The sequence below is a fragment of the Felis catus genome, chromosome A2 (genome assembly GCF_018350175.1).
Source record: "Felis catus isolate Fca126 chromosome A2, F.catus_Fca126_mat1.0, whole genome shotgun sequence".
NCBI lineage: Eukaryota > Metazoa > Chordata > Mammalia > Carnivora > Felidae > Felis > Felis catus.
Window position 1 is genome coordinate 101,703,223 of NC_058369.1, and position 1,153,433 is coordinate 102,856,655.

Below are 1,153,433 nucleotides of genomic sequence, written 5' to 3' on the forward strand. Positions count from 1 at the left end.
TAGTTAAATGATAAAAGTCAACTTATATATCAGCTTAGGGAATGTGCCCCTGGCCTCATAGTTGGGAATAGACATTGCTGTGGAAATGAAAGCTGAAAAACTGGTGGTCCTCATCACGGTTTTCTATCATTGTAGGAAGAATTATATACTCGCTCTTTTGATATTTACTATTTAGAAATAAAATATCCCCCATTTCAGTTGCTTCTCTTGAATTTATTTTAGAAACAAAGCATAGGGGAAAAGCTTCTTGACACTGGTCTCAGCAAGGATTTTCTGGATACAATGCCCAAAGCACAAACAATGAAAGCAAAAACAAACAAGTGGAACTACATTAAACTAAAAAGCCTTCTGCACAGACAGCAAAGGAAATGGTCAAAGGACCTACATAGACACTTTCTCCAAAGAAGATATTCAGATAGTCAACAGGTACATGAAAAGATTCTTCACAGCATTCATCATCTGGGAAATGCAAATCAAAAGTACAATGAGATGTCACCTCACACTTGTTAGAATTTCTTTTCCAGAAAATACAAGAGATAACAAGTGCCAGTCAGGATGTGGAGAAAAGGTACCTCTTGGGCACTCCTGGTAAAAATGTAAATTGGTACAGCCATCCTGGAAAACAAGATGGAGATTCCTCCCACAATTAGAGGTAGAACTGCCATATAATGTAGCAATCCCACATGTGGGTATATATCCAAAGAAAATGAGTATCTCAAAGAGGTATTTGTAATCCCCATGTTCATTGTAGCATTATTTACAATAGTCAAGACATGGAAACATATATAAATAAATATAAAATATACATAATGCAATAGTATTCAGTCATAGAAAAGAAAAAAATCCTGCTATTTGTGATTACATGGATGAAACTTGAGGGCATTATGCTAAGCAAAATAAGTCAGATGGAGAAAGACAAACACCATATGATGTCACTTATATGCGGAACCTAAAAAACCCCAAACTCATCAGAGAACATATGGGAGGTTATCAGGGGTAGACCATGGGCAGTGAGGGAAATGAGTGAAGGTGGTCAAAAGATACAGATTTCCAATTATAAAATAAATAAATTCTGGAGATATAATGTACAACAAGGTGACTGTTAATACTATATTGTATATTTGAAAGTTGCTAAAAGAATACATTTTAAAAGTTCTCACCACACACACACACACACACACACACACACACACACATGTAACTATGTGAGGTAATAGATGTGTTAGCTAGCCTTACTTTGTTAATCATTTTACACTTTAGACCTATATAGTGCACAATCATTACATTAAACTAACACAATCTCATTTCATTATATCTCAATATAATCTCATGTCATTATATCTCAATAAAACTAGGGAAAAAGAAACAGCAAAATTTTTATTACTTACATGAAATGTTCCTTTCTATTTAAATACATTTTTTTTTCAGTTCCTTTATACAGGCCTCTTGAGAATAACTGTTCCTAACAGTGAGACAGAACTACCTACAAATCAGCAGATGTCATTCCCTAACTGTCCTCAACTGTGCTTCTCTGTCAATTTCACTTGGTTATTTTTTTTTCTGCAAATTTCAACTGCCTGTTTCTCCATCACCAATTTCACTGTCCATTTCCAACCTCTGATGAGCCTCCAAGATACACTAGGGCTAATATTTTTCACTTTGCCTGTATAAGGACCAGAATACAAGATATGCTTTCTGTTTGAATGCCAGATCTAATGCAAATATCTGTATGGTTTATAGTAGCCATATGGAATGTTTTTCTACTCTGTGGCTATGTCTTTTCAGCAGATATACCTATGATTATAGGTATGTTTTCTAATAAAAGCCACAGTTCTGGTTCATGGGACAAACACTGGTTAAAATTTGCTACTCTTTCAACGATACTGAGAAAATAATGATTGTCTACCATGTACCAAGCACTACTGTGAAGATTCAGCAGTTATAAAACACAAAGTCTTGCTTTCATGGCTCTTATATTCTAGGCAGACAGAACAAAAAATAATTATATAATAAGTTGGATTGTGATAAGTTTTCTGAAAAAAAAAAAAGGACAGAATAGGTAATGCCTAGGGGGTGCTTGCAATTTTAACAAGGGTTTTCAGAACACTGGAACCACTGTGAAAGTGGTGACATCTGAGTAAACAGCTGGTGGAAATGAGGGAGAAAGCCATGTGAATATCTGGGGCAAGAACTTTTCAGGCAGAGGGAACACCTAGTGCAAAGGTGCACATAGGCTGTCACAAGCGGTAAGGAGTATTACTGTAAGCATCTGCCAGGGACTAAAATTCAGGCAAGGCTTTTTTTGTTGTTGTTGTTGTTGCTATAAGGAATCCACCTACAAGAGAGTTTAATCAGCTTAAGATGAGCATCAGTGCAGATCTGTTTAGTGTTCTCTCTCAGCCATGACCTCATTGCTAATACTGACAGTCTGGACTGCCTCTTAGATTTGGATGAACCTTGGATGTGCAGCCTGGCAAACTTGGATGAAACCAGAAAAGAGAGGTTTTGGTAGCTCCATAGGCCTGTTGGTTCTTTACCTCATTTTTCTCTCCACATGGGGCTGCATATTAATCACATGTAGCCAGTGATTCCCAGTTTTAATTTAATCTAAAATACATCCATTACCATATATGATCTAAGAAGTAAATATAATAGAATTCTGCCTCAAGTGAGCTAATGGTGGACAGCCAATACATAAGGCTACGAACAAAGGTGGAAATGCCACCAAACTGTTTGTTCAATGTCTTTACTTCTAGTCAGGGCAACATAGTAAAGAGGTCATTACTAATGTTAAGTCTTAAATTAATTTCCAGAGATTGTCACGCTTACATTCAACAAATAGAAATAATCGCACTGGTCCTTTCTCTCCCATAACTAGCAAAGTAGTATAACAGTGCTCTGCTAGTCAAGCAATCTGCCCCTCCTTCTAAGGGTTTTCCAATTTACGGAGAATATTTTCCTAAAGCTTCTGTTATGCCCTGGGAGCCCACTCTCATCCTTGATAAGAATAAACATTATTAGGAACTCAACAAATGGAGATTTGAAAGCAAGGTTTAGTTTATTTTAGCCTACCTTTGATTTGTCTGGAGACTGAATTCCTCACACATGAAGATCAGTACTTATTTCACAAGAGTAAAGTTTTAAGAGAGGACCAAGATTTCTTTAGCAAAGAGAAGCTGGTTGAACATCCAAATAGGTAATAATGACTTACAAATAACTGAAAACAGGATTTTAAGATGATAGCTGTCTGCTTTATTTAGATTTGCTTTAGATGTCTGATGTAATTGGCTATGGTAAATTTGAAGACACAGAAAACCTTTAAAATATGGCTACGTATGTGGTTTTAGATCCAAATCAAGTATTGATCATTATGACTGTGGCTAGGTCTAAATTTAGAATTATTGTAATCTAATGTGTTGAGGTTGTTCCATACTTATATTTAGGAGTGGCCAGAGAGGACATTTCTATAATGAAACTATGCTGTAATCAAATCAACAACTTAGAAATTTACTGGCCTTTTAACTTCACATATTTAATCTGTTAAAGTTTTTGTTCTTGATATTCTGAAAAAGTCACTGGAAAGAAGCTACTTATTCTTTTTCCTCATAAAAGAATGCAATTTCCTAATCAATGAAGAGTCTAGATGGAAAAACTAAAACAATAGATCAATTACACCAAATTTGCAAGAGTAAGGTTTTTACTTTATTTAAATTAAAATAGGTCATTCTGGAAAGAAAAAAAATACACAATGGGCTGCCTTCACTTGTAAAATTTCTTTTGAACTAATGAGAACTTATCTCACATAAGAGATTTGTGGACTGTTGTAAATACTCTACCAATCATGTATTCCACAGCTTTAAGCTGTGATGTGCTAGAACAGAGGGCTTACTCACAGACTCATGTTAGTTTACCTAGGTCAGGCTCTTTGCTCCCAACTTACTAGCTGAGTAATCTCAGGTAAGACATTTAACTTTTTTGTGACTTAGCTGAGTACATAGTGGGAATAATAGTTTCTACCTTTTGCATTTTTGGAGGGCTAAATGAGTTAACACATAAAACATTCTTATACCAGTGGTTGGCACATGATGAATGCTCATTAAATGTTAGCTAGTTACTAGAATTATTCTAGTGTATGATAAAGTGAGGAACTACCACCAATCTTAATGGGAAGTACTGGATGCAATTCTTGTATTTTTATTGGGTTTCATTTACTTTACAGAAACTAGTAGGCTTTTTGGTCTTAGAGTACAAGGAAGCAGAGAGGGATGGCTCCTCTAAGCGAAACTAACCCCTGAATAGAGTGCCTGAAATCACAGGAAGCTTGTCACAATGTGGGCAGACACCAAGAGCAGACCAATCTAATAACCCACTTCTCTCTCTCTTTTTTTTTATCTCGTGGAAATTAATGGAGTATCTGATGTAGACCATTAAATTAATTGTTCCTGTATAAGGTTTAAAACCTTGGTTTACCATAGGGTAAACTTAGGCTTTTGTTGGTCATCCAAATTCTCTGTATCTCTTCAGTTTCACTGCAGAATTAAAACCAAATTTACCACAGTGGATTGTTACAGCGAGTCTGGCATTTATTTCTCCCAAGAGGCCATCTGCTTCTGGGGAAGGGCAACAGGGTGCCCTCCATTAATATATCTAACTGATGGTGTAATGATGCACAATTCCTGGTTAACCCTTGCAATTCACAGTTATTGTCTTGGAACATAAGATGGTATTCTCTTTTCACTGCGTAACTACAAATGTTAGGATAGACTTTTATAAAAGTATTGGTCTACTCTTGAATCCTTCTAGACTTTGCTTTTGATGCCCTTAAGTTCTTTTAACTAGTCTACTAGCCACAAAAGCTCCGATTACTAAAGTTAGAGGGGAAGGGATATTCTTCTGGTTCCAACTTCTAAAACGTCCCGCCAGAACAGGTGTACTTGCAAAGTAAAATTAGCCTTAAGGGTCCTCTGTCTCAGGTTGTACAACTGGCCCAGGAGGGTGGTGCCCTCGCGCCCTGTTTACCGGCGTGTGTGTGTGTATCTGTGGGTGTCGCGGCACGCGCAAGGACACACACGGACCCACTTTCTTAGGTCAGCCCAGTCAAACCCTCCGTCTTATCCCAAGGGCTGTCAACTCTCACGCCTCTTTCTGCGCCCTCAGCCAGCCCCCCCGCCTTCACTCTTCCACTCCCTCACGCCCCGCCTCCAAAGTAGGACGTCCCACTCTAACTGGCAAGTGCTCCTCTCACTCCTACTCTGCAACCAATCACTCGAGTTCTGGTGGAGAGCGGCAGAGCCAATGGAAATGCTCGTTGCGGCAGCTGCCGGGTCCAAGCGCCGGTAGGCGGTGCCGGGGGCGGGGTGCGGGTGGGGAATCAGTTGCCATTTGGAGTGAGGAGCAGGCGGAGGCGGCGGCGGCGTTTGCGGTGGCGCGGAATCCGCGGAGAGCCAGACACCTCGAGGCCCTTTCCTCCTGCCCAGATCCCCAGAAACAGGGGTCCGGGCCCTCCCTGCAGTTGCCAGGCGATCCCGCGCGTGCAGCCCTGCGAGGCAGCGAGCGGCCCCCGAGGCTGCGTGATCCGGACTGTTGCCCCTCTCCCCTGTCAGCGCGATGCCCGGGGCGGCGGCGGCTCTGGGCTCCTCGCGGCCCCGGCCGTGACCGCCACACCGAGCCCGGCCCGGCGGTTGGGGCCGTTGGGCGTTTGTTTTCGCAGCTTTCCCCTCCCCCCTCGCCGAGGCCGCGGGGGTGCGCGTTGGGAAGGGGGAGCCAAGAGACTCCTCCTCCTCCCCGATACCCCCGCCCCTCCCCCTTACACACTCGCACGCACTATCGCGCCGGCTCCCACACGCTCGCGCGCCGCCCGCTCCGCGCCTCGGTGTCGGCCGGCGTCGTCCCGGGCCCGCGGAGCCACCATGTCCACTGCCTCCTCCTCCAGTTCCTCTCAGACCCCTCATCCCCCGCCGCAGAGGATGCGGCGCAGCGCCGCGGGCTCCCCGCCCGCCGCCCCCTCCGCCGGTAGCGGGAACGGAGCGGGCGGCGGCAGCGTGGGTTGCGCCCCGGCTGCGGGAGCCGGCCGGCTGCTGCAGCCCATCCGCGCCACGGTGCCCTACCAGCTCCTGCGGGGCAGCCAGCACAGTCCCACGCGCCCACCCGCCGCCGCCGCCGCCAACTCGCTGGGTAACCTCCCGGGGCCCGGCGCGGCCCGCGGCCCCAGTCCGCCCAGCCCGACGCTGCAGCCGGCCGCGGCCCCGACCGAGCCGACGCCGCGGGCCAAGGGCCGCCCGAGACGGTCCCCCGAGAACCACCGGAGGAGCAACTCACCTGAGAGACGGAGCCCCGGCTCGCCCGTGTGCAGAGGTAGCGAGCCCAACCCTTACGTCCTCCCGGGCTGCGTCTTCCCCGACGGTTCCCTCCGTGGAAACTTCAGCCTCTCCGGGCTTCTCTTTGCTAGTGCATTATCGAAGGTGTGAAAGTGGCTTTGGGAATCTCACCTCCCTGCGGTCGCTGCGGGGCTTGGAGGAGCGAACTGCAAAACAACTTTTATTTGACCCACATGCCGCCCCTCAGATTTTATCTTCCATCACTCGCCTGCATCGAAAGGTTTTTCAGTTTAAGAGCTGATTAGCTCACTCATGTGTTTGCTGTTGGTAGCGGGGAAGGAGGAGCTGGGCGAAACACTTAAAAATACACGCACACAAACTCTGGCAGCCGATAAGGTGGTGGTTGTAATGTACAAGCTCTTTGTGCTTTACTACAAAGTTCCTAACGTGTCTGTGATTACTGGCATATATATATTTTTTCTTTTTTGGAAGGGTGGTGGCATTAGTTATGATGTAAGGATTATCTGTTGGATGTGTAGAGGAGACAGTTTTGGGTATGCAATTGAAGTGTATAGTGTTTTTTCCTTTTTTTTTTTTTTCCCATCTCCCTTTTTTCTCTACTTAATATAGTCATATGCATCAGAGCAGTACTTCACTGGAAATAGTCAATGCCCAACTCAAGATTTTCATGGTAATTTTCTAAAGACCTGTTTGTGGAGTGTGCTCACTTTTTCCTTCCATTTTTAAGTACACTTAACAGTTCAGTTGAGCTGTTAAAGCATCTCAAGTTTCTTTTTTGTTAGGTGTCAAAGGTAGTGGTGAGCTAGTGGATGCTCTAGGCTTCCCTTAATGTTTTCTGTTTTGGTTTGGTTTTGTTGATGTCTGGGGACACAGTGCATGATCTAGTTGAGTCCTGGGGGAGAAAAGGAAGATTAGCCAAAACAGGGACTTAAAGCTCATAAGGGAGAGTGGAGTAGCTAATATAATTAGATACCAGGCTAGAGCTACAGATGCTGCTCCTGCTGCAGTATTGTGGAGACAACTGATCATACCGAGTGGAAAACTCTCTGCGTGGAAGGGAACACTGTGGAGCTCGTTCGGTTATGTGGTATGTGGAATTTTTTTTTTAATGGAGTTTTTTTTTTTTTTTAAATGAATGTCTTAGACTTGGAGAAAGTGATTATGTTGTGATAGATTGCAGTTTTAGTGGTGTTGTTTTTTGTTTTTTGTTTTTTTTTTTTTTTACATTTCTGGCCGGTAATTAGCATGTTGCTAAGGCACTTGTTTTCAGACCACTTGATGGTATGGCAGAGTAGGATGTAGTGCAGTGGTATGTGTACATGAGCACCAAGAAATATCTCCTGTAATCTGTATGCACCAGGAGGAATTTGCTCCCCCACTCCTCCCCCAGGTCAAGCCAGCTGCTGCAGAAACTGACATCCTCCAGCAAATCCTGAATGAATGAATGAAAACAACGTGATCGCCCTAATAATGACCACAACTGAACACACATCTTTGGCTGTATTTTATAGAAAAGGCCACCATTTTCTAACAGATTAATGCCATATGCAGCTCCCTTACACATTTTCTGGAGCTATATGAAATGAGTGGTAAAAGAACGAATAGAAGGAAGCAGTTAGAGAAATTTTTGAGTGATTTAGCTTCAACAGTGCATAGATTGAGTTTTGGGATTTTCTTTTAGGGGCTAATGTAACAGCCATAAAATAACCATTTCAGACTGATTGTGTACAGAGGGTTTTGTGGGCAGAGTAAGAGTAGTTGCTGTAACAATATAATGGCTATGTAGTGCCTCCTCCCCTTTTGTTGATAAACACTAACATCTTACAACACATCATAGTACAACTTGTTTTTCTGCATCTTTCAAAAGTCTTAATTGCTTAAGAATTACATGGTCCCTAATAAAGTAGTTTTAATGAAATTTGTGATCAGGCTTAAACTCTCCTCTTTGTTGTAGTGTGGTACATCCGAGTTTAATTCAGTTTTAATGTAATAATGATGAAAACACTTTTCTGAGTCTGTTGTGCAGCAGACAGATTTGCATCACCAGAGAGCTTATATTGGGAAGAGAAGAGGCTTTTCTGCTGTTTTTAACACCAGGTGGTTTTGTCAGCTCCTTAGATTTAAGGGATTTTGAATGCAGGCTCTTCAGCCCTCAGTTCCCTGATTATATTACCTTTATGTTACTTCACATCCTGCCTTACCCCTCTCTACCCAAATTAAAACTGTGCAACTAATCTATTCTGTTTAGTTAGCCGTTTAAAATCCATACTATGAACAGTTGAACAATTTTTCAAACAGTATCTACTCAGTTTCTTTTGAATTCTGCGAGGTTCTGACTTCAGTGGATTTTAGCCTCTACAGGTCAAGGCTCCTGCTGCCGCCGCCGCTGCTGCTGCTGCTGCTGCTGCTGCTGCAGACACTGACATCACTATACTGCATGAATGAAAAACAACAACGTGCTCCATTTCTTGCTCTCCACCTCCTTCCTTTTTTGCACACTCCTCTGTGTGTGTGTGTGTGTGTGTGTGTGTGTGTATTTACGATGGTGTTATGCTGCATATGAAACTACATTTAAAAATGTTAAATTAAGTAGATGGTGGCTCAAGGGATATGTATTTAGTACAGAGGCATATTGTTTACAGAAAGCTTCAAGTGCTATGAGCATTTGGACTGGAGGTGACATAACTGAGCATTCGTTTTTTTTTATTGTTTTTTTTTTTTCCTGGACTGGTGGTGATGGAAGAAAATACAGAAGCTTCAAATAGTTTTCTTTGTAATTGTTTTACCAAGAAGAAATTACGAAACAACATAATTTCTAAACATGTCAGATCATTATTATTTCCCTCTTAAACATTCTTAATATGCATATTTAGGGTTAGGCTATAATAATAAAGAAATGATACTCAGGCTATTTCATAAAGCTGAGGAAAAGCTGAATTCTGTAATTGGTACAATCAGTTTTAATATATTAATTTATGAAATTAAGCGAGATGGCAATTTTCTTTATTTTTGTAGCACAGTTTTAGATAATTTGAAACGGTATCATAAGATACGTAAGTCTTTTAATAACCTTGCTCTATATAGAGGATATGGACTTTTACAAATTAAAACTATCTCGTTTATACATGTGAATCATATTTTTGTATTTTTTAAATTTCTATTGTATTTTTAAACCTTCAAGGTTTGTTATTTATATTCATTTCTCTACTTCTGCCATTTAGCAAAATGTCACCCTCCCCCTTGTTTGGTTCTGAAGGGTCTTGAAGTGGTGAATGACAAGCTGCTGAATGCATCCTCAGGCTCCCTGTGATGTGTTTGTAATAGATGTAAAATCATAAAGTATTATGCAAATAGTTATTTTTTTGTAATGGTAATACATAAAGTCTACCTTTGAGATAAATAGAACAACTCAAATGGGAATATAGCAGGATGTTAGTGTTAAAGTTAATCATCTGTAAGCTAAAATCATGAGTAATAACCAAAAGAAAATAAAGTTGCTTCTTTGTGAAACCTCAGAGCAAAACCTGTGGATTTAGAAACACAACAAATACTCACAATTTTACTGTGCAAGATAAGATAGTAAGTAGCAATTGCAAATCCTTTTGTGTGTGTGTGTGTGTGTGTGTGTGTTTTAAGATTGAGCACTAGGATGAATTATAAATTCTAAAAGATATAAAAGGAGTTGCATTAGAGAACTCTGAATGGAGAATACTGCTTATTTTTAAGTGTACTATATCTAGTTAAAAAAGCATGGAAGAGCTTGTAATTTATATGGCTCCTGTTATGGAGAATAGCATGCATTGATCCCTGATTTAACAGAACATTTATTTAGGCCTACTATGCTAACAGATTACAAACTCCAGAGTGAAATTTGATTAGAATTTTTTATGGTTATCTTGAGAGCTTTATTGTTTTATGCTAAGTTGTGATTACATTTTAAAAGAAAATACAAAGCCAGTTAGCATGTAATATTGAATGACTTCATACAATGTGTGTATGTCTTTGTGTTTTAATCAAATTAATTTGCTTTCAGTGTTTCAGTCTTTTCATTAAATTTTCCTTTTTGAGTCTTTTTTTTACACTATGCTCAGTTTGTGGAATGAAACATTTTAATTACTTTTTTCCCCTTTTTAGAGATGCTCAGACATTCTCTTTGTATAAAGTTACTTCTCAGGCTGATATTCTTAGAAATCAGGCCCTCCTCATGGCCCTCTCTTTTAAAATGAGTTTTCTTAGAGTGCTTAGAGGAACTTGTTTCAAAGTTTTCCTATACTTGAGTAAAAATAGTTAAGTGTCTTTGTTTTGTTTTTTCTAAAATGACAGGCTTCAAATACTGATTTTTGGGAAAGGTTTTAGGCCTTTGAGAACTTACACTAAGGATCGGCAGCATTAATGATTTAGTTTTTGCCATCGCTTATGGTGCATGAGATTTGCAGGTCAGGGAGTGAATAGCAAAATAGATAAGTGAATTTATGGAAGTTAGTTGTTCTTAAACTACTGTGTTATGTTCAAAGATGATATTCCTCTCCCTTAACTTACTCTTAGCATATTGAATATCATACACCTAAGTTTTATAAAAGTATCTTGGTCAGTTTAACTATGTGTGTAGCTTTGTGTGTGTATACTGAGTGTATATACACACTCATTTTATATCTTTAGTGTATACTGAGCTGAAAATTATTTCATTATTTACAGTACTTTTTATAGAAGGATATGTCATTCACTGCAGGATACATTTCTTCAAGGATTTAATGCAAATTAGGAGTTAGGCATTGGTAAATGGTGAAAGGTAATGGCATCCTTGTGGTTTTGATTGGTGATAATGCAGACTAAATGTGAATAAGAAAACAAATAATTGGGCTCTAAGGCAATGAATAACAATGGAAATAAATGGCAATGTTCAATAAATGACTCATAAGAGAAGATTTTTTTAAGTCTGAAATTTAAACAAGTTTCTAAAAACCTGTTTGATCAAAACTTTCGCATGTAGCTAATATTCTGCCAAGTAGTACATACTAACGACCATGATAGTCTTAATTTTAGTTCATTCTTTTTTCCAGAGCTTGAGATTCCTGAACACCACCACCACCAAGATAGGCTTTTCCACAGCACCTGTGCCAGGCACTGTTGTCTTTTGCCTTAATATATAATTTTGTTATTAAATGATACATTTCTGATGCTGTTTCTGTCCTTTATACTTTGTATTTTAACAAGAGGTTGAATTTGAGACTGATAGTCTCTTAATAGAATTTGCCAAAAGTGGAGGAAAGAGAGAACAGTACTCATTTATTAGTATGGAAAGCCTAAGGAACTGATGGAAGAGCCAGAAGTTACTTCCCTTTCTTTCTCTCTATCCCTTATTTGGACCCCATAAACTGACCATGATCCAGCCCATCACCCAGCTAATTCTAAAAGAATAAGATTTGTGTTTATTCTGCAAAACAAATTGTAATAGGTTAGCAGTAATTCTGAAAAAAGTAAGGACTTTGCTTACATTATGAACAATTACAGAGAAAAATACTGTTTTAGTATTTAAATGTAGTAGGAACAACCATGACAGATACCTTTAAGCAGTGTTGTTTACTTCAAAAGAATGCTATTGAGGCAAATAACAGGAGGAGATAGGTTTAGGAATACCTCAGTAACTTCCCCTATATTATGCTGTGCCTCTAGCTGTAGGTAGAAAGGAGAAAAGTATTTTAGTGCTTATTATATACTATGCAGTGTATATGTTCATTTATCAAGAAAGTGGATTCGAAGTGCAAATCATCTGATTCCAGATACAGTGTTTATTCCACAAAACTATCTTGTTGCTCCTAACTCAAAAAGACTCTGATGTTGGTGATCACCCGTGATTTCTGAGCTAATAGAATTGCTAAAGAATAGGGTTTCTGTTTTTTCAACAGCACTGTTACACTGTGCCAGGATATGCTTTGACATTTTCAGAATATTTAAACATGTAGGATACAGGATGGTGAATGTAACCAGAATAGAATATACATGAATTGGTCATATTTCTTCATTTGTTCTTACAGAACAATGTAAGTGTATGAGAGAGAGAGAGAGAGAGAGAGAGAGCGAGCGAGCGAGCGCGCGTGCGCAAGTGAGAGAGAAATCCTTGCCGAGGACTCAAGGATATGAACTTGATTGTGTCTGGCCCTCTTCTCCTCTAGAATCTGTGCTGTCCTTGAATCATAGTGGGAGGTACTTTTCTCAATGAATATTAAAAATTAATTACACATGGTGGTAAAGTAATGAATGCTTCAGGAATCAGTAAGCAGAGACTGGTCTCGATTGTCTCAGCAACTGGTGCTAGGTTAATTCAGTCCTCCCAAGAGCTAACAAGTTATCACTGCTATTTGTGTGTTTGCACTGTGGATGTTTGTAACTTAATGAAGTGCCACCATGGTGCACCTTAATGATGGCTCACCAAAAATAAGGATGAGTTAGAGAAACTAGTGAAACCTATTATTGTGTGGCAAGGTCAGTGTCCAAAATTTTCTTCCAAGCCATGAGAATTAAATATCTGAATATTTCATAAGCTGATACAGCTTGCTGCCTAGTGTCACTAAAGATCAAATACCTACCACCTACTGACAGTAATAACTCCTTATTTATCCAGTTAACCACAAAGAACTTTTGTGAGTAGTCCCCATCGTTAATTTTAACTTTCACGTTACTAAAAAAATTAAATATTTGATGAAGCATTTTCTAAAGACATTTTACAATTGTTTCCTTAAGCAGAACAAAGAAGACATAAGTGAGCTCTTTGTGGCTTATTTATCTTTATTGATACTTATGTACCTAACAAAGTGATTCCTACAAGTAGCATTAATATAAGATTGAGCATTGACTGACAACTAGAGTTGCCCTATAACTGATTCTATAAATTTGCTTTTGGGATTGTCTTTTTTCTGATGAAGGTGGAATGAAGCAATGTGTGGTTACATTATTCCTTGCTAGAATAACCTAGTTCTTTTCTCCAGCATTATCACATTTAAAGGTCAAATTATTTTCCAAATGGTACCATAAAGGAGTTTTAGAAACAAAAAGGTGTACTGGAAAGTAATTGGAGTTAAGAGACTTGGGTTGTATTTCCAGTTTTAACATTTGACTTATAGCAAGTCACTAATTCTTGGCGTCTTAGTTTCTCTATCTTTAAAATGAGAAGTGGGATTTTTAGAGTTTTGGTTAGAGAAAAAAATTCTGAGAGGAAAAGTAAGTTTATTAAACTAGATAATTCCTTTTTTTAATATTTCCCCCTAGCTTTGTTGAGGTATAATTGACAAATAAAAATTGTATATATTTGAGGTGTACAGTGTGATGATTTGATATATGTATACACTGTGAAATGATTACCACAGTCAAGCTAGTTAAAACATCCATTGCTTCACATAGTTACTGCCTTTGTTTGGTGTGTGATAAGAACATTTAAGATCTACTCCTAGCAAATTTCAAATATACGGTACAGTATTATTAACTAGAGTCACCATGCTCTACATTATTCATCATCATTCTCCCAGAACTTGGTCATCTTACAGTTAAAAGTTTGTACCCTTTGACCTATATCTACCCATTTCTCTCACCTGCAAGCCCTTGGAAACTACCACTGTACTCTCTGCTTCTATAAATGTGACTTTTTTAGTTTCTCGATGTAAGTGAGATCATACAGTATTTGTTTTTCTGTGTCTGGCTTATTTAGTACAGTGTTCTCCAAGTTCATCTATGTTGTCAATGGCAGGATTTCCATCTTTTTTATTTTTTTTTAAGGCTGTATAATATTCGTGATTGTGTGTGAGTCAGTGAGTGAGTCATACTTTTTTTTTATCCATTCCTCTGTCATTGGACATTTATGTTATTTCTATATCTTGGCTATTGTGAGTAATGGAATGAACGTGGGAGGGCAGATAGCTGTTTAAGATACTGATTTCATTTCTTTGGATGTATATACCTAGAAGTGGGATTGCTGGATTGTATGATAGTTCTATTTTTAATTTGCTGAGGAACCTCTGTACTGTTTCCTATTCTCACCAATTTCCATTCCCATTAATAGTATGTGTTACCTTCTCTTCACATCTTTGCCAGTGCTTTTTATCTGTTGTCTTTTGATAATAGCCATTTGAGCAGGTGTGAGGTCGTATCTCATTATGGTTTTAATTTGCGTTTCCCTGATGATTAGTTATGTTGAGCACTTTTTCATGTACCTGTTGGTCATTTTTATGTCTGTGGAAAAATGTTCAACTCATTTGCCCATTTTTTAATTGGGTTGATTTCTTTTTGCTATTGTATGACTTCTTTATATATTTTAGATAGTAACCCTTTGTCAAATGGGTAATTTACGGGTATTGTCTCCCATCCCATAGCTTGTCTTTTAATTTGTTGATTGTTTTCTTTGCTGTACAGAAGCTTTTTAATTAGATATAGTACCACTTGTTTTTGTTGCTTGTGATTTTGATGTCATATCCAAAATGTCAGTTGCCAAGACCAATATCAAGGAGATTTTCCATTATATTTTCTCCTAGGAGTTTTATAGCTTTGGACCTTATTTTTAAGTCTTTAATCCATTTGAGTTAATTTTGTATATGGTGTAAGAAGGTGGTCCAGTTTTATCCTTCCTCATGTGGATATCCATTTTTCCAACACCATTTATTGAAGAGCTTATCCTTTTACCATTGTGTGTACTTGGCACCCTTGTGAAAGATTAGTTGACCATGTATCTGTGAGCTTATTTTTGGGCTCTCTGTTCTGTTCCTTTGGTCTGTGTGTCTATCTTTATGCTAGTACCATATTTTCATTATGATAGTATAGACTAGATAATTCTTAATATGATCATTTATTGAGCCTTTATGTCAGCCACTAGCCTTCACTGGAACCTAGTGTAGAGTACTTTTATAACCTCTCTTCACAGATGAGTAAATGACATCTTGAGAAGTTGAGTAATTTGCCCACCGTCAGACAGCATACACATAGGGCCAGAGAGCCCATATAACTCTCTATTAAGCCCCGACTTCAGGTTAGCTGAGACTTGCTTTTGGAACCCAGTTCATTATGGGACAGGAAAGCATGCACAATGGGTTATCCCATTGCTTACACTTAAGTCATAGAAAGGTCAAAAATAGCATTGGAGGGTTGGGTGAAGAGAAAGCTAAATGGGACTGGACTCTAGGGTCCACAGAACTTAGAATAGTTGCAAGTATTCCCAATGATTCAGGCCTCAGGTATGCATATAAGGATATCCTAGCATTTCAAAACTTCATGCCATCAGTAAGCCTTTCCTTTGGTCCTTAAAGGTTCTACCACTTTGTTAAAGAAGAATTTAATTTTTTAAAACTGCTTTTCGTGTGAAATCTCAAAGTCGGGATAGAATAAGGTCTTTTGTATTTTCTTATTTGACAGTTTAAACTTTACATTTCTAATAAAGCATCATAAGGCTCCATTCATCTCTAACATGATTCTTGACTCTTGCGATCCTTTGATATTTTAGCAGCATTCGAAAGAGCACCTTTTTATATATCACTGTCATGGCATAGCAACAAGGTACACTCTCTTCTCAACTTAGAAAAGTTTGGGCTCTTTCACTTTTTCTAGGTTTGCTGGTGTGATGTAGAAAAGATATTCTGAGCTTCATTTTAATAATTTCTTCCATGGTGTTTTGGCATTTTTTTCAATGTCAGTTGTGCTTACTGTAAGCTCTCTTTAATAGTCAGTGTGGAACATGAGCCCTTTCATAAGTAACATTAGAAAGGGTATTGTTAGGATATTTAAAGTGTTGTGTAGGGGCGCCTGGGTGGCTCAGTCAAGTTCAGTGCTGGACTTTGCCTCAGGTTGTGATCTCATGGTTCCTAAGAGCCCCACATTGGGCTCTGTGCTGACAGCTCGGAGCCTGAAGCCTGTTTCAGAATCTGTGTCCCCCTCTCTCTTTGCCTTGCCCCTCTCTCTCTCTTTCTCTGTCTCTCTCTCTCTCTCTCTCAAAAATTAATAAACATTCCCCCCAAAATTTTAAAAAACGTGTTGTATAGAGTCTGATGGATGAAGTTTCTCATGACATTTCTTCTGTAATTAAATTTTCGAGTTAAATACATCAATTTATGAGTTGAGTTAGTGAAGTAATATTTCTTTATTAGAAGATAATAAAAACCGGGAGGGCTCAATTACTCAGGGTTACATCAGGTCTAGCTATAAAAAACTGCTATTCTCATGTACACCTGTGAAGTGATGATCTTTTCCATGAAGGTACAAAAATATCATAGTAAAATATAGGTTTGTTTATATCTGAGCTGGTAGTCTATAAACAAAATAGGTTTACATTATCTTTGAGAGTTCTGTGACAATGTCATTGTCTTTTTTCTAAAGTATTTTTGGAGGAAATCTGATCTGTAGCTGTGAAAAGAAGAACAACTGTAAGTTAGGTTATTTAATGTAAGTGTCTAGCATCTACTAAACAGAGGTTAGCAAATATTGCTAAATACACATCCATTAGTATTGTAAAAGTAAGGAGTTGGACTGTGCTCAAAGGTTTTTTGAAAAAAACTACAATATTCTGCAATATTTTGATCAGATAGCTTAAAAAACATATTAAAATCTTATTCTTTACATGCCAGAGTGACCCATATTTAAAAACAAAACAAGACAAAACCTTGGTCACTTGAATTTGCTTACTTTTTGGCTTTTTGGTTAACATGGCCAAAGATTAGTATAGCTGTGATGTAATTTCTGTTGTAACTGTTCATTCATTCAAGAAATGTTTGTTTTAGTTATTGACTAGTTGTTGGCAATATGGTGGTGAGTAAAATGAATAGATTCTCTCGTTCTTTTGCACAATAGATATTTGTTGAATCCCTCCTATATCTGAGGAACTTAGTTTGACCCTTACAGAATACATAGTCTAGGTGCAGTTGATGCTCTCACGAGATTCATACTTCTTATCAAAGTCCATTTATTTAAAATCTGGCAAGAATTTGACCCACTGTTTTCTCTGAGCTTTGGGCATCACATAAGAATTATCATGTTCCTTTGCTTGCTTACCTAAGTTAAGGTGAGCTTTTTGGTATTTGTTGAACACCAAATATTCTAGTTACGTGTTTTTCTTTCATTAGATGAAGCCTAGGAGAGCTTCATTCAGTGGCTTCCATAATATATCTAGGTCGAAGTTCTTTTCCTGCCTGACCTAGGATGATGTTATTGACACTTTCTGTGCACACACACAGATACCCTCTTGGTATTCTGAACTTTATTACTGGATGTGGCTTCTCATGTAAAAATGTAGTAGTATGTAGTAATAATGTGTAGTGATACCTGGACGTGGTGTCACATGAGACTGTTGTGATGAGTGCAACTTGGTTTTGGCTAAATATTTGCTATTATGAAGCTAAAATAGTATAGAAAATAAGCTTTTCATATGTTGCATTACCATTACTTGATATCTTTGTTGAATACACAATGACATTTATTTCTACTATACTCACAATGTAGTTTTCAATTTTTACCTATTCATAGTTTTTACCTTAAAGGATTATTAAGATTAAAGTCTTTAGTATTACTAGTTGGTTTATGTTCATCTTTAAGACAATTGTCCTGTTCTACTTTGTACTAAGCCATGTGATCAAAAAATAACATCTTTATACAGATAGTCCCATTTAATGGAGTAAGTATTACACTCAATCTCATGGTAAAATAGAGGTTAGATGAAGTGCATATTCTGGGTTGGGTTTTTTTTTTTTATGTTGCCTATGGGACACTGAAGAAACAGTTATAATCTTGGAATATAACCATGTAATAAACCATGTAAAATTGCATATGGGAGTTCTAGGAAATAGGAAGGCATAGGAAAAATAATGAAATAAATTATTGTTAATAATTGCTGTGTCATTTAAAAATATTATTCTGTTCTTGAATTAAGTGCCTCAAAATGTAAAAGAAAGTAAATAGTATGGTAGCCGAATATTTGGTTAGATTCACTGTATTATTCCCATTGTTAATATAGCAATTCTCAAGGCTTTATTTTTTTTTTTAATTTTTTTTAACGTTTATTTTATTTTTGAGACAGAGAGAGACAGAGCATGAACGGGGGAGGGGCAGAGAGAGAGGGAGACACAGAATCAAAGCAGGCTCCAGGCTCTGAGCCATCAGCCCAGAGCCCGACGCGGGGCTCGAACTCATGGACCATGAGATCATGACCTGAGCTGAAGTCGGACGCTTAACCCACTGAGCCACCCAGGCGCCCCAGAATTCTCAAGGCTTTAACAGTTTATATATGATTTTTCATCTGTCTTAACTCACCTTAATGTTTCTGTAATTTTGGTGGATGCTCGTGCTTCACCAAATAGCACCTTGTCCTTTATAGTGTTCCAGCATCCACCATGGTGTCTGGTGCCTAGAAGGCCCTGCAGCAAACACTTGTTAAATCTTTACATAGGACTTATAAGAGATTGTTTTAGCTATATAAGTAGTTGGGTTCAAATCACTGAACAGTGATTATTACTATGACATGCAGTCTTATAAATATCCGACAAAGATGAAAATTAATAGATTACACTTGTGTTGCCATTTTCTAAAATGCCGAAATGTTTAGGTAACTGATGGTTTTTATCTTCATTTAGGACCTATCATTCAGTGGTAGTATATCAGGTTGGAAAAGCACTGATTTATTAAATCTTGATAATAAATTGGAGCTGGGTGCTCTTGCTGGTAGAAATCGGTGGGACAGGGATGAGTGATGTCAGGACAGTCCATATTTTCGAAGATGCAAGATACACTTCTACGAAGTGAGTTTCTAAGTTACATTTAGAGTTCTTTTAAGTGAATTTTGGCCTATTTAGTCTCCATGGAATCAGCTTTTAAAGCTGTTAGAGAAATTTAAGTCATCATGTCCCAAATTTGATGGGCTTTTTCAATTAAAATTCCAAATGTTTTTATAGTTTTTTCATAAAGATCATGGTTATCCTAAGTTCCAAGTAAGGAGAATGTCAATTACATATGAATTTGTGCTTCATTGTAATGTAAAAAAAATTTTTTTGTAATGTAAACAATTTTGAACTGTAGAGCAGATTTGGGGGTGGTTATTTGCTTTAGAGAATGTCTAGCTTATGTGCAAGTAAAATTATTCAACTTACCAAAGTGTTATTTACACAAACTTTTTAGGAAGTCAGTTACACAAGGTTGAGGTTCATCTGAGGTTGTAAAAACATATTACTGAATAGTGTAATTTCTCATTGCTGCATAAAATGTTCTACTGACATTTAGCAGAATTAACTAATATCCTAAGAAGTTGTCATAATTGAGCATGAATACATATTTTCCATTCCTTTTCTAGTCTGAATTTAAAGATTCTAAGAAATTTGGTATTCAACTAACCCTTAAAAGGGAAGGAACTCATATGTACTAATGATTTTATTTCTCACATTTCTCTGTGGAAAGATATGCTTTTTATTTTTTATTTCAGGAATAGAATTTAGTGATTCTTCACTTACATATAACACCCAATGCTTATCCCAATAAGTGTCCTCCATAATGCCCTTTGACCATTTAGCCCATTCCCCCACACAACACCCCTCCAGTAACCCTCAGTTTGTTCTCCGCATTTAAGAGTCTCTCAGGGTTTGTCTACCTCTCTCTTTTTATCTTATTTTCATTTCCCTTGCCCTATGTTTATCTGTTTTGTTTCTTAAATTCCACATGTAAGTGAAGTCATATGATATTTGTCTTTCTCTGACTCACTTATTTCGCTTAGCATAATACATTCTAGTTCTGTCCACATTGTCACAAATGGCAAGATTTCATTCTTTTTTGATCACCAAGTAATATTCCATTGTGTGTATATGTGTGTGTGTATATATATACATATACACACACATATACATATGCATACACATGCCACATACACAGACACACACATATACATACACATACATATATATACACAAGACATCTTCTTTATGCATTCATCAGTCAATGGATATTTGGGCTCTTTCCATACTCAGGCTATTGTCAATAGCACTGCTATAAACATTGGGGTGCATGTGCCGCTTTGAAACAGCACTTCTGTATCCTTTGGATAAATATCTAGTAGGGCAATTGCTGGGTCGTAGGGTAGTTCAATTTTTAATTTTTTGAGAGACCTCCGTACTGTTTTCCAGAGTGGCTGCACCAGTTTGCATTCCCACCAGCAGTGCAAAAGGGTTCCTCTTTGTCTATCCTTGCTAACATCTGTCATTGCCTGAGTTGTTAATTTTAGCCATTCTGGCAGGTGTGAGGTGGTATCTCATTGTGGTTTTGATTTGTATTTCCCTGATGATGAGTGATGTTGAGCACTTATTCATGTGTCTGTTAGCCATCTCTGGATGTCTTCTTTGGAAAAGTGTCTATTCATGTCTTTTGACTCACTTCTTCACTGGATTATTTGTGGTTTTTTTCTTGAGTGTTGATTTTAATAAATTGAAAGATATGCTTTTAAATTAGATAAGTATTACAAAGCTTTTTCTGAAATATTTTGTCCTTATAAAAGGAAGTTACTGGTTCAGTTGTAATTTCCTAGCAAACTGTTTCCAACCAGCTTCATGGAGGAAATATTTCTTCCTGCATGGAAAACTTTAACAAAACCTTCTACCATTATTAATGTCAGGAGGACAATAAGTAAGCAATAAGTAAGCACAATTAGACTAGAAATATGATTAGTGCTGTGGATTATGATTTTATTTATAATTGTGTATTACTACAGGATGATTTTAGCTTAAAGTTTTCTTTATCTACTTAAGGACTAGGAAATTAATTGGCCAACTAATATGTTCATTCGTAAGGTCTATACCATGTGGATGTGGTGGTATGGGTATGTAAAAGAGAGAAGACTCTAGAGTTCACATCCTTTTCTCAGCAACTACTGGGTAATCATTAGTTCCTGACACTTTCTCCATACAGAGATTCATGGTCATCTTTTCATAATACTTCAAGTAATTTCAATATACTGGGTGGTAGTGACACAGAAACTGTGCTTAGCTCACATAAGATGAAATCAGCAGATATCTAACCACATCGTTCTTTGTGATTATGGGGAAGCTTACTGTTTATTATATTACAATCCTTCCTGGAGGCATGACTTGAATGCTGACCTCTTTGACTAAACTGTTTACTTCAGAATTATTTGGTATATAATTAGTTTGTTGGGTTGGTTTGGAGATATAAATTGATGTCTAAATATAAATTTCCTTTTCTAAATCATCTAACACAATTTAGAATGTCAACTCAGTTGTATGCATTTTAATTTTATTAACAAATGTATGATAATTTTTTTCTGCTGGAGTTGGCTTTGTGACTTTTGAGTAGAAGATTATGTTGGTATTTAAATTCAAAGTTTTATGAGGGACTGAAAGGTGTAATTGCATTTCTGCAGACAGGAGAGGGTATTCTTGGTGGTACCTGTGTACAGCAAATTAAAAGACATTCTCCTTACATTCTGTAAGTTGACATACCAAATATTTTAAATATCACTGTAACTATCTGTGGATGTTTTGCTTATGCTCTTTACCTTGAAGTTAACAGCTTCAAAAAAGTGGCCTATTTTTCTGTGTACTGAGACAAAAAAACAATAATTTATTAATAAATTATAAATGAATTTGATTTAATTCCAGATTTGGGTAATGTACTCTAATTATCAATGTGTAATAAGATGCGATTAGGAGTATAATTATCAAGGGTAAAGAGTATCAAATGATTTAGTTCTGTACCAACTTAGAGACTTGGTACAGAATGGAGTTGAATGGTTTCTTTTATTTGCTTACTGGCACTATGGAACACAACCTTAAGACTTTCAGACCTAGGGCATCATTGGGTTGAATTCTAACTTCCTGTAGGCATAATCATTGACTTCTTCCTCCCTCATTTCTCCCATCCTGCTCATCACTGTATCTTGTCCCATCTCCTCTGAATTGTGTCCTGAATCTGGTGGCTTCTTTGCATTCTTTATCCTTTCCATTTCTTAATTGTTGCTCATACAGTTGTGGTTTCCCCCTGCTAAAGTGTCCCATCTATAATTTAGCCATCATACTACTATAAGCACATTCTTTCTTTAAAAAAAAAAAAATCCTGTCCTTAGCTTGACATAAAGGACTTACCTCGGCACCCTCGGCACCCTCTGGTACCTCGTGTTCTTTGCAAACTGAACTCACTTTTTCATTGAAAATGCTGTTATCCTCACATAGCTCCATACTTTGAATACATGTTCCTTGTAAGGTAAGATAGATGACCTTAAATTAGTTTAAGTTAGATTATCCTGTCTGTGGTAACAATTTATGATAATAATTAGTGAGATTCTAAAATGTGATCTCAGCTATCTACAAGGATAATTGTAGATGCTAGTGTTACCAACTTTACTGCATCTCAGAGCATAAAGAAAGGTGGTCCACCAGCTGTTACTACTAGAACTACTTCGAAAATTCACCTTGGAAGGCCTACTCTCCACATCTGATTCAACACATTGGCAAGTGGGGTTCATCATTACCAGTACTTCTGTCAATATGCAAGAGATACTGTGTCAACTTTGTGTGATCTTGGTGGAATGTTTATTTATATAATTTGCTATGTATTCTCACTAATGATTCCATAACTACTCTTTGATTACAATTTATAAAGATCATATTCAAAAGAAGTTCAGGGATGTTTTCAGCAATGGTTGTTTCAGTGACTAAAAATAAGTACATGGTCTCCCAGCATGCTTGGCAGGCCAAGAAGTTTAGTGTATTTGTTAAACATGTTTTTTGAATATACACTGTATGAAGAGTTTTGTATTGAATGAACCTATTTTAATGACCTGTTTGTGAAATATCTGAGCATAGAAATTACAATCTTGTATATAAATGTGGAAAATAGGATGACAGTAGGACCTGAATTCGAGTTACTTTTGTCACTGTCTTGTACTTTATTCACAATGATTTTAGATGAGCCTCACGTACAGAATATTAAAAATATGGAGCTGTCCTATTTGAGGCTCTTCTAAAAAGTCTTCAGTAAAGAGGTCTGGGATAAATACCAGGTGATTTCTAGTTTTTTAATATTTATTTCATAAAGACTAGGAGAGGATGGGCAAATGATATCCACAAGTTCAACAAATGTTTCTTGAGTAGTTGTGCTAGGTGTTAGAGAAATGGGGGGAAAAAAAAAGAGTGAGAGACCAAAACCTTTGGGTGGGAAGGAGTCAACCTCTGGTAGATCAGTCCTATGCTGCAAAAGTAAAATAGCTAAAAGATAGGAAAGAGAGAAAGATAAGTGAGGGATTTGACATCTGCATGAAAAATAAGTTAACTGCATTATTCATAATTTTTAAACTTATATTGTTCAGTACTTGTTCGATCTTAAAACTACATAGGAAGAATTTAAAAAATTCTAACCAGAAGTAAAGAGGGAAAGAATGGAGAGAAAGGGGAAATGTAAATCCAGTTCACCCAGCCTTTTTGTGGTGTGGTTTGGTTTTCCCCCAAATTGAGATGAGTCTTTCCAGTATATCTAGAGATGTTGTTAGTGTTTTTATTCTAAATGCCTCAGCTATTCTAGGTATTGTTAAGTGATTCAACCTGTATCCAAAACTGTAGCCTGATATTGGTTCACATAGTTGTTGGGCACTCAGGTTGAACATTGTTCTTTCATCGTTTAAGGAGGGGAAAATTAATTCAGATCTAATATAAACTCTGGAACTTTGTGACTTTATTCCATTTATAGGTCCTGGTCAGTGCCATTTTGACTGAAGTACAGTTCAATCAATAGACTATTTTTGACTAAGATTATAATGGGCAGTTCTATGGCTATTTTAGAGGAATAAAATATGCTATTTTAAAATATTTTATGACACTTTTCCTGTGCACTTAGTCATGCCACTAGTAGTTTTATTTTATTTTTTCTTAAGTTGCTCTCAGTCCTTGGCAGCATTTCCTGGCAACCTTTAATGCACAATATTTGTAGAATTGTTGAGGTGGAAGGTGTTCTGTGTATGCAAACACAGAACTGGCTTTTACCATGTTCTTTTTTACTCCATAGCCTCTACAAAGGTGTCATTTGTATAAGGCATTTTCCTTCAGGATGTTTCCTGCAGCTTTTGGCCATTTCCAGCTTTAATGAAGCATCCAATTTTGGATAAACTACTGCTTCACAACTACGTATTTGATTCTTTGGTGTCAATATTTAGGAAAGTAAATGCTAGAATAAACATCTGTGTTTCCCTATTTCTGAAGTCTTCATTCTGTTGAGCCTATTGGTTCTGGGTTTATAGAGAAGTGTAGTTAGTTGTGTATTTCTTAGTCCATTGCTGGATCTGGGGACACAATCGGGGAAAATACAGCTTGCAGACTAAATTTAATTTATTAGATTCTTTTTATTAAGCAGGTCAGTGGTATCCAAATATATTCCAGTAGAGATTAACCATTTTTTGTTTCCCTGCCATCAATAAATTTGCTTGATTGGCAGTCATATTTTGTTGCAATTAAGCAGTCAACTCTCTTTCTAGGCCTTTACTCCTAATTTCTGCATTTAACCATAGAGTTACCTACTTATTCTATTATTATGCTATTATGAGCTAACCTATAGTTATTATTACCTAAACAAAGTATTTATAGCTAAACTTAAGTGCTTAACTCTTAACTTTGTTTATAGATTGTATGTACAAGTATCTTTGGATTTTGAATTCTTACAAATTTTCAGTGTAGATAGCATGAGAAGAAATATTTACTGATCTAGGAAACTGTGGTGCTCTCTGTGCCCTATCAGTTCATTCTTCATTCACATAAGGGGTAAGAATGCTGATAATTTTTTTTTTCAGATTCTTTTTCAGAATCAGAGGAGCTACAGTTCCTACAGATTCCTACAGAATCAGAGGAGTCATACAGATTTCTAAAGATCTCATTTTATGTGATATGATCAGTGCTTTTTTAGTAGTGAATAAGAGCTTGATCCTATAATGTTAGTGGTCATAATCAATGCTTTCTTGGCCTTTAAAATTATTTTAAGACTTTTTGTTTTTTATTGGCATACCCCAGTAGATGGTGGAATGGTATGCAAAGAGCCTGGTTATTTGTGTCCCTTCTAGATTTAGCCCCTTGCAAGGAGAAAGTCCTCTTCTCCACATGACTCTCTTCGAATCCCTCTGTCCGTTGCCCTGCCATTTCTCATGGTAAACTCCACCTTTTCCCATAAAAGGAACTCCTATCCTTTGATCCCTTCCTGGTTCTTGCTGCAGGCTTCCATAAGATGCACTTTGAAACTTTCCTCTGTGATTGCCAGCTCTGGTGGGGGGGGGGGGGGGGGGCAGTGGGCAGAAATTCTGTTAATGTGGTGACTATGGATGCTCCATTCCAGCTATTTTCTCCTCTGGACTAGGCAGGAGTTCATCTTTTTACTAAGTTAAGTAGGAAGAAAGTGTACTCTCTAAGGCTAGCATTAATTTTTCTGAGTCAACACAATCAAAATACTAGAGAAATACCAAAAATTTTTAAATGTATTTATCTGGTTCTAGAGGGAATTTAATAACTCACATTTGGTTTGCAGCTATTCTGTAAATTTATAGTCTAAGATTCAAATGTGCTAAGAGAATGACGATGTGAATTTCAGATCTTTTTCTGGCCATTATTTCATGTAGTGATACAAGACTTGCCTTAGCAATATTGGGCAATCTGCTGCTCCTTTGTCCTTTCAAAGTTACTAACTGAATTCCTTGCACCTCCTAGCAGTTTTTATGTTAATTCCTTTGCCAGCTGTTCATTGTATGAAGCTTAGTCTCTGGTAGATTCTTCAGGAGAAACTCATGGGAATGATACTCCTTGAGTTCTCCATACTTTATGTAACAAGAATTCAGCTATAGTTTTTATCTGTGCCTTTAAAGGTCACTTTAGCTTTAATAAAATGTGTTTGATGTAGGCTGTTCTGGACAATTTTCTCTGGATATATGTATGTACTTTAAATATATAGTTTCAAGTTACCTTTCGTTTTAGAGTTTTTTAGTATTTTTTGTTTTGTTGTTTTGGTCTCCTTCAAAGATTCCTGTTAAACATATGTTGGACCTCATCTTGCTTATGGTACATATTAATCATTTTCTCTTGATATCTTTTGATCTCTTCCTTTTTTTAAAAATTATAAAATGTGTTTTATGTTTCATGTAATTTCTGTTAAGGCATTGCCCATTGTATTTTTTGTAATTTAGTCTTCATTCCTGAAATAAGTTTTTCTTATGTTTCTAAGTCTTACCTGAGTTTGGTCACTTTTCTTTTCATATCTTCCTTGCCCTCAAACACATCACTTATGAATTTTTCTAATCCTGAGGTTTTTCATTGCTTCTATCATTTAAAAAAGACTTTTAGCTTGTTTTGAGCTATTAGGTTGCAATTTTCATCCTACGTGGTCATGTGTTTCTCTCTTGCTTTCATTATCGTAGGTCATTATTTATTGTTTGTGCCCTATTTTCCCTCATAGTGTAATTGTGTGGGTTTGGGGTGCCTGAGTGGTTCAGTCAGTTAAGTGTCCGACTCTGAGTGTTTCGGCTCAGGTCGTGATCTCACAGTTTCATGGGTTCTAGTCCCTCATCGGGCTCTGTGCTGACAGTGTGGAGCCTGTTTGAGATTCTCTCTCTCTGCCCCTCCCCCACTCATGCTCTCTCTGTCTCTTTCAAAAATAACTTAAAAAATAATTATGTGGGATTTATTTGCTCTTCTCTTGCTCACATTTTAGGTGAAATGAATTCTACTGTGTTTTTAGAAGGGGGACATCATTCAGGTAGAGTTTTTCTAGCTTAAGAACTCTAGTATTCTCACTTCTTTTGTTTTTATAAAATGACTTAAAACCTCTTGCTTTTGTTATCATTCTTCTTGACTACCTTCCCAACTTACCTGAACTTTCTGTTTGCTTGTATTGTCCCTGCTGTGTTCAGTTTTTATTGGACTCCCAGTAATTTCTCTTCATTGTTGAACTCTGTATTGGAAGCAGTTTTGTTAAGTTTGAGACTAGCCATTTAGTTCCACTACTTCAGTTTTTATTCACTTGGTGTCCTCTTGCACTCCCGTAGAACCCCTTCCAATTTTGGCTACTGTTCTCAGATTTGTCCTTTCCATTTACCCAATAGTGATTGGTTTTCTTTTGTTCTCAGGATTGTCAGAAGCCCGCATACTTTCCTTCTGCTGCCTCTCAGACAGATGTTCAAAACATGATGGTCTTAATTTCTGAATCTTTGTCCCTATTCACTTAGATTTGAAGTTTTTGTGGGGCGGTTTTGTGACATTGTTATGTTGCAGGTGCTTTCCCTCAGGTCTTTGGTTTGACTAGTTTCTTTGCTCTCTTGTCACAGGGAGTTGTAAAATCTTTTCCTACTTTTGCAGTTTTTGATAAAAGATTTCTTTTTTTTTTTTTTTAAAGTTTCTTTATTTTGAGAGACAGAACACCAGTGGGGGTGGGACAGAGAGAGAATCCCAAACAGGCTCCACACTGTGAGTGTGGAGCCAGACGCAGGGCTCAAACTCAAGAACTGTGAGATCTAACCTGAGCTGAAACCAAGAGTCAGATACTAAACCGATTGAGCCACCCAGGTGCCCCTTGACAAAACTTTTATATGAAGAACTGTCTTGAATATTGACTTATTGCTCTACTTAATAGACACAAAATGCTACATATATTAGAAACCTGCCATAGTGCTAAAATAAAAAATAAGAGGTTAGTATTATGAAGTGAAACTGTACTCTGGAGGGTAACAGAGAGGGCATGTGTGTGTGTGAAAGGGGGGGGGGGAGCGGGAGAGAGAATTACTATATGTATGGACATATATTCCAAACAAAAACAGCTGAAAAAAATAGTAGTATCCTTTTCTAGATGGGTGAATTTTTTTCTATTTTTTCCTCATTAAAAGGTAAATTTTGAGGAAAAATGCTATATATCACAATTTAGGTGAAGTTGTTTCCTACTTTAAAAATCAGTGAGTTCATCAGTAAAACTGGTTGTCACACTGTAGTCAAGATACGACCCATTCTGTAGCCTTTTTGTTTTTCTTTTTTTTTTTTTCCACATTATAAAATTTATTTTACTTTTTCTCTTTTTTTCCCCAAGTTTTTATTTAAATTCCAGGTAAACAATGTCGTATTAATTTCAGGTGTATAATTTACTGATTCATCACTTACAACACTCAGTGCTCATCCAAAAAAAAAAAAAGGGGGCGGGGGGAGAGACAGAGAGACAGAGACAGAGACATATAGACAGATGGACAAACCAGGAAACAGACCCTTAACTACAGAGAACAAAACTAAGGGTTTCTGGAGGGGGTGTGGGTGAAAGGGTGGGTTAAGCGGGTGATAGGTATTAAAGAGGGCACTTGTTTGTTTTTCTTTTTAAATTGGGATATAATAGTGAATCTACCTCATTTGGTTAAAAATTTTCCAAGTTCTACCAATGCTTTAACTGGAAGTTAGCTCTTTAAAACAAAATATTGTGGAATATTCTGTCTCCTGATTAGAGAATACTTGCTTTCTTTTCAATTACAGTATTACTTTCATCTTTGACCATCTTATTTTGGTTCTTTTATAGTTGCTAATACTTGGTGATTATTTCTTTAATGTCTCAGCCCATTAGTCATAATGGATTTAGATGTTTGGAATCTCTGTGAATTGAATTCATTGGAAGTTCATAAAGCTTATGAACCTTCTACTAATTATGACTTCACCAAGGTTCTTTAAAGGACTATTATTTTGCTACCAGAAAAAAAAATGCATAAAAATTTTTTTAGCATCTTCTCTACCACATATGTAATTTCTTTGTAGATGTATTCCAAATGTCAAGAGCCCCATCTTACTTTGTTGCGTGTTCTTCCACTGCATGTCACCGGGCTTTATGGCTATCTTAGTGAAATTTTCTTTAAAACAAAAGATACAAAAAGATCTTCTCTTGGGCTTTCTTTGAAAACAAGCTTGAAGGCTTTCCTTATCTTAGGTGCCATTTCACACAAATTTGAGTGAGCTGTAACCCATAAGATCATTCCTAAATGGCTGCATGACTACATTTTTTTAAATTGTTTTCTTGACAAATCTCAGGTTACAGGCTGTGTCAGGCTTAGTTTGGTTAGAAGCATGTTTGTTTCTCTTGTCAACTTCTTGATTGGTTCCTTTCCAGATTTCTGCAGGGCTGCCATATGGTCATTTCTGCATGTTTTCTAGATTGCCTCTGTGGCAGGATTCCAGGTATGCTTGATTAGTGTTTCAGAATCTACTCACACTAAGAGGGCTTCAATTTTTGCCCTTTAGTTTGATTTCAGCTAGCATGTTCAGATCTAGTGTCCTTCCTGTCTCTTATCTGAAATTCATTTTATTTTGATGATTTTGTTTTATATGGCCTATGTGTTTTTGTGTTCTTAGATGTCAAGGAAGAAAGACCTATAAAGGCCATTAGTAAAGTGCCTGGACTATGTTGACTTTGGAAAACCGAATCTAGTAATAATTCTACTAGGTGACCAATATTAACGTACTTTAGATTGGCTAGAAAAGTATACCAGTCTCCCTTTACATTTGTTAATTCTTGTTCATACACTTGCAAAAAAACTTTGGCAACTTATTTTGGAAATCATTCTTTATACTTGTCATGTAAGGAGACTCTTAATGTTGCTGGTGATGTTAAAGAAAAAATTATGAGACTTGTTAAAGAAAGGTAAGACAAACTTTATTCAGGGAGACTGTCGTAATATGTGTAGGGACCACTGCAATGGAGTTTTGGAGTGAGGAAGAGAGATTGGGCTCAAACTCTGAATACAGCAAAGAATAGTGGGGATTTCTAGCCAAGGAGCAGGGTGAGTGTTAGTGGATGGAAAATTACTAAGAAGGAAACACTGGGATAAGGGAGGATTCTGGCTAAACAGACATCACAGGGTTATTGTCGAAGGCAGTCTAGGGTGATCAGATATCACATGGGGGTGGTGGAGGATGAGGAACTTGATCAGATATCAAGAGTGATCAAATATTGAGGGTAGGGATTCTTGCTAAAATTGGACAGTGCAGAGACAAACATGGAAGCCCAAAAGTTAGGGCCTAGTTGAGAAGAGTTCAGAGGAGCCTGACTAAAGTTTGGCCAAGGAGAAAATCTTTGTCAGTGATAATAATTTAAAACTACGGCTCTCGAGGAAGAGCTCTCACTACAGAAATACTGAAGTAAATCCCTGATAACAAATAGGCCTTTAGCAAAATTATTTTTAACCTGAGTGAGCCAGTAGGGTGAATATTTCCAACCTGTATTTATTTATAGTGGTTCTTGACCTCCACTAGATTAGGAATTGTATCATTTCAAGTTGAAGTTGAAGAAAGGTAATTTAATGTCTTCAATCTTGGCTTAGTGAACTTGTTTTGATTTTCAATGATGAAGATTGAAATTATAATATGAATGAATTAAGTTAGACGTCATGAAAAGCTCATTGATTTTCTGTAAAGATAAAGGTTGTTTAATAAACTCAGGCTTAAATGCTGTAGTCAAATTAATTATTAAAATTTAAATTTCACTTTACCTATATATTTGATTTAATTTTGCTCTGGCACTTTCATTTTATAAGGGAACCTACTTAATCTATTTTTTTCAGACTTCCTCATGTGTTTGAGGAAGTAAATTTTTTTGTACTTCACTTTTATTTGCATGCACAATACCCTGTTTGGACAGGAAGATCTCTGTCCAAAGGAAGCTATATTGAACTTTGTTATCTCATCTTTCTTGTGTGCCTAAGCATTCTGCCTAGAGTTTTCTGTATTAAAGTGTGAAGTTTCCTATGTCATGGCTGGCCTCAAATTAGAAAGTAACCTTTTAAAGGAGATGATGAGTATTAAATTTATTAAATTCTAGAAGTTTAGCTGCTAGGAGCAGATTTCAAAGAGTTGGTTGACTTTGCAGCAGGATATTTCCTTAGGTATATGTAGTCAAACTTTCAGTGCCTTTAAATGAGAGTAAATTATTGTCATAGCAGGTTTTTATTTTTGAGTATCTACAGTTCCAAAGGATCTGGTCCCAGTCCTTCAGACACAGGTTCTTAAGCTTTTAATAGCATTAAGAGTCACCTGGGATGTTTACTAAAAATTCAGATTTCTTGATCCCTCTCCTCTACCAAAGAGTCTCACATGGTTGATAAGAAAACAGGCACACAAGTGAGCATATTTAACAAAAGTCTTAGACTTTGAGAAACACTGCTTTAGGACCTCAGTGTTTTCCAAACCTTATGAAGCATCTGAACCAGTCTGGTTTGGCTTAAAAATGTGTTGATACCTGGTTCCCCTGTATAATTTCTTAATTTGAATCTCTTGGAGTCTGGCCTGGTAACTTGCATTTTTAACAAGCTGCCTGGTGATCCTTGTAAGAAAGCCACACAGGATCCCATCCTTGAGTTCCATTGCTTAGTCCACCATTGAATTGCCTGAGAGCCTTGTGTCTTTCTGTTCTAGGATTGCCTAAGATCTCATTTCTAAGTGAAATACTAGAAAGCTGTTTCTTTTACTTCTCAGACATGCCCAGGTGTTAACACTGTAGTGGCAAAAAAACATTCTCAATTTTTTTTTTTTTTTTGAAAGCATTCTTTAACATTGTTCTAATCAGTACTAGGTAATTTAAGGCATACAGACACACACCAACACATTGTGGGACTTAATGGCTGTTTTCATTTCTAATGTTAGCAAAGTTAAATGATAAACATGATTATTTTTACTACAACTGTGGTAGGATAAAATGTTTTTACATACTTCAGGAGCTTAAATTCAAGACAAAATATTATATATGTTTGTTTTGGTACCATTGGCTCACATTGTAATGTGACATTTTGAAAACTAGTTACGAGTTCTGTGATAGAAAGAACTGGAAAAGTGGTATTAGTACTTAGTTGTCTTAAGCATTTTGCTCAATTGAATGGCTGGAAGATGCTTTACAATGGTAATCAGTGATGGATTTTGAATAAAGAAGCAGTTCATTCTGGTGGCGTTATAATGGCTAAGTTTCATGGAATTTTAGGCATTACACAATAGTTGAAGGAGTAATAGCTCTTTTTCAAGAAGTTTTAAATAAATTGTTAAATGCTTTCTTTAAGTTTGGATGTGCTTCATGTAATCACGAAGTGTAGATGGAAAGCTTTGGCTAATAATCATTAATTGAGAGCTAAACACAGAGAACTGACAATTTTTACTTGCTTTTGTAGTAGGGTGAACATAGTATGAAATAGGTTGGAGTGTGTTAATGGTCCAAGAAAAAATATGAGCACTTTTTTATTTGTGTTGGTTTGCATTCTGTATGGCTACATTATGGCACTCAAAAATACTGTATCATCTTTGTCACCTGGTAAGGTTAGTTTGGAAGATGTGGTTGGTGGCTTGTTTCATATTATTCTGGAGCTAAGTTTCCAATATTCAGTAACTTTTTTTTTCTTTTTTAGCTTGCAGAAGTTGTATTTAACTTTATTTTTCACTGCCACTGAAATAAACATTGTTGGGAACAAATTAATTAATTTAACATCATACTACATTGCTCTGGCAGTTAGATATCAGGCATGTTTTAACTATTTTGAACAGTGCTAGTTTGCTATTCAAATTCAGGGTTATCTAATACGTAGCTTCATGCATATAAGCCTATTTTATTATTATTACTCTAAAGTTGAATTTCCAGTTGGTTGTTAGAGAGCAAGAAGTATTTTGTATAGTTCTCAGTAGGTACTCAGGAGACCCAGGCCTACCAACTGCTGTTGCCATGTGGCTTCCTGTTCAAGGAGGTGAAGAGGGGCAGGAAAGAACAACTTTTAGATGAATGTAATGAGGACGACTTGTTATAGACTGTTGCTGTCAACAGTCATTTTCTGATTCTAATAGAATGATAGTACTGGAAATAGGTGTAATTTTTTTTTTTCTAACCATCGTATTTTTTTGCTGAAGTTAGTTGTGTTTTACCCTCAACTATTTAAGTAAGGGTATTAGCAGCAGGACTGGTGAAGTAGCATGGCAAAGACTCTTACTCCTCCTTTTGTGTAGTTGGAGAGCAGCATTCTTGATATCTGCTGCCTAATTTTTTTTTTTTTTTTGCTTTCTTTCCCTTCCTCTCCTTTGGTGTGCTTTTGCCATACATATACTGCTTTATATTATAGTTTAATTCTATGTATCATGTCTACCCCTAACCAGGATATAAACTCCTTGAAGAGAATCTGAAACTTGTTTTTCAATTTCCCTTGGTACATGTAACAGTGCTTTCCATATGGCAGACATTTAGCAAGTTTTATTTAGTAATAATGATTACCTGGTTTCACCACTTATGAAGGTACTGTTCTCCTGATGACTGTTTTCCTTAAGTAATGATACTAAGTATTTATTTAATTGATTTTCTTTCATACCTTACATAAATATAATTGAATATTTATTTTAGCAATTCTATTAAGTTAAACTCTTGTAAATTAATTCAAAGACTGACTCTACTAATGTATGTTTCTAGCTCATAGGGTGTCCTCTTGATCTACTTGAATTGAGGTAATTTTGTAATAATTAGAGAAATAATTGTGATCACTCAATTCAAAACTACATATTCTAATCACAGCTGTAACCATGACATAGACAATTTATTGTATTGAATATGTAAGTAATGCAAAGCCAGTGTTGATTTTCCATATTTCACTGGATTGTAAAACCTGAGTTGATAGGAGATAACACCATAAATAAAAACTGGTGAGCATCGAGGCTTAGATGTTGAGGCAGTTAAAAACTAATTCATTTCCAGGGCACTTGGGTGGCTCAGTCAGTTAAGCATCCAGCTCTTGATTTTGGCTCAGGTCATCATCTCATGGTTTGTGGGATCGAGCCCCATGTTGGGCTCTGGGCTGACTGTGCAGAACCTGCTTGGGATTCTCTCTCTCCCACTCCCTCCCTCTCCCTCCCTCTCCCTCCCTCTCCCTCCCTCTCCCTCCCTCTCCCTCCCTCTCCCTCCCTCTCCCTCCCTCTCCCTCCCTCTCCTTCCCTCTCCCTCCCTCTCTGTGTGCTTGTGTGAGCTTTCTCTCTCTCTGTCCTCTCTCAGATAAATTTGAAAATTTATATATATATATATATATATATACACACACACACACATATATATATACGTATATATATATACACGTATATATATATATACGTATATATATATATGTATATATATATATATATATATATAAAATAAACTAATTGCCATGATAATTTGGATAATGGTAACAAGTCATCTTGTTGAAATAGAATTACATTGGGGCGCCTGGGTGGCTCAGTCGGTTGAGCAGCCAACTTCGGCTCAGGTCATGATCTCACGGTCCGTGAGTTCGAGCCCCGCGTCAGGCTCTATGCTGACAGCTCAGAGCCTGGAGCCTGTTTCAGATTCTGTGTCTCCCTCTCTCTCTGACCCTCCCCCGTTCATGCTCTGTCTCTCTCTGTCTCAAAAATAAATAAACGTTAAAAAAAAATTTAAAAAAAAGAAATAGAATTACATTGTTTTTGACAAACCTTTTGTTAAGTCTAGGTCTTTAGTGATATTTGATAGATTCAGTTATTATGGCTAATCATATCCTGGAAGAGTACTGTCCTTGCCAATTTTCAAACCTAATCTGATTTTTACACTTGAAATAATTTGGAAATTAACTCCCTATCTTTTAAATTTTCCTGGTTGTGAGCACTAGTGAGAATCTTTATTTTAAAGAGTGTTCAGGAGTACCTGGGTGGCTCAGTCATTTGAGCACCCAACTCTTGATTTTGGCTCAGGTCATGATCTCACGGTTTGTGAGATCTCTGTGCTGACAGCACAGAGCCTACTTGGGATCCTCTGTCTTCCTCTCTCTCTTTCCCTCCACGCCCCCCCCCCCATAAATAAACAAACATAAAAAAATAAAGAATATGTTTGAAATAGGACCTATCAAGAATATATGCCTCATATACTTTAGTTTTTTTTTAAATGATGATTGGTAGAATGAATTTTGTAACAAGATATAGACACTGCGTTGTCCTAACTTGTTTTCTCTTTTTAAGGCAGATCTTTTTGTTTGTTTTGGTGGTGGTAATGTCTGGTACTTGTCTATACATTCTGAACATCATTAAGCAGTAGGATAATCTTGTAAAATTAGAGCTAAGTGGCCAATCTGTACATTGAGACTAGCACCCAGTTTCAGGTCCATTAAAGTAATAAGGCCGTCTTTTGAGATACAGGAAAACATCATAACTTCTGTTTTTTTCCACATGTGTATTTTTATTTTTCTTCCATATCATGTGTTTGTTTTATCAGTTTTATAATGCTTAACGTATTAGTAATACAGTACATATCTCATTTATAAATGAATAACTACAGATGTTGTTCCATGCTTACCTATAAGAGTATTTAGTCAAAGTAGCTTGAAGACCACAGTTCTGACAAAGTCACTAATCCTAGAGAATGGACATTACGTGGAGAACATGTGATCTTTTGAGAGTGATAGGCAAAGGTCCAGTGATAAAATATATAGCAAGAGTTATTTGATATAGATTGAAATATATAGATCAAGAAGCTCATTTATATTGCTTCTTCATTATAAAATATAAAAATGGTCCCTATGGTTTATTTTCCAAGTTAGGAGGAGTTTTAATAGTTGTAAGTAGCGTATGTATGACATTTTAATAGTTCGGAGCAGTGTAAGTTTAGGCATAAGTTTTCCACATGTAGTGGTTCTTCATTTTCTGGCTACAGCTAACCTTTATGCAGGACTTTTTGTATTTAGTGGTGGACTGCTATAAATGTTGGTTCTTTTTTAAGACAATCTTTTTTGTCTCTTGTGTCTTCCTGGTGGAGGGAATATAAAGTAACTTTTAAAATTTTTAAACAAATTGTTATAAATTAGATTATGAGAGACATATTTTCTCCTTTTCCCAAAGTTGTTAAAATTTGTGGGTATTGCTTTTATAGCCAGAAAAAAAATACTTAAAGGAATTAATATAAATAACTTCTACTAGTACCAAAAACAGTCTACATAGGTATTAGTTGTGATGGGGGAGGAGGTAAGAGAGAAGAAAAAAAAAACAAAACAGTGAAACAGGACAAGTAGCAAGAAAGCATTACAAATAGGAAGAAGAAAGTTACATGACAAGTTAAATTTACTATAGCAATAATGTAAATGGGATAAAATTATCTTCTACAAGAAGGCTTACTGCAAAGCTTTTTTTCCCAAAAAGCTTAGTTATATACTGAGTATAGGACACATGCGTAGACAGAATGATTGAAAGAAATTGAAAATTCAAGAGTAGGGATATCAGGCAAATTGTAATAGAGAGCAAAAGGGGTCACAATGTTAATGTTTAATTTGACAGAGTTTAAAACGTGATATATGGAACAGATCATAATGGTGAAGTATGTAAGCCATAGTACTGATATCATGGATCTGTATGTGTCAGGTTACACAGAACTAAAATGTAAATGATAAAAAATGGCAATAAAGAGAATTATTAGATCTCAAAAGAAGTTTAGAAATCTTAGAGTTCTTTAAATTTGTGACAGATCCAGATGATAATTATATTATTCCTATATTCTGTATTTTTATTTCAATTGAGGTACAAGACTAATAAAGATCTATATTCTGAAAACAGAAAATATATCTTCTTCATGACTCATGAGATATTTATAAAAATTGGCCATGTTTTTGGTCACAAAGAAAATTTCAGATAATTCCAAAGAGTAGATAGAAATAGTAGGTATCCTAGATTCTCTGCCCATGGTGAAATGAAATTAGAGCTAAGTAATAAAGATGAGGAGGAAATTTGGTAATTTTCTTATCTTTTGTAACACTCTCGGGTTAAAGAAAAAAATCAAAACTGCAGTTTTAAGATATGTAAATAATATGATAACACCAAAGTATACAGTGTTTTGTTTTCTGATAAAAAAAACAAAGCAACAAAAAAACCCTGTATAGTCTGGCTTCAGGAAGATAGTGGAAGGACAGTATTCAAAACAAATGTTCCTTAATTGTTGTTAATGTGCAAGGCATTTTAGTTCCATGTGAGCTGTAACCCTGGATGAGACTCTGAGCTTTGGAGCTTGTAATTGGATGGATTTTATTATAGAAAGCACGTCGGTGGTAAATTATTGGGGATGTGTATATGGAAAGACTATAATTTCTTTGTTAAGAAACTGTAGAGTTCATTATGATCATTTTAATTTTGAAAAGCAGTACTTACAGTACCCAAATGGAAGGAAGTAGGTTGTTAGAGTAGATTGACTAAACTGTGTAGAATGTCTGGAGATCTTGCTTCCTTTTTACCTCTGGCTCCTGTTGGCAGTTCTCTTTCATTGGACAATTCTGTTTTATCCCTCTGGGCCAGATTCTTCATACATAAATGAGGAAATTGAATTACAATATGAGGTTCTTTATACATGTTATTTTTGTGTAGCTATGAATAAGTTGATTTAAGTAGTATTGAGCATTGATTCCTTTTCAGTCTGTAGAGACTAAACTTAAGTCCTGGTGGGGGAGAAAGACAAACTTACAGTTCCATGCAAGCAGAGGGGGTCACATATATCTGAAACCAAGGGTAGAGATGGAGAAAGAAAAGCCTTGGGGAAGGTTTCACAGAGTTGGTGTGACACCTGAGCTGCTCTTGGAGATAAGAGTTTGTCAGGGGAACACAAAAGGAGAGGGTTGTCTGCTCAGGAAGTAGTAGAATGTATAGGGGCAGAGAAGGGAGTGTTGTACATTTGGGAAACTGCAGTTAGTTCATTTGGCACTTTGTAGTTAGCATGGATTTATAGTGGAGTAGCAAGACATTAAGCACTGAGGTATATGGGAACCAAATTGTAAAAAATACAGGCTTTAAGATGGTAATTAACCATGGAAGTGTTTGTTTGTTTGTTTGTTTTAGTGGTGTTGGGATGTAGCCCAATTGAGATAGATGCAGAGATAGGAGTGAAGAAACTGGCAGTCCAGGGGAGACATGATAGAGTCTTAATTAAAGTAATGGCAGTGAAGATGATGGGTAGATTTTAGAATAGGTCTCTGAATGGGTGAACAAGCATCTGACAGCCCTGGAAATATATGCAAGATTTAATATGTGAATGTATTTTCCTTTGGAGAGGGTCTGCAAACTTCATCAGGTCATATATGAAAGAGCTGTTAGGGTAAATATGTATCATAAGGAAACTTGGCAGGGTGACATTCTACAGACTATGAAGTTTAAATTTTACATAATTTATCAGTGACTAATCTAATTTTTTTTCACTTTTTATAGTGGACAGGCCAAAAGCTCAGCAAGTTCGAACCTCTAGTACAATAAGGCGAACCTCTTCTTTGGATACGATAACAGGACCTTATCTCACAGGACAGTGGCCACGGGATCCTCATGTTCATTACCCTTCATGCATGAAAGATAAAGCTACTCAGGTAAAATGAGCAAATCAAAATCAGTTTTATTACCCTGCAGTTCTGTTTTGATCACAATAAAGAAAATGTAATTTCATCAAATTTTTCCAAATTTGAAATATATTCAACCAAAGAAGGAAGCCATTTCTTTTAATAAGCTTTAGACTAATGGTTTATTGTCATTTCGGTTTTAAAAGTTTTAAAATTATTTAAAATTTAATAAAGAGCACATCAGTTTATATTACATGGTTTTTGAGACTTAGAGTTTTAAGAATTGCTTAACAGAAATTAACATAACTAGTAAGTATATTAGAAAATATAAATAATTTTTGAAGGAAAGTTTACACAATTTTTGGAAGTAATTTATAAAGTACTGGCACATGGCTAAGGAAATTCATGTTATAGGATTTTAATTTTTTTTTAATGTTTGCTTATTTTTGAGAGAGAGATGGAGCATGAGCAGGGGAGGGGAAAAGAGAGAGAGGGAGACACAGAATCCAAAGCAGGCTCCAAGCTGTGAGCTGTCAGCGCAGAGCCTGACACGGGCCTCGAACCCACAAATTAGGAAATCATGACCTGAGCTGAAATCTGATGCTCGACCAACTGAGCCACCCAGGTGTCCCTGTTTGTTTGTTTAAAACCGAAGACTAGAAACCTTGATATCTAAATAGAACGTTTACTGTTTGTCACACTTTTTCTGCTTATGGAAGGTTCCCCAAACTTTTGATTTGAGAAGCTTTTCCTTCCAAGTCAGGGAAAAATATGAAAACATCTTACTTTATGATTTCTGAGTTCTTGACCATTTCTTCATAATAGTCGTCAATCAGCATTTTGAAGAATATTAAAAGTTTAAGAGACGGTCGCTGGCCTTAAACAACTTACAGCATAGTTAGGAAGATAAGATGTAAATTCATGAAAATCAGTAATAGAAGATAGTATATAATTAGATGTTTGATGAATGGAGCATTTAAATGTTAGAGGATTCAAAGGAATGAGAAGATTTGAAGCTTTCTAGGTTAGGGAAATGGAAGTATTTGAGTTTCATGTCTGAAGAAAAAGGGAGGAAATTTGGACATGATCTGTGAGAATCTTCTCAGTGCTTATAATTTTCTCAGAGAAGCTTGAAACCATGAAATTAGCTTCTTTATTATCCATCTTATCAGTTTTGTCTTCGCAATATTTTATGCTATCCATAGTCTTTTGCTTTCCATTCTTTGCTTTATGAGGAAAAGGATCAGTTTGATGTGGTAGACAATGGGCTTCTCAAGTAGAAATAACTAGCAGAACTCAGAGATGTGGGTCTGGACACTTAGAATTGGACACAGATAATTCAAGACCATCTTTTTGGAAGAGTAGGGTTCACAAGTGTGATAAAGTGTAGACATGGTATATAAAGAAGGAAGATCAAGAGACCAAGGACTTCATCTTTGGAAAAGCACACAGGGAAAGAGAAAAATGCACACTAATATATTTACCTGGAAGCAACAAGAAGAGGAGGGGATTAACATTTACTGACTGTAGATCATGTGCTGCATTTCTTACATCCCGAGTTTCGTTTAGTTCTCACAAGAACAATGTAAGGTGACACAGATGGGGAAGCAGAGACTCTGAGAAGCTAAGGGACTTACTCAGGATCATAAAGGTAGGAAGTGTTGGAGCCAGGCGTCAAATATAGATTAATTTGTCAATCATTCTGAGCTTCAGTTTTATGGTGCTGTTAGAATAAAATGGAATAGTGTGCTTGTGTGTTTCACCTAGTGGAATAACTGGCATGGTATTTAAAGATGGCAGCTTTTCTTTTTAGGTTTTAAAAAATCCTACTTTTTATTGAGTATATGCTTTATGCAGACGGTATCCGGAAACAGAGGAGCCAGGTAAAGAGCAAAAGCTAAGAGAAGAATTGCAGTAGTCTAGCCTTAGGAGCCAAAGGGAAAGATGTTCTAAGGAAGAATTGTTAACACCATCAGGTGCCAAAGAGAGAGGTCATGGAGAATAAGGACTAAAGTTAAGGATTAGGGGCACATTATCTTGGAGAGTTTAGTATTGAAGTTACAGAGGAGGAAACTCCGGTATTCCAGAATTAAGAAGAAAACTAGATGGAGATAGAAAAGAGGGCTCTGGGTATGCTTCTTAAGCTTGTCTGTTTCTTTATCTGTGTGACAAGGTTAGTGAAACCTAACTCATGATAATGTTATGTAACTATACATGACAATATATGAAAGTGAATGTCAATACCCATGGTAGGTTATTAGTAGTGGATACAGATAGGCCCATTTGCAACATTTGCATGCTTTGGAGCAAATATAAATGAAGACCCACATACCATATGTGTATAACAAACTGATATATAAGATATATTTTGTCCTTCCACTTTGGCAAATAAACCTTCACATGGACCTTGAACGTCAAGTTGGAACTAAGAAATCCTGGATTCTTCAGACCTACATGCCAGGATGTGTCTGCATGCTCTGATCCCACCCCGTCTTCTGAGCCTAAACTTGTATCTCTTCCTACCCTACACACCATTCTATTCTCTGAGAGGGGGCTTCACACATATGTTTAAATGCCCCAGTTCTCACATCCATGCTTTGTTCGTACTCCTTCAGGAAGTGAGACCCAAGGAATAGGTTCTTTCACAACTTAGAAGCCAGGCTGCTCTGTTTAGGCAAGGAGTTCCTGGGTCTAGGTTACCCAGAGCTTAGTCCGTGGTAGAGGTGTGGGCTCATGGTGTGTATGTCCTTTTGGACCCATGATCTCTTCACCTTTGGGGAGGGGTGTGGGTAGAAGAGGGCCAGAGTAGTTCCTCCTAAAACTCGAGGTCCAGGACAGAGGTCTTACTGGGTCTCTATGTAGGTCATTTATTTGAGAAACAACATTGAAAGGAAGGTAAAACATAGGCCTCACTTTACAGATGAGATACTGAGGCATGGGGAAGTTAAGTAATTTGTACTTGGTTATATAGCTAATAAAAATAAAGAAATTTGAACTCAGATTTGGCTGATTCCAAAGCTTTTGCTTTTTCTTCAGTTCTCCACTGTTTCTCATAGTAACCCCTGAAGCATATAGACTTAACCCAGTGTTTACTTTAGAAGCGTAAGAAATGGTCTTGCCCCCAAGCCTCTGTTGGTTTAATTGAAGGTACAAGAGATGAACATGTGAGATGTTTTTTGTTTTTATTTTTTTATTGTCACATCCATTCTTTCTGGATTAACTCTTGAACTCTGAGCAATGCAAATAGAAGATTTTGTTTATTTAGGGTAAGTTAGTGGAGAGAAGGTGGTACAGTCGCTTGCTACAGATATTGCTATCTAGGCTGTCTGGTTTTGGTGGAGGGTGTCTCTAGGATTTTTTTCTTTCACATTTCCATATTTCAACTACCTTAATTATTGAGGGTTAGGAATAAAATTCTCAATATTTAATATACTTACACATTGGGCCTTTTCAAAAGTGTAGCATAGTGTTGTGAAAATCAGTGTGGACTTTGGAGATGCATCATGTGTTCAAATTAAGGCCCAGTATGAGAGAACCTTGTGGGATGATGGAAGATTTGTATATCTTGATAGAGGTTTTGGTTATATGAGTGAATGCATTTTTCAGAACTTACACAAATATACATTTGTGTGTTTTACTATAGAACTTTAAAAATATAGAGCCTAAACAAATATTGAACTCTAATCAGATGTTCAGGAGTGAAATGTACTGCTGTCTGCAGCTTACTTTGAAATGAATCAAAAATAATATCAGTTGATGGATAGGTAGATATATGAAGCAAATATAGCAAAATGTTACATAGAGAATCTAAATGTTGGCTTTTTTATTGCTCATGAGGGAGTTATTTTCAGTAAACTTTAAGGTTGAGTATTTTAAAATGTTGGGAGAATAATCATGGCCACTGAATTAACCGTTGTGTGGTCCAAACTTCAGTTTCCTCTATAAATTGAAATAGCAGACCAAATTTGCAGAATCACATATTTACACTGAGGACTGAAAGAGACCACTTCACATATTTAAGGCTAATGAGGAAATGGATCATTGCCAGCTTATTAGAATAGTCTGTGTAGCTTAATAGAAATAAAAACTAAAAACCTTTTGTGGAATTTAATATTACTTTAATATATCAGCCTTGCAGATACAACCCTTTTTTAAACAAAAATTTATTACCAACTCCCAAAATTGAACCTACAGTTAAAGTTACAGTAATCAGTAGTATATTCTCATTTTTTACCATGTTATCTAAAGCTTCATCTCAGACAGATTTACAATTCTGAGTGTGAGCATGTTTTTAAATGAGAAAGTAGTACATACACTTTCCATAAAGGGTTCAAACAATAAAAACAGTATAGAGCAATAATAAAGCATGTTTCTTCTGAGTTCCCAACTATGGTAGCAAATATACACATTCTCTTCACAAATATACACATTTTCTCTCCATGGCACATTGTAGGATTTTACTTCTCTGCCCACTTAACGTTAAGTTTGGCCATGAAACTTATTATAGGAAGAGGCTGGAAGAGACCTGGCGTACTAAAACCAGACAAGGCCACCACAAAAAAAGAAAATTATAAGCTCGTATCCCTGATTAATTTAGATGCAAAACACCTCAACAAAATATTAACAAACCTAATTCAATAGTACATTAAAAGGATCATACACCATGATCAGTGGGATTTATTCCAGGAAGCAAGGTTGGTTCAACATTTGCAAAATTGTTCAGTGTGATACATCACATTAACAAAATGAAGGATAAAAATGATATGATCATCTCAATAGATGCAGAAAAAGCATTGGTCAGAATTCAGCGTTCATCTGTGAAAAAAATTTCAACTAAGCGAGTATAGAGAGAATGTATCTCTACATAATAAAGGCCATGTGTGACAAGCCCATAACTAAAATCATACTCAATGGTGAAAAACTGAAAGCTTTTTCTCTAACATCAGGAACAAGATAAAGATGCCCACTCACCACTTTTATTCAACATATATTGGACATCTCAGCCACAGCAGTAAGGCAGTAAGAAAGAAAATAGAGAAATAAAAAAGAAATCAAAGGCTTCCACATTGGAGAGGAAGAAGTAAAACTGTCACTATTTGCAGATGACATGATGCTCTATACAGAAGACACTGAAAACTTGGTCAGAAGGCTGATAGAACTAATGAATTCATTATGAAGTTGCATGATACAAGATCAACATACAGAAATCTGTTGTGTTTCCTTACGCTAATGTATCAGAAAGAGATACTAAGAAAGTCCCATTTAAAATTGCATTTAAGGGGCGCCTGGGTGGCGCAGTCGGTTAAGCGTCCGACTTCAGCCAGGTCACGATCTCGTGGTCCGTGAGTTCCAGCCCTGCGTCGGGCTCTGGGCTGATGGCTCAGAGCCTGGAGCCTGTGTCTGATTCTGTGTCTCCCTCTCTCTCTGCCCCTCCCCCGTTCATGCTCTGTCTCTCTCTGTCCCAAAAATTAAAAAAAAAAACAAAAACAAAAACAAAAAAAACGTTGAAAAAAAAATAAAATTGCATTTAAAATGGCGTCTGGGTGGCTCAGTCGGTTAAGTGTCCAACTTCCGCTCAGGTCATGATCTTGGGGTCCGTGAGTGTGAGCCCCATGTTGGGCTCTGTGCTGACAGCTCAGAGCCTGGAGCGTGCTTCAGATTCTGTGTCTCTCTCTCTCTGCCCCTCCCCAGCTTACACTGTGTGTGTGTGTGTGTGTGTGTGTGTGTGAAAAAGAAACATTAAAATTGCATCAAAAAGAATAAAATACCTAGGAAATAATTTAACCAAGGAGGTAAAAAACTGGCACATGAAAACTATATAAGACATTGACTAAAGAAACTGAAGAAGATACAAACAAATAGAAATATATTCCATGCTCATGTATTGGAAGAATTAATATTGTTAAAATGTTCATGCTACCCCAAGTAATCTACAGATTCAGTATAATCCCTGTCAAAATTCCAATGACATTTTTTACAGAAACAAAACAAATAATCCTAAAATTTGTATTGAGCCACAAAAGACCCTGAATAGCCAAAGCATCTTGATAACAAGAAAGCTTGAGACATCATACTCTGATTTAAAACTATATTACAAAGCTATAGTAATCGAAACAGTATGGTATTGGTGTAAAAACAAACACATAGGTCAATGGAACAGAATAGAGAGCCAAGAAATAAACCCATGCATATATGGTCAATTAGTTTATCACAAAGGAGCAAGGAATATACAGTTGAGAAGGGACAAGTCTTTTCAATAAATGATGCTGGGAAAACAGGACCGCTATCATACACCATACACAAAATTTAATTCAAAATGGATCAGCGACTTGAATGTAAGACCTGAAACCATAAAAATTCTAGAAGAAAACCTAGGTGGTAAGCTCCTTTATGTGGGTCTTGGTGATGATTTTTTGTATTTGACATGAAAAGCAAAGGCAACAAAATAAAAAGTAAATAAGTAGGGCTACATCAGACTAAAAAACTTCTGCACAGCAAAGGAAACAATAAAATGAAAAGGACTCCTACTAAACAGGAGAAAATATTTGCAAATTATATCCAGAATATCAAAGAAGTGCTATAGCTCAATAGCAAAAGAACAAACAATCCAATTAAAAAATGGACAGAAGATCTGAATCCACATGTTTCCAGAGAAGATATTTAGATGGCCAGAAGGAAAATGAAAACATGCTCAGCATCACTAATGATCAGGGAAATGTAATCAAAACCACGGTGAGATAGCACCTCATATTTATACAAATAACTGTTATCAAAAAACCAGAGTTAGCCAGGATGGGGAAAAAAGTAAATAATTGTGCATTGCTGGTGAGAAAGTAGATTGTTGCAGCCACCATGGAAGACGGTATGGAGTTTCTTCAAAAAATTAAAAATAGAACTACCACATGATCCAGTAATTCCACTTCTGGGTATTTATCCAAAGAAGACAAAAACTCTAACCCCAAAAGATACTTGTACCCCCATGTTCATTAGAGCATTATTTACATAACTGAGGTATGAAAGCAGCCTAAGTGTTCACCAACAGATGAGTACATAAAGAAGTTATGGTATGTGTATGCAATGGAATATTATTCAGCCATAAAAAATCCAGCCATTTACAGCAACATAAATGGACCTTGAAGACATTTTTTTATTTTTTTTATTTTTATTATTTTTTTTTAACGTTTATTTATTTTTGAGACAGAGAGAGACAGAGCATGAACAGGGGAGGGTCAGAGAGAGAGGGAGACACAGAATCCGAAACAGGCTCCAGGCTCTGAGCTGTTAGCACAGAGTCCGACACGGGGCTCGAACTCACGGACCGTGAGATCATGACCTGAGCCGAAGTCGGACGCCCAACCGACCGAGCCACCCAGGCGCCCCAAAGAAGACATTTTACTTCAGTGAAATAAATCAAAGACAAATATGATCAAATAAGATCTCACTTACATGTGGAATCTTAAGAAAAATAAGCTCATAGGTGCAAAGAATAGATTGATGGTTGCTGGGAGTTAGGGGGTGGGCTAAATGGGTGAAGGGAGTCAAAAGGTACAAACTTCTAATTATAAAATAAATAATTTGTCTAGGGATGTAATGTACAGCATGGCAACTGTAGCTAATCTTGTATCGCGTATTTCAAATTTGCCAAGAGGGGTGTCTGGGTGGCTCAGTCAAACATCTGACTTTGGCTCTGGTCATGATCTCACGGTTTGTGAGTTCTAGCCTTGGACTGGGCTCTGTACTGACAGCTCAGAGCCTGGAACCTGCTTTGGAACCTGTGCCCCATCTCCTTTGCCCCTCCCCTGCGTGTGCATTTAGTCTCTCTCAAAAATGAATAAACATTAAAAAAAAGTTTCCAAGAAAGAAAATTTTAAAAGTTCTCATTACAAGAAAAAATTTCCATAGTTATGAGTGGTAACAATGTTATCTAGACTTATTGTGGTGATCATTTCACAGTGTATACAAGTACTGAGTTATTAGGTTGTACACCTTAAGCTAATATAATACTATATGTCACATCTCAATAAACTTAAAAACAGAGCTGGTGCTTTTCACTCTGACAAGAGCAGCATCAAGCATAGTTATTTTACTAATTGTTTTTCTTCTTAAATCAGAAGTGATTTTTCAGATGTGAAATACCATTTCATCATTGAAATGAATATGTTGTTTTGACTCAACCTATAATATAGTGAATTTCTTTAATAGATTACTTAATAATTGGTCATGATTACATTTCTGGAATAAATGCTATGTATGGAATTCTCTTTTAAAAATAATTGGCAAATAAAGCATTTGTTAATATTGTTTCAAAATTCAGAAATGGGGTCTGAAATGTTTTTCTTTTTCATAATGTAATCCTTAGTGTTATACTTGCTTAATGAAAAGATTTTGTAAGATTTCCTTCCTTTGTGCTTTGGAACAAGGGTGCAAATATCATCCCAATTACCTGTTACTTGGGTCTGAAAAAATTTTACCTATGAAGCTAACTAGACTAGTATGTTTTTAGATGCTAACTCTTTTAGTAAAATCTTAATTTTTTTCCAGTGGTTCTTGGTTTTAGTTTCTATTTCTTTTGTTTGGTATTTTCATTTGAATATAATCCATTTCATCCCACTTTTCAAGTGTATTTGCATAGTTGCACAAAATATTCTTGTATAATTCTTTTAATTTCTTGTAAATCTGTAGTTTTCTTTTCTCACTTATAATACTGCATATCTGTGTTTTGAGTGATTAAATTTATTAGGTTATATAGCACAAAAAAGATGTTATGGTGTTGAATTTATTTTCCTGTTTTTCTTTTTTCTAGTTCATTGCCCTCTGACTTTACTCGATCATTGCACTTTTTTCTGCCTTCCTGGAGTGTATTTTTTTCCCTAGATTCTAGAGATAAATGCTTAATTTTTGTATTTGTGGTATTATTTCTTATTCAGTAATACAAGTGATTTTTATGTCAAGATTTATCCTCTGAGCTCAGCTTTGGTTAGTATATAATGTTTCCATTATTTATATTTTGCGAGATAACTATGTAGTTTCAGTTTTGATATCCTGTTTAGTATATGAGAGCTTTTTGTTTTGTTTTTAATTTCTAAATGGTTAAAGTTGCTTTTCCTAGTAAAAATATAATTTCTAGTTTTATTACATTTAGAGTATAGAATTATACGTCTTTGAAAACCTGGGTGAAATTTTCTTTGTGGCCTAATGTTAAGATCGTGTTTGTTTCTTTTAATGCTCTGTGAGTATTTGAAAATGAAGTATAGTCTTTACTTTTAGATACAGAATTCATTACATATTCAGTGTTGTTATATTATTCAGCTTCCATATAGCCCCTTTGATTTATGTCTGTTTGTTCCATCATAAGCTGGCAGTTACTGAATTAAAATTTCTGTCAATGTATGTTTCCAGTGGTTATTGCTTATATATCTTAAGAATATAGATGTATAAAGATTTATGTCCATTGTATCTTCCTTCTGGTTAGTATTGATTATTATTATGGGATACTCTGTCTTGATTAATATTTTTCCTCTGAATTTAGTCTTTTTATGATATACATTAATATTGAAAACTCTGTTTTATTTTTGTTTTCCATTGGTCAGGAGCTCTGGTTCTGGAATCAAGACTGGTTTTGAATCTTCACTCTAGCATTAGCCAACTTTCTAATTCTGGGCAAATTACTTTACCTCTGTGTCTGGGTTTTCTCATTTGTTAATGGAATAGTATACTTCATAGGATTATCATAAGGGTTAAATTGAGTTAATGCATTTGAAATGCTAAGAATAGTGACCAATACATTAAGTGTCAATAAATACTTGCTATTATTATTTACATTAACTAGCAGAGAGGGAGAAAGGTGAATGTTTGGATAGTTGCCCTGGTACTGTGGATTCACTGCTGGAAAGGGAAACTTCAAAAGGAAATTTCTTCCTCTTTTCTTTCACCTCTTTCCCATGGTTTTTATTTCTTTGTTTTTGTCTTTTGTCTTTCTGTTCTGGCAAATCTTGCTTATTGCTGGAAATGATTAGCTTTGTGCTATTTACTTATTTATCTATCCATTCATTTATTTTGGAGTCATCCATCCCATCACTTGTTCCCTATTAGGGAAAAATGGTGTGGTGAGCTTGGCAGTTTTTAAAAATTTGATGGGTAATTGAGGTGAAAATAGCTTTTCTGTATGTAAATCTTTCCACTTTGACTACTTATCTACCCCCCCCCCCAATTCTTTTTCCCTCCAAATTTAGTATCGGAGGCAACTTTAAAATTGTTCTTACTTACTTTTTACATTCTTTGAGGGGTAGTACGTGGGATGGTTAAATCTTAAGTGAAATTCTGCATACTCTGCTTTTATATTTTTCAGATGATGTTTTTCTTTGGCATTTTATTGTTTAAAATTAATTTTCAGGGGCACCTGGGTGGCTGAGTCATTTAAGCTGTCAACTCTTGATATCAGCTCAGGTCATGATCTCATGGTTCATCGGTCTATGTTGAGCTTCTCACTGACAGCGTGGAGCCTGCTTGGGATTCTTCCATGTGCTGTCTTTCTCTGTCAAAAATAAGTAAACATTAAAATAATAAAATTAATTTTAAAATTTGGAGGATGAAACGTTTGAACATGCCGGGAAGTATGTAAAATAGCATTTTTATTTATTTTTCTTAATTTCATTAAGTTTGAGTGTATGGTTTATGATCCTACCTCTATGCCAGCATCTTTCTCTAGATATTTATTTATTTTTAAGAAACTGTTCAGGAATAAGTACTTAGCATTTGGCTTTAGCTACATTTGATAAAGTCAACAATTCTGAACTCAAATATATAAATTTTTTGCTATTTAAATGACATTTTAAAAAATCGATCCTTTTCCTCCCTTTGTGAACAGAGCTTGACTGAGGAGGACTTTAATCAAAGGAGTGGATATTATACCTCAAATAGTAATAGATCTGAAAGAGAACTTTCAGTTTTATACTCTGATCAAAAACTCATTTCCTGACCAAAAGTCATGCTTACTAACAGCTGTTTGGGTTTCCTGTGCCCTTATTAAGCAAGTTTGTTTAAGAAGCAGCAGTTGATGGAACAATTTTGGAGAGTGAGAGGCTTTTCTGGAAATGGAAACAAGTCTGAAGACTTGGCCATCTTGGCCTCTTACATTGCATTCCAGGGACATTGTTTCTTTTATTGAGCCGGTCCCTAACTGGCTGTTGAGTAAATGTATAAAGATTCCTTCCTGTTGAGGATCACCTTTACTTTCTCTTTCAGCTATTAGCAAATTCAGAGAGAGATCATATAATCCTGGAGTTCAACAGTCTACACGAAAGTAGTCATGTTCCTAATTTAGGGAGTAATATTTTTGGTTGTCAAAGGAATATACTCAGCTGTACTGATGAAAAAGTTAAACCCGTGGCTAAGATATTTAATATTTTATTCATAAAGTTCAAATACCATCACTAAAATTACCAGAAACTCAAAATTGTACTTACTAATTTTTAATAAGTAATATATTCATTTGATTCAAAAGTAAAAGAATTTAGTAAAGAGCCTTCCCCATACCCCTGTCCCATTACCAGAAACATTTAACAGGTAGCAAAATACCTGCTTTCCTTAGTCTTTTCCTCCATGCCTTTACTCCTAATTTAGCTCTAGGTAAAATTGTGAAGTAGTTTGTATTTATTTGGAACAGCCCTCTTCTCTCATCTTGGCTTTTTTTGTCTGTACATTGGTTCTCATCCTTTTATATCTTTTAACCCATCAATTTTCTGTTAAAAATGCTGTAACAGTAATGAATAATTACCATTTACTTGGACATCTGTTAGTTATATTAAGCTTTAAGAATTTAAGAATTAAATCATAGTTAAGTGCATAGTATGAGAAAGTAATATGCCTGTCCACTTATTAATAACTACTTTGTATAAATGAATTATTGGAATAAGATATATGACATTGATAGGAAACATGAGTATATACCAAGTGAAAACAGTTCCCATTGCTGTTGGAATTCTCATAGCTTTGGGGGGATAACTATTTTTGGAAGATAACTGTTGCAATGAGGATTACATAAAATAATCCATGTTAAGCTTGCTAGCACAGCATCCAGGATATGGTGGGTATTTGTAAATGTTAGTTGCCTTTGGTTTAGAATCTATAATATTTTACTATCATCAGGCTTAAATACAATGATACTGAATTTAGTGGACAGAGAAAGTCACTAACATCAACAATTGATTATGCGATTATGGGCATTAAGTCTGAGTTGGTAGGAAATGGAGTAGAAATTATACAGATAACTCCACAGCATGGTAGGGGCCTGAAACTCAGTAAATAATTCCTGGTAATTCAGTCCTAAGTAGCTGTCGTTGCCTACTGTGCAGTCTTACAAGTAAGAAATGGCACTTCACATCTGTGGGTCCAAGTATGGGAGAGGGGAGTTATATTGTTGAGGAAACTCCTCCATTCCTCATCACTTAGGTGTCTTATGCTACCAGTGAGCACTGTTAGTTTTTTAATGACTTTGGAATCGTGTGGAAATATTTTTGGAAGATATCTCCTCATCACCTATATTGCTGATTTTCTCTCAGGTATGAGAGATTTTTTAAAATGCTATCAAGAAACAACAAAGGTAATTTATCTCTTGGATAATTCAGAGGCAGTTATATTCCGGTGTGATTGTTAAAAAGGGTTTGGAAATACTCTTTTTAAAAAAGTAAATTGCTTTCACTTTTTTACATTTGGAATTAATTTTTTGAAACCCAGCAACCAAGGTAAATTGTAACTTAAAAGATGGTAATACCATAGAATACATTCTAATAATGTCTAAAAACTGAAAATTAGATCTCCTCATTTGATTTTAAATCTATTCCAATAGTATGATAGAACTTGTCAGAAAGGGTATTATTAAGTGTACATTCCAAGTAATAAATTGAATATTGTTCATACTTTTAATTCCTCACATAACTATCTCAAGCTGGTTATATGTCAGTAGCCTATTAGTAACTGTTTCTCTAAAAAGCCAGAGAATAGTACATCTTTTTAAGTTTTTATTTTATTTATTTTGAGAGAGAGAGAAAGCAGGTGCGCATGGGTTGGGGAGGGGCAGCGAGGGGAGAGAGAGAATCCCAAGCAGGCTCCGTTCTTCCTACTGAACCTGCCATGGAGCGCAGTCTCATGACTGTGGGATCATAACCTGAGCTGAAATCAAGAGTAGGATGCTTAACTGACAGAGCTACCCAGGTGCCCCGAGAATAACATTTTTCATGTATACTTTATTTTACATTGCATCTTTAATTTTTGTGTTACATGTTCTCCACGTGACTTAAGAAACCTAACTGATGGGTTATTAATGTGCAGTGCCTCCTGGCCTCTTCTATTGTATTACTTGACTAGTGCCTCTATGTGACTTGAAACTTGTCAAGAAAAGCATGACAGAAAATACCAGTTATTTTCAAGAAGGTGCAAACAATCCTTGAGACTTTCAGGTTCAGCAGTACATGGCTTTTTTTAATTGAAAAATGATTGATTTATAATTGCCTCATTTACCTAAAAATTTTTAGTAACAGTTTTATTGAGATATAACTTATATACCGTATGGTTCATATATTTAAAAGTGTACAGTTCAGTGGTTCTTCATATATTGAGGGTTGTGCAACCGTTGCTGTAATCAAGTTTACAATATTTTCAGCACTCCAAAAGGAAAGCGCTGTACTCGTTAACAGTTACTGTTTGTCCCCAGTCCTCTTTCTCTCAGTGGTAGGCACCTATGAATCTACTCTCTGCCTCTGTAGATTTGTATGTTCTGAACAGTTCAAATAAATGGACTCATGCAATTTGTGGCCTTTTGTGTCTGGCTGTTACCTAGTATGGTATTTGTAAGGTTCATTGATCTTGTAACATGTATCAGTACTTCATTCTTTTTTATTGCTAACTAATATTCTAGGGTATAGACTCGAATTTATTTATACATTCATGAGTTGATGTACTGCTGTGACAATTTGTGCGCAAGATTTTGTGTGGACACATACTTTGATTTCTCTGAGAGTTGCTGGATCATATGGTAGCTCTGTGTTTAACTTTATCAGGAGAACATTTTTAGATACTTTTGCCTTCACATAATTAAAGTGTACCATGAAAGGCATACCTGAACTGAATTATAACTTCCTATCAGTATTCTCATCAATAACTTCCCACTAGTATTTCTCAGTGTTTGACATTTCAATTACCTTCAGTTTTCAGTTACTCTGAACATTTAAATGTTCCTGCTTTTCTAAAATCTCCAACTCCAGGGGCACCTGGGTGGCTTAGTAGTTGAAGTGTCTGACTCTTGATTTTGGCTCAGGTCATGATCTCACTGTTCTTGAGTTTGAGCCCCACACCAGGCTCTGTGCTGACCGTGTGTCTCCCCTCGCTTTCTGCCCCTACTCTGCTTGTGCTTTCTCTCTCAAAATAAATAAACTTAAAAAAGAAATTTAAAATCACCAACTCCATTTCCATAGCCGGTAGTTGGTGATCTATATGTAGTCCGGAGTCTGGGTCCCTTATAGTCTGGAGAAAACCCTAACCCTCCTAGTCAAAAGAAACCTGAAAAATATTTTATGTAATATATACTAACATTCTTTTTTTTTATGAAGTTATTTTTTTTTAATGTTTTTATTTATTTTTGACAGAGAGACAGAGCCTGAACAGGGGAGGGGCAGAGAGAGAGGGAGACACAGAATCTGAAGCAGACTCCAGGCTCTGAGCTGTCAGCCCAGAGCCTGATGTGGGGCTCGAACCCACAGACTGCGAGATCATGACCTGAGCTGAAGTCGGACGCTCAACCGACTGAGCCACCCAGGCGCCCCTACTAACATTCTAACTTAATGTAATGTGTAGTCTGTCTCCCAAAATAGATTTGACATTTGTGTCTGAAGTTAGGAGGGCTTCCTTAGTGTAGGTGTGTGCACACTTACCAGTCATATAGCAGAGCTGTCTTAGTATTATTTTTTTAAAAATCCTGTTGTAAATTTTGAAAATAGTCATCATTGTAGAAAATTTAGAAAATACCAAAAAACCACTTAATTAGTTGCCTGTATGCCTAACATCCAGACATAATAGCCATTTCTTAACATTTTGATATGTATCTTTCTATATTTTTATTATTTACATTTAAAAAATAAGTAAAAATAAAGGCTTTTAAAAATAGAATTCACATAGGTAGTATTTTGTAACCTTTTTAATAAGTCATAGCATTTTCCCATTCCATTCAGTGTTCCTAAACATGATTTTAAGTCTTTTTTTCCCCTGATTTTTATTCTCATTCAGCTGAAAAAAATTATGGATTTACAATAGCATAATCTAGAATCCTCACTACTATTTATAGTTTGAAATATCTCTTTCTAGCGCTTTTCTGTTTGTGTGTATTTGCTTACTGAAGTGGGATTGTCATCCATGTGCAGTGGTTTTCACATTGTGAGAATATACCACAATTTTTCATTTCCCTACTAATAGACATTTAATTTATTTCCATTGCATCTCTGGGGGTACATCTCAGGTTAATTCTTAGAAATAGAATTACTGTGAATATTGTTAAGGTTGTCGGCACACTTATGATTGCTTTTTCTCAAATTAGCATTTCTTACAGAGTATGGCAGATTATTTCATTTTATCATGTGTAGCACACCTGCAATAATTAATTTCTGTGGTATTTCCTGTTTTCAGAAATTGCAATTGGCTAACACTCTTCCCTCCCCCTCACCGTAACCTTAAGAAATATAGCTTCTTAACTCTTCTGAATAAGTTCCCTGTTTACTAATCTGGAAAATCACAAACCATTACTTCACAGATTTTTATTCAATTGTGTGTTGGGCACACTGCGGCCTAATTAGATATAGATTTTGTACACTTTGCTTAAATACGCTGGCACGTTAATCCTTTGCTAGGGACTATTGCTTAATGTTCCTCAGTAAAGAAAAATTTCTCCCTTTCAATATTACTTTCTACATGGCTCCAAATGATATTTACATTAGTGTATGGTAATTTCCAAAGATGTAATTATATGCAAATTGATATTATACTTGTTAATGGATATTAGCCTACAAGGAAAATGAGTGGATATATGGTCAGCAGGCACCTTGAGTGCAAAATCTATTTTTCATTTTTATTTCCTTAGTCTAATAGTGGTTTTCAAACTTGAGTTTGCATCAGAATCATCTGGAGAGCTTGTTAAAACGTAGATTGCTGAACTGTATCTAAGAATTCCAGATTTAGTAATTCTGGGATTGACCCTGAGAATCTGCATCTCTAATATTATCCCAGATGAGGCAGGTGCTGCTTGTCCACAGACCACGCTTTGAAACTGGTCTAACCTGATGAACACATAACTTGCTATATGGTTGAAGTGTGATAAAAAAAAAAAAATTTGAGCATGTAACTGCTGCAATCACTGAGTTCCTAAAGCTTTTTCAGCGGAATTCTTTCTTTTCTATGGTATTTGTTAGCAAGTGAAACAACTATATATATTTGTGTCTAGTTATGAAACTGTTTATACCTGTATACTATTATCAGAAGAACAAAGGGATAACAATAGTAGAATCATAATCTTTTTTCTGCTCATTTTAATTTTTATTTTATCGTTTTAAAGGCATTTTTTTTAGTCTTTATTTATTTTGTGAGAGAGAGAATGAGAAAGGCATGTGCACTCAAGAGTCAGGGGCACCCAGGTGGCTCAATCGGTTAAGCATCCCACTCTTGATCTCAGCTCAGGTCATGATCTCATGGTTCATGAGTTTGAGCTCCATGTTGGGCTCTGCCCTGGCAGCATGGAGCCTCTTGGGATTCTGTCTCTCCCTCTCTCTGCCCCTTTTTCTGCTCATGTGTGCTCGCTCGCTCTCTCTCTCTCTCTCTCTCTCTCAATAAATACATAAATAAATAATCAAGAGTTAGACACTTAACCAACTGAGCCACCCGGGCACCCCTGTGCTCCTTTTTAATGCTTCATAACTCTTTATTTCAGCTCAGGTCATGATCCCAGGATTGTGGGATTGAGCCCTGCCTTGGGCTCTGTGTTGAGCCTGGAGCCTTGTTAAGATATTCTCTCTTTCTTCCCCTCCTGGCTCCTTCTCCTTCTCCCCCCCCCCAGCCCCCCACTCATGCTCGCTCGCTCTCTCTGTCCAAAAATAAAAATAAATCTTAAAAAAAAATTTTTTTAATAAAAGCTTTTTAGAAGCTTAAACATTTTTTTATTAGTGGTTATATTTATAAATAATGAAGGGTTTGTAAATTGTCTTTTAAAACATTTTATAACTTAAAATCGATCTGTAATCACAACAATGACTAATGTAATTGATTCATGTAATTCCATTTCATGTCTTGCCATCTTGATCTGTACTTTAATACTAAGGATCATCTCTTTAAGTGTTGTAAAATAGTTAACAGTCAGTAATCATATTTCCAATATTGATTATAAACTACATTAAATTCCAAGACTGAAGATTTAACTGTATAAAACATAGATTTTTAACTTTTGCATAAGAGGTGCCTGTCTGGCTTAGTTGGTGGAACATGAAACTCTTGATATTGGGGTCATGAGTTCAAGCCCCACACTGGGTGAAGAGCTTACTTTAAAAAAAAAAAGTTTTACTTAAGTTTTAAATAAGATCATGAGAATTTTATCAAGTACTTAGGTTTTTTGGTTTTTTTGGGGGGGGGTTTGGTTTTGTGGGTTGTTGTGGAAGTAGCTTTGGGCTCTTGCATATTGAAAAAAGTACTTTCTTGCTAGGAGCTAATTTGCCCTTGCTAGTTTGTGAATAAAGCCTATTATAAAATTCTCCAGTGTTCACATCTATAAGGGACCATTACCCAGAATATACAAAGAACTTTTAAAGCTCAACAACAAGAAAACAACAACCTGATTAAAAAATGGGCCAGAGACCTTAATAGATACTTCACCAAGAAAGATGGCAAACAAGCATATGAAAAGATGGCTTCACATCATTTGTCATCAGAGAAATGCAAATTAAAACACGCCTATTAGAATGGCCAAAATCCAGGACACTGATAATACCAGATGCTGGCCGGGATGCAGAGCAATGGGAACTTCCATTCATTGCTGGTGGGAATGTGATACACTACAGCTGCTTTGGAAGACAGTTCGGCAGTTTCTTACAAAACTGAATGTAGCTTTTTTACACCGTCCAGCATTTGTGCTCCTTGGTATTTACCCAAAGGAGTTGCAAACTTTTGTCCATACAAAAACCTGGACACAGATAACATCTATGCAGCTTTATTCATAATTCCCAAAACTTGGAAGCAGCCAAGGCGTCCTTCCATAGGTGAATGAGTAAGTGTGGTGCATCCAGACAACTGTATTACTGAGCACTAAGAAGAAATGTGCCATAAAGCTGTGAAAAGACATGGACGAACCTTAAACATACATTACTGAGCGAAAGAAGCCACTCTGAAAATGTGACCCTACCATACGATCCCAACGATACGACATTCTGGAAAAGGCCAAAAAGGAGAAAGTAAAAAGATCAGTGGTTGCCAGGGTTTAGGGGATAAGGAGAGGAATGAAGAGGTAGAACACAGAGGATTTTTAGGACAGTGAAAATACCCAGCATGATAGTATAATGGTGTCATACGTGTCACACATTTGTCCACATCCATACAATGTACACTGCCAAGAGTGAACTCAAATGTAAACTGTGGACTCTGGGTGATAATGATGGATCGATGTAGGTTAATCAGTTGTGACAAATGTACCACTCTGGTGGGGGATGGCTGTGCGTGTGTGGGGCATGAGGGGTATATGGGAAATCTTTGCAACTTTCTCTCAGTTTTGCTGTGAACCTAAAAATGCTCTTAAACGAGTGTGCAGTCCCATGCATTAGAACTGTTTTCTGTATAATTCACTCATAGAAGAAGAGGTCCTCACACAGGAAACCAAGAGGTAGGTGGATGGACCTGAGGGTTAGAGAGGAAGCTTCATGGGCTGGATTTTGGATAATTCTAAGAGGAAGCTTCATGGGCTGGATTTTGGCATTTTTTTTAGCCAGTAGTCTTAGAGATAGGCTTTAGTTCTGCATTGTTCAAGTATACAAAAGGTTTACTTTCTCTTCCTTGGTAGTGTAAGTGGAGGCAACTAGAAAGGAAGAATCCCCTAAAGTGGCTGGCTGAAGAGCAAGCAATTAAATACAGTCCACATTATTGAGGGGATTATATTCCTTTCCAAGTGTTAATAAGTCTACTTGTAAAATAAGTGTTCTGGGATCATATAAGTAAAAGAAAGAAAGTAAAGCAGGTTTTTAAGAAGTGTGTATTTGAGTTTTTGAAATGCTAATTGTATTGTACATGAGGTATGGGGAAGTGTGAAATACAGTATTTCCCAAATTAATTTGGCCATAGAACAGTTTTATCTTTATTCTTATCAGCATCCAATAGCGATGTTATAAGTAGCACAGTTCATAAAATTCTACTCTAGATTAATGGACAATCTAGTTGGAAGGAATTTCTTGCTGATATGAAAGGAAAGAATTTTTGCTGCTTTGTATTGTTGGTTATTGAATTTAAATAGTAAAGCATTTCTCAAATGCTCAGATTTAATAAATTAGATACAAATTAGTTCATCTTTTGTGACTTCACAAGCATGAACTTTACATAGATTTAATAAACCAAGTAGCCATCTTTTGGTTTTGCTTTGACTACAGTAACTTGTTAAAAATCTGCAATTAAATGTATAAAACACTGCTCCCAGTAGAACTTTCTGCAGCAATGGAAATGTTCCACATCTGTGCTGTCTTGTATAGCAGCCAGTAGCCACTAGCCACATGTGGTTACTGAGCATTTGAAATGCGCTAGTGTGACTAAGGAACTGAATTTTCAGTTTTATTTCATTTTCATTAATTTAAATTGTTGCATGTGGCTAGTAGCTGTCTTATTGGACAATGTGGCCTATAGAATATATTTACAGACTCGAACATTTTCTATTTATTTAAAATTGATGTGATTAAAATGAAATTACTTTCTGGGGAGTATTTTTTGGAAAAGTTGGTACTATGATGAATGTATTTAAACAATTTATATGCATGTAATTCTGCAGCCACATGTCAGAGTACTCTTCTAATAGTTTTGCACTCTTAAAAACCTACATGTTTTACTAGCTGGATTTCAGGAATATAAATACTCCTTTGTAGTTAGTTTTTATTTCTTTTGTATAACTAACACTGCATTCTGAAATAATCATATAGGTTTTCACATTCAGTTTTAAGAAAAGAATGATAGTATGAAGAAAGAAGATCTTTTGTGAGATAAGAGACCTCAGATGTAGCTCCATTTGCCACTGGTGTGCCTGGCAGTAGTAAGGCAATTGCAAAAGTTTTGTGGCTATTGATTTAACTCCCAGTTGGAGATACCCATACAGTTTATGTAATAAATGTCCTTTGAAAAAATTGGAGTTGTACCAAATGAAAATAATTCCTGTTAGAAATGTAATTATTAAATAATTATGGAACATACCAGAAATTTGACTCCTTTTCTGTGAAGTACTTTTGAGTTTTAAGCATTGTGATCCTTAGTCATTTGAGTTTTGACAAGACTAATGCTTACACTTGGTAGAAAAGTAAAAGTATTGAGCATATAAATTCTCAAAATGAAGGTTTGATGAAAATAAACTGTTTTACTCTCAGTTATCACTGAACAGCTTCACTTTGGTACTTGAACTGGTTGGTTAAGCAGCTTGTTTGTGTTTTTATTCACCTACCATTTAATTAATTGTTGGTTTCATTTTGGAGCATTATTACTCTTAAGAGGTAATTACTTAAAAAGTTGTTCACAAGCATTTTGAATTGTATAGAGTAGAACTGAGGCCTTTTTCATAAGAAGTTATATAGCATCAACCTCAACATAAGGATTGATTTTTTTTCAGTCTATAATAAACAATAATTTTTAAATCTATATGTGTTGATTGTGCTAATCGTTATCCTTTGTCTAGCTGTAGTGCTTTTTACTTTCCCTGGTTTGCATTCCACTAAGAGTCTTCTCATATCTTAAGGATGATATTTTAATATTTTGACTTTTTTATACAACTACTAAATGGTCTCACTATTTGGCATTTAGCGTTTTGTGTTACGTTTGGGTATAGTGTCTGCTACTGGTTGAATTATTGAAAATGAGGTTTAAGGTAAAAACTCTTTTCTGACATGTAGCTCAAGTTTTTTTTTTTTAATGTATTGTTTCAGATCATAGTAAGTTCATTCAGATTTAATGTTTTTCTTTGTTATTTTAATAATTTTATATTTTTATTTAAAGATGCTTGATGTTTTTCAAAAGAGGATACTATTGCTAATACTGTCTTTCCTGAGTGTAGGAAGAATAGTACAATCTGCTCTTTAGCTAGATATTTGACTTGTAGGTCATCTGTAATCCCACTGCTTCTGAGCTAGTTCTGTTAATCTCATTTCCATCTCTTTTACTTAGGACAAATGACATTTTATATTTAGTTTGGCTATTCTCTTTAAAAGCTCAAAGATGTGTATCTTCATAATTCTCTTTGATTTGATAACTTTTAAGTTATTAATGTTGTAAAAAAAACAAATGTTTTGAATGACACTACTCAGAGACGTCGTAGATTGGTAATGTCTAATTCAGAATATGACAGAATGTTTTAAACATTTCACGGGTCATGAAAAATCTTAGCACTTAAGGGATTTTAGTATTTAGTATAACTTAACTGGTATGTGCTAAGATTTTGAAATATGTTTGAAATGCTGTGAGATTAAGAAGTAGAGACAAAACTCCTTATTTTATTATTTGTATTATCATTTTTTTTTTATTAAAGACACCTAGTTGTTGGGCAGAAGAGGGTGCCGAAAAGAGGTCACATCAGCGTTCTGCATCATGGGGGAGTGCTGATCAACTAAAGGAGGTAAGTTATTTGTTTTCAGTCTATAACCTGTTTTAATCCTAGCAAATTATGTTTCCTGAATATAATGATACCTCTGTTATTTGTCCTAACCTTACCCCCTTCAGAGTTTGAATGGTTGCCTTCTAGGTTTGGGTGAACAAATCTGAGTTTACCTTATTTGTGCCCTTCCTGTCCTTTATAAATATTTGTAATGCACCCACTCAGCTTGTACCTTTTCAGAGTGAAGTCTGGTTTTATGTAACAATCTCTATATCTTTTTTCTTTTAGTTATCTTCTGTTCCCACTTCAGCCTTCTTGATTTTAAGAAGTTATAGCAACCAGAATTCTAGATCATTGCTTTGTACAATGGTAGAATAGTATATTCTGCTTCTCATAGGTTTTTTGTAATATCCAACATATTGTAGGCCTTTGAGAACCAAGAGTGCAGTGGAATACATGTCTTTTAGGAATAGTTTTTATAACTCATTCCTTTATTATCAAAACATAAATTATAATCATCTTGATGTATATTTTGGATGGTTTTTCATGATAGTGTTATCTTTTATCCATCTAAATTCTTAAATAATTGTTTTTATAAAATTACAAAAACTTAGGGTTGAAAGGTCTTCTAGTTCATCTCCTAAATAAACACTCCTTAAAAATGTGGTCATCTAGTCTGTTAGGATCATTCTCAGTGAGAGAAGCTCATCGCTTTGCAAAAGAGCAAAATGAGTCCATTTGTTTTAGCTTAAGTTGTTAAATAGTTTATTTTGCATAATGAACTCAAAATTATACCCCTAAGTTTGACTCTGCCTGATGTATCAATACTGAGTAAGTCTACTTTAAATATTTGAAAGGCTAGCATCATGTCATTTTTTTTTTCAGAGTAAACATTGACATTACTCTCACTATTTTTCATGTGTCATAGTTTCTATACCTCTTAATGTTACTTTCATCTATTGTGGGTTATCACTATCGCACAAATACTATGGTGTCTAGACTGAATAGATCTAGTCTGTTAACATGATTTTGCCTGTGACTATATTACATTTTTAGTAGCTTCTGTATTATAGTCCTGTAGGGAAATCCTTAACTTTTCTATATACCCTGTACACAGCACACATGCACAAAATGAGTTTTTCCCAGCAGGAACAAAAAAGAAGGGAAGCTGAGTCTAATATGTCTGGTCTAAAATAGCTACATATCTGTGCATAGAATATGAATAACAAAAAAGTGAACTTGCATTTTGATCTCAGAGATAAATACAATCTCAAAATTATAGCCAAGAGACCCCCAAGTGGCTCAGTCGTTAAGCATCCGACTCTGGCTAAGGTCATGAACTCACCGTTCAGGAGTTTGAGCCCTGTGCCAGGCTCTGTGCTGACAGCTCAGAGTCTGGAGCCTACTTTGGATTCTATGTCTCCCTCTTTCTCTGCCTTCCCCCGCTTGCTCTCTGTCTCTCTCTCAAAGATAGATAAACAATTAAAAAAATTTTTCAAAGTTTTAGCCAAGATTTGGTATAGTAAAATTTTGGACTGCAGCAGCACATGATATATATGTATATACACACTATTAAAAAAGGAATATCTGAGATGACTGAATGAGAGATTTGATCACTCTCTCCACAAAGCAAACATAAAGCTGGACAAAGCTGTCAAAACAACTAATTCAGTGCTCTAGAAATCAACTAAACAAATTGAGAAACTTCATGAAAATCACTGAACTCAGTGACAGACTTGTGGTGTTATCTGTGCTACTCCTCATCCTCTCTTCCTCATGCCCAGCTTTGTTGGTATGGCATTTCAACCAGGATGGGGCAAGCCTTGAAGATTGGAAGTTTTGTAGCCCCAGCTGGAGAAAGGGCACTCTCTCACAGTGTTGTAGGTTAAAATAGTAAACTTAGTTGCAGACAAACAGGGAAGACCAATGCCTTAGCTAGTCTAAGGCTTTGCTAGTCTAGTCCAATTTGTGGCAAATTAAAGACTCATGAAATAGCAGGATTTTATAGAGAGTTCTAGGAGACAAGATAGTCATGGGGGATTGATAAGTTCACACATCCCAGGTTGACCGGAGGCTGTAGATATGCACAGCAGAATATGAAGTGGGCCTAAGCCACCTATGCATCATTGGTCTTTGGAGCCTAGGAATATGTGAAGAGGAGAGTCAAATGGGCCTAGTGGTAGTAAAACCTGTGGCCATCTTGTGAAAGGCTCAGACTTTGAATGCACTCCCATTCCACACACAAATCTCATCCTTGGAATGGAAGCCTTATTAGATTGAGATAATTAAATAAAATCTCTAATCAGTCTTTAGCCAAACACCAAGGTGAACACTGGAGACCAGCTTGAAAAGGTCTTAAAAAGCCAGCCTTAAAAATAAAAACGGGATGGGGCACCTTTGTGGCTCTGTTGGTTAAGTGTCCAACTTCACCTCCTGTCATGATCTCATGGTCTGTGAGTTTGAGTCCCACATCAGGCTCTGTGCTGACAGCTCAGAGCCTGGAGCCTGCTTCGAATTCTGTGTCTCCCTCTCTCTCTGCTCCTCCCCTGCTCACACTCTATCTCTCCCTCTGTGTCTCAAAAATAAACATTAAAAATTTTTTTTAAAAAATGGGGTTGGAGAGAATGGAGTAGAGACCTCAGTGGCCACACAATGAAGGGGAAACAGACTTTTAGTTCATCAAGATGCTAAAACACAAACAGATAAGACAACAACAACCCTCAAGGAAAATCAGAAGCTAGAGTTGCTGCAATGTATCATTTAAAATATCCAATATTCAACAAAAAGTTTAGAGATCTGCAAAGAAACAAGGAAGCATGACTCATACTTAAGAAAATCACTAGAAATTGTATATAAGTGTCTCCATATGTTGGATTTAGCAGAGAAAAACATTAAAGCAGTGATTATAAGTATGTTCAAAAAAACCCAGAGAAAACCGTATTTAAAGTATTATAGGGGAAGTAGGGTGACAGTGACTCAATGAATAAAGAATTTACTAAAAAGGTAATTATTATAAAAGAGAAACAAAAGCTCTAGAGTTAAAAAGTATAGTAACTAAAAGCAAAAGTTCACTAGATGAAGTCAGTAGCAGATTTTAGATGGCAAAAAAAAAAAAAAAATCAGTGAATTTGCATATATCAGTAGAATTTATATACCCTGAAGAATAGAGAGAGATTGAAGAAAAGTCCACAGAGCCTCAGAGGTTTGTGAGAAAACATTAAGTAGATACACATACACGTAATGGGGGACCCAGGAGAGAAGAAAGAGAGAGGACTTAAAAATGTATGAAGAAATAATGGCAGAAAACTTTCCAGATTTAATGAAAAGCAGTCTATAGATTCAAGAATCTCCATAAACCCCAAGTTGGAAAACATAAAGAGAACCCACACAGACATACTTAAACTGTTAAAAGCTAAAGGAAAAAAGAAAATCTTGAAAGCTAGATGAAAAAAATGAATCATTACACATAGGGAACTAATAATACATTTAATTGCTGACTTTTCCATCCATCTGAAGCAGTAGGGACCATAAAGCCTGACATATTGAAAATGTCGAAAGTAAAAAAATGATCAACCAAGTATTCTGTATCCAGAAAACCTAGTTTTCTACAATAAAGGTGAATTATTCTCAGGTAAACAAAGATTGAGAGAATTTTCTGCTAAGTAGACCATCTTGTGAGAAATACTAAAGGAAATTCTTCAGGCTGAAAAGAAATCACTCCAGATGTTAATTCATATCTGTGCAAAGAACTCAAGAGTCTTGAGTATGGTAATGTGTGGGTAAATATAAAAGAGTCTGTAGATATATTTTTCTCATTTTTTCACATTTGAAACACGTAAAATCATATAAAGCAATAAGTCTACTGTGTCAGATAAGCTTTCTTATCATAAGGCCTGCTGAGCACCAGAGGCACTGCTGTGTAGGGGTGGGGTGCCTGCATGGGCACTCAGGTTAGTGGCTGCGCAGCCCAGGGCTGGAGAACTTGTCACCCCCACTGTCACCAGGGAGATGCTGCGAGCCCATGCCCATCTGCCAGCCCGCCTTGGAGCTTCTCCTTTCTTGGCCCCCACCTCCCCTCCCCCACCTCCCTCTGTGGCTGCTAGGTGCGCTCCCCCTACCAAGCTGTCTCTTTTCTCTTTCTCTACCTACCACCCCCTGCCCCAACCCCACTGCTTCTGCAGCCAATGGGAGGGACTGGGACTGGGACTTCCTGAGGTCCCAGGGATGGGACTGGGGCTGGGGCCCATTGGCTGCAACCAGCCCAGGCCTCTGAGAGAGGAAGGGGCTCTGGCTCTGTCCCAGTATTGGCCTGGGGGAGGGGATCACCACCTGGGTAGGGAGGGGGCTATCTAGAGAAAGGTCCAGGCTGTGGGGGTAACATCTACACAGAGGGGATGAGCTCTTGGTATCTTTCTTTTTCCACATCCTGTGGGCTTCTTGCCTGGCTTCATTTGTCCCCATTTCCTAGCAAACTTTACTCCCTACTGCCTAGTTTCGTTTGGTCCCCACAGCCTGTGTTCTTTAGGGCTCTGTCACCTGGTTTCCCTAGACCTTGCTGCCTGATTTATTTTTGTTCCCACTGTCTACTTTCCTGAAGTCCCTGTCACCTGGGCTTGTGTTTATGACCTACATATGTGAAATATACATATGGCAAAGTATAAAAGAGGGGAAAAAAATGGGCATGTGCTGGAGTATACTTTCTGTTTTACTGGAATTATTTTTTTTGAAGTAGTGTGATAAATTAAGATGCATATTATAATCCCTAGAACAGTTGCTAAGAAAATAACTCTGAAAAAATAAAAAGTAAAAAATATAGAGGAATTAAAATGCTACACTAAAAGTATTTATCACAAAAGAAAGCAGTAAGGGAGAAACAGAGGAATAAAAAAAAAAGGTGTGACACAAGTAGAAAATAATTAACAAAATGGCAAAAGTAAATCTAATCATATAATTACATTAAATATGAATGGACTGAACATTCTCCTCAAAAGGCAGAGATTGTCAAACTGGATAAAAACACAATAGCCAGCTATATGCTATTTGTAAGAAGCATGTTTTATGATAAGAAAGCTTATCTGACACAGTGGACTTTAAAATAAGAAGTATTATTGAAGACAGATAAAGGAATTTCATAATGGTAAAAAGGTCAATAGATCAGGAAGATATAGTAATCATAAATTGTGTCTACATCTAACAGTGGCTTACAAATGCCTGAAGTGAAACAGTGAAAGGAGAAATAAAGTGTCTACAATAATAATTGGGGATTCCAACACCCCATTCTTAATACTTGATAGAACAACTAAGTAGACACAAAATAAGAGGGTAAAAGATTCTGGCATTACCAATCAACTTGACCTAAATGACATATATGGAAGACTCCACCCAGTGATTGTATTCGTTTCAAACATATTTGAAATATTCTCTAGGTTAGACAATATGCTTGGCCATAAAACAAGTCTCATTGAGTGCAAAAGATGAAATCATGTAACAGAAATCTTTGAAAGCCTCCAAATATTTGTCAGTTAAAAGCATTTTAAAATATTTTAAAATGTTTAATGAATGAAAACAGAAAGACACCTTAGACTTTATATGTGCAGATAAAGCAGTGCTTCAGGGAAAATTTATACCTTTTAATGCGTATCTAGGAAAAAGGAAGTTCCTAAATCAGTGCCTAAGCTTCTAAGCTTAAGAAACTAGTAGAGGGGCGCCTGGGTGGCGGAGTCGGTTAAGCGTCCGACTTCAGCCAGGTCACGATCTCGCGGTCTGTGAGTTCGAGCCCCGCGTCAGGCTCTGGGCTGATGGCTCGGAGCCTGGAGCCTGTTTCCGATTCTGTGTCTCCCTCTCTCTCTGCCCCTCGCCCGTTCATGCTCTGTCTCTCTCTGTCCCCCAAAAAATAAAAAAACGTTGAAAAAAAATTAAAAAAAAAAAAAAGAAACTAGTAGAAAAAGAGCAACGCAGACCAAAAGCAAGCAGAGGAAGGAAGGGAGGAGTTAATAAAGAATATAGCAGAAACCAACAGAACATAAAATATTAGAGAAAAATTAGTGAAACTAGAAGTTTATTCTTTGAAAAGAAGAACCAAGTAGACAAACCTTTAGCTAGACCAGAAAAAGAAGATAATGATTAGCAAAGTCAGCAGTGAAAGAGGTGAAATTACTACCAACTTCACACAACTTGAAAGTATTATAAAGGAATATTATGAATGAATTATATGTCATCAGTGTGGAAACTAAAGTAAAATGGATGAACTCTTAGATACAAGTTACTAGAAAGAGACAAATTGCAAAGACTGATTTAAGACTAGAAAACATGAATACACTTCTAAAAAAGTAAAGAAATGGAATGAGGATTAAAAATCTTCCCACAAAGAAAATCCCAAGATCAGATTTGATGAATTCTATCAAATATTTGAAGAAATAATGTTAATTCTTCACAAACTCTTTCAGAAAATAGAGAAGACAACACCCCCCAGTTTATTTTGTCAGGCCAATTTAACTGACTTCAAAGCCAGGCCAAAGACATCTCAAGAAAATAAAATGGCAGATCAGTATCTCTCTTGAACATAGATGCAAAAATCCTTAAAATATTAGCAAATCAAATTCAGCCACATATGAGGCGGATTATATACCATGAGCAAAGGGAATTTGTCCCAGAAATTCAAAGATGGTTTAAGATCCAAAATTCAATTAATGTAATACACTACATTAATAAAATAAAGAATAAAACCATATAATCATCTCAGTAGAGTTAGAGAAAGCATTTACTAAACTGTCAACACCCATTCACAAAAAAAATAATCTCAACAAGACAGGGAAAAAAAAATAATAAATAAAGGGCTTTTGTTAAAAAAAAAAAAAAAAAAAAAAAAAACGAAAAAAACCCTATAGATCATATTCACGTATTTTCTCTTTAAAGCAGTCTCCAGGGGCACCTGGGTGGCTCAGCCGGTTGAGCGTCAGACTTCAGCTCTGGTCATGATCTCTCAGTTCATGAGTTCGAGCCCCGTGTCGGGCTCTGTGCTGACAGCTCAGAGTCTGGAGCCTGCTTTGGATTCTGTGTCTCCCTCTCTCTCTCTGCCCCTTCCTGCTCATGCTCTGTCTCTCTCTGTCTCTCAAAAATGAATAAACATTTAAAAAAAAAAAACATTTTAAAGCAGTCTCCACACCCAACATGGGACTTGAACTCATAACACTGATATCGAGAGTTGCGTGCTCTACTGACTGAGCCAGCCAGGCACTCTATCATATTCATATGCATTCATTTTAGTGGTGAAAAGCCAGAATGTTTTCTTCTAAGATCAGGAGGAAGGCAGTGTCATTCACTGTCTCCTTGTCAACCACTTTTATTCGGTATTGCATAGGAGGTTCTAGACACTGCAGTCAGGCAAGAAAAATAAAGACATCCAGATTGTAAAGGAAGTGGTAAAACTGCCTTTATTCACAGATAAAATGTAAAAACTATATTTAGGAACTCCTAGGAAATATACAAATACAGTACTAGAAGTAGTAAACATGTTCAGCAAGGAAGGTTGCAGGATATAAGATCAACATATAGAAATCAGTTCTATGTCTAGATACTATATAAGAACAGTCCAAAAAATAATAAAACAATTTGTTGCAGTTGTATTAAAAAGATGAAAATATTTAGGAATAAATTTAACAAAAGCAGTGCAAAATTTGTACACTAAAAACAACAAAACATTGCTGGACAAAATTAAAGCTTTAAATAAATAGACTTACTTTGTTCAGTGGATTGATTGGAAGACTTAATATTAAGGTGATAATTCTTCCCAAATTGAATCAATGTAATCCCTATTAAAATTCCATGTTTTTTATTTTTGGTAGAAATTGACAGACTAATCCTAAGATACATGTAGATATGCAAAGGACCTGGAATGGCCAAAATATTTTTGAAAACAGGAAATTTGGAATATTAACATTACACAATTTCAGTACTTCTTATAAACTCACATTGATGAAGTTAGCAAAAAGAAAGACACATAGATAAATGGATAAACTTTTGAATCCAGAAATAAACCTTTATGAACTTCATTAAATTGAATATTTACACTTCAAAGGACACCACTAAGAGATTGAAAAGCCAAGTTTCAGACTGGAAGAAATATTAGCAAATCATATATCTGACAAAGCTTATATCCAGAATATATAAAGAACTCTTACAAATCAATAATAGGAAGACAACCCAAATTATCAATGGATAAGACAGTTGAATAGAAGTGTTTCACCAAAGATAAAAGGGTGAATGACAAATGAAAAAGTGTTCAGCATCTTCAGTCATTAGGCAAATGCAAATTTAAACCATAAAATCCACCTATGTAGTCAATACAATTATTATAATTTGAAATCTTTTTTAATTCTTTTTTTTAAGTTTATTTATTTTGAGAGAGCAGGAGAGTGAGTGCACATAATGGGAGAGGCAGAGAGAGAGAATCCCAAGCAGGCTTAGCACTTAGTGCAGAGCCTGACTCTGGGCTCAAACTCCTATAACTGTGAGATCATAACCTGAGCTGAAACCAGTAGTTGAACACTTAACCAACTGAGCCACCCAGGCACCCTACAGTGATTATAATTTAAAAGACAGGCAAGACCAAGTATTGGCAAGGATAAAGAGAATCTGGAACCCTCAAATGTTCTTGGGAACATAAAATGGGACAGTCACTTTGGAAAACAGTTTGTCAGTTTCTTTTAAAGTTAATCAGAAACTTAGCATATAACCCAGCAATTCAGTTCCTAGGAATCTGTAAGAAAAGTGAGAACACACGTCTAGATTGAGACATGTACACAAAATGTTTATAGCAGAGTTATTCGTAACAACTAAAAACTAGAAAATGTCCACATATCCATCAGTTGGTAAGTAGATAGACAAAATGTGGTTTTTCATGCAATAACTTACTATTCAGCAATAAAAAAGGAATAATGTACTGACTATTGATACATACTACAATGTGAATGAACGTCAAAAATATTTTACTAAGTCAAGTCAGCAAATTTTTTCTGTAAAAGGCCGGATAGTAAATACTTTGGGGTTTGTGGGCCATATAATCTTTGTTGCAACTAATCACCTCTCCTCTTGTAGTGTGAAAGCAGCCATGGACAATATAGAATGAACCTGGTTATGTTCCAATGAGTTTTGTTTACAAAAATACATGGCAGACGAGATTTGGCCTACAGATTATGGCTTCCCAATCCCTGCTAAGTGAAAGAGGCGAGATGATTAAGACTACATATTATATGGTTCCATTTATGATTGAAATGCCAGAAAAGGCATATTTAAAGAAGAGGGAGAAAGTCCTTTTGTGGTTGCATGTGGCTGAGAGTGGGGCTGGAGGAGTGGTGATTGGCTACAAATAAGACTCAAGGCACAATTGGGGGGTGATGAAAAAGTTACAAAACTGCATTGTGATTATTTTTGTACAGCTCTACATCGTGATTGAAACTTACTGAGTTTTACCCTTACAGTGAATAAAGTTAAGACAATGTAAATTATACCTCAGTAGAGATGAAAAAAACAAAAAGGAATAGATACAAAAGGCTGGTGGGTTTTCCATGGTGTATCAGGAAGATATTAAGTGCTATACGGTATATAACTGAGGCTAGCAAATGATAAGAATACGTTGGTAAAGACAAAAAGTGAAAATAAGAATAGTTATAATATGTGACAGAATTTGAATTTGAGAAAATTTTGAAAAGCCAAAACTATTATTGAAAGTAGTATTTTTTAAAGTTACATGCTACTAAAATTATGTTTTTAAAAAATAGCTTTTGACCTGCTTTCTTGAATTAGGATCAAAGTCAAATGTAGCACACATCCTTTCTTCCTGAGTCACATCATAGTCTCCCCCTCACACAATTTGCAACAGGATTGCAGATTAAAATGTCAGTGAAAGCACCTGTATAATCTGCCTCCTCTTTGCTTTAAATTTATGAGAATGCAATGTGAAAAACTTTCAGAGAAATAAGTAACTGTATTCTAGTTATATTTGAGACAAAGAAAACCCCTGCAGACTATGAATAGACAGGAAACCCTTAGTAATGAGTGGATGTTGATGCTGTCTGGCTCTCAGAAACCTGGGTCATGTGGGCCAGAGCTTAAAAAGTGGGTGTTTAAGCCAAATTTAAGAGAGTATAGATTGCTAGACATTTTAAGAATGCCAAATGTGTCTTGCAAATGGTAGGAGATTGGAACTGGGCTGTCTGCATAAACCAGGGAGGTGGGACCATGTTTCTAGGCCATAAAAGTAGACCTGAAATAACTCCACCTGACACTGTTGGTGTTTTCCTGTGGGCCAAAGAGGCAGCTATGCAAAAATGGAAATAGTAACCATATGTTCTGTGTGGATGTGGCATCTGGAATAGAGCTCTACCCATGTGGAACCAAAGCCCCAATCTTTCTAATTTAAGACCTACTCTGGAGCTATGCAACTCCAGGGGGATAGTCTGAGCAAGCATGAAACAACATGGCAGGAAAGAGCTCACAATGAATAAAACTTCCACGTAAGGTGTGGTTGCAAACAAGTATTTTCGGACATGTAAGGAAATCTGTTGCCATAAGGGACAGCAGACATACTTAATAGGATGATTGACATCCGAAGAAAGAGAATACATTCTCAAAAAAAGCACTTAAAAGTGAGAATGTTTAAGAATTTCAAATGAAATGGTAACTTACAATAAGAAAAGGAGTAAACAAGAACAAGCAGAATGGTAAAGGATCAATTGCAAATTCTGTAAATAACAAAAGTTGGTGAAATTAAAAATAAAAAACTCTTTGGTGGATTAAATTGACATAACAGAAGAGAGAATTAATGAATCAAAACTCTCAACTGAAAATTGCCAGTCTGGTAGAGCAGATATAGAACAAAAAGATAAAGAGATTGAAAACATGAAAGAGAAGTTAAGAAACATGGGAAATAGACTGAGTTAGGAGTTCAGGAAGTAAGAATATCCTGTAAGCATCAGGGAAGAGAAATTCTTTAAAGATTGAAAGTCTGCTATATTTGGACAGCAATTGAAAAAGCCCACCAGTTCCAAGGAGGTTAACCAGGACAAAAAAAAAAAATTTCCACCTTTAGGTATAGTATAATCGAATTGTAGATTAAGGACACACACACACACATAGACACACACACACATTCTTGCAATTAGGAAAGAAAAGCCCATTACCTACAATAGAAAGGGTAATCAGTTTCAATACATCTATCAGAAATTACAACTGATACAAGTATACAGTAATGTATTATGTTCATGTTAAGGGAATGAATCCAAGTGAGGCATTTCTTTCATGAAAAGACGACTTTTCCTCCTTTGAGTTATGTTTGCTGGAGGGTTGTCAACCCAACCTTTATTTAGATTTTACAAACTAAGCAAGTGTACAAATGTACTTTTCCCCTTGTTAGAAATGTGGTTTCCTGCTTATAAAACACAGTTTAAAAATTAATTTATAAAGCATAACTAGAATTCAAGAAATCTGTTAACTAAATGATAAGGATATAATTAGCATTGCTTTTTACAATACTTCATTTATATACATTTAGTAGAGTAAAAGAGAAGAGAGGTAAATCTTTAAGATATGTTTCACCATACATCCTCAGTGTTTAGTGGCAATGCATTTGTTGATGGAATAACATCATAGGAATAAGATTGTATGCCCAATAGTGTGTAAGGGATATAGAAATCCAAAAGAAATAATTACACATTAGAAAACCAACTAAGACTTTTTTTTTTAAATTTTTTTTTTCAACGTTTATTTATTTTTGGGACAGAGAGAGACAGAGCGTGAACGGGGGAGGGGCAGAGAGAGAGGGAGTCACAGAATCGGAAACAGGCTCCAGGCTCTGAGCCATCAGCCCAGAGCCTGACGCGGGGCTCGAACTCACGGACCGCGAGATCGTGACCTGGCTGAAGTCGAACACTTAACCGACTGCGCCACCCAGGCGCCCCAAGACTTTTAAGGGCTAATCAAAAAAAGACTTTATGTTAATTCCCACTCTCCTTATTGAGTGAGAGAAGTTCATCTGCTCGTGGTGCAAAACTGGAATCTGATCACTGTTACAGTCCTGTGGTCCCTTTGAATGAGCATGCTTTCTAACTTACTAAAATAGTCAAAGCTTCCGGCTGCTTTTATGGTTCTAGCTACTTTCTCCTAGCTCCTCTGGAATTGGAGCTTGGGAGAGAGGGAAAGGTAAGGGGAATAAGATGTCTTTACATTTCTTGGGCTTGACAGATTCTTAAAACTTTGTTTTGTAGAGTAATTTCATGGGGTCCCTTGTTGGTATACATCTCTTATCTACTGTTCTGCATTTGTGGGCTTGTGAATCTTTTACTGTGTTCTTAGCCTCTAGAATCGTAGAAATAACATTCACTGTCTCAGCTGCTGACTCGGTTCACCTTTCTAAGTAGGTGGGCCCCCTCTTAAAACCAAAGACAACTCTGCACGATGACTCTTGGCACTCAGATTTTCCTAAGTGGTTCCTGGTAAACTCTCATACGTTTTTTTTTTGGCGGGGGGGGGGGGGGGGGTTGGGTGGGTAGTTCTGGTTAGTGTTTAGGAGTTTAGGCTGATTCTAATGCAACAGTAAATCACTATCATCCTAGCCCAACATTTTCAGTATTTAGAATAAGAGTCAGATATCAATGTCCATTGTGCCCTCTTATCTGTGGGGAACATAAATTGATCTTTCCAAGTTGTTCCATTAAAATTTCTTTCTCTTTATTTGAGGCAAAGGAGGAAGTATTCCCTCTCAGGTCTTGGATTTTGTTTTTTTCCTACTTAGAGTGTAATAAATTAGCCTTTTACTATTTTGGGGATGCTGGCAGAAGGCATGAGATGCCTGGATTAGAGACAGTGGCCTTTGTTATTCCCAGCACAGAAAGTATCAAGACCATCAAGTTTACCGTATTTCCCCTGAACACTAAGTCCCATGTGATGGGGAGAACCCAAATGTATTCCTACACATACAGTAGATCACATTACAGGGGAGGAACACAGAGTTTGGGGAATCCACTATTTTTATAGTAAGCAGTTAGCAAATCTGCCCTTTATCCCAATACCAAATGGTGACATTCCAAGAAAGAAATAATACTGTTGTATTGTTGTTTTGATTTTAATTTTACTATTTGTGAATTTGATAAATTGAAACATATAGGATAGGGCATGTAGGTGGCTCAGTTGGTTAAGCATCTGAGTCTTAATCTCAGCTCAGGTTTTGAACTCTGGGTCCTTGAGTTCAAACCCTGTGGGGCTCTGTGCTGGGTGTGGAGCCACTTAAAAATAATAATAATAATAATAATAATAATAATAATAATAATAATAAATTAAAAAAATAAATAAAAAAAAAGGTGGGTTTGCTGTTCTTAAGTTCTTTAGTAGAGATAAGGAAAAAGAATGGGTTGCTTCCTGATCTCACCAATAAGCTTTTCTCATTAGTCAGATAGTTTTTCTTAGATGGAGCCATCTGAAGCAGTAAATGAAATGATTAGGGATATTTCTCACATCTGTTCAAACATGATAAATAGATATTATTGATGTGGTCTTCCTTTTTTTAAAAGTTTTTTTAATGTTTATTTTTGAGAAAAAGAGAGAAAGAGAGACAGAGTGTGAGTGGGGGCGGGACAGAGAGAGAGGGAGGCACAGAATCCAAAGCAGATTCCAGGCTCCGAGCTGTCAGCACAGAGCCTGACACTGGGCTCGAAATCACCAACCATGAGATCATAACCTGAGCCGAAGTCAGACGCTTAACTGACTGAGCCACCCTTTAAGTAAGGAAAATAAAAGTTTCTTTATATGCCTTCTGCCCTAACATTTTCTTAATTTTTGGTATTAGTTTTTTTTATCATATACTAGGGGGAAATAATTGCAATAATATTTTCTCTGGACCTAAAAGATAATAGTCTGAAGAATTTTGATTATCCCTTTGAACTCAAAGGAATTATGTGATAAACTTTTAAAAAATAAAAATATTGATCTAATAAAGTCTGTCTAAATCCATAGAAAATTGAATTATAAGGATGTTTTGTAATCTTTTCATTACTTAAAATTGACTCTAATAGGAAGAATTTTTAAGGTCATACAAACTGTCAAAAAAAAAAATAGAACACTGATCAGTAGGTTAGTATGTTAGTAGCTTCTTCAAATTTTTGTCCATCTTTACTTCAGTCTCATATCTTGCAATATCTTCAACATTAAGAAAGGAAGTTACTTTACAAAGCAGTTGAGGTTATAAACCAATACATAGTGACTGGTAGTTACTTACGGTTGAACATTAACATAGAATTACTTTCAGCCACGTTGGTAGGTAATAGAGGTTATAAATTAAAGGCTAAAGGACTGGGTCTGCCATTTACTAGCTGTATTACATGGGGAAAGGTATTTTATTTTTTTTAATGTTCATTTATTTATTTTTGAGAGAGACAGAGACAGAGAATACCAATGCAAGGGGCTCAATCCCATGTAGAGTGAGATGGTCACCTGAGCTGAAATCAAGAGTTGGATGGTTAACCAACTCAGCCACCCCAGGCGCTCTGGTACTTTATTTTTGAGAATGTGTCCTCATCTATAAAATAGATATAATAAATTTATGGGATCCAAGTGGGTTTGTGAACTAAATGTTTTTTTAAATGTTAGTCTGGTATTGCTATTAACATGCCTCTGTTAACAAATATGCCTTAGTGGTAGCTGTAAATATAATTCTGTATTACAGATTATTAGCATAAAAGTCCCAAAGCTAGCTGTATCTCTGGGGATCAATCTGAGTGTGGGAGTATCTCTGTTCCTGGGTTAATGGGTTTGTGTGAGTCTGAATGTGGGCAAGCATGTCTGTCTGTGGGCATGCAAGGCTTGATGTACGTGCAGGTGACATCTCCCTATGCTTGTGGACGTGTTTGCATATATGTGAGTTCTTTATGTATGTATGTGTGTGCATGCATATGCCTGTGTTCATTTCATGGGGCTGAATGAATAGCAATTAGCTCATTAGGGTTTGCCTCTTGGCAATTAAAAACATAGGAAAATAACTGTAATTATTCATATTTATGGAAAGGTTAAAAGAAATTCCAAATTTTTATTTTTGTGTTAGATTAGATACTGTTGCATGTTTAATTCCTTTGAACACTGACAAAGGAGTAATATGTAAAATTTGTTTTTAGACTGTAGAACCTTTGTTTTGAGACACTTGATGTTTGTAAACAACTTAAGTTTGTCACATACTCCTTTTTTTTTTTTTCATATAAAAGGTAATGACAGCTTGAAGTTCTTAACTTTCCACATTATATTTTCAGAAAAATCTGCTGGGTTAATATCTTTAGTAATTGTTTTTGTGTTTTCTCTTGGTGTAGCTGTTGTTAATTTTTTGTAAGATTCTCTTGTCTTCCTGTAAGTTATTAACTTGTGTCTTTAGGCAGTGTAGAATAGTGGTTAAAGAGAAGACTCTGGAATTCTACTTCCTAAGTTCAAGTATTTCTTTCACCCCTTAAATGTGTGACTTTTAGCAAGCTTTTTAACCTTCTGCTTCAGTTTCCTTACCTATAATATGGGACAGTGATAGTACCTATTTTGTATGCTTTTATTAAAAAAATGAATGACATAATTTATATAAAAGCAAGCAGCAGAGCACCTTTTTCCTGGTTTTATACTTTTCTTCTCATTTTTTTCCCTACTCTTCCCAAAGCCCTCAGATCCTGCTTCCTTTCCTACTGGTTAAGATTTCTCATTTCCCTGCCCTATGGTAGAGTAGAATTCATCATGAGAAATATTTCTCTCCCTTTCAGTATCTGAGGTGAAGGTACTCAACAAGTCTCCTGAGGCTGAGTTTTGTTTTATTTTGTTTTTAAATGTTAACAATAGTAGGGGAAACTAACCAGACAAAAACAGCAAATGAGTAGGTAGGGATGACGTTAATTAGGTTTCCAGAAATTTACAATAAAATGTATTCTTCTCAGATTTTAAGTAAGGCCGTTCTCTGATTTGTCTTCATCTAGTTTCACAAAAGTCATTTTTTTTTGTATTTATGCTAATTCTTCTCTCTACACTTATTTCTTTAAAAAAAATTTTTGTTTAATGTTTATTCACTTTTGAAAGACAGAGAAAGGCACAGCATTAGTGGGGGAGGGGCAGAGAGAGAGAGGGGGACAACAGAATCCGAAGCAGGATCCAGGCTCCGAGCTGTCAGCACAGAGCCCGATGCGGGGCTTGAACCCATGAAGCATGAGATCATGACCTGAGCCGAAGCCGGACACTCAACCGACTGAGCTACCCGAGCACCCCTACACTTATAATTTCTTCTTTGTGACTCAGGGTCATTATTCCCTAGCTTTTTTAAACTTTGGAGCTCATATGCTTGAAACCCCTTTTATGTTTAAAGAGACTCCTCTCTCCTCAAATTTTTTTCTTTCAGCTTTATTGAGTTATAATTGACACATGATATTGTGTAGGTTTAACGTATGCAGTGTACTGATTTGATATATGGATATATTGCAAAATGATTACCACCATACGCTTAGTTAACCCATCCATCACCTCACATAATTATAGTTCTTTCGTGAACTATAGTTCACGTGAACTAACGTTCGTAGTGAGAACTTTTAAGGTCTGTTCCCCTAGCAACTTTGAGATTTCAGTACAGTATTGTTAACTGTAGTCACCAATGCTATACACTACATCCCAGAACTTACTTACCTTGTAACTGGAAGTTTGTACCCTTTGACTTACCTTCACCCATTTTCTGTACCCCACCCTGTATTTGGTAACCACCAGTCTGCTCTTTGTATGATTTTTTTTAAGATTCTACATATAAGTGAGATGAAAAAGTATTTTTCTTTGGCTGATTTATTTTGCTTAGCATAATACCCTCAAGGCCCATTCTTAATTTCTTTCATAAGGCCACAGCATAGCTAATGAATATTTAGAAACACAAAATCAGATATATCTATAGTTTAGTTCAAATCTAGTCAGTAAGGGGAGTCTAGTCAGTAAGGGTCAGCTGGTTAAGCGTCTGACTTCTTGATTTCAACTCAGGTCATGATCTTACAGTTGTGAAATCCAGCCCCATGTTGGGATCTGACCGGGCATGGAGCCTGTTTAAGATTCTCTCTCTCCCTCTCTCTGTGCCCTTTTCCACTGTGTGTGTGTGTGTGCGTGCTCTCTCTCTTAAAAAAAAAAAGGGGCGCCTGGGTGGCGCAGTCGGTTAAGCGTCCGACTTCAGCCAGGTCACGATCTCACGGTCCGTGAGTTCGAGCCCCGCGTCGGGCTCTGGGCTGATGGCTCAGAGCCTGGAGCCTGCTTCCGATTCTGTGTCTCCCTCTCTCTCTGCCCCTCCCCTGTTCACGCTCTGTCTCTCTCTGTCCCAAAAATAAATACAAACGTTGAAAAAAAAAATTAAAAAAAAAAATCCAGTCAGTACAATTTACTGCCCTTTTTGTAAATGAAGGTTGGTAGGCATTTCATCACAGTGACTGGGGTGGGCGAGTTCATCAAAGTGAGGACCAGGAGCTTCCGTGCAATTGATGGAATGTAGGCCTTGAGAGGCTGTCTTGGGCAGAGCTTCAGAGCTATGGATGAGGTGGGATGTATGTGTGTTTGTGTGTAGGGAGAGGGGATTGCACTTTCCTTCTGCCCCTTCCTCATGGACACAACTTTGTGTCTACTCTTTGCTGGTTCTAATGTGTACTCTCTACTGGCTACAAATGGCCATGGGCTCTTGAGCATCAAAGGAAAAGGAGAGGGAAATTCTAAGCCCGACTATGGAATGTGAGAGTGTTTATAGTTGTGACACAGGTCTGCCCCTCTACTGAATGTAGCTGTAAACAACACAGGAACCGCCTTACTCTGAAGCGAAGGAGGACTTAACGGCATCTTGCTTTCATTTTACATAGGTCTTGACTAAAATTTGTAATCTGAGTATACATATTTAGGAAGATGAGCTCCCTTTTACCCTAATCTCTACGGAATTGTAAACAAGAGCATAGCTATATAATATCCTGAGATGAACACTATTGTGTGAAAGCTGTAAGGTTACACAGTTTAACTGGGTGTTCCAGGCAAAGTAAGATAGGTACCCATGATGGATGCTCTTTGTTTTCAGGGGTTTGTTAAGGCTGTTGAGAACAAAATTTTTTCTGGCTTATGTTGATATCTCAAGGCCTTTAAAATAGAGTGATTTAGGACTGATCAATTTTCAGATTGCTTTTGTTTGTTTATTTTTAAAGATTATTTTAAAAATGAAAAAGTACAAATTGCCTTGATTAATCTCTAGGCATTATGGGCTCTTCTATACAAGCTCTTGCTGGTTTTGAAACAGCACTGAAACATCATTAATATTCAAAAAACACTTAATTTTCTACCTCTTTCCTAATTAAGTGACTTGTACAATTTGAAATCCTTTTTATTTTTATCATAGAAAATAATCTTTTCTGATTTATAATGATTACCTACTAATTTTGATTCGTTTTCTTGTGAAAATTAATGTTCTCTAGAAGAAAATCATGTCATTTCAACAGAGAGCAGGGAACTCAAACGTTAACATAGACCATCTTGCTTGTATATCTTTGCAAGATCGTTGTGTGAGAGGTCTACAAGCTACAGAGAGCTTTAAAAACTGAAGGAATTTGGGGCGCCTGGGTGGATCGGTCGGTTAAGCATCCGACTTTGGCTCAGGTCATGATCTCACGGTCTGTGAGTTCGAGCCTCGCGTCGGGCTCTGTGCTGACAGCTCAGAGCCTGGAGCCTGTTTCAGATTCTGTGTCTCCCTCTCTCTCTGTCCCTCCCCTGTTCATGCTCTGTCTCTCTCTGTCTCAAAAATAAATAAACGTTAAAAAAATAAAAAAAAAAACTAAAGGAATTTAAGGATATGAATATAAAAGAAAGGATATAAACTACTCCTTTGTCTAGGTGCTTTATTTGCTTCCATGCTATTTCTCTTCTATTTGCCATAGGTAAAAATAAGTTTTTCTGGCAACCTATATATACTTTTCCCTTTGAGTGGTATAGGCTTTAATAGCAACTGTCTGTTTTGCTTTTTATTGCCATGGTTATTCAAGGAAAGCATTTAGCTAATATTAAAATACATTGTATTTTTGCTTTATGTCCTTGAGGAAATCAATATATTCTGCAGACTTTACTTTTGTATTTACACTTTGCTTAAGTAGGTAACATAAAACTGGGCTTGCTTCTAGGTGTTTAAGGAATAACTGTTAGTTGATTGATGTCATCTTTTCTACAAAGAAAATAATACCAGTATTATAACTTCCCCCAAATTGCTAATTATTCCCTTTAAAATGCTTAGGAATATTTTATTCCTGGTCTGGCATATTTGAAGCAGATTATATGTCATCTAAAATATATTAGGTATTTTGGGGTGCCTGGGTGGCGCAGTCGGTTAAGCGTCCGACTTCAGCCAGGTCACGATCTCGCGGTCCGTGAGTTCGAGCCCCGCGTCAGGCTCTGGGCTGATGGCTCGGAGCCTGGAGCCTGTTTCCGATGCTGTGTCTCCCTCTCTCTCTGCCCCTCCCCCGTTCATGCTCTGTTTCTCTCTGTCCCAAAAATAAATAAAAAACGTTGAAAAAAAATTAAAAAAAAATATTAGGTATTTTGAGTTCTGTCCAGGTTGTTGTTTAATATAAATTGTTTTCTGTTTGAAATTTACCTCCTGGTAATACTTAATGTCTCAGTTTTTGAGATTATGTTTAATTTCGAGGAAATTTATTCTGCCACAGTAAATTCTAAGGACAATGTTTTGCAGTGCTAGGCTGGCATGATAGAATCTGCTGTTAAATATTGGCATGATGAGCTGCATGCAGTTAGAGATGGGTCTGGTGGCTGCATTTTTGTAACTTCAAATACTCTGGAACAAGGGCTCCTAAATGCTGACACATAGAAACTATACAGAACCACAAAAATTGATCTGGGACAGGCACAGGAATGAATCTGTGTTGGTCAGGATTTTGTGAGTTTGGGTTTTTTTGGTTTTTTGGTTTTTAGTTTCCCAGATGATTCCAAGGAACTTTGTGTGGGGCCATCGCTGCAAACCAGAAATGGGCACAGGTTTCAATCCTGCAGAACCTTATCACATGCCAGGCACTGCACCGTTTGATTGCAAACGTGGTCTTATCTTTTAAAAATCATTTTACTATTTTTTTCATATTGATAAATGTACTCTTTAATTTCCATCCCCTATTTTCCCCATCCCTACCTCCTCTCTGGTAACCATCGGTTTTTGTTCTTTATAGTAAGAGTCTATGTCTTGGTTTGTGTCTCTCTTTTTTCCATTACTTGTTTTGTTTATTAAATTCCACATGAGTGAGATTATATGGTATTTGTCTTTCTTTGACCTATTCCGCTCAGCCTTATACACTCTAACTCCATTCATTTTGTTGCAAATGGCCAGATTTCATTCTTTTTTTATGGTTGAATAATATTCAAGTGTGTGTGTGTGTGTGTGTGTACCACATCTTTATCCATTCATCTACCAACACTTGGGCTGCTTCCATAGTTTTGCTGCTATGAAAGTAGGGATGCATGTATCCCTTTGACTTAGTGTTTTTATATTTTTTTTTGGGGTAAATACCAGTAGTTTAATGAATTCCAAGCCATATGGTAATAATGACTTTTCTCTTAAGCCTGGGAATGTTACCATTCCACTTAGGAGAATACAGTCTAAGTTACATTTGTTTTTTAAAAGTTTTCTGACTGTAGCCAGTGTCCACCAACAAATGAATGGATAAAGAACATGTAGTATGAGAGAGAGAGAGAGAGAGAGAGAGAGAGAGAGAGAGTGTGTGTGTGTGTGTGTGTGTGTGTGTGTGTGTGTGTGTGTGTGCATCTCCACTGTAATATTATTCAGCATGAGAGAGAAAGATATCCTGCCATTTGTAACATCCTGGATCAACCTTGAAGGCATTATGCTAAGTGAAATAAGTGAGGCAGACAAAGACAAATATTATGTGATAAAGACTTGTATGCGGGTTCTGTAAAGATTGAACTCACAGAAACAGTAGAATGGTAGTTACCAGGAACTGAAGGGTAGAGGAAATTGGGGTTGGTCAAAAGGTACAGACTTCCAGTTATAAGATGAATAAGTTCTGGGGATCTAATGTGTAGCATTTTGATTATACTTAATAATATTGTATTTATATTTAAAAGCTGTTAAGAGAGTAAATCTCAACTGTTCTCACCCAAAAAAAGATGTAGTAATTTTGTGATAGGATAGACATGTTAACTGATGCTACGGTGGCATCATTTTGCAATATATAAATGTATCAAATTAACATGTTTTGTACCTTAAACTTAGACAACATCATATGTCAATTATATCTCAATTGAGCTGGAAAATTAAAGTTGAGTGACTAAAGAGTAATGTATAGTAAGATATTCAGTACTAGGAAGTTACTAATACTAAATGCTTGGATTTTCCTCACCAGGAAAAGATTGAAAATTTTAAAGTGTTTTAAACCAGGAGTGTTTTGTTTATGTAAGATGGAAACTTAGAAACTAATGTGGTCTCCATGTTAATATATGGGCTTTGACTTTAATTAGCATGTGAAACACTAGTTTTTTGCCTTATAAAAAGTGTTTAAAGAGGTAGATACTTGGTGTACAAAGATACTTGGTGTAAAATCTGAAATAATCTGGAAAAATTTAGTCTGCATGTTTACCAAAACACTATTTCAATTGAGCAAGTGAAGCATTCGTAGCATACATTTTATTGAAGTGTAGTTAACATGTTAGTTTCCGTTGTACAACATAGTGATTCAACATTTTTATACATTATGAAATGATTACCACGAAAAGTCTAGTTACTTTCTATCACCAAACATAATGATTTCAATATTAGTGACTGTATTCCCCGTGATGTACTTTATATCCCTGTGACTGACTTATTGTATAACTGGAAGCTTGTACCTCTTATTTTCAATAGTTTTAATCTTAAAAATGTAGAAGAATAAATCTTTGCAGCGAAATATTATCTCTTCTTGAAACCTTTGAGGAAAAAATTACCAGCATCCAAAAATTAAAATAAGAAGTACTTAAAAATTGGTATTCACTGTTGTTCTCATCTTATTTCTCCCCCCTCCCCAAAGCAGATTGCCAAACTGAGGCAGCAGCTACAACGTAGTAAACAGAGCAGTCGGCACAGTAAAGAGAAAGAGCGTCAGTCACCTCTTCCTGGCAACCATGTAACCATCAATCACACTCAGGTAGGCTAATTTCTTGTCCAGATTTGAAGAATTCCTTTGAAAGGGTTCATTATAAAGGGAGAATCCATTATTGTTGGGTTGCAGAATTAAAAATCTAAATCCCTGGCTCTACTAAATTGTTACTGCTTGTTAAATTGTTGCAAGAAGTTTTATTTTTCCTCCATATATGTAATTTTCTTTTAATAATAGATGTAACAGAGTGTAGTCATCTCCAGAATGATTGATGCTGGCCTGGCTAAATCCTAGCTCATTTACTTGTTAAGCAACTATGGGCATTATCTCATTTAATCTTCCTAATGGTACCTTAAGCCATCTATATCTCTTTATATCTATTTACACCTATTTTACATTAGAAGAAATTGAGGATTGGGGTTTTGTTGTGGTTCTCCTGCCTCCCTAGGAACATGTACTTCCCATGGAATATAGTTTGGGAGATGCTTTTCTAGACCAAATTCACCTAAAATATTGATATAAATTTTAGGGGCACCTGGGTGGCTCAGTTGGTTGAGCGTCCAACTTTGGCTCAGGTCATGATCTCATGGTTCAGTTTGTGAGTTCAAGCCCTGTGTCGGGCTCTGTGCTAACAGCTCAGAGCCTGGAACCTGCTTCTATTCTGTGTCTCCCTCTCTCTTTCCCTGCCCAGCCCCCCGCCCCCCGCCCCTTGCACTCTGTGTCTCTCTGTCTCTCTTCCTTCTCAAAAAGAAATAAATATTAAAAAAATATTGATGTAAATTTTAGTAAATCAAATGTAGAAGTATAGAAGAAGAAACCCAAGTAGTGAATCAAAACAAATCTAATCAGAGTTGTTTCACAAACATAAGGATGATTTCACATTAAGAAATGTATTAGTTTAGTTCATTGCATATGAAGATCACAGTAGATGCTGAATAACACCTGATAAAAACTCAGTTATCTATACGTGGTAAAAACCGGCTTTACTAAAAATATGACATTTCCTAATGTGACTAAAATGCAAATGTGGTGAGATCCTAACAGTAAAATATTAGAAACATTTGTTAAAATAAAAATCAAGTCGTAGATGCCCACAGTTATTGATATTATTTGCTAGTAGTTTAGAGGCTCTAGACAGAGCAGTAAGAAAAAAAATAGTTATTGTTATCTGTATGTAATATAATCTATTTAGAAAATGAAAGTCAATGAACTAAACCATTAAAACTGACAGAATAGCCTATACCAAGTGTTGGTGAGGATTTGGATCAACTAGAACAGACACACATTGCTGATGGGAAGACCGAATGGTACCACCACTGTGAAAAACAGTTTGGCATTTTCTTAAAAAGTTACACACTGACCATAGAGCCCCCAAATTTCACTCGTTGATATCTAGCCACAAAAAATAAAAATGTATGTCCACACTAAGACTCGTACATCAGTGTTCATGGAGGCATTATTTATAATAGTCAAAAAATGGAAACAAATATCCATCAACTGATGAATAGATAAAACAACATTTTGTAACACCCATGCAATACTTTTCAGCAGGAAAAAGGAAGGAACTCCTGATACTTACAAAAACATGGTTGATTCTCAAAAATACCATGTTAAGTGAATGAAGTCAGAAGCAAAAGGCTACATAGTGTATGATTCATTATATTAAATTCTTGAAAAGGCAAAATTATAGAGACAAAGTACAATTTTTTCTTCTTAATCTGGTAGAAATAGTGTGTTATTCTTTACTCTGTTTATTTTAAGCACTTTTTCTGTAAGAGCCCAATAGATTTATAGAAGACCTATTGACTTGCTGACAACAAAAAAGACTTTGGCACATGTTCCTAATTTACATTGAATTTTTGGCATCGTGGTTATGTGTAAAAATAATTATCTGCTATACATACTGAAATACTTGTAGGTGAAGTATGAAGTCTGGAATGTGCTTTCAAATAATCTAAGAACAGAAGAAAAATAGATGTTTAGATGAAACAAGATTGGCAGATGTTGGTAATTTTGAAGCTGGATGATGAGTACTGAAGTTCATTGTGGTATAGTGTTTAATTATGTTTATGATTATAATTTTTCACAACAAAAAGAAACTGATAATGAGAAGATAAGATAAAATATAAGCCTATAAAAATCAGTAGTTTTATACTAATGAAGGCAAACCACTGTACCCTCTACTTACAGTGCCTCTAACACCAAACGTGTGGGAGGTTTTCCCACACCAACCAACTTGCCAATTCCAAACACTAACTAAGTATCCTGCAATTCAGTTATAACTAATTATTCGGAGTTGGCACAGACCCCACAATTTAAGGGCTCTGTCCCGTAAGACTACCCACCCCTGTTAAGATGTCAGTCACAGGTCCCAAGTTGTCATCTGTACTTCTGACCATCTGACTATAAAGAAGGAATTCCTAACCACCCTTCTTCAGGTTCAGTAATTTGCTATAACACGTCACAGAACTCAGGGAAACACTTAGGTCTACCACTTTATTATAAGAGATATAATAAAGGATGCAGATGAACAGTTAGATGAAGAGGTAGGTGCACAGGGCTTATGGATATGTATTCACCAATTTAGAAGTTCTCTAAAACCAAAGTTTGGAGATTTTTATGAAGGCTTTATCACATAGGCATTATCCATTATTAACTCACTCTTCAGCCCCTCTGCCATCTCCAGAGGATGTGTCGGGCTGAAAGTTCCAAGCTTGTGATCATGGCTTCATCTTCCTGTTGACTAGCCCTCATCCTGAACCTATCCAGGAGCCTGTCAAGAGTCACCTCATTAGGGGCACCTGGGTGGCTCATTCGGTTAAGCATCTGACTCTTGATTTCAGCTCCAGTCATGATCTCAGTTCATGGGATAGAGCCCCTTGTCGGGCTGTGCACTGACAGCATGAAACCTACTCAGGATTCTCTCTCTATCCCCCTCTCTTTCCCTCCCCTGCTTGCACTCTGTCTCTCTCTCTCTCTCCCCCTCTCTCTAAATAAATAAACTTTTAAAAAAGTTAAAAGAAAAAAAAAAGTCCCCTCATTAGAAGACTCTTCTATCACCCAGGAAATTCCAAGGAATTTAGGAACCTCTGTGTCAGGTTCCATGGTCAGAAACCAAATATTAGAACAAAAGATGCTGCTAGCATATCTATCAGTCAGGAAATTATAAGAGTTGTAGGAAATGTGTGTCAAGAACCAGGGAAGATTCCAAATACATGTTTCTTGTTATGTTACAATTAGCAATGACATGTTAGTATATACAAAAATATATATAAAATGCCAAGAATTAGACTTAAGAGAAATATGCAAACTGTAAGACTTTATTGAGAATATGAGGTAGAAAACCAAGACCTTAATGGGAAATCTCAACACATTCATGCATGAGAAGGGAAGACTCATTATTTTTCAAATAGCCATTTACCTGAAATTAATTGAATTCCAGAAAATTGAAATTTTCAAATTGAATTCCAGTGGAAATTTAAAAGTAATGGTTTTGTTTCTTGAAAAGTTGTCTTCAAAAGTCACATGGAAAATTAATGCCAATTAATAGAAAAGAAAATTTGAAAAGACTTTTCCTATAAGATACCAACATGTACTATAAATATCAGCAATTAAAGTGTAACTTTGTATAGGGATTATCAGTTAAGAAAATCAAATCAAATATAGAAATCATAAGGAAATCAAATATAGAATCATAAAGAAATCTTGGCAGTTTGATTACTGTGTGGCAAAAAAAAAAAAAAAAAATACCGCCTCACACCATACACAAAAATAAATCATGATAGGTTAAATATTTAAAATGAAAAACCATAAAAGTACTGAAAGAAAGGTATTTGATCTAAAGTAAACAGCAAATGTATGACAAAGAATTACAACTTTCATATGAAAAAAAAAACAAAAACGTGTGTATCATAACAAAGGGCATTAGCAGGCAGCCGCTCACAGATGGCAGAAACACAGCCCTGAGTAGAGGAAATAATTGTTCATGTGTTAATCAATGATTAGCAGTCTACCTCAATATGAATCCTATGTATCAACTTTAATCATTCAGAGTAAGAGAGAGATCATGTATCATTTTTACTTTTGCCTTGTTCATCTTTATTTTCCTCATTTCCAATCTGGTATTAGTTCCTTGAGCATCAAAAAGCTCATCTTACTCTTAACTATAGAGAACACACTGTGATGGTCACCAGAGGGGAAGTGGTGGGGGGATGGGTAAAGGGGATTAACAGTACACTTATTATGATGAGCACCAAGAAATATATAGAATTGTTGAAGCACAATATTGTACACCTGAAAGTAATATAACACTATGTTAACTCTACTGGATTAAAAAAAAAAAAGTCTTTAAGGTACCTTCTATGACAGCTGTGAGAGGTGGTTAATTTTTGAGAACTCCTCCAAAGGACTTTTGAAAAACAACCTTAAGGATATCAATTGTGTTACTGAACTTAGCATGATACGTTGTTGCCACATTACTTAATAATCCAGAAGGTTTTCTCAAATGGTTGACAAATGGAAATGAAAAATACTGGAAGGTAATTTTAACAGTGAGGGAAATAAATCTTTTAAACACAGAGGTGTCTGGTAAAGCCACATGATACATTTAACTGACATGATTTCAACTGTTTTTTTAATAAAAACAACAAAAGGGAAAAAATTAAACTGTGCAGAAGGTTCTGTCTGCCATCCTACCAAAAAAATGTATGCATTATACTATTAAAACTTGACACTTACATAAAGGGTTATTTTGGCTCTGGACCTTCCTTACTTTAGAACCTACATTTCTGTGGGTGTATCTGGATATATAGTGTATTTGTAATATTGAAAAATCTCTGTTCATTGAGTTTTCCATTTTCAGATTTACCATGCTCTTGAATTCTTGATTTCTTGATTTTTGTTTTTTTTTTGACCACAAATAATTTGACCCCACCTTGTCTTATATTTTGTAGGCTACTGGATCAAGATCAGTCCCTATGCCACTGTCAAATATATCAGTGCCAAAATCATCAGTTTCACGTGTGCCCTGCAATGTAGAAGGAATAAGTCCTGAATTAGAAAAGGTATTCATTAAAGAAAATAATGGAAAGGAGGAAGTGTCCAAGGTAAGGTTACATGGCATGTTCGAATCTTTTTTCTTCTTTAGCATTCAGAACTGTCTCAGTAGTCCTTTTTTTTTTTTTTTTTTTTGGTAACAGCTTGATTAGCTATAATTCACATACCATACAATTTACCAGTGTAATGTGTGCAGCTCAGTGGGTTTTTTTTTTTTTTTTAAGCATATTCACAGTTGTGCAACCATCACCACAGTCAATTTTACAGCCTTTTCATCACCCTGGGAAGAAACTCTATGTCCCTCAGTAACCATCCCTCATTTCCTTGCAGTGTCCCCAGCGGTAGGCAACCACTAATCTACTTTATCTGTCTGCAGATTTGCCTGTTCTAGACATTTCTTGTAAATGGAATCATACAACACGTGGCCTTTTGTAGCTGTTTTTTTCCATTCAGCATAATGTTTTTAAGGTTCACCCAAGTGGTAACATTTATCTGTATTTCATTCCTTTTTATTGCCAAATACCCAATTGTATGAATTTTATTCAGCTAGTCATCAGTTGATGAACATTGTCTTGTTTCTACTTTTTAGCTATTATGAATAATGTTGCTATGAAATTCATGTATGAGATTTCATGTGAACATGTTTTCATTTCTCTTGGGCATATACCTAGTTGTGAAATTGCTGGTATGGTAGCTCTTTGTTTAACCTTTTGAGAAACTGCCAGACTGTTTTGCCAAAGTGGCTGCACTTTTACATTCTGCACTACACGATTTACTTGTATGGAGGTTCCAATTTCTCCATCTTTACCTATACCTGTAATTCTGTCTTTTTTTATTACACCCTTCCTAGTAGATGTGAAATGGTATCTCATGGTGTTGCTGTGCATTTTCTGAATCTAATGATATTAAAGATATTAAGCGTCTTTTCGTGTGCTGTTGGCCATTTGTGTGTCTTCTTTGGAAAATTGTCTGTTTAGAACATTTATAATCATAAAACTGGATTATTTTGCCTTTTTTCTATTGAATTATAGAAATTCTTTATAAAGTTTTTTTTTTTTTATTTTCTAGATACAATTTCTTATTAGATGTAGGACTTGAAAATACCCATCCTTTGGTTGTCTCTTCACTTTTTATTTTCTTGATGATGTCCTTTAAAGGACATTTTCAATTTTGATAAAGTTTGATTGTTTTTCTTTTGTTTACTTGGTGTCATATTTGTATACTTGGTGTCATACTTAAGAAACCATTACCTAAATATAAGGCCACAATAATACTTGTGTTTTCTTCTAGGAGTTTTTTAATTTTAGGTTTCTCTTGTGGTTAGGTCTTTGAACCATTTTAAATTCACCAAAAATGCTTTATAAATTACCTCTGTCCCAGAAAAGTAATCTGGGCACTACTGCATGTGAACGTATATTTGGCCACATTACAAATACATACTCAACAAAAGAAAGCATAGAATAACCTTTGACTTAATTATCTCTGTGATTTTTTTTGAACCAAAATAATGATTTAATTTATGTCAAATGTGTATCTGGTTCCTTTAAATAATGTGCAGGTTTTAAAAGTTAATTAATTTCAAAAGTCACAGAGTCCAATCTTACATTTGTAAAATTAAAACGTAAAACTTTCTTTCAATTCTCAGTATTGCTTATTAGCAGATACGAGCATTATGCATAATTTCTTGTGATCCTTCTTGACGTGTGTATGTGTGTGAACGTAGTGAATCATTGTATGAATGCACCATAATTTAGAAGTTCCATGTTGATGGACATTTACATTATTTTCAGTTTTTGTCATCTCAAGCAGTGCTTTAGGAAACATTGTGTACTCCTGCAGACAATTTCTAGCAGTGAAATTGCTGGGTCAAAACATTTGTATGTTTAAATTTTGATGACTATTGCTAAAATTGTCCTCCCGAAAGGTTGTGCAATTTTTTTCTTCCTAGATGTTTTATTTAAATTTTTAATTTATATTTATCATGCTATAAAGACATTTTTGGAAATTATGTCATCTCTTAGCACATCATCATTAAAATGTTTCCTTTATACGTTAAGTAACCTTTAAAAGCATTAATGTAAGGAAGTGAAATTGGTTTAATTCTTTGAAGATGAAAGAATCAGTCACATATTTGCTGATCCTTAAGAACATCAAAACAAACTGTACTAGAATATAAAACTTAATAACATAATCTCAAGAAAACAAAAACACTAATTCAAAAAGATGGGTGCATGCCTTTGCTTTCTGCAGCATTATTTAGAATAGCCTGGATATGGAAGCAACCTAAGTGTCCATTGACAGATGAAGAAGGTGTGGTGTCCGTGTGTGTGTTTAATATATATATAATTAATCTATAAAATATATGAAAGTACATATGAATATAAATAAAACACGCACAATGGAATGTTACTCAGCCATAAAAAAGAATGAGATCTTGCCATTTGTGACGATGTGAATGGACCTAGAGAGTATTATGCTATGTGAAATAACTCAGAGAAAGACAAATACCATATAATTTCACCTGTCTAAAAACAAAACAAATGAACACACAGGCCCATAAATACAAACTGGTGGTTGCCAGCGGGGAGAGGGTGGGAGGATGAGCAAAAAAGGGGAAGGGGAGTGGGAGGTATATGCTTCCAGTTACAGAATAAATAAATCACAGGGATGAAAGGTACAATGGTTATAGTAATAGCATTGTGTGGTGATGGGGTAAGCTACATTAGTGGTGAGCATCGCATAATGTATGGACGTGTCCATTCACTGTGTTGTACAGCTGAAACTAATGTGCATTGTATGTCAGCTATACTTAAACAGGTAAAATTTTTATACAGTTCTGCTTTTAAATAAGTTACATTCTAATTTCACAGTAGCCATTTCAGAATTACTCTAGGGTAACCTACACACTTACAGCTACAATACTAATTTTTAGAATTTTTTCGATTGATGATTAAGTGTGCCTCAAAGTTTTAATAAACAAAATGTTACCATTAGTGAGCCTGCCAATAACTAAAGAAAACTGTCCTGTTAACTATATCAGTCTTCTAAGCTTTTATATTTTCCCATTGTTATTTTGTGTAAACAGTAAATTTTTAAAATCTGTTTTGTTCTTATAATTCTTGTACTCTCTCATAACAAAACAAAGTTGGTGAAGGAGATTGGTATATATTACCCAGTTATAGATTAAGGAATGGGAATACAGAAAGACTGTGTTTATCAAATAGGACATGAATGAAAGATAACTCAAATTCTTAATTTTTTTAATTATAGATTTATGCATCATATTTTTTTACTGCTTACCAATACTGACACTTTTATTAAAGTAACATTTTCCTTGACAGATATCTAAATTTTAAGAAATAATTCTGTCATGAAGCCCTCAAATATAATTTTGAAAATGACCTTTCCTTATGGGTTACCCCGAGAACTTCACACATCTTATATTGCAATACAGTCTTGTCCAAAAACACCTGCGTCAATGGTTTATTCTTTGTTCATTCTAACATTTAGTGTAGAATTGTAATTAAAATCTAAATTTATTTAAATGAAAGAAAAAATTTTAAAGTAACATTTTCTTAGGGTTTGACCAACGAAGTTAATATTCCTTTGGGAATATTTCTTTCTTTAATTGGAAAGTTTTACTTTCTTATTTGTTTACAAAATGAACTAATATTTACATAATTGAATATTCTCTTTATAGTAGGGTAGTCATTATCAGGATGCTATAGTTTTGGTTTAACAGCATTGTATAGATAAATGAAGTTTTTATTTCAGTAGTTAATGGTTTCAGCCTTGACTTAACTTGGTTGTTCGTTATAGAAAAATTGACACGTTTTGAATCTTGTCTAATTTTATCGTACTCCATTATCCCTCTGACAGTGTTTCTAAAAACTCTGAAATGACAAAGCTCAGAGTAAAAGCAGTACATGGTAAAAATAAGTTGTAAATACACTAAGTGTGTATTTGTTCTTTTTCTTAGCATTGCAGTCTTGCCTCTATAATAACAAAATACTTTAAGTGATTAATGCATAGAATTTTACTTGTTGAGTTTACTTCATTAGCACACAGATTAGGAAAATGGAGTAAGATTTCCTTTACAGCAGAAGCAGAGTATGGGGTGCCTGGGTGGCCCAGTCCGTTAAGCCTCCGACTTGGGCTCGGGTCATGATCTCACGGTTCGTGAGTTCGAGCCCCGCGTCGGGCTCTGTGCTGACAGCTCAGAGCCTGGAGCCTGCCTCAGATTCTGTCTCCCTTTCTCTCTGCCCCTCCCTCACTCATGCTCTCGCTCGCTCTCGCTCTTGCTCTCGCTCTCGAAAAAAAAAAAAGAGTAGAGAGCCCACTGTGACAGAGGCTCCCATGCCATTTAATTAGTGTGACATCAGAAGCACTAAGTTATAGGTTCTTTATTTGTAAAGACTCTGGAATAATGAACTCTAAGGTCTTTTCAGGTCTAAAACGTGTGTTTTTGTGATTTTAGTTTCATTTCTATTTAGTTTCATTTCTATTTCATTTCTATTCTTGTTTTTGCCACTCAAAACAATGCATTGGAACCAAGCAAACTTATGAATAGTGCTAGTTAGAGGGATACCAAAACAGTAGAATTGTTTTGAGTTATGTTAACATCCTTTGTTTAATAGTAATAGAATAAATCACTTTATGAGAAATTTGGGATAATTTGTAAAGGAAATGGAAAACAGTTCTGTTCCTGATCTCTAAAAAGTTGAAATTAAGAATGGACCAATAGAAATATCTACCCCTGTGAATATGAGATTTTACTTTTCTTACTAGCAAGTCAGAGTAATTTCTTGCACAGTTTGATAACGTCATTTGACAAATGTTTGTTGGTTGTCTGCTATGTGCCAGACACCGTTGTGGGCACTAGGGATACCATGTTTAAACAAAGCCCCTACCCTTGAGGAGGATTCTGGGAAGTGCTAACCTACGAATACATACAGAGGGCTATGGAATTTGTAAAGCAATTTATCCTTAGTATTTGAGACCGAACTCCATCAGGATTTGAAATAAATTTTTCATTCGGTCAAGGCAATGTGCAGAAATCAACCTCAGATACAAGACTGGTATCTTACTCTCTGAAGAAGCAATTATGGTGAGCTAGCAGTGGAATGTGAAAACAAGGACAGCGCCGTGTGCTTCTGCACGAATCAAGGGTGTGCGCTGTCGCTCACGCGTGTGACGGTGGTTTCTCTTCTAGCCTTTGGAGATCCCAGACGGCCGAAGGGCCCCGCTCCCCGCTCACTACCGGAGCAGCAGCACCCGCAGCATCGACACGCAGACCCCCTCCGTGCAGGAGCGCAGCAGTAGCTGCAGCAGCCATTCTCCGTGTGTGTCTCCCTTCTGTCCCCCAGAATCCCAGGATGGGAGCCCTTGCTCCACAGAAGATTTACTCTATGATCGTGATAAAGGTGAGAAAGAAATCACCCACTTAGAGGGTTTGTCGTAGGGCCTTGCTCATTCTACTTTCTTTGTCTTAGACCATTACATCACTTTTTGTTTTCTTTTGTGGGATGGGGGGATTGTAAAGGATTGGCTGATCTAGGTTTGTTCATTGGTTTCCCGTACCCCCTTCTCTGTGACTCGCACAAACATCTTCCATAAATGTGTCAGAGAAGCACAGCGCATGGTTCTGACAGTTAACGAAACCTGTAAGCTCTAAGATGGAGTGCGCACAGCTTTACATCATGTAACACGCAGGTCTTTTCTTGGTGTTGTCCAGAGCTATTGATGGTTATGGTAGAGTTTATGTTTCTCATGCCTACAGTTCGATTTTTGTAATCAGATTGACTCAGGAGGAAGTCATTCTAGATATTCTTTTGGAAGGATGGGTGTATTTTGAGCCAAGTAGATAAAGTTAAGTAAGTACCTACAGGATATCAGGGGTTGTCGTGGTATATAGATGAATTACTAACGAACACTGGTAAGAGGGCAGAACCTCTGGGATTTCTTGTTACTTGTCAGGGCTCAGCTGTTTCCCCATGTCTCCTGTACTTGTGTCAGGCACTTGGCCACCACTGACTCTTGCCTTGTGGTTTCTGGCCCCCTCAGACCTAGACACAGAAGGCAAGAAAGATTGCCCAGGCTCCACCTTCCTAGTTACTTTCAAAGAAACACTGAACTTATTTTATGACACATGTATTGCTTCTCACCGTAGAGAAATACACCATAGGTGGCAAAATTTTTAAAACCTAAAAAGGCAGAGTTTACAGTATCCTATAGGATTTTTGTGGTCCTTGCCCTGATTTGATTGCTAGTCCCCTTAATTTGTTTTATTTTGAGGTATTCTTACATTTAAATGGCCAGATTTGAAGTGCTCAGCCCAGTGAATTTTTACATATGTATGTGCTCACGAAACTACTACCTAGATCAAGATACAGAACATTTTTTAGCATCCCAGAAGGCTCCCTCAGGCCCCCTTCCCCTCTCCATCTGGAGGTAACCACTGTTGTGACTTCCATCGCCATAATTTAGTTTTTCTGTGTTAACGTATTTTACAGAAATGGAATGGTACATGTGTATTCATTCTCGTGTCTGGCTTCTTTCACTCATCATTATGCCTGACTCTCTGCTGAGATGTTAAGTAGAAGTTACTTTGGACTTTGTCTTCTGCTTTTATTTCTGTGGGTGGATCTCAGCATTTCTCCACTTTCTTTTCACCCTTCCATTTTTGAAAAGCCTTGTGAACTCCCTTCCTCCATTAAAGGTGTATTGAAGACAGTACTTTAGGCATCTCTTTGCTTCAAGTGGGAAGTCTCCCATTTCGTAGAATGTCAGACTAGGAAACTTATTTCACTGAGGCATCCTACTGGAGCAAACACCTTTAGTCACATCCTCACAATATTTACTATGGATGTTTCACAGTACAACAAAGAAGAAAACACCTTGCTTTTGGTGGGAGGATTTGTTTTGAAGGTAACTGGAAATTTTAAAGAATAGTAATTTGTTTGAGGCTACCCAGGTGGTAAATGGATAAAAGGGTCGGTCCGATTGATTCCAAAACCTGTATTCTGTGTTCTTTCAGTAGAAAGGATAAGTGTGGTTCAGGTTGACTACTGTTGCTGTTTATTAGCACCTATAGTTGGGTTAAAATGAAAAGTAAAAACAGCAGTAATAATAAAGCTAGGAAATTAATTCTAGAGTTCTGTTTTCTTCTAAGTTTAATATTGTGGATAATTGAGAGACACTGAACCGAAAAGGAAATATATTAGGAAGATGATAAGTGAGTTCCATTTTGGTTAACTGTTTGTGAGATTGCCTTTTAGGGCCTCTAAATGACAGGATGCAATGAGGCAGATAAATATATGGTTTCTGCAGTTCAGAAGAGGTACTCACTTAGATCCTCAGTTTAAAATATGCACTGTTTTTACATATAACATAGAACATATGTAAGTTTAAGGTACACAGTGTAATGATTTGATACATGTGTATGTTTGCAAAATGTTTACCACATAAGGTTAGTTAACGTATCCTTGACCTCACATAACTACTTTTTTGTTGTTGTTGTTATGGTGAGAACATTAAAGTTTTACTCTCATAGCAACTTTGAAGTATACAGTACAGTATAATTAACTGTAATCACCATGCTGTACCTTAGATCCCCAGAACTTATTCATCTTATAACTGAAAGTTTGTCATCTTTGCATGTCTTCCTCCCCTAGCAACCACTGTCCTACTCTCTGTTTCTGTAAGTTTGATGTTTTTAAGATTCTACATATAAGTGAGATTGTACACTATTTTTCTCTGACTTATTTCACTTACCATAATGCCCTTAAGGTCCATTCATGCTGTTGCAAATGGTAAGATTTCCTTTTTCATGGCTGAATAACATTTCCTGTGTGTATGTGTGTGTGTGCGTGCATTTTCTTTATCCATTTATGGCCACTTAGGTTATTTTCATGTTTGGGCTATTACAAATAATGCTACAGTGAACATGGGAATGCAGGTGTCTCTTCAAGATACTATAATAGTCTGAATTCTGACCATTTCTTAGATAAGTTAGTCCTTTTTTCTAAGACTTTTCCTTTTTTTTTTTTTGGTATATTTTCTTCTATGTATTTTTATTCTAACACAAATGTTTTTTTGTTTTGTTTTGTTTTTTGTGTTCCTCTTGGTGGCTTTGTTTGTTTGTTTGTTTTAAAGTAAAATGAGAACACTGGTCCGGATCATCTCTAAGGCCAACAATTTTTTTCCTAATAATTAAAAAAATATTTCTTAGTAAAACAGGGTAATAATACATACCTCTTATCATTATTTGGGTTATTAAGATATTATAGTAAAGTGCTTAGCACAACCATTGGTCCATAGTAAACAATAAATTGTGCTGGGTATGGCTAATAGTGACTTTAAAAAAAAAAATCTCTGTAGAAATCATGGAATCATTTTAGACATTTTTTGTTTTCTACAAGACTATTTCAGCTTGGGAATTAAGATATAGTTTATCAACATATTACCATAATTAGCTTTGAGCACTACTTTGTGATTAAGATCAAGCTGATGTTAGTGTTCCCTGAAAAAATTAGGTGACCTTCTATTATAATGCGAACTTTCTAGTTCTCAAATCAACTCCCCTCTTTGTGAAGAAAAAATTAAAATAACGTCTGTCTCTTTTATATATGCATGTATATACATATACACACACACGCATGTATTTCAGAATTGAGGATGGGGGTTTATGTATTCAACTGAGTTTATACTTCTAGTTTAAGAAACATTTATTGAACATGGATGTATGTCAGATGCTCCGCTAGGGAGTAGAGAAATAGAGTTGAATAGGATGTGATAATCTGTTTTTAAGAAACTTATAGTGTAATATGGGATAATAGTAATGTAAACAAATAATACACTAGTATACAAGAACATTCAGAATACTGAAGATACAAAAGAGGGAGTTGTTAGTTTTACAGTTTCTGATGTCAATTAAACTATAGAGTAGTCTCTGACTCATTACTTCTTTGTGTACAGTCCAAATTTTGTTTTTTAAGATACTGATTCCATCTTATGCATTTTCTGCAATAAAGCATAAATTAGTCTTTGATTTCCAGTAAAGAAAAAAAATGGAAGCTATAGATATTGAATAGGTTTGTATTATTAACTATGAAAACAGAATTGGTGCTGTAATTTTGTAGTCAACTAGAATATATTGGGAGTACCTACATATTCTGCACTTACTGTAGAGAATTCGTTCTGTGATAGAATAGTTAGTTCAGACATTGTTAGGCACCTGGAAAGGCATACTCAAGAAAGGAGAGGGAGAGCCATTGTGAATACATGGGCTCATGAGAGATGTGCTGGTGAGCTGATTATTTTTCTAAGACTCATCTGTGGCATACTTATCCTTTTCCTGATTTTGCTAACATTGTTTCTTCCTATTCCTAACATATGTTCTTTTCTATGAGCCATGTATCATTTGAGACCTATAAAATAATTTTAGTGGATTATTAGTATATTGGGTTTTTCTTTGGCTATTTCGACTGCAGTGCCATGACAAAAACACTCTGACTATTGAGAAAGGTCCAGCCATTAAGAAACTATTTTCAGGTTTGAGGTGGGGTTTTTTGTTTGTTTTTTTCTTTTTTTTGCTAGGTTTTTCCAGTGACCTGAAGACTGAACGCAGCCTGGTCACATGTCTAAAGTTGTCAGGCTAATTAGCCTAATAACCGCCATGGTTCCTACTGTGTGGAGAATGTCTCATCTTGACATCCTCAGAACATACCCGAAGAGTTAGGCTAAGTTCTTTCACATTATCATGCCCAAAATGCAAGGGAGATAAATAGTGATTTATATAATACAGATGGCAGCATCAAAACACGCTGTTAGCAGCTCTGCCTGCATTCTTTGCTGTTAGCCAAACCGGTGCTGGGCAAGCCACAGAATCGAGACTTCAGTCTGCCACTTACAGTTGATCTTTGGCACAATTCGCGTAGGCAGTTGTTATAAAATTCTGCAATTTTGCAAGATATTGTGGAAACATTGATTATTCTAATCATAAAGTCAACTGAACCATTCTCCTCGGGCCAAGTACGGAGAGTTCAATTCCAAGAGTACACAAATTGGCTACTTGGAACTTAAACTGTACTTTCCCACAAGAACAACGTATGTTATGTGGATGGAGTTTCCCAAGGCCAATGCATAGAAGCCTATTTACCTCTTACTGTGATTAACTCATAAATATTAATAATCCTGAACTTTGGGGGTTAGGACTGAGAAGGCCTTGGTTGTAGGAGAGAAAAAAATAAAGTATTATCTTGTCTTTTCCAGGTTCAGAGCTGACACTAGTCAGACTTTTGAAAGAGACTCTTTTTGACATCATGTTATTCCTTCCTACACACATTTTAATTCTATTTGCGTTTATGTCTAGGGCTGTATTGCTTAACCTTCTTCAACCTTTGCCCTTAACATACTTAAATGCTCTATCTTCTAGAGAGCTTAATCAGCTGAGATTTTGTGGTACATTTCTTTTCATGTTTTATATTGTTAAAATAAATAGGTTGGATATACGGCTTTTAGCGACTGCATCTTAAAATCACTGCTTCTGATCCTGAGTCTGTTTCTCTATCAAAAGATTATCTCCACATAGTTCTAGGATCCCTTGTTACCCTAGAAGAACCTCTTTTGGCAAAATGACCAGGAGTATAGAGCTACAACACAAGAATTATTCCATAGGCTAACACTGACCTGTTCTAGAATCCTGTCCCTAATGTCATCTTCCCTGTTTCTCTTTTTCAAGGTAACATGTAAAATCTTATATATTCCCATTGACAGCACATAAGAAGCATCTAGTAAATGCCTTTTTCCCCTCTTTAGGAAAATGTTCACAATCATACTGATGGCAGATGCTGTGCTAGCCCTCTGTGGATGAGTTACTATTTATAGTTGAAAACTAAGTAATAAGTATACATCTCCATTCTAGCAGTTACAACCCAGAGTCTAGAATAGAAGCAAACCAAAATTTATTAACAAATGTGCATGTATGTTTCACTTAATCTCCTGTTATCTATTTACCAGAATATAAGCTCCAGCAGGAGCAGATAACTTTATTTTACTCATTGCTTTATCCTCAGCATAGAGTAGTGGTTATCAGAGAGTAGTGCTTCTCTACTGAAGAAGTGGAGACTTCTTCAGGTGTTCCTTTAAGGCCTGTCTTTATGGTATGTCCATTTTTTAAGGATATATTTTTTAGCTGTGTTGAACATCAGTATCTTTTTTTTAGGCTGTTAAATTATATGTATGAGGCCTTTGAATGTTCGGGAAGAGTGTGATAATGTTCCCCTCCCCGATCACCACCAAAAAAAAAAGACAGTACAGAGAACTAAACAACTAAGATTATGCTAATTTAGTGATAAGGCCTTTGGTGGGGAAGAAACCATGAAGTCCAAATTCCCTTTTGAAATTCAGGGAAAGGAAGTAACTGCTAAAATCCATATCATCTTCCATTCTGATCATGACTGGGCAGAAAGTAGGGTATCAACTAGGCCTGTTGATACCCCCAAAAGGGGATCTGTTAAATTTTTTCTCCCTGTTATCTTCTGTGTTCCTCTAGGAAAAATACCAACACATAGAGGCCATTGCTTACACTGGGTCTCTTGTGACACTAACAAAAGTCAGGCCCAATAAAGCTTTCAGATTTTAATTAGAATTCAGATTACCTGAGCTTTCAGACTTTAATTAGAAGCATGGGATGTTAGATTGGAAGGAACTTGATCATCATCTTGTCTCCTCCTCCTGTCTCCAGCAAGGACACTACAGTTGAGACAGATCAAAACCTAGCAAGACAGGGAGCCTAACGGTAATGAGCTCTGACTCTGGTGCAGCCTGGTTGAATCCCAGCTCTGCCACTTAGTAATTATGTGTCCTTGGGCAAGCTACTCAACCTCTCTTGTATCTCAATTTCTTAATCTATTAATTACAGATAATGATGGTACCTGCCTCCTAGGATTGTTAATAGTGATTAAATGTGCTCAGGTGATTTTACCTTTGTCATCTCCTATAATGTTACCACAATCCTGTGAGTAGGGAGGAACATTATTATTTTAAGAAAGGGGAAGCTGAGGCTTAGAAAATAAAGTAACTTTCCTAAATTCTTTGTAGTCCAGATGACAACAAAGATCTTCTTTACAAACCTCATACTACTACTTGCTGCCTCTTTTGCAGGAGGAATAGCCTTATATGGGCAATCAGCTGTGAAAGGGCCTGGTGTGTGGAGAACAGTAAGAAACTGTGTGGCTAGAGCACAGAGGTGAATGGTGGCGAGCAGAAGCAGTGAGAGTAGAGAGGTAGAAAGGCCGGCATTTCATAAGGGGCCTTGTAGGCCTTGCTCAGAGAAATGAAGGACCAGGTAAAGATCTTTGTCAGCTAAAGGACACGACCAGATTTATCTTTAAGGGCTACAGCACAGGTGGAAGTACAGAAGTGGAGAGAGAGCAGGAGGACCAGATAAGGTAATTTTTGGCAGTCTAGTCCCGTGGTCTCCAAATTTGATTTCTCACATGTCCTTTGCAGCAATTTTTGATCTATACCATTAATATAAGTTCATATATTTCTAAGTTATGTATGTACTTAATTCGATCCACAAACTAAATATGTATTAGTAAAGCATACTTTCTTATTTTTAAGGGTAAAAAGTGTGTGTAAATGTTCTAAAAATCTTGCATGTCAGCACATTGTTTTATGCCTCTCAGTTGGGAAACCACAGGGGCAGGGGAGAGAGATTGAGGGGGTGCAGAGATGTTGGAGGAGAGGGACTAAAGAGGAGTCTGCAGCATCTGGTGGCTGGTAGATGGACGAGGTCAGGGAGGATAAAGGCCAAGTTCTATCAGAGTTCTAATTTGGGAGATGGAGAAGGTAGATTATTACCATTAGTAATTAGGCAGTGAGTATCAAAGAAGGAACAAGCTTTAAGGTGGAAACAGTGATAAGTTTAAGATTCCATGTTGGTTAGTGCCTAAAGACACTATAATACCATTTTTCTTTAGCAAGAATTGGGGGTAGAAAGTAAATACCAAGATTTCCCTAATACGTTAAGACAGCATTTGTAGCATTTTTCTTTGCCACCTTCTATTTTGCACATAGTTAAGTGCTCAGCAAATATTTAAGTGAGCATTTAAAATTACGGTGAAACTTTGGGGTGCCTGGGTGGCTCAGTTGGTTAAGCATCTGATTTCAGCTCAGGGCATGATCTCACAGTTAGTGAGTTCGAGCCCCATGTCAGGCTCTGTGCTGACAGCTCGGAGCCTGGAGCCTGCTTCAGATTCTGCCCTCTGTCTCTCTCTCTCTGCCCTCCCCTGTTCATGTGCTCGCTTTCTCTCAAAGATAAGTAAACATTAAATTTTTTTTTTAATTACAGTGAAACTTTTATTAGAAGTGTTTATTTTTCCTCATTAGGATACTTCAGGAGTAGTTTAATATGAATAGTGTGTTTTAAAATGTTTTCTGAAAACTGATGTCCCTGGAAATATTTCTATTTAAAAAGCTCAAGAATATAAAATCTAAGATGGGGAACACCTGGGTGGCTCAGTCAGTTAAGCATCCAACTCTTGATCTCAGCTCAGGTCTTGATTGCCAGGTCAGGAGTTTAAGCCCCGTGTTGGACTCTGAGCTGGGTGTGAAGTCTACTTTAAGAAAATAAACAAAAAAGATTGTATCAGAATGATTTTCCTGAGATCCTTAATTACATTACTTTTCAAGATATAAAATATTCTCTGTAAACTGAAATTTTTCTGTGTGACCATTGTGATGTATATGTATAAGAGGCTGGATTTTAGTCTATAAACTGGTTTGAAGACTGTCTTCAGTAAAGTGATTTGCTTTCATTTTGAACTGCAAGGTCAGATAGTCAAATTCAGAGTGACTAGTTAGCATATCAATGACTCCAAGTCACATTAGGAGATAATAATAAAGTGTGCCATTCTGCATATCAAGATTATGTTTGTGGAAGAAGAATTGTACTTGTTGTGAGTACACAAAAATAAAGGAACAGCTATGATTGTTTACTTAATTTTTAAATTGATATCAATTCAATGAATACTTAGGGAATGATGTGATTAGAACACTTGCCCACATATGACAAATATTTGATTAATGGACCAAACATTTGGAATGTAAGTTAAGCCCATTATTCAAAACACAATCTTAATTTGAAATAAAGTTCAAAAATATAAGTAGCGAAGGTTCTGATGGTCATTATTCCTCCTTACCCTTTGTTGAATGCCAGCCTGAGGAAGATCTTAGCTGTGGTTGATGACTTGTTTTATTAAAATTCTGTAACCTTCTCATAAAAGGTTGACTTTGAAGTTTTAGGGGAACCTTACAGACTGTTTGTAAAAGCCAAAATTTCTCCTTACTTGTCTCCAGTTTGGTCTTGGAGTTAACTGAACTCCTTTTCAATACAATCAGTAATCACAAACAACTGGTTCCAAATTGTTTGTTGCCAAGAAAGGCTATATAGTTTTGTGTTTCTCCCAGTTTCATTAGGCCATCAAACCACACTACAGCTGATAATTTCATTTCCTGAAGCAAAAGAAGTAATTTTAATGCTAGAGTAGTAATTGTTTAGGTCCTATTTAGTCAATCATATTTCTAACCTAACTCATCATTGGCTTTTAATTACACTCCTCATATGTCATTGAATATAGTTTTGGTTGAACTCTACCCTCACTTACCCAGCCTCTTACCTCCGCTGTGAAGACAGAATTACATTCTACTGGTTAGGTCTTTGTAGAGGAATCTGTAGAATCTATGCTTTAGCCATTGATTTTAATTTCAGGATGATAGATTATATGCTAAAGGATGACTTTATGAACTGGCAGGGTTTATGCTAGGCAGTCTAAACTGGGGAATCTGGTACTCCAAATATCACCCTACCTTGCTCCCAGACACAAAAATCTCTTCTTTTTAAGTACCTGAATAGAAGTAGAATGTGCAGATCTATTACAAATTATTTTCTGTTCCCCTCTTCTGCCAAGAGAAAGTAAAATAGGCACTTAATTTCTGAATGGTTCACCTTCTTACATTTGCGAACAGGGAAGGGTGTGTTCTTTCTGCTATTATGGTCATATTCAGACCATATGATTCAGGCACTGTCCTAATTCTTTTCGCACACATTTTTCATAGCTATCCTATCAGTAATTAGTCCCATTTTGCAGATCAAAAAAGGGATCAAATTTTTCCTAGGTCATGGTGTTAGGCCTGATAGAAGTCAGGCAGCCTGACTCCAGACCAGTGCTTTGACCTTTTCATGATTGGGTCTCAAATTTGGCTCTGCTGTAAAAATATTTGGGGGCTTTCCAAAAAAAAAAAAAAAAGAAAGAAAGAAAGAAAGCAATGAGGCAGCACGTGCTGGGGAAGAGCCCCAGACTAACTAAATCAGAATATCTTAGGGATGAGGTCTGGACAGTGGTATTTATTGATATTTTTGAAACATCTGATGAGTCTAATGTGAAACCAAAGTTAAAGACTACTTACTGTGCTATTACATTACTTGTTTTAGTACTAATTTCTCTTGATAGTGATCTGATAGTAAGAGATAAAGCACAACTAAAGACTTAAGACTAATAAGAACCATGGCAAAGATTTTACATACCTACCCACAGAATGTCTTAACTGTATAATATCATTTTTTATACTGGAATTGTGGGCCATACTTAATATACCAGAAATAATGAAGGCCATATATAAGGAGAGATTCAGAAAACTCTTAAACAATAAAAGTACATGTAGTTGTTTTTTTTTTTTTTTAACATTTATTTATTTTTGAGACAGAGAGAGACAGAGCATGAGCAGGGGAGGGTCAGAGAGAGGGAAACACAGAATCCGAAACAGGCTCCAGGCTGTGAGCTGTCAGCACACAGCCTGATGCGGGGCTCGAACTCATGGACCGCGAGATCATGACCTGAGCCGAAGTCGGATGCCTAACCGACCGAGCCACCCAGGCGCCCCAAAGTACATGTAGTTTTAAAAATATTGTTTTTGTATGTAAAAGCCAATTTTCTCCTTCTCCCCAAATATTAAAAATATTCGACAACCTACTTATATTTTAATGGTAAATATGGTACACATGTATAAGTTTTCCCAAACCAGTAAATGTTTCCATACTACTAATTTCCAGAGTTGGGTGATTCTTTATAAAGATAGATGAGACTGTTAAAATACAGACAAATATGTAAATGATCATATTTTTACATTTAGTTTTATTAATTGACATTGGCTATAAGAATATAAAGTTACACTTAATGAGAACTACAGGTCTAGTTATTTTTTACTGAGGGATGACAGAATGTGAAAATTTATCATGCTTGTGAACAAAAGTGATTGAATTAAGATTACCATGAAACTGTCATCTTGAATCTCCTGAGCAAGTGTGTTTACCTCACATTTGTAATGTTCTGTTACTGAAATGTGTTTATTAAATTTGGCACAGAGTTCTAAACGAATCAGCTAGACCCCAAGTCTGGAATGGGTAGAATAGGTTGTTCATGTGGGTTGGTTTTAAATCATGCCATTTTGTGAAGCAAAAAAATACTTGTTAGAACCATTAAGAAAGTCACAGAATTTTCGAGTTAGGAGTGATAATTTCTTTAGTTATATAGAAACTCAGAAAGGCAGTTGTGTTTAAGGTTTCACAACTAGTGACAGAACTGAGACCTCAGACCACGGGTCTCCATTTCCTGTTCCTCTTTGCTGTCTACCAGATCATATACTCACCTGAGGGGAAAAAAAAACAAAACTCCAGATTGAACAAATCTGTTAATAGTTTCAATTTTGGGGAGTGCCTGAGTGGTTCAGTCAGTTAAGCGTCCAACTTTAGCTCAGGTCCTGATCTCACAGCTTGTGAGTTTGAGCCCCACGTCAGGCTCTGTGCTGATAGCTTGAAGCCTGGAGCCTGCTTGGGATTCTGTGTCTCCCTCTGTCTCTGCCCCTCCCCCCAGCCCCTCCCCCCCACTCACTCTGTCTCTCTCTGTGTCTCAAAAATGCATAAACATTAGAAAAAATTTTTTTCTAAATAGTTTTAATTCTCCTTTCAAGCTTTATTTTTCCAGACCACCAAAAATTCAAATAAATGTTATATATATAGTTCAACAGCAACAACAAAAAAACCTCAACTTTTTAATTGAAAAGGCAAGGAGATATAATAGTACCAAATACGATCTATTCTAGGATAGCAATATATTTATTTATTTTTTGTTTAACATTAACCACCCCTTCTCCCCTAAACTAGAACAAGAATGTTTAAGTGGGGCACCTGGGTGGCTCAGTCAGTTAAGTGTCCCACTCTTGGTTTCGGCTCAGGTCATGAACTCACACTTCGTAAGTTCAAGCTCTGTGTAAGGCTCTGTGCTGCCAGTGCAGAGCCTGCTTGGGATTCTCTCTCTCTCTGTCCCTCCCTCCCTCTCTCTCTCTCTCAAAATAAATGAATAAACTTTAAAAAAACTATTTTAAAAAAAGAATGTTTAAGTAGGTAAAACTAAAACTATAAGCTTCTGAAATTTAAAAAAAATTAGGAATAAAACTATTTAATTTATTGTAAATTGTTAATAGGAAGATAATCAGTTTTATACATTGTCCAGCTCCTGTCTAGCTTTCAATTCTGGGAATGTCCCTTGAAGTCATTAATAAAGTCATGAGAGAAATCAAGCAGCAGACCTGGTGACGTAGTAAGCAGTAGAGCCCAAAAGACTGTAGCAGTGGCCGAGGTGACTTTTCTTACATGCTGATGGGGTGAGTCCTTGACTGCTGACATGGCCACACTCCCGCTGACAGCAAGAAAAAGTCTTCTCACAACCATTAGAGCCCAGGGTTTCAGGCCATTTGTGCCCTCCTTGGAGAATACCATCACCAGCAAGAACCTCCACGGAGACATCACATACCATCTCCACAGGGCTGCTTGCTGCCTGGATCATAAAGCAGGGTCAGGCTGTGTTTTTGTATTACACCAAGCTCAAGGTCTCGTTCTCACCACGTTTTGATTGTAGACCAATCTTTCTGGTCTTGCCCAGCTCAAGTAGAGGGCAGCAAACTCAGACTCTAGCCAGGTTAATGAGGTTTTGCATTCACCTAAGAAAGAAAATTATATCCTTCCTCCTGCCTTCCATTTGTTTAAATACTATAAGATGAGTATCTACTCTGAGAAAATCTTTAAATCTGAATGACATGTGAAGAAACGGAACTTAATTCTAAGACCTAATTCCTTCCAACAGACAGTGTGTAATCTGCAGGAACATATGTAACAGTAGTGATGGAGAAGGGGTGGTTTTCTAAGGTTTCCCAATTGTGTGGCCTTTTTATTTTGTAGGCAATGATTTCCCAGCCCAAGATACAGCCATATGCAAATATAAGCACACATCTCCATTCCCAAGACTAATCTAGGTGCTCTTTGACTCACTTACCAAATACAACTAAGTGTGCCTCAAGAGTCTACTAAGCATGTATTGTAGTTCATTAATAATGATGAAAACATCCCTGTTACTCAGATTCTGAATGTGGTGCTGTGTTCTGTAGCCTAATCCAAAGCAACTTATCAAAATTGTGACAACCTTAATTATGACACCAAAGCCATCTTTCAAAATATACATGAAAATAATACATCTCAATAGATCATGTGCTTCATATTTTAGCAGTGAGAATTGGTTTGCATTAAGTCAGAATTTGTTTAAATGGGACTATTGTATTTATACAGGTACATTACTGACTTTACAACTTGGCATCTTACAAAGATAATGACACATTTTGGTGGATTTGATTTTCCAAAATCCTTTGCCAGGTAGGAAAGGGAGAAATTACATATAGGTTTTATGACTTTTCATGAATAGACCATTTCTTTTTTTGGTCAAAAATATGAAGAAAACATATTAGGTAGAGATGCTTTTAGATTCCTCATGCTTCTAATAGCAAAAATACAAACTGCTGGAAAAACTATTTTAAGTAGACATTTTCAAGGCAAATTTCTGAGTAAATTCCATTTCTCATGATGGGCTGAGGGAAAAAGATATTATGTGTTACAAACCTGTTTTCCCCCTGTATACGTCTGTTCATGGTGTAATGAAAGTAAAAGTAATATTTCTGCTAAGAAACTTTGTAATGAAGATTACTCCACATGCTAAAATTTTTAATTAAACCGGTTGGACAGTGAGAAAACCTAGAGAACCCTGTGTTATAACCTCTTATATTTCTTTTGCATGATTTATATATATTGCCCCATTCATCTACATTTTGAAATACTGCTGTAATTGTTTTCAAGATGATAGCGCTGCTTTATTCAAAATGCAGTTTCTGGACCGAGATATCCTCCTTTTATTTTCTGTGGTATGGCAGATAACTGTTGCATCGCATCTTTTATTTCTAAGAAACGTACTACACAAGGGTGTCAGTAATAGCTCTGCAAAAAAGGAAGCTCTGTGGTGGAAGCAGAGGGGCCATAGTGGATAAACTGTGCAAAAGGCTGCTTGTTTGGAAATCAAATTTAATTTAAAAGAGCTTTCAATCACTAGTTAATATAACTGCTTTAAATTTACAGACAGTGGGAGTAGCTCACCGTTACCCAAGTACGCTTCATCTCCCAAACCAAACAACAGCTACATGTTCAAACGGGAGCCCCCAGAGGGATGTGAGCGAGTGAAGGTCTTTGAGGAAATGGCGTAAGTAATGTCTTTTCTATCAGCTGGGATCTGCAAAGCTGTAAAGCTTTTTTTACTGAGACCAGTTGATTACAGATGAATCAACTACTCCATCCAGCTGATAACGTGTCTCAAAACCAAATTATAAAAAGAAAATTGAATAAGCAGAAGGGATCTTAGTGTAGCATTGGAGTCTGTATGCTGGAAATACATAAACTTAATACAGAAACTTGGAAATTCATCCTTACTACCTAAAATATCTATTTTTGATCACTAAGAATTTTCCTCTCAAAACCTCTGTTGATTTAGATGGCTAACAAGGAGTTTAGCGGCAAATATCCATGTGTGGCTGGCCTTAACGATAGTGATGCCCCAAACCAGAAGGAAACTAACATGTCTCCCTGTAGACGCTATCTAGCATGTGTATTCATTTAATGGAGACAGATTTTTTTTTCTTTTTGAATTTTCAGTACGCATTAAATTAGAAATTAAAGAAGAGGTTCATGCTGTGAATAGTTGGCAGAGTAGCTCAAAAAAAAAAAAAAAAAAAAAGACTCTGTGGCTCTTAGACTCACTCATCCCTTTGTCCCAGTGCAAGTGCCTGGAGAAGGCTGCTGTACTCTTGCAACCTGGAAGGGGACAGAGACTGGTCTTGCAGGAGTTGATGGCTAAGTTCTGGGAGTAGGAGGGGAGGAAAGGCTTCAGGACCCTGCTCCGCTGGGCTGTGACCGGCTCTTTGAGAAATTTTCTGGTCTGTTGGTAGATGTATAGCAATGCAGAAAAAGGAGGAAATGCTTTAAACCAAATATAGGATTAGGTCATCCCTCTCCCATTGCACTTTTTCTTAACAGAAAAGGTCGTTCTAACCTTGCATAATCTTCAGCTATAACATAGGAGGTTTTCCATCTTCCTAAATGATTGAAAGCAAACTAATGATCTTAGAAAAAATTTGCCCAGTCCTTTTGAAGATCCTTTGGTGTCAAAATTCACTCAGTGCTGTGCACATCCGTAGTCTGCCAGCTGACTTGTGCTATGGAAGATGTTTACCCCTCTGTGTACACTTAACTCATTCCCTGCCATTCGCATTGTAGCTGTTGTAGAGAACTCCAGCTAAGTGAGAAAGTTTGGAAGTTGTTGGTGATTATAAATGTCATTTTGTCTTACGGTTTTAGGTCTCGTCAGCCTATCTCAGCCCCTCTCTTTTCATGTCCTGACAAAAACAAGGTTAATTTCATCCCAACCGGATCAGCTTTCTGTCCTGTAAAACTTCTAGGCCCTCTCTTACCTGCCTCCGACCTGATGCTCAAGAACTCTCCTAACTCTGGCCAGAGCTCGGCTCTGGCCACTCTGACCGTCGAGCAGCTCTCCTCCCGGGTTTCCTTTACATCCCTTACTGACGACACCAGCTCCGTGGGCGCCACGGAGGCCTCCGTCCAACAGCCGTCCCAGCAGCAGCTCCTGCAGGAACTGCAGGGTGAGGAACACATCTCTGCTCAGAACTATGTGATCATCTAAAGTGAAGGGGGAGCTGGCCTCTACCCTACCTTCATGGATTAGGAACTAGACCTCAGACATCTTATCTGCATGGAGTGACAAACTTTTTGAACACCACCACCACCAACAGAATACTTATCAGCATCATAAAGTATCTCTTGACACTGATCTTGGCAGGGACGGAACTCCTATTCAGCAGTTTTTGTGGAAAGCAGTAATGCTTGCAAAATGTGTGTGTCATTCAGCATTTTAAGTGGAGACTATGCATTTCATAGTATGTTTGACAGAGTAGTAGTGTGTCCTGTGTTTTGTTCCAAATTCTTCAGTATAAATAAGCTCTATATCAAAAAGTTGCCTGTCTAAATAGAAAAATGTCTTGCTGTGTTTTGTCCTATGGAAAATACTGTACTTCAGGATTATGTTTACAATTGATCCAGGTGTTTGTTTCTAACTTCTGTAATACATACAATGCAAAAAAATAAATAAATAAATGGCCACAACAGTTGCACAGTGCCCACCCTATGGCCTAGCTTCAGGTACTTCAGTTGAAGTCTAAACTCAGGTAACTTGGAATGTATATCATATTGGGATATTAAATATTTCACAGCTAAAAAGCTAAAGAGGGAACATCACTCTTTTGCCTTTCCTTATTTTCTGCATTTCCCTTTCCTCATTACATTCCACATTCTTAGAATAAGAAGTGCATTCAACCCTAGGAGAACAATAATCCTGGACATGGGTGAACATGAGGAGAACCAGCAAATCTGTGGTGTCTGACATCACTTTTGTCATGCGGTTACAAGTAACACAACTGTTGAATCCACTGTTTCAACGTGTGTAGATGTGGCTTTTTTTTTTTTTAAACAAGTTCAGGTGTTGCTCAGTTAATGACTGTTCTAATGTTGCAAATAAAGCGTCTGATACCAGGCTGTATGTAAACATTCCAATTGTGTGTAATGGGATTTAAAAACAAGAAAGTCTAGGTTTGATTTCCAAACAAGTGAACTTTCCCAGGGGATGGTGGAGATTTCTTGTTTATGTTGCCCATCAGGGTCATGAAATGTCATTGTTTTAGCTAAAGGCATATTAGTGTTCAGTTTCACTTTTGGAAATGCTTTAATTTGCAGGTTGAAAACTGACACGCTTTTGGTTAATTGTTTTCCTCAAGCACTTGAGGTGTGCGAGTCGCATTTGTGTGGAGAGAGAGTATGCGGGTCTCAGATGCTGTGCACATTAGGAAGCAGGTTCTTTGGTGACTTACATGGCGGTCGCTCACAGCTGCCTCATTGCGTCTCTCCTCACAATATCATGGATAGTTCTGGTAGTATTTTGGATGTGCAAAGTAAAGCCTATACCCAAGTAAGCAGTCTTGAACTCACAGACTTGACCCGAATTCTCAACAGTGTGAAGAGAGCCCTAGATACTCTTGAGTGGTCAGTGGAAGAGCCCAGCTCTCAGACTTTGTTTTCTGCGGCACAAAGAGAGTATCCTAAAGCAGAGGGAGGTTTTTGTATTTTTATTCCATTGCTTCAGTTCAGTAAAACACAGAGTTGTTTCATCTGTACCTACTACAGTATATGGCACAGTTTTCTTAACAGTTAGGGGAATAGGTGCCTACAGTTATAGGAACGTTTCAGTTCCTTTCAGTCATTCCTCGGGATTTCTTTGTTTTATTTCCTAAGGAGGGTGAAGAAAGAAGAAGTGATAAAGAAGAAAGCAACACCATTGATTTTTTTTTTTTTTAGAAATGGTATATATATATATGTATATGTTTGTGTGTGTATGTATTTTGTGTATTATTTTTTCATGATTCCAATTATCTTCTTTCCACCAAAGTTTGCAGTAATATTCTCTCCTGAAGGTGCATTCTGGCTCCTTTAAATTAGTCAGTGTTATATTGTAGGAGACTGTCATGGAAAAGGACTCAGTTTACTTTTGCCATTTTCACAGGGGAACCTTTTAAAACAATCTCTTCAGCAGCAGACACCTTTAACCCTAATAATCTCAGGCCTTGATGAAAATACTATATTTTGTAGATTATGGTTAAAGGGAGAAAATTATTCTGTAAGATAAATATGAGCTCCATTAACTTCTGATATCTGGTTTAGCATTACATAATGTATTGATCTTATGCTCTGCTTTTGTCCAAATAAGATGCAATAGTATCAATATCAATTTCTGAAAGATGGACTGAATGCTTTTTTGGTGATGAAATCTGATGTACGATATTTATAGTGACATGTGCTTTTATTTTCTCATGAGAAACTAAATATTAATTGTGTTGTACATTTGTTCTTAGCATATATTAAAGTTCCGAACCAAATGTGTTAAAGCTTATGCTTTGCCATGTAAATTTCCCAGAAGTTGTTGAGCTCAAATGTATCCTACATCCAGCTGTAGAAATTTGTCAGAAATTGTTTAAATTTTGTACATAGTTGTACTGTTTAATTCTAGCCACTGCGCTGAACAGTATTCGAGTTACCATACAATATGGCTTTACACAAGGAAATGTGTGGCTTTTGTTTTGTATTTTTTCAGTATAGAAGTTCCTGTGTCTTATTTAAATAAAGTTATTAGTAAAACCAGAATAGTTCACCTATGTTTTTTGGAAAGATTTGTTCGTAAGCACCTTGCCCAACAGAGATACACTTAGGTCAGGGTGATGGCAGTATCTGGTGCTCACTGAATTCCTGACCTGTATCTCTGGTGCTGGAGGGACTCTGACCGGATCAGATTTCCACAGCCTGGTTTCCTCTTGACATGTCATTTACACGCTTTCCATCACACAGTAAGAAGCTGGATGTCTAAAGTTCCAAGTCTTTGTACTGCTCCCAACTGTGTGAGCACCTCAAATAGAGAAAACACTGCCCTTACATTTTTATTCTATACCTAAGAATTTTTTATGGAAGTAATTCTTTTTATTGTTTTTTATTTTTTTAATGTTTATTTATTTTGAGAGATAACAAGTGGGGGAAGGGCAGAGAGAGAGGGAGACAAAGAATCTGAAGCAGGTTCCAGGCTCTGAGCTGGCAGCACAGAGCCCGATGCGGGGCTTGAACTCACAGACCACGAGATCGTGACCTGAGCTGAAGTTGGACAGTTAACCAACTGAGCCACCCGGGTACCCCAAAGTCATTTTTTTTAAGTCCACTGACATCACCTCAAAGGAAGTTGTGTGTTTCTTACAAAGAAAACTGCAGCAAAAAATTTTAAATTGTTTACTCTTTTTATTTAGGTTTAGATTTGGGATAAGAGGGAGAAAACCTTAACAGAACAAAGGAGTTGTTGATGTTATGCCCAGTTATCCAGATAGGGTCATGATAGGCCTCATGGTGGCCTGAGAGCAAAACAGACTACTTTGAGAAATAATTTGCCAGCAGTCTTCTTCATTTCCGAAGCATATCTCCTCAAAGAGGTTGGTAAGATTTTACCTTTAAATTTAGCTTAAAAATGTGTAATTAGCTATGTTTTGGGCTGAAGAAAAAGTAAAATATAACTTTTCAATGGTGATGTTTATCAACAGTTTTCTTGAAGATGATACATAACTTGGGCAGGAAACGATCTATCCGAGGTTAAAAGTCCCACTGCAGGTGACTGTGAAGGAGAAAGTGGAATTCTCAGCTCCGTCTCTGCTTGACTTGATCATATAAGCTTAATATAAACAGCCCTGAGAAACAGGTCAGTATTGCAAATTAAAAAAAAAAACAAAACAAAACCCAAACCTAAGGAACAAGGAGAGAGGGGAATTAGGTCTAGATCGAAGTTTTAGCCTTACGCTAGCTAAAAATAATCACTTGAAGTTTATTCATGAATATTTCAAAATAAATGTTTGCTCCCACCCCTTCCATCTCTGAAGTTCCATTATCCCTACATGTTCCCAGCAGCTCCTACCTTCTACCCCCACTTGAAACTCACAAGTCTTTTTTCCCCTCTCTACATACCTTTGGTAAACTCAGGGCTTTTTGGAACTCAGGAGCTTTGTATGGGTTCCTTAATTCACACCTGGAGTCACAACCTAGCATTATAGTTCCAGTTGTCTTGGGGGCATCTCCTCTCAGACTTATTGTCTTATCTCAGCTTCACAGATTGAATGGAATGAAGATGTCTTGTCCCGTGTTGTACTAAATCAGAATACATCCCAATTCTTCCTTTTTCCCTGAAGACAACTGCAGTTCTGTGTTCTGAAGTTTTCTCCACGTACCTCTCTCACATTTGCCTCTCTGTCTTCCTATTTATCTCCCTAAATTTCAAGCTGCAGATCAGACCATATGTCTTGTGGATGAATTTCTTTTGAAATGGGATTCTGATGGCAGGGAAGCAAGATCATTTAGTATGCTAGATTTCCAGTAACCCCTATAGCTGTAGACCAGGGGTCGGCCAGCTAGTGCCTATAGCCAGATGTGCTGCAGGCCTATTTTTGTGAATAAAATTTACGGAACAAAGCCACACTCATTTGTTTATGTATTGCCTATGGCTATTTTGCAGGACAGTGGCAGAGTTAAGTAGTTGCAAGGGAGACAGTCTGGCCCACAATGTCTAAGATAATATTTTACTGTCTGGTCCTTTACAGAAAAAAATGTACCAACCTTTGACATAGGCCAGAGAGCAAACTGGGTTTGGGTAACTTGTATCATACACGTGGTTGTTTTAAAAATACGTCCATAAATCTTTTGATACTCCTCTTTGAGAGGTAGAGCTTCATTTTCCTCCCCTTGAAGTTTGGGCTGGACTTGCTTAGAAATGGAATCCAGCAGTGATGGGCTGTCACTTCTGAGATTAGGCTGTAAAAGGACAGGCTTCTGTTTTGGGTGTGCACTCTCCTGGATCACTTGCTATGGGAGAAGCTCTATTGTGAGGAGACCGAGGCAGTCTTTGCTGAGAGAGACCCACATGGCAAGTAGCTATGGCTGGCAGCTAACGCTGAGGCTCCCCAGCCCACAGCCATGTGGGTGAGCTTGGAAGCAGATCCTTCAGCCCCAGTGGAGCCTTGCGATCACTGCAGCCCCAGCCAACAGCTTGTCTGCTGCCTCATTAGAGACCTTGAACCGGACCTGCTAAATCCTAGGTTCCTCACACTCAGAAACCGTGTGGGACAAGCTGTTTGTTGTTCTAAGGTGCTGAGTTTAGGGGTAATTTGTCACATAGGATTATACAGCTAATACAATAAAGAGCTGCCCTGCTGCCTCTCCCCCGCCCCCCAACACGTACCCATTACTGCCAGCAAGATCACCCAGGGTCTTGTGCTGCCCCCACCCCGGGTCCAGAAAATGAGGCTTGCCTTTTTGGAATGAACACTTCTTGAAGAAAGCTCTGTGGGACTAGGTCGAACACAAAGCTTTCTCATACAGAATTTTGTTACCTGAACCACCCACAAGGTAAGTCTATAGTATGTGCCTAAAAGTTATCTTGTCCAGTATTAAACCATCTTACCTACGACAACTAATTGGGGGGAGAAATTAGACTCTCGCAGAAAAGTGTTTGCTGTGGAAAATGATGCAAAAAGAGGCGGGATAGGTGATCAGTTTTCAAAGCTGGAAAAAAAAAATCTCAAGAAAATGAGAAATATTTCTACCTCAAATGTCTTAGTTTCTATCCTTAACAGGAGGCTGGTGACCCATTGGTTCTAAAACGGCCTATTCCATTTCACAGGCATTTGTGTCTTTCAAAAAAAGAGGAAATTTTTTTCAAAGGTTCCAGATCAGTTTGGTGATGGCCCCTCCCATTTAAAACAGCCATTTTCTTAACACTAAGAATTTGAATAATTAGATCACTTTTCCTACAAAAGATTTTCTGATAACAAGGAATGGGTCCCCTTTCACACTATAAATTCTACTCAATTCTTGGCATCAGCTTTAAGCATGACTTTGATGACATTCCTTTAGCCAGAATTGGGTAAGGTCCCGTAGGCAATGGATGTTATTTCAAACCACTGTCTGGAAGCAAGCGGGATAAAAGGTGGATGTAGGGCTCCATAAGGACCTGCCAAATGGGGAGAAGGGTTCATGCAGAAAGGGCAAACCATTTCTCAGGTTTTCTATTCCACTTTGTAAAGGAAAAGGGTTATACTCCAGGGACAGAAGTTAACAAAGGACACCGCTCATGTGCTGCAGTAAACAGCCTACCATTTTTCATATGGACTGAAATCAAGGCAAACAAGGTAATCTTAACTCACTCTCAATCTGACTGTTTGATTATAGTCAAAAACCTGGTGTGGTCTCTCCTGCTTCCCTTTCCTGTGACCACCCTGGGAGCTATTGTATGGAGAACCCTGACCCTTTCTCCTGATAGCTCCTCTAAGTCCATGACCATTGCAGCAGGTCCTGCTGGAAGACAGTCAAGGGGTAGGAAGGACAGAAGATGGTTACACCTGGGAAATGGGGCCTGTGGGGAAGTGGGGGAGAGTGCTGAGGCGAGCTTTCACAGCATTCATAGGTCCTTTTGAAATATCTGATTTTTTTTTTCTGACAATGATTATGCATTCCTTTTGTAATGTTTCATAAAAGAAGTCAAGGAAGCAACTTAATCTTCTTTCTGCAATTGTTGGCATTCCTCTTCCTTCTGCTCATGCCACCTTCTCACCAACCATCCATCATCCAGTATGTGGCAGAAAGCAGATATGACTGAACTGACTGCTTTTCATATTCCCCAACAGAAAGACAAGGTGAAAGTCAAAGAGAAGTGATCAACATGAAAATAAATGTTTAACCTCACAAGTAATCAAAGCGTGCAAATTAAAACAACAATTGGTTGCCTTCAAATGGTTGCTTTCAAAGATGAAAAAGAAGGGTGATATTCGGTGCTAAGGGGGTGGTGGGGATATGGTCACTCTCATATCTGGTCTTAGAAGAGTAAGTTCGTATACCTTTTTGAGCAAGAACCTGGCAGCAGTTACACCAAGTGGCAAAAAGCAGGTCACAAACCAGAGTGATCTCTTGGTTTTGTAAAAATACATATATATATATATATATATGTTAAAAAAAAGACATGAAGAATGTACAAAAATTAATAGTGGTTATGCTTGGGTTGTGGATATTTGTCTTTAACATTTGCATTTATGTTTTTCTAAGTTTTCTTAGAAACGTTATAATTTGAGAGAAAATGCATGTTAATTTCCAGTTATCAAGGGAGGGGGAAAATGTAGGGAGGAAAGAAGGATATGGCAGGAAAAGATTTAGTTTTAGCGGAAACGAGCAGACCTCTTAAAATCAAGGTGGCTTGAGAAGAGGCTTGGTAGAGCAAACTCTGGTTCAGTGGAATTATCCAAATGCACGTACAGTTTCATGCCCTTTTCACTTTCCCATTTAAAAAAAAAAAGGTCCCAACACCATCATACTCAGGTACATAAGATTAAATTATTTAAGCCTAGAATGGCATTTAGGGAAGTCTGGAGTTGTGGTTCAGAGGACAGAGCATTCCTTGGAGTGTGGCCCATACTAAGAGCCCTATACTCAGTTGAGATGGATTTATGAAGTGGGCACCAGAAAGCCCAGAAATCTGTCCTGTCATTTACACTTCTTGAAAATTGAAGCCTCACTTAGAAAATTGAAAAGGACCTTCTGCCCCACGCAAACTATAGAAACCTGAAAGTGGTAAAGAGACTATTCTTGAATGTGATTCCCATTTCTCAGTACACTCTTTATTGAGGTATATTTAATCTAGTTTTACAGAGCTTGACTGAAGTGGGTGCATGTGATGGAAGTGTGACCAGAACTTGGATTAGAGAAGACTGGGGATCAAAGCCCTGGACAAGCTGCAGTGGATGCCTTGGCTTGAGGATCACCAGCGCAGAATTTGACTCCTGTTCGTCTTTGAATTTGTAGCTGGCATAATCCAGTGGGGCAGGAAGCAACTTGGGGATTCAGACATTTGCTTATTTCTCCTTCTTGGTAAGTGTCTCCCCCATTCACCAAACTGAGCCTCAGCCCTTTGCCATTTGTCATTTCTGTCAGCTGGCAGGCCACACCTGGTAGAACCATGTCCCTCCCGCATGTCAGAAGACAGAGGCAGTGTGGCATAAGGGACTATGGTCCAGGTCTGGCCATTAGACAAGAATGCGTGACAACCCTGTGAATCTGGGAGTCTTTCTTTGTAAAATAGCGATAATGATTATTCTTCTGCTTTTGCCATAACAAAAGAACCTAGGCTGAAGGGCCTAAATGATAGAAATGTGTTTCTCACAGTTCCTGGAGGCTCAAAGTCCTAGATCAAGGTCTAGCAATATTTGGGTTTCTAGGAAGGACTTTTCTGGTTTGGAGACAGCCGCTTTGTCATGGCCTTTGACATGGTTTTTCCTCTGTCTCTTCTTCTGACACTATCCTATCGGATGAGGCCGCATGCACCCTTAGGACCTCATTTTACCTTAATTACCTCCCAAAGCCCTACATGCCCCAAATCACTGGGTCATATACCTTAAAAGGATAAATGTTATGGTATATGAATTGTAATGCAAAAAATAAACTCAACATGCCAAAAAATCCTACTCTGTAGGATAATTAAGAGGGTGAAAGGGACCTGTGTGCACATAGCACAGTGCCTGGCATAGAGCACCCCATGGATAAAATAGTCCATGTAGGGTCAGAAAATGCGAAGGTTGTAAAGCCATAAACCTGGTTCCACAAGCCTCGAATCCTGTCTCCAACATCCTCAAGGATGTTCACTGCATGGCTCTACTTCTTCCTCTGCTGTTCACAATCTGCCGTCTGCATCTTTCCTCGCCTTCGGGAGGTGGGTCAGGCAGGCACCCACCACCCTGGCTACCATGTAAGCAGCCCGCGTGTATGCCTCTGACCTTGTTCTCCCACAGACCTCCATGTCTCTCCTGTTCCCTGTGCTGCCGTGTGCCCAGCTCTCCCCGCCTGCCCACATCCAGAAGGCAAGGCCAGAAGGACACGACACTTCAGGCTTCAGCCTGGGCCCACTCCCATCTTTTCCAGGTGCTTTGTCTTTAACCACAGGCCTGGTTTATAGGGCAGAAAAACCAGCCTGTTTGGCTACGGGCTTCCCTCACCACAGGCTGGCCACTGAAGCCCAGGATGAAGAAGCAAGGCTTTCCCTGGGGCTGGTTGTGAGGGCAGGTAACAGATGGGTAGCAGAATGCAGGTAGCAAGAGCTCGGGGCAGTGTGCTGTCCGGATTTGTTCTCTCCCTGCTAGCTTCTTCCTTTCCAGCTGGAGTCAAAGTTGCAGCTCACCCGGGATGGCAGCTCCTATTGGCAGGATAAAAATACCCCTCAGTTTGACTGCTGAGGCCCATGCATGGCCAACTCAGCCATTAAGGGCAAGGAGAGAGGAAAGAGTACGGAATGCTGGTGACTTCCCTGCAGGGAAAGGTGGCCGTTGGAGTCTCCCGCCCACTTACACGTGGATGATGCAGGCTTCTAGTGCTCAGAGGAAGTTCCAGTCACACCGGTGCCCTCTCCATCAGCATGAAACCTCTTATTAGCATGTTTCTGACTTTTATTGTGCATCGACCCCTTTGAGAATTTATGGAAGCTCTGGACCATTTCCTCAGGAAAAGAAATCCACAGAGGTGCATTTTCACACACACAAAACTACACAGCTCAGAGGATGTACAGAACTCTTGAAGCTAAGAGGTCCATAAATCCCTGGGCCAGAATAGAGTTTATAATAGGGATGAAAGAGTTTATAACAGCCATCAGAATAGCAATGAACTGTAGGGAGATAATGGAAGCAAGGCTGTTGACATGTCAAGTGCTGTGTCCTGAGAATGCCTTCTGTTTGTGCGGGGGACAGGGGGCCAGCAGACGATGCTCTAAATGTGGTACAGACCCTTGGGGCATCACAGGTCAGGTCCAGAAATACCAGCAAGGAGACACCTCAGACCAAAATCAATAAAAGAGCTCCCTGGGAAGTGGCTGAAAAAGGAAGCTCCAGAGAAGCCCGGCCTCTACTGATGAGGCATTTCTAAAATCAATTGCCTCCTCCTTGGGTGGCAGAAGGGTCAGGATACAGGCCCCTGTCGGGGTTGAGGGGTTTCCTGAGCACTTTTGACCAGCTCTCTGTTAGGGCAAATTATAAAAACGTTGCTCGCCCTGCTGTGAAGGCCCGTAGTTCCACCACTGAGATTGTTGCTGGGGGTATGTCCCAGAAGTGGGAAAAGGGCGTCTCACTGCACCCGGACAGACTCCTGAAGTGCTACAGGAGTGTCCGGCAATGGGAGTAGAGAGGAAAAGGAAGAGATGGATCAAGAGCCTGTGGAGCCTCAGAATTCAACTGAAGTCAGTCGTGTCTTCCAGGGAAGCACTGGTTCAGTGAGTATGGTCAGATGCTTGTGAACTCTACATCTTGGCATGTTGAGAACAGTGGGGCCCTCAGTCCGTTTCCTACTAGTTAATTATCAGAAGCCAGGACATAGGTATTATATTAAGGCCTTAAGTTCTATTTTCAGTACAAAGAGGTGCAATTGATTAAAGTCCAGATGAGTATCAGCAGCATCAGAGCAGGGATGCTCACAGCTGGCTAAGCAACCTGGACTGCTGCAGGGGTCTGGCTTCTAGCAGCAACCCCCTCCTCACTGCGTCCTCATCTGTACTTTGTCCCCGCGGCCACCACTCGGTTCCTCAGTACTCAGGAGGCTCCCATCACTTTATAAGTAACTGTGTATTGGTCCTGTTAATTTCAGTATCTATACTTTTGTAATAGACAAATCATTTCGTATCATCCCTAGTTCAGAATCAAAGGAGGGAGAAGCCCATAAACTCTGCTCCTCTCTGGATGAAAAGTTATTCTGCCAGGCCTACCACATGGGTTTCCTGAGCTAGTCAGTTGCAACCAGGTGGTCCTGGGGCTTACAGTGTGACTTACTAGCTAAGACCATGTCCCTCCTCGCAGAATGGGAGCCGGGACTGCTTGGCAGGGGGATATGAGTGTGACTGACAGTTTGAAGATTGCTCTCTTGTCAGTACATTCACGTGGGACTGTTCTCATGTCTCATAAGGCAGAACTGCCAATAGTACAAGACCTTAGTCTACCAAAAAGAAAACAAAATCCACACACACACACACACACACACACACACACACAGACACACACACACAAAACCCTCTTTAATACACATATATTGTTTTTTTTTTCTTTTGAACAAATTAGATTGTATTGTCCAGTTTCCAAAGTCACCTTTAAAGACCAAGAGCCTTTTTAAGGCAGAAGTAGTAGTGCTCATGAAATATTCTGTCCATACTGTGCCATCTCCTAGGCCCTTGCAGTGAGGTACGTGGCTATTTCTAGCCACTGGGTTTTGGAAGGAAGAGAAGTGTGTTTTTCTTTGGATGAAGTGTAGCATAGCCAGTGTGTGACAATGCTCCATTTCTACCTTTCCTCGCTATAGTGACCAAGAGGCTCACACACTGCATGTGATCAGCTGTATGCTGGTGACGCTTCATCAGCATAAGTCCCTGGGGGTTTGTGGAGCAGAGCTCCACTGACCCACATTAGAAACAGAGCATGAGTGAGGAAGGAAGAAAACTTCCTGGTTATAAGCCACTGAGATTTCTTGGTGATTGTTGCCAAAGCATAGCCTGGCCTGTCCTGACTTACTCACAGACAGATCTGGGAGACATCACAGGAGGACACCACTGTGAATAGAGTTGATCTTCTGTGGACCTTCCAGCTGATCAGACTTCCAACTCTGCAAACCTAATGAGTCTCTCTGCTTCCCTGGTTATTTTAGGGGCTCTCCTACCACATGGAAAGTACAGCATCCCTTTGTGCAAGATCCAGATTCCAATTTCTTCTTTCTCTTCTTGAACAATCATACTTATTGAGGCTTAATTTACATATGTAAAATTCATCCTGTTTAGTGTAGGGTTCCGTGGGATTCGGGTAAGTGCATATGGTAGTGTAGCCACCAATACAATTTGTAGGAGAGCTCCAACCAGTATCCACCCCCACCCACCTCCAATTTCCTTGTGCCTCTTTGGAGTCCAGCCCTCCCCCAACCACAGCCCTTGGCAACTACTGATCTAAGGCCCATCCTTTTAGGTTTGTGTTTTCCAAAATGGCATACAAATGGAACCACACAGTATGTAGCCTTTAAAGCAGAAAACCTTTTTATTTTGGAGTACTTACAGATTGACAGAAAAGTTGCAAAGATAGTACAAAGTTCCTCACCCAGCTTCTGCTAATGTTAACATCTTACATAGCTGGAGTATTTTGACATAGTAGTCAAAATTAGGAAATTAACATTAGCACAATACTATCAACGAAACTATAGACTTTTTTTGGATTTCATCCACTTTCCCACTAATAGTCTTTTTCTGTTCCATGATCCCAAATGGCATTTGGTCATCATGTCTCCTTAATTTCCTCCCATCTGTGGTGGTTTCTTGGTCTTGTTTTTCATGACCTTGACACTTGTGAGCTACACTGGTCAGGCATTTTGTAGAATGTCACTCAATTTGAGTTTGTTTGATATTTTTCTTATGACTAGACCAGGTTATGAGTTTTGGAAAGAATACTACAGAGATGAAGTTCCCTGTCCATTGCATCATATCAGGGGTACATGATAGCAACATGAATCATCCTGTTGTATGGGTCAAGAGTTGCCTCCTGTTCACAGCTAAATAATATCTCACTGGATGCATGTACCACAGTTCTTCATTCTCCAGGAGAAGGATATTTAAGTTCCTAGTTTTTGAAGATTATGAGTAAAGCTGCTACTAACATTCACATAGAGGTTTTTGTGTGAACATGTATCTTTTCTTCTCTAGGGTGAATTCCTAAGCGTGGCATCGCCAGGTTGTATGGTAGGTAAGTGTGTATTTTTTTTTTTAACGTTTTTTTTTGTTTGTTTGTTTTGGTTTTTTTTTTGTTTTTTTTTGTTTTTTTGGGACAGAGAGAGACAGAGCATGAACGGGGGAGGGGCAGAGAGAGAGGGAGACACAGAATCGGAAACAGGCTCCAGGCTCTGAGCCATCAGCCCAGAGCCCGACGCGGGGCTCGAACTCACGGACTGTGAGATCGTGACCTGGCTGAAGTCGGACGCTTAACCGACTGCGCCACCCAGGCGCCCCGGTTAAGTGTGTATTTAACCTGATGTTAAACTACCAAACTTTTCCAAAGTGGTCCCACTCTGCTTTCCCCTCAACAGTGCGTAAGAGTTCTAGTTGCTCCGCATCCCAATTTCTTGGGATGGTGGTCAGTGCTCTAGGTAATGGTTCATTTAAAAAATACCATTAAGTTTGACAAGTTTTGCAGCATGTCCTTTCTGACTGGCAGGAGAACCCACTTCATTTCTCCTGGTCTCCGCACAGAATTCTATCCAAGTTTATGGAAAAATCAGGGGCAACTTATTCATTAGACTTTCTAGTCCCTTCCTACCTAACACCTTCCTCCATTCCTGTGATACTTAGGAGCAAATTAGTAAGTGATGGGAACAGAAGATGGGGCTTGGAGAGTCTCATGGAAGGTCATGGGGAGAGAGCAGCTTCCCACTCCTACTTCAGCATCCTATACCAAGCGAGTGAACTTCCGTGACATAGTGGCTACCCTGTGTGCTGCAGTGTGCAAGTGCAGGGCTACATTTTGGGGGCATCAACTCAGTCCTTGTAATGACTCCACGAGGCAGGTGACGCTACTACAGAAGATGATGAAACAAATGCAGAGGGTTTGTAGTTACAGCTGGTGAAGCCTCAACTTGGGAGGCTTGGCCACAGATTTCTCCAGCTTCAGAACCCAAACTCTTTTTTTTTTTTTTCAATGTTTATTTATTTTTGGGACAGAGAGAGACAGAGCATGAACGGGGGAGGGGCAGAGAGAGAGGGAGACACAGAATCGGAAACAGGCTCCAGGCTCTGAGCCATCAGCCCAGAGCCCGACGCGGGGCTCGAACTCACGGACCGCGAGATCGTGACCTGGCTGAAGTCGGACGCTTAACCGACTGCGCCACCCAGGCACCCCAAGAACCCAAACTCTTAACATCTGCCCTACACTACTGTCTGGAAGTGCATCTCCCAAAGATGTCAAATAATTGGCCAAAAAAAGGGGGGGAGAGACAGAAAGAGTTGGGAGGAGAGAAAAGATAGGGGTTCTTAAAGGAATTCTGTGTCTTTGAATTCCTTTCTTCAGCTCTAAGTTTCTAGCAAGCACCTTGAAGAAAAAGAAGCATTGGCCCAGCAGTTAGACAATGTGGGTTCTAATCCCGGTTTCTCACTAAATTATAGTTTTTCTTGTATGTCCCTTGGTTTTCTCATCTGGATATCAGCAGGTTGGATGCAGAGAGCTCTGTGGTCCCTTCTGACTTCCTGGAAGTCAGCTATAGGAGAGCCACACATAGGCATCCTCACTGGGCTGCCTAGAACACCAAGCCTTCTAGTCCCAGGGCTGGCAGTGGCCTCAAAACGGACTTCTGGAAAACATTCCAGTTCTTTCAGCCACCTTGCTCCATACCCCCTGTGTCCTCAAGGTCATTCCGATGGAATCTGGAGTGGATCACCACCGCATTTTCCTGCCCAGGATCTATTCCCTATTCCTCTGGTATTAGCAGCACAGCCTTCCCTTGAGGAACCATCCTTTCTCCATCCCCAGTCCTTAAGAGTCAGGCTCCAGGGACAGGCACATGAGAAGCTGGGGATATAGCCTATTTCCCATCCCCACCCACCTTGATCCCAGTGGCTGACTGGAGACTGGGCATAGGATCCAAAGCAGGCTCAATTCCAAGACTTTGGCTGGAGATACTGGTGGCCATGTTTCCTCCTTATGAGAAGTCTGTTAGGATGAAGCAACACAGAGAGAATCAAAGCTGGGAGCTAAAGACAGGGGAATTGCCGAGAACACTACCTGACCTCTAGATCCAGCTGTGCCTGAAGCATGTGCCTGGACCTTTCAGTTACCTGAGCAAATAAATCCACCCTCATTTTTTTTTGTTGTTTAAATAAGTCTGAGATGAATTAGATTAGGGTTCAGTAATTATGTGGGGTTTTTTGGAGATTTCTGCTTTTCTCATCCATATATGCCCCTTTCTAGGAGTTCCAGAATCTTTGTTTTTTGTTTTGTTTTTTTAATTTGAGGAGGAGAAGGAGGAAGAGGAGGAGGAGAGTAGTAGTAAGTAGTCGTCGTCTTGTCTTCGTCAATTCCAAAAGCCCCATGAAAGACATGGTCAAATGCAGTGTTGGGAAACACACAGCACTGTTGCCACCACCCCTGACCCATACTTATCACAAACATCACTCATTTATCAGAATTCTTCTCAGTGCAGAATTCTTGGCAGCCAATGCCAATCACTGGAGTTGGCTCCAAGATGAAGTCTGTTTTCCAACAAAGCTGAAGAGACCTGCATCACTGCACTGTGTGTGGTGCCAATCAGAGGACTAGAGATGGTCTGAGTCAAAGGATTAACTGCCATGGCCTGTCTGGAGGACACCAGTTGATCACAAAGACAGATGCACTTTGACATACTGGCAAAATCAATAGTGCCAATTGTTAGCCACTGCCAGGGTCGGCCCCTGAGGAGGGGTCTCTCTCGGCAGTGGTAGCTGAGAAAGAGAAGCATGGAGCTCAGCTGGCGGGCTCCTGGAGGCGAAGCATGGGCAGAAAGCATCTTGACCCAAATGGCCAGGCAGCCTCACATGGCCCCTCGGGGGCCTCAGCCCTGGCCCCACACCCAATGGAAACACCTGCCACAGCATGATGGTGAGCCCGTCTACATGCCCACTGGCAACTCACGCCTCCTGGGGATGCCAACTTTGAGCAGACCACGTTTTCTTGGGCATAAGCCTCCAACAAAAAGTTCTAAGTTGGTGCCTTTCTAATTCTGAAGCTGACGGATGCTTTTCTCACTCTCACACAGCTCAAAATCAACCTGACATTTCTAAAATTACATTTTGAAGGCAAGGAATCTATAAAGTGCACCAAAGCCCATGCCAGCTGGGAGAAAAAGAAAAGAGGAAAGAGAAATGTTTCTGGCTCCCTCCCTTACATTTGAACATTCTTTATATATTGGCTGGGGCAGCTCGAGAAGGGAAGGGGCACTTGCAGACCACCTAAAGCTGCAGGAAAGTTTTCAAGGAGCAGGTGCTTTCTGAATTTCCCTGAGGGTTCCAGCGCAATTGTGGTTCAGACTGGCCTGGAGACAAGGAATGAAAATGAGGGAGAAGTGAGACAGGGCGTGAAGGGGGTGGGGCACCTTTGTCTTCTTCACGCCAGAGACAGTCCTTCCACAGGCGGCTGGCGAGGGGCCTCGAGGTGGGCCCCCAAGGAAGCCCCCTGGCTGGGCGGCACACAGGCCGCTTAAAAGAGAATAAGCCAGCAGCTGCTTCTCCTTAAACTAGAGAGGTGGCCGAGGGGGCTTTGTGCGAGCCAGGATCAAAACACGCCTATCAAGAGGGATCAAGGGCCTGGCCAAGTGGATTGCAGATGGGAATGGGAATTGAATCTTTTTTTTTTTTTTTTTTTTTTTTTTTTTTTTTTTTTTTTTTTTTTAACAAAAATGTAAAGAAAATTCAGAGAGAAAATGCCTCCATGTGCAATTCTGTCCTTTCACTTGTAGCAAAGCCTGTTCAACTACCACAATCATCCTCTGCCCTTCACCCACAGATCAACTTTAAAATGCAACTAAAATGATCCATTCAACTGAGAAGAACCCCACACCCCTTCACCCCCACCCAGTACCCAGCAAGCTAGTTCCCTGAGCCTCCAGGCTGGATGGAGCAAGTCTACCCTCCTGCTTCTCTGCTTCGTCTCCTTACTGCGGTTGCTGTGGGGCTCTCACGGCTGCGAACACACGTGACCCAGGAGGAAACGAGTCCTTAATCTACGTTCCACACAGGGCAGCTCCACTCAGGAATCCTTAATCCCGTGCTCACAAGGTGACTCCAGGGTGCTTATTACTAGGGAGACACAGAAGATTTGGGGAAACTGGAACCCCCTTCTCTGGGGTTGCAACACCTTGGGCCAGAGGGAGATGCCTACGAATAGGCCTCAGGGGCCAGGCAGAGCACCAAGGGTGTGCTTATCATGAAATGGGGGAAGGGCAGGCAGGAGATGAGGGGTGGTTCCTCCTAGGAAAACTGTGGGCTATGCTTGAAGGAAGTGCGATCTGAGGGGTGGGTAGGGGTGTGATGGCAGCCAGGGGTAAGGGGACAGGGGCATCCCACGGGGAGTGTGCAGCAAATGCACAGGCCCAGCATGGAGAGGGAGGGCTTCTGGTGCAGCAAGCTTTTCTGTGTATGTGTGGGATGAGGTGGGGAGGCTGTGTGGAGTGGAGAGGGGAGGGCCTAGGGCTGTATCCCTGTATCCTCAAAGACCATACATGCCAGGCTGAAAAGTCACCAAATGAGATTCTTACAAATGAGACTCTGTGGACAGTTTATGCCGGCCAAGACATGAGCAGAGCTGCTCCAGCCACAGAATACGCTGAGTCCCAGCCCCCTTTCGCCTTCAGGTCTCTTCTTGAGCAGTGGAGGAGGAGGAGGAGGAGGATGCCTTCCAGTCCCCCAGGGCCATCTTGCAGAGGACAGTGGCTACTGCTGGACCAGGTCCTTCCCTGAGGGCACACTGCAGAGCCAAGAAGCCGCATTCCTGTGTTGGGGGAAGTGGCCAAAGGAGACCCTTCCAAAGCCGGAGACTGAGGCTACAAGAATGCAGCAGAGGCCAGCTGGGCAGAGAGGACCAATTCCAGGATAATCATCAACGCTACTCCTCTCAGGGCCGCTGGCTCACTGACAGGGGTGTGTGGCCTCTCAGCATACCACAGGTGACACAGGGAGGGGAGGAGAGGTGCCAGCCCTGGGGACTCAACACCCGTGAAGTGTCTGAACCACTTACATGCCCACATGCAGAACTTGTTCCTATCTCTCCCCAAGCCAACAAAAGTCCATGCCTTCCTCTCCTGCACTGTATGTGGGATGCATGGGATCTCGTCAGTAGTTTCATGCAGGTGGGGCTCGTCTTTGTTCTCCTCATCTGTCCCTCTCCAGCCTCAACGTCCATGGTACCTCCCCACTGAGTCCCCACAACAGACTCTCTTAACGTGCTTTTGCATGTCAAATATCTCTGCCATTTAATTAAAAAAAAAAAACAAAAAACAAAAACAGTTAATATCACAAAGGACTCCAGAAATACATGCTTTTGAATTCCAGCCACAGAGAAGACAAGAGGAGACACTGGCATCTGCAGATATGGCTGCTTTCCATAAGAAAGGTTCGTGCAGTGAGACCAGCCCAGCTCCTCAGCCCATGTGAGAACACATACCCCACCACACAAGGGCTGAGGGACAGTGTCTTTGGTTGGCTGGGGCTTCATCCAGAGCTCATTGGAAGGTGGCGTGGCAAGAAGGGGAAGTCTTCCTGCAGCCCCCTTACGAGGGCGACAAAGGCAGGGAGTACATGAGGAGGCATTTAAGCTTTGCTAGCCTCCCGCCGCCTCTTAGGCTACAGGACTCGTTACTGCATCCTCATACAGAATAGGTTGATGATTTGAACTTGGATCTCACAGTAGCCCAGTGACACATCAGCAGCCATAATGCAGACGTCAGCAGGAGAGCGGCCAGCCGGAAAATTGCTCCTAGACAATCGTGTATTGTTAGATCCACATAGAGAATACATTCAGACCCTTTATACCAAATAAGAGTAAATAATTATACCAATATAAACAGGGCCTCTGACCCTTTCATTTTATTAAAATGGCACGTAAATATGAAAACAGCATACTGATCACTTCATACGTCTGCGTGTCCCCAGGTGTGTGGCCGAGGAGTGGCACGAGGGCTCCCTCCGAGAGGCTGCAGAATCATGCATTGAGCAATTCATGTTCTTTATCGGTTTTCCCAACAGCATCAGGATTTGACAGTGGGTCGAGGTCAGCAAAGAGGCTGAACCAGGCAGTCAGGTCCGAGGAGGCAGCCTTGGCAGGTTCTGGGGAGAGAACAGGCAACATGAATACACGTACCTTCCAAAGGCCCACCTCTGCCATGCTGCATACAGGTGGGTCCAGGCTCGTCTGGAAAAGGGAGGATACTACTCAGTCAGACGAATCCTATTACACTCTGTCTCTAAAACTAGCTAGGGGATTCCACATCTCCCTGTTGGCTATCGGAGAAACATTTCTAAACCATGGCCTGAAGCTCAGTGAAGAACAAGCCCAGTGTTAATCCACACCTGCACCCCCATCCCAGCGGATGGCACGGCCCAACAAGTTGCCTAAAACCTCAGATGGTGCTGCTTCAACGCAAGTAGGAAATATCACTGTGATTTCAGAAATCGAATGAATGGCTGAGGAATGGCTGTGATTTCAGAAATCAAATGAATGGCATGGTGCCTTCCAGTGTCCACTGGAGGAATCTTTTCGAATCTGCTGGGTCAAGGGAAGTATGATGGTCACTCTTTTCAGGCTTTAGGGCATCAGGCTGAGAGGAGGGTTTCTCCTTTCTCAGGGTCACTGCCCTCATCCACCATCTCCTGTTAGAGGGAGGAGGCCTTTGACATGCCTCCCTTCCTCCCCCCTCACACCCCTCCCACTTCACCATCTATGGATGCTCCCGTCAGCTGTTCTTTAACTGAACCACCCGCCCTAACTTCCCGAATGCCACAATTACAGAGCCAAATTATTTTCCAGATGAGGAGAGTATTTTCAAAAGAGTGCCTCATGCAAGTGATTTCTACACAAGTTGGGGCCTCTTTATATAAATCATTCCACATGAGGATCGAAGTTCATTGGCTTGGACGACCCAGGCTTTTTTCCCCTTCCCCAACAGGTGGGAGTATCAAAAGCACGAAGAAAACGTCTGACAGGTTATCCTTCTAGCTGAGAGCAACAAGGAATGTGCTTGCCATCTGGCTGAAAGAGTCTCGGAAAATACTGGTGGGACAGGCTGCTACAAGGTTATGCCAGAGGAACAGGACAGTGGTTGTGGGCTTATCCTACAGCAACAAGGGCTTTGGTCTTTTCACGAAAATGGCACTGAAATGTTAAGATAAGGTGCCAATCATGGTATAGTTCTGATTCCTGTCTTTTGTTTTTCCCCATAATCTCTCATAGGTATATTACTTTATCATGAGATAATCAACACATCCGTTACAGAGATAAAATGACTACAAGCAATGCTCACTGGCAAGAGGCAAGTTATTGTGTAACATTAATCGATCTCCATGTACAATCAACCTGCAGAACACTTGGCTTAGTTTGATACGATGAACTGAGACCCAAGAGATCTCAATATAGGTTGGTTGGGGAGTGGAGTGGGGAATAATTTTTAAAAAGGGAGTAACCAACTCAACGTTTAGTCATGTAGGAGTCCACACAGCAAACTGTATGGGGCAAGACTGATTTAAAGAGGATTAGCCATCTCGATTCTTGATAGGGAATATCAAGATCTCTTAAAGAGATCTCCAGCAAAAATACACTACGTCACTACATCCACTTCCTCTTTTCCTCCTAACCTCCCAAAGGTGTAGGGCGGCCTCAGAGGGTAGCTGTGGCCTTGCTAGGAGGAGTCAGGTGACTGTACTTTGGTGCAGCCCTCACCTTCCCTAGACCTCTACTGCCAGAGTTTGGGAAACCAGGGGCAACTGTTTGCACAATACCTACAAGAACATCCTGGGAATGCTTCTGGATGATAAAGACACTCCCTGCAACTTCCTGTGGTTAACACGGAAAGTGGGTGATGACCAAAGGAAGAGAGAGACAGCTGCAAATACAGAGATCTTCAGTCAAGCACAGGTTCTCTTTGGGGACCTGTCTCAGAAAAGAACAGTCCCACGAGCTTGAAAGGCCCTCCTCTGACAGCTAAGTAAACCTGGCTCTTTGTTAGGTGGAGGCAATGGTAGTTTCAGTAAAAGACAGCAAACTTCACTGGCCTTTCCTACCTTGCTGGAACCATTCAACCTTGGGCAGCACACAATCACATGGGGAGAGGTTATTTGGTTCCTCCTCCTTTGGTTTAATAAGGGGAATTATTAGTTGGGACACTGGGCCAGAATAAAAGAACATAATTCCTAGGATCATGCAAAACTCTCCACCCTTGTAGCCCATGCTTTGTACCCTAGGTGCTCAAATAGAAATTAGTAAAGAAAAGACAGAAAATAGTGTTAGGCTAGTTGAATGGAAGGCAATTGTCATTTCCAGGGAATAAAACACTATATTACCTTTCATTGCAGGGCTGTTGTCATTTGGACTGCTTGCCTGTGGTGCTGGCCATGGAGTAGGAGGAGGATTGACATTGTTCTCTGACCAGCCTAATATTCAAAACCAGAGGTTGTTAGGTCGAGGGAAGAACAGGCACACTGCCCTACCAGGCACTGGGCACACACACGGTCTCACCCATAGTGGCCTCCAAAGAAAGGGAAAAGGGTGATAAGACCCTTCTGCCATGTTCTTCATACCTGGGGTATATTTTATGGGACAGTAGGTATGTGTGTGTGTGTGTGTGTGTGTATATATATATATATATATATATATATATATATATATATATATAATCATACCTAATTCATAAGTATGGAAAATTAGGGAAAAAATTGGATTTTGAAAAAAAAATTGTGAAATTGTTAACGTTGAAACATTTTTTTTTTTTTTTAGCTCTATGCCCATTTTTCTTCTCAAGTAACATCATTTCATGGTCACACCAAAGATTATCCGTAGCATTCCAAGGAAATCAAGTGCCTTGTTTTTCTGTCATAAATGGAGAAAGCTTAAAAACAAAGTGAACAATAGTAAATATAGTGATATAACTAATAAACTGTGGGTCTTCTCCACTTCATTATGATCCAGCTGATTTATTTTGTATCCAGCTAATCTGAGAAGTTTAGTTAATACAGATAAATAAATGGTAGTCTAGTCCAAGTTTATGAAGGGAAAGAAAGCCCCCTCCCCCAACTTGCTGCCATGTCCTTACAATGGCACTTGGCTTGTGTAACCCAACATTCTGTAATGCCCCCTGTGCTCTTCCTGCTTCTAATGTGAACTTAACATCCGGCAGTCCTGCCTGGGGAGAGGCACGCCTAGTTTCCCTAGATGTTTTGGCATGGCTTACATTTAATTTAGAACTTTACCATATACTCCTTGGCACATCTGCTTTAATTCTTGGTATGTTTAAGTCCTGTCTTCTTAGTGAGAGAAGAAATTCCTTCTTCAATGTGCTCCAAAATACCTAATGCAGCATAGGAAGGTGTTTGTGGACTAAGTCCATTCTTGATTCTCACCATGAAACACAGACCATCAGATGATGTATCACTGTCGGGTCCATCATTGTTAAAATTGTATCCTTTTACTGGGATGCTCTGCTTACAGTGTTTTCTCTGGAAAAGGTTTTGTCTCCTATAAGGCCCTCATGAGACAACATGTTTGGATGGCACAGTTCAGCTGGGGCAGTGAAACCAATTTCTGGAGCAAGAAAAGTCAATGAGCATATGGCACAAAAATGATAGCATTTAATGCTGCTCATTTCCCCTGCCACTAGTCTGAGATGTGTAATAGGAGATGTCATTAGCAACTCTTACTCCGTTTATTAGTTTGCATTTTTGTGTCACCTCCTAGAGTTGTGAGCCTCTTGGAGATAGGACCATGTATTAATCATCTTTACATCCTGTACTGTGCTGCCTGGCACACAATGGCTGTTGAATTAGGATAAACTATTAGAGGATAGTCTTAAGCCATAAGAAGTACACTTAGGAAGCATTATTTTAAGATACAGCAAAGCAATGCTTGGCATAGTAGATGCTATAATACTCACTGGCTGAATTATTTCATTTTAGGCAAGTGGCATACAGACTTCTCCGAGAAGACTAACCAATGACAAATGAAACAGGAGGCCTTTGACCTATTTATTGGTTCTAAAACAATGCAAACATATAGAGGGTTTTTAAAAGTATTATTATTCATTGGAAAGGTACTTGAATATGTAGTTAACATAATTCATAAGCCATCAAAAGCACCAGATTTTGAGGGAGCTTTCTAGGATAATGGAAATGTTCTAACACTGGACTATAGTGTTAATTGCACAATATAAATTTACCAGAAATCCTTGAACCATTCTTTTACAATGGCTGGTTTTTATGGTATGTAAATTACAGTTCAAAAAAAGCAGTTTTAAAAAATGACCAGTATTCAGTGTAATCCAGGAGTAACACAACCTCCCTAGTTCCTAGATAACTGGCCCATGAGCATTCCTTTTAAACGCAAATCACATAAAACAGTGGCACATGTGGAAAGTTAAAATCATGATTCCATAAGTATACCAAATAAAGCTGAAAGAGGTAGAATGTAACTGGGTGACTTTTACCCTTTTCCCCTACAATCCTCTCCCCGACACCAAATGTACTCAAGACTCACCTGTGCTCAGCAGAGCCCACGGACCCTTCCCAGCACCCCCAGCAAGCCTGGCCTTAACCTCTTAGAGTAGTGGTTCTCAAAGTGTGGTGCCCACACCAGCAGCATGGGTATCACCTGTAAGCTGACTAGAAATGCAAGTTCCCAGGGCCAACCCTGACCCAGTGAATCAGAATCCCTAGGGGTAGAGCCCAGGAAACTGTTTTAACAACTCCCCAGTGATTCTAAGTGCAAGTTTGGGAAGCACTGTTATAGGCGGTCTCCAAGGAGGCTGCACAAGGGTCACTGTCTCCATCAGGATCAGGTCATCTTGGTTGAGGCCAGAGCCAGACAAAGGCAGAGGCTCTCCTAGGAAACAAAGGGGTCTGTCTCAGAACCCTATTTCCTCAGGTCCTGCAGCTTTAAGCTCTTCAGTTCTGTCAAGCTCTCTGAGTTCAAGGAGATCCACACATTCAGAGAGAACCTGAACCGACCCAGAGCAAAGCCAAATCAGAGGTACAGAAGTCAACCCTCCCTGGTCTCTATATGCTATTCGATACAGTGGGAACTCAATGAGATAATTTTTCGCATTTCAAAAATATGCACAAAAGTCATTTTTTTTAAATGGCTACAGAGAACACTCGAAAAGCGAGGCAGGTTGGAAGCATTGTATTTTTTAGAGTATAAAATGGAACACATTCCTAAAGGAGGCAGAAATAAATCTACATGTCAAAACCGAGCTCCCCTCACTTTATGTAATGGGCATGTTCCCGAAAAGTTATAAATAAATAAAATGTCTGTATATCAAATCATATTTTAGAAGTACCAGAAATATAAATCATTTTTCAAGCCTATTGGATTATAATGGCATATTCCTTTATAAAGACAATACATGTCTGTTAATTGGATTCATTTGTAACTGTGGGTTTTGGAATATTGCTCACCTAAACACTCATGATCATACAGGCAACATCTAGAATCTATGGATTTGGGGGCTTCTCTGGAGCAGAGGAAACGAAGGACGATGAGTCTGATGACATCCCCTCATTGGAGTCTAAGATGATGGGGACAACATACCTCAGAGTTTTCACAAAGACACAGGCTGTCCCTATTCTCTTGTCCCACAGTGTGGAGCAGAAGCAACAGCCAGTCTGCCAAGTCATATTGTTCCCTCAGAACAGCTATTAAGCAGAAGTCTAACGCACTTATGTGCATGAGGGGGAGAAAATAGTATGGCTGGGACACTGGCTAAAACAGAAAGAAAAGAAAATATAAACTCAGCTGCAATGTCACCCTCACTCATATCACTTTGGGAATTATTTAGGGGAGGGGTGCAATGAGGGTAATTATGGATGGAATGCCAAGCCAGATTTCAAATGTCTTGGCTTCTGTCAGGAAAAAAAAAAATGCTATTTAAAGAGAACTTCGTGTAGCTAATATTCCTGTAATTGCCATCAACTCTTCTCTAGTTGGTGTTAGCTGGCTGAGGCGTTTTTAACATGAAGGTGTGGCTAGAAAGATGTCTCCCCATCTCAGAGTAATTGTGTCAGGAGAGGGTGGTGAAGGGTGGGGGCCGCAGAGCAAGAGCTGAGAGCTCTGTGAGCAAAATGATTATCCTAGCTCACAGTTCCTTTGATATGTCAACTGTGCTACCCATTTGCAGGAAACACATATAAAATTTTATTGGAGCAATCCTGCCCCCTTTACTTACATAAGGGAAAATATAAATCAGCCAGAAATAACACTGGCCAGCTAGAGCAGCAAGTGAAGCCAAAATAACACCATCCAGAGGAGCACTTTACCATGAATGTAATTTCACTAGCTGGGAGAGCAAAAGCCCAGGCTGGGTTGATGATCATAGTGTGGGGGGCTCTGGGGTGGGGTTGGCAGGGAAAGGGAAAGTGGGAACACCACAGCCATGGTGGCCAAGCACCACCCAGCCATCCATATTTCCCGTACTGAGCCCCAGTTTCCATCTCTGCAAAGGGTGGGTAAAAATTCCTGCCTCATAGGTGGTTGTTGTTGAATAAGATAGGATCTTGTAGGTGAAACGAGAGAGTAGAGAGGCTAGAGAGCAGGCCATCAATAAATCTAAGCTGAATCTGAATTTTAGTCCAGCTCAGCAAGCACGAGGAACAACCCCTGAGATTAGCTGAGGGTTGTTTTCTTTTAATCTAGTGATTCAATGTCTGCTGCTCTCTCCCTCCCTTCTTGTCATCCCTCCATCCACCCAGTCTTTTTTGAACATCTACTGTATTCCAGGCACTCAGCCATGTTCTGGAAATATGATGGTGAGCAACACAAACATGGGCCCTGCCCATGACAACCAAAAGCAAGAGACAGAAAATTAGACCAATCTTAAAATGACGTGAGAGAATGGGAATGAGTGAGTATACCGGGTGCAAAGGGAATGGAGGCAGAAACATCTAACCTGGACTGCTGGGAGGAAGAGGAAGTCATGGAAGGCTCTGTGTATGAAATGACATTGAAGCTGAGAACCAGAAGGATGAGAACTTAACCGGGGAAAGCAAGCATCATGGGTGTGTAGGTGGGTGACGTGCTCTAAGGAGGAGCGAGAATGCGTACCAGAGCCCAGTGGTGGGTAGAGCCAGGCTCACTCAAGTTCGATATGGCTGGAGTCCAGCTTACTGACATAATACATGTTTCTCCAGCAAAACAATGTTGTTAAGTCATGCTAAGTAAAGGTGTGGGAAGTGTAGGCAGCAGTGGGACTGGGGTCAGGTCCTAAAGGACCGTGTAAGCCAACCTGAGGAGTTGAGAAATTATATAAATGATGGATATAAAACTCCAACAACTTGGCAAGTCACAAGACCTGTGTGGGAATCCCTGATTTCCTCATATACTAAATGGGGGTGGAATAGGTGGTCATCAAGGCCCCTTCCATGGATTAAAGGAGGCACTTAAATTCTGCACATATCCAAGACCTACAGATGCTCCTCAACAAGCTGCTTCTTTGATGGAACAAAAATTCCACTGGCTCGTGTTGAAAGTACCCACACTGCATTAAACTCTAACTGCACGCCACAGTCTTCTCCTTCATATCCTTTGAGCCCCAGAAATACGTTATCTGGAACCAGGCTAAGCCAGGAATGGCAAGAGGCGAGCTCAGTTTGAGGAAAGGTGAATTTGAGATAATGCAAAGCTTGGCATTACATTAGCCTTAAATAGAAACCCACCCAGATGGCAACAGCACCTAGGCATGGTATAAAACAAAAGACTATCCAGAAGGAACACAGGGCTGTACATTTGTGAGAATGTGGAACAAAACTCCTAACTTTGGTTTGCAGAATCCTAAATCACAAGATGTCCTGGTGCATTTATTTTTGAGCAGATGGTAGTCTTTTCAGTATCAGTGTCTATTTCTAAATTAAATTTGGGATATTGGTGGAGAATGGAGAAGAATGTCAAATGAGGCTTATCAGCCTCACCTCATCTCTACCTTGGGCAACCCCCTCTGGCTAGCTCTCTTTCTATTCACTTTAAGAGGCCTTAGGAAGGCACTATTTTCTCCTCCCTGTATGACACAGGAAATTCCAGCCCCTATTATGCTGGTAACTTCAGAAACTCTTAGAAATCCTACATAAAATTAACTCCTCTTTCAAATGTTCAGCCCAACTTAATCCTAAATGTAAGTTGCTTTGTTTGGCTCTCCCAGAGCTTGAAGTTGAAGTGGGGAGCAGAGGAAAATGCAATTGTTATCTTACTAAATCCCCCTTCCTTTCTGCTCCCCAGAGCACAGGGGAATGGATGAGGAAAGAGGACAAAGAAAGGAGGGAAGGAGGCAGAGGAAGATGGGGAGATAAGGAGGGGAGAAGACAGAAGGTGAAGGAAAAGGGAGGAGAGGAGAGTGGGAGGGAAATGCAGCCTGTGGAAGAGCAGAGTTTGCTGCCCCCCAAGCCTGGAGCATTCCCGAAGTTCTCATGACACTCTGACCCTGAGGATGCAGCCCCACTTGGACCTCACAGAGAACCAGGACAGCGGTGGTTGAGACTGAGCAGGAATGCGCTTCAGGGAAGATGTGGGTGGCTGCTAGCACAGGCGAAGATTCTATAGACAATCTCGATTTCAAATATTCTATTCTGGAACATCATCTGATTTTTGTGGTTGACAGGGACCCTGCCTCCCCACATGCACATTCCTCCTTCATGGCAACCACCTGTCCTTGGTCTGTGTGTGTGTCCAGGAAACCCAGGGCCAGGCTAATCATATTATAAGTCCTGCTCCTCTGGAAGCATCCACGGAGAGGCCTGAAGGAACCCACTGAGGAGTCACATTTGCCATCAAAGACTTGGTACAGAGAGGCAGCCAGAAGGGAAAGGTGAAAGGCACAGACTCTGGAGGCAGATGGCTCAGGCTCACTATCTCTCTCCTATCAGATGTATGATCTCAGGCAAATTACGTAGCTGCTCTGTTCCTCAGTTTCCTGGGCTCTATGATGGAGATGATGATAGTACCTGACTAGGAAGGGTGTGGTGAGGATTAGGTTACGTCAACTCTCTACCACTGCTTCTTTCACTAAGCCAACATGCCAATGGGCCTTTGTACTCCATGTTGTGTTTGACTTTTCAGTTGTTTATTTAATTTGGGTTTTGAGATGATCTGGATAATCAGGGGAAGCAGTTCCAATACGAGGTGTCAGAAGTTTAACAGTTACTTAGATGCTTTTGCAATTCATGTATATAGATGCATTTTCTAGACGATGGACGTAATAAAAAAAATCTACAGCCAATATTCATCTTTTCCTCTTTTTTAGGGTGAAAGTCCTCATAAAAGCATAGACTGTGGTTGTAACTGGATTACATGATCAATCATCAAAGCAGGGGGGCTGTTCTTTATTTGTACCACATCTGTTTTGAAGGTTCCTTGAATTCAGGCAGCACCAGTGGTGGAATTCTGGGAGTACCTGCTGGGAGTCCACAGGTGTGAGAGAGGCTGAATGAGCTTCCTCTTTCAAACACTTAGGTTCCACTTTTTTTTTTTTTCTGTCATTTTAAGTTCCGTAGACATTCAATTGATGGCTGTTGGCATGCAAAGGGCAACAGGATAACTCAGAGGTTACAAAACAACTTCTTTAACATTGGTCTTCATAGAACACCAGCAGAGAAAAGGAAACTTTTAGGAGCCAGGATGATCCCTTTAAATGGTAAATCAGATCCTACCCATTGTTGGTCCAAGATGCTGTGATGATTCCCAATTTCACTTGGGCTAAAAAAAAAAAAGGCCCAGGTTGTTCCAAAGGCTAGGACGCCCTGTGTGGCCTAGCTTCTGCCTCCCTGCCTCACTCAGACCACAGTGCTCTTCCTGCAGACCCTTGGGCATGCCAGGGGTGTCCTCCCTTGGGCAATGGCACATGGGTTCCCTCTGTTTGCATCTCCACATGGCCGATTGTCTCATCTCCTGCAAATCTGCTCAGATCTCATCTTAATAAGAATCCTATTTAGTTCTACAGCCTGACCTACCCTGCTCTCCACCTAACAGTCTCTATCCCCTGGTTCTAGCTTTCCTTTTCCTCATCATACCAATCACTTTCTAACCCACTATGTGATTTTTCTTTATTATGTTTATTGTTCATTACCTCTTCTTCATTAGAATGTTAGTTCCAGGAAGGCAGAAGCCTTGTCTGTTATGTTTTCAGATGAATCCCCAGTGCCTGGCACCCAGAAGGACCCAACCAATCTCTGTTGAATGAGAAACTTGCTAAGAAGCTAGTAGGGTGGCAACATCAAGTTAGATTTTGCTTGCTTGAGAAATAATGGCCTGCCTTGGTAGTAGTACCTCTCTACCAGTATAAGAAGACCTCTTTGCAAAATGAGCTTGCATTTTTCACTGTCAGAACACCTCCCTCCTTTTTTTTAATTTAATTTTTTGAGAGAAACAGAGACAGTGTGAGTGGGGGAATGGCAGAGAGAGGGAGAGAGACGCTCCCAAGCAGGCTCCACGCTGCCAGGGCAGAGTCCAACACGGGGCTCGATCCCACAAAACTGTGAGATCATGACCCGAGACAAAACCAAGAGTCAGACACTCAAATGACTGAGCCACGCAGGTGCCCCAGAACACCTCCCTTCTTAGACCCAAGTGTGCTTTTGTGCTGTTTCCTTGGACTTGGGACAAGGCTAAAGTGCCAAGTCCATGGCCACTGCTCTGGTCGTAGCTCTCAGGCATAGTTCCAGGGCTGTGGCCCCTGAGCTGAGATCTTCTCACCCTGCCTGCTCAGGAAAAAGGCATGGAGCTCTGACTTCTCAGCTGTCAGTGGGGGCCACTCACAAGTGAATGACACTCAGCCACCCCAGCTTAGTGAGAGCACTGCCACCACCATTCCTCTGGGCATCAGGGGCCCTAGTGTCTCCACAGCTGGGGGCCCGAATCGGGTTCATCCTGCAGCACAGCTGGAGAGTCTCCAGCAGCCCCAAGATCTGAGAGGTAGATCCTGGCTCTGGGCTTCCAGCTCTCCCACAGCTTGTTGGCACCTCCCCCGCAGGTGGGTGGGGGTGAAACTCAAGTCACTGGTGCTCATCTGGGGCTCCAGCGAAAGAGATGGCGAAACCCAGAGGTGAAACTCAGGGTGTAGTATTTTTGGATTCCATGTATCTCTCCTATCTCTAACTCTGTTACTGAAAAAAAAAAAAAAATGACATGGCTACAAAATGAGACTCCCAGAAGAAGATAAAAGGAATCATGTATTTCATTTAAAAAAAAAAAAAAAAAAAAAAAAAAGAGGGAACACCTTTTTTTTGGTCTTGCCCACCAACTCTTGCTGTGTCCATGATCTCATCTCCAAAGACCTGAGGTTTTTTTTTAATAGCTCATAATTACTTAATCATTCCAGTTCTGCTGTTTGTTCTCAGCTTTAAGTGCCAGATAAACACTTATTAAGGAGATAGCCTAAATTCATGGAAAAACCAAAACAACTTGAGAACTTCTTAATAGTGATTCCTGTCTTACAATTAAAGCGACATGAAAGGAGGAAAACGGTGTCGAAATACTAGAAAATAGTCTCCTTCCCAAGGTCTGTTTAGAAACTCAAACTTTAAAATTTCAATTTCAATCTGAATTTAATTTTGCCCTCTAAATCAATGTGCTCCTCATGCTGGCAGTGTGCTGCCCTGCACCCTGACCAACGGTGCCAGCCACAGATGATCAGTGTGGAAACTGTATTTCGTCTGTGGCCAACGCACATGGGGCTGCTGAGCCCCATGGTTTAGGCAGAACAGGAGCAGCTGAACTGACAGCATCCTCAGCGTTGCAGTGAGCCAGGATGGAAAGAGAGCAAGAAGCAAGATAAAATTCAACGTGCAAAGAGTTAAGAAGCCCAGTGTGGTGTTACTGGGCACCTAGAAAGATGACATGTCTATAGAAATGTGGAGAACTGGCAGGCAGAATTGGCCAAAGCCAATAGGGTCACAACCGGGAAGATTCTCTAAGGTATGCCCTGCAAAAATCTAAAATGAGAGCAAGACTGTAAGATTGAGAGCCACCTCTCTAACCTGTCATTAAAAGGAAACATGAACATGACAAGAAAATTATGAAAAGCAAGAAAATTATGAGAAGCAATCTATCTTAAAGCTGGGATAGGACTCTGAGATTTCAACCAAAAAGACACTGGATATAAAATAAAACTCAGAAAACATGAAAAAAAGACAAGGAAGGTAGAAAGAGGCTTGTGGATTAAAAATAAAGAACGAGCACACAACAACAAACCCTGTTTCAATCCCCGTGGTACGTACCTTGGAGTGAGGCCTGTAAGTCTTTCATGTTTTGGTCTAAAAGCTGTGAAGGAAGGAATCCTGAGCCTGCCTGGGGTCTGGGGTCTGGCTCTCCGGCGGCCACAGTGGGCACTGGCTCCTTCGGCCGGCCGTCTCCAAACACGGCAGCCCACTCTTTGCTGAACTCACCCTCGTCCAGGGAGGAAGCACTGAAGATCTCACTCAACAGAAGCAGGTCATCTTTGTCAGCACCCTCGGGTTCTAGGGTCCCCGCCACTGGGCCCAGGCAAGCTGATCAAAGTAACAGAGCACAAAACACATCACCACCCAGGGCCCAAGCTTTTGGGAGCAAATACAGGGGGTGGCTGGGGTGGAGCACACTGGGTGATGGCTACATTTAAGAAAAAGTTTATCAAACCATAAGTGATTCTCAACATAGTCTCTCTTAAATTCCAGAATTCAATTTCTAGTCCCACTGTCATTCATACCCCTTCCTCCAAAGCAAGTCCAGTTTCTGGGCATCAGTAGGATTTCCATTAAAAACTCTAGGGTTTTGTTCTTTTCTTAATATAAAAGCAAATTTACTACCAAAACATTTCTCAGACAGGAAACAAAGCCAGGATTGAAGGCATGTGGGAGGTTTTCATTCCTTGTTTGTATAGCTTCCCAAATCTTTTCACACAACAAGCCCTAAAGCCACAGCCACCACACCCTGCAGGAGTCTGCCCTGTCATCCACAATGGGGAGAGGACACTTGCCACGCCTTGGGCAGGAACAGAGGATGTCAGGAAGTCCAACAATGACCAAGGAAGGCCTCTTGCTTCCTTTCTCCTTTGCTGCAACTAATGCAACCCACCTCGAGGCTTTGCCAGAGCAGAGGAAAGGTGGGTCTGGTTTGCCTGAGGGCAGCAGTGAAAGAATGACAGGAAAACGGCAAATTATGGAACCACCTAGAGAAGGCCAGAGACACAGTCCCTGGAGGGTTGGAATGAGAACCAGACCAGAGGGCAAGCCCCCAGGCCATTCTTTACTTGCTGTGTGACTACAGCAAGACCCTTAGCTCTTCTGGGTCTCTTTTTTTTTTTCACCTGTAAAATGATAATATTAATAATGCCCACCTCAAAGCATTATCAGGAAGATGAAAGGAAATACACCTTCAAATCTCATTGCTTGTCCACAAGGGAGACTTTAAAGAAGAGATTCATTCTCATAATATGAACACTGACAAAACACTTAACAGGGAATACAAATAGAACGGGGGCATCACTAGCCAGAAATCCTACAAGACCTTTCACTGGGTTTTCTACACATTTTGAACACCAAAGACTGATGGTCTTACTAACTGTGGCTTTGCTGTGGTACCTAGTTGCCACATGGGAACTGCAAACGTAAGTCACGAAGAGAAGGAATAATCGTGATTTGTATTTTCTGAGCTATACTGCAATTCTGATACTGTCATATTAAGTGAGATTAACAGGTTTTCCTCAAATATCTGAGACAATTAGCAAGTGAAGGCTTTTAAAAAAAATACATAAAGCTTATCTGTCAGCTTAACTGGATCTACTTTCAACCACACTTTATATAAAGGTGTTCTGACTGAGAGGACTTCTGATGTGCTAAGCAGACTGGCTATAAATCCAGGAAGGGAGGAGTCCAGTCACTCTCTTATCACTGTGGTTTAAAAATAGTAGCAAAATATGGCTTTAATTGGACAACTGTCTAAGTATTCTTATTGTTTGTGTTATCACAGAAATTTGCACTGGACGTAGCTTGTAGGTGGGTGGTGAGAAGACAAGGGAAATGGCATTTTAGTAAATAGACTTGCGAGACAGTTCTTTAGAAGGAGGGTGGGCAGCCAGGACCCACCTTGACCTGTGCATGGTGGAAAGGCAGGTTGGGTAGGGTAGGACAGCCCATATTTGTGAATGCAGGCAGAAAGCATGGCTGTGTCCATTAACATACACCTCGCTAGGCATCCTCCCTCCTTTCGGCTCTCAATCTCGCTTGATGTCAACTCTTTTTACATATATTAACTTCACAAATCTCCATACATTCTACTTTCATTTGGGACTGGAATATCCAAACCTTTTCTCCTGGTTTACTTTCTGGCCTGACTGAAACCAGCTGATTGCGGAACCAAACCTGTTTTACTGGAACCAATTCAAATCAAAGAGTAGACTCTAGAGGAAGGGATGACTTTAGATAAGCACGGGAAGTTATGCGTATTCTTCCTGAAGTCTCTTTACAGCCCTCTGCTAAGTCAAACCCTGACTACTCTTTGATTTGAATTAACATCATCAATTTATTTGAATTGACATTTGATTTGACATCATCAAGATGTCAACCCAGGGAAGATCATGACTAACATTAGCAACAATAAATAATAAATGTTAAGCCTTCCAAAAAATAACCAGAAACTGGGGAAGCTTCATCTTTAACTATTTAGGTTGTGTGTGACAGTTTTGAGTGGACTTCTGTGGGTTTTGTTAACTTGGCATCCCTTCCCTCTTCCTCTTCAGTTTTCCCTTTCTGGAAACACCTTCTCCACCAGATCCTGGTGAATACTACATAAAGTGCCTCACCACCCCGCATCTAGACTGGCCAGAGTCCTTCATTTCTCAGGCCATGGAGACTGGCTCAGGGATGAGCACATGCCAGAGGCTTCGCTGAGTTTGGTATATGGAAGGGGGAAGGAGGAGCGTGTCTTTTTCAGACTCCAGGTTCTAAAGATACACTTTTGAGGCTCCCAGGAATGAGAGAGCCTGACACAGAACAACACAGTATCAAGAGTTGGAAACAGAATATTGACAACACTGTCTAAGCTCTGCATCCAGCCTCATTTGAGGCCAGTCCACCACTGTATGTCCTCAGTTACATGGACCAATACCCAATATGTTCTTTTCTTTTTAATTTTAAAGTTAAACTACTTAGAGAAGGGTTTCTATTACTTCCAACCAAAAGATTCCTCACCAATATTGTATCCTGTCAAATTCAACTTCACTGACAATAATGAGAAAAGGACCCATGGCAAGGATGATACTGTCTAGAGCTATTTCTTAACAGAAATTTACTTGGAGATCTACCACTGAATTTGGGCTATTAGTGTCCTGGTTATTTAACAGTTAAAGTGGGCTGCACAGTGGACATTTCTCTAAGAGAACTTATTACTTCACTAAAAGCAATGAAACTGGCACTGACTTGAACCAGAAAACAGGGAAACCCAATTACTGCCCTGATAATTAAGATGCTTGAAATTACTATACATAACTCATAAGAAAAACTTAATTACAAGTAGAAAAGGACAGGCTTAGGTCTGTAACCAGACAAGTCAAGACTTGAAAAATAACACTAGCTCTTAAGAATCAAGCTATCATTTTCCTTGGAAATAATTCAGCTCAACTGTGAGAAAATGGGGACACACACAGAGAGATGACAAGCGCTTTGAGAGAAACCCTGGTAAGGGCTGTACAGGCAGAGTCAGGGCTTCCACCCAGGTAGCTGAGCAAGTATCATGCCTGGGTCATGGCACCCATCCTGCTTTTGTCTTCAAGGGTGAACCAAAGTTCTGGAGCTCTCAAGTGCCAACCCCCAGATACAGATACCATTCCAAGTCCCCGTCATGCTCTTGTAGGCTCCCGAGTCTCCATGTTCACTCTCACATCCAATAACCCAACCCCAGATGTTACTACAAAAATAGAAGCCAATAGACACAATGAACTCTAGTTCTCACCTCTAGGCCTTCAGCTCTATAATCCTTTATGAATTCCCTCCTTTTTTTTTTAAACGTTTATTTTTGAGAGAGAGAGAGAGAGAAAGAGAGAGAGGCAGAGAGAAAGAGAGAGACACAGAATCCCAAGCAGGCTCTTGGCTCTGAGCTGTCAGCACAGAGCCTGACATGGGGCTCAAACTCATGAATGGTGAAATCATGACCTGAGCTGAAGTGAATGCTTAACTGACTGAGCCACCCAGACGCCCCTCCCTCTTCCTTTTTTTTTTTTTTTTAACGTTTATTTATTTTTGGGACAGAGAGAGACAGAGCATGAACGGGGGAGGGGCAGAGAGAGTGGGAGACACAGAATCGGAAACAGGCTCTAGGCTCTGAGCCATCAGCCCAGAGCCCGACGCGGGGCTCGAACCCACGGACCACGAGATCGTGACCTGGCTGAAGTCGGACGCTTAACGACTGCACCACGCAGGCGCCCCTCCCTCTTCCTTTTTAACATCAGCCCTAGGTACACTCTCCCCTCCTGCTGGGAGCCTGCTCTGCCCCCACTGGGATTCAGCTCCAGCATCTCTATTCTTTCTCCCTCCAAGGCTTCCTCTCCTAACCTCAGAAGACGTGTGCACATCCCAGCAACAGCCAATCTTGCGACTGCTGTCTCCTTGGGCACCCCGTCCCATCCCCAATGTTGCTGCTCTGGTTTCTTCTCCCTTCTACAGCCACACACTGTACTTTGTCACTGCTCTTATTTCCGCTACCTGTAGTCAAGTTCCTGCCCCTGCTCCAAACAGCAGTGGCCCTCCTGAAGGTTACCAGTGAGATCTTCATGGCCGATTCAAATCCGTTTCTCTGGGCTCACCCTCTGTGGGACTTTGTCCTGTTGTACAAACCGGAAATGCTGTCATCTCCTGGGTCTCCATGAAGTGGCTCTCTCAGATGTCCTATCTCCTCAACAATACTATCCCTGCTGCCTCTTCCTATTCTGGTTGCCCTACAGTTTCTTCCTGAGCCATATCTGCCTTCCCTACATTATCTACAGAACATCTTAAGAGAGCTTCCTCTGTATGTCAGAGGAAGGAACTATTCTCATGGTTTCAATCTCACCTGGGAAGACTTTCAAATCTCCATCTACAATTCCAAGTTTTCTTGAACTCTGATGACAAACTCCTGACTCAAGGGTCCCTTGGGGTTTACTACTGGCAAGCCTGCTGACACTCCATAAAAGGCACCCTCCTCGCTGTATACCTTTGTTCAGTGCAGCTGTGAGAGTTTCATTTTCTTATTTTAAAACCTTCAATGGCTCCCTCTGACTCCCGAAGAAAGGAACACTCCTTACGGTGGTATTCAGGACCTCTGCGGTCCAGCTCTAAGGCAGCCCTTCCAGCAACTCATGAGGCCTTCAGAGAAACCTATGCTTTGGCAAAACTCCCTCACATTTGCCATTCCTCAAACATGCTTTCCTGCCTTCCTGTCTGGAAACCTGTTTTCTCCCAGTGAGATGCCTAGAGAGAAGAATCATACTGAACTGAAAGGAACCTTGGAGATTATCCCCATTTAACTCACTTTACAGATGAGGAAAAAGATACCCAGGTCAGATGACCTGCTCAAGGTCATATAATTTATTAGTTACAGATTATCTGTGTGGGGACCCCTGGCTCACAGATCAAGATGTTTTCTCAGTGCAGCACACCGCTTTTCCCTCAGAGCCTGTTAATGATGTCATATATAAATGAATATTCAAGCTTTTGTAAAGTGTTGAGGGTTTCTAAGGTCAGATGGCTCCACCAGCAGCCAGGCAAAGCTCTTGGCTGTAAGCAGCATGGCAGAATGGCAGACCCACGCAGCATGTTTGCCTTGTACTGGCCAGGGGTTCAAAAATAAAATTCCTAGGCCCCTGGGAAAATATTCCCTAGGAAAACTGATTCTGAGCCAATGAGCTCTAACCGATCCTGACCTAGCGAGTTTTCAGAGTGAAAACTGACATACAGAGGAAGCTCTCTTAAGTTCAGATAGAGGGTGGGTGACAGAAAGTAGATGTGGGACACTGGTGACAGCCCACTCAGGTTATATTTTTGAAATCATACTGAGTTTCATGACCTCAGCATGAATTAGGAACCCAGGAGATGGAAATGGAGCTACATAGACCAAAATTGAGAGCACAGCAAAACAAAGAGATAAATGTCACAACAGTTACCTTCATCTGTGTGTGAAACAGGAAGACTCTGCTTCTCTGTTTTTCTCCCTGGTCCCCACTCTCAGCATTATGACTAATGTAAAGGCCGCACATTTGCAATACATATGAAAAACCCCAGCAACCAACACAATCCTCACATCACCTGACAGAGAGTAAGGCGGGGGGAAGTGGGGTGGGAAACCACCGTACAAAAAGTCTAACGAGAAAAGTATTCGTCCTTATAAAAGGCTCCGGTAACAAATTGTACTTGTTTGGAATCCAAGAATACTACTTCTAAAAACTCCCTTGTGGTGAAAAAAGACACAGCTAATAATAATAATAACAGATGGGGAAAAATCCATCTCTACCCACTCTCTGGAATACACACACACCCCAAACAAAAACAAAAACAAAAACCCCAATCGTGCTAGACCCTGAGTAAGCACTCAAAAAAAGACTTCTTGATGATCCCCAGTCCTGGTCCTCCATTTTAACATTAGATCTTAACAAGCAAGTAATCTTACTGAAAAACCTGACACCCGGGGCAGGAGGAAATCTATACAGAACACTACTGACTACAGGGTGATCAAGTGAGAACAGGAGAGTGTTTGGTTTTAAAAATGCACCATTATTTTATGAAAGGACCAATGTCAGCTGTTCATCCTAGGATGCTGAGGGAGACAGGGAGAAGAAAAAGTTTATGAAAAAAGATAACAAGCTTAGTCTTTGCCACACTGCGTGTGAGGAAGCAATCAGGTTCCTAGTCAGCTCTATACAGAGAACAAAAGAGATAGTCCTGAACATCTGGGGAGAAACCAGGCATGGGGCCATAAGCCTGTATTATTGTTACAGGCCAAAGGTCTGCACCCGGACTAAAGGGAGCTACTGAATAAGCTTCTTTGTCGTTCTGATGGTTGGCCAGAATTTAGAGTCACAAGTCTGAAAGTAGTAACCAAGGAAATGGCAGAAGACAAACGTTTTAGTTGCAATGTGTACAATTATAATTTTTTAAAATTTCAGTTAGTCTTGTCCTAGAGAAGGGTCTTTTGGATAAATCCAAGTAATGAGATTTAGGTGGGCTAAATTCATCTAGCTATATAGCTAGCTTTATAGCTTCACTTCCTGTTCAGTTATCTGATAGTTCTTTTTCTCAGCCAACTTTGAGGAATACAAACACTCCTACATGTTACAACTAACTCATGAATTGAGGCTGGGATTGTCACATGTGCTCACAAGGTGATTTCAGAGCCACTTTAAAGTTATTGCAAAATGTCACTCAGTTTTTTTTTCACTTAAAAATTTGTATAAACTGGCCAAGTATTGGTTTGCTATTTACATTATCTATTTAGTTGGAGAAAACACATTTCATTATGACACTGAATCGGAGTGATTTTTTGGGGCAACGGCTCCTGGAGAACTGTCTCCTTGTTGTTCTCATAAGTGGTCTGCTTTTTGATAACACTGTACCATGGCGTGGCCATTACTTGTCTAACAGAATTACCACTGGGAGTGAACTGGCCCCCAAGCAGCAGGGTGCTAGAGCTTATAGCCCCCAAGTCCTATAAAGGCAGCCATCCCTGGATTAAGCTCTTTTTATTTCTTGATTGCTTAATGTCTTGCATATTATTATCAGTGTTTTAATTCAGGATCTGGGCCTTCTGGCGGTTTTCTGAAGGGCACACATTTTGAAGTCAACTAATTATCGTGTGTTCTTTTCTTCATTCACCACAAGTTCTGTGCACTGACAGAGTATTTCTAGACTTGTGGTCATGTTAATCTTTAAGCTGATGCTGCCCTAGGGGTTGCCAATGCAGAAGAGTCAGATAGTGACAGAGCATGGCTCACGCCTCGTGAAGGGCTTTATGGCCTGGCAGTGATAAAGGGGAAGGAGAGATTATGTGACATTGCATTTAACTGAGACAATCTGTAAATCAACTTTTCTGCCTGAAAACAAATACACATTTTGGGAAAGAATACAGTCACCTCCCTATCATTAGAATTAAGTGAGTGCTCAGAAAAAGGGTATGAGCTGCTATTCTATGAAACAAAGACTGTTAACTGTAAACCAATGAGTTATAAAAGTTGTTTTAAATAAGGGGAAATATAACAATCTTATTCCAGTGTATCTGTGACAGGCTCTGGATGAAGCTTATGAAAGTAAGCATCTATCTCAGGTAGTAGCATTTCTGATTTAATTCTGTGAAGAAATACATGGGTACTGGGTTAATTTTTGTTTTGCCATTACTACCAAGTTGAAAAAGTCAAAATCCAAAAGCAAGAACCCTGTTTTGTAAGAAGGGGGGAAACACAAGAATATGGACTTCTACCTGCTTGTGTGTATGTAAAGAAATAGGGATGAGAATATGGAATAGAGAGGAGTGGCAAGCAGAAATGGGAGTCAGAATTTTCCACTGTCTACATTTTCACTGTCATTATCACGTACCGATGCGAATATACATATTCAAAACTTATGCTTATTAAAACAGTGAAATTAAATAGATAATAAAAGAGCAAATTACATGAACAAGAGGTTGGCAACAGGAGAAATACCAGTCTTCCTTTCAAAACAAGTTGAAAGGTACAGCTAATTATAAATAACTTGTGAAATGTTAAGATTTGGTAAAACTACATGGTGGGTACCTATTGTGTGTTAGATTATTGTCTTTATCTCACCTTTGCAAGCCTGCAATATTTCTCCCTCCAAAAAAGTTTGTGAGAAAAGCCCTTTATTTCATAAAAGTAATCTATCCTTATGCCAAGTGGGAAATGTTTTTATGAAAACGGAGGCCAGGTAATGGCAGTCTGCTTTAATTATTTGCTTTGTACTCTCATAACCCGAGGTGATTTCAATATTTACAAATAAGTATGATTCTGACAAAAAAACATGTGGACATTGATGAAATATTGCAAAGTGTGCTGCCTGGAATGAGAAATTGGTAAAGAAAGCAGGTTTCTTCCAAGTTTATAATCCTAAGCCCTGGAAACTTAATGTAAGAGTTCTACTTACTGCCTTTCCATTTTTGAAAAAGCTTTAATCAATGCCTTCTGTTCCCCAGACTTCCTCTCACACTTCAGGAATTAAACCCAAATCAGGCTCAAACTGAGTAGAGGAAATTGTCGGCCCTAGTTAAATGGGGTCCATAGGATCACCTTGCCCCATTTCCAGTCCTAGGAGAAACTTGTTCCATCAGGGTGGACTATGGACCAGCAGTCCAGGACAAAGGGTGCTCTAGAGTTTGTCTCAGAATCTCAGTGGAATTTTGGACTTGTGATAAATCATCAGAAGCAAACCCTTGATGGGATGGAAAACAAAGGCTATACTAGGCTGAACAGTCAATTTCCTGGGGTCATTTAAGACTATGCTTATCTCAATCAAATCCATGCTTTTGGATTCTCTTTTTGGGAGTTATTTAGTAAATTATTTTAGGTGGTGAACTTGGGTGGGTGACCTAGCCAGGCAAGCTCTTCCTCTGCATTTAACTAAGGTTCCATAGGGGCGCCTGGGTGGCTCAGTCGGTTAAGCGTCCGACTTCAGCTCAGGTCACGATCTCGCGGTCCGGGAGTTCAAGCCCCGCGTCGGGCTCTGGGCTGATGGCTCGGAGCCTGGAGCCTGCTTCCAATTCTGTGTCTCCCTCTCTCTCTGCCCCTCCCCCATTCATGCTCTGTCTCTCTCTGTCTCAAAAATAAATAAACGTTAAAAAACAAAAAACAAAAAACAAAACTAAGGTTCAGTGGAGATGCAGCACAGTATACCACCGGGACAATGTTTCTAATGCCACTGTCTCAACTGCTTACCATCTGAAGAGTGTTCCTGTGTCAGAGGTCATGAGAGACCCTGTATATACATGATCTCCAATTCTGACAACAGCCCAGGAAGACTGCTGCTATTGGTTCCATTTTACAAATGGAGCAACTGAGGCTGAAAGAGTTAAAGTGTGAAGCAAATTACCTAAGGCCATACAGATAGTTTATGGCACAACCAGTACTCAAATCTAGGTCTGGTTCTGAAAGCCATGTTTTTTCTACTATAGCATACAACCTGTGACATAACTTTTAGCTTTAGTAGTCTGAGAATTATGTAACTAAGCTAAAGATGTCAAATCCCACATGTACTAATTTGTACTTGGGCACATTTAAAGTCATTTATAAAGACAAATGACAGTTACTTAAAAATAATTTGCTTGGGAATGCAAAGCTATCAAAAAAATAAACATTACATTTTCCTGCATGTAAAAACAGTATTAAAAAATTAAATTATAACCCCAAAGAAATATATAAATCTTACCACCTTCCTCGGGTTTCATGCCTAATAGTTCATCTGTAGGTCCATTAAAGGAAACAAAGAAAACAAAATTATGAGTCAGTTTCGTTTTGTAAGGAGTTTGTCAAATTTATTAAAATTGAGTCATTTTCCTTAATCTAGATTACCTGAGCATGCATTATGTGTAGAGCTTTTGTCTAAGGCAGTTAAAATGCTTTTTCCATCTTCAGCTGTAAACAGAACACATGCACTTGGTTATCACGAATTCAGAATGGTGTGTGGGTTTGTATACTATTTCAGTGTAAGGTAAACACACAGCTCATCACATAGAAGCAGGGGTCCTCTGATTACATTTTCTCAAGCTGTTGGCTCTCCATGAATTCTGAGCTGACAGCCTTGAATCTTTGCTTTGTTTGGTGGAAAACTATATGACACTGACTTCACACTTCTTTCATGGACAAATGCATGACTTAAGTAATTGACTACTGATGGTGCTGTGAACGTTAGGCATTTGGGTCTGGCTAAAATAAAAGGGCACATTACTGAGTGAAAGAAGTCAGTCTGTAACATAATTCCATACATACAACATAATTACAACTGTAGAGAATTCTGGAAAAGGCAAAACTATGAAAAGAGTAAAAAGATAAGCGTTTGTGGTGAGGATGTGGAGAAGCGGAAACCCTGTTGCACTGTTGGTGGGAATGTAAACTTGTGCAGCCACTCTGGAAAACAGTGTGGAGGTTCCTCAAAAAATTAAAAATAGACCTACCCTATGACCCAGCAAGAGCACTGCTAGGAATTTACCCAAGGGATACAGGAGTGCTGATGCATAGGGGCACTTGCATCCCACTGTTTATAGTGGCACTTTCAACAATAGCCAAATTAAGGAAAGAGCCTAAATATCCACCAACTGACGAATGGAGAAAGAAGATGTGGTTTATATATACAATGGAATACTACTTGGCAATGAGAAAGAATGAAATCTGGCCCTTTGTAGCAATGTGGATGGAACTGGAGAGTATTATGCTAAGTGAAATAAGTCAGGCAGAGAAAGACGGATACCATATGTTTTCACCTATGTGGATCCTATGTGGATCCTATATGTGTGTGTGTGTGTGTGTGTGTGTGTGAGTGTGTGTGTGTGTGTGTGTGTGTGTGTGTGTTTATATAAAAGATAAGTGTTTGGGGGAGGGGAGAGATGAACAAGGTGCAGACACAGGGGAGATTTAGGATAGTGAAACTATTCTGTATGATACTCTAATGGTGAACATATGTCATTACACATTTGTCCACACCCATAAAATGTATAACACCAAGAGTAAACCCTAATGTAAACTATGATTGATAATGATGTGTCAGTGTTGGTTCATTGATTATAACAAATGTACTGCCCTGGTGATATTGGGATATTGATAATGCATGTGTGTGGGAACAGGGGATATATGGAAATTTTGTACCTGCTTTCCAATTTTCTGTAAACTAAAAACTGCTCTAAATAATAAAGTGTGTGTGTGTGTGTGTGTGTCTGTGTATGTGTGTGTATGTGTGTGTGTGTACAACACAACATCCTTAAAACTTAGTTTGCTCATGTGTACATTAGACTTTTTGCAGGTCACAAAATAAAGACAGGTGACACTTCATTATGGTGGATTTTTCTATTTGTACACATAAAACAAGGTGATCAGCATTTGCAATCTCAAAATATTACACAAATACCACAAGTGAACACACTACACAAAGAGAAAATTTGATCCTCTATATTATCATATATTGCATAAACATATGATTTATATTGATATGTAACTTGAATACAAATATAATGAACTGGAGTTTACATTTTTCCTCAAAACTAAAATGTTTCTATTTGCTTACCTAGATTCCCACAACATAATTCATGCTGTTGGCTCCCAAGGGATACTGAGGCTGGAGGTCTGGATCAATATAGTCAGAGACCTCTTAGGTGGCCAACAACATCAGGCTGGCCTGCTTCTCTGTCTTCTGCCATCTGCTCCCACCCTCATGCTCTAGAACATTGTCCCTCTGACCTTCTCCTGGTCCTTCCTGGCTCATAGTCTTTGCCCAGGCTGCTTGTTTTACTCTGACAGCTTTTGCAACTAGCTGTGTGATCCCCTCAAATAGGTGAGTTCTCTCTCACACACAGCAAGAATCCTTGCCATTCTTACCAAAGTTGGAGCTATCCAATTACTTGTGCAATTGTTAGATTATCACCTGCTTCCCCTTTTGACCATGAGCCCCATCTTGGGAAGAGTCTGGATCTGTCTGTGTACTACTGTGTGCCCAGAGCCTAGTGCCATGCCTGCCTGCCACACAGACAGCGCCCAATAAATATCTGTTGAAAACATGAATGAGTATGTGAGTAAGTGAAGGTGTGAACACATGAAAGGATGACATGAAGCTGAGTTAGAAAGGCAGAAAGGTGAGAGGGTTTTGTTTTGTTTTGTTTTCTGCTGAAAGGCAGGTGTGAGAAAAGCCAATGAACCAGTAACGTGGGAGGAGAATAAATAAAGCAGGTGAAGCAAAAGGTTGGAAAAGAAGGAGGAAAGACAGAAGGAAGGTCAAGGGTAAAGGAAAGGCAGAGAAAGAAAGTTTCAGGGTCTACTTGCCCCTCCTATCTCCCGGAAGGGCTGCTAGAACGAAGGGTGGAGTGAGCAGAGGTGGATATGCCTCCCAAGAGGGCCAGGCTGAACACAGGGTTAGGGTAAGTTCAGTTCTCTCCATATCACCTGTAAAGCTTTCCCCTGCATCTCAGAGGATTCGAGTACGAGTGAAAAGCTCAGCGTTATATCACCTTAGTCCCATCACATTTTACTGGACCCTCCACTCCTTTATGAGAAGAACCAGTGAAAATTGGCAGTAATGGCAGGAGACAGGAATAGCTGACAAACCTTTCACAGCACATTGCATCATCTACCAACGCTCTGATCACTTTTCCAACTATCTGAGGATATACCCGAGGGAGCTGGGGTTACTCATGACAGAACAGACCCAGGAATCACCTGGAAAAACCATGTCTGAGCTCTCCCCATCTGTTCCCAACAAAGACCAACCCACCCCACAACACAATGAAAACCAACTCACCCAATCTGATCATGTAATCTTATTAAAACTATCTTTACAGCCCAAATGGCAGTTAGAATGAGTAATGGCAATAGCAGAAATGTTATCATCTGTGTCAGAGAAATAGCTGCTAATTCTCAATTTTGGATGCTCCTCTGACAGGCTTTTGCTGAAGTGCCTAATGATGCTATTTTCTGGTTCACAATATAAAACCTTTCTCAATAATGCTATATGGTCGGCATCACTGATATTTGAAAGTTTAAAACTGAAATGATAAAAAGCAAATTAAAATGCAATTTTCTCAATTGGAAAAGAAGAAAGGAAGAGTCTGCCAAAAAAGGAAATGAACTGGTTGCTGAGCAGTACTATTTCAGAAACAATTCTAAATAAAAATCAAAACTTACTCTTAAAACTAGAGGATTCCTTGCGTTGGTTTTCATCCTCTAATGAAATTAACCTTAAAATTAAAAAAGAAAGAGTTTAGCAATCTAGTCCTGAAAATTTTATATTTATGATACAGCCAGTTTTTCTGTACAATATTACTACACTTATACAGATATGTGCATGCGCACATGAAAGGTGAATGTATAGTCATTTATATGCTATTCATTTTTTTAAGAAGAAATAAATTTGCTGGATTTTTCCTGTCCTAAGACTGGTTCATAGCATCTGAATAGCTGAATCTGGTTTCATCATAAGTCATATGTCCTGTAAATATCTAGGTGGGTAGTTGGTAGGTACAGCTAAGATATTTCACATTTATCGCTTTTAAAAAATAGTTAAAAAACTTATGGCCAACCAGCGGTTTCTTCTGACTCCTGGTGTTACAGGAGAGGATACCTCAGGAGGTTAGCTTAAATTATCTAAGGCTGAAAGCAAGATCATTCTCCAGAAGACTGTCACTACTCAACTCTTACTGTACATGGAGAAGATCAAAGCTGAGATGTATCACCAACTTGAGATTCAGCTGGTGCTTCTGAACCTCCCTTTAAAGCACATTTACTTCTATTATAGTTACTGGATTATACTTTTTGGCTTTTAAAAATGAAGTACTAAAATAATGGAGAAATCTGAAGTTAACAAAAACTAATCAAGACAATCATGGGTAGTTCCTTTCTGAGTAAAGGCTAATGCTTCATTTTGATCGTGGTAACATATATGGTGAAAAAAAGGTAACCAGAACACATGCCAGGCCTTGCCTCTTACTACACCACAGGCTGTGGGCAGTCTCTTAACTGCTTTTGAGCCTTGCTTCCACCATTTACACAACAGGGAAATGCCGGCATTGATAACACCAAGGGTTGGCATGAGAATGGGTAGAGATAACATAAATAAAGCACCTGGCATTGTGATTCGTACATAGTAGGTATTCACTAAAGGGTATTTAGCATTACTATTATTACCAGGAATAGGTTAAACTGCTCCCTACAATAGTCAATTGTACTAGATTCAGATCATATTCTACAGTGAAAAGTTGTCTTTGCTCTATACCATAGGAATTTTCTAGTTTTTGCTTTAAAATTAAAAAGGCTAATATTGGCAGCAAATACCTCTGTGTGACAAAAATATATACTTAAAAGTTTATTTAGAAACACAGTAAAAACATGAGCGAGTTTTATCACACAATTATCATCTAAATTTTTTGTGTGTAGCAAAAGAATCACAAATAGAGGTAAGATAATCTACTTCTCTTTCCTAGGTCAGCCAGTTTAGGATTTACCCTGTCCTTGCGTGCTCTGGCACCTGAATAGGAAAGGACACAGATTCACACTGAAACCTCCTTGCTGAGTGAGATTAGGACACATCATGCTCCAGGTAAGTGGAAAAGTTTGTCTCAGTATGTAAACTAACCAGAGGTGTCTTCTTTGCAAAGTGGCAAGAACTGAAGATGCAGCACTCACTTCCTGCACTCAAAGCTGCTCTCTGCTTCACAGAGGAAAAAAGCAGAAGTTCTGAACCTTAGAAAACAAAATGTCAGAACCCGGTGCTTCTGTAGGGTAACACTTTAGTACTAGATGTCTTATGAGACAATTTCATAGGTTATTTCCTTCTATGAGAGAAAAGCCAGGGGATTTCCTATCTGGGACAGGATTTTGTAAATGATGGTAACAAAAGGACCAGATTGGGTCCAGAAGCCTGAGAGAGCAGGAAGCTGAGGCTGAGGCTGAGGCCCCCAGAGAGCCAGAGAGCACTGGAAATGTGTGCCTTTGCTTGTCCCAGTCAAATCCTCACAAGTGTGCTCCTTCTAAGACCCCAAAAGTGAGTCTCTTATTGGGAAGAGTCCTGGTCTAGTGGGAATATGTGCAGGACAAGTTTGGCCTTCATTCTAATACATCAACTCAGAGAAAGAAGGAAGTAAAGCAATTGCCCTGTGTTTGAGACCCCAGCAGACTTGGCCAGCGAGGACTGTACTGCCCTTGCCTGTGGGAAGAAAGATTCTGCCAAGAGAAGTAGCCATAACTTACTGACTCGGCTCCTCCACCGTGGCCTCTGAACTTTCCTGCTGGGTGACCTTCTTCCTTTCTTCTTTCTCAATCAGCTTTTTCATAGGGTCTTGTAAGCTCTTGAACACGATAATGAAAAGGAAAAAAAGGAGAGAGAGAGAGAGAGAGAGAGAGAGAGAGGAAGAGAGAGAGAGAGAGAGAGAGAGAGAGAGAGAGAGAGAGAGAGAGAGAGATCAATAAAAAACTCAACAACCTCTGGTCCAGAAAGCAAACCTTGAATTCAAGGTTTGGGGGGTTACCCTGAACCTACCCAGTAGACAGACATGAAATTTTATATGTTCTCAAACCCATCCACAAAATACTAGCCTATAATGGAGAGTTGTTTCGCCACTAGATTTATGCTTTCCCTTTCACGATAAGTTATTCAAAAGAAGGCCTTTTGGCTATTGCTAACTTTATTTTCCATCTTTAACATGCAGCAAAGATAAACATTCTGTTCTGCTAGCAGCCCACACACTGACAGAGTAGAAGCTTTTCTCCCCCAAAGATGAGAAAATTTCATTTTATTTTTAATTTTGTTTGCAATTTTGTGATCTAAAAACAGCTTTTAAAAATAAGAGAAAACAAAACCTTTTTTTAAGAAAAAAAATTAGCAGCTTAACATATTCCAACAAGTTTACTCCCACAAGTGGACAGAGCAAGTGCATCCAAATCTTTGTAGATAATAAGATGGGTGGGGATCTTCTGATGGCACACTATTTCTTGGAGTTATTGTTCTCAAGTCTCATTAAATGTATAAGGAAACACTTTCAAAAAAATCCAGTGTCTAGAAACTGTACACCAGAAAAAGCAAAACACTCCCATAACAACTGAATAATGAGTTATACAAAAAGATCTCTACTTGTGGCCCTAATTAAACCACAAACCTATAAATACACATGAAACATCTCAAGATACTTACTTATCCTGCTTATATTCTTAGAACTTTTAAAACCTGTCCTTTGGGGCTTCCTGTCTCCTCCTCTTTCCCCTTCCCACCTTTCTCTTCTGTAGTGTGACCCACACACAGAAGGCGGCAAGCATGTTTCCTACACCAGCTCTGATGGATTCATGGTCTCTGACTGCAGGCTGGATGGAGCTGGTGTGGAGACAGTCTCTGCGAAGCCCAGCTGTGATGGATGGTGGTGCCTGCTGTGGGCGCCAGGTGAACACGGGTGTTCCACTCCTAATTGCCAGCACTCTCACTCCCTATATGGAAAATTTTCCCTAAAATACCTAGGCAGTCAGATTACTGTTTTTCTCAAGTACCCACAGTAGTTCCCCACTTGTTTCCACTTCTAGTCTAAACCTCTCTGCCTGATTTTAAAGATCTTCTAAAATGTGATTTTATCTTACTCTCCCACATTGCTTCCCAGTGGCTCCCAAATGGGAGCTCTCCATTCACCTAGGTCTTTCTCATCGCCTCGTATGTACTAACTGCTCCCTTCCTATCTTTGTTCATTCTGTTGCTTTACCCAAAAAAATCTCTCTCTACCTCTTTGTCTACCCTCAAGAGTCCTATAAGTTTTTGCAAAGCCCAGATCAATTACTGCCTTTTCTGTAAAACTTCATTCACTAAGCAAGTCAAATTCAAGAAAGTCCTTCCATCTTCAAGGTGCATTTATAGTCTTATTCATACTTGATTATATCTATTCTGTATTATGTTTTCTCTTAAAAAATATTTTTTTAAGTTAGAAAAATAATAGAACCACATGTAGAATGCTTGGAGAATTAAAAAAAGACAAGTTACTCATAATTCCATTCTCCTCCCCAAAATAGTTAATATTTTCATATATTTCCTTTCTGGTTTTTCATACTCATACTACTTTTATAATCAGAATCATGTACAGATGTATTCTTAAGCAATATAATATGTGTAGGTATTTCATAATGAGAAACATTCTTCATTAGAGAATATAAAAAAGATTTTATATATCCTAAACATTCAATATTAAATTATATATAAATATACATTCATTCACCATTTTTCTAACACAGGGCCAAGGTTTTCTAATTGAATATATGTCCTATGCTTAGAGTTCTGAAACATCTTCTTGCATAAAGGACATCCTTAAGGCATTACCATCATTTTTTTTTTTTTAACATTTATTTACTTTTGAGACAGAGAGAGACAGAGCATGAACGGGGAAGGGTCAGAGAGAGAGGGAGACACAGAATCCGAAACAGGCTCCAGGCTCTGAGCTGTCAGCACAGAGCCCGACGCGGGGCTTGAACTCACGGATACTTAACCGACTGAGCCACCCAGGCGCCCCAACCATCATTTTTAATGACTATTTCTGGACATTTAGATTAGTATACTCAGTCAACAAATAGTTTCAGAGTATTTACCATGACCAGGTGCTGTTTTGGGTGCAGGGGATACACTGGTGAAGAAGACAGAGAGAATTAATCAGTTAGTGATGAGTCTAGGCAGGGAATTAAAAAGGGGGATAAAAAGTGATTGGATCACTACCTCAGTTAGTAAGAATGTTCTCTTGTGGAAGTGACATTTTAGCTGAGAGTCAAATGACATGAAGGAGCCATCCTTGCATAACTCAAGAAGGAGAGGCTTGAACACAAAGGCCTAAGGTAGTAATAGCTTGGCTTGTTGGAGAAACAAAAAGAATCCACTGGGATTGTAATGTAGTGGGCAAGAGGACAGGTCTTATGAGATCAAGATAAAGAGGTCAGCAGCGGTCACACAGGGAGAACATTCCTTTACCCACATTCATCAATATTTAACACTATGCCCCATTAGTTTCATCATATTCTTTTGCCCTCTATGTTTCTCCAATGTATGACAACTAAATGGAATCCATGATTATCAGTTGGAGGGGGAAATGCTATAAGGGACATTGTTGGAACAAATGAGGTAATTGGAATATGGACTATAGTGTAGGTCTTCTTCTTTTTTTAATCACATACCCCAAAGCATCTGGGAAAAGCTAGGCACATGTGTGCATGTGTGTGTATATTTCAGAAATGTACAACCACAAGGAGGAGTTCAACGGATGTCAAAGACTTACTCTTTTCAATAGATCTGCCAATCACAGCACTTTATTCACACACACACACACACACACACACACACACACACACACACCCTTCCAGCAGTTTTATTCCCCAAAGAGTAGTCCAATCCTGGTCAACATGAAGCCAGGAGTATTTTCAGCTAAGCTTCTGATGGCCCCAAAATGCACTTTTCAATTCTGTGAGGCTTGTCCAGGCCTCCTGGTTTGCTCAATTATCTTCTCATTGCATTTCCTTTTTCTCAATCAGCACTAGGCAGGGCCAGGACTTGTCTGCTCTCAGCCAGCTGCGTCTAGCTGCCACAGCGCTTGCCTAAGCCCCTGAGATGCCCTTGACAGCTCCATGGTTATCATCCTTTCTGTCTCTAGACCGACCTCCCCTCATAACCACACTTGGGCAGTTCTAAGACAATCCCTTTGTAATGTAAACCACTCCTTCCTTCTTTTCAACTCCTTCCCTGTTGGGCCATTAGCAGGGACTCAATTGTTGGCTCCCTGTCACCACAATCACAGTTAAGTCACTATTGTGCTTCACCAACAGAATGGCTACAGTTCCAATTGCTACTTTATTATTAATAATTCCTGTTACAATTGCTCATCTCTTCCTGCTATTACCATTGTCCCTATAAGGATTTGGCTGTTGCCACTCAAGAGAGGTGCTAAATATGTACTTGTTGTTTGATAAATTCATGTACATAAGGTTAAGCTGAAAAAAATTAGAGCTCTTAAAGCCTCAGGGGAATAATTAGAAAAAGGTTTATGAAACCACAAGCAAAATTAATACCAAGCACCTGGGTTTATTTATTAAATATTAGCATTTTGAGCTAAGGGGAATCTTGTGTGGGGAATCTATTGGCTTTATTGAGATATAATTCATGTACCATAGAATTTACCCACCTAGAGTGTATACTTCAATGGTTTTCAGTATAGACAAAGAGTTGTGCAACCATCACCACAGTCAATTTTAGGACGTCTTCAAGGGGCATCTTTTGAAGCAAGAGAGTTTTAGATTAAACTGAGCTAAACACTCCTATACAGCAAGGAAAAAAACCACAACAGGTATGGAACTTGTTTCTTACAAAGATGGTAAACAATGAAGACAATCAGGAAACTCAGAGAAACTCTGAAACAACATGGAGGACAAATCACGTCCCCTTCCTCTCTCAACATTACTTCCTGGGTGTGACTGTCAGATATAGGATATTCTACTTGGAGAACCACTGCTTTCACCAAAGTTTGATGAAAAGGTCCAAGTGGGGGCTGGGGTGGAGGGGATTCTTTATGGTATTTTAAAGTCTGCAACTCAGCTGAAAACACTTAACCTTGTAGCATCTGTAAAAGTCAGAGGTGACAGCATTTTCTGTGTGACATGAACACCTGCTCAGCCAAGAGGCCTTGGCTGACTGTAGAGACAAGGCAGCCATCAGATGGAACTATTTTGAATCAGCGGCTGATGGAAGCCACATTCAAATCCATATCCAGAAATGAAACGTCAAAGCATTCTGTTTTTAAACCCCAAACCCACTAGGTTCTTCATTAAAATTGTTCATGAAGATCACTTTGTATTAGCAGCAAAACAGCATCATACAAGACTGAAAGGTTTCGTACAGAAGAAAAAATGTTTTTATACTAGTAACCTTTCTCTGTTTAAAAGGCTGCACTGACATGCTAATAGTTTCCATCAATGCTTAAATGGTTTCAGGAAGCACACACACACAATATATAAGATCAGCGTGACAGAGGAAATGCACAGACCGAGCTTGCAAAAGTGTCTTAGAAAGGAAACAGCTTAATATAATAATGGGAGTTACTACTTCCTGTATTAGGAAAATAAAAGCAACAGCAACATTCATCTGAATGAAAGCAAAACTACTCAGCAAAACAAATTTCACAGACAAAAGGCTAGCAGCCAACCTTAATATAATGACCTAAGTTTAAGTTTAGCCTTGACAACTGAGTAACATTTTCTCTAATCTTTAATTATGACATTTAATTTTCTTAGGCTACTTCCCATTAATTATACTGTATGCATATGAAGGTGCCAAATAATTGTCTATAAAAGGAAATAAAAGTGCTGAAAATAGGGAGGCATGGTTAAAAGATGGTGAACTCGGTTGTGTGTATGTTTGTGTTTATATAATTGGTACCACATGAGGAATAAAAAGCAGAGGCATGATGATGTGTACAGCCATACAATTCATGGATTTTAGCACATGTGGCCCCCCACTCATGCAGTTATAAATCTATAAAGATACTATGTAAGGAGCACTATTAATCTAGGATCAGAAGGTACTCTTGAATTGTAGTGTAGAATAAAAAGTAAAGTTAGAGAAAAACAAACATAATCATAAATAAGATATATAAACTTGTTCTTTAAACTTTTTTTTTAAAGAGAGTCTCTCTCTCTCCCTCTCTCTAAAGAGAGTGGGGAAGAAGGGCTGAGGAAAAGAGAGAGAGAAAAACTCCTAAGCAGGCTCCACACTCAGTGCAGAGCTCCGCATGAGGCCTGATCCCATGATCCTGGGATCATTACCTGAGCCAAAATCAAGAGTTGGAAACTCAACCAACTAAGCCACCCAGGTGCCCCTCTTATCAATAGTTTTTAAAGGTTTGAAAGGAATTAGATGTCTTAAAGGTTCATCTTATGTTAGGTATTGCAGTCCATGTTTTACACATCTCACAAAACCCAGATAAACACACTGTATTCCCGGCTTCCTGATACGGAAATGGAGACTCATACTTAAGACCATTCAACCATTAACAGGTAGGAACAATATTTGAATCCAGGTCTTCACAATTCTACAACTAGTCAAGAAATGGTACCAAATAGCCAAGTCAAGAACATTTGCTGAACTTCTTCATATGTAGCACCAAGTAGATCAAGAACACTTCCTTCCAAACTCTAAAGCAAGTGTCCTAAATTCCTAGGTATCTGAGGGATTGACTGATATAGATGATGTTTTTCACCTACGTGCAAACATTTCAAAGGGCTACTTTAAAAAAATTTTTTAATGTTTATTTATTTTTGAGAGACAGAGCACGAGTTGGGGAGGGGCAGAGAGGGAGACACAGAATCCCAAGCAGGCTCCAGGCTCTGAGCTGTTGGCACAGAGCCCAATGGAGGGCTTGAACTCATGAGCTGTGAGATGGAGACCTGAGCTGAAGACAGACTCTTAACTGACTGAGCCACCCAGGCACCCCTCAAAGTGTTACTTTTAACAGAAAGTTTACAACTATAGTTTTTAAAGGTGGCACTTGTGCTTCCTCTTGCCCTCCTGCCTCAGGGCCCGAAGTACCACCTGGAAGAAATGACTTACAGCAGAGTGGGAAAAGCATGAGCATCCCTGTTTCCACAGCTACTGCATATGGAGCATGTAGCCTTGGGCAGATGACTAGACCTTTCTGAACTCATTTGAAACACGGGGAAAAAAACAAGTAGACCCAACTACTCAAGGTTATTTTGAGGATTAACTAAAATATATGCCCTTTCTATATGTCAGTGCCGAACTTAACTGTATTATTAATTATGACACCCAACCTGGGCACATTAGAGTCACGCATAGCATGACAAATTCTCTGAGATGCTACTTCACCTCACATTTAGCAGAGTTCCTGGCATTAAGTAACTCCCCACACGATGATAATAGTTTTCCTTTCCCCTCGAAGAAAAGTAATGGAATGAGACGAAGCAGGGGATGGAGAGGAACCTGTTAGGAGGAGAGCCTGAGCTACCAGCTGCCTGGAGGAACAAACGCCAGTCATCACAAGGGATGGATGAACTGATGATCAGCCACCTGTCGGTTTGTCCACCTCAAACTTCAGTGGTGCGATGGTCAGCCCCCTAACCCCTCTTCTCCCATGGACTTGGATGCTTCTCAGTTTTGCAATGATCTGGCCTGGAGCAGCTTGGGGGAAAAATCACTCTGCTAAAGGCTGTGTAAAGTAATGACACCGAGAGAAAACTTGAAAGTCTACAAGGATATTCTGGATGCTCGCCATGAATAATTGCCATGTTGGGACTGGCAACTAAAATAGCATTGCAGAGATATTTACCCAATTTTCATAAAAACTATTATGGCTTTATTTTCAAAGCAAGTAACTACAGAGCCGTGTGGCTTGTCGGTAAATGTTCAAGTGATTAACTGAGAAATGTGGAGGTGGGTGGAAGAAGGCTGTTAGGCATACGAATTTGAGAAAAACAAAATTTAGAGAAGGATGTTTTTTGAATTGTGAAAGCTAAAAACATTTTAGTCTCCAGAATGATGTTCCATATAACAGTGCTAAGTCCTAGACCCCAGGAGAGAAAAGAGGGAACATTGGCACATCTGTTTCAATGGTTATTTTTGAACATGCCCAGAGTTAGGTTTTCAAATTCGGGTTTCCTTAAAATCCTGGCACAGGGCAAAAGCCAGTTGCAAAGCCAAATTGCATTTTTTCAGAATTAGCCTTGTTGCAGGGTGGGAAACCTCCCTGCCTTCCTTGCTTGTAGGCCTGCCCTGCCCTCTTGTATCCCTTTGGGAGTTCTATAAGCCCAGACCAGGGCCTGCAGGCCTGAAGCACAGGTTTGGGAATGGAACTGCCAGAGCCATCTGTGGGAGTCAGGGAGGGTTATCTTGGGTGAGGTCTGTGAGACCTATCCCACGGCCCTTCACAGCCTCGCCTTCGAAACTCACTGCAAAACTAATCATCTAGGGTGCAAACAGTAAGAAAGGAACTTAAGCTAGGCTATAGAGCCTGGCAAGCTCAACAAACCCCTGTGTATCGATACTGCCAATGGCTGTCTTCTGGATCCATGAGAGAATTCATGGCTGCCCCACCATGGCTGGCACCCTCACCGCCCACCAGCAGCACCCCAAAACAGCCAGAAAGTGACAGAGCCCAAGTTAAAGTCAGGTCTGGCTGGCACAGGGCCTGTGATCTTACATAATCATGCATCCAGAGTAAAAAATCTGGCCTTCCTGCCAAAAGCACTAGAATGGGGGACATGATAGGAATATGTTTAGTACTGGCCATTTTCATTAAATACAGGCACTCTGATCTCTTTTAAAATACAAATGCAGAAGGTCATGCCTTCCCCTCAACCAGCTCCCAATGGTGTGTCTACTTCAAAGGGTCTCCAGTGCTCACTTCTCTGTAAAAACATCTGACTCAACCCACATGATAGTGAGGGAAGAAGAGACCACTGAGTTTTAGAGTTTCCAGGAAAAAGCCACGTGACTCCTGAGGGGTTTTGTTTGTTTGTTTGTTTTTGTTTTTTGCTTTTGTTTTGTTTTTGTTTTGTTTTCTCTGAAGATCTATGCGGCAATGTGTAAGTAAAGGACATCCTGGAAGAATAAAGTAAACATGACAATTTCTGAGGGGTGGTAATTTAAGACTGGTCACTGTTTTCCGATAGAGAGCATTTCATTTACCTTAAAAAAATGCTTTAAACTCATAGTCTAAATTAGTTTCTCTAAAAAAGTGACAGTGCTTTTGAGATGTGGCTAGAAATATTCCATTCCTATCTCCACGACTTGATAATTTCTACCATGTGAAAGACATTCTTAGATGATTTGGAATCAGTATACAATTAACATATTAGGGGCACCTGGGTGGCTCAGTTGGTTACACTTTAGACTCTCGATTTTGACTCAGGTCATGATCTCTCGGTTCCTGAGATACAGCCCCGTGTCAGGCTTGGAGCTGGGTATGGAGCCTGCTTGAGATTCTCTCTTTCCCTCCGCCCTTCCCCAATGCACACACTTTCTCTCTCTAAAAAAATTAACATATTAATAACCCATACAAAATACCTATGTGTAGTAGCATTTCAATGAAACAGTAAGTATGTATTGTTTAAAAATACAAGATTAGTGCATTGCTTCTTTTACTGGAAACCACTTAAAAGATGTTCTCTCCACTTTAAATTTGAGCCTTGTTGCAATTAGATTAAAAAAATTTGTAACATAAAAAAATTTTTTGTAACATTAAATTTCAATGCTAACTCCTCCATAAAGTTAAAATGTTGCAAAAATCTATTAATTATAAAATGAATGATGAAGGATTATGTCAATAAAAGTAGAATTAATGGAACCGTATGAGGCCTGAATAAAAAAGCAATAGTTGACACATAAAACATTACCACAAAATATTCACGAAATGTCAAAATAGTCACTGGGATATGAGGTGGAGATTCAATTCAGTTTTATAATAAAATTATATTGGGAAAGAAATATACATATTTTCTAGAGAAAGCTTCATTAGAAATAAACTTCTGGGCCATGAGTTATATCCCTGTAATTCTGCAGCAAAAGACTCTTCCCTCCAAACAGGATGCATCGAGTGTTTAACACATTAATTATCATCCTTCATCAAGCATAAAACTAACAGTCAGGAAATACAGCTGCAGTGGCACAATTACCAACACTCAGAATACACCCTGCAGCAAAGAAAACAAATGGGTTGCTTTTCATTAACAGAGCTTGGCAAACCTCTCCAAAGACAATGTTTTCCTTCCAGCCAGAGTCCCAAAAGGCATTTCAGGGGCTATTTGCTTAGGTAAATCCAGAGAACAAATAAAACATGAAAATATTTATTTAAATTCCAAAATAATCCATTATCAATATAGTGTCATTCAGAAGAAAATTACATACATTGAAAATGACTTAATCAAATCAAAATTACTTATTCATTTAGCTATTTATTTTTATAATTTTTTAAATGTTTATTTATTTTGAGAAAGAGAGAAAGAGAGTGCATGACAAGCAGGGGAGGGACAGGGAGAATGAGAAGGAGAGAGAGAAAGAATCCCAAGCAGGCTCTGCACTGGCAGAGCCCAACACAGGGCTTGAACTTAGGAACTGTCAGATCATGACCTGAGCCAAAATCAAGAGTCAGATGCTTAACCAACTGAGCCACCAGGTGTCCACCCTTTTTAGTAATTTTTTATAATTTTTATTTTTTTTTTTGAGAGAGAGAGAGAGACAGCATGAACGGGAGGGGTAGAGATAGAGGGAGAGAAAGAAAGAATCTATTTTTTTTTATTTGAGAGAGAGAGAGAAAGAGAGAGAGAGAGAGAGAGAGAGAGAGAGAGAGAGAGAGAGAGCAAGCACAGGCAGAGGAGAAGGGCAGAGGAGAAGAGAGAGAGAACCTAAGCAGGCTGCACGCTGAGTGCTGAGCTCAATCCCAGGACCCTGGGATCATGACCTGAGCCTAAATCAAGAGTCAGATACTCAACTTACTGAGCACTCAGGTGCCCCCCCCCCGCAAATCTTTTAAATACAAGGCATGTTTTTAAAAATATATATGAGTGCAAGAGGGTTGGTAAGTCGTGTAATATCTTAATGCTTGATGGCAATACATACGCTATTAGTGGTTTTCATTTTCCTGTTCTGTGACATACAATATGACAGGTAACATGCCTCTGTGTATGCAATAATGAGCTGTGTGATAACAGGATTCTATTACATAGGTTTGAGTCCATATAAATAAAATAATTAGCAACTAGCTTGGGATTCTAATATAACATCTCTGAAAAGCCTAGATGAATAGCATTCTAGAAAAGTAGTAAGAGCCCAGTTTATTTGGTTGATTGCTGGACACTTAACATTCTTAATATTACTATAATTAGATTATACCTTAACAGATACATTATTTCTACTGAGTTTATATTATAATTAAACCATAAACTGCTACTTAAACCATAATTTAAGGATGACTCTAGGGATGTAAAAGGCAATGGATAGTCATGTGCCCAAAATATTTGTAATTATGTCCTGAACCACCGCCATCAAACTTCCGCTAAATTCCCTGCCCAGAAATCCTCTAATATAATCAGCTTGATCCTCTCTGCAGGATAAATATCACGGCAACAATTAAAGAGTCATCTTCTCCTCAGCACAGGAGGCCAGAAAGGAATCCTCCATGTTTGTGGCATCAGTTTCATATTGTACTTTATATGCAATTAACTCAAACCTGAACTTCTTTTAAATCGCATTTGGGATAGGCATCATTCCATCTTCCACCTAGCTGAGTTGTGCACAACTGTCTTACAAAGACAAACTTATTATGAAATAAAATCTGATGCACATACATACCCTAAAGCCTGAAAGTCTCTCTGCCTTACTAAAGAAGAAACTGTAGGATTCTGTTCAGGCCTCTATAAGAAATGTGAAGAGTGTGAGTTGTAATGATTTTAATCGATCTGGCTCAGTCAAGACAGCGGCTTTGTAAGGTGCTGAACGTGGTAGTAAATGGTGGGGCAGGAATGCAGCAATGGTAACATCGCCAACGTGCTAAGAAAGGCTTCGGGTTCATTGGATGCACAACATTTAGCTAGACAAAGGAGGTTATGGGAGGAATGAAATGTCCCTCCCCTCAAGGGCTTAGAGTCCACCTGACAGAATAAAAATGGGCACATTCTGAATCCGGTTACCATGCAGCATGTCACCAAGTACCAATAAATGAACCCAGCTGACAGGAGTATTGTGAAGAAACTTCATTGGCCAGGTGTCCTGTCTGGAGTCAGGCCAGGTGCCTCTCAAGGTGAGTGGACTGTCTTGGGTTCCTCTTGGGAACCTTCATTTAAAGGGCCATGGTCTTAAAGGTTTCTGTCTTAATACATTTTAGATGCAGTGACATTATAAACATTTCAGAATCAAAGGTATTTTAAAGCAAAAAAAAAAAAAAAGCTTTTTAATGTTTTCTTAAGCAAGATGATAAGTCATTTACAAATTGCCTGAAAAATTAACAGGAAGGTAATTTCAAGGTGAACTTTAACTAGTTCTTTCCTGGTCCTTTCCTTTCAAAGATATGACCTGGCAACAAAGAATCTGGTGTTTTCTCCTTCTTAAAATCCTCTTGGAACCCAAATCACTTCCTTCTTGACGTGCATTCTCTCTCATCAACCAAAATGATCCCACACTCAGCTGTAATACTGAGAATCAGACATTTTGCATATATCCCTTTTGAGTTGAGAAATCACTGAGTTTAATGTTGCTTTTTTGAATGAAAAATATTCCTGTAAGTCTTATGGGAAAATTTAATTCTGTACTGAATGGTACTCACAGAATAAAATGACATTTGTCAGAAGTAAGAGAGGAAAGAAAAATAATTTGCAAGGGAACATCTTTGAATAATTAAAAAGTAATGGAGTATACTAGACCTGTACAATCTTTCCTTTAACAGCACCAAACAAGTCATTTAAAGCAGTCCCCACAATTCATCTCCCAGTAACATGTACCCCAAGGTTCAAGCTGTGTTTTTGTACTGTTGTGACTTATTGATGCAGTAAAGGACTATACTACAGGGCACAGTTATCTCTTGGACATTGGGAGTCTGTTGGAATAATGATGATTGCTGCCAATGGTCAGACACTGTCTGTGATGTAAACATTACTTTTGCTAAGTTTTTCTAACAGCCTCTCTTAGCTTTCATACCTTTAACGTAGTGAATTCATATGGTTGGTAACCTTTGAAGCTCTCATGGATGGCTGCCATAGTGTGAGAAGTTTTCTCCCAAAAATGAAGCAGAGTGGTCTGTAAGGAAAGACAGTACAGCTATTAACGTTCTGAATGCGCAGTTTTAGCCATAGAGGCCCCAGAGAAGTGTGCCCATCTCTGGCTTTCAAGACCCTCCAAAATATGATTCCAACTCATCTCTGCAGCCTTGTTTCCATTATGCCCCTCTTTAAATCTTGTATTTCAGCCAAACTAAATGCTTCCCAGTACCCCCAAATACCGCTGCCATGACTAATGGTGCTCCACTATTTGGGACATTAGCCTCTCCATTCTCTGTACTTGTCCCATGTGATCTATCCTCCAAAACCCAGGGCTAATTGTTAACAATCTACTTTTGTGATCCTTCCACTGATTCAATTTGTCCCTCTTCAAACCCTCATTGGATCTTGTTGAACTTATTTCACTTAGCACTTCCTGTTCTCTCCTTGAAGTACAAAAAATATCGTCACACTATACGTACTATCTTTGATTTCCTTTTGAAACTTCAAGTTCCTTGAGGACAGGGAATTTGATCTTATTAATTTTTATATTCCCTACAACACCTAGAGTTTGGCCTCCCACACTCAGCTGGTGTCTAATACCACTGTTGTTGGATACAAGTACTATGCTGAAGGAACTCAGAAGCTAGGAGGAGACAAAAATAAGTCCATTAAATTATGACAACCTGATGAGTCAGTGACCGTGCCAGGAGAACTCTAGGCAACAACACGGAGTGACATAGGAGGAGGTACATTACACACAGTGGAATATGGAAAGGTACAAACGGGCAGAAAGGCACTCAGGCGGTAGGAACCATCTACGTAAAATCAGGGAAGTGGGAAATGGCGTATGTACAGGAAACAGCTAATATTTATTTTGATTACACTGTAGTCCACTAGAAGGGACAGGTGTGGAAAGTAAATTATGAGCAAGACATTTAGAACTTCATAATGCCCGAAGCATACTTTTAGCTCAGACACCATTTTTCTGTCCCCTAAGCCTCAAAGCATTCTTGGTTCATTGTAACTAACATCACTTCATTACCTGGTATGTTGCTAGCATATGAGACAACAGATTGCATCTGCTTGCTCCAAGAAGATCCACTTTTTGACACACATCCATCTTCAATTTGTCAAAGCTTTTTTTGGCAAGGCGTACTTGTGTTTGTACCTAGAAAGTAAAAGGGAACCTTTGAGCCACTCAGACTCTTAAGTAGTTAAACTTTGCCAGTGAGGAAAGCCAAGAGTGGGCTTATCTCTTTCACGTAAGAAAACACCTTTGGAAGTTCCAAGCAGGCGAGAAGATCCTACAGCATCCATTCTTTACCTGCAAAGGATCTCAACAACAGCACTGCATATGATGATTTTACAGCAGATTTACCATCCTAGTTATATTTTTCTCAGTCAAAATTTAAACTCCTCTCCTCTCAAAGCATTCACAAAGTGACTGTGGTGGAGAGACGTCTGGAAACATGCAGAGGGGTAAGGGGACAACCTTTGCCACATTACCATTTTCCTATAGGTCTTTGAAGCTCACTTCCCCAAATATTTTTCACTCACCTTCCCTAATGTTAACATCTTACATAACACAGTACATTTGTTAAAAATAGGAAATCAACATGGACACGATCCTACTAAACAATAGATGTTATTCAGATCTAACTAGCTTTTCCATCAATGTCCTTTTTTTTTTTTTTTTTTTGTTCCAAGATCCAACCTAGGATACCACATAAGGGGATTGTAACATAATCTAAAAAAATGATAAACTTTCAAGTTTTTATTACTGAGTATGTATGTAAGCAATTTTCCCTCTGTCCCTGAGCCATATGGTATTTCAAAATGGGAATGAGGTCAGGGAAAGATTTGGAAATGTTTATTCTACACATAATTTGATAATAAAATAGAAGGTTTAAAAATAATACAGCTACTTTACGAATGGTGAGGTCAAAATTTCTCCTTCCTCCAACCTGAAGGAGGAAGGTTATATTTTAACCAGGGAAAGCTTGCCAAATATCACTTTATCTCAGGTAATTCATGCAGTTGTAGACACCAGATAGGTAACTGCATTATGGGAGTAATGCTGACTCATTAGTGATAGTTCTTCCATCACAGGATACCAGGAAGCAAGGATGATGTCTGACATGATCACCATTACATGATTGGTACCTGGTGACCTGGACCAAAGCAGGTGCTGAATACATATTTGGTGACTGAGTGAAGAAATTTTCTAGGCTATTTAAAAGGTAAAGTACTTAAGTTATTATTTTAAAGTATAACCTTTAAGGTTGTTATTTTAGAAATGATTTTATTTTTTTAACAAAAATAACCATAAAGATTATTTGATATAAAACATTAATTTTTACCACTGATAATTCTACTTATAATCATAGTTTATAAGATTATAGGGCATTATATAATAATAGCAACAATCAATACAATTGTTACCATTTGTAACAATTTGACCATTGAGGCAATTTAACAATAGCTACAATTCACAATTAATACAATTCACTCACCACATGCCAGCTATTCTCTCTTAGCCTCTGTTATTACCCTTTCTGACTGCTAAGGATTAAGAGGATTCATCTGGGGAAGTAACTAATGAGCAAGGCTGCCGTTCTAGATTAGCCTGCCTGACTCCAAAGCCATGCTATTCTGCCTCTCAAGCAACTTACACTAGTCACTGGAAAATCAAGAAGCTCAAAATTTGACTCTAGGAAAAACCCTAGTTTTCCCTGTAGATTATATGGAATTGGAAAACAATGAGGCAATACATTTAACAACATATTGACAGAATTAATACCCTATGTGAATAGGGTCTTCTGTCCTATATAGCTGTATAAAACTTTCCCTAAGAATTCCTCTGTATTTTTGGACTATAGGGCTGGAAAACCAGAGAACAGAAGAAGCCAGCTAGCTCCTCTCAAAGTGACCACACCATGAGCTTAAACAAATCCTGCAGCTCAGTCATTCCCCACTGTAGAGTGGAGAAACTCTAGGCAAAGGTACTTGGGAGCACTGACTATAAAATAAAGTTAGAATTAGTTCAAAGTAGTGATTTCCTGCCTTCCTTTGAGAGGAATAAGGAGACTGCAAAAGCAACACCCAAGTTCTACAGGGAAGGTATGAGAAAGTATGAAGAGGAAGATGTTTCACAGTAGCTGAAGTGCTCACTGCAAGCCCCCCACTGGTTCACCAGCTGCTCTGGCAGGCAAGCCCTCCTCAACTGGGATCCTGGGAGGCATCTGTCTTCACCCTTTTCTTCTGACAGGGAAGGAGATTAATATGGGTATGAGCTTTCACATCTGCATTCATTCCACACATATTTGGTGAGTACCCATTATGTGTCAGGACCAGTGCTAGGCACTGGGGCATCTGTAAAGGAGGAAGATTCATGGCAATGAGTGAATAAATACTTACAAATGAATGCACTTAGGCATAAGGACCCTCTAGTTTTTTTAGAGAAGACAAATTAACAATTATATTATAATACAATGGGGGGCGCCTGGGGGGCTCAGTCGGTTAAGTGTCCGACTTCGGCTCAGGTCATGATCTCACTGTCCGTGAGTTCGAGCCCCGTGTCGGGCTCTGTGCTGACAGCTCAGAGCCTGGAGCCTGCTTCAGATTCTGTGTCTTCCTCTCTCTCTGACCCTCCCCCATTCATGCTCTGTCTCTCTCTGTCTCAAAAATAAATAAACATTAAAAAAATTAAAAAAAAATAATACAATGGGAAAAGTCAAAGGTAGAAGAAGAGTACAACACAGAGGTAGTACAGATAAGGGAATGATTAATGCTGAGGGTGGCGGGGAGCAGGAGAGTAGGTTGATGTCAAAAAGCCATATTGGGGGTGCCTTGGTGGCTCAGTCAGTTAAGTGTTCAATTCTTGGCTTCAGCTCTGGTCATAATCTCATGAGTTTTGAGCCCCACATCGTACTTTACACTGACAGTGCAGAACCTGCTTGAAATTCTATCTCCCTCTCTCTCTGCCCCCCACCCCTGCCTCTCTCTCTCAAAATAAATAAACTTAAAAAAAAAAAAAAGAAAAACAGAAGCCCCAAATACTGGTCTCCCGGTATCCCCATCCTTTGCCTTTTAACAACAAAGTCATAGTGGGCTGCTCCCACTCTGACTTGGGGCTTGGCACGTGACTTGCTTTGCCCAGTGAGATGTTAACAAATGTGATGAAACTGGAAGCTTGGAAAAAAAAGTGCTGGCATGTTTCCACCTTTTTGCTTCTCTGAGATGGCCTTGAGAATATACCCAGGCCAACCTGAGAGCATGCCTAGGCTAGCCAGCTGGAGGGATGTGAGAGCCTTGTGCATGCAAGAGACACAGGGGGACAGTCCAGTTGTCCCAGCAGATAAGCCTTTGGCTAGCTAACCTGCAGACGGGAGAGGGAGGTCAGCCATGATCAGCAGAAGCCCTCCCTACCCCACAGCTAACCAGACTCAGGAGTGAGATTAGCAGAGACCAGAACTGCCCTAATCCACAGATTTGTGAACAATAAGAAAAGCTTATTGTCTTAAGACACTGAATGATAGCATTGCTTATTTCACTGCATTATTGTGGCCACAGATAACTGACATAAATGATAAGCAGGCAGACAATAAAGGCTTCTGAGATAGGGGGAGATATCTGACGTTGGTCTTAAAGCATACATAGGAGTAAACAGTAAATACAAGGTATCCACAAGACTGGCCTGCTAATGGAGAGGTTCTACATCTTCTAATGAAATTCAAATTAATTTTTTGTGAGGCTGTGGATTTTGCTTTTTCCTTCATGTAGATATTTTTTTTAACCTAAGAGAAAACTTCAGCTGCTTATAACACAAAGCTCATGAATTAATATGCTCTGAAATGTTCCCTAATTTATTTTGTTTAAATTTTGTAAAGTAATTTTAGAAACCTAGAAGAAGACTTCAACACTTGACCCAGTGAGTTCTGAAAGGCCATATGCTTTGTGTGTCAACAATGATTATTAAAATACTTAATGCACTGCTGAGTTTCCAAATGTTGAGTCCTTTCCCTGCCAAACAAGGAGGATGTTACCCTGTTGGGCATTCTGAATATGGTAAAGTTCATTTAATATTTTGTGCTCCATGCCTACTCTCTAAAACACATTTCCAGTCTGCTGCAGCCCGAGGACAAAGCACTGAGGACACACTCCAAGCAGAGGCCACTATCAAGAGTCTAATTTCATATGCCTCCAGACGCACTTAAGTGAAAAATGTTTTGATTATTATTCCTTTCAATCCCAGATAAATTATATTCAATTACATAAACATCTTGAGGAGCTCGGGTGGTTTTCAAGGTTTTTAAAAAAATAGATCTTCAGTCATATAAATGTACCCTTTGTTTATTTCTTAACTTTATTGCTATTGCCCCACCTTTCTCCTCTTATTCTCTAAGCTCTAGGAAATGATCATGCATATTAAACTCCCTTCCGTGTGAGTCCTGCCCTCCCCAGGCTGCAGAGATTCAATTTACCAGAGAAAGGAGCAATGTCTTGGAGTGCCAAAACTACAGGGCACTTCTCTGCACTTATTTCTCCTAACCTGAAATTCTACCTCTTAGCCCCAACTTGAACTACATATGGTGAAGCCAAAGCTATTCATCCTCTTATTTCAATCCAACTTCCCCATCCAGTGGGAAAGGTCTTAATATTACTCCATGACCAAATAATTTGAGAGCGGTTTTTAAATTTTTTCTAAGTGTTTTCTTTCCTTTAAAAACAAATAGAGTAAAACTATAATCCTACTCTTTTACATTTTCTTCCAGGAAAGGGCCCTGCCTGCCACCATCCATGCATTCACTCATTCAGCAAATATTCACTCAGTATCTTCTATATGCTGGTAGCAGTGAGTAAAACACAGGGATCTCTGCCCTCATGGAGCTGACAGTCCAGGGGGCATTTTCACATCAGTGAGGGCATAACATCAAAGCGAATGAGGTGCTCAGAAAGAAAGCCACACTGATCCACAAGAACGATTTACCAAGGAAACTGACCAAGAGAATATTCTCCAAGAAAGTGGTGCTCAAATTCTATTCAGAATGACTGAACATGATTAACCGTGCAAGAAAAGAATACTCCAGCAGAGAGAGAAGCATGTGCAAAGGCCCTGGGGTGGGGGTAGGGGGCAATAAGGCAGGTCCAGAAGGGCAGTGTAGCTGGGTTGCTAAGGCAAGTAGAGGGGTGGTAATGAGATGAAGCACAAGAGGTTGGTTGGGGCACATCCCAGAGCAGAGGCCTTGGAGGCATATGCTTAGGATTTTAATTTTTATCCTAGAAGCCATGTAAAAACATTAGAGGTCTTTACGCATGGGAGAGATAGAATTTTATTTTCAGTTTGAAAAGTCCATCAGTTATAATGTGGGGATGCACTGGAGGAAGGGAAGAGTAGATGAGAATGGATTTAGAGTCAAGGGGGGAGATGACGGCAGCTTTAGACTTGGGTGGGAATACTGATATGGGAAAAAAATGCTCTGACTCCAGAGATATTTAGGAGGTAAAACATACAGGACCTAGTGAAGTATTAGATGTTGGGGTGTGGAGGATGACTCCTACGTATCTAACCACCCCAAAACCAGTATCATTGTCTAACTTGTCTTTCCACCATATGTTTCTACTCACATCAGCTTCTCATGGACACCTCACACCACATCAAAATTCTTGGTTTCTTTCCCAACCAGCTCTCAACACCCCGCCCTCATTAAACTGATTTGTTCATCCTATTTTCCTCTGAGGTAGTAATCTTATATCCAGGGGAAAATATCAAGATCACAGAATATGCCAACTATTTCTTTTGGCTTTTAGTACGATGCCACAAGAAAAGTCTAGCCCATCTGAAGTCACTGGAGAACAAAAGACACATATTTAGCTTCATTAAAAGAAGATATTTTTTTCTGGTCAATGAACCAAGACCTCTTGAGGGGCAGATAATCAAACACCTTCCTGAATCACTTTACTGTATCATTGGTTGCATCATATATTTATCCACTGGTGGCAAGAGCAATTCTGACATTGTATTATGCATGGATGTATGTGTAAGTGACTGTGTGCACCATGCATGTGTGTGGGCAGCCAACTGCAGACCCAGGAGCCATCTATTTTTTGGTCTTCGCTCAACAAAATCCTCAACCCATTTTGAAGTATCTTCCTTCTCTTTAATCATGTGGTTTAAATGAGTATATCCTTTTATGGGGCGTCTTTCCACTCCCACTGACTGGCCTGGGGATGGCCATCTTAACCCAAGTTGAGTCAATCATAAGACATTATGGTTGGCTGATTCAGGAAAAGGCATCTGATTCAAACTGTATGAATCAGAACCCTTTTTAAAGGATATTTGCACTTGGAACCAGAATTTCATATCAGTGGAATAATACAATGTAGTCTAGTCTTTTTGTGGCTGGATTCTTTCACTCAACATAATTCCTTTGAGATCAATGTTGTTGCATATATTAGCAATTTGTTCTTTCTTATTTCTGAGTACTGTTCAATTATATGGATATGATGTAATTTGTATATCATTTGGGTTTGGCTATTTTGAATAAAAGTGTTATAAACATTTAAGCACAAGTCTGTGTATGGACATGTTTTTCATTTCTCTTGGGCAAATATCTAGGAGTAGGAAGGCTGACTCTTTTAGTAACTATGTGCTTAATTTTATAAAAAATTGCCAAACTGTTTTCCAAAATAACTATATCATTTTGCATTCCAGCCAACAATGAATCCAAGTTCGATTTGCTCCATATCCTCATTAACACTTGGTATTTTCAATCTTTTAAGTTCTAGCCATTCTAATGGATGTGTAGTCATAGTCATTATGATTTTAATTTGCATTTCTCTAATGACTAAAGATGTTGAAATTCTTTTAATTTCTTATTTGCCAATCACATATCTTTCATAATGTGCTTATTCTATTCAAATCTTTTGCCTATTTTAAAAAATTAGGTTTATCTGAGTTATGAGTTCCTCATATGCTCTAAATATAAATCCATTATCAGACCTAAGCTTGAAAACATTTTCTTCAAATGTTTAACTTGCTTTTCATTTTTTTTGTCTTCTCAGGTTTTTAAAAAATTTTGTTTTATTGAAATATAGTGGATATACCATATCCTATTCATGTATATTTCACACTGATCTAATATTTTTATACATTACAAAATGATCCTCACAATAACCCTTTCATTTGCTTAATAGTGCTATTTGAAGAGAAAAGGGTTTTAATTTTGATTATATCTAATTTACCAGGTGGTTGTTGTTGTTGTTTTTAACAGTTTCTGTTTTTTGTGTCTTACCAAATCATTCCCTAACCCAGCATCACAAAGATACTTTTCCTGTGCTTTTTCTTCTGGAAATTATATATTTTTAGCTGTTACATTTAGATATGTAATCAATTTCAAGTTAATTTCTTTCTTGGTTTAAATTTTTTTTTTCATTTATTTTGAGAGAGAGAGAGAGAAGGTGGGGGGAGGGCAGAGAGGCTCCATGCTGTTAGTGTGGAGCCTGATAAAGGGCTTGAACCCATGAACCATGAGATCATGACCTGAGCTGAAATCAAGAGTTGGCCACTCAACTGACTGAGCCACCCAAGTGCCCCTTATGAAGTTAATATCCAGAGATGGTGTGAGGTAGGGGTGTTGATTCTTTGTTTTCCCCAGAAGTGGCTATCCAGTTGTTCCAGCACCATTTGTTGAAAAATTATCCAATTGTCCATGATTTTGCCTGCACATTTTGGCAAAAATCAATAAGCCATTATATGTGTGGATCCATTTCTGAATTTTCCATTGTATTATTTTTATCTATGTGTCTATCCTTGTACCAATACCACACTGTGTTGATTACCATAGCTTTATAATGAGACTTCCAGTTAGTTAGTATAAATTCTATGATCTTTTTTCTTTTTGTTTTGGTTATTCCAAGTTCTTCATATTTCTATATATATCTTAGGGATAGTTTCTCAATTTATTCAAAAAACCCTTCATGATATTGATAGGATTGCACTGTAGCTACAGATTTACTTGGAATTGACATCTTAATACCTTCAGACTGAGAAACATGGCATATCTTTCCATTTACTGGGTCTTTTAAAATTCTCCTAGTATTTTGCTGATGTTAGTGCACAGGTATTACACATTTTATTAAATTTATTACAAAGTAGTTCATATTTTTTGATTCTATAAAAATATAAATTTCAAGTTCAAATTTCTCATTACTAGAAATATAGTTAATTTTTTAACTTGATATTGTATCCTATGACCTTGTTAAATTCAATTATTAGTTTTAATTTTTTTAATGTTTATTTTTGAGAGAGAGAGAGAGAGAGAGACAGAGATAGAGGGAGAGAGACAGACAGAGCATAAGCAGAGGAGAGGCAGAGAGAGAGGAAGACACAGAATCTGAAGCAGGCTCTAGGCTCTGAGCTGTCAGTACAGAGCCTGACACAGGGCTTGAACTCACGAACTGTGAGATCATGACCTGAGCTGAATGAAGTCGGATTCTTAACCAACTGAGCCACCCAGGCACCCCTCAATTATTAGTTTTAAAAGCTTTTTTTTTTTTTAAGATTCTTTAGGATTTCCTCTCTAGGTAGGTAGGTAGGTAGGTAGATAGATAGATAGATAGATAGATAGGGCTATGGATCTGTGTACATATATCATGTTGTCCAGGATTATAGATAGCTTTCCTTCTTCCTTTCCAATTTGTATGTCTTTATTTACTTTTTTTTTGCCTTATTATACTAGTTATGATAATGCTGAATAGAAGCTGGTTTGAGCAAACATACTTGCCTTGCTCCTAATTGTAGGAGGGGAAGTGTTTAGTCTTTCAAAATTAAGTATGATATTAGCTGGTACCTTTTTCATATAGTCCCATTATCAGATAGGAAACATTCTATTCCTAGTTTGCTGAAAATTTTTATCAGAAATGGATATTGGATTTTATCAAATGCTTTTTCTGGTGCCACTGAGATGATCATATAGCTTGTTTTTGGTCTTTTCACACAGCAAATTACATTTACTGATTTTAAGTTGACTTCTGTTCCTCAGATTACCATACATAGTCAAGATTATATTAATTCCGGATAAAAGTTCTTGTTCTGAAGTCTATTTTATCCAAATTAATACAGCCAATTCAGATTTCTTCTGATTAGGATTTGTAGGTGATATTAATTTATCCTTTTACTCTTAACCTATCTATATCCTTACTTTTAAAGTGGGCCCTGAGACTAGTCCTAGTTTAGTCTTTTTTTTAAAAGCCAATCTCTAACTCATTTTTATTCATTTTATCTATGGAGAATGATATGAGACTTACAAAATATTATCAGTAAGATGAAATGGCATTAGTCTGATGTTAAAGTGAATCCATTCTACTTCAGAATAATCCCAAATTTTTTCTAAGTCTTTAAAACCATTTATATTGTAACCAATTCTAAATTTGATTAAGAATCAGAGTGTAATTTACACTACTGAATTTTTGAATTTTTAACATTGCCTTTTACAATAGGACACATAATTTATGGCATCTCTGATTTCTCAAAACTTACAAGCATTATTTCTGTGCTTGGCTACATTAATTCATAATCCATAAAACTGTATTTAAATCATCTAATACATAATTAGCCACTCTTATAGACTGAACTTCAAGTTTTCCTTAAGAGTGACTTTCTATCCTTTCCAGTTTTAGTACCATTTCCCTTAATGTCAATGAAAGTACAAGAGATGTTTAGTAGTTCTGCTTTCTCTGCTTTCATTCTTAAGATCAAATTAACCAAAAATATATTTTCTAGTTCTATCCACAGTAAAAGCATAAAAATAATGGCTAGCTCAGAAGCAAAGCATCCCTAGCACCCAGATCATGGTCTCTAACTACCACGTTTCTCTTACAATAACCAGGGATCCTTGTCAAAATGGCTGATATTGGGCTAGGGCAGACAATACAGAAGATGATCTGGGAACATTTTGTTGCACAAGAGAACAAGTTAGACCGCTACCATGATCATGTCAAAAGGACCCAAGAGTCAACCTGAAGAGGCTCTCACTAACTAAAGATAAGACAATTTGAATATAAATGAAGTAATATTGACAACAATGCAAACATATCAAATATATTCAATAGGAGTTCATAATGATATTTAAAAACCAGAAATGAACAAATAAACTGAAAACCAAAAGGCTTCATGGGTCACCTGTAAAAAATGCCAAGTGAGCCAACTCAATATTTTGATGAAGAACCAAACATTTATCCTGCCTTTCCTATCCAACCATGCTGTAACAGGATGACCTGAGAGTTACTCATTGTTGAACCACTCAAATTTATTAACAAAGAAGGAATATGTAGTATATTAAATCATCTGTTCCCAAGAGTGGGGCTAGCTCCTCATGTGAACACACACTCACAACAGTATTGTCGTTACTAGAATGTGTCATAAACCCGAAAGCATTCCAAATTTTAGGTCTCCTGTCACCATCCTTACTTCTTGAATCTCTTCTTTCCTCCCAAGATGTACTTTTTAAAGTTTATTTATTTATTTTGAGAGACAGTGTGAGCAGGGGAGTGGCAGATAGACAAAGAATTCCAAGCAGGCTCTATGCTTCTCTCTCCCTCCCTCCCTCTCTCTCTCTCTCTCTCTCTCTCTCTCTCTCCCCCCCCCCCCCACACACACACACACACACACACAACTGTAGTTTGGGATTTTCCCTCAAGACAGGAAACAAACACTTCCACACTTCCCAACATGATTCTAACACCATACTTCACAGAATTACCTCTAAATACCAGGAGAAAATGGGGCACCTGGGTGGGTCAGTCAGTTAAGTGTCTCACATTGGCTCAGGTCATGATCCCACAGTTCGTGAGTTCAAGCCCCGCATTGGGCTCTGTGCTGACAGCTCAGAGCCTGGAGCTTGCTTTGGATTCTTTGTGTCCCTCTAGCTCTGCCCCTTCCCCACTCATGCTCTGTCTCTCTGTCTCTCAAAACTAAAAAATAAATAAATACATACATACATACATACCAGGAGAAAAATACTGAAAAATGAGAGAGAGAGGGATAGAGAGAGAGAGAGAGAGAGAGAGAGAGAGAGAGATGTTTTAGAACAAGTCCAGAGAAAGAGGCATGCTCCACTAATACAAGGAAGTAGAGACACAAGGTGGTTAAACATGGCATTGGAGAAAGCACTCCCACAGTCTGGAAGACAAAAGGAAGGGATCAAATCCTGGGCTTGCCAAGCTCAGCACCACAGCTAATGAAAGCAGGTAGGGCAGGAGTGAGAGGCTGGAAAAAATGTGCAGGGTGTGGTGGCAAACTGTGGAGGGGGATGGAATGGGTCATCCAAGCTAACTCTCAGCCTAACTCAAGGAGGGAGGGAAGTAGGTTCATTTGAGAGAGGGAAGATTGCAGTCAAACAAAGAAACAAAGAAGAAAAAGGAGAGGAAAAAGAGAAAAGAATCTATACATGTTTAACGGTATGCCTATGATAGTTACCTACCAGTCTTTTGTCAAAAACAAGGAAGATGTACGTCATTTTACTTCATTTCCTCCTAAACATACATTTTGAACTTTAACAATTCAGCAATAATAAATACATAGTGGTAATTTTGAGGTTTTTCAGCTATGTTACTGCTGAATTTATAGACTGAATTGAATCTTTCAGCTAACATTCCCTTTAGATGAATGAAAACTGTTTATTCAAGACAAGAGTTCTGGATCCATCTGTGTAATCAGGACAAGGCACACACAGTGCTGACATAATCTCAATTCATGTATACAAATATGGCATGTGACCCTCATTCAGATGTTAATTTTCAGATACTAATGGAAATAACTCCAAATTTCTCCCCTGTTCTGCTTGCTCTTCAGAAGTTCAGGCATATAACATGTTCTGATCATCAATGCAAAAGTCAACCAGAAGAGGGGAACACACCAAAGAAAGTGTCAGGGTAATTTCCTAGGAATGTATAAAGTATTGTGGTGGATGAATACTTTAATCAAATAATGATCTTAATGATGATTCAGGGGAAGTGGGGGTCCATACCACAGCCCACTGTCTTTTGAGTATCCAGGTAAGAGAGTTTTAACTTTCCTTTATTATACCTAACTATGTGTTCCAAACTGGGTAAGGAGAAGGAAGAAAAAGTGAACACTCATGGAGGACAGTGTTCTACAAGTGTTTCATACGACAGTTCTTCAAGATAGGCAAAATTATCCTTATTTTTATAGAAGAGAAAATGGAGGTATAAAATGATTTGCCTAAAACGAAACAGCAGGTAAGTAGAATGGTCAGCACCTGGTCTGAGTTGGAGGTTGTCTCCTCTTGGGTGACATACAGACTCTGCACCCACACTCTGCAGCCTACCTCTGACCCCTCCCACAACACCTCCCAGGCACCATATGCTCCAGGCAAACTAAGCTTCTATTCTCCAGCTACACCGTGCCAAACCTACTTCCACACTTCTGCACAATTCTTCTGCCTAGAAAGCCCTCCCCTTGAGGTCCACATGGTAACTCTCACTCAGCTTTTTAAGTTTCTACTCAAAGGTTTTCTTTCTCTGAGAACATTTTCCTGTAAGGCTTCTCATCAGAGTTAGCAGTTTTTCCTCTCTGTAGTCAGTCACTTTGTAAATACCCTTATGGCACAGAACTGTGCTAAGTGTGACGTGCTCCCATGTATGCCCAGCTACCCTCTGGACTATAAACTTCACAAGGGTGAAAGCTACACACTATTTAATTTCAGGAGGCTAAGGCTATGTGTCTCCAGGCAGCAGGTATGCAAAACACTGAATGGAGAGAGGATACCAGAATGAGTGAACAAATCAGTCCCTGCTTTCCCATTCTATAATAGTGCTCTTCAAGAGAGCACAGCATGCTCTCTGTTTGCTGAATTACTCTTAGTTTTCCAAGACACTATCTTTCTTCCTCACCAGTACCACCACCATTTACTGAGTAGGTGAAATAACATACAGGTACATACCCTTATTGGATTTTCGCAACACTCCTATACCATAGTTTCGTTTCTGTTTCACAGAGAACGAAACTGGGTTTCAGAACCACTAGGTAACTTGACCAAGCCAACCTGATTACCAGGGGAAGGGCAGGATGTGAAAATCTATGTTCATTCCACCAAATCACGTTGCTTTCCCATTGAAGCAAATCTCAAACCTGCGAGAGCAGCTGGACATTACCCAAAATGGAGGTGTCAGCACTTCATTTACCACTCTTTCTCTTTATTACCTGTCTACTCGTTACATAAAAATGCTCTAATATGTTAAAAGTTTGTGATTCTGGCTTCCTGTTTTAAAATTCAAACCATTGCTCACTATGCAAGTATCTACTGACGTAGGCTCAAAGAGCAAAAGGTCGTCTGTTTTCAAGCCCTTGGTTGATACACAGTTAAAATTATTCACAACCATGTAGTTTACAATATGCAGATACATTCCAGATTAATTTAGCCAGCTATCACACTGTCCCAACATTCTTAATGTTTGCTCAGCTGGTGAATTTTTTTTTTTCCGCTTTCTGTTTTTAACTTAAGAAAGCAATGCTGTCATCAGAAAATGTAACCAACTGGTTTCGCTTCCTCTTTCAGGTCATTAGTGGAAGTATTAACTTGGGTCACAAGACTGAGCCCAGGGCACCCGCTTTATCAATTTCTCTCTTATCTGAGAAGCACACATTTCAGGAGATAGTAAAAGGCTACAATACTAGCCTTTTTTTTCCATTGGTATTTCTTATACTTTATTGTAGTTTTAAAAATATTTCACCATTCCTTTTCTTTTTCTTTCTTTTTTTTTTTAACATTTATTCTTGTTTATGTACCATGTGAAAGGTTGGGGAATATACCGTGTCTCTTGGCTGCCCAAGCTAAACTTGTTTGTACTTTATATTACAATGTATTTTTACGATGCTTACTGATGGTCATTCAGCATGTAATCATACTCATAAACACAAATCAACTGATAAATTAACAGTGAACTGACTGGCTGAAAATTACCTTGCTTGTAGCACTGTGTTTATTTACTCCACAGTGGGTCCTGAATAGACTGAATGGGGGAAACGAAACGTTCAGGCCTCTCCCTTTACGGATCCATTTTGCTACCCTTGATTTCCAAAGTGTGGTGGATCTGGATGTTCAAGAATATCTAAAAAGACTGAAGCATGACCATGCCTTCACTGGCTCCTCAGACAGTGAGGCTGAATCCGGACTCTGTAACTTGCACATACTCCCCTCATGATCTGGCCTTGGACCACTTCACTTTCATCTTTTGCCTCTTGGTCTCTGTCTCTCTCATTCTTTTCTCCCAGTGCAATCTCCCAAATCATAAAGGGGTTGCACCCTCTTCCTTTTCATATGTTATTCCCCTTGATGTCAATTTTTTTCCCCTTCGTTGTTCCTTCAAAACTCTTAGCTTGTGCTATTTCTTCCAGGAAGCACACTTAAGTCCCCAAGTCTGAATGCAGACGTTCCTCTTTTACACCACTCTGTTACACACTTCTATGATCTCACGCTTATCACACTGCATAGTCACTGTTACTTTAATTGACTGTCTTCCATTATTTTCCAGGGAGCTTGTGGTAGGGGCCCTATCTTATTTCATCATCCCAGTACTGACAGTAAGAGCTAAAAACCCTAGTCAAGGAGCGCCTGGGTGGCGCAGTCGGTTAAGCGTCCGACTTCAGCCAGGTCACGATCTCGCAGTCTGGGAGTTCGAGCCCCGCGTCAGGCTCTGGGCTGATGGCTCAGAGCCTGGAGCCTGTTTCCGATTCTGTGTCTCCCTCTCTCTCTGCCCCTCCCCTGTTCATGCTCTGTCTCTCTCTGTCCCAAAAATAAAAAATAAAATAAATAAAATAAAAAAATAAATAAAAAAATAAAAAATAAAAACCCTAGTCAAAAGTTTTTAACCTGGTGCCTAGTAATACATACCATCACTTTGGATCCATGGCTTCTATTTTCACAGTCTACTTTTATAGATGGACATTCTGTCACTTGTTGTGATCTTTTTTTTAGAAGACAACACTGCCACAGTAATTGTATGCCAAGAAAGAAGCTGTTCCAACTCCTTTGATTTCCCATTAGTCTGAATCTTTAAAACATTTTCTGTGTACAGATTCAACATATTTCTGTAGCATTTCTGTGCTCCTTCCTGCTGGAAATTAAGTCATTCCAATTTGCTCTGTATCAGCTGTTCTGGAAAATGTGGGTTTTATGTTCTTTGTACACACCCAATCCGTTAACATTTTGTGTCAGTGATTTTTCCCTTTGTCATTATAGGCCTGAGAACATTTTAGATTTTCAGTATGATGACCAAGTAAGTGCTTTGGTGACTGAGGCTGCTAGCTGCCTACCAAAATCCATATACTCTTCTATATTTTCCAGACTCCCCTGAAGATAGGTGTGGCCATGAGACAAAGTTCTTTCCAATGGAATATGAGTAGAAGTAACACACCATTCCAGACTCGGCCCATAAAGCCTTTCTACACATGTTCCTGCATGCTCTGTTTCCTTTCAGGATAACTGAGATGTCTACATCTAGGGAACGCTGGGAAGCATGCTTTAAAAATTACAAAGCTGTTGTCAGCCTGGGCCCTGAATAACTTCTTGGAAGAGAGCCATTTCATCCACCTGGACACCTGCCCAGGACTATCTGGTGAGCAAAAGCAGCAAAACAAAATTTTGGTTGGTTTAAGCCATGGAATTATGTACCATAGCCTAGCCTAGTCTATGTAATATAGGGAATAAGAAGAGTTAAATGACAAGATGCTAGACATAAGGTCGGAAATACGTTTAAAGTCTAACACTTCCAGAGACAACTGTCACTTATCCAAAGATTTGCTAATTCCATTACTATTGTGATCACCAACAAGAATGTCATTAATAATATAAGACGATTACTAAAGTGTTCAAAAATTCATTTTAACGCTACTGAATTTTTGTGCTCACTTTGGTGGCACATATACACTAATACTACTGAATTTTTAAAGAAATGTTGTACAGCAACAGTGGAGAAGATAAGTATGGTGGGGTAAACTTGAAAAGAGTGAAAGTGCTGGAAAATTCTTTGGTGTTTCCTTTTATCATTAAAACTGAGAAGTCCTAGATGACTCTTTGGTGAACTTCTCAGGCTCTTAGCCCAAGTTCCTCAAACTAAATCCTAAATGCTAATTATACTTTTTCTTGAAAGGGAAATAGTAATTTTTTATATTTTTTAAATAATTTTTTAAGTTTATTTATTTTTGAGAGAGAGACAGAGAGAGAGAGAGCACACATGCTTGAGTGGGGGAGGAAGAGAGAGAGAGGATAGAGAAAGAATCCCATGCTCAGCATGGAGCCTAATGCAGGGCTCAACCCCACAAACTGTGAGATCATGACCTGAGCTGAAATCAAGAGTTAGACACTTAACTTAATGAGTAACCCAGGCACACCATTTTTAATATTTCTGTATAGAAGAGGTCTCTTGATATTTAGGGCTGGAGGATATATGCTTAAAATGTTGAGGAAATTAGATAGTTGAAGATGTAAGCAAAAAAGATACCACCAGTAAAACAGTCCTTTTCTTTTAAAAGTGCTTCTAAATAATTATACCACTAAAACTCATTTTAGTCCGTGATTTCTTTAATGTATGCTCAATGACTCTATTCCTCCCTTTCTCTTCTCAGACTATTTTTTAACTGTTTTATTGAGGTATAGCTTATATTACTCTTTACTGTTTTATTGAGGTATAGCTTATATTACAGCACCTTAAAGCATACCTCCATATGCTTTAAAATATGTTTTCACTTCATACATAGCCACCACCTGGATCAATATACAGAATATTTTCAGCACTCCAGTAGACTCTATTGTGTTCCACTCCATTATTATCTCCTCAAAAATAGAACCATTATTTTATATATTCTGACCTCTCTCACAATTGATTCATTTTGTCTGATTTTGAAATCATATCAGTGAAATCATATACTAAATACTCTGTGATGCATCGTCTCTTTCACTCAACATCATGCTCATGAGATTCATTCATATTATTGCACTGCAGTAGTAGTTATTTTTCATTTCTGTATAGTATCCTACTGAATTAATTTATCCATGCTATTGTTCATGGACATCTGGTTTCTTTTCATTTAGGGGCTATTAAAAATACTACTACTATGAACATTTTTGTACACGTTCACAGGGACACTTATTTTCCTTGGATATATGCCTAGAAGTATATATTTTTAACAGATAATACTAAACAGTTTTCCAAAGTAGTTCTTTTAGTTTACACTCCCACAATCATTGTACAATAATTCTAGTGGCTCCATGTCTCATGAACATTTGTGATTGTCAGTCTTACTTAATTTTAACCATTTGGTACCTTTCATTATTATTCTCTTATGGCTAATAATGTTAAGTACTTTTGCATATCTATATTAGCAATGTTGAGATCTTTTATCAAGTGTCTGTTCATATATTTTCCCCATTTCTTAATTAGGTGGTCAGTATTTTTCTTTTGTAGAACTTTAGATATTCTGAATACAAGTTGCCTTTTGAATATGTATTGCAAATATCTTCTTCCACTCTGTAGATCTTATCTTTCCTCAGTGTTCTTTTAATGAACAGACTTTCTTAATTTTGATAAGGTGCAATTTATTATTTTCTTTTGTAGTTAGTGCTTTCTGTTTAAGAGCTCTTTGCCTGTTCCAAGGTCATTCAGATATTCACCTATGTTTTTTGTTCTTAAAGACTTATTGTTTTACCTTCGGACTTTAACACTATGATTTATCTCTCATTAATTTTTGTGTATGATATGCAATAAAGGTCAAGTTAATTGTTTTCCATATGGATATCCAATTGACCCAGCATCACTTATTAAAAAGATTATGATTTCCTCCAATGAATGACAGTAATGCTTTTGACATAAATCAGAGAACTCTCTGTGTGTGTTTGTTTGCAGACCATCTAGTCTGTTCCACTGTTCTACAGGATTATTCATTAGTTAATGCCACACTCTCTTAATTACTGTAGCTTTACAGTAAGTCTTAATATCTACAGTAAGTCTAAATATCTAGGAATTTAAGTCCTCCAGATTTGTTCTTAAGATCACCTGGGCTATTCTATGTCCTTTGTATTACTACATATAAGTTTATTATCACCCTGTGAATTTCCTGTTGGGATTGAGATCAGTGTTTCATTTAACCTATAGATCAGTTTAGAGAGTACTGACAGAGTCTTCTAATCCATGAACATGGTATATCCCTCCCTAAGTCTACTTTAATTTTTTTTTTCAGCAATGTTTTATAGTTTTGGTATAGCTGTCCTGCATGCCTTTGGTTAGATGTCTTCTTAGGTATCTGTCGTTCTCAGTTTTTGTTTTTATTTATTTATTTTTAAAGTTTATTTATTTATTTTGAGAGAGAAAGAGAGAGGACAGGGGTAGAGAGAGAGGGGGAGAGAGAATCCCAAGCAGGCTCTACACCATCAGTGCAGAGCCCAATGCGGGGCTCGAGTCCATGAACCACGAGATCATGACCTGAGCTAAAGTCAGACACTTAACCAACTGAACCACCCAGGCACCCCTCATTTTCAGCTTTAAATGTGGCTAAGAAAATAAGCCAGTGCTTAATTTTAAAATGTGAGGCATTACTAGTATTCATACTGTCTTGCTTAAAAGACAAAAGCAACACAACCCAAATGCAAAATAAAGATATAATATAGATATAATGAAAACTATCTAGAAGATTATCTGAATGGTAAAGTCTTCTGCTTTCTAAGAGTTGAACATATCTGAGCATATATTATTATTGGAACAATGTTCTTTGAACCTACTTCTCTATTATGTAATTTAAGGAACCACTAGCTATTTTCACAGTTTATGATAGAAAAATGTAATGCTCCAGTCAAATTCCTTTCATTTCTTTGTATCATTCTCTCCCTCACCCCTTTCTGGGCTTTTACACATTCTACAACTGTGCCAAAAAAAACTCTTGTCCTCTTCCCCCTTCCCTTTCACCAGGCTGCACTCACAGTCTTCAGCTTAAAAACATAGTATCTCTGAACAGCCTATCCTGACCCATAGGACAGAATTAGGCATTTCCACTATGTGTCCCAACAAAATGCTTTAGACTTCCTATCCTAGCACTGGACTTTTGATGGCTTGAAGTGATGTCAGGGACAATGATGGAATTATTCACAATTTTATCTCCAGAGCCTTGTACAGTACCTGGCATATATTAATTATATAAATATTTGATGGACTTACTATGAAATTTGAGCAGAGCAGAAGAAAAGAATCTTCTCTTTTTCTCTGTAAAAAACAGAGTATTCAGACACCAACACTTGGCTATCCCAAAGTGAAATAAGTTAAAAGGATACCCATTATCTCTGGAATCCTGGTAGTTGTCTTCTGGATGCTGTATTTCTTCCTAATTTTTATTGTTTATAAGACATAACATAATAAAAATGAATTAAAAGATTATCTTGAATGAAGACTGTTCTTCCCAAATAGCCAGCATATCTACTCTTCAGGATTTATCCTCTATTTCCCTTCTGTGTAACATAGTTCTTTTGGAAAGGAAACCCACTGTCACCCCATGGTTGGCAATGTAAATGAGAATCTCCACATAAGGAAATTAGATGCCTGGATGGCATATCCCTAAATTTTCTGCCTCAATCACTAGTGCCTTCAGGGCACAACTTCCCACTAATAACACTGGATGTGCAGGGACTTGTAATGACATTTTTCTAATTTTCTACTGCACAATGGAGATCAGACTAGACCCTCTAACCACATCTTTCCTTAAGACTTGAGAATAACAAAGGGGAAACAGATAAGAGAAGGAAGCTACAACTAACAGATTGAGTTAGTTTGCTTTTTCAGCTCTTGACTGAAGATTGAGTTTGCTTTTTCAGCTCTCGGTCTCCTACAGGTATGGAGGTGGGGGGAGATCAGCTCAGAAACCATCAAGCTGAGATTGACACCAAAATTTCCCTGCATTTCTAAAAATCTTTATCCAAGAAAGTGAAGGCTGTATCTTGACTGTTAAAACATCATTCTGAACACCTTATTTCTCAAATCTTTGTTCCTCTAAAGGCTATTTTTACCCTCATGTTATCTGTGGTTCCGGCCTATAGCTTGAAGGGTGCAGCCATATCAGAAGCCGATCCAATCCAATAAGACATAGGCACATACTGATGGTATGTATGTTGGGGGTGCGGTTTGTAGAGGGTAGTAGTTTTGGTACAATTTCATGTACTCAGTCAACAAGCAGTTAATTAACACCTATATCAGTGTGGTGGAGTGGAAAAGGCATCCAATCCAGGGCTAAAAGGCCTGAGTTCTATGCACGGATCAGAAACCTCCTAGCTTTGTGATACTGATCAAGTTATTTAACTTTTCTGAGTTTCTACCATCACATCTGTAAAATAAGCATGAGATAAACAAGAAAGAGAATGTGTATCAGAAGCTTTCTTTCAAACTATGATGCTTAATTAAGGCTATTATTTGGAGTTACTGGCAAGGTCCTGTGGTTAGCAAAATGATGCCTTCACGTAAGGGTGGTTGTGGGGGTAAAATGAATAGAAACATTTTTCTTTCTTTTATTTCCTTCTTTCTCTTCTCTTTCTTTTTTCTTCCCTCTTTCTTTTCTTTTCCTTCCTTCATTCTTAATTTTTAAAAGTTTATTTATTTTGAGAGACAGAGAGAGTGCAAGCAGGGGAGGGGCAGAGAGAGAAAGAGAGAGAATCCTAAGCAATGCAGGGCTCGAACCCACAAAATCATGATTCCATGACCTGAGCCGAAATCAAGAGTCAGACACTCAACTGACTAAGCCACCCAGGCACTTCATAAACAGTTTTAAATGATGCATAAGTCATGACCCCCACTCAAGGAAATTTCAAACGGTCAGGACGATGAGATGTGAGAAAACAAAGTAGTATTTGGAAAACATGCTAAGAAACAAATGTAGGCCAGGATTTATATAAATTTATTTTTCTATATATGGCATATTATCACTAACAGAGAAAATTACTTCTCAGTTTCTATTAAAATGTTAACTTTACTGATTAAATAAACAGAGCTGGTTAATTTGCTAGTGTCAAATTCTACATGCAAAATCAATGGGCTTTTAACTTCCACAAGCAAAGTCATAATCATTGTGCATTCTGAATTGGTAAACGCAGTGCCCAATCATAAGGGACTGTGGCTCAAGAACATTTTGAAGTGCTTAAGTATTCCTATGGATAAAGCACGTCTCATCCCATTTCTGTAATATGGGGTCTTCATTATAGGCCTACATCATGACCTCGTGCCATTTCCAGGCCCCACAAGACCTAGAGAAAGGGTAAGTATACTGCCTTCCACTCCAGCTCTACCTTTTATCAATAAGATGCAACATGCTCACCACCAAAAGGGTTTTCCACTGTACTTTGAAATAAGAGCTAAATTCATATCATGGTTTGTTTTGTTAAGAGGTAAAACAGAGTAGGGGTGCCTGGATGGCTCAGTTGCTTAAGCATCCAACTCTTGATTTCAGCTCAGGTCATGAGCTCACAGTCCTGAGATCAAGCCCTGCATCAGGCTCTGTGCTTAGCATGGAGCCTGCTTAAGATTCTCTCTCTCTCTGTCTCTCTCTCTCTCTCCCTCCCTCCCTCCTACCCTCCCTCTCCCCCCCACCTCACGGTCCCTCCCCCTGCTTGTGCTATTTCTGTCTCTCAAAAAAATAACAATATATTGTAATATATCAATATAAAGCTCAGTCGGTTGGGCGTCAGACTTTTGATTTCGGCTCAGGTCATGATCTCACAGTTCATGGGATCGAGCCCTATGTCAGGCTTTGCACTGACAGCATGGAGCCTGCTTGGGATTCTCTCTCTCCCTCTCTTTCTCACCCCTACCCCAAGGGGCAGATTCCTTCAGAATATGTTTTGGTTTGGAGAAATAATTCATACATACCTAATAATCTATTGTGGGTTAAAAACCTAGTGCGTGTTAAACACATACCCAGGAGTACAGAGAAGATAAAGTTACCTCAGAGGGAGAGGGGAAAAATCTATAAGCAATCTTTAACGTTATTTAGAAGTAATCTTTTCTTTTTTTTTTTAAATAGGCTTCATGCCCAGCATGGAGCCCAATGCCAGGCTTGAACTCATGATGTTGAGATCAAGACCTGAGGTGAGATCAAGAGTCAGAAGCTTAACTGACTGAGCCACCCAGCTGCCCCTAGAACTAATCATCTTTAAGATACAAAAGAAAATGTAAAAGAAAAGATAAATGAAAAAGAGTTCCATCCTTCTTTGGTTTAAAAACAATAGAATAAAGTCAGCTCAAATTCAAACTTAAACAATACTATGAGATAGTTAAAATGGTATTTAAAATAAAACTCAATTTGGGGCTCCTGGGTGGCTCAGTCTGTTAAGCATCTGACTTTAGCCCGGGTCATGATCTCACAGTTTGTGGGTTTGTGCCCCGCATCAGGCTCTGGGCTGACAGCTCAGAGCCTGGAGCCTGCTTCAGATTCTGTGTGTGTGTGTGTGTGTGTGTGTGTGTCTGTCTGTCTCTCTCAAAAATGAATAAACATTAAAATTTTTTAAAAATAAGATAAAATCAAACTCAATTTTAACCCTGATTTTTTAAGAATTATAACTGAACATATGAATGTGCCTAATGTGTACAGTGCAGAGCCGGCTTATGGAACTTTAAATCAAATGATCAGTTGTCCATTTACTCACTGGTGAATGACTGTGCTTATGTTGTGGTTCTCAAAATGGGCTTCCGGGGCCAGCAACATCCGTATCACTTGGGAGCTTGTTAAAAATGTAATTCTCAGGACCCTCCCCACACCTACTAGGTCAGAAAGTAGGATGCAGCCCAGCACAAGTGTTTATAAGCCCCCAGGTGACTGAATTGCATGGTAAGGTCTGAGAATCAGCTTCCTATAGTGAAAAGGTTAAGAGCATCCTTTTTGAAGTCAGAGAAATTTGGGTTCAAATATTTGCACTCAGATGTACTATCTCTGTGACCTGAAGCAAGTCATTTAATCCAACCCTTAGTTTCCAAATTAGAAACACATACAGTATATGTTTCAGGGAAATTGTTAGGATTAAATAAGGAAATATATTCAGATATGATCTATAGTGTCTACATCATACACACAGTGCTTAGTGCATAGTAAGCACTCAGTAACTGATGTGGGTTATTTTTTCAGGCATGAAAGACCCTGTGTTCCATGCTGCAGGAAACACTGTTCATCAGACATGGTTTTTTTCTTTAAGGACCTCAGTCTGGAGGAGGAGCTACACTAGCATGTAAATAATCATGATACAAAGTAGAAAGTATTACATGGCAAGAGAGTGGTGTATAAAATGCCCTGGGAAATGGAAAGGGTGGAGGAAGCAACATATGAATTGTTTTTTAAAAAACAGGAAGGGTGGGGTGCCTGGGTGGCTCAGTCCGTTAAGCGTCTGACTTCAGCTCAAGTCATGATCTCGCAGCTTGTGAGTTCAAGCCCCATATTGGGCTCTGTGCTGGCAGCTCAGGGCCTGGAGCCTACTTCGGATTCTGTGTCTACCCCTCTCTCTGCCCCGTTCCTGCTCATACTCTGCATCTCTCTGTCTCTCAATAGTAAATAAATGTTAAAAAAAGTGGGTTTTTTTGTGTTTTTTTTTTGTTTTTTTAAGAGAGGAAAGGAAGGGCATTCCAGATGAAAGGAACAGGGCAGGGAATCATGGGACTCATGGGATACATAGTTTGACCAAAGGGATAACAGAAGGGGGACCATATAATTTATTGTTCACACAGGGGCACTTTGCAAGTGAAAGGGGCATCATTAAAGTTAAGTCAGGACAACAGATTGAAATGGGACCACGCATATGGTTACCCTGGAGAACAGGCTGCTGGGAATGAGTACTGGAAAAAGGGACAGGGTAGGATGTATTTGTGCAGCACAGCATCCCTCACAAAAGACTGAGGGCTCTGCTTTTTAAGTCATAGGAGCGACTGAGCAGAGAAGTGACCTCAATTGGGGTAGTAGGTACTTAGGAAGATAAATTTGGCAATGCCAAATGAAGAGGAGGGAATGGATGACAGGGAGATTTCCAGAAATGGTGAGATTTTGAAACCAAATAAACATCTCAGACAAGGAGGAAGAAGTTGAACCTGAAGTTAGTATGTCGAGCCTATATCAACAAAAACAAGGAGGTCAGGAGAAGGGGCAGGTCAGGGAGAAAGTATCATGACTTCACTTTCAGGCACAGATGTGGTCAGTCCGATGGGCTCTGTTACATCTGACATGTGACTGGGTTCCAAAGTGCCACTGAGAGGAGAAATATGACTACCAGTTAGAACTGTCTGACTGTACTCAGTTAGAACTGAGTTCTTACTTCACTAATGTTCTCTCCATCTCTCAAAAGACAAGCCATTCAATACCTTGATATAGCATCCAGGCTCTTTATTTTGTTTCATTTATTTTTATTTAACATTATTTATACATCATTTATTTTTATTTTAACATTAAAATTGGGCAACAACGAATGTTTCTGATGTGCTTAACAAGGATCAGACTCTGTTCTAAGAACTTTACAAATATTACAGATTTAATCCTTATCAGAATCTTATAATGTTAATGTGATTAATATTATCATTCCCAGTGTTCAGATGAAGACAGCAAGACACAGGGAAGTCAGGAGACCTGCCCAGAATGATACTACTATAAAGTGCTGGAGCCCTAAACTGAACCAATGAGCATCGAGCTACAGAGACTGCATTTCTCACCCTGGCACCGGGCAGTTCCTGACACTACAGACATCTTAAGGAACCTAATGGGATTGGGATTGGAAACTATTATCTAAAACTTTCCTGAGGTGCTTTGTTATTTATATGAAAAACAAAAACATTTTGAGGCATTATTTTCAGTTATTGTTATGAAACTGCTTTCACAGACATGAAATACTTAATTTTTGTAGATGTTTTTGAGGAATAGGTATTCACATATAAAAGATTATAAAAAAAAACACTGCCACAGTTTCACGACACATAATGCCATATTTATCTGGTTTAAGTCTCATCATTTCTATTCAGAAATCTCTCATCTATTCCCTCCTTTCCATTCTTGTAGCAGGCTACACAGAAATCCCCCAAAACTACTCTTTCATAGTCATTTCCTTGCTTGGGAACCTTCACAATGACATAATTTCATGTCAGATACCAAGTCACAGAGTCAAGACTCAGACTTAAACCACTATGTTATACCACCTTCCAAATAACATAACCTTCCAGAACCACCTTTATTGTTTCTATTTTTAAAACATATTCTTAAAATATTTTTTATTTATTTTTGAGACAGAGAGAGAGACAGCGAGAGAGAGAGAGAACAAGTGGCGGGAGGGGCAGAGAGAGAAGGAGACAGAATCCCAAGCAGGCCCTGTGCTGACCCCCCATGTGGGGCTCGAACTCATGAACTGTAAGATCATGACCTGAGCCAAAAACAACAGTCACATGCTTAACTAACTAAGCCACTCAGGTGCCCTTTTTGTTTCTTTTTTTTTTTCTTTAATGTTTTTATTTATTTTTCAAGGAGACAGAGAGAGAGAGAGAGAGAGAGAGAGAGAGAGAGCGCGCATGAGCAGGGGAAGAGCAGAGAGAGAGGGAGACACAGAATTGAAGCAGGCTCCAGGCTCTACACTGTCAGCAGAGCCCGATGCAGGGCTCGAACCCACAAAGTGCGAGATCATGATCTTAGCCAAAGCCCGACGCTCAACCGACTGAACCACCCAGGCGCCCCTTGTTTCTATTTTTTTTTAATTTTTTTAACGTTTTTATTTATTTTTGAGACAGAGAGAGACAGAGCATGAACGGGGGAGGGGCAGAGAGAGAGGGAGACACAGAATCAAAGCAGGCTCCAGGCTCTGAGCCATCAGCCTAGAGCCCGACGCGGGGCTCAAACTCACGGACTGGGAGACCGTGACCTGAGCTGAAGTCGGACGCTTAACCAACTGAGCCACCCAGGCGCTCCAGCCTTGTTTCTATTTTTAATAGTAAGTGTGGTAGTCTGGCAGAAATTTTTGGTAAAGGTTCAGGAATTACAAATATAGGTGAGCAGTAGTTGACTGGATCTTTAAAACAATTTTGGGGGTGAAGAATTTTTTTCATTCTGGGAATACTAGTTGTCGGCAGTCTAGGAGGGGTCAGGGCAGGCAAAGCCCCAAGAATAGGAAGGGAGAGTGTTTTAAGTCATGGATCACCAAGGCAGGGAAGAAGGCAGCATTCAGGGCAACACTGAAGGGAATCAAGCCTATGGTTTTGGCAGGAGAATTCACTATGTTCCATTTCCCAGTGATGCAAGAAGAGGGCAAGATGCCCCCAGAGAGGCCAAGGGACAAAGCTGAAGTGTTAGAACAGCAGATGCAGAAGCCATGCTTCCTAGTGGAAAAAAAAAAAAACACACAACAACCCTGATAATCAAGATGAGGGGAGAATTAAAACAAACCAAGGCAGGAGTGAACCGGGGAAGCATCCTCTCTTTGAAGAAGTTTTCATCTGATTTGGACACCACCCTCTTGAACTCTGGACAATACCCAGTGCTTCTCTCAATCAGTACTTGCTTATATTATAAGCATTTGCTTAGATATTTTTCTCCACCAGTAACCACTGAGCCCCCGGAGAACTGAAATCTGTATTATTGGTCTATATCTCCAACACTTACTCCAGAGCCTTACACAAAGCAGTTGCCTGTGTATACAAATGAATGAATGAAATGAAGAATGAGTAAAATGCCTCTGAATGAATGAAGTGAAGGAGAGCTTTGATTAACTGGAGTTATTATACTAGGAGGAGGCTTATAACTCATTTAGGCCAATCCTATTGTTTTACAGATGATGGGAGATGCAGAGAGGTTAAAGGCCCCATCTAGGGTGTAGTCCTAGAGCTGGACTAGGAACCCAGGACACACGGGTCATCCTTTCTCCTCCTCACCCTGCTAAGAGCATGAAGACAGCTCCCACAGTCATTCTAATGTTTGTTGGCTGGTTGTTGGGAATGCAGAATACATTTTCCCATGGAGACAGGTTTTTTCTTCCTTTTTTTTTTTTTTTTTTTTTAAATGGTGGTTCGGTTCCCAGGCCAGGCCACAAAAGCCTATTTACCCCATAGCTGAGCTCAACTATAAAACCAGCGGTAGCTCTGAGGCCTCACTGAACCCCTAGCTCAGAGCCTGCAGTCTGGGGGGCAGGTGGGCAGCTGGCTCTGCAGGAGGGAGGGCAGAGCTCCCTTGAGCAGACCAGGAGCATGGGGCGGGGGCTGGGCAGGGGGGCTGGGCAGGGGGCCCGGGCAGCAGCTGCAGGAGGCTAGGCAGCTTCTGAATGCCTTGGTGGTTCTTAAGTGGATTGTTTGTAAGTTGGGAACTGTCTGTACTTAGAAAGGCGGATTTCAAGAGGTAGGGGATCCTATTTCACTTGAAGGCCCACGGTAATGAGGGTTCTTTATTCGTAATGAAGTAGCCACTAATTGGAGGGACGGGCTCAGGAGGCCTGTTGGAATTTTGTACTCCTGGACCAGAACGGAGTAATATTATGCAGTAGCCTGGCAACCCCTTACTTTTGCATAAAATTCATATAAAAATCTACCATGAAGTGCCTGTCTGAAATTCACTGTGTTTATTATTAATAATGATAATAACAGAGTGGCTTATCCACAGCACTAAGCTGAGAAAGTGAATGAATTCTCAGTTTCATCAATTTTTTTTTCCTTAGCCAGACTAGGAACATTTGGAAAATCTTTACTCTCAGAGTGGGCTAAAAGCTTCAATATTTACCCCGAGGAGACATGGCTCCAGTTTATAAGGGCTCATCCAAGAGATGATCTCTTTCCTTCCTCCACCTCCTCAGAGGCAGAAATATTCCATAAACTCATAAATGTTGTAAAACCAAATGTACAAAAAAAAAAAAACCCAAATGTAAAAAAACAAAACAAAACGTGTTAATGGAAATGAAAAAAAATTACAGTAGGTGAATCAATTATAATAAGGTAATACAGTTAGCCTTTCTGGACTTAATGAAATGTGGCCAACTACGGTGGAATGTTCTGGTGCCCCCTGGAGGATTCTAAAACCTAACAGAACAGGTTATTTAGTAACTTTATTCAGATGTCAGAAAATCCTACAGAGGCACTGTGTTTCTTCTTCCAAGCTTAAATCAACTTAACCTGATTCAATCACATATAGAGGAAAAGAGCAAGAACTAAATCTAACATTTAAAATGTTTTACCCAGCCTAAGTTTATTGTTAGAATGCAAGTGGTTGGATCACCAACAGAATCTATTTTTAGTTTGCAAAGTTTACAAACCCAGCAGGGCAAAGTTCACAGTTACATGTGCAATCTCTCAATTTTTCTGGGCTGAGTGTTCAGCGAACAAGGAAGTTTGCTTCTGTGAACCTTGCTTTGTCTTGCACAGACGTTCTGGAAAGTTAAACATTTAGCTTCTAAATTTTACTGCCCTGGTATTCCTCAGGGACATGACTCCAATATGATGATGGCTGAATGGTCATCAGAGTTGTTTATTCCATAGTCACAGAGCAGTTAGCAGATGTGAGGAACTATTGTCTGACTCCAGTAAGCTCCAATAATAATAAGCTCCAATAATCTAACAGGATTATAGCTTTCCATCTGCCTACCCCCAACCCCCCATTTATATGAGAATAACTGTAATCACTATCTTAGCACATAACATGACTGATACCATCCTAGCCTCAGATCACTACATCTGAAAGAGACCAGGTTTCACTAAATTTACAAAGACTCGTGTTATCACAGTACTGTAACTATTACCAATACTTATAAAGTAGTATACTAAAGTTTAAACCATAAAGTCATCAAATAGAACTTCACTGTGAGAATTCTTTGTATTCTGGGATACCTTTCACCCAGATTCCCAAAATTTCAACTTTTACTACTTTTGTCATTTTCTGAATACACACAAACACGTATTTTTTTCTTTACCTTTTTTTTAACAATTTTTTTTAACGTTTATTTATTTTTGAGACAGAGAGAGACAGAGCATGAACGGGGGAGGGTCAGAGAGAGAGGGAGACACAGAATCTGAAACAGGCTCTAGGCTCTGAGCAGTCAGCACAGAGCCCGATGCGGGGCTCGAACTCACGGATGGCGAGATCATGACCTGAGCCGAAGTTGGACGCCCAACTGACTGAGCCACCCAGGCGCCCCTTTTCTTCATCTTTTTAAGAGTAAGTTGTGGATATAATGCTCCTTTATTCTTAAATATTTCAATGTGTATTCCCCAAAAACAAGAAATCCTCTTCTATAAACAGTATACTTATAGGAAATTAATATTGAAATAATACCTAATTTACAAAATCTTATTGAGATGTTATTGATTTTGTTCCAATAACATCTTTTAGAGCAAAAGAAATTCTAAAAGCATGCATTGCATTTAGTTGTTGTGATTTTTCAGTCTCCTTTAATCTGGACGGTTCCCGGGTCTTTGTACAGGGCTGGTATTTTATAGAATGCCCACATTTTGGATTATCCTAAGTGTCCTCCTCATGGGTAGGTTAATGTTAAATGCCTCTGGCAGCATATGGAAAAAGTGATTCTGGCTTTTTCTCTATGCAACAATATTAGGAAGCACATGTTACTGATTAGTCCCATTAGCAGCAATGGTAACTTTCATCTTTTGGTTAAGGTGTTTGCTAGGTTTCTCCACTTAGTTACTATTTTACCCATTGTAAATAAAAAGTAGCTTGTAAGGATATGTTTGAGACAATGTAAATATCCTATTTCTTCTCAAACTTTCATCCAATTAGTTATAGCGTTCTGGATGATTCTTGCCTGAATCATTTAATATTTTTAGAAATGCTTGTGCAAGGTGATTTTCAAATTCCACTGTCCAAGTACACTTGAGTGTACTTCCTAATAAAGCTTTCCCTTCTCCCTTATTTATTTGTTTACTTTGTTTGTATCAGGGTACCTCACAGCCTCCTTACTTTATTTGGTAGTATTAAATTTAATTTCATTATTTATTTAAATTAGTAACGTCCTTTAATAATTACATTATCCCAGATTTCACCAATGAGAGCCCCATCAAGCAGGTTCCTGTGTTATTCTGACATGTCTTTATCATTCTTTAAGCACTTTCTTACTTTTTGGCATAACAAAGCGTTCAAATTCTTTCCCTACCCCAATCTTGAATTCAAGCATTTCTCCATGGAGCCCTAGCTCCTTTTAGTGGAGAATGGGATATACAGAAACAAAGATCTTGGCTCTATGTAAGCTCGTTTCTATGAAATTACTTCAAGACCGTCTTAGAGGACAGTGCTGGGAAACGCTTATAAATACACACAAATATTTGCATATGCATTCACACACCACACACACACACACACACACACACACACGCACATCTATGCCCATTTACATACATATGTATGTACAACTATATATGTGTGTGTGTGCATCTATGTATGTGTATAGTAGAACCCATGATTTCACACCTATATCTCCAATTCCATCCAATAGTGCAGGGTTCATTTTATTATTTTCCTTTTACCATAATTGTAGCTTCCTTCTCCCAAAGTTTGAAATCTGACTCCCAATAACCACAACATATTTGACTAGGAAGGAAGATGGCGGCATAGGAGGATGCTGAACTCAACGCATCCTGCTGACCACTTAGATTCCCCCCACATCTGCCTAAGTAACCCAGTAAACTTCCAGAATACTAGCAGAATGGACTCTCCAGAGCCAAGTATAGACGAGAGGCCCACAGAAGAGGGGCCCGTCCTGAAGCAGACCACCAAAGGCAAAGTGAGCTGAGTCTGCCCCTCCCGCCCCTGTGCACCTTGCAGATCCACCCCAGCTAATACGCCAGATCCCATCGAAGCAGCACCACAAGCCTGGCAGTGTGCAAGTAGCCCAGACAGGGGCCACACCACTCCACAGTGAGTCCTGCCCCTGGGAGAGGGGAAGATAAGGTACACACCAGTCTGACTGTGGCCCCAGCGTTGGGCTAGAGACAGACATCGGGTCTGACTGTGGCCCCGCCCATCAACGCAAGTTACTCCAGACAGCACAGGGGAAGAGCCTGCAGTTCTGTGCCACTCCAGGGACTATCCAAGATGACAAAATGGAAGAATTCTCCTCAAAAGAAACTCCAGGAAGTAGCGACAGCTAATGAACTGATCAAAAATGATTTAAGCAACGTAACAGAAAATGAATTTAAAATAATAGTCATAAAATTAATTGCTTGGCTTGAAAAAAGTATAGAGGACAGCAGAGAATCTATTACTACAGAGATCAAGGGACTAAGAAACAGTCAGGAAGAGCTAAAAAATGCTATAAATGAACTGCAAAATAAGATGGAGGCGACCACAGCTCAGATTGAAGAGGCAGAGGAGAGAATAGGTGAATTAGAAGATAAAATTACGGAAAAAAAGGAAGCTGAGAAAAAGAGAGATAAAAAAATCCAGGAGTATGAGGGGAGAATTAGAGAACTAAGTGACACAATTAAACATAATAATATACGCACAATTGGGATTCCAGAGGAGGAAGAGAGAGGGAAAGGTGCTGAAGGTGTACTTGAAGAAATAATAGCTGAGAACTTCCCTGATCTGGGGAAGGAAAAAGGCATTGAAATCCAAGAGGCACAGAGAACTCCCTTCAGACATAACTTGAATTGATCTTCTGCACGATATATCATAGTGCAACTGGCAAAATACAAGGATAAAGAGAAAATTCTGAAAGCAGCTAGGGATAAACATGCTCTAAGATAAAGGATGTATCTACTGAAACTTGGCAGGCCAGAAAGGAATGGCAGGAAATCTTCAATGTGATGAACAGAAAAAATATGCAGCCGAGAATCCTCTATTCAGCAAGTCTGTCATTTAGAATAGAAGGAGAGATAAAGGTCTTCCCAAACAAACAAAACCTGAAGGAATTCGTCACCACTAAACCAGCCCTACAAGAGATCCTAAGGGGGATTCTGTGAGACAAAGTACCAGAGACATCGCTACAAGCATGAAACCTACAGACATCACAATGACTCTAAACCCATATCTTTCTATAATAACACTGAATGTAAATGGACTAAATGCTCCAACCAAAAGACATAGGGTATGAGAATGAATAAAAAAAACAAGACCCATCTATTTGCTGTCTACAAGAGACTCATTTTAGACCTGAGGACACCTTCAGATTGACAGTGAGGGGATGGAGAACTATCTTTCATGCTACTGGAAGTCAAAAGAAAGCTGGAGTAGCCATACTTATATCAGACAAACTAGACTTTAAATTAAAGGCTGTAACAAGAGATGAAGAAGGGCATTCTATAATAATTACAGGGTCTATCCATCAGGAAGAGCTAACAATTATAAATGTTTATGCGCCGAATATAGCAGTCCTCAAATATATAAAACAATTAATCACAAACATAAGCAACCTTATTGATAAGAATGTGGTCATTGCAGGGGACTTTAATACTCCACTTACAACATTGGATAGATCATCTAGACACAGGATCAATAAAGAAACAAGGGCCCTGAATGATACATTGGATCAGATGGACTTGACAGATATATTTAGAACTCTGCATCCCAAAGCAACAGAATATACTTTCTTTTCAAGTGCACATGGAACCTTCTCCAAGATAGATCACATACTGGGTCACAAAACAGCCCTTCATGAGTATAAAAGAATTGAGATCATACCATGCATACTTGCAGACCACAATGCTATGAAGCTTGAAATCAACCACAGGAAAAAGTCTGGAAAACCTCCAAAAGCATGGAGGTTAAAGAACACCATACTAAAGAATGAATGGGTCAACCAGGCAATTAGAGAAGAAATTAAGAAATATATGGAAACAAATGAAAACGAAAATACAAGAATCCAAACGCTTTGGGATGCAGCAAAGGCAGTCCTGAGAGGAAAATATATTGCAATTCAGGCCTATCTCAAGAAACAAGAAAAATCCCAAATACAAAATCTAACAGCACACCTAAAGAAACTAGAAGCAGAACAGCAAAGATACCCCAAACCCAGCAGAAGAAGAGAAATAATAAAGATCAGAGTAGAAATAAACAATATAGAATCTAAAAACACTATAGAGCATATCAATGAAAACAAGAGTTGGTTTTTTGAAAAAATAAACAAAATTGACAAACCTCTAGCCAGGCTTCTCAAAAAGAAAAGGGAGATGACCCAAATAGATAAAATCATGAATGAAAATGCAATTATTACAACCAATTCCTCAGAAATACAAGCAATTATCAGGGAATACTATGAAAAATTATATGCCAACAAACTGGACAACCTGGAAGAAATGGACAAATTCCTAAACACCCACACACTTCCAAAACTCAAACAGGAGGAAATAGAAAGCTTGAACAGACCCATAACCAGTGAAGAAATTGAATCAGTTATCAAAAATCTCCCAACAAATAAGAGTCCAGGACCAGATGGCTTCCCAGGGGAATTCTACCAAACATTTAAAGCAGAAATAATACCTATCCTTCTCAAGTTATTCCAAAAAATAGAGAAGGAAAACTTCCAGACTCATTCTATGAAACCAGCATTACTTTGATTCCTAAACCAGACAGAGATCCAGTAAAAAAAGAGAACTACAGGCCAATATTCCTGATGAATATGGAGGCAAAAATTCTCAATAAGATACTAGCAAATCGAATTCAACTACGTATAAAAAGTATTATTCACCATGATCAAGTGGGATTCATTCCTGGGCTACAGGGCTGGTTCAACATTTGCAAATCAATCAATGTGATACATCAAATTAATAAAAGAAAAGATAAGAACCATATGATCCTGTCAATTGATGCAGAAAAAGCATTTGACAAAATTCAGCATCCTTTCTTAATAAAAACCCTTGAGAAAGTCGGGATAGAAGGAACATACTTAAACATTATAAAAGTAATTTATGTAAGGCCAAAGCTAATATCATCCTCAATGGGGAAAAACTGAGAGCTTTCTCCCTGAGATCAGGAACACGACAGGGATGTCCACTCTCACCACTGTTGTTTAACATAGTGTTGGAAATTCTAGCATCAGCAATCAGACAACAAAAGGAAATCAAAGTCATCAAAATTGGCAAAGATGAAGTCAAGCTTTCACTGTTTGCAGATGACATTATATTATACATGGAAAATCCGACAGACTCCACCAAAAGTCTGCTAGAACTGATAGATGAATTCAGCAAAGTCGCAGGATACAAAATCAATGTACAGAAATCAGTTGCATTCTTATACACTAATAATGAAGCAACAGAAAGACAAATAAAGAAACTGATCCCATTCACAATTGCACCAAGAAGCATAAAATACCTGGGAATAAACCTAACCAAAGATGTAAAAGATCTGTAGGCTGAAAACTATAGAAAGCTTATGAAGGAAATTGAAGAAGATATAAAAAAATGGAAAACATTCTGTGCTCATGGATTGGAAGAATAAATATTGTTAAAATGTCAATACTACCCAAAGCTATCTACACATTCAATGCAATTCCAATCAAAGTTGCATCAGCATTCTCCTTGAAGCTAGAACAAGCAATCCTAAAATTTGTATGGAACCACAAAAGGCCCCAAATAGCCAAAGTAATTTTGAAGAAGACCAAAGCAGGAGGCATCACAATCCCAGACTTTAGCCTCTACTACAAAGCTGTAATCATCAAGACAGCATGGTTTGGCACAAAAACAGACACATAGACCAATGGAATAGAATAGAAACCCCAGAACTAGACCCACAAAAGTATGGCCAACTCATCTCTGACAAAGCAGGAAAGAATATCCAATGGAAGAAAGACAGTCTCTTTAACAAGTGGTGCTGGGAGAACAGGACAGCAACATGCAGAAGGATGAAACTAGACCACTTTCTTACACCATTCACAAAAATAAACTCAAAATGGATAAAGGACCTGAATGTGAGACAGGAAACCATCAAAACCCTAGAGGAGAAAGCAGGAAAAGACCTCTCTGACCTCAGCCATAGCAATCTCTTACTCGACACATCCCCAAAGGCAAGGGAATTAAAAGCAAAAATGAACTATTGGGGCCTCATGAAGATAAAAAGCTTCTGCACAGCAAAGGAAACAATCAAGAAAACTAAAAGGCAACCAACGGAATGGGAAAAGATATTTGCAAATGACATATCGGACATAGGGCTAGTATCCAAAACCTATAAAGAGCTCGCCAAACTCCACACCCGAAAAACAAATAATCCAGTGAAGAAATGGGCAGAAAACATGAATAGACACTTCTCTAAAGAAGACATCCAGATGGCCAGCAGGCACATGAAAAGATGCTCAACGTCGCTCCTCATCAGGGAAATACAAATCAAAACCACACTCAGATATCACCTCACACCAGAGTGGCCAAAATGAACAAATCAGGAGACTATAGATGCTGGAGAGGATGTGGAGAAATGGGAACCCTCTTACACTGTTGGTGGGAATGCAAACTGGTGCAGCCACTCTGGAAAACAGTGTGGAGTTTCCTCAAAAAATTAAAAATAGACCTACCCTATGACCCAGCAATAGCACTGCTAGGAATTTACGCAAGGGATACAGGAGTGCTGATGCATAGGGGCACTTGTGCCCCAATGTTTATAGCAGCACTTTCAACAATAGCCAAATTAAGGGAAGAGCCTAAATGTCCATCAACTGACGAATGGATAAAGAAATTGTGGTTTATATACACAATGGAATACTATGTGGCAATGAGAAAAAATGAAATATGGCCTTTTGTAGCAACGTGGATGGAACTGGAGAGTGTGATGCTTAGTGAAATAAGCCATACAGAGAAAGACAGATACCATATGGTTTCACTCTTATGTGGATCCTGAGAAACTTAACAGAAACCCATGGAGGAGGGGAAGGAAAAAAAAAAAAAAAAAAGAGGTTAGAGTGGGAGAGAGCCAAAGCATAAGAGACTGTTAAAAACTGAGAACAAACTGAGGGTTGATGGGGGATGGGAGGGAGGGGGGGAGTGGGTGATGGGTATTGAGGAGGGCACCTTTTGGGATGAGCACTGGGTGTTGTATGGAAACCAATTTGACAATAAATTTCATATTAAAAAATTTTTTTGTAAATAAAAATTTGTTAAAAAAATAACCATATTTGTTAAATCCTAGAATATACAAAAAAAAAAGTTTCAGAACTGCTAACACTCATGCTTCTACAAAAAGGAAAATAAACTACCAAGAGTGCAGTGTTTGTTCAGTTATTTACTTATTTATTTATTTAGCTTGAGAGCATACAGTCACAATACTGCATTCAAAAGCTTCTTGAGTTCACTTCCTAACCTCCTCACTCCCTGTCTTCCTCAGTAGGTTTCTAGTACTTTTTTGAAACATAATTTGTTTCATTTGTTTGTTTGTATCCAACTTGAGAATCCCTAACCATCTGGGTCTTATTTAATTTACTTTGCTATTTATTCATTCATTTAAAAAAATATGTGAAATAACATAACTCCATAAGGTAGGTCTGTATGAACTGATATGGTGAGAAGTGCCATTTCCTCCCCCATTCCCTCTCCTTTTCACCCCATTTCCACCCAGAGATATCCTGTAGGTAACTGATCTTACTAGTCTTTTTTTTTTTTTAATTCCTGTGCTGTTTTTTCCTCAAATGATGGGGTAAATGTACATTTTCTCATTTCTCCCTCTTTGTTACACAGAAGGTAACATCCTCTTTGCACTTGGCCTTTCTTGTTAATTGTATATATATCCAGGAAACCATATCACAGAGGTCTCCTCATTCTCTTTCACAGCCACATACTACTCCATTGGGTACTACGGGGTAATTTAGTCAACAACTTCCTCTGAATGGGAATGTTTCCAATATTTTGCAATTATAAACCATGCAGTGCTCCACTAGATCATCTTATGTGTATGTATTTGTATATATATGGAAAGATATCTTCAAGGTAATTCCAGAAGTGGGATTGCTAGGTCAAAAGGTAAACACGTGGGTAATTTTGTTAGACGTGACTAACTTCCCCTCCACTGGAGCAGTACCACTTGCATCCCTACCAGCTATCTGTGAGAGTTCTGGCGTCCTCACAGCCTTGTCTAGGGAGTGGATGTTACACTTTTAAAATCTGCTAGTGAAACAGGTGAAAAGTGTATCTTAAAGTGGTTTTAATTTACAATTCTTTCATCATGAGTGAGGTTAAATACTTTTTTGTACGTTAAAGGCCATTTTTATACCTTTTTGTAAATGATCTGTGCATGTCTTTTCCCATAGTTCTATGATTTTTTTTTCTTACCTTATTCTGTTAATTTGAAAAAGTTCTTCATGGGCACCAGGGTGGCTCAGTCGGTTAAGCATCCGACTTCTGCTCAGGTCATGATCTCATGGTTTGTGAGTTCAACCCCTGCATTGGGTTCTGTTTTGAGAGCTCAGAGCCTGGAGCCTGCTTCAGATTCTGTGTCTCCTCTCTCTGTCCCTCACCCGCTCACACTCTGTCTTTCATCCTCTCTCTCAAAAATAAAACATTAAAAAAGGTTTAAAAAAGTAAAATAAAATAAAGTTCTTCATATATGAGGGACATTATCCCTTTATCTGCAACATATGTTGCAAACATTTTCTGTTTTTCAGTTATCACTGGACTTTGTTTATGCTGTTTTTCTGTATAGAAGTTTTCATTTTTATTTAATCAAATTTATCAATCATTTCTTTGATTGCATCTGGATTTTGAGACATAATTTGAAATTCTTTGTGTATACCCAAGTTAAAGAGAAACTTGCATAGTTTCATTTTTACATTTAGATCCCTAATTTATTTGAAGTTTATTCTTGTGCATGGTGTGAGATATGGAACTAATTTTATCTTTGCCAAATGGCTACTCAGTTGTCTCAGTATCATTTGTTAAGAAGTTCATTTTCGCACCAGTGATTTGAGATACTATCTTTATCATAATGCTAAAGTCCCATATGTACTTGGGTTTATTTTATTCTTATTTTCTATTTTATTCCACTGGTCTGTCTGCCCATTCATGTGCCAGCACCATACTTTTTAAAAAGAAACTTTAGTAAACATGTCTGGTAGGCTAGTTCCCCTTTGAAGCATTTCTTTTTTAGTATTTTCCTAGCTATTCTTATATGTTTATTTTTCCCATATGAAATTTACTATCAGCTTAGTATTTCCATTGGGTTGTTTTACATTATAAATTAACTTGTGGTTAACTGACATCTTTATTATGTAAGTATTCTTATCCAAAAGTAAAGGGTAGCCTCTGTTTGGTCAAGTCTACTTTTATGTCTTTCAGAGATGTTTTACAGTTCTCCTTATAAAAATTTTACATATTTCATGTTAAATTTATTCTTAGGTATTTTACCTTCTTTTTAAAAGGTTTTTTTTCTTTGTACATTCTTTTGTAGCCTTCTGCTACTTTATTCATTATTTTGATTTTGCCATTGAGTCTTCAGAACTTTCTAAGTCCATGATGATATTCTCTGCATATAAAGATAGTTTCACTTCTCCGCTTTTATGCCTCTCATTGGTTTCTCTTGTCTACTTGCATTGGCTAATACCTCTAGTACAATGTTAAATGGTAGTGAGATAGTGGGAAATCTTGCTTTGCTTCCAATCTTAATAGAAGAAATATTACTAGTGTTTCCCCACTAAGCTGGCTTTAAGACTAAGGCATATTTATATTTGATCACATATCTATTCAGAAAATATTAATCAATTCCTTTTCTTTAAATAACTGTCAGAAATGAATGCTGAAAAAAAAAGAAATGAATGTTCAATATGTAAAAGGTTTTTGGAATCTATGAAGATAATCATATGATTTTCTTCCTCAGATTAATATGGTATATTAAATTCCTGGATTTCCTCACCTAAAACCATTTCTTGCATTCCTGGAATAAATCCAATCTGGTCATAGTGTATTATTTTCTTCATGTAGGATCACGATCTATTCTCTAATATTCTACTTAGAAAATCTGCATTAATATTCATAAGTGATACTGGTCTATAACTTTTTGTACTGTTTTCATCAGGTTTAGGTACGGATATATAGTTGCCTAATAAAAAAAATTCAGGAATTTTCCTCCATTCATAATTCTGGTGAATAACTTCTGTAGCACTGGGACTTATTTGGTCTTGGACGGTGTGGCAGGATTTCCCTGCAAAACATTATGGGTCTGGTGCTTTTCTTATGAGGTAGTTCATTGATAACTTTCTCTATTTCTTCTAAAGAATTTTTCTGTATAAGCTTTCCAAATGGGATGAATTTTGATAAACTATTTCCCTATGAAATTATCTATTTCATTTAGGTTTTCAAATTTGCAAAGAACTACATTTAGGTTCTTATGATATTTCCAAATTCTTCTGATTCAATAGTTATTTCCCTTTGTTATTTTTTTTTTTGAATTTATTTATTTTTGAGGGAGAGACAGAGACAGAGCATAAGCGGGGTAGGAGCAGAGAGATAGAGGGAGACACAGAATCCCAAGTAGGCTTCAGGCTCTGAGCTTTCAGCACAGAGCCCAATGCAGCATTCAAACCCACAAACCATAAGATCACGACTGAGCTGAAGTCAGATACTTAACGAACTGAGCCACCCAGACACCCTTCCCCCTTTGTTATTTCTTGTTTGTGTACTTTCTCCCTTTTCCCCTTGAGTTAGCTAATGGTGTATTTAAATAATTTATTCATTAGATTTACTATTTCTTCTGTTTTATGCCTCAATTTATATGTTATTTTTATCATTTCTTTCCTTTTGCTTTATTCTGGTTTATTTCTTATTCTTTTTCTAGATTTTTAAGTTGAGACTTTAATTCATTTATTGTCATCTTTAATTTTTATTAAGTGTTTAAGGCTTTCAATATTCCTTTGATCATTGCTTTATACATACCCCAGATTCTGGTGTGTGGCATTTTTCATTATGATTTTCAGAAATTCTCTAATTTCAATTTACGTAGGATCTTTTTTTAGTCAATCTTTCAGATGCACTTAAGAAGAAGGTATATTTCTTATTATCTGGCTATAAAGATGATATATACCCTTATTGATTATGCTATCTAGATTGTCTAGATCTTCAATATCTTTTTTTTTTTTTTTTGGTCTATTTGTCTTATACTGAGAGTGGTACATTAAATTCTTCTATTAGGAGGTGTTTCTTCTGGTGTCTCCCCTGCATCTCTTGTACTTTTTGCTTTATAAAAGTTGCTGTGTTATAATTTAGTACATAGATATTCATAAATATTATCCCTTCATTGTAAATTGTGGCTTTTAGCACTAAAAGGTATTTTTTTATTTAATGCTTTTAAAATCCTATATCTCTGATATCAATATTGCTACATCTGATTTTTGTTATTTCTATTTGGTTGTTATATCTTTGCTTATTCCTTTTTTGTTTGTTTTTTAGCCTTTCTTAATTTTATTTTGGATACAGCCTATTTGGTTGAATCTTGCTTAGTGAGTTCAGCTGAAAATTTCTCTTTTTAATAAGTGAGTTAAGCCCATCAACATTTATGGGCTTAAGACTGACATGAAAAGGCTGACATGTTTGGGTCTCAATTCTGTCATATTTTGGCTTATAATCAATAGGAGAATTACATTTTATTTTATGTTTTATTTTTCTATTGTGTATTAGTTCTTTAACTTGATTTGATTTTTTAGCTTAGTGAAAGTACTCTATATTATACTCTAATGGTGTATCTATGATATTATACTTTTGTTAAAACCTATATAATCAATAACACAAAGAGTGAATCCTAATTTACTACAGACTTTGCTTGACAACGCATTCATGCTGACTCATTAATTATGTACCACACTGATATGGTATATTGATCGTGAGAAAGACTATGTGTGTGGTAGAGGGAGGAGGTATGTGGGAATTCTCTGTACTTTTGGGTTAATTTTACTATGAACCTATATCATGGGCATTAAAAAAATGTACCTGTGGGGTGAATAAAACAGAGATGATAAAGATGAAAGAAGAATGATACAAACTATGTTTCAGATTCTTTAAAAAATTATGTCTACCATTTTCCAACCACAGTAAAAAAGAAGGAAGAGGAAGAGGAGGAGTAAAAGGAGGAAGAGGAAGAGGGGAAAAAATGGAGTCTTCCTATTCAGACTGAGCATGAACCAACCTTATGGAGATTTATAACTTTAGATAAGCTGTCAGTTCACCAGCTGACTAACTGGCATTTGCACTGAAAAGCTGGAAAGCTGTGTCCACCTGGGGGGTGGTGGCAAGTAAATTCCAATCCAGTCTTTTGCTATACTAGGCTCTGGAAAACATTCCTTTATAGTCTACTAAAGTATTTCAATATGGTTTTAAGTTGTGCTGAACAATGGATTATCAATTGTGTTCTCCACCAGGTGTTGGCAAAGAGTAAACTCAAATAATAAAGGCATCTGCACCACTGTCCAGGCTTCTTGAGCACAGCTGGTCCCTACCTTACCAGCCCAGAAACAAGAAGCTGTAGTCTTTAAGGAACTGATATGTGGAGTGCAGCTCACAATGCTGCCTCTCTCATTTCTTTCCCTTTTGGCTTTTAGTTAATAAAATCAATTAAGATTATACTAGAAAGAAAGCATCACTTTGTCTCATGCTGGGGGAGAAGCCCCTTAGTTTAACACATACGTTATTAAACATTTTGTGGAAAATGTTATGAAAGAAAACTAATTGTTCTTGCCCCTACTTGATAAAATTTCATCTTAGACAATATACTAATGAGTCAATTAAAGCCAGCTTTTCAATAATGCCACACTTCCTTTTAGAACTTTTCCTTTTTGGTTGCTTGTTTGAAATGCAAACTCAACAAATATATTTACAATCCTCCCCCTTCCCCCACTGACCTTCCGCAATAGAGTACTGTTCCCTGTTATATTCGTAAAGTTATTCTGAATTAATACATCAATATTTTCATATCAAATTTTATATTACCATGAATCTCTTTGGAGCTACTAATCCATATGTGTGAACAGGCAATTATGGTGCAATACAGTGATAACAATAAATGCAAATTCAACAAATATACATAGCAACAAATCAAGAGCCTGAAGGCACATTAGCTGACATAAACTACCTCTATCTTTGAGGCATGGATGCACCTTGAAGAATGAATAGTTAGAAAGTAAAGAGATTTCTGTAAAAATCATGCTAATTAATTTCAATAACACTACACTTCAAATTTATAAAACATTTGTGGATCAGGGTTTTTTTTTCCTTCTTAAACTACCAAATTGCCTATAGTCTATTTAAGGGACTGTTGGGGAACACACTGTTTTTTGGGAATTAAGCTAAAAACCAGCCTGTTTAGGGTTCATAGGTCTCGGGCTATGAGCACAAAAGGTAGGCAAAATTCAAAACAATGACCAAAAGGAACCACAGAATTTAAGAATAGAAGCAGAGGTGGATTTATATGAAACCAAGAAAGCTTGAGTTTCAGGGCCCCTTCTAAGACCTTGTACCTGATTTCGTATTTTTTTTTCCTAGAGAGAGATCCAAACATGTAAGCCTAGGCTTATAAAACTTGGATCTGCCCTGAATGGAAGTACAGTCCTTAGAAATCACTAAGATGGACTGTCTGATTTTTTTACAGATGAAGAAACTGAGGCCCTGAAAGGAAAACATGCTGAGGTCAAAGTGTGGATGTTTATCATTAATTAAAAGTCAGCTTTCCCTTGTATTCCCTGTAGGAAAGACGGCATTGTGCTACTTGGTTACCCTGCAATTACTGTCCTTGCCAGGCCCACAGGCTTCTTCAGAGGGGATCTGCCCCACCCACAGCCTCTGCTGAAGGAGAAACCCTAGCTTATTCCCTGAGGAGTGGCTTTGTGGTTTACCCTGTGACCCTGTCCCTCACCCCCACCTCCATTCCATCAACACAACTGATTAGACCTGGGGTTGTCATCTGACCCAAGGGAGTCATTCCATCTGGGTCAATGACCTGTGAGGTCATCTGGTATAAAGAGCTCTGCTCAAACATAAAAGACATTGATGAACTAGCCCAATCAAATTCTTTATCCTGGAAATTTGAACTGGGGAATATGGAAAGAAATAATTAGCAGTGGAGAACTAAATAAGACCCAGACTCAGACAGTGGCTAGGAATCCATGAGTTCTGTCTGATGACAGAGAGAGGAGATCAGCCAATTTTCAAATCCCGAGGTGCCCTCCAGTTCTAGAGCCTTTGAGGTCTAGTTGCATTGTTCTCCCCGAAAGGCCTGGCATGGTACCTCCAACATCTGCCTTATTTCCAAGTTCCTCCTCATTCCTATCCCCACTGACTACCACTCCTCAGATAGCATCCCATCCTTGTGTAAAGTGCCATATCAGCAAAAACTCAATTCCATGTTTTTGAAAGCCTTTATAGCAAAAAAAGAAAGGGAAACAACATTGAAAGTGATGTCTGATTTCATCTTTGAGGAGAAACTGCTTCTTTGTTTTCAGGAAAAGCACTTTAATAGGTCTTAGACTATACAGAAGCAAAGCCAAGAACATTGTGGAAAGGAGGCACACGTGAGGGAAAAGGCAGAGCCAAACAGCCCTGCATTATAAAATACATGCTAATCTTCCTAGCAGGTGAATTGCCTCTTCAAGGCTGTCTTCCTTTAGACAATAACACTTTAATCTTCTCTGTGAACCTCACCGTGGAGCAAGATGGGCCACTGGCAATCCTAGGTGAGAGACCCTCTGGGTATGAAGGAGTCATCCTCCAGAAGTAGACTGTGAAAGTACTTGGGTGATGAAACACTGATACATTACGAGTCACACATCTGTATTATAATTCTCTTCCATTACAGGATGACAAAGGGATGGCTTGCAGAAAGTGGTCTGGCAGACTGGAGGCTGAGAGCTGACTGAAGATACAAGTAACAGTCACAGTAGAATTGAGGAACACAGCATTCTTGAAAGATTCTTAAGAATGACTGAGCAGGGACTCCTGAGAATGTCCTCTATCTCTAGAAAAAGTAGGAAATGGGCTTGGAACATAATTATTTGATTGTTAAAGTGAAGCATAACCATTGTATTCTAGAAATGTATGGGACACCTGGGTTTCATGGATTTCCAAGAACCTCACAATGCAGTAAGTAATTATAATCATCACCTACTGTTACCTGGAGAGTTTTAGCTATGAATAAATGCATGTATATATAAGGGATTCTAAATACATTTGCTGTAAGCATCTTTGCTGTAGACATCTTTGCCACAAACATTTTTTGCTGCAATCTTGTTCACTGCATAGCTAATTGGTCATAAGCCATTTGTCATGAAAGATAAAAAAATAACCATTCGGCAGTTTGATTTTATTTCTCCATTGATGCAGTATTCCCATTTTTATATTATATAAATCTTAGTCCTCACAATGGTCTGTACAGTAGAGCAGAGTTTTGAACCCACATTTCCCATAAACTTTGGAATATCTATCACTGGATATTTGACAAGATGCCAAGAACAGCAGAGTAAAAGGCTTTCACAATGCAATACAAAGCTCAATTACATATACACATCCTAGTATTTGGAAACTGATACTTCTGCAAAGAAAGGAAGAAATTTTAGCAAAAAAAAAAAAAGTGAGATGCTAAATGAGGAGGCAAATCAACAAGCACAAAAAAGAAGGAAGTATAATACTATGAACACTATGAATGACTTTGAAGACAAGTGCTCAGGGACAATCCACAAGATAAAATCAGACATTTGTGCAGGGTTGCCATACATCTACAGCAAATATTCTGAATGTGTTCAAATATGGTGTTTCATGATGAAATCTTTTTAATTTTGTTATTCATTTTTCATGTTTCATTATGTCCTTTTTACTAATGTATATAAAGATTATTGCTTGTGGCAAAGATACCTATAACAAAGATGCTTATAGCAAAAATACCTAGGAACCCTTTCTATATACATTTTCATTATGTCCCTCTTTTATTTTTCATGATTTATCTTTTATGACAAAACTGCCTTGTGACCAGTTAGTTACGTAGTGAAAATACTTGTGGGGGTGCCTGGGTGGCTCAGTCAGTTGAGCTCAGTCAGTTGAGCATCTGACTTCAGCTCAGGACAGGACCTCGCAGATCGTGGGTTCAAGCCCTCTCTCTCTGTCCCTCCCCTACTTGTGCTTGGTCTCTTTCTCTCTCTCAAAAAAAAATAAACAATAAAAAAATTTTTTTATTGTTTATTTTTTTTAATGTTTATTTATCTTTGAGAGGGAGACAGAGACAGAGACAGAGACAGCATGAGCCTGGGAGGGGCAGAGAGAGAGGGAGACACAGAATCCGAAGCAGGCTCCAGGCTCTGAGCTGTCAGCACAGAGCCCGACACTGGGCTCAAAGCCATGAACCAGGAGGTCATGACTTGAGCTGAAGTCAGACGCTTAACCAACTGAGCCACCCAGGTGCCCCCCCCCCAAAAAAAATTTTTTAATAAAAAAAAAAGAAAATATTTGTTACAAAAATGCTTGTAGCAAAGATGATGTCTATGGCAAAGATGCCTTTAGCAAACATACCAGACATATATAACAATTAAGTACATGCATCAATGTTTTTTATTATTGTTTTAAACAAGATCAGACACTGATTCAAAAAGAACTAAATAATTAAGAAAGTTGGCTAATTTCAATGGGTCTACGAAGTTCTTTCCAGTTTCCTGGTCATTCTCAGCATGTTGCCCCTAACATTAACTGGTACACTTCGTGGTCCCAAGAAGGCTGAGGCACTTCCAAGGGTCACATCCAGACATGGTAATATACAGATAAATACAGAAGTGATCTTTTTCTGAGTATCCTTCTTAGGAGCAAGGACACTTTTCCCATAAGGCTTGCAGCAACCTAATCAACTTCCTCTCACCTTTCACAAGCCAGAATTGGGTTACCTATATATATTCTAAAACTAGTTACAGAGGATGGAATTTTCAAGACCATCTAAGACAGCCTCCAATGTGTTCTCCAACTTGTACACAGATCAGAATCACCTGGAGGATCTTATTAAAATACAGGTTGCTGAACCCCACTGCCCAGATTTCTGATTCAATAGGTGTAAGGTAGGTTTCAAGAATCTGCATTTCTAACAAGTTCCTAGGTCATGCTAACGCAGTTGGTTGGGGAGCACACCTGGAGAACTACTATCTTAGAGTAAGTAGGGGTAGTTAGGCAATTCACCAAAAATGTCTGCTGTAAGATATAGCTTTATCAGAAGAGTACTGCATATATTCCGGAATAACATTTCTATGAATCTTCTTTTTGAAAATTAAAGTTTCTGTAAGTTGTGCATGTGACAAACAATACTGATTGTGGTGTACCACAAGCCAAAATATGGAAGTAGAATACAAGCTAATGGCCTAGGGCAGAAAATGTGGTTTGAGTAAATGTCACCCATTGTCACAAACATCCACCCATCCTGCCCTACACACTGTGCTACTCCACACCCCTTCTCTTGCATACTTCTACTGTTTCAAGGATGTGGCAGTATCAACTAACTACCTGCTGAAGTGGTGTTGACCTCAGGCCATCTCTTGGCAGAGGAGACAATATGAGTGTAAGAAACAGCTCATTGTTTGGAGGAAACTAAGCCAAGCAGCTTGATGCTTTTGCAGCATAAAATATGGGGCTGGAAGTGGTGTAAGGCAAGGCCCTCGATTTGGACAAGAACAAAACCACAGAGGGCTTTGTGGGATGCTGAGGAGCTTGAACTCAGTCCTGTGGCCTCAGCAGCCACTGAACAGAGAGGTGATGTGGTTAGATTTTGGTTTCATTTAGATCACACTGGTTGTGTGGAAGGCAGACTTGAAGCAGGGAGGCATAGTGGAGACTGGTAGTCCAGACCGGTATCAGTCACAAGATCTGAAGGAGAGCTGAGACAGTAGGCTTACAGAAGACACAGATCTGGGAAATATTTAGAAGATCAAAATCTACAAATCTGGTGATCTGTTAGATACAGAAGGTACAAGAAAGTACGGTACCCAGATATTTCTTAGACTTTAAGCCTCCGTGAGAATAAAGAAGTGAATTATTATGGGCGTGGTGGTAAAGGGTGGTGATACAGGGGCACAGGGAGATGAAATCATTCTTTGATGTCCTGTGTTTAAAGTGCTGGTCCCTCTCTACATGAGAGTTGGGCATATTTGGGTGGGTTTGAGGGAGAGGACTATACTAGAGATAAATATTTTGGAATCAACTGTAGTTAAATCAGGAGCATGAACAGATCACTCAGGAAAAGCATGAAAGTTAAGAAGACTATTTAGCTAAGGATGTGACCCTGGGAAAGTCCAACATTCACATGGCCTGCAAAGGAACAGGTGGCAATGAAAGACAGCAAAGTTCTGAGGAAGACTAGGGTATAGAATATCAGAGTCAAGGTCACAGAGCTTGAAGCAGGAAGGAGTGGTTAACATTGTAAAACGGTAGAGAGGAAGTTCTTTAAAGTCTGAAAAACATTTGACAGGATTTGGATTTTGGGAAGGCACAAACATTCCAGGAGAGTATCTGGGCTGAATTATAAGAATAGGTAAGTGGAGATTTTTTTTTTTTTTTTAAACAGTTTTGATGAGAAGGGCATGGAAAGAAAGCAGGGAGTACTCTTTGAAGTAGGGGGCATGGTCATGGGCTCAAGGTGAGGGTGAAGGATTCAGTTGAGGCGGGTTATGAAGGTTTGGGATAGGCAGGAGAGGTAACTATCCTTTAGATGTTCTCAGAGAATTGACCCTGTCTGTACCTGAGGTTCTTTTGTTTTCTAGAGCTTTTGCAATCACCGATTCAGTGGCACATAATGTGAGTGCCAATGGATGTCAGGAAGATACCTTTGAAAAATGTTTAAAGGAGCTCATAGGTATATGCGGCCGAGTGTATTTTGCACAAATGGCGACAGCAATATTTTCAGTCCTAAATGGGAGAGACTTTGTAACTAACTGCCTTAATGAACAGAATGAGGAAATGATGCTATATGACTCCAAGACAGGAGGCAATGCAGCTTCCAACTTGCTCTTGATGTGGGGTTGCTACCACGCTGTCAGGAAGCCCCAACTGCCCACATGTCTAGTGGTTGATGCTGGCTGCTGGCTAGGTTCCAAGGGCAAGCATCCCGAGAAAAAGAGCCAGTTTGAAGCTGTATTGTCCTTTGCCTTGGAAGTCACAAGGGGTCATTTCTGTGCCCTGTCTGAATTCCTGACCCACAGAACCTGTGAACATGATAAATGGCTGTTTCATTCTACTAAGTTTTGGAGTAATTTACTCAGCCATAGTAACTGAAATAGCATCCAAATATCCATTCAAGTGAGCAGGAATATTAGGGAGAAACAAGATATTCCTGTATCCCAGACATAGTCCAATATGGAGGTTATTGTTCTGATCCCTCTCGAATTCAAGATAATAATTTCACATACTTCCTAAATTTGAGCTTAAATGTACCCTAAATGTCTATGCCTAAGCCATTACTTTATCTCTAAAATGCGATAAAGGGTTTTGTTTTGTTTGTTTTTGCTATTTCTGTATTCATAGTAATTAGTATTTTATCACATCTAAATAGCTTTCCAGTGTGCTAGCCTACTTTCAAAAATAATTTATTGAGTCTCTATACTACCTTTTCCTATCCATGGGCATTAACTTAGACATACCCACACAGAGGGTTTATTTTTAAAGCAAGCCTTACCTCTGTAAAAAATAACAGAGCTGAAACATTTTTCAGATCATTAAAGAGAAAAAATAATTAAAATCCTCTCAGTAATTTCCAAGAAATAGCCAAGCAACATCTGAGAAAACACATGTACATAAAACTGTATTTTACAACACTGACCATGATTTCTATTTAATTTCTATTTTCATATTCTGGAGCTCAAATGCAGAAAATTGAGATAATCATGTTTTTTAGTCTTAGGGACATTATTTCTTTTCTAGTTTAGACTGAGTACATTAAAATTAAAGGAAAAAAATACAAGATACTTTTTTTGCACTACTGAGTAAATACTGAGAAATCTTATCAGCATACTTTCTCCTCCCTTACACCAACCTTGACTTCACCAGAAACTCCCTACCTCCAAAATCGCCAATTAAATTTCATACTCTTTGATTACAGCTTCCTATCCTTGGGACTCACTTTCTCAGAAATCCCCAGTATAATAGCCTAGGTTTCATTCTCACTGATAGTTCAGATCCACTAACCTCCTTCCTCATTTTCCTCCTCATCTAGCTTGTACTCTGTGGGCACCATCTCTTTGGCTGATATCATCAGCATTTCTCATGTCCACTCTCATTTCTCATGTCACATTTCTCATGTGACATTTCTCATGTCACAACTGCCTGGAAAACTCCATCAATGGATGGATCTAATCACCCACCTTCTCATGTCTGTGCCTGCAGTAACTTGTATGCTGCTGAAGAAAAGTCACCCATGGCGCAGAGTGGTATTATCCTATAAGTGTGTGAGTGCCAATACAAGTATCCCAAATGGTGCCTGTGTGGGACTTAAAATACATCCCTTCCTCAAGACACTTCACTTCTCTGTCAGGAAGCTGGGGTGATAGCTCAGTTTTTTAAGAACAAGATACTTTACTGCCCTCTGCCAGTAACCTGTCATAATATATATACAAACCTATGCTTATGATGTGAATAGCGCCCCTCTTGGGCATGACAACTTTGTACAATGCACAACCTACAGAGCTATACATGATGGCCCTGATGACTACTTTCAACTAGGCATTCAAGAGACTGAATGTTTCTTTAGTCAAATACGTCATGCTTGTCCTATCTTCTCAAACCCAACTCTTCTTTTTTCCCTTTATTCTCAGGGGATGTATATTTCTGATACTTCAAGGAGAAAACTGGAGCCATGATATGGGAACTTCCTAATTTTCCTACAATCAGATCCACTGTCTTCCCACCATTTCTTTCCCCTCTCTCCCCCTCTCTTTCTCTCTCCTCTTTCTACCAAAGACCACTCTCATTGTGTGGGCTCTGTATTCTAATCCTTCTAGTCTTCTAGGTGAGGACCCACCAGCACTACAATGGCCCTTTCTCTTCATTATCTTTAACTCGGTATTCCATCTCCCTCCCATTACTCATCTGTAGTCGGACAAGCTTTAGTGTCTCCTATCAGGAAAAATCAGGCTCAAGCTTCTTCCACACTCTACTTCTCATCCAATCTTCTCAAAAAGAGATTTCTCCATGTCATATCTCCCTTTTCCTCATATCCATACATGAACACTTACTCAATAATCCTATAAAATGGATTTGGCTGATGCTATATCTGGAAACCTTTTATTCATATTGATACTTAATGTAACAGTGGGGAAATTTAGAGTTGACAGATTCTTCCTTTGAAACACTTTCTTTTTTTTTTCTTTTTGGTTGCCATGATACCAAATAATCTTGCTTTTTCTTTATTTCATTGGTGTCTCCCACACTTAACCCTTAAATGCTGAAATTCTAGTCCTTTTTCTCTTCGTATTCTAAACCCTCTCCTAGGGGATCTCATCATTTCTCATGCATTATCAGTCTCAGATACCAACAATTCCTAAATGTATCTCACCTAGTCCTCTTTGTGGAGCTCCAAAATGAAATACACAACCTCTCTTGAGAGTCTCTCACACTCAACTCCTACATAATGTACTCAAAGAATAAATTACTGTTCTTATGCCCGAACTTGCCTTTCATCCTGTCTTCCTTGGTTCAGTAAAGGCTACCTCTTTCCACTATGCTAGATATGTAGGGCCCATCTTTGACTCTTCTTCTCTCTCCATAGGTAAGCCTTCACCAACTTCTGTCCATGCTAACACCAAAGCAGATCTTAAATGCCCCAACTTTTCCTCACATTGATTATTGCTGCCCTTGTCCAAACCACCGTCATTAGTCACCTTAACGCTACATTAATATTTTCCTTCAATCCGTGTTTGCCCTCCACTCCCTTCCTCACCCATTTCTTAGTACACTTTCAAAAATACAGCAGAGTAACCATTTAAAAACACAAATCTGTTATTTTTCACTCCCTCCCCTCATTTTTAAATAGCTTTTCAGTGTACTTAAACTTAAATTCTGAGACTATTACCTATTCTACAAAGTCCACCATGTCCTGCCTCCTGCCCTTCACTGACTATCCTCCCACAACCTAGATCTCTTTCCTCCCAGCCCCTTTTCACCTCAGGACTTTCCTGCATGCTGTTATTTTCACACAGAGCTCACCCTTGAAACTTCTGGCTGTCACCACTGCATCCCTCAAGCTCCAAACTAAAATCAGGAACCCTACACAGAGAAGCCTGCTCTCCCTTTCCTATCTTAATGAGGTCCCAGTTATACTCCCATAGCAAACTATAATTTTCTCTCACAGATAATGTCACAATTTTTAGTTATGTCTTCCTCAGTATGAAATATTTATTGTGTGTCTATCTCCCTATTGCTTACGTGAGGGCAGAGATTGTGGCTTTTTTGCTCAGCACTGTAACCCTGGTGCTGTGCACATTGTAGTGGTTCAAAACTTTTGTTAAATGAGTGAATGCTAACACCTAATGGCACCTGTAAATTGAAGTACTGCTCTTCTTCTTCCCTTATTGCAATGAGTCAAGTAACCATATTAACGGGAGCCTGTTAAGAATAAGGTAGCCAGCTTGTCCAGTTTATATAAAATAGCACGTGGTAATGGGATAGTCAGATACCCAGGAAATGCCCTGAATGTTACATGTTCGTATTTACACATTTATATCTATCACTTACATTAATCTATGATTTCTTTTCTTTAAATTGCTGTCTCCTTTTAAGCTGTGTGCCCTCAAGGTTGCCTAGCACCACGTGTGCTCAATGGGAGGAAACTCACACATGCTTGGAGAATGAGTTACATCAAGTTGAGGATGGAAACTTCCAAAGCACCAGAAGCAAGCACAGAGAAACCCCAGGATTGTTTTCGAACAATGAAGAAAATGCAGAAAACTGGCCAAATGCCGTGGGATACAGAGGTGCTGACTGGTGGGGAGAGCTGCTGAATTCAAGTATCCACTACTGATGTAGCTCACCGCTTCCAACTGTGGTTTAATCATGTAAAGACAGGCAGGAAAAATGCTGGAAGCAGATACATTGCTGGTTATGAACATGCCTGTGTGTTCTCATACTCCTGTGCTTGCACGCTCTCACTCTCGCTCTCTCTCTCTCATACACACACTTCTCCAAAACCTGGTAGTGCCTCTAGGAGGCAGTCACCATAATGCTGTTTTTCCTTGTTCTTGACCCCCCAAAATAAACAGCCTGGGGCACCTGGGTGGCTCAGTCGGTTAAGCATCTGACTTCAACTCAGGTCATGATCTCACGGTTTGTGAGTTCGAGCCCCGTGTTGGGCTCTGTGCTGACAGCTCAAAGCCTGGAGCCTGCTTCAGATTCTGTGTGTCCCTCTCTCTCTCTGCCACTCCACTGCTTGTGTTCTCTCTCTCTCTCTCTCTCTCTCTCTCTCAAAACTAAATAAACATCAAAAAAAATTTTTAATAAAAAATAAACAGATCCTTAGTATCTATGAGTAACTTCAAGCTTATTTCCTACTATTTCCCAGGCAGAAAGCTTGGCTGGTGAAGTCAGTCTCATGACCAGCTCTCTACCAAGTCATGCTCTGGCTGAAAGGAGCACTAGACCTGGAGTCCACCAGGCAAGAGTCTCTGTGCCAGTTCTAGCAGGCTCTCCAGCACAACCACGCGTAAATCAAACTCTGGGAGCCTCTACCTTCCTCCTTATGACGTCTCTCTCGTGGCACATGAGATATGACTTATAAAATGAAAGGTGAAAAAAACGGAACACTCTGAGTGTGAGTAGTTATTATTAGAGATTGTTCCCTCCTATGGCTTATGAATTTTAATTTGGATATAAATATATTCAGTTTAGAATAAAGTGGTAAGTTCACCCAATTTAGATGGGACTTCATGTACCCTTACGCAGTTCTGAAGGGACAGGAATCTAAGGAATGCCATACAGGGACCATAGTACTCATCTGAATGCCAAGCAACCCAGCAGATTTTCTCTTACAAGTGTATGTCTTATCTCCCCACCTAAACTGTAAAACTGAGGAGGGGATGATTTTATATCTCTGTTCTATTTTCCATAGCATCCAATACAACAGGCACATTCAATAGTTGCTCACTGAAGCAATGGAAGGAAGATCAAAGAATGAAACGTAAGCCTAGAGTTTCTGTTGACAGTAGATTATCTTTGAAGTGAGTGCTCTTTTTGCAAATGTAACTTTTTGCTCCTCAATCAAAGCAAAATGGTAAAAATCCACAAATATTGCCACAGAGAAGGCAAACATCTAGGAACTCACATGTCTTTTTAAAAATCTGATTTTTTTTCTTGATCAACATTCCCATCAATTTTTTAGCTACTGTTCATCACAGAAGGGTCAGTCTGCTTCTCTGGGGGCCTCTTTCTAGGAGACTCAGGGGAACCAGAATCCTGACCAGTGTTTCAAGGAAAAACTCTGCCTTTACAGAAGGCACAACATTAGATGTTAAAGGATAAGGCAGACCTTGCTGACTCGTTTCAAAGGAAGATAATGAGGAACAGCAAGGTTGTAAAGTGCTTTTGAAAAAAAAGAATTATTCTCCCAGTGACAAGGGATTCTCAATTAATGCACAAACAGGCATATAAAAATGCTTGAGAGAACAAATGAAAAAGGAACGATATTTTTTACTGAAGCAGTGGGAGAAAATAAATAAATAAAGAGTACCGAAGGGAGTCACAAAGCAGATCTCATTTAAGGTCCTTGTATTGGGCTTCTATCTGGAGGAAGCATGCACATTTCATTACTAAGATAGAAACAACATAGGTAAGGTTGATAGCGTACTTAACCTCTTTGGTTTAGATGCAGAAGGCTTTTCAGACTTCTTTACGAGACGTAACTGTCATGTGGACGGATGTACACTTCTATCTGAAGAGGACCCAACAAGATCACCTATTGGCTCCTGCATCTAAAACATCCAAATTAGTCTACCTCTTACTGCTTTAAAATCTACAGAAAAAGGAAGATGTTTTTCAGTTCCCTTAGGATTCTTCCCACATTAACAGTTATTCCTTCAGGATCTCTACTGCCAAGTAGTGCTGCAACCTGGTCTGTTTACAGAACTTCCAGTTTAACTGCAAGGAAGTGTGGGCCAGCACTGGATGGACAACATGGGCAAGGTCACAGAGAACATGGAGAAGGGGGAGGTTAACAGAGAAGCAGAAGAGATCCTTGAGCAGAGATTCAGCGTGACAAGACCATCAAGACCACTAGAGAAGGTGTTATTTAGTATAAGAGTCTGGGTGAGGGGTTTGGGGGGAGGGAGAGGAATGTGAAAGGGGCAAGCAAAAGAGCAGAAGTGACATCTGCTAGGAGGTCTTTCATTAAAGCCCCAGGCGATGGAAATCCAAGACTAGGGTGTTTTCAACAAGAAGCAAGAGGAGGAGACCAAGGCAAGGAGCATTCTGAAGGACGTCTCAGTGGGCTGTATATGATGGCTGACTGGATAACAAGAGTGACGGTAAGGAATGTGTCAGGTTTTGAGTCTTGAATCTAGAAGACTGGTAGGGCCATCAACAAAGCCAAGTAAGTTGTAAAAATAAGAGGCTTATGTGAGGAGGAGACAGGACATGGAGAGAAGGCAATGTCATGTCAAGTGGATTGTGGCCTGTGAGGAGACCCACAGTCTTAGATTTCTTAGGGTGTCCTGTTATCATAAGTGAGAAATCAGGCCTAAAGGGAGAGGTCCAGCAATCAATACCTAGAACATGGAGTGGCATCTGTGATACCGGATTAGCTCACTTAAAGAATTGTGAGGACAGTGAAAAGAGGTTAGAGGATCTGATGAAGATTTTGAGGGACACTCTGCTAGTCAGCTTGAGAAAGAAAAGGCACCTGTTATTGAAATGGAAGGAAGGAGAAAGGAAATTTTCTGGAAGAAACAGAACAGCGAATAGCTGAGAAATCATTTCCTCCCTATTTTGGGACTATGGTATAGCTCACTATACTGGTGTTGTCATTTATGTGTCTGCCTCTCTTCCAGCATGGTAGTAAACACTAAAGGCAGAATGTGGTCTACCTCACTGCCTGCTTAGGAGTTTGCAAGGAGACTGCCTCTCAAGCCTGTCTTTGCTCCAAATAGGACAGGCTGCATCCAAGTAAAGCAGTGCAGCTGATGAGGCAGGGTGGAATTTCGCTCCCCTGGATATCCCTGGGCTCTTGGGGTGTGGAGAGGAAGAAATCTAGAAGATCTCACATGACCTTTAGAAGGAAAAGGAAGGTGACTGAGGGCGCAGGTTGGTGAGCTTACCAGGGAGTGGCCCTAGGTTGGAGGCCAAATTGGAGCCTAAGGTAATCTGAGTTACCATTAGGGTGATTCATCAAGGGAAGGTGGCTGAAGCTCCTAGAAGATTGCCAAAGAAGAGAAAGAGATGGCTTATCCCAGCCACAGGCTTCAGGGACAGAACATGCAAGTATAGACTGGCTATCCTGCAGCAAAGACAAGAAAGGAGCCTGGGGATTAAGGGTGGCTTCAAGGACACCATCTTCTCTGCCCACCTCCAGGACATAGCCCAATGTCCTCCAGGGAGAAGAAGTAGGATGGAATTCTGAAAGATCATCCAAAAAGAGACTACTTAAACTAGTGCTAGCAGGAAGACAAATTTTTAATAAACTCAGCATTTAAACTGAAACGAGAGAGAATATTTAACTTCCTTTAACTGAACAAGTCTAGAAGTCCCCACCATGCATGGGCAGAAAGAAAACACTTCCAATCTAGAAAATAAGGCGGTGTGCATGTAGATGTGACCTGAGAAAATTTATAATCCCTTGCTCCCCAGCCCAGCCACATTCTGTGTGGCAATGAGAAAGTTATTTAACCTCTTTAAGCTTCAAAATCCTTGTCTGTCAAGAGGGAATCATGATAATGAGCCTATTTATGCAAAATGCTGGCACATGATAAATCTTTAATAATGTATTTACAAATTTTGTTATTTCTACTATTACATTCAACTTCAAAGTTTCATTTGTCCTATTCAAGAATGGCTGAACATTTGTCAAGAAATGCCAAGGTACTATATTCCTGACAGTCTTCCTTTATAATTTCACAGCCTCTCACGCATGGCCATAAATGTCATTCTACAACAAACGAGAATTACTGTTTTCATACCATCCCTGACTCGTTCTCAACATCTTGGTACTCGCTACAGAAAGTACCTCACAGCCAGGACATTATTTCTTATGAATAATGTTAGCCCTAACAAACCACAGAGTAAAACGATGGCAGTGTTACAGAACCTGGTGATGAAGCCTTCTCTGTCTTAGGATGATCTTGTCCCAAGAGGATGGACCAGTTCCAGGCATTAGATAAACCACATGAACCAGGAAGGATGTAGAGGGGGGAGATTTACTTGTGATGCTGCATTTTTTTAACATGCATATCAGGGCACTAACAGTGCCAGATTGCTCCTGGAAAGTTCCCTGTGTTGAACATGTATAAATGAATTCTCAGAATTGTTTGCCATGTGCCCACAAAGCAGCATGATCTTGAGGAATCAATTCTAGATATTAACTAACCTGAGGCTCCATTCTAGCTTTTTCAGTTTTCTGAGTCAGCCTGGAGAACACTGAGGGGAATTTAATGGAAATAGGAGAAAATATTTAATTAGCAAGATTAATACTAATTGTAGATGAGCAAAGTAAGCATATTTGAGTGTCTGTGGTATACAAATCTCCAGGCTCTAGGGTTTAAGAAAACATATATGGTGATTGCCAAAAAGCACAATAATGCTTAATATAGTAGAATCCCTGGGGGAATCAAGTGGTTTCATTTAACTGACTTTTCCATATAATTCAAGTTTCCTCTATTTTTTAAAAATACTTTAAAAATAAGAAATCTTCATCTATGAAACACTTGTCCTTTTGAATGTCTATCTTGTTGAAAGAGCAAAATCACCTTTTTTGATGGATCAGTCATCATTATGAGCATCAGCTATCCCACAGTGGTGCTCTGGGAAAATAAATGTCAAGATGTGGTCAAGGATTCCCCAGCAAGAGAATCACCTTGGGAGCTCACTGAAAATCAGAGCCCTGGGCCCCACCCTAGGCCTCCTGAATCAGAATCCTTAGGTGGGACTCAGGGTTCTCTGTGTCCAACTTGATTCTCAGAAGATTCTTATGCTCAACATGGGCCACAGAGGCCCTGACTCAGGGTCGGTTGTATGTGTGTCCTTCACTGGAAACATCGCATGGCCTGCTATCTACCTGTGCCTATTTGCTGTAGGGCCTTGGATACTTTCTTCTTAGGAGTCAAAATCTTTCCATACTGTACTGGTTTTAAACCTACAGGCTGATATGCACAGGAGCCTTGGAGAGAATGCTGGCCTTTGTGATGTCTACTCTCCATCCATGAGCCTTACAGCATTTGTTCAGACATTGGGCTCTGAGCTTAAAGTATATTGCTATGGATTCAGGCACCTGACCCCAAGGAACCCATGCTGAACACCAGTCATTTCCCTTCAAAAGTGCACTTAGAGAGCAAGGTACAACAGAAGTACTAAATGCTGAATACAGAAATGTGACTAGATTAGAAGACAAATTGACAGGTTGCCTTGGTGAGAAGAAAAACTCCAAATACTCTTTAAGAGTACTAGTATAATAAGTCTTTGGGGTCAGAAAAAAATGAGAACAGAGGATGCAGAATGTGCTGGAAGATGTGGCTGCTACTTTAATGCAAAACTGGTCTCCTCCCCCCCAAAAACATTTTCTCTCACTACACACAGGGATCCACTTATTGGATTAGCAAGAACTTGGGGCAGAAATGGTAGAAGGAGCATTAATTTTTTGGATTCAGAGGACCTGGGTCCAAATTCCAATTCATATAAGTAGCCAAAGGTAAGTCAGACTCTGCCTTTTCCGTCTTAGCTTAGAAACAGGACAATGAATTCATGCCCTCGCTGAACTGCTGCTGTCTAGCTTTAATGAAGTAATGAATATGAAACAGCTTTTTAAACTGAAGAGCATTTTACAAATATTTAATCAGAAATATTCCGCATTGTGTACATATTTAAGTGGCTGCTACATCTATCTGTATGGCAGAATGCTAAGAAAAACTCGAGGCTGGGAAAAAATTCAAATATGTTAATTATCTCATATAAATAAAGTGATCATATTGTTCAGTGTAGACTTAAATATCGGCTGTGCTTTTGTACTAGAAAAAAGATATCTTTAAAATGAGCAGTATTTTGACTTTTGCACAACTCATGTTTAACATTCTCTTAAAATACGTTGTTCTTAATCGAATAGGTGAAAAAGTTGATTAAGTCTTTTATTTTATTCTCAAAACACTCTTTCCTAGCATCAACTTCTTAATGTTTACTTTACTTACATGATGTATTAGCTGAAATTGTAGAATGGTGGAGGAAATGGGGACATGCCAGGCAGAGAAGAGAGGCAAGTAGGTCAATATGGAAAACAAGAGGTTTGCCCCAAACCCAAAATACACTACGGATAGGAAAGAGGGACGCTAACTTTGGAAACCATTGTCTGGCTCACATCACTACTTTTAGCTGTTGCTTTTTAAAGTGGAAAGATGTGCAAAAATTAAAAGAAAGAAAAAGAGAAAGAAAAAAGAGAAAGGCCAAACTAGTTCTTTCAGCAGAGAATTAAAATTAAAAGCAGACGGAGGCCCAGATAATAAGTACCAATAAAAGCTTTAGCTGACATAGCTTCAATTTACAAATCATTGGCTTTTCCTGGCAGGGCTTGGGGAAGGAGGGTGAGGAAGCATCGCCTACACAGTCTGGATGTGGAAGATATGGAAATCTTTAAAATTAAAGATGCTTTCAACTTTTTAAAACATTGATTTATGGTGACTATGATAAAATCTGTGAAACCTGAGTCTCCCATGCAGTCTGAAAGCCCTGGTGGCTACTAAGTCCCTATGCCTTCCCAGTCATATCTGATTTTGACATGTATACTTTGTTTGCGGGAGCCCAATCTACAATGTGTGTGCAAAAAGATGCGTGGTTTAGAACCTGCATGTATTTCAATTTCTTTTTAGAGCATTAGGAGCATTAAGAGGCCCTTGTAAGAGTATTAAAAATAAACTGGTAATAAATAAACACTGGGAAGCCAAAGGGAATAGAGATTGATTCATGACAACTGATATTACTTCTCTAGAAATTTTAATGACAAAAATCAGGGCTCACAGGCATGTAAGTATGCTTAGTTTCATCTGTAAAATGTGTAAGACTACCAATTAAAAGGAACTGATGAAATTGGTAGATTTAGAGAGAAGAATTGAGAGAGATACTTAGAGCCAGCAAGATGTATGAGCATATTAATCAGCATGCACGAGAATTAGATGTGGACAATGAACACAGAACATGTCATTCAAGCCAGCAGAAAACCTCCACGTTAAGAGATCCAATACCAGCCTATACAATGCTGCAGTGCAACTGCAAAGACCTAATGTGGGGTCCAAAACATGGAGGCTGTTCCCTCTAAAATAGTTGCCCTCTCCCCTTTTGATTCTGTTTTGGGAAAACATTTTTCCCTGCATTCTCACTGGTGCAATTCAGACAACTCCTTCCTTCCAGGACACAATTGAGAGGAGATGGGAAAAGTTATCTGCTTGCTTTCTCACCTTTTCCCTAAACCCTTCAGGATATGCGAAACTCTGCTTGTTCCAGTTCTCTTAGAACAGTGAAGGCTTTCAAAAGAAGCATTCTCTTCTTTCTTGATTTTGGTGGGTTTCCCTCAGGCATCTGCCTTTGATCCTTCTTTTCTTCAGTGACTTCACCACCTCACATGGCTCTCCTCCTGCTGATGGCTCTTGAAAATGACTTCATCTTCCAACTTCTTCATCTGGCTGCCCATGTGACATCACCTTTGGAACCTGGCTTCTCATCTGTTTTTGTCAACTTGGAGTTTCCTCTCATTTTATCTCTTTCCTTGTACCAAATCTTATCTGTTCTCACTCTTATCTGTTCTGCAACTCCAACCTCATTCTCAACCCTCTCCTCTCATCCCGCAATCTAGTCCTCTGCCAAAGAAGCAATCACTATTGCCAGGTTCTCGTGTATCCTTTCCCCCCTAATTTAAGATGAAAAAATTAAAGGGGAACAAGATCCTAAATGTAATAAATTTTACTCTGCTAGCTTCTTTTCAGTTTCCCTATTTGAGAAATTTATTTATTTCCTATACATTAATCTATGGGCTTTTCATATGGCTCTTCTTCCCTATATGTGGGTTATTTTCCAAGTGTCTTTGCCTGGACCTCTCTCAGAACATGAACTAATATCCATGAACTATGTTTGCTTATAAGAATGCAGAGTCCCACCTCTCAAGCCCAGAGGAGGGGAGGAACTATTTAAAGGAACAAAGCAGAAAAAAAAACAAAAACAAAAAACAAAACAAAAAACAAAAAACAAAAAACAATATTCTTCAATTTGTTTATATAATTAATCTGTCTTGAGAAGTATCCCCTATTCCAATGTCAGCAGTCACTAGAAGAACCACAGTAAGGAATCAACATCTAAATGACAATAGTTGTCTCAAGATCACAGCTGGGGAGTGAATTTAAATAGATGGATGGACAGATAGATGGGTAGTTGGATAGAAAGAGCCAATCAACTGTGAAGTGTTACCAAGCCCTAAAATCATATTTCATTTGATGGGAACAACAGAAGCCTGATTAATGCATGTGGGAATTGCATGTCAAAGTTATACCAATGGCCTTTCAAGGGCCTGCTTCTTCTTAGGGCTCCCTGAGTCCATGTGAAATTGGCCAGTGTAAGATTTTAGGGCTCCTGTATATGAATTTCATTCATCTTATGCAATGATTAAGTGTAGGATAATTGCTGAATACGCAACAGAAGTTTTTCAAATAGTTCTATTACACCTAGAATTGTCCTGAAAGTTTTATGCTAGAAGAGTTCAGCATACACACTTTAAAGCTGCTTTCTATTCAAAGTTTTACTTTCACCAAAAATTTCCGAAAGGAGGCAACATGAAGCCACCGTGAGAGAAGTAGCTCGTGGAGAACTGTGCATGCTTCAGCGAACAGAGCCACCATGAACCAGTCATAAATGGGGTGACATGTGGGCATCCATGGCTAATTTCCCTCTGAGATTAGTATTATGTCAGTTTTCTGGAGATCAAGGAATCATCAACTATCTTCTTACTATTTGCTTTTTTTTTAAATCTCAGAACTGTGAATCGAAATACCAGTTTTCTATTAACTCATTCTTTTGATAGTTCAAACAATAAAGTATAGATCAACTTAGGACTTGGATGCAAGAAGATTCTGAGTTTTCCTGAGGGACGGGAGAACCCATGAAACCACTAACAGCCTTTGACTCCATCATGTGGCGATTACTACTTGAATAAATCTTGTTAGAAATGCTTTGTTGGGGGTTTCTCAAAAATTAACCCAATCAATTTAAAGAGTGCTACTCAAAACCTTTCAATATCCCTTGATGGCAAACTAACACAGAACACAGATTTCTCCCAAAGTAATTGTGATGTAGAGCTTTCTTTCTGAAAGACTAACTCTCCATAGCCAATTAAAAAATCCAGTCTCATGTAGAAGTGACAATTTAGAAACCATCAAATCATGATTTTTTCTCCGTCACTGAAAAGTCTGGTTGTGAAGAGGAATATTTCTGAAGAAAATTCTTTTTAACTCAAATAAAAGCAACGTACAGTATTGTGAAGTTACTGGCATTCAGGAAGTAGTATATTGCCTCTGTTGGAAATTAAATAAAATCACATTCTATTTTGTGTACCTAAGTAAGCCACCATTTTGTAAAATAAGAATAATAGCATAGTGGGACAAATCTCTAAAGCATAAACATTTAAAACCAAAGTGCTTAGCTAACCCACCAGCTACCACTGTCTTTTTTTTACACTAAATTCCTTAAGATGGCAAGAATTGCAACCAATTTGCCAAGAGAGAATAAGAGGACTAGCTGGGAAAGATGAATTTGAGCTGTTAATCAAAAGGAAGAGGCTAATCTAGAGGGATAGACAGATATGGCAGACTCGGAGACTAGAGAGACAGTAACTAGTATATCATACTTCTTGAATACAGTGAATTTCCATTTAACCATAATCTAAAATGACACCTTCTTCAGGAGCTACCAAAAGTAGACAGAGGCAGATGGAACAGTCTGCGGTTGGGCTAGGGGGAGGGGAGGGAGAGTGTCATGGGCACTAGCCACGCCTCTGACCCTACAGCCAAAAGCACAACATGATGAAATACGGAAATAATGAATCCATCCAAGACATTCTAGCTGCTAACACACTGAGAAGCCCTTGTTATAAAATGGGCTCATTATACGGTAGCATTTTGATCTGGAACCTGATGGTTCTACTCAGTAAAATCTTATGTTTTGTATATTATCACCCATGAAATTCTAGAAACCAGGTTTGTATATGCCATCCAATACATATAAGTCTTAGGAAGAAAAGCCAGACAATTTGGCAAAAGGAAAACTATCTTGGACGGGATCAGTTCACACTTCGATAACACACTTTTGTCCAGTCTACTCTGAAACTTGAGAGTTAAGCAGGCTTTTCCTTCAAACAACTGGAGAAATGCCATATGCAAAGATTTGATACCTCTCTCAAGAGAGAAGTAGTCCTCTCCACTCCTCTGTGAAAAAATCTATTTCAAACCAAAACATTTGCTTTTATGCTATTCTATAGGTTTATTTTTAAACATATCAATATTTACTATTCTTACAGAAATTACAGAATATAAATTATGAATTAGTATTGTGTAGACAGTATTTTCTAGGATGATAAAATCAAACAACTCCTTGCTTGTATAACCTAAGTCTTATTTTTATTCAATGGAAGGATTAAATTTCATTCAGGAGTACAAATATTTATAAGATGTATATTATGTTCGTTTATTATGCATTTGCGGTTCAAAGGAGGGTCTTGAAGAGCTATTTGCACACCAATATCCATAAGTAGCACTATCTACGCTAGCCAAGTGATGGAAGCAACTTAAATGTGTCTGTCGACAAATGAATAAGTACAATGTGGTGGTATAAGCATACAGTGAAATACTACTCCTCAGAACTATTATTATTCCTTGAAAAGAGAAAAGATCCTGCCACATGCTACAACATGGATGAACCTTGAAGACAATATGCTAAAGGAAATAAGCTAGTTGCAAAAAGGCAAATACTGCATGATTCTACTTATATGAGGTATCTAAAGTAGTCAAATTCATAAAAACAGAAAGTAGAATGATAGTTACCAGGGGCTGGAATGATAGGAGGGGCAAATGAGGAGTGGTTGTTTAATAGGTACAGAGTTTCAGTTTTGCAAGATGAAAAAGTTTTGGAGATCTGCTGTACAGCAAAGTGAATATACTTAACACCACTGAACTGGACCCTTAAAAATGGTTAAGATGGCAAATTTTATGTTATGTGTTTTATCACAATTAGACATTTTTAAATTTTTAAAGCTTCTTAACTTCAGCATGCATTAGGGGTGTCTATAAATCAAGGGCCAGCCAACTCTTTTCTGTAAAAGGGGCAGAAGCTAAATATTTTTGGCTGTGCAGACCACAGTCTCTGTTGTAACTACTCATACCCCTATGGTATCATGCAAGCAGCCATAGACAATATATAAATGAATGGGCATGGTCATGTTACAATAAAATCTTCATTTACCAAAACAGGTGGCTGGCCCATGGGCCATATGTTTCTGACCCTTGCAAAAGTATTCTCTAAATAAAAATATAATTATACTCATTTTGTAAAAATTTAAGTCTCCTCTGCCCAAGATTTATCTTGTGAGTGAAATATTCTTTTCCAGAGTCTAAGATTAAAGCAACAGTGACAAGACCAAGCTGACTCAACAAGACTAATACTTACCCAGAGTTAAGAGGAAAACACTTCACTGACAAAGGACATGTTAGCTCTGTACCAGTGTCTGCACTTCTCTACAGATGAACTTAACAATTTCAGACCTTAACAACTTAGAGAATGAATTTGAAAAATATTACAGCTGGAAGAGAGCTTGGCGGTCATCTAGTACCTATTTCTCCTTTAGTGATTGAGAAAATTGCCATAGACTTACCAGGACCTATCCAAGCTGTCCCAGCTGGTGTAGGCAGGGCTGGAGACAGAGGGTAGAGCCATCCGAACTCTGAGGTCATGCTCCTTTGTCTCTATTTCCAATCAGGAGCCAAAGCCGGCCAGACACCGGGTTTGTAAGTTATGTTTCATGCCTGCTATTCCAAATGGTCTTGGCTTAACCCTGAAACTAATTTTTGTCATTTGCCAAGTTCGGGGGGGGAAATTAATAAAGACGCATAGAGCCCCAAAGGCCTCACCTCATGAAATTTAAAAATGAAAGCAAGGGTGTAATTATTTGTTCCCTTCCCAGTGGTACCATATGGAAATGGCATGTTTTTCCTATGGCATTCAGGTAGTATAAAGAAACCACCACCCAAGGGTAAGGTTTAGCAACTCGATTTGGTCTTCTTGGGGGCCACAAAAAACAGGGGCCCTAGTTAAACAACCAAAACAAACAACAAACACACACCAAAAACCAACAAAAGAAAATGGAGAGTTATGAAACAGATAGGTTAAAGAGTGTGTTAGCTTTACAAAAGGAACTTTCACCTCATCAAAGAGCTCAAGCCAGTGCATAGGATTGTAGCACTGGAAGAGACAGAATTGATAACGGGCCAAACACCCTTCCCTTTTATGTATGAATTAAAGCAAGTCCTGGAGTCAAGGCACTGCTTAAGCAGGCACGGTGGTGTTGGTCTATTGTGTGGACCCAAACCTGAAATTCTCCATGCTCACTCAACACAACTTATTGGGGGGTCTCAGTCCTGCCCTTAGCACTGAAATGAAGCAGAATACTCTTGTAAGCCAGAAAGCTGGAGGGCCCAGGCAAAAAGGAAAGGCTTTTTATCTCAGAATGAGGAGATGGCTGAGTGGTGATACTCCTGCATCTCTTGGCGTCTCCAGCTCCCGTGGGACCTGCCCTCAATTGCTAAAAGAGCCTGACCTCTGACAAAGACCAATGATTTCAGCAGTAATTAATGATACTGTCAAATTAATTAACCCAAGTCTTTGTCCACAGGAAAAAAAAAAACTCTCTAATGTCAATACTGCTGTTTACTAGTCCTTGACCAAGCTCTATAGATCCAAACCTTCAGTCAGGACACAGGAACACCATGGGCTGATGACCCCAGCGAGGTCCCACCTATTAAGCCATTTGTTAAGAAACCTTCTCACAGTAACATATCCTTTGATAATGGGACTTTAGTAAATTAACAGCTCTCCAAAATCTAACATGATTTTAAAAAGACACAAGCCCAAGAATGCCAGTGTGTATCATTCATATTTCCTACAATATGTTTTAGATACCCTTTTGAATTATGGTGATGAAACCCTAGACAAATGCTGTAGGATTTCATTAAGCCATTTAATAAATGGCTCTCATTAAAACGCTGGTTCCCTTGTCCTTGTCTATAAGGACTCTGACTCATAACAAATGCCCACATATACATTTCCATATTATCTCTTTAGAGGATTCAGAACTATTTTCTTACACCTAACATGGCTTTTATTCCATTTAGAATAATTACCCTCCATCCCATTTCTGACTTTCAAGAAAAACAAGACATTTAATTGACCACAGGAGGACTCTCTCAAGGGCATCAGGCTGCAAAAGCTCTTCTGTGAGCTCACAACTTAAGCTGATGTAATCTGCTACAAGAAGCTGACTTCTATTTTTAAATCATACCCTTTTACTCTGCCTTCAAAGGGCACATATATCACACGTTGTAACTGCTCATAAAATACTTTGTGGTGTAGTCTCCCGTCCATTTCCCTCCTGGGGTGAATCACACTGTCAGGAGGGGCTTCCTACTGCTCACAGTCATCCAGCCCTGCACATTTAAATTCATCCACCATTTCCTATTATTTGGTCTTTAGGAGAATAACTACATATGGCCACACTCTCCAGGTGTCTTGTTTATCACGGTAATTTTGACAAGGAACAGATGACTAGCAGGGTCCTTCTTGAGGGCTGGGATCAAGCTTTTCCACCTCTTTGTATTTCCATCCCCAAATATAGGCACTTAATAAATGCTTATTAGTGTTGCTGCTGAGAGATCTGTCATCAGGCCTATGTGCTTCAAAGGTTGCCAGAATGAAAACAGATTATTTGCTTTGTTTAATTTTAAGTTTTTCATTCATCGTTTTGGTCATGCTCATGGTGTGTTATTTAAAAGTTTCTTAGCACTTTGAAAATACTATGAGAAAAGCTTTGGTTGGAAGGGAAAGTACACTTGATCTTGCTATTTATTTATTTATACTTATTCTGCACATTTCTAAGAAGACAGAAGACTCTGTAATTAAAGTGCTGCTACTGTGGAGTATAGGAGAGGGCAGAACATATATTGCCCTGGTCTACGTGCATCTTGGTTCTGTGGCACCCCATGTCTCACCTAGATTTGTACAAGAGCCTCCCAAGCAGCTCTCCCAGCCTCAAGGCTTGGGTCCTTCCAACCCCTTCTCTATATTTTCTGGGTGAGCTAGTGAGAACAGAGGTGGTTATGCTTCTTTGGGAAGCCTCTCCTATGTGTTCCCATGATACCATGTGCTACCACAGACAATGGTTCATCATACTGCATCAAGTTTACTTGCTTGATCCCCAAGTGACTACATGTGACAGGAGGGCAGTGATCACGTCTACTTATTCACTACTATACCTTTCTGCATCTGGCCTACCATGCAGTGGGGCTTCCATATCATTTGCTGGATGAAAGAATAAATGAATGAATGCATACTAAAGATTGCAACTCAGGGGATCACATCTGTGAGGATGAATTAGAATTCTGTCTCCTCAGAAAGTGAGAACCCAAAGAACTGAATTTATTGAAAAATACCACTTTTCGTTCAGGATTCATCAGTTGAAATATGAAGGTGACAGCTGGCTCTGCAGAGACTGAAATTCTCCTTCCCACAGTGGCACCTAAGAAGCCACCCACAGCCAGACCCCTCTCCCAGAGGATATAGAAAAGTGTTTCAGTAGCATGTTTCTGAGAGATAAATGGAGACTGTTTAAAATGGAATCCCGCTGGGACAAAACACTAAAGCCTGCTCACAGTTAAATTTCATGTTATAAACTCCAAGCAAACAGCACATTCCACAATTTAAATCCATTCCAAAGAAAGCAGCAAGCCACAAAATAATGTTACTTCTTACCTACAAAACCATATGTCAATTCCAGGTGTGGGTGGTGGGAATCCCTATCGATCTGAGAAACAGAGTCTGGAACTTCAAGCTCAATGGCTGGAATCTGACCATCTGATACGAGTGCTAACTTGGGGGCCAGGTGCTGGCCAGTGAAAAGACAAATCTGGTCCCTGTCCTCATGGGCAGTCCTGCCTAATCAAATATCCACTTGAATACAGACTTCTTTAAAAAAAAAAATTCTTTCCCTAAATTCAAAGTACACCATGTTCAGCTATTAAATTAAATCCAGGGCACATGGGATTGTAGAGTAAGGCATTGCTTCAGCTACTTCTGCATGGCAAAAAAATTTTTTAAACCATATTTTCCAAAATCAACAGATTGATGACACTAAAGAGTGGGTAGTGTTTCAACATTCAACCCAAATGACGAAGAGCTTGGTTTTTATTTCATCCTAACACAGCTAGTAACCACCCTCCAAAACAAAACCAAATAAACACAATTCCACGTGAAATTCTGCCTTCCAGAGTAAGTGTATGTTTATTTTTATTACACGGCACAAAAAAGGCATTCAATAAATGTTTGTTGGATAAATAAATCACAGACAGGTATTACTATGAAAATGACTGTCAATTTCAGATACGTTCTTCAACTTTTTTTTTCCTCTTAAGGAAAAAAATTATGCCTATTTTCTAAGATTCTGACTTTCATTTCCTTGTCTGACCTTGGACTTGTTACTTAACCTAGGTATCACTTTCTTCATCTATAAAATTAAATTTGTATCTTGATTATTGTGAGGTTTAAAGGAAATAGTAAATATAAAATGTCTGGCACTATTGCCTCCACGTACGGTCTTGTTTGTTTGTTGTTTGAACTTCTCTACTCCATCCTCCTCCAACCCCCGAATAAAGTGTCAAAAACAAACCAAATTACTGGCCTGATTAGAAAGTCAGGAAATTTCTCACATAGGCTGGGCCTTGATTTTCTCATTTATAGAATGAGTGAGTTTTCCTAGTTCATGCTTTTTCAGTTCAGATTTTCCATGAATTCAGAAATCTGTCTTGCCAAGAATTTAGATGCTGCTACTACATTAAGGTTATCTATAATCAGAAAATAAACTCCGATTCCCTTCATAAAGAGGGATTCCAAATTGCAAACGAAAATAAAATTTGGCTTTTAAAAGAATCTGTATCAATCTAATACTAAGCCAAGAATTGGTGACCCTATTCTTAAGCAACAGAAGGTCCCTCCTTTCCCCCATCGCACAGACACACAGACAGACACACACACACACACACACACATCCACAACCTCCTACGCTCTAGCAGGGTTTCCCATTTACAACTCCACGATGTACCTAAAAAGAAACCTTGGGATTTTAAGCAACATCACTAATTACAAATGGATCATTTGAAATGAGTAAGATAATTGACACAATATTATGTCAAACCTAACACTTGCTTGATTTTTTTTTCTTTCACATCCTGAAATACATCCAAATCAACCAAACAAAGAACTACCAAGACTGTACACAACAAAAAGTCATTGCATATTCATAAATACTCAGTATATGACTGCCACCTAGTGGTAGGATCTGTCTTCGTATGGCCAAATCTCCAAACAGCTAAATTGACGCAAGAGAATTAAAAAAACAAGGGAATATTGTTCTTCTGCTACTCACCAGTTATTTCAGGGAAATTTAAGAGCATACCCACCTCCTCAGCAATCTATTTTCCTCAGACAAATTTCTGAAGTGGTCTATTGCAGATGCCACATTAGTTAATCCCACAACCAAACCCCACTGCTTCTCAACCACTTCACAAAACAAAGGAACATTATTATTCTATTAATTTTAATACTCATTAGCAATTAAAAAAGATTTCTCCAATAGCCTGCCCTCACTTCCCACTTTCATTTGATCTAATCTTGATTTTTAGTTATGCATGAGAAAGCATTTTGAAGTGACAACCTTACAAAAAGTGTACATTATATGAAAATCCGACTTCAATTAGAACTAGTTACTAAATCCCAGCAATTTCCAGCTGTCTCTTCTATCTTACCCTTAGAGAATTATATATCACATTAATTGGTATTCTGTCACATAAAAAGACACTGGTGATGATTAATTGCATCCTTGGTGCTTTTGAGTTATGTCTTCTTCACTAGAGTGATTCAAATCACACCTCATTACCTTTCAGCAGGTACCCCTCTTGGTAACCTTCATAAAATATCCTACCTTCCTGAACTTCTCCATTTGCTTGTAGAGGTCTGGATCAAGCTCCTGTGACACATCCTTCATCCATAATAATGCCCCTCTGTATTCAGTCCGGCACTGCTCCATGCGATTCACCGTCAGCCAAGTGTCTGAGATGGCCCGGTGCCGAAAAGTCTCCACTTCTTGGTGAAATCGACACAATGGATTTCGCAAGGCCAACCTAGACAAGAGGATAAAGCCATAATCTTGAAACTAAGCAGGCCATCAGTTTGCATCCTTGACAGTTTACCAATCTTAAACTCATGAGCCTAGAACAGTGCCTAGAATATAGACAATGCTGCAGAAATATTTGATGGATAATTGAAATGTATGAACTGATGAGTTCACCAGAAATGATTACCCATGTACTCATTCCTTAGATAACTGTTACTTGAATGTACCATTGGGAAGGGTTTCCAACAGTACTGTTGGGGGTGGTTTCATGTCTGGGCAAAGAATACCTGTCTGGAGTTGGAACCAATCCTGCGTTCATGGAGAAGGGTCAAGGCATAACCATTTCCCATTTCTATTCTTGGCATTCCCTGCTTCTGCTCCTCTGAAGCCTGGCTCTTTGAGAAGGGGTGGACTTGTATTTGACTAGGGTCTCCCTGGCTAGGTCATTGTTGGATTACTCTCCAAATGCTAGGAGTTCTGCTCCCACAGTCACAGAGAATAAAGCATGAACAGAAGAATTTTTAAATGGTCTAGGAAGGGAGAGAAGCACTGTGGATCTACTGTGTTAGGTACATTCAGATAGGTTATAGGATTGAGCCTTATAAAAGAAACAAAACTTAAGGATTCTACCATAAATGAATGTATACCATACAATGAAGTGGATAGAAAATAATTATTAGTTGTAACATATCATCATTTATTAAGTAAAAAAAAATGTTTGAGGCATATCAAACTTTGGATGCAATATTTTACAGGGGAGGGAAATACTGCTTCTCCCATCTTCCTACCCAAGATGAGTAACATTACATGAATTACACTCTTAAGATACAGTTGTCTGCATGAACTTGCAGGGCACAGGTTCAAAACATAAAAATAAGATGAAGAATTACATCTCAACTGAAATGCAAACTTATTTAGCAGAAGGGAACAGTGGTGTTAGTGAGCTGAAGTCAGCGCTTGGCATCTCCACCAGCTTCTGCAGTGCCTCACATGTGTAGAGCACAGGAAGATTACAGATGGGCCAATAAACTGTTTAAGAAAAAAACCCTTTATTATTTTCTCCAGTTTTCCTCTTTTCTGTAAAGCATTGTTTTTAAATAGTCAGCACTTCTCTAAAAGTAGTTTGCTCATATCATCCTACCAAAGTGTTGCAGGTGGTTTTCAAAGACATATTATGGTGCCATAAAGTAAGCTTGTCCTTTATCACCATTGGATTAAATTTAATACCCACCTTTCATCAAATTGAATGCACAGTTGTAGCAATGACTATCAAATAAGTCAGTAAAACAAATGCTGGTGTGAAGGTTTATAAAACTGGAGACTTCTATTTAAAGAGAGAAAGAGTCCTCAGCTGTCCGCCTAAGAATCCTGTTCATTTCTGGACTCCTTCTTCTCTTCCCTTGGACCTTGCCAATTTCCCTAAACTGGCTGAAAGAGTCTTATGAATAAAATATTCTCAATTTCTTTGACTGTTGTAAAGTTAGACAGAAACCTTTGAAGAGGTAATGACATGATGATAGATGTTAAGATCTTGAAGGAAAGAAAAAAGCATACAAAATCACTTCCATTTTTTTCTGTAACTTGCTTCACACAAGATTAGAAAGGTGAAAACCTGTTCATTTGTGGTACCAAGGACTGAGTCTAGACCAAGGAAAAACTCAATAACCAGAAATACCAAGCTTTAGTGGAAGACTGGTACACATTTTCATTGATGAAAACCTACACAAGGGGAATAATTAATAAACTGCCTAAATAAAGGTCTACTCCAAAGACATTTATCATTTAGCAGGAAAATGTGGAAGTGACCCAAGTAATAAACAGAAGGGCTCGGGTTAAGCGTATTGTGGAATGCCCTGGAACACTATGCTATAGTTGTTTTTTAAAATGTATACATGGAGAACAAAAGGTGTTATGGCTATTTGATCAAAAAATCAATTTGCTAAGTGATCAGCAAGCAGTACTCCAAAAAAACTGTCTGGTGTGACACTGTTTCTATTAAAAATATATCCCAGCATATTTCAAATTACATCCATTCGAGATCTGAAAATTCAACTTTGTCAGAGTTTTATGTCATCATCTCCTTTGTCCATATTTAGGAGGACTGGTGTGGATGTCATGTGCCCGGTCAGCAGCTGAGTGCTGTGAAACCAGGGCCACCTTGCAGGAGGTCACCTTCCAAATTTTAAAGTTGTCCAAGCTGCATTAAATTCTGGATATAGTGCAGTTTGCTAGTTTATAGTGGTGATACTTTTAAGTACTCTTTGCATTGTTTCTGTTGATTTCTTTTACTGTTTTTGTTTATATCCAAAGGTTAGATTATATAAACTTAAGGTACCACATGTGTATTCTGGGAGATAATTTGGTACACAACTCTGAAATGGTGTAACTGGATAGCCATGTTATAAAGTAATTATGTGATCAGTAATGGCAACTCTTACAGTGATTGTGTCCAGGGATTTGGCTTTGTTTCCCATAAGCTGATGTACAACTTGGCATACAGGTATGTATAAGAATTTTTCCCACTGAAATTAGTGATAAGTATATGTTTAACACATGAGAATTTACTCTTTGAAAGATTTATTGAGAACCAATTATCTTGGTAAGGCTGGGGAAAGTATATATGCATAGAAAATACCTATCAAAGCATTACATGTGGGTCATCTGTATTAGGAAATTTTTAATTGCTTTTTAATTTTCTCCTTTGGACTTGACTCTTTTAAATTTTTTCAGTAGTATTTTTACAAGGAAAAATGATTATAAACAAGATTGATTAAAAGGTACAACTGAAAATTATAAGCAAACACTTTTCTTGGAAAACAAGTGCAGAACTATTGGACATAGCTTCATTCAACTATGAAAGTTGGCACTGCCCACAAAGTCAGGGTCCAGATGTTATTAGGGAGAGCCAACGTGCCCAGGAGTAGGACCACGGGAAAGTGACACAGTTGGTCTCTTCCTTCCACCCCACCTTTTCCAGGTTTTCATTGAAACTTGTGTAACAGGCTGATGGCCTGCTCTTGGCCCACAGGGACCAAAAGAAGAAGAAATTAAGAGAAGAAATTTTTGGACAATTGGAGGAAGCAAAATGTTTGTAACCTGAAAATTTTTGGAAACTACCTACATGTCTTATGTAGGTATAATCTTGCCTAATATTAGTGACATGTTTAGGCTAATTAGTGACTGGAGGAAGAGGAATGGAGAAGGAGCGCCACTTTCCTCAGGCACTAAATGCAACTGCATGCAGGGGCTCCTGCTTATTCTACACCAACCATAAAATGAGTCATGAGAGTGTTAAAAAAATGTCACTTCTCTGCCACAATTTCCTCTCTACCAGAGCTTCTCAAACCTAAATGTGCATCAAAATCAACCGGGAAGATCTTGTTAAAATGCAGATTTGGGTTCAGCAGTTGTGAGATGGAGCCTAAATTCTGCATTTCTAACAAGCTTCTAGGGGATACTGCTGATGTTGCTGGTCCAGGGTCTGAGCAGAATGGGTCCGGGAATCATGACCACTACCTCTCCAAAGTTAATTGGCCTACAGAGAGCAGACAGGGAACATTTCCACCTGGTCTCATTAGGCTCCTGCTTTAATCAGAGGCTGGAAGGGGATCAGCCTGACTGCTATGGGCAATGCTGAAGGTCAAACATAACCCTAGGCAGCACTCAGAGTGATTGCCAAATGAAACGCTCCCTACAGACCAGAAGAAATATGAAAAAAACGAAAAAACTTAAAAATTAATAGGGAGTAAAAAAAATCATACATGTTATCTTAATCAGAGAGTTAAATACAGACTAATAACTGAGAACAGAGTAGCTCCTCAGTCGCAGGGGAGAGACTTCTAAAGAACAGGAGAGTCCCCTCCATGGCTGGGTAGACGCCAGATTCTCTGCTGACCCCCCAGTGGAGCCCCAGTGAAGGCCACACACCTTTGCTGGGAAGAAAAGCAGAGGGCCTTTCCCGTTGCTTGCATCATCTTTCCTGCTCTGGTTTTGTCTTGGAAGCCTTGGGATCGGAGAAATTTTCCCAGTTCGTTTTCTTCTTGAGACAAGACTGATGAAGAAAAGACCAAAAGGAGCCATGAACAATGAGCATTTTTATTACAGAGAGGAGAGACCCACCACAAGTTCCTCTCTCTTTTAGAGGGAAAGACGGGATGAAATTAAATCCACGTGGCAAGCTACAAGGTAAGCCCTCCCCCCACCACCATTTAACTTTCATGCTGTCCCTCCATTTGCAAAAGGAGAGATCAAATTCACTTGAGTACATCTGTCAGTGGGTTTGGTGCCCTGTAATCAGAACCAGAAAATGACCTCTGCACTGAAAAGCGAGCCGATAATGTGCCGCTTCGAGCTGAAATAAAGAAAGTTGGGTTTGTCAAGTATGACTGTGGGAATCTTTTGTGGCTGCCTATAATATAGGGCCGGTTTCCTCTGCTTACTCTCTCTCACTGGCTTTTTGATCTCTGCTTTCTGAGGTACATTCTACTTGATTGCAAAGCAATTCCATACCTTATTCATGACATGAGTTTTTGGTTGGAAGTGGGAGTGGGGATCAAGGGTGGGCAGGTAATCGGGTTGAAGTCTCAGTGGGGTTTTTAAATGCAGAGCTGGAACCATGAATTGGTCATGTCTAATCCTGGCCTTATTTTTAAAGACAACCTCAGATGACACTGCTGGTGAGACAGTTATTGGTACAGCTTTCTGCAGATTCATTTGACAGTAAACATAACATGTCACAGAATTCTATGTTATCTTTTGACATTGCACTTCTACTGTTAGCACTTTCCAAGGATTTAGTGAAATGGGCACAAAGCTGCAGACAGAAAAGTAATCAAAACATCAATATTTATAGCAGCAAAACACTTTCTTTCTCTACCCTGGGGACTGATTTATAAACTAGTGTGTATCCAAACAATGGAATAGTGGGCTGTTACACAGCCACTGGTGCCAAACCCACATTTACCAACAGCTGAGCAAAGAATGACACTGAGCTTCCTAAATGTTTTCTTTTCAAAATATAGCCCTTCTAGGGACTGACTTTGACCACTACTCTGATTTCACATTTACTTATTTATGCATTTACACATCATGTGTCTCTAAAAATGTTTTTTGAATGCTACTAGGATTCTTGTCCATTTTCATAAACAATCCAGAATTCCTTCAGAATGCACCCCATTCCTGACACAACCACTCCAATGAGAGCATTAGCCAGGAAACACAAATCCAAAGGTGAAGGTTACACTTGTTACTGCTTCCTTATTAATCTGTGACTGTAGTTCACATGAAACTTTCCAGAGGAAGACGTTTCTGGAATCCATTCTTCCTGAGAAATAAATGACTATCCTCCTTCCTCTCTGCCCCTCAAGAATCACATTGAGTCAAAGTCTGCTCAAAGACTACTTCCCTATGAAGTAGTTGATCCCTGTTTCTCTGTGACAGCAGCGCCCTCTTGGCTTCTGGTATTAGGTTGTTGGGGTCGGGCGTGTGTCTTCTATATCTTGACACTCTAACCTTCTCAGGACAGGGACCTCATCCAACTATGCACTCCCCAGGGTGAGCATAACGTCTTATACAGGGTACTATTAAGTGCTCGTAAAATTAAATTAACTATAATTTTTGCCTTATTATCCTCATATACTTTATTTCACTTTATTTTTCCTCACCACTTCCTATCCCACTTTGTTTCATTTTAAATGCTTAGCCATGATTCTATGTAGCTTAAAAAAAACCCTATAATTATAAGAAGTTTTGTTGTTTTATATTACCTTCTATTCCTTCTCTCTACTTACTGATACGGGACTCGATTCCACAACGAGTATGTCCCTACGGAGAGCAACTTCACATTTTTGTTCATAATAGCACGAGGCTACTGTCATTTTTTTTTTTTTTACCTTGAAGTCTCAAGTCACATATAAATGAACATATTTAGCTTAAGGCTAGGAAGAAACTATTCATGGCACCTACACAATTACACAGTTGGTGAAATGTACTCTTTCCTGAATAAACCTCAGCAGGTTGAAGCATTTGAAAAATTACTTTTTGTTATTTTATGCACTTGAGGACTAAATCTAGGGTGCGAAATGGTTTCAAGAGCTGGACTCTAATTAATTGGCAGTGTTGTTCAGAGGGAGGCAGAAAACGTTTGAGCCTCATCAGACTCCAGCTTGGATTACTTAGTGATGACTATTATTTTCCAAGAAGGGATGCCCATTTCTTAATTTTGATTTTAAAATTCAAATACTGAAATTAATTTAGGGAGCTTTAAAATTCAGGTGCAACACAGGTATCAGATAACTCGCCAGTTTCCACTTACAAGGTTTAACTTAACCAGGACTTAAGAATTCAGACACACACAAAAAAACCCTATTAATATTTAATTGCTGATTAGATTTTCAGATGTTTCCTAAAAAGGGAACTAAAACCAATTAGATTGGCAGCATTAATTCACTCAGCACAGATTTATGGATGATCTAATACATACTAGGCACTGTTCTTGCCACTGGGAATAGAGAGACAGACAAGACACACAAGGTCCCTGCTCTTATGGAGCTTTTGTTCATGTGGCAGGAGACAGAAAATAAAAAAAAATACGTACTCACAAATACAAAACCCAAAAAGAAAAATACCAGATAGAGCAGTAAGAAGAGGGGAGTAAGAGAAGCTGCTTTGGGCTAGGTGATCAGGAAAAGCCTCTCTGAGCAGGTGACCACTAAGCTGGGCTCTGAATGGCAAGAAGAACCCTGAATGGGCTCTTTTTTTTTTTTTTTTTAATCCAAGTTAGTTAACATATAGTGTAATTATGGTTTCAGGAGTAGAATTTAATGATTCATCACCTACATATTATACCCAGTGCTCATCCCAACAAGTGCCCTCCTTAGTACCCATTACCCATTTAGCCCATCCCCCCCAGCCAAGAAGGAGCCACTCTTAAGATAATTAGGGCAGGAACATTCCAGACATAGGAAATAGTGAGAGTAAAAGGCCTCAGGTAGCATGGTGGCTAAGGGCAAAAGTGGCTGGAGAGGTGAGCTGGGCCAGATCATGTAGGAATTCATAGACTATGGTATGGAAGTCTGGATCTTGATTCAATGTACATTTTTAAAGCTTTTTATTTTGCAAGAATTTTAGGCTTAGACTGTAAATAGAATAGAGTTCCTGTATACCCTTTTCAGCTTCTCCTAATATTAGTATCTTACATAATCATGGTACAATTTTCAAAACTAGGAAATTAACATTGGTAGAGTACTATCAACTAAACCACAACTTTATTTGAATTTTACTAGTTTTCCCATGAATGTCCTTTTTCTTCTAGGATCTAATCCAGGATCCGACCTTGAACTGAGTTATCGAGATTCCATCTCCTTCAATCTGTGACAGTTCCTCAGCCTTTCTTGTCTTTCATGACCTTCATGCCCTTTAAGAGTACTGGTTAGAGGGGCGCCTGGGTGGCGCAGTCGGTTGAGCGTCCGACTTCAGCCAGGTCATGATCTTGCAGTCCGTGAGTTCGAGCCCCGCGTCAGGCTCTGGGCTGATGGCTCAGAGCCTGGAGCCTGCTTCCGATTCTGTGTCTCCCTCTCTCTCTGCCCCTCCCCCGTTCATGCTCTGTCTCTCTCTATCCCCAAAAAAATAAACATTGAAAAAAAAAATTAAAAAAAAAATAAGAAAAAAAAAAGAGTACTGGTTAGATATTTTGTAGAATGTCTCTCAACATGGATTTGTCTTATTTCTCACAATTAGACTGGGGTTACAGATTTTGGGGAAGGAAACCACACAGGTGGAGTGGCCTTCTTAGTGCATGATACCAGGGCTACATGATACTAACAACACATTGTCACTACTGGTATCAATCTGGATCACTTGATTCAGGTGGTGTCTACTGGGTTTCTCCACTGTAAAATTATGATTTCTTTCTTTTGTAATTATTAAAAATCTTGGAAGGAAATACATGACACTGTGAAAATACCCAGTTTCTCCTCAAACTTTCACCCATTAATTGTGCCACCTTTCAGGGAACCTTGCCTGCCACAATTCTTACTGTGGTATTTGCCTAATGATGATTTTGTGGTTTCCTCATTCCTTCTGTATTTATTAACTGAAATTATTTTATAAGGAAGAGCTGTTTATTCTCCCCTGTTTGTCTATTTCCACACTGACTTAATGGATATTTACTTTACTTTACTTTATTGGTTATAATCCAGAACTACTGTTATTTATTTTGCTATTCAAATTGTCCCAGCTTAGACCATTGGGAGCTCTTTGACTGTGGTATAGACAATGGGCTGGAGAGGGCAAGGAGATCATTTAGGAAGCTGAAGCAAATCAAGTAGGACAGTGATAGACGGTGGTGGCATGAACTAAGATAGTGAGAGGATGGAGACTAAGATGGAGAGAGGAAGGAGACTGAATGCTATTCAGGCAACAAAATGAACCAGCATTTAAGACTAACTGGATGTGGGATAGAGAAACGGTGGGGGATGTATGTCCTGTGTCTTGATTTACTCAGAACTCAAGACTATGAAGCTATAGCCCAGAAGTCTTAACTTAGTAAACAGTAACATACAAAATTTATCAAATTCTGCCTCTAAGTCCTAGGATTTTGTACTTTCCCCCAAAGAGTCCTAATTAAAGACTAATGAAGGAAAATCATCAGTTGTTACTTTGTGATTATTGGAAAGAGGTCTAGCAGAAGTCAGAAACAGAAAACCTTCCCATGTTCTAGTCTCAGAAATATAGAAATTATACTATTAAATCATCTACGAATGGACATTTTAAAACTATTAACACATAACTTGATATTTAGCATTTCAGAGATAACTCTGAGTAATAACTTTAAGGCAGAATCCTATTTCCCAATAATCCAATATCCAACATAAAAAATGCTCATGAGGAAGCACTATTGTCAAAATATAGTCAAGGAATTACCTATATGTGCTTTCTCTCTCCATTTTAAGAGGAACAAACCTGGATATAAGAGAGCCAGGGCAATCAAATAAAAACAACACCAATTTTTTTTTAAAACCCAGACATAAAACTGAGAAAACTTTTTTATAATTAGGAAAATAAATGATATGTACTTACCCATGGGAGACCCAATATAAAGTTCTTGTTCTAGTTATTTGCATTGAATGATATACAACCTATGTAAAGAATTTCTGATAAAATTATTAGAGACCCTCCTTCCCACCAATTAAAGACCAAAGACAGCGCTCCTCAATAGTAATTTCCTTGTCTTACTTCCTAAACATATGAAATGATGTATTAAGGCAAAATATCCTATTTCTCACTGTTTATCTGATCAATATGTATACTTAGGGCATACTTACAACATATTCTCTTTTGATAGAGTACAATTGCTTTAGACAAGTCCAAACAGGTTCTCTGAATCGAGTGAAACAGCTATAATAAAAACACAAACAAAATGTTAAAAAAAAAACCAGACAGCAGTGAAATAAAAATTATTATACTGAACATAACTATAGTGTTTGATTTGCTCACTAAACATAAGATTGCAAGCCTAAGTATGCTTGGTGTTATGTGGTAAACTATGCAGGAACTGTGACCAGAGTCTTTAAAAATATGCTCATATTATTCTATATTTATTGGAATCCATCATCTTTGTGATCTTAATTAAGATCTCCAGAACAATAATTTCCTCCAGACTACTGAAATAATAGCTGAAAAACAGAAATCCTAAACGAAGGCACCAATTAGAGGACTCGGTAAACCAGAGACCCAATATTCATTCATAAGTTAATTTATTTCTTCTCCCACTTGATGTCTTTTTTTCAAATGTGGATCCCTCAATTAAGCATCATATTTAAAACACAACATTAGCTTATTTTGTGATCCTAATGTATTTTATGGCATGCTTAAACAACTCTATAAAAAGCCAACAAAAATCAACCAGCTGAATATTTAATTTAGAAGACATCTGGTAAAACGGAGTTTAGCTAGTAGCCCTGATCATTCATTTTCCCAATGATTTCATAAGATATACAGATAATTTGAAATCTAATGTAATGCCAAGGCCGTATCAGAGGAAGTTAATGGAAAAGCAGGTGGGTGATACTGAGAAGAATCTAATTAGATTTTAACCAACAGTGGTCCTGGTCTTTGCTTCAGAAACCCAAACAAGCTCAAGAGAAAATCAAACAGATACTTCACACTGTCTCTACCCTCTGTTTACCAACTCAGAGACCAGGGCTGGTATCAGTCGGAAAACCTAGCAAATATTCTGTCTCTGAAGAGCCACCTAAATGAGCCAGAGCAAAACTTTTCCCCCTCTCTTTGATCTTATTGGCCATGGTGATGTAATAGTTATGTGTTGGTATTATAAAGTACTTCACTGTTTGAGTTAAAACAGAGGATGTGTGTCATAATAAACATGACCAATTATCTAATAAAAAGAGATGCATGCATATATACTTAAAAGATTAAAAACCATTCCTGAAATGCTTAACATGATAAAACCTGGTCATGAAGAATATAAATTTTGCTATATCTTATTTCATTACACTGTATCCTCTATTTAGAAAAGAGCGAGAGGGAAAAGAAAAACCTTTACCATAAAAGAAAACAGAGAATCAGCAGTCTGAATCTCTTCCTTAACAAATGCTTGATATCAGGATTCTGGGTCACAAACCACCAACACATAGTAATTCCTGAATATAGGACCAAGAAGTTCAAAAAGTATGTTCTGGGGCGCCTGGGTGGCGCAGTCGGTTAAGCGTCCGACTTCAGCCAGGTCACGATCTCGCGGTCCGGGAGTTCGAGCCCCGCGTCGGGCTCTGGGCTGATGGCTCAGAGCCTGGAGCCTGTTTCCGATTCTGTGTCTCCCTCTCTCTCTGCCCCTCCCCCGCTCATGCTCTGTCTCTCTCTGTCCCAAAAATAAAAATAAACGTTGAAAAAAAAAATTTAAAAAAAAAACAAAAAGTATGTTCTGATGTCACTGTTCATTTTTTTTTAAAAACTGAGGTGTAAATTAAATGCAACTGGGGCACCTGGATGGCTCAGTCAGTTGAGTGTTTGACTCGATTTTGGCTCAGGTCACGGACCTCACAGTTCATGAGATGGGGCCCCATGTCAGGCTCTGTGCTGACAGCATGGAGCCTGCTTGGGGTTCTCTTTCTCCCTGTCTCTCTGCCCCTCCCCCAGTCATGCCCTTGCTTGCTCACTTCTTCCAAAATAAATAAACTTAAAAAAAATAAGTGCAATAAAATGCGCACCTCTGGAATGTCCACTTCTGCAGGCCTACAATCTTCTCACCACATCCAAACTAAGAAACCAAAGACCATCTACTATGTTGTGGCACTCACTAAAAGACCTGCCATCACAGGTTACTTTTGTCTGTTCTTAAGAGCTGTTTTTGAGAAAATATTTCATTAACAGCTAATTCTTGACACATATTTAAACTTAGTGCAACATTTCTATCTATATTAACTTCCCAACAGATTATAGTAGAATCTGACCATTATTATAACTTGGCAATAAACTTTTCTTATGCTGGCAGAATAAAAGTTCTTGTTTCTTTCTTTTTTTTTTTTTTAATTTTTTTTTTCAACGTTTATTTATTTTTGGGACAGAGAGAGGGAGACACAGAATCGGAAACAGGCTCCAGGCTCTGAGCCATCAGCCCAGAGCCCGACGCGGGGCTCGAACTCCCGGACCGCGAGATCGTGACCTGGCTGAAGTCGGACGCTTAACCGACTGCGCCCCCCAGGCGCCCCAAAGTTCTTGTTTCATAAACTAGTGTTCTGTGGATAACTTAGGGTAAGAACACATCAAAATGGTTTCCACATCATTTACATATGTTTTATTGATGGAATCCATGCTCTCTACAAACATCAATACTAGTTTGAACATTTTTGCAACACCTCTATTGTGTAACATTATTAGTCTCAGCTAAGTACTGTGGATGTTATGTGCCTCGGACAGCAGCTATTTTGATTTAAGTACAGTTGGTTCAGCAAAAATGCTGCCAGGGGCGAATAAGCATAAAAATAAAATTACCATATTGTGTTTAATGAACTAATAATTACATATTGAATTCCTTTTTGAATAATACTTGTATTTACTGGGTTAAAAAGAAAAATAATAAAGGTACAAGATGTGAAAAGCATATGCAATTTATAATCATTTCAATTATATGCAGAATACTAAAATCAGAACAGATGCCTCCTGGTTCTACTTTTCTCCACTGTTAGCAATCTCCATTAGAACATTCCCATCAAACCTAGCTTCAATTTGAACAATTCCAGAGACAGGGGAAAGGGCTGGGAACTGATATTTATTGCATTAACACGCATACTGATTCAGTTAGTATTTACTGAATGTGTATAGTGTGTCTGGCTGAGGATACTATGGTGAATAAGGCTGACACGGAATTTGATCTGTTAGTGGAAGTAAGGCAGACAAATGCATAAACATTTGGGATATTTTCATGAAAGATACATACTATGAACAGGGGCCCTGGGTCTGGTTCTCCCCTCAGAGGCACAGAATGAATTATCCTTCTCCCACATGACAGACCTTTCTATACAATCAAGAACTAATATAGGTCCCCTTAAGCCTCTCTGTTCCAGTATAACCTTTTGAAATCCTGGGCTTTTTACTCTAGTCCTGTTAAATGTGCAGTTCATTATCTTTAGCTTATATGCTTGTTTGTTTGTTTGTTGAGAGAGGGGGTGGGGGAGAGGGGCAAAGGGAAAGGAGGAGAGAGGGAGAGAGAGGATCTCAAGCAGAGCTTAAGCTCCCACTGTGTGTGGAGCCCAAAGCGGGGGTCAATCCCATGACCCTGGGATCATGACCCGAGCAGAAATCAAGAGTTGGATGTTCAACGAATTGAGACCCCAGGCACTCCCTAGCTTTGATGTTAAATTTACAGATCATTTTGAATTCTTATCAGGTCGTGTACTGTTCCTCACAGAAGTGATAAGTAGGCTTTTTAAATTTTAATCTAAACTATTAGCAGAATGTCTAACAAGATAGGGAGTTAGTGGGCCTTCTACTAGTTATATTAGTATTTGGGAATCAACCAGATAGGAATTCAACTTACTGTATTTTTAAGTAATCTAACTAAATATCTGCTTAGTTAATTCATTCAAGAATTTTATTAGACTCTACTAGGATCTTGTGCTATCATCTTTTCCCTTTTTTAGAATGTAAGTATTTGCCTGACCCTAGTGTAATACCATGTGCAGTGGGTTTCTGATTCCATTAACTTTTTTCAACAAGCATTTATTGAGAATTTACCACTTACCATGCAATCCAGCCACAAACTTGAAAAACAAATTAACTGAAGCATACTAGTGGTTACACAAGAATTTGTAGGTTTTTAAAAAATATGCTGGGATTAGGGTACCTGGGTGGCTCAGTTGGGTGAGCACCCGATTCTTGATTTTAGCTCAGGTCACGATTCCAGGGTCGTGGGATCGAGTCCTACGTTGGGCTCCGTGCTGAGTGTGGAGCCTACAGCCTACTTAAGATTCTTTCTCTTTCTCTCAAATAAAAAACTATATATATATTCTGGAATTGAATTTTCCTCATCCTAGATTTTCCTCAAGAACTAGTTTGCGATATGTTTTCAGATATAAAGCTCACCTAGGCTTGCCCAGGTGACCAGCTCACCTCTAGCTTGGCATCCAGGTCTGCATCAGAGGCAACAACATGCTCATCTTCTTTCTTCCCTGTGGCTTTAATAAAGGCTTGCTTCGTTTCCCAATACTTCTGCTGCATCTTATTTACTACAGACTTATCTTGAGTATATCGATCCTGTAAGTCCCAGGGATAACTGCTAAAAAAACATTTAAAGAGGTATCTTATTCATGACTTTCATAAATATTAAGCTATTTTAGTGTGAACAAATCTATCTAACCATTATATAATAACATTAACAAACATATAGATACTTTCTTATGTGGTTATTACACCAAAAAAGTCAACCAACTCTTACTGTGAAACCTTAAAAGTTAGTGAGGAAATCAAGTGGCTTTTGCAGGAAATTGAGAAGCTAAACCTTGAAGAGTTTAGCTACCAGCAGGTTGGACATACTCCTTTTCCAAGTGGAGAAAGTAAGGCCAAACTAGGCAGGGTGCCTGGTTCAAGCAGCCCAGGGAGTTATAGAGATAAGGCCAGACACCAATGTTCTCTCCACTCTAGCATTAGAGCCGACAGTGAAGTGATGGCAGAAAAGTACAGATAAGGGGTTGAAAAATAGCACATTTAAAATGGTTCCTAGAGGTACCTAAAACAGTCAAACTCATAGAATCAGAAAGGAAAACAGTGGTTACCAAGAGGCTGGATGGGGTGAGAGGGAAATAGGAAACCATTACTGAAGGGGTGCAAGGTTTCAATTATGCAAGATGAGTAAATTCTAGATGTCTTGCTGTACAAAATTGTACCTATACTTAACTGTATTGTACACTTAAAAAGTTGTTAAAAGGGCACATCTCATGTTAAGTAGTCTTATCACAGTCAAATGAAATTTAAAAAATAAAAAACAATTAAAAAATCTTTACCGATTTCTGATACTAAAAATTTAAATTTTTTTAAATGTTTACTTATCTTTGAGAAAGACAGAGAGAGAAAGAGAGAGAGAGAAGAGAAGGGGCAGAAAGAGTGAGAGAGACACAGAATCTGAAGCAGGCTCTGAGCTGTGAGCACAAAGCCCAACGTGGGGCTCAAACTCATGAGCCATGAGATCATGACCTGAGCCGAAGTGGGATGCTTAACTGACTGAGCCAACCAGGTGCCCCTGATATTAAAACTTAAAATTCTTAAACATAAATGTTTAAAATACAGATAGGAAAAAAAAAAACATTCTTTCAGGAAGGACACAGTATATGTAAAAAAGAAATTAGAAAAAGAATTGAGATGAAATCAAATTCTGTAAAAGACCAGAGCACCTCAAATATTGACAGAAATGTTGCCATAGTGTTCTATATCTCCCCATGTTGTCTACACCCTCCTCCTGTCTAGAGTTCCTAGTGCACAGGTCCACACAGGATCCCTTGTTTCTCCTCTCTGCAGACATGTACCTTTTTCCACTGCATGCTATCACTACTCCAAAGGTGCCAGACCTGAGTCCTAAAGCATAAGTTGCTTTACATTACTACATAAAAATACCTATACCTTGAAACTTGGTGATTTCTACTCTCCTTCCAGATGGCATTTACAATTTTCCACACACAAATTTATTCTTAAAAAGTCAAAAGGGGTTTCAGATAACTTCTTTACAAAGGTTATCATTAGAGGAGTAGGATTTGGGGGACCTTCATGGTTTCTGCCTTATTTAAAAGTTTCTTTTTATATGTATAGACTTGTTGAACCACTATGCTCTACACCTGAAACTAATTAACACTGTGTGTCAACTATACTTGAATTAAAAATTGTTTTACTATGAGCTCACATCAGAGAAAACAAGTGGAAAAGTATATAACTTTTATGTAAAAGAGAAAATCTATCTCTATAAATATGTGCTTTAAAAGATTGGAAGGGGGTACCGGGTGGCTCAGTCAGTTAAGCATCTGACTTTGGTTCAGGTAATGATCTCACAGTCTGTGACTTCGAGCCCTGCGTCAGGCTCTGTGCTGACAGCTTAGAGCCTGGAGCCTGCTTCAGATTCGGTGTCTCCCTCTCTCTCTGTTCCTCCCTGGCTCGCACTCTGTCTCTTTCTCTCTCTCAAAACTAAACATTAAAAAAAAAAAAAAACATTAAAAGACTGGAAGGATATACCCTCCAAAACTATTTTGGGGAAACAGAATTTTTAGGAGTGGGGAATAGGGTGGACTTCTTTGTATTGTACCTTTTATTTACTTACTTACTTATGTACTTATTTATTTATTGTGAAAGGTCACAGATTAAAAAAATTTTCCATTTTGAAAAAAAGACAAAGACAAAGGGACTTCAGAGATCTAATGAACACCCCTCACCTCTGTCATTTAACAAATGAGGTATCTTAGGTTTCAAAAGCTTACGAATTCTGCCCAAAGTCACACAGGATTAAAATCCAGGCCAGGGCTCATTTCAATGTTTTCTGCAGCCACTGCATTTCAGCAGCAAGCAATGCGGTGGCAGAGTTAGAAGGAAAAAGACTTTGGGGAAGTGCCCACTTCTTAGGGCTCTCCTGTCTCTCTTAGGTGCATGACTACCTACTTCCCTAGTCTGCTGCCAGGGTATGACAGCCAGTATGAGGGTCACAGGATGCAGCCACCCCTTTGTCTTAACGAAGCAAGATGGAACGATTAAGAAAACAGTCTGACAACTCTTGGTTACAAAGCTGGCAAATGGTGATACTCAGGGAAACTAAATCCCTTAGCCATTTATTAATTATCCTTTAAAACTTGTTACATTTTAAGACATGCAAAAATTCTTTTAAGGTTTGACATTTGATACTACAGAGGCCTTGGGCCTGATTACTTCTTTACTGAGACAGGAAGGATTAAAAAGTATATTCCTAAAAAATAATAATAAACTTAAAAAATTAAAAGTATATTTATAATTAACTGTACATTTGAAACATGAAAATACACATCACAATTTTTCATGCTACAAATTCAAGAGATAAAACATGACAAAGATCTACCTGCCTGGTCGGTCATGAGTTCAAAATGGTTCAGAAACACTGCTTGTAGCAGATCTGGAATTTCTAAGACGTTTAATATGCTGCTAAGATGTGTTATAGGCATGTAAATGACAGTGCTAACATTGCCATGATTACCACATTTGACTCAGCATCATCATCTTCTAACCATATTTACCTCCTAAGTGTTCATGAAGGTTGAAGTCATGACTATAAATTAATGAGTCTGGGTTTGTGTTCACTCATTATTTTATAGCTGCCCTATATCAAGTTTCCTGATAACACTAATAACCTATAAATAAAATAGTGCTAAAAAAAGTATCAACTTATTACATTTGAAAAACTGGTAGTAAGAAAAGCCATTAGATTCTCAAAAGAAAAGTTATATGTAAATTAATTTCTTAAGACAATATACATTACATAAGAACTTATATTTTTAGTTATTTGGTTTCCATATTTATTTAGAAAAGATATTTAAACTTGACTAAACTCCATATTGGATAACGGCTAACATTATTTACTGTTAATGTGACTCTTGATTTTTCTTTTTCTTTTTCTTTTTCTTTTTATACAGATTCCTTTCTATCTACCTATTTACTTATATTTTTTTAGTTTTGTTCTTTGAGAGAGAGTGAGCAGGGGAGAAGGGCAGAGGGAGAGAGAGAGAATCTTAAGTAGGCTCCATGCTCAGCGTGGAGCCTGATTTAGGGCTTGATCCCACAACTGTGGAATCCTGACCTGAGCCAAAATAAAGAGTCAGATGCTCAATCAACTGAGCCACCCAGGCGCCCCTAAATCATGATTTTTCTATGCAACACAGATTTACTGAGCATATACAATGTGCTTTCTTCTTTCATTAGTCTCTCCCAATTCAGAAAAGACAACAAATTACTTACCATTTGTGTCCTGACATGTTTTCTTCTTCTTCTTTTTTCTACTGTTGATGATTTGGGGAGAAGGGGCAGGGAAAAAGCATGAGAGGATAAGTTATATTATAACCTGAAATAAAACAAATGTTTAACAGTTAACACTATAATTGTATGTTAATCTGACACACATAAAATTTTCCAATCCTAAACCATTTATAATTGTATTTTAGGGGCCAAACACTATTACTCAGTAACATTGTACACTGGTGTTGAGAATAGTTTAACGCTGGAAGAAATATCCCAGATGAAGTATAAGCAGCAAAAAGGAAGATCGCATGAGAAAAGCAGGTTGCAAACGACTATATAAAATATGAGACCACAAAATACAAAATAACTGAAGTATACAAATATTATATAGTAAAGGTACAAAAAATGGCTAATGATAAACACTAAATTCCAGATGGCATTTAGTACTGCAGAAGTGGGTGGGGGATATTATTCAAGAGGGGTACATAGGAGCTTCAACTGTACTCATAGTGTTCTCTTTAAGACTGATGGTGAATAGATTGCATCTATGTGTCTCTTTATAGATTAGAAATATTTCATAAATGTGCTCACTTTGGCAGCATATACACCAAAATTGGGACAATAAAGAGAAGATTAGCACGAGAAACCCCAAACCAGGGAACCCCACCCACCCACCCATCTACCCAAGAGAATTGGAAGGCAGAAAATACAAAGGATCATGTGTTAACTGTAGAGTTTGGTGGGGAGAGTTGTGAGGGTCCAGACTCCTTGGTGCTTCTTAATCTGTTCTGGGTCACAGGAAAGAAGAAAAGTAGGTCCTTGGTGCTTAAGACTTGATCTTGTGGTTGGCTTTTGGCTATGCTGCTGCCTGACTCTGTCCCCTCCCTGGGACTGACCCTTAGCCTAAGTAGCCCTTGGTATGTGGGCTCTGGCATAGGGTCCTGAACTTGCCAGGGTTCCCCATCACAGGGAAGATGAAGGAAATTGGGGAATTAATCACAACCCCTCCAGTGTATGAGGGTATTGGCCTAGCCACAGGTAATTCTTTGCCTGATCTCTCTCCCATGCCCTGGGAAATAGCTCTCAATTTTTTATTTTTAATTTTCATTTGAAATAGAGTCCTTAGGTAGCCAGAAAAGAAAACAAAATATTTCATAATCAATGTTTCCAAAAAACGAGCCAACACATTGAAAACAAAACAACAACAACAACAACAACAACAACAACACACACACACACACACAAACCCACAAAAGGCTAACATTAGATACCAAGAAAGGGTAGAAAGGAGGAAAATGTGACTATTTTAGTTCTTACTGTCCTAACATTGTATTTTCATCTCATTAGTAAATATGGAAGTAACTCTAGTTTTTGTCCCCCACTTTCTTTGCCCTACTCAGGAAAATGGCCATCCTCAGGGGCAGAGCAAACCAACCCAACCCAACCACATTTGCCTACCAGTTTCTGGAAAGACTGGAGAGATTGTTACCTAAAGGAATGGCCTCTGTCCAGACACAGAATGCTGGCTGCCAGAGTGAATGCTTAGCACAGGAGTGCTTCTGGCTACTCCACAAAATCAACCCACCTGTTCTCCCTCTGCATCAGAAAGGGTCCTGGCAATCAATGTCCCTCAATGATTAATTTTTTTTAATGTTTTAAGGAAACTAAAATGAAAGTGTTAAAATTCCAGGACAGGAGAGAGGAAGGAAGACATTTTGCTGGAGTGTCTGGATGCCTCTGAAATGACAGCATCCAATAATCAGCATGTCTTTTCCTCCTGGAGGGCATCCAAGTTTTTGGACAAGATGCTTTGGGAATGACATTCATGATGAGTAAGCTTTGCCCTCTACTCAGTAAATCATGGAAAGGCCACTCACTTCTAGTCTTAACACCCACACAGCTCCCCTGCAAGTATGCATTTACTTTATTTAGCTTTAAGCTTCCAACAAAATTTCTCATGAAAAGGTACTGTTCAAGGAAACAAAATTATAGTCTTTCCTTGAGTCCAATTTCACCATGAATTATTAGGACAGTTGATACTTTTTCATTTTTAATTAACACTTAGTTATTTTTAATTGTGGTAAAAAACAAAATTTATCCTCTTAACAATTTTTTAATATGCATTACAGTATTGTTAATTATATGTATATTGTTATATAACAGATCTCCAGAACTTTTTCATCTTGCATGACTGAAACTCTATACCCATTGAACCATTCCTCATTTCCTCCACTGCCCCCCCAACACTGGCAAACACCATTCTTCCTGTTTCTATGAGTTTCACTATCTTAGACACATCATATAAGTGAAATCATGCAGTATGTCATTTTTGTGACTGGTTTATTTTACTTAGCATAAGGGTGTCAAGGTTCATCCATGTTGTAACCTATGACAGGTTTTCCTTCTTTTTAAAGGTGGAATAATATTCCATTGTATGTACAAAGCTTATTTCTTTACCCATCCATCCACTGATGGACATTTAGGTTGCTTCCAGATTTTGGCTATGAATAATACTGCAATGAACAAGGGTGTCCAAATATCCAGGTTTTTTATATATACATATCCAGAAATGGGACTGATAGATTGTATGGTAGTTCTTTTTTTTTTTTTTTAATGTTTTATTTTTGACAGAAAGCTTTTGCACACATGCACAAGAGAGGGGGAGGGGCAGAGAGACAGGGGGACAGAGGATCTGAGCAGGCTCTGTGCCAAAAGTAGACAGCCTGATGCAGGGCTCTGTGCTGAGAGCCGAGAGCCTGATGTGGGGCTCCAACTCACAAACCGCGTGATCATGACCTGAGGCGAAGTCAGACACTTAACTGACTGAGCCACCCAGGCACCCATCATATTGTAGTTCTATTTTTGATTTTTGAGGAAACTCCATACTTTTTTCCACAGTGACTGCACCATTGTAAAATCCTACCAACAGTACTCCAAGGTTTTCAGTTTCTCCATATCCTCCCCAACACCTGTTATTTACCTTTTCTTTCTTTTTCTTCCTTCCTTTCTTTCTTTTTCTTTCTTTCTTTCTTCCTTTCTCTTTCTTTCTTTCTTTCTTTCTTTCTTTCTTTCTTTCTTTCTTTCTTTCTTTCTTCTTTCTTTTCTTTCTTTTCTTTCTTTCTTCCTTTCTTTCTTGTGGTAGGAGTCACCCTAATGGATGTGGGGTGGTATCTCACTGTGATTTTGATTTACATTTCCCTGATCACTAGTGATGTCGAGCCTCTTTTCAATGCTTACTATCCATTTGCATATCTTCTTTAGACAAATGTCTATTCAAGTCCTTTGCCAGTTTTTCAATTGGACAATTATGTTATTGCATTGTAGGAGTCCTTTATATAGTCTTAATATTAACCCTTTACAGTTTGCAAATACTTTCTCCTTTTCGGTAGGTTGCCTTTTCACTGTTGATTGTTTCCTTTGCTAAAACGTTTTCATTTTCGATTATTAAAGTATTTAACAATTTAATTTCTTTGTCATGTAATAATAGATAATAAAAATCACTGAGCAAAAGGGATGCCTGGCTGGCTCAGTTGGTGGAGCATGCAACTTTTGATCTCCGGTTGTAACTTTGAACTCCATGTTGGGTGTGGAGATTACTTAAAAATAAAAACTTTAAAAAAAATCACTGAGCACACTGCCCCTTCTACTTGGACTTTTAAGCTATTTCTGGATCATGATGCCAGTGTTCCTCAAGGTACTGTTTATAGGCCACGTACACTGGAATCTTCTGGGGTGTTAACAGGCAGATTCCTAGGCCTCATTCCTTTACCTAATGATCCAAAATCTCTGGGCAGTCTGGGAATCTGCATTTGTAACAGGCTTTGCAAGTGATTATGAAGCACATTAAGTCTGAATACCATAGCTAAATGGCATACAGGAAAAACCCTTTCTGGAAATGGATCTTAACCTGCTGAATTATAATATAGTACTACAGCAAAGAAATCATGGGTGGGAAAATCAGATCAACTCTACGGGGCATATCTAAATGTCTCATGAGAAGGCAGCTGTAGTCAGGACTCCCATCTCCAGCCCCATACACCAGGGACAATTAACACACATTTTAAGATTTCCGCACAAAATTCACCTCATCTTGCCCTACCACTTTCTAAATTCACAGCGTCAAAATCACTACTTTAAAAAATCATTATAATTCTCATCCATTCCTTAATTTCAGTTCAACAGTTTGGTTTATCTAACATGCACCACACATCTAATTATATGCACCAGGCACTGTCCTAGCCTCAAGGAACCTACAGTCTAGATCAGCTCTGTCCAGTAGAAATACACTATAAGCTACATATGTAATTTTAAATGATTGAATAGCCATGTTAAAAAGTAAAAAGAAACAGGGGTGCCTGGATGGCTCAGTGGGTTAAGCGTCTGACTTCGGCTCAGGTCATGATCTCGCAGTTTGTGAGTTCAAGCCCCACGTCGGGCTCTGCGCTGACAGCTCAGAGCTTGGAGCCTGCTTCGGATTCTGTGTCTCTCTCTCTGCCCCTCCCCTGCTCATACTCTGTCTCTCAAATATAAAGAAACATTAAAAATAAAAAAAAAGTAAAAAGAAACAGTAAAAAAGTTTTAAATAATATATTTTATTCAACTCAATATATCTAAAATATTATTTCAACATATAATCAATAAGTAATTTACTGATATATTTTGCATCCATGTTTTTGTACCATCTGAAATCTGGTATGTATTTTATACTTACAGTACATCTCAATTGAGACTTGCCACATTAAGTGCTCAATAGCCACATGTGGTTATTAGTACAGTACTGGACAATGTAGGTTGAGCCATTAAGATAGACTTATAAACATAATGTCCAGATCCAGGAGACTCTTGAAATTTGCAAGGGACATATAAAAAGATCTTTGTGAACCCCCAAATTTGTAAAATCTGCTGTTAAAAAATCATTTTCCCTATTAAACACTATAAAGTCTAAAATAAGCTAATACTACAATTCATGATTCTGCAAAGGAGGCTGTATCTCCACTTCTGCCATGAGACACTTATGAAAGAAGTCCATAATGAATGGTATCATGTCTCAAGCATTTGAATGGCAGAGAGAATAGGGCACCTGGGTGGCTCAGTCAGTTGAGTGTCCGACTTCAGCTCAGGTCATGATCTCATGGTTCAGTTTATGAGTTTGAGCCCCACATTGGGCTCTGTGCTCAGAGCCTGGAGCCTGTTCTGGATTCTGTGTCTCCCTCTCTCTCTGTCCCTCCCCTGCTCGTGCTCTGTCTCTCTGTCTCTAAAAAATAAATAAACATTTTTTAAAAATGTTTTTTTAAATAAATGGCACAGAGAAGATTTCCCAAAGTTCTGCTTGTGGCCATACTGCTTTGGGAGATAAGCAAAGAAAAGGAAGCATCAAGCTGCTTATGGACTTTCCATGACATGAGTGCCATGAAAAGAAAAAGAAAAGCACAGACAGTGTTAAATTCACAGGATATGACCATATGAATGTTTGTGTTTCACTAAACTCTATCCTCAAGGAAGGACAAAGCAGATGAGTCAATAAGAATTAAGACTTTCTCAAAGAAGTAAGGACCCAAGAGTTAACAGATCAATAAAAAGCAAATTCCTGGGGTTCCTGGCTGGCTAAGTGGGTAGAGCATGTGATTCTTGATCTGGGGGTCATGGGTTCAAGCCCCCCATTGGCCTTTGAGCTTACTTAAAAAGACAGTAAGTTCCTAATTTTGATGTAACAACCCAGATGGTATGGGGATGGGTTAGTGAGGAGTGGCCTCTTTGTACTAAAGGGGAAAGTTGTCTGTTCAAAGGCGGAAGTGCTGCTGAGGTCAGCGCCTTCTCAGGTGACACAAAGCCTACCAACCTAACCCTCCTAGACTTAACCAGGCTGCACCTTGAAGTAGTTTACCTCATGCCAGGCAGTAAGACCACAGCTGTTCTCAGCCACACCCATGTGGCTGAGAGGCCATTCTGCCTTGTGGGGAGAAATGGGGGAACGGGGATGAGGGATACTTCATTCAGTGTTTGTACCGGAGCTCCAGGCAATGATTCTGCTTATTTTTCCTCTATGCTTTTCTTACATGCTTGCTGTGGTGTCTTCAGTTTTAGTCACCCGTGCATACAGGCTACAACTTGCGTTTTATTTCCTACAGCCATTGAAAAGCCATTTGGAACACAATAGATGGCCAATACCTAAGACAAAGTTTTTTCCAAATACTCCATGGTTCTCAGAATGCTAAAGCAAGCCTGTGTTAAACAAAGTTTGATGCATTGTTGCAAAGAAGAGGAGTTGGTTTGTCCTCAGATGCCTTAAACCCTTCTACTAGAGTCTCCTCCTTGGAAATCTAACATGGGGAAGTATTTTCATTCCACATAGGCTGGCTTCAGCCACAGTGAACATTTGTTCTGGCCCAGAATCCTTTTCTATGAGCTTATGGAGTTAGCTGATGGCACCTCCAATTACATATGAGTTATGCAAAGAATTTAAAACTCTTCAGCCAACACTTAACAGAGTAAAGGTAAGATAGTAGTTACATTTCACTGTATCAGTACTTTGAATCTGGAAAAATATTACAATAAGCTTTCTCTTGAATCACATTTTCTAAGTGTGTTGTGTATCTTGTGCAGTTTTAAGTCTCAAATTACCTTTCCAACTTTAGCAGATTTTTCTCTTCCATCAGTGAGTAGTTTTTCTTTTAGATGGAGCACTAGTTGAAACTGAGTCCAGAATTCCTTTTCCCTGTATCTGTACTGAGCATATGGTGGATTCTCTTGAATTGTAGATCTGAGTCACTGCCAAATTTGTCTTTTCCCAACTTATTCAAAATTCCTATTTTCCAACTAAAAATCATCACTGAGAGCTCCTCAGTACTGCTGTGCACACCAGCATTTAGCTTTCTTTGGGAAGTGGGCCATTTTTCCCCCATAAGAAACACACTTTTCAAGTGATGTGGGTGCAAAGTGGTACATTTGCATCCTAGAGTAAAATCACGCATTCCCAAACACCAGCTTCATGGCACCACACATCACTGAACAAGTGCAAATCTATTCACATCCCAACATTCCTGAAGCTAGGATATGTCCTACAATTGATACCTTGTCAACGGTCTGCCAGTCACTTTTTTTTTTCTTCACAGAACATAAAATGGTAAAAGGTCTCATGAGCAATGGTTTCTTACATTTGATGAAATAAAGAATAATTATTTATAATAAATCTTCAGTTCGGGGTACCTGAGTGGCTCAGTCGGTAAGTGTCTGACTTCGGCCCAGGTCATGATCTCGCAGTTTGTGAGTCTGAGCACCATGTCAGGCTCTGTGCTGGGAGCCTGGAGCCTGTTTCGGATTCTGTGTCTCCCTCTCTTTCTGTCCCTCTCCCCACTTATGCTCTGTCTCTCTCTCAAAAGTAAATAAACATTAAAATTAAACCTCAGTAAAAACACATCACTACATGCTACAGACTTTAGGGGCTATTTGTGTATAACCAAAAAGGAGAACCTGAAGTCAGGGAACGCCAGGTGTTACTGTGATGTAGAATGAGTGTCATGACAGAGGAAGTGTCCAGGGTTAGGTGAAAAAAAGGGAAGAGGAACCAGACCTGGCTTCTAAGGTGGCCTCTGGGCTGAGTTTCTAACAATCAGTAGAGGCTGGCCAGATGAAGGGTAAGAGTGGGGGCAGCAGGAGTGGGTGGTGGGTAGGTGGTGGTAATAATTCCAGACAGAGGGAAAACAATGACCAAATTCCTGCACAGCAGAACTGTGTGGTGTGTGCATGCAACCATAAGTAGTTGTGCATTCCTAAAACCTAAAGATGAGACATGGCTGAGGAGACATAGGGACCAATCTCTGAGGCCACCTTCTGTCCCTTTCAGCATCTAGATATATTCTATAGCCACTGGAGGGTAGACACTCACTGTGGTTTACTTCACATCGAGTGAGCACCTTCTATGTCCTGTCTTCACTAGAGAGATCATCCTTACTATCCATAACAAATGCTGGAAGCCTATGGAATGCCTCTTGAATTTAGCCTCCAACTACACAATCTGTAATTTTCTGCCAATTCCATCTTCCCATTATTTCAGAGATTATTTTCATCTAGAAATATTACCAGTTTTCAATATCTTGCTTTGTCTTTGGTTTATTTCTCTGGTGCAGTCTCAGAATTAATGCACGTCATATAATTTAGAGCCTAGAGGGAGTTGAGAAACAATCAAATGAAGCCCCTTTCTTGCACACCATATAGAATTGTCGAATCACTATGTTACACACCTGAAAATAGTAACGCTATATATCAATTACACTTCAATAATAAAAATTAAAACAAATGGAAAATCAAAGAATTAAAAACTAAATGAAATAACATGGGGACCTGTGATCCAGGGAGGTGACTAATGGGTCTGAGAAAACAAAGCCAAGGAGCTTCAGAGCCAAGGCTTCAATGAGGGCTCCTGATGGCTTGCCTAATGAAAACAATATAAATCTGTCAGAGGTTCTAGGGACTGAGTTAAAAAATAACTTAATGTTTGTACATTTCTGTTGCTCCAAGTCATTTTTCACCTTTTTTTTCCCTGGAGGATTATCTCTGGTCACTTTTTTTTATGTCAATGATTTTTATAATTTTCTACAAAGAGAAGGAAGTGTATGTTTTAAGTATAAATGCTAAAACAGTTTCAGTAAAAACAGAAAAATGATTCCTCCAGACGTAATTAACTATATTATTTTTAAAACACATACTGATTCAATCACACTCACACATAGTTGAAAGATTCCTACAGAGGGTGGGAAGTTGAAGTAGCCTTCCATGCTTTCAAAAGCTAAATATTAATTAAAGTAACATCATTTTGGGGCCTGGATGGCTCAGTTGGTAGAGCATGTGACTCTTGATCTGAGGGTTATGATTTCGAGCCCCATGCTGGGTGCAAAGTTTATTTAATAAAAAATATATATTAATAATGTGATGTGATTTTGAGTAGCATTTACAGGTGTTTTTCCTATCTCTCAGATATCACATAGCTTTTCCGTGCATATTTTGATAAAGTTATGATTACTTGAGCATTTTATGTAACTTTAAATGGGATTCTGTTTTTAGTTGAGTTTTGTGTCTCCTGCAAGTGATTTCTGACACTTCACAAATTTGCAAGTAAAAGTAAAACACAATCATGCTTCAATTTTGTGAGTCAGCAAACCTTATGAGAGGAAAATAGATTTCTTAACCTTATTTAAGGCAACTAAAAGATGAGTGAGTTTTTATTTAAGCCCTACACCTGCAAATCATTGTTAAAATCTGCATTTTCTGTTAGTGAACTGGAGTCTTAGGATGTTTTTAAATGATCATTTAATTCACATTGATATAGCTCAGATACTACATACAGGCATTAGTTAAGCTTAATGCTTCCCTAAACCTATTAAAACCACATTCCTAAAGTAAAATTTTTAATGTCAAAATATTTGTCTCCCAATACAAAATAAAAGCCACTAAACCCATGATCATGCTGCACATTTGTGCCTTCTTCAAGTCACTTCACCTATCTTACCTCACTTTGCTTGTCTGTGGAACAGTAGACCACGCTAGCTGACATGTCGGATGTCCTCAGTCACAAAAACTATAAAGCTGACTTTAATTAAGTTTAAAGACATTTATATCTAAGAGAAAGCTTCAAGATAATGAACACATCTTCCTTTTTAAAAATGAGCTAATTGAGGTTCTAAAAATGGGGAAGTTCTCAAGAAGGAAAGCTGGAATTGAAACACTAATCTCTTATTAGCAACCTGGTGCTCTCCTCAGCTTCTCCCTCTTTCCCAAGAGATATTTCTCAAAGGAAAATATCCAACACAGCATTTCATATTCTAAGAAACTAAAAAAAGAACAAGTCAAGATATTCTCTAAAAGACCATCATCCTCCCCATTAATGTTAGTTTAAAATGTTATGTTCCCACAAAACAAACTGCAAAACTCAAATAGCTCATTGGGGTGACTGGGTGATTCAGTCAGTTAAGCATCTAACTTAAGCTCAGGTCATGATCTCAAGGTTTGTGGGTTCAAGCCCTGTGTCAGGCTCTGCACTGACAGCTCAGAGCCTGGAGCCTGCTTCGGATTCTGTGTGTCTCTCTCTGCCCCTTCCCTGCTCTCTGTCTCTGTCTCTCTCAAAAATAATAAACATTAAAAAAAAATAAGAAAAAAAACCTCAAACAGCTCAGAAGGGGCATGAGTTAGATTTTGCTCATCTCTTATTTAAAGAACAGCTTGCAAAGGACAATCAATGGTGAATTTTCTGCTACAACAACAACAACAAAAAAAACATGGCAGAAATAACAAAGAAGCTGGCATTTGAAAACAACAAACCTTAAAGAAATCCACAAGAACAAATAATATAAAATGGATTAAAAGACTAGAGACAGGAAAAGAAAAACTAGGTTGTCTTTGCTAAAGAAAAGATTTTTGAAAACCCTTGCTTATAAACTGTACTCACCTTTGATTTTATTTAGGTTGGTTTACATAACTTTCAAAGGTCAATTCAAATTTAGCATACAGATTTTAATCTCTAGTACTTATGGTAGTTTTTTCTCTAAAACCTCAACTTCAAAAGGTGAAATAGGAAGGAACACCAGAGTCAGATAAAGTTCGCAATCACCTCCTACAAAGAAATACTGTATACTCTTCAACTGCCAGCACAGAATATTATTAAATGATAGTAATACATGTTTTCCTTAAATTATAGTTTAAAACTGCATTTTACAATTGGAAAACTCTTAACAATTAAAAAAAAAATTATAGAAGAATTATCTGAAATAAGTGTTATCTTTTAACATTGTGTTGTCCAAATACAGTAGCTGCTAGCCACATATGGATATTGACACTTGAAAGATGGCTAGTCTGAATATAGGTATGCTTTTAGTCTACACTGGATTTTGAAGACTTAGTATATCCCCCCAAACGGTAAAATGGCTCACTGATAAATCTACATTTTATTTATATTTAATATTTATATAAAGTATATATATTTTATATCAACACATTTGTATATATTCCTATTTTTGATAAAAGCTATATCAAAACATTATATGTAAATACCTACTTATACATTCTATTTTATATTTAATTATATTTTATATGTTATATGTGTATTTTTGTATTTTATGTTAAAATGATACTTTGAATATATTGGGTTAAATAAAATATATTTAGCCAAATTATGGAAAGAGCCTAAATGTCCATCAACTGATGAATGGATAAAGAAGTTGTGGTTTATATATACAATGGAATACTACTAGGCAATGAGAAAGAATGAAATGTGGTCTTTTGTAGCAACGTGGATGGAACTGGAGAGTGTCATGCTAAGTGAAATAAGTCATACAGAGAAAGACAGATACCATATGTTTTCACTCTTATGTGGATCCTGAGAAACTTAACAGAAGACTATGGGGGAGGGGAAGGGGAAAAAAAAGTTAGAGAGGGAGGGAGCCAAACCATAAGAGACTCTTAAAAACTGAGAATAAACTGAGGGTTGATGGGGGGTGGGAGGGAGGGGAAAGTGGGTGATGGGCATTGAGGAGGGCACCTGTTGGGATGAGCACTGGGTGTTGCATGGAAACCAATTTGACAATAAATTTCATATTAAAAAAATCAAAAAATAAATAAAATAAAATATATTACCTAATTTCACCTGTTCCCTTTTAGTTTTTTAAACGTGTCAACTAGTACTTTTTAAATTGCATATGTGGCTGCTATTATATTTTCGCATACATCCTTGGTCTAAGACATTGAGCAAATTAGCAAAGAGTTAGAAATTAATTTCATAATTCAAGTCACCAACATTCTGTACAGATACAAATACCTTTAAATAGTTCTTTCTCCCTAGAAGCTCTGATAATTATTGTCAGAAATGTCATTACAAAAATAAAATTTCATATATTTAAATATATATGTATATATACAAAGACTGTAGATGTATGTATACAGACACACGTTTATAGTCTTTTTAAATGACCTACATAATGAGTGCATCCACATTTTCATAATAAATTGCTTTAAAAAGGTCCAAATCTATGTATAAAATGTACTAAGAGTTTCAAATCAGATTCATGGAAATAAAAAGTAGATAAACTACTATAAGACCATCAAAAAAATTCAAAAATGAAAAGATAAAGTCTCTCTATGTGTATATATATACATATGCCACATAAATATATACCTACAAATATAAAGTGTATATACATATTTACAAATGAAATACATTATATGTAATTCATATACAAATATATAGAAATATATGAATGGTTAATAATATTACAGGCATGTTGGAAGTATGTGAATGTAGTGACCACAACTCTACGAAATTACACACAGGCATAATGTCAGCAACTGGGGTAATTAGGGAGACATGAATGTTTACAAAGCTCATTATTTAACATTAAATTTATAAGGTGAAGTACAGCATAGAGATGATCAAATAATTTCTTATGTTTTCACAGGATCACTGAAAGTTAGGAAGAATTTATAGATCATTTAGTATAATTTCCTGTTTTCGCAGGGGGAAAGAACTAAGGCTCAGGGCTGAACAAAATTTCCAAGGCACAGAGTAAACCTTTTTTGTTAGTCTTAAATTACCGAAATACGCACACACCAGCAAGTAGTTTAAAAATGTCTATGCTATGCACAGGTCCTGTAAACAAACTACCACAGCTCCTTTCTCTGGAAACGGCGTGTATTCAAGGACTTTTCTTAGTAAGGTTGCAGCTGCTAACTCATGTTTGGGTTTGGGCTGGCTTCAGAGCAAGGGATGAAGGCAGCCCAGGTAGGGGAGGGGGGAGAAGCAATGGGACCTTAAAATAAAAGTCAGGAGCAAAGAGAAGAAGACAGAAAACAAGTTCTGTATTTTCACATGTCACAACCAACAGAGCCCCCCTTGCCTACATTGCGTCATCTAGCTGATGGTGAGAACTAGTCAAAGATCTCTTTTCCAGATTCTCTCTAGTTTCTTAGGGAGGAAACTTACAGGATTAAATAGCAGAAACACCCAGAGTGAATAAGGCACAAAACTGTTTTTTGTTTTTGATGAGGATCAGAAAAGACAGGGCCATGAGCATATACCTGGTAGTGTAGGTGGAATAACCAGGAAGTAGTCAAAGGGGCACAGGTCCAAGTCAGGAGTGCAGAGAAAAGAGAAGCAGGAAGCAGAAAGGAGGGAGTGGTGTGGCACCAATGCAAAGTTTACCTACTTCACAATGATGCCTGTGCTGCCTATGTCAACAATAAGGAGGGAGCATTAGATACAAAGATACAAATCCTGGCCTTCAAGGAGCAGCAGGTGGAAGAAAACTCCCTAGAGTGATGACCAGTCTCCCTCCTCATTCACTGTAGGGAATCACAGCTCTTGGCATTGCGCTAGGCACCTCCTCTCATAGCCTCCACTCTTCTTGCACCACTGCTCATTTCTTTGGAACTATCCAGCATCATGACTATAACTACTGCCGTTTCCTTCTTTCTGTCTGGAAGGGACAGGTCTCACTCCCTCCGCCCTTTCTCACCTTGCTCAGATAGCTGAAGACAGAATTAGCTACTATTGTTGACTGGAGTGTTCCAGAAAGCAATGTGGAAGCTGAACATTGTGTATGACACAGCTTCACTCTGCAGCTTTCACAGTGCTTGCTGGAGTACTCTCTCTAGGAATTCCTCTTGGAGCCCTGATATGCCATGCTATGAGGCCATACAGAGACACTCCAGCAACAGTCAACAATTAGCCGTCTTTGCTGTACCTGCCCATCTATTATCCCTTCCCTTCAAGTTAATCAACCTCCCTTTCTGCCCTTAGCTCATATTCTTCAACCTCTTCCTCCAGTTACCAATCTTCCTTCTCTTCACTGAGTTCTTCTAAGCCCACATAGTCTGGTTCCCTTCCCTATCATGCTACAGAAAGTTTTTCACTAGGAACCCAATTTAAATGCTCATCTCACTTGACCTTTGGCTAAGCTCTCCTTCCTTGATTTCTCAGCAAACACTATGCACTTTTGAATCTTTTCTAATTTCTTTGTTAGCTCCTCTTTCTCTGTATCCACATCTCATAGATCAGTGATCTGGAAGGTTCCAACCTTGGTTGTCTTCTTTCGCACTTTACCTGCCTCTCTGGGTGATTTAATCCACTTCTGTGGCTTCAACCAATAGCTGTATATGTCGATGACATCAAAATTAAACACCTCTCCAGATGTCGCAGTAGGGAGATGGAAATATGGATCTGGTACTCTAGAGAGGTGTTTAAATTCCCATCTCTGTATTGGAATCTTCACCTGGATGTCCCACAGGCATTTCAGATTTAGCACATCTACAACTGAACTTATCTCTCTCCATGTGCATCTCCAAATTGTTCTTTTGGCCTGTGGTCCCTATGTTAATTACCGGCACAAAACCCACTAAATGGTCTAAGCTGGAAATGTGACTTCTCTCTCATCTTTTGCAGCCAGTCTCCAAGTTCTCTCCCATCTACCTCCTAAAAATCTATTTAAAAAAAAAGTTTGTTTGCTTGTTTAGAGAGTGAGCGAGCAGGGGAGGGGCAGAGAGAGAAGTCCAAGCAGGCTCTGCATTGACAGCAGGGCTCAACCTCATGAACCCTCATGAGATCATGACCTCAGCTGAAATCAAGAGTCAGAGCTTAACCGACTGAGCCACCCAGGTGCCCCCTTCCTAAAAAGCTATTAAATGCGTCTTCTCTTTTCTATGTTGACAGCCAGGACTTAGTCGAGGACTTCAGAGGCAACACTATACCTAAATCTGCCCACTCCAATCTTTTATACCCTGGTCTGAACTACTACTATAACATGCAGATCTAATCATGCTGCCTTCCCACTCCAAATGCTTTAATTGCTTTCTCTTGCCACTAGAGAAATTCCAAAATTCTTAGCAAAAAAACCCCAATGCAAAATTCAAAAATTTTACTACACTCCATACAGAACTATTCCTTCAGACCATTTCAGAATACTAGAGCTTTCCTGAATACACTATGCCTCTTGGAGGCTTTATGAAGGTTCCTTTCCCTCAAAATGTCTTCCCCTCCTTTGTCCAACTGGCAACTTACAGTGTACTTCAAGCCTGTCCTCAAATGTCACTACCTCAGTGAAGGCTTTCCTAACTGAACACCCACCCTTGCACCCCCAGGGCCATCCCACTCCTGTCCTCAATTATAGTCCTTAACTGCCCCATGCTGTTGGTACCCCACACTCCCACTTTCCTGCACTGAGCTCATTACGTCTGCATTTCGGGCACTCCAATGCAAGTCCCTTGAGGGCAGGGATCCTAACGGGTTCATCTTTACCTTCTTACACAAAGCACAGTACCTGAAACACAGTAGGCCTTCAGAAAATATGTGCTGAACAAAGGGCAACAATTATGTGCTACCATTCACAGAGTGCTTTACATGTGTGAAACACTTAACACCATTATTTCATGTGTGGACACAGCCACCATGGAGGGGATACCACCCCATTTTGCAAGTGAGAAAAAACACTTAGAAAGGTAAAATAATTTGCCCAAAGTCAATAACTGATAAACTTAGGTTTGCTTTTGACTCTAAGCTCCTGTTTTTAACCATTCCATTCAATTCCCAGATGAAAGAGACTAGATAATGGGCTCCATTTCTATAAAAACAATGTCTCTTGGTCGCAGACTTAGGTGCTGTGTTAGTCCTAAATCCATTACCATCATGGTTCGTGTGCACAAGAAAACCTTGATGATGGACTCCCAGTGGCTTTCAGGCTCCTCAACACTAAGAAGAGGGAGCACTGGGGCACCTCAGTGGCTCAGTTGGTTGAACGTCCAACTTTAGCTCAGGTCATGATCTCGCAGACTGTGAGTTTGAGCCCCACATCCGGCTCTGTGCTGACAACTCAGAGCCTGGAGCCTGCTTCAGATTCTGTGTCTCCCTCTCTCTCTGCCCCTGCCCCACTCATGCTTTGTCTTTCTTTCTCTCACAAATAAACAAACATTAAAAAAAATTTTTTTTAAAAAGAAGAGGAAGCACCATTTATTACAATTATCTCCTTGGTCTCTGGCTTAGGATGCACTTCTCTAGAAACACGCAGAGAAGGCTAGATTTCTCCTAAGTACCAACAGGTTTCAGACGTTGGTGTAACATTCATGCCCTATCCTGGGAACAGAGAAGTGGGTGTGAGAGATCATGATGGTGGCAAGTAATGGAATGGATTTTAATGGGTGTGCTGGAAGTAGCTGCAGGGCTCTGTAGTCCCTCCTTGTACAATACTCTCACCACTAGAACAACAGGACCTTTCCACTCCCAAATCTAGACTCTCAGGGTTGACAACATACCATTATGTACATGCTCAGTGATTCATCCCTGGACACACGTACTTCTTGTTTCTGACCCCACAGTACAGTACTGCATTCAGGTATCCTTTTCGGTCATCCTCTTTTAATTCTACTTGTTTTCTGTTAAATGCATTCTAAAATTGACTTCTTCAATTTTCTCTAATTCTAATGACATTTTACTCTCAGTTCTCTATTTTCTAATACCTCCACCACCTCTACAACTATCCAGCACACAACTGAAACCAGTCCTGTGCTTACCCTGATTAATTCATTTAATTCTGTCAACTCACAGATGATCAAAACTGCCCAAGGTCACTCAGCTAGTAAGGACACACACGTACACTGGGCTCCAGACATGAGGACTATTTGCCAGTATTCTCTTTGTAACCTGTTTACTGTGTTGGGAACTCTCTGTCTCTACTCTTAACCTTTTTCACCTGCCAAATTCCTATTGGTTTTTTAAGGTTTAACTCAGGGGTCACCTCCTCCATGGATTTCTCAGGTTTTCTATATTTGTGTGTTCTCTCACTCTCTATCATCCGGGTAAGATGCCTTGGCCATGGGCTTCATCCCCTCCCTGTTTACGGTTAAGTGTAATTAGCAGACTCTTCTATCCCCCTTATTAAGCTGTAAACTCCTTCAGAGCAGGGCAGGGTCTGGGTCTTGACTTGGGATTCCCAGTACTAGCACAGTGTGTAACATATGGCATACACATAACAAATGTTGAGTAGTGACCCCACTTCCCTGCTTTGGCCATCTGCACTAGCAAGAAAAGACTTCTCATCATGAGCAAAGCCATTTTCTCAGCTCTTTGTGAACTCACTGTCTCACTAGGTTTACACTGGGACAAGGAGTTGCTATTAGTTGAGGAACTACCACTTCTCAGACAATGAGCTGTATGTTTTGTGCATTATCCTGACAGGTCAACAGCATCCTCACTTTATGGATGAAACTCAAAATCAGTTATCCTATCCTGTATGACTGTCCATACAGTCATACAGAAGGAACGCTTTGTTTAAAAGCATTATAAAATGCTGTTATGTACAGCCCTGTCCTGGAGAAATTCATTAGTATTTGAAATTACTTACACACATACGTACACACACATCTACTGTATCAATTTAGATGTTGGAGTAGTGAAAACATGGTTAACTAGGGTTTATAGAGGTTCAAGACAGTTCTACCATATGCATTCTCTAGGTAAATCATGCCTGTAGTCTTCAGTCTCTATCAGATAAAGAGGGATTATAATACCTACTTAGTTCAAAGGGGTTGAATATAAAAAAAGATCGTTCGTTTGCCAAAATGCTTTGTTAAAACAATGGTTGGTGGGGCGCCTGGGTGGCGCAGTCGGTTAAGCGTCCAACTTCAGCCAGGTCACGATCTCGCGGTCAGTGAGTTCGAGCCCCACGTCGGGCTCTGGGCTGATGGCTCAGAGCCTGGAGCCTGTTTCCGATTCTGTGTCTCCCTCTCTCTCTGCCCCTCCCCCGTTCATGCTCTGTCTCTCTCTGTCCCAAAAATAAATAAACGTTGAAAAAAAAATAAAAATAAAACAATGGTTGGAGGCCCATTTTAGAGCAATACGCTGGATGAAGAGTTTAGAGCAGTGTTTCTCAGAGTGGTGGCATCAGAGCCACATGAAGTGTTAACAGCAGATGGGAGAAGCCAGGCGAGGAGTCCACATTTAACAAGTTCCCAAATGATCCTATCAGACACAAAAGTTTGATAAATACCAGGTTAGGACAATGCTTCTCAAGCTTTAATGTACACATGAATCACTTGGAGATCTTGTTAAAATGCAGATTTGAATTCAGGGAGCCTGGGGGGTGGGGGGAGGGCAGGTTGAGATACCGCATGTCTAACAAGCTCCCAGGGGAAGCCAATGTTACTGGTCTATGGATCACATTTGAGTGGCAGGGGGTTGGAAGATCTATTCCCACTGGAACAAATTAGCTTTGCTTTGTTCCTGGACCACAGATTGAATCTCCCAGCCTCGGGGAGTATTCTGGAAAGCCCAGGCCCTTAGTATTGCTACAACACACTTGAACTGTTCAAAACCAAATTGGAACGCATTCCCTATCTCAGGAGAAGAGCAGTAGCATCCTCTCCAGACACAGCACATAGGTTTAGCATGTAAAAGAATAAATCATTATTACTTGAGTCCTATTTACTGCATTCAGGTATCCTTTTCGGTCATCCTCTTTTAATTCTACTTGTTTTCTGTTAAATGCATTCTAAAATTGACTTCTTCAATTTTCTCTAATTCTAATGACATTTTACTCTCAGTTATCTATTTTCTAATACCTCCACCACCTCTACAACTATCCAGCACACAACTGAAACCAGTCCTGTGCTTACCCTGATTAATTCATTTAATTACTCTCAGGGTAAATGTATTATTTCTAATTCTGACTACAACCCTACAAGGTCGATATTCTTGCTCTGTAGATAAGGAAATGATGACATCTATAGAGAGCCTAAGTTACTTGCTCAAAGTCACATGGCTAGTTGGGGATTGCAGCTGGGCTTCCAATCCTGCTCTTTTGGGATTCAAAGCCTATGTGCCCTCTGCACAACCTCCATGATGCTAGCTAGGTACGATTGTGGTACAAAATGTGACAGCTTAGGGAAAAAATGGGAAAAAACATTTTCTCCTCTATCAGTCTTTGAGTTCAAGGCTCTGCCAAGGCAGATTCCAGAAGGGGGTGAGGATGGGGATAGGGTTAATTAATTAGTGATCTGTAATACCTTATGAACAATAACATGCAGATTGCATCTTTGTCCATGGTCCCCATAAATCTGATAATACAGATGGAATAAAAAGGACATCTGTGACCAGTGCACTAATCCTAAATGTTGCCACCTACCCTCAGGCTTCTAGCTGTGGAACTCAACCAATAACAAGGAAAAGTTCTTTCTGATCCTTATGGCCTATCGACTTTTTCACCTTCTCTTATATAAGGCTTCTGTAACCCTGAACTTCACACCAATTCAGGTTGACCCTACCATGTCACTTCATGGTTGCCACACTTCCCTGCCTCTGATAAAACTGCTTGCACCTGAAAAAAAAAGAGGACTGTTTAGTCAAATATATTGAAAGTGCAGCAATCTTGAAGATTTTCTTTTGAATAACACAATCTTCTGTATTTGTCATAAGGTTGACATGTAGAGAAATGCATAGCAATAAAGATGCTCAGAGAAATCAGATACTCAAGTGTACCAAATGGAGGAAAGACAGCTATAAATTAAACTCTCTAGGCATTTACCGTCCAGTGCCTTTACCATTTAATGACCCATGGGGGGAGGATCCACACTCAGTTTTTTAAACCCCAGGTTGTGTAACTGTCATTTTCCAAACACATATCTTTAATGACAGAACTGTTTACCTATATAATGCAAAATAATACAACTGAAAAGCCACATCTCCTGTAATTATATACACGGTAATCTAAAACCAGACAGTGATATTTGAACTATTAAGAATTATAAACTGATTTTGCCCCTATTGTATTCTCTACACATGACGTTTCAAAAATAAAGACCGAAACCTAAAAACAAACTGGTTTGAAACCCACTTTAAAGTATTTTTAGACTGGTGTGTGTGATTTAAATAGAAGCTAAGAAACTGAGTCTGGAACATTGATCTCGTTTATAAGCATTTCTTATTTCACTCCCAAACCCCAGGAACAGTCCAGATCTCAGAAAACGTAAACCAAAGGTCCACAGAAACCAATTTGAGATTTTTCTGGAGAGACTACTGAAATGTTTGGACAGGAACATGTTTGCAATGAGTCATAATTTATAAGATCTTAATGGCCAATGCCTTCGGTGCCTTTCTTCCTACATTCAGTATCATTCTCAAACCATCTGGTGGTACATTTTCCAGGCGCTAATGATTTTTATGAAGTTACCAGATCTAAGGTTGCTACCTAGCACCTTTTCTAGTGCTGATTTTGTAATGCTATCTAAACAGAAAATAACCTGATTCTCTTCCTAAATTGCAAATCTCTCTAACCAGGCAGTTAATGTCTTTCCCCAGCGAAAGGACACAGTACTTTTAAGACCCCCAAGAAGAAGCTGAGGGGACTTGGGGACATAACAACAACAAAAAAAAAAGTGGAAAAGGAAGGGAAGAGGGCCTCTGGGTACAGGCAGACATAATAACAGGATATGTTCGCTTCTAGAGGAAGCAGGAGCTGCAATAGCCCGAGGGCAGGAAAGGCGGAGCCAGTAGCAACCTAAGGAAACCGGGCGCGCGAGGGTTTGCACGGACCTGGCCCACTTAGGGACTCGTGGTCCAGTCGGGTCCAAGGCTGGTGAGCACCTCACCCGCTGGAGACCAAGCTCAGGCCTCCTGGCACTAGTGGTTATAAAGAGGCACCCATCTGCTCCCTGCCACCTCCGCCAAAGATGGGCAATGGGGCGAAGAGAAAAGCAAACACCAGGCGCCGCGGCAGGTGAACTTGTCAACAAGTCAGCCCCAGACGCAAGTCCCTGCCCAGAAGGGACCTCGGGATCCCGGGGCCGCAGCTGCTGGGAAGGCGAGGCACACGGCGTGGGTGGAGTGGGCTGGCGTGGGTGGGGGTGCCGCGGGCGCTGGGGCAGGAGATGCGGCCCGCGCCCGGAACGCTTCCCTCCCGCTCCCCCGGGATTGACGCACGCTCTCCTGGCGCGCGCATCCTCCAGACCTGCCCAGGCCCGAGGGAGGAGGCGGGGGAGGGGTAGGGGCTGTAGCGGTTCCCACACGCGGACCAGGGACTGGAAGAGGCGACCCGCCTGTCTGTCACCCGCCGCCCGCGGAGGGCACAGTTGGCGGCCCCAGGCTGGCGCCCCGACCTCCGCGGCTGCCGGGCGTCTCCCGCTGCAGCCTGCAGCCCGCCCGGCGCGCCCCCGCCCCGACCCCGGACGGCAGGTACCTCGGAGCCCCGGCCCCCGAGAGCCTCCTGGCCGCGGTCGGAGCGTCCCTCCAGCTCCCTCATCCGACGTCAGCGTCAGCAGAAGGCGAGGGAAGGGGCGGGGGGAGCGCAGGAACCGGCCCTTCCTGCGGCGGTCGCCGCCAGCCGGAATAGCAGCCGGCGGAGCCCGTGCGCGCCGCAGCGCAGCGCAGCGGCCGGGGGGAGCGGGCGGCCTCTCCTCCCAGCGAACGCCGGCGCCCTGGGCGCCGCCGCCTCGCCTCCCCTCCCTTCCTCTCTCCTCGGGAGACGCCCGGCAGGACGACCCCTCCCAGCAGGACCCTGGCATCCTGAGGAGCGAGGGGGCGAAGGCCTCACCTTTTGGGGGGCGGGTCCGGGATGAGGGGGGTGAACCTCCCTCTCTCTCTCCTCCCTGGGGACTTTCCTCGACCCCCATCTCCTGGGGTATCCCCCGCTCGGATCTACCGCTCTGGGTGACCCCACCCCTGCTCTCCCGCAGGTGTTCCACGTGTCCATAGCGTTTACGTCACAATGACCTGGCCGACAGGTGGGAGCCGCAGCGAACGTCCCAGGGTTCCCTCTGCGCTGTGCATGGTGCGTCCTACTCGCTTCCACGTAAGACTCGTGTGGCTTTAGAAAACAGGAGACTAAATGACTTCAATGCCAAGAAAAGTTATAGGGGCCTTTATCTGGAAATCAACTTTGAGCTTAAAGGAGAAAGGCTATGTGAAAAAAACAAAACTGTGTATATATATATATATATATATATATATATATATATATATTTATTTATTTATAGTAATTTCATCTTATCAAGAAAAAAAAAAAACAAGTTCTTGTCTTTAGAGTACCCTGCGTTGATCACACAAAGAGAAGGTGTTGCAATAGGTGCTTCCTAAAATTATGCTAAAAAGCAATCCCAATGTGTTATGTATGACTCAATCCCTGGTTATGTTATATATTTATAACTAAGTCCATAGAGTAGTCACTGGTTGAAACAATTTAACAATGGAATGGAAGATGGTTACTGACTAATGATGCACAGCTAATATGAACAGGCTACTATGTGTCAGGCATATGCTGTATACTTTACCTTTAATCCTTGCTGTAACCCGGTGCTGTAGGTGGAGTTATTATCCCTATGTACAGATGAAGACACTGCCCAGAGTGCCTTTAAGGCGTTCAGCTCATAGCATATTCAGCAGGGAGTTGAATCCAGGGTTTTCTGAACCATGCATAAGAGGTTTAGCTTAATCTTAGGATAGAAAGGTGCCTAACCAAGGTAGATAGAGAAAAAAGTATAGGTGATGTTAACATTTAAATAGAAAGTAAAACGGTACAGCTCCATAAATTTCTATAACCTTAAAAGTTGACATTATTCTTTGGATATATTCTTCAGGGATTTTGTTTGTCACAGACCGATTTGAGTTCGTTCTAGTATGTCACAAAATACAAAGCCGAGAAAACATCAAATCCTTAATAAATGTTTACAAATAAGTACTGAATTAATATGATCTACAAAATAGCAAATTGTTGAAAAGCTGAAATTCAAGAGGAACTTTGGAAGAGAAAAACATAGTTCCTATATATTTGGCTTTTATAAGAAGCACTCAAAGTAACCCATTAACAACACAGACCAAATTATTTTTGCTGTTTGTACAAAGGAAAAAAAACACAAAACCCTTTAAAATAAGAAACAAAGGCTTCTTTGTGAAGGCAAGACAATTAAGATGTTTTGTTTTAAAAAATTTAATTCTAAGAACCATTAATGTGTAAAAACATTATTTGGAATTTTAAAAAATATTATCTCTAACAGAATAAAGTGCTATTTCTAACATAGTAGGTGCTCCATGGATGTTGGGTGAATGTATCAGTTGTTTGAAACCCTGGGAAATAGATCACAAAATTTCCTGACTCCCTAATGTTCTCCTTTCCACCAGTGGTGATTTACTAGTTACATGAAAATGTATTAGAAACCCTATTTATCAAAGGCTGGCTTTGTGGAAGATACTTAAATTTGTTACAAGAAAGCCAGTAGAACACAGGTTGATAGTGTATTTGCAGTATCTTCTCAAAATGCAGATAATTGGAACACAAGCTTTGGAGGAAATGAGTACAAAAGCTGATTTATGTAACTAATTACTCAGGTTTCTTTTACTTCTCTAAAGGCCAAGGTGAAAACTTGGGCGGTGACTCAATGCAAGCGAAAAGTGGCTTTGAAGACAGTGTCTTAAGGTGAACAAATATGTTCTACAAGCAGTATCAGGTCAGCATGGCACTGAAATTCCTTGGGCTCCCAGAGAGTTTAAGGTAAATCTTTAAATGACTTTTTATCATTATTGTTGTCCTAACATTAGGATATTTCAGAAAGGAAATCATAAACTCATGCTCATTCTATATCACCACAATGAGGGTTTTTCCTTCTCATTAAAAAAAAAAAAATGCTCCATCTATAAACTTCCATTTGTTTCTGGATATCCAGTTGTTTCAGTCTTACAAAGTACCTGAAACAATTTCTAAAAAGAGAATGGCTATTGAATGATGGGATCTGAAATTAAGAAAAATTATACAGTAATACACATTTTGAAGAGTGTAACAGGATGACAAAAAGACTTTTCCACAGAATAAATAAATACGTATTCAATTTAATGATTTTTTGAGAGGTTCCAAGGTTCAAGATGTGCTAATAGAACCACATGAATTAGGAATTGTGTTAGGCTGTCATTAACAGAGACCCAGAGTAGGAGTGGATTGAATGAGGTAAAGGTTTATTTTTTCTCACATTAAGGAAATTGGAAAGTAGTCTGGAGTTGGTGTGGCCTCTGATGGATCATCAGAGTTTTGACCTCCTCTCCTTTTATTTCATCATTCAAAGCAAAGCAATATTGCCTGAAGGTAAAATCCAGGCAAGGATGTGGAGAAGTAGAAACCTTCATGTGTTGCTGGTGGGAATGTAAAATGTTGCAGTTGCTGTAGGAAACCATCTAGCAGTTCCTCAAATGATTAAGCATAGAGTTACCAGATGGCCCAGCAATTCTACTCCAAGGTGTATCTTTCCAAGAGAAATGAAGGCCTATGTCCACACAAAAACTTGCACACAAATGTCTATAGAAGCATTACTCAAAATAGTCAAAAGGTGGAAACAATCCAATTGTGCATCAGTGGATGAATGGGAAACGAAATGTATTATATCTGTATAATGGAATATGATTGGGCCATGAAAAGGAATGAAATACTGGTACATGCTGTAACTGGGATGAACCTTGAAAACACGCTAATTGAAGAAAGCCAGCCACAAAAGTCCATATATTATATGATTCCATTTTTGCAAAAGTCTAGGGTAGGGAAATCTACAGAGACAGGAAGTAGACTAACGATCATTTAGGGCATACACTTGTATAAGTGTATGTATGAATGTATGTATACAAACTGTTAATCTACATATAATACAGTATATTTGAGTGGACTGTTGATGTATATTTTTAGGTTGTATTTTTAATGTTCTGAGTGCCCCTTATGCTTTCAGCCAACATGAGCAAATAGGGCAGAATGCCTTTCTTCCTTTTGGGAACCATAATGCAAATGAGTGCCTTACCACTCATCTGGACAGATAATTATAGTTTCCTACTTCTCCTTTTATTTTCTGACTCATCTTTGACAGCATCATATATACTTATGGTACCTGTTTTAGAGTCAGATGCTAAGATAGAGCTTAAGCTACTGTTTTTATCAATAATAATAATAAGAGCTATACATATAAATCTGTTCAAAGCTCAAGTCATTAATAAGACAAAAATCACTTCTCCTGGAGTTGCTGGGAGATTAAAATTAGATAATCTGTAAGAATAAGTTTAGGAAAAACTGATGTTTTAAAAATTATTACTGGGGTGCCTGGGTGGCTCAGTTGGTTGAGCATCCAACTTCAGCTTGGGTCATGATCTTGCAGTTCATGAGTTCGAGCCCCACATCAAACTCTGTGCTGACAGCTTGGAGTCTGGAGTCTGCTTCGGATTGTGTCTCCCTCTCTCTCTCTGCCCTTCCCCCACTCGTGCGCACGCTCTCTCTCTTTAAAAAAATAAATAAACATTAAAAAAATTTATTATCAAACACTGTCTGATTTTATTGGTGATAGAAATTTAACTTAAACTAAATTTTATTGGCAAAAATGAAATCATTTATTCCCTGTATTGTGTAATACTTAAAGAGGAATTAGATGTACTCAACTAAGTATCTTGACCAATTTTGGTTTAATTTTTATCACCATTTGTGCTCTTTCATAGCAAAATAAAGCTTTTATACTCTCAGTAGAGCTAGTTATGTCTTCAAGCAAATTTGCATGCACATGTGAAAATAGAACAAATGTTTAATTAATAGCATTAACTTTTGTTAATTAAAATTAACTTCCTTTCCCTTCAAAATTAAGGCTTCGATGAAGAGAGGAGATTTATTTTACACCGAAGAGAAAGGTAATTATTTTCATTCCCATACCAGCTTAGATTTTTGGGTAAATAACACCCTGCCTCTTCACTCCCAGTATCACCCATTGGAACTTATGCAAGAATAATGCTGATGATAACATCAAATGGGACATCTTATCCACTATTTTGTCTGTCATGTATCTTCTGGTATAATTCTGCTTTTGACTAGGAACTATGTTGCAGTTGGGGCAAACCTCAGCCTAGGGTTCAGAGCTCTGCCTCTGGTCTCATACGTGAGACTATGTCCCCCAAGGCAGACATAGGGCTAATGACCCCTTAAAGGGTCACTGTCTGGTAAGGAATAGGATTTACCTGAAAGAATAGGATGGAACTTTCTAGGTCTTTGGTCTTCTCCTCGCCAGAGGGACAATTTAAAAGAATCACTAAGAACCCTGGTGCAGATAATAAAGGTAATTCAGGTGAAGCATGGACTAAACGTTTGGTTTAATCATGAGGTTAAGAGGCTCATTTAGGACTATAAACCATATTTCCTAACTCCCAATCAGATGCACTTTTCCTCTTCTAGTTTTAACTCTGTCACTAACTTACTTTAGCAGAGATTGTTAATCGTTTCCCAGTATTTTTTCTCCCCACACCCACAGTAATATAAATTTCAGCTTAGTATACATTGTTGCCCAGTTGTGGACTATATTTTCTAGCCTCCCTGGCTTCAAGGTATGGTCATGTGACGAGGCTTTAGCCAATAGAATATGACTGAAAGACACATATGTAACTTTTGGGTCATGCTGTTGAAAGAAACACACCCTCACCTTTATCTTGCCCCTTTCTCACTGGTTGGATCACCTTTGGCCATGAAGGTGAGGGCAATATATTGGTGATAGCAAGAAACTTGGATTCCTGACCACTTGATCTGCCACACTGCCCTGGTCCTCCTGCATGGGTTATTTTATGAGAAGGAAATAAAATCCAGTATTCTTTAAGCCACTATGTTTCTTCGATATTATTACAACCCAGCCTTTATCCTAATAAATTCGTCTACTCCATGATATTGGATTAGATCTTCATTTTCCATGAAGTTTATATTCTAAAACAATGTTTCTCAATCTGTGGGTCACAGGACCTCAATTTGAGGGCCTTTGGTGCTAATACAAAGGATGTTAATGTATTTGGTGTTAATACAAAGGGATATGGATCTTTAACCAGTAACATCTGCAGACAAAACACCTGCTTCAGAAATAAAAATTGTGATTTTTGAAATACCTATTACGTGATTATAAAACAAAAGTTTTTCAAAATTAGTGAATTTCTTGAAATGCAGGTAATGAATCTTTTAGCTTTGTTCATTTGAAAAAGTCTATCTCACCTTTGTTTTTGAAGTATTTTTTCACTGGTAAAGAATGCCAGTTGACATTTTTTTCTTCAGTACTTTAAAGATGTTGCTATGTTGTGTTCTAGCTTATATTGTTTCAGGCATGAAATCTGTCATCTTTATCTTTGGTCCTCTGTGTCTTATTTTTGGCCACTTTTTAACATTATTTTCCCTTATAAGTAGTTTTACAAAACTTGATTACGATGTCCTTGGTATTGTTTTTTTTCTTATAGTTTTCGGTTTGTTGAGCTTCTCAGTGCTGTGGGTTTCTTGTTTAATTCGAACTGTGAAAAACTTCAACCATACCCAGAATAACCAACACAATATTGAAGGAGAGAAACAAAGTCAAAGGACTGACACTACCTGACTTCAAGACTTACTGTGTAGCTACAGTAATCAAGGTAGTGTGATACTGGCAAAAGAATAGACAACTGGAACAATGGAGCAGAATAGAGAACCCAGAAGTAGAGACCTGCAAATATAGTCATCTAAACTTTGATAAAGAAATAAAGGCAATTCAATGGAGAAAAACATAGTCTTTTCAACAAATGCTGTTGGAACAACTGGACATCTACATGCCAAAAAATGCATCTAGACACAGACCTTATATCTTTCACAAACATTAACTCAAAGTGGATGAAAAACCCAAATGTAAAACACAAAACTATAAACTCTCTAGAAGATAATGTAGGAAAAAATTTAAACAACCTCAGGTATGGTGATGACTTCTTCAATAAAACACTAAAGGCACAATCCATAAAAGAAAAAAATGGGGTTGTATGGAAACCAACTTGACAATAAATTTCATATATTAAAAAATAAAAAAAATCTAAAAATGGGTAAATTGGACTTCATTAACCTCAAACACTTCTGCTAAATACACTGTCAAGAGAATGAGAAGACAAACCACACACTAGGAGAAAATATTTTCAGAGAACATCTGATAGGCGCACCTGTGTGCCTCAGTCGATTAGGCATCTGACTTTGGCTGAAGTCACGATCTCATGGTTCCTGAGTTTGAGCTCCACCTTGGGATCTGTGCTGACAGCTCTGAGCATGGACCCTGCTTTGGATTCTGTGTCTCCCTCTCTCTGTTCCCTTACCCCGCACAAGCTCTGTCTCTCAAAAGTAAATAAATTTAAAAAAAAATTAAACTATAAAGAACTTATCAAACTCACCACCCAAAACACAAATAATCCAGTGAAAAAATGGGCAAAAGACATGAATATACACTTTTCAAAAGAAGGTGTCCACATGGCTAACAGACACATGAAAAAATGCTCAGTATCACCATCATCAAGGAAATACAAATCAAAACCACAATGATATACCACCTCATACCAGTTGGAATGTCTAAAATTAACAACTCAAGCAACAACAGATGTTGGCGAGGATGTGGAGAAAGAGGATCTCTTTTGCATTGTTGGTGGGAATGCAAGGTGGTGCAGCCACTCTGGAAAACAGTATGGAGCTTCCTCAGAAAACTAAAAATAGAACTACCCTACAACCCAGCAATTGCACTACTAGGTATTTATCCAAAGAATACAGGTGTGCTGTTTCGAAGAGACACATGCACCTCAATGTTTATAGCAGTGCTATCAACAATAGCCAAAGTATGGAAAGAGCCCAAGTGTCCATTGACAGATGAATGGATAAAGAAGATATCCTATGTATATACAATGGAGTATTATTCGGCAGTCAAAAAGAATGAAATCTTGCCATTTGCAACAACGTGGATGGAACTAGAGGGTATTATGCTAAGTGAAATTAGAAAAAGACAAATATCATATGACTTCACTCATGTGGAATTTAAGATACAATATAGATGAACATAGGAGAAGGGAAGCAAAAATAATATAAAAATAGGGAGGGGGACAAAACACGAGACTCTCAAATATAGAGAAGAAACAGGGTTTCTGGAGGGGCTGTAAGTTGGAGGGTGGCTAAATGGTCAAGGGGCATTGAGGAAGACACTTGTTGGGATGAGCACTGGGTGTTATATGTAGGGTTTGAATCCCTGTATTCTACTCCTGAAATCACTATTGCACTACTAACTAACTAACTAGTGCACTATTGCACTATTGCACTACTAACTAACTAGTAACTAACTAACTAATAGTGCACTATTGCACTAGTAACTAACTAACTAACTAATAGTGCACTATTGCACTATTGCACTACTAACTAACTAATAGTGCACTATTGCACTAGTAACTAACTAACTAACTAATAGTGCACTATTGCACTATTGCACTAACTAACTAGTAACTAACTAACTACTACTAACTAACTAAGTAGTGCACTATTGCACTACTAACTAACTAACTAACTTGGATGTAAATTTTTGAAAAATTTAAAAAAAAATCTGATAACAGTCTTTTCCAAACTATACCAAAGAAATGTTAAAATTCAACAATAAGAAAATGAATAACTCAATAAATGGGCAAAAATTTTGAACAGATTCCTCACCAAAGATGATATACAGATGCCAAATAAGCATTTTAAAAAGATGCTGAATATCCTATGTAATTAAGAAATTGCAAATTTAAACAATGAGATATCACTGCACATCTATTAGAATGTCTAAAATCCAAAACATTGAAAACATCAAATATTGGAGTGGATGTGGAACAAAAGGAATTCTCGTTTATTGCTGGTGGGAATGCAAAATGGCACAGCCACTTTGGAAGACACTCTGGTAGTTTCTTACAAAACTAAACTTACTCTTACCATAGAGTCCTACAATTACTTTTCTTACAATTACTTTACCCAAATGATTTGAAAACATGTCCACACAAAAACCTGCACGTGAATGTTTATAGCAGCTTTATTCACAATTGCCCCAAATTGAGAGCAACTAAGATGTCCTTCAATAGATGACTGGATAAACAAACTGTAGTACATCCACACAGTAGAATATTAATCAGTGTTAAAAAAAAATTGCTATCAAGACATGAAAAGACATGAAGAAACCTTAAAAGCATATTGCTAAATGAAAAAACCAGTCCGTAAAGGCCACACTGTATGATTCCCGCTATATGACATTTTGGAAAAGGCAAAACTATGGGGACAGTAAAAAAAAAAAATCAGTTGCCAGGGACTTGGGTGGAAGGAGGGAGAGATAAATGTTTTTTCCTAATATCCAATATTTTGAGAGGCATTTGTCTGTTTTAGTTATTTTAGAGGGGGCTATAAATCTGGTCCCTATTATTCCATCGTGATCAGAAGCCCCTTTATTAATGATTTAATAGTAACCTTGCATTATGTATTTTCTTGACCAATATATATTATATATATTACTGATATTTTGTGGGGGATAATCTAGGAATTTTTTTTTATATTGAAGAACAGTCCTTACAAATGCTCCAACTGAAAGGGCAGGACAAGCAATTCATAAAAGAAGAAATTAAAATAGTAAAAATGAAAAATATACTCATTTGCAATAAATTTTTTTCAACTTAAAACATTTTCACCAATCATACTGGCAGACATGATAATGCTCAGGCTTGATAGGGGTATGGGAAGTGGACACTGACATACTCTCATAAACAGAGGATAGAAGCCAAAATTTTACGCACCTTAATGGGGGGCAGTTTGGCAATTTATACAATATATTAATTGTGCATATTTTGTGACACTGCATTTCCACTTTTAGGATATTTTCTCTGAAGAAATTATTAGTTGAGTGTACAAAAGTGAGCATATGAAGATGAGCATCACAACACTGTTTATAATGTTAAATTCTGAAAGCAGTAAATTGTCCATCTAAAGGAAGGATTAGTTAATTAATTATACATTTAGTACATTTACATATTGGAATGCTGACAGCTATTAAGAAGAATGAGGTCAAAGTATTTTTTTAATATGATTTATTTTCAAGTTGGTTAACATACAGAGTATACAGTGTGCTCTTGGTTTTGGGGGTAGATTCCCGTGATTCATTGCTCACATACAATACCCGGTGCTCATCCCAAGAAGTGCCCTCCTCAATGCCCATCACCCATTTTCCTCTCTCCCCCACACCCTCCATCAACCCTCAGTTCTCTGTATTTAAGAATCTCTTATGGTTTGCCTCCTTCCCTCTCTGTTTGAAACGATTTTTCCCCCTTCCCTTCCCCCATGGTCTTCTGTTAAGTTTCTCAAGATCCACATATGAGTGAAAACATATGAAATCTGTCTTTGGCTGACTTATTTCACTTAGCATAATACCCTCCAATTTCATCCATGTTGCTGCACATGGTAGGATTTCATTCTTTCTCATTACCAAGTAGTATTCCATTGTATATATAAACCACATTTTCTTTATCCATTCTTCAGTTGATGGATATTTAGGCTCTTTCCATAATTTGGCTGTGGTTGAAAGCACTGCTATAAACATTGGGGTGCATGTGCCCCTATGAATCAGCACTCCTGTATCCTTTAAATAAATTCCTAGTAGTGCTATTGATGGGTCATAGGGTAGTTCTATTTTTAATTTTTTGAGGAATCCCCACACTGTTTTCCAGAGCGGCTGCAGAGGTCAAGGTATTTTTAAATGAAAATAGCTGCTTGCACAACACCATGTGAAATATGATTCTATTTAAGTAAATATTTTATGTTAACTATATATTTACACTCACTAAAATGTTAACAGGCTGTCTCGAGGGAGTGATCTCTTTTTGGATGTAGTTGGAGGTGGGGGTTTTCACTTATACTCTTTAGTAATATTTGGCTTTTTTGAAGTGTACATATAGCATTTTACAATTTGCAAAATTAGGATGATTTAAATTTTGACACTAGAAAAAATGGTTCTCACATTTGAAAATATTTGGAAATACTGGTTTATCTAACACTGATTTGTATTCTAAAATTCCTTTTTGATTTAATATTTTATTCCAGTCTCTAGACTAACCTTGAGATTCTTCCAAGTGCTAGATAGAAGTCCATGCCTTCTTTCTCCTTGCTGCTGCCACATGACAAAGGTGAATTGTTTAGGTAAAGCTTGGTTGCTTCCTGGTTGGGGTGGGGGGGTGCATACACTGGCTCAAATTCTTCTTTTTTTTCCTCATATTTCAAGTGACTTTATTGCTGGGTGACAATCTTGGGCTGGTTATGGGAAACATGCATATAGGCATTTGGAGTTGGAAAGCTAGAAGTGGTTCTAGTAACTTCTCTGGGGGATCAGAGGTTGTTCAGATTTGAGTGGAAAGGGAGGATCATGAATTGACTTTACATTAAAGATCTTTTCCTCCAGAGCTCTTTCTCTTACTTATCTCTACAGGCTTAAAAACCTCAAAATTATTTTGAATTCCTTTCTAGTAGTTTGCTGCATGTCTTCAATTAGTCGTTAAATCCCTGTTCATTACAGGTTTATGATTCATAACAAGAAACTACAGTTTCTTTTCTAGTGTCTCTCAGCTGTTCTGTCCATTTTTCTCAGTTTTATCTCCATTGCCTTTCCAACTCTGGCTGTTTCTTATCTGGAAATTAAAAATTTCTTTCCATCCAGGATTGTATATTTAGACCAATACTAAGTCAGTTAAGATTGTTACAATATAAGTGTTTTAAGTACTTAATTTTGCATCTAACCTGAGAATTGGGTGTGTGTGCATGTGTGTGTGTGGATGTGGGTGTGTGATTGTGTGGGTTGGTGGGTTATGGTGGCTTGGGATGGGGAGGGTGGATGTGTAAGGTAAGAGAAGACAGAACCTATGCCTTAGAATTACACTTTTTAAGTATGACGTTAATTAAACTCTATTATCATAGTCTGGCTTCATTCCCAGCTACAAAATCTTCCAAAGGTTACATCAAAATCAAATGCCTGATGAAGCAATTCAACGCCTTTATCAGTCCTAATTTGCCTTGCTCACCTGCCAACATTGATTTCCGCTTGTCCTCTCTTGTTCATACCCCCTACATCAACGCTCCCACCCACCCCTGGATGCATTCACACAAGAATGACCACTGTCATCAGGTGCCAAGGCCAGACTTGCCCTGATGGTGTTCCTCAGCTCCCATTTGGGAGGGTCCAGTAACTCCTGGCACTCCTGTTTTCACTACTACCACTTCTACCACAACACTGTCTTGTAAGAGTTCTTATTAAATGCTTCCTAAAGCAATCTGAAATGAAAATTGTCTCAATTAGGAAAATAAAGACTATTGGACTGAAAACCCAGAGCCAGTTCAAGCAGTTTGCATTTTCGCACAAGAGACGTACACAGGCAGTCAGACCTTTGATGGCAAGGACTCTGCCTTCTTCATGTGTGTGTCCCTTAGCACATCTGCCAGCGTGCCTCAGATGTACAATCTTAGGTGTTCTGTGAAAATCTGTTGAATTCATGGATGATTTGTATACAAATGGACCCTTTGAAGGTGGAGTGGCCAGTTATTTCCCTTGGTTTCGTTTTGTTAAAGCCTCTCCATTAATTCTTAGCCATTTTTAATACCTAACTTTGACATTCAATACTAATATTTTATAATATTGATACTGTGTAATATTCTTTAATACAGTTTTTCCCACTCTTATTTTGTCCTACACATCACGTAAGCACTTGTACTATAAACTGTAAATATTTGTGTCCCCCCAAATTCATGAGTTGAAGCCTAATTCTTAATGTGATATTTCGAGGTGAAGCCTTTGAGAGCTGATTCAGAGTCCTTATAAAAAACATCCCAGAGAACTCCCTCTCTGTGTGAAGACACAGAAGACAGCTGTCTACAAACCAGAAGGCGGGCTCTCACCAGACACTGAACCTGCCAGGACCTTGACGTTGGACTCCTCCACCTCCAGAACTGTGAGAAATAGATTTCTGTTGTTTATAAGCCTCCCAGTCTATGGTATTCTGTTGTAGCAGCCCAAACAGACTAAGACAAACTTGGGAAATGTGCACATTCTTCAGGACCTTTCCAAATCTATGGCATCAGAAAATTCTGTGGAAGGTCCTAAGAATCTTGATGTTTAAACTCAACTTAGTGACTCTTATGGCCAGAGAAATTTGGAAACTGCCTTATTGAGAAATTCAATAGTCTTAGTTGAGGTTAAGTCTTAGCTGAGGTCTTTGATCTTTGATCTTTATGTCTTTATTGTCTTTGATCTTTATGCCAGATACAATTCCATGAGCATTAACTTGACATTAAAATGCCTAAACTCCAATCTTGTTAATTACCATCTGAGTGGTTTGGGGCTAGTACAGTGTTTTCCCAAATTCGTCTGCAAATTAGATTCACAGGGGCTCTTTTAAAAATGCCAAAATCTGGGTCATACCGAAGACAAATTAAATCTCATTCTCTCAGGCTGTGACACAGGCATTAGTATTTTTTGACTCATATATACTAGTAAATTAGTATTTATTTCCCAACATGCACACAAGTTTGGGAACCACTAGACTAATCAGTTACCCTCTCTAAGCCTCTATAGACAATAACTCTCATTCTAAAATGTTATTAGGAATTAATCTAATTAATGCATGTGAATATATCTTATAAATGACAAAACACTATATATACCCAATTCATTATATTTAAGGTTTCAAAGCATTTTTTTGGCTCCTAAGTATTTTGAATAAATGTTAACAAATTTGCAGATAAGAACTTTTATATTTTCTGTATACCACTTTTTTATGCTTGCGACTGTGATTGCCAGTTCAATAGTTTAGTGTGGTAGATTCACCTGGCAAAGGAAACCACCATTCAAAAAGCTGTCCTTAGAATTTAGGTACATTCCCATCAGGTGTCAGTAGTCTATCTGGGGTCCTGGTTTAAAGCAGTGGTTCTCAGCTCTCACTGCAAATCAGAATCTTTCTTGGGTTGGGTTTATCCCCAAAGATTTTGATTCAGTAGGTCTGAGTGGGACTCTAGCTTCTGTAGGTTTATCAAGATCAACACATCATTCTAATGACTTGTTGCTAACCATGGTGAATTTGTTATTTCTGTTTAGGCCTTCTGTTCTATCTACTAGATTTAGTCATAAATGTTCTACTTTTTTCAATGTTAGAAATATCTCTTCATCATGTAGAGCAGAAAACAATTTTAGAATAGCTTAAAAAACATTTGAATCCATATGGATATGATTTCTTATTACTACTACCATTCAGTCTTTATTATATAATCTTACAATTTTTATTTAAAATGTGTCCTGGCCTTGATATATAAGCAAACCTTCTGAATGTCTGTGATCACTAGTTGCCTTTTTAAAAAGTCAGAAAATGTATGGTTCCCCTGCTGGTCTGGAATCTGTCACTCTAGGGCAGTGGTTCTTAAATATCAGTGGGCATGTGAAACACTGAGGATCTCGTTAACAGTGTACACCCCGTCCAGACCTAGTGAATCAACCTTTCGGTTGAGTTCCAGGATTCTGAATTTTAAGTAATCTCCCTCTGTTATTGTGATGCACACTAAATTTTGAGAACTGTTGGCTCTATGGAATCAGAGGCTGGGGGGTGGGCTGGGTAGCTTTGGTATGGTAGAGAATACTAAGGGAGGCCTCATAGGATCCAGATGCAAAACTCTGTAAGGCATTTTTGTGTTCTCTTCTTGCCTTCCTGTGCGTCATCTTAGTACAAGTAGTGGTAAGTGACTATGTTGTTATTCAGTGACCCTAAGGAGAGTCACCAGGCATTGGTTGGTAGTGGTCCACAACCTCTGGAGTTCCCCAGGTGAAATTGGAAACTGATCCTCATGTACAGAGGACAAGGAGAGACTGAGGAGAGTAGCAGACTACTCCAGATTGGTAGGTGACAGTTTTAATAAGCAAGGGAACTTATATATGAGGCTTGTCTTGGGTGACAGCATGACAAGTAAACCTTCACACCCGCCTACCAGAATCTTGAGTGTATATAGAGGCCTTCACTGGATTCAGTCATATATACCACCCAGATAGGCTCAACACATTGCTCTCTCAGGGCCATATCCTTGAAATGGCTCCCACTATGGGAACAGTGGGCAAAACTTACATTCCAAAGATGGGAGGGGGTAAAGAGGCTGAGATTTCCTGGGTCCAGCTCCCAGGTCACCTGGTGGTCATGTCCTCTTGATTACTTCCTCTGATAGTTAATAAATTTGAAGTGGTAAGTCCTATCAATTTTTGTTGTCAATCCAAGCATGGAGCCTGCATCGAGGAGGATGCAGCAAATACTTAGGGTTTTGTATTGAGAAAATACTCCTTTTCCTTCTTTCTCTGTTTTCTTTTTTTTTTTTTTTTTTAAGGTGGGGGTGAATAGCCCCTGTTGGAAAGATAATGGGGTAGAGAGGAGGAGTGACACAGAAGAAAGTACAATTTTCTCCTTAGAGTGGCTGTAAGATGTTCTAGATGTTCTCCATTTTCCTTTCCTTCCTCAACTTGACTTTTTCCCATCTATAATCTTTCTTCCCTGGTTTGTTGGATTGTGGTCTGCTCTTGAAGAAACACCATCTAGAACAGACCTAGGCACCAAAAACAAAAACAAACCAAAAAACCACTATATCTGAAACCACCCAACTCATCTTTAAATTGCACTAATAGCATATTTGATAATTCACTTGGGTTATTTTTACTGTTTTGTATAATTGTATTTGACCCATATTTTGTTTCATGACTATGCTTTTATTTTTGTTTGCTTTCCTTTACAAGCATTTTGTACATCCTAAGACTTCATTTGCCTTTGATTTCAGATAAACTGTGTATTTTCTGCAAAGCAAGCAGTAAATGATTTTCTACTAAGATATGTTGGATTGGTATGAGCACATGATAAGGACGGATCATTGGATTTTCATATTTGATATTTTATGTCTAAAAGAAACTTGTGAATTGTTAATCAATTTTTATATTAAATCAGTATTTAATAAGCATTAGCCTCAGCAGAACTTGAAGCCAATAGAGTCTTAAGGCGACTTTTAAAAAAAGTTAGATTATAATAAAAGCAGGCAAATTGATTAGTCTTTTTCAAAACCTTTGCAGCTCTCTGTCCACTTCCCATCTACTTCCTGCTCCCATAAACAAGTTGTGCTCTTTATTGTGTTTTGAAAATCACTAACCACAATGGCTAGATCAGTGCTGCTTAAATAAGAGCTATGATCTTAGCTGTACCATCTCTACCTTTGTTTAAACAGTATTACTTCTCACATAATTTATGGCAGTTGCCCCCTTCTTCTGGAAGGAAACTACCCCTCTAATCCATTCACTAGCCTCAACCTAAGGTCCTCTTTCTAAGGTACAAATTTAATTATTTCTCTCTTTTGCTTAGATTTTTCTTTCGGCCCCTTGTGCAGTGGTTACCGGAACCTGTCGTTCTGTCCATTCAGAACTACTCCTTTATTCATCGAAATTAAGTGGGATTCTTAAATTTAATATTAGAGGACACAATTTTGTGCCATTTCTTCCTGGGGAGTGGAAGCTAAGAGAGAAGCTCAAGAGCTGTCAATGGTCATGTTTTCACCATGTGCAGGAATCCAGTCAATAGCAAGAAAGAATGAAGCCCAGGGGGGAGAAGAAGAGATTCCCCCAGGGGGGAATGAAGCCATGGGGAGAAGAAGAGATGAGAGATAGGGAGCAATCTGCTGGTGGTATTCAAAGCCGTGATTCAAATTGTCCCCAATCCTTGTCGTTCCAGAAGCTGATTGTCATTAATCCTGTCCTTCCAGAAGCTGGTTGTTCCAACCCTCCTTACATCACATGAAACACCCCTGTACCTTCCTATAAAGTCCCCACTTTTACCTAAGCCAGTTAGAAATAAGTTTCTGTCACTTGCAAACAAAGGATCTAGATGAGAATAGCCTATAAGGTCTTTCATGATATGGTCCCAAGCTTCTCAATTCCATCTTCACAAAACCCTCAGGAAGATACTCAGCTGCAAATAACAGAACACAGACAAACAGATTTAAATAATAAAGGCATTCCTTTCTCTCTCATACCTGGAAGTGTAGACAAAGACAGAGATAGTTCCAGAGATGGTTTATCAGTTTGACCAAATGATAATGCTTTAGTCAGCTCTGCAGTTCTTGGGGTCTTTTCCTTGATCAAGGAAGAAAGCAGCTCCAGACAGTCTTTAAGACCTATGTGAGCGTTCCAGACAAGGAAGAAGGTGGCAATCGCCTTCTCCTTGGGAGGGTCTGTTTTGAGCCTGGAAGGGAAGTTCAGCTGACTTCTCCTTGGATCTCCTTGGCCAAAACTGGGCCACACGCCCAACCCCAGACTCATGATTGTGAAGTGAAAATTACTTTGACCCCTTCCCTAACTGTCCTTACTTCAATGGGTCTGTGTCAATTATATGAGATTCAGTTAACAGAGAAAGGAAAATGGAACGATAGCATAGTCAAGGAAACATGTCTACCACACATATTTCCATTATCCTCCCCTGTCCTTCCCCTGCCACCATTGCTACCATTATCCCAATTTTAAGAGCCAGACTTATCAAACTGCCTTCAACCAAGCATACTGTGCTCTCTGTGGTTTCTTTGGCCTCTGTGGGCCTTTGCTCATAACCTTTGCTCTGCCCACAACAGATTCTCCATCCTTCATTTAATAGTTTCTTGGTTTTTGTGGGTCCTTCTCCCTTCAGGCCTCAGCTTAGATATCACTTCCTGTGGAAAGTCTTCGTTGACCCCCAGTTCCATAGCACCCTCCTGTTAGTCCTGTCATAGGATCTGTGGGATCATATGGTAATTTTCTATTTATATATTTTCTACTAGACCGTAAACTCTTTGATGGCTTATTGACTGGGTCTTATTTCTCTATGGTCTCACACAGAGCCTGCACATAGTAGATGATCACTAAATACTTGTAGAAGTAAAAGAACTGAAGCATTTTTTGAGGGCACTCAAAATCAACTTATGTTAAAATTGCTTTAAAAAACTCATAAGAACATAGGTGTTAATTTGTTTCTGATTTTTGTTAAAGGGAATAAACAAAAGAGTGATTTGTTTAGAAAAATTCCTGATAGACCTTTGCATTTAAAAAGTCATGGCTGTGATGGCTTTGAAAGAGCATAGCAAAGGATGATTTTTCACTTAGGGCAATATTCATTCTGTTTGTCTCACATAAGAGCTAAAGATTCAAAAGCTTTTAATCAAAAGCTGCTTGGGATGCTCTCTTTGCTCCCCCCTCACGTGTGTGTGTGTGTGTGTCTCAAAATAAATAAAAAATAATTTAAAAAAGAAATGTCTTCACCTCTAGGTCCTAGGTTGGGACCTAGGACCTAGGTCGGGACCTAGGTCCTAGGTCCCATTAAGAGCTTTTGATCGGTCCTTACATGATTTTTCTTTTTTTAATTTATTTTTTTTAATGTTTTTATTTATTTTTGAGACAGAGAGAGAGCGAGCATGAGTGAGCATGAGTGGGGGAGGGGCAGAGAGAGAGGGAGACATAGACTCTAAAGCAGGTTCCAGGCTCTGAGCTGTCAGCACAGAGCCCAACTCGGGTCTTGAGCCCACAAACTGCGAAATCATGACCCGAGCTGAAGTTGGACACTTAACCAACTAAGCCACCCAGGCACCCCTTACTTGGTTTTTCAAATGGGCAGATTTCTGCATATGGATTCATAACATAGAAACTAAATGTAGCTATGTGATAAACTTACTTCCTTACTTGAATTTTATAAGATGTTATTTTACTCGGCCACTTCTTGGTCCTATTTTATCATGAAAAAGCAATATGACATGACAAGGCGTTTTCTATCCTTTTTGTCAGTAGATGAAGTTTAAATAAGGAAGGAAAGAATTAAATGAAGAGAAAAATAATCACCACATTTGATTAATATAATAGAGCAGCACTTTGAAATCTTAGCATTTTTAAGTTAAACATTGAGTTTATAATTTGTATGAGGTAGTGAAACATTCATTTACAAATTTTAAAGAGAATTTTCCAGGCACAGTGAGTTGGGGCCTCTTTGAATTTTAGACATAGTATTGCCCTTTTGGGTGTCACCTTTTCCTGCGTGGCCACCCAAAAGCTGCCAGTTTGGAGAGGGACCCAAAGGGCAAGGGGGCTTTCCAATTAGCTCAGTCTGCAGTCAGTGCTGCTGGAAGAGTCTGTGGCCCTTCCTAAAGCTGCGTGGAGTCCATGACAAGCCCCAAAGGCCACCACAAAAGAGACCCTTTGTGTTTGGGAAAATGCAAAGGCCTCTTTAGCAGATGACCCTTCATTTTGAGAAATGACTCCTGGCTTGTGGCTAGACTCATGTAGAGACTGAATCATTCCACCATCTGGCATAACACAGCCATGGTACCTTGATGCCTGATACGACATGGTGCTGTCTCAGACACTTAGCCATAAAGCCAGCCATTCCCAGGAGTACTCCACATCAAGTGGATTGAGAAAGAAGAGAAACTTGTGAGGCTGAGCCTGAAGACACAGGTAAATTATATGAACAGGCAGTTGTACTCTTATGTTACTTTCTTCCTTAAGCCCATGGGGAGTTTCCTATGCCTAGTGGATCAGGGATAGAGTAACTTGAGCCTGCTGTACAGATGGTTTTGCATGATATGCTGGCACCAGACAGATGAGAGGAAGTGCTGCTGTTCTTCAGGGTGGCCAAGCACTACAATTGAGAAGCAAATGCTTACAAGAGTTAAATTTTTGAGCAGAAATTTTATTGTCCACTGTGCCTAGAAGGAAACATTTTAGTGTCTACTTTACCTGAAGTCAGGATCTATAGTAATTCTTGGGCTAATTATTTAGCTGAAAGGTAACTTCCAAAATCTGCAATATACAAAGCAACTGGAATCTAGCATTGAGACTGAGGCTAAAGACCCCCTGTTGTGCCAGACATTTACCCTTTCATTGCTGGATTATGGCGCGATCAGAGATGTCTCTGAGGGAAGGGCCAGAGTGACTTGGGCAATGATGGATATACTGAGTCAGGAATCTTCAGATGGTTGCAATATTTTAGAGCTGGTTAAGGCTGAATGAATACATACTAGGTCATTGTTAGTCCTGATCCGAGTATATGGTCAAGAACTTGGAAGAGTCAAGATGGGAGAACTGCTGGCAATGAGGCTTTAGGGAAGGGTGGATGGACCATTCAGAATGGGCCCAGAGCGAGAATATCTGTGTCTATGTGATGCTCACTAAAAGGCCATCATCGCAGAAGAGATTCTTAGTACCAGGAGAAAAAAATGATTCATTTTGTGGGAGTTAGTCGTCCTCCTCCTCAAGCCAATCTATTGGTTCATGGGCAAACTCAATATTTAACTTCATAACAAGACTGATCATATACTGTTAGTAACAATGACTAGCAATAAACTTCTAGGGGACCTGGTCTACTGCCCTGTGGCAGATAAATTCTTTTCAGTTAAAAAGGCCGCTTCATCATGGAAGAACAACAACTTATCATCACTGCAACAGTCTTTCTGGATTTGGATTTGCTTTCCCTGTTTATATGCCTTATAAGCATCATGGGATTCCATACATAGCTTTTAATTGATGAACTCATGCACTGCCAACAAGGCAATAAGCTACTAACTTCCTGGCCTTACTGTATAAATATCCTATCATCCTGATGAAGCTAGGCCTCACTGGAAGGACCTATTGGGAAGTTAACCATAACAGCATCTAAGTAGTAGTACCTTGTGATATTGGTATGCTGTTGTAGGATATAGAACATGAGTAGAACTAGTGACCAATAACATCTGATATTGTTTTCACAGCTGGAATGCAACCTAGGACCTAGAGGTGAAGACATTTCTTTTCTAAATTATTTTTTAAGTTTATTTATTTTGAGACACACACACACACACACATACACACACACACATACACACACACACACGTGAGGGAGGGGCAAAGAGAGCATCCCAAGCAGGCTCTGCACTGTCAGCACAGAGCCCGACACGGGGTTCGATCCCACAAACTGTGAGATCATGACCTGAGCTGAAATCAAGAGTCAGACACTTAAATGACTGAGCCACCCAGGGGCCCCGGGGTGAAGACTTTTCCAACAATTATACCTACTCTTTCACTTTCAGAAGTTTTGTTTTCTTTAACTCTTTTAGTCTAAGTATTTCAGTACTTAATGGAAGAATGTTTCATCCAAGGGTTAAAAAAATGTAGGTTTTCTTGAATTAGGAGCTGAGACTACCACCTGGGCATGTTGGATTCCTTGTGCAATTGGGGCAAAGATCCTTGGCAAGCTGTGGTGCTGGCTGAAAGCCAGGAGAATTTGGAACGAGCAGAGGAGGAATCTGTCTCATATGTCAGCAGCAGTCTTGTGAATGCCTGCAGAGTGGAAGACTGCAGCTTGCACCAATATTTCCTTGCTAAGTATGCTATTTATTCTCATGTTTCCTTCTAAAATGAGACTTATAATAATTATTTTTTTCTTTTATTTCCTCTTTCTTTCTTCCAGGGGTATATCATGCTATCCAGGAAATGGTTCAGTTTATCATGTAGTTCATGTAGAATGAAATGGGATTCTGACAGAATTGAAGAGGAATGGACATAACCCAGAGGTCCTGGACTTGAAGGCCAACACCTCCCTTCTGTGCACAGTGGCTGGAATTAGCTTTGGTTGTTCCCCATTGTAGTTGTGTGGGATTTAGTTGGATCATGTGTTATGAGTGGTTTTCTGGGATATAGAGAAAAAAGGGTGTGTGTGTGTGTGTGTGTGTGTGTGTGTGTGTGTGTGTGTGTGTGTGTTGAGCAGCCAGAAGGTGAATTATAGTACATCTCTTTGGGGTAGCTAGATGGTCCACTATGAGTTTCTCCTCTCTCACAGAGATTATTCTTTTGCACACAGACATAGGCCGTAGGAGATTAGGTCTGTGCTGATCCTGTCTACCTGGCCACCAGTACCTGTCTGGAGTTGTCCCCTATGTTCTACATCCCAATTATTAAAATTTGAAATGGTGAGACAGAGAGATGGGATGCCATGATCCAAAGCACGTTAGTGGCACATTCTGGAGAGAGATCTGTAAACTCCTTGAGGCCCTGGAACCTCCCTACTTCTTGTCCTTTTAAGACTTTGCCCTTTATGCTTTCCTTGGATTTGATGAAATGTTTTAGAATGCTTCCCATAATCTTCCCTTTTTGACTAAGTTAGAGTTGTTTTATGTTTGTTATAATCAGAGGACATTAGTTAACAAATACAGAAAGCAAGGGCAATCTATGTATACAGTGATCCTACATGGAGTTGCTCAATTTTAACTAAAAATCATCTAAGTATTTGTGAAAAAGAAAACTACAGGAAGAAAAGAAGACTTCTAAGCTAATCTCTTTCTTCATGGGTTTACACTACTCTCTCTCTTTCCTTATGTCTCTGGGAAAAAACTCAGTGTTAATTACTGGAAAATTATATTTATTTTTTTAAAACTAAACTTTGTATCTACAGAGGACATGGCATGGGGAAAGATGAAAACCAGCCATCTGGGATGACCAGTTCTTTACAGGAATCCTAGTGTAGTTAGTCTAGAGAGAGAATGAAGTCAAATGGAGAGGAAGTAAAGATACAGTAGTTCCCCCTTATCTGTGGTTTCCCTTAAGTGGTTTCAGTACCCAAGGTCAACCATGTGGCCCAGGAGGGCGATAATCCTCCTTCTGACATGTAGTCAGGAGGGCATTAGTACACCAACACTGTGTCATGATGCCTTCATCATTCACCTCACTTCATGTCCTTACACAGGCATTTTATCATCCAATGTGATCACAAGAAGGGTGAGTACAGTACCATAAGATATTTTGAGACAGACACCACATTCACATAACTTTTATTGCAGTATATTATTAAGATGGCTCTATTTTATCATTAGTTATTGTCATTAATCTCTTACTCTACCTAATTTATAAAAATTTTTTAACTATTTACTTTTGAGAGAGAGACAGAGCACAAGTGGGGAGGGGCAGAGAGAGAGGGAGGCACAGAATCTGAAGCAGCCTCCAGGCTCTGAGCTGTTAGCACAGAGCCCGACATGGGGGCTCGAACTCATGAAAGGTGAGATCATGACCTGAGCCAAAGTCAGATGCCACCCAGGTACCCCGTTTACCTAATTTATAAATTAAACTTTATCATAGGTATGTATGTATAGGAGAAAACGTAGTAGAGTCAGGGTTTGGTACTGTCCTCAGTGGCATGGGGGTCTTGGAATATATCCCCTGTGGATAAGGAAGGCTACTGTACATCGGCTTGGAGTAATGGCCAAACAAATGTAAACACAGCAGCTAGATGAAATCCTGCAGTGCTAACTTCCTCTTATTTGTACCATTTTACTAATCTCCCTGCCCCTGGGACAAAGATAGATGTTGTAGTCACTGCAGGCCGTAAAGAAACTTGCCAAATAAACACAATTATATATTGATGGGTGGAGATAGGTATATCGTTCAATAATGTCACCTCTTCCTGTTTATGTTCATACATTGGTCTTTTCAGCTTTCTCCTCATTGAAATCAAATACTCTCTGTTATATATTAATGCAGCATTTCTCAAACTTTAGCAACCCTGACAATTACCTAAGGGATGTTAGTTAAAATGAAGATCCTGAGTCTGCCTGTCAGGGGTTTGAAGTTATTAGGTTTAAGGTAGGATCCAGGAAGCTCTACTTTTTAAAAAAAAATTTTTTTTTCAACGTTTTTATTTATTTTTGGGACAGAGAGAGACAGAGCATAAACGGGGGAGGGGCAAAGAGCGAGGGAGACACAGAATCGGAAGCAGGCTCCAGGCTCTGAGCCATCAGCCCAGAGCCCGATGCGGGGCCAGGAAGCTCTACTTTTAATAAGAATCAGTTTAAAAAAATTTTTTTATGTTTATTTTTGAGACAGAGAGAGAGACAGAGAGAGACAGAGCACAAGTGGGGGAGGGGCAGAGAGAGGGGGACACAAGGAATCCGAAGCAGGCTTCAGGCTCTGTGCTGACAATTCAGCAAGACCCAAACTCACAAACCATGAGATCATGACCTGAGCCGATGTCGGATGCTTAACTGACTGAGCTACCCAGGTGCCCCAAGAACCAGGATTTTTAAATGCATTTGGTCATTGGTTGACGATAAAAATTATTTGTCAAACTAAGACACTTCTGAGTGAAGTGAGTTGCTACTAATAATTACTCTGGAAGGATAGGTGCAAACCAGCACTATCCCAGGCAGTCCTTGACACGGCCAGTCATTGATCACATTTGAGAAACACTGGTAAATGAAATTAAATTTCTGTCATAGCGATCCAAACATCACAATAAAACTGATTGTAGTATGAATGTCTTTGATATACACACATTATATACATGTATGTATATGTATATATATAATATGTATGTTATATGTAGCATATATGTTATATGTAGCATACTATATATGTCTTGTTTTTAGGCCTCAGGAAAAAAACAGATGGAAGTCCATTTATTTTTCAGATGGGGGATCGCCTGACTGCTGTATCCCAGAAATTTCATATAGCCTTTGGTAGGCTTGTTTGCCCAACGATTTTGAGATAGTTCAAGTACTTTTAAATTACAGAATTCTTTTTGTTTTCTCCTCCCCTTACTCTTCCATCTGTCCATCCTTTCCCTCTTTATCTTCCCTCCCTCACCCATTTATTTACTAGATATTCATTGAGCAATCCAGAAGAATGAGAAAGTCAGAGGCTGGAAGAACACAGCCATGGGCCTTCATTCCTCTTATTATAAAAAAAAAAAAAAAAATCCATATCCTCTAACAGAGCCCAGCTCCTGGAACTGGTATGATTTGTTACTGTTCTAGATCCATGTTTAGCCCAACATCATTAAAAATAAACCGAACAAATAAGAAACCATGTGTTTTATTTTAATGCTAGTTTACCAATTCAACGAGAAACACTTTAACCTTGAAAATTTAAAGGGCTAGTTACTTCAAAGTATTTTAAGTGATGTTACATTGTAAATAGAAAATTATGTCTCTTTCTTCTGGCATGATTGTCATTGTATTTAGAGTCACCATTGTAGGCAAAGATAAGGTTTCACTTTGTTCTTTTCCAGTTAATTTTGGGCTTCTATTGTAGGGAACATGTCAAGAAGTGTGTCAGAAGAGTAGGTACATGCTGAAGAGGAGGAAGGCATTAACTATCTCATATGAGTAATAAGAAATGGTATTTGCTGCAGAAGTAAACCAGCAAATTACACTCATGATGACATGGACAAGTTAATGTTCCTTTTAAAATCCCTGACCTTTTGAATTGTTCGCCTCATAGAAAATGATACCCCTCCCCAAATTTTAAAGTTAGAAGTTCTAGGGAGCTTGGAAGAGCTTTACAACATTTACTTCTCTCTTTTATCAGAAAGAAAAGGGATTTACATAGGCAGATAATATCATCATTCTTTGATCTTTGTTGATGCTGTATCATCTGATAGATGTTTTTAGAGTCTTGGAGCAACATGAAGCACATTGATGGAGAGATACATGCTTTTTAAACAAGTCATTTTTTTCTTTGACCTTTCATCTTTCATATACTAACTACTATAAACACAATTTAAAAATTATAAGTTGAAATTCTTTACTTAGATTTAGCTCTCCTTGAGGAATTCAACAAGAGGCAAATGTCAACTCTAAAAAAAACTTTTCTTAAGTGTAGGCTGTGTTATGGTGTGCATACTTTCTATAAAATAAATGCCACTTTCAGCTTCTGTTAACCCACATTATGCCAGGAAATTTCCTAATGGTTCTTGTAGACATTCTCTCTCTCTCTCTCTAAACCTATTACTGTGAAACTAGTTCCTTCCTGACTTATGTTTCTCTGCTATTGCATTACTAATATTTATTGTGTTAGAGTAATTTCTCTTTATAAATTAATTTTCCTTCTCTTCTTAATTTTTTCCATGCTGTTAATTTTTTTTTCAATTTATACTAGCATTTTTATTATGAATTCCTTTCCTTTAAAGATGCATTCATACTTAAATTAGGTTTATTTTGTTTGTAAAAATTAAAATTTCCTGCTTTCTCAAGATATTAAACCTGTAATTGTTCTTGGATTTTGATATTTCTATTTGAACCAATAATGGAGAATGAAAATATTCACACATTAGTCTAAATGATTTTCCTCCACATTTCTATCTTTCCAGCAGCTACTTGAACATTATTTATTTTACCATTTTTGGGATCTCTGAATAAAAAAACATGTTCTTCTATCTCCTGTATGTAAAGAAAGTTATTCTATAATTCTTCATATATGTACTTATATGTCCCACATTTGTGTTGTCTTCTCAATGTCCATTCATTCAGCCAGACATTTGTTTGTTTATTATTATTATTATTTTTATTTTTGAGAGAGAGAGAGCACGAGCAGGGGAGAGGGGCAGAGGAAGAGAGAGAGAGAGAACCCCAAACAGGCTCTGTGCTGATGAGTGTGGAGCCTGTCTTGGGGCTCGATTCCATGACTCTGGGATCATGACCTGAGCCAAAATCAAGAATCAGACACTTAACGGACAGAGCCACCCAGGCGCCCAGGGACACTTATTTAACATCTACCATGGGCCAGACATTGTGTTAGGTTATATGTATTTGAATTGTTTCTTTGCAATTGCAATGTTTTTTGTTTGTTTGGTTGGTTGGTTGGTTGGTTGGTTTTTTTTTTGGGGGGGGGATTTTATAGTTCTAATGCTGCATACAAAAAGTATGGTTAAAACAAATTCTCTTACTTTAATTTAAACCTAATATTCTTGTTTGGTTGATTGAAAGATAATGCATTTATAGATCTAAAAGATATGACTAATAAATAATTACAAAGTAGTTCTGATAATTCTAAAACTTCCCAATGAAATCATCTGTGTATAGTCTCTGTGCATGTGTAAAATTTTATTGACAGCTGCAAAAAAATTACAGAAAACTTGATGACTTTTATTGGCAATAATTTTATTTACAATGGCAAATTAAATACAGGTGAATATAAGCTGTAACTTAATATCATTAATTATGTACCAACTTGGTCAAATGATTAATTTCAGTTAACATAAAAGCAGCTAGATACATGAAAAATTCCTGGCAGTCACGTTAAAATTATTCTATTAGTTAAAAATTCACCTTTTGCAAACAAAGTTTTGTTTCTGAATCTTTATAGATTACTCTATGAGAAAAGAATCAGGAGAAATAGGAAATACGTTTAAAATGGACATTTTGCTCAGATGATTTAATTAATTGGAAGTCATTTCTATTAGCCAGCTCTGTTGAGGCAGGATCATTTGAGCAGAAGATACTGCATAAAGTAACTAAAAGCACTGGCATCTTGGAACAGCTGTGGAGAAATTCTTGACTTCAGCCTCTGCTGCATTCAGTATCCACATTTTGCCGGATTGAACCCAGGGTTGGCCAGCATTTTATGACTTGTGATATTGTGATTTATAATAAGAAATATTTATTTGGTCTTTGTCCCCATTTCTTGCACAGAGTTCCTAAAATGCTTCTAGTTTCCTAAATGATGAGAACAATAAAGGTGTCTTTTTTTATGTGAATGAGGTGACTTTTCAAAAGTACCTGAGATTGGGCACTGGTTGCCAGAAGAGCCAACTCTGTGATTAGATGGCTGGAACCTTCAGTCCCATCCCCCAACCTCCTGGGAGGGGAGAGGGGCTAGGCTTGGATCAATTGCCAAAGGCCAATGATTACATCAATCATATCTATGTAATGAAGAAGCCTCTATATAAATATCCAAAAACAGTAGGGTTGGGAGAACTTCTGGGCTGGTGAACACAGGAAGATTTGGGGCAAGCAGTGCCTCAGGAGAGAGCATGGAGACTCCGTGCCCTTTCCCCTTACCGTGTGCTGTGCATATCTGCCATCTGGTTGTTCCTGAGTCATATCCCTGTCAATAAGCCAGTGATCTAGTAAGCAAAATATTTCTCTGAGTTCTGTGAGCTGCTCCAGAAAATTAATTGAATCTAAGAAAGGGACGGTGGGAACCTCTGGTTTGTAGACACTGTGACTGGCATCCAAATTGGAGGGGCAGGGCAATCTTGTAGGACTGAGCCCTTAACCTGTGGGATCTGATGCTACTTCCAGGTAGTATCAGAATTAAGTTGTAGGACACCCAGTTGGTGTCCTCAGCATTTGCTTGGTGGTCAGAATTGGTCTTGGAACCAGATTAGACTCTTATTTTTAAAAGCCTGAGTTATAGGTACTCCTGAGAGGTTAGTTAGTATATGCAGGTGCAAGATAACTTCTCTCTAGTGACCTAAAGATGCACTGGTCTGATGAGACATGAACTAAATCTCACAGAGAAAAGTTGTCAATTACGGTAGATGCTAGACCTGATAGGTCAAATGAACTTGAGAATCGAAGTCTCCATTTAGCCTACTATAAGTTGGTGTTAGAGAAGTGTCTGCTTGCCTCAGTAGAGGAAGCCTACTGAGGTGGGAGGGGGGACTGGGGTGGGTCCTGGGTAAAAGAATGGAGCTGATTAGGAAGACAATAAGGTGAGTGCGCGCGCGCATGCGTGTGTGTGTGTGTGTGTGTGTGTGTGTGTGTGTGTGTGTGTGTGAGAGAGAGAGAGAGAGAGAGAGAGAGAGAGAGAGAGAGAGAAAGGGAGAGAGAATGAGACAGAGAAAGAATGAGGGAATGGGAGAATGTTTATAGCTTATCATAACTAACTTGGTTTTTGCCCTTCCTGAGGGCTTTTTCTTTAGCTTTTCTCCTTGTGAACCTCCCATTTCCCCCTTGTTTTATTTTTAGTGACAGTTCCATGAATTCAGGAGACCCTAACTAGATAGAACGTTGACCATTACCTCTGCCACTACATAAAAGGAAATTTAATCTCTGTCCTTTTTATATGCCAGCTTCAACCAACAGAGAAGGGGATCCCAGCATTTTTTCTCCATGAGGGGAGATACTTGGGATAGAGATTTTTTGGCTTCTAACCCCTTGCTTAGTTTTCTGTCCCAGAAGTTCAAATGGCTACTCTGATTGGTTAGGCTCTCATGTTGATTAAGCCATATTTTTACTGCTGGGCAGTGTCTCCATGTGGAAGGCCAAAGTCACGTTTGGTGTGTGTTGTTTTGCTCTCTCGTCTACTTTCTTAATCCATAGTCCAGCGTGGTAAGAGAGCCAGAGCCTTTTTCCCAGTGTGAGAAGTAGCCCAGCCATGTTCCCACTGCGTTTTCTTTCCTCAGAATGGCAGCCTGATATGCTAGCAAGGAACAAGACAGCTTGGCATCAGGCAAGGGGACAAGGTGTCCTTCCTTGTTAAACCTTGGTACTTCCTTTGCCCTTGTACTGAAGGGGGTTTCGTGCTGGTCTCTTCTCTCACTGCATTGTAATAACCCCCTCTGATAAGAGAAGTGAAATGGATAGCAGTTTAGTGTGGAAGAAAATTACTTAGGTCTTCTGGCCTAAGCTGTGTCCTCCAATCTAGTATTCTTTAGAGATGTATCCCAGGGTACTGGATACTTGTCAAGATTTATCAAGCTGTACTTTATTTCCTAATCTGCACATATATGTTTACTCTCTGGGTAGGAAATACCAAAGTAATGGGCAGATAAGTGGTACCTGGGCCTCACAGTTGGCTTTCATTTCATTATTTCAAGTAGAATTTAAATTTAAATGATACTCATAATTATTTTAGTCTTTTACATGCTGGATGTTTTGTTCTAATAATGTGAAAACCTATCATTAACTTTTACTGGGCCCTTTTTATAAAGTCTGTTTTATTAGTTTAATCTCTATTAGAGGGAAAACATAAAACACACACACACACACACACACACACACACACACACACACACACGGTCACAATTAATTCCAGAATCTTGGGGATATAGGAATGTCTACACCAAATTCTAGGTCAATTCAGTCTCCTTGATTAAGAAAATACTGACTGAATTCCCGCTCTGAGCCAGGCAGAATGCTGGGGATGCAAGGGGACTCACCTGAATCATAAGCAAGGATGGAAATTTATTTATGCTAGATTGAAAGTTTGTAGTGCTTTACGGAATAACCGAAAAACCCTGTTATCAGCTAAATAGGATAAAAGACAACTCTGAGCCTTGTATGAACACTTGATCGTCTGTTTCTGCATGCTTATTTCCTAAAACTCAAAGATGTGGCACAATCCAAAAGAAGCCTCAGGCTCTGCTACTGCATCCCACCTAAGGGTCTCCTGACTCTTCTGCTTGGTTGGATTTCTTGCCAATCACTATTCTGATAGTAATACCCATCTTCTCTCTGAGTCTGTAACTCTTGTCTAAAATAGGTTTATTTATCTTTGTGGTCACCAGTGTTCCTGGGACTTAAAATATTTTCTTTTTCAAAGGGTACCTCCTTTCTGATACTCAGTTTTCACTTGCATTTCCTACCTTTATTGTTAAAAGCATCTGTAAAGTTTACAGGTTATATCTTTTTGTTTTTAGTAGTTTTTTTTTTAAAGATAGTTTTTCCATCCTCAGAAGGTAGAGGTTATAAAGTCACTTGTAATTATGGCTAAATCAATTTCTAAACCAATACCTAAAATAGTGTTCTAGCTCCCTACGGGCTATTGGCATTGGTTTTCTTTGTTTGATCCATGTGTGGCTTTGGTTTGGTAAGAATTTGAAGTACATGTGCATGTAAAAGTACCTAATATAAGCAACTTATCCTTGAGGAGGATTAAACAAAATGCCCCATGTGAGGTCACCAGTGCTATGTTTAATGGTCTTGCTCGGGAAGAATCATGGCATCCATAGCTCAATATCATGGAGGTTCAGATGATAATTAGGAAAGGCCACTTCTCACCAACTGGAGTTTAAAAATGTTTTCAGGCGTCGCATTCTAAATTAGTCTATTATTGGAGCTTTTTTTCTAGAAAATAAAATGAGAAAATACTGAACATAAATATGACCTGATGTATATGCCTGTCATTTTCTACTCAAAATATGTTTTGTTATGAAGAGAACTGTATATAATAATTTTTATATGTCTAGTCCTCAGATACTTGATATTGATCCATTTCTATTGTCATTGTGAATGGATGAACTTTTTAAAACCTTTAAAAAAAATTTTTTTAAGTTTATTTATTTTGAGAGAGAGAGTGTGCATGAGAGTGGGGGAAGGTCAGAGAGAGAGAGAGACAGACAGAACCCCAAGCAGGCTCTGCACTGTCAGTGCAGAGTCTGACTCCGGGCTTGAACTCATGAACTGTAAGATCATGACCTGAGCTGAAATCAAGAGTCGGACACTTAACTGACTGAGCCACCCAGGCACCTCTAGAATTTTTTCTTAATGAGGCTTATTTCTAGTTGGATATATTGGGATTATATTAATGCTTGCTAAGTGCTCAATAGATTATTTGATGAATGTATGAATGAATGTACAAATGAACTTGAAAGTAGAAAAATAAAACTAATTCTGTGCTTTGTCTCCATGAATAATTTATAGAACTAGACAATTTGTATTAGTCTCAGAGGTTGAATCTAGTAAGGACAGGGATAAGGTTTAAGCACATCCAGAACAATACATGTAGGGTGAGGGTGAGGTCATGAGAAATGTCAGGGCATTATTGAGGACTTATTCTATACCCACACTATGCTACAAACTTCCACAGTTGTTATCCTCTCTAAATCACACAATAGCCTTATAGACGAGGCGTTACTTGCCTTATTTTATAAGGGAAGGTATTAGTGGCTCCACAAGTTAGGTAACTACCCAAAATTACATAGCCTACAAGTGGTAGAACCAAGATTTAAACTTTTAAAACCATAGCTAGTGATCTAATGAGGATGGCCATCTTATGAGGATGGGCTTGTCTGGATTTCAATGTTGTTCTGTTGAAACACAATGGAATCCCCACAGCTGTAAGGTGAGTTCAAGCATGAGAAAGAATAAAGAAATATTGCATAAAGATTTCGTTTGGCAGGGAACTATAGGGATTTAGAAATACAAAGTAGCCTAAAAGATATGAATTCCAGACCAATTCATTTCATTTACTCATTTATGATATATTTATTCATTCAGTAAATATTAATTTGGTATTCTTCAAGTACAATGAGCCCATACTACCCACACCTGACTTGTCTTGGGTGCCTCTCTGGTACCATGTTGCATTTTTTTTGGCTTTCCAAAGTGAACCTTCGTTTGCAGGTTTTATCCTTGAATCCATTCACTGACACTTAGATGATAATTTCCTTCTTGATTTGCAGCCAGGGGCATCCCAGTTAGTGAGAGAGACTGGTGTAAAGGGGTATGAGGAGCCAAAGGAGGTAATATTTCTCCATTTCTGCTGATAAGGCCACCCAAGCAAGTTTTCCTGAGGCTATGGTAATCTGGAAGTCTGTCTCTCACTTATTATCTGCAGAATCTAGAAGCTCTGTGGCCATATTGCTAAGATAAGCTAATGAGAGTATATTACTCAATAACAGATGCTGATCTGTCTAATCTTTCTTTGGTATTGGAAGGTGTCCTAGAACACCAGGTGTTAGAGGTAGGTTTTCTTGTCACTTGTGCAACCACTTGCATGTGCATTAAGTACATGAGGTAACAGGTGAAATACCTAAATCAGTTTAAAAGTCAACCAGTTAACTGTGAGTATAACAGAAATAGAATGAGCTTTGAAAATGCCGAAGTTCTATAACATATTTGTTGCTATTGGGAGTCCTTCATGATGACTTCAGTGGATGGTTACATCACAATTAGTAGATATTCAAATATCACAAAGACTTTCTTATGGGCAGCGGAGTGGCATAAGGCAGTGCTTCTGAAACTGTAATATGCGTATAAATCCCCTGAGGATCTCCTTAAAATACAGGTTCTGATTCAGCGGGTCTAGGGTGAAGCTTGAGATTCTGCATTTATAAAAAAACTCCCAGTGTTGCTGTTGCTGCTGCTGGTTCATGGACCACACTTTGTAGCATGGATGTAAACTTGAGAGTATTATCATCCTGCAATTCATGGGAATTTATGAAACATTCTATTTTAAAATATACACATGCATGTGTTGCAGGATTCATGGTATGTAATCAAATTATTTTTGTCTTTCTGCCCCTTTAAAATTCATTCAGTAATCACTGGTTCCCTTGGATGAAAATTTCTCCAGACCCTGTGACTTTTCTTCTCATGCTTAGGTCATAGATCATCCCACTGTCAATTAAGATCACGAACCAGGCTCAATTCAATAATTAGATTTGGGGGCCCAGGATATTAACCAAGCTCTGCCCTTAATTTAACAGGAAAATCTCCTTTGGCCCAGCCTGGGACTGTTTTCCCTGCAGTCTGCCCTGGAAAGAGGCTCTCATTAGACTTTCTCTATATAGCCATTTTGGGCCTTTTGGTTTAAAGCAGATTTTTTCCTCATGGAGTACTTTTGTGGCATCTTTCCAGGTGCTGGAGATCTCCTTCTTCTAGTGCCCCTGTTGCTGGCTGGCTGAGCTATTTGGAATTTGGTAGCCACTTGCTCCTCCTGCTTTGTATCCTGGGAATTTGTCCTCACCTCCAGCCTCTTGCTACTGGGCCAGACTCTAATCAGCTGCCTACCTCCGGTCCACACGAAACATGCTAGTGTCCTGTTGCCTGAAGAACTCTGGGAATGAGGTGGATCTGCCTCCAGAGCAGTTATCCAGGCATCCCTAGTCCTCTAGATCCCTTGAGTAGAAAGCAAATGGCAGGCCTGGGGTCCCCAAAGTACAGGGGTGCACCATTCAGGATGGCCAAGTGGACCTATCTGAATCCTTAATATAGAGTGGGGTGGTGGACTATTAATAAGGCAACAGCTCTTTTTAGAGTGTTCCCTTCACAGATATCCCTTCTCCTTTCTTTTCAATTCTTTCATATTCTCAAAGTAGGCCAGAGGGTTCAGAAGTCATGGAATAGATTCTCAGAAGAAATTTCCTTTGAAATTCTTTATATGGTAGTTTGGCCCTTCACTTTTAAGTGTCACTCTTGTTATTGTAACAGAATGTCAAGGACCTAAGTTTCTCAAGTGCTACATACCCTGAGGTGGGGGGGAGGATACATTTCCCCCATTTTGCAGGTGAAGATACTGAAGCACAGAGAGATTAAGTAAAAAATGCTGGTGTGAACATAAGAAGTTTTACTCCTGAGTTGGTAGTCTTAATTCCTCTGGTAGAATACTTTCAAATATTTGAAGGCAGTATAATGTTTTATCCAAAGGAGAAGGTTAAAAAGCAAGTGGTAATTCAGACCTGCAGAGTGAAATCTTTGGATAACATTTTTGGCTGTAGGTATTAATTATCATTGTCTTAAAAGACATGTATGTGGATTGCATTTCCTAAAGTGTGTTCCATGAATCCACGATTCCTTCAACCATTCAACATACTGCATCTTACACAGGACAGGGCATTCTGTCCCTTTTGAAGATTTACAGTCTATTACCATTATAAATTCTAGGAAATCCTATAGAAAAGTCTATTTAACCCCAAATTATTTGATACTAGGTTTTTTTAGTTTGCCTTTTTTTTTTTTTTTTTTTTTTTTTGGTAACACCAAAATTGTTTGGAAGCTCCAGAAAATTGGCTTTTGGGAATTTTGTAATGGATCCGTTGATTAATTAAGAGATGCATGAAGGTGCATCTACTGATTCCATGTTCTTCTTCCTTTGGTTGTAAAGAATGTTTAATCTGCAGTTATGTTTTGCAGTAATTTGAAAGATTTCCTCAAGCACATTTTAATTCCTATTTGCAACTAAGCCCCTTTATTAAATAACATTGAAAATAACAGTAAGAGTGTTAACATCCATTTGTGTAAAATGAAATTGGTACAGTGACTGTCAACCTTGTCTGCCTCATAACTACCTGGGAAGCTTTTAAATATCTGATGCTCAGATCACACCCCAGGCCAATTAAAGCAAGAATCTCTGGGAGTAGAACCCAAGTATCCATCCTTCCCACAGTCATATGATTTGACCTTCCCACAGTCATATGATAAATAATCTAGATACTTAGGTGTACTTCAACTAGCTCTCTGAAAGGAAGAGTAAATATTCTACTACCAACAGATATAGTCTGGTCAAAATAAAATGGTTAAAACGTAAGATTTTCTCTTTTTTAAAAAACTAAATGCATGCTATTTAACACTTCCACATTATGGCAATTACAAAGATATTCCTTATTGAGGTTTTGTAATTTATGATCTTTGATGTTAGCCCCCTCTTCATTTGGCTCTCATTTGTCAATTTTATATTTCCAAACTGCACTCTACTGAAAATAACGAAATTAGATCAATATAGTTATGTTAATGGATGTAATATGCAGCTCATTTGAAAGAGAATGGCAATACATATTTTCATAAGTTCTACATTACTCAACTCATTGACCAGAAATGTGTTAATGATATAATACTGGTATTTTGAATGTCTGAGAGTTCCGTTGATGGCACCTTAGAGATAAAAAACCTACTTAACGTGCATGAAACTAGAATGAATGACTGCACTGAATATATTTAAATTATCTTTAATGTCCTGTTTTTAACAGCACATTTTATTCAAACTCATTGACTATTATTCCTGGAACTTAAATAAATCAACTGTGCATTTTTGTTCATCTTGGCTCACACAATTTCATGTCATTTTGTTTGAATAGTGAGTTTAATTTTGTTTGCCAAATAAAAGAAAAACAAAATCATGGGGCTATAAAAAACACAATGCCAGAATCATGTGATTTAATAAGAACAAGCCAGGGGTAAATTCTTACTTGGTATTTTCTTCCTTCCAATCTCAGACACACACTTCATTGCTTTCCCCTTTGGCCTTTGCTCTTATCATGTATTGTTTCTTGTTTCAAGATTTACATTTGTAGTGGGAAAACCAATACTGATGGTTTCTATGTAGTGAGGAACTGCCAAGATATCTTTGCAGTATCTTTAGGAAACAGAAATCTATCCGATGTTTTCTCCCTGAGAAGGCAGTAGTCATGAGATGGAAGGAGGTAGGAATTTAAAAGAATTGCTTGTTGGAATATTTGAATGAGGGTGAGATACAGAAGGAGTCTTGTTGGACAGAAAATGGATTTGTATAAATGGCAGACTACTTGTCAATCTATAGAGAAGCCAAGGATTAGCAACAAAAGATATTAACACTTAAACTTTATATTAATCAAAAAATAGAGAAACTAAGGAATCCTGGATACACCCATACATTGAAAAAATCATTTGTAAATTTCAGAATATGAACTGCCTTCCTAGGGACTATTATCTAAATATCATCTGCCTAAAAAGAACACATTTTAATTGGACCTCAATTGGCAAGTTCTTCCCCACTCCTTTTCCCTTTGTGAAGACGTTTCAACAGGCAGTATGGGAGAGTGCAGTTTTAAAAGGGGAAACGGTGAGCAAACACTGTCACCTGAATCTTACCCCTGTGACACAGACAACTGTTTTCATATAATTCTTCCTAATTGTAGTTTACTAGTCTAAAGGGCATTACTGAGCTGGTTTCATTTATTTTTTCTATTTAATAAAAATACATGAAAGCACGAGAAAGGAAGTTTGAAGTTGCTAGAATGAGTTCTATTTTCTCCATAAATAGGTTGGAACTAACTGGAGCCTGTTTCAACAATTGTCAAGGTGAGATGCCATCTAATGTTGCAGAGATCCAAAACTATGAATTAGCCTAGAGCTAGATAGAGCACATTTGCTTAAACCAATGGTGACACCTGGTGGCTGGATATGCTAATGACTTTTTTAGATGCCTTCAAGTTTTCCCAGAGCTTGGTAAGGCTGGTTTTTTAAAATGGCTGCCTTTTCATTGAGATAATGGTCCAAGGGCCAAACGGAGGTCTTCTAGTTCAGATTTTGTCTCTCTACTTTATTTTTTATATTATGAGTTTTTTTTTTAAATTATGATTAAGGAGGTGAATAAACAACATATTTTTCAGTGAATGATAACTTGGTAATCTTTTAAATGCAGTACTATAAACAGAGCTCTTGTGTCTTACCCGCCCCCCGGGCATGGAGGATTATGCGGCTGTCATACAATTGTCTCCATTAGTGCAGGGTGTTAAAAAGCAAACTGAAGCGTATTAAAAATTTTAAGAGTTTATTTGTGCAAAAATCAATTTGAATCGTAAGATTTCAGCCAGGACAAACAGTAACGATTCCTGGCAGTATTGAACAACGCTGTGGATGCAAAAGGTGATCCCAAAGAGGGTACAAAAGATAATATCCTCTCAAGATCCAGAGTCTCTACAAAAGATAACCCAGGGGGGAAAAAACCCTCAGTTCCACTGAGATCTGGCAATAGTTAGTAGGACCCTAGAAGCAAGTGGAGTGCAACCTACATTTGTCAGCTGTATCTAGTTGCAAATGGGAGGCAACATTTCTGTTTGGCCATATTTTGGGGGGCCCCCAACCTGATGGCTGACAAACCAAGTTCTCATGACAGAAAATGAGGCAAATAAGGTAATAGCTGTTCTGAGGAAGGATTAACAACCAATGGGCACTTGAGAGCAAACTGACCAGTCACAATGCAAAGATTTTTTTTCCCCTGCCAATCTGAATTTGTAAAAGAATGATATGATGGGTGCCTGGGTGGCTCCATTGGTTAAGCTTCAGACCTCAGCTCAAGTCTCGATCTCCTGGTTCTTGGGTTTGAGCCCCACCGTTGGGCTCTGTGGTGGCAGCTCAGAGCCTGGAGCCTGCTTCACATTCTGTGTCTCCTCTCTCTCTGCCCCTCCCCTGCTGGCACTCTGTCTCTCTCTCAAAAATAAACATTAATAAAGATAAAGAAGGACATGAAATTTTACCTTCCTTTCTCGATCAGGCACCACAAATAGACATCTGGGAGAGCTGACTGGTAAGAATACTTACTCTTCTGCTGGCTTCTGCCAGTTTTCCAAGGATCCTGGCTGCAGGCTTTGGAGGGAGTGGGATGTCCTGGTCACCAGAACCTGTAGAGGAGGAAAAATAATTTTTCCTTTACCTTTTACAGTGAGTACCTGGCTGAGACACCTTTATCTCTATGGCACCTCAAGACTTATCTAGGTTTAAGGTTCTCCACTGGCCACTGAATTTGAAGATAATGGTTGGTAAGGTTATCCTGCTTGTTCAGCCTTAAAATTTTGTTCACCTGAGGCCTCATACTAGACTCAGTTCAGTTTAAGTTGGATCCAGCCTGACTTCAGACCTAATCCGGTTTCGAAGAGAGGCCCAGGCCGTGAATGCACCTGGTCCGGTTTCCAGGTGGGACCCAGGCCGTCCCCGGAGCCGGTCCGGTTTCCAGGTGGGACCCAGGCCGTCCCTGAACCCGGTCTGGTTCCCAGGTGGGACCAAGGTCGTCCCTGAACCCGGTCTGATTTCCAAGTGGGACCCAGGTCGTTCCTAGAGCTCATCCGGTTCCCAAGTGGGACCCAGGTCGTTCCTAGAGCTCATCCGGTTCCCAAGTGGGAGACAGGCTGTCCCTGAACCCGGTCTGGTTCGCAGGTGGGACCCAGGCCGTCCCCGGAGCCGGTCCGGTTTCCAAGTGGGACCCAGGCCGTCCCTGAACCCGGTCCGGTTTCCAAGTGGGACCCAGGCCGTCCCTGAACCAGGTCCGGTTTCCAAGTGGGACCCAGGCCGTTCCCGGAGCCGGTCCGGTTTCCAGGTGGGACCCAGGCCGTTCCCGGAGCCGGTCCGGTTTCCAGGTGGGACCCAGGCCGTTCCCGGAGCCGGTCCGGTTTCCAGGTGGGACCCAGGCCGTTCCCGGAGCCGGTCCGGTTTCCAGGTGGGACCCAGGCCGTCCCTGAACCCGGTCCGGTTTCCAAGTGGGACCCAGGCCGTACCTGGAGCCGGTCCGGTTTCCAGGTTGGACCCAGGCGGTCCCTGAACCAGGTCCGGTTTCCAAGTGGGACCCAGGCCGTTCCTAGAGCTCACCCGGTTCCCAAGTGGGACCCCGGCCGTACCCGGAGCCGGTCCGGTTTCCAAGTTTGATGCAGACTGGCTCCAGCTGGTTCTTGGACCTCCAAGTCTGAAGGCTCCTTACAGAAGCTGTCCTAGAGGGACTTACCGTGTCCTCCAGAGACAGCAAGAACGCTGCGCCTTCAAGGAGCTCAACAGGTACCTGTGTCCTGGGGCTCCTGGGGCTGTTGGGAGTGTCCTTCAGGTCCCTCTTCTGACCTGGAGCTGGTAAAAGATAAACTGAGGCGCGTTACAAATTTTAATAGTTTATTTGAGCAAAAATGGATTCAAATCAGACAGCTTCCAATCTAGCCGATAGAAGGGAGCTCCAAGGAGCTGCACAAACTGAAAGATTTTTATACGTGGAGGGCAAGGGAACCAGGAATTTATACCAAGCAGAAAGGCTTTGGCTCTGGCAGGATCGCTTTCCCCATGCTGATCAGGTAATTCCTGATTGACTGGTTTAAGAATGCATTCCTGGGAGAGCCTAAAGTGTAAGTAAGTGAAGTTTTGGTTTGATTCCTTCCGGACAGCTCTTAGTTTCTACACAGGAATGAGTGAGTGAGCAATGCTCAATATTCCTGCCTCCCCCTGCCCCCTACCCCCCTCACCCCCACCATTTAATAGCCACAGTTTATGATGTGTGGAATCTTGAAATTCCCCTAGTGCAGAGTGACCACCACCTCCAGCTTTGTCCTTCTCCATGCTATCTGGTTTATTCTGAATTCCCTCCTTTTCCAGTCTCGGTCGTAGTGGCCTGTTTTTTATTTCGTTTTGTTTTCATACATTTAACATTTACAGTGATCCTCTCTATTAATCTGTCTATTGCTGTTTTTTCCCCCATGATCTAAGATAAGAAACTTGAAACTCAGCACATTTGAAGAAATTTCTGTGAAGTGTGTGTCTTCACAACATGTCCAAATGGTCTTAAGTCTGGAAGGGTGAGACCCTCCCTACCCAATTCCTCCTCTTCAGCTCCTTTTTAACTCCTGTCTGTAGTTTTAGGATTGTTTGTGGACAAGAAAGTGGATCCAACAAGAGAGAATGTAGAGAGCTTCTCTTTCCTCTATACCCTTGTCCACTGTGGCTTATGAAACAGGAAGTAGAGTTATAGGCAGGTGTGTATTCAGTTTAGTTTCCCCCAGGAACACTGACAGCTGGTTCAAACAAAAATCTGAATTATTTATAAGAGACTGTAGCAAAATATTTACTTTAGGAACTCTTGCCATTTTAGGCCAGAATCATTTATAGTGTCTATTATTTAGAGCTGCAGTTGGCTTTACTATCATTTATTCATTCGTAAATTGAGTCAGTGAGCCTTTAATTCTGCAGATACTGTAGGAATGAACCAGATTAGGTTATATTCTTAAGCAGTTTATTTATTTATTTATTTTTTAAATTTTTTTTTTCAACGTTTATTTATTTTTGGGACAGAGAGAGACAGAGCATGAACGGGGGAAGGGCAGAGAGAGAGGGAGACACAGAATCAGAAACAGGCTCCAGGCTCTGAGCCATCAGCCCAGAGCCCGACGCGGAGCTCGAACTCACAGACCGCGAGATCGTGACCTGGCTGAAGTCGGACGCTTAACCGACTGCGCCACCCAGGTGCCCCCTTAAGCAATTTAGAAGTCAGAGTTAATTTGATAGACTTAACCATTGTACTTTTAAAATATTGCTTCCTCATTTGTGTTCCCCTATATAGTCTAGGAGAGGATGAATTCTGGAACACACAGCAGTGGCATAGAGGATGGCCTGTTACTGCTTCCCAAATTCTGGGGTATGCATGTGCCAGCACAGGTGCCTGTCACACAGTAGATGTTCTGTGTATAGTTATGTAATTGTTGTATAATTGTTAAACTGACTGCCTGAGTGAATATGATGATGCCATCGGCATGCTTGAAATCTTCTAAGGGCCTCATGTTGTGCAAACAATAAAGTCCCGTCTTTGACTCTGACCTTCAAGCCCTGCTTATCTTTCAAACCTCCCTCATGTAGCTCCATCTGCACTGGTGGATTTTTTTTTTTTTTTTTTTACAAAATTTTTTTTCAATGTTTTGTTTTTGAGAGAGAGAGAGAGACAGACCATGAGTGGGGGAAGGACAGAGAGAGAGGGAGACACAGAATCTGAAGCAGGCTGCAGGCTCTGAAGTCATGAACCATGAGATCATGACCTGAGTTGAAGTTGGACGCTTAACCAACTGAGCCACCCACGTGCCTCTGCACTGATGTTTTTAAAATCTCTCCTATATGAGAACTTTTGCACATATTTTCCCTCTGTCTGGAATACTCTTTTCTCTGTCCTTCTTTGGGTCCCAGTTCAAATGTCTTGTTCTCAGAAAGGCCTTCACTGACTTCCCTATTTGACTTTTTTAAAGTTTATTTATTTTGAGAGAGAGAGAGAGCATGCATGAGCTAGTGGGGGAGGGACAGAGAGAGGGAGAGAGAGGATCCCAAGCAGGCTTCATGCTGTCAGCGCAGAGCCCTACGAGCCCGAAGTGGGGCTCAAACCGTGAGATCATGACCTGAACTGAAATCAAGAGTCAGCTGCTTAACCTAGACTGAGCCACCCAGGTGCCCCCGACCTCCCTATTTAAGTAGGTTCCTCTACTATTCTCCATGTCAGAACCTTGTTTGTTGCTGGTGTCGCATTTACCTCAATTTTCAATAATTTAATATTTAGTATAGTTTAAAAATTTTATTTGCTTTTTTCCCCCAGACTGCTAGCTCAGGGCCTGCCTATTGTAGATACTACAGAGAGAGCAATACAGCTGTAGGGCAATGCATAAGTAACCATGAAGTGAGAGTACTGTGTGCCTTTTTCAAATGGTTGGAGTGAATATATGGGTAAAACCAATTTTTTTCTTTGCAGTATAGACCTCAGATTTTTCTCTAATCTTCTGGGGTTAAGTGTTCTGTAATCTTCTGAAGGGTTAACGAAATTTTTCTGAGTCTGTGGGTCACATATTTCTGGTTTCCTTTTTTTGTAGATAATCTCTCAGCTTTTATAGGCTTCACTTTGTAGAAGCAAACATACTGTTACTTTGTTGTGGCAACCTGGACGGACTAAGACACCGTGTTCTCATGTGCTGCACTGACATCTCCAGCCCCCAACATCTCTGGCCTAGACCATTCCTGCCCTCCTACATTTGCTCCTTCACATTGCAGCCAGAGTGAACTTTATAAATAAATCAGTTCTGTAGTCTGTCCTAGTTACTATCCTGGCCATGTTATGTACAGGCATGTGTGATGATATGTTCTGAAATCTCTCTGGGTTTCAGTTTACTATCCAAAAAATAAGGATAGTAAAGCATCTATCTTATAGGCTTGTTACAAATTTTTTTAAATGTTTATTTTTGAGAGAGAGAGAGAGAGACAGGATGTGAGTGGGGGAGGGCAGAGAGAGAGGGAGAGCCAGAATCCGAAGGAGGCTCCAGGTTCTTAGCTGTTAGCACAGAACCTGAAGCAGGGCTTGAACTCACAGACTGTGATATCATGACCTGAGCCAAAGTTGGACACATAACTGACTGCGCCACCCAGGCACCCCTCGGCTTGTTTAAATGATTAAGTGAGGGGCGCCTGGGTGGCGCAATCTGTTAGGTGTCCAACTCTTGATCTCCGCTCAGGTCATGATCTTGCCATTCATGAGTTCAAGCCCCACATCAGGCTCTGTGCTGATGATGTGGAACCTACTTGGGGTTCTGTCTCTCTTTTTCTCTGACCCTCCCCCGTTTGCACTCTCTCTCTCAAAATAAATAAACTTAAAAAAAATAAATGATTAAATGAGTGCATATTTGTGAAACACAGTAGTCTAAGTACATAGCACTATATCTGAAGTTTTAGGATATAAGAAAACTCCCACTGCTTCTCATTACACTTCAGTAAAATCCAGACTCTTTACCATGAATCTCTAAGGCTCTACATTATCTTGTTTCCTGCCTCCCTCTTCACACTGGCTGCTTATGACTTCTCCTTGCTCACTCTTCAGCCACATGGACCTTTCTTCTGCCTTCTGGTTTTAAAACCTGCTTTTACCGTAGCCTGGAATATTTTTCCTCCAGATCTGTGTTTACTTCTGTCCTTGCCAATTGAGATCTCTGTTAAAACATGGCCTCTTCTAAGAAACCTTTCCTGACCACCTTATCCTTCACACACCCCTAATTGTACTCTATTCCTGTATCGCTGTTGTTTTTTACTTAACAGTTGCCATAATTATGTTATAAATTGGTTTATTTACCTGTTTACTTCCTGTCCCCCAAACTCCTAAGATATCTCCATGATATCAAGCACTTTGTCTGGTTTACCTTTGTTTTCCCAGCATATAGAACAGTGCCTGGCACCTAGTAGGTGCTTCACCAATATTTGTCAGATAACTTGCCAAACAGTCTCATAAATGCACTTCTCCATATGGTAGAATTATTGCCATTTCATTATTCTTGGCTAATGCACGAAATCTATGGAATAAACTAATCTTCTTAAATTAACTATAAGCACTTAGCTGGGATTAAGCAAATTCTAAACTTACATGATTATAGTACGGGGAATTGCTTTGACCTCTCATAGTTGCATGTTTAAGGGATTTTTTTTTTGTATTTTCAATGCCCTGAGTTAATTAAATAGGTCTGTAGTGTAATTTTTTTCAGTTGATACCACTTTTATTAAACCATTATGTAAAAATGGTATCTCTGGTCTTCCCTGATAGATGCGATTTAAGTTCCTTGGGATAGTTGAAGAAGATAAAGAAGAAAGGAAATAAGACTGGGACTTAGAAATAAGACTTAGAGCCTAACACACTTTGAGGAATGTAACTTCTGATTCATGTCACATTTTATCAGTTTGGTAAGAATGGGGAATAGTGATAGCCCACTGCAGCATTGCATACAAAATTATAGAGGAATATGGAGGAGGGAGACATTCATTCTGACTGCATGGGTCTTTGGACATAATAGTGGTGAGATTAATTAGAATAAATGAGATAATCATGAGTCCTCCACCTCAAATTCTATAATGTGGCACTGACATAGCAATATTAGCATCATGTATGTACTTGAAGGGCTTTCTACAGTGAACTCTGTATTTTTGGAAAAATTCATTGCCTATAAATAATCATAATCTTTTAGAGTTTTGCTTTGGTTCTAGTTTCTTATTTCTATAGCTACACTTTGTGTTTTTTTAAATTTATTTATTTATTTATTTATTCATTCATTCATTCATTCATTCATTCATTCATGTATGTATGTATTTATTTAGAGAAAGAGTGTGGGCAGGGGAGGGGCAGAGAGAGAGAATGCCAGATAGGCTCCATGCTGTCAGCTCAGACCCCGACATGGGGCTCAATCCCACGAACTGCGAGATCATCACTTGAACCAAAATCAAGAGTCAGCCACGTAAACGACTGAGCCCCCCAGGTGGAATGAAACTCATCACTTGGTGGAAAATGAAAGGTAGAAATCTGATGGTTTGTTTTTAGGTAGTGTTACAATGTTCCTGCTTCAAACCCATTTCCTCAGATTGGTGTCATATTATCTTGCCATCAGAATGGCTGCATCAAAGCAGCTTTATCAATAGATCATACCCTCAAAATAAAGAGCAGGCACATTACCTCAATACAAGAGTAGTTGTTATACCATCTGCCCTTGCAAATATGCCTCCATGACATTCATGCCAATTAAATCAAGTGCATTAGAAGTCAGCAATGACTTAATTCCATGTCTGGCACATTAACAGCTGTGTGTTTATATATCAGTTATGAGAATAGGAGTACTAAACTATAGAAGCAATCTAGGTGGCACTTTCTAAACAACGTAGATCAATTTAAAGTGGATTCACTGTAGCAAGTTATGTATAGTGGAATAGTAACATCAAACCTGTAATTAATGTCCACAAAAGGAGCGGTACATGACAAGAGTAAAATATCTAGATTGAATTATTAAAATTCTTCAGATGAATCAATTCAGTTAACATTTATTTGAGTGCCTACTGTGTATTAGGCATTGGGGGTAGAGCAGTGAACAAAACAGACAACAAATTTCCCCACCTTTATGGAGCTCTCCTTTCTGCTAGAGGCTCAGTTAAAACACTGAGAGTTAAATTTGTCGTGTGTTAGAAAGTGATAAGTTCTAGGAAGAAACATAATGCAGGAAAGGAGATTTCACTTCTGTCAGCAAATTCTGATCGTTTTATTTGTAAAATATATTCGGAATCCAAGCACTTTTGCCACTTCCACCTGCTCAGGCCAACCCACTAAGATTATATCAAGGGCAGAATAATGCAGTAGCCTCCAGATTGATCACTCTGTTTTAACGTGGCCCTTCGCAGTTTATTGTTAATACAGCTTCCAGAATCATCCTGCTAAAAAGAAAACTTAGATAATTTATGTCCTCTAAACTCTCCAATGGTCACCCAAAGTAAATGGTCAAGTCTTTATAATGCTATCAAATCCCTGAATTATCTGGCCTTTGCTTTCTCTTTAGGTTCATCTCTTCTTAATCTTTCCTCTTCTCCAGCCCTCCTGGACTACATGCTGTTCCTTGAATACTGCATCTCCTGCTTTAGGGCGTGTGTTGTTGCTGTCTCTCTGCCTAGAAATCATTGTATTTATTCTTTTTCTTTGGACATCATGATTCTCAAGTCACCTCTGGTCCTTACAGGAAACAGTCCATTCAAATTGGGTAATTTGAAGAGAGTTTTGCGGATGTATGAGCAGGGTGTGGGAAAAGCACTGAGTGCAGTGCCATCGAGAACCAGGGGTGAGGTGAAGGGACTGAGTTATCAGGACATAGACATGGTGAGGCTATGTGAACAGGGCTGCCAAGGCCTTTGGTGGGAAGATGCAGCTAGCCTGGGGGGACCCCTCAGGGAGGGAGGTGGAGGAATAACTACCCTGACCTCACTGCTCGGCATTGGAACCCACTGGAAGCCAATGGATAAGGCAGCCTTGTTAGCTTTCTGGCAACACAGTAAGCAACAATATCCTTTTTCATCTCTCATACTAGGAAAGATGAAAAGATCAACAATATATAGTTTGTCAAACAAAACAAAGCAAAACATAACTTCTTCTGCAAAGAAGATTATAGGGGCTTCTCTGTGTGCGTTTGTGTTTGCACCCTCCACTCCCTCCACCTGTTGTGATTTTTTATGGAGGGCCACATGGTGATTAAAGATGCGTTTAGCATTTGGTAGTTTTGGATCAGCCTATTTAATTCAGACATTCTTTATCCTCTATTGTCCTCCCCTCTCAACAAGCCTATTAGGTGCCAAGAACTATGTTAGAAGTTGTTGGGAAGACAGGCTTGTTTTGGAAGAACTTACGATGTAGTTAGGGACATAGGGCAAACCCATGATAGTAAGCAAATCAAGATGATAGATGGTTATGCATGTGGTAGGATGGAGTTCCAAAGATGGCTGTTGTTGAGGACTTGGTGCAGTGGGGAGTTTCTTTGGAGGGGACAGTGTAGGGGAGCTGTACTGTGAAGTTCCGTGGGGGAGAAAGGAAAGCCTTCTAGGTGACCAGACCAAGCACAAATGTGATAATTGGAGTCCAGATATCTGGGGCACTGGCCAGAACAAATATTACCCAGTAAGCAAGATGGAACCAGAGATGATCTCAAATCTCGTTAAGGGAAAATGTTATAGAGCAGGTCACTGGGGAATGAGGTAGGTTTACTTTTTCATTTGTTGCCCTAACAAATCTGGAAGAAACATCATGGAAGAAATAAGAAAAATTCCTAATGTTGACTTTCTTGATTAACATAGAATCTTTAAAGGTGACCAAGTGAATCTAATAATTTTTGTTAGTTTTTCTAACTGCTGAAATGCAAAAAAGATGTGGACTTAGAATCGAAATAATGAGATTGGTGGATTTACATAAATTAATATGGTTATAGGAATTTAATTGATTCAAACACCTTCCTGAGACTGAATAGTTAATTAACTGATAGCTAAAATAAAAATAGAAATTCATAGTATCACTGCACTCAGGGATATGGAAACAATTGTGATGTATTACAAGGGTGGGATTTTTAAATAAGTCTTTACAGGGGTGCCTGGGTGGCTCAGTCAGTTAAGCGTCTGACTTCAGCTTAGGTCATGATCTCACACTTCATGAGTTCGAGCCCTGCATCAGGCTCTGTGCTGACAGCTCAGAGCCTGGAGCCTTGGGTTCTATGTCTCCCTCTCTCTCTGCCCCTCCCCTGCTCATGCTCTGTCTCTGTCTCAAAAAGAAGTAAAAACATTACAAAAAAAATTAAATAAGTCTTTACAAATAATTGTCTGTAAACAATTGCTTTGTAAACAATTCACCATTGACCAAATGCATCAATATAGTATGTTATTCATGTAAAGTAAGTTCTCTGCTTTTTTGTGTTTTGTGTTCTCAGGGTTTCTTTCTATAAAGAAATTTCAGTGCCCTTACTTTGTGCTTTCTTAAATTTCTTTTTGGCTGAATTCAAAATGCTTCTTTTTTTCCATCTGTGCATTAGTTGATTTATCAAGTCTACCAGCCTGTGTTTTGAAGAAAGAATGAAGTTTACAAACTGGGGGTTAACCCCATCACAATCTCCAATAAATGCAGAAGGTGGAAAGAAAAGAACCTTTGTTTAGAGCCTTCTATCTATCAAGTCCTTTTATATGTGTAAACTTACTGCTGTTTTTTATATGTGTGATCTTAACTGCTATTCATAGCAACCTAGATGGAGAGTTAATATATCATCTCCATTTTAAAATGTGAGGAAACTGAGGCTCATAGAGGATAATTGACTAATGTCAGACAGTTTTGAAGTGATAGGTCTGGGGTCTGGACCAGGGACCATCCAGTTCTTTATCTTTATTTTAATATAATCTTTATCTTTATTTTAATATAATCTTTAATATAATCTAACTTTGCTGAATTAATTCTTAGAAGCTCACAACACTTTTTTTTTTAAATGTTTCTTTATTTTGAGAGAGAGGGAGAGCAGGGGAGGGGCAGAGAGAGAGAGAGAGAGAGAGAGAGAGAGAGAGAAAACGCCAAGCAGGCTCTGCACTGTCAGTGCAGCTCCAACTTGCGGCTCCATCTCCAAAACTGTGATATCATGACCTGAGCCGAAATCAAGAGTTGGCTGCTTAACTGACAGAGGTACCCAGGTACTTCATACAACACTTTTTATTAGAATGCCACAAATACTTCATAGACAATGATGCCTCTTATCTCAAGGAATACTAAAGCCATGCAAAACTATGGAACTACATATATTTCCTACTCTCAGACTCAGAAAGGAATTAGGGCTAATGCCTAGGTTTTCTGAAATCATCTAGAAAGTGAGAAGGAAATGACAGAATACAATAAGGGGAAATTCACCTTCTTCCATTCTTTTTCTCAATTTCTTTTTCCTTTGAGAGCCTCAATTTTTTTTGGTTATGATTAATAAGCTTATCAGCTTCTGTGTATGTTACAAATTTTTGATATGGGAGGCGTGAAGCAGGCAAAGGAGAGTTTCAACTTTCCCTGGGAAGAGATTTATTCTTGTCAGCCAGTGAATCAAGTCTCTAAATCTTTTCATGTTTGAGTACTGAGTGCCTAGTCTGAGCTGACCATAGTGCAGAGGTTCTGGAAGATACTAGGGAAGATAAAGATATGGCCCCTGCCCTCAAGTTGTTTCATGCTAGGTAAGGCTTAAGACAATGCACATGAACATCCTCAAGTTTTTTGTATGTGTTTGGAAACATGGTATTATAAAAAACAAAAAGAAACAACGTCAAGTGTTACTAGAGAAGAAAGGGAAATAAATGGGATGGTATAGGATGGTGAGGTTTTTTCTCTGTTTTTCTTTTTGCTCTTTATAACTTTTTAAAAAATAGTGAAATATATCAAGTAAACCATAGGTAAAGCATAAGCATGTAGCTTAATGAATTACTATGAAACAATATTCACGTGAAAACTACCCAGATCAAGAAATATGTACAACATACCTCTTTCTTATCAAAGCCCTTTTCCTGCTCCAGAGGAGATCCTTACCGTGATCTTTGTAGTTAGCATCTCCTTGCTTAATTTTACTTTATAGTGTTATCTATGAAGAATGCATTACCAAATACTATGAAGGCTTATTTACTTCTTTTAACCCACTTTTGAGCTTTATATAAATGAAATCGTACAGTAAGTACTCTTATGTGTATGTTTTCTTTCAACAGTATGTTTCTGAGATTCAACTATGATGATGTGGACCATGGTTCATTAATTTTCATTGCTGTAAAATATTCCACAATCTTTTGTGCTGTTGATGGGCACTTTAAAAGATTTTGGAGTTATTATGAATAATGATGTTATAGAACATTCTTGTATGTGTATTTGAGCCCAGAGTGCACATTTTTGTTGTGTATGTATCTAGGGGTTTATCTCTAGGTCATAGGGTATTTGTATTATCAACTTTATTAACAGTGCTGTTATTTTCCAGTTGTACTAATTGATACTGTCATCAGCAATGTTTGGCAGTTTTCATTCATCAGCATCCTTATAAACACTTGACATTAAATTTAAAAAAAATTTAGCCATTCCATTGTCAAGTTAGTCGTATCATGTTGTGGATTCAATTTACATTTCCAAGGTTACATAATGAGGTAGCGGTGTTTTCCAATATTTAGTTTTATTCATTTGGATTTTCTCTTTTTGTACAGTGCTCTTTTAAGGCTTTTGTGCATTTTTAAGCAGGTTGTCTTTTTCTTATTGATTTATAAAAGTTTTTTTTTATATAATATGAATCTTATATTTGTTGATTATAGTTGCTACAATTAGTGTTTTCCCTCATCCCGTGGCTTGCCTTTCACTTACTTAAGGCATCTTTAGATGAACAGAGTTCGTAATTGAATACAATAGGATTTACTAAGATTTTTGGTTCTCTTTTTTCTTTTTCTTTAAATTCTTTTGTTATTTCTGTCCTTTGCATAATAACTTTCTATCCACAATCATAAGGATATTCTGCTATATTATTTTCTAAAAGCATTATTATTTTGCCTTTTACACTTAGGTCTATAACAGATTTGAAATCAATTTTTGTGTGGTGTGAGATGGGGTCCAATTGTATTTTTTTCCATATGTTGAATTGTCCAAACACTATTTAGGGAAAACATGGTCCCATTCTCACTGCTCTGCAGTAGTACTTTTGTCATAAAGTGTTTATTTATATATGAGGGTCTGTTTCTATTCTCTCTGTTCTATGTTGATTTGGGTATTCTTCCGTCAATGTAACGATCCCTTCATTACCTTAGCTTTATGTCAAGTGTTGATATCCAGCAGAACAAATCTTCCCACACCTTGTTCTTTCCTTTTTGGAATGTCTAGAATATAGATTATTCTTAGACTTTAGCTTTTCCATTTAAATCTTAGAATCAGCCTGTCAGAACACACACACACAGACACAGACACAGGCACACACACACATACACAGAAACTGTTGGTATTTTGATTGAGGTTGTGTTGAGCCTATAGATCATTTTGAAAATTAAATCTATACAACATTGATCCTTCTAAGCTATGAACATAGTAGATAATCTCTATTTCTTTAGGTCTTTCATTTTGTTCAGCAAAGTTTCATAGTTTCTTCCATAGAGATTTGCATATCTCTAGTTAGTTTTATTCCTTAGGTACTTGATATTTTTTGTTGCTTTTTCAATGATATTAAAATTTTTTTGTAATGTTTTATTTTATTTTTGAGAGAGAGAGAGACTGAGTACAAGTGGGGGAAGGGCAGAGAGAGAGGGAGACACAGAATCTGAAATAGGCTCCAGGCTCTGAGCTGTCAGCACAGAGCCCCATGCGGGGCTCGAACCCACAAACTGTGAGATTATGACCTGAGCCGAAGTCGGATACTTAACCAAGTGAGCCACCCAGGTGCCCCTACTTTTTCAATGATATTTAAAAAATTGTTTTAAATAAATATTTTTAGCAAACTATGACATCTAAACAGAAAAGTGCCCCAAACACAAGTAATGCAACTGAATGATCACAAAAATATACCCTGGTTACCATTACTTGGATCAAGAAACAGAACATTACCCATACCCCAAAAGCCATCCACATGCCCTTCCCAGTTAGATCTTCTCTCTTCCACAAACTTATCTGCTAATCTGATTTCTGACACCGTAGGTTAGTTTTGCACATTTTTGAATTTTATGTAAATAGAAGTATACAGTATACATACTTTTTTGCTTGGCTTTGCCTCAGCAATATATTTGTGATATTCATCCATGTTCTTGCATGTAGCAATAGTTTCTCTTTGCTTGTAGTTCAGACTTACCCTACCTAATAATGGTTCAGCTAACAACTCTTCATTACAAAATAGGCTCATGAAAATTTATTCCACTTTTTTTGAATAACTCCGTTTTATTCAGCATAATGACTTTTTCAACCCCTGGCGTACTAAATGAATATGCTCTGGGGAGTGGAGTGTTGTTTTAACATTATAATTTCAGGCAGATACATTCACCCAAATTTTCAAACAATTGTTCATACTCAAAAAATGTCACGTGGAACAGATTCTAATTGTGTGCTATATCTGCATGAACGCAAAATGTGTTATTTTTTTGGCACACCATGACTACTCACTCATACTGCTGTGTGAATGTTGTATTTCTACTTGCTTTCAAGAGATCTCATGTTTAGCCTTTATTTTCTTCTGTGCTTTATTGTGCTATTATTTTGTTTATAGGTGCAGTTTGAGTGTAAAATCCCATCCTCCCCCCTACAATTTAAAAAGTTGTAATAAAAAATGGTACAGAAAGAAGAAAAAAGAATGAATACAATAAACTTTATATCACATTACATTTTACATGCAGACAATTTGCTTTTAAATTATTGGTCATTGGGGCACCTGGATGGTTCAGTCAATTGAGCATCTCTTAATTTTGGCTCAGGTCATGATCCCAGGGTCATGAGATTGAGCCCTGTGTTGGGCTCTGTGTTGACAGAGCAGAGCCCACTTGGGATTCTCCCTCTCCCTCCCTCTCTCTGCCACTCTCCTGCTTGTGCTGGCTCTCTCTCAAAACAAGTAAACATTAAAAAAAAATTGAAAATATTGGCTATTACTTTTATAAATATGTTTTCTTTATTCATTTGATATATTTTCTATCTATAAATATTATTTGAATCTTTATGGTTGGAATAAAATGCATCAGTTTTTTAAAATTACAACTAATAAAAATATTTTTCTTTGAATGTTTTTGATTTAGTAGCTATGATAGTGTATTTATAATAATAAATGTGTATTTGGTCTTCTTCCATTGTTCTCGGCCTATAGCTCCTAAAGCCCTTGGAATTTCCTAAGTAATGGAAGCCATAAAGGTGTCTTTTGTTATGTTAATGAGGTGACTTTGGGACCTCTTCTAAGGATGGGCTGGTTGCCAGGAGAACCACCCAGGTGATTGGAGCCTTGGAACTTTCAGTTCATCCCTCTGACCTCTGGGGAGCAGGGAGGGGTTGATATGATGGCCAATAGCCAATTATTTAGTTGATCATGACTCTGTAATGAAGCCTCCATAAAAATCCCAAAGGACAGGGTGTGGAGAGCTTTAAGGCTGGTGAATATGTGGAGATTGGGGGAGAGAGGCTTGTCTGGAGAAGGCATGGACAACTCAGTACTCTTTCCCCATACCTTGTTCTGTGCATCTCTCTCATCTGGAATTCAGGATAGAATTCCATCCTGAATTTTATCCTTTTATAGCAAACTGGTAATCTGGTAAGTAAAAAGCTTCTTCTCTGAGTTCTGTGAGCCACTCTAGCACATTAATGGAACCCAAAGAGCAGGTCGTTGGAACCTCCAATCTATACCCAGTGTGGTGCAGAAACATTGTGGTAACCTGGACGTACAACTGGTGTCTGAAGGTGATGTGTGTGTGTGTGTGTGTGTGTGTGTGTGTGTGTGTGTGTGTGTGTATGTGTGTGTAGTCTTGTAGGACTGACCCTTAAACCTGTGGGATCTGATGCGATCTCCAGGTAGGTAGTGTCGCAATTGAGTTCAATTGTAGAACACCCAGCTGGTGTCTGAGAATGGCGAAACTCCCTTCCACACTTTGGAATTGGTGATCAGAGTCAATAGTGGCAGTGTTTTCAAGAAGGAATTAGAGGATTCAGCAAAGGATAGGTATACTTTATTGTATGATTATACCACAAGTTATTTACCCATTCTATTGTTGATAAGTATTTTTGGCTGTTTTTCTATTTCTGGTATTTAAGAACAATGCTTCTAGAAATATCCTATAAAAGATGTTTGGTGTACATATACTCATGTTTCTGTTGGGTACAAACTTAGGAGTCATTTTTCTCGGTCACATGTATATGTGCAACTTTAATAGATAATGCGGAAGAGTTTTCAAAACTGCTTGTGCCAACTTGCATTATACAACCAGTGTATGAGAATTACAGTTGCTCCAATCTTTGCAAACACTAGTTACCGTCAGTCTTTTAAATTTTATCCATTTCTGTAGAGTCATGATACTCCATTGTTGTTTTAACTTGCACTTCCCTGATTATTAAGAAGTTGAGCACCTTTTCATATGTCTGTTGGCCGTTTGGTATTCTGTTTTGTGATGTATTTGAGCCTTTTGCCATTTGTCTGGCATATATATTGACTTGTAGGCATTTCTTATGCATTCTAGATACTGGCCCTTTGTCTGTTATGATGTTGCAAGTATGTGCTCTTATCACATGACCTGTCTTTTCACTCTATTAGTGCATCTTTTGATAAACAGAAATGGTTAATTTTATTGAATTCCAGTGTATCAATCTTCACTTTATGTCTAGTGTTTTTTGTGTTGTTAAATAAATCTTTGCCTACTTCAAGGTCACAAAGTTGTTTTCTGTGTTGTCTTTGGGATGCTTGATTGTCTCACCTTTCATGGTTAGATCTACAATCCACCTGGAATTGATTTTTTTGTATGATGTGAAGTAAGGGTCAAGTTTCATTGTTTTCCATATGGATATCCAATTGACTCAGCATCATTTTTGAAAATATAACCCTTTCCCACTGCTCTACAGTGGCAGATTTGTGATAAATCAAGTGACCATATATGCATTTTTTTTTCTGGGCTCTTTACACCTCCATAGATCTATTTATTATTTTATCAGTAGCACACTGGCTTAATTTCAATAACTTTATAATAAGCCTTGATAATTGGTAGAGTGAATCCTCCAACTTTGTCTTCTTTATGCTTGTCTTGGTTGTTCTTTGTTGCATTTTATTTTTTATTTTTTTATTTTTTATTTTTTTGTTTTAATTTTTTTTTCAACGTTTTTATTTATTTTTGGGACAGAGAGAGACAGAGCATGAACGGGGTAGGGGCAGAGAGAGAGGGAGACACAGAATCGGAAACAGGCTCCAGGCTCTGAGCCATCAGCCCAGAGCCTGACGCCTGGCTCGAACTCACGGACCGCGAGATCGTGACCTGGCTGAAGTTGGACGCTTAACCGACTGCGCCACCCAGGCGCCCCCTTTGTTGCATTTTATAAAAACTTGAGTGTCAGGTTGTCAGCGCTCTCTCTCTCTCTCTCTCTCTCTCTCTCTCTCTCTCTCACACACACACACACACACACACACACACACACACACAGTTGGACTTTTGATTGAGATTGCACTGAAAATATAGTTTAATTTGAAGAGAATTAATATGGTACATCCTTTCATTTATTTGAACGTTTAATTTCTTTCAGTAGTATATTATCATTTTTTATAAAAATTTTGTATACATTTTATTAGATTTATTTCTAAATATTTGATCTGTAGATGCTGTTATACATGATATTGTTTCAAAAACTTCATTTTCCAGTTGTTTGATGCTGGCATAAGGAAATATAACTGATTTTGGTTTGATAGCCAGTGACCTTGCTAAATTCACTTTTTAATTCTAAGAAATTATTTGTAGATTCTTTTGAATTCTCTACATTCTCAGTCATATTGTCTGTGAATAATGACAGCTTTATTTCTTTGAAATTCCCCTTATTCCAAGGGTGTAGGTTTTTTACGGCTTAGAGCAGAGGGTGGTTTAACAACTTCCCTGACCTTGATGGGCCTTGAACTCTACTTTTGTCTCTCTAGCCCCTCTGTGGGGGCTGCTGTTCATTGTGCAGCTCAGCCTCTCAGCTACCCCTTCCAGTTAAAATGTTAACAGGCAGGAGCAGCCCACTTTCTCTGGGTTCTCTCCCTTTTGGCCTGGTTATTCGTCATGCTCTTGGTAGCTCTTTGATGCTTTTAAAAATCTGTTTTGAAAACATTTCATCCAGCATTTCCCAATTTGTCTTCAGGGGAAATATTGGTATTGATTACCATGTCTGCTATTATTAAAAGCAATGGTTCATTAGGTGTCTTTCTGAGCTAGCCTTGGGAAAGAAAGGGTGCTGAGCCTGAAAACTAAATTATGATGTTTGTTTAGGAGGAGACGGGTGAGTCATGGGTGCAAGGGGCTGACAGAGCCAGGTCAGAATGACCTGCTGGCTTTGGCTGTGCTCTGAGATTGCAGTGATCACGGACAAAGACAAAATTGTAGAACTCAGTGTACTGGGGAATGGACGGGTGTAAGGACTACTCCCAGGTGCACATGGAAAGTTCTTTCCTATCTGTGCCAAACACAGTGATTGGTGTTTACCCAGAGCTGCTGCTTTCTCAAGCATCCATTTTTATTTTCAATTCTTGGGACTATAATGGCATGTGGGAATCAGTTCAAGGAAGTAAATTGAGTTCTAAATTGATTAGTTCAGACAAGTAGGTGTGGTCATGGCAGAGAAAGCCTTTTACATGTTCAGGCACAAGAGATGCCATTTTTTGAGTAGGTTTATTTGTTGTAAAGCATTTTCGAAGTCAAATCCACAAATATTGGCATATAGAAATATATCTATTCTGTAGAAATTTACTTGAAATGGTATTTATTACACTGAATCTGAACTATAGTAATTCTAGGCTGGATTTTCCCTGTATAATATGTATTCCAGTGAGATTCCATCTGAAAACTGATATAAATCCTTGAGGTGAGGAGTCTGTCCTAGAAGAGGGCTGCACCTGGGTTGTACACTGTTATTGAGCTTTCCTGAAACGTTGTTTCTCCCTTTGCCATATACTTTTTGCCTGCTGGAATAATATACTATTTCATTAGGACACATTACCTCTTAGAAAAAATTCCATACACACACACACAAAAGATAAAATCTATCCTCCACTGGTTATAGAGCTGAAGGATCAGCAATCAATTTAAATTTTCACATAAAAATGGCTTAAGGCCTCAGGGAGTCTCTGGTTCCAACATTCATCCAGCTTTAGTTGATTCAGGGACACTGGAATGCCAGGAGTCAGCTTTTTCTATTTCTTTGTTCTTTAAGAGTCTGGGTCCTTATATGTTCTTCATTAGCTGTTATGAAAACATAGTTGTTTACTACATGAGCATTTCCCATAAGGTGGTGTTTTGCAATGTTATTTGAGGCAGAATTTTAAGAAAAATATTTTTAATAAAACTTACCTATTCTAAAGTAAGAAAGAGTCTGGCTTGGGTTACACTAATCCCACAGACAAAAATATCTGGATGAACTGCCACAGATAATATTTTTAAAGTGAGATCCAAGCTGGGGCACCTGGGTGGTTCAGTTGGTTAAGCATCAGACTTTGCCTCAGGTCATAATCTCAGTTTGTGAGTTCGGGCTGCATTGGGCTCTGTGCTGACATCTCAGAGCCTGGAGCCTGCTTCAGATTCTGTGTCTCCCTTTTTTCTCTGCCCCTCCCCTACTCTCGCTCTGTCTCTCTCTGTCTCAAAAATAAGTAAACATTAAAAAAAAAAGTGAGGTCCAATTTGAAGTCTGTCCATCCTTTTAGGACTCTTAACTAGAACCTACCCTTTGTACCTAAATATTGGAAAGGAATCATTAATCAATAGTTATCAATGCAATAAAAAATAGTACATCCAGAATACAGAAAAAATCCTTTCAGATCATAAGAGCAATTTTAATTAAACTGTCAGGTATAAGTTGCAGGTATACTGAGGCAGCAACAATTTAAAAAGCCACAAAGCACCCAGACACTTAACTTGTAAAAGTATCCCGTTCCATTCCCCCACAAAAATTACTGAAATGGACAAAACCCTGAATGAGGTTGATCTTGTGCACAGCACTGTTGACTGAGAGAGACCCCTCTGTTTTATGTGGTGGTGAATACACATAAATAACACTGGAGCACAGAAGAAAACAGAATGCACTTATAGTTCTAATTGGTTTCAAAGTGTTTAACATGTTGTGGGCTTGAAAAACAATGATTGTGCAGCCACATTTTATGCTCTTGGCTTGATATTTCAGTATAAGTTGAAAAATCCTGGATGTTTGTTTTGTTTGCTATTACTACTTGCAGAGAGTATTCCCAAATACGGGTTTTTGGCAAAGAAAACTGGACTGATGTTATCAGAAGGGAGAGAGACAAGATTGTCACATTAAAGTGACTTAAGTGGCAATCAAAACAATAAAAAGCACTGGCATAGAACCTTGAAAATCAAACTTTAGAGAAATGTGAATAAGGCACAAAGTAGTGGTGAAAAATCCTAAATTACAGTTTTTTTGGAATAACACTATGTGCAATGTCAACATATGACAAACATTACTGCTGTCCTACTTTGAGATACCTTGAGGCAGTACATTGGGATAGCATTCATTTTAATTGAAACCAAGTTTTTAAGGTTTATATCCCCTGTAATGTATGGAGACATACTTCTTCAACACATGATTAAATTAGCTCCATTTGAAAGGAAAGAAAAGGGAGGAAGACAAGGATTAGCTATTCAGGTACTAAGTAAGGAAAATAAGGAAACAACAGCTCCAAGACCCATATAAGTACTAATAGTTTTCAGGATTATAAACCATTACTTCAGACACTTAGACAACTAACTAGTATTTCCATTACTTCACACTGCCATCCAACTGTTTCTTGGCTAGTCCTGGGCAAAGTGAAATTTGGGCACCCAAATTCTTCCATCACCATGAAATTCCCACTTGCGTGAAGGATGCCTTACTACGTAAGATTAGAACAGGGGTGAGGAGGCTGGAGGGACTGTTCTCTGACAGTTCCTGGGGATAGATGACCAAGGCATAGTTTTTCAAAATTTCCATCTTGCGGAGGGTCGGGGGGAGCAAAATAATGTTAGCAATGATTGTAAACACATGATACTGGTCACTCACTACAAAAGAGATTTGTACAAAATTGAGATGTGAGATAGAGAAGGAGTAGGATAGAGGGTAGGGCCAGGGAAGGAATAGGGAGAGCCCAGAAAGTGCTGCCCTTGAGTTAAATACCTAAGGATGAGTGGGAGTTCAGCAGGCGAAGAGGTAAGAGAAGATGCTCTGAGAGGCAAGTACATCATGGACCTGGGAGTGTTTAATGGATCTGAGCCACATGTAAAGCACCAAGTGTGCTACCAAGTGGTGAGAGGACTGGAGAGAATGCAAACTGAGGATGACAGGCTCAGGATTCGCCTGTTGTCCTGTTAGTCCACAAGGGCACATGGAAGCCTTCTGAATAGGAGCATAAAATGTTTCCATTTGCTCTTCAAGAAGACCATTCAGTCTGCTTTGTTGTCAGCTGATTGGAGGAAGCAAGACTAGAGGAAGGAATGCTGATTTGGGAGGCGATTGCCAGAAACCAGGATTTAGACCAGACCGAGTTTTGGTATAAAAAGGTATGAAGATAACTCTGAGATTGTAGATGGGAGTTGTGGTAGTTTGGTTCACTCGGACAGGGAATGTAGGTTTGGGGAGGAAGGTAACTGAGTTTTGGACTTGCTGTATTTGTGGTAAATGACAGTGTAGAGGACAGGTAGGGGATGGCACGTGTTGACATTGACCTCAAAGGCAGAGGAATATTCATCCACGTAGGCCTACAGAGTACCTCTCTGGGAGGCATTCATCTCCTGTATTCAAGCCCTTTCCACTCTGTGGCCAGTACCAACCCTAGTACTGCACTGAATGTGGATTTTAAAAGAAAAATGTCCCTTGGAAGTTTAATGGGCTGCCAGTCACTCTTAACCTCATGGCAAATAATAATTAGCAATTAACTAAGCTGATCTTAGATTTGGAGGAAACGGGAAGAACTAGTTTGGGGATGTGGAGGAAATTGCAGTTAATGGGATAATGGCCACTGGGCATCTGGGGGTGCCTGATGCCACCCAAATTAGGAGGTTAGGGTGAAGAAGTGCCACCTTCCAGGAGAAGCAAGTCCCGATAGAGAGGTGGGAGAGCCCAGTTATAACACTTTGGAATTTTTCCCTACAGCGTCCTGTTTGTGCTACTGCTAACAGTCTCCATCAACTGGAGGACAGTTGAAGAAACCTGACATATACATCCTAAGTGCTTTTAATTTAATTTTTTTGATGTTTATTCATTTTTAAGAGAAAGAGAGAGAAAAAGAGAGAGATCAAGCGCATGAGCAGGGGAGGGAGGAGAGAGAGAGGGAGACACAGAATCCAAAGCAGGCTCCAGGCTCTGAGCTGTCAGCAGAGAGCCTGATGCAGGGCTCGAATTCACAGACTGTGAGATCATGACCTTGGCTGAAGTTGGACACTTAACCAACTGAGCCACCAGGCAAACCCTAATTTAAAGTAGATGTCATCATGTCTGTGAGACCACTTTACAGATGAAAAACCTCAGACTTAGAAAGTTGAATAGTTGATAAATGGCAGAGCCAGATCTCTGCTTACAAAGTCCATAATCTCTTTCTACTCTGTCCTATTGGATCCTGAGAGAAAGAGGAAAGAAAACAGGATGAGCATGGTGTTAAAGGGAAAAATGGGTAACATTATTCTAATGTGTTGGATGGATGTAGGTCCTCAGAGAAGATGTTCCCATGACTTCTTGTTGCAGTGCCTGTATTTAGGCCTTTCCCCAGATCTTTAGATCTCTAAGCAGGGCCCTGAAGATTGCCTTTGAAATAAGCCAGATCTGAAAATCATTATTTTACTTTCTCAAGACATCAGTTAATCACTGGTTACAAAAGCTTTCCATCCAGTGGCTTTGCTTCCCAAATTATCTAACATGGTGGGAACATATTGACAACACTCTGTTTTGAGAATATGTAGATGAGAGTTTTATAATTTTAAATGTGCTTAAATTTCATGATCTCATTTAGTTTTTAAATCAATCCTATGAGATAACTTTGTTTTCCTGGTGTCAGAGCTGAGGAAATGGAAGATCCGAGAGGTTAAGTGACTTACTCAGATTTGCACAGCTAGTAAGAGTTGATGTCATTACTAGAAAATGAGAGACTTTTTGGCTTATTAGCAATATTCTTTCCACAGTGCTACACAAATGTGAGTGTGTGTGTATAGATTTATACAGAAAGAGAGAGAAGGAGGGGGAAGGAGGAGGATGTATAATAGAGAAGAGGAATGCAAAGTAGGATTCAATAAAAATCTAGGGAACAGGGAACTGACCATTCTTTGCTTCATATGCATCATTTATGTCTTTCAGATATCCATCCTTCTGTTTTGTCTTTTTTCAAAGTTCTCTAGGCTCTTGAGAGATTTCAGTGAAGTGTCCCTTGATGTAGCCCCACAGGCTGTCACTGAAGGGTCTTGAGGTTGAGAAGTTAATGCCCAGAAGCCCACTGCAGTGCAGTCAAGCACAGTGCCAGAGTTACAGTGTCCTTGCTGGTAGTGAGCTGAGCTTGCTTGCTCCATTGTCTAAAACAGACCCAGGGTGTGGTGCTATTTGATGCAAATGACAGCGGCTTTAAATGGCATACCTCTAAGGGTGACTCTGGGCTGGGGATCCACTTTGGCACAAGCATCACTGATTAGATTTTGAGTTTTCCCTTTGAGGGCTACCGCTGTTCAGCATAGGATGCAGGCAGGCCTCAATACCCTTTGGATCACAATTCCTTCCACTCATCAGCTTTTGTGGGTAACAGTCAAAGTGTCTCAGTTTTCAAAGTGCAAGGCTGAATCATTACTGAGTAATGGAGCCACCAGACCTGTCCAAGGCTCTCCTATGGCACTTCTGCACTTCTCAGGAAATATTTGTGCCTGCTGCTTGACCATTATTGAGGAAAGATTAAGTGGTTGTTGTTCTGTCTTTGGAGAGGAGCAAAGATGGCACCCCGGCATACCTAGAAAGCTCATTTATACCTTTTTTTTTTGGTTGTTTGCCTGCCATTGCTGTTGAAGGCAAACTAATTAGTTCCATCCAGAATATCCATCTAAATCTGTACTAGCCAAGTCAAAATACCTTCAGAATACAGCTTTCATAGTACAGAGAGAACACGGATCTTAATGTCTCTTTCCCCTTGAATACCATAATTTAAAAACAAAAAGCTTTCAGTCACATATACAAAGCAAATTTTTCACAAAGTCTGTCAAAGTATTAAATGTATAAGTAATAGCAAAATAGCCAGAACTCTGCACTTGCAGCAGAGTCAGGGTCATTACTTTTGATGAATATTTTCCTTTTTAAGAGACAATGATAATATAAGTAAGTAGTCCAAAGAGGATATTTAAAATATATTCATATATTGCCTTTTGTTAAGATCTTTAACCCTGGAAAATCATGTCCATAATCATAGCTCATTATCTTAATTAGATCTGTCCTACGTTATCTCACAATTTATTCTCATTACTTCATAGGTGATCAGCCTTTTGAAAAGAATGTGAGCAGAATTTTCTGATTTTTATTGTTGATAGTGTCTGTCTTCTCTTTCAAACTCTATTTAGATCTTTGGGGTGTTATAATGGTGATGCTATATTTAATTAAAAATTACATTAGAAAGATATTAATATTCATTCTGATGAATGAACATGGGATTAACTCAAGAATTAAAATCTCTATAATGGCTAATGAGGTGAACTATGCTGTGCTGCCCATAAAAACAGAGATGAATCATCTAAATGACTGAAAATATGGTCTTTCTTCCTATTGTCATGCTTTGTGTACAAGCAACAGACCTCTTCAGTAACAAGTTACTTCAACATGTGCTTGTCTTTGAAAGTGTAGATGCCGCCTCATTTTCTTGACCTACTGCCCTACCCTTAAGCTCCAACACCTTAAAGGGGATCAAGATTACATTGCCAGAAAGCTATCTCTTTCCTCTTCCTCTATCCCTCACATTCAAGTTGGAAGCAAAAGAATTGGCTGTGTTTCTTTTTTTAAAGTTTTTTTTTTTTAATGTTTATTTATTTTTGAGAGAGAGACAGAGTGTAAGTGGGTTAGGAGCAGAAGGAGAGGGAGACACAGAATCAGAAACAGGCTCCAGGCTCTGAGCTGTCAGCACAGAGCCCGATGTGGGGCTTGAACTCAAGAACCATGAGATCATGACCTGAGCTGAAGTTGGACGCTTACGACAGGGCCACCCAGGCGCCCCAAGAATTAGCTGTGTTTCTAATGGCTTGTCAGTTCACTGGGGTTATAATCTCTTAAGATGGGAAGTAAGGACTGCACTTTGAATTTTCTGGTTTGTAGTATAAATCCTGGAGAAAAGCTACAGCTGAGGAAGGCAGAATTGTAGATGTTTACGCAAAATAGGAATGGAAAATTGCAAAATTAAGATTAGCAACTGCTTGTCAATAGCAGTTCTCTTAAGACCGTACACTGTTGAGGCAAATATAGATGTTGTTGGGCAAGTGCTGGGACTCTCTGGAGCAGGTTGGTTCTGTAGGGAGGGATAGTTATGTGACAGGGTAGGTAATGAGACTTATGGAATTTCACTGTGAGAGAGGTCTTAAGCACTATAGTCATGGGTTAGAAGGCAAATCTCAGCGCAGCAGGACAAGGTCTCAGTGAGGGATCACAGCTAAAAGACCAACAGTCTTCCTTGGCTACTGTTGAGGTTTTTCTAGATAATCATTTCATGGCATATGTGGTAGGTAAAAAAATGAACAAAACCAAAATTCTTTTGTGTCCTAAAGGTGTCCTTGGAAGAGAAGGTAGTACAGTGTCTTTGAAAGAACTCTGAGCTGAATCAAAAGTAAATTCTAGCCCTCCTTCGCCTATGAGAAATTAATCAAATTGCATAACCTCTCTGGACCTCACATTCCTTCTCTCAGATATTAGGAGGTTGGAGTAGACAATGATCACTGAGATCCTTCCAACTTTAGCTTTCTGGAAAGCTTATGGAGAGCATAGGACCAAGTTTCTCTCATAAAAACCATACCATGATAAAAACAGTAACACAGATGCAGTGGATTGATTGCAAAAATGGCCCCAGTCATTACCCTCTCAGAAGATGCCACCCTTGCAATTGATTTTGCAGATTTTCCCTAAGAAGTAGAATCTATATCTGCACCCCTTGAATATGACCTGGCCTTGTGATTTGCTTTGATTTGTAGAAGGGGTGGTACTGATGGTGTTCCAGGTCTATTTCTAAGCCTCAAGAATTTTTGTGTTCTTGGGGCACCTGGGTGGCTTAGTGGGTTAAGCATCTAACTTCGGCTCAGGTCATAATCTCATGGTCCGTGAGTTCCAGCCCTGCATCAGGCTCTGTGCTGTCAGCGCAGCTCCTGCTTCAGATCTTCTGTCTCTCCCTCTCTCTGCCCCTCCCCTGCTTGTGCACCTGCACGGTCTCTCAAAAATAAACATAAAAAAAAAAAGAAAAAAGTTTTGTGCTCTTTTGTGTGAGCACGTTCTCTCTCTGTCTCTGTCCCTCTCTGTCTCTGTCTCTCTCATTCTTTTGGACTCCTACCTCCATAATGAGGACAAGTCTGGTTTAATTCACTGGGGGGCTGTTAGAAACACGGAGGAAAGCTGAAGCATTCAGCCAAGGCCAACTAGTTTAGCATGTCTGCAGCTAACCTGTTAGTTGACCACAGACACATGAGTGAGCCTAGATGAGATAAACCAAGCCCAGCCCAGTTTACCAAAGCTGCTCAATCCATCTGGACTTGTGAGAAATAACAAATGCTTCTTATGCCAATAAGTTTTTGTATGTTTTTATACAATAAAAGCTGATACATGAGACTTCCCTAGCTGTACCCCCCACTCATTCACCCAAGAATTCAGTTCTTGGTAAAATCCTTTCATCTGAACCTATTTCTTGGGGTCCTTAGGCAATGTTTTATAAACGTTCACGAAAAGTCTGGTGATCAGCCAAATAGCATCCACAGGATCCCACCCATATTTCTGCTGGATACTGCTGTTCCATCTGGGTAGGTTGAAACTGTGCTGGCGGCAGCTTTTGCTTCTACCTTCTACTGCCTGGTGCTCTGGCTTTGAAAAGATGTGCTTCAAGGTGCCAAAGCTTTGTTGAGGGGAGAGTGGCAAAGTTGCAGAAATGCCTTTCTCCTCATTTTGTGTTATTCCCTATTACATGGTTTTCAAAGCTACATCAGTACACATACTGTCTTAAGTTTAAGTTAAATAAATTTCAGGTTTTATTTATAGCCCTCCGTCTACCTAGTGCTTAGAAACTGGGATAGGAAAGAAATGAGTAAAGATGCCATGTTATACCCAGAATGCTTCTCCCCTTCAAAACGAAGACTTTGCATAAGAGACTCTTAAAAACTGAGAACAAAGTGAGGGTTATGGGGGGAGGGAGGGAGGGGAGGGTGGGTGATGGGTATTGAGGAGGGCACCTTTTGGGATGAGCACTGGGTGTTGTATGGAAACTGATTTGACAATAAATTTCATATATTAAAAAAACAAAAACAAAAACAAAATGAACACTTTGTTGTTGGGGGAACTTTGTCATACCCAACTCTTCCCTACCTAAGGATGAGTTCTTTTCTGGGAGGCTCCTTTGAACTTCCCAGAAATACAATTCTGTAAGTTTGCCACAACATTATATGAGACATACCCAGATGTATTCAAATCCTGCCCAGGATGAAGCTGGGATATCCCACTGCAGTTGTTTTGGTATTTGCCTCCTGTATCCGGAGAGAGGAGCACTGGGAGCCAACAGGTAGTTAAGTGTAACTTACACATTGGCTGGTTCTCATTGCAGTGCATCTGTGTTTGCACATAATGTCTTAATATTTCCGGTTCACTTTAACCCAGACACAAAACCTTCTGAAACACATCCTTCTCTGTTAATTTACACCAGGAAAATTGGTCATCAGCATAGACCCCACTAAAAATGTTGTGGGAGAATGAGGATGGGGTTTCTATTTCATAATATGTTAGTTAATCTAATTTAGGCTATGCTGTGATAATAACCCCTGAATGCTAGTGACTCTACACAAATAATACAGATTTATCCTTCATGTATAATCTGATGCTCTCTTCATCCTTTTTTTCAAGATTATTGGGGTATAATCGACATATACCATTGTGTAACTTTAAGATATATAGTATGTCAGTTTGATAAACTTATATATTGGAAAATGATTACCATCATAGCCAACATCTTCACCATGTGATAAAATTACTGGTTATTTTTTATAGTGAAAACATTTAAGATTTACTATCTTAATGACTTTCAAATATAGAGAGAGTATTATTAACTATAATCACTATACTGCTTCTCTATGTATAGCTATACCATTTGGATCATATAACCTCTCCAAGGTCACCAGAGCAGTGATAGGGAAAGAACTAGAGACAATTTTGTTGAGAATTTACCTATTCCTTTTGCTCACCCTCCACTGGCATAATCTGGTTGCATGATCCCACTTAGATAGGTGGATGGGGGCTTGGAAATAGAGAAACACAGCAATAATAAGTAGGCACCCAAAATTTCTCCCCTCTCTGCCTATCTAGTCATCAAATTTCCAATTACTGCCATTTTCACGTACATAGGACATCTTAACCCAAAATCAGGGGAGACACCCCAAATTCCAGTCCAGTCACTACCTCAACCTCTATGGAATATATGGACTTCTGGGCCTTGTCCATGTGAAGCTCTTCTTGATTAGGTGACCTATGAAATGAAAAGAAAATCATATAAATTTCCCCCCTCTACTGGATATACATTGATGGAAATGGGCAGAATAACTATGGTAAACATTCTCCCTTGGAAAAGGGAAGATAAGGGACACATAGCAATGATGATGAAAATCCACTGGGAAGACATAATAAAGTCTTCTTTATCCTGAGGGTGGTGAGTATTCCTGAATTAGGCCTTAGTTCTGAGTCTTGGAGTTCTTTCATCCATTGTACTTCATGGCTGCAAGCTGTACTCTTTGAGATGTTCTTCTTTTTTATTATTCTCTTAAGCCACCTCTGAAATGGGTATTAGGGAACATGGCCTCCTTGAGAGCTGCACAATTTTCTCAGTGACCTTCTTTCTTATGGAACATGGGGACCCAAGAGTTGCAAGTCTCAAAATATCAATTTTTTTAAAATGCAGATTCGTGGTTTCTTTGGCAGTATAGTTCCCTCGCAAACATACTAGAATTCTGATGTACTTACTTCCAGTATGCTCTATGTGCTACTAATCACACCTAAAGTTCTTTTCTAGACAGAATTCTAAAAATCTGTGGTTTTAGTGCTTCCCACTTCTGTGAATTTCTCTGTCAATTGTACGGTAACTACCATGAAGATGTCTGAACTGGTGGGAAATTCACATACTTAATCGCATTTTTGTCCTGAGTCATTTCATCCAAGAGGAAAGTTTCACAGTGATTTTGTTGCCTAGTTTTCTGAGATCCCTAGTTTTATTGTTTGGGTTCTAGAAGTGGTCATTTTTTTCAATTTGCAAGTCTCATAATTCCTCAACTATTCCCAACTCTTTCCTTTGTTTGCAACCAGGCAGGGTTTTCCTGAGTATATTTTATCCTTGTCATCTTTTGTCAAATATAGCCAACATTTGCTTTTAACATTGTTACCCTAAATCAGTGGGCTCAGAAGCACATGGTGTACCTCTCAAATTACCACAGGAAATAATTTTACCAAATGCTTTCCCACTACATAAAATGGATTAGCATTTTCCTGCCTCTGACATTGGATTCCTTACTGTCCTCAGTCTAACTGCTAAGCCATTGCTACATATTTTAAGTTTCTTTGCTATGGCCTAGATATATCACTGGTACAACTTCTGAATTTGTTGCTTAGAATATGCTAGAAAATTCTAGAGTATGTCAGGCTAGAATATGCTGTGGAAACAAATATCCCCACACCAACCTAGTTGTTGGACACAGTGAAGTTTTATTTCTTCTTATCTCATGTCTTCAGGATCCTGTCTTATTTTGCTATAGACCATGGTTATAAGCTACCTTCACATCAGATAGGTATACATTGTGAGGAAAATGGGAAAAAAAGTTCAGGATGATATTTTAGCAAACTTGGATTACATGTCAGTAGTATTGTTTAGGTATATTTATTTGTGTATTCATTCAACATGATTAGGAAAGTTTACAGTGCTTAAATCATTGGTTTTCCTCCATTGTGAAGAGCAATGGATAAGAATAGGGAGAGGAAGATATTTTATCAGATTTACCAGATTGAAAATTGCAGAACGTTTGTGCTGGTGGACATATAAAATTAAATCTCCTTTAAGTTACAATGATATTCAGATTGTTTTGCAAGGATAACTAAATTGCCATTGCACTTTCTTCTGGTGGCTTACTGATGGAAAACAAACACAGATGTTGTTATTTGTTCTATAGGGCTTTTTGTTTTATAGCTTATTTGTTTTACAGTTTTTAGCAACCTTGAGAGGTAGGCATGGCTGGTATAACTATTCTCTTCATTTAATGATATGGGAACAGAGGCAACTGCCACAGGTCCTGGCACACTGAGGGTCTTAGGAAATGAAGTCTAGACTGGTTACTAAGTGACATAATCTAACCAAGTTCTCTAGCATTCCGTTAACGCTGCCTCAAAGCAGCTTCAGAATGGGGGCTTACATTTCTGCTATAAATATTTTCTTTAGAGTTTTGCTGATGAATTGAAGTTTCATAACAAAAAGAAAGCAGATGGCTTTTGGGAGGGGCTCCTACTTGCATTTTGAACTGTGTTTCTGTTTTGCTTGTTTATGCCGCGTGTGCACGAAGGTTGCCAGAGCCTTAATTTCAAACTGCATCATTTAATAAAATACAATAAGGAGAATTAAGAAGAAAGGCTGCAGGGGAACATCCTGCTTATTATCTCTGTAATGAGAGGACTATTTTTTTCTCCCATCAGTTGCCAGTGATGGGGGTTTTTGTTTCCATTCGTCCGGGCACAATTGTGATATTCAATGAGAGGAGTGCAAAGTGCCACTTTAAAGCCAAACATTCAATTCCTCCTAATTCACAAGGGAGAGAAGGATCAAGTTGTGCAGCTGGGAGGTGATGTTTCTTCCCAGCAGCTGTCATTGAAGAGACACGTGCAAACCATAGAAGTCATTTGTCATAAGAACTCATCCAGAATTTGCTATGCGCGTCTCTCTTGCTAACGTGACATGAAATAGTGAAGCTTTCAAAATCAAGTACGGCGACTTCGTTGTGTTGACACGGGCAAAATGAAATGGAGAGCCGAGGCAATTATGTGGATAAATCAGGCCAAAAATATCCAACCATTGAGAGAAAAAGTTCCTTTAGTTCAAATTATTGAGAGTGACTGTCCATGTTCATCAATTTATCAGGATAATGAATTTTATCCTATACTTTACTTTGTCATTACAGATATATCTTTAGTCTATGAATTTGAATGACTTTGTGATATTTTATTTCACTGGAAATTATAATAGGAGTTGAATGAGCAAGCGCTATGTTAAAAGATTGCTGCTGTAGCTATGATAATAGCCCAAGAGAATTTAAACTTTATTATTCAATAGCTAGCAGATATGGCTATTGGAATGGCAGTAGAGAGGGAGGTATGAAATCTGTTGAGAATCAAACACTTGTAACTAATCTGTCTCTTCCACTCAGCATCCCATTATCCTAAAATATCTTGGTCTGTAGCTCCTGGCTGCTTTTCTGGTCATTTGAAAACTGGTTAAATGAGCCTGAAAATTCCATCAGGATTCATATAAATAATAATGTATTATTACATTATACACACAAGTATATTCTTTTGTGTATTTTTAATATCCCTTATTTATACACAGAGATAAATACTTCAAATGCAGGAAGGATAAGCAAGGTCAGGTTTTATGTCTGCGCTTGTGTTGGCATTGAGGTTCCTACCTGGACGCTTCCAGCATACTCCACCTTTATCTATCCTTCCTGTTTTTTTCATGCTTCCAGAGCCACCAGAATCATGGTGAGTAGGCCCAGGGCCTTCAAGGGGGCAGAGGGAGAACTTCTGAGTGACCACGCTCCTGCCTCAGGTAGTCTAGCCCTGCCAGAATCTCTTACATATCAGGGACAATTCAACACTTAGAAGTTACGAATAGTGAACATATTTGCTGAAAAAATAACATACTGTATAAGCAAGAGATACCTAATATTGATGAACTTTTTATCTTTATCATAAAATAATAACAAAAGAAAGGACCCAGAAGAATGATACTATTGCTTGCAATCACAATCACATTGTAAAATTTTGTTTTGCAAAATGGAAAATGAGTGTACTCTCTGATTGAAAGAGAAAAATATTGTATAAAATTATCAGGAAAATAAGAATCACCTAGAATTCAATTATCCAGAAATAGCCATTGTTATTGACTGTTTGTGACCCCTCTGTGAAAGTTCAAAGGTTGAAGCCCTAGCTCCAGTGTGCTGGTATTTGGAGACAGGGCCTTTGGGAGAGAATAAAGGTAATAAAACTGTAATCCAATAGGACTGGAGCCCTTAGAAGAAGAGGAAGAGACACCAGACCTCTCTTCTCTCTCTCTCTCTCTCTGCCATGTGAAGACATAGGAAGAAGGAGGTTGTTAGAAAGTCAGGAGGAGCGTGCTCACCAGAAACAATTCTGGCACCTTCATCCAGCTCCAGAACTGTTGAGAAAATAAATTTTTGTTGTTTAAGCCATCTATTGTAATGTATTGTTATGGCAACCAAAATAGACTAATGCAGACTAATATTTTATATTCTTTTATACTTTAATATTCTTAGTCTAAAAAAATACATACACTTACACACATATACAAATACATACAGATATGGCACCACACACAGTGGTTTAGAGCAGCACTGTCCAATAGAAATAGATGACAAATCACATACATCAGTCAACGCATCCAACTTCAGCTCAGGTCACGATCTCATGGTTTGTGAGTTAGAGCCCCACATGGGGCTCTGTGCTGACAGTGCAGAGCCCACTTTGGATCCTCTGTCTCCCTCTGTCTACCCCTCCCCTGCTTTGTGTGTGTGTGTGTGTGTGTGTGTGTGTGTGCGTGCGTGTGTGTGTGTGTGCGTGCGTGCATGCGCGCACGTGCGCCCTCTCACACACTCTCTCAAAAAAAATTAAAAAAATTTTAGTGACTACATTGAAAATTCAAGAATATGATAAAAATTATTTTGCTGATATTTTTATTTAATCCAATAAATCCAGAATATTGTCATTTCAACATGTAATCAATTAAAAAATTACTTTTGAGATACCTTACCTTTATTTTATATTCTAAGTCCTTAAAATGTGGTGTATATTTTATACATATAGAACATTTGAATTTCTACTGGCTACTTTCAAGTGCTATGGCCACCTTATTGGACAGGGTAGGTTTAGATCAAGGGCTTTCAGTCCTGGGTTTGGATTGGGACTCAGTCTTTTTTGCCAAATGACCTTGAGCAATTTAAGTAACTCTGTCAGCCCTATGTTCCTTGTGTTTAAAATGGAAGTAATCAAAGTATCTATATCAAAGGGTTATCACGATGCCTAATTGATACAATATATAAAACACATACATTGTGTGGTGGATAGCACTTTATAAATTTTGGCAAAAAATATTTTTTTAGTAATATAATATGAATCCTTATTTTATAATAAATGCTGATTTGTATGTTTGAAACCATTTTCTCATAATATTTTTTCCATAAAGTCTAAATTTATAGACACATGCCAGAAAGTAAAATGCGTTACCATCAAAGATCATGTCAATTGCAGTGTAGTGTGTGTGTGTGTGTGTGTGTGTGTGTGTGTGTGTGTGTGTGTGTTTCCGTCCATGCTTCCGGAAAAGTACATAGGTGAGAACATGTTTCCACAAAAATGTTTCAGGGCTGAGATGTACCTTTATTGAACTGAATTCCAAGGTATAATGAGTTGCCTTATGTTGAGAGCTCAGACAAATATTTGTAATGGTGAATTAGGAAGCATCTTTTAATTACTTTATTGATAGGCATCATATTATCCCAACCACTGCCACATTAAATAATCATTTCATTTATTGACAGTCTCAGCAAAAAGGCTAGGGAAATCAATCCTGAACGTGAGTTATGGCATTTCTTTGAAGAGCAACCATTTCTGGTGTTTCTAAAATCTGTACCATGGTATCCTCTGTTTCTGAGTGGTAGGTTATTAATGAATTCTAGTTGCACCTTTTTCTGTGCTTGTTATAATTTTTGTCGGAAAGATAACAACAGTTTCTGGCACAATAACCTTTCCAACACTCTGTAACTTGATTTGCTGACAATTCTTATCCTCAGTTCTTATAACTAGAACAGAAGAGGTGAAGTGGAAGGGTCAATCAAGGGACAGCAAGTATCAAAAAAGTTTAAATAACTAAATCATTAAAATGCTGATATCTTCCCACATGACAAAGATATTAACAAGAAGAGGAAACAGTGGATAGTATGAAAGCATTTTTCATGAAATGAAGATAATGGGATTGGAGAAGAGGAAATTGTACCAATCTACTTGCATTCATTGGAGTCTAAATATTGACCTTTCATACATCTTCATGAGTCCTAGATCATGCTCTCATTCTCTGTCAAGAATGGCAAATCAATATGGCATTTTTGGTGAGGACCTGAACTAGCCTCAAAACTATGTCCTTTTAAAATTAGAACTGTTACACTAGTCATTTTTATTTATTTATATTTTTAAAGTGTATTTATTTATTTAGAGAGAGTGCACAAATGGGGGATGGGTGAGAGAGAGAGAGAGAGAGAGAGAGAGAGAGAGAGAGAGAGAGAATGAGAATTCCAAGCAGGCTCTATGCTGGTTGTGGAACCTGATGTGGGGCTCAATTTCATGACCATAAAAACATGACCTGAGCTGAAATCATGGGTCAGATGCTTAACTGACTGAGCCACCCAGGTGCCCACACTAGTCATTTTTAAATGTATCCAGTGGAAGCCATTACCAAAGTGATACAATATCCACCAGCATCCATTTGAAATTACTACAACAAAGTCTTCTTTAAGAGTCATTTTACATTGTTCTTTTTCTCACTTCCCCCACAGAATTTTGACCCAATGAAATATGTATATTTTTGAGAGTTTTTTTTTTTTATTTTTTTTAATTTTTTTTTCAACGTTTATTTATTTTTGGGACAGAGAGAGACAGAGCATGAACGGGGGAGGGGCAGAGAGAGAGGGAGACACAGAATCGGAAACAGGCTCCAGGCTCCGAGCCATCAGCCCAGAGCCTGACGCGGGGCTCGAACTCACGGACCGCGAGATCGTGACCTGGCTGAAGTCGGACGCTTAACCGACTGCGCCACCCAGGCGCCCCGAGAGTTTTTTAAAATTGATTATCCTGTTGTATTTCTATGCTACCAAAACATGTTTATAAGTGGGAATTATTTTCTTTGTAATGTTGTAAAGCTCTGTGGGTTAAAATGTTTTTCTCTATTATAACATTTTCGTTAACTAATAATTTGCAAAACCAAAGGAAACATACTAAATTTTTGGCACATTAGTATTGCAAAAACATAAAAGCTCATTTCTTTAACAATTCTTTTTTTTAATGTTTATTTGTTTTTGAGAGAGAGAGAGAGACAGAGAGAGAGACAGAGACAGAGCACAAGTGGGGGAGGGGCAGAGAGAGAGAGAGAGACAGAATCTAAAGCAGCCTCCAGGCTCTGAGCTGTCAGCACATAGCCTGACATGGGGCTTGAACTCACAAACCGTGAGATCATGACCTGAGCCAGAGTCAGACACTTTACCGACTGAGCCACCCAGGCACCCCAAAAGCTCATTTCTTAACAAGAAGAATTGTGATTCTGTGTGTATCTCATGGGAAGGGGAACTAAGGTATCTCAAGGAAGCAATATTTCACATTATCCCCTGAGACAATGTGCCATAAGGAGGTAAGGTATGAGTGGGAGGTGTGCTTTTCTTTTGTAAAATGGGAAAAGAGCAACTGCAAAAGGGGATTGGAGTGGGGGAGGGAAAGCTCAACAGATATAATTGCAGGTGTATTCTTCCTCAGGTCAATTTTAGGAAAGACTATACTGTTTGCTGAAGCTGAGGATAAGACTGGGAAATCGAGTTTCTTAAAATTTCTGTGCCCATTTTCTCCTTTGGAATAATCTTGAGCCCTCAGGGGTCAGCAGTGCCTCTTGGAAGACCTGGATTATAACTTTCCCATAATTCTCAGTAGAACATTGATGAATAGAAAAGGTATGAAAAAGAAAACCACTTGTCATGTTCTCTGTCATATTTTCAGTTCCAGGGCCATGTTTGACAAGGAGCAAACTCAGTGTGATATAGTGGAAGACCGTGGGTTTAGGAGGCTGGCTTGGATTTGTGGTTTTGTTACTTACTAGCAATCAAACCACCCGTTTTGTCATAAGTGAAATTGGGATAATCTTTAAATAGATGTTATAAATGTCTGTAAAGATTCAATGAAATAACATAGTTAAAGCACCTAAGTCATAAAACATCTAGTACGTGTTCAATAAACAACATTTAAAAAAATGTATATACATGTGCAGTGTTTACTTTTGGCAAAACTCTTCAGAGGAAGGGTGAGCTCAAAAATACCCCCAGATTGGTCTCAGGTACACTCATGAGGCAGCCAGATACAGGTAATCACCTGCTGCCTCAGGGATAATCTCAGTTGTCATTTTTTAAAATTATTTTATTTTTATTATTTATTTATCTATCTACCTATTTATTTATTTATTTTGAGACAAGAGGAAGCAGCAGCAGCCTACTGCTCTCTCAAAGAGTGCTCAGAGAATTGCTGGAATTTTCTCAGCCATCTTAGAGAACAGGATGATATATGCAAAAGCCACTCACAGAGAAGCCCTCTTATTCTAGACACTTAACAGCTGAATACAATGCCCAACAAACAGCTAGAAGGTTTCGTTTCACCAGAAAAGAGCTCCTGCTTTGAAATGTTTTCAAAGTTTCCATGACAAAATATTCTTCCACAGTCTCTGCATCACTGAGCTGCTTTGTATTTCTAGCACAGCTAAGCAATTAAAAGAAGATGAATAGATGTATTCCGGCATGTGTGATAACAAATGGCATACTTAAGGTGACAAGGTTTTCTGTGTTAACTGGCTTTGCAGTCACTTGCAAGTTTTTGAAAAATTTTCCTTTTTATCGAGAGTTTTTCCCTGCTTAATCTGAGTTTAAAGGCTATTTTTTCTCAAAGCAAATTGGAGGAGGGCTTTTCAAGTCCTCTTTGATGAGACAAAATATATGTACATATTCCCTCTGTGCAAAAGGAGCTGCTTTTTTTTTTTTTATGACAGCTCAAAATTGACTGAAGTTTTAAGCATCAAGCTGTTCACCATCACAAAAGATGCTCATCTTGGCTAGGAATGGTGACACGTCCGCAGGAAACGGAGTCGGTCCGTTTAAATTGCTTCTCTATGGCTCATGCTTTTAGTAAAGGTTAGTGCAAATGAGAGAGGCTCTCCGAGGATCTTGGACTGAGGATATTTTTGGATCTAGACCATTACCAGGGGCACGGATAAGAGAATTTAGATCCCATTTGGTTGCGAATTGATGGGAAGAAAAGCAGATGGCATTAAAGCCCTCTTAATTTAATCTTCAGGTCTCATCAAATCTCTTTCATTTTTGCTTGCCCTATTGGAAAACTCACCTATCCTTCAGTTAGGATCTCTCCAGTTATTTGAATTTATGTTTATTAAATCTGATAATTAGAATCACAGAGAGTGCTAACCTAGTTGTTTATGAACTGTCTTGTGGCTTCTGAAAACAGGTAATGTGGGGCAGCTGAGTGACTGAGTCGGTTAAGCATCTAACTCTTGATTTCAGCTCAGGTCATGATCTCCTGGTTTGTGAGTTCGAGCCCCATCTTGAGCTCTTGGCTGACCATGAAAGAGCTTGCTTGGAATTTTCTCTCTTTTTGCCTCTCCCCTGATCACACTCTCTCTCTCAAAATAAATAAATATACAAACAAACAAAAAGAAAACAGGTAATGTGATATAAGTTAATATAGGCTGACTTGGAGGAAAACAAACCTGAATTCAGGTTCTCACTCTAACACTTTTGGCTCTGTGACCCTGGGCAAGTTACTTGACCTTGTGTAGCTACCAGTTGCCAATGTAAAATAAGGCCCTGGAATCCATCACATTTCCAATGGATGATATGATGACCTGGTGGTTAAGAACCTGTCTTTCCCATCAAATGGACCTCTTCTACTTCATAACTGTGAAACCTTGAGAATTTTGTTTAATCTTTCGAGGTTTGTTTGTTTCCTTTCCTTACTTAAAAAATAATTCAAATGTTAAAATTATCATAACAACCTTGTAGGGTTGTTGTGGGGAATGAAAGTAAGATTGCATGTGAGTGGTAGAGAGTAGTTCATATGAGCTAAGAACTCTCTTTAAAAAAATTATGTACTGTTGTAGGGTCATTAACAAAGACTTGAATCATAGAACACTGGAATGAGACTCAGATGATCTAATCTAAATTCATTGTTTTATAGATGGAAGCAACAACAACAAAAACCAAGTGGAGATTAAGTGACCTACTCCAAATCTCACACCAATATCCCACACCTGACTCTATCTCCATAATATTAAGTGTGTGTTCAACAAATATACTGTTCACTTCTAGAATTTCCAAATATAGTATTTTACCCCTAAATCAGTGAGTTCACCAAAAATTTCTTCCTTGTGGGGGAAATAGAGATCTTTTTGATCACTGTATTCTTTTTTTCTACCTAAAATAGCAAATTTTTCATGATGAAACAAAGAAATGGACAAATAAGATAATGGGTTCAACCTTCAGCAGAAGAGTTAAGACATTTATCAAGACAGAGTCCTTTGTCTGGTGCGAATCCATCTGTGTCTTTGAGTAAATGAAAAAATTTCTACAGACCACTCATAAGAGTTGTGACAAAATTTTTACACTGGATGTTTAAATTTTGTATTCTCGTTCTCATCTTTTCCATGGAAGATGTTTCCAGACTTCTCCAACCACAGTTCCTTCAAGAATTATTTTTATTGTACTTTCACAGAAACATTTTGTCCCTTCATTCCATTTTAGACATTTCATTTCATTCGGCTGAAACTAACTAAGGTTCCTAGTGGAATAAAGGGAAAATGTGAATATTCAACCATAAAGCAAATGTGTATTTTATGACCTGCACTTTGTGAAGTTACCTTGCTGTGTGTTCTGGCTAACTGGTATCTTTAGACATAATGAATCTTACTGTCTGATAGACTGCTTGAAGAGGTTAGAACATTTCCCAGCTATTTAAAGCTCTAAATTGGGGACATTAAATGACAGAATGCCTTCCAGTGTTGTTATGGCCTGCATGGCAAACACGTGTTGGCATTTCGCAGTTTTGTGCATGGTGTCTTTTAAAGATATCCCTTTCACTCTCCCCCTCATGGCCCACTCTTTTCTTCTACAGTGGAAAAGAACTGTATGCAAATGCATAGAGAACAAATACTCTACAGGATTTATCTACAAAACATGTTGTGGCTGGAGCTGTAATGTTTACCCATATTCTCCAATCTTCATCTGAATAAATAAAGTGGTATCGTGGGATAGGCTGCTCTACAGATAACGAGTTTTAAACTCATTCATCCTGAGAAATTTCAACTGATATAGTTTGCCTATCAAATGGATTTAAAATTGTATTGTCACCGCACTGCTTTCCATGGTGATTGCTTCTGCTTTGTGGTTCCATGCCTCAATAGACGGTTTGATTGTATATATCTACTGCTTTGTTCATATGATTCTGTTTGTAATGGTCTGTAATGTACAACCCTGCTATCCAGTAATAAAGTTGAACATAACCTCTTCTGTGATTTTAACTAAGGAGTTTATCTGTTTGTAGTGCTATTTTCTGACCATAAATGAGGATATCCTTTTTGATGATGACTCTTTTTCTTTCTTTTCTTTTGTTCTTTATTTTCTCCTTCTCGTTTCTCTTCCTCCCCTTTCTCTCCCTTCCTTCCTCCTTCTTTCCTTCCTTTCATCTGTGTATTTTTCTTTCACAATTTGGGTTTGATGAATATTTTTTGCTGAGTTTTTGTGAAGAGAAGATAACTTATCAATGCATTTTTTCTTTGTTAATGGTTTCATTAACCTATCATTTATTATCTGAGTGCTGGATGCCTTGAATAGACAGTGGGGTAGATGAGGCAGCTTTCACTTGATGATCTGCCCCCCAACTGTCAGAGAATAGTCTTGGATCTCTGGTCAAAATCAAGGACTGTCATTTGCCTCATACTTTGCTGGTTTCAGGAAGGAATCCAGGATTATTTTCCCCTGGAAAGAGAATCAGCTATATTTCCTTCAAAATGCCTAGATTTTGCTCTTAGGTTCAATTATCTATAAAAAGAGCTTTTATAGCAAGGAGACTTCACCACAGAGAAATGATGTTAAGTCAAATGGAATATAAAGAAAACCATATTCCAAACTCTCTCTGATAAGTAATTTAATATTAACTGAAATCTGCAGTTGCAGAATATAAAAAAAAGAAATAAAAAATAACTCTGCTGCTTTCTCAAGGGAAAGATTACTAAGCCACATGGCTGAAGTTGGCCCCTGTGTCCTTTCCACAAAATCACCCTCTTAACCACTCTCTCTGACTAAAATCCTTAAAACATCAGTATAAGCATTACAATTTTACTGAATTTGATGCTGTCTCAAAATGACTAGGTGTAGAACATCATTGAATTTCAAACTGACCTTGGCATGTGGAAGAAATGGGCAGCTATAAACAGGTTCAACTGGTTTAGTCTAGATAGAGAAAGAAAGACATTGTGTACAGAAACCAGAGGGGCAGATCCACTGGTGGACAAACAGCAGAAAACAGGTCAGGATATACATGAGCCACTTCATTCCAGATTCTCCTTAAGTATTACCTCGTCATCAAAAACTTCTCTGAACACCGAATTAAATACAGAACACTTCATCACACTCCATCCCTCATTCAGCTTTATTTTTTATCACATATATGTTATATAAAAGGTATAGTATATGTTACATGTACTAAATATATGTTAAATGTATATTATAGGTAAATAAATAGGGCGCCTGGTGGCTCAGTAGGTTGAGCACCCGATTCTTGATTTTGGCTCATGTTATGTTCTCATGGTCATGGGATTGAGTCCCATGTTGGGCTCTGTGTGGAGCCTGCTTGAGATTCTGTTTTTCCCTTTGCCCCTCTCTCACATGCCTGCATGCACGCGCTCTCTCCCTGTCTCTCAAAAAAATAAATAAAATAGAATAAACTCCTTAAAAAATGTGATTATTATCTGAATTTCTGACTTAAATACAAGCTCAATGAAGGCAGTAACTTTGGTTCACTGCTATAGACTCAGCATCTAGAATAGTACCTGGTACTAAATAAATATTTGTTAAAATAAAAAATAGAAGATATAAATTGGTTATCTTACATTATAGCAGGAAGTCTTAATTAGGAGCACTGATTGCTAGTAATTATTCCAATCACTCAACAGTTTATAGGCTTTATATAAAAACCATGCTCTATTTGGTACATGATCATACTATATTAGAAACTTGTCACAGATCTTGAAAAGGTAGATGAAAAATAGATATAGTTCAGCCTTAGCAAGAATTTCCTATGGGGTCTATTACATTTGGAGAAGTCAAGGGAGGAAAATATTGTAGGAGTATGAGATTTAATAATACTTAATGTATGTAGGAATATCTAATATTTAGTCAACAAAAGTAGCTAATATTTCTTAGTGCCATTCAGTGTTTTAAGTACATTTATTAGCTCTCTTAATCCTTAAAACAATCCTTTGAGGTAGCTTTTGTCATTAGGCCCAGTCATATAATGAAGACTGTGGCTGGCCTTCTTCCTGGTTGTGGGGAGGGAGCCTCTAAATTTTTGGAATTTCCTCAGTTATAGGAGTGTCTTTGTTATTCAGGTAGGCTCTGATAGCTTATGATAACTAGATCACTCATGATAGGTTCCTATACAGTAGCAGGATGGGGGTTGACTGACAGAAAGACCAATATATGACTATAGAGTTGAGTCCTTGAGCCATGTAACATCAGCTCAGCCTCCTGGGAAGAGAGAGGGGCCTGGAGATTGAGTTTAGTCAGGTAGCCAATGATTCAACCAATCATGCCTACATAATGAAACCCTAAGGAAAATTCCATACATTAAAGCTTAAGTGAGCCGGGTGATGTGTCCTGAATCCATGGGGGAGAAGTTGTGGAAGTTTTGCATTTGGTATGCTCACAGATCATGTCCTGTGTGTCTTTTCACTGGTTTTGAGCGCTATTCTTTTGCTATGATACAACTGTAATAGTATAGCACTTTACTGAGTTCTATAAGTTGTGTTGGCAAATTATCAGACCTGATAATGGGAACTCCCAGATTTTTAGCCAGCTGGTCAGAAGTGGAGGTGGCCTGGGAACCCCTCGGCTTATTGCCAGTGTTTGAGGTGAGACTAGTCTTGTGAAGGCCTGAGCCCTTAACCTGTGAAGTTGTGCCTCACTCCTAAGTAGCTAGTGTCACAATTGCATTGTAGCCCCATTTTACAGATCAAGAAATGGAGGCATTCAGAGGCCAGATAGTTTGTCCAGAGTCTCCCAGCTAGTAAGTGGCAGCATCAGGAATTAAATCCAGGCTATCTACCTGCCAAAAATATCTATACTCTTAATCATTATGCTACTGTTTTTCTTAATCAAAGAGATATTTTCAGCTTTCAATAGATTTAGGATTGGAATAAATCAGTTAGAACTTATTACCCTGTCCATACTTTGATTTTAAACTTCAGGCATCCAGAACTGTGAGAGAATAAATTTCTGTTGTGTTAAGCCACCCCGTCTGTGGTAATTTGTTACAACAGCCCTAGAAAACTAATACAGTATTTCAAACTTTGTATAACCCAAACAGAACTTTTGATCTGTCCATACCCAGAACCTGCCTCCTCTTGGTCTTGCTTTCTTGGCAAGTGGCAACCACATCTATCTAGTTTCTGCAACCAAAATTGGAGGAGTCATTCTTGATTCTTCTTTTCCTCACTTCTACTTCTATCCCTCTAACAGACCAAACTGTTTCCTTTATCTTCAACACAGATTGACCTTTACCCACTTTTCTTCAGCTCCATTGCTACTACCCAGGTTAGACCCACCATCATCTCTGGCCTGGACTACTGTGGCACCTTTCTCACTGTTGTCCCTCCTTATATTCTTGCCCCATCACACTAAGAATAAAGTCCAGAGTTTTTACCTTGGCTTACAAAACCCTACCTGATCTGGCTGGTGCCTACCCACCTGAATTTATCTCCACTCACTTATACTCCCTGTGCTTTGGCCACACAGCTGTTATTTAAGTTTCTCAAATAGATCAACTCATTCTTACCCAAGGCCTTTGCACTAGTTGTTTCCTTTGCCTGATATGCACTCCTCTGCTCTTGTTGCAACAGGTTTCTCCTTGTAAATTAAATCTCAATTTTAGTATCACCTCCTCTAAGAGACCTTTTTCTGATCCCCTGTTTTAACTAGCCTTTCTGGTGTTTATTCTTGGTCACATTAGCCTATTGAAATTCTTTGCATTGCACCCACCATCATCTAACATTTTTCTTCTTTATTTGTCTATCTTCCATCACTAGAATATAAATCCTATGAGAATAGGGAGCTTGCTTGATTGGTTGACCACTGCTTTGCTAATGCCCTTGCCATATAAGGGGAACACAGTATGTATTTGTTAAATGAATAACTCGATTCTCCCCACTCCTTGTTATACCATGTAAAAAAGGTCATGACACAGATTTTCAGGCATAGAGCCTTGAAGTCTTGGGCAAAAGTAAGAGAGGGGTGGGCAGTCATCTAACATGCTCCCTTTTCCTTTGTGAGTTTTTTATACGTTTAAATTCTCTTACTGGGTTTCTAGATTTGTCCCTGCTGTTGACATATACCAAACTCCTAACTGGGATGATTATATGTCAAAGAAAAAAACCCCCACATATTTCTCAACAAAATTGTATGGAAGCTCTAAAGTTGTTTGTATTAGGGGATAATTGTACAAAATTAATGAGTAAATGTGCTGTTAAGTGGTACCTATAAGGTCTATTGAGGCAGTTCTAATTTAATCACTTTAAATTACTTACACACAGTGAAAATAATTTCTACACTTCACTGATAATTTTAGAAATTTTTATTGTCATTAGAAAACAGTGAAAAACAAATCAATAAATTTCTGAAAAAGAATTGCCTTTTAAGGAAACATTTATGTCTGTCTTCACTCTTCTTAAAATATGAATTTCAATTCAATATCTAACTTATGATTTCAGAAGTTGAATTTTAGGTTGATATAAAAACGCATGATAAATTCATGTATTATCTTAGCACACGTAATGTCCTGGCACAAAAATGTCCACTTTTGTGTGTTCTTAGCTCAGATAAACATTTCTAATTGAAAAAAAAATTAAAGAATATTTGAGACACATGAAAATCATATGAAATTCATATATCAGTGTCCATAAAACACAGCCATGCTCATTCATTTAAGTACTATTTATGGTGCTTTCCTATTACAGTGACAGCATTGAGTAGTTGTGACAGAGACTACCTAGCCCACAAAACTTAACTATTTATTATCTGGCTTTTTACAGAAAAAGTTTGCTGACCCCTGTCCTAACATATGAAAATATTTGAATAGTATTTTTTTTCACTCAGTTCATCTTAACCATCTAATTAGACAGCAGTATGCCAACTCAAGACAGTATTTTCTTGTACCTAGGAACTAATGGTGTTCAGTGTAAGGATAGCAACACAGACATAAAAAATGGATCTACCTGCATCAACCGTACTGTCATATATCTCTAGGCCCTATTAGTCAAAATGTTCTTCCCTCAATTATATGGGAGCAGGGGCTGTCTTTGCTAAGGCATCTATATTCAGGCATACCATTCAACCCAATGTGTGTTTAAAGTTTTTGGTGCTGTGACACAAATATGAATGGGGGAGCCCCTACTCTGTAGGAGCTCCTGATTAAGAAGAAGGTTATATTTTCATTCCCCATACAACTCAATCAGATACTTATTTTCACTATTTTAGAGGTAAGGCAACAGAAATTCAGAGAGATCAGATGATTTGTCTAACACCATGAAACACTGGGAATTTCTGTGTTTTTTCTGGATTTGGGTTAGTATAGTAGTGAAAGATAAAGATACACTTTTACAAATGGCATACTGCTGAGAAAGTGCATAGGAGAAAGGAAGAACTTAAAGTTGGTCCAGACTCAGCAGGGGAGATCTGTCAGGAAAGTCCATGCCCAGATGAATTCCCAGTCCATGTCATTTCTTTCAACATCTAACAGATTCCTGTATATGTTTCAGGTTTAACATGCATGAGGGTCAAGCATAAGGGACAGTGGGTGTGGTAGGGCATCAGACTGGAGTCTGTCTTTTAGCAAAAATATTTCAATGGATCATAGACACCATACCAACTTCCCCATTAGAAAAAAAAATCTCAAAATAGACTTGGTGGAGCCCTGTAAAGTGTAATAATACAAGGAAGAACAGCTTGGGTGCTGAGAGAAGCTCTGAAGTCTGACCTTTCTCAGATGTAGATGTGATGACCCACTTCCATTCCAGGTAGAGAATAAATTCAGATAAAGATTCATGCTGCCGTCCTGTGGAGCCCACATGTGGCCTTACAAATGAGCGTGCTGCCAGAGCTCAGAGCAGCCAGGTTCACACATGCACTGATAGTCACTCCTCTATCTCCAACTGGAAAGGCAAATCCAAAGAATACAGGTTTAGACTGAAGACTATGCCAGTGTTAAAAGAAATGGCTCCTCCCTCTGGCCTCAACTACATGTATGAAATTGTATATACCTAAAAAATTATGCATACACACTTTTTCTTTCTTTCCCTGAACAATTTGAGAGTTAGGTGTAGGCTTGCAGGATTCATGATACTTCCCCTTTCAGCCTATGTCTCCTAAGAAATGGACATTTTTTGGTATAACCCAATATTATTTTCATACTCAAGACATCTAACACTAACATAACACTATGATCTGATATACTGTCCATATTCTGAATTCCACAATTGTCCCAGTAATGTTTTCATTAATTCGTTTTTTCAAACCTGAAAGTCAGGAATTAGTCAAGGATCTTGCATTGCATTTACTTGTCATCCTTCTTTAGGGTCTTTCACGGACAGTTCCCTAGTGCTTTTTTTGGCATTTTTGAAGAGTTAAGATCAGTTACTTTGTAGATAATCCTTTAATTGGGATTTGTCTGACTGTTTTATTATGATCCAAGTGAATTTTTTTCTTTTGCAGGAATACTACTGACTTGATGTTGTACCATTCCCAGTACTTCTAGTTAGGAGACACATTAGCTCATTTTGTCCTTCACTGGTGATGTTAAGTTTGATCATTAATTAAGATAGAGTGCATCAGGTTTTCTTACTATCAAACATACCTTTTCCTCTTTGAAATTAGTAAGTTATTAGTAAAGTGAGACTTTCACAACTATGTGAATATCCTCTCCAGCAATCTTCCACCCTTGTTTTGGCATTTATTTCTGATTCTTAACGGAATCAGTTATTACTGTGGTGGCTTCCCAATGGTGATTTTCTAATTCTATTGACTCTTCTCAGACATTTATTAGTTAGAATTCTTTTGTAGATAAGAGCTTTTTCTTCTCCGTCCCACTTAAAAATATTATTTATTATTGTAACACACATACATGTAAGATATATTTTATATCTGTATAGACTGATGGATTTAAAAAGTCACTGTGTTATAAGTGGTCTCTGCCATTCTTCATTATGATAATTAAATTAGAACTAGTTTAATGTAGATCCACACTAACTTAGTCCTTCTCCTGAGAACCTGAGAGCGATGTGGCTTTGAATCTAACATGGACCAGAGCTCTCTTGAGAAATGTTAAGACTATAGCTATTAAGAGTTGAAAGCAATCTTAAGCATTACCTTTTCATGGACAGTAGGAATCGTCTATATCATGTCTTATATCCATCTGTGAAAAGTGTCCATACTATTTGTTTTCTCTGGCTATGTTTTTCCCAGTCAAGATGCCCTATTACATCTGATTCATTACACATCTTCTGCCATCTGGTGGTAGGTTACTGAGCCTATAAGAAGAGACCAGGCAGACACAGCCCTTTGATATTTGGAGACCAAAGCATGACCTGTAATCTCCAATATTGCCCACATGTCAATGGACAATGCCTAATTAGCAGGTCATTTCTTTGTTGGTAAGGATCTTTCATTTTAAATGCTTACAAATTTTTGGAGGAGAAAAAAAGATGAGAAATATTTACTGGTCTCTGTGTTGGGACCTGTCACAACTGCTATGTTAAACCACTAGAAGCTCTACACTATTATCCTTATTTTATATATCACAGAATAGAAAGGTAAATATTCTGTCAAGGACATGCAGCTTGTAAGTGGTAGAGCTAAAATATGAAACAAATTTAGCTGACTTTGAAGGCTGTGTTGTTTCCATTCACTACAATGACTCTAAAGTGTGCTTGTGTGTGTGTGTGTGTGTGTGTGTGTGTGTGTGAGAGAGAGAGAGAGAGAGAGAGAGAGAGCGCCAGCTATTTTTGTGTAAATCACTGTAGACCTCCCAAAATGTCAGACTGAAGTTAACTGGGTTATAAGCAATTAAGATATATTAGAACACCATATTGTATATACTTTTTTAGGTGAATGCTGTTCTGATATCAGATTTCCTCATTTCTACATAAATTTAAGGATTCAGTAGGGTCAAGTATTTAAGAGAGTCTGGATTTAGTAATCACAGACTTGACTTTGTTCAAGTTTGTTTCTGTCTCTTAAATGTGTGAATCTGGATATCAGTAGGTGTCCCTAAGATTTAGGTTTCTCATACATAAAATGGTAATGTATATATAATATTTGGTCTATGGAGTTATAAATATTAGGTTAAATAATATAGGCAAAGCGCTTAGTTCAGGGCCTGACAGAATTTGTGCTCAATAGCTGATGAGGATCACCATTGCTAATTATGAGAGGAGCGAGTGGGAATCCTTTTAGGGCCATAAATATTCCTCAGATTTGAAGATATTCCTGATGCATCTTCTTAGAGATGAAACAGTAAGTTATTCTTGCTTTCTATCCTTGACTCTACTTAACATTTAAATTAAAGTAGCGCTTAGCCAAATAATTCAGAGCCTTAGTACTTAACTTGTGACTTTTTTAAATCATTGAAGGATAAACTTTTTTTGGTGACATTTGTAAGGTAGATTTTGATATTTATATCAATGTTGTTGAGGCAAAGAAATGGAGTATCATCTTCAAATATTCTTAATGTGACTTTTTTTGTATATGTGCAGTTCTCCCTTGACTTATTGCAAATAGAAATACATGACATTTTAATTAACTTGATACATTCATTGTCTTGTTATAGTTCATCATTTTTTACTTTGCAATGGATTCACTTAAAGATATTTGTTGCTTATTATATGCCAAGCAAAAAGTTACTTAATAAGGTGTAGGGCATAAGAAAAAGTTAGTAAATATAAAAATATATTTATCAAGCATTATACCTGATATAGGATATAAAAATAAAGTACTGTCTTTTTCCTCAATGAGCTTAAAGTTTGGTTTGTCATCATAATTTAATGAAATTAGTATTAGTAAAAACATTTAGTGAGAGATGAGGAACTGAAGAGAAGTTGAAAAACTCACACAGAGAGTAAGAAGTACAATTGCAGTTTGGGTTAATCAAATATTTTTATAATATTGTTTTATTTCCTATATTGACTTTGGAACTCTATCTATCTATCTATCTATCTATCTATCTATCTATCTATCTATCTATCTTTTAATGTTTTATTTTTGAGAGAGAGAGAGAGAGAGAGCACAAGTGGGGGAGAGGCAGAGAAAGAGGGAGACACAGAATCCAAAGGAGGCTCCAGGCTCCGAGCCGTCAGCACAGAGCCTGACATGGGGCTTGAACTAATGAGCTGTGAGATCATGACCTGAGCTGAAGTTGGACGCTTAAACAACTGAGCCACCCAGGTTCTCCTATGTCTAGTTTTTAAAAAAAGCATTGATATGAATAAAAATAATGCATTCTTAACTTATTATAGTGTACTTCATATCATTAGTAGGCAACTTCACATATAATATAATAATCAGTTCCATTTCTCCCTTCTAGACTTTGGACTATTTTTGTCATATATTTTATTTATACATATGTTATAAATCTTGTAATATATTGCTATTGATTTTGTTTAAACAGTAAAATCTCTTTTAAATTGATCTAAAAAATAAGAAAATCATGTATTTATCCATGTAGCTACATTTTCTAGTAATCTACATTCCTTTGTATAGATCCATATTTCTGTATCATATCTTTTTTATTTGGCCTGAAGGACTTCCTTTGACATTTCTCATAGCGCATATCTTCTGGTGATAAATTCTTTCAGCTTTTGTATGACTCAAAAATACTTTATTCTGCCTTCATTTTTGGCAAAATTTTTTGCTAGATATAGAATTCTATGGGGTGCCTCATGGGCTCAGTCAGTTGAGCTTCTGACTTCGGTCATGATCTCATAGTTCTTGAGTTCGAGCCCCGCATCAGGCTCTGTGCTGATAGCTCAGAGCCTGGAACCTGCTTCGGATTCTTTATCTCCCTCTCTCTCCGCCTCTCCCCCACTGGCACTCTGTCTCTCTCTCTCTCTCCCTCTCTCTAAAATAAATAAACATAAATAAATAAGTAAGTAAGTAAGTAAGAATTCTAGGTTGGCAGATTGTTTTTTTCGTTCAGTGTTTTAGACATGTTGCTCCGTTGTTTTATTGCTTGCTTTGTTTGGGGTAAGAAATCTGCTCTCATCCTTATTGGTTTGTTTGTTTGTTTGTTTGTTTGTTTATAAATGTAACATGCTTTCTTTCTCCCCACCCCAATCTCCTGTCCCCAGGCTGCTCTTAAGATTTTCTCTTTATCACTAGTTTTGACCAATTTGATTAATGTATCTCAGTAGTTTAATTCCTGTTTCTTGTTCTTGGGGTTTGTTGAGCTTCTTAGATCTGTGAGTTTATGATTTTCATCAATTTAGAAAAATTATGGCCATCATTTCTTCAAGTATAATTTTGGGTCCCTCCCTTTCTTTCCTTTCCTTTAGGGACTTTAATTACATAAATGCTAGGCCACTTGAAGTTGGCCCACAGCTCACTGATTGATGTTGTTAATTTTTGTAAATTTTTTTTCTGAGTTTCATTTTGCATAATTTCTGTTGTTACTTCTCTAAAATTTTTTTTTTAATTTTTTTTTTCAACGTTTATTTATTTTTGGGACAGAGAGAGACAGAGCATGAACGGGGGAGGGGCAGAGAGAGAGGGAGACACAGAATCGGAAACAGGCTCCAGGCTCTGAGCCATCAGCCCAGAGCCTGACGCGGGGCTCAAACTCCCGGACCGTGAGATCGTGACCTGGCTGAAGTCGGACGCTTAACCGACTGTGCCACCCAGGCGCCCCTAAAAATTTTTTTTTAATGCTTATTTATTTTTGAGTGAGAGAGTGCAAGCAGGGGAGGGGCAGAGAGTGTGAGCAGGGGAGAGGCAGAGAGAGAGGGAGACACAGAATCTGAAGCAGGCTCCAAGCCTGACATGGGGCTCGAGCCTATGAACTGCGAGATCATGACCTGAGCTGAAGTCGGACACTTAACCCACTGAACCTCACAGGCGTCCCTGTGGTTACTTCTTCGTGTTTATTTTTTCTTCTTCTGAAATATCTAATATCTAATCTCTTCAATCCCATGAACTGCAAGATCATGACCTGAGCTGAAGTCAGATGCTTAACCGACTAACCAGGTATAGATTTCATTCATATCTAGTTTGATTGCCCGAGATTTCTGACTTTGGAGAATCTCCCTTTTTAAAAATATTTCTTATCTTTACTTAAAATTTTGAACATATGGAATATAGTCATAATAATTATTTTAGTGTCCTTTTCTGTTAATTCTAACATTGGTCTCAGTCTGGGTCAGTTTTAGTTGATTGATTTACCTCCTCTTTAAGGGTCATATATTCTGGCTTCTTTGTATTTATGGTAAATTTAGATTGGATGCCAGATACTGTGAATTTTATTTTGTTGGCTGCTGAATATTTTTATATTCATTTAAATATTCTTGTGCTATGTGCTAGGATGCAGTTAAGTTACTTGGAAACAGCTTGAACATTTTGGGTCTTGCTTTTTTAATTGTATTATGTGTGACCAGAGCATCATTTTGACCTCATGTCTAATGTAATATTTTTGAGTATTTTATCCAGTGTTCCATGAATGATGTGACTTTTCAATCTGGCTGGTGATAATGGGCACTGGTCCTTGTCCTGAGAGGCCACTGGGTATTATTCCTTTAATTCCCTGGTCCCCCAGAAAGTTTCCCCAAATGAATGTGCTGAATATCAGGGAGACTGTCTGGAGACTTTGAAGGTTCTCTTTGTGTTGTTCTTTCTGCAGACTCCATCTGCCTTGTTTTTCCTAGGCTCTAAGCTCTATCTCCTCAATTCAGAAAGTCTGATGGGCTCTGCCTGATTTCTCCCTCCCTGTTAGAGGCCTGGAAACTCTCAAGGCATGCAAATGAGACAATTTTGAATCTCACCTTATTTATTTCCTGTCTCTCAGGGATCACTGTCCTTTGTCGACTGATATCCAGTGTCTTCAAACCATTGTTTCATATATTTTATTTTCCCCGTTTTCTTTTTTTAAGTTGTTTTGTTATTCTATTTTAGTTGGAAGCTGAAGTCCCCTTTTTAGCATTTTTAAAGATACTGTCTCATTGTCCTGTGGCTACCAGTGTTTCTGATGAGAAGTCAGAGTCATCCCCATTATTGTTCTTGTATGTGTGATCAGTTTTCCCCTTTTGGTGGTCTTAAAATATTTCTTTATTTTTGGTCTTCAACTGTCTTACTATCATGTGCCCAGGTATGGTCTTCATTGTACTTGTACTGTTTTGGTTTGCTCAGCTGTTTGGATCTGTGCATTGATACTTTTCACCAAATTTGGGGAAATTTCAATGATTATTTCTTCAATCTCTTTCTCTCCTATTCTTGTGATACTCTAATTATATGCCTGTTAAACATCTTTCTACTGACCCACAGTACACTAAGGTACTGCTCCTTGTTTGTTTGTTTGCTTGTTTTTTTAAGGTGCTGTTCATTTTTTTTTTAATTTTTTTTTCAATGTTTTTATTTATTTCTGGGACAGAGAGAGACAGAGCATGAACGGGGGAGGGGCAGAGAGAGAGGGAGACACAGAATCGGAAACAGGCTCCAGGCTCTGAGCCATCAGCCCAGAGCCTGATGCGGGGCTCGAACTCCCGGACCGCAAGATCGTGACCTGGCTGAAGTCGGACGCTTAACCGACTGCGCCACCCAGGCGCCCCAAGGTGCTGTTCATTTTAAAAAATTAAGATTTATCTTTGTTCTTTAGTTTGGGTGATTTCTACTGACTTATCTTCAAGCTCACTGATCCCTTTGTTTCCAATGTCCAATTTTCTCCTAGGCTCATCCAGTGAGTTATGTATTTCATATATTTTATTTGTCAGCTCTTGAATTTCAATTCACTCTTTTTTATAGTTTTATTATCTCTAGTGATATTCTGTATTCACTCATTCTATTCATCATACCCTTTAACTCTTTGAGCATGTTTATAATAGCATGTTAAGAGTACTTCTATGATAATTTCAGCATCCACATCATTCTGACAGACTACTTTTAACTGAATTTTTTTTTTTTTCACTTCGGGTCATACTTTTTTTCCCTTATTTGTATTATAGCAGGTTTTTTTTAATGTTTATTTTTGAAAGAGTGTGAGAGCGTGAGGGAGGGAGGGGCAAACAGAGAGGGAGACACAGAATCCAAAGCAGGCTCTAGGCTCTGAGCTGTCAGCACAGAGCCCGACATGGGTTCAGTCCCATGAACTGCAAGATCATGACCTGAGCCGAAGTCAGATGCTTAACTGACTAAGACACCAAGTCACCCCCATTATAGTGGTTTTTAAAAATGTATACTGGATGTCGTGGGTGAAACATAATTTATGGATTATGCTATTTTCTTTACTGAATTTTGAGTTTTTCTGGATGACAGTTAATTCATAGTGATCCCTTAGATCTTGTAGAGAGGTGGTTCTCAACCAGGAGTAATTTCTCCCACCCTAGGAAACATTTGGCAATGTATGGAGATATTTTTGGTTGTCACAACTTGGAGATGATGATGGCATATGGTGAGTAGAGATCAGGAATGCTTCTGAACATTTTATAGTTCACAGATAAAGCACCCCACAGCAAAGAAAGATCTGATCCAATATTTCGATAGTCCTGAGGTTGAGAAACACTATTGTAGTTGTTTTAGACATTGTTAGAAAGGATATAGTACAGTTTTTTTCCCTGTTAGAGCATCTCCCTTATTCTAGGGCACAGTTCTTATTTCTAATGTGTGGCCTTTGTGGAATCTTCACTAAATGCCCAAGGTACTAAGTGAAGTCTCTCTGTTCCACTGTGACTGACTAGAACTCTAAATTCTCACAGCACTTTATAACCTCTTATATCTTCATTGAGGAATCACTTCAGCAACCGTTCTCTGGATGGACTCAATGAGTTTTACCCTGCTCAAGTGCAGCCTAGTGCTTGGCCAAAGTCATGAAGGGCGCCTCCATGCAGAGTTCTGGGGATCCAACTTTTTGCATCTTGCCCATCTCAAGTCTCTTTCTCTTTAAATTCTAGCCTTTTAAGCAACCCTAAATTCCAAAGTTTGTCTCCTCTGGCTAATGAGACCACCACTTTCTGTACTTCAGAAAGTACCCTAGATAGAAATATGGGGTCAATATGAAGCTCACCCTACATGTTTCTGTGACCCTTCTGTCAAGGATCATAGCCCTGTATAGTTCGTTGTCCAGTGCTTGAAAATAATTGCCTCATATACTCTGTACAGTTTTATAGTTGCAGTGAGAATATTTCCCATACCAGTCATTCAATCATGGCCAGAGTTAGATATTTCATACTGGAATTGAATGTCAACTCTAAATCTTAGGTTTCCTTATCATTCTTTGAGATGAACAAGATATTCTTTTAATCAGAAGTAATTCTTTGGTAATAGATGAAGATATAATTGTAGCTTCCTTCTCTAGAAAATACTAGAGAGGAACATTTCTGATCTACCTTCTTATTCCATTCTCCAAGGCCATTTAAATGCTGGCTAATGAGAACACACAAGCAATACCTTCTTTTTACTGATGATAATTATAGCTATCTTATATTGTGTGCTTTCTATTGCCAGGCACTGTGCCAGTAGATTTACATACATTTTATTTTATTTAATGTTCACAGCAGCCCTATTTCTTCTGTTTTACTTATAAGGGAACTGAGGTTCTGCGAGGTTAAGTAACTGGCTCAAGTTTGTAGAGCTAGTGAAGTGACAGAGCTGAAACAAAGGCTTAAGTTTGTCTGACTCTAAAGCCTTAAATGTATATCAGTCAGAGCAGGCTAAATGATGTTCCAAACAACCCCTAAGTCTCCGTGGCTAACCACAGTAACGGTTTGTGAAAGTGTTCTTCTCCTTCCCAACACATTCCAATATGGGTTTGTTGGAAATGTCTCCTCATGCCATCCTTCCTGCCTGTGGCCCCATCATTCCCTGGGGACTTGGTGTTCTCTGCTCCTCTACTTCCTCAGAAGACACAAAACAGAATGTAGAGGATCAAGCTGGAGGATTTTCAGGCTGGTAAGTGGTCATTTGTGATCACATGCAGTTGGGCAGAAGTCAGTTACAGAATCCGTCTCGAGGCCAGGAAATATAATCTGGCTATGTCCTCAGGAAAAAAAGAGACTGGGTTTTGGTGAAGAACCAGCCAGTCCTACCATACTATATTAACCCAGATTCTCCCCTAAGTTGCTAGCTGGGAAGCATTTATACACCTTGCTCTAAATGCAGTTTTTCTAATATGTGGAATTTAAGAAGCAAAACAAATGAATGCAGGGGGGAAAAAAAGAGAGGCAAACCAGGAAACAGACTCGTAACTGTAGAGAACAAACTGATGATTACTGGAGGAGAGGTGGGGGAGGGGACTGGGGATGGTGATGGAGATTAAGGAGGGTACTTGTGAGGAGCACTGGGTGTTGTATGTAAATGATGAATCACTAAATTCTGTACCTGAAACTAATATTGCAGTGTATGTTAACTAGCTGTAATTTAAATAAGGACTTAGGAAAAAAATAAAATACTTGTATCTTAAAAAAATAAATAAATGCCATTTTTCTAGGCTGGGGCTTGGTTTAGTATCACACATTATCATCCTTGAGGTTAGTGAAGTTAACACAAATCATGTCCTGAGACAAGTAGGATCTTCAGAAATCATGTATCATATTGTCCCTCAGAGGGGCAATCATAATTATCGATATCCCCAATTTTAAGGGATACATTTTTATTCTTTATTTTTAATACTTTAATCTATAGATGGTATCTACATTATTTTAGTTAGGGCACTACACTTGCTCTCCCATCATTCCATCCTGTCATATGCTGCTTCGACCTGGGCTACTGAGGAGTCAATGCCTTGTTTTCTTGGTCTTTCTTTCCTTGTCCATGTGTCAGGATTTCAGAATGGTATCTTCCAGTGAAAGCTGAGAGTCTGTAAACACAAAATGGGTGTCAGGAACTTTCTGTCGTGAAAGCAACATCAGTGCTAAATTAACAGCCAAAAAATAATCACCATTGCTTCTCAGCCTTTTGGCTAAGATCAAGTATAGTATTTGTTCTTACCAGTTTAATATCTGGTGTGTCCTCTGTCCTAGGACAATATATTAAGTGGATTTTTGGAGCAGGAAGATGGAACAGGAGCTGGCTCTGTACACACCATGCATCAACCTGGTATCATGATACTTCTAGGAAAGATGCACCCTGTGGGGTTAAAAACCATGAATTTGAGGAAGACACTTCCAGAAAGGACGTGTAGGGTCCTTTGGGAAATGGCAGCAACACAAGGGACACCAACAGTTAACTTAGAAGCAAATCGGCAAAGCCTTTGGTCAGGTTGCTTTGCTCAGTCCGCCTTTCTTTTGATTTGAGTACATCCAAACCATCTGTTTGTTTGGAGTATTTGAGCAAGTTCCCTGAATTTCATTCCAACTGCACCTGCCCTAAACCTGGACCTTCTTTGCCCTCCTGATGACAACACATCTAACATTTCCCTGTCTTTAATATCTTTCCTCCTCATTCATCCTGCAGAGGACTGCCATTATCTTTAGGTCTTATTCTTGCTCAGACACTTTTGGCACCAGTGGCACATTTCTTTCTTCAAATCACAGCTCTACCTTATATCTCTAACTTTGTGTCTGGGTTCTTCCCTCATTCACCCCCTGATCCAGTCAGACTGGTGACCTTTGTGTTCTAGAACTTGTTCCATACTGTTTCTCATCCATGCCCTTATAAATGGAGTTCCCAGTATCTGGGAACCTCTCATCTCTCCTCCTCGAAGTCCTAGCCAGTTTTCAGGGCCCAAGTGAAAATTGATCTCTTTTCTGAAGTCTGTACCCATGTTTCTGGTTAAATAAATCTCTCTCTTTCCTGTGTTTGTGTAGCGCTTTGTACTGCTCACAGTCTGCTTTGTGTCTCATCTTCTCTGTTGGGCCACAAGAGCCTAGGGAGCAGATGTTTTGTGAACCTTCCTTTCCACCTCCTGTAGTGCCCAGCATCACACCTCGCTCAGCAAAGATGCTTAGAAATGCTTATTGGACAAAATTAAAAGCAGACTGTGACATCAACTGTACAAAGACCTTTTTCTCAAATTAATCTGGAAACTAAAAATAGACTATCCTCAAAATGATTAGATAACATACTTGAGATAAACTACTTATGTACAACCTAAAAGTGCATTTAGATGGACTCTCTTTAAAAAAAAAAAACAAAAAAAAACAGAAACAATCCCTTCAAAAAGTTAATTTTCTAAATAGATCTATAGTATTTTTTTAATGTTTTTTTTTTTTGAGAGAGAAAGAGAGAGACAGAGCATGAGTGGGGGAGGGGCAGTGAGAGAGGGAGGCACAAAATCTGAAGGCTCCAGGTTCTGAGTTGTCAGCATAGAGCCCAACATGGGGCTCGAACTCACAAACTGCGAGATCATGACTTGAGCTGAAGTTGGACACTCAACCTACTGAGCCACCCGGGCGCCCCTATGGTATCTTTTAATGGTCTGCATTTCTCAAAGATAACATTAAATGCTCTAATCAGGTAGGGAGAAAGATTGGAATTATCCCCATAAGATGTATTCCGATTTCCAGTTTCCAAAAAGGCATCTGAAATGATGGGTATCGAGTGTGCCCGGGATGGCACTACTGCTGGTGACTTCTTTGGCAATGTCCTAGATACAGTTCTGCTCGTAGGTTGGCTCTGCCCAGGAGAAGCACAACTTTTGTTGGAAAGCACAACCGCTGGTGCAGCATCGAAACAAGTCATCTATACGAGAGAGATCCTTCAGAGAGGATGTGTATCTTCATCAAAATTCTAACTGCATTGAAACTGTCACTCAAGGAGTTAACATCTGTGAAGAATAAAAAATGCAATGGAGAGGTTTCAGGCAAAGCATGGGGAGCCTGATAAAATTATTAGTGAATTAAATTCAGACAGATGGCTTTAGAAAGAAATGAAGTACACAAACCTTATGTAGAGTATAATGACTCTCACTCTGACAGGGGCTTTGTCAACAGGGTAAGCACTTTTTTTTTTTAAACTGGATTTTCAAGCAGTTGAAAGTCAAATTCTTCTCCTTTTCTGAGGTGTTATTTAGTACTTAAACAACAAAAACAACAATGGTTTGTAAAGCCACCCGGATAGCCTCAGACTCTGAAGCTCCGGGAGGAGCTGCACAGCGTGATAGAAGGCAGAGGGTAGGCGTCACTACTGCTGCTGCTTCTTACTCTCCTCAGACTCCCTGCCCACATCAATAGGTCCTTGGCAGCTAAAATATTTCTACAGAACAGAGGCCAATCATTAGCTCTGCTTACAACAGCAGGATACCAAGGGAAGCTTCCAGCCATTAAACACACACATGCAGACGAAAGACACAAATACACTGATTTCTGCCTTTTAAAATTTCAGTTTTTACCATTGTCTTTGGTTGAATTAAAAAAAAAAATAGCTCTTAGAGCACCCCACTTAATACTATCATTTTACATTTAGACAAAAATGGTGCGAAAATAATATGTTATTTCTCTCTCAGAAATTCTTTTTCCTTATGGTTTTTATGTTATCTTCATGCATTTGGCCCCAGGAGCCCCCTCTTTCAGGTGACTGGCCCCAGCATATTCATGCTTGGACGCCAAAGGCCAGGCTGCTTCTTAGCAATGGACTTTGCCTTTGTTCCAGACCAGATGTTCTGTTTCTCCCTGGTAACAGTTTGCATTGTGGTACCTTATTATACGGTGCTCTCTGGAACTGGTGCCAGGGTAGCCTCCAAATCAGCCAAGAGCAGCGCTGAATCAATGAGACAGCTGGCGGCCTCCCGAGGGAGGGAACGTTTTTACCTTTTTGATTCATGCAGTCTCCGCTAGTTCAGATCCAGGATGCCATGAATGATTTTTCTTAGCGACAGGTGAGAACAAAAAAGCTTTGTAAACCTAATTCAATAGAAGCTGGAGACTCGGTGTGCTATTGATTAAAGGGAGAAGACGATGAAGAGGAAGCGTACACACAGTCCAGTTGCATTTTCCCCATAATCGACTTCTGTGCTCTGGCCTGTGTTGGAGCTGTCAGCTTTGCCGGGAGGAGAGGCTTGAAAATCAAGAGTATTGTGTCTGTTGACCTCGGGTTAGGATTTTAATCATGTCTCTAAGATTGCATATTATCTACAAAAACAAGAAGATTACTCCCTTTTTTTTTTCATTTTTCTAGCTATAAAATTCACTGATCTATTGCTAACTTTGCTAAAAATTTAAGGTGACTTTAATGGGCTTGTTGACATCATCCAGGCTTTAATGTTTGGGTTGTGTTTATTTATTAGGGCTATGGATTGGGGTAAATATCATCCACATTTACACCCAAGGATTACAACTCAGTGTGAGTTCTTGCCCTAGGTCCTACACATCAGCACACTTATTGAGTGAACAAGAACGCTAGTCCTACCCTACTGTGTCTCCCACTGCTCTGTAAAAGCAGGCCAGTTCTTGAGCCATTGTAATCAGAGGACCATTAGATGAGATGCCACAGTACCTGAGATCTCTAGTCCCAGTGTGGTGGAGAGGAGAAAATGAGACAGTAACAGAAGTCAGAGACCCTGTAGTACATCATCCCCATCAATCATGGCAGACGTGTTGGCAACATGATGGATGACACCCAAACACTGACCTTGGTGGGTCAGCCTTTGTCACATAAGTAACAGAATAAGTCAACACAGTGGGTCTACCTACCATCAAATAGGAGCGATAAGCTGTGACTACAGCAGAGGGAAAATGAACATTAGTGTCAAATGTTGTCTATATTTCTCTGCCAGAAGTAGCTGGTATCTTATTGTTCAGGCATTGAATTGGATGGGATATTTTAGGAAGGAGAAAAAAATGTTATCAAGGCATGCTTGTAGCATTATGAGTTTTCCTCTTAACTAAGCTATTAAATAAGACAGTAGTGAGTCTGTACAGTATACATTCTTATAGAGTGAAAACTATTATAACATAGATGACTTTAAACCTGAATATTGGCTCATATACATGCAGTTCAACACTTAATTGGTGACAGATGGTTTGGCTTGGGGATAGACATAATTTAGTCTGGGAATTCTGGTGACTTTCCCATGGTAGTCTTAGAATTTGTCTCTCTAACAATCTTCCAAAGTTTCACAGTTATAAATGACCTACCCCAAATCCCTTCTCTGAGTTTAAATATTCCTTGATTGGTCATAGAAAGTAAGGAGAAATTCTCAATAATGAGCAGCAGGACATGTGGAGGGCTTGACAGCTACTGAAGATAAAAGAATTGGTGAAGAGATTATGATACACTTGCTTTTCATAGGAGTGAGGTTGGAATAGATTGAAGCAAGACCTGCCCATTTATTTTCCAGATGGCTTTGTGCCATGTTGTAAGAAATTCAGTCAGCTTTATCATTGAGAACCACTTCCCTAACCTAGTGGAATCACTGAAAATCCTGTCTCATCTCTTTTGAAATCAATATTAAAAAATCAAGAGACCCAGATATCGAGTGCTTGTCTCCCCTTCAAAGTCAAAAACTCAGGTTGGTGTCCTGAGGCATCCAGTCAAGGGGAGCCAGTCAGGTGGTACATTCACTTTTAGGGTCAGAACTTGCATATTTCCAATCCAGTTAGTTCGAGTTGGCATGTACTTTTCTTGAAACATCTGTGTGCTTACCACTGTGCCAGCCATCAGTAAAGAGTTTTTTGTTTTTTTGTGTGTGTTTAGAGAGAGAGAGAGAGAGAGTAAGTGGGGGAGAGGCGCGGGGGGGGGGGGGGGGAGAGAGAGAGAGAGAGAGAGAGAGAGAATCTTAAGCAGACTTCACACTTAGCACGGAGCCTGATGTGGGGCTCAATCCCATGATCCTGAGATCATGACCTGAGCCACCCACATGCCCCTAAAAAGAGGCTATTTTAAGGCAAGCAAATAAAACATTATTTATCATAACAGGTCTTATAAGCTTTTGGAACTTTAAGAAGTCGGTAAAAACTGAAAATGCGTATGAAGTCAGGAAGGATTTAGGGAGAAAAGGGGCAATATTATATGCATACTAGCTTTATTAAGGAAAAGAAATCTCGGGGTGTTTCAGAGTCAACCTTCCTGCTTTTGAGATTGGTATCAGGGAGGATGAACATATCTTCTCATGGATGGCCTGATGATATAAGCTATTTGTCTGATCCAGAAAGCCATTTCTTATGTTCTCCAGCTCTTGCAATTGGAATAGACACAGAGCAGCCAAAACATGTGGATGGATTGTGTTTGGCTGTGTGGACTGTTGTCTAGAGAGAGAAGATAAGGCATAAGTGCTGATGGTATTCTGGATGTGTTTCTTTCCTTTCTGGGTGAAAGCCAAAGATGCTAGTAGGCTGAAAACTGAGTTGTCTTGGTAATCTTTCCTATTCTTCTTAACTGCAGGATTTACAAGACACTGCTCTTTGGGTCTAGGTATCATTTTGGGATCATATCATCATAATTCTATGAGTATGTGCTGGGAGGGCAAAGTTGCAGAGCAATTGCTCAGCTGTGCTGGGGAAGGAGGCACTTACCAGCACACATTTGAGCCCCACTTGTCAGAGTGAGTTTCACCCAGGCACAAGGGGAGCATTAACTTGGGCAGTGTACCTTTTAGGAGGCTTAATTTAGTTTTTTCTTCCCTTTAATTGTGTGATTTCAGTATTTTAGCCACAATCCCTAGGCTGTAAGAACCTTTAAACAGCTCTTTATTATGAAGCAGGACATGGGTTTTTGAAGAAGAATGAACAGGGAACTGCATAATTTATAGGAAAACTGCATGATAGACTTTTTCTTTACAAAGAACATTGGGGTTACATTGGCACTAGCCAAATACCTTTTTAATGAATAGTCAGTAATCAGCAGCAGCTACAGTAAATGCTTGATTTTTTTCCTTTTATGTGCTATGAGTCCATAAATTAAGCATCTGATTCTGATTGCTGTCATGAATACACACGCTTTTTGCCACCCACCCCCACTGCTCAGATCCCCTGCATCAGTTCATGCTCAGTTTAGAGCAGTGTGAAAATTGGAGGGCAAATCTCTTTTAATATGTTCAATTTTCATCCACTTTAAATACTGTGATGGAAAAAGGATGTTGACAATACACTCCACTTTCTTTTTTGGATCTAGATCACAGTTTGGGTTTTAAGACAGCAGTATTATGTTCTAGACTGTAAGAAAAAGAGTTTATACACTCTTTTATATATATATATTCAAGAGCCATTAAAATTAATTTAATTGCCAAGGTATCCTTTTTTTTTTAAAGCAGAGCTTTATCTGAATTGTAAGCTTTCCATTTGCTCATTCCTCTAAGATTTTGCACATGCTATTTTCATCACTTGGAATGTATCCTCCTTTTTTCTATTCTCTGCTTCTCAATATTTCTAAATTTAACAAAACCCCAAACAAATGCTTCAGGAAATTATTCTTTTCTAATGTCATCTGCAGCCAATCATCTTCACTTCCCTCTCAGTGGTTCCTTAGCTTCTGTGAAGTTAATGTGAACAGATGGTTATTAATTTATAACCATGATCCTGTCTGAAAGTTTAAGAATATTTTTTAAAAATCTAAACATTTTTTCTAATTTCAACAATGTCATCTGTGGTAGTTATGGCTCCAAGCCAAGCAACAAAGTCTATTTATCCCAAAGTATGGATTAAGTACAAATATTTAAAAAGCATCATCAGAAAATATTATTGTAATATTGACAATAAAATAAAATCTTAGAGCTTCCTGTGTCCCAGGTACTGTTTTAAGTCCCTTACAAGTGCTAATTCATTTACTTTTCACAAAATTCCTGCAAGGCAAGTACTATGATTTTGCTTATTTTACAGAGGTGGAAACTGAGGCACAAGAGTAACTTCTCAAGTTTGCAGAGCTAAGTGGTAGAGCTGAAATTCAAGTCCAGGAGTATTCAGAAGATAACTTTGGGGCCCTGTTAAGTGCTTTAGTTAGCAAGAAGAAAAACAACTTCATAAATGTGGGTTCTGATAGTTTCCTCAAAGGCCCACTAGATGGCAGTGTTGTCTGATACAGCTCTGTGACTAAAGGGGCTTAGCCAGGACCTAGGGTTTATAGGGGGAAGTGAATGTGAGAAATATGTGTGGAGTGTTTATTATTCAATTGCCATAACTTGGAGAATGCCTTATTAATGGTTGTCACTTGCTGTTATACTTAACTTTTTTTGAGTTTATGTTTTTTCTCTAGCTCAGTAAATTATAGTATTTTAAGGACAGAGAATATTGTTTCTTTCCACAGCTCCTGCAACTGAGTTTCTCATACTTGGAAAATGGCAGAAGTCTTTCCTACAGAGTGCAGAAGTAAACCTTGCCATGGGAGAAACAGCTTCCTGATCAAGATATTTCCTCAGCCAGGTAAGTTTCTTACTGCACCTCAGGTAGTGATTTGAACACCATATTCATGCAGTTAGTATTGTTGAATACATGTCATACGACATTTGGAACCTTGACTTTTGCATAAGTACAGTGATTTTGTAGTTTAAGGGTGAAAAGTATCCCTTGTGTCATTCCGTTAGCTGAAGAGAGTGACTTTTGCTGCTCTCTTTTGTATTTCACTGTGACTGCCTGAGGAGGGAGTGACAGGGAATATGGAGGAAGCCCAGGAGGAGACTTGGGTAGGATGTGAACACTGTGGAGAAGTGAGGTGTTTAGCTTTGCATTAGGTAAGCAGAATTTCAACAAGTCAGGATCAGCAAATTTGTGCGATGTTCTGGTAAGCCACTTCCCTTCTGCAGCCCACTCATTAATTTTCGGAAGCCTGACAGAATGGCTAAAAGGATGATCAATTTCAAGTGTCACTCCTGGCGTGTTTTTAGCCTTATGTAAAAGGAGTTCCTGACAAGTAACCCTGTTAGTGCCCTCAAAATGTCTCCTATTATTAAATATTGGGAATAAGCTGAAATAATGAAATGAGCTTTTTTTTTTTTTTTTTTTTTGTCACCAGTGTGGTTGGTCTAGGAGATGATGAGATTAGTGTCTATTACTGACTATTAGGTGGGCTTACCTAAGACTCAAACCAGCAAAACCTTGAGAGAAATGAACACATTTCAAGGAGAACTACTTTTCTTTAGTGGATTTGTTTGGAACAAATGGTTTATCTCTACTCATTTTGCAAGTGATTGCATAACATTGTTACCTAGCAGATAAAATCCTCCTTCTCTTCCTCCTCCTCCCTGAGAAATTTTATTCTAATATGTTGCTTTAATCCTGGGTAGGTAACTGGTGTTATCTGGGCCGCTGAGCTGCCCCTGAGAGAGTCGTGGGTGGCACTGTGGGTGTCTCTCTACCAGAGGGACACAGTGCCTTTCTCTCCTTGTGTTTGCTTCTCTCTTTATCCTCACTCACTCAGGTATTTTCTTTTTTCCCTTCTTTCCTGGATGTCACATTTGCTTCCTTTTCCTTTTGATAACACCTTCTATCCTTAAATCTTTAGGCCACGTCATAGATGATGTTGGACATTTTGATGCCTGTTGGCACTAAAGCATTTGCTGATGCTGGTCTTAATTCCTTTTATATCCTAATATTTGGTGAACTAATTTTATTTCCAATGTGCTTCGTGAAAAAAGGAGAGAAAGTTATTGCAGAACCCAGTTGCAGAATTTCTACTGCAAAGATGTAGAAAATTCTAAGAAAGATAAAGCCTTAAGGTGAGACAAACATTGCATGACCCTGTATGTGAACAGGTAGTGGCAAATGTGAGTGCCTGCTCACAGGAGCCAGGTACTTAAAGCAAGTAAATGACATAGACCTAGTAAGAATGGAAAAGAATGGAAGAACATGTAAGCCATTCAAGGGGGTGGGGGGCAGCTGCTGTTCAAGTCTGAAGCTTCTGCCCTTAACAATGTGCAATCTACATGACTTTAACTTGGGGTGATGCTAACTAATCTCTATATATCTGTATGTATGTGCGTGTGTGTGTGTGTGTGTGTGTGTGTGTGTGTGTGTGTGTATAGTTCTGGGGAAGAAAGAAAGAAAGAAAGATAGAGAGGGTGCCTGGGTGCTCAGTCAGTTGAGCATCCAGCTTTGGCTCAATTCATGGGACTTTGAGCCCTGCATCAGGCTTGCTGCTGTCAGCACAGAGCCTGCTTCGGATCCTCTGTCCCCCACTCTCTGCCCCTCCCTCATTCATGGTTTTTTTTTTCTCTCTCTATCTCTCTCAAAAATAAAAATAAACATTAAAAAACAGAAAGAAAGAAAGATAGGGAGAAGGAAAGAAAGAAAAAGAAAAAAAAACCTGTCTGCAGGCCTAGAATATCCCTAGGCAGCTTATTTGTGACTCCTGCTATAAATACTATGAATTCTAGAGATAGATTATTGTAATTTTGTTACACCTGGGAATCTTAATGTTACCACAGTGTTCTGACAGAAGTTTTAGCACAGTTTTCTGGATGAATGTTCACCCACTCAATTAAAACTCTGTAACTCATCAGAATGTGAAATTCTGAACTAAGACTGGAAACAGTAAACTGACTAGTTAAACAACATCACTTACTGTTAAAATACGAAGAGTTATTAATTTATAAAGCTAATTGGATTGGAATCCAGCTAAACTTAACCAGAGTTACATTCTAATTGCTCTTTTACTTTAGAAAATATCAAAGACCAGGAGATAATATTTTTATGGTGACAGTTCTTAACAATCCATGCAGGTCTTCAATAGAAGCCTTTATTAGAGGAGTGGTATTTGAAAGAATAAAGTGTAACAGGCCAACTTTATGGAGTTGACTCAGACTGCATTAGAAAAAAAAAAGAATTTATAAAGAATGTTAAAAAACACAGCCTTCATTCCATATGTACTAGTATCTAATACTCTCATAATGTATTTTTTAAAAATTTTGTTTTCTGGAATGTTGTCTGAAATACAGATTTTACAAACCGAGTTGTTTTCAATACTTTGAACCAGTTATGAATTGTTTCCTTTGTGTTAATAGAGCTGTCAGGCTGTTTGTACTCATGTTGCCTTTGATGTCTATCAAGAATGGACACCCAAAGAGAAGGCTGGGAGGCCTGTTTGACGCAGCCCTCCTGTAGATGCAAAGTGACTGACTTTCCCAAGTGGAAGAGCGTATACAGACAGTGTGACAGGAGTAGAGGATGCTCTGTCTTCTGGGGCAAACGACCACTGATATTTGAGCATTGCACTGTGAACAATTCTGTTCAGACATGTTTCTCAGATGTTTGCCTCAGATTGCAGGGGCTTTTCCTTTTGTAACCCAGGTTACAATAACCTTAGAGACCCCTATGAGTCCTTTCAGGTTTCCTGCTCGATGAGTTTCCTCTAGCTGTTACCCAGCCTTCTGAAACTGTGTGGCCTGCCAAGCTTCTTGGGAATCCTGACCACATCCACTGTACCTTACAGTCCTGTCAGGAAGTGTCAACTGCAGTTTAATCCCCAATACCGAGGACGGTCAAAATGCTAATCCCCACCCACTGTGGGCTCCCAGGAGCGGTGCTGAGTCCTTACACAGGACGCTGGAGGTCTGTACGTGTCAAGGTTTGTCTCCTGTCGCAGCTGCCTGAGGAATCCTGAACCCTGCCTTGTGGCCACAGCTGTGGGAAGTCAGGCCCCGCAGGGCATCCCCACTTGCCAGCTCAACACTGCTGCTTGCCTTGCACGCAGATGCCTCTCAGGGCAGGTGACTTTTACCTCCTTGGGCTCTGTCATTCATGCATTCCACCTGGTGACCTTTCCTTCATGTCTCTTTACTGGGTGCCCATTTACGGGTGCAAACAGTGTCTCATTACCAGCTCCCTCGCTTTGTCATTTGCCAGCTTTGTGTCAGGCTGCGGTCTGTCAGCAGCCTGACACTCTCAGTTCAAAACCAATACTCCTGCTCATTGTTGCCCACACATGTCTCCTCTCTCGCCTCTGTCTGCCATTGGACGGAGCCTCAATGCCATGCTCAAGGTGCCATTGTGTGGTACAAAGGAAGACAGGGTTAGGAGACACTCTGAACTCAATCACTTGTCAAAGATTATGTCTTTATGAGGCACTTTTAATTAGGCTTTGCTATTTGGTTTCTAGCTTTTCCCTACATCCCTCTCACCCTTCTTATCACTTATCCACATGCCCACCAGAGAGAACTGTAATAACAATGAAATGGGATTTTAACTTGAACAACTATAGGACTTGAAAGGTGAAGGTCAGGGCAATAGCAATGCAATGAGTAGGAAGAACAAACAATTACAATTCAGTTGCCACCCATATACCTCTGTGGGGAAGACGATAAACAATCATAAGGCTCCTTTAAGGTTTTGCACAAGACAAGAAATCATCTACTTTGTTTTATGTAAGGCACATGGTTTCTGAAGCTGCTTGGTCTTGTCATATGACTATACTTTCTTCTCTTCAAATGTTTCATTTCTCTCTCTCTTTTTTTTCTTACTGGATGTAGAAACCCTTTTCCTACCATAATGGCATTGAATTGAGTAGAACTGCATTTCGTTGACAGTACAAAAGAATATAATCTGGCTTGTTGTGTAAGCCAATACGTGTATGATGTGCCTACATTTCTACCTGGACTTCTGTTTCTGTGAGCAATGAGTGAACACACACACACACACACACACACACACACAGAGCTCCATAACAATCTCTTGTCATAGATGCCTAGATGGTAATGTTTTATGTAAATAAAGTCTCTAATTAATTTTTATGACCCATGCAGGCTTCTGCAATTCCTTTTCTCAACACCAATGTGTACAGAGTTAGCATAATATTAAAGTTCTTTTATCAATTTTTATTCTTTAATCTGCTATCCTATTTCTAATTGGTTAACAGCTTAAAAGTATATTTTTTTCTTTTGAAATATTTTTTCCCCTTAAGCTGGAAAATTTTGTAATTAGGTGGTGTGATAAAATCAGTAAAACAAAAAAAGACTCTCTCAAGATTTAACTTCCTGTGTGCTATCTTTGGACAGCGACTTTGCAAGGTGCCTGAGAATGCATGGCCTGAGAATTTGTTTGGACTGCACTTTTTTCAATAATTGAAGTAATAGTTCATGTGTGGATGCAGATTATAAAGTTCTGTAATAGTTCCCATTTGTTCATATTTTTATTCTTGCTGCCAACATCTGCTTTATTTTCTGAATGCATTTGTAAGTACTCTCTAGAAGCTATATGAGAAGTTAACCTTCTCTCTTCCAGAAGATGAGGAAATACTAACAGATGAGGCTTTAAGGCATCTTTTTGCATCTTCCCCTATTCCCCCAAAACTGTGAATTTTATCCTATTTTGGTTTCATGATCCACACAGAGTAAGGACATAATTTCATTCATATTACCTCAGTCAGGTATGTGCACCAACAGGCATGTACTTTTTACACTGAGAGGAATTCTCACTGTTCGTTGCAGAGAACTTCTTTTTAAAATTTACTGGTAGTAGGATTTTTATTATATTTTAGTCTGGAAACAGAAGCATTCATTCCTCTGGGGTCTTTTTCTGTGTGTGGAGCCAAAGAAAGTCTCTAGAAGTCAGGAGCTGTGTCTTCGCTTTGTGTTGTTATGGGTAAATTGTAGAGGTTTCTCGTTACAGATTGTGCACTTGGCATCCTCTTACAGGCGCAACAGACCTTTCCACTTAGTTACAGGATGTGTTTCTGAAGACAAATTAAATCTTTTCCACTGAGAGCAGAGAGATCTTTTCTTTTTCCTCAGCCAGAAAAGATCTGGTTAGCTTATGTTAATAACAGAATCCCCCATATTATGGCATAACTCTCCCTGCACACCGTCTGAAATGCTGCTCATGTGATTGGGTGTAATCAGGAAGTGGGTGGTATGATTAAATAGGCCTAATTTATGTTGGGGGTAGCTTGGAGCTAGAAGCTTCAGAAAATATGTATAAGAACTTCTCACATTTTGTTACTTTAATTAAACAGTTTAAAATGCACATTTCCCCAGAATTTGATATCCTACCCCACCCAATAATATTCTATGTTGTAAATACATTGAATTCTCATAATCAGAAATTCTTGATAAATTTTACACCAACTGCCGGGAGAATAGCGTAGTTAAAGAATCCAGAGGGTGAGGTTGAAACAAGGTCAAATTAGAGGCAAAGACCTGGTGTGATCATCTCTATACATGTCTTAGGTTGGGTGCCTCAGAAGCAGGTCCCCAAGATGAGGATTAGTGTATGAGTGATTTTCTAAAGAAATGCACCCTGGCCAAACACAGGGAGTGAAGGAACTAAGGGTGTGATTCTGTGCTGAGATCCAGAGGAGACTGGCTTTGGTCTATACCACATGGAAATATTTGAGGCAAGAAAACTGGGCTTCTCTAATCCTGTGCTCCACGAATCACTAGCTAAATATTCTGATGGTGAAGCAAGCTAGTAGCTTGAGGGCTGTATGCCACAGAAGAGTAACAAGTGTTATCCAATAGAGGTTAAGGCACACTGCAGCCAGAAGAGGCTACAGAAATAGCAAAGGGCAAGTAGGCAGAGCATAACACAACTACATACTATAATTCCTGTGGAAGCTGGTTTGAGCTCCAGAGTACCACCTGGGTGTTTCCTCAAAGGCCAGTTGTTTTCCCCTTAGTTAAGCCTACTAGGATACGAGACCATTAACAGGAAGCTTGGGTACTAAATAGGAGAGAGATTCTGGAGCCCACTTCAATCTACTTGCCAGGTCTGATTGTGCACATCTCTTCCTAACTCAGTGATGCACTGGTAACTTGCAGTCAACTATGGTGGCAGTGTTTCCATATGGATATTTGAAATCACCACATATTAGGGCTTAACTGGGGGCAGGTAGGGAGCAAAGCCAGTTGTAAAATGATTACCATCATACCACTCTGATGGCAAGCAAAAGTGTTAATAGAGAAAAGAAATTGTTAAAAGTGCACATTTATTCTATTAAATACACCAAATAACGTATACATTAAATAATATTAAATGATTTATATGAAAACATTTTGTAGTAATCAAGTGCTATACAAATGTAATTGTTGAAATTGCCTATTACAACATAAGAAACATACAACACTTCTCTCCAGAGCATCTAAAGTGGCAAAATACTGTAAAAATAATTGTGACAAGGTGATTCTTTAGTTGTTCTGATCTAATTGTTGCTGCTATCAGGCAAAAGCTATCCCAGAAGAGAGTTTACTTATCACTTTCTTCTTTTATTTCTTTTCCCAAGGTACCTAGTTAATTGCCTTATGACTCATGTCTTATACTTTGCTTCTCTCATAGGCAGATAGAAAATGTTTTATTGGGAGAGGTCACCACATAAATGCGTAATACTCTCTTTTCTGGTGGATATTGTGAGGAAAATAGACTAGTCCAATAGAAAGAAGCCACAACAAAAAACCCCAAGAATTTCCAGTCTGCCTGAACATTTTAGTATATGGGCTGCCGAAGCAAGCACTGCCTGAAGATTTTAAAGGAACACAGTGCTCTTCAAACTTTTTTTTTTAAAAAAAAATTTTTTTTCAACGTCTATTTATTTTTGGGACAGAGAGAGACAGAGCATGAACAGGGGAGGGGCAGAGAGAGAGGGAGACACAGAATCGGAAACAGGCTCCAGGCTCCGAGCCATCAGCCCAGAGCCTGACGCGGGGCTCGAACTCACGGACCACGAGATCGTGACCTGGCTGAAGTCGGACGCTTAACCGACTGCGCCACCCAGGCGCCCCCCTTCAAACTTTTAAAAAACTCAGAAAACTCAGAAACTTTTTTAAGTGCTGTGTCATGAAATCTTGTTTGCGGGGTGCAAGCGTCACTTCAGTTCATTTTGTAGCCACCAGCGTGCCATGGCTAGTACCCAGGCTCTGGGGAAGGCAGTGAAGAAAATTGCCCTGAAAAGATAGTCATACCCCTCTCCCATTCCAGAAAGGCATTGAGTCCTATTTGATAGCTGAGGTTTTGAAAGTTCAAGTATGGTAGGCAGAATCATATCCTACCTGCCAAAGGTTGTTTATATCCTAATTCTGAAACGTGGGAACATGTTATTTTACATAACAAAAGGGGCTTTGCAGATAAGATTAAATCAAGGATTTTGAGTTGGAGAGATTGTCCTGTACCATTTGGATTCATCTAATGTAATTACAGCCCTTATAAGACAAATTCAGGAGGGTCAGAGCCAGAGAAGGAGTGATAAGGAAGCAGAGGTCTGAGTGATTGGTGGGGTGATGAGCCAAGGATGTGGCCTGTAGAAGTGGGGGGGAGGGGGCGGGGAGACAAGGAAGGAAAATCTCCCCCAGGGCCTCCAGAATGAGCACAGCCTGGCCAACATCTGTTTTAGACTATTGCCCTTCAGAAGTGCAAGGTGATAAATTTGTGTTGTTTTAAGCACTAAGTTTGTGATACTTTTTACAGTGGCAATGGGAAACAAATACACCAAGGTTCTAGGCTCCAATATCTCCTCTGAAAGTACCCTTTAGTCCTCCTTTTTCAGAGTGCTGTTTAGTGATTCCCATGAGCTAAGCAGGGACAGTAATAAATGCAGCTCCAGAGAGGAATGCTACACATGACTTTTAATGAGCTCAAAAAACTTTTCTACATTGATTCATTTATCCCAACAGATTTTTTTTATTAGAAAGGATTTTATTCTAACTTAGCATACAAAAACATTAATAGTTTCTAATATATGAAGTCTTTTCAAATTTTATTATCTTCCTGCTAACCTGATTTTTACAAGATAAGCATTTTCTATTATAAATGAATTAGGTATTCATTATAGAAAATTGGAAATAGAAGGAAAAAGAAAAAGCATCCATTTTCCCATTATCAGAGAAAACCATTCAATGTTTTTTCTTCCAGTGTTTTATGCACACTTTTTATGTTTATTGTACTTATTTACGTAATAACATTTTGCATCCTGCTATTTTCACTTAATACTATATAAATATTCACTGTATGCTTGTGAACTTATTGTGACTATAATTTTTTTTTTTCTGTTCTCCAATTTGGATTGTTGAATAAACCCAAACCCAGTAAGGGTTCTTGGATACAAATATAAAAAAAAATATCAACTCTGGCAAATGGAAACAGAAAAGCATATTATATTGAAAGGGTAATTTGGGTGACTTATGGAACTAATGGGCAGACTGGAGAGTCAAGGGAGATGAGATGTAGCCAAGGTCACATTGCCTAGGACACTTAGGATCCTGGTCATTGGGCTCTCTCTTCTGACTGTGCCATCTTTAAGAAATTATTTTTTAAGTGTTTTTATTTACTTATTTTTAGAGAGATGGAGAGAGGGCTCAAGTAGGGGAGGGGCAGAGAGAGAGAGGGAGAGGGAGAGAGGGAGAGAGGGAGAGATGGGGAGAGAGAGAGAGAGAGAGAGAGAGAGAGAGAGAGAGAGAGAGAGAGAATACCAAGCAGGTTCGTAGCTGACAGCACAGAGCTTGAGGCAGGGCTTGATACCATGAACCTGTGCCGACATCATGAGTCAGATACTCAACTGACTGAGCCACCCAGGCACCCTTGACTGTGCAATCTTTAAATGTTGCCTCCAATACACAAAGAGGCCCAAGAAAACTGTCTGTGTGGTAGGAGGCTCCCTGCATAGCATAGAAACCTTGGAAAGAATATTCTGATATTACCCTCCTTAAATTATCAGGTTTTTATATTTTTAAGGGATTTAAATGCCACTTTGTGATATGTAGGTATCTACCCAAGGTTTCTAGGATAAATTCTGTCTTGGTTTACAGAACGTATTAAGATATCATCTCTATAAGGGACAGACATGGTATCTTGTGGAAGGATGTGATGTTCAAAAAAATTTTTGGTACCAAATTACAGCATGGAGCTAGCGATTTCCTAAGATTCTGAGGCAGGATGGTAAAAATATACTATGCACCTTGCCAGATTGTAGCAAACTGCTTCTGGACTTTTCTGGTTTTAGTGATACAGAGAGAGAAAAACATTTTTTAAAAATTGAAAGCCACATACTAGATACCCAAATCTGTATTTATTTGCTTCAGGAAGAACAACACAACTGGAAGAGCACTTTCACATAGTGCAATCAATTGATTAAGTGAGCATGTTGTCACTACCTTCAATTATTCCCTGAGACCCTAATGTCTTCTGTGTGTGCTAAACTGAAAGGTTAAATGGAATTTTCCATTTTTTGTTCCACAAATATGTATTCAGTGCCTAATGAGTGCCACATCTGTTCTACATCTTTGAGATATGTAGGTGAACAAAACAAAGGTTCCTGCCATCATGTAGCTTATATTCTAGTGGGAATCACCTCCTCTACCTTTTTCATGTTTGGAGGAAGACACTCATCCTGGAGATTTACCCAAGTAGCCCTCCCTGCTTTATGGTCCTCACTTTCTACACTTGTCCTCAACATGGGTGGTACCACCTTCAGGGACATTTTGAAAATTTGTGGACACACTTTTGACTGCTCCATGATTGATCAGTGCTACCAGATTCAGCAGATGAGGGCCGGGAATGTTAGTCACCCTGCACACAAGGCAGACCTCTGCAAGAGAGCATTGTCCTACCCCTGCACAAATTGCAAATGATACTCCAGATATTCTAATAGCCTAATTGTGTTGACGTGAACACAAGTTTTCAAAATCACATCAATGATGGCAATGCTGCTTCTGTGTCTTGAGTTGCCACATGACATACATATGTCACCCTTCATTGACAGATGTAACATTCACAGTGATTCTTTGTATGGGGCAAGTATCTGACTAATCTATTATGACTTCCAATGCAATCATGCATTAATTATAAATTAATTTCCTTTTATTTCTTCTTCATATTATAGGTAGGCCATTCTGGTTGTTATGTATGTATGTATGTATGTATGTATGTATGTATGTACGTGCGTGTGTGTGTAGATTGGTTATATTTATGAATTTCATTCCAGGGAAGTAAAGCAGGCTTTTAAAAATATTTTACAGGGACCCTGGGTGGTTCAGGCGGTTAAGTGTCTGACTTCGGCTCAGGTCATGATGTCACAGTTTGTGGGTTTGAGCCCCGCATCGGACTGTCTGCTGTCAGCACAGAGCCTGCTTTGGATCCTCTGTCCTCCTCTCTTTTTCCCCCTCCCCTGCTCATGCCCTTCCTCTTTTTCTGTCTCTCTCTGTCTAAAATAAATACACATTAAAATTTTTAAAAATGTTTCTCAAGTTTTATTGACTTGAGATTCACCACTTCACTAGCTCTACAAATCAAGGAGCCAGGAAGAGGAATCTGTGAGCTGATAAGTTGGCAATGGTATACCAGAATATAGGGAAATAACTCATGTTATTGTGTTATTTATTGTGTTATTATACCCATAATATTTTGGGGGTTCCACCAGGGCTATGTTGATATGCTCTTTGTTTGGAATTTATCAATATTTATCAGAAGACCCAATAAGCCCCTATCTAACAGGTGAACTCCAGTGGTACTCTGAATAGCCAAGATTCAAAGTGAACCTTAGCATGTGACCAAAAGTCCCCAGTGCCACAGGTTCTGTTTGAAGGCTAGGGGAAGTGTTCACAGAAAGTGCTTGTATTGAGTCCTCCTCAAGGACATCCCTCTTCCCCTCCAGTTAAGAAGCTCTTCATCCATGAGGTATTGAGATCGTTGATGCTTATAGCTCAGATTAGGCCTCTTTTCACCAGCCTGGAGTCTTAACCAGTTATACAAACTAGGTAGCACTTTGGTGATCTGCTGGTAAACTTTGGTGCCGTAGACTTCATGGTCAGTTGTTCTCTGTCAGAGAGAACAGCTGCAAGTCAGCCACTCCAGTTTTCACTCTGGCCCTCCTTTTTGTTTGTGGCAGCCACTCTTATCTTGTGTTAGGTGGTTCGGCAGTGCTTCTGAATCTCTGACATCTCAGGATCCTTCCATCCTCAGGGAGTTCAGGGGGTCTGTTTTGCTGCAGTGCCTCCCTCAGTATCCTGGTCTTAGTCAAGAGCCATTTAAAGTACTTTTCAGAGATATTAACACTCTCCTCACCAACGTATTTCTCACGGCCTTGATGAATGGTGTCAGAGCCACTTGACTGCTATAGAGGATGGGTGGTGGTAGATGAGTTGCATATGATAGTTCATCCCATCATTCGTATTTCATGAGCTCTTTGTATATAGTCCTGTTTATAAACCAAGTTTGTTTGTTTGTTTGTTTTCTGGCATCTCATTTAGTGTTGCCCTCTGTTATGTCTTAAGTTTCAGGAAAAGCCTCCCAACACCAATTAAAACAGCTTGTAACTGCTTGAATTCGTTTCTCAAATCTACAGTCTCTGGTGAATGTACTTGTGCTGAGTACACTTGTTTGAAAAACTTCAGAATTCTTTCTACACATATTCCCCAGATTTTTCTGACTTAAAATTGTACATTCCAGCAATCCTTTTGGTGTAGAAACCTTTCCTGCAAGTGTTTGACTTTGTAATTGTATTTCCAAAACATGCTGGGATCTGACACTAGTTATAAGACTAGTGGTAGGGAGAAGCAAGGGATAAAGAGAAATGGATTTTTTTCTTGCAAAACAACTTCTTTATATGAGGTTATTAGAGGGCCTTCTCATTCATCACACAAGAGTGGCAGTTGACTGTTCAAAGTACTTAGAGACCTCCAAATCTTCCCTCGTGTATGAGTCAGTTTAAGTTGCTATGACAAAATACCATACACTGAGTGGCTTAAACAACAGGAATTTATTTCTTACAGTTCTGGAGGCTGGAAATCTAAGACCAGAATGCTAGCTGATTTGGTTCCCAGGTGAAGGCTTTCTTCCTGGCTTGCAGACAGCTGCCTTCTTGCTGTTTCTTCACAATGGCAGAGAGACAGCAAGCCCTCTCGTCTCTCTTTCTGTAAGGGCACTAATTCCATTGTGAAGACACCATTCTCATGAACTCATCCAAAATTAATTACCCCCCCCCCCAAAGGCCCCATCTCCAAATACTATCACACTAGGGATCAGAACTTCAACATATGAGTTTTGGCAAGAAATGATTCAGTCTATAGCACCATATATCCTCAGTATAATTTTCAAAGTCCAGTTACTTTCCAATGAATGTTCTAGCTTTCACATGTGACACATGGTGAACATATGAATTTAAATGGATTTAAATTTAACATATGAGATGTGACTCAGGGGCACCTGGGTGCCTCAGTTGGTTAAGCATCCAACTCCTGATTTCAGCTCAGGTCGTGATCTCATGGTCAAACCCCACATTGGGCTCTGTGCTGGGTGTGCAGCCTACTTAAAAAAATAATGTGATTCAGTAATTCCCAGAATAAACATTCTCAATTATTATAGATTTCCAACTGTCCCCTAGTGTGACTTTGTGCCACACTTTCAATATTCAAAATTCCAGGTATGGGTATCTGACTGATTGAGCCTGTGTTGCAGGCACATGGCCCACTTGTCTTCCACAGGGGGAGGCTAGGCCTGGAAGTCTTTACCTCTTGGGATTTCCCCTAAATTGAAGGGATGTTCAGGTGCTAAATCGCAATTGTTTTCTATAAAGATGTTCAGATATTTTTCTTCAGTGTTCTGGCTATTTTAAATGACACTGATAAACAGCATAGTTTTCAGTTATTTCCTAGAGAGATTCTCCAAAGTAAAGTTGGGGGGGGGGTCAAAGATTTTATTTTAAAAATGTAGGATGTTTGATATATACTGTCAAATTGTTTTTTAAAATTTTGTACCAATTTGTTCTTACTCCAGCAGTGTTTGAGTGATCCTGTTTCACTGTGTTGTCTCTCCCACTGACCTCAGACATTTCCTTTTCTGTCAACAGTCCATTATTTTTTGCTTGACATCAACTTTTTGTCTTTTAAAGAAACTTAGCATTTCCCATGCCAAAAAAGAAAAAAAAGAGAATAATAAAAGAAAAACAGAAGAAAATAAAAACCCTCCTCAAGCCAAATAATACTCATGTAAATTTACTCTTGGCAGAGCTACTCACAGCATCAGACCAATTTTGATATTTCTAGATTTTCCAGATTGAGCCAAGGTACACCCTTGCCATCTCTTTATGTCTTTCTTGGTACCACTATTATTATTATTATTATTATTATTATTATTATTATTATTATTATTTTAGGATGATTAAAAGTTATGAAATATTCTTTCTTTTAGATTGTATGGGTTTTGTATCTGAGGAGATGCCTCTCATAGCCAATATTAGGAGCATCTGCTAAGTGCCTGCTGTATGTACAGTGTCATGGAAGACACAGCAATGGATGGAGATGCTAATTGGATTCAGTAACAGGATGGCTTTTCATTTCCAGATGTTTTTTTATAACCCTGTTTTCATCAAGGTCTTTGTTCATCCATGTATGGTGGGCTTGGCCATTTCCCTTAAGCCTGTGTCAAAGCCTTAAACTGTCAAAGCCCTTTATAAAATCCATTGGTGAAACTCTCCAGCCCTAGTACTCTCTCCCCTGTGGAGTCATTCTCTATTATGCTTCTGGTTGTTCCTTACACCTTTCTCTTCTCCAACACATCTCTGTTCATCAGCCCCACCCTTTTTAGGACAGCTCCTCAGTGTTTCCAAGAAAATGAATAAAGGTTCCTCCTTATGAAGCATATTTGATTATATATTTTTGTTGACCATTAACCTCTTCTTTGAAGAAATTAAACATACTTCCCACTGTGAGAGACTTTCACATACTATGTTCCTGACATACTACATCATTTTGCTTTAGCAGTGCCTCAGGGTCAGGCCTGCTTTCACTTTTCTGTCTCCTGACATGGATAGGACAGCCCTGCATGTGATCCCAGTGCTTCCTGGGGCCTCCTGCCCCAGGAGGACATGCTCATTGATGATGATTCTTGTATGCCCTTGGACAGAATTATCACTATAAAACAGTTGGTTAGCATAGGGTTTACTGTCTATAGTTCAATAGATCTCCAGTGGCTTTTCCACAAAGTGTGGCTCATGGATCACCTGAATCAGAAGTTCTGTAAAAGTGTAAATTCACTTGGCTCCTGTCAAAACTACTACTGAGTCAAAATCATTGAAGTGATGACAAAGTATTTGCATGTATGAACTGCCTTCCTTTTTCTCTTTTTAAAATTGAAGTGTCATTGATGTATATTATATTAATTTCCAGCATACAGCATAATGGTTCAATATCTGTGTATTTTGTGAAATGATCACTGCAGCAAGTCTAGTCAACAACCATCACCATACTTGCTTATAAATGGTTTTTTCTTGTAATGAAAACTTTTAAGATTTACCCTCTTAGCAACTTTCAAACATGCAATACAGTATTATTAACTATAGTTGCCATGCTATATATTACATCCTTATGACTTTTGATTCTCTTCATCCATTTTGCCCACACCTTCCCCCCATGCATCTGGCAACTACCAAGAAAGAAGTGTTGGTGAGGATGTGGAGAAAAAAGGAATGCTTGTGCACTGTTGGTGGGGAATGTAAATTGGTACAGCCACTTTGGAAAACAGTATGGAGGTTTCCCCCCAAAATTGAAAGAAGAATTACCATATGATCTAGTAATTCCACTTCTGGGAATGTATCTGAAGGAAATGGAATGAAATGAAAATGAAAACACTAACTTAAAAACATATCTTCACCCCATGTTCATTGAAGCATTGTTTATAACAGTCAAGAGATGGAAACAACCTAAGTGATCATCAGTGGATGATTGGATAAAGAAAATGTGGTCTATATAAATATGTCAGACAGAGAAAGATAAATACTGTTTGATACCATTTTTATCTTATTTTGGATTGAAAGTTTTTCTGAATATATAATTGAAAGCTGGAAATACTGTTTTGTCAGAATTGGAAGAAAATGCTTGATGGCAAGAATTTCCTGGGAGAACTCTTTCTTTCTAAACTTGAAACTGCAATTAGAGAGATAGAAAGTTTGAATCAGAATCCCTTGGTATGAAAGCAAATAATCTGTATTTTTAATAAGAATTTTGTATTTTTATTATGTTTCGTTTTGTCTTTAACCAAAACTACTTCACTCTGAATTTGACTTTTCTAGACTTATTTTCACACTTCCATTTCATGGAAAGGATAGTTGGTTTATTCTTTTAACCAATATTTTGTCACAGGGATACAACTTTGAATTATACACTGCTACAAAAAAGAGCCAAGGTTTCTGCTTTCCAGAAATGAACAAACACTCAAAGTGGGGAGGCAGACAAGTAAGCAATCAGTTCCACACAGCTTAAGGAGGGCTGTAGTAGAGGAGGGCGTCCAGGAGAGGTGGCAACTGAGCCTGGGGATTAGGTGGGGCTTCCTGCAAGTGCTAACAGCTGTGCAGGAAGGATTGAGGGCACAAGTGTGTCTGTGGTTTCTGCTCTGTGTGCACATGCGTGCGTCTTTTTGTGTTAGTCTGACTTTAACCATTTCCTTTCTACTATTTTCAGTTCTACTAGTTAAATCTCATTCATTTATGACATCCCTCTCCACCTTCTTTTATCCTCCCTGTTATGTGTGTATTCATTCATTCATATTTTATTATTTATTTATTTATCTAAAAAATTTTTAAATGTGATCCAGAAGTGTTTATTGCAGAAATTTGGCCTAGGTTCCAATTGGGTGGCCCCAGCTGAGGTTGGGCTTGGGGCCCCCTCATTTTTTTTTTAAACTAAACCATTCTTGAAGCACTAATCTTCCCATCTCCTTTGGCCTTGACCTGCCAGATTTGTTGTTTCAGCCCCTTATTCCTTCCGCCTCTATTTCCTCTTCTTCTCCCTTGTTCTTGTTAGACCTTGAACTAGTAAATGGATGTGTTCCTTAGGATCCCTATATTCCCACACCCTGTGCTGTGGACCCCATCAGTGACTGAAATGGCTTATTTCTGACATTGCACGAGGAGTTATGATTGACCCAAAACATATGAAATGACTTCTCTCTACTTTCTGCTGAGACTCAGGAGCAGGTGGTTTACCACAGCCCTCTCCTGCCACAGTCCTGCCTGACATCAAGTTCTCCCAAACTACATGCTGCCTCATTTGGATGAGTGAAGGCTGTGATATTGCCAGCCCTTCAGAAAGACTTTAAAGATGTTGTTCATAAAGTATCTCTGGATCAAGATTCTTGGAGCATCTAAGGTAACAGTAATTTGGGTTCATTTTTGTGTTGGTTGCTGCCTTCTTCAGAGTGTGCTTAGCCCAGTGACAAATTATGTACTGACTGGGCCTCTTCATCCCTTCTTTATCTTTTAGAAACTGTATACATCTCAATTTTCTTCTCATTTTCTTCCTTTAAGGTGGGCTTCAAGGTAGGGCAAAGGTAAGGTAGTGAAACGTTGAATATTTGGAAGGATTTGAGCTAAGGGAAGATTCAAATATGGGCAGGAAGGGGGCTTTAAGTGTGTGCTGTGAACCTGTATAAGACACGTCTTATGAACCACTTGCATCCTTGTAGCCATGTTTCAGTGACTGGTTCTATGCATCATTCAGGCAGCTTCTCACAGATGTCGTCTGTTAGCACCTTACCTCAGGTGCTAATATCTATCTTGCTCCCTGCCCCTGAGCTTTTCTAGTGCCAAACCTTGACCTCCATGCATGTGAATCCCGAAAGTGCATCTGTGGAGACATCCTTGACCGCTGGAAACAGAAGCCAGTGGATAAATTACATCTATCTCCCTTTTGTCTCCTGGATGAACAGTTATGACATTTCCTAAGGCTGCTCAGAAGGTTACAGCAAGATCAAGCATGAGTCACATATAGCAGTGACAAACTCTGTAATGCATCCTTGTATTATTCTTTCCTCTTTCTCTGTTTCACTCTCACTGCTGCTCCATGAATCATATTTCCTAAAGAAACTACCTGCGCTTAAGATTTTACATCAGTCTCTGCTTTCAGGGGAAGCTCAGACTGTGACATCAAGATTGGAGGGCAGAAATCCAGCCAACGCTGTTCACCAAAACCTATGCCCTGTTGCTTGGCTTCATCCTTCCAGAGGAAGGGGTAACCTTTTCCTTGTACAAAAATGTTATCTGCTTGTCAAGCCCTACATTAGGGTCTACGTCTTCCTAGAGGGGAGCTTTTCTAACTTGTCTGTTGAGAGGGAGGAGACTTTAAAAAATGTATACAGGCACCTTATAGGCTAGTATTGGCTCTCATTCCAAATCAGGTTATCAGATTAAATGACTGGCCAAGATTTAGTTCACACTAAAAATTAAAGAGTATTTTTCAGATGTTGGACAGGGGTGGATGGGGGGCAGAGGGAAGAAGGGAGACTGAGATGGATAATGGCTGAAAGAGATGGTGGTAGAGGAGGAGGAGGGTAGGATGGCTGATATACTAATGATGCACCTAGTTGACATACCTAGTCATGAGCATGGCTTCATTCTCAGGTCAATATTATGATCCCATATGGGCTGAGCTTTTTAATGGGTGTAAAAAATGTTTTGGAATGCTCTCACACACTGATTGACATTTTTATCCTTCCTTCTCTACCAAGGCTTCCCTACTGGGTCCTTAAACTGTACCCCAAATTTAGAGAGTACACAATTATGTGAATTATTTTTTGAGGAAAGTCTATAACATTAAAGAAATTCTCAAAAGGATCTAAGACCCAAGGCAGGTCAAAAACCAGAGTAGATAAGGGATCTGGCCTTCTCCCTCTGAGTCTCTGCAGTCCAGACATGTGTTCAATCTTATTCGGTATCTGCTTGTATCCCAGCATGCCCTGTGGCTCCTGGGGCTCTGACTGATGCACTCCCACCGACCAAACACCCTTCCAGCTCTCAAGGATACCACTTCACATTAGTAAAGTGCAGTACAGTGATTCTTCCCTTTCTACTGAATTGCTCTTAAAAGTTTTTGCTTGCATTCTCCTAAAAGAAATTTTGAAAAAGTGTTTACAACCTCACATCTAAAAATGGATATATAAAATTTTTTATCAAGTTTAAATAGCTGCAGAAGATGTGTATTCTGGCATATTGTATGTACTTTAAATATATTTGAACCAAAACTTTAGAGTTTCAAATTTAGCTCATTCAGTATATGCAAATGTCTGACACATAATATAATTAGCAAAGTCAATCCTTGCAGTTGAACTTATCAGCCAGATCAAAGTTATTTTTCTCCAAGAAAAAGTGTTAGACTTTAATTCTTCTTTTAATTCTTATTTGTTTATTTTGAGAGAGAGAAGGGATGGGGGGAGATAGACAATCCCAAGCAGACTATGCTCTGTCAGGGCAGAGCCCTACACGACGCTCAATCTCAGGAACCACGAGATCAAGACCTGAGCTGAAATCAAGAGTCGGATGCTTAACTGACTGAGCCACCCAGGCACCCCTAGACTTTAATTCTTGAAAAATTCACATCAATGTATTACCACATTCCTGTGATAATCTTCTTAGTTCTGAATTAAAATTCTTAGGTTTGTAGGCTTATAGTAGTAATCAAGGAAGTAAGTAGGCAGGAGAGAGAGAGATTGGCTACAGGTTAAAAAAAAAATAGCTCTGGTCATTATTCCTTCCTGCATACTCTTTGCTTTCCTCCCACTAGACTCACCCTCAGAGGCATTTGAGATGTGTCCTCTGGTGTGCTTTGTAGGTGGTTTTATACCCTAGGGCAGTTTACCACAGCTAAATGAAGTGTGGGGAAGAAGTGTTTTCTTTTGTCAAGTGGGAGAAGGGTTGTTGTGAAGGGAAGAAGAAAACCAGAAAATGGTTAGAAGGAGAAGCATTCTCAAGTATGTCAGACATCTTTTTTTTTAAAATAATTTTAGGTTTATAGAAGAGTGGCAAACATAGTCTAGAGAGGTTTCATGTACCCTTCACACAGCGTTAAGAATGCTGAACTCTTTCCAGCTCTGCCTGTAGCTCTAAAGTCCTGTCTCACTATGGTCTTCAGATCTGCTTTGCAGGGGAGAAGGCTAGAGGATCCGTAAGTGCTGCCAAGAAACTAGGGCATCTCTGTTCCCAACAGAGAATGTGTGGCTTGTGACCTGGCAACTGTTTTGGGGCCAAGTCAGACAAGAGATTCTCCTCCTCATAGAAAGCACATCTCAAAGTTAATAGCTTGGATCTATCCTAAACCAATAATTGATCTCTAGGCAGCTACTGTTATATACTACTGCTACCTTGAGAGCACATCACTACTGTGTGTAAGCCAGCCACCACCAAAAAGGAGGCAAAGGAAAGGAAGGATCAGTTCAGCCACTGGGTACATTGGGTAATACTAAATCGTTACCTATGCCACTTAGTCTTAGAGCAAACATGCCATCAAGGTTAATCTTTGTATAATTTCTCATCTTACTGTTACCTTTACTCTAATTCCTGGCTTTCTGTTTCTTAGAGTAAACTGTTTCTACAAGCTTGTAAGCATTATTATTTCTGATGAAAATAAAGGTGTTTCTTCCTCCAAAGCAAAAACAAAAAAATCCAGCTTCTGCTTATGTTAACATCTCACACAACTGTGGTGTATTTATCAAAACTGAGAAGTTAACATTGGTACAGACTTTACAGAGTGGTACACATTTCACCAGTTTTCTGGTATCTTCCTAAACTCTTCAGTCAGTGACTGTATTTTGATCTTTTCTTGTCTTTCATGGCTCAGATGCTTTTGAGGCATACTTGTCAGGTATTTTGTAAAATCTCTATCATTTTGGGTCTGTCTGATGCTTCCTCATGGTTACACAGGGGTCATGCATTTTTAGGAAGAACACCCTGGAGGTGAAGTGTTCTCATTGCATCATATCAGGGATACCTGATATCAGCATGATTTGTTACTGGTGATGTTAACCTTGATTGCTAGGATATGTACTGTATGCCAGTTTTCCACAGAAAAATTACTATTTTTCCCTTTCCATTTTCTATTTGACGGCGTCACTAAGTACGGCCCGCACTCAAGTGGAGAGAAATTAAGCTCCACCTCCTGGAGGGAGGAGTATCAAAGCATGTGGATACATGTTAAAACCACCACAGTAATTAATACATATTTTGGGAGAGATTCTTTGAGGCTATTCAGTGGTCCTGTTTCTTATTAAAGTTTGCCCACTAATTTTAGCATGCATCGGTGGGTCTTCTCCACGGCACTTATTACTGTGGCATTCTAATGGTGAGTTTCTAGTTCACTCATTCCTTCTTGGCTTCACTCCTATCCAAGTAACTATATAAGGAAAATTCATCCTTCTCCATTAATTTACTTATTTCATCATTTGTTTATATCACAACAAAATCATAGATATTTATTTTATTCTTTGGCTGATAAACCAATACTATTGTTATGTATTTTTTTTCTCAGTTTCTTCCAGTTAGCTGAGCAAATAACTTTGAAGAAAGATTTCCTTAAAGCTACCTATATCCACATATGCTCTGGAAATTCTTATGTGTTAAACATTATTATAAGGCTTAAAGATGTCACGTGTATAGTGCAGCCTAAATACCTGAGAAATAAGTTCTATAAGATGTTAAAGCAAAGACTACATGCTTACAACGTATGTTATATGTGATAGCTATCATGCTTTATTAGAAATAAGAACAATGGCAGATCACAGCTGTGAAGAAAAATGAAGCCCGCTAACTAAATGCTATGTGTTAACCCCATTCGCTTGTTCATAAGATTCCTGAAAGCTAATCGAGCTCAACTCTAATTAATTAAGTGGCATTTCACTTCTTGAATGCTTACTCTGAACTTTTCAGCCTGTGTTGTAGGGGCTTTAGGTAGGTATTAAAATCTCTGCATCTTTGCCTGGGATCTTAATGTTTCCTTTCTTCCAAATACATTGCATTAGCAATTTCCTGCTTCGCTGCTCTTCCCTATAAAACGAGCTGTAAGGTTTCGTGGTCTTACTGCAGAGTTGAGTAACAGTACTTCCATTCTTCTTTATGAAAATCAACCTTCTTTTTCTTGCCTGGTGTTTGCCTTAGCATGGTCACTCAGGCTTTGAAGATATGTAAATGGAAGCAGAGGAATTAAAAAAAACCACCCCATCAGCTGATGATAGCTCAGCTTCCCTGTAATTTCTCTTGACTCTGTGCTGACCACACACGCCCCTGATCTACACTGTGGGAAATGTCTGAGATGAGTAGCTGAGATTGAGTACACACATAAAGTAATTGAGGGAAAATTTTGGCTGTGCTTGGCTTTCACCCTGAATAATCTGGGCTTAATAAGGAAACTTTCAGCCTTGAAGGTGGGTACCGTTGCCACCTGTTTCTTGAAAGAAGACAGTGCTTAAACTTCTGAGAAAGGAGTAAGATAATTAATTTTTTACCCAGTGCAGAACACTGGCTAAACAGGGATCATCCTAACTAGATTTGGATTAATGTGTCCAGTAAGTGAACGCCTTGCCTAACACCACCAAATTTATGTGTGTACACCTATTTAAGTAATTTTCAACATTTTTGAGTACAAAGGAACATTTTTAATGTCCCCTCATCTCTAAAATCTGCATAATAGCAGTTGTATTTTTAGGATGTTCTGAGAAAACACTTGAAGACAAAAGCTATTATGAATTTAGCAACACTCTGAAATAAATTTGTATTTTTCACCACAATATATACATACAGTGGAAAAATAATCAACTGTGTTTCTATGATACATAGTATGTATTCAATATGTAAGTAACTCTTGGTTCACATATTGATTCTGGGACTCCCCACAATAAGCTTGGGGCCAGGATCAGAGCATGGTAGTCTGGCAACTGCAGATATTAAAGAAAGTTGATTTACAACTGATGAATGGATAAAGAAGTTGTGGTTTATATACGCAATGGAATACTACTTGGCAATGAGAAAGAATGAAATCTGGCCATTTGTAGCAACATGGATGGAACCTGAGAGTATTATGCTAAGTGAAATAAGTCAGGCAGAGAAAGACAGATACCATATGTTTTCACTCATATGTGGATCCTGAGAAACTTAACAGAAGACCAGGGGGGAGGGGAAGGGGGAAAAAAAGTTACAGAGAGGGAAGGAGGCAAACCATAAGAGACTCTTAAATACCGAGAACAAACTGAGGGTTGATGGGGCGTGGGGGAGAAGGGAAAGTGGGTGATGGGCATTGAGGAGGGCACCTGTTGGGATGAGCACGCGGTCTTGTATGAAAACCAATTTGACAATAAATTATATATATACATATATATATATATATATATATAATAAAAATGAAGTTGAATAAATGCTATGTCACTTTAAAAAAGTTGATTCATTTAACTGTTATTACCAAGAGTTCTTACTTAATTAAGGATGGTAAGCAAAACAAGATTAAGCCTTAAGGACGGAAGCATATTCTCTCAGAAGATTAATTGATAAAAACAATACTTTATAATATCAAGTGACACACACACTTTTTCAATGTTTAATCAGAATCCTACCAGGAAGCTTAACTCTTTTTGGAATCACTTGATACCTGGAAGTAGGGGGTTGAGTAAATTAAATTGTAGTTGGTCATGATAAGAACAAGGCTCATAATGGCCATTTGTAGAGTAGAGATTGCTCTGAAACAGTAATATTAAAATGTGGCAGTGAAGCCACTCTGATAATATTAGAATTAAATGAGTACAATTTCCTATGATAGTAATTTGGCAAAATTCATTGAAAACTTTAAATACCTTGGCACAGTAATTCTGTCTCTTGGAGATATGAAATGAATTTCAGCATTTTTTATGTTGTTAAGGAGTATAAAACAGTCTACACTTCCAACAACAGAGACATAGTTAAGCTGATAATCATCTTTTGACTGAATGGAACATTAAGCAGTCATTAAAATTATATTTACAAAGTATTCATTAGGTATAGAAATGTTATTTAAGAGGAAAATAGTATACCAAGCTGTACATATAATATGCCTGTGTAAATAAGTTTTCCCAGGTTTTTATAATAACCCTGAATGTCTTTTATAGTGAAAAATCAGCATGCCACAACTAAAGAACTAACATCAGTGTATTCCTATGACAAATGTACTGTAGCAATGTATCTTTGCTGCACCCTAGCAAGAGGTCAGAAAGTTCCTTTTTGAACCTTCCAATGTACGAATTGAGGAAGCTTGTTCTAGCTTTGGTCAGCTCTGAAGATTAGATTGTTCACTCTTCATTCTGATTTCATCCATTCAGTTAAGGCCCATGCTAGGGCATTAAGGTGCATCGGTGAAGAAAATGAATGTGGCCTCTTCTTTGCAGGGTCGACTGAAGAGTGCATCCCAGCAATAAGCGGACATCTATTTCCACGCAATGTTTACCCAGTGATCCTAGGTCTACCCGTTTTGGTGCCACAAAGTATGTAGAAAAATCTCTTGCTCAAAATAATTTTCAAATTTAAGAAAGCTATGACCATGCCTCCCCTGGGCTTCCTCCAGACAAAACACCCTCTTTCCCTTCAGTATTTCTTCAACTATATAGTTTTGGTTTCTCTTTAAATCCTGTTTGTCTTTCAGTTTTTCCATATTCTTCCTGGGGTATGGAATTCAGAATAATTTTAACAACTACTATTTACCTATTCTGCTCGTTGTGTGACATACTTTCATTAACTGTTTTGTAAAAAAAAAAAAAAAAAAAAAAACAACCCACAGTTGATATTATTACCTTATGTTACTAGTGAGAAACTGATACAATGGTCAAGGACATTAATTCATTCTGCAATTGTTTAAGGAACTACTTTGTATTAGGCCTTCCTCAAAGAGATGGAGCTAAAATAGTGAATAAGGCAGATTGCATCCTTGCCTAATGAAGTTTATTATTCTAGAGCAGAAGTTAACCAACTATCACCCATGAGCCAAACTCAGCACTTGTCACCTGTTTTTGTAAATAAAGTTCTATTGGAACACAGACACACCCATTTGTTTACATATCATCAACGGCTCCTTTCCCCTTAATAGTAGAGTTGAGAAGTTCTGACAGAGACCCAGATGGACCTCAAAACCAAAAATATTTACCATATGGCCCACAAAGCCAAAAATATTTACTATTTGGCCTTTTAAAAAAAGTTTACTCATCCATGTTCTAGAAATTCGAGGATGTGTGGAATGGTGGTTAGGCATTGAAGGAGATTAAAAAAAAGTAAAGCGTTCTTTTTTTAAAAAAAAGTGGTTTTTTTTTTTTTTTAACATTTATTCATTTTTGAGAGTGAGAGAGACTGAGTGTGAGCAGCGGAGGGTAGAGAGAGAGGGAGACACAGAATCTGAAGCAGGCTCCAGGCTCTGAGCTGTCAGCCCAGAGCCCAACACGGGGCTCAAACTCACAAACCCTGAGATCATGATCTGAGCTGAAGTTAGACGCTTGACCGACTGAGCCACCCAACTGCCCCCAGTAAAGAGTTCTTTGTCAGGTCGTGATGGATGCAGTGGAGAACAGTGAAGCCATAAAGGGAGAAAGGGTGTGCTGCAGTGAGATGTGTTGGTGTATGTGATGGAGACGGGGACTCTGTGAAGTGGTGACCTGGGAGTAGAGACCTGAAGGCATCTGGGGAGTACTGGGAACTGCAAAAACATTCTCAGGAGAGTGTCCCTAGGTTTGAGAAGAGAAACGAAGGGAGGAGAGTGGGAGGAGATGAGGTCTGAGAGAAGAGGGTCTGAGATAAAGTGGTGTGTGGTCTGCATGCCTTGGAGGCCATTTTACTTCTCCAGCTTTCCTGCTGCCTGATGTGAGAAGTCCTGAGAAGACTGGGGAGTGAGCTGATGGGTCCCCTGCAGTGATGCTCTGGTGGCTGCATTGAGGACAAACTGGGGAAGGGCAACAGCAGAAGCACTGAGTGGGCTTACTGCGGCAATGCAGGCCACAAGTAATGGTGGCTCAAACCAGTCACACAAGGAGTGAATGACAAAGCAGATACTGCAATCTCAGATCTTCCTCACTCCAGAGTCCAGGCCTGTCAAACATGGGTTTTAATCACAGAATCTGATACTTTAACTCTGGGTCATGCAAGGCAGCATATACCTGCAAAAGATCTAAATTCCCCATGAACTTTCTACATCGTGTCAGGAGGTTGGGTAACTCTAATAGATAAATCTGTAATAATAAGATAATTGCAGGGGCTGGTTGAATCCTGTGGGCAGTGCTCATTAGCTCTTTAAGTCAGAGCAGAGACACTCTTGATTAGCTAATTAAAACTGTGAAACACGCTTTCCAGGAAAAGGGGTCATATATGCAAGTACACAACATTTTACATATATTTTTTAGGGTGTTTACAACCTCTGACTCTAGGATTTAATGCTAAGAACCGATTCCTTTGGGTTTGTTTATGTCAGAGCACTGATGTGAAAGGTGAGAGTTTGAGCTTCAGCAATAAAGGAAGATGGCACTTCCCTGAGCAAGTGGGGAGATACTTAGGCACATGTGAACCTTAGGGCATCCCTTAAGTCACACAGAGCAAGTCACCTACAGGGCTATTTGAGCCTGGATGTATCTCCTACTGTATAGAAATAAAATGAGATGTTTATTAATTATTTTTCAAAACAGAAATTTAATTTTATAAGATATTGTTCAATTTCTTTGGTACAAAAGTAAAAACAAATGTCTGTTGAATTTTTTTTTTAATTGAGTACAAAGTGATGTTACAGCTTCTTCTGAGCATCAAATGCCTTTGTTACATTTCTACTCCCATTTGTATTTTGTAAATGAAGAAATTGAAGTTGTTTTATAGGAAATCTAGATTCTTCTCCATTCATGGACTTGGCTAGAAATGGGGAAAAAAAAAAAAAAAAGCCCATCAGGCCTAAATGATGAACTTTCTCCTTCCTCCTTTATTACCTGACTGGAGTTGCACATCAGTGTTTGGCTTTTCCATGAGCAGATCAAACTAGTTTATTACCCTGGTGTGTATCTGGATTAAAAAGATCCAGATTGTAATTCTATTTCCTTAGACAATGCTTTTTATCTGACCCAATCCTAGCATTTCTTATCTAGAAGCAAAGATGTTTTTTCTCATTGTTGGATTACTTTGATAAGGAGATTTGAGGAAGAGAAAACCAGAACAAGAGTAATAGAATATTTCCTTGAGGCACACATAGAGACTATCTCATGTCTATGCATGTTCAAGAACAAGGGGCTTTTTTTTTTTCTTAGTTGGTGCTATTCTGTGACATACCTAACATATTTGACACTTGGAGTAGATAATTTTTTAACACAAGCTTTTCTCTGCGTGACAACATTATTTGCAGTAATTACCATGGAATAAAATTAGAGACCTATGGCTTTCATCTATAAGGATGGTACATAAGGCTCTACATGTAAGTGGCCTTGTGTCCAGCCATTGGTTTGGAACGGTTTCTGGTTGCCTGATGTTGATTGTAATACAACAAGATTCTGCCTTAAGAATGTTGCCACATTTGCCTTGAGTAAATCTATCATATAAGGTAGTTTTGTCCGCACTAAAAAGAAGGGAACCAAGACTTTGTTAAACTTATAGAATAGACTGTATGGAAAGTTTTGTGTGTGCTAGCTATTGAATATTTCATACATGTCTATAAGTGTGGAATAATTTGATAAGACATGCTTTCATTATCATTTGGTAATGAGGTTTTGGGGGAGTAGGTGTCACCCACCTTAACCTTCTTTTGTGACCATTACTTCTAATAACAAGAACTGGAGAGTGTGCTCAACCAAGTCAGTTCACAAACATTGGGTATTCAATGGTCACCCTTTGTTTCCATGTTTCCTTGGCTGTTTCTGTAAACCCAGCACGTATATGTATAGGTCTTTCGCTCTAGAATACTCAACTGAATCAACTGTAAAGTATCTTCACTTTTATCAGAAAACAGGGTTAACCTTACAATTGTGTCAGTTTGCCAGGAAGCAATGGTTAATTAAGACTTTATCAATGGGATTGAACTACAAAGATAAAAAAAGACTTTGAGTTCAACAAAAATCAGAGCCTTCAGAAATTTATTAAGTATTAAGAGAAGATAATAGGAAATATATTGGCTTTAAGATTTCAAAATCAAGCTATGAAGTTCCTGTTCCTTTTATTTAGGATTTAGGTCTACTTTTGTAAGAAATTGTTAGTTTCGTTGAAGAGGTGAGCTGGACAACAGAAATGCATGGAAAACGCTAGGTGGCGCTGGAGGACTGTCATAATTGACCACAATTAGAGTCCTTTACAAATCACACCATTGTCAGAATCAAGAAGAGTGAAATTTTACATTAACAGTGATGCAAATGATCAGATTTCTTTCTCTTCTGACTATGGCTTCACTCACTAAAAACGTAAGTGCAATTTTGTCATGAGTGAAATAGAGTTTTTGCAGTGCTCACTGGGCAAGAACTTTCCAAAATAAATTACACTGGAAAAACAACATCCCTTTGTTTCGGTTGCTCCCATTTTCAAATTTTGTTTAGCCTCAAAGTAATGGTCTTTGTTTGGTTAACAGTCATAAACTCTTTGTAATCCACACGAAAATGACTTGATAGTCACCTCTCCAGTGACTGACAGTTTTCTTATTTTGTGCTTTTTTTTTTTTTTTAATTTAGAGGGTCACTGTAAATCTTGGAGCATAGCAGAGCACATGATGAAAGGTGAAGGCTGTTCCTTCACCCTCCATTTGCTCACGTTGTAAAAAAGAATGAAAAATGTCTGCTGCATAAGCTGATCTTTTTCATGTTTCATCTTCACTCTTCAACAGGAAAATCCACTTTATAATCATTCCACTGAGGGTTATTTTGTCCATTTTCATTGAAAGGTATCCACATTCTGGCAGTCAGTTAAGATTTGACAAAAGAGAAAAATAGTATGCAGGGTTAATTAACATTACATTTCTATTCTCTTTTTGAAAATGATAAAAGAAAGCATATACCTAGTTTTTCAATCAGCTTATTTGCCAGATTCCTCCACAATATCTGGAAAGGTTCTATCTCATTAATTCTAAAACCTTAAGACACAAGTTAAAAGTAGTGAACTTGAGATTTAAAATATAAAAATACATAATCTAAAGATAAATAGCATCTTAGTTAATTGAAAGATCATTTTTCATAAAATTAACATGTGTCTAATATAATTCATCTTTTCTTTTCTTTTCTTTTCTTTTTTTTTTAAGAGAAAGCGTGTGCTCAAGTAGTGGGGGAAGGGGCAGAGGCAGAGAAAGAATCTTCAGCAGGCTCCATGGACAGCACAGAGCCCAACTTGGGGTTTAGTCTCATGACCTCATGGTCATGATCATGACCTGAGCCAAAATCAAGAGTCTAAAGCTAAACCAAGTGAGCCACTCAGGTGCCCCTAGTTCATCTTACTTTGAATTATAGAAACTAAAATCCAAAATGTTTACATTGCATATTCACAATTTGCCATGAAAACAACTGAAAGGCATTTAGTGTTATATAAAATGAAAGAAGTAATAAGTAATATACAGTTAAATTTAACATCGCAATTTCATATTTATCAAAGATAATTTTAAATATTAAAGCACTTTGGTTTTATACACAAATCCTCCAGATATCTCAACATAACCTCAAATTTTGGGACAGATGATTTAGGTTGTAAGCTACAGCCTGAGGGCATCCTGGGTGGGTACTTGATGTGCTGAATGAACTACTGGACTCCCTTAACTAGTTGGTTCTTCTTTAAAACTTTTTTGTTTTTATTTTTTACTGTTTATTTATTTTTGAGAGAGAGAGATCACAAGCAGGGTATGGACAAAGAGAGAGGGAGACACAGAATCTGAAACAGGCTTCAGCACAGAGCCTGATGCAGGGCTACTACCCTCAAAACGAGATCATGACCTGTGCTGAAGCTAGATGCTTAACCGACTGAGCCATCCAGGTGCCCCACTAGTTGGTTCTTCTTATTGGAGAATATATTTCTTTTATACCATCATGTGTTGCCATATAACTTTGCTTTCTTAATTTTTTTTCTTAGAGCCCATGACCAAAAGTAAAGCAAATAGGATTGCCAGATTTTTGTTGTTAACTTTGAAAGATTCTATCATGTTGGGATACCTGTTACTAAATTGTTCATTCAGATCCCTCATGGTGCCCCAGTGACCATGAGGGTTAAGAAAGCTTTCGAAATTCACAACATTTTCCATACTGAGGAAGTAAACAGAACATCTTTTTAAAATATCTGAGGTATGGAGTTCATATAGGCTCAGAAAGCACTTGCTTAATAAACTATTCTTTGTTTTGTTTTCTCAAGATCAGAAATCTGAGAGGAAGGTCTTGTGGTAGAAAGAAGTCCAGTCCAAAGAGGAACTATATTCCCAGAGAATATTTGTATCTTGATTTTCAGAAACTCAAACTTGTAAACCATTACTGTTGGAGTTAGTGGTATTTGATGAGTCCTTGGAGATGTGAAGGAATCAAAATCAAAGAGAGTTGTTTAAGAATGATGCACTTTGTTTTGCTGATATTTTAAGTTAAATGATCAAGCCAATTGTGACACTAGTAGTTCATATGTTATTAAAGAGGAAAAGAAGAGAATTAAAGAACTACAATTTCACTGAAAAACAAATTCAGCAAAACCTCATCAATTCTGAGTGAAGAGATTGCAAAACAGCTTTGCATTGGGTTTTGAGTGGGTCTGTATTTTTATCCAGCAAACAACTTTGAAGGAAACAGGAAAGGGCTAGATTCTAGAGTCAGAGATTTAGATTCCAGCATTCTGGCATAAACTTGGACAGGTCAACCTCTTTAAGAATATTTTATCATAGTCTTATAAAAAGTATCCTACCCACATCCTATGGCTCTTGAGAGAATCAAAGATGATAATGTCTGATGAATGAAACAACTGTAGTATAAAGTCCTTTTCATCTATGCCTTCATCCCTTCATCATTTATTTATTCATTCTATCATATAATCATCTTTCATTAAATATCCTCATGTATGGTGATATTTTGTTTCTCATCTGATTTTTCATTGGTTCTAAAAGTGTTATTTGATGGATAGAATAAACAGAAAACTAAAAATGCTAAGCTTGGTCTAAGATAGTTTTTTTTTAAACATGGAGTGTATATAAAAGTACAGTTTTTGAATCTAATAGATCATGTAAGAGAGGCCATGATGTTGAGGTATATATGATAAGCCTAAAATCTAGAGTAACTACACATTAAAAAAAAGAGCACCAAAAGTTGAGATTAGGATTCTTCCTTGGTTAGTTTCTGAGAGGAGAAAAGCCCTTGGATTACATGAGGAATTTCCAGACAAGGATTACTACAATTAAAATGACAGGTAAAAATAATAAATGCCCTCTTTTCAGGAAATGGTCAATAAACTGTCTTAACTAAAGCAGAGAGATATATGAGAAAATACTAAAAGATACATTTTGGGTAGGACCATTTCTTGAAGATTCTTAAAGTTTAAAGTGAGAGTAGAAATTTGACATATAATTGAAATTATAATCAGGCAGAAGAGCTAGAAAAAGGGGCAGCGAATGGGTAAATATTAATCAATCATGTATTTTCAAATACTATAGGCACAGAATTGTATAAAAGCACTGACGGGGTTTTGCAGATGGAAAAGGAGATGTTGATTCTCTCTGTTAAGACCTTTCAAAGTAGTTAGGAATACAAATTAAACATAATAAGAAGTATCATTGAGGACAAAATATGATAAAATGCCAACATGAGTAAGCTGGTACTCATGGATGGTATAGAGACTCAGGTAGAAGGAAATTAAAAGAGATGAAAGAACATCCTGAAAGACGGGTCTGTACTGTGTACACACTCTTGCTTTGTACATTTCTTTCTTGAATCTGCTCTATTCAGCTTCCCCCATATCCGCCCACTGAAACTCCTCTTGTTAAGGTCACCAAAGACTTCCTTATTTCTAAATTCAGTTGGCATTTCCAGTCTTACCTGACTTAACAAAGTGTTTGATTGGGTTGCCTTCTCCTCCTTCTTGGCTCCCTCCTACAGTGGTGAGTACTTCTTCTCAGTCTGGTTTTCTGGCTCCACCCCACTCTTGACCTCTTAACAATGAAGTGCTTAAGGCCTCTTTTCTTCATCTACACTGATTCTCTTGACAATCCCATGTATTCATATATCTTTTATGTGCTGCTAATATCTAAGTAATATCCAATTTTATATTTTCATCCCAAACATTTCTTCTGAATTCCTGACTCCTAAGATTAATGTATTACATGGATATCTAGTATACATCTCAAGCTTAGCACATTAACATGTCTCAGACTCAGCTTTTGATTTCTCCTCTCCCTCTGCCTATCTTCTTCTTTCACAGTCTTCCTAATATTAATCTGGGTACTCAGGGCAAAAACCTTGGAGAGAGCAGTGTCTCTCACATTCTACATTGACTCTATCAGCAAGTTATGTCATCTCCCTTCAAAATACATCCAGAATTGGTTCACACCTCATCACTTCTATCACAATCCATGTCACCAAACCATCACTGCCTCTTGCTTGGATTATTCCACTAATTCCTAACTATTCTTTTCCCACTTCAGGCTGCTTTTGGTGTGGTAGCAGAATAATGCTGTTAAAAGGTGAGTCAGATATGTCACTCTTTTGCTCAGTGTAAGGGCATCCTGTAGGTGCTTAAGAAGCCAAGTCCTTCCAATGCCCTTCAGATGCTACTTGTCTTCTACCTCTGACCTTATCTCTTTGCTGTCTCTTCCTGCTCTCTTTCCCTCAGGCACACTGGCGTTCTTGTTGTTCCTAATACATGAGGTGTACTCCTGTCTCTGTTTTTTTCACTTGTCATTCCTTCTGCCTGGGTAGTTTTTACTCCAAATAGCCATATGGTTCATTCTGTTACCTCTTTCACTCCTTACTGAATTGTCATCTCCTCATGAGGCTTTGAGCTTAACTGCTACCACAAGTGGTTCAGATGTCATTCTGTGAGATAGGGTTTTTACATTCCAATCCACCACTTTCTAAGGTAAGGTTTCTCAAAGTGCATTCTTCTGACAGTGTTTATCAGAATCACCTGGATGGTTATTAAAATGCTTCCTTGTCAACATCAAAGCTTAGGCTAATAAATTGTAATAGAAAGTGGGGACCTGGTGATGTGCATTTTATTTTAGTAAACCGTCTAGGTGAAAACTAAGCAAACTAAGGTTTGGAAACTACTGTCTTAGGGTACCCTAGATAGATAGTAGCTCAAGGAATGCTTGGGGATGGGGCAGAGGAAGAAAGGTGGCATAGAAAAGGCTATAGGTATGGTTCCAGTATTCTACACCCTATTTCACCAGAGAAGCTTTATGTTTCATTTTGCTTGTCACGTTTCTGAGTGAGGGCTCTCTTGAAGAAATAGTTTCTTGGAAAAAAATATGCAAAAATAGCCCTGTTAATGGATGTGGAAAGATAAAAGAAGGGGTGTGTGTGCACAATGTGATAGGGCAAATACATTATTTATGAAATAATCTGGAGGTAGTATAAGGAATTGATCCATGTGGCAGGCAAATATTTATTGAGTATCTACTATGAGCTGGAAGTACACAGGTGAATAAGACATGGTGCACACCATTATGGTACTCACAGTAAAGAGGTTAGCTGGGGAAGACTACAGCCAGGGAAACCAACTGGAAAGTAGCTGGCCAGATATGCGATGATAGAGACATGGTCTACAGTGGCAAGCGGGCGGACAACATGGATACTCTGAAGGGTGACCTGACAAGGCGGTGTGCCCAACTGGTCTGTGAGATACGTACAAAACGATGAGAGCTAATTCTTTTCAGTGTGCAGAGAAAATGTGGGTGCCACTGATAAATTAGGTTAGCTGTGACTAGGGACATGTGTCTCTGTTGGGGGGGCGGGGGTGTTGGGAGTATCGGTGAGTTCATTCTTGAACATTGTGTGCCAGACATTTGAATGAAGATGCCCTCTGGTAGCTGAAGATATTGGAGTGCAGTTTAGGTCAAAGGGGAGGACTTGAAAGAGAATACTGACAGCCTGGGGAAAGTTGGTGGGAATAGCCAGCACCGGAAACAAGAAGGAACTGCCAAAGACAGGACAAAAACTCAGAAAGGATGGTTTTGTGGAAAATTGATGACATGAAAATTGAGAAAGGCCATTGATTCCAGTGCTATGTAGTCTACAGGTTACCTTAGGGTCCTATTAATGGAGGGAGGGAGACACAATTCAAGAGCATTTAGTGAGGTCTCAGAGATCATGAATGAAGAACCATTGGTGTCTATCCTGTCAGGAGATTAACTGTGACAGGAAAAAGTGCTAGACTTTTTCCTTGACCAAAGGTCTCCCAGTTCTACTTTCTGCCAAAAAGATTCATTCAGAAGCCCAGACCATAAGGCCTAGTGTCCTGTTTTTCTATGGGTTAACCCCATTTACCAGGTCCAGAATTGGTAGTATTATGATGATGGTGTTTATGTTCTTTTCTTGAACCCTCCTCTCTCCATCCCCTGCCCTCTTTCACCTGGTCTCAAAAACAGTGTGGATAAGGCCTCTGTCCACTCCATCCTCCTCTCCTGCCTCCTGGCCCCCGCTTGACTGCATACTTCACATCCATCAGTTATAAGATCCTTAGGGCTGCCAACACACAACTGTATGTCTCAACTTGGGGCCTCTGCACCTTCTTTCCTTTGTTTCTGATCAGAATAAATTTTGGGGTAAGATAGTAATAAGAGGTGAAACAACAGAAATGTGAGATAGGATTTGGGGTATACCTGTGCAGGATGAAGCTAGAATTTAGGGACATCTGGGGACTTTTTGGTACCAAGGCTCAGTTGGCTCTGGAAGTGAGGGCAGTTAATAAATCAGTCCCTGAGTAATGCATTCAGGCTAGGTTATTCATTCCGCCCCTGATTCTGAGAAGAGTCTCTGAGTGTGCTTTGGGTGAAGCATCTTACGTCTTCTGGCCTAAGCCTCCCACACTGGTCTTCCTTTTGCTCATTTTATTGCACTGAGCTTTGCCTCAAAACCTTCTCCAATTATGCACTGTTTGCGTACTTCACAGAGGAAGACTTGTTATTCCAGAATCTCTGGTATGCTTTCTTGCAAGAGGTGCACTAGGCTGTTTTCTGGGCACTGTATTTTCTAAGTGTGGCTCAACATTCAACTTAATCCAGTCTAAGGTAAGGCAAGGAGTACAAAACTGACATAGTCCAGTAGAAAAGACAAATGTATAAACAGCATGATGTAATTGATTTAGTAATATGTTTTAGTGCACAAATCTCTGAGAAAAGTTGGGAGGGTGGGAGGTGATCTCTGAGCAGAGGTTTATAGGAATATTAGGAGTTCATCTAGAGGTTGGGTTGAGAGGATTCAAAGCAAAGGAAAAAAGGTGCAGAGGCCCCAAGTTGAGACATACAGTTGTGTGTTGGCAGCTCTAAGGATCTTATAACTGATGGATGTGGAGTATGCAGTCAAAGGGGGGCCAGAAGGCAGGAGAGGAGGATAAAGGAGTGGACAGAGGCAAGCTCAAAGCAGTGTTCTGTGCCTCACTAAGGAACTTGACTTGCTTCTGTAAGCAGTGGGAAGCCCTGAAGAGATTTAAACAAGCGTGTGATATGCACACATTTTTGTTTTAGTTCTGTCATCTGGGTGGCACTGAGGAGGATATATGTATGGAGGTAGACGCTGAAAAGAGGGAGGTCAGTTAGAAGACCATTGTTGTAGACCAGATAACTGACAATATGAGCCTCAGTCAGTAGCAGAACAGAGAAGAGAGGAGATATAATTAGGTGAAAAGTTGAGAGGTATTAGTAATTTTACTTTTGATGTGTAGGAAAAAAAGAAGGCTTAAGGGAATCTGATACCTTTATTTTCCAGTATACTAATGGTGTCAACTAATTAGTCAACTTTGGCTGCAAAACAAATAACACCAATATTTTGATAGTTAAATAATAAACATTTATTGCTCACTTTTGGATTTGTGGGACTACAAGTCAGCTTTGGTGGCTGTAGTCCAGATCACAGGTCAGGTTCCAGTCTGTTCCATGTGGTTTTTCATTTTAGGACCCACACTGAAGGATTCAGTTTCTACCTGGTGTGTACTGTTTTCCTGTTGGCTAGAGGAACAAGTTGCAAACATATTATACCTCTTGGAGACTGATTAGGATTGAAAAGAATCCTAAAGAAGGATTTCCTAGGAAGGAAGGAAGGAAGGAAGGAAGGAAGGAAGGAAGGAAGGAAGGAAGGTAGGAAGGGAGAAGGAAAGAAAGAGAGAGAGGGAGAGAGATAAGAAAGAAAAGAAGGAAGGAAGGAAGGAAGGAAGGAAGGAAGGAAGGAAGGAAGGAAAGAAAGAAAGAAAGAAAGAAAGAAAGAAAGAAAGAAAGAAAGAAAGAAAGAAAGAAAGAAAGAAAGAAAGAAAGAGAAAGAAAGAAGTTTTGCATATATGGGGAGGAAGACTCTCCCATTCCACTGTGAGGTCACTTAGCAAAGGGCGTGGGCTTAATCCTATTACAAGTAGAGAACTCCAGAATCTGTCACACCAGCCAACAGAATATGTGTGTAATGTAATGGTATATAATGTATTCAGTTTTAGACATATTAATTCTAAGGGTCTCTGGGACATCTAAGTGGACGTACAGACAACCAGATAGGTGGGTCAATAAAAATACGAGAGCTAGATTTATGAACTAGTTGGTCATTATGAACTAGTAGTAAATAAACCCATGGAAATAGATAGGATTGCCTGGTCAAAGTGAAAACAGAAAGAGTTACTGATGGAGCCCTGAGGAGTGCCAGTGTTTAGTGTATGCAGATGAGCATGTAGATGATCTGAGAAGGAATGGTTAGAGGATTAGCTGAAAGATCTGAAGAGAGAATGGAGATACTGAACCCGAAATAGAGAAGAGAATTACAAAAGGAGGGAGAGAATGAATGGTCCAGGGACTCTCAGGTTTATTTTAAGAGATGGAAAACTGGAGTGTGAGGAAGTAGACCTTCTTATCTCACCTGACAAGTTTCCTTTCAAAACTAAATTGCAAATAGATGCTCACAGAATCACTAGGGAAACAGTGGGATAACATAAATAAAACCTAGGACATGGTTCCTGGCATGTGCCTAGCACTCCCTAAATGGGTAGTCATTATTATCCTATTGAAAGCTGTAGACCTTTGAGAAACTACCCCACCCCCAGTTTAAAACACAAAATTTGATGTTACACCATTTTGCTTTGAGTTTTATCAAAAGCATCTTATTATTAGAGCTAGAAGCAGCAGAAAAATGTAAGAGTATGTGATTTTTATGGCATCGCCCTTGAAGTTAATTATGGTGAAACTCTGGTGTAGCTGTTTTCATTAATTTGATGGTAAAAAGGGAAATTGAGGGGGTTGTTGCATCCCTGTTACATCTCCTTTTTAAAAACATGTCTAATCCAAGACATTCTTATCACAATAATATTTGGTTGGAGCAGCTTTGCTCCCTGCCTGTATAAGTCATATTGTTTTAAGTTCTGTTTTCATATTGCCCAATCACGATAAAAGCTGGAAAGACATGTGTTTCAAAATAGCCATGTACTTTAGATTATAGAAATGAAATATGCATTTGCAGACTTGTTTCAGTGTTCAGGTAACCACAGGGCTTGCAGGCTTTGTCCTCATAATTTCTTCCATCTCTGTGTGGTTCAGAGCCCCAGTGTTCTTTCTGGCTGAAAGCATATACTGTGTTTCACATTGTTAACAGAACATTGGTTATCAAGTTCTTTGTCTTTAATGATTTTGTTTTAGGGAACTGTCAATAATCCCTGGAGGGGCTACCATGAAGAATTTTTGTAACTAGATTATAATGCAAAGGTTTGCTTAGTCACAGTATTTTTAAAAATTTTAGTTATGATTTTTGGGCGATGACCCCAATCTTCCCATCTTTTATATTCAACTACCTTTTTAATGCTTACTTTCTTCAATTTCTCTTATTGTATTCATTCTCTTTTTAAAGTTTGTGAGTATAATTAAAACTACCCTACCTTTGAGAACCCTCTGTTCTCACCTAGCAGAATAAATGAAATATGGATACAAAGACTGAGCATATAAATTACCTCTAAAAAAGAAAATGCCTTCCACATAAAGCTTTTTGATTCTCTTTAATTTTTTTTTTTTTATTTCAGAGCTTGACGGTTATTTTTTCTCTCTAGTCCAGTGATCTTGTTATTAAAGCATTCTTGTAAAGGTAATTTAGCACACATGCCTCATAGTTATTAACCAAGTTCTACTACATTCAAATACCAAATCACTTTGTAAATGATACTTCTTTCCTTCCACTAGCAAAATAGCTTGGGGCGTGGAAGGGCTAGGGAGTTTCTTAGTTGTCCAGAGTGATATTTTAAAATTCTACCAAAGTTAGTACAAATGGTTTTTGGTTCTTTTAAACAAATAATGATAAGTCTAATAGAGATGCCATTTTGATTGCACATTGTTATAAATCAATGACATTAAAAACATGCAGAACAATTTATTTGAAAAAAATGATGTAATTAATACAATAACATCAACCCTTGACTTAGAAAAAAACATTATGAGAATGGGTACAGAAGAAATGCACAAAAAAGCTCTCACACAAACCCACTTGCCTAAAATCTTTGCAATGCACTGAAGAGAATATATTCTTTTAAATTGTTAATATTTTTGAAAATCATAATGCTGTATACAGTTGTTATTTGTGAAGTAGGTTTTTAAAACCAGAGATGACTTTACATTTCTTTAATCATACAAAAATAGAATAAACACATTTTACACATCATCTAATCCTACTTCTTTATTATATAGGAGAGGGTATTGAGGCCAGAGGAATCTTCAGGCATTTGCCCAAGGTCATCAACATGCAAATACCAGGTTATACTGAGGTCAAGGCAGAAGGATAATGCATGCTTTGTAAGTGTTTTGGCACTGTTAGGGGAAAAAATAGATACAATGCAGTTACTATGTACAAAGCGATATAATTTGGCCTGAAGCTTAAGCAAGACCACAGCTGGGTGCTTCATAACAACAGTTTTCTGGTTTTATTTGGATTTTGGGTAAATGATGATATTTATGCATTTTAAGACAGGTTCATTTTAGGACAGAGTTTTGTAGAACTCAAAGTTAATGTCTTTCTTTTCCCCAGCTGCAAGATAATTCAAACTTTCAACTCCTGCCCTTTCTTTCCCCCTCAGAAAAAAGAGCCATACAGGTAAACCAAACCAAATCAACCAAAACAACAAATTACAGTTAGTTAACAGAATAATCAGTGTATCTCAGGTGAATTCTAATTTTAATTTCTTCCGGTTTTCATTTTCAGGAAAAATTTTTTAATATCACTGCTTCTTTTCTGTTAGCTCATTTTAATTATTTTAAAAGATATATTTCTTGGAGAAGAATATATATTATTACTTTATACTATTCATTTCAGATTGAATCAAGTAGACTTGGGGAAAAGCAGAAGACAGAGGACTTGGTTTTACCATGGTTATCATTCATGCTGAGTTCATATGTGTATTAAATTGCCTCACACACAAAACTGAGAGTGATTTCTGAAAGGATTCTCAACATAAACTTTTCAGAGTAAAATCTGAAAAAATTGGCACAAATACTATACTCTTTAAGGATAATCACACTTTTGTTCTATCTAGGGCTGATTGTAGATGTATTCTAAGAGTGCATTTTAGAGTAAGGTAATTCTTTAAACAGAAGAATGTATGCAAATCATGTCCTTATCGTTTTTACTTCTTTTTAAAGCAAATGATTAGGAGAGAAGGAGGGTGAATGAGCCATCCTTGTCTCCTATTGCCTCCCCATCCCCCCAATATTATGTCATTAAAATTGGAGAGGTTTAGCAGAAACAAAAAATAAGGTTTACTTGGCTTAGTGTCCTTTTATAATTGAGTACTACAGGAAATGAAGATTCTAGCAAAGATACAAAAAATGACAATCCACTGCTGTTTCATATCTCAGGCCAAGTGTCTCATAGGATCCGGTAAGAGTTGAATGTCTGGGCAGAAGGTCTCAGGTCATTACCATAAAAAGCTCTTTGGCTCCCTCTGTCACAGAACAAAGTGTCAGACCAGTTCCCATTACTAGGTGCCTGTGGTGCTTTTCTTAAATAATCAGTCCCATTCAGACAGAGATTTTAAGGTCCTTGATCGTCTATTTCATAAGCAGTAATTTTGAAGGCTAAATGGCACTAGAGGCCGAATGTTTTTGAAGTAAGGTTTGAAAAAGAACTAGGTATATCCCAAAGCTGGCCTGATTCTTTATCGCTTTTCCCAAAGGTCATATTCCAAGTTCAGCTCTGACAGCACTGTACCTGGGCATCGAGGGAGAGGCAGACAACATTCACTCCAGTCCCACCTCCAGCTTGGGAACTTACGTACAAGTGGGGATGAATTTTAGGGTGGCCTCTTGAATCCTGGAGGGTGGAGACAGACAAAGCTTCAGCCTCAGATATGGGTGCCCTAAAGTTTATTTTTCTTCTTTAAACTTTTTAAGAACATGAACAACCAGGTAAATGAAGACAGCCAAGATAACATTGCAACTATGCTATATATAAATGTGCATTTTTTCCAAAGTGCATTTTCGGAGTCCCACTTAGAAAATGTGCTTCACTGCCTTACTCTGCATATGCCCCAATGAATTCCAAGAGGTCACGGCTGCAGAGTACAACTTTTGAGATTAGAAGAGTTTGCTCTTTAAATAGCTATTTTTAGCTGGAAAGGAAAGTGTAGGCCTCAAAGTGCCTGGCAGTATGTCCTCCAGTGGGGATCTAAATTGGAGGTATGATTCCAGAGGAAGGTCTCAATGGGGCTCTTTCTGCCTTTGCTGCAGAAAAGGGTGGTTCTGCTGATTGGCAGTGTTAGGGGCTGGGGGGTGGGGGTGGGGGTGGAGGTTAGCAGCTTCTCCAGGGGAACTCAACCTGTAGTCCTCCAGGACCTATTGTGTCTTGGCCCCCAACCAGCTGGAAAGGGTGGAACATGAGGTGTCCAATAGCCACTCTGGAGGAAAGGACTCCCCAAGACTCATTAAACAATCACGATTCTATTTTGATGCCATCAACTAGAGGTCCTGAGATAAATTTCAGCCCAACTCTTACAGATGGATGATTATGGAGCCTTCACTGTGCAGAGGGCATCATTCCAGGTCAAGCTCTGGTGAAGCAGGGCTGGGAGAGGTAACCAGGGAAGTGGGGGGAAGAAGAGTGCTTTTTGCCTTGCTCACACTTGTGGACCGAGTCTGGGCACCGTGAGGAGGTGCTGGCGGCCTGGCCAGCAGTAGAAGGGTCTGGTCCTGGGATTTCACCCAGAGTATGGGCGACGCTGGCCTGAGGGTTGCGCGCTGGAGAGAGTGAAGGGAAGAAGAAAAGGGCAAGGTTTGAGAGGAAATGGCGGGGTGAGGTAAAGACAGAGAAATACAGAGATGGAGAGAGTCAGAAATCTTGAAAGAGACAGAGAAAGGTAGAAAGATGCGGCCGAAGGACAGGCACAGAGCGCAAGAAAGGAGATAAAAAGACGATACCGAAAAGAGAGACAGCAAGGGAGAAAGGGAGAAAGGCAGCGAAAGTCAGAGAGAAGAGGCCGAGAGTGGGAGACGCTGGTTGGTAGGAGGTGTCAGGAACGAGGGAGGTGGCGAAGGCTCAAGGCATCCACCGGAGTCCCCCCTCCACACCACTCCTCCTCTCACTCGCCCAGCCCTCGGCGAGGAGTCGAACGCGCAAGGTCGCCCAGTCCTCTCAGCTGTCGCGCGCTGAATGGCTGGCGGTCCGCAGCGGCCCCGCATCGCGCCCCGCAGCCACAGGTCGGTGGCGCCCGGTGTCGGCGCCCGAGGCGGGCTGGGGGGCCCTGCACCCGCCTGCTCCTGTTCCTGCCCTACGCACCGCCCCACCACGCTCCCGGTTACTCCTCTGGCTGTCGCAGTTCTTCTCACGCCCCCCGGGGACTGGGCGCTGGGGCCACCAGAGACACCGTAGGAGCCACTTCTCCCTGCGAGTCCGGCCCTCCGAGAGCCTGGGAGCGGGATCTATTTACTCGGGGTATTAATTAGTCTCTGAGGAATCGTTGACCCACTCGCCAATGTAATTGCCAGTGTCGGGAAGGTAGGCGCCGCGAGCTGCGGACCTACGGAGAAAGAACGGCTTCGTCGGCGCCCCGAACCCCAGCGCGCTCCAGAGCGTCCCCCAGTGGCCGGGCAGGACCGTGCACGGGGCCTGCGACTCGGCTCTGGAGTGGTTCCTTGGCTTCCCAGTGTCGCGGTAGACGTGCAGCTACTCGGTGCGCCGGGAGCCTTCAGGTCTTGCCACCTCACCCCTCCCTCAGAAACTCGGACCGTTTGCGCCCGCCGTGTGGCTTTTTTCTTCCGAAAGACCAGTGTTCCTCTCTTGAGTTCAAGTCCAGTCTCCTCCCCTTAAGTCATTGCCACCATCCTTCGGCAGCTTGGGAAGGCAAGGAGCCCCGGGCTGCGTGTCCCAGAGCCTGCGCTGGCAGTCCTAGTCTGTCCGGCACATTCGCTTCTCCCTCCCTCTCTCGCTCCCTCCCTTTCTCTCTTCCTCTCTTTTCTCCTCTGCTTCCCCCTCCCTCTCTTGCCTCTTAAGTTTCCTGCACCGTGAATCAAACTGTGCCGAGCCTAGGCTCCCACGGAACCAAGCCTGAGCGCCACCCGGGCACTGAGACGCGGGCTCCGCCGAGGCTGAACGAGGCAGCGGGACCGGTCCGCGCCTGAGCATGGAGATGAAGCGCCAGGGAGGGCATGTCCGGGGCGCCGGAGACGCCAGGCCCGAGTAGCTCCTCCATGGAGCCTGCCCAGAGCGGTCCCTGCTCGCCGAATTCGCCCCCAGTCCTGTGCGGTACGTACACTTCGCCTCCACAGTCCCGGAGAGGGTATTTTGGGGCGGGATGGTGGGACAACAGAGAGGGGCGGCGGGCAGGCCACTGGTTGGGGGACAGAGTGCGCCTGGCGGGTGACCTCACAGACCGGGGCAGGCTCCCACTCTAGAAGTTAGCGATTGACTGTGCCCCTTGGCTCGAAATAAAAAAGTAGTGGCAAAGATGTGCTTGTATGCGCGTGTATCTCTCTTTGTGCAGGGGGCTCGAATGGGTAAACTGAGCCTGGCTTTACTGTATGCAAATTGCATTCCTTTTCCCCACCCCCACTCCACCGAACGGGTGAAGATACCCAGCACCTAATTCTGGTCAGCTCTACCTACCCCTTCCTCTTCCCGTGCCACCCCCCCCCCCCCCCCCCGCCCCAGTCTCTCTAGCTCGCTTTCTCTCTCTCTTTCTCTCTCCATCTCTCTGCTGGTGTGTACGTGTGTGAGCCCTGCCAGGGCTGGCGAAGAACCAGCCGCCGCCTTTAAGTCCGAGCCGCCTGGCCATCAAACACTAGGGCAGGTCTCGCTGCCAAAGACGTTTGGGCTCCGAACCAGCTTGCACGCGGCTCTGTGAGCCCCGCCACCTCCTGTCTTCACCGCCGGGGAACACGCACCCGAGGAGCGCAGGGCGCAAGGAGCCCTTCATCCTCCTACCCTCCTGCCCGCCTGCCTGCGGACCGCGCGCTCGCTGCTTTCAGGCGCTGGATTTACTTGCTTTTCAATTTTTCCTGCCCCTACCCACTTCGGGTGTTTGGTCCACCCCTCCCTTCCACGACCCCCTTTCCCCGCTTGGTTGCCAAGCCTAACCTTGCCCGCGTGGTCATGGGATGTCTAATTTCATTTGTATCTAGGCTGCTGAGAGCGCTCCTTGCTCTGTAAAGTGGATGTCAGGTGGATCTATGTTTTTGAAGGAACAAAGACTCAGCGAAAGCACCGCCGAGGAAGTTTGAGACGCGGGAGGATGCAGGCTGCGTGCTGGTACGTGCTTCTCCTCCTGCAGCCCACCGTCTACTTGGTAAGTCGCTGCGGATCCGGCGCCCCCGCAATCCCACCCTGGTCGCGAGGCCAGACACCCAGGGGCGCGCGGGAGGAGGGTGAGACTGCCAGTTCAGCGAGAGCAGCGTTCCTAGCGACCGTGTTGGAACAACTTTGGCAAGCTGGTGTCTGGATCCCTGCGGGATTTTCCAGGGTTCCCACCCTCATTTCTTGCTCCGGTCCTCCCTCTCCTGTGCGTGATTCCGAACATAGTATAGGGTGCCCTAGACCCCCAGAAACAGAGGAGATAGTGGGACGGGATGCTTTATGGGGAGACAGGACAGAGAGAAAGGGTGTAAGACATGGAACTCTCATTAGTTCATCCACAGAGTTTAAACGAAAGGAAATGGAGGTAGAGAGTGCGGAGCACGAATCTGCCCAGGTCTGTGACTTTGAAAGTGAATCCACCCACCTAGCCCCCCAGTTTGGAGATATGGCACGTAAAGAAGTACAGGTAACTTTGTTCGACTCGTAGGGTTCACACAGGACAAGTTAATCAGATAGGAGCACCACAAGCGATCAGATCAGAAAGAGTTAAGTCAGGGGTGCCCTGGCAAAACAAGTAGTGGCTCTCCTCCCTAGCTCTTCTTTCCACCAAATAACTGAACCCCAGTTCCAGCGCCGATCCCCTTACTAGGGAATGGCGAACCTTGTGGTCAGGAAGGGAATGCTAAACAGAGCCAGCCGCTGCCGTGTCTTTCTGGAATGGAGTTTCGGGGGTCCGGATTTTGCACACAGTTGGAACTGGGGTGGAGGTGAATTGGTAGAGGTGGGCACCGCGTGGAGCCAAGACGGAGGGAGCAGTTTCTCCTATCTGGCTACAGGGAGGGCCAGGGACACTCGCACCCTGCTGGTAAAGTTGTGCTCTGTGCACCGACTCCCCATAGCTTATTTCACAAGAGCACACAGAGGGCTTAGTGAGTTCTGACTAGGGGCGAGGAGCGCTGGGGCGGCCTGGGCTCTCCGACGGGGCTGGATAAACGGGATGGGGCGGAGGATGGGGGGTCGGTGTGGTCCCTCAGTCCCAAGGGTTTCAGAACCCACAAGCTTGGGAGCAAAAGTGTTGCTAACCTGAGAACATTTCCCAGCTGTTGCCCCGGTGCATGTGATTGAGGGGCTGCTAGTTGTGTGAACTCTGTGTATGTTAATGAGTGTGTATGTATACGCGTGTGTGAATATGTATGTGGGGCGTGTGCATTCCACGGGTTTCAGCTTCAATCCAAGAACCCTCAGTGTTGCCTGTCTTTGCATCTTTATCGCCTATCACAGCCGTGGACGCCAGAGGGCGCTGCGCGTCAGTGTCCTCGCCTACAGGACACCTTGGGGTAAACAGGTGAAAGCCAGGGCAGCCAATCCAAAAGAACAGCCTTTCTGACTCTGTCACCGAAGTCTGTGCTTTCCTAGACTGGAACGCAGACAGAATGCAAAAATTGTCCTTCCCATTTACCATCTTCAATCATTCTTGCCCCCACCTGTGTCCAGTCAACCCACTGACATTGAGAGCCCAGAGACCGAGGGCAGAAAGTTTGACCAGAGAAAATAGAGAAATTGTTTATTGAAAGAAGGGAGGGACGGCAAAATGAAAGCTACAGAGGAGGGATATTAACGATTCCCTTGACCATGGAAAACCTTCTGCCCCTTTCCTCTGCATACCTTTACGCATGACCTGAACCTCAGGACTGTTCTTATTGTCCTTGGACTGTGCTCACACACACGGCAAAGGCTCCCGACCGTGGTGCAGTTTATTGCTTGGAGCAAGTATTTCGATAGTCTGTGAAATAATCTATCAAAAGCAGAAGTGAAATCAATACATTGTGTTAAATTTTAAATGTGTTTGTTGGCAGTTAAACCGTTTTCCACTCATTACAACAACAGTGCTGGATTTATTCTAATGCGCTGCGTTCTCAACAACAAGCGCATTAATTCTCCTTTAATTGTAAACTGGGAGCATTTGAAAACCATTCAGTGTGCAAATTATGCTGATTCAATTACCGTTTAGTTACAGACTTCATTACCTGAATGCCTTTTGGCAATACTGAGAAAGGAGACAATTTTTCCAATCTCACTCAAAACAATACAAAATGTGAACAATAAAATAGAGAAGGTGATTTAGAAGTCCATCCTTTTCTTTCAGATCTAAAGTTGTTTTGTGTGTCGGGGATTAGAAACCACAAAAACAAAAGGCTGGTGGCTGTGACCCAAAGTAGTATTTCCAGGGATTGTAATCCTCTGGTTATTTGCCCACAGAATTCCAAGATGTTTTCCTGGAGGAGCAGAGAGCTGATTTTTACCATAGAAATAAGCTTAAAAGGGTGAATTGGACAGTCAGGACAGGTTGGTTCTAGGCAGTTAAGGAAGTGGAGAGCCTTGATTAAAGCTCTAGGGCAGTGGGACCAAGAAATGGTCAAAGCTTCTTTCTCCATCTGTTTTAAAACACCTCATACTGTAACTGAATTTATCATTTATTTGTAGTTGTACCTTAGAACATCCCAGGTCTTTGCCAGAAACTACAATAGATGCATGCAGTTTATCAGGAGCTGCTTGAAGTTACACTCCAAGAAGGCAGGGGTGGCAAAACCATTATTTTATTTTTTTTTCTCCTTGAGTTGCCATAGCCAAGAAGGAGTTTAATGAGTAATTTTATGTCTTTATGAGCTCACACCACAAGGTAAGTGACAGGGTGCTCTGTTTATGCGTTGCCTTCTAGCTGATAGCACAGTGCACCTTCCTTTCCCTTTTCAGCCCCTGGAATCCCAGTTATGTTTTCCAAGGAGTGATCACTACATTATGTCCAGGGAACAAGATTTGTTTAGGTATTTCTTACACAAAAATATTTGTGCTTCTGCTTATTGACAAATACCTTAAATATTCCCAAATTGTGGATTTTTTTTTTTTAATGAAAACCAGTTCTCTGTAGACAGCATTCAATGCTCTATTCTTAAGCCACAGTCTCCTGCCTGTATTTGGGTGAATGTTCTCAGAGTATGTTTCTTGGCCCAGAGTTCTTTGAATGCCTGTTCTAGGTTGAGGATTTTGAGTGTTTTTGTGTTTATTGTGAGATGAGTCTGTCCTATTTCAAACTGGAAGTGAATTTAGTACTGCAAAGGGAAGTTAATTAGAAATGTGTCTACAAAGTAACCTTCTGAAGCATATTAGCTGGCATATTAAAAAAATCACCACAGGGCTAACTCCAGCCATAAAAGCAGGGGAATTGGAAACCATTAAAAAAAATAAAGGCAAGGGAATTTTCTGTCCATTGAATTTTGTGTATTGTAGATTTATTTAAAAGTCTCAATTCAGCAGGAGAGGAACCTATGGCATAACAATACTTGTGTAAAAAAAAAAAAATCCTGCAATCTTTATTCTCCTGTCAGTTCTGGACTGATTCCCAGATGTTTTCGGTATGATAGAATGGGTAACAGGACGATAGCATTTTAACTGAATTGAAGCACACACTGGATAAACTAGGAAAATGTGGTTTCTGGTCTTGAAGAAAGGGAGTCCTAGATTGGGTCATTCTCAGTGGATCAAACTGAAGGATAGGCCAGGGCACTCAGGGAGAGCACCTCCCTGCAGAAAGCAGAGGTGTCTTGTTGGGGGCTCACCTATGGCAATTTTCAGAGTTGAGAACTGAGTCTAATGAGCAATCCCTGGGCATGTCAACAAAAATGTTATTCAGAAATTGAGTCCAGGGAATGTGACAAGGGGTTGAATGATGTTATTGTGGTCAGTCACACATCCACAGTTCTGTTCTCATGAGAAGAGGCTCTTCACTCTCCAATTTGGGCCCCACTAGTTCTGATAGGAATTAAAATCGCTAATAATCTGGTTGCTTTTTTAACCAATATGGGCATGAATTGAAAAATTCTTTCCAAACCTTGTCCTTAAAAAAGATTTTGAGTCAGTTATTCCCTCAAAATTAGAGTGTCCTTAAAATATGAGTTCCACACCAATTTTTAACAGAGACTAAAGAATGATTAATAAATCCATGGAATACTACCGCCACACTATTAGAAGCCAGACCGTTTGGGTGAACTTCACGCAGTGTGAAGATGGCTGTTAAGAACTGAGGAAGCTGAGGAAAAACAGCAGGAGAGAGACCACCAATCTCTGTCCTTTGGATTAGGTATAAGCACTTTACATCCTTGGAAAATTAAGCCACTGCCCACTGAAAATTTTACAATTTGGGTTTATTCCTAAAAAGAAAAGTGCATTAACTACCTAACAGTTATTCAGTGTTTTCTATTAAGCCCAGTTCTTGGAGACAGTACTAAAAGTTCCCCGCCCCTGCTGCATTTCCAGAGTTTTCTATCCTGGGTCAGCCTTCCTGATACAGGATTAAACCTAGATTTTTGAAGAAGACTATACCCCAGCAGCCTAACATGAGAACTCATCAGTCCCAAGACATATTCTAGGGCTCTGTGGGAGGAAAAGTTGTTACTATCCCAGGTATTTTCCTGAAATGTTCAACTATCCATTGACCAAGAAAGCTCCCTGGGTGGTAGGAAGCGCTTGGGTGGGTTGTCCTTCTGCCACACTTCAGGAGGATTATTGTGGTGTGGGGCCTTCTAGTAATAGCTTCTGGGGGAAACTGCCTTCAGTATCAGAAGGGGAGAACCAGAATTACTCCAACTTTCTCAGCTGTTTTCCCAGAAAGCCATTAAGTTCGTGGCTCCTCTTTGTGTGAAGTTGATTTCTGTTTGGCTTTGAATTGTTGACTGCTATTTCCTCCTTAATGAAAGTGTTGTCTGGGTGAAAAATGTATCTGGTGGCAGGGAAATTGGTTGATTTTTTTGAGACAGGTGCCCAATGTCCTACTTTTTTATATGAGGGAAAATTTTCTGCAGACTACAGAAATTGACAGCATTGTCCAGGTAATAACCACCGTGGACAATATTTTCAAAAGGACATTTGAGTGATGAAAGCATTTGGATATTGCTTTTTCAAATAAGCAATTTTCTGTCTTGGCCTTCTTTGATTTTATAGGGGGTGAGGGAGAAGGGACCACCGATTGGCAAAGGGACGCCTTCCTGATCTCTCCCAGTCCTGAATTATCGAGGCGGTCCTCAGCTTCTCTTGGAATTCCGGGGTCTGAAGAGCCTAGATGAGTTTGGCTCTGGCGGCGTTTGTTCAAAGAGTCAAAAGGGAATCTTGGGAATGAGAAATAACACTCTTGTTGCACCCTTGCGCCCAGAAAGAAAGCCGATAGAGGCTCTGAAAGTTTGCTTGCTTTCCAGTGGCAAGTTAGGGAGTGTGGATTCTTTCAGAGTTGTTTGTTTGTTTTTAAATAAGATGCCTAGCTTTGATTCGATTCTGTAAAGTTCCCTTAAAACAACCAAGTCCTGTAGGATCTTCAGATCTCATTCTAAGACCTTAACAGTCTTTAACTATTTTAATTAATAGAGGGAGGCGGACTAGTCAGACAGGCGAGGGGCTGTCGGGGTCGGCTGCGTACAGGAGCAGCGGGGTGGTAAGTTGGGTATACTCTCTCGCCTCCCCCCCCCCCCCCCCCCCCCCCCGCCGCCTACTCGCCACCATTCCTCAGGTCCCGACGCGTGTTTGCAGGAAGTTGCGGTCTTGATTTATCCGCTACTCAAGCTCCCGACCAGCTCTTTTTCTCTGTGTCAGCACTAACCCCTCCCGGAGCTTGGTAAACAAGACGCGCACATTTTTTCTGCTGTCGATTGGCATGTTGACGACTCTGCTTGAAGGAATGTGACAATAAAGTGGGAAACCAAAGCTTGGCAAGCACTTAATCAAGGATAAAAAGGTTCCGCTGTAAGGATGTCACTCAATTTATTGTGAAAGTCGAATGAATTACGTTTAATGAAAGTGCTCCCCAGATGAATATTACCCGCAATTTCCTGAGTTGGCTCTGTCAGCCCGAGATGAGGAAATGCCAACCCAGATCAGAAAAGAGCGCCCATCTCAATTACTATGCAAGCTTTCCAAGAGCGGCTTTTTATTGAGATGATATATATTGGCGGCTTCTTCGTGCCCCTCCGCGCGCCTAGGAGCACGTTTGCGCATTTTCCAACTTTGCAGTCTGCCCTCGAGGGTTGCTGGCTGTTTGTTTAAACTTCTAATGAGCGCGCCGCGTTTCTGCTGCTGGCTGAAAACCTAATTACCCCGTCTGTAAACAGCTTTTTCTGGCATATTTTGTTTACTACGGAGGCGAGGGCTGGCGGGGTGAGGTGGGGGTGGGAGGGAGAGAAATCTTTTTTCAGGTGCCCTTCGTTACAGAAAGTTCCTTTGGCGTTTAGTCGGGTGCTCGGGACGGTGGAAAGCAAGGTGGCGAGCGGGGGTTTGGGATAGTGAGCGCAGTGGGGACCCAGGAGCAGCATGAGTGCACTACTTGCCTCCCCGGCCGCCGCAAGTAGCGAAACGCCTTCTGACGCTCCAACTTCCTTTAAATTAATGAGGGTATTTTACTTGTTCAAGCCGGAAATACGATGGGGAGGGGGATACACAGGCCGCAGCCGGAGCGCATCACCTCATCTGCATGAAAATGGAGAACCGAGAGGCTTTTCTTGTACTGCTTCTTTCTCCTACAATAAGACAAATTGCTGCTGAGAAATACTGAGGGTTTCCTTAGAAACTGGCTCGTGGGGGCTCTGCGCGTCTCTGCTGAACCTGACTCCGGCCAGGCCTCGCCCATCACCCTCGTAAGCCTAATGGATCCTGACGGGAAGGATCCGAGGCAGTGGCGGCGAAGGCCGCCAAGGGAGGTTGGACTCCCTCTCCCCACCGGAGGGAAGGGGGGTCCTCCTGACACATCCCGCCCTAGGTGTCAGAACCCCTCCCCATCCATTGATTTTAAAGGCCATATCAAGTCGTCTTCTGCAGTTTAGGAGCCAGAAACTTTCTTCGACGTAGGCTTCATGCCCTAGAGTCGGAAAACACAGCCCTCTCACCAAAGCCGCAGTGTTCGGGCCCCGCGAAGTTTCCGGGCGGGAGTCGCCGCCGCCACAGCTACGCACGCTCTATTGTCTGCTTTTAGCCTCAGGTGACCTCGAGCAATCCCAGCTGGTTGGAGAAAACACAGGTGCAGCCTTCTCGCGTCTGGAATCCAAGCCTTCCCACCAAAGCGTTGCTTCAGGGGAACTTTTTGTCGACGCCGCCGAGCTTCGGCGCTTCTGGGGCAGCAGGCAGGACTGCAGCAGTTCTCCGGAGGGAGGTCGCGGGTACGAGATTGAATGGTTCGGTGGCCTGCGGCTGTGCCAGCCCGGCCTGCAGAGCGGCAGTTCAGAACCACGGACAGAGCCACAGGCTCCGCCCCGCCTGGTGTCCGCGGCTGAGCCCTCCTCCCCCGCGGCCGCGCGGGCTCGGCCCCTCTAGAAGTAGAGTTGGCGCTTTCCGCAGTCACTTCTCTACCGCCCAGTCGCGACTTTAACGACCTGCCTCCCCCTCCCAGGCGTTCGGGAGCAATGAGCTCGGATAGCTAGGTCCCGGTGTTTCCTGTGGTCAGATCGGCTCGTTTGCACCCCTTCCCCCCATAACATCGGTGGTTGCGGCGTCACGTGATTGCCACAGAGTTTAGGCTGAGGGGTAGTGAATCCTTGTGTCTCCCACTTTCTCCTCCCCTGTCCGCATTCCCTCACACAGTTCGTTAAATCTCCCCCTCCTCCCAAACAGGCATGAATCAAGTGATGTAAAGTTGTATCTTTAACAGCGTAAAAGCCCCATTTGACACACAAGGAAACAGGTTTGGAGGGGGAATCAACTTTCTCTTCAGAGTAAAACCACGTGTGTGTGTGTGTGTGTGTGTGGGGAGGGATGATTCATGCTCTCTCTCCCACCTGCAGGGAACACGGCTGGAGCCACCGAGACGCCCTCCAGGATCAGGCGCCTTTAAAAAGCGGCGCGGGCGCAGGGTGGGAAGTCCTAATTATTATGAATTTCTAAAGGAGCAGCAATTATTCACGGGGAGCAGGACAAACCAAGGCCCGGGCAAAGGAATCGATATATTTCCTATCGAAAGTGCCCGGCTCGCCTTTAATGCAGACGAATGGGGATGCAGCCTCATTATTTTCCGTGTGGTTAGGCTCCCCAGCGTGGGGCCTGATGCAGCGTGGAATCTATCATCATTAGAACAGGGATGGGGTGGGGGGAAATTTCTCCTTATTTACTTAACAAAACAAATAAAAAGCCCCTAACCCCCCCCGGAGAAACCCCCAAACCCTCCTACACCACGACTGTCCCTCTTCCCCTTTTCCTTCCTCCGCTCCCCTTCTCTGGCTGCTGTTGCACACCCTTCCTGGGCCTTTCTGAGCCCTCTAGAGCCCTCACTGCGGTCACTTAAAGTGTGCGCAGTTCCTCTTTGGCGGTGGTCACACGCTTGATTTGGTCCAGAAATCAGCCGGGAGTACCCAGAGTTGGCGCTAGGGGTTCTCTGTGTCAAAGGCGAAGGTTGGCTGGGAAGTTCTGTCCGTTTCTCTCGCCTTATTGGAAGAGTCAATCCTTTCAGGATACCCGATTCTGCAAATCCCCACAGTATTAAAGGAGCAGAGGTCTGGCAGGCAGTGCTCCATCAACCTGTGTGAGAAACCGGCTTGGGGAAAGGCAAACCTGCGAGAAGAGAGCCAATCTGGAGGTGAAGAGAGACCGGGAATTGAATAGGAATGGAAGTAAAGGTTCAGGCGCAACGTCTCCAGGGTATTCTTGAAGGCCTGGCTGAGATAGCCTTCCTCTTCCCAGCGCGAAGCTAGCGTTTTGCCTTCGGGGCCAGCTGGCTGCAGTTTTTAACCTTCCTTAACCCCACTGAAGTCACTGCAGTGTTCAGGGTCCTGCCTAGTGAATTGCACAGCGTTTTCCTGTTTCTCCCTGTTTGTGCAGCCCGCACTCCTGGGAAGTCTTTCTTACTCTTAGAAGTTGCCTGCCACCCCTGGTGGGCAGCCACTGGGATGAAAGTTGTATTCCTTGTTCCAGTGTCTTCATTGTTTCCTGCAATGTTGCTTTTACGGATCAATCCAGGGGTGTTGTGTGTATGTGTGTATTTTTGAGTGCTTGGCCTTCATCTACCTCACCCCTTCTTTATATCTGATCAGTCTAGCAGAGAAGAGAGGGTGTGGTATTTAGAAAACCTAACTCCTCCTCCTTAATTGCATTAAAATTATCATAATTATAATAATATCTGTAATAACGTTAATGAAAACAAAGTTGAAAATTGTGAAGTTCCAAGCACTAAAGTAGAAATCATACTCTTTACCCCTTGGATTTTCTTTTTCTCCAAGCCCAGCCTTTCATGGTATATTGTGATTACCTGAGTGTCTTTGTTCTGTGCTGTCAGAGACAGCCAGCTAACTCAATACCAGAACTGTATGATCTACTGACATCATTTCCTCCCACCATCTTCATTTTTAGAGGCTTTATAATTAAACTCTGTGAGATATATGTAACATGCATCCAGTGGAGAGCCTTTTTATTTATATTTATGTAGCATGCTGAGGAAGGAAAATTAAGGAAGTGCTTATATTGAAGTAATAAGCCCGCTTTGATATTAGCAGGAATGTCTTTTTAATTTACTTTTCTCAAGTCTGAAAGACTATCTCTGTAAGACCAGACCTCACAGTCATGTCTTTTTAAAGAGAGGTCCCAATAAAGTGAAAAGACATTTATTAGCTTGTACTAACTTAGTGGAACAAAAGGCCCGGCTAGCCGCTCAATCAAAATGTACACTGGGCTTAGCATGGCAAAGTTGCATTATGATGCAGGAAGCTGAGCAGAAAGAAACATCTGCAAAGCCCTGCATTTTTTCTGCCTCTTCCTGTACCTAACCCACCACAGTGCACACATTTATACATAGAGTAAGTAACGTGGCCTTCCAGAGCCAACACAAAGATATCACACTGCAAATCGGGAGGAATTTTAATAAAACCAAAAGTCACAGTCTAAAAGGAAGGAGGCACAGATTTCCTTCTGTAAAATAGATTATTACCAGAAAAAAATATGATAGAAAGGCTTGGAGAAAATTTCCTGATTTAGAAGAGTCTTTTTCATTTACAAGTTAAATGCACGCACGCGCGCGCACACACACACACACGCACGCACATACACACATGCATATAGAGGAAGATTAGATATACAGCTGTACATTTCCTTTTTGAAGGATTCCATGGGAAATTACAGTGGGGAATCCTTTTGTTTTCTAAGTTGCTGGCCTTGAAATTTCAACTTGAGTTTGACAGTAACATTTCCTTGATAGGAATCTGGTAACTGACACTATACTACTGTCCTGTTTATGTCAGTATTTTCAGCTACAGAATGAAAGCAATTTTGGTAAAGAAACTGCTGGCATGACAGCTAGAATTTTAGTTATGTATATATACGCCAACCTCTCCAACTGAACTTTAGAAAATGATTCTTCTCCTTGTAACCTTGTAGCTGAATGTTATTAGAGGCCCACAGGTATATAAAACAGCTTATATAAAATTAATGGACTGCTTTACATTCACAATCTCTTACTTGTGAAGCCCTTGTAAAATATCACTTCTACTTAAAATAGGAAGAATATAAAGTCAGGTTTTGTGTGCAATCAATAGTTGTAAATGGTTCAGTGAAATATTTGATTGTTTTGAGTGAGTTTGACAATATAATGGAAATTTATTGTCCTTCTTTGTGAACTGATGTGCTAATCATAAACCTGCCCCTTCTTTTATGTACTTGACCAGTTTTGAAACTGATTGTAAGACTCTGAGGCAACATCGAAGTACACAATCAAAATTTTAGGAAAGATTCATTTGTTTGATTTACCAGATTACAAGGAGATCCATGGGTTACTATAAAGAAAATTAAAAAAAAAAACCCTTCCAATATTGTTTTTATTATTTTGTTTAAAATGATCAACGATATACTTATTGGAGTTGTGGACTGTGAATATTAAATGTGAATTTTTGAAGAAGAAAATAAGTAGAGGTTTTAATTTAGCCTCAAACTCCTTATAAATGAGACTTTCTGAATATAATGACACTATTAAATCTCTTCAGCTACTTTCCATAAATGTGGGCAAAATTTAGAAAAATTGGTGGTTTTCATTCTTTTCTTCCCTTTAAACATACGTTAAAAACTATGGTTTTCTTTATTCTGTCACTTGGTTTATGGATCTCATTAGCCCCACTATGAATTTCTTTCTTCTCTTTTCTTTCTTTTTTTAACTGTGTTTTTTCATTTAGAGAATGAAGGTTTTTTTTTCTTATTTTGTCTGATTGGATTGAAAATTATAATGGCCAAAAACCACTTTCAAAACATTCTTTTCCCCCCTGTTTCATTCAAAGACTACCTAAAATAGTTAGACTCTTTTTTTTTTTGTCCCTTTTGTCCTTTTTGTAAAATTGGGCCCTTAATTATTGTGTTAACATCTCCTTTAAATAAGAAACAATGCCCTAAGTTACCAACTGGCTATATTCATTCTTGATGCTGTTCAGTGCTTGATAGAAAACTCTTAAAAACATGGACTGGATAACATGAGTTCTGTTACGCTTTCTGTTTGAGAAGTTTTCAGTGAAAATACTATAATTAATCCCAGGTTTGATTCTAAATCTCTTTGTAAAATGATGAGTTGTAATTTGTTTTTGGGGCAGCTGTGGTGTTGATAATAGGGCTGACTATATGATTTCTAAAATTGAAAATATAAAATACCTTTACTCACGTATCTTTTTCAGTTATTTGTATATAGTTTCTTGTACCAAGGCACCGTCATTTATTGTTTTCCAGAATTAAATGCAGAGAAAGATGCAAACCACTGCATATGAAAGGAAGTTATTCATGCATAGTCAGTGTAGTATTTCTCTGGTCTTGATGTGAAACTTAATTGCTATTGATGTGGAGATTTTGCAGAACATGGCAGAGTTTTTGCCTCTTTCACAAGAAATACATAATTGAATGATGAGTGCCTCATGTTAGATTTTCAACCTTATTTCTTTTGGTTTAATAAGACAGAGTTATGAACAGCTGCACCAAAGAGCCAGTCGTAATCTCTAGCCATTATCAAACTAATGCAGATCTGGCATTAGCACAGGTTTGCTGAACTATTGCTTTTGGATCTGCAGCTTTGCTCTCTGAAATGTGCTGGAGAGTGGAAACATGACAAGTGAATGGTTTGGCCCGAGATGTTTAATCCTGCCTTGCATTCTTGACTGAAGTCCTTTACAATTAGAATGGCTATAATTAATGTGTGGCTAGATATATATGCACCTCTCTCAGATTGATGTATACCCACACACCCCCTCCAGCCCCCTACAGTCTGCTTCTATTCTTTGATCAGCTGGTGAAGAAAACAAGAGGCTTTAAAGGCAAATGCACATGTGGAAAGATGGCCTGATATCCTACCAAGACTACTTCTACTGTTATTTCTACTAAATGGCTAATGTCATGGCCCCTGTGCAAGTGTCAACACTGAATTCATGGTAGAAATAGAAGAGTTATGATGAGGGGCACCTGGGTGACTCAGTCAGTTCAGCGGCCAGGTTCAGGTCATGATCTCATGGGTGGCGGGTTCTGGCCCTGCGTCAGGCTCTGTGCTGCCAGCTCAGAAGCCTAGAGCCTGATTCAGATTCTGTGTCTCCCTCTCTCTCTGCCCCTCCCTGACTCACTCTGTTCCTCTCTCTCTCAAAAATAAACATTTAAAAAAATGCTTAAAAAAAGAGTTATGATGAAAAAGTGGATGACTTGTTGGCTCCAATGTGGACCTGGCCACGGGAGGGAGAAAACAGGCCGTTTTTCAGTCATTTCAGGATCTCTCCCTCTCTCAGATCACTCGCTTCCCTTAAGGGAAGTAGCACTAAAAAAGACTTGTTAAGAGAAAGAAGCTGAAAGAGAATAGCAATGTGATTTCTTAGTTCTGTGACCTTGGGCAAACTTGTTTTTTAATTTTTCAAATTTACATCCAAGTTAGTTGGCATACAGTGCAACAATGATTTCAGGAGTAGATTCCTTAATGCCCCTTACCCATTTAGCCCATCCTCCCTCCCACAACCCCTCCAGCAACCCTCAGTTTGTTCTCCGTATTTAAGTCTCTTATGTTTTGTCCCCCTCCCTGTTTTTATATGATTTTGGCTTCCCTTCCCTTGTGTGCATCTGTTCTGTGTCTTAAGGTCCTCGTATGAGTGAAGTCACATGATGTTTATCTTTCTCTGACTGACTAATTTCACTTAGCATAATACCCTCTAGTTCCATCCACGTAGTTGCAAATGGGAAGATTTCATTCTTTTTGATTATCTTGGGCAAACTTTTTAACCTCTCAGAACCCAGTTTCCATATCTGTAAAATGGGGCTAACAATACTTCTTAAACCATACGGTTATTATTGAGGATTAACTGAGGTAATGCGCTATAAAGAGCTTTGACAGGTGCCTGGCACATAAAAGTGGTAAACTAGTAAAGAAAAAAGTGTTGATACTTTTTAGACAAGAAGGTTTCTGGACCAGGTTCCCCTGCTCCCAACACATTTACCCTTATCTGGGTAAATGCAAAGGCTGACTCTATCCTAGGACCATCTTTTCTTTCCCAGTGGTTTATTGCTGTACAGTTGCCCAGTGTTGCCCAGAGAGCCATATGAATTTAATGGGAATAGTAACCATTGTGTAAAGCCAGAAGAAAATGGCCATTTCCACAGCAACCAATCAAGTGTTTATTGAAATGAAGACACAAGTAATTGACAGGCCTACTGAACAGATTGCCTAGTTGAGTGAGAATTTTTGTGATGTTTTAATTTAGGTGGCAAATAGTGTGAACATTTCTTAAGATCTAATTTAAAATATTGATATTTGTGTGGTGCCAGTGTGGCTCAGTCAGTTAAGCATCTGACTTCAGCTCAGGTCATGATCTCACAGTCCGTGGGTTCAAGCCCCGCATGGAGCCTGTGCTGACAGCTCAGAGTCTGGAGCCTGCTTCAGATTCTGTGTCTCCCTCTCTCTCTGCCCCTCCCCCACTCATGCTGTCTCTGTCTTAAAAAATAAACATTAAAAAAATAAAATATTGATATTTGCGAGCAATTTTTGCTTTTAATTACTGCTAACAGTTGAAATTCTGTTAAAATTTGCATACAAAGTAATCAAAACATCTAGCCTCCTGGGTTTTGAAGTCCAAGGTCCTTTGGCCATGGTATGGGCTACTTTTCTCCACTAAAGTTCATTGTAGCTGACTTCCTAGATGTGGCAGCACCCTAAGCTCCCAGCAGTACTAGATGAAATAATTTAATAGGTGAAAGCCACAGCACCCCTCTCCTATATGGCTCAAAATATCTCCTGTCTGCCACCGTATACCTCCTTCCAAGGCATTGCCCTGATTACCCAAGAAGAGGTTCCTACATAGAACTTTTTTGTGTCTTGGATTTGACATGAGAATTGGGAAAGGTATGGGATGACTGCAGAGGATAAAGTGTTCTACATTCCTGTTTATACCCAGAGCCAAGCACTGTGCCAGGACTTTAGCAACTTTAGCATGGATTTTTTTTTTCATTTTCATTTTATTTTTCTCAGTCCTATGAGATGATAGGTACTATTAGTATCAGTATTGTTCATATGATTAGTGTTAATATATTACTAAGCCCATTGTAGTCATATCATTAATAATACACCATTTTATAGATGAGGAAATTAAGGCATTGAGAATGTATCTAGTGCAAGGTGGCAATAATCGATCCTAGGCAATATAAATCTTGAGTCAGTGCTTTTAATTCCTACACCATATTGTGTGTGTGTGTGTGTGTGTGTGTGTGTGTGTGTGTGTGTGTGTGTATGTGCATGTGTGCATGTATGCATGTATGCATGCATGGGTGCCTGTAATGGAGGGGGAGGAGAATGAGCCTCATTTTAAAAAGTTTTTGAAAGAAGTAACTGTTGCTTTCCACTTTAACGCAGAGTTCTTCTTTTCCACTGCTCTGGGTAGACCTTATTTGGGTAGCTGGAGTGCGCATAAAATTGCTGTGGTGTTACTGTAATGTTGTTTTCATCATTAGATGTAGTTATTCTGGAGAGGCTTCCCGACAAATGGGGGATACAAGGGTAACAAATGCAGGTTTGATATTAATGGCTGTGACTCAAGCTTATGCTGATGGCATGTGGGACACAATCTCTTTAGGAAGTCTACATCTATTGACCTGACTGATATAAAAAATGATCCCTGGGCCTCAGGGTAAGGTAATAAGTGAGACCAGGGCATAAAGCACAACCCTCACAGTCATCTGTGATGGAGTTTAAAATGATCCATAATATCTGTATCTTTCCTAGCAAATCATATACCTGTATTTTGAATTACTTGCCATATCTGGACAGAAGGAAGTGGGGAGAGAAGAACAGAGTTTATTTGTAACGGGATAACCACATGTAAGAGGCAAAAACTCCAGTTTCTCCTGTGGCATTCTCATGAGTCCCGTGTTCCGACAGCTTACCGGATATAAGACAGAGATGCAAATTCGTATTCTTTTAAAAGTAAAGTCTTTGCGTGATGATACAAACTAAGAAACTTTAAAATATCTGTTTAGTGTAATACCTTATTGTCAAAATAGTCCCAAACATTCAACTATTTTAGCTTAGGCATTCTTATCATAGTCTCGATATATGATTTAAAAAATAAAATAGAAAAATGCCCACCAAATATTCTATACACTTACTCGTGTTAGAATTAGGAATTTTTCTATTTCTGAAGAATAAAAGTAGACCCAACATACTCCTGCCCAAAGTGGCATTGGATGGTGGGGGGAGAATCTGGTTTCATTTCAGGCTTGTGCTACGTTTGACCTTGGGAGAGCTTAGTTATGCCTTGGGGCAAAAAATTAAATGTTCCATTTTGCAGCAGTATCATCTTTCACCTTTATGTGGATTTAAAAATGTAAATAAAATTGCTTTCTGTAAATGGTATACATGAAGGTCATATTCATATTCTCTGCAAGAATTCAAAATGCCATTTGACCCATCATTGGCTCAATAGATAATAATGTGTTCTATTAGTTTCTAGTAATCTACTTTTTAAGCATTTTATGACCCAATATTTTTATGCCTAGTTCCTAGTTTGTGAAATAAGAAATCAGAAATAAACCTTTTAGCACTTCATTGTAGGTTTATTTATAGAATGTATGCTTTCAACTTTGAACTTTTAAAAATGCCACATCTTCTCAGAATACATTTCCTTAGTATGAAAGTGGTCTGGCTGAGAGAAGAGTGTACTCTTAAAAAATTTTGAGGGCTCAAGCTATTCCAGTTATAATCTGAAAAGCAGAGGACAACGGATGGATTGAAAAACTAAAGTAACTGCTCTTCTCTTGGGGGGAGAGGGTGTTGGAATTCTTTTCATTGAAATTTGGATAATAAGACCCTAATAGATCCTTGTATTTAATTGTCATGATTTTGATCGTTAATGACTTTTGATTGCTTCTTCTGGAGGCACCTGTCAGCCGTCTCTGAAGCACAGATGGCTTCATCAGCAGCAGTAGGAGTTTCTTTTTCTTACTAACCCTGAGCTGAACAAATTTTTTTGGGGGAAGATGAACAGACCAATGTCATCCTAAGTTTTTCTGTGTTTGGGAAATTATTTTGTTTATTGAATAATGAATTGAGATCACTCTGTTTCAAAAGCTTCTAGTTGTGTTTTTAATTGTGAAGAGAATTAGTCCTTTTTCTAAGTAGGTATTTAATGAATATTCAGTGATCAAGGCCATAAGACTAAAATGATAATATACTTCTGTTTGCTTGAGACAGTCCTATTTTATGCTTGTTGTTGATATAAACAAAATTTTCTTTTACTTTCAAAAGTATCTTGGTATAGATGATAAATTATATGGTCATCTTACATGCAACTCAGTGTTCAAATGGCTAACTGAGAAAGGTTGGTTATAAGTCTTTATAAAAGTCTTATGATTATGCAAGATTGTTGAACAGGCAAGAATAGCATTTGTTCTCTTTCTCATGAAGTATTCACGTTCTTCATGAAAACTTGGGTAACTAGGCTCCATTACCATGATGTGCTGCCCCACCCCATACTCTTTTACTTAAAAATCTGGAAAAATTTTTAATTAAATATTGTGCATTAAACAGTCCTGAGAAAAGCTGGTAGAAAAATGATTAGCTGAGGTCCTGCAGGGTGGCATCAGCTTGGTGAAACTGCTTTAGTCCAAGGCCCAGAAACTAAACTTTGCCAGTGCTTTCAGAGTTAACAGTCGGAAATAGACTCACTGTAACCAGAACATTATTTTGATAATGCCCTTTTCCTGTGAGAATACCTAAAGCACATAAGCAGCTCTGGAGAGCCCAATTAGTAATCAAAACTTGATGTAGATCCATATATCGATGCATCCGTTTCTCTCTATATATCTAGAAAGCTTTGAGGTTATTTCATAAGAGGACATGGCAGGATCCAAAGTAGAGTGAAGATTCTCTTTCTGTCTTGTGCTTTCCTGTCTTTGAGAGTGGTGAGCGTGCATGATCTTGCTTGCTTCTCTGAATCCCTGTTTTCTATGCTAACAAACCCATTCAGTCCTTTTGATCCATTCTTTCTCTGAATATGTTACTATCACTGATGAAACTTCAAACAACAGTTCCTATTGGATATTCTTCCTATCCCACTTTTTGTTCATTCAGGGAATCTAATAGTTTTCTAATAGTTTTCTTCTTTAATATCATGGTTCTTTATGGGCTGGAACTTCGTTGACACTGTTGACCCTCTACCATCTTTTATATCTTCCCTTTTTTAGGGCTCTGCAAGGCCTTGAAACTAGGATATGTGAACATGTGATGTTGATTTAATAGGTTTTTATTTCATACCTTTACTGAGGAGTTATTAATGGTAGGTAGTTTAAGCAAATAGATGGGCACCTATGCGAAGCCATGTGTGATGTGTGATGGGAAGAGGGGAGAAGAAAGTATTTTCTATGCCTCTGTTTAAATGCTTGATCTGTTTTTACAGTAGGCATTCTGTAGACCTGTCTTGGTTTTTCCAAATTTCTTGGGATTGTAGAAGTTGGTACCTGGTAAAGCATTAAAAAGGTTGGTGGGGGGAAGGGGAGTGGAGTGAGGTGGCTATGGGGATTAATGCTAGAACCACCTCACAGATTCTCCTCTGTTTTGCAAATGCACTGGCAAAAATTAACTGGATCCCCCTTGGTAGGAAGTATCAATGTGGATTGCTCCTTTTGATAGCTCAGGAGGTGAGTGTGCTTCCTACTTTGCTTTTCTGGGACAAGTCTCATGAGGGATTTTTTCCCTAGAAATCTAATTTGCACAGGTCTCTGGCAAGGTCAGAGTTTAAAATTAATTTTTAAAAATTAGTTTCTACTTTTAATTATGGTAAAATATGCAGCACATAAAATTTACCACCTTAATCATTTTTTAAAAAGCTTATTTATTTTGAGAAAGAGAGAGACAGAGGGAGAGAGTGAGCAGGGTAGAGGCAGAGACAGAGAGGGAAAGAGAGAATCCCAAGTAGGCTCCACACTGTCAATGCAGAGTCCAACGTGGGGCTTGAATTCACGAACTGTGAGATCATGACGCGACCCAAAACCAAGAGTCAGATGCTCAACTGACTCTTAATCATTTTTAAGTGTACAGTTCAGTAGTAAGTACATTGACATTGTTGTGCAACCAATTTCCAGAACTGTTTTCATCTTGTAAAACTGGGACTCTGTACCCATTAAATGGCAACTTCCCCATTTCCTTTACCCTCCACCCCTAACAGCCATGATTCTACTTTTCGTCTCTACCAGTTTAACTATTCTAAGTACCTCGTATAAATGGATCATACAATATTTGCTCTTTTGTGACTGACTTATTTCTCTTAACATAATGTCCTTAAGCTTTATCCATGTTGTAGCACATGTTAGAATTTCCTCCCTTTTTAACTAAAAATATTCTTTAATGTAGTCATATTTATTGACCTTTTTATTTTCTGTTGATTTTGAGTCATAGAGAACTTCAGCTTATACCTCGTTAATATAGGAATTCATCCACATTTTCTTGTACACATGTGGTTTTATTTATTTTTTTTTACATTTAGAACCCTGATCCATTTGGAATTTATGTCTTGTATATGGTGTAAAGTATTAGTTTAATTTTATGTTTTCAATCGGTAACCAGACATCCTAGCATCATTTATTTAATGTCTCATGTTTGCTTCAGTGATTTCAGATGATGCTTTTATCATATACTAAATACCCTTACATCTGTTTCTATTCCATTGGTCTGTATGCATCAGAAACACTATGTTCATTAGGATGACTGTCTAGCTATTTAATATTTGTTGAAGCCAATCCCCTCTCATAGCTTTTTCCCAGCTTTATTGAGGTATAATTGATGGACAACATTGTGTAAGTTTAAAGTGCACAAGTGACTATTTGATACACATATATATTGGGAAGTGTTTACCATAATAAGGTTCGTTAACATATTTCTCACCTCACATAATTACCAATTTGTCATTTTTGTTGTGGTGAGAACATTAAAGCTCTGCTCTCATAGTAAATTTCAAGCGTATAACACAGCATTGTTAGCTATAGTCACCGTGCTGTATGTATAGTTCCCATGCTGTGCTTTAGATCCTCAGAACTTATTCATCTTATAACTGCAAGTTGGTACCCTTTGACCAACACACCCGCATTTCCTCCACCCTTCAGCCCCTGGCAACCATCATTCTATTCTCTGTTTCTGTAAGTTCGATGTTTTTATATTCCAAATATCAGTGAGATCATACAGTACTTGTGTTTCTCTGTCTGACTAATTTCACTTAGCATATGGCCCTCAATATCCATCTATGTTGTCACAAATGGCAGGATTTTCTTCTTTTTTATTATGGCTAAATAATACTTATGTTGTTTCCATGTCCTGGCTATTGTTAATAATGCTTCAGTGAACATGAGAGTGCAGATGTATATCTCTTTGAGATAGTGATTTTGTCTCCTTCGGATATATACCCATGACTGGGATTGCTGGATCATGTGAGAATTCTATTTTTAATTTTTTGAAGAACCTCCATACTATTTTCTATAGAGACTGTACTAATTTACATTCCCACCAATGGTGTACCAGTATTTCCCTCTTTTCTACAAACTCACCAGCATTTTCTTTCTTTCTTTTTTTAATTTTATTTTTTTATTTTTTAAAATTTACATCCAAATTAGTTAGCATATAGTGAAGCAATGATTTCAGGAGTAGATTCCTTAATGCCCCTTACCCATTTAGCCCATCCCCCCTCCCACAACCCCTCCAGCAACCCTCAGTTTGTCTCCATATTTATGAGTCCCTTCTGCTTTGTCCCCCTCCCTGTTTTTATATTATTTTTGTTTCCCTTCCCTTACGTTCATCTGTTTTGTCTCTTAAAGTCCTCATATGAGTGAAGTCATATGATTTTTGTCTTTCTCTGACTGACTAATTTCACTTAGCATAATACCCTCCAGTTCCATCCAAGTAGTTTCAAATGGCAAGATTTCATTCTTTTTTTGATTGCTGAGTAATACTCCATTGTATATATATACCACATCTCCTTTATCCATTCATCCATCGATGGACATTTGGGATCTTTCCATTCTTTTTGATAATAGCCATCTTAACAGGTGTGAGGTGATATATCTCACTGTGATTTTGATTTGCATTTCCCTTATGATTAGCTATTTTGAGCACCTTTTCATGTACTTGTTGACCATTTGTATGTCTTCTTTAGGAAAATGTCTATGCAAGTCTTCTGCCTATTTTTAAATCAGACTTTTTTTTTTTTTTGCTATTGAGTTGCAGGAGATCCTTACATATTTTAAATATTAACTTCTTATCATATTTATGATTTGCAAACTTTTATTCCCGTTCCATAGGTTGCATTTTCATTTTGTTGATTGTTTCTTTTGCTGTGCAGAAGCTTTTTAATTGAATGTGGTTCCATGAGTGGATTTTTGCTTTTGTTGCTTGTGCTTTTGGTGCCATATCCAAGAAAACCCCCACACAAAAAGCACAAAAACAAACAAACAAACAAACAAACCAAAACATTGGCAAGATCAATGTTGAGGAGCAAGGAAGGACTTAAGAGTTAATATCACATGCCAGGAACTTCACTCCAACCTGGAAACTAAAATGGACTAAAAGAAATCATCAGATTTCTTTTCAAAGATACTTTTTTCCCCCTATAGGATTAGGAGGAGAGAAAGGAAAAAAGAAAGGGAAAGAAAAATATTTAGTATTTGCAGTTATTCTCTATTTAGAAACTATCATCATAAAAATATTGCCCTCTCCAGTGAGCTAAATGGTTGACATGAGCTTCTGCCTTCTTAGTCACTCAACATCCGAAAATGATTCTAAATATTTTAATCAGTAAAAAAGAGACCAAAGGAGAAACACTCCAAATAAACAAACAAAAAACAAACTAGCAAGCAAATACCATGTGCAACCCCCAAAAAGTTTTATGGAAATGTCTCATTGATTTCCAAGATGGCTATGTATCCCACGTGGCATTTTGCAATGGAATTGTTTTTCTAAATATAGAAAATGGGCAAATATGCTCTTAAGCAAAATATTTGCTTTAAGAAAATTCAGCATTTTATTTATTAAACTTCCTTAGCTGAGGAATTTCTGAATTGTGTGTTCTAATTGCTCTGAAGACTATCACAATATTGGTACTAATAAATTCCAGATGTCCCTGACTTTTCTGATATGTGTCTTATACATAATTTTGAAACAAAAAGTTAGGGGACTGCCTTTGGGACTTGGCAGATTGCCAGTAAACAATAAGATATGACTGAAATAATAGATGATTTTCTATGTCTTAGGTATTTAAAATGTGAAGGAGATGATCAGTTTTAACTACCACAGGTAAGGGACAAAGCTTTTCTCCCCTGCATTGTATACCATGCTTCCCTTGTTACACAATACATCTTTTCCATACTTGGCTTCTAATGACTGGGGAAGTGATAGAATTAGGGCAAGAAGGATATAAAAGATCCCCTGATATGTTTTTGGTCACTAGCTCCTTTTTTTTTTTTTTTTTTTAATTAAGTAGGTTCCACACCCAATCAGGACTTAAACTCAACAACCCTGAGATCAAGAGTTGCATGCTCTACAGACTTAGCCAGACTGATGCCCCACTAGCTCCTCCTTTTGACTCCTACTGTATCTTACCTGTCTCTATTTAGGATATTCTCAAAATTAAGAATGAGTGCAAAAGTGTTCTTTAAAAAGAGAAACATGGTTCTAGAGACACATTGCCAGTTCACGGTGAAGGTAGAAATGTGTCAAATTTTGCAGTAATCAGTGTTCACTGGAGTCCCAACATTGAAATCAGAGTTTATTTACATCCACATGGGGCAATGTGACACTTTTTGTAAATCATGAATTTCTCTATTCTTGTTATGGTACATTGTGTTTCAGGCAGGAAATAGAGATATGAAGAGGTTGTATAGAAGTTTTTTTTTCTTTAGTAAATGCAAAAGACAAGGGCATTAAAATTTTTTTTTTTAATTTTTTTTCAACATTTTTATTTTTATTTTTGGGACAGAGAGAGACAGAGCATGAACGGGGGAGGGGCAGAGAGAGAGGGAGACACAGAATCGGAAACAGGCTCCAGGCTCCCAGCCATCAGCCCAGAGCCTGACGCGGGGCTCGAACTCACGGACCGCGAGATCGTGACCTGGCTGAAGTCGGACACTTAACCGACTGCGCCACCCAGGCGCCCCTTAAAAATTTTTTTAATGTTCATTTTTGAGAGAGAGAGAGAGAGAGAGAGAGAGAGAGAGAGAGAGAGAAGGCGCAAGTGGGGAAGGGGTAGAGAGAGAGGGAGACAAAGAATCCAAAGCAGACTCCAGGCTCTGAGCTGTCAGCACAGAGCCTGGCTCAGGGCTTGAACTCAAGAACTAGGGGGTCACGACCTGAGGTGAAGTCAGATGCTTAACCGACTGAGCCACCCAGATGCCCCAATAGGGCAATTTTTTAAAGAATAGAATCTAGAAATCTAACTTATGCTACTGGTGCTATCATTTGTGTTGCTACTTACTGTAGAGTGAATCATGGGCCAGAGGGGCTGGGTGTTTGTGCCACATTATTATCACCAGTAACCTTGTAATGGTATGTCTTGCCATTACTTTCCATAAGACCTCAAATGAATCAGTGAATTATTCCATGAACTATATATTGTTAGTTCTCCTATGTGTAAATTTCACAAAAGGAGACTAAAGTCGGGTTTGCAGAACTGTAGTATAGGGCTGAAAAGAAAATGAATTGGCTTAAAGATCAACTTGTGGCCACTTTAACAGACTAATCCTGAGACTTTAATCAGTTAGTGTAATATTCCATGCATGAGGAAAATTGATGTACTGTACATTGTGTCTTGGTGAATAATCTCTGGTCCTATTTTCCTTTGTGGTGCCATTGAAAAAAGAAATGAGTGGATCTTTTAATGGAAATCAGGGCTGTTACAGCTTTAATGGAAGGGTGAAAGGTAAAGCTTTATTTCCCAGCCAGCCATTTCAGCTCACAATGAGAACACACTTCCCTCTTTCTGTACACCATCTGCATGCACAGCCTTGTGGCCTGGGTTGCCATTTACTGTCCAGAGAGAATGGCACTTCCCAGAAAGGATCAGAATTTGAGCCTGGAATTTTAACATTCACAAGCCGTCTGTGAGCACAGGTTGGGAGGAAATTGGCTGATGCTTATCAGCGTCCACTTTTTGCCACTTCTTCCAAAAGTGTTTGGGCCAATATTTGATATCAGATGCTGTTGCAAGTCACTAACCTATAAAATATTAAGTGGCTTATTACAATGCACATTGATGTGCTTGTCATTTGGTCAAGCTAAATATGAGAGGCAGGTTTGTTTTTTTCCCCTTGTGCCCTAAGGACTTTTTTTTTTTCCCAATCATTTATTTGCTGACCCTGACAGAAAAGAATAATTCTTTTGTATCATTCTTGTGAAGTCATCAGGAACTTTTCTAGATGTAACCTCTGCTCTGAAATGGGAAGTTAGGGAAGCTAGGTGTTGGTAAGTTATTTTATAAGTGGTAAGGGTGAGGCACAGGATAGTTAATAAATGTCTTACCTGAGTATTATATGTTTGAGTTAGAACTCAAGTCTACTGACTTCCATTTTGCCAGCAAGAGAAAATGAGAGCTACAGGATTTTGTTATATACCCCTCCCTGTCTAGATAAGGGTAAAAGCTTAATATATTGGCTTAGGGGGATCTACCTAAAAGCACAATATTTGTAAGGGAGATAAAGAATTCTGGTTTATACTGGTGGTAGCTGATTATAGTTCATTGATTGCTGGGTTGGGAATAATAAATAAGGAATAAGTGTTGTGATTGTTTGCCATTATTTCTTGATTCCAAGGTTGCTGTAGTTTGAGCAATTTCAAGAAGTAATATGCCTATCTCTTTAGAATTCACAGAGGCTGTGGGACCTTGAGTCTGGTCCAAGTGGCTGTGTGTGCTCAGCATGTGACAAAAATGATGAATGGAGACGTAGGTTCAAGGAAACAGAGGTCTTATTGGAATGACATCTGCTTCTCTTCTAGGCCAGACATGTCATACCAGGGTTCAGTGAATCATGGTGGAAGAGGAATTCGACAGGCTTGAAAACATAACTTTTTTTCTGGTCTATTTGATTTTGAGCAGAAAATGAACAAAAACTAAAGTAATTGATTTTTCTATTTCCTATACTTTTTACATCCAAATTCATAAAGCTATATTAAATTAATTACAAAAGTAAATAAATTTTGGTTTTATCAGACTTTTAATTTAAACCATGGTTGCCCTTTTATATCTATTTGCTTATTAAAGTCCAGCTTGGGGAAAACAGTGCTTTGCTTTTGATTTGTATTTTCATTTTTTTTTAAAGTTTATTTATTTATTTTGAGAGAGACGGAGACAGCATGAATGGGGGAGGTGCAGAGAGAGAGAGAGAGAGAGAGAGAGAGAGAGAGAGACTCCCAAGCAGGCTCCACACTGCCAGCACAGAGCCAGATATGGGGCTCCAACTCATAAACCATGAGGTCATGACCTGGGCCAAAACCAAGAGTCAGATGCTTAACCAACTGAACCACCCAAGTGCCCCTTGATTTGTATTTTCAAATTGTTTCTTTGCCAATGATTTTTAACTCTCCATTCACACTACTCTCCCTACCACTATCTACATAGACTCCCCAAGTTTCAAATTAAGTTTTCAAAATGGTAACACATTATCTTGGGTAGACTTCCAAATACTACCTCACATCTAGAACAGAGAATCTCTTATTCCCATAATGATTAACTGGGTATTTATACTCAACAGGTGGACATTTAAAAACACTTCGTGGGAACAATGGGTTCTTTACATTTTAAAATGGCTTTTTTTTTTACTTTATTTAAAAATCTTTTTAAGTTTATTTTTTATTTTGAGAGAGAAAGAGATAGTGCAAGTGGGAGCAGGGCAGAGAGAGAGGGAGAGAGAGAATCCCAAACAGGCTCCACGCCATCAGCACAGAGCCCGATGTGGGGCTCAAGCTCACAAATGACCTGAGCCTAAATCAAGAGTCAGACGTTTAATTGACTGAGTCACCCAGGTACCCCTAAAATGGCTTTTAAGAGGTATTTTCAAACTTCTTAGTTATGGAAAAGACATTACTTCTTGACTTTTCCACTTAAGTTCTTATGGCATTAAAGAAATGCTCTGTGGTACAACCATTTTACAACAGTTGCCAACTAATGCAAATGAAATGAATCTCTACTTCTCTGGTGTAAGTAGTTTCATTTTCTCAGGCAGTTCCACAGCCTCTTTCTAAATGGGGGAAAGAAAGAACTACAGATGCAATGTGTGACTGGTGTATGCTGGATCAGAATTGGTGCATTCCAATGCAATTGGTGCATTCCAGTTGGTCCATTCCATCAGAATGGAAAAAATATTTGTCAAGCTACACAGCTAAGAATCATGGTACTTGTGACAGCCCTGGCCTGGAGGCCCACATTCTTAACATAGTTGAGAAACCAAGGGTCTCATCACACATCATATTTTTCATTGGTAGGATGCTTTTCATTGCCCTAATTTTCTTGGATTTAAAAAGAAAAAAAAAGAAAAAAACAGTTGAAAGCAGCCTCGAAAGGCAGGTAAGCCAATTTCATTCGTCCATTAGGTCTTGTAGCTACTGGCACTCTCCTCCATTGCTAATACTTAGATTTCCTCAGCATTCTCTTTGGGTTGAGCTCTTAGTGAGGATCCACAGAAAGTACTCACATATCTATCCTTTGCTTCTCAGTCCTCTGGCAAAGACTAGGTACAGGCTATTTTTCTCCCCTTTCTGTGTGTGTGTGTGTGTATCTTTTTTTGAAGACTACGGTAGGCATTTCTATCATCTTTGTTGCCATTTATCAAAATAATTTTAAAAAATTTAGAACTATAAAAAGTTTAGAAATTTTTATGCTTACTTGCTTAAGGTCAGACAGCCAGTCAAATGACAGAGCCAGGTTCCTGGAACAGTTCTTAATGATGTCATACTAAAGGCCCACTAATTGTTTGAGACCTCTTTCAGTTAAATTGATACATTTTTTTAAATTATGAAAATAAGTGCTGGTTCATAAAAATAATACAGTGGTCCTAACGAATTGATGTCTAAGGAGACTGCATATAGTTTGCTTTTTTTCTTTCATAGTTTGTAGGGCTATGCTGATGTAAAATGATGAACAAGGGTGTTCTGAGGAGACATTGGGGATCTTTTACTTTTAGGTTTATTGACTTAAGCACTGGAGAGAGAACCAGATGAATAATCAGAGACTTGTATACTAAGTATGACTCTCAGTCTTGGGCAAGACTTAGAATTCAGAACTAAAATGCACCTCGGAGTTAATTTACACTAGCCCCTTATCTTCCTGGTAAGGAAAATCAGCAGAAAGATGACATGACTAATTCAGGAGGAACAAAGAATAGGATTCTGGTCTTCTGACTTTAAATCCTTTAGTATTTTTCCTACAGTAAACTGCTGTCAAAGTCATTCAGCTTCTCCACATCTCCATTTTCTCATCTGTGAAATGATGATTGTGGTCTTTTGTTTATTAATAATAGCATTGTTGCAGAGAGTAACCTGTGATGAATGAGAAAGAGATACAGAGTAGTAGCTATATTAACAAATTAGTGGAGTAGGAATTATGAGTGAAACATTGTAAACATAGTAGGGTGAAATAATCTTGATGGAAAGGACCACACTGAATACAAGTGTGTTCAATTGAAAAGATGCTTTCTGACCTGGAAATGGAATTTTAGGGTAAGGTTAAGGGAGAACAAATGACCCCTTTCTTTTCTTAAACTAAATTTATGACTTGATTATTGTCTTGGGGGCATTCTTAGACATAAACTTAAAATTACGTAACACAGCTCCATATCATATAGTAGCTTTTTGATGATGATCTATTAATGATTTTTCTTTGATTTTTTTTGAAGTAGGAAGAAGTTAATTTAATGAGCATCTTGGGTTGTCTCTGCGGTCTAATAATTTAATGCTTATCTAAGAATTTTAGTATTTTGCAGGCAAAATAGTTAATGAGGACATAAAATTATTCATTTTTTACCTGAATTCTAGATGAAATGATATGAAAGAAGGATGATTAATTCATCATGTGGAGACTTTACTGGATTTTAGAAATTAAAGCCAAATACCCTTCATGAAAATTCTTGGAGATGTGACAAACCGATTTATATTCCATTAATTTAACTCTACTTAGGCAGAATCATGGACTTTTGTACTAAAACACAAAATTAATTAAATTGCCCAGTAGTATAATTACAGTTTCATCAACAGAGAAAACAACTTTGAGTGCCAGAGTTTTGAAATGTTAAACTGCATTTTCAGTTTAATTTGGGAAAATGTGTAATTGTGCACTGCCCTGTCATTTTCTTCCACCTAGCAATATTAATGCAGATGCATACATGACTTTCCTCTACTTATGACTTCAGCTTTAATTTCAGTTTGTTAAACTTGTCCATGGTGGGTCCTCAAGGCCGGAAGAAACTGTGAGATTGGGGAGACAAAAGCATCAAAATGGAGTGGAAAAGGTAAGGGAAATTTAAGGGGAAAAATGTAAGGATGGGTAGTAGATATAAAGCCCATTATGAAGTATGTGTATCTGTGAAGAGAATGACAGAAAGCAATATAGAGCTAGATAGGCAATAAATATTTGTTGCATGAATGAATTCATGAATGAATGATATAGGGCAGGAGACCCCTTAGAAATGAAAGCATCCATGAGCTATATAAAATATGGATGCTTAGCCAGACTGAACTATGCCATGATGACCCACAAAGTTTAATAAAATAACTGGCTTTCCTCAGGATTACAGTTCAGTTTGTGACATCTCCTGTTTTCATATTAGGTTCTCTGTTAGTTTTGTTTACATAAGTAAATAAAAAGCTTCCTTGCATGTAAAAAGAACTTAACAAATATTTTATTTACAAATATAAGAATGATATATATAATTTTGTAACCAGGAGAGTTTTTAACTGAATCTTTTATTAATTTTGTCTGAAACTTATCATTTACCAATTTTGTATCTCAGTTCTTCTTCATTTATTTTCCCTAATGGCCCCAGACTCCCCATTCCAAAGGAAGATGAAAGTCAAGAGGGGCCCTCTTTATATCTTTTCTTGTCCATCCAGTCATTGTTTTATACTAGATTCCATTAAGTATCAATTTTTAAAAATTAAGTGGCAGCGTGCATACAAATTTAGGTGTTTGAACCTTGATAGTAAAATTGAGTCCTCTTTGCGTGATCCTTTGCTTAGGAAGCAGATCTGAAGCAGGTCTCTTTCATTAGTAATAGAATGGGATCAATGGGAAGGTTATCAGTGGGAAGGCTAACTTTCAAACCTTGCATTGGCTTTGGACATGCCAAGCTCTGATCTCCCCAGATGAGTAGTAGGTTAGGGGAAATAATTCCACAAGGTTTTGAATGGTTTTTACTTCTTGCACTCAAGTTTTTTTGTCCCATTTTTGGCAAAATGTGAAGTGGAAAGTAAAACAGCAGGAGCCTTGGGCCAGACACACTTGAGTTTGAATTTCAGCATTCCTAATTATTGGCTGTCTACCTTTGGCAAAATTATAACAGCCAAAGCCTCTGTTGCCACATCTGTAAATAGGGCTGAAAATAGTAACTATCTCCCAGAACATTGTGAAGAATAAATGAAATAGTATCTATGAAAGTTATCTAGCACATAATAATAGGGCTTCATTACATTCCTTCGTCTTCTGTTTCCTTTCCTTTTGGCTCTTTGTGTCTGCAACTTTGCAACATTAGGTATTAAAAATGACTGGATTGCATTGTTGACAGAGTACTGGACTGAGAAAAATGTGGTAGCTGTTGTCTATTGAGAGCATTGGGAAAACACAAGGATCTGAGTGAGGGCCACTGGGAGAGGATGCCAGCATTTGGTTGCAGGGGAGGGTATTCGGAGAGCGGACCCTGCCCCCAGCATTTGCTAAGTGTTTAGCTTTGTTCTTCTCCATCTTCCCTCCCACATTACATGATCAGGAAGAGATACTAGTTTGCACAAATCCCTTTCTTGTTCTCCAGTTTTCTCCCTCTCTCTCAGTCTCTCTCACTTTGTTTAAAACCCTAGTTGAGCAGAGTAACTTTAGCCACTACCTGGTTCTATGGAAGAAGACAAGAAGAAGAGAAAAGGTAAGTGAAAAAATTAAGGAGCCTAGAAGACAAAGGAGGGCCTTGTAGAGACTCTGGACAGAAGCATTGATTTGAAGTAGATAGTATTATCTAGGTCACTGAACTTCCCTCAAATCCAAATGACTTTGTTGCATGCTAACTATCAGAATAACATATACACACACACTCACGCACACACACACACACACACACACACACATACGCACACACGCTTTCATATGCAAATGTACCAATATTTTAAATTCTTAGAAGTGGCGTTGTTGGAAAATTAAATCTATGATAGAGAAAACAAAGAAACAAACAAAAACTGTGATAGATATTTCCAAGTTGCCCTCCTAAAGCTTTGTCCCAAATTGTAGCTCCAACAATGTATACGTGAGCTATTTCTCTCATCCTCATCATGTTTTTTGATCATTAGCACTTTCAAAGAAGAAATATAGTAACATTTTTATTATTTTCACTTACTTAATTTTGACTAAGTTTGAGAAACTTTCATGTGCTTAAATGCATTTGTATTTCTTTTTCTATGAACTATTCATTCCAGGTTAGTCCCTCAAGCTTTCTAAACCTCAGTTCCCTCATCTGTAAGCCGAGGGGCTCTTAGGGCTGAGAATGTAAGGGCGTTTTGCACAGCACCTGACAGAAAATAGGCAATTAGTAAATGTTGATTTGTATTGTTGTTTTCTTATTACTACTCTATATCAGCACCTTTTCTTCTCTGTCATTTGTATCTTTCTTTAGAATTCCAGATTTCTATTTCTATTTCTATATTTATATATTTACATTATATTTACATTTCTCTTATTGTTTTAAACAGTATCTCCCAGGAATCTTTTCTCCTCTTCCTCCTTCTTCTTTTTGTTTTCTTAGTGGCTCTTTCCTACTCCTATATAATCAGGTTTGACAATTCTTGGAGCTTTTCACTCCTCCCATTTCCTCCTTTCCCATATCTAATCAGCTGCTAAATCTTATCAATTCCACCTCAATAATCAATCCATTTAGTCTCCTTCTTTCTTAGCCCTCCCTAGACATCTTCTTTATATCCATTGATAGAGCCTTTTCTTATAGTCCCTAACTGGGAACTTGCCTCTTCAATCCATCCTTCTTACTGTTTTGGTAGTTTTTCTTTCTAAAAACCAAATGATTAAGATAATAAATAATCTTAGGTAATGACACAGATATTTGCTGTTATAAAAGAGGGGGAAAAAGAAAAAGAAAATTCAGGAAGAATAAAAACAAATCCAAACAAACAATTAGAATCCAAAAAGGACAAAATAAAAGAAACAAAATAATGAGATATCACGTAATTCCAGAAACAAGGAATGCTCAGTAAATGTTTCTCACTTAAGCAAAACAAACAAAAATCAAAAAACAAAAACAAAAACAACAAAAAAACCCACCAAATTAGTTATTTTGTATCTTTTTCAAATTATTTGATAGTTGCCTAATGCCCACAGGCTAAAGTCCAAACTCCTCAGTCAGGTCTCCAGAGCACTTCTCAGTTTCAGTCTTCCAGACTTTTAGCCCACTATCCTAATCCTCTCCATGGCCCCAGAGGTTTCCTGATATTTAGCTCTTCAAATCCCTCTATTCCCTGAACATTCTCAAACCGTCCCCTCAACTCTTGTCACTTGCTTGTTGAATCCTCACCCATTTCTTTAGGGACAATTCAAATTCCTGTCCTTTAAAGTGGTATTCTTACATGTTTGTGGCCAGAACTGATCACATTATATGAAAACAGCACTTTGTACTTATGAGGCATTTTGAAGTAACACGACTTGTTTTAGAGCAGGAGTTAAGCTGATTTGGATTTGAATCCTTGTTCTGTTTGATTTGGAAAAATTACTGAGACTCAGTTTCCTCATTTATTAAGATCCAGGGTAACAAAAATTAAATGATGATTATCAAAGAGTTTAGTAGAGTGAGAGGCACACAGTAGACATGTAATGCGTGCAGTTTGTTTTTCTTATCCTTGAAGACTGTCTTCGACAGCTCACCTGGAAGTCTCCTGAGAATTCATACAGCAAGTATACTGCTCACTGGGCTGGCACCATTTATGGCCAAGGATTCATATGCACATGCTCTGGGGGGCCTTAAAGTTAGCCTAAGTAGTTTAGACTTTGGACTTTTGATGTTTTTTGAGTAAGGGAGGGATGCAATCAAAGTGTACTCTGGAAAATTAATCTGGCAGTGTGATGGGAGAGAAGGAGACATGGAGAGACCAATTAAGAAGAGGTGGATGTAAGGGTGGCTGGGTGGCTCAGTCAGTTTGAATGTCTGACTTTGTCTCAGGTCATGATCTCACAGTTTGTGAGTTCGAGCCCCACGTTGGACTGCGGACAGCTCAGGGCCTGGAGCCTGCTTCGGATTCTGTATCTCCCTCTCTTTCTCTGCCCCTCCCTGGCTCATGATCTGTCTCTCTCTCTAAAGTAAATAAAAGAAAAAAAAGAAAAAGAGGTGGATCTAGATACTAGAATTGAGGAGTCTGGGGAAAGGGAAGCAGGTATAACTAGGAATGATTTCACTTATAGCAGAAAGGACAAAAGTAAAATATATAGTAAAGAGTATCTCCCCAAAGTCTAAAAGAAAGAAGCCTGAGGAGGTCTTGGTTTAATGCAAAAGCATGAGTAAAATCCAATTAAAACTTCCAGGAGATTAAAATGGCAAACTTACAGAAATACTTGGTTTACCTCTAGAATTTCTGATATAACCCTTTTTCAGTGTGATCTTTATAAAGAATTTAGAATAAGGGAATTTCATACTCGCTCCTCTATGCTCAGGTGACTTTGGGGATTGTGCCTCCCAGAGTATTAAGTACCATGAAAGGCCTCTCACCCCTGAAAGGCTTCCTTTTAGGTCATGGTCTAGCTCAGTCTGGGTCGAGCTGGGAAGGCTTGTATGTAGGATGCCTGCAGTGCCCCTGACAAGTAGATAGATGAGCTCTCATTTCCCGTATCGTGCTATTAGATTCCAGAACCAATGTAGCGCAGGATACTGGGAAAGTATTGCAAAGCAGGGGGCATTGTCACAGTCCCTTTCCAGCTGTTGGCTGTTAGCAACAACATCCATTCTGCTGCTGACACCCTGCTCTCCCCAGCGGCACTTATGCTTAGGAATTATTTAAACCACTTAAAGACAGTAGAATATTTAAAAGTCAAAATGCCTGCTTTCTAATTATTCCCTAGACCTCACTTAGCACTAGCTGGCTTCGTGTCACACAATGTGACTCTCATGGGGACTTCAGCAGCCCCCTGAGCAGAAGTGGCTGCATTGGCATGCTATTAACAAAATGAGAGACTGCTCTGCCCACAGCCTTGAAGAGGAAGGCGAGAAGCCCCTCCCCCTTCCCCATTCCCTCCAGTCTCTAATCCAGTGGACAGGGCAATTTCAATGGACTGCTCTTAGGTGTTAAGAGGGAATCTTGAGGCTATTCCTTGATTTGCTTTAATTCACTCAGGTCATTTCTCATGAAATGATCTGTGAAAAATGGGAAGTAGTGAAAAGGGGATTTGGTACTGTTGGCTTCTCTTGACCCTCCCTGACTTTTTCGTTAACGTCTTGAAAACTGGTGAGAAAATACAAAAGAATTAATGAGTTATAGCAAATCAGGACTGGGACCATCATATTGTCAGGAAGTTTGTTGAATGGCTTTTGAATTTGCTTTGTTAAATCTTGAAAATGGCATTAAGCAGCTAATGGGGTTGGTATATTAAATACAGCCCTAGTCTGTACACAAAATGGACCCTAGCTAATCAGTGATTTGGTACATCAATTGATATGGGAAAGATGAGCTCTTTTTATTAGGTCAGCAGAACCAGTGATGTATGGAGGCACTAAAAATGAGGGAGAGATTAGGCTTCTCTTTGCAATTTTAATTATGAATTTTTATGAACAGAAAAATAAAATGTAGACATCTTTAACTGGGAGAATAAAGGTGTCTGCAACGTTTGCTGGAGTTCTGATCTATTCATGTTCCATTTTTCTTTAGTCTCACATCTAGATAAAGATTTGAAGGGACATTATAAATTTACATATTCTTAGTTTTTAATATATTATTAAGGGAAGGTGAGGTGTGAAAAATCCTTTTATCTGATTTCCTCTGATATTACTCATATTACCCATTTGAAAAAAAAGAAGAGAAAAAGAATTTTAGACCCAGAAAAAATGTAAGAGAGGCTGAGTCCTAGTCTTTTGTTCCCTAGTCCTGAAAATTCACTTCTCTCTCCATTTGTTTCTCCCAGTGATGTGCATGAGAGGTGGTGTAAGATAGTGGGGATGAGCCCAGCACCTGGAGTCATTAAGGCTGATGCAATTAATGGGCTCTGACACTTGCTAATTCTGTAACCTGGGACCTTTTCCTTAATTTTTCTAGATTGTAGTAGTTTCTACATCTATAAAATGGAGATAATAACTCCCCTATGGTGTTTTGAGGATGAATAATATAAATGAGAGAAATATAAAACACTTAGCACATTGACTGATATTTAATGTTGAGTGAATTTTTTTTACTATTTGGGTTTGAGTCCTGCAAAATCCTTCTATTGTAGAGTACGTTTTTCTATATAGAAGTCTGTGACTGCTTTGGGCCTTTTCTAGTGTGGCCAAGTTTAACTCAAATTTGGTTTAAAAGGTCAATGTATTTTATAGGACTATGAAAGGGTATTAATAGCTAAATACTGCTAAATGAGGAATCATAGAAGCATCAGGTGATGAGGCCTCTTCTTAGAATCTCTCTAAGGCCATATCATGCACATTTGCATATAGTTGGCATGTGATTTACACACGCTTCCTATCTGTTCTGAGATATTTTCAACTTAGACTTTTATTATGGCTCCCCTCAGGACACTAATTTACTGAGTTTCCCTAATCTTCTTGGAGAGTTTCTTATGTCTTACACTCTTTATGTTGTTAATTTTCAGAAATCATGAGCCTGAGACAGCAGATAAACTTAAATGAGGAGTGTAGAGTAGGGGGCTGGCATAAACCTTTGCCAGCATTTTAGCCTGGGCATGAAAATGTATTTTCAATCTAGTATCTTTAGATCTTGCTAGAGTATCTTGGAAGTTCACTGGTATCAGGTTGTTAATTAGGACTAGTTGGTTAATATGATGATCAGTAACAAGATAACAGTCATTCTCAATTTAGAACTTTTTGATTTAAAGTGAATAATCGTGAATAGACATTTTCTTGGAAGAAAGGAGTTACTGGATATTCTGCCTATTTTTTTTTCTAGAAATTTATTACCAAGCACTGCTATTTATTTTGAGGCCAATTCCAAGTTTTTTTGGACATCTCAGGCTATCAGTGTTATTGATTGCCCTCTGTAGGGATGCCTGTAATTTGTATGTAGTTAATTAATAAAGTTTATTGAGCATTTAGTTGGGAAGTAAATTGCACAAAATGAGAAAGAGAAAAGAAATTGTGATCTGTGCATACACTATTTAAATAAATCAGAAAAAATAAGTAAGGAAAGTGTTTTGGACCATGTTTTAATAAGCTTTCACCAGAATTTCTAAAACAGATGTATCAGATTCTAGGAAAAATGATAAACATAAATCCTTCCAGAGTGTAATATATAGGGTGTTGTATGAAATCAAATCTAGAGATTGGCTAGAACATGAAAAATAAAGAAAACTCAGACAAATGTCTTAGCAAATGGTTAAGAATAATCTTTTCTTCTATAGTTTCTTTTAAAATGGGTATGTAGATGACTTTAGAGAAGTTGAAGAGGATTTAAAATCAGTTCAAAAATTTAAAGCCTATTTGCATTTTATTTTTGAAAGCCTCTTTCCTGAAAATGAGTTTCCTTATAGTGACTCATAGACTCTCCATGATAATAGTCATTCAAACATAATTTTTATTTGTCAATACACTTTTGTTTTTATTAAAAAATTTAAAAAAATATATTTATCTTGAGAGAGAGTAGAGTGCAAGTGGGGGAGGGGCAGAGAAACAGGGAGAGAAAGAGTCCCAACCAGGCTCCACACTGTCAGCACAGAGCACTGGGCTCAATCTCACCAACTGCGAGATCATGACCCGAGCCAAAATCAAGAGTCAAACGCTAAACCGACTGAGCCACGCAGACACCCCTGTCAATACATTTTTATTGAGTACTTACCAGGTGCCAGACACGATGCCGGGTTGATTTAGTTCTAGCTTAGGAGCTCTTGGTTTTGGGAGAACAATCATGTAGGACATAATGATACAGAGGAACAAATATGTCTTTGTGCTCTCATCTGTTTGTTTTTTTTTTCTTTTTTTCTGAGTCCTGTTTCCTCCAGTAATGACTCCCTCTCCTCTTACTCTTTCATGAAACTACTGGTCTTTTTCTTCTTCAAAGTATGATCTCAGGAAACAATCAGAGTCAGATAATCTTACATCGTACATCTTAAATAAGTTACATCTTATCTTGAATAAGTTAACTATGAATAAGTAGAACAAGTTCACTGTGAAGGCTCCTAGAGATTTTTACACTTCAATATAATTGCAGATTGAAATGTACACTATGTTTGGGGCAAAATACACATCATTACTATTGTTAACTGTAGAAGTCTACCATATGTATAGCATTTACTATAGGTTAGACATTATGGTGAGAATTTTGTATACATTATCTGTAATACACATAAAATCTCCGTGAAATGTCATTATTATTACTCTAATTTTGCACAAGGAAGCTGAACTGTGTTGTTGGGCTTGCTCAAGTCCCTGTAGCCTGTGACTGGAAGACCTGTGGTTCCATCTGAGTTCTGACTGCTTCCAAAGCCCAAGTCCCTCGCACTCTACTACTTGGCCTCTGAATATATTTTAATGATAAAAATATTAGACAATGGGGATTGTGTGTCTTTTCTATATAGTTAAATTGCATGTGTTATAGAAATCCAACTCAGGTGCAGTCAAATTGTGTGAAAATCCTTTTGGGATGAGTTTAACTCAAGAATCTGGAGTTGGCCATAGCTCAACCTGCCAGGCTTACAGAAAAGACTCTATTTGTAATTTATGCTGTGCTTGCATTGCCAGATGGATCATGTAGAGAATTACATTGACCACTAAGATGGTTAAAATGTAGATTCCAGTTGTTTCATGTATGTGTAAGTGAAGTTAGTGCATATCATCTAAGAATGAGAGGTATTTAGGGGGTTGAAGTTTATGATATGTGGTTAACAGGCGAACATTCCTAAGAAATCCTGAATCTGGAAGTAATTTTCCTATAAAGGGAAACATTTCACTTTATTCAAGATGTATTGTTTTTAAAATTCTCAGAGAATGCATATGTTGTTTAAAGTTGAACCACTTTTGAAGTTTAGACCATTTAAGGCCAACTTCAGCTTTACTGGAAAAAATGCAGAGTAGGAATAGAGATAGATCTCAGGGAGGGAAACTTGGTGCCTGGCTAGGCCATCAGGGAAGGGGAAGACTATACTGAAGGTTGATGAGGGTGTGAGTACAAAATGAGCACCCCACCTTTAAGATTCTTGGTTAACAGGTGTTTCACAGTCTTGTTTTCACATGGATTTTTATAATGGCTCTTTATCAAGCTCTTTCAAATGTTGTGAAATAATCATAAAAAGCTGGTTGCAAGTCGCTACTTTTATACAATGTTTACAAGGCCAATGGCTGTGAGCTCTGCTCTTTCCCACCAGCTATGCCTCTGGGATAATGAAAAATGACTTTATTTATTTATTTATTTATTTATTTATTTATTTATTTATTTAGTTTTTAGAGACAGAGAGTGAGCAGAGAGTGAGAGGGGCAGAGGGAGGGAGAGAATCTTAAGCAGTTGCCATGCTCAGTGTGAATCCCAATGCAGGGTTCGATCCCATGACCCTGGGATCATGACCTGAGCCAAAATCAAGAGTTGGATACTCAACCAACTGAGTCGCCCTGAAAAATGACTTTTTAAATTAAAACTTTTAAAAAATATTTGTTTGTTTATTTATTTTTGAGAGAGAGAGAGAGAGAGAGAGAAGGGCATGATCAGGGGAGTGGCAAAGAGAGAGAGAGGGAGACAATCTGAGCAGGCTCCAGGCTCTGAGCTGTCAGCACAGAGCCGGATTCAGGGCTTGAACCTACAAACCACGAGATTATGACCTCAGCCAAAGTCGGATGCTTAACCATCTGAGCCACCCAGGAGCCCCCAAAATGGCTTTTTAAATAAAAAACATGGGACTGGCAGGATGGGCTAGACATGGGGATGGGGGTCTTACAAAATTCTGTGGTGTAGAAAGATAACTGGAGGTTAGGGCAAGGTTAGGAAAGGAAGTAACGACTTGAAACTTCTTGGGTCTCATTTTTAGACAGTCAGGCACTGGACAGATACAAAATGATGGCATTTGAATTTCCAAGGGATTTGTATCTGAAAATTAGAGCTACTTCAGTAAACCTGGTTTTATCCAAATTAGATTTGAAAAACTTATGTAGAACTGCCAAGTTTAGCATCTCAGAATTAAAGAGAATAAGCACTTAGCATAACATTGCCAGGTAGTAAATAAAAACTGAGAATAAACTGAGGGTTGATGGGGAGTGGGAGGGAGGGGAGGGTAGGGGGATGGGCATTGAGGAGGGCACCTATTGGGATGAGCACTGGGTGTTGTATGGAAGCCAATTTGACAATAAATTTCATATTAAAAATAAATAAATTCATAAAAAGAATAAGCAGTGGGACATGGTCATCTTTGAATTTCACCTTTTTAAAAAGTTTATTGATTTATTTTGAGGTGGGGAGGGACAGAGAGAGAGAGAGAGAATTCCAAGCAGGTTCTGCACTCTCAGTGTGGAGCTTGATGTGGGTCTTGAACTCACAAACTGAACTGTGAGATCATGATCTGAGCCCAAACCAAGAGCCCGATGTTTAACTGACTGAACCATGCAGGTACCCCTGAATTTCACTTTTTTTTCAATATATGAAATTTATTGTCAAATTGGTTTCCATACAACACCCAGTGCTCATCCCAAAAGGTGCCCTCCTCAATACCCATCACCCACCCCCCATCAACCCTCAGTTTGTTCTCAGTTTTTAAGAGTCTCTTATGTGAACTTCACTTTTTTAAGATGGATATCAGTTCAGTGAGGCAGCACGCTACAGTTAAGTTTGCATTTAAGGGAAATTATAAGTAGAATGAGCCCTCGCTCTGTGAGGAAGTATTGTGAGGAGTAAAACTGGGTCAGGCATATCATTAACTTTATGTTATGTTCTCATATTCTCATATATTCTCATATATGCTGGTCATATATGCTGGATATATTCTCATAAAGCTGGTCTTTTGTTTAGAAGAGGGATGGAAGGACAGAGGATGGAGAAGGATGACTATTAAAAGTCACAATATCCCAGTTTTGTTACTTAGGGTAGGAGCTGCTGAGTCAGGGATTGCTTTGGAAATAGATTGTAAATACAATTGAAGTGACTTCTCATAGGAACTCGTTTTCTTGCTTACTACTGAACAGATCTTGATTTACCATGGAACATTAGTAGGATGGATTTGTCCATGGCCTTCAACTAACTTTTTAAATTCTTCAGCTATCTATAGTCTTTTGTTCCCTGGAGAATACATCAAGACCTTTATGGGGGTTTTCTCTTCTCATGAAAATAAGTGCCCTATTTTTCTTTCATATTTTTCATTATTAACATATTTCACAGGTATTACTTTGTTAGAAGATACAGAATAGCAATTTAAAAAATTTATGTATTTTGAGAGAGAGAGAGAGAGAGAGAGAGAGAGAGAGAGAGAGAAAACATGAGCAGGGGAGGGGGAGGGAGGGAGGGAGGGAGGGAGGGAGAGAGAGAGAGAGAGAGAGAGAGAGAGAGAGAATGAATCTCAAGTAGGCTCTGCACCAGGCTCAATCCCATGAACTGTGAGATCATGACCTGAGCCAAAACCAAGAATCAGATGCGTAACTGACTGAGTCACCCAGGTGCCCTCAGAATAACATTTTTAATTCTTCTCATTCAAAATATCAGATCACAAAATGGTATGTAGAGTATAATGTCATGGTATATGGTGTTTACCATAATGTTAACACCAACATTTTTTTCCTGAGAGAAGGATTACAGGTAATTTTTATTCATTTATTTATTTTTTGCTAACCTATAGTGGGGCCAGAAAAACTGAAAATGTAAATAATTTTACCATGTTTACAGTGTCATCACAATAAGCCATTTATTACATATTCTGAACTCGGATCACTCCCTGATCATTTCATTTTATTTCTATAGGTGATGTGTCCTTTGTGCGGAGAAGAAAGAAAAATAAGTTATTAATATATATGTAGTCACATTGGAATTACACTGATTTGTAATAATTGTACTTTGACTTGTACAGAAGCTGTGCTTCTGTTTGACATTGTTCAAGTCATTTAAGCACTTGGGGACTGTTTCCTCATCTGTTTGTAATAAGGGACTGCACTAAATGATCTCTAAGGTCTTTCTAAAATTGTATACTTTTATGAGTGAACATTTTTCAAAGTAATTTCATATTCATGATTTCATTTGATTCCCAGACTGCCCAGTGAGGGAAATAAGATCAATGCTATTTTACAAATGAGGAACTGAGCCACAGAGGGGTTGGGCGCTTTGTCCAAAGTCACCCTGAACCAGTATCAGAGCCTATGTGAAGGCTGTGGCTGTCCTTCTCTGAGTCCATGTTTCTGTCCCTGGGCTGCCTGCCTCATTGCCACCAGTTCTTTCAGATGCTCTGGCTTCTGTAAATACTGCGGATGCCATTCTCCTGGGTGGGCCCCTACATGGTAGGAAAGAGACTCTGGCTGGGATACCACATTCCAAGAGTAACCCCATGACAGGAGATGGAAGAAATCACCAGGCTAAGTCAGAGGATTGCAAATAATCCCTCTCAGCCTAATAATGAGTGAAACTAGGTTGTGGAGGAAACCTGCTTATTAGCCACAATAGATTTCCTTTTCCCTAATGGAGGCAGAAAGCTTGAATACAAGGATCTGGACTAATTGATGGAAACTTGCTTGTATTAGCACCTTTTCCCAACTTTCCAACAGGCTTCCAGGAGTTTGGAAAAGCCATTACTGCTCTGATGCTCCAGTTTCTCTATAGTTTAACAACACAGCCAATATACCTCCTCACTGAGACATCACCTTGTTGTCTTTACATAAAAGAGTAGATTAATATTAGTGTTATGTGCTGCCCTCCAGTTAATTCCAGAAGCAGAGAATGTCTGGGGCCAAGAGCCACTTTTCCAGTTACGGTGTTTAGACATGGCATAACTGATGCTCCTTTCCACTCTTTCTTTCTATTACTGTACCTGGAGTTTTTGGGGGAACAAACTATTGGATAATTCTTCCATGTGGGAAGATGGTCACTGTCATGTGCCTAGAACTGTAAATGCTTTAGCAGTGCAGCTGCTCCCAACCAAGGCTTGAAAATCATTGACTGAAGCAGGCTGCATCACCTAAGTTAGTTGTTCCAATGCATTACACCCAAGATGTGTTATCCATCATATGTACAAGAAAGCCTTTTTCCCGCTGCTATTGATTTTTGCATGGTGCGTATTTGTCTGTACTCTTGACAGGATGACAGTTGGCTGACATTGCTAAGCTTGGGTGTCCTTTTATACCTCCTGTACTCTAAAACTGGCATGTGGGTGGGAAGATTCAGATTAAAGCCCTCTTAAATAATTGTTCTCTTATTGGCTTTTCCCCATATCACTTGTTATTGTATTGTACTGTCGGTTCCAACATCTTGTGTCCCTTCACCAAACTTTAGTCCTATTTTTTCAGGGTTCCTTCTCCTTATGCTGTGTTTTCTGTATAAATAAGGTTATATTCTCATGTGCTAGATTCTAAAGCCATTCTGAGGCAGTAGACAAGTGACTTGAGGTAGACACTAAAGTGCCACACTTCTCTAGGAGAGAAGACAAGTTGCCAAACCCCAGCAATGATAGACCTTCTATTTAGTTAACTTCTTAGTCCAATTTTAGTAGTCTAGATGAATCTACCCCAAAAGAACAGACATTTTCAGCTTGGGCAGAATGTCATTTCCCGTTTATAGGCTACTCAGATTTCATTTTCCACTTGAACTGCTTGCAGGTATCCTGAGCTCCCTTCAAATTACCCAGGGGCTTGATGAGTAGCTGGACTCACCAGTGAGTGGACAGCTCATTAGCCAATCTGTGAGGGCCTGCTGTGACTATTTTGAATCAAGAAGCCAGGTTTCTAATGGTGGATGGCCAATTAACAGCAAAATGTACCCTCATGAATTTTAACTGTTGCCTTGTCAGAAGGCTGAGTTTGATGTTCTTTTTCATGATGTTTATTTGCCTTATGATAATTTGGAACATGGGAGGACTTGAAATTGAGAATCAGGTGAGTGAAGACAGTTTTAGGGGTTGTGTTGATTGTTATGAAAATACTTTCAATTATTTTTTTCTTTCTCTTCAATTGGTACAAACAGTTTTGATCACAAGTTTTCATCAGATGGGTGTTGGAAAAAAGGATACAGAAAAAGAAGTAGTAGCATAGCTTTCTCATTTTTTTTTTTTTAATTCAGTAGGCTCTGTAGGGGAGCCTGGGTGGCTCAGTTGGTTAAGCATCCAACTCTTGATTTTGGCTCAGGCAGGTCATGATCTCATGGTTTGTGAATTTGAGCCCTGCATCAGGCTCTGTGCTGACAGCGTGGAGCCTGTTTGGGATTTTCTCTGCCTCCCTCTTTGCCCCTCCCTCCCTTTATCAAAATAAATAAATATACATTAAAAAAAATTAAAAAATTAGGTAAATTAAGTAGTGGGCTCCACACCCATGGGCTTGAACTCATGACCCTGAGATCAAGAGTCACATGTTCTGACTGAGCCAGTCAGGCTCCCCTTAGCTTTCTCATTTTTATTAATTATTATTATTATTTCATGTATTACACAAAATTAAACAATACAGAGAAGCCTAAAAAAGAAGAAAATCTCCCATAATCCCATCACACAAAATAACTCATGCTTACACTTTTTTCTACTTCCTCCTATCTTCTCACCCATCTCTATCTTACACACGGCTAATATATACACAAGTACCCTAACCTCTATGTTTAGACATATTGAAAAGAGTGAATAGATACTCTGTATACTATTTCATAACCTGCTATTGTAGTTGATGATTATATTGCAACCATCTCCCTGGTATCACTACATGTATTAGGAAATATGATTTCAATAGCTGCACAGTAGCATATAGCATTTTATTCAGCTCAGCCCTAATCATTCACCTTTTTCTTCTAGTTTACTTCATCCAAGCCCACACTTTTCCATTTTTCTTTTTTCTAACCTCACTTTTATGTACCTCTCTCCAGCTTTAGTACATTATCCACCTGAAACTGGCTTTTTACTCCCTCTTAGACGGAGTTCAAGATGAATGTGTTATGAAGTTGTGGCCACACTAGTTCTTCCATGAACCCTTTCCTGAGAATAAAGAATAAGAATAAAGGCAGAATAAAGGCAACTGAGGCCTGAGTATAAGGAGGGAAGCAGGTATGAGAGCAGGGATGTCCCTAGCAACATCCTGGAGCTGGACACCACCTCTACTGGTGGGTGGCCATCTTTGGTTGTTTTCTTGCCTTGTTTTCCTACAGTGTCCTACTCTCTTTGCTTTTGCTTCCGCCTTCCTTGACTCCTTCAGAAATCCTTAAACTTCAGGTGTTTAAACCTTTTATAGAGAACTCTAGGATGTGAAGCCTGATTTCCATACTGACTTGTCCCCCACAAACTCTATTTAAACTCTTCTGCTTCGTCTCATCAGAGGGAATCTCCGGGACTTTGTACTTCCTTGGATGTTTCCCTTGGATGTGAGTCTTTCTGTTCCATAACCAGAATATAAAGTTGTACCACTTACATTTGGTATGAAAGTAATGGGTCATTTGGGAATATTTGGGATTAGGTATAGGAGGGCTAATTTAGACATGATTTATAATTACATTGTAATTAATTAAACCCATGGATTGGAGAGCCTTTGTAAGAAATAGCAATAACTATACTGAAAAACCAACTAGACCAAAAAATAGCCCTCTATGAATCACATGAAGCTGGCGGCTTTCATATGCTTTCCTTTTCTGCTGCCCAGAGCATAGTAATCAGGAATGAATATAGGAGAAATTTTAGTGTTCAGTGTCTCTTCTTTGGTGGGAAGTTCTTCTTTTCTCTTTCAGTATCTTAACTCTAGTGTTTTTCAATATTTTTATTGTTTTACTTCTCCACCCCTTCTTTCCTTTCCTCTTTTCCCCCATTAAGTAAGATCTGATATCACATATACAATTGTAGATTAGGGATTGCTAAATAATTTGATTGAAGTAAGACTAGTCATGGTAAAATGGTATCTCAAACAAGCTTTTAGATTCTATGATCTTTATCTCCACTTGTTTCCATTCTAGCTAATACCCATGTCCCCCACCCCTGCCCAATCTTTCCAACTGTCACTCACCTTGCTAACAGGGAATATTTTTGTTTGTTTGTTCTTAGGGCAATGGAAGTGGGGGTGAGTCTGAAATGATACTAACATTATTCCCTTGATCCTGAAAGTAGTTTAAATTCTTCTGTGCGAGGTTTCTTAATTCTCTGTTTTAGAGATTTTGTATTCCCTTCTCCCATTATATATGTATTTAAAGGAAGTTCATCAGAGAAGTTCATAATTATGGTACCTGCTCTTAGTACCACTTTCAATGAGTGTGAGAAAGGCCCAATTATTTCTCCATCAGCTGATCACTCTCTTCCCTTAAGCACTTGGCCTACTTCTTTTTTTTTAATGTTATATGTATTATACATTGTATTCTTTTTTTCCTTCAACTCTGTGTTTGTTTCTTTTTTTTTTAATATGAAATTTATTGTCAAATTGGTTTCCATACAACACCCAGTGCTCATCCCAACAGGTGCCCTCCTCAATGTCCATCACCCACCCTCCCCTCCCTCCCACCCCCCATCAACCCTCAGTTTATTCTCAGTTTTTAAGAGTCTCTTATGGTTTGGCTCTCTACCTCTCTCACTTTTCAGTTTTATTTAAAGTTCAGTTGGTTAGCATATAGTGTAATAGAGTCTCAGGTCTAGAATTTAGTGACTCATCACTTACATTCAACACAAGGTGCTCATCACAAATGCCCTCTTTAATACCCACTACCTACTTAACTCATCCCCCTGCCCACATTCCTCCAGTAACCCTCAATTTATTCTCTGTAGATGAGAGTCTATTTACTGGTTTGCCTCTCTTTTCCCTGTGTTCATCTGTTTTGTTTCTTAAATTCCACATATGAGTGAAATATGTTATTTATCTTTCTCTGGCTGATTTCACTTAACACAATACATTCTAGCTCTATCCATGTCATTGCAAATTGCAGGATTTCATTTTTTATGGCCGAGTAATATTCCATTGTATATATATATACACTGCATCTTCTTTATCGATTCATTAGTTGATGGACGTTTGGGCTATTTCCATAATTTGGCTATTGGTGATAATGCTGCTATAAACATCATGGTGCAGTAAAAAAATCTTTTGCTATCCTTTTAGGCCTAGGTTTGTGTCTTCATGTCCCCAGCACAGATAGGCCCTCTGGCTCTCTCCCTACAGAACCATCTTACCCTAAATCATTTCTTATCTGAGATCATACTAAATTAATTTTCTTCCCTTTCTAACAGTATTCAAATGTTCACTTATTTTCTTTCCCCTCAAGACTTCCAAATTCATATTTGATATTATTAGTGTTATTATTGGTGATATTAACAATTATAGTATTATTTTAGTTACTTGTAAATGAATTTTTATGCTAAAGTTCCTCTGATTTGACATCCTTAAATGCAACTCTATGCATCTGGGTTTTTTTATACCTTAGCTATGAAGTGTGTCAACAAAAGACATGCTTTCTGTTAGTAAATGTATTAATGTGCTTTCCCTTAATAAAGATAATAAATCTATTGTTGCATTTAAAATCTCACAACAATGTAGAACAGTTCCCAGAGTTGATTTCTGGAGGAGGTTACAAATATCTTCCCTCCTTATGCTCACCCCACCTTTATTTCAAATTGATAATTGGCTGAGACTTTTACCTAAAGGAGGATATCCAAGTTCAAATATAGTCACATTTTTGTGAGACTTGGGCTTGTCTATATGTCAAACAATTCCCCAAAATGTATTGTGTCTGCATAGGTGGGAGAATGAGCTGATAAGGAGTTTCTTATTTTATTTTTCTTGGTTCTAAAATGGAGACAACAGTCTGAGATACAACTCTAAAGAGGCACTTTCCTGGTAGATGACCTGGGACAACAAACTCCCACAGTTCTTATAAGCAATAAAAAAATAGAAAGTTCTGGTCTTCCCAAAGATTGGTATATTTGTCCACCTTGTGTTTGCTTATCCTTTCTTGTTTTTTTATTAATTATGTTGCTGGAGTGCAAGTGACTGATGGCTTTAAGTTGTAACTTCAGCTGGATGAATGAATACATATTTCCTTGAGATGAAGATGACTGGGGAAATAGCAGTAACTCTCTTTCCTTCTTACCCTTTTGTGTAGATGCACATATTGATGTTCAATAGGACAGAGTGAACTATATAATTTAAGAAGGGGATATGCAAATGTATCTGATTTTATCACATCTCTAATGGGTCTCTTAATATAATTCTACATTTAATGGCATATTAGTGCTTGAGTTATACCAATGATTTTTTTTTAAGTTTAAGCTGTACAGCATGATGGCTTGATTTACATAGATTGTGGAATGATTACCATGATAGGTCTAGTTAATATCCTTCATCTCAAACAGATTAATAAAAAGAAAAAAAATTTTCTCCTTGTGATGAAAACTCTTAGGATCTACTCTCTTAATATCTTTCCTCTATATCATACAGCAAAATTAGCTATTGTCCTTATGTTGTATATGGCATCCTTAGTACTTATTTATCTTATAACTGGAAGCTTGTATCTCTTGATCACCTTCTCCCAATTTCCCATCCCCTTGTCCCCCACTTCTGGTAACTACAAATCTGATCTCTTTTTCTATGAGTTTGGTAGTGTTGTTGTTTTATTTTGTTTTTATTCTACATATAAGTCAGATCACATAGAATTTGTCCTTTTCTGACTTATTTCCTTTATCATCATGCCTTCAAGGTCCATCTATGTTGTTGCAAATGATAAGATTTCTTTGTTTTTTTCATGGCTGAATAATATTTCATTGTATATATACATGCCATCCTTCTTTATTTATTCATTCATCAGTGGACACTTAGGTTGTTTACATGTCTTGAGTATTGTAAATAATGCTGCTATGAACATAGGGATACAGGTATCTTTTTTGAGTTAGTGTTTTCATTTCCTTTGTATGTATTCCCAGAAATGAAATTTCTAGATCATGTGGTAATTCTATTTTTAATTTTTTGAGAAACCTCCATACTGTTTCCTATAGTGGCTGTATGAATTTACAATCCTACCAACAGTGCATGAAGCTTCTCTTTTCTCCATATCCACTCACTCCAGAATTTGTTATCTCTTGTTTTTTTTTCTTTTGGTGATGGCCATTCTACCAGATATGAGGTGATATCTCACTGTGGTTTTTATTTGCATTTTATTGGCGACTAGTAATCCTGAGCATCTTTTCATATACCTGTTGGCCATTCATGTATCTTCTTTGGAAAAAATGTCTATTCAGGTTCTTTGCCCATTTCTTAATTGTATTATTGGTTTTTTGGTATTGAGTTGTATGACCTCTCTATATATTTTAGATATTAACCTATACAGACCAATGATTTTTATTTATTTATTTATTTATTTTGAGAGAGAGAGAGAGAGAGAGAGAGAGAGAGAGAGAGAGAGAGAGAAAGAGAAAGAGAGCGAGCCAGAGAGGGGCAGAGAGAGGGAGAGAGAGAGAGAGAGAGAGAGACAGACAGACAGACAGAATCCCAAGCAGGCTCCACACTGTCAGTGAAAAGCCCCTTGCAGGAATCAGATTCATCAACTGTGAGATCATGACCTGAACTGAGATCAAAAGTTGGGCACTTGGGGCGCCTGGGTGGCGCAGTCGGTTGGGCGTCCGACTTCAGCCAGGTCACGATCTCGTGGTCTGTGAGTTCAAGCCCCACGTCAGGCTCTGGGCTGATGGCTTGGAGCCTGTTTCCGATTCTGTGTCTCCCTCTCTCTCTGCCCCTCCCCCGTTCATGCTCTGTCTCTCTCTGTCCCAAAAATAAATAAACGTTGAAAAAAAAAAAAGTTGGGCACTTAACTGACTGAGCCACCTGGGTGCCCCCCAATGATTCTTAATATGAGTCACCTCTTGCTGCAGGAGTGTTGGTGGGGAGGATAGCTGTGTCAAAATCATGTGGAGAACTGATTGATGTGCTACTGTAAGGAAACGTGTTTACTGAGCTGAAAAATCTTCACTGCCTAGTTAGGCTATTATCTATTGCTCTTCCATCCCTTATATATGTTATGGTAGAAGAAGGTTGAGGATCACAGAAGTAGATTTTCTTTGAGGACTTATTATAGTTACCTATTTGATTTTTCTGACCCCCCTCCCCCCACCATGAGGTTGTAAATCTATAGTGGCCTCGACCATGTCTTTTCCAATAATCATTCATTTTATTAATCATTAATTATCTTATTGTTAATTTGATCTATTGCACACATATAGGAGTTAACTCATTAGATGTTTGTTGAATGAATAAAATAATTAATGCATGATGATTGGGGAGACATAGCAGATGGAGATTTCTCTGGGGTTTGAGTTGGATTGTTTAGTTAGGCGTAGCTTGCAGGGCACTTGCAAAACTTTTCTTCTTCCATCTCCTCCAAAAGGTCACCAAAAAGATATAGTTAAAAAGAATTAAAGACTGTAATATATTATGTAAAAATAAGGTAAAGATTAAGAAAATTATTCAATACATGGATCAATCAAAGAAGAATAAAAAAATACTTAGAAATGAGGGAATGTGACTCAGGAAAGAATCAGAAATAAAAGAAAAATCAGTTCAAAAATAAAGACTAAATTAGAATAAACAAGAATGAATAACAGACACTTTCTTAAAAGAGATATAAGGTGAAAAGGAGGAAAATTTTAATGGCCAAGAAGAAATGAAGTAAAGAAGTTTTGAAAGAAAGAAGATCCATCACAAGTATAATAGGAATCCCTGAAGTAGTAAACCAAGAGAACAGACGAGAACAAATTCTAAAAACTTAATTCAAGAAAGTTTTCCTGAAATTCAAAAAAGATTTGAAACTACATATTGGAAGATGTATCTGAGAATATCAATCCAGAACAAATAATGCCAAGGTATAATCCAGTAAAATTTGGTGAATAAAATTATTTGAACATCTTGACAAAACAGAAAGTGAGTTATAAGGGAAATAAAACTAGATTATCATCACACTTTTCTTTTGACAGCAATGTTTTATGCCAGAAGAAAATGGAGTAACATATTTAAGAAATTCAAAGAAAGAAAAATGTGAGCCAAAGATTTTTATAACTTTCAAGTATAGGACCACAGACTGTGATTAACATACACTGACCCAAAGAATATTGTTCCCATCAGATTTTTCTGAGGAATATCCTAGAGAATGAACTTCAAACAAAGAAGATAACTAGAGAGACATTGCCATAATGACTTGTGATGAGTATTACAGATATAGTTACAAATAGAGCTAAGATTAAATGAGGTCTGGAAGGGAGCAAGTATTTATAAAATAGCAGTATGCTATAAAATGTAGTTAAAGGTTAACTATAAACATGGGAGCACAAACAAGAAAGCATATGCAAATAAACACCCCAAAACTGTTCTCATTAATTATATTGGTGGTGGTAGTATTTGTACTGTTATTCTGAGACACTTATACTTCTAATAAAAGAAAAAGTACATGAGTAATTATGTAATTTTCTAATTCTGTCATCCCATCTACACTCTCTTTGAGAATTGTAATTTTTCATGTGGAAGAAAGAGATATAGGTGTAGTCTGAGGGGCTTAATAAAAAACCCTATATTCTTGAATTGCAGATACCAATTTGAATTTATGAAACATCGCATATATATAAATATGTATAAGTATGTGTATCTATTTCCTTTCTCTCCCTACTAGAGAGGCCCAGAAAGAAAGAGCAATTTAGGGGCAAATGTACACCTAACATCCAGACTGTGGTGGATTTGAAATAACATTTCCCTTTAAAAGAAACGGGGACTTGGAGAAATGGCTAATTGTAGGTCTGGGACAAGAAATGTACAAGATTCATTTGGAACATCTTGTCATACCATATCAGAAACTACTGAGGTCATGTAAAAGAACTCAGGAACCAACTTTCAGAGCTTCCCATTGTGGGGGACCTGGGTGGCTCAGTTGGTTAAGTGTCCTTGATTGCAGCTCAGGTTATGATCTTGTGGTTCATGGGTTTGAGCCCCATATTGGACTTTGCACTGACAGCACACGGAGCCTGCCTGGAGTTCTCTCTCCTCTTTCTCTGCTCTTCCCGCTGCTCGCATGTGCACTTTCTCTCTCAAAAGAAATAAATAAACTTAAAATAAATTAGGGGCGCCTGTGTGTCTCAGTTGGTTGAGCATTGGACTTCGGCTCAGGTCATGATCTTGTAGTTTGTGGGTTTGAGGCCCTCATTGGGCTCTGTGCTGAAAGCTCAGAGCCTGGAGGCTGCTTTGGATTTTGTGTCACCTTCCCTCTCTGCTCCTCTCCATGCCTGAGCTCTGTCTCTGTCTCTTTCTCAAAAAAAAAAAAAAAAAAATTAAAAAAAAGAGCTTCTCATTGGGACAATTTAAGTTTCAAAAGAAATAATAATTCCAATAGAATGAAACCCTATAAATTATGCTTAAATTCACAAGTATATAATTGTATTTAAAAAAACCTAGCCACCTCCAGAAAATCCTAGAGAACCAATTTATTTTTTTGAAAATGGACAAGCAAAGGGAATGAATGAAACATTTATACTGCCTTTCCAATATGAAACACTGGGAAACCAAATAGTGAATGAGCATTTACTTATAAAATATTTTAACTAGTAAATGAAAAATACTGGATAAAAGTTCATTATCACCATTTTACAAACTCCAAATGAATTACTAGATTTATGTATTAAGGTTCAACAGCTGCGAACAGAAGAAGAGAGATCATCAGACATTAAATGCTTTTTGATGAAAGGCCACACTAATTAGAATCTTTGCAAAGTATTGGAACCCAGACCTAGTCAAGGTTCTCAATCCCGCTGCCAATTTTCAGGAAATACACAGGGCAGAGGAGCATGTTGAACTCTGTGTACCATCTCCATCAGCAGGGGCCAGGAGAAGCTCTGCAGGTCAAATGCTCAGATTCTTGAATAAATAAAATCTTTTTTTAAACATGTATTTATTTTTGATAGAAAGAGAGAGAGGCAAAGAGGGAGACAGAGGATCCATAGTGGTCTCCGTGCTGACAGCAGAGAGCCCGATGTGGGGCTTAAACCCATGAACCATAAGATCATGACGTGAGTTGAAGATCATGACCGACTGACCCACTCAGGGACCGCCCAGATCCTAGAATAAAGAAAGTGAAAGGCAAAGAAAAGAATAGTTGTGAAAACTGTGCATTAAAAGAGAGTTAAAAAATGTATCAGATTTAATAAAATGGGCAAGACTAAAATATGAGGTCTAGGAATGTGCACTTATGTGTTAAAATCATAAAGAAGTGATTACTATAAAAATTAGGATAGTTATAACTTTTGGGAAGAGTACAGTTTTGAGGTATGGATGGTGCACATGCATGGAGTTTCTTAGGTGGCTGTGAAAAGGTCTATATCTTGACTTAGGTGGTGGTTGCAGGATGTCTGCATTGTAATAGCTCATTAAACTATACATAAGTTTTGTATGGTTCTCTGTATTTTATTTTACAATTTGTTTTACAATTATTTTAAAAAAGGAAAATGAAATTGGATGGGATTTTTATTTCCTCTCCTAAGTAAATTCTGTGGTTCTTCCTCTGTTTATATATGTGATCTGAGATCTTATTAATGCCTAAAGTCCAGAAACTCTTAAAGTAGAGGACAAATCCATCTTTACATGAGAGTATGCCTAATGCTCTAGAGAATTGACATGGTTCAAAACAGACATAATTTCCTTTTGGAATCCAGCATTTTTCTGCATTTTATGTGCCTCCAGGGAAAACAACATGACTTAATGGGCTTGTTGTCATCAGTGAGAATTTCTAACACTGGGGTGCCAGGGAACTGGGCAATAAATCTCAGTGGACTAAACCACTGCCCTAAGTGGCTTACTTATGTCTTAACATTCCATGAATAGCTGCTAACAATAACTGCAAGCTGTACTTTCCAGAAGCTGGAGTTGATCTTTATTTAATCTATCCATCCATTGTGTGAATGTGGCCACCTGGGAATTGTAAGAAGAAAAATGAGTCACCAAGACTTGTACATTGTGGAAGGCAAACTCTCCGTCCCCCAAAAGCAGTTGTAAAAATTAAACCTTGTTTTCCTTAGTGATTCACTAAGTGTTTGCAATCATGGTCCACGCATTTAGTCATTGTCAAAATGGATGTTTCTAAAGGAATTATTTTTTCATTTCATGGTGAGATCCTTTTTATCTTCCAGACACTTCAATTACTGATAGAAACTGGACATGAGAGGCTCAAGTAGTGAGGTTTCATTTGTACATTGGTGCTTAGGGATGAGGGTCACACATATACTGTCTTCACTGTTGAAGGAGCCACAGCAGCCTCTTTCATGGACAGTGATGAAGATTTCTGAAACTCCATTCAGGGTCTGCCTTTTCAGTCAACATCTAAAAACATGAAAGAAATACCCTGCACTGATTACACCAGTCAACATTTTTTTCTCTTCCTTGCAGAACTCATGTTGAATCTTCATAGATAATGCCAGACTGACTGGAGAGGGCTCAAGGCAAAGATTTTTGCATTAGCTCCTGGAGCATATATCAGAGGCATTTGCAAAGGTGCAAAGCAATGGTGATCGTATGGGTATAGAAGCATCTTGGGACAGGAAAAAAAAACCCATAAAGACATTTGATTGTAATTGGGAAAGATTTTTTTTTTTAATTTGAGGGTTTGGGATTTTGGGGAATGAAATAAATACTGTCAAATGAAAAACAGAGGTCAGAGGTAAAATAGTTCATTTTCATTGCTTTTGGATTTGTTTGTAACTTAGAGACCTTTTATCTGGAGGAAGTTCTCATTGAGAGGAAGCAATGTATTTTGTAAGGTTGAAAGTAAAATACCCTCTACCACCATAAAAATGCTTTATCTTGGTTTAATAACTAGTTTTTGAAATGAATCCTGATGATTTCCATTTTAGGAGCCCTGTGAAGTTTTTGCATAGACCAGACTCTGTGCCTCAGAACAGGCTGAGCAGGACCCAGTACCCTCTTTGGGCAGCTTCATTTTGGCTTGGACCTAATGCACATGGAGTTCTGTTGACTTTTTGCGTAACTCCCTGTAAGACTGGCTTGGGAGGCCCTGAGCATCTGGCCAACGTAGCAGAATCCGTGGGCTGGGACTCTGCAGAAGCTTTGGCCCAACAGAGTGAAACTGCTGAACTTCAGCTTTTTCGCCAGTTTGCTTCACTTTAAAGAGCAGCCTCAGCTTGAACAGCTGGGGCTAAATTACAGGGGAGAGTGTTTCCGTGAGCTTCGCTGGCTTTCCCAAATGAGTGTGTGGAATCTGGCCCCTGTCAGCAGTGCCCAAACGCAGCCATCTGATTGTGCCTCAGTCAAATGAGGGTGGTTTCATTTCCCTTTTTTAAAGTCCATTTCCCACACAATCATACCTCCCCTAGTCAGGCCCACTTACTTCTGTTTTTAGCTGGGAACTGTTTAGGCAAGGAAAATATCTAGAAGCACTTATTTTTTCATATGGCTTTGGGGTCTATATGTCTCCTTCTGGGCTTTCCAAGCCTAACTTGGCAGGTAATGTGACTTAAAGGGAAAGCTAGCTTGCGACTTAAGATTTAGTGTTCTAGTGTCTTTCTTTCTTCTGATCTTTCGGCATTTTAAATAAAGGATGGTGATGATTTGACGTGCATGGCTCCATTTCTCCCTTCCTGTGCCAAAGGCTGATATTGATCATAATCATGGACTCCTTTTTGCTAAATCAGTACTCAACCTCAGAATACTTGTTAATATGTCCAATCAATGAGTTAGCCTATGTGTTGCATCCTTTTTCCTGTTCTTAGTAAGAAGTGCTTGAGTGAAAGTGGAGTTGCCCAAGAGACTGGTAAGCTGGCCTTGCCCCAGTACTGAAATGAATGGAGTCTTGGATAGAATGGTTAGAAGAACTATGTTCTTGTCTCAGCTCTTCTACTTAACAGTTAACTACAACTACATTTGATCTCTTTGGAAATTAGTTTTCCTCATCAGAATAAATGGACTATCCAATTTAAATACTTTGCAGGTTTGTTATAAATATGCAAGAATAAAGAAATGTATGTGGATGCCTTTGCAAACTGCCTACTGTGAAACACATATAAGCTGTTAGCAACGTAATATATTGAAAATATCTGCTTCTCTATTTCCTAGACTTATAGGAAGTATTAGGTGCTAGGTACTTTAAGTAAATACCTATAATTCCCAGTATGAATATTGCTGTGAAAGAATATGAAAGAAGCGGTAGATTGGGATTTAGCACGTTTGGGTTTTTGTTTATGACATCTTGGGTGTTTGAAATCTACATCCATATCTGCAAAATTAGAGTGTTGAATTAGATGAGTGGGTGTCAGGCATTGCTTTTAGTACCTGAAACCACATTTACTAATAAAATTGTATGAAACCCTGTTATATAATTGGGATATATAAGAGGAGCTGTGCTAAATTGTAAGGGAGTGGGATGTCTAGAGGCCTGCCTATTTGACCATTTCTGCAAGTGTCCCAGAGTTGTGGAACCCTGGGGTCCCCTGGAACACAGTTTGAAAACCATTAGCCCAGATATATATATTTTTAAGATCCATTCAGTCTTTAAGATTCTATGATTCTAACTGAGCAAAGAAGACTTATCTCTCAATACCTGGATTAATTTTTTTAATCATACATTAGAAATAATCAAAGTTTATACCCTTGTCTATGCAAGCAAGCATAGCCAATAATTAGAGTAAGTGACTCTCTCTCTCTCTCTCTCTCTCTCTCTCTCTCTCTCTCTCTCTCTCACTGTCTCTTTTTAACAAGTAGACTATAGAGGACATCAGAAATGTCTCTCACAGTCTATGGAGCTGTGTTGTCTATGGAGCTATCTGTTTCATTAAACCTTGAATCCTCCATACGCTCTCTTAAGGACCATAGAAATTTGTTTCGTGTCCTGTATGTGCTAGGCATGATGTTGTCTGGGGTACCTTTGTGCTGGGGTTAACAAAGGTCACTAACACACAGCTCTGCCTCACGGATCTCACATAATCACAGTTGTTTTCAAACTGTGCTCAGCAAATTACAAATTGGTACTTTATATCTTGGACCTTACATACCAGGATTTTATTAGGTTTTTAAGGGTTGGTAAAACAAAATAGTTTGATTTATGTACCTGAAATATTTGGTCTGCTTTATTGGCTGTAGCTTGTCTTCGCTTATACCATCAAATTGGATGATGGCAATGCCTGTGTCTCAGGGCTTAGTGATGGCAGCTGTCAAGAAATAGGTTTTGGATTTGTGTGTGAATTCTGCAAAGCATTTGAACCTTCTTTTTAACAAAGTGAGAAAAATGTAAGTTAGAGATTTTAAAAATATCTTTTAAAAAAAATTTAACAAAGCAATAATCGAAATGAAATTAGCCCTCCCCCTTTTAAACAATACACAACATAACCAGCTCATACGTTGCTTTAGGGTTATTTACCCTGAACTTCATTGAACTAAGCTTCATTAAAAATGAGAAAATCTTCGGGGTGCCTGCATGGCTCAGTCAGTTGAGCGTCTGACTTCAGCTCAGGTCATGATCTCACAGCTTGTGAGCTTGAGCCCCGCGTTGGGTTCTGTGCTGACTGCTCAGAGGCTGGAGCCTGCTTCAGATTCTGTCTCATTCTCTCTCTGCCCCTCCTCCACTTGTGCTCTGTCTCTCTCTGTCTCTCAAAAATAAATAAATGTAAAAAAAAAAAGAAAATCTTCAATAAACTATCACTTTGGAGAGCAGTGAAGTAAAATGGGCATATGTAAGTTTGTGTAATTTTTCTCTTTTCCCTCAATAAAAAAATTGGTCTTTTTTCATCCAGCAAAAATATTGTTCATTCTGTAATAGACTTTTTTAACCTAAAATTATATTCCAGATGTAATCAAATTCCAACAATGACCTTTAACCTCTGTCATTTCATGCTATACAGAGATCTAGAGACCATCACCTAAGCAATTTGCAAAATCTAAGCTTCTGACTGAAGGGAAGAAGACATGACCAATCCTCAAACTGAAGTCAAACTAGATTATAGCTTGTCAGCTCATCCTCCAGAGCATCCTGTTCATAGAGATCTCAGAAGTTTCTTTAGAAGAAACTTTGGATTTCTCATTACTTCCATGCCTTTGCTCCACTGAAGGATGACACAAAGAACTACCCTATTCTTCTCCAGGTACCATGAGATTCAATTCTCTTTCAGGACCTAGGTGGTGATAGAAGTGGGATAGGAGTAGAGGTGTAGTGTTTTGTTTGGAGTAGGGTCGAGGGGGAGGGCTTAAAAGACTTAACTTTCCATTTGGTAAACTTTTGTTCTGTGTTTTAAATATGTTAAAAAAGGGAAACCTCTTTTTCAACTTCAGGCTAATACATTTCATAGGATTCACCAGAGATAGTGTACAAGAGGCAATTAACTACAAATCATTTTTCTGAAGAGAACATTTTGGATTCAGGTATTGATTAGGATCCTCTGTGATAATGAGAGGAGTCCAGGGTTGATAAGCTCAAATCAATGTCATAAAAACAAGAACAGTAGCTGCCAGAACCATTTGATAGGTTAAACATTATTGGTGTTTATCTGGCATTGGCGTTGGTTGTAAAGATCAGTTTCAACCTACTTGGTTTTCCATTTCCAAGCTGACTTGCTAGGATAAAATACTTAGAAAAAGAGTTACTTCTTAGATTTTAAAAATACACTTATATTATGGTATTTAAGATGTCCCCATAAACATCACTACTTTCCCTACCTGAATTTGAACCAATTCAAAGGTGTCAGAAAAGATGAGTCCAAAATATCTCTATTTCTTTTTTTTTCAAAATATATGTATACAATTTTAATGGCTTCTTAAAATTGGAAAGATATATGGCATATTAATCAGTTTTTGTACTTGTATTATAAAGGGTACGTTTTTGTTAATTTTTTAAATAATTTATTATCACATTAGCTAACATACAGTGTATGCAGTGTAGTCTTGGCTTTGGGAGTAGATTCTTATGATTCATCACTTACATACAACACCCAGTGCTCATCCCAACAAGTGCCCTCCTCAATGCTCACCTCCCATTTTCCCCGCCCCCACCCCATTCCCCCATCCCCATCAACCCTCAGCTTGTTCTCTGTATTTAAGAGTCTCTTATGGTTTGCCTCCCTCTCTGTTTATAACTTGTTTTTCCTTCCCTTCCTCTATGGTCTTCTGTTAAGTTTCTCAAATTCCACATCTGAGTGAGAACATAGGATATCTGTCTTTTTCTGACTGACTTTGGAAAGTGTGGCTTTTATCTGCTTGCAAATGGATTTCCTCATTCTAAATTTTTTTTAATGTTTATTCATTTTTGAAAGACAGAGAGAGAGACAGAGCACACAAGCAAGGGTGGGGCATAGACAGAGGGGGACACAGAATCTGAAGCAGGCTCCAGGCTCTGAGCTGTCAGCACAGGAGAGAGCCTGAGGTGGGGCTCAAACTCACGAACCACTAGTTCATGACCTGAGCCGAAGTCAGATGCTTAACCAACTGAGCCACACAGGTGCCCCAGATTTCCTTATTCTAAAGGTAGAACTGGGGAGAATTGCCCTAAGCCACAGCAGCAGAATGGCATTGTGTGACTCCTAATGTAACACAAGGAAGACCAGAGCAGATGTGTGCTTCTTTAAGGAAGAGAAAGAGAGGAAGCAGAACCTAGGCTCTGAGCACCCCCTTTCACCTTCCAAACTCACCTATTGGATGAAGTTGCTCCTGCAGGAGTGGAGAACATCTGGCTTGTTCTGCTAGTGGAGTCTCTCACTTGGAAGAAATCATCTGGAAGGGAAGGGACATTTTCTTAAAGGATACATTCTTATAATAAGACTACTCTCCTACTGACTAGTTGTGTGAACTCAGAGAATTTGTTAATTTTTCTGAATCTTTGTTTCCTCATCTGTAAGACAGACACAATAGAGACGTACCTCTTTCATGTGATTGATTTAGATGATACAGGCATGCTAAACTTGATCTAGCCCCTGACTTCCTCTCCAGGCTCATCCTGTGCTGTTCCCCTTTTGTTCTCAATGTTTGGTTCCATAATCTTGCAGTTCCTGTACATGTCAGGCTCTTTGTTATCTCAGGAGTTTTGGTATACAATTATCTGTACCTGGACAGGCCTTCCCATTTTTCTTGATCTGATTAATTCCTACTTCAGCTTAAATATAATTTCTTTAGTTAAGCTTTTTTATATATAAAAATATAATTTTTTTAGTTAAGATTTTCCTGACCTCCTCATTATCTAAATTACCTGCCCTTTATTTTTTCTCTTTCATAGCCCTTATGATTTATAATTCATATTTGTTTATTTAGATGATTATTTATTTAATGTCTGTTTTCCCTGTGTGATTATTATGCAATAAGAACAGGACTGTGTTTATTTTGTTTGCCATTGTATACTGAGAGCCTTGCAGAGTACCTGACATATAATATTTTCTCAATAAATATTTGTTGAATGAATACATTAAGTGCCTAGCATGTAGTGTGTGTCCCATCGATACTAGTTTTCTTCTTTTTCTTTTCCAAATTATCATCTCACTGGCTAATAGGATGGTAGACACATCACTGGTTAGTTTCTCTTTTGTTCTTTCATTTTATAACCACCTCCATAAGTAGAGTAATACTTATGAATTAATACTGTATTTCTTAAATCACTGTGGAAGATTTGAGTTTCCTGAAATGTAAGTCTTTACAAAATTTTTAAAAATGTTTATATATGCTGAGATAGAGAGAGATAGAGCACAGGCATGGGGGGAGCCTAGAGAGGGAGAGAGAGAATCCCAAGCAGGTTTCACATTGTCAGCACAGAGCCCGACGCTTGAACCCATGAACCATGAGATCGTGACCAGAGAAGAAACCGCGAATCAGATGCTTAAGTGATTGAACCACCAGGTGCCCCTAAAATGTAAGTCTTTTCATTTAACTTTACTTACGACCTTGTCTTGAAATAAGTAATTTTACCTAAAATAGGAAGTCTTAGAGAATAACATTTTGGAATTCACTTAGGTAGGATAATTTCCCCATCTGGGGGGAGACGTGAGATCTTGAGATAGTGTGGGCCAGTGGAGAGAGCTCCTAGTTTAATATTAGAAGGTTTAGTTCTGAGTTCTTCTTCCAACACTTACTCATTTAAAATTTTCAAACCTTAATTTCCTCACCTGTAGCATACTGAGGGTCACTTGAAGTAATATATGTTAAAAAAAATACAGAGAGCTATTATAAGGCTTATAAAGTTCATCAGTTGTAGCATGGTGGGACGAGGTACTTATCAGGCCCTGCCACTGGACTATAAACCTGTTTAGGGAAATTTTTTTACCCATCATTTTATCTGGTACACTCCTTGTTCTTAATCTGCTTAATCTTAATAACAATGTCTAATTTATAGGATGTATGAAGATACTGCATAGAAAGCATTAGCTTATAGTAGGTATTTCTTCTTTTCCTTCCTTTCCACTGTACCATACTATGCTATCTTATAAATATAGTATTACATACTAAATATTTATGTACTACCATAATATGATCTATCAGTTTATAAATCATATATCAGTGGTTGGATGGGGAGGATTTCTTTGCATCTCAATAACTTTGCTGAATCCTATTTTGACTTGACATCTAGTTCAGGGTGATTTGGCCCTTAATTAAGCCAAATTTCACATTGATCCTCTGAATCTGCATCTTGGTTCCTCCCACCCTCAAGTCCTATTACATCATCATTGGTAAAGCCAGAAACGCACAACCCTGCCTTGAGAGGGAGGTTCCTTCTGGGTTGCCTAATGACCTAATCTTACTCTTTGGAACATCTTTCTCTACATAAGCTTCTGATTTGGACATTCAAATTTTATAATTCTTCAAACAGTATATCTAACTACTTTTCTGTTAATAAAAAGGGCTTTTATGAATGATACCTAGAGAAAAATTAACCAACTCGCTTTGGCAGTACTTCAGATTAAGTCTAAATGAAAAAAAAAATGGAGGGAAACTAAAAGAATCCATCAGCAGTACTTGGATTAGTACAGAAATTGTCCTCACATATGGCACGAGCTGTTTTCCCAACACATTTAACTCACCAGTTGCAACTTTGCAACCAAACTGTCTACTTAGTACTTCATAGAAAGAGCACTGTATTTCCTTCTCACTCAGCCTTGTGTGAGTGAGGGAATGTGGAAGTGATGATTCATTTGTGTGGTACAACACTTAACAACCAGGGAGGTCTTTGCTTCCTGTGAAGCAGATCAGTTCCAACATTCGTGGGAAAATTTTGAGTAGCACTATTTACTAGTATAAAAATCCGTGTTAAAAAATGCAAGAATTCCTGTTTTCTCTGTAAGATGTCAATAGTTTTATAATGGCAATAAATATTTAAGGGAGGAAGGAGGCACAGTGTTTAACTTATTCTAAAGCTTGACATCCCAAGCCATATAATTTAATCACAACAGCCCCACCCTCCTGTTCTTTAATATTTTACCAAATACATTTCATGAATAAATATTAGCCAAGTACTTCTGGAGTTTGTGATTAAATATTAACAGGGTTATTTTTACAAAATGCACAGGAACATTTCACAGGATTGTGTCTATGAATGTAAATAGGTGCACAGATATTTTGACAGAAGATTGTGGTTTCTTTTAGTGATACCTACTTTAGATATTACTTACTTAAAAAAATTTTTGGCTAATATACACCATTTGCCTTCTTCCTCATCAGGGTAGCTATGATTTGTAGTCATCTAAAAGTGTGATTTTTACCAGGGCAATGAATAATAAAAATTTTTTTGTAATTCATCGTAGTAAGTTTGAATGGGAATCTACTTGCTTTGGACATTTCCAGCCAGGCATAATTTATCCCCATCCTTGGCTGTGAAACAGTGTGGATCTTCTTAACTGAGTCCCTGACAGATGGCTTCAGTATTTTCAGGACTCCATTTCCAATCATTTTGCCCATATTGCAAAATTGGCCTTGAAACAGGGTAAAGAGTTGTTATGCTGCATTAACATCCCTTCAGAATTGCTTGCTGTGAAGGGCATGAAGAAATGAAGGAAATCAAGAGAGCAATGCTTGAAAAATATGCTTCTGGAAGTTAGAAGTATTAGTGACATATTGATGGCCCCAGATTACATCACAATCTCCATTTAATTTTGATTGTAAATCCCAAAGACACATTAAATGCAATAATAAAAACACAAATATTCAGTTAATGTGGTTCATAAGCCATTCTAATGGCATCCATAATGTAGCAAGCTAGAAAGAGCTCTAGTTTAGGCTGGCTTCCTGTCGTCTTAAATCCTGCTGATAGGTACCACCACTGACTATTAGATGAACAGAGATTCTCATAGTACCGTTAAAGCCTTGCCACCAGCTCATAATGGAAGCACTCAAATATCTACATTCATTTTCCAAGAAACATGAATTGATCACATTCAGCATGCCAAATTTTCATTTTCTTTTGCAGCTTCAGCTGACTGACTTCTTCATATAAAGTGCTGTTCTTTTCTTTTTGTCGCCTTTTAGTTTATGATCAAAATCAATGAGGACTGAAGCTTTCCACAGCCATCTATAAAATGCAATTACTGTATACAACACACAGTAAAACTCCTGTGGTGTATATGTTGAGACATAATTTATGCCACTTACCTCCAGAGAGGTATTGATCTTTTTCTGTGAATGTTTTACAAAAGGGTCTCTTGAGTGCAAGTGCAAGAAAATATGTGGCTATTGGGGCTGATCTATAATTTGATTAATAATGACCAATCTCTTGAACTTGACTCCTCACGACACTTTTATTGTGATCTGACCTTAGAGTTTTAAATTTTTTTTTCTTTTGCCATTCTTTTCAAAGGCATAGTTGCTCCTACACTTTGACTATGCTAATCTTATTACTTGCCTTATCCACGATGTAGCTCTCATCAAGTTTGGCAGCACTTGTAGGGGAATGAATTCTAAATTTGGAATTGGAATACTAAATTAGTTTGTCTTCTGACTCAGCCACTATGTGTACACCTTGGGCACACTGCTTACTTCCTGAATCTCAGTTTTATCCTATGTAAAATGGAACTAATAATTTACTTGGAGGACATTGCTTTCTGAGAATCCAATGAGATATTTAATTTGTCTATTCAACAAATATTTACCAATCAGGCATTTTGACAGGCTTTGGGAAACATGACAATGAATAAGACACTCATGATTCCTGCCTTCATGGAGTTTAATCAACTGGTATATAAATAAACTCCGTATTCTTGAATATGTCACACATATGGAATGTGGCATCATCATCATTATTGTTATATTGTTGTCGTTGTTATCATGCCTGAGAGTGGAAAGTAAAACAATGCTGATGTTGTTTCTGACAGTCGGTCCCATTGGTGGAGGGAACAGTTAGAGCTAATGACATGGAAATTGTTCTGAAACTGCACAATGAGACTTCTTAATGCTCCAAGGCTTAGCATTTACCAGTTCATCCCCTTAAGTTTGGCTGGAAGCTCTATTTATTGATTATTTCCCTTGTATCCAGAGTGTTCTAAGTGAAAGAGACAGAAAGAAAAAAGAAGGAAAGGCCTTTTATTTATACTCTTCTAAAATATAATCTATCAGAGCTAATGAGCTCGGGAAGTTAGTTTTCAAAAAATAAACTTTCCTATTTTATCCATGACCTCTCAGAATCTTATCTTGGGTCAACATGTGACCCACCATTGTCTTAACTGTCTTTGTGAGGCAGGGCAAATTTGTGATTAAGGGGTTGTGACTCTTTGAACTAGAAGGCTTTAGTCATGACTAGGGTTATATTGTGGGATTTTTTATGTCTTTAACTAATAGGGGGCAACAGTTAACTTACTTGGAGGGATACATCCCTTTGAGCCTTCTGTACCAGCCAAGGAAGAAAGTATGTTTCAAATTACTTGCAATTTTAACCCTATAACTCTGGCTATTTCAGCACTGCTCAATGAAAGGTAGGGTTCAAACCCGGTACTTTGCTGGTGTAAAAAATAGCTGGTTAGTAAATGATGAATGATCAGACTGCTTAGTGCTTTGACTTTGCTTACTGCTTGCTGTTCCAGGAACTTATATTCTGAAATATTTGTCTGTACCATGTGAAGAAAGAACATTTTGTCCTGATAGAATGAAGGAACAGTTCAGGCTAATTTACCTTGAGCAGAAACCTGGAGAGTAGTATAAACTTCATTGTTATATGACCACAATATATTTTCCCACCTTGACCTGGGGTAAGTGTCCACTTTTGGGATTAGAGGAAAATTAATTGCCTATTTTCTGCTCACTGATGTCAGCAACATAATAAAATGCTCATATATATGCAATCAGAAATATAATATGGTCAAGGAAACTTTCTAGGGAGGTCAAGGCCTACTTTTTGGCTTAGGAAAAAACTTCTGGAAGAAGCCACTTCTAGTTAGATGAGAGCTTTGTGTGTGTGTGTGTGTGTGTGTGTGTGTGTGTGTGTGTGTATGCAAGTGAGCTCTTGTTTTCTCTCTCTTTTAAAAAAATTTTTTTTAACATTTATTTATTTTTGAGACAGAGAGAGACAGAGCATGAACGGGGGAGGGTCAGAGACAGAAGGACACACAGAATCTGAAACAGGCTTCAGGCTCTGAGCTGTCAGCACAGAGCCCGACACGGGGCTCTAACTCATGGACCACGAGATCATGACCTGAGCTGAAGTCAGATGTTCAACCAACTGAGCCACCCAGGCGCCCCTCTCTCTCTTTTAAGATGAGAGAATTTTCTACAAGTCTGAAGCATCAGGGACAACATGGGGGTAGTTCTGGATGAGATCCATAGAATGGGACATTTTGTCCTAATTTTGTTTGCTTATATAAGGGTAAGAATACAAAAGTAAAGTGAAGGAAAACATAGGGAGCAGTTAGTTGATTTTTAAAACTATTTTTTCTATTAGGAAGGGCCATACTTCTATACCCTAGATTTTTTATTACTGTGTCCAATATCAGAGGCCACAGCTGAGAATCAGGTGCTTAGCAGGCTCACAAGAGGTACATGTTGGCACACTTTGTTTTCTAATTCCTTCTTGAATTCTAAAAATAAAATTTTTAGGCAGGTAAGTATAATTTCTTTAGGTAGATATTTATTTCTGCAAAGGAGAAGGGCCTAATATTTATTGAATACATAGAATGTGTTAAAATTGTGATAAGCACTTTTACATATATTATTCATATATTATTCTTCATGTCAAACTGTGAGGTAAGTAGTATTTTTTAGTTTTACTGCTGATATAGCTAGGATTTAAACTTATTCATTGTGCAACCTTATTTGACATCTGTAAGCCTCCCTTTCTTATTTGTTAAATGAAGCTAATAATACCTTTTCTATAGATGTTTAACAATAATGTGCATAGAATGAAGATCACTCAGAATAAGGATTTCAGAAAATTAATTCTTAAAATTTTTTTTACTATTATTACAAATATATTTCCTCACCAAATACCTTGACAATATAAGCAAAATGTAGTCAGTCATCTGAGTGGTATATTTTTGTCAAGTGACAACAAACTGGTTCAATCAAGTTGATAAAATTATCTCTACCTAAAATTACTGAGTTAACTGTTCTTGTTCTAGATATATGATTTCGTGGGTCAATCTACTTACGAGTTACAACTGCTGTAGGGATTCAGCCTTTATAGGCATGTGGTAATACTCTGTGGTGGTGAGAACACGATTGTTAGAGTGAGAAAGTCTTGTTCAAATCCCACAGCTAGCTAGCTATCTCTGTATACTATCTATCTATCTAGAGATTGATTTACAGATATTTATTTTAAGGAATTAGCTCACACGATTGTGGGGGCTTGCAAGTCTGGAGTTTGTAGGATAGGCTAACAGGCTGGAAACTCCTGTGAAAGTTAATGTTGCAGTCTTGAGTCCTGAAGCAGTCTCAAGACAGAATCTCTTCCTTTTCAGGAAACTAAAAAATGCATTCACAGCCACACTGAGATAGTTTTTTTTTTTTTTAAGTGGACATTTTAGTCTAGCCGAGTTGAAATGTAAACTTAACCAGTACACCTATGATTTAATGGATGAGAAATTTCAAAACTGGTTTCACATAGGTCAATTCATAGAAGAAGTGATCAAGAGCCAATTCCACACTTTTGTAACCTTTTCACATGCTGAAAATATAAAGGGCTAAGGGGAAGGAAGAGAAGGCAAGATTTGTGAAGAGATGTAATTTAAGAGAGGGACAATGCATCATGAATCTGTACCCCCGCCCTTACTCTAAGGAATGGGCATGTGTATTACTTCCTTTGTCTCAAGCTTTGTGAGGGAGATTTCCATGAGTCCCCTTGGAGATCCTGAAATGTGTTCCTTGCGGTTGGGAAAAGACCTAGAGGATGAAGGCATACACATACATGAGAATGGTAAAGAGGCTTGTGGCAGCAGCATAGAAGTGGCCACCATACCATTGGTGTATATTCCTGGAATTTGTTGGGGCAAGATATGTGGTAGTGTTTCTGTGAACCAAACAAAGGAGAGAGAACTAATGTCATAGGTCATGGTTCTATCCAATAGTGCCTTCCGAAGGGACAGAGACCCTGTGGCAGGAACTTAAAGGGTGAACATTAGATTTCTAGGGGCTGAGGGAGGAGTAGGTGGCAGCTAGTTAGAATAGAGATATAACACATGACTTGCAATGTTGACATTCTCAATTAACCCACTAAAGCACTCATGGGAGAGTCAATTTCAAACTGCCTGAGTGAGAGTGTGTGAAGGTCATTACAACAGAACCAGTTCATGTAAGGTCTTTCTTTATGTGTTATCTTTCTTTTTTCTACCTCTACAAGATCCTCTCCACCAACCACAGAGGAGCTGGTCTATGTGGGGAAGAGGAAGGAGAGAAATCAGAAGCCAGTCAGGTCCCTCTTTGCTACTCTGATGTCTATCAGCCTGAGAAAGCCTGAAGAGAAAGAAGGGAGGAGTCTTGACATGCAATTAAGTCAGAATTTTGATTAATAGCATAAAGTAGACATTCCACTTTCTGAATTGAGATTATGTTTATAATTATGTTTATAATTTAGAGTATTTGTAATTTAGGAGAACACAACTGTGAACGGGAATGCCTTGGGACCTACTCAAGTTTTCATCTGGGGCCAGTGGGGGAAAGAAGAGAATTGTGTCTTGAGTGTCTAACAAATGGTTCTCAAAGAGTGGTCCACAGACCTTTTAAATTAACGTTGTCTGAGAACGTGTTAGATATGCAACTCCTCCTCCTCCTGCCCTTGACCTACTGACTCATAAACTTTGGCAATCTCAAGCCTTTTTGGTGATTATTATGCATGCTAAACCTTGAAAACACTTGTCCTACAACAATGTCTGACAGTGGCACATACCACAGTCAGATAAATCTCTTTAATGATCATCACCTCTGGTAATAAATATAAAGAAGGTATGTAAATAAGAAAAGATTTAACCTGTTTCTTTATGGCACTAGTATTACAACTGACGTTTTCTCTTCTGTATGAGATAATCATTCTCTTATTATTTTGTAAGAATATATTGTATCAAATAAGCTAATATACTTGGAAAAGCTTTTTAAACCATGAAGCACTGTACATATGCAAGTTGTTATTATTACAAGTAACTTATTTACATGGACATCAACTTCAGTTTGAAAGTGGTATCCCTGGGGTTTGCTGAACATTTAACTTTCATTATCACACCTGTCAACCAGATCCTACCACTAACTAATAAGGTATCAAGCAGAAGACCCAAATCAGAAGGGAAAATTGGTCAAATCATGGCTGAATGCTTTAATTTTAGTGAGAAAAAATGCAGTTGATGGATTTTGTTAAGGCTGAAATTGGATATTTAGAGTAACTTAATGACATCTGGTCTATCAATCCCCCTGTTTCCTTTCCCTCACTTTCAAAAATGTTTCTATCCATCATATGGACACAGCCTTGGGTGAGGTTAATAACATTTGCAAACCAAAAGGAATTTAAGGATGAGATTGACTGTTTTTGAAATTCCCATTTGTGGAAAGTTGTTTCCATATTGAAAATTGTGTCTCATTTTCCTCTTTTTCAGTTCTACTGGGGAATTAGAGCACCATGGGATTTTGCATTTAAAAATACTGAAAACCGTGTGTTATGAACTTCAGTTTTGCCAGCGGTCAGGGATCACACTATTTTGAGGAGCTGTTATATGTAAAGTCCTAGGGGAGATGCCAAATGTGATATAGCTCCAAGTTGTTCTCAGAGGTTAGTTAGATAAAGGGTTGAGATTTTAGACTTAGGGAAAGGAAAAATGTGATGTCAGTCAATTTGGTATGAACAAATAGAGTCTAGGTTTGAGTTGGGTAGACAATGTATGGGCATAAGTGGCTTTATTGAGAATTTGGAAATTTTAGTTCTGGTTAGGTGGTATATATTTTGTTTAACATGAGAGTATAATGTTTGGCAGTTGGTACTCCAGCAACTTGGATTTAGGCAACAGGTTCTACATATTGTAAACCTCAGATCAGCAGGTTGAGATGAAGCAGTAATGCTAGTGGGAACCCCCACTACAGGTGACTGGGTGATTAATGGTGTTTGACAGGAAGTATCTTTGAGCTGTGCCAGTGGAGGATCCTTTTTCAGTTGTACATCAAGCAGGAAGAGACCATTCTTAAGAAAAGGGCTTAAAAACCCCTCCCATTACCACTACAAAAGAGAACAAGTTGAGCATAAGAATGCTCCTTCCAGCTGAGACAGCTCAGACGGAATGCTCGGGAGACCTCCAGCTGAGGCAGTCTTATACAGCCCTCCCCAGGTTCACAGAAAACATCCAGTGCTCCAAGACTGTACTTTAATCAAGTGCCCAGGCAAAGACAAAGACTTGGTAATAAGGGGCCTGATGCAAACAGCAGAGATCCCAGCTGAGCTATGCCAGCCCACAAGGGCCTGTCTGGGTTTAAAGATTAGCAAGAATGAGACTTGGATTCAGCTTTAAATTGCTTGCAGTTTGGTTAACTATTGAACTACTAAAACAAGCAGTGTAAAGATAAGGGTACAATGAGCTAGTGGGTATAGCACTTTCCCAGTGCCTCTCATGTTCTACACAGAGATAGATGCTCCCAAGTTCTGCAATCAGTACCTGTGTCCAGTGGGAAACTAGGTCAGAAGGGCAAAAACTGGGTTTGAGCAAGGCCCATCCATCCCTCAAAGGTCTATTTTAGGGGTCTTTCCTGTCAATGCCATAGTTGCACACTTCTGCATGTGGGCCTGTGCAGCTGACTAGCCATGGCTTCCCACATCACCATAGACTTTAGTGGGGGAGGGGAAGACTGGATGAGCAAAGAGACTCCTTCTGCAGCCACATTAGTTACAGGTGATCTCTAGTTCTCTTGTGAGGAAGAATTACAGGCAGGGAGCTCTCTCCATATTCTTTACACCTTGTTTTGTATGCAGTCTATGAACTGTAAAATAAAATGAATAATGTTTTTATAATAGAGTGTGGGTTCTAACATCCTGGATAAATCTTTTTTGTCATTTTCATGTATTTGTGAGTTAAAATATTGCATCTAGGCAATATTCTAGGCAATATTTTATGTGTAGATTTGCACTGGCAGAAACTTCCTGGCCATGAGGGTCAAGATTTTGGAACCCAATAGAGCAAAACAAGGCAAGACTTTTTGGAGTCTGGGTGTACACAGACTTAAAAAGATAGCAAAAAGGTTAGTTTTGGAGTAGAATGCACGTAAGCCATGGTCACTTTTGCATTTTAAATGTTTCCCTCCAACAGCATCAAATTCCCATGTGTTACACAACCACTGATGGTAAGAACATTGGATCAGGTATTTGAATTGCTTACGGTTTCTCTGGAAAACTGATGACCCATTGATTTGTGGAAATAATTCCTAAGTGGGAATTTTTAAAAGTTTGTTGAACTGGGAAGAGGCAGGATATGACAATAAGAGCACAGACTTTAGGATCAAATTGCCTGAGTTTGAATCCCAGTCAGGCATTTCCTAGCAGTGGGACCTTGGGCAGGTGTTGATCTCTCTGCTTCAGAGATGGTACCTGTTTTATTTGGCTGTTGTGAGGATTAAGTAAATTGCTGTTTTGAACATTTATCACAGTGCCTGCTATATAAGCATTTGCTGTTATTTCCAAACACAGGCTTCCTCTTTTGTGAAGGGCACAATATTGTCTAGACTGCTTATTTTACCTGCTGCTAGGATATAGAGTTTTTGAAAGGAAACTTTTTTCTTAACTCAGTGGTCATACCACTGCCTATAACTTTTGGAACTAGCTGATACATTATCCATAATCCTTATAGCAAAATCAAATTTCTTAACTTCACCTTTCACAGAATCATTTAATTTTAATGCAGACCATTTCCAGTTGGACATCTTTATTTTTCAGACATGTATATGACCAAAGGTTAAGTAAGTAGGTATCAGTCCTCAAGCATACAGTTAAAGTCAGAATTTGAATACAGATCTTTATACTCTTAGATCTAAGAAGTCTCCCATAAAACATAATGTTCAAAGAGAAATACTATAGAGGAAGTCTCTATAACTCTAAGCTTCTGTTATCATGATAGGTGTCTTATTAAATCCTTTCATATACTTGTTTTTGAGTTGGGCTCTTCAGCATATGTTTTTGGTTTTTGCTTTGAGAGCTTTGGAAAATCTGTCAGCTGTCATAGATATGATTTCTGTCATCTGGTTCTTTCAAGCACTAAGGATCTGTCATTTCTAAATTTCATAATATAATGTGGTTATCAGTTTTCACCACTGAACTGAAGTTGGGCTTTTGATGTGCACAATGCAAAAATGAGAAACTGTAATTTGTTATCGAGTAATGAAATGGCAAATAATCAGTTCTTGGACGCTTTGAGGAGCTGCGCTATACAAGATAGGACTATAAAACAATGAGTCTGAGTGCCTGGAAGCAGTGATTCTCACACCCAGCCATGCAATCCCTGGTACATTTTAAAATACAGATTCTTGGACCCATTCAAGCCTTTGGAGTCAGAATATATAGTGGATGGCATTATTCTTTAAAAATTCCATGGTGCTTCTGATGAACCACTTTCCCAAATGACACATTAAAATGGTCATAAAACTCTGGAGTCATGTTTCAAATATTAGAATCAAAGCACATGAGCACTGCTAAGGATTTAATGTAACATCCAGTCCAATTCTACATTTTGTAGGTGAGGAAAGTAAGATTGGGAATGACTTAGTATTTTTAGGATTATAGTGGTTTAGAGGAGGAAGAAAGCTCATACTTGATGTGACAGGTCACTAACCTCTTAGAGATGAAAAAAACTGAGATGTAGGAGGGTTGTGTGAAGGGTCTGGGGTCAAAGTCAGAGCAGCAAGCTGAGATCTATCATTGCCCCCATCACACGGATAAGGGAGTGATAACAGACATATTCAAGGTCTTTCCAAGGGCTGTGGACACATTGGTGTGGACATGGGTATTGGAGGGTAAGGCCCAAGTTGTATACCTATCAGTTTGGCCTGCATAAATCTAAATTTGTCTTAGAATATTTCACATTTTAGAGAAAAAGTTAATTTAAGATGTCATTTGAGGTTGAATCAATCTTGATCACAGTTGTCGAATAGTTAATACAGTAAAGGGGAAAAAGCATTTGGCTGAGAACTGGGAGATCTGGAATCTGTTCTTACATTCATCACTAATTAGCATTGTAAGGGTCATAGGGAGAGCATTTAACCTCTTCCAGCCTCAGTCTCCCTATGTCAGAAATTAGAGCGATCGTATCTTCCCTAAGTACTTTCAGAATCATATGGATGTAAAAGTTAAAAAAATGTCTCAAGAAAGTATATTGAAAAGCATGATGTACTATACATTTTAAATCTTGTATGGGAAACCATTTAAGTACAAATGCCTTTTTATGAAATAGGGGCATGTTAGTTAACTTGTGTTTATCATCTAGCCAGTGCTATCATACACATCAATTAAAACACTAAAATATATATGCTTTAACTATATATTTGTTGTTAATATCACTTATTTAAAGTAAATTCCTGGTCTTTGTCTATTATGACAGGCAATATGTTTTATTACACAAGTGTATTTAATGGCAAAAACTGTAAATGAATTAGAAGGAAAACAGTTCTTCTTTCCCCAAGGATACTGGGTCATAGCAGACATTTATATAATATAGTTATATCTAAAACTATACTTACTCCTTTCTTTTCTGGCCTTCATATTAAAATATTGTTATAATAAACACATTAAAAATTCTTATTGTACAAGGGATTGTTTTATGCTTAACAAATAGGATTTTATTAATCCTCCTACATCAGTCAGGGTTCAAGAAGGAGACAGAAACTACACAGTGATTTGAGCAGTGTAAGTAAAATATAAAGCATTAAAAGCCATGATAAGAGATTGGATTTACGAGGCATTGGCTAGTAAGAAGTAAAGAGAACTCTAAAAATTATAGGATTAACACATACAGGAGCAGCCACTACCTGCCTCCCCCCCCCCCCCCCCCGCCATTGCCCAGGTTGAGACAGAGCCCTCAAGGAAGAAATAAACCTGAAAGTGGGTTCTCCCCACTCTGGGATTAAGATCCAGACCTCAATGGAGAAGGTGTGGTCATGGCATGCAGGATGGCAGAGGAGATTCCAAGGCACTTCACTGGTGGAACCTGCTAGGAATCTGTTCCCTAGGGTGCTGGAAGAAGCTATTCACATCACCAGGGTATGTGGTACTTCAGAACTTGCTGCAGTAATGCTCAAGGAAGTGTTAGTTTAGGTCAGCAGGGAGGCTGCTGGGTGCTAAGTGCTGGCTGATATTGGCCACTGCACACTGCAGAAACAGGGTACTGGAAAACTAATTCCCTACAAGAGCCTCATACTGGAAAGACTGCAAGCTGCACAAGGCTGTTGAATGAGAAGAGGGGGAGCTGGTAGGGAAACCCCTTTCTCTTCTGGTGTCTCCCCAGTGTCCTCTTATGATGATGCTCAGCATCATGCCAGTTGGCAAAGGAGAAATATTTAAAGGGCCCATCTCAATTTGTGCAGAGCAGGCAGCAAAGGTTGAATTTGGAACTTTGAAGGAATATATTGATAACTGGAATACCTTTCAACAGTTCTGTGAAATAGGTCCTACTATTATCCCCATTTTACAGATGAGAAAACTAAGGCACTTGTCAAAGGAAGGTCACATGGGCATTAAGTGATGAGCTAGGATTTGAATCCTTATATTTTGGCTCTGGTACCCACTCTAAATTACTCCCCTGTGCAGCCTTCATGTTTATTTCCTCACCTGTGATGCATGTTCAACATTATCTCGTGGCTTCATGTGCAAGTCCCACTTGACAGTTCCTGTATTTATAGACATGATGTAAAATCCTTGAACTTTAATACAAAGTTTTCTTGTTCTTCCCACGAGACCATTCTTCTGTTTTCCATGTTTATTTAATTTTTCCTAAAATTGTATATCCAAACCAAACCTCAGATTGACTTGCTTTTAAGCATTTTCTGTTCTCTATGAGGGGGAAAATATGAAGGACCATTCTGTGGATTCTCTCTATAACATTTCTATATCTGTGTATCTATGTACCTTTACATTCTTTATCTGTATACTTCTATATCTGTTTTCTGCTTTCCATCTCACTATACTAGTTCAGACCCATAGTACCTCTTACCTGACTATGAACACAGCCTACCCGTCTGTCTACTGCCAGTCAAAGGTCTGGTTCATCTTGAACAGCATCACTGTGTTAGCTTCCATGAAGAGCAGCCCTGGTCTTATCACCACCCCCCTCCACAGTCTCCAGTGGGTTACTCAGGTGCTTTCCTATTAATGCACATTCCTTCAGTTCAACCTGCCATGCTGTCTACATGATGATCCTGACTAAGCAGCTTTCTGGCTCTAACTCTCCTCTCTTCTACTAGCACCAATTCTCCTAGCTAAGTGACTAGTTAGTTTTCCTCCAACCTTGTTTCCTGCCCACAGCCTTTGTTTCAGGTGTATATTTTGCTGGGAACTTTCTGCTCAGCTGCACAGGTCCAATCCAACCTCATTTCAGAAGCTCCTTCTTCCACAAAGCCTTGTCTGTATTAAAATAATATTTTTCTTTCCATAATTTGGCTATTGAAAGTGCTGCTATAAACATTGGGGTACAAATGCCTAAATGTCCATCAACTGATGAATGGATAAAGAAATTGTGGTTTATATACATAATGGAGTAATACTTGGGAATGAGAAAGAATGAAATATGGCCTTTTGTAGCAATGTGGATGGAACTGGAGAGTGTTATGCTAGGTGAAATAAGTCATACAGAGAAGGACAGATACCATATGTTTTCATTCTTATGTGTATCCTGAGAAACTTAACAGAAGACCATGGGGGAGGGGAAGGAAAAAAAAGGGGTAGGGAGGGAGAGAGCCAAACAACAAGAGACTCTTAAAAACTGACAGTAAACTGAGGGTTGATGGGGGAGGGTGGGAAGGAGGGGAGGGTGGGTGATGGGCATTGAGGAGGGCACCTGTTGGGATGAGCACTGGATGTTGTATGGAAACCAATTTGACAATAAACTTCATATTAAGAAAATAATCTTTTTCTCTTTTGAGACTCTAGAATGCTATATTTTTCTCATATTGTAGCCTTTTAGGATAGCAACATTGGTCTTGATTTCTGTACTATTATTAGATTCACAAATTCCTTAAAGGCAAGGACAATATTTTATTCTTTTTTTTCTTTTTTCTAATTCTCATATCATATCATTATCTACCTACCTACCTACCTACCTACCTACCTACCTACCTACCTACCCACCCACCTACCTACTTAACTCCCTACTTACCTAATTGACTGATTATATATCCCAAAATTCAAGAGGCCACCAATATAGGTTTCAAGATTTGGATTGTCAGTCAAGTTTGCAAGACTTGCCTAGGCTTACTTAGCATCACATTTACTTAGGATGTAGAACAGGGAAGACAAGTATGAATTATAGTGTCATCATAGAGTCTAAAACCATTCATACATGGTTTCTAATGTCTCTTAGTCATATGTTTTTGTGTCAAGATTAATAGTGAATGAATGGAGAGGAAATATATCAAGAGAAGTCACTGTTTCTGTGGTCCATGAGGTCAAATTCCCTGTTAGCTACAGAACTTTGAAAGGGTAAAGCACATTACCTAGCATGGTACCCTACACATAGTAGAAAATTAAAAATTAAAAAAATTGTAATTGTATGTTATTTTGGATTAAGTTTTTGGTTTTTTTCTGCCCTGAAGAATCAACATTCTCCTACCTATCAAGAGTATGCTTGGCCTCTGAGCCACTGCAGGCCCTGCTTCTGTCTATATATGCCTTTACCTGTTTCTAATTCCTAGCCCCATTCACACTTCCACTAACTGCTTGATATTTGAAACTTTTATAGTGATCTGGGCTCATTTTCAGTGCTGACATCCTGCTGATCCTTGAAGGCTTGCCTCCACCTCCTCTCCAGTTCTAGGGCCTTATTGTTTGTCTATAATTTGTTCCAGAGTAACTTGAACTGCCAAAATAGTCATTTATAGAGTTCAGTGTTGTAGATTGAATTCTTGAACCATTCAATGGAGGCTCCTGGTAGAAGCAGTATTGGAAAAAAAACAGTTTTAAATCACATTTTTTGTATTAGCACACTCTAGGAGATATATCACAGTGTATACTTATTAGATAACATCCACAAAACTTTTTATAAAAACCCAGACTCTTTTTGTGCCTATCAGACTTCCCATGTGGCTAACCGGGGATTTCAGCTTGCACTAAAATTTTGCATACGCTGAACATTCAGTAGCTGTTAGTTGAATATCTATCCGTGTAAGACACATGGTGTTTTGTTCTCAATTATCAGGAATTTCATTGTTTGCTCAAAAATTACTTTACTTTAAAGAACAGGTAGGTTTCTCTGTTAAGACAAGGTCTTAACCAGGTGATTCGTCTTCTTGAGGGCACTTCCCTTTTTTTAAGCAGTCTTGCTGCAGATAGATCACTGTTTCTAAACTTTGATGTGCATAAGAGTCACTTTACATGCAAATTAAAAATGTAAATTTCTGAAGCCCCAACCATTTTGATCCAGTAGATCTGGAAATGGGTCTAGGAATCTGCACTTTTAAAGCATCCAATGTAGTTCTGATGTATGTGGTGTGAGGACCACACTTTAAGAAACACTAAATTAGTCTCTAGAGAAGATATTCAAGTGTTCCATCATTTTTGAGGTACTTTCTGGGTTGAATTTCAAAATATCACTTAGGAATTATGATGATTTTCAAAGACAAATTTATCGAAGTATAATTTACATGTCATAAGCTTCACCTACTTTAGTGGACAATTCAATATTTTTAGCAATTTGCTGATTTGTGCAGCTATCGTGACAATTGTTATATTCTCTTTTTTTGCCTGGATCAATCTTCAACACAGTCCATTATGCTGACCAGTGAAAACGTATAACATGATTTCTTATTTGGAAGGTAGCAAAGTGTTTGGGGAGGACCAGAGAGTCAAAAGACACAAGTTTGAGCTTTGGCTGCATCATCCAGTGGCCTGAGACCTAGGGCAAGAGAGTTGGCTCTTCTGAGTCTTCATCACCTCCTTTATAAAATGGGAATAACATTAATTAATATTTCTTCTCTAGGGCTCTTGGGAAGATTAAATAGAAAAAGGTTTTTGGAGTATAATTTGCACGCATATTAAATTATTTAACTAATGAGTACCTACCTTCTGTTGCTCAATTACTGGTCTAAGAAGTGAAGGTGCTTTAATGAGACACCATCCCTGCTGTCTTGGAACAGACAGTAAGGAAATTGAACATGATCCTCTAAGGGCATATAACGAAGAAATTTAAATTGAGTGAAGAGAGGGGAGTCCGAGGAGAGTCAGGAAAGTTTTGTTCAAGGGGAGAATGTTTGAGATGAGAGTTGATGAATAAACTGGCATTAACTAAGCAAGGAGATGCTGGTGCTAGCACTCCAGGCAGAAGGAGTAGGGAACAATGTGGCAGAGGGTACAGGATACAATTGTAGGATGTGAACAAATGCTGGGGTAGCTGGAGGACGAAGTTCAGGGAATAAGGTGGTGCTAGGGAGCAGCTTCCATGTGATGGTTCAGGGCCTAATCCTTGAAGGGTGTTAAATGCATGGGCAGGTGCGTGTGACATGACCAGATTTGCATTTCCAATGCTCACTCTGGGAAGATGAATGGGAAGTGTGGGAGGGCAGAGGATGCCAGAAAGCCTGTAGAGAAGCTATTGGAACAACTGAGATGAGGGACGATGGGTTAAGGTCGTTGTGGTAGACCTAGAACAATGCTGAGTATTCAAAATAGATTTAGGGGATGGAATTGATTGGATTTGGTTATGGGTTATATTTGGAGGGTGTGGGGAGTGTGGTATCTGGATGACTCTTATTTCTGACTCACATAATCAAATAGATGGTGATTCATTCACTAAGATATGGAACACTACAAGGACAAAGAGTTTGAAGGTGAAGGGAGAGATCATGAGTAAAGCACATGTAAAGCACTTAGAGCTGTGCCTGATGGTCAATGAATGGTAGCTGTGATGATGATGATTTTAAGATGCCTTCAAGGCATCCTAGTGGATATCTTGAGCTGTAATGAGCCATACAAATGTTGGTTATTACTATTATTTTGGTCATAAAGCTCGGCAAGCAATATATTAATTCATGTTTTAATTTCTTTAACTTATACTTCAAAATCACTTATAACATTAATCCTTCCCCCAACGGCATAAAAGCAGGATTTTACTATATTAAATAGGAGCCCATGTTTCATAATCTTCCAAGTTTATTGATTGAAGCTGAAAGCTTCAACTAGATCATTCCTCAGAGCTCCTCTAGGGAGTGTTACATTAAAAAGATAACAGCAGGCTTGTAAATTAGTACAGTTTACCAACCCACAAACATTTGTCACACTCCCCCCAGCCCCCCGCCCCTCACTAGAGAGCAGAAGGAAAATAAGCAGCCTTTCCTCAGTGCCTTCTGCCTCATGATTTGTTTGGCATAAATTGCTACCTGCCTTGTGGCTGGGAAGTTAGCTAATTTAAAGGCTGAATGAGAAAGCTCTGAAAACAGCCAGAGTATTCTATTGAAGTAGATGGCCAGTCAATAGGGAAAAGGGGGAATAAGCTGATTAATGATGAAATCAGGAACACCCTTTGAAAAGAATCCTTAAGCTTTGCCAAGCTGATTTAAGTGGATCTCATATTCCTGGTGCCTGGTGGTCATCCAGTGTTTCTGATTTTGACTCTAGACAGTTCCCAGTTTATTATTACTAAATTGTGGTTGATATATATTTTTTTGCAGTGAAACAATAGTCAGATAATTGTGACTTAGCTTTTATTTTTCCGTTATACATTCAGTTGCCTACTGTGAAACAAAATCACAACTAGATGCGTATTTGCATATTTACAGGTGTATTTCAACCCAAGAGAAAAATCTAGATGTTTTTGGCTAACAAACTTAGATTGCTGAGAATATGTGGAGTTAGCGGTTCTTTGCCATCTGATTTAGGTTAGCTTCTGATTGCTTCATTAATTGTATGGCATTGGCTGTGTTAAACTGCCTCTCTAAGGTCTGCTTTTCTCACCTGTGAAATAGAAATGATAGTAACATTATTCCCTCATAGGGTAATTGTCAGAATTAAATGAAGAAAATATCTGTTATAAATGTCTGCAAAATGCTTTGAACAGTGTCCGCCACATGATATGAATGTCTTATTCTCTTCTAGCTGCTGTGATGGATATGATGGATACTTGAGATTGGGTGACTTATAAACAAGAAGAAGTTATTTTTTATTGTTCTCGAGGCTGGGGAGTCCAAGACCAAGACCCTGGCAGGTTCTGGGTCTAGAGGCAGTCCACTTCCTGGATCATAAATGTCTGTCCTCTCCTGTGTCCTCAGAAGGTGGAAGAGGTGAGGGAGCTCTCTGGGTTGTCTTTTATAAGGACACTAATCCCATTCATGAGGGCTCCACCCTCATGGCTTAATCATTTCCCAAAGGCCCTACTTCCAAATACTATCACATTGGAGGTTTAGATTTCAACATATGAATTTTGAGGGAACGCACACATCCAGTCTTGCAATAAGCGTTCATTCTGTGAGGGCTTTACTTATTGCCAAAGACTCCCTTCTCAGCTCAACGTAGAGAGAGAGAATGTAAATATTTCTCCATTCTTGGGTGAGAATTGTGGGTAGAGTGTGAGCCAGACCAAAAGAAATTGCCCTTCACTTATGAGATCTCAAATTTGCTCAGTATTTTCCTTCTAAATGTCTAATGTCTAGAATGTGAATTCTGGAGGCCAGAGGCTCCATCTATTTCTCTTTATAACCCCAGTGTCTGGTCCCATGTGCTCTATGTGTGTTGCACAAATGAATACAAAGTACAGTGATTTATAGGCTTTTCATTATCCTCAAGACTCCATGGAAGGTACAAGTCAGGGTATTTTAAAAGGAGAGGAATCAATCTGAGGCTGTTAATAACATACCCATAGTCGTTTGAGGAGTCGTTTGAGTCGTTTGAGGAGGACATCAGAGAAAATGGGACTGAATTTCCTGGCAAAATGGAAAGCTGATTCTTGCAACACAGCTTCTTGCAACACAATCCCAACAAGTGATATTTGTAAAAATAACTCCATATTTGTGGATATTTCCTCCTTTTAAATGATAAGATTTATTTAAAGGAGGCATGAAACACCATGAAACAAAAATTCCAACACTTTGCATAATTTTGATAACTTCATTAAATGATATAATCCATTAGTGTATGACTGCTAAGTCTACTGTTTACTAGTCTGAGATGAACCACAAAACTTACATATATTATTTAAAAAATAGAATGTTGATTCCGCAGGGTTATTGAAAAACCTGAGTCATGCTCATTTAATATTTCAAGATAGAATTAATTTTGGAAGGCAGTTTGTATAATTCAAGTAGCTTAATTCTAAATTAGTAAATATATTGTGGTGTCTAGGATAAACATCTTGTTTTGGAGTAGCACATTCACTCTCCAAGGACAGTATCGACTTGTGCCTTGTTATAAAGAGTAATACCATGATAGGTAGAGTGTCTTTTCTTTCTTTTCTTTCTCTTTTTCTGTCTCTGTTGATAAACATCTTCATTTGCCCAGGGTCTAGAGTAATCACAGTTACCTTGAAGAACCTGTTGGTGAGTCTGATTCTCCCTCTTTACTGCATTCTCCCTCCTGTTTCTGTGTGTGGGACCAGCAAGGGAGCTTGCAAGGGTCTGCTGTGGGCAGAAGCTAGTGCTGTATCTGAATGAGAAGAGAATAGTGAAAGCGGAGGGGGATGTTGGCTGTCCCATTCAACCTCAGTATGACCTGTGCTGCTTTTGATGTTTGTAAGCATGAGCCTCACTAGCACCAGTGAAATAGTTCACACATGTTCCAACAAAAGCAAAACCAACATAAGGATGTCTCATCAATCCCTTTGTATAGTGAGCAAAAGGAAGTATGGGTGACAACGTTTTATCATGTAGCTGAGAATTAGCGGTGATTATTTTTTCTTAAAGCATCTGCTTAATAATGGCTTTTTAAAACTTCAACAGAAAAGAGTCTGTGAACAATCCTTAGCTACAAATGTTGCACTGAAGAGTTTATTTAGATGTTTCCTGTTTCAGAGTCACTAGCTCAGAGCTCATCCTAAACTTTAAGGTTGAGGTGCCAATCCTGACAAGCTTATGTGTCAGACACAATTCTCCCACATACTCTGGGAAAGTTGTTAATAAAAAAAGGGAGCCCAACTGAGGACCAAGTGAGGCTAAAATCCAGGTGTGACAGAAGGGGAGGTGCTGGGGAGGCAAGAATCATAAACTTGACATTTGACCTATTTCTGACCCTGAAATGACTATAATGACAAATCTAATTGTAGTCTTATTAGTAATTCCTAATGTTTATCACTGTACACAAATATTAAATGAAATGATTTCCCAAGCATTTTTTTCATATAATTCTCACAACCACTCTGGGAGGTAATTCTTATTATGCTCATCTCTACAGATGGCAAAAGTTAGCTTCAGAGATGTTGAGACATTTGTCTGTAGTACGATTGTGACTTGACTCCAGGAACTTTTTTTTTTTTTCAAATACTGTGTACATACGATTCTAGCATTAGCCTCATTAAAAACATAGGGTCACAAGGAAAGTTTTTGAATTTTGATGATTGAAGAAATGTTGCATTTCATTTTTAGGTAGAATAAGAAGTATGGCAACAAAAGTATAGAAAGCTTGCTCCTTTTGGGGGGGAATTATATATATTTGCTAAAATACAGGGATATATAACTTCAAAAGATATTTATATTTTATGTTCTCTGTGTATGTATTTATATATATATATATATATATATATATATATATGCCATTAATATTTACTTAAAAATTCTTTTGTAGAGTCAAAATGAGGAAATAGTATAAATTTAAGGTATTTGTTACTTTTAGCTGGTGCTATAGTCTCTCTCAATAAACACTTGCCATTTGGCTCTAAATCATTTTGAACAAGTTTGAACTTCTGAACCCTTTCGTTGGAAGGTTCCATTTATTTTGTCATGGGATCTTGGGAAATACCTGTAGTATGTGGTACCAATCTGATCTTTGTTTCTTTGACCTTGGATCAATAAAGGAGAGGCTGCAATAGATGTTCTCAACTTTGTAAACAAATCTTACTTTAAGTAGAACAATAGAGCTTGTTTTTAACTAGAATCCAAAAAGAATTAGACTTGAATTACAATTACAGACAAGTTTTCTAAAGAAATGATGCATTGTGTGTAACATTAAAAAAACATTCTAACCACTAATGATAACAGGCAAAATGGGGTATTATGAATACCTCCTTTATGAATCCTTGCTATATTACCAGGCTTTGTGTTGGTTACTTTCTGGGTTAATTCCTGAAGAGTTTATCTCCTTTTCTGTAGAGACTGTAAGTCTTCTGTTAGATGCTGCCAACCACAATTTTGCATTTCCTTCCTAAGTGTGGAAATTGTACTGCCTGTGAATATTGTCTTTGCCTTCGAGTTCAGATTTTTTGCTGCAAGTGGCCTTGGGTCCAATGGTGTCTGGCACCCTGCCCTTCTCCCAAGTATGAGGCCATTGTGTACAATGTAGACCAATCCCTCATTCAGCTAGAGACCTTGAAATGTCTCCTTCATTCTGTGAAGACTGGAGATGAGCAGCCTAATAGTAGAACAAAGGAGGAAGCTGCACATTGTAGCCAAAGGATTTGGGAATAGACTTCCTATTTGCACCCTAACCCTCTGGCCCTAGAGAAATGGTGGGCTCTATGCCACTGGCACCAACATAATACAGCTAATACCAGTTATTTCTGTTCTAGTGTTGAATTAGATTCTGAGCTTCAAATCCTCACGCAGCAGGTTTGTAGATCCCGCTGAAGATTCTGGCACAATTTCAGTCCTAGTGCAGGCAGCTTCAATAAGACACGGGCCAGGGGATTGAATTGAAGGCATATTTCCTTTTATCAAGGTTGACTGAAAGAAAGTAGCCACCAGGAGGTTCTGACAGCTCAGGACTGGGCGACCCTGCCCCGGCAGCTCTGGCCCTTGGAATCCAGCCAGGGCAGACACTAGAGATGAGTGTCTCTACAGCTGCAGATGCCAGGGCTCAAGATGCATAATCCAGAGCTTGACAGATGCCAAACTAGCCCCCTGAGTGCCCAAATGAGTTGGCTCTTCTGAAGGAGATGACAGGAAGGAACCAGAGGGATTGCTGTGGCTCTTCTCCAAATACAACATTAAAGAGAAGTTAAGAGAACGTTGCAATTTCCTCTATATTTTAAGAAGCTCAAAGAACCATGCAATAATCTTTACCCAATGTATCATTGCAATACCTAGAGAAGGTGGTGAGCCAAATTCTGTACATTTTTTTGTGACTCTTTTCCATTCGTAAAGCATTCATCTGTTGAATTCATTGCTACTACATGGATAGTAGCAAGACTACAGAGGTTAAATAAAAATATAGTAATTTACTTTAAGGTAGTGGTTCTCAAACGTTTTGAACACAGCCCACATAGGAGGGGTTGAAGGCTCTATGGCTCACTTGCTTCACCCTTTTCCCTCTTTCAGTGGCAGGAAATTTGAGAAGGTGAGTATGATGAATTTATTTTAGAACTAGTGATATATACATAGCTTATATTTGAAATAATTGTCTAGTCTAGTAATGTAAAACTATAGGCTAAAATAATTTTGATGCAAATACACATTTCATCCTGCTATAGTATTAACCAAATAACTCAAAGTAAATTGATGATGAAGAAGTTAAATTAATCGTAATTTTTTACTAATTGTAACAAATGCAAACTACATCCAGTTTATAGTGCTGATAATGTGCTAGTAATAAAGTGTTTGTCTTCCAAATTCAAAATCCCATCTATTTGCTTGCATGTGTATAGAGGAGGACCAACATTTCATAGCAACCAGATTACTTAGCAGAAAACTGAATGACTTAGAAGTAGGTGCTCAGAAACACTCATTTTCTTTGGCAAATGCTAGGTGTTAGAAACGTCTGGCACACTTGGTATTTGACTAGTAAGTAGTCCTTAGTGATACATTAACATGTATAATATTGACTTTCATTTTCCCTAAGGACCCGGAAAAAGGTGTTCTTTTTGGATGTGTACACAGTCAATTTGAGAATTACTCAAATAAATATATGCATTAGAAGATACCGTGGAAGAAGGTAGGGAAAGTGCCCAACTACCTAACTAATGAGGGAAGATTTTTTCAATTGGTGCTTTTTGAACTGACTGATAATCATGGTATAGGAATTTTATAGGTGAATGGAATACTAACACATATAGGAATACTCAGAGACTTATTCTAGGCGAAGGAAACAGAATATATAGGGATGAGAGGATTAGAATGATCTATGGGTTCTTAGGCCCTTATCTGAAATTTTGAAATCTCAAAAGCTTTGAAACATGAAGGTTTTTCTTAATTCGTTCAGCAACTTTTGACCTGAAGTGATGTGAGGTTACATGTAGTTTCTGTTTATTCCTCTTAGTGGTAGTATTCACATGTTTATTTGCAGAAATATTAATGTGTCAATTATAGGGTGTATTATCATACCCTATCAGGAGTTTTACATAATATATGGTACATGTACTATAATACTTTTATAAAAAACAAAAATTTCTGAATTTCAAAACATATCTGGCCCTAAAGGTTTCAAATAAGGGATTATATACCTTTGGGTAGCTCCAGACATTTCATTATGTTTAGGGAACAAGGAACATTTGGAGGCATGGTGGGAGACAGGATGAGAAAGGTAGGTGTCATTTGAGCCCCTTGAATTTCCTTTGAGCTCACCATTAAAGATTTTGCAGAGAACTATGTATGTTATGTGGTTTTCCAGACTTGCCTTGCTCCGTGTATTCGTTTCCTAGGGCTTCCATAACATAGTACCACATACTGTATGACATCAATAGCAGAAATTTATTGTCTCACCATTCTGGAGATAGAAGACTGAGACAAAGGTGTTGGCAGCATTGGTCATTTCTCAGGGCTGTGAGGGAGAATCTGTTTCAGGTCTCTCTTGTTGGCTTGTGGATGGCTATCTTCTCCCCATGTCTCTTTACAAAGCTTTCCCTCTGTGTGTATCTCTGTGTCCAAATTTCTCTTTTTTGTAAGGACGCCAGTCAGGGCACAGTCTAATGACTTGATCGCAGTAAATTACATCTATTAAAAACCTCATTTCCACATAAAGTCACAGTCAGAGATACTGAGGGTTAGAACTTCAACATACGAATTTTGGGGGTACACAATTCAACCTATAACTCTCCACATCCTGCCTGTTCTCAGTCCCTTCAGTTTCTTATATTACTAGACTGAAGATAAAAGCATTGATTCTCTGTTAGTTACTCATCCTCTTCGAGCATTTATTAAGCATTTAATATTCATAAAATGTGTAAGTTAATTATTGTTTCCTTATTTCTAAGAATGACTCGGAGAGGTCCAATAACATCCCTAAGGTTACGCAGTAAGTAGCAGACTTGAGATTCTATCTTAGGCTTCCTACCTTGGTAGACAAGCTTTGGGTTTTTGCCCACCTATTGGAAAATGGTTAAACCAGGAGAGAAACCTGTCCCCCATACTTCCTCAGGATGGTATATAAAACATCCCTTCCCCCTTTGCTGTTCATATCAAAAGTGTGGATTTTTGAAAGCTGTAGAGTATATATGTCTGGTAGGTAGGTCCTGCCATCTCTTTGGTGCTTTACACTGTCAGCTGTGATCCAGACAGGCACTCTGTAAGCCTGCATGTCAAGGTTTCCAATTTCATGACATTCTGTTTCACCAGGCGAATGTCTACCTCATTGCACCTCCTACCCCTCCACTCACCTCCTCTTGCTATAAGTCAGTGATTCAGCCGAGATGACCTAACACAGATTACACTCCAAAAGAAATGTACTTTACTGTCTTATTTTACAAACACATTTTGGTCAGTTTAATTCATATGGCCCATATGTCTTCTGTCCCACACAGAAGGAACTGCATACTACGGGCCTTTTCTCCCTTTCCAAAGAACATTAGAATAAACAGAGCATTGCAGAAAGGATGTGTGTGCATATGTGTGTGCATACACACATATGCTACAGATAGAACAAGAGTGAGAAAGAGACAGAAAGAGATGGTTTGTAGTTTACAAGACACTTGCCAGCGAAATGACCTTTTTCACTAGTTTCTAATCTAGCTAGGTTGAAAATGTCTCCCAGGGGGACTGATTTTGAGTGAGGCAAAAAATCTGCATTTCTGGGCAGATGCGTCTAGGTAGGAGGTGGGATAAATAAGAGAACAGTTCTGCAGAACTCCCACTAGTCTGTGTGATTCTGCTTCGTCATCATCAATTAATATTTATTGAGTGATAGATCACGGGGCACATGACACTGAATGCTGTTCCAAAGGGTAATATTTTATTTCCTGCCATGGGATCCTGGAGAGTTGCTACATTTCACAGCTAAATGGTGGATACTTGAACAGTTGGTTAAAGAGACGCCAGTCATCTATTGTTTATAAAATTACTTCACAGTCTTTGGAATCAAGAGAAACCTATTATATGTATGTATCAATTTTAGCTGATTATCATAGAAAAGAAGAGGAATATATTACAGTGAAAACTAGCTTTTTTTCTTTTTGCTAAGAGTATAATAATAATATAACTCATGGACTCCATGTTACATTTTACCAAGACGTTCTAAAGTGCTTTAGATAAGACCTAATATATATTCAGAATCATTTCTGGGAAATGTGTTTATTGCAGGTATTATCATCTTCCCCATTTTAGAGTTGGGAGAACTGAGACACTGAGCATTTTAATGATGTCAATAAGCTCACATATGGAACATGGATCTGTTCATGTAGGCCCTCCAGGCCAGGACAAATTGAATAAAATATAAATTTCTCTTTGTTGTGGCCCATGGGTTACTTGCTAGTCTGTAGCTGTATTTTCCTCTAAATCTTCCCTCTTCCCTTCTTACTCTCTTGCCTCACCCCCTACCCAGCCACTCACGTGCTCCTGCACATGTATCTGGTATTCTTGCCAAGCTAGATGATTCATAATACCTTCTTAGTCATCTATTTTTCTGCCACCAAACTTTTGCTTTTATTGTTTTCTCATCTGTATCATCATATGCTATTATCCATGTTCTGTTTGCTTAAATCTCAGGCATTTTTATGGAGTCTCAAATCACACCATTTTTCATGGCCCTTTTAGATACCCCTTCCTTTTCATCATTGGTAAGCTTTCCTTCCCTCCCTCCCTCCCTACCATTACACATCTTTTGGATCATCTATCATAACCCTCCTGTTGCCTCATTTCTCATGCGCTGTCTACTTGGAATTTGCTTATTAGTGGGGGAATATCTCAGACGTGGGTCTTCTCTTGAACCCTATAGCATTTCAATAATCAATCAACAAGCCAATCACTCAATCAAGAACATTTGCTTACTTGTCCATTGTAAAGTAACAACATAAACATAGATCAAAGAGCATTATAGTGACCCTCAAAGAACTATCTAATACTGTTTTTGCTGATTAGGAATTAAAATTGCTTTGTATGGAGTGTCATTTGAAAGTCTTCAGATATAATCTGGGGCCCATAAATATCTTGATCCTGCTGAGATTTTCATTAAGTTGAAAAGTAATGGTCTTTCCTCAAGGAAAGTATTGGCACAAGGCCAACACCTGAGTGGGAGAATTGCATTATCAAGTTATTTGTGCCTTTATATACATGTCCAAGTATATAAGTGGCCAAGAATAGGTAGAACTGTAGAGTCTTTTCAGTTTAGAACTTTAGTAAGAAGTAGAAGAAAGACAAAAAGAATGGATCTCTTGTCATTTATTCCCACTGAAATGAGTTTATTTATTTATCTGTCTCTGCCATGATAGCTAATATTTATTGAGTTCTGTTTGTTTTTTTTTTTAGTTTCTTTTTTTTTCCTTCCTAGTTTTAATTTAAATTCCAGTTAGTTAATATACAGTGTAATATTAGTTTCAGATGTACAAGATAGTGACTCAGTACTTCCATACAACACTCCATCTGTTGTGATGTGCCCGTCACAATTGCCCTCCTTAATCCCATCACTTATTTCACCCATCCCCCTACCCCGCCTTCCCTCTGATAACCATCAGTTTGTTCTCTGTAGTTAAGAGTCTGTTTCTTGGTTTGCCTCTCTCTCTCTTTTTTCCCTTTACTTGTTTGTTTCTTAGATTCCACATGTGAGTGAAATCATATGGTATTTGTCTTTCTCTGCCTGACTTATTCACTTAGCATAATACTCTCTAGCTCCATCCATGTCATTGCAAATGGATGCAATTTGCAATTTGCAATTTGCAATTTTTGTGGCTGAGTAATATTCTATTGTATATCTATACCACATCTCCTTTATCCAGTTGTCAGTCAGTGGATATTTGGACTCTTTCCAAAATTTGGCTATTGTTCATAATGCTGCTATAAACATCGGGGTACATGTATACCCTTGAATTATTATTTTTGTATCCTTTGGGTAGATATCTAGTAGTGCAATTGCTAGATCATAGGGTAGTTCTGCCAAATGGGTCTATAAAGCTCTTTATCAAACAAAACCATGAATGACTGCAGAGAGGTTCAATGTTGAGGGTATAGAAAGGTAGCTAGAAAAGAAAGAAGGCAGATATTTTTCCTACATGATCTCTCATTTGGTTACCTTAGGGTTTTCTTGTTGTTTAGTGTTCAATCTGATAGGATTTATCATTTAATGTCAAAGAAAGCGTACATCAACTAACAAATTAACATAAATTGATTTATAGATTCATTCAATCCACAAATATTTACTGAACACCTATTTTGTGCAGGCATAATGTGAGGCACCAAGAAGACAGTAGTGAAGAAGATAGGGGCAGTATGTCCCCCAACTGAGCTTGCAGATGAGTGTATGTAACAACAATTGAGCAGTGAGCAATAGTGGAGTGTGACCAGGCTGTTACAGGGGAATGACAGGGTGCTTTGGGGGAGCTACAAACAGATGTGGGGGCCCATCTACAAGTTGGGAACTGAAGGCTAAGTAGAAGTTAATTGGCCAGAATGAGAAGAGGATCATAAACAGAGGAAGGGACCTGTGTGAAGGTCTGGGATGAAAGAGAATGTGACATGTGTGAAGGTCCATGTGGCTACAGCACGAGGCGGTGGGGATGGGATGTGGGGGTGGGGCAGATGGATGGTTGGGGCAGGTACAATTCAGTGCTTCCTGGATATGAGGTTTATTTTTGTGGGAGCCCACTTTCTGGATAGGGGAGAGAGAAGCAGAATCTAGAGTGGTTCTTGCACAATAGCTTTTACTCAAGATCTGACTGAATGTGGAGGATATACACAAGGACTAAAGAGGTACTTTGATTATTTCTCTTTAAAATTTTTTTTTAATGTTTATTCATTTTTAAGAGACAGTGAGTGGAGGAGGGGTAGAGAGAGGGAGACACAGAATCTGAAGCAGGCTCCAGGCTCTTAGCTGTCAGCACAGAACTTGGCTCAAACTCACAAACCATGAGATCATGGCCTAAGCTGAAGTCGGACACTTAACCGACTGAGCCACTCAAGCACCCCTGATTATTTGTCTTTAAAAAGAACATATGACACTGGAATACTGAGCCCTCCCAAGAGAGATCTCCACCCATATTTGTGCCTGGGCTTCTGTTTATGGGAATAATAGAGTGGAGCTCAGGGAAGAGGGAGAGGAATAATATTGATTTTTCTTATGCTCTACTAGGGACCTTTACACAGAGGCAGTTCCTGGCAGTTCTTTGTGTTAACATGCACCGGGGAGCAGGCTATGGAGGTGATTTCTGACGTCTGTAAAGAACTATTGGGAGTGAAAAGACCTGCCTGGGACTGTGTTTTGGTAAACAAAATTGTACTGAAACTTGGAAGTTTCACGTATGTTTGATGCCCTGAAGCAGTTTCTTTCCGCCATTGTGTTGTCAAACACGCAGATAAAATGGAGGTAGAAATAGCAATGCTTAGGTGATAAATTTTACTAAAATTTACAGCTACTAGCTGTATTCATGGAACTTTGCAAGCCTAAGGTATCCCCCTTCCCATTTAGATCATGATACGGTACTTGGTGCATGATAGGTGTGCAAAAATATTATTTGACTGAAGTTTAATTTTGAATATATCACTAAAGACTGTAGATCAATATGGAATTCAAGGGAAACCCCAAATTTATTTTTTTTCCTATTAAGAACAGTTTATTTCCTTCTTTTGCACTATCCCTAGTACTGAGCTGGGTGCTGGATGTGTACTATATGTTGGCATGTTGAAGGAGTGTAGTCCCAATTAGGAGAAGCATAAGAAATGTCTTCTTCATCAATGACAGTTACTATGATGTCTCACTTTTTCCAAGGTGTTTTCATATGTATCTGTCCTAAATCATAACAGTTATCAAAAAAAGAGGAAAGACATTGATAGTAAAAACAGAGAATAATTTGTAAAATATACATTTATTTTCTAGCTCCATGTAGCTCCTTCTAATCCATGGAGTTTGGAACCCTACAAGTTTGTGCTTAAACCTGTGTTTTATTGGGAGGAATATGGGGCAAGTTCTTAAATTCTCTGTGTTTCCTCCCCTGGGTACTCCTACCTACCTCCTGACTATTATTTTTATTTCCAAACGGAGACAGTACCAATTTCATAGGATTTTGTGACAATACAATGAGATTTGTGTTTTTATGTGTGGCATGTAGCAGAAGGCCTGCATGGAGAAGGGATATTTAATTTTTGTTTGTCTCTTCTTCCCATCACTTTCTCCTTTGCTCTGAAGGTCCAAGTTCCTCAGTAGTATGGCTCAGCCTCAGTACTATTATTTATGTATTCTGAATTATTTATTATTTGTCAGGGATAGACACAGGCTTACTTTTGTAAACTGTAAAAGGGCAAGTTTTTCAAAATAAATTATGTCAAGAAAGTTATATTACATAAAATTTGTTAACTACACTCAAAAAACACACTTTAAAATGGTGAAGCAAATGATATAGATGTTAATTAAAACTTCCCTGTTGCATGTATATATAATTCTGAAGAATTATCTATTCTATAAATTACTTGTTCAGATTCAGCATGGCCTTACCATATTGCTTGATTTAGTGGCAACCTTTCCCCCACACTGCAAATGCTATTTTGTTTTTAGCAGTGAGCACATTTAAACTGAAAATGCACTTGAACTAGGGGATTCCAAGGAGAGAAAAAAGACTACACAAAGAAAGAGTTATAATCTGGAACAAGCACACTCACTACTTTTTTTTTTTTTTTTTTTTTGCTATGAAATTGAACTGTCAATACTTCTGTCTTGATAAATTGTAAAACGGCGTCTCTTTTCTTCTGCTTTCTTCTCTTCCCCTTGCCCCCGTCTTTTTACCGTTCTTATTTGTATACTTTACTTGAAAGTCGGGTATGGGCTAAAGGATGTTGCAATGGAAAAATCAAGAAAAAGGCAAATGAAAGTTTATTGATTTTTGCCATTTGTTAACATGAATATATATATTTGAAATGGAAAAGTTTGTGAGAAACTATCTAAAAAACTCACTGCTACCTCATCAAGTAGCTGTAGATAAGTGTGCTAGTGTTACTTCGCAACTTTGTGCACAGTAATCCTCAGCAATAATTATCTATATGAATGTAAGCATAGTATAGGTTCCCTATTATATAAAAAGGTTGGGAGTATAGTCACCAAATTTAAGATTGAGAAGTCTGTACTGAAAAAGCTGCTTGGCCACGGTGTCATGAGACTCTGGAATAATCTTCCAATCTTTCATGCTGACCTGGATGAGGCGCTCAGAAAATCCATTGCAGTGATCCATCCTCTCCTGCCAGTAGCTAGACAACTTAAAAGAAAGGTTTTTTTGCAAGTCACTGTCTGACTTTTCCAGGCAATTCAACAATTTCTTTTTAAGAGAAAAAAAAAAAACACCGCATTTGTTTTCCTTCAAAGCATTTTTGTTCTATGATTGAGATGACATGGTTTTTGGACTGCTCCCTGCAGGAGGAGAAGCCAGACGGAAGGCAGCTTTCTCTCAGCTCTGGCAATTATAACAAAGTCATAAAACCCCAGGTAAATGGGAACTCTTTAAACATTTGCAGATATAAATCCGACACAGTAGGAAAGTGACCCAAAGGGAAGTGCTTATTGATCCATTTTCCCCCAAAGCTGTCAGTGACGAATGAACATCATCTAATTTAATAGGAACGGCTCTAAGCCTGCAACCTTGCAGGTACTCTCCCTGGCTTTTCTTGGGTGGCTGTTTGACTATGACCAAGAAACTTAACCTTTTCAGGTATCGTTTTCTCCATCTGTTAATGGGGATAACAGTGTCTCTACTCTGAGCCTTCCTATCTAAGGTGGTTCAGGGAAATGTGCTGTTATGTTGTGTTATATCATAAATATGTTTCTTGACAGGTTTTGTCACTTCATTTTCTCCTCAGTAGGGTCTTGTCCATCATTGTTGATTTCATTCTGTCCTAGAGTACAAAGCAGTGAAGGGGGAAGTTTCAGAGTTGTGCCATTCACATGTAGTCAATTGAGACAGCCACAAGAAATTCTGACATCCCTGCCACATTCATTTGTCTTACAAGCTGCACTTTTCTCCCCCTGCAGTTAGAAAATGGGGCCAAGAGCTATGGAAGAGACATAACTTGATCAGGTATAATGTTTTCCCTGTCAGTCTTCAGATTGAATCCATCAATAAATACTTTCTAAGGCAATTCTATTATATATGATGCATAGTTCTAGAAATTCTGGCAGACTCCCAAACATGTGTGTGAGTGCCTTGCACTTAAGAACCCCAGAGAGGTCAGACAAGCCAGCCCACCAACAAACAACCAAAGTGCAGTTTACCTGCCATTAGCATCACTGATCTCCCAGTCTGTTTGAGAGACATGACATAAACTCACTGTGGCAGAGAATACTAGGGCTCATCCATATCTAGATCTCCTGTTCTTTTAGAACATATAGAAATACTACACCTCTCAGCTTCCTTGTTGGTAGGTGGGTTATGTGACTAGTTCTAGCTAGTTACATGTTAGTGGCTGTGATGTGTGTCTCTTCCAGGCTGGAACATTGAAGAACTGAAAAAGGTACCTCCATGCTTTCTGTTCCTTTGCCATGGTATCTTTGAGGGTTAGGTGTTGAGATGACAGCATCCCAACATGGAGGGAGCTTGGGTCTCTGAGCCCCTAAATGGTGAAGAGACCCTAAGTAATCCTCATCAGGCTTTATGTGAGTGGAAAATAAACTTTTGAAGGGTTACATAATTCAGATACAGGGTTTCTTATTCAGATAGCACACCACAGTGTGGCTTATTCTGCCTAATGTGATGTTAAATAAAGTTATAAGAATTAAATGGAAGTAGAAGATAATGGCAAATACGAATATTCACCAAATGAGATGTAGGGCCAACAAGTTTCCTTAGCCTAAGGAGGGTTGAGGTCAGTGTACATGGAAGTGGTTTTAAAGATGTGGAAGACTTGGATGGGAGAGGACAAGGGAAGGAGGAAAGATGTTCTGAGAAGGCAGTAGTGCGATGTTGTGAGCCAAGACTTCCACGGCTGCATGGGAGAGCTTCATAGTAGGACCCTGGCACTGTTGCCTTGGGAGAGGGAAGAGAAAGAAAACAAAAGTTCTTATCATTAAATATGAAAAGCTATTAGTCTGTGTGCACAAAGCTTGTCATTGTTTTCAATTAAGAGTCCATGTTTCAAAATTAGGGCTGCAATTCATTACTAGCATTCAGGATAGAGAATATCAGACTTTATTATTTGAAAGAGAACAAGACACGTTACAACCGGACAAAGACAATAAGGACCTCTGGGCAATCAGAGGCCATTCTTGTGAACTCAGTGGTACTAGCTTGAGTCTAGCTCCGTCCCTTGGCCCCACTGTCTGCTGGGATTCTTCTCTAGAGGTGTGCAGTGTTGGCAATGCCAGCATATTTTATTGCACAGAGTTTGGGCCCATAAATCAGTTAGTTCATACAATTGAGTGTAATGACCAGTTATGTCACAACATTGCTAAAAGTCCCGTAGAAAATGGATCCAATCTATTTTATGCAGTTAATATTATTTTATTGAGTATGCATTATTGATTTTATAGAGTAGATAATTCTTTGAGAGATACATGCATGAATTTGTATCAGCTCCGGCACCATTCTTTTAAAAGCACAGAAGATACTGGTGAGGGTCTTAAAATTCAAGTCCACATTTTGTGATTGTTAACTTTATTCCATTGTCATTTAGATTAATTTCCTCCTGGGTTCCAGAAAACCAATTTTCCTATTTAAAGGCTGAATTGCCAGCTCAATTATAGACTGGTTTCCTCAGTCTGTATCTCCCGTAAATGGCCAAAGCTGGGTCCACTGCTGCTTCCTACCTGTATGTCCAGGCCCCTCGTGCACCCAGTCCCTCTGACAGTGAGTCTGATTACACTAGACTTTGAACTCAAAAGCCTGGACTCTCTGTAGTCAGCTGGGCACTTGTGGGGTTTCCCTTTGGAGAGTGTTACGATGTGATACAGAACATTGGCTCTGGAGGCAGACTGACCTGGATTTCAGTCTCAGCTCTCTCACCTTATTTACTTTGTGCAAATCAAGATACCTCTTCATGATTGGCTTTCCTCATCTGTAAAATGGGCATAATGCAGGAGTAGTTGTGAGAATTATAAAAGATGGTATGTTTCATATTTGAAGTTAACAGGCCCTCAAAAGATCATTGCATGAATGAACCTAACTGTCAATGCTGGCAAGGTGCTATTCCAGGACTTGCTGCGGCTACACTGGGCCTGATCTGGTGTCCAGCAAGCCTACATCTTTGAGAGTTAAGGCAGGAAGCTTATTACTGCCTCTCACATGTGGTACGTTATGACAGGCACACTCAGAATTCCCTGTTTGGGAGATGTTCCTAATTTGACCTCTGTGGTATCTGCATCTTGAAGCTAGGGTACCTCCAAATCAAGGTAGCCCTATATGAAAATTCTTATAGTAGTTTATTCTTTACTCTTCAGTTTGTATGAAAATGACTGAAGGATTTGATAAATAGGTTTATACAATAGCCCTTAAATGAGAATTAAGTACAATTTGCTCTATACTAATATTTCCAAAACTGTCCTAGGTAATACTAATTCTTTGAGATGGTCTAAATGTTCTTAGAAAGAAAAAAAAGTAGGATTCTAAGGATTAAATACATTTGGGGAACATTGAACTAAATTTTTTTTTCTTTTAGTTCAGTATTCTAATTTGTACCTTACATCTCTAGGATACCAGGCATAGACTAGGCATGCAAAAAATATTTGTTTCATGAATGAGTAAATAAATGAATGGCTGAGTTACACCTAGATTACTCTTCTTGGATCCAGTTTTGGAACCTCATCCGCTTCCTTTTTTATCCCTCACCCCTCATCCCTTACTTACATGGTCCTGGACCTGGTTTCTTCTCCTTCCCCACTAGCAATATCTTTTCAGGCCTGTATGTCCCTGTCTCAATTCTGAGGATGTGAGAGGAAACACCACTGTTTCTGGTATATTAAAGATTTAGGAAAGCTTTTTCCATGCTTGTGAGTCCTTAGACTGTGTATATAGTGACCCTAGCAATTAATTCTCAGATAGTAAACTCTGGAGTCCTGACTGTTTTCCCCCTGGGATGCAAAACCCTTAAAAGGAGCACCCCAGGCAGGACTTGCCTATAGTGGTCAGTCTGCAAGGTCTGTTTCAGAGGCTCACCTACCCTGTCCTTCTCCTCCTTACTTAAACAGACTTACGAATTGCCCTTTAAAAATCACAAAGTGGCTTCCTAGTTTATTCCTCTACTTTTTGCCCAAATAAGGGGCTCTCTTAGAAACTAAACACTGCCTTTGCTTTAGAGAGAAAATGCAGAAATGTCTTGACAGAGGCAAGGCACAGGCAAATGTATCATTGTGCTTGGGTGTTGCAGGCTATCACAGCCTTGGATTTCTGTTCTGCCAGCCAGGACTACTATGATGATAATATCTCATCGGGAAGTTTCCTATAGTTATTTCCCTAATGAATTTCCAAAAGGAGGTGATAGGATTTTCCTGCTACCTGAAATTCAACTAAACCAGACCTGATAACCCTCTCTTCTTTCATTAATAGCTGGAAAATTACGGCCATTGGGTAGGAGAAGGTGAGACCATTTTGAATGGCAGCTCTTTATTATGCAGAAATTCTGGTTGGGGTCATATATTGACCTGTCACCTCATGTGCAGAGCACCAGTGGTCGAAAGCCTGATCTATGCAAGATGACTAGGAAGTGGGTAAGGAGGAGGAGGCTCAGTGAAGTTCAGATGGTCTCTGAGTTGCCTTCAGGATTTTATCTTCAGTGCATGCAGCTAGTTATTCCTGCTTCCACATCTTTTCCTTTTAGATAAAAATAACAAGTCCCCTCATTAAAAAAATGACAGCAGGTATGGCTTTGGCAGACTGACAGAGAAGACTAGTCCAGCCTACACAATCAGAAGGGGAGGACCTATGTCATTAGTTGAGAGCAGGACTTAATCATTTATAAGTTTGGCATGAATTAATTCAAGTGGACACTTTTGAATGAAGCTTTTCTGTGAACCCCCAATGGACATATTTTCATGGATCCAGACTCTGGCAAGGGGATAAATGAATTTGTTGGGTTAGCTGAATCTTTGACGTGTCCTCCAAATAGCTTATTCATCCAGGATCCAACCTGAAATTGTTTGGCAGATGTTTACCCTTCCTTAAGAGGCCCAGCTACAGTGATTAAACATGGCAAAGAGATATCCACAACTTGATGTACTTTTCATTGGGAGAGTTAGGGAAAAGAAGGAGCATGGGATGTGAGAATTGACCAGATGGATTTTGATCCACTGTTAATGATCCATGACATGCTAACTATCTATTTCTAACTGACTGCTTGGTGAAAAGAGTTTCCTGGGGAAGAGGCTTCCCTCTTTGGACTGTTTCCTTTGCTTTAGTCTTCACTTTGTAGCTGACAGAACTCACAAGGGTGGTTCTTTGACCCAGCTCCAAAAGCACAGTAACTGGTGCTTTCAATGAGATAGGAGCTGTAGTGGGAAGGGGGTAGTTTCATTTATAGAAAACAGAGGTGAGAGGAGGGAGAGAAACAAAAGCTTCTCCTGCAAAGGGCCCTTTCTCCCCTGAAGGGCAAGCGTGGAGGACTGTGGTGGTGCCCACCACCAGCAGCACAGATTGTGCCCTTCTCCACAGTGCCTGGGCTGGCCGCTGTGGTGCTGGCTCTGCAGGGAGCTGGAGTGGGCGGGAGTGCCCACGCAGCCTCAGGCTGCAGGCTGGACATATTTCAGGAGGATGTGGTGGGATTTAGGCATGGCTTTGGATTGCAGAAATGCTTTTGTTTTTCCAACAGATTGCATCCCACAAGTAAACAGCACTCACAGACACACGATTCATTTTAACATGAAATCTGCACAGATGAAGTGCAAGGCATGGACCATATTGAATTGTCTTTGTTTTAGGACTCTTTGTCTGGATTGATGCCTCATTTGCATATGAAAAATATGTCCCTTTTTGCAGTGATCTCTTCTCCCTCCTTTTCTTTCAAGGATCAGTTCCAGTTTACAATTGAGAAGCATGACGTTTTTACTTTGTTGAAGGGTAGAATGAGTGGGTTAGTGACTGAAAGGAGGCAAGTCAAGAAAATTGTACCTACTTGTTTAATATTTTGCTTATCTTAAAGGTGAGATATCTATTTGACTTCTCCACAGTGGACTTTGGAGAAGAACAAAAGCTTACAAGACAAAGAGAGAATATCAGTTTTCTTTTACTGTAGTAACAAATTATTACAAATTTACCAGTTTAGAACAACACCCAAATATAAGTCAGAAGTTCAGCAGGGTCTTCTGGATTCTTTAGTTAGGGTCTCATCTTGCTAACAATCACATTATCAGCTGGGGCTGCAGTTTTCATCTGAGATTCAGGGTCCTTTTCCAAGTTCACTGGTTCTTAGCAGAATTTAGCTCTGTGCAGCTGTAGTACTGGTCTCTATTTCCTTGGCCCATGCCCCCTTCATCATCAAGTCAACAGTGGCACATTGAAAATTTCTCATGCTTAAATCTCTGACTTTCCTTTCTGCAACATCTGATTTCCTTTTGTACTGTTAGCTGAGAGAAAGCTCTGCTTTTGAGGGCTCATATAATTATCTCAGGCTCGCACAATCCATGTCTCCCTGTTTTAAGGTCACTAATTAGAAACCTTCATTACATATGCAGAGTCCCTTGGCCACGCAAGGTAGCATATTCATGGTGTGGCATGAGGGGGACCAAAATTCTGCCTGCCACAGTGGGGGAAGAGGGATTCAAGGCAGGAGGCATAGCAGGACTAAAGGTGTAGGCACGGTGTATATGAAAAGATAAAGGGAAACGTGGCTAGGATTTTAGCATTTTTATAGTTGTTTGTATGATTGCATCTTAGAAAGAACACTGGAAACAAGTAGACTAGTTAGTAGTTATGATGGGCCCAGATACATTCTTCATGCTGTTAAGAAAGGGTTTCACTACTAGTACTGCATACTGGTTAAGTGGAACTGAAGGATGAGAAGGACTGTGTTCAGCTTTTTGTTTTGCTATTCATTAAGTTTATTACTTTGGCCAGATTATTTAATTCTGCTAAGCTTGAGTTTTCTCATGTGCATAGTGAAAGTAATAATACGTTTTAGCTTATAGGGATGGTGTGAGGTTGAATGAGCTAGGGAATATCCTAGCATATAAGCAGTGGTCAATGAATGTTTGTAATTTTTATTATTACTTCCTTTTTCCCTTGTATCAGAAAAATGGCCCAGAATAATTCATATCAAGCTGGGAGTGGTTTGAATTTAGTTTCTATTCTCTCTCTTCCATCAGGTAGTTATGCGATTTTCCCTTCTTTGTGTTACAGTTTTGTCACATTTAAAGTGAAGATGATGCTAATTATGCTAATCATGTCAAAAGTAAGTTGGTGACATTAGAGCACTTTGAAATAATCACTTGTTATTTATGAAATGTATATGATTGTATAGAGGAAAGCAATCCTGATTTCTTTTAGCTCATTCTTTGAGTCACCCTACAACTAAGCGAAGAAGTTCAGGATATTTATTTCCTGTGAGCCCATCATTCAATAGGATGTAGAGAAAACCAAACATCATGAGGAGCATGTTGGAAGTGAACTTACCTCATAGATGGGCAGCATAGCTGGCTGGCTAAGGGATGTGAATTGAGAAATTGAGAGGTGTCAGTCAAACTCCCCCTAAAATCTTTTCTATCAATCTGTGGCAAATGCCCCAAATACTAATATTAGAGATTTTTTTTTCCTTTTCCAATATTAAGACCTCAAAAACAATGTGGTGGAATACAAAGAATATTTCACCCAAAGCAGGAAATCTGCATCCTACTTTGGTTCTAGAACCAATTAGCCATAAGTCATATACCCTTTCTGGGTCTTATTTGTGAAAGACAAAAGTTGGTCTAGGATGATCTCTAAGGTCCTTTTCTTCCTTAAGATTCTATGACTTAGACTGCTAAGAGAAGGTGGATTTGTAAAATCTTTGGTCTTAATGTGTAAAAGTTGGGTAAGTTACATCCTAGCAGCACATATTCCAGGAGGATTACTCTGGGGGCATAGGCAAAAGAGAGGGCTGTTGTAGGGTTTCTACAGGCAACAGAGGACACTGGCATGCATGGGGCCAGAGTTGGGTCTGAAGGGGCATGAAGGAGGAGGTGATTCAATAGGGGAGATGGTCTCATGGTGAGTGGAGAGGAAGGAGTGCCATGAAGCCCCTTGCCCACTTTCCACTGGTGACAACCTTTGACTGGAAAGCTCATCTATTGGGGCGCCTGAATGGCTCGGTCAGTTAAGTGTTTGACTCTTGGTAACCCCATTTCAGTCACTGTGCTGACAATGCAGAGCCTACTTGGGATTCTATTTCTCCCCCACCTGTCTCTCTGACCCTCTCCCACTTCTCTCTGTCTCTCTCTGTCTCTCTCAAAATAAGTAAACATTAAAAAAGTAGTATCATCTATTCAGATATCTGATTTATACTATAAATTTAGTAGCCTGTTTCCCAGGCTGATTGAACTCTACTGGTGAAAGCTTCATCTATAAATGAGGCTAATTTTACTTTATTTGTCTGAGTCTAGGGGTCAGGTTATATAGGTTTTTGAAATTCATTTAACAATGAGGTATATTTATTCTGGGATATACATTATCTCATTTGCCTCAAAAAAAAAAAGACAAGGAATTTAATTTAAGGTTTTGTATGTCATAGTTTGAGAAAACTAGAATAAGAAGCAGAAAACCTGATTATAGTCTGAGCTCTGGCATTAAATAGAGATGTGGACTCGGACATTCTGTAACCCTCTCGGTCTCATCTCTTATCAGTGATGTGGAGTTAATAATACCTGCCCCAACAGCCTATAAAGCTACGTGAAGTGCTTTGCACAGTGCTTTGCACTTAGTAGATGCTCCATAACTATCAGCTATTATTTTTTCCAGCCCTGGCACAATACCTAGAAAATTTGAAACAATCAAAAAATAGTTATTGACAGAATAAATGAGAAAAAAAAGGTGTTGTGAAGTTCAAAATAAGTCAATGTATGCAGTGACACATAGGAATAAGTTATACTCTAGTTGTTGAAGCAACAGTTTTTCACATATGCAACAACATTCTAAAGAAATCCTTAAACCTTAAATGTCTCTTCTTAGCTGAGGTATCTCTTACTTAAGTCAGGTGGATGGTATAATTGCTAGTGTTATCTCATCTCAGAGATACTTTCCCTGAACACCCTATCTAAAATAGAACTTCTCCAATTATTCTCTACCCTTTATCTTGCCCCGTTTTCCATTTCAGCATGTACTATTGCCTTGACAAGTCTACTTTTATTATCTGACTGCTCATACTGAATGTAAGATCCATGAAAATGGGTCTTTTGTCTGTTTTTATCTTTTCTCACGAGTATAAACTGGATTTGTACAACAGCACACAACATAGAGTAGGTACACAGGAAAGATGTTTAGTATCTTTGGGGGATGCTTCAGCTGTGATAATTATTTTTCTTAAATGATCAACCCCTTTTCACTCAGTCAAAAAGCCTATATTACATCTAGTTTGAAAGCAGTAGCAGGGATTTTTCTAATGTCTTATAGAAGGTATCATTGAATGTAGATGGATCTCATGACCAGGACTTGGAAGCTGTTTGTCTATGATTGTTTGTCTGCTTAGGGATGGTTAGGATAATTGCTTCCCAAATGGAAGTGCTCTCAATTCCGATAGCTACAAAGGTATCTAAGTTAGGAGAAACACCAGTAATTCTGCTATGTGCCCCATAAAAAATTAATAGCCATAAAAGTCAAATTGGCTTCCTCACTAACAAATGAACTTTACTACTTGCTTTAGCTTACAGACTCTTAGTAACTGATATGTAAAAAATACCAACTAGGGAAAGATATTTTCCTGCTTTATAGGCTTTAAAAAAACCATTTAATTCAATCTGGCACCCAGGCTGAATATAAAATAGCTTCAGAGCAGTATTGATGGGACAACACATGATATAATTAAATCTATGTATCAATCCATCAAGTTTAAGATAAAAATCAATCACATGCAAACAGATACCTTTAGGCGGGGAAAAAAAGCAAGCATTTGCTTCAGCCCTGCTCCTATGTTGTATCCTGTTGGTCTCTTCTTGGAGCATATTCTCACCTGCTGTAGGATTATCCTTTAGAATTTTTTGAGGGGCTGCTTTGTGCAGTGCTCTGAATAAAATGTAAGGGTCTTTGAGCTTGCACTGAGGTTTCGAAATTAGTCCACTCTGGAAAAAAATGACAGAAAATCACTTTCCCATGTAGATCACTGTGGATCAAAGAGCCATGATCTGGGGCCTAAAACCCACCGGGGGAACTTGTTAAGCTTGCAGATTCTTGAGCCCCATTACAGAGATTCTGATTATACTATAGGTGGTCCCAATGCCATACTTTGAAAAATAGTGTCATTTGCAGCCACAAGCCCTGAGTAAGAACTCAGGCTCCATCACTCACAAATTCTATGGCCTTGGGCAAGATAATGAATCTTTTACTAAACCTCAGTTTTCTCATTTGTAATTCAAGCTGATGGATGATAAAGTATTCCGGATACATTCTCATCTAATCCTACTTTAGAGGATAGTGCAAGAGTAAATGAGGCAACGTGTGTAAAACATTTAGCTCAGTCTGATAAATATTGTACCATCACTACGATCAGTAACTAAGATGTACTGAATGCTTAGTCTGAGGGACGCTAAGTACTTTACATGTATTTACTCTTTTAACTCTCAGGTAGATATTGCAATTATACCTGCTTTATACAATTGAGAAAACTGAGTCACATAGAGATTAAGTACCCTGTTTCAGATCACACAGCAGTGAAGTGGGTAGAGCAAAGACAAGAATCCAGATTTGTGTGACCGCACAAACTTTATCTACTATTAGTACTTATTTCCACACAGAGCCCACCTAGCTTTCTTCTTCTGGTTTTACGTCTTCTCCACACTGAAGCCGTCTTCCTGGCTCATCTGTTGTCCTTCTACATGTTCTGGTACCAACACCGTTATCAGTGAAGGGGAACTGGACACAGATACATAAATGCTAAAGTAAGAAACTACCTCACCGAACTTAAGAAATGTAAAGAATCTGCTATTCTAGAACACACCCACACACTCACCCCCCCCCTCCCCCACACACCCAACAGTAGGTGAGAAATGAGAAGAGTTAGTATAGTGGTTTGTTTGTTTGCTTCTTTTGGTCTAGGATAGTATGCCTCCTCAAGAGGAATCAGTAAGGAAACATGTAAGAACCAAATGGAAAATTTAGTATTGTTGATGGCTAGCTGTGGCTGGTGGGATTGTGAGTAATTCCTTTACTTCTTTTGCCTTTTCTGAATTTTGTACTGCAAATAACTTATCATACTTTTGAACTCAGAAAGAAAAAAAATGCTTTCTTCAAATAAAAAGCAAATTAATTGCAAGTAGGACCTCACAGCGTTAGTCTTTTATTTCTCCAGGCTGCTGCTCACTCCTAGGCATGCATCCTGGTCACCTCCATAGGACACTGAGAGAAAAGCTGATCAATATTTTGGTGCCAACGGGAGGAAAGAGTTGCTGGTGAGAGAGGGAATATTTTAAAACTCTGTGAGCTCTGTTAGAAGTATGCCTCAGTTCACTGACCTTGAAAATTAACCTAGGGTAACCAGAGGACTAAGCCCCAGAATAAACAAACAGGCAAGAAAATTCATTTCTAATTTTGACCAAATGTTAACAACATGTTATGTTTCTGTGATGCCAAAACTTATTAACTTAATGAAAAACAACATCAGCCAAGTCATTGGAAACACAAAAATCAATATGGGTGTTATTTTATTTTATTTTATTTTATTTTATTTTATTTTATTTTATTTTATTTTTTTAATGTTTATTTATTTTTGAGACAGAAAGAGACAGAGCATGAATGGGGGAGGGTCAGAGAGAGAGGGAGACACAGAATCGGAAGCAGGCTCCAGGTTCTGAGCTGTCAGCACAGAGCCTGACGTGGGGCTCGAACTCACAGACTGTGAGATCACAACCTGAGCCGAAGTCGGACGCTTAACCGACTGAGCCACTGAGGTGCCCCAATATGGGTGTTATTTTATAGATCAAGCTATCACTTTATAGATGGAATTTCTCTACTGTTCATGTATTTGTTTAGTTACCGCTTGACATAGTTAGAGGTCACACTGGATTCTGAAGAGATACTCGTGCTTCAAAGAGAATAATTATGAAAATACCATGTTGTAAAAGGAAATGTAATGAAAAAGGCCCCAGTACTTTTCAGGGCCAAAAAAGAACCAGTGAAAACATTCAATTTTCTAATAATGTGATTACAAAATTATTTTTTTATTTTTTTATTTTTGGATAGCACAGTGCAATCCATTTATGACTACATTGAAAACCTACAGGTATAAAGAAATTGTAGACCATATGGGACAGTCCTCTACAACAATAATAATCTCCCAGACACACTGATGCATTAAGCAACTTATAATAAGAGTTGCTTGCCAGCTAATGGGAAAGGAGGCTGCAGAACTAAGGTATTTCATGGTGTTTCACATAAAAGCAGAGCTTCTAAAATGGGGAGAAATGTTGTTGTTAACTCTTGAGAATGTGGAGAGGAAAAATTTGTTATTTGTGTAGCCAAAGAAGTGATACCTTACAATAATGGTATCTCACATTTATATATTATAATACTCTCAGATATTTGGCATGTTTTTAAATCTGTTCCTATTACAGCTCTATATCAGGTAGACATTTTCACTCCAGATTGATGAAGAAACTAAGGCATGGTTAAACCATTGGCTTGAGGTTACTGGTAGGGTCAAAACTATAACACAGGCTATTATACCTACCAAGCTGGGGCTTATGCACTAATTTTTGTCAGTTTTGAAGATCTGTTATATAAAATACAGGTATAAAAATATCTATATGAAAATTAAAAACAAACAAACAGTAAGAAAAAACACCACCAAAAAAGTCCAGCACCTAGTTTGCTTTGTCTGTATAACATTTATTATGTAGACTTGTCCAGATCAGTGAATGTGAAGTGCAGTGTTTCAGAAAGTTTGGGTAATTGACTACTATTCTTTGACATCACTTATGCCCAGCTGAAGTTAAAATTTGGACAGATCACACACACCACATCTATGTATATATAATAGACTATTACTCAGCCATAAAAAAGAATCAAATATTGCCATTTGGAATGACATGGATTGAGCCAGAGAGTATTATGCCAAGAGAAATAAGATGGTCAGAGAAAGACAGATAACATATGATTTCACTCATATGTGGAACTTAAGAAACAAAACAAACGAGCAAAGAAAAAAAAGGAAGAGACAAACCAAGAAACAGACTCTTAATTATAAAGAACAAACCGATGGTTATCAGAGGGGAGGTTGGTGGTAGGATGGGTCAAATAGGTGATGGGGATTAAGGAGTATACTTACGATGACCCCTGGGTAACGAATGGAAGCGCTGAATCACTATATTGTATACCTGAAACTAGTATTCCACTGTATGTTAACTGAAATTTAAATAAAAACTTTAAAAAATAAGCAAAGGTAAGAAAGAGATGGTGACTGGGGTGCTCTTTCAGATAGGGTGGTCAGGCCTTTTTTTTTGACACGGTAAAATTTTAAAAATACATTTTAGTCAATTTGTGGTTATGTAAACAGTTTGAGTTTATCAAAAGTAGTGGATATGAAAAGATTAAGGCAATACGTGATGGTAGAATCATGTTATATTCATCTTTTGTCCAACTCTACTAGAAGCTTCTCCTTTGCTCCCACATCCCACCCAGGTGATTCTGGTACCTTCTATTTATTCTTCAGGTCTCAACTCAGTTGATCACTTCCTCAGACAGGCATTATCTTTTCAATTCTTCCTAAATGCTCCATACCTCCACTTCCATAATGGTAATCACATTTGTGTTTAGTGTCAGTCTGTCCTACTTGATTGAGTTACCAGAGTGCTAAAATGAAGCTTCTTGGTTCACCTTAACATTTTCTTCCTTTTATCTCTGTAAATGTGGAGATTTGGATAAGAACATGAGAATTTATCTTCCATTTGGGGGATTGGACTTGCATGTATAAACCCATACAATGATATAGAGTATTTAAAGTTCAATACTAATCACATACCGAGGGGAACAAAGATGGGTGCCTGTAAGTGACTTTATGGGTGATTAAGAAAATGGTTTTAGATCTTTATATTCTTGCATTGGGAAGATCTAGTAAGCAATGAACTTTTCTGCCTTTGCTCTTTTAGAGAACCATATCCTGTAACATATTCTGGTAACTGAAATCACCAATGGTTCCTTTTGCTAGTAGGTTGCAGCTGATGAGGGTTGCTAGTTTTACCTTCTTGGATTAATTTGAAAAAGTACATAATAAGCTCAGCTATAAATAACAGAAAGGAAGCTATTATGACTGTTGGTAGGCTTGAGAAAGGGAGTTACATAACCTGGTTCACCTGTTTGTAAAGTCATTTTGTTTGCTGGGTAGAAAACATAAGGGGCTGGAGTGGAAGAAGACAGACTATTTAGGAAGCTATATGAATAGTCAAGACGAAAATAGGGTGGCTTGTCCTAGAATTGTGGAAATGGAGGAGAGAAGTGGACATATTTGAGATGTAACATGAAATAAGATCCAGAGGATTTATTTTATGGGTTGGATATGTTGTGTGAGGAAACTAAATTTGCCTGCCGATTTTTGCTATAAGTAACTGGCTCAATGGAGGTGCCATTCAATGAAATGACAAAGCGTATATGGTGAGTGAGTGAAACTGAAAGTTCCATTACGGACATTTTAAATTCTAGATGCCAAATGCCAAACGATTGGTATATCCAACTGTCCTTTTTGTACAAAATTTGCAAATTATTACATTAATTGTGTTTTAAAATAATTTCTTAACCTGTTGCTCTTTTTTGAGGGGGGGCAGTTTGTGAACTCCTTCCAAAGATAGGATAGAGTGCTTTTGTGCTCACTTTTGTACTCCTTGTATTTCCGGGGCCTCTTGAATAGCTGAGTGAATGAATAGATGGTGATAGAGACTTCCAAATTGCTTATTCTTTCTTTATCTCCCGGTCTTGCCTCTTTTTCTTTTTTCCCATTCACTCTGTGTGCCAGTTCCCTGCTTTTTTTCAGTTTAAGAAAAAGCACTAAACTGAAAATCATCACATTTGGTTAGGAGTCTCCACTAGCTGTGTGACTGTGGAAGGTCTAATTAATATTTTTCTGAGCCTCAGTTTCTTCACCTGAAAAATGAGGCAATTAGAGGTGATCTCTGAAGTTTCTTCCAGTTTGAAAATTCTGTGGTATTTTTTTTCTGAGATATGCAAATCAAATATGTACTTGTAGGTTTTACTTTATAACTGTTTCAAAGGAATGTATTTTTAGAAAGAGATAATTTAAGGGCACCTGGGTGGCTCAGTCGGTTAAGCACCTCCTCTTGATTTTGGCTCAGGTCATGATCTCACGGTTTGTGAGCTCAAGCCCCTCATCGGGCTCTGTGCTGTCAGCTAGAGCCTGCTTGAGATTCTTTGTCTCCCTCTCTCTCTCAAAAATAAACGAATAAACATTAAAAAAAAGAGACAATTTAGAGATAATCAATTCAACTCACTTATGTGAAAGGTGAAGGAAGTGGAACCCCAAGATAGGCTTTCTCACTTATAAGATAGACAAAAATGATCATAATGGTAACCATAAGAACAATAATGATAAAGGAAGAACACCTACATCAAGATTCTTGTGGAAATAAAATTACATAAAACATTCAAAAGTGCCTTGTTAGGTATAAATGTTCAATAAATGCTGGTTCTCATGATGATTACTGTTAAATGTCATGTGACTTTCCCAAGGATATCTGACTAGCAAGTGGCAAGCTGGGGCTAAAATGTTTCCTTAAGAGGGGCAAGCCTTCCATTTCTCTGCTAGGCCCTTCCTATCTTTTCCCCCAGAAATCAGAGCTGACTATGCTTCAAACACTGTAGTGATAGTGCACTAACATGGTTATGAGCATATGTTAGGGGCAAGATAAAACATGGGTCTGAAACTAGGTTCTGGTACTCTATCTGTGTGACATTGGATACGTTACTGAATGTTTATGAGTGTCAATCTCCTCATCTGTAAAATAGGGGTAATAATAATGGGCACCATGCTCAAAGAGATGTAGTGAGGATGAATGATGTAATGTATGTCAAGTACTTGGGGGTGTTCATAGCATGGATAAGGTCAACAAACAGTACCTATCCTAAATATCTGCCCTCACCACCCTCCCCAGACTTGCTGAGTGACAGAAGTTCTCCACATTGCCTACATGGAAGCTATTACATGTATTCTTTTGTTGTTGTTGTTGTTGTTGTTGACTTCATATTTATTAAGATGATTTTTTTCAGGTATATCATCGAATACTAAGCTAATTATCAGAAATATCTGCTAAAGAACCTTATCATTTCCTGTGCCATACTTAATATATGGATGATGTTTCTCTTTCTTTTTCTTTTTTTAATGTTTGTTTTTAAAATTTATTTTTAAAAACTTAAATCCAAGGTAGTTAACATATAGTGTAGGATTGGTTTTAGGAGTAGAATGGGTGATGGGCATTAAGGAGAGCACTTGTTGGAATGAGCAGTGGGTATTATATGTAAGTGATGAATTACTAAATGTCATGCATTCTTTTTTTTATTTTTAAAAAATGTTTATTTATTTTTGAGAGAGAGAGACAGAGAGAGAGAGAGAGAGAGAGAGAGAGAGAGAGAGAGAGAGAGAGAAAGACTGCACAAGCAGGGGAGGGGCAGAGAGAGAGGGGAATAGAAGATCCAAAGTGGACTCCATGCTGACAGCAGAGAGCCTGATGTGGGACTCAAACTCGCGAACCATGAGATTGTGACCTGAGCCAAAGTTGGACACTTAACCAACTGAGCTAACCAGGCATCCCCAAATTACATGCATTCTTGAAGGAAGGTCTCGATACTGTCAGCCATGGTAGACCAAGATACCAATTCAAAGATCGTCTTGGGAAATATTGTCAGAGCAGTTTAGTTTGGATGTTAGAAGATGACAACAGTGCATCAGGCCTGTTATGAATTGAACGGAGGATGAAGGGCCATTGGAGGGTCTGCAGGAAAGAAATGAAAACTCTTAGATTATTCTATGTGTTTGAATATGAAAAATATTATTGGTTTTTGATAGATCTGTGGTAACAAAAGAAAATATTAGCGATAATTCCGTAAATCTAAGTAAATGACACACAGAGCTTCAAGAAAACACATGGATAGTAAAGAAAATGTCATCATTGTTCATTATTTGTCTGGTTGAACGATATGACCCAGTTAAAATTATTTAATCACTGATTACCTGTGTACCCCCAAATAGTAACTTCATTCTACTGGCAAGATGGTGGGTGGAAGGGAAGGAGTTGAGGGATGGTGGTGAGAAACTAAATTCTCATCTAAAATGACAAGAAGTCAAAAAATAATATCTAAACTCAATAAATAAAAAATAAGTATTTACATTTGGAAACATTAAGGTAATTACAAGGAGAAACAGCTAAAAGTAGAAAGTGGTTATAGCTAAAGAACAGGACTGGGGAGTGGGGCATGATGGGGAGACCACTGTTTTGTCTTGTATGCACTTATGTACTTACTGTTTCACTTTTAAAGTGATGACTATTTTGATTAAAAAAAATAGGAAAAAAGAGATTACCTACATCTGTCTGTACTGTTTGTATCTTTCCTAAATGAAATAAATAGGAATTATCTGTAAAATTTATATAAAGTTTATAAAGACTCTGACGGTGGTTTCAGAAATATAGTTCCCACACATTACGAATAAGGATCTCTATAATATGTAGTATTGGCAATAGCATTCTTCTGACATTTAGATACAAACTTAAGGAATCATTACGGTTGGAAATAAAGCTTGTTTTGATTGTATTACCAGTAAGCTTGTATTAATATCACCAAATCCATGTCTTCAACCAAAAACGGAGGTTGCAAATATTTTTTTACAAGTGGATCTCATGATAATTCATGGTAACACTTTTTTTAAAAAAGATTTTTTGAGTGTAGCTGACACACAATGTTATACTAGTTCCAGGTGTACAACATAGTGATTCACCTCTGTATATTAAGCTATGCGCACCACAAATGTAGCTGCCATCTGTCCCATACAACACTGTTATTATACCATGATAACACTTCTCATTCTTTTTCTATACTTTTAGCTTATGAAGGGAAGGCACTGAGTCTTCTTATCATCTTTGGTAACTCTTAGGACAAGAGACTGAATGTATGAATTATATATGTTTTCATTCGTGACTTAAATTACATGGCATTTCTTCTTATGAATTTATGCAAGCCATTAAACCTTTATATTTTATTTTATATAATGGTTTACTTAGCCAAAAAGATGGTTTTTGATAGAATCATTTTTGTTTTATATACTCTGGAAAATATAAAATCCTATCACACATTAATTTTATATTTACTAGCAGATTTGGTGAAGGAGGTGAATGGTATTACAAGATCATCGTGGAATCACATGAAATTAACTTAATATTCAAAATACATCTCCCGTGCCATGGGGATGTTGATGGTGATTCTTTTAAGCATCTGAGAATAGTGGTATTTGAAAATATTCCCTAGGTTGATTGTATTAAGAACTTAGAACAACATTATAAATTTAACCTATTATTTTCATAGTTACAATAAGAACTGATATTTCTGTGTAAGGCTCAAAAATAATATTAATGACATTAAGTCAAGTAATTTCTAGGTATCATAATATATTTAAAGTAATCTACTTGAACTGGGACTTCTGCATCCAGTAAAAATGAAGTAATAGGGGCTGAATTTATACTTCTACTCGAAACGAGCAAAGATGGACAAAATGTGTGAAACAAGTTTGAGAACATTGTGCATCATACTCTGGGCCTCAATAAATTTAAAGGTATTCAAGTCACACAAAGTATATTCTCTGACCACAATGGAAATAAATTAGAAATCAATGAAGTATTCCATATAACAAATTAACAAATGAAATTGTTTATATTACACAACAAGTCAAGTGAAAATATCTTTGGGCTTGGGGGAAAAAAACCTCTCAGTTCCTATTCGTCAAGAGGAAAAATCATGTTAGAGTGTATAAAAATGGCCAATACAGGAACAACATTTTGCATATGAGTTTATGCTAGAAAAATAATGTGTACTAGAGGGATATAAGATCATCAAATAACCATGTGCTCTTGAGAAATGAAATGAATTAGTAGACTTTGAGATCTAGATGTTCGAATGCATCGGGTAATTTTATTTTTTTCTTGAATGGCATATGTCTAAAATTTTATGTCTAAAATTTGGTGAAACACATTTCAGGCAGACAGCATTTAAATAGGATTTAAATATCTTTGAAATATTTTTTTTTTTCATGATTCTCATCCTTTGGCAGGGGGATAGACATTTTCAAATTGGTTCTACCATACATATATACAGCTAATTCACTTTTTATTTCTGCTCAACACCAATACAGGTATTCTGGGACTTTTTCTTGACTTGTAATTACATCTCATTTACTCCCACATCTGTGCCTTTGCTCATGTTGAAACTCCACATGAATACCTTTCCTGGCTCCTCCCATCTTGTTTTTCAAAACTCATCTATTTAAGCTCCCAGCTTACCCACTATGGACTTTCCTTCAACTATTCTGACCTGCCAGGAATGTTCCTTTAGAATTTTATGAGTAATCAAGACTAAAGAAGTATAACACAAACTCTTTTACTAATTTTTAAATCAGTGGGTTTTAAACTATAGTAGGCATAATAATCACTTGAGAGTGATTGCAAAAAATGTGTTTGGCCAAATTGTCAGAGATCCCAAACCATTAAGACTAAGAGATCAGGAATTTGTATTTTACTAAAGATCCTAGGATGTCTTGATGTGATAGTCTGCACGTTACACTTTGAAAAAAAACCAAAAACCAAAAAACAAACACAACTCTTTATTGAATTTCAATAACTCAATCTGTTTCACTTAGAGATGCACAGTGTCCAATTCTTTTATATTTTCATATTATCAAGTAGAGTGCTAAGCATATAATGGATGCCCAATAAATGCTCACCAACTGATTGAAGCAATGCAGTTATACACTTAATGTACATTAGGTTCCCTTATTCCTAGTTTCACTTTCCATGGTTTCAGTTACCTGAGGCCAATCACCATTCAGATCTTCCTTCTCACCTATCATCAGAAGGTCAGTGGTAGCCTAAAGCTATGTCATAATGCCTGTGTCATTCACTTCACTTCCATAAGGCATTTCATCATCTCACAGCATCACAAGAAAAAGAAGGGTGAGTATAGTATATTTTGAGAGAGACCACATTCACATAACTTTTATTACAGCATATTGTTATAATTTTCCTATTTTATTATTATCTCTTACTGTGCCTAATTTATAAATGAAACTTTACCTGAAAACAACACAGTATATATAAGGTTTGGTACTATCTGTGGTTTCAGCCATCCACTGAGGTGCCTTGGAACATATGTGTCACTGATAAAGAAGGACTACTGTATGTACTCTTTAGTTATTTTCTCCGCTGATTGCACAGCCATTTATCTTAATTTTTTTTCTAAACTTGTGATTTGATTTCTCTTGTGAATGATAGAATTTTAGAGCTAGAAAGTCTTTCTAGAACTAACTTAGCTTGGTTCTCTCATTTTTCGATGAAATAGTTCAGAGCATGAGAGGTCAACAGACTTACCCAACAATTACCCAAGTTCACACAGTTACTTAGTGAGAGAGCTATAGCTACAGAAGTCAACTCTCCAGGCTCCTAAGCCTAGTGTTTTTGCTGCTGCACATTTTGTCTCTTACTAAGAAATTTGCCCAGTGACTCGAGGTAGTGGCACAAGTGATTAAGACTGAAACACACATTTTTCAATAAATTTAGTGAAAAAATTTCATGTCATTCCAGAGAACGCATAGTAGCTGTTGCGTTAGCTTATTTGTTCTGGATAATTTGGGGTCAGATAATTCCTTGTTCTGTGAATTGTAGAGATTTTAGCAGGATCCCTGGCCTCTAAGCACTGGTTGCTAATAGTACACTTTACTTGTGCCAATAAGAAATGTCTCTAGACATTGCCAAATGTCCCCTGGGAAACAAAATCACTCCCAGTTGAGAACCTCTGCTTTATATAGACAAGGACATAAATTCTTGAATTCTTGGATTCTTAAATTCTTGGAAAGACTCAAAGGGTCTTTTGAGACCTCTTCAAGAAACATATTTGTGCATGGGAAGGTGCTTTGCATTTGAAGCAATCACTGTCTGAAGACACCAAATACATATGTTCTAAACAAAAGGATGGTGAAGGTAGGAGTGCAGCGCAGTATTGTAAGTAGAATGTATAAGGCATATTATAGTGTGATTTAGATGGATTCTTATAGCTTTTTTATTTATATGAATTTTTATTATGCTCCTTTTTATTTTATTTCTCAGTGCTATAGCGCCTGTTATTTCTTTAACTGGAACATTATGTTACGGTTTAAAGAGTGATTTTTCATCATCTGTAACCAATGTATATATAATCTAGACATGAAGTGTTTGTTTTGTGGATTTTTCAGAAGTCAGGAAAAATTATGTAGATACACCCTTTGGAAAATGTACGTACATATAATACCTTGTTACATACAATGCGTCTTGTCCCTCCCCCACTTTTTTTTTTGAATGTAGAAGCTTAGGGAAGCTTGTTTGACTGCTTGAGTCAAGCTTGACTTTAACAGAATAATTTCTTGAAAGGTATCTGCTCATCTTTGCTGTTTTGCTAAAGAAAACAGCATCTTTCTGTTCTCCCAGGATACGAAACATGAGCTGAAGTTTAACGGATGAACAACATATTATCAAACAGCTGCTAGAGAAACATCTCTTTGGTGTAAATCAGGGTCCAAAAGAAAGGAAGAGAAATATTATGTAAGAAAAACTTTATCCCTTGGGGCGCCTGGGTGGCACAGTCAGTTAAGCGTCCGACTTCAGCCAGGTCACGATCTCGGGGTCCGTGAGTTCGAGCCCCGCGTCAGGCTCTGGGCTGATGGCTCAGAGCCTGGAGCCTGTTTTGATTCTGTGTCTCCCTCTCTCTCTGCCCCTCCCCCGTTCATGCTATGTCTCTCTCTGTTCCAAAAATAAATAAACGTTGAAAAAAAAATTAAAAAAAAAAAAAAAAAGAAAAACTTTATCCCAAAGAGTAGCTTGCAAAACAGAAGCAGCATGCGGGGAGTGGTAGGTTGAGTTCCAGTCCTGGCTCTGTTTGGTACATTGGGATGCATTAAAAAATAACGTTTATTTCTTTTTGAGAGAGAGAGAGAGAGAGAGAGAGAGAGAGAAAGAGATACACACATAAGAGCATGAGTAGGTGAGAGGCAGAGAGAGAGAAGGAGACACAGAATCTGAAGCACTCCAGGCTCTGAGCTGTCATCCCAGAGCCCAGTGCAGGGCTTGAACCCACGGATTGTGACATCATGACCTGAGCTGAAGTTGAATGCTTAACCGACTGAGCCACCCAGGCACCCCAGGGTGCATTTTTATTTATCAGTGCATGATAGTGTTGGGTTAGATGATCTTATACATGTTTGTACTGCACATCTCCACAAGTTCCAATTATTTATATTGCTCAGAATAAAATATTTCTCAGCAGAAAGAAGAAAAATAGCATTAGAGAAATGTTCCAAGTAATAATGTATACCTCATCAGGAAAAAAAACCGTCCTCTTTTAGATGGTTGGACACAGGATTTTACTTAGAGGACATATGCATATGGACACTTCATACACAATAGTTCTAATTAAAACAAAATACTAACCTCCAGATGATTGCCTTCTTCTGTGGGTAAAAAAAAATACTCTTAGCAGTATTCTGCTCAATTAGGTCAATTAGTTGTTTAATATTTAAAGGAAGTAATACTCAGCAATTATAATATTGATGATTTTTGTAATTAAAATATTGAAATTATAAATATCAACTGCTTAGACTCCAATTAGCTTATTAGCATGCAGTAGAGAGTATATACCTACATTATTGGTATCATTTTTCTTATTCAGTTCATGGCAACTAAGTACTGTCAGCCCTTAATACGATTACGTCAAGCTTTCATACAAGTTAGCTCTTGGCCAAAGTCTGACACAGACAGTCAATATCTGGGCTTAATTATGTTGATGAACAAAAAAAAGTCACCTTTTTGTGTGTAGGCTAAATGCTCACTGTGTGTAGGGAGAACAGCTGTTGCACTTTTGATCTCACCCTAAAGATTGGAACAAAAGGTCAGAGATCTTTTGATGCAAGCTAATTAAAATATCAGTGATTATGCACGCCATGTAAGCTTGCTCTTGGATCAGTGTGTAAAGCAGAAATTTCTTTTTTATATTTATTATGGCTGTGCACTTTGTTGTAATAGTTTAGATGTGTAAGTGCCAAAAAGATCCACACATTAACCTTTGAAAGAATACTCAAATATTCCTGTAGTTGTTTCTTCTTCCTTTACAAAATTGAGTACATTAATGTATGTTTTTCCTATTCACCCCAAAGGGCAATTGAGTCTGGGAAAGAAAATTGCAAACATGGAGAAAAGTAGGTTCTGTCAGATCATTATTGAAACCAGATGGGGATATTCTTCATTGGTGGTTGTCAGGCTTCTGGTCATATAGCTGTGAATATTCCAGCTGAATTAATTGGATTAGCTATTTTAGAAATTTGTCACCATAGATCAAAGTGTGATCTATGAACTATCTACCTTACAATCAACAGAATGTTTTAATTTAAATGCAATTTGCATTTTCCCTGGCCTCACAACCAGATATTCTGTTTTCATAGGTCTGGAGACGAGCTTGAAAAGATGTATTTCCTAACAAAAATTCCAGGTGATTCTGACACTCACTAAAAGTTCTCATATCACTAACTTAACAGCATCCAGAACTCAGAGCAATCATTTTGTCTTTGGCTTGCCTACTTTTCTAATCATTTATTTTCCAGTGACCCCTCATCTTTTTTCCACCTCCTACCATTAGTTTATTTATGTTTTGGTGAACTGTCAACTAATGCCTCCTAATGGGAACTTAAAATTATTAGATTCTCTAGAGGATATTTCTAGTTGAATAAGAACAAGAATAATAATGATATTTGGCTCTATACATTTCAAACCTTGTGTCTCTTTTATCATGTATTTCTGGTGCAGAAGTTGCAGGGAATTTTTATACTGTGAAATGACCTTGGCTCTGGACTTCTGTGGGGTCACTGTAAGTGAATGGGCACATTGAGAAGTGGGAGTATTCCTAGACTGCTCCTAAATTGAGATATGGTTAGTCTACATGGAAATGACTGTGTACTACATAAATATATCCCATTAATGTCCAACTAAATGTAACTATTCACAACTCAGTTTTTCCTTAGGTGGGTGCCAACATCCCTACAGTCACTCCAAAGCCATGGCACACAAGGAAAGGAAGTGAGAGGGGAGATCTGAGGGGAAAGAGACGGTGACCTTATTTGATTGTAGTTAATATATCTTCTTTTGCACAATTTTGCAAAATAGATGATTATGAAAGTGCATTATTGTCCTCTTCCTCCAGCGCTTCCCTAGGAGGGACCCAGGCAAATGAGGTTCCTAAAGCTCAAGCGACATTAGCTTCTCAGTAAACTCACATCTACCTATATCTAGCTTAGTGATAGACATCCTGCTGCTATACAAAATAGATGTATAATAAATGGATGAGTGAATAAAAAGGTATAAATCTTATTCTCCCAGTAGTTCAGACAAAGAATTTAGCAACATTTTTGAGGTCACATAACTGAATAAGGTGACATTCATTTAAAAAGCAAGTTTCCTGTTCATGGACTTTGCTGTGCTTCAATGATCAGTTTTTCTAGTATAGTCCATTGTTGCTTGGGTAACATGTTTAGCATTGCCCTGGTTTTGGGGAGCAAGCTGTGCAGTCATAGTTTTTCTCCAAGAAAAATTCCACCTCAATAAGGTATGTTCTTTGTTGTAAAGAATCTAGAAGAATGCAATGACTATCAGATTTTTTTTCCAGATATCAAAATTCTCTGATCTAGTTAACTTACAAGTTCCTAAGAAGGCTATTAAGCAGTTGTATAAATGCTGGGGGATGGAGAGAGAAGGGACTATTAATATTTTCTGATGGTTTTCCAGTTAGACTGTGTAATAATGCTTTGATGCTGCCTTTGCCATGAGAAGGACTTTCTCCAGTTCACTGGAGTCAGTATTGTTACAGGGGTTGAGAGTTTGGTTTCTGGAATCAGAGTTCCTGGGATCTCAGTTACAGTCTGCTGCTTACTATGTGCCCTTTGGCCAGTCACTTAATCCTATTATGCCTTTACATTTTTTCATCATCTGTTACATGGGATTGTTTTGAGGATTGAATGAACTAATAATACATGATTTGTAACTGCTCAATAAATACAATTTCTGTCATTGCACTTGATCTTGTCTTTGACACTAACTTCCTGTTGACATTGGCAAGCACATTATATTTGTGGGCCTCAGTTTTTTCATCAGTAAAAGGAGTAGTTAAATTATAGTTAAGATTCATAAAATTTTATGATAGGAGTAACCTTGGTTCACTATACATTGCACTTGTAAAACTTATTTTTAAGTCAGAGTTGTTGTGAAACTTCTCTGTTTAATAATTGAAAGATAAAAACCCCCTCATTTTCTAGCATCTTAAAAAAATAAATGAAAAAAATCCAACAAGTTGGTCTTTTTCTCTTTGGATGGAAATCTTGTTTCCTAGTGAACCAAGAGCACAAACTTTGGATTTCATTACGGTTACAATTCCAGATACCACCCGAGTCCCTTATCAAATGTGGCCTCATTAAGTGCAAAAAGCAATGAATTTCTCCATTAAATAGTACTGAGCTAACTTATGGCTGACATGAGCTCAAATGAAATGTAATTACTTTAAATCTGTTCTTATTGGACTGTAGTTTCACATCGCAGACAGATATAAACACATGCAAAGCTACATGGGAATCCTTATTTATCCAGGCTCTTTTCTGAGGAAATATATGGATATCAAAGACTAACCCAACAGATTAGGTTGTGTGTTATCCTGTTTTGAGTAAGTTACCTCTAAGACTAACCCAAGAGATTAAGTGTTTTCTATTTTTTATTTTATTTATTTTTTTGCTTTCATCAAAGATGGAAGTGTTTATAAACAATCTGTTTATGAACAGATTACAGTGTAATCTATACTTTTTTTAACCAAGAATTTTGTAAACATATTTATAACCTTGGGAAAAAAAGAAGATACATGCTTTGTAATAATAATTGCTAATATTTGCTCTATAGCAGAAACAGTTTTAAGCACTGTATATGTGTTAACTCATGGAGTCTGTTTTACAGAGAAGGAAATAGAAGACAGAGAGACTATGCAGTTTACTCAAGATCATATCGATAGTGAGTGACAGAGCTGGATTCACATGTACGAAGTCCAATTTGGGTTTGAGGTTGTAACCACTAAACTACTATTATTTCTCAAATTTCTCCTAAATTATATTGGTTTCCTCAAGGTGGAAAGACACACTAAGCATTGAACAGTGAGAACTGGAACCCAGAATGCAAGTTTGTATCTGGTGTATTTATATTTATTTTGTTTCCCAGTAGGATTATGATATCAAATGCAACCCAATTTTGAAGGAGGAGGACCAGCTAATAAGTGGTTATAAAACTTGCCTGAGGTCATCTAGAGATGTTAGTGAGAGCAGGAATAGGTATAAGCTGCTGACTAACTCTGTTTTTTTGGCTAAAGCCACTAGAGAATATGTCTTTCCAGTGACAGCCATCAATGGCTGTAGGGGATAGAAACAACTAGGAGACAATTAGTGATTCCAGAGGGAAGTGACAGAACATGAAATGCTTGGGGGCGAAAAGAACATTGCAGGGATCTGGCTTATGGTAATAACTTCACTGGCAACCTCAACTTAAAACAAAACTAATGATTTTAAAATGGCGTTCCAAAAGAATCTTACTTTTCAACTCTTGAGTTCCCAGCATTCATTTTATAGAAGTAAGCCGTATTTTGCATACTTAAAGTCTTTTTTTTTTTCAGTGGCAAAGACATATGGGTGATCCTACTAACTCCTGCTTAGACTTACTGGCAAGAATAATGCTTCTGTAGTTCCTTGATTTTGAAAGTATGGTATTGACATGTCAGAAACAATGGCTCTCGAATAGATAGATTATATGCAAAACAAAGTAAAATACCAACACAGATTGGATAATAAAAATCACTTATATTCTACTATTCAGAAACTAAGTTAACATATTTTCCTGTGCATATTTATAGTTATAACAACTTAGGGATTAATTACATGCACCTTGAATGTATATTTCACTTTATGTGAATGTTTCTCCAGATCATTACATACTTTTAAACTTCGGATTTGAAAACACCAGTGAATGAGTGGATAACACGTTGCACACTATATCATAACTTATTTGATATGCTTCTATTATTGGATGATTATTATTTTTAGATGTTTGAATAATAAGTATTTTTATACATGAATCTTTGTCTGAACTTTTTATTATTTTTAGTATAGTCATCCTTAAGATAGATATAAATTTTCAGACTAAAGTTTAAAATGAAGCTTAAAATAAAATCTTTAATGTATATTTAAAAATTGTTTTACAGAAATTTCTTACCGATTTTTTGTCCTATCAGTTGTATAAAAGGAGGTCTGTTTCACCAAATCCTCATTCTCATAATTTTCTACATTTAAATACTGCGACATTATCATTGAAAATGTCTTAGTTAAGGGGCATACTGGTGTCTCAGTCAGTTATGCATATGACTCTTGCTTTCGGCTCAGGTTATGATATCATGGTTCATAAGATCAAGTCCTGCATCAGGCTCTGTGCTGACAGTGCATCATATCCTAGCCAATTGCCCTTTCTTAAATGATTGTCATCTGTGTTTCCTCTGCAAATGAATTGTCTACTTCATTCTTTGTCTAGGATCTAAACTGTTAAATGTTTGCTATTGTATGTTATGATCAAAATGTTGGCTAATCTGAACAAACTTGTTGAAAGCAAAACATACTAAAATGCCAATCAAACAATTTCGTAGGAGTTAAAAATTTTTTCCTTTATTAATATTTATTAAGACTGTTTGTAGAAGAAATATGGAAGGATATAGTCGGATCAAATAACATGCTTATAATATCTTATAAAAGTTGCTAAGTTATAAATAAGGCAATTATTGTATATAATTTGGAAAAAAGGGAAAAGCATTCTGTATATACAGATATATTTCTGAGCCCTGTTTACGACTATAAGTGTATAATTCATTGCTTCTGCATTCCTATAATGTGTTACAACAACTTGGAAGAAAAAGAAATGAGCAAGAAAACAGTTGCACAAACATTGTCAAATGTCTTTTCCCGATATCCAAACCCTATGGGTTAAACAGTCTGATGGCTTCTTTGATCCTATTTACCAAATTAGCTTTTCATTTGTCCAAATAGGTCCACAGCTTTTAAGATGTGCATTTTGTTTGAACATTTTCCCCCTCAACCCTCTGGTGTCTCTTTTTCTTAAACAAAGGATGTAAGTTTGGCTAGCTGCAAAATTTATTTCTAATTTTCAGAAATTCATGTGAATCTTTCCAAGTGTGAGAATAATAATTCCATTTGGCTTAACTCCAGTGATCTTTGAAACAAACAAACAAACAAACAAACAAACAAAAACAAACAGAAAAATAAAATAAAAAACAAAAAAAAGCACAAACTGTAAGGAGAGTAATGATCTGTAGAAATCTGCAGGAGGCCTTGGTCCTTGGTCCAGGAGTATTCCTGCTGACAATTACACAAATACTGTTCCTGTGCAATTATCCCAGCAAAAATTATAGAGGCCTGATGCGATTTATGCCTACCGGTTTCTATGTAGCACTTTGTTTGAATCAAAATGGCTATCTTTATTTTTTCTTTTCTTTAAAGAGTCAGTCATCTCCTTAGGAGAATATAATTTTCTTCCATCTAGTTTTAAATGGCATTAGCACAGCAATCAGATGTCAAGGTGAAAGATAAACATGTCTGCTCTTGGGTGCGTAAGTGGTGAAAATACCAGGTAAAATGGGTACCATCTCCCTGCTTTTGCATTTTAAATAGCACTAACCTTGTGCAGTGTAGAGTTATGATTTCTTAAACTGTTTTCTCCCTACAATGGGCAATCAGGTCCACAATTTAAAAATATACTGTGTACTGTCAAGTTTTTCTACTGGATGTAAGTGCATAGAAAAAAAATCAATTTGTTTTGTTTCTTATTTTTGTGTGATTACTGCATTGCATTTATTTCCACAATTCCTTTAATGTCACCATTTAACTACCCTTAATTGAAGACTGCTTGTGTTTACTCTTTGCCCAGGAGATTACACTTCAGGTCATATGCAATACATTTTAAGCAAATCAGATTGGAGGGGAAAAAAAAAATATATATATGTATATATACATATATACATGTATATACAATATATATATGTATATATATGTGTACATATATATGTATATGCATATATGTATATGTGTATATATACATATATATATATATATATATATATATATATATATAGGTTGTTAGGGTCAGAGCTAAGCTTGTTAAGAGCTAAAATCTTTGTCTCCACAGGATGTGGGACTCAGGGAGCTTATAAAATGAAGAAAGAAGACATATATATATGTATATATATATATGTATATATATATGTATATATGTACATATATATGTATATATGTACATATATATGTATATACATATATATATGCTTTTTTCTTCTAAAGATGTGTGTATCATGGTTAAGTGTGAAGTATGTTGAAAAGTAATCACCTACTAGTCTGTTTAAGAGCTCTGGCAGCCATTTTAACAAAAATTAAATGTAATTGCAAAATGGAAGAGGGGGGAAAACATGTGTACCAAAGCCCCCTTAAACAATTTCTTTCTATCAAACATGACTAGAAGATAGTTTTAGTGAGGCTGCCTTTGGAAATTGTGCAGGCTCTGTTTGGCTGAAAAAGAAAAGGGTAGAACTGGATGAATAAATCTATTTCTCCACCTTAATACGGTGAATGGAAAATGGATTCCAGCAGACAAGTTATCTCCTTTATGGTGTTTAAAAAGATGACATCCCAAAGGATTACAAATTTTGTAGCTTTTCATGTAATGTCATATATGTGTGTGTATGTATGTATATATATATATATATATATATATATATATATATATATTTTTTTTTTTTTTTTTTTTTTCCTAAGGGAGATGGTGGGCATTTTTTTGCTTATGTGTATTAGAAAAACAGAAACAATCTAGTAATTTTCTATATTTGAATGCTGGAACAGGAATTGCCTAGTACATGGTTATTGTTAAATAAGTGCTTCTTAGATTAAATATTATTTGGCGTAGCCTTGGCTTGAAGCCTGGTCCAGTTTCATGATTATTTGGCTTACAGGGACTACACTCAGGTTCCAGTCCTAACCCAAGATTGTTTTTTTTTTTTTTAGATTTTTTAATTTTTTTAATGTTTATTTATTCTTTGGGAGAGAGAGAGACAGAGCACGAACAGGGGAGGGGCAGAGAGAGAGAGAGGGAGACACAGAATCTAAAGCAGGCTCCAGGCTCTGAGCTGTCAGCACAGAGCCTGACGCGGGGCTTGAACTCATGGACTGTTAGATCATGACCTGAGCCGAAGTCAGTCATTCAACCAACTGAGCCACCCAGGTGCCCCTCCAAGATTGGTTTTAAAGGGATGGAGGGGTGCTCAGCAAACTTCCTCAGGGTTCTAATTTAGCATATGTATAGCAGTCCAACATCAGGTTGATCCATCCACTTGATACTTTCTTTGTCCTTCAGTCTTCCAACTAGCCTGTCTCTGTGGGTTTAATGAATCACCATGAACCATCAAGCTAACATGTTCAAAGAAGGGAATCAATCATCTTGAGTCATGATCATCTTAATCATTTGCTCTGTTTAATAAGGACTATGAAGTCTACTGGTCCTCCCCAGCTGAGACATATCACTAATTTCATATAATCACCTAGTGTTCTGATCAGTGTTGGGATTTCCTATGGCACTAAGACAACTTTTCAACTATATTTATTTCCAAGCACATTTCTTAGAAGAAATTCTTTAAAGGTGGAATTTAGTTTTGAATCTTTGGAGGTCCTTACTAATAGCCAGGGTATGATTTTAATCCACAAAGTCTTAAGAGATACAGAGGTTGTTAGGGTCAGAGCTAAGCTTGTTAAGAGCTAAAATCTTTGTCTCCACAGGATGTGGGACTCAGGGAGCTTATAAAATGAAGAAAGAAGACAAAAACAAAAGAAAAAAGAAAGATATGTCAATGTTTGCTTTCTGTCATTGTTTAGGTTTTAGCTTTCTGGCATTTGGGATAATACTGATGTGGTCTAAAAATACAATAGCAGCCAGGGGCAGACCTTCATGCTAATGAGACAGATGTGCTCCAAACCTGGCAATGATGCACTCCTCAGTGGAGGAATGATGTGGACCATATGGTGTGAGGTCGGCTCCCTTCCATCAGGATGATCCCATCAGGGCTCTTTGCATTTGAAGCTAAGGGTGTTGTGCTTATGGGTTATTCACATGTTTGGCTGTATGTGGGTAGGTAAGTGAACAGCAGTCCTCAGCACCCTGAATTGTGATACTTAGATACACTTAAAATAAAAGTGCTCCTCTTTTATTAGTGCATGTTATGTATGTTTTCCTCATAGTTTTGCCTCCTTTCTCCTTTTCAGGAAAAGCCAAGTAGTATTTGGGAAGAAAAGAGGCTCTGAGGATATCTGTTTTGACATTAAAAAAAATAAACAGAATGTGGATGATCTATTTCCTAAATTCTTTAGCTTTTTCAATTTTAAATCCTCTTGTTCCCTAGGAAGGCTCTCTGCTTGAAATGGTAGAGTCTGGTCACTAGAACAATAGGGTTTGTAACAATATGTGAAAGAGGATTTTAAGGATTAAAAAAAAAGAGACAAATAGTAAGACCTCAGCTTGTCTAATTGCAGTTTAAAAATTTTCTTGATTCCATCAGAATTCCAGGGGGGATCTCACATTGGTGGGAAATTGCCATGATTTCCTGATTTACATGGGCTTTAAGTCCCTTTTGGCTCAGGGCATAGCTAGATGCCATTTTTTTGCCAAACTTGGCAGTAGGGAAGGACAGCCCTTGGATGGCAGTGTTGATAGGATCCTATAGTTTGTCTTCATTTCTGATAAAGGGTAGATCCTCAATAAAAGGCACTGAATGAAAAGATAGCACACAACCTAGACAAGCTGGTGTTGAGAACCCGTGGTTTGAATGGTCAGGAGTGAACGTAGTTCGCTGGTTGGGGAAAACTGACACACAGCTGATAGACTGAAGTCCAGTGGGAGTTATTTTCTGCTCAGCACTCCATTGGCAGCTGCATTTGTGAATCAACTAAGAGCAGCTTTTATTGATACGGTCACTACGCTTTTAGTTCCCATTTTGAAGTGTATCGCTTTGATGGATGTGTAAGGAATCCGCCTCGACACCTCTGACAGAAGACACCAGGCAGAAGACACGACTAGATTTTGAGCAATCCTGATTCCACAAAAGAGATGACACAGACTGCTGAGTAAAACACAGCAAGCCAGTTTGTAAAGAGCCCAGGCGTTATTTGACAGAAGCACCCTAAGTCACGGTTCTGCCCGCTTGTCTTTGAGGGCTGGAGAGAAGGCTCCTGTCTGAAAGAAGAAAAGAAAACTTCCCCAAGGCCAAAACACACCAGGTTGTAAAAGCCTGGAGTAGAGATTTGTTGACCCCTTGTCACGATCTCCCCAACCTCATTCCTTTGTTCTTCTTGGCAAGGACCCTCTGCTAGAATTTAAGCAGTCTCCTTCACAAGTCTTGTCTATGACTTGTTCATTATTAGTTTTGAACCTTCACATAGCCATTTCTAACTTACAGAATATATTCTCTGCCTTCTATTTGTATATTTACCCTGTTTTTGCTGTCCTTGAAAAATCTGGCTTAAATCTAACTCTTGGGAGGCATTACATAACTAAGTGGGTCCTGCCCATGTATCCCTTGGTTAGCCTTTTATCTGTATTTGGAACAAATGGACCTGATTTAGGCTTCCAGAATTTGTAAACCCTTTACTGGCATTAAATATTTGGTAACCATGTGTTTCGGCTACTTCTGCATATGGGTAGTTATTTCTCCCAACTATAGTGTCACTGCCTAGGGGCAGGGACACGTTTACTTATGCAATGTATAATTTCCTTCTCCCTCCATCCAGGACAGTCCAGTGATTAGCAAACAGTAAGCACTAAGCATGTGTAACAGTTATAAATCCTAAAATAAGAAGTATCTCTATGATGGGCATACTTAGAGAAGGTGAGCAGCAAGAAAGTGCAAAAAAAGAGTGATTATATAAAGTGCTACATATGTTCTGGATATCTACTACTGCATAACAAACTATCCCCAAACATAGAAACTTGATACAATAATCTGCCATTTAGGCAGAGTTACAAAGGGACTGTTTAATTCTGGTCCATGTGGGGTTAGATGGGCTCTGGAGTCTGTTTCCTAGATTGCTCACTTATCTGGTTTGCGAGTTGGCTCTGGTTGTCAGCTGGGAGTTCAGCTGCGATTGTTGGCTGGGGGCCATGGTTTCTTGCCATATGGGTACTTCGGTGAGGTTACTTGTACTTCCTCATAGCATGGTGGCTGAGTTAGAGAGTGGTCTAGAAGGCAGGAAGTAAAAGCTAACAGGTCAGTTAAGGGATACATCTAGATGTCAGAAACAAATACTGCCTCTTTATGAGGGAGTGGCATGGTCACATTGTAGAAGACTACATGTGATGGGAGCTAGTATTTTGACCCTCTTGGGAAAATATAGCCTACCAGATAGATGTTGCTTTACTAACAAAACTACACAAAGTCAAATAGCATAAAGGGAGGAAACTCCTTGATTGTAAACATTTTTCAAAATTAATGATGATAGTTAGAGTCCTCTGGGTGGCTCAGTCAGTCAGTGCATCCAATTCAGCTCAGGTCATGATCTCACGGTTCGTGAGTTTGAGTTCTGCATCAGGCTTTGTGCTGACAGCTTGGAACCTGGAGCCTGCTTTAGAGTCTGTGTCTTCCTTTCTCTCTGCCCTTTACCTGCTCACACGGTCTCTCTCTCTCTCTCTCTCTCTCTCTCTCTCTCTCCCTCTCTTTCTAAAAGATGAATAAACATCTAAAAAATATTAAAAAATAACTAATGATGATAGTTAACATTTATTTCCTGTTCTCTGCCAGGCACTAGGCTAAAATGTTTATTATACATTATTGCTCATTTGATTCTCATAGTGTATGAGCTGGACACTTGTTATTGTACCCATTTTACAGATGAAGAAACTGGGATATAAAGAGGTAATAGAGTCTGCTCAGGGTTACAGCTATCAAATGGCAAAGGCAGGATATTAATACAAGGAGTTTAACCCTAGAACTCACACTCTCTGTTTCCTGTTCAGTCACTATATAGAGTGAGAAGTTGTAATGTAGCACAGATATATAAGAAATGCCAGTAGCCATTAGTTCAGGAGTTAAGAACCTGGGTTTGGGTCCCTGTGCTTCTGGGGCACTTGAAACCTCTGTGATTATTACATGGTATTGTTTGTATGTGTATTTGCTTTTATCAGATTCCTAAAAAGGTATGCTTTGTAAATTCTTGAATGTAAATAAATAAATGAATAAATAAATGCAATGTAATTATTCCCCTTTTTCCTAAAAAGGGCTTACTTTCCAATTTCTTACAGGATCGGTTAACTTCCTCCTTTCCTTTTTTCAATTTTATTTATTTATTTTGAGAGAGAGAGAGAGAGAGGGAGAGCAGGTGAGCACGAGTGGGGTAGGGACAGAGAGAGGGAGAGAGAATCCCAAGCAGGCCCCGTACTGTCAACGCAAAGCCTGTCGCAGGGCTTGAACCCACGAGCCGTGAGATCATGACCTGAGCCCAAGATTGAGTCGGATGCTTAACCGACTAAGCCACCCAGGTGCCCCATCTCCTTTAAAACCTTCAGAAAAAGGCAGCCACGCGACACCGAGGGCACACCAGCTTTGTGGCCTGTGACAGACTTTGTCAGGATCCCAGCGACTCCTTTGCAATCCTTGTAATCTTAGGTGAATTACTGACCCCTCCCCTCAGGGCCTGGTTGCCTGGGTTGCAAAATGGGGCTAATGACCTTTAAGAGTTAGGAGGACAAAATAATATGCATTGTGTAACATACCTGGCAGTAATAGATTTTCATCTGGTGTTATTTCCTTTAAAGGTATTTTGAGTGTTGCACAGAATTGGTGTGGTGAAAACATTTTCTTCTCAAGTAGCTGCTAACCTCTAAAGGCAGGACAAATCCCCAAAGGCATCCTTATACCACAGCGCTTACATGTGGCTACATAAACGGCTCAGCTCATGTTTCGGTATTCAGTAGCATGCAGGCTCCATATTTTCCTCCTTGTGCAGAAGCATCCTGCAGCGTTAGGACCAAGTGAAGGGGATACAGAAAATCAATCCAGGCAATTGCTTCTTCACTTTCTGATCAGTGCTTCCCAGGTTACCCCCAGCTTTGAATGCATTTAATCTCTTCTGTGTAGACCAGTACCCTGCAAGTGTTGCCATTAAAAGAAAGGTACAGAGACCTGTTATTTAAAGGTACAGAGACCTGTTTAATAACAGAGACCTGTTATGAAAATTTCTCTCTGGTCTTCCCTAATTTGCTGTTTTGTTAATAAAATCTGGGAGAGATTTTCATCTGTAATTTATATTTGAGCAATACTTTGATTTTAAACTTTTATAATTACTATGGTTTTGGGTTTGTTTTTTTTTTTTTAAATTATCAGCTTTCACAGGCAGAATTTTATCTGTTTTTTAAGAACAAATATGAACATGTCTCTGTGGGAGCTCTTGCTTGTAATGGAAGTATAATAGGTAATTCTTCCAGAGTGCTTTTCTCAAATAACTACCTGGACATCCTCCCAGACTTCAATAGTTAGAGCAGCTGAGGTGTGAGAGAGTAGGTTAACAAAGGGTTAAGGGTGAAATAGGCTTTTGATGTTATCTCTTTATCTTTTTAGTGTCTGGCAGGCAGGGGAACCAATAAAACTTGGTAATTATTCAGAATATTTACTGAAGGTGCTTCCAGTTTGGTCTCTTTCTTTATTCTTGAGGCCCTTTTTTTTTACAGGTAGGTTCACTTCTTCAAAGCTTTGAAGATGGCTCCAAACTTGTCCTGGGCCCAAATCACCAAGGAACACAACCCTTCCCTTTTATGTAACTATTACTGATACTTAATAACTTTTTCATTTCTCTTTGTTACTTTTGTATTAAGTTTCATCAGCCTATAGAAGAACTCAAATCATTTTATCGTTAAAATTGATGGTCCGAACTGCCTAGTTTTCTTGCAGTTTCTAGCTTTCCTTTTAATTGTTTCAGCTCTGCCTGCTATCCTTTTTGTTGCTTCTCTGTTTTGCTATAGTTTTTTTTTTTTTTTTTTTTTTTTTTTTTTTTTTTGCTGTTTGTTTTGTATTGGAGGCATAATGAACCACAAGAAAAAAAACCCCATGGAATATTGATCACATCCTTAGTTTTAGAACATCAATACATACATTAAAAAAAAAAAAACTTCATTTGATTAAAAAACATGCCTTTTCTTTCTTCTGTCAGTTCCTTAGTGGCTTAAGAGATCTGTATTCAGTTTCCTTTAGGTTAGCAAGCCATGCTTTTGTCTTAGGTGTTTTTATTAAAATTCACAACCAGACAAACTTATCATTTGGATCCTAAAATTTAATAAAAATATAAATGCTTTTGGTTCCCATTTTCTTCCTAATTTCATAAGACATTATAATTGTTTTATTATGCTGAGAATATTCATGTCTGCCTCTTATCTGAGTTCCCTAAACCTTTCAGCAGTTAAGTTCACAGTGCATGAGTTTTACAATGTAGCTAGAGAGCTTGGGCTGGGTCTGGTGACCAAGCAGAGCTAAGTGGAGCCCCTATCACCTTAGGTCTGTTAATTATATTCTTCCTTCAATATAGCTCTACAGAGATATAGACTTCTGCCATAGAAATGCAAATATTTCGATGAATACAGAATACATGATGTCACCAATGTGAAGTGGTCATGACATACTGGGCCAGTTCTCAACTCACTTGCCCACTCTGATCCATTTGTAGTAGTTGGGGGAAGCACTAGTTTTTCTGAGATCACAACCCGGCTGATGGAAAAAAAAAATTGCCGGAGTGATGATTCCCTCTATGCCTTTTCACAAAGGAAACAATGGCAATGGGAGAGCCGTATATTTGCCATCTTTAATCTAGGCATGCATTATTTATTAAGAAAACAAAGAAGGGCTCCTTTTCATTTCATTTAGATGCCTCAGCTACAAACAGGAATCTGCCTGAAAGGTTCACATAACTCATTTCTGAACAACAACACCTATACAGTAGAGTCAAGTCATAAAAAAAAGCAATGGCACATGTAGAAGTTTATCATTATGAAAAGATTACAAGTTGTGTGGTTTGATTTCTCAGACCCAGCCCTCTCATTTTATGAAACCAAAGATTTGTGACTACAGACCCACTTTCCTCCTTGGCAGCAGATACCTCAAAGACTGTTGACATTTGAAAACCAGAGAAGCTGAACACTGACTCTCTAAAGAACACTCTACTTCTAGAAAAGAGGTGATCTGATCTGTTTGACTGTGTTTGATGTGAAGTACTGCAAGGGAGAGTGCACTGTGTGGTCACAGACGTGCTCTCAGGTTGGAAGCAGCCGCTTATTGGGACCCGTATCATTTCTGTTGCACCCTCCAGTGGTAGGTTGTCGGCAAGTATTTATTACCCTTTCCGCACCATGTAAGTTAAATTCCTTTTCTAAGGCAATGGGGCCCTGAGGGAATGTCAAGGAAAGGGGGAGAGGGAGAGGAGTCTGGGATGAGATGTCTGGTTCTATAACCTCCTTCCAGGCCATTAGTTGATCTATTAGATCAGCTCCTCTCAACCTTTTGTGTGTAACTTTCCTGGCGGAGTTGTTGAATTATGTACAGCCACTCTCAGCAAGCTGTTTAGGTCAGGGGGCTTTTCTTTGGCATTTAGTTCCCACGTACTTAAACAAAACCTCAATTTGCTGAGGTTTTTAACACTAGAAGCTTGTTCTTTTTATCCATTTTTATTATTTCTTCCATGCATTGTTATTCACAACACATCTGTCTGCAGGTTATGGCATTTTGGCTGCGTTTCACCATGCTAACCTCTGTTACCTCTCCTAGGGTTTAGGAAACAGTCCCCTCTGGATTGAAATATTAATGATCATAAGTACAACAGCAACCCCTCTGCTTTTCAAGTAATGCAATTCTAAGCCGAAGGGCAGCAGCACCAATTATAACTACAGGAATCCTATATACTCTCCCAGTAGGATACACAGATGCACACACAGGGACTCAGCTGGGCTCTGATACTTGTAACTCGATGCTTCCTTGTGCTTTGGTGTTTTGAGGCTCTAAAAGAGAAAAATGATTCTAGCAAGGAGATTTGGTTGGTGAGGATGAACCACTCACAACTGCTGAGCTAGCTGTGTGGGAAATTGCCCTTAGGTGCATGGTGGGGCCTCCTCACCTCTGCTTATAACACTCAGTTGCGGAGATGAGGGAAGCCTGTGTGATTCTCAATTTCTTCTCCCTCCTCTGGCTGTTTTCAGTAATTAGAATAGCGTACCAGGGAATGTAGTAGTATATTTTATTTTTGGCTCAACTGCTACCTGAGAGACAGGCTCTTTGAGCCCCAGGACATTCAGCCCAAGGGTGAAAACAAATGAGCAAAGATTATAAAATGGGTCGAGTCACATGGGGTAGAGAGCCTGTTAGCAGAAACGGATGCACAGACCAAGTCTTTTGAGGCTGACTTTTCTGCTAGACTACTCTCTAACTTCAGGCTGACAGTCCAAAGCCTTAGACTATTAGAGGGCATAATCAGGTTTTGTAAAGGTCCATGGGTTCCCACCAGGAAGAAAGGAGAAAGAAAATGTAGAGCAGAGGACAGGCAAGGAAAAATGGAAGTATTTACATTAAAAGAGAGTTGAGCCCGAACAGTAATACTACAGAAAAGGAGAAAATGAAAATAGTCGCCAAGAAACAAAAAGGCAAAACAATAGGTGATTAATGACCAAATGAGAGTTATAGCATTTATTGAATACCAGTAGTGTTCCAGGCACCATTCTAAGTGCTAGATATATATTGACCGCTAATTCTTGTAACCATCTTTTGAGGAAGAGAATATTTTTATCCCCATTTTACAGATGAGGAACTGGAAGCGCACAAAGTTTAAATAACTTGCTCAAGGTCAACATTATACTCTTAACCATTATTCTTCAGCTTCCTCCTAAGAGCTGAAAGAGCCTTTCTAAGAAAAGATTGGAGCAGTTGCCCCGATAAAGACTGGCCCTCAAAAATCAGTAGAATTGAGCTATGCAGATGAATAGTATTAATAAAAGCATTTTAGTAACAGGATGTCTCCACAAAAGGGGATCTCTAAAAATTCATGGTTTTAAAAGATTGGTTAATTTCCTTACAGGAATTAATGAAGTCACTTTCCTTTGCCTCCGTAGCTTTGGATTCAGCTCTGGGTACAGTGAAATGATGAGTTTTTCTTTTCCTTAAGCCATCAGTTGCTTGAATGTGATTTTTTTTTTTTTTTTTACAGATATTCATCAATGACTAGTATTTTAATTTTTTTTAAACGTGTATTTATTTTTGAGAGAGACAGAGTGTGAGCTGGGGAGGGTCAGAGAGAGAAAGAGAGAGAGAGAGAGACAATCCAAAGTAGGCTCCAGGCTCTGAGCTGTCAGCACAGGGCCTGACCCGGGCTCGAACTCTTGAACTGTGAGATCATGACCTGAACCGAAGTCGGACGCGTAACCGACTGAGCCACCCAGGTACACCTAAAGACTAGTGTTGTAGTCTTCTGAAGAATGTTAACTGGAAACTTTAAAACTAATTTAAAAATAAAGTTGATGGAATAATATTAATATTTCACATAATTGGGAGTGCTCCTGATACACAAACCATATGTCAAGCATAAGCCCAATTTTATTAAAAAAATGTATATATGGGGGCACCTGGGTGGCCCAGTCAGTTAAGCGTCCAGCTCTTGATTTCAGCTCAGGTTATGATCTTACCATTTATGGGTTCGAGCCCTGTGTCCAGTTCTGCACTGGCAGCATGGAGCCTGCCTGGGATTCTCTCTCTCCCTATCTCTCTGCCCCTTTCCTGCTTGCACTCTGTCTCTCTCAAAATAAATAAATAAACATTATAAAAAAATAAAAATGTGTGTATGTATGTATATATGTATGTGCACATATTTTAAAAGACTGGAAATATATACCTCCACTTATCTCTGAGACTATGAAAGCTTTCTATTTTTCTATTTACTTTTCTGAATTTCCTAGTTGTAAAAAATGACATGTATACCTGTATACGCAGAAAGGATGTTATTAAAAGTGAAAATAAACACAGTTCCAGCATCATGTTTTAGAAATGGTTTTGGTAGATACTTAATCAAGTTATGAATTCTAACCAACCCACATATCCCTATCTCTGATTTTTATTTGAATTAAATCTTCTGACTTTATAAGCAAGATAGAACATTGACTTCCGAATCTAAAACAGGATTAGTCAAGCTTCTGAAGGTCAAAATGGAACCAATTCTCTATCACACATTGCAAAGAAAACTGTCAGCTCCTGGTCTAAACTTTGGGTCCGTGGAATCTTTTGCTGTCGTAGTGAACAGCACTGTTTAGTTGGAAGAAGAAAAGCAACATGTTAAAACTGTAAGAAACTATATCTCAAGGCAAGAATCAGCCCTATTTTATGTGCGTTATATTCAATTATTGCGTCTGAATTCATGGAGCTCTTTGAGAGTGCCCACTCACTAGGAAGTTGGGTATCTATGCACCTAGTTAAGTGCTAGAATGAACAATGGAATGAGTATACAGTAGCTGGAGACCAGAAAACTAAACTTATGAAAGTATTACATTTACATGTCCATGTTGCCATTTTCATTGATGGTGGAAGAAGGAAGCAAAAAGGACTAAGACGAGACTTTAAGAAGCACTCTCTGACTATGACTAATAAGGCATGAAGACCATTAAGATGTAGTATGAGGGCTGGTAAAGGGAAAGAATTTCAGAAGCAGTAAAACTACCTCAGAATGATTCTGATTGGAGAGAGGGGTTGCCCTCTTGGAAATCCATCCTTCTTACAGATTGACACAAACTTCACCAGCAAATGCTTTATCTGCTTACCTGGAGGTAATTCCTTAGGAACGCTACTTACCCTGCTTTAACTCGCCTGCCCAAATTCTAAACCCCTTAGAGAACTCGGTTAAAAACTGACGGCCCATTGAAATTAAAAGAGCAAAACAAATGGCCACAAAACAAATGAGTAAGTTATGCTTCTTCAGTTTTTTAATGGTAGAACTGCTCACTGCCAGTTAGAAGTTGTGCAAGGGACAAGGGAAATGTCTATCTGAGTTTCATTGCATGGAGCTAAGAGTCTCCCTAGTCTTCCTATTGCATCCAGAGCACAGAAATTATGGATTTAGCACATGCTTTGTGCCTAACTGCTCGCTTCTTGGGCAGGAGTACCAATAACCTTGCCAAACACTTGCTCTGATGGGGCTATGTAGTCTTTCCTTGTTCATTGCCTGCTCGCCATCCTGATTTCTTACAGCAAAACGGATTTATGCCAACTGCAAAACTAATAAAAAAGTAAATATTTTTAACCAGTGTAGCAATAAATTAATTTCATGCCTATTTTAAATGGCCCTGTTAATAAAAATAGAACTCTTCTTGTGCTTGAGAATAACTGTATTGAAAATGTGATTTTGCTGGCTTTCTCCTCGGGACGACATCGCTCACAGCTCTTCCCAACTGCTGCCAGAAGCTGTGTCAGTCGTTGGTTGTGGGTGCTTAACAGCCATCTGGAAGGAAAGTTGGCATCACCTAGTTGAAGGCATATCTCAAATCGAGGGATTGTAGCTGCCATTGCAGTTAGTAAACACTGTAGCTTCCCTGCTGGATTGAATGTCTACTCCAAATTCCTGACGGGAAGAGAAAATCAAGAAAATCAAAGCATCACCTGAATGCTTTGCTGACTGGCAATTCATGAAGGCAGGAGTTTCTCTTTTAGCCCAGAACTCAAAGCAGATGACGTGTGGTCCATTTTCATTCGTAATCTTATTAATAGAGCCAGTCAACTGCTGCCCACGCTTAGAAAAAACATACAGGCCATGCTCCTTAGAAAGCAGAATTTGAAAGTTTTTGCTGGAAATAAATGAAGGAGCAGGAGGCATAGGATTATTTTGTTTTTTATTTACCTGACACTCCTGTCACCTGTTCTGGGAGGCTTGGGCAGTCATTTTATTGAATCCTCTTCTGCTATTTGCTGGACAGGATCCACTTTGCAAGTGTACTTCAAGAGTCCCCTTAAACTTTGGACTACAGGTAGCAAGCAGTAGAGATAAAACAGGAAACTTTTGTTGAGAACTCTTTATAATCTGATTACCTCTGGTTTATAAAACTGTACCTCAAAGCAGATGCGACCTGGCGTATTTTTTTCTAATGATTATTCTGAGAGACCTGGAGAGTGAGGATGGATAAATTCCAACCCACTGTTGTCCCTTCAAAATAAGCAAAATGTGCTTTTGTTGTCATTATGCTGTTCATTTCTTCACTCTCGGAAGTATTTCCCAGGAAAGTTTGTCTTTTTTTTTTTAATTGAAGAATAATTGACATGTAATATTGCATTAGTTTCAGGTGTACAACATAGTGATTTGATAACTATATACACTATGAAATGGCCACCACAATGTCTAGTTACCACCTGTTGAAAGAGTTTGTCTTACATCCATCTTTTAAGCATGCATGCAATATGGGATCTTGGCATTTTTAAAGCCAGAAACACCAAGGAGAGTATGAGACAACAGAAAAATTTAAATGTAGAATCCAGATTGTCTGCTCGAATCTAATTAAAGAGCCCTGGGTTTACTGGTATGCTTAGGTGTTTCCATCACATACTTTAAGGAATAACCTGATACCATCTCTTGGTCCACTGTTGCTTTTACCAGAGTTTTAGGAGAAATACCTTTACAGTGGATTTCCATTTCTATGGCCATAGCTGGTGGATTATAGGGTCATAAATAAATAAAAAAAAAAACCCTATTCTTTTGGTTCAGTCTTCTCCCTCTGATCTCACTGTAGCCTAACTCCTCTCTTTGGATTAGGTATAGAGGATTCCTTGTGTGCCTTAAATTTTGACATTTCCCTTGAAATTTCTATTGTTTTTGACCACTCCTAACCAGGTGCCAGATAAGGCCTCTCTACTGTCAAGAGAATCCAGTTGTTATTACTTCCTTCTTATCTGCTTTGGTTTTCAAGGAAGTACAACATAGTGTTTTCAGAGTCTCCCATAGACACCAGCAGAAAAGCTTTAATCTCTTTAGTTTTGGTGCACATTCTCTTCTCCTAATATGTCAGGTACTTGTCCATATGGAATCACTGGAAGTTTCTCATGTGACTGCGCTGTGAGAAAAGTCATAGCCTCTTTTGTATGGCTGTGAAATTGTTCCTAAACTAAACCTGTTGCTTAACTTTAGTTGAATGGATAGAGACCCATCACTTACTCAGATTATTTCAAGCAAAAGAGTATCTAGAGCAAAGATCCATGTGGCCCTGAATTTCAGTGGGAGCATTGTGAGAAATCTGGCTTCTCTGTTGACTACTTGGTGACTTCTTCTCTCCCACATCAACATTTCTGATGGAAGCTTTGCCTTTTTCTTACCTCCATTACACCTTCTCTACCAACTGTTTTTCTCAACTGATGGTCTCTGGTCCCTCATATTTCAAGCTTATGACAAGTCTTACAGTTCCACCTCTGATATTTTTTCAGTTCCCCCAAATAACTGTTAAAACTATTTGGGGGAGGGGCTCTTGGGTGGCTCATCCATTATGTGTCAGTTAAGCTGAGATTCCGGCTCAGGTCATGATCTCACAGTTTGTGAGTTTAAGGCCCTCACTGAAGTCCTCACTGACAGTCTAGAACCTGCTTGGGATTCTCTCTCTCTCTCCTTCTCTGCCCCTCCTTCACTCTCTCTCAAAATAAATGGGTAAACTTAAAACAAAGTGTTTAAAAAAAAGTCTTTTGGGTTTTCCAGAAACTATTTCTTGAGAAGCCCTCTTCCATTTTTATTTTAAATAACAGGTTCCTTCAGAAGTTGATTTTTAAGCTTAAATTACTTGCCTTTGGTTTTTGTTCCACCTCTGGTCAGATCATCTCTAGCAAGGGTCTTAGAGTAAATACTGGGCCTAGGGATTGTGAAAGGAAATTACCTCATGGAAGAGGCTGTGTGCAGATTCTGCAAAGACTGACACCTGAGAAGCCAATTTTGGATTGAAAGTATTTCTACAGAACTACTGTGAATCAAACATACATTGAAAGATAAAGGAGGGACCAACTTTATTGTATTCTGAACTTGAACATTTTAATTTGTTATGTTTTGAATGACTCTTAAAGGAAAAATGTGAAATTATGAAACAATATTGCAATATTATGACCTATACCAGATCTTTTCAAACTCTGTTGTTCTCTTTGTCTCGGGTATTCAATGCCAGTAGGTTGAAGGGTGTACATTTCTCTGAGATGGACCATACGTGCTGCTGTCTGAGGTTACTTTTCTGTTAGTAAGGCTGTGTGGAATATGGTGTTCATCATAATAGATCTAAATATAGTTTAGTTCAAGGAGAACATATGGTCTTTTGGTGTTGCTTAGGGCATGGTTTCACTGGACTGATTTCAATCGTGTACTTTTCTGTGTATGGCACTTAACAAAGTTATAGACAGTTTGAGCTGGGAGTGACCTAACATCATCTAATCCATTCTTTTCATGTTTACAGGAAAAGATTTGTCCAAAAACAGGTAATTAGTGTGGGTGTGGAAATTAGGAGCTATGTCTGCTGGATTTTAGGGTAAGGCTTTTTCTAATGAACCATGCTACTGGCAAGGATGGATAAATCATATGGCTTTAAAATTATACTCATCAAGAGGCTTTTAAATACAGGTGAATAGAACAGAGCAAGTTATATAGATACTAACTAGAAATATCCGGAGGATGTAGAGACCTCTAACATGTATATCTGGTTCTGAGCCAAGATGCTGGGCTTTAATTTCCTCAAATGCTGTCAACATTTAAAATTTCCCTTGTATGTTTCTTTTGGGGACCCAATTTCTTTTGCCAATGAATAGGCAAACAGGAACTAATAATGTACTTTCATTAGCTACATTCTTCTCCCTGATGTTATGAATTTCTTTATCTGATACTCTGTGCAAATGTTTTAGATGATAAGTTTTTACACAATGCCCAGCATAGCAGCTTATTATGTAGATCCATAAAGAAAAAGGCTATATTTTGTACAGTAGGCTATGTTAATGTAATGGGGAAAATATTTAAGTTACTCTCCAAGGTAATATAACCGCTTAACTATGATTCTATTTTTTTGATAGATCTCCAAACTTGGTGTTTTGGTCAAACAGCAGGTCATCAAATACCTCATCCATGATGCCTAAAAGAAAGTTCACTTCCTTAGCAAACACCTAGTTTTAACAAGATAAATGTTCATTGGATCAGTGAAAAAATGTTCTGTGAAGAACCAGGTACCTTGCTGGTACTTGACGTCTATGTCAATTATAGTTTAATGGAGGGCTTTTTTGTTTGTCTCGATATGGATAATAATTTCTAAGAATAGAGAACTTTACCTTGAAGCCAGTGCTGAATGAGATGTTTACTATCTTTGTGTTTATACCCTCACCCATTCACTGAGCAACCCAACAGGGGGTTGATAAGCAATAAGAATTCCAACTTACAAATGCAAAAGAAATTATAGAATTAGAAAAAAATCATTTAAAAAACTCTTAAAATATTGGTTCTTAAAAATGGAAGCCAATGGCTTCTAAAACTATTTTAATAAAATTTTTAGGAACATAGAATAATTAATGGATTAGGTTGACAATTCTTAAACCCACTGATGAATCTTAATCTGACAAAATTTGGGACCACCAGACATTATGTGCATCCTATCGGTGCCATAGAACATACATAGCACCCCCTATGAGGATTTTTGCCAAAAATAGTTCAACCTGAATTTAATTAAGCCCCTAGTCATAGCATCCAGTTCTTCAACAAATAAACAGCATAAGAAAAAAAAAGTGAGGGGGAACCAAGTGTAAGGAGTAGACATTGCTAGGATCCTAATTCAAATACATCACTGTAAGAAGACTTTTTTTTGAGATCAAAGAAAATTGAGTATAGACTGGGTATTAGATTATACTAAAGGATATTAATTTTGTTGTGTGTGATAATTTTCTTGTGGCTATATTAAGATAATCTGTTAGAGATACATACTGATGTATTTACATGTGAAATGATATGATATTTGGAACTTATTTTAAAACAGTGATAAACAGAGGATGAGAGGGTAGATGAAATGAAGAATGGCATACTACTGATAATTTTTGAAGCTGGCTGATGGATCCATGGAAGATTATTATGCTCTTATCTCTGTTTTCATGTATGTTTCAAGATTTTAAAAATAAAAAGAATTACAGAAGAGCCAACAAAGGAAACTATGTCTTCATTCCAGAATATGTGAGATTTTTAAAACCAGAACTCAGGTTTGACTTGGTAGAAAAGTAGATATTCTGGGGCACTGGGTGGCTCAGTCCGGTGGCTGACTCTTGATTTCGGCTCAGGTCATGATCTCATGTTTTGTGGGATCAAGCCACGCATAGAGCTTTGTGCTCTCAGTGTGGAGGCTTCTTGGGATTCTCTCCCTGCCTCTCTGCCCCTTCCATGCTTGTGCTCTCTCTCTTTCTCTCAAAATAAATAAAAAACTTAAAGAAAAGAAAAGAAAAACATATTCTTCAAGTTCTCAACACTGAAGGCTGAAAACTTGTGTCTTAGGATAGGCTTGCTTTAGCTACTAGTTTGCTGTATTACTGCTTGTGTGTCCATAGGCATAGAGGTAGCATCTGTATTACAAAAATAGTAGTATCCACAATAACTGGTTGTAACGAGGTTTAAACATGAAAATGTATGTGAAACACCTGGTATGGTGCCCAGCATGCATTCATTCCTCAATAAATAAGGCTGTTGCTATCTTTGCTTCATTTAACAAAGACAAAGTAAGTGTCAGGTATATGCCAGACTTGTGCTAAATCTAGGGAGTTTTTATGAAGGAAAAAAAAAAGATGTGGCATCTGCCTATGAACGATTCTTAATTTATGGGAAAAGTTGAATCTGAGGAGACTGGTGTTCTGTAGGTGTAAAAGAGGGTAAAATACCAGCAGCTTCCTATGGTTCAACCTGGTAACTGAAGTGAGATATAATCACAGAGGTAGTGAGATGAAGTGTTTAAGATGACAGACTCTTGTATCAGGTCGTCTGGGCTTGGAACTTGGCTCTGCATGAATTGGGTGATCCTGAATAAAGTAAGGATCTTTACTGTCTTCCTTCATGGTGCCTTCGTTCATGGTCTGTAAAATGGGGACATAAGAGTACTTACCTTATAGGATTGTTTTGAGGATCACACATAAAATTCAGACAATAGTACTTAGTACACAAAAAACCCTGTATATTATTGTACTTAATGCATGTCCAAAGTTATGGGAGGTGCATGTAATTATATATAATTTTTTAATGTTTATGTATTTTTGAGAAAGAGAAAGAGTGAGAGAGGGGGAGGGGAAGAGAGAGAGGAGGACACAGAATTCAAAGCAGGTTCCAGGCTCTGAGCTTTCAGCACAGACCCTGACATGGAGCTCAAACTCATGAACTGGGAGACCGTGACCTGAGCAGAAGGTTAACTGAGCCACCAGGCGCCCCTTCGTGCATGTAATTATATCAGGTGCGAGGGGTTGGTGCTGAGGGGATGATAGTTTCACAGGGAAAGTGTGACATTTGAACTTCACCAGGAAGAAGGAGCCACTCAGGCAAAGAAGATTACTCTAAGGACATTTTAGGCAAAGGGCCTGGAAATAGGAAAGAAGAGTTTCAGCAGCAGAAAGGAGTGGTGTGGGGAATGGAGTTTAGAACATGAGTCTGCAGGATGGAGAGGGGCTGCATGTGAAGTTATGATTGGTAGCCTGGGTGACCTCTGTCTTGATAATTCAGTAGCAGAAGGAGTCATAGGAAAATTTTACCCAGAATAGTGACAGAAATGTGGTGATTAGTTGGAATGGAAGGAAGACTTGCTGGGAGTCTATAAAAATAACCTAGAGCCTTGCTGTTCAAAGTGCGCATCCTGGACTAGCAGGAAATGGGAATTCATGGGCGCCATCCTTAGAACCTGAATTTTAACAAAATGTGTAGGTGATTCATGAGCACACTGAAATTTGGGAAACACTGGTCTGGAGACAGCCCAGGAGTGCCTGGGCTAAGGCAGGGGCACTGGGGATGTCAAACAGAGAATAAGGATCCACTAACGCATGTATTTAAGAGGTGAAACTGAAAAGATTTGACTGATAAGTTACGGGGGTCGAAGAGGGGGTGGTTGAGGAGGGTGCCCTGAGAATAAATCTGTGTTTCCATATTAAGATTTCTGGATGGATGACTGGTAATGCAGGAAAAGGGGAAGTGTTGGGGAACAAAGGTGAGAAAAAGAATTCATTTTATGGCATGTTGATTTTAAGCAGCCTATGGGACATAGAAGATCCATAAAAAATGGACTGAGGAAAATGAAAGTACGTTATTAAGAAGAAAATCTGAAGAAAGTAGTTATCTTAACGTCAAGTAAGAAACCAATGATGACAAATGCTAGACATATCCTCTCTACTGTTCTTCTATAATAGAACAAGGGCACATTAGAATAGGTTCTCTAGTGTGCATTAAGTACTCTGAAAAATTTTTGAGCTTGTAAAATCAAACATTCCTGGCTCCTCTGTTAAGTATAAATGCATAAAAAACTGTAAGACACAACAGAGCTTGATAATTTGTACATAATTCTACCATACAGACTTGGCAAGAATTCAGGCTCTGGAATTTGGAGAGGTTAGGGACTCCTGGTGATTTCTTGGCATCAATGTTAGTGGACTTTCTTTTTTAAACTTGGTTTAGAAGGATGTGGAGAATTCAGATATCTCAGTTCGCTATCTGCTGAGTTTAAATGAAATGCTACCCGGGGTAGGTTTGAGAGGTTATTTAGCCAGATTGTAGAATCTCTAAATATGCAATCACTCTCCCACCCAGAGTTCCCAGATTTAGCAAATAAAAATACAGGATTCCTAGTTAGATTTGAATCTCATATAAACACAAACAGTTTTTTAGTATAAAAATATTAGACCAAATATTGCATGGGATATACATATACATGTACTTAAAAAAAGAATCACTGTTTATTTGAAATTAAAATATACATAAGTATTATGTATTTTACCTGGCAATTCCTTCCAATGTCCTAGTTATGACAAAGAATGTATACACACACACACACACACACACACACACACACACACACAGTAAATTTTAGCAAATATTAATGTCCAAAGACTAAGCTGAGAAATTTTCAAGATTTTATGTAGAAATTTATAACATTAATTCATACAAACATCCAGTTTGGAGGAAAAAAACAGAATAGGCTTGTTAGGAACATTATGCCATGATTTTTCTTCCTGTGCTTATGATAAAATTACTAGTTTATTTTTTTAACCCCTACATACATTTTAGTACCTTGTTCCATAATGTTAATACAGCATTTAGTGGGAAGACAGTCTATAATTAAGGCATAAGTTTTCAAACAAACTGCAGATGTACAGCTGTGAGGGTAGGCTTGATGCTTGATTTGTAGGGGAGACTCTGATGTTAATCAGATGTGCTTCTACTTACCGAGATGATGTTGAAAATAAAGCTGTATTACAGGTAGTATCTAATACATATATATACACATCTAATACATATATATGTATGTATTATATATGTATATACATGTATATATGTATATACATCTAATATATATGTATTATATATGTATATACATGTATATATATATGTATATACATCTAATACATATATATATCTAATACATATATATTAGATAATACATACATAGTATATATATATATATATGCATATACCTCTTAAGTTGTGTCTGTTTTTACAAATTTTAAGACATGGATCTATATTAGGTCTTTTTTCTCAATTAAAAATTCAACAAATATGCCAGAAAGAAAATGTGATTAAAAAGTAGTTGGCAGTACAATATATTATGGAACAACAGGGAAATAAGGAATTACTTCCATCAAGGATCATTTGAGAAGGTTTCACAGAGGGAGTGGCATATGAGCATCTTGAAATATAGGATTAAAAAAAATCTTTCTAGTATGTTCTTTTTTTCTAAATATAAAGGAATATATGCATAAGTTTTACAAAGCCTATAATAGCAGCAGAAAACTATCATCCCAAGTCTCAAGAGCTAGAAATACCAATATTATTTTTATATATTTTCTTTTAGCCTTTTTTCTGATATTTTTTGCATAGTTAAGATTGCATATGTACATGCAATTTTCTATCCTGTTAATTCACTTAACGTGTCTTAAATATTTCTTTCTCTCATTATCATTAAAAACTCTCTGTTAACATTGTTTGAACAGCTAACCAATAAGCCATTATATGAATAATATAATATTATTTATTTTATTTATTTTTATCTTTTAAGTGGGGAGGGACAGAGGGAGAGGGAGAGGGAGAATCTTAAGCAGTCTCCATACCCAGTGTAGAGCCCGACACAGGGCTGGATCATACAACCATGAGATGGTGACCTGAGCCAAAATCAACAGTAGGAATCTGAACTGACTGAGCTACCCAGGTGCTCTGAAAACTGATTTTTAATATAATCCTCTAACTTTGGGTTTTTAGGTACCTTCCAGAGTCTTTTTTTCTTTTGCTTTTATAAAATACGCTGTTGTTCATTTAAAAAAATCTATAGTTCTGGTTATTTCTAAGACTTAAAAGTAGAATTATTGGATTAAGGCCTAAAATAACATTAATGGTCTTGACACACATCCTACCAAACTGCCTTCTGAATAGATTGTCCCAGTTTACACTCAAAGAGTCAACAGAAAGGATAAAAGGGAGCACTGGAAGATAGAGGTAGAAAGTGTAGCATGTAGTCACCAGCAAGGAATAGTCAGGTTTGTTTGGAGCATACGCATGAGTGATGGATGGTAAGTGAAATTAGGCTAAAAATGGCATTTAAAACCAGATTTTGGAAGACCTGAAATGCCCCGTACGGCAGTGAACCTTTCTTCTGCAGGCAGTTGTGAGCCACAGAAGTCTTGTGAGTAGGAGAATGTCCTGACTTTAGAACTTTCTTCCAGTTAATTATAGGTTATTAAATGTCTCTGAACTTTTGGATCATGCCCAAATAATATTTGAGGTCATCAGCTATCAAAATTTGAATGTCTGGAAATAAACTATGCCATTGGCTCATCATGTTTAAAGATACCATTGACATTTACCTTATTGAACATAAATTGATTTTTACACACTTCTGTCAGTGACTGCATAAAGCACCTGGAAGGTAGAAAGTGCTAGGTCAACTCTATGTCATGGAAACCTTTTAATGTATACTCCAGTGGTATATAGAACTGTGAGTGTTATAAAGATTTATTGAGGATTTAAGATGTTTCCAGGACCTTCTTGTTTAATCATGTGCCCTGTAACCATTCCTGGCTCAGAGCAGGACTGGCAGAGAAAAATGCTTTCAAAAAGAGTCGATTCAGGTACATACTGTCTTTTTAAAATCAGGTGCAGTGAACTTTTTTTCCTCTAAGTGCTTCTGTTTCTCTATGGCACTAAATACTTATATGAAATGTTAAAAAATTAAGTTACTCAAATATCCAGATTTATTTTACATTTTTTAGGCAGAACTGGGTGATTTTATTTTCTCCCATCACACAGAAGCTTTCATGGAGCAAGTATGGACTCAGATTAATGTTGCTCAGTCTGGTCAATGGAGATTGTCTCTTTCTGAAGGAAGAATATGAAATCTGTTGACTTCTTTTATATGAGTGCATGACCACAAAAAAGGAAGACGAAACACTGTCTGACTCTGGCAGTCACGTGATTTTCCATGGGTTGTTTTCTTGGTGTCTTGTGTCACATGCACTGGGGCTAGGAAAATGCACGGTTCTAAATTTGGAATCTATTTAAACACTGAGGGTTCTGAGTTTCAAATTCAACTTGATCTTTTCAGCCTTTGGATTCTGTCTCCTGCTGTCATAACATCACTTCTTGATTCAAAGGGGAAGAAAAGAGATTCATAGCACCTCAAATAGAGTTTCTCGGGCATGGCCGTGCGTCAAGTGTAAATGAATCAGAAAACCGAGCATTAACTTTTACTTGAAATAGATAAGACTTTAAAAAATAGGGATAAAATTGCATTGATGGTTTGAAATAGCTATTCAAGTATTTTATGGCACCTACCACCAGATATGCTTGGTTAAGAGCGTGAGGCGCTCCTTCCATGTTACAGCAATCGCTGGAGACATTTTGTTAAATCTAAAATGTAAATAGCCTCTCCCTTTTATTCTATGCTTGACTCTGACATTAATGCTATATCATTTAAGTGACTAAAAGAGTATTTCTGACCAGGCTTTATAATTTTGTCATAAAATTTTGCCCAGAATGAATTTTTGCTTAAAAGGCCAACCATTTAATACGTTTTTCTTTTGGCCAATTTAAAGCAAATACATCAGGTCAGTTCTTTTTATGACACAAAAGGGAAAAATGATAAGTTTTCTTATTTCAGACTTTTTTATTTTTAAATTTCTACAACTGAAATGTCTCTTCTTTCCTTTAAGTACAAACTGACAGGTCATTAATCCTTAATGTGGGTTTAAACCTCTGGGTATTTTGGGGGAAGAAAACTCATTAAAATTCTTTTGTTTTATATGTAACTGTCCTAATAGAAATTTGGAGTTCATGTTTAGAATTTGTTAAAATGGATAGAAAGCATAGAAATCCTTTTAAAAAGAATGGAAGTACAAGAAATTACTTCTACGTATAGTCAATGCTGTCACTCACTATTCCTGAATGTCTGCTGTTAACTTTTTATAGACAGAACGTAAGTTCTGGATGTCCATATTTTCAATATGAATATATTTATTTCATTTTGCATTATCTGGGTTGGTCTTATACATTTAATGGAATTTTCTCTAGTGCTTTCCTATATTTCTGAAAAGTACTGGATATTTTTGTCTTTAATTCTACCCAAAGTTGAGGCATTAGGCAGTCATCCTGCTTTTATTTTTAAGGAAATTGGCTTCACTTGGTGAAGTTTAACTAGCAATGGTCTATATGTAGGTAGTGGAAAATGTTTTATTGATACTAGTGAATTTATTCTGCATTGTGTTGTTGCATTATATTTTCCCCTTCCTCTTAAGTCTCCCCTTCCCTCTTTCCTCTACTGAGTGTTTGAAGGCCTTCTAAATGAAAAAGAGCTACCATCAACAAACTTACATTTCCAGCCTGTCTAGAAAGATTTTAAAATCTGTAAAAACTCGCAACTAAATTGGGGATTGGAATACACGCTTTCCTGATTGTCCAGGATAGCTTCTATCTGTTTTTATCCTTGCCATTGATATTGACAGAGCTCATCAAGAAAGACATTATGTTTCTGCTTTTTACTTTATTTTTCTTAAATAAGGGTACCAAAGTCTTCCATAATGTAAGCTACATTCTTTGTATGCATTTGAAATCTTCATTTCTTCAAGCCATGTGCACAACAGTGTACATCGGCTCTGTGTTGAGCTGGAAGCTTCCAGTACTGGGCACTGGAAACATAAGAGTGAACACAGTATTCACTGTCTAGGCCCATGGGGTGGAGTAGGAAGAATGGGGGGAAAGAGAGATCAACCCTACTCAATTTGTCCCATAAAGAATAAAAGTTATAGTTGTGATAAGAGTTACCAAGAGATACATAGTGCTATAAAATCCATAATAGGAAGAACTAATTTCCACTGAGGTCTTTCCACAGAGGGAAGTCTTCCTTGAAGAAATGACTTATGGAGTGCCTGGGTGGCTCAGTCAGCTAAGCATCTGATTCTTAATTTCAGCTCAAGTCATGATCTCACAGTTCATGAGTTACAGCTCCGCTTTGGGCTCTGCACTGACAGCATGGAGCTTGCTTGGGATTCTCTCTCTCTCTCTCTCTCTCTCTCTCTCTCTCTCTCTCCCAAAGTAAATAAATAAACTTAAAAAAGAAGGGACTTGTAAGACAGGATATGAGGACAGACATTCTAGACAAGGTAGACTACAGAATAAAGTGTTCAGAGTGTATACTTGAGGACTGAAAGAGGCTGGGACACAGAGCATGAAGAGGGAGTATTATCAGGTGAAACAGAGAATTATATCTGGACCATGTCATACATGACTCCACAGGTTATGTTAATGATTTTTATTTACAGTGCATATTCAAGAGTAAAAAGCCACACAAGACTTTTGAGAAGGGGAGAGAAATGGTAGATCCTTGTTTGTTTGTTTGTTTGTTTTAATATGAAATTTATTGTCAAATTGGTTTCTATACAACACCCAGTGCTCCTCCCAACAGGTGCCCTCCTCAATGCCCATCACCCACTTTCCCCTCCCTCCCACCCCACATCAACCCTCAGTTTATTCTCAGTTTTTAAGAGTCTCTTATGGTTTGGCTCCCTCTCTCTCTTTTTTATTTCCCCTTCCCCTCCCCCACGGTCTTCTGTTAAATTTCTCAGGATCCACATAAGAGTGAAAACATATGGTATCTGTCTTTCTCTGTATGACTTATTTCACTTAGGCATAACACTCTCCAGTTCCATCCATGTTGGATGCCATACAAAACGCATGTATGTTTTGCCATACAAAAGGGCATATTTCATTCTTTCTCATTGCCAAGTAGTATTCCATTGTATATATAAGCCACAATTTCTTTATCCATTTGTCAGTTGATGGACATTTAGGCTCTTTCCATAATTTGGCTATTGTTGAAAGTGCTGCTGTAAATATTGGGGTACAAGTGCCCCTATGCATCAGCACTCCTGTATTAAGGTAGATCTTTGTTTTTAAAGAGATCAGTCTGGTTGTCAAGGCGAGTACAGATTAGAGTCATGGTGATATGTGTGTTGAAACTTGTGTGTGTCATTTTGATGACAAAGGGTAGCGGTAATGGAGTTTTGCATGGGTTTAGGAAATATTGATGGATTTGGTAAGGGAGGTGATAGAGAGGGAGGTGTTCAGGATAACTACCAGGTGTCTGATGTGCTGTCTATGTGGAGGAAGGTTGATTTATATTGAAATACTGTCCTACTCTTGGTTCATTAGATCATGAACCCCAATAGGGTCAGAACTGTTTCTAGAGTGAACTAATAAACCTGGATATTAAAGTAATCAATTCTGGTCTGCAATGTTCCCTTCTTACTCTGAATGGCCTTTACTGTTTCATGGTCATAATTTACAAATATTTACTCAACTATTTAAAAATTCTTTCAAAAACAGTGTCAAAGAAAATGCAAATAAGTTATTATTAGAACATTGAAATGATAATTATACTAATGCTTGTATTAGCCAAGAATTCTAAAAGCTCAAATCCCCCCTGTATTGTTTAATGCATTTGCATAACATTCATGAGGGTAGCTGAATTATGTATTTCAATAACAAGAATAATGAAAACAATCGACTTTTGCAGTTTCTAAGCCTCTTATAAAAATTTTTAATGTAAAAGAAAAGTCCACTGTATCTATACATTTTGTTTTCAGCTATGCTAGAGGGCTGAGAAGAAGTAAGACTGGGTTCAGAAGCTTGAGAATTACTCCAGGGGCACATGTCCTCTCCCACTCTCACTAACCCCTCTTTTACATCCCTTCCCCAAACAGTAGTAACAGTCTTTGCTGTGGTGTTTGGGAAGAATCTGTGTGTAGTCTCATTAATTGCTTCAGTTTTCCTTCTGATTTTTCCATTACTAGCATCAGATCCTAAGTAACATCCACTCCTTGGCCTATCCTTTTATCAATTCATCTATGATTCCATCCATAGGTTCCATTAAATATTGATTTTAGAGCACATATTGTGTATGAAGCACTGTGCTGGTGACTTTATACAGACCTGATGGCTCCCAATGTTCCTTGCCTTTTGATATCATGCCCTGTGTAGTGTCATCCCACAAAGAACCAGGGCCTATCTGTTTGTCAGACCAAGTATGACAGAGGTGATGATGTGCAATTTTCAAGTCTTGGTTTTAAAGGGCATTGTATCTTCCATTTCCCGGTCCCCCCTTCCTCCCCCCCCCCCCCGCCCCCGGATCCCTTGCAGTGAGGAGAGATAGTTGCCATGTTGTGGGAACATTAAGCAGTCTTGTGGAGAGGCCCATGTGGGAGGGACTGTGGTATTTGTTCAGTACCAACTTGTCACTCATGTGAGTGAGCCACCTTGACATCTTACAACCTCATGAAAGACCCTGAGCTAGAACACCCAGCCAAGTCACTCCCAAATTCTTTCCCCACAAAAACTGTGACAGATAATAAATGTTTCTTGTCTTAAGCCACTAAATTTTGGGGTAATTCGTTATACTGCAAAATATTCTGATACTGGTCTCCACCATCATATCATACTTCCTTGTCTAGCAGGGGATGGTAGTACTCACTGAGAAGTGTTCACTTCTAAGCCATAATAATAATAAATAAAAGCTCAACCATAGCTTCAGCACATAGAGATTTAGTTACAATTTGAGATTTTTGGAATTCAAAACATAAATGGATAATAGTAGTGACTTGGGTTTTTATAGCAATTTGCAATTTACTTTTGCAGTTTATGAAGTGCTTTCACATAATGTATATAAATAACTGTAGCTCTCTGAAAGTAGTGAGGATTTCAGAAGAGGACTAGTTACTACATCTGTACTGAGCATGTACTATATGCCAGCAAGTGAGCTAGGTATTGGGGTCATACCAGAGCTCAAGGCAGACAAACTTTCTCTGTTTTCACTGAAGAGGGCAGAAACGCTTAAATGATTGTAAGACTTGTGCTTGCTGCCAAGGTTTATATAATACCTTGCATAATTTGCTATGAAAACATTAAAAAAAAGAGGGAAGCCAAAATAATAAGGGTAAGTAAGGGAGAGCTTCTGTGAAAATGCTATCGTTCATTTGAGTATTAGAAGATTAAGGGAGTTATCCAAGGGGAGAAAAAAGTGGTAGATGAGGTGAGGCTAAATATTTTAGGTATATAAAGTCCTGAATCAGAATAGTGTGCTCTGTTGGAACAACTGAAAGTAGTTATGTATGGATGGAGTAGGACAAGGGAAAGGACAGATGGTGCTGGGTGATGCAAAAGGACTAGGCAGCACCAGCTATTCATTACCTTAGACCCTGTAGTACCACGTGCCTATAAGAGTTAAGGGGAGTCACTTAGGGGTGCCTGGGTGGCTCAGTCGGTTGAGTGTCTGACTTTGGCTCAGGTTATGATCTCACGGCTTGTGAGTTAGAACCCGACATGGGGCTCTATGCTGACAGCTCAGAACCTGGAGCCTGCTTCGGAGTCTGTGTCTCCCTCTCTCTCTCTGCCCTTCCCTTGCTCATGCTCTTTCTCTCTCAAGAATGAATAAACATTAAAAAAAATTAACAAAAAAGAGTTAAGGGGAGTCACTTGAAATGAAGTGTAAGGTTTTATGTGACTGAACTAGAACTTGGGTTTTCTTTCTACCTCTTTCATCTTATAGCATTTACTATTTCTTTATTATAATATCCTTAACAGGTAAACTGCAAGTAACCAAAGAGCTAATTTATTTTTTTAATATTTATTTATTTAGTTTTGAGAGAGACAGAGTGAGCATGAACACAAGGGAGGAGCAGAAAGAAAGGGAGAGCAGAATACCAAGCAAGCTTCATGCTGTTAGTGCAGAGCCCAGTGGGGGACTCGAATCCACGAACCATGAGATCATGACCTGAGCTGAAATTGAGTTGGGTGCTTAAACAACTGAGCCCCCAGGTGCCGCACTCCCCCCCCATACCTACTGTAAAAGGGAGGAAGGAAACAAGACTCAGTGCAGGCAAGGAGAGACTTACCTAAAACTATAACTCATCTGTAGTAGAGCCAGGGACTTGAATGTTGGTCTGATACTCATGGAATCCAGGTTTTATGACTCAAAATCCAGTATGTAATTCATTTTATCCACTTGGTTTCATATGATCCGTGTGATTGTTCCACCTGATTGTGAGAAGCATCTAAAGTGTCTGTTGCAGAGGATAGATCCATGGCTATCAGAAAACCTGGAGGCTTGTCTGGTTGCATTTGCCCTGTCAACCCCCTTAGGGTTTCTAGGGGCCATCTAGAACAGAGTTGGGTATTTATTAGCTTTGAATGCCCCTAGCTTCAGTACCTATAGAGAGTGGTAGCAAAGTCTTTACATAAAACATAGTTTGTGTATTTGTCATAAGGAGCAGTGAGCAGAGACACTTGTGAAGAGTCTATGCTATTCTACAACTCCTTTGGCCAAAAACCAAAAAGTGTAAAATGAATGGTGCCTGTTAGTTAAGGGGTACAAATTAGGCTGAGTCCTTGTAGCCTGCTTCGCTGAGGAAGGGGTACATAGGATAGGACTGGGCTTAGGACCTTCTACATAAAAGAACAGAAGGAAGGTGCATAAGGGTGCTCGGACACTGCTAGAGAATGGATGTGGATGAAAGACAGAATTGATTGAAAATGAAATTTAGAGGGGAGAGAGTCACAGGCTACTATTATTAAGAGCTTATATTTTCACTATCTATGACACCTTGAAAGATGGAAGGGACAGAGAAGGAGAGAAAAGAGGGTTTTACATGGGGTCTTGTATTTAACTAACCTACATGTTTATTTGTGGCAGATAAAGATTAAGAGACCAAGGATTCTTGAATTATTAACCACAGATTCCTTGCCTAGGCAAGGAGAAGCTATTACTTTGCTTGGAGATTAGGGGACTAAGAGTAGGAGAGGGCTGATCCTTGGAAAATTGCAAAGCTGCTGAAGAGGCAACGACTGAACATATTTTCCTTTTATTTTTGAATGTTGCGATGTCTGAAGAAAAAGATATCAGTCATAGAACTGACTGGCAGTGATCCAGCCAAACCTCTGGATAGCTTAGAATTCTGGTGATTGGCATTTGAGTGAAGTTCCCTGACATACAAGCTGAATCTGCTCTATTCATGCAGACTGACTTGTGCTGGTCATTTTTTTCCTCTTCTTGTGGGGAGGGGGAAAAGTACCTGTACATGATGGAAGGCCCTGTTTGACTTCTCAAGAAATTAAATTCCTTCCAGACCATTTAGGGCACCTCTTTCCTTCACGCTTCAGCCCTTGTATCAGTGAAGTATTTTATATTTTGGTGCTTGTCATATGGAATTATTCTTATTTTCTTAACATTTGTCTTTATATTTGAAGGTTGTTTTTGTTTGTTTATTTGTTTCACCTAACTATCAACCCAGTCAGTCCTCCAGGGTTTCTGAATATATCTTTACCCCTGACAAATGCCAAACCCCTAAGCAGGAAAAGGAGAGTTTATTACGTTTCCCTTCCACCTCTGAAATCATAGAAATTATTGGTCTAAAATTCCAGAATGATCCAGGTTTATTGAAGTTTTCTCTACAAGGGAATTAGAATGGAAGAAGAGAAGAAAAAAATATTTTACATTTTTCTTGTCTCACGTCCTTTCTTTTTGTCTAAAGATAGGTATTTACTAAAGGCATGTGTGTATTGAGCATTAGGGGAGAAAAAACAATATGCCAAGGTCCTCACAGAGCCTAGAATGTAGAGGGAAGCACAGATAGGAAACATACCACTACAGTCCAGTGTGTTAAGAGCCATAACAAGAAATTGTCAGGAGCTGGAGGAAAAAGCAGTGACACTCAACTTACTTGGGAAGAAGGTTGAGAGTGGGTCCAAAAGACTCCACATAGAAATAACTTTTAAACTAAATAATAATGAGGCAGGTAAAATGGAGCTGATAGAATGTTCTAAGAAGAGAGAGCAGAAGGTTGAAAGATCTAGAATAGAAATTATGGGATTGTGATACATTTAAGGCTTTGAGCTAGGTTCATGTGAGTGGAGTGAAGTTTGGTGGTCCCGGTGTCAGGAGTGAGTGTCACTAAGGGTGGGATTAGAGATGGTGAGAAATGGCACTGGAGAGATAAATAGGGCCAGTCCATGAAGAGCGTGGAAGTCACATTTAGGAATCTGTTCAAGAGGCTGTCTTACCCACAGGGTATAATGAGGACTCCTGTATTGACTTCTATAGGGTCTGCCAGTACCCAGATTCATTATGACTTTACAAAGGGGTACGGAGACCTGGCATTTAGACAGCACCTATTATATTGCCAAGTACTGTGCAGTGGTTTATAGGCTCTGGAATTAGCATCTGAGTTTAAATCCTGGCCCTGCCATTTACTAGCCATGTGGCTTTGCTTTGGTCAGTGCCCAATAGATTGTAAGCATTCAAAACATGTTTGAAATCATTATTGTTATTATTACCCGCATTTTACAGATGGAGAGACTGGGCTGTAAAAGATTTCAGTTGTGGGGCACCTGGGTGGCTCAGTCGGTTGAGTGTCCAACTTTAGCTCAGGTCATGATCTCACTGTTCGTTGCTTCAAGCCCCGTGTCAGGCTCTGGGTTGACAGCTCAGGGCCTGGAACTTGCTTCAGATTCTGTGTCACCCTCTCTCTTTGTCCCTCCCTCACTCACACTCTGTCTCTGTCAAAAATAAATAAGCGTTTAAAAAAATTAAAAAAACATTTCCGTTATTCATAGCCCAGCACTTGGTGATGGAATTGGGATTTGCATTACCCTGGTGAAGGATGTTGCACTTCTGTTTTCTGGAAGAGGGCACAGACATTGAATGTGGGAGAAGGAGAGAAAATCCCAGAGGGATCCAGAGCAACAAGTGTAGTGACACTGGTTCACAGACATTTTCCAGTACAATCTAATGTTTCTATGTTTTTTTTTTTTTAATGACTTAAGGCTACTCTACAGCACAAGAAATGTTATCATTTTGCATTCTTACTGACTTTCTATATCAGAAATGTCAGTAGTATCTAAAGTCTGAAGAATAGGTCTACACAATGTTTTTATATATCCTTTTTTGTTGGGATACATCAATAATTATGGGAATCTCCTAAAATCATTCTATTTCTGCAACAAATGGTAATGTGAGATACTTCATCTGGTTTGCTTATACTTCCACAGCCTCTTTCTTATGTGTTATTTGTTTTTAAATATTTAAACTTAAAAAATTATTTATTTTTATTTTGAGAGAGAGTGAGAAAGAGGGAGGTGCAAGTGAAGGAGGGGCAGGAGAGAGCTGGAGAGAATCTGAAGTAGGCTCCATGCTCAGCACAGAGCCCAACGCGGGGCTCGATTTCACGACTGTGAGATCATGACCTGAGCTGAAATTAGGAGTCACACACTTGGGGTGCCTGGGTAGCTCAGTTGGTTGAGCATTCAATTCTTGATTTTGGCTCAGGTCACGATCTCGTGGTTGTGGGATCGAGCCTCCATGTCAGGCTCCATACTTACAGCGTGGAGCATGGAATTCTCTCTCTGCCCCTCCCCTGCTCACTTGCTCTCTGTTAAAATAAATAAATAAATTTGAAAAAAGAAAAAAAAAGCCAGATGCTTAACTGACTGAGCCACCCAAGCACCCCTCTTATGCCTTTTTATAAAGAGATGCATGCCTGTTCTGTTTTATTGGTGCCTTTCTGTAAGAAATCCAGATTGCTGATAGGGACCCATCCTATCTGTGATGTCCAGATGAGGCATGCTGGCTCTGTCAGGTGGTGTGGAGTTCACTTGGCTTTGTGTTAGCTGCTGCAAGCAGTCCTTCGTTAGGGATCTTGAACTGGAGCTTTCATATAATTAACTCAATTCTTTCAGTAAAACTTGAGATGCTTTCCATGGGTAAATCAAAGCAAGGGTTATTGATGGCACAGTCAGGTTTCACAGAGAGTCTTAAGAACGGGAAGATTATGCTCCAGTCTTGCCACTGTTACATAAAAGTGTTTCATATGTAAGAAGCCTTAAATCTGAAGTCAGTTTTATGAATCTATTTTCATGTTTACCTTCAATTTGGCAATGGGATATACGTTGGCTGGACTGTTTTATTTCAAGAAGCTTCTTCTGTGTTTTAAAAATAAAAGGATGAGTATGCTTTACATATGTTGGAGCATTTGCAATTAGTTGGTGTTACTCTCTTAAGTGATTGGGCAGGAAAGGCAAACTGCCAGCCTTGGCAATCGTTTCAGATTCTTATTCATGCCAATTTGCAGTTTGTGACAGTGCCATGTTTTTATCAGGAGACTTTTAGTGAACTTCAGAAATGACTACTTCTGACCTGACTAGGTGGACACTTGGCTGGAGTCATAAAACTGATCTTCCTTAAATATTTTTGCAAGGGGGTTTTTGAGATAGCAATTCAGGAAGCTCAGTGTAGAATAGACATTATTCCATTACTCGTTATCATGGAGGGATTTGGAATACAGTTGGCTACCGAGATGAAGAAGTAGTGACATAGAAAGTCTGATTGGACACATCCTGTCTTAGTTAATTAGATAAGAATGGAACTAGCTGACTAAAATCAAATGAAAATTTCAATTCCCAAACACTGAGGAACCTGAAATACTGAAAATTCTAGTATAAAAACTCTCTGGGAAACTGTACCAGAGCCCTGAAGGGTGAGAGAGGAAGAGAAGAAACCGTGGAGGGAGAGCATGTTACAAACAGGTTGAAGAACTATGTTTTGGCATTTTCTTTATCTTTCTTTTTATCTTTTGACCTCCTCCACCCATTTCTCCTTCCTACCCCCCGACCCCCTTACTTCTAGCCTCTGGAAACCACCAATCTCTTCTCTGTATCTGAACACCTCAAAGTGTAGATAGTTTAGTTTGGAATTTAGGATTAATTCATATATACTTAACAGAATCCCATGTCCTATGCCCAGTACCTAATTGTATTGCAGGAATGCAAATAAGAACTATGGGTTCTATGGAGAAATGAGATCCCTGAGTACTGAGATGGTTAGAGAAGATTCCAAGGAAAATATGTTTATTCCTGAAAGGTAGATACAAATTGGAAAGGTGGAAAGTAGATCAAGGGAGAGCATGACCCAAAATTCCAGGGGTAAGAATGACACATTAGGAGAATAAAGAGCATATATACATTGAGCAAAAGCTTTACATACTATACAGTAAGTCAGAGATTTGTCTTAGAATAGAAGTAGTGGTTTTCAGATTTATTTATTTTTTCTTACCTTTTGTATTCCTGTTGAAGAAGCACTAAGGGTCTTTCTTTGTGTTGTTTTTTCTTGCTTGCTTTTATGTATTCATACAGAAGCCATGTTTGATATGTCTGGGGTAAGGCATTTCAATTGATTTTAATTCATAAGAATATGAAGAAAAAAAACCCATGTAATAATATTAGCCTTTACAAAAAAGACTGTTGTTGACATTAAGCAGATATTCGGGCAATTCTATATGAATATATGAAGATGGGTGGATATAATTGATAGATAATCATATATAGTTTTAAAAATAATAGGATCATACTATGCATGTTTTTAAAAGTCTGTTACTTATTTCTAGTAATAAATAATTTCAAAATACAAGTAAACATATACATGTCAGATAATTCAATATGACATTTCATTGCCTAGTAATATCTCAAATATCATGATAGTTTCTTAGAAACTACTATATATATGTGACATTTGAACACAGTTGTGAGATCCTTCATTTTTAATTTTCTGGGTTTGTGTATATAATTTCAATTCTTATCCACAATGCTGCATTTATTCAGGTCAGGGGTGGATTTTTTTAAGTGTTAAAAATACTGCATTAATTAACACTCTTGGATTCAAATAGCAGAAACATAACTTGAACTAACTGAGAAAAGTGAATTTACTGGAACAGTATTGGGACATCTAGTGAAAAACAGTAAGGACAGGGATAGTTGGGCTCCAGAACACAGGGAAATAAATGCTTTGCTTCTCCCTGCATGTTTTCCTTTCTTTGCATAGTAGATCATACATCCACATGTCTGAGAACATGGTTGCTCAAGGCTATGAGGCCTGATATCCTACATCCCTCCAGAGAAGGACCGATTCTCTTCCCTTAGCTCGAAATGGAAAGATTTTGAGGAATGTCTGATTGGTTTGGCTTGGGTCAGGTGCCCAGTCAATTTTGAATGGAGTCACCTGGCGCAATCATGGCACTGGGGAGTCTGTTCTTATATATCTGGTATGTTTTGGTGGAGGAGCTCAGCAACTACCCTCCCTAATTTGTGTCAAATATATTTATAAAACTATACTTGGCTTAAAATAGAGAGAAAGAGGGGAGGTACAGTTAAAATGCTGTTGTAAATTATAAAAGTTCAGAGCATTCAAGCACTTCATTGTTTACAATTATAGGAATGTTTGATAAATGTACACTTTTTACATGTATGCCATCATCTTTCTTTTTATCCCTTTATATAATAGCATTAGAGAAAAACTCATGGGAAAATGATCTTGACTGTTCAAGTTTGTAATTTAAGAATAAAACAGTGGGTTTTATCAGTGCAGAAAAAAAGATTAAAAACAAGTTTTTTGGTGAAATAAAGTTTGCCCACTTTCACACCTGGATAACTGACCTTTAGAAAAAGAAAATTTAACTTCTAAGATGTTTTTCCTCTGCTCTGGGCCATGGAAAGCAGACTAGAGATGAATAATAAAAAAAGGAGACTAATCTTAAAGTATAAGATGCCTAAAATAGGATCTGGGAATCAGAGAATTAGAGGTGGAGCTGAACTATCTTTGTTTGTCAGGCCTGACCACCTCTATTATATTAAGCCACAGGGTGTAAGGTTTAAGAACAGAACTTCCAGAAATTATAATTTTTTGAAGGTACAATATTCTTTCTTAAAGTGTTACTATCCAGAGGGAGAAAATAGCTATGCCAACCAGGAGAAGAAAGCTCAGGTCTATGTGAGTTGTAGCTTGCTAAAGAGAAGAGATAGTGGAAGGGAGGTTTCTGAGGATGTGTGCACCAGACAGAGTGCTAGGATCAGTCTGTACCCAGACAAGATCGATTTGGACACAGTTCTCCAGGGACAGGAAATGGCAGCATGGGGCCACACAAACATCCCAGGTAGCAAGTCAGCAAAAGAAAAAAACATAACCTGAAAAGCACTTGGTGAATAACTATTAAAGCTTGAACCAAATATGAAGGTGAGGTTGGCTGGGGGCCATTAAAGAAAGATGTTGCCTCACATCTCACAGGAAATCCTTCCTATTTCTGAGATTTAGTGGTAAAATCAGATACTTCATCTATGCCTTTAGATACTTTTCCAAGTGTGGTGTTTTTGTTTTGTTTTGTTTTGTTTTGTTTTGTTTTGTTTTGTTTTATGTAGACATTTCCTGCCCTATTCCAAGAATGTAGTAGTTCCAGAATCTGAGACTAAAGCGATATATTTTCTTGAAAAAACCTAATCTGTTCATGATCAGAAAAAGATGTTAAAAAAATAGAATCCATCTTTTACCATTTGGAAACATTTGTTCATTGATTTGGTGTATTTATTTTAACTTAGGTCTTCCTTGCCCTCATCAACGATTTCTCCTAGGGATACAAACCTCTTTTCACAGTAATTGACTCCAATTTTGTTGAATTGGTGAGTTATTTGGATTTGTATATTTATTTATTTTTTGCTAGATTTCGCTCTTTTTAAAAGGGTGTTAAGGAAGAATGTCAAGACAATTCACAGAAGCTCATTCTCCCACTTCCTGAACTGTTCCTATTTTTAACTCAACATTTTTTTTAAATTGCAGCAGCTTTCTGAGGCTATTAGGCTACTATTCAATTAGGTATTGCTTCTGTGTACACAATGGCACCCCAAGAGCTTTCAAGTGCTCATACAGTTTCAGAAATGTTTAATTTGCTACCAGGGAATAGCCTGGTTCAGAATAGCATGAGGAAGTCAGAAAGAAGAAAGCAGCATACTATTTCTTACACCTGTGGGTACTAAGGCAAGAAAATAAGAACAAAAAATAAGAAAGCTATGATTTCTTGAGTTGTTACCATGAAATAAACATTGTGTTTTATTTTCATGTGTTTTACTTTGACTTCAACAAGAATGATTTGAGGTTGGTAGCGTTATTATTCCCATTTTTCTGCTGAAGAAACTGAGGCTTGGAGAGACAGAATAATTTACTCAATGACACAGAGCTAGTAAGTGGATTTAGGACTTGTACTCAAATTTTTGGATTCTGGAAAACATGTTTTTAACCACCACTCTTCCTTAGTTGACTCAGATGGTACTGAATATAATCTCTACTTTCCTGAATGTGTCTTTTCTCAAGCTGGGCTAGAAACGCTCTGCTCCTAGTTGCCTTTTGAAGTTCTACCATGCTTTAAGATCCAGATTTTATCTCATCTCCTCCAAGAAGACTTTCCATATCTCTTCAGTTAAAATTAACATTACTCTCTCCTCTTAACCCTATAACACTTTGGTTCCATTTTTGTTTTCAAAGTCTGCTGGGGATTAGAATTTTGCACCTATCCTGTGACCTGCACTTTAGCTGCAGAAAGTTAATTTTTCCCCTGGTGCCTAGAATAGCAGGTACTCAAAATATTTTCATTCTTCATGGTTTTGAAAATTCACTAACAACTTAATGAACATTTTATTTTTTAATATCTGGGTTGAAAGGAAGAGTGAAAAGGCTATTTTCTTTTGAGAGTGTCTTCATTGCACTTGGTAATGGCTGAGGACAAGTTGTCCAAGAGCAACCTCTAGAGTTACAGGCATTGCTTCACCTGATACTTATTGTCAGCTTCTAGGAGCTGGGATTATAGTGGTGACAGAGACAGATTGTATCACTTTTCTCTTGTAGTTTAGAATCTAATGAGAAGACAAATAATAATAAGGGAGTTGCCACCTAAGGCTTTAATTATATGTACTGTGAAGGAAACAGGGGATCCTAGGACAGAGTAGTTGAGGAAACGATATTTAAGTCAAGCCTTGATGGGTGGAGAAGGAGAGATCTCTGGGATAAGCAGAGGGAAGAATGTCCTTTGCAGATGGGATATCTTGGGGGAGAGTCCTGAGATGGGAAAGAGCTTGAAAAATTGAGTCATATTGTCATGGCTCAGATTCAAATGTCATGGAATAGATAATACAACAACAATTACTTTCTGGTGGTCAGTTCTCCATCCTGCATGCATGATAGGCCCTATATGAATTGTACGGTTATAGGCTAGACCATAACAATATTTTGATTATTTTAGGAGCCTTAATGGTCAATTACTAAATGAGTAAGTCATGCCTTTTGTAGCCTTGTTTACCTTTGAAATTGTATATTTGGTTCAGATTATAATATCTGACAAAACAACCATAATATTTACCATTTACTGAGTGCTTATATGCCAAGTTCTGTGTTAACCATTTTATTTTATTATTTCTTCTAATTCTCTGCAACAGGGTTCTCAGCATTTTTTTCTGTAAAGGGCCTAACTATTTTAGGCTTTGCAGGTCACATGGCCTCTGTTGTCAATATTCAACTTCGCTGTTTTAACACAAAACCAGCAATATATAGTATGTAAATAAATGGGTGTGGCTTCGTTCTGGAAGCCACAACCTATATTTCTAGAAACTGAAATTTGAATTTTATACAATTTCAAATGTTATTAAATATTCTTTAAAACACTGATTTAATCTTTTACAAACATAAAAACTAATCTTAGCTCACAGGATATATAGAAACAGGCACTGGACAGGATTTGGCCCATTGGCTAAAGCTTGTCTATCCCTGCTTTCCTCATTGTCCCCATTTAATTGACAAGGAAGCTGAGGTCAGTGAAAAGTAATTTATAGCCAGAATTGAAACCCAGACTGATAGATTCCAAAGTTCCTGCCTTTAACTCAAATGCCTCATAGCAATAACAATTCTGTTGGGTTCATGGAATAACTTCCTAATTGTTTCTGGTGTATAAATCCTAGTCTGCAACCAGATTGCACGTTGCAGAAGGGGCTTTCTTCTGTGTGTGATTTTCCTCCACAACAATGACAGACCTTCAGGAGGCATTCAAAAGATTGAAGGCTTATCTTTCCTTCAAACAGTCTCTCTGAAAGTGACTTGGAATTATAAGGATTTGGGGGAATACATAGAAATCATATTTCTATTTCCTGTATAGTTTTATCTCCAAAAATGTGGCCCTGAATATTAATTAGAAATATAAAAATTCTAGGTCCAACTCCCATGTCGCATTTGTAGAATTAGTGTCATGTTACCTATTTTCACATGCAACACTCATAAAACACAAGAAAGTTGATTTCTCTTCCTTTGTGGAATTAATTGCCTTCTAGTTCTCTAAACCATGGGGAATTTTTAGTTTTTAGTTTGAAATTGTAGAGTCACTTAGAGGTAAATGTTAGCACTTTTAAAACTAAAAAATGAGTAAATAAGTGGAAAATGCTTGAAAAGATCCATAATCATTAAATAGTACCTGGATAAACAGTGTCTTACTGTCTTGCTGTCTGTCTCTTTTCATCTCTCTCCCTATTACCTTAAAATTAAAATTCATATGTGACCAAGCTGTCCCAGGGATGTATTAACATCTAGAAAATTGCTGACTGTTTTAACCATGAGACCTGGCTTTGCTATTTAGGGTTCTGGTTGTAGCAGACATTTTCTATACATTGGAAGACCTAAAATATATTGTACCAAGGTTTTGGTAAAAAGTATATTTAAAGCAGACAGACACCCTCACATACCAACCTACATATCTTTTATAAACATTTTCAGTTTATAATAAAATTTTAAGATGTCAACTTAAAAATGTGTGAGTGGATATAGTGTTTTGAAATTCTTCTGGAGTGTATGATAGCAACAAATTTTGAAGACCTTTGATTTAGGGTATTTGTTTTAAAGTGCTTTTTCTGAAAGTTGGACTTCAAGATCTCTAAGGGTTATTTGCCTTTAGAGGCACATCTTTTACTTGACCACCCCTCTCCACCCTACTCTGGCTTTATGGTAAATGTAAGCATGATAGGATATAGAGAAAATCACGTGCATATAAGCTACGGTAGTTTTTCAGTAAGTCTCTCACTTTCTAGTATTTGCAGGAAGAGGAAATGTTTTGATGTTTGTTCTAGATAGGAACATGAAAGTGCTGTTTTAAAGTTTCATATATTTCAGACATGCAGAAGTATGTCATTGTTGAAAATGGTAAACAGCTGGAGAATATAACTGCCTTGAACATCTGGAGAAGGGAGTTAACTTGATGCTGTTTAGAAGTCTGGAAACAGAGAAGGCATATTTTCTTAACTACAGTGTACCTCAGCAGCATGATGCATAGTCTGTGTGCCTATACAGCAGCCATTCAAGCTTAAAAATATGTTCCTCTTTGCTTATATGAGGGACAAAGCTGTGAAAAAGAAAATAAATCAAGTAAGTAGGTTCTCACCTCAGCAGCTGATTGCCACAAAATGGTAGCAAGGCCCGAGGGGAGGAGAAATGAAGTTTGTTGGCCTCAGTGGAGTTTTCTCAAGGAAGGGTTGGTAGCAAGTTATATTTCTTTGGAAGTCGACTTAACTTTACTGTGGTTCAGTGGAGGAAGAGTGTACTTAATAGAGCCCTGGTGTCCCCGAAGAATCAATGCCTCTTCCAATTGGCACTTTCAAATTTAAACAAATTATTGCCTTGTGGAGGCATAGCTTTTTCATTAGGTTTTCATTGGGAATAAACTTCCTGCATTTGCTGCAGGCTGAGTATGTATTTCCATTAATTAGCAAAGCAGGAAGCAAAGAAGCCAAAAAATGAGCCAGCCTAGGTAAGACTCAGGAGTTCTTGAACCTGACTAAAAACTATGTAGGTTGACAAAAATGAGGTTTGAACTTCTATACCAGTAAGTAGAAACTCAGGGTCAATTTGGTGAATTATTTGGCCTCAAATTTTTAATCACAGCATCATAGCAATCTTCTTTGGAAACACACTTTTATCTGTAGTTTTACAAGTTATAGTAAGTTTTCTATGGTATAAACAAGTGAAATACATAAATAAATAAGCATTTGATTGTAAGATTTTAGGTTTAGGTCATTTGAACAACCCCAATATAAGAAAACATGAAATGAAGACAACAAATATGTATTTAAAGGAGGCATGAACCAAATTTTAAGACATTTAAAATGTGATTGGATTTACAAATAATAATTTACTTGTGACCTAAGAAAAAAAATGGATGTTAAAGTCATATTTACCACATGTCAAGAAGCTGAAAAATGATGACCATTTGGAAATAATTTGGTGAAATTGTCCAAAATTTATCTCTCTCTCTCTCTCTATAGATAATATATATTTAGACATATATATTTAGATATATATTTAGACCATATATATTTATATATATATGTGTGATATATATATATATATATATATATATATATATATACACATATATATATATATATCTCACACAGGAATTTCATAAGTAAGTTTATATTATGGAGATCCACTAAGCACTGTAAATAGAAATGGGATATAAATGGCTAATTTGGCCTGTGAAATTGCCTGAATCTGCTAGGCATGTGTTTGGAAGGTGTTTGATAAAATTCAATTTCTAATGGTATAACTGCCCATAATTTGTGAAGGTGTAACTCACTTCTACAGATTCCACAGTGTTCTGAGTGTATTTAAGCTGAGCTTAGTTTTCTTGTTTTCTGTGTTTTATTTGGGGCTGTTTTTCTTTTGAATTTTAAACCCTCATGTGCTAGTGAAAAGAGCATGGAACAAAGACAATCCTTCATGACCACTTTAATGGTCCATGTACCCATTTGTGGTTCAATTTTACAATGTGTTGTCAATTCTTAAAAAGTTATTATGAAGACAGATAAATAACAGATTCAATATTTTTAAGTTTCTCAAAAGAATGAATTCCTACATTAATATTCAAAATTCTTGAAAAAACCCTTTGTATATAAGTTTGAAGTTTGATATGTTTATTGTGTGCACAGAAAAGACAAACGCTATATGTGTTCACTTATATATTATGTATTTTTTCAAAAGGTTTTTATTATTTCTTTGTTATAATGATATAAAAATTAGGTAAGGTTAAAGACTGGTGAAATTGTGTTCTTTCCAAGGTGAGCAGTGAAGCTGAGATTGGAAAGTTATTTCCGGGTAAGTAAGAAAGCTCGTTAGCTCATTCTGAATTACATGGGGAAGTTCTGTTCAGGACAATAATGACAGTGCTGGTACAGAAATAAAACCTTAAAAAGGGTGAGTGTATTTGAGAATCAAAGTTTGAAAAGATATAGGATTACTGGAAGGAGTTAATGAAGATATTTAGGTTTTAGGGCTGTTAGAAGAATGTTTCCTGCCAAAACAGCCTTCAAAATCTTGCATCAACCACTGTCAGAGTGTTTCTATTGAAATGAACTTTACCACTATTTCTTTCCTTAACTCAGTTTACACAATCTAGTTCAACTATCATGTCTAAGTCTTTACCATGTGTCCGGTGGAGATTAAATATGAATGCCACTGACTTTGCAACCTGAAAAATGACATTCATTAAACATTTGCTATGCTTTATAGAAATCAGGTTTCCTAATCCTCACAGTAGCTCTCTTAAGTATATATTGTCATAATCCTCATTTTACAGTTGAGGACACTGAGTCACCGGGAGGTTAGGTAACTTGCCCAACGCCACACATTAAGAAGTGGTACCATGATTTGAAATCAAGGAGTTCCAGAGCCTGTGTTCCTCTTTACTGTTTTACTTCAGGAGAAGCGCTTGAAGAGCTCACCATCTAGTAGAGAACAGAAAACATATTATTTTAATATGGTAGGATAAATGCAGTCAAAGAACTATGCACAAAAAGCAGGGCTACTATAAAAAGGGGACTGTTAATATTCTCTATGGAGTGGCCTTGCAGAAGGAGCTTACAGGGCCAGTGACACCTAGGAAAGTGTTGAGGATAAAGAGAAGCTTTCTAAGTAGGAAAAGTGGGAATGGCCTTTCATGGCTGAGGGAAGAGTATGTGGAAATACAGACACTATAATGTGAGTTTGTGTAACTACAAGTAGTTCAGTAATGATAAATGTTAACTGGAGTGGGGCGTGTGTGGAGTGTCCAAGAGCTGAGAATAAAGAGATTGGTAACAACCAGAACAGGTGGATCTTTTCAGCCAGAATGAGGGGCTTCAGTCATGAGTCAGATTTGTTAATCAACTAGATTGTTTATGTGGACAGATTTGTGGTGGTCAGATGGAATGGGTGGGAGGCCAGTGCAGGAATCGAACCAAGGACATTACCAGCTCTGGGGTGGGGAGGTAGGTGGATGGTGGAGCATCTCTGTAGAGAATACAAGAGCAAAGAGCAGGCTTGGAGAAGATACGGAGTTTGAATCAAGTTTGTAGTTCAGAATGGGTCACCTGGTAGTATTTTGTATTTCCTCTTTGTCTAGAATTTCTTTTAATACAAATTTGAATATGCAGATACTCTAAATATTGGCTCTGAATGATCTATTTTGTGGGGACAGATGCTCAGAGAGTCAATGTTAAAAACCAGATAGCCTCTCTGTATTTGCTCATCCAGATTTCAGATTTGTCTAAAGAAGAATCAGAACGCTGTGAGTAAATGCCTGCAGCTCTGCTCAGACAGTCAAACCTGAGATATAAAAGGAAGGTGGTCAGGGATGGGTGAGGAACAGCTATAACCTTTGTACTTGGCAACATGCCTCCTTACTCTGAAGACCAGTTGTTCTTTAGCTGTTAACGCTGATCATACAGAAAATTGCACAACACCTCATTTTGATTTGGCCAGTGAAATGCCCTTTTAGGAAACAAGCGGCATTACCAAATTGGTCTATTCCTGGATCAATGCAAATCTGAGAGTTCTTTTGTTGCAGACAGTGGTCCTATCATTTCAGCGTGGTCAATTAGCAGAGGTGATATGAAAACATCCCGCTCTGCTCTAGAAAGCAAATAGCCTTTGGACAATTATTAAGCAGTTTTATCTTGTGTTCCTTCCCTGATGGAGTTAAAGGCATTAGGATTTGAATCCTGCCCACACTCACTGTATAGAGCATATGTCATTCTCTCCATCTTTATTGCTATTCATATTGAGGTCAATTATGAGCTGCTGTTTAATGTCACCATGAAATTGTTCAATTATTTTTTCTCAGCATCTAAGCAGCAATCCTCAAAGGGATTTAGGAGAAGTAGTATTAATACTGAGGAATTCTTAGGAAGCCAGTCGTGCTAGATGGTTCTCCTTTTGTGTTTCATCCCTTCTCAATTATGAGATCCAAAATGCCTGATAAGTTGTTAATGAATAACTCAGTATCCAATCTTCTCTTTGGTTAATATTGGGGAAAATAGACATAATTTCTTTCCTTGGTGGTAGAATCGTAATTAAAGAGAAGCTGTTATCTTTGCCACTTTCCCTCCTCCTTAATAACTAAACTCTTCTGGACCCCAAGGGCTTGTGTTTATTCCTAACTAGGGAGCCATTGGGGTGAGTTTTCTTTTTTCCATTTTAATGTTAGAATGGAGGCAGGCGAGATGTAAAAAACATTTTTTTTTTTTTTTTTGCTGTGAGTCATGGGTTGCCTTTGTACAATGCCAGTATTTATCTGTTTGCAGTTTACAATAAAATGCCGTTGGATCTCTGCTACTATTGTCATGATTTGCAAGGAGATGCACAGAGAAATATTTTGATAAAGAAATAAGTATCAGTGCTTACCTAGAAACATCTCATGTTCCAGTTACTTTTTTTTTTTTCTCTGTAGCCTAGTTTGAGTCTTCTGAAATTAGTCTGATTGCCTGCTTTTAGCCCTGGAATTTTGTTCTCTCTCTAGCAATGCAGAACCAAGAAAGTATTTTTTGAGGTATTTCAGTTTATTTATTTATTCAACCAAACTATTAAGTGCAAGTTGCCATGGTAGGTATTCTTTGGTGAAGGGGAATAACTGAATGAAACAGCCAGGGACCCTCTTTCAAGGAGTTTGTGGTATAATGGAGACCATACACATGTAAATAGCTAGCTGTAATGCAAGGCAGAGAGAACTAAATGTTATGAGGACAAACAAAAGACTGTGGGAGAACAGATGGAGGAACAGTTTTCAAAGAGATAGCTTCATGGAAGAAGAAATATTTTAGCCAAACCTTGAGAGTGAGAAGGATTTTTATAAGCAGCACTGGGCATTTAGGCTGAGGCAGCACCATCACAGTCACAAATGCCATTACAGCTTATGGTTTTTTCATCTTCTTAACCATTCCCCTCCACTGCTTTTGTCCTGATCTTCAGGGTCCTTCTCTTTTCTATCTGTGTACCCATCTTCCAGCCTCATTCACTTTTTTTTTTACCTCATTTTCCTCCATGCTGCTGTAGTAACCTTTATAACTCACGCATTTCCTAGATGCATTTCCTAGATTGTCTCCTCTGCTTGAGAATTACAATAGTATTCCATTGCCCCCAAATAAAGAGTGAGCTTCCTGTCTTAGTATATGAGACCCACCATGATCTGGTAGGTGCCTGTGTCTGCCCTTTCATGTCTTTGGGCTGTCTCATTCAGGATTACCTATTTGGCAAGCAGATGTTTGTACCTGTTTGTCTTTCTGACTGTAATGCCTTCCTCTCCTTTCTGCCTGTCAAACACTAGGTTTAGTCACTTCTAGCTCTACTAAAGTTAGCCATTAAGACACTGTTTACTCAGCTAGTACTGTAGGCTAGCATGAGTGGAGCAGGTCAGTGGCACCATTCCAGAGTGCTATTTAACCAACCTTACTCATATCCAGTTGTGCCAATATTACCCTCATGATTGGTAGGTGGTTTTTTTTTTTTTTTTTTTTTTTTTTTTTTTTTTTTTTTTGGACGGAGAGGGGGTTGTTGGTGTTAGTTTATTACTAAATAAAATTTTCAGCTTTAGTGATTATGTATCTTTTGGTCATGTTATGATAACAAAGCAGATACTAGAATAAGTTAATTTTGAAGAAAGAGCTTATGAAAGAACAAAGGGGAACAAGAAGTATCTGAGGGGGATATTAGTAGTTGAAAGTGAGGAGGTGGCATGGTAGAAGATGTTTTCCAATATCCACAAATCCTTTACTAAGAAAATTTGTATTTATATGATGTCAGTCTTCAAGTGAAAAATTGGATTCATTCATTCATTTATTTAGTAAATAATTATTGGAAAAGGGCCAGTTATATGAAACTGGGTACATGCTTGATCTGGGGCCTATGCCTGTGTTTTTTCTGTGTTGACTTTTTTAATGGACTCAGGTAAATCCATGCTAGTGATGGAGAGAAACCATGCAAAAAGCTAATTTGGAAACCTGGAATCCAGCTGGGGGGATTTTGTAAGGCTCAGTTTATTTTTTCTTTATGCTTCAGCTCACTCAGTGCTTGACCCACTTGGCTCCTTGTGGTGTTGGCTCTCCTTTCTGATCTATTTTGACTTGGTTACAGGGTTTCGGATTGCATTCCAGTGCCATTCACTTGACAGGTGGAGGGCCATTGCTCTGGCCTAGACGGGCTTGCGGACCCTGCTGCCCCGGACCTGCAGTAACTTCTAGCTCTGTTTTCCCAGGATGGGTTGGGGGAGATCAGACACAGATGTTCAAAGCAGATATGTAGATTATGTGGTGTGACCAACTGGCCCTAAGTCCTGAACTTTAGGTCACTTTCATTGGACCTTTTCTCTAGTAACAATTTATATTTAACCTTTGGCTTGAGAAGAAAATTTAAATTTTGTTGCATTATATAGATGGACTGTTTTGTTCTCTTCAGGAGACTCCATACAAATGCAAATATTCCATTTGTTAAAGGAAAAGTGTGTGTGTGTGTGTGTGTGTGTGTGTGTATTTATTTTTTATTTTTAATTTTTTCCTATGTGGTGATTGCAAACTTTTCTTTCTTGAAGCTTATGTAATATTGTCATCATTCCTCCTCTTTGAGTGCTTTTTAAAAATATAACTTTAAAAATTAATCAAATTTAGGGGTACCTGGCTGGCTTAGTCAGAGAGCAAGTGACTCTTGACATTGGGGTGGTGAGTTTGAGCCCCACTCTGGGTGTAGAGGTTACATTTATTAAAAAAGTGTTTTCATTTATTTAAGTAATCAAACTTCCTTTTTAGTATACGAATTTAATCTACTATAGTGGATATAGGGGAACTAGGCTGAGAGGAAGCAAAAAAGAATTTTTTTCTAAAATTCTTTTTTTTTTAATGTTTTGTTTTTTTTAAGATTTACTTTTGAGAGAGAGAGAGAGAAAGAGAGAGAAAGAGAGCATGTGTGCGGGATGGGCAGAGAGAGAGGGAGAGAGAAAATCCCAAGCAGGCTCTGTGCTGACAGCCTCACAACCATGAGATCATGACCTGAGCCGAAATCAAGAGCCAGACGCTTAACTGACTAGGCCACCTAGGCACCCCTAAACTTATTTCTTAATATATTAAGGGAAAAGAACTAAAACAATGCTGCTAAAGAGGTATATCCAGTGACCCCCGAAGTTACTAATATTTGCAGTGTACTGTACCTATTCTTCAAGACGCTGTTGCCTGGAAGTCCCCTCACTTTTTCCTTTTCTCTCCCATATGGAGCACAAGTAATATTGTTGCAGAATGGTAAGTGATGCTGATCCTTGTCCTCATCAATGTTATATCTAGATAGTCTTTTATTAGAAATGGGGAGTGAGCTCTTAAAAGGACATCTAGTCACCCTGGAATATATCATCTCAGGACTTGATTCCCTGAAACACAGGAAGTCAATGTACCCTTGTGCTTATCTAGTGCCTTCCTGCTTTCTGATGAGAAACATCTTCCCTTCCCAGATATGTGATCCAACTGGTTCTTCTTCCTGTAACTCAAGCAGTGACAGTGCTATTCTAGGACCAGACCACAGGATATTCGGGAAAGGGCCATCATTTGCTGGCTGCTAGAAATATTTGGCTTTAAATCAATTTCAGTAAAAGTCCTGACCAAAGACCAATGGCTGCATTTTGGCTTAATCAATACTGGAAGTTAAATACTTATATGGCTTTAGATTTTTTTTTTCTGCTTCCAGCCTCTTATATTTATGTAATAATAAATAGTATACTTATATTGATGGACATTTATATCAGAAAAGTATACAACTTGTTTTTAAAAATACAAACACCACTTGTGCTCATTGTAAAACATATAGAAAATATCAATAAGCAAAGAGGTAATTACCTGTTGTCACTTAAAAATACCACTTTTGTGACTATTTTGGTATATGTTCTTTTAGTGATTTCGCTCTGTATTTAAAATAGCTTTGTAAATGGTCCACAAATGTCTTCCAAAATTTTCTTTCTGAGCCAGAGGCCTGATCACATTACTGCTCACCTCAAAATTCTTTACTTGCCTTGGCTTTCCTATAGAACAAACTCAGGTTTTTTTTTGGTTTGGCTTTTAAGACCCTCATGTTTTGTTTTTTGTTTTTTTCATTTCCCTTAAATCGTTTGATCCATCATCTGGTCTCTGTCATTTGAATAGGTACTGCTCTGGATATTTGAACCTTTTGTTTCAAATAGTCTTCCCCCGTCATTATCCATCTTGCTAAGCTTTTTCAGATATCTCTTCCCTCAGAATGTCCTCAGTTAGAATTGATACCTTGCTTCACTCTGTTGCACAGCTCATTTCTCTCAATATTAGGTATATCTCTCGGTCAGCCTCTATGTTTGCATGCCATCTTTCTCCACTAGATTGTAAATCTGGTAAGTGGGGATTATCATCCTCATAATTTCTTGCCATAACTTCTTTAATGTCAGTTTCTCCAACTCTCCTGTAGTCCAAATAAAAGCAGGGTCCACCTTCATGGCTCCAACATCATGTTCCTGTTGTTGGAGTTATAATAGCACAAACTATAATATTTGAGTCCCATTTACCCTGCATCATTTGCACAGTGCCTAGAAAATGGTAATACCTGAGATATTGATTGAATTGAATTATTTGTTATAGACCACAAATAAGGAGCACGTGTGGGCAAAACACCAAAGTTCTATGACTTGTCCAAATTCTTTGGAACATTTTCAGAGGAAATAAGCTCATTACTTTGAAACTTATTTGAGTATAAAGCATTTTGAATAGAAATAGAGTAAGTAAATATTCTAGGAAGCAGTTGGTATTACAGGGTGTTCTTAGTGACCTCAGTAGCCACTATAACCTTTTGGGACATTATTCCTCTTACTATTTTTGTTTTTGTTCAGTTGGCTACATCATCACTGAGATAGAATCAATAATTGTGTCATCAGCTACATTCCAGGCAGAGTACCACCCATTTACTTTAGATGACCACTCAATTTTGCCTTAATTATTTTGGGTTTTATTGGTCTTCATTGTCATTTGCTTAACTCTTCCTCAATTCTAGGTACTTTTTCAGAGTTTATGTATTCCAGTTGGATTTATCTTTGCAGGTTTACTTTGGATAGAAAATGGTTTTGCTTTTTTTGGTTGCTCTCTAAGTGACATTGAAATGTACATACTTTTCTCACTCTTTCTAGGATCCTAATAGGAAACGGCATGTTTTATTTTCTATCACACTGTGCAATCTCCTGAGTCTTTCTTCCTTTATTTGTTGGGTTTTCTTTTAATTAAAAAAATTATACCTGGTTATGTTTTTTCCTTATGTATTATTCTTTTCTCATTTACTTTCTGGCAGACTAGCTGGGAAAAGTTAGTCTTCAATTCTGTCTGAAAAAAAATTAAAAATTTATATTGAAATCTGTTCTTTTGCATTCTTGAAAACGAATGTTCCCCAAATCATTGTTGTCTCATGGGACAAATGCAATGATGATGGAATGTTGGCTTCATTGTATTAGCAACAGTGCATGTAACTGAGGAAACAATGAGAAGGTATGGGTGGTTCTATCCCGTCTTCTAAAGACTGAGCTGGCATCTGGCTTCAATGTGGGTAGCATTTCTTGGTTTGGATTATGTGCTACCTAAATACATTTGAATTTCATATAATAAGAAGTGATTTAGATTCAGTTGTTTAAAACACTGTGTATTTTTTCATTGGCTATTCATTCAACATTTTCTATAGCCATTTCTAATGTTGCCTGGCCTTTAATTTCCAGCTATCTTCTACAAGTATCTCTTGAGTACTTAGATTGTACCCAACCTGAAGTGGACTCTCTGAGGGGTACAAATGGAGTATAATGTGTTATAACTAGAAAACACTAAATTTTCTTCGGCATTTTCTCTTCTGTTGCCCTTTTTCTGCTTTCTTACTGTATGATTTTCTTTTCCCTTTCCAAAGCAGATTGCTCTTCTCTCACAGATTTTTGTTTAAAATTGACTTATGCAAAAGGGACTTTCAAACTAACAATGTTGAAAAATATAATTTTCAAAGTTTGAGCTTCATGTTTATAATTTTTCCTTTTTATTTTGGAATCTCTAATATTTTATCATTATATTTCACTACATATCACTATACACGCACACACACACACACACTATTTTTGATTGGAATTTATATTGAATCACTTTCTAAAACAAGGTTTTATAGTCAGGTTCTAATATGGTAATAGACTATTGCTGACAAAAGCATAATCAAATACTAGTCTTTGGATTTGTGAACACAAGTTTCTCACAGATTTGTGGCCAGTTAAAATGCTGACATTCTGAAGAATTAGAAGTCTGTAGTCTAAAATAAGCCTAACCCTGCTTACTCATTTCATATAAGAGATATAGATATGCTTTCAAATAATTTACATTACATGGAAAAATAACATACTTGCCATTTATTGCCATTTTAGATTGATGCTTAAATGACACAACATTATATATCACTGCTAATTCTCGGAATTGTGTTGCATTTGCCAAATTCATTTCTAAGGCTTTATACTTGTACTTTAAGATTTGAAATAACATCAAGTGAGTTCATTCAGATTCATTCTTAATTACTGGATTCTGGTAGGACTGTTTAAGGAATGCCTTCTCTTTGGTGTGTGGGAGATGAAAGGTGATATAAAAATCTAGTGTTGTGGGGTAGCTTCTGTGTAATTTTGGCTCACTGGAATGCCAGTTGGGGAATGGCAAAGGCTAATACTCAACAGATGGCAAAGTCCTAAAACCTATAATAATGGCTGCAGTTATTTTCATTACTGTCATTTGATGACACATACAATAGTGTGAAAAGGCTTGAACTGGGTAATCACAGTATATATACTCAAAGGGACCAGATGCATTTCAAACAATCAAACCGGTGATGGATATTCAGGCTGAGTGCCACTTCTGCACATATTCTAGGTGCATTTATTGCTAGGAATTAGAAGCAACATTACTTGTCACAGAGAGGAGCTCCATTTCCCCTTTTAGTAATAACAAGCAACAAAAATTGACATCTGTTGTAACACAGACAGATTATTTCACATCCTTTATGATTGTGTGTCATTATCATGCATATAAATTTAGTTTGCAGATGTTCAACGTCAGAGATCAAAATACCAATTTTGCCTACAAAGGAGTTGCAATGGATATGGAAAACCTAAGCACTTTTGAAAATAGATAAGTTAAATCTTTTAGAGTGGGGACAATAAAAACCAAATGAGATTAGGAAGGAAGAGCATCAAAAGACATCAGAAAGGGATGTATGGAAGTTTCAGAAGATCTTAATATTTCTATTTCCAGCCTTGTAGAAACACCCATTCTTGATTTTAATCTCCAGAGACTGTAGTTATATCTTTTCTCTTTTCTTCAATACAATGAATAAAATGAGGCCATAAATTTTCCTTGAAAGACAGAATCTGTCATTCTGGAACATTAATTAGATCACATTTGAATATTCATAATTTCCCCTGTGTTTAATATATAAAAATAGTTCTTGGTGATTGCCTGTGGGGGGTGGGGTAACAATAGACTACAATGATGCTATTAAACATGGCTTGACAGACAAATTTACATTTTGAGGTGTTCAGTAACATCACATTTGTTCTATGTATATTTTAGTTTGTTAATATTAAAAATACAGATAGAAGATGGTAGGGAAGGTTCTTTATATTTTGGGTATAATATAAAATGTCTAAGAACACAAGAATAATTATGTTTTACGGAAAACACTTTTCCTTTTCCCTACCCCCAAGAAACCCCAAACCACAAACAACATCAACCAAAGGAAAGAAACCCAAGTCACTTACTTTAACAATCTTGTGCCTGCTTCAAAGGCAATATTAACAATGTGGATATATTTTGCATTTGCCTCTGGGGATTTACCACTCAATATTAAAACACGTCCCACTGTGACATTTTTAAAACTGTCTCTTTCCTCTGCTGAGCTAACTATATAATGGGGATCAAGAAAACAGTCTGGAACAAGCACAGCATACAATCCCTGTCAGGCATTGGAAGGTAAGGCATGGCTTTTGACCCTCTTTTTGTAATGGACAAAAGTATAGAACTGCTACCCTCGTCCACACTCTGCCTTTCAAAAGCTTACTGGTTGGGGTGCCTCAGTTGGTTAAACATCTGACTTCGGCTCAGGTCATGATCTCATGGTTTGTGAGTTCAAGCCCTTCATTGGGCTCTCTGCTGTCAGCACAGAGCCTGCTTCAGATCCCCTGCCCCCCTCTCTTTGCCTTCCCCTAGTACGCTCTCTTGCTCTCTTTCTCTCTTTGAATGTTAAATAAACATTCAAAAGCTTGTTGGCTTTATTATATTGTAAATTTGAAATATTTACACAAGGTCCTTAGTTCAAATCTAAGTGTGTATCCAATTAGATCAGTTAATATGTATGTGTAAGTCAAGAAGTGATGCTGATGACAATTTATGAAGAACCTGAAGGGGCATAGAGTTGGTAGGAAGCTGGGATTAAATGACGATGACATGTTATTTTCCTGGAACATTGACAAAGATCTTTATTTTCTTTTTCCTAGATATTTTTTGATCTTGAGAAGTAGAACATTAAGTTTAACGATTGGTTATTTTCTGGTGTTTCTTGGATATAATCTATTCTTAGTAAATTTGATAAGCTGAGGGCATATTTTATTGAGCTGTTTTACTCGGGGCTTTGATTCTAGTTGCTTTGGGACTAAGATGTTTAAGGATATAGTAAATATTAATAAAATTAAATCAAAGATGTTTGAACCTGAGCAGTGTGAAATCACTTTGAATCGTTTTAAATTTAGTAACAATAATTGGCCTATCCATAATTAATACAGTACTTATATGTATTATTGCTTAAATAGGTATTTAAATTTTACATGCTCTGGATAATTCTAGCTTAAATGAGTTGAAAGGACAATTTAATTAAGACCAATGAGATGCTGAAAGAATGCATTTGTTTTATACTTTGCCTAGATGGTGTCTTTCTATACAGTACTCATTTACCAGTGGCAAATAAAAAGTCAATAAATCCCAGTTTCCATCAACTAGACTAATGAACTTCATTAGTTGATCATGTTATCAGTATAATTGCTACAGACTACATTTTGCCCTTGGTTATTAATGCAGTAGACTTCTGCAACTTTTTCTTAGGAGAAGTAAGAAGACAAGAACTTAGTTCGGCTCTGGAAAAACCTTGTTTCTTCTCTTTCCAAACTCATCATTAAATCCTCCTGGAAATACTTAGAATTTTCCATATACCCAGTTGCAATGGTTTTGACACTCCACTTTGGGAATATTTTGCTAGACATCTTTGTTTTGTTATAGTTTTCATAGTTGGCTATCTCTTTATGGGATATACTTTGAGTTGAATTGTGTCTTCCAAAAGATATGTAGAAGTCCTAAATTCAAAATTTAATAATAATAGTTTAATTTAATATTAAATTATTTTTAATAATTTTAATTTTAACAATTTATATCTATAAACCCAATGTGCCATATTGTATTATGGGCAGCTACAGTAGGAAATTTGGGATCACATTTAAAAATAACTTGTATAAGAAATGAGAGCCAAGAAAATACATATAATTTAACCATATTTTAGGTCTAAAGATATATGTCAGACTTTCTAATCTTTTTTATGTAAACTTAATGTCTACCACCTGTATTAGCTAACCCAGGAAAAGCTTAGAAACTCACTATATATAAGAGACTAAAAAAACTAAACATTATTTTTGATGATTTTTCAAACTTTTACTCCAAAAATGGAGCAGGCATTATAAATAAGAGCTTTATAGTTTTTCTCTACCCTTTGGAGATGGTGACTATAACAATCAGGAAATAGTCTGAAAGATTGGCAATAGAAAGGAAAAGAAAGAGAAGCACAGTCCTTAGCTAATTCATAGAAATGACTCAAATAAGAAGCTGGTGTTAAACAAACAGATCTTGTGAGACGGAATGAGATTGGGATCGTGACTGTGAAGACGAGAAGGGCTTAAGGACAGAAATGTTTCTTGGTAAAAAGTATGTTATTATTGATGATTCTTTTGAACATTTATCTTTGAACTAAATATTACAAAGAAAAATCCTTATCACATGTGTCATCCTGCATTGTGCACCTGGATTTTAGTGGTCTCATGATTTTATGTGAGCACAGAATGATCTAAACACAGTATAATTTTAGTTTATTTATATATGTATATTATATATATTTATGTAAACATATATATTTGCCAAACTCTCAGTTTTTTTGATTAATTATAACAGAGATTGCAATTTTCTAATTTTGTGGTTCTCTTTTTTAGAGAGAGTGCGAGCTGAGGAGAGGGGGAGAGAGAGAGAGAGAGAGAGAGAGAGAGAGAGAGAGAGAGAGAGAAATAATCTTAAGCAGGCTCATGCTCAGTGTGAGGCCTGATGTGGAGACCATGAGATCATGATCTGAGCCTAAATCAAGAGTTGGACAACTCAACTGACTGAGCCAGCCGGCCCCTAATTTGAGGGTTCTAAGGGAGAACTATCTTTGTCTTTTACTTTATGCTAGGTAAAGGAAAAACATTTTTGCAGTTAAGATAAATGAGTATGATTATTTTTGCCATTCAGACTTCCAAATCCTTTGGTGAAGAAGGTATTGCACTATTGAAATTTTCTTGTTTGATTTGGAGTTACTGCCGTTAGACACGGTAAGAGTTTTGAACTTTGATTTTGATTTATTTGTTTGCTACAGTGATAGCATTGAAGAATTCATAGCATTTTAAGTGGAAAATTGCTACCAGAAAATATTGCACTTTATAGTCTTTTTGAGACAGTTTTGGTTACAATTTCACATTTGGCTGTCAGCATTCAGAGAGACAATTCCAATTAAGAGAAGTGGCAAATATTTCTCTTCAAACTTTCTAAAAAGCACTGAGTGCCCTTCCATGATCCAAAGCATAGCTTGGCATATACGTAACAGCTGTATATAATCCAAGCACTCTCTGGTAACACAATAAGAAGGTTGAATTACCTAGGAATTTATATTTCAGTGACATTTTATGTACCTATCAACATTCTCCCCATTTGTTTTTATTCCATTAATGTCTATATCAAAATCTTCATTCGCATGATTATATTGTACTTAGCACGTTAGAAAGAGTACAAGGCACTATAGTGTATGACCTTTTTTATTGAAGGGAGGGCAGCTATCTACATGATATGATTTAATGGGTTTTGTGAAGTCCTCTTATGCCAAATATCTCTCTACTAGCTAGCCCCAGGACTCATATTACCCCTATATTCCTTTAAATATTTTTTTAAAAATCATTTTGTCTTTAGAAAGAAAGTATATGAGGGACGCCTGGGTGGCTCAGTCAGTTTTACGACCGACTTCGGCTCAGGTCATGATCTCACGGTTTGTGGGTTCAAGCCCTGTGTCGGGCTCTGTGCTGACTGCTAGGAGCCTGGAGCCTGCTTCGGATTCTGTGTCTCCCTGTCTCTCTGCCCCTTCCCCACTCGTGCTCTGTCTCTCTCTGTCTCAGAAATAAATAAACATTAAAAAAAAGAAAGTATATGAACATAGATGTGTTACATGGGAGGAACAATCATTCCACACAGATTACCTACCAGAGATCAAACCTGTGAGCAAATGAGCATAAAACAAGAATCTTGACAGATGAAATGGAATAGTATGTTTTGAAAAAATGTGTAGATCACTATTAGTAGCAATCAGGTAACAGAATGACAATGAAGGGTTTTGAGTCACCAGTAATCCATGTGAGAATTCTAAATGCTTAGTGGGGATTTGTGAAGAAAAGGGAAACAAAAATTAAGACTATATTCTGTGCAGTGAATCCTGGTGGCACATTTAACAAATATGTTTTTAATAATTTCAAGTGATTTCTTGGTATGTTGGAATTTATAATCATGCTGAATTTGAATCAAGTTCATGGTGAAGTGATAGCAGGACCCTTGGTTAGTGAGTAGATGCCGCTAACCCATCTACTCAGCATCTGCTCCTCAGCAGGGCTTTGTTGTTTGTCACTAGTGCTAGTTAGTCAACAGTAACATGGTGAGTTATTTGAAAATGGTCTCATCAGTAAAACCTTAAGTTACCAGGATATATGTAACTCTGGAAGGAAATGTGATTTAAGAATAAGCCAGATATACTTACAAACATTTCAAGATTGTGAATTTTTTGAAGTTTTCGATAATAAAGAATATCAAAAATTGACTCCCTGGGATTCAGGGAGTTACAAAGGTATATGAATATGTGAAATTTATTTTATAGATACGTTCAATGTTTGAGTTTCTTTTCTCTATTTTTCTTTTCTCTTCCCTTCCTTTGTCTTCCCTTTTCTTTTCTCCCTTTTCTTCCTTCATTCTCTTTTTTCCCTTTTGAATATTTATAGCGATATAATCAACCAACTCAGGCAATTTGGCTGCAGTAAAGATTTTTGTTTGTTCTATAAATCTGTGCTTTTCTCTCATATACTCAAAAATACTTGTGAGGAGAGGAGTTTGAGTAAGGGTTAGTAGGAGCACTAAAGAGAAACTTGACTTCCCTTGTAATTTTATAAGCTATCTGGTGGTATCACATTAGATCTATAAAAGTATTGACGGCCAATTTTGCCAGGAGTGAATTAATGGGCATTTATATCTCTTAAGCTATAAGAGAACCTAATCAGTTCTGCAGCCTTACAGTACCTCTTGCTTCCACTTCTGTTACAGTTAAAAGTGAATATTTAAAATTCTATGTTTATGGTCGGATTGTTTGATATGAAATCACTACATATTTTGTTAGCATTCTGTCTTCACAGTATGTTTCATTCATTCATCAAACCCTTTTCCCTGCCTGGTATCATTAACCTTGCTTTGTAGATAAAGAGACACAGAGGTCAACAGTCTTGGCAAGTGTTTTGTCCACTCACTGCAGTTGTTGATATTAGATAAAAGTAATGAAAAATGCAGCTTTATTTCCTTGTTTACCTTGCATGAAGTTAGGTCTCAGTTATGCACTAGGGGATTATACGCTGCAGCAACACTGCACAAATGGAATAAGCCATAATAAAGATGATCAGGGTGTTACCAAATTACAGATATATATGTGTGTTTACCTATAGCCATATACATTTGCATCTACGTTTATAGAACCATATATTCTGGTTTTCATGCCACTACTATCCTCTGTTTGTTTCAGTGGTTAAGAGCAGATGATCCTGGAACTTTCTTAGTGTATAGAATTCAGAGGTTTTTTCCCCATCATTAGCTCCATTACTTTTATATAGCCAATTTTAATGCTTATAATCATATTTTAAAACACGTGAAAGTTTTTTTTTTTTTATCTGGCCAGATAAGGTCCATTTTAAGTGCTAGAAAACCTAGTAACTCAAAGACTTTCAAATATAGTCTATTGTCCAGGGCTTTCATGGTGCATTTCAACAAAGAGAATCTCTGTGCTCACTCAATTTGCAAACATCTGGAGGAAAATAATGTGATAATTAGGAGGCAACATGGGCTCATCAAAAACAAATCATGCCAAACTAACTTAATTTCTTTCTTTGATTTCTTAACAAGCTGAGTGGGAACACAGTGGGTATTTTTATTATAGAAATACACTTGATATAGCTTCTGAACATTCTTAAAAGATCTAGGGAAAATGCAGTTAGGTAAAATGATTTGCTAATGTAGGATATCTTTGTAGAAAGGAATAAGCGAAGATATTTATCTATGGTTCAGTATATAATTAGGAGAGATGGGTAAATTTTATCTTACTAATTGTATCTTCATTAAATATCTTAAGTTCTTGACTTTGGCTAAATATATTTTATTTCTTATAGTTTTCTTAAAGGTAATTGGCTATAACAATTTTATTTTTAAAAATTCACATTGGTAGTTTTCTTTCTAGAAAGAAACATATACCTTGGCCATTTTTTTTCATTGGAAAACTGTGAATATCATATATGCATATATATATATATATATATACACACACACACACACACATATACACACACACACACCACATGTATAAATTATAAACACACACACGTGTGTGTGTGTGTGTATGTATGTATATATATATATATATGTATATATATATATATTTCCCCATAATCTCAGTTTCCATATACAACTAATATTATCTTGATAATTGTTCTTCAGACTTATTTCTGTCTATAGGATTTATGTTTTTATAAAAATACTCTATGCTTGCTATTTTTAAATTAATATGTTTTTATTGAATAGCATACTGTTAAAGATGGTTCCAAGTCAACAAATGTGCCTCTGTAGCATCATTTATAATGACTGCATAATATTCCAGTATCTAGGTATGCTGTAATTTATTAACTGATCACTTTTTTTAGGTAGATTACATCTTTGTTGTTGTTGTTACTATAAACCATACCAAGATAACTATACTTGTAGTTAAATCTTTCTGTTATCGTAAGATAAATGCCCAGACATTGTATTATTGGATCAAAAATATGGACTCTATAAGAACTTGATGTATGCTCCTTAATTGCCTTGCAAAAGTTGGGCCAGTTTACATTCTTGCTGCTTGTTTGTTAAAGGAAGCTGTGTGTGTGTGTGTGTGTGTGTGTGTGTGTGTGTGTGTGTGCATATATATACATATGTATATATGCAAGCATCTCTGTCTCTTTCTCTTACCATATATATACATAAAAATATGTTTTTTAAGGAAAAAGGAAAGTTCCTCTCTGGGAAAAATGAAATTACCTGAAAATATTTAAATGATAAAGTTATCATATATGTTTTAAAAACCTAATGTTTCATTAGGTAGCTGTGATGGAAGAATTCCAAAGTATAGCATTAAATTGACTTTTCTCCTATTTCTCCCTAAAAAATTATCAAAAAGAGAGATTCATTTTTATGGCAGTTATTGTTCTTATTGAACACTCTGAAATAAGAATTATTCTATGCCTCAAAGTGATAATAAATTATACTTTTCGTTCATATGTGAAACAAACCAAGTTCTTTTAAATGGTGCTACAAAGGAAAGATTCTGTTTTGTGCTTTAATCCTGCAGCAAATACAGTTTCTTAAATTCTACTAGTAGGTGGCTCTGATTTTCCATTCTCTTCCCTTCCTCCTTTTTGCTTGTTGTGCCTCATTAAAATTTCAAATGGAACTGTGTGGCACTGATTGGAATTGTTTCTGTTGGGGGAAATGTACACACTAGATGTGCAGCAGAAATTCATCTACGTTTGAACCCTGCTATTTGTTTGACACAATGGATTTTCAGGAATGGGATTGCAGGAACGAAATCTTTAATAAAATTGCTATTGACTGTCCCTTCAGGAGGCAGTGTGAATGGCAGCTAAACATGAAGGTTTGAACCCTCAGCTCTGCAACTTATTGGCTGTGTAACTAACCTCTCTAAATGTATTTAGTCATCTAAAAGATGTTAGTATGAATCCCTTAAGGCTAATGAGAAGATTCAACAAGATAAAGTGTCTGGGATCTAGTAAGTTCTCAATAAATGTTAGTCTTTACTGATATTGCTTCATGATCCATACTTCCCTCAGATAGTAGAGGATAACCTTTCCTAGAGCCTTTGCAAAAGTTACTACTGTTTGCCCCAGGTTATTGCATCATTTTGGAAAAACTATATCAGAATTGGTAAAGTAACTCTTGTGTCAATATTTTCCTCTCCTTCTTTCCTTCTCCGTCATTCCTCTCTTCCCTATGTCACTTCCTTCCTACCTTCCTTCCTTCCTTCCTTCCTTCCTTCCTTCCTTCCTTCCTATCTTCCTTCCTTCCTTCCTTTTTTACCCTTTTCTCTTTTCCCTTCCCAGTATTCATTGTGCACCAACTGTGTTCTATACTGTACTAGACATTGGAGAAGGAGAAACCGAATTAATCCTTTTGAAAGAATTCATTGACCAGTGGAGACAAATATTAATCAGATAACCATACAAATAAATTTAAAATTGCAAGGATGTCAAGTACTATATAAATGAGAGATAAATGGGTTGTAAGAGCATATAGAAGATTGGAAAGATTTTTCTGAAGAAGTGAGACAGGGGTTAAAGAAAAAATAAGGGTTAAATAGGGGAAGCAGTAGGCTTCTGACTAGTCTACTTATTTCTGCCATTGATTCTTATAGTCTATGTTCTCCACAAAGAAGAGAGAGTGATCACATGGAAATGGAGGGCAGATTACATTAAACCTCTTCTCAAGTCCCTCTCCTTTATGTGTTCCCATTTTATAGTAAATCTCATAGTCCTTGACTCAACTAATTGTGTCCTAAGTGATTGGCTTCTCACTACCTATCTGACCTCATCTTCCTGCACTGTCTTCTTATATACTGTTCTCCATGTACACACTGCTCTCCAAAGAGGCCATGCTGGCCTCCTTGCTGTTCACAGAACACACAGGTAAACTCCACCACAGAATCTTTGATCTTGATGATTCTCTGTGCCCCAAAATACTCTTCCCCAGATGCCCTTTCACCTAATTGATGAGGTTCCTCTGATGGCCCTATGTAAAATAGAAACTCTGTTTTCATAGCGCTCCACATCACCCTTACACTGTATTTACTGCCACTTCCTATATTGTCAATTCACTTTTTTGCTTATTTTTGGTTCTCTCTCCCCATCTCTATTCACCTTGTTGAAAACTCTGTGAAATCAGGAGTTTGTGTTTACTCCTGAAGTCCCAGCTCCCAGAAAAGTGCCTGGAAGGTATTAGATGCTCATGCAGTATTTGGGGAATAAATGCAAGATGAAGAGACATGGAGGTGTGAGCATTTAGGATAGAGGGAGAAGCATATGCCAAGGCACCAAAGTAGGTAGGGGTCTGTCAGCTAAGAGCTGAGGGAAGTGCAGTGCTGATGTTGAACAAAGCGAACAAAAAAGTGTGTGGAGTGACAGAGGCTTAAAAGAAAAAGTAGGTAAGGACTGGACCATGCAGTGGTTAAACATTTTTCTGAAATAATGCCATTTGTGACAATATGGATGGACCTCGAGGGTATTATGCTAAGTGAAATAAGACAGAAAAACACACATACATGACATCACTTATATGTGGAATCAAAAACAAAAACGAAAACAAAAACAAAAACAAAAACAAAAACAAAAACGAAACAACCCAAACACTGAACTCATAAATACAGAGAACAGATTGGTGGTTGCCAGAGACAGGGAGTGCAAGGTGGGTAAAATGGGTAAAGAGAGTCAAAAGGACAAACTTCCAGTTATCAAATAAATACATGGGGCTATAACCAGAGTGACAACTATAGTTGATAATACTGTATTACATATTTGGAAGTTTCTGGGAGAGTAGCTCTTGAAAGTTCTCATTGCAAGGAAACAAATTCTGTAACTATGCATGGTGATTGGTGTTCAGAGACACAGTGGTGATCATTTTGCAATTTATGGATGTAAGATTGATCAAGGACAGTGTGGATAGGGGTAGGTCAATTAGGAGGCTGTTGTAGTAGTTGTTTATGTTGAGAGATGATGGCAGCTGAGCCAGTGGCTTCAGTGGATCAGAAGAGGAGTGAATGGCTTCAAACCATTGGTTGGCAACTGGGGTAGTTATGCTTCCCAGGGGAAATTTGGCAATGTCTAGCAACATGTTTTCATCTTAATTTAGTGGAGGGTGGAAAGGGTAGGTTGTTAATGGCATTTGTTGAGTAGAAACCAAGGATGCTGTAAACTATCTAGCCATGCACAGGACAGCTTCCACCACAAAGAATTAGTGATCCAGACTTAATGTCAATGGTGATGACACTGGGAACCTGTTTTAGAGGAACATGAGGTAAAAACTCAGAACTTTGTGTTGGAGTAAATATGAGGATTAAGGAAGTGAGGTATTATTGGTAACTTAGATTTTGGGCTTGCATAACTAAATGGATGAGTGTTACTCACTGAGGACTTATAATACTACTAGGTTCTTCTGCTCATATTGAATCATTGATTTCTGTCCATCCTATATCTTGCCTTTTATTTGATAGTAACAACACCAACTGAGGTTAGAATGGTTACTCATGTTTGTACTTTATGATTGGGATGTGGGCATTTTGGGATATATTTTATGGTAGTGATACAAGGTAATGAATGACAATGTTTGGCTTGATATTTCAGTCAACTAACTGATGGCACTGAGTTATTGACTATTCACACAGCTGGTATATGTGGCACTCATTTTCAGTGCAGAGATCAAAATAGCCATTGAATTTATCTGTTGAGAACATTAACACTCTACTAACAGAACTTAGTTGTCCAGCTAATGTCTGGCTATGTAAAACTAATTAAATATTTTATTAACTTTTTATAAGGAGCCCAAAGCTCTTTCACATTCATTTTTTGCCCTTCATGCTCTTTATGTCCTTTTAATGACAGGAAGAAGCCAAATTAGCCTTTTTTAAAAATGGAACAAAGTTTGAGGCACTGAGATGTTAGTGAGCCTTACATTTCCCTGGAAAACTGGGAAAGGAACTAGAAATGGGGAATCAGGATTTTGCTAACATGTTGTTGTTGCCAGAAGTGTAATCGTTGTATCATTTATTTTTCATTTTGAGGGCCTCCTGAGATTATATAAAATATTTAATCCAATATCTTTATAAGTTGAATCTACATAAGAAGAACTTATTACATTATATGTATGTTTTTTTATTTTATTTGTTTGATATTTTTGCTAAACACATTATCCAGACTTCCAGTAATGTCTAATTACATGTGCCTCTATCGAAGTTATCTGACCCCTAATTCTTTCTCTTCTCCCACTGCATATTTCATGGTGGGAATATATTACAAAGAGGAAATTATAAAATTTAAATCTTTTCATTTTATATCTGACTGTTTTTAAGCAGGAAAAGTTTAGTATGAACAAGAGAGGTGGGATTAGTGAACTCCCATGGCATCACCGGTTATTTTCTCCCTTTGCAAAGGATATTGAGAAGTCCCTGAGTTTGATTTTAGAATTGTGTCTTCCCTGGTGAACACTTCTACATTTTCCATGTGTTCATTGCATAATTCTGAGGTAGCATGTACTTTGGAGGAGTATAATTTCATTTTGGAAGAAGTCAGACTCTGTCTAGTCAGCATGCTCTGTCTCATCTCCTTGTTTGGATTGACCTGCAAATCTTCTTTCCCCCCACTACTTAACTTCTGTAATTTGCTTCTGTGCTCTTTTTAACCTTTGCTTATGTTTAAGGGATGAAGCTTATAATTATATGTCCATTGTGAACCCTTCACTCTGGTTTTTGGCCAATCCTGGTATTATGTTGTTTATGTTTGTTTAGGTAAATGCGGGTCAGTGCTCTTCCAGATGTCTTTTAATGTAATTTAAGCTTATAAGTATGTGTATCCTGACCAAGCCCTTCTACCAACATGTGTCTGTGGTGTGGATTGTATCTACACTGAGCAATCTCATTGATCCCTATGAATTCATTTAGCTATGAAGCAGAATCAGATAATAGAATAAATTCAGTGTAAGAAAGTATCATAGAACTCTCCTATCTCCCAACCTATTTTTAAAATGAGAAACCAAGTCCAAGAAAATAGAAATAACACCTCACATTTGTTTAACACTCTACAGTTTGTAAAATACACTGATACACATTATTTTAAGTAACTTTTTCTCAGCAGTTCTGTGTGGTATAGGCTGGGTAGGTATTATTTATCACTATTTTGCCAATGAGGATACTAAGGTACAGAGAAATTGAGACTTGTCTCAACTACTTACAGCAAGTTAAGTGGTGATCTGATCTAAATGCCAGGACTTGAGACTTCACTTGATTAGGTGGCCTTTCCACAATGTCATCTGCCTCCTGGACAGAGCTTCCCCAGCCACAAGCTGCTGTGCTTCTGTGTTGAGATACTGACTCTATCATAAACACTTAAGGTTGCTGGGGCAGCCATTAACCTCTAGCTGTAAGCTGCCTTCTTCCCTCAGTGTAACACAGGATGACTATTATTTTCTATATACGATGACTTCAAGAAAGCTTGGAAGCACCGTCTTAGCATAGTAATGGGAGACCTGCTTAGGTCATGGAATGAGTTTACTTGGTGATTACTAGGCATGTACAGGTTGTGAGTTCTGGACAGGTTTCTAAGCATGTATCCACCCACCCTCTGATACCTGAATACATTTTCCTGTAAGAAACCACCTTTCCCCACTCTCAGTCTGTGAGGTCCCTGGAAGCCAACTAACAATACCTCTGACCCAGGTTGGAGTGTGAGCCTTAGCAGGTCTGTGTGCTGTCTTCTTTTGTCATGGTGATTGGCTCCACAGTGGTCATGGATTCAATCGGAGCTAACCAAGTCTCCTGAGACATTCTCTGTGACTTTTGGGAAAGAGAATATTGCTGCCCTTTTAGAACTGAACCAGGATGCATGCAGGCTGGAGCTGCTACTACTGCCTTGACTTCTCCTGAAGCAAATACTGTAACTGAGGAGAGCTGACGGATAAACTGAGCCCTGCTGATATAATATGATATTGAACTGCACAAAAAAGTCAAAAATAATTCTACCCTTTAGAGTTATATAAACCAAAAAATTCTCCCCTTTTCTCAAAATAATTGGATTAGGTTGTTGTCATTTGAAGCCTAAAGAATCCTAATATTTTTCTGGTCAAGAAAAAACAAACAGACAAACAAACAAACACTGGCACTTTTTCACAAACAATGAAAATTCCTGATTTGTCATTTCAAAGGCCTGTGGAGATAGGAGAGATTTAGAAATGGATGCCCTAATTTGACCCATCTCTTTCAGCTGAAGTATGTTTTTCTTGTACCTTTGAAAAGGTGATTCATAACTTATGAATAAAAACTATCAGTATATAAAGTTTTACATAATCTATGAGTTTCCAGAAGGTGATTTTGTCATATCAGTTAGCTATGTTAATTCAACAAATAATTATTGTTTTGACACTGAACTAGGCTAGAGAATAAGGCATAATCCTTGCCATCAAAAATTTTGTCACTTAGTTGGTAGAAAAGGTATATTATTGTGTAAAGAAAATCAAGTACAAGTATATACATATATATATATTCTTATATACTTATAACAACATATATAACTTATAACAACATATATATACTTATATACTTATATATATACTTATAACAACATATATAACTAAATGGGAGTGTTGCTGAGTAAGTCAAAGTAAGACAAGGCCATCAAAGATTGAAAAATGACAGTTGCCATGAAAGAGGCAGGGATGGAGTCCACTCTTTAGGATTTGGGTAGGTGAAGAGGAAGAAGTCTCTCCAGGAGCTAAGCATACATAGCACAGTCAAGGACTCAGAGGAGAGAATGGTGATTGAGGAAGGTAGTGAGTCAATAGGATGGGCTGTGTTGGAGGAGTAGGGTGTGGGAAAAAAGTAGCTTAAAATTTCCATCTAGTATTACTTTGGGAAACAACTTTGGAGTAAAGCTCTTTGCTTAGGATTTGTATTGAGAAACAACAGCACAGAAACCCTTTTTAAAGCACTTACATATACCTGACATTAGGTTAAACATTTCACAGGGATGATCTCACTTGATAATAGTACTTTTGAAGTAGATAGTATTGTCGTCTGCATTTTATGCAAAGTTGCATGTGTTTACCAAGCCTGTAAGTAGTTGAGGCAGAACTACCCAGGTAAGTCTGCCTCTGAAATTCATGCAATTTCTCTGTCATGAACTTTCCTCTCTTCTCTAAGATGGGCAGAGTGGTTACTTTGCATAAGCAAGTTGATATAGTGTTTTGCATGGTCCAGTGAATATTTGTATTTTTGGCAAGTTTAATATTCAGAGTTATTACCTGCAAATTCTTAGAATGATTGGATTTCAAGCATTTGAAGACCTTCTCTTTTAACATGAGATTCTGTTTCTTCTAGACTTCAAACAAGACAGCAAAATCTCATAAATTAGTTTCAGCTAACAATTATTGAGAACATCACAATATCTAGGGATTGAGTTAATGTTCTTGTGTCATTAGTATTTCATTTTTTCCCCCAACAAGCTAGGAAGGTGTCATTATTCCCATTGTATATGCAATAAAACTGAGATCAAAAGTATTTAAATAGCTTGCTTAAGGGCATGTAGTTAGTGAGGGAAGAGCTGTGACTTGAACTCAGGCCCTTTAAAGTCCAGTTCTTGGGGCACCTGGGTGGCTCAGTCGGTTAAGCGTCCGACTTCAGCTCAGGTCACGATCTCGCGGTCCGTGAGTTTGAGCCCCGCGTCGGGCTTTGGGCTGACAGCTCAGAGCCTGGAGCCTGCTTCCGATTCTGTGTCTCTCTCTCTCTCTGCCCCTCCCCCGTTCATGCTTTGTCTCTGTCTCAAAAATAAATAAAACTTAAAAAAAATTTAAAGTCCAGTTCTTTCCCACTACTTTAGGCCAACAGTGGCTGAAAGGTTTATCTCTGAAACTTGGCATTTGGATTTATTACTAGTTAGTATGAAAATTTAAAGTAATTATTGAGTATTAGTGATGATTTGACAGAGGTAAGCCTTTTTCAAACTGTTAAATTTGGATTTCTTATTTGTCTCATCTTTTTTTTTTCGAGGATCTATCATTAAGTCAGATAACAAATATTTATTGAGTACCTATTATTAGGTGAAATTATGTATCAACTTAAAAAGGCCTTTGTGTGGACCCTATGCCAATGGCACTTAAAATATGATTGAGGGAGAAGGTGAAAAGTTATACAACAGTACGTGAAAGGTTAAATAGTATGAATGATGAGTAATGAATGAGAAAATTTTGAACAACTGTTGTGGGGCAGTATATTTAACTAATTGCCAAATGAATGATAGCACATGAATATTGAGAACTATCAGTTCAAGAAGAAAATAATTGTAGGCACTGGAGTAGTCTAGAGGAGCTTCATAAAGGAAGTATTTGAAGTAGGTTTTTGAAAGTAGGACTTGAAGAAATGAGAATGTCCTGAAATCAGAAAGAGTAAAAGCAGAGAGATAGGGAAATACACGTTATACTCTAGGGAGCAGTTTGTCTGAAACCAAGATTTAAAAAGGGGGAACACAGATAGGGATGAAACCAGAGAAGTGGGTCAGGATCAGCTTGAGGAGGTCTTAAAAGGAAAAATAAGGGGCTGGATTTTATGATGTAGGCAGAATGGTGGTTGGGAGAGGTTGGTGCACAGGGATGATTTTAGCAGAAGAGTTAAAGCATAAGGAGTGTAGCGAGAAAGATTCATTTGGTATATAAAAGATTGGGAACATTAGGTGACATAAAGAGGACCAATTAGAAAGTGATTGGAATAGGCCAAGCCTCTACAAGTTATAGGGGAAAGAGGTAAAAGATAGATGGTATTTCTGGGAGACAATCAGAGAAATTCAGTTCTCTGACATTTTCTCAGACAAAGTGAACCTTTATGAAAAATAGGAAGGAGGGAAGTAAAAAGGAGATCAAAGAAATATAATAATCAAATACAACTTCAACTTATAAACTGTAATGGAATCATAGTTTAACAAAAAAAATAGCTATAAGAGCCATGGTGGGGGGAATCAGTGAGGCTATTTGAATATAGATTGAATTTCAGGTAATATTAGTGGATTATTATTAATTTTTAGTTGTGATAATGATATTGTGGTAATATAGGAGAAAGTTTTTATTCTTGAGAGGTGTGTGATGTGTGCTGAGAAGTCTCATGATTATCTGCCCCTTACTTTCAAATTGCTTGGCACAGTATATGTATATGTATATGTATATGTATATGTATATGTATATGTATATGTATATGTATATGTATGTGTCTATATGTATTTTTGTATCTGTGTCTATGTCTACATCTTATCTATGTCTGTATTTATATCTATACCCATACCCACATTCATCCCTATCTCTATCTGTATACCTACAGCTAGATTCAGCTATAGATACAGAAAAAAAAAATGATATAATGATAAAAAATATTATTTCTAGTTTGTGGGTACAAACTGTGTACCCACTGTTATTCTTTTAATTTTTCTATATGCTGAAGATTTTTATAGTAATAATTGAGCCAGAGGGAAGAGGGAGAAATAGGTCAGGCTTGGGAGCCTAAAGCAGAAGCAGTATGAGTAGAAAAGAAGGAGCAGATGTGCAGGGATAATTGGTAACACTGGGTGATTTGTTTAACCGAAAGCATCAGAGGACTCTCTTAAGCCTGAGTCCTGGCATGAAGGCCTTGCTGAAGGGATGTCACCACATTTTCTACAGAGACAGGAAAGTTTTCAGAGGAAGTAGGTGGGGGGTGGGGAGGATACATTTGCAATTTCGGAAGGGGTTAGTTTCAAGTGAATCTGAAGTTTCCTGGGAACACTTGCTGGAGGAAGGTGGTTACAAGTTCTGAGGAAATCTAGGCTAGAGATGCAACTTTGTCATTCAGTCACAGAGGGTGATGGCTGAAATTATGGAATCAGATGAAAATTTTGAGTAAAGAAATTTTCAAAAGGAAAACTGACAACAGCCTTGAGAAATGCCCATGTTTAGGAGGTGGAAAGAAAAAGTGGCATTCACAAAGCAGACAGAGCAGGCCAAATCGGAAGGAAATAGCTTAGTGTCATGTGGAGAAATCGAGGTTGGGTGTGACAATTGAAGAAGGCCCTCCATAATTGTTTTTGAACAAATGGATGAATAGAGTTTTGCAAAGGAGTAAAAGTCATCAAAATAAAAAGATGCATTGCAGTAGAGAAAATTAGAGAGTGAAAAAAAAAAAGGTAGTTAAAAGGTTTAAGGTATCATTTTTAACTCAGACTAGAGGTTTATAAGAGGATATGTAGCAGTCCATTGGGGAAGCACAAATCAGCATCAGGAAGAGAAGAAGCTGAGTTGAAGAAGTCTGCTCCGTGAATTTGGAGATAAAAAACATGGATTCAAGTCATGGCTCTTAACTCATAAAAGATTTCCCTAAGCTTCAATTTTTATTTTTCTAAAAAAGTGGTTGGACCGAGGGTTGTTCAGTATTTCTTCCAACACATATTCTATTGGCCTTACTATTAGAGAAAAAAAAAAGTATTTAGACAGGACTGTTCTAAGTTCCATATTACAGTGTCATTTTGAGAATCCTGTGTGTCATATTTGTGTTGACCATTGAGACCATATGTAGACCACTGTATTAGAAACATCTTACTCTCTTTTATGCAACCTCACTGATTTTTTAATCAATTATTGGAATGGTTAATAAATATATCCATAAAATATTTTGATACAAACAAAATGTGACTTGGTTGAATAGCAAAATTGTGTTTTAAATTTTTGTTTCCAAATCAAAGATTTTTTTTTTAAGAGGTAAGGTAAGGAACTGTTATTATAGGTTGCTATGCATTAGGAACTGTTTCTAGCAGGAAGTTAGTGGGAAGACCTACTCAAAACTCTGAATGTTTCCCTTGCCCCATTATAAACCTTTCCAAACACTATAAGGTCCAAATATGCAGAAAAGAATTATGCAGATGGTACTCTTCTACTTACATGACAAACCTGGAATGATAAATGCCTTTCCTGGTCAATTAACCTCTGCTAGCGTTCTCAGTGACTAAAAGAAATGCTGTGGAACACAGTCTCAAGTAGACTATAAAATATATGAATCACAGATCTTCTGAAGGAGATAGCGTTGCCTTAGAAATCTACCAACTCCTTTTAACTCTACAGTTTCCTATTTCTCAGAACATTTTCCAGAGGCTTGAATGGAAAGTGGCTCATAACCAGTTTTCTTAACAAAGCTTTCAGATCTTTGTTATCACAAAAAGAGATAAAAAGTCTGAAATCTTCCTTATGATTCAAGCATCATCTGCTATCCTAGATCAATGTCAAACTAAAGATTTTTGGAAAGGATTCTGGCACAGTGCAGTTGTAGATTAACCCGCACCATTCTGTTAGATAAGTGACATAATGAAGGATTTTAAAGAATGAGTCAGAGGCCTGAGTTCTGATCTTGAGATGACCGATTTTCTCTGTGACCTTCAATTAGTTGCATAACCTTTTGGTCGGTGAATCAGTTATCTTATTTGTGATATTTGGATGCTGTTTTCCTGCTGGTTGGTTTGGGAATGCTATAGGAAATATAAGGTGCTGTTATTTCTCATGTTTAGAGATATTCATTTTTTCTTTACTTTTCGCTAAGGAACCTTCTTCTCTTTTAAGCATATGAGACTTGACTGGCCGGCAAAGGATGCATTAACTTGATGAGGAAAGTCAATCCTGAAAAGAGGGAGAAACCTGTGGTACTGAAAGTGCTCGCATCCACATCATACTGGGTGTGATGCAACTTGGTAGGATGTGCATAATGGGTTACACATCTTTAGGTCTTTGTCTCTGTTGCAGCCCACAACTTTATTGCATTTCATGGACCATAAATCTGATTGTTTAAAATAATAAAATCATTATCATGGGGTTTATTTTCTTTTTGGCAACTTCTAATACTTGTCCTACTCCGGGTCCTTCTTTCTGCTGAGGGTAACTTACCCCACCCAGCTTAGTCCCCAGGACTTTTTCACTGACCTGGAGGACCCCCGATCAAGCACTTGAGTTTCTATCTTTTTCTTTTAAATGGCTCTTTCCAATGACTGATAAAGAAGGTTACGTGAGCACACTTTACCAGCACTTTGTACTAATATTGCACTCAGTTTTGAGGCTTCAGGTCATACAAAACTAAAGTGTTCTTTAATTATCCATTTTGCTAGTTCAAACCGCTGCATATGACTCTTCAAGTTCTGATTCACAAGTGTGTCTTCCATTCTTCCTACTCAGGTTTTATGTTTTAATAACAGCAAACTAATAATTCCCCAGATGCAATGTGGTGTTTATCATTCCTATGTCATTATTCATGCTTCCCTTATTCTTGGGATACTTTTCCCACACTCCGCCTACTTAAATCCTACTCATCCTGTACATCTCTGCTGGGACTTTCTTTTCCCCAGCCTATCTTTTCTGACCTCTTCACTCCCTTCCTGTACTGGACTGAGGTCTTTCTGCACTTTCTCTTGATACCTTTAATACTTCTCATCTCATCTCGCTTATATTTTGTTTATGTATGGTATCTCCATAAGTGTCAGATTTTCTTAATTATCGTATTCCGGTACCTTGCCCAGTGCTTAGTACATAGTAAATGACTAATACATGTTTAAGTGAATTGGCCTACTTGGAAGGAAGAATAAAAATGCAGATTCATGCATTTTTTAATTTTTTTATTATTTTTTAAATTTTTTTTAATTTTTAAAAATGTTTATTCATTTTCTGAGAGAAAGAGACAGAGCGCTAGTGGGGGAAGGGCAGAGAGAGGGAGACACGGAATCTGAAGCAGGCTCTGAGCTGTCAGCACAGAGCCCAATGTGGGGCTCAAACTCATGAACTGCGAGATCATGACCTGAGCTGAAATCAAGAGTTGGACGATCTGACTAAGCTACCCAAACGCCCTCACACAAATTTTCACGTACACTTGGTGTCACAATAACTATTATATGTGTAGCCTTGGACAAGGTAACAAGGGAATATTCATTGGATGAAATGAAGCAGGACTGGCAACCACTTATTAATCTAGAAATAAAGGCCATATATTGACAGACAAGTCTACATGGGAGGGGAAAATGGTTGAAGCTGGCAACGATATAAGCTTCTTAATTATGCAATGTACATACTTCAGCTATTATCTTACATAAAACACAAAAAGAATTCCAGGCCTCCAGTGCTCCAAATTGCCACAACAAGCAGCACCATCATTCCTGACTCTGAGTAGCAGGATTACAAGGGAGAATGGCCTGATTCTAGTAGGCAGATTGCCAAGGGGCTAGGAGAGGTTACTGAAGCATTTTATTACTGACACTGAAGAAATGATTATAGATCTTGAAGCAGGAGAACCTACCATACCGTGGCAATGAAATTCATTGGTTTCCAGAGAGTTGCATTTTGACTTAAAAAAAAAAAAGATTTTTAAAAATGATAGTCAAATGCATTTCAATGGATTAAAAAGAATAACCATTTTAAAAGTGGAAGGATAGGAGCTGCTAGAGAGTGTATTCAAATCCATGCTTCTTAGCAACCAGACCAGATTTCACCCATAATAAAAAGCTAGAGCTACAATAATAATAATAATAATAAAAGCCTCTTTGGTTCTCTAGAGAATATAAAGGCATATTAGAGAAAAAGAACCACTTTGAGATCTTTAGATGAAAGTCACAGTGTGGGTATAAAGGATTTTTATAAAAAGAGAAGGACAAGAAGTGATGTCTAGACTGGATAGGTTATCTTGGATATATATGAGAATAATTGCCAAAGTCAAAATGAGAGAAGATCATGACAACTAGAATTATTGCAGTGTTCAGAGGTTGTTATTACTCTTTATTATAATGGATAGGATTTTCCCCCCTGAATCAAAGTAAGGGAAATATAAAAGGAGAATATGTGGATGACTTGGCAACTTGAGAATATTTTCTCAAAAGGTTTTCGCAGAGAAGCGAGATGAAAAGGTGCAAATAAAAACGTCACTAATGTGTTACAGAATTAGATGTCATCTATCTTCAGACAAAATTTCAGTGAAATTCTACACAAGTACTTGGTCTTAGTGATTCAGCAATGTAAGGAACATTGGGACATTTATGCATAGTTCTTTGTAATTTAAGGTCAGAAGAATCATCATAAATAAAACAGAAAACCAAGTTAGAGATAGAGAGAGAGTTAGAGATAGAGAGAGAAAAAGAGAGAGAAAAGAAAAATGAACCAAAACCCTACAAACAAACTCTTTTTAAAGAGGAAATCCAGTGGAAAGAATGTCATTTTCTGGTCATACAACTGAAAAAAATTCGTGAGTTAAACTAGAACCTTCATTTCCTCTGAATTAAATGAGGCCTTTTTGTGTATGTATAAGGAAAGAGAAGTATCGGGTGTGAATGCAAGGGTTCTATTCATGTGCCAGAAACAATGTATAGGTTATCTTCAGGAAAACTCAAGTATGTTCCTGAGTGATATATATAAAGATTGATGTATTTAAAAAGGAAGGAAGGAAGGAAGGAAGGAAGGAAGGAAGGAAGGAAGGAAGGAAGGAAGGAGGAAAGAAAAGCAATAGATGTTGCCTGGATAATCAAAGAACCTGAGTTTGGAGCTAGAATGTGTAAATGTAGCAGAGATTTGATGTCTTGGTCTGAACAGACGGTGGTGCAGTTGTTATCTGCTGAGGTTATTCTATGATGGCTGCATTTTCCCTTGAAGCCAGACCCCATATGGGGTGGGATGACAAAAGCCTCATATATCTCACTATCATTAGGCTAATGAGATTGGTCAAGGCCACATGCATTCTAATTCTTGGCAAAATTTTAGATAAATCTAGTAAGCCATTCTAATAGCTTTGTGCTGTGTTTGAAAAGAAGAAGTAAAAGAATTAAGCAATGAACAAAAGTGAATCTTCGAGTACATTAATTAGGTTCTCTTTCAGAAATCCTGTTGTGTTATCAAAATGATTCTAAGAAAGGTTATTTTTTATGCACATGATTGTAGAATTTTACGATCAGAGAAAAAAAATCACGTATTTATGAAAATCCAATATGGAAACGAAACTATATGCAACATTTTTTCTTTAGCATTATTTTCATACACAAAAGTCTCCAGTTAAAAAAAAAAAGTTGAGTTTTGAAGATTAGGATATATAGGTATTGAAAATAGGTTTCATTACTTCTGGAAAGTTTATTCTTGGACTGAGACCACCTCTTGGAAATTACAGTCAATTTATAATTGCTAAAAACGTTGAATTAGAAGGAACCATAATGAGTGCTTTCTGATATAAGGCTTATGATAACTTCTGTGCAGTTGAGGGAGATATCATTTCATTTAAAATCTTTGGATAGATTTTCAGAGCTAGTTAAAAATAATTCAGACTCATTTTAACTTTAGTGTGTTAAAATAATATTACAAGCTGTTATGTGGATAATTCATTGAAATTACTGAATTTGTGTTTTATATTGGTAGGTAATAACTACATAGTGTTTTCTATAAAGTAGAGGCCACTGGTGAAAAATGTTCAGATTGCTGTCCAAAGGCTGAAGTTATGATACAGTGCAGAGCAACACCCAGAAATAAATGAGAGTACAATCTGCAGTATATTACAAATGAGTCAATTTAAAGCCATGTGTGGGACTCTCTAAACACAGTTGTAGCTACACAGACAGAGTGAAGTGGAGAGTTTAGAAATTATCTGATACATTTATCAGCTTAGGCAGTCACTGTGGATAATTTAAGTCCTACAACCCTTCTTCTTTCTGAGAATTAGATATTCTTGGCCTGAATAACCTATATAATGGCTTTAAATTTATATATCTCTTTGCCTGATTTGGCTGTAGTGTGCTCAGAAAGCCAAGATGGATGGGTTGGTGAATACTTCCGTCCCCACATTTTATCCCTACGTCTTAGAAAAAAAGTGTACTACTAACTTTTCCGGAACAACTCATGTTGTAAGTCTTACTGATAGTAGTTCAGTAATATCACATTGACAAAATATTATTATAATAGATTCAATTAGAGAGTGACATTATAGTGCTAGGCCCTGTGCTCATTAAGAGACTTCACATGGAAAGTTGTTCCTACTAAGAAACTTCCTAAAATTATAAGGGTTTAGTCAATTCAATTCAATGCTGAATGAAAAGACCATTGAAGCATTAAAATTGTACAATGTTTTGTAATTACTCATTATTCTCAAGACATTTAATGCTGCATTTTGCACCTAGTACTGTATGTTGTTCCAAATGCAATGCATCCCCATGAGTGCTCTAGGATCTGACCAAAGAAAAAAGCAACAACAAATATGTTGAAGAAGATATTAACAGAGCTAAAAATAGGACAGACATTTTGGCGTGATATTTATAAAAATATTTTATAAGCATAGGTAATAAAATTCATTAATATTCTCAGTAATTTGTCATTTTACCAGCAAAAGAAATAGACTCAGTCTAATTAGAGATATTGAACTAATTTTTGTAAGTCTTGAATTTTCCAGTTCTCTTTTTGCCTGTGATGTTAATGATGCAAAATCAACTACTGAAGATTATGCATAATTTCACTTCATTTTATTGTTTGAAAGTACAAATGCAGGGATTTTTTTCCAGCATCCCATTATTAATAGAATTAGTGCTATTTCAACTTTTTTACTTTCAATTGCTTTCTTTGATTTGTTGTTTTGTCAGTAGCATGTCCATGAAATTACCACTCACAAGCAATTTAACAATTTCACTTGTGTTAACTTATTCACAAGAACTGTGGTCACCATCCATAGGGCCATGGATTATTGGATATTCTAGGTAGTAGCTCATTTTAATTGTATTCCATTCCTTTCTAATGTCTTCTTCTTAGAAGGAAGTTTTACCTTATAACTGTTGTCAGGACATGAAATTGGAAACCATAATTCTCATTGAATGTGTCTTTACATTATTTCAAAATTTATTTGATTAAGATGGGTATTGCATCTTTCATAGCACAAATGATATCAGTCCCCTGGTCTGACAAAGGACACATTATCCATTTGTAGGTTATAGGATATTCTTTAGTAAGCCCTGAGATATCTGCAGTACTGATAAAGAGCTAGAGACTCATATAAGATCTGAGACCTTATATCTTTCATTCAGTGAGCTGCCATCAGATGGCTGTGGCACTCAAAAATTGCCTTGTTCTTCCTTTTCTCTTCAAGGACTGGTGATTGTGGAGCAAGGATTTACTCATAACACCTGTTTACATGTAAATGTATCTATAATTCTGTGTCTTGGGGTCTTTGTATCTTTTTCTCTGAAAGCTTCCTTTCTGGCTACTTTGAGGTTTGCCAAAGGTGAGTGGGCTATCAGTCAAGTTAGGTGCTGGTTTTTGACTTTTCTCACTTATATGCTGGATGGTGAATCACCCTGTTTCTGAAATGTAGAAGCTGGAACAGTGACTGGAGTATGTTACCTCTTTTTCCTGGATTCCTCATGATTCTTCTGAAGTAGAGAGCATTCTTCTCAAAGAATGGTAGCTGTGTAACTAGCTTTATTCTTATAAGTTAACATGGTATCAACTCACTCTCAAATCTCCCTTTTGAACACAAGAAGTATTTCCATGGTGTAGAATGAGAAGTGTAAAGTAGGGCTCTGAAGGCTTCCAGAAATCTTCCAGTGTGGTAGAAGATTTTTAATATACTTTTCTAGAATTTTTTTGAGACCTATTTTATTTAGATGATCATCTAATAGACCAAATGCCTAGTGATGAAAAGGAAACATGGCAAATATATTTTGGGGGAAACTTATTTACTGCTATGTGCAATGTTATATCACTTTGCCCATGGAAGTATGGCTGATTCTTTTTCAAAGATGGATTCATGTGTAGTATATGGGAGACTAGTTAATGGTATTTTACAGACATTATCAATGATGAATCCATTACTGCCACATGCAACCAAACAAGTCACATGAACTCAATGAATAATGATGAAGTTAATGTAACTATAATGTATTCTTAGAATAACAGCAAGTGGAAGCTGCAGTCAACTCAAGACATTCCTGTTTATGATCTGGCAACAAAGTTTCCTTCCCTAAAATTGTGGGACTATGAAAGTACATCTGCATTGTCCTTCAGTGCTATGTGACAACCAAATTTAATAGAATACTTAGTTTCAGTCTCAGCTCTAGTAATGTGCCAATATTTGTTTATGAATTCTAAACTTTAGAAACAATTAATAAACCATTCAAGAGGATATTTAGTAGCTTGCGATAGTTTGTAAAAACAGATTTCCAGCCAATTACCCATATGAACTCAGGAAAGGACGTGTAATTCTGTGAGGTCCATGGCTCATCAGGCTGGCCCTGTGTGAGCTGACAACAATGCACATATTTGACAATTACCATTTTGTTTGAACCCTCTTTTTGCAGATGAAAAAAATGAGGCGTACTAATGAAAGTAGTTTGTCAGGTTGCACTAAAGATGAATATTTTTCTCTATTTTTGGTGAAGTATTTGCTTAAGAATCTGAACTTTTATGTTATATGTTGGGTTCAGTTTCCTTATTTATTAAAAAGCTCTGTTTAAGAGAATCTGTAAACAGGGATTTCTCCCCATAATGAAGCCATTTATTCCATTATAGGGCAATTCTGATTGTTTGAAAGTTGAGTTTGACATTGGGCTGAAATTTATCTTCTGATAACTTTTATTTTTCCATTTTTTGAATAAAGGTAAAGTTTCTTTCGTTTTGCTATCACACTTGTGTGAGTATTTCAGGTCCATGATATGGGCACATCTGCATTAATTTTTGAAGTAATAATAATGAAATATTTTGGAGTCAAAGGATTCAAAGCTTTCTTCTGCACTTATGTGCATTATAGAAATTGTCCAGAAGATTTATTTCCAAAGAGAGCTTCCTCCTTGTTACAATGTAATTTGCTTTGAGATGGAAATGGCCCAGGAAATGATAGAGTTTATATTTAAAGAGATCATCTTTGAATTTTTTTTTTCAACGTTTTTTATTTATTTTGGGGACAGAGAGAGACAGAGCATGAACGGGGGAGGGGCAGAGAGAGAGGGAGACACAGAATCGGAAACAGGCTCCAGGCTCTGAGCCATCAGCCCAGAACCTGACGCGGGGCTCGAACTCACGGACCGCGAGATCGTGACCTGGCTGAAGTCGGACGCTTAACCGACTGCGCCACCCAGGCGCCCCTAAAGAGATCATCTTTGACTCAAATCTCTGATAATTTTCCCAAGACTAAGAACTCCAGAATACAGAAGTTCCAACTTCTTCACCTGGCATTTTTGAATACTGAATATTTTCTGTATAACTTTTTTAATTTTAATTTTCATTAATTAATTAATTAATTTTATTTTTTAAAAAATACAATTTATTGTCAAGTTGGCTAACATACAGTGTATACAGTGTGCTCTTGGTTTTGAGGGTAAATTCCCATGATTCATTGCTTACATACAATACTCAGCGCTCATCCCAACAAGTGCCCTCCTCAATACCCATCATTCATTTTCCCCTTTCCACCCCCCTCTCCATTGACCCTCAGTTTGTTCTCTGTATTTAAGAGTCTCTTATGGTTTGCCTCCTTCCCTCTGTGTTTGTAACTATTTTTTCCCCTTCCCTTCCCCCATGGTGTTCTGTTAAATTTCTCAAGTTTCACATATGAGTGAAAACATATGATATCTGTCTTTCTCTGACTGACTCATTTCAGTTGGCATAATACCCTCCAGTTCTATCCACATTGCTGCAAATGGCAGGATTTCATTCTTTCTCATTGCCAAGTAGTATTCCATTGTATATATAAGCCACATCTTTTTTATCCATTCGTCAGTTGATGGCCATTTAGACTCTTTCCATAATTTGGCTACTGTTGAAAGCTGCTATAAACATTGGGGTACATGTGTACCTATGCATCAGCACTCCTGTATACCTTGGATAAATTCGTAGTAGTGCTATTGCTGGGTCATAGGGTAGTTCTATTTTTAATTTTTTGAGGAAACTCTGCACTGTTTTCCGAGCTACTGCACCAGTTTGCCCACCAACAGTGCAAGAGGGTTCCTGTTTCACCACATCCTCACCAACATCTGTTGTTTCCTGAGTCGTTAATTTTATCCACTGTGACTAGTGTGAGGTGGTATCTGAGTGTGGTTTTGATTTGCATTTCCCTGATGATGAGTGATGTTGAGCATCTTTTCATGTGTCTGTTGACCATCTAGATGTCTTCTTTGGAAAAGTGTCTGTTCATATCTTCTGCTCATTTCTTCACTGGATTATTTGTTTTTTGGGAGTTAAGTTTTGTAAGTTCTTTATAGACTTTGGATGTTAACCCTTTATCCAATATGTCATTTGCAAATATCTTTTCCCATTCTATCAGTTGGTTACCTTTTAGTTTTGTTGATTTTTACTTTGCAGTGCAGAAACTTTTCATCTTGATGAGGTCCCAATAATTCATTTTTGCTTTTAATTCCCTTACCTTTGGAGATGTGTTGAGCAAGAAATTGCAGTGGCTAAGGTCAGAGAGGTTGTTGCCTGTTTTCTCCTCTAGGGTGTTGATGGTTTCCTGTCTCATGTTTAGGTCTTTCATCCATTTTGAGTTTAACTTTCGTTTGTGGTGTAAGAAAGTGGTCTAGTTTCATTCTTCTGCATGTTGTGGTCCAATTCTCCCAGCACTATTTGCTAAAGAGACTGTCTTTTTTCCATTGGATATTCTTTCCTGCTTTGTCAAAGATGAGTTGGCCATACATTTGTGGGTCCAATTCTGTGTTCTCTATTGGTCTATTGCATTCTGTGTTCTGTTCCATTGGTCTATGTGTCTGTTTTTGTGTCTTGATGATTTCAGCTTTGTAGTAGAGGCTAAAGTCTGGGATTGTGATGCCTTTCTGTATAACTTTCTGTTATGTGTAGCAATGACTCTTTTTCTTCCTACCATCAACATATTTTCTGGGAGCACAAGCAATATTTTGACAATGTAGTTATAATATTGGGAATTTGTTAAAATAGTGATCTGCAATCATTTTTGTCAAGAGCAGTCTAGAAGTCTTATCTATCAGGAGCAGTTTTTTAAGAGTTAGGCAGTTTTTTAAGAGGTAAACTAAAGTGCTGAATAAGACTTGCAAATAGGAAAAAAAATGCTGTATCACTGAGGCAGAGGTAAACTTGGAGTCCGGGTGCTATTTGTATTTCTTCAAAGGTTATGGGAATGACAGCTATTAGCAGGCTGAAGGTACAATTCTTTAAGAACTAATACACAACAGTCTTTGTTGCCTTTTGCCCTAAAATCTCACATCACATTTTATTTAGTTAGACAGCTATTGAACTCAAAAGAACTTTGGAGTTTCTTTCAAGTTTCTTTTTCTACCTTTCTCTTTTTGGTGTTATAAATACATTGAATCTTTTGAGCACCATTTGAATTATTCTGTTAAACTCTACAAGATCTTAGTAATTGGTTGTTGGGACTTCCCCTATTATGAAGACCACTGTTAAATCTTAAGGGCAAAGTCATGGTCATAGAAACAAGAAAATAAGGATATATTAAGATAAATAATTTGGAAGAACCATTGCTCAATTATTCAATTATCTCCTGGAATATTGGAGAGTATAGCAACATTGGGTGTAAATATATTTGTGGTATTTAAAATAAGTAAAAAAGAACATAAAAAATATATTTAAAAAACCCCTGTGGAAATCATATTTAAATTCTACTGAATTTTTTGAAGCATTTGTCTTAAGTCTTTAACCAATGGAAAGATAGAATGATTTTTTAACAACTAAAAAAAATTGTCCAAATGAATTTAGAATATATAAAATAGCAACTGAACAGGTTGCATAATTGTTTCAATTAACTGGTAGAGTTTTAAAATGTGTATTAATTTTCCCTCCTCCATATTAAAGAGTGTTATTCTTTGAGAGAAAGAGAGAGAATCCAAGGAATATGAGACTTAAAACTAATGTTTCTTACTTACATCCACTGAAGGTCACTTTATCCAAGGGTAAGGCTTTTCTTTCTCTTTTATTTTTTATTGAAGTTGGACTGCAGCCTGCATAGACTTTCTTTTTCCTTTAAAGATACCGTTTTCTGCCTAATTGTGCCCAGCTTCATTTACACCCTGAAAAGGATTGTGTTTGAGCTTATAGACTCAGGAGACTCTTTCACTCAATAGCCAAACTCCAGCTACAGCCCTTTGGGATATTTGAGTAAATGTAAGTGAAAGCTCATTGTGTTTGTCTCTGTGTTTCTTTTAAACAAAAGTTTAACTCAGGACACTACGGGAATATTTAAAGAAATTTATCTGTACAACTGTCTTCAAGATAAGATCTGAAAAATACTTTTTGGCCTGCAAAAGTATTCATCAGTCAGCAGAATTTCCAATAGCACCTCTGATGTTTTCCAGCCACCTTCTTCCCATATTAATAGGTAAAGAAACTACATCTGGCTACCAGAGATAATGATATTCCTTTGAAATTTTCCATAAAAACCCAACAGCAAAGGATTAAAAAGAAAAGGACAAACCAAGGATAGCAAATTGATTTTGCTTCCAATGGAGTGCCAATTGCAATCAATTAGTGACTGTGGAACAATTACAGGCTAAGTCAGATGATGAGAATGCATTCGAGGGGAAAGCATGCTATGATTGAATTGTGATGTCTGCCATGGGCATGAAGAGTAAGTCTCGTATTTGAACATATGTTCAGTGTTGGCATATTCCACCTCCAGCTTAAATCTTCAACATCAGGTTTGTGTAAGCTGATAATTATAGTGACCTGTTTGGTGTTCTGAGCTACATCATTCATCTTTTCTTTGTTTGGGCTGCTTAGGCCCAACTGATTCAATTCAATGGGCTCTAAGGCCATTGGGTCTCTACACTAAGTGAAATATTAGAATCTGGGAGTCATAACTGAAGGTTCAATAAGAGGCCAGCTTTGTTCACTTGGTGCTCAAGTCCCAGAACTAGGGTTATGACTTTGATTTTATGAGCATAATCCTACTTTGTGTTACAGCTCTGCTTGAACAACCTGGCTTTCTCTCCATTGGAACCTGGTGTATGGTACTCCAATGCTTTTTTGAACTACTTTGGTTTGTACTCTTTTTTCAGGGAATAGAGCCTTGGCACAGACCACAGACATGTAAGTCAGAGTTTACACACAGACCAAAGAACTTCCAGGACCTCTGTCTTTGTGTAGCAAAAATCCCTTAAAATCAAGTCCTTCACACCTCATGTCCTTTATCTCGACTGGGACTGACTCACTTTCTGGTCTGGTCAGTGAGGCTGGACTGTACCTGGTTAACCTGCTTTCGCCACAAATTGATCTGCTGCTGCAATGGCTTCTTTTTGTTTAGATATTGTGCCTTGGTTGTCTTTCAGGTTTTGAACTACTCTAGCCTTTATTAATTTGTGGAATGAACTCACAGTGCCTTACATGTTATTCAGCTTTGTTGAATGTGTTGCTAAAATAGAGATTGGTATTTCTATTGGATATGTGGTTTAAGACAGAAAAGAAGTAAGTTATCCAACTGGGTAAATATATTAATAGGAGGGACTCCAGTGACATAAGGCAAATCAAAGGAATTTATTTTAAATGTAGTATGGGTTAAAAAATGCATTGAACAAACTCAGCCTATACCTGGAGTAGAAATCCTTTTATAGACTTTCACATTAAGTAAGACAGACGTCTCCCCAAAATGGAAAGTCTGCCAAAGAAAAGTGGAGAATTGAATATAAAAATGGATAAGGTGCAGGTGGCTGTTACTTTGAAAGGAAAATACTCCAACTTGTAGCGATGGAGATGAAGAACCTGGAGAGGAGAATGCTGATCTAGTGAAGCAGATGGTCCAAACAAACACAAGCTAGGAAAACAAAGCAGAAAATCTGGGAGGAGAGCCAACATCTACAATGGACTAATAAAAGCGAACAAACACCTCGGCAACCATGTCATACAGCTAGGAACCTGAATTGGCACTACTCACCTCATTGTCTTGGACATATTGGAAAAAACAGAGGGATCACCCATCTGTAAATGCTCACATTCACTGTGGACCAGTGATCACTGGAGAGAGTTAGAGTTCTCCTGGTGCCAGGAAGTCTCTGCAGGTTTGCATATTGGCCATTGCTGATACTATTTATATTTTAAATGCATCAGCAAACCAAAGAAATAAGATATTTCATTAAGAAGTTGTAACCTACCTGGGGCGAACCTTTGAAGGAGGATGAGGAGAATGAACAAATGTCTTATTTAGAGATCAGTTTTTGTATATTTTTCATAAATAGTTATGTTTGGGGATAGATAACACTTTGAGAGGTTTGAGGAGAGAGAAGAGCACATTAAAAACTCCTTTGCTCCTGTATAGTGCTGCACATATTAATTCAATGAATTATTATTTTTTAATGTTTCAATTGTATGATTTTAACAATGCATCTTTTAGTTATTTCTATGTAATAAAAATTCATAATATAATCAGTGTTGACTGCATTAGTTTTGACTGTTTGCAATTTATTTACCATTCATATTTTACAGTCATAACATAGAGAGAGGTTGGGTGCTTTGGAGACCGTCAGATCTGTCCTTGAATTCCCCTAATTTGCTGTGTGACTTTGGACAGTTTTCTTAAACTCTCTAAACCTCAGCTCCAAATTGAGGATGATAATACTTACCTCAAGAAAGTATTAAAACTATGAAATGAAATATACCTAAAGTGCTTAGTATAGTTTCTGGTGTGGAGCAAGCCATCAATAACTGATAGCTATTGACATTTTCCTGTCATTGCTACATATATATAAAAATAATTATGTAATTATTAAACTATTTCATATAAACTAAAAATGAAACTTCTAGTAACTAATTATGATAGTATTAACATTTTGAGAATTCTGACTTTGTTTTGTTTTTTAATTTTTTTTTTCAACGTTTATTTATTTTTCTGGGACAGGGAGAGACAGAGCATGAACGGGGGAGGGGCAGAGAGAGAGGGAGACACAGAATCGGAAACAGGCTCCAGGCTCCGAGCCATCAGCCCAGAGCCCGACGCGGGGCTCGAACTCACGGACCGCGAGATCGTGACCTGGCTGAAGTCGGCGCTTAACCGACTGCGCCACCCAGGCGCCCCTTGAGAATTCTGACTTTGATAAAATTACATTATCAAACTTTAGACCTATCTAGAACTTGTTTAATCTAGAAAAAAAGAATAGTCTGATAACTGCATCTATATGGACAAATTGAGATATGAGGAAGCATCTGTTAAGTCTAGAAGTCAAATAGACTTTCACACCATGACCCCAGACACTACAAAAAAAGGCATGAGCATTTACTTTAGATAGATATTCCTAAATTGTCTTCCAAATGATTGTATCAGTTTGCATTACTATTAACAGTGCAAAAAAAAAAAAAAAAAAAGAAGACTATTGTTCTACATGCTTTTTAAGTTTTGCCAATTTTATGGGTAAAAAACCGTATCTCATCATTTTCTTGGACATTTTCCTAATTATTAGTAAAGTTGAGCATACTTCTAATGGTATTGGCTATTTACCTGGCTTCTATGGATTATTTGATCTTATGCTTTGAGCATATTTCTATTCAACTATATGTGTTTTTCTCATTGATATATAGAACCTTTTTATATAGATCTTGATTAATAATGTATACATCAAATCCTTATCCCTAAAATATTTGCCTTTTAATTTTTAATTGTGTTGTATTTTAGTCCCTAGAAATTATTACTATTTATTTCAGTGTACATCTTTTCCTTTAAGACCTCTGTTTTTTTTTTTTTTTTTTTTTAATGTTTATTTACTTACTTTGAAAGAGAGAGAGAGCTGGGGAGGGGCAGAGAGAGGGAGAGAGAGAATCCCAAGCAGGCTCCACATTACCAGTGTGGAGTCCAACACAGGGCTGGGACCCACGAACCCTGAGATCAGGACTTGAGCTGAAATCTAGAGTCAGACGCTTACCCAAATGACCCACCTAGCCACCCAGGCCTCTGGGTTTTATATCTAACTTAAAAAGATCTTTTAAACTCCATATTTAAAGACAAATCTATATTTTAACTGCTTTTAAAGTTTTTAAAAATGTCTAGATTTTTATCTGCAAGTGATCTTTTAATATTATATAAAAACGATCTAAATTAATAATTCAACTTAATATATTCTCTATAAGAATATCCACTGCTCCTTATGTAATTTTGAGTAGTCCAATTTCTCCCCACTCATTTGAATATTTTAATTATTAGTATTTTATATTTCTGTGCCCCATGCCAGTAACATTATCTTAATGGATATGGCTTTATGGTATATTTCAGCATAGTATTGCAACTGCTCACTATTCTTTTTTTTTTTTAACTGACAATTTCATACAATTCTTGTTATTTTAGGTTAAATTTAGAATCTACTTCTAAATTCTATTAAAAACCTATTTAGATTAGTTTGAGGCTTCAATTAATTAAAAATTGATTTGTGAAGCTTTGGCATTTTAATTATATGGAATCTGCCATGTAAGAAAAAAGTCTTTTTTTTTTTTTGTCCTTTAACCATTATTTAAGTTATCTAATTTCCTTGATGTTGATCTTTAACATTTCCAGTTGTGTCTATTCCTAGGTATTTTATTATTTTTTATTATATATAAAATTGGGACCATTATTATTAAAAATTTTTAAGCAATTATACCAACTAATCTATTTAAGTATTTTTTAAAGTAATACATGTACAGAGTTTTAACGTTAAATAATAAAAATTACCTGTCTTTGGATCTAAAACACTGTTGGGCTGGCAGGTGTATGGGTCTCTTCCCAACTGTGTGTTTGGGGATTACACATTGGTACCTTTAAATCAGCCATGGTGGGAATATTTCAACCACGGAAATCAGCACATCCTAAAAATCAGGGTTTTGTTTTGTTTCCAGAGCAAATTTTAAAAATTTACCAGCCTACCCCTGGATCAACACTACTCCATCCCAATTCCCACTCCCAGAAACAAAAAATTTTCAACATTTTTAGCAGTTTCTTTGGCTATGTTTATCTATTTCTAAATATCATGTTTTACTGCTAAGATTTTGCTATTGTTGTTCATTTGTTAGATAGTGTCTATAGTATTTACTTTCTACCCTGTATGATGAGAATTTTACTTTCTTCCAAGGTCCCTTTCCTTCCCAACCCATTATAGTTATATAACATTTTACGTTAATTCATTATTTAGGCAAATCATTATGATTATGCTAATATTTTTCACACGAGCTATATTGTACTCTCTAACTTTGTTTCCATTCCTGTACAAACTTTTTGTCCTTATTCAAGTTAATAATTATCTTATTTTTCCCTGCCTAGTTTTTTTTTTTTTATAAATCTCCTACACTCACAACCAATTATGTGAAATTCCTCGCAATAAAGCAAACACATGGGTAGTTAATATTAATTTTATTTCTTTTTTCTTGGACACATTCGTTTTGGAGCCTCTGTCTTCCTGTTCCATTCTGTTCTCTTGGTCTGTAGTGCAGCTACCATCCTTGGGCTTTCCTTCACCATCATCTGGGAATTCTTTTTACTTCTATCCCCTAGAATTTCTTTTCCTTGGGCTATTCCTTTATTTTGAAGCACTCTCAATTAGCTTCCTTAAAGAAGTGAGTAGGAGGTACATTTCCGCCCCTCCCCCTGGATTTTGCATGATTGAGAGTATCTTTATTCTTGCCTCATCATTATTTGATAGCTGAACTGAGAATAGCATTCAATTTAGAAATCCTTTTCCCTTGGATTTTAAAGATATTGCTCTATTATCTTATTGCTTCCAATGTTGTTAAAAAGTCTGATGCCATTCTCATTTCAAATTGTTTGTAGGTGGCCCCTTTCATTCTCTCTGGAAAAGTTTAAAATCTTCTGTTTTGTTTTATCCTGGGTGTTCTTAAATCAAACTGATATGATATGCCTCAGGTGGGCATTTTTTTCCCTTGATTTGATAGGTTTTTAAGAGTGAGAGTACATGACTGATCCCCTCTGTGATTTATTAATATTTTTAAATTGATACTAATAATATTTGGAAGAGTATTTTTTTATGTTGTCTGTTAGTTGGCCACTTGATTGAGCTTTTTTATTCTCAAGTTTTCTGGTGATTTTCTTGGATATTCCAGGTAAGCAATACTACCATCAACAAATACTGACTTTTTTCCTCCTGTATTTCCATATTTATTCTTAATGTTTTCCTGTCTTATTTCATTGGCTAGGATATCTAGACCAATGGAAAATAGTAACTGTAGTAATAGGTGTCCTTTTCTTTTTTATGACTTTAATAGGAGTCCTTTTGCTATGGAGGTCTGAGGCATATACTTTTCAAGTAAGAAAGTTGCTTTCCATTCTTAGCTTAATATGATCAGCATTAGAAATAATTGTTAAGCTTTTGCTAAGTTAATTTGGCACCAATTATATATATATATATATATATATATAATGTATATATACATAATATATATATAATATATATTATGTATATATACATAATATATATATATATAATATATATAATGTATATATACATAATATATAATATATATATATATAATACGATGTATTTACATATATAAAATTTTGCATTCTTAGATAACTCATTTGAGGCTATTAGGTATTATGTTGTTAAGAAACTGTTGGATTGTTGCTAATATATATTTTAGGAATTTTATATAAATACAAAAATGGATGTTCTGAGAGACTACCTTTTTTGTGCTTTTATCCTCCTGTTTTGTTATCAGGTTATGGTAGCCTTCAGAAATTTTCTGGCCAGTTTTCTGTTGTTAATCTGAGAATTTGGCTAGTTTATTTGACTATAGCTTGTATGATTTATTGAGATTTTTTAATAAGCCTAATACATGTTAAAATATTCTAATTATTACAAAAGATATTGGCAAAATGTGTAATTCTGTCATATATAAAATTATCTATCTACTTATTGTAAGATTATTAATTGATTATTATTAAAATGACTAAAATTTTATTTTGGGGTACTTTATTACTTTATTATTTTTACATAGAGGTGTATTAATGTGATTATAACTTCTGAGAGTAACTTCTTATGTATTTAAGAGTGTTAACCTTGAATGCTGTTATTTGATATACAAAATGTAAATCTCTATGTGTATTATGTTTTTTATTAATAAAAATATACATATTGTTTCATTGTACCAGTATTTCATTTTATCTGATAATAATATGTGCTCATAGAAGGCTTTCTTTGGAGCTATGGGCAACAACAGGCTGAAGTCTGCTTTTGGGGTAGAAAAATTTGGTATATTTCACTTCTGGACTTCACACACTGCTAAGTTATCTCCTTGCCCTTTGAGGAAGTTTGGTTTGTTTTTCTCTCTGTCCTGGATATCTAGGCTAAGTACCCTCTCAGGGAAGATTCTTCTTTGTTTGGAAAGTAATTCTTAAGGTTTTATCTTGGGAAGAAAATGCCAGTGTTTTTAGATACTTTGCCTTTTGTTTCAGAGAAGGAAAGCCAATATTGTCACAGTAGGAGCTGTTTGACTGATGGTCTTTTAATTAATTGTCCCCAGGATTGTCCTGCTCTTTGAATTTGCTGACTAAGCTTGGTTTCTCTGGAGCTTCTTTGGGAAGAAAGGTTCTCACCTTGGCAATGGCTTTTTTGTAGGTCACTCAAGTTGATGTTTTCTCACTGTGATTTCTGTTTGTTTGATCCATCATTATTCTCTCTTCTAAAAATCCTTTATTTCAGGTTTGTTTCTGGCATCCTTTCTTTTTGGTGACTACAGTTATTCTTGAGCTATTTTCTTGGGATCTTTTTTCCTGTCATATTGGAATTTATAAGAACATTTGTATTCAATCTGCTATCTTGAATTAATCTTGTCACATGCTTTAAAAGACCAGGATTTTTGAAAATGAATATAAATTATCTAAAATATTTAGATATAAAAAATACCATGATAATTACCCTCCTCTCAAAGTGGTACCCACAATTTTAAATTTGCACAAGTTGTTCCCTTGCTTTTTGTAATAATTTGACACTATAGGTTTATATCTCAATACTATATCTAGTTTTGCATATTTTTTCTACTTTACATAAATGGAATGTCATCTTGGCAGCTTATGTTTTTGCTTTACAAATTGTATGGGAGATTCATCCCTGTTGATAAATGCAGTTCTAGTTTGTCATTTTTGTAAAGTGGAGAATTACCCTAAATAAAGATAGAGCTCATTCTCTTATTGATGAACATCTAAGTGGTTTCCAGATACTTTTTTTGTTTAATTAGATACAATACTGCTAGGATTCTCTTACTTTTCTCCTAATCCACAGTGGCAAAATTCTTATAGTTTATATGGGTAGGATTAGAATGGGTGGGTAATGAGACAGATACATATCTTGGATTTTTTAGATGGAATTTTTCCTTCCAAAAAAAGAGGCCTAGGTGGCTCAGACAGTTAAGTGTGTCACTCTTGATTTCAGATCAGGCCATAATCTCAAGGTTCATGGGATTGAGCCCTGCACTGGGCTCTGTGCTGATTGTGCAGAGCCTGCTTGGGATGATCTCTCTCCCCCTCTCCCTGCCCCTCCCCTGCTTGTGCTCTCTCTACTCAAAACAAAACCAAAACCAAAACCAAACCAAAAGAAAACAAAACTTAAAAAAATGTTTTCTCTCCAAAGGCTGTATCTATTGCATTCCCAAAAGTCCTTTATAAAAGCGTGCAAGGTCTGCACCCTCAGCAACATTTTCAAGTTTTTACATTTCTGCAAATATGTTGTATATCAGGTTGCTTTTAATTTGCAGTTTTTTGATTACTAATGAGGTTGAGTATCTTTTCATATGTTTATTTATATTCCTTCTATAAAATACTTCTTCATAACCACTCGCACACTTTATTGGCTTGTTTTTTTAATTTATTTGTAGGAATTTGTTAAAATGAGTTTTAGATATCAATCCTTCCTTGATGATATGTGTTAAACATCACATATACCACTAATATATTCCCACTGGTTTTTGGTTCATCTTTTAATTTCTTCAATCATTTTCTTCATGGTGTATGTTCTTTGTGTCTTATGATGGAAATCTTTCCCTATCTTGAAGTCTTAAAGTTATTCACTTATATTTTCTTCTACAAGCATCAAGATTTGTTTTCTTATATTTTAGTGCTTATTCCTATTGGAATTGAGATTTTTTGGGTATGTTATGAGGTAATCACATGATTTTATGGATTTTTTTCCATATGGAGTTCTTAGCATCATTATTTCCCCACTGATCAACAGTTCCACCTGTTATATATCAAATTTACATGTATTTGTGGGTCTAATTCTTTGTTTCTTTGTCATCATTTTTACTAATCCTGTATTGTGTTAATTATATTTTTATAAAAAGTGCTAAGTCTACAGGAAAAGTATGCCACTTCTGTGTACATGTTAGTATCATTTTGTCAAGTCTTTTGACAATTCTCAGACATTATGATTTTGATATGCATTAAACCAATTAAAGTGAAAAATTGACATTTTAAAATATAATCATTTTCTCCATGTTTGCAGTTGATTCCTCTATTTATTTAAAAAATTTTTATTAGTTAATAAGTTTTAATTTTTTATTGAACTTTTTAACTAAAGTTTTTTAATATTTATTTATTTTTTAGAGAGATACAGACAGACAGAGCATGAGCAGGAGAGTGGCAGAGAGAGAGGGAGACACAGAATCTGAAGCATGCTCCAGGCTCTGAGCTGTCAGCACAGAACCTGACGCGGGGCTCAAATTCACGAGCTGTGAGATCATGATCTAAGTTGAAGTCAGATACTTAACCAACTGAGCCTGGATGCCCCTATTAATTTATTTTTAGAGAGAGAGTGTAAGTGGGGGAGAAAGAGAATCTTAAGCCCCAACATGGGGCTCAATTCCACAACTCTGGAATCATGACCGAAATCAAAATTCAGATGCTCAACCAACTGAACCACCCAGGCACCCCTTCTCTGCTTTTTAAAAGGTCTTTTTCTTTAATGTCTTTTAGCAAAGATTTTCTTTTTTTCCGTGAAGACCATGCACCACTTTCTTTAGATGTATTAATGAGTATTTATTAATTATTTTATTTCTTATTATAAATGAACTTATTAGAGAAGCTTTTTAAAAACTCTATCTGGTTTAAATATAAATGTAATTGATTCTTTTACATTTATCTCATATCTAGCAATTTTGTTAAACTTGTATCAATTCTTATAATTTGTATATTGTTTCAAGTTTCAATGACAATATTGTTTCTTCTTTTCCTATCTTGATCTATTCTATTGAATTTTTTTGGTCTCATTTTACTGGCTATCGTAACTGAAAACATTCTTTTCTTGCTTTTAAAGGAAATATGAATATAAATTTTGTTGTATTGTTTGTGGTTATATTTTTTATTAAGTTCAAGGCATTTTCTTCTATTCCTAGGTTCTGTTTTTTATTTTTTTAAATATTGGATGTCAATTTAATTGTCTTATATGCTTTTTCTAATATATTAAGGAGATCATATGATTTTTCTTGTTAGATGTGTTAATATCATGAAATTGCATTAATAAATTATATACTGTTATATCAGTCTTCATACCTGGAATAATCCCAGTTTGGTCATGATATATATATGTTATTGAATTTAGATTGATAGCATTTTGTTTGGGATTTTGTGTCTATATTCATGAGTGGGTTTTTCTGTAATTTTATTTTCTAGAAATCCTTTTGTCTAGTTTTGATATCTCTAAATGATTTGGTGAATGTTTCCTATATTTTAGTCTCTAGTGACATTTATATAACATCAGAATTATATATTCCTTCACCTTTAGTAGAAATTTCCTGCAAGCATGATGATATTTTTAATGTAAAGATTTTAAGGCATTGATTTCATTTTCTTAATTATTCATGTCTTTTTTTTTTTCTCCTTGTATGAGTTTTGGTAATTTATATTTCCTTTTAAGTAATTGGTTCATTTCACCTAATTTATCCTTGGCCTGCTAGTTACCTACAAAAAGAAGTTATCTTCTTGTTATTGAATCCTATCTTAATTTCATTTTGGTCAAAGTAAGCACGTGGCCTATAAGAAACTGTCCAAACTTGCTGTATGTTTTTAATTGTAAATTTACATAAATCCTTCATGTACGCTTGAGAAGAATGTTTATTTTCTTATTGTTGAGAGGATACTTCTATACTGTATATTTTTGTTAGATCAAATATGTTAATTGCCTTGGAAACATCAGAATTTCATTCATTTTTCTTTTATTTGCTTAATCTATCAATTACAGAGAGAGGGACCTATTTAGAAAGTCAATACTATTATGGTGGATTTGCCAATTTCTTGTTGTGGTTCTATTAATTTTTGCTTCATAAATAATTGAAGCTTTGTTGATAAATACATGCAAGCTTCAAATTGGCATGTCCTTATCTTAGACTAAAACATTATTATGTAATCCCTTTTTAACACTTTTTTGTCTTAAAATCTTTTTTATGTGATATATTTATACCCTTTTGTGTTTGATAATACTTAATTGATTAATGTTCTACTTTTTTTCCCCTACATACATCTCTTTAAAACATCCCCAAAGCTGTATTTAAAAAAAAAAATTAAAATTCTGTCTACCTATCTTTGTATTTTAACTGGGAAGTTTCATCCATTTACATTCATTGTGATTACCAATATATTTGATTTTTTTTTCTTTTTTGTGGGCTTTTAATGTGTCATATGATTTTTTTGCAGTTTTAAAAACTTATTTATTATTATTATTTTTCCCTTTATTTTAGAATTTACACTCAACCCACCTATTTCACACAGACAAAACCACTGTGACTCTATACCTGTTCATATATATATATACACACACATACACACTTACAGACCCAAGACTAGGAAAGAAATTTCCATATTGTCTCCCTTGGTGGATTTTTTAAATTTGCTTTTTCAGTGTATAGCCCTTTAGAGAGGTTTTTCCCCCAGCTTTATGTGTTCAGGTTTTAAGTCTCCTGCAAGTAGATCATGGCCTTCTTTCTTGTCCCCTTTGGCCATTGTTAGAAATAGATTTCTTGTGTTGCAGACACCCTTATAATAGCCACAGGCTTAAATTTCTCCTAATTTTCTACTTTACTCCTACTTTATTCAGCTTTTATGAGTATTTTCCTTACTTCTTTGCAGAATCAGCTATACATTTAAAAAGATATAATTTTTAAAGTCCGACATTTTTAGTGTTTGGTAGTGGAATGCTCCAAGGAGATCTAATCCACCATCTTTCCAGAAACAGAAGTCCTACATGCTCTTTTACTCTCTCTTCTCTCCTATTTCCTGTGCAGGTGAATAGGGTATCAAGTAGGGAGGGACTGAGAAGCTGTAATGTGTGGTGAGTGAACTGGACATAGGACAGTAAAACTCAATGAAACACATCCACCTGTTTTCATCACACAGGAGCTGTGTTGCTGGTATTTTTAGACAGCTATACAAACAGAGTGCAGTAGACAATTTTTATTTTGTTTTATTGAAGAAGAAACAGATACGGTCTTTGAGTGATATGGGAAACATTTTATCCAGTGACTTTTGTTCTTAATGCTTTATCCATAAAATTTGAGATTAAAATGAATTAGAAACTTCCGAAACTGTTTTTATTCTTCTTTTCTTAATGAAATTATTAGCTGAAAATATGACAAATTAAAAGATTGTTTAACAAAATATTAAGGTTTGCTAGGTGATTTTCATCTGTTTGGAAAGAACAGATTCAGTAAAGGAAGCCCGTACCACATATGATTTCTACGAAATTTGAAAGTATGTATTGTGACCTAAAGACATAGTCTCTTTGAATGAGCACTAATCAGGAAGATAGGCAGTCTGAGCTTTAATATTGTCGTGGTCATTGATGTAAGTCTGTTAGTTTCTATTTCATTTTTTTCTTCTACCAATACCTGCCTAACCTTAGTCCAAGAGGTATGAGAATACAGTAGGGTTCTTGCAGCCCTCTTCTTTTTATCTTTAAACATAATTGCCTGGGGACACCTGGGTGGCTCAGTCGGTTAAGCATCCAACTTCATGTCAGGTTATGATCTCACAGTTCATGATTTCGAGCCCCATGTTGGACTCCGTCTTGACAGCAAAGAATCTGGAGCCTGTTCTAGATTCTGTGTCTCCCTCTCTCTCTGCCCCTCCCCTGCTCATGCCCTGTCTCTCTGTCTCTCAAAAATAAGCAAACATTAAAAAAAATTAAACATAATTGCCTTTTTATACATTACAATATGATATACTCTCTTTCCCATTTAATACCTATTTCTAGTTGCCATGGGGAAGTATTCTTTTCTAGCCGTTATTTCAGTTTTGACAACATGCCTGTCATTATTCAATAATGTATAAACAATGATGAGAAAAAAGTAATTGTTTGGGGCGCCTGGGTGGCTTAGTCGGTTAAGTGTCCGACTTTGACTCAGGTCATGATCTCACAGTTCCCAAGGTCGAACCACGTGTTGGGCTTGGGCTGACATCTCAGAGCCTGGAGCCTGTTTCAGATTCTGTGCCTCCCTCTCTGTCTTTTCCCCTCCCTTGCTCGTGCTCTGTCTCTCTCAAAAAGAAATAAACATTAAAAAAAAAAGAAAAAAGAAAAAAGTAATTGGCAGTGCTGTTGTGAGGAAGGTGGAAGCCATTACGATGGACCAAAGCAGCAAATATTTAGCCTTAATCAGACATTCATTATATTGATTATGAGTTTAATTGTGAGGAAAATGAACAAAATTAAACTGCATGAGTAAAATGTTGTAAATCTATCATTGAAGACTTACAAAAGACGAGATTTAATTTAGGACATTATAACTTTAAGTTGTCAAATAGAATTACTCTGTATCTACAAGCCTTTTGGATGACTGACTTTAGAATATTTAGCTGTGGTTCATCATTTTAAGTTTATATTTTGTCTTTATTACATGTTGTGATATTTGAAGGAAAATTTTTCAAAACGGTTCCAAATCAGAGTGTCATCAACTCTTTGATCATTATCAGCATATTAGAAGTATTTTTCAGTACCACTTTTGCAAATGGTTATATTGGAGAATTCATGGTTAAAATAGTTATCCTCTTTTTTTGTGTGTACTATATGAATTATTGAGAATGACTATAATTTTCTTTTAGGACACTCCTACTATGGCGGGTTTTTTTGTATTATTTTTCTGGCTCACAGAACAAGATAGGGCCATTTATCCTCACATACCCCACTCCATTCCCTGCTCTTTCTCTCTCTCTTTTTAATCCCAGCAGGATTTTTTAACTTTAAAAAAATCCCTTTTTAAATTTTCACAAATCTATGATAGACCTTTTCACTTTCCGGAGCCCTAGTCTTCAGTCTCACCCTTTGCTTGACCAGTTCAGTCTTTCGGGTAAGCATACATTGGGTCAACCATTCTCTTAACAATGACTTAAAAATTCCATAAGCAATAAATTATGATTATAGAACATAAAACTTAAGAAAAAGCTATAATTACATCATCTGTATCTCCACTACCTAGAAATAATTAATGTTACAATTTGATATATACTTCTTAAAGTATTTATGTGTGAATATAGCCTTATTTTATTTATCTTATATACAAAAATTAATGGAATCATACTTGACCTATGTATGGTTTTATAATCTCTTTATTTATTCAACAGAGAGAACAACTTACATCATGGGTGTCTTTCCCTGTCAATAAATATACCTCTAAAATTTATATTTTATATCTGCCCAAATTCAATTATGTGGATGTGCCAAGATTTACTCAATTAATTCTCAATTATTAGAAATTCAGGAGGTTTCTAATAACATCAGTTTATTAAACACATGTTTTGAGGATCTACCAAGTGCCAAGCCCTATTCTAGGCAGTGGAGTTTCACAGTAAACAAAACAGGTAGGTTTCTGCCCATGTGACGCTTATTGTTGGAGAGTAGCATTCAAATTATCCCTCTTTGGGTGAACTACTCTCCCTCATGATCACATAGGTACCTTAATTTGCTATCCACAGCTGATGTTTTTTTATCCAACTTAAGGAAAAAATGCCTCATGTATACTTTTCTATCCCTCTATCCTCTACTATGTAAGTAACTGTTAGGTTTCTGTGCTTTTGTTTGGAGACTTTGATGGTACAAGAGAGTAAGTGTTCTTATAGAAATCCAAATGCATAGCTGGAATTATTAGTATTTATTGATTCAGAGTCATCTCTGTCACTCATTAAAAATAAATGTTCCTAACTGAACACATTTTAGTACATATGAATTACAATATAATTTTATCTGACTTTTATAGGCACTGTATGTTTTAATAGTTGTTTTGGTGGTGGAATTTTATTTTTTTATTATTATTTTAAGTTTATTTATTTATTTATTTATTTTGAGAGTGAGAGCACACTGAAGGGGCAGAGAGAGAATCACAAACAGGGTCTGCGCCATCAGTGTGGAGCTTGAGGCAGGGCTTGAACCCACGAACAGTGAGATCATGACCTGGGCCAAAACAGAGAGATGGATGGTTAACCAACTGAGACACCCAGGCGCCCCTGGTGGTGGAATTTTGAAAAAGCTACTTTGTATTCCATTGTTGCTTTGTGTGATATTGCTCTGTATCCTCAACTATAAAACAAAGAGTTTGTCTAGATGGTTTCTACAGTGCTTGTCAGCTCTAGACAAGGAAGCATTGCGCCATAATAAAATAGTTCAATGGGTGATGGGCACTGAGGAGGGTGCTTTTGGGATGAGCACTGGGTGTTGTATGTAAGCAATGCATCATGGGAATCTATCCCCAAAACCAGAGCATACTGTATGTACTGTATGTTAGCCAACTTGACAAGAAATTATATTAAAAAAATAAAAATTAAGAAAAAAAACTTCTTAAGATTTTAGTTCAAATAGCTTCAAACCTTTTCTGTGTACACATATTTATGCACTCTCTCAGCTTATGGTCCTGATTTTTCTTAAATATATTATACCATTTTTCTCAATCATAGGGATAGCAGGATTTTTAATTAAGTATAGTCTATACTGACAACCTAAACTTAAGTTTGATTTCTCCTCTCTCACTCAGTTCTGGGAAACATTTACCCTCTCAAAGGCAGAAGGGCAGTCCACTCACCTCCTCAGGGAATCTTCTTAACTGTTAGGTTGGCTCATAAGCTGATAGATGAAATTTTCAGAGGATTTTTCCTTTTACCAGAAAAATGAAATACCATCGGACTTCATTTATTTTCTTGCTTTCATTCTTTATAATACACAGGAGAATATAGTTCTTTATAATATAATACATGCATTTTCCCCTCTATATATTTTTACATGTCCAGGGTCAACTATTATTATTAGGAAAATGTAAATTAAAAGATTTAGTTAATAGTTAATAGTTAACCTTGTTTGGATTTAATGTGTGGAAGTTCAGTTGATAATTAATTCGGCTTTAATTGCATCTCTCTTGATGCATAAATCTATTTTCAGAGGATTCAATTCCAGTAGGATAGTAGAAATCAAAGATCTCTCCAGCCCTTAACTCTTGGCAAACTCTCCAAGTTGCTTTTGGATAATCTCAATTTCTTCTGCCATTTCTCCGGGGAGAATTCAGAATTAGTGTTCAAAAATTGTTTTTTTTTTTCCTTTTTGGCAAAAACAAACTCTATTAGATTATTTCAAGTGAGTCACTTATCACAAATTTCATAAGGTCATATTCCAACTAGCATGTACACTTTTAATTGACATTCAGGAAGGATTTTTAGCTGGAGTTAAAGACAAAGATGAGGAACAAGCATTTATAGCTCAACTGTTCTGAAAATCATCTGATTTTTAAAATGCCACAAAATGAATATGATTATTTTATCATTCCTAATCTGAATTTACACCATTAAAACTATACTCCACTAAAGGAACATATAATACAAGTTCATTGCCATATAGTGTCACATTGAGGGATTCAGATGCAGAGGGAAAACTTACTCCTTTGAAAATCAGCCCATCCCCAGATGTTGATAGAAGGATTTATGTGGCCCATAAAACATCCCATGAGGCATGTGACAATGATCACAGTGTTGGTGACTGTCTCATTCTTGCCAATCTTTTCATTCCTACTCAAGTCACTTCTTTGCTTAGCCACAGACTTTGTGTTTTGGGAGAGGTGTTGCAGGTGTGGTGCCTCTGTCTGCTCCAAGTCATTTCTACAGACATTCTATCTCTCTGAGCTGGAGTTTTGGGTCTTCAGGTTGGGAACAGGAAAGAAGGGTTTTGGACATTATCAGCTGGATGATGTTGACAGAACCTTCCTAGAGGTAAGGGGGAATTAGGTGGATCTAATAATCCCCAGGAGGAATGGAAGGCAAAGGGAGCTGTATGGAAAATGGAAACTGTATGGAAGCTGTATGGAAAAAAGAAACCATAATTGTGCAGATTGTTTATTGCATAATCAGTGAAATTCAGTTATCCTTGAAGGCAAGACTTTCCACTGTGTCTTTTTTTTTTTTCTTTCTGATCTCTGGTATCTCTAGTGCATAGCAATTTTCTGGCACAAATTAGATGCAAGATAAAATTTTATTGACTGAATGCTTTTTATCTAAATGATATATATGGTGACTTCAGTTTTGTCTTAAGTCTTGGTTGCTTTTATAAGGCAGATCTCTCTCTGTCTCTGTCTCTCTCTCTTTCTCATCTATCTATCATCTATCTATGCAGGGAATGTAGCAAGGTAGACTCTTATAGTTCACTCCTGGTCATGTGAATAGTAGTAGTGATTGACAGTGAATTTTTAAATACTATTTTGTTTTGTTTTACAAAAACACGTAGGAGTTCCTTAGTAATATTTGTAGAATAAATGGATAATCAATAAAAACTTGTTTGCTTTAAACACTTATTATAGGCTAGACACTGAGTGAATTACTTTATTTACATTATCTCATTTTACTTTATGGTTCGGTGAGGTATTATAATCTCCATTATAAAGATGAGGAAATGGACTCAGAAATTATATAACTTTACTAAGATCATATTAGTTTGTAAACAAGTGGAGCCGGTATTTGATTGAGGTCTGTCTGATTTGCTTTCTCATTATCCTCTTAACCACTGTACATGTTGCCCATGAATTTATAGTTCTTCACTAATGGAATTTTTATTTTGGTCCTCATTCTAATTATGCATGGCAGAGTAAGTATTGAGTTTCTACAGTTGGTGCCTCCTTGATTCAATAAATGTGTATTGAAATTTTATGTACATGATGTTGTACTATCTGCTATAGGACAGACAGTCCGTAGCTACCTAAGGGCAGGAATTGTGTTTCACTCATTTCTTGTCTCAGAGTGTGTACCTAATGGAACTTTTTACTTATAAAAGCATACAAACACTTAATATGCAATTCCAAATTAAAAGAGCAAAAAACAATAACAAATTTCATAAAGTAATACAAATGGCAAATAAGCAAAATAAGCAAATAAGTTATAAGTAAAATGAACTATGAATTGAGAAGTGTGAGAAATAATTGTTGGTAGAAATGCTCAGGACAGTTGGATTTGATAACTTTGTAAGATGTTTTGAAAATTTCCCACTTGGATTGTTTTTGATAGTTCCTGACTGCTTTTCAGTAGCTATTTGCAGGACATTTCCTTACATGGGATGGAAAGGGTCTGCGCGCTTGTCTTGGGAACAACAAGTAAGAGGAGAGTGCAGGAACCCTGTTCTACTCTCAGGCAGTATTGGGGAGGATGGGGTTCAGACCAGTGACAAATCAGAGGGGATGTCATGGCAGCTGAAAGGGAAGTGGGCAGCAGACTGGAGTGTGAGGCTCAGGTATCACTTATCATCAGCCATCTAATAGCAAGAGGTTTATTTCAAAGGTAACTCCAATATCAGAAGCTTCAGGAAGTAAACATTTCTCGGCCTCAATAATAATGGGAGTGTTGGGAAAGTAGTCTTTTGGAGAAAACATATTCAGTAGAATGAAACAATTCAAAATAAATTTCACTCTACACACTCATTTTCTGAAATGTATTTGATGACTTTGGAAATACAGTATTTCTTTTTAAATTTTTTTCAATGTTTGTTTATTTTTGGGACAGAGAGAGACAGAGCATGAACAGGGGAGGGGCAGAGAGAGAGGGAGACACAGAATCGGAAACAGGCTCCAGGCTCTGGCCATCAGCCCAGAGCCTGACGCGGGGCTCGAACTCCGGGACCGCGAGATCGTGACCTGGCTGAAGTCGGACGCTCAACCGACTGCGCCACCCAGGCGCCCCGGAAATACAGTATTTCTAATAGGCACATTCTTATATGCTTTCTGTGTAAATTTTGAATCAAATTAGTTCTAATACTTATATGTGCATACATTATTAAGTGCCTAGATGGTGAATTCCTAATGCTATATTTTATTCATCTTTTTATCTTTGGTCCTTACCCATAGTGTCTAATTTATAATAAGTGCTCAGTTTGATTAATGAACAGATGTTCATTTAGTGTATTAGCGGCACTGAGTACCTAAGAAAAGAACTCTTTCTTGAGTTTCAGTTTGTTTATATCAGATATATTGATGTCAATATATCGATGTGTTCATATCAGAATGATATGATATGAATTGTATTCATATCATTCATTTCATTCATAATGAAATGATATTGTAACTGCGGCTACAATAAATCTGCTGTGCTTATGAAACACATAGTGGCAAGGAAACTTTGTTTTATTCTGGTTGCTGGTAATGAGCTGATTCTGAGGCTTAAAAAAAAAGTGGATTTAATGTGGCCGTATCCAAACATTAAAAAAAAAAAAAAACCTCCTTATCTATCCTTGACATTGATTTGTACGATATGTAATCAAGAAAAATTAAAACTGTCATTTGAAATCATCCTGGTCCCTACATCACCACTCGTTCATAACTGTTTATATCCAGCTCTCAATAAAATATATATTATTTTATAATATTGTATATGGTCCTGCTCTCCAGGTGCTAAGATTCTAGTATGAGAAAAGAGTCAACCAATTTAGTTTACATATGAGAAAATATAACAATATAGGATAATATATCTATTAAACAGTGTGAAGAGGCAGAATAGTTTGAATTGCATGAGAATATTTTTGGGTAATTTATATTGGTTTTGAACAGTCCAAAATAAATTGTATGGGCAAGATTTATATCATATCCTTACTATTTGAATACTGTGACTCATAGAAGAGTGATAAAGGGAAAGTAGGCATAAGAATAATTTTTTTTTTTGGCTGAAATAGGAAAGTTTGAACTGGATAACATGCAAATGGATTTGTTTCATGGCTTGAACTCGAGTGATAGGTGGCTTTTGTGTGGCTATGGTTTTGAGCCCTACTTGTTTGGTTATAGGAGAACCCTGAAAGTTTTGAAGGCTAATCAACATAGTTAAAAAGGAAGATTACCATGGTGCTCCTGACAGTAATTAAATGGAGATAAAAAGGAACTTAAACAGGTTTATTTGTCCCGGAAACATTACTATTTAGAAAAACTTGGGGTGCCTGGATGGCTCAGTCGGTTAAGCATCTGACTTCGGCTCAGGTCATGATCTTAACGATTCATGAGTTCGAACCCTGCATCGGTCTGTCTACTGTCAGCACAGAGCCCACTTTGGATCCTCTGTCCCTTTCTCTCTGCCCCTCCCCCATGCTGTCTGTCTCTCTAAAAATAAATAAATAAACACTTAGAAAAACTTTGGATGTCCCCAGTACTAAGGGTTGTTTCTTAGATTTTTTTAATGAAAAGCTATCAGGAAAAACCTTTAAGAGGAATGAATTAATATAATTTAGTAATAAGTGCATTGATTTACTTCTTTAATCAACTCAAAAATATTGTTTATTGTGAAGTTGCCTGGGCGTCATAGGAAACCATGTAGTGTCAGCCTGATGAAATCCATCATCCAGTGTTAGAGATATGTGACTGGTCGTACAGTCAAGTGAGAAGTGCTGGGCTGATATTGGTGTGGGGGCTTTTGGCAATACACAGGTGTGGCATAATCCTTCTTGGAAAAAAAAAACAAAACAGCATGACTTTCTTCACTTCACAATTTTACTTTAAGTTAATTTAAATTGCTAATAATGTGAAAATGAATATGGCAGAATGCATATCCAGTATCTTTTTTTTGTGCCGGTTCTGTGAACATGTTTTATGTGCATCATGCCATTTTAATCCGCAAAACTACCCTACCAGATGGGCACTAATTTGTTTTGTTGTGAACTATTTTATGAAGAAGGGAAATGAGACTTAAAAATGTTGTGTAGCTGTCTGATGGTCACAAAACTAGTCAGGAGTAGAGATGGACACAGAATAAAGGTATACTTTAACTTTCATAAACACATGTGCAAAACTTCTGAGAGGAGACAGTAAGCAGCACACAGAGTGTGTGCAACTAACACAACCGCTGCTTCAAATTAAGAACAGACGCTCCCCCATCTGAGTTCCTATTAAATTTTTAAAATTACCATGGCAAACTTGTTGAACTTTTTTAGATCAATAGGACTCAAATGTAAAACTCACTTTTTGGCATCCGAGGACAGGAAATATAAATGTAAAATGAATTGGACACAGTGAAGCCACTCACTGGAACAGAAATCCTTTTCAATAATAACAATTGAAGGCTTCTTTGGCACAAGAATAATTGTAAAATATTTATGTATGAGTGAATCAGCAGTACCAGACAAGGAAAAGGTTCACAACCCTTCCAATAATAGGCTTGGAAGTAGGCAAACGTCTTTTTAATGCAACGTAGGAAACAGTTTTAGGTTAGTGTTGAAGGTTAAACATTCAGTTTTTAGCTTTCCTGTTTGTTTTCTGATGTCAAAAATTTCCAGCTTGACAATGGTTAACTTCACAGTTGAAGAGAATTGCCAATTACATGAAAATCAGAGAACATCATTTATATATCATTCCCTTATTAAAAAAAAATGGCTAACACCAATATACATAGCATAGCCTTAGCTGGAATGATCTTTTCCTCAGGTAATCTCTTTTGATTAAGAAGCTGCTCAGTGGCATAGAAAAGGACAGCAGAGTGATTGCTTCCTCTCCAAATCATGTCTGAATAATAAGTAGTCAAAGCAAGAATAACTTGGAATATTGAGGTGTCTTCATTTTGTAACCTCAGAGCATTTCATCACTTGTTTTATCCTCACTATATAGATTTGAAACTTAGTTGTCTTAAAGTTACAGTACACAAAATGATAGTGATGGAGAACAGCTGGGACTGAGTATGCGTCAGAAAAGGACTTTTTTTTTTTTCATCCTGAGTGATGCCAACATCAAAGTGATCATATCCTGCATCTACTGATTCTTAAATAACAACTCGGCTCATCAAATCCAGATTTATCAAAGGAACTCAATCTAGTTGGATCTAACAACTGCCAGAGCAATAATTAACAAAGAGGGGAGGCATTAAAAGGCATTGTAAAACAAAGAAGAAACACAATGTAAATGGAATTAATGACTTGGTTCAGTTGTACCCAAGATATGTAGTAATCCCAAGAAATAACAAAATCGAGATAGAAGTTCTTCAGGTGTAAAGATATTGCTAAACATTTGACGTTTCCCTAAATGATGAGAAATCCTAGGTCTTCCATAATACTAAAACAATCCAGGGCACATACCAGGTATGACTGATAAGTGGAATTATGCATCCGAAAACTGAGGAAAACTTACAGGTATTTGATACATTCCAAGTACAAAATAATAAACAATTTAAAGTTGTAAATTAAGCAACATATTAAGTAAATAAAAATATAAAAACTTTTTAGTTCACTTCCAGCCAAAAACTTGTTCATGGGCTCGAAAATGACACTATAAGTGCCTTATGTTTTGGCTCATATTTCTGGTTTCAGTGATTATTGCATATTTTTTGAGATATTGCATCTATGTGTATATCAAGAGGAGATGCATAGTTTGTATTTGTTTCCATGTTTGATTCAACACTGCTATATATACTTGTCACTGGCACTAGATGATGTTAATGTCTTGTGATTCCCATAAATAAGAAAGGCAGGCAGTTGCTTGTCTTTTAATTCAATTCATAACAGAACCGTTTCCCTCAATCTTGGGGATAAGTTTGGCTTAAGTTTATAAAACTTGTTCATGAGTGCTTATTTATACCAGAACAAGAAAGTTCACTATGACAACTTCAAGTGTAATTATGATTTTATTTCTCAGTGGAAACTGCGCAAAATTAAAAATTTTTACATATGTGTAAATGTATTTGTAAAGGAAAGGTTTTTAATTCTTCATCCATTCTGAGTGATAGGTCAGCATTATTGCATTTGCCCTTTTGCAAATGAAAAAAAATGGGAAGTGAAGTACTCGCTTAATGTCAGACAGAAAGTAAGTGTCAGAGCTAGGGCTTAAACCACAGCTATCTGACTTCAGGTTCAATACCTTTCCCACTAAATCACAGCTAATGTTCTAAATCTGTTCAATAATGCAGTGTTCTCCTCAAGCTACAATTTGTGATGTGTCGCTACTGCCAGTGCTGTTACCTAAATATTCATAAATATATGTAATCATTAAATATTGGGAAGATGCAACAAAAAAGTTGTGCATTATTTTCCAGCTTTATTGGAGCATAATTGATAAATACAAATTGTATATATTTAAGGTGTTGACATGATGGCTTGATATATATTATACATTGTGAAGTGATTACCATAATCAAGCTGATTAACACATTCATCACCTCACATAGTTACTTTTTTTTTTGGTATGATGAGAACACTTAAGATCTACTCTTTTAATGTCTTTCAAGTATAAAATACAGTATTGTAACCTATAAACACCATGCTGTGTAGAACTTATCTTACAACTGAAAGTTTGTATCTTTTGACCAACATCTCCCCATTTTCCCCATTCTCCAGCTGCTGGTAACTACCCTCTACTCTTTGGTTCTGTAAGTTTGATTTTTGTAGATTCCACATATAAATGAGATCATACAGCATTTGTCTTTATCTCTCTGGCTTATTTCACTTGGCATAGTGTCTTCCACTTTCATCCGTATTGTAACAAATGGCAGGATTTTTTATGGCTGAATATTGTATATTTATACTACAATTTCCTTAAACATTCACTGGTTGATGGATACTTAGGTTGTTTTTATCTTTTGGCTATTGTGAGCAATGCTGCAATGAACATGGGAGTGCAGATACGTCTCTTCAAGGTCCTAATTCCATTTCTTTTGGATATATGCCCATAGTGGAATTGCTGGATCGTGTGATAGTTTTATTTTTAACTTTTTGAGAGAACACTGTACAGGTTGTGCATTTTTTAACAAGTGAAGGCATTTTTAAATAAGATCATCCATGTTACCTGTTTTTATCTCTATCAAGATGCTTAGTAGTTATAACACAGTAAGTGGTAAAGAATGGAAGTAATGGGTACAATTCTCTGATCTGCTATGGATGCAATATTTCAGTGTGTTGGGAGATAAAATGGCTGCCTACAAAGGACTGACAAGATCAGAAGCCATGGAGGTCCAGTCCCACAGAGTTCTGGGCTAGAAAATTGGGACCTAGGAGTCATTTAATATATAAGAAGTCACTTACTATACATGAGTATCAAATATTGTTACTTGTAAAAATGAGGGGATTGGTAGAGGTCAGAATTCCTCGTGGTGTCTTCTGGCTGATTCTTCTTTCTCTTCCTTTTGGCAGGCATGATGTGCACAGCTTCCTGTTTTCAATCCTTTGGGAAGAACACACACTTAACGTTTTACCATGAGCCCTATAGACCTGTAGATGAATTCCAAGGAATACCCTTCCTGCGCAAAAATCCATGACTTTTAAATGTACATTTGGCTGATTATATGTCATTGCACATAAATACTAGCAAAGGTCTGCTTCTATTTCAGGCCAAACCAATTTGGGGCTAAAAGACCTGTTTTTGTTTGTTTGTTTGTTTGTTTTGTTTTGAAGTTTTTATTTTAATTCCAGTTAGTTAATATGCAGGGTTATATTTGTTTCAGGTGTACAGTATAATAATTCAGCACTTCCATACATCATCCTGTGTTCATCACAAGTACACTCCTTAATCCCCATCACCTGTTTAACCCATCCCCCCTACTCCTCTGTTCTCTGATAACCATCCATTTGTTCTCTCTAATTAAGAATATGTTTCTTGATTCCTCTCTCTCTCTCTCTCTCTCTCTCTCTCTCTCTCTCTCACTTATGTTTCCCTTTACTTATTTGTTTTGTTTCTTAAATTCCACATATGAGTGAAATCATATGGTATTTGTCTTTCTCTGATTGACTTATTTTGCCTAGCATTATATTCTATAGCTCCATACATGCCATTGCAAATGGCAAGATTTCATTCTTTTTTATGGCTGAATAATATTCCATTGTATAAATATATCACATCTTATTTATCTGTTTATCAATTGATGGACACTTGGGCTGCTTCCATAATTTGGCTACTGTAAATAATGCTGCTATAAATGTGGGGGTGCATATATCTATTTGAATTAGTGTCCTTGTATTCTTTGGGTAAAATCCCAGTAGTGCAACTGCTGGATCATAAAGTAGTTCTATTTTTAACTTTTTGAGGAAACTCCACACTGTTGTCCACAGTGCCTGCACCAGTTTGCATTCTGAACAGTAGTGCACAAGGGTTCCTTTCTCTCTACATCCTCACCAACACCTGTTGTTTCTTATGTTGTTGATTTTAGCCAGGTTCCTCTGGGTGCCTGGGTGGCTCAGTCAGTAAACCATCTGACTTTGGCTCAGGTCATGATCTCATGGTTCATGGGTTCAAGCCCCATGTTGGGCTCTGAGCTGACAGCTCAGAGCCTGAGGCTGGCTTCTGATTCTGTCTCCCTCTCACTCTGTCCCTCCCATGCTTGTGCTCTGTGTCTGTCTCTCCCTAAAAAAATAAACATTAAAAAAATTTAAATTTGTTCCAGGCTGCTCAATTGCCAAAGTACTCCTTATAACATTATGTTAGCCTAATATTCTAATTCATGGAAATTCTTAAAAATACTTTAATTACTGGACTCATCAGCCAGGGCAGCCAAAGTTAGCTTTCTCATATGTAACAGTTGAAGGAAGTCTAATTCTGTGATACACAGAAACAATCAGATTTCCAATGTCTGATGGTTTTAATTCATGAAGATAGCTTCCCTCTCTTGAAGAGAGGTAGTCATTTCCTTTTTATTTCTGATGATGTCTGTGTATCTGGGTCTTTTAGCCCCTCATCCTAATCCTGATGTCTTTTGAAAGAAGATCTTACCATCTTTTTAACTGTATTTGGGACACCCTGTATGATGCCTTCCTTCCATCTCTAACACATTCTCTTTATCTCAGTTCTGGGTATTTTTACTCTTTCTCTTCTTTTTGTCTCCTAGGGGAAGACAAAGGTAATCCCATCCTATCTCCTTTGGCAAGTACTTCTCTCTTTTATCCTTCTTTCAGCATCTCCTCTCACACTGTCAGGACCAAGAAAACCTCCTTCCTTCTGACCCCTGGGACACCTGCCCTCTTTATTCCTGCCTTTCATTGCTTAACTTGTTAAAAGAGTACGTTTACTTCACGTGCACCTTAACTGCTCACTCCCTAATCTCTTGCAATTGGTAATCTCCCACTGCCCATTTGAAATCACTTCTCCCTTGCCTTGACTGACATTTATTGTATTCTTTCTGTTTTTTTAAAGTAATATCTATCATGGTAAAACTTGAAAAGATATAAAAAAGAAAACAACAAAAACAACAACACCTTTAATCATTATCCAGATATGGATATAACCACAGCTAAATTTGATATCATTTCATTTTATAGGTTAATGGTAACTTTTTAAGCCTTTATCTATGATAGATATAGATATAGATATGAATACATATACATATATATTCAACTCATGAACCTTGAGATCATGACCTGAGCTGAAGTCAGATGCTTAACCAATTAAGCCACCCAGGTGCCCCTGAAAATATGACTTTGAATGATTGTTTAGTATTTTGTTGTGTACTGTAGCATCAGGACTCAGTCTTCAGTTGTTAGGCATTTAGGATGTTTTTTACTATAAAAGTACTAGAATTGTTCTCTTCAGACAGAGTAAGCAATGACTGCTAGTCATCCAACCTAATGACATCTGGCATTTGGAATGGCTGCATCTTCTGACATGAACTTCCTTCTGCCTTTGATCTTTCTTTTGCTCTTTCATTCCTTTCCCTCTCCCTAAATGTAGGTGGTCCTCAAGGCAGTGTCTATGGCTTTCTTATTTGAATGGGCTCTTCTGTGGAAAAATTCACTTTTCTGAAATCCACATTTTCAGTCTTGAAATCTCTCACAAGTTCCATCGTCTCTCTTTTACTAAAAATTTCCACCTAAAACCAATGTTTAAAACCAAATTGGACTTATCTAAGCTTATATAAGATTGAACTTCATTAACCCAAATTCAGGACTTCTTGTGACCTCTAGATTTCTTTTAATGAATTGGCTAATGCAAAGCTTCTCATATAAAATTGTTCTCACTCATCTTTTCTACCAATATATCTGAGTCCTTCCTTTTTCCTCCTTTTCTTTACACTGAAATTCATCCTTCATGGTTTCAATTGAACATTTACTTCTATTAACCTCACCTTTGTGCTGCTGATGTCCTCCTTATAAATCAATCAATCCATCAGTCAGTCAGTCAGTCTTGGAAATGAAAGTCAGTGGTAAAACAGGGTCTTATATATAATACATCACAATATTAAAGCAATTTAAACAATTTTTTGATACTTCAAGTACCTACATCATAGAAAAGTTTTATTTTTAAACACAGGAGGATGGAGACAGGGGAGTCTTTGCTCCTGTTTCACTGAGGATTTCTGGCCTGTAAGGTTGTTTACTACATACACCCCCCTGGGATTGCTTTCTGATCTTTGAGATCAATATATATTGTGTTAGGTGTACCCAAGCTGATGGCACCTCTGACCTGGTCTGACCTAAATGCAATGTGCCCATCTCCCTGAATCATCATCATGCTCTTGAGGAAAAAATACCTAAAAACATCACTCTACCACCATCTATGGACAAAGTCAAGTCAGGCACTCCATAAGTATGTGTCATTCAGCTTTAGTAAAGGATGCACATGTTATAGACCCTCATTATAATAGAAAAAAAATATTTCTGTACAAATGTTAAATAAATAACACCTACTATTTATGTGTGTTGTGTTACTTAAATAAACAGTGTGATTTCTATGTGAAAAAGAAAAAAAATTGGGAGAATTATTACAGGAAAGTATTTTCATGTGGAGAAGCCATATGTTTGACTAAGGATTTTATCATATTAAGCACCCAGCTGTTTTCAGCCATTGAAGCTTTCTTGGACAGATATGTGCCTGAGTATTCTGAAAGCACTTTTCTGATTGCCAATATAAAGTTTGGCTTCAGGGACTGTCTCTCGTATATTTGCCAGAAAGAATGAAAATACCAATGCTTTCCCTCAGTTTCAGCGAGAAAAACATTTTAGAGCATTGGAATGAGGTACTGTGGAAGGTCGTATAATTACCTCCCATTAAGGTCTTTAAAAACAGAATGGCTATTTATATTCCTGGAGTTCTTAATGAAACTCTTCTCTATAGTGAAGGAACGATTCTGTGATGGTTTCTGAGGTCATTCTAGGTCTCTTTTTGAATAGTTCTAGTGTCTTAGATAAATTTGGTTCAGAAAAACACTCCTGTTCAGAAAAATTGGGTCTGGTACTGGCTCTGTCATAAAGTTATTGCATAAATCTTAATTCTTTCACCAGTTCTGAAGTGCATGTTTAAGGATAAGAGAAATAATAAATGTAAAGAAAAGAACTTGAAAGAGAAATTTAAAATCATCTTGTCCAATTGCTTTCTAATTTCGATACATCTCAGCTGTTGTGATGGTTGAGGTTTGCATTTTAAAGAAATAAGAAGTTAGGACCAAAGTCAGGGAAGAAACATTGTTTCATAGAAGTGACCTAAGTCACCAACTTGATGCATTAAGAGTTGTCACCCCTATTACCAAGTAGTGGGTTTCCTTTGTCCCCTCTGCTGTCTCTTTCTGTCTTACTTTTCTGAGCCCCACCATCAGTTCTTTCCCTTGTGTGCCATTCAGAGGAGAGGCAAGATGGCAGAGTGAAAGTGCATGGAGTTGGTGATTTCATACTGACTTGGGTTCATGTCTTGCTTTGCTACTTAGCATTTGGATTGGCTTTGTGAAGTTACAATTCCTCATGTGAGAACCCTGGAATAATTTCCACCTCTCAAAGTTAATACAAGATGAGACAGTATCTGGAAAACACCTTAGAATAGTTGCTGACATAGAATGAATTCTCAATAATTATTGGGCATTATTGTTCTATTTTCATATGTTGTTTCAGAATATCACTGCCAATTTGAATTAATTATTTTAAGACTGATAAAAGGGTACAAATTGGCTATTGAAAAAAAGAATGCATGACAAATAAAAGCAAAAAATATTTGAAAGAGACAGCCCAAAAATAAAAAGAAACAAGCATTATTAACATAGTTTCAGTTGAGATCTATTTTTTAAATACAATAGCATTAAGTTCTCAAATATAATTTATCACCTCTGGTAATCAATAACCTTACTGATTGGAAGCCAGCATGGAGAAAAATATTTTTTATATATTCTTAAAAATGCAAGTGTAGGTTGAGGTTGTATGTTTATTTGTGAAAGCCAAGTATCAGTTTTGCGTATAGTGTTTTCCAAGTTAGGGGAGCTGCATTTAAGACCAAGGGTTCTGAAGTTGAGTGCCAGGGTTTGTATTCCAGGTTCATCAGCTAGTAGTTGTATTACGATGGGCAAGCTACCTAACAGCTTTGTACTTCATGCTTTCATGTGTAAATTTGAGGTTATAAACGGTCTGTGCAATATAATTTGTGTGCATGTATGTGTGATAATTAACTGAGTTAATACATGTACAGGGATTATATCAGTACTTGGCAAAAAATAAGTATTCTATATTTATTAAGCGCTATTATTATTGTTGTTGTTGTTAATTATTACTATTATTATTATTATTATTATTAGTGGTAGTAGTAGTAATAGAAGCTACAAGATGATAGTGCTACTTGAAAATGATTATGTGTGGGTGGCTCATTGGGTTAAGCGTCCGACTCATGGTTTTGGTTCAGGAGGTGATCTCATGGTTCTTGAGTTCAAGCCCCACATTGTGTTCCATGCTAACAGCACGGAGCTTGCCTGGGATTCTCTCTCTCTCCCCCTCCTCCGCTTTCTCTGTCTGTCAAAATAAATAAACCTAAAAAAAATTAAAAAAATAAAATGATTATGTTTGATAAGCTAAAATTATTTATGGCTAATGTTGATTAAACACTGAATATCTTCAAAGACTAGAAAAGGCCACTATTTGAGTCCAAAATAAGGGGATTAATATTATCAATTCTTTATTTGTTCATTGATAAAGAAGTTAAAGAGAGCTATAGTTGGAAAAGCTATTCCATATGACAGAGTAAGGATCTATCGATATTGGGGTTATACCTAAATTTTAAAAAAATGATTCTTTTTCAAGGAGGTATAGAAAACATGAATCTCACCTTTGTTTTACTGTAAGATGCAACTCTAAGTCTCTGGTACACACACACTCACACACACACTACACACACAGATACACTCAATTCAATTATTTCTGCAAATCTGCAAGGCAGATACTAATATTTCTATTGCACAAATAGGAAAACTGGAGATTAGAAAGATTTTATGACTTGCCTAGGACACACACTGAGTGCATGGGGGAATTTCTTGACTCTTCATTGTGCCACTTTGTCTCTCTAAATTTATATTTATTTCCTGAGAGGATTGCAGTGAGGCCACTCTGTGGACCTTTACTATATTTTGTTATGTTCAGAAAATGTATCATATTTAAAAAGAAAGCCCATTCTTGTAAATCAATCTCTATTAAGAAACAAAGGTGCATTCAGATGGAGAGCCATGGAAGGTCTGAAGCTTGACAAGCAAAACTTTGGAAGCAGAAAGGGAAGTGAACTCGCTCTAAAGGAATTGAGGGCCCTGGGCATTCAAAAAGGCAGAAGGCCAGAGATGAGAAACACGTGAGAAACTGATCAGTAGACAAACTGGTAAAATGTGACCATAGTGACAGAGAGGTGGGATTGTAGCTGCGTTAATGAAGCAGGTTCTTGTCAATTTTGGGTGAATCATGCTGACAGCCAGCAGCACGCACCAAAGAGTAAATCATGCTCTCTGGAGGCCTATCACAGAAGGGATGCAACTAATGAGATTCCATGCATCACTCTGATGAGGTATGAACCAATGCTCATCAGGAACAACTGACCTAGAAACTGATGCCAGTTTTTTAAGGGATATCTTACAGCCAAGCCCCTACTAGTATTTTCAGCTTCAGATGAAGTATGTGATTTTTCTAAGCCAACTTAGTGACAGAGGAGCCCTGACTTTTTTCCTACCATTGCTGACAGGGTTTTTTGGGCATGGTGTGCTTGGGGAAGTCCTAAAATAGAACAAAGCAAAGGTAGGCTAAGTCCTCCTGGTCTTGGGTGTAGGGGAGAAAATAGGAACTCTGGAGTCAGAGAGACCTAGATTCAAATTCTAGCTCTCCCATTTGGTTTCTGCAAAATTGGGTAAGTTATTTACTATCTTGCTAAATTTTTCTTATCTCTGAAATGGGACTGACAATACTTCAAAATGCCTAAGATGACATAGGTAATAGCCTGACATACAACATGTATTTAATAAATTTTGGCTCTATCAGTCTCTTTCTAGTTAGGGATAAGAATTGATATATAGTGTGCTGTCTTTTCCTGATTATATTTTCCTTGCATTCTTGCTCCTTTCCTAAAGTTTAAGAGTCATTCAGCAGATGTTGAACATTCACAGTATGCCAGGAACTGAGCCAGGTACTGGGATTATAGAGAGGACACAACCTCTGCTTCCACATTGCTCACTGATCACTGCAGAATTAATGAATAACTTCAATACAATGTGTTGAGTACAGGATGCTAAGAGGGCACCTAGACGTCTGAGGGTTATGGGTCATCTATGGAGCCGTCTGAAGTGAGACTGTGAGATACTCAGGTAAAGGAGAGTGAGGGTAATGGTATATTCCCTAAAAACGGTAACATATACAAAGATATGAAGGCCTTATTTAGAAAACCATGGATGGGTCTCTTTCCCATATTTTAAAGGGCATTTATAAGGTTTAAATGGCTTCCAGTAAATTAGTCAATTCAACTCTAGTCAAGGACACACATTTCCATCTAATCTCTTTTTTGTCACTCACTCCTTCTCACTGTTGGCTCCATCTATGTCTAATTATCAAACGTTTTCTATGCCGCTTGGCTGTGTAAACTAACCAAGCTCTAGGGCTGGGCCTTACAATTTCAGGCACAGTCTTAGATGTTTTTCTAAACAATTTAACAATTTAACTATTGTGGTCAGTGTTGCGCTGACACAGATTTTTAACTAACATCTGTGCTAGTTAAAAAAAAAAAAAACACGTGTAAAATTTTATTGGGTATTAGCATTTCAAAGCAGTTACTCCTATACTTTGCATACGGCCTTGAAAAAGAATGTTGTAGATTGAATAACCAGTAAGGATTATGACTCTCTACTCCTAAAATGCATGTTATCCTAAGCTTCTATTGTGTTAAAGCACATAAGAACTAGCTTAAAACATGGCTTAAGTTTTGTTCCAAATAAATTTTCTATCAGAGCAAAGGATAGAGTTCTGGACCTCTGTACTTTAGTTGGATTGTGTGAGCTAAAATATGCAGCAATAACTGAAGTCATTTGCATAGTGATCCACTGAGAGCCCCAAATCAGTCTTTACCTATACACTTGTGATTTTTATTTTAGCTAGAAAAAAAAATGTTAGAAGAGATCTTTTGGACAAAACAAGTCTTTTTGTTTGTATATTATTGGAATACAATAATCATCTTTAAAAGATTGCTTTGGCTTGCTTTTGTCTAAGTATAGGGAAATGCATGGTATATAGAGAAAATTCTGAATATATTCATTTACATTACTAGGAAATAATTGATGGCTTGTGACTCAAGATATCAAGGGCTGCTTCTTTATCTGTATAGAGCTTGGCTGTGTCCATATAGTTCCTAGTGCTTCTGACATATTGGTTAGCTGCTTAACTGGGTACAAGAGTATCCATTTAAATAAATTGAATACTTCATGATCTGGGACTAAAAGCCAGAAGCAAACCTATCGTTTTATACTGTGTTGTTTCAAATTTCTGTATTTATCAAGAACTTGAAAAAGCCAACTAAAGTGATTAAGGGGGGAAAGGATTCTGAACCAAATATAAGTCAACTTATCATTCTTAAGTATAAGGGTCAATGCTGAAAAGCTAACCCCGTTTTAAATTTATGTTCTTGAGGAAATATTGGGTATCTATACTTTATTTCAAGAATCTCCTTGAACTTTTAGTCTCTGAAAGAGTGTTACAGGTTGAATGTGATATTAATCTGTGGTATCCTGATAGATCAGAGTTGTGTCTTGACAGCAGAGAGCAGTAAGTTTATAGATGTATTTTATTTTTCCTAATTTGGTGTTGAGACTTAATGAAACTAAGAGAACAATAAGGAAAGGTCAATTAAAAAAAAATTCCAGAAGCTACATTTGACCAGATTGATAATGGCAGAATTAGGGAATAAAACTAAAACTAAAAATTTCCTGAAGTTATTATATTTATATCAGAATTTTTGTCTCTTTAGAGAGTAGATGTCTCAGTTGGATTCCATTTAAGTAGAAGGTTATCAGAGTGTTAATGTGGAAACTTCATAGATTTTTAAGATAAGATATTAAAAGATATTTTAGAAGTACATTTAAGAAATGGCAGACAAAAAAGAAAGTGCTAGTTTGTTAATAGGAACAGTTGATGTTAGATGAATTATTCGCTAAGACCTTTGCAGGGAAAAGCAGGGGACAGATGCCGGCAACAGACCTGAAGTTCCCCAGAGAGGAAAAGAAGAACCATGATAGCACAAAACCAGATGATCAAGGTATTAGAATGTGAAGTCTGACAAAAGCTCCAGGCCATATGGAGCCCATCCCATAATTGTGAGATGGAGAAAGGAAGAGATAAACCTATCTTCCCATCCTTGGCTTCCAAAGAAACAAGACCTTACGTTGAAAGTACTAAAATATATTGAATTTAGAATAAGAAAATCAAAGATAAATTTAGCTATGAAAGCAAGATAATTTGTATTGATAATAAAACCATGCATTTTCCCAGACAATAAATTAATTAAGGTTTATTTGAAACTTATAAAATGAATTGATACAACGGACTCTGTCCAATTTATTATGTCATCAATGTGATTATAGTATCAATCAGTTGCCCAAGGAATGAGTGTAAAACAGATATAGTTTATATTAGGTTATAGAAAATAATCCTTAGCGTCAGAAAATAAAAGTATTTCTATTTTATATGGCCCTACTGAATAATGAAAAATAAGTGGAGAGAGTAAGTGGAAGTGTGATGGAACCAGAGGAAATTTCTGAGATCATCTGTTGAACAGGAGGGAGAAATTTTTCTTATTTCAAATACTCTTTATAGAAGGTGATTTCCTAAGTTTCTTAGATGGCTGGTACTATTGTTTAGCAGCCCAAGGAAACACAGGGCTCACTAGGTTATGGGTGAACAAGAAGGTTATGCTGGCAGTTATGCCAAAGCTCAGTGAAACCCACCCCTGGCCGCCTGGTCTAATTGCCAGTATCTGAGTTCACATACCTCTCCCTGAGTAGAGAAACATTTCCTTTTCCTGTATTCTGCTTAGGACCTTTGATTTTGTCTTTGGCTTCTCTGAGATACCCTCCCATATTCCAGAATATTTCTGGGAGTCTGTGGGAGTTTCTCATCTGCAGTCTCTGCTTTTCATCGTGGTTTTTCTCCAGTTGCATCTGAACTTCCTCTGGCTGTTGCAAACTGAAGCCTGCATTGGTGCTGCTTGCACCAATGGGTAGCCCCGCTCGAGTTCAGGAACAGGGATGGCCCCTGGACTGCCATTTCTTATTGCTCTCATCCCACAATTCTGGCTGAATCACAGACCCTCACGTGTTCCATGGGGCCTCCAGCTGGGTAGTAGGTCACATCCTACTGATTGCTGCCTCTGCCATTTGCAACTATATACTGTCACCACTGCCTCCAGGTTTATGGCCTGCACATGAACTACTTGTAATACATAATTTTCTTGTTTCGTTGTTGTCATTTTGTTTATTTAGAGTGGCCCCACAGCAGAGTCGCTTGGGACTCTATTAGCATCTATTTTATTCTCACAGTCCTCTCTTCCCTTTATTTGATTCACCTTTCTAGATTTATCTTTCTTTGCTTTACTCAACTCACCTTGATATCTCAGTGTCCCCTAACACTTTAAGAAATATTTACATTTAAGTGTAATTCACTGTAATTTTAATAGACAAATATATTCTCAAGGTACCAAAATACTAGAAATCTTTGAAATAGTACCTGCATTTTATACATCTGTGCATCTCACATATTGGCCAGAATTTTATCTTAATCAATTTAATATGTTTAATTGATAAGCAGTTACCAGGTAAAGAAAGAGACACTTCAGTCACAGAAGAATTGTTATTAGTTAAAATCTTATTTTCAATTTTCTCTCTTAGTTTTTATTTGTCATAAATTAATTCTTCTTATTTTTGGTGTGGAGTCTTTTAGTTAAGACAAATATATATTTGATTAGATGTGTCTGAATTGGGTGAAAGATTGTTCCTTCGTGAACATAATCACACTCCATTTGTTACAGTGTCTTCATTAAGATTTAAGCTAATTCTGCTATTTGAAAATCTATTTTTTTCAGACATGGCATTGTAATCATTCACGGTATGGGTATTCTCATCAGCATCAGAAATCTTTCATTCAGTGCCATTTGTGGGTTTTCCTATGTTGCTAATTATACAAAAGAAGTTAAATTTAGTTCAAACATTTCATGCACAAGGTCCTATGACAGGCACTGGGGATTTGGAGATGTATTGAACATGGTAAGGGTGTGCATGTGGTGAAAAGGGGAGAGGGAGAGTTTGTTTCAGATGGAAGGCATGCATGTGCATAAAGCATAGTGTGTGGAAAACACATGGGCTGTGTGATGTCAGGTGAATGGTCAGCTACAGCTAAAGTTACAGAAATAGGGAATCCAGAAGATTTGTCGATTGCATTGTGCAAACCAGATCTCATGTCTTAGATTATTTTTCCAAATGACTGAAGAGTAAATTCTAGGTAGGATACACAGATGTTTAAGTAAAACTCATTTGATGACAGGAAAGCATTTAAAAACCAAACAAAAACAAAAATACGTTCCCGGTAGAATTAGGAAGATGGTGTATGTACGTTTCAAAAAGTGACGTACTTTGTCAAGAGACTTAGTAGTGACTGAGGAAATTGTAGAATTATCATGCAATAATCAAAGGAGGGAATTCACATAATACAAGAGATCATTGTAGGAATTATTGATATGAATGTAACACCTGGAGCTGCCACTGTTATTGAGGTAGCTTCAGTCAAAAATACCTGCTATCAGCATTTTTTATAAGCAAAGAAGTGCTAAAACATCTCCCACATAAACCATGAGGGAAATTTCTATTAACAGAATGTTAGTGCTGGGAAATGATCACAGTGATCTGAAGCTGTCAGAAACCTTCAATGGTGACAGCCTTAAGAGAGCATCTACTTCAATCCCTTGTTTTAGAGATAAGCCAGCCGGGGTTCACAGAGGTAAATGGAGTTGCTCAAAGTCATACCGCTGGTTAGTAACAGAGATGGCTCTAACGTACACCACTTGTTTCATAGATTTTGCTACTCCTGTCCATCCCTTTATATTAGCCAAATAACAAAACAAAAGAAAAACTTATTTCTGTACTCTGAACACTTCTGACACCCAATGTGTGAGTTTTCTGCACATTGCAATTCTGACACAAAGTACCTGGAGTTAGTAGAGACTCCACAGATTAAGGGTTCATTCCTACAAGACTGACTTTCACATCAGAGGCCAGTCACAAGCCCCGGGTTGTCACCTATACTTCTAATCAACAGGCTCTAAATCAGCAGTTTCCACAATCACCTCTTCAGCCTTGTTAGTTTGCTAGACTGGATCATAGAATGCAGGAAAGTGCTATACTTACTATTATTGGTTTACTGAAAGGGATACAACTCAGGCACAGCCAAATAGAAGAGAAGTATAGGACAGGGTATGGGGAAAGGGTGCAGAACCTCCATGCTCTCTCCCCAAATCCTTCATGTGTTTATCAACCTGGTAGTTTTCTGAATTCCTTTGTTGAGGGTTTTTGTTACATAGACAAGACTGATTAAATCATTCACCATTGGTGATTTAATTCAATCTCTAGTCCTTCTCCTATCCTAGGGGGTCTGGGAGGTGCTGAAAGTTCCAACCCCCTAATCATTTGGTTGGTTTCTCTGGCAACCAGCTTCATCCTCCAAAAGTCACTTCATTAGCTTAGACTCAGGTATTGTTGAAGAAGACTTGCTATGAATAACAAAAGACTCCTATCACCTTTGTCATTCAGGAAATCCCAAGGGTACTAGACACTCTGCGCCAGGAAGGAGAGATAAAGACAAAGTATATATTTCTTATTGTATCACATATTAGGTAGTTAGATAAATAGGTATTTTTGGGAGAATTAAGTGGCCTTTCCAAGTCATTTAGTTTCAGAATAATAATAAAAAATATATAACAATAATAATAATCAGTCCTTTTAGTGTTGCAATCTTTCTATCATATCATACCACCTTTTGTGTATATTTTTTTATCATAATATGGTCCAGAAATACCAAATTTCAACTGGAATTGATTTATATTTTTTTCTGTGAAAGTTAAGTGATTTTGAGGTATTTTGAGAGAACTTTACTGGGATGTGAACTACTTTCACTTTCCAGAGATCAAAATGACTTTATATTTATTATAATATATAATATATATATCATACATAAATATATGTATGATATACACATATATATGTATATATATGATATATATATGAATGACATATGCTTTAATGTGACATTTAATAAAGCTACTCAGAGTGGGAAAAGCTCGTTAGGTGGGGTAATGCCATTATCCCTATCTCCAATGCATCAGTAGACCATGAGTCTCCAAGACTAGACAGTAAGTTCACAGGACTTCTGAGAGGAATGTGGCTTGTGAAGGACAATTACATGAGGTGACGGATTTTTCAGTAATAACAGTCATGTCTAAGAATTTTGATTTCATAATATAAAATGAATGGAAATATGTAATCTTAACTATTTTACTTGGTTGATAAGTTTGTGATTGTTACTAGAGGGAGGCTGCAGTCCTTGCGAAACATCAGTACTGTGTCAGACTGGGTCCTAGGTGGTTTGGAGACATTCCCTGTTTAGTCTACTGCATCCATTTTTGCTCAGTCTCCTGCTACTGGAAGGCTGGAGAAGCACATCTAGATCTCTGTACTTCATTCATTGCAGTGAGACTTGTAGAAGCTATATGTCTTTTCTAGAAACTGAGAAGTTGATATCCCAAACCAGGAAGAATCCTGGAGATAGTTATCAGGAGCCAGAGGGAAATAGCAGGAGGAGGAGAGTAGGAGTGATGGGTGAATAGGCCACCAGAACGGTAGTCGGGGAGAGCCCTAGGGTAGAGGTGATGATCACATTCAGCAGTATACTTGGGTGAGCCTTCCTCATTGACAGACAGCAAGGGGCAAAGTGGGCAATGAGGATGGAGTGTGGTTGCTCAGGATCTTGGGGAGAGGCAGAGGTCAGAGTCTAAGGCCTAAACTAAACACAAGGATGTTAAAATGCTCTTGGACACTTTGGGTGGGCATGTGGGAATGCACAGTTCCAAGCCAGTGTGGCTGGTACAACAAGAGCAAAATCAGAGTAGGTATGCACAGGTGGGAATAGAATTCAGACTTCTGTAAGAGGTGCAGGTCTTTGGAATAGCAATTCCCTAACCTAAGTATGTATCAGAAGCTCCTTGGGATCAGGTTCCTAGGTTTGTGGTTAGGAAATGTATTCTGACTTTATAGGTCTTAGTTGAGATCCAGATCAAGAATCTGTGTTTTTAAGGGTTGCCTGGGTAGCTCAGTCAGGTAAGCATCCGACTTCAGCTCAGGTCATGATCTCACAGCTTGTGAGTTTGAGCCCCGCGTCAGGCTCTGTGTTGATAGCTCAGAGCCTGAAGGCTGCTTCAGTTTCCATATCTCCCTCTCCCTCTGCCCACCCCCCCACCAAGCCCCGACAATCTGTCTCTCTGTGTCTCTCTCTCAAAAATTAAAATAAAGATTTAAAAAAATTAAAAAAAAAGAATCTGTGTTTTTAAATAGAATCCTAAAATATTCTGATATACAACTGGATATGGGGTTACATTCCTTTGGAAATTTTTTACAATACTAACAAAGTAATTCATGGTGATATTTTAATGTTTAATAAAGACTCTGGAATGCTTGTAAGAGATTACCTTCACTTTACCAAATTTCTTGAGTCTAAATAGAGATTTTAAAACACGAGGCAAGACTTTCCTCTCCTACTCTTATACCATTGGGGAAAAAAAATATCATCTGAAATAAACATCACTGGGATTAACATACAGACACGAAATTGAAACATAATCTCATGCCCCGGTGCTTAATGGAAATGAGTACCCACTGACTAGACTCTGGGCATGAATAAATAGAAGTATTGACCACTAGTCAGAAGAAATCATTGTAGCATTTTATAAAGGATGAGTGATGCCTCTTCAGAAATGTACCACAAAATATGTCATTTGAAGGAATGCACACACTATTAACCTTTTTATAGTTCAAGTCATTAGAATGTGATGTTGAATATTTTCAGACATCAGGAAAGATAGATTTACCACGAGGCAGCTTGTTAGAGCAAAAACAGCTCTTGATGTCAATTCGAGGAATCTAGGCTCTACCCTTCATTCAGCTACTGACCCAGTGTCCCTGAAGAAAGGAGCAGGGCTATGTCTCCAAGGTTTTTCAAGATCTAATAGTCTATGATATTTGTCTTTGTAATTTAGGATTCTCAGACAGAAATGAGTCAGATGACTGCAGTACTATAGTGGTTGGCAGAAAAAAAAATGCAGCAATACAGCTTTACATTCTTCTAGTAAGAGGCAACAACTAATGAGATCATTTCTGGATTAGCCATTTATGTCCCCTAAATCCTTAAAGCTCTTTTAATTAGAATAAAAAATGACAGCCCATATTCCTGGCTCCTTGATCTATTTTCTTTCTATAGACCATCCTAACTTGTCCTTCGTTCATTTACTCATTCATATAACAAATATTTATTGACATATATTGTGTGCAAGACACTGTGATACTTAGTATGAAAAATCTACTCCAAAGGGATTTAAAAATTAATAGAGATGATAAGAAGCATACAGTGTTTCAGAAAAGAAGAAACACTGTGGTTGCAAATGATGATTGTCCTAAGAATTCAGACTAGGAAAGCATATTTCTGGTGTGATTCATATTTATAGGATGCTATGCGAGTGATACCCTAAAGTTCACATAGGGTTTGAAAGTAGAAATTTGGTGGGGGCAGCCTTTCAGGCACAGAGAGATGAAACAACTGGATCGTATTTAGAGAAGAGTGAATAGTTCAGCTTGTTGTACCAGACACAGGAAGGAAATCCCTGGGAAATGAGCTGAAAACATGGGCTGGATTACCAAGGGCGAAGTGCCTCTAGTGAGGCTCATGGGCCTGGTTTTTTTTAGGAAACAGTTTTCTGCAGATCAGGCCATTTCTGAGCTGGTCAATTTCTTATTTCTGCCTTCAGGACACCTTTGCCTTTAGCTATGATCACCACGATAGTGTATGTGTGTTTCCCCACACCCGGGTTTATTTTCTGGGAGACATTTGCTTGGTATCCTGGCTTTGAAACTTGGCCTTTGATACGTAAGACTGGGATACCAAAGGTTAGGTTCAGTCTTTCTACTTTCTTGACTGTTTTCTCTCAGGCTATACTCTGATTTTATTAATTCTTAATCTTATTTCTTCAGTATGTCTCAAGATTCTTTGTGTGTTGGAAAAAGAGACCATTGTTCACAAAACAAGAGAGAATCTAGGCTTTCTAGTAAGAAACACTAGAGATCCTAGGTGTTCAGAGCTTTGTTTTTGTCTTACTAACCACCTAGCATACTTAAAGGTCTATAACTGTGCGAAGCGGTTGCATGTGTTTGAAGTTTCAGTTTAAAGAACAAACCAGACCTAATTATTAGTTATATTCTAAAACCTACTTTTGTCACTACGAGAAGAAAATTCCAAATCACTTCTTCCAGTATCCAATGTCTCCTGTGCTGTTTATTATAGTCCTTTGGAACAATTTTGCCTACCTCTTTGAAATCTATTGATTTTGCCCCCTCAGTGACATTTGAATCTTCCATGGGATGCCTTTGGTGTGTTGTTGAAATACCTTCCAACAAAAATAATAAGTAGATTTGATTTGAAGTATGGGTAATCTAGAATGTGAGTTTAAAGGACGCAAATTCACTACGTTGCTTTGTCTAACAGCATTAAGTATATTTGGGGTTGGCTTTGGGTAGAACCGAAGTGAGGGAGCTTAATCTTCTGGTTCCTTAGCCTTCTCTCTGATTCCTCCCTGTCTGGCCAGTGGCCCTAGGTTTTCTCTCAGGAGAGGTTTTTGCTTATTCTCTTCAAATCTCATACTTTGGGAATGTTCCATTAAACTAATTCACAAAAAGGTTTAATAAACTGATAACTCTCGGTGGGTTTCCTTTATCATTCTTATTTGCTTTTAATAGCTCATATTATCCTAAGCCAAAGGAGTTATTTTTTAATTGGGTATGTTAGAGGTAGTGAGGTATTCCTGGCTTTTTAAAATGAATAATGTACATTTACCCTCTCCCATCTCAATCAAAAAGAGCCATTTTTTAAATTAAGTATTTATTTAGGTAACTTCTAAAGCTCCTTGTTAGGTATTATGTTAAGTTTAGTGAATACACCTGATATTTTATGCCTACAAGCTTCCTGCTCCTAGTTTGCATTTAGAATATGTTTCATTCCTCAAGTGTTTGGTGTTTTCTACTTACATCTAATGAAAATTCTGTGCTGCTGTCAAAATTGAGAAAGCACTGTTATCATTCACTGTGGTAGGTCAGGAAAATTTAAATTGGATTTGTACTCTTTTAAATCATAGTCTGTTTAGACATAAGCAAATTACATGCAAATAATGTAGAAAATATCATGTGTATTTGTTAGACTTGGATATGACCTTTGGGAAAATAATATTAGAAAAGTGCCTGGCTGTATTGTAGGACCATTGGAGAAATCTGGCAGAATAGATGGTCATCGACACATAGAAAAACTATTAATTTCTTTATGCAATTGCTCATATGAGAATTGGATTGTTGCTCTGATAAGGAAGGGAAAAACCAAAGAAAGTTAGCCCCAAGAATGTGCTAAAGACAAAAGGACAAGTGGCTTTACTTGTTAATCTTGTTAAATCAAGGAAGAGAAGAGAATAATGTTAACATTGCTGTATCAGGAATGCCACATGCAACTCAAAGCAAGGTTCCCCTCAAATCAGCTTAAGTTTATGATAAACTTGAACTTATGTCACTCACGTCATTATCACACTTATGGCCAATAATGCTGCCCTTTTTTCTGATTTACACATTATGGTAAATAAATTACACTAATTTTGCTGCCTTTAAGACATTGTTTTGAAGAAAAAAAACAGCAGGCAAGCAGTTGCACTGTTTGGCAAGAATTTTTCCATGAAGACCAAGTAAATCACCGTCGATATGATGTGGTTTGGGAAGTGCAAAGTAAAGGTCTCTCAGTGTCAAAAAAAAATAAAAAAATAAAAAAAGCCCTTCTCTGTGAGTTAAAGTTATGCTATATGTTAAAATTATCCCTCACACTAGTGCTCCTTTAGGTCAATTCATAGGACATGATCCATCACTCCTCAGGTGCTGAGGATACCATACAGGTAAACTATGAGGAGGTGGGGCTAGGTGGTGGTGTGTTGGGATCCTAAGGTTAGGTCTGGATTTTAGAGGATTGAGTACTGCCAGAGTGAGTCAACTGAGCTGCCAATAGAGGCATTTGTGCAGCCAAGGAAGAACAAAGAGAAAAGGAACTCCAAAGAAGAGAAGTACTAAAACGGGGAGATGGAGAATCCAAATTTCATCAAATCTTTTCATATCGAGGGAGGTGAATTTTATGTCTAGTGTTATTCATTTTTTTCCCATTTGATTTTAACTTGCCAAGTCACCATGAAGACATTTGGTTGGGGAAAATGATGTATTGAAACATTATTTTAGCTTCATGTTTTTAAGCATAGAAACATGGTTCTCCTTTTGTGTCAAATTTATGTCTCTGGGCATTCCTTTCCCTCAAATGCATGACACAGAATCAGAGCAAAATGAGTTTAAATATTGGCATTGCTACTTAGGAGCAAAGTGATCTTGGGCAAGTGAAATAACTGCCTGACCATCCATTTCTCTTTTGTGAAATAAACACAATCACCTTGATGAAATTATCGAGGAGAAATACAATGATATATTTACATCATCTGGTTGAGTGGTACATGGTGAATATTCATTATTAGCTAGTATCATTATTATGCATACAGGTACCTCTCTGCTGACACATTCTGACAATTATTTCTTTCTGGAAATAAACCTATTGGTCAGATTGAACACAAATAAATGAAATTTCATTTTTCCATTTTTATGACTGTGAAGTCAGAATCATTAGGCTGTGTCACTTTTTTTTCCCCCTCAAACGGTACAAATATATGCATAGTTAACTTGATGCCAAATAACTGGGTTAAGAGAATCTCAGTCTAACTTTTTTATGTCAAGAAAATTGAAGATCCTATGTTTGGAAACTGATGTGGCTCTTTGTACTCATTATGAAATGCACATTGTGACTTGTTTCTCCTTGGATAGGGACCCCTGCTTTGGCAGAGCTCTGTGTGTAAAAGGATATCTTCAAAAATGTAGAGCATACTGAGCTGATAGATGCGCTGGGATCTGATGTTCTCAAAATGGATAACACTTGTTATGCAGAAGCTTGAAAATAGAAATATAAACTTTTTTATTTTTATTTTTTACATTTTACTTTATTTTTGAGAAACAGAGTGAGACAAAGTGTGAGTGGGGGAGGGGCAGAGAGAGAAGGAGACACAGAATCTGAAGCAGGCTCCAGGCTCTGAGCAAGTGGTCAGCACAGAGCCTGATGCGGGGCTTGAACCCACAAACTGTGAGATCATGACCTGAGCTGAAGTCGGACACTCAACTGACTGAGCCACCCAGGTGCCCCTAGAAATATAAACTTTTTAAGAGCATTAATATGATTAATAACTGCAGGGTAACACTAATGACTCATTGTATACCATAGATTCCTTTTCTTACCTTATGCATAACTCAGCTTTTACCATAAATGTGTTCTCTCCTATTATGTATCTTGGTAAATATGATTCTCATTTTTTTTGCAATTATTACAATATCTTAGATTGATGTTTCCATTCTTATTTTGTGTGTCCTCCTCTCTTTAGTCTAAACCTGTCCGTAGATTTCTTAAATCCGAAGTTCCCAACAGAACTGGGAAGTATAGCTAAGGGTCATAAGTCATTGGCCTAGGCACAGCAGATGAAAGATGTGCTAGAAGGTATGTGGTATTTGAACTTAGTGTGTGGCGTTCAGATTGGATGAATGGATTTATCTTCTTTCAACTTGAAGCCTTTGGCACTCATCAAGACACAAGTCACCCTTATAGTGGAAGGAGCCCATGCTAGAGAAGGGGACATGTGTGTCCTGTTCTCACCCAGCTCATCATCTGATAGTCTTATTGAGAAACTAACTTGAAATCGCAGGTAGATTTTCGTTGTTAGGACACAGCTAACAATCAAGATTTCAGTTTATCAGAATGCAATCAATAAATGTTGCAGGATGGGATTAATGCTTCAGTCACAAGCTCTTGGCTGCTGTATTGTCACATTTAAAAACTGACAGCAGTTAATATTTCAAAGTACCTTTTTATTTTCATGGTCTTTCTTTCGACTTCTTCTAGTGCTTTCCCCAATTAGCATATTACCTAATTCATACTCGTTACTTTTTTTAAAAAGTAACTGTTGAATAAGTATTATGTTTATTTATCAGTGAAATTTAAGAGCTTATTGCCTCCTTCATTATCTAATCTAGGGCGGGAGTATATAGCTTGACTAATTTGACATAGGAGGATAACTGAGAGGTTTTAGAATCAGAGGCACCCAGATTTGAATCTCTTCTATCATGCCAGGTGGAAAAATAAAGTAGCTTCTCTGAACCTTATTTTTTTTTTACAAGTAAAATTTATATGTTTTGTATGACACAGGGTTTCTGTGTGGATGAAGAGAGAGAGAGAAAAAAAAAATTCTCCCAGTCAGCTTCCTAGAGGGAAACACAGGGCACACTTAATGGGAAAACGAGGGAAGAGACTATTTTACAAGGATATCTACAAGGTATTATGAAGCTTCCTGGGGCTAGCAACAGTAGGAAGCCACTGCTATGCCTAGGTTTGAAGGAATGAAGAGAATGAAGAGTTGGCAGAACCCAGAAACAGTGTTGTGCTGTTGGAGGGAGGCATCTGGAGCTGTGGCCTATGGTAGAGGGATGCAGCTAGACTGTAGCCAGGCAGAGAATGAGATCGGGGAATAAATATCCTGATTTCTCTTTATTTCTACCCTCCCATTTCCTGGTAGTGCCTCTGATAGGCCAAATACACTCAGAAGGAACACACTAATACAGGTTAGTTCGTAAAGGTCTATCCTGGGGAACAGAGCAGGGTAGAGAGAAAGATGTTTCTCTCTACTTTCACCCTCTTGCTTCCCTCTCTATGTTCATCTATGGATCCATCATGAACAGAGTGCTTGCTACATAACACACAGGGTAACCATATAATTTATTGCCTAAATTGCAACATTTTTTTTAGAGCAAAAAAAAAGGACAATACTATTAATAATAGTACTGGGAGAACAGGCATAGAACAGATTTGTGCCAGGCAAATCAGGGCTCATTGTCATCTTACTAACAGAGCATAATAAGCCTAGGTAAATGTGAATTTCCTTCCCTTCCTTTAATGCTTTTTTCAGATTCTTTCCTCCTGTAATAGAGTAATGTGGGTATTTTGAGAAAGAAGATTGGATTATTTTAATAAAGCAATCTAGACTCATCTCCCTGTGGCAGGCTTTCCAAAGTTGGTAATTATTACTGAGTCCCTTGCTAAAATCTGCCAGAAGAATGAGAAGGATTTAGGGTATTTTTTAAACCTAAAACCTGATTATCTTGTTTGGTAGTTTCTCCCTGCTTAGAAACCTTGTTTGAACACTAAAGACGGTAGAGGCAACAGAGAGTCTATTACTCAATAAATGGGATATACGTACTATGCACAGGGGAATTTGTTGAGGTGTTTATTCTTCTCTGGCATAGTCTTGCTGTCTCACTTATATCTTAAAACCTATTACTGCACATGTTGGTTGCTTTGATTTGGAAGACACCTGTGATTAATATTTTTAGTCTGGGTAAATATTGGCGATTGAACAGGAGTGGTTTTCAATGTCATTATGTATAACACAGAGCAAGAAAAGGGAGAATACTAATGAATGCAGGGAATTAAGGAGATCAACAAACATTTCAGCATATGCTGATAGGTACATATCAGTTCAGACAAAAATAATTTTAGTTAAGCCAAGAAGTGTCAATATGATCAAATGTGATGAAGTGGATTTGGAACAAAAGAAGCTCTGTGCAAATTGTGTGTGGTTTACGTCCTACATGCTAGAATTTTTGACAACGTACTAGGGAAACAAATAACCTTGATTATTCCTGCTATGTTTGTGATAGCTCCGTCAACGTCAGTGACCTGATGCTTCCCTTTGAAGTTCCCTGAAGTCATGGGCAGCCTGGACTTGAACCTACCTCTGGTGCTCTGGCTCTTGGCTTGTTGACTTTCTTGAAAACATTACTTTTGTCCAGTTTGGATGAATCTCTGTGCTCATAAGCTCTTGCATTGCTTAATGCCATGCAGCCATATTTGAATAAGATCTCCTCAAGGAGTAACTTACTCCTTTTCTCCAGAGACTTCTTTTTAGTTAACAATTGGGAGAGTCACTTGAGTGTGACTCTAATGGATTGGGGTGACATCTGGCTCACTCAGCCCTAGTGTTTTGCCAAGCCTATTCCTTAAGGAAAATGCCTACTAACTTTACAGTGAGTTTTTTTTTTTTTAACTGAACAAACTTTTTTGGTAAGCAGACATTCGTTCTGGTCATTCAACCTGATCTGTGCCATCAGTGAAGTCTTGAGTCTTCAGAGCTAGGGTGCGTGACCTTGTCTTATATGAAATTTTGAACTGGGGGCACACATAACAACATTCTAGAGGCAGTATTTTGTGTCCTGTAATTGATATCATGATATCAGAAAGCTTTCTGAGGCAAGGTTGGTCACAGCCTCAGTGAAGGACCAAGCCTTCCTCAAAGTACAGATTACATAGGCCTCACTAGTTTTTATAATATGTTTGTGCAAGGGTTTGTAGTTTCTGTGAGTTCTTTCTGAAACTTTTTAAGGTCACCACAGAAAACAACCAAGGAATTTTCACAACTTGACATTAGTAAACATACATTTTAAAGTCATATATAATCATAGGAAAAGATCTTTGCTGCCAACTTTTAAGTTGAAAAGTGGCAATTAAAAATTTTTATCCACTACAATTATCATATAAAGGTAAAGCAAAAATTCATAAATAAATTTATTGACTAATTTATTTATTTGTTCACCAAATGCTTTCTGAGTCCTATTACACACTAGTGTATTTCTCGACATAGGGGGTACAAAGACGAGTAAGATGGGCACATTCTCTAGTCTGGTGGGATTTACATTTATAGTAGGTGAGACAGGCAGTAAGCAAGTACAAAACAAGTAAATAAATAAATGAACAGAAAGTATAAAATTCTATGTCAAGATTACTATGTTTGAGTAACAGAGTGGCTGCTCTTTAGGTAAAGGAAGGTCTTTTAGAGAAGGTTGCTTTCAAATGTAGGTTTGAGCGACAAGGGGCATCAGCGAAGCAAAGATCTGGGGAGACATGACTCCAGTCAACAGGAATAGTGAGCACACAGACCCCAGGCCAGAACCAGCCTGGCATATTCCAGGCATGGGAAGAAGTGTGGGGAAGCTGGAGTGGGCAAGGAGGAGAGTATGATAAGGTGGTAGGAAGGGCTTGCAAGGTCCTGTTGGTGCTTTTAAGCCAGTAAAAACAGTTCCAATTTTATGCTAAATGCTATGGGATATAATGGAGGGCATTACATAAGACAGTGACATGTTATGATGAGCATATTTTAAAAATACTCTAGCTGCTGGGTAGACAATTAACCATAAGGAAGAAAGATTGGAAGCCTGGAGATCATTGAAAAACTATCGTGCCACCAATGAGAGATGGTGGTGGCTTGCACTAGGGTTCTGGTGACAGGAATGGGGGGAAGCAGGCAGAATGGAGAAAAGTCTTGCTTTGTGGATGTTTGCCTTTAGAATATGGTCTATATGAACGTAATAGTCAATAACTAGCATCAGAGGATTGTTTCCTTCTTATTATTAGAACAAGGCTTCCTACATAAGATAAATTTATATGTGCCTTCACTATACAACCTCTTCTTTCCCGAGTTTTTTTGGCCACTCCTCTAAAACAGTGCCACTTAAACTTCCTCATATAATACTGTGGGAAATTCCTCCATAGTGCCTCTCAATCTGCTCCTCTTGAAGGAGTGCTTTGTGTTAGCCTAACTCCCTGCACCACTTGTGTGTACATGCAGTTTACAGATTTTCATGCTGTTCAGAAGAGTGATGGTAACTCTGAAGCCAAGGTGAAAGAAGGACAAGTATGGTGGAAAGGGATGCTGGGAGTATAGGTTGCTTTGGAGGGTGAACTGACCCACGCAGAAAGAATTAGATAAGAATGAAGGAGATTTGAATAAACCACCCTTGGACAAAACACAGCCTGTAAGCGATGTAAGGGATAAATGACTGAAGCTCCTTACTAGTAAGTTAAGGTTTCCAATAAGCCCAGGTCAGGCATCTTGATTAAATATTTAGAAAATATTTAAGAGGGGGGAAAAAAGTCAAGTTAGAGGCAAGGAGGGAAAAGTTTAGAGTGGAAATGGAGCTTCAGCAGAGTCAGAGAAGAAGGCTGAAGAGTTCCATTTCCCAGTCCCCTCAAAAACAAGCAAACAAACAGACAACAACAACAAAAACCAAAAACCAACCAAATAAAACTTGAGTCTTTGAACAAAAGCCCAGTCAACGCTTTGGTAGACAAAACAGTGACTTTAGAGATTACCCTCTTTTCTTTCCTTTCCTTTCCTTTCCTTTCCTTTTCTTTTCTTTTCTTTTCTTTTCTTTTCTTTTCTTTTCTTTTCTTTTCTTTTCTTTTCTTTTCTTTTCTTTTCTTTTCTCTTTCTTTCTTTCTTTCTTTCTTTCTTTCTCTCTCATTCTTTCTCTATTTCTTTTCTCTCTCTCTCTTTCTTTCAATATTTATTTATTTTGAGAGTGAGAACATGAGTGGGGGAAGGGCAGAGAGAGAGAGGGAGAGAGAGAGAATCCCAAGCAGGGTCCGTCTGTCAGTGCAGAGCCTGACATGGGGCTCAGTCCTATGAACCCTGAAATCATGACCTAAGCCGAGATCAAGAGTTGGACACGTAATCAACTGAGTCACCCAGGTACCCCTAGATATTTAAGCTTTTTTAAAATGTTTATTTTATTTTTGAGAGGGAGTGAGAGACAGAGACAAAGAGAGAACAGGGGAGGGGCAGAGAGAGGGAGACAGAAGATCCAAAGCAGGATCTGGGCTGACAGCAGAGAGTCTGATGCAGGGCTCAAACTCACAAACTGTGAGATCATGACCTGGGCCAAAGTCAGACACTTAACTGACTGAGTCACCCAGGCACCCCAAGATTTAACCTTTTTAACTTTGGTTTCCTTATCTGAAAAATGAGACTAATAACAATGTCACAGATTGTTGTCTACTATAGTATCACTACTTTACTTATTGTTGCTGGAGTTTTTATTACTTAAAATCTTAGTCAAAAGCAAGCCATGGATAAATGTTATTTTCTTTACTTCAACTCTTGCATCTCATTATCACTCCTCTTCCAGAAAGTCGTTTTCTTCCCACAATGTTCATTTTTTTGTCTCTAAGTTTGCATAAATGGTTATATGGCCGCTTTAAACTATTTTTCTCCTAAGATAAACACATGACTTCTTCCTCTCTGTTTGGAATAATTATTATTAGTTTCCCTTTTTGCTCTCAGAAGTGTACCAGTTTGGACAACAAAATACATGGTCACCCCTCTTATGTTTCCTGTTACTCATGAAATCATTCAATATGTAACTGGAAAACCATATCTATCTATATCTGTATCTATATCTATAGCTATCTGTATCTATATCTATATCATCTATCTATATCTATGTCATCTATATATCTATATCTGTATCTGTATCTATCTCTATGTCTATCTATATCTATCTATATCTATATCTATATCTATATCTATATCTATATCTATATCTATCTATGTATCTATATCTGTCTTTGGAAAACTTAATGCTCTGCGAAGGAAGACTCAAGTCAAGATTAAGTTTGTAAAAATGATTTTCTGAAGAAAGCTGTGTCTTGTTTACCAAATATGCAATGAATCTACTAGCAAACCCTGATTGAGGGGCACGGCACGCTTGTGATGACTTGTACTGCTAGAACATTCTGGGCCAAACCGGATGCACTCCTGTAGGTTTATTTACTCAAGTTGCATGTTATAAAAATGCTCATAATGTTGGAAAACACTCATGGCTCCATTTTCCCCAAACATAGGTACCGGGTTGTCTCTTTGATTCAAGTGCCATTACATGCACACAGGGGAAGTTTGAATTGTCCTTTGCCAGCCATGTCATGTGAGCTTGTCAGAGAACCACAGCTTTCTTTGGGAAAATGAGCTTTATATGTCCCAACAGAAAATACAGTAGGATGGTACTGGGGGAACCCCTGGGATGACATTTTTCTGGGATGGTGATTTCATTTCTCAACCTGCACATTGTGTGGAGAAAAACTCTTAAAAATTTAGTCTGGGGTACCTGGGTGGCTAACTCGGTTAAGTGTGCGACTCTTGGTTTTGGCTTAGGTCATGATCTCATGGTTGGTGACTTTGAGCCTTGTGTTAGGCTCTGTGCCGACAGGGTGGAGCCTGCTTGGGATTCTCTCTCTCTCTCTCTCTCTCTCTCTCTCTCTCTCTCTCTCTCCTTCTCTCTCTGCCCCTCTCCCACTCACACTGTCTCTGTCTCTTTCAAAATAAATAAATAAACTTAAAATAAATTTAAAAATTTAGTGTGGACCTCACCATAGTACCATGTTAGTTTGGAGAAACCATGAAACTTTGAACCTTCAGTATTTTATTCCTGCTTAAACAAGTTATAACAACACTTATCTATTTTCTTCATAGGGTGATATTTGATTCATATTTTCATTATTGTACATTATAGCAAGAAAGTAGGAGAGAAACTCATAATGTTATAATTAATAAATGGTATACATTTTGAAATTCATCTCACTATTCTCCATATACCACCATACCCCACCATAGTGTAACTAGAAACTCATAAAAAGCAGTTACACAAAATAGCCTCTGCCTTCAGTAGCTTGCAAACTTCTTAGAGAAATACACATGAAAAAAAGTTGAAGAAAATGAGAATACAATATAAGGTAAGTGCTAAATTAAGTTATAAATGAATACTTTAGTACAGGATTTGGGATTGTGTTGATTATTCAGTCCACTTGGCAAAGAAAATCTCTGAATACATTATTACTTTAAAACCAAGTATTAGATAGCTTAGGTTTTTCAAAGTATTGGATATAATTTTGGATGTCTGGCAGAACTAGAGTATCAACTTTTATTAAAACAATTTCTTCTAGAAATAACATGAAATATTCATTGCTAATATTAAACCAAACTTCCTTCTATATTAAATCTAGAATTAGAATAGGATGCTTTTAATTTTTATAATGGTAGGTGCTTTATTCTGTAACAATAATAGCTGCAATTTAAGGGCTTGGTGGTTGCTAGGTCTGTGGTATGTGCTATCTTGTGTCATCCTCCCAACTATCTTCAAGTCACATATGATAAAACTGAGATTAGTACTCCAGTCAAAGCTACACAGTTAGACGTTGACAGAAATAGTTTTCAATGCCAGGCTTTGTCCTTACTATGCAGTTTGTTGAGTAAAATGATTATTGTGATGGTGTTTTCTTCCTAAATGTCATTATTGCTTTAGAGGAAGTCACAATTTACTGTTGACCTAAATACTTGTTGAACACCTTTTTATTCTTATCAGATTGTCATCATCAGACTTAATTGCTTTGCTATTTGATGACCCTTACCTCTTAGTTTCCTTAGGATTAGGTAGATGTGAGGTCTTGTTGGCTTTTCTCATGAAGGCATTTTGGATACCTCTTGGTCCTGGTCTTCTGGCTTGATTCTAATACACCAAGTATTTGGTGCCATAGTTAACATTTACTACCACTGACAGGAAGTAGCAGCATTCAAAGCTTTTCTATAAAGGAAAAAAACCCAAACCTCACAAATCTAAGATTCAGAACAATGGAAACTATCCACCGTATAGGAGACATTGCTTATCTCTCCAATGGTATTTTTAAAATAGAGCATTAGAATGGAGCCTAAATGAAAATCTCCATTTCCAACTGTTTGCTCCAATTATTGGTCATGGAGTCATTCCTTTGCTTCTTAATTTTGTTTTATTTTTACATCAGTGTATGCCTTAAAACTGGGGAGAATAACATCATACATAAATCAGGGGATTTGGAATCATAGTGTGTAGCAATTGCTAAAATCATGAAGTTTCACAGAATTTTTGTTTTATGTTAAAAATTCATGTAAGTAGTATATTCTTATCAAAATAGATATAAATGTTTTAAATCACATTCACATAAAACTGATGTTTCAGGAAGATATGCCACATTTTCCAGTGGTTTGAGCTATTTGGCAAAGTAACTCATGTTTTTTTGGTGGTGCACATAATTTGAAAATTGTAAAGTTAAGGAATTTTCTCCAGGAAGATCTGGTTGGAGTACTAAGCTACTCATTAATTTATTCATTTGACAGGTTTTTTTTTTTTTTCTTCAGTGTCCACTCTGATTAATGACTATTCAAGCATTGGGTACAGACTTATGGCTAATTTCATCAAGGTTCTTGCTTTCATGAGTCTTACATTCAGGGGAAGATATGCCACATATTATTATTATTAAATAATAATAATAAATACACAACCCAAAGTAAACCAAAAAATGTTCCATACTGATCAATTCCTGGATTAAAATAAAGAAATATATTGTGAGATGGAGTAAATGGGCATTTCTTTAGACCTGGTAAGTCAGAAAGGTCTTGCTGGGGATGTGCCACTTTAAGATGACAGCTGAATGATAAGAAGCCAGCCATATAAATATATGTTGCACTAATTTCCAAGCATACAGTTCCAAGACAGAACAAAAGTCCTAGGGTGGGAATGAGTATGACTTGTTCTTTTATCAGAAAGAAGGCCAGTGGCACAGAGAGTGAGTGGAAGAAAGGTGAATGGTGAGGTAAGGTATTCAGATTGTTGAAGCCCTTGTAGACTGTGATGCTCAGAGTTTGGGCTCAATTCAAAGTGTGAAAAATGTCGGTAGAAAGCTTGAAAGGGGGAGGGACATGATCTGATTTATCTTTCATAAAGATCACTCTGGATGCTGCGTGGAGAAAGAATTATAGAGGGTAAGAATGGAAGCAGCATGAGCTGTTAGGTAGCCTATGAAATGGTGTAGGCGAGAGATGATAGTTGCTCAGACTGGAATAGTAGCAGTGGCTGTGATAAATTTGGGATATGTTTTAGAGGTGAAGTCAAAAGGACTTACTCATTTATTAGGTGAATAGATATGTTAGGGTAAGAAGAAGATAATTGTCAGGGATTTTAGCCTGAATAATTGGGTGTGCCACTTCTTAAGATCCAGAGGGTGATAATTTAAATAGTGAACCAAATGTCCATTTTGGGAAATTAACCATCCAGGTTAAGAGGTCAAGTAGGATACAGGAGCCAGAGAAAGGGCCAGGTGAGGGTGTTCTGAACAGAGAGAACTGCGAATACAAAGCCCCACATCTGGAGTAGGTTTGATGAGTTTTAAGACCAGCAAGAGAACTAGTGTGTCTGGAGCATGAAGCAAAAAAGACACCAGCAGAAGTGAGGTCACAGAGGTTGGCCTCAGGCAGGATCATTTTGGGCCTAAAGATCATGCAAAAGAGTTTGGACTGTATTCTAAGCATGGCAGAAAATCATTGGTGGGTTTAGCCCAAGTAACACAGTGTGATTAACATTTTTTAAAGGATTACTCTGGCTGTTCTGTGACTAACTGATGGGGAGATGTTGGGATAGGGAGGAAGAATAGAAGAGGAGGGAAAAGGAACTTACTAGAAAGTGATTGGAGCAAGGGATAGGAGACATCTTTCAGTGTGTGGGTGAGTTCTGCACAGTCACATGTTTTCTCACCTATGCTCCACATGGTCTTTGAACCCCCAGCTAGAGAGTCATAGAGGTGAAAGATCTCCGTACAATTGTATAAACATAAATTTACATATTTATATTAACATAAGTAATTTGTGCATAGTTTCAGTCTACACTAAATTTTCTAGGAATGTAAGTATGGTGTATATTTAAAGAAATACTGTCCTTGTCTTGTTCAGAACCCTGCCAACTGCTGTTCCCTACTTTGGAAAATCAAGTCATTGATGGCGGTGCCCCCATCGTATTTAAATGGCCGGTACCTCACATCTATATCTATCTGCATTTGTGTCACCTTATTGATGGTTCTTTGTATAGGCACAAGCAAGCACCTGATACTAACATGTCTTGGAGAGTACTAGCATCCATACGTTTACATACTGAAGTATGTTTTATGGAACACTATACTAATTTTTTGAAAAATGTATAGGTTACAGTATAGATGGATTTTATTTCAGAGTGCTGATCTAGGTAATGATGGTTAATGTGGAAAGCTTAGGTTTCTGGTGATGACTGATGTTAAACTCGGTGGATTTAGATCTGACAATCTCTTAGATTAATGTAATTTGCCCAAGAACAGATAGCTAACTGACCATAGATACTGGTTTTGAACCTAGCCCAGACGGTCTCCAAAGCCCATATTCATTACATCATACGCATCAGGGTAAAGATTTATTTTCAGAAGTTTATTTCCTATAGTAGAGTGTCCTGCTTAAATACTTGGCCTGAAAAAAGTATTGTAAAGTTGTCCCTCTACTGGTAACAAAGTTGTTAATTCAGGCAATTTAGTGATGAAAATAATTAAATTTGGATGGTAAGGACAGATATAATAATGATTGATCCATTATATGAAAAATAAATCCTGATTTTGGCTTCTTATTTTTCACTTGTAGTTGTTAGGATATTTTGTGCAAAAGTCTGGTTTTTATCATGGTTTCTAATTTAAAGTTTAAAGTAATTTCTATTTGTTTTTAATTATCTTCCTCTTATTGCAAGTTTATCTCATATTGGTTAGGCAAATGCTTCATGACTTACAAATAGAAAACCCCTACAGATTTTTACTTTAAGATTTTAGAACGAGTACTTATTTACTAGAAAAGCTTTTCAGTTTTTATCTCTGATTTTCCCTTTGTAGAAATTCACCTAGTAAAATGTTCTTTTTAGTGTCAATGTTTTATCTTATGGGGTATCAACATATTATTATTCTGTAGAAGAATAACTGAGAAGGAATTAACTTGGCAGTAATTCTCATGTAGAAAAGTAATTTTGAACAGACATGACAGTTTTGTGAGCCATAGTTCTAGGGACTATCACCAATGCATTTTAATTTTAATGTAAGAATTTGCAACATTTTAGAAAAATAGTTGCTAGGGAATATGTGACAATTTTTTGTTGCTATATCAAAGGATTTTTTTTTTTGATAGGGTTTAGACAATGGGGAAATGTAAGTTAAAATGCTAAATATGTCTTCTTTTGTTTGGGCCACTTTGCATGGGAAATTGACATGGTATTAAGAGATTGATTTTTAACATTTCACTTTTATGGTGAGGTGATGAATAGCTTGGATCCACAACATCATAGGAAATTTCTTAATCTTCACGTTGCACCTTGCTCTTCATGGTGATTTGTGTCTGGCTTTGTCTTATGGATAGAAAGGGAAGATCTACTTTCTTACTGTGTTGAAGATATAAAAGAAATTAATTACACTGCCTGTGGTTACTATCTCTACAGAATCAAATTACTTGGTTTAGGAAATATTTCATCTGTTAAAAATCCAATGTGGACCAGAGATACCGCGCCTCAACCAAATAAGAGGTGCAATCTCGAGATAAATGTACTTTTCATGACTCTGACTGTGAAAGGCAGGGTAGCACGTGTACAAAAGCTGTCCCAGTGAGGCACCAGAGGCACTGTCATCGTTTCTTTATCAAATTGAATTGTAAACCATTTCTCTTTAGGATCATTTATGAGTGGTTTGAATGTTACTTAACAAGCATAATGTAGCAGAGTGGTGTTACATATTGCCTAAGAAGGAAGTTTCATGACTTCTATTTATCTTTTGCATCAGTGTTTTTGACAAGTAACAAATGAAATTCCTCTTCTAAAATTAAATCCAGCTTCATTTCTGTCTTTCACCCATAAAGGATGAAACATTATTTTCTTCTTGGACAGTTCCTGTACTCTATCATCTTTCATTACTTTTATAAGTTCTGTCATAAATGCTTTAGCTCTTTGGCCTTAGCTTCTAAGTGCCTATTATAGAGATAAGTGTCTGGGTTTGATAATATGAAATCCTCAAATGTTGCTTTACCTGCAATTAAAAAGTACTTTGCAAGCAGCATTAGGGTAGGATATAGTCTTTCATTTCTCTCTTGTACTTGCATTCTCACATAATGTTGGTTCTTTATGACCATGAAAAACAGTGTTTCCAGAACATTTGGGACTCTAGAGTTCCCTTTACTGAGGTCCATACCTGAATACCTGCCTCTGGCCGTCCTCACCTGGATGTCCCACAGCACCTTAAGCTTAATCCGAATGCTATTCCTTTCCATGTTTTTTCTGTTGTAAAGGTTGACAAATTATGGTCCTTGGGCTAAATCTAGCCTACTGCCTGTTCTTACATGGCCTTATGAAAAGGTGAGAATAGTTCTTACATCTTTAAGAGAAAATGAAAAAAAAATATTTCATGACGTGAAAGTTAGACGAAATTAAAATTTCAGTGTCCATAAAAATGTCTTATTGGAATACAGCCACACTTATTTGTTCATGTATTGCCTATGGCTGCTTTTATGCCACAGAAGCAGAACTGAGTACTTGTGATGAAGACCGTCTGGCTCTCAGAGGCTTAAACTAGCCTACGCTATCTGGCCATTTATAGAAAAAGTTTGCTGACTCCTGCTCCATTTGAATGGAAGATTTTGCCACTCTCTCAATTTTTAATCTCCCAATATCAAAACCTCAGAATTATTTTCCAGCCTTTCCTCTTTCACATGCATATCCTATTGATGTATATAAGGAACATCTCCAGACCAGACTCCTCGTCTTTATTCTCACTTCCACAGCTTTGCACGTGGGTCCTTGCCGTCTATTGCCTGTGAAACTGCAATATTCTCCTTTTTAAAAAAAATAATAAATTATTTGAGAGAGAGAGAATCTTAAATGGGCTCCATGGGATTCCCTGGGATCATGAACTGAGCTGAAATTAAGAATCATACGCTCAACCGACTGAACAACCCAGGAGCCCTAACTGCAATATGCTCCTTAACCCCAGTGTTTCTCTAGTAAAATTCACATTCTGTTGGAGTATTGAAGCTGTCATATGCAAATTAATAAATTAGATCAGTTCAATTCCCTATTAAAGATGTCATAGGGATCCTGCTTCCAACAGAATCAAGTCCAAACTCCTCAGCATTGTAACAGGTCCCTTCATGCAATGGTCCTGGCTTCACCAGTTTCGTCTCCTTTGGCTGCTGTACCCTCTCCTCCCTGTCTTGCACCCTCAGTTCCTGCAAGGCAGTATTTCTTATTGTCCCCCTAGTATGTTGCTGCCTTTCATAACTTTCTGTCATTGTACTGTGGCTGCTTTTTGCTTTACTGCCCCTTTAATACCTTCTAAGTAGCAAACTTGATTTAAGTTTTTGAGATTCAGCTTAACTGTCACATTTGAGAATCCTTTCCTAGAACCTTGAGGTAAACTTAATTGTTCTCACATGGTATCTCAACACTTATGTAGGTTTCAGAGCTCGTCCTCGTTTTTATATCCTTAGAACCTAGGATTTGTCACAAAGAAGATAGTAAATATTTGTGGATGAATAAATAAATGCTCATATACTTTTAAAGAGATTCTTCAGTTTAATTCAGTAGAGCTAAAAATGTAAGATAGTAACAATCAAGTCTGTTAATTCTGTCCAGTCTGGAATGAAATTCTGATTTGTGGGCAATTACCCGAAAGTCTTTGATAGGCATCTCTAAGTGCTATAGTATTCATTACTTAGTTTTGTTGATTTTTCTAACTTGCAACACTATTGAATCAAATATACCAATTTATCTATTAACTCTTTCCTTTCCAAACAATTATTCATGACCTCAAAGTAAACCAAACAAAAACAAAAACCAGAGACAAAAAACAAAAATGAAAACAAACCAAAAAACAACAAAAACAAACAAAACTAAACAAAACCCTTTCTATTCTGAATTTTGTTATGTGTTCTATGTTGGCCTACTACTTATTTACAAAATTTTTACTATTTGTGAAGGCAATACTTAAATTTTGAAATTCAGTTTTCAAGAGGAGTAGGTTATGTATAAATAGTTTGTGACCATGTTTTAGCTATTCAAACTGGGCATTCATTTGGGGACTTAGCTAAACTCCCGATATTGTCTCATTCTCCCCTGGTACTGTCCTTGGATTCACATTATTGCTTGTTAGCAACTCCACAGGACGCTAGACATGGAGCTTATTGAGCTATTTTGCATGTGTCCTATAAAGACTGGTTAGATAGAAAAGAATATAAAGCCATCTAAAAGAAGATTTTAAGATTATCTATGAGTTTCATTCATCTATTATTTTCCTAGCTCCATTTAGTACGGATAATAATAGTGAGACAAGCTTATGATTATATAGTACTCTATACTTATTCAAAGTGCTTGCAACTACATTATGCCTCCTGTGAGGAAGGCATGGGTGGTATCGTTATAGTGATTTTTTTTTCAAGTGAAACTGAGGCTCAGGAAGGTGAAATTACCTTCTGAACTTCTTAGAGTGCATTAGAGATGTGGCTGAGACCAAAACCTAGTTCCTGACCCCATGTAATTTTTCTGTGGTTTTGTTTTCTTCACATAAGATATATGTTGATTATCAAACTATTGTTTCTTGGCTCTGAAGCTACCTTCCCATACTTTGATTTGTGGTATGGGGCTAAGACTGCAGAGCCCTGTTCCTTACCGTTGGCTTCTTGTTAGGTTTTGCCAATAGGGGTACATGCAGGAGGCTGGATATTAGGAGGGTGATATTCTCCCTGCTGTTCCTGTCAGCATATACCTAGTGATAGTGGAATGCAAGCTTCTTTTGGCCTTCCTAGACCAGCCTCACCCATCATACCTCTCCAGAACTACAGCACCAGCAGGGCAGTGCCTCTATCCAGAGTTCTGTGTCCCTATCCCTTCTATTGGCTTCCAGGTCCTGATAGCCACAACCCCTCTCCTCTGTTTTTCTAGCCTTTGTGGTGACAGCTGCTCTTCATAATTATGTCCAAGTTACTTTAGTGTTCTTTTTCAATCCTTTCATTACCTGTGAAACCAGTTTACTGTGCTATCTGTGCTGTATTAAAATACTTGGTCTGGTTTTGGTTTTCCTGACAACATGCTGCATGACACATACTGAGTATCAGAAGTGGTCCTGGAAACACACTCTCAAAGATGATACTTGGACATTGATTTAGGAGATGCTGACATTGAGATATTTGTCTTGAAAGTAGTGCTGACTTCCTTGTTTATGGTATGCAGTGGCACACAATTAAACTATTGCCTGTGGTTGATTGAAATGAAGTATCTTGTGAAACAACGTATTGGGGGGATCAAACAGATACTGAATTTAGTATGGCAATGATAACAGGTATAAAGACTAGGGGGCGAGGTGGCTTTTTATGGCTACACTGGGAAGCTTAAAGGAAGAAAAGAACAAACTCATGGCTTTAAACCCTTGTTTCAAATCATCATTATAGAACCAGAGAATGTTCGAAACAGTCCAAAAGATTCCTTTGTCCTGTTTTGCTTTAGAGTTAACCTCATTAAAAACAGACACAAAATCGTACTAGGCTTCCCATGCTTGATGTTCCTGTAATTAGTTAACCCGGGGCATTTGCCATGTAAGGGGATGTCCATTCTTCTCAAGATCCATGCCAAATATCTCCTATTGTCTCTATTCCCATAACTAGAATCAGATCTCAGGATATTCCAGGGGAACAAGTATAAAGTCTCACTCAGAATGAGATAGCTTATATTCCAGAATAATTGCAAGATTTTGCTAATTTATACTGAATAGTTCCTAAGAGTTTTAGACTGAGAGGGAAGACCTATAACTGGTTAAGGCTGAATTTATTGATATGGTAAACTTGGTAGAAATTCATGATGTAGTGTTTTAATTTGTGCAGTTGGAAGTGTTCCTACAAATTTGGTTAACTGATTGAAACTTTGACTTAATGGTGGTTTGTATTCAATGAGGTTGAAATTCCAGAACTACTGTGGCATATATAGCAAGGAAGGAATCCAGAGGCATATGGAAGTAGGTACTTTGCAGTAGATTATCCTGTGGAATCATCATAATCAATCTTCTTCCCCTATCCCAACCACCTCCCATGCATGTACACTATATTCTCAGAGACAGCCCAAAGGGCATTCCTTTAATTTAGGTACTGAGAATACATGAACACCCCTGGGGTCATTGTCTTCTACAAGCCAGAGATGATCATGGGAGATGCTGACAATGAGATAGGGTCCCTGAATTCACTGGAGATGTTGGAATTCTGGAAGGGAAAGGTCCAAGTGAAGTGCCTTTGACAGAATTAGTAGAACACGGAAGAGGCAAATGGGTATTGAGTATTTTTTTTCCTGCATGGATATTTTGGTTATAGATAATTATTATGGTATTTGTAGGAGTAAGAGATTATGGACACCTTATTAAATATTGTTTAAACTGTAAGAAGACAAAATTCTAGGTCTGGTGGCCAGAAACTTGAGTTGAGTCACCGGAAGGAGGATCCTGATATGTTGCCAAGATTCCAGACTAAGCCTGTTGACAGACCTAGAGGCCAAGATCTTGAGTTGAACCCTGAAATATTGCCACAAGTATATGGTTAATCTTTCTCTAAGCTTTCCCCAAAGGGAACTGCAACCACTAACTAGGACAACTTGTACTTGGGAAAGAAAAATACCCAGAAATTTTAGAAATTACTAAGCAGGTTCTCTAAATTTATGCTAATTAATGGGGACCCAAAATGATAATACAATTGACCAGTCAAAATGGAGATATGGGTCAACTGACACAGGGCTGGGTCTAGGGTGCAAGATTTTAGGATGTACCTGCAGGTTTATGCAAATGCAAACCTGCCTGATGTCTCAGTCCTGCAGTAACAAAGGTACCTTTAGACAAATATTATTCCAGTGGGTTCATAAAACCACTCTTTTGGTATTGCCTTAATATCTGTAGATATAATTGGAACACACTTATATGCAAATTGTCAAGTTCCACACATTGGCCCTTGACTTACGAAGTGAAGGTTATTCTGACAGAAAGGGCATGTGTAAGCTTCTGGAACTTTCCATCTCTGCCAGGATGGTGAACCTAAAGTAGTACTGCATCCCTAGGAAGACCACAAATTAGTGCCACCATCAAAAACTTGAAATATGCAGTGGCGGTGATTTCCATTGTGTCTTCATTTAATTCACTTGGTCGGACTTTGAAGAAGATGGATACATCTTAGAGAATTACTGTAGATTATCTTAAATGCAATCAGGCAGTGATTCCATTTGCAGCTGTGGTTCCAGATGTGATTTCTTTGCTGAAGCAAATCAACACAGCCCCTTGGACCTGTTACACAGCTATTGATCTAAAATTGCTTTTGTCTGTATAACAATTTGCAAAGATCACCAGCAGCAGCATGCTTTTACTTAATACAATCAATAGTGCATCTTCGTAGTCTTGCCTTAAGGCTCTGTCAACACTCCTTCCCTCTGCCTTAATTTAATTCTCAAAGATTATGGTGATACAAAGTTTGGTTGGCTAATTTGGATTTGGGAGACAGCATATACCACAAACATGCTGTTCTACCATATTTACTGAGTAACTCAAAATGAAGCAAGAAAAGGCTCTGCAGTTAGTAGCACAGCAGTGCAAAATGCTCTTCTGCTTGAGGTTAATGAGCCGTCAGATCCAATAATATTTGATGTATCTGGAAATAGGGATGTTTGTGGAACTTCTGACAAACCCCTATAGGAGAATTGCAGCTATGATCTCCAGAGTTTTAAACAAAGCAGTGTCTACTTCTGCAGATATGTTTCTGAGAAACAGTTCCTGGAAGAATATCAAGCCTTGGTACAGTTGGAATGCTTGATCTTGGACCACCAAATGACCATGCAAATTTAGCTGCCATCATGAGATGAGTATTCAGTTATGCGTGAACAGCTATGATTTATCATTAATGGAAACCTGAGTTTGAGGTCAGGCTTAAGCAGATACAAAAGGCATAAGGAGTTATCTCATACTTTACTACACATATTCCTACTGCACTGACCCTCCCCCTTCAATGTATAACCAAGACCTTATGGGGAGATTCCTTATGCCTATTTGAGGACTGAAGAGTGTTCAACTTGGTTGAGGTAAATTCATGATCTTCTTGGTGTTGTCGGAGTGTGAAGATGTTTGTGTTTTATGTGAATGTTCAACAAAGGGCATCTACCAGAGAACCATCAATGTGGAAATGATGACCCCTACTCTGGTTGTCAGTTGGCTTCTTTTTTCAGCCACTCTCATTCTTGCTCAGTGGTCCTATTGACAGTGGCTAGGGCCACAGAAATAGAGACTCTTCCTGGGCTCAACAACAACATAGATGTCCCCTTAGCAAGACTGGTATGATTACTGCCAGTCCTGAGTGACTAACTTGATAACCACAAAGGCCAACACTATGTCCTCAGTATGACACCATACCCATTTGGTGAGTGAGAGCCTCATCTAATGGCAGGTTCATTACATTAGACAGATCTGTTTTAATTATCTAAAAATTAAGATTTTAAAAAAATGCTTATTTATGTATTTTTGAAAGAGAGAGAGAGAGGCAGAGAGAGAGAGGGAGAAAGAGAATCCCGAGCGGGCTGCACACTGTCAATACAGAACCTGACGTGGGTCTCAAATGCATGAACTATGTGATTATGACCTGAGTCGAAATCAAGAGTTCAATGCTTAACCTAGGCACCCCTCCCCCACCAAAATTAAGATGTTTTAATGACTTATTGACTCTGTTAGGTTGACTTTTACTATTTAAGCTAGAAACCTGCATGAATCCTTGATTTCCATTTCTCTCTAGCTCTCCACTCTTTCCCCATCCCATATTTCTTATTGTTAGAAGGAACCTGTTTGGCATTACTCAATACATTATGCTTTTCCACACCTTTGTGCCTCTGGAAGACACAGTTACTCTATTCTACATACCAAAATATATCTAACATTCACAATCCATCTCAAGTTCCATCTCCTTTAATTCCTGACAATACTTTATATGCATTTGTATCATAGTACTTCTCAGTCTGTGTGGTAAGAACATATTATACATATTATAAATGTATATTATAAATGCATGTTTACTTTTACTGAACTGTGTATCCAATGAGGAGTTGACAATGCTCTCCCTTATTGCATTCTGCCCTTCTGCTTCCAAGTCAATGGTTATCATGTTAATGGTTCTCAATACATATTCATTGAGTGAGTGGAATATCCTTCTCTTCCCATTCTTTTTCTTTTTTCCACTATATTGAATCACAATGATATTGGGGTCTAAAGGTCAACTTAATTAATGATAGTAAAGCAGTGTGACATATGAGAGACAAGCATTGGTCTTATAGTCAAAGGCCTAACTCTGGGATTTGTTAGCTGTGTGACCTTGACAAAGTCATTTGTTTAACTCCCCTGAGCTCCAATTCCATCTTTTCTAAACAGAGCCTTCTTTTAACTTTGTAATTCTACTGTTTCATGAGTTATATCAAAAAAAATAAATTATAAAATAGAATAAATAAATTAAAAATTTTTTGTATTCTTTATTTTTACATAGTTTAAAATAATTGCCTAAATATTGCAGATAAAAGCTTATTCTTTTCTTTTGAAGATGATAAATGCTTGCAACTTTGCTTGGATAGAAAACATAAATCTTTAAATAATTTAATATGCATTCATATATATGAATATGCAAATTTTACACAGGATTAATTTAAAACTGAAAATATTTATAACGTTCTATTACAAAGAATTTATCCTACATTTGAATCACTATAGTGACAAATCATGGCTATGAAGAATTCTTAGTTCTTTTCTTCATTCAGAAAAATCATCAGACATGAGGAACTAAATGCCTATTAGTTTATTCATTCTACTGACATGATGAAGGTATGTTATTCACCTTTTGCTTGTCCAAGTGTTTGAAAGTTTGCCTTTGGGCCAAAGTACATATTAAGAGATATGTGTGCCTCAATGCATGTTTTTATATTCTACCTCATAAAATTACTTTTACACAATTTCACTTATTGCATTGATATTATACAATCAGCATACCATGAGGGATGCTTTAGAAAATTAAGTTCATTATTGATGGATTGCCACCAAGATCATCCTTGGTATTTTCTAGATCCTGCCATTCAACATATTGTCCATGGACCAGCAGCAAGAGCTTATTAGAAATCAGAGTCACAAGCTCTAACTATAGATGTACTGTTAGAACCTCCTTCTAATTAGATCCCTAGATGATCCATCCACACATTAAAGCATGAGAAACACTGGACAACATCACCCAGTAGTGTCCTTTATATGAGATTTCTCATAGAATTATTTTATCATAAAAGTTATTGTAGGGGCGCCTGGGTGGCTCAGTCGGTTAAGCGGCCGACTTCGGCTCAGGTCATGATCTCGCGGTCCGTGAGTTGGAGCCCCACGTCGGGCTCTGTGCTGACAGCTCAGAGCCTGGAGCCTGTTTCAGATTTTGTGTCTCTCTCTCTTTGACCCTCCCCTGTTCATGCTCTGTCTCTCCCTGTCTCAAAAATAAATAAAACGTTAAAAAAATTAAAAAAAATATAATAAAATTATTATTATGCATACACATAATCAAGGGAAAAAACTGTGCTTCTCCAAAACAAGTGTTTTTTGGTTACAGTTGTTTTTTAAATTTTTGAGCACTGTGAATGTTGTGATTGATCCCGTTTCCCTCTGCCCTAGCCACATCTTATAGCTCATGTTACATCTGCTGAATACTATACGCAGGCATTTTTTAAGTACTTTTGTACATCATCCACATTTCCCTTTTGCCTCGATACTTTCAATTAAAAAATTGGTATGTGGTATATTGGATGCCTCAAATATTTTGTGGAATGAGGTGAAGTATAAAAAAGTAAAACCAACATAAGCAGCCTAAATATTTCTAGGATTTGTTATATGACTTGAGTAATGCAAACCTAGACCACTCCCTCTTCGCCACCTACTCTTCTGAGCATCATAATTAATGTTCACTATGAGGATCTTGAAGGCACTCTGGGGGTTAGAGTTATCAGAGAAGTATTAATTATGCTCAGCACACTATACTGTACTTACTGAGCCAGAAACACGAACTAATATGTTTTATAAAGATTTTAAACAAGAGTGGAAAACCCAAAAGATTTCTGACTAAATCAGAACATTCACTTCAATTAAAACATCCCATTTCATGAGCACACTGGTGAATATCAGTCTTTTAAGTCTTTCATAGACAAATTATTTTTCTACTACTCTTTTTTTTTTTTTTACTGGATACAATAATTTCCTAAGAATTTAGAAATCATTTACATCAAACACGTACTGATAAAACAAATAGCAGGTAAATTCTGAGCTAATGTCAGGCTATATATCTTTACCAGCAGGCAGCCAAATAGTTGAACTTACTGCCTCAGGAGGCCACTGAACCAACTATGGTGGCTGAATAATTTTATGACCAGTAATAAGGCTCACACGTTATACATGCTAAGAGAGGGGTAATCAAATCTTATGCTTCAGGGCATAAATTAATCACTGCGGGGGTCAAAAAAGAATCTCCTTTGCCCTATGAAGAGAATTGAATAATTAAGCAGTGGCTGTATTGATGTTTTTAAAGCCTTCTTCTTAAGGATCAGCACTGGTTTTAAGAACAATTCTGAGACTTCATGGGGGTGTTTCAGCTCTTGATTAGAAGAGGAGGGGCCCTACAAGTTGAGCAGTTTATTCTGGCAGACAAACGGGTTGGGCAGCTTCCTGATACCACACTGTTCAACCTGATTTTCATTAAAAGCTTCAAGTGCCTGCTGTTAAAATGTCTCCAGGCAGCTGGGGCAAACGGGCCTCCTCGCCTATCTTGGAGTCTTGAGGTGGATTTTCATCTCTTTTAATCAAGTCTTCTTATAAGGTGGGGAGGGTTGTTTATTAACGTGTGAGGTTCATTCTCCCTTTTCTACAATTCATATTTTACATTTTAAAAAGGTATATTTATCTAGGATTGGAGAAATAAACCTTGAGTTCTTTTTCAGTAAAACAGGCTCAAGGGAAAACCTGTTAATCAAATGGCATTGAAGGCCAAGTGTGATCAACTACCTAACACATAAATCTTTTCAAGTTTGCCTACATGGTTATTGAATGAAGCATGTCAAACGTGGTTTTGCGATAATGCAAGGATACTGTATTCCATGGAAAATAAATTTTATTTCCTGTATCCTTCTGCTACACCTCCACATTCAGCAGTTTTAAATTTAGATAAAGCAAAATAACTTTCAAGTTGTATCCCAGTATTCCTAGTAAAGTAAAAACTGAAGAATGAATCATTTCTAAATAATGACTGCATATGTGTGACCTAGATAGTTAATACTCCTAGAGATGAAAGGAAAAACCTTATTGATGTACCTATTTATTGACTCTAATAGCCATCCTGATGTTTGTATATTTGGCTTTCTTTGCCTTTTCTCTGTTTTCACTTTGAAGTAAGTCAACTGTTATTGTGCTGCTAGTCCAGCAGCGGGTTAAATACATTTATTTGTGCAAAATAGTGTGATTTTTCATTGAAGAATTTACTGTATCCTTCTAATGAGCCTAGCACTGAGGCACGCATGGAAGTTGAAATGAAAGAAGTGACTTTTCCCTTTAGAAGCTCATGGTCTTGTTGGGAATATAGAACATATACACTAAAAAAAAAAAGTTATGTCATGTTATAAGCAGTGTCAGGTTAAATGTTAGGTAACTGGTGTCAGGGAGGCCTGTGTATGTTCAGAAAAAGGGAGATCAGCATGATCTGGCATGATTCATGGTAGGAGACAAGACTGCTTCTGGGCTTGAAGAGAATGCATGCTTTGTAGGGCTATGGGAAGATGGTATTGTGTATGGATATGAGAGTGTACATAGGTGTATACGTTTGGGGAATCATGTGCATGGTGGAGTATGCACATTATTGCAAAATGAACAAAGACTTGGTTCAAAAAGGAGTTGAAAATGAACTGAGAAGGACTGAGGGTATATTTTAATGATAATATGGAACAGGGTTAGGTAGGTAGGAGTCTGATCCTTGAGGAACTTGAATGCCAGACATTAGGAAACCACTGACTTTTTTTAGTAGACAGTTGGCATGTTGAAAGCATATTTTGGGAAGAATAATATTGTTACAGTATGGAAGGTAGATTTGAGCAAGCAAGGGCTGGTGTCAGGGATACTGGTTTGAATACCATCCAGTTGTGAGATAATTATGTTTATATTATTTGCCATTCACTTTCTGGTTTCACAGCCAGAGATTCTGATTTATCACACTGGCTTTTGTTTTTCTGAAAGCTCAAGATTGTCTTTTGTCAAAACAGAGATGAGAGGTGTTGTCCAATTTAGCAATATGTACTAATGTGACCACAGTATTGGTATTGCCTGTTAGGTCCTGGATTCAAGTATCTATATATTTAGATGGATGGTGAACACAATTAAGTATGTGTCCCTAGATCAGTGTTGAATTCAGGATGCCTAATTTCAGTATCAATTCTCTCTCTTTTCCCACAAAATATTCAATATTTTTACAAGGCTGTTTTCTTGAGTTAAGCATGCATTAAATATTTCATCTAGACAATAAATCTTTGTGTCAGCAACTATCATAATCTCACCAGATTTCATATTGCCACATTTTTATGATACTCTAAGATAGCAAAGTAAATCAACTGCTCAGACAAATGAGCAGTTCAAACTTTTTTGAAAAGTCAGTCAGTATTGGTACAGTGCCTATTGAATAAAGAATTCTTTCCTCCATATTCTGGGAAGATACAAAGGATTAGATGACTAATCTGTCCTTGGAAAGACTGTAATATAATGAGAGAAAGAGAAAAAGCACAAATTAAAAGATTAAACTAAAATTGGGGCCCCTGAGTGGCTCAATTGGTTAAGTCATCTGACTCTGGATTTTGGCTCAGGCCAAGATCTCATGGTTTGTCAGTTCGAGCCCTACTTTGGGTTCTGCACTGAAAATGCAGAGCCTGCTTGGGATCCTCTCTCTCTCTCTCTCTCTCTCTCTCTCTCTCTCCCAATCATGGGTCCCTCCCCCAATTGTGCTCTTTTTTGCTTTTTCTCTTTCTCAAAATAAATAAACATATTTTTAAAAAAGATTAAACCCAAACCTGAAAAGACCCTTATAATAGTAATAGCTCTGAATCAAATAATCCTTGTTTCCAGACATTTCACAAACATCATCTCACTTACTTCTTGCATCATCCCCATGGATTATATTGTTGGCATCCCTAATATTTCAGAGGAGGAGTCTGTAGCTCAGAGAGGTTGGCCATCTTATCTTCGTCACAGTCACACAATGGCAGACTCAGGATTTGAACTCATGATTCTCTTACCTTTTGTGCCAGGTCTCCATTGAGGATTCTATAATCAGTTGTGAAAAGGCAAAAATGCCAAAGTTATTGATTTTTAATACCAAATAAAGTGATTTGGCAAGTTACATAGAGTCTTGATTTAAAGGCAACTGGGATTGTGAGAAAAGAAAGTGACACAGAATAGATGAGAGTCTTCAGGAGAACATTTCAGATCAGGAAAATGGCAGACTTGTAATCAGAATACAATAAGGTTACAGGTGTGGGGCAGGGAGAGGTGTGAGGTGAGGTGAGAGGTGTGAGGTGAGGTGTGAGGTGAGAGATGAAGGGAGGTACGTCCTCAAACTAGCAACATTACTGGGACTTGAAATCCTGATTAGAAAATTTAGTGTGGGCTTATAATGTGATTTGCAAATGCATATTGAGTTGGTGGTGCCTTGTGGTGCTGAGCACTGATGGGGGTTCATGTGGTGAAAGAAAACAAATGGGAAGACAGGGAGAAGGGGCTGGCATCTCCAGGTGTTAAAAAGACTCAACTTATTTTTAATTTTTAAAAGTTTATTTATTTATTTTGAGAGAGAGAGAGAGAGAGTGGGGGAAGGCCAGACAGAGAGGGAGAGAGAGAAAATCTCAAGCAGTCTCGACGTTGTCATTGCAGAGCCTGTTGTGGGACTTGATCTAATGAACCATGAGATCGTGACCTGATTTGAAATCAAGTCAGATGCTTACCCAGCTGAGCCGCTCAGGTGCCTCTCAAATTATTTTTAAAACTTTCCTCATAGTAGTAAAGCAATGTGAACATCAGGTGAATGTCAGCTTCCTGCTTTTTATATCATACACCCTGAAACATCAGGAAGCCCTCTCATGTATTTGCCCTTCGAGATGGCTCTGGATAGAACTTTAATCTATAATTCATTGTATAAAAAGTACTAGAGAAGGGAATTTAGCTAATATAATTTTTCAAACCCTGGACTCTGGGATTAGGATTAATGGATCAAGAAAAAAAAAAAAAAAGAGCACCGACATTGTTTCATAATCTCATGAAAAGGGCAGTTTAACAAAATATTTACTTAGAAAACTTACAATGCAATTTATAAGTAAGTATAGCAGATTGATCCAATTTATTGTATCAGATAGCAATAATTCAAAAGAATTCTACCTACACATTACAGAAGGGTACACAGTAAAGAAAGTATGGTTCTATCCTTTCATTGACTTTTAGCCATTCTGAATTCCTTGGCCTTTGGAATTAAATGGTTATTGAGACATATTTGTATTTCTAAGCTGGTGAACCATGAAGGGTAACTGAAGAAAAAAACAGGGTGTATATTCAACTGGTATGCACCAAAGTTAAAATACTTAAATACTTTTGTATGGGTTGGTAAAAAACCATGCCCTGAACCACTGGTGTGTCTCCCCCAACCTCCACCCTACTACTCTGCTGGGCACTCTGGCCTCTCTGAACTCTGGTCTACCCCCAGGATAATTTCCTTACTTCCCTAAGGTCCAGCATCTAAAGGGTTGACTAGCATAGCAGAAAGCCTCTAGGACATGCCCTGCTGCCCCAGCACCCATCCTCATGTACAGTTGTTAACCATTTAACATGCCAAGTAATTGGTTGAATGTGATTGAAAATGCAACAGTTTCTTCTCATATTCAAGTTGTGCTATTCCTGCATCTTTCTATGTCTCCTTTTGCTCCCTTCATAGGCTCCTAGAGGAGCATAAAAACATGACCTAGGGGATGATACATCCTTGGTCTTGAATTAAGGATGCTTCCACATACTAATTTTGCATGTTCTTGCCCTTTTTTATGCTACCATTTGTGAATAGGATTGAATAATGACAATCATCTTTTTACAATGTTCATATCTAGGTTTAAATGGCTTTGAGATGAATGGATTCTAGATTTTTCTAATAAATATTAAACCATAAAATTAAAAAAATTGGATTGTGTATGTATACATGTACGAGTGTGAGTGTGCATATATAAAAACCCACATTAATATGTCTGTGTACACACACACATACATATTTTCACATTCATTTTGGCTTGATCAGAGTTTAAAAAGTCATAACTATTAATACTTAACATACTAATGTATTCCTAGCACAATATTTCTTTAGGTGCTTATATCATTCCTTATGTGTGGCACTGTTCGTCCTTTGCAGTTCTCCTTGAAATGCACTTGCCCTCTCTCAAAATAGAGTATTTATACAGTCATACTTAATGTGAAAAAGGGATCTTTCTTTGCACATATTATATGTAAAGCAGGCTTGAACTCAGCTTTTGATTAAAACGTAGTTGTGTGGCCTTCTAGCTCAGCTTTAATTGCATTTAAAATTCCTTTCCGCACCCATACTGAAGATGGCAAACCAATATTAATAAAGTCGGCTTAGAGCAGTTCAGCACCTGAGCAACAGCTTCTTGACAGAAGTTATTTACCTAACTAGAGTTTCATTTCAAAGTTAACATGTCTCTGTGCCACTTGAATAAGGCACTCATCAGAAAACTCTGTTAGACATTTTAACCCAGTTTAATTTATTCCCTGAAAGTTTAATCCTCTGCTGAAAAGAGTGGTTGCAAATTTTCCAGAGTCACAATCCACTGAAGTGAAAAATGTTTAATGACATCATAGGTACTGAGCTTCAAGAGTTTAGTTAAAAATCTTCTTCAAAATGTAAAATAGAGGGCAAAAGTTAATAGGATATTTTATATAGTTATATTTCAATCCTATTCCAAATCTTTCTAAAGTCACTTGCATCTCTACCATTAAAGCTGTATGAAATGAGTTACTTAGACATCTCCAGGGAGTAGGGAAAAAAAAAAAAAACACTTAAATTTTAAACCATAAAAGCAAATCTCTTCTGAGCCTTGACATTTAAGTGGCTCATTCAGTCATTTTACATTTTATAAAACTCGCTTTGTAATCACATCAGCCAAACAAAGCAACTATTAGGTGCTGACCACCCACAGCGTTCTACCCAACTGTATGAGAAAGTGGCCCATAGTGCACAACACAGGGTGCTTTGGCGCCCATGTAGCATCAACTCAGACTTCATTTTTTACAGTAAATCGTGCAACAGAAGCCTGTTTATCTGTTATTGGAATATTTTTGGTTTGACTGCCAGAGAGTGAGGATAAAAACAGGGGAGGAGAGAAAATAAAATCTGAATTGACTTTGTTTTTGGCACAGTAGAAAGCATTTTAGTCCTCTTTATAGTCTCCTAAAAATCTAATTATTCATTGGCAGATATACCTTTATAGCACAACTGGGTAGTTGTTCTAAAGTATGCAAAGCACAAATTTCAGATTTCATAGGCGATAATGACCACTTTATAGCCTGTCAGGTCATAGCCTATTTGGCCTAGTTACAGAGATATTGCTTCATGGTTCAGTACTCTGAGAGCTGATGATGTCTCCAGGCCAGCGAAGGTGTCGTTGACATAATAGAAAGTAAGAGTTTCTGTGCAACTCTAATGAGATGCTTTGTAGAGAATAGATCAACAATGTCGTGGCTTGGGTAGTACAACTCTGATGGGGACATTGGGTGGTATTTCTCTCTCCTGTATCATGAAAGAAAGGAAAGGAAAGGAAAGGAAAAAAAAGGGAAAGAAAAAGGAAAACAAAAAAGGACAGGAAGGAAGGAAGAAAACAAATAAAAATCTATGGTTTGAATCAAGTTTCTTTATAAAGTCATACTTTCACATTCTAATACTAGGATTATTTGTGCAAATCATATTAGGCTTGGAGTATTACCACTTCAAAAGGATAACAGTTCTTTGGTTGCCAAATGACTTGGAAAGTCATCATTTAGGCAATTCCCATGGACAAGGGCATCTGCCTTAAGAATTGGGATGTGAGCCCATGGCCTGGCTTGAGTCCATACTCTTACCACTATGCCAAGATACCTAAAATGTGCAATTTTTTCTACATGAATTTAAATTATGTAAATTAAATCCTTTCATATAAAGTTAACTACACGGATCAATATAGCCATTTTGATGAGTAAAAATAAAACAAATTAAAGGAAATGTTATTAATATCTACCATTTATTGAGGAGAAACATTCATATACATGGTCTCTAATTCTCAAAATAAAGCTGGGGCAAGGGTATTAGTATCTCTAATTTACAATGAGAAAAAAAATTGAGGTTTAAGAGTATGGCTTTGAAATTGTCATTTGGCCATGAAACACCTGCTTAATATATAATTCATTATTTGCACACCTGAGCACCTGGTATGGAATGAACAGTGTGATTTGCCAGTTAATTTCTTTGTGTGTGTGGAATGATGATTTAGATTACACTTGAACTTGAAGTTCTATATTCAAGATTGAAATATGAGGATACCCCTACTTGGTCAAGGTCAATTGGCTCATGCCTCTTCAAGGAACTGAATAATCATGTTCCTGTTAAATAACAATAGATAGTATTACCACCTTTTTTTGGTAATGGTAGAACCACCCTGGGATTTGGGGCCAGAACCTGAATTTTCCTTCCTGGATATGTGATTCTAAGGAAGACTTTTTGCCAATGGGCCTTTGTTTCCTCCAATTTACCATGGAGCTATTGGTGTCTCCATCCCAGGAAGGATTTTGGAGATCAATTCACTCATATAACATGTTAATATATGGTGAAAATGATAAACACTATGCAAATATTACTTAAAAAAATCTTTTTTTTAAATTTTTTTTAATGTTTATTTATTTTTGAGACAGAGAGAGACAGAGCATGAATGGGGGAGGGGCAGAGAGAGAGGGAGACACAGAATCGGAAACAGGCTCCAGGCTCTGAGCCATCAGCCCAGAGCCTGACGTGGGGCTCGAACTCACGAACCATGAGATCGTGACCTGAGCTGAAGTCAGACGCTCAACTGACTGAGCCACCCAGGCTCCCCCAAAATCTTTTTGATTAAAACAAAATAATATCATCCTTAGACTGATAAGTTTAGTGAACCCAGAAAATAGATTAAAAAAACACAAAAATTAGTTTCATTTAACAAATTGTGAAATGGAAGAGGGCATAAAATGACAAAATTTTATGAGTTTATTATCAAAAATAGAAAAACAATGATATACAATGCAAATTAATTACCTGTAAAATTATATTAGTCTAAATAATTTAACAAGGCTATGCTTGTTAACAAGGCTATGCTTGTTGCTCAAAAGCATGGCTTCCTATACTCTCAAATCAAGGAACACTCTTTTCCCACTATCATCTTTGTCAACCATGATCCCTAGAATTTTATTATAAACTGATTTTCAGTGCACAGCAGACAAATTGAGAAATATTTTACAAATTAATTAACTCAAATCTTTACATTTTACAAGAATGTAAAAGAAAAAGAAACAGGCTGCTGAAGCGTTATGACAACTAAGTGTAATGCATGATATTGCACTGGATCCTGAACCAAAAAACTAGTAAACATAATGGATATTATTGGAACAACAGATGACATTTAATATTGACTATAGATTAAGTTATAGTAATGTATCAAGGTTAAATTTACTGATTTTGATAGTTGTATTATGGTTATAGAAGAGACTGTCATTCGTCTTAGGAACTATTTCAGACTTCTTTTTAAAATTGAGGTATAATTGACATAGAACATTATATTAGTTATAGGTGTACAACATAATGATCATATATATATATATACTATATATATATATATATATATATATATATAGTGAAATGATCACCACAATGAGTCTAGCTAACATTTTACACTATACATAGTTACAAAAATTTTTTTCTTGTGGTTACAAATTTTTCCAGAACCCTTTTACAGATAAGTGGGCATGATGTCTCCAACTTACTCTGAAAATGGCTTGGAAAAAAATCTATATACATATATACATACATTTTTACATATATAAGAGAAAAAGAGAAATATAAACAATGAAATGAAATTAATTAGTGAATCTGAGTAAAGAGGATATGTAAGTTTCTTATAAATTTTTGTAAGTTAGAAATTATATCAACATTTTAAAATTACAGAAATATAAACATAAATACCATTTCTACACAGATTCATATTCAGATGGATCATCCTCACAGTGTATCTAAAGAACCAAGACCACTTGGTAAAAGATGATCTCACTTAAAAATGCACTTCTTGACTGTTTAAAACTAATCTCTACTTTCAGAAAAAACACATAAATTTCACATCTTCCTTTTAACATGTCAAACTATGAAATAAATATTTTGACTAAAATCAAATCAATGGTACATTTCAAATATGCTATTTAATGCTGTACACATTCCAACTCCCACCCCCCACCCCCAACACACCAATTGCAACATGATTCTCAGCAAGATTACAGCTCACATTACTGGCTTTTCGTTAGTATTCCCTGTTGAGAGTCACTGACTCTCAAAGCTCATTGCAGAAAGGGGAGGGCTCCAAAATACTCAGACTGTTATTTATTGAAAAAGTACTGATGTAGGTTATCTAGAATGAGCAGGCATACAGAAAGATTTGAAGTGAGTAAAATGACTTCCCTGAGGTAATTTTTGAAAATGTTTGAGATCATAGTTACTTAACAAATGCTTGTTGATGTATTTATAAAAGAGAGAAACTGGTGCTTCAACTTTGCTTTAAAAAAAAAAATCTTGGGGCACTTGGGTGGCTCAGTAGGTTGAGTGTCCGACTCTTGATTTTGGCTTAAGCCATGATTCCAGGGTAATGGGGTCGAGCCCTGTGTCAGGCTCTGCACTGAGCATGGAGTCTACTTAAGACTCTCTCTTTCTCCTTCTGCTCCTCTTCCTGGCTCATGCACTCTCTATGTAAACTAAAAATAAAATTAAATAAAAATTTAAAAAAATAAGTTTTCTGAAAATAGAAACTGACAAAGTTTTTGGAAACAAATCTAAAGCACTTTCTCTTTTAGAGATGGACGAATAATTCTGTGTTGTCATTTGCTTTAACCGGTTACTGTGGTTTCCTCCTTTCGATTCTTTCTTCCTACAGAGCAGTCACTATTCAGACTTAAATGTTGGTAGGTTTGTGTACACAGGCAACCCCAGGGACCCCAAGCTACAATTGCCATGAAGTGCCTTTTGTTTTAGGGTTGGCACATGGTGCCATATTTCCATAGTAGCCCTTCCTGTCACAAAATTAAGAAACCCTTTAACAAAAATAAGCCAGTTCCTTCTTTTGAAGTTGACTCCCTGATTTCTAGAGCTTCGACAAACTCTGAAGGAGATATCAAGTACCCACTTTCAATAAAAGTGAACTTTGGAATACAGGAAAAGTGGACCAGACAATAGGAAACCTTCACTACAATTTTAACTCTGCCCCTAACAATCTTGTAAGCTTTAGGGCAGTTACTCAGCTTCCTGAGTTTTAAAACATTTTCCAGGGAGGTCTCTTTAGCTTCAGATATTTTGGGATTGTAACTCTCAACAGTTGTGGATTTTTGCAATATGGACACAAGGCAGAAATGTCACAGTCATATCGCATTTATTTATAATCTATCAATTCTAGAGTAAAGCCAAAAATGCCTTTGAGACTCACATTTTTTAATAACAATTTAATTTGTACTGTTAATGGACACTTTTACAGTTTAATTTTGAGACTTTGCAAACACACCCATAAAACTGGTTGTATTGCTTCACATTTATAAAACCTACTACATTTTCCAAGCAAATGGCATTTATGCAAAGAAATAGCCTAACACATGTCTGTCTGTTTCAAAGCAATTACTATTTGTCAGTACAAATGTACACTTGAATAGTGCAAAGAAAATGCCCCCAGAAAATTTGGCAGGCTCTTGTTGAAGGAACTTCTGCTTTTAGAATCCCATCAGCATTTTCTTTCATTATTATATTTAGGATCAAATTTCCAGAAATTCAAGAAAGAAAATTCAGATAATGGTACGAAGTTTCTTGTCATCTGAGAGACCATACTTGTTTTGTTAAGTCTTTCTGATGTTCATCAACCTCCAAAATACAGTTATGTTCATCTAGGTAATACTGTTCTTATTCACTTTTCACTTTTATTTAAATGAAAATTCTTATAGTTATTTGGATATTTTTTCTGCAACATTTCTGACTGGTTGTAATGGCCTGTAGCAGCCACTGACTTGTATTTTCCTAGAAAAACATCACCTTTTCTCTTGTATCACTGCATTTTTACAGAATTACACAAAGCCTCCACAAAGGCTTACAATATAAACACGTTTATCTGTGTCAGAAAATGAGCTGTTCATCTGCTTATGCAGCAAGCTCATCAGCAAAAGGATATCATTATGTGTGGATAGGCACTCCATTCAAAAATGCATTTATTCATTCAGCCAACATTTGTAGAGCACCTACTTGGAAACTGACATTTTATTAAGTGTAGTAAAAAGTAGTTACCAAGACATTGGATGGGTTTATCATGGAGATAACAGTTCATGGAAAGGAAAGAAGAAAGGAAGGAAGAAAGAAAGGAAGAAGGAAGAAGGAAGGAAGAGGGATGGAGGGAAGGGGAGAAAGAGAATGAGTGAGAGAGAGAGGGAGAGCAAGGAGGGAAGGTAGGAAGGAAGGAGTAAATATAGATAATGGTGTTACTTTCATGAATGAACAGTACAGGGCACCCTGAAAGGATCAAAGATTACTATGGAAATGAAGTTTAAACTAGGCTATAAAATAAGTAAGATTTAACTAGGCAAATGGGAATGGATTCTAAGGATTCCAAGGATGGGGAAGCAGCCTATCAAAGGTCCTGAAGTTGGAAGAAAGAGAACATGTAAAAAATGCATTCAGATATGATCAGAACTCTAAGGCCAAAGGAAAGCATAGCCAAGATTAGGCTGGAAATGTAGAAATAGGGTGCACTGACCTAGACTAGTTCCAAACAAATAAATATAAGAGTCTTAATCCTTAACACACTATCTGTTAGGAACTGAAGATGTACAAGAGCTTCTTTAGTTGGTGATGATTGCTGTAGGAGTTCATTGAGCAACAGCAGCTCCTTCCTGGTCTCTGCAACTCACAGAAGAGGTGGCTCCCTGGGGCTGTGTCACTCAGCAGTGACTACAAAGTTTCCTGCTCTATCTTCTTTTTTAAAGAGCTCCGGAACCCTTCATGATAACAATTCTGTCTGACTTCAGCACCACGAATAAAGACAGCTGTCAGATGTCCTAGTTGTGCCCTCTAGTGGCAACTAGAGTGTTACCCAGCTCTTCTGAAAAGGATAAAGTAAGTGAACATAGGGACATACTAGGGAAGGAAATTCTACCCTAACAACCTATCCTTCTTTCAGTTATCCTATGATACGTTATATCCAAAGTTTTCATGGCAGTACAAATTACTAATGCTGTAATAAGTCATTTTAAAGTTCATTAGTCTGTTCAATAAATGGTGTTGGAAAAAACAGACAGCTACATGCCAAAGAATGAAACTGGACAACTTTTTTACACCATACACACAAAAAAAATTCAAAATGGATTAAAGATCTAAATGTGAGACTTGAAACCATAAAAATCCTAGAAGAGAGAGCTTAGGCAGTAATTTCTCTGATATCAGCTATACCAACATTTTTCTGGATTTATCTCCTGAGGGAAGGGAAATAAAAGCAGAAGTAAACTATTGTGATTACATCAAAATGAAAAGCTTCTACAAAGGGAAGGAAGCGATCAACAAAAGTAAAAGACAACCTACTGAATGGGAGAAGAAGATAGTTGCAAATGACATATCCAATAAAGGGTTAGTATCCAAAATAAATAAAGAACTTATGTAACTCAACACCAAAAACCTCCAAATAATACAATTAAAAATGGGCAGAAGACATGAACAGACACTTCTCCAAAGAAGACATACAGATGATCAACAGACACATGAAAAGGTGTTCAACATCACTCATTATCAAGGAAATGCAAATCAAACCTAGAAGGAGATCGCCTCATACCTGTCAGAATGACTAAATTCAAAAACACAAGAAACAAGTGTTGGCAAGGATATGGAGAAAAAGAAACCCTTGTGCACTGTTGGTGGGAATGCAGACTGGTGCAGTCACTGTGGATAATAGTATGACAATTCCTCAAAAATAAAAAAATAGAACTACCCTATGATCCAGTAGTCCCACTACTGGGTATTTACCCAAAGAAAACAAACACATTAATTCAAAGGGATATATGCACCCCTATGTGTATTGTGGGATTATTTACAATAGCCAAATTATGGAAGCAACCCAAGTGTCCATCAATAGATAAATGGATAAAGACGATGTGGTATGTGTATATATATACATATATGTGTGTGTATATATATATATATATATATATATATGAATATTATTCAACCATAATAAAGAATTAAATATTGCCATTTGCAACAATATGTATGGAGCCAGAGAGTATTGCCAAGCTAAATAAGTCAGAGAAAGACAAATACCATGTGATTTCACTCATGTGTGGCATTTAGGAAACAAAACAAATAACAAAGGGAAAAAGAGAGAGAGAGACAAACCAAGAAACAGACTGTTAACTATAGAGAACAAATTGATGGTTATCAGAGGGCAGAAGGTTTGGGGGATGGGTGATATATCACCTATTTCACCCAAATAGGTGATGGGGATCAAAGAGTACACTTACTGTAATGAGCACTGAGTTACGTATGGAATTGTTGAATCACCATATTGTACACCTGAAACTAACATAACACTGTATGTTAATTATATGAGAATTAAAATTCAAAACTTAATACAAGTAAAAAAAGAACAATAATAAACAGGTATCTAATCTAAACTGAAGAAAAAAGTTACATTAAAGGTCAGGGGATTTTAGAGCTCTGACTGTAGACATATTTTCATTTAAACTCCCATTGTGACTTCACTTACAGCATCCTGTCATTTTGGAGCTCTGTTTACTCCATTCCTTTCATGATCTATATCTCCCTATACCATAAACTTTGGGTGAACATCCTTCTTTGATTTAGTGACACCGCTTACTTAGTTCCCTTGGTGACAATAAGAGCAAAGTTTTTTTTTTCTTTTTGGACTCCAGGCATGCCACTATATCTGATTAATTGGATCATCATTAAAGATGATCCAGAGGCCATCTTTTTTCTTGTTTATGAAATTTCTCTGCCTAAATATCCTTTTCCATCTAGCTCTTTGGTATGAGATTCCACATGCCATGAGAATAGCGGAGAGGGGTTGGTAAAGACCAACGTGAAATCTAAACCAGACGGTGGACAATAGGTGCATTTGGTTCCAAAGCTGATGGGCACTGGATAAGAGATCTGTGGAGGATAGAGTCTGTTTACCCAGTGCTAGGAATCTTACAAGAAAGAAACTGAAAGTCAAAGAATGCCTGCTAATATTTTGGGAGGGGTTTTAGAAAAACAAAACAGAGCAAAACAAAACAAAACAACAGCCTAGTTTAAGAGCTTTCAAGGGATTTTATTATTTTGTTTTGTTTTGTTTATTTGTTTGTTTATTTGTTTTTTTTATTTTTGTGGACACACTGGCCGTTGAAGTTCCCTGTGCATGAGTTGTGTCTTCCCTGAGCTACGTTTAAGAGTCACTGGGGCCTGGTGCTCTAGGTGTATGTGTCTTTACCACATCTTTGGCTAAAGCATGATCCAAAAATATTTATTTACTCAATGTCAAAAGTTATAACTCAAACTCCATCATCATCAACTTTTGATGAAATGGTGAGGGGTCCATTTTCCTTGCTAGATTTTGTATCTTCTCAGAACACTGTATTTGTTCCACTTGAGGAAACTGGGGATTCCTAGTCCACAGGATTTTTATGGTAGTATGAAGGGACTGTATTTCTAGGATTTTAGCCCCTATTATATTTCTGTGTTGGCTGTCTGGCTTGCTGTCCACTCTGTAACTGGGAAGCTCTTAGCAGTGCCCACACACTGTACTGATATGAATGATGTCCTAGAAGAATTTTCGAACCTATCTAGGACCTAAATGGCAAAGGGATGATATTGCCCTATAACTAGTTTCTATCACTTCTTTTATATAATTTTTTTGTCTCTATTGAAATGTTTCCAGATCAATCTCTTGATAATCAGAGGGTAAGTAGGTATATTGTCTCAAAAAATATCAAAGTCCTTATTCCTCAAGAATTTGAGCTTCTTTTGGATAAGGTGTACTATTATTATTACTCAATATGTAGATATAAATTACTGAAAATAGGGCTGTAAGGTGAATCAGTCCTTCCTCGTTTGGTTCATGCTAGATAGGCATGCACTTTGACCTTCATTACCATCCATATAAAAAGCCCCCCTTTTTTTTTTAAGGAAAATCACTCATATTAACCTTCATTTCAGAAAGAAAGACACTGGATCTAACCAGCCATTCCTACATATGCAACATTTCTCTTTTCCTCAAAGACATCTGGATTTACTGACAAATTCAAATATCTTTAAGGGTAATGAAAAAATGATGCTGAAAATGATGCTGAAATGGCTTTATTTCAGCCCAGAAATACTCTTTCAACATGTTATTTTAGACATTTTTTTCATCATATTAACCACATACCCAGAGGTCTTTACATGAGCTACTCCTTATGTAGTCTAAATGGAAGTAATATAAAATACTAACAAAAGAAGCAACTTTTGCAATGCAAACCTGGGTAATCCATAGTTACACTCTGAAAGAATGGGTTAAGTGAGGCTAAGTGGAATAATTACATTTAATTTCTCATTAATATTAATGTGTTTATGTGTCAAAACTTACATTAGTTTATACAGCAAGCATGAGGGAGGGGACAATATTTTCACAGGATGAAACACTGTATTTCTCAGTAACAGAAACTATTGTTCATGCCTCTTCATAAGATGTGTTTTTCCCCTGCAGTTAAAGAACGAAGAAGATTTTTAATATAATTTCTTAAGAGTACCTGTAGGAAAAGGAACCAAAGAGAAAGCTAACGATTATGGTTATACAAACTTGTGAGGAGCTCAGTTATCCATGACTCACACCAATTTCTAATATAGTGATGTTGAGAACAGTTAGTACCCTATGTTAGAAGTGAGCCATCCTCTGTGGAAACATGAGAACTCATGGGGTAACATACCTAAAATTCTTAGCCATTTGAGCATTCTTCAAACTGACAGGGACACCATGTTTCTAGTTTTTGAGGATGACATGGAATGTTCAGTCTGGTCAGGAGGCCTTCTTTTAAAATTATTATGTTAAAGATAAATTATTGCCCACATTTGCCAATACTAAATCATAATGTAATCAGCATGGTCCCTTATCACCGCCTACTGCTAAAGATGACCACAGAGTTGTTACAATTATGCCAATTTTCATCTCAGTTTGTTTGGATCATTTGAGCAGATGTAATGTCTCTAGTGAGAACCAGGAATAGAATAGCAGTGTGCATTCTGAAAGGCTTGTTTTTCTTTTCTTGAGGGTTTCATAACCAAGCCAAGCATAATAGCTCTCACATGTCGAACTCATACTGTTTCCCCTATTTTTATGTGTATTACATATAAAATCTTCTACTTTATGTTCATGAAAACCCAATGAGTGGGGTATCATCTCTATTTTCTATTGGAGAAAACGTGGTCCTAAAGAGTCACTAATGATAAAATAGCAGATTTTGGAGTTAGTCCTGCGATCTCTGACTGCAAAGCCCATTTTCTTAGTTTGTATGCAGTACAACCTCATAGCACCTCCTGGGTTAAAGGAGAAGCACAAAGTTCCTTCTCTGCTTTTTCATTGTTAATGCAACACTGTTGCTCCTGGAGCACTGCTTTGCAGCATAAGGAAATGATGTATTTTTGATGTATTAAAACACTAACCCATTTCCTCTGGCTTATCATATATAATAAAGGCACTTCAGGTATTGTCAATGTCAAGTGCAGCCTCAAAACTTTCAAGAGAGAAATCTCTTAAGGCCATATGTACCAACCCCTCCCCAGTCTTGATTGTGACTAAATGGTTAATGACCTTAACTGTTGAAATAGATGTAAGTAAGAATATAAACCATACAGGTAATTTATACAGTGGTTACTGTATGCGAGGTATTCCCTCCCCCAAGTTACAAAATGTCATACTGTAGAAGAACATCCCTCAAAGAGTTTATAGACCTCTTGGGAAAATTTGATGAAAAGCCTCATATATCTAGAAATATCTGCATGTTTTTCTCTGAACTAGCTAAGAAACAGGCTGGAGATTGCACAATGCCTGAAATAGAGAAAATTTAAATTATTTTTTGGAAAGAAAAAAGTTAAGCAGAACAAATTGAATTAAATGATGAACATTTGACCCAGTGTAAGCCTGTGTCCAATAAAGACATTTTAAGGCATAGACAACTTAGTTTATCCCCTCTGAACGCTTTCTAAAAGAATCACACAACTCTATACATCAATAAAAATTAAAATCCAGCTCAAGGGAGGAAGGAGTGAGATATTTGAAACAACAATGGCAGAAAAAGTAGTAGAAGCAAGGTTAAAAAACAACTATAGGTAACCTGGCTGTGAAATAATGTAATGATTAAGGATCTATCAAAAAAGGTGAACAAAAAGAGGAAGTATAGTACATTCATATATAAAATTCTATATTCCCCTTTAATAAAGATGATATACCTGGATGTATAAGAGATATGTGTCTCTAAAGTATTTTGTTGATGGGAAAGTATACAATATAATTCACAAAATATGACACTATATACATAGTATTTATATATGAAAAATAGTTGAGATATTTATAAACAATATACACCAAAATTTTGACAGATTTTTACCTCTGAAGAGAGAGATGGGGTTGTAAGAGAGAAGAGGTTGATGATGAAGCCAGGCTTTTACTTTTCATTTCATAAATTCTATAATGTGTGAATATTCTTATAAACATATTAATGTAGAATTTCATATTTAAAATAATTTTAAGAGTAAAAGACATAGCCTGTGGAATAATAGGGAGTAGCTTTTTCACTTAACAGCAGTAATCTGGTCAAGCTCTTTTTGAGTTTTTATATCCCCATCTGTAAGCTGAGGATAACAATATTGACTTTAAAGTGTGTGTGTGTGTGTGTGTGTGTGTGTGTGTGTGAGAGAGAGAGAGAGAGAGAGAGAGAGAGAGAGAGCAAGTGTGTTTGAATAGTTCAAATACAATACAATGCCATATCTGAAAACTAATTACAATGACTGGAATATAGTGTGCCCTTAGTCAATAGCAGCTAATAGTATGCAACATATTGTCAACATAGCAAATCATAAAATTGTTAAAATGAAGTAATCATAGAGCAAGACCACTTTGTTGATTAGTTATTCAATGTTGAAAGATATTGCTTAAGCATCAAGTTGTTTAAAATTTTTGGCTTAAGTATTCATACAGTTGATGAAATAAATACATAATTTTCAAAGTAATCTTGAAATTATTTATATTGAATAGTAATAGATCGACAGAAAAATGTGCATGTTAGTAGAAATTAAAAGGCATCTTATCACAACATCTGGGGAAACCTCTAGCTGGAGATAGTACACGTAGAGGAGTGAAATGTTTATATACCGTCTCATAAGGCCAGGAGCATAATTGAGGTGACAATATAGTAGAGGGGTGGTTTATTTTCCCTAAGTGGTATCATTGAAAAGTATTTTAAAAGGTGATGTAGGACATTGTGATTGTAAGCCTTTAATGAAAAGGTATTAGAAAAAACGATGTGAAAGTATGGCCCTAAAATATACAGAGAAAGAGCTAGATCAAAGTGTGGTAGCTCTTATATCTTACATTCTGCCATCTGAGGCGTATTTTCTTCTCAGCCTCATGCACAGATCCTGCCCCAGACATTTTCCCTTCATGTTAGATCCAAGCTCTGTCTGTGTTTATGGTTGCAGGAAATGACCCTTCTCTTTGCACCTATTTTTGGATGTTTTTTAATGTATACTTTCAATTTCATACATCTAATTATGTTAGGAATCTTTATTATCGTTAGGGATTCTAAGACAGTGAGAAAGACAAACACACATAATTTGTGGAAATGGTATCATTGGGCTGGCAAGCCTGCTCCTTTGGAATGGGCGTTGGTGACTTTTGACATGGCAAATTATACTGTCAGAAAGTGTATTTGCTGTTTTCACTGGTATAGAATAAATTGCTTGTAGAAAAAGTTCATGATGCTTTGTGTTTTTAGAACTGAGTTCATTAGAGGTTGTCAGCTTTTTCATTTGTACTCATCTTTATGCCATAGTCTTCACCGCTTTTGTTACCACTCAGATATACTGACATCAAAGAATCTTCAGGTGACTTAAAAAGAAACTTGTTATTATGTTCATAATATCAATAGTAGAGGGTGTTCTGGATGTAACGTTTCTTTTTACTAATATCTTTTTTATTCGGTAAGATTCAAAAACTTTCAATTTTGTGTGTATATGTATGTGTTTCAAAAATGAAATTTCTTAAGATGTAAAGCGATATGATAGAACGAGACAGCCAGTGATTCCTGACTGCAGCTGGGAGCAGATGCATCAAGCCAGTTGCTCTTTCTCATCTAGCATCATGTCTTCACCACCATGAAAACGAGCTTCAATAAGGTCATTAGTAGTGGATTCAAAAGTCAAGAGGATTCTCTCCAGGTGTTTACACTTTTACACAAGACTTTTACTTGGAATTTGAATCTTCCCATGCCTGTCTTTACTCTCCCCAATTTTTCTTTGTTTCTATAACATTATTTTCTTTCTAATAGCCTCCTTTGTCTCTACCTAGCCTGGATCCTCTCCTGTTTGTCCTCAAAGCATTGGCATTACATATTGTTACCAGCCTTCTTCCGTATCCCCATGTTCTATCTGCAGAATGGCATCTATTCATACTACAAAATCAACATCACCATCTCACACGTTTCTCCAGACATTCAGACCCATGTTATCAACTTTCTTTAGATAGCACCACTGGAATGGCTTGCAGGCACCTTAACCTCCAGTTTTCCTCTGAGATTTAATTATATTTTCCAGCTAACTTGTTACCTTTGTATTCCCTGCAGATGCCAGGAAACTCGTTAATTCAACTTTTCATATTCCTGCTTAGCCAAAAAATCATCCAGTTGAGTTAATCCTACCTCTGAAATATTTCATATCCATTTTTTTCTCTTTTTCTTTTCCATTGCCTTGGTTAAGACTCATTTTACTTTCTCAAATGAAATATCACAATTAGTTATGTAATGAATCATTCTACCAGTCATTCTTCCTTCAAGGTCTCTCCCTTCAATGTCTAATCAGGGATTCTTCTAGAACTGGAATGACCTACTTAAAAGCAAAACAGAAAAAATTTAGTGCTTCCACATTACCTATAAGATTAACTTTCAGTGCCTTAGTAGGAATATCACGATATGACCCTAGCCCACCTTCTTCAAGTTCTACCCACTTCTTACAACTTCTTTTCCTTCCTATCAGAGCTCCCTAAGGCTCAGCAATAAGGAACTATTTTCCATTCTTACATTTAACATGTCCCATCTAAGCTCTTTGCTTTTACACAGTATGTTCTTTATGTTTAGAAGATCTCCTTAAGCTTATTTTCTCTCTGTTGAACTCCTAAACATCTTTTATCTCCAAGATCTGGGGATTATTTCTACTGTTACATCTTCTCTGTCTTTTAACTTTGATTTTAACTACTAGAATGTTGTATACATCACACTGTTAACATGCTTAATTTATTTTCCCATTAGACTGTGAACTTCTTGAGGGCAAGGACCATGTTTCATTTATCTTTGTATTTCTATTATTTAACTCAATATTAGCAGAGTTTCACTATATAGTTATTGAACTAATAAAACAAAATAAATCAGGATGCTTATGCTCGACAGGTCTGGGGAATTTCCTAAAGACCCAAAGGAAGGGAAGGGAAGGGAAGGGAAGGGAATGAGAATAGAATATTCCAGACTGTGTTGTTGACAGTACAGCTGAAACCTGCCTTGATTCTGTGCTCAAACTGAGATGTTCTGGAGAGGTGTCTTGACAATCAGCACCAATGGAAGGCTTTCACATTATAAATAAATTCATTGCATTTGGTAGCTGAGCAGCGTAATGGCTGAACTTATGTTAATTTTTTGTTAACTTGAGTTTTACTGCCTATTCGACCTGCCATGTTTTTTCATTGTAATACAAGAAATCTCAAAATTATATGCTTTCTTTTTTTAATTGTTTGCTAAAGTTTTTGGTTATGTAAAAAGGAGATTTTCTTTTGAAAATATGTTCTGCTCTCACATCCTATTATTATTCATTTACATAAAATATTATGTAGTGATATTTAAAGGTTAAAATATTTGAGGATGTTAATAGTATTAATAATGTTGAACAATCACCGTGGCCCAGGTACTGCTCTTAGTGCCTTACATGGAGTGTCCTGTTTAATTCACACAGCAGCTCTATGAGAGAGGTGGGCATTATTCTCCTGTTTTCTACAAAAGAAAAACATAAGTATACACAAGTTGAGCAACTTCCCTACATCATATACCTGTTACAGACCTCAGCCTGGATTGGGAGGCCATCTGACTCCAGAACTCATACTCATAATCACTACAGCTGTGGAGAGTATAATTTAGAACTAAATTTCGGTTCTATCTGAAATTCAGAAGTTTTTCTGCCTGCCAGTCTTAGCGTCTTTTTTGGATAGATTGGTCCTTTAAAATCCTATCTCCCACTTCCATGTTTCTTTTCTTTTTTCTTTTCTTTTCTTTTCTTTTCTTTTCTTTTCTTTTCTTTTCTTTTCTTTTCTTTTTTTCTTTCCTTTCCTTTCCTTTCCTTTTTTCTTTTCTTTCACTCCTTATATGCCATTGCTGGATTGCAGTCTAATTATATTTAACTTTCTTTTTTGGGACAATTTCATTACTGCTTCTTGAGCCAGTGCTCATTACAGTGCCTCTCCTGATCAACTGTGTTGATTCTGAGATACAAGTGCCAAGCCAGTACCAAATGCATTCCTGTATTTTTTTTTTTTTTGTCATCCAAAGAATGGGAAAATAGTTATGTAATTCCAGGTAAAAATGAGAAAATAGGATATGCGTTTGTTTCTTTTATTTCTTGTACCTTAAGCATAAATATAGAAGCTGTGTTAACGACAACATTTATATAATCAAGCAAGTTGAGATTTGGATGTTTGACTAACCAATTAGATTTCATTGAGACAACATAAAACAAATATACAAAAAATAAACTCCAAGCTAACAGATATGTACTACTCTTATAAATTAATGTTTGTTTTATAGAAAAAGTGTATTTTGAAATGTACTTCCTTTAGTGAATTGGTAGGAGAATTGTAGTTGTTTTTATTTGTTTTGTAAATTATAAAGTTATAATATTAACTTGGGAACTACTAAGGATTATACTTTTCATATTAGAGTAAAAATTGTTCCATAGAGAACTGACTTTATTATCAGGTGAAGAGGATAGGTGGGAAATTTATGCTTTTCCCTTAAGGAAAGTCATACATTTCTATGTATCATCCCCCTCCCCACAGGATATTTATTTCTCAGTTTCATCCCTTTAAGACTTAATATTCAGTCCTTGTTAAACAACAAATTGAATTTTGATAAGGCAGCCACTTAGCTATTTTTACTCACATACTGCTTGAGTATGATCCATTTCTGGAATGTTTTGGCATGAAGGGATTCTGAAAACAGGTGCAGGGGGAAAAGGTGCAGTTTGGGCGCAGGGGGAAAAGAGAGAGACCAATTCAAGGGTTGAGGAGAACTAAAGGGGAAGAACCTAGCACTAAAAGAAAGTTGGCAGCAAAGACAAACTTCTTTCAATTCCCAGTATTTGCCCCAAGATCAATAGTGGCCTATCTGATGATAGCCATCCTTGATTCCACATGAGGAGGTTTGTTCATTTCAGTTGGGTAATATGTTTTAAGAATTTGGAGACTATGTACATGAGGCTGATCTGTATTTCTCTTACATGTGATCTCATCCCCACCACAATCCATCCATTTTTCTGAGCCTCATCCCATCCCAAGGGTCTTATTCTCCCTTGGTCAGTGTTTGTCTCTCCTCTGTTAACCTCTGTGCACAATGGCCTTCTGGATCTTTTTATAAAGGCATCACTGTTGCCTTGGGGATCACAGGGGTTGCAACTGGACTTAGACTAGCAGCTTGAAATAGTGACATTTTGTGTTAGCCTACCCAATATTGCCATCTTGGTTTTTCAGGGTATAGTCTTGGGACATAAATCCATTATAAAATCTCATTTAGTCTCAGATGCAATGAATTTGTGTGGGACTAACTAGCTTGCAGGGTTTTTTTTTAAAGCTCAGAATTACTGGGAAGAGACCAGCTTCAACTGGTAGTTTATTCTAGAGGGGAATGGCCTCATAGAATTCACGTCTGTCAGTTTGAGCTGGGCAGAGATAAGACTATTTACCAGCTGGTAATGTAAAGCTCATTGTTCCTGAGGAATCTGTGAAAAGACAAGATTACAAATTCTAAGTGATTTTGTTCTAGTTTAGATTACCAGGCCCTCTTGTATGTATATGTCCCTGGGAAACCTATCCTGTGCAGATTCTGAATACTTGGCCATGTGACCAAGAGCAAAGCTACTCTCAAGCCAGACTTCCATATGTACTATTTGGTGGCCTTTTTTCTCTACTTGTCTTCACATAGCAGCTTGGCATTTATAAACATAGCTAAATTTAACTGAACCATTTACATGTGTTAGCCATGCTATGAGGTAGGCACCATTGTTACCCTCACTTTGCAGTTGCAGGAAACTAAGTAAAGGGATGTTAAATGACTTGACCAAGGGCACACAGCTTGAAAGTGGCAGCACTGAGCATGGATTCCAGAAAGACTGGTTTAAAGTTTATGCTCTAGTCCCTAGGGATTGGGATAGAGTCCTTTTAGCACAAGTGACTGAGTAAAAGGCCATTCTCAGGCCAGGGTTGTATCTTAGCAAGAAGCCTCCACACCTAAGTCTGTGGAGAGATCCCTAGAATGCAGCTCTAATTCCTAGTAGGCCTGAATTAAAAAGCTCTCCAGCAATTACCTCTTATTTTGAGAACAGTTTGGAAGGAGACTAGCAGGCCCAAACGAGGCTGCTGAGTGGTAGTCAGACTCATGTCTCAGATAGGACTTAGAACTGATTCTAGAGGGGGCTGGTGATAGAGGTTTATTGTGAATCTTGGCTCTTTAGCAGACTTACCTTACAGGCAATCAGTCCACATCTTAAAGGGTTTATTTGTATTGGCTGTTTTGATTCCTGTGGGTCCTTAGCTGTCTTCTCTACTGTCCTTGAGCTCTCCATGTTAAGATCAGAAGTCACTGCTTTAACTTTAGACTAATGAATGCATCGTGGATTCTCATTTCTTTCTTTTATTTCTTCTACACTAAAACATAAATATAGGAGCTGTGAAATATAGGACAATGCCTGTATAATTTGGCAAGACAGATCTGAATGTTTGATCAGTCAGTTAGATTTAGGGTTCCCTGGTCTAGCTGTGGAATCTAAATCCTCCCAGAGAGAAGACCAGGATCCCAGGAGAATGGCTCTGAATGTGACTCTCACAATCCAACTTGAAGTGACCTCTCTGTCACTGACCATGTGTTGTTAGCTTCTCTAGATTGACAATTATCTATAAGACATTGTGTATTTGATATTTTCATTTATGTCCCTTTTCCTGGACCACATTTTAAGCCCTTAGGGTAAAAACATTATGTCTTATCCAGTATGTTCCATGCTACTAATAGCTGATAATAAACATGATTTCTTTTGACCAGTTAAAATATACTGGAGTCTCTTGCCAAAACTGACTTTTCTAATATAACTGTGGCATGGGTGACCAAAAATCTTTAGCATGTTGGTTGACATAGTTCTGAGAATCATATAGTTTTAAAGATAATGGCAATTTTGAAGTAGAAAAGTAACAATTATTTGTAAAGTTTTTATTTTAAAAGTTTTTGGATCTTAGTGCTGAGAAATAACTGGTTTAATTTCTGTTTGAATGCAGTTTGCTCTACTCATCTTAGATGGTCTTTTCCTTGTCAAAGTCAATGTTTTTATATAGTCTTTCAGCCATGTTTAGTGGTTTTTATCCACCTATACCTCCTCTCTCCCATCATTATATAAAAATAGAAGTGGTGTTTATCATGTGTTGATAAATATTGGCCAAATATTTGGCTGAAGATAATTTAAGTGAAGTATCTTCATTTAATTCTGAGCCTCTGAGAAAGAGCTGTTCTCAGATACAGAGATGTAAACACCATTTTTTTCTGTTCCATTTGCAGGTCACATGTGCCAATTTAACGAATGGTGGGAAGTCAGAACTTCTAAAATCAGGAAGCAGCAAATCCACACTAAAGCACATATGGACAGAAAGCAGCAAAGACTTGTCTATCAGCCGACTCCTGTCACAGACTTTTCGTGGCAAAGAAAATGATACAGATGTAGACCTGCGATATGACACCCCAGAACCTTATTCTGAGCAAGACCTTTGGGACTGGCTGAGGAACTCCACAGACCAACAAGAGCCTCGGCCCAGGGCCAAGCGAAGGCCCATTGTTAAGACGGGCAAGTTTAAGAAAATGTTTGGATGGGGTGATTTTCATTCCAACATCAAAACAGTGAAGCTAAACCTGTTGATAACTGGGAAAATTGTAGATCACGGCAATGGGACATTTAGTGTTTATTTCAGGCATAACTCCACTGGTCAAGGGAATGTATCTGTCAGCTTGGTGCCCCCTACAAAAATAGTGGAATTCGACTTGGCACAACAAACCGTGATTGATGCCAAAGATTCCAAGTCCTTTAACTGTCGCATTGAATATGAGAAGGTTGACAAGGCTACCAAGAACACACTCTGCAACTATGATCCTTCAAAAACCTGTTACCAGGAGCAGACCCAAAGTCATGTATCCTGGCTCTGCTCCAAGCCCTTCAAGGTGATCTGTATTTACATTTCCTTTTATAGTACAGATTATAAACTAGTACAGAAAGTGTGCCCCGACTACAACTACCACAGTGACACACCTTACTTCCCCTCCGGATGAGGATGGACATGGGTGAGACTGAAGCCTGAGGAATTAAAGGTCATATGACAGGGCTGTTACCTCAAAGAGGAAGGTCACATCTGTTGCCTGGAATGTGTCTACACTGCTGCTCTCGTCAACTGGCTGCAAAGACGCTAGTGGAAAACAATCCGATGTAATTTCTGCCCAGTCAGCTTCATCTCTCAGCATAGTTGTAAATCACTACAGGTTTTAAAGGCACACTTGAAGACATACTCTCACACATAGATATACACAAACATATGTTCATATACATTTCAGCTTGCATCTGTCATGATTGCTGTCAGGAGGGCTTTCGTTATCTGACTCATAATGGTTCAGGATAAACTATCATCAAGCAAAAGGATTAACTAGACAGTGAATGGTTTCTAACACTTGCTGTTATGGAAATCTCTTTTAAAGTCTTGAGTACATGCTAATCAATAATCCCCACTCATGCATTCCTACTGCTTGGAGTAGCTGTACTGGTAAATACTACTGTAGGAGTATATGCTTGTTCAAATGGAAAAAAAAATGTGTCTTTAGAGCTCAGTATTCTTTATTTTATGAACACAACAAAGTGTAGTAACTTTTTTCCAGCATACAGTAGGCACATTCAAGGTAATATAAGATGGCTCTTTTTTTTTTTTTTTTTCTATGGAGGGAGCCTGTTTTCAGTAAAGATGAGCAAACATTTGGAATTTACATGTGGGCAGACATTGGATTACAGCTTTCATCACCAGTCTTTGGACTTTCGCAAAGTTGAGACCAACTAAGGCTGCTTAAAACAAGTTCTGATCATTATATAAGAAGGGAAATGCCTGACAGACACCATGTAAGTTATAAGTGTCTGTCTTATCTTTACTACACATATTGTAACAAATTCAATATCCTAGTCTTCATTTGTATGAATGGTTTGTATTGTACATAGTTTAACCAAGTGTTATTTGAGCTGCTTATTAATATTAACTTGTACTTGTCTCTCTGCTTGTTATTGGTTAAAAAAGAAAAAAAAAGGATATGAGGAATCCATTTTATCAATGTAGCTGTGACCTCCATTAAAAAGACAAACTTAATGTACAAAGCATTTATTCAGCTCAAGTATTGTTGAAAGCTATACATATACAACATTACAGTCTGTCTGTATTTAGATATTTTATTTCTGGACAAAATGAAATGTACATAAAAATAAAATGCTTAAAGTTGAGTTTCAATATGTGCTTGTGTAAGATGGTGATTTAAATGGTTCTGACAGGAAGAATGTGCTGGAATACAGTAATGGTTTTGCATCTCATGTCTCTAAATTTGTACAGAACTATCTAAATTGCTATTAGTTGCCCAGTCAAAACAAGTTAGGAGTTTCAGTCTCAAGCCTGGCAAACAGTTGTGGCATACAGCATTGCACACATTTTTGGTTTACTGTCGTGCTAGTTAATTCAAGAATACCAAATATCAATGAGCATGAGATGATTGAGGTCTCCTAAATGATTATAGCTGTTTTTTTTTTTTTTTTTTCCTGTGTAGAGTCTTTATTTAGCAGGGAGATTGAGAAGAAGGTAATTTTTTTTTCTTTAAAAGAAAGTCAAGATGTCTGAAGAACTCTGGCTGGCTTTCCCTGATTCTACTGTTATCATACAACTCAACTGAGAAAATTACAATAGCAGTGAGAAGGCTTAGGTGTTCAATTTACTTATACCAAATTGGATCAATTTATTTATATAGCACTGTTTATGGACATTAAACTTTCTTTTAAAAAAAATACTGTATATAATCCCAGCGAAATAAACTGAAGAAGAAATACATAAGGTAACCCATTTTTAAAGTCACAAATGAGGGATTGGGATATTAAGAGTCTCAAAGGTTAACCAAAGAAGCCAAATTAAAACACTAACCCATTTTCATCTTCCCTTCATGGTGCATAAGGATAAGTATGTTCTCATATAGAAAATAATACAAGTACTACAGGGAACACAAGACCACAGAGTTCTAAAGTGAGGACTCAGCAACTGATTTGACTAAAGAAAGCCTTCAACTGCAAGTCAAAGACACATCATTCCATTTAATGTCCATCTCTCAAAATCCTCCAATGTATCTCGACAACCATTTCTATCAATGCATTAATTAATTTGCCGTGGAATTTAGAAGCTAATGTTAGAACAGACTCTATCTGGCACAACAGGCAATAAATGCATCATGAATTCTAACTGTGGGACAAATTTGCCACAGATAAATCTTGTTATTCTGGGATTTATTTATCACAATGATCACTGAGGAGTTAGTTGCTCTTAGCAAAAAGAGGACTAAATGAGAAAGAGAAAATCATTAAAAAAATTTTTAGGATCATCTGATTAGTGGACTGTGATTTCCATTACGGGGTCTAATCTGTCCTTTTTTAATTCCAAATTCAAGATGAGATAAAAATATACTTCAATCTCCACCTGTCTGTCCTGCTTTCCAATCTCTTCTTGAAATGTTGCTTTTTAAGAACATAGCTAACTAACATCCAATGAATTCAATTATTTATCTGTGTAGTTTTCCTTTAAAAGAAAAAGAAAATGTAACAAACTTCCAACGAGACTTTCAATTTTTAAAAATCTAAACTTTCAGGACTCTTCTGGCCCTGTACACACTTATCCCAAACTGCTACATCATCACCTCCCTCTGTAATGTAGAAAAGTCACGATGATACAGAACTTTGTATCCAATATACTCTTCCTGTTCTAGACGAGGATCATGATGAAGATGAAGGTTCTAAGGGTTAGATTAAAACTCTATTAGACCAACTTGTTGCTTTAACAGACTGGTCAGTTAAGTTTACTTATACTAGAAATTTATTGGTTATTTGGAGAAAATAAATTTTAGGTTGTCCTAAGATAATCACCTTCGCTAGAATCTTAAATATTATTTCATAACTTTGCTAAGTTATAGAAAAAACCTGCAATGTGGAAATAGCACCTAATGCAAACATGTGTTTGTCATTACCTATTGTTCTTTTCAGAAACATTTTAGTAAAATTGAAATTACTACAAAGAAATAACTATTGCAGATTCTTGCCTCATGGAAGAATAATGATACAAGTTACTGGTTTATCTACTTATGATAAAAACGATGCATTGTCATGGTATGGTATCAATTGGGCATTTTTGAGTCCATGACTCTTGTTAGAATTTCTCTGCATGAATAGAAGGGGTTTAACTGTTAATAGAATAGTATTAAAGTTCTGGAAGTAATTATTCTGCAAGCAATTGAGATACTTGTTAAATTTAAAACTGTGGACTGGGAATCTTCAGGTTCCTACATTTCAGCAATAAACTGTAAGCCATATTTTTTGCACAGAATAGATTAAAAAAATCATGAGAAGCCTGAGAAAGTGTTTGTCTTTTCCCTTTTCCCCACTATTTTACATGTAAGAAGCAGCTTAACCAATATAAACAGCTCTTTGGAAAAGCAATTTGCATCTCCATCATCAACTTTGAATGCCAACTCTTAGCTTAAGGCAAATTCAAATGGCTGGGTTTAATAAGCCTTTTTTTAAAAAAAAATTAAAATGTTTATTTATTTATTTTTGAGAGACAGAGCATGAACAGGGGAGGAGCAGAGAGAGAGACACAGAATCTGAAACAGGCTCCAGGCTCCGAGCTGTCAGCACAGAGCCTGACGCGGGGCTCGAACTCACAAACCATGAGATCATGACCTGAGCCGAAGCCAGACGCTCAGCCGACTGAGCCACCCAGGCGCCCCTAATAAGCCTTTTAAAGACTTGTTTGTGTACCAGTTTCAGATATTTATTGATATTTATTCAATTATCAATAGATTTACCTATTTATATTTATTATACATCTTTACATTTTTGTTTAAATAAAATGCAAATTAGTGGGTGCATTAAAAGTACAAAATTTAAAAACATTAATATGCATAAAGATAATTACTATTTACCTAGTTTATAGGAGACAAAAAGTGAGTATCTTAAAGACAGAATTGAATTCTGAAAAACTGGTTGCCAAGTCAGGATTTTCTCAGGAGTCCCATGCATATCAGAGACTGATTTCAGAGACTGGGCTCATAAAGGAAACAATCCTTAATTTAAAATTGTGGTGTATCATTGCGTTTTACATCCTGTACTATCAGAAATATTTTAAGTAACAAATCTACAACTACTTTTGACTAGGATGGGGAAGAACAGAATTCTCATGAGCGAATTTTAGTTTCAATTTGTTTGTATGAACACAGTCTAGAAATTAGAAAGATTTCCTAATTTCCTTATCCTAAAATTAGGAGACTACCAGTGCCAAGAAGCTGGCCAAGTGCTCCAAGTTTGGTCAAAAACAGTTTAATATTTTTGGTTCTGCATTTGTAAGAACATGTCTCTTCTCACTGATGGATTGGAGGACAAGTCTAAAGGTCCCAGAAGTGATGGATGCAGAAGGCTTAGAGACTGTCTTTCGGTGACTGTAGTGGCTGTTGCAGTTGGAGGTGCCTTTAGAGTTGCCAGTTGTTGATTCCCCCGAATTCTAATTAGTGACTTGGACAAACAGCCAAAACTCTGCTCACATCATCCTCACCTGGCAGGAGCTGACTTTCTATTTCCTAATCCTATGTCAGAGTTCCAAAGAGACAACTAAAATATGATTGATTTCTGATGGTCAAATTCCTTTACTCAAACCCTGAAGTACACTTGGCCATTGAGATTGTGACTATTTAAAGAAGTAATCCAAGAGACTTGTTAGAATATGTTAATGCCACACAGGTATTTTTTTTAATGAAATATCTGCCATTGTTTCTGTTACTGCCCAAATTAACTTTGTCAGTGTTCTGAAACTAAGTTTTATTTTATTTTATTTTTAAAAATGTTTATTTTGAGAGAGAGAGAGCATGAGCTGGGAAGGGGCAAGAGAGGGGGAGAGAGACTCCCAAGCAGGATTCACCCTGTCGGCCCAGAGCCTGATGAGGGACTTAATCTCACGAACTGTGAGATCATGACCTGACCTGAAATCAAAGTTGGACACTTTTAACCAACTGAGCCACCCAGGTGCCCTGAAACCCTATTTTAAAATTAATTTATTTTTTGCAATTTATAAAAGTTTTTGGTAAAAAGCAATGGTTAAGTGATATCACCTAATCAGGTTGAAAATATTTCATGTAGTTTTTCAAAAAAAATTAAAGTATAATTGGCATATATTACATTAGTTTCAGGTGTATAACATAATGATTTTATATTTGTATATATTCCAAAATGATCACTACAATAAGTCTAGTTAACATCCATCACCATACATAGTTATAAAACTTCCTTTCTGGTGATAAAAAACTTTGAAGACCTACTCTCAGCAACTTTTAAATATGAAATGCAGTATTACCAACTATAGTCACCATGCTGTACATCATATCCCCATGACTTGTTTATTTTATAACTGGAATTTTATACATTTTAGACCCCTTTTATCCATTTTGTCTATACCCCTTTCCCCTTTCTGGCAACTTTCAGTCTCTTCTTTGTATCTATGAGCTTGTTTTTTTTGTTTGTTTGCTTGTTTTTGTTTCTGTTTTTTGATTCTATGTATAAGGAAGATCATACTGAATTTTTCCTTCTCTGTATGATTTATTTTACTTAGGATAAGGCCCTCAAGGTCCATTCATGTCACAAATGGCAAGATCCCATTCTTTTTTGTGGCTGAATAACATTCCATTGCACACACAACACACACACACACACACACACACACACACACACACACACATACACTTCATCCATCCCTTGAGGGATACTTAGAATTTTTCCATATCTTGACTGTTATAAATAAATAATGCTACAATGAACATGGGGTGCATGTATCATTTTGAGTTAGTGTCTTAATTTTTTTGGATAGATTCCTAGAAGTGGAATTACTGAATCATATGGTAGTTCTATTTTTAATTTTTTGAGGAACTTCCATACTGTTTTTTGTAGTGACTGCACCAATTTAGATTCTCAACAAAAGTGTATGAGGGTTCCCTTTTCTCTACATCCCTGCCAACACTTGTTATTTTTTGCCTTTTTGGTAATAGCTACTCTAATAGGTATGAAGTAATATCTCATTTTGTAATCTTATTGATAAGGAAATATATTATTTCCCTGATGATTAGTGATATTGAATATATTTTTTATGTGTCTGTTGGTCATTTGTATGTCTTTGGAAAACTTTCTATTTATATCTTCTGACCATTTTTAATTGGATTTTTTAGTTTGTTAGTTTTGCTATTGAGTTGTAGTTTTTTGTATTTTTTGGGTATTAACCCCTTCTCAGATATATGATTTACAAATATTTTCTTCTACTTACTAAACAGCCTTTTCATTCTGTTGATGATTTCCTTTGCAGCACTGAAGCTTTCTAGTTTGATGTAGTCCCATGTATTTATTTTTGCTTTTGATGCCTTTGCTTTTCATGTAAGATCCCCAAAAAATCATCACAAGACTAATGTCAAAGAAATTACCACCTATATTTTCTTCTAAGAGTTTTATAGTTTTAGATCGTACATTCAAGTCTTTAATCCATTTTCAGTTAAGTTTGTGTATGGTGAAAGACAGTGGTACAGTTTCTTTGTTTTATTTTTATATTTATTTATTTATTTACTTATATTTTATTTTTTTACATGTGGCTCTTTGGTTTTCTCAACATTATTTGTTGAAGATATTGTCCTTTCTCCATTATATATTCTTGACTCCTTTGTTTAAATTAGTTGACCATATTTGTGTGGGTTTATTTTTGGGCTCTCTATTCTTTTCCATTGATCTGTGTGTCTGTCTTTATGCCAATGTTGTTTTGAATACTATAGCTTTGTAATACAGTTTGAAATCAGGGAGTGTGATACCTCCAGCTTTATTCTTCTTTCTCAAGATTGCTTTGGTTATTGAGGTCTTTTGTGGTTCCGTACAAATTTTAGCATTATTTGCTTTAGTTCTGTGAAAAATGCTGTTGGTATTTTTTTTGGGATCATGTTGAATCTGTAGATTGCTTAGGTAGTATGGACATTTTAATAATATTAATTCCTCCAATTTATGAGAACAGAATATCTTTCCATTTTTTTTTTGGCAATTTTTTCAACTTTTTTCATCAGTGTCTTATAGTTTTCAGTGTACAGAATATTGACCTCCACCTCCTTGGTTAAGTTTATTCCTAAGTATTTTTTAATGTAATTGTAAATGGGTGTGCTTTGAATTTCTCTTTCTGGTATTTTGTTATTAGTGTATAGAAATGCAATGTATTTCTGTATGTTGATTTTGTATCCTGCTACTTTACTGAATTTGTTTACTAGTTCTAACAGTTTTTTGGTGGAGTCTTTAGGGTTTTCTATATAGAATATCAGGTCATCTGCAAATAGTGAGTTTTACTTCTTCCTTTCCAACTTGGATACCTTTTATTTCTTTTTTTTCACCTAGGACCTCCAATGTTGAATAAAATTGGGGAGAATATGCATCCTTGTCTTGTTCCTGATCTTAGAGGAAAAGCTTTCAGCTTTTCACTATTGAGTGTGATGTTAGCTGTGGGCTTATCATATATGGCCTTTATTGTGTTAAGGTATGTTCCCTTTATACCCACTTTGATGACAGTTCTTATCATAAATGGATGTTGAATTTTATTAAATGTTTTTTCTGCATTTATTGAGATGGTGATATTATTTTTATACTTCATTTTGTTAGTGTGGTATATCATGTAGACTTATTTACAAATGTTGAACCATTCTTGCATGCCTGGAATAAATCCCACTTGATCATAGTGTGTGCTCCTTTTAATGTATTGTTGAATTCAGTTTGCTAATGCTTGGTTGAGGATTTTGCATCTATGTTCATCATAGATGATGATGGTATTTCTTGTGGTATCCTTGCCTGATTTTTGTAGCACGGGAATGCTGGCCTCACAAAAGTGAGTTTGGAAGTATTTCTTTCTATTTTTTGGGAGAATTTTTGAAGGATAAGTATTAATTCTTCTTTAAGTGTTTGGTAGAATTCACCAGTGAAGCCTTCTGGTCCTTTACTTTTGTTTTTGGGAGGTTTTAGATTACTGATTCAATCCCCTACTAGTAGTAATCAGTATGTTAGATTTTCTATTTCTCCACGAGTCAGTCTTTAAATCTGGAAAACAAAACATTAAAGAACAGCAATGCTTTAAATAAAGCCATAAAAATTATAGTCACCTCCATCAGTTGATTCAGTCGCCTGTAATTAATTCTTGTTTTGCTTCATCTTGGGTTAGCAGCTTTATAGATCAATGAGTTTTCCATTAGAGTTTTAGAAATTCTAACCTAGTTTCGTGTTATAATCTTAAAGTTATCAGAAACCTGTGCTTGTCAGAGTCTTTTCTATGAATCTCCTTGAAGAGAAACACTTTTCAGGAAGACTTTGCAAAAGGATCAGAGTAAAACAAAAACTGCCTATAAAAGACAAAAGACCTAAAAATGGCCTGGTTAAAGATCTGGTATGAGTTTATTATGGCAGAGTTGACAACAAAATTTGATTATTTCTCTGACATATGTTGTAAAGCAATAAGTAGAATTATAACTGATAACATTATACCAGAACACATAAGTTTTAGGTATTTTATTTAATTTCTGAATTACTTACTTTAATTATATATATTCCCATATAAATATGATCTAGAAGTTTAAATATTGCTTTTTATTTGACATTTTCCATGAACTTTAGCATATAAAATAAGGCTAAGCAAATAACATTGCTCTTTTTATAAGGATAGAGAGTAACTTTTTTTTTTTTTAATTTTTTTTAATGTTTATTTTTGAGAGACAGAGAGACAGAGCATGAGCAGTAGAGGGGCAGAGAGAGAGGGAGACACAGACTCCAAACCAGGCTCCAGGCTCTGAGCTGTCAGCACAGAGCCCAACGTGGGGCTCAGACCCGTGCTCTGTGAGATCATGACCTGAGCCGAAGTCAGACGCTCAATAGACTGAGCCACCCAGGCACCCCGAGAGCAACTGTTTTGAGAACTTCTAGGTACCCTCTGGAAAAGTTCCAAGCTCATTCAAGAGCAAAGACTTCATTTAGAATTTGATTTGGGGAAGTTTACTTAAAATGCCAAAATTTTTAAAACATTTGATCAAATAGGATCACAGGTCACTGTGAAACAATACTTATTTACCCATGCAACCAAAGTAACAAAAGATTCTAGGGAGAATACAGAAAGTTAGACTGTAGTAAAAAAAAACAAAAAAACAAAAAAACCAAAAAACAACTTAGCTCTTTTAATAGAGAAGACTCAGTTGTTATTGTTTTTAAGTAGTCAAAGACCTGATAAAGATAACATTGAATACAGGAAATATTTTGAGAAGACACAGAATCTTTGTTTCCCAGGCACAGACCTTAAAGGAAAATCTTTATTTATAAATTTCTTATTAAGAGCAGACCAATAATCTAAGAAAACCTTGTTCTTTTAACAGAGAGATTTTATACTAGTATACTTTTGATATTAAAACTCCTTTTTTTAAAAAAATAACTAAATCCATTTCAATCTGTGTCTCAAGATTTCTTTTCCATAGACTTTTACAACTTTTTTATGTCTATTCACCCTTTGTCCACCCCCCTTTTCTTCATTCTGGAATAATCATTCTATTTTAAGACAAAATTACTTTCTTTTTTCCTTCACCAGCTTTCCTGCCAAACCTCCTGCCCCCCTTGTGTCTTTTATACCTTTCCTTATCCAAAAAACACATTCTATTTTCCTTACCTATTTTTCATATACAGTTGTTTTGTCTCACCTTTATTATTTCCAGGAGATTTTATCACATATTTTACTTAGAATTCTTAACCCTTAGAATCCTTAATTCCTAGGAAGCAATTCTGGACTGGCAAATTTATAAACATATTTAATAATTTCTAAAGTATATTCTTCCTCATAGTAAATTTTTCAATGTGACACAAAACATGTTTGCTAATAGACCCAAATATCTTTTGTCTTTCTGTAAAGATGTTAAAAAAGACAAGAGAAGACAAACCTATGTTTAGCATTTATTTTATTTGGAGATAATTTTGATATTCAATGAATAGCGAATCAAATCAATATTATTTAGTTTAACTTAGCATAAACTTTTATTTACATTTATTTAAATTACTTGCTTTTAGCAATTATGCTTGGATTAGACATCAAATAGCTCATCTTAAGCTATTTTTGTTGTTGACAAATTTTGTAATATGGAGATAGCATAAGCTTACTTAACTCAGGTAAACCCAGGTAGAAAAAGTTGTATGTCTGCATTACCTTCATGTTGATAACTGTGAAGACACTATTGTTTTATTAAATCAACAAACTTAAAACTAGCTTTTATTTATCAAAGTTTGTCTCAAATCATATGAACTTAAAAAATATTTGGGTTAGTTTGTATATTTCTGAGAGTTTTAGAAATACTGTATATAAAACACTTATTTTTCTCTAAGCCAACAAAATAGGTCTCTTTACAAATTGACTTTGGCAATACCATCTGAAGTAGAAAAACATCACACATCTATAATATATATACATAGACAAACATAAACCTATAGGCAGACACAGAGACCTCACATTTTTTACTCTAAAATTTTAGCTATAAAAACTTAACTAGTTTATAAAAGAACAGTTGGATCCAAATTGTGTTTCTAGAAGATGAATGAGGAAGTTAAGGTTACCTCTCAGATGGCCAAACTTTATTACTGAAAATTTTTATTTTCATGGTGTAAGAATCCTTTTAGAGCTATTTTTGGAGTCTCTTAGTTTTTTTTTTAGAAGCTTCTGGATACCATCAAAGAATGCATCCATTGTCTCTAAGAAGTTTGACACCCTCTCTTGTGAGGGACATCCTTTAAGGTAGACTTACTCAAGGTAAGGTTTCTCCAAAGTAGCTACTACGATTACAAATTATCCAAAGTTCACCAATTTTCTAAAAAGTTACAAGTTTCTGGTTCCATGATGGGTATACACTGAAGAAAAAGGAATTTTCTGACAGAGGTGAAGAAAGTGATTTGACAAGGTGGAGTCCATCTTTGCCCTTAGATTCCCTAAGATGTCTTAAATTTGAGGTGACCTGTTTCTTCATAGCTTTTCCAAAAACACAGGGAATTATGTATTTTCCCCCTTTTGAACAGAATAGGGTGACTTAACAAGAAGCTTCAGCATACAAAATACAGTCATGCACGATAAAGTTGGAGAGCTCAAAATACAAAGAGAACAGAGCTTGGGTCCAAGGGACTTACCCTCAAACTCCAGGATCAGCCAGAAAGCAGGGAACTCAGTGGGCTCTGTGGATACTGGCACCTTTTTGCTCATGGGCCTCAGAGTTATTGGAGGGGTCTTCTTTGTACCCCATATCTGATGACTTGAACTGTCAGAAGTTCAGAAATGGCAGAAGTAAAACCAAATAGTTATTGAAATACTAATTAATAAAAGTTTATCATGCACACACTGAGAACACTCAGACCAAAATGTGGAGTGCAGCTCAGGGGTGTATTGTTATAAAGCAGCTTGTGTAGTGAGAAAGCTGTGACTGTGTTCTTCACAGTGACTAGTTACGGTATTAAAATTTTCTTAAATGATAGGGAATTGGTTAGTAGTTACCTCATATCAATTTTGGGAAGCAGTTTAAGTTTTGCTTATGATTCCCAGAGGCATAAGCAAGAAATGACTCAGGTTAAGTTAGTCTTGCAAAATAAGCTAAAGTTAACTTCCTATGATTAAACTGCTTTTGTCTGCTCAGGGAATTAAAAGAAATTTTTTTCAAAGTTTATTTATTTTGGTGGAGGGAGGGGCAGAGAGAGAGAGAGAGAGAGAGAGAGAGAGAATCCCAGACAAGCTCCACACTGTCAATGTGAGCCCGACATGGGGCTCGAACTCACAAACCACGAACGAGATCATGACCTGAGCTGAAATCAAGAGTCCGATGCTCAACGAACTGAGCACTCAGGAGTCCCGGAATTTTTTTAAATTGAGGTAGAATTGATACACATTGTTACATTAGTTTCAGGTGTACAACACAGTGATTGGACGTTACACATTATGCTATGCTCGCCACAAGTTGTAGCTACTATTGGTCACCGCACAACGCTATTATGATATCACTGATTATATTTCCTATGCAGTGCCTTTTATCCCTGTGATTTACTCATTCCATAATTGGAAGTCCTCAGGGATTTTTTTAAAGCTGGTCTCCATTTGTTTTTTAGTTTAGTAAGTTAAACAAATAATAATAATAAATAAAAAAATAAAAGGTAGAAAAAAAAAAGAGATGGAGCCTGCCAGCTTCAACAAGGTAGAGGAAGAGAGTAAACATGGCTCTCACTAAGCTCCCTCCCAGCGAGTATCTCAGCTTCTGAGCCCAGTGCTTTAAAATCAGGAAATGAGCCTCTTTCCCATAAAGTCTGGGCACTTTTCAAACAGCTCCTGTGTGCTGGGCTTTGGAGCAGGTGAGTCTGCGCACGGGCCCTTTAAGAGCCATTCCTCAGTTCGCACAGCCCTATGGGTCTCACAGAGGAGAGCTTGTGTGGTTTCCAAGCTGGGTGTCTTGGAGGCTGTCTCTCAGGGCAGGTGTTAAGAGGTGGGGTGTGCCATGTGAGATATGAAAACTTAGCTCCTCAGAGAGAAGCTCCGGGTTCTGCATTCCTTCTGGTCGGCGAGATTGTGTTTCTCCCTCTCCTGGCCGCTTCAGTGTATTCTCCCTCTCCTTCCCAGTGTGAAGGAGTGGCTCTGATAGTTTTTAGGTTTTTTTTTTTTTCCCCCCAGTGGAAATTGTTCCATATGTAGCTTTAGATTTAGTGTCTGTGGGAGGAGGTGAGTTGAGGACCTTCCTATGTGGCCATGTGAACTGGACTTGGACCTCACTGGTGAACTTTTTCAGAGAGGTAAGCAAATGTTATTTTCTCTTACTATTCCCTTAACCCCAAAGAAAAAGGGGTGCAAGTCCCTTGTAATGGCTAATATTTATCGAACACTTAAAGATGCTGAGTTCCTCTGTGGCCCCGCCCATTTAAGCTGTACAGGCCTTTCATGAGGGCCCTTGTTCCAATGAGGAGTCTGATGCCCGGAGACGTGAACGAACTTGTCCTGAGTGACACAGCTCTTAAGTGATACATGTAGGAGTCATCCCATCTCTATGTCTCCAGAGCCTGACTTTTTCAACCGTTCATCCTATTACTTTAATTTTTTTTGTTTTTTTTTAAATTGCATTGAAAAAAAGTGTATGCAAAATTAGCACATTTAATATGAGCATAAGCAGAGAATCATTACATGGAAAAGAGATGAATAATTCATTTAATCCATTTGTTTTTCTTCAGCAAAAGCTGAAGGAGCCCTCAGAATCCTGTGGCAAATTCAGTCCTGGCCCTGGCTCGGGCAAAACCAGCTCTGCAGTGGCCTGTCTATGCCAATCTGCTGTGGTAGCCAGTGTTGTTTCGTAAACTGTTTTTTGTGAAATCATTTTTGATTTGGGGCCAGAAGTGTCTTTGAGCTTGATGAGTATGAAATTTGATGGTCAGGGATGAGCAGAGCTATAATGTACTTTTGAATTACCCATCCCCTGCATAGGAATCTCGTTTCGGGGAAATCCTACTGTATGTTTAGGAAATCTTCAGCAAAATGGCTTCAATTTTTTCTCAAAAATGAGTCAAGTAATTTTAATATGATTTTCAGTCAACTCGTTATGCCTTTTCATAATTTGCTTTCTGCCTTCCTGTTATTATAGGCTTTGAATTAGGTTTTCTTCACAAAGGGGAAACAACACATGATGGTATTTTCTACATACAGCAGAAGTGGATGGGTACACTTGGAAGGATTGCTCAATCGTCTTTTCAGACAGGTTTCATTATTCATTTGCCATATCTTACTCGTAGAACAAACACACCAACAAATTATAACCATTTTCTTGCTTTACTTCCTCAAGTTTTTTAGAGACAGCTTTATACACAAAACAGGAATTGGAGTACTCTTAATACCCTGGCCTTCTGACTATAACAGGGATACTCGTTCTGATTTTTTATTTTACACATGTTTTGCTCATGTTCAAAATTAATATTCTTTCAAAGAAAGCATAAGTAGGAAGGCACGTTATACTCCATTCATTTAACTAGAATCCTGCTCAAATTTTGTCATGTTTTAAATCACTTATGAATTCTTCCTTTTTTGTTAACTGAGCCTGATACTTACCTTTTCATTCCCCACCCCCCCAATGTTAGGGAAAACTGAATTATCATTAAAATAACACTTCTGTTCAAGTTTGAAATATGTATAGTATTTTACTCTACATAAGTTGTAGAAACTGAGGGATTAGTTGAGTTTAAAATGTAGTTCTTTTTTTTCTTCAGTTCATAGATATTTTCCCCTCCCCTGCCCTCCCCTCTCCTCTCACCAGATATCTATTAGATATTACTCATGCAGGACCTTTTTAAGTAGATGCTTTCAAGCCTCCATATACTCTTTTACTTTATTTCTCTGGGCTATGGGGGCTTTCTATGACTTAGACAACTATAGCTTTCCACATTCGGGCCCCTGCTGCTCCTGTAAATTTATTTTTAAAAATTTAGCCGAGCTAATGGGTTTGTCCAAAAAAGTTTCTTAGTCTGCTGTTTTGTTTTCCTTTAGCTTGAGTTATGTATATCAAAAGGAAGGCCTTGGAACATTAGGGCAAAAATTGTATGTCATGTCTAATAGAATCTGTTGGGAAAAGTTAAGATCATACAGAGCCAGTTTGCTCCTCACTCAGAATAGGTGCTCCTTATTCACGCTATGAAGGAAGTCACTGGTGGAGGCAAGATTATGAATGCCAGTGTGTCTCCGGGAAAGAGCCTTATGCTCTCAACACCTGGGAACCTGAGAGCAGCAGGTGGTACTTGCTTCAGGATGGAATCTGGGGAAGCAGCAGCACCTGCTTCAGAGTTGAGATGGCTGCATGGAATATCTAGGCCACCCAGAATGGGGTATAAAAAGTGTCATGAGAACAGCAGAAAGTTTTCTCTTGTATCCAAGAGTGCCATAAACTTGGCAGAGCCCAGCGTAACCACAGTGCCTTGAGGTTGAGAGGAGTAGGCAGGAGAAATCTACCCAGACTTGACTACTGGAACCCAGATGGGATGGGTGTCTCCGGGGAGGCCAGTGTGGGCTGATAATAAATGGAACCTGGTACCATCTCCTGCCAACACCATGGCATTATACATGCCCCACGAGTTTTATGCAACCTTGGGAACAGGTTGGGAGAACCCCTAGATAGACTGAAATTGGCCTCAATTGGCTGAGATTTTAGTGTTCTCCATATGGTACAATTTGGGATTAAGGTAAAAATTAAGTTATAGAAAGGTAAAATTACATTTATTCCACAGTTGATTATGTGACTTGAAATTAACATCTGCTAGATAGTATTTCATTCTTTTGATAGAATTTGTTGATATATATCATGTGGGAGATGCAATGTTAGCATACCGATTCTGAAACAGAGAAGTTTTAATATAGAGATACATATATTTAAGGACAGAGTAATTTATTAAAACAAAAAGCAAAGAGGATGTGTGACCTTAATGATATTTTCCATCCAATATAATCCTTAACTTTATACTGGCTTAAATAATCTTTATAAATAATGGTTTTGGATTAAAGGGATAATTATAGAAACATGGAGATGGGTAGAGGATGAACTCACACCTTTAATCATTCTTTTTTTTCCTCCCTTTTTCAGTTACATGTTTACAGTTTGTGGCTAACTGTAGAAATTGATCCCAAACACTGACACACTAAAAGGAATAGAATGTTTAGGATATCTTCTAGGGCTCTGACAAGGGAAATGCCCTGAAGTGAGAATAGGACTGAACCTAATTCATCAGGCTACAAGTCTAACACTCTTTTCATCACATTCCAGTTATGTTTTCCCCATTTTCCCTGGGAACTCCTACTTGTGTGTCTGCAAAATAGTGTTTCTAGATTACAGTCATGATTTGCAAGTGGGTCCCAAGAACCCGTAAATTTCCAAGGAGATGGCTCTGGGACCTTTGGAGTGGGACATAAAGGAGGCCAAGAGGGGGTGGAAGTAGGTGTCTGTAAGACTTTTCACACAAGTGTTCAGTTATTGTTTTGACACACATTTATGGAATACCTACTATGTGTCATGCACTGGTATAAGGTCCTAAGGATACAGCAGTGGACAATATCAACAAGGTTCATGCCCTATGTAGCTTATAATCTAGTGGGAGGAGACAGCACTCACTAAGTACATACATTGTATGTCTGATGGTAATAAGTACTATGAAGACAAAGCAGAGAGAGGGTACAGAGGTTTATTGTTTTTTAATTAATTTTTAATCTTTATATTGTGGGCTTAGAAAAGTGGTTCTTCTACAGTGACATTTGAAGGAAGTGAGGGAGCTAGTCAGATGGATATTTGGGGCAAGAGCATTCCATGGATAGGGAAAAGCAATCATAAATACCTGAGTCAAGGGCTCACTTGGTATGAATTTAAGGAAAGGCAAACCGGCTAGAGTGGCTGGAGCAGAGTGAGCACTGGAGAGAATCTTAGAAGATGAGCTAAGAAAGGAAGCAGGAGTTGGACTTTACCTACCAATGTGAAAGGAACCTTCAGAGGGTTTAAAGCAGATGTGTTCTAAATGGACCACTCTGACTTCACTATGGAGAATGAACTACATGGGGGAAGAGTGTAGGTAGGAGGTGATGAAGGCTTGGATTTAGATCATAGTGGTAGGAGTTTTAGCAGAAAGAAATCATTAGGTTTGCATGTATTCCAAAGGGAGAGCCCAAGAATGACAGTTGGACTGGTTGTGATATGTGAGAGAAAAAGAGAAGTCAATGATGTCTTATTTTTTATATTCAGTAACATATAAAAACAGATGCTTTTATAAAAACACACGTATTTTACAACCTGATTTAAAATTCACTGGAAGTTACAGATACTCATTCACCTTCTGATCCCTATGAACTAGTAAGTTTGCTCTAATTTCTTTGGAACTCACGGAAGGGAAAAATTGATTTTATGTTTCTAAAAGTCTATATATCTGCTTTTGGTCCATTCTGACAATTACTTTTATTATTCTTAAAGGTATTATGAGATTTGCATAGTTTCTTCAGGTGGTGATTTTAAAAAATGTATAAAGAGCTTTCACATAGTATATCAATCTGTTGTTGAAAATTTGAAAGAAAAACCACTTTAATATAAATTGGAATGAATAAGTAAATAGAAAAGTATAACATGTAAATCTCTTCATGTTCTGTTTTAAAACTTGATATCCAATTCATGACTAAGCAGACCTACATGTAATCTGCAGATAGGGTAGGGATTCCAGAATTAGCTTTTATGGAGGCTAAGAAACTCCCCAAATTGTATGTATATTCCTTTTTCTTGGAAGAGAGATCTTATTTAAAGAGAGAGCCATCTATTTCAAAAGGAGTTTTGGGACACCTGTGTGGCTCAGTTGGTTAAGTGTCCAAGTCTTGTTTTGGACTCAAGTCATGATCTCACAGTGGTTGTGAGATCAAGCCCATGTCAGGCTCTGCACTGACAGTGTGGAGCCTGCCTGGGATTCTTTTTCTCCTCCTCTCTCTGCCCCTCCCACTCTCTCTCTCTCTCTCTCAAAATAAATAAATAAAACATGAACAAAATTAAAAAGAAATTTTTAAGGTAAATAAGTTCAAGAACAAAAAGATTGGATGATAAGGAATTATGATCAGTTGGGCAGGGCCAAAGTTATCAAACAATAAAAGGAAATTTTGAAAGATGTTATAGAGGATTACTTTAAAAGTGTATCTGTTTTAATGCTCAACTATCTGCAAATTTAAAAATTATTTTTAATGTGACTAGTAAAGAAAGACCATTTCTAATATATTTTAAGCCTCTGAATAAAAACCGAATAAATAACTTAAACTTTTAAAATATTTATCTTGGGGGTGCCTGGGTGGCTCAGTCGGTTAAGCAGCCGACTTCAGCTCAGGTCATGATCTCGCGGTCCGTGAGTTCGAGCCCCGTGTAGGGCTCTGTGCTGACAGCTCAGAGCCTGGAGCCTGTTTCAGATTCTGTGTCTCCCTCTCTCTGACCCTCCCCCGTTCATGCTCTCTCTCTGTCTCAAAAATAAATAAATGTTAAAAAAATTTTTTTTAATATTTATCTTGTCCAAAAATGTCTGGAAACATATTTGAGGCATACTTTAAAATCAGGTGTTGACACCAGAATTATCTGTTAATCTACAAAATTTTCAAAATCTGTGAGTACTGACATTAGGCCTGAGCTCAGATTTTTTAGAAATGTTCAGTCAAAACTTTGAAAACAAAAGGAATCTGTAAATCACAAAATGGAAACGCTCTAATAATTCACATGTCTAGAAAAAAATGAATTGATTGTGTAGTTGGGTATGTCATTGTATGCTGGCTAATGTATTTAATCTACTTAGATATACTGTAGTGGGACAATAGATTCAAAAGTATTGTGCCTGGAAATTAAATATGTAAAATTCATATTCATTTGGAAATTTAAATATATGTGGAAGTTGAATAGACAGTTATGACTATAATGGTTGATGCTAAATTTCCTCAAGTTGTTAAGAAACAAAACAATAACAAGTCTAATTGTTCCACTTCATTATGTGGGAATTTATATTCTCTTAGGATTCTCAGATAACATTTAGTGTTCTTCTGTTGCAGAATAATAGTTTGATAGTTATAACAGTTAAGTGTCTTACATACTACATTTATCCCTAAATATATTGCTGCTAGTGATTGATCATGGGAAAGATGTAGTTCTTTGCCAAATAAAGACCACTGCGGGAAAGAATGATTAGAATATTTCTAAATCATGTTCCTATTTTGTCTTCTCTTTACATTGCTCTGTACTTTATTTGATGATGACTAAATTTGATATTTATATTTTCCATCATATTCAAGTGGCATAAACCTGGATTTCAAATTTGTGGTCAGTTCCTGGGGCTTACATCTTTATTGTAAAAAATGTGTTGATCTTAAAAACAAACTGCAAATAAAACTATCAAGGATCCAAAGTTGTGTTCAACTCTAATACCTATATAGCTAAAATTTCTGAATCAGCAATGTGTTTTAAATTGTTGGGTGTTCTTTTCCAGTAATGTTGTAGCAGGCACTGACAGTGTCCCATTCAAGTTCCTACTCCCCTCAGCATTTCAGTCTATATTCATTCAACTTCCATCTGCCAGCACCTGCATTTCTTTTCCAGAAGGATCTCTGTCTACTGGCTCCTGCTTTGCTCCCTGTGCAGCAGATAAGTGCCCAGGAAGTAATGCTCTGCAGGCTTCCAGGGACAGGCTTCCAACAATGACCAGAGGAGCCCTCAACCACTGATCTTCAGGTGGGATAACTTTGATATGTGTGAGCCATACCCTTGTTTGCCAAATCCCCCAGTAGTAATTTGCCTAATGGAACAAACTTTATTGAATTTATTCTCTTCCCTGCTTCACTTCTTCCCTCCATTTCTGATGCCTTCTGTGATCACCTCCAGTATAAACTACTTTCATTCAAATCTTTGTCTCAGGAAATGCTTCTGCGAAATCCACATTAAGACAAATGTCAATTGTAAAACTTTTATTTGATGATGATACTTCTCTCAATCATAAAGGTTAAATGATATATTTTATGAATACTGATTTTTAAAATCATATTTATTGATATATAGTTTACATAGAATAAAGTGCAATAATTTTAGGTGTATAGTTCACCCTAACAAGTTCCCTCCTGCTTTAATTAATTCCCCATCACTTAATCTGTCTTCTCTCACTAGATAACACTTTTTCTTATTTTAGAATTTCATATAGAAGGAATCATACAGCATAAACTCTTTTGTCTGGCTTCCTTTGCTCTGTATTGTGTTTTTGAGATTCATTAATTGTGTGTTCTATGATTCAATAGTTTTTTTTTTTAATTTCCAAGTAGTAATCCATTGTGAAGAAATACTACGATTTGCTTATCCAGTAACCTGTTGATATAAATTTGAGTTGCTTCCAGTTTTTTAGCTATTTTATTTTATTTTACTTTATTTTTTTAATTTTTTTAAAACTTTTTTTTTTCAATGCTTTTTATTTATTTTTGGGACAGAGAGAGACAGAGCATGAACAGGGGAGGGGCAGAGAGAGAGGGAGACACAGAATCGGAAACAGGTCCAGGCTCCGAGCCATCAGCCCAGAGCCTGAGGCGGGGCTCGAACTCACAGACCGCGAGATCGTGACCTGGCTGAAGTTGGACGCTTAACCGACTGCGCCACCCAGGCGCCCCTTAGCTATTTTAAATAATGCTGCTTTGAATACTTATGTGCAGCCTTTGTGTGGACTTACCTCTCCATTTCCTCTCCATCTACCTTAGGGTAGAATTGCCGGGTTGTATGATAAAGGTATGTTTACCTTTAAGCAAAAAGAACGAACTGGTTTACAAAGTGGTTTTATACATTTTACATTCCCAACAATAGTTTATAAGAGCTGCAATTGTCCTGTGTCTTCCCCAACACCAGGTATTGTCATTCTTTTTAATCTTAGCAATTCTAGTGAGTATTTAACAATATATCATTATGATTTTAGTATCAATTTGCATTTCCGTCACGATCCGTCATGACGCTGGGTATCTTTTCAGATGCTTATTGCTACTCATATATCTTCTTTTTGTGACCTATCTGTTGACATATTTGCCCATTTTAAAATGACTAAGTTGTAGAAAATCTTTATATATTCTGAATGCCAGCCTTTGTCAGGTATATGTACTGCAAATATCACTTGGTCCTCACTTGCCTTTCATTTTTTTAAAAGTGTCTTTAGAAGAGTAGAATCCAATTTATCATTTTATATGGTTAGTGAATTTTGGTATCTTGCCCAAGAAATTTTTGTCTATTCATTTTCTCCCAGAGGTGTTAGAGTGTTAGCTTTTTGTTTTGATCTATGCTACATTTGAAGTTAGCATTTGTGTGTGGTGTGAGATAAGGGTTGAAATATTTTTCCAAATGAACGTACAGTTCTTGTGGCAACATTTGTTGAAATGACTACCTTTTCTCTGTTGAATTATCTTAACAACTTTACTAAAATTAATTGAAACTATACATGAGATCTACTGTTAGACATTATTTTGTTCCATTGATGTATATGTCTATACATTTTGGATTTTCCAGACTTCTTTATCAATATGTTATTGATATTACTTTAATCCAATTGCAGTCAGAGGCTATACAGTACATAATTTTTTTTCAATATATGAAGTTTATTGTCAAATTGTTCTATGGTTTCCATAGAACATCCAGTGCTCATCCCAAAAGGTGCCCTCCTCAATACCCATCACCCATCCTCCCCTCCCTCCCACCGCCCATCAACCCTCAGTTTGTTCTCAGTTTTTAAGAGTCTCTTATGCTTTGGCTCTCTCCCACTCTAACCTCCTTTTTTTTTCCTTCCCCTCTCCTATGGGTTTCTGTTAAGTTTCTCAGGACCAACATAAGAGTGAAAACATATGGTATCTGTCTTTCTCTGAATGGCTTATTTCACTTAGCATCACACTCTCCATTTCCATCCACATTGCTATAAAGGGCCATATTTCATTCTTTCTCATTGCCATGTAGTACTCCATTGTGTATATAAACCGCAATTTCTTTATCCATTCATCAGTTGATGGACATTTAGGCTCTTTCCATAATTTGGCTATTTTGAGAGTGCTGCTATAAACATTGGGGTACAAGTGCCCCTATGCATCAGTACTCCTGTATCCCTTGGGTAAATTCCTACCACTGCTATTGCTGGGTCTAGGGTAGGTCTATTTTTAATTTTTTGAGGAACCTCCACACTGTTTTCCAGAGTGGCTGCACCAATTTGCATTCCCACCAACAGTGTAAGAGGGTTCCCTTTTTTCACATCCTCTCCAGCATCTATAGTCTCCTGATTTGTTAATTTTGGCTACTCTGGTGTGAGGTGATATCTGAGTGTGGTTTTGATTTGTATTTCCCTGATAAGGAGCGACGTTGAGCATCTTTTCCTGTGCCTGTTGGTCATCCAGATGTCTTCTTTAGAGAAGTGTCTATTCATGTTTTCTGCCCATTTCTTCACTGGGTTATGTGTTTTTAGGGTGTGGAGTTTGGTGAGCTCTTTATAGATTTTGGATACTAGCCCTTTGTCTGATATGTCATTTGCAAATATCTTTTCCCATTCCATTGGTTGCCTTTTATTTTGTTGGTTGTTTCCTTTGCTGTGCAGAAGCTTTTTATCTTGATGAGGTCCCAGTAGTTCATTTTTGCTTTTAATTCCCTTGCCTTTGGGGATGTGTCAAGTAAGAAATTGCTATGGCTGAGGTCAGATAGGTTTTTTCCTGCTTTCTCCTCTAGGGTTTTGATGGTTTCCTGTCTCACATTCAGGTCCTATATCCATTTTCAGTTTATTTTTGTGAATGGTGTGAGAAAGTGGTCTAGTTTCAGTCTTCCGCATGTTGCTGTCCAGTTCTCCCAGCACCATTTGTTAAAGAGACTGTCTTTTTTTCATTGGATGTTCTTTCCTGCTTTGTCAAAGATGAGTTGGCCATATGTTTGTGGGTCTAGTTCTGGGGTTTCTATTCTATTCCATTGGTCTATGTGTCTGTTTTTGTGCCAATACCATGCTGTCTTGATGATGACAGCTTTGTAGTAGAGGCTAAAGACTGGGATTGTGATGCCTCCTGCTTTGGTCTTCTTCAAAATTACTTTGGCTCTTCAGGGCCTTTTGTGGTTCCATACAAATTTTAGGATTGCTTGTTCTAGCTTCGAGAAGAATGCTGGTGCAATTTTGATTGGGATTGCATTGAATGTGTAGATAGCTTAGGGTAGTGTTGACATTTTAACAATATTTATTCTTCCAATCCATGAGCATGGAATGTTTTTCCATTTCTTTATATCTTCTTCAATTTTCTTCATAAGCTTTCTATACTTTTCAGCCTACAGATCTTTTAAATCTTTGGTTAGGTTTATTCCTAGGTATTTTATGATTCTTGTTGCAATTGTGAATGGGATCAGTTTCTTTGTCTTTCTGTTGCTTCATTGTTAGTGTATGAAAACGCAACTGATTTCTGTACATTGATTTTGTATCCTGCGACTTTGCTGAATTCATGTATCCGTTCTAGCAGACTTCTGGTGGAGTCTATCAGATTTTCCATGTATAATATCATGTCATCTGCAAAAAGTGAAAGCTTAACTTCATCTTTGCCAATTTTGATGCCTTTGATTTCCTTTTGTTGTCTGATTGCTGATGCTAGAACTTCCAGCACTATGTTAAACAACAGCAGTGAGAGTGGGCATCACTGTCGTGTTCCTGATCTCAGGGAAAAAGCTCTCAGTTTTTCCCCATTGAGGATGATGTTAGCTGTGGGCTTTTCATAAATGGCTTTTATGATCTTTAAGTATGTTCCTTGTATCCCGACTTTCTCGAGGGTTTTTATTAAGAAACATTGCTGAATTTTGTCAAATGCCTTTTCTGCATTGATTGACAGGATCATATAGTTTTTTCTTTTATTAGTGTGATGTATCACATTGATTGATTTGCGAATGTTGAACCAGCCCTGCATCCCAGGAATGAATCCCACTTGATCATGGTGAATAATTCTTTTTATATGCTGTTGAATTTGATTTGCTAGAGTCTTATTGAGAATTTTTGCATCCATATTCATCAGGGATATTGGCCTGTAGTTCTCTTTTTTTACTGGGTCTCTGTCTGGTTTAGGAATCAAAGTAACACTGGCTTCATAGAATGAGTCTAGAAGTTTTCCTTCCCTTTCTATTTCTTGGAAGAGCTTGAGAAGGATAGATATTATCTTTGCTTTAAACGTCTGGTAGAATTCCCCTGGGAAGCCATCTGGTCCTGGGCTCTTATTTGTTGGGAGATTTTCGATAACTGATTCAATTTCTTCAATGGTTATGGGTCTGTTCAAGCTTTCTATTTCCTCCTGATTGAGTTTTGGAAGAGTGTGGGTGTTTAGGAATTTGTCCATTTCTTCCAGGTTGTCCAATTTGTTGGCATATAATTTTTCATAGTATTCCCTCATAATTACTTGTATATCGGACGGATTGGTTGTAATAATTCCATTTTCATTCATGATTTTATCTATTTGGGTCATCTCCCTTTTCTTTTTGAGAAGCCTGGCTAGAGGTTTATCAATTTTGTTTATTTTTTCAAAAAACCAACTCTTGGTTTCGTTGATCTGCTCTACAGTTTTTTAGATTCTATATTGTTTATTTCTGCTCTGATCTTTATTATTTCTCTTCTTCTGCTGGGTTTAGGCTGTCTTTGCTGTTCTGCTTCTATTTCCTTTAGGTGTGCTGTTAGATTTTGTATTTGGGATTTTTCTTGTTTCTTGAGATAGGCGTGGATTGCAATGTATTTTCCTCTCAGGACTGCCTTCTCTGCATCCCAAAGCGTTTGGATTGTTGTATTTTCATTTTCGTTTGTTTCCATATATTTTTTAATTTCTTCTCTAATTGCCTGGTTGACCCACTCATTCGTTAGTAGGGTGTTCTTTAACCTCCATGCTTTTGGAGGTTTTCCAGACTTTTTCCTGTGGTTGATTTCAAGCTTCATAGCATTGTGGTCTGAAAGTATGCATGGTATGATTTCAATTCTTGTATACTTATGAAGGGCTGTTTTGTGACCCAGTATATGATCTGTCTTGGAGAATGTTCCATGTGCACTCGAGAAGAAAGTATATTCTGTTGCTCTGGGATGCAGAGTTCTAAATATATCTGTCAAGTCCATCTGATCCAATGTGTCATTCAGGGCCCTTGTTTCTTTATTGACCGTGTGTCTAGATGATCTATCCATTTCTGTAAGTGGAGTGTTAAAGTCCCCTGCAATGACCACATTCTTATCAATAAGGTTGCTTATGTTTGTGAGTAATTGTTTTATATATTTGGGGGCTCCCGTATTCGGCACATAGACATTTATAATTGCTAGCTGTTCCTGATGGATAGACCCTGTGATTATTATATAATGCCCTTTTTCATCTCTTGTTACAGCCTTTAATTTAAAGTCTAGTTTGTCTGATATAAGTACGGCTACTCCAGCTTTCTTTTGGCTTCCAGTAGCATGATAAATAGTTCTCCATCCCCTCACTCTCAATCTGAATGCATCCTCAGGTCTAAAATGAGTCTCTTGTAGACAGCAAATAGATGGGTCTTGTTTTTTTATCCATTCTGATACCCTATGTCTTTAGGCTGGCACATTTAGTCCATTTACATTCAGTGTTATTGTAGAAAGATATGGGTTTAGAGTCATTGTGATGTGCGTAGGTTTCATGCTTGTAGCGATGTCTCTGGTACTTTTTCTCACAGGATCCCCCTTAGGATCTCTTGTAGAGCTGGTTTAGTGGTGACAAATTCCTTCAGTTTTTGTTTGTTTGGGAAGACCTTTATCTCTCCTTCTATTCTAAATGACAGACTTGTTGGATACAGGATTCTCGGCTGCATATTTTTTCTGTTCATCACATTGAAGATTTCCTGCCATTCCTTTCTGGCCTGCCACGTTTCAGTAGAGAGATCGGTCACGAGTCTTATAGGTCTCCCTTTATATGTTAGAACACGTTTATCTCTAGCTGCTTTCAGAATTTTCTCTTTATCCTTGTATTTTGCCAGTTTCACTATGATACGTCATGCAGAAGATCGATTCAAGTTACTTCTGAAGGGAGTTCTCTGTGCCTCTTGGATTTCAATGCCTTTTTCCTTCCCCAGATCAGGGAAGTTCTCAGCTATTATTTCTTCAAGTATACCTTCAGCACCTTTCCCTCTCTCTTCCTCCTTTGGAATACCAATTATGCGTATATTATTTCTTTTTAGTACATCACTTAGTTCTCTAATTTTCCCCTTATACTGCCGGATTTTTTTATCTCTCTTTTTCTCAGCTTCTTCCTTTTCCATAATTTTATCTTCTAGTTCACCTATTCTCTCCTCTGCCTCTTCAATCTGAGCCGTGGTTGTCTCCATTTTATTTTACAGCTCACTGATAGCGTTATTTAGCTTCTCCTAGCTGTTCCTTCGTACCTTGATCTCTGTAGCAAGAGATTCTCTGCTGTCCTTTATACTGTTTTCAAGCCCAGCGATTAATTTTATGACTATTATTCTAAATTCACTTTCTGTTATATTGTTTAAATCATTTTTGATCAGTTCGTTAGCTGTCGTTATTTCCTGGACGTTTTTTTGAGGGGAATTCTTCTGTTTGGTCATTTTGGATAGTCCCTGGAGTGGTGCAGGACTGCGGGGCACTTCCCCTGTGCTGTCTTGAATAACTTGCGTTGGTGGGCGGGGCCACAGTCAGACCTGATGTCTGCCTCCAGCCCACCGCTGGGGCCACAGTCAGACTGGGGTGTGCCTTTTCTTTCCCTCTCTTGGGGGGGGGGTTTACTGTGGGGTGGCGTGGCCCGTGTGGGCTACTTGCACACTGCCAGTGTTGTGGTGCTGGGGATCTGGCGTATTAGCTGGGGTGGATAGGCAAGGTGGATGGAGGCGGGATGGGCAGGCTCAGCTCCCTTTTCTTTTGGAGATCTGCTTCGGGAGGGGCCCTGTGGCATTGGGAGGGAGTCAGACCCACCGGAGGGATGGATCCATGCAAGCACAGCATTGGGTGTTTGCCCGGTGCAAGCAAGTTCCCTGGCAGGAACCGGTTCCCTTTGGGATTTTGGCTGGGGGATGAGCGAGGGAGATGGCGCTGGCGAGTGCCTTTGTTCCCCGCTAAGCTGAGCTCTATCCTCTGGGGCTCAACAACTCTCCCCTCCCCCGTTGTCCTCCAGCCCTCCCATTCTCCGAGCAGAGCTGTTAGTTTATAACCTTCCAGATGTCAAGTCCCGTTTGCTGTCAGAACACATTCTGTCTGGCCCCTCCGCTTTTGTAAGCCAGACTCGGGGGCTCTGCTTGGCCCGCAGGCTGCCCCTCCGCCCGGCTCCCTTCCGCCAGTCCGTGTAGCATGCACCATCTCTCTGCCTTTCCTACCCTCTTCCGTGGGCCTCTCTTCTGGCTTGGCTCCGGAGACTCCGTTCTGCTAGTCTTCTGGCGGTTTTCTGGGTTATTTAGGCAGGTGTAGGTGGAATCTAAGTGATCAGCAGGATGGGTAGTGAGCCCAGCGTCCTCCTATGTGGCCATCTTCCCAGGATACCCCCTGTACAGTACAGAATTTTAATATCTAGATTTACTGATATTTATTTTATAGGCCAACATATGGTCTGTTTTAGTGGATGATTCACACGTGCTTGACAAGAATATGTGTTCTATTATTGTTTGAGTGTTGTGTAATGTGAACTATGTCAAATTGGTTGATAAAGTTTATTTTATTTTTTATTTTTATTTATTTATTTATTTATTTAATATTAAATTTATGTCAAATTGGTTTCCATACAATACCCAGTGCTCATCCCAACAGGTGCCCTCCTCAATACCCATCACCAACCCTCTCCTCCCTTCCATCCCCTCATCAACCCTCAGTTTGTTCTCAGTTTTTAAGAGGCTCTTATGTTTTAGCTCCCTCCCTCTCTAACCTTTTTTTTCCCCTTCCCCTCCCCCATGGTCTTCTGTTAAGTTTCTGAGGATCCACATAAGTGTGAAAACATATGATATCTGTCTGTCTCTGTATGACTTATTTCACTTAGCATCACACTCTCCAGTTTCATCCACGTTGCTACAAAAGGCCTTATTTCAGTATTCTATATCCTTACCAATTTTGTATATACTTATTTTTCCATTGGTTATAGAACAGAATTGAAGCCTGCAACTATTAATTTTAGTTTTATGTATTTCGTCCCTCATTTCTGCCTCTTTTGCTGCATGTATTTTGAATTTCAATTATTAGGTACATACGCATTTAGGATGTTATGTCTTCCTGAAAAATGAAGACTTTTTTCCTTATGAAATATCCTTCTATATTCTTAGCAATATTCTGGAATCTTAAGTACATTTAAAAAATTAATATAACCACTCCATCTTTCTTTTGATTAGCATTTTATAGTGTACTTTTTAAAGCCCTTTATCATTGACTTACCAAAGGCTTTATTTTTCTACTGTGCTCCTTAAAGATAGCCATACAGTTAGGTATGCTGGGTACTGTGATGTGTTACACATATTCTCATTCAGTAAAATAAATTAGCCCCAGCTTTTGAGAGGGTAGGCTTCAGCTTTCGGCTCTTTCATAAGTTACCTCTCTCCAGAAGGTTGCCTCACCATATCTTTTGAGAAATTACATTTCTGACTCCAGTTGACCTATCTGAAGAAGATAAGGCTAGGATTTTGGTTGCTTGTAGAATATGCTTTCTTCTGAATCACCTTTATACTTTACCTTTGTTCTGACACTTTCATTAAATTCCATAGGAAATCAAATAGTTATCTGCAAATGTTTAAGAATTTTAAGAGGAATTTGTGATATTAAGCTTCCTTTTCTACATTAATTAATGAAATGTGGGCTTTTTTTTTTTTTTTTGAAATGTGGACTTTATGTGAGTTTCGTGTTGTTTTGAACTGGGAACAGATGAGTGTGTTAATCTAGGAAGGGTCATATTTTCTGTAAAATATACCAATTCCTTAAGGAATTGATTTAGATGAGACAGAATCAAAATAAAATATCAGGACTATATGGCAAAATCTGTTGGTAGATTTGCATCAGCAGCTTCAAGAACAGATGCACATTTAGTTTATCTTTTTATCCTATGAAACTGTTGTACAAGAGTATTTATGTAGCATTATACGTTGTTAATTTTCATAGGTAGTAAATTTCCAATTTGATAGCTGAATCTAAAAGGTAGGAATCATTAATGAATCTCTACTAGGTTCCAATCACTATTCTAGTTGTTTTACAAGTTATCTCTTTTGGTCCTAAAATGATGCTATGAGATCTATAGATACAGTCATTCCTATTTTACTGATGATGAAACTGAGGTTCAGAGAGGTTAAGTCTGATTCCAAACACTGTGTTTCTCTTACACTATCCTTTTGTTTTGAATTTTTGGACATAATTAAGTTCATGTTTGATATAAACAGGTTTTAGATAAACTGTTAGAGCCTAGAAAAACGCAGATATATCTCTGAGTACATATTTTATTTTATTTTTTTGTTGGTAAACATGTATAAAAAGGAAATTTACAAAACAAACTGATAGCAGCCGGAGGGAGGGACCTGAGGAGGATGGAGAAAATGGGGGTGGGAAATATAGCCTTCCAGTTATGGAATGAATAAGTCATGGGAATAAAAGTCACAGTATAGAGAATATAGTCAATTAGACTGTAACAGCATTATATGGGACAGATGGTAGTTACTTGTGTTGAGCATAGCATAAGATACAGAGAAGTTGAATCATTATGTTGTACAACTGAAACTAATGTAACATTTTGTATCAACTATATTTAAAAAATAATAAAAAATACATTTAAGCAGCATAAATTTGAAAAAAACTGAGAAATAAATTTATAAATAGAGAATTACTGAGTTTGTATTTGAAGAAGGTGGTATAAGCAGTTTATTCCACATAATGTACATGAAATATTTAACTCTGATGACTTAGATACAGTAATGTTATACAGTACTATCTGAATCACTAGAATTTAAACATGCACTCGCAATTTATTTATGTCCTTATTCTGAATCAAGGGGCCATGATGTACTTAATTACCCACTAGCAATGGCAGAGGTTTGACACAACTATGACTGTGATTTGAGGATCATTTTTATCCCTCAAGGTGACTATTTAGCATTTGCCTAATTGGAATAGAAACATGTATATAGCCTACTTTAGCATTACTAAAAGCATCCTGTGCAAAATAAAAGCCTTTGATGCTATGAAAATCAGATAAATACTATTTTTTAGTATTTTTCTCCTTAAGTGCATAAATTGCATAGAAAGTCATATTTTAAGAAACATGGATTTTCACATAAAAATAATTTATGAAATACCACAGATTTAACTGAGAAAGCTTTCCATGCTTATAAGTTTAGCTTTGTATTCTGTTTCTCAACCACAGTTGAGCTTTACTCAGAATGTATTTTTTTTCCTTAAATATAAATGATTCCTCACTTTCTTAGAAGTATTTGAAAAGATTAAATAATATTTCAAATACTAGGGTCTTTATTTGTTGCAATATATTTACTTTTTTTATGAATGCTTTTTTTTTTTAGAATAATTAAAAGTTCACAGCAAAATTGAAGGAAAGGTACAGAGATTTCCCATATATCCCCTGTCCCCACAGACACGTAACATCCTTTTTTTGGAGTGGTGCATTTTTTTTTTAATTTTTTTTTCAACGTTTATTTATTTTTGGGACAGAGAGAGACAGAGCATGAACGGGGGAGGGGCAGAGAGAGAGGGAGACACAGAATCGGAAACAGGCTCCAGGCTCTGAGCCATCAGCCCAGAGCCTGATGCGGGGCTCGAACTCACAGACCGCGAGATCGTGACCTGGCTGAAGTTGGACGCTTAACCGACTGCGCCACCCAGGCACCCCTGGAGTGGTGGATTTGTTACAGTTGATTAACCTACATTGGCACATGGTAATCACCCAAAGTCCATAGTTTACATCAAGATTCACTCTTCGTGTTGTACATATTATGGGTTGGGGCAAATGTTATAAAGACATATATTTATTATTATATCATATAAAGTATATATACTGCCCTAACAATCTTCTGCTTTCTGCCTATTTACTCTCTCCTGCTTCCTCAATGCCTGGCAACCACTGATGTTTTTACTGTCTCCATAGTTTTTGCCTTTTTGCAGTTATGTTTTAAAAATTTTCATTTAACAAACAATTATTGAGCATATACAATGTTCCAGGCATCATACTAGGTCCTAAGAGCACCAAGATGAATGTTTTCAAGAGTTGACACATTGTAGAGGGGTAAAAGTAAATTATGTCCTCTGATTGGTAATATAATATAATAAATATAAAAATGTAATATAATATTATATATAATAAACATGATAATATAAGCATGTTATAATATGAAATGTATATTGTTTTTGTAACAATGATGAAGAAATAAGATATTTTGCCTGTAGATAGCATGGGAGAGCATTCTATTATACGTTAACCTACTAGTAGACCCTGTGAGAAAGGTTTGAGTGCAAGTGTTTATTTGGGAAGTAGAGAAATGAGATTGGGAAGTAAGGAAGCCAATAAAAGAGGCTTGTAGGTGAGCATAATAATTGTTATACATGGAACTAGAAACAGTATAAAAAATAAGCTGAGCATTCTGAAAGGTATAATGTTAATTGGGAACCTTAAGTAAAGCATTCAAACTTGGTTCTAAGACAAAGAACAAAAGATTTTGGGGAGCTCAGACTGGAGATATTTCTATAGGAAAGAAAGTGACCTTACTGAGCTCTTTTTCTATATTTCTGTATCAATGTACTTAGTTATTAGTGTCAGGGATCAAGAATTTCTGTGTCGTCTAAGGTCCTTCAAGTTGGACTAAGAATCAAATTGACATGAAACAGATTAACAGGAAAATACCAAATTGAATAGCTTATGTATAGGGAATTCACATAGACATGGAAATTCCAAAGACAGTCCAGCAAAATAAGGTATATATGTCCACCTAAACTAAGGAGAAGGGGGGAGGGGTCTGGAACTTCAGAGGAAAATAATGTAATTCATAGGACAAGAAGAACAGATGTTTGGTAATTAGATGTTTGCTGTGCCATACAGATGGGTCACTCAGGTAAAATTTATCTTTGCTAATAACCCTTATTCTGGAAAGAACTTCCAGTTAAGATTCTTCTGTATAGTTAAGAGAGGAGCAGAAGTTTGTTTTGAACCCACAGGGTGTCAATTGCCTTCAGCTCAAATTAATCCATGTGCCAAAGTGGCACATTCATGGTGGGGTGGGGCTGTCCTGAACAGTTTCACTGAATATATAAATATATAGATTTTTTTTTTTTTTTAGAATTTTCCTAATTAGTCCAAAATACTTTAAAGGCTCAACTTGAAAATACCAGACTAGTGTGAAACTGATGTTGTCTTTTAAGGGTATCTCATCTCTGGGCATTTTCTATGCAGCAAATAGGTAGCTTTTATTGTTCTTTTAGTTTAGGATTTGATGAAAATTTGTGAGGCAGATTTTTAGGGTTGATAAGAGAGCCTCCAAAAATAGCAGAATTTTCTTCGACTCAGATGTTATACAATTTGAGAAATTAAAAAGTAAACTTGGAAGTCAAAAGATCAACTCTCTGATGTGATTTATTGTTAGAGCTAAATCCATCTGACGTTCACACCCCAGAATTAGGCTAATTTATCTGGTGGTTCAGGCACCACACTTCTCCATAAGGACAGCTTGCCCAAGAAATACTGAGTAATCTAAGAATTCCTGCTCTTGAAGCAAGGCTGTTCTCAAATAGAAGCAGGGTGGAACTGAGCTGAATGTGCCCAGTGATTCCTCCCACATTTACTTGTTGGATATACCACTGCTCTCCCGGAGTGGAGACAGCAAAGGAGCAAAGAAAGTCTAGGAGTATCTTTAGAACAGATCTTTCCCTATGGGTTTCTATTGGAGAGGTGGCAGGGGAGAGCTGTTCTCTCTTTTACAGGGGTCGTATAAAAACATATAGAAGAGATTAGAAAGATTAGTGAATAATTTAATCTAATATTTTTCTTATTAAAAGAAACATTTGGGGGTCATTATTGTTTAGAACAAAACGAGGAAAATCTTTTATTTTATAACCACTCATAATGTGATGCAGGGGAAATCACATATCAAAACATCTCTTAAACTGAGAATTTTCTGTGTTTTTAAAATTTGGTCGTTACACTTTGGGCATCACCTTTGTTCTAATCAGTGAACCTAAAACAATTTTAATAATATATTTAGCTGAAATTTAAATTTGGTCCAAATATAACCTAATTTAAAAGTCTCACAATACTTTTTAACATAATGTACTCTATACCATCTTCTCTATACTCTGTAGTTGCACATCTAAGCACAATGATGTTCACAGTCACAAGATAGCATGGTCAAATAGGGGAAATACTGAGATAAAGTTTTGCTCAAAGTTTTCCTCACTATGACGATAGGACTTCTTAAAATATTAAAAGTTTGAATATAAATTGTGAATCTTCTAACATTTTCAGAACTTACTTGACTATAGTCATTTCTTTCAAAGACTAGTTCATGGGACCAATTTTCTATGGATCATGCTTTGGAAAATAGTGTTTTTAACTTCTAAAATTCTTGTATATTCATGTATATTATTGTAGTATTGTATAAAATTCATGTATATTATTGTATTTTGATATCAAAATTGTCTTCTCAGATTGGCCCTAATATCAGAATGTGAGAGATAAGGAAATCGAGGTATTAGGTTACATCATTAGATCAAGGAACAGGTCTCAAGAAACCTAGGAGTTGAACATGAGACTTCTGACCCCTACTCTATTAGCCTTTCCACTCTGGTGTTATTTCTCATTAAGTACAAGGCAGAGTCCATGTTGGGTCAATGTAGTCAATCGAAAAGTAAAAAAGAAAAAAAAAACTAACGTAAGAATTTTCTTAGTAATAACATGAGGAGATTTACATTATTGAGAATAAATATTTTAGACATATTTTCTTTAATGGATTAATGAGTTAGTTTGGAGTCATGCAAAAAAGATTGAATTACAGTATTTTGTGCAAATGGTTTCCTTTAACCTGAATCCAGTTCATTTCTTTGACTTGGAGATAACATGTTGAGGTGGCATCACTTTTCTAGAAAAATTCTGGCATGATGTGAATTGAAGAATATCACTCTCTCATAAATACTGGAAAATTTTCTTTTTCACTTGATATTTGAAGATAAAGTGTTTATTGATGTATTTTTTCACTAACCACTATATTAAAAACTCCTTTATAAGAGGTTCTTCATTGGAGATTCTGAAGAAAATAAACATGAACCTGATCCCGATTTCTGAAAAGCTATTTCTTGTGAAACAGAAATGAAGTAACTTGATAATGCAACCTTTTTAAAAGTGATTTGATAACTTCAGCGTTAAGGGATTTGCTCATAAGAGCTTCATCTTCTACACATTTGCATGACATTTTATGGGTAAAATATCCCCTTTAGTTGAAGTTAGGCTGGTGAAACATTTAGCCCAGAGGAAGGATTTTTATATCTGAACAAATTTTGTGTATCGGCTGATAGTAAAGGATTCTACTGTCTTGGGTTCTTTCACTTTTTTTTAAACAAGTGTTTTTTCTCAGGATTGCTATTTATTAGCAGCTGAAAATTGTATGGAAATGAATGGGAATTCAGTCTGTTTCTGAGGTGATTTATGTGCAAGTAAATCCTGTAAACCATCACCCCAAAGCATATTTATGGCTTCAAATATCTTTCTGTTTCCACTGCTCTTCAGCAGGCAGGAAGCATCTCATTTTGGATTCAAGTCTTCCAAGAGGGAGAGAAAGTAGTCAATATAAGTTAGGAGGATATTTTCTTAAAGTTTGCTCCCATTATTGAAATCTTTTTGAAGCTGAAATACAGACAATTGTGTCAGCAGTCAATTAATTATATTAATTAATTGAGCAGAACAGTTCCCACACTCTGGCATGTGTTGACTTGACTCTACAATGTGTAGATATAAAGCCAGATTAGTTTTTGTTTGCAATATTAGAGGTACAATTGGAAAGGAGGGAGATGTTGTGAAAGATGATTTGTATGGATTCACTTTTTAAGTTGTTTTGGTTTCATTTAGTGCAATTTATTTGATCGCTCTTGAGTTTTAGATTCCTAATCTGTGAAATAGATGTAATGAAACTTTCCTCTGAGGGTTATAAGGATTGAATATGGTGGAGTTTATAAAGTAACCTAACATGGTGCTTTACACACAGTAGAGATGCCAGAAATGCTAGCTGCTCTGATAGATTTTTAGCAAAGGATATCTTTTAATATGACAATCCAAATGTAATGTCAATGGTAACACATATGGTCTATTTTAAGTTCACAGAAGCCAGCAAATAGGCTCTGAAGGTCCTCGAGTCGAAGTTATTCATAAATAATTCTGTCTTTCATGACCTATGTTTATGTCCATAAATATACATTTAGTCTAAACCAGTAGTTCTCAAACACCTGCATATTAGACTAGACAGGGGAGCTTTAAAAAAGTATATATGGATACTCAGACCCCCGCCTCACACCACTTAAATCATCTTGAGGATGGAAACTGTGCATGACTAGTTTTTAACAGCCCTTCAAGTAAACTGCAGCCATACATGGAAAACTGTCCAGCCTACTGTCCATCTGGCTCCAGACTGATATCATTTGCATAAATTGTCTGCAATAAGACATTCACTATAGGTTAAGGATATGAGTGGCATCTTAGGCTGTAATGCCTGATCACATTCCCTAAGCCTTTGTTGCCAAAAGTATTAATAAGATTGAAACTTCTAATAAAGTCATGTTTAAAAGACTCTGTTTAATAGGCTATTGGGAAATAAAAAAAAGTAGAGAAGAGAATTTTCAATTGAAGAAACACTGAAAATGGTAGGTTATTGATTACTGCTCAATTACTGCTAATCACTCCATTTTACCATTATTTGTGAACAAACAAACAAAAAACAAACCCAAAGGACAACAAAAAAAACTATGATCAACTCTTAACCGACCTTAGCAAATTTTAATGTTTATTTATTTTTGAGAGAGAGAGAGAGAGAGAGTGAGTGGAAGAGGGCAGAGAGAAAGGGAGACAAAGAATCCAAAGCAGGCTCTAGGCACCCAGCTGTCATCACAGAGCCGGATGTGGGGTTCAAACTCAGAAGCCATGAGATCATGACCTAAGCCAAAGTTGGATGCTTAACTGACTGAGCCACCCAGGCACTCTGACCTCAGCAAATTTTAACAGGTGAGAATGAGCAAAATCTGGAGCTTTTATATGGCTGGCTACTTTCTTTTGTTATAAACTACCTGCCTGGAGGCTGATTTTGGGTTTTGTCCACTTAGCCAGATTGAGAAAGGAGGAGGCATGTTCCACTATCAGATCAATTATGTAATGACTGCATGCCTAACTTGGATGGTGCAGCCTAAGTTTGTTTTGACCCTTAAGTCCTGGATTTAATCAGTGCTTGTGATCCTAGATCATATTAACATCCCCTAGGTAGTCAGCAGTAGTGGTGGTATTCATTTAGGGTGTCAGTCTTTCTGCCCATGTTGAAGTTGTAAATCTGAAAATTCATAAGACTTTTGCAACAGTAATTCCAGGGTGGGTAATAAGTGATTTTTTATTCCTACATGATTTAGATAGCTGTTATTTTGTATAAAATAGATATATCCTTGATGATTGGAAGAACACATTTGTATTATAGTAAATGTGCACACAGACACATCTGGATGGCATATAATGATAGTATGCATCTACCTGTTTCTAAAAAGCATAAAGCTAGGGGCACCTGGGTGGCTCAGTCGGTTAAGCGTCTGACTTTTCAGCTCAGGTCATGATCTGACAGTTTCCTGAATTTGAGCCCCACGTCGGGCTCTGTGCTAGCAGCACGGAGCCTCTTCGGGATTCCCTCTCTCCCTCTCTCTCTCTGTCCCTCCCCCACCTGTACTGTTTCTGTCTCTCTCAAAATAAATAAATAAACTTAAAAAAAAGCATAAATCTATAGTTAATATATATTACTCTACCTGCCTATTCTGTCCGCAAAGACCATACATTGGCCACAGTGTTAGTAAAGACATCTTTTGCTATAAATTATTTATGGATTGAGTAAGAAAATCACAACTATTTGCTTTATTGGAGTCTATTCAACAATTAATCATTTTAATCCATAACACTTTCTCCAGTGAGTAGTGAAGGTGTTAGTGCCTAAAGGAATCATGTGTCATCATCTGGAATAGTAGCTAGATTGTTATCTACTACTCAGACTACTCTGAGGGCAATGGTAAAAATACACATGGAAATGTTTCCCAAAGTTGTAAATCACAATCAATACTAAAAAGTTCTTCACTCCTAGATGGTCTAAATAGACTAACTCAAATGAAAAAACATGCAAATTACCCAGTTTCTTCTTCCCTTTATATTTGATCCATTTCTTTTAGCGTGTGATTTCTTTTTTTAAAGTTTATTTATTTTGAGAGAGAGAGAGAGAGAGAGAGAGAGAGAGAGAGAGAGAGAGAGAGAATATATTCCAATAGAGCTCCACCTGGTCAGTGTGAAAAGCCTGACCGGGGCTCGAAACCATGAAACTATGAGATCATGACCTGAGCCAACAAACTGAACCACACAGGCACCCCATCTTTTGGCATATGATTTTATATTGTGTGGTTTGTGCAATGTTGTCTCACCGGACTGCATATTTCTGTGATGGCTTATTGTAACCCAGTAGAATTAGTGCAATATTGAGACTATATCTTCTATGCTAATGAACTTGGATTCAATCAAATTATACCGTTTAATGTTGGCTCTAGGTAAATAGCAGTTTCCTTGTTATTAATTTTTCTAAAAGTAAAGATTCTTTTCTTATTTAAAATTTTTTTTTAACATTTATTTTCAAGAGAGAGAGACAGAGCGCAAGTGGGGGAGGGGCAGAGAGAGAGAGGGAGACACGGAATCCAAAGGAGGCTCCAGGTTCTGAGCTGTCAGCACAGAGCCTGATGTGGGGCTCGAACCCACAAACTGTGAGATCATGACTTGAGCTGAAGTAGGGCACTTAACCGACGCAGCCACCCAGGTGCCCCAAGATTGTTTTCTTATTAAAATATATGTTCTTGGGGCGCCTGGGTGGCTCAGTTCATTGGGGGTCCAACTTCAGCTCAGGTCATCATCTCACGAATGTGAGTTTGAGCCCCGTGTCAGGCTCTGTGCTGGCAGCTTAGACCCTGGAGCCTGCTTTGGATTCTGTCTCCCTCTGTTTCTGTTCCTCCCCCACTCGCACTCTGTCTCTCTCTCTCTCAAAAATAAATAACGATTAAAATATATGTTCTTGGGGCACCTGGGTGGCTCTGTTGGTTAAGCATCTGACTTCAGCTCAGCTCATGATCTCACAGTTCATGATTTCAAGCCCCCTATTGGGTTCTGTGCTGATAGCTCAGAGCCTGGAGCCTACTTCAGATTCTGTGTCTCCCTCTCTCTCTGCCCCTCTGTCTGTCTCTCTCTCTCTCTCTCTCTCTCTGTCTCAAAAATAAATAAACATTAAAAAATAAAACAAACAACATTTTACAAAAATATATGTTCTTTGGGTGCTTGGATGGCTTAGTTGGTTAAGGGTCCAACTCCTGAATTCAGCTCAGGTCATGATCTCATGGTCATGGGATCTAGCCCTGTGTTGTTAGCTCCATGCTGGGCTTGGAAACTGCTTAAGATTCTCCCTCTCTGCCCCTCCCCTTGCTTGAGCATGTGCATGTGCACTCTCTCTCTCTCAAAAGAATATGTGTGTGTGTGTGTGTGTGTGTGTGTATGTGTGTATATATGTTCTTGTATATAATTGTATCCTTGAGATTTTAGAAGTATTTCATACATTTTGAAGCTATACTCACTTTGCGTATTATAATGGATTATATTAAGCAGTGTAATTTTGTCTGTGAAGATCAGGATTGTGGGGTGCCTTGGTGGCTCAGTTGGTTAAGTGGCCAACTTTGGCTCAGGTCATGATCTCACGACTCAAGAGTTCAAGCCCTGCATTGGGCTCTTTGCTGTCAGTAGAGAGCCCATTTTAGATCATCTGTCCCCCTCTCTCTCTGCCCCTCTCCTGCTCATGCAGATACATTCTGTCTCCCCCTGCCTCAAAAATAAATGAACACTAAAAAAGGTCAAGATTGCTTAGTTTTATTATATGAATTTTTTGAAAATAATTTTAGGAAAAATATTAAAAATACTATGGAAGAAAATTACTAGACACTGCCTTTAATGAATTTCAAAACAAAACAAAAATATGTATATAAGGAAGCATCTCTTGGTCATTTTATTTCTAAAAATTAAATTCTTATTGCTGCTTTTAAAAAATTACTTTTAAGTCTCATTAGAAGTATTTATGCGTATTTGCTTTTTTTAAAAGCATAAATTACTTCCCCAAATGCTCATGGTGGGGAATTAATAAATATTAGTTAATTTTCAGTAATCTTTTACCCACTTTTCCATTTTGCCATCTGTTGTCCATGTAACAGAACACGGAAAATAAATTGGTATAAACCTCCTGAAGGATAGTTTGGAAATCTTTAAAAATGCTCATAAACTTTGGCTCAGAAATTTTTCACTAAGAATTTATCCTTAGGTGATAGTCAAGTTTCCACACAAAGATTAATGTACACGGACCTTTATTACATCTTTTTAAGATGCAAGAAGACCATGCAAAATGGAAAAGAAAAAAGGTTAAATGTCTAATAACAGAATTATTAAATAAATTATGGTATATCCATACTGTGAAATACAGTATGCTTTTAAATTCTTATTTTCAAAGGGTATGTAATGGCACGAGGAAGTCTCATAGCAGAATGTTACCTGAATAACGCTGGAGGCTGTTTATATGATATGCTCCTGGTAATTATGATGTGCTGTTAGTGGTGCTGTGGGTGTGGCAATATGTTTCAATACATTCAGAAAGAAATGTATAAAGTGTTAAGAGAGATTACTGCTAGCTGGTGGCACAACAGGTAATTAAGAATTTATTCCTTACACTTTGCTCTGTTTTTTTCCATTTTTTCACAGTAAATATGTATAATTTTGCTATTAGAAATATGTCACCAAAAAACCTGTATCATTATACATTTCAGCAAAGATAGCAATATATCCCAAAGGCCATCACGATGTTTTGTTAGTAACTGGGGAAACACAGCCTGCAAAGTGACTGCTCTGTAACCAAGACAGTGATCATCCCAGTCAAACACAAGAAGATGAAAGATATTCAGAAGCCTTCACTGACCTCATGCCAAACTCAAAGGCTTTGTGTCAGCTCTGTTATTCCCAAGTTGAAAAACCTTGGTAGCAGCAAATATTTGGCTCAGATCAATAAAAAAACTGAAGCAGTAAAGTTTAAAATACAATAATGTGAAAAAAATAACAAAACCTTTTCAGAAGCACTAAATATCACAAGACTAAATATCAGTACTAAATATCACAAGATATAAATGTTCTTATTTTTGGACTTACTAATTTGAGTTCTGAGGATGAGTCTTAAGGAAACAATCTTAAATATTGAACAAATTTTATGTACAAGTATGTTTAGTGAGTGAAGGGTTATTTTCAATGGAAAATTAGAATATGGGAGCTGAATATCTACTTGGAGAATCATTAAGTTGATTATAATATATTCACTTGATGGAGTATTGTGCAGATCTTAAAAATGTGACAATTTTGAAAATGCTTAAGATAGGGTAAATGAAAAAGTAATATATATTAATGAATCTACATAAAAGTTTTAACAACTTTGCATAAGGGAGCCCTGTATACAAAAAGAATGGAATAAAATATACCAATAGGCTAATAGGATATTTTTTCTTTTATTTTTCTTTATACTCCTTATTTTCTTTTCTGAGTATCCTTTCATAAGGCAAAATAAACTATGGTAAAAAAAAAGATGGTGTTAGAAAATTTTTTGCATGATTTTACAATGGAATAATTCTCCCCCCCAAAATGGGGTATTTAAAGAATCCTCTGAAATTTTCCAAGCCACCTTGACCATGACTCAGTTTTCCTCACGGCTCCACATATATCAGTCCTGAGCCAAGTAAAAATCCATATCCAATCAAGTCTCATTCTCCCAGAAGTCCATTCCCAAATTTTATCTCAGAGCTCTGGATGAGTATTTGTCTGAGGATGGTGTGAGGAGAGGTAGAATTAGACACTATTCAACAATGAAAAATTATGTTTGAAAATGAGTTTGGTTGAGAATTTTTTATTTAAATTCTCAGAAAGTTATGGGATAAAATCACCCTAATCCTTGCATGCACATGTCTATATAAAAAATAAGTAGCAAGATAGGACAGGGTGGCCTAATGAGAACACAGGAATCTGTAAAAAGAATATCCAATTGCACATTCCTTATAGTGGGGTACCCAAAGGAATTTTAAGAGCTGAGATACAGAGTATTCAATTCTTGTTTGTTTATTTTGCTGTGATATAAATCTCATCCATTGGATTTAATCTCTAGTAAAAGTCAATTACAGACATAGCCTAGAATCAGTGGCTGTTTTGGAGAGTGAAGGAATCAAGATCCTTTCCAGTATGGAGTGATTCAGTGAAGGAAAGGAACAATATATATCCGACACAAAGACTATCTGAACTAATTAAGAGGAAAGAATTTGACACTAGTCAAGACTAGGAGGGATGTAAGCCCCCAAGAATTTTAAGAAAAATTGAGAGATATACTCCTTCATGTTTGGTTGGCAAAAGCCAATTTTATTTGTATTGCAAAGGGCAAGGTGATTCCAGTTGGCATAAGATTTATAGTTGTAAAGGGCAGAATTTATTATATAACCCTGGGAACTCAATTATGATCCAACTGAAGTCGAAAAAATCAGAATGGCCAATTTCCCTTGCCTCTGCCAATTTTTCTTTTACTTGTAATGGAAGAGGTTTCTAACATCACAGAGATAAGGGGATTTATTTTCTAAAATTAATTCATTCATCCAACAATATTTTATACTGTCTAATATATGCCAGGCATAGTTTTAGGCACTATGGATACAATGATTAGCATAACATACAAAAAGCCCCACCATCTTAGGATTTATATTATTCTAAAGTTAAAACCCTAGAGAAAGAAAAATCAACAACAAAGCCAGTGAAATACAGGCAAGTTAATTGCATTTAAGTGCCCATGTAGTCACATCCTTGAAGAAGAGAGTGGTTGTTTTGTGGTGACATTTCAGGGACTTTAGCAGATCTGGAGAGATGAGAACATTATCTTTAGGCACTTTTGAGGTATGTTGGAGTTTGTTACTTAAGATTAAGTTTTAGGGCCAAAATAGAGTTGGGTTGAGAATAATTATCCACAAGGAATTTACTCCACTATCTGGTTGGAAAAAATGGAGGTAGTTGTGGGCAAGAGATGAACTATGGAGCTGAACAGTGAAAATGCTGGTCAGAATGGACCTCGTGGAAGTTTTGTATTATCCTCCAAAACTAGTGATTTTATTTATTTCCAAGCCAACTCATCAGACTATACATTTAGAAGTCTCGTGATATCATTTTGAGAATTAGCTCTCCCTGAATCACTGCAGTATATTTTAATAGCAACTGATGTGAAATAAGACAAACACAGGAGCAAAATTCAATAAAGTACTGTAAGAGATTGTTTTTAATTACCATTTGGTCACAAATACTTAATATGGCTTCTATTAGGAAAATGTAGCAGAAGAGTAGTAGTCTGTTATGGTACTTCTAGAAAAAGGATTTAATGGTCAAATGAGTTTGGAAAACCGTTTCCTTTATGGGCGTTCACAACGATCCAGGTGATCCAGGTCTGAAAGACATCGACCAATAAGGAAACCTCTTTAGCTTTGCTTTCTCAGTTTTCTGATAAGTTTTGAACATAGAATCTAGTTTATTTAAATCCTTATTTTAATATTTTCTTGTTTTGAGAAACATCAGTTATCATCCCATGAATATACTTTGGAAATGCTACTCTAAAATGGTTTAAGTTTAATACAAAAAGGATAATTATGTTAAGAAGAGAATTTACTTGAAGTTCATGAATGGTGCCTAAAACCAAATATGGTAGGCATTACAAACTCGAAAAAATATTTTTTGAGGTCCTTTTGATTATTTTACTATCATAAGTCAAAATGATTTGAAAATAGTGAGTAGGTTTCTAGGCCATACATGGCTGATAGCAATTTGTTGCACAAATTTGCACTGGTAGATAATCGAATTTTTATCACTCATTTCAAGCTGATTACATTCTTTGAAGATGTTCTACTTTTTCCCGACTTTGCATCCGAGGCACACATTAGCTGGGCAATTGCTTGCAGTTTTTGTTTTCCGTTCTCTAGCTTTTAATGCCATTTGAAGATCCAAAAACTTTCAAGAAGCAGCAAAGCAAGAAAGTACTATTCTGCTTGCTAAAAGAAAATAAAACCATTTTCAAGGTATGTTTATTCCTCCAATTTCATGGATGCTAAAATCCATGAATGGGCTTCATCTTCAAGGCCATCTTGAGCAGAATTACACTGTTTTGCATCTAATGTTGGATTTCTCTATTTGGGAGTCTTTTTCCTGGGAGAGCATTTCTTAATAAAGATGAGGTGCAGAATTTCCCAAGATTAGCAAAACCCTGTAATGACTTGGGTTTTAGACACCTGACAGGGTATGCTAATACAAACAAAACTGCCTCTCTGAAAGAGTAACAGCATCCTATGGGCAAAATAAAACCAGGCAAAATAAAAAAGGCTATGTCTTTTTACTTCTGCTGCTAATTAAAATGTTATAATTATAAAAGCTAATGAGTAGATTTCTTGTACTGTATAGAATTGTTATCTTTCCTTATTAAAATATTATTAACATTTAAAAACTATTTATATTTCATTTGTGCAGAGAGACCCCTTGTTCCAGAGTAAAGTTCAGATGAATGGCTGGATCGTGAGGGAAATTAATATCTATAATATACTTTGTTATGTCTAGAAATAATCCAGTAAAAGAAGTCAACTTCAAAGTAAGACCCAAACGGCTTTTAGTTAAATTGTAATCCTACTAAAATAGAAGGCCCAAAGTGAACTTGTTGAAGGTATTAGCTATGAAAACCAGACAGAAATTAATTAAATTAATATCTATCAAACTGACATGTATATCTTATAGGCTAGGCCATTATTATAGATACTGGAAGGTTTGAAAGCAAAGTCATAGTCCCTCTTTTAAAGAAGTTAACAGTCAAGTAGAGGAGAAAATACAGTAAATAGGCAATTATACCTTGTCCAGTCTCAAAAAGTAGCAAGGGAATGGCAATTTATGAATGTTTCCAGAGGAAGTGAATCTGAATTGAGTTTTTATTTTTATTTATTTTTTAAATGTTTATTTATTTATTTTGAGAGAGAGAGAGAGAGACAGAGAGAGAGACAGAGAGAGACAGAGACTGAGAGAAAATAGGAGAGGAGCAGAGAGAGAAGGAGGGAGAGAATCTCAAGCGGGGTCTCCACTGTTAATGCAGAGCCTGACGTGGGCTTGCTCTCACAAACTGAAATCGTGACCTGAGCTAAAATCAAAAGTCAGACACTTGATCTATGGAGCCACCCAGGTGCCCCTGAATTGAGTTTTTAAAGGTGACCAATAGGCCTGGTGAGCTGAAGCAGTAGGACACTCCAGGTAGAATGTATAGTATGTGCAATGGGACAGGGTGAAGGGAGTATGTTGAGTTTTGATAATGGAGATTAGTTAGAAGAAGGCCAGAGTATAAGGGATTGGCATGGGATCAGGCTTTAGAAGCAAGCAGGAGGTAGATCACAAGGAACCTTACATACCATGTTAAGGAATTGAGATTTTATCCTATAGGCAATGAGGGTCATTGATAAATCTTATGCAGGCATTTCATAGGTTCATAGGTCAGATCCTATCAGGCACATTGTTATTGTTAGTCTGGGTGGCATTTGACACATCAAGTGGTAGTAGTTGCAGTGATGGGTGTGTGTGTGTGTGTGTGTGTGTGTGTGTGAGAGAGAGAGAGAGAGAGAGAGAGAGAGAGAGAGAGATTGTACAACTCAGTGGGGCTTGGCAGTTGAGCAGAGGTGGTGTTGGAGAATGGATGTTGGGGTGTGATGGGCATTCCGCAATAGTATAGTAGATGAAGGTAACATTTCTTTTGGCTATTAATAATTCACTATTAGGTCTAAAGATCAGAGCTCTTCTCTGCTTGTTTGAAGAAATAGTGGTGATTTTGCTTGTGGTGAGGCAAGAAGGTGAATGTGTCTGGGATTCAGGTCTTAGTCTCAATGGTAAAGATGCCTTCTTTGCTGTTCATGTCTCTCCTTCTTGGTAGACCTGTTTTACTTCTTCAGTTATCTTTTATGTCTTTCAAATTTTATTTTTCTCCATAATATACTTTAAGTTTTTCCCATAGTGAAATATGCAGCTGATTATGAAATCTAAAGCCACCCTGTGCTGAGAGTATATCAGCTTTATTAATCAAACGTTCAGACATTTCCTCCAATTCAGTCTTCATAGAGCTATCAGATTCTTTCCCCTTAAAACACTTTTTTTTACTTTTTTATATATATACAAAATATAACCTTTAGTGACTCTTTAGTTCGTATATAATGCAATATCATTTCCTGACACATGGCAACAGTTTATTTTTTATCATGAATACTGATTGAGCCCCAAGTTGTCTTAGCACTCCAGTCACATGTATACGTACATATGTATATACAAATCTTCTTTAGATACAAGGAGGGAAACTCAACTTGCATGAAAAGTAAAGATATAGCATGGATGGAGCTAGAGAGTGGTATGTTAACCAAAATAAGTCAGAGAAAGACAAATATCATGTGATTTCACCATTATGTGGAATTTAAGAAACAAAACAAATGAGCAAAGGGGGAAAAGAAGGGCAGAGGCAAGCCAAGAAATGGACCCTTAAAAATAGAGAACAAACTAATGGTTACTTGAGGGGAGGTTGGTAGGAGTATGGGTTAAAATGTGATAAGGATTGAGGAGTACACTTGTGATGGGCACTGGGTGTTGTATGGAAGTTCTGGATTGCTCTTTTGTACATTTGAAATGAGTATTACATGTCTGGTAACGAATTTAAATAAAAACTTAAAAAAAGTGAAGGTATAAGGTGAGAGGATTTTTTGGAAAGGTGTAGGAGTTATTCTGAAGAGTTATTGGTGGGTACTGTGAGCTATAAGAATGAGGATTTGAAAAGTCAGTCTTTCTTCTATTTATTCCCCCAAGCCTTCGTGATCTCCAATCCCTGCTCCTCTGCCTGTACCTGTTTCCATTATCCTGTGTCTAACGACTGGCTCTATTTAGGTGTGTTTGGGAGACCCTGATTTGGGCTGGATACAGTCTCTTCAGTCAAGATCCCAGTAAAAAAAAAAATAGCTAATGTCTGTGTGACACAATTCTACGATCACAGGAAAGAAATCCTAATTGGTTCATCTTGAGTTGACAGTTAGCCTCTTTCAATCATTTAAAGCCAGGGGGCTGGGTCACATGAAACAGTATTCACTGTTTAGAGCAGGATGTCTAAAAAGAGAGAATGGAGAGTTTCTCCAAGAAGGGAACATGGGGCAGGAAGGAAATAATTGGCACAGCTGAGCCTTATTCCTGAACCTACTGCTACTCTCCCATCCTTCCCCCCACTCAAAGGATCTAAAAAATTTCAACTTAACCTAAGTTCCAACTCTTTAATTTAGATGCTAATGAGCAATGAAATGACCAAACCATGGACATGAATAAGGAAAAGGTCTAAGGGGAAGCTTATGAAGAAGATAATGAACCCTTAAATAATCCAGCATTACCTGGCATATCTGTGACCTACTATCTGTAGGGCAAGAGGCTGACTCTTCTTCCCAAACTATTGGTGTGGTTACAGAGACCTGCATTTCCCCCTGCCAAAGTAGAACAAGCTGAATTAGTTCTATGAATCTTTCCTAGAAACTGCTTTGTACTTAACCTCTCCTCACCCTCTGCTAGCAATTCAGAAGTGGTTATTTGTCTTGTTTCTATTTGTGCTGTTTTATTCTTCTCTTTTCACAAACTGCACCCTTAGTCTTTTGCTTTTAATAATGAGAATATAAATGTCTCTAGAAGCAAATCATGTAAAATTTAACCCATTTAACACATCCTTTTCCATATGGCCAAAAGCTTTCTGAAGTTCTTTCTTCCCTTTAGTACATATGTAAGGATGAGGATGTATAGCAGGAACATATTCTATCCCCTGTAGGTGATCTGGAATTAAACCTGGGGAATGAAGGATAATGGTCTTTGGCTTACATCACTTTTAGCTTTAGAGGTGAAATAGCAGTAGAGGTGTTGGGCAAGCACTATCATTTTGATGCTGAAAACTATTTTAGCTTAAAAATGAAAATATGCAGACTGATTTTCAATGGATTTATATAATGTGATTTGACATGTGGTTTCATTTCAGGAGCTACCTTCCCTATAAATGACACCCTCTCCTGCTTTGACATTCACAGAAAAACAAGGGAAAAGAATTAAAAAACAAAACAAAACAAAACAAAGATCATTCAGTAATTTAAATGGTTTTTCAAACTCTTGATGTTAGGGATTCTGTAGAGGTGTGTCCAAAGCACTAGAGAATGCAGGAGTAAAGCTGAGTGGCCCCTTCTCTTTGAACTACAGAAGCTCCATAATCTCAAGTGTTTTATATCCATATGGATGGTAGACAACTTTTCACTTGTCAATCCATTGACCTTTGTGCCCAGGTAGAACGAAAATTTTAGAGAAAATATATAATAAAACAGATTGCTGCTTCTATCAATTCATGACTTCCAACTTCAGGTCAACTCTTAGTATTGTTCAGCAGTCCTGGTACATTTCACTGGGCAACCCTCTTACCCCCCATATTGATATTTTAAAGTTTCTCTACTTTTCTCAATTCTCTAATGTCCACCATCCCATTCCCAATTTGACTCCCTCTGTGTCAGCATATCACTTTACTTTCTATTTATAGAGACAAAAGAGAAAGGAATAGACAAAAGAGAACTAATTCTCAAACTTAATTGGTTTTCTACCCATTATCCTTTCCTCCTATAATGGGACAGCTGGCCCTTCAAATGCTCTTGGCTAAGACTAAAGTAACTCCTTCTGTCTTCTCAGAAACTATATGCCATTGCTTATTTTTTTTTTACTCTTCTTTTAAAATTGCTCTCAATTTCCCCTTGTCTACTGGATTATTGTCAGTGACAATTAAACATGTTCAACACCACCATTAAAATAACAACAAAACAAAAAACCTCAAAATAACAGCAAATATCCTTTTGTGGCACATTTTCTCAAAGGAATTGTCTGTACTTAATGCTCAATACTCAACAAGTAGTTTTTCTTTTCTTTTTTTTAAGTTTATTTATTTTGAGAGAGAGAGAGAGAGAGAGAAAAGAAAGAGAGAGTGAGTTGGGGAGGGGCACAGGGAGGGGACAGAGTATCCCAAGTAGGCTCTGTGCTGACAGCAGTGAGACCAATGTGGGACTCGAACTCACGAACCCTGAGATCATGACCTGAGCCAAAGTTGGATGCTTAACAGACTGAGCCACCCAGGTGGCCTTCAACAAGTAGTTTTTAATACATGAAGAAATCTCTTAAAAATATTTGAAAATGTAGCAAAATGTTTTGAAGAAGATTATCCCTGCAAAAAGGTTTTAAAACTGCTGAATGTTTATGGAGGCCCTACTCTACTAAGTGTTGAGGATATAGAATATGTAGCATGGTTCTGTCTCTATTATGATAGGCTTACAGCCTCGCACAAAAGACTGGCAAATAAAGCAAACATTAACAACACAATTTGGTATGCTACATGAAGATATATATCTGGGACTATCTATGGAAGCATGTTCTTAAGTAATTAAAACTTTAAAATGGAAGCACAACACAATTTTCATGGAGGCTGGATAAAATTAAAACAAATGCATTTTTAAATTAGAATAGAAAAAAGCTCTAAAGAAACTCACAGTGTATATTCTGTCCACAAATTTTATATAAATTCTATTTTGTGAAATCTTTTGATTTGGGTCAGAAATTGCACAGGTATTTTAATTCAGGCAAAACTACTTTAAAATCCTCTGATGGGGACACCTGGGTGACTTAGTTAAGTATCTGACTCTTGATTTTGGCTTAGGTCATGATCCCATGGTTTGTGAGATTGAGCCGTGTGTACAGCTCTGTGCTGACAGCATGGAGCCTGCTTGGAATTCTCTCTCTCCTTATCTCTTTCTGCTCCTCCCCCACTTGTGCTGTATCTCTCTCTCTTACAAAATAAATAAACATTTTTAAAAATTAAAAAAAATCCTCTGCCTGACAGTTAAATCTTTCTATTTAAATGAGGTCTAATTTTTCAAGATACTGCTGATTTTTCTTTCTGTAGTGAGTCTCAGTACTGACTCCCAGTTCATAAATTTCTTTTCAGTTTACTAGCTTTGATAGACTTTCTTGTATCAAAACAAATTCCCCAGGAAGAACAATTAGTAACACTGAATTCAAAACAATCTGAAGCCACTGAGAGATTTACCAAATCATATAAGACTTATGATATAAAAGAGTAACTATGTGGAAAAAGTCAAATAAACACTGAGTGATCCAAGTAAAAATAAAAATAAAATAAGAAAAAATAAAAAAAATTGTGTTTATACATGTATATATACAGCTTGTTTATATGTGAAACAGTAATGTTTAAACATGAAATGATCAATAATTGCATTAAATATAAATGGACAAAATACTATAATTAAAAGTATTGCCAGACTAAAAAAAATTAATTATTTAAATATTGCTTACAAGATGGGTAGCTTAAATTTAAAGTCATGGACAGGTTGAAAATAAAATATAAAAGATACTAACCAAAACAGGTTAATACAGCTACCTAACATAATACAAAACAGATTTTTAAGCTAGGATACATTCTAGAGACAAAGGATAATTTAGGGTTAAGGAAAGTTAATATTATCAGGAAGACATGTTATTTTATGTTCATACATGCCTAATAACATATATTCAAAGCTTATAAAGTAACAGAGAACTAACTGAATCCATAATAACAGTCTGAAATTTGAATGTATTTCTTTACATGGTACTGCTGCAAGTTGTACTAAAACCTCTAGAAATTAAAATATTATAGGTTATGATTTCTGACACTGAAATTAAGCTAGAAATTAATAATAAAGGGAAATAAAGATAAATTAAGAATTGCAAATTAAACATTGCTCTTTATTTTTTTTCCTTTGTAAAATTCTTTTTTTATATTTTTATTATTTTTTTAATTTACATCCAAATTAGTTAGCGTATAGTGCAACAGTGATTTCAGGAATAGATTCCTTAATGCTCCTTACCCATTTAGCCCATCCCCCCTCCCACAACCCCTCCAGTAACCCTGTTTGTTCTCCATATAAATAGCTATTTGTTAAGGAAACAACCATAATGAAATTTACAAAAGATTTTAATTGAAAGATAATGAAAAGATGCCATTTCAAAACTTGTGGAATGCAGCAAATCAGGGATAAGAGAGAAATTTATATCCTTAAATTAATATATTAAAAACAAGACTAAAAATAAGTATTGGTCCCAGTACATTGGGAAAAGAACAGAAAATTAAACCTAAAGAAGACAGAAGGAAGAAAATTAAAAAGATCATGGCAAAAATCAATAAAATAATAAGACCTAAAATAGAGAGGATTAAGAAATCCAATAATTAAGTTTTTATAAAGATCAATAAAATTAACAAAGTTCTTGCAAGGAAAGCAGAGGAAAGAGGTATAAAATTTTAATATTAATGTAAGTAGTAAGAAAAGAGATACAATTAGAGATTCTATAGACTTTCTGAAGATTGTAAGAGAATATTATGAGAAATTTTTGAGCAATTAGAATGGAAAATGTAGGAGTAATGAGAAAATTATTTAAAAATTATCATAAGGGAGCATACTTACAGTCTTTTGGGATACAAAAAACTCTTAAATATACAAAAAAGTACCTCACCTAAATTTTAAGAAAAAGAAAGCTATATTCCACTTTTTATAAAACTAAAACATTTGTTTTTGAGTTCACTTATTTTGAGAGTAAGAGAGAGAGCGAGCATCAGCAGGAGAGGTGCAGAGAGAGAGAGGGAGTGAGAGAATTCCAAGCAGGCTCTATGCCATCAGTGCAGAGCCCAACAAAGGCTTGATCTCACCAACTGCAAGATCATGACCTGAGCTGAAACCAAGCGTCAGTCACTCAACTGACTGAGCCACCCAGGTGCCCCAAAACTAAAAGATTTTTTTTAACTGGGAGTCATTATTATGTGGTAAAAGGAAATCTGTAGTTCAAGGAGATCATTACAGTATTATGATTGAAAAAAGGAGCTCTTGTTCAGAATATATTAGTTTTCTACAAGTCAATAAGAGAAAGATGTTCAAAACTAACAGAAAATTGGGCACATTTAATAGGTACATTACAAAAGAGGATTTCAAATGGCCAAAATAACATATGAAAAAGGGGCTTAACCTCATTAGGCCTTATTTGAAATTCATGAGCTCAAACTGCTCCCCAGAATGGCTAAAACTAAATGATATATACTTGGGATGGGCAAGATTGTAGAATAACTGAAAACCACATGCATTGCTGGTGGAAGTATAAATTGGTACTACCACTTTGGAGTGGAGAACTGTTTGATAGGCTGCAAAAGCTGGAACTAGCCAAACCCTATGACTCAATAGTAACATAATGGGTATGTAACCACCAGAAATGCATACATGTCTTCATTAAAAAAATGTTCACAAGGTTAATACTAATGAACAGATACTGGAGTCCACCTCAAATTTCACTAAAGTTGGAATGGATAAATATGTTGTGATGTATTAATATAATGGAATACTATACGGCAATGAATATGAGTGCATTATTTATAACCCCAATCACAAGGACAAATCTCACAAACACAATGTGCAGTGAAAGAAGGCTGAAACAAAGTACATAAGTGGTATTGTTCCATTTGTATAAAATTCAATTCTTGTCAGGAAAGATCTCTTGTTTTAGGAGTCTGGACACGGATTGATTTTAAGGGGAGAGTAGTGTCTGAGAGGGGCACAGAGGAGTCTCAGAACTGCTACTAGTGTTCTGCTTCTTGGCAGGCAGAATTAGAGGGATGCATTCACCTACCTACATTCATTGAACAGTTCAATTATGCTATGTATGCTTTCCTACATAAATGTTATACTTGAATATAAATCTTAATTAATTGAAATGCCTATAATTTGGAGTATTTGGAGTTACAGGGAGTTAATGTGGAAAAGAAAACCTACTGCTTTTAGCAAGCGAACATTTTCCATCAAAAGCAAGATGGTATAATAAAAAACATGGACTTTGGAATCAGGAATTTTTGAGTACAAATTCTAAATTTACTGTTTACTGGCTTTATGACCTTGAATACATAACTTTAGTCTTAAGCTTCTAAAAACGCATCTAAGGAATATGTAAAATTTATCAATAGGCCTGGAACCTTTGTTTTCCTAGAATTTTTTTTTGTATTTAGTACTGCTTAAATAGTGAAACCACCATGTTACCAGGATGGCTTATAGCCTATAGATATGGCTTTGGTGGTTACCGTATTTTTGACTTTACTCATTTGGATGTAGCCAATTTAGAAAAATATAAGGCACTTCTTACACATAAGTTATGTCATAATTACTTAGCTTTGCAACACTTGCTCTTTTGTGGTTAGCTCCTAGGCATGTTAAAACATAGCAGCAACAAACAGACTAATCATTTTCCTTTACTGAAACTTAAGGCAGGAAATTAATTTATCTCATCTGTGCCAAAAGCAAATATCTTCACAGTCCTCCCTGCTTTGCCTTTTAGGTGACTCAGAACACCTGGTTGCCAATTGCTAGCTGACGATAATTAGCTTTCAATTATCACCAGTTACATTTTCACCTGTTCAATTTGCAAATTCCTGAATTTTTTGGCTTGTCCTATTAACAAGTTCTGATATCTTCTGTCTTCAGTACACCTGCTCTGTGAGAATAGGGAAACAGTTCTCCCACTGGGGAATTTCCCCTTCATCTGCCATCCTGTCCGGTTTTATCCATCTGGTGTTAGATGGGTACACACTTTGCAAAGAGACACACGGAGATACCTAGGTTCTTAGTCTCTTATGTTTCCAGGCTGTCCTGCTTTCCTGGTAGTGATTCTGTGACTCTTTTCACTTTGTTCAGAAATAACCAAATGATTGTTTCTATAAATTATCTTTCTTAAGAGATAACCAAAACAATGGCCAGACAACATAAGGAATGAGTGAATTTTTAACAATGGAGTTCTCCTCAATTTGATAACATATTGAGATTCAATAAACCAGGAAATGAGATGACATTATGAGAGAATGCAGTAAGATTTTGAGAGAAAACATGAAAAATATCCTCATGAAATTTGTTGGTGGTTGTATTTTAAGATATTTATGTCAGTTACACAGAATGTACTCATGAGGCATCTGATAGGTGATCTTAGAATAAACATAAAAAAGGGGCGCCTGGGTGGCTCAGTCGGTTGAGTGTCAGTCTTCGGCTCAGGTCATGATCTCGCAGTTTGTGGGTTCGAGCCCCAGGCAGAAATCCATGTTGTAGCCTAGTCGTCCCAATTATATTTTAGATTTGTTAGGCATAAGCATCATGCTTTATATTTATTGAGAATCCACACTGTGCAAATCATAGTTTTTTCACGTGAAAGATATTCAAATGCTTTAAAAATTTTTGAGGTCCACTGTTTTCCTGGAAGCAGACATTTACATTAAAGAAATCCAATTGGAACTGCAGACTTTTATTAAAATTTTAAGTTTGTGCTATCTCCCAAATGGTTTATTTATATATTTATTCATTTACTCAAGGGGCATTTATTTTTTAAAGCATTTTATTATTTTTAAGTTTTAAAGTATTTTTTTAACTTTTTTTTTCCAACGTTTATTTATTTTTGGGACAGAGAGAGACAGAGCATGAACGGGCGAGGGGCAGAGAGAGAGGGAGACACAGATTCGGAAACAGGCTCCAGGCTCTGAGCCATCTGCCCAGAGCCCGACGCGGGGCTCGAACTCACGGACCGCTAGATCGTGACCTGGCTGAAGTCGGACGCTTAACCGACTGCGCCACCCAGGCGCCCCTAAAGTATTTTTAATTTATCATCATCATCATCATCATCATCATTATTTTTCAAGTAAGCTTTACATCCAATGGGGGCTTGAACTCATGACCAGGAGATCAAGAGTCACACGCTCAATTGACTGAGCCAGCTAGGCACCCTTCAAGGGACATTTATTAAGTGTTAAGCAAAATACAAGGAAGAACAAGGTCCTTCTATTAAGATGGGCCATAGGTCAGCCAGAAAAGGCTTCATTCCACGAGTAAAACTTCACCAAAATATTGAAAGACAATAGGTCTTCACAAGGTTCAGGCAAGCAAGAGAAGGATAAGTATTTCAGGAAGAAGATGCAATATGATCAAAGAGTCAAACATATGAGAAAACCATAATACTGACAGCAGCTTGATGGGAGCAAGAGGTGTTAAGAAATGAGCCTACAGAAATGAACAGGGGCTATATCAAAGTGGGCATGAGTGTCATGCTAAAGATAGTTACCAAAGGCATTACAAAGCAGGAATTGATTTAGTAATAGGAAAATACCTAACTATATGTAATGAAGTTAGTCATATATTTATTACAACAAACCGCAAATTTCCCATGTTCCAGAAGACATTTCATCTATTAAGAATAAATAAGTGTGTATGGAAATTGCTTCTTAAATGCCAAATTATATGGTCAATGCACACATACATGTTCATAATCTAAGCAGTGAAAACAGTATGTTTCATGAGCATTTCTCTCTTATGGTAAATGAATAAAAAGGCAGTTTTTGGCTTCATCTCAACTAAAATTTAACCCTCAAGCCTCTAAACACCAGTAAATACCACCATATCTCTTAAAACAGCAGGTTATAGCTTTGCAAATATTTGTAATAGGTGACAACCGTTTCCCATATAGATGCTTTCACCTTGAAACTATTAAAAATGGCTATAAATGTAAAGAAAACAAGAAAAAATATAGACTGTATTCCTCAAGAATGGTAGCTAAACTTAGCCACCATGGATGGTCAAAGACCAAAAATATACTCAATGCAGGATCAGCAATTTTTAAAAAAAAATTTTTAAATGTTTATTTTTGAGAGAGAGAGAGAGAGAGGGTGAGAGAGTGTAAGTGGGGGAGGGACAGTGGGCAAGGGGACACAATCTGAAGCAGATTCCAGGTCTGAGCTTAAAGCTGTCATCCCAGAGCCCAATGTGGGGCTTGATCTCACAAACTGCGAGATCATGACCTGAGATGAAGTCAGATGCTTAACTGACTGAGCCACCCAGGTGCCCCAGGATCAGCAATTTTAAGTGAAGTAGTTTTGTCAGACCACAGGGTGTGGATCTGAGCATACATCAAAATACACACAAGTGATGTCATTTGGCCCACTACAAGCATTAATGCAGAATCTGCATGTGCAACAGCAAGTATAGTGGAATGCAGTGTATTCCATTTATATGAAAGCATTTCATGAGTATTTCGCATAGCATGTCTGAAACTTCTTCACGGTCCTTCCATCAAGATTTGGCTCATTTTATTTCAGCTGCCAGGAGATGTAGCAGGCACTATAAGGCAATGTTGAAACTTTCTCATCCCTTAGACTTCTTCAGGACATCTCTGCAGAATAGGGAAAAGTTTATAGTAGTGCCTAAATTCCCTAAACTGATTTTGATTTCTGAGCCTCAGCTAAGAAAAGCTGAGTTTGTAATTGACTTGATTATATAATTCCCATTCTATTTGTGTGTGTGTGTGTGTGTGTGTGTGTGTATGTGTGATTTTAGAATGTTTATTCTCATTGCAGAATGGTAGTCTTCGAGTTTTATGCTCTTTATACCACTGAAGTTTTTCATTACAAATACTAAGAAATGTAGTCAACAAGAAAGAGATTATGGGACCTTTGAAGATCTCACAAGTACCAGTGCTTTTGCTATCTTTATTTATTTGGATAGTTAGTAACTGTTTGCATTGATAAGCCACTTATATATGAACTGTTGGCTTCACTGGTTCATTGAGTCTATGATTTATATTTGTGAAGTTTGGCAGATCTCATGTAGAAAATATACTTTATTCTTGGAATTGTCAGGGACCTTTAAAGTGATAAGACTTTTTTTTTTGTATCTTCGTTCACCTGAAGAGAATTAAGTATGTTGACTCTTCTTCATTCTTATGGTTATCATATTCCTTTAAAAATGAAATAATTTTGAAAGACAGATGATTCATTTCATTGTCATGGGAAGACAAGGGGTGAGTAAAAACCCCAGAAAATCTAAGTCTTTTCTCTCATTTCCATGTCGGCTTCTCATTTCTTGATTATTAATGAGTTTATATATAAGCTACCTGTACTTGTTGCTCTAAAAAAAAATGCCCCAGAGCTGAGGTAGCCTCTAAATGTCAAATAGTAGGGAGTCAGTTAAGATGGTAGTATTTCTGTACTATAGGATACAATTCACCTATTGCAAATGTTGCAGAATATTTAATGAAATGTGGCTTCCAGATGCTCCCTTTTGATTTGGGCATGTTGGCAACGTTCTGGGTTTCAACAAATTTATGCTCCCTAGCTTTCCCTTATCCCAAGGGGTAGATATGTGAAATGATTTTGGTCAACGAGATGTGAGAAGAAGTTGCCGGGTGGGAGCACATTCAGCTAGCACTTACCATCTGTCTTTCCCCTTCATTTCCTGGAACACAGATACAAAGATGAAGGTAGAGCAACCACTTTTTCTTCACAAGACAGCAATAATGAGGGTGGTATTATTTTCTAAGGAGACTGTATTTGTGTTGGCATCGTGGGCCTGCCATCACAGAATTGTATTAACTGTCTCTGATCTTCCTGCAGTGTGAAAAAAGAATCCTTTATTTGATTCTATTTTATTTGCAATGTAGTTTAAAAAAATTTTTTTTTTCAACGTTTATTTATTTTGGGGACAGAGAGAGACAGAGCATGAACAGGGGAGGGGCAGAGAGAGGTAGACACAGAATCGGAAGCAGGCTCCAGGCTCCGAGCCATCAGCCCAGAGCCTGACGCGGGGCTCGAACTCACTGGACCGCGAGATCGTGACCTGGCTGAAGTCGGACACTTAACCAACTACGCCACCCAGGCGCCCCTGCAATGTAGTTTATATACCGTGTTATATTAACTTCAGGTGTACAATACAGTGATTTAGCATTTCCATACATCACCCACTGCTCATCACAACAAATGCATTCTTTAATCCCCATCACCTAAATTTAACCCATCGTTCCCACTCTGGCAACCTTCAGTTTGTTCTCTATAGTTAAGGGTCTGTTTCTTGGTTTGTTTCTCTCTTTTACTTTTCCTTTTTCTTTTCTTCTCATTTTCCCCTTAAGTTCCACATATGAGTGAAACCGTGTGGTATTTATCTTTCTTTACTGATTTCTTTCACTTAGCATTATACTCTCTAGTTCCATCCATGTTGTTGCAAATAGCAAGATTTTATTCTTTTTTATATTTTTTATAGCTGGAATAATATTCCATTGTGTGTGTATGTATGTGTGTGTGTATATATCTATATACCTTTATTCATCTATCGGTGGACACGTGGGCTGCTTTCCTAACTTGGCTATTGTAAATAATGCTGCTATAAACACAGGGGTATATGTCTCCCTTTGAATTAGTGTTTTTTGTATTTTTTGGGTAAATACCCAGTAATGTGAATACTGGATTATAGGGTAGATCGATTTTTAACTTTTCTTAGAATCTCCATAATATTATCCACTGTGGCTACACCAGTTTGCATTCCCAACAACAGTGCAAGAGTTTTCCTTTCTCTTCACATCCTTGTCAACAATTATGTCTTTTATTTTCTATTTTAGCCATTCTGATAGGTGTGATAGGTGTATCATTGCGGTTTTGATTTGCATTTCCATAATAATGAGTGATGTTGGGCATCTTTTCATGTGCCTATTGGCCATATGTATGTCTTCTTTGGAAAAATGTCTATTCGTGTCTTTTATCCATTAAACAAAGAATACTTTTATGGTTAAACCATTATAGCTTAGGTTTTCTGTTATTTGTAGCTAAGTTCAATTCCTAACTCATATAATAGAAAAAAAATTACTATATAGTATTAAATTGAATAAAGAAAGAAATGTGAATTTTTGCTTCTGGCCATAATGGAATAACTAGTACAGAATTACACTTTCGCAGGGGCGCCTGAGTGGCTCAGTGGGTTGAGCGTCTGACTTTGGCTCAGGTCATGATCTCACAGTTCGTGAGTTCGAGCCCCACGTTGGGCTCTGGGGTGACAGCTCAGAGCCTGGGGCCTGCTTCACAGAATCTGTCTGCCCCTCCACTGCTTGCACTCTGTCTCTCGCATGTCTCAAAAATAAATAAACATTAAAATTTTTTTTAAAAAAATTAAAAAAGAAAAGAATTATACTTTTGCAGAAAAAATAGAAAAAAATGGAAACCAAACAAAACCACTGTTTTCAAGCACCAGGCAGCACAGACCTAAGATTCCCTGAGAGAGAGAAGAGAAAAATGTTTGTTGGGCCTTACTTTTGAGAATCCACGCAGAGTCTGTGAATCTTGCTGATTTAAGGAGACAAGGAGTTGTCCAATTAAAAATGAATATACAAAGAAAGAAATGTAATGCAAAATTAAGACAAAAATTAATGGAAACAGTTGAAGAAATAACTAAGATGATGGAATTATCAGACAAAAGCATTAGAAAGCTGTTATGCACATTATGCACAAAGGTTTAAAAAAGGAAGATATAAAAAAAGGTAAATTGGAACTTCTAGAGATGAAACATATGGTGTCCAAAATAAGATTTCACTATATTGGATTAATGTCAGATTACACACTGCAGAATAAAAGACCAGTGAACATTAAGATTCTGTCTTCTTATGTCTCCATAGTTTTCCTTTTTTCTAGAATAGCATATAGTGGAAAGCATATAGTATATTACCTTATCAGATTGGCATCTTTCACTTAATAGTATGCATTTAAGCATTTAAGATTCCTTCATATGTTTTCATGGCTTGATAGCTTATTTATTTTTACCTCTTTTTATTTTGATTCATCTATTATTTAGAAGTATGTTTTTTTTTTATTTTTAAAAATAGCTCTGAAACAAGTTGGTATTTATTTGAGAAGAAATAAAAACTTTAACCCTATATATAAATGTTAACTCAATATGGATTATAGAACTAAATTTAAAAAATCTGTAACTATAAATCTTACAGAAGAATACATGGGAAAAAAATGCAGGCAACAGATTCTTAGGCAGGACACAGGCACAATTCTAAATAAATGAACACTTTAAATAAAAAACACCTGATTAGTGATAGACACTATTAAGAAAATACAAGCCACATACTGAGAGAAAATATTTTTAATATATTTCTTTGATAAAGGACTTGTATCCAGAATATATAAAGACATTCTACAATTAGAAGATAAGAAACAGATCAATAAAAAATGGATAGACACTTGAACAGACACTTTGCTAGAGCAAATATATGAAGACTTTTAAGCAAATTAAAGATGTTCACCAGTATTAGTCCAAGGCAAATTAAAGCCACTATATGATCCTACTATATGCATATTATAATGTCTAAAAGGAAAAAGACAACACCAACTTTTGATGAGCATGTAGAGTGACTAAAATTCTTACATATTGCTTTTGGGAACACAGATTGTTCAGTTTCTTTGAAATCCAGTTTAACATGTTTGAAAACAGTTAAACATGAACTTATTATACAACTGGGGCAATTCTACTTCTGTTTATTTGTCCAAAGTGTTAAAGACATGTCCACATATGTTCATTATAGATTTGTTTACATTAGCCAAGAACGGGAAACAACCCCAAAGTTTTCAACAGATGAATGAATTTACAAATTTGTCTTTGCCTGTATAATAAAACACTATTTAGTAATTAAAGGAAAAGACAATTGATATATGCAACAAGATAGATGAATATTAAGTATCACTGTGTGCAAAAGAAGCCAGGCTCAAAGTCCATACTGCATGATCTCATTTATAAGAAAATCTAGCAAAAACGAATCTCTGGGGGCTGAATGCAGATCAGGTTGACAAGAGCTTAGAGTTTGGGTGGGAGTAATGATTGGGATAGTATTATAAGAGGGAACTTTTTGGAGAGTTAAAAATGTAAATCTTTTATGTGGTGGTGGTTAGACTAGTATATATATTTGCCCAAATCAATGTAGCCTATTGTATCTAAATTATACATCAATAAAGTATGTGAGAATGCAGAAAGGTACAATAAGATATAAAGATATTATACTCTTGATGTAGCATACATGTATATACATATACACGTATATTTAAATGGCCAATATAACATTTGTAATACCATATAATACAGCATGTAACAAAACACACCCAGAACGCTTTAACACCATATTTCAATAATAATTCCTACATATTCTTCTCAGTATTATTCATATTTTTCAAATGAGTTTCACATTGACTTTACAACTAGAAAAAAAAATATTAAAATAGAAAGCAAAGACCTGAGTTTCCAGGGTTAAATATACACTTTAAGTTTTGACCTGTTAGGCAAATTTACCAACAGAGGTTTAAGCTATTTCCTCTGGTCTTTCATGCAGACATCATGATCATTTACAAAAGTTAAATTTTGTTCCCTTAGCCCTGAATACTATGTGAAAACATTATCAATTTTTATAATGTCTAAATGCTAGTGTTAGTTTTCAGTTGAAACATAAATAAGACTTGATTTGATTTAACAAAATGATAGAGTGTTTAGAAAAATCTTACATTTATATATCCTAAACCCAGTATTCAGTTTTTCAGAAAATCAGCTATAGAGAACATATTTTAGTTCATTTCACACTGTGTTAATTGTGTAACATGCTGTAACCATTACCTTTTACCAAATACAATTACTCTTCTAATGAAAACTGATGAATTTAACAAGAAATTATTAGATCTGTTTGATCTAAGCATGAACAAGTGGTTGATGGGAAATGCTTCCTAATGAATATTTCATTCCCTTTACCACTCCCTCCTTCAATTTTGTAATTGAATTACATGCCTCAATTTAGTTAAATGAAGAAATAATAATTTAAAACATTTAATGTACAAAATACCATAATATGTAATATTAGCTATAAGGAATTGTCTCTTGCAGACCAGAGAAGATATTGACCTCCTGACCACTTCTGCCATTTGCTTTTATTCATCCAGTGTGTGACAGCAAATATTTGTAAGATTTTTTTTCTTTTAAATTTCTCTTCTTCTTCTTCTTCTTCTTCTTCTTCACTTTTCTGCCTCCCATTATCTTTCAAATATATTCATATATTCTCTTCTCTCTCTTTTTTATTATTATAAGTTTATTTTTGAGAGATAGAAACAGTGTGAGCAGGGGAGGGGCAGAGAGAGAGGGAGACACAGAACTCAAAGTGGGCTCCAGGTTGTAAGCTGTCAGCACAGAGCCTGATGTGGGGCTTGAACTCACAAACTGTGAGATCATGACCTGAGCTGAAGTTGGAAGCTCAACTGACTGAGCCACGCAGGCTTCCCTCTTCTCTCTTCGTTAATGTCCATGGAAACCACCATTATTTCCAGATTTCAGTTTGCTGCTTCCCTTTTTTTACTTCCATTCTTCTTCCAATGTTTCATTAGAAGCCATTTTAAAAATGCTTAAATTCTGACTTAGATCTTTTAGTCATCTCCCATTGCCTTTAGAATAGGTGTTAATACCTTAGAATAGTGTAAGCAAGCCTGTGGGAAATGTTTCCTGGCTACTTCTCCATGCCATCTTCCCTGTTGCATTCAGTGCTTTAGTAGTCCTGGACACTTTGCTACTTTTCAAACATTTCCTTATGTTTATATAGGCTTGTTTCTGTATATTCAGTTTTCTCTGCTTAAATGCTTGTCCCCAAACTTTCTTTGCCTCCTACCTCACTTAGTAAATTTCTACTCCTCATTCAAGAGTCAAATGGAAACATTTTTTTTTCTCAGTAGGAGGGCAAGATATCAAAGTTTGTCGTAAGCATAAACTTCATATTAAGAAATCTATAAAATGATTTATATTTTTGAACCCATTCTTCATATCAATTTCCAAATTCCCTATTTCTACTATGTTTACAAACAGAACCTTCAGAGAATTTATAACGAAGAGGAGAAGAAGTGTAGATCAATACCCCATTCACCTCCTTCATTTTTACCTCTTCTGTGGACACCAAAAATGAAGAGAGTTAATAAAACTTTGGGAGCAGCCCTCAACCTGTTATGGGAGAGAGTTAATATATAAACAACCACACCTTCTTCACCCCTAGCTTGGGTGGTGAAGCTATATGAGGTGTTTCCTAGATAAAGATTTTGTCACTTGCAGAGGTAACTTGCTTTATGGTTTTCTTCCCTTCCTTCTCATCCTTTCTTGGGATCATTTCCAAAATAAACTACTTGAACTAAAATCTTTGTCTAGCAGTCTGTTTCTGGGAGAACACATACTAAGGCATGGGCATAATACTTTTTCTGCATTAAATTGTTTTTTCATGTTGTAATCTCTTACTGTTCATCATTGCTAATCTGAATATCTTAGGAGTTTCAGAATAAATAATGATTGCTTTTATATAAGTGTATACATTTATGTATAGTTCACATATGAATATATAAATTTAGAGCGTATAAATTCCACTCATATTCAAATAAATGAAAGTAGTTTAAAGAGTGAAGAATAGGACAAAATAAACCAAGGATGATGATATAAAATTAGTCACAATCTATAAGTAACCTGGCATTATTTGACTTACAGGATTCTTTCATTAGCATTGGAAAAAAAAAAATCCCCGAGTCAGTTCTTAGCATCAAAATATCACTGAGATCTGTACATGTTCTCCTTACAATCTTAGCTGAGTATGAGAGCAGTGTCTAGCATGTGGTAGGTGTTTAATAAAGTTTTGAGAAATAAAGAAGTGCAACTTGAATAATTGTGTAATTAAATTGTTTGATTTCTACCTATTGCTTCTCATTATCATAAGAACCAACATTCCATAATAAATAGGTTATTTGTATTTTTTCAGTTTGGAGATTTTTGTCATTGGTTGCTCAGTTGCTAGTTTTCCTTTGGGTTCTTGGACCATTTTCATATGTGTCATCTGTTCATTTGCACTAGAAAAATCACATTATGAAGTGGAATGCTCCCAACACAGGGGAGAAAAGGACTGACCTTCAAAAATGGGTGTAGAGTCTGAGCTCCACATGAGTTATCTCAAAGTCCAGCACCAAAGTTAGGCTATACATGTAACCATTACAAGAGTAAATATAAATTATCACTTGATAGGTATCTATTATCTATTATATATTAAAGTTTATACCAAGTTTGTTAGCCATATTTTTCTCATGGAATATCTTTCTGGTAGAAATAAGTGCATGAACATTTTTTTAAGTTTGTTTATTTGTTTATTATTAAAAAACTTTTTTTAACATTTATTTATTTTTGAGAGAGAGAGAGAGAGAGAGAGAGAGAGAGAGCATGAGTGGGGGGCAGGGGGGTGGGAGGGTGGCATATACAGAGGGAATCACAGATTCCAAAGCAGGCTCCAGGCTCTGAGCAGTCAGCAAAGAGCCTGATGTAGGACTCCAACTCATGAGCTGCGAGATCATGACCTGAGTGGAGTTGGATGCCTAACCGACTGCCAAAGTTACTTATTTTGAGAGAAAGACAGAAAGTGCGAGCAAGGGAGGGTCAGAGAGAGAAAGGGAGAGAGAGAATCCCAAGCAGGCTGTGGCACTGTCAGCCCAGAGCCTGATGGAAGGCTCAATTGATCTCATGAATCATGAGATTGTGACCTGAGCTGAAAACAAGAGTCGGATGCTCAACCAGCTGAACCACCCAGGTGCCCCAGTGCATGAACATTTTAAGGCTATTACACATTCATTATTTTCACTTAGATTTTGGGATGTTAAAGAGATTTATATTATTTGGAGTAGGGGAATAAAAAGAATTATTCATTTATTTACTTTGCTCTTTAAAAAATTTATTTCTCCTTGCTTGCTGCTTTTTGAGGGAAATGCTAGGTGTTTTAAGAGGGAAATCTTTCCCTTCCCACGACTGAGCTCAGGCAGCAGGGTGCCGTAGGGCAGGGGATTCCATCATGTTGCTGCTGCTAGTCAGCACAGATCTTGACACACGATATGTTTGATTATTTTAGCTCTATAATTACAAATGGTATTTAACAAGAAATTATTTATATCTCTTTGGAACCAGCTTTGATAGTTGACTCTATAACCTTTAGAGTTGAGTCAATACAGAGGTCTGATTTATAAGATTTTATAGAAAAAGGAAGAAGTCCCTTTTTCATTTTTTTTTTTTTAAATTTTTTTTTTTCAACATTTATTTATTTTTGGGACAGAGAGAGACAGAGCATGAATGGGGAGGGGCAGAGAGAGAGGGAGACACAGAATCGGAAACAGGCTCCAGGCTCTGAGCCATCAGCCCAGAGCCCGACGCGGGGCTCGAACTCACGGACCGCGAGATCGTGACCTGGCTGAAGTCGGTCGCCCAACCGACTGCGCCACCCAGGCGCCCCTCATTTTTAATGTACTTTTATGATTTATTTACTGATCTGTAATTAACATACAGGGTTATGTGAGTTTTTGGTGTGTAATATAATGATTCAGCAATTCTAAACATTGTGCTCAGTGCTCAGGATAAGTGTGCTCTTAATCCTCTTTATCTATTTCGTCCATCCTCCCACCCACCTCCCCTCTGGCAACCTCCTCTTTGTTCTCTGTATTTGAGGTGGTTGTTTTTTTTTTTTTTTTTTTTGGTCATTTTTTTTCTTTGTCCCTTTGTTTTGTTTCTTAAATTCCATATAAATGAAGTCACATGGTGTTCATCTTTCTCTGACTTATTTCACTTAGCAAAAGTCCCTTGATTTAAAATTAGCCTGTCTTACTGCAACCAAATCCCTCTCTTATCCCAGAAAAAAAAAGAGTTATTTTCAAAGATTATATAACATACAGAAAGAAAAATAAAACATACATACAATTGATGTTATAAAAACTGAAACAATGATTATTTTGTTGTGTTTGTTACACTGTGGAATGATTTTTAGTACCTTTTGATGCTAGCATGACTCAAACTCTATTCTCACATTTGGAGAATTAATGCCTCAGATTACCCAACCTCAATAAATGTAAAGCAACATAGAAATAAGAAATAAAAAAAGAAAAATTGATAATTTGTTTTATTACAAATTGAATAACTTACACTCAAACCTGTCCCCCACCCCCACCCCCAAGCAAAAGGGCATGTGCACAAATTTAAAAGATAAACCAGAGGCTGGAAAAGAAATGTGTAATTTTTGGGATCCCCACAACAGCAAGACCCAGAATATATAAAGATTCTTGCATTTTAGCAAGAGGCAAGCCCACAGAAAAATGGACAAAAGATATGAAGAGACAATCTAAAGAAAAGGAAGCCTATATGTCCAATAAATATGAAAACATATGTATTCTTAATTTAAAACAGGAAAATGAAATAAGACATCAGTGAGATACTGTTTCAAGTCCAGTAAAAAAAATCTGACAGTTTCAAATGTTGATGAGCATGTGAAAAAACAGTAGCTCTCCTATGCATTGTAAATATAAACTGGTACAACCTCAGTGGAAAGCACTTTAGCAATATCTAATATAATCGAGGGTGCAGATAACATGCAATTGGGTAATTCTACCCTTAGTCATACATTCTAGAGAAAATCTTTCAAAAACAACCTGCCAACCACCGACGCATGAATAGGTCCAGCCCGTAGGTCCTCTCATATCTGTCTGATATCTGAATGCAGTCATCACACAAATTAACCCAGGCCAGAATTGTGAGAATTAATATGATTTCAAGCCACTAAAGTATGGAGTAATTTGTTTCACATAAAAAAGGCTAACATATCCACTCATGTCTATGTTTTATGTGTGTATATATATATATATATATATATGTTTTATGTATATGTATATGTATGTTTTATGTGTGTGTGTATATATATATATACACACATATACAGTGAAAAGAATAATAGGATCATATTACTACTGTGGAAGAATAACACAGAATAATATTTTTCCCATATGAAGTTTTGTTTGTTTTGTTTCCCATATGATGTTTGTTTTTGTTATTCTCCCTATGGCTAGAGAAAACCAGAAAAAAATAAGTAAAAAGTAAAGTATATTTCCTTCCCCCTTCCAAAAAAGTAGCTGAATGCAGGCTGTCTTGTATCAGATGATCTTTGGGGACCTTGGTATTTTGTGATCACAAGGAGAATTTGCTTTGTCTTCATCCTTTGAGAAAGGCTAGTTTTTCAAGTTGAAGTGGTTGAAGTGCCCAGATTTAAAAGGAAAAGAAAATTGTTAGTTTAGGTTATCCCAGAAGCAGACACTGAGAAAAGGATTTGAGTATCAGAGATTCATTTGGGAAGAGCAGAAAATAACAATTAGGCAGAGAATGGGGCACCTGCATGGCTCAGTCGGTTAAATGTCCGACTTCAGCTCCAGTCATGATCTCACAGTTCCTGAGTTCTAGCACCGTGTTCTAGCACCGCTGTGCTGACAGCTCAGAGCCTGGAGACTGCTTCGGATTCTGTCACTCCCTCTCTCTCTGCCCCTTCCTCTATTCATGCTCTGTCTCTCTCTCACATCAATAAATAAATGTTAAAAAAAAAAAAAAACAAGAAGGCAGAGAAGTGATTAGGGAAAGGAAGGAGACCAATAAATGGTTCATTACTCAGCCTAATCCCACAGGGCACTTGGAGCTCAACCCTGTAAGGAAACTTTGAACTAATACAAAATACCTGACTTAAAATCATCTCCTCATCCTCTGCAGAGGGGTGAAGGGGCCAGAGTATTTATATGCCATCTCCAATGAGCTCAATGAAGCCTATTCTGGTGAGAAGACAGTGTTAATTCTCTGGAATTTTCAGACTCTTATATGGGAGAAAAGCATTTCTGGTTCTAGGAAACAAAACAAAAAACAAACACAAAACCCTCAGGCACAGAGAAGTCCTTTAGAGAGCAGTGAGAGAGAATGTGCAGGACCTGATGGTGCCTTTTCCAAGGATCTTCCCCCTAAGTGGGTAAAGGAGAAGACTGGCCCCTGTGGAAATTTCAGAGACTGGCCTGTTTGCCCAGAGTTTGGGAAGTGGGGACTGGGATGGCTTCAGGTTGCCATGGTTACTCTGAATCCACACCTTGAGAGCAGAGTATAGGCTGATTCTGGGTTTGCTCTGCATGACCTCTCAGACCACCAGGTTCTCAAGGGCTCACAGGCTGCAAAGAGCAAGCCCTAGGGGAGCTGGGTATAGCAGAAGGAGGAACAGCAGTTTCAATCTTGTAAGCCTTTGGATGCATTGTTAGGAAGTATGTTGCCCCACTACCAGATAGGATTAAAGTAAGGCTTTTGCCTCATTGGTAAGTGGGGGACATAGAGCCTGAATGATTTGGAAAAACACAAGCATATAAGGTTTCCTTTCCTAAGTGATGTGGAACAAATTAATACTTGTAGTAGATGATATTAATATGTTTTATATTATTAACATATAGGCTATTTATTTATTTATTTATTTAGGAGAGAGACACAGAGCACAATCAGGGGAGAGAGGCAGAAGGGAAGAGAGAGAATCCCAAGTAGGTTCCTTATTCAGTGCAGAGCCTGACATGGGGCTGTATACCACAACCCTGGGATCATGACATGAGTCAAAATCAAGAGTCTGATGCTCACTGACTGAGCCACCCAAGTGCCCCTGCAATATCATTTTAATCTAGTTTTTGTATTCCATTATAAGAATGTATCATATTTTATTTATCCAGTCCTATTTATTTGACATCAATGTCAATAAAAAATGATCATCCTGGAATTTTATCTCTGTGAGGCTATCTGAGAATTTCCTCAGGAGAAACCCCTAAATATTGAATTCTGGATAAAAGATGCACACAGATTGAGTTTTAAAATACGCTGCAAAATTGTCTATCAGGATGGATGTATTGATGTGTACATAGTTCTAAGTGTACTTGGGTTTTGACGATGATGCATATGCAGCATTTAAGAGCATATCTTAGTTATATACACCTATTCCTAACTTCTCTGTCTTAATCTTCTCTTATTTCTTAGGACAACAGAAATCTGTGAGTTACCAGCACAAGCGTATCAAAGGGTACCATACTTTTCTTAATTAGACTAGCTTATATTCTTCTTGCTTTTGAGATATTTCTGGAAATTTTGAAAGACTTTTTTTCTTTGATGTTTAAGTTACCTAAACTCATTTGGTAAATTTGCTTGCTTTTGTCTGATAATAAATTCAGGTTTGATTTAATGTCAGGGAGTTACTAGAATATTAGTTTTGTGACTCAATTTTTCCAGTTTTGTTTTTTATTATTTAGTTTTCATGAGAGCAAACTGATAAACAGAATTGTGTGTGTATTATATATACTACTTGGTTGATTTATAACACTTGGAAATCCCAAGAAGTAAAAGGAAAATGAGAGAGATTGCATCGCTAAGATTAGCCTCATCAGGAAGTAATATTAAAATTGGCTTTCAGAGTATAATCAAGCATTTGTCCAGTTATCTTTAATTGATCTACTGTAAAAATGAGAGTGCAAATTGTAGATGAAATTGCAATGCATTACAAATCAAAGAAGAGGATAAAATAAAGCAATTAGATAAGATTGGGATTTTCTTTTCATCTGGGTACTCCTGGGCTACTTAGTGTTTTTCGGTATTGCTAGTGAGGGAAAAAAGTTCAATGGTTTAAAATGAATGTGGACTTTAAAATGAAGTGAAAAGGAGGGTTTTCACAGTTTTGGTTACTTTTCACTCAAGAAGGGTGTTCTGTGACAGACTGCTTGTTACTGCCTTATCTGACAGCCTAGAGATACCAGTTACTCAGGCAGCATGGGTGAAAGAGGGGAGAGAGGGGATAGAAATTAATGAGCCTGAGTCTCCCCAGTGCTGTTACTCCCTTTCTCCCTGTTATTAGGTTAGGCATGTAAAGATGTCCGTTTCTTTTGTAGCCAGCAATGTTCAGGGAAGCAGAAAAGATCATGGATTTGGGTTTCTCAGTGACTGAACCTCATCTGTCTCTTACTTGCTAAACTGGAAGTTCTTTAATCTCCTTGGGCCTCAGTTTTTTTGTATAAAATGATAAAAGTAATACATTTCACTGGATAATTGTGACAACAAAGACAAAAATGTGTGCATTTTCCAGGTTTGTGTGTGGTGCACATTAATTCTTAAAGGATGGGTATGTTATTTTAATGTGCTGTTTTTGTTACTATTCCTATTACTATTATTACCATTATTGTAACACTTTGCTCTGGGTGAGGATCAGATTATTTAGTAGAAATGAAGGTAGCATCACACAGGATTAGCTCTCCTACGAATCATACTTAAAGATAAATCCCAAATGATTCCTTTTACCTTTGAGAGGAGAATTGGCTTTCTCTTAGGTCCGTTGAAGGGGAATTCTTACTAAGATACTTACAAGTCTGTGCCATTGTCCAGAAGCAGTACACAAATGTGAACATTTATAGAACTCATTCAGTTTTTAAAAATGTTTATTTATTTATTTTTGAGAGCGAGAGATAGCGAGCAAGGGAGAGAGAGAGAGGGAGGGAGAAGGAATCCCAAGCAGGCTCTGTGGTCTTAATTGACTAAGTTGAATTCTTTCTGTATCATTTAATTTGCAGATTATTTAAGGAGTGAGAGTCTTTACTTCTCAGAAGTTGTATGTATTCTTCTAGTTTTCTTAAATACCATAGTCCTTTTGGTAGACCTTCTATTTTTAAATTTTGATAGAGAGATAAATCCAACGAATATTTCATTTTTCCCTGAACTGTACTTTAAGAAAAGTGACTGAGCAGATGTGATGATAAACGGCAGCTGAAACTGGACTGCAGTATCTGGAGACAACAGGAGTGAGGATGATGATGAATGAAAGAATTCATTCACTATCTCAGGAGAACAGCCATGTCTTTGCTTACTGTTGCAGTGTAGAAATAAAGACTTAATGTTTCTGATCTGATATCTTTTTCTTTTAAGAGGTCTCTGTATTTTTAAGAGAGAAAAATTAATTTAAAATTTTAAAACACATTGTTGGTTTGTACAATTCAGGACAATCAAAACACATTTGTGGGATAACATGTGGCCCTCCTTACACCTTCTAATAACATCCATTCTAGACTTCTAATTGCTTTAAACATAAAAATAACCAGAGATACTTGGCATTGTGATATTTTTTCTATGTTTAATAAAAATATTTTGAATTTTTAGTTCATACGGTTCTTTAAATTTTTTTTTTTACATTTATTTAGTTTTGAGAGACAGAGAGCATGAGCAGGGGAGGGTCGGAGAGAGAGGGAGACACAGAATCTGAAGCAGACTCCAGGCTCTGAGCTGTCAGCACAGAACCCACAAACCAGGAGATCATGACCTGAGCTGAAGTCAGACACCCAACTGACTGAGCCACCAGGCACCCCTGAGTTCTATACGGTTCTTAAATTATATATTTCAAACATTTGGAAAGAGTATTCACTTTAATATAAAGCCTCAGAATATCAGTTTTAAGTGTTCTTAAAATCATCATCTCTTAAAATCATCTCTTCATTTTGAAGATCAAGAAACAGAAGCAAATGGAGTTGCTAAAAGTTCTGCATCTAGTTAGTGATAGAGTCAGGGTTTGAACCCTGAATTCCTGAGTATCACTTCTATTTATCATGTCTTCAGTTTATTTGTTGTAAGACCTGCAAAGTAAGGTTCAATAGATGCAATTTCCTTATGCAAACGTTTCTAATGATCTAGCCCATAAGGCAATACACACATGTATTTGACACCTTAGACTTTAGCAAAATTTAAAATGACTTCCTAAATGGATGCTTTGTTAAGATTTTTCAGTGTAACTTAGATTAAGTGATAGCAGAAGTAAAATTAGAAAACTGGTGTCTATTCTATACATTACTAAACAAGTAGTTTTCTGCTTAATTGATTTTATTGATCATCTTTTCAGTTTTGGGTAGTAAGCTTCAGGAATTAGGAAGTGAAACATACTGTGTTGCTTTTATTATTCTTAATTTTATCTTGGAATGCATGAAGAATGAACTTTCCTTGACTCTTTCTTTTTGGGGGGAGGGTGTCTTTATTTTGACTTCGTTCAGCACATTTATTATAACTAGAAAATTCCAGACCATTTTCCAATAGAATTCAGATCTTCTTTTCCAACCATATTTAGGAAATAGTGGGTGATAATGCAGCTATGCAGTCTACTCAGAATCTGCTATTTCTTAGTGCTGAGAGATGCAGCCCAAATCCCATTTGCAGTGTTTATTACCTCTCAGAATCTGTGAGCAAGCATCTTTCCTGGTCCTTTTACTTGTCTGTCTTGTCTATTGGCTATCCATTTTCCATTGTTGTCCCAGGTTGGCTGCCAATGGTACATTTCTCAGCCACTTAATAACTTTACTTAGACAGATTTATAAGAAGCCAAGTGCTGTCAAGTCCCTGAGATGTGTAGATTGAGGCTTTCTTCCTCTCCTCCACCCCTTCCAACTTTACAGTGTAAGTCTGTCTCCTTAATAGCACTTTGGTCTTAATAGAGTGTGTCTCTCAGGGTCCGGCATCAGCTGCATTGTTGGAGCATGGCTTATGCTCATCTCTTCTGAGCTAGACTGCAGTTAAATAGGAGCAATTTATTTCTGCTGTTGTCAATATCACATTTCATGAACCTGAAACTCATTACCTTTTTTTTTTTTTTTCAAATTACCTTGCTTGGCTTTATAAGGGCATTTTGTATTTGCCACAGATCATTCTTTTAGATTTGGAAAGAACTGAAACTTTTTGTTACACTTCTGATTGGTATAATAGGATGCCATTTAGGCTAAGGGTAGGCAGAGGAATATCACAGCTTTTGACTGTAGAAACTGCACTTGCCATGCTCAAACACAAGGATAGTGGTTGTGGGGCTTTTAGCTCATGATGCAAACGAAGGAAAAGAGCCTCTCGCATTAAGAGGTTTATAGTAATATATTATAGAGGCTGGAAATGTTTTCAAAAAGAATTTAAGAAATATATCTGAGGGGCAGCTATGATTATAAAGAACAATGTCCTTGTGAATATTGCATTTACTGGACTCAAAATAGTTTGTTTTTTTCTTTTATGTACATTTTGTGTTGCAGTTAGATTATCTATATGTTCCTCTAAGAGCAGAAGCTGACAAACTAAAGTCCACCACCTGTTTATTATGTATGGCTTATGAGCTAAGAATTGTTTTTTTACATTTTTAAATGGTTGAAAAATCAAAAAGGCTAATCTTTCATGACATGGGAGTGTTAGATGGAACTGAAATTTCAGTATCCATAAATAAAGTTTTATTGGGACACAGTCGTGCTCTTGTTCACTTATTAGGTCTGCGGCTGCTTTCCTGCTACAACAGCAGTGTTAAATAGATGTGACACAGACTATTTAGTTTGCAAAGCCTATAATACACACTCTGCTTCTTTGTGGAAAAAGTCTGCTAGTCCCTGTTCTAGAGTGCAGTGCTCCAGATGTATTTTTTTTTCTTTTCTTCTTCCTGTACTGCTGCTTGGAGGAAATCCTGATAACAAGAGCTACAAAGTCAGAGCTGGCTCTCTGCCCAGTTGGAGTTGCGTAAATGAAATGATTTAAGGATACAGCAAAGTTTCCTCTACCCAACAATATCTCATTTGGTGTTCTGTCAAGATACAACTCTTCTATCCTTGTCTGATCTGAGTCATTCTTTGAGTTCAATGTCCAAAGGTGATGGAGAGGGTCATTATTTACAGAAGATTACAAAAAAATATTTTAGAGTGGAGAAAGGCCTAGACTGAGAGTCAAGAGACATGGGGTCTAATTACGATTCACCAACGAATGACTCAGCTACATGCACTTAAGAAAGGTGTTTGAGCTTTTTGCAGTTTTCTCCTCTGTGTGGATGATGAACCACATGCTCTCTAAGGTCTGTTTTACCTTGGAAGCTTTGATTCTGTATTTTCCAATATATGTGAGGGAGGCCTTGTGCATTATTTGAACTTCTCCCATTACTATGATTGAATTTACTACCTAAATTAATTGTTACTCTGTAAAGATGTAGGTATTTTGTCCCTTAGTGAATGTTATTCACCAATTCCTAGTGCAAAGGAGATGTTTAACCATCACTTTTGAATTAGTGGATAAATGAATGCATGAATGAAATAACCTAATTATAGCATGCTTAGCCTATCTAGCACCATGTCCCTTAGAGCTTTAGAGACCCCCTTTTTACTGAATTTTGTCTTTGTGATTTGTCTTCTTATTTATAACCTTACCTTACACTTGTGAACTGGTAATGAACACACTTTAGCTATCCTTCTCACAACCATGGCTTAGATTGTCAGAATGACCTTACATAGGCTTTGCTTACACCAAACAAACCAATCAATTCAACTGATTCACTAGACCCTTGGCAGAATTACCACTGCCAGGCAGGCTGAATGCCCAAAAGGAGGAGCTAGAAACCTTAGGGGGCTGAAAAGTAGCCATAAAACACTGAGTCAGAGGAGAAAGCATCAAGGTTTTTGTATTAAACAAAAAATTAGGCAACTCTCACTAATAAACTTTTATACTTCTCAAATTTGTCCAGAACCAATGCTCTATTAAATGTCCAGGTATTGATGAGTATATATGTTGGCTTTGCAGGTATCTGCACTGAGAAGCTCCTGTGGCTCCAGTTTTTTCTAATTTCAGAGGGCTCCTTATTTCTTTACAGCAGCTGAGCATGTATGTTTAAGGAAGCAAATACATAGACTTTATCATTAAGAAGTTCATAATTTTGTACTTTAAACAAATTCTAAACCTTAAAAAATAAGAGATTTTGTAAATGGACTTAGCATTGAGAATATTTGCCTTGAGAAAGGAGCTATTGTAAAGGAGTCTCCTTTGTTATAGTTTTTTTTTTTTTTTAATCACTTCTATGGAGCAGTACCTTCAAGTATCAGTTTTCTGAGATCTAGAAAGATAGAAAAAGCAATTAATGTGTGTTGGTCTAACACCTAACATCACTGAATTATGAGAATTTAATAAAGATGTTTCTTAGGCAGGCAACTGTAGCATCTCATAAATACAATTAAGTAAATACAAATATTTGCAAAAGACATGCTTATTTATTTTCATTGCCCTGTGGTTTCAGAAGCAATGGCTCTTGAGACGGTGACAGTTATTTCAACAGTAGAATGGGCAAAGTACCAAACCAAAACAAAATTTAAAAAATACCTATAATTATTCTAGCTTCCAAGCTGAATGGTGTTAATGTAATCTACATGTGTGTCATGTGGCTTTCTGCTAAAAATCACTATCGCTTACTGATCAGAATAAATAGCTATTTGGTTTTTGTCATTGTGTACCTATCATTCACGTGAAAATAAATGATTTTAAAATATAAAGAACAACTCTGGATCTCCCTATAATCAAAACTCCCAGGTTTTAGAAAGCATTTGTGAGAGTTGATGTGTGGATGAAGAGGGAAAGATAGTATCTCATGCAGATGAATTATTTCTTTGTTTACTCTGTTTTTTTTTTCTACTCAAATAGAAATAGCTGCTATATGTGTCTTTACAATGTAAGAGACCAGGTAAGAGGACCTAGTTGCCCTTTGTAAGTCAGTCTCTGGTTGGTCTCATTTTAAAGACTTCTGTAGGAGAAATTTCTTAACTTTCTCCATAACATTTCTGTGTCAGAAGTCATTTAGGTTTTCTCTTTCAACATTTAAAGATTCTGGTTCTTCACCTAATTCAAATGTTTATGGCAAAAGTGGAGTGAATTAGGACGTTGCTCTTTGATTTTGATATCATCATGTTGATACCACCATAATGAACGATAAATAAACCTTGCCAAAGAATAACAGATTATCATAATGGCCAGTGTTTATTGAGAACTTTAATATGCCAGGATTAGTTCCAAGTAATTTGTAAGTTACAACATTTATTTTCTTTTTGTTACTAAAAATTTTTTTAACATTTATTTATTTTTGACAGAGAGAGATAGAGCATGAGCAGGGGAGGGGTTGAGAGAGGAAGACACAGAATCTGAAGCAGGCTCCGGGCTCTGAGCTGTCAGCACAGAGCGTGACGTGGGGCTGGAACTCATGAACTGAGAGATCATGACCTGAGCTGAAGTTGGACACTTAACTGACTGAGCCACCCAGGCGCCCCTACAACATTTATTTTCAAATTAATCCTGTCAAATCGATACTCATCTTCCTTTACATTTATAGATGAGGAAGCTGAGTGTTTAGGCAAATTGCCCAAAGTGACACATCCAGAAAGTGATGGCACTAGAATTTGAACCCAAACAGTCTCAGGTCAAAGCCCATGTTCCACCTCATTTGTTACTTTTTAGACATATTTCTGAACTTAACTGTTTTGTCACAAAATGTTACTAATTTATTAAATTCAACTTCCATAGTTGTATTGTCCAACATCTGTTCCCCCAAACAAAAGTTCCAGGAGGTAGTAACTCATATAGGTGGTCACCATGGCTGAATATATTTGGTAAGTGATGGCATGAACAATGAAATCAGTTTGTTTTCTGTAGGCCTTCTCAGGACTTTTATTCTCCTAACGCACACTGCAAGACTAAGAGTATGCATTGTTTTCCTCTCCTAATCACACTTTGGGAAATATTTTCATACTAATTTTAGTCTATCGTTCAACAATGTCTAATAGGATAGCCACAAGCCAAATGTGGCTATTTAAATTTAAATTAATTGAAATGATTAGATGCATTAGTCACCTGTTAAGTGTTTAATAACCACATGTGGCTAATGGATACTATGTTGGGCAGTGCAGGTATAGATCATTTCTATCCTTAGAGATATTTATGTTACCACTGCTGTTGACTTCCATGCCTACATTTCTGAGTAGATGGAAATAATTCTTTGTTAGGTTATTAAATGACACAGGCAGACATTGGTGGCACTAAAAGTGAATCTAGAGATAAAAACAGTGCCTTTTGACTGACTTTAGTTTTTCTATTGAAAACTAATCTTTTGATTAAAACAGAATTATAGTATTTATGAATCACTAATTCCTTACATCTAAGACATAATTCAAAAGATTTGTAGGGCTTGGAATTTAAATAAACAGCAAAATAAAATAAGATAAAGAATTGAAGAAAGGATAGATTAGTAATTGATTTTGAGAGCAAGAAGCTGGGTATAGAGATTCCCCTTTCTGTGTGCTGGGTAAGTAAATAAAATCTAATTGTAAAATTCACCTGGCCTCAAATCCCAGGGAAACAATGATTGGGATGCCTAGCTTAATAAAACTAATAATTTAAAAATGGACCTCCCATTAAAATGGCATTAATGAGGGAAAGGTAATTGAAATAGACCTAGGGGCTACTTTTGGATGCCTAGCCAGGAATTCTGAAAGCAGTAATATTTAGGTGTCAGGCAGGTGAAGTAAGTAGAAAGGGAGAGAGAAGGGAGGTGGAGCAGGGATTGGGCATGTGGGTATTACACAACAGGGACTTTCCCAGATCAGTACTTGTGATTCTGGCTGCCAGTGTGTCACATCTGAATCCTAACTTCTCTGTACCAAATGGAAACAAAACATCTCCTATTCCTTAAGTGAACAGGAAACCATTTGAAGCTGGGGGACAAGGTATATATTTATAGTGCCATATCTGGGTAACTACAAAGCAAGACATCGCCACCATCTGGAAGTAGCTGCTCTGAGTTGCAAGTACACCATCTCAGAGATAAAACCAGTTTCAGAAGTTTCTTAAGTGAATACCTGCAAATAACTATAATGTTTGGTGGTATTAAATATTATCCATATTATGAGACTTAAAAAGTGTGAAGACTGAGGTTTTGATTTAAAAGACAAGGAATTAGGGGCGCCTGGGTGGCTCGGTCGGTTGAGCGTCCGACTTCAGCTCAGATCATGATCTCACGGTCCTTGGGTTCGGGCCCCGCGTCGGGCTCTGTGCTGACAGCTCAGAGCCTGGAGGCTGTTTCAGATTCTGTGTCTCCCTCTCTCTGTGACCCTCCCCCATTCATGCTCTGTCTCTCTCTGTCTCAAAAATAAAATAAACGTTAAAAAAAATTTTTAAAAGACAAGGAATTAATATATGTTTGTACCAAAAGAAACCCCACACTTCATAGTATTATAGTTTATACTTTTTTGAGTCTGCCTTCTTTCATCTCAAAGTCATATTTGTGAGTCATATGTACTGTTATTCCATCTAGTGGTAGTTATTTTACTGCTATATAATGTTAAATTTTACATTGTACAAATATACCACAATTTATATATTCACTCTATAGTTGATGAACTCTTGAGTTGTTTCCAATATTTAATGTTATGAATTCTGCTGCTATGAATATTCTTGTTTATATATTTTTATTTGTGCACATATGATGCATTTCTTGAAGTGGAATTTCTGGGTCCAAATGTGTATTTGTATTTTATTAATACTACCAAAAAGTTTTTCAAAATGATTGTACAAATTCCTCCTAACCCTTAGTAGTGTGTCAGAGTTCCAGATGCTCCATATCTTTTCAAACATATGGTGTGGACAGTCCTTTAAATTTTAGCCGTGCTTTTAAGTGTATGGTGCTATCTTACACTGTTTTAAAATTTTTTATTTCCCAGATCACTGATGAAGTTGAAAACCTATTCATACTTACCGGCCATTTGAATATCTTCTCTCTTGACATGGCTATTCATTTTTTTCATTATTTACCCATTTTTTTTCCTACTGGATCAATTACCTTTTCCTTATTGATACATTAGAATTTTTATATATTCTATGAGTCTTTTATCCACTAAATGTATCTTCTCTCACCCTCTGATTTCCTTTTTTTCCCCTCTCTCATATTGAAGTCTTGGTTGAACAGAAGTTCTTAATTTTGATGTAGTCTATTTTATTCTCTGTTTCTATAAGTCTAGTGCTATTTTGTGTTCTTTAAAAAGATTTAACCCCAAATTCATGACCTTTTTTTTTTCCTGTCATCTTGAGGGTTTTATTTTCTTATTTAGAACAACAATTCCCCTGGAATTGATTTTTGTATAAGGTGTGAGGTAGCAGCCAAGTTTCATTATTTTGCTTTCATACAGATTTATAGTTTACCTACCTCATTCTCTACTGCATTGCAGTGCCACTTTAGAATACATTATATGTCTCCATTTGTGTAGGACTGTATTGGACTGTTGTATTCCTTTCACCTATGCATTTATCCTTCTGCCAGTAGTTTGATATTTTAATAACTGTGAACTATTTTAAGTCTTGATATCTGTGTAAGCTCTCCACAGTTCTCTTTGAGAATTTGCATTTCCATATAAATTTTAGAATAAACTTTTTATTTCTAAAAACCAGGTATTTTGATTGGAATTATTTTTAATCTATATATCAATTTGGGTAGAATTAATATATATATTCTTCCAATCCATAAATATCAGTATTCCCCCATTTACTGAGAATTTCTATAGTTTTTAAATTAATGTTTCTGTGGTTTTACTCTGTTGAGATCTTGCATATCCATTTTCAGATTTATTGACATGTTTTTAATGACATATTTTAAATAGTATATTTATTTTATTTTTCCCTGAATGTTGCTTGCCAACATTTAAAGTTACAATTGACTTTTAAAAATTGATTTTGAATTCAGTGGCCTCTTAACATTCACTTATGAAGGCTAATGACTCATCTAGAACTTTTTTGTAGTTTAAAAATATATTTTATATTATCTGTAGATAGTAGTGATTTTATTTCTTCCTTTCCAAGTTTCTAAAGTAGTATTTCTTTTTTATTGCTGTCCTATGCCAGTTAGGACTTCCAGTATAATTATAGAACTGGTGATAGTGGATATGTTGTCTCATTCCTTATTTCAAAGAAAAAGCTTTTTGTAATTCACTAATAAGCATTATATTTACGAAAGGATTATTTTTAGAATTGACCAAATATGATCATGTTATTTTTTTTTATCACTGAATAAGATTTGATAATGATTTATTTAGGATATTCTTAAACTTGTTTATGAGTGAGTTGACTTGCTTGTTATAATGAGTAACCTAGAGATGATAATATACAATTTGCCTTATTAAAGCTCATTATAAATGATACTTTTATGTTTAGTGTGATGACATTAGGGTACTTTAATATCATTTATCTACATCTTTACTTATATGCCATTGTTGTCTTGCATTGGAATCCAATATATAGTTTTGACATCACAATATATTATTGTTATTGAGTACATAGTCAAGGATTATTTTGATAAACTCATATATTTTATCATTGATTTGCTTTTTTTAAATTTTTTTCAACGTTTTTTATTTATTTTTGGGACAGAGAGAGACAGAGCATGAATGGGGGAGGGGCAGAGAGAGAGGGAGACACAGAATCGGAAACAGGCTCCAGGCTCTGAGCCATCAGCCCAGAGCCCGACGCGGGGCTCGAACTCACAGACCGCGAGATCGTGACCTGGCTGAAGTTGGACGCTTAACCGACTGCGCCACCCAGGCGCCCCTCATTGATTTGCTTTGTATTATATCTTTTTAAAAATTTTTAAACATACATTTATTTATTTATTTATTTATTTATTTACTTATTTATTTATTTATTTATTTATTTATTTATTTATTTTGAGAGAGAGAGAGACATAGTGAAAGTGGGGAAGGGGTAGGGAGAGAGGGAGACACAGAATCCAAATCAGGCTCCAAGTTCTAAGCTGTCAGCATGGAGTCCAATGTGGGACTCGAACCCACAAACCGTGAGATCATGACCTGGGCTGAAGTTGGATGCCCAACCATCATAGCCACCCAGGCACCCCAATGTATTACATCTTTTATTTGGGGATCATTTTGTTTATGCATAAAAGGACATTTTGTTTATGCATAAAAGCACATCTTTGAGTTGATGGTGATAAATTATCTCTTTTTTTACTTGTCTAAAAATAATTTTTTAAAAAATTATTTTTTTAAAAAAGTTTATTTAAAAAAGTTATTTTGACTAGTTATAGAATTATAGGTTGATCGTTTTTGTTTGTTTTTTACCTTCTAGTACATTGAACTTTCAATCTGTCTTCCAGCTTCTGTTGTTTCCATTAGGAAATTGTTTTTATTATATTTTTTATTTCTTTGAAACATTTTGTCTTCTTTTCCTCTGATTATCTTATGTTTTCTCTATATCTTTGTTTTTTAGCAGTTTTACTATGATAATGCCTAGGTGTTTTAACTTTATTTTATATTATTGTGCATTAATTTTCTTTTATCTTTTTGAAATTTTTATTTAATTCTAGTTAGTTAACATATAGTCTAATACTGGTTTCAGGAGTAGAATTTAGTGATTCATCACTTACATATAACACCCAGTGCTCAACACAAGTACCCTCCTTAATCCCCCTTATTTATTTAGCCCATCCCTTGCCCACCTCCCCATCCAACAACCCTCAGTTTATTCTCTATAATTAGGAGTCTCTTATGGCTTGCTTCCTTCTCTTTTTCCTTCTTTCACCTATGTTCATCTGTTTTGTTTCTTAAATTTCACATATGAGTGAAATTATATGGTGTTTGTCTTTCTTTGACTTACCTCACTCAGCATAATATACTCTAGCTCCATTCACGTCATTGCAAATGGCATGTTTTCATTCTTTTTGATGGCTAAGTAATATTCCATTGCATATACACACACACACACACACACACACACACACACACACATATATACATAGATATATACACCACATCTTCTTTACCCATGCATTAATTGATGGACATTTGGGCTCTTTCCATAATATGGCTATTGTTGGTATTGCTGCTGTATACATAAGGTTCATGTGTTCCTTTGAATCAGTAGTTTTGTATCCTTTGGGTAAATACCTAGTAGTACTAGGTCATAGGATAGTTATATTTTTAACTTTTGAGGAAACTCCATACAGTTTTCCAGAGTTGCTACACCAGTTTGCATTCCCACCAACAGAGTAAGAGTGTGGGAGAAGATAGAGATAAATTAATGTGTTTAGTACAATAGATTTCCCTAGGATTCAACCGTGTCTTTTTTCATTTTTGGCTTTACTATGTAGCCCAGTGCTAATTATGGGAGGATACTTACTTTGATTGACTAAATGACTCTTTGGAAAAACTTAAGTTTTTAAAAATATTTTAAATAAGAATAATGTTAAAAATTAAAATCATGCATTTACATAAGCACTTGTATAATATCCTACATAAGAAATATGCTAAATTAATTTTAGGGATTATTTATGTTGGAAGTATTTCTTGGGTACAATATTCACAATTGGGTGCAGTCTTCACAATTATGAACAAAAATATTCATTAAACATACTGAATAAAAGTGTGGACTCTGAGAAAATTAATGTAGGAAAATCATGGAATGTGTTAATATAGACAAATACTTGGCAGTTCTAATGAATCAAAAACAACTCTACCAATCATTTGTGTGAACACTACCTAGTAGAATCATCAGAGGGATTGTACATGGAGGAATTGAATCCAAGAATATAAAAAATATTGGAACTCTACTAGTGAGGGGGAAGGACAGTATCAATATTCACAGTCCAAGAGCAGAGTTAGTTCATCAGGGTTTCATGTTTTGGTTTATCTACTGTAAATTTTGTAACTGAGGTTATTGACATCACTTTTTTAATTTAGTTATTTCCTCAGATGTTGTAGAAACAAGGATATTAAAATATTCTGAGTCCTGGAAGAGAGTAACATTTCATCTCGTTTGAAATCATATCCTATTCTGAAGCCATGTGTATGTGGGACCGGGTAAAGGATTAGAATAGGAAGACTAGCTAACTGATCCTTCTTCCCAAGATGGGCATTGGTGAGACATTGCATTAAGATGGAAAGGACATGGGCTCTGAAATCAGGCTGATTTGGGTTCAAAAACTAATCGGACCACCTGCTAGTTCTATTCTCTTAATTATTTCAGTTTTAGCCTTGAAATGGAATAATGATGTTTTGAGTCAAAGTAAAAGTTAGCAGCTGTGATTTTTAACCTGGTCCCAGCTTTTCACTTTAACTTCCTCACTTGCCACTCTCTGTGCCCCTAACATATTCTTCTGCGACACGGAATTCTAAAATTTCTTGAATATTCCAAATGTTTTTTAATCTGTGAGTTGTTTCTCCCCTTCTCTACATGTAACTGTGCCTGCTTAAATCCTACTATTCCTTGAGGTCTCAATTTAGATGCCACTTTCTCAGAGAACCTTCCCTAACCTCCAGATTAGGTTCAGTGTCCTTCTTTGTTCTTACAGAACCCAATCATGTACTTTTCATACTGTGTTAAAGCTGCCTATTTATTCATCTATCTTTCTTACTACATTGTAAGAGGGTAGGGAGTATGTCTTTTTTATTGTTAAATTACCAGTGCCTGTTACTAAGAGGGGACTCTATGAACCTTACTGAGTAAATGATTGAATGTTTACTTGGGATTCATCCATAAACATGACACAACTGGTAAGTAGAATTTTTGGTTTAATGGGCATAGCATTCCAAATATGGAAAAATATATTACATAAGTAGTTACAAAGAAGGTCATTGAAGTACAATTATAGGTGTCACAAAGAAAAATAATGGTAGTAATAAAAGCCTTTAACAGAGAATCTTGGCCAAATCCTGATTGGAGAATTGTCAATCTGTTATGGCTAATCTTATGTGTTGACTTGACTAGGCCATAGTACCCAATATTTGGCCAAACACTAGTCTAGGTGTTGCTGTAAAGGTATTCTTTACATGAGATTAACATTTAAATCAGTAGACTCTGATTAAAAGAGATAGCCTTCATTATATATGGGTAGGCCCCACCCAATCATTTGAAGGTCCTCCAAGAAACAAAACAAAACAAAACCTAAGATTCCCAAGGAAGAATGAATTCTGTCTCCACACTGCCTGTGAACTCAAGATAACATCAACTCTTTGTTAGATTTCCAGCTTGTCTTGAGAAATTTTGTACTTGTCAGCTACCACCATTGTGTGAGACAATTTCTTAATCTCTATTTATATGTACATATCTTTTTGATTCTGATTCTCTGGAGAACATAACTATATACAACCATAGGAAGATGACAGTGAGGAAGTAATGTTTGGTTTGAACTTTGAAAAAGAAGGAATTAGTAGTGGAGCGAGTAGAAGCCACATTCCAACAGAAAGAAAAACATGTCCAAGGGCCACATTCTACCAGAAGGAAACATGTCCAGAAGCCACATTCCATCAGAAGTAAAAATGTGCCCAAGGGTGGGAAGACACTGCATCTTCAAAGAATGAATACAAAGAATAAGGGGTTTGCCATGAAATTTGTTGGATAAGGCAAAGAGGGTCAGACCATGCAGAATTGGTGATTTCATTTGGAGAAAATTCACAGAAGACCATCTTTATTTGTTTTTGACAGTTATTAAACTATTTTATAAAATTAAGCCTATATACATTGGTATTAGCCACAATTAAAATCATCTGTACCTTTTTTTTTTTCCCTCTACATTAATGGTATGATCAAAAGTGAACAACTACCTGCTTTTTACTACCCAAACTCAGGCACATTCTGGGAAAGGTAATGGAAACAAATCCCATGATGCTTAAATGGATGTTTGAAAATGTGAGAAAAGATCAAATATCTACTACATTGAATCAAAACATCAGTAAAATATTAGAAGAGCTTGAGTGAGCCTGACAAAAGTTCACAAAACAATTCACTTGAGATAATGAGAAGGAAGTTCATGTGTGAGGCAGGCAGAACGACATTCAGATTATTTAATATTCCTTAGTTATTGTACTTTAAAAAATACAATTTGGCCTTATCCTAAAATGTCAGTGCACATTTTTGTAAATTTCACTGCACATCTATTCATTGTGTAGCTTCTTTTAGACCTTTTAATGTTTTGTGCGTGTTCTCAGTATTGTCAAATATTTCTGAAACCACACATGTAGTAGTGTTAAAGAAGTAGGAAAAAGTAAAAGGGTAAAAGAAAAAATAAACAATGCAAAAAATTGAAACAGTTTTATTATAGGTACCTTTATAATAATCCAAATAAAAAAATCAAAATATTCTTTAAAGGAAAGGATATGAAAACAAAGGAACACATTAGGTGTTTCCTATTTTTAAGTCAGTATTTCATGATTAAAAATTGACTGTGATAGTGGTATAATGAATCCTTTAGGACAAAGCTGAACATAAGCTACTTTTTTCTAAGAACTTAGTGAAAAATCTTATATAGGATGTGCATTAATTTCTGCACCTTGTGGAGAGGCCTAAGCAGTTGGGGTGACAGCAATGAGGACAGGAAGGTGATGGCCAGGATCTACCATTAATCAAGTGGCCAATGCCTATGGAGCAGAAATGGCTGACCAAATCTTTATGGTAAATGAAGTGAGTCTGTAACAAATGGAGAGTTAATTTTCAGTCAATTATACATTGGGCCATGGAGTTAATTTAATTAAAGGGCATTTGCATTTTTCCTCCAGTATTATTGAAGTATAACTGACATATAACATTGTGTAAACTTAAGATAAATAATATAATGACTTGATATACATATATAGTGAAATGATTACCATAGTAAAACTAGTTACATCGATAGTTACAACCTCACAGTTGTACTGTGTGTGTGTGTGTGTGTGTGTTTGTGTGTGTGTGTTGAGCACACTTGAGGTGTAGTCTCTTAGTGGATTTCAAGTATATTATAAAATATTGCAATTATAGTCACTGTTCTGTATATTAGATCCCCAGAACTGATTTGTCGTATAATTGAGAGTTCATATCCTCTGACCCATACCTCCCCAATTACCTCACTCCCAGCCCCTGGGAACCATCAGTCTACTCTGTTTATATGAGTTCAGCTTCTTTAGATTCCACATTTAAGTGTGATCATATAATATTTGTCTTTCTCTTTCTGACTTATTTCACTTATTAGAATGACCTTAATGTTCATCCATACTGTCACAAATGGCAGGATTTTTTTATGGCTGAATAATATTTCATTGTATATAGCACATTGTCTTTATCTATTTATCCATTGATGGACACTGTTTCTGTGGCTATTGTGACCAGTGCTGCAATGAACTTGGAGGCGCAGATATCTCTTTGTGATGATTTTGTGTCTTTTGGGTCTATACTCAGAAGTAGGACTGCTGAATCATATGGTAGTTGTATTTGTAACTTTTTGAGGAACTGCCATACTGTTTTCTTCAGTGGCTGTGCCAGTTTACACTCCCACCAACAGTACACAAGGATTTCCTTTTCTCTGCATCCTCACCAACCCTTATTATTTCCCGTCTTTTTTATCACAGCCATTCTAAAAGGTGCGAGGTGGTATCTTGTAGTTTTGATTTGCATTTTCCTGATGATTAATGATGTTGAGCACCTCTTCCTGTACCTGTTGGCCATTTGTATATCTTCTTTGAAAAAATGTCTATTCAGATCCTTTGCCAATTTTTTAATCAGGTTATTTGTTTGTTTTTGCTCTTCCTTTGCATGACTACCTTATGTATTTTAGATATTAACTCCTTATCAATTGAACGGTTTTCTAATATTTTCTCTCATTATGTGGGTTGCCTTTTAATTTTTTTTCTCTTTGATAAAGCTTTTCAGTTCGATATAGCCTTACTTGTTGATTTTAGCTTTTATTGCTTGTGCTTTGGGTGTCATATACAAAGAAATCAAGACTACTGTTAAAGAATGTTCTGCCTATGTTTTCTTCTAAGAGTTTTACAGTTTTAGGTCTTATAGCTAAGTCAAATTAATTTTGAGTTATTTTTTGTGAGTAATGCAAGACAGGAGTCAGGTTTCATTCTTTTACATGAATATCAACCTGTAATTTTCATTTCTTGTAGTGATCTTATCTGATTTTGGTATCAGGATAATGATCGCCCAGAGGAAAAAATTTGGAAGTGTTCCCTATTCTTATATTTTCTGAAATAACTTAGAAGAATTGGTGTTAATTCACCTTTAAATATTTAGAATTCACCAGTGAAACTATTTGGTCCTAGGCTTTTCTTGGTAGGAGGTTTTTGATGACTGATTTAATCTCCTTTCTCCTTAATGACATGTCCAGGTTTTCTACTTTCCAATGATTCCGCCTTGGTAGATTGTATATTTCTAGGAATTTATCCATATTTCTAGGCTATCTAATTTATTGGTGTATTATTATGATCTTTTTTATATTTGTGTTATTGGTTATGATGTCTCCTCTTTCTTTTATAATTTTGAGTCCTCTCATTTTCTCTTGGCTAGTCTACTTAAAGATTTGTCAATTTTGTTTATCTTTTCAAATGACCACCTCATAGTTATGTTGATCTTTTCTATTGTTTTTCTGGTCACTATTTGATTTATTTCTGCTCTAATTGTTACCACATTCTTCCTTCTGTGAACCTTCTGTTTAGTTTGTTTTTCTCTTTCCAGGTCCTTGAGGTGTAAAGTTAGAATTTTATTTGAGAATTTTTTTTTTTTGCATTATGCATTTTGTAGCTAAACTGTCTCATCAAAAATTTTAGAATGTGCACAAAGTTGCAGCGGTTAGTCCTGGGGAGTGCCTTAATAAAATTAAGAGTAGGCTCACCTTATAGATACTGGCTCCCATGTTTAAGAATGAACAGTCATCATGGTTTTTCTTATGGTAACTCTTTTTTTATTTAAAACCATGATTCCTAGGGAAAATTGGGGTGCAAGTTCAAATATTGCTGTCTGTTGTACTATTTCATTAATATTCATTTTAAATTGTGGAGGCTTAATGCATATTATTAAGCAACTACTCAATATTTTACAAAAATTATTTCTTTTAATCCCCATAAACAGCTTTATAAAGTGAACATTAATACTCATTTTATAGATTAAAAAATAGCCTAGAGAGGGAAAATAATATGTTTAGAAGAAGAGCTTGTATTCAAACTCATTCTGTTCACCCCCTAAACCTGTGTAATTTCAAGTGCACTCACTGGAGCTAAACGAAATTAGGGTAATTCTTAGCTCAGATACACCCTATTGCTAATGTTGCATTGCAGATGAAATCCAAACTAATACATAAATAGTATATATTCTGAGAGATTAAAAATAATGACTATGCTCCTGATTCCATGAAATTCTTTGGGAATTCAGCTTCATCTTGATAATTTTTCTCATGTTCCTCTTACCTGGGTCACCAACTGGTTTGTCTTTATGTTAATCCTGAAGCTTTTCCTCCCTAAAATCTCATCTCTTCATATTCCCAAATGGCTGTGTGAATTTTTGTTGTTGTTGTTGGCTAATATTGTGATAAATTGTCTCTTTATCTTTATCTTTCTTTATCTTTTTTTTTTTTTTTTTTTTTTTTTTTTTTGGTTAGCCTGTTGTTCTGGATGATTGACAAGAAGATAGATCAGGTAGATTAGATGATGCTGAGCATCCATGATACTGTTGATTGCCACACCTTTAAAATCCTGCTTGTAGCCACTGGAACAAGAAAAAGAAGAGATAACCACTGAATCCTTGACTTTCAACAGCCTGGTCACCTTCAACATTTAATAACTACTCAAGAGCTTCTTATTTTCAGATAGAGTATTGCTATGGTGCTAAGAAATGCTAGCTTTTAAACTTAGCTGTCACATGATTTGTGAGTGGAAGTGTATAGGTCTCATCAAAAATACTGAAAATGGTCAAAAGATCACTTATGGGAATAAAAGTTATGCAACATCTGGGCCAGTGGCCAGCAATATTGTTCAAGGTCCAGGAATTGGCTTACTTCAGTAAGGACTGTGTTGTTCTGGAGTTTCTTCTGTTTAATACTGTTTGGTGATCTCTTTCTTTTTGTCACTTCCAGGTTGCATTTCAGAATTATTTCATTTAGTACAGTGCATATGTATAGGTATTGAGCATATGTGAAGTTAGATCACCAGGGACATGACTAACCTAAGAATTAGGGCAAGTTCTCTAAGTTAGAGACTTAAGTCCTTTGGAAATAAAGGATTCCTTATTTCTTCAACCCTGAGACCACTTCTGAGTTTTAATCTACTTTAGTCTATTCACTGTACATCCCTCTCTCACCAATATCATCTTGACTATGTAGTAATCACATATCTAATTCAATTAAAACGAAGATTCTAAGCAACAATTTGAATAGAACTGATCAACATAAATAATTGCCATTTTTGTTCACTTCCTTTGTGCAGCAGACTCAACACCTTGAGAAATTAGCAACATGAACTTTAGTTGTGAATTTTCTTGCCAGCAGTGTTTGTTATGTAACTACATAAAAGTACTGAACTCCTGTTTTCTTACTAAAATTCTCTTTCTTCACTGAGAAATAGATAAGCTGCAACTCCTGATTAATTGTATTATAGAACAAACAATTATGGAGAAGCAATTTGGTTTTAAAAATTAAGCTATTGGGGGGGGGTAGCTTTGATTAAACCTCATAAAGTAATAAATCAACCACAATGTCCATACAGAACAGTGCTGATTTTTGTTTTTCTTGGGCAGCCAGCCTTTGGTATTGGATATAAGATATTATACCCACAGAAGATTAGTGAATGGCAGTTTAAAAATTATAGTAGTTCTTTGCTGCATGAAAAGAGCCTTAAAAATGTGGTTTTTTTTGTTCAAATAACATTGCCTCCTGAAAATGACAAAAATGAAACAACTAGCTATCTTAATTTCAAGCAGTGTTATCTCAAGCAACAATTGCTCAAGGATTTTGTTTTTTTTAATGACCTAACCCTGGGGGTAAATGATTGATAATGTTTGCTTTGCAGTCTCACCAGTAAAATCTTATTAGGAAATGATCTATTCATTTTTTTTTTGTGATAGAGTACTTTGAATAAAATAATATTTAGGCAATATCTAATATGTACCATCCTTTCCCAGATATACCTAAAGTACAATAAACAGTGGGCTCTAAACAGTGGGCTCTTCTAACGCAAATCGCTGTTTTTCCACAACAGAAATTTTGCTTCCTCTTTCTCATAGCTTCTACTTAGATAGCCAAAGTTAAATGATTCTTGAGATCGTGATGTTGTCATAAAATTGTGTGGATTATTTTGTAGGAATATCATAATTTTGTTAAGTTAGCCAAATATACATATTTAGAAGTACACATTATACATACATATATAAATGAAAATAATTTTGAAACCCTATTTATTTCTATAGTTTCTATCAGTATGTAAATTTTAAATATAGTTTTCTGAATTAAAACAAAATCAAATCAAATCATTTGGAGGCATTCTATCTAAAAATCCAGAATTTATTGACTCTATGGTATGATTTGGAAGATTTGAACTGTGCTATGTTAACATAAATTAATACCAACTTAATTAAAAAAATTTTTTTTACATTCATTTTTGAGAAACAGAGAGAGACAGAGCACAAGTGAGGGAGGGGCAGAGAAAGAGGGAGACACAGAATCTGAAGCAGGCTCCAGGCTCTGAGCTATCAGCACAGAGCCCAATGCGGGGCTCAAACTCAGGAACCGCGAGATCATGACCAGAACTGAAGTCGGACACTTAACTAACTGAGCCACCCAGGCGGCCACCCAACTTAATTTTAAATGTTTTTATTTTTACTTCTGTCCTATTAACCCTAAATCATTTTCAAAGAGAGTACATTGTATAAAGTAAGATTTTTGGAGTTTAAGCTTCTATGACAGTTCCTTAACAAATTGATTCTTGAGAACCTTCATTAATAAACTGCAGTTTATTTATTATAAAATAAGAAGTGAGTTGTTTTCAAGGATTTTAGTTCTGGTAGTAATATCCTATAAATATATTTTATGGAAACAGACCTTTGTTTTGTTTTGGAAGACATGTCAGTTTGGGCACCTTACCATATCTAGCAGCATTGATTGACCTGTTGAGTACTTGGTGTAATGAACTTAGCTACAGATCCTATTTATATCAGACACAAATTTACAATTACATAAAATGTCACTTTGAAATACTTTATGAGCAGAATATTTTTAAAAATGAGAAAACTAAAAAGAGGACCATAAATAAGAACCGAGAGGACATTAAAAACAATTGGGATCATAAGGTCAAGGCCCTCAGTCAGTCTGGGTTTCAGGTCAGACTGATGTGAGACAGAAGAGCATTATCATTATCCTGTAATTACACTTTACACTGAGAACCTTTCAAAACCACAAAACTTCAAGTTGTTTTGCGTGATTTACATGCCAACCAGTGATACAAGGTGAGAAGGAAGAGGGTTCATCTACATCTAAGTATCAAAGCACACTTATTTTTGACATACATGTGTTTATTTTCCTTTTCTTTGGGCTAATTTCTTTTTAGAGAGTTGTCACTAAGCATGGAATGAAAAGAAGGAAAAAATATATAGACAGAGCAAATATGCATAAGCAAATTGAATTAATTAGGAAAAAAACCAAACTATTCCTTGCTCTAGGATCCAATATGACTTTGAGAGTACATAATCTGTGCAAGAACAATTTGGAAAATAAAAGAATGGTATTCTACTTTGAATGTATAAAATAGATTAAGTGTTCTGAACATAATAATAATAAACTCAGAAAATAATGAAGTTCACTCTGATGCTAATATGCAAGCATCAGGGGGGCCCTATGAAAAATATAACAATAAAATCTAGTTTCACATTAATTATGCCATTTGACAAACTGAACATTGAGTTGCTTATGTCCAATAGCCCTTATATAGGCAAGATCACAGACAGTCTGAGATGTAAAAATGCTGGAAATCCATCTTCCCAGGAGGATTTTTGCCAATTAGTTTGGGACTAAAGAATCCTGCCAGGCATGAGGCTGCCCAGCAAGGTAGAGGATCAGAAACAAGAAAAAAGAAATATTTTATGAGAGAGCTAAAAAATCAGCAACTCAGCTGGCAGCACAAAACTATGCTTGAAAGCAACTTTAGGATTTGGAGGCTTTCATAATGGATTGCATTATAATTTTAGAGGTCTGTTTGGGGGAGATTTGCTATATTTCTGGCATTAGAAAATTGTGTGAAGATTATATGTTGTATTTATTTACTATGATAGGCTGCACCTAATGAAGAATCTTGTCAAGTGCTGTGCATATATTACAGTGCAGTTGATCGGAACATTATGGGCCTATTTTGTCACTTTAAAATCAGGAAAATATTCCTGGATATTTAGACATTTGTAACAATTGATGAGATGAATCCTTATTTTCTAAGTCTTTATTTGGAGATGAAACATCATGATACATGGGGACAACTCTCTACTCAGTAAAACAGAACCCGAAATATGAATATAACTTTCAAATAAATGAGCAGCTTTGTCACACAGAAAGAATTAGGATATGAACTTTATACATATGAGTTAGCTACATGACTTCTAAAGAAAAATGGGAAATACATTTTATTTTCAGTATTTTTTCATTCCTTATTTCTAAATCTTTAGCCTTGGTTTTATTCCGAGATATCAGAAGTCCATGCTTTTTGGGTGGAGGATGGCATTCTAGCTACTCTTCGAAAAACTACAACTGTGCTTCCCTTCATTGGGCATTTGTTAATTTCTGATTTGTGTGTCGTGATACAATTAAGGATAATTAAATGGAAGGATTAGTAATTGAATGACAAAGCCAGGAGAATTTAGGAATCATGAATTCACTCTGTGATCATAAATGAGCTGAATACCCTGACTGTATTTGATACTTTTTACTATTTTCTTTCTGAAATTCTTGACTTCCTTGGCCTGGGTGATACCACACTCTTCTACTTTTCCTATTTCTTTTTGGGGGTAAGAAGCAGAGAAAATCCTCAATATATTCCAAAACATTCAGGAGACCACTAAACATCCTGTAAATATGCAATATTTATATTTATTGGATGATTAGCAAACTGTAGAGAGGTGACCAGTTACTGGGGGATAGATGAACACTCATCTGACAAGAAATAAGTTCTAGAAAGAAAATTGTCCTAGTACATAAATTAACTTTATGAATTTAAGGTCCAGAAAATTTAAGTTTTTGAATACTTATCAGTCAGAGTCCAAGCAGAGAAACAGAATCAGCAGGGTACACTAACATATTTATGGCAAAGAATTTCCTTAACATTTGAATGTTGGCTAGACAAGTCCAAAATCCACAGGACTGGCTGTCAGAAGGGCAGACTAGAACATTCAGGCACAGGCTAACACTGTTCTCAATGCACAGAATTCCTACTTCTTCAGGAAAGCCTCAGTTCTGCTCTTAGTGCATTTCAACTTAGTGAATCAGGCTCACACAAATTATCAGGGATAATCTCCCTTACTTAAAGTAGACTAATTATAGACTTTAATCACATCTGTAAAATACCTTCTGAACAACACCTAGATTAGTATTTGGTTGAATAACTGATGACTGGAACCTAACCAAGTTGACACCTAAAACTGACACACAAGTAATTCTCATAGAACTTTCTGGCATAGAAAAAGAGAACTTCAGATATAGTAAGCGTTGAGCATTAACTCAAACTTTGCCTGCTATTACCTATGGGATTCTGAGTAAATTACAAAACCTTTCTGCACTGCTTTATTCTAAAATATGACATGTTCTTGTTAATGAACTTTATCATTACCAAAATGGAGGTAGTATTAACCCATTTCTTGGCACATAGTCACCATGAGTACTCTACCCTTAGCAGTCAGATCTTACGGTTAGTACAGTGATGTTTCTAAATAACAGTGCTTTGTACAATTTTAAACCAAGAAAAAAAAGAGTAGCAAAAGCAATGATGCAGAGGTGACAAAATATATTGAAGCTTCTATAAGGTATATTCTCAAGGTTGTTGGAATGAGGCCTAACATTGAGTGTTGTCTGAATTAGCGAGCTATTGTGACAACTTGTCACATCACTTGATCATTTTGAATCTCAGCTTACTCCCCTGTAAAATGGGCAAATAACTACTTGCTTTATTTATTTTATAGGTTAAAGAACAAATAAAAAATGTATATGAATTAACTCTGTAAACAGCTGTCATATTTATAAGTTTTTAGTCTTGGGAATTTGAGAATTATTAGAAAGTAAATTTTATTTACTGTTTCTTTTTTTAAAAAGTTTATTTAGTTTTGAGAGAGAGGGAGCATGCATGTGAGTGAGGAAGGGGAAGGGACACAGAGATAGGGAGACAGAGAATCCCAAGCAGGCTCCGTACTGTCAGTGCAGAGCCCCATGTGAGGCTTGATTTCATGGACCATGAGATGATGACCTGCGCCGAAATGAAGAGTCAGATACTCAACCGACTGAGCCATCCACGCACCGCTATTTACTGTTGATTTCCTATAATCTTGATAAACTAAGACTCTTCCAAGTATCAATTTATTTTTAAAAGCTATGTCTAAATTTATTACATACATAAATATAAAGAGTCCTATGATTTCTGATTTATTAGTCTCATTTCATTTGTCATTAACTTTCTTACTATGAAAGGCATATACAACTCTTTGTTAATAAAAATAGTTGGGGGAAGTAATAGAAGAGGCATGTCTTCAAGATCATTCTAATCAAAATTAAGTAAATTTAAAGTAACATAAAAACTCTTGTTCATTTGACCAAATTTAATATTAAATAAATTAAATGAAAAGTTTTAGTTCCTTTATGGATGGAATTTTTTTTTTAATTTTTTCAATTTATTTTTGAGCAAGAGAGAGCACATGTGTATGTGAGTAAGTGGGGGAAGAGCAGAGAGCAAAACACAGAATCTGAAGCAGGCTCCAGGCTCTGAGCTGTCAGCACAGAGGCCCATGCGGGGCTCAAACTCACAAACTATGAGATCATGACCTGAGCTGAAGATGGATGCTTAACTGACTGAGCTACCTAGACACCCCCTTGAATTTTTTTTAACTGTAAACATTATTTGTGCTTTCTATAATCATAATATTTTAGATCTAAAACATTACTTTTTACATACTAATTTGTCATTTATTTGGAATTGGGGTCACTTATATCCAGCTGCACCTGTAAGTCTGTCTAGCACAGAATGGGTATGTGGGTTTTCATGGATCAATGTACACAAACAAGCACACATGTTCTATTTATATCTAGTTCCCCTTGTTGCCAGTAGTTGGTAGGGGGATAATACCCCAGAGCAAAATAATTGTTGCAGTTGATATGACAGAAAGCACTTTGGATGGCAGGACAAATTTTGTAGATTCTTAACTTTGTTGGATTGAAGATCAGTAAATGGGATTAAGTAGTTTCTCAATTAAAGACATTAAACAACTAAACAAAGAAAATTCTTGATCTAGTCTAGAGTAGGAGAAATTCAAAGATGTTTTAAAGTATGTGATCCATTTAGTTGCATTATTTGGGTGACTATTTTAACTAGACTCAAAGACACATTTAAATCTTAGATTTGACTGAATGACCTTAACCTTATGTAAACATTGTCCTAATATAAATACTTAAAATGTAAATTTTAGGAAATTGTATATTGAGGAGAGTCTTTCCATTTGTAACCACCCAGTTAATTAACTAGTGAATTAGCTCGACCCTTTCCAATTCAGAACCAGTTTGGAATAAGAAACTCTCATTATAATTTACCAATGCCTAGATATGTAACAAAGCAAGTATAAAAATATTATTTATAGAATCTAGGTGGGAGATATATAGAAGTGCAATGCACAGTTTTTTCAACTCTGAACTCTCAAAAATTTTAAATTGGGTATTATTTCTTGCAAATACCATATAGTTTTACAGCAGTAGATAAACTATTCATGAACTCTGTATTTTTGTATTCTAATACCTGTAGAAATCTTAACTAAAAAATACATATAGTCATTTAATTCTTATGTCTAGTTTTTGTCATTTTGTCCAAAGGGTTTATGTTGCCAAAAATAATTCTTGCCAGTTCCAAAGTGGAACATCCTTGTGTATACATAAACCCACATGAAGAAATCATTATTGGCCTGTTTGGAAGGATGTATATACGTTATGTTAACAATTATGGGTTGGTTACTCTTCAAGCAGAGTGTCTTACTCACAAATTAGTGACACAAGATGGGTCTCCCCCTCCCTTCAATTTATACTGTATGACATTTCAGTTGAGTTCTATATTTATGTTCCTTTTTTATTTTAATTTTTTTGCCATATAATATTTTAAGTTTAATCAAAAGTCAACTTAGAAAGGCCATTCTGCCTAAGGGATATTTTTCCATTAAGTATTATGACATATTGGTAGCCTTGAGGGATTATTGGTTTTTGAAGAAATATTAACAGCTGGAAATTTGCATTTTAATACAGTTCTCCTCAGCTACTCAAGCAATTTTATTTTTAAGACCTGTGACAGGTTTCAAAGCTTTAGTTCTAAAGCAATCTAGCCAAGTAGAGCTAATTTTTGTAATAATTTTATTACAAATAACTAAGTTTCTAATAGTTTTTTTTTTACCTGAAAATTTTAGTTTGTGATGTCAGGGAAATCAACACCCAAATTTTATATATGTACTAAAACCAGACTTGATAATTGGAACAAGTGAGGAAGAATTCTTTTTAAGTCTCTACTTTGAAAAATTGAGGAATAAGAAAATAGCACATCTAATTAGCTTTCTCTGATTAGTAGTTAAAAATGAAGTTGATGCAAAGCAACCCTTCACAACAATTGTTTCAGTCTATCTAGGTAGTTGTCTCTTAGGGAAATGATTCCTGGGAAAGAAGAAGATGCTGTGAAATGAGAATGGAATCCTTCCCCCTTGATCCTTGTATTAAATACATACTCAGAATTGCTATTGAAATTAATTGAGGATTTTGGGTCAGGATCAAGCAACTTACCACCTAGAATGATAGCAGTGAATAGTACTGAATGGTAGCCTTTAAAATTACAAATGGATTTTTCCTCTAAAATTGACTAAGTGGCTAAATACCTTAAGATGGTGTAATAGGGAACACCAACTTCCCCTTTTCATTTTCAGTCTGAAATGAAAATTTAATTTGTTAGCCAAATCTGAAATGACAGGGCGACAGCATGGACAATTGCTCATTTGTTAATGACCAAATCAAATAACCATGGTTTCAATACAATACATTCTGAGAGAATGGAAGACTGGAGAAGAAAAAGTAAGAAAAAGGTGCCTGAACTTTGAGCAAATGGATATGTGCAGTTCTTATAATATTAAATCAGCATTATCACTAATATAAAAGTTTTCCAAAAATTCCAAGTTTGCAAATGTTGTTACTTAATAGATCACTAAGTACTAACCCTACAACTTTTTTTTTAAGTTCACCCATATTTGATCATTTTCTTTAATATTTAATTCTATTCAATAGAGTAAAAATATATAAACATAAATTAGCCATGGTAAACTAAGAGTTTCTCTTCTTTGGGTAACATTATTTTGTTGTTTGTTTAGAAACATAAGGCAAATGGTAGGAATAGTTTCTGGCAATGTCTTAAGTGGTGCCTATGGCATGCTTTTGCTAGGTGATATTAAATTAAAAAAAAAAAACAGCAAAGAGCTAGAATCCTATTCAAAAACACAGTGTGACCAAAAGAGATCACTGTTTCCTGGATATAGGTTAATAATTACTTTACCAATGTAATTCAAGCCAGAGTGGGTTTTTAGGTCTAAATTATATGACTATCTGAGTGTATCACCTGCACTCTATTGCTTAGAAAATATGGCCAGTAATGTCTATTGATGATAGAATTTTTATGGGCAGTGTCAGATATAAAAACAGAAATCAATCTATGACAAAAATTTTATTGGCTTATGGGATATTTGCTTATAATACTTGACTCTTAGAACACTACATAATCTGTGGTGTTTGTACTATATTATGACTGTGAGTACCTTTTTTTTTTTTTAAGTTTATTAACTTATTTTGAGAGAGAGAGGCAGAGCATGAGCAGGAGAGGGGCAGATAGAGAGGGAGAGAGAAAATCCCAAGCAGTCTCTGCACTGTCAGCACAGAGCCCAATGTGGGGCTCAAACCCACGAACTGTGAAATCATGACCTGAGCCAAAACCAATAGTTGGACTCTTAACCAACTGAGCCACCCAGGTGCCTCTGACTTTGAGTATCTTATCAAAATTTTGGTATATTAGAAAAGGCATGTGCCTTGGAATTATATATAAATAGGATTATATTCTGTTTATATCATTGTAACAATGTGATATAGATAAGTATTTATAAACTTCAGTTTCCTCTTCTCTAAAATGGTGATTATTCTTGCTCTTCTCTTAAGGGGTAAATTGAGACAGAGTATTGAATTAGATAAAGATGATGTAACACTTTGTACAGAAAGTATGCTCCAGTATATATTGGTAAATACTGTTTGTCCATTTTCCTTTGCTTCTGAGAAATATATCTTTATATATCAAAGGCAAAAGACGTTTGGACAGTTCTGATTTAGCTGTGAAAATGCTTGCGCAAAAGGATCTGAGTCTCTGAATATTAGGAAACAAGTACTGTTGGTTGAAAGGAAATTGCAGGAATAAGAAAAATCAGACCTCTAACAGTGCCTTTTGATTTAAACTCCTACAATTTTCCTGGCTTTCCTCCTGCCCTGAGTCCAAATCATACCAGTACAAAACTGTCCCATCAACCCATGAGTTTCTCGCAAGTTGGTTTATTTGGTGTTTCATCTCTTTTGTTCCTCTGTGGTTGCTCTTGGGTGTAAAGGGAACCAGAAATCTTGAGAGTGCTGGTCCAGCATTTAATAAGAAAAGAAACAACAAAACCATGTGGGCATTTGTGTCAGGCACTGTGCTAGGTGCTGTGTGCCAGCTGGTGAACAAAACAGGTTAAGACTCTTACATTTCAGGATTTACATCTCATTGGAGAGACAGGTTTTAAATAAACATGCAAACCTTATGTACATTATTACATCATGTAATTTTGATGAGAAGAAAAATATATTCTTTGAGAGAAAAAGGGATATTTAAGTTTAGAATTGAGAAATAAATAAGAGCTAGCCAGGTAAAATGGGTTTTGTGGTTGTGACTTGAGCTGATGATGGTATGGCAGAATATTCCAAGTGAGGGGCAAAAGGATGCATGAGGATTTAATGGTGGGAAAAGCCTTGGTTTATTCAAAGACCAGAATGAGACCCATTGCAGCTAAAACATAAAACACATGTGTAGCTTATGAGTACACGGACTCAGCTCTGGTTTTCACTGTTATACCCTGTTATTTGTTGAATAAATACATTCATAGTTAGTGACATCTAATAGATGATGGTCTTTGGTAGGCTCTTATTTCAAGTTTTAGTATTTGGTTTCAAGGCCTAAATTCTTGAAGTATTTAAAGTGATCTTTAAGGTACTTTAACAGTTGCCTTGCTTGATATTCACTATTCTTTGGATGTATGAGTGTGGGTGTATGTACTTCTTTTCACAGCTTGGGGAATTGTACCTTCTAGTTTTATGTCAGGACAAGCATATTATCCATGTGCATGTGTCCAGAAGTTCCAATATAAAGTATTTTAAAAAACCACAAACAGCTTTAAAAAAAAAAACATGTTCAGGTCAAATGTCTGATAAATAATAAGGCAGAGCAATGACATTCATTAAGCAGCAATGAAGAGGATACTATGGTTGGGCATCAGCAGAACTGAGGCTCGTCTCTGCTTTGCCTTAGTAGCTGTGTGTGCCTAAGCAAATTGCTTAACCTTTTCTGTGACTCAGCTATCTCACATATGAAATAAATCTAAACATAATATAAGTAGCCAGTGAAATGTTGAATGAGTTCAATCTGAGACATGTGAAAAATGACAAGTAAAAAAGGCCACAGAGGAACCCAGATAGATGTGACACAATCCTTCCCCGAGTCATAGGTAGGCAGATGCTTCGGAAGTGACTACACAGACTTATTTTAATCCATGGTGTACATATGCAGGTTTGATGTGTATATTAAAGTAGACGTAAAAGTAATAAGTGTTATGACGGTATGTATAAATTGACAACAGAGGATAGAAGAGGAAAAATGTCAACAAACAAATATACGTCCCCAGAAAATAAAATAGTCTGGGGGTACATGAAGTGGTGAGGGAAAATGACCCCTATATCTGCATAGGTTCCCAGGAAAGTTCTATATAACAGCATAATGCAATGGTTATAAATTATGAAGACTTGGGTCGCTGAATAATTATTCAACTTAAAAATCTAAAGGCTTTCTACCTTTCAGGAGTTCTCAGTTTAGTAGGGGTAGGAAATATTTAAGAAATGTTCTTAGGAAGGTGAAAGATGTGTGTGCTCATAGGAACCAAGGAAAAGAGGGAAAAATGCCTCCTCTTGCTTAGGTCATGCAAGCCTTTCAAGGAAGGTGACATCCGTGGATATGTTCTGATCTGAGAGACTGCTGAGAGATCATCCTTGGTATACCTGACAAACTCCCTCAACTGTGAATTGTTTATCCAGCTAAGCCATTTAAGTATGACCTAACATTTTCTTAGTCTTTATATATCCTATTGAATCCTTTCAATCTCTAAAATCCAATGGAGTAGTAAAACATTTGCAAAACATGGTTGGGATATTTGCACTAAAACTCATTTTTGAAAGCAAATGATGTCATTATAAACTTATTCCTCTGTGTTTCTTATATACTTCTTTCTTGCTTTTCAGTGACCTCAACTAATTTATTTTATTATTGGGTAAAAAAAAACTTGCTGTGGATGTGAAGATCAAAGGGAAACTGTGATTTGCATTCTTGTCTTCTCTCTGGTTAAAAATAAAATGAGATAGAGTTGGTATAAGTGTACTAGCCCTTTTGGAAATTAATGTAAAAGTATTAGACCCTATTGCAGAAAGAGTGATATTTTAAGTGTCAAAACCCTTGCTAGAAATGAGCCAGTAGGATTTGCCATAGCCAGAAACAGCCCTAGTTCAGTATTTATTAAACAGCAGTATCCAAGTGAGCAGATTAGTAGAAAGGAGTGGAGGAGGAGAATTTGGAACATGAGACAAGGCTTATGGGAGAAGTAAAAGGGGAAAAAAAAACACTTGAAATTTATAGGTGGTAAGGGAAAATAAGCCATATATATGACTTATATAACCCAGCCTTTTTAATAATGGCCCATATAATATAGCATTTATATTGTTTCTTGTGAGCCAAGAACTCATATATATTAATAAGACAGTTTCATACTGGTTCTAGGAAATACTTAGTAAAAGTATAAACTGTTAAAGTTTTATTTTTTATATATAACTATAGGATCATATGTATTTCCAGTTTGAATTTACATGTTAAGATTTTTTCTATGTATAAAATACTTACACACATTTTATTTCCATTTCAACTCCCAATAATCTTGTAGAGTATAATTTAGACTCCCTCTCCAGATGAGGTCACTGACTTTTAGAAAAAGTTAAATAGTTCAGTGTTAGATAGGTATGTATTATACGTATATTTAGGGAATGGCTGTCATGCTCTAGTGATCAAAGTAGACAATGTCCATATTTTTGCATAGTTTATATTTGAATGTGTTCCTATGGTGGAGGAAGAAAAAAACCCCACACGAATAAACAGGGTAGTTGCATATAGTGATGTGGGAGGAAGGGGATATATGCCTAATTATAAATGGTCAGGGAAGTCATCTCTGAGGAAGTGACATTTGAACTGGGAACTGTATAATAAGAGTCAGGCCAGGTCTGCATGAAAATGTTTCAGGTGGTAATTTGTATCAGGAGACACTGCAGCATCATTTTTATACCAAGTGATCATGACATGGAGAAAAGCCTCTTTGAGTTCTCTATAGCACATAGCTACTTTGAATGTTTGGTGTAGGCACTGCCTTTTAAAAATGTGTTTATGCAGTTATTTCCTATATACATGCTCTTTAGTATTCAAGAGTGTTCTTGCAACTCTGGCAATAATTCTAAGAGTAAGTTTAGTTCAGATTGTGCTTTCTTTCTTTTAAAAAATTCTTACATTCTCTGGCAGCTGTAATACACCATGAATATTAAATTAAAATCAATTGCACACTTACTTATCCTACTCTAGGGATAAAAAGCATAAGCTAACTTGGAATTAACTTCCACTTTAAAAACATGACTTCATTTCAAAAGCTTAGGGTACTATCTGAGAAAGTTTGATATCCTCATGTCTCTTTATTAGAAGTCTTATGCAGCTAGTTTGGGTAGAAATAGGAAAAAAGGAACAGTATTAAAATGTACATCAAGCAGACATGAGATTAACTCAGTTTTTTTTTTTTCTGGATATTTTAGTACCTTTAGAGTGTGTAGTAGATCTTGGGATCTTTTCCAAGTATGTGTGTTTTCTTATTCCCACTCATTAAGCAACCATGTTCTTAACTAGGTACAATCTTAATACTCACCTATTTAGTGTTCACCTCAAGGGTTGCCTGCTATATATAAGAGGCTGCACTTAGGAAGTTCCAGAAAAGCCAATTGTTGGAACAAGTAAGATCCTAGGGCTCTGGCTAAGGCTGAGCCACAGGAGCTCAGGCTGACCATGGAGTAGTCAGATATACCCTCAGATTTGAACATAGAGAAATGCATCCTAGTTTATTTATGATCATGATAAAATGTTACTTATAATGATAAAGATATGATTGTGTGAAACATTAGAGGGGAAAGGGAACTATAATCCATGCCTTAGGGAAAGGGCCAACTGAAAAGCAAGGACTTTCTATCAAGACCAAGGAAGATGAAGCAGAGACAGTGCACAAAAAAGTGGTTGGCTATATGATTTTGTAGGTCAGAATGGATATTTGAGATGAAGTTAAGAGGTCGTTAGCAAAGGTGTGGTATTGAAAGCTATGGGATGATTGGTATTATTTAGGGAGAGTTGCAGAGTTGTGTACTAATTCCAACATTTAAAGATAAGATTGAGGAGATGTAAATCAGAGATGAAAAAACACTAAGGCATTTTGGTGTTACAGATGCCAAAGAAGAAGACTATTTAAAAAAGTGAGAGTTCAGTTATGTTTTATCAGTGCTGATAGAAAGGATGAGGACAGAGAAACCTTTATTAAGTTTAGCAGAAAAAAAAGTTATTGGTGATCTTCCCTAACACAATTCTGGTACACTGGTGGGGAGAAAGAAGCCTTAGTGAGTGAGGTAGGTTTAGGAGTGATTGGGAAGTGAAGAAATGGTGACTGGCTGTGTATTCAAGGAGCTTTTTCAGGAAGTTGGAATATGAATCTGAAATGAAAATATTGGACAGTAGTTGGAGTGGGAAACAGAGGAGTCAATGAATGTTTTACTTGGGAGATGGGAGATGGTATAGAATTCAGAATGTTTTAACAGTGTTGAGTCAAATCTAGTAAAGGAAGAAAAACATAGAAGGAAACAGCAGTAGGAGCCTAAGTGGAAGGACTGTGCTTTAATTTGAGAAGAACCACTTATTTCTATTTTTAGTTGGGTTGAAGGAAAATGTAGACAGACTTGCAAGAAGGCAAATGTCAGGAAGTTAATAAGTTTCCATTCTCTGAAATATAGCTGGTAGGAAAGGGGTAGAAACCTACTAAACACTTGAAGCTATTTCAATGCAGCATTTAAAGCCATCAGATCTCTACTCCAGTGGCTTCTCCCTACAGCTTCTGTTTGAGCCTTACATTGTCCTCCATTTACTATCAGTAGAGAATGTAGTGATTCCAAGATGGCCACATCTAGACTACAGAAGACATTTTTTCCCCTTTGTTACCCATCTCTAGGGGATGAGTAAGTGTTTTCAAGGCATTACAAATTGGGCCAGTTGTAAAAATGTGAAGGAAAAAAGACGACCCTATATAGAATACCATCTATGGATCAGCCATTTTCACTTTAGTCCTATAATTTTCTGTGAAGGAAGGATCTTACTTTAATTTAGGAAACCGAGACATTAAGAAACTAACTAAAAGTCATACAGATAGTAGACAGCAGGGTAGGATTACCCCCTTTTCCTTCAGGAGAAGTATGGTGATATAAATCAACCCAAAAGGTTTCTTCTCCCAAGTTATAGCAACTTGTATAATACTTCGTAGCTCTGGAAGCAGAAACTATAAAGTTTCTCTTTTAGATTTATTTAAAACATTATTTTTGTTGACAAATGATTTAAAAGTAACTTCATGAAGAGGATTGTGTTCATATTTAGAACTTCTCTATTGTAATACATGTCCTTTCTTTACAAAATAAATTGTTAAGAAATGTTAAGCACTATCAAGCATAAATGAATAATAAATGACATGAATCATGTTGCTATGTCAGTATTCAGACAATTATATTTTTAAAACAATCTTTTCCAAAATTATTAAGAATAACGACCAGATACATATTCTTCCCCCAAATGCTCATAATTACAATTCAATACCCACTTTAAATGACTGAACTATCTAAAGAAATAATTATCACACGGTTTTTTTTTTCATACATAAAATCTAACTGTGTTGCCTGACATTTAGTAAACAAGTAGTTAATATTGGTTGGTTGAATGAATTAACAAATGGATATAAAATACAGTCTTTCAATGAACTCTTACTAAATAATACCCATGGCATCTCTGGAAAGGATACTCAGTTAATAAAAAGTATACTCTTAAAGGTTAGTTCCATACATGTTAGCTCATCATGTGCTCATACCTCTATCATTTTTTCAATTTATGTAGCATTAAATGACAGAATGAAATTACTGTGGTTACAACTCACATCAAATTGATAAAAGGCTTCCAAAACTGGCAAAGGGAAGTCTATAAATGAGTCTACCACTTCTCACTTTTTATTTCAAGTCAAGTATGAATGATTCGTAGCACTTCCATATCTATGACATTTTCATTATTAAAAGTTTATTTAATTATCAGTATTATGCCCTTTTCTATTAAGAACATCATATTTTATATTGACCATTCTTTGTGAATGGAGTTATCAAAGTCATTCAACCCACTTGGAAACCTGAATATTGGTTATATTATGCTGATGGAGTTTGCTATTGACAGGTTAAATAGAATACATTTTCCCAGGGCTCTGGAAACTTGTCCATATATTCAGTTGAACTCTTTTGTGCTAGTAATAGAATAAATATGTACAACTGATTTCTTGTTGTTTCCCATTTATTTCTTTTAGGTTTTGTAGTGGTGATAAATTCAATGACAGTAACCTCTCCTTACTGTTTTTTAGATTAATTTATTTTGCTGCTATTTCATTATAAATGCATGACAAGAAGTATAACAATTGGTGCTCGCTTCGGCAGCACATGTACTAGGATTGGAACGATACAGAGAAGATTAGCCTGGCCCCTGCACAAGGATGACATGCAAATTCATGAAGCGTTCCATATTTAAAAAAAAAAAAGAAGTATAATAATTGTTGCTTGTAAATTAAGAACTGGACACATAGACTAACCATATTTGTTATTTTCTGTTAATATTGGTTGCTTCCAGTTTGTCCGAGTACATTAAAATATGATATTATGTGAGCACTAAAATTAACATATTTTAATATATGCACCCATTTTTGTCTTCCATTCCAGATTGAAATCCATTACAAAGACTGATGTTTTATTCCTCTTGTGCTTGAAATTGAATTCTTCATCAGAATAGATAGTAACTATTTATATGAGAAAATTACAATTCCTCCAAATAGAAGAGGACTTCCTCTCCTAGTTAAGTTGGTTGTCACGCTCAGATGGTATATTTTGCTTTGTCATTAGCTTCAATTGTTTTTGAATTGGAAAACACTTACCATGTCATTGAATTATTATAAGTAACATAATAAGTTGAAATCCTAAGATTTCTTTGCTTAGTAACTGCTTGGCAGGAACTATTATTTCTTTGCCACATCTTCTTCCTTGCTACTTTCTCTGGCAACTGGTAACTTGGCACAGGATTCTCTTACCAGGGTGTGGTTTTCTTCATATCCCTTAGAGCTCATATCAGATTTTTATTAAGGGATTACCAGGACAATATGTATTCTTTTTTTTTTTTCTGGACATGTATTCTAATTATAGTCTACCAGCTGTAGTAAAACTTCCTATATTTCTACATATTTTCAAAGGAGAGGCTGATATATCCTTCTCTTGAGTGGAAAAAAATTGACAGAATGAAAATCTGATTAGCAACCTTAGACTATAAATATTAACTTCTTTTGTAAGACATTTAAAGAAAATCTAAATTGTGCAAAGAGATTTTTCAAAAAGCATATCTATTTCTTTATAGCAGAAGAATGGCATTTCTTTTTCATTTTAAAATTTTATTATAGATAATTTCAGGCACACATACACAAATACACAGAAATTAGGACAATGAAGCTCTGTGTACACCATCTTCAAAAACTCAAATTTCTGGCGTTATATAAGGGCCTAATAATGTAAGTGAATTAATGACTATGGATCCATAAGGAAAGTTTCCCGATAGCCTTTATGCATCAAAAAAATCAAGCGTGTTCCAACCTTTTTCTCCTCAACTAAGATTGCACCTGATAGGAAAATCTGAAATTTTATCAGATTATGGAAATTTTGATCACAATTACATTAATACAATCGCATGTTTATTGAACAGTGCAATTTCTTTCTATGAAAAAGTTATAGAAAACAGATTAGACTTTGTTCTTACCCTCAGGAATCTTACCTAAGTTTGGAGAAGAGAATTGAAAGAATTGTATATGTATTAGTGCAAGCTAGACTTGAGTTACTGTCTATAAATAGAGAAGAGCTATTAGCATATTAATTAATTAGGATTACATTTGCATTTTTATTGTCATGAAAAAATATCTGTGTTCTAATTTAGATCTCCCTGTTATATTACTCTCATTACTGCCTCTCAGTAAGAGATAATCAGCTTGAAATTTATATGATTATGTGAACAATACTGGTTTACATTTGGCAGAAGAGACCCATTCTGGTTAATATTTCAAAGCATGACACTTCTTCAACACAATAGGGCTGTATTTAGATTATTAGAGAATTATGCTTTACAGTATAGCTGTTAAAAGCAACAACAATGGCGAGCTTTGCTTATAGCTTGTTCATGTATTTGGACGTTATTAACCTGTGTTTGCTCTTTACCCAAGAAAATGATATGCAGATACACTCATATGTATAATATATGTGTGTACTCACACTGAGAAAACAAAGGTAGTCTTAAAGCTAAGTGTATGAATTAGTGCCTGGCTTGTGTGAACTAAAGAATATCTCACAACGTAACTAAATTTCACAATTCAAAATAAGGAGTAGAACAAGTATATCTGGTGATGTAAGGTGGTGTAAGACTGCTATATGTATGACAATAGGAAAAAGTGCCCAGAAAAGAGAAAGTAAAGGACATCAAAAGAGATAGCAAAGTGACTGGGAATGGAAGTATTCTGAGATGTTTTCAGTAGTTGTAGAGAGCACTAGAATTAAACTTTCGTATTTTAAACAGGGAATGTTTGGAAGCCTCTAAATAACAGTATACATTAAGTCCTCAAACATTAATAATAAAAAAAAGTGACTAAGGAGTTGTAATGGCTAATTTTTCCCATGTTCTTTATAGCTGAACTTACCTATCTGATGAACTTGTTGGAGATAAAACAATAGCATAGATGGGCATATTTTTTAAAAAGTTTATTTATTTGGGGAGAAAGAGAGACAGAGAGAGAGAGAAAGAAAGAGAGGGAGAGAATCCCAAGCAGGCTCCACGCTGTCAGCACAGAGACTGATGCAGGACTTGAATCCACAAGCCATGGGATTATGACCTGAGCCGAATTCAAGAGTCAGTCACCTAAGGGATTGAGCCACCCAGGCTCCCCTAGACGGGCCATAATTTTATCTGATCAATACATATATAATAACCATACCTTCATAATTTTTCAATAAAAATGTGCCTTTTTCACAGCATCTAATCAACAATTACAAGTTTGGGCCATTTGATGAACTCAGGAAACATATCTGATTTGGTTTATAATATTAAAACTAAGAATTTTATTGATTTGATCTTTTTATTATCTAAGGAAAAAAGAAAAACTTGAGTTCAGCATATCATCCAGTGCATAAATACTTGTTGAATTGAAATATTCAGCAGAAAAGCAAGGCGGTTTGGTGGTAAAACTTAACTCCCAGAAGGAATTTGAGTCCATCATTTTGAGGAAGATCTTCTCTATTACAGTAAATATTAAGATAGTTTTGCTTATTCAGCATAGTATATACAACGTTAACTAACCATTTTTGCTTCAATACACTTATTCTTATTAAAGCTCCGATTATTGTGGAGAGCCATTTTTTGATTAATGTTGCTATTTCTGTTTGATAGCTTTGCCTCAAGGTTATAACTGTTTTGTGAAACATAATGCAGTTTAAGCTTGTTAGATCGATCAATTCTCATATCAGATAGTCATAAACATTTACAAACATCTTTTAATCTAAAAGTTACATAATATATTTCAGAGCCTCTTTAGTGCAACTCGTACTAACCAGCCATCCATGTGTCTGAAACTGTTTATTTTTATAAACATATTTGAATATGAAAAATGATACAAAAGCATATAGGATGTTGAAAACCTTACATGGTGGATGGATTAGTGTGTTACTGAATTCTATATAAGGCCTTGCATGGGTTTTAAGAAGACAAAGTGCTGCATAGTAAACATTGTCAAACATTATATCAAGTACAATGTGTTATATAAAACGCATGACTTGGGGTTCAAAGATAAATATCAAGACAATCAAATGAAGACAATACAGTCATTGCAGTCTATATGTATTTATAGAGTTTGTACTTCTTTGAACTTGAAAAGAGACCAGAGTTTAGGGAGGTACATTTTGGTGTCCAAGCAGCTAGATTTTTCAGGTGGATGATTTCCTTTGACTCATGGCTGAGGAAGATGTCAGAAATCCAAAGGGGAGCTTTGAGCACTATTGATACTGGCTTATATAAATCAGTATAAATACCTTGCAATTAATGCAAAAATTGACTGATAAAAACAAAAATGTAGCCAAATATAAATGCCCAGCTACTCTTGCCTAGAAACTCTGTCAGTGTATGCAGTACTTATTGTAGCATATTAATCAGATGAGTCAGATTGCCAATAAATAAAGCATTACCATATTTCACAAAGGATATAAAAGATGAATCTAAGACTTTACATTCTCCAGAAAGGAAAATCAAGACAAAAATTTAATATGCTGGATGTATAACACTCTGTTGACTTGGAGGAATCAGTATCATTATTAATTTCTGTCAGTATCCCATGGTTTAACTGCTAGTATATGTTAGAAAGCAAGAAAAAGAGACTCTTTTGTAAGATCCACATGACTTGACGGAACAGTATTCATGTTGAATCTGTGGATTTTCTAAAAATTTTTAAAAATATCTGTTTTTGAGAGAGAAAGACAGAGCACGATCTGGGGAGGGGCATAGAGAGAGGGATACAGAATCTGAAGCAGGCTCCAAGCTATTTACACAGCCTGATGCAAGCCTTGAACTCATGAACTGCTAGATCATGACCTGAGCTAGAATCAGATGCTTAACCACCTGGGCCACCCAGGCACCCCTGATTCTGTTGATTTTGAGTACTACTGGCTACTTCCTCACACAAAGGTGATTTTGAAAATGTCAGGACTGGGCAACACAAAAGAATTCAGTAAGGGGCTCAATAGTGATTGTGTCTTAGACCAATCAGAACTCTATGATCTTACCTATAATACACAAAATGATACTCTTCAGAGAAAGAGAAGCTGACATAGTATGTAGCTTAACTGGAATGAGGAGAATCATGCAGCTCCATATTTGATAATCATCCCTTTGTATGAAATGAAGTTCCCAGTCAGAAAAAACTAACAATTTATTCTCATAACGTCCAATAGTAGAAAATGTAACAAAGCAGTAGAAATATTATAGTAGTTTTCTTAATTCTTACACCACTTGAACTATCTATGGCACTTTCCTTGGGATATTTCACATGTAATAAGTTTGGTATGATTAAAGGTAGGAGACACAGGCCATACTAAGTATGGATATTGTTATTTTGTCACTCTTTACTTGTGTATATATGTATACACACACCTAAATTATTCATATTTCTTTTCATATTTATGAACACATATATTGTATAGAGTTATATTGCCTTAAATGCTGACAATGTCTAAAGCAATGATAAAAATGCAAAAACTTTTTGAAATAATTTTGTGTTTTATTTCCAAAATGAAGTACTATTTTAAGCAGAAGATTATATAAGAATTTAACATATTTTAATAGTTTAAGCTAAAAACATGATTTAACATATTTTACATTGGAATGTGTGATTGACCAAAGATTTTCTAGTGGCAGTGAGAGTCTTGGCCTGAATTTTGAGTTCTAATCCTAAATAGACCATTACCTTGTTGGATGACCATTACAAATGATTTCAAATCTTAACTAAATTATTTAGAGAATAGTAATTCTTGCTTCTCTCTCCTGCATCATTAATTTTCCATCAAAATGATTACTCACATTAGTAATGACACATTCTGTTATTGTTTATTAACAATTGTTTATTGTTTATAAACAATAAAATTGTAACAATGTTTTCCAGATTGTATTTTTTTCTTCCACCTGATACTCCATTACAATACTTTCCTTAATTGAAGTGTACTCTGACCATTTATCTATGTGCTCTTCAGTTCTTTTCTTACTATTCATTCTTAAACCTGTTTATCTGCCTTTCTCTCCATTCAGTCATGGAAATTACTGCTGTCAAGGTTCCAATGACTTACATTGTAAAATGGAATGGTTAATTCTCAATTCATATTTCACTTGACCTATGAGTTACATTTGACATGCCTGATCATTCGTTTGCCCTTGAAACCATTCCTCCCAACTTGGATTTCCATCTCCTTTTAGTTTTTCTTCTATCTTGTCACCTTTTTTCCAGACTCCATTACTTAGTATTCCTTTCCATTCAACCCCTAGATGTTGAAGAGCATGGTATTACAGAACATCCTCTATTTATTTTAGATTAATAGGTTCATTTTTTTTAATATGAAATTTATTGTCAGATTGGTTTCCATACAACACCCAATGCTCATCCCAACAGGTGCCCTCCTCAATGCCCATCACCCACCCTCTCCTCCCTCCCACCCCCCCATCAACCCTCAGTTTGTTCTCAGTTTTTAAGAGTCTCTTATGCTTTGGCTCTCTTCCACTCTAACCTCTTTTATTTTTTTCCTTCCCCTCCCCCATGGGTTTCTGTTAAGTTTCTCAGGATCCACATAAGAGTGAAACCATATGGCATCTGTCTTTCTCTGTATGGCTTATTTCACTTAGCATAACACTCTCCAGTTCCATTCATGTTGCTACAAAGGGCCATATTTCATTCTTTCTCATTCCCAAGTAGTATTCCATTGTGTGTATAAACCACAATTTCTTTATCTATTCATCAGTTGATGGACATTCATAGCTTTAAATATCATGGTATTAGTCAAAATCAAAGGAAGATACAGAACCACATAGTAATTTGAATAGAGAAAGTTGAATGTAATAATTATTATGAGTAACAGGATTACCTGCTAAGGGTAAAGGAGAGTCTAAAGCACTTCGGAATGCAAATATAAAGAGTAGCAACTATTTATATGGCTAAGACAGAACACCCACAACAGAAACAAACATGGAAAAGGACTTCTTTCCCCCAGGAAGTGGTCTAGATTTTTTTGGATAGATAATGGCCATGGCCAACAGGATGGTACACAAGTCACTGAGATACTGCACCATGGAACTCGCTGGAAAACTGCCTGTGGGGAGCCAACTCCTGGAGTTTCAAGAAAACTGTCCATGGAGAGGTGCTGTATGCCCCTGATTGCCTCACTATGCCAAAAGGTGCACATTCCCAGGAAGAAGAGAAACTCTCCTCCAGTGTCTCTCTGAATCTACTGAGGAAACATTTCCTTGTACCAGCCTGCAAGGAGCAAATATGCTAGTATCATATGTAGGATAAAAAACAATGAATGTGAAGCCAAGGTAATAGATTCCATAACTGACATAACTGATATATTTACCTTATTTATTTTATATTAATGTCTATATATCTCCATATATCTCCATATCTATAAAATAAATATTTATATATATACACCTGTCTTCTCCCTAAGTTCCAGGCTACTATATCCAACTGCCTACTTGACATCTTCATTTGAAGGTTTAGTTGACATCTCCAACATAGCATGGACTTTATTTCTATTTCCCTTAAACCTTAAAGTTACTTTATCCGTAGTCTTTCCTACCTTAAATGACAACAACTCCATCTTCCCAACTAGTGAGTTCAAAAACTTTGGAATCATTTTTAAATACTCTATTTCTCGCTTTTAAAATCCGATCTGTTAATATATCATATTGACTTCATATTTAGACATTTCCAAATTTCATTGTATCTCACTTTAATTAACACTGCTACTGGTATGGATGTCATGAGTAGTATCTTTGATCCATTTATTTCATTGCCATCCTAACTTGTTTCTCTACTTCTGTTCTTGCTTCTCTAACATCTATTTCCAACACAATGGCTACAAGGAATCTTTTAAAAATAAGTCAGGCCATGCCACATCCCTGTTCAAAGCCCTTCAATATTTTTCGATCTTACAAAAAGCTAATGTCCTAAACATGGCCTATATGACCCAACAAAATGATTTCACTGGAGGCATATTGATTATTTTACTCTCCCTCAAACATTCCAAATTTGAATCCACCTCAGGATCTTTGCACTTGCTCCCTTTGTAGTATTTAATTAAATATCACTATCTCTGGCCATATTAAGTAAAATATCAGTCTGCTTCACTGACCCTTTGTCCTTCTCTACCTTTCTATCTTAGCTCTTGCCATATGAATTATCATTATCTAAAATACTATAATTTCTTTATTTTATTATTTTCTACCTCTGACACTAGGATTTGCATTCCATGAAGGCAAATTTTTTTGTTTGTATTATTCATTGTTGTGTGATCAATGCCTGTCCCAAAGGAAACATTCAACAAATATTTATGGAATTAATAATTAAAAATAGATGAATTAATAAGTAGATGATTATTTGGTAACATGTTAGAAACAAAATGATAACATTTATGTTACACCAAAGCAATATTTAAGTCAGAAAAGATGTCTATTGAATATAATTTAAAATTTTTCTTTCATAGGGGCTACTGGATTGTTCAGTTGGGTTCAACCTCTGGCCCTTGATTTCAGCTCAGGTCAGTTTAGGTTGCGGTCAGTGCAGATCCTGCTTGGGATTCTCTGTCTCCCTCTCCCTCTGCCCTTCCCCTACTTGCACACTCGTGCTCTCCCTCTCTCAAGATAAATAATAAATGAACTTTATTTTAGTTATTTAAGTTTATTTATTTTGAGAAAGAAAATGAGAGCAGGGGAGGGGCAGAGAGACAGAGGGAGAGAGAGAGAATCCCAACCAGGCTCTGTACCAGTAGTGCTGAGCCCCATGCAGGGCTCAACCTCATGAACTGTGAACTATCACCTGGCCAAAATCGAATTGAACGTTTAAGAGTTGAGCGCCACCCAGACACCCCAATAATAAATAAACTTAAAAATTTTTTCCTCTCATAAAATGGAGTTAATATTTTATTAGGTTTAAATATATTACCTTTTCTTCCTCCCTTAACCCAATATAAGTACATATAGAGAGAATTCTAATTTTTGATGCTGTGTATTATTGTAACGTATGACACCTTTTTCCGGAACTATTTTTCTTTCTCTCTGTTTCTGGCCAACTTCAGTGTCAAATAAATCATAGTCATAAATAAATAGATGCTTTACAGTACAGAAACAACTATTTGTGTGTCTCTTTAATAATTTTTTAAAAAAATAGAACTGTGTTATATATAGGTATAACCATCATGCTTATTGCATTGATTATAGGAGGTGATTTAATAAATTTGTTATAAAGTATGCATAAAAAACATAAATGTGGTATTGCTTCATATATTGTGTAATGAAATCAAAAATTTTAATTTATCATAATTCTGTTCACCTTTATTTTAGGTTAACTTTTGTACAATGATTTAGATGCCACAGGTCTTTTTTTAAATTTTTTAGTGTTTATTTATTTTTGAGAGAGAGAGAGAGAGAGAGAGAGAGACAGACAGAGTGTAAGCCTGGGAGGGGCAGGGAGAAAGGGAGACAAAGAATCTGAAGCAGTCTCCAAGCTCTGAGCTGTCAGCACAGAGTCCAATGTAGGGCTCGAACTCACAAACTATGACATCATGACCTGAACCAAAGTTGGACGCTCAACGGACTGAGCCACCCAGGAGCCCTGCCACAGATCTTTTTAAACACAAAAATTAGAACTATTATGCCTTTTCCTCTTGACATGTTTCTTCAGAAAAGCTAAGGAATTCAAGTCATTCCACTGACCATGCACCAATATTAATTATAGCATGAATGAAAATTGTAGTTGATGATGATGTTATTTTTCCACTGGGAATTATTTTATTTTATTTTAGTTATTTTAGTTTACTCGTTTATTTTGAGAGAGACAGCAAGAGTGGGGGAGGGGCTGAGGAAGAGGGAGACAGAGAATCCCAAACAGGCTCTGCTAGCACAGAACCCGATGCTGGGCTCACACCCACAAACTGTGAAATCATGACCTGAGCCCAAACCAAGAGTTAGACATCTAGTCAACTGAGTCCCTAGGTGCCCCACTGTGAATAATTTTAAAATGTAATATCTAAAGCATCATTTAGTTCTATCATCATCTACCTCCTGAGATGACAGTCCATCCTACAGGTGTGTCTATTCACTTAACAATACTGCAAAGAACCCATAGTTCTGTTAAATTACTCTCTTAGCTTTTACTGAGTTGGTACAACAGGAGGATTTCACACGTCACTGGAAAGCCAAGGAAACTATTTCCAGATCATTATCACAAACTGAAGGATTGCTTACAAGATTGCTTGCTTAGCATTAATGTTATCTTCTTTGAGAGGGCTTCACTGACCAGCTTATTATCAATCTTACCAAAGCATACTTGATCAACCACCTTTCAGCGTTAACACTGTATGTAGTTCTCTTTTGACACTTTTTATATTTTATATTAATTGCAACATAGCCTCTGCCTTATGGTTGCATAAAAATTCTCACTGAATATATATGAGTATGAATATACATATGACTATATATATGAATTAATGGGCATATTATTGAAACAAAACAAATTTTGTTTCAGTATTTCAAAATATCTCCCTAAAAAATCTTAAAAGTTTTCATGTTTAAGTAGTTTTCAGTATTATAAGATGAAATTAATTAGGCTGTTTTACTTTCTTCTTACACTCTATCTTTTGTGTTACACCCAATACAAATATGTTGTGTCAAACTAAGAGTATGATTAATCTAAGTAGTAACCATATATCCGTGTTAAGCATATATCTGTGTTATCCATGTCTTGTTGTTAAATTAATTAGTAAAATTTCAGTTAATGTTATAAGATGCTTATCCAACATTGAGTTAGTCTTTATATATGTCTCACTGATTATAAATTTGCATTTTATCAAGCCTCAGGTATGTTTTTCTTCACCAAATAAGGTGTATTATGTCTGGTTCATGTCTACAAATTTATGGCCTGCATGGCCAATAGTGATTGGTAGAGAAGAGACAGTTAAATGCTAATTTAATTCATTAAAAAACAGTTTACTTGGATATTTAGTTCTAGAAATGGAAAAATGGATTTTTATCAGACTATCCTAAAGACAAGAATTTTAATCTCTGGTAAATATATTAAAATGTATATTTGAAAACATCAAGAAGTAACTAAAGCAAACAGAAATTGGAGGGCATCTAGCTCTTGGAGTAAGGGAACACCACTGGGTGAAATATATGTTTATATGGCTTTCCCTCTGAGAGCTCCCAATTTTATATGCATGAGGCAGCTGGAACTCAGAAAGAAAGCTTGAGGTCTCAGAATATGAAGTTCAGGATTGCAAAAGCAGGTATCAATTAAGAGAGTAATTTGGAAGGAGGAAGTATTCCCAGAGGGGAGCCCAAACATCTGTGACATTCTTTCTTCAAATCCTACACACATCCAGAGGGGACTCTAAAAGTCCAAGGGAAAAACAACAGCTGAACTTTGAAAAGTTGAGTATGAATTTGACAATCTTCCACTACAAAGTATATAGAAGGTGCAGTTGGAATTCTTCCATAGATGAAGTATTTGGTAATAAATACTGTGGTTTTTATGTTGAAACTCAAGAATGGCCTCAACTTTAGAATTAGTGACTAAATTTCAGGACTAAAAGTTTTGCCCCAAAATAAGACTAAAAACAAAACAGATGCATTGTGTTTTTTTTTAAGCTAAAAAAATGTTTTATTATCCATAGTTGAGAGAGATGGAGACAAAGCATGAGCAGGGGAGGGGCAGAGAGAGAGAGAGGGAGAGGGAGACACAGAATTTGAAGCAGGCTCCACCCTGTCAGCACAGAGACTGATAGGGCTCAAACCCCAGAACCATGAGATAATGACCTGAGTCGAAGTCGGGTGCTTAACTGATTGAGCCACCTAGGCGCCCCAAAACAGATGCATTATAAAAAAGTCTAAAGGCAAGATGAGTCATTCATTGAACTGGTTATGAGAAGAAAATTTTTGCACTTTAGAAGAAGAATCCAAAGCCCCTATAATGTTTGATCTATAGTGTCTAGTATATGATAGAAAATATGAAACAAATCGATATGCCATTAAAAGATATGGAATAGAACGACTCAAGGTCAAGGGAAAACTAGTCAACAGAATCAGACCATAAGATAACTCAAATGATGGAAGTAGTATACAAGAACTTCAAAGTAGATGTATATAACTATGCCTGAAGATTTAAAGGAAATGATAGTTATAATGAGTAAATATATAGGTCATATCAGAGGAATAGAAACTGTAAACATGGAAATTTTAAAACCCCAAACTGTAGTTTATGAAATATAAAGATTAATAAGTAAGCTTCACAATGAATTCAAAATTACAAAAAGTGGCCTAGTGAATACAAGGACAGATTGATATTGTCCAATTGGAAAATTGTCCAGTCATAAAAATGTAAGTATAAATGAATGAAATTAGAAAAAAAACAACAACACAGAATTCCAGTGACTTATGTGGTAGTATCAAGCAATATAGAATATATACGATTGGAGTTGTAGACAAATATTGTTGTGCAATAAGGCACAACAGTTTTGGAAGAAATAATGGTTGAAAGTTTCTGAATTTTTATGAAAAACATCAAGACATAGAATCGAGGATATTAGTAAATAGCAAGCATGATAAATACAAAGAAAAGAAAAAAAAACCTAGGTCAGGATTTTATACTTAGCAAAAAACAATTGTCAAAACTGAAGGTAAAATAAAAACTATTTCAGAAAAACAAAAGTTAAGAGAATTTTTCATCAGTAAACATGAAGTATAAGAAATGCTGAAAGAAGTCTTCTAGGCTGAAGGGAAATGATACTGGATAAAAATTTAGATTTACAGAAAGGTATTTACCATAATTGGTAAATATATGAGTAAATATGAGAGAATATCTTTTCTTACTTCTTTTACTTAAAAGACAACTGAGCAGAAGATGATTATTTTTATGTTAATGATATGTGTATAATTAAAATATATGATTTAGTACCACATGGAATGAGTTTGGGTGCTGTAAATTAAGTTGTGCCACTCTGAAGTTCTTAGGTTTTGTGTGAAATGATACAACAATAATTCTAAGTGGCTAATTTGAAGATGCACATTTAACCCTTAGCTTTAAATAATACAAAGAGGTGTGGAGAAACAGCTAATAGAGAAATTTAAATAGAATGTCAAAAGATGCTCAGTTAACCCAAAAGAAATCAGGAAAAGAGAAAGAAAAAAGACAGGTGGTGTAATTAGAAGAAAAATAACAAAATGGTGAACCTAAACATAACCACATTTATAATTACATCAAAAGTCAATGGACTAAATAAATATTTTAATTAAAAAACAAAGACTGTTGGAGTAGATCAGAAGTCGGCAAACTTTAGCCCATGGATTAACAACCTGTTTTGGTAAATAAAGTTCTTTTTGGAACCCTGTTACATCCATTAACTTACACATTGTCTTTGGCTATTTTTGCATTATAATCGCAAACTTGAGTATTTGTAACTTATGGCTCTTAAGAAGCCTAAAACATTAGAAATGTGACCCTTTAGGAAGATATTTCACAATCCATGGAGTAGATACAATACTGCTTGGCTATTATAAATTGGAACATATACCTACCCTATATACTGAATTGTTAAGAGCAATATAAACATATATCCACAAGAGAGTTGTATAAAATATGAATAGCAGTATTACCCATGGTAGTCCTTAACTGGAAACACTTCAAATGTCCATCAAGTAAAGAATGGAGAAGCAGATTATGTTATATAATGAAATGCAGTGCACTGATGTAAAGAATGATGAATCCACTATGGTTGAATTTCAGCAACACCGTGGTGAATAAGAGAATCCACAGAGGGGAAAAGTGCATACTGAATGAATCCACTTATATGAAGTTCAAAAACAAGTAAGATTAATCTATGTCTTATAGAATCAGAGCAGTGGTTATCTATCTATCTATCTATCTATCTATCTATCTATCTATCTATCTATCTATTTAGTGATTGGAGATTGGTTGGAAGGAAGTGTAAGGGAATTTTCTGTGGTAATGGAAATATTACATATTTTATTTTATTTTTATTTATTTGAAATATTATGTATTTTAATTAGGTGGAAGTTATAGCAGCATATGCACGTATCAAAACTCAAGGAGTAATATATTTAACACCTATATATTTGAGCTTAAATAATTTTTCTCAGTCAAAAAAATAGAAAAATACACCTCAAAAACAAAGGGAAAATATTTTGTTCCTGAAATTCTAAATACATATTACTTTTGACCATTCAATATTTTTTTTCATCTAGTAAAATGTAATCTTGTTTTGAATACTAGTCTATAAATGAGATGATGAATTATCCTTCAGCAAGTGACCTGAATTATTTTTTTTCTTATTTTTTAAAAAGTATTTTGTCTTTAATAGTTGTATTTACTGACTTCCTAATAATATAGATTGATTGAGTAAGGCTGTTCTATCTCATTCATCTGTTGGTCTGTTTCATCTGTTGGTCTGTTTCATTGAATCCAGCTTGTTTTTTTTTTTTTTTTTTTTTTTTTTTTTCCTCACAATATACATACACTGTTGAGCTTTCAGAGCAACCTTTCAGGATGTACATTGATTCTGTTACCAAGCATGTATTTGATCTTTGTCTCCAGATTTCTACAATAGCCTTAGAATTTTTTTTTTTTTTTAGTTTGAACATTTGTGAGTAATTGTAGGATGGTATGAACTTTATAAAATTTAATGACATCTGTAATAGCAAGCACTAATAAGACTTAACATTAAAGTATTACAGTGATGTACTGTGAAAAAAACAATAGTTACTATTATAATAGAAAGTTGGGGAATTATTTGAATTAAATCAATGAGGAAAGTGAAAAAAATCTCTAAAAGTATTTGTGTGAGAGAGAAAAAGATCATATATTTGGATATGAAAGTAATTTTTTTTGTATTAAGGATTTCCCGAAAGCCAGGTTTGCCAAAATGTCAAATTAAAAGCAATGCCATAAAAGAGGGATTTGTGAAAATTCCTGGATTATGTGAAAATGACTCTTAAATCTCAGTATGTCTATCCAATTCAAACTGTACTGCACTTTACTTTCTACCAGTGATAGTGACTGAATAACTGTGGGTCATGTGTATAAGAGGGTATATGCAAACAGTCATTTGCCTACTGCACCTTAACTTTATATGTACTGCTGATCAAACTAGTTCTAGTTCTAAGATAAACACATCAGGAAAGAAGTAGGGCTGGCAGGTGGGGGAATGTGGACCTGGCAAATTCCCTACATAACTGGCTCAGTGTATACATTTGCTGTTCTCCTTTATGATTACATGCAGCTCTACACTATAAAAAGAAAAGCAGCCTACTGTTTAAAATGCATTTAGGGGACTATGAAGGTCACAATTGAAGTGTGAATTTATTTTAGTTGGTTTGAGTTTCAATTCTAATGCTTTTACTCTACTGTGTAAAATCTCTCCCTCTTGCTGTTTTGAAAATTACACTTGTACAGAGAAAGGTCTCATTTAATTCAATATTACTTTACTTTTATATATATAGTCTTTCTTTAAAATCATGTTCCAAAAGGCTGAGTTAAATAATACGGCTTGAAAGTGAAAATTAAAAAGTAAAGTCAGGGAGAGAAAAAGCAAGTGTCCACCAAGACAGTGAAACATTAAGATGGATAATTTTAATATCATTATCCTCAAAGCCACAGCTTTGGAGGAATCTTACGTTGAGTCAACTTAGGAAGATACATAGCTAAAAAATTTCCTCTTATTGGTATAGACTGTCTATTCTTTTATGTACACTTTCAGGGCCCTTCTCTAGTATTGCCATATTTAGTAAATAAAAATAGATAATACCAAGTTAAATTTGAATTTCAGATATACACTAGATGTTTGTTTTGTATAACTATGTCACATGTAATATTTGAGACATACTTATCCTTAGAAATATATCAATTTAATTTAACCTTGTGTTCTGTATTTTATTGACAGCCTTTTTTCTTATATTCAAATACCGAGGAGTAAACAAAATGATGGTTTCTGGGGATCAATGTCTTGAAGAGAGACCAGTGTGAAGTTTTACTTAAGATCCTGGCCTTAAATATAACTTAAGCTATCTTTATGATTTGGCAAAGTGACTATGTATTAGAGGGCAATTATAGCTTTACATTCAGAACTTTGTTTACATGGCACATTATCTAGAGGGAGGTTGCAATGACAACCATGTTATTATGCATATTTGTTTTTAATTATCACCCAAGATTCTAGGTACTTCCAATATCCATAGTTCCTGGATACTTACTCAACTTTTCTTGTGCAGACATTCACTTTCATTCTGCAGATTTCAGACTCCTCATCCAGCCACAAGCTTCAGTTCCAGAACTTTTAACCACTTTAAAACCCTATTTGCCCTTTCATGAGACACAGAAACATCATTAACAGCAATATTGTTTTCTTTTCTATAAATCTACTTTTTCAGATTTTTTTAAATAAAAGGAGTCTCATTACCAATATATTTCACCAGATTAACAAAAAAAATAAAAAAAAAAAAACACAACTATTCTCTTTAGCCACTCATCAGACTGAAATTGATGATAAGGTATCATAGTTTTTCAGGCTGATGATACTTTTCACTTTCATATGGGGTGATTAATTCAATAGAGAATGTACTCCCTTAACAAGTAGGCTTATCATCCAAGACAGATTTATCCATCCTATTAGGGGATTAATGGTACTGTGAATATATCAGGAACTCAAAATGCAAACCTTTCTCTTGAATATTTTATCTACTCTTGATAAACCCTACTTAATTCTACCATATCCCATACACTTTATTTACCTTACAGCAGGATTTAATCTCTAAATATATTACAACATTTTATCTTGTGAATTTATTTACCATTGAGAAGGACCAAAACAATATGTATGGTAATGACATTTAGAAAAACTGATACTTCCCAAAACCTAGTGTCAGCTCACAGAAAGCTGTGGAGAAGAAAAACTCTGAACCCCACTGAATACAATTAATACAATCAGAAGCTTTATAATTAAGAGTAAGAGAATGAATACATGTGTAATCATCCTTAATATTGGTGTCTGGCAAGCAAGCTTTTCAGGATTCATTAAAGAGTTTCACTGATACTCTGTAATAAGATGTGAATAATAGGATTAATATAGCTATGGGCAGTGTTAGGTCAGCTGGCAATAGATCAATCCAAAAAGCAGAGCATATTAAAAGGATTATAGATTAGCAATTAGATGGCTTCACAAACAAGGAATAGTTTCTTGAGCATCTCTAAAGGTTAAGAGAGATAGAATGTCAATTTTTTTCAGTTTATAATCCAGTAGTGCCTAAAGATGAAAGAAGAGATGGGATTTAGGCTATGATCACAATTGACATAATCAAACCAAACCATCCTTTAGTATCAGCATCTGGATTTCAAAGGGAGCAGATCTTAGTATAAAGTGAAGGTAACACTGGTGATATAATAATGAAATAGTTCAAAGGACAAAGGTTTAGGCATTAGGATTCTGAGAGAAATGTCGTAGTCAGTTATTCAGATCTTATATTCAGTATTAAGCTTCCAAGCATTTGTGAGATCCCATGGTATATGTAAGTGAATTCTTAGTTTCTGTAGATGAAAATCAATGCTGTGCATTATGACTATCACATTTTATTGAAATTTCAGCTTGACACATATTTTAAATTTATCAGTAATATATAGCTATCTGAGTTTCTGTCTGTTTTATTGTTTTCTACTGAGATATTTCCAAGTGGTGGTATTATACTGCTTTTGATTATACGATCTATAAAGAAAGTATCATGTAAGAACCTGCTGATATTTAGGATTTTATTTTTGATGATTTGTAAGTTCATGACTAAGGAATTTGTATCAAGAAGCTGCTATAACTAAACTGTTTCCAGAAAACAGGTTTTTTTTTAATGCTTTCATAAGATAATATAAAAATGCTACTTACTATTCAGGAGTATAGAGTCTATACCACTATTTATTTGGTGAAGCAATAAGTGTGAAAACCTGCAAAATATACCTGCCATATCACATTACATGAGAGTATGTGGAATGGGCCTTAGATATCTGCTGTGTTAACCCTGTTATTCCAACATTCAACTTCTGCAACCTTTGACCTTCTTAATTGGGCGGTTTGGCCCAATGAAATGTTTAGTGTTTAAGAGCGAAGTGTAACAGTGGTGCTTTCTTCATACCTCAGGGTCTTCATAACCTCTGAGCTCACTCACCAATTTCAGTTGGAATTGAGCTCACACATTTCCTTGCGCTGCTGGCTCATATGTTTAGGTGCACGGTGTTTATGTCTCATTTACTACATGTAATTGGTAAAAGAATGCAACCCATGGCTAAATCAGGGCAATATAAGAGCTTTTAGTCTTGGAGTCCTATTTCAAATTCACTTGCCAATTAATAAAAATATGTTGAGTTAACCTTTGTCAAAACTGGCATATTTTGTCTTGTTCAGTGATGCTAGTATAAACCTTATGTTAGACAATTATCTGAGAATTAGCTGCTCATTTTGAAAGCATGCATTTTCAGGCTTTGGTGGAGTTGTGGTATAAGGAATTTTACTAAGATAATGATTGGCTTTCCAAAGAGAGAAGAGTGATTATGGACTTATTTGACTCAAAATGTTCAGCTCTAATTCCCATATGTGTAATGTTAAATATCTGCCATCTAGGGACTTCCCTGATACTTTATTTTTGTATAAACATCAAAATGGGGCTCTGTCATGCTATAATACCTAGAAATAATAAGTAAATGAATGAATGAACAAAAAGCCAAACCTCAATATGATTTATAACTATCTGTTATAATATCACTTAAAAAGGATTAGGTATTTTAAAATTTGGAAATTATTATGGGGATGGTATGATTTAAATAACAGTCATATTTGCAGATGTGCAATACATGTTTTCAAGCCCAGAAGAAATCTAAAACTGCAGGCAGTCATACTTCAGGCAGTTGGTGAGGGAAGGGGCTTGCCCACATGACTGTCAGCAAGGAGAGCAAGGCCACGTGTGGACAGTGCCAAATTGGAAGTCAGATTTTTGAATGGTAGGCGTGAGTTTGCTATTAAACTGCTTTTTAATCAGACAAAAACTTTTGTGTATAAAAATATCAGGTAAGGTAGCGTGGTCTATATTTACAAAGTAGACTAGGGCTTATATTTTAAATAAGAGTAATCTTATTTTTTTCACAAAGAGTTTATGAAATATGAAAATAATCTGGGGGGATTCTAGGGAAGATGGCGGCATAGGAGGACGCTGGGCTCACCACACGTCCTGCTGATCACTTAGATTCCACCTACACCTGACTAAATAACCCAGAAAACCACCAGACGACTAGCAGAATGAGTCTCCAGAGCCAAGTGCATACGAGAGGCCCACGGAAGAGGGTAGGAAGGGCAAAGAGGCAGTGCGCGCTCCACAGACTGGAGGGAGAGGGCTGGGGTGGAGGGCGGCCCGCCGGCCAAGCAGAGCCTCCGAGTCTGGCTTGCAAAAGCGGAGGGGCCGGACAGAGTGTGTTCCAACAGCGAGCGGGACTTGACATCTGGAAGGTTATAAGCTAACAGCTCTGCTTGGAGAACAGGAGGGCTGGAGAACAACGGGAGGGACAGTTGTTGAGCCCCGGACGACAGAGCTCAGCTTGGTGGGGAACAAAGGCGCTCGCCAGCACCATCTCCCTCGACCATCCCCCAGCCAAAATCCCCAAGGGAACCATTCCTGCCAGGGAACTTGCTTGCACCGGGCAAACACCCAACGCTGTGCTTGCACGGATCCATCCCTCCGGTGGGTCTGACTCCCTCCCGATGCCACAGGCCCCCTCCCAAAGCGGGTCTCTGAAGGAAAAGCGAGCTGAGCCTGCCCCTCCCGCCCCCGTGCACCTTGTCTATCCACCCCAGCTAATATGCCAGATCCCAAGCACCACAAGCCTGGCAGTGTGCAAGTAGCCCAGACGGGCCATGTCACCCCACAGTGAATCCTGCCCCTAAGAGAGGGGAAAAGAAGGCACACACCAGTCTGACTGTGGCCCCAGCGGTGGGCTGGGGGCAGACATCAGGTCTGGCTCCGCCCACCAACTCCAGTTATATACACCACAGCACAGGGAAAGTGCCCTGCAGGTCCGCACCACTCCAGGGACTATCCAAAATGACCAAATGGAAGAATTCCCTTCAAACAATCTCCAGGAAATAACAACAGCTAATGAACTGATCAAAAAGGATTTAAACAATATAACAGAAAGTGAATTTAGAATAATAGTCATAAAATTAATCGCTGGGCTTGAAAACAGTATAGAGGACAGCAGAGAATCTATTGCTACAGACATCAAGGGACTAAGGAATAGTCAGGAGGAGCTGAAAAACACTATAAACGAGATGCAAAATAAAATGGAAACGACCACGGCTCGGATTGAAGAGGCAGAGGGGAGAATGGGTGAACTAGAAGATAAAATTATGGAAAAAGACGAAGCTGAGAAAAAGAGATAAAAAAATCAAAGAGTATGAGGGGAAAATTAGAGAACTAAGTGATGCACTAAAAAGAAATAATATACACATAATTGGTATTCCAGAGGAGGAAGAGAGAGGGAAAGGTACTGAAGGTGTACTTGAAGAAATAATAGCTGAGAACTTCCCTGATCTGGGGAAGGAAAAAGGCACTGAAATCCAAGAGGCACAGACAACTCCCTTCAGATGTAACTTGAATCGATCTTCTGCACGACATATCATAGTGAAACTTGCAAAATACAAGGATAAAGAGAAAATTCTGAAAGCAGCAAGGGATAAACATGCCCTAACATACAAAGGGAGACCTATAAAACTCGTGACCGATCTCTCTTCTGAAACTTGGCAGGTCAGAAAGGATTGGCAGGAGATCTTCAATGTGATGAACAGAAAAAAATATGCAGCCGAGAATCCTTTATCCAGCAAGTCCGCCATTTAGAATAGAAGGAGAGATAAAGGTCTTCCCAAACAAACAAAAACTGAAGGAATTCGTCACCACTAAACCAGCCCTACAAGAGATCCTAAGGGGGATCCTGTGAGACAAAGTACCAGAGACATCGCTACAAGCATAAAACATACAGACATCACAATGACTCTAAACCCATATCTTTCTATAATAACACTGAATGTAAATGGATTAAATGCTCCAACCAAAAGACATAGGGTATCAGAATGGATAAAAAAACAAGACCCATCTATTTGCTGTCTACAAGAGACTCATTTTAGACCTGAGGACACATTCATATTGAGTGAGGGGATGGAGAACTATTTATCATGCGACTGGAAGCCAAAAGAAAGCTGGATTAGCCATACTTAGACAAACTAGACTTTAAATTAAAGGCTGTAACAAGAGATGAAGAAGGGCATTATATAATAGTTACAGGGTCTATCCATCAGGAAGAGCTAGCAATTATAAATGTCTATGCGCCAAATACGGGAGCCCCTAAATATATAAAACAATTACTCACAAACAGGAGCAACCTTATTGATAAGAATGTGGTCATTGCAGGGGACTTTAACACCCCACTTACAGAAATGGGTAGATCATCTAGACACACGGTCAATAAAGAAACAAGGGCCCTGAATGACACATTGGATCAGATGGACTTGACAGATATGTGTAGAACTCTGCATCCCACAGCAACAGAATATACTTTCTTCTCGAGTGCACATGGAACATTCTCCAAGACAGATCATATACTGGGTCACAAAACAGCCCTTCATAAGTATACAAGAATTGAAATCATACCATGCATACTTTCAGACCACAATGCTATGAAGCTTGAAATCAACCACCGGAAAAAGTCTGTAAAACCTCCAAAAGCATGGAGGTTAAAGAACACCCTACTAAAGAATGAGTGGGTCAACCAGGCAATTAGAGAAGAAATTAAAAAATATACGGAAACAAACGAAAATGAAAATACAACAATACAAATGCTTTGGGATGCAGTGAAGGCAGTCCTGAGAGGAAAATACATTGCAATCCAGGCCTAACTCAAGAAACAAGAAAAATCCCAAATACAAAATCTAACAGCACACCTAAAGGAAATAGAAGCAGAACAGCAAAGGCAGCCTAAACCCAGCAGAAGAAGATATATAATAAAGATCAGAGCAGAAATAAACAATATAGAATCTAAAAAAACTGTAGAGCAGATCAACGAAACCAAGAGGTGGTTTTTTGAAAAAATAAACAAAATTGACAAACCTCTAGCCAGGCTTCTCAAAAAGAAAAGGGAGATGACCCAAATAGATAAAATCATGAATGAAAATGGAATTAGTATAACCAATACCTCAGATATACAAGCAATTATCAGGGAATACTATGAAAAATTATATGCCACAAATTGGACAACCTGGAAGAAATGGACAAACTCCTAAACACCTACACGCTTCCAAAACTCAATCAGGAGGAAATAGAAAGCTTGAACAGACCCATAACCAGCGAAGAAATGAATCACTTATCAAAAATCTCCCAACAAATAAGAGTCCAGGACCAGATGGCTTCCCAGGGGAGTTCTACCAGACGTTTAAAGCAGAGATAATACCTATCCTTCTCAAGCTCTTCCAAGAAATAGAAAGGGAAGGAAAACTTCCAGACTCATTCTATGAAGCCAGTATTACTTTGATTCCTAAACCAGACAGACCCAGTAAAAAAAGAGAACTACAGGCCAATATCCCTGATGAATATGGATGCAAAAATTCTCACTAAGATACTAGCAAATCAAATTCAACGGCATATAAAAAGAATTATTCACCATGATCAAGTGGGATTCATTCCTGGGATGCAGGAATTCGCAAATCAATCAATGTGATTGCATCACATTAATAAAAGAAAAGATAAGAACCATATGATCCTGTCAATCGATGCAGAAAAGGCCTTTGACAAAATTCAGCAACTTTCTTAATAAAAACCCTTCAGAAAGTTGGGATAGAAGGAACATGCTTAAACATCATAAAAGTTATTTATGAAAAGCCCACAGCTAACATCATCCTCAATGGGGAAAAACTGAGAGCTTTTTCCCTGAGATCAGGAACACGATAGTGATGCCCAGTCTCACCGCTGTTGTTTAACATAGTGTTGGAAGTTCTAGCATCAACAATCAGACAACAAAAGGAAATCAAAGGCCTCAGAATTGGCAAAGCTGAAGTAAAGCTTCCACTTTTTGCAGATGACATTATATTATACATCGAAAATCCAATAGACTCCACCAAAAGTCTGCTAGAACTGATACATGAATTCAGCAAAGTTGCAGGATACAAAATCAATGTACAGAAATCAGTTGCATTCTTATACACTAACAATGAAGTAACAGAAAGACAAATAAAGAAACTGATCCCATTCACAATTGCACCAAGAAGCATAAAATACCTAGGAATAAATCTAACCAAAGATGTAAAAGATCTGTATGCTGAAAACTATAGAAAGCTTATGAAGGTAATTGAAGAAGATATAAAGAAATGGAAAGATATTCCGTGCTCATGGATTGGAATAATAAATATTGTCAAAATGTCAATACTACCCAAAGCTATCTACACATTCAATGCAATCCCCATCAAAATTGCACCAGCATTCTTCTCGAAACTAAAGCAATCCTAAAATTCATATGGAACCACAAAAGGCCCTGAATAGCCAAAGGAATTTTGAAGAAGACCAAAGCAGGAGGCATCACAATCCCAGACTTTAGCCTCTACTACAAAGCTGTCATCATCAAGACAGCATGGTATTGGCACAAAAACAGGCACATAGACAAATGGAATAGAATAGAAACCCCAGAACTAGACCCACAAACGTATGGCCAACTAATCTTTGACAAAGCAGGAAAGAACATCCAACGGAAAAAAGACAGTCTCTCTAACAAATGGTGCTGGGAGAACTGGAGAGCAACATGCAGAAGGTTGAAACTAGACCACTTTCTCAAACCATTCACAAAAATAAACTCAAAATGGATAAAGGACCTGAATGTGAGACAGGAAACCATCAAAACCCTAGAGGAGAAAGCAGGGAAAGACCTCTCTGACCTCAGCCGTAGCAGTCTCTTACTTGACACATCCCCGAAGGCAAGGGAATTAAAAGCAAAAATGAATTAGTGGGACCTTATGCAGATAAAAAGCTTCTGCACAGCAAAGGAAACAACCAACAAAACTAAAAGCAACCAATGGAATGGGAAAAGATATTTGCAAATGACATATCGGACAAAGGACTAGTATCCAAAATCTATAAAGAGCTCACCAAACTCCACACCCTAAAAACACATAACCCAGTGAAGAAATAGGCAGAAAACATGAATAGACACTTCTCTAAAGAAGACATCCGGATGGCCAACAGGCACATGAAAAGATGCTCAATGTCGCTCCTCATCAGAGAAATACAAATCAAAACCACACTCAGATATCACCTCATGCCAGTCAGAGTGGCCAAAATGAACAAATCAGGAGACTATAGATGCTGGAGAGGATGTGGAGAAACGGGAACCCTCTTACACTGTTGGTGGGAATGCAAATTGGTGCAGCCCCTCTGAAAAACAGTGTGGAGGTTCCTCAGAAAATTAAAAATAGATCTACCCTATGACCCAGCAGTAGCACTGCTAGGAATCTACCCAAGAGACACAGGAGTACTGAGGCATAGGGGCACTTGTACCCCAATGTTTATAGTAGCACTCTCAAAATAGTCAAATTATGGAAAGAGCCTAAATGTCCATCAACTGATGAATAGATAAAGAAATTGTGGTTTATATACACAATGGAGTACTACGTGGCAATGAGAAAAAATGAAATATGGCCCTTTATAGCAATGTGGATGGAACTGGAGAGTGTGATGCTAAGTGAAATAAGCCATACAGAGAAAGACAGATACCATATGTTTTCACTCTTATGTGGATCCTGAGAAACTTAAGAGAAACCCATGGGGGAGGGGAAGGGAAAAAAAACGGAGGTTAGAGTGGGAGAGAGCCAAAGCATAAGAGACTCTTAAAAACTGAGAACAAACTGAGGGTTGATGGGTGGTGGGAGGGAGGGGAGGATGGGTGATGGGTATTGAGGAGGGCACCTTTTGGGATGAGCCCTGGGTGTTGTATGGAAACCAATTTGACAATAAATTTCATATATTGAAAAAAATAAAAAATAAATAAAATAAAAAAATAAAAATAAAAATAAATTAAAAAAAAAAAGAAAATAATCTGTTCATTTTTCCAATTCCTAGAAAATATGCAGGGTAAATTCTCAGTCACTTTTTAAGTTTTTGATCTTTTCAGGTGTAATTTGCCTGGTTTAATTTTATGTTTATATGTATGTAATACTCTAATTTCATAGAGATTTTCAGATTTAATTACAGTCTACACTTAATATATTTTGGTTATTACAAATTTTTTTAATGTTTTTACTATTTATTTTTGAAGGATTGAGAGACAGAGTGCAAGTGGGAAAGGGGTAGAGAGAGGGAGACACAGAATCTGAAGCAAGCTCCAGGGCTCGAACTCACAAACTTTGAGATCATGACCTGAGTTGAAGTTGGGCACTTAACTGATTGAGCCACCCACGCACTCCTAAAGAGGGTGATTTTTAGAAATAATTCACTTTATTTTTATTTTATTCTCATGATTTCTCATTTTATAAATGATTTATAACTTAACTTTTTAATTTTTTTATTTTATCATGTATTTTAAATTTTTCTTAAGTTTATTATTGCTTTGTTTCTTAAGTTTATTAAGAGTTTGCTCAGTACCACATAAAATATGGATTCTAAATTTTATTTATATTTCTATGTGATTTTATATTTTATTCTAGGTTTTATCTTTGAAATATTTTTATTTAGGGTATTTAAAAAATATCAGTAGTTGGTTTTGGTTCATATTCTGAAATTTATGTCTGGTTTTATTGTATTATGTAGGAGAGTATAGACTACATGATTATATTAATTTGATTTTTAAGATTTTCTCTAATAGGGTGATAAGTTAACAATAAGAGGTTAATTATTTTTGCCTCTCACATTTAACATATCAGTTTTATTATCAGCTTAGAAATGCTTTGAAGGTAGTTTTTACCCTAAATCAGTGAGCACATTACAAAAAGAATTCCAGGAAAGTGATTTAAAATTCACCAAAATTTCCACTTATCTAATATGACTGGAATGTCATCAAGTGTTTCTCAGAGGAGAAGCTTCATAATTAAGTTGTACATGATGAATTGATTTAGCACCAGAAGCAGGGAAAGTGTACGTCTGGCAATGGGAGAAGCATGCAAAGGCAGTCAGGACAGGGAGCTCCTAGAAAGGAAGGGGTCTGTATGACCACTGGTTTCTGGATTGGGTGACTGAATGGATGGTGATGTGCTTTATTAAGGTGCAAATGCAAGCAGATTTGGAGAAGGAAGAAACCAAGTCCAGTATTACCTATATAAACATGCAATCATACCATTATTTTTATTTTTCAAAACAATTTCAATGTAACATACCATTTTTTCCCCACAACAAAGCAGTGCAAGAAATAAGGCAGTTAATATCTCCCTTTTACATATGGGAAGATTAATTAAGTGATTTGCTGAAGGTCACAGAGCAACTAAAGAGTGGACTCAGGAATCAAATTGTGGTTTCTAATTTGCAAATTCAGGGCTTTTCCTGCTATATTGCTACAGATTCACACTGTAATTATTTAGCATTCCTTTAAGCATATTGGTTGTACACTATTTTGAAATAAAGTAGATGCTCATTCAAGTCCTTTAATATGTATTTAATATATATTCATATATATACGATAAGAGTCACCTTCCTGACAATGATATTAATTTATAACTTTTTTGCATAGATTTCTAATATTAAACATTCCTCATTTTCAATTCCAGGAGAGACTGTAAATGATAGCAAAACAAAACACTGTAAAGTTTTCAGACCATGATACTCGTTCTGGAGAAAAGTTATTTCTAAAGGCAAGAATTTAGCTTAACTGGTGAAACGAAAACCATTCCTTTCATTACAAATAGCTTAAATGTGTAGTCTCATAACTGCCCCTAGCCATGAACTTCAAAGCCCTCCCAAAGCAGTCCTGGAACAGGTTTCTTATTTTCCACTTGAACTTCTTAATCAATCTTCTCTACTACCTACTATTCATGCTTTGGAAGTAGAAGGAAATATGAATCTGAGTTTTAGCTGAATCAGACATAAACAAAAACCAGGAGCTAGAGTGAAATCTGCCATTCTGTCCAGCTCTTTTCTAACTAACCCTATGAAAATTTCTGAGCTCTATCTCTTTATAATAAATCAGATTGAGTTGTTCACTTCCATTTGCTAGGAGGGTTGTACTTTAAGAAATGTACTTATTTGTGAAAATATAGTAGCAGTTTAATAAGGAACACAAGAACATGGTAGTGTGCACACTCCATTCTATCTAATCTATATGTTTATGATTTCAAGAAAATGCATACTTGTGATAGAGCCAAGTTTATTGCACGGTTTGTATTTATTTGTGTTTATGATTTCAAGAAAATGCACACTTGTGATAGAGCCAAGTTTATTGCATGGTTTGTATTTATTTATTGTATTGACGATATTTTAAAAATTGGCTACAGTAGTATTTCTGGTCCTATATGTTCTTCTAGAAACTTGTCAAACCACAGAAGTGGAGTCTATTTCTCCTCCCTAAAAGCTGAGTGGGGCTTTGTGATTGCCTTGAACAGAATCTGATGGAAGCGACATTACAAAACTTTTAAGGTTATGTTGTAAAAGGGGAATTGAGCTTCCACCTGACTCACTCTGGGGGAACTCTTAAGATTGTGTGTAAGAGGTCTGGATTCCTAAAGCAGCCATGCGAGAGAGACCACAATTACAGGTCACATAGAGATAAAGAGAGGTGCCTGAAGACCCCTCGCTGTTAAAGCTCCCAGCTATTAGAGTCTTCCCAGCATCAACTGCCAGATATACAAGGGTGTAAGCCTTAAGGTTATTCCATCCCTAGTTTTCAGGCTGCCCAGTTGACACTAATGGAACCCAGACAAGCTACCCCCACTAAGCCCTGCACAAATTGCAGCTTTGTGGGGAGACTAAGCATCATTACTGGGTTAAGCCACTAAATTTGGGGATGGTTTGCTATATAGCATTTGGTGTCAAAGAAAAGATGCACTTTAAATTGCACGATATCAATAGATTTGGCCCTTGATTATTTAGGAAACAGTATCATTTTATGTTTTATTTATGTACTCTTCATATCTCCTCTACCCACCTCTTGGAAATTGTGTCCCTATCATTGCTATATTGGGAATGTGAAAGATAAAAGTAACAAGGAGGTAATTTGATTGTGTTAAAGTATTTTTAAAAGCGATAGTTGGGGAGAGAGAATGGGGAGAAAAATTTTCAATAGTAGGATGAAAAAAGTTACTGGCATGATTTTATTGTGATTTCCTATGCAAGTCCATGTTACTTCAGGCAACAATACATTTGCTGTATTACAGGTTGGAATCTTCCACATAATCTTCAGAGTTTCTCCCCCAAACTGTAGAATAATAGTATTGTTTAAAAAGTCAGTGTCTCTGTAAAACAGTATGGAGGTTCCTCAAAAAGTTGAAAATAGAACTACAAACTACCTTACAATCCAGCAATTGCACTGCTAGGTATCTACCCAAAGAATACAAAAATGCTAATATAAAGGAGTACATGCATCCCAATGTTTATAGCACATTTATTTACAATAGCCAAATTATGGAAGATGCCCAAGTGTCTATCAACTGATGAATGGATATAGAAGATGTGGTATATGTATATATATGTATATATATACACACACACAATGGAATGATACTTAGTCATTAAAAAAAGAATGAAATCTTGCCATTTGCAATGACATGGATGGAGCTAGAGAGTACTATGCTAAGTGAAGTAAGTCAGAGAAAGACAAATACCATATGATTTCACTCACATGTGGAATTTAAGAAACAAAAGAAATGAGCAAAGAAAAAAAAGAGAGAGAGGGAAGCAAAGCAAGAAACAGATTCTTAACTATAGAGCACAAACTGATGGTTACCACAGGGGAGGTGGGTGGGGAGATGGGGAAAATAGGTGATAGGGATTAAGGGGTACACTTGCTGTGATGAGCACCGGCTGTTGTATGGGTGTTGAATCACTATACTGTACATCTGAAACAAATACTACACTGTATGTTAACTGGAATGTAAATAAAACTTAAAAAATAAAATAGAAAAATAACATTCAGATTAAAAATTAAGAACAGGGGCACCTGGTGGCTCAGTTGGTTAAGCATCTGATTTGATTTCAGCTCAGGTCATGGTCTCATGGTTAGTGGGTTCAAGCCCCTCATTGGGCTTTGTGCTGATGGGGCTGAGTCTGCTTGGGATTCTCTTTCTCTCCTCTCTCTGCCCCTCCCCCACTGTGTTCTCGTTCTCTCTCTCTCTCTCTCTCTCTCTCTCTCTCCCTCTCTCTAAGTAAAAAAATAAAAATTAAAAACTTAAAAAAGTCAGTGTCTCCCTACTCAGATGACAATTTGGCATTTTTTCCTTTCTTAGATTGTAAACTTAATTCAAATGAACAATTCTTTATGTTCCATAAAAGTCTTAAACACAAGTCCACGAAATGAAAAGATGGAATGATTATTTAACAATATGTACAAAGAGGGAACTGGGCTGGACACCCAGCATGGATGCCACTAATGACCACTTAACCACAGAAATGCCTTTGGGTTCTCATTTCAGTGGGACAAAGGCTGTGCCCTTTATAGGTAGATACTTTGCTGCTTTTGCCTTCCTATGTATAGCAGTTCTCTCAGAGATGGAGTCTGTTGTCTTCGGAACCCTTAGCTCTTTCCAAGCCTTTGACAGTTAATAGAAATGGGCTTCAGAACACAGGTTCACTCCTTTAAAAACAAAGCCTTCCCTTTCTCCCTGATAGCACAGTTATTGCATAATTATACTTATCAGCTCCCTCTCACCAGCTTTTAATCATACATTTTCCTGTCAGGGTCGTCTTTGTGGTTGCACACAGTCACTCTGGCACATGCACATACATACACATACAACTATTTCCTGACCCCTTGGAGAAAGCACAGATAACATTTAAGAAATGCAAAACTACCCTGCAGCAAGGGTATAAGGAAAAGGGCGGGTTGAGAAAGAAGATAAAGTTTAATGTTCTCACATGAGACTGTAGCCTGGGGGAAAAAAAAAGGACCATGATATTATATAAATAAGGACTTGTTTTGTTTTGTTTTGTTTTCCTCCATGGAGCCAACTAAGTCAGTAATGCATTGTTTAGAGAAAACATAGTGTTGAAATTTTATTTCTTTATTAAAAAATGTTTGTTTGTTTTTTAGAAAGAGAGAGAGTGGAGGAGAGACAGAGAGGGAGAGAGAGAATCCCCAGCAATCTCCTCATTGTCAGCGTAGAGCATGATATGGGGCTCAAACTCATGAACTGTGAGATCATGACCTGAGCCGAAATCAAGAGTCGGATTCTCAATTGACTGAGCCACCCAGACAACCCCAAATATTTTATATTCATTATCTTAAATTATCAAAACTACCATCCTCCAATTGCTTTGATTGTTGCCTTTCCTGATCTCATTAATTCCTGATAAATTTGGATCAAGATTATTCCACAGATTTATCCCCTTCTCTCCAGTTCTACTGCCTCTACCCTGTTCTAGGCACCACGTCTACCAAAGCCTCTGGCTCCCTTGTTCCTCTGTGTCTTGTCTTTGGATTCTCCACATCACTGCACATAGATCTCAAATCACAGTTAATTAGAAGACTTTAACAACTAACTATGACCCTTAGAATAAAATACAGACTACTTGCTATGGGATGTACAGTGTGTCATCTGACCCTGCCTCACCCTCTCAAACCTCATCTCAATCCACTGGCTGACTACAGACACCCCTGTATTCTGTATTCTCCCATTGCCCTCTAATACCTACTACAAACTCAGAGCCTTTGTAAATGCTCATTACTTGGCTTGCATTCACTTAATGCTGCTCTTTGCACTTTTAGCTCCTAAACTCAGTTTAAATAGACCCATGATGGAGGGGTCTTCCTTACACGTATTGCTGAAAGTAAATTGTACCCTAACCCTTCATTATTCCCTATCTCATTCACCAATAGGTACTCTCCACAGCACTCCTTACAATCTGCACTTATTTTTTTCTATTTATGTATTCACATCTTTCTGTACTTAAATAAATTGTCATTCAAGTGTATGCACAAAATAAGGACATTTTCAAACAAAAACTTAGAATTTATCCTGAGGAAATACTAAAAAAAAAATATAGATGAAAAAAGAGATCATAAATTCAGAGTACAGGAGTGGAGTAAAAGCAAAATTAAGTAAAGATACTGTATTGTTATAGAAATAATTAATTACCTTTATCATACTTAAAAATAATTTAAAAGGGGATAGACTTTCAGCTGTAAGATGAATAAAGTCTAAGCATCTAATGCAAAACATGGAGACTGTAGTTGATAACACTGTATTCTATAATTGAAATTTGCTAAGAGAGTAGAACATACATTTTATGACCAAAAATAAATAGATTCATTAAAAATAAAAATAAAAAAAGATAAATATGTGAGGTGATGAATGTGTTAATTAACTACATGAGAGCATCCCTTCACAACGTACCTGTATGTCATCTCGCCATGGAGTAGCTTTAAATATCCTACAATTTGACAGTTACACCTCAAAGCCGAAATTATAAAAAAGGTGGGGGAAATGATCTCTATACCTTTAAGTTACTTTCTTTGAAAATCTGGGTGAATGGAAAATTTTCCAGGAAAAAAAAAATGGCTCAATAAGTCATAAAAACAGAAATAGAATTTTTATAGTTATGTAAGTTAAATTAGTATTTAAAATATCTCCTTCTAAAAACCTTCAAATCAGAACTTCTGGTTTTCAACCATCAAAGGAGCACATCACACCTACAGTATATAAACTCTTCCAGAGAATAAAAAGGAAGAAATCTCGCGGCACCTGGGTGGCTCAGTCAGTTGAATATCCAACTCGTGATTTTGACTCAGGTCATGATTTCATGGTTGTGATATGGAGCCCCCTGACTGGCTCTCCACTGGATGTAGAGTCTGCTTAAGACTCTCTGTCCCTCTCCCTCTGCCCCCTCTCAAAAATTAAAAAAAAAAAAAAGAAAAAAGTCTGTCCATTTCCTTTCATTGGATTATCTTGATAAGAAAACATTGCGAGAGGGGCGCCTGGGTGGCGCAGTCGGTTAAGCGTCCGACTTCAGCCAGGTCACGATCTCGCGGTCCGGGAGTTCGAGCCCCGCGTCAGGCTCTGGGCTGATGGCTCAGAGCCTGGAGCCTGTTTCCGATTCTGTGTCTCCCTCTCTCTCTGCCCCTCCCCCGTTCATGCTCTGTCTCTCTCTGTCCCAAAAATAAATAAACGTTGAAAAAAAAAAAATTTAAAAAAAAAAAAAAAAAAAGAAAACATTGCGAGAACTTGATAGGCTCTAAAGTTATAGCTTAGCATAAAGAAACATAGATGTAAAATTCACAAATAATGTGACAAATCGAAATAGTGTATGAAAATATAGTATATTTGACTAAATTGAGCCTTTTACAAATGAAGAGGTGAGTCAATATCAGAAAAATCTGATGCAAGCCACTATGTGAATGGATTAAAGGATATAACCCAATAATAATTTCAGTAGCTAAACAAAAGACATTTAATAATTCAATGCTCATTCATGAAAAAAAAATTAAACCAACTTAGAATGGAAAATATGCTTTTATTTGATAAAGTGTATTTACCTATAGCAAGTTAATCATGATTTTAAAAAGCATTTCAACACAGGTAGAAACAAGGAAAGGATGCCTGTTGTCACCCTGTCCATTCAATATTTGTACCAAAGGTACTGGTCAAGGCAATTAAAGAAAAATGAGAGAGAGGGAGAAGGAGAGGGAGAGTGATGTAAGGGATAGGATTGTTAATTCTTATGGACATGTCTGCACAGAAAATCCAAAAGAATCTAGACATACAATTAGAATAAGATAATTAAGAATTGTTATGTATAAAAGGTATAGCATACAGAAGATAATTATTTCATCACTAGCATTTCCAATGAGAAAATAAAAATTCTATTCACAATAGCTATACAACTAATATGGTTTCTAGAAATAATTTTCCAAGACATCTGCAAAATATCAGGGGAAAATGTTATAATCCTAACATATAATATACTATTATATATAAGACCATATATATAATATATATAAGACAAAACATAATATAAGATAACCTAAAAAAATAGGGATGGGAAGGGTCAATTTTATAAAAAGTTCAGTTCTTCCCAATTTATGTCCAATTTTCACTACAATTCCTGTAAAGCCCTATATGGTTTTCATATGGAACTTGATTAGCTGAACTTAAAGGTCATATAGAATAGCAGTGTCTAAGAAGAACCAAGATAATCAAGATAAGAAGTAAGAAAAGGAGAGCAATGCTGTGTGATACACCTATTTAGTTATTAAGACACATACTCTAATGTATGATACAGTATGTTACTGATGTAAGAATAAAGAAACAGAAAAATGGAAAAGAATAGAAATTTCTAGGGAAGACCCGAGCATGTGTGCATTTTAGAATATAAATGATACTACAGGTCAGTGGAAAAATAATTACCTATTCAATAAATGATGCTAAGATAATTGGATTTTCACTATTATCTAATATAAAGTGCACTTTTTAAAGTTCATTTATTTTGAGAAAGAGAGAGCAAGCAGGGGGAGGGGCAGAGAGAGAGGGGGGGACAAATTCCCAAGCAGGCTCCGTGCTGTCAGTGTCAGAGTCAGATGAGGGGCTTGAACCCAGGAACCATGAGATCATGACCTGACTTGAAATCAAGATTGTCGCTTAACTGACTGAGCCATCCAGGCAACCCCACTTCTGTTTTGCATTTAAACATCTTTAAAACTGCAATGTGTTCTAAGGGCAGTGGCAGCTGATAATCACCATCAACCAGGTGACTCATCTCAACAGAGTCATGTGTTTTTTAACTCTACTTCTGTTGATACCACTCACTAAATAATGCAACTCAAGGCAGGAAAAACTGGCTCATCTTCTGGAACAGGTGAAATCATAATAAGTTCTCCAGTGACTAATTTGAATAGAACTATTGTTAAAGCATCAGGCATTACCAGTGATTTCTTGTTTTCTTGGGAAAGAAGCTGCTTAATTTCTAGAAGTGTTTGATTTTGTCAAATAAAAGAGCAAAACTGTGGTCTGGTCAAAAAGTAAAATGAATTGAAATTTATAAAATAGACTTCAATTAATTGAAAGAAAATCCTAGTTCCAATGTGTCACACACTTAAGGGAAGATGTATCACGGTGCTAAGTATTGGTGAGAATGAAGGGAGAAGTTTTCTTAGATATTTGCTAGTACTGAAAATTAGTTCAATATCTTTAGAGAGCACTTGAGGAATATTTGTTAAAACTGAAAATGCACACATGCTTTATCTAGCAAACCTTTTTCTAGTTATATGCAAGGGTTTGCAACTCACAGTGAGGTGCTTGGACCATCAGCCCCTGTAGTACCTGGAAATTTGTTAGAAATGAAGTTTCTCAGGCTTCACCCATCACCTTGAATCAGAACCTAGAGTTTAGGAAGATACCCTAGTGATTTCTGTAAACATTAACATTTAAGAAGCACTGTACTAGAGAATCTCTCGCATGCCATTCAGAAAAATATGTATAAAAATATTTATTCTTAAAGAGGCAAGTAAAAAAACAACACATGTCAATTGGTAAGAAAGAGGATGAATAAAATGAGATGAACTCATGTGATGAAATATATAGTGGTTGAAATCTATGAATCAGATCTATATCCTCAACCTTGATCATTAAAAAAATATAATATTAAATAATACACCAAGTTATAGGATAATAAATACTTTATGACAATGTTTGCATAACTAAAAATGAAACAAAACCCATGTAAGCAGAAATATACATATAGAAAATATGTAGTCAAATATGTGTCAGTGAATTTGGGTAGGAAGCAAAAATGGGGGATAGAAATTTGATGGAGAAGATAAACTGCAAGCTTACCGATGTGGTTTTTATTCTTTAAAAATAAGGAAATATTAACATACTACCATAATTTTTTTTGTTAACTGGGAACAATATTAATATATTTGTTATAATATCTTTTTCAGTTTTCTAAATATAGTTTTGGTTAAAACAAAAATAAAAGTTGGACAAAAACATAACACAATTCACAGAAAAAGACATAAAATTGCTTAAGCATATAAGATGCTGCTCACTCATAGTTAAATAAATGTAAAAAATGAAACAGTTTTGTGTTTTTTATTGACGAGTTTGTCAAAGAAAATTTTTGATAAAAATTTTTAGTAAATTAAAAAAGAAAGACTCTCATATACTGCTTATGACCATGTAAATTTTTGAAGTTTTATGCTTGGTTTATATGTATCAAGGTTTTTTTTTTAAAGATTTCTTAACATGCAAGCCTCATTGAGTTAGCAATTCCAATTCTAGGGATTCAAAGTTTAGAGGCTAACAGTTGTGTACAAAGAATTTGTGATTAGTAATGTTGATTATGACATTACTAATAATAAGACAAACTAAAAGAATATAAAACTGGAATAAAAATGATAGGTATACATCATAAAGGATTAGTTAAAATATGGTAGATACATCAACTCCATGTAGGAGTGGTCAAAGATTATGGGCAACTTTAATTTTTACAAATTTCTGTTTTGTTCAACAAGAATGGTTTTATTGCTTTTGAGTTTAGAAAAATTGTCATTTGTCAAAATACAGCTTTTTTCATTTCTTCTTGTATAATATTAATAATATTTTCATAATGCGTGTCTTTTAAGTAATGTCCCTGTTTCCCTTCGTGTGAGTGAGCACAGAATATCTCATTGTTGCTCTTACAGAAAAATATCATGAAAAAGGGAGGATGTTTTATTTGGTATTTATTATAGTCTGAGAATGTAGTTAAATAGATAGGTTCTATTAGGTCTTTGTAGTTCTCCCCTCAAATAAAATGCTTAAAATCAGAGATACTGCCAGTTTTTCATTATTGACAGGGAAATGAGAACATGGCAAAGGTACAGTTTCATGTACGTTGTGGACTTTGGTATTATTTTATGAGAAAGTATAGTCGTTGTATTAAGGAATTCAATAGATTATACATTTTCAATCATCATTAATATTTAAATTTTATGATTTACTTAACTTTTAGATTCTCATTAATAGTTAAGCATTATGATTTATTTAAATTGATAATATTTCATTAGAAATTAAAATTTAACATTAATCAAATTAAATCTAAATCATTAAATCCTATATTATTGGAGAAGAATCATGAAATATCAGGAAGAGTAGGAATGAGTATATTTCAGGATATATATATATATATATACACACATTTATAAAAGGCACTGACTATAGTCATTGTTTTATGTAAATGTACTTGAAATTATCAGTTTCTGAAATACGATGGCTAGGTTTGCTTGCTTCATTTTACTTGTAACTATCTTAACATTTTATAGCCAAGTGCTTAATAAATTATTTTATTTTATTTTTTATTTTTTTTTTTCAACGTTTATTTATTTTTTGGGACAGAGAGAGACAGAGCATGAATGGGGGAGGGGCAGAGAGAGAGGGAGACACAGAATCAGAAACAGGCTCCAGGCTCTGAGCCATCAGCCCAGAGCCCGACGCGTGGCTCGAACTCCCGGACCACGAGATCGTGACCTGGCTGAAGTCGGACGCTTAACCGACTGCGCCACCCAGGCGCCCCAATAAATTATTTTATTGATCGTTGCTAAATTTAGGTAAAGTATAATATACATATCTACACAAGCATATAGATATGGAGATACAATTGCCTTTTTTTCAGTCATGAAAGTCCTATCTTTATGTTACTTAAAAAAAAAAAAAGACAATTAGATGACATCTTGGAGTCTTAGAAAAAGACATTTTCTTTTTGAACATGTATATTTTACAAGTTCAAGATATGTTTAATAAGGGAATTGAAATTTTAGTGACACATCCATGAACTGTCTTTTAATTCTTATCAATTTTTATCTTCGATGTTTCTTTTTTCTTTTTTTAAAATAAAATTGCATTTTAAAAATTACGATATTGTGGCCTGATACCCATATTCATGTATCTATGTTATGTGTTATCACTGCATTATTTTGTATTCCTCAAATATTGCATAATTGCAGCTTATTTATAGCCAGATTTCTTTTTGTTTATAGGGTAGAGGATGAAATGCAATACTACGATTTCTTTCCCATCTTATTCTAGTTCACTGACAAGGAAATAGAAATTGTTATCAACTTCAGTTTCAGTTTCTTAGTTATGATGATTTCTTTTCGTGTAATAAAATATCATTTTTGTGAGTTTACCTCTTTTGTTCTGTTGTCACTGACCTGGCCTCCAGAAACATGATTTCATAGAGCATTTTCTTAGACAGTACTTCCAGAAATGTCATTATAGCACTAGAGAATTGGCATTTTCTGTGCCAAGATGTCATCCTAATAATACTGTGTCTGAGGAAATGAAGCTGGGAGAAATAGCTAGCAGGGTGATGAAGGACAGGTTTGCCTCATCTGTAAATAACAGTGATTTGTGGGATGATGATCTCACCAACAGAGCTTCTCTCCTCCTCTTCATTATGATCTTCTGCAGTGCCCAGTGAAGCTGTCAAGGACCCTGCTGGGAACTGGGAGTGATGATGGAAAGCTCTTGTTTTGTTTCCCATTTTAGTCATTTGTGAATGTCCTGTAGCTCTCTCCAGTGCAGAAGTGAGAAGTCAGGTTGTGGTGGAACTCTTCTCATCTCTCCTTGCTGCTAAGGGCAATTCTTCTCTGTGCCAGAGTTCTGCTTACTCTGTAATTCAACCTAAACCTCTTTAAGAGGGCATGGGTAGGTAATGGAGGAAGAGTCAGGACCGATATTCAGGTGGGGATTTAGTAACTTACACTACGTTTGCTATTGCCAAGCTCTGGGGAGTGTTTCCTCAACCATTAAGCCAGAAGTGAATGAGTGTTCACTTAAGGTTTCCCTAAGCAAAACTGTCAAAAGGATAGTGTCCATGCTCCTGTCAATCACCTTGAATAGAACCTGAAATAGCACCATGCTCATGATCACATAATATTTGCTGAAGAGATGAAACTGAATAGGAGAATATATTTTAAAAGAGATCCACTATAGATCAAAGGACAAGGATCTCTTTCAATGAAAGCAGTCCCACCAGAGATGAAAATGTGTTTCAGGAGACTTAGGGATAGATAGCAAAATAGATCCAATACATAGTCATTTCTATAGCTCTGATTGGAAAGAATGTCAGAGTTAGTTACAAGCTATTTGTCAAAGTAAATGTGACCCAAAAAAGGGTAATTTTCTATATTTCCTTCTCTACATCTGACAATATGGGTATTTTCATCTCCTTTCCAGAAAAATATCACTCCATATCTTCTATTTGGAACCAATAATGATCCTATCAAATTCACTCTCCATTTATTTTTTTAGATGAAGGCACTAGAGAGGTTAAATGGTTTATCTCTTAAGTGAGAGACCTAGGACTTGAATTCAGTTCCATTTGGTGTCAAACCCATGTTTTTGGTTAACTCTGATATATGGTCCCTCATCCTTTTTCAGTTATAAGTACTAGAAAATCCAAGTTGAACTACCTTACACAGAAAGGATTGTTTCCTGGAGTAAAAACTGAAAACTCCAGACACAGTGTGTTAGACATTAATATTAGTCCAATATCCAATTTCCCCAGCCTCTAGCTGTGTCTGAAACTGAGTGACCATAAACCATGCTCTACCTGGAACTGTCACTGTAACAGAGTTCAGAGTGGTCCATAATTAGGTTGGTCTCAATGCACCTTTTAAAAATTATCGTCCCCTATTCAACTATTCGCCTTTTTGCCTTTTCTGTTTCAATTAGGCCTGCTAGTTGCTGGCCTAGGAGCATACACCCTGTGTTTGTTTCTCTCAACTTGAAAAAATACTGGGATTACTCTGTCCAAACTTAATTCTATTAGTTCTTTAACATCTGCTTTAAGACTAATGTCTTCAACAAGACCTACGTGCTTACCCTTAGTTCACTTTGATGAATTCTTATAGATTTTGTGTGTTACTCTGTTGTCTAAGTATCAAGTCAAACCAGAGCTTAGATGGCATGCAAGATTATTGGAGAATGAGTGTGGTGATTGTCTGGTCTTACCTAACTCTTGTAAGAATTAATCAGAAATAGTGATTATGGTAGCTAACTTTTAATGAGCATTATTTGTTAGCCATTGTTTAAATTCTTTGCATGTATGAGCACATTTCATGCACACCTTAGGAGATGTATAGCATTATCAATATTTCACAGATGAAATTGAGGCAATGAAAGCACAGGCTACTTAAAAAAGTCATGAAGTTAGTAAGTGCAAGACCCAAGACTTGAATCCATACTTAACCATTGTAAGTATTTACCAAAGGATATGGTTCTTTAAAAAGATTATAGTCTAATGGTTGCTTATCCAACAGGTAAAAATCAGGATGGAAAAAGAACTTAAAATAACTTAAAGCCATTTCAGAATGAAGTGGGACAAGACATGATAAAGGGAAAATTTTGGGTAGATATGTTTACTGTCTTTAAGTATTATGCAGCCTGTCAAATAAGAGAGGGATTAGCTTATCTTGAATAGACCCGAAGACTAGAATTAGAAGCATTAGGCACATATTTTCACCTAAACATAAAAAAAGCTATTTCTACCTGTCAGAGCTGTCTGAAAATAATTTCAAAAAAGCTTTTTTGAGAGAGCAAATTTCCCATATCTGGAAGTTTCCCCAGTAGGTTGGTTGACATCTTCTGGCAAGAGTGTTCTCAGTGGGAGTCAAATATCAAAAGCTAGTTAAAACACACATGTTTTAAGGGCCTAAACATTCCATGAATCCTCAGAGGATTATTCCTTCTGGCTGCTGGGACTAGGAAGTAATGTAATGCCATGGGTATATCAGGACTTGTAAGCAAATAAATGAAGTAGGAAAATAGAAAATAAGAAGGGACATGGGAGTAGGTGGGAGATGCCGAGGAGATGAGTAAAAAAAAGATAAGCCATGTCATCTAGATCTGGGCCCAGGGAGGCCCTGCTGGGCAGAGTAGCTACAGCAGAGACAGTTGAGCCACCAGATAGCCTTTTCCTGACCTTTCAAATGTTCACACGTTTAATGGTGGTTTAGGGTTGGCTTAGCTCAGTTGTTATTTTTTCCTCTGAGACAGCTTTTTCCTCTTTAGTTAGGAAGGCAGAGCTCTGACTCTGTTGTGGAGAAAAAGCTATTAAAAGGAAATTGTGGTATATAAAATGGAGACACTTTTTTGATCATATTTCAAAGGATTTGAAGGGAAAGACAAGAAAATCAATAAATGCATGGATTCCTTTACACTTTAAAAAGACAATTCTTTCCTTTCTAAAGTCTGTTTCTGGGTGTTCCTGCTGTGAAATCAGCCCATAACACCCAGATTTAATGGAAATTTACTTAGTAAAAGGATAAAATAGTAAACAGAACAATGGAGAGTTCAGTTGCTTCTTTCCCTTTCTACCTTTTGACAAGTGATAATACCTGCAATGGAAACCATATAATTTTCAGTCTGATTATTTATTTATTTGTTTGTTTGTTTGTTTGTTTGTTACTTATTTGTTAGAGGAAGGTTGGTGTTTACTTTCAAATCTGAAGTATAGAATCAAGTCCTGTTTGTTTATCATAGTAGCTAATAATATGTTGCAGATTTTTATCTATGACAAAAAATTGTCTATGATATAGGAACTTTTTCTCATTGCTACTTTGGCTAACACAACCATGAAACAAGTGTTTTTATATGTGATACTTTAGCAAAGGGAAAATCACTATGATAATAAAATCCCTTGAAGTTTGTGAGGGCAGGTCTCCATTTTATATATTTTGTGGGTTATTATTCTAAAAAGAAATCCATCTTGGAAGTAAAGAATATTATTTGCTTGAGGGGATTTTCTATAAACCAGATCCCTTCTAAATCCTACTCTCTTCAGTAAGTATAATATGGAACAGTCTGTCTTCTGTAATTACTATGCAATAGGAGATTTTGTCTTGATTCATCTACATATCTTTATTTGTGTTGAGAATACTAGAACCTATTATTCTCTCTCTCTCTCTCTCTCTCTCTCTCATTCACATGTGAATGAGACATGTGACACAATGTCTCATAAGACACAATACATGTACCCTCTACTCTGTTTGCTCCAGTATCTGCCTTTTGCAAAATGATAATACAGTAACCAGAATATTGATGTTGATACAGTGAAGATAACAAAATATTTTGCATACCACAACCATTCTTCACGTTGTCATTTTTCTAGCCACAACTACTTTATCCTGCTTCTTCCCATTCCTTGTCCCCTGCCAACCACTAATCAGTTCTCCATTTTCATAATTTTGTCATTTCAAGAATGCATGTATGTGGAATCAAGTCATGTCTTAGTCTGCTCATGCTATCATAACAAAATACAAAAGGTTGGGTGGCTTACATGACAGAAATTTATTTTCTCGTGGTTCTGAAGTCTGAGAAGTCCAAGATAAAAGCATTGGCCAATGCAGTTCCTTGTGAGAGCTCTGATGTCTCTCTGGTGTCTCTTCTTAAGGGACACTATTCCCATAGTGAAGTCCCATCCTCATGACCTCATCTAACCCTAACACCTTCTAAATGACCCAACTACAAACTGCATCACATTGGGAGTTAGGGCATTAATGCATGAATTTTCGAGGGACACCAACATTTAGTCTGTAACATAACGATATGAAACTTTTAGGAATTGGCTTTTCGCACTCATGACTTTCTGATTTATCCAGTTTGTTATGTGCATCAACAATTTGTTCTTTTTTATTGCTGAGTAGTATTCTCTGGCATAGATATACCATAGTTCGTTTAATCCTCCATGTGCTGAAGGATATCTGGGCTGATTCCAGAGATAAACTACTACAAACAAGCTGTTGTAAACATTTTTGTTCTCTCTCTCCGTGTGTGTGTGTGTCTGTGTGTGTGTGTGCGTGTGTGTGTGTGTGTGTGAAATTTATTCTTTCCTCTAGGATAAATGCCCAGGAGAGCAATTGTTGGGTCATATGGTAGTTGCATACTTACTTTTTTGAAAACTCTGTCAAACTATTTTTCAGAAGGGGTTCTATCTTTTCACATTCACACCAGTGACCTTTTTTTAATGACAGAGGATTCCAAATGAAGTATAGTGTTTAACTCCCCATTCCACTCCATGTGCCATAATGTGCCTTTGTACTTGGACAAAAACACAGGACACAAAATTGATGACAATTCTCTTATTTTTCCAATCAGTTACCTACATTCTCACTTGTCTTATTAATAGGACATCAACAAATTTGCCCCATTAAACATGCATATATCTTTCGTATTGTCAAAGAATACAAATAATTTAGATTGTTTAAATGGGGTCATTTGGGCTCTTCCAAGCCAATTGGCATGTGATTAGTTTATTACTGTTATTTCATCTTGCTGCCAAACAAAATTACATTTAGACTGGCCTGACAGATAAAGCCTGTGCCCTGCTGTAATGATTCTTTGCAAGTTCAGATTCTTGAAGTCTGTAGTAGTCTTCAAGAGAGGATGGGTTCCCTTTATAATGCCAACGTAGTCATTGGAGCTCTATGCTAGAGATACTGAAGTTAAAGGCCCAGACATTAGCTCTTTCAGTTAATATACAAGAACGCTTACCTTGGGACAAGCTGAACCTGAAAGTGTTACAACTGACTTTGGCATCTGCTACCTAACATTCTCAGAAACACTTTCTATCCTATTCATTGAACTCAATCCTCCTTGGAGTTTACCCCAAAAGTTGATAATTTATCTTTTAAATTCTGAGAACACAAAGGTCTTCTGAACTCCTTTCCTAGATAATTGGGCTACTCAGTCTCAATTCATTCTTCAAGGAAAGCTACTCTCACAGATACCGAGATGATTTATTACTTAACAATAAAGTGAAGTTCATGGCCTTGCTCTCATCAAATTAAAAAAATTATTCTTTGACAGAAACTTCAAATGAAAGCCATTTTAATATCTGAGAAGAGCATAATATAGAGATGGATCCCTTACTAATTTGACCTTAAAATCAGTTTTTACAATATGTCTTGGGACCAGTATATTACTAATATCTGTATAATATTTTGTTTTTGTAAAGCTTAAATTAAAGAAGATGGGGGAAACAATTTTGAAAGCAAAGAATGTGGAATTAGGAAGGTAAAATGATCTTCTCAAGGTCACACCAAAAGTTCTGGCCCAGGTCTATTTATAGTTTATCTTTTTTTTTAATTTTTTTTTCAACGTTTATTTATTTTTGGGACAGAGAGAGACAGAGCATGAACGGGGGAGGGGCAGAGAGAGAGGGAGACACAGAATCGGAAACAGGCTCCAGGCTCTGAGCCATCAGCCCAGAGCCCGACGCAGGGCTCAAACTCACGGACCGTGAGATCGTGACCTGGCTGAAGTCGGACGCCTAACCGACTGCGCCACCCAGGCGCCCCTATAGTTTATCTTTAAACTAGTTCACAGACAGGGGCACGCAAAACACTAACTATGCTCCAGGAATTGTTATTCCAATCGAAAGCTTTAAGGAGATCCATAAATGTATTTTCTTTTACATTTCATGTTCACAGTCTTTTTATTTGCAGAATAGTGAAAGAACAAAGATAATAGTACTTGTATTTCACAAATATACAACATATATAATCTCTGGTCCCTGAAGTTTGTCTTTATTTGCAAGGTCACTTGCTTGCTTTGTGAGTTATCTATGCTTCCTCTTCCCAATCACTGAAATGAATGTCTTTGTAGAAACCTAATAATCTTGAGACTGAAAGAAGTAACATATTATCCTAAGGATAGAAAAGTTATAAGGAATAAAATGCTACATTTTTTTTATGGCAGGCATCTGAGATGGCATTTAGTGTGGGGGGGGTGAATGCCTTTTGCTCCATAGAATGGCAAGTTAATGTCATAATAGTATTACCCACTTTGTGAGTTGCTCCTTTTTCAAAGTCACATCTTCAAAAAAAAAAAAACTCAAGAAAGGATAAAGCAAAACTATTTTTTTTGGGCAAAAATATATTAATTTTCTCGTTCGAATTTCTGGCTGTTATCTGTATAATTACGGGGTTGACTTAACAGCAGTATACAGGAAATTCTTTAAAATAGTTTTTTTATGTTAAATTGTGACAGCTGCTTTGATTTTGACAGACATCCAGTAAAGTGTTTCCGATGCAATATGACAGTGCCAGCCATGACATTAATTGCATCTTTTGTTGGAAAATGCCACATGTAACATTTCAAACAGAATCCAAACACCAGGATAACTATTCATTTATTTCACTTTGCAACAGAACTCTGAAATATTAGCCTTCATTTTGTCTTCCTCAGTTACATAATTGACTATTTCGACTATATGCACTGATCACATTAGCCAGCCCTATCAGTTAACTAGACAGTCTAATCAAGTATGTCTGTTATCAACAACATATTATACCCAATCCATTTAAAGAGATGTTAGAGTTGTAAATTGTATTTTATTTTAAGGGTAAAATTAATTTGAGAAATAAACAAGTCAGATCATTTTTCCCTGGAAAGTCATAAAAATGTGAAACATAACTTCAGGTTTGGAGACATTGATATGAATATATAAAAGAAGGTAAATTAATCACTTCAGCTGGAATTAGAATTTCTTGGGTTCTCTGTCTCCTCCTTTTCTTTTTTTTTGACAGGAACATCTTTCTTAGCATGAGTTGCAATACTGTTATGGCTAAATTATTGCATTACATGCATTCATATATTCATTCATATGTTGATTTAATAAATATTACAAAATCTATTCAGTGCTGTGCACAATGGCGAGCAAAATAGCAACAAGTCGCTGCCTTCATGAGGGTTGCATTATACCAAATTTTTCTTTAAAATAGTTCATGGTTAGTATCATCATAGTTAGTGCAAGTGTTTTCTTGCACTTAAAATCACCTTTAATACTTGGGATATAATGACCCTTTACCCAGAATCAGAAAGTCTAAATTTTACCTCAGAAGCACTGTAATAATTTGTTTCATAGTTCCATTTCTCATGGCTTCAAGTTTTCCTTCTCACCTACCTAATACCTGAGAGGTTTTTTTTTAATTCATATCCATTTACAAGATCACAGTGGCAGCCTCAGAAAATTAAAATCCCTATCCATTTTCTGATTTGTCATTGTCATGGCAGTGTACAGAAAATAAATAATGGGCATGGCAATAACTTAGAGCACAGGAAATACTTTCACTGAACTGACTAATGTCTTTTGTGTTCAGTAGTGATGATCAGTTACAATTTCATAATAGCTATTTCCCCATTGATAATGTCAGCGCTTTACCAACATTGTATTCATACTGTTGCACTTTTTAAAAAGTCAGTAGCAGCAGTGGATGCCATCTGATGTCCTTGGAAACATTTGCCAAGATGGAAAAGTCCAATCTCTATTATTGACGAGGCCACTAGAGAAAGATACACTTAGAAATGATTAAGAATATATTGATTATCAGATTTTATTAAGATATTGAAAGGACTAAATGTCCTCCATTTGCTTTTGAATCTTGGGACATTAATCAGCGCTGAATCAAATGATGCATTATCCACTTGATTACACAAGATGGTATCACAGGCTATTCACAGAGAACTGGTGCATGCTTTCAGCCTTGACCCATTACTTAAATATAAGTAATTTTCAATGTTCTGTCAACATCTTTCTTGTTTTATCTTTACACTTGCTCTGAGTGAATTTGTCTATTCTTATGACTTTGAATATTTTAATGGCTCTTAAATCTAGACCTCTTTCCTAAACATAATTTTCAAGTTTGTCTTATATCTTTATATTCTTTCTAATTATAATGTCTTTGAAATTTAGGGGACTTGCTCTCCCAAATTCTGTTCAACATCTCATGTTTCTCAAATTGTTACTTCTTTCAATTAGCTAGTATGAAATATTGGTAATGGCTTTATTTAGTCCCTTGTTCTAACCTCCATTTCAAAGTTACCAAATGGGCACATTTTTCTATCTTCTCTCATGTAGGTGTTCTATTTTTCATTCCTACTGCCATTTCTCTACTTTAGGCCATATTGTTTCTACACACCCACATATACACACATTTGCCTGTTACAATAGCCTTCCAACATATACTTCCTCAGAGTTCTCCCTAGAAAATATAGAATTGGTCCTGTTCCTCTACTGCTAGCAAATGTTTATTATCTCATCACTCCAAGCTTCCTAGCCTGATAGTCAAGGCCCTCTGCCCATTGCAATCGTTGCCTCATTTGTTTTCCTGTTTCGACTCAGGCCCACTTCCACACCATTTTGCACATACACCAGATAGACATATTGAAAATGTCAGTCAGACAAAGTCCTCACATGTTTATAAAAACAATATAATAAACTTTCCATTGGTCCTAGAATACAATTCAACCTCCATTCTCCAGCCAAAGGTCTGTGCGTGATCTGGCCCTGACTGCCTGCCTAATTTCTCAGACTCTATTTGTGCCACTCTATTCCTTGCTTGCTGTGTTCTAGAGCCATTGTCTTTGATAATCAAGAGTATATCCTTAATAATGTATTTCTTTAAATCCTAACTGGGGTGGTAGTGAAAAAATAATGTGCCTTGCCAACATAAAAAAAGGGGAAGGGTAGGAGAGATTTCACGGAGAGTAATTGCTATAATTCACTTCACATTACCACTACTAAAGAAAACCAGTGTAGTCTTTATCACTAAGAATTTTCATTAGTATGCTTCTGTGTTATCACAGAAGTCTGAAAGTGGTTGAGTTGTGGGTTTTGACATAACTCGTGAGTTTGTATGGATGTATAGACATAAACATACAACTTCACTCATATGAACACAGTCAAGCAGCAAACATTATAATTATGCGCAGATTGTCCCTATGTTCAGAGTGAGTTATGTTTCAAAAAAAAAAAACAGATTTTTCATAATTTTAGCAGATTTTAAAATAGTCACGTTAACTTTTTCACAATCTTAGTTAACTTTAAAAGAGTTACTCAAGTGTTTTTTGACACTTTTTTTCTTGGTATTACTTCTGATCAGGTTCACCATCATCAGGACACCAGTCTCATTACATAGTATATTTATAGACACAGTTGTTTCATAATTTAATATTTACTAAAGGTCTGTAAATAACTACATTATGTGTAAGACAGGAAGATGATCAAGGAAGGCTGAGTTGCTGTGGCCAGGTTGGGAAACTCTAAGAATACTAGTAGCTGTCTTCTCTTGTATATTTATAGTTTTCCTTTAACTTCTTTTATTTCCTTCTCCTCCCCAAATGGGGAGACTCTTATGAAGTTTTCTAATGAACTTAAATAGAATCAAAAGACAGTAGGTTCTGGAGGTGGCTTAAATTAGAGTCTGGAAGAAAATCTTCAGGCAGGAAGATTATGTATATTGACCCTGGAAGTTTTTGTTGTATTATTTCTTTGTGTGTTTGTTTTATTAGCCGTCAGCAATTATAAGAACTCTGCATCTTGAATAGATTTAGTGAAGGGTATATCATTTTTACGTGGGGCAAAGACTAAAATCAAAGGCCTGGCTGGTTATATCCTGATATATTAACAAAGATTATACAGAACAATATCTATTTGTCCACAGATCCATGAGTTGTCATCATGTCGTGGTATGATATTTTAAAGACATATTTAAAAAAATAATTGAATATCTCTTTTTGGATTACATCAATAACACATATTTGCTAGATTTTGCAAACTGAGTTGTCAGATGACAATTTGTGTTACTTATAGGAAAATTGGCAATTTTGCGTCAAAATTATATTAAGAATTTGCCAATGGGCAGTTGTATTTGATTTGAATTAGTTTTTTAATCTAAATTCATATTTTTGAAGAGTTTCCTTCAAGAGAATATATAACCATTCCTTTAATTTTTCTAGAATCAACTCCTCTAACTTTCAAAATGCTCTATTTCACTTGTTCATTCATTTTCATAATTAGAATACTGAGAATTTTACAGGAAGCTGTCTGTTTTTACATTTTTGTGAGCTGTGTTTGTGGATGGTTTAGGGACAGAGAATTAAATCTGCATGAAATCATCACATTTCTCTAGATGTAGCCATGAAATTGGTATTTTCCCCTGAAAATTTCCATGAAATTACAAAAATTATTGCATCTTTGTCTCCGGATATCTTGCATGGAAATATAAAGGAGGCTGAGTCAATCTTTCTTGTTCCCGAGTTCTTCATATAGCTAATTATGCATGAATCTCTTAATTAAGCACTAAGAGAAAAATGTATATGGCTTATATAAGAACACTTTGGAAGAAGGTGAGTCTTACTGAACGTCTAAATTCAATGATCCAATGAGCCCTAAATTCTATTTCCAATAAATGACATATTGTGGCATACACAAATTGTGCATTTTTGCCAGTTTCACAATTAATGGTAATCACTGTAGCCAAATAATTCATGTAATAATATGCATTATTATTAAGATTAACTAAATTGATGAATTAACTGTAATGAAGGCTACTCTTCTTTATGATCATTGGAAATGACTTTTCAAATATAATTTGAAATAAGTACTCAGGTACCTGGGTGGCTCAAGTGGTTGAGCATCTGACTCTTGAATTCAGCTCAGATCATGATCCCAGGGTTGTGGAATCAAGTTGGGGCTGTGCACTAGGCATGGAGCCTACTTAGGACTCTCTCTCTATGCTCCTGCTCCCTCCCTATGTCTCTCTTTCTCTAAAATAAAAACATAAAACATTATTTCTAATAGATACTCAAATCACAGTTACACACACACACACACACACACACACACACACACACACACATGCATCCCTTATTTAAAGTTGATATGGGAGACCTTTAAACATAATTTCACCCTTCTTATGTTGGGATTATACATCCTGATACTTTCACTATCATATTTTGACATGTGATGTGTATTGCTTCTTTTTATGAGAAAATTATGGATTTCTGTTACATTGACACCACACTTGATATATGATTTCCTTGGGCCAATGGCATGTGAGTCAAGGGGCTTTGTACCACTTTTAAGTATGTACCTTAAACACCATTATATGATTCTGACATAGTGTCTTTTCCTTCTGTCATCAAACTCGCAATCCTCTAGACATGTCTACTCCTTTATTTCAGACTACCTGAGTCCTGAAATAAAGATAAAAGAAGCTGAGTTGTAGCCATCCTACAATGAATATGTGACATGATTGAGAAATAATCCTTTATTATTTTAAATCTACTGATAATATGGATTTGTTTGTTACTATAGCAAAACTTACTATAAATTGACTAAGAAAGTGAACAAGTTAAATTTAAAATTATTTATAATTATTGTTGAAATAGAAAAAATGCCATTTATTGATATTTTTTTCTCATTTTTTTAATAAAAATATATTATGCTATTGACTCCACTTATTTCTGATTATCTGACAATTGCTCTTTGACATATAGTATCAAAACCTAACCTAACTGATCAAATATAGCATAGAATCAGTGATAAAAGTGTGTTCTAACATTTTTCTTTTATTTAAAGTATTTATAAAAATTCCAGCTTATGATTCTGGAGTAAGCAGATCCATAGTTAATTCTTTTAATGGTATATCCTGTTTTTACAGAGTGTATTCTCATAGAGGAAAAGAAAATAGACCTAATACCAACTATTCTATCTTAAAACACCTAATTCCTGGGGCACTTGGGTAGCTCAGTTGGTTAAATGTCCGAGTCTTGATTTTGGCTCAGGTCATGGTCTCACAGTTCATGAGTCTGAGCCCCATGTCGGGCCCCGCACTATTGGTGCGGAGCCTGTTTGGGATTCTCTATCTCCCTCTGTCTCTGCCCTTACCCTGCTTGCACGCTCTCTCTCTCTCTCAAAAATAAATAAATAAACATTTAAAAAAATACAACTAATTACTAAATTATTTATTTATTTATTTCATAAATAATTCAACATTTATTTGCTGCCTACTACTATAATAGCAATGTTGCTAGTTATTGACTGTTAACTTTATACTAAGAACTTCTCTGTGTACTTTTACCTTTACTGACTTAATTTAATCCTAAGATTGCTGCTATTATTATCTCCATTTAATAGTTAGTAAAATTCTACAGTAAGGTTTTGGAAAATTGAATAACTTGCTCATAGTACACAGCAGGATGAGGATTTGAGCCCAGTGAGTCTGGCCCTAGAGTCCACACTGTCCTTAAACACTAGCCAAGTTGCCTTTCACACTGATATATCATTTTTTATGTGCCAGTCATTATTTTAATTCTAGAAACAGCAATAAACAAGATGGTTAACAGTGTAATGTAATGGAGCTATAATAAATGAGAAAATGGCTGTTATAACTTTAATTTGTGGTATATACTCTAAAGAATCAAGGAGGGAACATGAAAGAGATAAGTGAGAAGGAGCAATATGTGTAGAAAGAGAATCAGGGAAGTGCAATACCTGGAAACCAATGAAAAAAGAATGCAATGTAACAGTGTCATATATTGATGAGTATTGAATAGCCTTTGGATTTGATAGCATGGGATTCTTTGGTGCAGGTGAAAAGGATGCTTTCCTGATAGAGATTAAGAAAAGATTGAGAGCTGTTTCTTCAGTTCTTGATTCCCGGAATAAGAATCCCCTGAAAACAAAAATCACAGTAACATAAACAATAAAATGCTAAAAAAATTTAAGCTACATTTGGAAAAAATTATAAATTACTTGGTGAAGAAATAAAGAATCCTAAGAAGGCAAAGACAGTATGAATGTTGAAATCCAAAAAGGTAGAAGACAATAGTCAAGCCAATTTGAATCTGTAGACCTCTCCTTAACTCTGGTGATGATGGAAGTTTATATTGATAGACATAAGATGGATGGGATCAGGGAACTAATCCTAGCACCTTCCCAAGTAGAAAATTGAATTGGAGACACTGAAATATAGCTGAGACCCCAGATGGAAACAATCACAATGTAAGAGGGAGCTAAACATAATGGAAAGTGAAGAAAACTTGCCTTTTCAAACTTGCTACTAGATAGACAAGGGAAACTCTGCCTTGAGTATTTGAAAGAAAATTCTGGATCTTACTCTAGATTTGTGCCTTATTTGGTCCAAACAAAATGATAACAACAGCAAAACAAAAAACAAAAGCTGTAATCTAAAATACTTTTTTAAGTGGTTCTGAGATTTTGTGCTCCCAGAAGCCTGGCAACCAAAAGCATATTATCTCTGGAGGAATGCATTCTCAATACCAAATTGAAAATATTAATATAAAGTACAAGAAAACCAAATCAGAGATGAGAATTACAAAATACTTGAGGAACCTGGGCTCCATAAGAGAACTGCCCCAAACAGTTGACAACTGAAACAAAGCATACAGTATTCAAATATTGCAATTATAAATTCAGTATTTTAAAGAGGAAAATATAAGTCAGAAATAAAATATAAAAATTAAAATGAAAAATGGTATGGATGGGTTAAACATTAAAATAACACAAATAAGGAAAGAGTTAGAGAACTTGAGAAATTATAAAGGAAGAAGTTGCAAAACTTTAGCACAGAAAGATAAAGAGATGGAAATATTAAGAAGAAGGGAGAAGACATTGATATTGGGATAAACATGTCTAAAAAATATTCAATAAAGAATAAATAAAACATATGAGAGACAATATTCAAAGTAAATGTGTATGACAAAGACACCAAAACAGATTCAGGAAACCCACTGGATTTAAATATCTCACACAGAATAAATAAGATCATAGAAGGACTTAGAACACCACAGATAGAGTGCAGTTCTTAGAAGTCAGAGAGGAAGAAAAGAAAAGAAAAATAAAAAGAGTTTATTTATAATTAAACTGGCAACCAACTACTCACAGAAGAAGTAAAAGACAGTGGAGTCATATTTTCTGTGTGCTGATCAAAATATGTTTAACCTAAAATTATATTTTGTACTTATACAAGCAAAGGCATCTTTTGAGATTTTGGGCTTAAAATTCAGACAGTTACAGACAAACAGAAGTAGAAAACATTTAACACTAATAGAACTTACATCAAAAATTCATCTATAGAATATATTTCAGGGAGAATGATTTTGATCTAATTTGTAAGGTCTGAGAAACAAGAATCAAAGACACAGAAACTGGTTAATATATGTGTTAGAAATAGACTTTTCATGAAAAACAAAGTGTAACATTTATAGTGTTGTGTGAAAAAAGACAAAATGCTGGAAAACATAATCTCATAACTTAGGAAGATGGTGGTGAGAGATAATGATTTGTCTCTTTATACTGTTTAAGATGAGCATATATAGATATAGAACAATATAACTCTTGTTAAATACCATACCAAGATCACTAAAAGAATAGATATTGTATAAATTCAAAATGAAGAAGAGGAAAAAATGGAATGAAAAAAATAATGAATACATTAAAATAAATGCAAGAGAGGAGGAAGAAGGGGAAAAGGGGCAAGAAAAAAGAGGAGAGAAAATAACAAAACTAAATCTAAATGTATCAGTAATCACAAAAAAGTGTGCAATTAAAAAACAATAATTCCATATAGGATTTTAAAAGTCAGCTATATTCTATCTTAAAGAGACTAACAAGAATATAAGAATATTTGTTTTGGTTTTCTTTTGGTTTTTGATTCAGCATGTAAAGAGCACAGAAGGTATCACTCTGCCCTAACAACAAGTAAACAACTGAACACACTGAAAAGTCAACAACTCTTCTTAGATCATTCAGAGAAGTGAGGTCACAGGGCCAACCATTGCCACCAAATTGGAGGTTACAAACAGGGAAACACGAAGAATAACAACTTACTGGAGCATAAACTCTCAAGCAGAAATCTGCACAGGAAAATCTGAACTGTATTTGACAAGTTGTTGGGGCTCAACATGAACAACTCAGGCGTGTGGGGGTGGTCGCTACACCTTTGTGAGTTTTATCTCCAGGAGCTATACTGTGTTCTTATGGAAAATATTGGAGAAAAATCTTTTCATGCTTGTAGCAGGGGGAAGAGAAAAGGAACAATTTTGAATATGCCAGGGAATTCTGTCCTTAAAAAGCCTTCTCTCAGGAGAAACTATTTAAAAGTCCAAACTCCTGAGGTTTTATCAGAGCCTAAATGACCTAGTGGAAAGGAAATACCAACCTAAGCTCACTGTAGCTTCCCATGTGGGGGAAGGGAAAAACCTTACTCTAGCCTACTATAGCTATACTGTCCTGCAAAATAATAGGGAAAACCTGAGAAGCAATTGTGAAGTTCCCAATTCAGAAACAGAGCTTCATTAAAAGACTGAGACTGAATTATAGGACTATCAAATGCTTTCCCTACCCACATACTTATTACTATATTACTAAAGCCTATTTATCTCAGTTTCTTTTACTCAGTACATTAAGTCTGGCTATCAAGAAAAAATTACAAGGCATACTAAAAGGCCAAAACCACAGTTTGAAGAAACAAAGCAAGCATAAGAAGTAGAGTCAGAAGTGACAGAGATGCTAGAATGATCAGAATATGAATTTAAATAATGATGATAAATACGATAGTGGCTCCATGGGTAAAGTAGACAGCATGCAAGAACAGATGGGAAATGGAAGAAGAGAAATGGAAACTCTAAAAAAAAAAGATAAAAAGAAACTTTAGGGGTCAAAAACATAACAGAAATGAAGAATGCCTTTGATGGGCTCATTAGTAGTGAGACACAGTAAGGGAAGACTCTCAGAACTTGAGGATATGTCAATAGAAACTTCCAAAACTGAAAAGCAAAGAGAAAAAAGGCTGAAAGAAATATATAATAGAATACACAGAAACTGTAGGACAACTACAAAAGGTGTAACATACACATAATAAGAATTCCAGAGGAGAAGAAAGGAAAAGATAATATATTGAAGAAATAACAACTGAAATTAATGTCACACACTAAACCACAAATCCAGGAAGTTCAGGGAACACCAGGGGGATTAATTCCAAAAAACCCATATACACCTAGGCTTATCAAATTCAAACTATAGAAAATCAGGGTTAAAGAAAAGATCTTGAAAGGGATGAGAAGAGGTAGAACTTACCTATAGAGGAACAAAGATAAGAATTACACGTGACTTCCTTTCAGAAACTATACAAGCAGGAGGACAGTAGAATGCAAAAGGTAAGGTGTTGAAAAATAAAACCACCAATCTACAATTCTTTACCCTGTGAAATTATCCTTGAAAAGTGGAGAAAAAGACTTTCACAGACGAACAAAATGACAGAATTTGTGCCAGTAGCCCTGTCTTGCAATAAATGTCAAAATTCTTAAAAGAATAGGAAAGTAATATAGGTCATAAATTTAGTTTTTACATAAATAAAGGAAGATCATTAGAGAAAAAAATAAGTATAGGTAAAATAAATTATTTAATTTTCTTACTCTTGATGTAACAGCAGTTTGTTCAAAATAATAATAGCAACAATATATTCAATTATCTATACTTATGGATAGAAAGATTATAATAATATAGTTTATATGTGGTTATATATATATCTATGTGAAACAAATGCAGCAATGATACAAAGAGTAGGAGGGAGGAATTGGTATTATTTTGTTATAATAAGCTACTTGCACTACCCATTAGGCAGTATACTGTTACTTAAAAGTGGACTTGGTATAAATGTAAATGCATATTGCAAACTCTAGGACAACCAATAAAATAGGTAAAAAAAAAAGAGGTATAATTGATGTGCTAAACAAGGAGAGAAAATAGAATCATATGAAATGCTGAATTAAAACAACAGAAGAGGGGTGTCTGGGTGGCTCAGTTGGTTAAGCATCCGACTTCAGCTCAGGTCATGATCTCGTGGTTCATGAGTTCAAGCCTCATGTCAGGCTCTGTGCTGACAGCTCCGAGCCTGGAGCTTGGTTTAGATTCTGTGTCTCCCTCTCTCTCTGCCCCTCCCCCACTCACGCTGTCTTTCTCTGTCTCAAAAATAAATAAAAACATTAAAAAATTAAAAAAATAATAAAACAACAGAAGGCAGATGGGGTGCCTGGGTGGCTCAGTTGAGCGTCCGACTTCGGCCCAGGTCATGATCTCGTGGTTCATGAGTTTGAGCCCTGCATAGAGCTCTGTGCTGACAGCTCAGAGCCTGGAGCTTGCTTCAGATTCTGTGTCCCCCTCTCTTTCCGCCCTACCCCTCCTTGTGCTCTGTCTCTCTCTGTCTTTCAAAAATGAATAAACATAAAGAAAAAAACCCAGAAGGTAGAACAAAAGGAGACAAAAATAGGAATGAAGAACGAGGGCAAAAAAAGCAGTAACAAATATGGTAAGTACTAACCCAACTAAATCAATAATTACCTTAAAATGTCAATGGTTTGACTACAGCAATTGAAGGACAGTGAATTTTGGAATGGATTGAAATCAAGGCTCAGCGGCACCTGGGTGGCTCAGTTGGCTAAGCGTTCAACTTTGGCTCAGGTCATGATCTCCTAGGTTCGTGAGTTTGAGCTCTGCATCAGGCTCTCTGCTGTCACTGGGGAGCTGCTTCAGTTCCTGTCTCCCCCTCTCTTACCCTCCCAAGCCCTTGTTTTCTCTCTGTCTCAGAAATAGATAAAAACATAAATAGAAAATTTTAAAAAAAGACCAAAAAGAAATACAATTTATTTTTATTTTTTTAAAGGTTATTTATTTTGAGAAAGAGAGCATGTGTGAAAGCAGGGGAGGGGCAGAGAGAGGGAGAGAATCCCAAGCAGTCTCAGCAAATCAGCAGAGAGCCTGATGTGGTGCTTGAACCCAGGAACCGTGATCATGACCTGAGCCAAAATCAAGAGTTGCACTCTTAACTGACCTAGCCACCCAGGCACCCCAAGAAATACAATTTAAATGTAATTACATATATAGATTAAAATTAAAGGGATACAGGAGTATATGCCATGCTACTACTAATCTAAAGAAAGCATGATTACTTATGTTAATTTCAGACAGAGCAGATTCAGAGCAAGGAAAATTATCAGAACAAAAAAGGGGAATTACATAACAATAAAGGGTTCAACTCTCCAAGAAGACATAACAATCATGAATGTGTATGCTTCTAACAACAGAGGATCAAAATATGTGAAGCAAAAACTGATAGAACTGTGAGGAGAAATAGATGAATCCACTATTACAGTTTCAGATTTCACCTTCTCTCTATCAGAAATGGACAGCTCCAACAGGCAGAAAATCAGTAAGGACATAGTTGAACTCAGCAGCACTATCAATCAACTGGATACAATTGACATCTATCGACTACTTCATCCAACCACAGCAGAATACACATTCTTCTCAAGCTCACCTGACACATTCACCAAGATAAATGACATTCTGCACCATACACATATCTTAACAAATTTAAGAGAATAGAAATTATACAATGTCTCTTCTCAATGCACAATAGAATTAAACTAGAAACAACTAAAAGAAAGACAGTTAGAAAATCCCAAAATATGTGGAGATAAAAAAAAATACCTCTAAATAACACATAGGCAAAAGAAGAAATTTCAAGAGACATTTAAAAATAATGAGACTAAATGAAAATAAAATCAAACTTATCAAAGTTTGTGGGATGCAGCAAAAGAACTGCTTAGAGGGAAATTTGTAGCATCCAATGCATATATTAAAAAAAAAAAGACACAAGACCTAAGTTCAATAATCTCAGTTTCCACCTTACCAAACTATGAAAAGAATAGCAAATTAAACCTAAAGTAAGCAGAAGAAAATTAATAATGAAAAATTAGAGCAGTAATCAATGAAATTGAAAACAGGAAATCAACAGAGAAAATCAACAAAACCAAAAGCTAGTTCTTTGAAAAGATCAACAGAATGGATCATCTTCTATCCAGGCTAACTAAGAAAAAAAAAGAGAAAACATAAATTACTAGTATCAGAAATGAAAGAGGGAACATTACTACAGATCCCTGGACTTTAGATGGCTAATAATAAAACATTATGAATAACTGTATGATCACAAGTTTGATAACGTAGATGAAATGGAACAATTCCTTGAAAGACAAAATCTGCCAAAACTCATACAAGAAGAAATGGACAATTTGAAGTCCTATCTATCAGAAATACTGACATATAAGAGAAATTTAATCAATAATTAATAACCTTCCAAACAGAAAACACTAAGCCAGATGGGTTCCCTTATGAATTCTGCCACACATTTAGAGAATAAACAGTACCAATTCTCTATAATCTATTCCAGAAGATAGAAGGAATACTCCCTAACTCATTTTGAGGCCAGTATTACTCTGATAACCAAAACCAGACAAAAACATTACAAGAAAAGTATAGAGTAAGATATCTCATAAACATAGATGCAAAAAATTGACAAAATATTTGTGAACAACTCCATGACCACAATTTGACAACCTAGGTGAAATGGATCAACTCTTTGAAAGACACAGTCTTCCAGAAGTCACATGAGAAGAGACAATTTGAATACACTTCTATCTATTTAAATAAATCTGTAAACTCACTAAGTTGCAAAGGTTTCTTTGGCATATAATATCAGAAGTTTATTTTAGCAAACTGCAAATTCCTCTCTAATTACATTTGGTTTAAAGTTATTATGTGGGATCATAAAACTGAAGGTCTGATGGCACACAATTATGAGGAGATAGAGAACAGCTTGGGAAATCAGCTGTCTCAAGCATTAATTCATCACCAGAGAGATTTTATAAAGTGAACAAGTATAATTTCTATTTTCATATAAGATGTACAAATACTTTTATAGAAATAAAATCAAAGGAACTTTGGCAATTTGCATGCCTTTACAATTGTAAAGGCTTGGTAACATTTCTTTTTCACAAGTGAGAGAACCAAAACCTCAACAACTGTCACTGTACTAGATTTTTGTCATTGGTATCGGGCTACATACAAAGAAAGCTGAAAGGGACCTTGAATATCAATTAGCCCAATTGTCTATTAACAGCAAGGAAATAAGTGTCAGCCTTCCCTAACTTCCCAAATTCTATTTGACGTGCCCATTTTATATTCATAGCATTTTGTGTATCTCTTATCATAATAGCATATTTAAAATAGCTATTTATTTGTCTGCTACCCACCAGAATGAAATCTCACTGAAGGCAAGAACTATGATGTTAGCATTGAGTCTCCAGAATAAACAGGGCATTTACTCATCTAGAACTATAATGATAATGATATGATACATATGATATATATGACATTCTCAAATGATACTATATGACTATATGATGTGTGTGTGTGTGTGTGTGTGTGTGTGTGTGTGTCTATCTATCTCCTCTCATATCATTCTTTCCAGTACTATAAGGAATGTATTATTACTTATTTTTCTCTCTTTATAGAAGAGGAAATTAAGACTCAGCAAGGTAAATCAGCTTGTGTAAAGTCACTACGCATTTAGTAAGTAGTGGATTCAGGTTCCAAATGTAGCACTTTAATTATAGTTACTTCAATAACCATTATGTTAAACTGCCAATCAAAGAGTAAATGCCTCTACATAAATAGTGTTGAAAGCAGATTAAACAAATCCAGTTGAGGGAATAGACAGGTAAAACACAATTACTATTCAATATACTAAATTTTATAAAATTAATAAACATAAGGTATACTGTATATTTTATCCTATTTATATACTATTACACTCAAAGTAGTCAGAGAAGCTTCAAAGAGTAAGAACCTTTTGAACTGAAATTTATGCTACTATTTTTAAGAAACATTTTTAGTTCAAATTAAATATAAGAAATTTTATTTTATCTTCCTCAGAATAACACCCCCTTAGGTTCTTATTCTGCCTTACCAATTTATTTAGCTGGGACTTAGTAAAATATACTGTAAATCATTCTTAATCATTCTTAATAAACATTTGATGCTGACTATATTTACATTTCTCTATACTTTTGTGAAAAAATGAGTGAAACTTCAATAACTAGTAAGCTACTATGACTACTGAAAGTGAGGCATCCCACGCTTTTTTCCTTTGTTAAATTCTCTATTCTTGAATTAACAGCATTTGGTTTAATATACTGGGCTTTCAGAAAAGTGTATCCTTTTTGGAGTGAAACAAGCAATTTCATGGTACTGATGTTCACTTTACATTTTCAAAATTTAAAGTAATTTGATGGGGTAATGGAATTTTTATGTTTATCCATGAAAAATTAATGTTAAAGCAAAACTATCCAAATGATTACTGATTTTAACTTTAAAAAGACATTATTAAGTTTCTTTAATTTATAGTTTATCTGATAGTCACTAATGTTTGCCCTGCCTTATCCACTTCCTTCTGCCACTAAGTTGGATTTAAAAATGGAATAACATTTATACATTTCAATTAAGGGAATAGTCAAATGTTAAAATGAAATAGTACCTCAAAAAAAGCTTATTCTTTTTGTGCCAATATACTGTTTCAGTGTTTAAGTACTCTGCCACAGGGAGAAACATTTACACAGGTTTTGTGGGTTGTCACATAGTTGGAACTCAAAATTTAAATTTTCCCTAAGGTTTCACATTTATCCCCACTCCCAATTTAGGGTGATATCATCTGAGACATACAAATAGACCTTTGTTTCTTACAATAGAGATTTCCAATGAAACCACAGTTTTCAATAGTTCCAGTACCCAAATCTTGGTTTCTACCAGTCTCCAAAATGGTACTATGTTTCCTTGAAGAAATGACTAATTTTAGGAATGAGGTAGGAAATATACAAGATGAGCTTGTAGCATGTTGTAGTACCTAAGGTACTATAGTAAGGAAGTCAGTACCCACCTTCCCCTGAAAAATCCAAAATTCACAATGACAGAAGTATGTAAAAAAGACACAGGAATAAACTGAAATAGCTCTCAAGACACCTGGGTGGCTCAGTTGGTTAAACATTGGGTTCTTGGTTTCAGCTCAGGTCATGATCTCAAGGTTTGTGAGTTCAAGCCCTGCCTGCTTGGGTTTCTATCTTCCTCTCTCTTTGCCCTTTTCATACGTATGTGCATGGGCACATTCTCTCTCTCTCTCTCTTTCTCAAAATAAATAAACTTTAAAAAAAGCCATGAAAACAGCTCCTCATGTCAAAACTGAAATAATTTGAGCAACAAAATAAACTAGAATTAACTTATAACCCAAATTATAAAATAAATATGTCTGAATTGACATAAATGATTGAATGAAGAAATGGGGAGAACAGACAGATCTTCAGTGCAGAAAAGATTCCAAATAAGATCTCCAGATACATAGGCCTCTAGGAAGTATAACTGGAGCATAATCCCCCATTTCTTTAATGTGGAAAGTATATTATGACTCCCTTCTAAAGAGTATAGTATAGGAAAGGGAAAAAAGAGTAACTGTATACTGGAGAAAACTAACAATCTAGGTTATCAAATTAATATCAACCATAAAAATTACATTGATAGTATGAAACTCTGAAATGTGATGAGAATGACACTTTACCTTTTCAGTCTTCCTCCCCAACATAAATTACCTGACCCTCATCAGGAGAAAAAAAAAATATCACACAAATTGGAGAACATTCTCCAAAATACCTGACCAGTACTCCTCAAAATTCTCAAGGTCATCAAAACAGAAAAACAATAACAAAATCTGTGAAAAACTATCACAGCTAAGAAGAAACGAAGGGGGGGGGGCGCCTGGGTGGCTCAGTCGGTTGAGCGACCGACTTAAGCTCAGGTCACGCTCTCGCGGTCCGTGAGTTCGAGCCCCACGTCGGTCTCTGGGCTGATGGCTCAGAGCCGAGCCTGCTTCCAATTCTGTGTCTCCCTCTCTCTTTGCCCCTCCCCTGTTCATGCTCTGTCTCTCTCTGTCTCAAAAGTAAATAAACGTTAAAAAAATTTTAAAAAAAGAAGAAACTAAGGGGACATGGCAATTAAATGTAATGTGGTGTTGGAGCACGTGGGTGTCTCAGTCAGTTAACTTTCGGCTTGGGCTCAGGTCATGATCTCATGGTCCATGGGTTTGAGCCCTGTATCGGGCTCTGTGCTGACAGCTCAGAGCCTGGAGTCTGCTTCAGATTCTGTCTCCCTCTCTGCCCTCCCCCTGCTTGTGCTCTCTCTTTCTCAAAATTAAATAAACATTGAAAAATAACATAAAGGTAATGCAGTATCTTTAATGGTGTCCAGGAAGCAGAAAATAATATTAGGTAAAAACTGAGAAATTCTGAGTGTAATATGGACATTAGTTAACTATAATGTATCAGTATTAGTTCACTAATCGTAACAAATGTATCATACTAATGTAAGATGTTAATAAAAGGGATAACTGGATATGGGGAGTTCAGAAACTGTACTATCTTTGAAATAATTTTGTGTATCTACAACTATTCTAAAATAACAAAAGTTTGTCAGAAAAAAACTAGTAATTTAGTCAGGTTAGGGGTTCCACCAGGAAATTCTGAAACATTGAGCTATCTTGGGTTTTGCCCATGAGTGATAAGATTGGGACATAAAGTATTTGCTGTAGTAGACTAGAGAGAGACTTTGGTGAATCCATTTGAATACAGACATTGAACATACCCTACTATGAACATTTGCATTCAAATGAGTGACTCTTCTTTTCCATATAGTGATTTTTCAATGCTATAAGTTACATATGAGAGAAAATTTGCCTTCAACCAAACTGGTCTGGTCTAGATGACTTGGAGTTATGACCTTTCTTTTTCACTAATACATGTATGTCTCCCTCTGTGTCATTTCTTGTGTCATAGGGGTAGGGTTAATCTTTAATTAAAGACGCATAAGTAGTTGTACTCCCTTCTGAATCAGTTATATTTTGAGAATACAGATAGGCTTTTTAATTATTTGAAAGGGACAATGAAGAGCTCCATGACAATAATAAATCATGCAATATTGGTAACTTGGAATCTCTTGATATAGTGACATTCCATGAGAGCAAGCTTTTAACCTTATCTGTCTCTAAAAACCACGTAAACCAAATTTTCATCTTAGCATAAAACAAGTAGATGTTTATTGCTTCTTGCTATTACATGCACAGTGGGATAAGTTGCTTAGAAATGCTCTCAGGATAAGAATGACTATTCAGAGAAGTCAGGACTGTAAAGACCGAATTAATCCTTATGCTTCACAGTTGTAATTTTTGTCCCTCACCAAAATTTCAATCTTTCCTATTCAGCTACTATTGTTTTCCCAATTAAAAAATTATAGTCATCTTCCTTCTTTCCAAAACCTTTCACCTGTGCCCTGCAGAACATTCTCTTCACACTGAGAACAGTTTACCAGTTTCTTTAAGAAAATATGGGCCTTTTCCCCCATTGTCTTCTTGATTGAATTTGGTATGTCTCCTGGATACCCCTTTCTCTGTAGAGCTCTTAAATAGTTACTTTGTTTTTCTCATGGCACATGTCCCTAAAGATCAGAAGTGAAGTCATTTGCATTTTTCCCTAAAATTAAGAATGACTGTTTTGAAAGATAAGTAAAAAAAAAATCAAATGTTAATATTGATGTTTTTTCTAGTCATGCTAAGCTTCTTACAGACCTTATCCTTCCTTCCTTCCTTTCTTCCTTCCTCCCTTCCTTCCTTCCTTCCTTCCTTCCTTCCTTCCTTCCTTCCTTCCAACCATCCATCCATTTGTTAGACATGAGTCAGTATGCCCTGCCCACACTCAAGAGAAAGGGATTAAAAAAAAGTTATAAGTACCATAAAGTGGGGATAACTGACTGCCATCTTTGGAATCTGCTTCCTTCCTTCCTTCCTTCCTTCCTTCCTTCCTTCCTTCCTTCCTTCCATTAAAAAAATATACATTTAAGATTTCTATATATGAGGCACCTAATTATGTTCTGAGCACAGCAAACTCCCTGTTTTAATGAATTTTACATTTGTATCAGTTATCTATCACTGTGCAATAATGTACTCAAAACTTATAGGTTCAGTATAGCACACATTTATTATCTCCAAAGTTTGTGTGCTAGTAATCTGGGCATAGTTAAATCAATTACTCTGCATCAGAATCTCACAAATAAGTAATCAGTGTGTCAGCCAGGTCTGCAGTGTCATCTTCATGGGTTTGCTAGTAGAAATCAGTTCATGGTGGGTTGATTTCCTGAGAGCCTGATTTCCTTGTGAGTGGTTGGTCAGAGAGGGAGAAGGAGAGTGAGACTGCTAACAAGATCAAAGTCAGGGTATTTTGCAACCTAATTGTGGAAGTGACATCCCATCACTTTTCTGTAGTTAATTTGTTAGACATGAGTCAATAAGTCCTGCCCACACTCGAGAGAATGGGATTTAAAAAAGGTACAAGTACCATAAAGTGGGGATAACTGAGTGCCATCTTTGGAGTCTGCCTATTGCAACAATCCCTCAGGGAGCATCATACTCTTATTTTTCCTGTATGTACCACACACACTGCATTTTCCCTCTGCTTGAAATGTGTTTCTACAGCTGCCTCTTCACTCCCTTGTGAGTACATTTCCTCATCTTCAAGATACAGTTCAGAGTCCTATCCCTAATTTTTGTCTAAAATTTTATCCCAAAATAAAAGATAAACGTGATAATTAAAAAATTATAATCATAGAATGCTGAAACTTTAAGAGGCCAAAGATAACATCTAGTTTCTTTTTACAGTCACTGAGTAAGCAGATTTACTTTTCTAGTGTTGTATAATAATCCAGACAAGAAACTAGCTTTCTTAGTCCTGATATCTTCCTGCCAATCTTATTGCTTCTCTAAAGCTGAGTGATATTCTATTTCTGATTAATAAACCCATCCAGTGACTTTTAATTCAGAGTAATGGCTTTGTTTTTTTCCTGAATGGTAGCCATACTTGGATAAGTACTAGTAGGTATTTCAACTTGAAGTTATAAGTTATTTTTCCATAGAGGAAGCTGCATAAAGTGTCTTTTTCCCATAGAAGGCCAAGAATATTTTCCTATGGTAGAATAATTTTATAAAAGGAAAATCTGCTATTTTTGTTTTATTATTTGTAGAAAATGTGCTAAATTTACAGAATTAACCATATAGAACATGAAACAAGTTAACAGTCCTTACAAATAAATTGATGCATTAAATAAGGAGGCCAGTTTCAGGGCGCCTGGGTGGCTCAGTTGGTTAAGCATCCGGCTTCGGCTCAGGTCATGATCTCACAGTCTGTGAGTTCGAGCCCCGCCTCAGGCTCTGTGCTGACAGCACGGAGCCCGGAGCCTACTTCGGATTCTGTGTCTCCCTTTCTCTCTGCCCCTCCCCTGCTCATGCTCTGCCTCTCTCTGTCTCAAAAATAAATAAAAACATTTAAAAAAAAATGAGGCCAGTTTCAATTCAGAGTATGTTGATCTTATCTACTCAATCTTGGTTAATGTAAAATAGTGCTGATTTCTTTAAGATGCACATTGTTTTAGAGATGTCAAGTGTGTGTGTCCATATACATGAATTTTATGAACACAGATAGACACCCATGGCATTTAGAAGGGCATTTGAAAAATAATTGAAGACAAGAAAGTAAGCCTCTTATCCAATAACCCATTATTAATTGATATAAAAAAGTACTGTTGAATAAATGAGGGTACATGGCTTTCAACATTTGAAGGTCCAAGTTATATATCTAGATTATGCACAAGGATGTTGAAGTCTGCATCTACAAATAAAATGAAAAAACATCAGTTGCTTGATTTGTGATAGTGAAATGGATGCGGCTGCATAGTTCCCTGTATGATTATAGGCCTTTTACCAAAAGAATGGGAATTTTAGCAGCGAGCTTTCTCTCTCACTATAGCACTGATTCATAATTTAATTATATACGTGCTATTCAAATATGGTTGACCACACACAGGCGCGCGCGCGCGCGCGCGCACACACACACACACACACACACACACACACACGCAAGTTTTCCATTCTTTTCTTGAATTTCCATTATGGCCAATTACTATGGCATTAAGAAATTATTTCAAAGCTGATCTTTGACTATTTCCAATTAGATTAATTTCTGAATTATCTTCTTGTATTAAATTTCTCTTTCACTAAAATGGGAATAGTGATATGTGCCAACACTAAGCAGTTAAGGTGGGTGGAGGGAACTTAAGTGGCTCCAACATATTTAAAGCATAAATGCCACGAGGCACAGCCCCTTCTCTATTGTGTCAACCATATCTGTGTCTGTGCTTAATGTAGAAGTGGAACTATTTGAATTATGATGAAAAAATGTCACAGCTCATTAAAGATGGTAGATAATGATAATGAGCCAAGGTTTGTAGCCTATCCGTGCTGGCTGCCTGATTTGTCCTGATGGGTTTGCTCTTCTGTGCCTGGAGGGTCATTAGTGTTTGACAGCATCCTTATGAACTTCACTTTGCAAAGGGCTAAGGCCTGGAAACTAGTTCCACCTCTTGTGCTTATGTGATGTACGACAGTAGGAATTAGGAAATGCCAGAGACCCCACTTAAAGCCTGTGCTCCGGAAAACAGTCAAATGAAAATGTGCAAATATCTTCACTCAAAAATAAGATTTTTTTTTTTTGGAAAAAAAAAGTGCTGTTATTAAACTCAGCATGGGAGACAATATGAACCAGGATCTTCATCAATCAGATTAACTACTTTCGAAGATGAAAACAGACGAGGCACAGTGTGAGGCTGAGCAGATATTTATCAAAAGCCATATTAATAACCACTTTCAGCATTTTCCTGACAGTTTCATCTGAGGTTCCATGTTTAACATTTGAGTATCATATGTTTTTGTCAGGATGAGGCTGCTAAGAGCATCAATTAATTAATTCCTTTGAAGTGCGGTTCAGTAAGGTAATAAAGTAACTGTCCCTAAAGCCACAACCAGTAATGGTAAGCAACATTCTGGAGTTAGTCAATTTGTTATTTCAGAAATTAAAACTAGAATGTCTTCTTGGGCCCACCTAAGAATACATTCAGGTATATTTTTGCAAAGTGGCAGTGAGCTGATGTATATATATATCATATATACATATATATGATATATATATGATATATATATGATACATATATATGATATATATATATATATATATATCATATGGATACATATATATATGGATACAAACACATATCATATATATCATATATATATGATATATATATATGGATACAAACACATATTCAGTATGCATAATTGCCTATCTGAGATAGGCTGAGATATTCCTCATTTACATGCTAGTGTTCAGTCTAACACACCTCCTCCAAAATAGCCTCTTTAATTTGTGTTATCTAAATGGGCTGTAAATAGGGCAGAATTAAACTAGGAAAAATAATGAGGAGAGTTTTATATTATTAAGATTATCAACTGTACTTTAGTGTTTGAGGAAATTAATTTGGTGGGTTAAAAAAAATCTCAGCTCATGGAAATTAACACTTCAAGTAATGCAAGTCAGAGTATAGAAGAAATTTGTACCTTGTCACAGCCAGATGTAGGCTACATATATTCAGGGACTTATTCTGCCATCTCCACTTTATGCAGGGCACATCAAAAGCATGGCTAATGTAGTTTTCATTTCAATGATGTAATATCAGCAATTGGCAATCAACCAAACCACAGTAATCTCAGAGAGACTTTGTATATGTAAGGTGTCACCCAAGGTGGGAAATAAAAATAGGGCAGGTGTGTGCTGATGCGGGTTCATCTCGTGTGGGATGTTTCTTCAGTCTGGAGGCATATTTTCTATGAATAATTTAGAATGAGCTCTCTGTTACTCAGAGCTTCATATTACCCCTGTCTGTTTAGTGTGATCCAATCTAATGACAAAGATCTGTTTCATAAATTTCTGGAAGAGATGGTCCACTTTGTAAAACACTCAAACTAACAAACATAGAGGCTAATGGGAAGTGGCATGGCTTAGGGGAGTGGAAGCTAGTCTGGGAGTTAGGAGGCTGGCTTAGCAATGTAAGTAAGGTGTCTTCTCCCTCTGATCACCTATGAATGACAACTCGCAGACACTTGGTTTATAACCTTCTACAGTTGTGATTTGGATCCGTATGTTATGCTTCCTTTTCCTTTTCTTCTATTCACTATTCCTAGTCCAGCGTAATTTATTTTTTTCTTCTAATTGATTGGATAAGAAACATAGGAGACATTGATGTTTAATCAATCTATACTCAATCTTCCAGTATAAAGTATTAGAAGTTTTGTGGTTTCATTCTCTCTTTTTTTTTTTTTTTTTTTTTTTTTTTTTTTTTTTGTCAGCTGGGATTTGCGAGGTCCTTGAACTGCTACTATTTATGGAAGACTTTATGGAAGGCTGGCATTTCAGCTCTCCGGATGCGAGCAAGTGGAGTGGTGATAATACATTGCTATGGAACAAGTGATAGAAATTTGAGTCCTTAACCAAAATCCGTTTCAAACCTCAGTGGTCAAATTTCTCTTGAATCAACTCTTCAAAGTAGATATTTATAGTTAAAATATTCTATTGCTGTGTACTTTTAAAGTATATTCATGTGCAGCATCTAATTTTCTTCTCACAATAAACCAAGACAGGACAATTTTGAACATAGGAAGGAAGAGGTTGTCATAGTGGAAGGCAAGTCTGGGGAGAGACTGGGCTATTTGTATCATCTGCAGGTGACACAGTTGACCCTAATTTAATTATAGAGCCACAGCACCTGTGATGACAATATGAGCTGAAAGGAGAATGAGGATGGGAAATAAAGTGAGATTCTCACCTCTTTCTAGGAGTGGAAGTTTCCAAAACATGGGACTTTAAAAAAATGCATCTTACTCATTCTAATTATATGGGTGATTGACTCCAACTGATTCTCCCCTTTCCCACCACCCTTCTTCCTTTTTGTTGTATGTTTTGCTAAATTACCATTTTGAGTTTCTATTATAAATATTTAGTTTATGGTAACTTGGAGTTGTTATAAGTCATTCTACAGCTTTGATTTGTGCTCTTTCTTTAGAGTTCCTTTTAAATTCTGTCTTGTCATTTGCTTCATGCATTTATTTCCTTTAAAATTATTTCTCTTTTAATCTTATTTATTCTTATGGTTTATTCTATTTTTTTAACTTCTAAAACATTAATATGGCTTAAATTTATTACCTAATATTATTAAAGTGAGAACAATTTATTTCATACTTATTTATCAGACACTTATCATATGCTAGGCATTATCCATTAATAATGTATGAGCTAGGTTCAATTTAGAACCATCACTAAGCGACTTGTACTGGCCTGTTTGTTATTCTGAGTGTGAGGTTGAATATCGTTTCTGAGGGTTTTCACCATGTGCTCTACTTTACTAGGTTTTCTGTTCATGACTAAAGCCAATTTTCCTTGAGGTGTTTATTTTTTTATATTAACTTAAAAAGAGAACTGTAGGAACACCTGGGTGGCTCAGTTGATTGAGCATCTGACTCTTGATTTCTGCTCAGGTCATGATCTCACAGTTTGGGAGTTCAAGCCCCAAGTCAGGCTCTGTGCTAATAGATCCCTCTCTCTTTCCCCTCCCCCATTTGTGCTCTCTCTCTCTCAAAAATAAATAAATAAATTTTAAAAAAAGAGAACTCTGAAAAATTATGTATATTTATACATACATTAAATATTTGCCTTCTTAACCAATGTTTATTCACACTGTATTTTAGTCATTATACTAGCTTTTAACAAATATATAATTTTCTTGATACCCTATTAAATATATATTTTTTAATTTTTATTTATTTTACAGAGAGAGTGTATATATGAGTTGGGGAGGAGCAGAGAGAGAGGGAGCCAGAGAATCCCAAGCAGGCTCTGTGCTGTCAGCACAGAATTCTACATGGGGTTTGAACTCATGAATTGTGAGATCATGACCTGAGCAGAAATCAAGAGTAGGACACTTAATCGACTGAGCCACTCAGGTGCCCCAACACCGTATTAAATATTATTATAATCCTCACGTTAGAATTGAAGAAAGAATAAGAGAAATTAACCCAATCTGTAGAAAGTCACACAGCTATAACAGATAGGCTAGTATTAAAGGTATATAAAGGTAGGTCATTTCAAACCCATGTGCTTAACTCTATTTTATGCTATCTCTCTATTTATCCTGTAATTATTCCCCCCAGGCTTTTACTTTTAACTTTATTAACAGTTTCTTTTTCCATAAAAATTGTTTAATATTTATGTAGTCAAATCCATCCATATTTTACTTTAGGGTGTGTGCTTTTGCTGTTAAGTTTAGGGAGTCTTTACCTGCTTCAGTATTATATAAACAGCATTTATATGTTCCCCTAGTTTAGCGTTTTAAACTTTAAAAAATTATTATTACAGATCCTTTCACATAGCTTATGAGATATAAAGTGTCTCACTCAGAAATACAAATATACAGAAAATTTTGCCTGCCACTTCAGGGAGTTCAGAGAATCTCTGAAACCTGTGCATCAAGGTCAAAGGGTCATGTTTTGTTTTTGTTTTTAAACATTTATTAATTATATTTGAATCTATTTTTTATAAGTGTTTTAGGACAAAATGTGCCCCTTCCTCCACCACCTCAGAATGTGACTACATTTAGAGATAGGGCCTTTCTAAAGAGGTAATTAAGGTAAAATGAGAGCATATGGGTGGGACCTAATCCAATGTGACTGATGTCTTTCTAAGAAGAGGAGATTAAGAGATAGATAGAGGGAAGACTACTGTGAAGACACTGGAAGAAGGCAGCCATGTACAAGCCAAGGAATGAGGCCTCAGAAAAAAAACTAACCCTGTGAATACCCTCATCTTGTATTTCTAGCCTCCAGAATTATGGAAAAATTTATTGGTGATGTTAAGCCATCCAGTTTGTAGTACTCTGCTATGAAAGCCTTAGCAAATTAATACGAGATAGACATCTAATCTTTTTGTTTGTTTTGCAAAAGAGTTTATTATCCCAATTTCACTTATTTAATAACACATTAAGCACTTACAGGAGAAGTCACTTCAATCATATTCTAAATTCATACCATGTGTATAAAGTGCGTATGTGGATTTATATGGGGTGTATATATACACATATATGCATACACACATGAACTTACTCTATTTTCATTCATATGATATAACCATAGGCCTTTAATTATCCTTGTTTTTAATTAAGTTACAGCATAAAGAGAGACAAGTCCTCCCACTTTTCTTGGTTACTATTCTTTTTATATCCTTTCTGTGCCAAAGGAACTGTAGAATTATTTTTCAGATTCCAGGACATTTCAGTATTTAGCTGGAGGGAGATTGGATTAAATTTACTATTGAGGAGAATCAACATCTTGCAATACTTATTCTTTACATTTAGGGTAATGTTTATGGTGCTCTGTTGTGCTTATTTTTTGTCTGTTAGTCTGGCTTTCTAGTATTCTTCACATACTCCTGCATATTCATGTTTTGTCTGTTCCTAGATGTTTTGTATTTTTGGTGTTATTATGGATAGAACTTCTTCATATTTGTGTCCTACTAGATTTTTAGCAGTATTAGTAAAGCAATTGAAGAAGGAGAATCATCTATTGTAGTCCCATTATGTTTCTTTATTTTCTGTTTCTTAGAATCATTCTTCTCTTTTTTCCTTGTCTTTTCTTATGATACTCATTTTGGGATTCAAATATATCACAGAGTCATTAACAGACATTAAGTTAGGTGGTCTCAAATGGCTTGTCCCCTAGTGTCTTAGAAGAATACCAATCCTGAAATTATTAAAGATCTTTTCTGAAGACCCCTTCCTTCATAGTTTCTGTCTTCATGTCTGTGTTAAGAGCAGTGAATAACTGTTGTATACTTCATACATGGCCTTCAGGTATTCCCTTGCTGGATCCTGGTACTCAATCTTTTAACTTTTAAGCCAAGTAAATAAAAAGGAATGGAGAATATAAAATCTTTTATCTGCCTGTGACCCTTATTGTTACCTAGGAGTCTAACGTATTGTTTTTGTTCATTTTATTCTATTTACTTCTTTGCTCTTATATCCTGCTTCTTCTTATATCCTGCTTTCCTCTACACTTACTGTATATATGTGTCTATATTTTATACATTTCTGACATTTTTAAAACAAAAGCTATCCCTCAAAAGATTAAGTCTTTTGTAAGCTATTCCTTCCCTACTTAATGAAAAAATACTTTTGCATTCTGTCTATTGAACTCTTATGTGGGATCAAATGAAAGGCCTAGTTAGCAAGATAGTACTGGTTACAAGGCAAGAATGGGAAACAAAACACATTGACTATTTATGTGGGTGAAAACATGGAGAGTCTAAAAATAAGTTAGTTTGTAATTCTGAAACCGAATTATCTAGGAATCTCAGGGAGTGAGTGGTTGCATATATAGGAATCTCAGGGAGTGAGTGGTTGCATATATATGTATGTATATATATATATATATATATTTATATACATATATATATATATATATACATACATACATATATATAAATATTTATATATATATATATATATATATATATATATATATATATATATATATATATATATATATTTAAAGCTTAGGAAAAAGTTTTCTATGGGATGTTCCTTGGAGTCATTCTTATTTTTGTGGCTTCCCTCATTTTCTTAAAAATCCACATAGAGTCCCCAAATTAACCTTTATATTTCAATGTTCCGCAATTTCTTTTTTAATTTACACTTCAATCATATTGCCTTCCAACTATTTTCCCCCCTTTTTTTTTGTTTTTAATATTGCAACTGTGTTCAGACTTTTCCTTTCTCCCTTCTATAATACCCTCTCCAGACTTGGATGAATATATTCATTTGTCAAAAAACCTTGCCATAAATTTTGCAGAACAAAGTCTATACTTTTTAGCAAGAGATAGGAGCCTGCCTCATTCTTTTGTTTTCATATATGTTAATTGGGCTTCTATGATATATCAGGCTATTCTACATTTGCAGCTATGAATAAGACAGTCTTTCCCCTCACCTTGCTCACAGTATTTTGAAGATGCCAGAAAGGCTAATCAAGCTACCTTTGCATTAAAATAAGCTGTGACATCTTACTTTGAACCTTGTGCAGCAGACACACTATCTGCAGCAGTTGCTTTTTCCAAACCTTGTTTATCCTTACCTTTGCAAATAGTCTCCTTTGACTGTGGTGTCCTGCTTTCTTCCAGCTATAAGTTATCAAGTTGTGTTGGTAAATGTTTATCAAATAAATGTTATTGAAACTTATAATGGACTTTCAAATCATTTCTTTTAAAGACTGGTTAGCCCAGAAATACTGTTTGTAAGTTAAACAAAAGTTTCAACTCAGATCCTCCCAGAAGTACCTACCTTCCACATTCCCATACCACACAGTTTCACCATTTCCTAATTGCCACCTAAGTGGGCTGCTACTTTTAAAGTGATCTTTTCCCCTGGATTTAGGTAGGCTCCAGTTTCCAGGTTTTGTTTATAAATAAGAAAATAGTTTTTATTTGACCAGCAAAAGACATACACAGACCTTTAAATATAATTTTCAAGTATTTTAATGTTTTTGGAAATTGATTTGATCTTTGACTTATTTTGACCCTCTGCTGGGACCTGGCAGATAGGATCCTTGCCTGCAGCGTGGAGTTTCTAACCTAGCAGGAGTGGCAAATGTTGAGCAAATAATTATACATAATAATTTTGTTAGATAAATAATAAATAAGTAATTAGTTATAATTTTAAGAAATGTAATGAAAAGAGTTTACTGTATTAGATTCTTGGTTGTAAGACATAGAAACCCAACTCAAATTATTTTTAACAACAATGGGAAATTAAGGAGCTGTCTTCAGTTTATATGTCAACAATATATAAGCTGAAATGAGGAGGGGTAGATTTGGCTTTGGTGGGACCTGGAAGAAAGTAAACAAGCCACACATAGAGGATGGATGCAAGATGTATTGCTCAACTGTTTGGCATCAGTGTTCATTCACTCTTGCCAGCCCTAATGCCTGATATTATTCTCAGTGTCCATCCCTGCCCCACCTTTTTGCCACTCTCCCTGTCCAACTCATAAATAACTTCTACTGAATTTTCTCACTAAATGTCTCTCAAATCTGCCCTCCCCTATCTTTCCCAATGCCAACAACACTTTTTCCGAAGCCAGGTCTACCACTGTGTCTCAACTTAATTATTGTAATAACGTCACTCACTCTATTCTGTGTATAGCAGCAAAGGGATCCTTTAAAATACGCATATCTGGGGGCGCCTGGGTGGCTCAGTCGGTTAAGCGTCCGACTTCAGCCCGGGTCACGATCTCGCGGTCCTTGAGTTCGAGCCCCGCGTCGGGCTCTGGGCTGATGGCTCGGAGCCTGGAGCCTGTTTCCGATTCTGTGTCTCCCTCTCTCTCTGCCCCTCCCCCGTTCATGCTCTGTCTCTCTCTGTCTCAAAAATAAATAAACAAAAAATAAAAATAAAATACGCATATCTGATCTTGGCACTATGCGGTGGAATAGCCTTCAATATAGTTTTATTTCTGTCAAGATAAAGGCCAAACTCTTCAGTATAGCTCTTTTCGCTATGAATGATTTGGGTGTGATATATCTCTCCAGCCTCACTTATCAATACTTTTCTCTAAATATTACAATACAGTTACACTGACTTCTTTCAAGTTTTTCAAATATATTAGTCTCCATTATATACTGTATTGATATATCTATTGGGCAGGAAGATCTATCATTTTTATTATTATTTCTTTTTTGCCTCCCTTACTCCACGGGGTATAGTAAGGTAGTATGTTTTTAACAAATGCTTTTGGAGAAAATACATGTGATATGGTACTTTTCCCTCATGATGGTAATTGGGTATCGTATCATGGTATAGTTTTTGAAGACATTCAAGGTCAGTAAGACCTACTTTCTAAGGATCTTTTATGAGCAAGAAGAAGTCTTTTTGGATAACACAAATGAACAGGAAAACTGCTGATTTTAGGTATTTAAATCATCAAGCTGCCTGCTCAGAAGCATGATTTAAATCGTTATCTGAAGATATTTACTCTCTCATGGAGTTCAACTGGTGAAAGTACTTATCTCATACTACCTCTGACCTGCAATGTTTATATTTAAATTTCCCTGTTCTGTGTATAATCTCTAGGGTAAACATCATTCTCATCCACCTGCATGGAATTTGGTAATATTGTATACATAAATATACATTGTCATTGGAAGGATTTGAAATGTTTATCAATATTAGTATTTCTGGAAACTTTAGTAGGTGCAGATTTCAAATTACACAATTTTTAATATATTGATTGATTTTCTCAGAATCTAATTTATGTTAACCACTTAGTATTTTATATAATTTCATAACAAAAATTATTTCTTTGCGTAGGTTACTTGTTAGTTGGCTTGTTTCACTTTTTGTGCCTTCCGTGCTCCCCTCTATTAGGAATGTGGGTTACTGGCTCACTTATGTTTCCTTAATATTACATGTTTCAATGAGTAGCACCTCTATCCTCTTGGCTGGTAAACAGATTCTTCCCTTTACTTAATTCCTACATGCAGTCCATCAGATTCAACAACCTCAAGGTGACAGTGATTATGGGCACCGGATAACATGATTTTCCTTTTTGCTTCTGCTGAAGCAACTACTTGGGGTAGTAAGTAGTTTCCCAAAAAGGAGGGAGAGAGGGTGAAAGCCAGCAAAAACTGTATTCACTATTATGACTCAGGCTCCGATCTCCAACAGTGTCAAATTTTTTGGACATTGTTTTTTAGAAATGAATTGCTAAATATAGAGATTATGATATCCATCCTTATAAAGGTATATTTTAAATACTTTTACCACCTCTTTGATTGTGTAAATATCTGTACAAAAATTTCTCTTGGGGCGCCTGGGTTGCTCAGTTGGTTAAGCATCCGACTTCGGCTCAGGTCATAATCTGACTGCTTGTGGGTTCTAGCCCCATGTTGGGCTCTGTGCTGACAGCTCAGAGTCTGGAGCCTGCTTCAGATTCTGTGTCTCCCTCTCTCTCTCTCTCTCTCTGTCCCTCCCCAACTCATGCTCTCTCTCTCTTACTCTCAAAAATAAATAAACATTAAAATTTTTAAAACTTCTCTTCATTCACCCTTTTTTTTATTGTTCCCATGGCTCTCATTCCTACATGTATTTAAATAATGAGACAACATTATTGCTGTCTTAAATAGTATCTATTTAGATTTATATGCACACTTATTCTTTTTGATAGTCTTTGTTTATTTCCATAGTATAATACCTTCATCTGGAATTGTATCACTTTACTTGGAGAACTTTTTTGAACTTCCTTCTACCTCGTGGGACTCCTCTCCATGCATTTGGTCAGTTATTTTTAGTGCAATTTTTTTTAATTTGTCCTCATTTTAACATAATATTTTTACTGAATATAGGTTCTAGATTGACAACTATTTACTTCTAGTCCTTTAAAGCTGTCATTCCAATGTCTTTGGCTTTCAATGTTTTTGTTAAAAAGTCAGGTATCAGTCTTGCCATTAGCCCTTTGAAAATAATCTCTCCTCTCTTTATTTTTGATTGCTCCTATAATTTTTCTCTTTGTTTTTGGTTAATAGCAGTTTTACCATGATGTACCTGAGTGTGTTTGTTGTTGTTGTTGTTATTGTTGTTATCAGTTATGTTTGAAGTTCAAAGAGCTTCTAAAATTTGTGACAAGATATGCTCTATCAGTTTGTGAAAATTTTGACTAATACTTCTTTTAATGTTGATTCTGCCTCATATTCTCTCTCATCATTTTTTATACTCCAATTAAAGATATATTTAATCTTTTCCTTATTTCCTATGTCTCTCTTTCACTCTTTTCCATTTTTTCCATTTTACTTATTCATGCATTTGCTTCAGTCTAGGTGTTTTCTATTCAACACCTTTTCAGTTGCCTAATTGCCTTTTTCTGCTGGGCTAGTCTGCTTTTAAATACATCTATTGATTATTATTTGTTTTTCAATCTCAGAATTTCTATTTAATTGCTATCTATGGATTCTAGCCCTTCAGTCGCATTTCATATCTGTTTATTTATTGTAGGGATATATTAATAAATTATTTTAAGTCCTATCATCTAAACTGTCAAGTGAAGAATTAGTAAGACAATAAGAGCTATACATGCTGTTGTTGGCAGTATTATATGGATTGCAGAGTGTTTATTACCATTATCATGACAAAGTTAATATTCATAGCAAAATTCAAATTTAATTGTGTTCTCTGTTCTCTAATAATCCTAATATCTTGATTTTATGTATATATATATATATATATATACATCTTATATATATATATTTAATATATGTATATATATATATATATATATATGATGTATATATATTTAGTCTCTGAGTCCTTTTTCTCCCACAACTGTATTCTTAAATAAATGCCTAATGTTTTATTTAAAATAATTTTAGAGCCTCTGGATTATGGTGTAGTCAATTCTCACTATTTTGGTAGTTATGTTATAAAGTCATTGGACTAGTGAATATTGAACCAGTGTTCCTTGAGGAAACACAGAATTAGGTTCCTAGGGGCATCTGGTCATATATTGTCATCAATCAATCAAACAGACCCTTGTTTTATGTGTGTTTCTATTTAAAGAGACATTATTTAATATGCATTGTTGATTCATTAACATTAAACTCCTGGCCAATAGCTCTATAACTCATGTCTATCTAATGTGCATTTTCTCCATAAGGCAAATATAACCTTCTTACAATTAGGAGCGCTAATCAGCACTTTAGCACAATGCTTTGAGCTCATTTTAAACAATTAAATCACAAAAAAAAAAAAGGCAAAAAGTTTGGCACTAAATATATCACAAAACAGAGACTTGTTTACGGTATGAGAACTGAAACAAGGAGGCAGAGTGTCACCTGTTCAACATCAACAGAGAATGTGAGCATCTGGGCAATTCAAATTTTTCATCACTCTGTTCATGTTCACCATGATTGTAAAAAAAAAAAAAAATCTAAGTATTGATGTTTGGGGGACTACAAATTTTAGTGAGGAGACAAATTTGCACATGTGAAATCATTGAAGAATAAGGATTGGCTATATCTTCCCAGGAAAAAATTTAATTTCCTCCTTTCAGGAAAATTATCTTCAACCAATCAGTGACTGATTCCAGAATCTCATTTAAAAGCCTTTAGAAATGCTCTTCTTTGTTGGTGGACTTTAAACTCCAATGTTTGTCTCATTAATGCCATAATATTTCTAAAATGAGAGTTTAGCCTGTTAACAACTGCCTTTTAAGCACTTACCCAATGCATCTGCAGCTTAGGAATCGCCAAATCCCTTGAGGAGACTGTATAAAATATTAGATTCTTATCTTTATTGTCTCTTTACATCCAGAATGATCTTAGCTCCTACCTTCCTTCTTGCTTCATTGGAGCCTTGAACTCCAATTTTTCACTTCTTAACTAAGTGACTTTTCATTCTCTAAGCCATAACGTTCTGTTTCAACTCTATGTCTTGCATTGAAAATTAGAAAAAAAAAAATCCCTAAGGGAAAAAGCAGTGGTGAATACAGGACTCTTTTCAATACATCCCCCCTCCCCTCCCTGCACCCCACCGGGACCTTTGTCTCTCAAATCCTTAGTGGTTTAGTTGCTCTTCTGTGATTCCATAAGAATATTTTTGTATTCTTCAAAGTTTACATTTGGTGGGAAGATTAGTAGCTCTTCCTTATTTAGGCTGATAGAGCAAAATCTCATATATTATTTATTACATGAATAGTGAACAGATATTCAATTTATTTACCAAAAGGTTTAGTAATTATTATTTAAACATATATCTTAATACTCACTACATAATAAGCACTTGGAATATAGCATTGAATAAAGTACATATAACGGCTTTTCTCAGGGAGCTTAACATCTAATGAACAATACAGAAACAATTTTAGAAAGCATTGTATTATAAAGGTGATAGGAGCAAAGATTCATTGTGCTTTAGGAATGTATTGAGGAGTATTTAACTGGGACTTGTGAATTCAGGGAAGAAGTAATAGAAGAAAGGGCATTTAAGTATAATCCTGAGGATTGAATAAAAGTTAGTCAGGTGGGAAGAAGGGGTATTTGAGAGGAAAGAAAAAGAGAAAATTTTTAGGAGTTTGTTAAACATCATAGAAGAAAAGAACTGGTTTTTAAAAGAACTGAAGAGAAAAATATGCCAAAAGAATGAAAATAGATGAGATTAAAGAAGACACAATTCACTGGGGTTTTCCAAAAGAGCTCTCATGATTCTATGGCTTTACCATAATTAACTTATCCATTTGCCTTTTGTTGACTATTTAGATTTTCTGTTTAGAATAATTTCTCATTAACACTCCCAAAGAACGTTCTTAGAGGAGGGACACTGGGTGGCTCAGTCAGTTAAGTATCTGACTCGTGGTTTCTGCTCAGGTCATGATCTCACAGTTCCTGAGTTCAAGCCCCACATTGGACTCTGGACTTACAGTGTGGAGCCTGCTTGGGCTTCTTTCTTTCTGCCCCTCTCCTGCTTCCTCACATATGCTCCCTCTCTCAAATCAAGTATAATAAACTTTAAAAAAAAAACAATAAAAGAACGTTCATGGAAGAAAATCTTTTTTGAATATCCATGTTAAATTCTAAAGATACATGTGTGGTAATTATAAGATATTTGCATATTTATTTGAAGATTTTGTTATGTGTTGTGAATATGATGTTTAGAAAATCTTTACTTATGTGTGTGTTCCCACTGGAGGTGTTTGAGATTGCTGAACCTTTTCTAGTCTGGACATACGCTTTTGTTAAAAATTCCAGAACAGTGAAAACATTTCCTTCTGGAGGCAGTATAGTTGTTTCAGAGGCAATTTGAACTGCCTGCTTTCCCTTCTAGTTGCTGTATCTTCTTTTCAGCTGGAACATTTTGATGAAGATTTCCCCTCAACGATTTTATTACTGGTTTAGTCCCTACAATACTACCTACCTCTTGTGACAAGATATTTTACCGTTCGCTCTGCATGTTCCTGATTTTCTGTTCATCTAATAGCATTTTAGTTTCTCTTGGGTACTCAATTTCAACACCTTCTTGGCTAACCAAGGGGAATAGCACTTTTGTATAATGACTTGGAGTCACATTTTGACTAAAACCATGCTGTTTCTGATAATTTCTTCTCAAGGGTGAACTTACTTTATTGGGATAACATTTAAGAATTAATCTATAAATTTTATATTTATAAGCATACTCAATACCAAAATATATAGTAGAGAATTCTAATTACAAAAAGTGACATCATTTACCTGAATTGCTAGTAGTATAATAAAGCATTATGTGAATCATGTATAGTATAAAGCTGGAAAATTATTAAATAAGACTTAAACATTAAAACATAATATTCTTACTATATGTTTGAGGGTTTGCAAATATTTAGCTTAAATATTCAACTTTTTATCTAAAGAATTACCTATTTTAAAGATAATTTAAAATTTGACCCTTAAAGGACTATATTGGATAGTGATTTGTACTCCTTGTTAAACAGATAATTTTTAGGGAATGTGTTCATTATTGGATTTTTGTGTGTTTGACTTTATAAATTTGGTAATTTATTATTTTCAATGCCAGTATATTATAATGCCCTTTTACTAAAGAAATGCATTGCTTTAATTAAAATAATTTATTAATTTGTAAAACACTAAGAGAATTTGTCAAAAAGTAATTAAATTGTAGTAAGAATACACGGTGGTTTCTATTGCAAAGTCATTGGTTTTTTTGGGCAGTGAGGATCTCTTGACTTTACGACTTCTTTTTCTTTAAGCATAGCCTCCTAGTCTTCCAAAATAAACGATATGGAACATATTGGGATTTAGGTCAAAACCCCATTTGAATCACTATTGGATATTAAAAACTTATTGACATTTTCAGTAAATTATGAATGAAAATTATGTCAGAATTAATTTATACAAGGATACAAATAAACTCAATAAAATGTAGCTTAAACAATTAAAGTCTTTTAAAACCAACACTGAAATGTATTGAATATATTAATCAGGATATTAGAAATTGCATATGACAAGATTTACCATTCAAAATTCTAACTATTCATGAGAGACCTTGAATGTCTATGAGTGATCTGTCTTGTTCACCACTGTCTGGAGTGTCGAGTACAATACTTTAGCGATAGCATATATTTAATTATGGATGGGTACAACGATGGTGTAAGAGACTGACTCAATTAGAGAGGTAGCCTAGACAACACCCCAGCATCTGTATTTAAGTAATGATTTCCTTTAAACCTCATAATAATGATTCAGTAGTTACTGTTATTTCCATTTTCCAGGAGAAAAAAGAAACATACAATAGCAGTATTTGCAAATTATAATTTATCAAATTCTTGTTTAAGTAAAAATCACAACTCTACTAGTATAAATGTGATTAGTTGAAGGAAAAGTTAATGAATACTGCATTCTTACTATGTGCTCAAAACAGTTCTAAGTTGTTACCATTAATCTTCATGTCAGCTCCAAAATAGTTACAATTATTCCCTCCAGGTTATATTGTTATGAGTTAATATTTTAAATATTCCATCTCTCTATATATTATCATACAGAGTACATTTTTTTTAAGGAATGATGGATCTTCTCTTCTGTTGAGATTATATACAGCAGGGTAAAAAATTCAAGGTAGTCCAAAAAATGCAATGGAGAAAGAAAAAACAAACAAACAAACAAACACAGTAAGTATCTGAGATATTGTTATTTGTTAACAATTTAGAAACATTGGTTATTTCTATAAAATATCTATAAAAATATAAAGGCATATAAATGGAATTAATTTTAAAAACATTATATATTATTTTAATATAAACCATTAAATAAAATATACTTTACAAAGGAATATAAGGTCAAACTGAAACAGTTGTTAAATTTCCTTATAATAAATGACATAAGCATCTAAAGAAATTTCTCCAATTATAAAAGAAATATTATGAAGACCCTTAAGGTTATGAGTTCATTATATATGTTTCTTGTAATAGTATATTTCAATTTTAGGCTATATTGAAGTCTTGACAAATATGATAAGGAAATTATCTCACTTCTTTTTCTTTTTCCTTCATCTCTCTAAATATTTTAAATTTTACTTTTATTTTTAAATTGTCAAGGTACCTGCTACTTATTTGCAGTTATGAAAACTTAATTCTCTCCTTTATTGAGTACTAGCTTTATAGTTACATATATCCAAAATCTATTCACCACAGTATCTCTATTTTAGGATTTTCAGTTTAATTAATATGTTAGTCTAATGTAGCTTATCATCTAATATAATTTTCATATATGCTGTAGTCTCAGTATCCAAGCTTGCTAGAGAATGCATATTTGTTACTATAGTTTTGAAAGACAGATTGCTTACATATAAATTTCTTATGCTACAGTCCTTTCTCTCAGAATATTTTAGGTATTATTACATTGTATTCTGAAGTTGAGTATTATTATGGAAGAAGCTAAAGAAAATATTTTTAAAACATATATTATATGATTTGTTTTAACTTTTACTTCTAAGCCCTTAAGTTCAACTCTTTAGCTTCAGAAATGTTCTTCAATTACATTTTTAAATTATTTTGGCTCGTTTATTCCATCTTTCTATTTTTCTCCTCAGAGTCACCCATTATGTACTTTTTCTTTCAAATACAATATGTTCTTTGTAATATCTTTTATATGATATTGAGTTAGATAATATCATATAAATGTTAAATATAATAAAATCGGGGAGAGTTTGTTGATGGACTTGAATAATTGGCTAACTTCAGTGTTCCTACATTAATAGATTAATGTTGGTTGAGTCAACATCTTTTGCTTTATAAAGAATAAGGTACAGGTTCTTAATGGCATAAACCAAGCCAAGAATAATGTTGTTTCTTGTATTTTGTCTTATTTGTTGTGTGATTTATTATTTTTAAAAATATATTTCTTAAAAATACTGATAGAGCTCTGATTTAGCCATTTTAGCCACTTTTTCAAAGCTTTATTTCTACTCAGTATGATTTGAAAGTTAGAAGAAAATCTTAGAACACTGAGCCATCTTAGTGATCTGTGCTTATTTTTAGCACAATTTCTACATGATAAATCTTTTCTCTTTATCTTGTACTTCCAGTGATCTAAACTATAGATTATTTTATAGCATTTTAGTTAAGGGTTGTTTATTTTCTCATCCTTCTGCCATAAATCTTTGCAATATCTTAATATTATCTGATAATCTCTAATAAATTCCAATTTTAGTAGCATTTCTATTCTCTGTGCACTCAATTTCTAAGAGATTAAGCTTGCCAGAACCTTCCTGATATCTATTCTTTCTTAGAACTGAATGCTAAATTCTTTCTTCAATCCTGTAAACTGCATAGTATCCTACACATATTTTTTCTGTTGGTTTCTATTGCTTCCAAACAAATAACCACTTCCAAATAAGACAATAAAATGAATTTTCTTACCCTTCAAAAAATCCCTGATCCCTGGGGGAAAAAATTAAAAAAAAATAGATGTTTATAAAGTCATATTTGGTATGAATTGTTTGTCTTGAAATATTTGTGATAAGATTATAAATCTTTCCATACAAAACCTAAACTTAACCTTTACTGTTGTTCAATCTATTCCTAGAATGCGACTTTTTCTTGTAATAAAAATTTTCAGGAGTAAATGTTTTTATTAGGAAAAGAATGAAATAGAGATTTAAAGTAAAGTGTATGGTAAAATATAGTAGAGTTGAAGTACAAGTTTTGCAGTGTGGCTTGGAAATTCAAAGGAACTCCCTTCTTGTCTTTAAGAAAATGGAAACCCAATTTGCATGAAGGGAAACCCAGAAGGACACATCTTGTCTTGTCACATCCTAATCTGCTATAAGACAAAATCATAGACATAGTGTCTGAACATGTGTATCATATAGATGATTAGAGACATATTGTGAGTCCATATGATATTAATTTTATGGCTCTGCTCAGTCAAGATAATGCAAATATTTTTAGGAGTTTTCCCTATATCTAATATTCAGATTAATCTTCCTCTGGAGACAGCAAATGCTGGAGAAGTTCTTTATTTCTTTATTTTTTTTTATTAAAATTTTTTAAGATCTTTTATTTTGAGAGAGAGAGAGAGAGAGAGCGAGTGCAAGTGGGAGAGGAACAGAAAAGAGAGGGAGACAAAATCCGAAGCAGGCTCTAGGCTCTGAGCTGTCAGCACAGAGCCCGACACAGGACTCAAACCCACAAATCCTGAATTCATGACCTGAACTGAAGTCAGATGCCCAACTGACTGAGCCACCCAGGTGCCCCTCCAATGAAAAGTTTAAAGGAAACTTGGATACCAAATGTATTGTTTAATCTTATGCTCAGCTATTAACTCTGTTACAAGTAAAAGATTTTTACAAAAAAGTCTTAGAATAACAAGGTCCAACAAAAATATAATATATTATGCCTGTCAATAACCAACCTAAAGAACTGCAAGAGTGATAGAATGACAGATATGTAACAAAACACCCAAGAATTTTATAAGTGACTGTGTTCATAAAAGGGAGTCAGTTTTATAGCAGTAAAATTATAGCAAGAACCAGTTCCTGGCCACGTGCCAGCGCTGAATTATGCACTCCCCTAAATTCATATGTTGGAATTTCAACCCTCTGTACCACAGATTGTAACCATAATTGAAGATAAAAACTTTTAAGAGGTAATTAAGGTTAAATGAGGTTATATGGGTAGCCCTAATCCATGTAACTGTATTTGGAGATAGGATCTCCAAAAAGGTGATTAAGTTAAAATAAGTGCAGTAGGGTATGGCCTTATTCCAATATGTCTAGTATCCTGAAGAAGAGAAAGGAACTAGGAGCATGCATATAGAGAAAAGATGATGTGAGGACACACCAAGAAGATTCCTCATGGGCAAGCCAAGGAAGTGTTCTCAGGAGAAAGTAAATTTGCTGACACCTTGAGCTTGGATTTCCAGCTTTCAAAACTGTGAGAAATAAATTTCTATTGTTTAAGCCACCCAGTCTGTGATATTTTGTTATGGCAGCCCTAAAAAACTAATACAATTCTCATCTTCCAAAAGTTCTCTCTTTCATGACATTGATTTTTGTTTGTTTGTTTTTGTTTTTGTTTTTTCACTCTCAGTATGAATTAGATCATTTTCTCTTCATGTGGAAACTCAGTACAATCAAACCACTATTTATGGTATGGCTAATTTTTCAAGCTTCTAAGTGTCCAATGCAGTGCAGGCATGCATACTAAATTCACTTGACTATCGTTACGTTTTTTTTTAAACCCATTCCTAATTCTACACTATATGCTTTGGTTTGTGTGGTATACTAAAAATTCAAGTACATCCTAATGAAACTCATTCAGCAGCAGAGAAAAGTCTAGCAAAAGAAAATTGTTTTCCTGAATTAAATTCATGGTGCTTACACAGCCTAAGAACATACTCCCAAAGATCTTAATAATACGTTTCACTATTTTTGTAGGCAACAAAATTTCCCGTTATGAATTTTGGACTGAGTCATTATTTTAAAACCTATATTGCCCTCAATTGAATATTGTATCCTCCTGGCTCAATTAAGTGAAATATGGGTGGATGAAATTGAAAAAAATGGCTGATTGCAGTCTTGGAGAATTTTTTTTTTTTATTTACCTACTTTTACCAGGTTTTGATTTGAGACTATTGGTGACCACTGAAGAGTTACGAGTAGTTTGCATTTCTAATCCTGATATTTTCCATTGACAAAGCAATTGGTAATTGCTTTCACATGAAAATTCCCTGGTCAAAATATAAGCTCTGGTCATCATTTAGTTTACAGTTGAGACTCCTAAAATCAAATTTCTTGTGGTATCCTTTAGCCTGAATTCCAAACATATTAGCACACTTAGAGGTGATGTAATATGATCAAGTAATCAAAAGGTACTTTCCTCCTGATTGCCAACTGCCAAAGGACCATTACAGGCTGGTCTGCTCTTGGATATGTAAATTAAATCCAACTGAATGGATTTTGCCAAATTCTGTAGTTTTTACTGTTTTTAGGAAGACACACAGGAAGTCATGAGACCACCATGTGAAAAGGATAAAGGAAATCAGTAGTGCTGGGTGTCTAACTTCAGTTGGGCACCTGATTTTCTGTGGCATAACATTAATCCCTTTCAGGAACCTTCTAAAGTATATATTTGTATCCCCAGTTTAGAGAAGAAACTGAAGCTTAGGTTAGGCTAAAATATTTATCAAATGGATATCTAATGCTGCCTCAAGATTGATTCCTCTAGAACCATTTTAGACCAACTGAGTCATCCGTCTCTTGTAAATACTTGGTAACCCACTGTACTTGCATTGTTCCCTGAGACATTTGAGGTCACTGTGAGCACTGAGATACAGCAATTTTAAGAGCAAGTAGCCATACCAAAGAAGAAATCTTTATATAATGAAGCATTTGGCCAGAAAAACAGTGTCAGATGGACAATGAGTCAGCACAGTTTTTTTCTCCACTCTACAATCTGAATCCACTCAATTGGGTTCCTCTCTTAAAATTGTGTCCTGACTGACTTGATTCCACAATTTCTAAGTAAAAACACTTACATTTTGAGTTATCTAATGCTTTCCCTTCTGCAGAAGTTAGGTGGACTTTTAAAAAAAATCTGACTTTAAACATGGGGGCAATGCTTATACTATGGTTTGGGGGTTATAAAAACCACAGTAATATGTATATAGAACCCCTGGGTTTGGCAGTGTGCTACATGATTTCACACATGTTAGGATGAAAATGCAGACTAGCTTAAGTTGTTTATTTGAGAAACAAACCCTGTATGAATGCATCACCATTAACATGTATATTGACTGTATTATTGCTTTACTGGCACATTCCTTTCTTATTTACCCCTTTTACAACTCAAAAGAGAATCATTCAAGACTGAGTTACTTGTCATTCCTTTTTGACTAGATAAAACGCAAAGAAAGAAACAAGGAAGACATTTGCTTGTGCTAAGAAAGCCTCTTTTTGGAAGCTGAAAGGGGCTGTAATTAGTTCTAAAATACCATATTATATCCACTGTGCATATATTTTTCCACACAAAAAAATTGAACATTGGAGACCAAAGGGCCTGGAATGTAAAATGAGGCAGCTAAACTCCATTTAGAAATAGTTGTTAATGCAATTGCCAGTTGCTGGATTGATTTGATCTTTGTATCTTGGGAAGAAATTGAACCCTGCAATATTACCAATATTTTCTAACTCCTGTCTGATTATTGTTATAAACCGACAGTGATTGATTTTGAGTAATTATCCTGAAAAAATGAATTAGATTAAAAAATAATCTTCATGATTACAGAGGAGTCTAGCCCATTTTTGTAATTAGTCCCTTTTTAGAAAGAATGATGAGATCACATGTGGTTAACACAATGGATTTCTTCCATGCTAACTATTTGACTTTGTTTTGAAAAAAAAAAATGCTATATGTTAAATGCCAAATTTTTAGTAAAATCCCAATTGTGGGTAAAACTCTTTTGGAAGGAAGTAGTGTATGATTAAAGTAGACAGAATAGCAGAATTAGGGGGCCTGACATATGTTCTTGGCTTAGCCATCAGTTATCAGTTATCTTTGTGAACCCAAATGACCTCTCTGGGCTGATTTTTCTGTATTTGTAAAATGAAGAAGTTCAAAAGGATACTTTCCAAGGTCCTTACCTCTTCTAACATTCTGTTTTTATGTATTACATAATTCCATCTTATGTAAATTAATGGCTCATTTTCCATGTAGGGCTTTAAAGTAACATTGGAGGGTGATTAAGGGAAAGTGTAAAGAAAGGCTATCTAATAGGGGAAATAATAGTTCCTTTATGTTTCATTGCTTATAGGAAGATTCTCAAGAGCAGTGCTTCTTAGACTTTAATTTGCATTCCAATCACCTGGGAATCTTGTTATAATGCAGACTCTGATTCAGTAGGTTTGAGGAGAGACCTGAGACTGTGCATCATGACTAGCACATTCCCAAGTGATGTCCTTGCTGTTGATTCCAGAGCACATTATGAGTAGTAAGGCTCTGATTGTAAATAAGAATCTGGGAAATAGTTAAAAATTTAGGTTCTGGAGTTAGCTCCAGAGATTCAGAAATTGGGATGGCATCTGTTCACAAACTCTGAATTCTTAATAAATATCCTGTGTGGTATTGATGCCAGTGGTTCAAGAATCAAAGCCTAGCATGGTCACAGAGTCATGGGAGGGATTTATCTACTAACTCTTCTTTCTTCTGTCCATGTTTTTTTTAGACACAGCCAGTGACTAATTTTTTACTGTATTTGTTTTCAAAATAACCTTGTGGAACTCATTTTGTGGTTTGCTTTTATTAGTCTTTTCATTTCATAAATTATCTATTGTCCAGTTAGAATGACAGTAGTTGTACGTAAGGCTTTTGTTTCTTTTTTCTACCCAAAGTCCAGGGATCCTTCTACCTCTTTGACAAGTATTTGTGAAGTCACTATAAAGGAAGCATGCTGTAGTGAAGACTCTACATGAAGTAAGAAAGCCCAAGCCCTGATTCTAGCACTGCTAATCTTTCATTCATTACTTTTTTTTTTTTTTGTACCTGAAACTGTGAGATTTGGGGCATTACCAGTTAAATTAGTTCCAAAATACTAGCTAAATTAGTTAGCATGCTCAGTAGTATGATGATCTAGTGAGAGTAGCCAACGATCAAAATAATGTTTAGAGTTTAGAGGGATAAGTTCATAGAATGCTTTAAAGAAGTCACTGAAGTTCTTTGATCTTAAGTAAAACATTTCATCTATGTATTTCATTTGTGAGCATAATAGGAGACTATAGGAGATTAATATGTGAACTGAAAATGGTATACATATGACTATGTGCATGTGGTTCTGTTGGGTAATACTGAAAGCTTGTTAAAGAAATAGTCACTTTGGGGGCACCTGGGTGGCTCAGTCGATTAAGTGTCCAACTTCGGCTCAGGTCATGATCTCGTGGTTTGTGGATTTGAACCATGTGTCAGGCTCTGTGTTGACAGCTTGGAGCATGGAGCCTACTTCATATTCTGTCTCTTTTCTCTGCCCCTCTGCTGCTTGTGCTCTGTTCTCCCTCTCAAATATAAATAAACATTAAAAAAATTTAAAAAAAAAGATAGTCACTTTCATTTTGGAGACTGTATTCATCAAGGTTCTCCAGAGAAGCAGAATTAATAGTAGATAGAAATATGAACAGAGAGAGAGAGAGAGAGAAGAGAAGAGAATTATTATAGAAATTGGCTTATGTAGTTAAGGAGGCCAAAAAGTCCCAGAATGTGCTGTCTTCAAGCTGAAGAACCAGAAAAGCCACTGGTGGGATTGGGTCTGAGTATAAAGCCTAAGAAGCAGGAACTCTGGTGTCCGAAGGCAAGAGAAGATTGATGTTCTAGAGCAACTGAAGACAGAGCAAATTCATCCTTCTTCCACTTTTTTGTCCCATATTGGCCCTCCACAGATTGGATGATGCCTGCCTACATTAGGGAGGGCAATCTGCTTTACTCAGTTCACCCATTCAAATGTTACTCTCTTCAGGAATCTCCCTCACAGAAACACCCAGAAACAATGTTTTACCAGCTATCTGTGCACCCCTTAATCTAATAAAGTCGACACGAAAAAATTAACCATCATAGAGACAGAGGGGCAAAAACAGCATCAAAACTTCATGTAAAAAATTTAGAGACAAAAGTTGGCAAATTACACTAAAAGCCTTCAATAACTTCTGTCATGTGATACAATAATTTCTCTTCTGTAGACGTAGGCCACTAACCCTCTCTCTCCCTTCCCATGTTCGTCTACAGTGCTGCATTCAACAAATGCTTACTTATTAGATTTCAACCCTGTATCAGAAACTTTTGTAGACTCTAGGGATAAAGTAAGGAACAATTAAAACAAAATTATCATCAAGTATATCCCATTATTCTAAGGGAATATATTCTGAGGTGGGGCAGGTAAATAAGACAATTAAACTGTTTAGCACACCAGCTGGTGGTGGTAAAAATTTCTACAGAAAAAAATTAAGCAGGAAAAGAGAATGGAGCATGTTGGGAGGAAAGGGATTGTAATTTCTTAGAGAGGAAAGGCTTTACTGAAAATGTGACATCTGACCACGGACTGAGGAAGGTGAAGAGTGAGTTCTCCAGTTGTGTGAGTTCTAGAAAGTCCTCTCAATAGGGGGATCAGAAAAGACAGATGCCCTCATATGTGTGGTGGTTTCAAAGATCAGCAGAAAAAGCAATGTGGCTGGATCATAGGGAGCAAAACTGGGGAAACATATTATTTAAAAACGAAGTGTGCAATAAGAATTTCTGGCTTTTGCTATGAATGAAATGGGGCACACAAGGAGTTATTTTTTGTTTTGTTTTAAAGTTTATTTTGAGAGAGGGGGGGAGTGCATGGGGAAGGAGTAGATTGAGGGGGAAGGGAAGACAGAGAGAATCACTTTGCATGGGGCTCAGTCTCACAAACCATGAGATAGATCATGACCTGAGCCTAAATCAAGACTTGGACACGTAACTGACTGAGCTACTCGGGCACTCCCTCAAGCAGTTTTAAGTAGACACATCATGGGCTATGATTTTTATTTCAAATATTGATACACAGCCACATTTATTCAATTGCATATTGCTGATGGCTTCTTTCACATTATGGTAGAGTTACATAGTTACAATGGGGCCTAATGGCCTGCAGTACCTAAAATATTTTCTATTCAATGCTTTACAGAGAACAGTGCACACTTCTGAATTAGAAGGTTATTGCAATAATCCAAGTAAGTGATAATAGTGGCTTGTATCAAGAGAGAAGTAGCAGAGATAATGAGAAATATTCAGATACTGCATATATTTTGAAGGTAAAAACAAAAGAATGTGCTGACAGAGAAGAGGTATAAGAGGAAAAAATAGTACTCCTGAATGACTTTTTAGTTTTCATTTTTTTGGCCTGGGCAATGGGAAGGACAGGGTGTTGGTTTATTTACTGCTTTTAGAAAGATTGTGGGAAGGACAGGTTTGGAGGGTTGGGGGTATAGGTCATGAGTTTAGTCTTTGAGATTGCTAACACCTCACAATAGGTATCCCTTTTGGTAGGCAGCCACACATCTACAGTTTAGCAGAGAGATCTGAGCTGGTGATATAAATTTGTAAATTTTCAGCTAACAAAATTCATGGATGAGATCATAGGAGAGTAGTGGTACAGAAGAAGTTTTAAACTTAGAACTGAGGCTTGGGCCTTTCCAGTTTGTAAGGAGGTCATGTAGGTATTATAAAACTAAAAGTGGGATGAGAAGGAGCAGCTAGTAAAATGGGGAAAGAACATGTGAAATCCTTGATAATCAGTGAAGAGAGTATATCAAGGAGGCCATCATCAGCCATATTAATACTGCTGGTCATTCAGATAAGCTGAGGATGGAGAATTTATTGGCTTAGAACAATGTGGAGATAGTGATAACCTTGAGGGATGTTTTGGTGGCATATGGGATGAAATACTGATTGGGCTGCATTAAAGAGAGAATGGGGGAAAGGGAGCTAAGAGCAGCTTATAAAGGAACTGTATAGAAGTTTTCTTCTAAGGGAGAGCAATCTAAGTAGCTGAAGTATGTAGTATTGAGGGATTGCTTCCCCCCCTCCCCCAACTTTAACATACAATGTAGTCTTGGCTTCAGGAGAACTCAGTGATTCATCTCTTACATATGACATCCAGTGCTCATCCCAAGTGCCCTCCTTAATGCCTATCACCCATGTAACACCTCCAACCCCCTCCAGCAACCCTCAGTTTGTTCTCTGTAGTGAAGACTGTCTTAAGTACAGGATTGCCTCCCTGTCTGTTTTTATCTTATTTTTTCTTCCCTTCCCCTAAGTTCATCTGTTGAGTTTCTCAAATTCCACATATGAGTGATATCAATGTCTTTCTTTGACAGATTTACTTAGCATAATAGCCTCCAGTTCCAACCATATTGTTGCAAATGGCAAGATTTCATTCTTTCTCTTCACCAAGTAATGTTCCATTGCATATATATACACCACATCTTTTTTTTTAATGTGTATTTATTTTGAGAGAGAGAGAGAGAGACAGAGACAGAGACAGAGCATAAGCAGGGAAGAGCAGAGAGACAGGGAGACACAGAATCTGGAGCAGGCTTCAGGCTCTGAGCTGTCAGCACAGAGCCTGATGCAGGGCTCAAACTCATGAACCGTGAGATCATGACCTGAGCTGAAATCAGACACCCAACCAACTCAGCCACACAGGCGCCCCAAATACCACATCTTCTTTATCCATTCATCAGTGGATGGACATGTGGGCTCTTTCCATACTTTGGCTGTTGTCAATAGTGCTGCTATAAACGTTAGGGCGCAGGTGCCCCTTCAAATTAGCATTTTTGTATCCTTCGGATAAATTCCTAGTATTGCTTTTTTCCCCATTTTATCAAGATTGGAGAAATAGCACATCGTGTATATTTTGGGAGGGGGATAATTTAGTCAAGAGGGAAAATAAATAATATCCAAGAGAAAGAAAAAATTTTTTGGAGTGATGTGTTTGAGCAGGTGTACGTGGAAGGGATGTCCTTCACTGAAAGCATAGGTTGTTCATTCAAAGTAACAGAAGGGAAATCAGAGTGTATAGGTACAGATACAAATAAGCAAAGAGGTCAGATCCTAGCAGCTTGGTGCATTCTCTTCTGATTGCTTTCTTTTCTGTTCTTTTCACTTCTCTCTTTCTCTCTCTCTCTCTCCTTCTCCCTCTGCCGTGCCCCCCCCCCCCCCATTCATGCATGTACTCTCTCTCTCTGAGAAGGAAAAAAAAAATAGGCTCCAAAGTCATAGGACTGCAAGGTGGTGGCCTGGATTACACTTCAGGTCTGATTTTGAACTGATAACCACACAGCTTAAATTTGCATTTTAAGTACCTGCATTCACATAGTTAATTGAAGTTTAACTTTTAGTTTTTTAAATAAAAGTGATTACAGAGTTAAGTTTCCTCTATCTTCTACTTGAGTAATTATTTCCACGGCAATATGTAACTTTTCATATCAACTAATTTCATTTCTTTCTAATGTTCCAGGTCATCACTCTGGACTACTGGGTTTTTATGATAGTTGTTTCTGTCATTGATCACCTGAGCCTTACCTTTGTCAACACATTCATTAGCCCGCTCTTTGTCATTTGTAAATTTAAGTGTTCCAATGAAGTCTTAATGTAAATCACCAATCTCTTTAACGTGCTAATTCATTCCTTGAAAATAGTATATAAACGTGATAGATGGGGCACCTGGGTGGCTCAGTTGGTTAAGCATCTGACTCTTGATTTTGGCTCAGGTCATGGTATCTTAGTTTGTGAGTCAAGCCCCACATCAGGGTCTATGCTGACAGTGTGGAGCCTGCTTGGGATTCTCTCTCCCTCTCTCTCTCTGACCCTCTCCTGCTCTCTCTCTCTCTCAAAAATAAATAAGCTAAAAAATAATAAAAGTGATAGAATTATAGCAGCTTCTTTGAATAATGCAAGAGGCCTTGTATAACTAAATAGAATGAATAGAGTAGAATAGCTAAATAGAGTGAATTTGAGGTATAGATGAATCAGGAAATAAAACCCAAATTGAGTGTGGATCACTCCTCTCTGATAATTTCTTTAGCAAAACGGTTTCAGGTTTCAGATTTCAGGTTTAATGTTACAAGACTTTTTAGGTTTCCTCCACACTTGTTAGTTAGCTTTGGTCTCTAACAGCTGCCAAATAATGATCTTAACTAGTTCCATGACTGTAATTAATATTTACCTATATGCTGATGACTCCCAGATTCTATCTTCAGTCCAGATCTCTTCTCTGAGCTTTAGTCACATATATTCAGCTGTTTTTCTGACATCGTCCCTGGGGGCAATTAAAATATAATACATTCAAAACAGATCATTTGAGCTTTTTGCCACATTTACTGTGAGATGAAGAACATTCTCAGCAATCAGACTGTTGACATTCCAGAAAATGTAACATCACTTTGAAAGGATGCACGATTATTTTCAAGGACCTGGGAGGAACTCTGTGGAGGGACTTCCATCACATCAATGTAGAATTCAGTCTCCTTGGAATGAAAAGAGACTACACTTTGACAAACAGTGGGGAAATAGAAAGGCCCTGATGATTGTTCACATTATCTGTAGTCATATAGATCATGATCAAGGGGATCACAGTGGCTTCTTTTACAGGATGAGATTTGTGCCACCTCCCATCAACCTTGTTATTTAGAATGGATCTCTCATTGAAATGAAATGTTTCTTGGTTGAAAAATATACTCACAGGGTTCAGATGATGTGGGGCATTGCTTATTCAGTATTTCAAGTCCAAACAGATGAATTATTCTTAAAGAAAATGACATTAAACTTGTATCAAATTCAGCTGCTTTGATTCAGCAAGACACAACAGTTAAAAACAAGACTGTTAGAAAAAAATTTGGATGGTCACTATACCTCTGAAAAAGGAAAAGTTTATTTAGCAGGGTAATGAATAAGGTTTAAAAGTTGTCCAATATGGAAACAGAAAAATGCTGGATGATTCCTAAGACCTATTTGTGATATTTTAAAGATGAGTGAAAGACCTCTAATGAAAAAAAAAAAAAACAGCACAAAAAAATAGATCAACTGATTTTCCTCTCCACCTACCAGATAGTTTCCATTTTTTATACTGGCACCATCACTTGCTGTAGACAAAAATCATTCTTAATTCCTTTCTTTTTAAGTTATATGTGCTCAAAATACACATTTTTTTTAGTTCTTCTTCCAAAATACATGCCTATACAATACATTCTTTGTCCTGCCTCTCCCTAGTCCAACCCCTACCCATCTCTATTCCTAGAAGTCTTCTATTTAATGAGTGTTTTTCTATTTCTTCCTTTTATTTTCCCACAAAACAAATCTTTTTGAAAGATCCTTCATGATCATAACACTTGTCCATTTAAAACCTCTCAATAGCTTTCTGTTGTGCTAGGATGCAATTGAAAAACTCCTTATCCTGGTCTATAAGATGCTGAGTGACTTGACTCCTGTCTGGGTTTCTACCCTTCATGTTTCGCCTCACTTTTTCTTCATCTGAGGTGTTCGTTGTCTTCTTTGGAGACATGGAGATTTCTAACCTTAGAGTCTTTGTATCCACTCTCAGCTCTGCCTGAGCAATTTTCTTATGATTCCTCTTATTCTTTAGATCTCAGATGAAATGTCACAAACTGAGAGAGGTGTTTCCTGACTATCCTGTCTGGAAGATTTCCCACTTTGAACTTCTGTTTTCCCTATCTAAACATCTGCTCATTTCTCCTACATTACCTCCTATAGCCTTTGGGTATCTTGTTTATCCATGTGTTTCATTGCTTGTTTGTGTCTCACCAATTTCTCATATTTTGTGACTGAAACCCAACTGCCTGTCACATTAGATTATTAATAAATAATTTCTGAATGAATGGATGAATATGCTGTTTTTCTTCCTTGAGGAAGCGATAATTCACTTTCAGAATTTATGAATCCATTAGTTTCCATGTAGAGTTAATTGATATTTAGGTTACAGGTGATAATTGCCTTCTTAACACTTTTGTATTCTCTACTTTTAGCATGAAAGAATTCTGTTTTAAGTGATTTCTAGTGCCCTTTGGAATATCAAACTTCTAAATCTTTTTGTTGTTGTTGTTGTTGTTGTTTTTGCCTTCTTTCTCCCTGAATAATTCCAATGGATATTTATAGGGAAAACACTTAGCTGTATACCCCCAGCTGTTTCCATTTTCCCTCAGGTTCTTTTCCAGTTTTAACCACCTCTGAACAACTTTAACACCACACAAATCAAAATGCAAATTTTCAAAGCAAAAGAGGTTTCTTTATCCTCCTTCCACCATTTGCACAGCCTGTCTACATAAATTTGTAGAAGGTAGTAAAGATAAGACAAAAAAAATTATTTTGAGTCAGGGGGAAAAGGGTTTAATCCAAACAGCTCATCTCAAGTGACTAAAATCACAGCATGAGTCAGTGCATTTATTAGGATGCTGCATAACCAGCTGAAATAGATCATATATTTACATCACCAACCTTGCCTTTGGCAAATAAACATGGCCATAGCCACTAAAGTTTAATTTTAGAGATGTCATTTCCAAACTTTCAGTGATCTTTAACACAAATTCCAGAATCTCACAGAAAGACATGATCAGAAGTCGTATCATGTTATACTGCAGAATTATGCAATAAAAGTCATTAAAATTAAATGGTCTTTGGAGACTTAATGAATTGATGCATAAAATTTTTACTTGGCTATCCTTCTGTATCGTAGAAAATATTAGCAGTGTTTCCTTTCAGATTCTGCACTGTAGTCTGGTGGGCCAAGTGGGCAATCAGAGCCCACTGTTGGTCAATATACTGGCCCATTTACCCCATGTCATACTTAACTAGAGTTAGAAAACATGCTTACTTTCACTATCTCATTTAACCTTTGATTCATCAACAGATACTCAAGGACATAAAACCTTGTATTAGGGTTCTCCAGAGAAATAGAACCCATTATGTGTGTGTGTATAATTGAATATGATATATAATTATATGCATAAATGAATATAGTATTGAATATTATTGAATATATATTGACTATATTTATGTATATATTGATATACTGGCCCTAGAAAATGGAAGAGTAAATTGTAAACTGAGGAAAATGAAAATGAAAGTAGCCATTCCCATTGCCAGAGGGGAGCTGGCTCAGGAAAGACAGAAATTGCAGGATAAATCCAATCTCTTTGTTCTTCCCTTCTCTTCTGCTCAGTACACACCATAATAATTCTAGCAATAGAAACACTGAATGTATTTTCAGGAATTCTAAAACAAGAATATTTGTTTCTCACTTTTCTAGCTACATATTAGAAAAATTTCAAGGTTCCCTTGAAGGGAATGCCATTTACAACATGTGGCTACCCAGGCAGAATGTAAGGCAGTAGTATAACCAGTTGAGAAAGGGCAAAGGCAGACTTCTCATTTTCCACAGGACTTTCTAGTTTTCCTTTAAGCCCCAGAGAAGGAGGCTGCAGATAGCTGGGAAACGGTCTGACCTGCCACCTCACACCAAAGAATTTCCAGTTGGTAAAAGAGCCCTAGAGAAGGGGAGGGAAAGGGAGCAGTGATGTCTCTGCAGTATCCACAATGCCATAGGCTGTGGAGAGGGTGCCCTTTTGGGGTCTGAAGACCACTGAATGTACCACATGGCATCGTAGTAGCCTGTGTAGCCAGAGTAGGGAAGAGCATCATTAGTCTGACAAATCAGGTAACAGGTTATAGGTCTCACTTACTATAGACATCAGGAGCTGTTGTCAGCTGGGCATTAGGGCAAGAGATACTGCACTGGGGCCCAGGATATTTCCCAAGAATCTATATGCAAGGAAATTAAAATCAGAGTAGTGGACAATATCATCTCTGCAGGGTATGTAGTATGAGAAAAGGGAGGCATAGAAAAGAACTCTGAATTTTGAATCAAAAGTACTCCCCAAAAAAAGAGTATTCTGAATAAGGAGTGCCCAAATGTATTGACTTCTACTGACTAATGATGAAAAATCTCCATTGGACTTGAAATTTGGAAGTTATTAGTGACCACAATAAAAACAGATTTTGTGAAGGGATGAATCAAAGACAGAATGGAGGAAGCAGTGAGTAAGTGAGAAAGTGAAGGATGGATAAGAAAGTATAGTTAGCAGTTATATAGTCCTTTCAGTAAATCTGACAATAAATGGGAGAGAAATCAGGTAATTCTTGGAGAAGAAAGTAGAGTAAGACAAGGTTGTTTTTTGTTTGTTAAATCATTTGTTTGTTTTAAGGAAGAAACCTGAGGATATTTCACTGTTTGGGAGAAGAAACCAGAACATCGGGAGAGTAGATAGTATTCCCCATAGACGCTGTGATGCGCAGGAAAGGCATCATGGCCTTTGTTTTACAAATAAAAAAACCTGAGACTTACTTTACACTGACTGGCTTGTTGAAGGTCTCACAGGTAGATCAATTTTGTCAAGAAGCAAGGCATTTTTATTCATAGTCTTTTTCTCTTCTTTCATTATATTGAATATCTTCATATGCTTTATATTGAATAGCTTCACATGCATAATATTGAATAGCTTCATATGCACACTAGTGGATGCTGTGACTACTTTAATGACCTCTAATATTCCATTCCACTTACATTGTTGAATCCATACTACTGAGGATTAACAATGTAGTCTTTAGTAGTCCAGGTGTTTGATAAACATCTGGAGTTTTTGTGATCTTTGCATGTGAGGGAGTCATAGTTATAACTTGCTGCTGTTTGTGAATTTCTTGGTGCGTTTTTTTTTTTTTTTCCAAGCATAGAAGGCTAAAGTTTTGTCCTAAAGGAAAAGAGGATCCTCAAATGAGGGAATATGAAACACTTCTAATCGTGGGCATTGGGTGGAAAGAGATGAATGATTTTTCCACTTCATAGTGATGGGTCAACTAAAGAGCAAAATGCTTTACCCTTTTCATGAGTTTGAGGGAAACTACAGTGCAGTCTTTTTAAAAATTAATTAATTAACTAATTATTTACGAAAGAGAGAGAGAGAGAGAGAGAGGTAGAGAGAGAGAGTAAATGGGGAGGTGGAGAGGGAGGGAGACAGAGGATCTGAAGCTGATTGGTGCTGTCAGCACAGAGCCTGACATGGAGCTGGAACTCACAAACCATGAGATCATGACCTCAGCTGAAGTTGGATGCTTAACCAACTGAGCCACCCAGGCACCCCTAGTGTAGTCTTTTCTACATGTGAGGGAATTGGAAGGAGAATGGGGTTGAACAGTGATTGAACAATTAATATGTGTTTAAACTTATTTCTGCTTGAAATTATCTTTTTTAAAAGATTTCAATCCAAGTTTGTTAACATATAGTGTAGTAATAGTTCCAGGAAAAGACTTCAGTGATTCATCACTTACATATAACACCCAGTGTTCATCCCAACAGGTGCCCTCCTTAATGCCCATCACCAATTTAGCCCATGCCCCCATCCAAATCCCCTCCAGTAACCCTCAGTTTGTTCTCTGTATTTAAGAGTCTCGTATGGTTTGCCTCCATTTCTGTTTTCATCTTATTTTTCCTTCCCTTCCCGTATGTTCATCTGTTTTGTTTCTTAAATTCCACATATGTGTGAAATCATATATTTTTCTTTCTCTGACTGACTTATTTCACTTAGCATTATACACTCTAGATCCATCCATGTTGTCGCAAATGGCAAGATTGCATTCTTTTTGATCTCTGAGTAATATTCCATATATATATGTATGTATATATACATATATATATATATCTATCTATCTCTGAGTAATATTCCATATATATATGTATGTATATATACATATATATATATGTGTGTGTATATACATATATATACACACACACACACACACAAACACACATATATATACATATGTGTGTTTATATATATATGTGTATATATGACACATCTTTGTCATATATGTATGTATATATACATACATATATATATACACACGCACACACACACAAACACACATATATATACATATGTGTGTTTATATATATATATGTATATATATGACACATCTTTATCCATTCATCAGTCGATGGACATTTGGGTTCTTTCCATAATTTGGCTATTGTCAATAGTGCTGCTACAAACATTGGGGTGTATGTTCTCCTTCCAATTGGCATTTTTGTATCCTTTGAATAAATACCTATCAGTGCAATTGCTGGGTCATAGGGTAGTTCTATTTTTAATTTTTTGAGGAACCTCCATACTGTTTTCCAGAGTGGCTGCACCAGTTTACATTCCCACCAACAGTGCAGAAGTGTTCCCCTTTCTCTGCATCCTCGCCAACATCTGTTGTTTCCTGAGTTGTTAATTTTATTTGGCACCAATTTTAATATAAACAGCTAATAATAGCTAATATTTATTAAGTTCTGGCTATGTGCCAGTCACATTAGGGTGATAGCACTTAAATATTTCATTGTATCCTTATAATTTTCTTAGGTATGATATGTTTCCTTCGCATTAGGAGTAGAGACTGATTTAAGATCCTCACTTTACCACTTGTAAGTTATGTGACTTTTGGTTAGTTATTTAACCTCTTGTGCTTCAGGATTCTTATTCATGAAATTTGAATGATAAAGATAAAACCTTTTCCAGGGGTCATTATTAGGAGTGAATGAGTTAATATTTATAAAGTGTTTAGAATATCATATTGAGAAATATCTAAGCGTTTGTAAAAAAATAAATATCTAATTTTAAAGCACATATTCTTTTCATTCTACCAGCCCAGAACTACATATCAGTTTCCCAACTCTCTTGTTGGAACTCGTAATGTATTTTCCCAGAGCAAAATAAGGAATTATCATTCTCATAGTAGTGTAATTCAAATAAGTCATAGGTTAAATACAATTTTGTGGACTATATAAGAAACTAAATGACCATGCATGATAGTAGCATCTGGAATATATCTTCTTATAGAAGCAAAAACAAGTATCAAAAAAAATATTTCTTGTGGAATGGGTTGGAGCTTACTTGTTGATTCAGTCAAGGAAATGGGAAAGAAGATGAATTATCAGTGAAGTACATTCTCCATTCCTCTTCACCTGGTTCAGTTCAATTATTTAATAGCTGGAAATACACCTAGGAATCATAGCAGAAGTTTATTTGAATGTTCAAGTGAAAGAGCAGAGATGGAAAGATTGCCTTCTGCCCCATGAAATTTGTCACTGTAATCTTCACTGAATTCTACATTCAGTGGTTTCTGAGTAACTTCAGTCATTTGAACTTACATTACACTATTGTTTTGGGATGTGGGGGGTTGTTTTGTTTGTTTTGTTTGGACTGCTGACAACATCCATTTTCCATAAAACCCAAAGATTCTACTGCTGTAGTTAAGTTTGTAAGTGCTTTTTGCTATTCATGTTTTCCTTACCAGTTGAGTTCTTACATGTGAAAATGCTTTGAAAAATAAAAAGGACTATAAAACATAATATTTACTTTTATTATAGTGTTGTTCTTTTCTATGTTTGAGAATTCTACAGGGATAAGAGGTACTGAATTTACTCTGAATTACTCTGAAAGCAGGAATCAGCTTGAGAAATTACTGAGCCTTAAGAAATGCTATGGTTTTCCTCCATCTGAACTATCTGTTTCAACTGAGGGTGCTATGAAGGTCAGGAAAAGAGAGAAGAGAGAACTAACTGGTTAAGATAAGCAGAACTTCAAATGAATTAAGTATGCTTTTATCTTCTGAAAAATCTCTGAAGTGCCCAACACATGTTCAATAACTCCAAATAATAATTCCTAAATATATGATTTGGTATTATACAGATGAGTAAACATACATCATTTTTTCCACTGACATACTGAATAGAATAATTTCATTAAAAATAAATTCCATCATATATAAACTTTATACACCATTGCCCAAGAATAAGAACACATTAACAACTTTAATGAGTTAGTCATATTCATGAATTATTTTCATGAATATATGTATTTTAAATTTCTGCACATATGCGTTCTCTCTAAACAAAATATAGTAAGTTCTTAACAGTTTACTGTGTATGTAAGTATACTTGGGGTGAATTAGGGCAGTATGTTGTTACCTTCTGTTTGTGCTTCTAGTTTACTCTCCATTCTAAGAGGGGAGAGTGATGTAGGGGCATTTATTTCCCAAAGTATCTCTGTGTTCGTGGGTGATCTGTTGACTACTCCCCTTTAGGAAAGGGTGACTTCCATTAGGCGGCCCTTTCCATATAGCTATGCTTTTTAGGTTCCAATAATATCTTGCTCCCGTTGCCTATTTAGACCCATACAGTAGCACTTTTTTCTCTATTATTACTCGCCTCAATGAATTACACTAACGATAATGTCTTAAAATCTTGAGACACTCTTGGAAGGAATTCCTTTATTAAAATATCAAATTACCCCATTTGAGTGATTACCCCATTTGAGTGATTACCCCATTTGAGTGATGTTTCCATTTGAGTGATGTTTCCTGACTGATCTGTTATAGTGTAGGGGATGGATTTCCCAGAGTACTGAGTTTACGGGTAAAATTTTCAATGCCACATCATCTTTTGCCTGCTTGATTGCAATGGCCTCCTATTGGTCTCCCTGCTTTTACTCTGGTTCCACTAAAGTTGATCTTCAACAGAGGAACCAGAGTGATCTTGTTATAATATAAGAAAGAATAGATCATTTCTCTGCTCAGAGCTCTTGTAAGGCTTCAAATCTAAGAGTTCATGTCTTGAACTAACAATCTTCCCCAGTCCATGGCTCTCTTACACCTGCTCTGATCTCCTTTCCTAGCAACTCTGTCCTATATTCCACTACTCTAAACCTTCCACTGCTTCTTAAGGACACCAGGCACTCTCCCCATGGAAGATCTCAGCACCTGCTATTCCTGCCTCCAGTAATGTTCTTCCTTCTGGCTTCTTCACTCGCCAATCAAGTTTTAACACCTCAATTTGGGCTTTTCTGAACACCTTACTTAAATGAAACTCTATTTCATTTCTTAGACTTCCTTACAAAGTGTATTCTTTTTTCTCCTAAGAATTGATCACCAATTAACATATTTATTTTGTGTCAACTTTTTCTTAAAATATTGCATGAAATTGGTTTATTTTTTGTTTGTCCCTGTACTCTGGATGCCTAAAACAGTACCTTACAATTAGTAGGAACCTAGTATATAGTGATTGAATGAATGAATTAATACAGATTACTCATTGAAGTTCACTCACATTTTATTCATGTCACAGTGATTTTAATTGCAGCATAATACTAATTAAAATAATGAAATCCATCATCTAAGAAATTATTAAAACTAATAATTCTATGCTGAAAATTTCAGTGCTCTTGATAGATACTTCCATCCTTTTAGTACAAACAAATAAGCAAATTACAAGTCTTAATCTACTCTTAAATCAACAGTTGAGAATAATATAAGCAAAGCAAATCAATAGACCAAGATTTTTGAACTAGTTCTACTAATATTGCATAACCTAAAGCAAAGTCACTTTAATTTCTCTGTGCTCCAGTTTCCTTGGCTGTGAAATTAGGGAGGATTAGATGACTCCTAAAACTTATTTTGCCTTTGAAATTCTGAGAGGTGGTTATATAAAATACCTTTGAATATATGTTTATATATTTTAAAATGTCATCTAAAATTATAGTGTAGTCAATGCTAAGTATTACTGGTAAGTGACATCTACAGGAAGCACATAGAGCTTGTCTTTTATCTTCTTTGTTAACAATATATCGTAAGGTCTCTTTCTGGAAGATAAGAATAGATACAATGATCAGAAGACCAGTGATCACAGGTAACTATTGGTTGGGACCAAACTATAATTTTGAGTTAACTATTTTCACTAGTACAATGAGAATATATTGAACTATATATGAACTATGTCATGACAGATGAAATATGTCAGAATTTCATGTTATATTGAAATAAATATTTTTGTCTTTTGTATTGCTAGAAAATTATTTAGTAATCTCACAGATTTCCAAATCCAAGCAAGGGCTTTAAATGATCTTAAGTGAATAGTTTAAATAGAAGAGGAACCTTTTATATTTGACATATTTTTTACCTTTAGGATTCAAACTTCACTCCTGAGAAATACATGCAAAATTTATAGAAGTCTCCAGATGGTTCTTTTTATCTATTTATGGATCTGAAAATATGATGCCACAAATTTCTAAATTTTTCTCAGTGGCTGTATTGTGCAAACACAGCAAAAATCAGATGCTATTTATCACTTTTGAATTTTCACCACCAGAAATGTTATTAATTTTAATGATAAAATCCTGCTCTACCTTGCATGGAGTTGACCTTTCAAGCTCCCAGACAAAATGTACCATATAACCATAAGGTGGTATTATTGTTACTTGGAAATGAAATATAATTTCTTATCCTTTCATGTAGCATGATGGACAAAAGTATTTGTATCTTCTGTAATTTTTTTTCTCTGTGCAAAGTGTTAGGTGCAATATTTATTTTGGGAATAAATCTTTGCTACATATTTATATATACATTTTCTTTGGAATTACTGGTAAGTAAAAACAAGTGAATATGCACAATTATTTACAGGCTTCCAGCAAATAGTTGCAAATCATGCTTTTCTTACATTCATTGTCTTGTCTGCATCAATTGTTTTCAATAAAATCTGAACTAAAATCATTAGTTATTAATATATCCAACCCTACAAATGTCTTTTATTCTCCTACAAAATAATTTTCTTATCCTGCAGCAATTCATCTTGATTATGAAGCTGAAACAAATTCTCAACTGAGTAAAAGATACAGTGTCTGCTTGTCAGACATTTGGACAGTGGAAAATTCTTTTGTTTGGAAAACAAAGAACTCACAATTTGTAGCCTCTTATAGCTTGATGATATTTGTTTCCATCATGCCATTTTACTTATTGTACAATACATAGGAGAATGCTTTCTACTGGCTTCAGATGTGGTCTCATAACAGGCACCGTTCAAAGAAAAGGCACTCTACATGCATCACAATTTCTTCCTTGCGGCTGCGGTTTCTTATGCACTTAGATGATACATCCATCCTCGTTAGGAACCACTCTTCCTTATGGACAGAGTATTCCCAACGATCAATCAAGCCAGTTCTTCTCTTGGATTTAAAATATCCTCACAACATTCATTCTCACTGTTTTTCTTTCTTTGGTTCCCAATTAACACCATCTTTGCTCTTTGTTGGTTTCAGTTGTTGAGGATAGTGCCTCCATTTATTTATGCCAATAGAATATAACAGATTTTATGGGTGGGGGGAAACAGCCAGTACAAAAGGCCACAGTAAGAGAGGGCATTGCCAAATACTGGATTTGAAAATAAATAGAATCCTCAAAGAGCAGCTCTTTTAAAAAGTATGTTTAATTATCGGTAGTAACGTAGTCAGTAACTATTTTAATACTTCTAGTCACCTACCATTCAATATTTATAAAACACATTTATGCTTTTCATGAAGCTTAAATATTCTAGGATTATTATTTTTGTAATCTCACAAAAGCCTCCTCAGAGAAAGTACATTGCAAGTTAGAAAATAACCTGATGTGAAAAAGAGAACAATGACACATGCGTTTGAAAGACTGTGTGGTAGTGGGGTAAACGTAATTAAGAGAGAACAGACATAGGTTGCATTTTGATGGCTGTCACTTGCTACATTTGTGACTGAGCAAATTCTGTGGTTTGCATATTCTTTAGTTTTTACACTTAGCAAGGAAAGAAATGGCTGTTTTGCTCCACCTTTTACGTTATTTGAAGATTTTTTGATAAAGTTCGTGAAAGCACTTCAAAAAATAAAATGTTTTAAAATATTATCTTTAAACATCATTTAAAACTCTGTACTCCTGTTTATAGACTGCCAAAGAATCACTTTCTTTTCTCTCCATACATACATAAACATTACTTCCCCTTTTATAACAGTATAAACAGTTGGAAACTCCTCCTCATGGGCCTCCATAATTCCTGGCTCTCTCACCTTTTATCTATTGATTTTTGTTATATTGGTCAGATTTTGGGTCCACTGTTTCATGCCATTTTAAAAAATCCTTAAATTATAGTGTCACCAATAGTTAATAATAAAATTACACGTTTGGTTGTCAATTTCAAGATATTCACACCAATTCCACTACATTTTAGTACGTATGTATTTTAAAATAGCCCTATCTAAAGCTTGTGATCCACTAGGTTGAGAACTAATGCTCATTCCCTTTGCTAAAATACCCTTTAAAAAATTTCTTTCATTTTTCAGTCCAATTATTCATGGATAAACAAATTCCTTGTAATACCACTAGCTTTTTTTGATCACTGGCTTTAGACGACATCACATCTTGTTTGGACTTAGAGCACCTGCTGCCACTACCACTACTAACTACCACTACTACCTCTTGATACTACACAATGTCTTATTCTCTCCTCTATAAGAAAGGGATGGTAATAGTAGCACCTCAATTTTTTATTTGGATTCAGTAAGTAAATAAAAAAAACATTGTACACACATTTTTTTTGAAGGAAGGAGCCATGTGGTATTTCATGTATATTTGTATATTCTCCATAATATTTAACACTAAAGCAGTTTTCTGCCTATGTACTAGTACTTATCCTTTGAGCATGGTGAGTGCCAGAAAGGTAATTGATTCATATGTTCATAAATATACTTACGTATATATATATTATAGTAGTTACACATATATTTTGTTCAATTTCCTACTTTTTATTAAGCAGTTCTGAGCAAGTTCTTTTGAGAACCCTGAGAGGTAGATGTTCTTATCCTCATTTCACAGATGAGGAGACTGTGGCTTCAAGAAGTTATACCGTCCTTGGAATTACTCAGCTAAATAGTGCGGAACAGGATTCTAAACACAAAGTTCTTCTCTTATGAGTAAATGGCGCTTACACTACTTCATCTACTTGTCAGACGCCATTTTAGCCAAAGATGATTAGAGTAGCCTCCCACATCGAGTCCTCTTTCCCCCTCCCAAGCCTGAGAAGAATCCTTTCATCAACTATTTTGATTGGATGAGACAGGAAACTGTTCCCACTTTGGAAACCCGAGCAGAGGATGGACACTTCCATTCTGTACTCTGAGAACATGTATGACAACTTCTACATTAAATCTAGTGACCAAATGTCTTTGCAGCACTCTTTGTTCCATTCAAGCATTGTTAACTTTTAGTAAGTTTCCTCCTTCATGAATTGAGTAAAGAAGATACTCTTTGAGAGTGAAAGAATCCCTTCCTATCAGTTTAGATGTGTTTTAACAATATGGGTGAAATTCTATTACGTTATTGTATTGCAACATAAAACTGACACCAGTTATGGCGAATGGTCACAAATGAAAATTATGATGACACAGTTGATTCTCCCAGCCCTCAACTCTTAGGATTTTAGAAGTGAGTGTATTTCTCTATATTGTTCACAAATTATTACATAATTGTAGTAAATAGAGTCACATTTTCTAAGATATTTCCAAAATATACTTTACAATTTATTTCAGGTAGAAAGTTCTTGCATTACTGGCTGCCCATTTCCTGAAACTTAATAGTTATTCACCTTAATCCTGTAACTTCAATGTTCTGTAAAGTAAATTTACTTCAAATGAAGAACACTTTTCTATAAACATCCATGTATATCATTTTCATTCTCTGGTGAGTTTGACTTTATTGCTCTAAGCAAACACTCCTTGATTTCATTTGTAAAATATTTCTGAAGAAACAAAGATGGCTTTGAACATATTTTCATTTTTCCCCTTTTACTGAGATTATAATGCTTTTGAACAGTTCTCAAATGAATTTCACCTTTCCTTTTTGTCTATTTCAAAGAAAGGGAGCCTTTGAAAAACGTTTTTTTTTTCTTTTTTAGTACATCTAAAGCTTCTGTTACACATAACTGAAATTTCCATTTAATACTTTGGATTTTCACTGAGAACAGTCTATGCTCAATGGAGGCAGAGGGAAACAAACCTATTAATAATTATTCCTATTCTCCTTGGGGGTCCTGATCTGCTGTCACCCTTTCTTCACTGAACACAACAGGGATACAACAGAGCCCCAATTCAAGTACAGTTTTGGGGGGTATGGGGACTATGAGTGCACTTCAAGTTGGTGTAATTTACTCTTTATTTTCATGAGTTGTGAGTTCATGAAGGAGATACCATGGAAGAAGAATATTCGGGATCTGAGAAGCCAAATTTTACTTTACTTCTTCTATGCCCTTCTAAACATACCTGACCAAGGAAACAAAGCAAATGCTTTTATTCTTTCATTGTGGTGATTATTGAAAGCATGGGTCTGCTTCTTTGCTCTTCATTTTTATAAGAGAAACTGAAAATGTAAGAACTATTTTTATAGAGTGCAAGAGTCATGCTATTGCTACCCTGTACTTTCTGGGAATAACTGTCTGTTTTTCTCTTTAATTAAAAAATGTATTATTCAAGTTATATCTAAGAGTGTGACTTCCTGTTCAGCAGCAGATCTACTTAGGGCTCTTATGTGCCAGCAGAATATACTAACCAAGGTTTGACTTTAGAAATTAATAAAATGTGATGGGCTATTGATTTTTCCTTAAAAAAAAAGAAATTAAAATGTGCACTGGAATAGGCCTTATAAATAGGACACTTGGGGTTAAGTTTTAGACCTACTAATTAATTTTAAATTTCAGTTGAATGACAGTAGTTCACATAAATACATGGCAATGTAAAAGTAAGAAGTTTCACTTGTCCTAATTTTCAATGTTTAAATAAATCAAAATTTGCATTTATAGAACTATAGTACGGAAAATAGATGGTGCCAATCTGTGATACTGGCTACAAACAGGAGACAAAAAGACTAGAGAACATTCAATGTCATGGCAGGGGTAGTGGCATCTTCCTACTCACATCCATTCTTCTTACTTTCTGTTACCAAACAATAAATAAACATACTCTAATCATGTATCTTCTTGCCAATAAAATTTGTTGCATTTCCTTATAACAAAAAAAATAAATTTGAAAACTTTCTTTATTAAATGTTCTGGACTGGGGTACCTGGGTGACTCAGTTGGTTAAGCCTCTGACTCTTGGTTTCAGCTCAGGTTATGATCTCCTGGTTTGTGGGTTCGAGCCCCATGTTGGGCTCTGAACTGACAGTGTGTAGCCTGCTTGGGATTCTCCCTCCCCACCCCTCTCTCTCTGCCTCTTGCCCACTTGCTGTGCTCTCTCTCCTCAAAGTGAATACATAAACTTAAAAAAAAAATTTTTAAACAAATAAAAAATAAAGGTTCTGGACCATGTATCCTTGATTTGGCTTTTTAGTAATTTTGACATTTCTCCAAAAAAACAAACAAACAAACAAAAACCAGGCAAAAACATACTATCAAATAGTTCTGTTCTTGCCCAATATTATGCCTTCATTACAGCTTTGCTTAAGTCAGAAATGCAATGCCTAAATACACACATCTGTCTTATATAAACACTCCTCATTCTATATCCTCAGTCAAAACCCATTGTCTTCAAGTATATGTACAAATTCAACCTCAAACATAAAGCCTTCCTGACCATCTCTCCCAGTTTGTTCTTCTGAGCACTTGTTTTGCACCAGTCCTGGTACTTATCCTATATGACATTGTATATGTCAGTTTATATATTTACTCAATTATGTTTGTATTCTAGGGAAAAGGGTACAAGATTTTAACATCTCCGAATTCCCCCAGCACTTAAAGTAAAGCCTTCTAAAGAGATGTGGATCAAAGAATTAATTGCTCTTTAATGCCTCTGAATAGCCTGATTCCACTAATTATAAATGAAAGATAGTCTCATTATTTTATAATTTACAATTTATAATACTTGCGTACTATTAAAATCCATTTAGAAATTTAGCCTTTTTGGAAAAAATCATAGATTAATGTTACTGTCCTTCTCCCTCTTTAGCCTGCATCTCCACTTATAGTCCACAACACCTTTAACTCTTTTGAAATGTCCCTGTCACCTTACCTCATTTCTTCACTGACAAACCTTCAATGGATTCCTGTGTTTAAAAGATTTCCAATTACCTCAGCCTACCTTTTCAGTCTTATAATTACTCTTACACAGCTCTCACTTCTTCTCCACCTCTTACCCTTCGGACCTAGTTGGGGTCTTCATTTTCACCATATAAATCCATTAAAAGAAGGAAGAAGACAAGAATGTTCTTTATACCATTATTATCTAACATTGTACTGAGTTCCCAGTTAATGTAATTAGTAAAGAAGAAGAAAAAAGAGACATAGGAAATAGAAAGTCAAATGTAAAATGATCACTATCTGCAAATAATATGGTTGTTCATCTGAAAATCCTGAGATAAGCAATGGAATTTTTATGAAAAACAAAGAGAATCCAGTAGGGCGGGCATGGAGTAGTATCAGTTGCTTTCATATAAATAGTGTTTTTGTTTAGTTAATTTTTTCAAGATATAATTTATATAATTCAGGTATACAACATAATGATTTGGTATTTATATATTGCAAAATGATCATAATGAGGTTAATTAAAATCCGACTTCATATACAGTTACAAATTTTTTTCTAGTTCAACAATTTTTAAGTAGAACTCTCAGTAAATTTCAAATATGCAATACAGTATTATTATTATAATTATTATGCTGTATGTTACATTCCCATGGCTTATTATTAGAAGTTTGTACCTTTCAATCCTGTTTATCCATTTCCCTTACCCCCACATTTCTGCCTCTGACAACCACCATTCTCTGTGAGTGCTTTTTCTTTCTTTTTTTTTGAAATAAGCTACAAAATATAACAAAAGAAACATTTTTCAACTTTAATTTTTTAATTTTTATTAATTTTTAAGTATAGTTGACACACAATGTTATCTTAGTTTCAGGTGTGCAAGAGAGTGATTCACTCTATATGTTGAGTTATACTCACTACAAGTGTAGCTACCATCTCTCACCTTGTAACACGACTACAGTATCATTGACTATATTCCCTATGCTATATCTTTCATCCCCATGACTTGTTTGTTCCATACCTGGAAGCCTGTATCTCCCACTCCCATTCACTCATTTTGCCCACTCCTGCTCTCCTCCCTCTGATAACCATCAGGTTGAAGAAACAACATTTTTTATAATAACAACAGAAAGACTAAAACAAAAAAAAAAGAATAATCAAGTCCTAAGTGAAGAAAAGATGCATGAAAGGATATTTTGACAAACGGAAGTCACATCATGTTCTTGCTGAGAAAGACAGGAAACCATAAAGATGTCAATTCATCATGAATTAATCTATACATTGAATGTGATTCCAATAAAAACACCTATAGGATAAATTTATGAAACTGAAAAGGCTGACTTAAAAACATATGTAGAGGGGCACCTGGGTGGCTCAGTCGGTTAAGCGGCTACCTTCGGCTCAGGTCACGATCTCACAGTTCGGTTCGTGAGTTCGAGCCCTGCGTTGGGTTCTGTGCTGACAGCTCAGAGCCTGGAGGCTGATTCACATTCTGTGTCTCCCTCTCTCTCTGTTCCTCCCCAATTCATGCTCTCTCTCTCTCTCTCAAAAAAAAAATATGTAGAAAAAGGAGATGCTTTCCTCTGTGTCACTCTGGTGCCCTTGCTTGTGTTGTGGCTTTGCCCCATCCAAGCCAAACTCATGTCAAGCCAAACTCATGTTCCTGTAGAACCAGGCAGACTCCACCTCTTTCAAAAAGCTTTCTTCTCTACTTTCTACCCCCAACTCTTAGTACACTTACTGGTTCCTTCACTCTTTATTCAACACTTATTGCTACTCTTAGGCATGCTTTCTTGTGACTGTATTTCTATTCTCCACCTAAATATTAAGCCTAAGTACATTGTCTTATATATTTCCATATATCTCTAAGTGCCTATCCTGGCATCTGAGCAGGTTGGAGTGGAAGCTTTTATCCTACTGAATTATGAGTTGTTTCTTTGATTTTCCTTTATAAAATGTCTCACACACATTGGCAGAGTCGATCTTAACCAGGTTAAGCCCCATTTTGAAAATTTGCCACTCTGTTCCAGATGTTCTGAAATGTTATGCTAGGTAAAGTTGGCCCTATAAACTTGGACATATGGTGTAGAAGTCTGTAGCTCAAAGAAGCCTGGCCACTGTGTGGAGTTGTGGGCGCTTATTTTCGTCTCGTAAGCAGATAAAAAATACAAGCTTCCTTAATAAAGCCAGCCTCAGGTGGCTCCATGTTGTCTGGTATAGTCGGGAAGTTAGAAAACGAGGGGAGAAGGTAGAAACTGAATTGAAGATATGTGACACTTAGTGGCAAGAAGAGCAAAGAGCTGAAGACACAGAATGGAGAGCCTGGGCAGTGTTGCTCTAGCCTTTGAGTTGAATGCTACTCAGTCTCCCATCTAGATTATGAATCAAGAGAGCACAGAAGCAAAGATCAATTCATTCATGCTATTTTGTTGGTTTTTAGTCTTGAGGAGTCCTGCAAATATTCCTTCCTCTTGATTTTGTTAATTTTTGCTTAATCTGGAGGGTTTAAAGTGCTGTAGTCATGCAATCTAAATGTAAAATACCAAATAAAACAGAGATATTAGTGAGTGGTGATGTCAAAGCCTGGGCTTTATGACATTAGCAGACTTGAATTTAAATTATGGCTCTGCTACTAGCTGACTGTGTGACTGTGGGGTTTGCTTTCCCAACTAATAAAGGGAAGAAATGACATCACAGTGAGAATTAGTTGAAATTAGAATCCACTTATTTGTGAAAATGCTGAGCATTTTGCCTGACCCATATATATTCAATAAATATTAGTTTAAAAATGCAACCTTTATTTTGGTAAAGTTCAATACTATTCTAGTTCTCTTAAAAATTAATTCCTGGTGAAAAATGATAAGAGGAGATGCCTTGCTTTTATTTGTCCATAAAATTCATCAAAAATCTCCTTCATTGTTCAGAGCATTATATGTAGTAGCAAATTTATTTAAGAGTCAGGAGAAATAGTAATATCCCACTCTTTAACTAGATTTTTCATCAAAATTGAAATTTGTAGGTTATTACACCTTCTGAATTAAACTTAGCCGAATTTAAAATTTTTTGATGTTTTACTTACTTTTGAGAGAGACATAGACAGAGTGCATTCAGGGGAGGGGCAGAGAGAGAGAGAAAGAGAGAGAGAGAGAGAGAGAGAGAGACAGAGAGACACAGAACTGAAGCAGGCTCCAGGCTCTAAGCTGTCAGCACAGAGCCCAACACAGGGCTCGAATCCATGAACCATGAGATCATGACCTGAGCCAAAAGGACGCTTAACCAACTTAGCCATGCAGGCACCCCTAAATTCAGACACTTTGTAATGTCATTGTTTTCTCATGAAAACAATGAAATAATGACAAACATTTATTCAGGGCGATACCTGAAACAAAACAAGTAGAATCCTGAAAACTTGCTCCCTTTCCAAATCTGGCATGAATCTTAGTAGGTACAGACCATTCTCCAAGCTTCTTAGTTACAGCATAGACAGGCTTATGGATGTGGAATCTGGGGAAAATCACAGGTGTTTCCTGCAACCCATGTTCTTCATCTATAAAAGGCACGATGGGGATTAATTGGATATTTATAAAAGTCTTTAAATATACACAATTCTGTAAGGGCTAAGTGTTTCTTTAATTGTTTAATTAGTACAAAACATAGAGATTTTCCAGGAAAAGTATTTAAACTATTGGAATATTATTGCTCAATTTCAGTAGATAATTAAAATATGCAGTATCTTTATTATCGAATTTCTTCATAAGAGTCATAGCTCTTTTAATTAGAGGATTGAGGAGAGGTTAAAATCAAATTTCCATTGATCCTTAATCATCACATAGCAGAACTGTTTCTTCATGAAAGTTATTGCAAATGAGAAATGGAGAATTCCTGAGTCTATGTGCATTAGCATCCCCTTTATCTTACGAAAAGAACTTTGAATGTCTGAAAGAACTGGCCATCCTTTTTCTCACTTCTAATCCTGTTTCCAACACTACTTCCTTTGGACACCTTATTCATTTTTATTTAACACAAAACTCTTACAAGTTTAATGATTTGTCTTCCCAGTCCATACAGGAGCTCCTGGATCCAGCCCAGTGAAAACAGGAGAAACATTTGATGGTATGAAACAAGATGAAGACAGAAATATTACAGACATTAGTACACTAGGTGGTGGTTGTGCTGCCAAATTCAATGGCCCAAGGAAGTGGGGACAGTGAAATTTTTAGTAGTATATCTATCAACAGTAATTAAGGTTAAAACATGTGTAGAAGCTATAGCACGTGAAAGGTTTAGTTTCAGACTCTGAGATATTTTGAATATGGAATACCATAAACTTTGCTGGAAATGAGTTCTTTATTTCATTAAATGCGTACAGAAATAGCAAAGTACTTTTTGTTTTAGAGCATTCATGTTGTAGCCCAAACCTAAGGATTGTTAATACTCATGCATAGTTCCTCTGTGGCTTTGTCCCTAAGTAGCCAAGCAGAATCTGAGGAAGAGAGACAGAAAGTGTGTGTGCGTGTGTGTGTGTGTGTGTGTGTGTGTGTGTGTGTGTGTTGCATACATTCATGTGGTGAAAGATGTATTTTGAGGTAGCAGTGGAGGGTGTTTTGGGTCAGGTTGATTTGGCTGTAAATGTCAGATCCACCATTCATGTAGTTGGGAGACCTTAGGCAAATAACTGAAATAGTTTCTTGTGTGAGATGGAGGTAACAAGAAAACAAGAAAACATGAAAACATGTTATCATATATACATATATATATGTATATATATATTAGTTGTTAGGAAGCCTTGCATTTATGTTAAAATGATTAACTGAGTACTAAGTACAAAGTAAAAACTGTATTGTTATTTATTATTTTATCATTATTATTACTACTACATCTTGGTAGCACAGTAGTTCTAGAAATAGCCTTGAAAACAGTGCTCAGTTTATATTTGAGCAGCATAGAACAAAATCCACTCTCCATCTGCCCTCCCATCTTCCCCATACCAATCTCTAACTGATTAAACCAGTGATTCTTTTTTTTTAATTTAATTTTTTTTAATTTACATCCAAATTAGTTAATATATAGTGCAACAATGATTTCAGGAGTAGATTCCTTAATGCCTCTTACCCATTTAGCCCATTCCCCCTTCCCACAACCCCTCCAGTAACCCTCTGTTCTCCATATTTAAGAGTCTCTTATGTTTTGCCCCCTCCCTGTTTTTATATTATTTTTGTTTCTCTTCCCCATGTTCATCTGTTTTGTCTCTTAAAGTCCTAATATGAGTGAAGTCATGTGATATTTGTCTTTCTCTGACTAATTTCGCTTAGCATGATACCCTCCAGTTCCATCCACGTAGTTACAAATGACAAGACTTCATTCTTTTTCATTGCCAAGTAATACTCCATTGTGTGTGTGTGTGTGTATGTGTATCACATCTTCTTTTTTTTTTTAATTAAGTAATCTAATTTTATTTTATTTTATTTTTTTATATGAAATTTATTGATAAATTGGTTTCCATACAACACCCAGTGCTCATCCCAAAAGGTGCCCTCCTCAATACCCATCACCCACCTCTCCTCCCTCCCACCCCCCATCAACCCTCAGTTTGTTCTCAGTTTTTTAAGAGTCTCTTATGCTTTGGCTCTCTACCACTCTAACCTGTTTTTTTTTTCCTTCCCCTCCCCCATGGGTTCCTGTTAAGTTTCTCAGGGTCCACAGAAGAGTGAAACCATATGGTATCTGTCTTTCTCTGTATGGCTTATTTCACTTAGCATCACACTCTCCAGTTCCATCCACGTTGCTACAAAAGGCCATATTTCATTTTTTCTCATTGCCACGTAATATTCCATTGTGTATATAAACCACAATTTCTTTATCCATTCATCAGTTGATGGACATTTAGGCTCTTTCCATAATTTGGCTATTGTTGAGAGTGCTGCTATGAACATTGGGGTACAAGTGGCCCTATGCATCAGTACTCCTGTATCCCTTGGATAAATTCCTAGCAGTGCTATTGCTGGGTCATAGGGTAGGTCTATTTTTAATTTTCTGAGGAACCTCCACACTGCTTTCCAGAGCGGCTGCACCAATTTGCATTCCCACCAACAGTGCAAGAGGGTTCCCGTTTCTCCACATCCTCTCCAGCATCTAGAGTCTCCTGATTTGTTCATTTTGGCCACTCTGACTGGCGTGAGGTGATATCTGAGTGTGGTTTTGATTTGTATTTCCCTGATAAGGAGCGACGCTGAACATCTTTTCATGTGCCTGTTGGCCATCCGGATGTCTTCTTTAGAGAAGTGTCTATTCATGTTTTCTGCCCATTTCTTCACTGGGTTATTTGTTTTTCGGGTGTGGAGTTTGGTAGGCTCTTTATCGATTTTGGATACTAGCCCTTTGTCCGATATGTCATTTGCGAATATCTTTTCCCATTCCGTTGGTTGCCTTTTAGTTTTGTTGGTTGTTTCCTTTGCTGTGCAGAAGCTTTTTATCTTCATAAGGTCCCAGTAATTCACTTTTGCTTTTAATTCCCTTGCCTTTGGGGATGTGTCGAGTAAGAGATTGCTACGGCTGAGGTCAGAGAGGTCTTTTCCTGCTTTCTCCTCTAAGGTTTTGATGGTTTCCTGTCTCACATTTAGGTCCTTTATCCATTTTGAGTTTATTTTTGTGAATGGTGTGAGAAAGTGGTCTAGTTTCAACCTTCTGCATGTTGCTCTCCAGTTCTCCCAGCACCATTTGTTAAAGAGGCTGTCTTTTTTCCATTGGATGTTCTTTCCTGCTTTGTCAAAGATGAGTTGGCCATACGTTTGTGGGTCTAGTTCTGGGGTTTCTATTCTGTTCCATTGGTCTATGTGTCTGTTTTTGTGCCAATACCATGCTGTCTTGATGATGACAGCTTTGTAGTAGAGGCTAAAGACTGGGATTGTGATGCCTCCTGCTTTGGTCTTCTTCTTCAAAATTCCTTTGGCTATTCGGGGCCTTTTGTGGTTCCATATGAATTTTAGGATGGCTTGTTCTAGTTTCGAGAAGAATGTTGGTGCAATTTTGATTGGGATTACATTGAATGTGTAGATAGCTTTGGGTAGTATTGACATTTTGACAATATTTATTTTTCCAATCCATGAGCAGGGAATGTCTTTCCATTTCTTTAAATCTTCTTCAATTTCCTTCATAAGCTTTCTATAGTTTTCAGCATACAGATCCTTTACATCTTTGGTTAGATTTATTCCTAGGTATTTTATGCTTCTTGGTGCAATTGTGAATGGGATCAGTTTCTTTATTTGTCTTTCTGTTGCTTCATTGTTAGTGTATAAGAATGCAACTGATTTCTGTACATTGATTTTGTATCCTGCAACTTTGCTGAATTCCTGTATCAGTTCTAGCAGACTTTTGGTGGAGTCTATCGGATTTTCCATGTATAATATCATGTCATCTGCAAAAAGCGAAAGCTTGACTTCATCTTTGCCAATTTTGATGCCTTTGATTTCCTTTTGTTGTCTGATTGCTGATGCTAGAACTTCCAGCACTATGTTAAACAGCAGCGGTGAGAGTGGGCATCCTTGTCATGTTCCTGATCTCAGGGGAAAAAGCTCTCAGTTTTTCCCCGTTGAGGATGATGTTAGCTGTGGGCTTTTCATAAATAGCTTTTATGATCTTTAAGTATGTTCCTTCTATCCCAACTTTCTCAAGGGTTTTTATTAAGAAAGGGTGCTGGATTTTGTCAAAGGCCTTTTCTGCATCGATTGACAGGATCATATGGTTCTTCTCTTTTTTTTTTGTTAATGTGATGTATCACATTGATTGATTTGCGAATGTTGAACCAGCCCTGCATCCCAGGAATGAATCCCACTTGATCATGGTGAATAATTCTTTTTATATGCCGTTGAATTCGATTTGCTAGTATCTTATTGAGAATTTTTGCATCCATATTCATCAGGGATATTGGCCTGTAGTTCTCTTTTTTTACTGGGTCTCTGTCTGGTTTAGGAATCAAAGTAATACTGGCTTCATAGAATGAGTCTGGAAGTTTTCCTTCCCTTTCTATTTCTTGGAATAGCTTGAGAAGGATAGGTATTATCTCTGCTTTAAACGTCTGGTAGAACTCCCCTGGGAAGCCATCTGGTCCTGGACTCTTATTTGTTGGGAGATTTTTGATAACCGATTCAATTTCTTCGCTGGTTATGGGTCTGTTCAAGCTTTCTATTTCCTCCTGATTGAGTTTTGGAAGAGTGTGGGTGTTCAGGAATTTGTCCATTTCTTCCAGGTTGTCCAATTTGTTGGCATATAATTTTTCATAGTATTCCCTGATAATTGCTTGTATATCTGACGGATTGGTTGTAATAATTCCATTTTCATTCATGATTTTATCTATTTGGGTCATTTCCCTTTTCTTTTTGAGAAGCCTGGCTAGAGGTTTGTCAATTTTGTTTATTTTTTCAAAAAACCAACTCTTGGTTTCGTTGATCTGCTCTACAGTTTTTTTAGATTCTATATTGTTTATTTCTGCTCTGATCTTTAATATTTCTCTTCTTCTGCTGGGTTTAGGCTGCCTTGCTGTTCTGCTTCTAGTTCCTTTAGGTGTGCTGTTAGATTTTCTATTTGGGATTTTTCTTGTTTCTTGAGATAGGCCTGGATTGCAATGTATTTTCCTCTCAGGACTGCCTTCGCTGCGTCCCAAAGCGTTTGGATTGTTGTATTTTCATTTTCGTTTGTTTCCATATATTTTTTAATTTCTTCTCTAATTGCCTGGTTGACCCACTCATTCGTTAGTAGGGTGTTCTTTAACCTCCATGCCTTTGGAGGTTTTCCAGACTTTTTTCTGTGGTTGATTTCAAGCTTCATAGCATTGTGGTCTGAAAGTATGCATGGTATAATTTCAATTCTTGTAAACTTATGAAGGGCTGTTTTGTGACCCAGTATATGATCTATCTTGGAGAATGTTCCATGTGCACTCGAGAAGAAAGTATATTCTGTTGCTTTGGGATGCAGCGTTCTAAATATATCTGTCAAGTCCATCTGATCCAATGTCTCATTCAGGGCCCTTGTTTCTTTATTGACCGTGTGTCTAGATGATCTATCCATTTCTGTAAGTGGGGTGTTAAAGTCCCCTGCAATTACCACATTCTTATCAATAAGGTTGCTTATGTTTATGAGTAATTGTTTTATATATTTGGGGGCTCCGTTATTCGGTGCATAGACATTTATAATTGTTAGCTCTTCCTGACGGATAGACCCTGTAACTATTATATAATGTCCTTCTTCATCTCTTGTTACAGCCTTTAATTTAAAGTCTAGTTTGTCTGATATAAGTATGGCTACTCCAGCTTTCTTTTGGCTTCCAGTCGCATGATAAATAGTTCTCCATCCCCTCACTCTCAATCTAAAGGTGTCCTCAGGTCTAAAATGAGTCTCTTGTAGACAGCAAATAGATGGGTCTTGTTTTTTTATCCATTCTGATACCCTATGTCTTTTGGTTGGCGCATTTAATCCATTTACATTCAGTGTTATTATAGAAAGATATGGGTTTAGAGTCATTGTGATGTCTGTATGTTTTATGCTTGTAGTGATGTCTCTGGGACTTTGTCTCACAGGGTCCCCCTTAGGATCTCTTGTAGGGCTGGTTTAGTGGTGACAAATTCCTTCAGTTTTTGTTTGTTTGGGAAGACCTTTATCTCTCCTTCTATTCTAAATGACAGACTTGCTGGATAAAGGATTCTCGGCTGCATATTTTTTCTGTCTAGCACCCTGAAAATCTCGTGCCAATTCTTTCTGGCCTGCCAAGTTTCAAAAGAGAGATCAGTCATGAGTCTTATAGGTCTCCCTTTATATGTGAGGGCACGTTTACCCCTTGCTGCTTTCAGAATTTTCTCTTTATCCTTGTATTTTGCCAGTTTCATTATGATATGTCGTGCAGAAGATCGATTCAAGTTACGTCTGAAGGGAGTTCTCTGTGCCTCTTGGATTTCAATGCCTTTTTCCTTCCCCAGTTCAGGGAAGTTCTCAGCTATTATTTCTTCCAGTACCCCTTCAGCGCCTTTCCCTCTCTCTTCCTCCTCTGGGATACCAATTATGCATATATTATTTCTTTTTAGTACATCACTTAGTTCTCTAATTTTCCCCTCATACTCCTGGATTTTTTTATCTCTCTTTTTCTCAGCTTCCTCTTTTTCCATAACTTTATCTTCTAGTTCACCTATTCTCTCCTCTGCCTCTTCAAGCTGAGCTGTGGTGGTTTCCATTTGGTTATGCATTTCGTTTAAAGCGTTTTTCAGCTCCTCATGACTGTTCCTTAGTCCCTTGATCTCTGTAGCAATAGATTCTCTGCTGTCCTGTATACTGTTTTCAAGCCCAGCGATTAATTTTATGACTATTATTCTAAATTCACTTTCTGTTATATTATTTAAATCCTTTTTGATCAGTTCATTAGCTGTTGTTATTTCCTGGAGATTCTTCTGAGGGCAATTCTTCCGCTTGGTCATTTTGGATAGACCTGGCGTGGTGAGGACCTGCAGGGCACTTCCCCCGTGCTGTGTTGTATAACTGGAGTCGGTTGGCGGGGCCGCATTCAGACCTGATGTCTGCCCCCAGCCCACCGCTGGGGCCACAGTCAGACTGGTGTGTGCCTTCTCTCCCCCTCTCCTAGGGGCGGGATTCACTGTGGGGTGGTGTGGCCCACCTGGGCTACTTGCACACTGCCAGGCTTGTGATGCTGGGGATCTGGCGTATTAGCTGGGGTGGGTAGGCAAGGTGCACGGGGGCAGGAGGGGCAGGCTTAGATCGCTTCTCCTTAGGTGATCCTCTTCAGGAGGGGCCCTGTGGCAGCGGGAGGGAGTCAGATCCGCTGCCGGAGGTTTGGCTCCGCAGAAGCACAGAGTTGGGTGTTTGCGCGGAGCGAGCAAGTTCCCTGGCAGGAACTGGTTCTCTTTGGGATTTTGGCTGGGGGATGGGCGGGGGAGATGGCGCTGGCGAGCGCCTTTGTTCCCCACCAAACTGAGCTCTGTTGTCAGGGGGCTCAGTAGCTCTCCCTCCCTTTGTCCTCCAGCCTTCCCGCTTTCAGAGCAGAGCTTTCACTTATGACCTCCCAGACGCTAAGTCGCGCTTGTTGTGGGAATACAGTCCGTCAGGCCCCTCCGCTTTTGCAAGCCAGACTCGGTGCTTGGCCGGCGAGCCGCCCCTCCGCCCCGGCTCCCTCCCGCCAGTCCGTGGAGCGCGCACCGCCTCGCCGCCCTTCCTACCCTCTTCCGTGGGCCTCTAGTCTGCGTTTGGCTCCAGGGACTCCGTTCTGCTAATCCTCTGGTGGTTTTCTGGGTTATTTAGGCAGGTGTAGGTGGAATCTAAGTGATCAGCGGGACACGCGGTGAGCCCAGCGTCCTCCTAAGCCGCCATCTTGCCGCTTCTCAATTTTCTAGTTCTATCACATCTTCTTTACCCATTCATCCATCGATGGACATTTGGCCTCTTTCCATACTGTGGCTATTGTTTATAGTGCTTCTATAAACATTGGGGTGCATATGTTCCTTTGAAACAGCACACCTGTATCCCTTGGATAAATACCTAGTAGTGCATTTGCTGGGTCATAGGGTTATTCTAGTTTTAATTTTATGAGGAACCTCCATACTGTTTTCCAGAGTGGCTGTACCAGCTTGCATCCACCAACAATGCAAAAGAGATCCTCTTTCTCCACATCCTCACCATCATCTCTTGTTGCCTGAGTTGTTGATGTTAGCCATTCTGATAGGTGTAAGGTGGTATTTCATGGTGGTTTTGATTTGTATTTCCCTGATGATGAGTGATGTTGAGCATTTTTTCATGTGTCGGTTGGCCATCTGGATGTCTTCTTTGGAAAAGAGTCTATTCATGTCTTTTATCCATTTCTTCACTGGATTATTTGTTTTTTGGGTGTTGAGTTTGATAAGTTCTTTATAGATTTTGGATACTAACTCTTTATCTGATATGTTGTTTGCACATATCTTCTCCCATTCTGTCAGTTGCCTTTTAGTTTTGCTGATTGTTTCCTTCACTGTGCAGAACCTTTTATTTTGATGAGGTCCCAGTAGTTCATTTTTGCTTTTGTTTCCCTTGCCTCCAGAGACATGTTGAGTAAGAAGTTTCTGCGGCCAAGATCAAAGAGGTTTTTGCCTGCTTTCTCCTCAAGGATTTTGATGGCTTCTTGTCCTACATTTAGGTCTTTCACCAATTTTTGAGTTTATTTTTCTGTATGGTGTAAGAAAGTGTTAAACCAGTGATTCTTAACTTTGTTCCAAACCTAAGAGCTAATGGGATAGAGCATACTTTTCAGTAATAGGACTCACCAAGTAGTACTACGTGAAGAGCTTCTGAAGGACAGGTAGGAGGAGGCAGGGTGAGTTACAGAGACCCTGAAAGTGTAGAGAAACATCTTAGAGTTTCTGGTGCCCATTCATGTTTTTTTGAAAATCTTTAAGGACAGTACCCTTGGAGGAGGTTATCGAGAGGATGTGGCCTCCAGTTGGCCCATGAGCTAGCAATGGGAAGTTCTTCACCCTCTCCCTTGCCCTTGGAATGTACATTCCACCCACTATTCCCATAGCTGGAACTGTTTCAAAGATGTAGTTTTGAAATAATAAGATGTTGTTGAGACCATATGGACTGAATATATGACTGAGCCTCATTAAAGCCTCTATATTAGCTTTCAAGAGTCTGGTGAGCAGGTACAGAGCTCTACCCATCTTGGAACTGTCCAAGACAAGTCTTGTAAAAAATTTCCTTTGTTTATTAAAATTGCTACCTACCAATCTGGAGTGGCCTGCCTCCTTCTTCAGTGTCTTCTTGCCTTACTTGTCTTACTTCAAAGTATTTTGAAAATTCTTTTAAAAGTGGTCAAACAGTTTTCATTTCTGGCATCTCCCGGTCATTATTTTATGTTCTTACTGAGTGTGCAGAAGAGAACCATTCTATTGACTGAACGCAATTCTAGATTCAAGACCCTTTTCTAGAAACAATTCCATAGGACTTATAGTTATATAGATAGATTTCCTGTTAAGAATCCTGCAGAGGGGGACACCTGGGTGGCTCATTTGTTTAGCATCTGACTTCAGCTTAAGTCATGATCTCAAGGTCTGTGAGTTTGAGCCCTGCATTGGGCTTTGTGATGACAGCTAGGAGCCTGGAGCCTGCTTTGGATTCTTTGTCTCTCTTTCTCTGTCCCTTCCCCACTTGGACTCTGTCTCAGTCTCTCTCTCTCAAAAATAAATAAACATTAAAAAAAATTCTGCAGAGCACAGGTACAGACGGTTAACCTTGAGGCTAGATATTCTCTTCACAGCCAACTTTTGTCTCTTATTGGATTGGATCCCTGAGCAAATTATTTAATCTCTCTGTGCCTAAGTTTACTCACTTTAAGCCAAGATACAAATAATTATATGTTACCTCACAGGATTTTGTAAAGATTGAATGAGATAAAAGATATAAAAAGAGCTCAGAGTTGTAGAATGGTTTCAGGCTCATAATAGCTGTTCATCAATCTAACTTATTATTATTGTTGTTATGTTGCTCTGTGGTAAGGGTATGCTCAAGTACCATATTAACAACCAGTTAATAGACACACTGTATACATTTAAGAGTGATCCTTAATATCCTTATATCAATATGCTTATGGATGGAGGAGAAACCAGAATGAAACCATTAATTGTGTAGTTATCCTTAGTGGAGAAAATAGTAACTTCAGCTAATAGTAATACCTAACAGTTCTTTAGGGTTTTATAGATTACAAAATTTTATGTATTATGCTTGGCAACTTGCAGAGAGCTTCACAATTACTGTGTCATTTAGACTTGGCAACAATCAAGCAACTCTGGTTATTCTTTTCATTTAAAAAAAAGTGAGACTAAAAGCAGTTAAGTCATCCAACCCTAGTCAAACACTAGTACCAGTTAGCTAAAAAAACAAACAAGAAGAATTATAAACCACATAATGTGCTGCTTCTTCCTCCTTGGTTCCATTGTCTCCCCTCCTCCCCTGCCCCCTCTTTTACTCCATCCCTTCCCTCCTCTTCCCTCTCTCATCCCTACTCCTCCTCCTCTTTTCTTCCCACCTTCCTTTCCTCCTTCCTTCCTTCAATTTTTTTTTATCATTCTTTTCTTACCGTCTTCCAGAATATGTATTAAGCCTGACCATGTGCCATGTACTATGCAAGATGCTGGCATGAAGTCATGAAATGCAGACATGATCCCTCCCTCTTTGGAGATAACATTCTGGTGTCAGAGCCATAAACAAGTAAGCAAGGAAACAAATCTGCAAACCCAATGACTACAGATTTTGATAATATAAAGAAGCCAATGAGGAGAGTGATAAGAAGGAAATGAGTTGGGAGTGGGGTACTTTAGGCAGGGTGGTCAAGATATACTTCTCTGAGGAAGTGGCGAATCTTGAGAGCTGAAGGAAGAGAGAGACGGTCAAGTGAGAGCCAGGTGAGGTGTGTAGGTGTGTTGTAGGCAGATAGGTGTAAGTTCTTTTGGGCCCTGATGTCTTTCAGGATGAAGTACCTGAAGTGAAGCTGAGCTTCAAACCCTCTCCAGGGAGCAGAGATATATTTTTTCCAGGGTCATGCTCATCAGTCTTAGCCTGGGTGTCTGTGATTACCTTATCACATGGTTCTAGAAGAACTACCACAAAATGCCTATTCTGGAGGCAACATCAGCTATGACAAGTGGTGCTTATCATGTATTAATTCACCCCCAAAGGGATCTCCAAAGTGTTTTTCATATAACTGCTATATTCAAGGATCAGTTAAAATTTTTCTTAATGTTTGTTACAAGGAGATTATTTTTATTTTTTTGCTCTTTTGATATCTAGAGCTCTTTGTTGGATCACCAATGAGATTCCAACTCAGCGTTGTCAATACTGAAGCCTAGAGTTTTCATTCTAGCCTGGTATAATAAATACAAATTTTCTGAAAAATAATACTGATCGAGACAGGATTAAAAAGAAATCTTATCTTTCAAAGGATGCAGTGAAAATAGAGGAGCACATGGCTACCTGTCAAAAAAAAATCTTTTTGGCTTTGTTATCCCCCCCAAGAGTACAGTGAGAAGGTCCATTCAGTATGTATCTACCAGGATACTAGTAAGATACTAAATGAAAACACCTTTAAAATATCTGTATCTGTCAATAAGTCCTCAGGCTTATAAATCCAGCGGATATGACATGCTGTTATTATGTGACTTACACTGAGTATTTATTTTGCACTACATAAGCCAAGCCCTTTAGCATCAGGTACAGAATGCCAAAAGATGCCAATATATTACATTTAAGGTTTCCTGTAGCATTGTTGGCATTTCCCATGAGACATCATCATGTACGTAGCTCTGAATGCAGAGTGATGTAATAAAACAGGATAAAATATGGCTGCAGAATAGTGATGGCACTATGGCAGTCCTCTTTAGCTTTTTTCATATTGAAAATTCAGCAGGACTATTAAAGTGTAATGGCACAGAACATCTTGTTAAAAAAAAGCCACAACCCTGTATGGTATTCTTGTTTATGGATGATATTTATTGCTTTTGTATTCTTATTGTGTGCTTTTGAAGTCAATTGAAATGCAAGGGCTAATGAAACCTCCACCATAACACATTTATTTTTCCCTACCCCAAATGAGTCTACAAGATGTAAATGACTTGCATATATCAACTGCTCAGGTTTTATTGTTTTGGGTTAATTTATTCACTGTAATATTCTTAATGAAAGTAATGACTCTTACACTAGTTTGTATATTCATTCACATACTACAGTTTTATTAAATCATGCTGGGAAAGTTCACAATGAAGGCCCTAAAATAAAGTTCCATGTTTAGTCAAATATATAAATGTAATCCACTTACCAAATATCAACACCATATATTTTTCTATTTGTTGTTCTTCCTAATTTCAGTTCATCAAAATTTTAAGTTTAGAGCAGTCTAGGACCTAGTAATATATTCCTATTACAGAATTTTTAAAAAGAATTATCAACTTCTCTTTAACATCCAAAGTTCATTGTGCATGTAATTGATCTTGACCACTTCAAATTTCTATCCTCAGTGTTTACATTTCTGTGAACATTTGAACTTTAGGCACAAGCAAACATTTTTGTAGAATTATTGAAATTCCAGACTGGGTGAAAACAGAAGCTTTTCAATATGAAACTAATTTTAAACTATCTGTTAGAAAAATAACAATAATCAGTACATGGGATTATTGTGTGATATAGTTTGATGAAGTGACCCAGATTATTTTTCTTTCTATCAGATCCTTTTCATATCCTGATGCCTGGTACTGGTATGACACCTAAGGAGGCTCCCCAAATTTGGCTGGTAGTTAATTTCTTGTTGCCATCAATCTGTTTAAAAACTGATCCTGTTTTTCCCACTTTCTTCCCTAATTATTTATTATAAATTACTTTCTTACAGAAACTTAGTCTTAACATTTTAGACCAAGTAAAGGACCCAAATTTTGTCAGTTATACCCTCCAAAGCTGTTTCTAAATATGCTCCCTTGTCTCCATCCCCACTACATGCTTCAGTTTTGTGCTTTCGTGTTCACTACTGCAAAGTCTTCAAATTGGTTTTGCCAATATCTTCTACCACCAATCAAGCCCTCTATTTATCTTTCTGAACTGTAACTCTGATCATGTAACTTCACCGCTCCAAAGTTATAAAGTCTCCTTATAATCCAAATTCCCTAGCCTAACATGTAAATCTTAAGATCTAATGCCAGCCTACCACTTTAGAACTTCCCTGTCACTTCTCATTTATCTTATGCTACAACCAGTCTTGAAGCCTCAGTATCCTCAGACTCCATTACCTGTGATCATTCTCCCAATTTAGACTGCCTTTTTGACCCTTGAGGTCTACCGCTATAGCTGAGGCTGTATTCAGCTTTCTCTGATAAAACGATTGGAAAGTATTGTTTCTCATAACACCTGCCTCTCCCCCAGCAATGATTTGTCTGAATCTCCCCTTTAGATCTACTGAGGTATTAACAATAAACTGCAAATCATTTATGTACTTTAAGATATTTGCCTTCTACATTAAAGTCCTTTGAAAGTCAATTTCTTGTTTGTTTCTTCTTCATATTCTTTCATGATACCAAGCATCAAGCCATGCACATGTTCAGTGCTCAGCAAACATTTGTTGAATTAAATTGAATAACTATAAAATACTTTGCATTTTTAAAAACTTTAATTCTCCATGTAATGTCTGCCAAATAACCTCTAGCTCCTTTAATCTCTATTCAAAGCCTTATTTTCTAACTTACAAGTTTATTTTAATTGCTCTTTCCTGAAGCAGAAGAATAAAGGAAATGGAGAGATGAAGGAGGAAAATGCAAGATGTAGGTGCTATGAAGGCACCCAGTAAAGCTAAATCTTGCATGTGATCTGAAGAAAGAAAAAATCTGAGAGCTGCCAGGTCTCAGAAGGCTAGTGCATGCTTCCTGCAGTAAAGAGTGGTTTTATCCATTATATGAAAAGCATTTATCACATGGTCAGTCTTTCCATTTTAAAGAAAATATGTTTTCTAAGTTAACAAAGACACTTTCTTCCTGGTACTGATTTTCCATCCATGTGGCAGCAATTTGAAGTTCATCTCTGAGTGACAGCTAATGTTGCATCAGTGTGAACTAGTGAGTGATAGCTTCCAAAGAAACAGCCAAGAAACCCTTCAAGGTATCAAAAAGCTTTTGGTGAATAATCTGTTTTTGATTTAGAACCTGTAAGAAAAGAGCTTTTTAAAGATGCCATGAGTTTCACTGTCCTTTTCCTTCTCTATCCCCCAGTTGAGCCTGGGGTATTTATAGCACAGTAATGGTTACATTCTTTGTGCTCAGGGCAGAAGATTTTCATTTCTTTATGAAATTAATCATTCATGTGGTAGAAAAGATTTTTTTTAAGCCAGCCTTTGCATTTTGATCTTCAACTTAGTTTGACACCAGTGCTTTTTGTTTTTGTTTTTGTTTTCTAGATGACAGCACTAAGAATTGATGGAAACTATTTTTTTTTCAAACTCAGTACACCCAAGAAAATCTGGGATGACTGCCAGTTACAGAAATGAAGGTAGGAGGTGATCTTTAGGTATGAAATTATACCTCTCATTTTAATGTCCCGATGTGTTTCATTAACCATGCAATCACAAAAATCCTTTCTTATATTAAGTGAGATTGTCTCATAGTTTCATGTAACAACGTGAAACTATTTTTATCTGAGATTCTGTCAAGTTAAAGTCAGGCTTTTCCTAATAATAGTGACCGTTTTTTTAATGTTTATATACGTAGGCCCTGTGGTTAAGTAGCTTACATACCCTCCTGATAGATATGTATTGGTATTTTGATTTTACAGATGAAAACGTTTAGGTTAGGCAAGTTGTCCAAAGTTACATGGACACAACCCGGATTTGTATCAATGTCTATTTGACTTCAAACCCTTGCTTCGAATAAGCACTCCATTCTGCTGGCTCTTGACAATGAGTTTTCGAGTATTCAAGTCACGATGGTAGAAACAGCGTTCTCTTCTCGTTGTTGTAGTTTTCTCCATGGGAACATTGACTGTTATCGTTTATGGGACATGGCAAAATCTTCTCCAAAATCTTCTCCAAGTAATACCAACCATTAACTATCTGTGGAATTCTTACTTGATGATTCTGACAGTTAATTGGATCTGCAACATATATTATACACATATAGGTTTTACCACCGTAAGGCATTAGTCTGTTATTTTCGTTCCCCCACGACTGCTTTCCAATTTTAAATGCAAGCTTCTAGGGTTGGCTTTCATTTTCAAGGCTCTCTTTTGCTTACATTTCCATTTTGGGAGTAGACTAAAATTGTTCACTTTTAATGATGTGCTGCTCTGTGATGTGAGAACTGAAAGCTAGATGGAGATTTTGCATGATAGCAAGACTGTTGTTTCAAAATGCTTGTATTTGGTGTTATCACATTTTCTTTTTCTTGGTTACTTTGTCTTAATATTTTGTTCCTACTACTATCTAGTTACTTAGAAAAGGTTGTTTTTTTCAGCTTCCCATTCTGCTATCTTTAGGGGAGTCTCTCTGTAACTTTGGAGACATGTTAAATCATGTTAAGGAATATGGAAAGCCACTGCTTTTTTTAAAAATCAGGATTTCTTTATGTGTTATGTACTGTGGCCCATTAGAGACTACTAAGACATGGTCGTAACCTACATTCTGGAATAATAGATAGGAATTGGCATGATTATTATATGAATTGAATGAAAGAAGGGTCATAAAATGAGTTGTGGGATGTCAGAGAAAGAAGAAAATAATTCTACCCAAAGGATTGCTAGAGAATTCCTTGGAATAGGTGGCATGCTGTTTCTTTCATTTTAATTTTTCCACGAAAACATGCTAGTTTTATAATTAACTTATTCTACTTTCTTTTAGAATAGAAATGGTAGTCTTTTGAGAAGTAGATGGGAGGCATCAAGGTGGGAAGTGTATATTCCTTATATTTTAAACACAAAGTGTAAATTTTACATTGAAAAATAAAACACTTAAGCTTTGCTACTGACTTTTCAAATATCATGACAATCAAAGAAAGAAAAGAGCAGGGAATTTAAGGAGAAAAGGAGGGAAGGGGAGAAGAAGGTGTCTGGGAGGACGGAAGCCATAGTAAGTAATTTTGGATAGCCTTGTTAACTATAACTAAAAGCTGGAGTAGGTAGCTAAAGGAAGTGTGGGAATATCTATAGTTTCACATGGTTTTACAGTGTTTCCTCCTCTGCTTTTTTTTATTAAAAAAATTTAGTGTTTATTTATTTTTGAGAGAGAGAGAGCGAGAGAGAGCACAGGTACGTGGGGAAGTGGGGAAAGGGCAGAGAGAGAGGGAGACACAAAGTCTGAAGCAGGCTCCAGGCTCCAAGCTGTCAACACAGAGCTAGATGAGGGGCTCAAACCCATGAACTGTGGGCTCATGACCTGAGCCGAAGTCAGTTGTTTAACCACTAAGCCACCCCTCCCCCTCTACTTTTAGTTGGTGTCTATATATACAATTTAAATTTATATTTGCAGTCTTTTCCTAGTTGATAATTCTTTCAAGTATGTGCACCTGATCCTTTCTTCAATAAGGCAGAGAATTGGGATATTCTGTTTCCAAGTAGTTCTTGGTCATTTAACTCTTAATGTACTCCATTCCAGAGAACAATCCAATGCCTATTTCAGATGATATTAGCTTTCTCTCAGGTGTCTAACAGTTTTCTAAGAACCAATTTTATCATGTCATAGTACTGTGTTGTGCAAATGATAGTTAACTTATAAATGACAAGCAGTAACATTATAGTGTTTTCAATGCTATTCAGCTTGTGAACAGCCAGAAACATCACAGAGCTAGTCTGCTATTGAAATAGTAAAATAAATATTTTTATTGAAATGCATTAAGTGGTTGGGGAGTCATACATCGAAATAAAATAGAATAGGAGCACTTATTCAGAGATAAATTTGACAAGGGAATTCAGAGCTCCTTCCTATATAATCATAATACAGAGAAGGAGAGATCCTGTGATGGAATTTAAAGCAATGGTTTAACATTCAATGACTATAATAAAGAAAGTATGGGGGCTAGATACTTTATCAATTATAGAAGGATATTTGATGCTGCTTAGGCTGTCTGGATATAAGCCATCCTCTTCAATTATAAATGTGACCCGACCAAATTCCAGAGACCCAAAACAGTGAGAAACCGTTCCCTTTCCCTATGCTGATACAGTGAGTAAATGTGCAAAGATAATGCACACATTTATTTCATGTTTGGGGTGGGGGTTGGGAATATGGTTGTAGTTGCCACTATTTTCAATTATAGATATGGTGAGGAAACAGGAAATAAAGAAAAAAATGGCCAAAGAATAAAATGAATAATAGACATAGATGTGGATTTCCTTTTAGTGGAGAATGGTGTTTGTCTCTGAAACAAGAAGGTAAGTTCAAATCCCTAACATCTTTCTGAACAGGAAACAATAAATGATATATGCTTATCATTCAAACAATACAGAATTATCAATAGCATAATAATGTTATTACTGGGTTCTAGATTATTGGTGTTGTGAGTCAGGAGTAGTAAAAATACAAGTTTTTGACCATTTATCTTTCCATAAGTAGATAGTGAAAAGAAATCCAGGTAGGTGCAAAATAGTCATGACAATTAGTAAGATAATTTCCAGTTTTGCTAAAAGTGAAAATACAGCACTTATCTTGAAACTTTTATTGAAAGTTTTAAGCAAAATGCAAAGCTTCAAATATTAGAATTCTATTAGTGAAATATAGGCATTATTGCCTCATGGACATATTGGTTTATAAAATCCTAATAAATGGAGTTTCAAACATATTTTTTTAGGAGAGTACCAATGTTTTAACTGCCTTTAGACTTCCTATTAAAATATTATATTTTTATTTTATTCAGCATTTTGTGGACTCAAAAAAGTAGTCATAAATTCCTAATGAGTTTAAAACCTTGTAAAACTTTGCTTAAGTGATCTTTACAAAACTATTCATTTTAATAAATCAAATGTTAGCACACCTATCCACATGAGGTGCTTCATAGAACATTTGATCTTCACCACATCTTTAGGGCGAGTGATTGAGTTCCCAAAGAAAAGGAAGGCACTTTGAGCATGTCAACTTGTCCTTTTAAAATAATACGCTTGGGGCGCCTGGGTGGCGCAGTCGGTTAAGCGTCCGGCTTCAGCCAGGTCACGATCTCGCGGTCCGTGAGTTCGAGCCCCGCGTCAGGCTCTGGGCTGATGGCTCAGAGCCTGGAGCCTGTTTCCGATTCTGTGTCTCCCTCTCTCTCTGCCCTTCCCCCGTTCATGCTCTGTTTCCCTCTGTCCCAAAAATAAATAAACGTTGAAAAAAAATTAAAATAATATGCTTTTGTTTTTTCCATGCTAGTGCTAAACTGTTTTCAGCTTCACTGCAAACCTATATGCAATTTATGCACCAACTACACTGATTGTTAAATGTTGCCTCAAAACTTGAGTGCTTTTCAAGCTTTATGCTGTTCCTTTACTCTTTGTGTGTTTCTCTGCTTATGAAACTGTCAACCTTGGTGTTAGATATGGACTCTCGCTGGTCCACTATTAATTCTATCACAGTTGCCATAACAATTGGTTGAGATGAGCACATGATTTAAGATGATCCACCTAGAAGGAATCCTGGTTCTTTTGGTCAGAAAGTTGAAAAAGGGATAAGCTTTTCCCTCTGTTGTGTACAAGTAAGGAATAATAAACTTTAGACTGTTTCAATAGCTCACCTGTGGTAATGAAGGCATTTCTGCAGTAAATTTGGGGATGTTTTTTGGTTACATGCAACCAAATTTAAATTGGTATAAGGAGATGTGTTATCTTCCTTCTCTTTTTTTCATCTCCATTATTTATTTATTTTGTTCCTCTTTATCTGCTTCACATCTTGCTCTTCCCCTCACAACCCCCTACCACAATCACCATTTTGTTCTCTATATTCATAAGTTTGTTTCTGTTTGTTTATTTGTTTTGGTTTCTATATATCACATACAAATGAAATCATATGGTATTTATCTTTGTCTCACTTATTTCACTCAACATAATACCTGCTAGGTCCACCCATGCTGTCCCAAATGGCAAGAGCTCATTCTTTTTCATGGCTGAGTAATATTCCATTATAGACACATACCACATCTTCTTCATCCATTCATGTATAACTGGACATGGGTTGCTTCCTTATCTTGGCTATTGTAAATAATGTTGCAATAAACATAGGGTTGCATACATATATCTTTTTGTTTTTTTTTAAATGTTCATTTATGGGGGGGGGAGAGGGAGAGAGAGAGAGAGAGAGAGAGAGAGAAAGAGAGAGAGAAAGAGAGAGAGAATGAGTGGGGGAGGGGCAGAGAGACAGGGAGAGAGTGAATCCCCAGCAGGCCCACGCTCAGCATGGAACCAACCCAATACAGGGCTCAATCTCATAACTGTGAGATCATGACCTGAGCTGAAATCAAGAGATGGAAAAAAAAAGAGGTTAGAGTGGGAGAGAGCCAAAGCGTAAGAGACTCTTAAAAACTGAGAACAAACTGAGGTTTGATGGGGGGGGTGGGAGGGAGGGGAGGGTGTGTGATGGGAATGAGGAGGGCACCTTTTGGGATGAGCACTGGGTGTTGTATGGAAACCAATTTGACAATAAATTTCATATATTGAAAAAAAAACAAAAATAAATAAAACATTAAAAAATTGTATTAAAAAAAAAGAAAACCAAGAAAAAAAAAAAGACATGGATGCTTAACTGACTGAGCCACCCAGGAGCCCTAGGGTTGCATTATATCTTTTTGAATTAGTGTTTTCATTTTGGGGGGTAAATGCTCAGTAGTGGAATTACTGGATCATATGTTATTTCTATTTTTTTAATTTTTTGAGAGAACTCCATACTGTTTTCCCCATTGGCTTCATCAATTTACATTACCAAAAACTCAGTGCACGAGGGTTCCTTTTTTTCCCACATTCTTGCCAATTTATTTATTGACTATTGTCAATCTGCTCTTTAGAGCTTTGCATGACTATTCTACAAATACCCATTACCTTAAAAACACAATTTTCTTAATTCAACAAATATATATAGAGTTCAGGAGAGAGGTCTAAGGTGGAGATAAAAACACCGGGAATAAACATACATGTGATGTGACAGATTGAAACAGGATGACATCACCAAGCAGGTGACTGCAGGTATAAAAGACCAAAGACTGATCCTTGTGCTACACCATCACAGGTGAAATAGATGAGGAGGATCCTGCAAAGCACACAGACAAGAAAGAGCAGTGAGGTAGAAGGGAAGCTAAGAGAGCAGGGAGCCCTGTAAAAAAGCCAAGCAAGATTACGGAAGTGAATAACTGTGTCAAATGCAGTAGATGAAATGGAATGAAATCAACATTAGATTTAATAATGTGAAGGTCACTGATGACATTGACAGAAACAAGTTTGATGGAATTTTGGAGGCAAAAACTGATGAGAGTAGGTTTTAAACAGAGGGAATGGAGGTGGTAGTAGAAACACCAAATATATGCCTGATGATGTTTAACCATTTTATTGCTTACCTGCCACCTGTATAAACAAAACAACACCTAGTATCAGGGTCAAGCCAGCAATACTAAGGAATTTCTCTAATTTTCAAAGTTAAAATAATTAATAGACACTAAGGGCTTGATTAATAAAGGTCCTCTATTTTGAGTGAGTGAGTGAGTGAGTGAGTGTCAGAATAAGTATAATCGACTGGGAGGTATGTAAAGGGAAGTTCAGGTGTGGGCCATATTCATAAACATTATATGATGATACAGGTGTAAATGGTTTTATATCTATCTATCTGTCATCTATCTGTTTATCTATCATTTGTCCATCTAGCATCACTGTTCAGAAAAAAAATACCATACTGAAGTGACTGGTTTAATATAAAACATCTAGTATTCTTTGCTTATTTCATTTTTCACCTTATTGCCAGATTTCATGGAAATTCAGTCTTTGTACCTACCTTCTCTCCATAGCAAGATGTATGAGACTATTCATTTGAGACTAGTAAATTGGTAGAGACTATTCAAATAAATATATTAATTACATGTCCAAATATCATCTCTATAGCTACTTCACATTATCTAACATTTTTTCACACATTTTCCTTGGATAATTAGTGAATTAGCCCAAAGCATTTTTTTAAAACTTTTGCTTTTTAACAGTGGTATAAATCCACATATTCCATCTCCTGAGTCTACTGTTCTGACCCAGAGGCCAATTTATGAACATTTACCATCATAGAAATGTACTAGTCAGGTCAAAATGTATGTTATTCATTCCTTGGTATTTACCCAAAGGAATTGAAATCATGTCTACACAAAAACCTGCACCTAAAATTTTAAAGCAGTTTTATTTGTAATTGCCAAAATAGATGCAATCAAAAAGTTCTTCAGTTCCATCCACGTTGCTACAAAAGGCCATATTTCATTCTTTCTCATTGCCACGTAGTATTCCGTTGTGTATATAAACCAAAATTTCTTTATCCATTCATCAGTTGATGGACATTTAGGCTCTTTCCACAATTTGGCTATTGTTGAGAGTGCTGCTATGAACATTGGGGTACAAGTGCCCCTATGCATCAGTACTCCTGTATCCCATATGGTTTCACTCTTATGTGGATCCTGAGAAACTTAACAGAAACCTATGGGGGAGGGGAAGGAAAAAAAAAAGAGGTTAGAGTGGGAGAGAGCCAAAGCATAAGAGACTCTTAAAAACTGAGAACAAACTGAGGGTTGAGGGGGGGTGGGAGGGAGGGGAGGGTGGGTGATGGGTATTGAGGAGGGCACCTTTTGGGATGAGCACTGGGTGTTGTATGGAAACCAATTTGACAATAAATTTCATATATTGAAAAAAAAAGTTCTTCAGTAATTGAATAGATAAATAACTGTGGTGTATCCAAACAACTGACTATTATCCAGTGCTAAAGAAGAAAGGATCTATCAAGCCTTGAAAAGATGTGGGGGGAAATTAAATGTGTATTATTATGTGAAAGAAGCCACTTGGAAAGGTTACACACTTATGATTCCAACTATATGGCACTCTGAAATGGCGAAACTATGGAGTTAGCCAAAAGAACAGGGGTTGCTAGGGGTTCAAGGGAGAGATAGATGGATAGATGGATGAAGCACAGAAGATTTTTAGGGCAGTGAAACTATTCTGTATGATACTACAATGGGGGATAGATGTCATTGGATATTTATCAACAATTTAAAGAGTGTACAATACCAAGAGTGAGCCCTAATGTGAATTAATGGATTGTGCATATTAATAGGGTGTCAGGGTGCCTGGACGGCTCAGTCAGTTAAGTGTCCCGACTCTTGATTTCAGCTCAGGTCATGATCTCACAATTCATGAGTTTGAGCCCCACATCAGGTTCGGCGCTGACAGTGTGGAGCCTGCTTGGGATTCTCTCTCTCCCTCTCTCTCTCTGCCCCTCTCCTGTTCCCTCTCTCTCTCAAAAACTAAACTAAACTAAATAAAATGAAATAAAATAAAAATAAAATAAAATAAAATAAAATTACAGTGTGTCAATGTAGGTTCATTGATTCTAATAAATATACCACTGTGGAACAGGAGGTTGACAATGGGAGGGGTTGTGTATATGCGTGTGGGGGTTGCAGGGAATATATGGGAATTCTGTAGTTTCTGCTAAATTTTGCTGTAAACCTAAAACTTCTCTGAGAAATGTAATTTATTAATTAAAACAATAACTAGATAGATAGATAGATAGATAGATAGATAGATAGATAGATAATGTATATTAAATTTTCAGTGTTTGACTATGACCAACTCCATCTCTAATGGGTTGTATTGGATTTCATTTGGAAGATTAAGAAAATCAATTAGTGTTCTCCAAACAGTTTCAATTGGTTAATTTTTAAAACATGTAATTACATAAAGCAGAATCTTACTTTATTAGTTTTAATTTTGCAGGGGACTATATTTCTCAACTATTTGGAACACAAAATTCTCAGTGTATATTTGTGTGCCACCAACGTTTCCCCAAACTTGCTGCTTGATTAAGACAGGCCCTCCATTTTGAATGAGTGAGTGAGTGAGAGTCAGAGTAAGTATAATTGACTGGGAGGTGTGTAAAGGGAAGTTCAGGTGTGGACCATATTCATAAACATTGTATGATGATATAGATGTCGATGGTTTGATTCTGTGTCTTCATAGGAGATACCTCATGTAACATTTTGTCCTGAGTGGTATGGAAGAACAGAGATTACACTGTTTGATATTTGGGGAAATAGAGATGTGAGATAAAGGAAACAAATTTAGGTATCAGTGTATCTAACAGTCCCCCCAAAACTCCTGAGCTATAAACATACTTTACTGTATATGATCATCTTCACTTCACTACGGACTTAGCAATTGCTCAGAAGTAGACTACAAGGAGGGAGTTGTAGACTTTTTGCTGTGTTACTAATTTCCTTCCTCTTCCTTTGGAAAACATGAAATAATTAGAATAAAAAAATCAACGCAGCAAGGATTCCTAAGCATCCTCCTCCTCCCAGGCTTCTCAAATCCCTGAGAAATATTTGAGGACTTTGTTATCCCATTGAAAATGACTAGTCCTGTCATCTTAGCACAATAGCAGTAAACACTAGTTATGTAGACTCCCTGGGATTAACAAGATCAGGATTTAAGAAAAAAAAATCTGGTTTCAAAGGCCTTGGTGTTTTCCTGATTAAATGGGAAAAAAGGCTTTAAAATGAAGCCAAATGAAGACATCGAAAATTGAAAATAAACAATTACTAACATTGTATTTTTGCTTTCTCTTATTTTATTTTCAGTTAATAAGGAGCATAATCTATTTGTACCTGCTTTTGCCTTAGGAATTAGAGGACAATAATGGAAATATTTTGCTATCTATTTTCAAATTATAAGCTGTTGTTTCCAAAGAAAGTCAAAACTCATGTATATTATCGCATTATTGTTCTCGGGGGACTGCAGTCACCATAGTGATTGTAATTACATGGCTTCATTAACTTTATACATTCTACCTGTTATGGGGGGGTTCACATTAAGAAAATTTGCATATGTAGGAAATGAATGTCGTTTGCAGGGAGCTAATGTCATTAAACATTTAGGCAGTCCCTATCAGGCTAAGGGGTTTCCACTGGGATATGCTTTTTAGCATGCCCTTTATAGTCATTGTGGGTACAGGAATCTATTTCTAAACCCGAAAAGTAAAACCTGTTTTAGAGGAAATATTTAAAAAACAGCAGCTATTTTAACAAATCTCATATGTGACTAGAATTTCAAACTACTGACATAAAGATTATTAGCATCTTGGATTCTACTATGGATAATATAGTTCTGAAAAATGCCAAAACTTTGAATAGTTGTGGACTCTTGCACAGTTTCAGTGAGTGAATGTGTGTGTGTGTGTGTGTGTGTGTCTGTGTGTACATGCATGTGTATGCAACTTGAGAGATTGAATGACCTGTATTTTAAAACACCTGTTGTTATATGTTGGTACTTGTGTATTCTTATTGACTAATTTATTAACAATTAAAAAATTTTATAAATTCTAATATAATTTCAGGTGAGGAAAAATGATAAACAAACAATAGACCAAAAAGGGGAAAAAATAGAAAGGAAGTGAACTTCTTAAATAATATATTGAGACTTATGATTCCTACAACAAATATATTTCAGAAATTTTGAAGGGTAAGGTAATAAAAAAGGGCTTCATATATGTTTTTTCCTGGAGTAGTTATCTTAACCTTGTAACATCAAAGTTCTATTTGTGTAGAAAGGAAGTCTACAAGGTGGGAGCAGGTAGGGAATGGACACTAATATTTTCATAGTGTTTGCCCCAGAACTCTTCAAAGGATGCTCAGAAGTTCTTGTCTCTCTGATTTCTGTTTGCCATACTACAAACAGTATCAACAATTAAGAGCAATATAACTTTAGCAAAATAATACCAGTAAAGCACTCATTAAGTGCATAGGGAAATGAAATGATATTTGACATATGACAGGGCAGTAGTAACTCCTAAGGAGCTTTCTTCTAAATAAGATTCAAAACAACTCATCATTTCTTTGGCTATTAAAATTCATAGTAGTTCACAATAATAAGGAAATTATCTATTTTTGGTACAAAATTGCATCCTAGGTAATTATATTACACATGTAAATTATGGTGGATTCTTTTCCATCTGTACCTTTTTGGGTTAATTAATTCTTTAAGAGGTGATATATGTCACTATTCAGTGAAAAAAATCATTTTATACAGGCAATTCACATAGATCTCTTCAATTAGGGTTGAAAGCAACAAAGTTAACAATGACACAGTTCAGAGGTGACTGAGAAACATAAATCTATTTTCATCAATTTATTCCCATATCTTCTGAGATTTTCTCTACCTGATTAAGAAGTTTAGAAAATTCATGTTAAGTATTTTAGAAGAATGAATATATAAGTAAATGAATTAAAGTATAATTTTCTTTTTCTTTCATCCAAACAATTTTGATATCCTTTTTAAGGATAAACTTTCCTAGGGTAAAGGCAATCACATTTTGTATCAAAATTACAACTTTATTTATTGGCATATTACAATACCATGTAAGTTAATTTATACATGCCTCTAAATAAAAAGGACCCCAAGTCAATTGGTGTCTCATTTAGTGGGTTTTGTACCTGCTATTAATTTTGGATACTGCAATCACTGCCTGTTTATATTTATTGGGGAAAAAAAACATAAAAGCTTTTCTAATTTTTTTTTCCAAAATAGTACTGAAGTCCATGGTCTCTTGCCAGGTAAATCAACACTTATTTATTTTGTGCTTTTGAAGCAAGCAACTCTTTCAATAATACTAACATGCTTAATTATTTTACTGTGATTACTGAAAAATATTGGTTGGTATGCTCAATGAATATTTTTGAGCATGCTATCTTCCAACTCTTCTACTCCAGTGCTTGGCAACTCTGGCTGTATCACAAATCATCTAGGAAACTAGATGTGGTCATTACTGTGGATTACCGTGGATTATTTCACTATATATAATGTGTGTGTGCATATATATCTGTATATATATTTCGCTATATATATAATGTATTACTATCTCACACAATTATATATACATATATATGTATATCTCACACAAATTAACATATCAATAACCTTACATAATTATAATTTGTGTGTGTGTGTATAGTGAAAACATATAAGATCTACCCTCTTAGCAAATTTAAGTATACAATACAGTATTGTTAACTATAGTCATATTGCTACACATTAGATCTCCAAAACTTATTCATTTTTAACAACTTAAACTTTTTGTTTATTGACCAACAGTTTCCCATTTCTTCCACCAGCTTGCACCTGGCAACCACCCTGCTTCTATAAGTTCAACTATTTTATATACCTCACGTAAGTGGAATAATACATTATTTGTCTTTTTGTTTCTGGCTTATTTCACTTAACGTAATGTGCTCTAGCCTTATCCATGTTGTCACAGTGGCAAAATTTTTTTCTTTTTTAAGGCTACATAATATTCTGTTATTTTCTTCATCTATTCTTCCATTGATGAACATTTAGGATGAAACTTCAAAAATAGAGATGCATGGCTGCCACTTTAGATTTATTACATCAGATTTTTGGGAGGTAAGCTAAGGCTCTGATTTTTTTTTTTTAAAGCTTCACAGGGCTTTTGATGTTCAATAACAGTTAATACCTACTGTTGAGGTATTGCAGAGCATAGGAACGCCTGGGAGGCTCAGTCAAGTAAGTGTCTGACTTCAGCTCAGGTCATGATCTCACAGCTCATGAGTTCACACACTACATCAGGCTCTGTGCTGACAGCTCAGAGCCTGAGTCTGCTCCAGACTCTGTGTCTCTGTCTCTCTCTTCCTACACGCCCCCACTCTCATTCTCTGTGTCTCTTTCTCTATAAAAAATAAACATTAAAAAAAGAGTTGTAGAAAACACAAGTATATAGAAAATACAAATATGGATGATAAATATTTCCTGATACTTGGCACTTCAAACGAGGTAGTAAGATGTAGAAACAACTATACTAAAAGCCATTTTGTAAAGATCAGCTGAGCAATAAAGTGCAGATCTAGGTGGGATATTTTAATTTAGCAAAGTCTCCAACAGTTAGTGCACAAGTGTCTTGGGCATAGAACTCAGAATGGAGTGGGTTATGAATGAATTGGAAATGATACAGAGACGGCAAATGTAAATAATCTTTTTGAGAATTTTGGCTGTTAAAATTCTAAAGAATTAGACAGTAGCCATTAGGATCAGGGTACTGCTTTCTTTTATGCCCCTTTGGACAAATTAGAAAACAAGTTATTGGTAAATAAATTAGAAAAAAAATGCCCCGTGTAGTTAGATGCAGTTACAAGCCAGGGTGCATATAGTGGAAAATAGAATACATACTAGATTTCATCTCCTGTGTCTTTATTCAGTTGGGTATCTTTGAGTAATATAAGTCTTACCTTGTAGAGGACAATAAAAAAAAACTTGTTTAAGATGAGTGAATATTGTGTTGCTGTACTTAGGTTTTGTACCAGTTTCATAATCTCTAAATATCATGCCCTCTAGCTGATTAAAATGAATCTTAATCTTTCAAGCTCTCTAGCACAGGGTATTCATCATGGAAATACTCAAGACGGGAGTCTGGAGTTTTCTTCCTGAAAGTTGAATCATGTTATTCTGATTATTTACCAGAATAATCTTGTTATCACTGGTTATTTACCAGTGAAGGTGTCAATTTGCTACTGGTGGGAGAGCAAAAGTGGTTGCCGAGATCAAGAGTAGGAAGTGAGTTAATTCCAGATTTCAGGTAGTGATAGAGGGGTATTCATTAAATGGGAACTTTTGCAGAATCAGGGACAATATTTTCATCTTTGTATTTCTAGCACTTAGCATGGTGCCTGAACATGGTAGGTGTTTAATCAGTGTTTGTTGAATCACCCTGAATTCTAAAAAGATAGTTTAATAGCCAAAAATAAGTAGGTACAGGTGAGTGGCTAGATAATGGGATAGATGTCAAGAATGGTGGTTAATAGACAGACTGGTGTGGAAGTGGGTAAGCCACAGGGAAATCTACTTTCCTGGAGAACAGATAGAATAATGTCAAGCAAAATGCTCTCATTGAAACTTCTTTTATCCCAACTGGTTCTTCCTCATGTCCTGTCCCAGTGGGAAAGCACTGAAGGATAATATATTAGAAGGCATATACTATAGATTGCCCTTTTCAAGTAAATTGATCGTGTGATGGACCAAAATAAGCATATGTTGTGGGGAATAGGTCATACTCATTACAGATTTTATTGGTAATAAGTCAGGTAGGTTTCACATTCAACTAGGAAATGGTATCAATAAGCAATAAACAGACATCCAAATGGGAAGGAGGACACAGGAAAATATAACAAGAAAGTAGGCAGGAAACCTGACAAGTAAGGAAATGCTGAAGCAGGCAGGCAGGTGTTTGCCATTATCGTGGTTGTACAAAACACAGAAACATGTCTGTCGTAAGAACAGGATTAAGGGCAAGACCAAGGAGAGTCTGGTAGGAAATCAATTTCACAGATCAAATAAATGGCAGTTCATCAAGGTAGGGACTCACATACCAAAAGGAAATGCCAGGGAACCAGTCAGAGTATTACTATAGTAAAGGTAGACTTGATTCTGACTTGTTCAAGTCTTGAACTGGCCTAGGACTCTACTTATTGTATGAGCTATAAGGACTACAGAAACTAAGAGGAGCACAGCCTGGCATGCCATTGTGTCTGCATTACCCCTGCTGTAATGCTGTTACTTTATTGACTGCAGTGCTTAATTTAGTGCATACGCGTGTTCTGCATTTTTATTTAAGTTTTCAAAGAATAGTTTTCTTTTAAAAATATTTTTCTCCTTTAGGAAAAAATAATTCCCATAAATTGGGCATTTTGTGATTTTTTTTGTATATTTACATTTTTGTGTATTTTCACTTCATAGTACAGTGTTACCAGTTTAACAAGTTTTCAGTTGGTATTTGTTGAATTGACATGTTAACTTGTTCATAACAATTAGGTAAATTTGACTATTCTAAATTATGACGTTGAAGTAAGAATGTAGCCATGTTATCTTTAAAAGAGTGAAATCTTTCAAATCTGTTGAACCCCATGAATTATGTACATGTGAATGTAGAACTTGAGCTTAATAGGGATGCCATAACTACTTTTGCACCTTTCCTGCAACACTTGGCTGCTACCATCTTGATTGGTTCAAGATGTTTTGTGAAATCTCCACCTTTCCATTTTATGAAAGGAGAATAAAGCTTCTTCTCTCAATTGACTTGATACATTGAAGAGAATTGCATGGGCAATCTCCCTTTATTACATTCAATGGTCCAAGGCACAGAGGCACAGAGTAGCTTAAAATGTGCTTTTAGAAATGATACTCTTCAGAAAGGTGCACTAATACGGCATTACTAGATATCTTTTTACTATCTTTTCACTGAAAAATGCAACTTTTGAGGAAAACTAAGTACTTCTATTGTATGAACTTTGTCAACAATCAAATGACCATATATGATTTGTTCTCCATGTCCTTCCTTAAAATAAATGGTTCCTACAGTACTTCAAAATGAAAATGGTGGCACCCCAGGAACCTACACCTAGAGTCAGCATCTATTATGATGAATTTCATTCCTATACAATGCCTTCTCCTTATTAACATTAATTATGTGGCAAAGGAAATTGGATGATTCATAAAAGGAGAAAGCATTTGGCTTGACCACATTATACAGCAGTGCAAATAAGAATTCTTAATGCTGTTTAACAAATGACTTTTTCACTCTTCATTAAAGCCCCTTGTTGCCATCCAATCTTGATTTTAGAAATTAAAGCTAACAACCAGATTGAGAGAATCAGGAAAGTGACAGCATGGGGCAAAGTCTCAAAGCCACAACTAACAGCATGAAGCAAAGTGAACCTCAAGCTATTGCTGCTCTCAGAGAAGGCCGGGGAGGGGAGGAATGCATTTACAGGGAAACTCAATTACAGCAACCCTCAGCTATAGGAAAGTACTTGTGAATGTTGACACGAACGCTTTTTCCCTTAATGTTTTAATTAAATACCTAGAAGCCAACGCTTCTTCTCAGTTAGTGTCAGAACACTGCTTCTTGGTAGATAAATGTTTACAGCAAAAGCTCAGCTGAGGGCTTCTACAAACATGACTCTAAGAACTGAGAAGGCTTTTGCTGAGGCACTTGAGATCAAGCAAGCAGTAGTGATTATAAACTAGCAGTACAATAGCAGGATGGTTTAATCCACCCAAATGTCAGTCATTGGTTTGCAAGTTGGCAATCCCACCTTCATCTTCAGACAAAAGGGCACTGGGTAGTCATCTGTTTAATTCTCTAGCTTCAGTGTGTCATTTGGATGTTGAAGGAAAATCCCTTGATTCAGTCTGCCATTTCTGACAGCCTCCCTCTAGACCCCATTAATAAGCCTTTTAGAGAACAGAATGCAAAGTAGGCAGCAGGCAGCCTACAATCAAAATGGAGATAGAATAGACAGTAGAAATGTCTTCCTTTTGTGAAGATGGTGTTTAGGTGACCTTTGTTGAGGAGAATTGTTTTTATTCTCAAAACTGTGTCTTCCAAGATATTAAAGCAGCATTTGTGGTATGGTAGATTTGGGAGGTCATTTGGAATTTGAGAGTTTATGATAGGATACAGAAAAACTCAAGTGATATTTACAAAATGTGCAAACAATGGCACAGACAGGAAGCCAGCCTGGCTTTGGGCATGCCTGGGGAATATCCTTCAGAAAACAAATATGCCACTCTTTAATGTTGGTTTGAATCTCATTATAAAATCGCAAGTGAAATGAGGCACACTTTGCCTCTGAAACAGTGATTCCAGAAGCAAAGCAACTGTTCTCTAATAAACCAGTCCTGTTAAGATTTGTAGGATTTTAATGTGCTTTGAAAGCACATCATTTGTTAGATAATGGAGTCTTTCTTTTGAACCTATTTTCCATTTTTCATGCATTAATAATTTCTAGTTGACTCTGTGTGCGTGTGTGTGTGCGCGCGCATGCGCGCACGCGTGCACACATGTGTGGACATTCTGAACAGCATTGCTTAATATGTCACATGCAGATTGATGTATCGAGTCTCTAGAGAAGTCCCATTCCAAATAATCTTTCTCTAGGCATTGCCTGGTCCAAGGAAGCATTCCAAAATGCCCAATTTCTAGAGACACAAATTCAACCAGGAAAGGAGAACTTTAAAGGGAACAACTATAAGATCTCCTATGCAAGTTCTTCATTAAAAAAGCAAGGTCTTTTAAAGACAGAAATTGGATCAGAATTTGTGTTGTGCTGATTGCAACACAATGCCAAATGTTTTGTTGTAACCCAAGACCGAGACGACAAAAGGAGCAGAGAGATCATTTATTACCAAGGAGATCACTTTTATTTATAGAGTAGCACCATGGAAGTCACTTATTTTTTATGCATCTAGTCCCTTAATAAAACACTAATAAAGCTTTTATGTGCTTTTATATCTCAGTAAACCATTCAGGCATGCCTTTTAAATATACAAAGGCAAAAATAGCTATTTTCTGTTAGGAATTTCTTTATGACCCATCCTTTTATTAGAATATACATTAACCTGAATTCAGTTGAGTAAAACAGGAAAAGCATGTTTCCTAAGAGTACATAAAAATGCACACACACAATGGGTACTTAAATATGATATGGCATGTATATAATGCTTAGTAAGTACAGAAGGGTAGATTATTTGTATAAAAGAGATGAATTACGTGTGTGTGTATGTGTGTGATCGTTTCAACAAATCATTTCATTTTTAAAAGAAATGAATTAGAACATTAACAGTCAGGCTCACCCAGGTGAGGTATTAATACCTCTTTGACTGTCCTGGAACCAAGATTTGAGTACTCCCTGGAAACTGCTGTACTAGAAGCCTCAGTCCATTGTAAACTGATGTTTCAGCTAATGAGACTGGGAAGTCATCTCATCATGTTCTATCATGTTTTCTGGTAGATTTTATCAAAGCATTTTGTTACTTTGTACACTGTGCATTGTAACTTCAGTGGCAATGCTTTGTTTTTTTGTTTTTTTGTTTTTTTCATATTGTTTTCATTCACATTAAGGTCTTCAGGGTTTTAAAGTCTGTTTATTTCATTAGAAAGGGTCCTTAGTAAATGTTCAGAGGAGAGTTAGTTGTTATATCAATTTTAAATAAACTGAAGAAAAACATCCTGCATATTATTGTGTGCTACATTACTCAGGTGAGAATCAATTTATTTTTATTAGTTTTTAAACAACATATGATAATTTGTATTATATTTAATAAAAGCATATTACTGTGCTTTCAGTGATGACTTTTGCAGAAAAATACACTTCAAAAAAATCCTGGTTTAACTTTGCATTTGAATGTCTAAACTCATATGAGAGGTAGGAATTCATAGCCTTCTTTTGACATCCCCTCATTTCCTCAGAGTGATCTCATGCCATCTTGGAACTTTTAAGGAGGGAAAAAAAGTTAAGCAATTAGTAATCTGTCAGTCACTATCAGTCACAGGTACTGCCAGTGGAGCAAACTCTGCCATCCCCCAATGTAAGGGCCAATCCTTTCCGAAGGCTGATAGAGAAATTCAAGCAATGAGAATGTCCTGCTACTTAAATACACAAACTAGAACCAGATAAGGAGAATAACATCAGGTGTGCAATGTCACAGAATTTTCTAAATTTGTGAGCTTGGAGTTTCATACTCATACAAACCAACACTGCCATCACCACCAAACACTGTTTGTGTTCAATTATTATTGTTGTAAATGGAACATTTCGGTTCTCAGACTAGTGGTCTTCAAGTTGGGATATTTGTAACGAGGGAGGCAATCAACCACTTTTGGTGTGGGGAGGGAGTGGTACCTGAGCAAAGAGAATTGGAGGGTATATCTTCCAGATGATCAAATTCTATATGTACCCTTTCCATAACTAGCTGACCTAGCAGATATGGTTGGCTTTTCCTCACCTGTCTCTCATCAGAACCCTCCTTCTACACCTTTACAGAGGAAAAAGGTAACTCTCACCAACTCATTCAAGATCCAGTTGTGGCATAATCCCAGGGTATAAAAATCTCTGGAGCAAAGGTCTTTTCTGCCTGTCTGTGTGCCCGCCTGCCTCTATCTAGCAATTATCTGTCCATGTGCCCACTTCTTATTTCTACATCCCTTCACCCATCTTTTTTCCTGTCTCCTAGACTTAAAAGTCAGCAATGAGATGGGTTTAATGATGCTGATTCTTATCATGATACTTAAAATGAAAAACAAAGTCTTTGTGTGTGTGTGTGTGTGTGTGTGTGTGTGTGTGTGTGTGATATGAAGTGAGTCTGAATTTGAGAAATATAGAACCAGCTTTGACATTTGGATTTTTTGACGTACATTTTCCATAAATTGAATAAACTAAACCTACAGATCCAAATTTTTTTTTTTAATTTTTTTATTTATTTTTGGGACAGAGAGAGACAGAGCATGAACAGGGGAGGGGCAGAGAGAGGGAGACACAGAATCGGAAACAGTCTCCAGGCTCGGAGACATCAGCCCAGAGCCTGACGCGGGGCTCGAACTCCCGGACCGCGAGATCGTGATCTGGCTGAAGTCGGTCGCTTAACCGACTGCGCCACCCAGGCGCCCCCCAAATTTTTAATAAAACCATGCTTAAACACAGGTACAATATAATTTTGGCTGTAATTATATCCTTTGTTAAACTGAAGATGAAAATGTTAAGTCATCCTCATGTACAAATGGATACAGTTTTACAAAATTCCTTTAGGGGTGGGTGTAGAAGTAAAGTTTTGAACACCAGTCTCATAGACTGGACTAGTCTTACCTTTGTGATGGGTCAGCCAGAATCAATATCTGGATATTGTCATCACACAATGATTGTCTTTTCTTCTTTTTTATCTTTCTTCTCCTTCTTCCTCTTTCTCTTCTCCTTTTTCTTCTTTTTCTTCTTCTTCCTCCTCCTTAGGGCCTTCAGCTAAAATAATTTTATGTTTTTAAAAGGTTACATTTTAAATGGCTTTATAAATACTATATAACACTCTAAATTTTGCAACTTGGTAGAAAAAAAGTGAAAATATTTACTACCTAACATTTTTTAAGTTGACCAACTGCTGATACAGGTGATTATCTTTATGATAGTTGTTTTTTTTTTACCGTGAATATTCAAGCCATATCATGCTTCTATGATCCATTAGTGTGCATGTATTTCCTATTACATCTTATAGACAAAAGTTGATGTTAAGTTTTTCTGTCATTCTGTTTGTGCTTCTGCTTGTATTTCTTGGTGTTTGCCACTCTGTGTTAATTCATGTCCTTTGAGAATCAGACACAGAGGTAAGATTAGCTATACAAGAGGAGAGACAAAGTGTGAAGAAAAATTTGACAAAGACACCGAAGAGGCTGGGAGACTTGTCAAACCATGAGACATATCAAATTCATAGGAGGTAAGATGAAAAGAAGGAAGGTTGAGTAAGGAAAAGATTAGACTGTGAAGCAGTTCTAAGAAAGTTTTGGCAAAAAGGTAGAGACTTCTCAGGCCACACGAGTTCTTGGAGTCCACTGTCTCTAGGAATACGTCACCCTAGTATTTTGCTGCCCTCAGTCACTGGCTGGAGAAGGCTGAGTGAGGGAAATGCATCTTCATCATGAACTGCATCATGCAGTTCAGACTGTAGTGTCTGGGGTTGTTCCTCAATTATGCTTCCTGCCATATGTGATTAGAGATATATTTTCATGGCAGCCATATTTTGTAGCAAGGGAATGTTAAGCCCTTATTTTTTTCTAAAATAATATGCTAACTGGAATGTTAATATCCATATCTCTCATTTTACACTACTTTTTATATCTTGTTTTATAGATATCTTGTTTTAGAGATTCCTTCCCACCCTGAGGAATATGATCCTTTACTATATTTGTTTCCAATAGTTTTAATAGTATTTAAGATTGGTTTCTATAGTTAAGCATATGTAAGAGACTGGAGAGAGGGGAGATATAAAGATATTATTTTACTTCATTTTGTTATGAAAAGGCAGTTGCCCAACATGATTTATTGAACAGACTGTCTATAGCTTCTGATTTACCTAGTTGTATTCCAAAGTTTCATATATGCTTCAGTATGTTTTTTGGCTGTTTTATTCCTTTGATCTATATGTCTGTCTCTTAAAAATACAATGATGTCTTCAATTACTCTATGTTTTTGTTAGAAAAATTCTTTCTTTTTTATTCTGTTTTCACAATTTTCTTCACTATTATTGGGTCTTAGTTATATCATATTGATTTTAGGGTCAGTTTATTGAGCTTATAAAAATTTCATCATGTTTTGAATAAAATTGCATTATATATTAACTTAAAAAATTGACATCTTTTCTAATAGAGAAACTTCCAATTCAAATAGGATAAACTCTTTTTCAGGTTTTATTTTATGCTTTAATAATATTTCATAATTTTCTCCATAAATATCTTTCACATATTTTGTTAGATTCATTCAGAGACTTTACTGTTTTTTGTTGCTAGTATGAACAACGTCTACTTAAAAGTCACATTTTCTCATTTGTTATTGCTGGAATCTAGAAATATTTACACATCAATTTCCTAAATAAAAATTTTGCCACTCTCTTGTTACTTTTAAAATGTTTTCCATAGATGCTCTTGAATGTTTTGTAAGATAAGATATTCAAATAATGATGCTAAATTTACAATTTTTCCAAAGTTTATACATCCAAAGTGTATTCCTTCTCAGGTTAATGGAGTTACTTCCTACATTATTACTAGTTGATCATTGCACTAATGTTTTAGACCTCTTGGGCCCTTAGTTTATGGTGGATGAAGGAGAGTGGTTCTAGAAGGTCTGTCAGAGGAGCACCTGGGTGGCTCAGTCAGGTAAGTGTCAGATTTTGACTTCCAGCTCAGGTCCTGATCTCAGGGTTCCATGAGTTTGAGTCCCACCTCTGGCTGTGTGCTGACAGCATGGATTCTGCTTGGGATTCTGTTTTCCTCTCTCTCTCTCTCTTCCCCTTCCCTGTTTGCACGAACCTGTGCTCTCTCTCTCTCTCTCTCAAAAAAAAAAAAAAGGGAAGAAAGAAAAAGAAAATATGTCATGTTCCCCTACGTGGGGAAGGCTGTAGGATTTACTTCCAGTTTTCCTTACTCTGAAATGCTGTGATTACTGAAAAATGGTCCCTTCCTTCAGCAATATCCCAATTTCAGAGTTCAACTGAACATTCCTCTGAGGTTCTCCTTTCTCTTTTTCTCTATGTTTCCTGTGATTTCTTGCTCATCTATGCTTACATGCCTAAAAATATTTTATTCATTATTTTTGTTTCCAACATAATATAGGCGTAGTAAATGATGTACCATGCTGGTAAAAACAAAAAAATATTTTAAAAATGTTTACTAGTTTTAAATAGCTTTCATCACATTGTCTTTGGGTCTATCTTCCTAGATCTGTGAGTGGGGACTTATGAAAGATTAAGTTGATATCCCCATACAATAAGCTCTGTATTTCTGATTTAAATGTTGCAAACATTATATAATGTATAATTGTTTAAATAGCCTAATGGTATTTATCTAGGGAAAATTTGGGGTGCATTAAGCATTTCTAAAGGAAGAGATTTTCTTTTCAAGTTTATATTATCAACTTTTTGATTAGTCATTTTAGAGCATGATAATGAGGTTTTAAAGTGAAATTAAGTATGGTAGGTTTTACACAGGAGGACTTGCCTTTAGTTAATATATATCTTATTAAAACATCAATGAAGATAACATAAGAAAGAAAAATAATTATTAAATAAAACATACAACAAAATCTGGGAGCTGAAATCAACTAGTAATGTTAACCTATGCAAAGACCTGCACTTGTTTAAAAGTCTGCGGTATATTTTATTATGTCCTTATGTTTCCTGTTTTTTTTTTTTTTGACACTTTAAGAGGTGACATCTGGCTAATAAAACACTGCAGGAAAACAGAGAATCATTGAAGTGATTGTGAAACATGAAATGTCATTTAGTGTGTAAGAATTGACAGTTCTTTCCTAATGAAATGTTCCACATGACTAGTTTGTACTGGGTAATTCACTGTATCCATTCAAAATAAATAGGGATTTTTAAGTAAGATACGTTATCTTTAGTACAACATAGAAAGAAGGTCAACACTAGAAAAATAAAATGAATTATTTTGATAATCTGCCTAATTCATGCTTTGGCTATTGTTTTGATAATAAGGCAGAAACCTGTCTTTCGAAAATATTGCTGTGACCCCAGCATCTAAAATGGGCACATTTTAGTAGATCCCCAGTAAATCTTTATTATATTATTTATTAAATTTCAACATGGCACCTTGGAGCTGCTAAAGTAAATTAATTCCTCCTATAAAATAAAATTCCATTTTTGTTTTCAGTAATGTCCTTCCCTTTATTAACACTAGGCAGCTCTCCAGGTAATAGTTATATGGTTATGAAACCACCTATTAATTGACTAAATTAAATCAAATTTGCTGAAATAAAGTCTATGAAATTAAAAGATTCAAATAGTAAAAATAAAAAAAAAAAACCTCAAAAGCTTTATAATGAAAAGCAGCAGTGACAAGCCTTCGGCTTCTCCAACACTTACCTCATTTTATTTTTTAAAAATTGTTCTTATTTGAGTACATAGATTCAATGGTTACTCTCATATCTCTAAATATTAAGTTTACATCAGGCTTTCTCGATCTATCATTGTAAATAATATTGATCCAATTGCAATACATGAAAATATTTTAGGTCCTTGTACTGCCACTCCTAACCATTTTTCAAAGTTAGTTATATCTCAATTTTCACCTGTTTGTTACTTTTGATGCCCATATTTCAAATCCCTTAAAACCCCATCCTCTTCAGTTACAACACACCTATTCTTATGGACTTAATATTTATCATCTTATTTGTATAAATTCTCATAGCACACACATTTTTGTTTCTGTGTGTTATTTTATCTAAATAGTGTTATACTGTATCTCAATCTGTTTTCCACATTTTATCAGTCAGCAGTATATTTTAAGAGCCTTCCTGCTTCTATATTTACAAGTTATAAATATAGTAACTATTGTCAGTAATTGTTCATTTATCATACCAAGAACCAAGATCACCATGTAATTGAAAAAGGACCATCAACTGATGATCACAGAAATATAACAGAAATGTTGGTATTGCCTGACAAAGACGTTAAAACAGCCATAATAAATGTTTCAATGATTACAAGCATGTTTGGAATGAATAAAAAAATAAAATATCTTAGCAAATAAATAGGAGGTCTCAGTTAAGAAATAGAAGGTACAAGGAAAATCTTTAGATTTAAATATATAGTTACAATGACAAAAAACAATAGATGGTTTTAACAGCAGTGTGGAAGGAATAGAAGAAAGAATCAGAATTTTTTTTTTTTTTAATTTCAGTATAGTTTACATACAGTGTTATATTAGTCTCAGGTGTACAATATACTGATTCACCAATTCTATACATTAGTCAGTGCTCATCATGATACTCTTCACCCCTTTCACTATTTCACCCATTCCCTGCCCCCAACCTCACTTCTAGTAACCCTGTTTGTTCTCTATAGTTAAGTCTGTTTTCTGTTTTGCCTGCGTTCCTTCCTTCCTTCCTTCTTTTATAATTCAACATATGAATGAAATCATATGTACTTGTCTTTCTCTGACTAATGTCTTTCACTTAGCATTATACTGTCTAGACCCATCATGTTGTTGCAAATGGCAAGATTTCATTACTTTTTAAGGCTCAGTTATATCCCATTGATATATATACACAGCTTCTTTCTTATCTACTCATCAAACAATGGATACTTGGGCTGTTTCCATAATTTGGCTGTTGTAAGTAATGCTGCTGTAAACATAGGTATTCATGTATCTTTTTAAATTAGTGTTTTTGTATTCTTTGGGTAAATAAATACCTCGTAGTGGAATTAGTGAATAATATGGTAATCCTATTTTTACTTTTTTGAAGAACCTCTGTATTGCTTTCCACACTGGCTGCACTGGTTTGCATTCCTACCAACAGTGCATGATGAGGTTTTGTTTTGGTTTGGTTTGGTTTTTTTGTTTTTATCTCTTCATCCTCACCAACACTTGTTCTTTCTTGTTTTATTTTTTATTTTTTAATTTTTACCATTCTGATAGGTATGAAGTGATATCTCATTGTGATTTTGATTTGCATTTCCCTGATGATGACTGATGTTGAACATGTTTCATGTGTCTGTTGGCCATCTGTATATCTTCTTTGAAGAAATGTCTGTTTATTTTCTGACATTTTTTTATTTGGATTATTTGGTTTGTTTTGTTTTTTGGTGTTGAGTTGTATAAGTTCTTTATATATACTGGATACTAACTTTTTATCAGGTAAGTCATTTACAAATATCTTCTCCCCTCATATTGTCTTTTAGTTTTACTTTGTTTGCTTTTCTGTGCAGAAGCTTTCTACCTTGATGTAGTCCCAATAGTTTTTTGTTTGTTTGTTTTTGTTTACCTTACCTCAAGAGACATATCTAGAAAAATATTGTTATGGCCGATGTCAGAAAAATTACTTTCTGTGGTCTCTTCTGGGATTTTTTTTTTTTTTTTTTTGGTTTCTGGTCTCACATTTAGGTCTTTAATACATTTTGAGTTTATGTTTGTGTCTGGTGTAAAAAATTCATCCAGATTCATTCTTTTACATGTAGCTGTTGTTTTTCCCAGCACCATTTGTTGAAGAGACTGTCTTTTTCCCATTGAATATTCTTGCCTCTTTGTCAAAGATTAATTGACCACATAATCATGGCTTTATCCCTGGGCTCTCTATTCCATTACATTGATCTATATGTCTGTTTCTGTGCCAGTACCATACTGTTTTGATTACTACAACTTTGTAGTATATCTTGAAATCTGTGATTGTGATACCTCCAGTTTTATTCTTCTCTTTCAATATTGCTTTGTGTATTTTGCATCTTCCCTGGTTCCATATAAATTTTAGAATATTTGTTTTAGTTCTGGGAAAATGCTGTTGGTATTTTCATAGTAATTGTATTAAATCTATAGATTTCTTTGGGTGGTATGGACAATTTAATACTATTTATTCTTCCAGTCCATTAGCATGGAATATCTTTCCATTTCTTTGTGTTGTGTTCAATTTCTCTCATCAGTGTTTATAGCTTTTAAAGTACCAATGTTTTATAGTTTTCAGAGTACAGGTCTTTCACCTTCATGGTCAAATTTATTCCTTGGTACATTATTATTTTTCACACAATTTTAAATGGGATTGTTATCTTTTTAAAAAAATTTTAATGTTCATATTTTTGAGACAGATAGAGACAGAGTGTGAGCGGGGGAGGGGCAGAGAGAGAGGAGACACAGAATCCAAAACAGGCTCCAGGCTCTAAGCTGTCATCACAGAGCCCAATGGAGGGCTCGACCTCATAAACTGTGAGATCATGACCTCAGCCAAAGTCAAACGCTCAACCCACTGAGCCACCCAGGAATCTCAATGGGATTGTTTTCTTAATTTCTTTTTTTCTTCTTCATTATTAGTGTTTAGAAATGCTATGGATTTCTGTATATTGATTTTTTAAAAATTCTTTTTTAATGTTTATTCATCTTTTTTTTTTTTTTTTTTGGGAGAGAGAGAGAGAGAGGGAGGGGGGAGGGGCAGAGAGAGAGGGAGACACAGAAACTGAAGCAGGCTCCAGGCTCTGAGCTGTCAACACAGAGCCAGACACGGAGCTTGAACTCATGAGCCATGAGATCATGACCTGGCCAAAGTCAGACGTTTAAATGACTGATCCACCCAGGCGCCCCTGTCCTTTTTCATGCTGAGACTTTACAGAATTCATTTATTAGTTCTAGTGTTTTTTTGGTAGAGTCTTTAAGGTTTTTTTTTGGATATGGTTTTATGTTATCTGTATATGGTGACCGTTTTTACTTCTTACTTACTAATTTGGGTGTCTTTTATTTCTTTTTGTTGTCTAATTGTTGTGGCTAGGGCTTTCATACTATGTTGAAAAAAAGTGGTGAGAGTGGATATCCTTGTCTTGTTCCTGATCTTAGGGGGAAAACTCTCAGTTTTTCACCATTGAGTGTGATGTTAACTGTGGTTATTTCATAAGTGGCCTTTACTATGTTGAGATATGTTCTCTCTAAACCTATTTTGTTGAGGGTTTTTATCATGAATGGATATTGTACTTTGTCAAATGCTTTTTCTGCATCTATTGAAGTGATTAGGTGATTTTTATTCTTTCTCTTATTGATGTGACATATCACATTGATTTGTGAATATTGAGCCACCCTTGCATCCCAGGAATAAATCCCACTTGATGGTGGTGAATGATTTTTTTAATGCATTGTTAATTTGGTTTACTAATATTTTGTTAAGGATTTTTGCATCTTTGCTCATCAGAGATGGCCTGCAGTTCTCTTTTTTTGTAGTGTCTTTAGCTGGTTTTGGTATCACAGTAAGGCTGGCCTCAGATAATGAATTTGGAAGCTTTCTTTCCATTTATATTTTTTGGAATAGTTTGAGATGAATAGGTATTACCTCTTCTTTAAAGGTTTGGTAGAATTTACCTGTGAAGCCATCTGGTCATGGACTTTTGTTTCTTGGGATTTTTTTGATTATTAATTCAGTTTCCTTGCTGGTAATATATCTATTCAAATTTTCTATTTCTTCCTGCTTCAGTTTTGGTAGGTTATATGTTTCTAGGAATTTATCCATTTCTTCTAGGTTGTTCAATTTGTTGTCATATAATTTTTCATAATTTTCTCCTTAATATTTTGTATTTCTGTGGTGTTGGTTGTTAATTTCTCTTTTATTTCTGATACTGGTTGCTTGAGTCTTTTCTCTTTTTTATGTGGCTGGGTATATATCCAAAAGAATTGAAATCAGGATCTTAAAGATATTTGCATTTCATGTGTGTGATAACACCATTCAAATAGCCAAGTCATGGAGGCATTCTAAATGTACGTTGTTGAATGGATAAAGAAAATGTAGTATTTCAATACAGTGGATGTTATCCAGTCTTTAAAAAGAGAAAATCTTGTCATTTGTGACAAGAACCTGGAGGGCACTACACTAAGTGAAATAATCCAGACATGAAAAAAAATTGTACATGATTCTACTTATATGAAGAGTCTAAGATAGTCAAAATCATAGAAGCAGAGAGAATGGGGCTACCAGGGGCTGGTGGGAGGGGAAAACATGATGGTTTTGGTCAAATGGCACTATTGTGGTGATGTTTTCGTGGGTGTATACTTACTTCTGAACACATCAAAGTGTATATGTTAAATATATACAGTTTTTGTATGTCCATCATAGCTCAATCAATACATGTAGAACCACTTATTCATTAAAAAAAGGAAGATTATAGGAAAATATCCCAATACTTGGCAATCAAAAATATATTTTTTAAAAGATTATTTATTTTTGAAAGAGACAGAGAGAGCAAGTGGGAGAGGGACCGAGAGAGGAAGGCAGAAGATCTGAAGCAGGCTCTGTGCTGACAGCACAGAGCCCAATGCAGTGATGCAATACTCAAACACACAAACTATGAGATCATGACCTGAGCCAAAGACAGTCATTTAACCAACTGAGCCACCCAGGCCCTCCTAAAAATACACTTCTAAATAATCCATGAGTCAAATTAAAAGTTTCTAGGAATATTGAGACTTCTGAGTGACTCAGATGGCTAAGTGTCCAACATTGGCTCAGGTCATGATCTAACTGTTCGTGAATTCAAGTCCCACATCAGGCTCTGTGCTGACAGCTTAGAGTCTAGAGCCTGTTTCAGGTTCTGTGTCTCCCTCTCTCTCTTCCCCTCCCTGATGGCTTTCTCTCTCTCTCTCTCTCTCTCTCTCTCTCTCTCTCTCTCTCTCTCTCTCTCAAATAAACATTAAAAGTTTCTAGAAATGTTATCTATCTATCTATCTATCTATCTATCTATCTATCTATATTTATAGCACTAAATGCATACATTAGAAAAGAGGAAAAGCCTCAGAACTCCTGGGTGGCTCAGTCAGTTAAGTTTCCAGCTCTTGATTTTGGCTCAGGTCATGATGGAGCCTGGTGGCATGGGGCTCTGAGATGAGTGTGGAGACTGCTTGAGATTCTCCTCTCCCTCTGCCCCTCCTCCATTCAGGCGTGGTCTCTGTCTCTCAAAGAAGAAGGAGAAGGAGAAGGAGAAGGAGAAGAAAGAAGAAATAAGAAAGAAGAAAGAAGAAAGAAGAAAAACCTTAAAGCCTTAGTCAAACATATAAGTTCCTACCAAAAGAACTTACATACATACATACATAAAGGCAAAAGCACACTTAAAGCAAGCACAGAGATGGAAATTATAAAGAGAAGAAATCAGTTAAATTAAAAACAAAATAAATACAAACATGAATCTTGAAAAGATTAATAAAGTTGACAAGCTTCTAGCAAGACTTGCAGACAAAAAATTAAGACACCTATTACCAGTGTTAGAAATGGAGCAAAGGGTATTTCTACACATATCAAAATGATAATCAGGAAATAATTCTACACCATTAAGTTTAATAACTTATGTACAATAGAACAATCCTTAAAAACTCAATGTCCTACAATTTACCCATTATGAAATCAATAATTTGAAAGCTTTTTAACTATTAACTAAATCTGCAATGGAAACATTCCTAAAATAAATATTCAGGTTCAGATGATTTCACTAGAAATATTCCATCAAATGATTAAAAATTTATCACTAAATCTACACAATCTTTTTCAGAAAATAGAAGAGGAACACTTCCTAATTCCTTTTAGATTGGGACTATTGTTCTCATAGAAAACCAGATTAATATAGTACAAAAAAGTTAACTACAGATGGAAAACCCCCATGAACATAAATGCAAAAATCTTTAACAAACATTATCAAATGGAATTCAGTAATGTATAAAAAGAACTATACCTTAAAACCTTGTAGGATTTATTTTAGGGATGCAAGCCTCATTATTTTAAAGTCCATCTTGTGACCCACCATATTAACAGGCCAAAGAAGAAAAATCACAAGATCATATCAACACAGGAAAAGGACCTGACCAAATTCAAAACCTATTCATGATATAATTTGTTTTTCTGAGAAAAATAGGACTATAGGGGACTCCCTCAATGTGATTAAAAAAAATCTACAAAAGCCTTCAGTCAACGTTCTTAATGGTGAATCATTAAATACTTTTTGCTAATAGCAGGAACAAGGTAGGGATATTCATTCTCATTACTCTTACTTAACATAGTGTGGCAAATTCTAGCCAGTGAAAAAGGCAAAAAAAAAAAAAGAAAAAAAAGAGAGAAGAGGCATTATTGGGAAAATAGAAATGAAATATTTCCTATTTGCAGATGACATCACTGTCTACATAGAGAATCTCAAAGAATCTACACACACACACACACACACACACACACACACATCCCTACATAGAACTGATAACTGAATTCAGCAAGATCAGATCATACAAGATCAGCATATATATATCAACTATGCCTCTATATGCTAGCAATGAACAGGTGGACACAGAAACATTATAATTACAATTAGAATGACATTTACAATTGCTCAAAAAGTGAAAACACAGGTATAAACCTAGTAAAACCTGTATAGGATAGTATATTGAAAACTACAAAATGTTGGCAAAATAAATTTTTAAAAATGGTTGGAAAACTCAATATAGTAATGATTTTAATTCTCCCTAAATCGAAATGCAGGTTTTAGCAAAATTCCTATTAAAACTCCTGCATAATGTTTTATAGGCATAGACACAGTTATTCTAAAATTTATATAGAAAATCAAAGGAACTAAAATAATGAGAATTGTTTTGAAAATTAGGAATTAAGTAGGAGAATTCAGTTGACTTGATTTTCAGACTTATTATATCACTATACTAACCAAGACATGTGGTATTGATGGAGGGTGAGATACATAGATCAATGAAACAGAATGGATAATTCAGAAATAGACTTCTACAAATATGCTCAACTGCTTTAAAAAATATGATTTCTTGATTTTTGAAAGAGAGAGAGAGAGAGAGAGAGAGAGAGAGAGAGAGAGAGAGAGAGAATGCACACGAGTTGGGGAGGAGCAGAGAGAGAAGGAGACACAGAATCTGAAGTAGGCTCCAGGCTCTGAGCTGTCAGCACAGAGCCTGACTTGGGGTTAGAACCCAGGAACCGTGAGATCATGACCTTAGCTGAATCATACAGTCAACCGACTGAGTCACCCAGGCGCCCTGCTCATCTGATTTTTAAGGAAGTTGCAAAACAAATTCAGTGGAGGGAAGATAACTTTTCATAAGGAAAAAAAAAAAGAAGTGTTATCTAAAACCTAACATCTTACATAAAAATTAACACAACATTACCACAGACTTAATTGTAAAATGTAAAAGTATAAAACTCATTGAAAAGAAGAAACATATAATTCTTTGGAATCTAGGTCTAGACAAAGAATTCTTTGACTGGACATCAAAAGTAGGATCCTTAAAAGGAGTAATGGACAAATTGGACATCATTTAAATTAACTTTTGCTGTACAAGACACTGTCAGGTGGATGGCAATGCAAGTTACAGACTAAGAAAATATTTGCAAACTAAATATTTCTTCAAGTGGTTATGTATAGAATAAAGAACTCTTAAGATTTAGTAGTAAAAGAAAAACTGTTAGAAAATGAGAAGAAAACATGAAGAGACATTTCACTGAAGATATAGGTGGCATGTAAGCACATGAAAACCTGTTCAACATCATTAGCCATCAGGGAAATGTAGATTAAAGCTATAATAAAATATCACTACACACCTATCTGAATGACTAAAAAACAAAACAAAACAAACAAACAAAAAACAGTGACAACACGGAATGTTGGCAGAATCAGAAAAACTGAATCACTAATACTTTTGCTCATTATATTTTGGGATGGTCACTCTGGAAAACAGTTTGGGAGTTTCTTCAAAAAATACACATCAAAGCATCATATGGTTCAGCAATGAAAACTTTTATCTACACAAAAACCTGTACCTGAATGTTATAACAGTTTTATTTATTATAGCCCAAACTGCAAACAACCCATATTTCCTTCAACAGGGGTATGGTTAAACAAACTGGCATACTCTTACTGCAGAATATTAGTCAGTAATAAAAAATGAGCAAAGTATTGATACATGTAGCAACTGGAATGAATATCCAGAGAATGATACTGAATGACAAAAAGTCAGTTCCCAAAGGTTTCATGCTGTGTAATTCCATTTATATAACACTCGAAATTACAAAATCAGAGAAATGGAGAAAAGGTTTGTGGCCATTTACCAGTTAAGGAGGAAGTAGAGATAGGAGGGAAATGAGTGTAGCTGTTGAAGAGCAACATGAGTGACACTTGTGGGGATAGAAATATTCTGTACCTTGACTGTACTATTGCCAATACCCTGGCTGTGTTGTTGCATTTTATTTTGCAAGACTTTACCACTGGGGGCAACTGAGTTCAGGGAACAGAAGGTCTTTCTGTATTATTTCTTAAACTGCATGTGAGTGTGCCATCATCTCAATATTTTTTAAAGTTTAATTTAAAAATTGACATAAATACTATGTGAGTAAAGACTCAGTTTCTGTTGAAGTTTATTTTTATAATCTACTTCTATTCCATTTAGTCACATGTGGCAACTGGTGGGGGGAATGAGCTGTTCATAAGTTTCTACAGTAAAATCATCTAAATTTTCAAAAGGTAAATAATCTTTGTTTTGCTTGATTTCAGTGAACCAAAATTTCTATATATTTGTTGAAATCTTCAAATCTTCATCTCCCTTCAGTGAGATAACTGGAATTTTAAATTGTTTGAAACTGATGATTCATGGAATAGAATTTAATTACTGCTATTAATAAGATAGCTTTAGCATATAATTTTTTTGATGCAAATGCGTATGAGTTTTTGTTTAATCTCATTTTAACCTCAAGCTTATTTATGGAACAGTTGTCCTATTTAAATGCATGTCCCATTTAAATGTTGATTAGTTTGACCTACCTTCATACAGAGATCAGACTTAGATTAGTATAGGTATTCCCCTGGTGATTGTCCCTTTAGTATTTTCTCAATGTGGTAGGGATGTATGATTTTATTCCATTTATGCTGAGCTCTTGGCTGATTCATAACCATAGCTTCTATTCAAAGCCAAAATGAATTATAGGTTCTTTGGCAAGTATACAAGAGAATATATTTGCTTTAAGAAATGTTTACCATAATACCAACATTGTATGATAGGAATTTGTATTTAGACTTCTTAGGAAAACATTTGTAACATCATTTACAACACCATCTTTCTTGTTGTTGACATTATAGAACTACTTCCTTCCCAGCAGACCTTTACACTCCTCCAGGATGCCTTTGGGACACTGCCAGACCATGCTTATAATCATTGTCATGGGGGTGCTCTTGCATCCAAAACATAAACTTCTATTATCAAAAAGTGAACTATGTTTTGGAAAGTATATGTATAAGAAAGCAGAAGTTGATCTAACAAGTTGTACTTGTTAACATTGTTTTAAAAAAATATCAGGGAGTACTTTTCCAAATTCCCTGAGGAGAGAATAAAATAAAATGAATCTAAAATCTTTAGAAACTATTTAGTTAGGAACTAAGGAAAACTTCTTGATGTACAGGTTTGTAAGGAAACCAAAATCTCAGGTCACCTGGGTGTCTCAGTCCATTAACTGTCAGACTTCAGCTCAGGTCATGATCTCATGGTCTGTGAGTTCGAGCCCTGCATTGGGCTCTGTGCTGACAGCTTGGAGCCTAGAGCTTGCTTCAGATTCTGTGTCTCCATCTCTCTGCCCCTCCCCTGCTTGCACTCTGTCTCACTCTGTCTCTCAAAAATAAAAAAAGTGTTAAAAAATTAAAAAAAGAAACCAAAATCTCTACTAATGATGATAAATCTCCAAAATCTTAACATCCAGTAGCAGAAAATTCTAAATTTTAAAGTCATCTTCCCATAGACCAGAGTTTCTCAAGCTTGTCACTTTTGACAGGATCAACTAATTCTTGGTCAGATAATTCAGAGGGCATTATGTACATTGTAGGATATTTGGCACCATATCTGGCTTCTATCCACTAGATGTTACTGTTACTCTCCCAGTTGTGATGAAAAAAAAAAAAAAATGTCTCCAGGCATTGCCAAATGTCACACGTGGGAGGAAAGGGAGCTACTGCTGTAGATCATTAATTGGCCTTCCATATGTTAAAGGGGAAAGTTGATGTCTAAGGTTTTAGGAGTCCTCCTTTTCTATCCTCAGCAATGACTGTTTCTAACCATCTTTACTTTACTGCAACATCTAGTCTTGTTTCCTTGCCTCATTCCTCTTTCAGGTGATGTTCTTACCTTATACATCCCTTCAATGCTCCTAGTGAGTTTCCTTTCCTATTTCAATATGACTCCTTCCTACCTTCTCTTTTTCAAATCTCTCATTTCTTTTTCCTCCTCCCTCACCCTCAGCTAATTTATTTTTTTCTCATTCTTGGTTTAAAATATTGCAACAATCAGGCAAGGACAACGACTGTGTTCTTTTCCTTCATGTTCTCTATTTTCTGTCATAACGAATGTATTACGTCTGATCAGACCAGAAGATAGACCCTCCAACTACATTCTGGGTTACATCTGCCTTTAAATTCTTCATACTCCCCCCTGTCCTTTCTCCTGCACCTCTCATATTTCCTTTTCTAGTAAATTATTCCCAGAATCATTAAAACCTGTTCTAAACAAACCTAAATAAAATGCAACTAAAATAAATGTGATTTTACATTTTTCCTACAGATTTTACCCCCAATTTATGTTTTACTTTTACATATACGTTCTCAGAACATCCAGCCATATTTCCTCATCCTTGTCCTCATCCTCCTCCATCCTTCTCTTTTTCCTCTTCCTCCTCTCCTATTCAGCTGCTGCTGCTTCCCTTCTTCTTCTCTTCCCCTCCCTTCCTCCCCTTTTCCTCCTCCTCCTCCATTCCCCTCTTCCTCTTCTTCTGCAGCTTCCCCTTCTTCTCTTCCGCCTCCCCTCCTCCTCCTCCTCCTCCATTCTTCTCTTCTTCCTCTTCCTCCTTCTCCTCATCCTCTTCTGCTGCTGCTGTTTCTTCTCTTCCTCCTCCCTTTCTCCTCCTCCTCCTCTTCCTCCTCCTCTTTTTAATGCAAATCTATATCTACTTTCTGTGTATTCACTCTTCAGTTCATTGTAAACTGCCCCAGTAGCAATTTCACTGAAACTGACTTCATTGATGAATTTCAGGTTGTAAAACCACATGGATACTTCTTTACTTTTAAGTTACTTAATTTTCCAACATTATCAATACAGTTGCCAACTTCTTTTATCTTAGCCCTTTTCTTTTCTTTTTTTAAAGTTTTTTTTTAATTTTTATTTATTTTGAAAGAGATGGAGAGCAAGCTTGGAAGAGATAGAAAGACAGAATCCCAAGCAGTCTTCATGCCATCAGCCCAGAGCCCAATGCGGGGCTTGAACTCATGAACTGTGAGATTATGACCTGAGCTGAAATCAAGAAGCTTAATGAACTGAACCACCCAGGCACCCCTTAACCCCTTTTCTTTTCTTCTCTTCTCTTTTTCAAATTTCCCTCTTCTGATTTTTCTCTTACCCTTCTTTCTTCTTCTTCTTCTTCTTCTTCTTCTTCTTCTTCTTCTTCTTCTTCTTCTTCTTCTTCTTCTTCTTCTTCTATACTCTCTCTCTTCATTGTTAGCTTGTTTTCTCTATACCACTGTTTAAAGGTTGGAGCTGCCATTCTGATTTATATTTCACCTTATTTCTCTCAGAGAGTTAAAAACATTTTCTTCATAGAATTTATTATCTTTTGCAACTCATTATTAGGATTATAAACGTACCTTGCTCACATGATATGAATTCCTTGATGGCTGAAACCATGGCTGATTTTCCAGAATGCAACAAATTTCCTGGCATTCCATGGGACAATAAATGTTTTCTGAATGATTGTACTAACTAATGAATAAATGTGATTTGAGGTGAAGCTCTGTGGCCACCTTAATTTAAGCTCAATTTTCTACTGACTTGCTTCTGATTCTGGAATTTCTGTTATTTTCCTTATAATAATAATTTGTCCTGCTCATGGAAAAATAGAAATGAATTCGGAAAATAACGTGTAAGAGCTGCAGAGGAAATTTTACCCACGTCTCAGTGTTGTCTAGGTCGTTGTCTCTTTACACGTGTTTAAGAGAATGGATGTAAGAGAATAAAGGAGGAAGTGGAAGAAATTTTATCCTGGCACTACCACCTGGTGTTGCTGTAGTAAAAATGTTACTGGTTAGTAGTTATTTCATTGGATCATATCTGTATGTTATGTTTCACATACTATCTTTGTTAGCAATCCCATATTCTCACAGAAAGGTAAAATATTTTTGACATTAATATATTAACGTCAAACTTCCAGTGAGTATCTGTCAAACTCTCTGTCTCTCTCTCTCTCATATACTCTTTCGAAGAGTTTAATAAGTGGGACAGAGTTTATTATTATAGAATACTATAAAATCATGGGGAATTTGAAAAGGATGCCTATAGGATGCCTAAAGGATGCTTATAGCTCTGTCCCTTTTTCCTTCCCGTTAACCCCAACCAACATTTAATTCTATCATTGTGATTGAATTGCCAACTCACTCAATCTAAGTAACCATTTTCTCTTCTATTGCATGATCATCTGAGGCTGTCGTTTGGTCTACCTTATCAGTTCAATAGTTTGACTTGACTCTGTCATACCTTAGTGCCAATGACCGGCAGTGGCAGATAGACTCAGAGCGTGTGGAGTTTGGCAGGGGGAGACTTACACTTGACACAAATATGAAACCTCTTTCTGCTCTCCCTTCAAATTAACTAATATGCTCTTGTTTTGTTGTTGACTGCTCAGAATTCAAATGTAATTTAGAGAGGTGTTTTTTGTTATTTATTAATTATTTATTAATTATTTATTTTTAATAAGTCTCAATTTTAATAAGATCCTCTGCATACACATTTGCTACTGAAAATTGAGCCACCGCATCAAAAAAATTGTATTACAATTCCAATTTTTGAAAACCAGAAAGTCTAGCCTTTGCACCCTGCCCTAATTATAATTATGCTCTAGCCAAACAACCCAATATTCTCTATATATTCCTCCTGCACAAGTTACTTGGCTTCCAATCTGATGTTAGGTTTTCTCTTTTTGTTTTGTTTTGTTTTTGTTTTTGTTTTTTACTGTTTTTATTTTTGAGAGAGAGAGAGAGAGAGAGAGAGAGAGAGAGAGAGAGAGAGAGAGAAGAGAGAGAGAGACCCACCATGAGTGGGGAAAGGGCAGACACACACACACACACACACACACACACACACACACACACAGAATCTGAAGCAGGCTCCAGGCTCCTAGCTGCCAGCAACCCAGGAGCTCCATGTTAGGTTAACTTATCTTCATGACCTCAAGCTTCTCAAACACACTGGCAACATTCAAAACCTACTAGTGCTTTTTTGGGTCGTATCAAAAAGTGGAACTAAAGTATACTACAGGATTCCTCAGAAATTACTGGTATCAAGATAGAAAAGACAAGACAGAGCTTGATTATCATAGATTATCAAAATATTATACAGTTTGTCTTAACAGAGTAGCTTTGTTTTATAATTTACTGGAAAGGTGTATTTCTTTTCTAATCAAGATTTTTTGAATAAAATTGAATCTACTGATAATGTGAGATCTGAGAACTCTGCCTACTCTAAGTAGGCAGTTATAAGTAGTTATAAGTAGTTGTTATAAGATAGTGTAATAGTAAATAATATTTACTATATATAAAATTATCTACAATATAATATATACTATTAACAACTATTGAAAGAAGTCCACAGTACTGGCCTCCAAAGAAGAGAAGAAATTAGGTATGATTTAGGAATACACAGAATGGAAACATCATTATAGACTATAGTAGTCTCTGAGTGTTTAAAAATAGTATTTATAAAACAAGAAAGATTATGCCCTATGATTAGGTTTTGAATGTACTCCTTTGGCAGAAGGCAGAGGGCAAGACAGAGCAGCTGAAAGAGAATCAGTGTGAAAAACAAGTGCAAAAGCTAGACAGTGCCAGGTACACACAAGGGAAAATGAATAGCTCTTTAAAAAAAAAAGGATTTAAAAATGTTACTTGGGATTTGCTTGAAGCATACATAGGAGTCAGTCTGTAAAAGGATTTAGGTAAGACATCAGGTAAAGAGGTTGAAAATTATATCTTTAAGGGGGAAAATTGACAGGCTTTAAAAATTTTAAATATGTAAAGGAAATAAGAAAAAAAATCTCCTCAAACCTCTTATTGATCCATGTTTACAGTCACTCAGACTTCTTTGCACTGATGTGAACTATGCCATGGATCCTGGTAACATAAGCCCTCTGAAAATTACATCAAAGCTGAATATCTAGTTTATTGTCAATCTAAAGGAAATGTTATTATATTGTATATTTAAAGGTCATAAAATGCTGTCAATGAAGTTTGTGATTTTTTTTTCTCAGATGAATGTGGTCATGAAAGCAATATGCAGGCAGATGTTTAATATAAAATATCCTTCACTTTCAGAATAAACAACATATGGGACAAGTAGCCATTTTACTTGATGTGCTGAAGTTGAAAATAGTTCAGAGCAGATCTGCTTTGATTTAGTTTATCTCCATCATAGCATGATGCCAACCAAGATGTTTTAGCAGATTACATTTAATATGGGGGCATATTGTTAATTTCTTTAACTTTAAAGCTGCTTTTTAAGTATCCTACTTTGTTCAATGATATGACAATGAGAGATATATTCACAGCTAGTGGAATTAAAAAAAAACTTTTCTAATTAGTAAAGTGATATGTGGGACTTTTATATTCTGAATAAAAAGAGAAAGACATTCTAACCTGGAAAATGTTAGAATCAGAAAATATTATAAATAGGATTGATCTCTTTAATTGCTCAGATCTTGTCCAGAGAAGTAAATTGAGCTCAACTAATCCATTCTGTTCCTTTTTAGCATATTTATGGAAAATCAGGCAATTAAATGATGAAAGAGGGAAAAAATAACTGATGAATGCATTTTATAGTCACATATTTTATTTTTAGATAGAACTTCCAGTGTCATTTTATTGCAATAAAAAGTATTTCATATCAACCAAAGGAAATTTAACATTTAAGTTGCATGTTAAAAATAAAATACATTGTTTTCCCCCAATTCAAACTTACTATATTTAGACAACAAGAATGCTAACTATATAAAATGAATATTTTGGCAGGGAATTGATGGGCATCATGTATTAGAATGTATTTACATTCAAATGTTGTTTTTCTTACCCACCACCATCTTGTCACCCTAAATAAAGAGTTCATGAAAATATAAATGTAAAATTAGAATTACTTAATCTCACAGATGGAAGGATCTAGAAGTCTAGCCAATGCAAGACTGTTTTCTAAAGTACCTGTGGCAGGTGGACACCCAGCCTCTGGTTTTATGAACATATATCACAGTGTTAATATGGATAGTCGCTGACTACTTAACTTCTCTTGACCACTTGTCCAACAAATCCTAATTTAGCTGTTTAACAAACATGGCAAAGGCAATAAAATATGTTCATTTATTTTTTTTCTGCCAAATAGAAAACCACATTGCTGAGTTAGAACAGTTCCACTGCTCTCCTTGTTGATTCCCTCTTCACCTCCCTCATATGTAAGTACCACGGATGTTCTTGGCCACATCTTAGGCATCTGCATGTGCCTAAATTACCCAGGCAGAAAGCCCCAGTTAAACAGATTGCCTGCAGTTGATAAATTTCTAGGAATTTGTGGTAGAAAAATCTTTCGGAAGGAAGATGGGCTTGTCATTACCAAAAACTACCTTTTTACACCTGTAAGAGGTTTTGTTTTCTCTGCTGCATCTTCATGTGAAGCGGATTTTCCAACCTGGGAAGAAGCTTCTAGGTGAATTTTGTGGGGACTTTCTTACCAGACAGATGAGAAGTCAAATCTGCCTCTGACATTTATTGATTTTTGGTTGTAGGCAAATATGTAACCTTCTCAATTTCAGCCTTCTTGGGAAGAATACCAAATATATTCTAAAGAGTAACTAGTTGCCCAGTCTGTGGTGGATATTATTATATTTCTATACCTGTGTAGAATACGGCACTACTCTACCTCCATCTCAACCTAGTATTCTGAATTGGGAGATAAAGAGCTATGATTCTCATAAGGGAAAAAGATACTGAACTGGGCCATGAATTTGGGTTTACCTACAACTTTTTCCCCATGCATACATCACTTTCCCTTTTATTACCTGTTATTTATAAAACTACTTTATGTTCACTATAGAAAATACAGATCCGTACCCATGAAAACATAAAAGCCTGTAACATACATATTATGTTTCAGGGAGTAAGGGAGATTTTAATTTTGTGATATTGATTAGCTAAATCAATGGGCTAATTTTCACTAGGACTTAGGCCATACACAAATTCAAGTTGGCTTACCAGGTGTTAAGAGAAAGATAACAGACCCCAAATGGAGTCACATATGCTAAGCCCAGGTCCCCAAACTAAGACTCAACTTCATTACACTTTCGACTCTTCCAGAAATGGAATCTTAACCCAGCCAACCAAGATTCACCTGAATAGCACTAGTTATATAGCTTGCTTTATAGACCCCTTCCATTCTCTGAAGAAAAGTAACTTCATTACAACCAACCCACTTTTTTGCCTGGAATAACTACCTTGTTCCTGTTCCCTTCTGCCTGTTTTTCATTTGTGTAACTCCTCAGAGCTCCTTTCTATTTTACTGTATTGGATACTGCCCAATTCAAATAGATTTTTGTTCAAATAAACTCTTAAAATTTTTTAATATGCCTCAATTCACCTTTTTTAGGTCCTATGTGAAAAAAATACTTTTTATTTATCTTTAATTAAGACTATCTACACAGAGATAACAGATATAAAACATAAACTTAAAAAAAAAGTATAGTATTTAGTGACTTTTTTACAGGTTCCATAGAGGTAAGGAGACTGAGATGTGACTGTTGACTTCTAATTGACCAAAAGTGAACTGCATGCAGTATTTAAATAATGTTTCCAGAAACAGATAGTTAATTTTCATCTAAATGATTTATTTTTACAATTCTAGAAAAATAGCTAAATATAGTTCTAAGAATAGTTGGTTGGTTATTGGGAATCAGAAGAGAAATATAGATAGTTATGAGGATATAAAATGTAGTTGATTTCTGGTGTTCCTGTTAATTTCAAATTCTCTTACATTTTGAATTATTCTCTTTTTTGTTTTTGTTTTTAGTTTTTGGTTTTAGTTAGTTTGTTTGGGATAGACTTTAAAACCCTTTTCTGTCTTCTCACTCTAGGATTATTTTCCTGTTTTCTCAGTATCATTTTAACTAAAAAATCAAGTGAAAGAAAAGATATATATTTCAAACATAGTAAGAAATATTCTCATTAGGTCCCATCAAATTCATAGCATAAATTTCTCTAATTCAGAGAGCCATTTTCATTGGTGTTTGGTATTTTAATTTTATGCTCACAGATTTCAGAAAAAGACTGTCAGACTAGATGAAATCCATTTCTAAGAAAAATGCAACATTCAAGTGCTATGAAAGGTTATATATCATGCAGTTTCTGGTATATGAAGTCATTTGAGTAACTACAGATGGGATTTAAAAAAAGATAAACCAAATTATCAAAATAACTTTTTCAGATAAATTGCTAGAATAAAATACAAAATATCCAGAATTATTTTTAGTCAGCTTTTATTCATTACTGTCCCAAAATGGCATTTCTCTTATAGAATGGTTTAAAAAAGCAAGTTTCAAATATATAATTGTAAAATATTATCACTGGCCTAATTTTTTTTTTTTTTGACAAAGTTCTAGAATGACTGGAGGCAGGCCCTTCCCTGGGTATGTTGTGGAAACTCAAACTTGTGGGTTCTCATTTCCAGAATAAGTGCTTAATGTATTTGAGCTGGATTTTCAGCAACAAGTGATTGCTCTGCTAAGGTCATATAGAAAACCACAGCAGTACAATATCCGTGGCCATTCTGGGCCTGTGTCCTTTAGGCCAGATCTGTCCATAACAACAGATTATGTTTGATGGATACTCCCAAAAGTTAGTCAAAGTTTGGAACACAACTGGGGTAGGAATACACACTGAGGACAGGCTTATAATTCTCCCACTTTTGATATCACTATGTGAGAAGTGCTGTTAATTCAATTATACAAATTCATGTGTCAAAGTATATCCACTGCTCTGTGTGTCTAGGAAAAAAAACAAACAAAACAAAACCCAAAACAAAACAGTAACAATGGAGACCTTTACATCTGAAGTCTCTTTTGCCCTCACCCAGTTATTAACTATGTTATCTCAAGCAAATTTCCAGGCTTCTGCCTCTACATCAATTAGTGTGATATAATGGAATGACTAAAGTCTATAATATAGAAAACAGAAGTGTTTATTTCTAATGCCTATTTGTTAGCTACAAGATCTGTGGCAATTGCTCCTCTGAAATTTGTTTTCTTCACTTATAAAATGAAATTACAATAATAACAATTACAGTAAATTTGTACTTATCCTTCAAAAATCAATTCAGTTATCATCACTCAAAGCACTATACCACCACCCACCACCCAGGCAAATGTATGCATCCACAATGCTTTTTTATCTTTTTTTTAAATTTTTTTTCAACGTTTATTTATTTTTGGGACAGAGAGAGACAGAGCATGAACAGGGGAGGGGCAGAGAGAGAGGGAGACACAGAATGGGAAACAGGCTCCAGGCTCCGAGCCATCAGCCCAGGGCCTGATGAGGGGCTCGAACTCACGGACCGCGAGATCGTGACCTGGCTGAAGTCGGACACTTAACCGACTGCGCCACCCAGGCGCCCCAGCACAATGCTTTTTTATAACAGCACTTACACATGGGTTTATAACTATTTCTTTGCTTTTTTCTCCCCTACTATATAATGAACTTCTAGAAGGAAAAGATTGTTTTGCTTATTAATATTTTGCAATAATAGTGCAGCATATTATATATATATATAGCAGGCGTTCCATAAATGTTGACCAATACATAAATTCATAAACCCCCTTCCATTCATTCAGCATTTAATAAACATTTACCTCACCCCTATGGTATTCTAGATTTTAATTTTGTAATATTGATTAACTAAATCAATGGGCTAATTTTCACTAGGACTTAGGCCATACACAAATTCAAGTTGGGTTACCAGGTGTTAAAAGCAAGATAACCGACCCCAAATGGAGTCACATATGCTAAGCCCAGGTCCCCAAACTAAGACTCAACTTCATTACACTTTGGACTCTCCCAGAAATGGAATCTTAACCCAGCCAATCAAGATTCACCTGAATAGCACTAGTTATATAGCTTGCTTTATAGACCCCTTCCATTCTCCGAAGAAAAGTAACTTCATTACAACCAACCCACTTTTTTGCCTGGAATAACTACCTTGTTCCTGTTCCCTTCTGCCTGTTTTTCATTTGTATAACTCCTCAGAGCTCCTTTCTATTTACTGTATTGGATACTGCCCAATTCAAATAGATTTTTGTTCAAATAAACTCTTAAAATTTTTTAATATGCCTCACTTCACCTTTTTATTTATTATTATTATTTTTCTAATGTTTTATTTATTGTTGAGAGAGAGAGAAAGAGCATGAGCAAGGGAGGAGCAGAGGGAGAGTGGGACACAGAATCCAAGGCAGGCTCCAGGGTCTGAGCTGTCAGCACAGAGCCCGATGTGGGGCTCGAACTGACAAGCAGTGAGATCATGAGCTGAGCTGAAGTCGAATGCTTAACCAACTGAGCCACCCAGGTGCCCCAGCCTCACTTCACCTTTTAACATACAGCATCTTCCATACGGCTTACTTATTAGAACAAAGAATAAGAGACATAATAAGTATTGTTATCTAGAGATAAGTTTTTACTTATTGTTTTATGTCTCTATATTCTACAACAAATGTATTCATTATGACTGAGTGGTAAATTGTCCTTATAATTGGCACTCTCATTTTCAAAGGTCAATGCAATCACTTATGTCCCCTAACAATACAGTACTTTAAGTTCTTTCTTGTAGGAATAAAAAAAAAATAATCTCAACACTTATGCTTTGAAATATTAAGAATAATTGTCTCTGGGGTGATATTGGAAGATTATCTACTTCTTTTCTCAAGTACTTTCTTTATTATTTATTTTTTCTTTTTTTTTTTTTTCTTTTTTTTTTTTCAACGTTTATTTATTTTTGGGACAGAGAGAGACAGAGCATGAATGGGGGAGGGGCAGAGAGAGAGGGAGACACAGAATCGGAAACAGGCTTATTTTTTCAATAAGCATGTATATTGGGGCCCCTGGGTGGCTCAATTAGTTAAGTGTCTGACTTCAGCTCAGGTCATGGTCTCATGGTTCGTGAGTTCAAGCTCCACTCTGCACTGTCAGTGCAGAGCCTGATTTGGATCCTCTGTCTCCCTCTCTCTCTGTCCCTCTCCTGCTCACTCTCTCTCTCTCCAAAATAAATAAACGTGTTTTTTTAAAACATATAAATAAACTTATCTAATCTTATAAAACAAGTTATTTTTCTTTCAGAAATTAAAACCTCATGAGAATGGTAATTAAAACCTTATGAGAATGGTGCCCAAATGAAAATCAAAGATCAGTGAAAAATGAAGAAAAATGAAGATTATAACATTTTTATAATTTTTAAAGAATTACTATTTAAGCAGTGATTTACCAAAATTAGACTTGTCACAATATAAAGTCAGTTATTAAAATCTTCCTTAACATTGTGTCCTCATAGTCAGTACCAAGGCTTTGGGGGATTAGGTGGTCTTCAAAGCCTCTAATCCCACAGAATTTATCACCTCTCAGGACAGGCAGGTCACAGTCTGGGCAGGGTTTTCCCAACTTTTGACCAGATAGCTTTGTTATTTTGAAAGAATTTGGCTCTGCAATTTTTTCTCTTCTTACTCAGTATTCCCTCTACCACCTGCAAGCCTTCATCCAGCTGATCCTAAATGTCCTAAATGACTTCCTGCCCCTAATTGTTGCCCAGTGTTGTTTCTTTTTATTATAGGTTAGGCCCACTTCCTTGATTTAATACCACTAATTTTCTAATCCTACCATTTAATTATGGATTCATCACATTCAGCATACTCTTGAATTTCTGTAAATGTATGTATTTGTATATTTATTTACCTGAGTGTTATATTCATTGAAGAGGCTGACCTTTGAGTCACGCTGAATCCTAGTTTGACTACTTATCTGAAGAGTGATCCTCAGTAGGATATATAATAATGCAAACCTCAAAGTCCCTAAAAACAAGTCAACAATGTTGATTTAGAAATAGGTAAGTACCTTGTATAAGCTATATAAGAGAACAGGTTGTCATTGTAAGGTATCTGTTATTATTTTAAGATTCTATTATGATTTTTAAGTCCAGCTTTATTCTCAAATTCTTGTTGGGTCTTAGAAGGTGGAGGAAGGACAGTAAATTATCCTCCTGAGAAGGCACTTTGAGACGAAAAATTGAAGAAGGCGACTTCATACATTTTACACAGTTTTATTCAGGGAAGCTAACTAATGGGGGATTAGGTGGGCTACAATCCATAGACATGCAGCTAGCTAAACTCCACAAAGTCTAGACCTTAGTATATAGATTTTATTGAGTGAGGGGATGTGCAGAGGACACTGTGGTCTAACTCTTAAAAGACCTTGCGGCACCGTTTGTGCATCAGAAGGAGGGGAAGAGACTCTTCTAGTTGATATCTAAACAACTACTCAATATGTAAACAACTTAAGTGAAGACCAGGACAAACCTTCACCTATTTATTCTAGTCAGGGCATTCATTAACCTGCATGGAATCTGGAACACGTAGCCCTGAGGGAGGTGAGTAAGTCAGATAGAAAGCCAAAGATGAAGTCGGTATTGTCAGCACTCCTACACTAGATATTAATACCTATTGTTTCCCAAAAACCAAAATAAATTCATCCCAAGCATTCTTGACCTTATTCTTTTGTCATTAGACTAAAAAAGTTAGTGATAATCAGCATCTCTTATTCGTCCTCAGTCAGATGAATGCTTTTTGATTCTTGTTTCAAAATCTCTTGCATATCAAATTTATGAGCTTTTGACTTCATGCTCTGACTGTTGTGATGGCTTATTTATTTATTTATTTACTTATTTAGTTTTGATTTTTGAAGACTTGACTTCAAAGATTTGTCTTTTCAAGCATAAGAGACTTAAAAACTGAGATCAAACTGAGGGCTGATGGGAGGTGGGAGGGAGGGGAGGGCGGGTGATGGGTATTGAGGAGGGCACCTTTTGGGATGAGCACTGGATGTTGTATGGAATCCAATTTGACAATAAATTTCATATATTGAAATAAAAAACAAAAAAAAAACCAAAAAAAACCCAAAAAAAAAGATTGGTCTTTTCAAATTAAAATTTTATTTTATTTTATTTTATTTTATTTTATTTTATTTTATTTTATTTTATTTTATTTTATTTTATTTTATTTTATTATTTATTTTTTTATTTTATATCTCAGAAGCCTCTGAAAGCTATCCTTCTTACATTTGGACTCTAAGACAAAACTATTTGTTTTTTTTTATTTTTTTAAATGTTTTTATTTATTTTTGAGACAGAGAGAGACAGAGCATGAGCAGGGCAGGAGCAGAGAGAGAGGGAGACACAGAATCCAAAGCAGGCTCCAGCTCTGAACTGTCAGCACAGAGCCCGACGCAGGGCTCGAACTCACAGTCTGTGAGATCATGACCTGAGCCGAAGTCAGACACTCAACCAACTGAGCCACCCAGGCACCCCAACAAAACTATTTGTTCTCCTGTATCAGTTCCTCTGCCAACCAAATATCTGTTTTGTCCTCATTTTAGACTCAGGACTTTCCACTAGCTCTGAGACACTGCTCCCTCATTGTGGCCTTGCTCATGGAGTTAGCTCCATCTGCCTCAGACCATTTCCCCACAAGTTGGTACTTATCCCAACTCCACCATTCCTCAAGATAAAGTAACTTTTCTGTGAAGACTTATTAGGATACATCTGACCTTAAGTAATCTTTCCTTGCTGTGAACTCCTAAAGCCCTTAATTTCAGCACTGCTTTCAAGACACCACTTTTTACTGTGTGCACAGTTCCAGTCTCTCTCTTTCCCCTGTCCCTTTTCTCCTCTCCCGGGTAGGCTCCTAAACACAAGAAAGGACACTTTATGCAACAGTATCTTACGCACTGCATCTGCCACACTAGCTATTCAGGATAGATGGTCCATAGATCTTCAGAATTTCCAGTTCATGTAATTTATGAGGTGGGAGAAATTTTAGAGTACGACCAACAAATTTTATAACTGAGGAAACTGAGTTTATTTGACTCATTCAAATTCATAGTTTTTAAGTAGCATAATTGGTACTAAAATGCCAATCTAATTTGTACATTTATATCTACCAACTATAAACTTCACATTCGTTATGGGTGTATAATATCAAACTAGATATCTCTGCCCTTACTATCTCTGCCCTTGACTTTATTTTTGCCCATAAAAGTAATGTCATGCAGTATGTCATATATTTTTCACATTTATTTGCTTGTTGTTTCTCCTATGTGGAATATAAGTTCTAGGAGAACCAAATTTCTTTTATTGAGCTTTACTATTCCGTCCCCAATGCCAAAATATAGTAGGAGTTTAGCCCATGCCTGTTAAATGTCACTGTGCCAAAAGAGAGTATTATTCCATAGGTATTCTACACTTTTATGCTTCTAAACATATTTTTGTTTCTTTAAATAGAAAAATAAATAATATATCTAATTTTAGAAACGTCTTGTGACACTTCAGGTCATATTTGACATATTGGCTGACCTACGTAGTAAGTAGAAGACTACCAAATATGACAACTACAATAAAGGTATAGAGATTGTGAACCTACTTAATTAAAAACTGAGCCTTCTGATTTTATCAGTCTAGGCAGGAAAATTTGAGTTGAACTTGATTCATTAAAAAGGCATTTTCCTGAGAAACCTCTGGAAAGTGTTTTAACTGAAAACTTGAACTCAAGTTGGTAGCAGTTTGTCCTATGCCTTACTGCAGAGTTAGTTTTTAAGGAGAAAAAAAAAATGTTCTTACAGTGCATTTAAATTCCAAGTCCCTGTAACAACTTAAATCCTAAAAATAATTTATCTTTTAATGTTGAAACAAACTTTGGGAGGAAGACAATGAGTCATGTTATCAATTCCTTAACGATTTGGATAATTCCCCCCAGCTCTGTATAACATATTATATATCTAAATGTATTTCAGATATTTTAAATTTTTTTTTTCAACGTTTATTTATTTTTGGGACAGAGAGAGACAGAGCATGAACGGGGGAGGGGCAGAGAGAGAGGGAGACACAGAATCGGAAACAGGCTCCAGGCTCTGAGCCATCAGCCCAGAGCCCGACGCGGGGCTCGAGCTCACAGACCGCTAGATCGTGACCTGGCTGAAGTCGGACGCTTAAACGACTGCGCCACCCAGGCGCCCCGTTTCAGATATTTTATAATGCTCCTAGTAGGGACAAAAATTTTAAATTTGGGAGATCTCTAGAACAATTTCTCTCAAATTGAAGAGTGAGGAAACACATGCTTTCAATACTCTCCAACTTACTATAGTGAGACAACCTAAAAATGTCATATTTATGAGCAAGTTTGGCATTTGTATATTTATGGAAGAAAATGGTACGTTGGTTGCAGAACTAGTTTGACATGAGAATTGAAGTTTCCACATTTTTTAGAAATATTATGTTTTCTCTACCTCTAAACCTTCCTGTTTAATCAGAAAAATAAATAAACACAATGATATGGTAAGTATTCAAAAGAGACTTTCAAATTCTATTGGCACAGAGAGGGTAAATGTTTAGTTTTTCTTGACTAAGATGGTCAAAGGAGGATTCTTTTGGCAGGTAGCATTTAAGTTGGCCCTGAATCATGAATAAGAAGGGGACCTAATATATACAGGAAGTAATGGAATTCCAGAAAAAAATATTCAGTCGGAAATAGGGTATGACAGGCAGTGAACTTAGAGGTAGTTTCAAATGGTGGGAGTTCAGGGCATGTAGTGTGGAGCTGGGGATTGAGCTTTAAGAGGTGTGATTGTAAAGGTTGGAAGATCATCAAAGGCCTTTATTTGATGCTCATTAGTATAAATCTTATTTGGTAGATGATACAGTTTTATTGCTATACAGAAAACAGAATAAAGCAAGGTGATCAGTATCTAAATATAAGCAAAAAATATTCATCATATCTATACTATTTTGGGAGCAAAGAATATTAGATATAAACACTATGACTACATATATTCTGATTTTCCATGAATACTGCTGAGAAGGAAATGAGAAGTTCAATCGTGAACAGTGTAAGGAGATTTAAATTATATGTTCTAGGATTATTTTGATTATAATGAGTACTAATAGAAAGTAGGTGAAAATAAAGTACTCTTTCTAGTAATTGCAGTTCCATCTATCTTCTGGATCATATTTTTTAGTTGTTTAAAATTTTTAACATTATAAACATTTATAAGAATTATCTCATGCATGAATTTTATTTTATAACATAATTAATTTTATGTCTAAAAGTATTTATTTCTTAAGTCTATTTTCATTGCAGAAAGAAATAATTTAACTTGCAAAGAGTAGAAGAATATTCTGTGCTTTAATCCGATTCTTCCATTTCAGATACCAGAGCTTTGAAAAGAATGCTTTCATTGTTCAGGAACTTTTTATTTAACTCTGAAATTCTGTTCCCCTAGAGGTTTTGATGATAATGAAATATATCAATTGAGTAAAATTGATAAAAACTTATGACCCACTGGAAAGTAGAGATCTTCCATTCTCCAAAAAGGAGTCTAACTTCACCAAATACCTAAATATAAATTATTCTGAAAATACTTATGTATCCTTCTGATATATTTGAACTATCCAAATACAGAGACCTATTACCAACCAATGTCATTTTATCATTGTTTAATGCTTTGGCTTATTATTATTTCATCAATATTATTATTCTCAGGAATACCTTAAGTAGGCCTAAATTTATCACTCAGGAAGTTTAATTCCCTAATTGAGGACTTTATTTTTGACAGACTTTTAAAATTATTTGGTGTGCTATGAATTTAATTCTCAAGTCTTGAATAATTTCTTTTTTTGTTCTTTGATCTCAGAAGTTGAATAAAAATTGTTGCATGATAGCATTCTTGTGATATAATTCACATAATTTACATACCATATAATTCACATTTTTAAAGTGTATAATTCTGTGGTTTTTAGTATATTCATAGAGATATACAACCATTACCCACTCTCCAATTTTAAAACATTAACATTATCCCTTTATTCATTTGAATTACTTCTAATTCTTCCCTCCCTCCAGATCCTGGGAGCCACTCCTATACTTTTTGTACCTAAGGATTTCCCTATTATGTACATTTTATGGAAATGCAATCATACAACATGTGGTATTTTGTGTCAGGTTTCTTTCAATTAGTATATTTTCAGGGTTTATCATATTGTAGTATATATTCATGTATCAGTTGCTCATTGATTTTTTGTGTATAGTAATGTTTCATGTTATGGATAAACCATATTTAGTTTACCCATTTGTCAACCGATAAGCAGTTAGGTTGTTTCAAATTTTGAGCCATTATGAATACTGCTATGAACACACTTATGTATATGTTTTTACATGAGCATATTTTCTTATTTCTTGGGTGTACACCTATGAAGGGAATTTCTGGGTCATATGTTAACTCTGTGTTATTTTGAGGAAGTGCAAAACTGTTTCTAAAGGTGGTGTACCATTTTATAATCACACCAATCATATATGAGGGTTTCAATTTCTGTATGTTCCTTACCAATGCTTGTTACTGACTGTATTTTATATTATAGCTGTGCTAGTCATAGGATATAAAATATCTGTTCATTATCATGACTGTAGGGACCTCAGTCTGTGGGAGGTCCCCACGGTCCTGTGTGTGTATATGTGTATGTATTTATGTCTATAGATAGATAGATCAAAACTTAAAAAAATGTACACCTTAAATATGTACAGTATACTGTGAGTTAATTATACCTCATTTATGCTGTTAAAAATAAAAGAGAAATTAAGATATTAAAATCAACAAACACTGAGAGAATTTCTTGCTGGCAGACCAGCCATATAAGAAATTCTTAAAGGAATCCTTCAGGCTAAAATGAAAGGACACTAATCACCAATTCAAATAACACACAATAATATAAAGAATACCAGTAAACATAATTTCAAACTTAATTATACCAGACAACATAAATTCATGTTGTTTGTAGGTCATTTATTCTTCTATATAGCTATGAATACTATGAAAGTTATGACAGTATTGAAGTTTCCAATTATTATTATTGAATTATTTATTTCTCCCTTAAATTCTATCACTTTTTGCTTCACACATTTTTGTGTTCTGTTCCTAGCTGCATAGACATTTATAATTGTTATTTTTTCCTGATGATTTGACTCTTATCAATCACAAATGCCATCCTTTGTGCCTAACAACACTTTTTGCCTTAAAATCTATTTTATATGATATTACTATAGCTTCTTCAGCTCTTTTTATTTCTGTGTGCTTGGGTATATATTTTTCCATCCTTTTAGATTCAGTCTATTTTATGTTTGAATCTAAAGTGTGTCTCTTGAAGAAATTATATAGTTGAATCCTGTGTTTAATTCATTCTGTTAATCTTTGCCTTTTGATTAGGTTGTTTAATCCAATTACATTTAATGTAATAATTTTAAAAATAGGAGTTATGCCTACAATTTTGCTATTTGTTTTCTATCATGTTTGATTCTTTATCTTATCCATTATCTCTTCCTGTGTTGAATAAGTTTAAGTAATAATATTTCTACACTAACACTAATTTTCTTGCTTTTCTTTTACTAAAATTTTAAACTATTTTCTTAGAGATTGCCTTGGGGTTTGCAATTAGCAACTTAATTTAAACCAGTTTAGGTTATAGCGATACAATTTAATTTCAATAAAATTCAAAAAGTTTGCTTCAATACAGATAATTTTTCCTCCATCCTTTGTGCTATGTCAAGCAAAATACATTTTTATACATCGTAATTTCATTAAGAAAATTTAAAAATTTTTCTTTATTAGTTACCTTTTAAATTATATAAGAGAAGAAATTTTTAAAAGGAAATACATTTATGTTATGTTTTATATTTATCTTAGCAGTTAACATTATTAGTGCTCTTCATTTATTCACATGGATTTGTAATATTTTCTACTGTCTTTTCATTTCAGTTTGAAGGATTCCTATTCATATTTCTCAAATGGCAGGTCTGGCAGCAAAGAATTCTGTTTTGTAATACAGCTTGAAGTCCAGAATTGTGATGCCTCCAGCTTTGTTTTTCTTTCTCAACATTACTTTGGTTATTTGGAGCCTTTTCTGGTTCCATACAAATTTTACAATTGTTTGTTCTAGCTCTGTGAAGAATGCTGGTGTTATTTTGATAGGTATTGCATTGAATATGTAGATTGCTTTGTGTAGTATCGACATTTCAACAATATTTGTTCTTCTAATCCATGGCCATAGAATGTTTTTCCATTTCTTTGTGTCTTCTTCAATTTCTTTCATAAGATTTCTATAGATTTCAGTGTATAGATCTTTCACCTCTTTGGCTGGGTTTATTCCTAGGTATTTTATGGTTTTAGGTGCAATTGTAAATGGGATCGATTCCTTGATTTCTCTTTCTGCTGTTTCATTATTGGTGTATAGAAATGCAACTGATTTCTGTGCATTGATTTTATATCTTGTGACATTGCTGAATTCACGTCTCAGTTCTAGTATTTTTGTTGTTGTTGTTAGAATCTTTTGGGTTTTCCACATAGCATATCATGTCATCTGCAAAGAATGAAGTCTGACTTCCTTCTTGCTGATTTGGATGCCTTTTATTTCGTTTTGTTGTCTGATTGCTGAGGCCTGAACTTCCAAAAGTACGTTGAATAACAGTGGTGAGAGTGTATATCCTTGTCATGTCTCTGACCTTAGGGGAGAAATTCTCAGTTTTTCCGCATTGGGGATGATATTAACTATGGGTTTTTTGTGTATGGCCTTTATGATCTTGAGATATGTTCCGTCTATTCCTACTTTCTTGAGGGTGTTTATCAAGAAAAGATGTTATATTTTGTCAAATTCTTTTTCTGCATCTGTTAGGATGATCATATGATTCTTATCCTTTCTTTTATTAATGTGATCTATCACATTGATTGATTTACAGATAATGAATTAGCCCTGCATCCTAGGAATAAATCCCACTTGACTGTGGTGAATAATTCTTTTAATGTATTGTTGGATCTGGTTGGCTAGTATCTTGTTGAGATTTTTTGCATCCATGTTCATCAAGGAAATTGGTATATAGTTCTCCTTTTTAGTGGGGTCTTTGTCTGGTTTGGGAATTAAGGTAACGCTGGCCTCATAGAATGAGTTTGGAAATTTTCCTTCCATTTTTATTTTTTGGAACAGTTTCAAAAGAATAGGTGTTAACTCTTTAAATATTTGGTAGAATGCCCCTGGAAAACCATCTGGTCTTAGAGTCTTGTTTGTTGGGAGGTTTTTGATTACTGATTCCATTTCTTTACTGGTTGTGGATCTGTTCAAATTTTTTATTTCCTCATGTTTCAGTTTTGGTAGTTTATATGTTTCTAGAAATGTGTCCGTTTCTTCCAATTTGTTGACATATAATTGCTCATAATATTCTCTTTTTACTGTTCTGAAAATGGCTTAATTTCTCCTTAATTTTTGAAGCACGTCTTTACTCATCATAGAATTCTTGGTTTACATCATTTTCTTTGAGCCCTTTTTGACTATGTCATTCAATTGTCTTTTGGTCGCCATGATTTCAGATCTGACATCAGACATTCATCTTATTGGGGAATCACTTGTACATGGTGAGTCACTCCTGTCTTGTTTCTTTCAAGTTTCTCTTTGTCCTAGACTTCTAGTATTTTGACTATGATGTACATTGATGATGACTTCTTTGAATTTGTTCTGTTTAAATCTGTTGAGCTTATTGCATGTGCAAACTCATGCTTTTCATCAATGTAAGGTAGTTTTAACCATTGTTCCTCTGAATATTTGTTTTGCTCCTTTATTTTTCTGTGCTTCTTCTGGTACTCTCGTTATGTATATTTTGGTGCACTTGAGGATCTAAGGTTCTGTTCATTTTTCTTCTTTCTGTTCCTCAAGCTAGATAATCTCCATTGTCCTATATTTCTATATTCAAATTTGCTTATTTTTTTTACTACCAGCTCAAATATTATGTTGAGCCAAGATAGTAAATTTTTCATAACAGTTATAGTTTTCAACTTGAGAACTTCTATTTGTTTTTGTAATTTCTTTCTTTTTTAATCATATTGTCTATTTGGAAAGAAATAACTTTCTCAACTTTTTAATCCTTTATACATAGTTTCCTTGGTTTCTTTGCACATATTTATAGGAGCTGGTCTAAATTCTTTGCCTAGAAATTTTAATCTCTGGACTTTCTCACTGATAATTCTTACTGACTATTTTTTCTCCCAGGTATGAGACATGTTTTTCTGTTTCCTTGTGTATCTCACAATCATTTTTGTTAATAACTGGACTCTTCAAAGAATATATATTAACAAATCTGGAAATCAGATTCTCCACTTCCTTTCCAGAATTTTTTGTTAATATTATTTCTATTTGTCTGCTTAGTGACTTCCTTGAGATAATGCTGTAAAGTCTGTGTACATATGTGGTCAAGTGATATCTCTGCTGACTTAGCTTAGTATTTATATAATGATTAGATACAGATTCATTTTAATTCTTTGAAACAATAAATCTACCAACCCTTGCGGCAGAGATCTGTGTATGTGTTGGGGGATATTTTCAACACTTTGACAGTTTACAATCCAGCTGTAATATTCATTTTTTCCTTTTGAAGATTAATAGATGAGAGATTATGATATTCTGAGGTCTTTTTTGGACATATGCATAGTTCTGTACTTTAGTGTGGCCTTCTAGATCTTGGAAATATGGCAGAAAATTTCAAAGGCCCCTATAGACATTTCATTCTCCAGACCTTTTCTTTCTTTCTTTCTTTCTTTCTTTCTTTCTTTCTTTCTTTCTTTCTTTCTTTCTTTCTTTCTGTTAACCTCTTATATTCCACCTGTTTTCACCAACTCAGGCATCTACATTGTGAAACAATTGTCTCTAATATTATTTCAACAATTACTCTGAATATAAGGGTTTTGTCTGATTGTTTGTTTTACTGAGTGAGCTCTGAGTCAACTCAAATAAAGACAAACTCTAAGTATAAGGCTTTTCTAAGGAACTGCCATATATGTCAAATAATGAACATTTTTCTGGGTTGGCACTTTTTGGAGAACTCCAGACACATTTTGTTCCCTCTAGGCTAAGGAAAATACTAGTTGCTAGGCGGCTAGTATTCACAGATAAAAGGCTATTAATCTTCAAGCCTACTATGGAGCTGGGGAGAGGGTAATGGACATAGGACAAGTTAAAATACCACCAAGCTTTGTTATTTCTGAGGGTCAGCTATTTTCCTTGCATAAACACTCCTTAAATTATTATAAGAGTGATTAATTTGCAGAATTTGAAAAGTTGATGCATACAATGATTGACAGTGTTCTTGTTACTTTTATGGAGAGGCAGATTTTTTGGAGATACTTATTCCATCAGTCTGAAAGCATTCTCAAATGTTTTTTATACTTTAACAAAATCCTACAACTAATATATCCTTCAGCTCAGTTTTAGATACCAATGCTATGTTTTCTGTATGATTACTGAAATATATATGTTGTTTCACTTTTAAGGCAATTTATTCCATTTTATAGACCATAATGACATCTCTTATAGTAAAGTCAGACAGCCAGGACATAAATCACTGGTATTTCCTGGATTCCGTGCTGAAACTCAAAGATATCAACAATGCTTCATTAGTTTGAATATTTCAATTCTTCTACAAGGAAGGCTGCTAATGTTAAACAACTGTATTAGAATGACAAATAATTTTTTGAGTATCCCAAGGTAGAAAGCACTGCCTTTTAAAGATGGAATCGTGAAAATAAAATGAGAGCCATATTTCTCTGCCAAAGTTAATAGCATCAAAGGAAAATGCATGTATGTGTTTTTGTGGAAGTAAGAAACAGAAGAGGACACACTGAGAGCTGAGGACATCCTGTACCCCATCAGGGTGTAGGCTTGGTGCCAGAAAAGCCAATTTCATCACTTGTAGCAACTGTGTACCACATATATCACATGGATTGTTTCTCACTGGCTTGTGTCACATCCATCTCAGAAAAACTCTCAATATTTAACCAGAGAGACAATAACCATTTTATCAATTCTCTCTCCTAATTACTTTCACCCTTAATAAATGGTACAGAAAAATGTCCTAAGGCTATAAGTCTATAAGCACTAGATGCTGTAGTAATTCTGTATAATCTAATGTACTGGGCAGTGACTGCATTAAGAAATTGGAAACAGATTAGGGCACAAATTGAGGGCTTTATATCCATGTCTATCTGCATAATTATCAAATATTCCACTCATGAACTTCAAGGGACTTCTAGGAATAAAGACACTGAAGCAATGCCTCATATCTTTAGGAATTTATTTGCTTTGGAATAAGTATAATATGATGGTTAAAGCAGAGGATGAAGAGAAAGCCTATACAAAAGGTACTTTTCTTCCTATATTGCTATTAGCAAATTAGCATTATTTTTTGTATCTTATGCTGATATCTAGAAGAATAAGAGCAGTTTGGGTATAGAATAAATTTTTGTTTAATGTAACTGACTTTAATGTAGTAAAAATTGAACCAATATGATGCTAAAATACAGGAGAAAAATTAGGATTGTTCAACATTTAGTAAATACCTGTCATGTACAAGATGAAGGAATGTGGCATGATTCTTATCTTTGGGAAATTTAGAGAGTAATAGTACATATGAATCGGTGCCACTCCCGGGCAGTCCTAAATTTGAGGACACTCCATGGCTATAATGGTCATATGCCCAACAACTTGGTCATTACTTTATCATTCCTCCCTGAATCTTCACATGAGATTTGCTACCTTTCCAGTTGTTTATTGTCTAAGGATTATCATAAACTACTTTAAAATAAACAAATAAATATGAGTCTTTAACAATATCAACAAAAGTAAAGAATAAAAAATAAAATTATTGAATTGATTGATTTTGGATATCAGTGATAAACTTGATTAAGCAATTTCAGTAAATTCATGAAAGTAGTTATTAGAGTATATTAAAAGATAAACTGAAACATATTAAAATTTTAAGAGTTTATTTGAGCAAAAATTATTCAATCAGGCAGCATCCAGTCTAGCAAATAGAAAGGAGCTCCAAGGATCTATACAAAATGAAAGTTTTCTGTAGGCAGAAGGGAGAGGGAACAAGGAAATTATACCGGCAAAAAAAGAGGGTTGGTTGTTGTAAAGTTACTTTTCTTTAGGAGATGATAAGGCCTATCAGGCATATTATCAAGCTGGTGTTGGTCTGGTGATTACTGAGTGACAGGTTTAAGATTCCTTTTTAGACCTGAAATTGTACAGAGGTCTTGGTTTGGTGATACAACTCCATTTGAGGCCCCTTGTCTTCTTTTTTAAAAATTACAGGTGGTTAAAAAGGAAGTGATTTTTTTAAATTATAGACAGCATAAAACATGATTATTTCAGAAAGTTTGACTAAATGGAAAGATAAATAATATGACAATTTGAAAAAATGGGTTAATGAAACAACCCAGGCAGTCCAAGTTGTGTAGAACATAGAAATGTGCCAGACACAAAATAAGCCTTCAAGAAATGGTTAAAATATTTGTTATGATGATGTTTTAAAAGACAAGAAATCATTTATGTTGTTTCATTATAGAGAATTAGGTCACTAGGTGGTAGTCATTTAAAAGCATACTGGATCTATTCTAATATGAACTTGAACAATTTACTCAAAAACACCATGTGGCATTGCAGGAATAATGTTGGTTTAAGAAGGGAATGAGATGGGGGTCGTCATGACACAACATCTTACTAACTGCACTATCATGTTAGGTGGGTAATGCAAACTTTTGAGCACTTTGTGCGATTTGTCATTTGTGAAATAAAGATTGTTTAGAAAATCAGTTATTATAACCCATGTAAAATCTCCTAGCAAACTTACTGGCACATAATGAGCAATTGATAAATGTAGGCAATTGATACTTTGTAGAGAGATCTTCACTGAAAGTGCCCAAGTTGAGATGAGTTGTTGGGGATGTTAGAGAAGGGGTGAAAATGGATGACTTAAATGTGTGCTTCAGACTTTAGTATCTTAATACCCTTTGATGAAGTGTCCAGCATCCTTAAGGTTTTTACACTGGCAAAGACTAGTATTAGTTATGGATTCTGAATGCTTGCTCTTTTCAAGTCATCTCTATACTCTATGAAAAGATACTATTTACAGCAGATGCAGCTTCTGTCAGCAAAAAATATAGTAGCTGAAATGATGCAGGCAGGCTGGGTCCAAGGATTTGAAGGGGAGTCCTGCAGGATGAGCCAAGAGTGCCCCTGGCTTCACGCAGAATAAAAATTAAATGCAAGCTGGAGAAAGTTAAAGCAGTGTTTATTGAATAGCGTGAATGACAGAGTATAGCAGATAGAGTGTCTGGGAAACTCAGAAAGGAAAGGAGAATGAGTCTCCTAGATGCTTGGGTTTAGGGGTTAATATAAGAAAGGGTCTAGGGTACGTGTTCCTTCAGGAATCCTGAGTAGGGACCAATCAAAGGTGAGTGTCGGGTGAACAATAGATGTTATTCTATAAGTCACTGAAAGTAAGGAGTATTGATGCCAATTTCAGCTGAGTTTTGTTCAAAACTGGAAGATGTTTGTGATCTAACTCTCAGATGTTATTAGGTATTTGGAGCCTAGGACAAAACTCAGGGAATGATTAACTTTCTTGATTCCCTCTTGAAGTGGGAACATAGCTTCTTTGGCTTATCAGAAATGGGGTCTAGAAGAAAATCAGCAGAGATGGAGCCTTTCTAAAGTGAAGACTCTTTGGCTTTCCTATCTCATAATTATGAGCAAAAGTAAAGTCAGCTTACTAGAAAGGACATTTTTACTGAACTCAAACTGCCCCTTTCCTTTTATTTGGACACAGGCTTTTAGAATTCATTGTAGAAAAATGTCCCCAGTTGTACATTATTTTTAAAATGCATATTCCCTTTCTTGAAAAATGGGAGTCATTTCATGTTATATAATTATTTCCAAAGCTTATTGGTTTATCTTATTATCTGAGCCATTCATTAGTTTGGAAAAAAAAGTTTATTAAATTAAGAATTTGGAGCAGGAAAATATTTTTAAAATGAGCAGGCTTGAAAAGTGCTTGTTTTATTCCTATTTTCCTCCAACTATATATATATATATATATATATATATATATATATATATATATACATATATGCATATATATATATGCATATATATGTATATATATGTATATATATATATATATATACACATACAAAACTGGTAAATTTACTGTTAAAGTTTTATGCAGCTTTTCAAAATTTGCAAGTCAGAAAGCTGGATGGTTATGATAATCCTTAGGTATTTGATGAGCTCTAGGTACTTTTGTTATTGAGTGTAATAAGATATCTTTATCCCCAGGACGAGGTCTCATGTTAAATGGCTTTGAAGCATTGTCAACTGTTTGGAGATTTTTGAAATATTGTCTGAAAAGTAGATTTAGAGCTTTCATCTGGTAAACTGAAATATGAAATCACATTTAGTGTTCAGGAAAAGGTTTAATAAATGCAAATATCTCACAGTAGTGGGTCATTCTAAAAATGCACTGCCCTTCTGTGCTTGAATCCCTCTGCAGGAGCAGCTTTTAGCTTTTGGGCTTTGATTCTTACTTTCAACCATGGAAGCTACAGCCTACAACCACTTGCTATTTGTGGCGTCGAGTTTCCAGTCACTAGTTAGGGATGGATATTACATAAGGCGATAATACAGACTGAGAAAAGAAGAGGGCTCAGGACAAAGAATCACCAGCACTTAGATGTTTGGTGAGGGAAAAGACAGAAATGAAATGCCTAGAGGATGCAGGCAACAGGAAAAGGTTTTTAATAAGTTAAAACTAAGCAGGTCTGTCAAATGCTCATGGAAAGTTATATATTTAAAGACATATTTTAAAATTATATAATTTTTAAAAATTTTATAAAATTATATACAAATTTTTAAATAATATTTGTATTTATATTATATATTTATAATTATATATATATATAATTTTTAAATATAGAAATTCAGGGTGCTTTTTGTAGTGCTGGACATTGGAACCTGATTTGGAATTAGGAGTGAAGCTTGAAAGATGGTTCAGGAAGTAAAGGAACCTTGTTAAGTAACAGTATTTTCCAAGACATTTGACTGGAATATCCAATAGAAATAAGACTGGAAAGATAACAGAGTTTAAAGGGAGTTTTTGTTGTTGTTGTTTGTTTGTTTGTTTATTCATTTTGTTTTGGAAGTGATTATGGAGAAGACAAGATCATAACTCTATAGTCAATGGAGCAAGGTTCCCGAGAAAATGGAAAGAGAAGAAATATTGATGTCACACTAAGGAGGTAGTTATTAAGAAGCAGAAGGGAGCTTCTTTCATCTTAAAATTACAGAAGAGGGAGAAGATTTGTACAAATGGAGACAGACTCAGGATCAGAAGCAGGGAGTTGAGGAAGAAGCTAATCTGTTGGCTTTGTTTCCTCTGTGAGCTATGAAGTGAGGATGATGTATTGAAACTAGGGAGTAGAGGAGAGTGTGGAGATCTGAGGAGAGTAGCAAAGTTATTAGATAGTTGGTAGGGACTATGAAAGATCCACATGTCTAGAAAAACATAGCAAGATGGCCTGGCAGCCTTGAGGACTCCCTTATGGTTAGTGATCATGAATTTATAGTGAAAACAGTCTGTCCATTGTAATTTCTCCACCAACACTGAATTTGGGATTGTGAGATGAGCTGTGGGGGTGGGACATAAGTGTCCAAGAATTAAGGATGTTTGCAAGAGAGTGACAGTGGTTATGGATCATGAATGAATGAGGAATAAGGAAGGACATAAAGCCAGGAACAGGCTGAATGATTCAGTGTAACTAGGGCAAGGCCTTATGAATTCCAATAATTTTTTTCATAAAGGATTAGACACTATGGCCAATGAGAGGGATATGGAAGATGTTGATTGCAAGAATGGAGTCAGAATGTAATAATTTTTGAATGAAGTATGGTGGACAAGAATGTCATTAAAGATAAGTAGACAAAATTGTTGGTATTGATGGCTTTAGAAAATCCCATGCCCCTATGATAATGGAAGAGGATGATAAGGAAGACATTAAGGAACATACTATTGGAAAGAAAATTAATATGGAATTGTATTAAAAAGAGGGGAAGGTGGTATAACTGGATAGTACCTGCCTTGAAGGAGAAATGGAGAATTTTGTAGACTTATTTTTAATATAGAATATAATTTTCTGGAAGCCATATTTGGGAGTGAACAAGGCACTGATCTCACCTCCTGGTCATGAGGTATATGAAATAAATGGGTACATTTGAAACTTGAAAGGCAAATTTATACATTGCTAGTTCTAAAAGGAGGATTGCTGATTTCAGGTGGTCATCAATGTGAGGTAGATAAATGCAGAGCTACTCACATAAAAAAGTCTCTCTCACTGTACCCCTCTCTAAGTATTGTGACAATTATATTTATCATGTGTTGGGTGCTTATTGTTGTACACCAGACATATTGCAGACATTATTTTATTGCTATAGTAGCATTTGCAGGTGGTTATTTTTATCCTATAATTCTTTTTTTTTCCATTTTTTTATTCATTATTGAGAGAGACAGAGACAGCACATATGGAGGAGGGGCAGAGAAAGGGAGAGAGAGAGAATCCCAAGCAGGCTCTGCACTGTCAGCACAGAACCTGACATGGGGCTCAAACTCATTAAACCATGAGATCATGACCTGAGCTGAAACCAAGAGTCAGACACTTAACCAACTGATACACCAAAGCACCTCTATTTTTATTTCGTATTTACAGAGAAGGAAAACTAAAGTTCAGAGAGTTTAGGTAGTTTCCTTAAAGTCAACCACCAAGTTAATATTATTGTTGCAGTTCCAAATTAGGGTTATTGAACATAATTCAATCTCAAATCAACTTAATCCTTGTAAGTCTCAGTGTCCTTACCTTTAAAATTGGAACAATATTAACGCCTACCTCAGAGGGTAAGCTAATCATGTAAATTACTTAGAACTCTGAGAAATATGCATTAGTGACTCTATGTTAGGAAAAATATAAAGTACTTCTATACATTTTTCTGTTTGTACTTGGTTATGTAGTTGCAGGCTACTGCTCCCATTTTGCCAATATAAAATACAATGCATGCTTTAGAGGAGATTCTTTTTTAAAAAGGTAAAATTGCATATATTGAAGGTGTACACTGTGATATTTTGATATACATATACACTGTGAACTGATGACTACAGTCAAGCTAATTAACATACCCATCACTTCACTTAGTTGCCTTTTTTTTGTTGTTGTTGGTGTGCGATCAAAACACTTAAGATCTACTCTGCTATTTGCATCATAGATGAACCTGGAAGATATGCTAAGTAAAATAAACCAGATACAGAAAGACAGATACTGCATGTTTTAGCTTATGTGTGAAATCAAAAGTAGTCTAACTCAAACTCATAAAAGCAGAGAGTACAATGGTGGTGGCCAGGAGCTGGGCAGTAGAGGAATGGGGGAGATGTTGGTCAAGGGTACAAAGTTTCAGTTATGAGGATAAATATGTTCTGGAATTCTAATGTGCAGCAATGTGACTATGGTTAATAATGCTCCATTGTATACTTAGATTCCTTATTTCTGATGATTAGGAAGATGGTCTTAAAACAATAAGTCTAGAGAAAGGGAACATTAACACTTCACACTCAAATTTATCTTAAAAGTTTATTGGAAAGCACCATGTTAAACTGATGATCTTTTTATGATGGACGATTCTTACCCCCATTAAAATCTGAAATTTGAGGCTTCCTCATGAATAAAAATAACTCAACCATCTGTGCAAACTAAGAAAAAAATTGACCATCATTAATGGCATGCTTGCATCTGATACATTTGTGAGTGTGAAGGTAGTAGGACAAGAGCAAAAATGGGTGGACCTGGCTGACAATGATTAAGTAAAGTGCTGGCATAATGGAGTATGATGGAGTATGCCCATGGTGAATCACTATGCCTGAATAGGCTTTCGTATTACGGACGAGGACAATGTACATTTTAACATGGATGAGAGCTGACTGCTTTTGAGGAAAAGGGGAACACGCCTCACATGACTCTGTTAAAGTGACTGTGTGCCAGATAAATGATTAGTACAGGCTAGCCTACGAGGGCATGGTAACTCGATTTCACTTGATAAAAATAAGTAATGTCAAATGGAGCAATTATTTTCTGCTAATATGGATCCTGTTGCTTGAAATTTAATTAAGGTTTCTTTGGAAGCTATACAGTGGTGCTTGAACCATGGAATCTTCTCCGTATTTCTGATATAGTTTTTATGAGCCTTTAGGTAGCAGTGAGCTGAGGTCACGTTAACAGAGGTATGCATGTCCTATTTAATCTTATATGACACTTGTTATTTTATTACTGTTTCATCTACTTTGGTGTAAGCCTGTGATACAGCAGCTTTATCTTCACGTGTTAAAAATGTCCTGCCATTGTTATACTCGACAGGCCGGCTGTCATAAAGTCAAAGCTCTCAGTGTTCTAGGAAGTGGAAAAATATAACAAAATGTCCACAATCCTAAGAAAATTGTTTAAAACTTACTTAGTGGCTGAGAATTGGAAACTTCATAGGGAAGATAGTACTCCAGAGCGGAGAAACCTCCTGTCCCCTGCCTCCACCCATCCTCTTCTACCCACCAATGAAGAGAAAGTGAATCAGAAGGGCCAGAGGGGGGTCACATGGTCCCCAGAAGCAGTGTGGCTATGGCTGCTCCAGGGGAATCTTCTTAACGAGCTGAGACACATTCTTGAAAGCTGTTTAGAACCAAGACAGCATTCTCTGTGCCTTCAACAAATATGTGTTTTGACTTTCTAATACACGTTTTCTCTACCTATTTCATAGTAGGAAAAAAAAAAATAAATAAAAGACACCCAACCCGAGTTCTTTCGCTGTCTTTTTCTTCCTGTCTGTCAGGTTTTGGGAAAACTAAAATGAAAAAAAAGTTGCCTGCTTCATTTTCTATGATGGACTCAACCTAAAAGAGAGAAGCAAAGGTGGCAAATCCTACTTGTGGTGAAAGTCTGATGAAGAAAGAGTTGATTATAAATTTATTTAGTGGTCTAAACACCAAAAGTTACATATCAAGGTGTTGAAAATGAAAATACCATGCTCCCTTAGCAGCAATTATACGAGTGACACAACATTTAAAATTACAACTTAGAGGGGTGCTTGGGTAGCTCAGTCTATTAAGGGCCCGACTTCTGCTCATGTCGTGATCTCGCAGTTCATGAGTTAGAGGCCTGTGTCAATTGACCTCTGTGCTGACAGCTTGGAGCCTGGAGCCTGCTTTGGACTCTTTGTTTCCCTCTCTGTCTGCCCCTCCCCCTTTCGTGCTGTGCACGTGTGCGCGCTCTCTCTCTCTTTCTCTCAGAAATAATAAACATTAAAAAAAAATTAAAACTAAAGCTTTGGGTACAGAGACTGACAACTGTGTATTTATGGGAAAAGGCTGAGAAAATGAGAAATTAGAACTGTCCTGGGAAATAACAGTCATTTTTCTTATTCTACATATAAAGATCTAAAGTTCTAAAAATAATTAAGCTTATCTTTCTTTCTTTACCTTTAAGCAGTCAATGAACATCTTTCGGAAGTTGATTTTTTGACTACCTTCTTTTCAAAGATTTTATACCAGAAACTATGGCATATACTGTAGATGTTAGGTTCTACTTTCTAGATGATATGATACAGATATAATTATTGGAAATGCAAGAATAAAGGACATTTTACCCTCTCTTTTACACATTATTTGTGATCATGTCTTCAAAAGCCACAGATAGATCACATGTGTTAAAGAGGCAGGCAGTAGGGGAAAAAAAGATAAATAAACAAAATTCCATCTAAAGAGAACCACACATTCTTTGCTTCAGTCAGTAGATTTTCTCTATTATAAAATCATACTTTTCAGAAGACACTTATCATAAGTGACCTCGTGAGTAGAGTCTCACATAAAAATATCACACAAATTCTCATTAAGGGAAGTGACAGAATTTATGGATTGGTTATGAAAAAAATATAAAATATCAGAGTTTGTTATAAAGTAATTGAGATTGCTCAAGAAAACATAAAATCATTATTATTGAGAAACATTGATTTGGAGATGTTTACAGGTATCTTTTAAAAAGGAACATAAATCATAACAATAGAATAGCTGGTCAATAGAATCTAAAATTGTAATTTTAGGTAAAGGAAATTAGATTAAGAAAAGAGTGCTGAAGTGTGTGTGTATGCATGTCAGAAATTACAGTAAACCTATAAACATAAGAGGAGGTGAGTGATCAAAATGGTGAAAGCATTACTTGTTCTTATTTCCCTGTCACTGCCCTTTTGTAAAACCTGACACCAATATCTTATTGGATCTATTATGTTATTAAGAAGGAAATTAAGGTGAGAAAGCATTTGAAATAGTGATTTTATTTTCTTGAATTATAGATAAAGACATCAAACATGAAGCCCTTCACCATCGTTACCTAAATTCTTATTTTCATTCAAGTACTGGTGATTTTTTCAAGTTTTTATTTAATTCCAGTTAGTTAACAGTGTAATATTAGCTTCAGGTGTACAATATAGTGATTCAATACTTACGTACTACACCCACTGCTCATCACAAGTGCCCTCCGTTTTGTTTTTTAAAATTTGTTAATGTTTATTTATTTTAGAGAGAGAGAGAGAGTGAGGGTGGTGCAGAGAGGGAGAGGGAGACACAGATTCCAAAGCAGGCTCCCGGCTCTGAGCTGTCAGCACAGAGCCCAATGCGGGGCCAAACTTATGAACCGTGAGATCATGACCTGAGCTGAAGTCGGACACCTGAGTGAGCCACTCAGGCTCCCCTTACAAGTGCCCTCCTTAATCCCTGTCACCTATTTCACTCATGCCTCCAACCTACCTCCCCTCTGGTAACCATCAGTTTGTTCTCTATAGTTAAGTCTATTTCTTGAGTTGCCTGCCTCTCTCTCTCTCTCTCTCTCTCTCTCTCTCTCTCTCTCTCTCTCTCTTTCCCTCTCTCTCTCTCCATCTCCCTTTGCTTATTTCTTAAATTCCACATATGAGTGAAATCATATGGTATTTGTCTTTCTCTGACTTATGTTGCTTAGCATAATGCTTTCTAGTTTCATCTACATCATTTTAAATGCAAGATTTCATTCTTTTTATGGACATTGCATATATATGCCACATCTTCTTTATCCATTCATCAGTTGATGGACATTTGGCCTGTTTCCATAATTTGGCTATTATAGACAATGCTGCTATAAACATCAGGGTGCATGTATTCCTTCAAATTAGTATTTTTGTATTTGGGAGTAAATACTAGTAGTATAATTTCTGGATCATAGGGTATTTCTATTTTTAACTTTTTGAGGAAACCCCATTATGTTTTCTAGAGTGGCTGCACCAGTTTGCATTCCCATGAAGTATTGATGATTTTAAATGCCTACTCATTTACTGTTTTGTGCAAACAGCACAAGTCATAACAATTACTTACTTTAAAATTACCTGCTTACTCTATGATAAACATGTTTTTGAAAACTCTACATGAATTTACTCATTTCATTCTCTCAACAACTCTGTAATTTAGACATTATTGTTATACCCAGCTTACAGATGTAGAATATGTTGCTTAGAAATGCTGAGTTTTTTGTCTGAGGCTTCATAGCATTTCAGGTGTGAAATTCCATCCAGAGCTTATGTTTTTAATCACCATAATGTTTGTTCTTCTGAATGTGATGGACACTTGAGAATCCTTCTGTTGTTCGTGTCCTTGTGATGATTAGAACTTTCCCTTCACTACAGTTGGATCGTGGCTGGGAACCAAGTCAAACTATTGATTTTATAGGAAGGATTCACATTTCATCTGGCACTTTCTTCTTGCTTTTTGCAACAGCATCTGTTGAGGGCTCCAACAGACAGTCTTTAAAGGCTTCTGTTTTGACAGTCAAAGAAATGATATAGAGAGCTTTATCCTCTGTCACCAAGTACTGCACGTGGGAAGAAATCCTTATTCCTCTCTGTGAAAATATGGTAATATTTCCTCCACAGGGCTAATGAATTAGCTTATTATTTTTACTCCTGCCCTGTGCCTTCACTTTTCCAATGGCTCTCAGAGTCATTTAAGGTGTTTGGGTAAATCCCATGTATTTTGCTTTTGTCTGGTAGCAAACATTCTGGAACATTTTTGTGTGTTCTTGCACTGTATCTCTTCCCCAACTATGACACATGAAACTTTACCACAAACAGGAAAGGTCATTCTTTCCATGACTACATTTTTCTTGGCAGCCCTATCAACATCCATCTCACATATCCTAACAGTGTGTCAGTTTCTTAAATTTAGTCAATGATCTTTAGGGATTCTCTGTCAAATTTTCATTCAACACTAACTTCTAGGGAGGCTGATTTGGACAGTGGAGGTTTCCAGTGGTTTCTGATTTACAGAAACATGTGATGTTTCTTATGAGGGATGAGTTTGTCACAACTAAAATACTAAAACACCATGGTGTTACATTGCCACCATCCTTATCATTGACCTTCATATTTCAACATAAATCAGAGACATGATAATAGTTTCCCCTATTGAAGAGAAACAGTCAATTTAATGTTTTATCATATTCCTTTTAAATTTAAACTCAGCAAGTCAATAATGCAAAATTAAAATATATCTATGAACCTAATTGAAATTTGCACTTATATTCAGGATTTTGGAGTTTCCTTAAAACACTGCTATTTTTCTTTATATATGATTTACTTATAACATATTTGTTGTACATAAACTAGAAAATTTTAATGTTTATTTCTGAGACAGAGAGAGACAGAGCATGAGTCAGGGAGGGGCAGAGAGAGAAAGGGAGACATAGAATCTGAAGCAGGCTTCAGGCTTTGAGCTGTCAGCACAGAGCCCAATGCGGGGCTGGAACTCACAAACTGTGAGATCATGACCTGAGCCAAAGTCATTCGCTCAACCAACTGAGCCACCCAGGCACCCCAAACTAGAAAATTTTAAATGCTTGAGCCATAGACTGTATAAAACCTGGAAAAGTCTTTATATATCTTTCTATATACATATAGTTTTATAAACACAGACCCATACTTATACGTCCTTTGTGTGTGTGTGTCCTGTGTGTGTGCGTGTGTGTGTGTGTATACACAGAGGTATATACTGATGTGTAAGCACATATACATTTGGTACCATAAAAATTATGTTTCTTCTCTTTGTCTTTTTTCCCCCTCATTTAGGAATAAAAGCTCAATAATGCAGTCTTTAAGCAAATGATCAACTCAGTTTTCACTTTTGTAATTCAGTTTTGAGGCTTTTAACAGATGCGAAATATACATGAATTGGAGTAACTTTATAATTAAATAAATTGCGATGCATGTAATCTATACAATAAGTCATGTTTTTCAGTCTGTGGTGCCCTTTCAATTCTCTGCATGAGATTTCTGTCTAAAAGGCACTAATAGAGACATTCTGATCTTGAAAAGAAAAGTGAGGAAAATCAACATCTAAAACTCAGAAAAGTCCTGGGTAGTAAAAGGTCTTTGTTCTGCGGAGTGTTCTCCCACAGAGGAACAGAATTTTCTTTTAGCTTTTACATTTGACTCCCAGGCTCTGAAATATAATAATCAAAGCTCTTTGCTACCTTATGTTGAAGCTCCTGTACATGAAATCTTTTTATTTAACAAGAAATGGAATTCTTGCCCCCAAATAATTTGATGAAAGCTTCTACATTTGCCAGTTAAAAATATCTTTTTTATTATGATGTTACAAGAAACTCCTGGTAGGCCACTGGGATAATTAGAGAAGACGGGAGGATATTTAATGAGTTTTCCAGGGTGCATTTGAGAATGCATCATATGTTATCACGTGTGCCTGATAATTTTATCTTTCTCTCTCTAGATGTCAAGATACCCTGGTGTTGGAATGCCTAAATTAGAGATCCAAGATAATAATGAAACCTAGAAAAATCTAACCTTTTTCAAACAATTTTGTAAGGGGTATAAGGCTTCTTCCTCTATCAGCTGCTCTGGGCCTTATATTCTTCCTCACGGGCTGGTTAATGTAAATAAGTTAATAGCTCAACTCAAGGAAACATGTGTTTTGCCTTTTTAGAGATTGAAAATGCCAGTGTCTGTTTAAGTAAAGAGAGAAGAAACATAAGTTAGTGCCCTTGCATATTGTTCTGTATTCCTCATGCACCTTGATGATCTGACCTTGCTTCTGTGAGCATGGGAACAGGAATTTCAAGCTAGATCTCTCAGGCTAGATTCCTCTCATATGGTTTCTTGAACAACTCAAAAGAAACTAAATAAGTGATACTATCCAGCAAAAGCTTTGGCACAAAATCTGCTGGATGGGCTGTGGGTGGAGATGCTGAGCTAACTGCAAGAGCACTAGGAAAGTTAATGGCCAAGATCCGTGGTGGTCTGACCTACCACTAATAGGGAGAAGAGGAAGAGGGACTTTATTTTTTTAATTCTTAGCATCAAAAAATAGTGAGTACAAAAACAAAAGCACTGTAATCCAAGAAGCGGTCTGTCATAGGGCCTGAACTCTAAAGAAATTTAAATATATGCTTAGGATTTCAATCTAGGGATGATCCAAGCAGAATGGGAAAGGCTAACTGGAAGTGAGATGAAAAATGGGTACACACTACTGTGATTCCTTATAGCTCACGTGAGGGCCACTTGCCTCAGAGCAGCAACCCAGATAAAGAGGCAGCATAAATGTCCACAAGTTTTTAATAGCATGGGAATAAAGCAAGCATTGCTCTCATGTAGGTGGCATTTCTAGAACTGGATGCTTCAGATCAAGGGTTAGCAAACTGTGGTCGACAGGCCAAATCTGGCAAACTGTTTGTGTAAATAAAGTTTTATTAGGACACAGTGCCACTCGTTCTTTTTGTATTACTAGCTATGGTGACATGCAGAGTGCTGCTAATTTTCTCTGCCAGCTATAAAGACACAGCAGAGTAATAGTAGCAGAGAAGTTAGGGCCTGCAAAACCCAAATATTCAGTGTCTGGTGCTTTCAGAAAATGTGTGCAGATGTTTGCTTTGGCAGCCATGTTAGACTCACATACTCTGAAGTGCCAAACAAGTCAGAAGTAACCCCCATCCTGTTTTGTATAGAGGTTGCACCAACAGTGGATAAGAGTTCCAATTCTCCATATCCTAGCCAACACTTGCTACCTTTTGGTTTTTGATAATAGCCATCCTTACAGTGTGAGATGATATCTCACTGTATTTTTAGTTTGCATTTTCTTGATGATTAATGCTTAGCAATTTTTTTTTCATATACTTTCATATACTTTTCATATACAAAGCCTTTTGCTTTGTTAAAATTCAGAGTATTTTGTTTATTTGCTATTGATTTGCAGGAGTTCTAGGTTGCCCTTTAGCTCTTAGTTGTTTCCTTTATTGTGCAAAAGCTTCTACTTTTGCTTTTTTTTTTCATATTCAAGAAATTTTTTGCCAGGACCAATGTTAAGGAGATGGTCTCCTATGTTTTTTCAGAAATTTTGTTATTTCAAGTTTTATGTTTAGGTCTTCACTCCATTTTTGAGTTGATTTTTGCATATGATGTAAGAGTTCAGTTTCATTCTTTTGCATGTGGATATCCAGTTGTCCCAACACCATTTGTTGAAGAGACAATGCTTTCTCCATTGTATATTGTTTACATTCTTGTTGAAGATCAGTTGACTGTGGATTTATTTCTGGACTCTCTCTGCTATTCCGTTGGTTTATGTGTTTGTGACTTCTTTCTGTTTGTTGTTTGTTTTTGTTTTTGTTTTTGTTTTTTTGAGAAAGAGAGGAGAGAGAGAGTGAGAACATGTACGTGCGAGCAAGGGAGGGGCAGAGGGAGAGGGAGAGAGAAAATCTCAAGCAGGCTTCACGTTCAGTGCAGAACCCAACACGGGGCTCGATCTCACGACCATGAGATCATGACCTGAGTCTAAATCAAGAGCCAGACATTTAAACTGCCTGAGCCCCCCAGGTGCTCCTATGTGTCTTTTTTTAATTATAGTTTTGTAATATATTTCAAAATCAGGAAATGTGATGTCTCCAGCTTTGTCTTTCTTTCTCAAGGTTACTTTGGCAATTTGGGGTCTTTTCTCATTCCGTGTAAATTTTAGGATTTTTTTTTCTATTTCTATAAAAATATCATTGTATTTTGATAGATTACATTGAATTTATAGGTCATTTTGGGTACTATGGATATTTTAACAATATTGAATCTTCTAATCTATGACCTTGGGATAGACTAAAATGAGCTTTCCATTTATTTGTGTCTTTAATTTGCTCATCAGTGTTTTGTAGTTCAGTGTACAGATCTCAAAGAGATATTTAAACTCCCATGTTCATTGAAGCATTATTAACAATGGTCAGGACATGGAAAAAATTTAAATATTCATTAATATATCATGGATTTAAAAATGTCACACACACATACAGTGGAACATTATTCTGTTATAAAAAAGAAAGAAATCCTTCCATATGTGATAGCATTGTGACAATATTAGGACAATGAGGACATTATGCTTAGTGAAATAAATCAGTCACAGGACAAATACTACCTGATTATACTTATTTGATGAGTCTAAAATAGTCAAACTCACAGAAGTAGAGAGGGGAATACTGGTTGAAATGTACTTACATAATAGAAGAAACGAATCTGAAAGGCTACATACTGTATGACTCCAACTATAGGATGTTATGGAAAAGGCAAAACTATGCTGTTAGTAAAAAACATCATTGTTTGCCAGAGGGAAGAGGGGAGGGTCAGATGAATAGACAAGCAAAGCAGAGAGAATTTAGGCCAGTGAGACTATTCTCTGTTATACTGTAATGGAGGATATATGTCATTATCCATTTATTCAAACCCATAGAATGTACAACACCAAGAGTAGACCCTAACATAAATGATGGACATTATGGATGACAATGATGTGTCAATGTAGTAGGTTCATCAATTATATCAAACATTCCTTTCTATTGGGAGATGTTGATAGTGGGGAGACTATATATGTAGAGATAAGGGATATTTTGCTCAATTTTGCTGTCAACCTAAAATGCTCTAAAAATTAAAGTATTAAAACTTTTTTTAATTCAAGTATAATCAGCATTCAGTGTTACATTAGTTTCAAGTAGACAATATAATGATTGAACAATTCTATACACTACTCAGTAGTCATCACAATAAATGTACTCTTAATCCCTTTCACTTATTCCCCCACCTCCCCTCTGGAAACCACCAATCTATTCTCTGTGTTTAAGAGTCTGGTTTTTATTTGTCTCATTTATTTCTTAATTTGTTTTGTTTTTTAAATTCCACATAAGACTGAAATGATATGGTATTTGTCTTTCTCTGATTGACTTATTTCTCTTAGCATCATAGTCTCTAGATCCATTCTTGTTATTATAAATGATAAGATTTCATTCCTTTTTATGGCCAAGTATTATTCATTGCATATATTTCTTTTTCTCTTTATCCATTCATGTATTTATGAGCATGAATTGCTTCCATATCTTGGCCTTTGTAAATAATGCTGCAATAAACATAAAGATATATATATATATATATATATATATATATATATATACACACACACACACACACACACACACACATATATATCTTTTAAAATTACTGTTTTCATTTTTCTGTTTTCACTTTGGGTAAATACCCAATAGTGGAATTACTGGATCATATGGTAAAGTCTATTAAAATAAGAAAAAGAAAATCTACAAAAACAAAGGATGCTGACATATAAATAAAATATTTAAAATTTGGACTATAAAAAAATAGAACATCTTTTTGTTGTGTAGACCACAGAGCCATAAGCTTGTGGAAAATACAGAAGCAAATACAAGGTATCCGAAGAAACAATATAAAATTTCATTAAGGACCCTTCTTTATTTTTATTTTTATTTTTTAAAGGTTATTTACTTTGAGAGAGACAGAGACTGCATGAGTGGGAGAGGTGCAGAGAGAGAGGGAGAGATGGAGAATCCCAAGTAGGCTCTTTGCTGTCAGTGCAGAGCCCGACGCGGAGCTTGAGCTCATGAACCTGTAAGATTGTGACCTGAGCAGAAACCAAGAGTCAGATGCTTAACGGACTGAGCCACTTAGGTGCCCCAAGCACCCTTCTTTAGACCAGGGTTTCTCCAGCTCTACAATTGCTATTTGGGTCTAGATAATTATTTATTGTGACAACCAGAAATGTGTCTATAAATTGATCAATATCCTCTGAAGGACAAAAATGTCCACAGTTCAAAACAACTGTTGTAGACCTTGCATTTTTAATATCTTTATTGAGATATAATTTATATACCATAAAATTGACCCATTTTTTTTCGTTTTTGTTTTTGATTTTTTCAAAGTAGGCTCCATGCTCAATGTGGGGCTTGAACTCATGATCCTGAGATCAAGACCTGGACGCTCCACTGACTGAACCATCCAGACACCCCTAAAATTGACCCATTTAAAATGTATAATTCAAAGTAAAGTTTTGTATTTACAGAGTTGTGCACCTGCACCACAATTGAGTTTTAAGATCATTTCATCACCCCAAAATAACACTTCCACCCCCACTGCCCCCACTGGCAGTCACTTCCTCATTCTTCTCAGCCTTAGATAACCACTATTGTACCTTCTGTAGATCCGCGTTCTATAAATTTGCCTAGTCTGAACCATTTTTGAGAGGAAAGTCCAATTCTAAAAGAGACAACCATGGTGATTAGTATTGAGACTTACTGCATATTTGGAAAGGATGCTTTTTGCAGAAAATGATCATATTAAAGAGTCAAATCAGAAGGAAAAGGTGCAGTCTGAAATCGAAAAAGCTTGAAAGTTTCCACAGATCTCAAAATCCCATGAAAATGCTCTGAAATCCCACTCCTCAGCTTCTATCTCACCCTCACTTATCGAATTAATCTCCCCTCTTTCTGGGTTAAAACTTTCAGAATGGAAAAATGCCACATATTTTACTTCTTTATTCTCTCTTTTATCCTCTCTTCTTTTCCAACAAACTACCAAGCCAGAAAACACTTATTTTTCTTTTACTTCTATCTTATAATTACCCCTGTCTTCCTGATTGAGGCTAATGGCAGGGCATCCATGGTACACAAAGGTGTTTTTTGTTTGTTTGTTTGTTTTTTCTATTTGCCAAAGAGAAAATTAGGTTGTGAATCTTCCAGGCCTAGGTTTTGATATCTCTAAAGAAAGAGAAATATATTTAGAAATCTCTCACGATTTAATAGCCTGGTTTGCAAGCCTATTGTATTGAGCGTGGTTCTACTTTGAGGGTCAGAAACTAATTATTAATTGCCTTTTGCTCTTTGCAACAAATCTTAATATCCTTCTGCATCCTCTCTCCTGTCCCAACCCCCTGCACTGCTCTAGCAGCTGATACTTTGCATTAATTAACCTGGCATTCTGAACTCAGAGATGGTAAAGAGATAAGTGCATTTGTTTCCCACTCTCTTAACTCACCTCTTTAAAAGTAGCTACATTGTAAGCTCTTTTGTCTTACCTGTGTCCCAGAACCACTGTGTCCAGAAACTTCCTATCACAGCTGAAATAATTTGGTGCCTGCCTATAAGATATTTTCTGTCTATCCTGTGACAAGAGAAGGTCTTGAGGCACAAAGACCTGGGTGCTTGAACTAGGAAGCTATCAGCTTGTATAGTATTGCTTACCACAGCTACAAATAGCTTCTGGGGTGGGTTGAGAAGATATAGATTGGACACTATAGCATTGGCTACCTCATGTGATACTTCAGTTAAACAATTTGTCATTTGTTCCTGAACAAACAAAGCACTGAACTATCCAAAAGAGAAAACAAAAACAAAACAAAAAACAGGAAATACTTGGAAACACATAAGACATTTTGTAGCACAATCAAGTTGAGATTTATGGCAGTTTTATATCTGCTTCTAGTAGGTGCCTTTATTATAAGAACAAAATAATCCTGTTCTACATTGGGGTGTCCATCTCATCATCTTATGCATGGATGTCTTGCCTTAGTGACCTGCCAAGTGTCCTAGTTCCTTGAGGACCATGGCAAGATTTTGTCCTGTCTCTCTAATTTCCCAAGGACTACAACATTGAACCCAAGCCCAGAAGTTAATGTCCTGCTTGTCACATGCTCACTCAAAAGTTTTACCCTTTGTTAGGGAGATGACCCAAATAGATAAAATCATGAATGAAAGTGGAATTATTACAACCAATCCCTCAGAAATACAAACAATTATCAGGGAATACTATGAAAAATTATATGCCAACCAATTGGACAACCTGGAAGAAATGGACAAATTCCTGAACACCCACACTCTTCCAAAACTCAATCAGGAGGAAATAGAAAGCTTGAACAGACCCATAACCAGCGAAGAAATTGAATCGGTTATCAAAAATCTCCCAAAAAATAAGAGCCCAGGACCAGATGGCTTCCCAGGGGAGTTCTACCAGACGTTTAAAGCAGAGATAATACCTATCCTTCTCAAGCTATTCCAAGAAATAGAAAGGGAAGGAAAACTTCCAGACTCATTCTATGAAGCCAGTATTACTTTGTTTTTTTTTTATTAGCTTTTTTTTATATATATGAAATTTATTGACAAATTGGTTTCCGTACAACACCCAGTGCTCATCCCAAAAGGTGCCCTCCTCAATACCCATCACCCACCCTCTCCTCCCTCCCACCCCCCATCAACCCTCAGTTTGCTCTCAGTTTTTAACAGTCTCTTATGCTTTGGCTCTCTCCCACTCCAACCTATTTTTTTTTTCCTTCCCATCCCCCATGGGTTCCTGTTAAGTTTCTCAGGATCCACATAAGAGTGAAACCATATGGTATCTGTCTTTCTCTGTATGGCTTATTTCACTTAGCATCACACTCTCCAGTTCCATCACGTTGCTACAAAAGGCCATATTTCATTTTTTCTCATTGCCACGTAGTACTCCATTGTGTATATAAACCACAATTTCTTTATCCATTCATCAGTTGATGGACATTTAGGCTCTTTCCATAATTTGGCTATTTTGAGAGTGCTGCTATGAACATTGGGGTACAAGTGGCCCTATGCATCAGTACTCCTGTATCCCTTGGATAAATTCCTAGCAGTGCTACTGCTGGGTCATAGGGTAGGTCTATTTTTAATTTTCTGAGGAACCTCCACACTGCTTTCCAGAGCGGCTGCACCAATTTGCATTCCCACCAACAGTGCAAGAGGGTTCCCGTTTCTCCACATCCTCTCCAGCATCTATAGTCTCCTGATTTGTTCATTTTGGCCACTCTGACTGGCGTGAGGTGATACCTGAGTGTGGTGTTGATTTGTATTTCCCTGATAAGGAGCGACGCTGAACATCTTTTCATGTGCCTGTTGGCCATCCGGATGTCTTCTTTAGAGAAGTGTCTATTCATGTTTTCTGCCCATTTCTTCACTGGGTTATTTGTTTTTCGGGTGTGGAGTTTGGTGAGCTCTTTATCGATTTTGGATACTAGCCCTTTGTCCGATATGTCATTTGCGAATATCTTTTCCCATTCCGTTGGTTGTCTTTTAGTTTTGTTGGTTGTTTTCTTTGCTGTGCAGAAGCTTTTTATCTTCATAAGGTCCCAGTAATTCACTTTTGCTTTTAATTCCCTTGCCTTTGGGGATGTGTTGAGTAAGAGATTGCTACGGCTGAGGTCAGAGAGGTCTTTTCCTGCTTTCTCCTCTAAGGTCTTGATGGTTTCCTGTCTCACATTTAGGTCCTTTATCCATTTGGAGTTTATTTTTGTGAATGATGTGAGAAAGTGGTCTAGTTTCAACCTTCTGCATGTTGCTGTCCAGTTCTCCCAGCACCATTTGTTAAAGAGGCTGTCTTTTTTCCATTGGATGTTCTTTCCTGCTTTGTCAAAGATGAGTTGGCCATACGTTTGTGGGTCTAGTTCTGGGGTTTCTATTCTATTCCATTGGTCTATGTGTCTGTTTTTGTGCCAATACCATGCTGTCTTGATGATGACAGCTTTGTAGTAGAGGCTAAAGTCTGGGATTGTGATGCCTCCTGCTTTGGTCTTCTTCTTCAAAATTCCTTTGGCTATTCGGGGCCTTTTGTGGTTCCATATGAATTTTAGGATTGCTTGTTCTAGTTTCGAGAAGAATGCTGGTGCAATTTTGATTGGGATTGCATTGAATGTGTAGATAGCTTTGGGTAGTATTGACATTTTGACAATATTTATTTTTCCAATCCATGAGCAGGGAATGTCTTTCCATTTCTTTAAATCTTCTTCAATTTCCTTCATAAGCTTTCTATAGTTTTCAGCATACAGATCCTTTACATCTTTGGTTAGATTTATTCCTAGGTATTTTATGCTTCTTGGTGCAATTGTGAATGGGATCAGTTTCTTTATTTGTCTTTCTGTTGCTTCATTGTTAGTGTATAAGAATGCAACTGATTTCTGTACATTGATTTTGTATCCTGCAACTTTGCCGAATTCCTGTATCAGTTCTAGCAGACTTTTGGTGGAGTCTATCAGATTTTCCATGTATAATATCATGTCATCTACAAAAAGTGAAAGCTTGACTTCATCTTTGCCAATTTTGATGCCTTTGATCTCCTTTTGTTGTCTGATTGCTGATGCTAGAACTTCCAACACTATGTTAAACAACAATGGTGAGAGTAGACATCACTGTCATGTTCCTGATCTCAGGGAGAAAGCTCTCAGTTTCTCCCCATTGAGGGTGATATTAGCTGTGGGCTTTTCATAAATGGCTTTTATTATGTTTATTTGTTCCTTCTATCCAGACTTTCTCAAAGGTTTTTATTAAGAAAGAATGCTGAATTTTGTCAAAAGCTTTTTCTGCATCGATTGACACGATCATATGGTTCTTATCATTTCTTTTATTAATGTGATGTATCACATTGATTGATTTGTGAATGTTGAACCAGCCCTGCATCCCAGGAATGAATCCCACTTGATCATGGTGAATAATTCTTTTTATATGCTGTTGAATTTGATTTGCTAGTATCTTATTGAGAATTTTTGCATCCATATTCATAAGGGATATTGGCCTGTAGTTTTCTTTTTTTGCTGGGTCTCTGTCTGGTTTAGGAATCAAAGAAATGCTGGCTTCATAGAATGAGCCTGGAGGTTTTCCTTCCCTTTCTATTTTTTGGAACAGCTTGAGAAGGATAGGTATTATCTCTGCTTTAAATGTATGGTAGAATTCCTCAGGGAAGCCATCTGGTCCTGGATTATTTGTTGGGAGATTTTTGATAACTGATTCAATTTCTTCACTGGTTATGGGTTTGTTCAAGTTTTCTGTTTCTTCCTGGTTGATTTTGGAAGTGTGTGGGTGTTTAGGAATTTGTCCATTTCTTCCAGGTTGTCCAGTTTGTTGGCATATAATTTTTCGTAGTATTCCCTGATAATTGCTTGTATCTCTGAGGGATTGGTTGTAATAATTCCATTTTCATTCATGATTTTATCTATTTGGGTCATCTCCCTTTTCTTTTTGAGAAACCTGGCTAGAGGCTTATCAATTTTGTTTATTTTTTCAAAAAACCAACTCTTGGTTTCGTTGATCTGCTCTACAGTTTTTTTTAGATTCTATATTGTTTATTTCTGCTCTGATCTTTATCATTTGTCTTCTTCTTCTGGGTTTGGTGTGTCTTTGTTGTTCTGCTTCTCTTTCCTTTAGGTGTGCTGTTAGATTTTGTATTTAGGATTTTTCCTGTTTCTTGAGATAAGCCTGGATTGCAATGTATTTTCCTCTCCGGACTGCGTTCGCTGCATCCCACAGCGTTTGGATTGTTGTCTCTTCGTTTTCATTTGTTTCCATATATTTTTATAATTTCTCCTCTAATTTCCTGGTTGACCCATTCCGTCTTAGTAGGGTGTTCTTTAACCTCCATGCTTTTGGAAGTTTTCTAGACTTTTTCCTGTGGTTGATTTCAAGTTTCATAGCATTGTAGTCTGAAAGTGTGCATGGTATGATCTCAATTCTTGTATACTTATGAAGGGCTGTTTTGTGACCCAGTATGTGATCTATTTTGAATAATGTTCCATGTGCACTCGAGAAGAAAGTATATTCTGTTGCTTTGGGATGCAGAGTTCTAAATATATCTGTCAAGTCCATCTGATCCAATGTATCTTTCAGGGCCCTTGTTTCTTTATTGATCCTGTGTCTAGATGACCTATCCAATGTTGTAAGTGGAGTATTAAAGTCCCCTGCAATGACCACATTCTTATCAATAAGGTTGCTTATGTTTGTGAGTAATTGTTTTATATATTTGAGGACTCCTATATTCGGCGCATAGATATTTATAATTGTTAACTCTTCCTGATGGATAGACCCTGTAATTATTATAGAATGCCCTTCTTCAACTCTTGTTACAGCCTTTAATTTAAAGTCTAGTTTGTCTGATATATGTATGGCTACTCTAGCTTTCTTTTGACTTCCAGTAGCATGATAGATAGTTCTCTATTCCCTCACTTTCAGTCTGAAGGTGTCCTCAGGTCTAAAATGAATCTCTTGTAGACAGCAAATATATGGGTCTTGTTTTTTTTTTTTTTATTCATTCTGATACCCTATGTCTTTTGATTACAGCATTTAGTCCATTTACATTCATTGTTACTATTGAAAGATATGGGTTTAGAGTCATTGTGATGTCTATAGATTTCATGCTTGTGGTGATGTCTCTGGTACTTTGTGGTCCTTGCAACATTTCACTCACAGAAATCCCCTTAGGATCTCTTGTAGGGCTGGTTTAGTGGTGATTAATTCCTTCAGCTTTTTTTTGTTTGGGAAGACATTTATCACTCCTTCTATTCTGAATGACAGACTTGCTGGATAAAGGATTCTCAGATGCGTATTTTTTCTATCACATTGATGTTTTCCTGCTATTTCTTTCTGGGCTGCCAAGTTTCAGCAGATAGGTCTGCCACTACTCTTATGGGTCTCCCTTTGTAAGTTAGAGGTTGTTTATCCCTAGCTGCTTTCAGAATTTTCTCTTTATCCTTGTATTTTGCCAGTTTCACTATGATATGTCATGCAGAAGATCGATTCAAGTTACGTTTGAAGGGAGTTCTCTGTGCCTCTTGGATTTCAGTGACTTTCCTTCCTCAGATCAGGGAAGTCCTCAGCTATGATTTGTTCAAGTATACCTTCAGCCCCTTTCTCTCTCTCTTCCTCTTCTGGAATTCCTATTATACTAATATTGTTGTGCTTGATTGCCTCACTTAGTTCACTAATTCTTCCTTCATACTCCTGGATTTTTTATCTGTCTTTTCTCAGCTTCCTCTTTTTCCATAATTTTATCTTCTCATTCACCTATTCTCTCCTCTGCCTCTTCAATCTGAGCTGTGGTCGCCTCCATTTTATTTTGCACCTCATTTATAGCATTTTTTCACTCCTCATGAAGATTTCTTAGTCCCTTGATCTCTGTAGCAATAGATTCTCTGCTGTCCTCTATACTTTTTTTGAAGCCCAGCGATTGATTTTATGACCATTATTCTAAATTCTTGTTCCATTTTATTGCTTAAATCATTTTTGATCAATTCGTTGGTTGTTGCTACTTCCTGGAGTTTCTTTTGAGGAGAATTCTTCTGTTTCATCATTTTGGGTAGTCTATGAGGTGGCTCCAAACTGCAGGGCACTTCCCCTGTGCTGTCCAGAGTCACTTGTGTTGGTGGGTGGGGCCGCAGTCAGACCTGATGTCTGCCCCCAGCCCACCACTGGGGCCACAGTCAGACTGGTGTGTACCTTATCTTCCCCTCTCCCAGGGGCAGGACTCACTGTGGAGTGGTGTGGCCCCTGCTGGGCTACTTGCACACTGCCAGGCTTGTTGTGCTGCTTCAGTGAGATCTGGTGTATTAGCCAGGGTGGATCCTCAAGGTGCACAGGATTGGGAGGGGCAGGCTTAGCTCGCTTTGCCATCGGTGGTCCCCTGCGGGAAGGGCCCCAGAGGGAGGGAGGCAGGTCTGTCAGAGGGATGGATCCACAGAAGCACAGCGTTGGGCATTTGCGTGGTGCAAGGAAGCTCAGTGATGGCAACTGGTTCCATTTGGCATTTCGGCTGGGTGATGGGAGAGGGAGATGGCGCTGGCCAGCACTTTTGTTCCCCTCCGAGCTGAGCTCTGTCTTCCCCGGCTCAACAACTCTTCCTCCCAGTGTCCTCTTGCCCTCCCCCTCTCCGAGCAGAGATGTTGACTTATAACATTCCAGATGTTAAGTCCCGCTGGCTGTCAGAACTCACAGAGTCCAGCCCCTCTGCTTTTGCAAGCCAGACTTCCAGGGCTCTGCCTTGCCGGGTGGGCTCCCCCCCCCCCCCGCCCTGGCTCCCTCCCACCAGTCCATGTAGCAGGCATCGCTTCTCTGCCCTTCCAACCCTCTTCTGTGGGCCTCTTGTATACACTTGGCTCTGGAGAGTCCATTCTGCCAGTCTTCTGGCAGTTTTCTGGGTTATTTAGGCAGATGTGGGTGGAATCTAAGCGATCAGCAGGACGAGGTGAGCCCAGTGTCCTCCTATGCTGCCATCTTCCTAATCCATCTAGAAAGGTATTTAAAAACTGTTTACTTTAAAATATTTTTATCTAGGGGCGCCTGGGTGGCTCAGTCAGTTGAGTGTCCAACTTTGGCTAAGATCATGATCTCTCATTTCACGAGTTTGAGCCCCATGTTGGGCTCTGTGCTGACAGCTCAGAGCCTGGAACCTAAATCACAATGTTTAAAGGTATTTCTTCGAATATAACATTATCTCAGCAGATTGATAGAACTAACCAGTTCTAAAAGTTTTAATAATTATTTGGCACATACAAATAAAGAATAAATTGTAACTCTTCCTTCGTTATTATCAAACATACTCAGATCTATTTAGAGATATAATATAGCATGTTATTGTTATTATTAGTCAGACTTCATCTGTGAATGATGTGGTTTTTAAGTTATCAAAGTGGTTCTTTTATACCAGTTACAACAGTCAGCTCGAAGAGATGTTGGTATTTTGAGTTTAAGATAATTTACAAGTTTATAGAGTTATGTTTGCAATTTTATGTCTAAGTATAATACTTTTTAGGTAGGTGGAGCAAGATCCTATATTAATGTTAAAACTCTGATTCGTAAAAATATTGGCTAAACCTAGCTATTGACATGAAAGGAAAAATATTTGAGTTTTTTTTTTTAATAAGGCAGCTACCTCCTTTGTGTTTTATATCTTCTGGAGAGTTTGTGTCCTCCACAATGAAAGGATGATTTCTGTAAAGTATTTGGACATAGACACTGTTTTATTTTTCTCCAGGAAAATTCTTAGTCAATCTCCCAAATTCTGAGTAGGAAAAAAAGAAGCTGATTTTGGCTAATCTGAATATCTCCTCAATAGTAAAGGAATACTAGACAGTGAATGGAGATGAAGGAAATAAAAAGTATTAAAGGTAACTCAGTCACTTGGTTGCCCTCTTAAAAGTTATAAATATTTATACAGATAAAAGTAACATATCCTAAAGTACCCATGCTTTCATTAAAAAAAATACAATAAAGACTAAAAAAATGAAAGTTCCACAAGCTGTGGTGTTTGCTAAAATGTGGCAACAAGTACAATGCCATAATTTCTAAAATAGCTGAAATCAATCAAGGAAGTGAAATGTGAAGTTTGACATTTTTAATAAATTACACTATTTACTTCAATGCAAGTGACATAATTGAGGTAAATTAAATAGAGGAAAGGAACAACTGAGCGTAGCTAAATTATGTTTTAGTCAGTGTTCAAAGTTTTCTTTAAAATGTATTCAGAATTTGTTGACTTCCGCAAGAACAGAAGTTGGATTCTTTATATTATAAAGTCTGCCACTCATTTCAAGCTAATGAATTGTTATATTCTTTCATAAATCTGTATTATCATGGCAATGACAGAGATTATATACTTTTAAATAAATAACATTAGCGCTGATGAAAATAAATATGGTTATGGGCACAATCATCCTGAGAAAAATTACTACAGGCTGAAATCCTGAGACTAGAGTGTGTATAACACAGTTTCTCCAATGTTAATATTTTCCTAAAATTTTTTACAAGGCATTACTACTGACATTATTTTAGTCAAGGATATTAAAAGGTAGAGAAGAAAGTAAAATGCATATGAAAATGGTCACTTTTTGTACAGATTTTTCCTTTTACTTCTGTGTATAATTAAGAGAAATCTAAAGCACACACAAAGTAAAAATTGTGATAAAATGAAGACATATATTTCTTTCTTTCTTTTTTTTTCAACGTTTTTATTTTATTTTATTTTTTGGGGGGGGGGACAGAGAGAGACAGAGCATGAACAGGGGAGGGGCAGAGAGAGAGGGAGACACAGAATCGGAAACAGGCTCCAGGCTCCCAGCCATCAGCCCAGAGCCTGACACGGGGCTCGAACTCACGGACCGCGAGATCGTGACCTGGCTGAAGTCGGACGCTCAACCGACTGCGCCACCCAGGCACCCCTCTTTCTTTCTTTTTTTAATGTTCATTTATTTTTGATAGAGAGACAGAGCACTAGCTGTGGAAGGACAGAGAGAGAGGGAGACACAGAATCCAAAGCAGGCTCCAGGCTCTGAGCTGTCAGCACAGAGCCTGAGGCGGGGCTCAAACTCACCGACTGTGAGATCATGACCTGAGCCGAATTCGGATGCTTACCTGACTGAGCCACCCAAGTGCCCCTGTTTTAAGAATATGTAAGGATTTCCTTTTTCTTCTTAATTTGAGAAGATACTAAAAAACCTTCAAGTAAATAATATGAAACAAAAGATAATGCAAAGATATTGGTCAAAAGCAAGCAAACATTTATATTAGGGAAAATACAAACATTAACAAATAATGTGAAACAATGCCCTATTTCAGTTGTTTTCAAATAAAAGTCAATTAACTTTTTAAATTAAAAAAAAAACACTTCAAAGTTATATAACTGAAAATATTTTGGAAAAACATCTTAAGTATTACCTATTATTGGAGCAAATGTCATGAAATTGGCCTTTTCACACTGGTTACATTTATCTAAATGGTTAATAGTCTTTAAAAGAGATTATATAGTATTATTACTGTTTGATTATAACAATTGGGCATTAACAATGTACCATAGAAAATTTTGACAGAATTCAACAAAAGTTCGTGTTCAGTGATGTGAATCAAAGCATTCATTCATTTATTCATCATTTTTCACTTATTTAATAAATATTAATTAAATATCTTATATGTGCCAGATACTGTTCTGGGCACTGGGGTTACACTGCCAAACAATAAATGACCCCAGTTTTCTTTGTGTTCACGTTCTAGTGAATTCCTGGGGTTTATAAAAGCATTACTTCTAGAGTGTCTGATTGGCCTAGTTGGTAGAGCATGCAACCCTTCTTGATCTCAGGGTCATGAGTTCAAGCCTCACATTTGGTGTGGGACCTACTTAAAATAAAAATTCCTTAATAAGTATATATAGATATAAAAGTGTTACTTCAGAATGTTGGAAAATGTATACAAAAGTAAGAACCTGATTAAATATTGTAATGCATCTATAATATGTACTATTCTATTAAACATCATTTTTGAACACTTATCACTTGTTGACACTTATCAACAACACACTTGTTGACACTTATCAACAACACAAATCAGACTGTAAATTATTATAAGCTTGATACAAAACCATATCTATATATTATAAATGCATACATGTGTATACACACTAATGTGTATGGCCTATGTATACATATATAAATCTTAATATGACTTCTGTTCTCTATTAATATGTCCTAAATAACTGGTGTGATACTTAAAATAAAAATGAGTATGTAGGGGCACCTGGATGGCTCAGACAGTTAAGCACCTGACTTCAGCTCATGATCTCATGGTTTGTGAGTTCAAGCCCCGCGTCGAGCTCTGTTTTGACAGCTCAGAGGCTGGAGCCTGCTTTGGATTCTGTGTCTCCCTCTCTCTCTGCCCCTCCCCTGATCATGCTCATGCCCAAGCTCATGCTCTGTCTCTGTCTCTCTCTCTCTCTCAAAAATAAATAAACATTTAAAAACTTAAAAAAATGAGTATGTAGAAAGGTGGGGCTTTGTCTCCAGATAGACTGGTATTAGAGGTAATTTTTCCCTCTTCCTCTCTTTGTCTATCTCACTCTCTCTATATATATGTGTGTGCATGTGTGTGTGTGTGTGTGTGTGTGTATTCTATATAATTACCTATTAAAATTATGACTTGGAAAAATCATTTAAAAATTAATAATTTATTTAGCTTTTCTGTTTTGAGTTTTTGGTGCTACCTTTTCATTCAAAAATGGAATTTAGATACAATTTGCAGTAGCTATTTTGCCTCTTCCTTCACAAATATGTTGTCCTGGGTCTCTTTCCAGGTATGTGGTCGACTTGTCTTTTGAAGTCAGAAATGACTATGCAGCATGTTGTGGCCCATAAAGTATAAGTAGAATAGCGATGTATAACATGACACCAAAGGATTTCAATTGTTACATAAGCTGCAAAAATAATAGGTAAAATAAACAGTAAGACACATGTTTTGTAAGGACTCCCTATACAGAGCAAGACTCCCCTTAAAATACTGAGGAAAGTGCTTGTATAGTAAGTGTTCTGGTGTTTGCTTGCATTGAATCATTTAATTTCCCCCCATAACAATTGTATAAATCTCTTGTCTTCAGGGCTAAAGATTTATAATCCTGTATTACAAGGGTTTTGTGTCTCCAAGAAGCTGAGTGTATGGCACATCCCACTAATTCAGTTTGTCATTTTGCTTCCACTCTATCTTTCTTTTCATCTCTGCTAAGTTCCAACGTTGATCCCTGTGTTTCAGGTGTCAGTCAATATGAAAAGCAATCCTGGGAGGATCTAGCTTTGAAATTACATAAAGGCTCTTTCTCATCAGGCTTAAGTTGTCCCTGCATCAATGACCTTACAGGCTGTGGCTCACTGTGTGTTATAAACCTTTCCTTCTGCATGTCATTCTCAGTTAACAGAGGCATCCTGTCAACTCTATGATAGAACAATGCCTCCTGTAACTCTCCTTGGGGGTAATTTATCTTCTAGACTCTCCCTAAGCTTTTAACATTATTTACCTCAAAAATAATTTAAGTGTAGTTCTAAAGATCTTGACATGAGACCATCGCAAATGAAAGAAGGCTGAACACATTCCTGTGCTAAGTATACAAAATATTTATGTAAAGAGAGGTTTTATAATTTGGGGAGTTGTAGACCCCCAGAAGGTACAGAAGCAGTTAGACACATATAGCTTTTAATTAAAAAAATATTAAGAACTAATACTTCCTATCCTTAAACATATGGTTTTCCGCAGGATAAAAGCTCCTGTCTTCAATTACACTTTGCAAAAATTAACTATATGCAAAAGTGCGGCAGTCAGCCATTAACAATCAAGTGCAAAGTTCAAAAAAACTTTTGGGGGGCGCCTGGGTGGCGCAGTCGGTTAAGCGTCCGACTTCAGCCAGGTCACGATCTCACGGTCCGTGGGTTTGAGCCCCGCGTCAGGCTCTGGGCTGATGGCTCAGAGCCTGGAGCCTGTTTCCGATTCTGTGTCTCCCTCTCTCTCTGGCCCTCCCCCGTTCATGCTCTGTCTCTCTCTGCCCCAAAAATAAATAAAAAACGTTGAAAAAAAAATTAAAAAATTAAAAAAAAAATTAAAAAAAAATTTTTGGTTGCCTCTTCCTGTCTATTGCATTATTTGGAGTTGATCTGCCCTTTGTGCATTTCTGCTACCTCCTTTACCACCAGACTGGCCTTTGCTTCCACAGTTTCCCAGAATCTCTTGGAACTGACTGGCATATAGATTTACCACATTTTTTAGAATACCACTCTTTACTGATTTTTGAGACTGTGTAACAGTGAAAATATTTGTCCTAGGAAACAGAATTTGTGGAAGGGGATTTTGAGGTTCTAAGCAATCAGGTGGAAAAGATATTTCTGACATTACTTTGAATCTTAGAGTGCTAATTACTCACTAGTATTTATTAGCAATAATTACTAATAAAATAGCTGATAATAGAATACCAATTAAGTAAATAAGAAATAAACCTTAAGAATCATTTTTTCTCTTTATGATTCCCTCATCCTTATTTCAAACATTTAAATCCTAAGTCCTTTTATGCCCTTCACATTAAAATGGCTACCAATCATCCTAACATGTATGGCAGGCGTGGATTACATTTTTGACGTGATAGCTCAGAAAAGTGTCATTACCTTGTGACGTCATACAGATACTTGAAATATATATGGATGACTAAAACTCATTGCAATGTCTGACATATTGTTGCACTTGACCTACAGTTGATGAATGAAAGAACGAATGAATGAATGAATGAATGAGGTGATGTTAATGTATAGATTTGTGGCAATTCATATGGATAGTGTCCTATGGTCAGATTAGCCTTCAACAAACATCCAAGAATTCAACAAGCTACCTTCCAAGAATAACTTGATATGAGAAATTTTGTATTGGGCCCAGGACTGAAAACAAAAGCAAGATTTAAGTTTCAAAGATTATGCACATCTCTTTCTTTGGAATATCAGAATGAAAAACAAATAGCGTCCCTTACATCTATCATTGGAGACTCAGACTCTTTTAAATCACTGTTTACTCTTCTTCATGAAGTGATCTTGGTGTTCACAATGCAGTATAGTTGTTAAGATAGCTCTGACGGTCACATTCAAATTCCAGGCAGCTAGATAAAAAGAGGGCAGAGAAGGGCACACTCCCTCCTTTCTAAGGCCACACCTTATACAACATTTTCACCTCAGTATCACTGACCAGATATGACCATAACCAGCTGCAGGGTGGCTGACTATTTTGCTCTTTGGATAAGTAGTAATGTGCTAAGTTAAGGTTCTGTGATGCAAATGAATTATTTGGAGGGAATATTCTTTGTCATAATTCTTCCTCAAGGGTGGACAACTTGACCTTCTAGTTATATGTAAAATTTAAAAGGTTAGTACAGAGAAATAAATACCATTTTTTTCCCGAGTAATTAATTACCCTTAGAAAAGATTCAATGCTATGTCAAGATGTCAATTAAGCTTGTTAATTAATTACAAACAAAAGATCAGAATTTAGAATGTAAAATTTTATAGGTACAGACACAGTTTAATTTTTATTTAAAGTACGCTAGATATGGTCTGCTCGTACTTGGAATCCAAACCCCACTTTCTTCTATGTGCCTTCCTATGCTGCAGAGATTACAGTGCTTAAAAATGGGACTAGATTTATGAAATCACATTGTAGCTAATGTTCAGGGTACCAGTTTAATTCCCTAAAGTTAAGTGTGATTACAATGGGTTAGAGCGTGGACGTGAGGAAGACACATCTTCCTAAAGTCTGTTAGATAGTGAACATGTTCCTTTACTTCTTCCACAGTGTTTGTCAAGTTCTGTCCCGACTCTCTCCCTCCAGCATCGTGGTTCACACACACACACACACACACACACACACACACACTCCAAAATGTGGGTTCACACATACACACACATATCCTACACACATACAAACACATACACACAAATACACACCGTGACATCATAGTAGGCTCTCAGTATGGCCGGTTCAGTCCCTGACAAAAGAATGAGTTGAAGGCATTTAAACAAAAAAAGATAACCAGGCTGCAGTCCTTAATCACATAGTTGTTATTCCCCATCTTGCTCCAGGACCTATGAAAGGTTTCAAAGGGAACTCCAATCTTTAGGTTGCTTTATGATAAGATTTAAAAAATTAGGTCCTGTTTTTGCCCTTCCTCCCACTCCAACATTTTACTACTTGACTATCTGAAATAAAAATTATTTTTCTATAAGCATAATTGCATACCAAAGTAATTTTGAAAAGGCCCATTTAATTTTTAGAATAGAAAGCAGAAAAAAAACTATTTCTACCTCCTGTTTTGGTACAAAGATTAAAAAGGTGTCTAAATATTACTCTCTCAGAAATGGTTGAAGTGATCTCCACATTTTCAGTTCAATTCACCAATTCTTTTTTCATTTAGGAGGGGATTGGAAACACCACCCCTCCCCATCTCTCCCCACCCTCAACCCACATTCCTCACCCCTCATTTGCTGAGTGCATATTATGAGACACACACTGTGCTAGGTACTGTAGATATAAAGAAACATAAAATAAGATTCTTGCCATGAAGGAGCTCAAATTTAAATTTTTTTTAACATTTATTTATTTTTGAGACAGAGACAGACAGAGCATGAATGGGGGAGGGGCAGAGAGAGAGGGAGACGCAGAATCGGAAGCAGGCTCCAGGCTCTGAGCCATCAGCCCAGAGCCTGACGCAGGGCTTGAACTCACGGACCGTGAGATCGTGACCTGAGCCGAAGTCAGAAGCTCAACCAACTGAGCCATCCAGGCGCCCCAAGGAGCTCAAATTTAAATGGTGTGTAAATGGATTCGTCTTAACACTACACCTTAAGAGTTATAATGGAGGTACTGCTAAATTGTTTGAATGCATAAAAGATAAAGGGTCTAACTCTTCCAGGGGAGTCATAGGAGGCCAAGATGCATGCTTTTCACTTTATTAAAATAGCAGTAATATAGTAGCCCAGGTTTTTGATAACTTATTGCTGTCCATTCTCACATTATACTTTCTCAATAAGTGCTAAGAAGGGTTAGTAGAAAGGATCATGTTAGGAAAACAGAAACCACCCTGGGTGTGATACAGAGACAGAGAGGGAGAGGAAGAGGAAGAAAGAGAAGGAGAGGGAAAAGCAGAAAGGGAAAGAGAGGAAGAGAAATAGAGAGGGAGAGAGAGAGAAAGTTAAAAGGTGTTAGAAGGGCTTTAGGAAGAAGAGGTAAAAGATTAATAACCATCCTCTAAGGCAGTAATTCCTACCTCCAAGCATATATGCCCTTGAGTGATCTTTTCTGGTCTGTGTGACTAACAAGTTTTTGCAAAAGTGATGATATACCACTTTCTAGACTAGAATAGAAAGGATGTCGTGCCTTCTGCCTCTCTCTTTCTCTCTCTCCTATCACTCACTCAGGGGGAAGCCAGCTACCATGCTGTGGTGACACTCAAGCAGCCTTATGGAAAGACTCATATAATGAGGAATTGAGGTGTTTTCTCAACAGCCTGAAATGAACTGAGACCCCTGACCAATAGTCATGTGAGGGAGGGAGTCACCATGAAAGTAGATTCTTCAACCAAAGTAAAGCCTTCAGATGATGTAGCCCGGTTTCAGCTTAGCTACTATCTCATAAGAAATACTGAGGTATGGAGTGCCTGGATGGCTCAGTCAGTTAGGTATCAGACTTCAGCTCAGGTCATGATCTCACAATTTGTGAGTTCAAGCCCTGCATCAGGCTCTCTGCTGTCAGCACAGAGCCCACTTTGAATCCTCTGTCCCTCTCTCTCTCCCTGTCCCCTGCTCATGTGGCACACACACTCTCTCTCTCAAAAATAAATAAACATTAAAAATAAAGAAACATTTTATTTTTTTAATTTACATCCAAATTAGTTAGCATATAGTACAACAATGATTTAAGGAGGAATAATAAAGAAATATTGAGGCAGAACTATTAAATAACTACTTCCAGATTCCTAGTCATCAGAAACTATGAGATAATAATTTTTGTTGTTGTTTGTAGCTGTGAGAAACAGTTTTGAAGTACTTTGTTACATAGCAATAGATATTAATACAAGGAATCTCGCAAGCATCTACCTGCTAATTTGTTGTTGGACCTACAGTTTCAGTAGGGACTGGATTCTCTAAAAGGCATCTCTTTTTGAAAACGGCTGTGGGAAGCCTGGGTGGCTCAGTTGGTTGAGCTCCTGACTATTGGTTTTGGCTAAAGTCATGATCTCAGGGTCATGGGATAAAGCCCCGCATAGGGCTCCAGGTTGGGCAGTGGAGCCTGCTTAAGATTCTCTCTCCCTCTGCATCCTCTCTCTCTTCCCCCCCCCCCAAAAAAAGGCTGTCACCTCAGAAAAGCTATTGCCTTTGTCTAGGTAACTAAGTCTAGGATCACCCCAGTCTTGCTGCCACCATAACAGAAGTCAGAAGCAGGAAAATTTTATTTCTGTCTTCTTATCTCTTGTCAATACTGGTAAACCTTAATGGAAATTGGTTGGTTCCCTGGTTGAGGAGATGGGAAACCATGGGCCTTATAGAAATGTGTACAGACTCCCAGCCTCATAAACATAGAGCAGAGGATATTTTTCTTTCTTTCTTTATTTTTTAATATTTATTTATTTATTTTGAGAGAGAGAGAGAGAGAGAGAGAGAGAGAGAGAGAGAGAGAGAGAGAGAACACATGAGCAAGGGAGGGGCAGAGAGAGAAGGGGACAGAGGATATGAAACAGGCTCTGAGCTGACATCCCAAGACCCCATGCAGGGCTTGAACCCATGAACTGAGATCATGACTTGAGCTGAAGTCAGATGCTTAACTGACTGAGCCACCCAGGTGCCCTGAACAGAGGATATTTAAGATGAGTGTAGCACAGAGAGAAGATAACTAAAGGAACTATGCAGAATGTATTATAAGCTGTTTTATAGATGAAGATTCTATGGTTCAGAGTATAAATAACTTGTACAAAGTCACACAGCTACGGAATAGAAGAATCTTTGGAAAGAATAGAAGAATATTTCCAAAGACTCTTTATGTGAATGAGCTTAAATAATGAAAATGTATAGAATGAAGAATTAAGTTTCTTATATTTATTTATTATACAACTTTGTCTCAGACCACCCCTGACCTCCAGGGAGGAAGTGGAAACAGAAGGCACCTTCTTTAACATGTCATATGTAGACTCTTTTCTATTACCTTGAACTCATTTATAGGGCTTTTTACTGGCATAACATGTCCCTGGAAGAGGATACATTGCCATTCAGACAAGAGCCTCCATCCAAGGAGTGAGCAACTTATTTTCCCTCTACCAGAAGCGAACTGTGAAACTATTGAAGCATGAAGAAGTAATGCGAGGGCAGGGGGAAAAGAGGTTTTATTTCTCTTTTCTGCCATAATAAAAAAGTCAAAATCAGGGAAAAATGTATCTTGAACATTATTTTTATAAAGTTAAAAACAGCCTGTTTGCAATTTAGTTGGTCCTATTGATAAAACTCAGGCTGGCTACTGGTCTCTGCTCAGAGAAAGGTGAATGGGAGAAGTTACTCTATTTGTGCCCTACTGCTTTTAGGAGAATGAACAAGACAGTGTAAAAGTCACAATTGCCAATTGTAGTAGAATTTCCTCTATAATTAATGCAATACTTAAGTAGTTTTTAAAGTTAAAGGAGTCCTACAAATGATGGAGGCACACAGGACACAATTATGTGCTTTCAATAAATGCCTGAAAGTGCACAACTTCCTTTGGGAGATATAATCTCTGGAAAAGCTTGCATTGTTACTCCCATCTATTTATTATTTTAACAAATTGTGTATTCTACAGAGGACTTTTATTTCCAAAAAAGATGAATTTACAAAAAACCAATTCTCTAATTCAAAGCCTATGTGGGGGACAATTTTAATTCCTTACATAATTTTATTGTCAGATGCAATACTGAATTAACTTAAGTTTCAAAAAAATATTGCCACATTAGTATTGTATGTGATCGTATAATTCTCAAATATGTATTGTGTATCCTCTAGGACAGGGGTCAACAAACTATAGCCCATAGACCAAATCTGGTCTGCCACTTGTTTTATAAATAAAATTTTATTGGAACATAGCAACGCCTGATTAAAAATGGGCCAAAGACTTTAACAGAAACCTTAACTAAGAAGATATACAGATCCTAAGTAAGCATTTGAAAAGATGCTCTATATCATATGTCATCAGAGAAATGCAAATTAAAACAATAGTGGCATACCATCATGCACCTATTAAAATGGCTAAAATCCAGAACACCAACACCAAATGCTGACAAGAATGTGGATCAGCAGGAACTCTATGTCTTTGCTTATATGGTGAAAAATGGTGCAGTGGCACTGGAAGTTACTTTGACAATATCTTATAAAACTAAACATACTCTTACCATGTCATTCAGCAACAGCACTCTCTGGTCTTTATCCAAGGAAGTTGAAAACAATTCTGCATAAAAACTTGCACATGAATATTTATTGCAGTTTTATTCATAATTGCAAAAGTTTGAAAACAGCCAAAATGTTTTTCAGTAGATGAATGGATAAATAAACTGTGTTAAATCTGGACAGTGGAATATTGCTCAGCACTAAAAAGAAATGAGCTATGAAGCCATGAAAAGACATGGAAGAACCTTCAAGGCTTATCACCAAGTGAAACAAGACAATCTAAAAAGGCCACATACTGTATGATGCAACTATATAACATTCTGTAAAAGGCAAAACTATGGGGACATTGAAAGATTGGTGGCTACCAGGGATTGGGAAGAAGGAAGGATAAATGGGCAGATCACAGAGGATTTTAGGGCAGAAAACTATTCTATATGATTCTATAATTTTGGAAAAATGTCCTTATACATTATTCAGAGCCATAGAATGTGTAACATCAAGAGTGAACCCTAAGTTAAACTGTAGACTTTGGGTGATAGTGATGTGCCAATATAAATCCATCAATTATAATAAATGCACCATTCTGATTGGGAATGTTGACAATGGGGAGGCTATGCATGTGTGAAGGTGTAGGATATATAGGAAATCTCTGTACCTTCTTCCCAATTTTGCTATGAACAAAAAACTTCTCTAAAAAATTATGTCTAAAAAGATTTGGTAACAACAACCACCTTTTCATACTATTTTGAGACTACCTTCTCTCTCTCTTTTTCTTTCTCTCCCCTTCTATTTTAAAATAACGTTTTTATCAATATGTTCTTAAAAATGGCCTTACCTGAAATATGCATTTCCTGGAGGCTATGTAGTTTAACAGTGTTGGGTAGTTTCTCTTCCTTTTATCCTGTCTAGAGCGGAACATTGTAAACAATGAAGAAACTTTGCTGTGCAAATCACAGTGTGAACCTGGGCAATTTACTTAATCTAAGCTTCAGTCTATGTTAGTATAACAAAAACACACATCTTTGCTTTGTTAGAACAGGGGTTTACAATTTTTTTGATCACTCTCTAGTCAAGCATCTAGAACAATGGCTGACTCAAAATAGAAGCTCAATAAATATGGGTTGAAGGTTGCTTTTTGAATGTGTGTTAAAAACTTAGCACAGTATCCAAGCACAAAATAAGAGTGCAATATTATTAGATATTATTTGCCTTCCTTTATGTGTGCTATTAATTCCTCTTTTTTCTTTAGATATTATATCTTATTTTGTTAAATATATGAAAAAGTGGGGCGCCTGGGTGGCGCAGTCGGTTAAGCATCCGACTTCAGCCAGGTCACGATTTCGCAGTCTGTGGGTTCGAGCCCCGCGTCAGGCTCTGGGCTGATAGCTCGGAGCCTGGAGCCTGTTTCCGATTCTGTGTCTCCCTCTCTCTCTGCCCCTACCCCGTTCATGCTCTGTCTCTCTCAGTCCCAAAAATAAATAAAAACATTAAAAAAAATATATATGAAAAAGTTCATTCAAAAGCTACAATATTAAAATCAAAGACACATAGACCAAATGTGGCTAGATGTATTCTTTGCACAGGATTTTCTTTTTTCCTTTCTTTTTTTCAAGTGTCTAATGAACGCTTTCAAGATATTTCCCCAGTAATTTTATGCCTTTCCCTGTTTTTATAATCTAAGGAAGTGGAAGGTAAGATAAGCCTGGTGTGGAAGAAAAAAATCACTTATATGGAACCAAGAGTAGGTTGGAACCGTAGTCTCTACCAACTTATTTAGCTCTGTGACCTCTGACAGGTCCCTCCCTTACCTGAGGAGTTTGTTTTTTCTCCATCGTTAATGAGGTTTAAAAGACCTCGTTAAGAATCATTTATGAAAGAATTTGAGATAGGTCATGTGGAAGTGCCAGTTCACTGAAAAACAAAAAAAGAAACCAGGACTTGTTAGAACTTCTTATTAAAATATTAATAATTATTTTACTATTGTATTTTGAACAATTGTTTCAATTTTCATTATTGATGATTAAAATAATATTATTAGAAGGCTCTTGTTTATAATTATATCTTAAAGACTGATCTGGAAAAATGACAAAAAGAAAACCTGCTTTTATCGTGACTGTACTCTAACAAATTTGTAGAATCTAGTCACCTGAAACTGTCTTCTATGTCTTAACACTCACTAATTCAGAGTTTCTCACCCTCAAGTAGCTTTCAGCCAATAATATGCTTGTAAAAGTTTGAAAACTGGCTCTCTGGAAAACAAACAAGCAAGCAAACAACAAAATATAACAACTTTTGATTGGTAGTAGGTGCTATTTCCGTGGTGTAAATAGATGACATCATTGATTGTGAAGCTGGGAAGAGAGGCACTCCGATTTTACTTCATACAGTCCTCCATACCCTGATTTTAACTTTAATATTTTATGATTCGGTCAGGCTAACTGTTCTTTCATTATCTCTGTTGCTGCCATAAATTAGCAGAGAATTCCAGACTTTGTTTACTTCCTCTGGTGCCAACTAACAAATGCCATAAATTATGGCTAGTAGTACATAGGTTTCATCTTAAGAGCCAGTGCTGATTTGTTGCTACTGAGTGTCTCTGACTAAGAATGGTTCTGAGGCCACATCCCAGCTCAGTAAGATAATTGTGAGCACTTACAGCTATTTACCATGGCCATGAAAGGACAGCCTCTCGATCAGTATTTGAAGCCTTATGTAAACAAACTTGTCATCAGGAGATGACTTAAAGGTGTCCTCCTCAGGTCTTATAAACATTTTGACTGATTGGGACTTCTGGAGATAATGTTCTAATTTTGTTCTGAAACAAATTTGACCAGTTTGGGAAATTTAAGCCTGGGTAGGAAAGTAGCACCGTGATGGCTAGGCCATCAGACTCAGGCGAGTCCATGTCTACAATCTAAAGGACTCCCTGTAGCCACTTCTCTCCTTCAGACATAGCAGCAAACACTATCATGCCGCCTTATCCCATTAAAGATCATGTAATATTGTTGAGGAAATAAAATTAAAAGCAAAGTTTTCTAACAACCCAGAAAACCTTTCCACAAAGGTACAACAGAAAAAGAAAAATGTTGAATAAGCATTAAACCACAATGTGATGTTCATTTGTTAAAGATAAGCATTAAACCACAATGTGATGCTCATCACAGGCCATTTGTTAAAGAGATTGCAAGACAGAAGGAAATCTCACTTTTTATGTATAGCCAAGCCAGGACAGCCTATTACATACATGTTCTCAAGATAAACAGTAACTGGTCCTCAAGGAAGAGGAGCTGACAGTACATGGCTCATCCTAAATTTACTAGTAATGAAGGGAACATCTGTGTTCTATATTTGCTTTATCCAAAAGAAGAATAAACTTCTCAAATCTGTAGGACAGGAGAAAGTTTTGCAACTTTGAGCAGGGAGCCCACTGAAGTCCGGTCCCTACTTGCCTCAGTAACTGGGCAATAGAGGTGCCCCTAGGTTTTTGAGAAAGACATTCCTGGGGTTAAATCAAATATTTATTTCCCCTTCCTTGAAAAATTTCCCATACATTTCAAAGAGACAAAGAAAGGAATTGTGATGACAGGTTTTCTAAAGTCAAGTCTGTAAGAAAAGAAAGGAGATGAAATCTTTACTTGTTTGCAACAGTCTATTAAACCTCCAGTATTTTGCCCTTACAATCTCATAGTGATAATAGGTCTTAAATACTTAGATACACAGGTAACTTTATCTTTAATAAAAGTATGAGGTTATAAAAAGTAAAAATTACAGTTTACAAACTACATGGTATAGGTTAGATTTTCAGAAAACAGGCTCTGAGATTTGCATGCAAGGACTGTACTGGAGAATGCTCTTGGGAACATCTGTGAGAAGTGAGGGAAGGAGAATTGAACAGAGGGAAAAAGTACATAGCTATGCAGTTGCCATGGAGGATTTGGCCAATCCCATAGGGAACTCTGGAACTGAGGTTGCCTTATAGAGTTATTCCAAATGAGGCGAAGGGGCTGGGCTTTTACATACATCCTCTCCCACCACCCACATGGATCAATCATTCCGTGCAGGCTCTGTTCAGGGAAAGGGAAAGGGAAAGGATATACCCTTAGGCATGGCAGCTTCCTTAAGCTGAAGGCAATTTCTGGAGTAGGAGCAGCTCTGAGATACTGAACTTCAACACCTTAGCAAGCAGACGGAATGAGGGCTTCAGTCCTGTATGGCAACTGGGCAGTACATCACAGGGTCCACTCTATTTCCTTATACATCTTTTAATGCAGAGTAATGCACTTACTTATTCGTCTATCTAATAGGCGCCAGAAATTTCCCTTTGGAAGAATTAAGAGAAGACATAACTCTAAAAAATTAAAGTGATTTTCCAAATACAGTAGGAAATAAAGAAAAAAAGGGTACAACTTACTTAACCTATTCAAATCTCATTTGTTAACAAAGCAAATTTTTTTTTCTTTTTTAGGTTTACACCTTTCTTGAACTGCATCATCCAGTGTTAGTTCAGGGATTTGGAACTGCAAGTTACCCTCATTCCATTCTATTCTGGGTTTGTGTTCTTCGACATTTAGCATTAGTTGGCATAAGATTTGGACTATTATTTTTTCCTATCAAACTGTGTTCATTTCTATTTGCTTTTTTTGCATAGACTTATTTGCATTTGGAACTTTTAATCAATTATACAGTAATGACTACAAAATGATAACAACATCAATGATGAGGGTGAGGATGATGATGATAGATATGGAGGGTTTACTGTGGACCAAGTATTGGACTAAGCAGTTTATATGCTTTATCTCATGACAATTCTATACAGTATTCATCATAATCCCCATTTTTTAGATAAAGAAACTGAGACCAAGAAAGATTAAATTAATATTAGAAAGCTCGTAAATAGCACAGAATTGAATAAAAGTGGGTTGACTCAAATTCAGTGGAGTCTACTCTCTCAGGCAAGTTACGAATTACCCGTTCACCTCCTAACCCACCCACCACCCCCTACTTTAATAACCCCCATGACTAACCATCTTCCTATACCACTTTTTTATTGTTAACTATCTGGCTAGAAGATACATCATTCAATAAAGTTAGCATGGGCTTTGGACTTACAAATCTATGTTTGAAACCTACCTCTGCTGTATGGCAGCCAGTGGAAGTTAGCAAGTTATTTCACTTCTCTGAGCATGTTTCCTTCTCTGAAAAAAAATGGTGATGACAAAATCTACCTCATAGGAAGTAGCCATAAACTTTCTGGTACATATGGGCATTGAATAAATAAATGATAGCTGTTGTTATCGATAAAGATATTGACAGTTATTTTGCAAATATTTAGTAGCAGCATTGTTATCACCAAAGACTAAACTAGTGAGGAAATTTACTCACATAAAATTGATTTCCAGAATGAAGATGAGCAGAAAATTTAGGTTAGAATACTTGAAAGAGGTAGCAGCTATGGATTTCAGAATCTATACAGCTGAGCTATTAAAAAAATCCAGAATGATAAAAAAAAATTAATGGTGAAAAAATAATAGAATTCTACAGATGGAAATTATTATAACCAAATAAAGAACCTGAGCCCACAAAGTAGAGTGCTTCTTTGAACTTGGTGTTTGGAAGACAAGTTAAACAAGTATTAAGTTTGTTTCTTTTGAATATATCTGTAGGATATAATCATAAATGTAAAATGATTTTAAATCCTCAGGCATCAAAGAGTTTTTCATCATGTCAAAAAAGAGGAACTAAATGATTGCTAGTAACTGTTAAATTATATTATACCACTTTAAAGAAAATTATGCAGTCATTAAATATTTAAGAAGTATACCTAGAGAATGCATTTTTATTAAATTCTAATAGTAGGATGCAATATTATCTATACATACCTATAAGCACATACATGAGACATATATATTTCTTTCCCCAAATATATGTTGAAGGAAATAAATGAAAATACCATCAGTGATTCTCTTCTCATGGTAGAACCATGGACAATTTTTTCTTTCCTTCTTTTTCTTCCTTTCTTTCTGTGTAAAATTACAAATTTCCATAAAGAACAAACAGTTTATAAGGAAAAATAATCCTTGTTTAGAAAGAATCTGCCCTACATTGATGTGCACTTGCCTCCTATGCTCTTATTTTCCCTTGTAAGATCAGCTAATGTTTACCACTGTGGCACAAAAGGATGCAAATATTTACTTCCTAAACAGTAGGAAGGCCTTTCAAAGACACTAATGGTTGTAGGCACTCTTACAGATAGCTGATTAAGATTTGTGCACCCATAAAAAGTATAGAGATTAAAGGAGAGGCCTGAAAATGTATTCATAATTAGAGAAGGGACCAGGGTTGTGTTTGGGACATGATTTACTGGTAATCAGCAAAGAACAAACTGATTATTAGCTGTTCAATTCTTGTTGGTCTTAGGGGATTCCACTCAGTGGCCTAATTAAACTGAGCTTGAAGTCTTCATATCTCCATTCAGTGGCAATTTCATTATAATATTCAGTTCTTTGCATGAGATTTGCCTTCCCTCTCTTTAATCATATGTTTTGCATTTGTGTAACACCTTCCTTGATTAGTTTCTCTACAGGATTAGCTCTTGATAACTGCATGGTTTATGAAAGCAAATGTCATATATAAGACAATCTGGATATTAAGGTTTATTGTCAGTCTTGGAATTTTTCAAAAGGGAAAACAAACAAAGGACCTGCACTTGTTTTAATTAAAATGACTTTCTTTGCTTTCTGGACTGTTTATTTGTTTGGCTCTGAGTATTTTGTAGAGATAAGATTTCAGAAAGAAAATATCTCAATGATTGCAGAGAAATAGAAAAATATTTTATATTTTCAACTCAAACTAAGGAAATTTTTATTAGTTTTGTTATACCCAGCATGTAGGTGACCCTCTAGGAGAACAGTAGGTCTTTCTGGCTCCAGGGTATCGCTTAGATTAGAAATGTTCTCAGTGCTTTGAAATATGAAGCAGAGGGGCTCTAGATGTATGTCTTTGTAACTCAAAACAAAGTAGTGATTTAGCAATTACCCAATTAATTTGATCAGTGTTGATGGCTAAACTGGGATTGATTTGAATAATGCAGCCTTTCACATGAATTTTTGGTAACAAAGCATTTGGGTAGGCCATGTAATTCATTGATTACCTAGTTCAATTACTAAATTTCAATTTCATAGTGTCCAGCATAAACTTAGGTAGCCAAAGTTGGGCTGATTCTAACATGGGGAAACAGAATAATTTCAAGACAGTATGGCTTATAATAAGAGAGATAAACATGTCTGTTATAAACAAAATAATCCCATAATATTGTTTCTGTGCCAGATTCTTTGATTAAAGTCACACATTTATAATAGCATCAGAATTTCACTTTCGAAAAGTAATATATCTTAATAACACTCTCTGTAAGCTGATAAGTAGGCCAATACAGACAAAACTTAGAAGCACTTTCAAAACTACTCTCATTTTTAAAAATTCCAGTACATATGTAGAATTGCACCATTAACAATAACTGATATTTATTCAATGTCTACTATATAAAAAGCACACTTTAAAACAGTTTCATTTGGCTAAATTAGAGATTTATCCATGGATATTTTGTTCATAAATGAATTCTGACTTATCTGGAATAAACTATTATGAAAAATTGAAGGCACACAGATAAAATTTACACAAAAGATTATATATCAGTATAACCTATTGGCACAAAAGTGATGATGTAAGTAAGTGAATGTTTGATGATTCAAGTGACTTCCCTCTGCAGAATATATGCTATCACCATAGAAAAATCTGAAATATTTTTTTCAGATTCTTGATCAATTGTAGTTTATAGTAAGTAGTCTAACTGTAGGGCAAAACTATTTAATGAATTCTAAGTTAAAATGAATCTTAAGCCATATACTGTATTCATGAACAAGACCATCCTTTTCATGAAGACAAGGACTTAACTGGTCTTGCTCATGTCTATAATTCTAGCATCTGGGAGCACCATTACACATAAGAGGTACTTGTGCAGTGATTGTTGAAAGAATCAATCAATGAATTGATACCATGGAGGACAGAGGCAAAAATTCTGAAGCATATGCACAAAACTTGAAATTTTTTCTCTGTACTTTAAATCAAATATTGTTTCTTTGTTGGAGGAATAACCCTATAGGCTCCTTCTTGTGCCCAGTTTCTTGGGAATATTTTTATTTCCTGGGCCACTTCTCTAAGCCATCCCTTTATAGGCATCAGCCTTTATCTTTGAAGTCAGCACCAATTTTTCCACCAGATAGTAAGGATTTGAAAGCAGAACTAAAGTTTCTGTTTTTTTTAAGTGATCTATATTTTAAATATAATTTCACTCACCAGCTGTTTGTATGTAGACAGTTAAGTAATTTTCCTGAGTTATAGCAAAACCATTAAGGTAATATTAAGTAACTTCTGGTGCTCAATAATTTTTACTAAATAAGCATCTATCATTATCATCATGATCTTAGTCATCGTTGTCATTATAATTGCTGTTATTGTTGACACAAATCTTCTCAGGAATTGTTTTTTAGTAATTTATATTTCCGATTGTGTAATATGAATGCAGTTTGAATAATTTTAGTAGTACACATTTCCTTGAACAATATTTTAATTTTTTTAATGTTTATTTATTTTTGAGAGAGAGAGAGAGACAGACAGACAGACAGACAGCTTGAGAAGGGAAGGGCCAGAGAGAGAGGGAGACACAGAATCTGAAGCAGGCTCCAGGTTCCCAGCCGTCAGCACAGAGCCGATGTGGAGCGCGAACTCACAAACTGTGAGATCATGACCTGAGCTGAAGTCAAACACTTAACCAACTGAGCCACCCAGGCTCCCCTAGATTTGTTTTTCTTTTCAAGTTCTTATGTGCTAATTCCAAAAACTTGATCATCTGGAGGTGTCTTTGTACTGACCGTTTTTCTTCTTGTTTATGGGTCACAGATACCTACTATTTTTATGGCTTATCTGTATTTTTATCATGTTCCAGACATTGTACATAAAATAACAATGGAGATCTAAGTAAAATTTAATTTTTTTTAATTTTTTTTTAATTTTCTAGGGAGTGATTAGGGTATGGAGCTTATAATTCAGATTTGTCCTTGAGTGAAGTTGAGCTGACACTGGACCAAAGCTTAAATTAGGTTGGACTTACCTGTGATTTGTCCAACTTAGGATCCCTACATGCCTGCCATTTGACTTTGTCTTTTTGATCTGGGAATAAATTAGACATATTTTGTTTCAGGTTATTTTGGTTCACCTGGGGATTCAATTCTGGCAGGGTTCCTGAACTCAAACATGGCAATGATATGCCAGGGTATATAATTTCTCTCTGCTTTCTAGTCTTTTACCCATTGTCATTCCCCCCACCCCCACTCATAATTAGGGTAATTATAGAGGGAGAATTGTTGGTGTGAGAAATTTATTGTAGCATTTGAGGTTCTTTCTCTTTCTAATATATCTCATCAGCTCATAGTGTTACCAAAAGATCAACTGACTTGTTATCCCTGAGAAATCTTTCTTTCTCTATGGCAGGATTGTCCCTTCATTCATCTTCAGAAGAGAAAGGGCCATACTTTGACTATAAAAGCCAAAGGCCAAATTCTTATGTTCCGTGAACTCTGACAGCAGGGCTGAGAACACATGACATAAGGTTGGTCAATTTATTCTCTCCTTGACACTTTGAATTTAGGGAGTCTCAGGTAGAGAAGAAGATAATTCTGGTATTTGCGGTAACATCCAGTATCCAGTGCCAGTGATCTCAAATGGACTGTTTCTGTAATTTGACAGTCTTAGGAAATCTAGGAGTTTAGCTTCTCTAAATTCTACTAATTCCTCATATTCCCATAAATCCATTTCCCCAAGCTAGTTTTCCCACCTTCATTATATACTACCAATGTTGTTCTACTTTATCTAGGCTGAGATGTTTCTCTTTTGTATGTATGTCTATGTGTTTTGATTTGAGTAACTTAATATGCCTTTTCTGCTTAAATAAGAACAAGTTATTGTTTTGAATTAATAAAATTATAAATGTAAATTGCATAGCAAGAGCTGGCATAGGTTAAGTGCTCTGAAAACCTTATTTCTCTTGCCTTCTTCCCAGACCTCAATACAATTATTTGACTTCTTTCGTGTCCACCTTAGAACTGGCCACAGTGTTGAATACTACCACTCTCATATATGCTTGCCAAATGAAAAGATAAATGGATTACTGTGGGTAATATACTTAACTCTTAACTACCATTAGCTAATGGATTTTGTCCTGCCCCTTGATTTCAAATGACATCATATAAGTAAAATCTAGAACTGTTAAGAGTACAAAATATTAAAGACATGACAACACCTTTTTGATATGATCTGATACTTATCAGTCTGTAAATTATACAATCATACAGAAATGACATTTGTTGATTTGTTTCATTTGTTTTCACCCATTTGAAATAACTTGAAATGGATTTGTTAATCAGAGAACATTTCTTGGCCACTCATTTAAGCAAGGAAGGCAAAGATCCATGAGTAGGAATTCTGTAGATATGTTTAAATTTATTGCTTTTATAAAACCAGTTAAATTATTCATAATTTAACATTTTACCAGATCCTTTGAAGGCAGTATTTAAAAGCATTTGACTTAGAGCTCTAGTCTTCATTGTGAATGGAAAATTCACTCTCAAATCATCCAGACTTTCAAGTAATGTGTAGATGAGTAACTAAAATGATTACTTCAAATGAAGTAGAGTCTAATCTACTATAACATCCCATATCATATGGAGTACTGTCTCAGTATTCTAAGAAAATTTTAGTGTCTACAGTGTCTCCTGCATTAAAAAATGAAACAAAAAACCACAAACCCTTAATTCAAAAGGTGCTGGCTTCAGAGATTTAATGATTTATTGTGTATAAGTAAAATAGAAATTAAAGCTATTTTTCAGCCAGATATGACAGTAAGAGAATATGGCCAGCTTTGCTTTGTAGTTTCTCCAGGTCCCAAATTTGTCAGTGTTTGAATCAGTTTAGTTACTGTTCCTCGACCAAAAAATAAAAATGTAGAATATGTACAGCTATTGGTCTTGATAGAAGAGTGGTATTCCATCATCACAAAGGTCCCTGGGAAACCATTTAAATAGTTTTATTGATCTTTCCCTGGTTGGCACATTTAGTTCAAACAGCTCCCAAGGAGCACCTCTGTACTTGAACTAGGATTCTTTTTTTTTTTTTTAATTGAAGTATAGTTGACACACAATGTTACTTTAGTTTCAGGTGTAAAACACAGTAATTCAACAAGTTTATACCTTACGCTATACTCACTACAAGTAGAGCTACCATCTGTCACCATGAAATACTATTACAATACCATTGATCCTTTCCCTCTGCTTGCTGTGCCCTTCATCCCTGTGACTTATTCATTCCATAGCTGGAAGCCTGTACCTTCTATTGCCCTTCATCCATTTTTTTCCCATTCCCTTCATTCACCTTTCCTCTGGCAATCATCAGTTTGTTCTCTGTATTTATGGGTGTTTCTGCTTTTTGCTTGTTTATTTTTTTAGATTCTACTTAAAGGGAAAAATATGGAATTTGTCTTTCTTTGATTATTGCACTTAGCATAATACCCTCTAGGACTTTCACTTAGCATAATACCCTCTAGGACCATCTATATTGATGCAAATGGCAAGATTTCATTGTTGTTTTTAAAGTTTTCATTTTAATCACTTGATGCTTATCACAAGTGCACTCCTTAATCCTTATCATCTATTCATTTATTTCACCTTGATTTCATTCTTTTTTATTGCTGAGTGATAATCCTTTATATAGCACATCTTCTTTATCCATTCATCTGTCACTGGGCACTTTTTTTGCTTCCATATCTTGGTTATTGTAAATATGCTGCAATAAACATAGGAGTGTATGCATCTTTTAGAATTAGAGTTTTCTTTTCTCTGGGTGAATACCAGTAGTGGAATGAGCTAGGATTCTTGACCACTAGTGAAGAAACTACCAACACATAAGTTGCTGTCTTTTCCCTTCTGGTTATTTAGGTCTGAACTCATGTTGAGGTCTCAATATAGAGTTAAAACACAAGAAATTTGAAGAAAAAGTTTAATAGACTTTATCTTTTAGAGCAGTTTTAAGTTCACAGCAAAATTGAGTGGAAAGTACAGAGTCCCATATATCTCCTGCCACCACACATGCACAGCTTCCCTCCTTTTCAATATTCCACATCAGAGTGGTACGTTTCTTACCATAGATGGACCTGCACTGACACATCATTATTACCAAAAGTCCATAGTTTACATGAGGATTTACTCTTGGTATTGTATATTTTATGGGTTGATAATGGCATGTATCAATCATTATAATATCATACAGAATCATTTCATTGCCTTAAAAGCCCCCTGTGTTGTATTTCTTATTCTTTCCCACCTAATCGCTGGGAACTACTGATCTTTTCACTGTTATATAGTTTTGTCTCTTCCAGAAAGTCACATAGTTGGAATTGTACAGTAGCTTCTTTTTATTAGTAATATGCATTTAAGTTTTCTATGTTGTTTTCATGGCTTAATAGCTCATTTCTTTTTAACATTGACTAATATTCCATTGTCTGGATGTACCATAGTGTCCCTAACCATTCACCTACTAAAGAATGTTTGGTTTCTTCCAAGTTTTAGCAAGTAAAAACAAAATTGCTATAAACATCTGTGTGCAGGATTTTTATGAGAATGAATTTTCAAGTCCTTTGGGTAAATATCAAGGAATGGGATTGCTTGGTCATACGATAAGGGTTTGTTTAGTTTTGTAAGAAGCTGCCAAACTGTTTTCTAAAGTGGTGGTACCATTTTGCATTCCCACCAGCAGTAAATGAGTTTCTGTTGCTTCGCATCTTTGCCAGCATTTGGTGGTGTTATTTTTCTGAATAGGTGACATTCTGATAGGTGTGTGGTGTTATCTCATTGTGGTTATAATTTACATTTCCCTGGTGAAATACAATGTGGAACACCTTTTTATATGCTTACTTTCTATCTATATATCTTCTTTGTTGAGGTGTCTGGTAAGGTCTTTGGCCCATTTTTTAATTAGGTTGTTTGTTTTCTTGTTATTAAACTTTAAGAATTCTTTGTATGTTCTGATAACAGTCCTTCATCAGATATGTCTTTTACAAATACATTCTTTCAACCAGTTGTTTATCTTTTTGTTATGTTGAAATTTGAGGCAATTTTTAATTGATAGTTTTATTATGGCATATTTCAAACACATAACAAAAGTAGAGGGTATTGGACGTCCAATGATATCTGCTATGAACTTATGTTTCACCTATATCCTTTCACATTAAGCCCTCCTCCCCACTCTACTGGATTATTTTGAAAATTCCAGACTTAATATTATTCACCTGAAAAGATTTCTGCACTCATCTCTAGACCAGAGAGATGTTTCTTTATTTTTAGGAAACATACTCACAATATCTTATAATCAACCATTCTTCTAGATCCATTAGAAAATGGGGTCACGAGGCAATTTGTTGCCCCTAAAACCAGAAAGATAACTGAATACAGAGAATCAGAGATTACCAGGAACAGAAATTGTAGCTGGAGCCTGGTAAGGACAATCAAAAGGTAATTGACTAATTGCTGGAGATTAAGTAGAGAGAAAAAAAAATGTCCTGGAGGCCTAACTTTAGGAGATCCCCACACTTGTGTGAGTTTTTACCTCCAGGAGGCCGAACAGGCTCTCCAGGTAAGGATTAGAGGAAAATCCCATCATGCATCTGGCAGAGGGAAGGCAAAAAATACTTTTCAAATACATCCAGAGTATTCTATTCTCATTAACAAAGTACTTCCCCCAAATGAATTTGTTACCAGATTCTAGCCAATATAGGGTTTAACAGAACCTAGGCAATGCAAAGGAATGAAAATATCTTAATTAAGCCTCGTCCAGCCTTCCTGTCTCATCTAAGGGAAGAAAATATCTGAAAAGCAGTGTGGATGCCACAGACTAAATCACTGGCCCACAAAAAGACTGAGACTTACTTATAGATATATAGACTGTTTCCCCTCCCTTGCATCTTACCACCATCTCAGTAAGGTCCCTGTATAGTAATATGGGATTACAGCTGAAAAGAACTTTAAGGCTCATTCATGCTCTATTTAAGAAAGAGTCTCTAGAGAAATACAAAGATAACAAAGACCAAAATAAGGACACTAGAGAAAATTTTATACTCTGATCTAAAGTTGCAGCAAAGAGTAAACATAGCCCAATTTTTATCTAGATAAACATAAAACCTCACACTAAAGTGTAAATTACCTCAGTTTCTTTTACTGAATACATCATATCCAACATTCAATTAAAAAAAAAGTGCATACTGGGGTGCCTGGGTGGCTCAGTTGGTTGAGCGCCCAACTCTTGGTTTCAGCCCAAGTCAGGATCTCACAATTCACGTGTGAGATCAGAGCCCAGCATCAGGCTCTGTTTTGACAGTGGGTAGCCTGCTTGTGATTCTATCTCCCTCTCTGTCTGTCCCTACCACACTAACTCTTTCTCTTTCAAATAAATAAATAAACATTAAAAAAAGCATACTAAAAGGCAAAAAAGTAGTTGGAAGAGAAATAGTAGGCTTTAGAATCAAACTCAAATATGGCAGAGATGTTGGAATTATCAGACTAAAAATTTATAACAACTATGATTAATGCACTAAACTCTAATAAAAAAAAGGGGGATGCAGCATGAAAGAACAGATTAGTAATGTAAGCAGAGAGATAGAGACCCCAAGAGAGAATCAAGAAAAATTTTTAGAAATCAAATAAAATGTAACAGAAAAGAAAGAAAGAAAGAAAGAAAGAAAAAGACTTGACAGTCCTGAGTAGACTGGACATGGCTGAGGAAAGAATTAGTGAGCTTAAACTCATGTCAGGAGCAGGAAAAACTGCCAAAACTAAAAACAACACAATTCAGTCCATATCACAGGCTACTAAGATAAAAAAAAAAAAAAGTGGAGAAGTTACAAATTATTATATCAGACAGGAAATAGAGGTTATCACTACTGTTCCAATGAATAATAAGAGGATTATAAAAGAATGCAGGAACAACTCTATGACTTAAGATTTGATAATTTGAATGAAATGGACCAATTCCTTGAAAGATACAAATTACCAAACTTACATGAGGAGAAATAGATCTTTTGAAAAGGCCTATATCTGTTAACAGAATTTAATCATTTAATAATATCCTTCTGAAATAGAACTAGGGGCGGCTGAGTGTCTCAGTGGGTTGAACATCCGACTTCAGCCCAGGTCATGATCTCACGGTTCATGGGTTCGAGTCCTGCATCACGCTCTGTGCTGACTGCTCAGAGCCTGAACCCTGCTTCACTTTCTGTGTCTCCCTCTCTCTCTGTCCCTCCCCAACTCGTTCTCTCTCACTCAATAATAAATAGACATTAAAAAAATAAAAATAAAAAAAAAAATAAACAAAGAACTAGGCCCAGATGATTTCACTGGTGAATTTACAAAACATTAAATCAACTCCCTAAAATTACTTTCAGAAAAATAAAAACAGAGGGAATACTTCCTGAAACATTTTTTGAGGCCAGAGTTACCTTGATACCAAAACAAACAAACAAATAAAATGACAAGGAATCAGTATTACAGACTGATATTTCTCATGAACATAGATGTAAAAATCCTAAACAAAAAATAATCACATAAAAACAAACAAATATATCAAAAGAATCATACCCTACAACTAAGTGGCATTTATTCTGAATTTTGCAAAGGTGGTTCATCATTTAAAAAATAAGAAGGAGGGGCACCTGGGTGGCTCAGTCGGTTAAGCATCTGACTTTGGCTCAGGTCATGATCTCACAGTCTGTGAGTTTGAGCCAGGCTCTGGGCTGACAGCTCGGAGCCTGGAGTCCACTTCAGATTCTGTGTCTCCCTCTCTCTGACCCTCACCTGTTCATTCTGTGTCTTTCTCTGTCTCAAAAATAAATAAACATTTAAAAAATTTTTAAAAATAAGGAGATAAGCAAACTGATTGGACAAAAGGATGAAAATGGTGGATAAAGATACTTCAATGGAAAACTGTTAACCATGCCAGATGGTAGATTCTGTTGATTTGACCAGTTTTGGAGGTGAGAATGGGGGAAAGTCTCAAGAGATTTTTGATGCACATATCTTTAACCACATCTAATAATGTAAAGTAATTGCTTGGTAATCTAAATAATATCCTGAAGTAAAGTAAGTATCCTTACTTTAAAATCAAAGTAAGCAAAACAAATTAAAATGCACTTGAAAAAGCTCCAAGGACATTTATCAGAGTGTATTATAAAAATAAAAGTCCCAAATAGGAAATCTAAATAGGAAGGACAATTGGGCCAGGAAATTTGGACATCACTGGTATTTATTCCAGTATTTATTCCATCAGTATTTGCTACTTATTAGAATGCTAATGTTTTTATATTCCTAGTACATATTTTGTAGGAGAAGTAAGCTCATTTCAAAAGACTGGTGGGGAGAGATAAAGTTTCCCAAAGAAACAAACAAATAAACAAAAATTTAAGGAGCTTGTGACATTTAACCAGTCCTGAAAGAAATATTAAAGGGGACTCTTTGAGTGGAAAGAAAAGACCAAAAGTGATGAAGAATAGAAAGGAACAGAGAAAATCTTCACAAAGACAGAACAAGTAATAAAATGGTACTAAATACATGTCTATCAATAATTACTATGAATGTAAATGGACTAAATACTCCAATCAAAAGACATAGGGTTTCAGAATGGATAAAAAAATAAAAATAAATAAATAAATAAATAACAAGATCCATCTATATGCTGCCTGTAAGAGACTCATTTTAGGCTCAAAGACACCTGCAGATCGAAAGTGAGGGGATGGAGAACTGTATATTATGCAGATGAAAGTCAAAAGAAAGCCAGAGTAGCAATATTTATATCAGACAAACTAGATTTTAAACCAAAGACTATAACAAGAGATGAAGAAGGGCACCATACCATAATAAAGGGGACTATCAAACAAGACGAACTAACAATTGTAAATATATATGCTCCCAACATGGAAGAAAACAAATATTTAAAAACAATTAATAACAAACATAAAGGAACCATTGATAATAACACAATAATAGGAGGGGACTTTAACACCCGTCTAACATCAATTGACAGCCCATCTATGCAGAAAATCAACAAGGAAACAATAGTTTTGACTCACACATTGGGCCAGATGGATTTAACAGATTTAGTCAGAACATTTCATCCTAAAGCAGCAGAATGGACATTCTTTTCAAGCGTACATGGAACATCCTCAAAAATAGGTCACATGCTAGGTCACAATCAGGCCTCAACAAGTATAAAAAGATTGAGGTCATACCATGCATATTTTCTAACCACAATGCTATGAAACTTGAAGTCAACCACAAGAAAAAAATTGGAAAGCACTCAAATATGTGTAAGTTAACCAATATGCTACTAAATAATGAATAGATCAACCAAGAAATTAAAGAGGAAATAAAAAAAAACATACATGGAAACAAATGAAAATGAAAACACAATGGTCTAAAACCTATAGGATGCAGCAAAAGCAGTTGTAAGAGGGAAGTACATAGCAATAAAGGCCTACCTAAGAAGCAAGAAAAATCTCAAATAAAGAACATAAACTTACACCTAATGGAGCTAGAAAAAGAATAACAAATCAAAAAGAAAAGAGAAAGGACCCAAATAGGTAAAATCACAAATGAGAGAGGAGAAATAACAACCAACACTATAGAAATACAAACAATTATAAGAGAATATTGTGAAAAATTATATGCTAAAAAAAATGGACAACCCAGAAGAAAGGGATAGATTCCTGGAAATACATAAACTACCAAAACTGAAACAAGAAGAAGTAGAAAACATGAACAGACCAATAACCAGCAAAGATACATAATCGGTAGTGAAAAATCTCCCAACAAACAAAAGTCCGGAGCCTGATGTCCTCACAGGGGAATTCTATCAAACATTTAAAGAAGCGTTAATACCTAGTCTTTGCACACTATTCCAAAAAATAGAAATGGAAGGAAAACTTCCAAATTCATTGAGTGAGGACATCATTACTCTGATTCCAAAACCAGAAAAAGACTCTACTAAAAAAAAGATAATCACAGGCCAATATCACAGATGAGCATGGATGCAAAAATTCTCAACAAAAATATTAGCAAATTGAATTCAGCAGTACATTAAAAGAATCACTCACCACGATCAAGTGGGATTTATTCCTGCACTGCAGGGCTGGTTCAATATTCACAAATCAATCAACCTGATACACCACATTAATACAAGAAAGGATAAGAACCATATGATCCTTTCAATGGATGCAGAAAAAGCATTTGATAAGGTACAACATCCATTCCGGATAAATGCCTTCAACAAAGTAAGGATAGAGGGTACATACTTTAACATAATAAAGGCCATATGTGAAAAGCCTGCAGCTAAATATCATCCTCAATGGAGAAAAACTGAGAGCTTTTCCTCTATGGTCAGGAACAAGACAAGGATATATACTCTCACCACTGTTATTCAACATAGTACTGGAAGTCCTAGCCTCAGCAAACATAAAACAAAAATTTAAAAATAAAAGGCATCTAAATCAGCAAGGAAGAAGTCAAACTTTCACTATGTGCAGATGACATGATACTCTATATAGAAAACCAAAGATTCCACCAAAACATTGCTAGACCTGATACATGAAGTCATAAGATACAAAATCAATGTACAGAATCTGTTGCATTTCTATATACCAATAATGAAGCAGCAGAAAGAGAAATCAAGGAGTTAATGACACTTATACTTACACCAAAACCCAGAAGATAACTAGGAATAAATCTAACCAAAGAGGTAAAAGATCTGTACTAAAAACTATAAAACACCGATAAAAGAAATTGAAGATGACAGAAAGAAATGGAAAAATATTCCATGCTTATGGATTGGAAGAACATTGTTAATATGTCTCTACTGCCCAAAGCAATCTACACATATAATGCAATCCCTATCAAAAATACCACCAGCAGTTTTTGCAGAGCAAGAACAAACAACCCTAAAAACCACAAAAGACCTCAAATAGCCAAAGCAATCTTGAAAAAGACATCCCAAATTTTGCAGACATCCCAATTTTGGGCTTCAAGTTATATTACAAAGCTGTAGTCACCAAGACAGTATGTTACTGGCACAAAAACAGACATATAGGTTAATGGAACAGAATAGAAAACACAGCAATGAACCTATAACTATATGGTCAATTATCTTCAACAAAGCAGGAAAGAATATCCAATGGGAAAAAGACAGTCTCTTCAACAAATGGTGCTGGGAAAACTGTATAGCAAAATGCAAAAGAATGAAGCTGGACCACTTTATTATACCATACACAAAAATAAATTAAAAATGGATAAAATACTTAAATGTGAGACATGAAAGCATCAAAATCCTAGAGGAGAATACAGACAATAACCTCTTTGACATTGGCCGTACCAACTTCTTCCTAGATATGTTTTCTGAAACAAGATAAACAAAAATAAACTGTTGGGACTTCATCAAAATGAAAAGTTTTTGCATAGCAAAGGAAACAATTAACAAAACTAAAAGCCTACAGAATGGAGAAGATAATTGCAGATGACATATCTGATAAAAGGTTAGTATCCAAAATCTACAAAGAACTTCTCAAACTGAACACCCCAAAAAACAAATAATCCCGTTAAAAAATGGGAAGAAGAAGACATATTTCCAAGGAAGACATCTAGATGGCTAACAGACACATGAAAAGATGCTCAACATCACTCATCATCAGGGAAATACAAATCAAACTACAATGAGATATCAGCTCATACCAGTTGGAATGGCTAAAATTAACAACACGTGTTGGCAAGGATATGGACAAAGGGGGAACCCTCTTGTACTGTTGGTGAGAATGCACACTGGTTTAGCCACTCTGGAAAACAGTATGGAGTTTCCTCCCTAATATGTATAGCAGCATTATCAACAATAGCCAAATTATAGAAAGAACCCAAATGTCCATATATATAATGGAATATTATTCAGCCATAAAAAAGAATGACATCTTGCCATTGTAATGACAAGGGTGAAGCTAGAAAGTATTATGCTATGTGAAATGACAGTCAACAAAAGACAAATACCAAGTGATTACACTCATATGTGGAATTTAGAAACAAAACAAATGAAAAAAAAAAAAACAAATGAGAAAAAAAGTGAGGCAAACCAAGAAACAGACTCTTAACTATAGAGAACAGACTGAGGGTTGCTGGAGGGGAAGTGGACAGGGCAATGGTTTAAATATGTGATGGGTGGGGCACTTGGATGAGCACTGGGTGTTGTCTGTAAGTGATGAATCACCAAATTCTTCACCTGAAACTAATATTATAGTTCCAATAGATTCCAACTGATTGGAATTTAAATAAAAATTTGGAGAAAGAAAAGAAACATAATGTAAATGTAAAAATTAAAGACAATAAAAAAATACCAGTGATTGAAATTGTGCATATCTCTTAGTTACACTTTTCTTTTTTTTTTCTTATCTTTTTATTCTCTTCTTTTCTTTTCTTTTTACAGATGCCTATGAATAATAACAAATGTCTAAATAATTGGAGATATTTTATAACAAGAGAACTGAGCTTTTCACCAGAAGGATTTTCATATATTGCTAAAAAATTCTAATCCAGTTATTTGATCATTTGCAATGACACAACACATTTCAACTAGTTACACTACATTAAGGTTATAATAGCAATATTGGCTCTTCAGGATAAAAGAAAATCCTGGTCATTAGTAATGGTCAATAAAATATTAACTCTGTATGAGAAAATGTCTTCTTTTTAATCAAGAAACACAATGTTATTATACTGAAATGTTAATACTAATTTGATTATGAGATAGTAAACAAAATCTTTCCTAATCTTATTTATGCACTTATATTTTAAAATTGAGCAATATAAATATTGTTAAAAAGCATGGTCATATATTAAAAGATGAAAAAATAAATTTTGTAGGAATTCCATTAACAACTATCATTCCATCCACTAATTTTAAATCATAAATGACTAACTGTGATACAGAAAGATCAAATAACCTGCACATGAGGACTGAATTGGTGAGTGGCAGGGCCAGTGTCATTATCAAGGCCTTTAGCTCTTTAAGACATTTTGCAACTTGTTGGTCTATATTACCATGACCTATAAAATATCAAGTTTAATACTTATGTCTCTCCACCACTGAACATGTCATAGGAAAGTAGAATGAAATTAATTTCAAAAATATTTACCTTTCTCCCAGGATATGATAGAAAGAGAAGGTCAAATGTCAGTGTCACTGAGGTTTCTGAATCTATTACAATTCACATATAAGTAAATAGCCTAAAAGATATGGCTTTTATTTTTACTTAAGTTTACTTAAGTTTAATCTGCTCTTTAAATTATTCATTAGCATTCTGTTTATTAGTATATATTTATTCTGTATATTCCTAGGAAACATGTCTTATTTGCTCTTTGTAGATAAATTAGAAGTTAATGCAAAAATATTAAAAAGGACTTTAAAATCATCTATGATTTCTTTATTTAGAGATAATGACCTTAGTTCCCATACTTCTTTAGTTTTCCTTACTTGAACAATTTCTCAATCTTTCCATGACTTTCATGATTTAAAAAAATTCAGTTCAGTTATTTTGCAGTGTCTTCCTTAATTTGGGTTTTATCCCATGTGTTCTCATGATTAGATTCAGTTTTATATATTTGGAACTAATACCACAGAGGTGACATATTTTTCTAAAGTTTATTTATTGAGAGAGGCAGAGAAAGAGACAGAGAGACAGAAAGACAGAGAATGTGCCAGTGAGAGGCAGAGAGGGAATCCTAAGCAGGCTCAGCACTATCAGCACAGAGCCTAATGTGAGGCTCGAACTCACGAACTGTGAAATCATGACCTGAGCCAAAATCAAGAGTCTGATGCTTAACTAACTGAGCCACCTAGGTCCCCCTAGTTTTCTAAATGCAACCTATGAGGGAGCACGTTGTTTCACTTTGTCCCATCTCAAAGAGATAGCTCTGATCATTTGATTAAGGTGGTATTGGTGAGACTTTTCCAGGGTAAAGTTACTCTTATTCCTCTTGTAATTAATAATTAGTCTTTGGGAAAGTAGAGTGAAAATATATGAATATCTTATTTCTCATCAAACTTCACATCTTAACCTATTAATTTATATTTAAATAGATTCATGGTTTTTTATTTTGTTGACGGATTAAGATCTATTACTATCATTATTAATTTTTATCCTTAAAGTGTTCTTATTTGGTCATAGGAAAGGCATGTAACTGGTCATAGTGATTTTTTAATGTATCTACATTATTTGAGCTCTTTGCTTTATGGCACAAGATGCCCCCAGGTCTTCTTGTAGTTTCCTTGCCCCAGCCCTTAAGTCAGCATTTTTCTGAGGATTCCTGGTTTCACTTAGTGGAGAATGATATGTAGAAGCCACGCTGTCTAGTAGGTGTGCTCATTGCTCTAAGGTTTTGTTACTGTCCAGCCCTCTTAGTGGACAGAGCATATACATAACCAATTGCCAGGTTGCCTGCCACACTGAAGCTCTTCTCACCTTGCTCAATATCTGACACCTCTTACTCTATGGTGTTTCTGCTGAATACCCTCGTTGCTTTACCTTCAGCTTCTGGCAACCCGAGCTGGGATGCTTTTCTCCATGCATTTCCTCCTTACTCTACGTGGGGTCTTATACACCACACTAGAGTACTTCTTCACCTGTACACTCTTCACAACTCACATGGGCTCTGACATACCATGTTGGGCCACCCCACTTTTCACCCTAATCTGGCTCTTAGATCCCATGCCACAGCTACATCCCTGCAAATGCCCTGACACGACATGCTAGAAAATAAAGGGTCTTCTGCAGGTACTGAAGGCAACACCTCCATAAAACCTTCTCTAATACCTGAAGGAAAGGATAAATCGCTGGCTCTGTGCCTTTTGCTCTACCTTTAGGTGTGTTTGAGGATTTGCTGTGTGGTCCATTCTCCTTATCAAGTAAACTGCAGAATTGTTAAAGACACACTACACCAAATACAAGATAGATAAGAACCTAGCTAAGGTTATCTACTGAACCAAATTTGTGGTCAACATTGTTTATTAAGTGAGGAGCAACCAGTATTGATGATGTGCAACTGCATTTGGGGATGAGTGCTCATCTATACATCCGAAGGAGCTGTGAGACTAACTGGTAGCAAAGGCTAATGGGACTCTATAGCTTATTGCTTCCTTGAGCTGAGGTTGTCTACACATATTTAGTTTCATTTCTTGTGACCAAAACAAATGCGGAGTATGAAATCACCGGGACATCAGACGCTGAGCATAGAGCAGTCACACACCCCTACTATGTTGGTGCCGTGCATACTGTGATGTAGCCTGTCCTTTATCCTTTCTTAAAGATAATTCAATTTGGTGCTTGTTCAAGCCTATTACATTTTATAAATTCAGTTATCAAAACACATCTAAGCTCAGTAGAGTGGAGGGGAAATTGCAGTACTCTTAGCCCCTTAAAGAATATATGATCAGACCAGTCTTAGTTTAAAAGGAAGGTTATAGCATCTCTGTGTCCCCATATTCTGAAGGAAGAAAACAGAAAACAGAATTGTGCTTTTATGCTTATTATGGCCAACATCTGTAGGAGTCTTGATCTAACTTCTGAAGCCTTTGAAAAAGGTTGACTGAACAACAGAGTCAATCCTGGGAATCTGCCTGAGTTTTTCACCATGACGGGGAACTGGGTCCACAAGTCAGCAACAAAGAGGAGACAAGTATTTTACGTCAGGATGAAGGACAGGATTTTGACTAGTTATATATATTCTCTCCTCAGTTGGTTACGGAAATAGGACCCCTCCTTTGGATTAACCACATCTTTAGGTATCAAATAAAACAGAAGGAAGGACAGGGCTTACAAAGTAGGTACCACACAGGATAAGAATGACTACTTAAATAAAGGTAAGAATTTTCCACTTAATGTCCATAATCCATAATTGGAAAAACAGATCTCTACATAAAAACACTAACTGGACTATTTTTAAAAATTATAGTCTTTTAATTTTTGGATAATTGCTAATTTCCATGCAGTTGAAAGAAGTAATCCAGAGAGAGTCTGTGTATCCTTTACTCAGGTTTCTCCAGTGATAACTGCTTGTAAAACTATAGTACTGTATCATTATTAGAATATTGTTATTAATCCTGTCAAGATACAGAAAATCTCTATCACCACCAGCATCCCTCATGTTGCCATTTTACAACCAAACCCACTTTCCTCCTATCATTATCCCCTTCTTAACCTTGGCAACCACTAATCTGATCTCCATTTCTATAATTTTATCTTTTTAAGAATATTATATAAATAGTTTCATACAGGTTTTTTAAAAATTTTTTTTTCAACGTTTATTTATTTTTGCGACAGAGAGAGACAGAGCATGAACAGGGGAGGGGCAGAGAGAGAGGGAGACACAGAATCCGAAACAGGCTCCAGGCTCTGAGCCATCAGCCCAGAGCCTGACGCAGGGCTCGAACTCCCTGACCGCGAGATCGTGACCTGGCTGAAGTCGGACGCTTAACTGACTGCGCCACCCAGGCGCCCCAAGGTTTTTTTTAATTAATAGACTTTATTTTTAGAAATATTCTAAAATTACTGAAAAAGTAAATAGATAATACAGAGAGCTCCAATATATACCAGTATATACCATCCCCCCAATAGTTTCCCCTATTATTAACACCTTACATTAATAAAATACATTTGTTACAATTAGTCAATAATGATGGACTGTGTTAATTAAAGTCTCTATATTATTCAGCTTTCCCTAGTTTTAATCTAATGCTGTTTTTCTGTTCCAGGATCTCATTCAGGATACCACATTGCATTTAGTTGTTATCTCTTGTTTGACTCCTCTTGCTTGTGACATTTTCTGAGATTTTCCTTTGTTTTTGATGACCTTGGCAATTTTGAGGAGTACTGGTCAGGTGTCTTGTAGAAAGCCTCTATACTGAATTTTGTCAGATGTTTTTCTCATTATTAGACTAAATAAGATAACAGAGTTAAAGTGCTATCTTTATCACATTCTATCAAGGGTACATTTTATCAACATGATTTATGACTTGATGTTGACTTTGATTACTTGGCTGAAGTAGTTTGTCAGGATTCTCCACTGTAAAGTTACTTTCGTTTTTCCCTTTTCCAACCTCTACTCTTGAGAATCAAGCCACTATGCACAATCCACACTTAAAGAGTGGGGAGTTATGCTCCCCTTTCTTTAGGATGGAGCACCTATATAATTTAATTAGAATTCTTCTGCATGGGAAAGCTGTCTCTCTTCTCTTGTTTATAAATTTACTCATTCATTTATAGAAGTATGAACTTTGGGATAATTATTTTATACTTTAGGTTATAAACCAATCCTAAATTACTTATTTGGCTACTCAGATTTTTCCAGCTTTACCATTGGGAGATTACTCGGCTGAAATCACTTGGCTGAAATCAGCCATTTCTCCAAGGAGCCCTGATTCCTTTTATTAAGAGACCAAAGATTTGGGACCAGTTGTGCTTGTTGCAATTGGAGTGTCATTGCTTTTAGACTCTGTCAGTGACAAAGCATGAAAATATGTGTGTGCATACTAATACTAATACTAATACTAATACTAATACTAATAGTAATACTAATACTGTATGCATATATCTGTGAATATGTCTATATGCAACCTCCTGTATCTAAGTTAAATGTGTAGTGTTAATGATTTCTCCGACTCTAATCCATTACCACATGGATCATTCCAATTGTTTCTCTTTGCTAATATGTAAATGTCCAGTCCAACAACAAGAAACCTGGTTCCCACCACTCACTGTTCACTTATATAATTGTTAAACTGCAATGTACATGTGTGAGAACATATGTTTTATAGCACAAGCACTACAGCTTGTATCCAGTTTGACGAATGCATAATGTCATGTATCCACCACTAAAATAACAAATAGAATAGTTCCAATACTCTAAAAGTCCCCTGTGATTCATCTGTTCATTTCTCTCTTATTCCCTAAATCCTTGGCAGTCACTGATCTTTTTAATATGTTTATAATTTTGCCAAGCCCAGAAAATCATGTAGTTAGAATCATGTAGTACATAGACTTTAAAGTCTGGTTTCCTTTACTTAGTGTAAACATTTCAAGTTCCTCCATGTCTTTTTGAGCTTAATATCTCATTTCTTTTTATCATGGAATAATATGCCATTATAGGGATATACCATATGCCATATAGGGGTATAGGGATAATGTGTGTCTATTTACATAATGAAGGACATCTTGGTTGCTTCCAGTTTTTTAATAAATAAATATTATAAATATTATAAATCAAATGACCGTAAGTATTTTTGTGCAAAATTTTGTATAAGTTTTTTTCTCAACTGAGCCAAAACACAATATCAATTGGAACATGATTGCTGGACTGTCTAGTAGGCTTTTGCTTGGCTTTGTAAGAAACTGTCTTCCAATGTGGCTCTTCCATTTTACATTCCCACCAATAATAATTTAAAGTTACTGTTGAACTGTAACTTCACATGTATTTCATTTTGTTGATTTCTGGGTTTTAGATATTGTAATAGGAGTATAGTGGTATCTTACTGTTGTTTGAATTTACAATTTCCTAATGACAGATGATATTGCATATCTATGTGCATATTTGTTATCTGTGTATATTTATGATGGAAGATCTGTTCATATCTTTTGCCCATTTTTTAATTGTCTGTTTTGTTACTATTGAGATTTCACAGTTCTTTATTTGGATACAAGTCTTTTAGCAGAAATGTCTTTTGCAAATATTTTTTGTCAGTCTGTGACTTGCCTTTTCATTCTCTTAGCAGTGTCTTTTGTAGGGCAGATGTTTTTAATTTTAATATAGTTCAAGTTACCAATTTTTTTTTCATGTATTGGTATTGTATCTAAAAACTCATTACAAAACCCAAAGTTACCTAGATTTTTCTCATATCATTTCTTCTGAAAGTTATATCATTTACTATTTTATATTTGGGTTTATGATCCATTTTGAATTAATTTTATGAAATGTATAAAGTCTGTTTATTTTTTATTTGCATGTGGACATCCAGTTGTACCTGCACAATTTGTTAAAAAGACTATCCTTTCTCAACTGAATTTCCTTTACTCCTTTGACAAAGATCAGCTAAATACTTTTGTGTGGTCTATTTACGGGCATTTTATTGTGTTTCATTGATCTATGTGTCTATTCTTTCACCAGTACTACTGCTGTCTTGATCACTGTAGCTTTATAATAACTATTGAAGCTGAGTAATGTTAATTCTCTAATTTTGTTCTTCAGCACTGCATTGGTCATTCTTGGTTTTTGCCTTTCTATAAAAATTTAGAATCAGTTAGTTGATATCCACAAAATTGTTTCCTGGAATTTTGATTAAAATTGCATTGAATCTATGGACCAATTTGGGAATAGCTTATATTTTAACAATATTGATTCTCCAAACCACGAACATGAAATATTTCTCCATTTATTTAGATATTCTTTGATTTCTTTCATGAGATTTTATAGTTCTTCACGTATAGATCCTATGCATATTTTGTTAGATTTATACTTAGGTGTTTCTTTTTATTTTGGTGTTGATGAAAATGGTGTTATATTTTTAATTTCAAATCCCAGTTGTTCATTGCTGATATAGAGTATTTGACTTTTGAATATTCATCTTGAATTCTGTTGAGATAATCACTTATTAGTTACATGAACTATGTTATTGTTGTTTATTCCTTGGAATTTTCTTTTTTTTTATGTTTATTTATTTTTGAGAGAGAGAGAGAGAGTCAGAGCATGAGCAGGAGAAGGGCAGAGAAAGAGGGAGGCACAGAATTGGCTCCAGGTTCCGAGCTGTCAGCACAGAGCCCGATGTGGGGCCTGAGCCCACGAGCTGTGAGATCATGACCTGAGCCGAAGTCGGATGCTCAACCTCCTGATCCACCAGGCGCCCCTATTCTTTGGAATTTTCTACAAGGCAATCATGTTATCTTTGAACAAGGACAATACTGTTTCTTTCAACACAATGTGTATACCTTTTATTAACTTTTCTTTTTTTTTAAATTTTTTTTTTCAACGTTTATTTATTTTTTTTGGGACAGAGAGAGACAGAGCATGAACGGGGGAGGGGCAGAGAGAGAGGGAGACACAGAATCGGAAACAGGCTCCAGGCTCCGAGCCATCAGCCCAGAGCCTGACGCGGGGCTCGAACTCACAGACCGCGAGATCGTGACCTGACTGAAGTCGGACGCTTAACCGACTGCGCCACCCAGGCGCCCCAAACTTTTCTTGTATTATAGTACAATAAATATTATAATCCAATAAAATATTAATAAGCATGATGACAGGGGAGATCCTTTCTTTGTTCTGGTTTGTAGAAAAAAAGCATGCAATTTCTCATCACTAAGCATTTGGTCATAGTATATAATCCTTTTCATGTGTTGCTGAATTCAGTTTGGTAGTTTTGTTGAGAATTGTTACATCTACATGTGTAATGGATGTTGGTTTGCTGTTTTCTAGTAATGTCTTAGATTTTGGTATCAAGATAATACTGACCTCTTTGAATGATTTGGAAACTATTTCCTTCTCTTCTAAGGTTTGTAAGAGATTTGAAGTATTGGTGCTAATTCCTTTTTAAACATTTGCTAAATTGGGGCGCCTAGGTGGCGCAGTCGGTTAAGCGTCTGACTTCAGCCAGGTCACAATCTCGCTGTCCGGGAGTTCGAGCCCCGCGTCGGGCTCTGTGCTGATGATGGCTCAGAGCCTGGAGGCTGTTTCCGATTCTGTGTCTCCCTCTCTCTCTGCCCCTCCCCCGTTCATGCTCTGTCTCTCTCTGTCCCAAAAATAAATAAACGTTGAAAAAAAAAATTTAAACATTTGCTAAATTTACCAGTGAAGCAATCTAGCCCTGGGCTTATTCTTGTGGGAAAAAAAAAAAAAATGATTGCTATTTCTATCTCTTTGTTATATATCTATTCTGATTTTCTATTTGTTCCTTTTTTCAGCTATATCAAGGTATAATTGACAAATAGAACTGTAAGATATTTAAAGTCTACAGTGTGATGATCTGATAGACATATACAGGATTCCCGTATCAAGTTAATTAAACATCCATCACCTCACATATTTACCTGTTTTTTGTATATGTGAGAACACTTAATAAGATGAGTAAGGTCTGAGGATCTAATGCATAACATGGTGGTTATAGTTTTAATTCTTCTGGAGTCAATTTTGGCACTTTGCATTTTTCTAGAATTTTTTCCCTTTCATCTAAGTTGTCTAATTTGTTGACATACAGTTGCTCATAGCATTCTTATAATCTTTTAATTTCTGTGAAAGCAATATTAATGTCCTTTTATTTATGTTTTTATTAAATCAATTGCTCTGTCTTTATCTTGGTCAGTCTAGCTAAAGGGTGTCAATTCTGTTGGTCTTTTTAAAGAACCAACTTTTGATTTTGTTCAAATTGTATTTGTTATATACATTTTCTATTTATATTGTTTTAATTTTGCTCTAATCTTTATTATTTCTTTTCTTCTGCTTGCTTTGGGTTAATTTGCTTTTTTATTCTAGTTTGTTAATGTGAAAGGTTAGGGGTTGATTACATTTATTTCAGTGCATTTTTTTTAATTTGCTTTGTGATTTCTTATCTGACCACTGAGTATTTAGGAGTATGTTGTCTAACGTCTAAATATTTGTGAATTTCCTAAATTTCTATCTGACACTGATTTCTAATATAGTACCGTTTATGTAACGAGCACTTTTAAATATATTGAGATTTCAGGGGTGCCTGGGTGGCTCAGTCGGTTAAGCTTCCGACTTGGGCTCAGGTCATGATCTCACGGTTCGTGAGTTCGAGCCCCATGTCTGGCTCTGTGCTGACAGCTCAGAGCCTGGAGCCTGCTTCAAAATCTGTGTGTGTGTGTGTGTGTGTCTCTCTCTATGTGCCCTCCCCCACTCGACCTCAGTCTCTCTCTCAAAAATAAATAAACATTACAAAATATTTTTTTTAATTTTTTTTCAACGTTTTTATTTATTTTTGGGACAGAGAGAGACAGAGCATGAACGGGGGAGGGGCAGAGAGAGAGGGAGACACAGAATCGGAAACAGGCTCCAGGCTCTGAGCCATCAGCCCAGAGCCCGACGCGAGGCTCGAACTCACGGACCGCGAGATCCTGACCTGGCTGAAATCGGACGCTTAACCGACTGCGCCACCCAGGCGCCCCAAACATTACAAAATATTTAAAAAGTGTATTGAGATTTCATGTGGTCTGTCCTAGAAAATGTTTTGTGTGTACTTGAGAAGAATGTGTATTTTATGGTTATTGGGTGAATTATTCCATACATACCCATTAGGCCTATGAAATTTTATATTTCCCTGTTGATTTTCTGTGTATTTGTTCTATCACTTCTTGAACATGGGGCATTATAGTCTGCAGTTATTGCTGACTATATCTCCCTTCAATTCAGTCAATTTACTTCATGTTTTTTTGGGTTCTGATGTTAGTTGCATATATGCTTATAGTTATATAGAAGAATAAATAATGTATAAACAATATATATTTGTACTGTCTGGTATATTTAAGTTTGAAATTACTTTTACCAGCATTCTTTGTTTTTTTCTTGTGTTTTTCAGTTAGTGTCTTTTCAGGATGAAAGATTCACTAAGTATTTCTTGTAGAGCAGATCTGCTAGCAAAGAATTCTCTCAGTTTTTGTTGATCTGAATGTCTTAATTTCCCTTCCATTTTTTAGTGGCTTTATTGAGGTATAGCTGACATAAAATAAAATTCACATACTAAGTGTATATTTTGATGTGGTTTGATTTATATGAATATCTATGAAACCTTCTACACAATCAAGATAAAGAATATAGACATCACCCCGAATGTTTCCTCATGTCCCTTGGTAATTCTTGGTTTCCACACTTCCCCTTCCCTGGCACCTCTGTCTCTATACATTGACTTTAATTTCCTATAATTTTATCTAAATGGATTAATACCATGCATACTCTTTTTTTGTCTGACTTCTTTCAGCACATATTTTGAAATTCATCCATGCTATAGCATGTATCAACAGTTAATTCATTTTGTTGTATTCTATTATGAGGATATCTCAGTTTGTTTATCCACTTCTTGGTGGACATTTGTATTGTTTCCAATTTTTAGCTATTACAATTAAATTGTAGAAACTTTCATGTACCAGTCTTTGTAGGGGAGTATGCTTTTTACCTCTTGTGTAAATATCTATAGGTAGAATGACTATACCATATTGAAAGTGTATATTAACTTTTTAAGAAACTGCCAAACTCTTTTTTAATGTGATTTTGCCATTTCAAACATCCATCAACATTGTATGAAAATTCTACTTGCTCCATATGCCTTCTAACACTTGTTATAGTTGATCTGTCTTCATTTTAGCCATTTACTAACTGGGTTTAATCACAGCATCTCAGTATGGTTTTAATTTGCATTTTCCTAATGATTAATAAGTTGACTATCTTTTCTGTGCTTATTTGACCCTCATACCTTCTTTGGTGAAGTGATTGTTTAAACTGTGCTCATTTTCTAATTGTGTGTGTGTGTGTGTGTGTGTGTGTGTGTGTGTGTGTGTGTGTGTGTGTGTCTGTATTTTAATATTGAGTTTTGAGAGTTCTTTATATATTGTGGAAATAATACGTTTGTCAAATATATGCTTTGCAAATTTATTCTCCCAACTTGTGCCTTGTCTTTTTATGCTTTTCACTGTGCTTTTTGAAAGCACAAAAGTTTTTACTGTTGATAAAAACTAATTAAATTTGTTCTTTTATGTATCATGTTTTTGATGTTATATCTCAGAAAACTTAGTGTGATCCAAGGTTGAAAAGTTTCACTTATAGTTGTCTTCTACACACTTTATAGTTTTGAGTTTTATATTTATGTCTATGATCTGTTTTTTGACAAGACTATTCTTCCTCTACTGAATTGTCTTTGCATCTTTGTCAAAAATCAGTTCACCACTTATATGTATGTTTCTTAACAGACCCTTACTCAGCTTTATTGATGTATTTGTGTATCTTTGAGTCAATACCACCGATATTGATTTACTACAGTTTTGTATAAACATATGAAACTGGATAGTTATCTTGATTTCGTTCTATATGTAGAACTCCATATGTACTCCCACATTGTTCTTTTGAAAAGTTATTTTAGCGGGGCACATGGTGGCTCAGTTGGCTAAGCATCTGACTTCCACTCAGATCATCATCTCACAGTCCGTGAGTTCAAGCCCCACGTAGGGCTCTGCTCTGACAGCTAAGATCCTGGAGCCTGCTTCAGATTTTGTGTGTCCCTCTCTCCATGCCCCTTCCCTGCTCATGCTCTGTTTCTCTATCTCAAAAATAAATAAATATTAGAAAGTTTTTTTAAATGAAAAACTATTTTAGCTATTTTAAGATACTTACATTCTCATGTGAATTAATTAATTTTCCTGAACTTTTTTTTAACTTTCTATAATTTATTTATTAAAAAATGTTTTTTTAATGTTTATTTTTGAGAAAGAGAGAGAGGGAGGGGCAGAGAGAGAGGGTGGCACAGAATCCAAAGCAGGCTCCAGACTCTGAGCTGTCAGCATGGAGCCCGACGCAGGGCTTAAACTCACAGACCGTGAGATCATGACCTGGGCCGAAGTCAGATGCTCAACCGACTGAGCCACCCAGGCGCCCCATAACTTATTTATTTTTTGTAATTTATATCCAAGTTAGTTAGCACATGGTGCAACAATTATTTCAGGAGTAGATTCCTTAAACCCCTTACCCATTTAGCCCATCCTCCCTCCCACAACCCCTCCAGCAACCCTCTGTTTGTTCTCTATATTTAAGAGTCTCTTATGTTTTGTTCCCCTCCCTGTTTTTATACTATTTTTGCTTCCTTTCCCTTATGTTCATCTGTTTTGTATCTTAAAGTCCTCATATGAGTGAAGTCATATGATATTTGTCTTTCTCTGACTAATTTTGCTTAGCATAATACCCTCTAGTTCCATCCACATAGTTGCAAATGGCAAGATTTCATTGTTTTTGATTGCCGAGTAATATATATATATATATATATATATATATATATATATATATATATATATACCACAACTTCTTTATCCATTCATCCATCGATGGACATTTGGGCTCTTTCCATACTTTGACTATCTATTCTTGATAGTCCTGCTATAAACATTGGGGTGCATGTGTCCCTTCAAAACAGCATACCTGTATCCCTTGGATAAAAACCTAGTAGTGCAATTGCTGGGTTGTATATCTGTTGTCTTAGTTGTGATCTCCTCTTTCATTCTTGATTTTATTTATGTGGGTCCTTTCCTTTTTCTTTTTGATCAAACTGACTAGGGGTTTATCAATTTTGTCAATTCCTTCAAAGAACCAACTTCTGGTTTCATTGATCTGTTCTACTGTTGTTGTTTTTTGTTTGTTTGTTTTGGTTTTTTTTGGTTTTGATAACATTGATTTCTCCTCTAATCTTTATTATCTCCTGTCTTCTGCTGGTTTTGGATTTTATTTGCTGTTCTTGTTCCAGCTCTTTAAGATGTAAAGTTAGGTTGTGTATCTGAGACCTTTCTTCCTTCTTTAGGAAGGCCTGGATGCTATACACTTCCCTCTTATGAACACCATTGCTGTGTCCCAGAGGTTTTGGGCTGTGGTGTTATCATTTTCATTGGTTTCTATGTACTTTTAAGTTTCCTCTTTAACTTCTTGGTTAGCCCATTCATTCTTTAGTAGGATGGTCTTTAGTCTCCAAGTATTTGTTACCTTTCCAAATTTTTTCTTGTAGTTGATTTTGAATTTCATAGTGTTGTGGTCTGAAAATATGCACAGTATGATCTCGATCTTTTTGTACTTGTTGAGGGATGATTTGTGTCCCAGTATGTGATCTTTTCTGGAGAATGTTCCTTGTGCACTGGAGAAGAATGTGTATTTTGTTGCTTTAGGACAAAAAGTTCTGAATATATCTGTTAAGTCCATCTGGTCCATTGTGTCATTCAAAGCCATTGTTTCCTTGTAGATCTTTTTAGATGATCTGTCCATTGCTGTCAGTGGGGTGTTGAAGTCCCCTACTATTATGGTAATATTATCAATGAGTTTCTTTATGTTTGTGATTAATTGATTTATATATTTGGGTTCTCCTACATTTGGAGCATAAATGTTTATAATTGTTAGATCTTCTTGGTGGCTAGACCCCTTAATTATGATATAATGTCCTTCTTCATCTCTTATTACAGTCTTTATTTCAAAGTCTAGATTGTCCGATATAAGTATGGCTATTCGGCTTTCTTTTGGTTACCATTAGGATGATAGATGGTTCTCCATCCCCTTACTTTCAATCTGAAGGTGTCCTTAGGCCTAAAGTGGGTCTCTTGTAAACAGCGTATAGATGGATCTTGTTTTCTTATCCATTCTGTTACCCTATGTCTTTTTATTAGAGCACTTAGTTCTAAACATCATCGATGTTTAGAGTGAGTACTGAAAAATGTGAATTTATTGCCATTATGTTGCATGTAGAGTTGGAGTGTCTGGTGGTGTTCTCTGGTCCTTTCTAGTCTTTGTTGCTTTTGCTAGTTTTTTTTTTCTTTCTGTCTTTTCGGCCCTCAGAGAGCCACCCTTAAAATTTCTTGAAGGACTGGTGTAGTGGTCCTGAACTCCTTTAGTTTTTGTTTGTTTGGGAAACTTTTTTTCTCTCTATTTTGAATGAAAACCTTGCTGGATAAAGAATTCTTGGCTGCATATTTTTTCTGATTCAGCACATTGAATATATACTGCCACTCCCTTCTGGCTTGCCAAGTTTCTGTGGATAGGTCTGCTGAAAACCTGATCCATTTTCCCTTATAAGTTAAGGACTTTTTTTTCCCTTGCTGCTTTCATGATTCTTTCCTTGCCTGAGTATTTTGTGAATTTGACTATGATATGCCTTGTTGATGGCTGGTTTTTGTTGAATCTTATGGGAATCCTCTGTGCTTCCTAGATTTTGATGTCTGTGTCTTTCCCCAGGTTAGGGAAGTTTTCCACTATGATTTTCTCACATAACCCTTCTACCCCTTTTTCTCTGTTTTCATCTTCTGGGACCCCTATGATTCTGCTGTTGCTCCTTTTTAATGAGTCACGGATTTCTCTAATTTTTAAATCATGTTCTTTTGCTTTAGTCTCCTTTTTTCTGCTTCATTGTTCTTCATAAGTTTATCCTCTATATCACTGATTCACTGCTCTGCCTTATCTGTCTGTTTCCTTGCCTCTGTGGAATCCATTTCAAGATTGCAGTTAAGTTATAGCATTTTTTATTTCATCCTGACTAGATTTTATCTCCACAGGAGGGGATTCTAATCGGTTTTCAACCCCAGCTACTATTCTTAATATTGTGATTCTAAATTCTGGTTCAGACATCTTGCTTGTATCTGTGTTGATTAAGTCCCTGGATGTCATTTCTTCCTGTTCTTTTGGGGTGAATTCCTTCATTTCATCATTTTGAAGGAAGAAAAGGAATTAATAAGGTAAAGAAAAAAAATAAAATTAAATAATTAAAAACAGCACAAAAATATCAAATAAAGGACGCTAGATCCTAGGTGTGTTCTGCTCTGGTTGTTGAAAGGAGCTTGATAGATCAGAGAAAAAAAGGGGAAAATTTAAAAAAAGGAATATGTTTGAAAATTTGAAAAAATGAATACAATGAAATAGAATAAAATGAAATGATGGAAGTAAAAAAAATAGAATTTTAAAAATTTACAAAAAAGTAAAAAATTTAGTAGAAAAAATTAATGAAAAATATTTTTAATTGAAATGGAAAATAAAAATAATTTATTTTTCTCTTTCTGTATTCAAGAATAAGAAAAGAAAAAAAAATTGAATAGATGTACCAGCAAACAGACTGAAGTATAATTGAAATTACATGGGTTTCCCCCAACAAACAGACCAGAGTATAATTGAAATTACATGGGTTTTCCCTAGAAGTCAAACTATGAAGCACTTTATGGTTTGTTAACTAAGCAGGTGGAGAGGCTTGTGTTACTGAAGAGCGAGGTTGGCCTGGTTCAGCAGGACTTAGTGTAATGGCTCTGTTCTCCACTAGATGGCGCTGGTTAGCCTACTGGGTTGGATTGTTGTGGTGCCTGTAGGTGTGTAGGCGCATGTGCGGGAGGGGTGAAAGCAGCATCACCCAGCTACCCAGTCTCTACCCAGTCTCTAGTATCAGAGCTCTCTGCTTTCCCTGACCAGCAATTGAGCACCCTTCCTTTGTCTCCGGCTTACCTCCACTCCCCGCTTCTACACTGTCTGTGACCAAGCCGTCAGGCTGCCGGGCAGTACCTCCCTCCTGAGTTTTATCTCAGATGCGGCTGTTTCCCGACCTCTCACTTCTAAGGGACTGTGGCTTTGACCTGCTCAGACCTTCTGGGGGAGCGTCTCATCAAGTAATGGAGTAATGGCTGGGTGCCGGCTGCACCCAGGAACGTCTGTGGGACGTGCTGCTGCCGATGCCCAGAGACTGCAGCTGGGTGCCAGCCTACCCCAGAAACAGTTCAAGTGATTGTGTAGCAGCAGTGTTTCGGGTGTTATGGAAAATTAAAACACACATCTGGCACGAGGCTTCACCCTTAACGTCCTTGTGCCAAAACCAGTGGATGTGACCATTTTCTGGAGTCTGCTGGGACCTTTGCTCATGGGGATGCTGTACCACCTGTACCGAATGTCCTCTCAGCAGGGGAGCTGCCTGGCCCATGTGGCCGGAAGACGCCCCTGCACTTCACTCTGCTTCTGGGGATTCGCCCTTCCCACCAGAACATCACCAGGTATTGAGCTCCAGAGTTTCAGACTCTGCACTTCCCGTTTGCTGAGTCTTAATGGAATTTAAACCTTCTCCTTTCTCTCTTTTTTGTTCAGTCCCTTGCCTACCCTTTCTTTTCTCTCTAGCTGCTTTGTCTTTAAGAAAAAACAACTCTGTGCATTCCATGGCTTTCTCCCCCCGTTCACCTCTCCGCACCACGAACCTGTTGAGTTCTGTGACTCAGGTTGTGCAGATTGTTGTGTTAATCCTCAAATCAGTTCTAGGTGTGCAGTTTAGTGTTGATCTGGCTGTATTTCGGGGACAAGAGACTCAAAAAAACTTCCATGCTGTTCTGCCATCTTGACCTCTCCCTCTCATGTGAATTTTAGAACCTCTTTGTGAATTTCTTTAAAGAAAAAAAAAAAAACAAAACTTTCATGAATTTGGATTGAGTTTGTATTGAATATATATATATCAATTTAGGTGAAATTGGTATCTTAACCTTTTGACTAAAGTATTTCTCTTCCTTTCTTGGGTAGGTTTTCATTGTTTTACAGGTTTATTTTATTTTATAGTTTTTTTCTTAAATATATTTTTGAGAGAGAGAGAGAGGTGGGGGTGGGGAGGGGCAGAGAGAGGAAGGAGAAAGAGAATCCCAAGCAAGCTCTGTACTGTCAGCACAGACCCCAACATGAGGTACAATCCCACGAACCTGTGAGATAATGACCTGAACCTGCATCAAGAGTCAGATGCTTATTGACTGAGCCACCCAGGTGCCCTGTTTTACAGTTTTTGATTTGCACATCTTGAGTGCTTTTTTGTATTTTATATTTTTATTGCTATTTTAAAGGGTATTTTTGGGTGACTGGGTGGTTCAGTCATTAAACATCTGACTTAAGCTCAGGTCATGATCTCATGGTTTGTGAGTTTGAACCCCACATTGGGTGAACTCGAGCCCGTCTTTGGGTGAACATGATCCCTGCTTTGGGTGGGCCCTGCTTTTCTCTTGCTCTCCCTCTCTGTCTTTGTCCCTCACTCATTTTCACCCTTTATCTCTCTCAAAAAATGAAGGGTATTTTTAAACTTCAATTTCTGATTATGCATTAGTGATACATAGAAATATAATTTCTTTTACTATATTAATCCTGTATCCTGCAATGTTACTAAACTTGTATAAGTTTATGAAATTTTCTCCTCTCCATAGATGATAAAATTATCCGTAAAGACAGTTTTACTTCGTTTGCAGTCTGAATGCTGTTTACTTCTTTATCTTGCCTGCTTGTACTGACTAGAACCTCCAATACAGTATTGAATAGACACGGCAAGAGCAAATACCCTTGTCTTGTTGCTATTGTTAGAAGTGAAGAATGTAATTTCTCACCACTAAATATGATGTTAGCTGTAGGATTTTCATAGATGCCCTTTATTTGATTGAAGATACTCTCTTTTAGAGCTTTTATCAGGAATGGCTGATACAACTTATAGAAGTTTTTTTTTTTTAATTGAAATGATCATGTATTTTTTTGTTTTTAATATGGTTAATTACACTAATTGATTTTGAATTTTAAGCCAAGTTTGCACTCCTGTGATAAATTATTCTTGACATGTATTATCCTTTTTTATATTGTTAGGTTCATTTTGCAAAAAATTTGCTTGAAATTTTGGTGTGTACATTAATGAAGTATACCAGTTGGTATGTTTCATTGTCTTGTAACATATTTGTCCAGTTTTGGTATTGCTATTTCATAGAGTGAGTTGAGCATTTCTTGCTTTTCAGTTTTCTAGAAGAGATTGTGTAGAATTGATATTATTGCTTCCTTAAGGATTTGGTAGAACTAATCCATAAAGTTAACTGGCCTGGGAATATTCTTTGTTGGTAGGCTTTTAACTTCAAATTCAATTTCTTTAATAAACATAGAATAATTCATGATATCTATTTCTTCTTGCATGACATTTCATAGTTTGTGTCTTTCAGAAATATTTTCATTTCATCAAATCTGTCATATTTAAAAGCATAAAATTATTCATGACGTTCATTCATTATCTTGTACATATCTACAGAATGTACACTGATGTCATCTACTCAGTCCTGGTACTGGTAATTTATTCCTTTTTTCTCTTTTTGCTGATCAGTCCAACTAAGAGGTTTATTAATTTGTATTGATTTAAGAAAAGTTTTAGTTTCATTGATTTTCTGTATTATTTTTCCCTTTTCTTTTTCATGGATTTTCACTCTTATTTTGATAATTTAATTTGTTTTGCATGTCTAGAGTTTATTTTATGTCTTTTCCCAGTTTAAGTTGAGGTTATTTGAAGACTATTCTTTCCTCATATAGGCATTTAGTGCTGTAAATCCATGCCCTCCAATATGCTCATCCTACCTTAGCACAAACCACAAGTTATGTTACGTTGTTTTTTCATTGTTATTCAGTTCAAAATATTTTCTAACTTCCTTTCTGATTTCTTTTGTGAGCCATGGATTATATTTCATTTCCAAATATTTGGTCATTTTCCAGATATCATTTAAGAATCAATCTCTAATTTAATTCCATTGTGGGAAGGGAACATTCGTTGTATGATTTGAATCCATTTAAATTAATTGGCTCAGAATTAATGTATTTTATGGCTCAGAATATTATGTATTTAATAAATTTTCCATGTGCACTTAAAAATGTATATTCTGCTGTTCTACAAATGTATATTAGGTCAAATTGGTTGAAATTGTTTTTTCAATAATTTTACTGATATGCTGTCTACATTTTATATCAATTATTGAAAGAAGGATATTCATATCCTTGACCAAAATGGTGAACTTGTCTATTTCTTGTCTATTTTCACAGTTCTAATTATTTTTGCTTTAAGTATTCTATGTTTGGTTATTAAGGTCATAGATATTTTTTTAATGTTATGTCCTTTTGATTAATTTCTCTGAGTCAATCCTGTGTGATATTAGTATAGCCAGTGAAAGGCTTGTTTTGGTTAGTATTCACATGGGCTATTTTTTTTCTATCATTTTACTTTTAATGTATTTGTGTTTTTATAAAGAGTGTTCCTTATTGGTATCATATTGTTTTGACTTTCTCTTTTATCCAGTCTAAAAATCTCTTCCTTTTTTATTTGGAGGGTTTAGACCACAGTAGTTTAATGTTATTATTGATATAGTTAAATTTTATCCTGTTATCTTGCTATCTATTCTCTGGTTGTCCAATCTATTCTTTGTTCCCACTTTTTCTGTCTTCTTTGGGATTTATTATGTTTAAATTTTATTTCCTTTATTGTCTTAAGCAACAAGCTCTCTTTGTTTTGTTCTGTTAGCAGTTGTTTTAGGGTTTAGTGTAAACATGTTTAACTTATCACATTCTATTGTGAAGTCACTTTTGTCTATTTTTGTCTCTGATGAAACCATACTTCTCTCAAAATGATCTTCCACACATGACTCTCTCCTTCTATGCTTGGTTAGCTCTCCCTCTTCTTATCACTTTAATTTGTATTAGTAACAAAGTTTGTATTCACAGCCTTGGATTTCTATACTATCCCTTTTGGTTTCTTTATAATATGTTCATGCCTTAGTAACAATGTAACTCTCTTTGAAATATCCTTGATGTTGGGATTTTTTTCCTCTTCAAAGTAGCGATTAACATCTATCAGAACTCTGTTCCAGACAATATAATTTAGAAATCTAGTGTGCTTTAAAAGACCACAGGTTATAGTGCAGAGAGCATGGAATTTACTTCCAGTTCAAATAAAAACTCATTTTAAAAACTTTGGTGAATTACTTAATCTAGGCTTTAGTTTCTTCATTTGTATAATAAGGCTAGGTGACTTCTACAGTTCTTTTAAATTCTAACTCACTCAGACACCGTTTTCTTGGCCACAGCACAAAGTACTTTATCAGAGCATTTATAAACTTGCAACCTCTTATTTTTCAGTGAGAATTTTCATGGTTTTAGTGATGGTTAAGATAGAAGACTCAGAAGACTAAACTCAACCTTTTATCTCAAATGAACGAATGAATGAATCTATCTAGTCCCCTCTTACCAAGACAGCATTGCATTATATATAAAGCCTAACACACTGAAATTTAATGTGCGCTCAACTAAATGAGTAGACATTAATTGGAATATAAACACAAGTTGTTAATTAATTTTGTATGCTTATGGTTCAAAAAGTTTAGCCTGTGATGAAATTGGTATTAAACCTTTAGGAATCTATGAAACACATGGATAATGCATATATGCATACATACATGCATGTATACATACATATATATACATGCATACATACATACTTAACACTTAATTGAACAGGGATAATAAAAAAATCAATTGCACTTGTTAATCTCTGCTCAATTATGTTGAGCATGTGTGGGTTAGTTATTGGTATCAGTTAATAATAGTTGTTGGATGTTTAGTTTAACTGATTAAATGATTTCTTATCTCTTCTACTTAAGATGCTTTGTGAGATGATTTGCTATCTTTGGGATTATTATTTAACATAAGTAGAATATTAAGATGATTGGAGTCTTCTTACATTGCTTGTAGTCAAATATGTCTAGCTTCTTTAAATCTCTGAGTGGTTTATATATTACTTGTTTTCTCTAGGTTGTAAAGACAAAATACTTTAGAATTATTAAACCAGATAAAAGGAAGTTGGTAGTACAGTGGATAATTATGGAACAAATATGTAGTAAAAGGACTGTGATAAAGTCACCGAAACTTTCCCAGCGCTGCTTGCTGTAACTGGCAAATTGCTTTTCAATTATTATTTAAATTATGCAGTTCTTAAATATAGTCACGTATACTGATTAAATACCATCTGGAAGTTTGGGGGGAAAAGTAACTACCAATCTTCTTTATATTTTTTAATTAGCATTTAGTCTGAATTATACTTATGACTTCATTTGTATTAAATATTTATAGATCACAGCTATTGCTGAATATTTACAGCCTTGGACATCATAAATTGGATTTCGAAGGGAAAGGACAAAATTGCCTGTGCTTTCTTGACACCAAGGCAACTTTAGAATTGCTTTATGGGGAGAGATATTAACTATTTTTCTTGTCTCAGTAACTAATCCCAAAACCATATTTGATCTTTTTCTATTTTTCCGTTTCCTTGGTTTATTAAATTCTCTTGTATACATATTCTTTAGTAGCATTACTTGAAGGGCAACGTCTTATAGCATATAAGATCACATCTAAGGAATGAGCTTCCTGGGTTTGAACCCAGCTCTGCATCAATGATGGGTAGTTAGTGACTATATCTATACTTCATTTTCCTTAATACAAAATGGGGATAATAGGACTGGTATTAGGAATACATACACATACACCCACACACATACACAAACAAGTCTGTAACATGGCCTGACATATGGTGAGTACTACATAGATATTTGCTAATTAATAAATCCTCCTTCTTTTATCAAGCACTCATTCTTTTTGTCTTTGACTCTAACTTCTTGCTAATTTATTTACCTTCTCTTCAGTAGCTGATTTACTTCATTTTGTATCCACATTTCTATTAGAAAAATAATTTTTAATTCTGTTTACATTTTCTAAAATGTAGGGGCGCCTGGGTGGCTCAGTCAGTTAAGCATCCGACTTTGGCTCAGGTCATGATCTCGCGGTCCGTGAGCTCGAACCCTGCCTCGGGCTCTGTGCTGACAGCTCAGAGCCTGGAGCCTGTTTCAGATTCTGTGTCTCCCTCTCTCATTGACCCTCCCCCATTCATGCTCTGTCTCTCTCTGTCTCAAAAATAAATAAACGTTAAAAAAATTTTTTTAATGTAAAATTTCCCTTTCAGACTAAAGTACAAGAACATCCTATGAGATCTAAAATGTCTAAAATAACAAATGCTAAATATTGTTAGCTATCATTTATTTATACACTATATTTATTTGTCCTTATTCTGTACATTAAAAATACCAAGATTTTGGCAAATAATCAAGTAGTGCACATGTCTGTGAATGTAAATGGTTTAGCAGTCATCATTTCCTTGATTTTATCTAATTAATTTTTTTTTCTTATCATGACAAATGCTTTATCAGTCAAACTTTCTTGCTGACTAGTTCTGTTTGTACTGCAGTACACAATGAGATATACAAGAAAGTGTCCAGAAAACCATTGAAAACCTGTGCTCAAGGTAGTCCTAGTCCACACATTTCTTGGCACCTAGATATTGGTCCTCATATTTTGAGCAGAGTGTTTATATTAGTAGTAATATAAGGGAAATTCTTTTGTGAGATTAAGGCCATAAGTTTTTTTTTTCTTTTTACATTTATCAGAACCTCACTTTTTAAATTTATAAATGCATAATATTTTATTTCTTATCTCTACAAATTAGTGACATGAAATGAGCTTTTACAAATGTCCAACCCATAGCAACATTTTTTCCTGTGGAAACTTATTCAGTGATATCGTATAAATTCAGTGAGTGTCAATGACCTGAGTAATCTTGGGATTGTCTGGATATCATCTTCTGGTGTTGTGTTCTTGCTCTGAGATACTGTGCCAATGAAATTAAAGTAATATTTAAAGCTATTTAGATTATTATCTTGGTGACCTTCACAACTCATTTGAATCTAACAAAACAATTTTGGAATAGGAAAAATTCCCTTTCCTCTTAAAAAAAATTTTGTTTGCCTGCTTTTAGCTGGGTGTTATGTTTCTGGATGCCAAAACCTCCTTTCATGAGGGTGTATGTATATTGTTACTCTTTTTTATTTTGTTGAAATCATCCTGTCTATTCCTTCATTGCTCAGTAATTCAATTAATCCCAATTGTTCTTGTCTTTATTATCATCTCCTCCCATGGGAAGCTTCCTATTATAATAATATATTGGATGATTTAAATTTTTTCATTGATGATATAGTAGAACCAATTTAAAGTATTTTATCGAAATGCAAATTTTATACATTTAAAATTTTATGTACTTGAATATATATGTTTGATTAAAGGGTTAGGTAGAAGGAGGAAGGGACATCAGGACAATTATACTATCTTTTTCTGAAGCCATTTTCAGAAGATAGGGCCTTCTACATTAGCAAATATACTCTCATTATATCGATTTAAAAAAAAAGGCAACTCAAGATTAACTGGGAAGTCAAAAGTCCTTATTGCAGTTGTTCAAGAGACAAATTTAGAATTTATTCATTTTTTTTTTATTCCTTCCCTCTTTATTACTTTCTGCATATCCACAACCAAGGATGCAGGACATAGTATGTAGCCTGAGATAGCTCAATTTCATTTCTAAGGATTTGCAGACCATTTAAAAATTAAAGCATTACTTGCACCTCTACTAATGTTGCAATAATTTGAGGAAAGATGAGATACTTTGTAAAGATTCCAGACACTGAACATAATTCAGAGCCTTTTCTAAAACTCTGTAGAACATTCCCTCTAAGATGTAAACAATATTAGCACATCGGTCATTTTAAAGACTCAGAGAGGATGAAAGATTGGCCAGGTATTTGTTGATGTATGGCATTAAAGGAGTCGGGGGGGCGGGGGCGGTGAGAACACATAGAAGGGACTGGAAGCATGAGCATTACTTGATGTCACAGCAGCATAAATGGAGGGAAACAAAAGTTACAAAAGGAGATGAGATAAATAAAAGGATATGAGAATATCCTTATTTTTTTTTCAAGAAGCCAGTTTTGAGGACTTTCTTTCTTAATGGTATCCCTGGCTCCTGAACATGGTAGTGCATTTACAGACCAATACTAGGCCTAGATTCACACAAATGGGTAAGTAACTCTTTTGTAAGTGTAGGAAAGTAGAAAACTTGCCATAATGTTTAATTTGTCTCGTGTCTTTTTTCATTTTCATTTTACGCCTATTCTAGTGACTTATTGTTGGGTAAAAAACACATTTGCTTAAAAAATATACTAAAATGCTTTCAGATGATGATCATGTTTTTCCCTCATTGGAAATAAGAGAACAGATGCACACTTTAACTGTTACACAAAAATTACAGGTTCCTAAACCAAAAATAGTTCCCTTAATATGTATGTGTTATATCTTCATTGCCGTTTTCCTCTGAAATGTTGAGACTGACAGCTCTTATTAATAGGTAGGTTGATTGTGGGTATTTTTTTTTCATTCAGCTAAAACCCTTTCTGCTGCTTTGAAAAGAGTAAGATAATTCTCCATATTAGGAACCCAAAACATTAAATTTGCCATATCCTTTATAATTCACACTTGAGTTTTGGGTACACTTTCTCTTACCTATTCATGTTATTTTTGACTTGTCTCTATGTCTTGGTGCTTCTTGAATGTTAAATCATCTGCCCTTATGGCAAAATGATATGAAGAAACAATATATGCAAATAATTCTAGTCTCCTCCCCAAATAAATAAATTTCTTAACTGTGAAGAGGAAAATTGATTATAGTAATCTACATAAAGTAAATCGGTTTACAAAAAGCAATTGTGTTAGCCTTAAAATAAATATTTCTGCCTATATTTCATTTTTTTTCTGGTGTGTGCAGTTTAAAAATAAAAATGACTAGAAATGCTTTCTTTTTTTTTTACCTCAACAAAAATTTTTATAGCATTTTGTTTTTAAGGTGAATACTAAACACAACTAAACAAAGCACTCTGTGTCTCTAGAGAATAATGAAAATGTTGTTGATGTTAAAAATGCTTTCTTAATATAAAGGGCAAATAGAAACTAATAGTGAAGACTTGACTCTAAGCTTTATGAAGGAGGGGAATTGTTCTCAGTTACTCCCGAATTCCCAGTTGTCTAGAGCAGTGACAAGCTCACAGTAGTTGACAATTATTAATAAACCAATAAGCTATTATCACTTAAAGTTTTTTTTATCAGTTCTGTATCATAGTATGCTTATTTTGTGGAGGAGAATAAGAGCTATTTTCACAAACAGATAAAATATATAGTTAAGAGACAAAACTTTGTTATTCCATTTAGCTGTTAAAAATCATACCTACATTCTCACACCATTGGTTTAATTGTGATGTAATACCCAAGTAAGTGAGTTGAGAGTATTCTAAATGGCTCTGAAAATCTTGATTTATGTTGATTTTATCTGTCCTCCCATGTCTTCCAATGAAGTGATATGTTTAAAGTCACCTTATTAAAAAATATTTTTAAATTATGTAATGCACTTAAAGTCATCTTATAAAAAGAGGCTTAGAGTGGATCTTGTTTTTAAAACCCCTAAAATCTTTTTTTTAACTTGAAAATAATAGAGTTTGTTATAATTCCCATACTTCCTTTTTCATATTAACAATGTAAAAGTAACCTATATAGTTTTTTTTACTATAAATATGAAGGGAAAATCCTATTTTCCAGTTGTTCTTATGTTTGTTTCCAACAATTATCAATCTTTATTTTCTAAAATTTTCTACAAAGTGTGCATGTCATTACTGACTATAAAGTAGTGGTTAATGAGCATACTGAATAAGAAATATCTCTCTTTCTGCTTCTTTCGGTGCATTAAGATTTTTGCACTTGAATAAAGCATGATATCCTTTACCCATTTGGTTTATTTTTACCCACCTGTTTAATGAATTTCAATGTTAAATGAATTTACAATTGACATTAATATTTCAAATATTTTTACATTTTTATCATGTCCTGTTTCTTGTAGACAATTTTTTAGTCTGATAAAATTATATTAAATTCAAAAGTATACATTTATATTAAAAGAAATAGGGTTTGTGTTTTTTTAAGGTAAATTTTCATGGTTACCACCTATATTTTTGTTTTCCGGAATGTTGTCCAAACTACAGTGTTTTTTTCAATGCAAATAAGCAATTTTCTTTCATGAGCTATGTACAAATTTCTGCTAACCCATCTGGTTTAGAAGCCACAGCTTGAATTTTAATGAGGCAATATTATTTACTGCACTTAGTCCTGCAAATGTTCCAATGTTTGCTCTGTCTTGATGATTCTGTCTGTGAATGGGTCAAATTACCTTTACCTGTCTGAAAAACTTGAAAATAAGTGCTGACACTCAATCAGTGAAGCTCAGGGTGGTGAAATGTTTACAAATCTAACGTGACACCATCTAGAATTTAAACAAGGACCCCAATTTATTTAGTCTACCTATATATATATATATATGTGTGTGTGTGTGTGTGTGTGTGTGTGTGTGTGTGTGTGTATAAAACTGTAGTGTAGATGAGCTTCCTCTGGAGTTCTATTACCTCTTTCTGGCTCCTGGGACGTGGTTACATTTAAAGAAGTGGAAATAAATAGCACACTTATGGGCTTTAAAGAGTTAATCCTAATTCACAGTGAGAGAATAACAATTAAATTCAACAATAGCAATGTTACTGTAAAATACATTTTACTTGTTACATATTAGCTGAACTCAGCTCTTTTACATCTGTCCTTTTTGGTTATGTTAGGTCGCATTAGGAGAAAATTATAATCAGGATATTTAAGATTAATACAAAATACAGAAGTTGATAGAATATTTTCTAAGCTGTAAGAATAATGGCACTATTTTTGGTTAAATGTTTGTTTGGAGAGGCATAAAGGTTAGAAATTGACTGGATAGGATCATAAGATGAGTGTTTCAGATGGGTGGCCACTGAGTTCTGTTGCCCTTAGAGACTTCCCTTCATAATCACACAAAGTTCAAGTCATTAAGTGAAAAGAGTAAATTTACAGAATGATATAGATTTTCAGAAGTCTTAATTAAAGTTCACAGGACTTTAGAAAATTGAGAAATGCCCTCTCTTGACACTTCATCTCCTGTGTTATTTGATTATCTGATTTAAATATGTGTGTAATTAATTAGTATTAGTATGAAGTAGCCTAGACAGAATTGGAGTGAATGCCCTCTGGTTGTGAGGCAATTTTGCAATCTTAGAGAAAGGGAAAAAAAGGGTTATTGACTAAAGGACTCTGGTCTTTTTAGAGCTTCTCATTCCCCATGATACCTCCCAGGACATTACTATTCCCTGAACCACTGAGATCAGAGAAAGCAGAAATCACATATTCTCTTCCTAGGGATTAGCAACTCTCCAATATACCATAAATATTTTGTCTTGTTTCCTGTTAGTACCACATATAGTCCAAAGTGAATTTCCTAAAGCAGAGATGAACAGAAAGTTAACACTGAGGAGCTGAGTGTAAAAGCTACTGAGTAAACTAGTAGAGGAATCAGGTTTCTATCCTTAGGTCAGATCTCCGACAGCTGTTCTTTGCTTATAAAGGTGATGCTTCTTCTGGCATCACATTTTCCAAACCAAGATGAAACCCATATCTTTTTTTCTATTTAATAAAGTGTTCTCTGTTAGTTCCTCATGGTATTTAGGATAAAATGAACCATGTGTCAGTTAAGGAGTCTGAACAAAGAAACAAATACTGATGGGGTAGCTTAATGAGTCCCTTGGCTCCAAACATCAAAAATGAAAACACTGTATATTTCATTTATATAAGGCTAAGAGCCTACAAGTGTTTTTTTTTTAATAGAGTCTTGTAGTATTGTTCAAAATTAAGGCTGTTCTTTGAAGCATGCACTGTAACATTGGCATTTGGAATCAATAATATACCTTCTCACAGAAAAAGGCTTAAATGGTGATCTGTTCCTATGAGGAAAGAATACTTCGGGGTTTAAATTTGCTGGTTTATCCCCACCCCACCCCTCAAGAACTTCCTTAAGTTGTGACTCAGGATTTCCCTGCCTATGCTTTAAAAAATCTGACAATGAAAGTTCTGGCTCATAAGCTCAGCAGGTTTATTACAAGTTATAGGTCAACGGATACATACATAGACACCCGTAATGAGAACTCACCGTCACATACAGTAGTGGTACAATCTCTTTCTCTTTCCTCTGCCAAAGTTGCAGAGATCAAGATTCTATTCTCTACAAACATTGAGTCAAACTGTGTTTCGGGGTAGATAATATGATTAGGAGTCAAATAGAAGTACAGTGGCCTGACAAATTTTTCCCCAAATCAAACCACATTCAGCTCAATCTCAGCTTCAGTCTTACAAGAATATAAATGTATTAGTAATGATGTGTTTTTTTCCCACCAGAAATATAGTTGAAATATACAGTGTAAGGGCAGGAGCTATATTTTAAATCTCTAGTCATGATGACTGGAAAGGACCTGTCAAAACCTTTCTTTGTCTTATTAGCAACTACCAGGAGGTATATAAAGTTCAGTTTCCTGAGCACATTTCATGGGAAAGATAACTATTGCAAATACAAGTCACTTCATTTAGGAAGAATATTTAAATTGGGCCCCAAATTTCTGTGAAATATACTTTGTCATTAAAGGGAATAGCCAGTCAAGGAAAGCCTTTAATGATTGTTAATGAAAACACGTATTAGGAAAAATTAATAATTCAATTTTGAATCAATAAGGACCTTTGATCTCTCTTGTGATGATAAACATTTACATTTGAGGACGTGAGGTTTTGTTTGAGAATTTGCTTTTTACTATTGCTCACATTTTAGGCAGACAGGCATATTACTGGTCCTTTTTCATTCTAGCTTGTACATTATTGGGCAAAAGAAGAGAGGCAGGACTGGAGTAAGATGAAGCACAACAGATTGCAGTGAATAGACCATGTGTTAGAAGGTGTCAAATATTTATTAGATATTTACTTCACAAGCATATACAGATAACCTGTATGAACTAAAACTATATTTTTTTCCAGAAGCCCCTGAGCTAGACTGTAATCCCAATAACTCAAAATCAGAATTTTACTATTTTGAATCTATGTGACATTAACTCCGTTCTTCCTTTCTGGTACAAAATCTAGAAAATAGGGCACAATGTTTAATAGATGTTTAATAATTTTTCTTGTTGGTTGAATAGAGTGCATTTTATTTATCTTAGGGATATCTACCTCATACTAAATTCTGATTAAGGAGATATAGATAATATAAAACATTGCAGGAAGAAATAATTTTCAAAAGTCTTTGTTCCAATGTTAAGCAAGTTAAACAATTCTCTTGGCCTCAATTTTCTTTTATATCTAAAATAATCTCTTCTGCTACAATTATTCTCTGGAAAACGTGAAATTTATTGATGGTTTTCGCCTTTTCAATCAATAATAAAAGCCTTTTTCCCCCTCATCTTGAAGGTAAGATAAAGATGGTGAAGAAACACTAGGAAAAATGTTAGTATTGATAAGAATGGTGCACAAAATATCAGATGCTTTAATAATTTGACAACAGTGAAAGAATTCAGGTTATAATTCCAATTTTTAAAAAATTAAACAAAAATGTTAAGTAGTAACCTCAAATGGAACACTGATATAATATTTTGGCAATAGGAACCAAATTTGTAACATTTCCATTATTTTCACTGTTATATAAGTTAGATAAAATTTGCAGTGTTATTATTTTTAAATGGAGACTCCCTTACTGAATCACATTTCTATTTTACAGAAGACAATATACTAAATGCACTAAGCATATGGTTTACTTCCAAAACTCCCTGTAGTTTCATTGCACCCTAATAATGCCTGTGTTTGTGGAAAAACTAGTTTACAAGAGGCAGATGACTAACCCAGAAGTAAGATGGCTTTTAAAGACATTGCATAAAGGATAGTTGGGTACATAGATGATATTTTATTTTTTTTTTATTTTGGAATCCATAAAATAACTCCTGAAAAATCATAGACAGAGCTATTTCATTAACTTCCTATGAGAACAAAGAATTCTTTTTTAGACACCTCACAACATCATTGATATAAAACGTTGTTACCACTAATTGGAATAAATTCTTACCTTCCCAGTTGTAAGTCAGTGCTGTTCAAGATTTCTTTCTGATAATGTGGCAAGAGTAGCCTCACTTTCATCTATTAATGTCATCTCTTGTGTGCCTGCAAAATTTGCCAGAACTGATTAGAGCAGATATTAAATGATAATTGGACATTTAGTGCTCGTCAAACAGAAAGTGACAGATGGGGCACTAATTAAATTATAGTTCTGACATTATTCACAATGGTTTATGACTCTTCAGTGATGACCTTCATGCATCTCTTCTCCATATTTTTTTTTCCCTTTGGTGGGGATAGAAGGATAGGAGGCTGATTGATAGAAAGGAAAACTATCTCTAAAAACACTGAGCAAAATCCCGAGATATTTAAAATGCTTAATTTTTAAGGCTATTTATCAAGATAAAACATTTTTCTGTAGTGAAATGAATAATTATAAAACAATAGGGAAACTTACTATGAAGCTAATGAACTGCGAAAAAAATACATAATCCTAAAGAATATACAAAGATAGATTATAATGACTCTATTTCTGGAAAGGGTAAAGACCTTTATTCTTACTTGAATAAAGAAAAAAATACAATTCTGATATCAGAAATGAGGATGCAGTGCTTTTTTATTAATGCCTTTTTTGTTTGTTAACTCAAGCTTGCATTACTAGTTATCTCCACCAGCTAAATGAAGAACCCTGTTGAAAAGAAAGGGGTAGGAGAGGAATTAAAAGAAATTCTAAGCCACAGTTGCTGAACCAGAACTACATTTGCTTTTTCAATTAAAAGAGAAAACACAGTGTTGATTACTTTCTAACTTTAGTTTTTAATTTTGCTCCGGTGTTTAGTAGTCTTAAAAAAAATAAAAACACCTGAGAGTAAAACCTCTAAGACTTTGATAAGTGGTGAACAATCCTCTCAATCTTCTGTCTAGTGATTGACCATAATTTAAATTTAAAATTAAATCATTGTAAGTCGTATCTCTTTCCCATAATTTTCTAGTCATTTTTTTCTGTTGACATATATGTACAGATTTAGTTACCATTAGTGATGAGAGTATTGACTAATTAGAAAATTCACCACCACCACCCCCCACACACTATAAAATGAGTAGTATAGGAGGGAAGATTATTTGTTTTTACTGATGTAATCTCCACAATGTGTGAAGGTATAGAAAAAAGAGCAAATGAATGTAGAATTCATTTTGATTCTTTTACGTAAGGATGTTCTGTAGTTTCGATCTGATAACCAACTAGCAAATTCAATATAAAGGATTAAATGGAATAGAATTGGGGCTCCAGTTGGCCTTGTTATCCATGGGAATTTGGAGAACTTTCTTTACCCTATAAAACATTACTTTTTAATTGGTAAAATAACGTGGCTTTATTAAATGTTTTATAAGTCTTTTCATATCTTCAAAAGTCTTCTTTTGTTATGGGTAACTTTTATGTTTTAAGCCAATAGAATCAATCTGTCTCAATAGCAAATTATTTTTAAAGAAATTTTAATATATTACCAATAGCATAATAGTCTCTATATTACTCAAAGAAATGCACATGTATTCACAAATATAACGGAAGAACAGTGTTTAAAATTTTTTTCTGGTTAACAACAGCTATTCAAAACCTTTACAGTGTTTCTTGTTTTCATGTTGGTTGTTGAATATGCAGGTTGCAGTTGTAGGTATTGGAGATGTTTGTGTATATTTCTGTAGGCCTTTTAATTAAGCATTCTTTTGCTGCTAAGATATTTGTCTAAATGGTTCTAATATAAGCAACATAGTGTCCTTTGCTATCCTGTTCTGATAACTCCAGTGAATTAGAATATGATGTTATTTGACCATAATATATTCTTGAGAAACTTAGAGATTATGGTTTCCTTTATCCTTTGCTAGGTGCACATGGAAATACAGAATACAAATACAGAATTTTCTCTGTTGTTCATTCATTCATTTTACATTTTGACAGGGAGAAACAACTAGTTCTCTGGTTGACAACTGCTGGAATTTTCTTAGTTTCTTCTTGCAAATCAGAACATTTAAACTTCTTCGATCTTGTGTCTCCTCTTTTCCAAGATATGTGAGAAATCACCATTGCCGAGAGTGTTTCTATGATTCCTCCTGGAACTTACTCAGTATCTTAAATGTCAATAACCGGACTCTTGAGTTAAATTAAAATGCTAGACACTTTGGGCCCATTACTCTGCTCATTGTGGTTTCATCTTGCCTATAAATGTTCCATTAGTGTTTTTTTTCCTTTTTAATTTTTTAATGTTTATTTGTTTTTGAGAGAGAGAGAGAGTGAGAGAGAGAGAGAACATGAGCAGAGGAGGGGCAGAGAGAGAGGGAGACACAGAATCTGAACCAGGTTCCAGGCTCTGAGCTGTCAGCACAGAGCCTGATGCGGGGCTCTAACCCACAAACCGTGAGATCATGACCTGAGCCAAAGTTGGACGTTTAACCGACTGAGCTACCCAGGCACCCCTCCATTTTTGGTTTAAATACTTCTCCTTTGCAGAGAACATGGAAATAAAATAATACCTATAGGTTTCCAGTTTTGTATTTCTTTTAACCTGTTTAACAATGATCTTCCTTAGATGGTATCGATGTTGTTTTCTTACTGAGAAAGCCTTTTGTTCTCATGTTTCATAAGACTCACTTATTTTGCCTATTAACTACTAAATACCATGTGGTTTGAAAAGATCCAGAGCTAGGGTGATAATCTGAAGTAATTCTAAACATTAGACATGAGAAATCTTTGTTTTTTCCTAAATAGTATTTGAGTGAAGAGATGGGCTCTTGAAAGCATAGGAATACAGCTATGATTAGCATTTTTTTAAAGTAAGCTAAGTATAGAATATTAGAATTTTGACATTATGTATTTAGCTCACTGATATTGTAAACTTCAATGAATAATTTAAATGTCTAGTTTGCATTATGAAATTTTCATTAATGAATACATTCTTCAATCTCCAAAAGACTTGAGAAGCAAAGAATTAAGATACTATGAGTAGAGTCAAAAGTATCAACAATCTCCACTAGAGAATTAAATTCCTTAGTGAATATATTTTCAGGTTAGAAGGGATTGTATAAATTAACCAACATATGCAAATTGAGGAGACTGAGAACAAAAATATGATGAGCTTTTCAATAGACATAATCGGTTAATGGTAGACCTGGCTTAAGAGTCTGTCTTTTGACTATCTTTGTAGCACTCTTCGAATTTTCTTGTTGCAGCAATAACTTATTTACTTAAGAGTAAGGGTGGGTGAGTTTTTTTGTTTGTTTGTTTGTTTGTTTGCTTGTTTTTTTTAATAAAGAGCCAGACATTAAACATTTTTGGTTTTCCAGCCTAGAAGGGCTCTTGTGCAACTTCTTGACTCTGTAGCCATGTAAAATATGGGTAAAAATGAGCATGACTGTATTCCAATGAAGATATATTTTCAAAAACAGATGACTGGCTGGATTTGGTTAATGAGCTATAGTTGGCCAACTCCTGATGTAAACAATTTCAAAGCAATTTAATATTTTTAAAAATTCTAAGGTATACCCTTAAAAAGGCTAAAAGCATAAATTTTATGTTATATGTATTATACTCAAATAAAACTAAACAAAACTCTTTAGATCACCTTATAATTCACATATCCTTATTTTAACACAGGTTTGAGTAATTGTGTACCTACTTTCAAATTGATAGTGAACAAAGGCCAGTATGGAGTTTACATTAATGAAATTATTTGTCAAATAATTGGAATATGTTAATGAGAAGTCAAGAGAAAACTAAATTATTATAGTAGAGAGTTTTGGAGAGTATCACTTAGAAGTCTGAACTCTGTGCCTTCATAACCCTGCAATGAGGCACATACCTGTTTTATTAGCAGTATAGAACTTAATAGGGAAACACAATCACCAAAGAGTTTTATATTAATATGTGGTCTAGTTTATGCAGTTCAAAATAAAATACCTGTACTATTTAGCAAAGAGGTATTTTTGGTGGAAAGAAATAAGGTCCTAAAAGAAACCCAGTCTTATCCCTTGTTGTACTTATTCCCTTATGATAAGCCCCCAAAAGATTTTTCTATGTTAACCTATCCAGTTGTTCTCTTAAGAAATTGATCATGCTCACTTTTCTTTTATTCTTTCTCTCCCAACATCCTTTAAAATTTTGTGAGAGTTGGTTAGATATGAATTCCTGTCTCGACATTCCCTATTTTGCTATATAAAATCATAGTCTGCCACAAGTCAAATGATCTGTTAGCAATTCTAGGATGACAAGTAGAATCTACTGGGAGCACTCAGGCCACTCTGATATCCATCTTAGATGATGAGTTTAGAAAAAGGTGGATTGAAGCAAAGAGGTAAATTTCAGTAGATTTTGCTTTTCCCATATAATTTTTATGTCTTTACTGAGGCAGAATTGACATATTATAAACTACACATTTTTGAAATATATAATAGTTTTAACATATTTTTACATTCATAAAACTATCACCACAATTAAAATAATGAACGTATCCATTATCTCCAAATTTTCCCTGTGCTTTCTGAAATCTCTTCCTCTTGCTCCTTCCTGTCTTTCTTATCCCATTCACAGGGAACCTCTGATCTAGTTTATGTCACTATAGATTAATTTGCATTTTCTAGAATTTTAAATGAGCAGGCTCACACTGTATGTACTATTTTTAACTCTTTTAACAAAGAATAGCTTTCTCAAGACAAATCCATGCTATTGGATGTAGCAGCAGGTCGTTTATTTTGATTGCTGAGTTATATTTTATTTTATATATTCCACAAGTTGTTTATCCACTTACCTATTTATGAGCATTTTGGGTTTTTTTTTTCTGTTTTGGCTCTTATAAACAAAGCTGCTATGAACATTCATGTGCAGGTCTTTTTGTGAGCATATTCTTCATTTATAATGGGTAAATGCCTTCAAGTGAACTGATTAGGCCATCCACTATGACCTATATTAGGTAAATTTTGTCTCCTTTTAATATTTTTGACTCAAGTTTCTCAGTAAATAAAGTTATTATTGTTTCCCTTCTTATTTTCCCCTGATTTGAGAAATCCCAATGTATAAGAAAAGAAACTATAAACAGAATCTAAGGCAACTATAGGCTTTTCTTTTTTATTATAAAGTTTGTTTTTCAAACAAAAGAGCTCTAAAACCTGGGGGGAGAAAAGAAAAAAAAAACAGCTTATGAGATTGAAAGTGTTGGTTTCCAAAGAGCACTTGTGAGATTTAAGTGGTAAAAGTCATTTCCACAAAGTGGAAACCCTATGATACAACTGCATTCAATTCACTTATAAATTTGGTGCAATTTACAACATTATAGATAAGAAAGGGGGGCATATGGTTTAATTTAAGAATTTGAGTCTTGACAATGTGAAAATCTTTATTATTCTCAGGAACAAGAGGTGAAAACAAAAGAAGACAAGAATACTAGAAGCTTGACACAAAGCTTGTAACTTTATTTGAATTCATACTATACATGGTTATTGTTTATTAATTCTATATATACATAATTGAGTCAATTAAGACAGATTTTACTTATAATATGTGTAAATCATAAAGAAAACTGTTATAGTTAACTAATCATTTCTACTATATTAACAACTTACACTATTTATTGTGGCTGAATTAAACTGGTTTTAGTGATTTAAATAATCAAGCAAATAAAATTGCTGTTGTTCAGTCATTTCATACCCAGTTGTAGATTGTCTTTGGCAAATTCCGAAACACAGCTCTTCTGGAGTCTAGAGTAATAAACGTTGCAAAAATATGAAAGGCATTTATTAATGCAAATACCATATCAAGCATTGAAAATAATAAGTGGTATTTTTAAAAAGTAAACTACATTTTATTAATAAAACATGTTTTGATTTCTTTAGGAACATGCCTGTATTGATTACTCAATGTTTATAATTGAGAGAAAAAAGCTTATTAAAGTATACCAGGGGCCACTGTCTAGCCTATGTGCTTTATAAATCAATTAACTTAACACTTATGAGAACTCTTTGAGATTAGTACTTTTATTAGCCTCATTTTATTGCGAATGTCCCTGAGGCAGAGATTGAATAAGCATCTTTCACAAGGGCATGTGGCCAGCAAGTGGGAGAAACAAGTTTGGAACCCAGGCTCTCACTACTGAATGGAGCTCTTAAGGACTGTACTATATAAATTATCTCCCTAGCTCACTCTTAAACATAAATGCAAAGATCAATACTAGCTTTTTTTTTTCTATTTTTAATGAAGGTGAGAGTACTTAAGGTTTAACTAAAGTCACTGTGGAATTAAAAATAAAATCTGTACTGAATGCAACAGCGTGACAAAGTTATTCCTTCCTCAATAACAGGGATATGAGCTAAACTTCTGGTTAGTTAGGGTTTCATTTTTGAACACCTTTTTAAAACTTAATCATCACAGCAGGATAGCAACAAACGTATCATTACATGCGGACTAGAATGAGACATATTCACTACACACATTGTAAAATAATTTTTGATATGTCATAAAGGCATCACTCTGTTCAGCAATGGCTTGTGTCCCATTAAAGAGTATCTTTCACAAAACTATTCCCCTTCAAACCCCTATCCAAGGTTGTACTTTCCATGGCTTCAATTAGAGACTACTGTGGTCCAGAAGCAAATGGTCCTCCTTTCTAATGTATCCTCAGAAAATCGATGGTAGCTAATGCTACAACACAATGCCTACTTCATTCACCTCATTTCACCTCATCATGCAGGCATTTTATCTTTCACATTATCACAAAAAGGGTGAGTACAGTGCAGTAAGATTTTTGAGAAGAGAGACCACATTCACATTACTTTTATTACAGTATATGGTTAAAATTGTTCTGTTAATACTTATTGTTGTTAATCTCTTACTGTGCCTAATTCATAAATTAAACTTTATCAGAGGTATGTATGTATAGGAAAAAACATAGTTTATATAGGGTGTAGTAATACTACCTATGGTTTCCAGGCATCCATTGGGGATCTTGGCAAAGGGGACTACTGTACCTTCCGAATTAGGTTGAATTGAGCTATCAAGCCCCAAAAAGGAAAATTACTTCCAGTAGTCATGGATTCTCTCTTCATAAATAAATTTTAACCTCTCCTTCAGACCTCAGTCTCTATTTTGATCCAAACAGTTATTTATGTTTTCCTTTTTGGCATTATTGAGAGACTTCACGGCATAGCTGGCATATTTTAATGAATTTATGGTTTAGTTGGTTTCCTTAATGAGGAAGGGCAAGTGGTTAACATATGTAACTTTATGAAATAGATTAAAAACATAAAAATCTATCTTTATCCCTATCCTTTGAGTATGAAAATAAAAGGATGACTTAAAAATAACTAAAATAATGCATTTATTTAAAAGCAAAGTAGCATCGAACATAGTAACGATGAAAATTTTATGTATCTTACCCCTGTGATGCTTTCTCACTGGATGAAAAGATGCTCTCCCATAGTTGATGAGAAAGAAATAGCATCAGGTATGAAGTTATCTATGACTATTAATCACTGTTTATAGGGCAGAGTAACATTGCAAACATGTCACAATGACACTAGAATTGGTTTCCAATGAAAACCCAATTAGTTTATGAAAATTATACAAGACTTTTACTAAAACTTCAGGGTAAGATCATTAAGAACTGCACATGCTATAATATTCCAGGTCTTTGATATACATTGTTGCATTCAATCTTCCCAACTTTTCTTCAGGTTAAATGCACTTATTTCCATTTTGTAGAAGAAATAGGATTTCAGCAGAGCTTATTAAAATGGTTTTATATCACAGAGCTCTTAAGAGACAGAACCTCATATCTGGTTTAGTGGATTGGGACAGGAAGAAAAAGAGTGTGATTTGCCATGTCTCTGTACATGGTTAAGCTGTGTTTATATGTTTTGAAGACTGTTCCCTTGCTAGGAAGTATCTGCAGACCAATCCATTTTTCTCTCAGTCTTCATATCCTTCACATTTTTTTCTCTTCCTCCTTCCCTAAGGATTATATGCATGGTCCACATAAAAACAAAACAAAACAACCCAAAAAACTCTTCAGCCTATCATAGAACTCAATGCATGCAGTCCTTTATTAAAAATTCTCTGGTAATAACAAAAGCCAGAGATTAGAGATACTAAATAACATGTGAATCTATAAACTGAAGTTTGATTTGGAGAGTGTTTTATAACACACACACACACACACACACCACACACACACACACACACACATATATACACACACACACAAACACACATACACACACATGACGACAGGTATATTTCTTTCCACACTATCTTTTCAAGGCTGTGTGGCTCTATGGTTATGTATTTTAAAGATTCTTTTGAAATTATAGCTGGAGGAAAGTTTCAAGTTAATTTACTCCCCATGATTGACTGAATCATGTCCCCCCCAAATTCATATACTGAAACCTTAACCACTATGTGACTATATGTGGAGATAAGGTATTTTAAAGAGGGAATTAAGGTTAAATGAGGTCATAATGGCAGTGTGCTAATCCAATGTGACTGGTTCTTATAGGAAAAGAAAGACACCAGGGGTATGTGCCCAGAGAGAAAAGACCATATGAGAACACAGAATTCAGTCATCTGTAAGCCAAAGAGAGAAACCAACCCTACCAGTTCCTTGATCATGGACTCCAGCCTCCAAAACTGTAAGAAAATAAATTTATTTATTTAAGTCACTCAATCTGTGTTATTTTATAAGGCAACCCTAGCACATTAAGACAATTTCTTCACATTTTACTAAAGCTAGAGTTATGGCCTAAATAGAAATAAGTTGCTCAAAGACTTAAAAGAAAATAATGTGCTTTGGATATACTATATATCATGAATCATGCTGGTGCATTTATCTGTATTCCTTTATTTTAGCCTCTGTAAGACCCTCATTGAGGTAAGTTGATAAAATCCATAATTTTTTAAAGTTTAAAAACATTTATTCATTCTTTTCTTCAGCGATAGTTGCTATATTCCAGGGTTGGCATGTGGGCAAGGTGAACATAGAGTTTGTCCTTATATTCTTGGCAAAAAATTTTAAAAAATAAAAAAATAAATTAAAAAAAAAACCTTTTGTAATCTAACCCTTGTTTACTTTTCCAGTTACATTTCTAGCCACCCTCCAGTCTGCAATTCTGTAATAATGGTGGAAACAGATATAGCCTGGTTTTCTCTAGTCATTTGTCCTGGCTAGAGTTTATATTGGATGTGCTTTCCATGGAAGGGTAGGCAAGTGTTGTTGAAAAACAAAGATGGTTGTGCTTGAAGAGATTTAGAGAGATTTTAAGTCATTTAGTCATCTTCAAGTAAGTCATTTCCCACTGGGTGTATAGAATAAAGCAGAAAGATTTTGAACATATTTTCTCCATGCCGTCTTTTAATTTTAATTTTCTTAAATTAAAATATGGAAGAAAAATAGGAAAGTACAAATAAACAAAGATATATAACAACACATATATCAATATAACTTTCAGTTGGTCTAGAAATAGAATACTACCTTTTCTTAATAACTAGATAGTTTCTCCCTTTCAAAATAACCACTATCTTTGTTGTATGGTAATTGTTTCCTTGTCGTATATTACTGTTTTTACAGTTTTACATATACCTGTGACAGTTTTACATATAACTTGCAGCACTACTTAAGTTTTATGTAAAGAAAAGCATGCCATTTGTGTTCTTTTTTTTTCTAGTTTTATTTATGCAGCATTGTGTTTTTAGATTTCATCAGATTAATTTATGTAGATATGTGTTACTCATTCACTTAGTTGTATAATATTCCATTGTATAAATATGCCATAGTTCATTATTAATGGACATTGGGTTGCTTGAGCTTTGAAAAACTATAAATAATTCTACAATGGCATTCAGTGCTACAATGGCATTCTTAACACAGAAACATGTCATTTGCCACAAATGTGCATAAATTTAGCTAGGAGTACAACTAATAAATCAGAAGATACTCATTGACTTTATGTGATTGGTGCCAAAATCCTTTTAAAGTGGTTTCTAAAGGGCTACTGCTACTAGCAGTGTGCAAGAGTTCTAATATCTCCACATCTTTGTGATGGTCAGTCAATATATATATATTTTATCTATCCTGTTGGACATAGAATCTGTATCATTGTGGTTCTAATTTTTATTTCCTTGATTATTAATAAGGTCAAACTACTTTTCATGAGCTTGTAGGTCACTTGACAACCCTCTCTTTTAAAGTGTGTGTTCAAAACTTATTTTTTTTTGGATTGACTCCCTTTTTCATAAAAATTTGAAGGAATTTTCTAAATATCAATGAATTTTAATTAAATATATTATAAATATCTCCTCTGAGTATGTGACTTGCCTTTAACTCTCTCAAAATTATGTCTTTTCGTGAACATTATTTCTTTATTTAAATGTTGTGAAATTTATCAAGGTTTTGCCTTTGTGGTTATTATTTCCTGTATCTTATTTAAGGAATCTCTCCTTAACATGAAAAATGTGAAAATATTATCTTTTGTTATTTTTTTTAGAAAGTATATCGCTCTACCTTTCTCATTATGATCTATAATCTAGCTGGAAATGATTGTATCTGGTTATATGTAAGAATCAAGTTCTGTATTTCTCCACAAGGATATTTAATTGAGCCACCCCCATTTAATAAAGTAGCTCTCTTTTCTTTTTCATGTACACTACCATTATTATCACAAATTATGTGCCCATATATCTGTCTCTAGGTACTCCATGCTATTCCATTGGTACATTTGTGTATATTTGTGCTAACATTATACTATCCTAATAAGTGACTCAGAAGTCTTAAAATCTGGTAAAAGAAGTCTTTACACTTTTATTTTTCAAGAGTGCTAGTCTATTCTTGATTCTCATATTTACATATAAACATTGTAATCACCTTACCAAGCTAAAAGTTTAATGAGATATTATTAAGCATCAGTTTGTAGAGAATTTACATGCGTACAATATTAAGCTTTCTGAACCATAAACATGTCATATTCCTCCATTTATACAAGCCTTAAAAATTTTTTAATAATACTTTATAAGTTTTCTACATAGAAGTCATGTACACTCTTTGTTAGATTTATTCATGGACAGTGATGTTTCTAATGTAATAAATGAATTTCAGTTTTTAAATTCCTATCTTCTTGTTTCTAGTATACAAGAATGCATTTATTTGTGTTCACTGAGCTCATATCCAAAAACCCTACTAAAATTATTAATTTTAATACCTTATATATATCTACTTTTGATATTTTCCTGTAGATAACAATATTATTTAAAACTAATATAAGTATTATTTTTCTTCCCAGTCTTTTTTTTAACTTTTCAATACTTTTCTTGCTTTACCACATATGCTAGGTCATATAATAACATTTAATAGAAATGGTGATATCAAGCATCCCTGTCTCACTTCTGTTAAAATTAAGATAAGCCATAAATTGTGTTAATTATACTTATTCATATTCAGCTTTATACCTTTGTTTATTACATATTGTATTCTGTTTTTTGCTGAAATTCTCAATATTAACTTTTTCCTCTTCAAATTAAAAAAAATGTTTATTTAGTTTTGCGAGAGAGAGAGAGAGAGCACACAAGCAGAGGGCAGGGGCAGAGAGAGAGGGACACAAAATCCTAAGCAGGCTCCAGGCTGTCAGCATAACCTGACATGGGCTTGAACTCTGAATTGTGGGATCATGACCTGAGCCAAAGTCAGATGCTTAACTGACTGAGCCACTCAGGTGCCTCTCCTCTTCAAATATTTTAAGCACAACCTTTTAAAAGTTAGCTAATGCCAAGAATTTGAACTTCTGTGTATCCCTTTCTACCATCTGTTGTGTCTCTTTATTATCACCATGTTTTCCTCTCTTTATGTCCCTAGTTATTTCTTAATTGTATTCTAGATGTATTTTTGGAAGTAATTTGATAATTAGGATGATATTACCTTTCTCTAAGTTCTGTGTGTGATTCTGGAAGGGAATTAGGCATTAGCAGGCTGATATGTTAATCCAATTTGAGACAATGAGATGATTTGAAGTTGCACTGCAGTTGACTATTTGCTTTAAGTTGACCTTATTCTTACCATACATTTTTTTAAGGCTCTGTTCCAAAGTGAGCATTTAAGCAGAGCCACTTCTCTTACTAAGCTCTGGTTTCCAGTCTCTGTTATACTCCCATAAGACAGTTGAAAGTACTGCTGAAACCAATAATCCCCCCAAATCTGGCTGATTCCAAGGCTGGAACAAGATACAGAATGAGCTTGGAATATTTTGTTGTGCAGGAAAAGTAAGGAATTGCTAAAAATGAATGATGGTGAATTATAAAATATATAAAGAAGCCATCTCAAAGAGGCTCCCACTGGTCAAATATTAGGCAATTTGAACACAAAAGTAATGAAATACAAAAATGAATTATAAACCATTGCAGATGTAGGGATTCATGAATCTGTATCAACAATAAATACATGTAAATAACCATTAATGCATAAAATTAACAAGGCATAAAATTGGACTATTGATTACAGTAGAATGCCATGTACGTGTGCTAAATTCAGAGTACTGGAGTTGGAAGATAAGTAATTTTCAAGTATCATATGAGGATTGAATTAGGCAAGGATCATCTATAGATATTAAGTTTAGGAGAAAAATTTGATAAGTAACGGTATATTTGTTGGGCTTTAAAAATGTCAGGTTTCTTATTGGTTGCGAGGGAATATAATCATTATACAGTGGAACAGTCAGACAATACTCAGAGGGAGAAAATTGGTGTTACCAATGAAGGGCACATGAATGGGACATCATAATTTCCAGATGTCATACACTGCAGAGGACATTAAGATGCTTATATTGTATTTTGACTGAGAATTTAATGAGGAAATATCAAAAAAAACAAGGATAGTTCTATTTAAAGGGTGTTACTGCACTACTTGAAGTTATTAATATCATAATAGTTAAAGGCTGTAAAAATGTTCCATATTAAAGGAGGCTATAGAGACTTGGCAAATAATTGAAAAGTTGACTTTAGATGAGATATTGTATTGGAGGGGGCAATGTTATAAATGGTTTTATTTTGTCATTTGATAAAATTGGTCAAAATATTGTGTTGATGTTAAATGTACTGAAACTGTTAACCATACTGCCATTATCTAAAAGAATGGTCATACTTGTAGGCTAAAGTATTTAGGGATAAAGAACCATAATATATTGACCTATATGCAAATGTTTCAAAAAATAAAAATTAGGTATGTATGAAAACAGCATAAATTATTAACAACTGAATTGGTATAAAGTGTTTAGGAGTATGTACTGAATATTTTTATTCTTGAACCCTTTATGTTAATTTGAAATTAATTCTATACAAAAATTTTTAAAATATTAGAAAGTTCAACCTTTCAGCCACCCTATCCATAACTACCATATCCATATTCACCCTATAAATACCTCCAGGGAAAAAAGCAGACCTCTTCACTTCTCTTGTCTGAGCTCTGCTGTCCTCTGGCTTTAGGCCAGCAATGTATACCTCCTTTCCTTTCCTTGTTTTTAGCTCTCAAATGCCTTCAAAGATATTCAAGAGAATCTGTCCACATTACTCAATCTGGCATTGGTGGATTGGAGGGCAATTTCATCCTTTATTTATATGAATTTTTTAGTGAAAAAATTCAAATCCATAGAAGAATTATGTGCACATGATAATTCCTGTGTACACACAACTCAGGTTTTCAAATCTTTATAACTCAACATATTTTCCATTTTAATTACTTAAAATATCGCAAATTATTTTTCTCCCATTTCCACTTTATCCTTCCTAGATATAACATCTATCCTTATTTTGGTGATTATCATTTCCATGCATGCATATATGTTTAAAATATAGAAACGTATCTGTAAGCAGGTGATAGCATTGTTTGCATGAGTTTAAATTTTGTAAATATGGTATGAAACTTTATCTTGGTCAAATTCCTTATTTATAACTGAAATATAGTTGGTATACAATATTATATGAGTTTTAGATGTACAACATTATATACATTATAGAATGCTCACCATGGTAAACATGTCAGTTACCATCTATCACCACACAAAGTTAATACAGTATTACTGATTATATTCCCTATGCTGTATTTTTCCTCTCCATGCCTTATGTATTTTCATAACTGGAAGTTTGTGCCTCTTAAATCCCCTTTACCTATTTTGTCTATCCCCCCACTCCAATCCCCTTTGGCAGCCACCAGTTTGGTTTCTGTGTTTGAGTCTATTTCTGTTGTTTGTTCATTTGTTTTGTTTCTTACATTACACATGTCAGTGGAACCATGTGGTATTTTTTTTGTCTGACTTATATCACCTAGCATAATGCCCTCTAGGTCCGTCTGTGTTGTATTGTCACCAGTGGCATAATTTTGTTCTTTTCTATGGCTAAGTAATATTCCATTGCACATAAGACACTTCTTCTATATCCATTCATCTACCAGTAGACTCTTAGGTTATTTCCATATGTTGGCTATTAGGAAATTTCTTTTTTATGAACAAAACATATTAATTTTTATGCTGATACTTCTACTTTATATTTATATATATTTATAATTTATATAAATTATACAATTATATGACTATACTTCGAATAATTTCCCCATTTTCTTGTCCATGAAAATGTCAGAGTTTTTATGTTTTCTTATTATAGATGATGTTACAGTGAACATATTTCTGTTATGACTGTGCATATGAGCAAAGGTTTCTTTAGGAACAAAAGTATAGGATATTTACTGAGCAGTAGGATTCCTGGGGTATAAGCAATACACACATTCATCTTAATGAGGTATTGACAAATGGCTCTTTAATTTTTTTCTTTTTAATATTTATTATTTTGGAGAGAGACAGAGCGTGAGTGAGGGAGGGGCAGAGAGAGAGGGAGACACAGAATCCGAAGCAGGTTCCAGGCTCTGAGCTCTCAGCACAGAGCCTGACATGAGGCTCAAACCCATGGACTGGGGGATCATGACCTGAGCTGAAGTCGGATGCTTAGCCAACTGAGCCACCCAGGTGCCCTGGCAAATTACTCCTTCAAGTCCTTGCACTTAAAGAGTAATGCTTCCTTGAACAATGTCTGAGATTTACTGTTGCTCTGCAGTGTACCAGAACTTGTTACTCTCAGACTTTTAACTTTTGCCTGACAGCTAGTAAATGGTATCTCACGATTGTTTAATTTACATTTCCCTGATAACTAGTGAAGTTTGGACATGTTTTAAGTGTGTACTTTCCATTTAAGTTCTGTGATTTTTTTTAACTTTGCCCATTGTTCTATTTTATTGTTTTTCCTTTATTGATTAGTAATAATCCTTAATATATTATGGATATTACTCTGTAGTTATACACATTGCAAATATAGTCTTCTGATCTGTGGCATGCATTTTTGGTTTATAGCACTATTAAAAAATTTTTTTAATGCTTATTTATTATTTTGAGAAAGAGAGAGACAGAGTGCAATGGGGGAGGGGCAGAGAGTGAGGGAGACACAGAATCTGAAGCAGGCTCCAGGCTCTGAGCTGTCAGCACAGAGCCCAGTGCAGGGCTCAAACCCATGAACCACAAGATAATGACCTGAGACAAAGTCGGACGCTTAACTGACTGAGCCACCCAGGTACCCCAGCACTATTTTTATTTTTATTATTTATTTATTTATTTATTTATTTATTTATTTATTTATTTATTTATTTTTCAATATATGAAATTTATTGTCAAATTGGTTTCCATACAACACCCAGTGCTCATCCCAAAAGGTGCCCTCAATACCCATCACTCACCCTCCCCTCCCTCCCACCCCCCATCAACCCTCAATTTGTTCTCAGTTTTTAACAGTCTCTTATGCTTTGGCTCTCTCCCACTCTAACCTCTTTTTTTTTTTTTTCCCTTCCCCTCCCCCATGGGTTTCTGTTAAGTTTCTCAAGATCCACATAAGAGTGAAACCATATGGTATCTGGCTTTCTCTGTATGGCTTATTTCACTTAGCATAACACTCTCCAGTTCCATCCACGTTGCTACAAAGGGCCACATTTCATTCTTATTGCCACGTAGTATTCCATTGTGTATATAAACCGCAATTTCTTTATCCATTCATCAGTTGATGGACATTTAGGCTCTTTCCACAATTTGGCTATTGTTGGGAGCCCAGCACTATTTTTAAACTAAAAATTTAAAATTTTACTGAAACCAAATGAACTTTTACTTGATAAGATGTGCCTTTTGTGTCTTGCTAAGAAATTTATAGCATAAACTATACTGTATTTTCTTCTAAATACTTCAGTGTTTTGATTTTTATATTTAAACTTTTACTTCATTTGGGATGTTTGTATGGTATATACTCTAAGACTTTTTTCCTACTCAGATGAACAATTATATCCAAACCATATATTATAGTCAACATTTGCCCCCAATGATTTGTTGTACTCATGTGATTGCTTTGAATTTCAATTTCTTATAGACAGTTGGTTGCATTTCTGAATATTTTGCAATTTTCCTTTAGCATATTAATCTAATATAAGTAGATATGGTATTTTCTCAAACACATTTTGTAATATGTTTACCTCACTGTCTTAAAGAAAATAGCCCATTTCTCACTTATGCTACATGTCTATAGTGTTCATTACAGTCACCCATAGACCCAGACTGATGGGGCAGTCATCACACATTGTTATGACATCATTATTTTTTTTTCTTTCCAAGAATTTTAAATACTTAACATTAAAATAATATTAATAGGTATAAATACATATTTATTGCTATGAAACATTCCTCTGATCTTTCCTTTCTTGTGTTCTCTTTTCCTTTCTTCTGAGGCTTTTTAACTCATACCATTTTACTTCAGCCTAAAACTTCTCTTAGCATATCTTGCCGTGCAGGTCTGTTGGAGAAAAGTAGCTCTCAGTGTTTAGCTTCCTGAAATATTTTGTTTTGCACTCATGAAATACATTTTGATATATGGTAAAACATAATAATTTAACTGGTTCTTCTTTCCTAAAATTATCACTATTTGTGAGTTTTTCATATGACATATTTGTTTGTCAAGTTGTTTAAAGAACACCTTTCTTATTTAAATATGGATGGCAATTTCATTGAATTTTTTATTAATTTAGTAAAAAGTAACATTGTTATAAATTGAGTCATCCAGAAGCCTGGCTAGAAATCTGTATTTCATTTAAAAGCTAATATTTTTAAATTCTCATTAAAATTATTCACTAAGTACTATATGGTTATTAATATAACATTGCTAAAAAGACAATGGGATAAGCTGACATCCTTTTTGTTAAAGTTAATTATTAACACTATTAATAATATATAAATAATTTAAAATTTTTGAAGCTTGTCTTTATACTTCTGTATTCTTAAATGTCAAAAAAAAGACAGAATTGTTCTCAGCTTGTATGAATGAGCAGAATGACCTTGAATTAAATGAAGTTCTTGGTCTTCTAATGTTCTATATGTTATGGGATTTGATCTATGGAAACATTGATTATTTTCATTATTTTAGAGATAGCATAAAGAAAAAAAATCCCTTGATAATTTGATGCAAGTCACCATTAAGTCCTTCGTCTATGAAAACTTGATCGCCATAGGGTAGAATTATAAAAATTAGGACAGAAATATTTTAGGCAATTTTCTCAAGCTGGCTATCTGAAGGCAAGTACATGCATTTGTGTACTTACAATTATACTGCTACTAACATTAAAGTAATAATTTTTTAATGTTTTTTAATGTTTTATTTATTTTTGAGAGGGAGAGAGCAATCGGGGGAAGGGCAGAGAGGGGGCGGGGACAGAGGATCCAAAGCAGGCTCTGCACTGACAGCAGTGAGCCCAATGTGGGACTCGAACCCATGAACCATGAGATCATTGCCTGAGCTGGAGTCAAATGCTCAACAGACAGCCATCCAGTCACCCCTAACATAATAATTTTATACAAACTTCTTAAACATGCAGTACTAAAGTTTGCATCCCTCTTGTTTTTCTCCCATTGAGCTTTTGAATCCTGTATTTACCCATCTAGATTATTAAAAATAAACCCATTGACCCCAAATGGCATCACTTAAGACAAATCCCTAAATAGTGGTTTAATACCTAATCTAAATGCGGTTCAACCTCCCCCGAAAAAGTAGTCTCAACCCATCAGTCAAGAATTTTCTCCAGCTTTGGTTTTCTTTTTCAACATTGCTTTGGCTATTTGGGGTCTTTTGTGTTTCCATATAAATTTTAGAATTGTTTGTTCTAGCTCTGAGAAGAATGCTGGTACTATTTTGATTAGGATTGCGTTGAATGTGTATATACATTTTTCCAGAGAAGACTTCCAAATGGCTAACAGACACATGAAAATATGATTAATATCGCTCCTAATCAGGGCAATACAAATCAAAACTACATTGGGTTACCACCTCACACCAAAGTGGTTAAAATTAACAACTGAGAAAACAACAGATGTTGGCGAGTATGTGGAGAAACAGGAACCCTCTTGCATTGTCAGTGGGAATGCAAATTGGTACAGTCACTCTGGAACACAGTGTGGAGGTTCCTGAAAAAATTAAAAATAGAACTACCCTATGACCCAACAATAGCATTACTAGGAATGTATCCAAGAGATACAGGAGTGCTGATTCATAGGGGCACATATACCCCACTGTTTATAACAATGCTATCAACAATAGCCAAATTATGGCAAGAGCCCAAAATCCATCAACTTATGAATGGGTAAAGAAGGTGTGGTCTATATCTATATCTATATCTATATCTATATCTATATCTATATCTATCTATATCATCTATATCTATATCTATCTATATCTTTGGAATACTACTGAGCAATGAAAAAGAATGAAATCTTGCCATTTGCAACAATGTGGATGGAACTGGAAAGTATTATGCTAAGTGAAACAAGTCAGTCAGAGAAAGACAGATATTGTGTGTTTTCACTCATATGTGAATGTTGAGAAACTTAACAGAAGACGATGGGGGAAGGGAAAGAAAAAATATATATATATATATATATTACAAACAGAGAGGGAGGCAAACCATAAGGTACTTTTAAATACAGAGAACAAACTGAAGGTGGAAGGTAGTGGAGGGGGATGGGGTGAGGGGAAAATGAGTGATGGTCATTGAGGAGGGTACTTGTTGGGATGAGCACTGGGTGTTTTATGTAAGTGATGAATCACGGGAATCTATTCCCAAAGCCAAGAGCACACCATATACCCTGTATGTTAGCTAACTATATTAGTTAATCAGAATTTTCTGATTAACACCAATGAGTCTGTTTTGTGGGCCCTCTCTATCCCCTAAAGGAAGATGAAGTAATCTACACACTAACAAACCCTGCTCTTTCCCTCTAAACAAAAGCAACTTTTCTGGAAACAATCCTTTTCTTTTGTTAATAATTTTCTTGCCCCACCCTCCCTTCTATAAAAACCCTCCATTTTGTACAACTCTTTGGAGCTCCCCTCCACTTACTAGATGGATTATTGCTGCATTTGTTTAATAAAGCCAATTAGCTCTTTAAATTTAGTTGCTTAAATTTAGTTTCTTAATAGGATGCATTCTTTTCATTGCTAATTTGTGAGTTTCTATATTTTTGCTCTACTTCATACATTTGTGATGGAGATTTTTTTTTCTCCCTCCTTTTGATAAATATCTTACTCTCTACTTACTTCCCTAACAACTGGATTTATTTATCTTTTGTAGAGGTGTATTCACTGATTTAAGTTTTCTATTTCCCTTCAGTCATCTTGCTTTCTCAAGTTGCTCTTGCTCATGACATTGAATTTTACATTGGTCTTAATGACAGTTCATATAAGAAATGGTGCAGGATCTTTTTTTACATATTCAACTACCTGAAGTCTTTATAGATCTGTTTAATATTACCATTTTAAATATATCTAATTCATTTTTATATGTGTAGAACTCCTTTTGTGTATTTGTATTGTTAGGGAACAAGAATTCCTTTCAAGGTCCTACTAACCAGACTAAGAGTCAAATTGACATGAGATTGATTAACAGGAGAAAATCAAATTTAATAGCATGCATATGGGGACAATCAAGGAAAATAAGATATATACATCATCCTGAACTAAAGAAAAAGTAGTTGGGTCTGGGTCTTCAGAGTAAAAGAATGAAATTCATAAGAAGATGAAAAGGAATAAATATTTGGTAAATAAATGTTTGCTGGGTCATTAAAAAACAATGGGTCAGAGAGGACTTTCATCAAAATGGCTTTGTTAGATTCCTCTCTGTTCAGTGTACCTATTTCATATCATAGTGTAGTTATCTATGGTGGTAGCTCTTTTCCTGGAGCAATATTCTTTCTAAATTCTTTTAAGCAGTTGTGGGAAAGGCAAAGAACTTTTTATAAATCTGATGGGTTTTGATTGCTTTTAACTCAGAATAATCTTGGTGCCAAAGTGGCCCATCTTGGGTTCACCTGCCCTAGGCCCCTAATAGTGTGCTTATATATGCAGTATTTTCCCAATCCTCTTTTTTTGCTTTCAGGATTTAACATTTACTTCCTCTCCCCACGTCTTTATGGTAGAAATCCATTTCCATATGAAAAACAAACAAAAGTTCTTATCTTCAACCAAGTAATACTTATATGCAAGTGTCAAAATGCATTCATTTCCTTACAACAATGGTTATTTTTGCCTTATTTCAGTGAAAATACATATTAAAAAAATTAAGATAGTTATTTACTGTTGATATAGTTTATCTTCCTTTTTCTGTGTGAGATACTTAAATTGTCATAAAAAAATTCCTGTGGTTTCTAAGGTGGAGAATAATGTCTCAACAGAATCATTAATTTTATCGGTGTGAGTAAAGTATAAGAAGCTGGCAAAAGAAATTACTTGTCAGTCTTAACTTACTCCCCCCCCCCACCATTTTATTTATTTGATTACTCAATTTATGTATGAACTTTTTTCTTTCATTAAAATGTAAACCATGATTTTATTACAGGCTTAATATTCACTTCTGTGTGTTTTCAATACCATTGTGTTTCATTTTATTTCTCCTTCTTATAGATGTGTGCCTTTATTGAGTTTTTATTTGTGCCTATTTGAAGTACCCTGGTCAGATTGGTGCTATTTCAAAAAGTTGCAATTTAATTTCTCTCAACCATTTATAACATTTACTGTGTCATTCAGTGTACTGTGAAATATTTTATTAGCCTAGCTTTAAATATAATTTTTAAAAAGATAAATAAATAGGGGCGCCTGGGTGGTGCAGTCGGTTAAGCGTCCGACTTCAGCCAGGTCACGATCTCGCTGTCCGTGAGTTCGAGCCCCGCGTCAGGCTCTGGGCTGATGGCTCAGAGCCTGGAGCCTGTTTCCGATTCCGATTCCGTGTCTCCCCCTCTCTCTGCCCCTTCCCCGTTCATGCTCTGTCTCTCTCTGTCCCAAAAATAAATAAACGTTGAAAAAAAATTAAAAAATATATATATATATATATAAATAGTCCTCATTGAACACTAGGGAGAGCTAATCATCCTGGATATAATCTCTTCACATATTTTGGTAATATATCCAAAATAATATCTGTGATCAATAATCATTCTCTAATAAATCGAAACTTTGATTTTTATTCAAACATACAATCCTACCTAACTTTCTTCTCTAGTCTTTTCCTTTGGTTTTAATGTTTCCTGACAAGTTCAGGGATGGGAGTGTGCCTTGTTTACCGTATCACACAGGTTTTTTTCAAATTCTACAACATAATGACGTGGAAAAAAATATTATCATTTTTAGTGCTCCGTAATGGTGATCATCTGATTTCTAGTACATGTTTTTGACTCTGTGTCCTTAATTCACTTGGATGGTAATTTACTTTCCACTACAATGTCACTAAAATAGATTTTAAATTTTATTTAACCGAGATTAGAAACAACATGCAAGACACAATAATGTCAAAACGTCCATTACTCAAAACCTATTTGTTAGTTTATAAAATTTCAATGACTTTCACTAAATCAATATCTGCACCATCCGATTGATGTATTTTTTTATTTTTATATGTGATTTTAATTTATATTTATTTTAAAATTTTATGGCAGACTTTAAAGAATGTTCTATTTTTCTATATTTTTAAGAGTCTAGTAATATGTTTATTTTGAATTCAGTATTACTTGGCTTTAAAGTTAAGTTGCAACCATGATGTAACAAGTAGTAGATACTGGAATTATCTTCCCACTTAAACACTAATGTGACTGGAGAAAATATATGACACAATTACTTTCAAGCACTGGACAATAAGCAATAAAAACTGTAATTTTTGAATGAAGGAAATACATGAGGTGAGCCTCATATACAATGTAGCTTGTTTGGGGGAGAAATTTATAGTATGTGGAGCACAAATAAAGTTTCATGATGTTGGTTAGAGGCTAGTTCCTTACCTGAGGACTGGGCTAAACATGTACATGGCAACATTCTATGAAGTAAAATAAAGAGCAAGTGATACAAGACTGAGCATTGAAGGGGAGTGGTTGTTTGTGCGACTAGATCTTGGAGTTTTGACCCAATTATAGTACATAAACTTTACAACAACCTTGAACAGTTAGTGGAGACCCCAGAAAGGCCATGTCATAGGGTTAAGGCACAAATCATATGTAGGACTGAGACTTAAACCAACGTAGAATAACCCTATGAGAAAATACATAAAGCCTGACAGGATCAAGAGGATTGTCTCATACTTTAGTGCCTCATAAGAATAAAAGTCAAGATTCATAAATGAAGTTCAAATAATTGAGACCCCAAATAATCTATCACTGTGAAGTCCAAAATACAATAAAAAAGTTATAGTCAAGATTATAGGCAAGATTATAAATTTTAAACACTGAATTTTAAAGACTGAATTCATCTAAAAGAATCTTCATTCTTTCCATGCCATTGGAAATGGTAAATATGTAAGTAAATAGAAAAGACTACTTTGTGTTTCCTATCTTAATTTCTTTAATAAGGAACTGACAGTTTTAGACAAAAAAAAATTCTTTCTGTAGTTTATAAGACATACAGAAGTAAAATAAATGACAATAGTAACAAACAATGAGAGATTTAATGAAATTATACTGTTATAAATTGCTTACCACTTACATAAAGTATTAGACTATAAATTATATATAGACTGTGACATTGTAAGAATGCATATGTAATCTCTCAAACAAGTACTCAAAGAGCATAAAGAATTATGCCTAAATAGCCAACAGAGGAATAAATAGAATATTAAAAAATATTTCATTAACCGAAAGAAAATAAAAACAGAAGAGCAGAAGAAAGGTATAAAAAGAAATAAAAATAAATATAGAAATCAAACAGTAAAATAATAAAAATTTCCAATTAAAAGGAAGAATCATCACATTGATGGGGAGGGTCATGAATATGCTATCAATAAGAGTTGTACTTTAGATACAAATACACAGGCAGATTGAATATGAAAGTTGGAAGAAGATATTCTAATCAAATATATAATTAAGAAATATAATGGAGCCATAGGAATGTAAGAAATAGCAGGTCTCAGGACAAGAAATGTTACAGAGATAAGATGGAAAATTTCGTAATGACAGCAGAGTCAATTTGAGGAAGAAATAAAAATCATACACGTGTAGACCACTCATAGTGGAGCTTCAAAGTATATGAAGGAAAAACTGGCAGAATTAAGGGAAGATTAGACAAACCCAAAAGTATAGCAGGAGATTTTCATGCCCATCACTCAGATGTTAACTCTGGATGTAGGTTGGTATCCCATACTCTCAGGAACACGGACTACTTCATCTTTACATTCTGCAGTTCGAACAACAACCTGTAAGCTATTTCTACTGGAACAGACATTCCATTAGCCTTTAAAGCAGATGGCTCTCTTCCTGTATCTACTCTTCCACTACTGAAAAACCTAGCTGAGGCTTTAGCTCTGGCCCAGTGAGCGGAATCATCTCTATTTGCTTGACGCTCTGAGAATCAAATGCTTCTACCTGGACTGAATGTTGTGTAGATTTGAGATATTGAACACTCATATCCTTTTTCTAGAGTGCTAAAAAAAAACACCCTAAGATGTATTTATGTGTGTATGTGTCTTCAAAGGATCTATAAAAGGCCAATAATATATAGATTTTGGCAGGAAAATTTTTCTAATATACTTTATTGTCAAGTTGGCTGACATACAATGTGTACAGTGTGCTCTCGGTTGAGGGTAGATTCCCCTGATTCATTGCTTACATACAACACCTAGTGCTTATCCCACCAAGTGCTAATAATAATAATAATAATAATAATAATAATATGCCAATAACATATAGATTTTGGTAGGAAATTAGAAAAAATTTTAACTTGGTCTCAAAGTTTTCCCACTGAAGCCCAATAGTGTTCAAAAATTATAATCTCATAAGGAAAGTAAATCTTTGTATTAGGTAGAACAAATAAAATGCAAAAACAATTGGTAATGCCTTCCCTAACAGATACAGTAACAGTCATGAAGGCTATAGAACACTGCTAAAGTATTTATTTGACATGTATTAAACAGAGTTTAATGGTAGTGACATTTTAATCTAATTCATCAATTTAATAGTTTTCATGAAAATGCTCCATTTATTTAGATGCTCTATGTATCTTTCCTAATCTCACTAATCATTTTTGTTCGTTTGCTATTGAAGTAGGTTGTCTTGAAAATAGTGTATTAGAACAGAAGAATATAGCTTCATAAGGCATTATCATTAAAAACCTATCTAGATTAAAAAAGTAGTAAGTAATTATAATTTTACAAGATTATTTTTTCATTTGTCTCAATGACGGTAAATCATTAGACCTGAGAAACCATCCGTATGGATCTATAGATACATGCCAGAGGTCATCTTTGGAAACATAATCATACATTATTATGAAGCGCCAATTTATAATGGGTTTTCTTCTAAAAAAAATCTTTAGTAGTAATCTCTTCTAATGAACATGATAAATCTGATAGTCATCAAGGGAGCTTTAGCTTCAAATTTCTTTACTAAATCAGTAGAACCCCTAGGTTGAAATAATAAGTAGACAAATGGTGTTGTTTTGTTCCTTTAGGGTAAATATTTTGTACCAAAAATATTTCAAATGCTGATCTTATAAATTCAAATATCTAGATTTATAAGTAATCAATCAGTAAGGTTCTAGCACTTTGAAGATTTGAGCTTGTATGGAGTTTGATTTCTGCTGACTGTGTTTTTACTGGCACAGAGTAGAGGGTGGAAGCCCTATACCTTTGTTCCTTTCACCTGCAAGGATCTCAAGGTAGCCATAAAGAGAGCAGATGAATTGGGCCCCCTGGGTGGCTCAGTCAGTTGAGCATTTGACTTTGGTTCAGGTCATGATCTCACAGTTTGTGAGTTTAAGCCCTGCGTCAGGCTCTGTGCTGATAGCCTGGAGCCTGCTTTGGATTCTGTGTCCCCCTCTCTCTCCACCTTACCCCTGCTTGTGCTCTGTCTCTCTCTGTCTTTCAAAAATGAATAAACATAAAATCTTTTTTAAAAAGAGAGCAGAGGACTCTTAAATATGAATTTAACTGATGTGAATATTATTACATCGTAAAAAAAAACCTTGTGACATTATTAATTTCAACAACTTTTTGTAAAATTTGTCTGGAAGAAGTCTGAGGAAGTCTAGTCTGAGGAAGCACTGCTATCTCTAATCATCCTAGTAGATTGCTTCTGAAGCAAAACTGTGTCTTCAGAGAAGGCCAACTGTTGGTTATGAGGTAACATTATATGACAGTCCTGACCACTGAGTTACTCTGTAGAAAATATTGTCAGTGCTGAGGATTTCTTGGATTTAAATTAATAATAACAATTATTAAATTCTGACTGTAGTATAAATTAGAAGAGCAGTTTATTCATTTACACTGAGGAGTGTCTCCATCAGACAAGGAGATATCAGGTGGCCCAGTGTAACATTCTTTTAAAAAGAAATTTGCATGTGAAGCTAAATTGTCAGAATTTGAAAACAGAGAAAGAGGAATTCTTTTAGAATGTGGATACTGAAGATTTTCATGTTTTAATGTATAAATTTTTACCTTTCTCCACAGCAAAAATAGATGTGCTAGGTAGATATTATATTCCTATCCTCTTGTTGGGGTATTTCTTTTCTCTATCATATTTGGTAGGTTTTCTCAATATCCAGGGTACTGATAAATGTTTAACAAACCAACTCTAAAGGAAAAACCATCTAAATTTGTAGTGTTTGCCAACCTCTATGGTGTACATATCATCACCATGGCCAAGTTCAAGCTCCCAATATCACTAAGTGCACAGGTGGGAAGAGATGCACACAACTCAGCTCTCACAAGCCGGCACCAGCCGGCTTTGTCACACCAATGCACTATCAATTTCCTAGATACTACTTTATAAGCATTCACTCTTGAAAAACTATTCTTCTTAGGGATATTTTCTTTTTTTTTCCTCCCTGATTATTTTTTTTAAGTTTTATTTATTTAAGTAATTTCTGCACCCAACATGGGGTTGAACTCATGATCCTGAGATCACTAGTTGCATGTTCTACTGACTGAGCCAGCCAGGCTCCCCTGAAGGATATTTTCTTTAAATATATTAAACATATCAGATTATAATCATATCCTAATATTTTGAAACTTAAAATGTTTTAAGTTTCATTCTTATCTATCACATATTGATACTATGATTTTCTTTCCAGAAGTACTTCTTATTGTCAAGTTTTTGGGGAGCTCTTGGTCGTTGCTTCCTTGTTTTTTCTACTATAGACTTCCTAATGTATTAATACCTATATCTAATACCAGCTGCCTCAGAATCTCTGAGAAAAAAGGCCCTGGAAATAAGCATATTACTACATTTCTCTGGAGAAAGATTATTAAACTTTGAGAATTTCTGTTCTAAAGGAGTTGCCTTTTCCTTAAAGTCAATTTTAACATAGCCCTGATCTTTAATATAGACAAATGCAGTCAAAAAGAAGTGGGGCATTTGAGAGAAAACATTGGGAAAAAGTTCATTTTAAGAACTCATGAAAATATAATCTTGATGGACTTGACCTTAAAATGAGGACTTATTTCTGGAAGTTTTTCTTTTCTCTAGTTTTGTCATCTAGTAAACAGACTCTTTACAGTAGTAGTCCTCAGTCATCAGGAATAGCAGGATCCTCTGGTGAGGTTAAACATGTATGTAATTATTCTATATGATACTAATAAGCAACCAGGATTAAGAATCACTTCCAATGGAGATCCCAAGTCTTCTTGGTTCATGACACCTACAGTAATTTTTTTCTAAGAACCCCTAAAATAAAACACCTGAGTTTTGTTTGAGTATTAGTTCCAAGCATCTTAGTACCTTATATGTCTTACCAACTTAGCAGTGGTTTGAAAATTAATATATATAAATTGAAAGAATAAAACAATATTTTTCTTACTTTCTTAAGAACCAAAATCATGGTGGAATGTGTGCACATTGTGGACAATGCACAACTCCTCAGAACATGGATTCAGGTTGAAGACTTCCATCCACAATGGTTTTTTTCACTGTACTTGACTTTTAAGATAGTGACTAGTAAATTCTGAGCTTTGAAAAGAGAATATGCCATTGAAAGGAAGAGAGTATGATCATGAGCTGATAGTTTCTGTTTCTCTTGAAAACTTAAGGTATCTCAGAGAGACTCTGTGGCACCTTGGCACACAGTTTGGGAACCATAGACTTAAAGAACAAATTTTATATGAATGGGCAAAAGAATGAAAAAAAATCTCAAAGAGAGAGCAAAAAGAATTTGATGAGAACCGGGTTTGCTCATTAAATTGGGATTTTCTCAAATTTTCAATGGTAATGATGAAGGTGATGATTATAAAAAATAACTGACATTTGATAGGAACTATGTACTAATCACTACATTTTAAAAAAAAAAATTAACGTTTTTTAATTTATTATTGAGCGACAGAGAGAAACAGAACATGAGTAGGAGAGGGGCAGGGAGAGGGGAGACACAGAATCCGAAGCAGGCTCCAGGCTCCAAGCTGTCAGCATAGAGCCAGATGTGAGGCTCGAACCCACAAAACGTGAGATCATGACCTGAGCTGAAGTCGGACGCTTAACTGACTGAGCCACCCAGGCGCCCCTAATCACTACATTTTATACACTGTCCCAATTAATTTTTAGAAACAAATTTAAGAAGTAGGCACTATTATTCCTAGTTTTTAGCTATGAAAAGTGGAGTCTTAGAGCTTTAACTACTTCCCCAGCTAGCAAATGGCACAGCTGGGTAGGGAAGGTGTTTTGGTTAAATATAGCATTTATAAATTCTTCCCAGTAGGAATCTACCTTAATCATGAAGAATGGAATTGATAAAGTCCTGGTCTCAGTACAAGCAGGCAGATCAAAAGGTAAAGCAGAGAGAAAATAAAAAATTCCTGACATAGATACAGGTATTGTAGAACTGGATGAGAAAAACAATGGTAAAATCCCAGTAGTTTGGAGACATGGAATGCTGGTGTGTGTGTGTGTGTGTGTGTGTGTGTGTGTGTGCGCGCGCGCATGTGTGTGTGTACAAATACACACCTATATTTAAAATTCCCAGATGTTATTTAGCTAGGGTTATGTCCAGTTGCAAATGAGAGTTAGAAGAGGGGGAAAAATAATGTAAAACTAAATGTTAGAGAGGAAAGGATAGATAACATCAATGAAAGGGAAGGGAAGGGAGAGGACAGAGTAAGGACAGCAGCTTGTCATCTTGCACCTTCCTGAAACTATCACTATTGCCTTTTACTTGCAATTCAAAACTTTTTAAAGTTTACATTTTTAAGATGTAAATCTATATTTCTCTTAAGATAACCCCTATCTCAAACACGCTGTTAAATTTAAACACACAGACTGGACTAAGGACTTTTTTTCTTTAACATATTCCTTTCTTCTTGGAGGCTGTATGTCACTTCATACTTGTTAGGTTGAGCTCTAAAGGTGACTGAGACTAAAGGCAAAGTTCTTGAATTGCCTGTGTACTACTGAAAGCTTGTAATGACAAGTGCTAATTTGTATTTATGAAGGAATGCCAAGAAATAAAAAAAAAAGGCATGCAATGTCAGAAATATGAGCGTATACTTTAAATCAGTAATCCTCCTCCAGAGCATTTGTATTAAGGCTTTTCTGTCACTAGTCCGAAAATATAATAGGGAAAGATAGGATTCAGTAAGGCAGAAAGGGAGAGGCTAGGGCTTGAAGGTCCCTGGGTGGGGAAAAACACATATTTTAAAACATTTCTTCTGGAAACTTCTGACCTTCAGCTAACTCCCTCAGGCATAAGGTTCCTCTTAAGAAGGTAACAGATACCACCTACTCCCCCTTGTGTTCCCCTCAGGAATTTGACAATCAAATTAACCACCTAAAATAAGTAAACCATAAAACATATATTATACAAGTGACAGTATGACCATAGTCTGACTCCTCACACGATAGAATTGAGCCAATCAGGAATGAACGACTCAGCACCTAGGGTGATCAAACCAATAAGGGTAGAACCTGAGAAGGAACAAGGGAGAAGGGAAGGTAACCTGACCAAAACCCAATAAAACAAAGCCCCTGGCCTGTAGTCAGGGGTATTCACTTTCGAATGCCCCCTCTATAGTAAGAGAACTTCCATACTATTTTTACTTTCTGATCTTATACTCTATTAAACTTTTGCCTGCTGCTCACTTTATTCTGTGTCTACCTCTTCATTCTTCAAAGTGGTGAGATGATGAACCCTGGGTATTGAGGACAACAAAAGAATAATAAGACAAACAAAGAGTAAGAAGAAATTACATGTTGTTAGCCCTCCCCTTCATTTCTTCCTTATATCCTCCCCACCTCCTCAACTAGACTTATGTTAGTCATTAGGCTTTTGGAACCTACATTATTAGACTGAACCTGTAAGGGAAACTGATCCATATCTAAGAACCATGTGATTTATCTTTGCATACTTCCCTATATTCACTCTGATGCTTTACCCTGTCTTCGTTGCTTGACGAAGTAGTCTTTTTCACGTCAATACCCCTTGATTTAATTAGCATAATTCCTGACAAGTGACAATCATTTAATACATGTTTTGGATGAATTAATAAAATCTATCCCACATAGATTTATACTGTTGTCTAAATAGTTTCCTTAATGTATCTTAATTGACAGCTGTCTAATTGAGCTTCTTTGGGTCAGATTTGCTCTGCTCACAGAGAATCATCTAATGGCTACTGAAAGATCATCCAACCTTCAATATATCAGCCTCTCTGCTCTTCATGCTTCTATCAACTACCTCCAGTGACACGTGCCAAAATACTCGGTCTGCTGTGCACTCCAGTTGCAATTGACTACCTTCTCTACTTAGTTTTCTTGGTCTGGGAGCCTCTGCTCACTTTCCCTCTTAGCTTCATGCTACCACCTGTCAAATCCCTCTGCTTTCTGGAAGGTCATTGCAAACATGCTCTTTATGGGGGAAAAAAACAATTATCCTTCTATCCTTCTAGTTTTTGACTGAAAGCCCCCTGTAATAAAAGATTAACAGAAGAAAAACAAATAAGTTTAATGGCATGTATCCCTCCTGTATGCATGGGAGAGACCCAGAAAAACTGTTTCACTTCCTGAAATGACCCAAGCCATTGCCTTATATATTCCCAGCTAACTACAAAAAAAAAAGATGTTGAGTTTTGAAGCCTGGGCAATTATGGAAGGTTACCAGACAAGACACAGTAAACAAGGGAAAGTTTGTCGTGTACATTCAAATCCTTGCCTTCTCCTTTGATAAGAGTTTTTAGAGTTTCAGTCATCCTTCTCTCCCTGGTACAAAGAAGGAGACAGCCTCACAAATGGAGATTTCTCTTAAAAATAATTTAAGTATCTTTTGGAAAAGGGTAACATTTATTTGGTTTTCAGAGCTTTTCTTGTGTGTGCTGTTTGTTTTTTTGTTTGTTTGTTTTGTTTTGTTTTAATAACCAGCCCAAAATAATCTTTATACCAAAGAGGCATATTTCAGGGTGGCATATTCTGCTCTCCTTTACTCTCTCTTTTAGCCTCCTCTGATTTATATGGCTTTAATCACTTCCTCCTTTTTCTTCCAGGAGGATTTTGCTTTGATATTTCACATAGCATTTGTTTTGCCTTTTGCGATAGATGGGTTTTTGCATGAGAGTTAAAATGTTTGTTGAATAAGTGAATGAATGTTCTATTGCTCACTCTTAAGCAGAGTATAATTCATCATATAATGCTCAACTGTTTCACTTAATAGTTTGTAGATAAATATCTGCTTTAAGTCATTACTATTACTATTTGAGGTAACTCTTTGTGTTCTAACAGGAGAGAAATTTGAGAGCATGTCTGACAACACTGCTTGATTTTACTTTTCTCTCAAAGACCAATGAAAGAAAAGTTTTTTGGAAGGGTAGTGTTATCTACTGCTTTTTTGTTTTGTTTTTCTTATATTTATATTTATACTTATATTTATATCATATATATATAAATATATATATATTTTTTTCAATGTAGGTGAACTCTCCAATTCCTTTTATTCTCTTTCCCATTCTCCTTTTCTTCTTCATTCTAGTCCCTGCTCATAGAAACTTGTACATTGTTCAAATGCTATTTCTTATGTCAAATGATATTTATAAAATCAGCAAACTGACTGGGCTTCTTAAATATACAGTCTCTATTTTTTTTTAAATGTAGCTTTAGAAATAGTGCTTTGTAAATAAGAGAAAATTGAAAGAAGAAGTTCAATATATTGCTCTATGAGGCCCACATGGTAAAATGAGTTTTAATGCAGATTGAAGTCAATTGTATCACTTGACATGACATGTCTTTCCACAAATTCCTTTTGTGTATGATAATGCCACTCTTAGGCAGTGGATTCACAAAGGGAATCTGAATAGGTAATGATGGTAATTTGCCTCATGCAGGAACAGGGTAAAAATGCCCTCCTTTATTTACCATGTTAGAGGAGGAAAATGATGTGGAGTTTGCTTTAGAAATACATGGTAAAAAGGAAAATTGATCTTTGTCTATGTTTGTCCTCTTTTGTTGATGTGGGAGCAATACTGAATGGCTTCTGGCAACTACTAATCAATTGCTATCTTCCTCCTGACAATCCTTTCTGTCATTGTTTGATACTCTTTTATCTCTTTTCTTGGTACATGTTATATTAGTACTATTCACTCAAACATTTATTGAGTGCTTACCTGTAGTCCACACTGAGCTAGATGTTATGGGGAGTAAATATAAGGACAGAAGAAGATGGGGCACCTGGGTGGCTCCATTGGTTAAGCGTCCGACTTCAGCTCAGATCATGATCTCATGGCTAGTGAGTTTGAGCCCCGTTTCTGGCCCTGTGCTGACAACTGGGAGCCTGGGGACTGCTTCAGATTCTGTGTCTCCCTCTCTCTCTCAGCCTTTTCCCTGCTCACACTCTGTCTCTAAAAAATAAATAGACATTTTTAAAAAATATTTAAAAAATAGATATATGTTATTTTTAATATATTTCAGATGAAAATTAGCACAGTTACAAGGTAAACCAAAGTATTAGGGTTACAGTAAAACTTTGGATTGCAACAAATGTTCTACAATGTAGAACAAATGTTCTACAAATGCACATCTACAAGATGTGCAAACATTTCTAATAAATTTTAACTTGATAAACGAGCAATGTCTTACAATACGATTATTTCATGACCCTGAGCATCACATGATCACAACTGAGTCAATTGTTCTTCTCTCTCTCTGTCTCTCTCTCTCTCTGTCTCCCTCTCTCTCCCTGTAGGATTGTGGGTAATTTTCAATGCAATGTCACATTTCTACGAAATCCTCAAAGGGAGGCAAAAGCAAGTGTCATTGGATAGGTTCCTTGTTAAAATTTGTGCAAAAAGAAAAAGATTCCATTGAGTCAATAGATAGCAGTGATTCCCTTAGTGATAGTAAAAGTCATCCTTTTTTGTGTTAGATAACGCAATAACCCTCCTCTCTCTTGCCCCCCTCACACCAGACACAAAGGTTTTTGAAGGTGAGTGCAGGTGAGTTCATTTATTTTTCTTTATATTTTGTATTTTCTTTATTTTATATTATTATATTACATTATTTAATCATTTTCAATGAATATTTTTGGGTTGTGGAATGAATAATCTGAGTTTCCATTATGTCTTATGGGGACATTCATGTTGATATACAAATACTTTGAATTACAAGCATGTTTCCTGAATGAATTACGCTCATAAACCAAGGTTTTACTGTATTTGGATGTGAAAAAAAAAATGGAAAAGCATTTCCTCATATGAATTAAATAAATGTCTGCAGCTTTTGTTACTTGTAATGAAGAGATGTCCTTTTTACTTCTCTAAAAATGTTAAAGAAAGCTTCAACAACTCTCATGAAAATACTTTTAAATAAGTATAAAAGAAACCTACATCTCACTTCCAGAGATTCTAATGTAATAGTCAGCACATGGCACAGCAGCTATTTTATAAAAGCTTCCTCAGGTAATTTTTTTTTAAGTTTATTTATTTATTTTGAGGGAGAGAGAGAGAGAGAGTATGCACGAGTGGCAGAGAGAATCCCAAGCAGATTCCACACTGTCAGTGTGGACTCAGGAACCAAACCGTGAGATCATGACCTGAGCCAAAATCAAGTGTAGGACACTTAACTGGCTGAGCCACCCAGGCACTGCAACCCCAAGGTGATTTTGATGAGTATCTGGTAACTAGAAACACTGCTGAATACATTGTTAGCTTTCAAGTCAGGAAGAATTGCCCACAAAGGTGATGAGGTCACATGTAGTGACTGTGCTGGATTGAAATAGCAGTGGAGAAGTTTGGCCATTTTAGTAAACATGTGTACTCTAACAAATACTGAAACTAATACTTGAGTGAATTTTCATTAATGTCTAATTCAGTATACTGTACACATGCTTTTTAAGAATTTTTTAATAGTTTCTCTCTTCACTGACATTTCAAAAAATCCCTTTCTTCTTCTCCAAAATTATGTGGCTACTAACCTAGGTCCCCCTGTGGTGTTTTCCATGTAGTATCATCTAGAGCTGTATGTGAGAGCTAGGAAAAGACAGGGTGAGGGAATGAGTGCTAATTAACATTACATTTGATATTAGCAATATGCTAGCTTTATAAAATGAACTGATATGCTTCCCAAATATGTCCAAATATATATATTTAAATACATACATATACATATATACATATATATACATATATATGTATGTATATATATATGTGTAGGTTTTGTTTTTGTTTTCTTGCAAGTTTGAAAGAATTCTCTAGTAAGCACACTGGATTGGCTGTTGGGCCATAATAATTTTCAAAATTTTGATTGTCATGATATCTAAATATCCTGCCTTTTTTATTAATCATTTTTAATTTATTATATAATTATCCATTTCACATATATTTTCAAAATACCGATTTATGTATATTTTCTCATTACATTTTTATTTCTAATATAGTCACATTCCTTTGAATTTTTAATGTTATACAGTCTTATTTTTATTTTCTTTTTTGCTAACCTATGAATTTTTAAGTAGGACAGTGATCTTGTTATGTTCATGTGATGTGATTATTATAGTTCTCGTCAGATTTTATTTAAATCAAATTATCCACAGATTCTCTTTGCCTGCTATTGTTTTGTAATTTCATTGCCTTTTGTTTTCTGTGTTTGATACCTTGAGATGTGATTTTTATTCAGTTGATAATTTTATTGGCCAACCAGAACACTCTCTTAAAACTTTGATGTTTCATCAATAATCTGAATATATCACAGCTTTACACCATGACTCCAGTTTCTACCAGTGTTATTTGGACTCAGTAAATATGGATTTAGTTTTCTTAAGTATAAAAGTTCCAAGTGAGACCATAGGAGATGGGTATGGGTGTGTGTGTGTGTGTGTGTGCGCGCGCATCTATGTCTGTGTATAAAACATAACAGAATTTTTAAATGTCCCTAGCTGTGTCCATGTGTCTTTTTAAGATCGACTAGTCTATCAGTTAAATATGCCATCATTCTTCTATCCAGAAGAGCCATTATAAAATATATTTGATAACATGTTCTATTACTTTAATTAGTCTTTTGAATTGAAATTTATTTATATCATCTTAATTTACAGGATAACTTCTATAACTCTTTTTAATTCTCTGTTTCTCTCTCTCTCTCTTTCTCTGTCTTTACCTTTTTGTTATGTAAGATTTCATCCAGAAATTCTCATGAGTAGAAGAGATTCTTTTGGATTAATCATTGAAACTGCATAGTGTAGGTAGAGTGTATAAACGGGGGAACAGGTGTGAAGGCAAGGTTTACAGTATTCCTTTTTGACATCATTAAATGGTCAACTGTGTTGATATTTTCCAGAATGTTGGAATAGGTTCCACTTAAGCTGCACATGAAGTCATAATTGTCTAGTGTTCATTTAATTCTCAGTATTATTATCAGAGATTTTAGCAATAGTATACCAAGTCACAGCTTTCATCAGTATAGCAAATGTATTAGATATTGAGAGATCCCGGCCATGAATGTGACTTGTTCTTTGTCAAATTCATCTCAGAGCCAATCTAGGATTCTAGAGTCACATTGCTAGTTTTCAAAAAAAGAAAAAAAACGGGTATAGATATACACTTTGATTGGCAATGATAGACTATATTCCCCAGTTACCAAAGTTATTTACAGTTGACAGTCTGACACAAATACAGATTAAATAGAAGCACTAACGGCATTCAGTTTCACAAAGTCATTTTTCTCTTGATGCTCAGCCAGTTAGTAGTCTTGTAAAACCTACTTTGTCAGAGATAACAGATTTGAATAGGGCTGTGATGACGAGGAGGGTTAAACTTGGATAATTGCATACGTACATTAAGTGCATCAGGTCTGAGTGCCTGCCATTATATGGGGGGGGGGGATCCTGAATTATCTTTTGATTCATCACTTTTCAAATGCAAAATAATTGTAGGATTCCAAACTTTTGACCTTTACAAAATGTAAAAAGAGAGGAAAATACTTTCTATCATGTCAATAGGTGGTTTCTTCAAAAATTATCCAGTGATTCATTTCTTACCTTAGTTTAGACCACTTTTGGTAACTAACTAGATTTTGTTACAAATAAAGGAAAAACACAAACATCTCTTTTCTCAATTGCACTATTTTGATAGCTCTAGGTGGATAAGATTTATTTTACCTATGGAACACTTTAACATGGTTTACCTGGCAAAGGTTTGGCTCATGCAAGTTTCCTGGCATGATTATTAATAATTGCCCTTTCACACCCCAAAGTGTACTAGTTTGGATGATAAATTATATGATCACTCTATTACCAGTTCTATCAGTCAAGGTTCTCCAGAGAAACAGAACCAGTGGGATATATGGATTGATAGGGATAGAAATAAAGATTCATTTCAAAGAAATGGCTCAAGCTATTGTGGGAGCTGGCATGGTTGAAATCTATAGGTAAGTAATCTGGAAACTCTGGGGTAGGAGTTGAAGCTGTACTCTTAGGAAGAATTTCTTCTTTCACAGGGAAACTCAGCTTTTCTCTTAAGACCTTTACACTGATTATATAAGACCCACCAGCATTATCAATGAAATTTCCTTTACTTGAAGTCAACTATTTGTAGCTGTTAAGCACGTGTACAAAGTACCTTCACAGTATTAAATAACAAAATTCAACCTGGTAATTTGAAGGTTTCATTGGATTTATTAAATAATTCATGAATTGGCTGAAGCTCATCTGCAAGTAGATTGGTGCTTGGAGGAGTTACACAAAATAGGTTTTCATGGATGGAGGGTGAGGACAAGAAAGTCATGAACAAAAGAAGAGGATTGTTCCAGAGGAGGCTGTTTGCTAGGGGAAAATGCAAGAGGTCTTGTATTATAGGTTACCTGATCTTTCTTTGGGGGTTGGAGAGGACCCATGTGACCGTCACTGGCACTGATGGGAAGAAAAATTTCCTTACTGACCAGTTAGAGCCACATTTCTAAGGAGAGGTTAAAAGTGCAATTAGATGGTGTATTAAGTCCTGGTTTGGAAACTCTAAGTGACACCGTTTTGGGCTTCTGGTTTTCTTTCTCTTTCTTTCTCTTTTCTTTCTTTCTTTCTTTCTTTCTTTCTTTCTTTTCTTTTCTTTTCTTTTCTTTTCTTTTCTTTTCTTTTCTTTTCTTTTCTTTTCTTTTCTTTTCTTTTCTTTCTTTCTTTCAACAATAGCAACACCTATAATACTATAATAGCTCACACCTCCCTTACAGAAACACCTTGGCCCTCTCTACTTGTAATCTTTGCAAGTTAACTCTTGTTTGTGGTGGCCTGACAGACACTAGAGAAGGTGGGCAGCTTTTTAATGCAGTGGGTTGCTGATAAGGACAGAGAGAGTCTCCCACTAGTGAAAATCTTTCAGTAGGCTACATATTGCCTGTCTTGTTGTTTGTTTTGTTTTATTGTTGTTGTTTTTATTAGCATTATAATCCAAACTAGGATGCCTGCCAGAAAATTGTGTTCACAGATGCGTCTGACTTTGATGCTGGTGGACTTCCTGTTTTCCTTGGTTTATCTGTACTAATGTAGTGTCATTGCATTTGAGATGTGAGTTAAAAGAGGACATAGGAGTAAAACTACTTAAGAAGCCTGGGGCACCTGGGTGGCTCCGTCAGTTAAGCATCTGACTTCAGGTCATGATCTTGCGATCAGTGAATTCAAGCCCCCTGTCGGGCTCTGTGCTGACATCTCAGAGCTTGGAGCCTGCTTCAGAATCTGTGTCTCCCTCTCTCTCTACCCCCCTCCACTCGTGATCTCTTTCTCTCTCTCTTTTTCAAAAATAAATAAACATTAAAAAATAAAAAATAAAAAAACTACTTAAGAAGCCAGATGTAAAGTCATTGTAAATGGCTGATCTCCTGGCTTCCTTGCACTCTGAGAAACTTTAATTTTTTTCCCCTGGAGTCACACAAAAGAATGCTTGAGATGGCAAACATTAAGTCTTATGCACGCTTGTCCTCCATCCAGGCTGGCCATTCCATGGACAGGAATTGTAGTTGTTGAAAAAAGACCGCTCTCAAGAAAAAAATGATGCCACTCCTCTGGATAAGGCCAATGTAGAGCTGTTGTCTCATGTGTATACTGTTCTCTAAAAAAATGGTTTACATGGAGAAAGTCTGGGAGGAATGAAGCCAACATATAAAGAGAGCAATGGCAAGATCACATAAAGAAAGAGAAGGCTAAGGAGTCATAGATATTTGGTTCTTCCCAGCCCAGTCAACATAAGTGCTAGGGAAGAAGCCTTCAAAGATGACCCTACTCCAGCCACCATCTAATTAAAACTGCATGCAACCCCAAAAACTGGTTGCCTTGGCTGAGCCCTGTCCCCTCAGATTTGTGAGCAACATACATGTTATCCTTTTTAGCCACTATTTTGGGGTGGTTTGGTATTACTCTAATAGATAACCAGAACCATAAGACAGATAAAAACCAACAAAGACTAAAGTGAGGTACTGGCTCTTCCAATGAATCCAAGTGGGCACATTCAAGTTATTAAGAAGGAAGATCCATCCATGTACAGTCCTAAGGACAACAAATGTTCCTAGGAGTCTTAGAGTCAACTAGTCTCATTTACTTGTTTTATGGATGACAACTTATTTAAAAATTCAAATTAAATAACTATCTTCCTTATATGAATTCTAAGGTTACCACGCAAACATAGCAAATGATTTCAAGCAAATGAACTTCTAATTATTATATTTCTCATTGGAGAATAACAGATTGAAATTAAGGTTTTATGCATCAGTTTAAATATGATAGTATAATAAAGCACTGCATAAAAACATCCGGACTATCTATGTGTTCAATGCCAGATGTTTTAAAGTTCTAATACTTTATTGGGGGATAAATAAAAAAGCATTTTGCTTTTTTTATTATAATTATTATTAAAATGAGAGCCACAATTAGTAATGGAAATTTTTTTTCCAATAGTAACTATAGTGGCAAACCTTAGAATCAGAAACCCAGCACACATCCGATCCTAAATGAAAGGCAGAGAGTTGTAAAGCAAAACCAATAAAATGGTGGAGTTATCTGTTCATAGGGTAGGGTTAAAGACAACCAAAATATGTTTAAAGGGAATGAAAAATTAACATTAGGAGAGCATGGATGGAACTAGACTGTGTTATGCTAAGTGAACTAAGTCAGAGAAAGAAAAATATTATATGATTTCACTCATATGTGGAATTAAAGAAATACAACAGATGAACATAGGGAAAGGGAAGGAAAAATAAGACAAAAAAAAAAAAAAGAGGGAGGCAAACCATAAGAGACTTCCAAATACAGAGAACAAACTAAGGGTACCTGGAAAGGGGTTGGTTGGGGAATGGGCTAAATGGGCCATGGGCATTAAGGAGGGCACTTTTTAGGGGCGCCTGGGTGGCTCAGTCAGCTAAGCTGCCGACTTCGGCTTGGGTCATGATCTCATCGTCCTTGAGTTCAAGCCCTGTGTCGGGCTTTGTGCTGACATCTCAGAGCCTGGAGCCTGCTTTGGATTCTGTGTCTCCCTCTCTTTCTGCCCCTTCCCTGCTCATGCTCTGTCTCTCTCTGTCTCAGAAATAAATAAAACATTAAAAAAATATATTTTTTTTAAAAAAGGAGGGCACTTTTTGGGATGAGCACTAGGTGTTAAACGTAAGTGATAAATCACCGGGTTCTACTCCTGAAACGAATATCACACTGTATGTTAACCAACTTGAATTTAAATTAAAAATTTTTTTAAAAAAAGAGCTGATCACTTTTTACTTGTAACCTTAACTAGTTATAAGTTTGGGCAAGTGGGACAGGCATTTTTATTTATTTTTATTTATTTATTTTTTTTGATAAAGGATTGGAAACTATGGGAGTGTGTACCTGGTCTCTCCCTGTTGTTTATCTGTTTTTACATCCCAAGACTTCATGCCCTATTTTCATAATTTATTAAACTCCCCAGAAACTGGCCTACTAAATCAAACAGTGTTAGTTTACCAAAAACCGAAACAAATATTTTTTCTTGCTGTCCTCTTTGAAAACATTTTAGTTGGTTCATGAAAAGAGCATGTAAAGCATCTTTTGACCATTACATGAGAACCAATGTCTATATGTTTCAATACAGAATTTGAACAGGATCTAAAATAACACTAGTATTCAGTTTTTCTTATCCTGCTATTTCCTTTCTCTTCAAAAGTGTCTCTTTCTTTCCCATGGCTCACCCAAAGATACTCCAAAGAGTATCTAAAGAAAATCTTACACATTATTTCAAAACCTACTTTTATTGCAAGTCTGATACAATTTGAGATGATCAGATTAAGATAATCCATGGTCACCATCAAACTTGTGAGAATTGCCCACTTCCACATCCAGTACTTTTCCCCTAGTTTCCACTAGTTTTTCTGTGCCCAACTGTCCTGCCTTTGGATAGCCTTCTATTTTATCTACACAGCAATGAAAAATTGAGTCTCTTGCCCTGAAGGATGTTTCTCAAATGTAAATAAATAAATTCCAAATAACACACTGCTTTTCCTGGAAGACATTATAGTTTGATATTTGTGTTTGAATTTTATGGAAAGCACAGAAAGAGTCATTACTACCTTAGGCAGACAATGTAGTTTATTTCTATAATGAGGTATACCCTGTGTTTTCTGCATTTGTGGTATTGCTTTTGCTGGGTGATGTCTAATTTATATTTATTTTCAGTTGTCTGTAACATGAGTGACTCTTATAAATCTTAATTTATTTGGTCATATTTTGCTCGGAAAAATATAACAGGAGGAAATAAAGGGTGTTCTCAGTCAGAATGTAAACTCAAGAGCTAATTCAGATACTCAGCCAAGGATCCCAATGAGTGTTCCAGATATTTCAGAAATCCTGGACAAGATGAAGTGTATAAGTGCTTGGACAGAAGAGCGAATGCTGTGTTGCATTTTGAATTTACCAAGGAAAGCAAAATGGGTTGTCACTTCTTTGAAACATAGTGTTTGAAATTCCTTGAAAATCTCTCTACAGTATAATCTAAAACAGTGTCATCTCTAACTTTTTTTCTTTGGAGTTCAGTTTGCCCTTAAAATTACAATTGTTTTTTGATGAAAGAACCTGTCTATTTGACAATCTTCGTAGAAACAAAGGAAAAAAAAAAGAAAATAGAACACAGAAATAAGGATAACAAAGAGAAGCATGGAAAACAAAGGGACTAATGTAGAATTTAGGATTTGAAGATTTAGCTCAAGACCCCCAAGTTCCTATTAAGCCAGATAATATTTATAATCCAAACCATAGCTGCAAATCATAGTTTTCATGCTCCTCATTTGGCTCACCAGCCATTTCCAGTAAGATAAAAGGAATAGGCTAAGATTATAATGTAACAAGTTTAAGATATGTTTGGATGTGTTTCCTACTGAAAAGATTCTTCTTTTGGAAATAGAGTTACAAAATTTAAGAAGATCTAGAAAGGCTAAGAAAGGGAACAAAATGAGTTGGTCAGTATAAATCTATATTCCACACAACTACCTTCTAATTAGGTATTGAAGTATCTCCTGTTTTTTTTTTAATATGAAATATATTGCTAAATTGGTTTCCATAGAACACCCAGCAGTGCTCATCCCAACAGGTGCCCTCCTCAATGCCCATCACCCACTTTCCCCTCCCTGCCACCCCCCATTCACCTTCATTTTATTCTCAGTTTTTAAGAGTCTCTTATGGTTTGGCTCCCTCCCCCTCTTTTTTTTTTCTTCCCCTCCCCCATGGTCTTCTCCTGTTTAATGATCGATTCTGGGATTCTGTTTCTCATTTGAATACCTTCTTTGCCATTTAGTATCCAAGGTCATTCAACATTGTTTCTCTATTATTTTGTTGTTAAATTATTTAGCTCAATTATCCGTAGATGATTCTTTCTAATGTCTGCTTTAGTCATGTGGTCTTCTGCTGTGAAAGCTGCATTGGCTCCATATTGCCTATAAAATAGTCTCCTCAGCCAGCCATCTTCCTTCATTTGAACCCCTACTTCACAGACCCAGCCTTCAACATAAACTCTCTTCCAGTGATCCTCAAAACATCACCCAGGAATTTTTAAGGAATGGAAATTCTGAGACCTCATTCCAGACCTACTGGGTCAGAAGCTCAGGGGATGGGCTCTAGCAATCAGTGTTTAACAAGTCATTTAGGTCATGCTGTTATGCACTTTTGTATGCTAAAATATGAGAACCACTGCTGTTCTAACTCCTGAATGTGTATCATGTGCTCTGACTAAAGTAATGTCCTCATCCTCATTAATCTGTCATTTCCATGTTACTACCAATTGCAGCATACCTAAACCTTACTGATTTTTCACATCTCTATAACACCTATATTATAATTGTCTTTGTGTTTAGAATCTGTGCATATTTTATGCAAATTTATATTAAATTTATTTAAAGCTGAAACTATATCAGCAATAATATTAAAATCGGTGCTGTAACTATTGATAAAAGTTGTAAAAATAAATATGACAGCCAGGGCTTATAGGTGTGGGGGTAGGGGTGAGAAGGGAAAGTGAATGTGTTATCAAAGGGCAAAATGAAGGACATATATTTGAAAGGACCATTCTATTTTGACAGTGGTGGTAGATACACAAATCTACACATATGATAACGTTGCATAAAACTAAATACACATGGATACACAAGTACAAGTAAAACTGGGGAAAATATCTCAGTAAAATAGATTGAATCAATGTCAGATTCCTGGTTATGATTTATAATTTTTAAGATGTTACTATTAGGGAAACTAAGTAAAGGATACACAGGAATTCTGTATTATTGACATTGAAATAACAGGTTATTTCAGAAACAGTAGTGTTATGTCAATAACACTAATGTTATGTGAAAACACAGGGATCAGATAATGATTGAACTTTCAATCCGCAGACATTGAAAAAGCTCAGATGAGAGAGGATCTCTGGATAGATAAAAGCAGATTATGTAGATGATTCCAATACATGCATATGTATGCATGTAACTCATCGGCATTTTTGTGGTGAGCAGAAAAAAAAATGATCAAATCTGATTAAGGGTGGAAGGTATAATTGATATTGAACATAAGTTTGGCAATTAGCTTTTTCCTCCATTGAGTACAGAGAAAAGACGCTAAGTGAGCCAGTATCTTGTGTCATATGACTATAGGCTAATAGAATGGGGAAAATAAAGTAACACATATTGTGTTTTGTGCACTCTAAATAGCAGGAAGATATTCCTTTGATTATTTAAAATCTGGTGAGAAAACAATCATTGATCTCTGGCCTCTGGAAGGTTTATGGCTATGCGGAGTGTGGAGAGTGAGGCAATGATGCAAAGCTAGAATCTCCGCATGTTTCCTGCATTTGGCTGCCTGTGGGAACTCTCTGGTGGGAGCCCCCACAAATGCTGCCAGGAAATAAAGCACCATAGATTTTTCTAATTAAAAGAGTCCCTTGTTTTAGGAAGCATATCAATGAAGCCCTTGGTTTAAATTCTATTTGAACAACTACCTTGTAATTTGGAATGCTCATCAGGAACTATGTGTCATTAAGCAACACAATGTGACTTTGTAAAGGATCCATTTTAGAAATTACATTCCATTCTCTGCTTGTCTTTTCCGGGAGGAGAACCCAATATTTAGGGGGAAGTTACTTTATTCCTTAGATTCTGCTCTTGTCTTTATTAGGTGTGAATACAAATTTCCTTTCCTGTTTTTGTCTTTTTAAGAAAAATTGGAAATACATGTAAAAAATTTCTAGATCTACTAATTAAAATTTTAATTTTGTATTTCAAGCCAATATTTGCTAATTGTTGGGGAGAGAACTGGTTTAAGTAGAATCAGGAACTTTGAGAGATGCTGGTTTTATTCATTATGATTTTTAGTCTAAATATAGTATGGTAAATGTGATATACTTACATGGCTATTTTTGACATATACCTTCATATACACAGAGTCAGATTCTTGTCTGTGTACTTGTTCTCATCCTCAAAATTACATACCTCATTTGTCTGTGTTTCTCTTTTTTTTTTAGTCAAAGTTAACAAATAATAATATCTTCTCATATAATCCTTTTCTAAGAGAACACACAAAATTGACAGAACCGCAGTTTTTCAGCCACCATCATTTCTTATTCTTTTACTGACCTAGACAACCAATTCTATTTGTAATTATTTACTTCCATCCCTACTCCAGGAATAGTCATGTGCTAAAAATCAGAATTTAGGATGTATATTCAATATTTAGTATATATTGTGTTTTAAGACTTTGCTGAGACAATAAGAATAGAATAATATGGATATAGAAAATGTATATTATTTGCCCCCAAAGAGCCTTCAGTCTTAGAAACAGTTCATACCTCCGTATTGTAGCAATAGGTAGTAGTGGGGAGATGAAGGGTCCAGACACTCATGCTTCCTCTTTCCCATGGCTATTTTTCAATACAGGGCTTTAATATCACCTAGGAACTATCTACTCTTCTGCTCAACTTATTAAATTCTTTATATCCCACAGATACAAAAAAAGTTTAAATACTCCAAGAATACTAGCTTTATAAACATTTGTTCTAATATATTGTAGGAAAAAATTAATTTCATGTGAAACCTGATTCCCAAGAAATTATTTGAAGGCTTTGTACTAATTAAATACATTTTAAAAATGATATACATCTTCCCGATTCTACTGCAAATAGCTATTAGTAATTTCTTCATTCAGAATAAAACTTCTTTGAAAATTCTCAAATTTATGTTTGGCATTTCCAGAAGAACAAAGTTATATATCATCTGCAGATAAAATAAGCAGAGCAGATGGAAAAAGAAAGTCATTTGATACATACTTTGAATATCTTGATGAAATTAACAACTAGTTTACTGTCCACTAACCTATATGAAAAGCCTTAAAGCACAAATAGAGTGGTTATGAGTATGTATCCTGATTACCTCAACAACACATGCTATAAGAATTATGATTTTGTTTTATTTTTTTTACTCTAGTTATTTCTCACTTTTTCTCATCCTTTCATTTCTAGGTTAAATGAACTATAGGTATCATGTATTTATAGTTTCTATACTACTGATTCTTATAGAGGCATTATGGGCTTACCTCTGGAGCAGGGAGAAAAGGAGATACTCAAATATCTGGGGGACTTGTTTGAATAATAATATATTCAACATAATTACTACATTTAAAAATAAATAAGAAATGAGGCTTAAAATGGGAATATATTAAGATAAAATTTAAAATATTATAGGGGCACCTGGGTGGATCAGTTGGTTAAGTGTCCAACTCTTGATTTCATCTCAAGCCATGAACTCTCACCATTGTGGGATCCAGCCCTGTGTTGGACTCTGTGCTGGGTTTGGAGCCTGCTTGGGATTCTCTCCCTCTTTCTCCCTTCCCCCTCCCTCCCTCTGTCTGTCTCTCTTTCTCTCTTTCTCAAGATTAAAAAAAAACATTTAAAAATACATTAAAAATTAAAATATTACAAATGATATGGTCTAATGGAGTCAGTGTGGGGAACAAGAATTCCTGTCCCCTCAAGGATCTTTCTGGCTGGACTATGAATCAAATTGACATGAGATATGAAGAGGATAAAATCAAATTTAATAATATACATAGAGGGAGTCTACATAGACCTGGTAATTCCAAAGACAGGCACAATTAAGTATATATTTCATTCTGAACTAAGAATAAAGGAGTCAAGGTCTGGGACTTTAGAGGAAAGGAATGCACTTCATAGTGTGATAAGATGAACAGTTATTTGGTAATTAGATTATTGCCTTTCCATCCAGATGGGTCACTCGGATACAATTTATCTCTGCTAATAACAAAAGACCCCCAATTTAGATTCTTCTATATAGTTAAGAGAGGGGCAAAATTTTCTCTTGAGCCCACAGGGTCTGCATTGCCTTCAGCTCAAAATAATCCACATGTCAAACTGGCATATTCTTGGGAAGGTGAGCTGTCCAAAACTCCTTTATTACCAAAAAATATATATAACATTGGTATATATGTTATATGTATATACTACAAGAGTATAGATATGACCATTATATGTATTCATATATATCATACCAAATGTATATAATATATAAACAGTATGTGTAATATATACTAAAATACATAATGTACTTGAGCAAAATATGGGTAGATAATAATAAGAATGTAAGATCCAGGTTAATAATGGTTCTGATCCATAAAAATCACTGAAAGGAAATTTGAGGAAAATGGCTAGGCAGTACTATTCAGTGGTAACCAATTGAGATAGAAAAGAGAAAGAGGGTCCTAATATCAATTTTTCCAGGACAACAATTCAAAATATTATTTTGTATATCTTCAAGTTAGGAGAAATTGGAATACAATTAGGCACAGATATCAAGCAAGAAAAAGATAGCAGAAATTACCACCACTGCTTTCTCACTACCTCTCACCCCAATAGAGAAAGCCATGTTCCAAGCATGAAGCAAATGATTCAAATTGAAATGGTAAGACAGGCAGGTAGGTGGGCATTTACTCCTCCTTTAGTCTCAGGGGTGCTTGAGGCAAAACACCTATTACTTTAAACAGAGATGTAGTGTCTTCAGTGGAGTGCTGAGTCTCAGAACAGGTAGCCAAAATGAACATTCAAAAAATGAGTGAGAATGTTTTGCTCTCAAAAGGTCATCAATTCACAAATGCACACCAGAGTGTGGGGGTGCAAGAGGTGTAAGACTGAGATTGGAGCATAAGAATTAGGTAGAAGAAGGATGATTTGGGAGACTTGAGCTTCTTGTATTGTGTGAGGCAGGGAGGTAAAATATGATGGCCTGAATCTCAGTCATTTCTCAGGCTGATTGTGGTGCTGATGCTGTGCGTGTTGAGGGGAAATGATGGAGTGGTCTTACTAGAAAAGACGCAGTTCTTGGTCTTGCCATATGGTCTACCAGGTAATGTTGTTGGTGTCAACACTTCTCTTCCTCCCCTTCCTTTCCTCTTTTCCCTCCCTCTTCCCTTCCTTTCTTATTCTAAATCCCTTAATGGTTTAATCCTTTAATTTTCATTCCAAACGCATGAGACTAATACCACTATGTGGACATTCTCTCAAGTGTGTACTTTATTCTGACCCCTTAGGTTTATTGCTATTATTTTTAACATTTAGTAAACTTCATTTTTAGGTTTCCAAAGAATTGCAAGATGATAACAAAGGTTGCCATACGTATGCCCAGTTTTTCACATCTCAGCTCACCCTAATTCCTGAAAATGTTCTAAGTTTCCTCTGAAGGCTAGGGCAGACTCAAGACAGCTGAGGAGGGTCAAAGAGGCCTTTGAAAGAGGACGCTTATATCTGTAGCATGACTTAAGCAGGAGACTTTTGGGCACTTCCTAAGCCAGGTGTCTATCCCAGTTGAAAATGTTCTGTCTCAGGCACTTTGTCTCAGTGAATATTCTTGCCACTAACAAGAATTCTCCTGACCTGCTCCCAGAAAGTTTTCTGATCCTACAAACCTCTTGATGCTCCTCTTTCAGTCTTATTTGACTGGCATCTATACCCTGGCTCTGAATGTTTTTAGTTTCTACATATTCATTCTCACACTTGGCATGTTTTTCTGTTTGCTTGTTTGTTTTTCAGTTAGACATTGGCTTTTGTGGTAGGCAGAATAATGGCTCACTAAAGATGTCCACACCCAGAACCTGTAAATACGCTACTTTACGTGGTATACTGGATGAAGTATTTCCCAAAATTCATGTGTACCTGGAGCCTTAGAATGTGGGAAAGAGAGTCTTGGCAGATGTAATTAACTAATGTGAGGTTCTACTAGATTTGTGTATGCCCTAATCCAATGTCTGATGCCCTTCTAAAAAGAGAAAATAGAGACACCGATGCATATAGACAAAGTAGACACGTGAACATAGATATTATGTTGAGTGACAAGTCGGTAAACTAAGGAATACCTAAGATTGCTGGCAACCATCAGGTCCTAGAAGAGAGGCATAGAGCAGATACTCTCTTACAGATCCTCCCTTTCTCCAGAAAGAACTGACTCTTCCAAAGCCTTGATTTTAGACTTCTATCCTCCAGAACTGGGAAAATAAATGCTTTTGTTTTACATCACCTAGTTTATAGTAATTTGTCATGGTAGTCCTAGGTAACTAATAAACATGATTACAAGAGACTTTGCAGATGTGATTAATTTAAGGTCTTTAATTGGTGAGATTGTCTTAGATATTTGAATGGACCAATGTAATCAAAGAGTCTTTCTAAGGGAAAGGAAAAGCAGGAGAGTCGAAGAAGATGTGATCATGGGAGCAGAGGTCTGAGTGATGTGGCCATGAGCCAAGGAATATAGGCAACCTCCCCAAACTGTAAAAGGCAAGAAACAGATATTTACCTGGAGCTTCTAGAAGGAAAGCAGCTCTGCAGATACCATGATTTTGGCATAGTAAGGTTAATTTTGGATTTAGTAAAATATATCTGTATTGTTTTGAGCCACTAAGTTTGTGGCAATTAGTTACAGCAGCAAAAGAAAATAAAAACATATTTCTAGATCCTGCTTTCTTGGCCCATCCCCTCCTTCACCACCAGAGACCCGTTCAACTGCTATTATGCAAGAATTATTACATTAGATAATTAGCAGTGTGTGTATGCTACACTGGGTATGAAATGATAATTTCAAAGTTCAGATAAGTCCTCTGAACTTACAGGATAGCAGAGAAGCTAAAAACATAGTTTTTTTTTCCCCTCAGGGTAATATCAGGCAGAGGATCAAATGAGAAAGTGGGGGCAACTTTTCTTTCCCTGTTCCTTTGTGAAACCAATTCTTTTTTAAAATAAATGACTCTATTTTATTTTATTTTATTTTATTATTTTATTTTATTTATTTTTCTTTCATATTTTATTTGATTTACTATTTTTAAAATTATCGAAGTATAGTTGGCATACAATGTTATATTAGTTTTAGGTATACAATGACATTGTAGTGATTCAACAATTCTATATATCACTGAATGTTCACCACAGTAAATATAGTTACCATCTGTCACCATATCATGTTATTATAATATTACTGACTATATTCCCTATGCTGTACTTTTCATCTCCTTGATTTACTTATTTTATTCCATTTAGTATGGGAGTTTGTCCTCCTTAATCCCCTTCACCTATTTTGTCCATCCATGACACACCTTCCCTCTGACAATCACCAGTTCTCAGTATTTAAGAATCTGTTTATTTGTTCTTTTTTTTCATTTGTTTTGTTTTTTAGATTCCACATATATGTAAAATCATGGTATTATTGTTTCTTTGTCAGACTTACTTCACTTACATAATACCTTCCAGGTTTATCCATGTTGTCCGAATGACAAGATTTCATTCTTTCTTGTGTCTGAATAATATTTGGGTCTATATACTCCATCTTCTTTATATGTTCATCTATTAATAAATATTTCCATTGCTTCCATATTGTAAATATGTATTGTAAATAATGCTGCAATAAACATAGGTGTGCATTTATCTTTTTAAAGCATCCCCTCTATCACCACCTTTTCTTAACCACTCATCCAAACACTAATTAATTAATTAGAATGTCTACTGTATATCAAGTATGATGGGAAATATTGGGGAAACAAAGACAATTAGTGCAAGGTCAATGAGTCCCAGTGTGGTATGGAAGAGATGGTAGTTTGTAGAGAGGCCAAACCACAAGTATAAAATGGTTTGATGAGTAACATCTAGAGAAAGTCACAAGAGTAATGAAGCACAGGGGAAGTCCATTTAACCTAACTGCAGTGGAAAGTGTTTAAGAATTCTTACAGGAATGTTTGGCACTTGTTCTAAAATGATATACATTAGCTGAGAGTAAAATTAAGGAACTAGCAATACATCAAGAGTATTGTTAGAAAAAAGCCTGGCACAGTAGGCAAATTCTAAGCAGTGTTAGTATAACTGAAGGTTTGGAACCCTGACGGACAAGGCAAAAAGAACTTGGACATGTAGGAAACAGGACATGATACTTTTTGCATGTCATGTTATGAGTTTCTGAAGAAAATGAAAAGACAAAATGAAATTTATAATTCACGAGCATAATTTGGTTGCATTCTAACTTACATTGCCTGGCTCAGTCCAGCTCTGGCCTGTCTCAGCACCCTCCTCTGTGGCATGTTATTACCCTACTCTCCAGCTCACACCATTCATTATTAAGCTCCTGGATAGCATCAAGCTCATTATTGCTTTAATGTCAATCCCATATTGTTTCCTCTTCTTATGAGGCTCTCACCTCACCTCACCCCTAACACCTATACCTGAATAACTCCTACTCAGCACTCGTTTTAAATGGTCCAAAATCTGAAATTGTCCAGGTTCATATGTTCATTCAACTGAAGTGATAGTGTGAGTCAGACACCATACCGAAATCTGGCTTATGGTGTAGTAGTAAAGGTAGGGACATTAAATGAGTAAACACAAATCACCGTCTATTAACAACTCAGGATAAGTGGTCTGAAGAAAAAGAACAGTTTATGTATGGCCACTCTGAGGAAGTTGAAAGGAAGCCACTACCTATGTGAAAGCTTGGTGAAAGCAGATCCAGGTGGTTTCTTTCTGAACCCTGTGAGAGCAAAAATTGCACCTGAGAAAATTAAACAGGCAAGGCATGGCTCCCAGGACCCTGAGAAAGGCATTCTTAGGTGATAAAACTCCCAAGAAGCTTCTTGAAAGATTTACATCTCTACAGGTCAGAATTTTCTAAAGTAAATGTTCTGAGAAAGGGAGGTCAGGGGCCTAGGTCCTTACACCACCTGGATTCTGTAAGGTCTGAGTGAGAGGAAAGTCAGGGGCCTAGAGGCAGGGAGAAGACTGTCTAAAGTTCGGTCAAGCTGAAGGAAACAATAAGGCCATGCTTGTCAACTCTTGTTATATATTTAAATATTGTGGTAGGGCTGTGTATTATCCACTATCAGGCTGAAAGATCTTTGAGGGATGATATTATATAACACTTACTCATCATTGTGGACCCAATACCCAGCACAATACTTGGCACAGTGTATGCCAATAGGTACATAATTACACAAATAATTCAAAAAGGACTCAATATTAAGATCAAGATCTGTCCAACACCATTTTTTTTAATCTTTCCTTACTTACATGTTTATATTTATTTGGAAAATTTTTGGTAACTAGTAGATCTCATAAGGTTTGGATCATGTCTCCGTAATCATATTGTAAACTCACTGAAGGTAGGATTATGTTATAAACTCTTCTCCAAGTATGCACTCCCTAGCAAGTACAGTTCTAATCCTATAGGAGATGATATATAAATCCTCAACAAATAAAGTTGCAAAATATTTATTTATTTAAAGGTTAATGATGTTTTTACTCTCTGAAAAGAAGGTCCTTATGTATATCTTCTAAAATGCTATGCAGACTTTTTAATTTGGTACATATTTTGAACCTGAAACTTAATGTTTTTCTCAAATGGTTTTTAAAAAGGTCAAATTTGGCATATAGTGCAAGGTTATTTGGGAGGTAATTAAGTGAGGTTGTGAACTGTGAATACAGGGTAATCATTTTGCCAAAATATCAGTGTTCCCTAGAACTTCATTCTTGACTTTGCAAACGTTCTTTTGTTTTTGACTATTCAATTTTTTTCTAGCTTAGACCCATATATTATTTCCAAGGGCAAAACAGTGTGACTACATGTAAGTAATATGCAGATTAATGACTTCTCTTTCTTACTAATGAAATCTCTTACTGAAATGGGATTCAAGGATTATTTTTATTTTTAAAGTAAACTAAACCCATGTTATTTGCAACAACAACCATGACAATAACACAAATCTCATTGTACTTAATATGAATCTTAAAATCTCATCTTATTAATTGAAAACCAAAATCATTTGAAGAAGAGATTTAAGGATTAATTTTCAAATCAGTTTTTAATCTGCTTTTTCATTTTTCATTAAAGTACAGTGAAAATTTATGAATAACACAGTTCTTAACCTTTAATAATTTTTCTTATTTCAGTATATTTAATCCTAAGAAATCAAAGGTACTATATACCAAAGAATCAGAGTGGAGCACAGAAATTCACTGTCAACTAGTCTTTAAACCAAACTTGAATGAAACTTGAATGAAACACAATGAAACTTTTAAAACATATCAAGTTCAAGACAATGTTGTTTACAAAAATAATTGTACAATGATGCGTTACAGTAGAAACTGCACTAGATATGTAATGACAAGATTTATTTTGAAACTAGACTTAGCATAGGTAGTTTATGCATGTGTAAAATGTGTGAGTCAAACTACATGTTTGATATTGACACTTAATAATCTCAAATTCCTATTACATAGAATACAAACACTTTTATTTTCAAGTCTCTTAATTTATCCCTGTGTGGCTACTACTACTTGTATTTACATGGCAAGTAGATAGTAGTCAATTAATTTAAATTCATCTTCTGTCATGAACTTGATATGTTAAATTACATTAAATCTGGTAATTTGAAGATACCACATTGATAAAACCAATTACTTGCAGTTCTGAAGCTAATGTCTGTGTTACCAAAATGGTAGCATAAATGAAGATATACTGGGGGCGCCTGGGTGGCGCAGTCGGTTAAGCGTCCGACTTCAGCCAGGTCACGATCTCGCGGTCCGTGAGTTCGAGCCCTGCGTGGGGCTCTGGGCTGATGGCTCAGAGCCTGGAGCCTGTTTCCGATTCTGTGTCTCCCTCTCTCTCTGCCCCTCACCCGTTCATGCTCTGTCTCTCTCTGTCCCAAAAATAAATAAACGTTGAAAAAAAATTTTTTAATAAAAAAATAAAAAATAAATAAATGAAGATATACTGATTTTCCAAAGCTTTTCAGCCATCTCCTATTAAGATTATCTGTCAATCCATGAGACCCAGACTACTAACAAAAATCAAAATAAACTGTTCGTTTCCCCATCAAGGCTATTGTTTCAAATAGCCTCATGGTGCCATCATTAACTTGAGAAGGAAATGAGTAAAGGAAATGAGTAAAGGAAAGTAAAGGAATATAGTATTCAGGTTTAAAAATATTTCTGAATGAAATATTTGATTGTTAGTATTTGCACATGGGTCTCTTTGTGTGGGTGGGGGCAGGGCAGAGAAAGATATTACTTCCAAATAGTTTTTGAAGAGACACAACCTTGGCCTATGAAAGCCAATTCTATCCATAAAGTGTGCCTTGGCCTAAAATTTGTCCTGGTATGACTCAGTCTAAGAGAAATATGCAGGCCCATGAAACATTAATTCTCAAGAGGCAACTTCTGCTATTGCACTGAGGATAAGCGATATGGAAAAGCCTTCCAGAATCAAAACTGAAGCTTACAGATGAAAACAGATAAGGCAATTCTATTCCTCCCAAATGGCTGAACCAGTGACTGCCAAATCAGTGCACCAAATACCCCATTCTGTTCTCAGAAAAGAGAGTCTTCTCAATCACCGTGCAACAGGATTTCATCTTTATTGTTCATCAGCCATTCCTCTGTTGTCCATTTTTCCTTTTTCTGAAAATAAATTTCTATTCTGCTTATTTTATTCCTACTCCATTGTTGTATATGGGTATGATGGGAACAAAGTGTTCTTATTTTATAATTTACCAGGTCATAAGAACCATATCCATGCCTGATAGATAAAAGAGTGCATTGCCCTCACTTTGAAATAGATATAGTCACTAAATGGGCTTGGGTGGTAGTTTCTTTGACAAGGTGGAGGGGGAGTGTGTTCTGTGTTGGCATAAAAGTAAATACTTGAATATGTAGATAATCCAGGGATAGAATATAGCAGAGACAACTAATCATGCCTCAATATTTTCTCCTATTCTTGTTCATAATTCAATTAAACGTTTGGTTTTTAGCCAGACACATGGTTGTCAAGAATGAAGACTACTTTTCCAGTGTTCTTTGCTAGGAGTAACTAATAGCTTAAGTTCTTGTGAATACAATGTGAAGAAAACTGTGTTTCTGATAGCCAAGTAAAAAGTGATAAGGTAAATAAGTTCTTCCCTCCTCCATTCTGTGGCAATGCTGCAGTATTTAGAGGTCTATAAGTTACATCTATAGATGGCCTCAGAGACAAGATTTTACATACCAACTCTGGACTGGTAAGATAATTTTCAATCTTGTTTATTTTTATCTCCATTTTGATGTGTACTTGTTGGCCTATATCCCATCTAATGCCCTAAGATAAAGGGACAGTGAGTATAGGAAAGAAATGTATGAGGAATGTTATATGAAGAGAACATGTCAATTATGAACTCTTAGAAATTAAAATAAATATATATACATAATATATAATGTATATGTATTATATAATATATCATATATATTATGTATATATGTTACATATATATTATGTATTACATTATATATATACATATATACATATATATATATATATATATATATATATATATATATATTACAGTGCACGTGAGAATGTTTGGAGTAAACATTCATGACTTTATCAAGAAAATGAAAGCAAATCTACTATGTTTGTAGTAGAGAGTATAACGTAAACGTATTTTAGAGGGTGGGATCAAAATGAATCATAATTGCTTTAGGCTGGAGAACAAATTGGGTGTTAGATTTTACTCTTCGAGCCAGAAAACAGATGCCTGATTGCACAAGTAGATCCAGTCCATGGGAACCTCAGCAAGTTTGTTTTTTGCTCTCTTTTCTGAAACACCTTTCCAAGTATCTCCATGTTTTTCTGGGATGTTTGCTGTTATATTTTCTATTCCTTTAACACAAATGTCACTTAGTTATTGGGAGGAGTGAATCTTGACACTTGGCTTTTGGACTTTCTTAGGTCTTTGCCCACCATATCTTCCTGGATTTACTCTTGACTTTTCTTCCTGATCTCAGTGAACTCCAGCATTCATGCACATGTACTCACACAGACTCATTCTTGAAAAATTAACTTTTCTTTCTGATGAACCACAGAGGTAGGTTTCTGAGAACTATGCCAATACTTGATACATTACATTGTATATGCATGTTTAGGTCTTTGCCTCTGTAAGATCCTAAAGCCAAAGACAATGTTTAATTCTTTGCTGATTCAACACCACCTAGAAAAATGCCAAGGATACAGTCATAGCAATTATGTATTTTGGTTTTGTAGGGCAATTTATATTCCCAAAATGATCTCATTATTCCCATAAATCTTCAGACTATTGCAGAAATGCAAACATTTGCTCATCCAGTAATACATCTCCCAAATTGACTCTGATATATGTATTGACTCATAATATTAATTTTCAGAAAACATACCTCAATTTTGGTTGAGTAAATATAATTGTCATGCACACAGTATACACAACAGAGACATTTCCAAGTGATATGGAATGAATGGAAAATAGGCTATCAAAGTACTTCCTTAACCCTGATTTCCTTAAGTTACCCTTCTCTAAGCTTCAGTTAATAAATACACTTTTTTAAATGTTTATTAAAGAGAAAGAGAGAATGCTGGAAAGGGCAGAGAGAGGGAGAGGGAGGGAGAGAGTCCCAAGTAGGCTCCATGCTGTCAGCGCAGACCCTGATGTGGGGCTCAGTCTCACAAACCATGAGATCATGACCTGAGCCAACATCAAGAGTTGTATGCTTAACCAACTGAGCCATCCAGATGCCCCTACACTTCTTGAAATTGTACTTTATACATTGTTACTTGAGCTGCCCCACTGTTTATTTGTTCTTTGAGTTGTTATAATTTGGTATCTACCCTTTCTATTCTACTGAAACCATTCTATATGTCAGCCACTACTTGCCAAACACCATCATCATTAAACACTTGGAAATACGTCATCATATTGTGAAATGTTTTTTTTTTATTTTCATGATGTAGCATCTTCAAAGATCTTTTCCATTTTTCTGAACATACTCTTTTCTTCTTTTCTTACTAATACTCTTCCTTCTCCCTACACCTCTATTTCAGCTGTTCAACACTGGAGTCATTATTTTCTTTTTACTTCTATCTCTACTTAAGTGAACTATGCTAGTGTGTCTATCAAGGAATTTGTCCATTCCATCTAAGTTATCAAATTTATTGGCATAAGGATATGCCTAATATTTTCTTATTACCTTTTACTATATGTAGGATTATATAATGATGTTTTCTCTTTTATTTCTGATGTTTATAATATTTCTCTCTCTTTTTTATTTTTTCCTGGCTAAAAGTTGGGCTAGAGGTTCCTCATCTAATGCAAGAAAGTGTGGGTGGATACATATCACTGCTTCCCCACTCTCAGACAATACTGAAGCATGTCCTAAATAGTAATTGAATTTCCTTCACAAAATTGAGTCCAGTACTTGAGTTGTTCAGTACTCCAAGTGCACATTTTATTGGCCCTTTATCTTCCCTGTTTAACTTTTTCTACTACCTCACTGGTGCTTGTATAATGGTTGGCTTCTAAAAATCCCAAAATAGGACAAAGTTCAAAACCAATATCAACTCAGGTATTAAATAGTACTCAGTAAAAATAGAAAAAAAAAACACACCCTCTAAAAATACCCAAATTAGCAAAATCATGTTACTGAACAGTCCTTACCATATTATGTACAGAATGGTCTAAGAATGACAGAATCATTTTCCCATGCTTCAGGGGCTCCTGGGTGGCTCAATCAGTTAAGTGTCTGACTCTTGATTTCAGTTCAGGTCATGATCTCATGGTTCATGAGGTCAAGCCCAGAGTCGGGCTCTGCACTGGGATCTCTCTCTTCTCTTTCTGCCCCTTTGCTGCTTATGCTCTCTCTCTCTCTCTCTCTCTCAAAGTAAATACAATAAAACTTAGGAAAAAAATACTTCATATCTCCAATGAAGTTATCTCTAGGTCATATATTTTTTGTGGAAGTTTGGTATATGGAATTTAATTATTATGTAATTTACCCTGTTTTAAACATTGGTTCCTTCAGTTTACTTTTGAGGACACTGTGGCCCAGAGAAGTTTTGTAACTCATCCATATTTTCTTGTTACCCATCCATACATGACAAAGAGCATTAGAAATACACCTGAAAATGGAATTCATAAATTATAAATTAAAATCAAATTATCCTTTATCATACATTATTTCTCTTACAGTGATCAAGATAGTTCAATATTTTATATAACCAAGAGAATGGATTCACATGCAGATAACTCCGAGACCAGGAGAATATACACATAGGTTACATGTATACAGCATGGTGGTAGAAACTAGGAATATGTATTTAAGTTCAAAAGAATAACCCCACATTAGTAGACATGGTGAATGGGTTCATCTTAACCTCTGCTTCTTCAGGGTTTTTTTTTTTGTACAAGAAATGTAAATTTTAGAAATTAAAGCATATCCTGATTAAATGGATGAGATTAGGAGAAAGTGAACAAAATGATTGGGCATCAAGATGAGAGAAGTTTATTTGTTAAAAACAATACCAAATGTCATGTGTGGTGGCTCTTTGGGGAAACGGACATCAAACTTACTTAGAAATAACTAATTATATGTCTTCATTTTTATTTTTGCCATAATGTATAATGATAACTCCCTAAGGATATTGGCTTATACCAACTTCTGATTTTTTATTAAAATGTCAGGGGGAAGAAAAAAGATTTCCATAAGTAGATGACTATAGCTTACCACTAAAAATAATTAAATTAACATTTCTTTAAATTTTTGCTTATAAGTTGAAGAAATTTATCTTTTGCTCCATTTTATATGTGTTTAATTTTATTTTTTGGAGGGACAGTGTTGGTTTTAGACTTGGCTCCAAAATATTTTGATAATTTATAGGCACTATTTTTATGTTTTGAAGTGATAGGTGCTCAGTCTGCAATGATATATTTCAAAAGGAAAAAAAAAAGTTTTACAACAGAGTAAGCTGTTTCCATTTACTGTAGCCTGCTTTATTTATAGCAGAAACTCAACTTTTCTCCCCTCAGAATGCATTCAAAAACCAAACAAAGCAGTTTAAAAGAACAAATTCATCTCCGTAAACTGTAGTTTATAAGCAGGTCACAATCATCTATTCAGATGTTGTTGTTTTCTTTAAATAAGCAAAGAGGGCAAGAATATAACCATATGGATTTGCTACTGTTGCAGAGTACAAAACCAGAAGAAATGAAAGAATGAAGGGAAAAACAGCTGATTTCTGCTACTTACAAAACATTTAATGGGATCATTCAATTCTGAATTTCTAAGAAAAAATGTATCCAATTGGCATTTACTTATGTTTTGGAGGCATTTCAAAGTGTATCATATTTTAAATATTCAAAATAAGTATGGGTTTTAAGTATCCATAGCCATACATACATATTTATACATCTATATACATATTTTTTAGCCCTTCAACTAAAACCAAACTGAAACATTGACAAATAATGAGCACACATAATTCCTCAGTTGTCATCTGTAAGTACAATTTTCCATTAAAATATTTCAGGGCTCCTTGGAAGAAAAGTACCATATTGCAATGAAATAATAGTAAAAGAAATTCTGAGATGAAATGTGCAAAATGAGTCTGGGACATTTATAGTCACCAGAAAGAAAGAAACCTACGAAAGACTAATAGCAATGTGCCAAAAGAACATAAAAGTCAATGTGATGGGACTCTTATGGACCAATGATGGGACAATTTGATCATCAAAAAGAATAACAAATGCAATGGATTTTCAAACCATTTATATATAAAGTCAACAGCAGTTTGGTTACCATTGTAAGTAACTAGGTCTCCAAGTCCTCTCTCTGGAAATCAACAATTAAAAGAAAAACTGAATTATTCATCTTTCTATTTCTCTATGAACTCCATTTCAATGTAGTGAAATGGTGCCTTTTGAGAACAGGTACATGATTTGCGGAATCAAGTCCAAAATGAAAATATAGGACTTCTTGTTTGAAAACTAAGATTTCATGCTGGCAAATTCTGAGAATTAAACTAAGTATAGGATCCTTCAGAACATGGTGTTCAATGTGACTATTTATGTTGCATGTCCATAAAGCCAGCTGCTAGCTGATTTAAAAAATAAAAAGGTTAAAATAAAAGAAGAATTTCTGCTAATAAATATGTAAAAAAATGACAGAATTAGATAAATTGCCATTAACATTAAAATAATGTATTCAGGCACTAATAATTTTAACACCCCCCCCCCCACACACACACAGACACACACACACAAAGAAGAAAAGTTTATGTGAAAGCCTAACAGAGATCAGGCTGTCATGAACTGTTTCAGCTGATTAACATTAGCATCCCTAAAGTAGGACACCCAAGCATCTTGTGCCTTCTGATATGATGCAATAGCAAGTACAGAGAATGAATGTGAACTACTGACCTGATAATATTTTCAAGGAGTAAAAGGAACAATAAAAGGCAGCACTGATTTTTTGACATATGAGTGTGCCAGCGCTGCATTTTATCTTTCAAAAGAATGAGAAAATTATGATTTAGAGATTTAGAGATTCACTATAATCTACAACACAATTAGAACTCAACATTGAACTTGGCCTTAATAAACATTTCTTTTCCTATTAATATTTTTATCAAGAACTTATTAAACATCTACTATATGCTCTTTGTGGTAGAGTTTGTGTTTGCAAAGATGAAAAATAAAAAATTTTCTTGAAAAGTCAAGAAAATAATTGCAATAAAAAGTAAAGTTCTTTACAAAGAAAAAAGTAGATTGTAGTTATCGATACTGTATTATATACCATTAATTTTTTAAGAGGGTATGGCTTAAGTGTTTCACAACACAAACACCCACACACACAGACACACACACACAAAGAAAAAGAAAAGAAAATATTAACTATGTGAGGTGATGGATATGTTAATTAGCTTGACTCTGTTGTTTGTTTCATGGTGTATCTGTATATCAAGATATCAAGTTGTACACCCTAAATAAATAAAAGTTCACATGCAATTATACTTCAAAAAGCTGGGGGAAAAACAGTATATTTTGTAATAAAAAGGTCCTAACCTTTCCACCTCTTTTTAAGAATTTATAAACCTGAAGGGTTAGGAATGGATAGATTGTCCACAATTGATTAGTTTAACTGAAAGGGTTATTTCCATGCCTCATTCCTCTAATGCCCAATCTAATCCCTCATCCCTTGTGGTAACCATTCTGGAGTATGAGTAGTATCTCCCTAATATTTTTATTTATTTATTTTGAGAGACAGAGAAGGTGAGAGAGAGAGAGAGAGAGAGAGAGAGAGAGCGCGCGAGCGAGCGAGTAGGGAGGGTCAGAGAGAATCCCAAGCAGGCTCCACACTGTCAGCATAGAGCTTGATTCAGGGCTTGATCTCACAAATTGCAAGATAATGACTTGAGATGAAATGAAAAGTCATACACTCAACCAAGTGAGCCAGCCTGGCACCCCTGTGAGTAGTATTAAATACTTTCCAAGGCAGTTGTCAATGACACCCACCAAAAGTACATCATGTGAGCCTGTTTCTGTTTTCTTACCTTTTCCTTTTTTTTTTCCTTTTTTCTTTCTTAGTAATTCCTTTCCCACTTTAATTGCTGGTAAAGTAATTATGTTGATGGTATTTGCTATTAAACAATTTATTTTAAAAGTGAGGCATTACTGTGGCAGTATAAGATAGTAGTTCAGCTCTCAGGCTCTGGAGTATGACTGCTGCCTCTCAGTCTGTAATGTTAGAAAAGTCACTGAACCTCTCTATGCTTCAGTCTTCAGATATTGCCAATAGTATCTGATCTATAAATTGCCCTGGGAAATAAATTAAATGAGTTTTACAAAAACCTTTGCATAGTTTTTGACATATAATAAGCACTTAATAAGTGTTAGCTGTTGCTGTTGTTAAGTAGGGAAAATTAGATTCAGAATATTAGGAATACTTCGGATACTTGAGCTATTGTCACTATTGCTTTAAAAAGTCCTGAGGTAGGAAGGAAAAAAAAGTTATGTACATTCTAAAGGCATGTCTCAGATGTTTGAAAAGGTGATGCACTACTGTAGTGGTTTACAACATTCCTTATGCTAACTGATGCCAGGACTTGTGTGAGTCCATGCATATGAAGACAATGGAAACTGATGGCCCCTACCTATAACGAGCGCTTCCCCCTCCCTGCCCCAGACTTTACTTCCTGTGGGAGAATCCTAAGTAAAGGCTGTACATCAATTATTTGTCACAATTGGTTCCACATAACTTACCATTTATCCCGTCTGCATCTTCTTATGTCTTATTAGTTGGTAAAGATACAGCTCAAATATTTTGAAAGAAAGCAAAATATTATCTACATATTTTATAAATGCATGAAAGATGAGTGCAAAATTGGAACGTGTTGGTTGGTGGTGGCTGAGGGAGCACATCCCCTACATCCAAACAGCTAAGTAAAGCATGCAACATCACAGTTAGTCAGTGTCAGAGCTAATTAAATCCCAGTCCTAACGTCTCCAGGATCAATAAACTCACTCTATTTAACTGGTGCCTCAAGTTAAAATTTACAGTGAGAAACAATGGACTTTGTGACGGATTGGTAGGATTCAAAATCTTGCTATAGTATATAAAAAAGTAATACTTTTGATGATAATAATTTTACATACTAAATGTACGGACTGCAACACTGGGTGCTAAATACTATGCCAAAAACTATGTAGGAATTATTTTATGGAATTTTTACAACAAATTTATTTTCACAGATAAGTAAAATAATCTTTATTTTTCAGATGATGAAACTGGTACACAAAGAAATTTAGGAGATTAACAGTGGCCATGCTGTCAACAAAGTAGTAGAATCAGGCTCCAAACCCCATGACTTTACTACAGACAACACATGAACAGTATGTGCATTTTATGTAATGAACCAATATAATATACTATATTGCCTAAGTCAAGTCAGCATTGTTAACTGACCTGGAACTATCTATGAACATCACACATGTGCGTGCGCGCACACACACACACACACACACACACACACAAAACATGCTTGCTTTAAGTAGGACAATGTGTTTGGATTACAATCTACATATAATTTCTAAAGCATAATTCCACTTGAATTCTTCTAAGAAAATGTAGTAAATAATATTTCTCATATTCAAAATGACAAATGTTTGGGGCACCTGGGTGGCTCAGTTGGTTAAGTGTCTGACTTTGGCTTAGGTCATGATCTCAGTTTGTGGACTAAAGCCCCACATCAGGCTCTGTGCTGACAGCTCAGAGCCTGGAGCCTGCTGGAGATTCTGTCTCCCTCTCTCTCTGCTCCTCCCCTGTTCATGCTCTGTCTCTGTCTTAGAAATAAATAAAATATCAAAATGGCAAGTGTTTGACATGGATGTATATGCACAGGGTTTTTTAGCCTCAGAATCAGTTCAGATTGGTTTTGCATAGGCCCCTCCAACATTTTTCATTTTGCTTTATCATTTTTTACTTTTTTTGTTATTGAAAAAAAAGTTTTAAAGACCTAGGTGTCAGCAAAGCAAATCTATCCGTTTGTCTGTAAGTCATATCAACACATCAGTACAGTTCCTTGTATGTTCTATTAGATATAGAAACGTGAAAGACAGGAAGTCTTTCTTTATATTTACTTTCAGTAGGATCCTGAGACATCAAGAAGTGCAAAGCACAAATGTTCTTGTAATACTTTTGAACTCAGGAAAAAAAAAGTTATCAGGATTCTACTTAATAATAAAATAGTTTAGGGGCGCCTGGGTGGCTCAGTCGGTTAAGCGTCCGACTTCGGCTCAGGTCATGATCTCACGGTCCGTGAGTTCGAGCCCTGCGTCGGGCTCTGTGCTGACAGCTTGGAGCCTGGAGCCTGTTTCAGATTCTGTGTCTCCCTCTTTCTCTGACCCTCCCATGTTCATGCTCGCTCGCTCTCTCTCTCTCTCTCTCTCTCTCTCTCTCTCTCTCTCTCTCTCTCTCTCTCTCTCTCTCTCTCTCTCTCTCTCTTTCTCTCTCTCTCTCTCTCTCTTTCTCTCTCTGTCTCAAAAATAAATAAACGTTAAAAAATTAAAAAGAAATAATAATAAAATAGTTCATTACTCATTAACTTCTTTGTATTTATGATAGAGCTTTTCTTTCCCCTAGAAATCTCTTAAGTAATTCTTCCATAAATGTTTAGATCAAGCTTAGGTTCATTTTCATGGGTCAAAGAGAATTGGAGATTGAAGTATCACTATTATTTTTAAAAACTATAAATTATTTTTATTCACACTTTATCTTTCCATATAAATGGTGTCATTATTCTAAAATTGTCGTAAATAAGACTTTTCATTCAGCTATCGGAGAAATATCTCAATTTGAAAAGGCCGGCTGTCTCTACAACTGGCATGAACTTATTTGAGGTGGTTTAATTTTCTCAGTTTTAGTAATGCTCAAATATTTCTGGGAGTTTTTCTGAAGCATTTCCCACAAATGGTGATTAAGGCACATGATGGAGCCTAAGAAAATATCATTCATGTTAACATACTTTTTATCTGTGTCTATGAAAATAGTTTTTCAAGGGACTATTGAACCTATGGCTATGCCAAATCCATGTGTGAATTGAATTCCAATTGTGTTTGTAAGTCAGGTACCAGCAATTTGATGACTTTCCATAGAAATAATGGTATATAACATTATTCAGCCTCCAGGTAATCTTTAATAAAGATAAAAGTGAAATGTGAGTCAGCTGAAGGAGAGAAGGAGAGACTTTTATTTCTAGCAATGTGGTCAATTAGGTAGTCTGGAAAATCCTTCTGCTGTAAAATACAAGATGGCAGATAAGCCAGGAATCATTCTTAGAAACATTTAGCTAAATCTGAAAGAATATAAAGGGTATCCCAGAAGCACCTTCCCTCCCTTTGCAAAACCCAAATGGTAAGCAAACTCAGAATATAAAACTGTCTTAGGATGCTGAATGATATTTAAGAGCTGATATTCAGGAGATGTGACTGCCTATTTGGCCGAGGCCGACTTTAGCTTAATAGACTCCTGAAAATTCCTGAATGGGGCAGTTATGGGTGTCAAAGAGGAGAAGCCAGCCTGGCCAAGATGGTGGGAAATCTTAGAGGTAGAAAGCATTCATTGGAGAAAGGCTATCCTGTCAACAAATGGTGCTGGAACATTTGAGCATCATATGCAAAAAAGTGAATATTGATGCATTCCTTAAATTATATACAAAACTTAACTCAAAACCAGACATAAATTTAAAAATCTAAAACTGGGGTGACTCAGTCAGTGAAGCATCTGACTCTTGGTTTCACTTCAGGTCATGATCTAAAGGCTTATGATATTCAGCCCTGTATCAGGCTCTACGCTGACAGCTTGGGGCCTGCTTGAGATTCTCTGTCCTTCTATCTCTGTCTCTCCCCCACTCATGATCTGGTGGTGTACTCTTCTCTCAAAATAAATAAATAAACTTAAAAGAAATAAAAATCTAAACCTATTAAATTTCTAGAATAAAGCATAGGAAAAAAATATTTGTGAACTTGAATTAAAGATTCTGTAGGTATAACACCAAAACCACCATTTGTAGAATAAAAAGTTGATAATTAGACCTCCTCAAGTTTAAAATTATTTTATATATAAAGACCTTTTTAAACTCAATTATCTATATGATGCTGTTACCACATGCTACAAAAAGTTTTTAAATTTTAATATTTCCATTTTCAGCATGTTAGAAATGACTGATTATTATGTATATACAGTAATGACCAAAATATTTCATGCTTCTTGAAGGAGTCAAAAATTTATCAGCCCTGGGGCGCCTGGGTGGCGCAGTCGGTTAAGCGTCCGACTTCAGCCAGGTCACGATCTCGCGGTCCGTGAGTTCGAGCCCCGCGTCGGGCTCTGGGCTAATGGCTCAGAGCCTGGAGCCTGTTTCCGATTCTGTGTCTCCCTCTCTCTCTGCCCCTCCCCCGTTCATGCTCTGTCTCTCTCTGTCCCCAAAATAAATAAACGTTGAAAAAAAAATTTAAAAAAAAATTTATCAGCCCTATTTATTTATTTATTTATTTATTTATTTATGTATGTCTTAAAATTTAATTTATTTTTTTCAAACTTTCTTGTTGTAAGATGGACAAAACTTGTACATATTTAACTTATACAATTTGATGATAATATATGTATGCATTGTGAAATGATTATCCCAACCAAACTTATCAACATATCCATCACTACATATAGTTATTCGTGTGTGTGTGTGTGTGTGTGTGTGTGTGTGTGTGTGTGTGTAATTAGAACACTTAAGACATTCTCAGCAACTTCCAGGTATACATTATTATTAAGTAGTGTACATTAGTACATTGTACATTAGATCTCTAGAATTTATTCATCTTCTAGCTGAAAGTTTACACCCTTTGACCAACATCTCTCTGTTTCTAGTACCCTATAGCTCCAGTTGGCCACATTCTACTATCTATTTCTATCGGTTTGATTTTATTTAAATTCCACAAATAAGTGAGATCATTCAGTTTTTCTCTTTCTTTGGCTTATTTCACATAGCATGTCTTCCAGACTCATACATGGTGTCACAAATGACAACATTTCCTTCTTTTTTAAGGCTGAATAAAAGTTCATTTATCTGTTGAAGGACATTTAGGTTGTTTTAGTATCTTGGTTATTGCGAATAATGCTACAATGAACATCGGAGTGCAGATATATATCTCTTCCAAATATTGAAGATATTCAAGATATTTCCTTTATATATATACACAGAAGTGGGATTGTGGAATCATATGGAAGTTCATTTTAAAGTTCTATTTTTAAATTTGAGGAGCCTCCTGTGTTTTCATAATGGTTGTATCAATTTGTATTCCAACCAATAGTGAACAAATGTTCTCTTTTTCACATCATCACCAGCATTTGTTATCTCTTGTGTTTTTGAGAATAGACATCCTAACAGGTGTGAGATAATATCTCATTATGGTTTTAATTTGTATTTCCACAATGAGTAGTGACATTGAGCACCTTGTCCTATACTGTTGGCCACTTTTATGTCTTCTTTGGAAAAAGTCTATTCAAGTCATTTGGCTGTTTTTTTTTTTAATGTTTTATTTATTTTTGAGACAGGGAGAGACAGAGCATGAATGGGGGAGGGTCAGAGAGAGAGGGAGACACAGAATCTGAAACAGGCTCCAGGCTCTGAGCACTCAGCACAGAGCCCGATGCGGGGCTCGAACTCACGGACAGTAAGATCATGACCTGAGCCGAAGTCGGACGCTTAACCGACTGAGCCACCCAGGCGCCCCTGGCTGTTTTTTTTTTAAGTTTATTTATTTCTTTTAAGAGAGACATAGATAGTGTGAATGGGGGAGGGGCAGAGAGAGAGGAGGAGAAAGAGAATCCTGAGCAGGCTCTGAACTGGCAGTGCAGAGCTGACGTAGGGCTTGAACTCACGAAACCATGTGATCATGACCTGAGCTGAAACCAAGAGCCAGACCCTTAACAAAATGAGCCACCTAGGTGCACCTTTTGGGCTGTTTTTTATTGAGTTTTCGTTTTGTTTTGATTTTGCTCCTGAGTTATATAAGTTTCTTATATATCTTGGATATTAACCCAATCTTGTATATATGGTTTGCAAATATTTTCTCCCATTCATTTTATTGATTGTTTCCTGTATTGTGTAGATACTTTTGAGTTTAATATAGTTTCACTTAGTTTTTGTTTCTTTACCTTTGTTTTGTTTTGTGGGATTTTAAATTTTTATTTGTCTGTTTGCTTTTGTTGCCTTTATTACCCATGCTTTTGGCTTTTGATGGCATATAAAAAAAATCATTGCCAAGACTGATGTTGAGAACATTTCCTCTTATTTGTTTGTTTCTTTGTTTATAGACTTTTTAGATTTCAGGTTTTGTGGTTTAGTCTTTAATCCATTTTGAGCTGGTTTTTGTGTACGGCATAAAGTAAGAGTGCAGTTTTATTCTTTTGCATGTGGTTATCCAGTTTTTCTAACACCATTTGTTGAAAGGTCTACTCTTTTGCCACTGTGTACTCTTTGCACCTTTGTTGGAAAATAGTTGACTATTTGTGTGTGGATTTAATTTGGGGTTCTCTTTCTGTTTTATTTATCTGTGTGTCTGTTTTGATGCCAATACCATATTGTGTTGATTACTATAGCTTTGTAATAGTTCTGTTTTGTGTTAATCTTAGCCTGTCACTAACCAATGTTATAACTCGACTGGTCCTTGTGGTTTTTATTATGATTGCAAGACACTCTCAGCAATAACCACTAGGAAATTTTGGGGACAAAAGTTTATTTCTTCTTACAGATCTTGGAAATTACACAGCACACCTGAGGCCACACAGAGAGGTCACAAGCAGACAGAGAGAGTACCAATGGACCTGAAGTTCTGATTTTACCAGAGTCAAGGGTGAGGTTTCAGGGTTTCAGGCACTTACTCCCTATTGAAAAATTTAAAACATAAGAGAAGGAATTTAAAGTGGGAAATAAAAAAAATCAGGCCTCAATGGTCAGTTATCAGAACAAACCAAGATTTCCAAAATAAAGGTGACTGCCCCCCCACCCAAACTTTTTGCAGTGGATGCCTCAGCAATCAAAACTGAAATCAGACACTTACATTACAAAAAGAACAGCTACTGTCAGGTCTTACATTAAAATCCACTCTGTGCTGCTCAAGCATCAGAGTCAATGGTGAGGATTTTGGGTAACAGATACATTAAAAGTTAAAAGTTAAGCTGGCACATGTTTTAGCATATATATTGCACATTTAATAGTATTATAGTAGCAAATCCTATAACAATTATGTAGGCAATAGCCTGAAATCCAGTCGATAGCCATTGGCCCAAACATGAAGGGTTCAGCCATGAATATAGGTCAGTGATCACAGGGGCTCTGGGAATCTGTTCAAGGATTTGGGTAATTTTGAGGAATATTTTAATATCTTGGGTCATCTGGTATAAGTAGGTTTGAAATTGTCCCAAATTGGTAGATATTCCATATCTCATCAAATCAATCTCTTAATGGCAGAACAGGTCAGTTCAGTTAAAGGGTTGTGTCTCATTTCAGGAGGCAGTGATGTAGGTTTGCTCCCAATGTCAGGCCTACCTGATCCAAGAATTTAGTAAGAGGCATTTCTATGGAAACAAATGGATATAATGATTAATGGTTGCAGCAGACTATAAACCTAGTCTGAGTCCTGAGGGTGGCCAGTGGGTTAGATTTCTAGATGTTGGGCTCAAAGCGTCTTTAGATGGAGGGAGGGCAGGCAGTGGC

General features: G+C 37.0%; 3 protein-coding genes, 5 long non-coding RNA genes and 2 other non-coding genes across 45 annotated transcripts; 8 read left to right on the forward strand and 2 right to left on the reverse strand.

Moving 5' to 3' along the window:
* Positions 1-2,676: 2,676 nt before the first annotated feature.
* GLCCI1 (glucocorticoid induced 1) lies at positions 2,677-111,442 on the forward strand. Its single transcript, XM_023242103.2, has 9 exons — positions 2,677-2,731; positions 5,272-6,354; positions 38,549-38,700; positions 60,461-60,547; positions 82,615-82,731; positions 87,636-87,788; positions 92,951-93,161; positions 107,261-107,381; positions 108,533-111,442. Exons 1-9 carry the CDS (start codon positions 2,677-2,679, stop codon positions 108,873-108,875), a joined length of 2,322 nt encoding a protein of 773 aa, XP_023097871.2. The 3' UTR covers positions 108,876-111,442.
* Positions 6,468-9,848, forward strand: LOC109497466. The gene is made up of 2 exons (XR_002153687.3): positions 6,468-7,425; positions 8,691-9,848. It is a non-coding gene; the product is annotated as an uncharacterized LOC109497466 (long non-coding RNA).
* A 440-nt stretch (positions 111,443-111,882) lies between the features above and the next one.
* On the forward strand, positions 111,883-130,564 carry LOC109497468. Of its 9 annotated transcripts, XR_002153691.2 has the most exons (7): positions 111,887-112,269; positions 112,378-112,532; positions 114,907-115,011; positions 116,514-116,740; positions 121,581-121,620; positions 125,404-130,213; positions 130,384-130,564. It is a non-coding gene; the product is annotated as an uncharacterized LOC109497468 (long non-coding RNA). The 9 variants fall into 9 exon arrangements; XR_006594235.1 differs by having other exon boundaries at positions 111,883-112,269; positions 112,378-116,740; positions 125,404-127,790; positions 128,561-130,213; XR_006594233.1 differs by having other exon boundaries at positions 111,883-112,269; positions 112,378-116,740; positions 125,404-125,675; positions 126,251-130,213.
* ICA1 (islet cell autoantigen 1) lies at positions 127,445-277,810 on the reverse strand. 24 transcript variants are annotated; one of them, XM_045052416.1, is made up of 16 exons: positions 277,652-277,768; positions 275,388-275,440; positions 256,095-256,197; positions 252,246-252,408; positions 247,943-248,015; positions 242,547-242,670; positions 238,428-238,626; positions 169,098-169,223; positions 167,994-168,092; positions 155,534-155,631; positions 153,473-153,525; positions 150,158-150,220; positions 150,015-150,047; positions 139,857-140,126; positions 129,951-130,040; positions 127,445-127,721 (listed from the first exon to the last, which is right to left on the reverse strand). In XM_045052416.1, exons 3-16 carry the CDS (start codon positions 256,109-256,111, stop codon positions 127,597-127,599), a joined length of 1,533 nt encoding a protein of 510 aa, XP_044908351.1. In that variant the 5' UTR covers positions 256,112-256,197; positions 275,388-275,440; positions 277,652-277,768; the 3' UTR covers positions 127,445-127,596. The 24 variants fall into 24 exon arrangements, with proteins under 24 accessions (XP_044908351.1, XP_044908350.1, XP_023106154.2 ...); XM_045052415.1 differs by having other exon boundaries at positions 252,246-252,411; positions 256,095-256,135; positions 277,652-277,767; XM_023250386.2 differs by having other exon boundaries at positions 252,246-252,411; positions 277,652-277,767.
* On the forward strand, positions 276,626-295,384 carry LOC111559503. Of its 3 annotated transcripts, XR_006594236.1 has the most exons (6): positions 277,747-277,888; positions 279,463-279,604; positions 281,718-281,760; positions 287,981-288,063; positions 289,710-289,875; positions 293,302-295,384. It is a non-coding gene; the product is annotated as an uncharacterized LOC111559503 (long non-coding RNA). The 3 variants fall into 3 exon arrangements; XR_002740496.2 differs by lacking the exons at positions 287,981-288,063; positions 289,710-289,875; positions 293,302-295,384 and adding exons at positions 276,626-276,838; positions 283,336-284,195 and having other exon boundaries at positions 277,794-277,888; XR_002740495.2 differs by lacking the exons at positions 287,981-288,063; positions 289,710-289,875; positions 293,302-295,384 and adding exons at positions 276,945-277,293; positions 283,336-284,195 and having other exon boundaries at positions 277,794-277,888.
* A 20,444-nt stretch (positions 295,385-315,828) lies between these two features.
* On the forward strand, positions 315,829-713,365 carry NXPH1 (neurexophilin 1). Its single transcript, XM_019825521.3, has 6 exons — positions 315,829-315,946; positions 376,865-376,980; positions 400,642-400,737; positions 418,858-419,109; positions 419,985-420,148; positions 711,393-713,365. The coding sequence occupies exons 5-6, from the start codon at positions 420,095-420,097 to the stop codon at positions 712,152-712,154; spliced, it is 816 nt and encodes a 271-aa protein (XP_019681080.1). The 5' UTR covers positions 315,829-315,946; positions 376,865-376,980; positions 400,642-400,737; positions 418,858-419,109; positions 419,985-420,094; the 3' UTR covers positions 712,155-713,365.
* On the forward strand, positions 369,628-369,818 carry LOC111559662. Its single transcript, XR_002740787.2, has one exon. It is a non-coding gene; the product is annotated as a U2 spliceosomal RNA (small nuclear RNA).
* LOC123383886 lies at positions 551,725-554,243 on the reverse strand. Of its 2 annotated transcripts, XR_006594238.1 has the most exons (3): positions 554,121-554,243; positions 552,658-552,778; positions 551,725-552,381 (listed from the first exon to the last, which is right to left on the reverse strand). It is a non-coding gene; the product is annotated as an uncharacterized LOC123383886 (long non-coding RNA). The 2 variants fall into 2 exon arrangements; XR_006594237.1 differs by having other exon boundaries at positions 552,658-554,228.
* Positions 713,366-724,081: 10,716 nt separating the features above from the next.
* On the forward strand, positions 724,082-953,597 carry LOC123383887. 2 transcript variants are annotated; one of them, XR_006594239.1, is made up of 4 exons: positions 724,082-725,007; positions 731,340-731,471; positions 941,640-941,731; positions 953,539-953,597. It is a non-coding gene; the product is annotated as an uncharacterized LOC123383887 (long non-coding RNA). The 2 variants fall into 2 exon arrangements; XR_006594240.1 differs by lacking the exons at positions 941,640-941,731; positions 953,539-953,597 and adding an exon at positions 829,036-829,339.
* Positions 815,842-815,948, forward strand: LOC111559696. Its single transcript, XR_002740804.2, has one exon. It is a non-coding gene; the product is annotated as a U6 spliceosomal RNA (small nuclear RNA).
* Positions 953,598-1,153,433: the final 199,836 nt, after the last annotated feature.

Excerpts from the sequence above, each read along its gene's own strand:
- GLCCI1 (XM_023242103.2), top strand. The coding sequence starts at position 2,677 with ATGGTGGACAGCCAATACATAAGGCTACGAACAAAGGTGGAAATGCCA. Across the intron at positions 6,355-38,548 it reads CGGCTCGCCCGTGTGCAGAG|TGGACAGGCCAAAAGCTCAG; the intron begins GTAGCGAGCCCA and ends CACTTTTTATAG. Across the intron at positions 93,162-107,260 it reads ACTCTATGATCGTGATAAAG|ACAGTGGGAGTAGCTCACCG; the intron begins GTGAGAAAGAAA and ends TTAAATTTACAG.
- ICA1 (XM_023250380.2), bottom strand. The coding sequence starts at position 277,810 with ATGGACACGTGGAACACCTGCGGGAGAGCAGGGGTGGGGTCACCCAGA. Across the intron at positions 242,671-247,942 it reads CTATCAAAAGAGAATATGTT|TCTTGTCTCAAGAAGAAAAC; the intron begins GTAAGTATGCCC and ends TTTCTTCATCAG. Across the intron at positions 168,093-169,097 it reads ATATGCTAGCAACATACCAG|ACCACTCTGCTTCATTTTTG; the intron begins GTAATGAAGTGA and ends CTTTCCTTACAG.
- NXPH1 (XM_019825521.3), top strand. The coding sequence starts at position 420,095 with ATGCAGGCTGCGTGCTGGTACGTGCTTCTCCTCCTGCAGCCCACCGTC. Across the intron at positions 420,149-711,392 it reads TGCAGCCCACCGTCTACTTG|GTCACATGTGCCAATTTAAC; the intron begins GTAAGTCGCTGC and ends TTCCATTTGCAG.